General features: G+C 42.9%; 11 protein-coding genes, 2 non-coding genes and 1 pseudogene across 38 annotated transcripts; 5 read left to right on the top strand and 9 right to left on the bottom strand.

Annotated features, from left to right (window-relative positions):
• Positions 1 to 3,693: 3,693 nt before the first annotated feature.
• LOC144492372 (fibrous sheath-interacting protein 2-like) lies at positions 3,694 to 46,159 on the bottom strand. The gene is made up of 8 exons (XM_078210370.1): positions 45,832 to 46,159; positions 39,090 to 39,215; positions 36,378 to 36,539; positions 32,877 to 32,966; positions 32,659 to 32,789; positions 23,267 to 23,399; positions 22,325 to 22,435; positions 3,694 to 4,082 (listed from the first exon to the last, which is right to left on the bottom strand). Exons 1-8 carry the CDS (start codon positions 45,892 to 45,894, stop codon positions 3,909 to 3,911), a joined length of 990 nt encoding a protein of 329 aa, XP_078066496.1. The 5' UTR covers positions 45,895 to 46,159; the 3' UTR covers positions 3,694 to 3,908.
• A 401-nt stretch (positions 46,160 to 46,560) lies between these two features.
• Positions 46,561 to 46,756, bottom strand: LOC144493220 (U2 spliceosomal RNA). The gene has a single exon (XR_013497692.1). It is a non-coding gene; the product is annotated as a U2 spliceosomal RNA (small nuclear RNA).
• An 18,039-nt stretch (positions 46,757 to 64,795) lies between these two features.
• LOC144492931 (tumor necrosis factor ligand superfamily member 10-like) lies at positions 64,796 to 78,551 on the top strand. Of its 2 annotated transcripts, XR_013497655.1 has the most exons (6): positions 64,796 to 65,069; positions 68,024 to 68,173; positions 69,733 to 69,778; positions 71,190 to 71,273; positions 74,506 to 75,427; positions 76,165 to 78,551. XR_013497655.1 is itself a non-coding variant. In XM_078211578.1 (5 exons), exons 1-5 carry the CDS (start codon positions 64,899 to 64,901, stop codon positions 74,937 to 74,939), a joined length of 885 nt encoding a protein of 294 aa, XP_078067704.1. In that variant the 5' UTR covers positions 64,796 to 64,898; the 3' UTR covers positions 74,940 to 78,551. The 2 variants fall into 2 exon arrangements, 1 of the variants encoding a protein (XP_078067704.1); XM_078211578.1 differs by having other exon boundaries at positions 74,506 to 78,551.
• A 2,594-nt stretch (positions 78,552 to 81,145) lies between these two features.
• Positions 81,146 to 260,470, bottom strand: LOC144492932 (ATP-binding cassette sub-family C member 5-like). Of its 16 annotated transcripts, none has more exons than XM_078211579.1 (33): positions 260,143 to 260,431; positions 226,473 to 226,636; positions 225,364 to 225,559; positions 212,914 to 213,083; positions 207,938 to 208,093; positions 203,049 to 203,196; positions 198,029 to 198,262; positions 194,477 to 194,650; positions 187,527 to 187,674; positions 183,815 to 183,963; positions 179,908 to 180,015; positions 173,777 to 174,139; positions 163,702 to 163,773; positions 155,327 to 155,451; positions 147,701 to 147,773; positions 144,468 to 144,530; positions 143,803 to 144,006; positions 135,954 to 136,079; positions 134,346 to 134,457; positions 130,948 to 131,160; positions 120,356 to 120,540; positions 119,780 to 119,926; positions 114,439 to 114,568; positions 108,803 to 108,956; positions 107,943 to 108,071; positions 100,915 to 101,101; positions 99,014 to 99,103; positions 96,965 to 97,154; positions 95,444 to 95,603; positions 95,188 to 95,266; positions 91,001 to 91,114; positions 88,387 to 88,551; positions 81,146 to 84,819 (listed from the first exon to the last, which is right to left on the bottom strand). In XM_078211579.1, the coding sequence occupies exons 3-33, from the start codon at positions 225,403 to 225,405 to the stop codon at positions 84,709 to 84,711; spliced, it is 4,521 nt and encodes a 1,506-aa protein (XP_078067705.1). In that variant the 5' UTR covers positions 225,406 to 225,559; positions 226,473 to 226,636; positions 260,143 to 260,431; the 3' UTR covers positions 81,146 to 84,708. The 16 variants fall into 16 exon arrangements, with proteins under 16 accessions (XP_078067705.1, XP_078067706.1, XP_078067707.1 ...); XM_078211580.1 differs by having other exon boundaries at positions 226,473 to 226,631; positions 260,143 to 260,422; XM_078211581.1 differs by lacking the exon at positions 226,473 to 226,636 and having other exon boundaries at positions 260,143 to 260,442.
• A 15-nt stretch (positions 260,471 to 260,485) lies between these two features.
• On the top strand, positions 260,486 to 511,562 carry LOC144492933 (ecto-NOX disulfide-thiol exchanger 2-like). Of its 7 annotated transcripts, XM_078211602.1 has the most exons (18): positions 260,530 to 260,599; positions 279,814 to 279,900; positions 358,221 to 358,319; positions 371,130 to 371,980; positions 405,584 to 405,727; positions 424,796 to 424,927; positions 433,935 to 434,090; positions 446,631 to 446,837; positions 447,371 to 447,604; positions 448,941 to 449,153; positions 455,707 to 455,813; positions 459,271 to 459,385; positions 486,024 to 486,205; positions 487,519 to 487,626; positions 492,403 to 492,453; positions 494,349 to 494,454; positions 501,450 to 501,535; positions 507,748 to 511,562. In XM_078211602.1, the coding sequence occupies exons 4-18, from the start codon at positions 371,959 to 371,961 to the stop codon at positions 507,883 to 507,885; spliced, it is 2,001 nt and encodes a 666-aa protein (XP_078067728.1). In that variant the 5' UTR covers positions 260,530 to 260,599; positions 279,814 to 279,900; positions 358,221 to 358,319; positions 371,130 to 371,958; the 3' UTR covers positions 507,886 to 511,562. The 7 variants fall into 7 exon arrangements, with proteins under 7 accessions (XP_078067723.1, XP_078067728.1, XP_078067726.1 ...); XM_078211597.1 differs by lacking the exon at positions 371,130 to 371,980 and having other exon boundaries at positions 260,486 to 260,599; XM_078211603.1 differs by lacking the exon at positions 279,814 to 279,900 and having other exon boundaries at positions 260,562 to 260,599.
• Positions 511,563 to 520,646: 9,084 nt separating this feature from the next.
• Positions 520,647 to 542,055, bottom strand: LOC144492934 (centrin-1-like). The gene is made up of 5 exons (XM_078211605.1): positions 541,939 to 542,055; positions 534,807 to 534,965; positions 533,916 to 534,044; positions 532,699 to 532,836; positions 520,647 to 526,997 (listed from the first exon to the last, which is right to left on the bottom strand). Exons 1-5 carry the CDS (start codon positions 542,020 to 542,022, stop codon positions 526,908 to 526,910), a joined length of 600 nt encoding a protein of 199 aa, XP_078067731.1. The 5' UTR covers positions 542,023 to 542,055; the 3' UTR covers positions 520,647 to 526,907.
• Positions 542,056 to 550,562: 8,507 nt separating this feature from the next.
• Positions 550,563 to 564,109, top strand: nsdhl (NAD(P) dependent 3-beta-hydroxysteroid dehydrogenase NSDHL). 2 transcript variants are annotated; one of them, XM_078210371.1, is made up of 7 exons: positions 550,563 to 550,781; positions 554,482 to 554,643; positions 558,642 to 558,788; positions 558,881 to 559,009; positions 559,695 to 559,837; positions 560,411 to 560,513; positions 562,396 to 564,109. In XM_078210371.1, the coding sequence occupies exons 1-7, from the start codon at positions 550,764 to 550,766 to the stop codon at positions 562,726 to 562,728; spliced, it is 1,035 nt and encodes a 344-aa protein (XP_078066497.1). In that variant the 5' UTR covers positions 550,563 to 550,763; the 3' UTR covers positions 562,729 to 564,109. The 2 variants fall into 2 exon arrangements, with proteins under 2 accessions (XP_078066497.1, XP_078066498.1); XM_078210372.1 differs by lacking the exon at positions 554,482 to 554,643.
• A 4,896-nt stretch (positions 564,110 to 569,005) lies between these two features.
• LOC144492929 (SLAIN motif-containing protein-like) lies at positions 569,006 to 599,078 on the top strand. Of its 2 annotated transcripts, XM_078211573.1 has the most exons (8): positions 569,006 to 569,570; positions 576,279 to 576,424; positions 579,640 to 579,789; positions 586,597 to 586,737; positions 590,777 to 591,082; positions 591,394 to 591,531; positions 594,240 to 594,570; positions 596,817 to 599,078. In XM_078211573.1, the coding sequence occupies exons 1-8, from the start codon at positions 569,083 to 569,085 to the stop codon at positions 596,881 to 596,883; spliced, it is 1,767 nt and encodes a 588-aa protein (XP_078067699.1). In that variant the 5' UTR covers positions 569,006 to 569,082; the 3' UTR covers positions 596,884 to 599,078. The 2 variants fall into 2 exon arrangements, with proteins under 2 accessions (XP_078067699.1, XP_078067700.1); XM_078211574.1 differs by lacking the exon at positions 579,640 to 579,789 and having other exon boundaries at positions 569,008 to 569,570; positions 596,817 to 599,054.
• LOC144493291 (U2 spliceosomal RNA) lies at positions 570,734 to 570,937 on the bottom strand (annotated as a pseudogene).
• On the bottom strand, positions 577,375 to 577,564 carry LOC144493278 (U2 spliceosomal RNA). Its single transcript, XR_013497719.1, has one exon. It is a non-coding gene; the product is annotated as a U2 spliceosomal RNA (small nuclear RNA).
• Positions 599,079 to 618,164: 19,086 nt separating the features above from the next.
• sybl1 (synaptobrevin-like 1) lies at positions 618,165 to 634,563 on the bottom strand. 2 transcript variants are annotated; one of them, XM_078211575.1, is made up of 8 exons: positions 634,410 to 634,563; positions 632,096 to 632,256; positions 630,487 to 630,544; positions 629,715 to 629,852; positions 627,953 to 628,043; positions 624,198 to 624,265; positions 621,795 to 621,887; positions 618,165 to 620,522 (listed from the first exon to the last, which is right to left on the bottom strand). In XM_078211575.1, the coding sequence occupies exons 2-8, from the start codon at positions 632,239 to 632,241 to the stop codon at positions 620,454 to 620,456; spliced, it is 663 nt and encodes a 220-aa protein (XP_078067701.1). In that variant the 5' UTR covers positions 632,242 to 632,256; positions 634,410 to 634,563; the 3' UTR covers positions 618,165 to 620,453. The 2 variants fall into 2 exon arrangements, with proteins under 2 accessions (XP_078067701.1, XP_078067702.1); XM_078211576.1 differs by having other exon boundaries at positions 633,968 to 634,421.
• A 30-nt stretch (positions 634,564 to 634,593) lies between these two features.
• Positions 634,594 to 659,595, top strand: polr1d (RNA polymerase I and III subunit D). The gene is made up of 5 exons (XM_078210374.1): positions 634,594 to 634,892; positions 645,217 to 645,314; positions 648,088 to 648,164; positions 656,700 to 656,782; positions 659,452 to 659,595. Exons 1-5 carry the CDS (start codon positions 634,851 to 634,853, stop codon positions 659,509 to 659,511), a joined length of 360 nt encoding a protein of 119 aa, XP_078066500.1. The 5' UTR covers positions 634,594 to 634,850; the 3' UTR covers positions 659,512 to 659,595.
• Positions 659,192 to 693,102, bottom strand: LOC144492375 (endothelin receptor type B-like). Its single transcript, XM_078210373.1, has 8 exons — positions 692,884 to 693,102; positions 685,614 to 685,726; positions 682,482 to 682,686; positions 680,520 to 680,669; positions 679,520 to 679,653; positions 674,246 to 674,354; positions 665,028 to 665,187; positions 659,192 to 659,824 (listed from the first exon to the last, which is right to left on the bottom strand). Exons 1-7 carry the CDS (start codon positions 693,100 to 693,102, stop codon positions 665,041 to 665,043), a joined length of 1,077 nt encoding a protein of 358 aa, XP_078066499.1. The 3' UTR covers positions 659,192 to 659,824; positions 665,028 to 665,040.
• Positions 693,103 to 1,069,564: 376,462 nt separating this feature from the next.
• Positions 1,069,565 to 1,072,701, bottom strand: LOC144492377 (brain-specific homeobox/POU domain protein 3-like). The gene is made up of 2 exons (XM_078210376.1): positions 1,072,582 to 1,072,701; positions 1,069,565 to 1,071,803 (listed from the first exon to the last, which is right to left on the bottom strand). The coding sequence occupies exons 1-2, from the start codon at positions 1,072,699 to 1,072,701 to the stop codon at positions 1,070,883 to 1,070,885; spliced, it is 1,041 nt and encodes a 346-aa protein (XP_078066502.1). The 3' UTR covers positions 1,069,565 to 1,070,882.
• Positions 1,072,702 to 1,153,433: the final 80,732 nt, after the last annotated feature.

Genomic DNA, 1,153,433 nt, shown 5'->3' on the forward strand with positions numbered 1-1,153,433 from the left:
TTGTCTTTTAAAAAGCATTTAGACAGTTACATGGGTAAGATGGATATAGAGGGATATGGGCCAAATGTGGGCAATTGGGATTAGTTTAGGGGTTTAAGAAAAAAGGGCAGCATGGACAAGTTGGGCCGAAGGGCCTGTTTCCATGCTGTAAACCTCTATGACTCTATGACATAAAATTTGCAGGTACCTTGACCTTTGAAGAGAATAGTGACAGACTTCAGGAAGCCAATTACAGGCTGGTGGAATAGGTGAAGATGTGGCAGATAAAATCTAATGTAAAGAAGTATGAAGTGAAACAATTTGGTATGAAGAATGAGGAGAACCAATATAAAATAAATGACACAATCCTGAAAGGGGCGCTGGAACAGAGAAACTTGAGGGTATATGTGTACAAATCATTGAAGGTGTAAGGGAACATTTTTAAAAAGTGGTTAATATGGCAGATTGGGCTTTATAACTAAAGACATAGAGTACAAAAGCAAAGAAGTCATGGTGAATTTTATAAAACATTAATTTGGCCTCCGTTGGATTATTGTGTCCAATTCTGGGCACCATACTTTGAGATGGATGGGAAGGATGCAGACAGGACTCACAAAAATGGTTCTGGGTATGTTAGACTAATTAGTTATGAGGATAGCTTGTGAAAGCTGGGTCAGTTTTCTTTAGAGAAGGTTGAGAGGAGATTTGATACAGGCATTCAAAATCATGAAGAAAAAGCTGTTCCCATCATCGGAAGGGCTGAGAACCAAATGATACTGATTGAAGGTGATTGGCAAAAGAACTAGAGGCCAACATGAAGAAAAGTTCCTTTGCACAGCAAGTGGCTAAGATCTGGAATTTAATGCTTCAACGATGTGGTGGAAGCAGATTCAATTGTGGCTTTCCAATGGAAACAGGATAATTATCTAATGGGAAAAATATTGCAGGCTCCATGGAAAAGGCAGGGAAGGGAGTGCTAGCTGAGTAGCTCTCACAGAGTGTTGGTATGGATATAATGAGCGAAATTGCCCTCCGCTGTAATTATTCAATGATTCAATTGATTCTGGATGGCAGAGTGGCACAAAACCTCAATTGAGTCTGATCTATTTCAGTCCTTCCCCCCTCTTCCCCTTCCAGAATCAAGCATTGTCCTCAACTTGTACTCCTTCAATCTCCATATTCAACGGATCATTTTCTGTCATTTACACTGAATGCAACATGATCCCACCACCAAACACGTTCCCCCCTACCATTTCCAGTTTTTTGAAGGAATATCCCTTCTGATGCCATATTTCATTCTTCTGTCACCTGCTTCCCTTCCTTTGCTGTTTGTAACATCACTGCTACCAGCCACTTTGATTCTTCATTATATTCCCATTTGACCTGACACACTGTTTAAGTAAAGCTCAGGGATAGCATTTCATCTTTCCAATGGATATTGCACACATGCTGACTTCAGTAACTTCAGTTTCAATTTCCTTTATGACTGTACAAAGTAATACAGGTGCACCAACCCCTTTGTGAATGGATAAGGGAATGGGTGAGTGCTGGGGATGAAGATCCCACCATTATGTGCCAGTGAGGTGATCTGCACCACTGGTGCCATTGTTGTCTGACATATTGACCTCTACCTCCTCGTGGACCATGACCCAACTACTGAACATCAACGCATTATATCCAGGACTGTCACTGACTTCATTTCTCCTGGAGATCTTTTCCTCCACAGTCTCCAACATTAACCTAACCCCAAACAGCCCACCTCTGCTTCCTTCCCAAAATCCATAAACAGGACTGCCTTGGTTGAGTCTTTTCCTGCCCTAGTGAATTTATTTCTTCCTATCTCAACTCTATTTTTCTCCCTTGGTCTAACCTCTTCCTACCTACGTCTGTGATTTTTCTGATACCCTATGTCACTTCAACATTTATGTTTCCTGGTCTGAACGGTTTTCTCTTCTCTATGGATATCCTATCCCTTTACACCTCTATCCCCACAATGCTCTAAGAGCTCTCTGCTTCTTCCTTGAACAGAGGTCCAACCAATCTCCATCCATCACCACCCTCCTGTCTGGCTGAACGTGCCCATATTAAACAACTTCTTCAATTCCATTCACATGCTTCAAATAAAATGTGTTCCTGTGAGTACCAGCATGGTCTTAGCTGTGCCTATCATTTTTGTGTGATATGTGGGAGTCCTTAGTCCAGTCATACACAGGCTCCCTCCCTCATCTCTTTTTCCAGCATAGTGATATGAATATTGAGGTTAGTAAGCGAAAGGTGAGGGCAAGGAGATTCAGTTATGATTTTGGGAGGGTGGAATCATAGATGATTGTATTAGTGCTACTTCCTGCTCTTGTCATGAACAGGAAATTTTCATTTACTTTGTTTCCAATTTCCACCCTTCTCTCACCTTCACCTGGTCCAACTCTGACTCTTCCCTTATCCTCCTTGGACTTCTGTCTCCATTACTGGGGATAAGATATCAACTACTATTCACTACAAGCCCACTACAGACTCCCACAGTTACTTTGAGCACACTTTCTCATATCTGCTTTGTTGTAGGACTCTTCTATTCTCTCAGTCTTCCCTCTGTTGCATCTGTTCGGAAGATGCAACCTCCCATTCCAGCGCTTCTGATATGTCTTTCTTTTTCCTCAACCCAGCGTGGTTGACAGGGTCCTCCATCTTGTCCAATCTATTTCAAACACTTTGCTCTCACCCCTTTTCCTCCCTCTCAAGATAATGACTGATTCTCCTTGCCCTCACCTTTCACTCTCAAACCTCTATATTCAATGAAGCATCCTCTGCCATTTCTGCCACCCACAGTGTTACGCCACCAGCAAAAACATCTCCCTCCTGCACTCCCCTTTCAGCATTCAGAAGGGACCATTCTCTCTGTGACACCATGATTCAGTCACCTCCATCACATTCTCCCTTTCCTCGGGCACCTTTCCATGCAAACAAAGGAGATGCAACACCTGTCCTTTTACCTTTTCACCATTCAAAGGCCCGAAACAGCAATTTACTTGTACTTTGTTCTTTTTTATTATTCTTTCAAGGGATGGTGGCACCGTGGCCAGTTGGTGGTGAACCATATTCTCGAACTGCTGTAGTCAATCTGATGTAAGTACATCTACAATGCTGTTAGGAAATGAGTTCCAGGATTTTGATCCAGTGGCGGTGAAGGACTGGCAATATAGTTCCAACCCAAGATGGTTTGCAAGGGAACTTGCAGGTGGTGTGTTCTCATGCGTCTGTTGTCTTTGTCATTCTAGTTGGTAGACATCGCAAGTTTGGAAGGTGCTTTTGAAGCATGTTTTGCAAGTTGCTGCAGTGCATATATATATGGTACATACTGCTGCCACTGTGCATCAATGGTGGACAGAATGAATGTCTTAGGTGATGGTGGATGAGCTGCCACTCAAGCTAACTGCTTTGTCTTGGATGGTGTCCAGCTTCTTGAGCAATATTGGAGCTACACTCAGCTAGGCTCATTTACACTTGCTAGAAGCATCACACACTCATACACAGAGACCCATTCTCTGCAACCAAAATAAATATTTTCAAGCCTTGTGCCTTTTTTGAATTACCAGTGAGCTTGGGGAGCCTATAGTTCCCCATTCCTTGCCCAGTCAATTGACTTGTCAACCAATTGGCACCCTTTTTTCCGGTGTTATAAAATGTTGTGATCATTTGAAAAAAGCTCCAGCAATATATCTCTCTTGTCACTTTAATCTTGAACAGAAAGTGTTCTCAATCAATATTAAAAGTGCGAATGGTTACTTGCATTGCAGTTATAAACATTCAACAGTAAATCACAAACTACTTAAACATAAATCAATCAGAATTTCTTAAAATACAAAGGCATAGTTGGCTGACACCATTATAAACAATTCACCATGCACTTTATTCTGGTTGACGGGGATGGGACGCTATGTTAGGGAGTTGGAAGCGGAATTGTCACCTCTTCTAGCACGAGGATGACCAAATCTCTCTCTGTGTTCAGCGCCCTCTCCTCTGCATCGATCGTACTCTTCTTGTCGCTCAATAAACTCATGCAGTTTTTGAATTTGATGGTCCATTTTCCTTTCAAATGATTCTTGCCTCTATCAAAATAACATATTTATCACATGCATTCATTTTGATAGACTTGTGACATTTCTATTCACTGATGAAACATGGTAATATTATATCTTAATTGTGATTATTTAGAACCATAATTTTGTTCCATTTCCTCACATTTGTCCAGCCAATAGACACAGATAGTGAGTTAATGGGACAATATAACTGGTACTTGGTTTGCTGTTCCAGAAGTCAACTTCAAGTGGTTTGATAAGGATCATTTTCTACAATAAATTTTAATCCCTTGGGTCCACATCCAGAAGTCCGAGTCAGATTTAACATATTGACTTTCAAACAAAGATTATGTGCAAATGTCAAATCAAGACAGCCATTCGAACTTGGATATTTTACCTGTGCGACCAACATTCTATTGTAACTATGGTCGGAACAGCAACATAGGCACAAAACTCCACGTCAAAAAATGAGAATCTTGCCGTGTGATCCCATTTTCAGGTCCTCTGCCCCCCCACCAGTGACAGAACAAGGTTCCCATCCCTTCATTTAAATAAATTATATCATTAAAGAGCTTCCCAGCGTACGTGATGAGGGCTTTTAAAACTGTGAATTAGGAGAATGGAATCTGCCGGGGATGCACAGGTTAAGTATGAACTGCCCAGGCACTGCCCCATGCCTCCTGGCCATCCCCCCTGCCAGGGAGCTGCAAGACAGTTCCAGGGTGCCAGGGGAACTTCAAGAAGGCAGTCTAGTGCTCATGAGGGATGATGGGGGTGGGTAGTTCCTGTGTCCCAAGTGGTGGTGGGGGGGGGGGGGGGGGGGGTGCAAAAATGATAAAATTCCACTCTGAGTTGAAGTATACAAGGTGCCAGATTCCCTGTGACTCTGTTTAAAATGTCACTAGGGAGTCCACTGAGGGGAATGCCAGCTGCTAGCAGTCATTTCTGGTGAGAGAGAGCTGCCAGCTGATCAAATGCCAACAACTCTCCAGCACTTCAGGATTGAGGCAGACAACATTGTATCCATGATTTGGGTAAATGTTTAGGAGTCTCATCAACTGAGAAGTTGGCAAACCCCATCGAGGTGTGTGATCTGGGTCTGGAGAAGTCATGGTGGAGCAATCTGGGAAGGAGTCAACCTTTGGGAAGAGGAAGATGTCTGATGGACCACAGCATGCAGGGAAACCTTCTGGGCCCATTGTGTGGTATGGTTCTCCTGCTGTTGGTTAATTCCCGGTGGCAGCAGGATGAGGCTCTACAAAGATATTAAGGGTCTCAATTGGTCCACTAATGGTTAGGCCCAATATCACACCCACATCTGGTAAAATTTCATAAGGTCCACTTCAATACATTGCATTTCATTCACTATTCACTGTTCACCTGAATAACCTATTGATAGGTTTCTGTAGTCTACAGCTTTCTTTATAAAGGCTCATTACTCCTTGGTTTGAGACGCTATGTCTTGATTTGTAAGACTTAAGATCCTGGTTGTTGACAGTCTTCTATATGCCAGCACCAATCCATGTTTTTATCTCTGACAGGGGATGCGATGGCCTAGTGATATTATCGCTAGACTATTAATCCAGAAACTCAGCTAATATTCTGGGGACCTGGGTTCGAATCCCACCACAGCAGCTGGTGGAATTTAAATTAAAAAAAAAACAAATCTGGAATTAAGAATCTACTGATGACCATGAAACCATTGTCAATTGTTGGAAAAAACTCATTTAGTTCACTAATGTCCTTATCTGATCTGGCCACAGCAATGTGGTTGACTCGCAACCACAAGGCAATCTCATTGAATGTTTTTAAGGCAAAGATAGATAGATTTTTGAACAGTAAAAGAATTAAGCAGGCGGGTAAGTGGAGCTGAGTCCACAAAAAGATCAGCCATGAACTTATTGAATGGCAGAGCAAGCTCGAAGGGCCAGATGGCCTACTCCTGATCCTAGTTCTTATGTTCTTATCTAGCTGTCATGAATGTGCCTACTGGCAACACAACCATATCTGGCTCCTCCTTCTTTTCCTCCCTCTCCTCCTCTTTGGAGAATGCTGGTCATTCTGCCCCTTTCTCTTCCTACAGTTCCTTCTGCAATTTGAGATTGAAAATGGCACAGCAGACCGGGAAACCAAGCTGGGATGTTTGGGGATAATTCTCCAGCAATTGGGAAGGCGAGAGCTTCAAATCTGGTCTTGTGTTTGGAGTGGAGAGCCCTGACAACTGCGCACATTTACTGTCTGCAAAATCCATTTACCGGTAATTGTCAAAATTTTTGCCATTTTTATTGATTTTTTCCCCTCATTAATGTCCATGTCCACACTTATTAAAAAATTTGACACTAATTATAAGCTGACCTGTGATGCCATTGTAGCACCTCAGTTTTAAGTGCCAGGTTTTCTGACTGTACTGCACATACACTCTATGTTGCAAAAAATTCAACTTCTCTGCTTCTTAAGTAGTTCTATGTTTCTGTTTGCTGTTTATTTGTAACGACCATCAAAGAATGTATCATTTTAATATACGTCCATCTGTACATACAATCTAAACCATTATTTCCTACCCTTCAACTTCCCTCCCTCTCCTTTTATCTGAAGATTGTTTTGATATTGTTGCAGACTTTAGTATGGATTTACTGTTACCATGTCTTCTTGGCTTACCGTACCTTGATGAGGCTTTGCTTCTCCAAAGACAGACTTGAGATAGTCAGTTAAGTTTAACTTCAAATGATTTATTAAGAACTATTTACAAAAACCTCAGGGTAAATGATTTATTAAGAACTATTTACAAAAACCTCAGGGTAAGCACATGGTATTCAGGACACAGATTATTCTGCACCAAGCTCTCTTGGAAACTTTTGGTTATCTGATTGCTGATAAAGTTTAAAGTTTATTTATTTGTGTTGCAACTAGGCTTACATTAACAATGCAATGAAGTTACTGTGAAAATCCACCAGTCGCCACACTCCAGTGCATGCTCGGGTACACTAAGGGAGAATTTGGCATGGCCAATGCACCTAACCAGCATGTCTTTCGGACTGTGGGAAGAAACCGGAGCACCCGGAGGAAACCCACGCAGACACAGGGAGAACGTGCAACTCCACATAAGAGAGTCACCCAAGCTGGAATTGAACCCAGGTCCCTAGAGTTGTGAGGCAGCAGTGATAACCACTGTGCCACCCTGATGTTACCATTACATCATTAATATCATCATGGTCTCATTATCATATCCATTAACTCATTACATGCCTCCCAAGTATAGTTTCAAACAGTTACATTCTTTTTTTCAGCTACTTACATTATGGGAGTGATTTTCCCAAAAATAAGTGCCCAACAGTTGGGAAAACGGGAGCTTTTCCCACATTCTTTTCTTGGGCGCACTTAGGCAGCTGAATTTCCGGCACCCTGTGCTGTACAGAGTCCGCCGGGGGATTCATGCCAGAAAGGCACTGAGCGGGCCACTCCCTACCAGAAGACTGGTGCATGTGTGCTTGGCCTCCCAACTGCCGGCCACCCGGTCACCAGCTTCCTGATGACTTCCCCGATCCCCACCCCACTCATTGCCGGCCTCCTTGACACCCCCTCCACTGATTGCTGGCCCATGCCCCACAATCATCCCCCAGATGGTCATCTTAACCCCCCCAATCCATGGCCAGCCCCGATCGCCCTCCTCCCTCCCTCCCCCACTGATCACTGTGCAGAGTGGCAGCCGTCCCCCCACCACCAATCGGCCCACCCCCATCTAACCCCAAGCTCTCTCAGGCCCAGTTGCCTTGGCACTGCCCAGTGCCAGTGGGTAATGCAGGTGTGCTGGGCTGGCAGTAGTAGGCTCGCACACTGCTTCCTCTTTGCATACTGGGGAAAGGCCTGAGAAGATGAAACATTTTTATCTTCAATGAAGAATCATCCACTGATGCAGCACTGATGATGAAAGAAGTATTCAATACCTGAGAATTGAATAAGTCTGGTAGGTGAGAATAAGAATGATGAATATTCAGAAGACATTACGGCATAAGAAGAAAATATGACTTCCCTGCTACTTTTGTACTTCCTGTAGGGATGGTATTGTTTCCAATGTTTGCTTCAGTGTGGGGCTGCTCTGCTATAAAGAATGGGATGATGGTGTCAACAGAAGATAATAAGACTGCAACTTCTTGAATGATGGATCTAGATGAATTTCCTGAGTACAACTCTTGAGCTATAGAAGTTCTGTGGTTTAGGCATCTGCTTCTGCACTGAAAGACAATTTGTCTGTAAGCATGACATACTTATGAGATGCAACTGTGGGCGGCAACTTACGTGAATACAAATTAATAAACTCAGCATTTCTCCTAGTGATTTGATCCAAGTTGGATTCAAGCATTCTTTCTCCCAAGGTGGCTCACTGTAGTTAGCCAACAATTTATGATGCATCTTAATGGTGGCTCCAATAGGGCAAGTAGATGAATTCAGCTTTTCAATGAATAGTGTTGATTTCTCAAAAAAGATTGAGACTGGCATTGGTAGTGACAGTGGAATCAAAGAGTGCAACAAGATCCAAGACCTCATCTTCCAACAGATCACTTACTTCTGCAACAGCTTTCTCCTCATGAGCTTTGTCAGAAAATGGGCAACCAAGCTAATAGTCCATCTAGCAGATGGTCACAGTCTTTTTCAGTACCTTTTATTTGCACACCGTTTAGCTCTTCTGCAAAAAGAAGTGAGAAAGCTGCAATCTCCTCCTGTCATCTAGTGGATGATGCTTCTATAATAAACAGCGACTCACTGCCTAATGAGTGAACTTCAAGTGCAATTGCTGTTGCAAAGTTTTTAACCAACTTTGGAAATTCATCTTTGAGTGTTACTTTGCTGTCCTTTACTGATACTTGTTGAGCTTCTGTATGAAATCAAGTCTTAAACACAGCTGAGCTGCTGAGCAGAGAAATTGGCTGGCTGTAAGATATAAAGGGTTTTATTACTTTCATATTCTTCATGCCTAAGAGTGGTGGTGAATGCCCATTCACTTGGAGATCTATGACTCCAAGTCCTTGTAGCCTTAATGTCAGTAGATGGTTGGATTTTGACTTCTTTCGGTCCATTTTGAAACCAGTCCAATCTGTTGGATAAAATGGAGATTCCTGCCCCTGTATCTGATTTAAATTCCATTCTGCAGCCTTGGACTTCCAACTGCACAGACCAGAATTATTTATCAGCTTCTTTGCTTTCCCCAGGAAGTTATCAGGCTTGGCCTGCTGTAATGCTCCAGTGAAGCCCGGTGCAAATAGGAAGAGCAGCATATCATCTTCTCATTAGTCAACATAGAGACTCAATATAGAATTTGGCAACCTTAGATTGTTACCTTTCTCCTCCACCTTAAATCCTTTTTTAAAAAAATCCCATATGCAATGCAATGCACCCCCCCCCCAACCACAACCCCTCCACACCACGTTGTCTTTTGTTCTTAAAGCTGTTACTTTTTGTTGCAATGTCTTACAACTCTAACACATTTTCCTCCTTTCAGTTTCGATGAAGAGTCAAATGACTTTGCTTTCTCTCCTAATAGATGCTGCCAGACCTACTGATTTTTCCAGCATCCTGTTTTTCTTTCAGATTCCAATATCCATGGCATTTTGCTTATTTTAGGAAGTTATATCGCCTATTTCTTGGACCTTCTCAGATATCTTCCCCCGAATGAAGCTTTGGATTTGCATAACTGTTTAAAATGACCATTCTTGTCGTTCATTGACCAAGTTGCCCCTTGGGCATTGGCACTTTTCCCCTTGGGCAGTGCCGAGGGCCCAGGCTAGCATTGCCAAGGTGCCAATGCCCAAGGGGCACCCGCCAGTGCCCGATCCTCTGGGGGGCCTTGATTGCCCCCCCTCACTCCAGTGAAATACTCGTAGTTGGGGAGGAAGAGGCTAGTGGAGATTTCAGTCCTGGGCCCGCAATGCTATTCAAATTATATTTTAATATTAATTAATATAATTTTGCAGCTCCGCACCAACCTCCGACTGACGGCACCAGAAATCTGGCACTGGGAGATGCACGGAGGCCCGGGCACCTAGCAGGTAGCCCGCAAAACGGCCCCTGCTTGAGTCTCTTGGCCCACTGCGCTAAAAAAAGGAGCGCAGTGGGATGGGAGAATGGCCCCATTTGTCTTTCTTGGTTCTATAACAACAGGTATTTACCAATTGTACCAACCAATAAATCATTAATGAAGCAATCAATGGATTCCCCTAACCTTTGGCTCCTCTGATTGAATCTTGTTCTATAACCAATCTTCTTGGGACTGAAGTACTTATCAAAGATCTCCATAACCTTGTTGTACTATGCCTTGCCGCATGAGGACATCATCTGCTATGGTTCCCATAGCAAACAAAAGGATACAGAACTGATGTTTCTCAGTTTTCCCTTGTATCCCTGAAGCCATTCAGTACATTTCCAACTGCCTTTTCCAGAGATAAGACTGTTGTCCTTGATGCAGATCTTTGATGTATTGGAAAAGCTGTGGAAGAGGGACAGGCTGTTCAATAGCAGCGATCAACATTGTACCCTCACCATAGTACTTTTCAGTTTGATCTTTGTTGCTGATAAGTCCATTTTCTTTAAGCATTGGTCGTCACTCGTGGGTCACCAATCTGTTGTCGCAGTTTGCTGGACCAACGCCTCCAATATTGCTATTATGTTTCAATGTTGTTGGCGAACTTCAGTGAGATTTTACTGAAGTCGTGGGGCTCGGCAGGACTGGAGGTCTGGAGTGCATTTGCTTCAATGCAAGAAGTAAAACAGGTAATAGAGATGAACTGAGCGCCTGGATTATTTCATTGAATTGTGATGTTATTGCAATTATGGAGACATAGTTAAAGGAGGGACTGGACTGGCAGCTTAACATTCTGGAATATCATTGTTTTAAACGAGACAGAAGTGGGGAAAAAAAGGGGTGTGAAAAAGGAGTGGGGGAGTTGCACTGCCGATTGGGGAGTACATCATAACTGTGTTGAGGGAGGACACGTTGAAGGGATATTGTCGTGAGGCAGTATGGGTGAAGCTCAGGAATAGAAAGGGGAAATCACAATGTTGGGAGTGTACTATAGACCTCCCAACAGCCCGCAGGAGGAGCAGATATGTACTCAGATACTGACAAGGTGTGAAAAAAGCAGGGTAGTTGTGCTGGGTGACTTTAACTTTCCCCATATTGACTGGGAGTTCCTTACAGCCAGGGATTCGGATGGAGGGTAATTTGTTCGATGTGTCCAGGAGGGCTTTTTGACACAATATGTTGCCAATCCAACCAGGGAGGAGGCCATACTAGACTTGGTATTGGGGAATGAGCCAGGCCAGATGATCGATGTTTCAGTGGGGGAGCTTTCAGGGCCCAGTCACCATAAATTTTTAAGATTTCGGGTAGTCATGGATAAGGACAAGAGTGGCCCTTGGGTGAGGGTGCTTAATTGGGCAAGGACCAATTACATCCAAATTAGACAGGAACAGGGGAATGTGGATTGGGAGCGGCTATATGAGGGCAAATCCACATCTGACATGTGGGAGGCTTTTAAAGGCCAGTTGACTGAAGTGCAGGACAGGCACGTACCCACAAAAATGAAGGATAGAAATGGCAGGATTCTGGAAATTGTAAGCTTAGTCAAAAGGAAACATATGATAGATGTAGGCTTCTAAAATCTGACAAAGCCCTTGAGGAGTATAGTGAAAGTAGGAAGGAATTTAAACATGGAGTTAGGAGGGCTAAAAGGGGCCATGAAATGTCTTTAGCAAACAGGGTCAAGGAGAATCCCAAGGCTTTTTATGCATATATTAGAGCAAGTGGGTCGCAAGAGAAAGAGTAAGCCCACTCGAGCACAATAGAGGGAGGTTATGCGTGGAGCCACAAGAAGTGGGCGAGGTCCTTAATGAGTGCATTGTATCTGTATTCACCAAAGAGAAGGACATGATGAGTGTTGAGGTCAGGGATAGATGTTTGAATGTTCGAGAGAATGTCAATATATCAAAGGAGGAAGTGTTGGGTATCCTAAATTGCATTAAGGTGGACAAGTCCCCAAGGCCGGATGGGATCCATTCCAGGTTACTGCAGGAGGCAAGGGGAGAAATAGCTGGGGCCTTAGCAGATATCTTCACATCCTCTTTGACCTCAGGTGAGGTTCTAAAGAACTGGAGAATAGCCAATGTTGTTCCCTGTTTAAGAAAGGAAGCAGGGATAATCCAGGAAATTATAGGCCGGTGAGCCTGATATCAGTGGTGGGAAGCTTTTGGAGAAGATACTGAGGGACAGTGTATATGCACATTTGGAAGAAAATGGACTAGTTAATGTCAGGCAACATGGTTTTGTACGGGGAACGTCATGTCTCACCAACTTGATTGAGCTTTTTGAAGAGGTGACAAAGATTATTGATGAGGGAAGGACTGTGGATGTAGCTTATATAGACTTCAGTAAAGCGTTTGACAAAGCCCCACATGGCAGACTGGTACAAAAACTAAAATCACATGGGATTTGAGGTGGGCTTGCTAGGTGGATACAGAACTGATTAAACAAGACAGAGCAGCGGTGGGTGTCTTTCAGAATGGAGATCTGTAGCTAGTGGCGTTCCACAGGGATCAGTGCTGGGACCTTTGTTTTTTGTGGTATATATAAATGATCTGGAGGAAAATGTGGGTGGTCTGATTAGTAAGTTTGCGGATGACATGAAGATTGGCGAGTTGCTGACAGTGCCAAGGATTGTCAGAGGATACAACAGGATAGAGATAGATTGGAGACTTGAGCACAGAATTGGCAGATGGAGTTTAATCTGGATAATTGCGAGGTGATGCATTTTAGAGGATCAAATTTAGGTGCAAATTATACTGTAAATGGCAGAACCCTTAGGAACATTAACATACAGAGGGATTGGGGCATGCATTTCCACAGTTCCCTAAAAGTGGCAACACAGGGGGCCAATGTGATTAAGAGGCATGTGGCATCTGGAGTATTGAGTACAAGGGTTGGCAAATCATGTTGCAGCTATATAAAACCTTGGTTAGGTCACATTTGGAATATTGTGTGCAGTTCTGGTCACCACACGGCCAGAAGGACGTGGAAGCTATGGAGAGAATGCAAAGAAAGTTCACCAGGATGTTGCCTGGTCTTGAGGGTGTTGAAAATGAGGAGAGGTTGAATAAACTAGGACTGTTTTCACGGGAAAGACCGAGGCTAAGGGGAGGCCTGATAGCGGTCTCCAAAATTATGAGAAGCATAGACAGGGTGCATAATCACGGGCTTTTTCTCAGGGTGCAAGTGCCAATTACAAAGGGGCACAGGTTTAAGGTGAGAGGGGGAAAGTTTAAGGGAGATGTGCAGGGGAAATTTTTCACACACTGAGTGGTGGGTGCCTGGAATGTGCTGCCAGAGGAGGTGGTGGAAGCAGGCGTATTAACAACATTTAAGAGGCATCTGGATGGGTACATAAATATGGAGGGAATAGAGGGATAAGAACCGAGTAAGGGCAGAAGGTTTTTTTGTTTAGTTAGGGCATCATGATCAGCGCAGACTCACAGGGCCTGTTCTTGTGCTGTACTTTTCTTTGTTCTTTATTACTATGTCTTGTTGGCTTATTGTAGCTTGAGGAAGATTTACTTCTGCCATGGCTATGATTTGATTTATTATTGTCACATGTATTGGGATACAGTGAAACGTATTGTTTCTTGTGTGCTGTTCAGACAAAACATAATGTTCATAAAGTACAAAAGGAGAAGGAAAGAAGAGGGTGCAGAATACAGTGTTATAGCCATTGTTAGGGTGTAGAGAAAGATCAACTTAATATACGGTAGGTCCATTCAAAAGTCTGATGGCAGCAAGGAAGAAGCTGTTCTTCATTCGGTTGGTAATTGATCTCAGACTTTTGTATCTTTTCCTTGACGGAAGAAAGTGGAAGAGACAAAGTCCAGGTACGTGGGTGTCCTTGATTATGCTGGCTGCTTTTCCGAGGCAGTGGGAAGTGTAGACAGAGTCAACGGATGGGAGGCTGGTTTGCGTGATGGACTGGGCTACGTTCACAACTCGTCGTTTCTTGCAGTCTTGGTCATAGCAGGTGCCATACCAAGCTGTGATACATCTGGAATGGATGCTTTTCTATGGTGCACCTGTAGAAATTAGTGAGAGTCATAGCAGACATGCCAAATTTCCTTAGCCTCCTGAGAAAATAGAGGCTTTGCTGGGCTTTCTTAACTACAGTGTCAGCGTGGAGAGATCAGGACAGGTTGTTGGTGATCTGGACACCTAGTAACTTGAAGCTCTCGAACATTTCCACTTCATCCACGTTGATGTAGACAGGGGCATGTCCTCCACTATGCTTCCTGACGTCAATGACTATCTCCTTCGTTTTGCTGACATTGAGGGAGAGATTATTGTCATAGCACCAGTTCACCAGATTCTCCATCTCTTTCCTGTACTCCATCTCATCATTATTTGAGATCCGATCCACTACGGTGGTGCCATCAGCAAACTTGAAAATGGAGTTGGAGGGGAATTGGGCCACACGGTCATAGGTGTATAAGAGAAGGGGTTGAGGACATAGCCGTGTGGAGGGGTGTCATTGCCTATCTTTACTCATTGCGGTCTGTGGGTTAGGGAAGTCTAGGATCCAGTTGTAGAGGGAGGAGCCAAGCGTTTGGAGATGAGTTTTGTTGGGATAATGCTGTTGAAGGCTGAGCTGCAGTCAATAAATAGGTGTCTGACATAAGTGTCCTTGTATCCAGGTGTTCCAGGATTGAGTGGAGGGCCAGGGAGATGGCATCAGCTGTGGACTTGTTGCGGTGCTAGGCAAACTGTAGTGGATCCAGGCAATCTGGGATTCGGCAGTTGATACATTCCATGACTAGCCTTTCGAAGCACTTAATAATGATGGATGTCAGAGCCACTGGGCAAAAGTCATTAGCCACGCTGCGTGCCTTTTCTTTGGCATAGGGATGATAGTCATCTTCTTAAAGCAGGTGGGATCTCAGATCAGTGTAACAGGAGGTTAAAGATGTCTGTGAATACCCCCGCCAGCTGGTCCACGTAAGATCGGAGTACTTTTCTGGGTACCCCATCTGGGCCAGTCACTTTCTGTGGGTTAACTTTCAAGAAGGCCGATCTGGCGTCTGCGATGGTGACCTCGGATACTGGTTTGGCCGAGGCTTCTAGGCAGTCCACTCGCTGACCTCTTGCCCAAAATGGACTTGAGATAGTCGAGATAGTTTTATTTCAAATGATTTATTAAGAACGATTTACAAAGATCTCATACTAGGCACATGGTATTCAAGACAGTTTATTTGGTACCTTGTTTTCTTAGATCCCCTTGGTCATCTAACTGCTGTTGGCACTATTCGATCATTGATATCATAGTCTATTAACATATCCATTCACCCAGTAACTCTTTAACTCTGCGAAGATTACAACTGATTTTGACTCAAATGTACAAACTCACAGGTGAGTTCAATTGGTGAATATTTAAAACTAACGTGAAATACTTTCCATTCACAAATATTACTTTATTTTGTCAAAATATTTGGTCACACTTTTTTTGTGAACAGTTAGATAGTAAATAATTTTTCTCATTCAATGCTTTTGTTCAGTGGCAAAGTTCTCACCTCTGACTTAAAGTAATGGGGTCAAGCCCAACTTGAGCACATAATTCAGACTGATACTTACATGAAGTACTGATGGGAGTGCTGCACTGTCAGATACGCTGAGCAGAATCTTCCCAAAAAATTCCAAATGTCATAAAAATCTGAAAACAGGAGTGTTTCAAGTCGTTTTTTTGGGCAAGTTTGGGACTGCAATCTTTCCACACTCTTGTCAGTTGTTCTGACAGCTGGGAGATTTGTGCTGGCAGGGGTGGTGGGGTGGAGCTGAACTACACCAGGGAAGCCAGCTGCAGAGCCCTCGGGCGCCATCAGGGTGCCCCTGTCCCTAACTGAACTGGGAGAGTTCTTCCTACCCCCGCCACAGACATCAGACCCCCCCCGCCATTCATCATCGGCAGCTGATAGTTTGCTGACATCTGAGCATCAGGACCCGCCCGATGAGTCCTCTGGCGGACTCCCGAAATGCCCCCACCCTCATCACGCCACCCCCCCACCCTCATCACGCCACCCCCCCACCCTCATCACGCCACCCCCCCACCCTCCCCGCATCCTGCATAACCACCCCCCCTTGCATAGCTAACATCCCTCCATCGCCCCCTCGCTGACCACCCCGCCATGCCGATCTACGTCCTGCCAACCACCCCCTTGCATAGGTCCCCTTTGCAAGCCCCCACTTTACATAGCCAACCTCCCTTGCATAGCTACCCACTTCATAGCTACCCCTGGTTGTGACCACCCCATCACTGTGCATAAACCCTGTCATACCCCAGCCCCCACTCAAGCCCCACCCCCACTCAGGCACCACCCCATTGGCACTGCTCTGGCACACTTATGGTGCCCAACTGGGCACTGCCAGTCTGGCACTGCTCGATGAGCACATCTGGCCATGCCCTCAACCACATTGGGTCTTCAAAAGCCTCCGATTCCCCAGCATGGCATGGCACTTTATCTCCACTGGTGGAGACCTGTAGTGATTCTTGCCTGCATGACATCTCACCAGCAAGAAGAAAAATTCTGGGAGGTCAGAAGCAGCCGTGCGGGAGCAGGTAAGAGGTTTTAACTCTTGTCAGTGTTATGTAAATTGCTGCGAAGGCAATCTCGCTGGCAGAACAGTGCTGGGAGGATACGAAACCGATTCGCCTCATCTGCCATCGCACCCACTGTCTTTTGAATGAGATGTGAAACCATGATCACAACTGCCTTCTCAGCTGGATACAAAATATCCCATGACACTATTCAGCAAAGCACGGTGGAGCTTCCCTTGGTGTCCTGCCAATACTTATCCTTCAACCGATATCACTGGCCTGAATTGTGTGACATGCTGCACGGCAGGCAGAAACGAAAGCCGCCGTATACTCTGATACCACCTGAGATCAATTGAAGATCGTAATATCACATTGCTTGGCCACTTAAGTGGTAGCCAGCGTGAATCGCAACTGCATTGGGTCAGTGGGGGTGGACACACAGCAGGCGCTAATGCCAGTGGTGGCCTGGCGTGAAGTTTAAAGGTGCCTTCCAGAGACAATTGAAGACAACGGAAAAGCCAGAAGAAGGAATGAATGGACACAGTAGGAAGGCACACCAGGTGGGAGAGAAGTTCGGGTGGGCAGCATGTCCCCTGTTTCTCCAATGATAGTCTGCGAGTCCTTGTGGAGGCACATCCTCATGCCAAGGGAAGGAAGGACAAAGTCAGCCCAACTCACCAAGAAAGCCTAAGCATAGGTGGCAGCTGAGGTCAGTGGGCATGAACTTGTCTACCCACCGCACATGGATTCAGTAGTAGAATAGGTTCAATGACCTTCTGCGTAAGGCAAGGGTGAGTGTGGAAAACTGAGGAAATGTGCCTGTTCTTGGCTGCAATTGAGCGTGTGGGATTCAGGGAGTCTCAGAACACATGTATATCACAATGCTGGAGAAAAGGTCTGAAGCCCTAGGATCATCAAAGGGTCCGGAGTCCAAAGGGATAGGAATGTTCTCAAGCCTCTCAGGGGTGATCTGCAGAGCATGGTATCTCACTGAAGTTGGAAAGTTGAGTGCTCAATAAACTATGACAACAAGGAGGGAACTGCCACTGGTGGTGGGTACTTAACCTGGCGATCCTCACCAGTCATGAGCTGGGAGCCCTGGAACTTGAGTGCAAGCGGGAAGGGAGATCATTAGGTCAAGGAGAGACTGGCCTCTGAGGAAGGTAAGAGCCCAGTGGGCTGAAGCATGACAGGCTGAGTGAGAAATAAAATATTGGCCATCTCATCCCTCATAAGGGCTTCAGTGATGCACCAATCAGTGAGCCAATGTAATGTCATTGATACCAATCACATTGGGCATCATGTGGTTGAAATTGACTGTCTGATATGACTAATAGTACTGAACGATTGTTTTCATCTTTCATGTGAGCCATCCACCTAAGCCAGCCGGGAGGCCGACGACCTTCCATTGACACCAGAGCAGGTGACAATGGAAGATTGCACCTGTGGCACACCCCTTCTGAGCATCAAGCGCCAGCGCAGATACTGGCACATCAGTGGGCAATAGTGCATTGTTTGGTAGTGCACAGTGGGGAGGGTACATCGTGCTCACTGGAGCAGATGGCTGGGCGCACTACTGATCCGTGCCTGCACCCGCCGACCGAATTATCGTATGGATATGCAATAACATCGGGATGCATGTCTGATGTCATCACTAGCTATTTCACGTGCTTCGGGTTGGGTGCCCACCCAGGCTGTGTAAAATTCTGCCCACTATGAAAACAGTTTGGGCCAGACTTTGCTGAAAAAAATAATGACGTGTTAATGGTACTCTTATTACTATAATGAAATTAATCAGGTGCAAATGAGGCATCATCTTTGGGGATTAAGGGATATTCCAGGAGTTGTGAATCTCTAAAACTTTCAGATTGACTTATGCAGCTCTGACTTTTTCTTTCCATTAACCACATCTCCCATTTTACTTCCGTTATTTGTTTGAACTTACTTGATTTCCATGTTAATAACCCTTTAAAAGTGCCATCAAAATTGTAGTTTGGTAATAAATAGCATAAGCACCTTCTTAATGACATGATAATTGTCAATACATTGCCAATCAACCTCTCTGACTCGGAAGTTAAACAATTTGAACTTTGAAGTCCCAATCCTTCAGGTGATAAATTGTTGTTCTAGATATAAAAAAGTCAATGTCTTATTATTTAAAATATTTTTCTTACTTTTCTGTTCCTTTTATCATGTTTTTAAATTGAATCTTTCTTCCCCTCACTTTAATTATTTTACTGTGTTTGATTTGACTCCAATTAACCCGCTCTAATGCACCATCCTCCTCAGTCATTCCTCGGTTTCTTTCTCAATTCTTAAATCTCATTGGGTAAGTAGATATACTGTTAGTCTTGAGATCTCTGATGCCATGTTGCCTTACAAGCTGAAGGATGCAGAAAAAGTTTAACTGATTGGCTAACAAGATGAGAGGTCCTGTTTCAGCCCATTATTTGGTTACATATTCTCTTTGTTGTTTCTGGGACCTTGCTGTGGATAAATAAACTGTCACATTTCCTTACATTGCAAGAGTGACAGTAGCACTTAAAGTGTAAAGGTTACGTAATGCAGAGGTTTTCAACTGGAGGTTCATGACCACCAACCCCCACCCCCCCCTCCCCCCGGCCGCCAAGAGTCTGTGAGTTAGTTTCAACGGGTCTGCCAAATTGGCATCTTTCCAATATAAAACAGTTTTAAAATTCCATTATGTGATAGAAATAATTTTGCTGTGCACTGGCAGCACATTTCATGAAATTGTACATTCTAAACATGGAGATGACAAAAAGAAATAAAAGTAAGATCTGTCAGCACCATTGCTACTGTTGGTGGAGGAGAGGAAACCCTGCCCTCTTCTCACCCACCAGATTCATTAGTGCACATTTGCAGAAAATTCTTTACCTGCAGAGTGTACGGCACTAAACATTGGAAATGGCAATAGTTCCTTTGGAAATTACAGCAGAGCCAAGTCCATGATTAGTAAGTTAGTGAACAAGTTGGAAAGCAGAGAAAACAAAGGCAAAGAAATAGACAATAAAGGAGCTTGGTAGTGCTTAATGGTAAATGCAAGGACTCCAGTGAATAAGGTGGGTGAGCTGAGTGCACAGATGGACACTTGGAAATATGTTATCACAGCTATTACTGAAACATTGCTTTAAAAAGAATACAGTAAGAAGTCTCACAACACCAGGTTAAAGTCCAACAGGTTTATTTGGAATTGCAAGCTTTCGGAGCACTGCTCCTTCATCAGGTGTGTGGAGAGGTAGGCTCACAAACACGGCATATATAGGCAAAGACACAATTGCAAGATAATTACAGATTGGAATGTGAAGAATGGTTGGAATGCGAGTCCTTACAGGTAATTAGGTCTTGTACAAACAGTGTACATGGAAAGAGGGATAATCACCGGTTAAAAAGGTGTGAATTGTCTGAAGCCAGGACAGTTATTAGGATTTTGCAAACCCAGGCAGCATGGTGGGGGTTACATGTAGTGTGGCATGAACTCAAGATCCCATTTGAGGCCGTCCTCATGCATGCAAAACTTGGCTATCAGTTTCTGCTCAGCAATTCTGCAGGACAACTCACACCTCTTTAAACTGTGATTATCCCTCTCTCCATGCACACTGTTCATAAAGACTTGATTACCTGTAAAGACTCGCATTCCAACCATTTTTCACATTCCAATCTGTAATTATTTTGCAATTGTGCTTTTGCCTATATATGCCATGTTTGTGAACCTACCTCCATGCACCTGATAAAGGAGCAGTGCTCCGAAAGCTCGGGATTCCAAATAAACTTGTTGGACTTTAACACGGTGTTGTGAGACTTCTTACTGTGCCCACCCCAACGCCGGCATCTCCACATCATAAAAAATAGCAAGAGCAACTTGTCATTTACTTCACAAAAAAAGAGGATGATGCAGTTATGTAGTTAAGGAGGAATCTAAAACAATAGATGAGATAAACATAGTGAGCAAGGAAATATTAAGGGTTTTCACATCTTTGAAAGTGGCTAAATTACCAGGCCTGGATGAAATGTCTTCCAGGCTGTTAAGAGAAGCTAGAAAAAGCAGAGATTCTGACCAGTATTTTTCAATCCTCTCTAGCTGCAGGATGCAGTGCCAAAGGATTATGTGGCAGGTGCTAATATGGTACTTTTGTTTGGCAAGGGAGCAAGAGAGAGATAGAATAATTACAGGCCAGTCATCCTAATCTTAGTGGTGGGAAGATTACTGGAGGAAGTTCTTGTTTAGATCAACACAAATTAATGGAAGACAGCCAATGTGGATTTGTTAAAGAAAGGTTGTGTCTAACTATGTTATTTAAATGTCTTGAGGAGGTAACAAGGTTGATGAAGGGAACAAGCCTTTTAACAAGGTTCCATATATTAAGGACTGGTTAGAAAAGTACAAACTCATGGAATCAAAAGGGAAGTGATAAGTTGGATACAAAATTGGCTCGTGGCAGGAAACAAAAGGTAATGGTTGGCTGGTGCTTTTGTGACAGGAAAGCTGTTTCCAGTGGGGTTCCACAGGGTTCAATAGTAGGTCCATTGTTTTCGTGGTCTGAGTGACCAACTATCACGGATTTTCCCGGACTGTGCTGTAACTTGGCCTTTCTTCCCTTTCCTAGATCAGGTCTTTCCAGGATGCAATTTGACCTGAATTTTTTTGGTCTCCGTAGGGTTTGTATTTGCGCCTGCATTGCCCTCAGCAGGTTGATTATTTATGTTTGAGGCTTTTCAGTGGGTGCCTGAAATGTTGGATCTGAGACAGCATTATCAGACTTGGACAGGTCTCCCAGCTGCTGTGTTAGTATCATGGATGAAGCAAGAATCTATTCCCTGTTCTGTTCTTATGGTCTCTCAAGTATCAACCAGCCCCCCTTCCTAAGGTCTCACAGCCAGGTCTCTCAAAGTCTAGTCAATATCTCCATGGTGAAGCGCCCATTTTTTTTGCCCAGAGTTGGTCACACTAGTTAGTATATAAATGATAACAACTTAAATATAAGAGGCATTATTAAGAAGTTTGCAGATGATATAATAATTAGCTATGTAGTTGACAGTGAGAAAGAAGCCTGTAGACTGCACGAAGATATCAATGGACAGATCAGGTGGGTAGAAAAGTGTGAGGTAATGCATTTGAGGAGAGCAAACAAGGTATGTGAATACACAATAAATTATAGGATACTGAGAAATGTGGAGAAAAAGAGGAACCTTGGAGAACATACCCATAGCTCACAGTTTTTAGTAGGACAGGTAGAAGAGTTAAGAAGAAATATTGGATTTTTTTATTAGCCAAAGCATAGTTTACATGAGTAGGGAGGTTATACTAGGACTATGTAGAATACAAGTTAGGCCAGAGCTAGAGTACTGTAAATAGTTCTGGTCACTATATTACAGGGAGGATGTGACTGGGTACAAAGGAGATTTAAGAGGATATTGCCAGGACTGGCAAATTTTAGTTTGAAGGAAAGATTGGATGAGGGTTAACTATGTTTTTTTTTCCACAGATGTTGCCTGATCGGCTGAATATTTCCAACATTTTCAGTTTTTATTATGGAGAAGTGTTCATATCCATGTTGACTCCTTTAAGTCCTTAAACTCATATTGTCACCTTTAAGAGTGCAGCATCTCAAAAAAATGTATCCAGTGAAAACATACCTTTCTAGCCCTCTCTTCCTTTGCTTTCCTTCTTCTCTTTTCCAGATTAAATTCACTCTTCACATCTTCTTCAAGTCGCATTAAAACTGATCTCTCCTTCATATTCAATTCCTGATTAACACCATAAAACAGAAAATCTTAATTATTTAATGGTAATTTGTTTGTACCTGTTGCACTTGCTCATTTCTGATTCAGCAACACAAATGTGGCAAATAGGCAAAGGTGGAAGATTGCATCTTGATGAGGATGAGCTAATTTGTTTAAATAAAAACTATAGTATTAATAAGTTAAATTGTATATGAATCTGGGTCAGCCACAGATATTTGCCTGGGTTCAGTCACTCCCTCAAACAATCTGCTTTAACAGTAGTTGATTACCACTGTTCTGTAGTTGATGCCATGACAATGGGACCAAGATTGTAGCAATGAAACCCTCCTATAATCTGCACTAGATTGCTGTGCCTTAAATATGTGCACTTGTGTCCTCCTTTAATCTCTGCAAAGGCAGACAGAGTTAATAACAAGCTCGATGTTGATAGCTGTTTTATTCCATGGTGGACCAAAAGATTCAGGACATTGATGAAATTTACTTGATAAAATCAGTACAATTTTTGTTTACATTCTCTTAAAAAAATAAAGATTCTCTTTGTGGGGAATCTCATCATATAAAAGGATAACCTCTCCCTCTACTTCTTGCCCTACCAACTAGGGAGCCCATACTTCCCTCCCCATATATTTTCTAGCATGATGATTCCTGGTGTTTGGTATTGATTCTTAAAAGTCTCTGGACTTTTGTCACCGGACAAGGTCATTGGACTGCTAATTTTGCACTGCTTTCCACCATTGTGCTGCCAAAATACAGGCATAATTTGATCCAATATACATTATTCTTTTTACATCTTTTTAAAGCAAGTCTGGAAAGATGGATATTTTCTCTGCGCACCTCTTGCTGAATTTGGTGTACCAATTCCTTAGCCTTCTGACTATCTTTGCTCGAGTCTGCTAAAACAGCACAACATTTCTGCTCTTTTATCAAGTTTTTGATCTTTTCTTCAGTTTGAATCATGTTGAAATACCTTTTGGAAAAGACATACATTAAGTTTTTTTATCTTAAGATGTACTAATTATTAACTCAAGACATCCCCAAAGTATTTCACAGTTAGTAAAATACTTTCTTAAGTGTAGTTACTGTTGCAATATACAAAACATAAGGCCACCAAATTGTGCATAGCAAAGTTCTCCAAACAGTAATAAGATAAATGGCCAATTAATCTGTTTGATTATGTTTATCAGGGGATTTCTATTGTCTTATACCAGGAGCATTTCCCTGAACTTCTTCAGCCAGTATCATGGAATCTTTTCTGTTTGCCTAAACAATCAGACAGGGCATTAATTTATTTAACTTCCCATCCACAAGATAGCATCTCTGACAATGTAGCACTCCCTCAGTATTCTGCTGAAGTATTAACCTATATTATGTGCTGTTGGAGTGAGACATGAAGCCATGGGCGGGTATTTTACGTGTGACATGCATGCACAGTGGGCAGGACCGGAAGCGGCCACGTTTCCCGATTCTGTACTCGATCAATAAAGGAACATTATAACATTATGCTGGCTGGCCACTTAAGTGTCGGCCAGCATGAAACGCGCCCGGAGAGGATCTGTGAGGTCAGTGGGACCAGAAACATGATGGACACCAAATCCAATGGCAGCCTGGTGGGATGATTAAAGGTGGTTGCCAAGGCCGCCAAAAGCAGAGAAAGCAGAGGGAACCTACACCATGGAGGCAGCAGCACCAAGGTGAGAAGGTACTTCAGATGGGCAGCAAGCCCCCCTATTCTCAGGTGACTGTCCACACACTCTTGTGGAGGCAGTGATTGCCAGGAGGGACATCCTGATACAGGAGGAGGCCACCCCGCCTCACCAAGAAGGCCTGGGTAGTGGTGGCAGCTGAGGTTAGTGGGAACGACTTGGTCTTACATACGTGGATACAGTGCTAGAAAAGGGTCAATGATCCTCTGCATGCAGCAAGGTTCAGTGTGGAGAACTGAGGAAGGGTACCCATTCTTAGTTACACCCATGGGTGTAGGAATAAGGGAGTCTCAGAACACATTTTTTCCCATGGAGAAAAGATCAGAAGCCCTGGATCCATCAAAGGGTCAGGCGTGCTAAAAGCTGGGAACATCCCTATGGTTCACAGGAGTGAAGATGGATGGGGGAAGTGTGGCATAATGCTGGAGGTGGGGGGGTTGAGTACTGAATGAAGCTTTGTATTTACAGGAGAAACATAGCCATAACAACACCAAGAGATCTGTCACTGGTGGTGGGGTGGTGAACCTTCAATCCTTACCATGTACTAGGAATCCTAGAGCTCAAACACGAGCAAGGAAGAAAGTCCTCAGGTCACAGAGAGGCTGGAGTCTCTGAGGAAGGTTAAGAATGATGTGGAGATGCCGGCGTTGGACTGGGGTAAGCACAGTAAGAAGTCTCACAACACCAGGTTAAAGTCCAACAGGTTTATTTGGTAGCAAATACCATAAGCTTTCGGAGCAATGCTCCTTCGTCAGATGGAGTGGTCTCTGTTCTCAAACAGGGCACAGACACAGAAATCAAATTACAGAATACTGATTAGAATGCAAATCTCTACAGCCAGCCAGCTCTTAAATGTACAGACAATGTGGGTGGAGGGAGCATTCAACACAGGTTAAAGAGATGTGTATTGTCTCCAGACAGTACAGCTTGTGAAATTGTGCAAGTCTAGGCAAGCTGTGGGGGTTACTGATAATGTGACATAAATCCAACATCCCGGTTTAGACCGTCCTCATGTGTGCGGAACTTGGCTATCAGTTTCTGCTCAGTGACTCTGCGCTGTCGTGTGTCGTGAAGGCCGCCTTGGAGAACACTTACCTGAAGATCCAAGGCTGAATGCCCGTGACTGCTGAAGTGCTCCCCCACAGGAAGAGAACAGTCTTGCCTGGTGATTGTCGAGTGGTGTTCATTCATCCGTTGTCGTAGCGTCTGCATGGTTTCCCCAATGTACCATGCCTCGGGACATCCTTTCTTGCAGCATATCAGGTAGACAACGTTGGCCGAGTTGCAAGAGTAGGTACCGTGTACCTGGTAGATGGTGTTCTCACGTGAGATGATGGCATCCGTGTTGATGATCCGGTACGTCTTGCAGAGGTTGCTGTGGCAGGGTTGTGTGGTGTCGTGGTCACTGTTCTCCCGAAGGCTGGGTAGTTTGCTGCGGACAATGGTCTGTTTGAGGTTGCGTGGTTGTTTGAAGGCAAGAAGTGGGGGTGTGGGGATGGCCTTGGATGTCTCGGCACTCTACACCAGCATCCCCCACGATGATGGCATTGCTGCAACGGCCTCAGTACTCAATGCCGTCAACTGCCAGTTTCCAGATGCAATTTTACAACTCATCCGCTTCATCCTGGATCACAATATCTTCACCTTCAACAACCAGTTCTTCATCCAGACACACGGAACAGCCATGGGGACAAAATTCGCACCTCAATATGCCAACATCTTCATGCACAGGATCGAACAAGACTTCTTCACCGCACAGGACCTTCAACCGATGCTATACACTAGATACATCGATGACATTTTCTTCCTTTGGAGTCATGGTGAGCAATCACTGAAACAACTATATGATGACATCAACAAGTTCCATCCCACCATCAGACTCACCATGGACTACTCTCCGGAATCGGTTGCATTCTTGGACACACGCATCTCCATTAAGGACGGTCACCTCAGCACCTCACTGTACCGCAAGCCCACGGATAACCTCATGATGCTCCACTTCTCCAGCTTCCACCCTAAACATGTAAAAGAAGCCATCCCCTACGGACAAGCCTTCCGAATACACAGGATCTGCTCGGATGAGGAGGATCGCAACAGACACCTCCAGACGCTGAAAGATGCCCTCATAAGAACAGGATATGGCGCTCGACTCATCAATCAACAGTTCCGACGCGCCACAGCGAAAAACCACACCGACCTCCTCAGAAGACAAACACGGGACACGGTGGACAGAGTACCCTTCGTCATCCAGTACTTCCCCGGAGCGGAGAAGCTACGGCATCTCCTCCGGAGCCTTCAACATGTCATTGATGAAGACGAACATCTCGCCAAGGCCATCCCCACACCCCCACTTCTTGCCTTCAAACAACCACGCAACCTCAAACAGACCATTGTCCGCGGCAAACTACCCAGCCTTCGGGAGAACAGTGACCACGACACCACACAACCCTGCCACAGCAACCTCTGCAAGACGTGCCGGATCATCAACACGGATGCCATCATCTCACGTGAGAACACCATCTACCAGGTACACGGTACCTACTCTTGCAACTCGGCCAACGTTGTCTACCTGATACGCTGCAAGAAAGGATGTCCCGAGGCATGGTACATTGGGGAAACCATGCAGACGCTACGACAACGGATGAATGAACACCGCTCGACAATCACCAGGCAAGACTGTTCTCTTCCTGTGGGGGAGCACTTCAGCAGTCACGGGCATTCAGCCTTGGATCTTCAGGTAAGCGTTCTCCAAGGCGGCCTTCACGACACACGACAGCGCAGAGTCACTGAGCAGAAACTGATAGCCAAGTTCCACACACATGAGGACGGTCTAAACCGGGATGTTGGATTTATGTCACATTATCAGTAACCCCCACAGCTTGCCTGGACTTGCACAATTTCACAAGCTGTACTGTCTGGAGACAATACACATCTCTTTAACCTGTGTTGAATGCTCCCTCCACCCACATTGTCTGTACATTTAAGAGCTGGCTGGCTGTAGAGATTTGCATTCTAATCAGTATTCTGTAATTTGATTTCTGTGTCTGTGCCCTGTTTGAGAACAGAGACCACTCCATCTGACGAAGGAGCATTGCTCCGAAAGCTTATGGTATTTGCTACCAAATAAACCTGTTGGACTTTAACCTGGTGTTGTGAGACTTCTTACGAAGGTTAAGAAGGCAGAGACAGACTGAGAATAAAAATAATATAGGAGGATTGTCTCATCCCTCAGCCGGTAGCTTGTTAGAATAATTTAAAAGTCAATGAAACCTATTATCAGATGCCAGCTGGCATCAGAAACATGGCACCTGGAGGAAGTCTCACAGTGGAAGAGTGGTGGCCAGGATCTTCAGGATGCTCTCAGGCCTCACAGCCTACCTGGTCACAGCTTTGATTTTAGGTTGTCCTTTGGAAGGGCTCCGACTGCAGAATGGGAGCCTGCTCACTGTGGCCAAGTTTTACGGTAAACATTTTAAAAGTTGCTCAGAGGCACCACAAGTTGGAGGTGCACTCTGTCACCCTTATCTGCAACGGCCTCTTATTGGCCTCTCTCATCATCCTTAATTGGACAGCAAGTGTACCTCTGGCCACTAATTCACCTGCTCAGGGAAAACCAGTGCTTATGCCTGCTCATGATGTGGGCCCCCATTTGACCCTGACTTAGAGGTCCTCACCCAAATATCCTGACTTGTAGGTTATGATATCAATTAATTTAATGACTTTACAGTTAACAGATACAGTGCAGGACTGGAGACAGAAATGCTTTAATTACTGGGTGCTGTATTTATCCTAAGTGGATTGCCACATCAAATTGATATTCGACAGTTGCAAAAAATTGAAGTCATTTAGCAAAGGCCCCGTCCAGTCTGTTCCCAGATCTTTTGATGCCAAGTGGATATAGAAATTGAATCTTTCTTCGGTTTTCTTACGTGGCCTTTTATCCTGCTGCTATACATTGTAAGAAAAGATATTCCTATTTTAACAAGTTTCTGCCAACGATAAACATGCATATTATGGGTATATATGCTTGAATGGAATCCACATTTCAGATTTAGAAGCCGAGATTTTCTGATCAGCACGATTTTGAATAGATTATCGCCAATGCTACAATAACACCAAATTGAAAATTTAGACTAGAATTTCTAACACGCAGCTTCAGTTGTTATTCCTTGTCTTTTAAATTTTTGAACAGATTTTCTTTCACCTTCAAACACTGGGTATGAACCGAGCCCAGATGAATGCCTTGTGATAGTGGATATTATTTTGAGCCAATCTCACCCCAATTGTTGCCGGACCAACCCACAACACAAAATTGCCTTGAGTCAATGTAAAGTGACTTAATTCAGATGGCAAATAAGTTCTAATAATAGCCAAGCCTGGTTGCGCCCTCACTGTGTGGAGACACAGGTAAGTGCCGCAGAGAATCAGTAAGAGCAAATTAAGAATGAGAACCTTAAGAGTGAGAAACTTCCCTTCCTAACCCAGGATGGCGCTGGAGCGAGGCGACATTCTGCAAACTGTGCCCAGCATACCTTCTAATTCTATCTTTTACTCTCATTCTATGCTTCTCAAACTTCATTCTAACTTTTTTAAACTCTCTGCACCCTAGCTATGACTGTAACACTAGATACTGCACTCTCTCGTTTCCTTCTCTATGAACGGTATGCTCTGTCTGTATAGTGTGCAAGAAACAATACTTTTCACTGTATGCTAATACATGTGACAATAATAAATCAAATCAAATTAAAAGTTGCAGTGCTTCTTTGGCATTAACTTCTTAAACCTAGGAGTTCGACTCAGAGAATTACACCAACATTAACAGCAAAAAATTAACGATCATTTTTTTTGATAACTATAATAACAATTTGCAGCTTTGGCAATCTCCTTATTTGGTTCTGCACCATTTTTGGGATTTAGGGAAGGAATTAGAAAACATGAGACTTTGGAGAAATGGGCTTGGTTACCAGTGGTGGGGTATGGAGACCTGGGTTGGTTTCACAAAAGACAGTCAATGGAATAGAAAGTTTGGAGAGGCATCAATTGTACTGCTAAAGAGTGATAGGGGCTGGCAAAAAACAAAAAGGATGATACTGAACTAATATACGTCACTGAGGACGAACGAGTCAGAATTGATGTTGGAAAGGATATGGATGACAAAATTTTGGATGAGGTTACATAAGTTTACAGGTTGAATGAGGGGATCATTAAAACAAACAGTCAGTTCTAGAAGTGACAAGCATGCATGAGGACAACAGCAGCAGAAGGGTTGAAGTAGAAGCAGAGAGGGAAACACTTGGCCAATGCTAGGTCAGAAAGAGAGTCCCGACCCACACTAGCATGCAGTGAGACCAGTTTGGTGATTTCCCTGGAGTACAACCTCGTTGTTGGCCAATCAAAGTTGCTGAATTGGCTCCAGATGCTTTTGGTCCAACTAGAAAGCCAGCAACTCCAAAGCCTCAGCAATGTCACCAGAAGTTGCTGCAACAGGCAGAAGACCTCAAGCTTTGAAGAGCTGTTAAATTAAAAAAATGGGTCATACCGAGAGGCAGAAGACCCTGTCAATTGGAGGGGAAAGCCTTCCGGGGGAATCGCTGGGGCCGTGAGGCTTCCCAGTCCGTGGCCCTTCTGTATGGTACAGTAGGGATCTATGGCACCCCAGACCATCGTGGACAGGCTGCATCCAAGAGAGTGGCAGGAGGTACATCACCGTCAGCAAAGTTTTGGGGCTCCATTTAATGGCAGCTATCTTGCTTCCATCTGCAAGAGATGATGAGAATGCAGTCTCAGAACTTTGGTGAGATTAGATGCAATCATCTGCTTCACTTTATTTTTGATGGCTGAACGAGCTGATTCTGGAATCATAAAGTCTGCCACAAGTGCTACACACAAGTTGCCCCTTGCCTGTTGTTTTGGATGATCTTTGCTGACATCTTATTTGCAGAGCTGGCATTGCTTTCGAACTTCAGATCACAGGTTGTCATGGCAGCAACTTTGCCCACAGCTGATGTTTCCATTTGCATCAGTTTTCAGCTAGAGTTTCCCACTTATCCTGATTACTTCTGATGGTTTCATGTCAAGGAAGTCAAGAGTTATAGTGCGCAGACAGGAAAGTAGAGTTGAGGCCATGATCTATTGAATGGCGGAGCAGGCAAATTTGCCTGCTCCTGCTCTTAATTCTTGTGGTCTGTGTTTTCTTGGGGGTGTTTTGACATATCCTTGAATCAGAGCTATGGAGGCCAAGCTTGTCTCTTAGTAGGGCCTACCTCCCCATATAGCATATCTTGGAAGCAAAGAGTTGGGATAAATGGGTCTTCTTCCAATTGGCAGGTAGTGACTAGTGGGGTACCGCGGGGATCTGTGCTAGGATCCCAACTGTTCACATTATATATTAATGATTTGGAAGAGGGAACTAAATGTATTATCTCCAGATTTTGTAGATGATATAAAGTTGGGTGGAAGGGCGATCTGTGAGGGGGATGCAGAGTTGCTTCAGCGTTATTTGGACAGGCTGAGTGAGTGGGCATATGCATGGCAGATGCAGTACAATGTGGATAAATGTGAGGTTATCCACTTCGGCAGCAATAATAGGAAGGCAGATTATTATTTGAGTGGGTATAAATTGAGAGCGGTGGATACTCAGAGAGATCTTGGTGTCCTCATGCATCAGTTGTTGAAAGTAAGCACGCAGGTACAGCAGGCAGTAAAGGCGGCAAATGGTATGTTGGCCTTCATAGCGAGAGGATTTGAGTGGAGGGAGATATTTTACTGCAATTGTATCAGGTGTTAGTGAGGCCACACCTAGAGTATTGTGCGCAGTTTTGGTGTCCTTATCTGAGGAAGGATATCCTTGTTATAGAGGTTTACCAGGCTAATTCCTGGGATGGCAGGTCTGTCATATGAGGAGAGACTAGTCAGTTAGGATTATATTCACTGGAGTTTAGAAAAGTGAGAGAGGGTCTCATAGAAACTTATAAAATTCTAACAGGGTTAGACAGGATAGATTCAGACTGGTGGGAGAGTCCAGAATTGGGGTCATAGTTTGAGGATGAGGTAAACCTTTTAGAATAGATGTAGGAGAAATTTATCCACCCATAGAGTGGTGAATCTGTGGAATTCACTACCACAGAAAGTATTTGAGGCCAAGAAGAAATTGGATTTGGCTCCGAGGGGATCAAGGGATATGGGAGGAAAGGTGGGATCAGCCATGATCAAAATGAATGTCAAAGAGGCTTGAAGGCTGAATGGCCTACACCTGCTTCTAGTTTCTATGTTCTTAGATCCTTGAGATGGAGCCACCTTTATTCCTGTGCACATGTCCAATGTAGCAAAGCCTTATTCATGTGATTAACACTAGGTTGTTCAGTGCATTTGCCCTTGAAAGGACTGCTTCATTGGTGAATCTGACTTTCAATGTGATGCTGAGGATGTGTCATAGGTTGAGCCATTTTTCTTTGCATATGTAAGTTGTCAGGACACTGCTGCCATACAGCAATGGCCTTGTAAATAAATATCTCAGGTCCTGTGCCAACAGGGTGCTTAATTATGCAAATCAGCTTTTCACCTTCATGGAACAAGCAGCCAATCTGTAACTCAACCTGCCACTCAGATTTCCCCTGCAGTGGGCAGGATAATATTGGCAAGTGTTCAAACAGCATTTCATGCTATTTTACAAGCCCCTGCCTTGATTCAGCCATGATGTGGAGATGCCGGCGTTGGACTGGGGTGAACACAGTAAGAAGTCTCACAACACCAAAAACTTTAACCTGGTGTTGTGAGACTTCTTACTTGATTCATCCACCCAGGGGATGGTAAAATTCAGCCAAATGTTAGAGAGGGGAAAATAGGTAGTCCTCATGATGGAGAGCATATGGCATTTTAAATTCAGTTCAGGGTGAAAAAGACACCATAGACTACTCACCCACCACCTCCCTCCATCCTCCCACATTTTTAAAATGTAACCATTCACTGAATGTGGCTGTCGCTGGCTCGGCCAACATTTATTACCCATCAACCACCAGATCCAAACGCTGGGCACTGAGTGACATTCTTTCCTCAAATAAATCAAGACTAATTGAATCACACCCACACAGTGGTAATATTTTGAAATCTTTTCCAATTCGATGTTTCCTGGCCTCCACTTGAAAATTTCCATGCCTTTGCTCCCCACAATCTCAGTCCCCGTCATCAACCATTTCTGTCTGTGCTTCCACTCCTTCCTCAGCTCCTCCTTCTGTCTATGACATCCTCATCTGCAATTCAAGTCCCCTTCCTCAATCGTCTTTCACTCCCATTTGTTCATCACATGAATCAGTAATTTAAAGAATGTTAAATATTACCTCAAAAAAAAAGAGGATTTTTATCTACCTAAGTACTAGATACAGTACAATCCCATCAACCCCTCACCAACAGTTCTGCACTTCAAATGAATAGGGTAGTTGGAGTCCACATGTCGCAGAAATTAAGCTTATTCTGAATGCTTCTAAGAATATTCTGCGGTCAAAGAAACTATGCAAGTTATCTTACCTGTCCCTCAGAGCCTTTTTGCTTATATTTTTCTTGGATTCATTTGAGAGCCATTCTTGTAGGTCAGAAAGGTTTACCCCCTGCGCAACACCTTGATCTTGAAGACAAAGCAATTGCTTTGCAAGTAGTCGCTTGTGAATCAAAACAAATGTAGTTATTTTCTATTCTCCAGCAAGTTCACAAAACAACTTTGGTTCAAAAACATTTTTTAAACTCACCTGTTCTTGTGCATATTTCCTTTCAAAGTCTATTTTGATACTGGTTAGGTACTGTCTGTACTGATTAAATTCCTTCAGGGTACATATGATCTGAAAAAGAGCAGAAAGAATTCACTAAATGCAAATGAGTTTTTCAATCATAATGGAATATAGCTTATCATTAGTTAAGAAACTGCAAATAACATTGGCTATCATTCTGTCATTCCTGAGGACCATTTATGAGAAATAGGATTAGGATCAAAGAAAACAGTGTTAGCGTATAATGTTGTATAATCATGGCAGCTTCAATTGTTGACCATTCAAATATAAATTCTAATAACATTTTCCTTATTTTTTATATATTCAGGCTTTGATGGGGGTATGATATTTTTCCAAAATAAAGAGGGGATTTTCACAGTAACTTCATTGCAGTGTTAATATAAGCGTACTTGTGACACTAATAACTAAACTTCAAACTTCAAAGGGTCTTTCACACAGTCTGTGCTTTGAAATTTGAATGATATCTATTTGTGCCATGACATGCTTGGTTCTGCATTTGTTCACTTTTATTCCATCCCCCTGATTATACCAACAAACTAGGCTGTTGATTTCCACACTATTAAGAACTTAGAAGTTGTCATATCTTTAAAAGGAAATTTAGAAAATTTAAACAATATAGAACTGTTTCCAATTCAGTTGTTTGTACAAACATGGCATTTAAACAATAACAAAAGCATTTCTGGGAAATGCAAATCAATAAAATTAATGGCACCGTGACCTACAAATATAATTATCTCATACTGTGTATGCTTTGTCTTGGCTTCCTGTCATTTTCTAGAACATGTCAACTGTGAATCAGAAGAGGAAATCTTAAGGAGACTTTCTCAATGTGAGGTGAAGTACTGCTGGTATTAATTCAAAAGAAACACTAACAGCTATGCATTCAATAAGTTATAGTTTGAGGCTGTGCTTTTTTGCATAAAAGCTTTTAAGGGAATCAGATGAATTACATTTGTGGTAGAGTGGAGTATATGTTGGATGCATATTTCCATTATTTGCATGCTATTTATACAGTACCTGTTCTAATGTGGGTAAACCTCTTTTATGTTTCTTCCACCACTACAAACAAAACATCATAGCACCGGCAGGGAACTGATGGATCAGTTCTTGGTCATTTTACATTCACACTCATTCCACTTTGTAAAACTAGTGTGGGAAGGATGGAAGATCCTGGCATTGGGGAGCCCATATGTTAGCAGATTGCAGGGTAGATTCCATTCCCAGCCAAGTGCCCCCAAGTTCAGATCAAGTAAGGAATAGGTTATCCCACAAAGTGAAAGCATTCAAAAGGCTACTGCTTGTAGTTAAAGGGCATGTCCCACTGAACAGCAACAAATTAAAAAATATGGGGAAAACAGTGGTGTTTCATAATGTCACTGAAACAATCATCCAAAGGCTCAGGCTAATGCTCTGGGAACTAGAATTCAAATCCCACCAGTTTAGCAGGTGGAATTTAAATTCCATTTAGAAGTCTGAAATTAGAACCATAGAAAAGTTGCAGCACAGACAGAGGGTATTCAGCCCATCATGTCTGCACCAGCTGAAAGAAATTAACTACATGTTCTAAGCCCATCTTCCAGCACATTGCAGGTTACAGCACTTCAGGTGCAGATCCAAGTACCTTTTCAATGAGCTGAATGTTTCTGCCTCAACCAGTAATCCAGGTAGCAAATTTCAGACAGCTCCTATCCTCTGGGTGAAAGGGTTTTTCCAATATCCTCTCTAAGCCTTCTACCAATCATCTTATATCTGTGGCCCCTAGTAATTGACTGCTCCTCGAGGGAAAACAAGTCATTTTTGGCTACTCTATCTAAGCCCCTCATAATTTTGTGCACCTCAAGCAGCCTTCTCTGTTCAGGACAGTCTACCTAATCTTTCCTAATAGCTGCAATTTTCAAGCCCTGGCAACATTCTTGTAAATCTCCTCTGTACTCTCTCCAGCACAGTTATGTCCTTCCTCTAATATCATGACCAGAGCTTAAAGTTTTAAAGTTTATTTATTAGTGGCACTAGTAGGCTTACATTAACACTGCAAGTTACTGTGAAAATCCCCCAGTTGCCACACTCCGGCATCTGTACACTGAGGGAGAATTCAGCATGGCCATTGCATCTACTCAGCATTTTGTTTGTCCTCCCCAGATGTATTATCTCACACTTCTCCAGATTGAATTCTAAGTGTCACTCTTCCTCCCAAACCAGCCAAAACCATTGATATCATCCACAACTATCCTCTTCATTATCAACTACATGGGTGATTTTTGTGTTACCTGTAAATTTTCCAGTCACGCCTCCTGCAGTCAAATCCAAATCATCAATATATACAACGCTGCAGGATGAACCAAACGCTGGGTTAAGGCGCCCGATACCGACACTCATCAGACCCCACAAATGTTGTTGATTGATGTAGACAGCAGGACGGTGGCCATGGAAGTTGGAATCCGCTAAGGAGTATGTAACAACTCACCTGCCAAATCAAACTAGCCCGGAAACTGGAACGTCAGGCCCATGCCCGGCCATTGCCAGCAATGCAGAGCCCACAGGGTCTAGGCTGTGACGGGTAGGAGGGTTGATGCGGTGAACATGGAAGCCCAAGGTGCGGGCCCGGGTGGAGCTGTCACAGATGCAGATCTTGGTGGTAGTAGCAAATATTTAAACGAGAACTTTGAAGGCTGAAAACAGCAGTTAACCATGGGTCAATCAGTCCTAAGAGATAGGTGAATGCCATTCCGAGGGGACAGGCGATGGCCACCGTTGTCCTTAGCTGATCGAAAGTTCAGATCCCCGAATCCGGAGCGGCAAAGACGGGCGCCTCACCGCGTCCAGTGTGGTTTATTCTATCAGTTTAAAAAAGTAATGATTTGCTATAATAATTTCATAGAATCCCTACAGTACAGAAGGAGGCCATTCGGTCCATCGAGTCTGTACCGACCACATCCCACCCAGGCCCAATTCTCATAACTCCATACATTTACCCTGCTAATTCCGCTGGCACTAGGGGCAATTTAGTATGGCCAATCATGCTAACCCGCGCATCTTTGGACTGTAGGAGGAAACCGGAGCGCCCGGAGGAAACCCACTCAGACACGTGAGAAAGTGCAAACTCCGCACAGACAGTGACCCAAGGCCAGAATTGAACCTGGGTCCCTGGCGCTGTGAGACAGCAGTGCTTACCACTGTGCCACCGTGCCAGGTCATGCAAGCCTTTATTGTTCCAACCAATATTTATCTCCCAACACAGCTTCTGCACAACAGGGTCTCCCAAGCAGCAATGAATGTTTTATACTACTTGTTCCCATTATCCCATCTTCCTGTTCAAAGTCAAATATAAAAGCAAATAATTGACACACCGCCTGTAACATGTTACACAATGAAAATTTTCAAATCTGTCACTTTGCCATAAGGCACGTTTGGAAAAATAAATTAGGATTCAAAATTAGGATGACATTATCAGCATTTAATTACCTTGTTGTTTTCTGTGATAAGCCCCTGATTTTTTAACTTTTTCAGTATGTCTTTACGTCTGTAGTAGCCATTCAAATAAGGATCATGAAGGCTTTGGTAGTTGAGTTTTAACAGATGCAAATTGGGGTCTGTGAGGTTGAACTCACTAGATGGCTGGTGAAGCTGAAATGAAGACATTTTTAGGAGTTATGCATCATCATGAACGCAAAACCCTTTAACTTTAATTCAGGGAAACAAAACATTCTGAAAAAGCGGGTGGTGAAGTCAAGTCATGATAAACACCTCAGTTTGGAGATATACCCATGCCATCCGGCTGCCGTAGGGGGAGAAACTCAAACAGAAGCCCACTGAAGTGTGGGATGCCAATTTTAACATTTTTCACTGCATTTCACTGAAAAAGAACAGCTGCTGTTTGAGATGCAGAGGCAAAAAAACTACTGATGTGTGGAAGCAAGTGAATAATTTCCATTAACAACCAAGTGGGATGCTTACGGGAGTTCACTTTCTGTCCAGAAGGAAGGAAACAGAACAATAAGGGTTCTTGGTGATTTAAGGAATGGAGAGTCATTAAGATGTGCCTTGCTGGTGATAATCACATCCAGAAAACTCAGACTGAATGGATCGATTGTTGAAGGACACTGGACATTTTGACCTTGTGCAGCAGGGAGAAGTGAATCTGCTGGAGAGTTGGGAGTGTCTGTACGGTTATTCCTGTAATGCTACATATCTGCAAGTAAAAGTGTTTTGAAAGATGTATTTTGATTGCATTAGTTGATGCGAAAATACCTTTTTAAAATTTGATTTATTAGCTGCCTGTTGTTGGGAAAACCATATCTTCACAAACTGTATTTTTCTTTTAAAATATGGAAACTCATAGTATTATTTATTTTTAAAGATTATATGTTCACCTTGGACTGCCAACAAGCTTGCCTTTTCTAAGAAATCACATGATATTAGTTACCTTATCAGTGTGGTACATTTGAACTGCAATTAGTTTAACTGATAGGGAAAAAACTGGTTTAAAAAAAAGGCTAATGATTTACTGCAAATTGCCAAACAAAGGAGCTTTAAGTTTTGAACCTGTTGTTTGAACTTAGCTATGGGAAATAAGCCAAGAAGGTTGCCCTGACTTGCATGAAATTCCGTGTGTGGTTATCAATTTGTCAGAGAATCCTCATCTGGGTGAAACTTGTGGATATAACTTTGAAAGCCCAAAAAGCTGAGAATTGAACAAACTCTGTCTATATTCTCCTCCACGCCAAAGCTCCATTGGTGGGAACCTCAATACATCTACTGCAACCAGATGTCTTCATATGAGGGAGCTACAGATCAAGAGTGTCGAAAAGTTGTGAACTTTATTCTTCGTTTATAAAGCCCATCCTCCAAAGTCAATCTCTGCAGAGACCCAATCTGTTTGTCGTGTGCATGTGCGTGTGTGTCTGCGGTATTTTTAAAAAGGGGCTAGTTACACTTTTGAAGTACATTTGCATGTTAACCAGTTCTTACAACTTGTTTGAAAAGAAATTGTTTTATAATAAATCAATCATTCTGAGTTTATTGAAAGCAGCCTGGTTAAAGTCTCTTTTATTAAGGGTCTATCAGTGGTGAAGGTAATTAAGTGGCTATTTTAGTGAGTGAATTAAACTTTTAAACAGATAGTGTGAAATGGTGAAATTTTGTTCTTCAGTTCTTTTGGAAGTTATTGGTCTCTGTGAGACCAATAACAACATCTGAGACAATTCATTTTCTGAGGTACAAAACAAAGTGCAAAATGCCTTATTTTGAGATGTGTCTGTGTGATCAAATAGAATTCAGTGAAATTATGATCTTCTTGCGATTACAACTGCAGACAAAGCTGAGCTATTTAAGGCTAGATGAGACAGGTTGTGATGGGAGTTGCTGCCATGAGGATGTAAAGCAATGTAGACCATAGGATGTTTCTGAGTGTTTTACCAACATGGAGATGGAGAGGCAACATTATAAAACAGAAAATCATCAAATACCCCCAGCATCTTCCTTGGCGTTTTACCAAAACAATCATAGATCTTCCAGAAAGAACAAACCAGCAGGAGAAACAAGGGGAAGATATTTAGACATTAATGCAGCTTGTGCTGAAAGCTAATTAAATGATTGTTATGCAACCAATACTAAGCGTACCGTTCAGTGGCTGTATGATTGGGCAGGAGGTGCAGAATTGCAGAATCGTGAGACTAGCATTAATTAAAGTTAGCCTGCACTATTAAAACCAGTCTACACAGTTAAGGAGATGAATTTTATCTGGAGCATGTGCTGGATGTCATCCTCAAGATGATTTTGACTTGGGGAATGCTCAATAATAACAAAACAATGTAACAAGTGGCTTCCATGGTTTTCTCACATTGCACTGGAGGCCTTGGTGCAAGAAACTGAGAGCAAGGGAGATATCATCTACACAACAGGGACCTAGTGACCCTCCAAAAAAATTCTGAGAAGGCAATGGAATCAAATAGCTATGGTAGTCAATGCCAGTTGTCAGGATGCACTACCATAAAACATTCAATGGCATTACACAAGTGATCAAGGTTAATAAATGTCATAAATGGCATCACACAAAAGTGTTCAAGATTAATAAATTTATCTTCAAATGCCATATCCAAACAACTTAGCTTGTCTGCCACTGATTAGGTTTGCAAGTTCTGTGAATATGAATTAGATTTTTACTTCTTAGCTTACCTTTTCACCCAGGGTTGTTGTGTACAGCAAAACTCCACTACCTGGAAGTAAGGGTAGCTTGGCCCCTAGTGGCAAATTCAAAAGTTCTTTTGATCCTGCCCCTATGATTGCTTTACTGCTCATACACTGTAGATCAAAAAAGTACATTTGAGTTGATTTATTTCTGGATAAGGCGAAGTTGTGCTTTGGAACTTTACACATAAAATCCACAGAATCCACAGTATCCCAATTATTATAAACCAGAGGTGTCACTATGTTATAGCTTCCTTATGTCTGCTTCACAGTGGCACAGTGGTTAGCACTGCTACCTCACAGATCCAAGGACCTGAGTTTGATTCCCAACTTGGCTCACTCTCTTTGTGGAGTTTGCACATTCTCCCCATGTCTGCGTGGGTTTCCTCCCACAGTCCAAAGATGTGCCGATTAGATTGATTGGACAATGCTAAATTAACCCTTAATGTCCCGAGATGTGATACATTAGAGGGATTCTAACTAAGGTAAGGGTAGCTAAGCGGGGATAGGGCCTGGGTGGGATTGTTGTCGGTGCAGACTCGAGGGACTGAATGGTCTCCTTCTGCACTGTAGAGTTTCTATGAATTCATAAACAACACAATCATGAGCTGCTCATACGATCATCCTAAGAGATGCACTTCCACTAGTGTTGTACTGATATTAACAGTTACCTTTGGATTTCTTTAGTATTACATTGACATAGTGTTATCACACTGAGACATTTGAAAGTGCTTCTCACAATATTACTTTTAGAAATAATTATTTTCTGCTCATGGACTATGAAGTGTTTGGGATCTATTCTTTCAAAGGCAATGACTGATGTGCAAATACAGCTTGCCATTCTCAAACCAGCAACAACATAACTGATAAGTCAATCATCAGTGTTTTGGTTGAGTAAAGAGTGTTGGCCAAGACATTATTGTTACTCTTGGCTCTTCTTCAATAGCATCGTGGGATGGTAATTGCATTTCTGATTCACTGAAATTGGCAGGTGCAGCCTCAATTTCACATTTTACCCAAAGAATGACATTTCCAAAAATGCAGCCTTTCTTAGCACTGAACTTGTGGAATAATTAATGGATACAAAAGTCCAGACAGGGTAATTTCATTATAAAGCACTTACTAGATTCTAAAAAGTCATACTATCAGTTTAGTAATGTTCAGCCTGTGTCCATTGTTACAAATATAAAGTTTATAAGGTTTTCATGTTTTGGGATTGTCTATTTAAAATAAAATAGAGGAATGTTCTGAATTCAGCCCAACAACAAGCCCGCGTGGCATGGTTGTTAAAGGTTAAATTGGGGATCAGGTTTTTCTACTGGAAAGAAGGTACAAGATGTTCGCACAATTGCAAGGACACTGTGCTAACTGCGGGTAGACTATTAGTCTCCGAGTTTCATAGGGAGGTGTTGGGAATGTTAAGTTTTTATAAATAGTTATATTTTAAACTGTCTATTTAATTCCAAGATAGGGGCCAGAGGATAGCTAATTAGCAATTCTACCTGAATGCAAGGGCCATGTGATCCATGCTACAATGTAGCAGAGCTTTAGTGGAAAAGAGGTCAGAGCAAGCCATTATCGCATTGGCTTACAGGGGTTTTAAAAATATCACTGAACCTGAGTGAAACACTAAAAGCAAAACACTGTGGGTGCTAGAAATCTGAAATAAAAACAGAAAGTGCTTGACTGAGTTAACATTTTGAGTCCATATGACGCTTTTTCACCTACATCTTAAGCAGAGAAAATTCAATCTTTATCATTCACCATACAGGATTGCAGGTAGGAGCTCACACTTAGGTTGAAGTTATCAACTTCATGAGGATTTAAACAAGGCTAGAAGATTCACCTAGCAATGGTTAGAGAGAGGAATCTTCAGAATAACTGTCACCTTGAAAGTCAGTTCAGGATTGGAAGTTATCCGGCTGGGAAAGGGAAAAGGAAGCAGGTCAGCAGGACCGGAGAATAGCTTTGAACTGGTTCCAGGAGAATAAAGTATCTACTTAAGGGACAAAATAAAAAGTATAACTGTAGTGATGGTTTTCGGTTGTTTTAAAAGTTAAAGGAAGCTTTTTTGTAGTTTAAAGCCTAAGCTATCGACTGAATAGTGACTAGATATTGTTGCTTTTGATTTGTTTATTACAGTAAAAGTCTTCAAACTTCAAATCTTGTCTCAAGAGCTGTTGACCTCTGCTAAATTTGGTACAAATTTGCCTATTTAGTTGGCCATATTAAGGAATCTTTGAAGTTCGGTTATGTTCTTAGGGTTCCGATCAGATGTGATTTCAGGGGTTTGTACTATGTGATCTAGAAATTTGATCATAGGTTTGACAAACTCACATTTTTCATTTAATACTAGGCCTGCAACCCGTAAGACTCTCAGCACAACTCTGACTCTGCAATTGTGCTATTCTCTCATGGAGTCAGGTATAAGTATGTCATCCATATGGCATAATTAGACCATCCATGCCTTCTACAGTATGAAGCATAACTCCAGGAAACTTCTGGAGTGGCCACTGTCCCAGGCAGCACTCTATTGAAACAATAATGACTGAATGGCATTACATATATGGTCATCAATCTGCATTCTTTGTTCAAAGTCAACTACCAAAATCGATTGTTTACATCAAATTTGATAAATAAAGTACTCTTGGCTAGTCTGACAAAGCTGTCATCCACTGAGGTCATTGGGTGAATCTCAATTCCACTGATTTGTTTAGTTGAGTTAAACCCATGCAGATTCTTATGCAACTCTTTGGCTTTGGAACTATAACCATTCCTGAACACCATTTTGTGGGCACACCAGTGAGACAACCCGTTCTGCTGCATCATTTCAATTTCACCCCTGACTTTATCTAAGAATGGATGAGGTACGTCTTTTGGTGTAAAAAGGCAAATTGGTTTAGCATCATCTCATGGGTTGGTATGATACTCGCTCTTTAGCTTCCCTAGGCCTGTTAACAATTTTGGAAATTCATTTTGAAAGTACTGCTATAGTTCTCATCAGCAACATGGTCCATTTTATAGGTTAATTTCAGTTTTCAGCATGACTTTCTGTTTAATGGGGAGCATTCTTGAATTTAAGAATTTCTCTGCTTTGCCACGAGTGGCCTATGACTTTTAAAATTGTCCCACCAGGATCTTGTATTTTAATATTGATGTTTGTAATTATAATCTTGCTTCTGTGCTGTTGTTTGCTGCTACAGGCCTGTGCTGACTGCTGTGTCTCAGCCTGTACCTGTAGCTCGAGCGTCTTGGATGAGTCTTTTTTCTTTTGTCCTTCCTTCGAGGGTCTCTTTTCTTGTCAGGCCTGTACCTTATTTTTAATATTCACTGGGTCTTTTACTCACTGCCACCATGTTTCATTGTGTGGTCGGGGTCTAAATGGTGTTTTGGGGGATTGTCTATTCTGCCAAAATATGCTGCTTGTTGAGACTGTTATTTCCTCAAAGCCATTCTCTTCATCTACAGCTTGTGATTACACATTTAGAGCTCTCCATGAGGTTGGAGCTTCTCCTCCTTCCAATCATGTGATTTGACAATTATTACATCAACATCATGTGTGATTCTGATGTTAACCCTTTACTCGACAGACATCTTCAAGACTCAGATCTCAATCAATAAGTTTCCTAATGACAGTTGACCTGTCATGTACCAGTGTTCCAATCACTGAAATTAATGTACAATTAGTTGTAAGGTGAATTTGAAGAGGTAAATCAGATAGCCTCATGACGTTATCTCAAAATAGCAAATGCTACCTGAAACTCTCCAACTGATTACTTGGCAAATGCAATAGAGACCTCAATGGCACTGAGAAAAAAAACACCATGAAAACACCTCTGTTGAATGTTCCAAGTGATAATTCCATAGCATTGACATCCACAATTAATGACATCATCAGAACTAACTGATGCAGGGGTATTTAGGATCACTTGAGCATCTGGACAATAAATAACAAAAATTTCAACAAGCTGGTGAGATCAGTATAATCCACAGGCAGTCTTTTAAAGTGGGAGTTGTAGAATATGCATTAATGCATGAAGCAGTAAAAAAGGGGTAGGACCCTGGAACATCATGCTGACAATTTCATCAAGTTTCCATTTGAAATGTGAGGGTGAAAGGTTATTGGTGGTAAGTCAAAATGTGGACATGAAGTTACAATCAGATCAGCCATGATATTATTGATTTGTGCAGCAGGCTCGAAGGGCCGAGTGTCCTACTCCTGCTCCTAATTGGTATGTTCATCTATTTGTTTGTATGTACCTTTGTCAAGTAACCTGTTCGAATAATTGTAATTCAGCTAATCCAATTAAATTCTTCGATGCTGGATACATTATTTGTTTTGAAACCACGTAAGGCTGACTCCTTGTCTATTCCAGTGAATTACAAAAAATAATATAGAAATCATAAAAATATAAGAACATAAGAAATAGGTGCTCAGGGGTAGACCACACAGCCCATCGAACCTGCTCCACCATTCAATACGATCTGGCTGATCCTGGGTTTCAACTCCTTTTACCCAACCACTCCCCATATCCCTTAATTCCCTGGGACTAAAAGTCTATCACAGCCCTAAATGTGTTCAACGATTGAGCATCTACAATCCTTTGGGGTGTAGAATTTAAAAAATTCACAAACCTCTGAGTGAAGAAATTGATCCTCATCTCAGTCCTAAGTGATCAGCCCCTGTCCTGAGGCAGTGCCCCTATATTTTAGATTCCCCAATTAACAGAAACAATCTCTCAAGAGTCCATTCTGTAGATTGAAATAAAATCACCTCTCAGCCTTCTAAACTCCAGGCAATAAAAGCCCAGTTTACTCAGCCTCTCATGATAGGACAATCCCCTCATCCCAGGGATCAATTGAGTGAGCCTTTGTTGCACTGCCTCCAATGCAAACATATCCTTTCTTAAATGTGAAGACCAAAACTGCACACTGTATTCCAGATGTGGTCTCACCAAAACCCTGTACAACTGTTGCAAGAATTCTTTATTCTTGTACTCCAACCAACATGTCTTCCCATTTTGTTTGCCGTACCTGTATGCTAACTTTCTGCATTCCATGTATGAGTACACCCAAGTCTCTGAGCATAAAGACTTAAAAGATTCTCACCGTTTAAAAAATTCTGCTTTTTTTATTCTTATGACTAAAATGAATAACTTCATATTTCCCTATATTATACTCCATCTGCTATCTTGTTGCCTGACTTAACCTTTTTGTATCTCTCTGTAGCCTCTCTGTGTCTTCCTCACAGCTTACCATTCCACCTAGCATGGTATCATCATCAAACTTGGATACATTAATTTCCTCTGCCCCTTCATCTAAGTCATTAATATAGATTGTAAATATCCAAGGCCCAGCACTGATCTTTGCGGCACTCCATTATTCATTGCCTGCCAACTTGAAAAACCCTATTTATGTCCATTCTCTATGTGTTAACCAATCCTCTATTCATGCTAAAATATTACTCCAATTCCATGAGTCCTTATTTTGTCTATTAACCTTTTGGGTGGCAACTTTTAATTCATTTAGGAAATCCAGGTATGCTACAACTACTGGTTCCTCTTTATCTACCGTACTAGTTACATCTTCAAAAAAACTAATAAGTTTGTGAAGCAGGAATTTCCATTAGTAAAACCATTTTGGTTCCAATCAGACCATGCCTAAGTGCAATGTTAAGACTTCCTTAATAATAGATTCCAGCATAACTGGCCTGTGGTTCTTGTAAACCTGAATCCCCAGATGACTCTACTCTTCCACCTAATCCAGCTTTACCCCATTGACGTATAATGTTTTCTCTTTTAAGAAGACTGTACTGCTTCATGTTTACAGATATGAAATTCAATTTGCCATTTTATGCCCATTGTTCCACCTTATCAATAACCTCTTATGGGTTCCCTTGGTTTCTGAATTACTTACTAAGCCTGATCTGCAGTGTCATCCATTGCCCCCAGAGGGGCACATCTCAAGATGGTTTGACAGCAGCTTTAAGGAAGCATTGCCAACTTAAATCAGAATGATTCATCAGCACAAAGCATTGGTTAGTTTCTTGGTGCTTGGTTCATTCTACCTCTTGTGGCACTGCAGTGCACAAGAGGTGGTACAGCTTTCGTAAAAGAGTAATAATTACACAGTGAATGGGGTAAATCTGGAAATGGTGGGAGAGAGGGGTGATCTGGGGATTTAGGTTTACGAGACATTGAAAGCAGTGCCTCAGATGGATGGTTCTCCCTATGAAGGCTTACTGAGCCTGGTTAGCTTGCGGGGTAAAAATGTAGTTATGGGGAGAGGGCCTGGGTGGGATTGCAGACTCGATGGACCAAATGGCCTCCTTCTGCACTGTCGGGTTTCGATGATTTCAATCTCCCGCCATCGGCGATTGAAGCCGAACCAACCCCATCCCAAAGAGACAAAAACAGAAAATGCTGGAAAACCTCAGCCGGTCCAACAGCATCGGTGGAGAGAGAATAGAGCCTACACTTAGGAGTCTGGATGACCCACCCCTAAGAGATTCCTGTCTAGCTTCCCCCCTCCCTCCCAGTAAAGTCGTTCATCTGTATAATATAAAGGCAAAATACTGCGGATGCTGGGATCTGAAACAAAAATTGAAAATGCTGGAAAACCTCGGCAGGTCAGACAGCACCTGTGAAGGGAGAACTTCTCATCAGTGAGGACTGGCCACCTGATGGGGCCTCCAGGATGGGGTAAACTTTCTAAACAAACTCATACTCACATCTCTCTCCTCGGCGGTGCGGATGGCCGCATCCTTGGAGTAGGAGGACAGGTAGGCTTTCATGTTGGCGGCTGTGTGATGGGGTGTGGAGCCCTGAGAGTTCGAGGGAGGGAGGGAGTGGGGGGAGAGCTCTGGGTCTTTCTCACATTCACTGGGAACACCTTCTGGGCTGGAGTCGGGCGGCCTCGTGCATTGGTTGCTAAGGCGCCCGTTTAGCCGCTGTCGAGGCGAGGCGTTCTGTGGCGATACGGCGGTGTGTAAACTCGGGAGGACTCAGACCTGCCCACCGGCACCGGCCATGTCCAATCATTAATAATTCACAAACAGCAGCTTGACCAGGGCTATGTTTACCCCGTCACCATGGAAACGGCAGCAGGACACAAACACCGCGAGGCCTTGGCACCCTGGGTAAACCATTCCTTAGCAACCGAAGTTAAAACAAAGAAGGCAAGGCTTCCTGGTTTAGATCTATATCTAAATTTATATCCTGTTTTCTTTCACGTCCACCAGATGGGGCGACGGGCTCCTCAGCCAGTTTTGAAGTGCAGTCACCATCATGATATGGGGAACCCAGCAGCTAATTTTTAAAAAATACTTTTCCAATTCAATCAAACCAAATCCAATTCAGAGTCTCAACAAGTTGAGACATTTCAGATCCAGGCTGACAAGACAGGGCGAGCGACCAAACCACCCTGTCCTGGGCCTGATCTACATGAGCCAAGCCGATTGGAGAAGGGGGAGGTTCCTCCTCCAAGACTCGAGCCCACCCGCATCCCAGCCAAAAGGCCGAGACGCCGCTTTAAAAAATTGCTTCATGTGAAACATATGAAGCTTCAGTGTAACCCAATGACCTCAACCAAGTGCGGCCGACCATGGGCTGCTGACCATACTACACTTGATCTTAGCCAAAAGGCCGAGAAGCTAATTTGCACACAGCAAATTCCCACAAACATTTTAAGTGTATTTTTTTTTGTACTTTTCCAATTCAATCAAATCAAATCCAATTCAGAGTCTCAACAAGTTGAGACATTTCCGATCCAGGCTGACAAGACAGGGCAAGCGACCAAAATCACCCTGTCCTGGGCCTGATCTACATGAGCCAAGCTGATTGGAGGAGGGAAAGCAATACCTCCTCCAAGACTTGAGTTCATTTGCATCTTAGCCATAAGGCCGAGATACCGCTTTTAAAAATTGCTTCATATGAGACATATGAAGCTTTATTAGGGTTACAAGTAGGCTCACATTCACTAAGAAGTCCCACAACACCAGGTTAAGGTCCAACAGGTTTATTTGGAATCACGAGCTTTTGGAGCACTGCTCCTTCATCAGGTAAGGAGTGCTCCGAAAGCTCATGATTGCAAATAAACCTGTTGAACTTTAACCTGGTGTTGTGAGACTTCTTACTGTGCCCACCCCAGTCCAACGTTGGCATCTCCACATCATATATTCACTAAGATGAAGTGTTAGATCGAGCCTGGGAGGGTTGTAATGCCTCTTCCTGTCAACTTGGATCTTGTTTGATCAAGCCCATGATGGGATGTATATTCTTGTCCTGTCAGCTTGGATCTGGTTTGTCCCTCATGTGGGGACTCTGATTGGACTTAATTGGCTTTTCTTAAAATTAGGAATAAAGTACCAAAAGGTACAAAAACAATTCACACTGCAATGAAGTTACTGTGAAAATCCCCTAGTCTCCACACTCTGGCGCTTGTTCAGGTACACGGAGGGAGGATTTAGCATAGCTAATGCACCTAACCAGCACATCTTTCAGACTGTGGGAGGAAACCAGAGCAGCCGGAGAAAATTCAAGCAGACACAAGGAGAACGTGCGGTCTCTGCACAGACAATGGCCCAAATCGGGAATCAAACCCAGGTGCCATGAGGCAGCAACGCTAACCACTATGCCATCGTGTGATGATGATCAGATATAATTTGATTTTTGTGAAGTTGATTGTGGGATAAATATCTTCACTTCTTGGCCTTTTGTGATCAAGCCTAAAATGGGGTGCAATGCCTTATCATGTCAGCTTGGATCTTGTTTGCCTCACTTGTGAGGACCTTGAATTGGATTCAATTGGATTTTGAATTTGGTTTTTGGAGCAAGCAAAGAATGGATTTGGGTTTGCCTGGTCCATTCTGAGCATTGGCTTTGGAACTTTAAGGACGGAGTAAAAACATTAAAAAAAAATATTGTGGTATAAATATTGGCTAGTATACTGGAGGATAGCTTGAACCCTCCCCCTCCCCACCTTCACTCACTCTTCTTCAAAATAGTGCCAGTGGATCTTTCACATCCACCTAAGCGGGCAGTTTGGGGCTTGGGTTTAACTCCCAAAAGTGCAGTGCTCCCTCAGTACTGCATTCGAATGCCAACCTCAATTTTTGTGCTCAGTGCCTAGAGTACGACTTGAACCTGAAACACTGACTCAGAGGCAAAGCAGAGAATTTCCCCGGACGCAAATCCCCCAACATCTGCTTTCTCAAGAAAGGAAAAGTAGCCACTCATCTATTTGAAATGTTTAATATGTGATACATCACAGCTGGCGAGACTCATGCTGTTGCCTACATAATTAGGGGCCTCCCATGAATAGAAAGTGTTTCTTATTCCCCATTTATAAATGACAGAAGCAGAAATAACAAGGCAGAGACTACCGAACAAATGGAGCGGATGTATCAGTGTCCAAAATAAATCTTAACTGTTCAGATATTACCCTTTATGAGGACAACCAGGACTGTTAACTAATTTTGTTCTTTCAAATGCTATTCGTTGTTTAATGTTTGAGTGAAGACATACAGGAGAAGGGAGGAAATGAAAAGAGCTGTAAATTATACCCTGAGCTAGTTGCAGTTCCCATTAAATAAGCTGCATTCATGTGTATTTCTTACACAATCCCTCCTAGTTTTGCTCAGTCTGAATATTATTTTGTTTGTTTATTGCTGTTGAATTAAAGGATCCGCATGCATTATTGACTAGGCAGAGTTTTCAAAAAATAATCTCAACCATTGAAGAGATGGGACAGGGTCGAATTTGAACTCTATTTCACATCATTTTTACTCCTTTTGCCGATTATTTTGAATCAATGCTCTCAAGTGGGAGCCACTTCTCACTATTTACCCTGTCAATATGCCTCAGGATCCTGAATACCTCTATTAAGTATCCTCTCAGCCTCCTTTTCTCCAAGGAAAACAGTTCCAATCTTTTCAATTCAACCTCATAGCTATAGTTTTTTACCACTGGAATCATTATCATGAATCTCCTCTGTACTTTCTCCAATGCCTTCACATCCTTCTTTAAGTATGACAATCAGAACTGGATGCAGGACCTCAGATGAGGCCTAACCAGTGTCTGAAATAAGTTTAATATGACCTCCTTATTCTTGTACTCAATGTCCCTATTGATAAATGTCCAGATATTATATGTTTTATTAACTGCCCTCTCAACATGTGCTGCTATCTTCAATGACTTATGTACATATACATGGAGGTCCCTTTGTTCCTGCACCTCTGATGGAGTTTCTCCCTTTATTTTCTATTGTCTCCATATTCTTCCAACCAAAAGGAATCACCTCACACTTCTCTGCATTGAACTTCTTCTGTCAGTTGTCTGTCCAATCCACCAACATGTCTTTGTCTTTTTGAAGTTCAATACTACTCTCATCACTGTTGACAACATTTCCAATCTTTGTATCATCTGCAAATTTGGAAATCATGCTCTGAACACACAGCTTTGGTGAATAATATATATCAGAAAAAGCAAGGGGCCCAACATTGATCCCTGGGGAACTTCATTACTCCCTCCAATCTGAAAAATAACTATTTATCACAACTCTGGGCATAACTGTCTCGGATATTTGCAAAGTCCAATGTCAGGTGGGAGAAGTGGTTTTGGGCCTGCCTGCGGCAGTGGTGGCTTTTTCCATTGTATTGTGCAGCACTTAGTGGAGAAAATAGGCAGACACTAGTTCCACTCCATATCACTGGTGGGTGGCTGCTGATTCGCACACTTCGCTATCACCATAGCACTTCAAGGCCACCCCTGCACCTGCTAGTACACTTTGGAGTTTGTTGCAAAGTCATGGATGCCAGATCCAGGAAATACAAGTTCTCTGATCCCTCCCTGGAGTAACTGCTGGACACAGTGGAGGTCCATTGCGATGTGATCAAAAGGGTGAATGATCTCCTCCATTCTGCCAGGATAGGCATTCTTCTCATCACTCTCAACTTACAAACTCACAGACCCATCACACATCCATAGGGATCTCACACAATGCCAGTTCAAGGACATCATCACTCTCTCTCCCACACACACCTTCAACTCCACTGCAGGTCGTGCCCTCATGCTGTCCATGGCTCCACTCACCACCCATATGTGCCAGTCAGCCTTATGATCTAGCCTGGTAGGTATCCTGCTTACTCTCTCCCCAATAAGAGTTTTAACAACACCAGATTAAAGTCCAACAGGTTTATTTGGTAGCAAATGCCATTAGCTTTCGGAGCGCTGCTCCTTTGTCAGATGGAGTGGATATCTGCTTCAATATCCACTGTGCAGTGCAGATATCCACTCCATCTGACGAAGGAGCAGCGCTCTGAAAGCTAATGGCATTTGCTACCAAATAATCCTGTTGGACTTTAACCTGGTGTTGTTAAAACTCTTACTGTGTTTACCCCAGTCCAACGCCGGCATCTCCACATCATGGCTACTCTCTCCCCATTCAGGACAAGCTGTCACACAACAAGAGGGAGAGATCCCACAATGGTGGGGGGAGAGGTCCCAAACTGGTGAAGGGATGGCTGAACTGAAAGTCCTCATGAAATTTGAAGAAAGAGTGCTTCAGCTGCCCAGAGAGGACATGGACCATTCCTGTGCTGATGGTGAGGTCAGCAACGATAAACCGAGTGAGGATCCAGAACTACGGCATCCATCAGCTGTGAGTGATGGTTCCTGTTTCTCAGGCCCCTGCCTTGCACTCAATGTGACCTAGTTTTAAAGCAGCCTCGGTGTCACAAGCTGGTGAACAAACACATTGCATTGTTCCATCTACAGCAGGTGGAAGCAGGATCATCGCAGAGTTCCAGCACTAAGAGATTGCCAGAGGCCAGGAATCTGCTGAGTCTGAGTCATATGATGAGTCAAAACAGAAAATGCTGTTTGATTTGATTCTAATCAAAGATGCACTAAACAACATTTTAAACTCTCCCTGTCTTTCTTGGGACCTTTACCCATGTGGCATGCTCAGACTTTTTAAAAGGCAAACTTTTATTTACAAGTCCAGAAGCTTCATATACATTCTTAGAAACTGAAAAGAAAATCCAATTGTCTTTTCCTTAAAAATAAGCAATGATCTTATGTCATTCTCACAGCAGTTTTAACCTTTCATATGGGCTTCTTTTTTTTACTTAGGTGGGGGGATATCAGTTATTACCAGGTGGAACCTTTCTGACTCTATGGCTGGAAGTTTACCGTTCCACCTGCCACAGGAGTTGGAGCGAGCAAAAGGTGGACAAAGGAAAGGTCCATTGACCTCAGACAGGATTTTACGGTTCCGGGACAAGCGAGGCCGTAAAATTCTGCCCTACATCTTCTTTCAACACTGATCAATGATACCCAAGTTCCCTCCCTGGAACCATTCCAGACCTGCAGGTCAGCCTCTGCATCCACTGTTCAGCCCCATATGCATGATAATTGCCATCTGTGATGATCTGTACAAACCCATCTTTTCAGGGTAATGATACTCGGGTCCCTTCCCCAGTATCGGTCCTGGCATACAAGTGGACCCTTGGGTCACCATTGCCTCTTAAAGTTTGTCCACTTATTGAAGTTCATACATTAGAATTACAGGAAATAATTCAGTGCAATCAAACTTCTGGATTAAATATTCAGCTTTATTAGGTCAGCTCAACATATATCAAAATGTACAATACAAACCTATATTCTACTATGGAAATAAGATGCATACAATTATCTGGGAGCAGTCAACTTCAGAGAGTCATAGAGGTATACAGCACAGAAAAAGGCCCTTCCACCCATTGCATCAGAGCCGGTCAAAGACAAACCACTCAACTATTCTAATCCCATTTTCCAGCACTTGGCCCATTGCCTTATATGCTCTGGCATTGTCAGTGCACATTTAATACTTCTTTAAATGTTATGAGGGTCTCTGCCTCCACCTTTCATGCAGTCAGTTCCAAACTCCAACCGGCTTTTGTGTGAAAAGGTTTTTCCTGACATTCCCTCTAAACCCCCTGCCCCTTATCTTAAATTTGTGCCCCCTAGTCATTGATCCCTCCACCAATGGGAAAAGTTTCTTCCTGCCTACTCTACCTAGGCCCCTCATAATTTTATACATCTCAATCATGTCCCCTTCAGTACCCTCTGCTCCAACGAAAAGAATCCCAGTCTATCCAATCTCTCTTCATAACTAAAACTCTCCAGCCCAGGCAACATCCTGGTAAATCTCCTCTGCATCCTTTCCACAGTTATCACATCCTGCTATAACATGGATTCCAGAACTGCACATTATACTCTAGCTGTGGCCTAACCAACGTTTTGTATAGCATAACCTCGTTGCTCTTAAAGTCTATGCTTTGGCTAATAAAGATAAGTATACCATGTGCCTTCTTAACCACTTTATCCATCTGTCCTGTTACCTTAAGGGACTGGTGTACATGCACACCAAGGTCATTGATCTTCGGTGTTTTCCAGAGCCTGCCTTTCATCATGTATTCCCTTGTCTTGTCTGTTCCGCCCAAGTGCATCACCTCACGTTATCCAGATTGTATTCCGTTAGCCACTGGTCGGCCCGTCTGGCCAGCCTATCTGTATCCTTCTGTAATTTAAGGCTGAATTTACGCTCTTCACTATTTACTACCCTACCAATTTTTGTATCATCAGTGAACTTACTGATCAACCCTCCTACATTCAAGTCTAAATCATTTCTATAAACCACAATCAGCAAGGGCACCAAGACTGATCCCTGCAGGACCTAACTGGACACAGTCTTCCAGTCAAAAAAACACCCCTCGACAATTACCCTCTGCTTCCTGCCACTTCACCAATTCTGGATCAAAAGTGCCAAATTTCCTTAGATTCCATGGACTCTTACCTTTGCTCTCAGTCTCCCATGTGTGACTGTGTCAAAAGCCTTGCTGAAGTCCTAGAACTCTACATCAAATGCATTATCCTCATCTACACACCTGGGGCAGGATTTTCCTGTCGTGCTCACCCCAATGCCAGACGATCCCAACCATAGTCAATGAACCTTTGCATAATCCGTGTCCCACCTGCTATGATTCCCATGACGGACGGGATGGGAAAATTCTGCCCTTAGTCACTTTTGCAAAAAATTCAGCCAAGTTGGTCAGACATTACCTTTCTTAACAAAACCATGCTGACTGTTCTTAGTTCTGTTTCTCAGAATTGCTTTCAATAGTTTCCCCAACACTGAGGTTAGACTGACTGTCTGTAGTTTCCTGGTTTACTCCTTCTTCCCTTCTTGAATATTGGTACCACCTTGACTGTCCTCTACTCACCTGGCACCTCTTCTGTGGCTATGCTCCTACATTCCTACATCTCCACATCATGACCTCTTCTGTGACCAGGAAGGAATTGAAAATTGTTGACAGCGCCCTGCTATTTCCTCCCTTGTCTCACTCAGACAACCTGGGATACATTTCATCTGGCCCTGGATATTTATCTATTTTTAAGTGTGCCAGACCACTCAAAACCTTCTCCCTAAGCTAATTTATTTAATTGTATCACAGTCCTGCTCCCTGATTTCTATACCTACATTGTCTTTCTCACTAGTGAGCATTGACAGAAAGTATTCATACAATCCTACCTCCGTCATCCATGTCCACACAGAAATTACCACTGTGGTTCTTAATGGCTTCTTTCATTAGTTATCCTTTTACTCTTAATGCACTTGTAAAGCAATTTAGGATTTTCCTATACTCTATCTGTCAGTGTCCTTTCATGCCCCCCTTTTGAGCTTCTAATTTCCTTTTTAAGTTTCCTCTTGCATATTCTATATACTCCTTGAGGGCATCTGTTGTTTTGAGCCTTTGATATCTGTCAGAACCCTCCCTTTTCCTCTTTATCCAATTCACACTGATGGTACTCCTTCCCTGTGATTGCAGCAACAAAATTTCTTTAACAATATCTTTTATACTTTAATTCTAGGAAGGGTCAACAATAGCTTATAGTCCAATTAGTATTTGTTTTCAGTGAAAATGTCCAATTACCCGAAAAGCTCATTCTTTGAGAAAGTCCACCCCAGTGTCAATCCAATTTGTCTCTTGGGACTGATTACAGAGGCTCACTATCAGACTTGGTGTCAGCAGGGGCCTAGCCTCCAGCGGCCCTCTGATTGTCAAATACCTTGGCCTCCATCAGCTGTGGACCCATGTCTGTGAGGTGATCAACAGGTTGTGAACCTGAGCCTATTCTAGAACTAGGTGCCATTGAGTCTCCTGTATCAGATGGTAGTCTGTTTCCTCCTTTTAGATGGGTTGGGGCTGAGTCACATGGAGGAGAATATCCCTCCCTTTTCTTGCTGGTACCTGGAATAGGGAGAAGAAAGAATTAGTGATTGGCTAGGTAAGCTCATACATTAAAATCACTCACCGTAATTGTCCACATGTTGTTGATGGATTCTGGTGCCCTAATTAGGTTGTTGGAGGTGGCTCATACCTTCCACACAGGTATGACTCCTATCCTCCCCAGCTAGCTCGACAATCTGTTCTTTGAACAGTGACAGTGTCCTCAATGCCAGGGTCCCCACTCCTGTCTTGGCTCTCTCCATTTTATGAGGGGGTTATAGAGTCATACAGTGCAGAAAAGGCCATTCGGCCCATTGAGTCTGCACTGACAATAACTATCACTAGAGGCACGCTAATCCCATTTACCCATATAGGAGATCTTGTCCTGCATAGGGTCATATGGATTGACTGTGAGCATTATGGATGAAAGAGTAATTCAGAAGCGTGAATGCCATGGGTAAGATGCTCTTTCGGAGTGTCTGTGCAGACCCGATGGGCTGAATAACCTCCTTCTGCTCTGTAGGGATTCTTAAAGTGACTAACAGATGTTCAATGCTTCAATGCTGATGTTCATCTGCTGGTAATGCCCAATGCCCTTCAGAGAGTGTGAGTTTAGAGCGAGTAGACGTTTCACTTACCCTAGTGGAGCGGATAAATCATTCATTCTTTTGGGGCATTGCAGGGCTGGGTGTGATACTTAGTGCCATGGTCGCTAACCTCCCCAGCAATCTCTGCTCAGGCTGACATGATTAACTGGGAGGACCTTCTGCTCCAATCCTGAGGAAAGAGAACCTTTCACATTTCCTGCGTGGCCTGGAGGAGAATCTCCAGGGAAGCTTTGTTGAATAGTGACGCTGATGGTTTGGTTGTTCTCAGTGCCATGGATTCCATGCCACAGAACACCTGGCCTGCAGTGAGTCATTGTCTGTCCAGGCACCGTTTAAATGTGGCAACATGACCTTTGACCCATGAACTAACAGCAGGACAGATGAATCCCTGTCCATCCCACCACGAGATTTGCTGAGCTTCTTGCTGATGCGTAATTAATGAGCTAAAAAGTGGAAGATTGCACGTTCAACCATCCTGCTACGCAGTGGGAATCACACCATTTTTCCTGCCCACCATCACATTTGATCTCCCAGAATGGAACATTCTGCCCTTGTCTCCAGAAAATTCTGCCCATTGTCTTTGATGGATAATGCAGACAGGTTGACTCTGCTCCAATGAATTAGAATGTGGAACGTACAGGGCCATATCCTCATCAGAGTGGTCATCAACATTGGATTGTCACTGCATACCCACTTACCTATGCTAAATTTCTTCAGTGCCTGTCTCCACTGACTCAGGTTGGATGAGATCCAGATAGCTCAGTGGGTCCCGGGTCCAGCGTTTGAGTCCAAAAGAGGAGGAGGTGTGTTTAAAGGTCCCATTTAAAAATAACAGCAGAGGGAGAAGGTAAGTATCTAAGGTCAGTGGATAGGATTTGGGGGATGGGGTGTGGAAATTTGGAGGGGGGAGACTCAGCGGGAGTGAAGGGTGTCGGACATGGGAGGTGATAAGGTCCAGCCGGATAGAATCGGGGGAAGATGCACTGAAGTTAGAAGTGGTTTTATTTCTTCTAACTTTTTTCAGAGTAGCTATTAGCGTAACATTGGCAGAACCATCCGAAGTTAACAATTTAAATCACTTTGTTGGATGGTTCCCAGTGCATCTCAGTTGTCTTGGGGAAGTTAGTGCTTCTGGACAATTGCCACATAAAGCCTTACCTGGGGACTTCCAAGAAGCATTCCCCAGTGCATCATTGGGGTACCCCTTAATTTGATACTGGAGAGCTAGGAATTTACAAGTCATAGTAATGCAAATTGAGGTTAGACCTTTACGCCGTGAGTTTGAGTTGCTTTGTTTTGTCTCTGTGTTTTTAAAATGTCTGTTATTAAAAGTTCAATTCAGGTTTCCAACAGGTGGATTAAAGATTATTTGACACATCTTCATGTCACTATGAATTCTACTTATAAACACCTTCCTCCTCAAAAAATCTAGTGGGAAATATTTTTTTAACATATTCTTTGCATTCTACAGCATGGCAAAGATGTGTTACATAGATCTTTAGGAATGCCATATAATCTGAAGTGAGAGACATGTTGCTGAAGTTTTGCTTTCTGCTGCAGATTTTTTCCAGTCAGCCTTATCTATACCTTCAAACTCCGTGTCCTTTGAGATAATGCAGTCCTTAGTTTAAAATTGTATTTATGTTTTAGGCAATATGGCATTTCAATGTCAATTGTTGCAGGCAAATGGTTTTGACAAGAACTGTTTCCTTTGAATAAATTGCTGGACTAAAAGATTACCCTCACGTTCTCTGGAGCATCTCTTATGTCCCAGTGAGCGACAAAGCACTGCTTTGATTCAGTTCCTGTAAATTAATTTTCAACAGTCTGATCATTCACTTCTGGTTCTCCAGACGTTTAATTTTCCTGATTCAGTTTTAAGTTCTGTTGGAGACCTTAAATTATCATCAATAAATTAACAAATCATAGAATCCCTACAGTGCAGAAGGAGGCCATTTGGCCCGTCGAGTCTGCACTGACAACAATCCCACCCAGGCCTTATTCCTTTAACCCCACTTACTTACCCTGCTAATCTCCCTGACACTAACGGGCAATTTAGCATGACCAATCCACCTAACCCATACATCTTTAGACTGTGAGAGGAAAACGGAGTACCCAGAGGAAACCCACGCAAACACTGGGAGAACGTGCAAACTCCACACAGACAGTGACCCAGGTCCCTGGCGCTGTGAGGCAGCAATGCTAACCACTGTGCCTGTCTAAGGTGAAAAATATATGCCTTGTTGCCTTGGAGGTAAATGTGATTAATTACTATCCACTGATCTTGATTATCCATGGAGAGGGCAGTCTTACTGGAGATATTTATTGGTATGTAGGTGGTGGCAATAATCTTCAGAATAAGGCTGTTTTGTTCCAGGTAATACTTATTAGTCAGTATAGCAATTTATTTTAATGAGAAATGTAACTTACCATTGTTAAAATTAACCTAAAAGGACAAAGTGTGGTTATGAAAAATCGGTTTTCATTCGCTAAAGGCCTTTCATATTACAGCTAATTACTCACCAAGGAATTGTATAATGGCAACTTTATTGTAAATTTACATCCATTAAATGGGCTTTAAAAGTATCTGAACTATAGACAGCTCTCTACAAAATAAAATGCCAAGTATCGTATAATGGCAAGAACAAATGAAAATTAGTGCATGTGCTACAATTCTCTGATTACTTTTAGTGTTTATCTTCATGGTGTTTGGAGCTTCCAAATTGTCGCAATGAGCCCTAGAACTATCAACATGTAATGAAAATCAATCACTACTGTTGTGCTTGTAATTCAATGTAATGCAGTGCTCCAGAATACTCCTGAGACTGCACTTTGGATAAACACATCACACTGATTATTGAAGGAATTTTATGAAGTATTCTTAATATGGGTGAGCACTTTGGGGCCAGAGACCACAATATAAGGTCTACAGAGAAAGTCAGTGTAAAGACGACATCACCAGATTGGATTAGGGTAGGTTTTATAAAAATGAGGATTAACTTAGTTGAAGTGATTTGGACAAAGTACTTGGTAAATAGTCATGCATCGGTTATGATTCTAAAAAAAAGGCAGAGATTTTAATTAGTACTTTGTAGCAGCCTTTTCTAATAGGAAGGATATCAGAGAGGAACTGTATTCTGAAATAGTTGAGCATGAGATCAGCAATATTATGATGGATAAAAGGAACATTTAAGTACATTAGCCTAAAGGTAGACAAAGAATGAAGAGAAGGAAATTGCAAAAGGCTTAGAAATTATATTTTAGGGGTTAATTAAATGTAGATGTATGCCACTAGACTTAAAAAGAAACCAATTTTAAGATGAGACTAATCTAGGTAATTTAGGCCAGTTACATTAACATCTGTTGGGAAAACGTTAGTCTTTAATTAAATATGAAATTATCATGTATCTAGAGAGCAAGAAAATAGTTAAAGGCAGTGAACACAAATGTAAAGATGAATGATTGTGCATAACAAACCTCGTAGAAGTAATATACATGATAGAGAGTGCAAATGCAGTGGGATGCAGTGTACAGGCTTGTTAAGAAAAACCTTTGATTCCATTTCAGATATTATTGCAGCAAATTGGAATATGTGGAATTAGGAGAGGGTAGCAAACTCAAATAAACATTGATTAGAAGAGAGAAAACAGAGATTAAGAGCTAAGAGTGGTTGGAAACAGGTAATGGTGACCCACTGGGTTTCATTCTGAGGACATTTCTGTTCCTTGCATATATCAAAGATTTGGAAATGGGCCCAAGATTTTTAAGAAGATTTCACTGATATAATACCTTTCAGGACATCAGGATGTTCCAAAGTGCTTTCTAGCCAATAAAGTATTTCTGAAGTTTACTCATTGTTGTATTTTAGAGAAACACAGCAACCAATTGTTGTATGATTAGGTCCTATAAACTACACTGGGATGAATGTTCAGTGATATTGACCTGAACACCAAGTGAAATCCGAGCTCATCTTCAGATAACACTATTGGTTTTACATTTCATCCAAAAATAGATAACACCCCGGGCTGCACTGCATGAAACTGCTCAAATGTCTGGAGTGATGTTGAAACCATATCATTCTTCATCTCCCACTTTTATCAATAACTAAAGTTAAAGTTTATTTATTAGTCACGGGTAAGGCTTACATTCAGACTGCAATTAAGTTCCTGTGACATTCCCCTAGTCGCCACAGTCCTTGCCGCCTGTTTGGGTCAATGTACCTAACCAGCACATTTATTTTCCTGTTTCATCCTCTAGTACTGTCGTCTTTGCTCAGTTGTTACTTTCATTATGCACAAGAGTTGATTTATCAACACACAAAGATAAATGTGAGTTCTTATTTCCCCCTTCTAATTATATTTTGTCTTTGTAGCCAGGCTTACAGTTCTAAACTAGTTCAGAAATTTCTCTGCATGGTCTTCCATTTTCTCCCCAAGCCTTAAGCACCCTTTGGCCTCCATGTTTTTACCTGAATCATGCATTCTTTTCTGTTGGTATCCTATTCTCTCTGCCAAACCCACCACTCATAGTTGCTGGCCTCCACTAATACTCCACTTCATCCCCTGTTCTACTCACACACCAAACCCTTCATTGACTACAATTTCTCTCATTTCATTTTCCCAATACACAAGTATTGTTCCTGCTGATCATTGTAGCAACCTAAATTAATATTAAAATATTTCATTCTTTTAAATCCACTAATGACAAATGAGAATCCTTCATAGCCTTATGCCCTTCCTATCTCTGTAACCCCAACATATCTTACAACCCTCTCAGGAACTGCATTTCTATGACTCTGAGCTCTGAGACATCCTCCCCTCCCTTCCAGCTACCATTAGTTTATTTATTTGTGTCACAAGTAGGCCTACATTAACACTGTCATAAGGTTACTGTGAAAATCCTCTAGTCACCACATTTCGGCGCCTATTCAGGTACACTGAGGGAGAATTTAGCACAGCCAATGCACCTAACCAACACGTCTTTTGGACAGTGGGAGGAAACTGGAGCACCCGGAGGAAACCCACACAGACACGGGGAGAACGTGCAGACTCCACACAGACAATGACCCAAGCTGGGAATCAAACCCGGGTCTTTGGTGCTGTGAGGCAGCAGTGCTAACCACTGTGCCACCGCTTTCAACTACCTGGACCCACACTCAGGATTTTCCTCCATAAATATTTCTGCCTTGCCACCACTTTCATCTTTTTGGTACTCCTTAGATTTCTCTTTCTTTGCCTCAGCAGTTATTTTTGTCGAATCATACCACTGGAAAGTGTCTAAGGATGGTTTTTGTTGTTAAAGATGTTGAGTAAAGGATTAACATCAGAAGCATACATGATACAGATGTAATAATGATGTCAGATCACATGACTATAAAGAAAGTGAGATCTGGAAGGAGGAGAAACTCTAACCTCGAATAGAGGTCCAAAGGTGCAAATAGTTGCTGTAAATAAAGAATAATGGATTTGTGAAATGATGGATTCCAGCAGCATACCTTGGGAGAATAGACAATCCCCAAAACATGTGTCTGGATCCCAATCACACAAAGTGAATAAATGACCCAGTGAACCTTAAAAATATATAGGGCTGGCAAGAAAAAGAGACCCTCGAAGATGGACGATAGAATGACTCACATCAGAAATCCCGAGAGCAACAGATGCAAACTGAGACAAGACCAAGAGAGTGGCGAGCACAGGTCCAAAGCAGCAAGCAGCAGCATAGATCTTTTTAAAAATTCATTTGTGGGACATGGGCGTCACTGGTTGACCAGCGTTTATTGCCACAACTGCGGAAAAATACAGACAAGCTGCAGATAGAGGAAGAGTTTTTTTAAAACAATGCCACATACATGAAGTAGTTAAAGCAAAGATCCTTACCCTTCTAAGGAAGAAAACAGGACAGTAGAACTTGTTTTGGATTACTGTAGCACACAGCCAGCAAAAATAAAGTGAACCAAATAGTCTCCTTCTGTGCTGCAAAAATAGGTGGTTCTAAGTTCTTAGATGCAATGGATAAAAGCAAATTACTGCGGACACTGGAATCTGAAACCAAAAGAGAAAATGCTGGAAAATCTCAGCTGGTCTGGCAGCATCTGTAAGGAAAGAAAAGAGCTGACGTTTCGAGTCAAGATGACCCTTTGTTAAAGCAGAGTCAAAACGTCAGCTCTTTTCTCTCCTTACAGATGCTGCCAGACCTGCTGAGATTTTCCAGCATTTTCTCTTTTGATCTTAGATGCAACGTTTGCAGCCTCAACAATCTCGTTCAGTCGCAAACAGCCCTACACCTAGCCTTCCAGAATCATTGCGCCAATTCAGGATTTGTGTGTGCTGTGGCCCTCCGTCTATTGGGAAGTAAGGCTGCCTAAACTAATTTCTGATGGATTTTTGCAGCCATCAAAGAATACCATGATCTGCTTTTTCTGGATCGATTTATTTTAAAGAATCTATTTGTGGGAGTTGTAAATATATAGGGTGGAATTTTACCAGCTCGTCCCACCCACCAATGGGCGGGGCGAACCGGTAAAATTGTGCAAAATTTCTCAGTTCTTGCCATTTTACGAGAGCCGGATTTCCAGCAAGGTCGGTCTCTCAACAGAAATGGGCGAGAAGCTGAATAATTTATTCAAATATATTTAAATCACAATTCACATCTGATTAGTGAGCCCGGCAATGAGGGGGCAGGGCCTATGGGTACTGGACACAAATGGGCAAAGACTATGGGACAGGGCACGAAGGGGCATAGTGGGGCCTTTGGAGGCGGGGTGTGAAGGGACGGCCCAATTCGAGGGGGCCCTGCTGTCACTCTGGAATGGGATTGGATTGGGGGGCATGATTGGTCTGGGCAGTGGGGGCTGGATGTCTGTGCACTCTGGGGCTCGAGGTTGGCCACAGGCCCCTGTAATTACGGGGGTGAGGGAGTTGATTCAGGCTGGCTCCAGCAGCAGGGATCTGAAAGCTCTCTTCTCCATCAGACCCCTGCTGCTGAAATTGCTCATGTGCAGTGTCAGAAGTCTGCACATGCGCAGTAGCTCCCTCTACAGGCTGGCTGGCAAATTAAGCCCAGCCCACTTCCTGCAGCAGCGAGAAACCGTCTAGCCCATATTGTCAATGACTAAGTGCATAGGATTGGGTGTGAAAACTTGCCCAAAAAACAGATCAGGAACTCTTCCATTTTCTAGCTGGACACTTAGAATCAATCTTATAAAATTCCGCTCATAGTCACCCTTTCTTAGCTGTTCATTAACAAGAAATCCCCTGATCTGGGACACCTTCTTTTAAAATTCCTTGTAAACTACACTGTTGCAGATGCCAATCTGTTTATTTTTAACAAGTTAGTATGGCACCATAATGATTTTTATTCATTTGTGGAATGTAAGCATCATGGCCAAAGCCAGAATTTGGTGCCCATTCCTAATTGCCCTTGAGAAGGTGGTGGTGAGTCTTGAACCATTTAAGTACACTTGTGGAAGTGTTGTTCAAGAGAGAGTTCTAGTTTTCTTTGTCCCAGTGATAATGAAGAAACAATGAATTATTTCAGAATCAAGCTGGTCTGTGATCTGGAGTGAAATTTGCAGGCGGTGATGTTCTTGTGCATTTCCTGGTCTTGTCCTTTGAAGTTTGGAAGGTGCTGTCGAAGGAGCCTTGGTGAGTTGCTGCATTGCATCTTGTAGATGGTATACACTGCTGCCATTGTATACCAGTAGTGGAATGAATGAACGTTTAAGGTGATGGAAGATAATGAACGGCTTAGATAGGATGGACGTAGGGAAGTTGTTTCCATTAACAGGGGAGACTAGGACGCGGGGGCACAGCCTTAGAATAAAAGGGAGTCACTTTAGAACAGAGATGAGGAGAAATTTCTTCAGCCAGAGAGTGGTGGGTCTGTGGAATTCATTGCCACAGAGGGCTGTGGAGGCCGAGACGTTGAGCGTCTTCAAGACAGAAATTGATAAATTCTTGATTTCTCGAGGAATTAAGGGCTATGGGGAGAGAGCGGGTAAATGGAGTTGAAATCAACCATGATTGAATGGTGGAGTGGACTCGATGGGCCGAATGGCCTTACTTCCGCTCCTATGTCTTATGGTCTTATGGTCTTATGGGTGCCAGTCAAGTGAGCTGCTTTGTCCTGAATGGTGTCAAGCTTCTTGAATGTTGTTGAAGTTGCAATCATCCAGGTCAGTGAAAAGTATACTATCACACTCCTGATATGTGCCTTGTAGTTGGTGGACAGTTTTTGGGTAGTCAGGAAAAGAGTTACTTGTTGCAGAATCCTCAGCCTCTGACCTGTTCACATATTTACTTGGCTGATCATATTTCTGATCAATGGTAATCCACAGAACCAGGTCTTGCTGTATGTGGGCATGGAGTGCTTCAGTATCTGAGGATCCGCGAATGGTACTGAGCATTGTGCAACAATCAGGGAACATTCCCACTCCTGACCTTACAGTGGAGGAATGATCATTGATGAAGAAGCTGAAGATGGTTGGGCCTAAGACATTACGACCCCGAGGAACTCCTGCAGTAATGTTCTGAGTCTTAGATGATTGGCCTCCAACAACCACAGCTATCTTACTTAGAGCTCGGTATGACTCTAACCAGTGGATTGTCTTTCCTCTGATTCCCAGTAACTTACATTTCACACTGTCTTTGATGCCGTACAGTTGAACGCTGCATTGAAATCCAGGGCAGTCACTCTTACCTCATCTCTTGAATTCAGCTTTTTTTTTCTATATTTGCTCCAAGGTTGCAATGAGGTCTGTAACTGAGTGGCTCAAGCTAGCATTGATGAGGAGGTTAATGTTGAGAAAGTGTCATTTGCAACCATCACTTTGCTGATAAGAATGCAGTCAGATGGACTGGTAATTGGCCAAATTGGATTTATCTTGCATTTTTTTGGACAGGTCATACCTGGGCATTTTCTCACCTTGTTGCGTAGATGTAGCTGCAGTGGAACAGTCCTCGATATGACTGCCAGGATGCCCATTGCCTTTACTCTATCCAATGTCAACTGTTTCTTGCTATCAGGTGGAGTGAATTGAATTGTCTGAAGACTGGAATCTGAAATGTGGGGGATCTCAGTAGGAGGCTGGGATGGATAAGCTATGGTCTAATTGAAGCAAATATTTTCACCTTGCCTTGGACTGACATGCTGCCCCTACCTCCCCCCCCCCCCCCCCGCACCCACCTCACCCCCCCCCCCCCCCAATCATTGATGGAGAAGTGGGTAGAACCCCCCTCCTCCAGATAATTGTTCAATTGTCCACCACGATTCAGGTCTGAATGTGTCAGTGAGTATTTGCAGTGCTTTGATCGGGTTGGTTGTGGGATTTGCTATAACTCTCTGTAATGTATAAACCAATGTTAGAGCAATGTATTAAATAGTGAGTTACAGGCAGAAAAGATTTTCTAAGCAAATCTTGAATGTCAGGAACTGATTGATGTGTTGTGTATGTTGTCTTTCAATTTTTTAAGACACCCAGAAAAAAATGATTTCAATAAGATAATTATTAATCTTGGACGTTCAACCTCTTGAGAACCATGTGAAATTAAAATAAAGTGACAAGAAGTTCATTTAAAAAAACTACTGCAGGTCAGGAAATAGATAAGGTTGTATGATTCTTAAATTTCAAAAGCTATTTAAGATACAGACTTATTAAACTATCTGGTCTTATTTGCTCTCAAATTTGCTTATGTATCCTGAGTTTGACTTTCGGAAGAACTTTAAATACTCATTTGTAAATGGGTAAAATCAGGAAGGGTTTGAAATACCACGAATCAGATTGCTCCCAGGAGACATTGTGAGTGCGGGAAGTAAACCCAATCTGGAACGTCACTTTGGACCATTGACGTTGTCCCAGTTTTGCGACAATTTGGGTGATTCCCAGCCTGTGCCACTCAAAGTGAACAACATCAGGCAAACAACATGTCTTCGCTACTTGCCGATTACAATTACCAAAAACTGGACGAAAAGCTCACGGGCGTAGTAGAGAAGAGAAAATGGAGCATCGCTGTGCTGATTTTGGGATTTGTAGCTATTGCAGAAATCTGTGTAACTTGCTACTTTTTCTGCTATTTCACTGATCAGATCGAGCAGGTAAGAACAACACCCAACTCATTGCACTGACTGTAAAATATATCACATACACTAACTTTTGATTTATTATTGTCACATGTATTAGTGAAAAATATTGTTTCTTATTGTATTGTGAGTATCTCTGGCGTTCCCTGTGCTGTTATAAACTCCGTGGTTGGTAGCTTCAAACTCGCTCCGTGGAAGCAAGTGAAGCTTTTAAGCGAAAAGCATCGAAATAGAATCAGACATTTTCAGCACTCTCGCTATTTCCTGTTTGGAAAGTACTAGTTAAAAATAAGTTTCTGCAACTTTTTAATCCTGCCGAATGTCTATCCAAAGGCAGGAATCGAATATCCGCCAACAGAACAGAGTACCTGCAAACTAATTGTATTAAAGCTTAAAGTTACCATAACTTGGCCAAAACGAAAGCAAGATCTTCTCGATTGCGTCATGCGAATTTTAGACGCCCTTCGAGAGAGATGGAGTCGGGGAATTCCGATTCTTTGAACTCCTTTCCTGTTTGGCACAATCCACGATCACCGCAGAGAAACAACATTGTGACCAGGACAGTTAAAATTACAAGAGAAAACCGAGTTAAAGAGAAATCTGCTTGCATCAAACAATCCTGGCTCCAAACATGCAATTCCAGTTGGTACAGTGGAATTCACACCCGCACAGTTTCAGCTTCAACACCTACGGGTAACCGCAGAGTGTGCAGAAATTACAATCTCTTTACACCAATATTCAGACACAGCTTTAGCTTCAGCCTGGATACAACGAGATACACTCGCAGTTAGAATTACAGCGATGTGGGCATGGTTACACCGCGTACACTAAAGGAGCACGCCCAATTCCCTTAATTTTAGAGTAAAATCCATGTAACCAGACACCATCATGTCCTGAAATCATATTTTCAACACCCTCCGATCCCATTTAATGTTTGAGATAATTTATTTGACAGCTCTGTCCCGGCAGGACAACACCCGGATGCTGGAAATTTGAAATAAAAACAGAAAATACTGAAGATGTCATAAGGACTCGAAAAGTTCATCGTTTCCCAGTCCACAGAAGCTGCCAGACTTGCTGAGTCTTCTTGCCAGCGTTTTCTGTTTTTTTACTTACAAGTGGCGGCACAGTGGCTAGCACTGCTGCCTCACATCACCAGGGACACACATTCGATTCCTGGCTTGGGTCACTGTCTGTGTGGAGTTTGCACGTTCTCCTCATGTCTGCGTGGGTTTCCTCCGGGTGCTCCAGTTTCCTCCCACAGTCTGAAAGACGTGCTGGTTAGGTACATTGGCTGTGCTAGATTCTCCCTCAGTGTATCTGAACAGGAGTGTGATGACTAGGGGATTTTCACAGTAACTTCATTGCAGTGCCACCTAAGCCTACTTGTGACATTAATAAACTTTAAAACTTTTGCGTATGACAGCTGATAAACTTATATTTGCTTCTTATTTATCATATTTTTCTGCCCATACTCTAAAGTTATGGTTTTCATGTGCCATTTCCTGCTCTGTACCATCACATTGCTACTCAACAGGTTTATTTTTAGTGTCAAATAAGTTCCAGTTGTTAAGGAAGACACTTAAAATAACTTCTACTTTAGCATTGAATCACTTTCCCTGAGCTGATTGAGGGAAGAGTCAAAGTGGTCTTTTCTGTGGTTCTGGGTGAGCAGGTGAATTTGCGGTTCATTTGTGATCACGTGGTTTTGGTGGCTCATCTCAATAAGGACTTGTGTTTATTCATTGAATCCATGCTGCTATTTTTATTCCTATCATTTTATGTTTTATTTTGTCAGGTTATTTTTAATCTTTAAATTCCTTTTTCCTTTCCTCTGGTGGAGGAAACATCTTTCAAATTTGAATTTATAAAGTACCTTATCATGCTTTCAGGACATTTCAAAGTTCCTGACATATAACACATTGTTTAAATCATTCACTGTTGTTCTGTGGACAAATGCAGCAACAAATTTGCACAGAGTAAAGTCCCACACAAAGCAACAAGATGGAAGAGGAATCAGTCTATATTTTTGGTGGTTTTAATTCTGTGAAGTGCATCTCCCCCTCTATTATTGACTGGGATCTTTAACACCCCATACAACATGGACAGGTCCTTGATTTAACATTTAATATAGAGGATGTACTTAAGATAATGCAGTACTGCCTCAATATTGCACCAAAATATCAGTGTGAATTATGTGCCAAGGCACTAGGATTTGAACCTAACATTTTCTGTCACAGACTTTAGAAACCTACCAGATAAGCCAGGATAGCATAGTGTTGGGCAGCTTCCATCTGCTAGGAGGACTGATTGACCTGATATATATATATTTTTCTCTGTGTTAGGAGTTTGCCTTCTTTCTATTTAGAACCTTCCCAATAGTATGGTGAAATTGGATACTCACTGAATAGGAAATTGACTTATTTGTGCTATGACACAGCGCGTTATTAAACCAATAAGGACAAGCTTCACTTCTTCCTAACTTGGTTCACCATTGGAAGCATGAAAATGTCTTTAAGACGGTATTTCTCTTCTCCCTTTGCCAAAGATGCAGTGAGTGGGTTTTATGTATGTACTACCAGATGTGGTCCTGACCAAGGCCTTTGGTTAAATCCTCAGTCTATGCTGTATGTGACCTCGGCAGGATGATGATGGAACCAATGTTGCTGGGCAAAAGGGAGGAAAATCATTCGTGGTTTCGCTCCTGAACAATACCTAGTGACACTTTGGGAGTTCGGACTTGAGTTGTGAATGTGTTGTGTAAGCATTTTGGCAAGTTGACTATGATGCCTTTATAATTGAATGGTTAGTCAAGTTCATCATTTGATTTTAGATTTAAAAAGAATGGCTAACTAGGTGAGGTACTAGAGGGTCAACAGGTCTTCCCAGCACCAGCTACCATCATCTTGAGAGAAGGCACGAGGAAAAAAAAAACTATAATAAATTAATCATTTCTATTTTATAAACAGATGCAGCAGAAATTGAATTCTGATAGTTATCCAGGGCGATGTCTCCAGTACCTGAATTCGTACATTGATGATTTGGGAAAGAGTGAAGTGGCCGTTGAAGATTTTGTTTGTCATAGTTGGCTCAAGAAAATTAAGTTCCTAACAAACCAGGTAAATGCTTGATTTTCAACCTTGTTGTTCGAGCACCTTTTTTATTAAGAAAAATACACTTTCTCTTTGAAGCCAGTTAATATTAAATTAATACAGTTAATGTTAAATACATAGCTAAAAGGTATAAGATCCAAGGGGAGAAGTAACAAAAATATTTGTTTCTCTTGGGCCTTTGATGTAAAATATCCCCAGGCACCACTGCTGATGCTAGGGCAGGAAAGATTTAGGAGGTTGGCCAAAAACTTGCTTCAAAAGGTGAGTTTGGAAAAGAGAGAGACCAGTTTGCTTGAATGTTACAGATGATAGAGTTATTAGAAAATAGGAGATTGTGAGAAAAGGTTTGTAAATGGTGTCGGGAGTGGGGGAATCATAAAATCACTACAGTGCAGAAGGAGGCCATTCAGCCCATTGCCCTGTACCGACAACAACCCAGGCCCTATCCCCATAACCCCACGTATTTACCCTGCTAATCCCCATGACACTAATGGTCAATTTTGCATAGCAATCCACCTAACTTGCACATCTTTGGACTTGATGTCGAAACCAAATGGAGAATTTTGCAGTGGTGGAATCAATCATCATGATGGATAAACATTTGTTTCACATCTTTAATCGCCAAGAATCACAAGAAGTTCCTACTGGAACATTACAAAGTAAATGTGACGTATGTTAACACAGATATTGCAATGGTATACAATCATTTTTATGAATGTAAGTTTAATTTAACAACAACAAATTACATTCAGCATATTAGTAACACTGCTGTACTCATCAAAAGTACATTACCGAACCATTGTCTTAAGATGGCAAATACACATGAATTGGTTTAATATAATAGAATTCAAGATAAAAGTTAGGGCTGTTACCCGATTTTCAGTTTCATCAGTTGCTGTCCCTGGCGTGTTCTTCCCCTCTCCTCATTGAACCATTGTTGGTCAGTGTGCTTGATAGTGAGGCATGTGCCAGGCAATAAGGGAACAACTGGTGATGGAATTTAATGATGCTGCTGTTACATACATCTAATGGATCTATTCTGAATTTATCTCACTTAGCACAGTTCTTATGCCATCTGTGATTATGTTTGTCTGTTCAGAAACTATGGGGTCTGAACCTTCGCATGTTTGTGTATTTGACATGATTTTTGCCTGTCTCACCATCTAATATGTCAGTCTAAAATCACAAGGTAATTATAGATAAGGAAAGCCATTCAGCCATCCAGACAAATTCTAAAGTTTGTGCTTAGTAACACCCATAACAATGTATGTCCTTCCTGCAAAACATCTGTTTTTCTATGCAAAGTAAGCTTTATGTACTCATGAATTAAATATTGATTGCAGTCATGTTTTCAGAATAACCTGAGTTGGTCCAGTAAGGTAAAAACTACTTCATGTAATCACATGAATAAAAATAGCCAGGTATTCTCTTTCTTCTGAGTCCTTTAGTCAAGTCCCCTGTGCAGACAGTTACTTAAGAAAAGTTAAAATATACTGTTTTTTTATGTGTACGCTTTGAACATAAAAATCTCCTTAAAATGTTCATTGTATTTCATTGTTTTTCAGCGTCTGCAATCTGATGTGAGGAATTTAATATACAAGGAATTGGAAGGTGAGGTTTACTGAAATAGAGACGTGGTTGTTCATTTTAATATTGAAGGTGTCCAGTAGACTGTCAGGCAGTCTGTCTGAGATGTACAATAAGGAGTCTAACAACACCAGGTTAAAGTCCAACAGGTTTATTTGGTAGCAAACGCCACTAGCTTTCGGAGCACTGCTCCTTCGTCAGGTGAGTGGGAGATCTGCTAACAAGCAGCAAACAGGGCATATAAAGACACAAACTCAAGTTACAGAATAATGAATAATGATTGGAATGTGAGTCTTTACAGCTAATCAAGTCTTAAAGGTACAGACCATGTGAGTGGAGAGAGCATTTAGCACAGGTTAAAGAGATGTGTATTGTCTCCAGACAGGATAGCGAGTGAGATTTTGCAAGTCCAGGCAAGTTGTGGGGGTTACAGATAGTGTGACATGAACCCAAGATCCCGGTTGAGGCTGTCCTCATGTGTGCGGAACCTGGCTATCATTCACCGCTCGAACAATCACCAGGCAAGACTGTTCTCTTTCTGTTGGGGAGCACTTCAGCGGTCACGGGCATTCGGCCTCTGATATTCGGGTAAGTGTTCTCCAAGGCAGCCTTCACGACACACGACAGCGCATAGTCGCTGAGCAGAGACTGATAGCCAGGTTCCGCACACATGAGGACGGCCTCAACTGGGATCTTGGGTTCATGTCACATTATCTGTAACCCCCACAACTTGCCTGGACTTGCAAAATCTCACTAACTGTCCTGTCTGGAGACAATACACATCTCTTTAACCTGTGCTAAATGCTCTCTCCACTCACATTGTCTGTACTTTTAAGACTTGATCAGCTGTAAAGACTCGCATTCCAATCATTATTCATTATTCTGTAACTTGAGTTTGTGTCTTTATATGCCCTGTTTGCTGATTGTTAGCAGATGTCCCATTCACCTGACGAAGGAGCAGCGCTCCGAAAGCTAGTGGCGTTTGCTGCCAAATAAACCTGTTGGACTTTAACCTGGTGTTGTTAGACCTCTTACTGTGTTTACCCCAGTCCAACGCCGGCATCTCCACATCATAAGATGTACAATGCAGCAAAGGATTAATTAGACTGCCGAAGTCTGGGTTCACCTGTCTATTTTCCCTGCCCGTTTGAACAATCCTAATGTAGAACTGGGTCAACCTTCCCTTCTTTGTCTATATTTGGAAGTGCCTAAGCTCTGCCAGGGTTATCTCACTATTAAGCTGAGAGTTGGAGTTCCCCATGTATCGAGGGAGCAACAAATAACTATTCTGATGAGTAATATGTTAATTGTCAACACATTGCTGAGTTGCAAAACAGCTGTGCAGTAATTGTATTAAGTTGATGCCTCTAGATTCTGCGACTTTTCAGTGAATGAGTATGAAAATAATATTTTAACAAAATGTATTTTCTTTTAGCACACAATGCAACATCCCTGAGTCCTGACAAACCAGCTATCCATTTAATTGCACTGCACCACCGAAACAAGCCTCCAAAGGATGGTAAGCAATGCTTATATCAAACAATTCCATTGCTTTCATAGAGAAACATTTCTCAACCAAAATATACAACTCAATACTTTCACTTCCTATATTTACTGATCTGAACTAACTGAATATGATATTCACCACCTCATTTTCAGGCAGATTTCCCATTATTGGTTATATAAATTCTAATTAAACGTCCAAGAGGTTTTACAATTTTATAGTTTCTTTGGAATTTTAAAGTTTCTCAATTTTTCACAAGATCCATTTACTCGGGATAGGGTGACAGTGGAATTCCATTTTGTCTTTTCACTTCTAGACTCCTGCCGGAATTCCACCGCCCCGCCCACCACAGGATCAGAGTGGGCAAGGGGTGGACAACGGAAATGTCCGTTGACCTCGGATGGGAATTTCCAGTCTCACTCAAGTGAGGCCATAAAATCCCGCCCTCTGAGTTTGAAGCGAGAATGACGGAATTTAAGTTTTTCTGTGCTAGCTAAGAGTCATCTGTGAAATTTCCTAGTGAGTGTGAACCTACATTAAAAAGCTATTTGGCATAATATTGCCCCTTTATTGGCAATTTCACCCCAATACTAGAAGGATGGCTGCTGTGAAAAATGTTAAATACTAGTGCAAGAGGTGCTCTTTTTAAAATAGGGGTTAAGGCAATTAGAGAACAAATTACTATCCATAGGGTGAAATGAGAAGCTTCAAGAGTCAGGTGAGAGTTCTTAGGTCCTCCTTTAGCCTGAACACTAAGCCACACTTCATTTATGGCCAAGTCCTCTGTTTGAAACTGTTGTGGCATGATGATGGTTTTCTCAGTGATATCTGAGGGGCTGTGTTCACTCTTGGTGGAGTAAACCTATATTTGGTGGAAGTTTCATGCAAATGATCATAATTTTCCATTCTACTGACTGAGAATCATAAACACTGTGGGTGGGATTTTACAGCCCCGCTCATCCCAAAATCATAAAATCCTGCCCAAGGTCAACGGACCTTTCCATGGTCCACCCCTTACCTGCTCTGATTCCCATGGTGGTCGGGACGGTAAAATTCCGGCCCCTATCTTTAGGCATGAAAGTAAGACTCTGTCAGTGATTCTCTCATTTTCTCTTGCTTCAGTTGGAGGGTAAAAACTGGAGGTGGTTTTCTCTCAACATTCATAAACATTAATACAAGTGCCTCGGTAGGATCTACTGCTTTGACAGTATTGTGGGTTTCCATTATCATTCCAAATACTTTCCACTTCAGTTGAGGCTTTCTCCACTGATTGAAAACATTTGTAAATTCCAAACAAAAAAAAGCACAACAGAAAAAGTAAGAGTTGAAAAAGGAAAGATTATATTGAAGCTGCTAGGCTATCCACTATGCCTCACGTACCAGCTGAAGTTTGATAACTTATGTTATCGATGGCACAGAGAACTTGAGGGGTGCCATGGGTAGCATCCTTACCTCCAGGCTAGAAGCTCTGGGTTCAGTTCCACTTGAGGAGGCCTGGCCTATTCGTAATGTAGCCGGACAGATTATCAGTATATAAATTCTTCTAAATGCCTGATAGTAGGTATTAAGAGTTTCCTGGTCATGGACCAATCCAGTGGAGGTGGAGGGTTGCCAGTGCCCTCTTAGGACATGGTACGAGGAGGAGGATCTATGGCACAGGGTCAATTGGCAGCTTTAGTTAGATTCAGGGTTGAAAATCTAAACTTTGGGATTTCTTTTCAGTGTAGGTGGCTCTGTAAAGAGCTGTTCAGGCGTGCACAGGATGCACTAATCATTCTCCATACCTAGGCAGATCTGGCTTGAGCACCCGTAGAGAAAGATTGGCAAAATGTCTGAGAATGTATGTTCTAAAAGTTGTATTGCATTTCGAATTTGTCTCATTTCTGTAATATGCTTCTGTGTGACACCTAAGGAATATATAAAAAGACAAAGGGGCCTCCAGGAACATACAATACTGAAGAGAGACTTTGGGCAATTTCTTAATTAACGTGTATGAATTCACCCAATGTTTACATAACAACAGGAGCTGAAGGGATATGGGAATAGGGTGGGCAAGTGTGATTCGGGCTACTTGCATCGCGTGGCTGGTCAATGCTGGCATGGACTGTTGGGCTGACTGACTTGTTCCCGTATTATAACTTCTAAATGTTTCTTTTGCACTTTATTAATAGGGACATATAGTATAAAAGCAAAAAGGTTATGTTAAATCTGTTAGAACACTGGTTCAACCACAATTGGAGTATTGCAGCTAGTTTTGGGTGCCACACTCTAGGAAAAGGTATTAGAGTGCGGAAAAGATGAATGAGAATAATCACAGGGATGAGGCACTTCTGTTATGTAAATAGATTGGAGAATTTGGGACTATTTTCTTGGGGACTAAAGAAGGTTGAGAGGGGATTTGATAGAGGTTTCAAACTCGAGAGGGGGCTGAGTAGATAGGGATAAACTGTTCCCAGTGGAGGAAGGATCAAGAACAAGAGGGCACAGACTTAAGGTAATGGGCAAAAGAAGCAATGGTGACTTGAGGAGAAACCTTTTCTTGTAGTGAATAGTTAGAATCTGGAAAGTGCTGCCCGAGTGTGTGGTGGAGGCAGGTTCAGTTGAGGCATTTGAGGAAATGCTATCTGAAAAGGAACAATGCAAGATTACTGGGAGGTGGGGGAATGGCACTAGGTACTTTGCTCCCATGGAGAGCTGGTATAGACATGACAGTCCGAATGGCCACCTTCCATGCTGTAACAATTCTGTGTGGAGTCTCAATCCCTCAGAAGAAACTTAATGTTGTAGATATGAACTTGATTTTAGTTTTTCTGCCTTTCTCTTGTATCTCTTCCTTAATTCCATGTGAAAGTCCCAATCTTTATTTTGCTTCAGGTATAATGATTTACATGCAATTTATATTTCCTGGTTTTTCACTTTCAAGGTTGCATTCTGCATGTCTGAGTAGGGATTGGGTGATGAGTCTTTGTGCTGCAGTCACTATGGATCCCCTGTAGGTGGTACGCATTGGATCAGACGGCAGATGACTGGGCATCTCCACAGACAGGCTAGCCAAATGTCTAGGTACACAAGGTGAAAAGTGAATGCTGTCTTTAGCAAATTTTGGGCCATTGTTACACAATGCAATGCTCCTATCCTTTTAAGATTATGCACCTTCTGACTTGTGAGCAATATCACAGAAGAATTGTTGGTATCATTTTTTTAAAAAAGATATGTTTGATTCCATATTTTTAAATTTTCTTGGCAGAGCCATCTTACTTTACTCGGGTAAATGGACATGATGTACTCTACTGGAATGCCGGGAAAGGACTTGCAATACGTCAGGGTGCCATTAAGTACCATCGTGGAGAGATTACCATTCCCAAGGATGGCATCTACTATATATACTCCCAAGTTTATTTCTGGCATGTACAGAAACCAGATGGAGAGGATCAACAATATAATCTCTTTCTGCAGTATCTTTACAGGATGTCCATGAATTATTATGAGCCTATTCTTTTAACGAAAGCTATTTTCACCAAATGTTGGTCAAAAGATTCCAAATTTGATGCGTACACAAGTTTTCAAGGAGCCCTCTTTGAACTGCAGCAAGGGGACAGACTATTTATAAAAGTAACAAATGCAAGTGCTGTAAATGTTAACGAGGAGGCAACATATTTTGGTGCTTTCTTGATTTTTTAAATGTAATGGACCTGTGATTGCGTCAGTCCAACCTGAAATTCTGTAGCTCAGCATGCAACTGATAAAAAGAATCAGCTATGGGCTGGGATTTTCTGGCCCTTCCCACAGGTGGAATCTACCAGTCCTACTGAAGCAAACACCCCCTGCCCTCCCCACTGCAGGTTCCCTGGTGGTGCAGCCAGCAAGCAACGCAAATGGCCATTGACTTCGGTGGGCCAATGCTAGACTGCCTCCGCTGCCAGAAAACACGCTGTGGGGGGTGGCGGAAATATCAGGCCATGGTGTCAGATCTGCCATATCACATAAAAGCATGATTATAGTTTTGCATGCTGAAATAGGTACAGTATTTTAAAATGTTAATATCACTAAAATTTCCCCTGCTAGTAGCAAAATCGTGATGTGGAAATGCTGGCATTGGACTGGGGTAAACACAGTAAGAAGTCTCACAACACCAGGTTAAAGTCCAACAGGTTTATTTGGTAGCACAAGCCACAAGCTTTCGGAGCACGGCCCCTTCATCAGGTGAGTGGGAGTTCTGTTCACAAACAGGGCATATATAGATGCAAACTCAATTTACAAGATAATGGTTGGAATGCGAGTCTTTACAGGTCTGTCTTAAAGGTACAGACAATGTGAGTGGAGAGAGGGTTAAGCACAGGGTAAAGAGATGTGTATTGTCTCCAGCCAGGACAGTTAGTGAGATTTTGCAAGCCCAGACAAGTCGCGGGAGTTACAGATAGTGTGACATGAACCCAAGATCCCGGTTGAGACCGTCCTCATGTGTGCGAAACTTGGCTATCAGTTTTTGCTCAGCGATTCTGCGTTGTGTGTCGTGAAGGCCGCCTTGGAGAACGCTTACCCAAAGATCAGATGCTGAATGCCCGTGACTGCTGAAGTGTTCCCCAACAGAAAGAGAACACTCCTGCCTGGTGACTGTTGAGCGGTGTTCATTCATCCGTTGTCGTAGCGTCTGCATGGTCTCCCCAATGTACCAAGCCTCGGGACATCCTTTCCTGCAACGTATCAGGTAGACAATGTTGAGCAAAAACTGATAGCCAAGTTCCGCACACATGAGGACGGCCTCAATTGGCTTTCCACTCACATTATCTGTACCTTTAAGACTTGATTACCTATAAAGACTCGCATTCCAACCATTATCTTGTAAATTGAGTTTGTATCTATATATACCCTGTTTGTGAACAGAACTCTCACTCACCTGATGAAGGGGCCGTGCTCCGAAAGGTTGTGCTACCAAATAAACCTGTTGGACTTTAACCTGGTGTTGTGAGACTTCTTACTGTAGCAAAATCGTCAATGTAAATATAAAAAACACATTTACATTTGACTGTAAATAGCACACAAGAAAACTTCCTTCTGTGTTATGCACGGATTCTGAGTCATACACTGGACACATCTATACCTGGCAAAAAGTGCATGGGTTGAGTCAATTGACCTGTTGTCAAACAATGGAGACAATTGAGTTTATAGATTGAACGGTGAGTGTTGGAAGCAAACTGTAGGTGAGTTAGCACCCAAAGGAAAAAGGCGGGTTGACATTTTGTGCAAGACCTTTTCCCAATTTGTGCATTTTCTCTTTTAATGAAGTACGGTTCCCTGCATATTTATACAATCTAAACCAAAAAGACAGCTCTTTTAAAATTCTATAACTGCATTAACAATTAGAATTTGCGCTAATTCGCCGGAATTCTACCAGTTCGCCCGCTGCGTAATTGGAGCGGGCAAGGGGCAGATAACAGAAATGTCTTTTGACCGTGAATGGGAATTTCCAGTCTCGCTCGAGTGAGGTTGTAAAATCCTGCTCATTGTCTTAAAGCTTTTGCTGAAGATAGTGAAGAAGTGAGCTTTATAGTTTAGGAATCTCCTGTTTGTTCATTGTGTCCAAAAATGAGATACATTTAAATATAAATGGATTGATTAAAAAATAACTCAGCATGTTTTATCGATATCTGTCACAAGTGCTGTGGCACATTAAGTTTTTGTTTCATTGCACAGCACTATAGATCAGTGAATGGAGATCTCAATTGCTGCACTTTGCCACACACAAAACTTTTACATTTGACTCCCCCTAAAGGGAGAGAGTGAGGATATTGGAAGGAAGATGCCTACATGTTGAAGTGATATGTCTCTCAGTGGTTGGCTTGAGAGTAGCATTGTGGAAAGTGGGCACTCGTCTGCAGGGTGTGGTCTCTGCCCAAGAAGATAAATGATAGGGTTTTTTAAAATTAAAATCTGATAATGTAAAATTGAGCTGAATGCTAACCTAAATGCATAACATTTAGCAGAATAATTCTGGTCTTGTTAACTGAAAACAATTCAGAGTAAAGGGGATTATTTGGATACATTTGAAACTTGTTCCATTTTGAGAAACAAATTGTGTTCTGACATCAGAAGACTAATCATAAATGTTAAAATTAAAGGTCTGTAAAATCCTTGAAGCTAAATCTGACATGATACCATTAATCTATGGAATGTACCCTGAATAAGTGATACAATATCTTAATCCAGTCATCTCTGCATTTGGCATAACAGTTCTCAGAAATTTGGTGTTAGTGGTTAGCAGCAACGAAAATCAAAAATGCTCGAAATACTCAGCAGGTCTGGCAGTATCTGTGGAGAGAGAAACAAAGTTAATATTTTGAGTCAAATATGACTTCAGTCGCTAGCAGCAATGGCTATTGCAGTCAGGTATTGTCTCAATGAGGCATAATCCACATACTGGATCTATGGGAGCAGCAGCCATGGGAGGGGCTGAATGGCCATTTGTCATTCCTTTATGTTCTTACCCTTTTTTTTGTAATTTTCAAGTTCAATTTCTCCAAAGTTACCCACAGTGGTTTCCTAAGCTCCACCCTTCTCAAATATTTAACTCTTTGTCAACCACTGCTTATTTGCCATCCCCATTTTAACCTTCACTGGCCTCCTATTTTCCAACTTTAAAATCCTATCCATGTTTACAAATCTCTCCAGGCCTTGTTTTAGCTTCTTTGCAACCTTCTCTTGTCTTTCAACTCAAATCTTTAAGGCCCCTGGGACCAAATTTCCATCTGGAAGCAGAGACGTGTTTCAGTGCAAATGGCGACAATTTCTTTAGGAGGAAATCTAATTCGCCACATTTCCATGTTTCTCTCCTTTTTCTGGCTCACGAATGCTTTATGTGCAAAACATACACCTACCCCTGCTGAGGTTGGGTTCCCCATTTGAAATAGGGGATGGAAATTGGATTTCCCCTCTCAATCATTTGGTGAGGCAAGACTTTCGGAAATACATTAAAGTTCATGAAGGAAATGGAAAGCTAGCTGAACAATTGAGAATATTCTGAACGGCAAGTGTAAAAGGTTCTGACACCTTCAAATGTCACTATTAGGCCTTGTATTGTCATGTAGTTGTGTTTTTGATGCAGTAATTCATCATAGACATCTATCCTGTAAAGTTAACCCACGCATTGAATGGCATTGTGTAACTGTTCACATGTATTACAGTACGTTGCCAATGAAGAAGCTACCATAATGTATATTTTTTAAAAAGTCCTTTGCTGTTGTGTTTTTGTGCCGTGAATTAATTAAACTGCCAGGTCTGGCTATTTAAAACCTCTTCTTAAGGTAGAAAATATGCACTTGCTTCCTCTCCATTGATTGGCAAGCACTCTGCTCTGATATCTCTGCTGTCTGTGGAGCTGGAAGCTTTTGTTATGACAGCTATTCTATTATGAATGCTTAGCTGGGTTTCAAATAATATCAGCTCAGCTGGTCATAGAGGTTTACAGCATGGAAACAGGCCCTTCGGCCCAACTTGTCCATGCCACCCTTTTTTTTAAAACCCCTAAGCTAATCCCAATTGCCCGCATTTGGCCCATATCCCTCTATACCCATCGTACCCATGTAACTAAATGCTTTTTAAAAGACAAAATTGTACCCGCCTCTACTACTACCTCTGGCAGCTTGTTCCAGACACTCACCACCCTCTGTGTGAAAAAATTGCCCCTCTGGATACTTTTGTATCTCTCACCTTAAACCTATGCCCTCTAGTTTTAGACTCCCCTACCTTTGGGAAAAGATATTGACTATCTAGCTGATCTGTGCCGCTCATTATTTTACAGATCTCTATAAGGTCACCCCTCAGCCTCCTCCGCTCCAGAGAAAAAAGTCCCAGTCTATCCAGCCTCTCCTTATAACTCAATCCATCAAGTCCTGGTAGCATCCTAGTAAATCTTTTCTGCACTCTTTCTAGTTTAATAATATCCTTTCTATAATAGGGTGACCAGAATTGCACACAGTATTCCAAGTGTTGCCTTACCAATGTCTTCTACAACTTCAACAAGACATTCCAACTCCTGTATTCAAAGTTCTGACTGATGAAACCAAGCATGCCGAATGCCTTCTTCACCACTCTGTCCACCTGTGACTCCACTTTCAAGGAGCTATGAACATGTACCCCAAGATCTCTTTGTTCTGTAACTCTCCCCAACGCCCTACCATTAACTGAGTAAGTCCTGCCCTGGTTCAATCTACCAAAATGCATGGTCTTGTTGATCTAAGAACTCTTGAAACTTTTACAGTTGATAATAGATTATGGGCTGCAATTTATGTATACATGCTGGGTGTGAGGGGAGGGTGCCAAAATCAGCAGACCATCTGCCATATGCAAATAAACAATCAAGAGTCAATTAGCCTTGTTACTAAGCCAATTGACTCTGATACCATCCTGCCCTTGCCTAAAAAAATTGGCATGGGTATTTAGGTGGGAATGGGTAGCCTGACTTCTAAGAAGAAATAAATTCTTTGAAGGGCGATAGGAAGGGATGTGATCTTTGGGGGCTGCCATTTGCCAATGTGGGGCGTGGACTACCTAAGATCGAAGCCCCAGTTTCTTACCTACCTGCCTCCCTGACCTACCCAACATCTGGGACTTCCTGGCTCTGGGAACAATTCTCCTTCCTCCTCTTGCAGTTCTAGCAGTGCCTACTAATGCACCCTTGGCATTGCCAGGGTTGATGGAGCTGCCAGGCAATTGGATTGGCCTGCAGCTCCTGGGGGCGGACTTCTCAGCGAGGGGCAGAAGTCCCATCCAGCCCTTGTTGGTAGGGGCAGCGTGCTTGGGGAGGCCCATGCCCCAGTAATATTGAGTCCTATGTCTTTGATGTCCTGATGTGGTTTCTTGTTTTCCCTACTTGAGGATTAGACTGTAGAGTTTGTTGGATAAAGAGAGAAAAGGCTAATGAAACAATTGATGTGGATCTTTAAATGGCCTGACTCGGCACACTCAGGAGCCCCTTTGGCTGGCTCGGATCTTCATCCAGGAGAGGTGGACCTGATTGCAACCTCAATAAAGATCCCACCATTTGGGGGAGTTTTTCCGAAGGTGGGTTGGCAAGGTGGGAAATTTCCCAACTCATACTATCATAGAATCTGTACAGTGCAGAAGGAGGCCACTCAGCCCATCAAGTCTGTGCTGACCCTTACTCAGGACTACCTCCCACACTATCCCCGTAGCCCTACACACTTATCCCACTAATTCCCTAACCTACACATCTCGGGACATGAAAGGGCAATTTAGCATAGCCAGTCTACCTAACTTGCAAATTTTTGGACTGTGGGAGGAAACCGGAGCACCCGGAGAAAACCCATGCAGACATGGGGAAAATTCGCAAACTTCACACAGTCACTCTAGGCTGGAATCGAACTCGAATCTTTGGTGCTGTGAGGCAGCAGTGCTATCCACTGTGTCACTGTACTGCCCTACCCACCTGGGAAACCAAAAGCAGGTCTTATTATTGCTTCAGATATTCATTAGTAAGATGAAAGCCACCGTCTTTCTTTTCAGTAGAAACTTTAACTTTGATAAGCTTTCACCTTTTCTAATGTCTCTTCCTTTGACATAATATTAATTGTCTTGGGACGCTTTATTTAAATATAGACATGACACACTTTGCTACAAGAGCAAGTAACATTACTCCTTGGTGGAAGGGATGGGAATGACATTTTGACTGAATAACTATAACCACGTATGAATTTTATGCTGAGATTTTACTCCTTACTAACAATTTAGCAAGAGTTAATACAAACCTGTGCAGCAAAGAGCAAAGTCACTGAAATGTGTGACAAATAATCACCTGATCAGTTTGTAGTAAATTACATAATTTAAACATGTCATCATTTTATTGTAACACAGAAAAAATTAAAAGCCACTAAAATATAAAAATAATTTTATTGTTTTATAAGTTCCATTTTACATCCAAGGAAATCTTTTGATTGCATTATCATACAGAGACCAAATTACGAACAGAACTGTGGGCAGGTAAAAACTTCTTCCTCTATCTAGCCCTTGTTTGCAAAGTTGCAAAAAAGAGGGAGTTGTAAATGATAAGTCAATCTGAATTATTTTCAAGTCCCTAGCAAATAAAGGGACAAAACCTTTTGTGTGTTTTGGTATATTCATACCTCCTCCTTCTTACCTCTACAGCAAACTAGTATACTTATAGATCTCAGATAATTTTGAATGCAAGGCATTTGTAGCAATAATATCCATTAAAATATTATTATGCATTTCAGCAATATATACCAAGGTAGTAACACAACATGTAAACGCTCACAATACTGTGCATGAAGATAGTCATTGCAGTAACATTAGCTTCTTCAGCTATGGTTAAAATGTGCTTCTTGTACAGTGAATATCTCTTAGCAAGTAATGCCACAATTACACTGTCAAAAATTAAATCTACCTGATCAAATAGTATAGGAGTACTATTTCTGATATTTTAAAGAGACAACATCCCATTCAAGTGTTTTCTTATTGAAAACCTTGGATGAAAACTCAAGGTTCATATTACAAGACATCAGCAAGAGTGGAAAAAGTTGAGGAGATTAGTTAAATTGAGTAGAAGCTTTTAGAAAGCCCAAGCTTTGATTTAAAATGTCACAAATTGTTGGAAGAAGGGAGAATCTAAGCCAGTGTAAGGAAAGACACAGTTTGAGGTCCTGGAATAGAATATTGAAAGACTTTGTGATAACTTTTAATGTTAACACAGAATATAGGGATAGGGAAGGTGTGTATTGGGAGTGTCTTTGGAGTGCAAAAGGAAAAAAAGAGCAATGTTGACACGTGTGGAGGTAAAATATAGAGAGATGAGCAAAGTTGTAAGAACCAATATGCAGGAGCTGGAATTTCCCACCATATTTTGGCAGAATATCAGGGGACAATCTGGAAAAGGATGACTTAACTATTTTTAGGCATTTACATAATTTTCCCAGGATTTCTGCCAAAGTGGCCACTGCAGATTGAGAGAATGCTACAGAAATTCAAAGTTCATGCCTTCAATCATACAAGTGGTGAAAATAAAATTAGTAACATGCTGAGTTACGTACACAGACTCAATCACTCTATCTTTGTTCTGCAAGAAAACAATTGATTAAGTTGTGGCAGTGTTGAAGAAACACATTTAATCTGTACTGACTTTGTACCTGTTTTAAGTTACAATGACTGTTTGTGTGTAGTATTACAAGAGTTGCAAGCTATACAAGTACTGCCAACTAGTGGAATCTCTGAAAGAGACAAACTGATCATTTTATACGGGTTATTATACTTATCTCCAAATGTTCAAATAATAATCATATTAGACTTGGTTTGGATGGTAGAAGTGGTTTTAAGGTAGAGAAAAAAGGGCATACTTACAAATGAACAGATATTTTGCCAGGTTGCATTTTTCATACTACTGATTATTTGACTCTGTTGTATTCATTAATGCATTCTTCCGGTTGCATCAACATTGAACAACATAAGTAAATAAACTCCTTGCATATACTTACTATACACAAGAAAAGGTCCGATTATTTACACTGAAAAGACTGCTGCAGGTTAGAACAGTTTATATAATTCATTTGTCCTTGATCAGTTCATTGCAAATAATGACCTTTCCACCATTAAAGGCTGTCTTGCGAATTTCCCTAGAAATTCCAGTGAGAAAGAATCTTAAATATTTAATTTGTTGGTTCAGTTTCTTCTAATCTCAGCATAATAAAGATTAAACATTTTTAAATGTTTCCAAATGCATAACAACAAAGTAAATTCTAGTATTTAATGCTAATGAGATTAGTACTTTTGAAATTTCAGTGCTCGTGTTAACAGCTTTACAGGATATGATGTTTTGAGGTTATTGAATAATACTCTTGAATGTTAATTTATTTACAAATACAACATCTTGAGACATTTAACCCTTTTCACAGAAAAAGGTGATAAATAAGCATATTCATTAAAGAGTCAGTTACCCACCCTCGGCTCCTCAAAAACTATTGACAGACTTGTCCAGTTAGAATTTGCTACAGTCATGGGAGCCCTGTTTATGATTGTCATAGCATGGCAGAGACTTCAAGGAACTCTTGATATTGTTATCTGATCAATGGTAGAGCCCAGGATTATATTTTCTGAATATTGACAAAGAGTGTTCAGAAAATCTGGTCTTGTAGTAGTACGTATTGACGTAGTCTGTCTAATGAATCATACTGATACTAATGAATTGTCAAGACCTTATCCTCTATAGCTTGTAAATATTGAAGCTTCTCAAACCAACATTGATAAAACAAAAGAATCCAGAATCAAGTAACCCAGTTAGCTTTAATTTTCTTACCAGTTCTATTGTAAAGCTTTCTTATGGCAAAAATCTGCGGTTGCTTTGAATTACATACTGAAATCTTTAAAAAAAGAATATTTCCAGAAGTTTATTCCCCTTAAAGGTTTGTAACTATAGTTAGAATTGTGTGCAGTAGCATAGGACTGTGAAGCAGCTACCTGATTGGTAGTTATTGGTACACCAATCTGGATCTAATTTCATTCAGCCCCAAATTCTACAACAGCTTGAGAAGGACCACAAACCAGAAAATCTCATAATTTCCTGTTGAGCAGCACAGAGCTTTTGCTTTGATAGGATGGTGTGAAAATTGAAATATTTGTGTCTGCTCCAAATAAGAAAATTATAGAATCTAAAAGAGGAATTCTTCTATAGAGTGAATCCACATCTAATAATGAAGAATGGATTTTAAAAAAATTAACACTCCCTTTATGAAGACAGTTAATGGGTTCAAAGTGAGCGGTACTGCTATATTGTAGAAGACATTGTGGTGATGACACAAAATTGTCTCACCAAAAACGCCCCTAGTTCTGGTAAACCACTGTTATAAGTGGTAAAGTCTTGCAAAGGGAAAGAAAATTAATTTGTTGTGGATTTTTAAAACTGATTTCAGCAAAATGAATTGCTGGGTTGGAAGATGTCCTTGATCTCTGGTCTTTCATTGAATCTCTCACTTCTGACACTTTGTTTCATAAATGTTTAATTACGATTGATTCCTTCTCGTTAACATTCAAAGATTAGCTTTTGGCAAAGAGCAGTTAATTTAGAAACCTTTTAAAAGGAAGCCCTACTCTTTAAAATTGCAAATAACTTAATTTAAAAATAATCCAGTGTTCTGAGCAGTGTTACACTTAAAGCACTCTTAAGCTAATTACTCCCTGTATATTTCATTGGATATTCCCCCTTTAAAGACATAACCACTATCAAATTACTTGATGGTATATGGTGCCTTTAAGATATAATAAATAAAGTATTCATGAGTGATATTTCACTTGGAATCACTTTATCCATCTACAAAGCATCCTCATTTTTTTTCTCAGTTCCTTAACATAGAGGATGGAGACTGCATTACACGGTCAGGCCAGTGATAATGTGGAGAGTTTCAACTTGGGTTGCTGTACCAGGTGTTTAACCACTGGATGGTGATGCTGTTATCCTGTTTTCCACTGCGCTAAGCATTGCACGGAATCTTGAATTGTCATTGGAGATCAGGACACTGGGACTGTCAAATTCAGCAATCTAATAAAGAAAGTAATTTTAACATTAAAAAGCTTTGTTATTTGGTTTCATTTGCTATCAGAAATCACTGCTCCTTATATTTGCAACTGAAAAGGGCAGTTCTAATCCTTCTGCCACCCCACTGTAAGAACTAGAAAAATGCTTTTAATTACAGATGTTTCTTAATGCTTCATGTTAAGGTACATCTAGACAAATGGTGACAATCTTCCACCGTCTCACCCAAGTGTCTTTTCTTCATATGTGAGCCTTGGAACAAATATTGGATGGTCATTTGAATGTGAGGGGACTTATTAATTTTTAGGTCTTTTATTCTTTTTACTTTGGATATTTTTAGTTTTCGTATATCAAAATACTCATGCAGGTAAATCCGGGATTAGACTGGTTCCGCTCCAAAGAAAGCATCGAGTTCTCACAAAAATGGGTTGCCAAACACATTATTTGCCCAGTAAATAAAGACAGCCTGAAATACCAGAAACATAATGGCCCTGATTTTTCCATAACAACATCAATAAGGCTACCAGTACCCTCCCCATTATTAAATTTGATAGCAACTTCTGGCATTTGCATATATGCAGGTAAATGTGAAAATCTAGAAGCTGTTGTCAGAGATATCCTGCGCTTTCAGAGAATGGAGAGTCCAAAGTCACTACCTGCTGAATGATGATGCTCCTATATTCCTGCGACACTACGAACTGGAGCCATATTAAGAAGTTGGACAGGTTCTACATGAAATGCATTGAAAAATCATGGGGATCAAAAGTGAGGATAAAGTGTCTAATGCTGAGGTACTTCCAAGTCTGGAACTGAAGCATTCATCAGCAGAGCCCAGCTCAGATGGAGTGGACATGTACCATGTAAGACTGATGATAAAATCCCTAAGGTATTCACAACTTGGACAGGTGGGCCTAGATTAAGGATCAAGGATTCTTTGGAAGTGAATCTCAGGAAATGTGGCATATCTATCACAGACTGGGAGAAAATGCATAAGAAAGAACGTTATGGGAAGAAAGCTCAAGTAGTGGCATTGCTTCCATCGAAAACCAAACAGTACAGGCAGCAAAGAAGAAAAGGCAAACTAGAATGACTTTGGGCAGTACCAAAAAAAAAAATCAGACAATTCAGACAATTCATCCTTGTCAGCACTGTGGATAGCCGTGCAGGTCTGCAATCAGATTTCACAGTCACACATCAACTGACTTTATGCACGCAAGAAATGGCCATCTTCGATGAAGACACTACTGAGAATGCATGGAATTTTGAATTTGTCATTGGAGAGCAGAACACAAGGGCAGTCAAACTTGTACTCTGATAAATAATATAACATACTATAAATAACATGCTGTTGCAGTCCGCATCAGTAGACTGAGCATTGAAATGACAGCAATGACATGACCTTACTAAACTTAAGACTATAAAATGGAAGAGCAAATGTAGACAATTCGGCCCATCAAGTCTGCTCTGCCATTCAATGAGATCATGACTATCATAGCCTTGAATAAACCTAATGATCCATCCTCCCAAGCCCTCTCTGGTAAAGAATTCCACTGATTCACTACCCTCTGAAAGAAGAAGTATCTCCTCACCTCTGTTAAATCGGCAACTCCTTATTCTGAGATTATGCCCTCTGGACCTAGACTGTCTCACAAGGGGAAACAACTTCTCAGCTCCTACCTTGTCAAGCCATCTGAGAATTAGATATGTTTCAATAAAATTGTCTGTCATTCTTCCCAACTCCAATAGGCCCAACCTACTCAACTGCTCCTAATAAGAAAACCCCACCATTACTGGAATCAACCTAATGAACCTTCTCTGGACTGCCTCCAATGCCAGTATATCTTTCCTTAAATCAGGGGCTTAAACTGTTCACAATGTTCTAGGTGTTGTCCAACTAATGCATTGTGTAATTTTAGCAATACTTCTCTATTTTTATACTTCATTCCCTTTGAAATGAAGGCCAACATTCCATTTGCCTTCCCTATTACTTGCTGAACTTGCATGCAGCTTTTTGTGATTTATGCACGTGGACCCCCAAATCCCTCTGTGCTGCAGCTTTCTGCAGTGATTCTCCATTTAAATAATATTCAGCTCCTCTATTCTTCCTACATGAAGTGCATAACTTCACATTTTCCTGCATTATATTCCAATGCTAAGTTTTTGCCCAATCATTTAACTTGTCTGTATCCCTCTGTAGACTCTCTGGGTGGGATTTTCCAACCTCGCTCACTCTAAAACTGGAAAATCCCGACTGAGGTCAACGGGCCTTTGCCTGGTCCGCCCCTGCCCACTACAATTCCCGTGGCAGGCGGAACAGGAAAACTCCCCCCTTCGTGTCATCCTCACCTTCCCACCTATTTTTGTCCATTAGTTCTACACTAATATTGCCTGAAAAACTTTAGAGCTGTTCCTTTCAGAGGGTAAATTAGGAATGACAATTACTTCTGAACAACCAATCTGGCCCTGAAATTTTAAATTCATAAATACAAAATCTCATGTTCTCAAAATAAAATTATATTGGAGATTCTTTGGATTAACCTTTTTAAATGTATTTGTCTGCCTTTTATCTTTCCCAATTTTATTTAAATCCACTGTCTTTATTGTGATTTCCTGACACAATTCACATCTTTGTATATATCCTGCATACCTAAGTGAGAATTTTTAAATTGTCTTGGTTGAAAAGGATTGTTATCTTTGTCCCATTCACATGGATCCTCTATAAAGGACATCATGCTGAAACAGACACTGCTTTGGGGAAATCTCCACTGACAGAGCTTGCAAAAACTCTAGCCAAATGTCCGTGAGGTAAATGATGATTGTCAAACCTTAACCACTGAGAGCAAAATTAGGGCTCTTATATTTTCCCAGTAATTGTTAAACATTACGAACTGCCTGTATTTAATAGAAAATAACAGTTGGCAATTCTGCGCTAAATTAATCGCAAGCTATCTTCTTACGTATTGAAACCTTTTTTCTTTTATTTTGAACTACAGGGGTTATCGAGCTGAACTAATATATTTTTAAAGTCCGAGATTGATTGTTTTTGAACTTCCAAATTAAGCCTGTTTATCTGAACAATGGCAAGTGAATAAATAGTCCAGAAACAGTTAGATGGGCTTTGTTGAATTTAAATAGCTGTGGACAAATATCACAGCATAATTCAGTTGAATTTTACCTTGGTTTCTCGCCAGAACAAACTACCTGAAGATTACTGACTCATCTTTGAAACACTAGTATTGAGTTAAGTTGTGACATGGTGTCTGTCTGTGAAGCTTATTTTAAGTTTTTGTATTACAACTGAAGCAAAGGAGCGAACAGTAAACTAAATCAATGCCTTTCATTTGTCATGGGTCATCATAATCACTTCATTTCATCTACATAACCAATGTCCATCTGTGCACTTTCAAAAAGGATTAATTGTATTCACAGCAGGAACATTAGATGTGTTTTACCTGTCACAAGAAAACTGGGGTCAATAGTAGTAGGAAATAGAATTTCAAAATTAATAATCTTTCAGTCTCGAACAATTGATCCAGTGGCAAATGTTAACCCTGACCAGCAAAAATACCTTACCTCGCCTTGGTCCAGTACCATGATCCTGTCACAGTTCAGCACTGTGTGAAGCCGATGAGCTACAATCAACATTGTACAATCAGAAAAAGCCTCCTGAATGGTTTTGTGAATTAACATGTCGGTATCGGTATCAATGGCAGCTGTGGCTTCATCCAGCAATAAAATCTACATTGAAAGAAAATGGTTCAAAGTTACAGCACTGAACTGGAAGGTACCATTTGGTGGAATGCAAAACATGTGATCATATGAAAACAAAGGACTTGCAGCTTACATTCACTGTGCCCCCAATTTGAATCTCTCCACCCGCTATCAGTCAAACAATTTCCTGGGGCGCCCAATAAAGAATAATATTCTTGGGAACCTTTCAAGGCTCAAATTCTTCACTGACACCCTCCTGGAACCCTTCCCTCAAGCAGAAACAAATAACATGTAGTAGATCATGGTGACTGGAAGGCACATTCCCCATAACCACCTACCTCCTACATATGGTTGTGCGAGCTGCACTCAGAAATTCATCATCTTGCTCACTTTGTAACAAATATCTTTGCTAACTGCATGAGCCAGCAACGTGTTTCATAGGTTGAAGACTCTGAAAAGAAGTACTCCCTGACATCTAAAACAGTTCTGTGCATATGTAACCTATAAATGTCTCCTAATCCATCTGTTATAACTGGCCAGTTTAGATGAACCAAAACTAATCCGTTCATTATTTTAAGGACGTTAATTATATCTTCTCAAAATCATCACTTTTCTGGAGCAAGAAGCCCAAGGTCTTCAAGCCAATCATACAAATTAGAAGTCTTTAAACTAAGTTTCAAACTAGTGCCTCTCACTGAACCTTTTCAAGGCTTCTACATTATCTACCATCTGAGGGGACCAAATTAGTACAGGTACATGTTTTTCTAAATGAATCCTAGCCAGGGTCTTATAAAAAGAGAGTATAATATTTTGTTTTTGATTGATCTGATCTAACAATACTCTTCAACACTCCACTGGCTTTGCAGTAGCTTTATTGCATTGGTCTTGGACACTTAGAGATTTATGTACTATTAAGCACAGGAATTTGGCAGTGTTGAAAGGTACATATGTAAATACAAGTGGGGTGGTTCTCCCAGCCTGCTGCACTGCTCTAGCAGCGCAACAGTCCAGGAGACATCAACGGAGGCCATTTAGCGGGCTCCCCGCTGGGCACCCGGGCCTACGCGCGTCTCTGGCTCCAGAACATTGTCCGCTCTGTGCTGGAAATCGATGCCGAGCTTATTTAAGTATTTAAAGCAGCATTTACATTTCAGTGGGCACGGGACTGAAGTCTCGGGGCCTACTAAAGTCTTCCCCTCACACCAGGAGTGGTTCACTCCAGTGGGGTTTACTCCTGCTCCCCACTAACGGGGAATAGGAGGCCCGACCCCGCTGGAGGGAACAGAGGTCATGGAGGCTCCCCTAAGGGGTCGGGGTTTGGGGGGAGCCCCTGGACAGTGCCAGTGTGGCCCCCAGCACTGCCCAAGAGGCAAACTGGCAATGCCCAAGGGACACCTTAGCACTGTCCACTGGGCATCAGGGCTTACCGGGGGGGGGGGGGGGGGGGGATCAGTGGGAGTGGGGGATCCCACTGCCACTCTATCAATGGATCGCAGGTAGAGGGAGGGAGGATGGTGATCCGGGCTGCCAGAGAGGTCAGGGCTTCCAGGACTGCTGGGGATTGAGGGGGGACATCGGGGTCCCCGGACCCTGGAGGGGTCCGGGAAACCAGTGATCGAGGGGTAAGGAGGGTCCAAGAGACAGCGATGCGGGGTCACGGGGCTAGCCAGCAATCAACGAGCCGGCAGTGCAGGCCACTGCTCATGCGCTGATCCGTCAGCGGGCCACTGCGCATGCACCGATCTATATGCACAGTGGCCCGCTCAGCATTATGCTGCCATCCTTTCCAGTGGGAATAGGCCTTGCCCACTGGTTTTCAGAGTGAATCTCGCCAGAGCACTCTGCAGTGCCAAGAGTGTGGGAGGTTCATTCTGAAAAAAAATCAGTGGGAGTTACTCCAGTTTTCTCGCAAATTCGGCACTTCAAATGTTTTTGGGAGAATTGCCCCCAGGGAGTATATCAAATAAATATATATGAATTGGCCACTTAAAAGCTTCAATAGATCCAAGGGTGAGCAGGCTGTCCAATGTCTCCTCCAACCCCTGTAGAATTTAAGTGGGTGGACGGCAGAAAGGCTATCCGTTGGATTTCACATGGACCCCACATTCCAACCAACTCAAGGCAGAAAACATACTGTCTACTCTTCCAATGGAATTCCTATAATTTATTTCACAATTCTACTATCATTACTCCTAATCTTACATTTAACACATCCACATTATTTGAACCCTTCAATTCTGTTATTTTCAAGACTGCACTTCTCCAAAAACATAAGTAACAAGAATTAAGAAAAATACTGAATTAAATTCCTGATACAGAATCACTTTGTACTTAAGCACCTGAAATACCTCAACAAAACCTCTGGATTTTAAGCCTATACCTTGTGAACACTTCAAAATGACTAGCCAGTCTTCACTCCGGTCAATACTTTCTTTGAGCTGTGACAGCTGTTAAAGGTTACCTTTGAAATTATTACCTTGCTGTGTTGAAGCAGGGCCCGAGCTACACACAATAATTGCCTCTCTCCCACAGAAAAGTTCTCTCCATTTTCCATGACTTCAAAGTCAAGTTTCTCATTCAGTTGCGCTATCTGTAAATCCACGCATTCAAAACATGATTAGTAAAGTAAATTCAATAATTCCAGACTTTCTTTCAAAAAATGTAAACCAACTTTCCCTCTCACCACAAATATTCAAATAATGTCCTGTGTTCATCAATTTAGAGATGATAATTCTGAAGAATGGACCATGCTTCCATTTTTAAAAATTCACTTACAGGATGTGGGTGTCACTGACTAGGCCAGCATTTATTGCCCCTCCCTAGTTTCCCTTAGACACTGATTGATGTATTAAACATTTCCAGGTCAGAGGTACACAAGTTAAATGCACCCCACCCCCTCCCCTGCCCTCCCCCGACCTCCTGAAGGGGCCTCAATAGCCTCCGGTTCTACCGGCGAGGTCACCACGACAGATCCCTGTTGATGGCGACCATATGTGATCCTTGCCGGAGAGGACCTTCACCGCTAAGGCAAATGAGCCCAGACGATTCCATTCTGGGCTCACCAATAATATTTAAATCAACATTTAAATAGATTTACATATTGAGATCAACCTCACACCCTTTTCAGGTAAGATTGTGATAAGTGAGAAATCAGGCCCAAACCTGATTTTTCACCTCTCTCTCGTGATCTTGCCTGCTCGCCCTGCCCATCGACCGGCAGGTCAAGATGGTAAGATTGTGCCCCCCCGCCTTATATTTTTTGCACACTCGTTTCACTGTCACTTTTAAACTCTGGTCCAAAAGTTACATACACACTGGGAATGTTTTTGCAAGCATCCTGATTTTGAAGAAATTTCACAGGGGCAGGGGTGGGTGAGCAGGGCAAAGAAAATAAATCTCACTCCCCACTTTTCAGTGTTTCAAATTCAGGAAGTTCCGGGTCAACTTTAATTGGAAGCGTTTTGATTTTAATTTTAGAAAAATAACTTACAAGACTGTTCAATGTCAGAAAGAATAACAGTTGAATGGAACTGTTTCACTTTCCATCCTAACACCACCATCAAAGCAATGAGTGATTAACAGGGAAAGTTTGTTCAGTGAGGCTTTGCAACAAGAACAAGGATTTACCACTTTGTTTCATGGTTTCTGAGTCCAGTACTAAGGCGGGTAAACTGCACACATTGTGTATGAGGGAGGGGGAATCATTTTTCATTACTATGGCTCTCTTTGCATTTAAAGTAATATTTGTGTTCCATATACTGCATTTGTCTGATCACTAAGTGAGTGCTACCTGACTATATGACCAAGATCAAGCAGTTCTGGAGATCTGATACAAAACTTTAGACTGTGATCTTTCTCCTCCATATTAAACTCCTTTTAAAAAATACCACTTACGTTTATTGCCTCAATCCAATTTCCTTGGATCTCATGGGCTCTTACCTTCCCTATCACTCTCCCATGTGGGGTCTTGTCAAAAGCCTCGCTGAAGTCCAAGAAGACAACGTGAAATGCATTGTACTCATCTACACACCTGGTCACCTCTTTGAAAAATTCAATCAAGTTGGTCAGACATAACCTCCCCTTAACGAAACCATGCTGACTGTTTTTGATTAACTTCCAAATGCAGGTTAATTCTGTTGCTCAGAACTGCTTCAAATAGTTTCCCCACCACTGAGGTTAGAGCGACTGGCCTATACTTACCTGGTTCATCCTTTCCTCCGTTCTTGGATACTTGTTACATGTATTTTGCATTTGTGATTTTTTTTGGTGTTGGCTCTGGTGTTATTAAGGGGTTAAGTTAGTTTTCTAAGGGAAACAATACTTTGCACTGATCTGCTTGTACTTTGTTCATTCAGATGAAGCCTATTATCTGACAATTCATCAGGGGCTCTTGCTTTGTTCCTTGGCACTAGCTCCCGTCTACAGGAGATGTGCACCCTCCCAGAGACTGCTCCACCCCCACAACCCAGTTACCTGGGGAAGAGGTTTTTAATCTACCCCCTTCCTTTCTCATCCCCAACTATTTCTCTCTCCCACTTCCACCCTTCCTTCCCTTTCCATTCCTAACCCTTCCCCTAAAATCCTCACCACAAAACTAGGTGGGAGTATGGATGGTGAAGAGAATGTAAGAAGGCTTCAAGGTGACTTAGATAAGTTGGGTGAGTGGGTAAAAACATGGCAGATGCAGTATAATCTGGATAAGTGTGAAGTTATCCACCTCGGTAAGAAAAACAGAACGGCAGATTATTATTTAAATGGTGATAGATTGGGGAATGTTGATGTGAAAAGGGACCTGGGTGTTCTTATGCATCAGTCACTGAAAGCAGGCATGCAGGTGCTACAAACAGTTAGGAAGGCAAATGGTATGTAGCTTTCATTGCAAAATGATTTGAGTACAGGAACAAGGACAGTAGCTGTATAGGGCCTTGGTAAGACCACACCTGGAGTATCGTGTACAGTTCTGTCCACTTACCTGGGTGGCATGGTGGCACAGTGGTTAGCAGTGCTGCCTCACAGTGCCAGAGACCCGGGTTCGATTTCCGGAATGGGTCACTGTCCATGCGGAGTCTGCACGTTCTTCCTGTGTCTGCATGTGTTACCTCCGGGTGCTCCAGTTTCCTCCCACAGTCTGAAAGACGTGCTAGTTAGGTGCATTGGCCATGCTAAATTCTCCCTCAGTGTACCCAAACAGGTGCTGTAATGTGGCGACTAGGGGATTTTCACAGTAACTTCATTGCAGTATTAATGTAAGCCTAATTGTGACAATAATAAATAAACTTAACTTAAGAAACGATATACTTGCCATAGAGGGAGTGCAGCAAAGGTGCACTAGACTGATTATTTGGATGGCAGGATTATCGTATGAGGAGAAATTGGGTCGACAAGGCCTGCATTCATTGGAGTTTAGAAGAATGTGAGGGGATCTAATTGAAAGATAAAATTCGGACAAGGCTGGACAGACTGGATGCTGGGATGATGGTTCCCCTGGCTGGGAGGGCCTGCAGCTAGGGGTTACAGCCTCAGGATACTGGTAGAGCATTTAGAACTGAATTAAGGAGGGATTTCTTCGCTCGAATGGTGGTGAATTCCCTACCACAGAAGGCAATGGTTGCCAAATCACTGAATATATTTAAAAAGTAAATAAATTTTTCAACATTAAAAACACCAATGGGTATGGGGAGAGAGCGAGAGTCTGGTGCTGAGATAGAATATCGGGCATGATCATGTTGAATGGCCTAGCAGATTAAGGGGCCAAATAGCCTACTCCAGCTCCTCCTACCTTCTATATTTCTATGCTGCAGCAAGATGTGCTCTTCTGGAGTTGGGAATGTTACAGAAAAGTGCATACTGCTACAGTAAGGGAACCCAGCCAAACAGTGGAACTGAATGGGAAACCTAACTAATCAATGGAATGGAATACCTGCTATTCAAATGAATAAAGCAGGCAAAGTGCAGCTTATCGAATGTGTACATTAAATTTTAAAACTTATATTTCTACAGGAATTAAATCACAACAGTGACATCACAGAGCAGGGTCATTCAAATTTCTTGACTACAAAACCCAGACAAAATATTCCTTCAAATGTCCCAGTTGCCAATTTGCTTGAGATATAAATATAGCTTGCCACAAAGTGCTACATGCTGAGACTTACCATAAATAACTTCTCACCATCATTAAAGTTATCCTGACAGTTTCGCTACAGAGCACTGCTCTCTCTAACTTATGTTTGCTCTGCATAGCTGGCTCGTTACACTGCAAGGTTATTTAAGGTTGACATACAGTTGCACATGCGTGTATCTTATCTTAGTTCTATGCGGCCAGTTTGTTCCCATTCCAGATTGTTGCATTGTTAATACTATAGAGTATTTTAAAGAAACACCTCTTTGAAGTATTTTGGGAAATCTTTCTATACTAAAGCTGCTCTACAAATACAGTACAAACACTTGTTTAATGAATTGTATTTCTTGGTTCCAATGTTTTGTTGTCGTATGTCGTATGTGTTGCATTGTGTCTGTATGTGACAAGGCAGTTTTCCGATAACACATAGTTATGAGTTATGCCATTAGAAGATATTATGGCCTCTTAAATATCATAGACAAGTAAGACCTAACAGATACATACAATGCAAACAAAATGTTACTGGTTAAGTTATTGGTACTTACACTTTCTTTCATGTGAGCTCTTCCCAATGCATCCCAAATTTGAGCATCACTGTACTGATTGTAGGGATCAAGGTTTGACCTGAAAATAAACACAAACATAAAAATCTCCACAATGTGTATTCATGGCTAATCTAGATGTGATGCTACCTTAGGGTCTAGGCTTCAGCCAATTGAAGATTTTTCTGACATATGGAATGATTTACACTTGTGATTTGTGCCATGATTGGTAGTGTCTTTAGTTAAAACAGATGCATACCTGACTGTCCCAACAAAGAGCACAGGTTCCTGAGGAATAATGGATAGCTTCTTTCGCAGGTCATCTAATCCAATGTCACTAATCTTCACACCATCTATTGTAATAGAACCACTGCAAATTTCTACCAGTCTGAACAGTGTCACTCCCAGGGATGATTTTCCTGTGCATACAACATGGTACACAAATTAAATTGATACTTAGTTTGTAATTACCTTCTTCCCTCAAGTTGCTTTTCATTCATAAAATTATTCAACTATCACACAATCCACTCCAGTTAAAAGTGGGATGGAGCAATATCTGTAGTGGAAGGTCTGAGAACATCAATTTCCTTCTCTCTTCCCACATGGTAGAATGATTCTTCCATTGGATGGTGTTTTGTGTAGAAATAGCAACGGACAGCACTGGTTCTTAATAGTATGACCTGGTTAGGAATCATGTTGTGAAGCAGTAGAGCTGTTTCCCCAAATGCTTCAGTTATTAAAGGTGCTTCTTAAACCAAGTAGTAAGTTAAAAAAAACCTTTTAATTGGCATCACAACAATAAAGTTCTCTCGTGTCATACACATGACGGGATTATTTCTGTTCTGTACCAATTCCTATTGACCAGTGTCAGGAATGCAAGAGCAAAACTGCATATTTAATAACAATTATGATGTTGGAGGAATGTGGTATATCAACTTCACACTAAATATGCTTATGTACAACTGTGATAGCAGGAACTTAATATAACTGCAATTTAATTTTGTAGTTAACACTTGAAATCTGTGATCAGAATTATTAACTGCAAATTGTGCAAATCGAGAGAAGTAAATGGTCCTTTATTTGAACCCAGTAATTAAAGATTCCATATCCTGGTCCTGCATTAACTATCAGAATGATGTTGCTTGCAGCTCCTCTTAATTCAAAATTGCTTAATTCAAATGATTACAGCTGAGAAAGATAAGTCTAACCTTGGTGAGAAGGACAAACTTTAACTTCGTGCACTAAATGTATACATTCTTATTTTATTCACATTGCTTCATTCAAATAATTGAATAATTCAGGTTTTTAAACAGAAAGGTTTGAATTGACAAGTGTAAACTGTATATTGATGTCATGGGTTGTCATGAGACAATATAAGCAACATGACTAAGATCCATCACATTGCATTATCAGTGGAGCAGTAACATAAATTTTACATGCAAAGCTACACGAATGTGAAATATATATACGAGTACCTAAAACGAGTAGTTACGTGTGACTTCCTACTCAGAAAATTAATAATTTGGTTGGAATAATTTGGAATGGGCTCTCTTGGCTAACATCCATTATGTAAATATTTTTTCAGAACTCCACTTTCATGTTGCAAATGGAGTATTTAATTGGTAACATTAAAATATTTTACCTTCGATAGCTTAATCATGGATACAATCTTGACATCATCTCATATAAATAACAGCATTTGAAAATGCCTGGCAACTTCTTTAAGTAATTTCAATATTCTTCAAAATAAATCATAGCTACTAGAAAAGAATATATATACCTGATCCTGTTCTCCCTACAATTCCAATCTTTTCCCTAGGTTTGATGGTAAATGTAACTTTCTTAAGCACAAGTGGTAAGTTATCACGGTAACACATTTCCACTTCATCAAACTCAATCCTTCCTTCCTGAGGCCAATCGGGGGGAGGTGCCGTCTCTGGAATATGTGATGGTGCTTCTGATTCCAAATTCTGAATGTGATATAGAATATAAAAGATAATAATATTAAATTGTAAAAGTAACATGGCAGCAAAATGATAAAAACCTTTGCTCACAAAATATAGTGGGACGGCTGTGTTAAGTAGAACAATCTTTATTAAGGTGTAATTTCTTTCCCATGATATCATGAATTAGGAGGTGCTATATTACTGTTCAAAGATGCCTCTGATCAGCAGCTTATGGGTACAATACAGAAAACAAAGCAAGACAAGGTCATCAACCTGAAACATAATTCTGCTTTGCTCTCCAAAGTTGCTAGCTGACCTGCCAAATATTTCTAGAATTTTCTATTTTTACTTAAGACAAGGAAGCACCGCACAATCAGATAAATTCTCTATCAAGATTGTGTCACACTCGGTGGAAAATAATTCCACATCGAGTTAATCAATTAATGAATCACTTCTTACAGACTTATGAGTGGGTTGTGTAGATTATTCTGTGTGGAAGAAAACCCTAAGATTAATTCATGAGGTAAAATACATAGGAACTGTGGTTATGAATTGACAACTACAATATACTATTAACAGATAAACAGTTTAAGAGACAAACAATATTGAAATGAATAATGATTAAAAGTTACTATTAGCATTCGATCAAGGGCCAAAAATCAATGGCCCTTGCATATATCTATAATTCTGCCAGGAGAGGACCGAGAGGCATAGATATTAGAACAGGATCTGACGTTCTCAGTTTTAGCCTTGACTTGGGAAATTCAACATACCTCATAAGTGGTACAGCCTCCACGAGTCACCGACTAGTCCCATGGCCCTGAACTCATTAGGACTTGGCAAGCATGAGCAGCAGTATGTCTGCTGAGTCTAGGTTTGCCAGAATCTCAAATTTTTTTTGTGGTGTCCACCAGGCAGTCCAAGTATAGAACGTGGCTTCGACCCCTGAGGAGGAAATAAGCTTTCTCTTTGGTCCCATTACAAAGAGGTCTAACAGTGCTTTCCTGGGGCAACCTCCTCCACTCCACTCCTTAATAACCCAGACTGACAAGTCTCACCTCAATTTGTGGCCTGTGGGAGCAGATGAGCACCCTAGATGTACTACAGTGATTGATACAGGTACCATCATTGACACACAAATAAATGACATTCCTCAATCCCATAAATTTTGGCAGGGCTAGCATTTGGGTGTGGTAGGATATCCTGGCACTAATGCCAAAAGACTGCCTTCCCCATAGATTTTCATCCACTATTTGTTTTATTTAATCAATAAATTCTGAAATGAAATAGTAGTTTTGATCTGTTGCATCAAACAAAAGTACTTTTAGAAATCTCAGCCACATGTTCCATTGGGTTAGTTGGTTCTGTGTTTTCAAAAGATAATGAAGTGGGTCCCAGCTGAGCAAGAGTATGTAGAAAACCCAGATAGATAGTTCAAGATAGTGTGTATGAAGACCTAAATGAAGAAGTAACATGAGGCAAACAGCTGCAACAACTGCAAGCATGATGGCACTATCCTGTAGTGTCCATGACCAACCTGGTAACAAAGAATGAATGACTACCTCATTATGACAGGATTAATAGCATTTAATGAAACTCTCCCAGCCAGGTTTTCTGCACACTGTCCCACATCATAGATCCACATAGGTTTGATAGTACAGACATGGAACAGATCTAAGCAGCATGTACTTGGTGAGAATATAGCAACTTGACTTTGAAATTTAACATTGTGGAACAAGTTAGTATTTAAATACTTCATACACAAGTATTTATCCAAAACAAGTATTTACATTTTAAGTAAGCTTTACACGTAAAGTTTAATGTGTAAATTATGGGAAAAGTGTAAATGTGATCTGAGAGGTGATCAGAGTTATAAAACTTACCACTATGTAATGCCTGATCCTTTCTACAGATGTGAATCTGGCTTCTGATTCTGAGGCTAAGCGGACCGTAAATTGAAAGAGTCCTGTCAGCTGATGGATAAAAACAAGGGGGGAAGAAAGGATATTCTTATGGAAGAAAATACTCAGGACATAAATGTATATTTTGTTAGCTAAAAGGCACAAAAATAATTCAGAGATATAGGAAGCAGTTTGCTGAAATGAAAATTATGATCTAAAAAAATGCAAAAGCATTTGTCAGTACAGAAGTATCTTGCTACAACACATTATGCCATGACATTTTTAAGGCAGACATCTGTGTCCTCAGCCTCTCAACTGATGGGCTCTTAACTTCAGCTGTGCCTGAGGACAACATCTCTTTTTGGGTTGAGGAAGGTGAAAGGTCAAGGCCCATGCATTAGGACATTAAGTTGATAAGCATGAGGAAAACTGATGTTAAATCAAGTAGTAATAGGTGGCCTGAAGTTTAGATTTAAAAGTCTGTAGATTGCAGGATGAGAGGAACTCGAAGTAAGGTAAGCAATTTCATAGATATATGTTCCCGGCAAAGAATGATTTTGAGTGGAAGACCGTACAAAGAATTACTGGGGTGGAGTGGTACTTGGGGACAGAAATTGGAATTGTGGGAACTGCGACAGACAGCAATTGATGTGGTTGCCTCAAATCTGAGGCCTGGAGATTTTAACTCCAAAGTCTCACTTAAAACTGCTAAAATTGGTTCCTCCTGAGGTCAGCAGGAATGGTGTCAACAATAATGGACAGAATGGAAAGTTATGGGGAGTGGAGGTTAACCACCATGCAAACCCCCTCACAAGGTACGTGAGAAGAAGATGGGATGGGGCTGCGCTGGGGATGTCAAAGGCAGGAGGACTGGATGTATCTCGATGGAGCCAGAAAGACCACTTCTGCCCCTACTGGCTCACAAAGTGTCCACATTTGTTTTCAAACTTGACCTTTTCTGACCACTCCAGATTCTCACCAGGCAAATCTAGAGCCCTACTCTGCATCATGGGATATGATCATATTCACTAAAAATGTCACAAATGAATATTAATCTCTTTTTTCTGTCCTTTCCTAAAGGCAGTGAATTATAGAATCCCTACACTGTAGGAGGAGACCATTCAACCCATCGAGTCTGCACCAACTCTCTAACAGAATGTCTTAGACAGGCTCTCTCCCCCACCCTATCCTAGAGCTCTGCGCATTTACCATGGCTAAATCACCTAACCGATACACCTTTGGACACACTAAAGGGCAATTTAGCAGGGCCAATCCACCTAGCTTTTTTGGAGTGTGGGGGGAAACTCGAGCACCCGGAGGAAACTCACACAAACACGGGGAGAATGTGCAAACTCCACAGAGACAGTCACCCAAGGCTGGAATTGAACCCTGGTCCCTGATGCTTTGGGGCAGCAGTGCTAACCATTGTGCCACCCTGCCGCCTTAGTGACTTAAATCCTTTTCAGGGAAAGGTTCTTCAGTATCTCATTATTGCCATTATTTGTAAGTTTGCTTAGTGAGTGTTCAGTACCACCAGATGAAAGGAGAAAGATATTCACAGGTGAACCTGATCCTGGCCTCAACCAACATTTTGACACGCACTGCCATGATGCGCCAAAAGTTGCTAATTTTGCTCCTCCACAACTCAGAGCATGAAGGACAAGAGTCGTATCTCTGCAATCACTCTGGTTGAAATTTTATAGTTCATTATAAATTAAACATAATCAGTAACTAAAATTACAGCTATTAGGGAATGATTTAAATGCTGGGACATAATTATAGGGACTATCTTCTAACTTTGCTGACCAGCTTCCGTTCAGTTACTCATTCACAGGTAAATATTATTAATGGCCTTTTACTGGAGTTTCTTAATTTGAAGTTACCTGGATTGCGTGGGAGATGGCAAGGCCTGCATAGGCTGGTGAAATTCTTCCATGCATGAAAACCATCATTGCTGACACTACAGTGATGAGTATGATGCTTATGAGATCGAGGCGAACAGCCAACCATCGCATACCACAGCTGAATAGGAAATGTGGGCCTTGATTGCAATCCAGTAACTCCTGGTACCTAAGAAAGCATGGCACCAATAGAGTGAAGAGGCAATAATCTGATTTCTGAAAAGCTTTGTGTATAGCTTTAATGCACAATTTTCCACCACCAGATGTCAGCAGAGTTGTGTCTACTTTTAACATAAAAGCAGTTATTACAAATTAGCTGGCAAATGTGGCCAAAATTATGACATGTATTTTTACAAATATCATTTAGCTATAATTTTTATTTAAGATTTTTCCCATTCTACAAACAATGCAATAAACTCTCAAGGATTGGTACAGAGCAGCATAATTATTTTTCCACATAGACATACAGAAAGAGACAAGACAGCACCAACACAGTTGGTTCAGATTATTCATTACAAATGGCACCTCCGAAGATACAAACAATGAAAGGATGTTTCAGAGATTGAGGGAAAATAGGATAACAAGATACTAGAGACAGAGCCACGTAACCTACATTCCAGGATTTTCAAAGTAATTACTGCCATTGCATATTCAGCCAAAGAGAATAGACAATATTGACATAGGTATAGAAAAGGCTGATCAGCCAAAGATTCTTGCACCACATTTATGCCTGCACAAAAGCATACATTCCCCATCTCTAGCTATATCGGAGACACCAGTGATAAAAAAACATAGTATTTTCCTGGGATATGTGCCTTGTCTGCACCTTTACAGGAGTCTGTCTGAGATTCTTTGACCCCAAAATAACAAAAATAGAGAAACAAACTTTGCAATACCATTAGGGGGTTTTCCTCACCAGCTGTGAGGACTCACTGGGCCATACCTGCAGTCACTACACCAAATTATCCTCCCACCTCCCCGACAGTGGCACTACTCACATTAGATACCACTATTATGGATGCAAGGATTATAAGAAGAAAAAACGGATAAATATCACACAGCTTTAGTGCCATTTAACCTACCCAGCATGCTCCCCAACACTCTCAAGCCCTTTAAGGATGTTAAACCACTAGGATTCAGTTTTAACACAGGACCAGAAGCAATGCAGGTAGACCACCTTCCACTACTGGCACATTAGGATATAATAGGATCAAATCTATCTTAAACTCGGAGTAATTAAGGGAACCAATTAAAGGCTGAGGGATGCATACATTATAAACAAATGCCTAGTTTTCAAAGGATAACAGGCAAAATCTGCCTCAGTGCTCATATACTGGATCAGCACGTCAACGTGATAAATAAGCACAAAATCAAAAAAGGAATGTAACGACAAGGGGTATACTTCAGAATTAGCGATGAACTGCAGATTATTACTCCAAATTATTGCCATCCATGAAGTTTAGAGAGGCCAAAGCCTTAAGTAGGATTGTCGAACAGCCTTAAGAATCCATCAGATGTCACCCTTAGGGTAGCATGATAAAGGAGGGAAAAGTGCATAGATAACATTCAGACACTTTCCAGCTTCACTGAAATCTCTGTGACCGAAGCTATGAAAGTGCATGATTACCCGCTGGGATCAGGCCTTGAAAACAGGTTCGGACAAGATTAATACGCCAGCTTTCATGTCGAGATTAAGAAAACGTTGTAACTCGTTATCAAAAACTTTAGCCAGGAGTTTGCCCTCAGCTCCTTCTGGAAAGCCGGTCACACGGACACTTCACTTTTGGCCCAGGCTCTCCAAATCGATCGGATATATGACATACTATTTAGCTGATATTTCCAAGAATTGAAAGTGGGCTTCAACTGAGGGAGCTGCATTCTTGACAGTAAGGATTCTTTCCTCCGCTTCATCAAGCTTCTTATCAGTACTCTGCAGTTCGGCAATATGATTACTGAAATTCTGTACCATAAAGCTGAGTTTGTTGTCTAGAACCTTAAGCATTTTGACAGTCATCGTCAATAACACCTTCAACGTTGCCAGGTTGGGAGCCCGTTCTTTGACCAAATTGTCATATTGACGACTGGGCTCCACCCCAGCTACTTCTTTTCAGCGAGGATTTTCATGACTTCACTTGACACTTTGTCCCAAAAGGCAATGAGAAATCTTCCAGGCATATAAGGAGTTTTCAACTCCAAGATTGGGGAGGGGGAAGAGATTTTACCAAAAATATTCTAAATGCCGTAGGAGCATGAAAACAAGAGAGAATGTCGCCAATTTTTTGGGCGGGTTAAAAGTCCAATCTTACCACACTCTGAGGAAAAATGAAGCAAGATCTGTTTCCCGCCAGCAGGGAGAGGGTGCGGGGCCTAAGCTCCCCCAGAAGCCGGCAGCTTAAAGCAGAGCGAGCAATTGCGCATGTGCAGATCTCTCCGTTCTGTGCAAAAGCTGTCACTGGCCTCCGCGGCTGATCGCTTCCTCCCCCCCCTCCGCCCCCCCAGGTCCCTGCATGGGCCAACTGATCACCCCCCTGCGCACGAAGCGGCCGATTGCCCCTCACTTCACAACGAGTGCCTAGTTGCCCCCTCCCCTGCATGGGCCAGCCGATCGTCCACACCACCCGCATGGCAGGCTGATTGCCCCCCTGCATTGGGCCAGCTGATCTTCCCCCCCACCACTGCATGGGCCGTCTGATCACGCTCCTATCCAAGCCAGGTCGATTGCTCCCCCCATCCCCGTCCCAGTTGATTGCTGGTTGAAAAGTGTGCAGCGTGTCCCCCCCCACCCGAACCCCGGTTGCAGAGTGCGCAGTGTTCTCCCTTCCCCGATTCCAGTTGCATAGTGTGCAACGTACCCTCCACCTCCCCTTATGCCCTGCCCCATCCAGAACCTGCCCCTCTCCTTAGGCCCCACTCACTTGGCACTGCCTGGTGTCAGGCTGGCACTGCCAGTGTGCTAGGTTGGCAGTGCCAAGGTGCCAGGCTGGCACTGCCCCAGGGGGACTACACCCGCTCCAAACTCTTGGGGGGCAGCAATGGCCTCCAGTCCTACCAGCGAGGTCATCACATCTGGTCTCCATTGTTGGGCATCATACGTGATCCTCGCCGGTAAGGACCTTCACCATGAGGCCGCTAAGGCAAGTGAGCTTGGATGATTGCATCCTTGTAATATTTAAATTCTATTTACCATAGAATTTAAATACTGAGATCAGCCTCAGGTCCTTTGTGGGCACGAGGCTGATCTCGCCGGATATCTGGTGCTGGTAATATCACGAGAGTCGAGAAACTGGGCGCGAACCTGATTTTTCGCCTCTCTCACGATCTTACCGGCTCACCTTGCCCATTGACCCACAGGATGAGAAGGTAAGATTGCCTCCAAAGTGTCTAATGATAACACAAGATGTGTAATTAACACACCGGCTTTCTTTGGACAAATGACTTTGACTTTGCACACATCACATGATGGGCACGGTCATGAGTCTGTCCACTTCAATAAAAAACAGCAAAAGCTGTTTGCAGAGATAGAATTCTATTGCCATTGCCTATTTGACCAATCACCTTAAATCGGTGTTCTCCAATTCCCAATACATCTGCCAACAGAAGCTGATCTACTCTGTCCTATCTTGTCATGCCCCTGATGATTTTGAGCATCTTTATCAAATCTTCCAGGAGGAAAGTTTCAGCTTCTCCAATCTATACACGTAACTGAAGTTCCTCATCCCTGGAACCATTCCCATGAATCTTTTCTGCACCATCCTCAATGCCCATCCTTCCCAACATGCAGTGCCCGGAATTGGAAATAAAACCCAGTTGAGGCCTTACCAGCGTTTAATATAGATTTATCATAACTTCCTATCAGTATTGTGTCCCTATTTCTAAAGCCTAGGGTTGTGTATGCTGTATTTATTGCTTTCTCAGCCTGCCACACCACCTGCATTAATTTGCGCACAATAAATATTACTTAATCTTATCCCCACAAAGAATTCAGTGATCTCCCCCCCCCCCCCCCCCACCACCACCGCATGGGCCGTCTGATCACGCTCCCATCTAAGCCAGGTCGATTGCTCCCCCCATCCCTGTCCCAGTTGATTGCTGGTTGAAAAGCGTGCAGCCTGTCCCCCCCCTCACCCGAACCCCGGTTGCAGAGTGCGCAGTGTACTCCCTCCCCCGATTCCAGTTGCATAGTGTGCAACGTACCCTCCACCTCCCCTTATGCCCTGCCCCATCCAGAACCTGCCCCTCCCCTTAGGCCCCACCCACTTGGCATTGCCTGGTACCAGGCCGTCCCTGCATGGGCCAACTGATCACCCCCCTGCGCACAAAGCAACCGATTGCCCCTCACTTCACAACGAGTGCCTAGTTGCCCCCTCCCCATCGCACAACTCCAATGTTCACCTCAACCATGTAAAGCACCCAGGAGGATAGTTAAAGGATTTATTTCAAAATTTGGCCTGTATCGAGAGAAACAATTTTGAATTGTACAACACAGAGCAGCTTTCTCGAAGGTCAACCCACGGAAAGCCACTGGCCCAGATGGGATACCCAGACGAGCACTCAGATCCTGCACTGATCAACTGGCAGAGTATTCGCAGACATCTTCAACCTCTCTTTACAACAACCTGAGGTCTCTATCTGCTTCAAGAAGACGACCATCATCCCGGTACCCAAGAAAAACCAAGCAGTGCGTCTTAATGACTATCGGCTGGTGGCTCTGACTTCCATCATTACGAAAGGCTAGTCATGGCACAAATCAATTCCAGACTCCCGGACTACCTGGATCCACTACAGTTTGCCTACCACCGCAACAGGTCCACAGCAGACCACATCTCCCTGTCCCTGCACTCAACCCTGGAACACTTTGATAACAAGGACACCGATGTCAGACTGCTATTTATTGACTACAGTTCAAACTTCAACACCATTATTCCCACGAAACTCAACTCCAAACTCCATGGCCTGGGCCTTGGTTCCTCTCTCTGTGACTGGATCCTGAACTTCCTAACTCACAGAACACAATCGTAAGGATAAGCAACTACACCTCCTCCACGATCATCCTCAACACCGGTGCCCCACAAGACTATGTTCTCAGCCCCCTAATATACTCCTTATACACCTATGACTGTGTGACCAAATTCCCCTCCAATTTGATTTTCAAGTTTGCTGACAACACCACCGTAGTGGGTCGGATCTCAAACAATGACGAGACAGAGTACAGGAATGAGATAGAGAAATGGCCCGGCAACAATAATCTCTCCCTCAATGTCAACAAAATGAAGGAGATTGTCATCGACTTCAGGAAGTATAAAGGAGAACATGTCCCTGTCTACATCAATGGGGATGAAGGAGAAAGGGTCGAGAGCTTCAACGTTTTAGGTGTTCAGATCACCAACAACCTGTCTCGTCCCCCCATGCCGACACTATAGATAAGAAAGCACACCAACTTTCTCAGAAGACTAAGGAAATTTGGCATGTCAGCTACGACTCTCACCAACTTTTACAGATGCACCATAGAAAGCATTCTTTCTGGTTGTATCACAACTTGGTATGGCTCCTGCTCTGCCCAAGACAGCAAGAAACTGCAAAAGGTCGTGAATGTAGCCAAAACCATCACGCAAACCAGTCTCCCATCCAATGACTCTGTCTACACTTCCCGCTGCCTCGGCAAAGCACTCAGCATAATTAAGGATCCCACGCACCCCGGACATTCTCTTTTCCACCTTTTTCCATCGGGAAAAAGATGCAAAAGTCTGAGGTCACGTACCAACCAACTCAAGAACAGCTTCTTCCTTGCTGCTGTCAGACTTTTGAATGGACTTACCTTGCATTAAGTTGATATTTCTCTACACCCTAGCTATGACTGTAACACTACATTCTGCACTCTCTCCTTTCCTTCTCTACGAACAGTATGTTTTGTCTGTATAGTGCGCAAGAAACAATACTTTTCACTGTATGCTAATACATGTGACAATAATAAATCAAATCAAATCAAACATGAGAGAAATAAAGTAAAGTTTATTTATTAGTCACAAGTAAGGCTTACATTCACACTGCAATGAAGTTACTGTGAAATTCCCCTAGTTGCCACAATCTGGCGCTTGTTCAGCTCAATGCACCTAACCAGCATGTCTTTCAGACTGTGGGAGGAAACCGGAGCACCCAGAGGAAACCCACGCAGACATGGGGAGAATGGGCAAACTCCACACAGACTGTGACCCAAGCTGGGAATCAAACCTGGGTCCCTGGCACTGTGAGGCAGCAGTGCTAACCACTGTGCCGCCCATCAATATTGTTGTTTAAAAGTCTGTCACTGGTGGTAATGGTAGCTAGAAAAGTTTCAGATAATGGATTGAGTATCATAAAACATTGGCCTTAATATATTAAGGATGTCTACTGACAACTAAAGTTAAAGTTTATTTATTCGTCACAAGTAAAGCTTACATTAACAATGAAGTTACTGTGAAATTCCCAACACTGATATCCTTTCCTCTTTATCTATAACAATACATTAAAATTAAATACCTTCCTGCAAATTCTTGTCCACAAATCCTGACTTGTGGTTGTCTTGTTTTGTCACACATTTGTGTCAACTTCTTTCATTATATATTGCTTTGCTACATCCACATTTGTAATAGGAACTGCTTGTGCAAGCTTATCCCACTGTTCTTATTCTCTCTGACCAGCTGTACTTCTCTTGCTTCCCAAATTGCTTTAAATGTTATGATGTTACAATAAAGAATAATATCCAATCTAAGTATGATGGGGAAAAAAGTACACAATGTGAGACTTGAAAATGGGGATGAAACTTACCACTGTGCATTGGTCCAACTATCGTCCCACCCTCTAATTCACCTTACCTGAGGACCGTATTTAGTCTCAACTCAAGTGCAAACCACAGAAGATTGCCATGCTTAAAATATAATTTGAATTTTATCTTTTACATTCATTAATTTTGTTTTGCTGAAAGTTGATATATTCTATTAGTTTGTTTTGATCAAAACGTATTTGCTACTTACCTTTGCAGGAACTCACTTTCCTTGTCATAAGCATGGATGGTGGCCAAACCCTGGACGCTGGAGGTGATATGAGATGTAAATGGTGACTGGCTGATACTGTCCATACGCTTAAGCTCGCGAACTAACACCCTGCCGAGAGGTATAGAATTCAGGTTACCATCAATTATTCATGTCCTTTCTGTTCTCTCTTTTTGCTCATGTCCCACAACAGGTATGTACTGATGTACATATCCAAAGCTACTGGCGGCCTTTTGTCATTTCGTTGTAGTTACCGTCTAAACGTCTGGATCGTGAATATCCAACTAGGCTTCACAACTAAGTCTACTCACACAGGCCCTTCTCAGCAGCATGGAAATGATGTTTGATTCTTGTTTCTGCTAATTCAGCAACAATGAAGCTAGTTGTGGAGCAGCAGCCCTGCCTGGGTTGAAATTAGCTAAATTATCCCATAAGATGAATCAAATTGGGCACCATAATGGCCTGTGTTGCCAAAACCATTCATTTATTTAGTCAGTTGCAGAGACGGTCCCTTAAATTGAATTTTAGAAATCTATATTTTTTGTTATCAGTCTCTTGATGGCAGGATTAGAACATCATTGATTTAAAACGTTATCTTGTTAACAAAATTGGTGTGATGTTCCTAATGTTCATCTTTAATAAAAAAAACAATTGTTAAAACAAATAAGGCAAAGATTAATGGAAAATAAGCTTGTAGCCCATCCAACGTCCCACAGTAGTAAATACTGATTCTGCTCGGCAGGCTAGGAACTCAGGTTCACATCTGACTCCTTGAAGAGAACAGTCTCCTCTCTGCATTAATATTAAATTTATTGATGGACAATGAACCAAAGGGACATTACCTTGAGATTCTGTTGACAATCATGAAGATAATGCTGAGCGGTAACACAGAAATAAGGAACCACGGGAAGACTGAGCTGACGACACCAAGGCAGAACAATATAAGAATGATATTCTGGATCAACATCTCAGTCTGAGTGGTCAGCCGTACATCCACTGAAAAGAGAGAAGGTAGAATGTTTGGGATCGAAGTGCTTTTTTTCCCCCTTATAACTGATAATAATGTAATATGTGCTTTTTCTCAACAATCATAAAATGACAAGGTATACAGTGGAATTGAGGAACATAGATTTAAAACATTACACCTGCTATATGAAATGAAGCTCCTGTGCGGTCGACTAAAAATGGTTGTAACTGGGTGTTGTGCATGTTTCGGACTGTGAAAGCAAAAGGAGATACATAGGATGGAAATTTTGAATCTTAATACCTGCCAAAATGCAGCACACCTATTGTAGATCCTAAACCTGGCTAATTCAGCAAAGCATCAACAACCCGCCTCTGGTTCCCTGGCCAATCAGAGTGGATGCACAAGATCATGTGCCTGGCCAGTCAAAGACAGCTGTATTTGTGGCTGGAGGAAATCTTGCTGCGGAAAGATCCAGAAAGCTGTTGCATAACAGAAAAAAGATGTGGGAAGCTGCCCCTGGTTCTAGGACTTGTCCCTGGAGGTCACTACAAGAGACAGTGACAGCCAAGAAAGAAGTCTTCCTTGCTGATGACGGGAGGAGAAGGTCGTCCAGTCTTACAAAGCAGGCATGACTGGAGATAGCGGAGGCCATCAGCAGCAAGTGTGATGCCAAGGTCAACAGTGCCATAAAATGTGTAATGACCTCATTAGGTCTGGACAGATGTCATATCATTTGCAAATTGCAGTCATTTCACTCTGACCTCTGTCGCATTTCCCACCACAGCACTCCTCTGACTGACACTTCCCACCAAAGCACTCCTCTGATTGACATACCTTGCAGTTCCACACATTCTTCTCTCAAAAGACATCTCTTCAAATCTGTGTGATCACAGTCAGACTCAGTGTATTTCCCTCTGGCACCCTCACAATCATTCTCCTCAAATATTCTCATTTCATCCTCAATATGTTCCACCTCACACACTCAGAATTCTCCCTTCTCTCATTGCAGAAGAGAAGGCACAATTCCAAAGAGGGGCAGAGAACCAGGGTGGGAATGACAGTCATCCATAGCACCATGACCACACAGGGGAGAAAGCCCTGGAGTTCAGAAAGTGACATATATATTGGGGGTCAACATTAGAGAGATGGGGATGGTCCAGAACCTGCTGACAGCATTTGTTGATGCACTGTCAGTTAACACTTAACAATTACTCATATTGAATTGATGCCCACGATAACTGAACTATCATGATATGCACTACACTGGGTTTGTATCCTTTTTCACTATCACCACTTAGTCATGTCTTTCATCTCTCACAGACCCTTCATGGGTGACATAGAAGCTGATCAGGAACCAACCCAAGGAGTCCTTAGAGGAAGATGAACATTGTGAGGATATACTATTACATGACTCATGTGTACCCTCCACCAGTGTAAATACACATGCCTCAGTGGGTTCTGTATTACGAGTGAGGACAGTATCACATACATGTAGTAGCAAGTGCTGGTAACATGGACCGCAGTGGAGAGTTCCGGTTGGTGGAAGCAGGACATTCCAAGCTCTACTGGATCTGAATCTTGAAAGTCATCATGAAAGGGGAACTTGTGGAGCAGCAATAGAAAATGTGTGCTTTTGTCAGTATTTCCAGATGCACTGAGCATCCTTAGAGGGAAATTGGATGAGTCCATCCAATGTGTCATGTTGTCTCAGGTACTTGTGTTGGGAAGAGAGGCCACCTGCATGGATGATCAATTGTAAACGATCAATGGCCTGCACATTCTATCTGTCCCTATACACAGGATGGAATAAAGCCTCACTTTCGTGGCTCAATGCTTCACTGGCATGCAAAATGCTCTCAGCTCTTGTCTAGCAGTGAAGTGCAGATGGGCCCTGAGAGGGACAATGGGTTAAAAAAAGAAAGGCACATGGTGACTCTTCTCAAGGGGCTTCTACTTCTTAGCCCTTGCACCCCCTTAGACAGACTGTCACAAGCTGCCTTCTGCCCTGTTGACTGAGCCATCCCTTGTGCACATTCAAATAGGAAAGTCTATGGTGGCACATTTGCCATGAGCACCTCAGACCTCAGAGCAAAGAAACAAGCAACCGGCCTCTGACTTAGCCGAACCCACAGTGGTATCACCATGTGGAAGAGGAAGCAAATCTGAAAGAGTCTGTAATAATAATGAACTTATTTCAATTGTGGAAGACTTTACTTGAATTCTTCATTCTCATGTTACATTCCCATCATCCAGATAGTTGCCTTCAGATGAGCAATCAGCCTTTTTGAGTAGGAAAGGGTGTGACTGCATTGATTGACTGGCAAACTTTTGCAAATAAAGTGTATTGGAAAATCTTGGTGGGGATGGTGTGTGAAGCAGGACTCTTGATTATACTCCCAACTTGCTGCCTGGATGAGTCCATCACAGATTTCTCTGCAGCCAGATATGCTGTGAAAAGTACAGTGCACCACAACAATCCTGGAAAGCCCTGTAGGGGCATAGTGAAGGGTGCCTTCTAATGTGTTCAGGCATCTGAACGACATTTTGAGCAACCCAATGCAGAATGCCGGCAGTGGTTGGGCAGGGGATGAGATTGTTGGAGGCTGGGTGGGGAATGGAAATGCTGGTGATGATTGTTGGGTGGGAGGTGGGAATGCCGGCGATGATTATGGGTGGCCGGGGGGAGAGATGGGAATGCCGGCAATGTTTGTGAAGGGAGGGAGGTAAGAGCCAAAAAGCCACTGTGGTGGGTGGTGGGGGCAGGGAAGTGGGGTGGAGGGGGGGAAGAGTTAACTTTTGTCCTGATCGGGGTGCCCTTTTTATAGATCGCCCTGATCTCAGTGGAGTCGGTCTTACTGGCATTATGAGGCCAGTGTAGTAGTAAACCACGCCCACTCATTTTTATTTGATTAAGAGGCTCAAAATCTGGAGAGAAAACTGGCCTGTGGAGCTGCAGAGCTTCACACCTGCTTTCTGTCTGAGCCTGACACTTAGAGAAATGTTGGTAAGATTCCCCCCACCGGGTGGGAACTGAGCAGGGTGAGAGTTTTCTGAAAATATACAAGATTGTTTTCCTCTATAACTGTGTTGAAGGTCATAGCTATAGTGTAAACATGACAGCATATTCACTGTAGATGTGTATGATCATTGATTGGGTAACTGTTTTAAAGTAGCAAATTATGTTAATTTGTGATTGGTAAATGGAAGTGAACTATTATGTGCATAACAGTGTAAGAATGATGTATTATAGCTGATTGAGAAGCTTATACTTCATCTTGTCTGAGTATAGCTTCCTTGCATATGCCTGAATAAAACCGGTGAACAAGAAACTTGAGTCTTGTTGATCTCTGTGGGAGTGAAGGGTATTGATTCCCTCCCCATCATGCATCAAAGTTTTTTGAATGATCTGACAAAATATGTTTCTCTTCAAGCCTGTTCAAACAATGAGAAAAAGGCCAAATACTTTTTATTATTGCTGCAGACAGAATATAATTTTCAATAGGCTAGACTGGTCCAGCCAACTATTCATCCCCTCCAGAGGTGGAGTACTCCACTACCATCATGGATTCCACTGCAAATTGATGTTAATACTCATTTGTTGAAACCAATTAAGTTGGAATGACAGTTGATATTATTATTTATGCCTTTACTCTTTGATCTCCATTGCCAGAAATCACTGTGCTTTTTATTGGCACGACAAGCACATAATGATATACAGAGTCATCCTAGAAAATGTCAAAAATCTAAATTGTAATCATGAATCATGATCATTTTTGTTTGTGGAATGCATCATTGTTCCCATTGTGGCCTGATTTTCTCATTCTTTTAATGTGGTTGATGTCATTTAAGCTATGTTACAGATGTATAAAACTTTAGTTAGGTCACATTTGGAATATTGCGTGCAGTTTTGGTCGCTACAGTACCAGAAGGATGTGGATACTTTGGAGAGGGTGAAAAGAAGGTTGACCAGGATGTTGCCTGGTCTGGGGGTTTTTAGGTATGAGGAGAAGTTGGATAAACTCTGATTGTTTTCACTGGAAAGAAGGAGGCTAAGGGGGTGAGCTGATAGAGGTCGACAAAATTATGAGGGGCATAGATAGGGTGGATAGTCAGAGGCTTTTTCCAGGGTGGAAAGGTCAACTACATGAGAGCACAGGTTTAAGGTGAGAGGAGGTAAGTTTAGGGGAGATATGCGGGGAAAGTTTTTTGCACAGAGGGTGGTGGGTACCTGTAACGCACTCAGTGGAGGTGGTGGAAGCAGGTATTTTAGGAACGTTCAAGGCGCATCTTGATAAACACATGAGCGGGAGGCAAACAGAAAGATAAAAACCGCTTATCGCGAAGGATCCATTCCTGTGCTGTTTTGTTTTTGGTTTTTTATACTACGATGGTTCCAAATTTTCTTTTTAAAAATCCAATTGAAGAGAGTTATGATTTTATTAATTATTTATCACCTTTCTCTTTCAAGATACCCTTCAGACAGACCCTGATGCTAGATCTGGTAGCAACAGATTATAATGTCCAACAGCTGCATTGTGCAGTCAGAAAACTGTTCTTCTATTGCATTAGGACCTCAGTCCGAAGTGGCACCAAACTTTAATATCAATGAACATTGTTTCCAGAAGGTCGAACAAAAACTTATATCCTGTCAACAGACACAGAAATATTGCTTGGCCCAGATTAATCATGATTTGGAGATGCTGGCGTTGGACTGGGGTAAGCACAGTAAGATGTCTCACAACACCAGGTTAAAGTCCAACAGGTTTATTTGGTAGCACTAGCTTTCGGAGTGTCGCTCCTTCTGCAGGTAAAGAAGGAGCGACACTCCGAAAGCTTGTGCTACCAGATTAATCATGGCAGATTGGTACAAAAAACATCTTGGGTGGGATTTTACGGCCTTGCTTGACCCGAGACCGAGGTCAATGGACCTTTCCATTGTCGGCCCAATGGATCTTTCCATTGTCCATCCCTCGCCTGCTCCAATTCCCATGGCGGGCGGGGTGATAGAATTCCGGCGCTCAGCACAAAACAAGTCTGCAGCGATTAAATTGCATATGTCATTTTGCCACTGAAGCTGGACTTAGGAAGAATCACTTAAATTTAATGATCTCCTATTTCGATATACTGTGCGTACTAGGCATAGACTAATCAGCAACTGCAAACTCAAAGTTTTGCAAGATGTTCTTCTGCAGGGATGCTTTCATATATTTGGCTGAGAGTTTGAGGCTGAAACCCAACTTGTACTGTCATTTCTCATTTGACATGCACCCAAAAGCATTTCATGCTGATATGAAAGTGACAGTAAAACTGCACTCTCGGAGCTACCTGCTGTCACAATGAAGTGAATAGTTCTCAACATTCTCTTGTTGTTCCTTCTTAACAATTATCCGAGGCACGATATAAATGCACATCTTACAACTGTGATATGCAACACACTGAAATATCAACACAGTAAGTAATTCATTCAGTTTTAAAACATTTTACAACCAGATCTTAACAGCCAGGTCTTACCTTCATCCATATCCTTAGCAAACCTATTTAGAATGCGTCCCAACGGAGTTGTGTCAAAAAACTGCATTGGGCTCCTTAGAATTTTCTTAAATAATGCATCATGCAGCTTGGAGGAGGCCCGGAGTGTGCACTGTTCAGAGTAGATGATATGTAATTATTAAATATTTAAATAACCAATAGTTCAGTAGAACTCTATTGCTATCAATTCCTGTAGAGGGAATGTAATCAAACTCACTAAATGCTATTTACATGTGATGGGAAAACAATGATGCACTTCATTCATAAGTAAGTTTTGGTAACCCAATTTTAAGGCCGCAGCTAACCTGCATCATCCTATTCTGCTGGAATGTCACCAGAAATGTGGTAGGGTGGGATATCTGTCTACTTATATGGTCTGGCAATGGCACCAGTGAACTTCCTAGGATCATGTTATGAGAACAAAGACGATAAACACATCCCTGTGGCAGTTGAAAGGAAAAGTTATCTTTGGCAACTGTCCTTGTCCTGGAAGCACAATTGCAAGTTATGGAACGCTTGAAAGTTCACCCTCAGAATGCACAGTCCTCAGGTCTTCAGTGCCAAACATTGAATTGCTGCTGATTCAAAATAGGGCCAACAGCAGCAGAGAAACCAGGAGGAGGAAGTGGCACATAAGCCATTGCCAGCTGCAAGGGTCATTTAAGTCAATCTGATACGGAAAATCTTTTGTGTTAACATGTCTCCCCATTTCCTAAATAGCCCTATCTACATTCTTCCCCTTTTCTATTATGAACTGTTCAGAACCTACAGATACTTCCCAGTATATGTCAAATCATATCCCATTTGTACCAACTCATTGGATGTGATCTTATGACCTTGTCCACTTGTCGTTCTGCGAGGTGAGGTAAGATTGCGTGAAAAGTGAAAAATCGGGTTCATGCCCATTTTCTCACCTCTCACAATCTTACCAGTCCTGTTTTGCCGACAAAATCGGCTTCGCGCCCTTGCCAATTTAAGTATTAATGACATGTTTTCCATGTCATTAGTGAGCCCCGGACGCTATTGTCTCACCGGTCAAGCTTCACACCGGTGAGAATCACTGGTCTCCGCTGTGATGGCCTCACGGGGGAATGGAAGGCCATTGAAGTCCTGTGGGTGGTCGAGGGCATGGCCAGACAGGACCCATGGGGCAGTGCCAGCCTGGCAGTGCATACTGGGCACCCTGGCACTGCTCACCAGGCACAATAACTGTGCCAAGGGCGTGAGCCCTGAGTAGGGGTGTGGCTATAATGGAGGCAGGTAAGGGGGGAGACCTCTGCAGTGGGAGGAGGGAGTTCTGCAAGGGGGGGAACATAAGGGGGGAGCTCTGCAGGGGTGGTGACTGCCAGGTGTGGGAAACCTGATTGGCGGGGGAGGGGGAACTCTGCAGATTGGGGGGGTGATCATTGGGGTGGGGAGGAGAGAGACTGGCACAGGGAGCGATCAGAAGGGGGTGGTGGTGCGATGTCTGTGGAGTGGGTGGGGTGGAGTTGGCAGGAGGTGTCCCAGTTCACTGGGAGATCAGGCACCTGCGCAATGGCGTGCCAAGTGCTCTACAGCTGGCTTCACTAGTGAGCTTCGGCTTCGCACCCCACCCTACTGGTGAGAATCACTTCCGGGCTCTCTTTTTACACTGAGTGCTGTAAAATTGCGGCTTGCTGATAAAACTGGCGCCATCTTCTCCTGTTTTCTTACTCGTTCGGCACTTACACTTTCTTTGATAAGATCGCGCCCATTAAATGTGAAGTCCTGTTTGGAACATGGGCAAGGAAATTACCAAAGGAAATTGTTGACAATAAGTGGTCTTCGCAGCAGAGGCCATCTCCATAACACTATACCCCTCTCCCGTAACCTCATATTAAAGCTATAGGGTGTTTACTAACATTACAAAGTTAGGCAAGGTAAGATGATTCAGTCAAACCAACTAAGGATGCACACCTAAGCATGTCAATCACCCTGTTCACCGACATTGGCTCCCAATCAAACAAGGTCTAGGTTTTAAAATTTTAATCCTTGTTTTCAAATTCCTCCACGGCCTCGGCCTTCCCTATCTCTGTATTCTCTTCCAGTCCCACAATCCTCTGAGATATTCCTTCAATTCTAGCCGCTTGAGCACCAACAATGTTAATCATTCTACCATTGATGGCCACACCTTCTGTTGTCTCAACCTTAATCTCTGGAATTCCTTCCCAACACCTGTCTTCCTCACGAACTCACTTTCCTCCATTAAGACACTCTTTAAAACCGATTGCCATCACCATGTTTTTTTGTCATCTGACCACATATCTCCTTATGTGGCTTAGTGTCATACTTCATTTAATAATGCTCCTGCAAAGCACCTTGCAACACTTTATTAGATTAAAGGCTACTGTTTTAATTCACTGTCTTTTTCAAAAACTTACTGTTAAGTCCAAGTGGTTCCATGAATGGATGATAAATGGATGGAGTTTAATGCGGAGAAGTGTGAGGTAATTCACTTTGGTAGGAATAACAGATGTGTTGAGTATAGGGCTAACGGGAGGACTTTGAATAGTGTGGAGGAGCAGAGGGATCTAGGTGTATGTGTGCATAGATCCCTGAAAGTTGGGAATCAAGTAGATAAGGTTGTTAAGAAGGCATATGGTGTCTTGGCGTTTATTGGTAGGGGGATTGAATTTAGGAGTCGTAGCGTTATGTTGCAACTGTACACAACTCTGGTGCGGCCGCACTTGGAGTACTGTGTGCAGTTCTGGTCCCCACATTACAGGAAGGATGTGGAGGCTTTGGAGAGGGTGCAGAGGAGGTTTACCAGGATGTTGCCTGGTATGGAGGGGAGATCCTATGAGGAGAGGCTGAGGGATTTGGGATTGTTTTCGCTGGAAAGGCGGCGGCTAAGAGGGGATCTTATTGAAACATATAAGATGATTAGAGGTTTAGATAGGGTGGATAGTGATAGCCTTTTTCCTCTGATGGAGAAATCCAGCACGAGGGGGCATGGCTTTAAATTGAGGGGGGGTAGTTATAGAACCGATGTCAGGGGTAGGTTCTTTACCCAGAGGGTGGTGAGGGATTGGAATGCCCTGCCAGCATCAGTAGTAAATGCGCCTAGTTTGGGGGCGTTTAAGAGATCCGTAGATAGGTTCATGGACGAAAAGAAATTGGTTTAGGTTGGAGGGTCACAGTTTTTTTTTTTTTTTTTAACTGGTCGGTGCAACATCGTGGGCCGAAGGGCCTGTTCTGCGCTGTAATGTTCTATGTTCTATGTTCTATGAACCATTTTGGAAGTGGCTTAGGTGAGATGGTATGAACGGGAGATGTGTAGCTTGATTTGCATTGAGAAGGTTCTGTAGATGTGGACACATTTGTGATGGGCTAACTTAGGGTTGCAGAAGTCACATCAACAATAGTAACAGGGCAGCAAGTCTTGCTCCATCATTTTTGGGTGCTGCCTTAAACCACCAAACTTTTTTGTTAATTTCTAACTTGCATCAATAGACAACCTAAGAATGGCAGATCATAATCTATAGGAATGCATGGCACTTCTATTAAAACTAGCATTTTCCTTATTGGAATGGAGTGCACTGTGCAACTACAATGAATACATTAAGCCCCATTTAATGTTGTTTTGCTGTAATGTCGCTAAGTTCACGTGACCTGTAATTTCAATGAGCGTTGCGAGATTCATTTTATCATGGTTAATTGGGTGAGTTGATTGGCATTATCTTAGAGCAACCTCTTTTGCGCTCCAACTCTCTGACTTGCTGCATCTCCCAGTGCCTGACCAACCTTACCAAACCTCCCGTTCCCTGTTTTACTCTCTCACCACTTTGCTTTCCTGGCTCTGCATTCCTTTTCAAGATTCAGATCTGATCCGATGTCACAGTTCTAGTATTGTGAAAGTGTCAGTCCCAATGGTGCAGAGGTGCTGAGCTGTGGCTGCTAAAATCCATGTTGTTTTAAAACAACTCAAAGCTGCTTCTCCTGCCTCTAACTGCAAAGATCCTTGCTCACAGTGTTAGTTCAGGAAAGGGAAGCAGCATGCGGACGTATGTAACAAAAATTATGGATTATAACAGCTCCAGGTCGACACTTATGCATCATTGGGACTGGCACTTTCACAACCTGAGATCCAGCAATAGATCGGATCTGGATCTTGAACAGAAATGGAGGTTCAGGAAAGGGAAGTGGCAGGAGGGTAAGTCAAGGAGCAGGAGATTCCATGGGAGGATAGGTCGGCACAATGAGAGGCTGCAAGTCGGCGGTCTAGTATAGTGAGAGGCCATATGTCGGAGGTCAGGTATGGGCAGAGGCCAAAAGTTGGCGGTTGGGCATGGGGAATGCTGCAAGTCAGCGATTGGGGGAAGAGGCAATAAGTCGCATATGGAGAGGCCACAATTAGGAGGTCAGGCATGGAGAAAGGCCTTCAAGTTGGAAGTCAGGCATAGGAAAGATCACAAGTCGGAGGTCAGGCATGGGGAGAGGTCCCAAGTTGGAGGTTGGGTAAGGGGAGAGGCCACAGGTTGGTCGGGCAAGGGGAGAGGCCACAGGTCAGAGGTCAAGCAAGGGCACAGGCTGCCGGTCTGGGAGGGGGATTAAAGCCACAAATCAGAGGGTCGGGGAGGGATAGGAAAATAGGAATAGGAGGCCATTCGGTCCCTCAAGCTTATTCTGCCATTCTAGTAGATCATGGTTGATTGGGAAAAGGATCGGAATCAGCAGCAACCAGGAGGTTTAGGGAGTGGGAGATTTAGGAAGCAGAACTGGCAGAGAGTAGGAGGTGCTGTAAGTGGAAAGTTAAATTGTTCTTTGAATGTATTTTACATCAGAAATTATTCAATATACCAATGTAGGAATTTAGCAATGGAAAGTATTTCAATGTACAAGGTATTTATTTCTTTTCTAATAAGGAAGGTCTTACAGAATCTAATTCCAGTTTTAACATCGATTCTTATGGGAACATATATTTTACTTAAAGTCACAATTTTAAGGAAACAGCCACAATTTTAGGTGAGGATTTAAAAGTCAAGAACTGGGTTTCATTTCCAAGCAGGTTGTAATAGTGAATGTTCATCTATGACTCTTACTATTTTGTCCTGCACAAATAAATCTTGGTCTATCAATTATAAATGGGCACAGTAAGAAGTCTCACAAACACCTGATGAAGGAGCAGCACTCTGAAAGCTCGGGATTCCAAATAAACCTGTTGGACTTCAATCTGGTGTTGTGAGACTTCTTACTGTGCCCACCCCAGTCCAATTATAAATGGAAGGAAATGTGGAAACATCCACATCAATTATAAATGGAAGGAAGACATTTGTTTTTCACAAACAGCATATTTCAGCACCTTAACAAATGTGTAACCACGGAGTGCCTTGAAGAGGAGTACAGCCACCATGGAAAGGGCATAGACACGAATGTAAAAGTTCTGATTCGGATGGTCCCTCATGCTGTTGCTGATGTAAGTCACATTACCTTCAGTAACAGATGTATTCTGAAAAATAATGCAATGTGTGATGTTTAATCTTTTAATGAATCAGTTTGCAATCATCTGCTCAGTTCATCAAGATATTCATTGTTGTGTACGATATAAATGCAACACAGAATTTTGTTTTTTGTTTATGCATTGGAGTTTGAATATATTACATGACATAAGGGCCAAATCACTGGTTTGTGAGATAAAATCTGCACATTTTATCAGTCTATTTTAATCATAAAAAAGTTTAAAAATTAATGAGCTTGAATGCATGACAATATCTTGTGTGCAATTTACATTGTGATGCAATATAGGAATTTTCTACGCTAAAGCGAGGCGTGAACAGGGTGATTGGGTCTGCGTGTTTCAATCATGTTAGCTGTACCTAGCTGAGACTTCTGTATTTGTTACTACATGCGACACATTACAGCATTTTAAACAACTCACCCCACTGCCCTGCTTAATCCAGTAGCTGAGCCACCAGTTACTGAATGCTATGCTGCCTGCTGTCAGTATGAACAGAAGAATGTTCACAAGGAAGATGAGACTACCTCCTGCAGCCTTGATGTAAATTCCATAGGTTGACCAGGACACAGAGCCACCAGCTTTTTCCTCTGCTTGCATAAGCTGGTCTAGTAGCAAATAAAAATGGTTATCAGTTCAGTACATTTCACAATTGAAATTTTACTCTAATGTAATTTACTTTAATTGTGTTTCATTGCAATTCCTGAGTTGCACTGATTTTGATGGATTAGATTTTTAGTGCATTACATTTAGGTGTGTGGTTAAGTAGCATTATAAATTGCCTCAACTAAATTGTTTGTTTTAATGACTAAGGTGCTTGCATGAATATAGAGATATTAGAATTATAGGCATATTATGTTTTGGTATTTACAGATAAACATGCTAGATTTTTAGAAGCTGACATAAAACATACCAAAGCATTTTACAGCCATAGCAAACTCTCACAAAAAGCAACGTGATAATGGCCAGATAACTTGCTTTGGTGATATTGATTGGGAGATAAATATTGGAGAGGACACGAGGGATAACTCCTCTGCTCTTCTTTAAAACAGTGCTGTGAGATTTTTTAATTCCATTTGAGAGGGCAGATAAAGCCTCGGTTTAACCCTGGATCTGAAAAATGGTATCTATCTCCAACAGTGCAGCATTCTCTGAATAATGTGCTGGAGTGTCAACCGAGGCTACTGTGCTCAGGTCTTGGACTATGATTTGAACCTTCAACCGTCTGACACAGAGGTGAGAGAGCTACCAACTGAGCTGACTCATTAGTGCCACTTACATCACAGGAGGGAAAAGGGGATGCAGCTGGCTATGGTCATTGGGAATGAAGTGAGAGAAGCACCGGAAACCAGTGGCCCCATAGATAAATGCATTATCTGGGTAGTGGTTAGAAGCTTTTCAGAGAAAAAATGTAGTACCTTCAAAAGGACAGTGCTGATTGCACGGAATGAATATGCAAAAGAAATTGCTGAATTTCCATGCTGGAAGTAGTAGTGGTGTAAGTAAATAACTAAATTTGAATGATCTGTGATAATACATAGCTGTGTGACTAAATCTTTGGGTGTCATGGTGACAGTGGTTAGCACTGCTGCCTCACAGCATCAGGGGATGCGGGTTTGATTCTGGCCTTGGGTGAATGCGTGGAGTTTGCATGTTCTCCCCATGTCTCTCCATGTGCTCCGTTTTCCTCCCACAGTCCAAAGATGTGCAGGTTAGGTGGATTAGCCAAGCTAAATTGCCTCTCAGTGTCCAAAGAATATTAATTAGATGGATTAGTCATGGGATAGGGCAGTGGGGGGTGAGCCTGGATGAGATGCTCTTTCGGAGAATCGGTGCAGACTCAATGGGCAGAATGGCCTCCTTCTACACTGTGGGGATTCTATGGTTACATAAAGCATGTGCACCTCTGGGGGTAAGTATGGAAACTCTTCACAAAAATGTCTGCTGATAGAATGTCTTTATAAATGCAGAAACAGGCAAAGAAAAGCAGTGTAATGTTTCTTTTACTGAAAATTTAATGTTCATGACATTCCAGGCTGGATTTTCCGGAGTTGGGAAGACACTGTGGTCCTTTAAAAATGGCAGGCAGGTCCCATTCACATTTTGACAGCTCCACCTTTTGCCTGCAGGGGAAAGGGTTGGGGTGTGATTCATACAGGAGGAAGATCCAAACTCAGTGGGGCCATTTGAACTCAGTGCAGAGTTCACAGAAACCTGGTTTTGGCTGTTCCAAGAGCCTTAAGCCTCAGTGTAGGAATTACAAATTAATAGAGCAGACATCAGTGCTCTTCAAGGGTGAATAAGGTCTATAAGCATCATTATTGGAATAGTTTAAATGCAACATCTTTAAACTTAAAAAAACAGCTGCAGCTGTCATCTCTGTTGGACAGTTTTGATTGGCAGGCTTAGGTTAAAAAGAAAGAAAAATAGCATCGAGACATGCAATTTCAATCGAGTTCTTTATTGACATTTCCCAAAGGTCAATCATGATGAATGCTTGGAGTTTCAAAAGCCACAATTATCTCAGCAGGTGGTTCTGAGTTCAGTTTAACTGACAGTTTAAAGAGTCTATTAAAGGATTCATTGTCTTTGAAGTGGAGTACGAATGCAAGTTTTGTTTGTTTTAAATTAACCAGTCGAGAAGATGAAAAAGCTTTAAATGGGTTTTATGAATGGGAGTTTTTTTCACCATTAAGTGTGTACCTGTAGAGCTGTATTATAGAATCTCTACAATGCAGAAGGAGGCCATTTGGCCCATCGAGTCTGCACCAGCCACAATTCCACCCAGGCCCTATTCCCGTAACCCCACATATTTACCCTGCGAGTTCCTCTGACACTAAGGGGCAATTTAGCATGGCCAATCAACCGAACTTGCACATCTTTGGACTGTGGGAAGAAACCAAAGCACCTGGAGGAAACCTATGCAGACACGGGGAAATGTGCAAACTCCACACAGTGACCCAAGGCCAGAACTGAACCCGAGTCTCTGGTGCTGCGAGGCAGCAGTGCTAACCACTGTGCCGCCCATTAGATGGTTAGAATTTTTTCAAATTTCCACATGGCTCCTGAGGTCTGCCCATGGTGGATACTGATGGAGAATTGTATGGGGGGGGGGGTGTATTGTGGGATGCTTGGGGACATCAGCAGGCATTGAGTTGCCATTGAAGGTATGAGGGGCCATGGAGTGGTAAACTGTGGCTAAGGGGGAATGAGGGGTGATGGCTAGATGGCCTAACCATTGCTAGACGGCCTAACCATTGCTAAAACTAAAACAAAGTTCCTGCGAACCAAAGTGGACCGACTTGCTGCCACCACCCCACCCTGCTGGGTCAGCATTCTTCACTCTATCCTGCACCTGCTTACCACTCCCCCCCCCCCCCCCCCCCCCCCCCCCGCACTACCCCCATTCCCCCAAAGTGAAAATCATGTATTTCAGGGTGCTTTTTAACCAAGGCTAGTCTGGTGAGTCAGGAAACCTCCCCACTCAAGCTACTTGCTTCAGTAGTGAAAATCCAGTTCACCATATAACTTGCTTCAGAAAAAAAATAAAAGTTGCATAATTTGTATTAATATTAATTGGAGTAGAAAATGGAGAATGGACAATATTAGATTTCCACAGACCTTTAAGCAGTACATCATAGGAACACACATACGAACATACAAATTAAGAGCAGCAGTAGGTCTTTAGGCCCCTACAATTAAATGGCCATAAACTGATTCATAAATTTCCCTCCTTCATACACTGACCTCAGAAGAGAACCCTTCCACTCCACACATTTTCTATGTTCTATGTTCTATTGGAAAAAAAATCAATTTCCTACAACCGCAATTCATGAGGCCTGTCCTTTTTTTGCTATGGGTACATAATTACTACAGGAACTGAAGTGAAACTGCCTGTTTTCACTTTGTAGGGGATAAAACTGAAGGTTTATAAATCTGGTTAAGAGTAAAAGGTGTGTTTCAAAATAGGGAATTCTATCGATAAATTGAGACATTGATATTCTTGAGCTAGTTCCAGTTTTGATGTTAGCTGGTCAAAAGTGGAGAATCTTTTGTCAGAAGGAGACAATCAATTTTGAAAATAAGGTTCGTTTTGAAATTCCTGTGTCCAATATAAAAAAGTGAAAATGTTTTTTAAATTAGTGGAATTCTGAAGAGAGCTAAATTAGAAGATGGCGATACCAGATTGGGAAATTTTGGTATGAGAAAATTAAAGTACTGTGGAATGTCAGGAAAGTTTGGTATGCAAGAAATATACTGGGGCGGCACGGTGGCACAGTGGTTAGCGCTGCTGCTTCACAGCTCCAGGGACCTGGGTTCGATTCCCGGCTTGGGTCACTGTGTGGAGTTTGCACGTTCTCCTCGTGTCTGCGTGGGTTTCCTCCGGGTGCTCCTGTTTCCTCCCACAGTCCAAAGATGTGCGGGTTAGGTTGATTGGCCATGCTAAAATTGCCCCTTAGTGTCCTGCGATGAGTGGGTTATAGGGATTAGCGGGTAAAATATGTAGGGATATTAGGGTAGGGCCTGGGTGGGACTGTGGTCGGTGCAGACTCGATGGGCCGAATGGCCTCTTTCTGTACTGTAGGGTTTCTATGATTTCTATGATTACCAAAAATACTGCACTGTCGCTTTGAGGCATTTAATCTAAAATCTATTAAAATATACAAAGCTTGTGGCAGTTGACCAGATGGTGGTAATGCAGTTGGTGTGAATTTCACCTTTGGCTAAAGAACTAAACCAGCTCTAATGAAACACAGCCTATTTTCTTTCTCAGATAATATTCCTTTCCACTGACTTCAAAAACAAAATAAATTCACTGTGAACGCACTTTTGTCCATTTCTATGAGAGGCTAAAAGACAGTAAGAGTTTTAACAACACCAGGTTAAAGTCCAAGACAACAGCGGAGTCATCCATTCCCACTTGCAGGGGGAAACTTGGTAGGCCAGGAAATTGGGGTGAAGACAAAAAAATCAGATTCCCATCAACAGATGAACTTTTTCAGTTAAGTTCTGGAGCTTTAAAGATGGGCCAAGCTTTCCGATGAAGTGTCAGGAAGCCCTTTTGCATGCATTTGCATGACATTCGTGCGAGCACATTAAAAGGTCAGCTCGTCAGAATTATGTGTCTCCTCCAAATTAAGTTTAGCCATGATCGTATTGAATAGCAGGACTGGGCCTGGTGGCCTACGACTGCTTCTATTTCTTGTGTTCTTGTGTTCTCTGCCAACAAGAAATTAGAATGTTCACATTTACGACTGTATGTAAGTAGCATGCACATGGCAAAGTTGACTTCTTCCTGGACTTTGATGTGAGCAGCTGCCGCTTTGCCATCTTAGAGATTGCTCGTAAATACCAGCCCCCTGATTGAGATCGGGTGCCAGTAGGCCTAGCTGTGTGAAGGGTGACAGGGGAAGCAGGCTCAGGGGTTGGTGTCTTGGGAAGGACGCCAGACTGTACCAGAGCTTGTTTAGGAGGAGATCTGGGAAAGAAAACCAAACTATTAAGATTTCCTTAGGAGATGTAAACTTGCACTCCTCTCTTTCTTACAGTCGTTTAACCACCTGGTTCTGCTCTTAGATTCACTTTTTCTTTACTCCTTTATCCTCCGAGCTTTGTTCCATAACACCGATCTTGTTTAGTTATTTGAGTTTTAGCTATTTAAAGACAGTCTCTAATATCAGTTACTCACCAGCCATTCAGCTTACTGCTTTCCTGTGATATGACTCTTGGATTTTTCAAAATGAGCACACTGTTTGGCAGCTGTCCCTCGCAGGACCCCGAGCCTCGCACTCCCTTTAACTTCCTCTCAGACGAGTGTCCCTCGTGGGTCTGGTGCTCTCTGCTTCCTGATGATCCCGAGCCTTGCACGCCCTTTATCTTCCACTCCCAGACGACTGTCCCTTGCAGGTCCGGTGCTCTCCGTTCCCCGAAGGGAAGTCTTTCCTCTGCTGCTTGGCAGACCACAGCTCCATCCATTTTGTAACGCCTATTATACTTTGCTCTCATGCACCTTCATTTAGGATAGCTGAATTAAATTGCACTACTTAACATTTACCCTGCTGTTGTTGTGATCCTTTCAAGTACCAAACTGTGTTGATTTACAGATTGCTTCCACCCAATGTGCGCATCAGGACCTGCACAGCCCTCTGTCTCCTGCAACCTTGGGCACCTGGAAGTAGGAATGGGAATTTTTCCATGCCCTCACAAAGTTGTATGTATAGCACATTGAGAGCAACATGGAGTGTTATATGGGAAGAGATGCACTCATGTTACCCTCACACCTGCTCCCAAAGGGGAGCAGACCTTGTAGAGAGCTCATTCATGCAGAAGCAAAAATATGGGTACACAGGGAAGAATGGCATGAGTAAACTATCTGACCCCTTGAGATCATTCCTCCTTGCAGCTTGATGAGGGAAGTTCTTGTAATTGGTCCCTGATTGCGATTCACCCCATTAACCTCATATCCCTTTAAATCTTTATCATCCTGAAAAGTTTAGAGATTACTTTGGATTCCACTCAACGACAATGCCTCACCATGGGATTTGAGTGCCAACCGTTCATGACCCTCCAATTACAGAGACTCCTATAAATCTCAGTCCTAGATGCCCTTACTATTACCACAAGACTGTGCTCTGCCATTCTGGATACCCCAGGCAAGTTAAACATGTTTCCTATATGGATCCCGAGAACGAGCCCTTGATGCTTCACAAGGATAGATGTTCAGAATCGCCCAATTGCAACCCAAACTTCCATCTGACATCCATGTGCACCTGCACACTTATACTGTTTGATGTGTCACTTTGCAGTGAGTGGATGGTGTCACTACCCTGGTGGTGCAGCAGATCATAGAAACATAGAAGATAGGAGTAGGAAGAGGCCATTTGGCCCTTCAAACCTCCTCCGCCATTCATTACGATCATGGCTGATCATCCAACTCAATAGCCTAATCCTGCTTTTATCACTCATCCTTCTTCGACAACTGCTGGGTTGTACTCTTGTGTGTCCCATGGGTGCTATCCTCCGCTCCATCCAGGTTGCTGTTGTGAGATGGGAGAGCCTCCTGTTGCCATCCCTGGGAAACAGCACCTTCTGTCTTCGGCCTGGAGGAGAACTTGCAGGGTGGCTTAGCTAAACCATGGGGCCAGATATTGTCTGCCCTGTGACATTGCTATCTGCAGTAAGTCTTCCCCTCTGCAACAACAACCAGACTGATGTTCCTGACTTGAAGTGAGTGAATGACTATCTGGCTGCTAAATATGATGCCAGGACCTTCGACCCCATGAGGTAAAGGCAGGGATGGTGACTTCCTGCTGACCCTCGCTGCGAGATTCACTGCACTCCTCACATATGCATATGTTATGAGATGAACAGCGCAAGATCACATATGCTTAGTTTTCCTGGCCCCTCGGCAGAAATCACACTCATTTCTACTTTCAGCACCCAACTTACACTCCGAAATGGTATTGCCCATTGTGGGGTCTATTTAATGTTGAATAACCCTCTTTAGCTTCAAAACTTAAGATTTTACACAGATAGTATTAGTGCATATAGCCTGGCTCCCTCTAAAGTGACACTGACCTTGACTGTGCCTGAGCTGAAATAATTCAGTCTGGGATGACGGTGCATTCTAAATCTGTCATCCACTCTGATTACTAACTTCGCATTTTAAATTGATTTCTGAAGAGTATTTGTTGCTCCGTATGTCATGAGACCTTTTTATTATGTTCACCGAGGCGAGATGAAATTACACAGAAGATGAAATTGGTCTTCAGTGATAGCACGAAATGGGCAAAAGTGGATTTAAAGTGGACTTATTCTGGGTTCAAAGTCAATAGAGAAGAAAGAAAATGGGCTGTGTTTCATTCTTGCTGGTTTTGCTCTAGAGCCAAAGCTGATCATTTACACCCACTACATCATCACCAAACTGGTCTGTTGCCACAAGCTTTGTATTTTAATAGGTTTAAAATTAAATGCTACATTAAATGCCTCAAAGCTATAATGCAATGTTTTTGGTACAGCAGTACATTTCTTGCATATCAAACTTTCCTGACATTCTACAGAACTTTAGTTTTCTCATACTAGAATTTCCCAATCTAGTATCACCATCTTTTAATCTAACTCTTTTCAATTTTCTACATAATTTTAAAATGTTTTTTCTTTTTATATTAGTGATGGGAATTTCATATTGAATATTTTGTTGCCAAAAACTGCTCCAACTTTGACAACAGCATGGAAATGGGAGCTATCCCCACCCAAAATAAATGTCTCTATTTATCTATAGAACTCCTTCTCTTCTTTGATATAACCTTAGTTGGATTTTTAAACCTTCATTTTTATCTTATATGAGTGAAAACAGACAGTTTCACCTCAGTTTCCGTAGTAATTGTGAACCCACAGCAAAAACAGACTGACACCAAGCATCAATTTTACCAAGAAAGGATTCAAAGAATGGTGGTTTGGGGAAACTGGCTTGTCCCATTTCTGTAGGGCAGAGGACTTCTCTTCTGAAGTTAGGAAAGAAAGGAGGGGATTTCAGTTTTCACCTGGTATGTTTATCTGTAGCATGCTTGACACTGAAAGTAAGTTTTCCATTCATCAAAGTTAATATCCCTCAGCTTGGGAAGTATAAAGCTTCAAAAATTAAAGTTCTTTAATAATATATTGTATTGTTTATAAATGCATAATGTAATGATTAATTAAGACAATTTTGTTGATATGGCCTTAAGATAACAATCACCATTATAAAGCAGAGCTCTTTCATAAAGCTGTTTCAGCAAAGCCATTTCAAAAGTGACTTTGAAAGAGGGGAATCTATAGATGTACTAATGAAGACACCAGAAATAAATTTACATTTCAGGCTGCACAATGCCAGAATGTATCTTGCATGGTGTTTGTTACATTAAGGATTTATATGGTCTTTTATCAGTAAGGGTGTCATAAACAACCAGTGCTATGTCAAAGATCAGGATTTATTGTTCAGTCTTATTAAAGGAGACTGCAGTACTGAAAAACAAACTGCAACGTTTTAACAGAAATCACATTACTGTTTCACTTGCCCTTCTGTGTTTCCTCTTCCGGAAAAAAATCCCGACTAATTAAATCGTCTGATGTTTCACCATGCAACTCTTCATCAAACTCCTTCTCACTGTTGAATTCTTTTGTCATCTCTACCCTGGGCTCCAGATCTCTGGGTTCTGTCCTGAACAAATAACTTAAATCACCCTCACTCCACTCAATGCTGTCCTCATCATGCATTTGGACAACAACAGGCTTCCATCGAAATACTGCAGACTTTTTCCCGTTCAGCGTCACTTCTGGTTTCTCCTCAGGATCTACCTGCCTGTTGTCCTTAACTTGTTCCTTCATCCTCTTTTCTTGCTCTGGCACTACGCTGACCACCATTTCTGTTCCTATTTCATTAGTGTTCGCACTTTCTGCAGCTAGGACAAGATTCATGCTTGTTAATACAAAGAGTGACAATAGATACATAACACTAGTACCAGTAATGGAAAGGTAAGATTTGGAATTAAATGGGCCAATACTAAATCTTAGAGAGTGTTCAGCCATGAACCAGAACTTCCATGTTTCATTCTGTTTCCTAGTTTTCTGCAGGTTTTAACAGTTGCAACACCACACGTGTAAATATTTAATAGTAAAGGAGCTGTATTTCACTAAAGCAACGAAGTTTGGTAGATTTTGCCATGGAATCGATTTATGAATGATATAATTTTTATGCTGACTCATGCTGGTTTATGGTCCAACTTGGTTGCAGCTCTAACAGAGTCCATTCGTTGACTGTGAAAGATAAATTTCTAGTTTAATTATTTTAAGCATTGGCGGCTGTACCTTCAGTTGCCAAGGCGCTGGTCTCTGTAATTCCCTCCCTGAACCTCTCTACCTTGCTACCTCTCTTTTGTCCCTTAATAGCTCCTTAAAATCTATCCCTCATCTTCCCTATTATCTTCTCATGTGGTTTTGTCAGGTTTTGTTTGCTAATGCTCCTTTTAGGTGCTTTGGGAGCATTGACAGCAGGAGTGCCTGGCCTCCAATCAGCCTCCACTTGTAACAAACAACCTAAAAGGTAATAAGCTATTATGTCAGGGAGTGGGAGGACGAAAATTAAAATTGTGTTCCTCCGCACGATCAAGTCATGCGTTGGTGATATAGCTGATTACATTTAACTGCCATAACATATTTTATGGATTACAATTTTATTCATTTCCAGGAGCTTTCTCCAGTACCAGTTACATGATTTGGAGTTGTTTCATTTGGCTTTTTCATTGATTAGAACATCTATTATAGCAATGAAATATATAGTCTATGCTTAATTATAACACTCATGAATGCAGTTTTTATCATTTCCATTGGTTAATTTGAATTACTGGATAATTTATTGCCTGGCTCACAACCTTGAAGGCGATGTCCGAGTGCACCAAGGGGTGAAATATTCCAAGAACGGAATATGGAAAGAAACCTCGTCCACCACCAGTGTGCATCACAAAAATCATAGAGCACCCTCCATTGTCAAACACATCCTGGTGTTGGGCATTGCTCCCTGCTGGCTAGAACATGTACAGTTCTGATGACCCAATCATTGAAGGATATTACTGGTTTTGATCAAGCACAAGACTAAGTGATCTGGATATTAGGGACTGAAGGAATTGCTCAAATTAGCGTTGTTTCTCTTCAGGAAAGAGACTTAGATGTGAGTTAACTGAAATTATGGAAGGAATTTACAAAATATACAATAGAGATGGGATCAAATATGAGGGTACACAAATATAAAAAAGGGATGGGAACTAAGGCCAGACTTTTTGTGTAGACTGAGTTACCAGGAAAGATCATTGAAGTGAAAGTTTAAACTGACTCAAGAAACAATTAGATATCTAACCAGAGAAAAAGATTTGAATGAATATTACAGGCTGGAATTAATATTAATCAAAAAGTCAACAAATTGTCTTTACTGGTTGATAGAAATTCTTCAGTAAATTATTTTCAAATCTATATTCACTTGCCTCCATTTTTGTCTGGCTCCATTGTTGGAAAGGCTGTGCCGGAGTTTGCTGGACTCTGATTTGACATCACTGGTAAACTCTGCACAGACTCACTCACTCTTATATCTCTTCCTTGCAGCTTGATATATGACCTGCTTCCAAAAACCCTAACCTGGTACATGAAATCTCCCTCAGACACCACCTTGCGGATCACTACTGTTCCATATCCTCGACCTGATGAGAAAGAACTTACTAAAATATTTGCATGCAGTGAAAACCTAACTTTCTGCTTCATTTGATGCATAATGGAAGCAGGAAATCTCAAAAAAGTACTTATTTGAGAAACTCAATTCAAAGATACACAGTGGTGTATTGCCCCTTCAAATATCTCTCTGTGTTGGCTTGAAATTGATTGTCCTTCTCCTTGGCCTACATGATGGTGAATCATGCGAGTAACAAATTAATAGTTTTAAATGATTTACATAATAAAGAAATTACCTGCAAAATGCACTTTGCCACAGCGGCTTATTTAAAATAACAGGTCAAGATATTTAAAGCAGTAACAGCCCACTGATAATCAGTAAAGAGATATGTTGCATTGAAACCTATTAAATATTAACTTCACTTGCTGGCTGAAAAACAGGTGCTGCAAACCAGCCGTCCATTTGACATCCTGCTTGATCTTCCATATGGAGTAAAATGGAGTGTTAGATTTGCTACTGGCTATTTTTATCCATGATAAAAGTTAAAATGGCCCCCATTTGACTTTAACTCTGAAGATTCTACCATCACAGAAAAGTCTACTTGTTATTCATTGAATCCAGGCCAAACAAATGAGTTCTTGAAATAGCTATATTTTTGAAATGGGGTTTTATCTTGTGTCCATCCATCAACTTCAAGTACCATGAACTTTGGGAACTACATGATTACCAAGTCAATCATCATTGGCCTTCTTTTCATTGGTTGCTGTTCCCTGGTAACACATACTCCTCGCAAAACTATTCTATTGAAAAGCAATATTTGAACCAATATAGAGTGGCAACACTCCAATATCAACTCTTGGTTTTCCTACTAATATGGCACCTTAAGGGCTGATGTCTCATATCTCACACCAGGCCTCAACTTCAAGAGGGGGGGCGGGGGGTGGGGGGGGGCGATTCTCCCATTCTGACCTGCTAATTTTTTGGCTGGTTGAGAGATGCACGTGTGCGCCGATTTGTGGGATTCACACATGCGTTCCTGACGCATGCGCGTCTCCCACCACCGGATATTCGGCGCAGTCGGGACCAAGCAAGGAAATTGGCAGGAACACTAGGTAAGTCATTTAAATCTATTTTTAATGTTATTTGAATGTCATTATCAAGCCAGGGGCTGAATTCTCCAGGCCCGATAGCATCTCCCACCCCACTGTATAAATTCACTCCGGCGGGGTTTCGAGTAGCTCCCCACTTTCAGGAAACTAGCGGGAGACCCCGCTGGAGTGAAGAGGGAGCAATCTGGGCCCCCCAGGGGATTGGCCAGTGGTGGGGTGGTGCCCCCTGGGCATGGGCACTCTGACAGTGTCAGCCTGTGGTTGGTCAGACACTGCCCAAGGGACAAAGTGCCCATGCCCAGGGGGCACCATGGCACTACCCATCAAGCATCAGACTGGGCCAAGGGGCTAAGGCCAAGGGAGCGGGGCCAGCTTAGGCCATTCAGTGGGGGTGGGGGGGTCCCGCTGCCACTGCATTGAATCTGGTCGGGGCGGACTGGAGGGTAGGTCTGCTTGTTGGGGGGGGTCTGCCCTCGGGGGTGGGGGGGGAGGTGGGTTTGCCTCCCATGTGGGGGGTGGTCTGGTGGGTGGGGGGAATCATCACTGCTGGGGGGGGGGGCCTGGAGATCGGGGTGCTCCAGGATTTGGGGGTGAGTTTCGGGGCTGGCCCGGAAATGATCGTGGGGGCTGCGATTGAGCCATCTGGGGGGCTGGAGTGGCAATACTGCAGGGGTCCAGGGCTGGCCAGCGATCGAGCTGGCCGGCAAAGTGCAGGCTGACAGATAGGGGCCACTGCGCATGCGCAAAGTTCCAGAACTGTCAGACTCCGCGTGAATAAGTCCTGCTCTCTGAGCTTTTAATGAGATTCACAATTGTGACCTCTGCATTGCACTGAGTGTGGGAGATTTGAGTCTGAACTCCCACTGAAAAAACAATTGTGATTTACACCATTTTCCCCACAAATTCAGCACTTTGAATTTTTTTAGGAGAATCGCCCCTCAGATTTGGACTCAATTCTGCTTTGATTTATCACACTTACACTAAACAGAGAGGTCTTAATTTGAACCTCAGCTCCAGTTTGGACACACACTCCAAATCTATCAATGTCTGTATCTTTTTCTATTCATTTATGGGATGTGGCATTACTGGCTGAGCCAGCATTTATTGCCCATCCCTAATTCTCTTCAATTGAGTGGCCTGCTAGGCCATTTCAGAAGGAATATTGATGTGTAGGCCAGACCAGTTAAGGACAGCAGATTTCCTTCCCTGAAGGACATTAGTGGGCCAGATGGGTTTTTACAACAATCTGGCAATGATTTCGTGGTCAGCATTAGACTTTTAATTCTAGATTTTTATTAAATTCAAACTTGACCATCTACTGGGGTGGGATTTGAACCCGGATCACCAGAGCATTACCCTGAGCCCCCAGATTACTAGTCCAGTGAACAAAACCATTAAGGCACTGCCTCTATGATTTGGGACCTAGCCTGAGTACAAAAGCTGGACTGCACTGTCACCCAAACATGGCATACCCACATCTACACCAACCAATCCCAAAATCAGACGTTAACTCAGCTTAAACTGCAGCTACTCTCTGCAAAGCTACACTATCATGTTCAATCATCCCCAGTGCTATCAATGGTCCCCTGCTGGAATATCAACTAGTTTTCTAATTAAAATCTTTCTGTATTTACATGCAGTTCTATAGATACAGATGATGCATATATGTTTAAAAAATTGTGTTAGTTGATATCAATGTATGTATTATAAATGAGCTCATACACACACATAGAGAGCCAGCACAGGCACGATAGGCAGAGTGGTCTCTTGCCATGCTATAAATATTCCTTCATATTCTAAACTTTCTAAACATCTGAAAAGGAGGAATGTGCCAGCATGTGGGGAGAGAGAAGGGGAGTGAAAATATGTGAATTGCTTATTAGGAGTCAACCTAATGGGCTGAACGTTCTTCTATGCTGTAATGATTCTATAAACTCTTCATCCATCAGAAAACAACTTAAACCATGTTCCCCCATTGTAAATGTATTTAATCACATGCCCTCCCCTTTCCTTAGAAAAGGACTTCAACAAACGACTGACATCAAGTTAAAGAAGCTATTATATTTACAGATGGTTTTTCAGGTATAGTAATTGGCATCCCTCATACCTTCCTTCTTCTTTTCATGCACAATAGACACAGACTTGCTCACTGACAGAATATTTCCAGGTTTGTTTCCAGCTTTTTTGGCAGTGCTTCTTAAGTTCTTCTGAATAAGGTTCTGAAATTTAATGTGGTACATTGGTGTAAATTATTTGATACATTCTGGGCCCTAATTTGCTTGTATTTTTATGTACAAGATTGGCATAAGTACAGTGTAAAGCCAATCTTCAGCACAACAGAATAAAGAAATTTGAGTGTAAATCACAATGTTTGTTTTTTCACTGTGCCTGATCTTTTATGGCAAATTAGTGAAGCCTCCACAAAGATTGGTCTCTCCCATCATCCCATCCTTGTGCAAAAAATTGGAGAACATAAGTTTTCCCCAAAATATTAAGTGCATCTGGACCTAAAGATCAACAGTGCTTTCTGCATTTCAGTATAATTGTAGACATATAGACATAAATATTTGATTTTTCACTTTGACCACATTGAAAACAAGTAAAAATCAATGTCATACACTTCATGCATTGGTTTGCAAGACATTGAATATAAGCCATTTCATTATCAGACAACTTATCCTTTGCTCCTCTGGCCTTTGCAAACTAGCGCCCCTATACCATGTAACCCCAGCAGTGGTCACTGTTGGGACTAGACAACTGCCAGCCAAACAGATTGGCCGAAGATCTTGTAACAGTCTACTGAGCATTACATGGCTGCAGGGCAGCTTTCAGGATCGATGGTCCCTGCCAAATCTTTTGGTCATGGGGAAGGAAATCCCAGCATCTGAAAAATCCTGCCCCTACACTCCTACGGTATTGGGAGATCAATTCAGCCACTAATATTCTACTGCCAAATCTACAAAAATACTCAGTGCATGAAAATCTTAATGGGAGTACAGGCAGACAGCGGGAAATATTTAACATCATGTTTCAGTATAAAATAGTTGACCACATCATGTCAACATGTAGAATCATGAACTATTCAAAATAAATTATGGTGACCCAAATGGCTCAATGCAATTTGTCTAGCGAACATCTGCTGCACACAGAGTGGGAAAGTCTGTGTTTCTTTCTCTAATTTGTGCTGAATTGAGAAAAGTAATTTAGGACACCCATTCCTGATCACCATAAGAACATAAGAAATAGGAGCAGGAGTAGGCCGTCTAGCCCCTCGAGCCTGCCCCGCCATTCAATAAGATCATGGCTGATCTGAAGTGGATCAGTTCCACTTACCCGCCTGATCCCTATAACCCCTAATTCCCTTACCGATCACCAACCAATAGCTCTCTTAGATGTGCAGGAGTATACACATAAAGATAGGCCTGGTGCTAGCTATAATCAGATAGTCAATTAGTTGAGGTGCTACACATCACCTGGCATGTGAAACCAAAACCTAACATGAGTCAACGCAATCAGGAGAGGAGAGAATGGATAATTAAGAAGGAAAGAATTAAAAACTGAAATAGTTTATTAGCTTCTTCATGATAAATGTTTATGATTAGGAAGGTATAGAGTATGGGTGAAGAGACCCACTCCACTATCGTTTTCCAGGAAGCTATCATATGCACATTTACAATGTTAAATTGTGATCTCGGTTTCAGTGAATATCACTTACAGCTTGCTGCATACTATTAAGTAGGGCAGCATAGTCTTCATTAAGAGTCATTAGTTCCTCATGTGTGCCTTGTTCTGCAATACATCCATCCCTCATGAATAGCACTTCATCACAGTCTACAAGATACTACAAAAGAAAAAAAGAGTGCATAAGAATGAGGAAAATGCACATTTTATACTCATTAATTATCCTTCAAATTTCTTTATTAATAATCAAATTTCTGAATTTGGGTCAAACAATTCAGTGAAATCAACAGTGAACATATCTTTTCAGACAAAAAAAACAAAATTTGTGATATCAAAAAATGTGAGTTAAGCCAGAGTTAAATCAGAAAAGCTCTGAAAAAAACATTTTCATAAGCTAAATAATAATATTCACAAATTATAATGCTAAAGAGAGCTGATAGGCACCATTAATGTTCTTTCATTAATTCCTCACATGGAACTTCATTTAACTGTCCAGTGGCCACATTACTCAAGGTGTGCTCAAAAAGAATGGCGCCCTTCTCCATGAAAAGATGAAGCACTCTCTCTGCCAAACACGAATATGGCTATTGTAATATAGACCATGCAACACACTGATATTAATGTTTCCTGATTTTAAGAATTTAAACTTAACTTTGGATCTTATCTTTTTTCTTTCCCAGGATGGGGCAGCATTGCCTGGGCCAGCATTTGTTGCTCATCCCAAACTCCTCTTCAGAAGGTGGTGGTGAGCTAATTTTTGAACCTCTGCAGTCCATCTAGTTTGGAACACCCATAGTGCTGTTAGAAATAAATTCCAGGATTTTACAGAAACAGCGTTACAGTTCCAAGTCAGGATACTGTGACACTTCGAGGGAATTTGCAGTTGGTGGTATTCTCATGTGTTCGTTGCCCTTGTTCTTCTAGGTGGCAGAGGTCATCAGTTTGGAAGGTGCTGTTGAAGGAATCTTGGTGAGTTGCTGCAATATACCTTGTAAATAGTATGCATAGCTGCCACTGTGCATCAGTGGTGGAGGGAGTGAATGTTTAATGTGGTGGATGGGGTGCCAATCAAGTGGGCTGTTTTGTCTTGGATGAGTGTTGTTGGAGCTGCATTCATTCAGGCAAGTGGAGGGTATTCCATCATGCTCCTGACTTGTGAATGGTGAACAGACTTTGAACATTAAGGGGTGTGTTACTCACTGAAAAATTCTCACCTCTGACCTGTTCTTGTAGCCACAGTTTATATATGGCTGGTTCACTTCAGTTTCTGATCAATGAAGACACTGATAGAGGGGGAATTGACAATTGTAATGCAATTGAATGTCAAGAGAAGGTTAGACTAACTCTTGTTGGAGATGGTCATTGCCTGGCACTGGAGTGACACAAATGTTATTTACTTACCACTTATCAGCCCAAGCATGAATATTGTCCAGCTTTTGCTGGATATGGACACAGACTGCTTCAGCATCTGAGGAGTTGTGAATTTTGCAGAACATTGTGCAATCACTGACGAATATCTCCACTCTGATTTGATTTGATTTATTATTGTCACATGTATTAACATACAGTGAAAAGTATTGTTTCTTGCGCACTATAAAGATAAAACATACCGCTCATAGAGAAGGAAATGAGAGAGTGCAGAATGTAGTGTTACAATCATAGAGAAAGAGTAGTGTAGAGAAAGATCAACTTAATGCAAGGCAAGTCCATTCAAAAGACTGACAGCAGCAGGGAAGAAGCTGTTCTTGAGTTGGTTGGTACGTAACCTTAGACTTTTGTATCTTTTTTCCGAAGGAAGAAGGTGGAAGAGAGAATGTCCGGGGTGCATGGGGTCTTCATTATGCTGGCTGTTTTGCTGAGGCAGTGGGAAGTGTAGACAGAGTCAATGGATGGGAAGCTGGTTTGCGTGATGGATTGGGCTACATTCACGACCTTTTGTAATTCTTTGCGGTCTTGGGCAGAGCAAGAGCCATACCAAGCTGTGATACAACCAGAAAGAATGCTTTCTATGGTGCATCTGTAAAAGTTGATGAGAGTCGTAGCTGACATGCCAAATTTCTTTAGTCTCCTGAGAAAGTAGAGGCGTTGGTGAGCTTTCTTAACTATAGTGTCAGCATGGGGGAACCAGGACAGGTTGTTGGTGGTCTGGACATCCAAAACTTAAAGCTCTCGAACCTTTCTACTTCATCCCCGTTGATGTAGACAGGGGCATGTTCTCCTTTACGTTTCCTGAAGTCGATGACAGTCTCCTTCATTTTGTTGACATTGAGGGAGAGATTATTGTTGCCGCACCAGTTTACCAGATTCTCTATCTTATTCCTGTACTCTGACTCGCCATTGTTTGGATCCGATCCACAACGGTGGTGTCGTCAGCAAACTTGAAAATCTGACTCTGACTTTATAATATAGGGAAGGGCATTGATGAAGCAGCTGAAGATGGTTGGGTCTGGGACACTACCATGAGGACCACCTGGAACCATGTCTTAGGACTGAGATGATTGGCCTCCAACAACCACAACCATCTTCCTTTTTGCATTTGAATCCAACTAGTAGATATTTTCTCTGATTCCCATTAATTTCCATTTTGCTATGGCACCTTGATGGCATACTCGATCTACTTTTCGTTATTGCTTGTCAATTTCAATTGGGTTCCACACTAAAGACAGTTTTCCAGGTAAACAAAATGGGGTAGGATCTTGGTAATAATTCCCTGATCATCTGGTTTAACTTTGACAGAAGTGTCAGCATCTTTCTGGCGAGAAACTGTAGCATACAAACTATTTTTTCCTTAAAGGCTAACAGATTAAAAGGCAACTGCGCCAAAAATATAACAACATCAAGTTAAGCTAATAGCACTTGGTCACATTTAAAATACAGTAAAAAAGATCAAATTTCTACATGGCCTTTTCCCCTTTATATTCGAGACAAATTGCTAGAAACTGGACCAGACAGCAAGGATATCAACAGAAAAACTCCAGGAATGTGCTTATGTGAGGCTCCTCGGAGACAACGTAGTCATGCATTATCCTGAATATCAATACACCCATGTACCATGAACTTGTGCTCCCTCAATTGTTGGCTTTGTCATCCCAGAGTACAAGGGTTATACTAAATTCCAAAATAGCGTCTAACTAAAGACCACCAGTGATAACTGAGAAACAGTTCCATGCTCTGTACATTGGGAGGAATTCTCCCATTTTGAGACTAAGAGCACGATTCTCTGATCTTGTTCGTGCCCATCCCACTGCAAGTGAGAACAGAGAATTTGGCATTCCAGCCATAAGTCCATTCACTTCAGTGGCACTGGAGAATCCCAGCTGCAAATGAGGATGGAGGTTTTCAGCATAAATGCAGGAATGCGGAACGTCTCCCACTGTGGCGGCCAATGGAAAAACATGTCAGGTGCGATCTTACCTGCCATTCATGGCATTCTCCCGCTGCACCGAGGTCAGAGAATTTGGCGGAAAATCCTACTGGCGTGAACGGTGATTAGATTCCGGCTGCCAAATTTCTGGCCCCGACTGGTCAGTATTTAAAAACTCTGTGACCAGCCTGAATTAGTACGTCACTACAGTAACTGATTTAGTTAGTAAGTGAGTAGAAGACTGTGTGCCAAAGGAGCAAATCTGAGCGTTTTCCAACCAGAAACCATGGATGAACAGGGCCTGCTGACATCCAGGTCTGAGGCATTCAAGTCAGGTGACTTTGACCCATATAAGAAAGCCAGATATGATCTATGGAGATCTATCAAAGAAACAAAAAGACAGTAATTGACCAAGCTAGAATCCCAGGCTAGCCACACGGACTCCCACCGACTAGGGCAAGGTCTGCAACACATAACAGGCTACCAGATGAAGGCAGGTAAAATCGCCGGCTCGAATGTACCCCTCCCCGATGAGCACATTCTATGCCTGTTTTGAGCAAGAAGTCAGCAAGAGCATGCCCTCCATCCCAGAAGCCTTGGGCGAACCTGTATCCGATGTCACCATTGCCAATGTCAGAGCAGCCTTCTCAAAAGCCAACCCACAGAAAGCAATTGGCCCAGATGGGGTACCCGGACGAGCACTCAGGTCCTGCGCGGACCAGCTGGCGGGGATATTCACAGACATGTTCAATCGCTCTTTACACCAATCTGAGGTCCCTACCTGCTTCAAAAAGATGACCATCATCCCAGTACCAAAGGAAAGCCAGACAGCGTGCCTTAATGACTATCGTCCAGTAGCTCTATTCTCCATCATTATGAAGTTCTTCAAAAAGTTAGTCATGGCAAAAGTCAATTCCTGCCTATCAGACTGCCTGGATCCATTACAGTTTGTCTATCGCCGCAACAGGTCCACAGCAGATGCCATCTCCTTGGCCCTACATTCAACTCTTGAACATCTAGATAATAAAGACACTTATGTCAGACTCCTATTCATAGACTACAGCTTTTAGCACCATTATTCCAATGAGATTCATCTCCAAACTTCATGGCCTGGGGCTTGGCTCCTCTCCCTGCAACTGGATCCTAGACTTCCTAAACCACAGACCACAGTCAGTAAGGATAGGCAGCAACCACCTCCTCCAAGATCATCCTCAAAACCTGTGCTCCGCAAGGCTGTGTCCTCAGCCCCTTACTATGCTCCTTATACACCTTTGATTGCATGGCCAAATTCCCCTCCAACTCGATTTTCAAGTTTGGTGATGTCACCACCATTGTGGGTCGGATCTCAAACAATGGCGAGACACAGTACAGGAAAGAGATAGAGAATCTGATGAATTGGTGCAACGACAATAATCTCTCCCTCAATGTCAACAAAATGAAGGAGATAGTCATTGAATTCAGGAAGCATAGTGGAGGGCATGCCCCTGTCTACATCAATGGGGATGAAGTAGAAATGGTCAACCACTTCAACATTTTAGGTGTCCTGATCACCAACAACCTGTCCTCATCCTTCTTTGCAGACGCTATAGTTAAAAAAGCCCACCAATGCCTCTACTTTCTCAGGAGACTAAGAAAATTTGGCATGTCTGCTACAACTCTCACCAATTTCTACATATGCAGCATTTAAAATATCCTTTCTGGTTGTATTACAGCTTCGTATGGTTCCTGCTCTGTCCAAGATGGCAAGAAACTACAAAGGGTCGTGAACGAAGCCTAGTCCATCACGCAAACCAGTCTCCCATCCATTGACTCTGTTTACATTTCCCGCTGCCTCAGAAAAGCAGTCAGCATAACCAAGGACCCCCTGCATCTCAGACATACTCTCTTCCACCTTCTTCTGTTGGGAAAAAGATACAGAAGTCTGAGATCACATACCAACCGACTCAATAACAGCTTCTTTCCTGCTGCCATCAGACATTTGAATGGACCTACCTCGCATTAAGTTGATCTTTCTCTACACCTATGACTATAACACTATATTCTGCACTCTCTCCTTTTCTTCCCTATGTACAGTATGCTTTGTCTGTATAATGTGCAAGAAACAATACTTTTCACTGTATACTAATACATGTGACAATAATAAATCAAATCAAATCATTAATTATGCAGCCGGATGTTTCATGCCATATTCAGTGGTGGAGAAGGCCTGGATGACACGTAGTCCGCTGTCGTGTCTGGTGCTCTCTTGAAAAGGCCTCCAAACATCACTGACTCACTATTGAAACAAAATGGTGGACATCCTGAAAATGAAGGTGAATGATCCGGGAACATTCTGAAGCTGGATGATGGATCCCCTTCAGGACAATTAATCTGTAAGGCCCACGTGCAGATGGTTCCGACCCACTGTTGTGGTGTTTCAGAGTCCTGGATTGTGGGTAGCCTCCATCCTGAATTCTGGAGGCAGCCCCCAGCATGGTTTGATGAATCCTGACATCTGCACACCACGTTGTTCCAAAGGTCTTGCATGTCGGCATGTTTTCCTGCCGGCATCGCAGAGAATCTGGTGTGGGGAGGTTGGGCTTTCACCTGTATCTCATTAACGGGATACAAATGAACTTCACGCCGTCCTCTGGAGGATTTTCCGACCCGCCAAGGCGGGCACCAGTGGAAGATCCCACTGTTAATTCACGCTGGCATGAAACCAATTTCTGGGCCTCCCACCATATTCTCCCACCATCAAAAATACTGGTGCGAGCTTTGGAGAATTCTGCCCATTGTCTTATTTCTGTTATAGTTCTGTCAGTGGAATCAGGGCTATAGGTAGAAGAAGCATAAGGTAAAATAAGGAGGCATTAGTAATTAAAGAAAACTTAAAGAGCTATCCAAGATACTCTGACAAAATTGCCTGCCATTTTGAAATGTTAATTTTGGTTTGAGCTATTAGATGACTTTAATTACAATACATATTACAAGGAAACAATATAACTATTTCACATTAAATTGAAAATTCTATTGTATTGGTTGAAGGTAGAAGTACTTTTATTCTCCTAAATTCCACTTTTATTCTCCCAACTTCAGGGTTCAAATTTAAAAAAAATTTATGAAGTGTGTTTTCAGTGGGCCTCCTATCCCTTGCTTAGTTTTGATATGTGGATGATACATATGTAATATTTCAATCCAGAATCCATGTAATAATTTATTGGATGTCTTAATGGGCTCCTTCCTGCACTCAAATTCACATTTGAAATGGAGCCCAGAAGGAAAGAAACAGTTTGGACCAGTATTCTTATTTCCCCGTTTTACTGGTGTTCAATTTTAAAGTATACAAGACCCAGTTCAGACCAGTATTCTTATTTCCCCTCTGAGAGCAGTCAAATGGACACTTCTTCCTACACATAGTCATTGAGAAATCTGCCAGTGATTCTTTACCACGGTCTACCACAAACTTACCTTCACTGGTCAATAAACGTGCCGAGATTCTTACAGTTGCACACGCTATAAGATTGGTCTTATGCATCCTTGTAAACAAGGCCTGAGCCATTTGCTCACCGTACAAGCTTGATACTGAAATAGGACGCATCAAAGGCATTCTGCGGGATAATAACTACCCTGATCAGATCATTTAGTGCATTATATCACACAAACTTATGAACCGGCCTAAGGCCATCACTTTTGATCATGAAAAATGTCCTGGAACCGCAGATTATCCTGGACGGGCAAGATATCAAGATATCTTGAACAACAGGTGAAGCTAGCTGTTTCACACTGATACTATGCAGTAGCAACACAAGCGGTATTCGCCACTAACAGGAAACTGCCATCAAGCCAAAAAGACGCTCTGGCTATCACACAAATGAGTAATGTGGTATATGATTTTCCGTGCCAGCATGATGCTCATTGTGTAGGCTGCACTTCCCAAAGGCTGGGATCATATCAAACAGTATGTCCCAGCCGCTGTTCACAACGGGTAAGGTACAGACCATACCCAACCAGCCCATGCTTGCAAAACTCAAAACACAATGTCTCAACATAAGATGTGATTTCACACTTGGACAACATTTGCTAAATAATCTTCAGTGTGCTAAGAATTATACTGACAACCAGTTTAGGATTATCCGTTGGGGTTCCAGTGTAGCACTTTTGCGTGTACTGGAAGCTACACATATTAATGCACAAGGCAGACACAAGGAACGTTGCACATATTTGCCTGTTTCAGTTAAGCAAAATAAATGACAGCATTCATTTCCCAGGGCAATGCCTTGACCAATCAGGGTCACGCAATCTGGTTTAAATTTCGAACAATGCTTGACAGTTGTCTGTCAGTCATCACCAACTTGCGCATTCTCCATGGCAACGCTTTTACCAATCAGTGTCCACTTGTCAATCAATCAGCATTCTCATACAAACTGTTGTTTTCTATTTAGTCTAGTGTTCTTATCAGTGTCCTGATGAATGCAAGACAAAAAGCATTGACAAGTTATCTATCAGACAAAAAGAGAATTATTGAATGTATGCCCACCTGAAGCTGGTGGGTTACAAAGAGGACAGTCTTCCCCTTCATTCCTGACTTAATAGCATTGGTAAACATGTGAGCTCCAACATGTGCATCAACAGCACTCAGTGGGTCATCCAGCAAGAAGGTATTTCGATCGCTGTATAGAGCACGTGCAAGACTAATCCGTTGTCGCTGTCCTCCACTGAGATTGGCACCGCGTTCTCCAACCTGTGAAGATTTGTAAAGCTAATGATACCTGAGAATGTTGTTTTAAGCTGAAACTATTGTGAAAACTTTTAGCTTGTATTTTTTTTTTTAAACATGGTCGGTCAATTTTGCTTGGTTTAAAAATAATACTTAACACAATGATATGATTAATATGGACATCCAGCTACTTGGGTTACAAGAAATGTAAAAATAAATCACAATTACCAATAATAAATATAACTTGTATGTCTGATGGTTTAACATGCATCATGTCAAATTTTATATTTCTATAACAGCCATAGTGTAATTATGTCCTAGCTCACCTGATCCACAATGCAAAATAAGAATGAAATGCCCCAGATCAATGAACACATTTTCAGGAAAATGACTGCATTAGATTTCATTAATGATTTGGCAGTTTAATTGTCAGTAGTGATGGGTATAACAGTTAAAAACATACCAGCGGGGGTGCTACAACTGACCCAGAACAGTAAGTGAAGGAATTCAGCCAGGGTTCCTGGTCGTGATTGATGTCCAGTGATCTCCTGTTAGAAAATATACTGCTATAGTCACTGGAAAGGACAAAATCTGTTCAGTTGTGGTATCTGCCCGTAACTGAGCTACCAACATTCACTGGTTCGAGATCACACATGAGAATGGCTATTTGCATAAGGGATAAGAGGGACGCTAGGACCCATGAAACCATACCCCAGCAACAATCACAGTTTACAAAAGGAGAATGGAGAAAAGAAGGTAAAAGTTCATCTGTGCTCACATAAACCAGTCAGGCTAGGTGGCATTAAGTTTGCATTTCCTCCCCACCCCAGTTACTAAAAGTACCTTGCATTTAAGCAGGATGCATTCAACTGGGCTATCGTGTTATAATCTCTGCCTTGCCCATTTTCCATGTTCTCATCCTGAATTCACACTCACCCTTGGCTTCTTCCTACTTCCTTTCCCAGCTATGTCTATTTCACAACCTCCAAAGCTGCTGGTTGCCAATGTTATTCATTCCTAAGGAAAAACTTTCAGTTCTGCCCTTGGCTGATTTTCATAATAATTAATAACTTCCATATGGTAAAAGCATAACCTACTTTTCCTTATTCATAAAAATTAAAGTTTCCTTAAATTGTTAACAAGAATTTGTCCTGTGTACTATATCTGCACATCGGAGCAGACACACAATAATGTGAGTGAAAATCTCCTTCCTCTGTTCTTTCAAAAGCCTCTGTAAAATTCACCTCTTTGATCAAGCCTTTAATCATCACTCCAAGACTCTTTTTCAACCCATGCTCTGGGACTGGTCATTTTTACCTCTGTAAAGCACTTTGGAATATTTTATTACACTAACAAGATAATATAAATGGGCAAATAGTTTTTGTAAAAAAAAATCAGCAATAACAACTTTAATTTATATAGCACTTTTAATGTAATAATAAAGGTATTTCACAGAACCGCATAAAACAAAATTTGAATTGAACCACACATGGTGATATTCGGCCAGATCATCAAAAGCATGATCAAATAGGATAGGTTTAAAAGAGTGGCTTAAAGGAAGGGAGACAGAAAGAGCAACAGAAAGGTCTTACAAAGGGAATTTCAGCCTTGGCGGCTGAAAGCATAGGCACTAGTGGTGGAACAATTAAATTGGATGACTCACAAGAAATCAGAATTGACTCCATTATCCCATCTTTCGTTTGTGGGGACTAGGGGGTTACTGTCAAATTTTAGGGTCAGAATTTTCATCTGAGTGCAGAGGTACATTTCAGTAGGTGATTGGCCGCATGTTGATTTTTTTAAAGAAATCTGCCTTTTTCTGCATTCCTGATCCCACATCATTTTCCAATAATCGGGAATTCCTAGAGTGCAAAACACACACCCACCTCTGCTGAGGTTTGGTTTCCCATTTTAAATGGAGAACAAAAATCAGATACCATCCTGTACAGCAACTTTATCTGATGGTGTGGGGTTTTGGATGCCCATTAAGGTTTCCTCCGGGTACTCCAGTTTCCTCCAACAGTCCAAAGACGTGCAGGTTAGGTTGATTGGCCATGCTAAATTGACCCTAGTGTCAGGGGATTAGCAGGGTAAATATGTGGGGCTGCGGGAATAGAACCTGGGTGGGATTGTGGTCAGTGCAGACTCGATGGGCCGAATGTCCTCCTTCTGCACTGTAGGGATTCTATAAAAAGTATGCTAAGTTTGACAGTTCATGAAGGAAATGGAAAGTCTGCTGAGAGATTGGGAACCTTCTTAAAGGTAAGTGTAAAATGTTTTCACATCTCTAAAAGGTACCATTAGGTGCATTGTAGTGTGGATGTGTTTTAATGCAGTAATTCAGGATAGGGATCTGTCCTGTAAAGGTAAGTTGGCTCTTACATTGAGCAGTATTGTATAATTGCTCACATGCATTACAGTACTTTTACAATGAAGAACGAACCATAATGTAGTGAAGAATATTACACACTGCCCTGTCAGCCTGTGCCGTTATCTTTTGAACTGTTTTTGAAATGGATTGACAGCTTTGGCTGATATTAATAAATTGCTTTGGACACTTGAAAAAATCTAAACACCTATTCCCATCTACTGATTGACAAGCACTCAGCTTTGAAATTGAAATTCACATTTTTTGTCCCTTCCATCTCAGAGAGTACTTTATTGTTTGGACAGCTGTGTCCATTATTAATGTTTGGCTGAGTTTCAAGTGCTAATGGGCTTCAACACATTAGGTATTCCATTCATCTGTGTCTTTGATATGGTTTTTGGTTTGTTGCTACAAGCTAATAGGTCTACAAGTATTATAATTTTTTTCACACGGTAGAATGTATTTTTCCTCTTGGTATTAGTGATAATGTTTTTTCTGGAGGCTTCCATCAGAGGATGAGAGGTTTTTTCTCCCCCAAAGCATGTAAAATATTTTTCATTGATATTGCATGGAATCTGAGGGCTGTATATAGTGGTTGCTGGGTGAGTGCTATGGAGTGTACATTGGGATGCATGGATGGAGAAATATGGTGACAGTGGGTTGGACTAGGGGAGGGATGAAGTTTAGGAGGCTTTTAAAGAATATTAGGAGCAGTACTACAGTCGCCATGAATCAAGACAGGGGCATTCTCATCAGCCTGCATTTGCAGCTGCACTGGTTCATGGCTCACAAACCGCATTGAGAATCTGAACCTGGTGGGAAAAGACAAAGATCCTGGGAAAAGTCGCAAATCAATCAAGAGTGCAATTTGAGTATGCGGAATGGCCCACACTGGCATGGAAAATCCAACCCTCAGTTTCTTGTTACTGTCTTCAAAACATTCAAAACGTAATAATGACTTCCATTTATATATCACCTTTCATGACCTTCTGATGCTGAAAAACACTTTACAGCCATTAATTTACATTAATTTTGCACCTTCTGACCCATCACACGCATCATTAGTGTATACATTCCTACAAATCCTGGTGCAGTAATGTCCAAATAAACAGCAAAGCTGCACACTGTAATGGTTCAATGCACACTTAGATTAACAACATAGAATAAATTCTATCCCATGCTCCCCATGGGGAACTGAGCTTAAAGGAAGTTTAGATCAAAAAATCATTCCTACAGTGCTGTTAGCTCTACTTCTGACCTGAGCTCCCTCTAATGTGGTTCTGCACTGGGAACACAGGAACCATGAATTTACATGAGTGTCAAATCATTGGTGTACAAAATACTTTTTACCTCAGTCATGTCTCCGTATGGTAAACTCTCTATGTCAGGATACAAACAACAAGCCTCCAAAACATTGTTATACCTAGGAAACATAAACATAGAAATTGTTTTTTTGTAAATCCATGAGTCCAATTATTTTTATGCCTGCTTAGAATGCTAAAATCCAATGTGATCTTTCATTTTATAAAACACCTGAGCAGCAATTCCAATTTTCTGCTTTTAAAGGGAGAATACATGTTTTGAGATGCTGACTACATAAAGGTTTCAATTATTATGTTGCTTTCTGTACAATGCTATTGAACTCTTTATGTGTCTTACCAAAAATGGACTATGGAGGTAACAATTACTGACCTGTGATTTACTCAGAACTACACATTTAATTGGCATGGAGACAGGTTCCCTGCACAATTATCTGTAGTGGGCAGGCTCATAAAGCTGGAGGGCCAATCACAGGCCTTCCAGCTCGACTGGAGCAGCAGTCTGCAATGAATAGTAAGTTAAAAGTTTCAATTAAAAAATGGTCAAACAGCCAGATGTGAATCCCTATTCAGGGTGGTTTTTGTCTGCAGCAGCACCCTATCATGTTGGGAAATGAGCAACTGACTGAAAAATTTCACTCAGCCTCCTTTCAATACGCTTAACAAGATTCTTAATGAGCTTAATTGGCTAACAGGAGTGATTCGTGCAACTGGCCCAGAGTCGGCCTTTGCTAAAATTGTCACCGCCAGGAACAACATCAGGAAACCAGAACACTGGATAGTGCAGGAAATTTCGGGCTCTATCTGCCTCTGTTCTTAACCTCCGTGAAGCCTGAAAATTCAGTTCCAAATGTGACTTCCCCACTATGAGCACAACAAATTCACCTTAGCATGCTTTATTAAAACATAGGTTGAATTAGAAGTTTCGCGTGCGTAATAAATGTAATTAAGTCTTTCCAGTTGCTATTTTCCTAACAATTTCATAAAAGGAAGAAGGTAGCATACTTATTTACAAAACAGTCACCCCAACATATGACAGCTATATTCTATTGCAAGATTAATATGAAAAAAAATCATTGTATTTCCTGTCTCTTCAGCTTGTGGCATTAACATTGTTAAATATATAGTATGCAGCTGTGTAAAGAAGCAGAGTGTCAAACAAGTGTCAATGGCAGCAAGTGTTAAGAATCTGCCCATTCCCATTATGATGTTTTAAGTATCCTGCTTTAATCTCCTTAACAATGGATTTTAACAATTTCCCAATGACAGACTAACTGGCCTATAGTTTCCTAATTTCTGTCTCCGTCTTTTCTTGAATAAAGGAAGTTTCTATTTCTCAGTCCCCTGGAACCCTTCCAGAATTTAAAGAATTTTGGAAGGAGGTAACTAAGTGTGTTGATGAAGGTAGGGCAGTTGATGTCATATACATGGATTTTAGTAAGGCGTTTGATAAGGTCCCCCATGGTTGGCTTATGATGAAAGTAAGGAGGTGTGGGATAGAGGGAAAGTTGGCCGATTGGATAGGTAACTGGCTATCTGGTCGAAGACAGAGGGTGGTGGTGGATGGAAAATTTTCGGACTGGAGGCAGGTTGCTAGCGGAGTGCCACAGGGATCAGTGCTTGGTCCTCTGCTCTTTGTGATTTTTATTAATGACTTAGAGGAGGGGGCTGAAGGGTGGATCAGTAAATTTGCTGATGACACCAACATTGGTGGAGTAGTGGATGAGGTGGAGGGCTGTTGTAGGCTGCAAAGAGACATAGATAGGATGCAAAGCTGGGCTGAAAAATGGCAAATGGAGTTTAACCCTGATAAATGTGAGGTGATTCATTTTGGTAGGACTAATTTAAATGTGGATTACAGGGTCAAAGGTAGGGTTTTGAAGACTGTGGAGGAACAGAGAGATCTTGGGGTCCATATCCACAGATCTCTAAAGGTTGCCACTCAAGTGGATAGAGCTGTGAAGAAGGCCTATAGTGTGTTAGCTTTTATTAACAGGGGGTTGGAGTTTAAGAGCCGTGGGGTTATGCTGCAACTGTACAGGACCTTGGTGAGACCACATTTGGAATATTGTGTGCAGTTCTGGTCACCTCACTATAAGAAGGATGTGGAAGCGCTGGAAAGAGTGCAGAGGAGATTTACCAGGATGCTGCCTGGTTTGGAGGGTAGGTCTTATGAGGAAAGGTTGAGGGAGCTAGGGCTGTTCTCTCTGGAGCGGAGGAGGCTGAGGGGAGACTTAATGGAGGTTTATAAAATGATGAAGGGGATAGATAGAGTGAACGTTCAAAGACTATTTCCTCGGGTGGATGGAGCTATTACAAGGGGGCATAACTATAGGGCTCGTGGTGGGAGATATAGGAAGGATATCAGAGGTAGGTTCTTTACGCATAGAGTGGTTGGGGTGTGGAATGGACTGCCTGCAGTGATGGTGGAGTCGGACACTTTAGGAACATTTAAGTGGTTATTGGATAGGCACATGGAGCACACCAGGATGATAAGGAGTGGGATAGCTTGGTCTTGGTTTCAGATAAAGCTCGGCACAACATCGTGGGCCGAAGGGCCTGTTCTGTGCTGTACTGTTCTATGTTCTAAGATTATAACCAAGGAGGGAAATTATAACCAAATATCTCTGCAGCAACTTCTAAGATACAGGCCATCGGGTCCTGAGTTAGCATTTGAGTCTAATAGTTTCCTTTGGTGATGGTGATTGTTTTAAGTTCTTCCCTCTCTATTGCCTCTTGATTTTCACGCATCTTTGAGAGGATACTAAGGGGCAAATTTTCCCATTCCGCCCACCACGGAAATCGTCGCAGGCGAGGAATGGACCATGGAAAGGTCCGTTGACCTCGAGTGGGATTTTCAAGTTTTGGGGCGACCAATGGATGAAAAATCCCTCCCATAGTCTTCAACAGTGAAGACAGACACAAAATACCTATTCAACACTTCTGCCATTTCCTTGTTTTCCCTTATTATTTCCAGACTCACTCCCTAGAAGACCAACGTTCACTTTATTTATGTTTTTCCTATTTAAATACTTGTAGAAACTCTTACCATCTGTTTTATATTACCCAATGGCCACCCAATGCAGAGGATGCTGGGGGGGGTGGGACGAAAGGAGAGGCAAATTAGAGGACCTCCTCATGGGTCTGCTCCTGGGCTTGCCATTAACAGGTTCAGGCAGCATGTTGTGTTGCATGTCGTTAGACTTGACTGTCTACTGTCTGCCCCTGTTCTGTGGCTACATTTGCATCCAGATGTCCCTGTAGGTATGCTACAGGTCTTCCATGACTGGAGGGCACCACTGAGGCTGGAATGGATCATCAACCCTGGGAACGGTCTTTGAAGTTTTCTCTTACTTTTTGTTAGAGTGCCCATTCAGGGGTTTTCAATTAGTTCAGTAAGTTATTTGTTTATTTCATTGGTTTCAAAAGAGAATATAAATCAAAACAGCCAGGACACTGGGTGAATAATTAGGAAACAAAGATCTGTAATGCTGTGTCCTGTGAATGAACTTATTCTCAAAGAAAAGATGTGTCTCTTGTTTCATACTTCACCATTTGGCTTGGATCCATTCAACATGGATTCCACTACTTCATGGGAATTTTTTCCCCATGTGCTCAAAGATTTGTGGGTAGAGAATTGGCCTGTTCAGTTTCATGAAGACCAATGACAGAAACAAGCAAATCTGAATAGACGTCATCTTTGAATCAAGGGACAGCCAACACAAAAACTCTATGAAAAGTGAGAGTGGGATATGATAACAGATTGACATTGGTGGCTTGCAACAAAATGTTTGAAAGGAATGAAATCTCTAAAATTAAATGGGTGACTGCAAGTCATCCACTGTTAAATTGTTTTACCAAAAGAAATGGACATACACAGAATTTGTTAAGGGTCCTAGCAGAAGAGTATCTTGCAATGTAATGCTTGGTACAAAGCATGGAGGTCTTTAATTTAATTTGTTTTTAAATTTTTGTTGTAGATATAAATTCTAATTTTTATTTAAAGAGAAAGGAGAATCTAATAGTATATTAATTGTGTTTAATTGTGTTCAGATTGTGGGCTGAACTGCAAATTCATTGTGCTTCCATAAATAGGAACAGACTGAAATGGTGTAGTTGGGCTAGGAGGTGCTAGTTTCTATGTGTATCTCTGTAAACAAAAGCTTATTTGGAAGTCTTGCTAAAAAATGGCAGAGTGTTGTTTCTGGTGAGAAAACTGGTGTGGTACTCTCTCTCTCTCTCTCTCTCGAAATACAGTTCTTTTCTCTCCAGATTTTACGACACTGCCTAAGAAAATCAAGGGGATGTGTTTTTTTGCTGTCACGCAAGGGGGTGGGGTCTTGCAAAATCCGGCTGCATTGAGATTGGGGCGCATCTTTAAAGGGCGCCCCGATAAATAACAGGAATAAACTTCCCCTTGCAATCCACCATGAAGTTCACAGGGGCTTCCCTCCCAACTCCTGATTAGAGTTGGCACTTCTCTCCCCCTCCCTTCCCCCCGATCATCAGCTGCTTCCCCCCTAATCATAGGCCATCCTCCCAAAAGCCATCACTGGCATCCTCTGCTCCTCCATCTGCTCCTGGCCTACAACCAAATCAGAATTAATCCCTCCCCCATGAAGCTCCCACTGGGACCCATCCCTTGGCAAAGGTTGGCATGGACATGATTTAGCGACTGAAATTGATTGTTTTCATTTGCAAAATTTGAATGAAAGCTTTTTAAAAATGTAGTTTATTGTATATTCACACGACATTGCTGTAAAGCAATTTTAGCTGTACATCATTGTAAATGTGTGGAGCATAAATCAAATGTGAGTCTAACAAACAGTGAAGCAAAACAGAATGAGCTTCACTCCATCAGGAAACTTCACTGCATCTCATTGGTCTGTGAACAGCAATGTTGACTCGGATCCTGCCTGTAGTTTGAATAGAATATCCACCTGAAGAGGCAGGCAGGACATTGGGATTTCATCCATCACAATGTTATAGACTTAGGGCAACAACTTTCTGAGCCAGGGTCAGAGTACTGTTGCATAAAGTTAAATCTCACGGGATCCAGGGTGAGGTATCTCAATGGATACAAAATTGGCTTCTTGACAGAAGCCAGAGGGTGGTTGTAGAGAGTTGTTTTTCAAACTGGAGGCCTGTGACCAGCGGTGTGCCTCAGGGATCAGTGCTGGGCCCACTGTTATTTGTCATTTATATTAATGATTTGGATGAGAATATCGGGGGCATGGTTAGTAAGTTTGCAGATGACACCAAGATTGGTGGCATAGTGGACAGTGAAGAAAGTTATCTCCAATTGCAACGGGATCTTGATCAATTGGGCCAGTGGGTTGACAAATGGCAGATGGAGTTTAATTTAGACAAATGCGAGGTCATGCATTTTGGTAGATTGAACCAGGGCAGGACTTACTCAGTTAACGGTAGAGCATTGGGGAGAGTTTCAGAACAAAGAGATCTAGGGGTACATGTTCATAGCTCCTTGAAAGTGGAGTCACAGGTGGACAGAGTGGTGAAGAAGGCATTTGGCATGCTTGGTTTCATCGGTCAGAACAGTGAATACAGGAGTTGGGACGTCTTGTTGAAGTTGTACAAGACATTGGTAAGGCCACACTTGGATTACTGTGTGCAATTCTGGTCACCCTATTATAGAAAGGATATTATTAAACTAGAAAGAGTGCAGAAAAGATTTACTAGGATGCTACCGGGACTTGATGGATTGAGTTATAAGGAGAGGCTGAATAGACTGGGACTTTTTTCTCTGGAGCGGAGGAGGCTGAGGGGTGACCTTATAGAGACCTTATAAAATAATGAGGACCATAGACAAGGTAGATAGTCAATATCTTTTCCCAAAGGTAGGGGAGTCTAAAACTAGAGGGCATAGGTTTAAAGTGAGAAGGAGAGATGCAAAAGTGTCCAGAGGGGCAATTTTTTCACACAGAGGGTGGTGAGTGTCTGGGACAAGCTGCCAGAGGTAGTAATAGAGGCGGGTACAATTTTGTCTTTTAAAAAGCATTTAGATAGTTACATGGGTACGATGGGTATAGAGGGATATGGGCCAAATGCGGGCAATTGGGATTAGGGTAGGGGTTTTTTAAAAAAAGGACGGCATGGACAAGTTGGGCCGAAGGGCCTGTTTCCATGCTGTAAACATCTATGACTCTATACTACCAACAAATCCAAGCTAATTAATAGCAACTGACAAGAATATAAGATCCAAAAACTTTTTTGTGGGCTTCTCTTTCTGGAACAAAACGATTCCATGACAATAATATTCCATATTGTTGATCTGTTCTGTTTAAAGAAGATAAAATAAGCATGGCACTCTCAAACACTGCTTCTCAAAATGGTAGAAAATGGGCAAGGGGGCATTGCCAGACCACTGCATGGTCATGTCCCTTTCCCCAGGGGCTATACTCACCTTTACAGCCTCGGGGAGACCCCCATAACAGTTTCACATCTAGGTGAACCTGTTGTAAATCGCACTGGCGTGACATCACACCAACAACGCTGAATATCCACTGAGGCGGTGAAGTCCCAGACAGAGTGTTCACTAATGACATGCTAATGTATTAAAATGAGCTTCCTGGGGTCCTGTGGCATATTCCACGTTACTCTGCCGGCGAGAACTTTGGAAGACCTGAACTCGGGGATCCACCGGCGTGAGTTATGCTTTGAGTAGCTCTGGATTTTGAGTGCGCACTGCCATTCCCACGGACAGAAAGTGCAGGCTCAAAATTTCCCCCATTAAAACCGTGTAGAGGTTAGTTCCAGGTCCTGCCCCTCCTGGCTTTCTGGAGTAAAAATAAAATGACACTGTGACATCACAGAATAGATTTAGTGACTGAAATCGATTGTTTTCATTTGCAAAATTTTAATGAAAGCTTTTAAAAAGTGTAGTTTATTGTATATTCACACTACATTGCTGTAAAGCAATTTTAGCTGTGCATCATTGTAAATGTGTGGAGCATAAATCAAACGTGAGTCTAACAAAGTGAAGCAAAACAGAATGAGCTTCCTCCGTCAGGAAACCTCATTGCATCTCATTGGTCTGTGAACAGCAATGTTCACTCGGATCCTGCCTGTAGTTTGAATAGAATATCCACCTGAAGGGGCAGGCAGGACATCGGGATTTCATCCCATCACCATGTTATAAAATAAGATAAAATAAGCATCGCACTCTCCAACACTGCTTCTCAAAATGGTAGAAAATGGAATGAATCCACAGTTCCTCACAGAGCGAGGTCACATGCTTATCCAGATCATTAAGGGGGAAGCAAGTTGATAAGTAATTTGACACATTTACTAGCTGGCAGATTAATAGGGATCTAGAAGAGGGAGTTGTTTTTGATTTGAGTAATGATATAAGCAAAAACTTTACTTCTCTGACTCTGTTGCCTTCACAGAATGGAATGAGCTGAAAAGAAGCAAGGAAATCACAATTTGCAGATAATCCTTAGCTCTCTGTCTGAAAATGGGATTAAGAAGAAAAATCAATGCTTGTGCGTTTCATACATTATCAAAAGTCCAGCCAATATTCATAATCAATGCTCAAACATGAAGGATGGCTGCCTGGGCCTCTGGCATCTGCAGAATAGTACCACGAAAAACATTAGCAACTAAACAATTAACACCAAGGATGGTGACCTCTTACCTTTCTTCTTCATAACTTTTGCCAAACAAGATATTATCACGCAAAGATGTGTTAAGCAGCCATGCCTGTTGGGCGACATAAGCAAAATTGCCTCTCACTGCAACCGTCCCTTCAAGTAATATGAGCTAAAGGTTGGATAGAAGACATCCCAGTCAATCAAATGCAGTCATATAAGTAGGTGAATCCAAAATTTGCATTGGCAATTTTTAAATTAGTTTAGCAAATCAACAGAAATTAGCAATAAGAAATTTGAAGAAATCTTCTCCAAATATAGGCAATTGCAATCATCAGATCTTCCAATGAAAATAAGGGTCAAAGAATTAATAATTAGAAACAGAATACATATTAGTACTACTTCACATATTTTCTAAAAGGTAAAAGAAACAACAAACCATGTCACCTAAAGTAATAGTATTAATGCTCAGTGAGTCTGTGCATATTAATTTTCATTAAAACTTACTATTTACTTCATAAGTTTATTTATTAATATCACAAGTAGGCTTACATAAACACTGCAATGAAGTTACTGTGAAAATCCCCTAGTCGCCACACTCTGGTGCCTGTTTGGATATATTGAGGGAGAATTTAGCATGACCAATGAACCTAATTACCAGCACGTCTTTTGGACTGTGGGAGGAAACCAGAGCACCCAGAGGAAACCCACCCAGACACGGGGAGAATGTGCAAACTCCACACAGTGACCCAAGCCGGGAATTGAACCTGGGTCCCTGGCGCTGTGAGGCAGTAGTGCTAACCACTGCGCCGCCCCAAATATAACATATTTAACATAAAATATAACATGTAACATATATAACAAATATAACAGTCACACAGCGGCTGGATTAAAAAGCCACTGACAGACATGCTGCACTAATGTCTGTGTTTCCCACACTATAGAATCCCACCGAAAACCTTACTGCCCCTATCACCACCAATGTCCAGCAAATTAAGAATTTAGTATCGATTTCTTCAATGACTAAAATATTTTTATTTGGCAAGAGTATTCAGGTTATGGAATTAAGTCAAGAAGTGGAATTAAGATACTGATGAGTCAACATCTAACTGAACAGTTGAGGGGCTGACTGGTCTAATCCTGTTTCTATGAGCAAGTGGTCAATCTATTGGAGTAGTTTATATTAATTTACTAAAATATAAATTAATTAGATTTTCTTCTGAAAATAACATTTTGGGATACAGCACATAAGTAATTTGAGACACGATGTGGTAAGTGTAGCATGCATAGGAGGAAAAAGGTGAACTTGAATCTATGGTTTCTAATGTTCTCCACCACATTGTGATTCATCGTGTGTCCTTCCTGTTTCAACTAATTGATAAAGATTGATTGCTGTAATTAATCAATAGTTCCCATACCAATGTTTCAGGCAACTGCCATGTTGATAGATGGTGAACCAGATGAATGTTTTATCATCCAGCAGTTTCTATGCTCTTATTTGGAAATCAAAGCTCTTATGAACATGAGAAGTGGAGAGCATCATTTTCGGAGATAAGACCAGAGAAGATTTGGGAATATATATTCACTAGGTTACGGAGTAGAAAACAAAGGCATTGAAGGTTGAGGGATAAACAATCGAACCATTTATTTTACACCATCGCAACTTTTCTTCAAAGCAATTCATAATGAATTACTTTGAAATGCTTACGTTAATAGAAAGAAAAATCAGGAGAGATGTAAAATGGGAAGCAGATCCAAAGTCATTAAAAATTTAAATTATTTGCAATGACCCACTGCCACTACCATGTTTGAAAACAGGCACTTTTTTTACAGGGATATTCTAAATATCCCTGTAATATCAAATATTTATGAACGATAATGATGCTACTTTAATGACTTGTTGAATTTTTGTTAAAAAGAACATAGTTCAACTCTACTTAAACCTGATATATTTTCATGCAACATTGCTCTGTAAGCCATTTTTTAAATTAGAGCTTATTCAGAAGTAGGTTTAACTGTAATCTTGTTAGGTACAATCTCCTGAGCTCTGGTTCAAACATAACAGAAACCTTGATCCTTGCCAGGCAGGATTAACATCTTTTTGTTTAATGCAGTTGGCCAAAATTAACACTGAGAGAAGAGCAAAACATAATCTATCATTTCATGCATCAATCTACCATTTGATTGCATAATTTCCAAATATTATTTGAAAAATAAATGAGAGTTTAGTTGCTATAAAGTGAATTTTGACCATTAAAAAATTTGATGAAAGCTGAAGTAAACTATTTAACTGCTATTTCCACATTACCAAGTACATTCTGGATAGAAAGCAGGTTAATATTCCAGGTAGGCAATACTTTCGTGAAAAAAATGGATGGTTATTAAAAAATTCAAACAGAATCAACAGAGCAGCCATGTGGATTACTTATGCACATAAGAAGTACGTGAAAAATTGAAGTCAATGAGAGTCGGGGAGAAAACCTCTCCATGTGTTGGGGTCAAATTGGCACAAAGGAAGAATACTGTAGCAACTAAAAGCCAATCATTTCAGTCCCAGAACATTGTTGAAGGAGTTTCTCAAGTCAATGTCCTAGGCCCAACCATCTTCTGCTGCTTGATCCATGACCTTCCCTGCATCATAAGGTCAGAAGTGAAGATTTTCATTTGTGATTGCACAATGTTCTGCACCAAGCACAACTCCTCAGATGCTGAAGCAGTTTCCTCCCATATGCACAAGATGTGACAAGTAACATTCGTGCCACACAATGACCATCTCTAACTAGTTATGGTCTAACCATCTCCTCTTGACATCCAATTGCATTGTCGAATCACCCTCTATTAATGTCCTGGGGATTACCATTATTCAGGAACTAAACTGGACCAGCCATATAAATACTATGGATACAAGAATTGGTCAGACCTTGGAAATTTTGCCGTAACTCATCTCTTGTCTTTCCAAAACTCATCCAACAAGGCATAAGTCAGGAGTGTGGTAGAATACTTTCCTCTTGCCTAGATGTATGCAACTTCAACTTAATCGGTTCTCCATCCCACCACCTTAAGTATTCACTCTCTTCAGCACCATTGCACAGTAACAGTGTATACCACTTTGAAGATGCACCGCAGCAATTCACCAACGTACCTTCAACAGCACCTTCCAAACTCACAACCTTTACCGCCTAGAGGGACAAGAGTGCAGGTGCATCGGAACATCACCACTTGCAAGTTCCCTTCCAAGCCACACATCATCCTGACTTTGAGCTATATTGCTGTTGCTTCACAGTCACAGGATCAAAATTCTGGAACCCTCTCCCTAATAGCACTATCGATGTACGGACATCACTCCAGCTGCAGCAGTTCCAGAAGACAACTCACCACCAATTGCAAGGGCAATTAAGGATGGTTAATAAATGCTGGCTTTGCCAGCAATGCTCATGCACCAGGAACAAATAGAAAGAAAATCAGAACTTTGGAGCCTTCACTACCAACCAAAACATACATCCATTGTCTATTGTTTCAATTAATTTATAAACAATCTCACCACGGTAGCACAGTGGTTAGCACTGCTGCTTCACAGCTCCAGGGTCCCGGGTTCGATTCCCGGCTCGGGTCACTGTCTGTGTGGAGTTTGCACATTCTCCTCGTGTCTGCGTGGGTTTCCTCCGGGTGCTCCGGTTTCCTCCCACAGTCCAAAGATGTGCGGGTTAGGTTGATTGGCCAGGTTAAAAATTGCCCCTTAGATGCGTAGGTTAGTGGGATTAGCGGGTAAATATGTGGGGGTACGGCCTGGGTGGGATTGTGGTCGGTGCAGACTCGATGGGCCGAGTGGCCTCCTTCTGCACTGTAGGGTTTCTATGATTTCTACTCTTTCCTACTGCAATTTACAAACTATTCATAATCCATTAACTTCATTTCCCAAAACAAAAATTCTCCTTCTGTTGAGGAGAATGAAAAGGTAAGCAATAATGGAAACAGCCAAAGTTATTTTCAATGTCAAGGAACAATGCATCAGTGGACTTAAAACTTAATAAAGCAGAAATAATGTGAGAAATCAGGCTCTTCCTTACAAAATCCATTACAATTATATTATCTTCTATTCTATTCAACTCATTCAACTTAGGAGACAAGAACTCCCAATTTTCATTCTCAGTAATTGCTTTTCACAGCTTAAGCATCCAATTTGTCATTATGCTCCAAAGAATATTTAATCATCTTTGTATATATTTATTCTTAAAACCTTCAATTCTATTTCGAAATAGGCATTTATCTACATTATTTTAAACGTCTTAACATACTATTAACTGTATGTGCTGAGAGTCTATTTTTGTTCGGGGTGGTGATGGGAAGATGTTATCTTCTTATAGTCTCCCATGCTGCCTTAGGGTTCTAAATATTGTACATATTTTCACTTGTTCTTCAATGTTTTTATCCACATTGTTCATCCAACTTTTCATTTTAATTACCTGTATCCTTCTACCTTATTATTATTCTTTTATCCAATGAAAACAAATTCAGTTCTGTCAGTCTCCCTTTGCAATTTAAAATATTAAATCCTGAAATTACGCAAACTGTTTTCTCTAAACCTATCTCAAAATATTGGTGTGTTTTTGAAGGTAACAACAAAACAGCATGCAGTTATTCTCAAATGGTACCAAATTTCAACTAAAAAGGTACCAAAAAAACTGTAGACATTTCTCATGTTTGTATTTCAAACTAAATTAGATGAATTTTATAAATGAAAATAAATTATGCTAACTAAATCCATTTCTATGCAATTTTCATATAAATAAATTCTGGATGCAGTGAAAAGTTTTCACTCAATTTAATCATCATTTACTGAGACTTGGGATAGCCAGTCCTATTGTGCACTAGTGAATGTGGGAAAGGCTATTTAGCCTATTCGATTCACTTTTTCATTTAGGTCCAGTTAAAGGAATTATTGATCCTTATTTATATCCCTCCTGCTTAAATTAGATCTCCCTTGAATGAATGAAAAACTCATTTTAACCAAATTAAGTAAACCAGGCTGCAATATGATACTTTCAAAATACAATTCAACCATGATAAGTTAGTGGGCAGTCAGTCAGATAACTACAGGTGATTATCATTTTCAAAATATCAGTTGTGAGTCCTTTATTTGGCATATTGATTTGCTTTCTTTTTGCAATACTGCAAGAAAATCTTAGGGGGCGACTCCCCCATCCCGCTGCGCTAATTTTTTCGTGCGGTGGGCCGGGAGAATTGCGTGTCGGCTGATACGTGGGATTCGCGCATGCGTCCCACCGTGTGCACATCTCCAAGCGCCAGATATCTGGCACCGTCTGAGCCGTGCTGGAAACCAGCGGGAACACAAGGTAAGGACTTTGCATCTGTTTTTAATCTTATTTTAATGTGATTGATGTGCCCAGGACTGAATACTCCGGGCCCACTAGCATCTCCCCACTTTCAGGGAACAAGCTGGACGACCCTGCTGGAGTGAAGGGCCCCCCCAATGGGTCGGGCAGCAGATGGGTGGTGCCCCCTGGACATGGGCACCCTGGCAGTACCAGCCAGTGCCCCTGTCACTGCCCAAGGGGCAAAGTGCCCAAGCCCAGAGGGCACCTTGGCACTGGGCATCAGGCAGTGCCAAGGGGTCGGGGCCAGCTGGGTTGGGGCCTAGGGGGCGATCTGTTGGGGGAACATTCCTGCTGCCACTCTGCATTGGGATCGGTCAGTGCTGGAGGGAGGGGAGCGATTGGGGCAGCCTGGAGGGCGGTGGTCAGCCTGGGGGGGTCAGCCAGAGGATAGAACAAAGAACAATACAGCACAGGAACAGGCCCTTCGGCCCTCCAAGCCCGCGCCGCTCCCCGGTCCAGGATTGAATCCTGAATCCAGGATCCCCGCCCAATTTTCCAGCCTATCTACATCCTAATATCCTATCCACCGAGCTGTCCCTCACAGCTACGATGCTTTGTTCATCACAACCTATTAACTCACCCCCACCCCCCCATTCCAGACCATGTGATCTCCAGGGAGAGGCGAAAACCCAGAGTGAAAACCCCAGGGCCAATATGGGGAAAAAAAAATCTGGGAAATTCCTCTCCGACCCCCTGAGGCGATCGAAACGAGTCCAGGAGATCACACTGGCCCTGATCGGAAAATGCTTCCCAACCCTATTCATTTCCACTTCTGCTTTACGAACACCATCTGAATTCCCTGCCCCCGAGACAGGTTCCCAACTATCCGCAGTCTCGCTCTGTACTGGCACCAGCAAGATGATCATAGAATGAAGCCTTGAAACGAGAAACAAAGAACAATTAGCCCGCGCTGCTCCCTGGTCCAAACTAGACCACTCTTTTGTATCCCTCCATTCCCACTCCGTTCATATAGCTGTCTCGATAAGTCTTAAACGTTCCCAGTGTGTCCGCCTCCACCACCTTGCCCGGCAACACATTCCAGGCTCCCACGACCCTCTGTGTAAAATATGTCCTTCTGATATCTGTGTTAAACCTCCCCCCCCTTCACCTTGAACCTATGACCCCTCGTGAACGTCACCACCGACCCGGGGAAAAGCTTCCCACCGTTCACCCTATCTATGCCTTTCATAATTTTATACACCTCTATTAAGTCTCCCCTCATCCTCCGTCTTTCCAAGGAGAACAACCCCAGTTTCCCCAATCTCTCCTCATAACCAAGCCCCTCCATACCAGGCAACATCCTGGTAAACCTCCTCTGTACTCTCTCCAAAGCCACCACGTCCTTCTGGTAGTGTGGCGACCAGAACCGGACGCAGTATTCCAAATGCGGCCGAACCAACGTTCTATACATCTGCAACATCAGACCCCAACTTTTATACTCTATGCCCCGTCCTATAAAGGCAAGCATGCCATATGCCTTCTTCACCACCTTCTCCACCTGTGACGTCACCTTCAAAGATCTGTGGACTCGCACACCCAGGTCCCTCTGCGTCTCTACACCCTTTATGGTTCTGCCATTTATCGTGTAGCTCCTCCCTACATTATTCCCACCAAAATGCATCACTTCGCATTTATCAGGATTGAACTCCATCTGCCATTTCCTTGCCCAAATTTCCAGCCTATCTATATCCTGTAGCCTCTGACAATGTTCCTCACTATCTGCAAGTCCTGCCAGTTTTGTGTCGTCCGCAAACTTACTGATCACCCCAGTTACTCCTTCTTCCAGATCATTTATATAAATCACAAACAGCAGAGGTCCCAATACAGAGCCCTGCGGTACACCACTAGTCACAGGCCTCCAGCCGGAAAAAGACCCTTCCACTACCACCCTCTGTCTTCTATGACCAAGCCAGTTCTCCACCCATCTAGCCACCTCCCCCTTTATCCCATGCCGGATGTGCCGGAGGGGAGGTTATCTGCCAAGGGGAAGTGGGGGGAGGGGGGGGGGGGGGATCGTCACCTTTGGGGCATGGGGGTACTGGAGATCGGGGCGCTCCGGGTTGGGGTAGGTGTGGTCGGGGGTGGCCTGGGAATGCTCGTGGGGGCCACGATTGGGCAGTGGGGGTGTCGGGAGGGTCCGGGCTGGCTAGCGAATGAGCTCGCCAGCGATCGGGAGGATGACAGCTAGGGGCCACTGTGCACGCGCAAAAGCCTGTAACTGTCAGCCTCCGGCGTGAATAAGCCCTGCCCCCTCAGGCTTTTAATCATATTCACGATTGTGACCTCCGCATTGCACAGAGTGTGGGAGATTTGAATGTGAAGTTGCATTGAAAAAAACTGGCGTGATTTGCACAAGTTTTCCCCCGAATTTGACACTTAGAACTTTTTTTGGGGAGAGAATTGCGGCCTTAAATTATTAGAAAGACAGATTAAGTGCCTTCAAAGACTGATGTATCAGGATCAGCATGTTTTCAAGTAACTTTGAAACAATAACCTATTCTAGTTGTTGATAGAATCCAATTATTAAGCATTTATTTTAATTATAATATCAGTATTTGAAAGGTGCTCTCGAAGCAATCGTACTGTATGACTGAGCATGTGATGAGTGGAAGCTGTGAAATCATGTGACAAGCAGTATTCATCGAATGCATGGTTGATAATCATGTTAGGTTAATAAGATGTGAAAAAATGCCACAAATGGGGGAACAATGTTACAGAAATGAAAATAATGTAACTAGCAGCAATTTCTATCTTTAGCTTTGTTCAACTTGATTCACCCCCCTTGCTTTCCAATTCTTCTGTGGTGCTCCTCCAGTGACTGAAGGCTTTTTCCAGCTCTTAATATTATTCATAACTTAATCGGTTTTAAATTTATGTTAAACCTTTTTTTGACCTGAAATTTTTAATAGTAGAGCACACCAAACAGTGCCCACTGTTTTTTATTCATTATAAAAGCTGTACAGATTTCTAAGATATATACTGTTTTAAAACAAAACTTTTTTGTTTCAAATAGAACCAGATCTTACCTGACCCAAGATAGCTGATATCAGGGAACTTTTTCCACTTCCCACACTGCCGCAGATTCCCACCAATTTACCCTAGAAAACAAAAGGGAGAATAAGGGTCACAGTCTATTCAACAGAGACATCTATATTTTAAAGAATCTAGCTGGAAAGTTTAAGGCAGAATTTGACACTCGCCTGTCAGGGGATTATAAGGCAGGGTGCCCATTAAATTTCTCAGATGGCTTTCCCACTGCCTGCTCGAACAAATCTTCCACAACATTATGATGGGACAGGTTAGGCCTAGGCTGGCCCACCCACCCGCGCCCAAATTGAAGCCCTTAAGTGGACAATTTATGACTATTTCAGGACCATTTCTCACCCGGCCTCAATTTTGAGACAGGTGGAATGAGTTCAAGAGCAGGGGAGGCCAAGAAAGTTATTTTGCTGAGGCCTCGGGTGAAAAGGGAGGAGCACCCCACCAATAGCCATGTTCAACAACAAGCATCCGCCCAAAATGTTCTTCCCTCTGCAACCTCCCCACCCTAGGCCTCTCCAACAACAACCCAGTTCCCTCTTCTCAACACCAATCCCCTTTCATGGCTTCACCTCCTCACTGAGAACCTCACATTTACATGGTCCTGGACACCGAGGCTTAGGTTTTGGGGTCTGTTTGTCTGCCCAGTCCTGGCCACTGCTGATTTTGGGGTTGCTGCGACAAGAGGGCAATTGGCCAGTCAAATTGGTTGGGCATTAAATGCCAATTCTTCGGTGGTGGGGCAGGAAACCGCCCCCCCCCCCCCCACCCAAAAAATTATGGCCATAATGTTGATGTCAGAAGAATCACTAAATGGCTGCTTGATGACCAAGAATGGTAAAGACTGCACATATTTTGAAATCAATGACCAATCTAGCTATGTGACACTGCCACCAGCCAAGGTCCAAAGTTTATGTTGCCTCCTGTGTATTATAACATCTTTTCTCTGCGAAGGAACCTTGGCATGGAGCAAAGAGCAGAAGATAGTTGATGTCAGCCAGTGATAGAAATAACCTTGACAAAGTACTGAAAGATCTTGCTGCACACAAGCAGTCACTCAAAGCACACTTTCAGACACTTTCAATAATTGATAAATATACATATCTACAGATAGCATCTCCCATCCTGGACAATCCCTTTACAGGATTGCTAAGGTAGGGCTAGAATTTGGTTACAGCTGATTTTGGAGCACAAGGACCACAATTCATAACGTGCCAATGCAGATCATAATGGGAAAAATGCAATTTCTGTTCACATACCTCAGCTACATAATTTCAAGGCTGTTAAGATTGGCTGTGCTGTACCCACACATCTCCTTTAATCAGAATGTTGCCTGTGGACTAACTTATTTAGCCGCTCATCACAAGACAACCCGCTCACATCCCTCTCATCCCAGGAATGAATAGAATGAACCTTTGCTGTATGACTTCCAAGGTAAGTATATTCTTTTTTCAAATATGGAGACCAAAACTGTACACAGTATTCCTGATGTGGTCTCACCAAAGCCCTATAAAATTGCTGCATGACTTCCTTGTTCTTGTACTCCCCTTGCAATAAAAGTCCAACATCATTTGCCCTTCTAATTGTTTGCTGTACCTGCATGCTAACTGTTTGCATTCCTTGCATGAGTACATCCAAGCAATTCTAAATAATTAATACTTACTTCATGCCTTTTAGAAAATATTCTGCATTTTTCTTATTATTAACAAAAGTGAATAACTTCACACTTCCCCACATTATAATCCATCTGTCATGTATTTCCCACCCAACCTGTCCATGTCACTTTTGTGTACTGTTTTGGGCACCACACTTTAGGAAGGATATGAAAGCATTTGTGAGGTTGCACAAAAGATTCACAAGAATGGATGAGGTACTTAGTTACATAGAAAGATTTGGGAAGTTGATATTGTTCTCCATGGAGAAAAGAAGGTTGAGGGAAGATTTTTAAAAACATCTTCTTTCATGGGATTTGGGCAATGCTGGCAAGGCCAAACATTTGTTGTCTATCCCTTTTTATCCTTGAACTGAGTTGTTTGTGAGGCATTTCAGAGGGCAGTTAAGAGACATCATTGCTGTGGGTCTGGAGTCACATGTAGGCTAGACTAGGTGAAGATTGCAGATTTCCTTCACTAAAAGACATTATTGAGGTATTTAAAACCATGAGGGATCTGGTTGAATAGATAGCGAACAATGTTCCCATTGGAGAAAAAAATAAGAAACAAATTGCAAAGATTGAAGATAATTGTCAAAAGAAGCAATGGTGGCCTGAGAAAAACACTTTAACACAATGAATGTTTAGGATCTATCTCAGAGTGTGGTGGACTACTTACCAACTCTAAAGTGCCCCTTAGCTAAAGGGTAATTAAGAAGCTTTCCACAGAAGCTGTAGTACATATAGGACAATATAGAGGGGCGGAAATAAGTTCCAGAAGCTAAATAACACTCAGAAATCAAGGAATGTGAGTTCCAGGAAGTTAAAGGGACAAAGAACAGAAATTTGGAAAACGGTTCTGTTCAGTGAAGTCAGGAGCAGAGAGAGAGCCTCCCAGTTATAGGGCTGCAAGGTTCAGACCTGGAGACTTCAGCTAACGAGAAACCAGACATCTGAGGTGAAAAGGTTGATGACACTTTAATATAGCCTGTGAAGCAATGGTATTGTGTTGGCATGGCTGGGTACCTGAAAAAATGTGTGGAAGCTTGAATGTACATGGCAATGCAGGGCAGAAGAACACTGAAAGGTGAGGTTGAAATCCTGGATGCAGATCCTTGGTGAAGGCATCCAAGGCTTGGGAGAAGATTTCAAAGTGTGTTTTTCAAGGGTGGAGAGTGTGAAAGCCAAAGTTCCAATGAGGTCATTTGGCTCATAGTGTGACAAGTAGCTGGGGGGGTTAATGAGAAATCCACAGAAAGTGTTTTAAGTGGCACTTGGTTTCAGAGTGTGGTGTGTCTGACCACATTTTGCCTGTTGGTTTACATGGACTGTGTACTTACTGAGGACATTAGAGTATAAAATAGATTTTGTAACTTGTGTTAATCTTTAAAAGCTGTATATATCTGTAAAGGTACAGCTGGGGTGAGGGAGTAGTGAATTATAGTTAATCTTTTCTTGTTTAATAAATGCTTGATTCTCTTGTTAGAAGTTAATTGGCAGCTCTGTGACTCTGTTCATCTATGTCTCTAAACAAAAAATAAAAGTTAGGATCCATTCTGGGACCTGACTGTCTAGTAGTAACATCAGCTGGGATCACAACACTACAAATAATTGTTGAGTGATATTTCTAACTTTAAATACCTACTTAGTTAAATAAAACACAATTAAGGGTGCAGGGCAGATGATGTACTGAAGTTGCAGCATGTGGAGGTAGGTGAACACCTGTTTGATCCATAACATCCACATCTGCAGTGTCTGCAGCTCAGGGAACTTTGGCTCAGAGTTGAGGAGCTGCAGTCCATGCTTTGGCTACTGTGATGCATCAGGGAGGGGGAAAGCAACTGGATATTTTGTTCCAGGAGGCAGTACCTTAGTTTAGGTACTTCAGATTTGGTCAATTGTCAGAGACAGGAGGATGCAAGAGAGGCAGGTATGAGAATTCGGAAGGTAGCAATGAAGGAGTCTCAGCCCTTGCAATTGTTTGTAGGGAGGCTGACCATGGTGCGGGGGAGTCATTCAAGTGGAGGAAGTATATGGTCGTAGTAGGCAAAGTATAATTATAGAGTCCCAGAGGTTTACAGCATGGAAATAGGCCCTTCAGCCCAACTTGTCCATGTCACCCTTTTTTTAACCACCATGCTCGTCCCAATTACCCACATTTGGCCCATATCCCTCTATACCCATCTTACCCATGTAACTGTCAAAATGCTTTTTAAAAGACAAGATTGTACCCGCCTCTACTACTACCTCTGGCAGCTCGTTCCAGAAACTCACCACCCTCTGTGTGAAAAAATTGCCCCTCTGGATCCTTTTGTATCTCTCCCCTCTCACCTTAAACCTATGTCCTCTAGTTTTAGACTCCCCTACCTTTGAGAAAAGATGTTGACTATCTATCTCATCTATGCCCCTCATTATTTTATAGACCTCTATAAGATCACCCCTAAGTCTTCTACGCTCCAGGGAAAAAGGTCCCAGTTTATCCACCCTCTTCTTATAACTCAAACCATCAAGTCCTGGTAGCATCCTAGTAAATATTTTCTGCACTCTTTCTAGTTTAATAATATCCTTTCTATAATAGGGTGACCAGAACTGTACACAGTATTCCAATTATGGCCTTACCAATGTCTTTTACAACTTCAACATGACATCCCAACTCCTGTATTCAATGATCTGACCAATGAAACCAAGCATGCTGAATGCCTTCTTCACCACTCTGTCCACCTGTGCACTTTCAAGGAGCTATGAACCTGTACCCCTTGATCTCTTTGTTCTATAACTCTCCCCAACATTCTATCATTAACTGAATAAGTCCTGCCCTGGAACGATCTACCAAAATGCATCACCTCGCATTTATCAAAATTAAACTCCATCTGCCGTTCATCAGCCCACTGACCCAATTGATGAAGACCCCATTGCAATCCTAGATAACCTTCTTCACTGTCCACTATGCCACCAATCTTGGTGTCATCTGCAAACTTACTAACCATGCCACCTAAATTCTCATCCAAATCATTAATATAAATTACAAATAACAGTAGACACAGAACTGATCCCTGAGGCACACCCCTGGTCACAGGCCTCCAGTTTGAAAAACAACCCTCTACAACCACCCTCTGTCTTCTGTTCTCAAGCCAATTTTCTATCCAATTGGCTACCTCACCCTGGATCCTGTGAGATTTAACCTTATGCAACAACTTACCATGCAGTACCTTGTCAAAGGCCTTGCTAAAGTCCATGTTCTCCAAGGCGGCCTTCGCGACACACGACGGCGCAGAGTCGCTGAGCAGAAACTGATAGCCAAGTTCCGCACACATGAGGACGGCCTCAACCAGGATATTGGGTTCATGTCACACTATTTGTAACTCCCACAGTTGCCTGGACCTGCAGAGTTTCACTGGCTGTCTTGTCTGGAGACAATACACGTCTTTTTAGCCTGTCTTGATGCTCTCTCCACTCACGTTGTTTTGTTTCTTAAAGACTTGATTAGTTGTAAGTATTCACATTCCAACCATTATTCATGTAAATTGAGTTTGTGTCTTTATATGCTCTGTTTGTGAACAGAATTCCCACTCACCTGAAGAAGGGGCTTGGAGCTCCGAAAGCTTGTGTGGCTTTTGCTACCAAATAAACCTGTTGGGCTTTAACCTGGTGTTGTTAAACGTCCTACTGTGTTTACCCCAGTCCAACGCCGGCATCTCCACATCACAAAGTCCATGTAGACAATGGCAATTGCACTGCCTCATCTTCCTTCTTGGTTACCCCTTCAAAAAACTCAATCAAATTCATGACACATGATTTTCCACTCACAGTCATGCTGACCGTCCCTAATCAGTCCTTGCCTCTCTAAATGCCTGTAGACCCTGTCTTTCAGAATACCTTCTAACAACTTACCCACTACAGATGTGAGGCTCACTGGCCTGTAAACAAACAAAGAACAAACAAAGAACAATACAGCACAGGAACAGGCCCTTCGGCCCTCCAAGCCCGCACCACTCCCTGGTCCCAACTAGACCATTCTTTTGTATCCCTCCATTCCCACTCCGTTCATGTGGCTATCTAGATAAGTCTTAAACGTTCCCAGTGTGTCTGCCTCCACCACCTTGCCCGGCAGCGCATTCCAGGCCCCCACCACCCTCTGTGTAAAATACGTCCTTCTGATATCCGTGTTAAACCTCCCCCCCGCCTCACCTTGAACCTATGACCCCTCGTGAACGTCACCACCGACCTGGGAAAAAGCTTCCCACCGTTCACCCTATCTATGCCTTTCATAATTTTATACACCTCTATTAGGTCACCCCTCATCCTCCGTCTTTCCAGTGAGAACAACCCCAGTTTACCCAATCTCTCCTCATAACTAAGCCCTTCCATACCAGGCAACATCCTGGTAAACCTCCTCTGCACTCTCTCTAAAGCCTCCACGTCCTTCTGGTAGTGTGGCGACCAGAACTGGGTGCAGTATTCCAAATGCGGCCGAACCAACGTTCTATACAACTGCAACATCAGACCCCAACTTTTATACTCTATGCCCCGTCCTATAAAGGCAAGCATGCCATATGCCTTATTCACTACCTTCTCCACCTGTGACGTCACCTTCAAGGATCTGTGGACTTGCACACACACCCAGGTCCCTCTGCGTATCTACACCCTTTATGGTTCTGCCATTTATCGTATAGCTCCCCCCTACGTTAGTTCTACTAAAATGCATCACTTCGCATTTATCTGGATTGAACTCCATCTGCTATTTCTTTGCCCAAATTTCCAGCCTATCGATATCCTTCTGTAGCCTCTGACAATGTTCCTCACTATCTGCAAGTCCAGCCATTTTCGTGTCGTCCGCAAACTTACTGATCACCCCAGTTACACCTTCTTCCAGATTGTTTATATAAATCACAAACAGCAGAGGTCCCAATACAGAGCCCTGCGGAACACCACTAGTCACAGGCATCCAGCTGGGAAAAGACCCTTCCACTACCACCCTCTGTCTTCTGTGGCCAAGCCAGTTCTCCACCCATCTAGCCACCTCCCCCTTTTATCCCATGAGATTCAACCTTTTGCACCAACCTACCATGAGGGACTTCGTCAAACGCTTTACTAAAGTCCATATAGACGACATCCACAGCCCGTCCCTCGTCAACCCTTCTACACCCTCTATACTCTTAGGGGGATTGCTATTGTTCTCAGCAGCTGAGAGCACTGGGTAAACAAGATCAGAGATATGGCTGAAAGATTGATGTGGCAATAAATAGATTTTGATTCATGGGTCACTGGCAGCAGTTTGGGCAATGATTGAGAAAGGGGGAAAGATTAGACAGGGTTATTTTTGCCACGGAAAAATTTGAAGTTTCAGGTGAAACTAAGCCTCACAGTCTGCTCTCTCTTGCTATATATAGTTGCATGGAATCCATGTTGCCCCCTATCTCATTTCCACCTCCCAGTCGTCTTTCTCCTCTCTAGAGATGGCTTCTGATTGGCAGGAGGTAATGGCTGTGCCCTCATAATGGTCTGGCTGTTGAGGAAGCGGTACACTGTGACAAACTGGGAGTCTCCCTCTGGCCTTCTACCCCAAAGACCCGTCCAAGAGGTCTCGGTGGAAGCAATGTTTAGCAGGCCAATTGTCTGCTCCCCGATATTATGGGTAGCTCCCTGGCTTTTGTTGTAGGTCTACACTGCTTGCATGGTGGAATGAACCTCAAATTGTGAGATATTCACAATGCTCACACTACTGTTAAAGACATAAATGCTCAGGCCTTCATAGCCATTGGGAGAACTGTCCTCTCTTTAGTGCAAGGGTGAAGGAGGTTGCACAGGTCCAGGAAAGCTTGCTGGGAAAATCTGAGCCTCCTCATACATTGCTGCTGGCTCATTTGAATGTACGAGTATTGCTCTTTAAATGGTAGGTAGGGCCTTCATTGGAGAGACCTCCCCCTCCTTTCTCGCAAAACTTACACTTTTGTATCTGCCAATCATGTTGCAGACGAAAAGGTACTACAACGACTGCCACTGGTACTCCACTGCCTCCCTGACTGTAATCACCAACTGCCACAAAAGATCTCCAACAACACTCCACAGTGCTTCCAACAACTTCATCTGAGCACATACGAAAAAAGGCACCTGTTCTGCAACTTGAGTGGTCTTTTCATTCATAAATTGGTTATGTACTTAAAAAATCCCGCAAACATAAACAGTTGATTCTGCTTTACATCATGGATTTGATATATTAAGGAAGGAATCCATTATCAATCAGATAACAAAATATCAGTATTCTTGGTCTTGTTTCAGTTTGATTACTATCATTTCAAGTTCAATCGCCATATAAAATTAGTTACAATAATTTTGACGTCCACAGCCTAAATTGATGTAAATGGTTTGACCTTAAGAACCTATCTCCAAGATTATAGGCTTTAAAGAGGAATCATATTACAGAATTCAACCAAAGTCGTTTGATTGAATGATTATTTGAATGACAGCTCTTCTTTGAATTGCAGCTATTTAAATCCATGGAGCAACAGTTGTCGCAACTCTTTGAAGCATTAAAGTAAACTGAACATCAGAGAATTGGTTTAGAACCTTCAGCAGTTAAGATAAGTCAGTGTACCTTCCATAATGATAAAAGGTAGTAACAAGAGATACAACTAATCCATTTGCTCGGATTAAAGTGAAAAAAAAATAGATTCGGCATAGAAATTGTCAAGATTTGCTGGTTTCCTTTCAAACAGCCAGATAGTATAGCTTCTGAGATACATGTGTTATTACTATGAATTTTGGTTTTGGTGTACATTCTCATGTTCGGTCATGTCAAACAATCTTATAATTGGATCCAATATTCATTATATGCTGAAGCTGACTGATACTGCCCAATATTTTTTTATATAATAGCAGGGCTCAAGGGATGTAATAATGTGCACCATCCCCCGATGTGTGAACTAGCTATAATGTCTTTGCATATACCCCCAACTAATGACTGAACTCACTTATTTAAATCATTATAACTTGTTTTATTATAATCCAAAATAATCAACAGTGCTGGATTAAACACAGTGGGCGGGATTTTCTGGCCACGTTCACCCCAAAGCCAGAAAATCCTTCCCGAGGTCAATGGACCTTTATATGGTCCGAATCCCACCCACTATAATTCCCATGGCAGGCAGGATGGGAAAATTCCGTCCAGTAACTTTTAACTAACATTCTACATCCAAACATAGACACTCACAGCTTTCTGATGTCACTCAAATGCAAGCATCCTTTTTTTATTTCCCTGTGTTCGCAAGCTGAAGGAAGGATATGGGCCAGTGGGACTAGGGACCATTTTAGCAAAGTAAGTCTGATGAAAAGTACATCCAAAACATCCTGTCTTTTCTCTTTACCAATGCTGACTGACTGTGTAGTTCTAGTATTTTCCATTTTTATTTCAGAATTCCAGCATTTGCTTTTTTTTTTACCTTGTTATGATTACTAGCTATAACCTTGGTACATCTTTCTGTCAAGCCTTGGTCTTCAAGAGGTAAGATAAATGTTGATCACATAAAAGTTGATCACAGAAGTAAGCCAATATTTAACTAAGGCCATGTATGCATACTTTGCCATGGAAATATTCAGCATTCAGTCTCCAATAATTAATTCTATTTTTAATTACTGTATAACTATAAATCAGTAAGTCTCAAAATGTATTACATGCCATAATACCCCTTTTTAAAACAATGTATCCTCCAAGTCACTCTGAGCAATGCAGAAATACAGGTATAGATACACTATCCCCCAGACATTATATCCAATATGGTACAAGGTGCTATAAAAGTTTTTTAAAATATTCACAAAGAAGGAGAAACAAACACAGTCCTTTAAGGATGGGGTTCTCTTCACCTGCAGCCTGAAATTTAGAACACTTTCCAATTGCCAATGTTCTCTGATAAACAAAAATTAAACACTGATCAATTGTTGACCTAAAAAGGAAATAATTCCACTTATCAGGACAGTAAATTTTAGTTGTGTGATATCGTGCTTCTTTCCTGATTCAATAGCATTATGATTTTATTTCCCATGAACAACACTAAGGGAAATTTGCTCGTATTTGACATGTATTCTGCTTTTGCAATGATTCACTACATATTGTGTTACTAACATTTCCCATCACATTGGTATGATAGATAGGGGAACTATATAAATTTTGGGATTAAGGCACATTATTGAAAGATTAATGAGGGCATTTTAATTAGCAGTCAGCCATGCTGTACCTGACCAGATGTTAAATAACTGTCTCATTCCCGGCGATCACATCCTTGATAATCACAAGCATTCATCATTAAAAGTATATTGAACAAAGTTATATTTCTGCTGAGGAACAACAAAAGAAAATCAAAGACTTAGAACAGGAATTCTGATGCATAGCATCTTGAAAACGTTAGTAAGTATACCTGTTCCACCGTTAGGTTGATGTTGTGCAAGACACTCTGAAGTTTGAGCTTTGGAGATGATAAATTTACATGTACGTTGTCACGGTCAAATTGCATTTTAGTGTCAAGTAACAGATGGTCATTTTGTTCAGCAACTGAGCTCTCTGGGTCACCTTCAACATACACATTCTTCTTTTTCTTGTTCAGCACTTTTTCCTTTTCTTTTATCTTCTTTATTTCATTCTTGTTTAAGTTTGATTGCCACTCTAAGGAGGAGGTACTGCTCTTTTCCCATGCCAAGCTAGCGTTCACAAACTCTACGGCACTATGTGGACTATCGGGCTCTTTCCTTACAACTTCTAGTTCTTCCATTAAAAGCAAATGCTGAAGAGATGAGGAGACAAATTGTGATAAACATAATAAAATAATGTTCCTAAAATATTACAAAATACTGGGTTTAGTACTTCTGGAACACCAAAGAATTCAAAGTGGATAGGACAGAAAGACAGGGGTGGTAGTATAGTGGTATTACCACCGGACTAATAATCCAGAGGCCCAGGCTAATGCTCTAGGGATGTGAGTTCATATCCCAACATGGCAGCCAGTGGAATTTAAATTCAATTAAACAAACTGGAATTAAAAATCAGTCTCAGTAATGGTGACCATGACAACTATCACTGATTGATGTAAAACCCAACTAGTTCACTGACATGTCTTTACAAAGGAAATCTGGCCTACAAGTGACTCCAGACCCATAGCAATATCGTTGGCTCTTAGCTGCCCTCTGAAATGTCCTAGCAAGCCACTCAGCTCAAGGGCAATTAGGGATGTGTAACAAATGCTGGAATTGCCAGTGAGGTTGACATCCCATGAAAAAATAAAGAAAAAAAAATCTTGCCTCTGATTTAGACTTCCAAAAATGATGGGATATAATCCTATGTTAAAAGATCCTATATAAATGCAAGTTGATGAACAATTATTTAATAATTTATTGGCCTTGATTATGAAGTGGATAAAAGGTGGACAAATTCATTTCATTTGGGATTCGTTGAAATCAGCCCCACACATTTCTCCCAACAAAACTGATCTTGCAGTTATGTATGTACTTGATTGTATCTCAGTTTATAAAGTGTTTATTTATAGTTTCTTTTCCAAATTGAACAGTAGCCTATTGCTCATTTTATTCTTTATCTTTTCTTCCTGTTAGTTTTGTTCTTGGACATTCTATTGTAGCGTTAACATTTGAAGTTTTACACTAACCTTTTGTATACTGTTCTCAGTGAGAAACAATACTTGAAGTCAATGGAAATAAAATTGGGACAAATGAAAAATGAGTAGCAGACAGGTTATTTCCCATGTTGATACAGCACTGGGGTTTATTTCTAGGGCTACAGAATTTAAAAGTCTTGAGTTATGTTAGCCTAGTCAGGCTGCACTTAAATCTCAGTGCACAGTTTTGGTCTCCATACTATAAAAAGCATATAGCAGCACTGGGGAAAGTGCAAAAAATATTTATCAGGATGGCATCAGAACTAAGAAATTGCAGCTTTCAGGAAAGATTGAACAGGCTGAGGTATTTTTCATTAGAAAAGAGTAAACCTGATATAAGTCTTTAAAATTACTAACAGGTTAACTTGGAATGACCAGGAATGATGTGATAAAAATGTTTCCACTTATGGCAGAATTGAAAACAAGGGACCATAAATCCAATAGGGAAATACAGAGCAATTTATTTATTTAAGAGTGGTTTGAATGTGGAATTCACTTCCACAGTATGTAGTTGAAGCAAATAACTTAGGAAATCAGATGAGTACTTGACAGAAAAGGAAATAGGAAGTTATGCTGAAAGGCTGAAATTATGCAGATGGTATGGTAGGAGACTTATATGGTGCATTATTTTGGTTGAATTGCCTGCACTGTATATTTTATCGAATTTTACACTACCACGCAAAGTTGAAAGCTACGCCAATGAGTATTCCATACTATATAGTGTAATCTATTATACGGGATTCATTGTTGTGGTGGTACAACATCATATATTTAAAATATAATACTAATTTTCAGTTCATAGAAAGTGCAGGCTTGTCTATCAAAACTGACTTTCTTAACTGCTTTGGGAAAAATCACAATTGCAGCATTCTATTAAGGAATCACAATTACAATCTCTAATTAGCTGATTTATTCCATTACTTATGAGAATGAGCAACAATTAACAAACTGCAGTATCAGTGGTTCCCTCATAATAACATTTGGTCATTCTATTATTTAATAAAACTTCTGATCCTTCCTAACATACTGTTGAAGCTGCCTGTAATTTTTTTCGTTGGTAAGACAAGTCACATCCATTGGAATTTAAACTGTTGTGGGCCGTAATCAAATTTATTCACTCATACAAAATTCTTCTAGGTGCTTGCCAAACTGATGCTGGTAGTCCTTCCCATTCAGGTGCATTTTGACACATCAGAGAATTACCTTGTCACATGTATCATGTGACCACATCAATCTTCAGTGCGAGGAGTGTAACGGGTAAAACAGACGAACTTAGGGCCTTAATGCTTGTGCGGAATTTGGATGTGGTTGCGGTGACGGAAACTTGGTTAAAAGAAGGACAGGACTGGCAGCTGAATATTCCGGGGTATAAGTGTTTTAGGCGAGACAGAGGAGGGGCTAAAAAAGGTGGGGGAGTAGCGATATTAGTTAAGGAGCATATTACCGCGGTGCAGAGGGTAGACAACTTAGAGGGGTCATGTACTGAGTCGCTGTGGGTGGAACTCAGAAACAGGAAGGGTGCGGTCACTATGCTGGGGGTGTACTACAGACCACCCAACAGCCCACGGGAAGTGGAGGAAAGGATATGTCAAGAGATTCTGGATAGGTGCAGAAAACATAGGGTTGTTGTAGTGGGGGACTTTAATTTCCCTGGCACAGACTGGAAAGTGCTTAGAGCTGGGGGACCGGACAGGGAGGAATTTGTAAAATGCGTACTGGAAGGTTCTTTGGAACAGTATGTAGATAGCCCGACTAGAGAGGGGGCTATACTGGACCTAGTTCTGGGAAATGAGCCCGGTCAGGTCGTCAAAGTTTCGGTAGGGGAACATGTGGCAAATAGTGACCACAACTCTGTTAACTTTAGGATAGTAATGGACAAGGATGAGTGCTGTCCTACGGGCAGGGTGCTAAATTGGGGGAAGGCTGACTATAGCCGGATTAGGCAGGAATTGGTGGATGTTGATTGGGAGAGGATGTTTGAGGGTAAGTCCGCGTCTGGCATGTGGGAGTCTTTTAAGGAACTATTGATAAGGCTGCAGGATAGGCATGTGCCTGTAAAAAGGAAAGATAGGAAAGGTAGGATTCGAGAGCCGTGGATAACCAGGGAAATTGAGGATCTGATTAAAATGAAAAGGGAGGCGTACGTTAAGTCCAGGCAACTGAAAACAGATGGAGCTCTGGAGGAATACAGAGAGAGTAGGAAAGATCTCAAACGGGGAGTTAGAAGGGCAAAACGAGGTCACGAGATGTTCTTGGCAGGCAGGATTAAGGAGAATCCTAAGGCATTCTATTCATACGTTAGGAACAAAAGAGTTGTCAGGGAGAAAATCGGACCTCTCAGGGACAAAGGAGGGGAATTATGCTTAGAACCCAAGGGAATAGGGGAGATCCTAAATGAATACTTTGCATCGGTATTCACGAAGGAGAGGGGCGTGTTAACCGGGAATGTCTCGGAGGGAGGTGTTGACCCGTTAGAGAAAATCTCCATTACAAGAGAGGAAGTGTTAGGTTTTTTAGGGAACATTAAAACTGACAAAGCCCCAGGGCCTGATGGCATCTATCCTCGACTGCTCAGGGAGACGAGAGGTGAAATTGCTGGGCCTCTGACGGAAATCTTTGTCGCTTCTTTGGACACGGGTGAGGTCCCTGAGGATTGGAGGATAGCGAATGTGGTCCCGTTGTTTAAGAAGGGTAGCAGGGATAACCCAGGAAATTATAGGCCGGTGAGCTTGACGTCCGTGGTAGGGAAGTTGTTGGAGAGGATTCTTAGAGATAGGATGTATGTGCATTTAGAACGGAACAATCTCATTAGTGACAGACAGCATGGTTTTGTAAGAGGGAGGTCGTGCCTTACAAATTTGGTGGAGTTTTTTGAGGAAGTGACAAAAACGGTTGATGAAGGAAGGGCCGTGGATGTCGTCTATATGGATTTCAGTAAGGCATTTGACAAAGTCCCACATGGCAGGTTGGTTAAGAAGGTTAAGGCTCATGGGATACAAGGAGAAGTGGCTAGATGGGTGGAGAACTGGCTTGGCCATAGGAGACAGAGGGTAGTGGTCGAAGGGTCTTTTTCCAGCTGGAGGTCTGTGACCAGTGGTGTTCTGCAGGGCTCTGTACTAGGACCTCTGCTATTTGTGATATATATAAATGATTTGGAAGAAGGTGTAACTGGTGTAATCAGCAAGTTTGCGGATGACACGAAGATGGCTGGAATTGCGGATAGCGAAGAGCATTGTCGGGCAATACAGCAGGATATAGATAGGCTGGAAAATTGGGCGGAGAAGTGGCAGATGGAATTTAATCCGGATAAATGCGAAGTGATGCATTTTGGAAGAAATAATGTAGGGAGGAGTTATACAATAAATGGCAGAGTCATCAGGAGTATAGAAACACAGAGGGACCAAGGTGTGCAAGTCCACAAATCCTTGAAGGTGGCAACACAGGTGGAGAAGGTGGTGAAGAAGGCATATGGTATGCTTGCCTTTATAGGACGGGGTATAGAGTATAAAAGCTGGAGTCTGATGATGCAGCTGTATAGAACGCTGGTTAGGCCACATTTGGAGTACTGCGTCCAGTTCTGGTCGCCGCACTACCAGAAGGACGTGGAGGCATTGGAGAGAGTGCAGAGAAGGTTTACCAGGATGTTGCCTGGTATGGAGGGTCTTAGCTATGAGGAGAGATTGGGTCGACTGGGGTTGTTCTCCTTGGAAAGACGGAGAATGAGGGGAGATCTAATAGAGGTATACAAGATTATGACGGGTATAGATAGGGTGAACAGTGGGAAGCTTTTTCCCAGGTCGGAGGTGACGATCACGAGGGGTCACGGGCTCAAGCTGAGAGGGGCGAAGTATAACTCAGACATCAGAGGGACGTTTTTTACACAGAGGGTGGTGGGGGCCTGGAATGCGCTGCCAAGTAGGGTGGTGGAGGCAGGCACGCTGACATCGTTTAAGACTTACCTGGATAGTCACATGAGCAGCCTGGGAATGGAGGGATACAAACGATTGGTCTAGTTGGACCAAGGAGCGGCACAGGCTTGGAGGGCCGAAGGGCCTGTTTCCTGTGCTGTACTGTTCTTTGTTCTTTGTTCTTTGAGAATTCAAGTACAAAATGGTTTTTGAAACTGACTTTGAACCAATTAAAGCCTTATTTCTAAGACTACTGGTATTGTCCAACAGAAGTTGCTGACGTGCCATGGATTTGCCACAACACCATTATAGCCACTTACACTAATTTTTGTAAAAGAGAATTGTTTGCATGCTTTAACAGGCATTTACAGTAGAACTTCCACTGAATAAGAGGAGGCTGCCGGATAGATAATGGGAATTAGTAGACAATTGAGTTGCACCATATCACATTTGTCATTAGCTGAGAAATTAGTAATAACTATATCATAATATTAAATTAGGAATTTTATATTCTTTATCTTTTTCAGTTTACTTTCCTACAAAGTAATACAGGTTATGGTTGTTTAAATTACTGATGTGTTGTCACATCTATCATTCAGCTCCCTGTTTTTCACTGAGGGATACTTTACCTACTGAGTTATTTTAGTAAATCCAACAAATCTGACTGATCTAATTCTGGTACAAATTTGGTAATATCTATCGAAAAGGACCTTACATGTACCTACACAATAGAGGCAGATGTACTTCAAGCATGCTGACTAAACATCTCCCACCATACAATAACCGAGGAAGTCACAATGGTCAAGGGCAATCATAAAGTCTGTTTTTGTCTCATAGTTTGAAAAAAACAGCAGGATTTACTCCAGTTTTTACGCAAATTCGACACTTCAAATTTTTTTGGGAGAATCCCATCCCACGTATACACTTCAATGTTTGATGATAAGTTAATTTTTCATTGTAACTTTAAGGATGTACCTTAAATCTGCCCACTGCAACAGATGCCTCAGACAGGGCTTTCACAGATATGGGTGTGATTTTCAGGGCAAAGGTCATTGCATTAAATACTGCGACAATCGTAAATGCCTACAGGGATAAAAGAAAACAAAGTCAGAATTAGTAACAAAACAGAAAATGCTGGAAACATGTAGTAGGTCAGTCAGTCAGCATCTCAAACAGCAAAACAGTTTGACATTTCAGACAGAGGGTGGGATCTTGAGTCCAGACTTTCCATCACTGGCAGAGGCCCAAAACCAGAGAGAACCGGAAATCGAGAATCTCGCTGGTGAGATCGCGATTTCGGATTACCTTCACCCCCTCGCCGATGACATAATCATATTCACGCACATAATGGTGGAGAATCTGATTTTCCTTCAAATAAATTTAAATCTAATTATCTAGACCTTTGCCACATGGTCCCCACTCACTAAGTAGTCACACCTCGCCTTTACAACAGGTTTGACCAGGCGTAAACCTGTCGAGGGGATCCCTCCAGGCGCACAGAGGTAAGTATACCCCCCGGGAGAGAGGGGCATGGTCAACCAGTGCCAACCTGTTCCGGGGCAGTGCCTGGGATGGGTCACAGTGGGTACCTCATAGGGGAAGGGGTGCATTTATGTATGGGGGGGGGGAGAGAGCAGTCACTGAGGTGTTGAAATGTGGCAATGACTGTCGGGGGGGGGCTGAGGTGTTGGGGGAATTGCTGCCGATGATTGTCTGAGGAGGGGGGGGGGGGGCGGGATGAGTCCTCAATACCTCCGTTTCAGGCAGGGAGGTGGAGTTTATTTCTATTTCTGGTTGGGGCACCCTTTAACGATGGCGTCCAATCTCTGTGGAGCCTGTTGTCGGCTCTAAGAGTCCCTGCCCCACCAGAGTGATGGCGTAAACCGCGCCCACTCATTTCTTTTCTTTAAAGAGGCTCAAAATTTGGAGAGAAAACTGGTTTGTGCACTTGGAGAGTTACACCAGTTTTCTGACTGGGCCTTTTGGTTCCAAAATGAATCCATGGTGTATAAGTCAGATCTCTAGTCTAATAACTAGTCTTCAAAAAGTTGAAAATATTCAGAATTATTGATGAGCTCTGGCAGCACCTGGCATTGTAAGAAGTCAAGATGCTGCTTCACAAATGTAACGGAGGAGGAGTGACAAGCAAAGCAATCTTTCTTCTTCAACTTGTCCTCCCAACAGGTGCAATCCACAGTACTAACACCTGCACCAAGGGTAGGTCAAGGAGGCAGGTCCCAGCCAGATGCGGGATCATATCCTGTGCCGTTGGTAGCACTCTAATCCACATCAGCCATCCAGCCAACTCAACTAGCCAGCCTCACCAATCCCCAATGAGTACAAGGGCAGGATTTTCTCCCCGTTGCAGGAGCGGGCATGAAAAATGGCGTTTTAACTGCCGGCTGCAATGAACAGTTTTCATGCTGTATCATCCGCTTCCAGCCACATTAATTGTGCATGCAGGGGAAACATTCTGGATTGTTGGTGGGCATCCTCTGATACACCCATCCTCTTGTGAGCTCACTGCTTCCTCACTCAGGGCACCATATTCAAACGCCATCCCTGCACAGCTTTGTTAATCTCTGCAGCCGAGGACAGATGAGAGAAAGGACTCCAAAATCCAAGAAAACGGCTGCCAACAAATTCAATGACATTTCACTGGTGTGCCAGTTGGACACATTCAAGGCTCTTTGCGATGTCCTCCGCCCCTGCTTGGGTTGCAGGTCATCAATCTGACTCGCGAAGCAGTGGTCAGTGACTATGTTTTGCAGAAGAGGTCAACCACCCAGTGGAGGAAGAGGATGAATGATCTCATCCGTGCCACCAGGATAAATGTTAACACTCTTTATTCTCACACTCATAAGCCCATCACACATTCATTGGCATCTCATCCACTGCCAGCTCATGGGACATCACCACTCACTCTTACACACACCCTCACATGTCCATCTGGTCTTATGTTCTCTGGAGTTTGTGTTCAATCCTATCTGTGGCTCCACTTACTACACACACATGCCAGGCATTATTGTCTGCCCTGGCATGCATCTTGTTCACACTCTCTCCACCTGCCTTCATGCAAGACAAGCTCACGCACAATAAAAGGAAGAGGGCTGAAACCAGGGGTGGAGTGCTCAAACTCAAGGTCCTCATAGATTTCAAAAACTGAGCCAAAGAGCTGGCCAGAGAGGACATCGGCCGTGTTTGCACCAACAGTGGTGCACACCCAAGTGAGGATCATGCACCAGCTCATCCCTCAACCATAATGGGAGTACTTTGCCCTGTTGTAGAGCCACCAGTCACCTGCCAAGCACTAATAATCTCTCCTTTATTTCATATGCATCTCTGGAAAGCTATTGAGGACACTCATGGGTCAGTCCTCAGCTCCAGACTCAATACCTCCTTGGATGAGGAACCAGAAGGCATCATAGCTGAAGACTTGGCACAGCACTCATCCACACCTTCCACCAGCACAGACACACACACCTCAGTGGGACCTCGTTCTAGAGCAGCCTCAAAGTCATAATGTGGTAAACACAAAGAGAATGTTGCTTCCCTCTTCTCTAAACTGAGGGATTATACAATGGGGCGATCTTGAGGCTGCACACTCCATCTGCGGGATCAGAGATGGGTGCTCAAGGTCTGGTAAAATCCGGAAATTGCAAGATCGCGATCTTTGATTTTCATTACCACTCACTGGCAACATAATCAGGTTCATGCCCATAATTCGTATCAACCTGATTACAATGCATTTATATATATGTCAATATCATTAATATTGCCAAGTATTGACCCCTTGCCGTTTGGCAAGGTTTCCCCAGACATGAACCTGATGTGGGGATTCCCCCAGGGATGTAAAGGCGAGTATAGCCCCCGGCGAGAGGAACATGACTAGGCAGTGCCCTGGCATTGCTGTGGGATGGGATGCCGGCTTTAATCATGAGGCAAGTGGGTGGAAGGATGCCGGGTAGAGTGGGGGCCGGGTTTCGCCCACAAAGGCCTGCCTGTTATAGCAGCAAAAGCACAGAGTTCTGAGCATGCGCAATTGTGCACTCTGCTATTATCAGCTGGCTTTCAGGCGATTTAGGCCCTGCCCACTCCCCCAACAGACAAATTTCAAGCTTGTCAAGATTTTTTGCCAGAGTGAGGTAAGATTTGATTTTTAAATTGCCCAAAAAAAGGTGCAAATTTCATCCTTATTTGGCACTTAGTTTTCTTTGGTAAGATTGCCCCCAGATTCTGCCCATTAGATGATGGTGGTAAATTAAATGCAGTTTTAAATGCAGCTTCAGCTTTGTGCTAATGGCATCTGTTTTTTGTATGACTTCGAGCATTTCCACAAAAGCATGAATTTTCTTGAGCTCATGGCTAAGGATACAATGTCACACTCATAAAATGTGGGTTCAATTGTCAATTAACTAATTACAGCACACATTAAATAGAACACGGCCTTAATAGTGAGGTTTAAGTCTTACTCTAGCGATTTAAGTACAAAAATCTGCCCAGAATTCCATTACAGTACTGATGGAATGCTGCACTACTGAAAGTGCCTCCTTTCGGATGAAATGTTCTCCCTGGTGTAAAAGATCCCATGGCACTATTTTTCAGAAGAGCGGGGGAGTTTTCTCAGTGTGTTGGAACATATTCATCCCTCAATCAGCATTAAGAAACACATTATCTAGTCATTATTACATTGCTATTTGTGGGACCTTGGTGTGTGCAAAACTGGCTGTCATATTTCTCACATTACAACAATATTTTGTTTCAAAGGTACATTGCTTGTGAAGCATTTTGGGATAATTTGAAGTGTTGAAAGGCACTATGTAAATGTAAGCTTTTCAAGTTTTCTTACATTCCTACTAACAAGGAGTGTGATAGAGCTTACCTGAGCTGCAGTGAGATCATATCCCATCGCCATGTGAAGTGTGAATGTGCAGCTACTAGATACTACAACCACAATTGGAGCAACCCCAACTGTGATGCTCTGCACATAGCCTGCTTTCTCCAGAAAACGTCTCTCTCTGCTTCTGATCACTGCAAAAAAGGTTAACATAATCAAGCATGCTTTCCAAGTGATCCAGAAAAATTGTTCACTTGGTGAGAGGTCCAAATACTAGGGGACAGATGCTAAAGATTATGAAGTTAGGATTCAAAATGGAAGTCAAGTGGAAGTTTTCTTAAAATAAGGTATAATAGACATCAGGAACAAGCTAATTGGAGTATTAATTGGTTTGAGATGCAATTAGACACATTTCTGGAGAGATATAGTAGAAGGGAGGTAGTACCTTCAAAAGGGACAAACCTGTTGAAGCATGTTGCCTTCTCTTGTTCCATCAGATTTCTTAAGAATAGTTTTCTCTCCGATTCATTTTAAGATATTCATACTCAACCTGGATAAAATTTAGCTGTATGGACAACCATTAAAATATGTCTGCAGTCACATTTTCTTTAGTATCGATGACACTTTCAAATGTTTTGAGAAAATAAGGGCCAGATTTTCAGAGTCTTCGAGACACCATGCCTTGGCTTAAAGGGGCTCGTCAGACTCAGAAGTTCCACCCCCATTTCTGATACATCCTATTTTTGCCAGGGCTGGCGAAAGGGGCAGGATGTAAGTCACACATGGAGGAAACCTAAATCCAGCAGGGCCATCGGAACTTAGTGCTAAGTTCAAACTGACTGCATTTTTCACTGGAGTAAGGTCTGGTTCTTGCAGTGTTTACTTTTTAATCATAGAAATCATAGAAACCCTACAGTGCAGAAGGAGGCCATTCGGCCCATCGAGTCTTCACCGACCACAATCCCTCCCAGGCCCTACCCCCACATATTTACCCACTAATCCCTCTAACCTACGCATCTCAGGACTCTAAGGGGCAATTTTTAACCTGGCCAATCAACCTAACCCGCACATCTTTGGACTGTGGGAGGAAACCGGAGCACCCGGAGGAAACCCACGCAGACACGAGGAGAATGTGCAAACTCCACACAGACAGTGACCCGAGCCGGGAATCGAACCCGGGACCCTGGAGCTGTGAAGCAGCAGTGCTAACCACTGTGCTACCGTGCCGCCCACGGTAGATAAGAGTAGATATGCATGCGCATAAAATGGGGTTAAGGTCTGTGGAGTTGTCAAGTTATTTAAATCTCCTGCTCTTGAAATTTTGAAAAACAGAAACAGTCTGCTGTGTGCCTGAGTTGAAAAAAATCAGTGCTTTGAATATACTACATAGTAGGCCATTCAGCTCTTCAAGCTTGTTTCACCATTCAATAAGATTATGGCTGATTTGGTTTGGACTCAACTTCACTTTCCTACCTGCCCCCATAAGCCTTGGCTCCCTTGTTAACCAAAAATCGAACTCAGCCTTGAATAAATTCACTTGCCGAAATCTTGCTCCCATTCATAGATCTTGCCGCCGACACACCCGAGTTGGTGGTGGAGGCAGAGATGCTAAACTCTTTTAAAAAGTACATGGATCTGCACCTTAAGTGCAGTAAGCTACAGGGCTATGGGCCAGGAGCAGGAAGGTGGGATTAGAAAGGGCACCCAGTTGTCCATGCAGCTCAAGGTTACAGCTTAGGGCTCCAAAATACTGGCAATCCTTTCTCTTTCAAATTAGTCAAGATTAAACAAAGGTGCAGTGTTAAGGGCCTTCAATTTTCCAAATAATTAAGCAGGAAAGATTGGAAACTCCACTGCCAAGAAGCCAAATACAAGTATTATTTTGCCATCACAAAATTAGCTTTGTCTACCAAGTTTCAAATGCTGCAGTCATTCTGCATATACATGTGATGCCTTATATATATGACAGCCCTCACCTTGCCTATCTTTGACTTGTGTCAGGCTTTTTATCTATCTGAGGACAAAATTAATTATTTTCAAATGTCATCTAATTTTGTTATAGTATTTTTGCAAAAATAATTTGATTGGTTCAAAGATGTGCCTCCCAGATTTTTAACTGGAACTGTGAATCACTTAAAGGCAATGGTGCAGTGAATCATGGGCAGAATTCTCCACTTTCACTGCAGCGGGTTTTCTTGTGGTGGAAGCGGCTGGCCATCGGCCACCATGGGGTCTTCCAGTTCCTCGCCTGTGTCACTGCCAGGTAACCTGCTGCAGAAGGGAACTTTAGCGGGACCAGAAGATTCTGCCAGTGCGAAGAACTGAAATATTCTAACCATTAGTTTGTCCATTTAAGAAATTACTGATACCAATTATCGCTCCATAGAATCCCTAAAGTGCAGAAGGAGACGATTCAGCCCATCAAGGCTGCACTGATTCTCCAAAAGAGCATCTTGCCCAGGCCCACTACTCTGCCTATTCCCGTGACCCTGCACATTTATCATTACTAATCCACTTAACCTATTGCACCTTTGGACACTAAGGGGCAATTTAGCATGTTATTACACTTTACAACTAAAGTCGTCATATCATTCACCGCTAGGAAGATTTAATAATGGCATGTTAATTTTTCTGCGAAAACTGAAAACAAGTAATCAAACCCTCTTATTTCATTCTCATGCATGTTTTACCAATGGGATGGGGAGAGGTCTTGGAGTGGATCAGAAGTCTAGCCTTCTCTAGTATGTAGCATACTCATGTTTTGTACTACCTAGCGACTATTAATAATATTTGGCATTACAGGGATTTAAAATAGAAAAAAGTGAGAAAGGTAAATAAAAATTTTAAATGGAAATTACAAAACCGGTAATGACAGGTATGTCATCAGTCATATCAAAGAAAGCCCTTGCACTCGCAAATCCAACAACATGTTCTGCAAGCCAGACAGTACCACTTCTAAATAAAAGTCAAATTTGTCAAAGCTGACCTATATAATTAATGGTATACAGAATGCAGTATCTCACTAATGCACATGGTAATGTAGTGGTTATGTTACAGGGTTTAGTAACCCAGAGAATGGGGGTTCAAATTTCACCGTGAGTCTGAGAATTTAAATTAAATTTTGGAAGTTTGGTGTTAACAAGTTAACATCAGTAAAAGTAACAATAAAGCTCCTGGAGTATTGTAGAAATAAATACTCAATTGGTTCACTAATGTTCTTTTGGGAAGGAATTATTTTGTCCTTACCCAGTCTGACCTATATGTGATTCTAACCTCACAGCAAAATTCTTGCTGTGTAGCTTGCCCCTGAATGGCCTAACATGTCACTCAGTTGTGTCAGACCAGTAAAACCACCTTTTCAGGGCAACATGAGATGGGCAATAAATGCCAATCTTGTCAGTAATACCATAGAAAAGTTAGAGCACAGAAGGAAGCCATTTAGCTCATCTTGTCCATGCCAGCCCATGAAAACCCAGGTGCCCTTTCTAATCCCACCTTCTTGCACCTGCCCCATAGCCCTGTAGCTTACTGCACTTGAGGTGCAGATCCAGGTACTTTTTAAAAGAGCTTAGTGCCTCCATCACCAACTCGGACAGCAAATTCCAGACACCTACCACCCTTTGCGTAAGAAGGTTCTTCCTCATGTCCCTTCTCCACCACTTAGCTTGAATCTATATTCCCTGGTTCTAGAACTCTCCTCCAAGGGAAACACTGAGAATAAAGTTTTTAAAACCATTAGTTCTCACAGTGAACTTACAGTGAACCTTGTCGGCAAACAATTTTTCCCAGGTGTACATCTTGATGAACCTAATGGAGTTTAGAATCTCGTTCATCAGTCGCACACGTTTGTCAGTGATTGTAATGCATTGCTTCCTGAAATAAGTTGTCAGCCTAGACATAAACATCTGGGAAAAAGGAGAAAGGAACACTACCATCATTGTTAAATCAGGAAGTAATTGAAGGTGGTAAAGCCATATACAAGTAAATCATTATTGGTGTCTTTTTTACAGGCATGTTTTAAACACATGCATTAACACGATCAACTGAACTTGCTACCTCAGCACCCATGGTTGATAAAGATGGGAACCAGGTATGTAGCCAGCCAGTCACCTGTAGGACTAATAACAATATGTAGAAATAACAGTGATTAACAACACTACTACAGTGTTGAAAATGTTAATCCTCGAGCAACATTTGATAAACAAATCACTACTCACATGCAACAGAAACAGAAAGTGCTGGTAAACACACAACAGGTCAGTCAGTTTCTGGGGTGAGAAGAGACAAGTTCAAGCTTGGCCCTTCTTCAGAACTGAAAAATTAAAAACGAACAAGTATTTTAATAAAATCAGGACAAATAGTTGGGGAGGGAAAAGAGAATGGGCCAACACAAGATGGAAGTACCATTGAATGTCTGTAACCTGCCTGAAAGAAAAACAGGAGATGGTCAGATAACTTAATGATCTTTGCAGCAGACAATGGAAAATAAATATTAAAGACATCAAAGGAATGACTAGTGCAGTGAGAGACTTAGGGAGAAATCTTCTGCCCTCCCGTGGCGCGTTTGGTGGTGGTAGGGCATTCAATTGGCAGGAGGATTGTGTGTGGGTCACTGCTAACTTGCGGGCTTCACCCCAATTAAGTCCAAGGAGAGAAGGCCTGTGGATGGTCTTCTCGCCCACTGTCAATTGAGGCCCTTAAGTGAGCAAGTAATGCTCTTGCTGGGAAGGACTTCCATCCCTGGGGTCCTTGATCCCAGGGAGGAGCCGTCATTTGTCTGTTAAGTGATGGAGTGGCGCAAGATGGGGTGGGTCTTTTCCCAAAATGAGGTGACATGGGTCTCTCACTGGCTCTCCAACTGGTGGCTGTGACCCCTGTCACCTCACTTGGTTTCAGCATGCATTTTCTCTGTTTTCAAAGTAGCGGGCCACACCATGATTTACCTGCATTTTCAGTTTTAAGTTCACACACCTGGAGTGGAATCTTGTGCGTTTCCACATGACAGGTTTAGTAGCTGAGACATTTAACCAGTTGGAAGGATGGGGACGCTGCCACCTCCTCCACCCCGATTAAATCAGTGGTGGTAAGCCTGCAGACAGCTTCCTCTTTCTGTTGTCAATTGAGGCACTTAAGGGATGGTGGGACTGATGTATGAGGAGAGATTGACTAGATTAGGATTGTTTTCGCTGGAGTTCAGATGAATGAGGGGGGATCTCATAGAGAATTATAAAATTCTAACAGGTCTAGACAGGATAGATGCAGGGAGGATGTTCCATATGGTGGGGGAGTCCAGAACCAGAGGTCACAGTCTGAGGAATAAGGGGAAACCATTAAGGATGGAGGTGAGGAGACATTTCTTCACCCAAAGAGTGGTGAGCCTGTGGAATTTATTACCACAGGAAGTAGTTGATGCCAAAACATTGAATGTATTCAAGAGGCAGCTGGATATAGCACTTGGGGCAAATGGGATCAAAGGTAATGGGTAAAAAGCAGGATTAGGCTATTGAGTTGGACGATCAGCCATGATCGTGATGAATGATGGAGCAGGCTCGAAGGGCCAAATGGCCTCCTCCTGCTCCTATCTTCTATATTTCTATGTTAAGTGGGCAAATAATGTCAATTGTGATTGATTATAGCCCTGATCTACAAGCTGTACTTTTAGTACCTACATATATGTAGATAATACTTTGGGTGGAATTTTCTCATTTCTGCAGCGTGCTGGCCGAGGCAGGAAAACCAGCATCAGCTCACCCATTGCCCAGCCGGCTTTTCTAACCACATTGTGGTTAGAATAAAATGGAGGTGTGGCACATTCTGTCATGCTGGTTGAGTGGGGCTGGAGAAAGTCGGCGACGCCAGGAGCCCTGAGATCAGGGCGACATTTTTAAATAAAAATAAACTTCCCCATAACTTGCCCACAGGAAATCTCCATCCCATGAGTCCCTCCACAGAAACAGGGAACCACCTCCGCAATGGAGCTTCCCAGAGGAGCCCCCTTTGCCAGTGTCCCCTGGCACTCGGGGCAGTGTCAAGTTACTACTCGGACAGTTCCTCTTCCCCCTCCCCCGGGGCTATACATACTTGTGCATCCCCTGGCTTCCACCCAGTTGGTTCCTGTTTTTACAAACCTGTTGTAAACCTTGCTGACGTGACTTCAGATTGGCAAGGGGGGGCAGATCTCAATGTGGGGAGAACGATAAGCCTTTTAATGTCATTATAATTTATTTAGATATTTATTTACATCACTGGCGGGGACGGGTGGGGGCAGATAAAATCAGAGAATGCGATTTCGCTGGTGAGATTCTTGTTTTCTGACTCTCGTGGGATTTGTGCCCATGTCGCCTTTTGCGTTTGTAGCAAAAGCGGAAATAAAATCCCGGCTGTTATCCTCCCCTCCCTAATAATTACATGTTTTTTGCAAAGGGCAAAAGGGAAGGAGGACCTTCGTAGAATCCATAAAATCTGACAGTGCAGAAGGAGGCTATTCTGCCCATCGCGTTTGCACTGACCACAATCCCACCCAGGCCCTATCCCCATAACCCCATGCATTTACTCTAGCTAGTCCCCTGATGCTAAGGGACAAGTTAGAATGGTCAAATCACCTAACCGGTACATCTTTGAACTGTGGGAGGAAACCGGAGTATCTGGAGGAAACCCACGCAGACACAGGGAGAATGTGCAAACTCCACACAGACAGTGACCCATGCCGGAAATCGAACCCTGGTCCCTGGCAACCACTGTGCCACCATGCCGTGAACTTGAAACAATGACTGAAGATGAATGGGACTAGAAGCTAAGAAGTCCCCTGGACCTGAAGATCTGTATCCTAGGAACATAAAAGAACTGCTTGCAGAGATAGTGGTGCTTTTGGGTGTAATCTTGCCAACTTCCCTAAATCTGGAAATGCCCAGCACTTTGGAAAACTGTAAATATAACACCACTATTCAAGAAAGGAGGGAAATAGAAAGCTGGAGACTATAAACCGGTTTGCCTAACTAACATCTGCCATTGGAAAAGTGCTGGGATTCATTATTAAGAAAGTAGTAGCAGGACATTTATAAAATCATAATAAAATCAAGCACAGTCAACATGATTTTATCAAAGGGAAATTATATTTGTTCAACTTAATAGAGTTTCTTTGAGGATGTAACAAGCAGGGAGGAAAAACGGGAACTGGTAGATTTAGGCCGCAATTCTCCCAAAAAAGTTCTAAGTGTCGAATTCGCGGGAAAATATAGAAACATAGAAGATAGGAGGAGGCCATTTGGCCCTTCGAGCCTGCTCTGCCATTCATTACGATCATGGCTGATCATCCAATTCAATAGCCTAATCCTGCTTTTTCTCCATAACCTTTGATCCCATTCGCCCCAAGTGCTGGATCCAGCTGCCTCTTGAATACATTCAATGTTTTGGCAACAACTGCTTCCTGTGGTAATGAATTTCATAGGCTCACCACTCTTTGGGTGAAGAAATGTCTCCTCGGTTCCATCCTAAATGGTCTACCCTGAATCCTCAGACTGTGACCCCTGGTTCTGGACTCCCCCACCATTGGGAATATCCTCCCTGTATCCACCCTGTCCCGTCCTGTTAGAATTTTATAAGTCTCCATGAGATCCCCCCTCATTCGTCTGAACTCCAGTGAAAACAATCCTAACCTAATCAATCTCTCCTCAGTCCTGCCATTCCCGGCATCAGCCTGGTAAACCTTCGCTGCACTCCCTCGGAGCAAGAACATCCTTCCTCCGAAAAGGAGACCAAAACTGCACACAATACTCAAGGTGTGGCCTCACCAAGGCCCTGTATAATTGCAACAACACATCCCTGCTCTGTACTCGAAACCTCTCGCAATGAAGGCCAACATACCATTTGCCTTCTTTACCACCTGCTGCACCTACATGCTTACCTTCAGTGACAGGTGCACATGGCTACCCAGGTCCCACTGCACACTCCCCTCTCCCAGTTTACAGCCATTCAGGTAGTAATCTGCCTTCTTGCTTTTGCTTCCAAAGTGAATAACCTCACACTTATCCAAATTATACTGCATCTGCCATTGACTAACCCACTCACCCAACCTGCCCAGATCATTCTGAAGGATGTCTGCATCCTCGTCACAGTTCACCCTCCCACCCAACCTGGTATCATCTGCAAGCTCTGAGATGTTACATTTTTCTCTCTCATCCAAATCATTAATATATATTGTGAATAGCTGGGGTCCCAGCACCGATCCCTGTGGCACCCCACTAGTTACTGCCTGCTAATTTGAAAAGCACCCATTACTTCCTACTCTTTGTTTCCTCTCTGTTTTCTATCCATCTGAGTACACTTCCCCCAATCCTATGCACTTTAATCTTACACGATAATGTCTTGTGCGGGACTTTGTCAAACGCTTTCTGAAAGTCCAAATATACCATATCGACTGGTTCCCCCTTGTCAACTCTACTAGTTACATCTTCAAAGAATTCCAACAGATTTGTCAAGCATGATTTCCCCTTCATAAATCCATGCTAAGGTATTGGTGTAACTGGTGTAAATAACGTCAGTTTTTTCAGTGCAATTTCACACTCGAATCTCCCACATTCTGTGCAATGCAGAGGTCACAATTGTGAATATAATTAAAAGCTTGGGGGCGGGGCCTATTCACGCCAGAGGATGACAGTGGGGCCTATTCACGCCAGAGGATGGCTTCTGCTCATTAGTGTGGCGGGATGGGAGAATCACCCTCATAATGTGTTTGGATTTTCAAAGGACATTCAGTAAGTTGCCATATAAAAAGTAAAAGCTCATAGCGTAGTGAACAATATATTAGCATGAATAGAGGATTTACTAAATAGAGTGTATCATAGCCAAATTTGTTGATGAAGCAAAGATGGGTTGTGAGGAGGACATAAAGATTCTGCAAAGGAATACATACAGGTTAGGTGATTGGGAAAATAAAATGCAGATGAAATATAATGTATGAAAATGCAAAGTTTTCCACTTTGATTGGAAGAACAAAAAGCAGAATATTATTTATATGGCCAAAGATTACAGAATGCTGCAATAGAGAGGGATTTGGATGTCCTCCTACATGAATTACTAAAAATTAGCAATCAGACACAGCAAGTAATTAGGAAGACAAACGGAATGTCTGCCTTTATTGCAGGGAAGTCTTGCTACAGTTATACATGCATTTGTGAGGCTGCACCTGGAGTACATTCAGAAAAACTAGGTTGATTCCTGGGATGAAGGGTTTGACCTATGAAGAAAAGTTGAACTTACACTCATTGAGTTTAGAAAAATGAGAGGTGATCTATTGATTTAAGATTTAACAGAATAGACGCTGAGAGGATGTTTCCCATCATGGGGTTATCTAGAAAAAAGGGGCACAGTTTCAGAACCAAGGCATTAAAAACAAAGATGAGAATGAATTTCACCTTTCAGAGAATTGTTAATTTTTGGAATTCCCTATCCCACAGATCAGTGGTGGCTGGTCATTGAGTATATTCAACTTTGTATTGACAGATTTTTATCGAGAAGGAGGTCAAGGGTGCAGGCAAGTGGGGAGGGGATTAGGCAGGCAGGAAACTAGAGTTGAGGCTATGATAAGATCAGACCCGATCATTCTGGATTGATGGGTTAAATGGCCTATTCTTTCTTCTGTTCCTTGATGTCTTTAGTTTCTTTAGTGGTTTCTTCCATTGTGTAAAGAGCATCTCAGTCACCTAACAATCTACTGTTTTTCTTTTCAGTAGATAACAGTCCGTTTCATCAATACCTCTTTTTCTTTCCCCAACACTGTGCTCTGATTCTCGTAAAATGCTTCTTCACCTTTTCTTTCTCAGTTCTGAGGAGGGGCTAAGTCAAAACATTAATTTCTTCTCTCTACAGACGTTGATTGGTCTGTGTGTTTCCAATATTTCATTTTTATTTCAGATTTCTAGAATTTGCATCTTTTAAATTTTTGGTTTACAATTTTCATTTTCAGACCATTTTATCCTGGAGCTTCTCACTCACGTTCACCAGGCCTCTCAGCAGCAAACATGGGAGAGAAATAGCCCATGAATGGAGGAGCAGCTCCTTGCAGAATCTGTCAACTCCGCCTATTTTTACTTTGAACACTGCCCAAGGGCCAAATAGAAACTCTTGGCAGGCCAGACTCTGGCCCACCCGCCATATGGTGGACAACTCTGTTCTACATTAACCCATGCAACCTAAGCACTGCCTTTTAAAGTTTAGATTTCAAGAACAAAAAGGGAGATTTATGATTCCCCAGGCAGATTTCCTTTAACAGGTGATATTGTAACAAATGTAGATTTGATGAGACAAAGAACCAGAGAAAATCAGCAAGAAAACAACAAGATAGGAAGAACACAGATTGGCAGAGTAAAATTGAAAGGTTTGGAAAAGCTTGTGAGCAAAATAACCAAAAGAGAAAGCATTTTCAAGAAATGAACAATGGAATGTGCACAGGACTACTGTGTTTCCATGTCCTTTTTATAACAACAATCTAGTTAAGCACTCAGCTCATTACACCTGCCTCTGAACCCAAAATATAGCTACTGCAAGCCATTGCCTCAACTCAATTTCATAAGAATTTATCTTTAATAACTTAATATGAAATGCGAACAGAAAAATAGACATTCCTTCTCTATTATTTTTACCTATATTCCCCCACTAATCTAACCCACCAGAAATAAAAGAGTGGAAAAACTTATGTACAGTGCCTACCAGGAATGGATATATAAGAAAGAAAACAGCTGATCCCAGCAGGGCAGTAGGTCCGAGGAACAATGCAGTGTAGATGATTCCAAGTATGGCGACAAGGGGGCCTCCCGTCAACATGGAACCCACAGAGGCCACTTCAAAGAGACGCTGTCCATCGTTTGAACAGATATTCACCAACTGAAAGAGAATGACAAACTCAATGTTCAAATCTACAACACCATAATGGAAACTTGTCAGCTAGTTTATAATTCCCTATGCAATTGAATCGTCAGAGTTGAAAAGTTTAGTCATAGAAATAACTGTTCAAGATCAGAACTTGAAAACTGAGGATTTTTTAAAAATTCATTCGTGGGACATGGGCATTGCTGGCTGACCAGCATTTATTCCCATCCCTAGTTGCCCTTGAGAAGGTGGTGGTGAGCTGCCTTCTTGAATCGCTGCAATCCATGTGCTGTGGGTTGACCCACAATGCTGTCAGGGAGGATGTTCCAGGATTTTGAGCCAGCGACTGCGAAGGAATGGCGATATATTTCCAAGTCAGGATGGTGAGTCGCTTGGAGGGGAACTTGCAGGTGGTGGTGTTCCCATGTATCTGCTGCCTTGTCCTTTTCGATGGAAGTGGTCTTGGGTTTGGAAGGTGCTGTTTAAGGATCTTTGGTGAATTGCTGCAGTGCATCTTGTAGATAGGACACACTGTTGCTACAGAGCAGTGGTGGTTGAGGGATTGAATGTTTGTAGCAGGCTGCTTTGTCCTGGATGGTGACAAGCTTCTTGAGTGTTGTTGGAGCTGCACCCATACAGGCAAGTGGGGAGTATTCCATCACACTCCTGACTTGTGCCTTGTAGATGGTGGATAGGCTTTGGGGAGTCAGGAGATGAGTTACTTTCCGCAGTATTCCTTAATGGAAGTTGAGCTGGAGGAAAGGGAATGGAAATGGAGAGGTTTGGACAGATAATCAAAAACACAGAAGGAAGCAGGAAGGATGAAGAACGGGCTGACAGTAAAGAATTCCAGAGGGCAGGTGTATAAGCACTGAACAGGTGGCCATTGTAAGCCAATGTATTAGTTACTTTCTTTTAGTGTATTAAATACCTTAAAACTATCTAACAGTTTCTTTATTTCTTTAGTATTAATTAATGTAGACCAGTTGTGGTGTAACCCTGTGTGTGGAGTCTGTCTCATGGTGGTAAACCTGGTGCATCGAGATGAAAGAAGTGCCCAGATTGAAGATATCTCAAGAACTGTACTGAACTGAAGTGTTGGCTCAAAACACAAAGCATGATGGTCAATTTAGTCAAGTCAAAGTCTTGCCAGAATTAGCAAGATCTGCAAAATGAATTAAACTGTACAGGAAAACTGGCCTCAAACTGTGAGAAAGACCTCTTTTGTGCTCATTAGAGGTAATAAATATGCCTGTCTGTACCAGCCTGGAGATTGATAATAGTGTAAGAGATAACATACTGGAGTCAGGCTAATTCTATTCCTTCAAGCAAGGCCTTGAGATAAGAACAAGGGAAAAGACACTGATGTAATTGAAAACCAATTAAATGAGCTAAAAAAACAGGTATTACCTTCTATTGCGCAGGACCATAGCAAATAAATGTACAAAGCAAGAGTTCACAAATACTTCTTTGTTGCAGTGGGTTAGACTGACTCAGTCACTCAGAAGTCGTGCATGGATTCTATCAGCAGATTGACCATTGGGACCGGCTCCAACTATCAGGAAAGCTTAACAATGCATATTATCGTGAGTATGTACTGTTGCTCAATGGTTTAATAAGGGTCTATCACATTTGATGGAACTCTTCCAAGATGTTGTATGTCATTGAAATTCAGAGTAGAGATAGAAAAACCTTTAGATCAGGTAGAGGATCTGACACATCAATGAAGTAATTAAAGAAGTGAGGGATGGCAGGTCTGGTCTGGTGTTAGAGGAATGTTGAGTTTATGCAAGGACATGAAACAAGGAGAACTCATGGGGAGGGGATTCTCTGCACTCCGCGGTGTGTTTCTTGGCGACAGGAGGCGGCCCACCATTGGCCGGCAGTGGGATCAGAAGATCCTGCTCTGCTTTGGGATTTCCCTTTGAATCCATCCTCTACTGCGGGTTTCCTAGCAGCGAGGTATCGCTGTCAGCGGGACTGGCGAGGACAGCCAGAAAATTCTGGCCATAGTAATGATGCCTTGAAGAGATTCAAAAATGAAATCAATAATTTTGAAATTCTCACTCTGGCGCAAGGAAGCCAGAGGTATTTCGAAAACAAAAAGTGAATGAAATGTAAGGCTTGGTGCACAAGACGTGGGCTGAAGTGATTTGAGTGAGCTGGAACTTGTGGAGGATTGCTGCAGGGAAACCAACTGGAAGACTGTTGCAAAGGTCAAGCTTGAGGCAATGAAATAAGAAAGTTAAGAGAGAATGCCACGGTCGACTCAGTCACTGCTCTTCCCATTCCGTACATCACAACCTTAGCTGTCATTGTCTGTGACTGGTAATTGTTCTTAATTTTTCTCATGTCTCCTATTACCCCATGTAAATATGATATAAGTCATTTAACTATCTCCTGTTTTTCGCCTAAGCTCTTTATGGCTTTTTCTATTTCTTTTGAGTGTACGTACAACAGTTTGTATTTTCTTTGCCCCTCCTTCTGTTGTCAAGGTTATGGGTCTTAGAAGGGGTTGTTCATGATCTGGACTTACTGATAATGATGGAGGCAAGGCTATTGGTAAACTTTACTTTTTATTCAACATTATATTAACTGTATAATAAAGGCGTAACACAGGGCTCTACATAGAACTATCTCTCTCCGTGCTCAGCTGTCATGTGGTCTTATGTAGACTATATATATAAAATGCTCCTTACTTTCTTGCCTCTACCTTCCGACCTTTGTCCCATTCTCCCCTCCCTCATTTTTGTCTCTCTCCCACCTGCTAGTTTTATTTCCCTCCCTTTGGCCAGGATTTTCTGACCCCAGCACAGTGAGTCTCACATGGTGGATACAGAGAACGAGCCAAAAGTCCATTCACTTCAGTGGGCCCGGAAGATCCTGCCGGCAGGTGAGGCAGGAAGATCCTGCCTCTACAGTTTCTCTCTTACTTACTCTCAATTTCATTTTTTTCTCTTGCTTTTGTATTTCACTGTTTTTAAACTTCCCTTTTCTCCTTCCTATTATTCAGTCCTCAGTTTATCTCTGCGATAGCTATCTTCTCGTTTTATTTTACTGGAAAGGGAGCAGCAGAGATCAAGGCCTTAAGCAAACTCAGGTCTCAAATTTAAACAAAGTCAAGGAAAAAGTTGTTGAAATAAAATTTTACAGGACAGTTGAAGCTGAATGATGCCCAAGACTTTCTTGAAAGTGCTGGATGGATATAGTAATGTTAGTAATTCTGAGGGAAGAATTTCATTGTGTGATTTTCCTTACTAAAAATTCTGTTTCAGATGCTCCCCATCACATGAGCATTAAAATAGATACATCGATATGTTCATATAGATATATATTTGTATCTATATTTATATAGAGCATGTTTTTATAAGCAACATATAAAGAAATGCTTACTTCTCCAACTGTCACTTCTTTTGTGTTCCGTAGCTTAAGAATTTTTTCAAAGGCCAGAGTAAGTAATGCTCCACGGAGTCGAGTTCCAGTTCGATAGTTTAAAGCCCAGGTCAAAGCAAATGACCATGAACGTACCAGCTCTGCTATAAAAATGCCCAACACTAAGAGCAGCCCATATTGAAGGTTTGATTCCGAGGCCTGAGCATACTCCAAAAGTTTCCTAATGACAAGGGCCTGTTGGAAAAGCATAAAGCTGCAATATAATTCTATTCTAGATCATGGCAAATACTTTGCAAGATAATGAATTGTTAATCTGCATTTTATTTATTTGAATAGATTTAGCACAAGGAGTACACATAGCAGTGCAAAGTGACACTGAAAAAAAGACAAGACCAGAATATCTTTAGATAAGAATTGTAAATTCAATACAAGATGTCATGGTTTCAATTGGAAGACTATACAAGAACAATATTATTTTGTAATTTCATTTTTTGTTTAACAATATAACTGTTGCTGACTTTTCGGCAGCACATTGGTCAGGGGGGAAGAGTTATTTCTAAAGTTCTATATAAATCATAAAAGCTAGTTCCTGAAAACAGGCATCACATCTGTTTTCCTTCACTGAAGTTGTCAAGAGCAGAGAGATAGATGTAATTTCAAAATTGAATGCACACAAAATAGCTTTTTTTAAAAAAAAGATTATTCATTGGCAAGGCCAGCACTTATTGCCATGCACAACTGCCCTGGAACTGAATGACTTGCTAGCCCATTTCAGATGGCATTTAAGAGTCAACCACATTGCTATGGCTCTGGAATCACACGTAAACCAGATTCAGTAAAGACAGCAGATTTCCTTTCCCAAAGGGTCATTCATGAACTAGCTGGGTTTTTACAATAATCAACAATGATTTCATGGCCATCATTAGACTTTTAAAGATCCAAAGGTGTGGCTGAAGTGCAAGCAAAAAATGAGGAGTAGCCCCTTTAGATATTGGAAAAGGGCTGCAACCTCTCACACTGAACATAAATGAGGAACACAATTTCTTCAAGGCTGCAGAACACACAGCTAGCCTGGGAATCCGTGAACCAACATAACCTTCTATTGCATGGGACGGTGGCATTCAACACCCTCCATACCAACTCCCCAATGAAGGGAGGATTCTCGTATAGACCACCATTGAGGTCCCCTGCCTCCTCCAGATGACAGGATAGGATGTTACGGCATGTTCAACGAGAGCAAGGAAGTGAATGTTGTGCAGCAGCAGCCCATACTGGAAACTCCTCCGTGCAGAGTGGACATCATTTAGGTATGGTAGACCTGGCAAAAAAAAACTACGACCTGAAGCCCCCAGTAATTCTCCAGTGATATTGTTTCAAATGGGGAACTTGACACTAAGTTCTTGGCTAGGTTGTGGAAACTAACTGAACACTGTGAATTTGGACCGCTTCTTAATGAGATGTTGTGGGACTGATTGGTAAATGACCTAACCATCCAAAAGAAGCTGTTGGTAGAGTCTACTTTGGACTTTAAAAAAAGTCATTGAGATAGTCTTGTCACTTGAGAATGCAGAAAAAGGGGCTCATGAACTACTAGGGGCATCAGGCAGCATGGTCTTCCAACAAGGGTAGGGACCTCATGCAACCAGTTCTCAATGGAGCGCGCTTGTGTAAATCATGTAGTAAAGGGCCCCATTTCATATAGGAACCCACCAGGCAGTCAAAGAATGGCAGTGCCATCTCCAAGAGTATTAACATACTCCAGAGACATGTAGTTGCCAGTTGATGGATTACTGCAAGCACTGTCAATGGATGCAGCCATGGTGATGTTTCCAGAACAGGCGAAACATGTGCTGCCTAGGAAAAGAGCCAAGGCTGGCACCTGAGCATACCATGCAGGTTTCTCCTCTTCCAGGGACAGGGACACTACAACGGAATTGTACTGGAAAAACATATGTTGCCCCGATAATGGTGGAATCACCAGTAAATGACCATTATTTGAAGATAGAGGTGGACACAGGGGTCACTGTCTCTGTTATAGGAAAATAGACCTATAAGCACCTCCAATCGGGCATCCAACTCCCGAAGTTGGAAGATACAAAGGCTAGGCTAGCCACCTACAGAGGGAACCATTAAAAAATAAAAGGCACCACTGCGGCCCCAGTGGCTTACAGATAGCAATCAGCTGGTTTCCCACTCATTATTGTACAGGGGGCATCGACCAAGCATTATAGGGAGAGATTGACTCCAACAGATTCGACTCAACTGGCTGGAAATCATCAGGCTAGGCGTGGGGGTGGGAGGGGTGCTATATGCTGATATCAGTAGATACCCTGGAGGTTTTCAGGAGGGCCTGGGGAAAATATGGAGCCAACATCTACTTTGACCCCAACGCTACTCCTAGCAAGGCCAGTTTCTTACTCCATGCTGGAGAAGGTGGAAATGGAACTAGGGCACCTAGAAAGCTTGGGTATAACAAGGCCAGTGCAATTTCAGAATGGGCCATGCCCATAGTCCCTGTTCCTCAGCCTGACAAATCAGCTCATCTTTGCAGGGATGATAAACTAATGGTCAATCGGTCCCCAAACTCAATAGCTACACTATGCCCCAAGTCTGTACGCAATCTGTGGTTAGATCTTCTCCAAGTTGGACATGAGTGATGCCTATCTTTAACTTGAATTGGACAATTCCTCCTGGAAATTTGTGACAATCAACACACAAAAGGGACTTACGAGTATACTTGATGCTTTTCGGGACCTCGTCATCTTCCATAGAGTTATGGAGAACATCCATAAAGGGCTCCCCAAGGTAGCAGTGTACTTGGATGATGTCTTGGTCATGGGAGCTTCAGAACAGGAACATCAGGTCAACCTAGAAGTCTTGCAGCAATTCCACAGAGCGGGAGTTTGTTTTTAAGAGGGAAAAATGCAGTTTCCAGGCAGTCAAAATAATCTATTTGGGTACCAATGGTAAGGAGAGGATAAACTAAAGGCCATCAAGGAGGCACTGACCCCAAGGAACACCATAGAGTTAAAATCCTTCCTGGGATTAGTCAATTATTACGGAAAATTTATCCCAAATTTTGCTTCCGTGCTAGTCTCCTTGCACGCCCTACTACTAAAATACCACAGATAGTCTTGTGAAGTTGCACAGGCAAAGGCTATTTCTATGGTTAAATGTTAGTTACTGTTGTTCAACTTACTGGCTCATTTCGACCATTAGAAAGAACTTGTGATTCTTTCCTGTACGGGTTTGGTGCAGTGCTGTTGCATCACTGGAAAGATAGAACGGAGAAGACCATTGCTGGACCCCTTTCAGATGCAGAGCGAAGATATTCTCAAATTGGCAGTCGTATTTGGCATGGATAAGTTTCATCAATAGGTCTACGGTTGACAGTTTTTATATTTACAGACCATAAACCCTTACTGGGCCTCTTTAAAGGGGACAAAGCAATCCTCCCCCCACCCCCGATCATCTCTGCTTGGATACAGCGCTGTGCCTTATTATTGGCGGCCAATGAATATATTCTGGAACACCGACCTGGGACCTGGATAGCTGATGCGGATGCACTGAGCCACCTCCCATTGGCCATAAGACTGGCTCATTTACCGGCAGTAGAAGAGGTTGTGATGATCCTGAGGGAATCTCAATGAACTGAAGAAATACTGTCCAAATTATAATTTGTATTATATAAAATTAAAACATTGTGGACGCACATCAGTCACTCCTGAGTTTCTTTTACTTATGCCCCAATTAAAACTATCTGCCAATTAGCAGATCATAAATCCAAATCAAGCTCAGTAAAAAGTACAGGTTGTTTTATTCAAAATCAGAGTACAAAGAGCATCATAAAAATAAATATTGATTTTCTTCTTTGGTCTGAAAAATTAATAGAATTCTATCATTCAATAAGAATATGTTGAGTACTGTTATTACTTTATTTTTCATGGAATGTAGGTGTCACTGGCTAGACCAGTATTTATTGCTCATCCCTTATTTTTCTTGAGAAGGTGGTGGTAAGCCACCTTCTTGAACCAATACAGTCCATGTTTTGTAAGAACACTCACAGTGCTGTTCGGGAGTTCCTGGGTTTTGATCCAGTGGCAGTGAAGGAACAGCAATATAGTTCCAGGTCAGGATGGTGTATCGCTTGGAAAGGAACTTGAAGATGGTGATGTTCTCATGCATCTGCTGCCCTGTCCTTCTCGGTGATAGAGGTTTTGGGTTTGAAAGGTATTGTCAAAGGAGCCTTGGTGAGTTGCTGCAGTGCATCTTGCAAATGGCACACGACTGCCACGATGCCACTGCGTCAGTGGTAGAGGCAGTGAATGTTAAGGTGGTGGATGGGGTACTAATCATGTGGACTGCTTTGTTCTGGATGGTGTTGAGCTTCTTGAGTAATGTTCGAGCTGCATTCATTCAAGCAAGTGGAGAGTATTCCATCACACTCCTGATTTGTGCCTTGTAGATGATGGACAGGCTTTGGGGAGTCATGAGGTGAATTTCAAAGAGTGAGACAATCTCTAGCCTTCAAGTATATTAGAATTCTCATCAGAAATTCCACAAACATTCTTACTTCTTCACATTTGAAAGTGCTATTATTCATCCTTATTTTGCTCAAATGAATAATTTTCCCTTATTATTACAAACTCAGTTATTTACATCAGAAAGACTTTCAAGCAGGATTTTAAAGAATCTTCTGAAAGGACTTAACATTCACTGTAATTTATGCATTGGCACTGGTTTGATCTGTTATAGTAACACAAAATTCCTAAAAGCAAAAATGGAACAGAAATTCAACATCTGTCCTGCTAAATTTCTATTTTTTTGAAAAAATATTTTTTCACGCCAACTATCGCTGTCCATAATAAAGACATTTTGCATCTTGAAAGTACTTGAGTGCTTAAAACTATACCAAAATGAAATTCAAATGCTGATACTGTCTGCAGTATCTGGTTTGTTTGAGCAGACCTCATAGTACAACCCATATCTCAGAAAGTTCAACAGCGAAAATATCACTCACAGGACCAACAAAGCTAGCTAGCATTGTAATCATCAGACAACCAACAGCGATGAAGGCGCGTGTTTGACAGAACCGCCATGCTACTCGTCCCAGTGAAGCCTTCTCTCGTCCGTGCTTTGTCAGTTCATCTTGCCACAGCTTCTCAAATCTGCAATTATCAATAGATTTGACTAGGAGATTTTCGCAGTAACTTCATTGCAGTGTTAATATAAGCCTATTTGTGACATTAATAAATAAACTTTAAAAGATTTGAACAGACTAGGAAGTTGAAATAATGTAGGCAAGTTTTATTTAAGTGTTTTGAAGAAACACAAAAGGCTCTATCAATTAGTGCAGACGCTGTTCTAACACAATTTAAGAAGCAGGTTTGTATAAGAAACTTGTAAACTCAGTTGTATATAAATATCGTGGGGGCGATCTTACCATCTTGCCCCGCCGGTCGATGGGCAAGGAAAGCCAATAAGATTGAGAGAAAGCCAAGAAATCAGGTCCGCGCCCGATTTCTCGCCTCTTGCAACCTTACCGACACCAGATATCCAGTGAGATCAGCCTCACGCATGAAAAGGTCATATGAGGGGGTGGGCAATCGGTCCGTGTGGGGGGGAGGGCATCGGCTATGGAGGCCAATTACAGTTGAGGGCAGGCAGTGACAGATAACTGTGTTCTGTGCTATTCCACAGAACAAACAGAGATCCGCACACGCACAGTGGCACTCTCTGCTGCAACCTGTTGGCTTTTGGCCGGCTTAGTATCCGCCCCTCTCCCTACTGGCAGGAAACAGATCTTGCTTAATTTTTTCTTTAAAGTGGGGTAAGATTCGATTTTTAACTCACCCAAAAAAGCACAATTAGCTCCTGCTCGCCCATGGCCCAGTTGATACCCTTAAAAGGCCAATTAAGGATCACAAGGCCCTCCTTTTGGCCCCACTAGGATTCTTCCTATGGTGTGGAAGGCTGATGCCAAGTGTGCAGGTGAAACCAAGCAAGGCAGAGGTAACTCAATTTCAGGCTCCTTGTATCTTGTGGCCATCATGGAAACCCCCCATCCCCTTGCAAACCTCCTCAAGATATTCCAGCCCCAGCCCATTTCCCCTCCCTTGTCCTGTCCACTCTCCAAACCAGAGCCTTTCAACCTGGCCCTGGAAAAACCCCAGACTTTAAGGGTTGACAGTGGTGTAGTGCTAATGTCACTGGGCGAGCAATGCCCTGGTTAATGCCCTAGGGACATGCCCTGGGGAAAATCTGGAATTGAAATCTCATCTCAGAAAAATAACAATTAAATCATTCTTGTTATAAGAGCCTATGGTTCACTAATGTCCTTACTAATGTATCGCTGACCTTCAGAACTCGCTGTAGTCTCAGCAGTGGCCACTGCTCCTGGAGGTGCCCCTAGGACTAGAGATCTGCATTTGATTTGATTGGCCAGCAGCTCTCAAAGGAAGAGTGGTGGCACAGTGGTTAGCACTGCAGTCTCACAGCACCAGCGACCCGGGTTCGATTCTTGGCTTGGGTCTATGTGGAGTCTGCATGTTCTCCCCATGTCTGTGTGGGTTTCCTCCGAGTGCTCCGGTTTCCTCACACAGTCCAAAAGACGTGCTAGTTAGGTGCACTGGCCATGCTAAATTCTCCCTCAGTGTACCCGAACAGGCGCCGGAGTGTAGCGACTAGGGGATTTTCACAGTAACTTCACTGCAGTGTTAATGTAAGCTACTTGTAACATTAATAAATAAACTTTTTTTAAAAAAGCTAATTAATAGACTGATGGTCATAAATGGCTGCAAAGTGAGCCTGCCCCCTGGGTAAAATTCAGCCCCACATGTGGCCTTGATGCCTCAGTCAAATAGATTGGAAAATTTCCTATGTCAAAAAGATACAATAAAGTAACTAGCATTGTAGAACTATACCCTAGTAAGTAGATAGTGCATTTAGGAGAGGAGTCAGAAGCATATTGGAAGAGATTTTTTTTAAGTCAATGAGAATTAAACATTTATTAAAAGTTTTAAGAGGAAAATCTCTTAAAAGCCTTCATTGTTGCAAATCTACATTTTGAATGTTTATGCTCATGCAGGGATTGGAAAATGGTTTCTACTCGGGGAACCCTTCAAAACCATGAGGGCACCCTACATCACCATGATGAACTGTCAAGTTAAGTATAGCATTGTTGATATGTCTATATATATGCTACTTCAACAATGTACTTTAACCTCAGCTTCAGAAGATCATTCATTTAGGCTAATTCCAAAGGTGAAAAGACCGTGTCTGAATCCACTGTCACTCAGGATTTATTTTTCTTCATTAAAAAAAAGGTTTCAATAAGATGGTGAGCAGATATTCTATCAATTCCAGTTCTCATAAATACCTTATGGAGAAAAAAAATCAACAAAAATAAAGAAGTGTTGTTTGGTGTGACAAATTTATTACTACTGTGACAAATTTATTACTACTGTCTGGTTGATCTGATTCTTTATTATTATTGTCTGGTTGTAAGCGATAACCAAGCAGTTTTAGGATATAAATGTAGTCATTGGTAAGTGATATCAATGACCAAAATCAAGCCGAGTAGGTAAATGGAGAGTTACGACAATGTTTAGTAGCAAAGCAAACAGACTGAGCAAAATGTAGGTCAAAATGTTGTTGTTATTTCTCTTCCAAGCACAAGGCAGACATTCATAAGTTCCCACTTTTTTTTTTCCCCCAAGAACAAGTTGCTAGCCTGTCACCAGATGCTTTTAGCTTGAGGGGCGTCACTAAATGCTTAAGAAGCGTTGACTGTCCAAGTGAGCTATCTCACTATAATTAATAATTAACAGATGTTTCTGTAGCCATTAAATTTTACTCGACTGGACCTTATTTGTATCTTGCATCTGGTTAAAAAACAATTTCTTTTAGGATTTCTCTGATCAATTAGCAGTTGCACTAAGGAAAATTATTGACCAGACTAGCTCATCATAAACACAAGTTCGGTTGGCAAACAAAAGATAACCATAATAAAAATTGCAAGAATACTGTTACAAAGGAACAGTAAGATTTCAAGATAAGAGGGCAAAATAACGGCAAAATAACGATACAGTCACCAAAGGAAAGTGTTTGAAAACTGATTATCTATCAGTGTGAAAATGTTTCATGCAGAACAGCTAATGTGTCCTCAGTCAACTCTCCCCTGGAAAATGTGGGTTCCAGACAATAACTTAATTCTGAGTATGAATAAATTCAGCCTACACCCACCTAGCTCTAACATTTCCTGTGAAAATGACAGTTGGAAGTCTCCAAAATATGCTAACAAAACATTTATTACGAGGTTTAATCATCCTAATTTTATAGTGTGACTCATACTGCACCACAGCAGAACATAGGAACCTAACAATCTTGAAATCTGGGCTCCATGTATTCTTTAAAATCTTTTACTCCATCCTTAAAGTTACAAAGCCAATGCTTAAAACGGACTGGGCAAACCCAAATCCATTCCTTGTGCTTGCACCAAAAACCAAATTCAAAATCCAATTCAATCCAGTTCATGTGCCCCACAACAGAGATAAATAAGATCCAAGCTGAAAAGACAGGGCATTGCACCCCATTTTGGTCTTGATCACAACCAAAGGCTCCATATATGTGCCTTTCAAAGAAATCCTTTTTCAATTTTCAAGATTAAGCAATAGCTTGTGAAATGAGGCCTGATGGGAATTGTTTAGTCACTGTGGAAACAATGTTAATCCCGTACTTCCTTTCATCTCAAAGCCTTTTTTCAAAATTGTAAAACACATATCCAACATTAAAAGTAACTATTTGTAACTTCCTTTCTGTCAAAAGATGGCCGTAAAATGCCAACATGTGACAAACAAGTTCACAGTTTTATACATTTATACGAGTTTTTTGTGGATCTGAGGAGTAGGACGGATAAGCCAGCAAATGTAGTCTATTTGGATTTCTAAAAGGCATTTGCTAAGGCGCCACATAAAAGATTACTATACAAGAGCTCATAGTGTTGGGGGTATATTGGATGGATAGAGGATTGGCTAACAGAAAACAGACTGTTGCAATAACTGGGTCATTTAACCTTGGCATAATGTAACTAGTAGGGTGCTATAGAATCAGTGCCGGGAACCCAACTATTTCCAATTTATATTAATGTCTTGGATGAAGAGGCAGAGTATATTGTAACCAAATTTGTTGATGATACCTCGGTAGGAAAGCAAGTTATGAGAAGGGCACTAGGGGGAATTTCACCTAAATTGGAACGAAGTGTTCACACCAGCTGGAAAGCGAGAATGTTTCCAGCGGGCGCTGGCAGTGTCTGTCAGTGGCATTCATCTACTTGAAAGATGTAAATGAGCTCCTCTTGGGGGACCCGCCAGCCAGCCCCACTGTTCAGAGAGTTTTTAAAGGGTCCCCTCTTTGTTCTGTCATTCACACATTCCGATCTCTTAATAGATGCTCTTAGCACCTTTCTCAGCCTTTATCATCACCATTTACATTCCCATTGTCCAATTACAACATCCTCCCCAAACCCACCCTTCATAATACAAATCTTGGCCTTTTTTTGTCTTTAGCTCTGACAAAGAGTCATCTTGATGAAGGGGCATCCGCACCCTTTGGGGGAGAGTGGGGCGGGCAGTTGGGTGCTCTGTGGGGCAGTTGGGGTAGTGGCAAGGGGGACGGTGTGACAGTGATTTGAGTGGTCAGTTCTGGAGTTACTCAGGTGTTAGGCTAGCCTTTTTCAGTTTAACGTTTCCTGGGAAATAATTTTGTTGAGTATATCAGATCTGTCTGAAGTCTACGACTCTCGCTCGTAGTCAACACTGTTTCTCAATCTCCTTGATATGAAGTTACTAAATCAGGATGGAAAAATGCAGCAACAAAAGTAAGTTGCCTGGTAATTCTAGAAACTCTTACCGTCGAGAATTTAATTCAGAAGATTCATTTCTAGACAAGTCCCAAAGATCTGTCATTTCCAGCCGAGAATACTTGTAGGCCTTCCATGCTAGTGGAGAAAGCCAGTTTAAGGTCATAAAAGAAAATAGGCCTGAGTTGTCAATTGGATGTTTGTGCCTGAAAGAAAAGGTAGCTTTTAAATTGACATCAGCTGGAAGTTGCCAAACCATTTGACACTAGCTTCTCTGTAAGTTAGGCATTTTAACTAGGGTATATTTTATTACTCTGGATGATCAATATCTTAACCATAATGTATGTTTATTAACAGTAGTAGTAGTATATACAATACCATTGTTTGATACTATTCAGTAGAAGTACAATCAGCAGGATTGTATCCTCCAGAAGCTTTGTGTGTTATACTGAATTGAAGGCAGTAAGTGGAGTTCCACAATAGCATTCACAATGAACACCAACATTACAAGAAATAGAACTTACTGTTTGTAAGGAAGCGATGGCCGAGTGGTATTATTGCTAGACTATTAATCCAGAAACTCAGCTAAATTCTGGGGACCCGAGTTCAAATCCCACCACGGCAGATGGTGGAATTTGAATTCAATAAAAAAAAAATCTGGAATTAAGAATCTACTGATGAATATGAAACCATTGTTGATCGTTGGAAAAACCCTTCTGGTTCATGAACATCCTTTAGGGAAGGAAATCTGCCGTCCTTAGCTGGTCTGGCCTACATGTAACTCCAGAGCCACAGCAATGTGGTTGACTCTCAACTGCCCTCGGGCAACTAGTGATAGGCAATAAATAGAACACCTACAGTGCAGAAAGAGGCCATTCGGCCCATCGAGTCTGCACCGACCACAATCCCAACCAGGCCCTATCCCCGTATCCCTACATATTTACCTGCTAATCCCTCTAACCCTCATATTTACCCGCTAATCCACGCATCCCGGGACACTCAGGGGCAATTTCGCTTGGCCAATCAACCTAACCCGCACATCTTTGGACTGTGGGAGGAAACCGGAGCACCCGGAGGAAACCCACGCAGACACGAGGAGAATGTGCAAACTCCACACAGACAGTGACCCAAGCTGGGAATCGAACCCAGGTCCCTGGAGCTGTGAAGCAGCAGTGCTAACCACTGTGCTACTGTGCTGCCAGCCAGCCAGCCAGCAACACCCATGTCCCACAAATAAATATGTATACACAATAACTAATCCACACCCCCTGTGTCACAACAAACTGTCTCCTCTCACCCCTTTACTTCCAGCATCATGTGAGAATAGACTTTTCAAACATAAAGATGATCAGTTCAGGCTCCTTCTCCTTCAATGCACTGACTACTCTCATCTTTTCACACTCCTGATCTCATTACCCTACAGCATCACCCTTCTTATTAAGTTCACCTTCTCCATTAAACCACCGAGCATAACTTCAGCTGGCTCCTGACACAACTCCATTCACAACTCCACAGCAGCCATTAACATATCTATGAAGTAACATGTAATGTTCTCGCTAAGTAAAAATGGAGATTAATATTGCTGACCTGAGGATATGGGGATTAACTGAAGAAATATGTTGCCATGAAATAACAAGTGCTCCATGGGATAGAGAAAAATATTTCCTTAATTTTCTCAGGGCAGTCAAGGCAAGTATCTATTGAGCAAACCAAAGGCTTCTCTGAGTATTGAAAATAATTTACCTCACCATCAGCATGACAATGAAATGTTGAAAAACACAATACATTTTTTTTAGTTTGATGATCAACAATGTAAATTTTCCTGAGGCAGGACGTGGAAGAACCAAGATGCATTTTGGTTTAAAAGTGTAACCTATTTTGATGCTATTTACTGTGAATAGAGTTTTGATGCCTACAAAGTGATTTAGACACTGATTGACATTGTACCACTTCAAAATTGGTACTTTTGTCTGCTGAGATCCAATGACTGCACACTATGAGCAACAGAAGTACTAGCTGTATGAAACTCTCATTATAATGTCCCAAAATTAGGGCACCATCCCATAATGTGTCTGAAGAATACGACAGATTCTGAGTACCCGCAGTGTTGAAACCTGTTGTCACTTATAAAGAGTTGGCATACTGGGTGAAATTTACAGTGGTGGATGTATTCCTCGCTGCCCCATTACAAATGTCAGCTTAAAACTGGCCGACTTTAAAAATGCCACCTGACAGCAATAACATGCTGGGGCTGTCTAAATGAGCACACAGTGGGACGAGTGGCCCTCAGTGGAAGGAAGTCCCGCCCCCAAGAGCTGCCAGTCTATCTGATTGGCCAGCAGCTCAGTAGTTCTCGCAGTCCCAGCAGTGTGAACACACAGTAATGGGCGCTACTGGGGCTGCAAGCATCTCCTTGGGAGCTAAGCAATGGATCACAGACATACATCATGGTTGCTCTTGAGTTACAAATGCATTTTCCTGCCCATTCCTTATATCCCTTAATTCCCTGAGACTAAAAGCCTGCCTATCTCAGCCTGAAATGTATTCAATGATGGAGCATCCTGAACCGCCTAGGCTAGCAAATTCCAAAGATTTACAATCCTTTGAATGAAGAAATCTCTCCTCACCTCAGTTCTAAATGATCAGCAACTTATCCTGGGATTGTGACCTGTGACTTAGGTTCCTTGATGAATGTAAAAGATATCTCAGCGTCCACCTTATCAATCCCCATCAGAATTTTGTAGGTTGCAATGAGATTGCCTCTTATTCTTCTAAATTCCAGAGAATATAAACCCAATTTACTTGGCCTGACACATGGGCAATCCCCAGATACCACGGATCAATTTAGTGAACATCTGCCATCCCACCTCCAATAAAGGTTAGGATGAAATCTTAAAAGAATTTGACAATCCATTCTGGCGTGGAACTCTCCAGCTCCACTGGCTAGTTTTCTCTCCAGATATGGTCACTTTAACTGCCAAAAAAAAGAATGGGTGTGGTTTGCACCTTCAGTCTGGTGATGTGGGGACACTTATAGAGCCTGGAAACTAATGCTCCCACCAACTCCCCCCCCCCCCCCCCCCCAACCATGGAGATATCTGTGGCCTTCCACCTCATGTGCCACCCCTCCGCTCCCACACCCGCCACCGATCATCCCTGGCATCCCCCCACCTGATCATCGTTGGTATGGGCCCCCTTTCCCCCATCCAATCATCACAGGCATCCCCATCGTCAGTGCACACTGCCCCCCCACCCTCCCTCCACACCACAAATAGATGAGTCGTCTCATGTGAGGCTAGGGCCACCCCTGGCACTTCCAGGTTCGCTAGTGAACCTGTGGTAAATCTTGCTGATCTGACGTCATGTTGGCGAGTTACAAAAATCTTTTGAGGGAAGAAGATCTGGCGAGGGGGTTCTTTAATTATATTTAAATTTATTGAAATAAATGGAAATCGGATTATCACCCATTATGGGCATAAATTCGATTACGTCACTGATGAAGGGTGGCAAAAATCAAACATTGTGATTGCTGGCGAGTTTCATGACTTCCGGGTTTTGCTCGATATTGAGCCCTTGCCAGCAATCACGCAGACTGAGATTACAGGCTCAAGGTACCGGCCAATATCTTTTCTTAAGACCAAAACTGCACACAGTAATCCAGATGTGGTCTCTCCAAAACACTGTACAACTATAGCAAGATATCTTTATTCCTGTACTCCATTCTCCTTGCAATAAAGGCCAAAATGCCATTTGTCTTCCTAATTGTTTGCTGTACCTGCGTGCTACCTTTCTGTGTTCCTTGTACTAGCACACCCAAAGTCTCTCTGAACACCAACATTTAAAAGTTTCTCACCTTTAAAAAATATTGCTTTTATAATCTTACGACCAAAGTTAATAACTTGACATTGCCCTCTACTATACTCTATCTGCCACCTTGTTGCCCCTTCACCTAACCTGTCTGCATCCTTTTGCAGTCCCTCAGTGTCCTCCCCACAGCTTGCCTTTCCACCTAGATTGGAATCATCAACAAACGCCTCTCCCTGGAGATCACATGGTCTGGAATGGGGGGGGTGGGGGTGAGTTAATAGGTTGTAATGAACAAAGCATCGTAGCTGTGAGGGACAGCTCGGTGGATAGGATATTGGTATGTAGATAGGCTGGAAAATTGGGCGGGGATCCTGGATTCAGGATTCATTCCTGGACCGGGGAGCGGCGCGGGCTTGGAGGGCCGAAGGGCCTGTTCCTGTGCTGTATTGTTCTTTGTTCTTTGTTAGCTTCATTACTCTCTATCTCTTCATCTAAGTCATTAATATAGATTGTAAATAGCAGAGGCACTAGCATTGATCTTTGTGGCAGTCCACTATTGACTGCCTGCAAACCTGAAAAAGCTCCGTTTATGTCCACTCTGTTTTTTATCTGTTAACTAATTCTCCATCCATACTAATATACCCTCAATTCCATGAGCCCTAATTTTGTCTATTAATCTTTCGTGCAACAGCTTATCAAATGCTTTTTGGAAATCCAGGTATACTATATTGACTGGTTTCCCTTTATCTACTGCTCTACTAGTTACTACTCAAGAAACTTCATAAATTTGTTTAACAGGATTTTGTTTTAGTAAAACCACATTAACTTGCTCTCCTGATACTCTGCTTTTTTAAGTGCATTGAAAAGACCTTCTGAATAATAGGTTCCAACATTTCCCCAACAACCGGTGTAATTCACTGCTTTCTCACTCCCCCCTTTCATTCAATCCCCTCCATAACATTTGCCAACTTTCAATCTAGCAGGACCATTGAAAATGATAACTATCACATCCATTATCACTGCAGTTATCTCTTTTGGAATCCCAGTGTGTGGGTGATCAGATCCCAGGGATTTGTTGGATCTAACCTATCCTAGTCTGTAGCGTAGTTACATCACACAGATTAAAGAAGCCTTGGTTGCTCACGCTACTCAATTCCTCTTGGGGAAAAGAGTTGGCCTGAATTTCCCCAAACTGTTCTCGCTGAACTTGTTTACTTACTTATTTGTTGTTCGGAAGGGTTTGAATAGTTGGAGACTTTGGTGGTACTTCCCCTTGCGTATTCTTCTCTCCTCCTCCAGTATCTGAAGGTTTGAGCTGGCAGAATTTCTGGAGGGATACCCTTCTTCTTGACATTCTTCCTCAGGTGCTTTTGCACAAAACACCTGATTCTAACAAAGAGAAAAACACAGTTGTAAGACCATCACAAATATGTATTTAAATGGAAGAATAACATGTGTTTATACCAGATTGAATCCATCACTTTTTATTATGTGTTGGCAATTTTGAGGAAGTGGAATGAGTTAGATTTGATTTAGATTTGAATTCAACCCAGACTGATGGAATGAAAACCTTTTGTTAGTTGGCAATCCATCAAAATGGGCTTCGGCAATTCATTTCCTACTGGGAGATGACACACATCTGTTTGTAATTTCATATCAAATTAACTATCTCAATGACTAGACGTATGGTAAATGATAAAAATAAACTGGGCAACCAGGAACAATTGTAGGGATCAGGTTTGGATCAGAATTGTGAAAGCCTTCTGTGCATCATCAGGTTATAATTGATTTGGAGTGCCTGAAATAGGAAAATGTTTCATCGCTACTATCATTCAAGATGATAAGCACAAAAAAAAAATCACCAAATCAAAATGTGGTAGTTAAAGCACTGCTTTTTACTCTGCACCTACTGGCAAACAGTCATTTTGATGTCAGTACTGATATCGCACAGATCAATAGATTAAAATTGCTCTACATAGGCTACATGCAATCTTAGTAGGTAATGCTGACACATCCCCTCGGAGTACAATAATTATGTTGAGTTACAGCAATTTTGCAGAGGTAGTGGGGTCATGAAGTTATAAATATTTTCTACTGTGAATAAAAAAACATTTATAGCATTGTAAAGTTTGATGCTAAATCACAGTTTGTGTAAATTTGAAAACAAATATAACCAGTGCTGAAATAAATACACCAAGTTAGTTTACTGTATTGAGGAATTAATTTAATCAGACAGAACACAAGAAAACAAAAAATATGTGCAGCAGTGGACCATATGGCCCATCAAGTCTGTCCTGCCACTAAATACGAGTCATCTGTTCTGCCATTCAATACGATCATGGCTGATCCTGGGCTTCAACCACACTTCCCTGCCCGTTCCCCACACCCTTTGATTCCTTGAGACACCAAAATACTGTCAATTCCAGCCACACCAACAATCACTTGCAATTTAACTATATAATTTTTAAAACATGTAACTAAATAGCATTGCTCACACTACAAGTTAATATCTAATCAGCTTCTGAAATTGTCCATGGTCTTCAATCAAATATTTTGTTTTTGATCATGCCAGAATTATCTTATATTTTTCCTCTCATCTTCAAGAGGGTGGATTCCTTAGAGAGGTGTGATTCTATGAAATCCTTTTGGTGTTTCTCCCAAGTGCAAATTATTTCATTTTAACAGCTAACATTGACAGGACCGTGGAGGCATTGTAGTAGAGTCCAAGAACCCGCACATGTACATTTCCATCAGTGTTTGTTCCATACTGATCAGAAGGATGACCCAAACAGAGTACCCCTGTTTACATTAGGGGAACAAATCAAATCAAAAAACCTTGGATTGTTTTCAAGTTTGCAAAGAATGGAATTTGAGAGGAGAACATTGGAATAGTGAAGCCTAGAGAAGACAGAAACTTGTAAGTGTTTTAGTACCAGATATGCTGAGGCAGGGATAGAGTGGAGAAACGTTATAGAGTTGGAAATAGATTTTTATGATGCCAGTGTTGGTGGGATTCCCACCAGTTTTCTGACCCAAACCCTCAATTTGAAAAAAATATAGTAAGATTTTACTGATATCAGCTAATTCACCAAAGATTTAGGATCCAACTCGCACCTTCCTGGTCTGTTTGACTTTATTGAATATATTCACTGGGGAGTGACTGTGTTAAAATATCCCTTGTTAGCCTTACATTGTCTTCAGCCTTTGACATAGCTGACTACACCATCCTCCTCCAACACTTCTCTGTTGTCCAGTTTGGTGGAATATTCATCCCATTCCCATCAGTCATAACCAGAGTTCCTTTCCTATTCCGACACCATTCTTCTGGTGACCCACAAGGATTTGGCTTCCTTTTGTTTCTCAACTACATGCTGCCCCTTGACTTCATTATCTAAACGTACAGAATCAGCATTGATGACACCCAGCTCTACCTCACCATTACATTCCCCAACCCCTTCACGGTCTCTAATTTGTCAGGCTGCCTGTTCAACATGCAATATGAGTTTTTCTAACCAAATATTGGGAGGACTGAAGTCAGAGGACAGCATTTTTCAGCTCCCCATGGCAAGTTTTCCCACGGCAGATGCACTGAACTACTGGCCTCTAGCAGGATCTCCTGGTCCAGCCAAAGTCTATGGATATTTGAATAGCTTTCCCACTGCAGCGCCAGGGAATCATGGGCAAGATCTTCTGGCCCTTCCCACCAGAGGGTGTCGATTTTTATGCAACTGGAAGATCTGCCAGAAGGAAGGACCAGAAAAATCTCAACCATAGGACGGAATCTTCCTATATTTTTTTCAAATTGAGGGTTTGGGTCAGAAAACTGGTGGGAATCCCATCAACACTGGCATCATAAAAACCTATTTCCAACTCTATAACATTTCTCACTCTATCCCTGCCTCAGCATATCTGGTACTAAAACACTTACAAGTTTCTGTCTTCTCTAGGCTTCACTATTCCAATGTTCTCCTCTCAAATTCCATTCTTTGCAAACTTGAAAACAATCCAAGGTTTTTTGATTTGATTTATTATTGTCACATGTATTAACATACAGTGAAAAGTATTGTTTCTTGTGCGCTATACAGACAAAACATACCGTTCATAGAGAAGGAAACAAGAGAGTGCAGAATGTAGTGTTACAGTCGTAGCTAGGATGTACAGAAAGATCAACTTAATGCAAGGTAAGTCCATTCAAAAGTCTGACAGCAGCAGGGAAGAAGCGTTCTCGAGTTGGTTGGTACGTGACCTCAGACTTATGTATCTTTTTCCTAGGTCTATTGGTCAAAGATCTACTGTTTGTGGCCTAATCAAGTCTCGTTCACCCATCTACCATAAGCTCACTCATCTATATTGCCTCCCAGTTAAGCAACACATCAATTTTAAAATTCCCATTCTTGTTTCCAAATCCTTCCATTGTCCAGCCCCTCCCTATCTCTATATCCTTTTCCCTACTGCCCTCAAAGATATCTGCAATCCTCCAATTCTGTCATCAAGTAATGTCATTTTAAATACTTCATCATTGACAGCCATGTCTTGAGCTGCCAACATCCTCAGCTCTGGAACTCTCTCCCCAAAACTCTCCATCTCTTTGCTCCTCCAAGATACTGCTAAAAAAATTTGATTAGGTTTTTTAAAAAACTCCTTGAACAATCTGCCCTAATAACTCCTAATGTGACTGAAATCGAATTTCATTTGATTAACATTCATATGAAGCACGTGGGGACAATGTATTATGTTAAAGGCACTACATAAATACAAGTTGTTGTTCATCACAAAACCATATAAAATGACCTTCATATAAAATGACCTTCATCAAAATTAAAGAAAGACTGTATTTATATAGCATCTTTCAAGATCTAGGAACATATAAAAGCGCTTTTTTGAATTGTGGTCATTTGTGTAATGTAAAAAGCCTGATAACCAATTTGTACATAGCGAAATTCCACTACTAGCAAAGTGATAATGACCAGGTAAATTTATTTTTTGAAAGCTATGACCCCCAACATACCGCCCCATCATAACCCCTGACATGCCCCCCATCATGACCCCTTTCATGCTCCACCCCTGCCCCCCTGTCATAGCCCCCACTCAGGTCCCACCCCCTTGGCACTGCCCCAGCACACTGGCAGTGCCCAACTGGCGCTGCCAGGGTGTCTGGTGGGCACTGCCCAGCCATGCCCTAGCCCAATGGGGCTTTGGATATTTAAATGCTACTTTAAATACGCTAATTGGTCTCGTGCCCAGATCCGGTTTGTGCCAGGAGAAAGGGACCAGAATAATTGCAAATTGTTTGGTGCTGTGCGCAAAGCTGATATTTAACCTCGCATGCTATTTTCCGTGATCGGCGCGATCTGCGCCAGGCGAGGCGAGGTTGGAAAATCGCCCCCATTGATTGAGAGGTAAATATTGACCAGGACAGTGGGGATGATTTCCCCGCTTTTCTTCAAAATATATCATGTGATCTTTTCTGTTCATCTGAGAGGGCAAACAGGTTTAACATCTCACCTGATAGATGGGACCTCCACCCATGCAGCACCTTCTCTGTACTGCACTGTTGTGTTAGCCTAGATTTTGTGCTCATGTCTCTGGAGTGGGACCACACCTTTCTGGCTCAAAGGTGAGGGTGCTACTAGCTAGCCACAGTTAGCATCTATGAGGAGAGGTAGTATGACAGAAATGTTTAGGGTGGGAATTTCAGCTCATGGGTGCCTGAGACAGCCGAAGGGAAGGTCACTAATGGTAGGACTAAGGAAGTTGGAGATACATGACAGACAGCATCACAATGGAATTCTCTTCTGAAGTTTGGCTGCGGCATATCATCACGTCGAGTAGCGAGAGCTTTATATCGATCTGACTGATCTGAGTGTGCTTGGTGCTAACAGTGAAACCTTGGAATTTCCATTCCTCACCTTGAGGAACACAGAAACATTATTTGAAAACCATTAATCACAAATACTGCCCATGTATTTTATAACTTGGCACGTGGCCTACGAATAGATTATTGCAACAAAACACAGTAACTTTAACTTCATAACACAACAAACAATGGGAAAAGAACTAACAATCACTCAAAAGTAAGTCAGGACTCACACTGAAGTATCCAAATTTCAACTATTTGTTTTGACCTCCATGAAAAACACATGATCTTAATTTTATAAATATTATTTGGTGTGAGAAAGAAGCAATTAAAATTTCCTTTTTAGATGAATGCGACATGCAGAATTAAGGCTTCATGTTCCTGCACAGATGTTTTACTTCAAAACATTTTGCAAAACATATCCCTTCACATTTGAAAGATAACCAACTTGCTTTACAGATACGTAAGCAAAAACAAATGGATGCTGAGACAAAGAAGGAAGTAACAGGTGAGGAAGACAGTGAGGCGGAAGTAATTTAAAAAAATATCCTTGGATGAGGTCTAGATATCTGGAGGTAGGACCACTAAGGAGGGAGCAAAGCGAAGAAGGAATTCAGGAGAAGTCAGAATGTGGGAATTTTGGGGAGGGTGTCACACTGAGGATATGCTACAGAAATAAGATCAGGGTATTGATTTAAATACAAGAATAAAAGTGTTTCTTTGAGATGTTGAGAGATCAAAGGCCAATGCAAGTCAGCAAGTATAAGCAGAATGCGCACAATGGAGTTACTGTGAGATAAGGTATCAACAGCTTTGGATGAGCTGAGCTTTTCAGAGGGTTGATGGTGGGGGGTGCTGGCAATGAGATGATCAGAATACAAGAGTCTGGAACTAAAGACATGTGGATGAGGGTTTCACTGGTACTGGTCTGAGGCTGGTGCAGAGGAGAATATGCAAGAGGAAACTGGCAGCCTTTGTCAGACAACCGATAGAGTTGTAACCTTGATTTGAGGTTTAAGAGGATGCCAGGTTTGTAAGTAATCCGGTTCTGTCCAGATTAATAGTTGTGTAGAATGGGATGGAGTCAGTAATAAGGGTACCTGGAAAATGATGTGGCGGTGTTGATGATGATGGTCTAGCTTTCTGAATGTTTAGTAAGAGGAAGTTGCAGCCTATCCAATTCTAGATGCTAGGTAAGTGATAGGATAGTGGCATTGAAGGAGTTGAGAGAGTTTATAGAGAGTTGAACAAGGATATTATGAGCAGTCATATGGTCAACAACCACATTAATTTTATCTTGAATCCAAGATTTGGCCCACTTTGTTGTAGCAGCTAAATCAACCTTTGCATGTCGAAAGCATTCTGAAAACATATTTATTGGCCTTCAATTACCATCTACATACTTCTTTTTTCAGCGCCCCACATTGTGAAGTGGTTTGAAATATTCCACTACATTAGAAATGTTACATATATCCAAGCTGTTTATTTAAGTACCCGAGGAAATTAATAGTGCTTGACATTATGAAGAACTAGAGGCTAGGAAACAAATCCTTTCTGACAGGATTGTGTAAATAAATAAACATAACAGAAACAGAATTCAATAAATGAATCCAAGAGAAAATCTCCAGTTGTTCAAAGCCAAAATTCTAACATCCCCTGAATCCTCCTCACATTTAACACAAATACAAAGTTATGTTAAGTGCTACTTTTTGGTCCCTTTTATTTATATTGTTATTCTAGGAATGTTTGAGGAATTCTGCATCATTAGCCCCACCCACTGGTGAACCTTCCTATATTCTAGGATTTGTTGTCACTTATCCAGGTGTCTAAGCAAATTTTGTCTATGTACTTAAGAGCACAGCTTCCCAGTAGAAATACATCATCATGGAATACTCCTACGGAACCTTCCATATTTTATCATATTTCTGCATTTCCCTCAAAAGTCAATCGAATAACACAACTTGATTTAGTCTTTTATTGGCAAACAAACATTGCTAAACAGTAAAAGACTAAGCGAACAGTAGCAATAGTACGCTATATATTTTGCAACAATAATTAAACATAATTGTTTCCTCAGTTAATAGAAAAGGTCTTTTCCACAAAAGTTATTTCACCTATCACACTCCAATTTGAATGAGCCAGACTGAGAAAAGCTTTCCAGAAAATGACTAGAACCAAAATTAAATTCCAATCAGTGAACCAAAAAATTTACAAAACCCACATTTAAACAAATACTACAAGGTATTTGGAATCAATCTGAATGATTTCATATGGCATTGGTTTCTTCAATTTTCTCAAGGTATACAGGAGATCGCAAACAACATTGACTCACAGGAAAGCATGTCCTAGTTGATTTTGTAATGTTGGAAATTTTAGTTATTGTTAATCCAAGGACAACTGACTGATAACGACTAAAGTTTACAACATCTGCATCAAAATACACAAGGATTTTCTGAGTAGGGGCAGATTTCAAACCCTTGTACATGTTAGAATGTAACTGGTGACAACTTTGTACTGGATGTGATGTGATCAATGGCAACAAGATGTAAGAGTCAGCTGACCTAGTAAACCATGGAACCAATTGCAGAATGATGTAATAGTCAGCTGACTAACTATAAATAAGAATCTGTGTAGAATTGTGGGTTGCTTGGATTGGCCCAGGGCGAGGCCCCAAGTTTGGAGTAATGATGTTTCTTTATTAAACCCTTCCTTTGATTTTATAAGTTGGAGTAAGTTTTGTTCTATTTTTATTGTCTGCATTTGAAGAGTTACTTCTGATGAAACAGTGCATCTTGACAAATTAAAGAAGTTAATTGAATATTGTATAACCAAAAGAAGAACTGTAAGTCAGGGAATAGCTCTGTCCTAACTTACAAGGCAGCATCTGTGGGGACAGAAACAGTTAATATTTCAGGTCAATGACCTTTCACTCTTAAACATCAGATAGAATTGTTACTGCTCATAACAGAGGGGTCAGCAGCCGGAGAGGAACCTAATAGCCATAGCAATAGAAACACACTTCCAGGTTTCCTGACCAACCAGAGAGTGCAGAGGTGAAAAACAAGGATGTCTATTTAAAGGGACCTCCACAAGTCAGAATGCCTCTACTGCAGATCTGTCACTGATGATAAAGTGAGTAGGAGGGCAGATGCGCAACACTGGATGGCTATTTGCTAGTTTTCTGCTTTCTTGAGGGCCATTTTTCAGGTTGTGAGTACCCAAAAAGAAATATTGTTCTTTGTGAATGGAAGAGGCCAGCCTCTCAAACAAAAGAGGCACAGTTTGAAGTAGCTGAAGAATTGAGCAGTATGCGGTGCCTTGCAGTTTGATACAGGAGGTTCAATCACATCATGAGGGCATGAAAGGTGAGTGGCATCCCACATTTTAGTATCAACTACCACACTCTGAATTTCCAAGCATTCTCCTGCACAGCATCTCTCAGGCCAATACACCTTGCAGCTCAGTTCATCTGTTCTAATTCATGCCTTTCATCTCCCAAATGTCCTACATATATGATGCAGGAACTATTGCAGGAGGATGCATGACTCAAGTCCTGGGAGGAGGGTTGTACATTCTAAGCACCATTGCACAAATAATGCAGACTCTATACCAGCAGATACATAATTTGGTGAGACTTCCAAGACATTAGCTTAGGTTGTGATGTGTGGGTCACCATCTAACAAGTAAACAGGAGCAAGTGTTGAGGATAGATAAAGCTGCAGACTGTCTCTGTTGAAGAGAGTAAGAAGTTTAACAACACCAGGTTAAAGTCCTGTTGGACTTTAACCTGGTGTTGTTAAACTTCTTACTGTGTTTACCCCAGTCCAACGCCGGCATCTCCACATCTGTTGAAGAGCACAGGACACTCCAAGGCCTACTCATCTGGATGCAAAAGCTGAGCTTCAGGTGCTATCCACAAAGTGGACTATTCTGGAGCAGCAAGAGAAAATGTTCTGTCAGCATTTCCGAAGATACTGCATATCATCAGAGTTTGGAGAAATCTGGATGCGATGCTGTCTTAAGCTTTTGTGCTGAGGTCTATCTCCAAGAGAGACCATCTGCATGGAGCATCAGATGAGGTAGATAACCCAATGAATATGTGCTTTGCACAGAAGTTTGCACACTCAAACTTCCATTTTAAATAGGATGGTGGAAAGCCACACATGGCCCCAGCGCCTCACTGCATGTGCGGGAAAGTGATTTCCAGCTCTTGGCTAAAAAGGAAATGCGGGTATACCATGAGAAGGAAGATGGAGAAAGATATATAGAAATGGAATTTCTACTCCAGGCATTTTCACTTCTCATCCCTTTTACGCAAACCCTCCCCCCTACCCCACTTGCTGCATGGCGGTACAGTGGTTAGCACTGCTGCCTCACAGCACCAGGGACCCGGGTTCGATTCCTGGCTTGGGTCACTGTCTAAGTGGAGTTTGCACATTCTGCCTGTGTCAGATTTCCTCCGGGTGCTCCAGTTTCCCCCCACAGTCCAAAGATGTGCAGGTTAGGTGAATTGGTCATGATAAATTCTCCCTCAGTGTACCCAAACAAGCGCTGGAGTGGGGCGACTAGGGGATTTTCACAGTAACTTCATTGCAGTATGCATTGTAGTGTGAATGTAAGCCTACTTGTGATTAATAAATAAACTTTTAAACTTTATCTCAGTGAGTCTGCCCCTGCAGGTGGGGCAGTTTTTGATGCGGCCCCCATGGGCCCCAAAACCCAAACAATGATGCCCAGAGCATCTCAACTGTCACAGCAGTGGAATGAGCAGCCTAACTTTCGTTATGCACAGCCTAAGTAGTAGCACCGCACAGAAGTAAAGACTTTTAGTTTCTGAGGTGGATTCATTTGGGAGTTCATAGCAATGTCACTATATTAATGTTTTTGAGAATGTTTATAAAGAATCAATGTTTTTACAATTCTCCACTATCCAGTCACCTCCACTATTACCTCTTGCCTGCCAAATGGCCATCAGTCTTGAGTAGAATGGTAAATCAAGAATAGAAGGTGAACAAAGGGTGTGAATCAGATAACAGAATTGTTATAATGCAGAAGGAAGCCACTTGGTCCGTTGTATCTGCATCAACAATTTATTCAGTACCATTCTCCCACCTCTCCTGTCTTCTCCCCTTAACCTTGCACATTCTTCCTCTTCAGATAATAGTTTAATTCCCTTTTGAATGTTTCAACCGAACCTGCCTCCATCACACTCTCAGGTAGTGCATTCCAGACCTTAATCATTCGTTCGTGAAAAAGTATTTCCTCATATTGCTTTTGCTTTCTTTACCTAATATTTTAAATCTGTGTCCTTTGATTCTCATTCCTTTCACCAATGGAAATAGTTTATCCCCATCTACTCTGCCCAGACCCCTCATGATTTTGAATATCTCCACCAAATCTCCTCTCAGCCTTCTTTTCGCTAAGGAAAACAGTCCTAACTTCTCAAATCCATCTTCATAACTTAAGTTCCTCATCTCTGGAACTAATTCTGTGATTCTTTTCTGCACTCTCTACAATGCTTTCACACCCTTCCTAAAGTGTGACGCACAGAACCAATGCAACTCCAGGTCAGGCGAGTATAGTGCTTTATACAAGTTCAACATAACCACCTTGCTCTTGTATTCCATGTCCCTAATAATAAAGCTCAGGGTACTCTACGCTTTATTGACCATGCTCCCAATCAGTCCTGCCACCGTCAATGACTTATGCACAGTGGTTCTCTGCACCCCATTTAGACTTGCGCCCTTTGTATTGTCTCTTCATGTTCTTTCAACCAAGATGAATCACTTCATATTTCTCTGCATTGAACATAATCTGCCATCTGTTTGCTCATTCTACTAACTTGTCTATGTCCCTTTGAAGCTCCACATTATCCTCCTCACAGTTCACAATGCTCCCAAGCTTCATATCATATGTAAATTTTGAAATTGTGCCCTGTATATCAAGGTCTAGGTCATTACTATACATCAGAAAAGGTCCCAACACTGACCTGCCATGAAAGTCTCCAAGTTTCTTGAAATGCTGTTGTTCAGTCATGTTGAGGAAATTTATCCTCTGTCTATATATCCTGTTTTGGGGTATTGCCTCTTCGAAGTTGGAGTTCTGTGTCCATCCCTCTGTCCTCTTGAATAAGCAGGTGACTGAGAAGGCAGCTGCTGCTAGCGTTGCTTCTGCTGCTGTTGGTATTCCTGGCACTTGCTCCTCCTGTTCTATGTTAAGAGAACCAAGGAAGCGCTGCATAAGCTGCAGAAACTGCTCCCATGCTGATAGCATGGAAGTGCAGATCAAGGTGAGAAAAGGTCAAGAAAACAGAACCCATCTCCAAAATATTGGAAATCACCTCTAAAGCAGTGAAAGCACAATCTCAGAACAAGACCTTTGAAAAAAATTCAATCGCTTCAGCGAGGAAGCAGTCGTGCTGTTTCAATACAGTCATCAATTTTTCCTGTGCTCTCGCATTGTTGACCCTGGTAAGTTTCTGACAGCTTAGGAAACCCCATAACAGCTAAAGCCAAAATGGGTTAAATATGCTTTCAGTTGTCTTTCTAAATGTTTAAGTATATGCACAAGTGATTCCACCCTCTAAACCCACACTTGCTAAACCCTAAAATGAAAGGGGTTGTGTTGGCTTCCTACATGCCATAATTTTTCAAAGTTTTAACACTAACACCATCCCTATCGTTCTCCAAATGTTGGCATTCTGACCTCGCTTGCTGGTCAAAATTAATGCCCTTTAACTTTGTTTCTCACTCCACAGATGGTATCCACCTGACCTGTATTTATTTTTAGATTTCCAGAAACATGATATTTTACTTTCCCTAATTATTAGGACAATATAAATAAATAAGCACAACAAAAAAACGACTTCCACAGTAAATCCCTTTAATTTCCTTAATTGAGAGATCATCGCCACACCCCAATGTTTTTCAAATAATCCCAGACCCTAAATTCTAGTTCCGAGCACCCACTTGAAACAAATGACTCCAAAACTACATTAAAGTTTACTGTCTTATAAATTGCAAGTGGAACAGTAGAACCCAATAAAACCATATAGACTATGAAAGATCCAGATAATATTTATCGTAAAATTACAATAAATGCATTAATTGTGTGGAGAACCGTAAAAAACACTTGTTTTGTGACAAATATGACGAAATTTGATTTCTCATTTTAAGATGGAATAATAAATAGTATGTACATCCGCGACTGACAGGAGTAAATATATATATGAACATTGAAAACATTTAATCTACCCTATCGACATATAAAATACAATTTGGCGTGGTGGGGGGTGGGAGGGGGAGGGGCTGGTGGAACAGGTATTTGATTTCCTTGATGGCGCTTGCACAGTGAATAAAGGCCAATTTATTGAGGGACAGCCTGGGTCACATCACAAAACGAATTCTGGCATTTCCCGGGAATTGATTACAAAGGTACGAATTGTAAAAAATAAACTCCCACAAAGCGTCCTGAGCGTGAAATAAAATTACGTCAGCGAGAGGAAACATATAGATCAATTCAGGGCCATCTGTGTATGTATTTTAAAGGGTTCCAAAGTCTTCCGAGTTTATTTGGAACTCAGTTACTGAAGTGTTGCAGTTATATTACGATTAAAAGACACAGCACGTCAATAATAATGAATGGCTCAAATAAACATGTGCTCAACACCAAGGCTATTCTTGGTCTCACGCAGTGTATAACGGTGCAGAAACGGAGTGAAGCTGTTGAATATGCATTCTGAAATTCCGAAACTATTTGAAGTGGCAGGGTTATCATTACAGTGCTATTAATAAACTTCTTGTAGCAACTTACAGCTTTGAGATCATCACTGAAACAAGCCTCGACCTTTTCCATGTAAGTCTAAGTGTTTTTTGGAGAAGTAGATCAGTCTTCGCATCTGTTGCGTTGTGTTCCCACAATGTGATCAGAATCAACTGGAACTGCAGATACCAACGTCTGTCGTGTCGTCATTGGCACCAATGCCAATCACATAGCGACATTCACAGCCCTAGTAACAAGGTCACATGAACATAAACAAGTATAGATCGCGATGCAACAGGAGAAAGGAATCAGATTCAATCAGATCTGTGACAGAGGAATCATAACCGAATGATATGGGGGGGGGGGGGGCAGTAATAATTCAATAAGGAGCTCAGAATTTGAACGACAAGTGGACAGAATTACAATATATCATTCAGTCATTGGGGCAATATCACTATATAATAAAAATACAACTAAAGAGCATTCCGGGATAGTGCAAGATAGTCGCAGTGGCCGGTAACGGTCTCACGCAGGAGTTCACAATCATTTAGTTTCTGATGTCCCGTCTCTTGTTTAAGTTAGCGGATAAAACTGGCAACCAGGACCTCAGAGGTAGTAGTCTCTGCCTTACTCTCTGGAACACAACTATTCCGGTACAAAGGTTATGCAATGAAACACGTATATTGTTATTTTTGTTTTACTAAATGTGAAACTTGTTGCTGGGGCTAAGTGGCTCATGCCACATGTTTAGAGAACAGCAGCAAGTTCTCACAAAGCAAGATCCCACGCCATAAAATTAGATGGATTACCAAAGACAACATTCAGCTAAAGTCCAGGTTAATGGTCCAACGCAAAATGGCGTATTTTGTGTATATATAAAAAAGTCAATCGTCATGGTCGTCTGCACGTCAAGTCACAGAGTTGACAACCCATGGACCCGGGGGGCCACAAACTGGAAGGTAGTGGTAGCGGGCAGTTTGATCAGCAGCCGCCCAAGCTCAACTTGGCTCTGTAAAGAACTGCCACGGAAACCGCACAGCCGCATGAGGGGCTCAAGATGAAGTCAGCCGAACATCCGCCGACACTTTATCTTGGTAATTCTTAGCCCATTGCCCCACAAAACAAACCATCAAAGCCCCACAGCCAGATGCTTTACTTACCTGGTTTAAACATGGTGAGCATGCAGTGCACAGCCTGCGGTGAACAGAACCCACTCTGAACTGTCACTAACGGTTCTGGGAGGGAGGGGGGAACACGCTCTCCGCTTCTCCAACATCAATAAATGTTTTTTGCTTTCCTCTGTCACCTTATGCTTCTCCCTATGCTGAGAGTGTGCAATTTAATTAAATTACATACCAGGAATAGCGCAACAGAATTTTCTATTGTGACTTTTCACCAAAAGATACAGATTTGGTGGACCCCTCAAAACTTTCTCGCAGTACCCAGGTGAAGAACCCCTGGTCTAATATTTACATTCGCATCACCACGGTCAAAGGTGGCACATTATACTCAAATCTCAGTCACCAATGGAATAATTTAACTATATGAGGCATGAGAACATTATTACAATGAGGCAACCAATTTCATGAAATCTCATTAAAGTATGAAAAACCACCCACAGAGAAAAAACGTGAATACCAATCAGTACATAATGCAAGTCACTAAAACGATGACAGCACTGTATAAGGGATTGCCCATCTTAATGCTACTAACAGATTTCAAAGGATATATTTAGTACATGTAAAGGGGACGATTAAAACCCATTTTTTAATGAAAGGTAAGATGGATAAACGCACTAATCACGCCTTTGCTGTTATAGCAATTGTGCAAAATATAGACGAGGCACGCGGGGCATCATCAAACACAAGGGCACAGAATTATACATTTAGTGATGTTCCAGTTAGAGAGGTAGATGAAATGGGATCTTAAACTGCGAGATTGGGCAATAGGTGTCAAATGAAAATTGAATTAGAGAAATGAGAGGACCTACATTTTGGAAAGAAGAATAAGGACAGAATAAATATAAATACATTAAATGGTAAAACCTTCAATTGCGTAGAGGAAGAGAGACTTCAGAGTTCAAATTAAAAAATAGGAATTTAGGGGAATAAACTAGCAAGGAGAACCTCAAAGGTAGTGTTCACTGCATTACTCCCAGTGCCAAATACTAGTTAGTGAGTCCAGAAATAGGAGGATAGAATATGCATGATAGGCTTTAGATTTCTGGAACTTGGGACTGGTTCTGGAGAAGATGAAATCTGTAAAGGCCAGATAGGTTGCACATGAAAAGAGTCAGGATGTCAGATTGATGAATACAAGTGAGAACCAGGCTGAATACAGAACGATCAGAGGGGAATAAGTGTGAGGTTATCCATTTTGGTCAGATGAATAAAAAGGCAACTATTGTCATATGACAAGTGACTGGCAGTCAGCATAAAGGAAATCCAAAAGTCTTCAATACCAAAAGAGGATTTATGCATGGAGGCCAAAAGTATTGCTGAGGTACTAAATGATTACTGTTACGATCCCAGTTGATGATGGACAATCATATCCCAGAGTGAAACTTGGCTTGATAGATCCAAACATTTTTTTAAGACACCATGGAGGAAAATAACTGAACAAGTTCACGAGAGTCTGCTGGTTAACTTATTACACGAAGAATAAAATATCTATTAAAACAAGAAAATGAATTGTGTTACACCAGACAAAAAGGTCAGAAAGATCTCAATTCAAACACCAGATTCAATTTTCTAATATATATAATATAATATATTCCAAAAATGTGCGGGTTAGGTTGACTGGTCATACTAAATTGACCCTTAAGTGTCAGGGGGATTAGAAGGGTAAATATGTGGGGTTACGGGGATAGGGTGGGATTATTGCCGGTGCAAGCTCGATGGGTCGAATGGCCTCCTTCTGCACTAGAGATTCTATGATTCCTTTACCCAGCAATATCTTTGCACACATTAAGCAAGTGAAGAGTTACCACTCGCTTGACACAAAGGCTCCTTGCTTTGGACTGGCACACATGCGAACGATTTTCTTTTGATGAATTCTTGAGCATTCACTTGATATTTCTCACCCAGCTTGTATTTCACCACAAAATAATTGCACTTCAAACTCATTGCGAGCGAGCTTGAGCCACTGCCTTTCATTATTTATGTTAATGACTGAGACTTGTGTAGCTGGGCACAAGTTCGAAATTTGCAGATGGCACAAAATTTGGAAGTGGCATGAACCATGAGCAAGGTAGTGATAGACTTCAAGAGGACACAGACAGGCTGGTGGAATGGGCAGTGGTTCTAAAGCCAACACCTGGGCAACCTAATTATACACATTTCTGCAGTCCAAAAAACAACTGTTCATCACTATTTTGTTTCCTGTTACTTAGCATTTATCCATGCTGCCATTGCACACGTATCCCATTGGATTCAACTTTGCTGACAATCCTACTATGTGGCATTACTACTACTGGTGGAATGGGCAAACATGTGGCAGATGAAATTTAATACATTTTGGAAGGAAAATGAGGAAAGGCTATATAAAACAAAAAGTACAGTTCTAAAACGAGTATGTATGCACAAATTGTTGAAGGTGGTAGGCCAGGTTGAGAAAGCTGTTAATAAGGTATATGGGATCTTGGGCTTTATAAATAGAGGAAAAGAGTTCAAAATGGAGGTGATATGATGAACTTTCATAAAACATTGGGCCAGTCTTAACTGGAGAATTGTGCCCAATTCTGGGTGCCACACTTTCGGAAGGATTACAGAAGACTTATGAGAGTGGCTGCAGGTGAGAGCTTTCAATTATGTGGACAGACTGACAAAGCTGAGGCTGTTCTCCTGAAAGAAGGTTAAAAGGAGATTTGTTAGAGGTACTGTATTACAAAATCATGGGGAATTAGAACAGAGTGCAAGGAAGAAACTGTTCCCATTGGTGGAAGGGTCAAGAACCAGAAGACACTGATTTAAAGTGATTGGTAAAAGGACTAGTGATGACATGAAGAAAAGCATCAATGCAGGATCTCCTCGGGTAACTGCCCTAGGCCCAACCTTTATTAAGTATCATTTGGAACTCCTCACACTGAAGCAGTCGGTGTCCTTGTGCAGCAAGATCTCGACAGCATTCAGGTTTGGTGGCAAGTAACACTTGTGCCATACAAATGCTGGGCAGTAGCCATCCAAAAAGAGAGAATCTTAACCATCTCTTCATGACTTCAATAGCATTGCAATGCTGAATTGCCCAACATCCTGTGGTTACCATTGACTAGAAATTGAATCGGACCAGGCGTATAAATACACCAGCTACAAAATCAGGTCAGACACTGGGAATTATGTGGTGAATAACTCATCCCTTGACTCCCAAAACCTAGTATCATCTTTAAGGCACAAGTCTGATATGTGATGGAATATTCTGCACTTGCCTGGATGAGTTCAGGTCCAATAACACTTAAGAAGCTTTTGATTTGATTTGATTTATTATTGTCACATGCTTTAACATACAGTGAAAAGTATTGTTTCTTGCGTGCTCTACAGACAAAACATACCGTTCATAGAGAAGGAATGGAGAAAGTGCAGAATGTACTGTTACAGTCATAGCTAGGGTGTAGAGAAAGATCAACTTAATGCAAGGTAAGTCCATTCAAAAGTCTGACAGCAGCAGGGAAGAAGCTGTATTTGAGTCAGTTGGTACGTGACCTCAGACTTTTGTATCTTTTTCCCAAAGGAAGAAGGCGGAAGAGAGAATATCCAGGGTGTGTGGGGTCCTTAATTATGCTGGCTGCTTTGTCGAGGCAGCGGGAAGTATAGACAGAGTCAAGTGATGGGAGGCTGGTTTGCGTGATGGATTGGGCTACATTCACGACCTTTTGTAGTTCCTTGCAGTCTTGGGCAGAGCAGGAGCCGTACCAAGCTGTGATACAACCAGAAAGAATGCTTTCTATGGTGCATCTGTAAAAGCTGGTGAGAGTCGTAGCTGACATGCCAAATTTCCTTAGTCTTCTGAGAAAATAGAGGCGATGGTGGGCTTTCTTAACTATAGTAACGGCATGGGGGGACCAGGACAGGTTGTTGGTGATCTGGACACCTAAAAACTTGAAGCTCTCGACCCTTTCTACTTCGTCCCCATTGCTGTAGATAGGGGCATGTCCTCCTTTATGCTTCCTGAAGTCGATGACAATCTCCTTCGTTTTGTTGACATTGAGGGAGAGATTATTGTTGCCGCACTAGTTCACCAGATTCTCTATCTCATTCCTGTACTCGTGTCTTGTCATTGTTTGAGATCTGACCCACAACGGTGGTGTCGTCAGCAAACTTGAAAATCGAATTGGAATTTGGCCGCACAGTCATAGGTGTATAAGGAGTATAGTAGGGGGCTGAGACACCATCCAGGACAGGACTTGATTGGCATCACATCCACCACCGTTTTTTTCTATTTATTCTTTCACAGGTTGTGGGCATTGCTGGCTCGGCCAACATTTATTCTTAGAATCTTAGAAACCCTACAGCACAGAAAGAGGCCATTTGGCCCATTGAGTCTGCACCGACCACAATCTCACCCAGGCCCTACCCCCATATCCCTACATATTTATCCACTAATCTCTAACCTACGCATCCCAAAGATGTGCGGGTTAGGTTGATTGGCCAGGTTAAAAAATTGCCCCTTAGAGTCCTGGGATGCGTAGGTTAGAGGAATTAGTGGGTAAAATATGTGGGGGTAGGGCCTGGGTGGGATTGTGGTCGGTGCAGACTCGATGGGCCGAATGGCCTCCTTCTGCACTGTAGGGTTTCTATGATTCTATGATCCCAGGACACTAAGGGCAATTTTAGCTTGGCCAATCAACCTAACCCACACATCTTTGGACTGTGGGAGGTAACTGGAGCACTCGGAGGAAACCCACGCAGACACGAGGAGAGTGTGCAAACCCCACACAGACAGTGACCCAAGCCGGGAATCGAACCCAGCTCCCTGGAGCTGTGAAGCAGCAGTGCTAACCACTGTGCTACCATGCCGCCTATTGTTCATTGTTAATTGCCCTTGAGAAGGCAATGGTGAACAGCCTTCTGTAATCACTGCAGCCTATGTGAGACAAAACCTTTTCACACAACGAGTGGTGTGGGTCTGGAATACAATGCCTGGAAGTGTGGTGGAAGTAGAATCAATTGAGGCATTCAAGAGGGTATTAGATTATTATTTGAGTAGAAACAATGTGCAAGGGTACAGGGAAAAGACAGGAGAATGGTGCTAAGTCATAATGCTCATTTGGAGAGCAGGTGCAGACATCATGGGCCGAATGTCTTCCTTCTGCATCATAATCCTTCTATGATTTCCCCTTTTATGATTGAACCTACCTCCACCATACTTCCAGGTATGGCATTCTAGACCCAAAACACTCATGAGAGTTTTTTTTCACATCACATTGGGTGGCACGGTGGCACTGCGATTAGTACTGCTGATTCACAGTGCAAGGGACCCCGGTTCAATTCCAACCTGGGATCATTGTCTGTGTGGAGTTTGTACATTCTTCCAGTGTCTGCATAGGTTTCTTCCGGGTGTTCCAGTTTCCTCCCACAGTCCAAAGATGTGCAGGTTAGTTGGACTGGTCATGCAAAATTGCTCCTTAGTGACAAGGGGGCCAGCAGGATCACAAGGATAGGGCTTGGGTGGGATTGTTGTTTTTGCAGGCTCGATGAGCCAAATGGCCTCCTTCTGCACTGTAGGTATTCTATCTATGATTCTATTTGATTCTTTTGCAAATCATTTTAACTGTGTGCCTTTCTTTTCTTCTACCTTTTGTGAGCAGGAACAATTTCTCCCTATCTACTCTGTCCAGCCTCCTCATGAGTTTGAACATCACTATCAAATTTCCTCTTAGCCTGTTTCTCTCCAAGGAGAACAATCCCAACCTCTTCGATCTATCCGCATAACTGAAGTTTCTTATCTCTAAAACCATTCTTGTAAACCTCTTCTTGGACTTTCTCCAATGAAGTCACATCCTTCCTATCATGTGCAGTTTTGGGTGCCACACTATGTGCCAGCTGAGATTAACTAGTGTCTTGCTTAAGTTCAGTATAACCTCCTTGGTCTTGTACTCTATGCCCCTATTAATAAACCTCAGAATACAATATGCTTTATAAACTATACTCTCCACCTGTCCTACCACTTTCAATGATATACAGCCAGATCCCCTGGCACATATACCCCTTTAAGAATTTTACCCCTTATTTTATATTATCTCTCCATGTTCCTCCTACCAAAATTCATCAACTCAGACTTCTCTGCATTGAACGTATTCTGCCGCTAATCTGCCCACTTCACCAACTTGTCTATGTTCTTTTAGAGTTTTACACTGTCCTCTTCACAGCTTACAATACTTTCAAGTTTGTGTCATCTATGAACTTTAAAATTCCCTCCTGCACGCCAAGATCTAGGTCATTAATATATATCAGGAAAAGCAAGGGTAACAACTTTAGGAAGGGAGTCAAAGTCATGGAACTGATGTAGGAAAAATTAGTGTCAGCCATGATTTAGTGGTGGCACTAATGGGCCCTGGTTTCAAGTACCACTCTAAAATTTGAGAAAATAATCTAGACTGACACATTGATGCAGCGCTGAGGAGAAGCTGCTTTCTGAATTAGGTATTGAACTGACACTCTGTCCTCTTGGGTAGATATAGGCTGGGATGTTCCGCTCCTGTTTGCAGTGGGCATTAGATTCATGGAGTGTGATGGTGACATGCAGTGAGGACACCCTATAATCTTCACATGGCATTTGTGAGTATTGGACACGCGTCTGACTAATGGCAGTGCACATACCCCCTGTGATAAGGCTCCTGTCATGGAGATGAAGCGGATGCCCATATCCCTAATGACATGCAGTGGGAACAGTCCATAGATCCTCACAGACCATATGTAAATATCTGACTCCTGTTTGGCTGATGGCAATATCCTTGCTTTCAATGATCAGGATCATATCAAGACAATGCAATGATAAAAGTTTAAATTTTCCTGATCCAATGGCATCCCATGTGAACCCTTGAGGACTACAGTGTCACTGGAGACAAAGGTTGAGGAGATGAGGGCCAACCACACCTCAAAGATGCAGAGAGCATGGGGAGAATGACCAAATACTCTGACACCAGTCCAGGACATTCTGGCAGACATAATACCTATCAAGATACAGGCATGCCTGATAGGTTCAGTCTCTGTTAAGGCACACCATCAGTGCTGGAAAGGTTGTACATAACACAGAGAGGAAGGCCTGGACTGAGAACACTGCCTTTACCTTGTGTAGGAATCAAGTTTTCACCACAGATTGATAGGAACACTGCTAATGACAAAAAGGAGCTATAGAAAGGGTGAAATCAGAGGGAGTCAATGCCCATATTGTATAATTACAAATTTCTGACCTTTCTTAACCTGTTGCTATGTTTTGGTGCATCCCCAACATCCACAGCAAAGGTGAAGGCAGCCTGCAGACTGCTACACCCTGTTGCCTGAGATGATTCTGGTGGGTGTCCTTTGGAAGGCCGAGACCTGGGGGTCCCGGCCTGCTTTCAGGAGCCTGCTGTGTGGCAAGGCCTCCATCCTCAGCCTGTGGATCTGAAGCTGAAGTGGCCACAGGAAGAGGCAATTTACATGGACGGGACACCCCCAGAGTCACCTGGATGGATGGCTTCAGGGTGTGCACCAGCTGATTCTCCTCCCCATGTCTCTCGGCTGCCTCCTTGAAAATGAGCTTGAGATGCTTGCCCACATTCCATCCCCCTCCCCCCTAGGCATTGACACTGATGGATGCTAGCATTGAGCACACAACAGATGTCCTGGATCAAGGTCTCCATGGCCATTGCCACCCTACCAATATTGACCTTGGTGCATTGGCCTGTTGGTGCTATCACCTTGGTCTGAAAGCGGAGAGACTCCTCTATCAGCCTTGCAATCTGAGTACACCAGATATCCCTTCCTGATTTTCCTGACCTTGTCTTTGGAGCACCAGCAACTGAGGCATGGCCGAGTCCAGAGGCTCCTCATCTGACTCAGACTCAGCAGATTCCTCTCCTCCAGCAATCCTCTAAGTGCCTGTAACCTGGGATATCCCTGCCTCTGCCTGCTGTGCATCAGACAGTGCGATGTGCTCACCAGATTGTGACCCCAAGGCTGCTCTACAACTATGTCCCACTGAGTTATGTCGCTCTGTGTGGTGAAGGGTGTGGGTGAGCATTGTGACGGGTTTCCGGTGTCCTTGTCTGTAGATTGCTCATTGATGCTCTTTTCGAGGCCGGAGTCCAAAACCAGGCTCATGGACCTCCTTAGCTGCTTTCCAAACATGCCAACAAAAGAAGGAAGAGGTCATTAGTGCATGACAGGCTTGAGAAAGAAGAGATATCAGTCACAGCATTGTTGTCAGATGGATGTTGCTGTGCTGGATCCTCACTTGGTTGAGCACCGCCAACCTCGCCATCAGCACATGAACGACCAGGTAAATTGTTCTTTCCTCAAAGTCTGTAAGGACCTTGAGTTTGGGCATCACTCCACCACTCTGAGATCTCTCCCTTTTGTTGCGTGTCAGCTTGTGTTACATGAAGACAGATGGAGAGTATAAGCAGGACGCATGCCACGGAAGATGTTAATGATGCCTGGCATGTGTGGATGGTGAGTGGGGTTATGGACGTGATCAGAACACGAACCACAGGTGAGATGTAGCTGTTTGTGAGAGTTGGTGGTGGTGTCCCTTGAGCTGGCATTGAGTAATATTCCTGTAGATGTGTGATAGATCTGTGAGTGTGTAAGTTATGGGTGATGAGGAGAGTGACTTACCCCGTCCCGGCAGACGGAGAAGATCATTCATCCACTTGCGGCACCGGATGACTGAACTCTTCTTCAGGGCATTAGCACCAACCACCGCTGCCACCACCTATCGTGCTGGATTAATTTCCTTGGATGAGGCTCTTCACCCAGAGTGTGGATAGAGTACATCGTGGTGGGCCTCCACTGTATTCAACAGGCACTTGAGTGAGGAGTTGGTGAATTTTGAGGCAGTATCTTCTCACTTTTGGCAGGCATGACTTCCCAGTGGCTTCCTCTTTGTGCTAGCTGCATGCAAGGGCAGCCTTTAAATATGGTGCCTGGATTATTGAAGTGCTGTGGTGATGACGGAGGGGTGAATCACCTGCCAGCGATCTGACGTGAAATCCACGCCTCTGCATTTTTCAAACGTAGTGCCACATAATATGAAGTAAAAAGCTGCCATCACTGTCAGCAGGTCAAAGGCCACTTCACCCACCCGTCATCGGACTTTGCTGACTTCTGGGACAATTCCACCCATAAAGTATTTAATGGCATTATTTAAAGTAGAGTAGGGAAATTCTCTTGGCACACTGACCAACATTTATTCCTCAAGAAACACCACTAAAACAGTTTAAGCAGTCATTTAAATCATTGCTATTTATGGGATTTTGATGTGCACAAATTTTAATAGTGATTTTTTTTTCCTGTACTTTTGTGAGATGTGAGCATCACTGGCAGGTTGCTGATTCCTGATGATAAAACCCCTCCTTCTCAAGGACAATTAAGAGTTGGGCAACAAATGCTGGCCTTGCCAAAGATGCTCTCGTGAACAAATAACAAGATTCAATCAGTCCAAAAATTAATTAATTGGCTTTGAAATACTTTGTGACATACTGAGGTCACAAGTTACTTAATTTTTAGTGAGATGGTCCCAGGGAAATTAGGCTTTCATTATAAGAAGAAACTTGGAAAATTGGGGCTGCTTTAATTAAAACAAAAATGAAAAGGATATTTGATAGAAAAATCGAAAAAAGTGAAAATGTTTAACGTAAATAGGGGAAACAATCCCCACTACTGATGTTAAAAACAGAAAATGCTGGAATTATTCAAGAGATATGGCAACATCTGTCAATAGAGAAAAAGAGTTAATGTTTCAGGTCTCTGATATTTCATCAGAAATACTAGTGAATTGGTAACTGAAGATTTATGTTCATCACTAAAAAAGTTAGGGAGAACTTTGTACAAAAATGGTTGGTTGTGCATGAGATGTTCCGTTGGGACAGTGCCTGAGGCAAAATTTGTAACAGTTTTTCTGAAGGAAGTGTTTTGAAATAGAACAAAAATGAACTATTGGGTAAGGATATGGGAAAATGGCAGCGAGATGGTATTAAATGGATCGCTGTTTCATAGAGCCAGCATAGTATGTTGGACTGAACAATCAACTTCTAAGCTGTAAAATACTATTGTGATCTGTTTATATTTAAACATGGAATTGAATAGATAAAATTAATGCAGGCTCAAGTACATTTAGATTCACATCAAACTGCAAGATACATTGGCATTCTAGCTTTTGTTTTGCAGCAAAGTGAATGCAGTAGCATTCTTAAAGTGTATTAAACTTCAGAATCAAAATTGGAAATCTCCATATCTGATGGTTTTAAACCCAAACTGCAGATCACAGACCAAAATGTAAATGTAACCTACTTTGGCTTTGGTTCAGAAATGCAGAATAGAGAAACGTTGGGGCTGGTAATTTGCCAGAAAAGGTAAAAAAATGGAAACTGAAGTTTGTAGAATTAGTTGTTATTAGAATTATTTAAATTGCTTATAAATTTTCCCAAATTTCCTTTGTGAGTGACATCATGTCATTGTGTATAAAAATTCTGATAATAACAATTTCACATTTTGTGACTTTTTTAAACCTATTTAGCTTGGAGGGAACTTGGGGTTCATTTATATTATGTTGCTGGTATGAAATTAATTTTTTTTAAATGCATGTTAACATCAGGAAACAGGCTAATTGTTTAGGGCAATTAGCTGGAATACCAGCTGTATTAAAATTCTGCTTCTCATTTCAGATTAACTTGAGGCAATTGTTGGGAGTGATTTGCTGTGTGGTTTGCCTCAGCTTTGGGGAGCAGATTCATATTGTGCCCTGCAGATCCTGATCTTTGGTTGAATGACTAAGGAGCCAGTTGATGTTTGCTACAAATTTTTGGCCTGCACAAAATAGTTTCTGGATTCCCTGGTCTTTGTTTATGGCCCTTGACAGATCTCACATTCCATATCAACTGGAAAGAATCTTTACTACCCAATATCTAATTAACCGATAGCATCAGAGACAGTATCATTAGAACCTGCATTATATGCACTAGATACTGCAACCACACATTTGCTTAATGTGTGTTTCTCCCATTTTACAGAAGGTGGAAAATTTTAAACAAAGATCAAAAGGTTCCTTAGTCCCTCAACCCAAGATCAGGATTTGCCGGGGCCAATATGAATCTGCTCCCCAAAGTTGAAGCAAAACACAGTCCTATTTTATTGGCTGGACTGTGACATTTTCACAATTTGAGTTTGGGTTTGAGAAGTCACCATTTTACACAATGATAAGGTTGAGGACTATATTCATCCAAGACCATTAAAATCATCAAATTGTTTTGGAAAAGTAATTGATAGTACTTAAAATACTCTTTTTAATACATTTTTCCAAGAACATATTTGTGTATCTTTGAGATATTTTATTGAAACCACTATTCCTGCATTAAATTTCAGGTTAACGTCCAATAGGTTTATTTGGTATCACAAGCTTCTGGAATGCTGCTCCTTCATCAGGTGAGTGGAGAGTTGGGTTCACAAACAGGGCATATATAAAAACAGACTCAATTGCAAGAATGCGAGTCTTTACAGGTAATTAAGTCTTTACAGGTATAGATAATGCGAGTGGAGAGAGGGATAATGACAGGTTAAAGAGGTTGGGGGGTTACACGTAGTGTGGCATGAACCCAAGATCCTGGTTGAGGCTGTCCTCATGTGTGCAGAACTTGGCTATCAGTTTCTGCTCGGTGATTCTGCGTTGTTGTGTATCTCGAAGGCGACCTTAGAGAACGCTTACCTGAAAGTATTTGATTTTGATTTGATTTATTATTGTCACATGTATTAGCATACAGTGAAAAGTATTGTTTCTTGCGCACTATACAGACAGAGCATACCGTTCATAGAGAAGGAAATGAGAGAGTGCAGAATGTAGTGCTACAGTCATAGCTAGGGTGTAGAGAAAGATAAACTTGATGCAAGGTAGGTCCATTCAAAAGTCTGACAGCAGCAGGGAAGAAACTGTTCTTGAGTCGGTTGGTATGTGACCTCAGACTTTTGCATCTTTTTCCCGATGGAAGAAGGCGGGAGAGAGAATGTCCGGGGTGCGTGGAGTCCTTAATTATGCTGGCTGCTTTGCCGAGGCAGCGGGAAGTGTAGACAGAGTCAATGGATCGGAAGCTAAATGATCTTGACTGCTGAAGTGTTCCCCGACAGGAAGGGAACACTCCTGTCTGGTGATTGTCGAGCGGTGCCCATTCATCTGTTGTTGTCGCGTTTGCATGGTCTTGCCGATGTACCATGCTTCGGGACATCCTTTCCTGCAGCATAGCAGGTAGACAATGTTGGCCGAGTTGCACGAATATGTACCATGTACTTGATGGATGGTGTTCTCACGTGTGATGATGGCATCCATGTCGATGATCCGGCACGACTTGCAGAGGTTGCTGTGGCAGGGTTGTGCGGTATCGTGGTCGCTGTTCTCTTGAATTTGCTGTGAACAATGGTCTGTTTGCGGTTGCGCGATTGTTTGAAGGCAAGTAGTGGGAGTGTGGGGATGGCTTTGACGAGATGTTCGCCTTCATCGATGACATGTTGAAGGCTCCAAGGTAGATGTTGTAGCTTCTCTGCTCCGGGGAAGTACTGGACGATGAAGGGTACTCTGTCAGCCGTGTCCCGTGTTTGTCTTCTGAGAAGGTCGGTGCGGTTTTTCACTGTGGCACGTCGGAACTGTAAATCGATGAGTCAAGCGCCATATTCTCTTCTTATGAGAGCGACTTTCAGCATCTGTAGGTGTCTGTTGCGTTCATCAGGTTCATCAGCCACACTCGCAAGACAGCCCCGAACGTCACCCAAGATCTCTCAAGATCAACCGCAACATTGTCATCAAACCAGCAGACAAAGGAGGGGCCACAGTCACACTGAACAGAATGAATTACTGCAAAGAGGTGTACCGACAACTGACCAACTAGGAACACTATACACAGTTACCTGCAGATCCGACCAAAGAACATACCCGTCAACTCAACAGACTGATCAAGACCTTTGATCTGGACCTTCAGAGCACACAACATGCTCTCATTCCCCGTACTCCCGCATTGGAGATCTCTACTTCCGAAGATACACAAGGCCAACACACCTGGCTGTCCCATCGTATCAGGCAATGGGACCCTGTGTGGGAACCTCTCTGGCTACGTCGAGGACATCCTGAAATCCATTGTTCTATGTTCTATTGTACAAGGAACCCCCAGCTTCGGTTGCGACACTACGGAATACTTACAGAAACTCAGCACGCATGGAGCAGTTGAACCAGGAACATTTCTCATCACAATGGATGTCTCGGCACTCTACACCAGCATCCCCCACGACAACGGCATTGCTGCAACTGCCTCAGTACTCAACACCGATAATTGCCAATCTCCAGATGCAATTCTATAACTCATCTGCTTCATTCTGGACCACAACATCTTCACCTTCAACAATCAGTTCTTCATCTAGACAAACGGAACAGCCAATGGGGACCAAATTTGCACTGCAATATGCCAACTTCTTCGTGCACAAGTTCGAACAAGACCTCTTCACCGCACAGGATCTTCAACCGACGCTATACACTAGATAAATCGATGACATTTTCTTTCTTTGGACTCACGGAGAAGAATCACTGAAACAACTACATGATGACATCAACAAGTTCCATTCCACCATCAGACTCACCATGTACTACTCTCCAGAATCGGTTGCATTCTTGGATGCACGCATCTCCATCAAGACGGTCACCTCAGCACTTCACTGTACCGCAAGCCCATGGATAACCTCATGATGCTCCATTTCTCCAGTTTCCACCCTAAACCCGTTGAAGAAGCATCCCCTACGAACAATCCCACTGTATACACAAGATTTGCTCAGATGAGGAGGAATGCAGCAGACACCTACCCCAGTCGCTGAAAGATGCCCTCATAAGAACAGGATATGGTTCCATTAGATTGGAAGATAGCAAACGTAACACCATTATTCAAAAAGGCAGCGAGACAGAAAACAGGAAACTATAGCCTAACATTTGTAAAAGGGAAAATGTTGTAAGCCGTTATTAAAGACGTTATAGCAGGGCACTTGCAAAAAATCAAGGCAATCAGACAGAATCAACATGGTTTTGTGAAAGAGAAAACATGTTTAACCAATTTATTGGAGTTCTTTGAAGAAGTCACATATGCTGTGGATAAAAGAAACTGATGAACACAGTGTACTTAGATTTCCAGAGGTATTTGATAAAATGCCACATCAAAGGTTATTGCATAAAATAAAAGTTCATGTGTTGAGATTAACATATTGGCCTGGATAGGCTGGCAGACGAACAAGAAATAGAGAGTTGGCATAAATGGGTCTTTTTCTATTTGGCAAGATGTGACGAGTGGTGTGTGACAGGGATCAGTGCTGGGACCTCAACTTCTTACAATATATATATAAATGATTTGGATGAAGGGATTGAAGGTATGGTTGCTAAATTTGTTGATGACACAAAGATAGGTTTGAAAGTAAATTGAGAAGTGGACATGGATGTATTGAGTGAGCATGAATCTGGCAAATGGGGGTTAATGTGGGCAAAGGTGAAATTGTCCATCTTGGCAGGAAGGATATAGAAGCTTATTTTTTAAATGGTGAGAGATTGCAGAGCTCTAAGTTGCAGAGGGACATGGGTGTCCAACTGCATGAATCTTTAAAAGCTCATATATAGGTACAGCAAGCAATGAGGAAAGCTAACAAAATGTTGGTGTTTATTGTGAGGTGAATTGATTACAAAAGTAGGGAGGTTATATTTCAGTTGTACAGGACATGGTGAGACCACATCTGGGGTATTATATGCAGTTTCTGTTTCCTTATTTAAAGAAAAGGTGTATATGCATTTGAAGCGGTTCAGAGATTTACTAGACTAATCCCAGAAATGGGTAGGTTGTCTTACAAGGAAAGTTCAGAGAGGTTAGATTTGTATCCACTACAGTTTAGAAGAGTAAGAGGCAAGCTAATCATGAGGATATTGACAGGGTGGATGTGGAGAGGATGTTTCCTCTTGTCGGAGAGTCTAGAGCTTTTTTTTATTCATCTGTGGACATGGGTATCGCAGGCTGGCCATCCCTAGTTGCCCGAGGGCAGTTGAGAGTGAACCACATTGCTGTGGCTTTGGTAAGGCTAGACTAGGTAAGGATGGCAGATTTCCTTCCCTAAAAGACATTAGTGAACCAGATGAAATTTTCCAACAATCTGCAATGGTTTCATGGTCATCAGTAGATTCTTAATTCCAGATTGTTTGTTATTGAATTCAAACTCCACCATCTGCCATGGATGGACCCGGGTCCCCAGAATACTAGCTGAGTTTCTGGATTAATAATCTAGCAATAATACCACTAGGCCATAGCCTAGGCGTCACTGTTTAAAAATAAGGGGTCACTCATTTAAGACGGAGATGAAGAGAATTCTCTCAGAGGGTCGTAAGTCTCTGGAACTTTCTTCCTTAAAAGGCAGTGGAAGCAGAATCTTCGAATATTTTTAATGCAGACGTGGATTGATTCTTGATTAACAAGTGGGTGAAAGGTCATCGATGGGGTGAAATGTGGGGTTGAAGTTACAAGTAGATCAGCCACGATCTTTTTGAATGGCGGAGCAGGTTCGAGCGGCCTACTCCTGCTCTTAATTCATATGCTGTATGTTCTGAGTCATTTGGTCATTCTGAAAACAGCTGAAAGGCGATTATCACAGCCCACTGCCCCTGAAACCGTTGCTCAAATTAAATTTGTGACAATTTAATTTCCTCCATTCAAGCCACAGTTACTGAAAAATAATGGTGGTAGTGGTGTGGCAGATGCTTGAATTAACTTTAAAGGTCTAGAAATTACTAGAATGGTGCAGCTTACAGCAAGCGACATAAGTTGATTTCTTTATTCTCAGACTAAACTATATTCATGCTACAATTTGCCCGAACTGTGAATTGATAATGGCACAGCAACATTGCATCTGGCAAATTATGAATGTCCTGTCCAATGGTCTACCTCCTTAAACAATGAAGTTGATTAGAGAGAAAAACTGTGAATGATAAACAAGGAAATAGAGTGAATTAGAGTCAAGTTAGATCCAGAGAGAAAGGAAGAAAGGGAAATAGAGTTTTTAAATGTTTATTCTTTCAGGGAATTTGAACATTCTGGCTCGGCCAGCATTCATTGCCCATCCCTAATTGCCCTGGAGAAGGGGAGGGTGGGGGGGGGGGTGCCTTCTTGAACTGCAGTCCATGTGATTTAGATATGTTAGGGAGGGGGTTCCAAGATTTTGACTCAATAACAGTGGCAGAACAGTGATATAGTTCCAAATTAGTATGTTGTGTGTCTTGGAAGGCAATAATAGTTTGTGGTGTTCCCAGGCATCTGGTGTCCCTGTCCATACAAGGTGGTAGGCATTGGAGTTTGGAAGGTGCTGTGAAAGAGCCTTGATGAATTGTTGCAGTATGTCTTACAAATGACACACTAATCAGGATATTCACTAACCAAGGACACACCAGGGATCCCAGACAGTTCCAATGAATACGATATACACTGCACCAGATAAGAGGATCTGGAAAGTGTCAGGTGACTGTGAGAAAGACTTTCAAAGTCCACGAACTGATCACGTAGTCCCATGCTGTCAGATCTTAAATGTTATTGGCAAGGTAAATAATCTCTACTTATAATCATTGGCTCATACTCGGCTGGGTTGAGCAAGTGGTGGGCAAATTGACTTTCGAAAATTGTATAATTGTATTACCGAAAATGATGAATTTCAGAGTAGACCTGGAACTACCCCAAATCTCTCTCTCCATCGTACGTTGACCAAGCTTGAAAAATAAAAAAATAATCTTTTACCAGAATACTGTCTCCGTGAGTCTGTGTGTTAGCTGAGCCGTTATTAAGAAGGGGAATCCCTCATGTGAAAGCCAGCCTAATACATAGTCTCTGAAAATGCTCCTACAGTAAGTAACAAGGCGCGCAGTTGAAAGCCAATATGTTTGGGAGCAGGTAATGGTTGGGCCATTAACATCACCTTGGGATATCAAGAATTGCCTACCATCTCCAAGGCTGGAGTTCTGCCTTAGAAATGGAAAAAAGGCTGGTGTTTTTCTCTGGAATTCTATTATCAGCAGTCACGGAGGCATTTTCTTTTAAAAGTTTCTTTTAAAAATAATGAGCTCCCTGCTCATTTTCGAAAGGGTAGAAATTCCTCTGGTTTGTATCATGGCTAGTCATGGAAAGCTTTGCCCATTTTTAAAAAATGATTATTTTTACAGAGTATTTCAAGCGACAGTGTTATGTATTTATTTCTGTCCTGTCTCAACTGGGAAACTTGCAACTTATCAGCTTAAGCCTCAATGTTATTCAGGTTTTGCTGCATGTGGATATGAACTGCTTCAGTATATGAGGGTGCTAACATTGTACAGTCATCAGCAAATATCCCCACTAGTGACCTCATGGCGGTGGCAAGGTTATTGAGGAAGCAACTGAAGGTGGTTGGGCCTGTAGCTACGTCCTGCGACTGAGGTGACTGACTTCCAGCAACCAAAACCATCAACGATTGTGCTAGATATGACTCAAACTACTGGACAGTTTTCCCCGATTTGCATTGACATCAGCTTTGCTATGACTCTCTGAAGCTGCTGTCAGATATTAAGGGTAGTCGCTCTCACGTCACCTTTGAGTTCAACTCTTTTGTCCATGTTTCAAGGTTTTGATAATATGAAAAGCCTTGTGGCCATAGCAGAACCAAAATTAAGCATCAGTGAGCAAGTTATTGCTGAGTAGGTGCAGCTTGATAGCACTGTTAATGACACTGTCCATCACTTTCCTGATGGTCAAGTGTGGACTGATGTGGCGGTAATTGGTTGGATTGTATTTCTCCTGCTTTTTGTGGACAGGTTGCACCTGGGCAATTTACCACATTGCCGGATAGATGCCAGTGTTGGAGCTGTGCTGGAACAGCTTGGCGCAGCTAGTTCTGGAGCACAAGTAATATTGACAGGGCTCTCAGCCTTTGCCATATCCAGTGTCTTCAGCCATTTCTTGACATCACATGGAGTGAATTGAATTGGCTGAAGACTGGCATCTGTGATGCTGGAGACCTCAGGTGATGCCCATGATGGATTATCCACTCGATATTTCTAGCTGAAGATGTTTTCAAATACTTCAGCCCACATGATGTGCTGGGCAATCCCGTCATTGAAGTCAGAGATGTTTGTGGATTAATAGAAAGTGACATAAAGGAAAGGGAAAATTAACAAATTGGAAGAAGAGTGCTTTGTAACCCAGTTGTGTCTGGAATTGTAATGGTTTATGAGGGATGATTGAACAGCAGGGTCCATGTGTAAAATTTACATCCTTATTTGCACCACAAAACTATTTTTAAATAAATCTAAGTCATTTGTCATAGTGTCAAAACTGCTTTGCAAGCTGAAAATGATTGCTTCATGACACTAACAGGAATGGGGATAGAAAAGACTTACATTGATAGAGTGCTTCTTCACCACCACCCAATGTCTCAAAGCACTTCACTACCAATTAAATACTTTTTCAACTTTAGTTACTGTCTTCATGCAGGAAATGCCATTTTTCCCACCACCCATAAACAGCATTCTGAAAATGACCAGAAGAGTCGTATGGACTCAAAACATTAACTCTGTTTCTCTCACCACAGATGGTGTCATACCTGCTGAGTTTATCCAACATTTTCTGTTTTTATTTTAGTTTTCCAGCATCCAGAATATTTTTGCTTTTATTGCCAGACAATCTGTTTTTTTTAAATGGTGATTGAGGGATAATTATTGGCCAAGATAGCAGGGAGTTCTTCTTCAAGATAGTGCCATGGGATCTTTTACAGCCACCAGAGCAGAGGCGCCAAGGTTTAATATCTCATCTGAAAGTTGGTGACGGTTCCTTAGTACTGCACTGTGCTATCAGCCCTGGAGTGGGACTTGAACCCAGAATCTTGTGATTCAGAAGCCAGTGTGCTGCCAGCTGAGTCCCAGCTGACACAAGAAAATATTGCCAGACAGACTAAAACATAAAAAAACCTGGAAAAACAATTCACTGGAGTGAAACTTTACAGCTTCATTTGTTTCCTTTCTGACCCTACAATGTTGATTTCATGTCAATACTATAAAACGCATCATTAACGGGGTCGTTCTGACATGAATTACCAGCCGAAATGGCATAAGCAAGATTAATTGGTATTGAAGCATTTCATGACGTACAATTAATTTCAATGGAGAGCTTCCCATTTTTTCGGGTTTTGTCAAGCTGACGGGGGAGTGGCGCAAATCACCCAGCAATTTGTGGAAAATGGGAATTGATGGTGTATGCCTTCTTTGGCACATTTGTTTTGTGAACTAATAATGCCATGTACTGTTAATCTGCCATTATATATCCAGCAATTTCTGGGTCATTATTTACTTTCTAGTGCAGTCACTGATTGCTTTTCAAATCGCCTGTTAAATGTGTTTGCGGATCAGGACAAGGAAGATTTTACGACCGAGCCACTACCTTCATTCAGTCTGGATTCAATTATTAATGAGAAACTTGCTGTGGACAGCAGAACTAAACTGTTGAGGGGATGTGTTGACGTCTTTGGCTTAATGCCGTTTGATTTTAAAACAGAATTTCAACCATTCCGTGTTTAAGTTTAATAGAATAAGGAGACTGGGAGGAGCGCATCGCCAAAGCCAGACAAAAATTGAGATTGTGGGAGCAACGCTCCCTCTCCATTACTGGGAAGAACCTTGTGATCCGATGCGAGGTTCTGTCCGTGTTGTTGTACGTGGCGCAGGTGTGGCCTCTCCCCAAGTCCTGCGCAGCAGCAGTGACCCGGGCCATCTTCAAGTTCATCTGGAGATCAAAGATGGATCGCGTCCGCAGGGAGGCGATGCACAAATCTCCAGAGAACGGAGAGAAAAACGTTCCCAACGCCGCCCTCATCCTGATGGCCACCTTTGTGTGCGGCTGCATCAAGCTGTGTGTAGATCCTCGGTACAGTAACAGCAAGTGCCACTATTTTTTGAGGTTCTACCTGTCCCAAGTGCTGCGGAGGATAGGTCTGGCCACATTGCCGCGGAACGCTCCAAGTAGTTGGACCGTACCGCAGCACCTGTCCTTCGTGGAGAAATTCTTCCGGAAACACACCTTTGACCACATGGCTATCAAGCAGTGGTCAGCACGTAATGTCCTTGAGGCCCTGAGAGAAAAGGAGACGGCAGATCCTGTCGGATGGTTCCCTGAGCGGACTGTCAATGTCATTTGGCAGAATGCCTCATCACCAGAACTCACAAACAAGCACCAAGACCTGGCTTGGCTGGTGGTGAGAAGGGCACTCCCCGTCAGATCCTTTATGCACGCCCGGGGTCTCAACCTCACCGCACGCTGCCCTCGAAGCGGCTGCGGGGCTGATGAGACGGTCGCACACCTCCTTGTGGAATGTGCCTTTGCAAAGAAGGTCTGGAACGAGATGCAGTGGTATTTGTCGCGGTTCGTCCCGGGCAGCTCGGTGACGCAGGACTCTGTGCTCTACGGGCTGTTTCCGGGGACGCACACCGAGACAAATATCAACTGCTGCTGGAGGGTCATCAACTCGGTGAAGGACGCGCTTTGGTCCGCCCGAAACTTGCTGATCTTCCAGCTGAAAGAATTGTCCTCGACCGAGTGTTGCAGACTGGCACATTCCAAGGTCCAGGACTACGTGCTCAGGGACGCGCTCAAGCTTGGGGCAGCCGCCGCCAAGGCACAATGGGGAAAGGCCACCGTGTAAAGCGTCTCAACCGAGGCAGACCGAGGGCCGGGTAACTGCAGAATACCCTTGGCCTGCGTAACTGTGTGCCAACCTGAAAAATAACGGCACACAGTAAACTCTGACACATGTATATAGTTTTAAGAAATGAAATGTAACGGAATGTAATGTTTTTGTAAATGAGCACGGTATTGTACTGTAAAAATGATTCTTTTTTGCACTGTTTATGACTTTTGGATCTGTAATTTTGCAATGTTTTATCGGAGAGTTTTTTTTTGTGAATAAAGTATATTTTTGAAATTAAAAAAAGAATAAGGAGATTGATTAGACTAAAACCCCAGATTTCCCGTTGGGCCATTATCAACCTTCGCGGTTCAGCAATTTGTGGGGCTGTTTTTTTTCACAAGCAACTCCAACGTGTAATTTTGCATGTAGAAATGCAGTTCACATCAGAATCTCGGTGACAACCAGGCGGCAGTGTAGCACTGCGCTCCAATTAGAAATGCTAGAAGATGTGGGGCGAAGATATGGGGCATGTTAAGAGTGCGAAATATACAGGGCGCGTTGATGACCTCGCTGCCGAAGAAGGAAAATCTTGGACCAATGTTCCCCTACTTCGAAACAACACTGGAGTATGTTAAACCGAATATTTCCAGATACTGCACATTAATTTTAAAAGCGTAGATCTATTAATCTCTTCAATCTTACCCGCCTCTTTAATGAAAAAGATGACTTATTTTCCTTACAACTCGTGAGTGCAAGCTTCCTATGGCACGGTTAGAAGTAAATCAATTTCAAGATTCCTTGCTGTTTAGTACTGCTGGCTTCAAATCAATCCATCGGGCTCGCCAGCTGGTATGATCCTGGAGTTTTAGCTTCATAGTGGTAGAAAGATGGCTTGTAGTTTGCACTGAGACTCATGAGGGCGAAGGAGCAGCCCTGGGGGGGTTACACAATGGACATATTACTGTACACCTAACAGATTAGAGATTGTTGCGTCAAAAAAGCGCCTAGAATTACACACTCGCTGCTTAACACTGATAGAGAGATCGCCCTCAAAGTTAAGGAAAACAAATTTGAGTTCAAAATCAATTTGTCCAGATACAGTTTTTAAAGTGACTTTTTAAAGCGGCAATCATTCACACATTGAAACGTCCATTTGTAGAATGCGCAATAGGAAATAAGAACTAAAAACTTTTAGAAAACTTAGCTGCTGACATTTTCAGGACTCCAAAAATTAGAAATTAATTTCCCTTTCGGATTAAAATAATAATACATCGGGAAGGTCGGGATCGCTGTCGATCGGACCAGGAGGAGAACGTGGTATCACTGAGAATGGGAGAAGCGCACAACAGGTAAGGATAAGCAGGTCGACATCACTAAATTAGGCAGGGAGAGAAAAAAATCATCAAATGTGACAGGAAACCCTTGAGCTGGCTGGCTGGTGGCTGCTGTAGCTACCTTTGTTTCCTTAGTTAATCTAAAGCGCTGGAAGTGAAATATTTAATTTTCTTTTGTAACGATTAAGTAAAACATTTCAGTTAATCTCTCTATATTTAAGTGACACAAGAAGAAGAAAAGCTGGTGAGTTTTCTTTTAAGTAGCAGGTTTTGGTATCTAATAGATGGAAGAATAGTCGGTCAATTCCAAACCCTAAAGTGAGTAGAGGAGAAAGTACAGAAATAGAAAGACAGAGCAGATGAATTCATGCTGAAGAGATGGTGCAGAAGGGAGGGCTTTAGATTCTTCAGACACACGGATCAGTTCTCCAGAGATGGGATCTGTACAGGCCGGATGGGTTGCAAACGAGAGCTGGGACCAATTTCCTGGCAGGACTATTTGCTAGTTCTACGGGAGAGAGTTTAAACTAACTTGGCAGGGTTGTGGGCATGAGAATGTAATTTTCAACAATGATAGCAAGGTGCAAAGAATATTGAGTGAGTCAGAGTAGGAAATACTAAGGTATTAATTATCAGGTGGATTCAGCCTAAAAGGGAAAATAATCAACAGCAAGGCCAGGAGATAGGGATGTATTGGCACTACTTTATTAACAACATTAAAGTGAAACAATGTTCAGTGAGTCAATGCTAAATCATCATAGAAACCCCACAGTACAGAAAGAGGCCATTCGGCCCATCGAGTCTGCACCGACCACAATCCCACCCAGGCCCTACCCCCATATCCCTACAGATTTACCCACTAATCCCTCTAACCTACACATCTCAGGATACTAAGGGCAATTTTTAGCATGGCCAATCAATCTAACCCGCACATCTTTGGACTGTGGGAGGAAACTGGAGCACCCGGAGGAAACCCACGCAGACACGAGGAGAATGTGCAAACTCCACACAGACAGTAACCCAAGCCGGGAATCGAACCTAGGTCCCTGGAGCTGTGAAGCAGCAGTGAGAACCACTGTGCTACCGTGCCGCCCTAAGTTAGGACTTTATTCCCAAAAGAGGAAAGGTAGGACAAACAAATCCAGGGCCTGTATTTTCAGGGTGCTCAGCTTTTTAGAAGCATTTATCAGTGTCACAAGTAGGCTTACATTAACCCTGCAATGAAGTTACTGTGAAAATCTCTTAGTCACCACACTCCAGCACCTGTTTGTGTACACTGAGGGGGAATTTAGCATGGCCAATGCACCTAACCAGCACATCTTTGGGATTGTGGGAGGAAACTGGAGCATCTGGAGGAAATCCACACAGACACGGGGAGAATGTGCAGATTCCGCACAGACAGTGATCCAAGCTGGGAACTGAACCCAGGTCCCTGGTGTTATTGTCGGTGGGGAATATATCCCCATCAACTCTGACCGGTTACTTTATGCTCTTGGTCAGAAGTCCCACCTTGGAGAACTGTAGGCCAATCAGACAGCCGACAGCTCTCCGGGCTGCAATGGTCAGAAGAGGTAATGCAGTGCCATATCTGCGCCTAAGTCCTGGAACTGCGCTTCAGGAAAGTACCAGGGTTCTCTGAGGCAGGAGTGTAGGGAAGCCAAGGGGTCAGGAGCTGGGCAAAGTAATGGTGTTTGGGGTTAGGTCTTTGGATAGAGAGGGTCAGAACTCCCAGGTCCCTGAGAGGAAGGCACCCCAAATCGGAGTTTAGAACACCCATTTCCCAGCGAGAACCAAGGTGAAGATCTTTTCTATTTGGCACCCTGATTCACCAGCACCCATTAGCCTAAAAATTGAGGCTGGGTGGGAAAAGGCCCAAAAGGGGCAGAGGTGGGCTTCCAATCTGGGGCCCTGCCCGCCCCACCGTAAAATTGAATCTTGATCAAAGTGAATACCGTCCATGCATTTTGACCATGCCCCACCCCTGCCTCAGAACCTGCTAGGGGACTGAGTGTAAAATTCTTGTCCAGAGCTCCCTGGATGACAAAATAGATAAAGATTAAGATGAAGCAGAAAAAGTGTGCTTATGACAGGCGCAGGTGGATAAGACAATTGAGAAGGAGGACAAAGAGAAGATTCAGAGGGGAAATGAAAAAGCAAATAAGAAAAACAGAGTATGGGAAGAGACTGCAGCTTAACATAAATGGGAATCCAGAAGTTTATTTTTATAGGAATTAAATAGTAAAAGGGTGAGAAAAGAAGGAGTGGGAACAATTGGGGATCAAAAAGGGGATTTACGCATGAAGGTTATGGTATTGAATGAAAACTTGTGGAGGCATAATTTGGCCATTATTTTCCAATCTTCCAGCAACTCAGGGTTGATGCCAGAGGACTGGAGAATTGTAAATGTTACAACCTATCTTAAAAAGGGTGCAGAACTCCTTCTTCCCTGTTGCCATCAGACTTTTGAATGGACCTACCACATATTAAGCTGATCTTTCTCTACCCCCTAGCTGTAACTTTAACACTATATTCTGCACTCTCTCCTTTCCTTCTCCCCTATGTATTTGATGAACCATATGTTTTGTCTGTATAGTGTGCAAGAAACAATACTTTTCACTGTATCCCAATACACATGACAATAAATCAAATCAAAAAGATAAGCTCAGCAACTACAGGCCAGTCAGTGTGACCTTGGTGATAGTAATCTTTTAGAAATTATCATTTGGAACAAAGTTAATAGTCATTTGGGCAAATGTGGGTTGATTGAGGGAAATAAACGTTCATTTGTTGAATGACAAATTATGTTTAACTATCTTCTTGAGTTTGCTGGTGAGGTAACAGAGTGGGTTTTGGCGGTAATGTTGTTGATGTGGTGTACATGGGCTTCCAGAAGGCATTTGATAAAATGCCCCCAAAACAGATTTGTGAACAAAGTTAGAACCCATGAACAGTAAAAGGGACAGTAATGGCATGGATATGAAGTTGGCTGAGTGACAGGAAACCAAGAATAGTGGTGAATGTTGTTTTTTCAGACTGGAGGCAGGTTTTTAGTCGAGTTCCCCAAGGATAGCTGTGAGGACCCCTCCCTGCCTGATATAGAGTAATGATCCAGACTTCTGTGTACAGGGCACAATTTCAAACTTTGTGGATGATACGAAACTTGGAAGTATTGTGAAGTGAACCATGAGGAGCATAATGTTGAACTTCAAAAGGACAGAGGCAGGATGGTGGAATGGGTGGAAAGTGGCAGATTAAATTTAATGCAAAGAGGTATGAAGTTCTTCATTTTGGTAGAAAGAATGCAGGAAGACAATACAAACTATTCCAGGAGGGATGTGAAGGCATTTGAGAAGGTGCAGTAAAGATTCATGAGAATTGTTCTACGGATGAGGAACTTCAGTTGCTTAGAAAGATTGGAGAAGTTGGGACTGTTTTCCATGAAGAAGAGATGGTTGAGAGAAGATTTGATAGAGGTATTCAAAATCATGAGGGGCCTGCACGGGAAGAACTATAGGGCATAGATTTAAGAAAATTGGCACAAAAGAAGCAATGGTGATTTGGAGAAAAATATTTTCATGCAACAATTGATTTGGATCGGGAACGTACTACCTTGGAGTGTGGTAGAGGCAGGGTTAATTGAGGCTTTTAAAAGGGAACTGGATTATTACCTAAAAAGAAAATAAACGCAGGGCTACAGAGAACATGCAGTGGTGTGGCACTAGTTGCGTTGATCATAGGGGGCTAGCACAGACACAAGCTGAATGGTCTCTTTCTATGCTTTAACCATTTTCTGATTTATAATCTTCTCTATTAATGGTTAATTTATGGAAAATACTTCTCTATTATGGTCCCGTCACCAGTTGATTGGATGTCAGCTTAATAGAATATTTAAGTGACTTTCTTCTGTTTAACAGAATGAGGAGCTCAAACACACTGGTAGGCCGTGAGTTTTCACATCTGATTTTTCACTGAACCAGTTCCTAATCAATCCTCTAAACTTTTGTTCTAAATTTTAATCACTACTTAAGCCATAAACATAATTGTTCAGGAAAATGGCAGAATTGCATACAAGATCCCATGCCATTGCTGACGGTCATTTCATTCTTTCTGTGCAGCAAAGGTGAGGGACCTGTTCCCCGTGGTGCATTGTCATGGGGCATTTTTCCTTCAATAGAGAGGAAAAATATGGTCAATCCTTCCCAAGACATTCAACCAAAAACAAATTAGGGACACCTGTTCATGTGGGAAGAAATTAACTCAACATGGAAAAAGAATAATTAGTTTATCTGCTCAATTCAAGAAGCAAGGGTTGAAAACACCTAGCAATTAAATTTGAAAATTATCCAAGAGCTATTTTCACTACTCAACTATTATATATGTGCAAGCAGTTTCAAACCTTCCTTAATTTTAATACTGTCTCATCTGTTTCCTTAACTTTAACAATAATTATTTCAACAACAGCATTTTTGTATCATGTAAATTATAAGCGTTCAGTTCTGTCTGCTTCTAATCACAATGAGCATTGACAATGTTGCAATCTAATGCACTGTTTGAATACAACATTAATTCAGGATCACGACTGCATTAATATTTTACTGAAAATCCAAAATTCAGTAAAGTGTGCTTACAGAAGTATAACCAGAACCAAATATCAAAAAAGATACATAGATGTGCAGTGGAATCACATTTTATTCATCTAAAGCAATTACATTGCTATTAATATAGATCCTCTGACCTGAGAGGTCATAGTTCATGCTCACAGTTCCTCAGTTTCTATATCAGTCTTTGAATGTGTGAGCATGCTCCTCATTGATAGATCTTATACATTTTTTAAAATGTACATATATCCCCAGAACATGGTGCATCAATGATTGCCAGATTATAGATTTTTGGTACTTATTACAAATGCACATTGAAAAATTTCAAATTAGTTCAGTACAATTGTTGGAAGGACGAGGGCTGATTCTGATTTTAACCTGATCTTATTAGCTTGCAACAAAGGCACTTGCCTTATTCTGACAGGATCCTCCTTTAAATAATCAGATTTGGTTCTAATGTTATCACTGGGTGAAAAATGCAATTTTAACTTTGGGGCTGAGCAGGGAAGCCACTGTGGTGTTCCCTCCAGTCTGAAGCCAGTTAGGTAGTGTTGTGCAAAAGCAAGGTTGCTGCAGATGCTGGAAATCCGAAATAAAAACAGAAAATGCTGAAAATACTCAGTAGATCATGTCAGCATCTGTGGAGAGAGAAACAGAGTTAATGTTTCAGAACGATGACCCATCTCTACAGGCGCTGCCTGACCGGAGTATAGTGTAATGATTATGCCAGAAGAGGTCTGTTCAATCCCACCATGGCAGTTTGAAAATATAAATCCAGTTTTAAAAACTGTAAATTAAAAAAGCTGTTGTTTTGTCATAACTATTTCATTCATGTCTCTTTAGGAAGAAACCTTGCCATACTTTCCTGGTCTGGCCCACTATATATGATTCAAGTCCCACATAAATGTAGTTGATCACCCTTTAAAATGGCCTTGTGAACCACTCAGTTGTTTTAAACACTACAAAGAATAACTTAATTTTGGGAGCACCTTCCCCACAGAAGTCAAGATGGCAGCTTTTCAGCACTTGTTTTTTTAATCAATTCATGGGATATGGATGTCATTGGAAGGACCAGCATTTATTGACATCCCTAATAGCCCTTGAGAACATGGTGATGAGTTCTTAAACTGTTTTATTCTGTGTGGTGAAGGTATTCCCATTGTGCTGTTGGGGAGTTCAAGGATTTTAACCCAGTGACGATGAAGGAATGGTAATATATTTCTAAATCAGGGTAGTATGTAGCTTTACATTGGATATATAGCACAGCAACAGCCATTTGATCCAACAAGTCCATGCCGGTTTTTTTTGCTCCACTCAAGCCTTCTTCCATCTCTTTTTCAATCTAAATCTTCCATTGTAACTACCTATTCCCTTCTCTTTCACATGCTTGTTTAGCTACTCCTTAAATTCACCTATACTACTCACTTGGACCACTCTCCGTGGTAGTGAGTTTGACATTCTGGATAAATAAGTTTCTTCTGAAAACCCTACTGGATTTCTTGGTGACTATCTTATGCTGATGTCCTCTAGTTACATTCTTGCCCACAAGAGGCAACATTCTCTCTGTATCTACTCTATCACAACTACTCATAATTCTAAAGACTTCCATTATGCCACCCCTCAGCCTTTTTCCAAGAGAGAAGAGACACGGCACATCAATTCTTTCCTGCTATTTCTGGTATTATCCTCATAAATCTTCTCTGCATCCCTCTCCAGTGCCACCATACCCATTTTATAAAATGGAGACCATAACTGTGCACAGTGCTCTGCAGTGTGATCTAACTACGGTTTGATGGAGGTCAAGCAGATTTTTTTATGGCCTTGCTAATCTCAGTGCAATTTCTAGTGACTGGTGTATCCCTTTATTCCTCTATCCTACCTGGACTAACACCTTCCAAATAATAAATTAATTACCATTCTTCCTACCATGTACTGCCTCACTTTATTCGTGTTGAATTTTCTTTGCCAATTACTTGCCACTATCTTCAAGTTTATTAATGTCCTCCTGTAATTTGTTGTAGTCCTCCTCCTCTGTATTAGAAGGGAATTTGCAGATGGTGGTGTTCCCACACACCTGCTTCCCTGTCCTGCTTAGGTGGCAGAGATTCTAGATTCTGCTGTAGAGACCTTGGCACGTTCTGCAATGCATCTTATAAATGGTGCTCTGCAGCTATGGTGTGCCAAGATGGGTGAGGTCAAGAGTTAAGGTGATGAATGGAGTACCCATTAAGCAGGTTGCTTTGTTCTGGATGATATCGAGCTTTTACGGGTGCAATCATACAGGCACGTGGAGAGTATTTTGTCAGACTCATGGGGTGGGATTTTATGGCCTCACTTGGGCTAGACCGGAAATTCCTGCCCAAGATTTCCGTTGTTGGACCCTTGCCTGCTCCGATTCCATGGCGGGCGAAGTGGTAGAGTTCCAACCATGATTTGTGCTTTGTAATAGTGGAAAGTCTGAGGATTTAAGAGTTTACTCGCTCACCACAGAATACCCAGCCTTGACCTGCTCTTCTAGCATGGTATTAATGTGGTTGGTCCCATTAAGTTTCTGGTAAATAATGATATACCTGACCCCAGAATGGTGGTAATTAGAATTTTTCTTGTTATTGCCTAGCAGTGCGTGATACAAATATTACTTGCCATTTATCAGCCCAAGCCACAATGTAGTCCCGGTCTTGCTGCATATGAGCTCATTTCATTATCTGAGGCATTGTAAATGAAGGGAAATCAAGGATGCCAATAAATGTCAGCCATGCCACTGAAACCCACCTTTGAGGAATTATATTTTTTAAAGAAAGAGGATCATGACAAGAAGGTTAATTTTGGGGGGGGCGGGGGGGGGGGGGGGGGCGGCAGGAGGTGCAATTCTCCCCTGTGCCCCAGAAGTAAAGTCGAGACTTCCCAACTGCTATTCCTCCAGCTAGACCCACCCAGATCTACTTTTCTCATATTTTACTTGGATGCTGCCATAGTTCTCAGATTTTCTGCAAGCTGCTGGCTGCTTTCCACCTGTTAAAAGGGCATGGTAGAGAGACTTGGCAGTTAAAATCCCTGTGAACCCATGCTGGGCAGACATGAGTTTACTCACAAATGCAGTTCCCCATCACAGTCTTGCTGGAATTAAAATCCATTCTGCATCATTCAGATTGCATGGCAGATGTTTTGATTGTTTGTTTCCTCGCATGCTATTCTTAGATTGAAGGTCAAAATTGGCTCAGTAGATTCAACAACAAAAAAAAATCTCTGCTCCTCCTCTCTGAAGTGCTACCTGATGCTACAACATGGGTTTCATGGCATTATTTACCCCCAGAACATGACCCAAGTGACTATTCATAAATTGTAAATCTCAAAAATATGTACTGAAAGATTTTCAACAATTGTAACCATCTCTACTCACTGAAATCAGTAAACTGAATACAGACTAGGGATCAAATCTCAGACTGTATTGAACTGTGTGACACAGTATTACACCAGCCTAATCACTGAAGGATCTGGGCAGATTTGAAAGGCTGGTTGGAGAGAGGGACCAATGGGATGGTGAACTTGGAGGGGAAGAGAAAGTGGCCTCGGCATACAAAGTGCATGTCTATTTGATGTTCATAATATCCCTGAAAGTTGCTGATTTCTTTGCCTCAGGGTCCTGATGGATCTCATAGTAATCCTCTCCATTGGTATTAAATAAACTGATTGGATTTCAAATATGCAAGATTGAGAATTTAAACTTGAAAGAACAAAAATCGCATACCAGATTAACTGTTCATGCTTTATTGTGTTATGGATTGTTATTTCTTTTATATATCATGGATGTTCATTTGTCCTGTACAGATTAATCTCCCCTAGCATTGGTCATTAGTAAAAGTATTTTTTTCTTCTTTACCTGGCTCTCTCTCTCTTCTATTTGTCTTTGTTTTTGTATTGTATTCTTGCAGTCCCTTTGTATGTCACTGCATGCTAATCTGCTTTAAATTTTTCACATTGAGGGTAAACTATTGCAGCAAATTGAATGAATGTAGAGGTGACATATGTTTTTAAGAAAAAGAGATTTGGTGAAAAGGCTGGTGCAGTGTAATAGTTTAAGAGAAAAGCATTAATTCTGGGAAGATGGTGGCTTAGTAGTGTGGTCGCTGAACTAGTAACCTAGAGCCCAGGATAATGCTGTGGGGACCCAGGTTTGAACCCACCATATGCAATAAAAATCTGGAATTAAAAGTCTTATGATGACCATGAATCCTGAAAACCCATCTGGAAATCTGACATCCTCACATGCCCTGACTCCACATCCACACCAATATGGTTGACTCTCAAATGGCCTTTGAAATGGCCTGGCATGCTCCTCAGTCCAAGAGCATTTAGGAATCGTCAATAAATGCTGGCCTAGTCAGTAACAGCCACATCCCATGAATTAATAAACAAAATGTTATTTTGTGGTGATAATGAGGCTACTGGCATTGTACCTTGGAGCAGACATAGCCAAATATGCATTCTGTTCCATCTTTGATTTGAATGATAAAAGCTCAGAGGGCACATTGGCATCTGGATAGGCCCTGGTGTTGCCGGGCAGTTAACTACAAGAAATAGTGGCAGCAAGTTGGAAACAAGCTATGTGCACACCCCCTCATGTGCGTGTATCTAGCAGTTAAAGGAAAGGGAAGAAAATATATACTGAACAGTGATTGTCTATCTTATGTGGAATTTAGTTTATAATAATTGAATCATACTGACTGGCAAGATTCTAGATTTGATCCCAGTTGTTACAGTTAAAAGGAATCAGAAATCTAAACACAGAATAGGATCTTTTTGTACAGGGGTTTCTGACAATTGGATCACATGGCGATAACTGAGGGGCACTCTATTCTTTTATTCTCTCACAAATAGCTTAGGTTAAATATCATTTTGGAATTTGGTGCATTTAGTATGATGTAAGATTGAGTTTACATTGAAATGTTTTTATTCTTTTGCACAGAGGCTCATTTAAAATATGTTTTTAAGATATTGTATACTGGGATATTATATAGAATCATAGAAACACAGCAAGCCATTCAATCCAACATGTCTGTGCTTTGGAAGAGAAATTCTACTAAGTCCCTGCGTTTTATCCGTAACCTTAAGTTCCTCATTCTCAAGTAACTGTCTAACTCGCTTTAAAATTATTTACGGGATCAGCTTCCACCACCAATAAAGATAGAATATTCCAGATAAAGGCAAAGTACTGGAGATGCTGGAATCTGAAACAAAAATAGAAAATGCTGGAAAAACTCAGCAGGTCTGACAGCATCTGTGGAGAGAGAATAGAACCAGCATTTCAAGTCAGAATGACTCTTTGTCAGAGCTAAAGACAAAGAAAATAGGATAAGATTTATACTATGGATCTAGAATATTCCAGATCCTCACAATGCAATGAAACAATTTCTCCTCATTCCCTCCGGATCTTTTGAGAATGATTTGAAACTATGCCTTAATTTGTGTTACTATCTATAAAAACTTAAAAGCCAAAATGTGAAGGTATTCTGTAATTTTATAATTCCAGATTATACTTCAATATGATTGGTTGCTTATCCAGCTTGATTTAAAGTTTATTTATTAGTTACATGTAGGCTTACATTCACACTGCAATGAAGTTACTGTGAAAATCCCCTAACTCCACACAGACAGTGACCCAAGCCGGGAATCAAACCCAGGTCCCTAGCGCTGTGAGACAGCAGTGCTAACCACTGTGCCCATTGTGACATCATTGTTAGGAAACAAATTACTGTTGGGTAAAGGGAAGAGTCGATACCATGGATTATTAGGCCTACGTGGCCACTCTTTTTCAAGGTGAGTAATGAACAACCACACTTGCCGCACACAACATCTGGGCCATTAAGGTTTATAATAATTCTTGATTAGCAACAAAACAAAAACAGCATTCCAACCACAATCCCACCTCCTATCCTGTCAAGACTTTGGATTTGGCAAAATGTACCCATGTTATTCATATGGCTTAAAGGCTAATTTACTCCCATATTTTATGAAATTGCATGCTGGTCAATAAATAAATGTGTGAACTTCTGATGTTCTGAGAAATGAATTAGTGATAGACAAATCAATTTGCAACATTGGCGCTTTAATGAATAAGTACAGGGGCTAGGATGATTTCATTACTTGCAATGTTAAAGAATCGACATATGTACAATCACTGATGTCCATCAACAGTCCACCACCAATGACTGCTTAGAACCGTTTTATTCTTATGTAAAAAGCTAAGATCTTACTCTGAAATTGTGACTCAAATCATTTTCAGGAAACTGAAGGCTGTATTTCCGTTCGCAATGGATATTTAACCCTGCATAAGTTCTTCCCATTCTTAATCTCTGATGATATATTTGTTATCCACTGAAAAGTCATTCTAGGAAATGTGATCAATTATCTGCCATTAAAACATCGACATAAATGGCAAACTGTCACCTCTGCTTCAAACCTGCTGGTGCATTCATTTGCGTTTCTGACGCTTTGTTTTAATAACCGAAAGTTTGCTCTTTTTTTTCCACACAATTCCCCGTAAACGGATATTTGTCTATTTACTGAACCTCATTCCAGTTATCCTACCGCACAAATCATCCCAAAACGGAAGAAAAACCATAATCTCGTACTGATTCTGGTGATTGGGGAGAAAGTCTAATGTTTTTTTAAAAAATGTGTTTGAAGGAATAACCTCAAGTGAATAAAAGTAACATTTTCTTTCGAGGAAAACCCTGCAATACGTCCGGAGAAGAATCCAAATTCAAATTGTAATGAGTTCTTCACACACAAAGCAATGGGTCAATCCCTGCATCAGTAATCCTTATGACTGGTCGAAATGGTAGTTTAAATGGTAGGTGGTGCAATTTTTAATTTTACAAACTCAAGTAAATCTCAGGAAAAAAAATAATAAAATGGTAGAGTCCGGGCATTCAAGTTCGAATGTTTGTGGTGTCTCAAAAAAGGTTTACGAACAAAAATGCTTTCCAGGAGGTCAGTTCTCACCTGAGAAGAAATGCGACGAGGTGAAATCCGACCTGCTCCTTTTCTTACGTCCCCCTTCGGACAGTCAGCGGCGAGCGGCTGTAGATGTTTACCGGAATCATGTACAGGATGAAAAAGTTACTGAGCACGAACAAAATCAAGATGATGAAGATTAATAAAACGGGAACCATTCGCTCCAACTCCGCGTCCGCTGAAAACATGTCCGGCCTGACCTGCCGCTTTGGCCTTGTGGCCGCCCCGGATCGTCTCCAGGGTAACCGGCCGCTCGGCCCGGCGCCGCCTGCTGCTCAGCTGAGGGGCGGAGCTGCTGCGCTGGTCGCCGCCTCCCAGCGGGGGCGGTCACGTGACGCGGGTTGGCGTGCGGGCCATCTTGCACTCCCACTGTATCTTGTCGATTAGCTGCATGGAAACGCGGAACCGTCGGTAAGGTCGCGGCGGCTGCTGCTGCTTGGGACCGGTGAGTGGCTTAACCAGTTAAACCCAAACATTATTACATTGTTCGTGCATTACAATCGATTCACTTTTTAGATGCTTTATTTTTCTTACTGCAGCAAATGAACTTCCCTTTTATGACGTTTGTGTGTGTATATATATAAAATATATATAGCTGTTAATGATGGGCAATATTCTACAACCCGTCCTCCCGGCTGCTCCACATTTCTTTAAAATCTGAAACTCACTGACTGGATATTTAATTGTTTTTCAATTGATCCATCGCGCCCTGGATGCAGCACCAAGCGCCTCCTGTTGGAAAGTTGGTTGCGAGCTGGAGCCGGCTGGTCACCTGTACCCGAGTCAAGGCACTGTGTCACCTCGTTTCTCTGCATTGAACTTCATTTGCCACCAATTTGCCTATCCCACCAACTTGTCAACGTCCTTCTGAAGCTATACATTGTCCTCACAGCTGGCAATGCTTCAGAATTTTGTATCATGCGCAAACTTTCAAATTGTACTCTGTACACCTAGGTCTAGGCCATTAATATACATTATTAGTAGAAGATAGTTGAACATGACTTCAGGTCTGAATGAAGTTAGACACATGATATGGGTTTGTGCAATTGAAAGTGGGGAGAACAATAAAAGGGAAGGCTTGGAAGTGGATAGAGGGAGAGATTAAATGACAAAGATTTCAGGGACAAAAGGCTTGGTAATGGTTGTAAAGAAACAAAGTATTTGTTTATCAACAATAATCGGTGTGCTGCCTGCTCTTTAACTGTTTTTAAGTTAAGTTTTAAGTTAATTTGTGACACAAGTAGGCTTACATGAACACTGATCATAGAAATCATAGAAACCCGACAGTGCAGAAGGAGGCCATTCGGCCCATCGAGTCTGCACCGACCACAATCCCACCCAGGCCCTACCCCCACATATTTACCCACTAATCCCTCTAACCTACGCATCTCAGGACTCTAAGGGGCAATTTTTAACCTGGCCAATCAACCTAACCCGCACATCTTTGGACTGTGGGAGGAAACCGGAGGAAATCCACGCAGACACGAGGAGAATGTGCAAACTCTACACAGACAGTGACCCGAGCCGGGAATCGAACCCGGGACCCTGGAGCTGTGAAGCAGCAGTGCTAACCACTGTGCCGCCCATCTGCAATTAATTTACTGGAAAACTTCAACTTGTTTACAATTTCCATAGTTTTTCACATGGTCCATCGATGACACTTCCCTTCAAATTCTGTCTCTGGGGATAGGCTGTTGTTGAATATTAATTAGAAGTCTACCAACTCTCAGCTACCTTGATTGCACTTCCTAACACCCTGCCTTCTGTAATAGTTCCATTTCATTCTCCCGGTTTCTCCATCACATTTTAACGATCAAGTCGCCTTTCGTTTTCCTCAACCATGGATTTCCCTGCACACCACTATGGTGGTCTGGACACTTGACATGTCTGACCTATTTTCTGCACTTTTGGTCCCCTTCTTCCTCCCTCCCTGAAATGCAATAGGGTACCTCTTAACCTCATTTTCCACCCGACCAGCCTCACATTCCAAGGATCATTCTCACCATTGCCATTGCCAAAATGATCTTCCCTTCCCCGTCAGCATTTTGAAGGGATACCCTTGTTCATTCCTCAACCAACCCAAAACCTTGTCCCCTTCCTACAATGCCTCTGCATTGCAATAGGTGTAACACCTGTCCTTTGATCTCCTCTTCTCACCATCCTGTCCTTTGATCTCCTCTTCTCACCATCCAAGATCCGAATATTCCTTCCAGGTGAAGCTGTGACTTATGGTAGTCCCATCGTGGTACAAAACCTGAGAACACTGCTGAAAAGAGATGCATTGCCAAAGCTTTTCATCTTGCACTCATCAGGACAAAAACCAAGAGTGCCAAATTTCAAACAATCACAATTTATAGTATAGGACTAAAGGATGTGGATTGGTTGAGTTATTCCCATGGAAAAAAATATTTGGGAACGAGATGCTCGCAAGCTCCCTGGTAATTCAAAAAAGATGCAAGGCTTGAAAATATTCCTTTTGTTTGCAGAGACTGGGTCTTTGCACATGAATGTATGTTGTTTCAAGCAGGTATAAATTATTTCAGCTGATTATCTTAAACCGGTTGTTGGTAACTATTAGCGCACACAGGATTATTCAGCAAGTGCTGTCCAAGTACAGAATCACACCTAACTGGACATTTTGTTTTGAGTTTTGCAAGCAAGGACTGGATGGTCTGTACACTACCTATTACGAGCAAAGTTTATTGTTAGTTTGTTTAATATTGTCGCAAGTAGGCTTATATTAAGGAACATGTTTGATTTGATCAGCCAGTTGCTGTCAGGTGCATTGGGCACCTGATTTTCTTGTACTTTTAATAATTCAGTGTGCCGTGTTCATTACTCACAATGCAGTCTCCTCTACACTGGAGAGACCAAATGCAGATTGGATAACCATTTTGCAAAACATCTTTGCTTAGTTCACAAACATGATCCAAATGCTTGGCGTTATAATTCACTATCTTGCTCTCGTGCTCAAAATTGTGGTCTATGTTGCAGTGAAGCTCAATGCAAGATTGAAGAACAACGCTTCATCATTTTCCGATTAGGCACTTCAAATCCTTCTGGACTCAGCAATTCTTTGTCTCCCATTTTGATGCTGTTTATTCTTTGCCATGTGCTAGTCTTAATCTTGTTTTTCATGTTTTTACTTTTGGACAGAGCTGTTCATTATTCTGCAATTTACATTCATTTTGGACAAATGCTTTGTTTCTTTACTATGACCATTACCACTCCCTTTGTGCTTTGCTTCATTACATCTTTGTCATTTAATTTCTCCTGCCCTCCATTGTATCCCAGACCTTCCTTTTTATTCTTTTTCTCCCTTTCAATAAAATCCATCTCATTTCTACTTTCATTCTGAAGTAAAGTCATATTTGACTCAAAAGTTAACTGTCTTTCTTTCCCCATAGATGCTAAGTATTTCCAGCACTTGGTGTTTTTATGATGAAATTAACTTTTCAAGTTGCAGATCATTCATCAGAATAAGAGGGCATGTCTGTCATCTTTTTCAGTGTGTTTATACTTTTCACTGTGTCTTTAAGGTAGAGACAGAATAAATGTTCCACAAACTCCTAACAAAATATTTTAAAGTAAAATGAAAAGGGAATGGAGCCAGTAAATTTTCACTGTGATATTTGTGTAGCTGCAGTTAGAATTCTGTGCAGAATTATATTTATTCTCAACATCCTAGACCACTGCTACACAAATATCAAACATGCCTACCGCTCTATCGCCCGCCCACACTTTGGCAAATCAGACCACAAGGCTGTGCTGCTGCTTCTAGCTTAGAAGCAAAAACTGAAGTGGGAGAATCCATCAAAGAAAGTCGTGCAATGTTGGTCTGAGGAATCGGATGATCTTCTACAGGCCTGCTTGGAGTCAGTGGACTGGTCAGTATTTAAAAACTCTGTGACCAGCCTGAACGAGTACGTCACTACAGTAACTGACTTCATTAGTAAGTGTTGTAGAAGATTGTGTGCCAAAGAAGCAAATACGTGTGTTCCCCAACTGGAAACCATGGATGAACAGGGATATCCACTGCTTGCTGAAATCCAGGTCTGAGGCGTTCAAGTCAGGCGCTGACCTATACAAGAAAGCTAGATACGATCTAAGGAGATCCATCAAAGATGCCAAAAGACAGTACAGGACCAAGCTAGAGTCCCAGGCTAGCCGCACCGACCCCCGTCGACTATGGCAAGGTCTGCAAGACATAACAGGCTACAAGATGAAGGCATATAAAATCGCCGGCTCCAACGCACCCCTCCCTGATGAGCTCAATGCATTCTACGCCTGTTTTGAGCAAGAGGTCTGTGAGAACATGCCCTCCACCCTGGATGCCTGGATGAACCTGTATCTGGGGTTACCACTGCAGATGTCAGTGCGTCTTTCTCGAAGGTCAACCCATGGAAAGCGACTGGCCTGGATGGGGTACCTGGACGTGCACTCAGCTCCTGCGTGGAGCAGTTGGCGGGGGTATTCACAGACATCTTCAACCTCTCTTTACAACAATCTGAAGTCCCTATCTGCTTCAAGAAGACGACCATCATCCCAGTACCTAAGAAAAGCCAAGCAGCATGCCTTAATGACTATTGGCCGGTGGCTCTGACATCCATCATTATGAAGTGCTTTGAAAGGCTAGTTATGGCATGAATCAATTCCAGCCTCCTGGACTACCTGGATTCACTACAGTTTGCCTACTGCCGCAACAGGTCCACGGCAGACGCCATCTCCCTGGCCCTGCACTCAACCCTGAAAGACCTAGATAACAAGGACACCTACATCAGACTCCTATTTATTGACTACAGCTCAGCCTTCAATGCCATTATCCCCATGAAACCCATCTCCAAACTCTGTGGCCTGGGCCTCGGCACCTCCCTCTGCGACTGGATCCTGAACTTCCTAACTCGCAGACCACAATCAGTAAGGATAGGCAGCAACACCTCCTCTATGATCATCCTCAACAGTGGTGCCCCACAAGGCTGTGTTCTCAGGCCCCTACTATACTCCTTATACACCTATGACTGTGTGGCCAAATTCCCCTCCAATTCGATTTTCAAGTTTGCTGATGACACCATCAGTGGGTTGGATCGCAAACAATGACGAGACAGAGTACAGGAATGAGACAGAGAATCTGGTGAACTGGTGCGGCAACAATAATCTCTCCCTCAATGTCAATAAAACAAAGGAGATTGTTACCGACTTCAGGAAGCGTAAAGCAGGACATACCTCTGTCTACATCAATGGGGACGAAATAGAAAGGGTCGAAAGCTTCAAGTTTTTAGGTGTCCAGAAAACCAACAACCTGTCCGCCTCTACTTTCTCATAGGACTAAAGAAATTTGCCATGTCCGCTATGACTCTCACCAACTTTTGCAGATGCACCATAGAAAGCATTCTTTCTGGTTGTTTCACAGCTTGGTATGGCTCCTGTTCTACCCAAGACTGCAAGGAACTACAAAAGGTCGTGAATGTAGCCCAATCCATCACACAAACCAGCCTCCCATCCACTGAGTCTGTCTACACTTCCCGCTGCCTCAGCAAAGCAGCCAGCATAATTACGGACCCCACACACCCCGGACATTCTCTCTTCCACCTTCTTCCATCGGAAAAAAGATACAAAAGTCTGCGGTTACGTACCAACCGACTCAAGAACAGCTTCTTCCCTGCTGCTGTCAGACTTTTGAATGGACCTACCTTGCATTAAATTGATCTTTCTCTACACCCTAGCTATGACTGTAACACTACATTCTGCACTCTCTCCTTTCCTTCTCTACGAACAGTATGCTTTGTCTGTATAGTGCGCAAGAAACATACTTTTCACTCTGTTAATACATGTGACAATAATTAATCAAATCAAAATGGATAGTTCTGTTTGTACTTTTAATCTTCTTGTCAGGGTCACATACTTTGAAAACTAAGTTCTGAACGATCTTGGCAAGTTTTGCATTCTTTTTTATCTTTTAAGAGTGCTTTAGAAGAGTTGAGAGTAGATGATATAGTGTGTTCAAAACCTCATTCCAGATATAGAATAGTGGCTGATTATAATTTTATCAGGCGAGTGCTGTTAAAGAAATACTACCAAAGGTCTATTTCATCATCAAAATCAATTTAGAACATTGGCATGGATTCTTTAACATGCCAAAAGTGAGTTGTTTTTTAAAAAAAAGTGTTGCTCAGATGTTTTCTGGTGGTATTGTAATTCATAAAATTGTTTGGTTTATGTTATCCATGGGCATAAAAAACCTTTTTGAATTTGCTGTAATGTGTATTTTTTTTTGTATTTGCCATGCATCAAGTGGCAAACAATCTGTTCCAGGCTTCTTTCAACATCCCGGGAGCTTAACCTTAGCCTTTTTTTTTAAAAAAAGAGTCTTTCTGTGGCCAGGTGCCGAGATCCCATTCCTGGTTAATTTGCTTCAATTATTTTATGTATCTGCTGAGTGACACTGGAGCATCTTGGCATCATCTGCTTTGTTTAATTTTTTAAAAAGGTGTAAACTCCATTCAATTTCTTTGCCCAGATTATCCCAAAAAGATGGTTTATCTGATATTGTGACATAGCTTATTGGTGTGCCACATCTGGTTGCTACTCTTTTATTAGTTCAGGAGATATGGGCATTACTGGCTGAGCCAGCATTTGTTGCTCGTCCCTAATTGCCCTTGAATTGAGTGGCTTGTAGACAAGATTTAAGAGTCAACCATGTCACTGTGGATCTGGAGTTACCTGGCCAGACCAGGTAAGGATGGCAGATTTCCTTCCCTAAAGGACATCAGTGAACCAGATGGGTTTTTATGATAATGGGCAATGGTTTCATGGTCATTAGACATTTAATTACAAGATTTAGATTTTTGAATTCAAATCTCACCATCTGCCATGGTGGGATTCGAACCCGGTCTCCAGGGCATTACCCTGTGTCTCTGGATTACTAGTCCAGTGACAATACCATTGCGCCACTGCCTTATCTGTTAACTTAACTGTTGTGATTCCAAAAAAGTTTTGATTTCTTTTCCCAGTGTGAAGTTTAACAGCACTGCTATCTTTAACATGGGTTGTGAATCTAGATAAATTATGAAATAACTGCTGTAAATTCACTTCAATACATCTTTTTAATCTTTTAGCTTTTAATTTAATTTTGGTGAGTGCCATTGGTTAAGCGGGAAAAATGTTTCTATAATAGAAGATTCAAATAGACATGAGGCAAAAGTATTGTACTGCTTCTTGATTTAGCAGTTTAAACTTTCACCTTGTTTGGTATTTGAAACAGATGTCAAATTCTCATGGTAATTTGGCTGAGCATTTGTTCTTTTTGTAGCACTATGCATTCGCTGCAAAGCATGATTCTAAAATGATCTGAACTCTTCAAATATTCAGAAAAGAGTTGGAGCTTCTTGGAGTTGTTATTATATAGATGTTTGGTGCCACTTCCAAATCCAAATTGTCCAACAATTTGTAATGCTTAGCACCCTCTAACATAGTAAAATGTCACCAGGCTGCAATCTCAGCTACATTATTAAACAAGTCTCCCCTGAATTGCATCAGGGCAGATGGCCAAAAGTTTGGTTAAAGAGGATGATTTTAAGGAAGAACGATGTAGAGGGACCGAGAGGTTTATGGAGAAAATTCCAGTGCTTGGTAATGAAGACATGGCCGCCAGTGGTGGTGCTATTTAAAATTTGCAATTACCAAGAAGGTCAAAATTGGAGGAATACAGATACCTCGGAGGATTGTGGGCCTGGAGGAGTTTATAGAGATGAAGAGGCTTGAGGTCATGAATTTTAAAATTGGAACATGTTTAACCAGGATTCCATGTAGATGAACAAGGATGCTGGGTGGACAGTGTTGTTTTTATAAAAATTGTTTACGAATTATTAGTTGTACGAGATTGGTGCATATTAATATGCATGTGGCACCTTTAAGTAAAAAGGAACCTATAAAATTAAGTGAAGAATAGTGTTGTGGCGTAATTTAAGATGGCCAATTATGTTTTAACTTAAATAATGCAAAACTCACGAAGCAAGTATCTCTGAATAAGACATTTATTTTAAAAACCAAAAACACAACAAGCAGCTGCTTGGAGATCACCAAAAGGATTAAGCAGCTCTGGAATAGAGCGGCAGAACCTCTCCAATGATGCTAACATGTACGATCAAAAACCGATCAATTATAGATTTTCTTATCGATCATTCCTGCCTCATATTAGTTTAAAATCAATCGCATTCAGTATATGTACATCGGTAATAATCTGACATATTCCTCAGCCAATTGCATTTTACCATTCAGCATAATGATATTTCATTAGTCCTTTCAACCTGGACACTAACTCCCATTTTGGCTGAACTTACTTTCCTGTTGCTAAGTAACTATAGACGCTCATCATAAAGGTCAGAGTGTACATTCCCACAAGCTCACTGCCAAGTTGAACAGACATGTGATCCTGCATCCAGGTGCATATCTATTCTGTCTGGGCAATGAATGTTCCTATTCATAAAGTTTCAAAATATGTTCCTTCACCAGGGACTGTCTGATAAGAATTCTGCTAACTGCTAGAGTTCCCAGGCTTTTAGTTCTGAACTCTTCACATTTACCATCATCCTTTATGGTAACCTGCTCTTGGCTGAAGTGAATAATGATTCATACAATACTTAAAATACATTTTAAAATACATTTAATAGTTTAAAATTGTAATTACTTGCTTGATTCTCTTAGTTGCATTTATACATGTGTAAACCATTTGTCTCATTAACTTATTAACCTTTGTTTCAAGAATCATTTAACTTTTTACTGGTAATAGTGTCGGTGCCTTTTGTATTCTGTCTAAAACCTTAGTAGCTGATTAATAACTTCCGCCTTCAAATAGGTTTTAGTTTTACTTATTCTTGAGACATGGCCTTTATTGCAAAGGAATTTCAACTTGGGCATTGGTGAGACCACACCTAGAGTACTGTATACTCTTATTTAAGGATATATTTGCATTGGAAGCAGTTCAAAGAAGCTTCACTCGGCTGATACCTGTAATGATGGAGTTACCTTATGAAGAATGGTTGAGCTGGTTGGGCCCATGCTCATTAGAGTTTAGAGGTGATCTTATTGAAACATATGCGTTGAAAGCAATTCTACCTTGGACAATGTGAAGGTGTGATTTCTGCATTGTGAGGCATTGAGATCATTGTTTCTAGCTGAGTGGAAAAGAATGGCCTTTAATGGGTGATGTATAATCATTCATTTTTCGGTTTGAATGCTCATTCACAGGTTCTCAGCTGTAAAATCAGAAGTTTATAGTTTTCCTTCATAATTTTCCTTTCCTTGGCTGCTTTTCAGTTTGGCATGTTCTCATTTTAATTTCTAGTTTCTCGACCACGTTTTGAACTGATACACTGGTGTGTGGTATTAATTTCGTTAAGGAACTCTTGCTTGTGCTTCGAAATATTTATGTATTTTAGTATTTTTAAACTAATTTCTGAGCACAATTATTGGTTTATAATACTTGTTGCTCTGTTTAACTTCAAGGGAGACCACAATCACTTCTGCTTTTTAAGAGTTCATCATTTAGGGTTCTGATTGGGGTAGCCTAGTACTGTGAATTCTTGCTTACGTTTCAACTTGCCACATAACATTACATTCAAAGCACCACTTAATGTTTTTAAAAATAAATTATTTCATGGGATGTGGGCATCGCTGGCTAGGCCAGCATTTATTGCCCATCTTTAATTTCCCTTGAGAAATTTTGTCCTTCTAGGTGGCGGAGGCTGTGAGTTTGGAAGGTGCTGTCAAAGGAGCTTTGATTGTCGTGCATCTTGTAGATGATGCACAGTGTTGCCATTGTGTGTTAGTAATGGAGGGAATGAATATTGAAGGTGGTGGATGAGGTGCCAATCAAGATACTTTGTCTTGGATGATGTCAGGCCCTCTGCATGGTGGCACAGTGATTAGCAGTGCTCCAGAGCCCTGGGTTCAATTCCGGTTTTGGATGACTGTCTGTGTGAAGTTTGCATATTCTCCCCATGTCTGTGGGTTTTCTCCAAGTGCTCCAGTTTGTCCAAAGATGTGTGGGTTAAGTTGATTGGACATGCTAAATTGTCCCTTAGTGTCCAAGATGTGAAGATTAGATGGATTGGCCATGGGAAATGCATGGGGTTGGGGGATAGCGGGCCTGGGTAAGATGTTCTGTAGGAGTGTTATTACAGACTTGTTGGTCCAAATGGCCTCTTCTGCACTGCAGGGATTCTATGATTGTATCTTGAATGTTGGAGCTGCACGCATCCAGGCAAAAGTAAAGCATTCCAACACACTCGTGATTAATACCTTGTAAATGGTGGACAGGCTTTTGGGAGTCAGGTGGTGAGTTGCTTGATGCTGAACTCACCTGTTCTTGTAGCCATAGTATTTAAATGGCTAATCCAGTCAATTTCTGGCCAGTGGTAACCGCTAGGATGTTGATGGTGGGGGATTTAGTGATGGTAATGCCATTGTTTGGGAGTTGGAGTGTAGGAATTCTTGTACCATTCACTGTCCTTAATAGATATAGGTTTTGTTCTTTTAAAAGTGCATTTGGCATAAGACATTTTTCAGCAATTCACTGCTAATGTTACACTCTAGACAAATGATTATTAACTCCTGTCTCCTATGCTCTCCACCCTTGTCTCAAACACCAGTGCAACAAGCTCGTGGAGTTGTTCATATCCTGGCCATACTCTTCCACCTTCCTCCATTGGGAGAAAGATGCAAAAGTCTGAGGACACATACCAACTGACTCAAGAACAGCTTCTTCCATCAGACCTTTGAATGGACCTACCTCGTATTAAGTTGATCTTTCTCTACACTTTAGCTATGACTGTAAGACTACATTCTGCACTCTCCTTTCCTTCTCTATGTACGGTCTGCTTTGTCTGTGTAGCACGCAAGAAACAATACTTCTCACTGTATACTAATACATGTGACAATCAATCAGATCAAAGAATCGAAACCACCAAACAGTTGTCTACTTTGTATTGCCTCCTCTCCAGTTTCGAGCCCACCCTAGCAACCTCCATTTTTCTGAAGATATTTCTTTGCGTTTATGTGCATTTTGAGTGAAAGTTATTATTTGAAGCCTTCAGATAGGTTTCCATAGAGATCAATAATTCTTAAGGAAGGTTGGGTATTCTGACTGGATCCAAATTCTCTCTCGAGGCTATTAGTGATTTACCCCTTCTGTTGGGTATTCTATATATAGCATATCTCTGGGTTAATTTGTTGTAAGGTATGAACTGCTACTAATTTGAATTACAACAACAATCAAATCAGTGTTTCCTTTGAGAGGGAATCTTTTGAATATTTGTAGACGATGAGAGATACAAATTCAAAATTGAAGAACAAGTTTCCAACGTGTTTTGTGTGTAGTTTGTGTCTGTTTTATAGTTACTTTTGAAAAAAGACATAGTTAAAATCAAAATAATAATCAAACACAGTAGGGTTTGGGAGATTGAGTCTCATTTTATAATACCTTGCTCTCTCTGCCCATGTATCAGTGCTGCAACACCGTATGACTTCCTATTTATGCTAGAGTAGATAGTTTGCAGTGTAATCCCTCAGTGCAGATAATGCATTTAATATTGCAGCAAGGGTACACTCAAAACCTCAATTAATAAAGTTACAAGAAAAAATAACGATTGCAGATGCGTTCTCACCTGATTATTTGGCTCAATTTTACTGCTGTATTTGCAGAGTTATAACAACTTTCATTTAACTATAATAAGGCAGTGTTTTGCATGAACATAATCCAATTACAAAAATAAAAGATTAATTTTTGATTGTATTTGCACAGTTGATCTATTTTAATTTAGAGAATCTAGCTTAAGTTTTCACTACACTGTAAATGTATTAATCAAATGAGCAGATTCATTATTTGTTCGTAAATCTTCTTTCTCATTTACATTTTTATTGCTTTTTTTCTGCATGGTTAGTGTTATGTATTTGTATTAATCCATATTAGCTTACTGAAGCTGAAGTTGTATTAATGTATTCATATACTCATCAAAAGTCCCTAGGTGTGGAAAATGGGCAGAGAAGAAGCAGCCATGTAAGAAAACACCTGTAAATAAAGCCTTGTTGTTTTTAACCCTCTCCTTCCCTAGTGTCATTCTCCAATGTGCAACAGGTAGCCTTAGTGAATGGATGTATTTGGTAACTTTTATTAAAGCTACTTTGTGGAACCATGGCTTCCAATTTTGAAAATTAACAATCGAAGAAGTGAGGTTTTTAAAAATTTCCAATGACCAAGAAAACGATTAAACTTAGAAATGAATGAAAAAAAGTGAACAAAAAAGAGAAATAATGAAATGGAATTTGTATACAGACAGGAAGAAAAGAAAACTGAGTTAAGGACAAACAAGGGAAGCAGAAATTAGATCACGAGTATTCCTATTCCTACGTAATATTCTATATGGAGTGTGTAGAACTAACATTTATATCTTGAATTCCTCACAAAGCAAGCTTGCCATCTCGACCACATCACCAGGGATGGCACAGGGGCAGATAAGGCAGCTTTAAGGTAATCTTATTGGTTGAAGATGGAGGTGAATCCTTTTGTAGAGAGGATATTTTCGGGAATATTTTGCGGAACTGACTCTTCAGGGTATTTGCGTGGAATGTCTTTAGAGCTTGGTAATATTGCTTGGAAACTTTATTGTGTTCTTTGAGTTATCCACCTGTTTTCCAAAGTAATCCATGATAAGAGAAATTCCAATATTTTAACCTATAAGCTTGAGTGGAAACGTTCTGAGCCATACTTCTATACAGGATTGTTTAGGCATTCAGACCATTTCATCTATGCTGTATCTCTGAAAGAATTATTCAGTTAGTCCTATTCCCTGCCTATTCAAAACAAAATACACTTTTTCACATGTTTCCTTATTATGGTTTCCACGACTGTTTCTAGTTAAATATTCCATGTCTTAATGGCTCGCAACTACAAATTGTTCTCCTAACATGTCCCTTTATTCTTTTGGTGGTGACCTGAAACTTATGTTTTATTTGCTGTTTCATTAATTAGTGGAAATAGTGTTTTATGACTTTCTTCATCGAAGTCCCTCTGAATTAATTTCACCTTTTAATGCTTAATTTTTTCTCTCTCTCCATGGAGAACCTTGTTTCTCTAGTTTCTTCTATCTAAAGCATTGTCTCTGGTGTCACAGCAGGACTTCATAAATTAAAGGACCCAGAATTGGTAATATAGGCCTGGATTTTGCTAGGAGTAGAGGGAATTGGCAGCGAACTTTAGTGTTCACTGTTGCCCCTCCAACATCAGGATGTTGCATATGCTAATTTGTGAAAAAATTCCTGCTGTTGCAGTTTGCCACTTGGCCCTGACGCAAAAGGCTAAGGGAATTTGGCATGTCCACCATGTCTCTCTCCAACATTTACAGATGCACCACTGCTTGGAATGACTCCTCCTTATACCAAGACCACAAGAAACTACAAAGAGTTGTGAACGTAGCCCAGTCCATCACACAAACAAGCCTCCCATCCATTGATTCTGTCTACACTTCCCGCTACCACGGAAAAGCAGCCAGCATAATCAAGGACACCACGCACCCCAGATATACTCTCTTCCACCTTCTTCCTTCAGGAAAAAGATACAAAAGTCTGAGAATACGGACCAACTGACTCAAGAACAGTTTATTCCCAGCTGCCATCAGCCATTTGAATGGACCTATATATTAAGCTAATCTTTATTTACATTCTATCTGTAGCTGCAGTGCTATATTCTGCACACTCTCCTTCTCCCCTATATACTCTGAGCAGTATGTTTTGTCTAAAGCGCGCAAGAAACAATATATGTATCCGAATTCATGTGACCATGATAAATCAAATCAAAGGTGGTGTTCTGGATTTTCACACAGCCAGCAATCATGCAATCAGCAAGAGCTTCAATTTTCCTGCTCTCTCATTGCTGTTAGAAACCCCGATGGAAAGGTGCGCCTTGTTCAATCAAGTGTACTGTTTCTAACAATGTAACTAATCAAATTTAAACAATAGAATTGTCCTGAAAATATGATTTTATGTTCAGAGTACTGCTAAATGATTAGTATACTTTAAGCTAATATAATTTTTTTTAAAATCATAATATTTTACCATCTGCCTTCACCCCATTTGTGTATCCTAAACTTAACTTTTTTTACATTGAACAAATTAAATGGTTTTTTGTTACCTGTTTGTAGGTTTGTGAAAATTCTTTAATGAGATTGGCTGTTTGGACAGCTTAATGACATCACTGCTCCATGCTGTGAATGCCAGTAAAAAATGCTGCAATCAGTGACAGTATCACTGCGCTAGAGGTGAAATTCCACCCCCCCCCCCCCCCCCCCCACTGCTGCCTAAGCAATTTTTTGTATGTTTTGTGTTGTCTCTTTGATTTGTACTCTGTGCCAGCGTGTGAAATTCAGTGTTTATTTTAGAAGACGATCAAATCATATATTAAATAAATATTTCAAAAAATAAGTTTTCTTTATTCTTCCTCATAATGGTCCTATCACTTAGCCCTGGAGGATACCAGTGTCTATATAGCTAACGTTCTCTTTTCTTTCAGTGACTCAATTTCATAAAGAAAGCTTGTTCAAACACCTTGCTCTTTGCAAATTTCTGATGATTATCCCTTTTAACTCTTTTGTCTTGTTTATGGTCAGTCGTAACTTAACTCACTATTAATATTGGACTGGTTGTAGGATTTTTTTAAGGCTGCAATTCGTAGCCTTTGCTCTATCAAACCAACAAGGGACTCTTGTGATAACTTTGCATTCTTATCTTGAATTCTGTCCATCTTTAATTCCTTAGTCATGACAAGAGTTAGACACTGCACTTTAATCGGTCACTTGAAATGATCAGTGACAGAATTTTTGGAGGTCATGAAGCTGGATATCATAAGTTTGAACAACCAGAGTTTCAAATGTGCAGCAACAAACTCTGTAAACCGCAGCCACGTTCTCACGTCTCATTCTCTCTCACGCGCATGCACTCACACACTCTTCTTTCTGACACTCTCATCTGTCTTTCTCTGTCTCTCTCACACACTGTCACCCCTCTGAAGCTCCTTTTGCTTCCTTTTGTTTCTCTGTGGTCGCTATCTGTCTAACTGCTGTCCGTTCAACTTCACTCTTGCTCTTGACTGGGAATTTGCTGCTATTTCCAGCTTGTCTAATCAGAGCCAGCTTCTCGATGCATTGCTGCTGCTAGGCTGACTAGTCAGCCTATCAGTAGCCAATGCAGTGTGAAAGCCACCTTTGACTGGACACACTGAAAGGAGAGCTTCTTAAAAAATTTAGAGCAGCTGGCAGTTCCCTACGGAATCCTGTTTGGGGAAACACTGGGTTAGATCATTGCCATCATTCAGTTTTATGAGACTGTTCTTGGGTGAATTCACTTTATACTAACCAATGCATCTCCTACAATAGCTTCTTTTTGCACTCATACATTGTCACTCTGCGGTCCAAATGTGATGTTGCTGAGAGTAGGCTTCTCCATTTCTTTATCTACATGCAACTCCTTGATAGCATTATCCCTTGGCAAAGATCAGTTTTGATATGTGTGCTGATAACAGTTCTGGACTGCCAAAGTGCTCTTTTAGACTACTTGTACTGCATTTAATCAAGAGTTGCCATCTTTGTTCACTAATGCAGTCTTTAATGCCCTCCGTTACTCCATCCCCTTCCTGGCTGAACCAGACAGCACACAATGTTAACATTCTGTTAAATCTGAACTGAGATGTAAACCGCATATCCTATCCTTTTTCTGAGATTAGTTCGCACAAGGGAGGTATTGATGGTGTCACCAGGGACCCAGGTTTATGCTCTGGGAACACGGCTCAAATCCCACTGTGGCAGCTGGTGAAATTTAAATTCAATTAATAAATCTGGAATTAAAAGCTGGTGTAATATTTGTCACAAAATGATTGTTATAAAAACCCATCTGGTTCGCTAACGTCTTTTAGGGAGCTAAATCTGTCTTTACCTGGTCTGGCCCACAAATGACTCCAAACTTACAGCAAAGTAGTTGATTCTTAAATGGCCAAGTAAGACATTCAATTGTATCAAACTGCTACAAAATCTAAAAGGGAAAATGAAACCGGACGGAGCACCGAGTATTGAGCGAGGCATCAGAAACGACAATGGCAAACCCAGCCCTCCTTGCAAAGTCATCCTTGCTAGCATCTGGGGTCTTGTGTCAAAATTGGGAGAGCTGTCCCACACTGGTCAACCTGATATAGTCATACTCTTGGAATCATACTTTACACACACTGTTCCAGGCACCACCATCACTATCCCTGGGCATGTCTTGTTCCACTGTCAGGACAGACCAGAGGCGGTGGCATTATAGCATACATTCGGAAGGGAGTTGCCCTGCAAATCAGTAGTCCTCCACTTGGACGTCACTTGGAGGAATCATTGAAAGTGGGTGAGAATGGTCTGAGTGGAGGGAGTTCAATGTCGTCACGAAGAGTGGTTTGGAAGTAACACCATTGGCTGAACTGGCTAATTTCTAAAGGACACAGCTGCTAGACTGGGGCTTTCGATAGATGATGAGGGAAAAACCCACTCAAACTTGCCCTCACCAACCTTCTTGCTGCAGATGCATCTGTCTATGACATTATTAGTAGGAGTGACCACTGCACAGTTCTTGTGGCAACCAAGTCCTGTCTTCACATTGAGGATATCCTTCATTATGTAGTGTAGCACTACCACCATGCTAAATGGATAGATTTTGAACAGATTTAGCAATTCAACTGGGCAGCCATGAAGTGGCTGGGCAGCTGTGATCTTCAGCAGCAGCAAAATTACATGCAAACACATTCTGAAACCTCATGGCCCAACATATCCCCATTCTACCATTACCATAAAGCTGGGGATCAATCCTGGCTCAATGAAGAGTGCAGAGGGCACACAGGATCTTCACCAGCCATACCTAAATATGGGGTATCAACCTGGTGAAGATACAAAATGGGACTATTTGTATGTCAGATTACAGAAGCGGAGTACAGCGGATAGAGCTAACCAAAGGGTCAAATGCATGCTCTGAAATCCTGCCACATCCATCCTTCAATGGTGGTGGGCAGTTCAACAGCTCACTGGAGCAGGAGGCGGTGCCACAAATGTCCCCATCCTCAATGATGAGGTAGGCCAGTGCATCAGTGCAAAAGATGAGACTTGAGCATTTGTAGCCATCCTCAGCCGTAAGTGCCAAGTGGATAATCCATCTTGGCCTCCTCTGGAGGTCCCCAGCATCACAGATGCCAGCCTTCAGCCTATTTGGTTCACTTTGTGATATCAAGAAATAACTGAAGGTTCCAATACTGCAAAGTCTCTGGGCCCTGGCAATAGTACTGAAGATTTGTACCCCTTTAACTTGCTGCGCTCCTAGCCAAGCTGTTCCAGCACATTTATAAAACTAGCATCTTCCTGGCAATGTGAAAACATCAAAACTAAGGCCAAATCCAACTTGGCCAATTACCAACCTATAAGTCAGTCCTCTATCGTTAGCAAAGTGATAAAGTGTGATCAACAGTGGTATAAAGTGGCACTACTCAACAATAACCTGCTCACTGATGCTTAGTATGGGTACTGCCAGGGCAACTCGACTCCAGATTTCCTCTCAGCCTTGGTCCAAACAAAAGAGCTGAACCTGAAAGGTGAGGTGAGAGTGACTGCCCTTGGTGTCAAGTTAGCATTTGACCAAATGTGGCATCTAGGAGCCCTGGCAAAACTGAAGTAAGTAGGGATGAAGGCTAAAGTGCTCCACTGGTTGGAGTTATATCTAGCACAAAGGAAGGTGGTTGTGGTTATTGGAGGTCAGTCATCTCATTCCTGGGGCATTGCTGCAGGAATTCCTCAGGGTAGAATCCTGGACCCAACTATTCGTCAATGGCCTTTCCTCCATTGAGGTCAGAAGTGGGGAAGTTCACAGATGATTGCTCAAGCTTCAGCACCAGTTGTGACTCCTCGGATATTGAAGTAGTCCATGTCCATTTGCAGCAAGACCCGAACAATATCCAGACTTGGGCTGATAAGTTGTAAGTAACATTGCACCACAAAGTGTCTGTCAGTGACACCCTCCTATTGGAGGGAATCTAACCAACTCTGACTTTTAGTGACATTACTGTTGTTGAATCCCACACTGTCAGGATCCTGGGGTTCCTGTTGCCCAGGAATCAAACTGTACAAACCACATAAATACTGTGGCTACAAGAGCAGGTCAGAAGCTGGCCACTTTGTGGAGCATAACTCACCTATTGACACTCAAGCTTGTACTCCATTCACAAGGCACAGGTCAGGAGAATAATGAAGCACTCCATTTGCCTGGATGAGTGCATCTCCAGCAACTCCTGGTCTCTAACCAGGATAAAGCATTATTCACTACGTTCAACACTCACTCTTTCCTCACCAGGTTCAACACTCCATTCTTTCCTTCAAAGATCCCAGGTATCAGATTGAGTGGACTTTCTCTGAACTGCCTTTAACACATTTATGTCCTTTCTTAAATCCGGAGACCAAAGAGGGGAGGGGGTTATTGAGTGGGGGAAGGGATTAGGTGAGGGGAGCACATGCGCAAAGGGACTTCGGGGTGAGAGGGGGCACGTGGGGCTCACATGCGTGAAAGGGCTGTGGGAGGGTAGGGGGAAGTGAACTTGCATTTTGTTTAATTAAATTCGTATGTTTCAAAATACTAGGATGGTGCTTTGATGTCTGGGAGGTGGTGCTTTGCATTTAAAAGTTTTCTGTTAGATCTAGGTTAGGGCAAAAAGACTCCCAGCAGAAAGTGATTTGTCATATTTGCCACATAACTTGTGGCATAGCTTGTTGTTCAGAGATTGTATCTAACAAGATGCTCTTGTTGTAAATCATTTTGTGTTACAAGCCTTCATGTAATACGTATGTTGCACCCATCACTCATACTTCTTGGTCTTTCAATTTCAGCATTCTGGCTTGTAAAATAAAACATTTTGAGCATGTTGATGTAAGCAGTATGAATGGCTTGTATAGATGTTGCCAATTCTAGATATCAGACTGTTGGAAGAATGTCAAGGTTTTGGGTGCAGATTAAATTTACTAGAATAGTGCTGGGGATGAAGGGCTTTCAGTTTGTTTCTCCAGATCAGAGAAGGTTACCAGGAGATTTAGTCCAAGATATTCAAAGTCATGAAAGCTTTTGATAGTGAGTAAGGAGAAACTGTTGCGGCAGAAGGGTCAGTAACGGTAAGAAACAGTTTTAAGATGATTGCAAATAAACCTTATAGTACCAGATCATAATCTGGAATTGTCTGAAAGGAAAGTCGAAATAGATTAACTTTCAAGGAAACTTAGATAAACACGAGCTGAGGAGATTTTTGCAGATCTGTGAGAAAAGAACAAGGTGCAGTAGGGGGGCAGGATTCTCTGGTCTTGTCTGTGGTGAGGTCCATTGCGATCCGGAACCTGGAATTTTTTAAAGGATGTTTTTTCAAAATACATTTGTGACTTGTTTGATTTAGAATGTTGTTTTTGAAAATTATTGATTGTCTCAGCTGCTGTGGTACAATTTGTCACAATTGTCAGACTGTGAGCAGGATGTTCAGAGGAGGTTGTTGGATATAGATTTTCCTGAAGCCTTCTCAGTGAGATGGAGGCTCTTAGTAAAATTATTTCTTTTTTTCAGTTTTGTACAGAGCATCAATCACGCAGGGAAAAGCCTCGAGGAGGAGCTGCGTAATTGTAATAATGTTGCATTAACACTATGACGGAGGTATGTGCTTTATTGAATACCAGCTTTATTTATCCTGAGACTGTGCACCCTGTATTCTAGATGCGTTAGCTGGGGACACCACCCCTCAAAGATTCCATCCAAATATATGACGTACAAAAGATTTTTTTCATTCAGATCATGCATAGTTGACAAATTTTAAACATTTTCAGTCTTAACCTGTTGGACTTTAACCTGGTGTTGTTAAAACTCTTACTGTTTTTGGTCTTGCCAATGGGTGTAAAGTTCATGCATCAACAGGCATGTTAGGCTGGTTTTCTGTCCGTTGAAAATAAATAGGTGAAAGGTTAGCCTAATTTAATTTTCAAAAACATGGCAAACATATCAAGGAAGTGTTATTTTGACAAAAATTAATATCCATTCACCATTGAATCATCTTTGGACACTGCAGTTTGGCATCTTGTTGTCATACACACCTTAAAAAAAAAAGTCACCTTTATTGGAAGATTGCTCACCATTTCTGTCTTGTTTTCATTTGCAGTTCACATTTTTATAAGGTACATGTTATTGTGGCTGTATATTTCCAATATTACTTTGGCGGCAGGGGGGGATTTGGAAATGCTGTACATTGTTTATGACTGCTCAATTTGAGATATTCCAGGCTCTTGGCATGTTTACTGCCAATTATTCCTCAGGTTAATTTTTGCAAAACAGGCCAGTGTATTAAAATCTGCAGCAAATATTCTTTTTATAACAGACATATTTCACAATGTCAGAAGACATGGTCTGCTTTCCTGTCCAGTTAAAGCTCTGGTTGATGCAAGGTTCAACATTACTGATTTGATGAATGCATTAGTTCGTTTTTGTATGAACGTGCACACCACTCAGTGATGGATTAGTTTTTATCCATGGCTGTGTAGTTAGCAATATTGTTTAACTCCAGCTAATGGAAATAATTTATGAAAAATGTGAAGTGTAACAGCCTCTTAAACGTGTGTTCCAAGAATGGACTGGCTAGGCCCTGTGGCCTGTATGTACATAGAACATAGAACATTACAGCGCAGTACAGGCCCTTCGGCCCTCGATGTTGCGCCGACCAGTGGAACCAATCTAAAGCCCCTCTAATCTACACTATTTCAATATCATCCATATGTTTATCCAATAACCATTTGAATGCTCTTAATGTTGACGAGTCCACTACTGCTGCAGGCCGGGCATTCCACGCCCTTACTACGCTCTGAGTAAAGAACCTACCTCTAACATCTGTCCTATATCCCTCAACCCTCAATTTAAAGCTATGTCCCCTCGTGCTAGCCAACACCATCCGAGGAAAAAGGCTCTCACTGTCCACCCTATCTAATCCTCTGATCATCTTGTATGCCTCTATTAAGTCACCTCTTAACCTTCTTCTCTCTAACGAAAACAACCTCAAGCCCCTCAGCCTTTCCTCATACGATTTTCCCACCATACCAGGCAACATCCTGGTAAATCTCCTCTGCACCCTTTCCAACACTTCCACATCTTTCCTATAATGCGGCGACCAGAACTGTACGCAATACTCCAAATGCGGCCACACCAGAGTTTTGTACAGTTGCAGCATGACCTCCTGGCTCCGAAACTCAATCCCTCTACCAATAAAAGCTAACACACCGTACGCCGCCTTAACAACCCTATCAACCTGGGTGCCAACTTTCAGGGATCTATGCACATGGACACCCAGATCCCTCTGTTCATCCACACTACCAAGTATCTTACCATTAGCCCAATACTCTGTATTCCTGTTACTCCTTCCAAAGTGAATCACCTCTCACTTTTCCACATTAAACTCCATTTGCCACCTCTCAGCCCAGCTCTGCAGCTTATCTATGTCCCTCTGTAACCTGCCACTTCCCTCCACACTGTCTACAACTCCACCGACTTTAGTGTCATCCGCAAATTTACTAATCCATCCTTCTACGCCCTCATCCAGGTCATTAATAAAAATGACAAACAGCAGTGGCCCAAAACAGATCCCTGCGGCACACCACTGGTAACTGAACTCCAGGATGAATATTTCCCATCAACCACCACCCTTTGTTTTTTTACAGCTAGCCAATTCTTGATCCAGACCACTAAATCACCCTCAATCCCATGTGTCCGTATTTTCTGCACAAGCTTACCATGGGGAACCTTATCAAACGCTTTGCTGAAATCCATATACACCACATCAACCGCTTTACCCTCATCCACCTCTTTGGTCACCTTCTCAAAGAACTCAATAAGGTTTGTGAGGCACAACCTACCCTTCACAAAACCGTGCTGACTATCCCTAATCAAATTATTCCTTTCTGGGTGATTATAAATCCTATCTCTTATAATCCTTTCCAATACTTTGCCCACAACAGAAGTAAGGCTCACCGGTCTATAATTACCAGGGTTGTCCCTACTCCCCTTCTTGAACAAGGGGACAACATTTGCTATCCTCCAGTCTTCTGGCACTGTTCCTGTAGACAATTACTACATAAAGATCAAAGCCAAAGGCTCTACAATCTCCTCTCTAGCCTCCCAGAGAATCCCAGGATAAATCCCACCCGGCCCAGGGGACTTATCTATTTTTACCCTTTCCAGAATTGCTAACACCTCCTCCTTATGAACATCAATCCCATCCAGTCCAACAGCCTGCATCTCAGTTCTCCCCTCGACAACACTGTCCCTCTCCAGTGTGAATACCGATGAAAAATATTCATTTAGTGCCCCTCCTATCTCTTCAGACTCCACGCACAACTTCCCACTACTGTCCTTGACTGGCCCTAATCTTTTACTCCTGACATACCTATAGATTTCTTTTACTCCTAACATACCTATAGATTTTTCTGTTCTATATATTTTGCAGGATTGCCTTAAGTTACGCAAGAACATTGCCATATTAAATCCCCTTTAGAGGGTACCGCACCAGAATAGTTTTCTAATCATAACCAGGTCCACTGCAAAACCCATGGTGCGAAATTTTGTGGTCAGCTGTGAAAGAATGGTGTCCACCTTTCACTACGCTTAAGCTCTGCAGAGGGTGGGGTTTTGCACTGGAACCTGCTGCAATTAGGAAACCATTTTGGTGCAGTCCACTGAATGGAGGCTTTGGGACCTATGTGAACATGCCACTCAACTGTGAATCTTAACCAATCCAATTAAAGAATTGTTATTGAGTATCATGGAGTTGAAGCATGAAGCATCGTTTATTCAATGTAAATCATGTGCAGCAAGCAAAATAAAGATAAGAGTAAGGGGTATGAGATTAAATTATTTATATTTTGAAAAATCTGTATCAATACACTTCCTTCAACATTTGTAAAGTTAATTTCACTCCAGAGAGGTTGTTTGGAAGTAGTTAATTATCATGCTATTAAAACCTTCTTGTACTGCAATAGACAAGCCATTTGTTTTCTGTAAAGTCAGTGTCTATCGTGTAAGTTCGAAACTTCTTGCTTTTCATTTCTTTCAATGCTTAGTTTTTTGTCAAGGTACCAGTATAACAAAGCTTCAGGAAGAGCTGGGCAACTCTGCTAATAACTTCCTGATTTCGATGTTAATTGCAAATGTGCGATCACTGGAATTTGCTTTTTGATTTACATTTTAAAAATGATGAACAGTGAGCCTCACTGTTATTTTTACTGGCTGTAGTGTTTAGATATATTATTATGCTAAAATAGGATTTTTTATATTATGAGAAAGCAAACTGATATATTTCTCCAATTTTTAAAAAAATCAGACGGAGGTTGAACTGTTAATGTGTCTTCTGAGCTGGAAGTAGGAATGAAGAAAATAACTAAAAAGGGGGGAAATAAATAAAATAAATTATGGCGACCAAAAATATTGACATTTATCTATGTATTGATTATTGTTTTCACAGGGCCACAATAATCAAAACTAAAGGTTTTTGAAGCCCTTGTCCACTTATTAAAAAACCCAACAACTTAAAAAGATGAAATGAAATGACCCAATGTGTAGTTCTGAAGTGTCGCAATAAAATGTGATATATGCCCATTATATTTGGAATTCATGTCAATGTTGGCAAACAAAATATTGCAACCTACCATTTGCTGAACAATGTAAGTTCTTAGTCCTTCGTAGAAACCTCTTTCCCCACCCATTAAGAAACTATAAAGCTGCATGCTTTCTATCCTTTTGCTGTGTAAGAGAAATAATTTGTACAGAACTATTTGCTTGTCTATCAAGTTGTTGCAGTATATGAATAGCATCCGAATGACTTTAACATTGCGTAAGCTTCTATCAGCAAATACACACTGGTTTCTGATTCCATTCCCTGGCTTTGGATACTTATTCATATTGAAACTTATAATGCCAAGATTGTGTACTACATTGGAGTGAGCTTCAAATTCCATGTCCTATCCAATAGCTCAAAGCTTAATTCCACTTCTGTCATACTACGTAATGTTGATACAAGCTGCAGTATATGCAAAGCATTGGGACCATCTTCCCCCATTTTAGAAAACCAGATGTTTTTATGGCAACAATTATCCTCCTAAATGTTGCATGTGATGAGAGACATTTTATAGAATTTTGTCATTCACAAAAGCAGCCTTGCTGCAGGTACAACAAAGACTTAATTAGTTCAGGCAATTGGCATGCAGAACATTTTCCCAATGTAATACATTCGTAGTCAACAAACTGCAGATCCTGAAACTACTGGAATAATAACATTTTCAGTTTGAAGCCTGGTGGTAATTGAATAAATGCATCCATTTCCACAGTTCTACTTCAAATTACACAGTTGTGTAATATGTAGCTCATGATGTGGCTGATATTTGATTCAATGACTGGCAAATAAAGATGAGTAAGAAGTCTCACAACACCAGGTTAAAGTCCAACAGGTTTATTTGGTCGCAAATACCATAAGCTTTTGGAGCGCTGCCCCTTCGTCAGATGGAGTGAAAATCTGTTCTCCAACAGTTACAAACTTGATGTTGTGTCTCTGTGCACTGTTCAATAAGATCATGGCAGTTCTTTTCGTGGACTCAGCTCCACTTACCCGCCCACCATAACTCTTAATTCCTTTACTGTCCAAAAGTCTATCTTTGCCTTAAAAAAAACTTGTCTTCCTCCCATTTAGAAATCCAAATGTTTGACACTTTCCTGCTAATGTTGCATGTGATGAGTGACCTTCTGCAGATTTCTGCTAAAGAAAAGAGATGTTTTTAGGTTTCCTTTCTACTTTGATTTTTGTTTGGGCTGTTCCCCCCTCCTTTTGGGGAGCTGCCCCTTTTGCTTTGTCCTGACTTAATCTGAGTTTGTTTATTTGGTTTGACCTAAAAAGAGGCCAAAGCATTTCTTTTGCTTAAATTAACTTGCATTTATGTGACACCTTTCATGTTCTTAGCGTATCCCAAAATGCTTAAAACTAATGAATTCCTTTTACATAGAAACATAGAAAACTACAGCACAAAACAGGCCCTTCGGCCCCACAAGTTGTGCCGATCATATCCCTACCTTTTAGGCCTACCTATAACCCTCCATCCTATTAAGTCCCATGTACTCATCCAGGAGTCTCTTAAAAGACCCTATTGAGTTTGCCTCCACCACCACTGACGGCAGCCGATTCCACTCGCCCACCACCTTCTGTGTGAAAAACTTCCCCCTAACATTTCCCCTGTACCTACCCCCCAGCACCTTAAACCTGTGTCCTCTCGTAGCAGCCATTTCCACCCTGGGAAAAAGCCTCTGAGAGTCCACCCGATCTATGCCTCTCAACATTTTATACACCTCTATTAGGTCTCCTCTCATCCTATGTCTCTCCAAGGAGAAAAGACCGAGCTCCCTCAGCCTATCCTCATAAGGCATGCCACTCAATCCAGGCAACATCCTTGTAAATCTCCTCTGCACCCTTTCAATCTTTTCCACATCCTTCCTGTAATGAGATGACCAGAACTGAGCATAGTACTCCAAGTGGGGTCTGACGAGGGTCTTATATAGCTGCATCATTATCCCCGGACTCCTAAACTCAATCCCTCGATTGATAAAGGCCAGCACACCATACGCCTTCCTAACCACCTCCTCCACCTCCGGGGCTGATTTTAGAGTCCTATGGACCCGAACCCCAAGGTCCTTCTGATCCTCTACCGTACTGAGAGTCTTTCGCTTTATATTGTACTCCTTCATCCCATTCGACCTGCCAAAATGGACCACTACGCATTTATCTGGATTGAAGTCCATCTGCCACTTCTCCGCCCAGTCTTGCATCCTATCTATGTCCCTCTGTAACTTCTGACATCCCTCCAGACTATCCACAACCCCACCAACCTTCGTGTCGTCGGCAAACTTACCAACCCATCCCTCCACTTCCTCATCCAGGTCATTTATGAAAATGACAAACAGCAAGGGTCCCTTTTAATGCCCAAACACTGTTGTTTTCTAGGATAAATATTTCAAATCTATGAACTGGACTAGAAATATTTCCTTAGCTTTCAGTCACTTTCCGGACATGATCTGTAAGGTATAATTTCAAGAATTACAATCAGCTTTTTTCAAGTTTAATTGAGATTTTAATCCTTTTAATCTCAGTGAAATATTATGCTTATAAATACACTGCAAAGCTGAATAAATAGGATAATTATTGCCTTACCATGTATACCTTTAAGCCTCTTTCATTTACACCCTTTTGCATTTTTGCTGATTATTTACTGTCAGTCAATGTTGAAACTTTTTAAAAATGTAACAAAATTAATTGGGCTTTGCCGCTGGCGGTTTTTGCACTCAAAAATTTCACAACTCTGAAACTTATTAATTTAGATTGTAGTTTTAAATGAGAAGAAAATGCCAAAGGGAGGAAAAACTGCTGGCTGCCTTGATATGAAGCATAACTTGACCCTCTGCTGAATCAGGAGTGATGGGGGCGCTCTGCTTTGGTCGAATAGGTTTACCACAGTTGTCTACTGATGACGATTGAAAATCCGATCTTCCAGTTGGTGAATTTATATTTTGAGCGTTCCGTCAGGATCATGTAAGAAGGCATGTTGTATTAGTAAAAACAACTCTGAAAATTGTGCCTGATCTGAATAGCCTTTTTAGAATTGCAGACCTGTACAAACAATGAATTGGGGTTAGATAATTATGTGAAATAGATGCACAGGAGAAAAATAATGCGCAGTAACTATATTGGCTCCAGTAAAGAACATACAGAATACTTTGACTTGTTTCATCGTATCTTTTGAATAGAGATGTGAATATTTGAACACTTCCTTTTGTACCTCGGTAAGCGATAGAATTGCTGACATTAGCAGGCACTTCAACACCAAAAATAGTTATTCTGATAAGATAAAACTGGGAATATTTTCCATATGTAAGTTGTTTTGCTACACTGCAATTGTAATGGCTATTAATACACTCAATTTGTATAATGCAAAAATACTAAATGAAACTAAGCTGTTGAAAGAATAGACTATTATGTAAAGTTAAAGCACATGAGATTGCAGGTAATGTCTTGAGATGGATAGAAAGCTGGTTAGCAGATGGGAAGCAAAGAGTTGACATAAATGGGTCTTTTTCTGATTAGCAGTCAGTGACTAGTGGGGTTCCACAGAGATCTGTGCGAGGACCCCAACTGTTCACATTATATATTAATTATTTGGAAGAGGGAACTGAATGTCTTATCTCCAAATTTGCAGATGATACAAAGTTGGATGGGAGGTTGAGCTGTGAGGAGCATGCAGAGATGCTTCAGCGTGATTTGGACAGGCTGTGTGTGTGGGCATCACTCCATCTGACGAAGGAGCAGCGCTCTGAAAGCTAATGGTATTTGCTACCAAATAAACCTGTTGGACTTTAACCTGGTGTTGTTAAAACTCTTACTGTGTTCACCCCAGCCCAACGCCGGCATCTCCACATCATGTGTGGGCATGTGCATGACAGATACAGTATAATGTGGATAAATGCAAGGTAGCAATAATAAGGTTGCACTTTGGTAGCAATAATAGGAAGATAGATTATTACTTGAATGGGTGTAAATTGAGAGAGGTGGATACTCAAGGAGACCTTGGACTCCTCGTGCATCAGTTGCTGAAAGTTAAGCACACAGGTATAGCAGGCAATAAAGAAGACACATGGTATATTGGCCTTCATAGCAAGAGGATTTGAGTATAGGGATAGGAATGTTTTGCTGCAATTGTATAGGGCATTGGTGAGGCCACATCTGGAGTTTTGTGAGCAGTTTTGGTGTCCTTATCTGAGGAAGAATTCCCTTGCAATTGAGGGAGTACAGCGAAGGTTTACCAGGCTGATTCCTGAGATGGCACGTCTGTCATATGAGGAGAGATTAAGTGGTTACGATTGTATTCACTGGAGTTTAGAAGAGTGAGAGGGGATTTCATAGAAGCATATAAAATTCTAACACAGGGTAGATTCAGAAAAATGTTCCCAATGGTGGGGAAGTCGAGAACGAGGGATCATAGTTTGAGGATAAGGGGTAAATCTTTTAGAACTGAGGTGAGGAGAAAGTTCTTCACCCTGAGGGTGGTAAATGTGTGGAATTCACTTCCTCAGAATGTAGTTGAGGCCAAAATGTGTCATTTCAAGAAGGAATTAGATCTAGCTCTTGGGGCTAAAGGGATCAAAGGATATGGGGGGGAGAAGGGGGGGATCAGGACATTGAATTTGATGATCAGCCATTATCAAAATGAATGGTGGAGCAGGTTCGAAGGGCCAAATGACCTACTCCTGCTTCTAGTTTCTATAAGAGACAGCTCTGCACTGCTGATCCAAGCAGTTTTATTCTGTTTCTCCTGCTCTTAACGCATGATCTGGGATCGCTTGATTCTGATATGTAATGAGAATTTAGATATGGGTTTCATTCATGGCACTGGCATCTCATTATTGGTAGATGCAGTTTCATCCTACGTTTTTAAAAAAATAATTTCTAAATGGGTTTTAGTGATGGATATTGGATGGAGTGTTGCCTCCTGTTGAAAACAGTTGATGTTCTAATGTTGCTTATGCTCAAGGCAAGATGGTTTCCTACCTTCTCCCACAATGGTTGCATTGAAGCATTTATACCAATATACAGACTTTCTAAAATGCCTTTTTTATGTTCAGTTTGCTAACTGAATTTTTCAGCAGCAATTTCTCTAATATTGCAATGCACCATGTAGATCAGCAAATGCATTTAAAATCAATGTATGAATATCTGATTTTTGTTATGTTATCGTTTGTGTCAGGAATTTTTTTTCAAGTTATGGACCAGAATGTAGTGACTAAAAGACTATAAATTTAAGGGGTGGGATCTGTTGATTTTTTTTTAAAGAAAGCATCAAAGGGAACTTTTATCTGCTATTGGAAATAAAATATAACTATCAATGATGTGCAAGTTCCTAAATATCAATTTTTGTGGTTAAATGTTGATGCAGTATCTACATAATGAAAAAATCAAGACATCAACAGTTTATAGGCTCCAAAAATCAACATTTTTTAATAAAGTTTGTGAATAGGGGGAGGATGGATGGTTGTTGGAGCTATATACAACTTGTGGTCTGATGAAATTTTACTGATTTGTAATTCTTGGGCAGGGACGTGCATCATTTTATTCAATTATTTAAACTTATGATAAACTTTGCTGAATTTTGGAGGAAGAATAATGAAGTAGTGAAGCAAAGGATAGTCCTTATTCAAGATTTTAAAAATTGAAACAAGGACCAAGAAGAGACATTGAAGATATGAGGAAAATAGAAGTAACGGAATGCTTAATGTCAAAATGGTCACAGACATTAATTGAGTTGTTAAATTAATTATTGCTACCATTTTTTACAAACAATTCTTTGTGCTGTGGTGAAAAAAAATGTTTGTATTCCCCTGATCTGGTTCTTCTGGATTATGTATTCTTCCCAGATCTTGAAAATGCTTATTCTCCAACATACCAATACGGTTTGCTGGAACATTGCCTCCTGTTGAAAACAGTTGGCGTTCTCGGGGTGGCACAGTGGTTACCACTGCTGCCTCACAGCGCCAGGGATCTGGCTTTAATTCCTGGCTTGGGTCACTGTTTGTGTGGAGTTTGCACGCTTTCCCCGTGTCTGCGTGGGTTTCCTCTGGGTGCTCCGGTTTCCTCCCACAGATGTGTGGATTAGGTTAATTGGCCATGCTAAATTGTCTCATAATGTCAGGGGGATTAGCAGGGTAAACACATGGGGTAACAGGGATAGGGCCTGGTGGGACCGTTGTCAGTGCAGGCTCGATGGGTCAAATGGCCTCTTTCCGCACTGTAGGGATTCTATGATTCTAGTGTTGCGCAAGTTTGAGGCAAGGTGGTTTTCTACCCTCTCTGGCAACAATTGCACTGGAACATTTACACCAATGCAAATTACAGACATTTACAAAATGCCTCTTTTTATGTTCAATTTGCTACTTAATAAAGCATTGATTTCTCAATATTGCAAAATACCAGGTAGATCGGCAGCATGATGATTGCTGTTAGTACTGTTGACACATCTGTTCAGAGGTGATTGAAAGTGGCCTGTAGTACTCTTGATAAAATTTCTCACGACCCCACTGCTCCTGCCCCATGCATGCACACAAATGTCCCACACCCCCTTCCCCCACCATTCTAAGTGGGAAATTAACATTTGTACTTGGCATTGCTTTCTTGGAAGACTCGAACTATGTTGAGTGAGTGAGTAAAGCATGTTGAACAGGAGGTAAGCAAAGCTAACGTGGGATACCAGTAAGCAGCATGAATAGAAATTTGCATTAGAAGGTATGTGGTGAATTGTTATTGTGTTTCAGAAAGAAAATTTACAACGGGCAAAGATCATACTTGAATATGAATGAGGCAAAGTATTATGTTTATTTTTATACCAAAAGCCATAAACGAGAAATATTTTTATATTCTGGGAAGGGGGCTTCAAAAGAAATTTAAGTACAATAACTTTAGGCATGAAAAAGAAAAATATTTAAATTGAGATTAGAAGCTGTATGGGTAGGAGTGGTTATAAAAGCCTAACGAATGTGCTGTGTTTAGAGAAAGCTATGAAAGAAGCAGAGTGAACCCTAGCTACCCTTGCAGTGAAAAGTGTTTTGGTACAAGTCGTGAATTTCCATTATTCAATGTGAGAGAGAAACCCTGTGAAGTACTTGCCTTTATAGGAGCAGCAGATGTCCTATGGTAATCTTAGTAGGATTTTCAGAGATCAGAAATCCATAAGACTGTTGCGTGAAAAGGGGTGTTTAAGTAGAAATCTTTTGGGAATTTTTTGGCAGAACTACTTTTAATTGTGTGACTGTAACCTTGTGTGTTTTAAGTTTCCTTTTCTTTTTGTTAATGTTTTAATTTAATACTAAAAATCTCCAAAAGTGGTTTTGCTATTCTTGTTCCTGACTTCAGAACACATACCTCCTCATAACAAATTGCAAATTGTTGTGATAGCTTGTCCAAGTTTTCCTTTGGATAGCCTTCTAATCGCTATTTCATTACATAATTGATGGCTAACAATTGAGGATCTAAAATTTGCGCTGCTCTACATTTTGTCATGAGTTAACTTAGCTGTTGGTAAGGTTTATTTCAGTCCTGCCACCTATTGAAAATGATTGAATCGCTTGCATAATTTCCTGCATTCAAGACAAGATATTTTTCTCCCTTCTATTTCTTTTGTGTTTTCTGCAATACTGCATTGGTGCATTTATTTTTAAACGCTGTACATATGTTTCCAAAATGGCTTATGTTCAATTCCTGCATGAAGCGGCAGTTTTTCATAAATATTGGAATTTGTAGTTTAGATGAGCAAATATCTTCAAACACCTGAAAGTTTTAATTAATGAATGCATTGGCATGTGACTTGAAGTGAAAAAGATACCGTTGAATCTTAATGCTGAAGTTTATTACTATGCTTCAAAGCTTTCTTCTGCCAGCCATTAATCGAAGTTATTTATGAGTTGCTTGCAGCAACTGCCCTTTATTAAAGTACATGGATTATAAATGTTTAGTGAGCTGAGAATGCTTGGATTTTGGTTCTATGTTTTTCTAGGTTGCACATTAGGTTTTTCCAAATGTACCAACATTACAAGACAGTTTATATGAAAAGCAATGGATAAGCATTATGTTAGTATGAGTTTACAGGAGCCGGTCATCTGGCAATCCATAAGATTTTTCCTTTGCACTCTACTACTGACTTCACTACAATCTTCAACCAAACATGGACAAAGGAGCTCAACTCCAGAGTTGAGGTGAGAGTGATTGCCCTTGACATCAAGACAGCATTTAACGTATTGTGGTATCAAGGAGTCCGAGCAAAATTGGAATCAATGGAAATCAAGGAGAAAATGGGTGAGGCAATGGCCTAGTGGTATTATCGCGAGACTATTAATCCAGAAACTCAGCTAATGTTCTGGGGACCTGGGTTCGAATCCCACCATGGCAGATGGTGGAATTTGAATTCAATTAAAAAAAATCTGGAATTAAGAATCTACTGATGACTGTGAAACCATTGTCGATTGTCAGAAAAACCCATCTGGTTCATTAGTGTCCTTTAGGGAAGGAAATCTGCCATCCTTACCTGGTCTGGTCTACATGTAACTCCAGAGCCACAGTAATGTGGTTGACTCTTAAAATGTCCGCAGGGATGGGCAATAAATGCTGGCCAAACCAGTGACGCCCACATCCCATGAATTAATTTTTTTAAATCTCCACTGATTAAACATACCTAGCTCAAAGGAATATGGTTGTGGTTGTTGGAGATCATTTATCTCTGTCCCAGGACATCAGTGCAGCGGTTCCTCCGATACACAAAGTTGCCCGAGGCCCAACCTTTATTCAGTACTTCTCACACTGAAGCAGTCTGTGTCCATGTCCTGTAAGACCTAAACAAAATTCAGGTTTGGGCTGATTCATGGCAAGTAACATTTGTGCCATACAACTGCTGGGCAATGGGCAGTCAAAAAGAGAATTTTAACCATCTCCCCTTGACATTCAATAGCATTGCAATGCTGAATTACCCACTGTCAACATCCTGGGTTTGCCATTGACCAGAAATTGAATTGAACCAGCCATATTGGCTCCAAGAAAAGGTCAGAGACTGGGATTTATGTGGTGAATAACTCATCCCCAATTCTCCCAAAACCTAGTATCATCTTTAAGGCATGAGTCAGATGTGTGAAGTAATGTTCTCCACATGCCTGGATGAGGTCAGGTCCACCAACGCTCAAGATGCTCGACACCATCCAAGATGTGGCAACCAGCTTGATTGGCATTGCATCCACCACTTTTGTTTTCTATTTATTCATTCACAGGTTGTGAGAATTGCTGGCTAAACCAACATTTGTTGCTCATCACTAATTGCCCTTGAGAAGATGATGGTGAGCTGCCTTCTTGAAGCACTGCAGTCCATGTGAGAAATTGTTTTTCACAACGAGTGGTTTGGGTCTGGAATGCACTGCTTGGAGGTGCGGTGGAGGCATGTTCAATTGAAGCATTCAAGAGGGCATTAGATGATTATTTGGATAGAAACAATTTGAGGGTATAGGGAAAAGGCAGGAGAATGGTACCAAGTCATAATGCTCATTTGAAGAGCAGGTGCAGACAGGGTGGGGTGAATGACTTTCTTCTGCACCCATAACCCTTCTATTGATTCTATTTCTATGTGGTATAAGTATATCCATAGTGCTGTTAGGAAGGGAGTACCAGGATTTTGACCTAGCAACAGTGAAGGATCAATGATATAGTTTCAGAATTGTGCGGCTTTGTGTGGAACTGGTAGGTGGTGATGTTTCCATCCACCTGAGCCCTTGTCCCTCTGTCTGGTACAGGTTGTTGGTTTGGTGCTGTAAAGAAGCATTGAACGTTGGCCGGAATTTTCCGGCTGTTCACGCTGGCGGGGTTTTCTGGTTGCATTGCCGGGGCATTCTCGCCATGAGTTTCCCGGCAGTGTGGGGTGCAGTCAATGGGAAATTCTTTTGACTGCAGCAGGACCAGAAGATCCTGCTGCTGCTGTCAAATGGTGCACTGTCTCTTATGGTAGGAAGGCCAGAAAAATCCCCCCCCCCCACCCCTCCCCGTGGCTATATTGCATCGTGTAGATGGTAACGGTGGCGATGATGCGTCAGTGATGAAGATGGTGGATGCCATGGCCAATCAAGTGAACTGTTTCATCCTGGGTGGTGTTATAAGAGGGAGACTAATACATATGGCCTACTACAACAATTTATTAGGACAGACAACAACTATGGTTTGTTAAGAGATCCTAAGGGTCAAAGGAGTACAATCAAAAAGAACTCATAACTTAACCAAAAGACTCTTGAGGGATTTTGAAAACTATATAGTGCAGTATTAGGAAGGTTAAATAAAATGTCACCCAGCTAACATGCTGATGTGGCAAAAGACAAACGCTACTGGCTGAATGCATACAGGACTAAGCAGTACCAGTAAACATGTCTGGGACCTCTGTAATACTTAACTTTGTTTGCTAACAGCCAAGACTGAAGCCTGGTAGCAACTAGCACTAGTGAGGATGCTACAAGGAGTCAAAGAGAGATAAGAAAGACATATAATTCTTGGGATAGTAGGCACCCTGCCCTGTGAATATCTGCAAATTGCCTGGCTTTAGGTTTTACATTAAACAATGTTGGAATGTAAATAATGCCTTGCCTACATTACTTAACAATGTATAAATATTGCATGGTCCTTCAGCTAGGGTTCTTCAGCATGGTTCAATTGGCTGTTTTGAGGTTGAGCTTTCCCAGTGCCTTGGCTAATAATAATTAGACAATTGGTTAATGGTCTGTGTGGAGTTTGTATGTTCTCCCCATGTCTGCGTGGGTGCTCCAGGTGCTCCGGTTTTCCTCCCACAGTCCAAAAATATGCAGGCTAAGTGCATTGGTCATGCTAAATTGTCCCTTAGTATCAGGGGATTAGAAGGGTAAATATGTGGGGTTACGGGGATAGGACCTGGGTGGGATTGTGGTTGGTGCAGACTCGATGGGCCAAATGGCCTCCTCCCACACTGTAGGGATTCTATTATTTTTTAATAAAGGATTGTTGTGTAGTTGTTCTCTCATGAGATTATTTCATAGAATAATCTGCTGCACAACAGTATTGAGCTTCTTGAATTGTTATGGGCAGGAGAGAGGCACACTGAATTTCTTTGTACTCTCTCCATCTGTCCATAAGCAGAGGTGTTTGTGAATTATTTTTTAAATAGGCTGTGGCGAGTTTCCTTCTGGGCTGGGAGCAGTCAGTTTGTCAGTTAGTTATCTAGTTTTGTGATTATAATGTGGCCTCATTATTCCTATGAAACTCATCTCCAAACTCCATGGCTTGGGCCTCGGCTCCTCCCTCTGCGAATGGATCCTGAATTCCTAACTCACAGACCACAATCAGTAAGGATAGGCAACAACACCACCTCCACGATCATCCTCAACATCGGTGCCCCACATGGCTGTGTTCTCAGCCCCCTACTATACTCATAATACATTTATGACTGTGTGGCCAAATTCCCCTTCGATGCAATTTTCAAGTTTGCTGACAACACCGCCGTAGTGGGTCGGATCTCAAACAATGACGAGACACGAGTACAGGAATGAGATAGAGAATCTGGTGAACTGGTGCGGTGACAATCTCTCCCACAATGTCAACAAAACGAAGGAGATTGTCATCGACTTCAGGAGGTGTAAAGGAGAACATGCCCTTGTCTACATCTACGGGGACGAAGTGGAAAGGGTCGAGAACTTCAAGTTTCTGGCTGTCCAAGTCAACAACAACCTGTCCTAGTCCTCCCATGCCGACACCATATTAAGAAAGCCCACCAAAGCCTCTACTTTCTCAGAAGACTAAGGAAATTTGGCATGTCAGCTACGACTCTCTCCAACTTTTACAGATTGCACCATAGAAAGCATTCTTTCTGGCTGTATCACAGCTTGGTATGGCTCCTACTCTGCCCAAGACGCAAGAAACTACAAAGGTCGTGAATGTAGCTCCATCCATCACGCAAACCAGTCTCCCATCCATTGACTTTGTCTACACTTTCCGCTGCCTTGGCAAAGCAGCCAGCATAATTAAGGACCCCACGCACCCCAGACATTCTCTCTTCCAGCACCTTCCGTCTGGAAAAAGATACAAAAGTCTGAGGTCACGTACCAACCGACTGAAGAACAGCTTCTTCCCTGCTGCCGTCAGACTTTTGAATGGACCTACCTTGCATTAAGTTGATCTTTCTCTACACCCTAGCTATGACTGTAACACTAGATTCTGCACTCTCTCGTTGAATGGTATGCTCTGTCTGTATAGTGTGCAAGAAACAATACTTTGCACCGTATGCTAATACTTGTGACAATAATAAATCAAATCCAATCACAATGGGGTGTGTAATTCCACAAGGATGTTAGTGGAGATCTTTTGTTCCTGTAAGTTCTGTTAGAAGCTTATAAAACAGATGGCCAATTTTGAGAGTCATGTGACTTGTAGCACCCATCTTATGGTCCAGCAAAAATCGATTTGAAAAATGGTGAAAAGAATAAGTAAGTGATGTCACAACACCAGGTTAAAGTCCAACAGGTTTATTTGGTAGCACGAGTTTTCGGAGCACTGCTTCTTCATCACCTGATGAAGGGGCAATGCTCCGAAACCTCGTGCTACCAAATAAACCTGTTGGACTTTAACCTGGTGTTGAGACTACTTCCTGTGACTATCCCAGGCCAACGCCGGCAACTCCACGTTATGAAAAGAATAAAGTTTTGATGTATAGGTTTTTGATCTATTTTCATGTCTTACTGACATGACACATGTTTTTCATGGTTGCACTCATCCAGGCAAATGGAAAGTGTTCCATCATACGTGCATCTTTCAATCGTGAAAAAGTTGTGGTAAGGCTTTCCCTGAAGAATACCAAACTTTGATTTGCTTTTTTAGCTGAATTGTGTATGTGACTAGTCTATGTTCCTGGTCAATTGTGAGCCTCAGAAAATTGATGCTGGTTTCGGTGGTAATGCTATTGAATGTCAGGGGAAGGTGGTGAGATTCTTTCTTGTTGGAAATGGTCATTGCCTAGCACATTTGTGTGTGAATGCTACTTGCCACTTATCAGCCGAGCCCAATGTTGTACATGTTTTGCTGTACATTGGCATGGTCTGCTTCATTATCTGAAGAATTATGAATAGAACTGAGCATTGAAATCTACTCCTTTATTGAACATCCTCACCACTGTGTTTGAGGGAGGAAAGGTCTTCAAAAAACAACTGAAGATGGATTGTCTTGGGGTGAGGGCATAAACCTGAGTGCCACAGACTGGAGGAGAGTTGTTAATTCAAACAGCTAAAATTTCTCCTCTCGCCACCAGTCTATAAACATAGTGTTTTAACGAAGAGTCATCCAGAGTCTCTGTTCTCTCATCACAGATGCTGTAAGAGCTGTTGAGATTTTCCAGCGTTCCCGTTTTTTTGTTTCAGATTCCAACATCCACGATGATTTGCTTTTATCAAGCTGTTTTGATTTTTTTCCCCCTTTGAGTGGTGGCATGTTTTCCAACCCCTCAGTTTATGGTGTCTAATTTTCTATTATTAACCTTATAACAAAGTTGAGATGGGATGCACTCCAATGGTTAGTTTATTTTGCACATACTCAAAATCAATCTTGTAAATGATGGTGTGGAGGTTCCAATAAAAACAGGGAGCCAGGATGTTGCCTGGACAGAGTTTCTTCTCTCTGCTGCCACGAACTAGATGGAAAAATGGCAGATTGAGATTTCTTCATACCACTGAACAATATTACTGGTTTCACCATTTCATATGACTCCTACCTCTCCACTTTGACAAAAGGTGTGTATCCATTTGTTCGCGTCCCTGAGACTATTCATGTTCTAACCATTAAGTTTCAAAAGGAGGTTGTAAGATCCTTTGTCCTGGCACATGAACCAGCTCCAGTTGGCTGGGCCTGGCTTATGAAGTGTAAATGACCTTCGAATTTGGACTCTGCAGCACACGGGGGGACGTTAGGGTCTCTTTGGAGTGAAACTGCCATTTTAGCTCTTGTTGTCTGAGGGTTACAGACAGACATAGCGTCAACTATTTTAAAAAGGGTCTTCATTTTTAAAATTTCAGAAAATGGCTGAGAGGAATATCTTTACTTTATAAAAATATAGTATGTGACGTGCAAAACTCCTGCATGAAGCACTGGGACTGAGAAAACTGGCCTTCAAAAACCATAACCATCTTTTCTCCAGTTCCGATGCCAGCCAATGGAGCGTTTTCTATTGTCCAGATCTACTAGGGCTTCCTGGTCCCACACTTGGTGAAAGACTGCCTTGACGTCAAAGCATATTCACTTCGTTTCTGGAATTTAGATATTTTTTTCCTTGCTGGGGCAAAGCCTTAACAGGGTCCGAATCTGTGTGGAAGCCAAAGTGATGAACAGTGCACAGATTATTGTTGAGCAAGTGCTGCTTGATAACAATGTTGATGTGTGCCCAAACGTTGATTAAGTGCAAGGCTATTGGCCATTAATTGGTAAGATTGCATTAATTCTGCTTTTTGTGGACAACATATACACAGACAATGTTCTACTTGGCATATTGGAATAGCTTGGCGAGAGCCACAACTAGGGCGTCGATTTTCACTACAGCTAGATTGTTGTCAAGGCCATAACATTTGGTGTATGGATTTGAGGACATCGCTGCTGCCAGACTATTTACTCAGTAGATGAATTTCATGCTCAAATTATTGTGATTATATTGTGAAATTGTTATAAAATTAAATATTTTGTGTTACCTTGGAAAATTTAAGTTTATTTATTAGTATCACAAATAGGCTCACATTCACACTGCAATGAAGTTACTGTGAAAATCCCCTAGCCTCCACATTCCGGCTTCTGTTCGGGTACACTGAGGGAGAATTTAGCATGGCCGATGCACCTTACTAACACATCTTTTGGGAGGAAACCAGAGCACCTGGAGGAAACTCACGCAGACACTGCAAACTCATGCAAACTCTGTACAGACAGTGACCCAAGCCAGGAATCAAACCCGGGTTCCTGGCTCTGTGAAGCAGTGGTTCTAACCACTGCGCCATCATGCTGCCCTATTCAGAAGTTTTATATGATAGAATATGATATGTTATCTGTGAAGTAGTTTGACAGATTTTTCACTAATGCAGTTCTTCAAGGTACTTTGATTGTAGTTGAAATAGTTACAGATACTTTCATATACTGAAAAAGAAAAGATGCAGAGAATGATGGTATTGTAAATGATGGGACTGTAGGGGGTGAGGACCTTAAAACGATCATTATTACTAAAGAGGTAGTGCTGGGTAGGCTAATGGGACTAAAGGTAGACAAGTCCCCTGGTCCAGATGGAATGCATCCCAGGGTACTAAAAGAAACGGCAGAAGAAATAGCAAATGCATTCGTTGTAATTTATCAAAATTCACTGGACTCTGGGGAGGTGCCAGCTGATTGGAAAACAGCTAATGTAACGCCACTGTCTAAAAAAGGAGGTAGACAAAAGGCAGGTAACTACAGGCCGGTTAGCTTAACATCTGTAGTTGGGAAAATGCTGGAATCTATCATTAAGGAAAAAATAGCAGGACACCTGGAAAAGAATGGTTCAATCAAGCAGACGCAGCATGGATTCATGAAGGGAAAGTCATGTTTGACTAATTTACTGGAATTTTTAAAGGATATAACAAGTGTGGTTGACAGAGGGGAACCGGTGGATGTGGTGTATTTGGATTTCCAGAAGGCATTCGATAAGGTGCCTCACAAAAGGTTGCTGCATAAGATAAAGATACACGGAGTTGGGGGTAAAGTGTTGATGTGGATTGAGGATTGGCTATCTAACAGAAAGCAGAGAGTCGGAATAAATGGGTGCTTTTCCGGTTGGCAATCAGTGACTAGTGGCGTGCCGCAGGGATCGATGCTGGGGCCTCAACTATTTACCATATACATAGATGATCTAGAGGAGGGGACTGATGACGCAAAGATGAGTGGGAAAGCAAATTGCGTGGAGAACACAGTCTGCAGAGAGATTTGGATAGGCTAAGTGAGTGGGAAAGGATCTGGCAGATGGAGTATAACGTTGGTAAGTGTGAGGTTATCCACTTTGGAAGGAATAATAGTAAAATGGACTATTATTTAAACGGTGAAAAATTACAACATGCTACTGTGCAGAGGGACCTGGGGGTCCTTGTGCATGAATCACAAAAACTCAGTTTGCAGGTGCAGCAGGTAATCAAGAAGGCAAATGGAATGTTGGCCTTTATCGCGAGAGGGATGGAGTATAAAAGCAGGGAGTTCATGCTGCAACTGTGCGGGGTACTGGTGAGGCCGCACCTGGAGTACTGTGTACAATTTTGGTCCCCTTATTTAAGAAAGGATATATTAGCTTTGGAGGGGGTACAGAGAAGATTCACCAGGTTGATTCTGGAGATGAGGGGGTTAGCTTATGAGGAGAGATTGAGTAGACTGGGCCTGTACTTATTGGAGTTTAGAAGGTTGAGGGGAGATCTTATAGAGACATATAAGATAATGAAGGGGCTAGACAGGGTGGAAGCAGCGAGGTTATTTCCACTTACAATGGAAACAAGAACTAGGGGGCATAGCCTCAAAATACGGGGGAGTCAATTTAGAACGGAGTTGAGGAGGAACTTCTTCTCCCAGAGGGTAGTGAATCTTTGGAATTCTCTGCCCAGTGAAGCAGTAGAGGCTACCTTGTTAAATGTGTTTAAGCCACAGATAGATTTTTAACCATTAAGGGAATTAAGGGTTATGGGGAGCGGGCGGGTAAGTGGAACTGAACCCACTATCAGATCAGCCATGATCTTATTGAATCGTGGAGCAGGCCTGAGGGGCTAGATGGCCTACTCCTCCTATTTCTTATGTTCTTATGTAAATGTCCTAGGTTGCACATTGATGGGAGATACGTTTACTGAATTGACTACTTTGTAGAGGGCGGGAGGGTTTAGGATGCTGCTCTTGAAGTTTAGGATCATGGCCCCGAAGCACAGGAACAACAGTGGGTGGCTTGCTCGGAGAGCCAAAATAAGGTTCTCAGGACACAAGGGCACTGAGAGGTAATTTAAAATTATGTTTAGGAAAGGAGGTACCCCAATTTGACGGGAATGGAAGAGAGTAGTTGGCAGCAATGGGACAATCCTGGTGGTGGTAGCAATGTAAAATCAGACATTATATGGCAGCACATGGCATTAAAGAGGTAAGACATGGCAGCATGTGGTTAGGTTCTTGGATACCACTGATGCGGATCAAAAGTAGATGGAAAAATATAAAGGCTTGGTGTGAAAAAATGGGAGTGGTGGGAGGCAGTGGGAAAGAGAGAAGAGGTTGATGCCCAGGGCTGGTTTCATCCTGTCAGGAAGAGGAGTTTCTTGAGAGTTTACCAAGGGGAGTGATTTTCATTTGTGAGTGCCTTTCACATGTCTGTGTGATATGCTTTACAGTCAATTAAATAAATTAAATTCAATTAAATTGAAATGCAATCACTGTTGTAATAACATGAAACATGACAACCAATTTATGCACAGCAAGTTCCATTACACAGCAATAAACAGAATAGTGCAATCATTTTTTTGAGGCTTAAATATTGACATTCAAATAGTGTTGTGGATCTTTCACGTTAAGAATTCCTACATATATAGCAAGGATACAGGACTCTCTCCACTGTCAATTCCAACAACCAATCTTGTGGAAAGTATCATCACATCATAAAACAACTTCTACAGGAAGTTTCTTAATTGACAAAATCTCTGCTGAGCGCATTAAGTAATGCAGATTGTCCCAGATAATTCCAATGGATGGCCTGCCGAGTAATTCTTGCCACTCCACAACCTCCCTCCCCATTCTCTGCCCTGCACCAGATGCCACTGCTGTCCCTTCCTCACCTAATTAGCAGCAGGAGCAGGACTTTTTTTTTTAAGTGACTGGGGAAATCCATGTTAAATAACTGATGAATGTTTAATTTAATTGGGTTTTACCACCACCCTCTTGCACTTGTGAATTGTGTTCAAGGTCAGATTTCAGGACTTGAATTTTTAACAAAGGTTTCCCAAGGAAATCATGTTCACTATTCACATCTGTGTCTATTCAAGCACAGTGACGCAGGTTCTGCAATTAGCTGATAGATTCTATGCAAATCTAGATTCTAGACAGGATTCTAACTATTCTTTATATAGTTTTGCAAAATTAGTTGTTTACTCTGATTTGCCTTTTGGCCTGTAGCTAAACTCTATTTTATTGATTTCACATTCATTTCTTATGTTTCATGTATTTCTTCAGTACACTTTTTTTTTGTAACTACTGTGTATCTTTTGGTTCCTTGCTTACATGCTAATTATTTTATACATGCATTAAATTGCATCTCCCATCTATTAACCCGGTTATCTGAAAGATCTAAATCCTTCTCTATGAATCATTATTCATTATGTGCCTTGCTTCCAATTTTGATAACTACATTTTTTCATTGCACTCTTATCCCAGCCAGTAATCTATTAAAGTTTTGTCAATGCATCATGTGGATTACACCTTTCAAATATGTCTCACTTGAAATCATTACACAGATATCCAAACAGTAAAAACTTGGAATGGTTTTAAAGGCATTCCTTAATTTTGTGTTTAATGATCTATATGTTTGAAATCTCTGTCCTTGAACTTACTTGGGTCAGCTGTAATGAATTTTATAATACGAGTGGCTGTCAGGATTTCAGTTTGGAAGGGGTGAAAAAAGTATCCTATATTTTCAACTGCGTTTGCAAAAAAAATGCTATAATAAAACATAAGGAATATAATTAGATTTTCACCTTGATGCATTGAGCAGAATAATGCACGGTGAAAATGAGCCTGTACTGCGCCTACGCTGATGTATTATTAGGCGTAATGATGTCATCATGCTGAAACGCACCACCAGTACTCATTTTAGACATGGAGTGTTTGTTTAAGCAGAGCTAATACATTTGCGTTTACTTAGGTTCCCCCTGGGGTTTCAGAGTAGAGTTTGATTAGGTTGATTGACAGAAATAGAATCATGTGATTAATAAGAGGAACTAAGGAAAGGAGGAGTTTCTGTTTCAATTTAAAAATACTAGCAGTTGCTGCCTGGGCTGCCAGAAGAAAGTAGTGTCTCTCGCCAGAGGTGTTCTGAAAGCTCCAGGATTGTTAACCTAAGTCATAGGCAAGTATAACTATGTTTTGCAAACTATTTATAAAGCGGAGTTTGTCTGTAAGAGGAATATTGCTTGAATTAGAACTTATAGCGAAAGGTTAGCAGTTAAAAATTGTACCTCGTCATGTTTATGTATTGTTCAATTGTTAAAAGTTAAGCTAATTTGTTTGTTATAGTTAAACTTTGTTCAATAAAGTTTGTTTTGATAAAAAGCCTCTAATTTGTTCGTAGAATCGTGTCTGGAGTGAAACATCATATTCCCACACAGGCATCCACACCCCATTATTGCTGGCAGCTGACATTTCCCCACCCCGATCATCACCGGCATCACACCCCTCCTTCTCCGCCCCCCCAAATCATTGCCAACAAATCCATCTCCTTCTGTGTCTGCTTTCTCCTCCCCCCCCCCCCCCCCCAAACTACCAAAAATAGATGGATCCCTGCATGTGAGGCTTCCCCTAGGATCTGCCCCAGCACAGGTTGGCACTGCTAACTTGGCAATGCCAACCTGTGCCCCCTACCCGGCAGCTATAGTAACTTTTGCGCCCCTGGAGGGATTCTCAACAGGATCACTTCTGGGTGAACCTGCTGTAAATCTCATGAGGGAGATGATTAATTTGATTTAAATTCATTTAAATGTATTGAAATTAGATTCTTGCTTATTATGGGCATGAACCTGATTATGAAGCTGGCAAGGGGTGGTAAAAATCAGGGATTGCGATCTCACCGGCAGATTTGCAGTTTCTGGGTTTTGCTGGATCTTGAGTTCCCTCTGACGGTCTCACGGACGGAGAATGCAGGCTCAAGATCTCGCCTAATATTTATTTTATTAAAGCAAAATACATTGTGCAAAGCCAGGTGACAGAACCGAAGATTAGACAAAACATAAGGAGCAGCAAAGAATGACAAAGATTAATACGGCAAGAAAAATTAGAACATGAGAAAGATTTCTTATAAATATTAAAGAAGAAAAATGTTGACCAAGTTAGTGTTAGTCCTATGGAAAATAAGTCTGGAGAATTATAATGGAAAACAAGGAGATAGCAGATGAATTGAACAGGTATTTGGCATCAGCCTTCACTATACAGAATCCAAATAGGAAATGGGAAGCAGGAGCTCAGGAAAATTACAGTCACTAGGGATTTGGTACTGAGTAAATTGTTGGAGCTGAAGGCTAACAAGAGCCAGGGTCCTGATGGACTTCATCCTCGGGTCTTAAAAAGAGTGTCCAGTGAGATAGTTGATGCATTGGTTTGAATTTTCCCAAACCCAAGATTCGGGAACGTCCCATCAGATTGGAACATAGCAAATGGAACTCCATTATTTACAAAGGGACAGGAAGGAGACAAAGTGGGAAACTACAATCCAGTTGGCCTAATATCTCTCATAAGGAAAATGTTAGAAGCTAAGCATAGAATCCCTACAGTGCAGAAGAAGGTCATTTGGCCTATCAGGTCTGTACCAACCACAATCCCACCCAGGCCCTATCCCCATAACCCTACTTATTTACCCTATTAATCCCCTGACACTAAGGAGCAATTTAGTATGGCCAGTCAACCTAACCCGCACATCTTTGGACTGTGGGAGGAAACTGAGGCACCTGGAGGAAACCCACGAATACACGGGGAGAATGTGCAAACTCCACCCAGACAGTGACCCAAGCTAGGAAACGAACCTGGTTCTTGGCACTGTCTGTGAGGCAACAGTGCTAACCAGTGTGCCACCCAAATATTACATCAGTTATAGCAGGGCACTTGGATAAGCTCAAGGTAATCGGGCAGAGTCGACGTGGTTTTGTAAAAGAGAAGTCCTGTTTAGCCAACCTATTGGAGTTCTTTGGGGAAGCAATCTGTGCTGTAGATAAAGGAGAACCAGTGGATGTACTGAACTTAAATTTCTAGAAGGCATCCACATCAAAACCAAAATCTTATGTTATGAGGGTAAGGTATTGGCATGAATAGAAGATTGGCTGGCTGGCTGGCTAGCAGGAAGCAGAGAGTAGGTATAAATGAGTCTTTTTCAGATTGGCAAAATGTAATGAGTGGTGTGCCATAGGATCAGTTGGGACCTCAGCTGTTTACAGTTTATATAAATGACTAGGATGAAGGGATTGTTGCCGAATTTGTTGATGACACAATCATGTAAGAACATAAGAAATAGGAGCAGGAGTAGGCCATCTAGCCCCTCAGGCCTGCTCCGCTATTCAATAAGATCATGGCTGATCTGATAGTGGGTTCAGTTCCACTTACCCGCCCGCTCCCCATAACCCTTAATTCCCTTAATGGTTAAAAATCTATCTATCTGTGACTGAAACACATTTAACGAGGTAGCCTCTACTGCTTCACTGGGCAGAGAATTCCAAAGATTCACTACCCTCTGGGAGAAGAAGTTCCTCCTCAACTCTGTTCTAAATTGACTCCCCCGTATTTTGAGGCTGTGTCCCCCAGTTCTTGTTTCCATTGTAAGTGGAAATAACCTCGCTACTTCTACCCTGTCTAGTCCCTTCATTATCTTATATGTCTCTATAAGATCTTCTCTCAACCTTCTAAACTTCAATGAGTACAGGCCCAGTCTACTCAATCTCTCCTCATAAGCTAACCCCCTCATCTCCAGAATCAACCTGGTGAACCTTCTCTGTACCCCCTCCAAAGCTAATATATCCTTTCTTAAATAAGGGGACCAAAATTGTACACAGTACTCTAGGTGCGGCCTCCCCAGTACCCTGTACAGTTGCAGCATAACCTCCCTGCTTTAATACTCCATCCCTCTCGCGATAAAGGCCAACATTCCATTTGCCTTCTTGATTACCTGCTGCACCTGCAAACTGAGTTTTTGTGATTCATGCACAAGGACCCCCAGGTCCCTCTGCACAGTAGCATGTTGTAATTTTTCACCGTTTAAATAATAGTCCATTTTACTACTATTCCTTCCAAAGTGGATAACCTCACACTTACCAACGTTATACTCCATCTGCCAAGTTGTGAAGTTATATTATAATTATATCAAGTTGTGAAGAGGACATAAGGAGGCTAGAAAAAAGATACTGGCCCTGCTACTTGACTGTTAAAATAAAAGTGCATTGGCTCAGACATAATTGAAGCCAAATGAAATGGCTTTCAATTTTCATCAAAGACCAAGTGAAAGGTAGCTTTAAATTCAACATTAAATTAAAATAAATTGCACTCTTAAAACTATCTGTGGTTATTATACTGTGGTGGAAATCTGCAGTCTATCTTTTTATTCCAGTTAAATAAAAACACCTTCCAGCTCCTTTCAGCCAGAGGCACAAATGTTAACATGGAATTCATTGTAATGTAAAAGCTATCGTGTAAATAGAGTTGGAGGATTGAACACAATTAATAAATAAACAAGCTAATGTTTCCTCATGCAATTTTTGTTATAATTGCAATCATTTAATCAAGTTTCTACTGCAGCTCTTAACTTGAATTGGCCCTAGATTCCATTTTTGCAATAACTTTTTTAAAAAGTTAATTTATGCTTTCTTTCACAAATTTGAAAAACTATTTTCATCTCAATTTCACATTCAAAGCTGTTTTGGTGTCTTGTTACTTTAATTATTTTTGCTCCTCTTTATAATTTATTCAAATCCTCAGCACATTTAATACCAACTGCTATTGCTGAAAGCTATTCTCCACATCCTTTTTCAATCCTTAACGTTTGGTACCTTTTTAGTCTGTTTTGGATTGGCTGAGTGAACTTCGATTTGACCTGTCCCGGTATTTTCTGGCATTCTACAATTTTGTCATAGAATCCTTTTTAACCTCTCTTCTGTCCAAGATCCATAGCATCTGGAACTAATTATCTTTTCTCTGCTCCTTTTGATTTCAGTGTTTGCCAGCCAACATAGTAATATTTTGATGGGCAGTGTCTGGAGGCCTGATGTATTTTTTTGGGTGTTTGCTGACAAAAAAAAACTGTGGATACTCTTTCAGCACTGCTCCCACAACCATCCTGCAAATGAAAATGATTGTGTATTTCAGATGGGGAATTTTCAAGACAGTGGGAGCTCCCACCCAAAGTATCTCACAGCTGATATCCTTTCTGTTTGCAGAAACATGTTAGCTGAGAGCAGTGTTGAGGGAAGGTGTTTTGGGGGGAATGCACAGTGAGGCTTGGCTGAGAGCCTAGACCATCTATTCTTCTGTTGAAGCAGTTGCACCCAACGAAAATCATTAGTTTGTTGATAGTTGTATATGTAAAATCTATTTTTTCAATTGCATAATAATTGTCAAGTTACCAGAGCAGAAACCCCAAAGTGTTATGAAGCCTGACTAAATCCCAACAGTTTTTCTATGTGTTAGGATAAGGTGTTTCACTCCAGGTGAGATTCCATCGACACATTGACACACTAGGAGGCTTTTATCAAAACCAACTTTATTTAACAATACAGTTTAACTATAATGAATTAATTGGCTTAACTTTTTTACCAATTGAAATGCTTAAACATGACCAGATATAATTTCTTAACTAATCTATTCCTATTACAATTTAAACAATATTCCTCTTATAGGCTTAAACGCCTCTTCAAAATCAGAAAGTAACACACAGGCTTACGTACTGCTAGGTGGGCTGCCAGTCCTCAAGCCTCCAGAACACCTCTGGAGAGAGGGACAGAGAGAGATGTCTATTTCTCCTCGCAGATCCCAAACAGGAGCCTCCAGAGAGAGGGACAGAGAGAGAAAAACCTCTTGCTTCTTTCAAAACCAGGCAGGAATTGCTCTTGATTTTTTCCTGAGGGCTTGGCTCTGCCCATTAATACATGACTCCCAATCAATCAGCCTAATCAAAACCCTACTCTGAAAACCCAGGGGAAAATCCAAAATAAACAAAAATGCATTTATTTAGATTGAAACAAACACCCCACTTAGCTAAGATAAATTGATAGTCTGTATTCTCAGCATGTGGGCCGTCTGGTGCAGACAAATCAGCACCATGTAAATAGAGCTGAATTTTAAACATACTCCTTACAAGAAATATGATATAAATACATTCCTTAAAGACTCAGTATTATCTCATGATAGAAACATCAAGTTTCTGTTATGTGATTTACACTTTCTATAGGCCTGTAGTAACAGCAGTTAAAAAAAAAAAATTAAGTTCTGGATAATTGTTTTTTTAAATCTCTTCCACCTGTACCATTGTTACTGTAGGGTTCATTGGTTCTGTATGGAGGGTATTGTGGGTGAAAAGATATGTAAGTGCCATAGGTTGGCCTGGAGGGTATAAGCAGCCTTTGGGGTATGTGGAGGGGCATAGCATGATATGGATGGGGCATGGAGATTGTGTGGAGTGGGAAAGTGGGGGTTGAGTGCTGGAGCACCTAATACTAAATTAAAGGACTGCGATGTACAGAACGCTAAGGTGGGCTTTTAACTCGCCCACTTTGGCACTCAACGGCCCCTGTGGCTGTCTCTAAACAATTTCCAGGAATGACGTTCCCCATTCCAGTTAGCTTCCCTGCCCAGCTGATAAATGAAAATCCCTCCTTTATTGACACTTTGACCAAAGTGAGCTGGAAGTTTTGCCAATTCCGCTTCCCACTTGCAGGGTGAAAATCCAGCCCATAGTTTTTAACTTCAGTCTTAGCTGTACAGTATAAACATGTTAAATAATGCATCAATGTTTGAGGGAAAGTGTGACTTCTATGTGCAATAGGATAATTATTGATTGGAATGGAGAATGTGTGGAATGCTGTTGCTTGAAATGTTCAATGTTGGGCCACCCTATTGCGAAAAAGAGGTGTCTTTTTGCTGATAATGAAAGTAAAGTTGAATTGGAAAGATTTCTGCATAAATAGAAGCTTATGGCTTATATAACTAGTTTTGATACTGCATTCTTTCAATTTTAACACACCACTGTGTGGGCAGTCCCTCAGTAAGTCTAGATGTGCCAGACCTTTGTACTCTTAATTCATTTCTTGTGGGTGGGCAAACATTATGTTTGACTTCTTATTGCTTCATTTGCATTTTCTGTCATTGTGTGGGTTATCTTGTGGCTGAAGAACTGTTCCTGTGGCGAGAATGTTTAGTGGTATGCTCACCGTTGCTTTTCGTTGTCAGTCATGGATGGCTGCTCCCTGGTGCCAGTGTCTCTTGTGGCTTTGACATGTCGGCTGGAGAGAGGTTACGGTATTGACTTGCTGTCTTGATGTCAGGGCCAGAGAGAGAGGCTTCTTGGACAGCTGTTCACTCTCTTTCCTCTCTCACTGGAGGCATCATGGGTACCTCCTGGTTGGTTAGCTGGTCTGACCTTGAAGATTTTCTCGGACGTATCAAGAACGGTCAAACTTTCTCTGCAAAGTGAGAAGGCAGCTCGGAACTGAAGTCCTAATCGGGATATTTTTTGGTTTGCTTGTTTGCTTGGGAATGTGCAGTTCTGTTTGATGGACGACAGTGGTTGTCTTGACATCTGCCATCTTAGGAAATCCAAGCTTACACAGGCACTCCTGCACAGGAGAAAGAGGCTGGTTACGGGTGACATGCATCAGTTTGAAGATTGGTTTTCTGCCATACCTGAGTGGTTCCAGGATCATACCAATGACTGGAAGTTGGATTCTTCCAGGCTTGTAAAGTGATATGTCAGTTGTTTGAAGCCAGAGGTTCTTATCTTTGTCCGATAAGATTGTCAAGCTGTATATAATTTAAAATTTGTTGATGGCCATTGACAGAACTGTCCACATTCGAAATGTGAGAGCAAGATCTTTGATCTCACCCAGGAAGCATGGCTTTATGTCTTCTGGGCTTGCAATCTTGATCCCATGGATCATCTTTGGTCTTTCCTTGCATTTCAGAATTTTGCCTTGCATGGTTTCCCATAGTGTCCGATCCTGTTGCATCAGAAGCATTCGGCTGCACTTGCAGGACATTAATCTTGTCTGTGAGTGTGCTTCATTCCTTAGTGCTGACGTGGTCACTCTGCTGGCCGGTTCAGGAATTCCTTTCCCTGACTTGGATTGTCCCTGTGTTTTTGCCTGACGAGCTGAATGGAGAGCTGACCTCTGCGCTGTGTTTTATTCTCTACTGTTAAGATTGTCCTCTGCTCTACATGCAGTTCTGACTCAGTGCCTGAACTGTCTTTTCCAGGGTTAGATTTTCTTTGCTTATAGGAGTTCTGAGAGACTATTGTCTGTTACTCCTACCAATATTCTGTCTGAGTTCAGAGTTTAAATCTCTGCATTCACAGTCTTCTGTCATTCTGGACAAATCATTGATGAATGAATCAAATGATTCCCCTGTTGATTGGACATTTTTATTGAATTTGGCTCTTGAGTAGTTTATTGCTTCTTTGATTTAAAAAAATGTCGAATGATTTTATTACCACTATGAATTTTGCAGATAATTCATTAATTCTTTGTTGTCCAATTATGTAATTTGTAATTGGGCCTATCAAGCAAACCAATGTGTTCACCTGCTCTTCATCTAACTTTTATTTACACCTGAAGCGATGCTGTGTCGTATGAATCTTTTCCTCCAAAGTGCCCAATTTTGTGATTGTTCTGAGTCTTGGATCAGTCTGAGTTGACTTGGAAATGTAGAATTGTGATCCATGGTAAAAAATCTTTTGAAGTGCATGTGCAGCTTAAGAGCTGTCTGAATTTCAAGATAGCATCGCGTTCACTTTGAGGCAAAGGGATTTCTGCGTGTGCCAGTTTTGGCAGGCTCCTCAAAACCGCAATGGCATTCTTCTTGAAAATAAATTTTAACAATGGCTGCCTGGATTGGCTACCTGCAGACTTCTTTTGTTCAAGGGTTTACTTTGCAAATTGTTGAGTTAGTTGAATTGGAGCTGTATGTGTTTACTGAGCTAGGAGGTTGCAATGTGCTGAAATATTTAATTAATTTGTTCTTTATTTATCTTTTGGACAAGCTCAGACGCCATGTGTTCAGGCTCAGACTTGGGGATTAGGTTTTAGCGATAGGTTTCTATCAAACAGTACTTCTGACACTGAATTACTTTCAAGGAGTTGTTAGGATGTGCTACAGCCTGGAATTTTGAAAAATTTAGCTCACCCATGCAACTTGCATCAACTCTGCACTCTGAAGCTGGACTTAGAACATAGAACAGTACAGCACAGAACAGGCCCTTCGGTCCATGATATTGTGCCGAGCTTTATCTGAAACCAAGATCAAGCTATCCCACTCCCTATCATCCTGGTGTGCTCCATGTGCCTATCCAATAACCGCTTAAATGTTCCTAAAGTGTCTGACTCCACTATCACTGAAGGCAGTCCATTCCACACCCCAACCACTCTCTGCGTAAAGAACCTACCTCTGATATCCTTCCTATATCTCCCACCATGAACCCTATAGTTATGCCCCCTTGTAATAGCTCCATCCACCCAAGGAAATAGTCTTTGAATAGACTTTCAAATGAAATTCAATGGACTCTTCTGCTGCAATAAGGAAGTTTAAATCTCTGTCTTCAGCTTCCGGGCCTTTCTCTTGAACATTTTCTGGAAATTTTTCCTTTGCAGTTCTGCTACTTTAGGAGCTTCTATTTATGCCAGAATGCTTCGTTGAATTTTTCTCAGTCTTTTGGCATTTGGGTTTGGCTGCGCATTTTAGGGTGTTTATCCCATCACTGCCACCAGGGCAGTGGTTAACAGTGCTATTCTGTTTGATAGTCCTTAGAGGAGCTCTTTTTGTGCTGCTTTTCTGTGCTTTTGACATTTCTCCAATTTGAGCCAAGAATGCCAGGAAACCCAAGGCGTGGGATATTCGGATAGTTTTTTCAAAGAAGCTGTATGATTCCAGGATTCTAGGGAACTTGTGTATAAACAGAATCCAGACAGGACCATAAGTAACACATATCAAAGGTTCAAAAGAAATTTGTATACACTTTTGAAGTGAAGGATTACCCAGGCCCATCCCCGTAACCCCACACATTTATCCCACTAATCCCCCTAACCTACATATCTTTGGAACTAAGTGGCAATTTAACAGAGGGAGGGGGAGGATCCAGTTGTTGTGGTCCATGTTGGTACCAACAACATAGGCAAGTCTAGGAAAGAGGACCTGTTTAGAGATTATAAAGAGCTAGGATTCAAATTAAAAAACAGGTCCTCAAGGGTCATAATCTCCGGATTACTGCCCGAGCCACGTGCAAATTGGCATAGGGAGGCAAGAATAAGGGAAGTTAACACGTGGCTGAAAGAGTGGTGTGGGAAAGAAGGGTTCTTTTTCATGGGACACTGGCATCAGTTTTGGGGCAGGGGGGACCTATACCGTTGGGATGGTCTCCACCTGGACCGAGCTGGGATCAGTGTTCTGGCGAAGAGAGTAAATGGGGTGGTCAATAGGACTTTAAACTAGAGATTGGGGGGGAAGGGAAAGTCAGGGAACCAAGAGGTGAAGGAATCAGTGGGAAGCGTAGCTGCTTAGGATTACAAAAAATCACGAAAAGACAGCACTCAGGAGAGGTTACGATAGTCCCCATCTCACAAAATATGACACAGTGTCTGGAAAGGCTCAGTAGACCAAGGTCCACCACACTACGAAAACAAAAAGGGACGGTCAATAGGGAATTAAAGGTGCTATATTTAAATGCCCGCAGTGTCCGGAACAAGATAGATGAGCTTGTGGCCCAGATTGTGACTGGCAGGTATGATGTGGTAGGCATCACAGAGACGTGGTTGCAGGGGGTTCAGGACTGGCAGTTAAACATCCAGGGATTCACAACCTATCGAAAAGACAGAGGGGTGGGTAGAGGGGGCGGGGTTGCCTTGTTAATTAGAAATGAAATTAAATCAATAGCACTAAACGACATAGGGTCAGACGATGTGGAGTCTGTGTGGGTAGAGTTGAGGAACCACAAAGGCAAAAAAACCATAATGGGAGTTATGTACAGGCCTCCTGACAGTGGTCAGGACCAGGGGCACAAAATGCACCACGAAATAGAAAGGGCATGTCAGAAAGGCAAGGTCACAGTGATCATGGGGGATTTCAATATGCAGGTGGACTGGGTAAATAATGTTGCCAGTGGACCCAAAGAAAGGGAATTCATTGAATGTTTACAGGATGGCTTTTTGGAACAGCTTGTGATGGAGCCCACGAGGGAACAGGCTATTCTGGACTTAGTGTTATGTAATGAGCCAGACGTGATAAAAGATCTTAAAGTAAGGGAACACTTAGGAAGCAGTGATCATAATATGGTAGAATTCAGTCTGCAATTTGAAAGAAGGAAGGCAGAATCAGATGTGAAGGTTCTACAGTTAAATAAAGGTAATTACAGGCGCATGAGGGAGGAACTGACAAAAATCGACTGGAAGCAGAGCCTAATGGGAAAGACAGTAGAACAGCAATGGCAGGAGTTTCTGGGAGTAATTGAGGACACAGTGCAGAGGTTCATCCCAAACAAAAGAAAGGTTATCAGAGGGGGGATTAGGCAGCCATGGCTGACAAAGGAAGTCAGGGAATGCATCAAGGCAAAAGAGAGAGCCTATAATGTGGCAAAGAGTAGTGGGAAGTCAGAAGATTGGGAAGGCTATAAAAACAAACAGAGGATAACAAAGAGAGAAATAAGGAAGGAGAGGATCAAATATGAAGGTAGGCTAGCCAGTAACATTAGGAATGATAGTAAAAGTTTCTTTAAATACATTAAAAACAAACGGGAGGCAAAAGTAGACATTGGGCCGCTCCAAAATGACGCTGGTAATCTAGTGATGGGAGACAAGGAAATAGCTGAGGAACTTAATAAGTACTTTGCGTCAGTCTTCACAGTAGAAGACATGAGTAATATCCCAACAATTCAGGAAAGTCAGGGGGCAGAGTTGAATATGGTTGCCATCACAAAGGAGAAAGTGCTAGAGAAACTAAAAGGTCTGAAAATTGATAAATCTCCGGGCCCAGATGGGCTACATCCTAGAGTTCTAAAGGAGATAGCTGAAGAAATAGTGGAGGCGTTAGTTATGATCTTTCAAAAGTCACTGGAGTCAGGGAAAGTCCCAGAGGATTGGAAAATCGCTGTTGTAACCCCACTGTTCAAGAAGGGAACAAGAAAAAAGATGGAAAATTATAGGCCAATTAGCCTAACCTCAGTTGTTGGCAAAATTCTAGAATCCATCGTTAAGGATGAGATTTCTAAATTCTTGGAAGTGCAGGGTCGGATTAAGACAAGTCAGCATGGATTTAGTAAGGGGAGGTCGTGCCTGACAAACCTGTTAGAGTTCTTTGAAGAGATAACAAATAGGTTAGACCAAGGAGAGCCAATGGATGTTATCTATCTTGACTTCCAAAAGGCCTTTGACAAGGTGCCTCACGGGAGACTGCTGAGTAAAATAAGGGCCCATGGTATTCGAGGCAAGGTACTAACATGGATTGACGATTGGCTGTCAGACAGAAGGCAGAGAGTTGGGATAAAAGGTTCTTTCTCAGAATGGCAACCGGTGACAAGTGGTGTCCCGCAGGGTTCAGTGTTGGGGCCACAGCTGTTCTCTTTATATATTAACGATCTAGATGACGGGACTGGGAGCATCCTGGCCAAGTTTGCCGATGATACAAAGATAGGTGGAGGGGCAGGTAGTATTGAGGAGGTGGGGAGGCTGCAGAAAGATTTAGACAGTTTAGGAGAGTGGTCCAAGAAGTGGCTGATGAAATTCAACGTGGGCAAGTGCGAGGTCGTACACTTTGGAAAAAAGAATAGAGGCATGGACTATTTTCTAAACGGTGACAAAATTCATAATGCTAAAGTGCAAAGGGACTTGGGAGTCCTAGTCCAGGATTCTCTAAAGGTAAACTTGCAGGTTGAGTCCGTAATTAAGAAAGCAAATGTAATGTTGTCATTTATCTCAAGAGGCTTGGAATACAAAAGCAGGGATGTACTTCTGAGGCTTTATAGAGCACTGGTTAGGCCCCATTTGGAGTACTGTGAGCAATTTTGGGCCCCACACCTCAGGAAGGACATACTGGCACTGGAGCGGGTCCAGCGGAGATTCACACGGATGATCCCAGGAATGGTAGGCCTGACATACGATGAACGTCTGAGGATCGTGGGATTATATTCATTGGAGTTTAGGAGGTTGAGGGGAGATCTGATAGAAACTTACAAGATAATGAACGGCTTAGATAGGATGGACGTAGGGAAGTTGTTTCCATTAACAGGGGAGACTAGGACGCGGGGGCACAGCCTTAGAATAAAAGGGAGTCACTTTAGAACAGAGATGAGGAGAAATTTCTTCAGCCAGAGAGTGGTGGGTCTGTGGAATTCATTGCCACAGAGGGCTGTGGAGGCCGAGACGTTGAGCGTCTTCAAGACAGAAATTGATAAATTCTTGATTTCTCGAGGAATTAAGGGCTATGGGGAGAGCGCGGGTAAATGGAGTTGAAATCAACCATGATTGAATGGTGGAGTGGACTCGATGGGCCGAATGGCCTTACTTCCGCTCCTATGTCTTATGGTCTTATGGCCCATCCACCTAACCTGCACAGCTTTGGACTGTGGGAGGAAACCGGAGAACCCGGAAGAAATGCATGCAGACACGGGGAGAACGTGCAGACTCCACTCAAGGCTGGAATCGAATCCTGTGCCACCATAGAGAAAGACAAAACAGGATTGCAGCTAAATTGAGTTCAAAAGCTATATATGAGAGAACAAGTTCTTTGAGCATTCAATTCTTGTTTTAATTGCCATATCTGCTTGCAAAGCCGTAGTCTACAAAGTTGCTCCAGGTAAACTAAGCCTGATTTTGGGATGAGTAATGAAATAACTACACGAGCCTTTGGGCATTGATGAAAGAGATTCAAGTTTTAGCTGGGTCAGATGTTTCTTGTCAGCCGAGAAGCAGCTGAGAGATTGATTTTGTACTTGGAGAGAGAAATGAATCAGACCATTCATCTTATGGAATCTCAGATGACTTGCATATTATCTATGTAGTCAAGCTGGAAAGTTTGCACAAACATTAAGTGCAATTGATGAACAGTATCTCTACCCAGTGTTGGTAAAATATGTCCTTTGAGACACTAGCTTATTTTGCTAACTGAATTTTAGTAATATGTACGATTTTGTAACCTAGTTAAGAATTGCTGATGATATCTACTGTGCTTCAGTGGTGCAGGTTGCTCAAGTGGTCTCATTAACTGTGTTTTTTCTGTGGAAGCTTCTATCTCAATGGCTGCGATGACAGATGAGGAGAGAGGGTGTAAAATTGGGTGCCATGGAAGCAGAGGACGAGGTATCTGATGGCCTGCTTACCTGCAGGTCAGGTGAGATGAATCCTTGTGGGAGAGGGTGCGTAGATGTGTGTTGGGCACATCAGAGGCCCTCTCGAAGGTCATCTCTTCCATCCCCCCCATTTTCCCTTCCCTCCAGCTCTGGGTCCACCCATGTCACCAAAAATGTGCCAGCCTGACTCCAGTTAGACATTGGATTTACCTACAAGTGCATGTGTTCATCACTTGGGGGGGTGGCAGGGGGAGGGGGATTCTTCCATGACCCACAGTTCAGTCATGGTGACTGAGCTCTATTCTGTCAGAATGCTCCTCTGCCACCTCTGTTGGATGCGCTTCCTCCTGATTATCACTGGTGGGGGGGGTTTCTTCCACGGCCCACTGGTCAGTTGTGGTAACTGAGCCGACTTCTCCCAGAATGTTCCTCTGCCGCCTCAGTTGATTCTTCAGTATACAGGTCCAAAATGTATACTGGAGACTCCAGGATTTCATCTGCCACAGTATTATTGCAATTGTGATTTGTCCAGTCTATATGAATGTGAGTACAGGGCCACCCACAGTGATGTAAGAAGACACATGTCTCAGAACGAGAGTCAGTCTTAAGATGGACAGAAATGTGTAAAGACCTAGGCTGGATTCTGCTTCATACCTCTTTCCTCCACTGTACATATATATGTGTATATATAGTTAGGAGTTGTTAATAAAGATGTTATTGTACTTAAGACTCCAAAGTCTACTTCATGGTCAGTGAAGTAGGATTCTTTAACTTATTAAAAAAAACCTCATTTTCTGAAATGCCATATTTTGAGGGAAAATGGCAATACTTTGTTATACTGAACTTTGCAGGATCAGAATCACAGAATATTACAGCGCAGAAGAGGCCCTTTGGCCTATCGAGTCTGCACCAACGCATGAAAGGCTCTCACCTAAAGTAAAGTTAAAGCTTATTTATTAGTCACAAGTAGGTTTACATTCACATTGCAATGAAGTGACTGTGACAATCCCTACTCGCCACACTCCAGTGCCTGTTCGGGTACACTGAGGGAGAATTTAGCATGGCCAATTCACCTAACCTGCACATTTTTGGACTGTGGGAGAGAACCGGAGCATCCGGAAGAAACCCATGCAGACACAGGGAGAATGTGCAAACTCCACACAGTCAGTGACCCAAGCCGGGAATCGAACCCGGGTCCCTGGAGCTGAGAGGCAGCAGTGCTAAACACTGCGCCACCATGCTGTCCCTGACCACCTAATCCCACTTGCCAGCACTTGGCCCATAGCCTTGAATGTTACGGCATGTCAAGTACTCATCTAGATACTTTTTAAAGGATGTGAGGCATCCCATCTCCACCACCATCCCAGGCAGTGCATTCCAGACCATCACCACCCTCTGAGTAAAAAAAGCTTTTCTTCAAATCCGCCGAACCTCCCATCCCTCACTTTTAACTTGTGTCCCCTTGTAACTGACCCTTCAACTAAGGAGAACAGCTGCTCCCTATGCACCCTGTCCATGCCCCCCATAATCTTGAGCACCTCAGTCAGGTACCCCTCAGTCTTCTCTGCTCCAACGAAAACAACCCAAGTCTCTCCAACCTCTCTTCATAACTGTAATGTTCCATCCCAGGCAGTGTTGTAGGTAAAAAACCTCTGACACTATTAGTGGTTCAAAATGCAGTGTTTATTTTCACAATTGTGGGAGAAGTGAGGTTCCTAACAGTGGACCCAGGCCTTCTCATCGAACAAAAGTAAGAACAGAGTTTATATATGTCCCTGTTCCCGCCCTCATTACATTGCAATTTTCTGAGATGGCTGTCATTGTTCATGGTGAGATTCTTGTTGTTTTAGCAGTATCTTCCTCTGCGTAGTTTGTTCGATCTCCAAGGCCACGATTGTTCGTCATTTATATCCTTGAAACAACATCACAGGTTTTGCACAAACAAGTTAACTCATATACATACAGGTTTGTATAATACTTTATATCCGGATAAGATGAATAACGTATGATGAATATATATATGAATCTATGGTGATTCAAAGACAGAAGGCATACATGTCAACTCCATCGTGTTAAACAAAGGTACATAAAAATGGAGACTGTTTAGCTTATTTCGAGCTGGGTTAATCGCATTTCTTGATAACAAATGGAGACAGAGGAATAGCTGTTCCTTTTATCTGGCACAGACATGAAAAACACCGAACTCTGACGAAAACATGAACTCTGCAGTGTTCTCAACAAAATCACAGAGTTCGGGTCTTAATGCTTAAGTGTGACAAAGTTCATTAACCCATTCCTGACTTCAGGCAGCATCCTGGTAAATCTCCTCTGCACCCCTTCGAGTGCGTTCACGTCCTTCCTATAATGTGGCGACCAGAACTGCACACAGTACTCTAGCTGTGGCCTCACCAAAGTTCAATACATTTCCATCATGACCTCTCTGCTTTTGTAATCCATACCCTGATTGATAAAGGTGAGTGTGCCATATGCCTTTTTCACCACCCTATTAACCAGCCTTTCTGCCTTCAGAGATCTATGGACAAACATGCCAAGGTCCCTTTGTTCTTTGGAACTTCCCTGTGTCAGACCTTTCATAGTATTCTCCCTTTCAGATTACTCCTTCCATAGTGCACCACCTCACTCTTTTCAGCGTTAAATTCCACCTGCCACTTATCCACCCATTTGACCATCATCTATATCTTCCTGTAACCCAAGACACTCAACCTCACTATTAACCACCCAGCCAATCTCTGTGTCATCGGCAAACTTATTGATCCTGCCCCCCACATAATCATCTATGTCATTTATATAAAAGACGAATAATAGGAGGCCCAGCATGGACCTGTGTGGTACGCTACAGGTCACTGACCTCCAGTCACTAACGCAGCCGACTGTCACCACCACCCTCTGTCTTCTACCGCTAAGCCAATTGTGAATCCACCTTGTCAGATTACCCTGTATCCCATGTACATCAGCCTTCTTAATAAGTCTCCCATGTGGGACTTTGTCAAAGGCTTTGCTGAAATCCACATGAACTACATCAACCACACTACCCTTATCCACAGACTAAGTTACATGCTCAAAAAATTCAATCAAATTTGTTAGGCATGACCTCCTCCTGACAAAATCATGCTGACTATCCCTGATCAAACTTTGCCTGTCCGAATGGAGATAGATTCTCTCCTTCAGAATCTTCTCCAGTAGTTTCCCAAACACAGACATGAGACTCACTGGTCTGTCGTTCCCTGGCTTGTTTCTACAACCTTTCTTAAATTGTGGGACCACATTAGCTGTTCTCCAGTCCTCTGGCACCTCCCCGGTGGCCAGGGAGAAATTAAAAATTTGGTCAGAGCCCCTGCAATTTTCTCCCTTTGCCTCCCACAACAGCCTGGGATGCAATTCATCCGGACTTGGAGATTTGTCCACTTTTAAGCCTGCAAATACCTCCAATGCCTTGTCAGTCCCTATAATAATTTTCTCGAGAGCCTCACAGTTTCTCTTCCCAAGTTCCAAAACTACCTCCTCATTCTCATGGGTGAAAACAGATGTGAAATATTTGTTTAACACCCTACCAAAGTCCTCTGCCTCCACCCAGAGAATTCCTCTTTGGTCCCTAATGGGCCCTACTCTTTCCCTGGTTATCCTCTTCCCATTGATATACTTGGAGAATATCTTAGGATTTTCCCTACTTTTACCAGCCAGAGCTTTCTCACATCCCCTCTTTGCTCTCTGAATTGATTTCTTAAGCTCCATCCTGCACTTTCTGTACTCCACTAATGCCTCCACAGACTTACTCCCTTTATACTTGTTAAAAGCCTCTCTCTTTTCCTTCTCAGTGTATCCTGAATGTCTCTGATTATCCACAGTTCTCTGGGTTTGTTACACCCTCCGATTACTCTGGAGGGAATGTGTTGGGCCTGTATCCTCCCCATTTCATCTTTGAACACCCCCCACTGCTTCTCCATAGATTTCCCCAATCCCTGCCTAATTTTGTTAAAATCTACTCTCCCTTCTCTCTCTCCCCCCCCTCCCCCAAACCTTTTTCTAAAACTTGTCAATTTCTTTGTCCACAACAAATTTGAATTGAACTATGCTGTGGTCACTATCACCAAAGTGCTCCCCCACCAACGCATTAACCACTTGTCCAGTTTCATTCCCCAGAATTAGGTCCAGCACAGCTCCTTCCCTTGTTGGATCCTCCACATATTGACCGAAGAAGTATACATTTTAAGAACTCTATTCCATCTTAACATGATGGCTATCCCAATTAATGTTGGGAAAGTTGAAATCACCTAATATAATTGCTCTCTTATTATTTTTACACCTTTCTGCAAATTGCGCAGATACTTGCTCTTCAGTTTCCCGCTGACTATCTGGGGGTCTATAATAAACACCTAACAAAATAGCTGTCCCTTTTTTATTCCTAAGCTCTACCCCCCAAAGCTTCATTTAATGCTTCATCCAACATATCATCTCTCCTTACTGCAGTAACTGTCTCCTTAACTAGTAATGCAAAGCCTCCTCCTCTTTTACTCCCTCCTCTGTCTCGCTTGAAGATTCTATATTCTGAGACATTGATCTGCCAATCCTGCCCCTCACTCAACCATGTCTCTATGATGGCTATTATATCATAATTACATGTGTCAATCCTTGCCCTTAACTCATCCTTTTTACTGTTAATACTCCTGGCGTTAAAGTAGAGGCCCTCCAGCCTTGTCTTACTCCCTTGAAACTTACTACTGCTGTATTCCTTCTGACCTGATTGCTTTTCTATGTTATACTATGTCCCTATTCTACTAACAGTCTGGGTGCACTCCCCCTACCCAACTAGTTTAAACTCTTCCCTAACCAGCAAGGATGTTAGTCCCACTTTGGCTCAGATGTAGACTCTCCCACTTGTACAGGTCCCACCTTCCCCATAAACAGTCCCAGTTGTCCAGCAATCTAAAACCCTCCCTTCTGCACCAATTCTAATGGATGGAGAAATATTTCAATTTGCTTTATAAACTTTGGCTGTGTTACAGGCAGGGGAGGGAGACACAATTGAAATATGATCTGTCCACAAACAGAGGTATTAATTTTTGAAATAGGCTGTAGCAAGTTTCCCAAAACCTTCAATTTTTAAAGTGACCCACAGCAAACTCTTTAGGGTGAAATCAGAGATATAGTTCATTCATGCATTCAAACTCCGAACGGTCACACCTTGATACACACATGCAAGCAGATAATAAGGTAGGTAAGAGGAGATTTTACATCCATGAATAACTAAGCACCACTGATGTGGATATCACTTCATGTGATTGTCAGAGTCAGTGAAAGTTCTTTCACAGAGGAGCTACAGTTCAGTTAGCTGAAGCAGGATTTTGAAGAATTCCTTTAAAGTTGATGGTGATGCAGCGAGATGAAGTTGACATACAGAGGCTTGGCATGTAATGTCAGAAATCTTCCAAGAAACAGGTTCTGAGGTGCTTCAGACTTGATTCGGGCTGAATATCAGCCTGAAGTCCGGCTTTGATTTTTGCAGACTGGAATTTGAGTTTGGAAATATAATATTCGAGCTTTCCAAAGGCCAGAAAGTCAGGCCATGTGATGTTGCCCATGAATGAGTCAGTTGCAGGCTGATGAGCAGTTTCTAAACCTCTGGTTAAAATTCACTGCTTTTCTTGGAGATAAATGGTCGCTTTTGGTAAGTCTGCACGTACAGTGAGTTTCATGGCTTCCCCTTTGTTATAGGATCAGGCTGGAGAGATGGATTGTCCACTGGTTTTGTTGATTGTGATGTGTCCACACACGCAGGTGTGAGGTTCCATATCGATGATGGTTGAGCTTTTGTCCTGGAACTGCTGTTGGAAATTTCCAGGAGCTATAACCAAGTTTTGAATCATGTGAATTGTACCCATCTTTTGGTTCACCAAGGTCAACTTTCTGAATAAGCAAAAAAGTAAGTTATTTAAACCATTTGTAATCTCTTTCATGCCTTAGGAATATGTCAGCTGCTTTGAATAAAGAAAATGTAATGTTGAACATTTTTCTCTTTTCTGAATAATACTTTTTGAGGGCGCACAAAAATAAATCTGTTCTCATTGATATTAATAAAAACAATATACCCTTTGAATATATCATAAAGCCACCTCTAGCAATATTTTAAATTCTTTTATGAGCTATACTCACAGCCTTGCAGATTGCAGTAATTTATCTCTCGTTTAAAATCTCTGAAATGTTTGGTATCTCTGGGGTAGAAACTCATTTTGTATGAGCTACCTACCCTAAATATCAGTACTTTGGTCAAATTACAGAAAGTGATTTTTGTTAAATGTTTTTATTCGGAGTGTGTGCTTAATGGCCTGAAATTTTGGGATTTGAAACATTCAAACCTTATTTGAAGTTGATGGGTGGGGAAACTGAAATCATGGTTGGCTAAGTGTCAATTGCAGACATGTGCCCCATGAGAATGGGTGAAATCAGGCAAGTCATCAGAATGAAAAATTGTAATGCTGCTCGATCATCTTTCATATTAATATCAGACAATTCATATTTATTTTGGCACTGGGTGCAGTCGGGTTCAACCCAGAATAAAATGGATATCAGCTAAAATAAGAGAAACTTGGAAGACAAACTGCTGCGTTTGTTGCCTGAGGCCATGCTCTCCTTAGCTACTGCCAGGAAAATACTGTTAACCATAGGTCTACTCATGAGACCAGACGTACATCAAAAATTAAGGGTATTTAAAATTCAGGCAATAAATACTTCAAGGAATCTTGCAAGTGTATTTAAATTTTCATTTGGATCTCCTGGAGTCTGAGCAATTCACTTAGGATATATTTGGTATGAAATGACTCCTGCACATGGATTAAAATTGGGCTATTTGTGCAGTTTGAGTATTTTTATGAACATTGCTAAGCATTGTTTTTTTTCTCTCTTCTCCTCCTCCTCCTGTGGCTTAATTTTATTTTTTTCAGAAGAGATAGTGAATCAAACTAATTAACGTCAAGTGCTCCATTTATATGGCCATCCCATTTTTAATCACACTTAAAACAAAGTGCTTTGCATAGATCACAGCCCTGAAAAGTTCACCTCTATTGTTATGCCACATCCAGAAGACAAAAACATTAACTTAACTCCACTTTCAACACCAGAGTTTACCACCGAGATAATGGTGATGGTCTTTTAGGAGCTGGTCTCGGAATGATCATAATGCTGGTTTTAGTTCTCTTTTCTTACAAGAAACATCTTTGCAAAAAGCCCCTTGTCAAATGGAGAGAGAAGCCAGGAAGGGAATATAAAACCAAATGAGATGTACAAGTAAAAGTGAAGTATGAATGAAAATTGGAAGCTTAGTTCACTTTTAAATTCCCAGATCAGAGTGAAGGCAAGAAGTGCCAACAATTCAGTCATTTATGTAACAAAGGTATGAGGCTAGAGAGGACTTGTGTTCCCAGGAAGGTTTCTATATTGATATCTCTTAACAAGAGGAGTTAAGAAATTCTTCAGATGAGATTCAGCTCAACTATACCCAGGAAGTTAGTATTGAATGTAGAGTGGCCGGGCTAATGTTCAAGGAGAGAGCAGTGGGGACCTGTGTATGTAGTTTAGTTGTTGCAGACAATATTGACTTGCCTTAAAAATAGCTTATTGAATGAGAAGCACTTTGGGATTTCCCAAGGGTTGATAAACCACTGTATAAATGCAAGTTCTTCCTTTACTTTCTTTCACATATTTCCAATCCAAGGATTTTACTATCCATGTAATTGTTGTAACAGCTTTGGCTGTATTTAGAAGTTAATTGCAGCTTTGGATGAAGTATGACTCGGGTTGCTGTTCTGCAGAAAAAGGTGATTCATACCAGGACAAGTTAGCATGACCCAATGCATTTGTTGTGTTGCACAAATGCATTGAATGGTTAAGCCACAGACCACAGCCATGGAAGTTAAAACCACAATTATTAGGACCAGATTTTGAAACTTAATTTTTGGGGAACAGATGGAAAAGGTACATTGGAATTTTTTTGGAAAAGCAGTGGCACATAGTTGCAATGACCCAAGATGACGATGAAAAGCAGGGTTTTTTTTTCCAGACCCCCTTCCCACCATGCTTTTCCCCCACTCAAGCAGAGCTACTGCAAAACTTATAATGGGGCAAGTCAACATCCCATTATAGGTCATATTGGTTTAAAGTGTAATTTATGCTCTTGAGACTTGCACTGGGGTTTCTCCATTGATCCATGCCATTTCTGATCTTGCATCTTGGATAGTTTCCTTTTACTTATAATCCAAATTTGGAGGATATCTGCAAAACCTGTTTGAGTGAAATTAATTCCCAAATCAATTCCTAAAAGTAGATAAGTTCCAGGTGGCCACATTTCCAAATTGTCCCAGCATTCCACTTTGTTCTTGGCCTAAAGGATGTGTACTTCCATAAGGGAACTAGAAGTCCCTTAGATTCAACTCAAGCCAGTCTGTGACCTCGTGGCCTGGCATATGCCAGACTCTGTCATCTAGCCATATGAATAACCTTGGTTGAATGATTGATTTTGATTTGATTTATTACTGTCACATGTATTAGTATAAAGTGAAAAGTATTAGTTCTTACGTGCAATACAGACAAAGCATACCATTCGTAGAGAAGGAAAGGAGAGAGTGCAGAATGTAGTATAGGTGTAGAGAAAGATCAACTTAATGACAGGGAGGTCCATTCAAGAGTCTGATGGCAGCAGGGAAGAAGCTGTTCTTGAGTTGGTTGGTACACGACCTCAGACTTTTGTATCCTTTTTCCCGATGGAAGAAGGTGGAAGAGAATATGTCTGGAGTGCATGGGGTCCTTAATTATGCTGGCTGCTTTTCTGAGGCAGTGGGAAGTGTAGACAGAGTCAATGGATGGGAGGTTGGTTTGCATGATGGATTGGGCTACATTCACGACCTTTTGTAGTTACTTGCAGTCTTGGGCAGAGCAGGAGCCATACCAAGCTCTTGTATAATTAATGAATTGGAAACTTTAAATGTACATCAACTGTAATAAATCCCTTATTCTTCAAATAGTCAGGGGATCTTTTGCATGCACCTAAGGGTTGACGGTGGGGAAGAGAAAAAAATACCTTCCCCTTGGTGTTGCAGATATGTAATATTTGCTCATCTTGAACATACAATTTTTATCAGGCAAAAATCTCATGGATATCAGAGTATTAGCTGCCTTTTGCAAAATGGCAGTCAGTACAATCTGTTTATTGTATTATGCTGATCCAGAAAGTTTAATGTAAGCCACCTTACTCAATGACAAAAACAGAGCACAAAAGGCTGGAACTTTAAATGACATCACAATGAGTAAGCATGTTTCATTATTAATTCTCAGTATAGTACATACTCGTTAACAGATATCATGTTAACATTTGGAGGGGTAATTTCTCAGTACTAGATTCATTTTCTTATGCTTTGATTCTTGTTAAAAGGTTCCACAATTCAGTACTAGGTAGATATTCAATCTCCAGAAATTGTGTCTTGGGACAGTCAGTAATGCATGCATTCAGTCTGCATACATAGAAGAGAAAGGAAATACAAATATATATGAAGAAAATAATGCTAACATAAGTGCTTGAGGATAAAAGCCTTCATATTCATTTCTAATGGCATGTTTTCATTGTATGAAGAATGTGTACCTTTTTTATTATTTCACTGGATGAGTGTGTCATTAACAAGGCCAATCTTTGTTGCTTATCTCTAATTGCCCATGAGAAGTTTGCGGTGAGTCACTTTTTGAACCACTGCAAGGAATGAATGCTTAAGGGGGGGATGGAGTACCAAGCTGGCTACTTTAATCCTGAATAGAGTTGAGTGAGTGCTGTTGGAGGCGCACTCGTACAGACAAATGGAGAGTGTTCCATCCCACTCCTGATTAACACTGATCATCACACTGCCTTGTAGATGAGCAGGCTCTGAGAAGTCAGGAAATGAGTTAATCATTGCACAATCCCCAGCTTCGAACCAGCTCTTGTCGTCACAGTATTTATTGATGCTGGATTGACATTTTTCTGATAATTTCGAATTGAATTTTAATAAATGAAATGTCATGGGCATGATTGACTAAGGGGTTAAGGCGCATATCCTCGCAGTAAAATGAAAACAAGCTGTTAAAAATGAATATAAATGCCTTCATTATTAAGCCGTAACCATTATTTTCATATACACTTGTTTTCCCTTTTCTGCTGGGATCTTGTTACACTAGTTGAATCAATCAATTGCCCATTATTTGTGGAATCTCGAAGATTGAATATTAGCAATGTGTTGAATTGTAGATTTTTCACAGATATACTGGACTAAATTTCCGACCAGATGCTTTATCAAAGCTGATCCAGAAGAATTTATTTTCTGGGAAGGAGTCAATAGAGTCCAAGATTTTCAAAACTGCTTTTACAGTTCAAGCACTCAGTCCTTTATTACATATGCATGCATGCATGCATGCATGCATGCATGCATACCTGCACATATCTGCATCCAGTATTCATCCTCTTAATAGATACTGAACAGACCTTTGAGACAACTGAATGAAATTGATGTATTGTAGTCAATGGGTATCTCCTCCATTCGGGTGTTGATGATTGATGTTTACAAATGTGCATTATTGAATTATTTTGTGGAAATGTTGCCCATTTCCTATGGACATTATTGGTAGGGCTATTATTTTGTTGCAGCGTGACATCCCACATCAAATACTATTTTCATAGATGCTCAGTTCCTCAGTATGTTTCTTCTCACTAATAGTTCAATTTTAATCAAAAGCATTTTTTAAAGTGCAGGCAAATGACTTTCCAGCTGGTACAATAACCAGCTTGTCTTATGGTCGACAACTGTTCTACTTACTACTCATTTAATTGAAGTACCAGTGAAGAGTGTGGAGCTGAGCATCTGCTTAGTCTCAAAGACCAGCTGCCACGTTACTAGCTGGAAAACCATTCATCATCACACTTGATGGAGGGAGCGTGAACACCAGCAGCAGTGACAACAACTTGCGTTCATTTAACATTTTAAGGTAACCAAAACACCCTTTTGTTTAGACCAAAAGCTTTGTTCAGGAGGTAATCTTTACAGAGCGACCTACAGCAAAGAGAAGTTGAGGTTCAGGGACAAAATAAGAAATTTCAGAGGTTCTGTCCTCCATCTCCACCACCCCGAAATGCCAGTCTGTATCTCATTCTCATGTTTTTGCTTTCACACAGTGCTGACCTCCTTCACTGCTATTAAAAGATTCTGCTATTTTGCTTTGAGACAGTTCTGGCCTTTATTCTGCTATTAACACCTACTCTGGACCAAAGCTTTCATCTTTATCAATTCCACTCCCTTTTGTCTTGTGTTGCATTATAACTTCATCATTTAATCTCTCCTACCCTCCAATTTATCCCTGATTTTGCTTCACCTGCCCTCCCTCCTTTGTTCAACAGCTGAAAACCTATTACATTTCTACCTCCTCTCTAGTTTGGAAGAGGAGTCATATTGAAGTCAATGTGAATTCTCTTTCTCTCTCCACAGATGTTGGCAGACCTGAGGTTTTGAGCGTTTTCTGGGTTTTTATTCAGATTTCCAGCACCCATAGTATTTTGCTTTAACTGGTATAACATTTTCAAAATATGTAGCAGTGGAATAGTTAAGAGTGTGAAAATAAGTTTAGTCTCTGCCCATTTTGGGGATATGGACTGAAAAGGCTTATGTAATTAATAAGAAAATTGTTGCCATATTAAAACTACATTAATGGAAATTTATACATGTTAAGCAAAGCCCTAATTAAATGTTTGTAAGCGCTCTTTATTGAAATAAGTTTAGCCAGATGTGACTCGGTACGTTGATTTAAAAAAAAAATGTTATTGTAATCACCACCACAATCTGCCTCACAGAAAGAGTCAAATCTCAGTTACTATTCTCTCGAGCCATATACATAAAATTTAGTGCAATGAAATCCAAAATGTAGCTTGTTGTGTCAGACACCACTGATATAAATAGAATGGCTCTGTTTTAGGGAGAGTATTTCCACTTTTCTGAGACCAGTCTAAAGTTTGATTTCTTTCCAGGAAATAAAGCACCATTTTCTACAGCTAACACCTGAAAAACCTGCACGATGAACTAGTAGATCACTCATAACTTGTGTATGCCCATTTTGTTTAAGCTCAGTTGCTTGACGGTAGGTTTCTGTGTACATGTTTGAAAATATACTTGTGAAACTTGAAAAGCACATTAGATTCTGTGTTTTCCTCGAACAGGGAGAAATGCTGATAATGTCCATGAAGAATTTGTTTGACCAGCTTTGGAAGTGGTAAGATGCAGAACTTCATCCCAAGCAGTGAAATAAAGGGGATGATCTCATGATCGTAATCTACCCATATTGCACATAGTTTGCAAAATGTACAAGCCCTTTTTCTTTCCTAGATGATCTCCATTTAAGAAGCTATCTCCAGAGTTAGATGAATACTGTGATTTTGTTGGTTCAGAAAAGGATTTGTATGATCAGCTGTGAGACAACCAGAAAGAATACTTTCTATGGTGCATCTGTAAATGTTGGTGAGAGTCATAGCTGACATGCCAAATTTCCTTAGACGTCTGAGAAAGTAGAGGCGTTGGTGAACTTTCTTAACTATAGTGTCTGCATGGGGGGACCAGGACAGGTTGTTGGTGATCTGGACACCTAGGAACTGTTGATTAAATGAACTGTCACAGCTTAGTATGACTCCTGCTCTGCCCAAGACTGCAAGAAACTACAAAAGGTCGTGAATGTAGCCCAATCCATCACGCAAACCAGCCTTCCGTCCATTGACTCTGTCTACACTTCCTGCTGCCTCGGCAAGGCAGCCAGCATAATTAAGGACCCCACGCACCCCGGACATTCTCTCGTCTACCTTCTTCAGGAAAAAAATACAAAAGTCTGAGCTCACGTACCAACCAACTCAAGAACAGCTTCTTCCCTATTGCCATCAGACTTTTGAATGGACCTACCTTGCATTAAGCTGATCTTTCTCTACACCTAAGACGACACTACATTCTGCACTCTCTCCTTTCCTTCTCTATGAATGGTATGCTTTGTCTGTATAGCATGCAAAAAACAATACTTTTCACTGTATACATGTGACAATAATTAATCAAATCAAAATCAAATTTTATTAGTCCCCACCAGTTAAAACCTTTTTAACTCATGAGCAGTTTTTTCTTATCCCAGCAGCTTCCTCTGCAGACCGAGCCATCTACCTCTGTTAGATGCCTGATGCTGCTGTAAGCATCAGATCTGTTTTTCAGGCATCTTCAGATGCTCACACAGCTTTGAACATATTGGCTTTGTGGGTTTCCAAATGCTGTGTGTCCTTCCAGTGACTAAATTGGCTTCAAGTGTCTCTGATTACTTTCCTTTAGCATGACATGTCATTGACTCAACTGAGGGATCGGGTGATTGTTTGTTTCCATTGCTAATTGAGTTATTAATTGAAGTGCATGGCCTTCTATACTTCGCTGATTAGCTTTGGCTGCTCAGAACAGATTAGTCTGGAAGAGTTGTGAACTTTCTGCTAATGTGAATCAGTTTGAGTGATTTGTTTCAAAAACAGAAAATGCTGGAAAACCTCAGTGAGTCTGACAGCATCTGTGGAGAGAGAACACAGCCAAAGTTTCGAGTCAGCATGAAACTTTGCTCTGATGAAGGGTCGTGCTATCTCAAGGTTGGCTCTATTCTCTCGCCACAGATGTTGTCAGATCCACAGATTTTCCAGCATTTTCTATTTCTGCTCCAGATTCCATCATCTATAGTATTTTGCTTTTATCTGAGTGAATTTGTTGTTTGATCTGTTCAACAGGAATAACTCTTGATTGCCTGCTGTTTTATTGGACATAAAGTTTGCAGAATGAGCATGTAATTGTTAAATTAATTTCAATACAGCTAAATATGAAGTGGTGCATGTTGGTAGGAAAAATAAAGAGGCCACATACTGCTTGGTAGAGTCTGCATGGAGTATATTAACCTCGGGGTACATAAAACACAAAGTAGGCTAAGGCTGTTATTTTTTTTCAAATCAGCAGTAGACTTCATTTCTAGAGAGCTAGCACTGAAGAGCAAAGAAGTTCTTTTAAACTGGTTGAAGTACACTTGGAATTTTTGTACTTTTGGTCTTCCTGTTACAAAACAAATAAACTTATAACCTTTTGTCAGAGCCCTTTCCCTGGACCTTTATCTGGACCTTTCCCTCTTCAAAGTTACAGCTTGACCTGCTAAATGGTTTGCAGCATTTTCTGTCCCTTACCCTTATCTTTCTTCATTCCCAATCCAACATACCTATTCAAAAATAGGTTTCTTCGAAACTCAATTGTTTCCCGGCAAATTTCTGTGGTACAGTGCCTGACAGTTTAGGTATAAGAATAGTCTATTACAAGAGAAGTGAAAATCAGAGACTTTGGTTTATAGTATTTGATTTCTTCAGTTACTATTTCAAATGTATTCAAATGTATTTTCAAATGTCCTTGATTTTTGCTGATATGTTTAAGATTGTTTTGACATAGGTTAATAAACTGATCTGGAATTTTGCTGCCATCCGACGAACCTGTACTTCACACAGTTGATGGACCACGTGAAGCTTTCGGAGTTTTAAATTGGCCTTTATTCACATTATATCAAGGAAATCTGCCTTCCAAGATGGCTTCCAAGCTTCCTGAGTGATACATGGCATGCACGATTATATCTTTGCTTATCTTGCAAGTAATTCATATATACCAATCATAGAATCCTACAGTGCAGAAGGAGGCCATTCGGCCCATTGAGTCTGCCCCGACCACAATTCCACCTAAGTCCTATCCCTATAACCGCATGCATTTATCCTAACTAGCCCCCATTACACTAAGGGGCATTTTAGCATGGCCAATCCACCTAGCCTGCATGCCTTTGGACTGTGGGAGGAAACGAGCACCTGGAGGAAATCCACGCAGACATGGGGAGAATGTGCAAACTCCACACAGACAGTGACCCAAGCTGGGATTCGAACCCGGGACCCTGGCGCTGAGAGTCAGCAGTGCTAACCACTGTGTTACCGTGCCGCCCACAATGAAAAGTATACATTTGTTCTGAAGTCATTGATATCCGATTGCGACTAATAGCTCTGATTATTTCACTTGTGTCAGATGAATATAGTTAACTAGTTATAGCCTCTATGTGCTTGTCTAATTATAATGATGAATTATTAACGAGGTATATCTAAATGGTTACACCATCCAAACATCCACACCTGTTGTTATGGCTTGTGGTTATCAGAGTTCTCACCCTCTGTCCTTTGGTCAGCTTGTTTCTGGTGCTCGTCTGCAAGTGTGAGAATTGTAGTGAAACATCTTCACAACAGCTTCCCAAGGAACTGTGCTGTACTTAATTGCAGTAAGAAGTCTCACAACACCAGGTTAAAGTCCAACAGGTTTATTTGGTAGCAAAAGCCACCAGCTTTCAGAACGCTGCTCCTTCATCAGGTGAGTGGGATTTCAGTTCACAAACAGGGCATATAAAGACACAAACTCAATTTACAAAATAATGGTTGGAATGCGAGTCTTTGCAGGTAATCAAGTCTTAAAGGTACAGACAATGTGAGTGGAGAGAGGGTTAAGCACAGGTTAAAGAGATGTGTATTGTCTCCAGCCAGGACAGTTAGTGAGATTTTGCAAGCCCAGGCAAGTCGAGGGGGTTACAGATAGTGTGACATGAACCCAAGATCCCGGTTGAGGCCGTCCTCATGTGTGCGGAACTTGGCTATCAGTCTCTGCTCAGCGACTCTGCGCTGTCGTGTGTCATGAAGGCCGCCTTGGAGAACGCTTACCCGAAGATCAGAGGCCGAATGCCCGTGACCGCTGAAGTGTTCCCCAACAGGAAGAGAACACTCTTGCCTGGTGATTGTCGAGCGGTGTTAATTCATATGTTGTCATAGCATCTGCATGGTCTCCTCAATGTACCATGCCTTGGGACATCCTTTCCTGCAGCGTATCAGGTAGACAACGTTGGCCGAGTTACAAGAGTATGTACCGTGTACCTGGTGGATGGTGTTCTCACGTGAGATGATGGCATCCGTGTCGATGATCTGGCACATCTTGTAGAGGGTGCTGTGGCAGGGTTGTGTGGTGTCGTGGTCACTGTTCTCCTGAAGGTTGGGTAGTTTGCTGTGGACAATGGTCTGTTTGTGGTTGTTTGAAGGCAAGAAATGGGGGTGTGGGATTGCATCTGTATTGCATCTATTACATCTATTTACACCTATTGCATCTGTACTTAATTCATAGGGGAACTCTACTCCATTCAATAATTTTAACCCCTTCATATGTCCTGCAAGTTCCCCTTCAGACCACAAACCATCCTAACTTGGAACAACATCACTGTTCCTTCAATGTTCCTGTTAGAATCTTGGAACTCCTATCCTAACAGCACTCTGGGTGTACCTATTGCATGTGGACTGCAGCATTTTGAAAAGGCAGTTTTCGTTCAACATCTTATCGGAATGAGCCAAAATTGCTGGCCTATTCAGTGATGTCCACATCCTGCAAGAATAAAAAATTAACCATGGCACACAGACAACATTTTAGCACTTGCCACAAAACTGATACATTTTGATAAAGTGAATTTGACCTTGATAATTCAAATAAAATCTGATTTTTATAACAAGCAATTCTTTTTTGCCAAGAAACAATCTCTGGTACCTTGCAGTAATTTTTTTTTTTAGCTATGAGTCAGCATTGACAGAGAGTATCACTGTCAGGAAGATTTTCTCGCATCAGATATTCAAACAGGCATAATCCCAGAAGTTGTTGCTGGATAGTAATTGTAATGTCCTAACTATGTTAGGGGTTGTCGGTTTGATACAAAAAGAAAATACAGTGCGGCCCCGTTATAACGCGATGGTTGGATTCCATAAAAGCGGGGTCGCGCTAAATCGGTGTTGTTCTAAATTTGCCAATTATTAGCGGGGGAAAAAAAGGGTCCAATGATTCATCGTGTTATATCCGAATTCGTGCTAAATCGGGGCTCCACTGTATATGGTTTGCACACCTAGATTCAAACAAACAACAACATGGTTATTCCAGGAGCTCTTCTCTGTATAGAGTACAAACTAAAAGTAAAACAGCTGCAAACATCCCAGTGGTGACATCATCAAATCATGTGATTAGTTCTCAAAGTAATCATGCAACCATTTAAATATATCACATCCCTTCCCCTTTAGTTCTGTAGTCATGGCAACAAATTACTACAATGTCACACATAGGATCAATGATACTCTAGACTCAATGCTATGCACTGTTAATCATTATACACAGTCAATAAGAAAGTTGATCAGGAGGAGGTCTATTCCTCTTTAGTTGTGTACAACATTCTGGACCCTAGAAGTATGATTTGGAATTTCAGTTGACACTTCTCTTGAAACTAATTCTACACCATGCTCACATGGTATAGTAGCGAAGGCACAATCATCAGGCAACTCAGATTCAATTAAGTCTGCTGTAGCAGTTCGCAAAATTAGTGACTAAAGGAGCTGGTACTTTTGGAAATGATTTGGAGAAACGTGTCAGAAATTGGACCTGTTTTTGCTAAAACTATTGACTGATGTAATTTCTGAGTTGCAGCATAATTACATGTTAACACTCTATCTCCTTGTTGAAATGAGCATTTTGCTCTTGCGTCTCATCTAGCAACTTGAGATTGTTGTTAACAATCAACTATCCCAAGTTTCTGGAGGTAATAAATCTAACATAGCTCTCTCTTTTCTCTTTAAGAACAGTACTGCAGATGAATTTTGGGTAGTCGGATAAATAGTCTTTCTATTAGATGCCAAAAAGCTATTCACAAAACATGATAATGAACCTCCCACTTTTGAAGAATGTTTCAAGGATTATACGAATCTTTCAGCTAATCCATTGGATGATGGGTTTTTATATGCTGAATACCATTTACTTTGAGATAGTCCTCAAACTCTTGTGAATTACACTGTGGGCTATTATTGCTAACAGCATCTGCATGCAATTGTTGCCGTGGCATTTTAGACTGCTCCCAAGGGTGTAAAGGAGACAACAGTGCTGTATTTCTTATTTATGTACAGGATTGACACCCTCCCACTTTCTTTTCAATCTGAGCATCCAGACACAGCCACCAAAATAACTACGCACTAATTTCTTCTTCCGTACTATACCAGGATGTCTTTCATGTAGTTGTTCAAGAACTTTTCCACACATACTTGGAGAAATAATCACTTGGATTCCCCACAATAGACACCCACTCACTCGAGCTTTTTTTGATACATCTGATTTCAAATCAGGATGTGACAATGCATTCATTGAATCTCAGAATCCCTACAGTGCAGAAAGAGGCCACTCGGTCCATCGCGCCTGCACCAGCAACAATCCCATCCAGACCCTATCCCTATAACCCCATGTAATTACCCTGCTAGTCACCCTGACTCTAAGGGGCAAATTTGCATGGTCAGTAAACCTAAGCTGCACATCTTTGGACTGTGGGAGGAGACTGGAGCCCCCGGAGACATGGAGTATGTGCAAATTCCACACAGACAGTCACCTGATGTCGGAATTTTACCCAGGTCCCTGGCACTGTGAGCCAGCTATTGTTCCTGTCAAAACCATATCCATCATCTAACCCATCACAGGATCATTTCTGGTAAGTCTCTGAACTTGAGAAGCTGCCATAGGTAAATGATCTACTGGCAAAAAAGACTGGCAAAACTACTTGGTGGTATTTGCTCAAAGATGAGCATAATAATGCATCTGCATTAGCATAGCGCTCTGACTGAAGATACTTTATTTCGTAAGAATGTGCAGGTGAGATTGTATCTTTGCAATCGGCTAGCAGCTAACGACGGTGTGCCTTTACACAACCCCAAAATAGTAGTTAAGGTTCAATGATCAGTCAATAATGTGAAATGTCGACAATGTAAATAATATGCCAAAAGTTATATTCAATGCTTCTATTTCTAGCTGAGCATAGTTAGATTCAGCATTAATCAGAGTACACAAAAGCTATTGATCATTCTTCTCCCAAAAGCATTGTGTGTGAAACTACTGTTCCACTCAATAAGGTGAAGCATCGCAAGCGATCAGTAAAGGTAGCTTCGGATTAAAATTAACCAATACTCCAGACTTCTGCAAAGCATCTTTGATGTCCTTGCGTACTTTTTCTTATTCTGTTGTCCAGTCCTATGACTGTTTCACATGTTGTAAATTATACAATGCCTTCAATAATGTAACTATGTTAGGAACAAATTTACCATAATAATTTACTAGTCCTCGAAAGGACCTCCATTGCATCACATTCATTGGGTGTGGTACTTTTAAACTAGTGTCCATCTTTTTAGGTGCTTTATGTAGGCCTTTACCATCAATAACATGACCCAAAAACTGGACTGACGACTGGAAAAAGTATTTTCTTTCTTGAAATGCAAACCATGTGCTTGAAGATGTTCCAATGTTGCTTCTAAATTCTTTAAGTGCTCCTGTAATTAGAATATCATCCAAGTAATACCGTGCACCAGCGAGCCCACTTAAAATCAAATCCATCGAACTTTGGAATAGGGCTGGTCTGGATGTTATTCCCAAAGGTAATCTTTTGTGATGAAAAAGATCTTTGAGTAACAATGGTTATGATTCAGCTGATACGATTTGTTAGAGCCAGTTACCATGAGTGATTGGGCTACCTCAATCATACCCATGTTGAAACCAGATGATTCTGTTCATATTTGTGGTGATTTTAAAACAACCATAAATCCAGTGTTGTGTGCCGATCAATATCCGCTTCCTTTAATCAAAGATTTGTTCATTGTGTTATCAGGTAGGCAGAAATTCAGCAAGGTTGTATTTCACAGGCATATTTACAGATGAATTATTGTTTTATTTCTTCAGTTAGTTTAGTCATATTTAAAACTCTTCCATACACATATGTGAGATGTTTAAATTCATTAGCAGCATAGAATAATCCAAGGACCAAATTGGTCTTAATGACCACTCACAGCATTACACTTTTTTTTTTCTCTTATGTTACCTTAATTTTTTTAAATCTTTAAATGATAGGTAATTATAACTCAGTAATTATAACTCAGAAAATTAAGTCCATGAAATTCCTACGTCATCCAGTTTTGAGATGTTAGCCACCTAAGCCAAAGTAAATATTCTTTAATATTTCACAAAATGTGGTAGGATTTCTACTACAAGCCAACCCTGATTTCCTATATGCCGTCAAACTTTATAACCAGTGTGCCACAATCCTGCTCAAACATCCAATAAAAGGGAAAAATAAAAATGGAAAATTGTACCAATTATTCATCTTGGATGAATTGTATATGGCACCACTCTTAGTTTGAGACTTTTTGGCTGACTATTAGGCTTTATGTTGAGTTTCACTTGAATTCCCTTCATTGAGCCAAATGTTTCTTTAAATACGCTCTTGTATTTATCCAGGAGGTCTGTTTTGACATCAACAAACTCTCCAGTTGAGCTTTACCTTCTCCAACCATGATCTCCCAAATAGAGCTGGAAAATTACCATGGACTGTAGCGACAACACTACTTTTTGTCCGTTCAACTCGAGGTTAGCCATGATGTAATGTGCGGCATGGTGGCACAGTAGTTAGCACTGCTACGTCACAGCACCAGGGACATGGGTTTGATTCCACGCTTGGGTCACTATCTGTGTGGAGTTTGCACTCTCTTTGTGTCTTCATGGGTTTTCTCCCACAGTCCAAAGAGGTGCAGGCTGGGTTGATTGGCCAAGCTAAATTGACCCTAATGTCAGAAGGATTAGCAGGGTAATAAGGGTTGCTGGAGTGGGGCCTATACTGTGGGGATTCTATGTAACCTTTTAGCAGCACGATTTCTTCCATGTAAGTTCTTAAGATCACATTAACTGGTTTTACAGGAAGATGCTTCAGCTTTAGTTTGTTTGTAGCCTCAGGGATTAAAGATGCAGCAGCATCAACCTCCAACCTAATATATTGTCCACTTAATTTCCGAATTGCCCAGAACCTGCGAGTCACCCTGTAAGGATAAGACATTCAGTTGGAGCTCTTCATTATATCTCTGGACATGATGATCTTCACAGTCGTAATTCTTTTCTTCCATGTTGTAAATTGTTTTTGTAGAATTCAATTTGTATTTCTTGAAGACATCCAAATTCTTCCGAATTTACTTTTTAAGGGAAGCTGATCTGGCCTAACAAGCTTTAGCAACGAGACCCATTTTTTTGCCACACCTCTTGCATTGATTATCCTTGCTCCAGCATTCACTCATTGAAAGGCCCATTTTGGCACATCTGTGACATGTTTGCTGTTTTGGCGACTTATTGGCAGTTCCCAATTTATGAATCTTCACTCCTGCACTAAATTGTGAAGCCTCTTTAGCAGTCAGTTCCATTGACACTGTGATTTCAACTGCTGTCTTTAAAGTCAAAGCATTTTCAGTAATCAATCTTCTCTGGATAGCCTCATTTTGGAGACCACAAATGAGACGATCTCCAAGAGAATCTTCTAACAACTCACCAAACTCTTAATATTGTGCTAGCCCTTTTAAGGTTGCCACAAATTGAGCAATGCTTGATTAATTCTGAACTGTTCTGTGATGATCAATGGCTTTGGAGGGTAATGCTCTTCAAGGATCTTTTGTCAAGTAATCGTAAATTTTGGTTCCTGGCTTAACTGAATGAACCAAGTTTCAGAGCAAATTGAAGGTTTTACTTCCTATTGTATTGAGTCAATCTGGTACAAGCAACTATTTTAAATTTTATTTGTGCGTACAAATTGCTGAAAACATTCTGCACAGGAACTCCACTTCTTCATTGAATGGCCCCATGGATCTTAATTGACCTACCATTATTTCTCTTGCAGGCATCAGTGACTTGAGGCTACTCTGTGTATTTTTATTTTTTCCGGTCCTCCCAATATCCCCTTTTTACCTTGGAGACCATTGACTTGATGTAAAAAAATTTTCAAACAACCTTGCTGTTCAGCAAAACATGTCTCTCTTCAAATATGCCATGTACTACCCAGACACACTCCATTCTCTGATTGGTAAAACTCTCTCTTTTAAAATCAGTGGGTTTTTTCTTTCTTGGCCTTCCTTCCATGGCACTTCACTCTTTTATCCTGCTGTTGCTTCTCCTCAGCCTTCTAATATTTGAAATGTGAGGACCCATAATTTTTCTTTTCTCTACTTAGGATCTTTTTTCGATGTTCTCAATGAAACAAAATCCCGACTCGCTGCTAATTTTCTTTCTGAAATATCCTAACTGTATTGGTGATTGTGGGTTTTACACAAAAAGCCCTTCAAGCGTTCCCCGCCTTTCAATACGATCTATGCCAGCCTCTGGTCCTTTTTTGGTGCCATTTCCCAATAGTCCTTAATTCCTTGATCTGTCAAATATTTATCCACCTCTACTTTAAATACTTCTAATGATCGAACCTCCACTATCCTTTGGGGCAGAAAATTCTACAGATTCACCATCCTCTGCGAGAAGAAATTTGTGTACACCTTTTAAGGTGCATACACCCTTTATCTTGTAGCTATGTTCCTTTGTTCGAGCCTCTCACACTAGTGAAAACATCTCGCCATTTATCCTGTCAAGCCCCCTCAGGATCTTATGTTTGAATAAGGTCACCCCTTACTCTTCTAAACTGCAAGGAATACAGACACAGACTATTTTGCCTCTCTTGATAGGGCAACCCTCTAATCCCAGGAATTAGTCTGATGAATCTCATTTGGACTGCGTCCAATGTTACTATATCTTTAAGGTAAGGGAGCCACAACTGTATGTAATATTCCAGGTGAGGCCTCACCAACACCTTATACAATTGCAACAAATCCTCTCTTACAACACCTTTGCAATTAAGGGCAAAATGCTGTTTGCCCTCTTAACTACTTGTTGGACCTGCTTGCTAGTTTTTGTGATTCGTACACTAGAACACCCAGGTCCCTCTATACTTCACTCACCTGCAGTGTCTCTCCATTTAGATAATCTGCCTTTTGATTCCTCCTACAAAAGTGCATGACCTCTCATTTCCCCACATTAAATGCCATTTGCCAGGTTTTCACCCAGTTACCCAATCTATCTATAAAAACATAAGAACTAGGAGCAGGTGTAGGCCATCTGGCACCTCGGGCCTGCTCTGCCATTCAATAAGATCATGGCTGATCTTTTCGTGGACTCAGCTCCACTTACCCGCCTGCTCACCATAACCCTTAATTCCTTTACTGTTCAAAAATTAATCTATCCTTGCCTTAAAAACATTCAATGAGATAGCCTCAACTGCTTCACTGGGCAGGGAATTCCACAGATTCACAACCCTTTGTGTGAAGAAGTTCCTCCTGAACTCAGTCCTAAATCTGCTCCCCCTTATTTTAAGGCCATGCCCCCAAGTTCTAGTTTCACCTGCCAGTGGAAACAACTTCCCTGCCTCTATCTTATCTATTCCCTTCACAATCTTATGTTTCTATAAGATCTCCCCTCATTCTTTTGCATTCCAATGAATATAGCCTCAGTCTACTCAGTCTCTCCTCATAAGCCAATCCTCTCAACTCCAGAATCAACCTAGTGAATCTCCTCTGTATCCCCTCCAGTGCCAGTATATCCTTTCTCAAGTAAGGAGACCAAAACTGTACACAGTATTCCAGGTACGGCCTCACCAGCACCCTATACAGCTGCAACATAACGTCGCTGTTTTTAAACTCCATCCCTCGAGCAATGAAGGACAAAATTCCATTTGCCTCCTTAATTACCTGCAAACCAACTCCTTGTGATTCTTGCACAAGGACACCCAGGTCCCTCTGCACAGCAGCATGCTGCAATTTTTTACCATTTAAATAATAGTCCATTTTGCTGTTATTCCTACCAAAATATATGACCTCACATTTACCAACATTGTACTCCATCTGCCAGACCCTCGCCCACTCACTTAGACTATCTATATCCCTTGGCAGACTTTCAGTGTCCTCTGCACATTTTGCTCTGCCACTCATCTTAGTGTCACCTGCGAATTTTGACACACTACACTTGGTCCCCAACTTCAAATCATCTATGTAAATCGTAAACAATTGTGGTCCCAACACTGATCCCTGAGGCACACCACTCGTCACTGATTGCCAACCAGAAAAAACATCCATTTACCCCCACTCTTTGCTTTTTGTTAGTTAACCAATCCTCTATCCATGCTAATACATCATTCGTAACACCATGCATCTTTATCTTATGTAGCAGTCTTTGGTGCGGCACCTTATCAAATGCCTTCTGGAAATCCAGATAACCCACATCCATAGGTTCCCCATTGTCCACTGCACATGTAATGGTTCTCAAAGAATTCCACCAAATTAGTCAAACATGACCTGCCCTTCATGAACCAAGCTGCGTTTTACCAATGGGACAATTTAAGAACATAAGAACATAAGAAATAGGAGCAGGAGTAGGCCATCTAGCCCCTCGAGCCTGCCCCGCCATTCAATAAGATCATGGCTGATCTGACGTGGATCAGTACCACTTACCCGCCTGATCCCCATAACCCTTAATTCCCTTACCGATCAGGAATCCATCCATCCGCGCTTTAAACATATTCAGCGAGGTAGCCTCCACCACCTCAGTGGGCAGAGAATTCCAGAGATTCACCACCCTCTGGGAGAAGAAGTTCCTCCTCAACTCTGTCTTAAACCGACCCCCCTTTATTTTGAGGCTGTGTCCTCTAGTTTTAACTTCCTTACTAAGTGGAAAGAATCTCTCCGCCTCCACCCTATCCAGCCCCCGCATTATCTTATAAGTCTCCATAAGATCCCCCCTCATCCTTCTAAACTCCAACGAGTACAAACCCAATCTCCTCAGCCTCTCCTCATAATCCAAACCCCTCATCTCCGGTATCAACCTGGTGAACCTTCTCTGCACTCCCTCCAATGCCAATATATCCTTCCTCATATAAGGGGACCAATACTGCACACAGTATTCCAGCTGCGGCCTCACCAATGCCCTGTACAGGTGCATCAAGACATCCCTGCTTTTATATTCTATCCCCCTCGCAATATAGGCCAACATCCCATTTGCCTTCTTGATCACCTGTTGTACCTGCAGACTGGGCTTTTGCGTCTCATGCACAAGGACCCCCAGGTCCCTTTGCACGGTAGCATGTTTTAATTTGTTTCCATTGAGATAGTAATCCCATTTGTTATTATTTCCTCCAAAGTGTATAACCTCGCATTTCTCAACGTTATACTCCATTTGCCATATCCTCGCCCACTCACTCAGCCTGTCCAAATCTCTCTGCAGATCTTCTCCGTCCTCCACACGATTCACTTTTCCACTTATCTTTGTGTCGTCTGCAAACTTCGTAACCCTACACTCCGTCCCCTCCTCCAGATCATCTATATAAATGGTAAACAGTTGCGGCCCGAGTACCGATCCCTGCGGCACGCCACTAGTTACCTTCCTCCAACCGGAAAAACACCCATTTATTCCGACTCTTTGCTTCCTGTCGGATAGCCAGTCCCCAATCCACTTTAACACACTACCCCCAACTCCGTGTGCCCTAATCTTCTTCAGCAGCCTTTTATGGGGCACCTTATCAAACGCCTTTTGGAAATCCAAAAACACCGCATCCACCGGTTCTCCTCCATCAACCGCCCTCGTCACATCTTCATAAAAATCCAACATGTTCGTCAAGCACGACTTTCCCCTCATGAATCCATGCTGCGTCTGATTGATCGAACCATTTCTATCCAGATGCCCTGCTATCTCCTCTTTAATAATGGATTCCAGCATTTTCCCTACTACAGACGTTAAGCTGACCGGCCTATAGTTACCCGCCTTTTGTCTCCTTCCTTTTTTAAACAGCGGCGTAACATTAGCCGTTTTCCAATCAACCGGCACTACCCCAGAATGCAACGAGTTTTGATAAATAATCACTAACGCATCCACTATTACCTCTGACATTTCTTTCAATATCCTGGGATGCATTCCATCCGGACCCGGGGACTTGTCCACCTTCAGTCCCATTAGTCTACCCAGCACTGCCTCTCTGGTAACATTAATCGTATTAAGTATTTCTCCTGCTCCCAACCCTCTATCGTTAATATTTGGCAAACTATTTGTGTCCTCCACCGTGAAGACCGACACAAAAAACGTATTTAAAGACTCAGCCATATCCTCATTTCCCACTATTAACTCCCCCCTCTCGTCCTCCAAGGGTCCAACATTCACTCTAGCCACTCTATTCCTTTTTATATATTTATAAAAACTTTTACTATCATTTTTTATATTAATTGCTAGCCTAGCTTCATAGTCTATCCTTCCTTTCTTTATCGCTTTCTTAGTCTCTCTTTGTTGTTTCTTAAATTTTTCCCAATCACTTGTTTCTCCACTATTTTTGGCCACTCTGTACGCAGCTGTTTTTATTTTAATACTCTCCTTTATTTCCTTCGTTATCCACGGCTGGTTCTCCCTTTTCTTACAATCCTTGTTTTTTGCTGGAATATACTTTTGCTGAGAACTGAAAAGGATCTCCTTAAAAATCCTCCACTGTTCCTCAGCTATCCTACCTGCCAGCCTGCTCTCCCAGTCTACCTTAGCCAATTCATCCCTCATCCTATCATATTTCCCTCTGTTCAAACAGAGGACACTGGTTTGAGACCAAACTTTCTCCTCTTCCATCTGAATCAGAAATTCGACCATATTGTGGTCACTAGACCCAAGAGGGTCCTTCACAATAAGATCCTTAATTCTACCTACCTCGTTACACAATACCAGATCCAAAATAGCTCGTTCCCTCGTCGGTTCCGTAACATGCTGTTCAAGGAAACTATCCCGACAGCATTCTAAGAACTCTTCCTCCATTCCACCCTTACCGACTTGAGTCTGCCAGTCAATGTGCATGTTGAAGTCCCCCATGATTATTGCCGTTCCGTTTTTACACGCATCCCTTATCTGCTTGTTTACAGCCCTCCCTACCTCAACATTATTATTTGGGGGCCTATATACCACACCTACTAGTGTCTTTCTCCCTCTACTATTCCTCATCTCTACCCATAATGATTCCACGTTTTGTTCCTCAGAGCCTATGTCATCCCTCAGTACTACCCTGATATTATCTCTTATTAATAGCGCGACCCCACCACCTTTTCCTTCCTGTCTATTCTTCCTAAACGCCTGATACCCCTGGATATTCATCTCCCAGTCCTGGTCACCTTTCAGCCACGTTTCTGTAATGGCCACTAGATCGTACCCACTTGTGCTGATTTGCACCATCAACTCATTCACCTTGTTCCGAATGCTTCGTGCATTCAGGCAAAGTGTCCTTATTCCAGCTTTTATCTGAACCCGCTTTGATGAGTCGCGAACACCGTCTCCCTCTACTCCCTTATCTAAATTACCGCCTTCATTCACTTGCACCCTCTCCTCTACCATTAATTTTGTAATTCCCCTTACCCCTGCATCCTCCCCCCCATCAATTAGTTCCTTGATCCTAGTCAACTCTTCTAGCTCCCCTCCCCCCAACCTATCTAGTTTAAATTCTCCCCAGTAGCCTTAGCCAACCTACCGGCCAGGATATTGGTCCCCGTGTGATTCAAGTTCCACCCGTTTTTTGTATACAGATCACCCCTGCCCCTAAAGAGGTCCCAATGGTCCAGGAACCTGAATCCCTGCCCCCTGCACCAGTCCCTCAGCCACACATTCATCCTCCACCTCACTCCATTCCTGCCCTCACCTTCCCGTGGCACAGGCAGTAATCCTGAGATTACTACCTTTGCTTTCCTCTTTCTCAGCTGTCTCCCTAATTCCCTGTACTCCCTTTTCATGACCCCTTCTCCCTTCCGACCCACATCAGCGGTACCAATATGTACCGCTACCTCAGGCTCCTCTCCCTCCCACCTCAGGATTTCCGGGACGCGACTAGCGACATCCTGGATCCCGGCCCCAGGGAGGCAGACCACCATGCGAGAATCCCGCCTACCTCCGCAGAAACGCCTGTCTGTCTCCTTCACCATCGAGTCCCCGATTAATACCGCCTTCCTCCTCTTTTCCTTAGCCCTCTGAGTTACAGGGCTGGACTCCACTGCGGAGACACGGCCACTGCTGCTTCCCCCAGGCGGGCTGTCCCCCCCAGCAGTACTCAAGCAGGAGTACTTGTTGTGCAGGGGCAAATCCACCGGGGTGCTCTCAACCACCCTAGCCTTACCCTTCCTGGCCGTCACCCACTTGGCCTCTTCCCGTGGCCCTGGTGTGACCACCTGATGATAGCTCTTGTCTATCACCTCCTCATTCTCCCTCATCAGCCTAAGATCCTCGAGTTGTAGTTCCAGCTCCCTAACACGGTCTCTCAGGAACCGCAGCTCGACACACCCCTCACAGATGTGGATGTCCGGGAGGCCAGATGCCTCCAGGACCTCCCACATCCTACACTGGGAACAACACATTGGTTTCACACTCATACTGGACACTTTATGTCAAGTAAGACAGCGAAAAGTTAATAAGAGTGTAAGGAAACAAAAACTCACCCCTGCTCGTCCAAGCCCTGTGAGCCAAAGCCCTGACAGCTCACTCAACTTCCCACTCACTCTGCTGTCCGCTACGATGCTGCCCGCTGTATACTTTGGTGCACTTTTAAACCCTCCAAAAACTTCCCCTGGCCACTCCTGGCCTGACTTCCGGTTTTGAAAAAAACCTCCGATTTTAAACCCAAAATTAACTGAAAAAATAAATAATTAATTACAGTCAGAAAACCCACTCTCTTACCCTCAGCCTGCTCCTGGGAACAATGAAGCTGAACCTCCAAGGTAAGCCCTTTTTAAACCCTCCAAAAACTTCCCCTGGCCTGACTTCCGGTTTTGAAAAAAACCTCCGATTTTAAACCCAAAATTAACTGAAAAAATAAATAATTAATTACAGTCAGAAAACCCACTCTCTTACCCTCAGCCTGCTCCTGGGAACAATGAAGCTGAACCTCCAAGGTAAGCCCTTTTTAAACCCTCCAAAAACTTCCCCTGGCCACTCCTGGCCTGACTTCCGGTTTTGAAAAAAACCTCCGATTTTAAACCCAAAATTAACTGAAAAAATAAATAATTAATTACAGTCAGAAAACCCACTCTCTTACCCTCAGCCTGCTCCTGGGAACAATGAAGCTGAACCTCCAAGGTAAGCCCTTTTTAAACCCTCCAAAAACTTCCCCTGGCCACTCCTGGCCTGACTTCCGGTTTTGAAAAAAACCTCCGATTTTAAACCCAAAATTAACTGAAAAAATAAATAATTAATTACAGTCAGAAAACCCACTCTCTTACCCTCAGCCTGCTCCTGGGAACAATGAAGCTGAACCTCCAAGGTAAGCCCTTTTTAAACCCTCCAAAAACTTCCCCTGGCCACTCCTGGCCTGACTTCCGGTTTTGAAAAAAACCTCCGATTTTAAACCCAAAATTAACTGAAAAAATAAATAATTAATTACAGTCAGAAAACCCACTCTCTTACCCTCAGCCTGCTCCTGGGAACAATGAAGCTGAACCTCCAAGGTAAGCCCTTTTTAAACCCTCCAAAAACTTCCCCTGGCCACTCCTGGCCTGACTTCCGGTTTTGAAAAAAACCTCCGATTTTAAACCCAAAATTAACTGAAAAAATAAATAATTAATTACAGTCAGAAAACCCACTCTCTTACCCTCAGCCTGCTCCTGGGAACAATGAAGCTGAACCTCCAAGGTAAGCCCTTTTTAAACCCTCCAAAAACTTCCCCTGGCCACTCCTGGCCTGACTTCCGGTTTTGAAAAAAACCTCCGATTTTAAACCCAAAATTAACTGAAAAAATAAATAATTAATTACAGTCAGAAAACCCACTCTCTTACCCTCAGCCTGCTCCTGGGAACAATGAAGCTGAACCTCCAAGGTAAGCCCTTTTTAAACCCTCCAAAAACTTCCCCTGGCCACTCCTGGCCTGACTTCCGGTTTTGAAAAAAACCTCCGATTTTAAACCCAAAATTAACTGAAAAAATAAATAATTAATTACAGTCAGAAAACCCACTCTCTTACCCTCAGCCTGCTCCTGGGAACAATTTGTATCCAGAGGTCTCGCTATTTCTTCCTTGATGATATATTCAAGCATTTTCCCTACTACAGAAGTTAAGCTAACCGGCCTATAGTTACCTGCCTTTTGTCTACCTCCTTTTTTAAACAGTGGTGTCACATTTGCTGTTTTCCAATCTGCAGGAACCACCCCAGAATCCAGCGAATTTTGGTAAATTACCACTAGTGATAATCTTTTAGTACCCTGGGATGCATTCCATCAGGACCAGGAGACTTGTCTACCTTTAGCCCCATTAACTTGCCCAACCCTACCTCTTTCGTGATAGTTTCTAGGTCCTCACCTGCCATAGCCTTCCCTGTCATCAATTTTTGGCATGTTATTTGTGTCTTCCACTGTGAAGACCGACACAAAATACCTGTTCGATGCCTCAGCCATTTTCTCATTCCCAGTTATTATATCCCCCTTCTCATCCTCTAAAGGACCAATGTTTACTTTAGCCTCTCTTTTTCGTTTTATGTATGTGTCGAAACTTTTGCTATCTGTTTTTATACTCCGAGCTATATCCTGTGCAGAATCTCAATATCCTCACCACAACCTGGCCTTCCACCAATCCCTGACCTCTTGTGTTAACCATGGATTTTGTCTCTTTCTCGTGGAATCCCTCTTTTCGATTGTGATAAACTCCTGTTGTACATTTTGGACCAGCTGGTTACCCGATTCACCTTGGACAACTTCTCCCTCATAACATTATAATTGCCCTTATTTAAGTTGAAGACACTGGTTATGGACCTATGACGTTCACCAACTGTATCTGGAATTCTATTGAATTGTGGTCACTATCCCCTAGGGGGTCCTTAACCATAAGATCCCTTATTAATCCTTCTTCATTACATAAACCAAACCTAAAGTAGCCCATTCCCAGCTAGGTTCCACAATGTACTGCTCCAAAAAGCAATCCTTGATACACCCCACAATTTTTTCTTCTATGCTACCCTTGCCGGTTTTGTTTGTCCAGTCAATGTGCCCATTAAAATCTCCCATGATAATTGCAGTTCCCTCAAACATGCCCTTGATATTTCCCCATTTATGCTATGACTTCTTGAGAGGTCAAGTTTTTGGGGTCTATAGACTACTGCCACTCTCATCTTCCTTCCCTGGCTATTCATGATTTTATCCCAAACCAATTCCACATCACACTTCGCTGCCTTTATATCACGACTCAGCACTGCTCTGAAACCTTCCTTGATTCACAACGCTACCCCATCTCCTTTCCCCTTGGGTCTGTTCCTTTAGAACATTGTATACCCTGGAATGTTGAGTACCTAGTCCAGGTCACCCTGCAACCATGTTTCTGTGATAGCTAATACATTGTAGAATCCCTACAGTACAGAGGGAGGCCATTTGGCCCATTGAGTCTGTACTGACCACAATCCCACCCAGGTTCTATTCCCATAACCCCACACTTTTACCCTGCTAATCACCCTGACTCTAAGGGTCAATTTAGCATGGGCAATCAACCTAACCCGCATATCTTTGGACTGTGGGAGGAAACCGGAGCACCCGGAGGAAATCCATGCATACATGGGGAGAAAGTGCAAACTCCACACAGACAGAGACCTGAGGCTGGAATTGAACCTGGGTCCCTGGCGCTGTGAGGTAGTAGTGCTAACTACTGTGTTGCACATGTTCCAACCTTTGCAATCAACTCATCTAGTTGCAAATGCTTCGAGCATTCATCTAAAGTATTTAGTTTGTTTTTGTTGTAGTTTACAACTCTCGATTTGCTCTGTTACATATTTTTGTTCACATGTCCTGTCCTGGCCTGTTACACTATGACAGTCAAGGTCTCCCTCACTATCCTGCCTGTGCCACTGCTTCCTTATATATTTCTAATTTTTTTTTAAAACTTTGCATTCTTGGAATCCTGCCCGCACACCCCTAGTTAGGGCTCTTGTACGAGTCCTTGCTGGAATATAATGTTTGTATGATCTATCGCTACCTGTAGTTTTGTGTTGACACTCAAATGTGTAACTGTGGGCCGGTTAGCTTAACTTCTGTAGTGGGGAACATGCTTAAATCTATCGTCAAGGAAGAAATAGCAATACATCTGGATAAAAATTGTTCCATTGGAAAGACACAGCATGGGTTCATGAAAGGCAGGTCATGTTTAACTAATTTATTCGAATTCTTTGAGGACATTGAGAGTGGTGGACAACAGGAAACCGGTGGATGTGGTGTATTTGGATTTCCAGAAGGCATTTGACAAGGTGCCGCACAAAAGGCTGCTGCATAAGATAAAGGTGCATGCCGTTATGGGTAATTATTAGCACGGATAGAGGATTGGTTAAGTACCAGAAAGCAAAGAGTGGGGATAAATGGGTGTTTTTCTACTTGGCATTATTGGTGTGCCTCAGGGATCAGTTTTGAGATCGCAATTGTTTACAATTTACATAAATGATTTGAAGTTGGGGACCAAGTGTAGTGTGTCAAAGTTTGCAGATGACACCAAGATGAGTGGTAGAGCAAAGTGTGCTGAGGACACAGTCTGCAAAGGGATATAGATAGTCTAAGACAGTGGGCAAGGGTCTGGCAGATGGAGTACAATGTTGGTAAATGTGAGGTCATCCATTTTGGTAGGAATAACAGCAAAATGGACTATTATTTAAATTGTAAACAATTGCAGTATGCTGCTATCCAGAGGGACCTGGGTGTCCTTGCGCATGAATCTCACAATTTTGGTTTCCAGGTGCAGCAGGTGATTAAGAAGGAAAATGGAATTGTGTCCTTCATTGGAAGAGGAATGGAGTTTAAAAACAGGGAGGTTATGTTGCAGCTGTATAAGGTGCTGGTGAGGCCACACCTGGAGTACTGTATACAGATTTGGTCTTGTAACAAAACCCAGTTGCTAAATAGTGGCATGCACAAGGCAGGCCTCAGTTTGCAGTGAGTGCAACAAAGCCTTTGTGCCATAGTGCAGAAAGACTGTGCTGCTCCTAATGCGCTGTACACCACTCTGCCAGAGCAGACTAGTTCCTGCTCTTCAGAACCATGCTGATCTGGTCTTCATGGGCAACACTGTGCTGCTGGACCCATAGACTCTCCTGTGCCACCAAGTCAGTTCAGTGAACTTTTCATGTAGTCCTGTTGAGATCCAGCTTTCCTCCCATGGTCTTCCCACTGCCTTCCATTATTCATTTCCTTCACTGACCTCCCCTGTCAGTCATCATGAGCCCTCATTTCCACAGACAGACACTGTTTTGTGGCATCAGAGGGAAAGCAACTTCTGCACTCCTTAACTATGGTGGCTGCATGAGTCCATTATGGTGGACTCATTCAGCCACCATAACAAAGCTCCACAGTTTGACTGGGGTAGAGTGAGAGATGAGGTGGGAGGCTGGGGTGGCCTGACGACGACAAAGGGAGCAATGTGGAAATGAGGGCTCATGGTGACCAGCAGAGGAGGTCAATGAAGGAAATGAACAATGGAAGGCAGTGGGAAGACCATGGGAGGGAAGCTGGATCTCAACAGGACTGCGTGAAAAGTTCACAAGCAAGGAGATCCTGGTGATTCAGAGGGGAACTCGCCTGTGTATTAATGCTGAGGTTCCAAGTGCAGAATCCCAGTATTCTGGTCAACAGAAAAGGTGCCACCGGAGATGCCCACTTCATCTCAAAAATAGAGATTACTGCCCAATATGTTAATACTTGTCACAAGACTGATACATTTTGATCAAGTCATTGGTGGATTTGAAATCATACAACACTTTTTTGATCTTGTTGAATGATTTTACAGTAAAGTATTTAGACAACTGCATTGAGGCAGTTGTTTCATAATGTATACAGAAATAACACCGGTAAAAGAGCTATCCTCTTTTCTGCTATGTGAAATGCCATGTAAAATCAAGTGATATACAGAGCGTAAATGACCAAATGTTCATCTATTCATTAGAACCATGAGAATGCTGTCTGTAAATAGTAACTGGTGAAAATTTAAAAATGAAGAATATAACTTCTGAGAGGCAGACCTTTTTTATAGTATCAATTTTTAAATGCTTTTTTTTAATAAGTAGAGAGGCAAGGTGTGATATAAATGAGTTTCATAATTGTATGTTTTTGAGAGTTGATTTAAAAAATTCTCAAACTTAGACTGCTATTTGAACATTCCTCATTCATGAATTTCTTTAAGTGAATATCACTATAGTATTACATTTGTTTGACCCAACTTTGATATTACCTTTGCGAAGTATTTCTGTTTTGCTGAACAAAACCCAGATGTTGCTACAGTTTTCAAGGTACAATTGAGGCCTCAAAGCACATGAACAATGAATAATTCACATAATCTTAATGCAAAGATTTGCCAAAATTGGACAAGTTTGAGAAATTAGTGGTCATTGTAGTGCTTTTGTTCTGACAGTTTTACTTCCATGTTCAGAGATTTATCTTGGCCTGAGTTGCATTATAATTAGACATCAGAACTGTATTAACTGCCACAGCAACTTGTCATGCAGCCAGCTTTTCAATTTAACGGAACTGAATGTTTTAAAGTGTAATTGATTTGTGTGTTTGTACTGATGCAGTACTGTAAATTCACTAATGCATTAAAATCTAAATCATAGTGTTCTTCCTGGATTAAGACGGTAAAATACAACTTTCTTGGCGGAATTTTCCATTCTGTGCACAGAGTGCTAATTGAGGCGTGAAAACCAGTGCACAGCTTGCAGACTGCACAGCCGGGTTTTCTCACCAAATCAATCAGCACTCTGCAGAAAATAATCTGGAAATGTGGCCTATGCCATCATGCTGACAGGGTGGGGCTTGAAAAAGCTGGCAGCCGGGAATCGTGAGATCGGAAGGTCCTTTTTAAAAAGGATGCCCCGATCTCTGATACAAAACAAAGGTACCTTCCCTCACATATGGACATGGAGGTGGGGGACCCCCTCCCTCGTGCACGGGCGCAGGGTTGTGCAACCCCCAACCGATAAGGTGATCCCTGCACTCCAATAGAGCTAATCAGAAAGACCCCCAGCATTATTATAGGGCAGTTCCAGGGCTATGCTAGGGTACTGCTGATGCATGTCCCTCTCCTCGGTAAGACTACACGTTCCTGTGTGCCTCTGGTGTGTTCCCTTCATCAGATGCCCATTTTTGAAAAAGCAGTTGTGAACCTTGCCAATGTGACATCATTGAGGGATGAATTCCAAATGAGAAGGGACAATATGATGGGGAAGTCTGCTAATTAGATTAAAAAGGGCTGAAATTATGTCACTGAACTTTCTCGACGGGTATCTCGTTACGTCACCAGCAAGGTGCAGAGAGAATCGGAAAATGTGTACTTGCTGGTTTGATTCTCTTTTCCAAGTCTTGTAAGATTTTGCGCCCAAGTCCCCGTTTGTGCTCATGGCAAATGTTGGCAAAAAGTCACGACAAAGGTGTCTAGCTTAACCAATTGTACAAATTCAGGAGTTTAGTTTAAAAGCAAACATGCCATCTATCTCAATTTTCCCACATTACTTATGTAAAAGACAAAATATTTTTTTGGTTTGGTGGCAGCATCCTGTTAGTGACGAATACCACTCGTGTTGCAACTGCATGTGAAACAGCTAGCTTCACCTGTTGCTCAAATTTACCAAATCTACCAATCAGAGTCCACTTGCTAATCAATCGGCACTCTCTTCTCATACATTGTACTGTATTCTTGCAAAGGTGCAAGATGAAAAGCTTCAAAAAAAGAATCTCTTAAACAGTGATTATTGAACATTTGGAAAATAATGATTTGTTGGGCAGAATCAACATGGATTTATGAAAAGACAACCATGTTTGACAATTCTGTTATGATTTTTGAGGATGTAACTAGAAGGATCGATAAGGGTGAACCAGTGAAATGGTGTTTTTCAATTTTCTGAAGACTTTCAATAAAGTCCAGCATAAGAGGTTTGTAAGCAAAATTAGAGCATGTGGGATTGGGCATAACATATTTGTGTGGATTGAGAATTGGTTAATGAGCAGAAAACAGTGAACAGGTTATTCAAGCTGTGACTAGCGGCGTACCACAAGGGTGACTGCTTGGGCCATAGCAATTCACAAACTAGATAATGATTGGGTGTAGGACAAAATGTATTATTTTCAAGTTTGCAGATTACACAAAACTAGGTGGAAATATGAATTGTGAGATGCAAAGGGGCTTCAACAAGATTTAGACAGGCTAAGTTAGTGGGCAAGAACATTGCGGCTGGGATGAAGTGTGGAAAAATCTGATATCCATTTTGATAGGAAAAACAGGAATGCCAACTATTTCTTAAATGGTGAGAGATTGGGAGGTGTCAATATCCAAAAGGACCTGGGTGTCCTTGTTCATAAGTTATTGAAAGCTAGCATGCAGGCGGAGCAGGTATTTAGGAAGGCAAATGCTTTGTTGGTCTTGCTGCAACAGGATTTAAGTACAGGAATAAGGAAGTCTTGCTGCAATTGTACAGTACCTTGGTGAGACCACACCTAAAGTGCTGAATATAGTTTTGGTCCCCTTGCCTAAGGAAGGATATGCTTGCCAGAATGGAGGTTCACCAGTTGTGAGGGCAAGATTGCCTAATGAGAGACTGAAGGGACTGGGCCTGTTTTCACTTGAGTTTAGAAGAATGAGAGGTTATTTTATTGAGGCACACAAAATTCTTACAAATCTTGATAGGTGCAAGAAGGATGTTTCCAAGGAAGGTTGGGGGCTGTAGAACTAGCGAACACAGCCTCAGAATAAGAGGTGAGCCATTTAGGCCTGAGATCAGGAGGAATTTCTTCAGAAAAAGGGTAGTGAATCTTTGGAATTCTGTACCTGAGAGGGCCATGGTGGGTCAGTCAATTGATAGATTTCTGGATATTAAAGATATCAAGGGATATGGGGATAGTGTCGGAAAATTGTGTTGTGATAGATCATCATCCAGGATCGAGTTGAATGGCAGGATAGGCTCAAGGAGCCAAATGGCTTACACCTGTTTTCTGTGTTCCGAGGGAGAGGAATAAGAGTCACTGGTTACGGAACAGTCTTCACAATATTTAGTTGGAGGACATCCAACTCAAGATGTCAGACGAGCAGTTTTGATAATCGTTGCAACAGAGGGATCAAGAGAGGTGATGGGGAGGTCGAAGTGGGTGTTTTCAGTGTTTATGTAAAATAATCGATCCTTTAGAAGACTCCAGAGGTAATGGGGAAGCCACTGCTGGTAATTATCCAGAGAGGAAACAAAGGAACCAGGTGAGGACATCCAACAGGATGATGGAAGCTAGCTGTTGGAGCACAGCGATATGGCCATGTCAAAATTTGGAGACTGGTCATGAAAGATAAGATGGGGTCATTTATTAGCCCACGGTGTTAGCTTCTTGAAAGACCCGTAAGAGTGCTGGAGAAAACTAAAAGTTCGCAAAATGTAATGGCAGTGCATTGGTATGGTGATATCAACAGTATATCAAAACAAGCTAGTTTTATCAATCAAAATAGCCTTTAGAGAATTTTGGTTGGAATGGAGTTGATGGCATTTACTTGTTTAGAATTCTCTTTATCCTTCGTACTGTTCAACAACAAAATAATATTATTTTGCTATAGCTTTGTCACTTGTTTACTTAAAGTCTTATGCACTTTCACTGAATCTCTATTAGAAAATTAATGGGACTATAAAATTCCTCCATTATGCAGGTTTGTCGATAGTTTCTTCTTTAAAGCTTGAACGCAGGTGAATTTTCAATTTAAAATCTGATCTCATTAGAATAGTGAAGCTGAGGCTCACGATTAGCAATTTCCATGATACTTATGTTAGTTCTGGTTTTATTATTTGGTTTTCGTATTTAGTAATTACTTCTGCTCCTGCTGCTATTAACTCTTAGTAATGTTGCTGGGATATTGGAATTCTAACCAGGGATCAATGTTACAATCATAGAAACCGAACAGTGCAGAAGAGGCCATTCGGCCACCCAATCTGCATGGACTCTCTGACGGAGTATCTCATCCAGGTCTTCTCCCCCACCCTATCCCTATAAACGCCCCCCCACATTTACCATGGTTAATCCATCTAACCTACACATCTTGGGGCACAAAGGGGCAATTTAGCATGGCCATTCTGGGTCCCTGGCGCTGAGAGGCAGCAGTGTGCCACCATGTCGCCCTTTATAATGTACTTGTCTGGTTTTTTTTACTGTCAGTCAGATTTCATTCTGTTTTCCTGCATGGTATAGAATTTGGCTAAATTTGGGACAAGATTATATCCATTCCATTTCCCTTTTAAATGAATAGGAAATGAAGCTTCACCCTGTACCTTAAAATATGGAAAGCAGCAGGAATTCCAGCTCGAACCATTAGTATAAGCTTCTCATTGATTTTTATTCTGCCATCAAAGCAAAAACTCTCAAAAGCTGTTGCTTGTCATTAAGTAATGAATGATTAAAGAAGCTTAATCTATTTCTTGAATATTCCATGCTGTGTGCATTATGAAAATGAGCAAGTTCAAACATTACAATGTGTTTGTTTCATAAAGTTCTTCAATCTGTAAAACAGAAGTGAGCTCGTAAAAGCTTTTCATTTCAAGCTGTGCGTTGTTTTTGGCACTAGCAGTTATTGACCTGGTCCTGTTTCAGTTGAGTATGTTTAAGAACTGGGCTGAGGCTTAAATCTACTACATTCTGGCAAGAATACTACCACTGAACCTAGCTGATTTAGTTTATTCATGCCTAACCTACCATAAGAAGAAGGATTTAACTGTCCCAAGTGTTTTGGGAAGCTTGAATATCATTATCCTCTGCCTCTTTCTAGATTCTACCTTTGCAGTATGCTTGGAATAGACCTTTTTAAATTGTTCTTAGGATGCCAGCAGTGCCAAAAAGATTGCATATTACCCATTCCTGTTTGCTCTGAAAAAGATAGTACCACTATTTACAAACCACCTTGAACAACTTTTTACAAATATGGGGGATTTGCTAAACCATTTTAGAGCACATTACAAGCCAATTGCATAGTGAGAAGCTGAAGTATTCTTTGGGTCATAGGCTCAGGAAGTTTCCTTCCTTGAGGGAAGTTGGATTTTTAAATATAACTGCTGTTTTTACCACCTTTCCTAAATGACGTTATAGTCGTAGAAACCCTACCGTGCAGAAAGAGGCCCTTCGGCCCAACGAGTCTGCACCGGCCACAATCCCACCCAGGCCCTACCCCCATATCCCTACATATTTTACCCACTAATCCCTCTAACCTACACATCTCAGGACACTAAGGGCAATTTTTAGCATGGCCAATCAACCTAACCCGCACATCTTTGGACTGTGGGAGGAAACCGGAGCACCCGGAGGAAACCCACGCAGACACGAGGAGAATGTGCAAACTCCACACAGACAGTGGCCCAAGCCGAGAATCGAACCCAGGTCCCTGGAGCTGTGAAGCAGCAGTGCTAACCACTGTGCTACCGTGCCGCCCGTAGTCAATGAAGTGTAGCCACTGTTGGAATGTAGGAAATATGATGGCCAATTTGTGCACAAGGGTTCCTCAAACAACAATTAGGTCATCGGTTTAATTGATGTTGGTTGTTAAATATTAGGCAGGATACCTGGGAGAATGCCCTTAGCTCTTATATAAAATTGTGCCATCAGAAAGGCTTCAGCTTAATGTCTCACTGGAAAGCTGGCACCTTCAACACTCTGCAGTCTTCCCTAGGTACTGCTCTGGAGTATAAATCTGGATTATTTGGTAAAATCTTTAAACCCACAACCTTCTTTCCTAGGCAACAATGTTATCAACTTTGGCACTGTGAGCTGGCACCAAAAACTTTAAGTTTTTTATTGAATTCGGTTTCACAATGCATTGTGACAATATTTGATCTCTCATCTCTGGATTGTTAGTCAGGTACCAGGCCACTACCCTCCCATATCTTTGAGGACTAATATGTGTGGAAAGGACTTTACTGGGCAAAAAAAAAACTCAAGGATGCAAGTCAAGCCTTTTGACTTCAAAGGAAAATTGTCAAAATTAAATGCATCCTGAAAGGAATGTTTTTGGGCTTTGGGATGATGGAAGCATTGTGTCGTGCTCCTTTGTGAAAATGAAATCCTTGGGAAAATGGCACTCGAATTGCCATTGATCTCAATAGTTCTCAATCTACACAGCATCTTTACCTAGCAAATCCATCTGCAGACCTTCTACAACATTGGTGTCTTCCTCAATTATTCCCATTACCACTTTGCCCATTGTCAACTGATTCCAGTGCTGAGTTGCATGATCTTTCTTGGACTACTTAAGCAAAAACAAATAAATACTGAAGATGGAAAACACTTCCAAAGTACTTCATTGACTATAAAATATTTGAGGAAATAAACACATATAATTGTCTCAGACATGCATTCCTTCCACACAACTGAAGAATTAAACAGACATTTTAATAAAAAGCCTTTATTAAATCAGGTACCATAAATAAAAAAATCAAACACTGCATGTCTACATCACAGCAGCTCTTGTGCTTTAACAAACTTATTTGAAATTAATTTTGTTATAATGTGTTATGGTTCAGGTCACAAACCCCAAAGTGTTTTATGGAGCCCACCTGGATCATAAGTTTTGCACCTTGAATTTGGCTGGATAAGCATGATATGATTCAAATGACCCTCGAGTGAGCTTTTATCAAACACAGTTTAATTAAGAATATAGTTAACATGTATGGAAAGAAAATTAGCAATTAACTTTTATCAATCACAAACAAAAACAAAACGACCATGATAATGCATAACCCTCCACAAATATATCTAAAATGTTCCAATCAAACAAAAGCCTTGCCATAGACAAAACCCTTCAAACAGGTTCGTCACAGCAAAGTCTAGTGCTCACGTGATACTGGAATTGAGTCATTTGGTTGGAGAATTGAAAACTGTCTTGTAAGTTCTAGTAGTCCTCTTGATATACCCAGAACAGTTTGAAGTCAGAACAGTTTCCCAGAACCCCAGGTAAACTCTGGTAAAGCCACCAACAGCAGATTTGGAAGTTAACCTGCAGAATTTCCAAAACTAGGGAGAGAAAGAAACACTTCTTTTCAGCTTGATGCCCCTTCTGAAACTCAAACCAGCAGCTCAGAACCAAAAATGAAAGAGCTCCTGTCACCTGACTTGCCAACCAGTTTTTCTCCTAACAATGTAGGGCCATAAAACTAATTCCCAGAGTAAACATAAACAACCCCATTTAAACCACTTAAGTAGCAATAAAAGGACTCCTCGGCGACAACTCCGTGCCAGTGACATCAGCTAAGGCTGTAAGAACTGCAGAGATCATGACTTTTAATGAAAATCTTTCTTAGAGGTACACTAACGTCACAAATGTAACTTGCGAAACAAATGTTCAAATTCTAAGATTATTTTCTGAACCAGTTTTTTGTATGTATGCATAATTCTCATTGAAAATGAATATTTCTATTAGCATTTTGAAAAATTAAAATTATTCTCCAGGAAGAAAAAGATGTACTGAAGAGTGCAGCTCAGCCGTTTAAACTGCTGGTAAGCTGCCCTGACCAGCAATTTGGGCAACTGATCAATAAACTGTAAAAGCCCCACAGTATTGCTGAAACTGTCTCATATGCATCAAACTTTAACAATACTGAAGGTGACAGATTTTTTAGTCAGCACAGCTGATTTTGAGCTTCTGTATTTCTGAAACTGGAACTCTCACCATAGCTCTGTTCAGCATTTACCATCACTTAAAACAGTGCTCTCTGTAAGAGAGATTGAGGACTGTTTTACTAACTACAACTGAAGGGTGACCTAATAGGGGTGTTCAGGATTGCAAATGGTTTTGATAGCATAAAAAGTGTATGATTATTATCAGTAATCTGCAAGATAATGGCCTATAATGTACTGCAAAAATAATGGTGAGGGAGAGAAAATTTCAAAATTTATTAGTAAAATACTTAAGTTGATGATTTACAAAATGCAACTTTGAGAAGTGGAAAATATATATTTCTAACTGTGGTACTTCAACATGCAACTTCAAACTACGAACTTTATTAATTGGTTTGTTTTACTTTTGAACAGGAAACTCATTGATGACTGGCTGAAAGGAGAATTGTCCCAGACAGCTTGAATAATCTATGGAACAGCTTGTTTTTGACCATAGATGCCACCGAATACCTGGTAAATATCCTTCATCCACAGGAGTTGCTCAGTACATGTAGATTAGACTGCACAGCAAAATTTGCATATAATGCGCACTTCCGAACTATGGTCTTTATTTCATACTTTGTGATTAAGCAATGCTTTTTAAAATTAATGTTTAACATTAGAAATGGAAATTTACATGCAAGCACTGTTTAAACAATGCTGTACATCATAAGCACAATATGCAGATGCTGGAAATCTGAAATAAACACAGAATGCTGGAAGTACTCACATTGAATATAATCCCAATGGAAAAAGAAACAGTTGATGCTTTGGGCCAATGACCTTTCAATAGGACTGGAAGATGTTAGCAATGTGACAGGTTTTAAATAAGCACAGGCAGGGAAAGGTGGGTGATGGGACATAGGTTGAAGTGAAAAGGGAAGATCTGTGATCGGATGGAAGGCAAGAGTGGTTAAATGACAAAAAAGGTGATGAAGCAAGGAAAAAGGTAATAGGACAATGAAAGAAACAAAAGAAAGATCTCAGAGCAGAAAATGGCAAAAGCAGAATCATTACCAGCAACCAGAACAATGGCTATGATCTAAAATTCTTGGATTCAGGACTGTAAAATGCCTAATTGAAAGATGAAGTCCTGATTCCTGACCTTCTGTTGAGCTTCATTGTAACTCTTTAGGAAGCCATGGTCAGAGTGGGAGTAGGCCAGATAATTAGTGACAAAAACTGGAAGCTCAGAGACACGCCTGTGGACTGAAAGGTATTATTAAGAGATCAAATATTCTGCTTTTCACCTTTAAGGGGTCTCCCATGTAAGACTGAGAGGTGAAGAACTTTTTTCGCTGAGGGGTGTGAATCATTGGAACTCTTTGCACTAGTTTTGTGAGAGGGAGGTCATGCCTCACTAATCTGGTGGAGTTTTTTGAAGAAGTGACCAGAGTGGTTGACGAGGGAAGGGCCGTGGATGTCGTCTATATGGACTTTAGTAAAGCGTTTGACAAAGTCCCTCATGGTAGGCTGGTGAAAAAGGTTGGATCTCATGGGATAATGGGGGAGGTGGTTAGATGGGTGGAGAACTGGCTTGGTCACAGAAGACAGAGGGTGGTGGTGGAAGGGTCTTTTTCCGGCTGGAGGCCTGTGACTAGTGGTGTTCCGCAGGGCTCTGTATTGGGACCTCTGCTGTTTGTGATTTATATAAACGATCTGGAAGAAGGTGTAACTGGGGTGATCAATAAGTTTGCAGACGACACAAAATTGGCAGGACTTGCAGATAGGAGCATTGTCAGAGGCTACAGAAGGATATAGATAGGCTGGAAATTTGGGCAAAGAAATGGCAGATGGAGTTCAATCCACATAAATGCGAAGTGATGCATTTTGGTAGAAATAATGCAGGGAGGAGCTATACGATAAATGGCAGAACCATAAAAGGTGTAGATACGCAGAGGGACCTGGGTGTGCAAGTCCACAGATCCTTGAAGGTGACGTCACAGGTGGTGAAGAAGGCATATGGCATGCTTGCCTTTATAGGACGGGACATAGAGTATAAAAGTTGGTGTCTGATGTTGCAGATGTATAGAACGTTGGTTCGGCCGCGTTTGGAATACTGCGTCCAGTTCTGGTCGCCACACTACCAGAAGGACGTGGAGGCTTTGGAGAGAGTGCAGAGGAGGTTTACCAGGATGTTGCCTGGTATGGAAGGGCTTAGTTATGAGGAGAGATTGGGTAAACTGGGGTTGTTCTCCCTGGAAAGACGGAGGATGAGGGGAGACTTAATAGAGGTGTATAAAATTATGAAAGGCATAGATAGGGTGAACGGTGGGAAGCTTTTCCCCAGGTCGGTGGTGACGTTCACGAGGGGTCATAGGTTCAAGGTGAAGGGGGGAGGTTTAACACAGATATCAGAAGGACATATTTTACACAGAGGGTGGTGGGGGCCTGGAATGCACTGCCAAGCAAGGTGGTGGAGGCGGACACACTGGGAACGTTTAAGACTTATCTAGACAGCCATATGAACGGAGTGGGAATGGAGGGATACAAAAGAATGGTCTAGTTTGGATCAGGGAGCGGCTCGGGCTTGGAGGGCCGGAGGGCCTGTTCCTGTGCTGTATTGTTCTTTGTTCTTGTTCTAGTTGTCAAGGCAGAGTTGTTAAATATTTTTAAAGCAGAGGTAGGTAGATTTTTAATTAACAAGGGAATCAAAGGACATCAGGGTTAGGCAAAATGTGGAGTTGAGGCTACAATCAGATAGACAATTTTATTGAATGGCAGAGCAGGCCCGAGAGGCTGAATGGTCTACTCCTGCTCCTAGTTCATATGTTCATACGTCTCCCCAAAATACAGAATCGTGAGCAATGGGTTTGGTATGCTAAAATGTAATAAGCACAAGTAAATCGCTGTTTCACCTGTTTGCGACCCTGGATGGTGGAAAGGGAGGAAGTGAAAATACAGGCATTGCATCTCACGCGCTCACACAGGGAGGTGCCATGGGATGAGTTGGTGCTTGGGGTGATGGAGGGAACGCTCCCTTCAGACTCCCGAGAGGAGAAGGATGGTGTTTAGTGATGGCACCACACTAAAGTTGAAGGACATGGCAAAGAGATTGAATTGTAGAGGCTGATGGAATGGAAGGTGAGGACAGGGAGACCGTAATGTCGGTTCTGGGAAGGTGTGAGGCATTCCTGAAGAAGTTTAAAGTGGTAGTAAATTAAAGACTAATAGAAAAGCAAAATACCCTGGAAGTTTGAATTCTGAAATCCAGAAAATGCTGGAAATGCTCAGTCAGTTTGGCAATATCTGTGGAGGAAAATGGAGTTAACATTTGAGGTCATGGCCTTGCATCAAAACTGGAAAATGTTAATCAGTTTTAAGCAAATACCGAGGTGGGGAAAAGGAGGAGAAGGAAGAATAAAAGGAAGGTTTGTGAATTATTCCTGCCGCTAATGCAATGGTTGCCAGAAGGGGAAACAAAGAATGAGAGGAGATGGAAGGGCTAGTACTAAAAGCCATTATTCCCTATATGCCTTCTTAAAATTAACCTGTAGCTGTGGCAAATAGTTTTCCTAATAGACACATTTCACATTTTAAGACTTTTACTGTAACTAAAACCAACATAAATCAAACATTACTTAACAGGCCGACTAATAGATCAAACTTAAGACCATTAACTGGCGCAGTCAAAATAAGTCGTACAACTCCTTCTGATGTGCACTACCCTTCTGGTAGAAATGGCAGTTATATAGCATGACAAGATCCAGTCCCGATATTGCCAGCTTTCTAACAGGATCACCTGCCTTTGTTAAATCATTCAGTGTCCTTCAATAATCCCGTTCAGTCTGAGCATTTCAGAACCAAATTCCACTAGCCAGGTCCACTTCAGTGTCTCCTTGATCCTTAAATTTCAAAGTCATGTCTGATCTGTCGTGTTTTCGAGCAGAAAACCAGCTCTCACCAACATCCTGCATGGCTGCTAACACAAAAATGGTCCTTCCCTGCCTTTCACAGATTTGGCATTGTCTCTCTCTCTCTCTCTGCCCCTGCGTCTCCAAAAAACAGCTGTCGCTTTTCTGTTTCAAAGCATGAACGTTTTCAGTTCATTTTCAATAGGTTTAGTTTGGCTTTCATTTCCATGACAACCAAATCACATGGGCCTCTCTCCAGGCAGTAGTTTCATCTGGTTATCATTCCCACTGCCCTGTCCCATCCTAAAAATTGTTTCATTTTCAATTAAAGGGGACATTCTAAACCACCTTGTAAAGCCCTGCATTCATAAGAGTACAGCAGAATGGTAAAATAAACCATATTTTCTAATGTTGTGCTGTTATGATCCTAGTTGATGATGCTACTTGACAGTCATAGTGGAACTCAGCTCGATAGATCCTAACTTTTATTTTTTTGTTTATAGATATGAATGAATGGAGTCACATGACTCCCAAATTAACTTTTAACCGAAGAATAAAACATTTATTAAAAAAGAAAATGTTAGCTATAATGCACTACTCCTTCAACCCAGCTATACCTTTACAGATATACACAGATATGTAAGGTTAACACAAGTTACAAAATATATATACTCTCTTTTCTCAGTAAGTACACAGTCCATGTAACCTAATCAGCACCACACTCTGAAACCAAGTGACAGATGCCACTCAAAACAACTTCTGTGGATTTCTCATCAAATCCCCTACAGATGCTTGTCACACTGAGCCAGCTGGTCTCACTGGAACTCTGACTTTCACACGAGGGTTTTCCAAATTTCACTCTTGAAGGACACCCTTTTGGAATCTCCTCCCACACAAGTCTTTCTCTTGGATGCTTTCACCGAGGATCCACATCCAGGATTGCAACCTCTCCTTTTGGTTTTCCTTTGCCGTAGATTGCCACATGCATTCAAGCTTCCACACAATCTCTCGGATATCCAGCCATACCAGCAGCACGCAAATGTTTCACAGGCTGTATTCTGGTGTCACTAACCTTAGGATAACTTCTGATGTCTAGCTTATTAATTCAGACCCCTTTCTCTGCTCTGTACTTTAGTTTTCCTGAGCAAGAATTTGTTCAGATCCTTCTTAGAACAAGAACAAAGAACAATACAGCAGAGGAACAGACCCTTCGGCCCTCCAAGCTTGCGCCAATCACGTTTACCTAACTAAGCTTATTTTCCGTTTGTTCATATGCCTATCAAGGTAAGTCTTAAATGTGGCTAATGTAACTGCCTCAACCACCTCACTTGGCAGTGCATTCCATGCCCCCACCACCCTCTGTGTAAAAAAAAAAACTTCCCACGCACATCTCCACTGAACCTTGCCCTCCTTACCTTGAACTTGTGCCCCCTTGTAATTGTCATTTCTGCCCTGGGAAAAAGCTTCCAAATGTTGACCCTATCTATACCTCATAATTTTATAAACTTCTATCAGGCCGCCCCTCAGCCTCTGTCTTTCCGGGGAGAACAATCCTAGTTTATTCAATCTCTCCTCATAACTAATACCCTCCATACCAGGCAACATCCTGGTAAACCTTTTCTGCATTCTCTCCAAAGCCTCCAAGTCCTTCTGGTCGTGTAGTGACCAGAATTGGACACAGTATTCCAAATGTGGCCCAACCAACATTTTATACAACCGTAACATAATTTGCCAATTTTTATATTTGATGGCCTGTCCAATGAAGGCAAGCATGCCATATGCTTTCATCATCACCTTTTCCACCTGTACTGCCACTTTTAAGGATCTGTGGACCTGTACTCCCAGATCTCTGTGTCTGTGCTCCAGATTGTTCTGTCATTTACTCACCTGAATTGGATCTACCAACATGCATCACTTCGTCTTTGTTCCTTTTACTTAACTGCCTTCCCGGGACATTCTTTTGCCCGAACTCTTTTTTGGGACATGCTTTCTCACCCTCTACATTGTCTTGCCTGTACTGATAGTTTCTGTGGAATGCTCCTTGCCTCCAGGTTAGCTGGTTCCAAAACTGTTTCTTCTTTCTCAGTCCTTGGTTGCTATGCAATAGCTTAATTTTTAAAACCCTTAAATTGCAAGTCCTGGCATTCAAGACAATCCTGGCCTCAACTCCACTTTCTTGTCTATTCCCATAGCTCTAGACTCCCTTGGACACCAAAAATTTGTCTAACTCAGCCTTGAAAGTATTCAATGACACAGCTTCCACTGTGTCATTGAATACTCCATTACAATGCAGGCAAGGTTTAAAATGAAACTAAAGCTAAAGACTTGTAGGCAGCTTTGTTTAACATGAAGTTAAACTGAAGTTATTAACCCTTAGCACACAAACAGAAACGCAAATTAAGCTTAAACTTGTATGTTATTTCTAATACACAATACAAATATAAATTACTTAAACTATCTCTATTTCCTAACAGTGCAACACAACGGAAGATCAACTAGTAATCTATTAAGCACCTTAAATTTGTGTGTAAATCCTGTATACACTTCTTGTTATAAATTCAAATGTCCACAATTAACATGTATGCTCAAATAATAGTCTCCTGTTAAATCACTTATTTTTTATTTCATATACAAGTTGACCACCAACATTTAGCCAAAAAAATCCAAACTCATTGCTCTTACCACTCACTCGCCACTCAAGTCAAACTTTAATGGAAATCTACTCATTGATAGAATCATACATAGCACACTACTGAAGGTGGTTGTTCAGCTCCTTGTGTTTGTGCACGTTAAAAGTGCTCATTTTTCTTGTGCTACTTTTGGGGGTGGAGTTGCAGAAACAGTCTCTAACCTGGCAATTCTGCGATAGTGAGGTGGTGGGACAGTGAGAAATTCAGCCCCTCAAAAATCTATGAAAAAGCAAACCAAACACTAGGCTTGTTTTCTAGAGGGATAGAGTCTGAAAAGTGATACAGATCTGTTAAGTGAGTGAACAAAAATTTGGCAGATGGAGCATCGTGTGGAAAAATGTGAGGTAGTCCATTTTGGCAGGAAGATTAGCAAAGTAGTGTATTATTTCAGTGGAGAAAGACTATAAAATTCACCACCTTAAGACCCCATTGATCCAGTACAGGGGAATCTGGGTGTCCTCTGACACAAAACAGAAAACATTAGTATGCAGGTAGAGCGTGTAATTAGGAAGGCAAATGAATGTTGACCTTTATTGCAAGGAGGCAAGTCGTGCTGCAGATGTACAGGACATTGGTGAGACCGCACCTCGAGTATTGTGTACAGTTTTGCTTGCATTTAAAAGAGGAATATACTTGCATTGGAAGGAGTTCAGAGAAGGTTCTCATGGTGAATCCAGAACTAAGGGACACAGTTTCAAAATAAATGGTCTCCTATTTAAAACAGTTGAGGATAAAGTTCTTTGAGGGCCATTAATCTTTGGAATTCTCTGCCTTAAAGCACAGTGGAAGCTGTGTCATTGAATACTTTCAAGGCTGAGTTAGACAAATGTTTGGTGTCCAAGGGAGTCGAGAGCTATGGGAATAGAAAAGAAAGTGGAGTTGAGGCCAGGATTGGAGTGGAGTTGGGGCGGCACGGTAGCACAGTGGTTAGCACTGCTGCTTCACAGCTCCAGGGTCCCGGGTTCGATTCCCGGCTCGGGTCAGTCTGTGTGGAGTTTGCACATTCTCCTCGTGTTTGCGTGGGTTTCCTCCGGGTGCTCCGGTTTCCTCCCACAGTCCAAAGATGTGCGGGTTAGGTTGATTGGCCCGGTTAAAATTGCCCCTGAGATGCGTAGGTTAGAGGGATTAGCGGGTAAAATATGTGGGGGTAGGGCCTGGGTGGGATTGTGGTCGGTGCAGACTCGATGGGCCGAATGGTTCCTTCTGCACTGTAGAGTTTCTATGATTCTATGATTGTCTTGAATGCCAGGACTTGCCTACCGCTGGCCTATTCCTTATGTTTTTGATGGAAAATGCCCCACTGGTTTTGTAAAAGCTGGTTTTCTAACTTTAGAAAGATAGCATGAGACCCATTTATGTTGTGTCTTTTAGAATTTCAGGATGTTCCAAAGTTTTATGCTTAATGAAGTTCTTTTAAAGTACAGTTAGTATTGTAATTCAGAAAACACAGTAGCCAATGTATGCAGGTCAAGATCCCAGAAACAGCAATGTAGTGTTTCATGGTGAGTATTGAGGGATAAATATTAGCCAAAGATATCAGAGAGCACGCCCATGCTCAAAGTAGGGCTTTGGAGTCTTTTAGTTGCGTCTGGAGTCATGTTCTAACCTGTACAGGAAAAACACACTTTTTCCAAAGAAGTCAATGAAAGGAGAACATTGGGGCAAAGCAGCTGTATTTTCTCACTCAAATTGGTTGCAGGGTAACTTTGCACTATCGCACTTGCTTCTTCTGCCAGTTTACAGAGAAGCATTTGGTATGAACATGCATTTTGCCACAGTTGTCCAGTTTATAGTGTCACAGGCAGATTTTGTGTTCTCTTACTGCCTTTGATTAGTATGATGTGTATGGAAAGATGTGTGTGTTTTCTTGCCCTTGAAGTATGTATTCCAATTAAGAAGGTTAATTTATTTTCACACACTTATTCCAAATTAAATGCAATGCCACACACACCTCGGTCTCATTCAAATCACCCGCACATAGAAAAATTGGATACAGATAAAGGTCATCCACTTTTACAGATTAGAGTTATCTCAGTTCCTGATTTATTATCGCATTGATTTATGGCCTTCTGCACAGAGGTTTGTGGTCTTCTGAATGGATTAGATGATTTAAAGTTGAAATGAGGGTCTTGGAAAGCACAGCGTCCACAGTAGGTTGTGGGGTTCTTGTAGCTAAATACTATGCGGTTGGTTCTCCGTGAACTTTAAACTGGGACAAGTTACATATTCTAGCTGCCTGATGTGCCTCAGTTTGTTTCTGAGCCTGGTTCACAAACTGGCTAAGTAAATGCTTTTGATGGCTTTGGTGCAACTGCCTGCACTCAGCTTTTAGCAGATCTTTTATATAAAGAAAACGTGGCTCTCTCCACATGGTTTTTCACAACTTTAATGCTGTTTTCAAATAAGATGTAGTGTTTGTGTCGATTCCACATCCTGTATTATGATTAATACCCTGAGGGTTTGAGACAGTCAGTATCTACATTTTAAAATGACTCATTCAAATCGGATAAAACCCATCTGATTGGTTTCAGGGAAGGGTGTGCAAATCAAACTAGCCATAGTGCCATAGAGGAGGAATTCTTGGAGTGTATACGGGATAGTTTTCTTGACCAACATGTGGAGGAACCATCTAGAGAGCAGGCCATCTTAGACTGGGTACTGTGTAAAGAGAAGGGAATCATTGCCAACCTAGCTGTTCGAGACCCCTTGGGGATGAGCGACCATAACATGATAGAATTTTTTATCAAGCTGGAGAGTGAAGTAGTTGATTCGGAGACTAGGGTGCTGAATCTTGATAAAGGAAACTATGAGGCGTGAGTTGGCCTTGATAGATTGGGGAGAGTTTCTTAAAGGGATGACAGTGGATAGACGGTGGCAAACAATCAAGGAATGCATGGGGGAACTGCAGCAACTGTTTATTCTTGTCTGACACAAAAGCAAAATGGGTAAGAGGGCCAATCCATGCTTACGAGAGGATATCCGATCTAAGGAAGAAGCATACAGATTGGCCAAGAAAAATAATAGGTCTGAGGATTGGGAGCAGTTTAGAATTCAGCAAAGAAGGACCAAGGGATTGATTAAAAAGGGGAAACTCCAGTACGAAAGTAAGCTTACAGGGAGCATAAAGACTGACGCTGAGTTTCTATAGATACGTGAAGAAAAAGAGGTTGGTGAAGACAAATGTAGGTCCTACAGACAAAAACGGGGGAATGTATAATAGGGGACAAAGAAATGGCCAAGCAACTGAATACATACTTTGGTTCTGTCTTCACAAAAGAGGATGCAAATCACTTGCCAGAAATGTTGGAGAATGCAAGATTTAGTGAGAGGGAAGAACTGAGGGAGACCAATATTCGTAGAGAAATAGTATTGGGAAAGTTGGGATTATAGGTGGATAAATCCCCAGGGCCTGATAATCTACATCCCAGAATACTTAAGGAAGTGGCTCTAGAAATAGTGGATGCGTTGGTGGTCATCTTCCAGGATTCTATAGACTCTGGAACAGTCCCTGCAGATTGAGGGTAGCGAATGTCACTCCAATATTCAAAAGGGGAGGTAGAGAGAAAACAGGGAATTATAGAAACAAGAAGGCAGATTACTACCTGAATGGCTGTAAATTGGGAGAGGGGAATGTGCAGAGGGACCTGGATGTCCTTGTGCACCAGTCACTGAAGGTAAGCTTGCAGGTGCAGCAGGCGGTAAAGAAGGCAAATGGCATGTTGGCCTTCCTTGCGAGAGGTTTTGAGTACAGGAGCAGGGACGTGTTGTTGAAACTATACAGGGCTTTGGTGAGGCCACACCTGGAGTATTGTGTGCAGTTTTGGTCTCCTTTTCTGAGGAAGGATGTTCTTGCTCTCAAGGGAGTGCAGCAAAGGTTTACCAGGCTGATTCCGGGGATGGCGGGACTGAGGAGAGATTGACTAGGTTAGGATTGTTTTTGCTGGATTCAGACGAATGAGAGGGGATCTCATAGAGACTGATAACATTCTACCAGAACATGACATGGTTGAGGATATTCCCAGTGGTGGGGGAGTCCAGAACCAGGGGTCACAGTCTGAGGATTCAGGGAGACCGTTTAGGATGGAGGTGAGGAGACATTTCTTCACCCAAAGGTGGTGAGCCTGTGAAATTCATTGCCACAGGAAGTATTTGATGCCAAAACATTGCATGCATTCAAGAGGTGGCTGGATATAGCACTGGGGGCGAATGGGATCAAAGATTATGGGGAAAAAGCAGGATTAGGCTATTGAGTTAGATGATCAGCCATGATCGTAACGAATGGCAGAGCAAGCTCGAAGGGCCAAATGGCCGCCTCCTGCTCCTATCTTCGATGTTTCTATGACTCATAAGTCTGGAATGCTCTTTGGTTCCCTCTTGAGACAAGGGAGTAGATTTAATACACGAGATGTCAGGTGACTTTGGGTGGCCATCTTTTCCAGCCTTTATACAGTTTTTAAAAAAATATAAAATTAGTTTGAAGTTCAGAATATGAAATGCCGGTACTGTGCATGACATCAGTATTGGTAACACACCATTTGTGTTTTCTGTATTGATGTTTATTAATGTACAGTATGACACTATCTCCCACTTAGTCATGTAAAATTTATTAAGTTAAACTTGGGAGAATTGGCTTTGTACTGTTATTAATGTTCACAACTGCATTGTAACTGGTGTCAATGCATTTCTGGCAGCAATGAATTCAATACATAGTGAAAAGGGATGGAAGTGTGTTTTGTAATCGGAGTTAGATCTGAGCATTTTGACATGTATAGTGATTAGAGTACCCCTTGTTTGATAAATTGAAGATGGGAAAATGACATGTAAAGACACTCTCTTATCTCAAGTACATTTATATGGAGCTCCATAATATTCAACATTTCTGAATGGTGCAATGACAGATTTTACTCTACACTTACGTGTGACATTCGATCAAAACCAAGAATGTAATTGGAGAGTTAAAGCTCATAGTCGCGAACATGAGGGCAGTTGCTCTGCTCATTTCTCCATTCCTCAGTCTTTCACCATCCACTTCAGTTGCTTGTAAAAGCCTGCCAGTTTCAATTTCAATGAAAGATAAGACTGGAGAAAATAATACATTAGGTGGTTTCCCAATGCCTTTTCATGTGTGTTTAAAGGAAGTACAAGTCCACTTTTGGAAACTTCCACCATCACCAGTTCATTGATTTCACTGTTGACCGTGGCTTGTAACCCTCAGCATGTGCTGGGCTGGGATGATCACCCCAAGTCCCCATTGACCCCACAACCCTTAAAAAGGATGTCACCTGTTTATCTGCACCAGGTTGCATTAGAGGTGATTGGTGTCGGCTTCTGCAGTATGGAATAAGATGATGTCACAGTATGTTGGAGCACTATCTTGAGGAGTAAAGGTTGGATTTGTTTCCTTTTCCCTTTGTTTCTTTATTGATCTGGATGCCCTATTATTGAAAAGTGCCAAGTGGAAAGAAAAAGAGAAGGGGAATCTGATGGAGCGATATTAGCTGATATTTTATATCCCTGAAAACTGTATTGATTTGAAGACTGATCCATCCTGAGTTTAGATTGGGAAGTGAAATTGGCAAAAATGGTGGAGCAAGTTCAGTGAGCCAGGTGGCTTCTCTAATATTGTTCCTCTTTAGATGGAGTAATAATGGAGCTGTGCTAGGCAGGTGAAAAACTGGATGAAGGTATTTAAATATTCAGCTTGAAAACCGTGCCCGACAATGATACCTAACTGCCACTCAAATGTGGTACTTATGGCAGAAACTGCCTCTCGTGAATTAGTCTTCTCAGCGATCAACACCATGTCACTAACCCATCGCCAATAGATTCACTGCATCTCACGTAAATAAATTTCCAATAAATTTCTTACTGAGACTACAAAAAACATTTTTCAATGACATAAAATATTGCGAATAATCTCTAGATCATATTTCATTTCCCTGTCTTCAAGGAAGATGAGGAGAAAATACAACTGAGTAACCTCATAAATTGCAACATGAAGTGATGCATAGCAAGTGTTCTTAAAATCATTAAATCTGACTTTGGAGAAGCTTTGTGATGTATTTCTATTGGCCTTGTCCTGTTGTAACTCAACAAATATCCAGTGAGACTGTTGCAGCCAAATTGCACTACCAGTGGTAGTGCGCTGAAGTGTTTCTCCAGTATTAATAAAATTTATTAATTAGTAATGCTTTTTTTAGATTGCATTGGATTTCGTAGAACATAAGCGACAATTGTTGCTTTTAATGGTGCTTTTTTTATTTAGAGTAGTTTTCCTCCCCGCCCCTTATCTAATTCACTTAGCTAAGGGAGCAGAATTCTGTGTAACAGCTGGCAGTTCTGCTTCACGATTAGCCAGCAGATGCTACAGTTTAAGTATAATGAGCTTGATAGTTTGTATCTTTTCTCAGCATAAGACAGGCCATTCTATCTGAAATCCATGTTGATAACTGGTAGAACTTTATTGATATAGGCAACTAAGTTTGAGTAATAACTGCGTCATGATACTCAAGCTTTCAACCTTAAGATTAAAATTTAGGCCATCAACTGCTTCAGTGTGTGTTTTAACATAATTGAAATGCTATCGCTTTCAGAATATGATTAATAAAAACATTTATAGTGCTTTCTGGGATTGCTGTATTACAAATGGAATGTGTAATATGCTTCGTAGTTGCACACCTAGCTTTTACTTGTTTTTTTTTGTACCCCATCTCCATTTCAAAAATCTTTTGTTTCCTTAGATTATAATTTTATTGGAATCGCACGAAGCGTGAAGAATTATTCTGTGTTTGAAACTATTCTAGCAAAGTACAAACAAAGGCCAGTACTGTATCCTGAAGACAAATAAGCTGTTTATACAGTGGAAATCCATTAGTTGATGCAGTATTTAAATATCTTGGCTAGATTGAGATTTACCAATTACTGTATCGGTTTTAAATTCTGTAATATGTTTTCCTTGACTGAATGTGCCTTGATTCACTGCTAAGGTTGTTGTGGGTTTCAGGTTGTTGTGGGTTCCAAGGTCCGTTTCAGTTATCCCTAAAGCAATGAAATGTAGCCTGTGTTTATCCAAGTTGTTTTGCTTTACCACCCTCTCGTTGGATAGCAGCTCAGCAGGCTGTGTTCTGTTTGGAGGAGCTCTTTACAGGCATGCAAATCATGAGCTCCTGATTTGCTGCCTGTGTACTGCTTCTCAAGGCATTGATGTATGAAATCCCTTATGAATTCACAGATGAGCATAGTGCTAATTGCTTTCCCACCTGCCCTTCCCTTTCCCTGAACAAGTCAGCTCTTAGCTGTCACTCACTCTAGACAGATGATGACACATGCAGCACTGGATCAGAAGAGCCAATTCTAGCCTATGCCCTGAAGGTTCCTGTAATTTCCATTCCTTCCCTTTTGTGTGGTGGTATTAGTAGGATCTCTTCTTTGACTGTGTTTGCAGTTAGCTCTGTTGCTTGCGTGGTGTTGAGAAATTTAAGAGCATAAAAACAGAGCTTGGCTTTGGCAGCTCCTTTTTGCAGCCTATGGAACAGACAGCACATTCTAATCATTAAGAAGTGATTGGGAATGTTCCTTGTACAATATACAGGTAATGTAAGTCCTTTGGTTTATGCTTCAAACACTGTTTCAGTATGCATGTTTTCTATTTTGCAGACAATATTCCAGTGGAATGCTGTCTGAAAGTCAAAGGGATTTGCAGCTGAAAGATGCTGTCCAATGTTGAGACAAAAAGACTGATTTGTTGATTTGAAGTACCTTTGTGCTTTTATTTTAAGCCTTTGCTTCAAACTACCAATTTTTTTGAGACTTGGTAGAAACAATTGATAATTCTGCAGTCTAAGAATTTCAGTCTTCTTGCTTCTTGAACCATTATCATTTGTTTGGTTTTACTCAATCCAGTATTTTTACAGAATTTACAAGATGATGTAATATTGTTTGCCAGTTGTTATTTTTAGCCCCCAGCTTTGCTATGAAGGTTAATGGGGATTCATGACTAATAGCTTTTTGTTAGAGTAGCTACTGAATATTATGTGTAATTAAATGACAAGGAACGATTGAACTTTATCATTACATGTTGATTTTGAAAAAGGATTGTACTTCATTGTGCATCTGTATGAATTATGCTATTAGTGTACTTCTGGATTGGATTTTATTTGTCAAGATGCCATACAGAAACTGCCGTGCTGTACGGAATGGATTGTCATTACCATTGCCTTTTAAAGGATACGATGTACTACAGGGAGGTTGCAGCATAGTTTAAACTAATGCAGAACACATGTATTTTCAAGTATAAGGTTTGATTACGTGTCATTTTTGAATACTATATTTGAAAGAACCGCAGAGATGTCTTTGTACTCCTGGCTGGCATTTAGTCTCAATACTACTGTTATTTTATCAGCCTATGAATTGTACAGAGTTGCTTATTGACCTCAGCATTGTTATTAGTAGTTAGGAAATGAAGATATCAAGAAAAAGGTATTATGCAAAATTATACATCCTGTAATGTGCTCAAACTCTTAAAATAAACGTGGCTTTTAACACCCTTCTTCCCTTTGAGGTTGTAGATTTTTATGGCTGAAAATGTTTGTTTCTTTGAGTTAGTATAACTAGATTGATGAAAAACATGAATACTGACTTTTTGGCCAGATATATATAGTTCTTGGCCTCTCGTGATATTCCTCAACACCCTGATGGTTGAGGTTTCAAGTAAATAAAATATTTGAAATCATTCAGGCAGTTTGTGATTCTAGCTCCGCAATTCTCCATGTGGTAAAAATCGTGATTTTAAATACAAGAGCTTTTATAAGAATATACAAAGAAAGAGAATAGCTTTCTTTATTTTTTTTCATGGCATGTGAATGTCACCAGAAAGGCCAGCATTTGTTGCCCATCCCTCGTGGCCCTTGAACTGACTGGCCTGCTAGGCAATTTCAGAGGGTAGTTAAGAGCCAACCACATTTCTATGGATCTGGAGTGTTTCACGTCGTAATCAATTGTGGGGCAGGCCTGAATGATGCTTAGTCTGCCATTGTATCCAGACACAATATTGAAAAGACATCCGACATCACTGATCATTGAAGAAAGAAGGTGGACCTCCTGAAAATGAAGATAACCCCTGGGGGCACTCTGAGACTGGAAGATGGGACCTCCTGAGAACAAAGATAGATCTCCTGGAATCTGGATGGTCCATCTGCAGATGCACCTCCTGACTCGCTGCTGTGGTATTCTAAAAGAAGTACATGCAGGGGTTGTGGATGCGCGGGCTGAGATTTTCCAAAATTCTCTAGCTGCTATAATGGTCTCAGCAGATTGGTAATCAAAAATGTAACTCCACTATTCAAGAAAGAGAGAGAAAATGGGGAACTACAGACCAGTTAGCCTGACATCAGTTATTTGAAAATTGCTGGAGTCTATTATGAAGTTTTAACAATGCAGTTAGAAAATCATAGTATGATTAGACAAGGTCAAAATGGTTTTACAAAAGGAAAATTGTGTTTCACATGTTTATTGTAGTTCTTTGAGGATATAGCTTGGAGAGTAGGTAAAGGAGACCCAACAGATGTAGTATACATTGATTTCCAAAAGGCACTTGATAGGGTGCCAAGCTAAAGTCTAATTCACAAAATAAGAACTCATGGAGGTGGGGGTTAATTTGTCACCATGGGTGGTGTGGGTGACACAGTGGTTAGCACTGTTGCCTCACAGTGCCAAGGACCAGGTTCATTTCTGGCCTTGGGTGACTACCTGTGCAGTTTGCACGTTCTCCCCGTGTCTGCATGGGCTTCCTCCGGGTGCTCTGGTTTCATCCCAAGTTCAAAAATGTGCAGGTTAGGTGGATTGATCATGCTAAATTGCCCCTTAAGTGTCCAAACATGTGGAGGTCAGGTGGGTTAACCATGGTAAATTCACAGGGTTGCGGGGTGGGGTGGGCCTGGGCAAAATACTCTTTTGGAGAGACGGTGTAGATTCGATGAGCCAAGCGGCCTCCTGCACTGTAGGGATTCTGTGGCTTTTATGGTTCTGTGGGTAGAGGATTGGTTAACGGACAGGAAGCAAAGAGTAGCAATGAATGGAGCATTTTCAAGTTGGTAGGCTGAGACTAATGGAGTGCCGCAAGAATCGGTGCTGGTTATTTGCAATCTATATTAATGACTTAGATGAAGAGACAGAGAGCAATGCATCTAGGTTTGCTGACAATGCAAAGCAAGGTGGAAATCTAAGGTGTGAGAATACGGGCTACAAAATGATGTTGATGGAGTATAATGTGGGGAAGTGTAAGATTATTCACTTTGGTTGTAAGATTTAAAAAGGCAGAATTTTGTATACAAAGCATGAAACTTGCCTGTCAATTTTAGAGTGACTTGGGTGTGCTGGTATTGTATTTCCATTAGATTAATGTGTTTCTTGGCATTTCAGCAAAGTTACACTTTATCTAATTGATTTGTATGAAACTTGTAAAAGCTAATGTGTATGGAAAGTAGAACATAGAACATAGAACATTACAGCGCAGAACAGGCCCTTCGGCCCACGATGTTGCACCGACCAGTTAAAAAAAAACTGTGACCCTCCAACCTAAACCAATTTCTTTTCGTCCATGAACCTATCTACGGATCTCTTAAACGCCCCCAAACTAGGCGCATTTACTACTGATGCTGGCAGGGCATTCCAATCCCTCACCACCCTCTGGGTAAAGAACCTACCCCTGACATCGGTTCTATAACTACCCCCCCTCAATTTAAAGCCATGCCCCCTCGTGCTGGATTTCTCCATCAGAGGAAAAAGGCTATCACTATCCACCCTATCTAAACCTCTAATCATCTTATATGTTTCAATAAGATCCCCTCTTAGCCGCCGCCTTTCCAGCGAAAACAATCCCAAATCCCTCAGCCTCTCCTCATAGGATCTCCCCTCCATACCAGGCAACATCCTGGTAAACCTCCTCTGCACCCTCTCCAAAGCCTCCACATCCTTCCTGTAATGTGGGGACCAGAACTGCACACAGTACTCCAAGTGCGGCCGCACCAGAGTTGTGTACAGTTGCAACATAACGCTACGACTCCTAAATTCAATCCCCCTACCAATAAACGCCAAGACACCATATGCCTTCTTAACAACCTTATCTACTTGATTCCCAACTTTCAGGGATCTATGCACACATACACCTAGATCCCTCTGCTCCTCCACACTATTCAAAGTCCTCCCGTTAGCCCTATACTCAACACATCTGTTATTCCTACCAAAGTGAATTACCTCACACTTCTCCGCATTAAACTCCATCCGCCACCTCTCGGCCCAACTTTGCAACCTGTCTAAGTCTTCCTGCAAACTACGACACCCTTCCTCACTGTCTACCACACCACCGACTTTGGTGTCATCAGCAAATTTGCTAATCCACCCAACTATACCCTCATCCAGATCATTAATAAATATTACAAACAGCAGTGGCCCCAAAACAGATCCCTGAGGTACACCACTTGTAACCGCACTCCATGATGAATATTTACTATCAACCACCACCCTCTGTTTCCTATCCGCTAGCCAATTCCTGATCCAATTTCCTAGATCACCCCCAATCCCATACATCTGCATTTTCTGCAGAAGCCTACCATGGTGAACCTTATCAAACGCCTTACTAAAATCCATATATACCACGTCCACTGCCTTGCCCCCATCCACCTCCTTGGTCACTTTCTCAAAAAACTCAATAAGGTTAGTAAGGCACGACCTACCTGCCACAAAACCATGCTGACTATCACCTATCAATTCATTACTCTCCAAATAACTATAAATCCTATCCCTTATAATTTTTTCCAACATCTTGCCGACAACAGAAGTGAGACTCACCGGTCTATAATTCCCGGGGAAGTCTCTGTTCCCCTTCTTAAACAATGGGACAACATTCAGTAAGTTCTGTTATTTGCAAAGAATATTTGTCACTCAAGTGTTAGAATACTTTTGAAGGGGATTATCAACCAGGAAGAGCACCTTTTCAGCCAAAATGGTCTTTTTTCCCAATCTACGCACATTTTATGTTTTTTTAAATTGGCATGACTTTACTTACTGAAGATACTTCAAGCTGTGTCAATTACAAATCATCCTGAAAATCCAACTGAAGTTTGCTGAGCTTTGAAGAAGTCCAAAGATATGCAGGTTAAGTGAATTGTCCATTCTAAATTGCCCCTTAGTGTCAGGGGAACTAGTTAGGGTAAATGCATGGGGTTATGGGGATAGGGCCTGGGTGAGATTGTGGTCAATGCAGACTCGATGGGCCGAATGGTCGTCTCCTGAAACGTAGGATTCCTAAGAACTCTGGAAATGTTGGATTGTTTGAGAACTTGAAAAAATCTAAGTTCCTATAGTTGACCTCAACTTTATCTTCTGTCTTCTTGTCATGTTCTTCATTACCCTTTTTCAGCAAAAATGTATATTCAGTTATCCCTCAAATTCATTTCCATCAGCTGTTTCAAAGGGCTTGCTTAATTTGTTAAATGTTATCAGCTTTGTTGCATAAATGTAATATTTATACGTTGTGATTAAAATAGATTTTTGGTTGTTGGGAAAGGAAGAAACTCCACATTCAGCAGAAGTATAGTACTTGAATCAGAATTTTGCTTATGATGGGCAATCTCAGGAAAAACAAACCTGACTGCACTCTTTTATGCTGTTGACACTCAAAGCAATGTCCGCAGCCAAATACTGGTTTGAGAGTACCTCTTCACTAACCTTAATCCTTCCTGTGCTGTCTTTTCTTCGGGAAGACCAGAGCCAATTGCTTGTGGCCCTGTTGCAATGCCTGTACTTTTTCATTGCCTCCTCTCTGACCATGATCAGCTTTGAAATCTCTGTGCCCTGCTTAACCCTGAGCTGAGCTTCCAGCCTTGTAGTGTCTCCATCATGAAGACCACCTGCTTGTACTTGGATAAGAGCCCATGTATTCCTTTTAGATCCTGTTTATTATTATAAATTTTTCTTTTTATTTTTGTTGCCTCTGATATTTTCTCAAGGTAAGACTTTGCCATGTATTTTGTTTTCTGCTATTTTAAATTTAACAATGTACTCTCTCTTAATTCCTTGTCATTCAAACTCTTTTAAAGCTGTTTAATTTTTGAGATCATTTCATTTTGTTCTCTTCCTTTCAGAGACTGTGGTGTGGCGTGTTCTCTTTTCATGGCTTGCTTCTTCCAGGACTCATCTAATTTTATCTTCAAGAGTTTCCATTGTTCATGTATCGTCTGTTTTCCTTTCCCTTTTGACTTCAATCAGAGTTTCTCACTTCCATCAGTAAGGCACTCAACTTGCTGCCTTCAGAAATGATGTCAAGCTTCTTGCCTTTTGACTATCCAAATCTTGATTTCCGGTACCCTAGTATGCCAATCAATTTGATTCCTTCTCCAAACCTCCCACTTACAACTCCTTTTATCTGGAAACAATGTGATGCAATCAGAGTGTTGTCTTCTCATCATGCTACTACTGAATCATGGTTCCAGCCATTTTTTGATTTTGATTTGGTTTATTATTGTCACATGCATTAGTATACAGTGAAATGTATTGTTTCTTGCGCGCTATGCAGGTAAAGCATACCATTCATAGAGAAGGAAAGGAGAGAGAGCAGAATGTAGTGTTACAGTCATAGCTAGGATGTAGAGAAAGATCAACTTATTGCAAGGTAGGTCCATTCAAAAGTCTGATGGCAGCAGGGAAGAAGCTGTTCTTGAGTTGATTGGAACGTGACCTCAGACTTTTGTATCTTTCCCAACAGTTGAAGATGGAAGAGAGAATGTCCTGGGTGCGTGGGGTCCTTAATTATGCTGACTGCATTGCTGAGGCAGCGGGAAGTGTAGACGGAGTCAATGGATAGGAGGCTGGTTGAATCCCTGATCTGAAGCAGATATTTGGAATAATCCACTTCAAGTTAAATAAATTTAACATGAGAAATGTCAGTACTGTCAACCACCACTGCTGCAGGCTGTATTAAAGCCTGCCTAATTATTCACCTCTCTACTTTTTCTTGTGGTGCACATCTATTGTTGCTCTGAGAGATGGTGATAACAAGTGTTTTATAATCATGTGACTTGCTAATTCAATTTAAAAGATGTTAAGAATCAGCCATGTTGTGTGGAATTGGAGTCAAGCAGAGGTTCAGTCAGAGTGGTAGATTGTTTTCCCTGAAGGACATTAGTGAGCTAAAGTCAAACTACTCCAGATGCTTGAAATTTGAAATTATGACCAGAAATAGCTAGAAATACTCGCCTGAAGTGTTGAAAGACTGACCTTTATTTCTCCATAGATGCTGCCTAACCTGATGAGTGTTTCCAGCAATTTGTTGTATTGCTTTATTTAATAATAATTCATCAATTTGCGTAGTCATAATTTGAACGTTAGAAACACAGATAACCACATTTATTGAATCCAGGTGTGCAACTTGTGAATTCCCAACCTCTGAGTTGCCAGTCCAGTACTATAGTCGTTAAACTATTGTGTGCATATGATCTACAAAGTAAGTTGCCGTAACATAAGAGTATGTTAATGTACTGAAGCTATTTTGAGGCAGTCCTGTGCTTTGGCAAGCTTTTGCTGTGGATCTGAGAAGCATATTTCATTACCATGTTATTCCTGGTAACTATTTAATTAAACAGCTGTACCCTGACCTATGTGTTGCTAAATCCTAGGCATTCGGGACACAATTTCACACATTAATCCAGCTATTTAAGAAACATTTCACAACTTCAAACATTTTTAATTCCTTGCTTAAATAATTCTTAAAAGCAACAGATCATTGCGGGGGTTGGCATACCACTGTGGGAGTGCTGTGGTAGGGTTGCATTGCTTATGTTTAAGTGTAAGAATATTTTGGTAAACTGAAGAGTGGATAAGCATATTGACCATGGTGTTATCGCCAAGAATTTGACTAAGTCATATAACCCACTGCTCAAGATACTTTCAGACAGATTCTTAATAGCATCTCATGCATCTGAAATAATATTGCTGACCCTTTTAATAAATCCTATTATCTAGGATCAGGTGTTGCTGAAGTATGTCCTAAAATGAAATTGACAGAAATGTAGATACCATCCTCTGCCATGTTCAAAATTAGGATAATGGATTAACGTTTGGGGGTTTTACTGTTGATAGTCAGTGAAAGTCTCAGTAGTCTGCTGAAGAATTCCACAAGAGTGTCCATTGAATAGAGGCTGCTCCACTAGGAAGGTTGATCTTGACTGAGACACTGGCAATATAGCACAGATGGCCTCAACCTTCGAGGTTAGGAAGCAATAACATGGTTACGTTTTTTTAAAAATTCATTTTACAGGACCAGCATTTATTTCCTATCCCTAATTGCCTGCCACTTCAGAGGGCATTTGAGAGTCGACCACAATGCATAACTATAAACTGGCTGAGTGCCAATTCTTCAAAAAAGAACTGCTTCAAATGCTCAGCAGAAAAGGCAGCATCTGCGGAGAAAAATAAACATTTCAGGTATAACTATTAGTAACTGGAAGATATTACGGACTAACAGCTTAAAATGAGCAGGGGAAAGGAAGAGGGTGGTGAAGTGCAGTGAGAGAGACCACGCACAACAAAAAACAATTACCTTCAATGAGGTGAAGAACAGATGATGGTTAAATGACAGACTTGATCACTGCATAACACAAAAGGAGGCAGGATCAGAGAAATTAGAGAAATAAAAAATGTATATGTGATTCAATGTGTAAATTATTAAACCAGAATAGCAGGTGGCACAGTGGTTAGCACTGCTGCCTCACCAAGTCAGGGACCCGGGTTCAATTCTAGTCTTGAGTGATTGTCTGTATGGAGTTTGCATGCTCTCCCATATCTGCGTGGGTTTCCTCCAGGTGCTCTGGTTTCCTCCCTCAGTGCAAAATATGCAGGTTAGGTTGATTGGCCATGGTAAATTGCCCCTTAGTGTCAGGGGGATTAGCAGGGTAAATATGTGGGGTCACTGGGGTAGGACCTGGGTGGGATTGTTGTCGGTGCAGTCTCATTGGGCAGAATGGCTTCCTTCTGCACTGTAGGGACTCTATGATTCTAATCTATAATTCTAACTAAGTGCGGGGGAAGCATGAAAAATTGTCAAAGCACAGGTTCCAGTGGTCAGAAATCTGGTGGACGAAAAAGAGTGGCCAACACCAAGGATGTGAACACTTTTCTTCTAGCGTATTGATGGGGGCTCCCCAACAACCCACATCTTCCCCAATCCAGGGAAATGCTGGTACACCCATTCTACAGATCCGTAGTTAAGGTCTGAAGTTAGGATAGTCAATGTTAAGGCCAGAGAAGTCCAAACTAGCCAATGGAAAGATGAGGTGTTATTCCTAAAGCTGGAGTCTAGCTTCATTGGAACAGTGTAGAAAGCCAAGGAGACACAGATCAAAGCAAGACTAGCATAAAAAGTTAAAATAATAGTAATTGGCTTGAAGTTCAGGGCAGAACACAGTTGTTTAGAAAAGAAATCATTTAAACTAGATTTGATCTCCTTGGCGTAGAGCCCATATCATGATCAGTCAGAATAAAATGCATCAGATGCACGAAAGAAACAACTAAAAAACTTGTCTTTATGTATCATGCCTTTTAATGTAACAAATTGTCTCAAGACGGTTATAAGAGTGAATAGAGGCAAATTTGCTGCTGTGGTACATAAGGAGTATTAATGCAGATGATCAAACTACATAAATAAGGTAAGTTTTAAGGAACATCTTAAGGAAAGAGAGGCAGAAAGATTTGGAGAAGTGTCAGAGGGAATGGCGGGTAAATGCGTGGGGTTACGAGGATAGGGCCTGGGGCAGGATTGTAGTTGGTACAGGCTCGATGGGCCGAATGGCCTCCTTCTGCACTGTTGGGATTCTATGAATCCCTGAACTAAAAACCATGTGGCAGACGGATTAAAAACAGACATGCACAAGAAATCAATGCAGAAATGTTGCAGGTGGTAAGAGATTTCAAGAAGGGAGAAATGAGACCATGGCAATTCAAAGCGGATGAGAATATTAAAATTGAGGTGTTAATTAACCTGCAACCACCGCAGATTAACAAGTTCAGGGCTCGTGAGTGAGCAGATTTTACTTTCGGATAAAAATAAGTTTAATACTTTGCATTATTAATTTATGATTTTGGCCAATTGTACATTTCTCTTTTGAAATACAATAGTTAAACTTCAAGTTACCTTCCTTATCTTCCTAATGTAAATTTCCATTCATGCTGCTCACGAGGCACCTTGGCCTTGCTCATCTTGCTTCAAAATACTTGCTTTCACACCTAACCCCTTTCTGATGTTTTTAAATCTTGCAGTCTAACTGTCTTCAGTTCAATTAAATTAGTCACACCGATACACTCAAGCCTGTTTCACAGTATATCACAGAGATATTGGAAACATATTTAAAACATTTTCATTATGGGGTGTTTCGCTTTTCCAGGTAACGTTGGGGTGAGGGAAATAATGATGCCTCCTTATTTGTCGGATTTTAATAGCATATTCCCTTGGCTAAAAGGAGAAAGCAAGTGCAGAGAATTTTAGTAAAGTTCATAATTTAAAGCACCATCAAAAGCTTTCCGCCAACACAATAGCCTTGAAACTTTGTGATTGTTAATGTGAGCTGACTGTGACCATTCTATTCCCTTTGTGTCTTTAGTGCTTTCAAATGTGTTCCTTGTATCCAGTGAGGCATTTAGTTTTTTATTCAGTGCTACTCAATCCTTGAAGTACTCGTAAGAACAGCTGGAGGGTTTTGCTGCTGACCTTCACTTGCAGCTTTCAATAGTGTTTGTTCAGTAGTGCATAAACTAGTTGTGTCAAATTACAATGGGACACAATTCCTGCTGTATGTATGTACACTGAGCACAAATGATTTAAACTAACATGACATCTGGATTAATCATGGAAGCACTTAGTTGCAATTTTTGCAGTGCAATTTATATAAGCAATAGCATTAAATCAAGAGCGTATCGCAGTATCAGGAGAGAATTTGCATTGAAGGCACCTTTCATATACTTAGACCATCCCAAGTTGCTTTTCAATTTTAATCATCACTGTAGGCACATGTGGCAGCACATTTGAACTGAGGGGTATCTTCTAAAGAGCAGTGAATTAAATTACCAAATAATCTACTCTGGTGTTTAAGGGATAAGTCTTGCCCAGAACACCAGGAGAATAACTCTTATGTTTGGAATAAAGCTGTGGGGTATTTTATATTCAGCTGAATGAGCAGTCAAAACTTTGTTTAACATATTATCCAAAAGACAACACCACTGGCAATGAAATGTTCTTTCAGTACCATGTAGAAGTATCAGCCTCGATTGGGTATTCAGGTTTCTGAAGCGGGGTTAAACAACCTTCTGACTCTGGCAAGTGTTATTACTAAATCAAAGCTAATACTTGAAAATTGAAAATTACTCCTACATACACACTGTCTCCAATGCAGCTTTCCGAAAACCAGAGTTGTCTGAAAACTGGACAGTTTTATAAGCTGCCATGATGAATTTAAATTGTTATTCAGTGAATCAAATAATTTACTGGGATAATTCAACTATGTGCTGTATTGATGTGGTGACATGCCAGACTAGTTATCGGCTTCACGCACTGGTCTTTTCCTGTGCTCCAAGTGACCTGAGCAATCCTTGACCCCATTGGAATGGGCTTGGCCAATCTGCCTTTACAAATGTTATTTCTTCACTATCATCTATTATTGATAAAAAGAAACTTGATTTCTTGTGTCTCCTATTAATTGAACTAAGGTTCCAATTTTTCCTCCCATAAACCGGGAAGATCCAACACCGACTTGGTCCCAATGTTGCTGGATTTGTGACATTGTACCTATAATTACTTCGGTCTTGGTTTTACAGAAATAAATTTCTCATTTGATTTGAAGAAATATATATTTAACTGCTTGTAGGTATTTTGACAATGTAATAATGCATATTGTTAGCAAATTGTAGCATTCTGCCTGACTTTGTTGTACAATTAGTGGATAAATCATTCCCTAAAATAAACACTAGTTGTTAGAACATCAGTCTGATCATTTTGTGTTCTATAAGTGCATTTATATTTTATTTTTCTGTTTTAATTTGTTGCGGTTTAGAAATAATGGCCATCTGGAAATAGCCACATTTCATCAGTAGTTTTGCTGTTTCACTATAAAGATGCAAATAACACGCCACTGAAATTATTTTTTTTCAAAATTTTAGTGGTAGATATGACAGTGAAGACTTGAATCAAATGCAGCTTGTTTATTCAAGGGTCCATTTCCCATCTCAGTTGCTTAATCTCACCCAATGCCCTGGATCCACCCAGCTCCACTGTCACTGCCTCTCTGGTTCCCAATGTAGAATTCTTATCCTTGTTTACTATTACTTATGAGTACCTCCAGTATACGGTGTGCACTTTTCCCTAGACCGAGACCAGTACTCTAATTACCCTATTTAAAACAAAAATCCCGTCCAAACTTTTCTTATGTTTGGTCAGCCATCTAACTTCTGCTCCTGCTGAATCCCGTCTGTCTTGTGAATAGCGACTTGAAATATTATATTTTACATTAGAAATGCTGTTCCAAATCTAGTTGTTGACTTTGGTTTGCATTTTGCGGTTTAGTAATTAGGGATAAAAATGCAGTTTTCTGTAATAAAAGAAAACTGTTGTGTGAATGTGAGATAGACGGGGACATTTTTATGGTTAGTTTGCAAATCAGGCCCATAAACTTCTGCTGGAAGAAAGCTCACATGCAAATATTAAATTGAGTCAGCCTATTATGTGGATTTGAAGCTCTTTTTTAAGTAATTGTGATGGTGCAGTTTTGTTCGTTAGGACTATTCTTTACAGTTCCCCATTGTTAATGCCCTCACCCAAATTCTGCTTCTGTGAAATGCCATATCTTCTAGTCTGGCTATGAAATAACAACATTAATAGTTTGCTTATAGGACAATATGGACTTTATCCTGCAAGACTGCCTCCTGGAGATCAAGGAAGAAAGTTGACCGGAGGAAATAAAGATCGCAAGTTCAAAAGCAGCAATTACTGAGTAATATTGCATGTACTGATTTTAAATTCCATTTCAGGAAGCAGGCATATCTCCTATGAAAACACAGGCAAATAGGATATACTTTCAGCTGTTTTGATAGCTGAAGACTTCTTGAGCTTAATTTCATAATGCAGGCCAGATACTTCTGAGGAAATAAAATTAAATTTCAACAAAAGCACTGAAGTGGAAGTAAAGCTTGCCTCTTAGGCTCACTAAGGAATTATTTATTCAAATTTCTACTTAAAGATCTGGAAAGGGTCAGAGTCCATATGTATGTTATCTGGATTATGTTTTCATCAATTTCTGTTTCATCAACAATTAATTCATTTTTCGTTTTCAATTAAATAGCTCATTTACATATGAAAACCAAAACATATGAAACCAATTAGAAATGATTCACAAAGGAATAAATCTTATTAAATCTTTAGAATTATTTTTCAGTTGAGTTTGGAGTTTAATGATTTTAAATAGTGAAAAACGATTGTAGTACAGCACTGGAATTCAAGACAAAAGAAATGTAACAACCTAGAATTAAGTGGTGAGAGCATACATGACCAGGTTGTAAGTGAGACCTGACAGGTCAATTATATTTAGTTCTTCTGTTATTAACACCAATTTGCCACTTAACACTTGTTATCATCAAACAATAACATTTATTATCACATGATAGGTTGTTGGTAATGAGAGGCAGCTTAATTGAACTGTAGAACTACTATCGACATGTCATTTTTTTCTTAACTTGCAACCTAATCATGTATGTCCTTAATTTAATTATAATCCTTTTTTACATTATCTTGAATCTCAATGTATAATGCACAATAGTCTTTTTCTTTTATTATCATTGAACCTTAAATTCACAAATGAGACTAAAACTGCTTTGAGCAGTTAATGGATCTTTACTTGTTGTAACTGATATGAATCATTGCTAATTTATTCATAATCAGTTTAATGTATTTGGTTGAATTGATAAGACTTTTTCTTTGTTTCTGATTTGTCTGACTGCTAGTCTGATGTCCAATGTTGGATTAGCAGAAATTTCCTCCAATTAAATATCGAGAAGAAACCATTGTTTTCTGTTCTCGCTGCAAGCTCCAGTCCCGAGCTATCAATTCCATCATTTCTTAGCAGGAGTCTAAGTCCAGATCAGTTGGCTGACAATCTTAGCATCATATTTAACCCTGAGATGAGCTTCTGACTTCACTCATGCCACCCCTAAGACTGTGTATTTTAACCTCTCTGACATTACTCAACTTCATTGCTGTCTCATCTGCTTCTGACTGTCTGAGAAGTTTTTAATGGATTGGGTGCTTGACCAGCACAGTGACATCCCTGCAGCTTGGTGCTAGAAATGCTCGATAAACAACACTGACAAGAAGGGATGAAAGTCCTCACCAAGAGATCACACGAACTGAGCACAGAATTCTTTAAGGTCAATGGAGAATGTGCTTACTAAATCTAGACCATGAACTCTTTATTCTCTTACCATATGTTGTCTGACTTGCTGACTATTTTGATTTATGTGTTTACATTTTTTAGCAATATAAATATGTGGTATCACATACTTAAATAACCGTGCTGTTAAATTATAACCCGTGTTATGACCACCGCAGATGTTAATTGCTGAGTAAACCAAATCCCAGAGGGAAACTTGGCTTACAGACCATAACCCACTTTCTTGTATTCTGAAAATGAGAAGAAACCTACTGAACTCAGCAGCATAGAATTCCAGTACTACTTCTGGTATTTAAAAATATTTAAAATTTGTTAACTAGAAAAGAAACGATAAGCACACATGATTGCAGTCACATAGTTAAAATAGTCTTCGAAAATATTCTCTAAAAACCCTACTTGGGCAGATCCACAAATAAACACCTACCAGGCAACACTCGCTCGATGTTTTAATTATAAAAATCCAGTAAAATTACCCAAGGCAAAACTGTTGTCATCACTGTATTAAAGGTATACCACACAAACTCTCAAAATCTTTCCCAGTCTGCTGTGTAAATCCAAGTAACCTCAGAAACAAGGCTGCTTTCTGAAATCCAAGTCACTTCTGGTTTGACTGGATGACATTCAAACTTTGTACCTTTTCCCAGCACAAAGCTGGTTCCAGGAGGTCTTCCCCATGCAGTGAACACAAGTCAGCTCAACATCTTTCCTTAAGTATCCTTTTTCTCTTTCATCTTTGATTCTATTGTTCTCAGCATCCCTATGAACTCAGAGTCAGAGGTTTATAGCGTGGAAACAGGTCCTTCGGCCCAATTTGTCCATGCTGCCCTTTTTTTTAACCACTAAGCTGGTGCCAATTGCGCGTATTTTGTCCATATCCCTCTATACCCATCCTACCCATGTAACTGTCTAAATGCTTTTTAAAAGAAACTTGGCTTTTCCAAAATATAAGAATCGCTCATGTTTTTCCTGTTGTCGCCTTATGGGTCAAATGACATTTAATGGCCTTCCCTTGTTTACTTAGGCAACCTTTGCAAACTGTAAAATCCTTTTAACTTCCCTTGAAATTTAACAGCTGTGAAAAACCAAGTCCTCCTCTATCTTCTAATGCAAATTTCTAAACTTATAAATCCACTTGACCCTAGCTTCATTACAAATACATACATTTAGCACCTCTATTCCTTTCATTCTCCCTGACAAGTTGTTTCCATTAACCTTTCCCCACCTTAATTACATAATTTGCAGACACACAACCTGTTTTACAAAATAACCCCAGAAATATTAAAAAATAATATCCATCCTTACATCTGTTATAACTAGTTCATAAGCTTGTGTCAAAATCTGACAGAAGAGTTAACAGCTGACCATGTTGTCTTGGGGCATAGCATCGCAATAGATGATTTTGAAGGAGCATGAATTAGTTGTGCGTTGCAAGTTCCCCAAGTGGAAGAAATATTTGTTCTGTTCATCTCACTAATGTCAAGACAAAAGCAATAAATTAGAATCAATGTAATGTGCATTGAGACAGGATTAATCAATAACCTCATTCTAAAGGAGCACCTCTAGATAACAGATCATAACATGATAGAATTTCACATTCAGTTTGAAGGTGAGAAATGCGGATCTAAGACTAGTGTTCTAAACCTAAATGAAGATAATTATAAGGGTATGAAAACAGAGCTGGCTAAAATGGGCAGTGAACTTGATTAAAAAGTAGGGCAGTAGAATGCAGCAGCAGACTGAAGGTGCAGTGTCCTAGGAAAGGAAAGCCACTAAATTAGAACTTAAATGAATTTTAACACTGGTTACTTCCCCAACTTATGTACAGGTTTAAGATTGAACCTCAATGAGCTACAGAGATAGAATCATAAAATCCATACAATGCAGGTGGTGGTCATTTGGTCCATCCAGCCTTCACCGACAAACAATCTCACCCAAGCCCTATCCCCATAACCCTGCTAATCACATTGACACCAAGGGTCAATTTAGCATGGTCAATCAGCCTAACCTGCACATCTTTGGAGTGTGAGGGGAAAGCGGAGCACCCGGAGGAAAGTCATGCAGACACCATGAAGGAGAATGGCAAATGGAAGAGATAAGAAGTGAGGGGGAGAAGGGCATGGAAAGTGAGTGAGGAAAAAAGGATTGAGGAGAGGGGGATGGGGAAGTGAGAGAGAGAGAGGGAGGGACAGGTAGGTGGGATAGAGGAGTAGAGGGAGGTGGAGTGTCGGGGATAGTTGGAAATGGAGACAGCAGGGGAGGGATGGGTTGGAAGGAGGAGTACAAAATGGGAGGTGTGGAGGAAAGGGAAGAGAGAGGGTTAAGAGGGTGGAGAGGAAGTGAGTGGGAGAAAAGTGGAAGGGAAAGGAGTGGAGGAGAAGGCCATAATGAGGAAGGGAAGGGAAATTATGGGAAAGGGAGTGAGGAATGAGGGAGAAGTAGGATTAGTGGGAGGCAGGAGCTAAGTGAGGAGGAGAGCAAATGGGGAAGGGAAGAGGATTGAGATTGGAGTGGATTGGAGAGTAGGCAATTGGGGCAAAAGGGGAGAGAGACTAGAGTGGGGGGGGAAATGGGGACTTCTGCAATGGGGTTGGTGGAGAGTGAGGGCCACGAAAGGTGAGGGGGGGCAGAGTGCTGAGATGGGGAGGTAGGAAGAGTCTGAGGGGTTGGGTGAATGAGTAGGATTGGGGAGCAGAACTGAATGCAAAAATAGAGAGGTTACACAGAATATGAAAATATCATATCTCAAGTACTGCGTACAATATTGGTTTCCTTATTTAAGGAAATATACAAGTGTGTTGGGAGAAGTTCAGTGAAGACTTACTGGACTAATACCTTGAATGGGAGGTTTCAGCTGTTTTGTCCTGAATGGTGGCAAGCTTCTTGAGTTTTGTTGGAGCTAATACTTGTCCAGGCAAGTGGAGAGTATTCCATCACACTCGTGACCTGTGCTTGGTAGATGATGGACAGGCTTTGCAGAGTCAGGTAGTGAGTTATTCACTGCAAAATTCCCAGCCTCTGATTTGCTCTTATAGCCACTGTATTTATATGGCTAGTTCATTTGGTTTCTGACCAATGATAACCCCCAGGATATACAGAGTGGGGGATTCAGTGATGCTAGTGCTACTGAATGTCAAGAGGAGATGGTTAGATTCTCTCACTGTCCAGGTATTGCTGCACCTGGTATCTGAGGAGTCATGTACGGTGCTCAACACGATAATCATCAGCCAACATTCCCTCTTTTGACCTTATAATGGAGAGAAGGCTGAAGATGAGGAGCTGAAGCTGAAGATCCCACCTACCTGTCCCTCCCTCTCTCTCTCTCTCACTTCCCCATCCCCCTCTCCTCAATCCTTTTTTCCTCACTCACTTTCCATGCCCTTCTCCCCCTCACTTCTTATCTCTTCCATTTGCCATTCTCCTTCATGGTGTCTGCATGACTTTCCTCCGGGTGCTCCGCTTTCCCCTCACACTCCAAAGATGTGCAGGTTAGGCTGATTGACCATGCTAAATTGACCCTTGGTGTCAATGTGATTAGCAGGGTTATGGGGATAGGGCTTGGGTGAGATTGTTTGTCGGTGAAGGCTGGATGGACCAAATGACCACCACCTGCATTGTATGGATTTTATGATTCTATCTCTGTAGCTCATTGAGGTTCAATCTTAAACCTGTACATAAGTTGGGGAAGTAACCAGTGTTAAAATTCATTTAAGTTCTAATTTAGTGGCTTTCCTTCAGTCTTTGCGCTAAACAAAGAACAATACAGCACAGGAACAGGCCCTTCGGCCCTCCAAGCCCGCGCCGCTCCCTGGTCCAAACTAGACCATTCTTTTGTATCCCTCCATTCCCACTCCGTTCACGTCTGCTTCTTAAGTATTGCTTAATTACTATGCAATTTACATAATTATTAATGTCATGAGCTTTTCAATGACACAAATTCTCAAGCACTCGCCTGAGAAGTAAGGTGCATTCTAAATCATAGTTATTGCAACTATTTTAACAGATGGTGCTGTACCATTAGGCTGGCTGACATAATTAAAAAATGGGTTGTATTTTAAAATGAAATGAAACTTCATTACTGTGGAAGTTTGTTAATTTACCCATAGTCATATTTCATTAAGATATGACTATTGAACAAAATAAAGTTAAAATCTAAAGCAAAGTTCAATGATTATCAACATATAATGTAATCAAGTATTCAGATGATTTATATGTTGAACGCAGTAGATATGGACGTGTAATTAATTTGTATTTGAAAATTTATGTAAAGGCTGTAAGTTTCCTTTTTAGCTACTTGCCAATCTTTTACGCAGAATTACTTTATATTTCTTATGTTCTTATGGAATGACATTGCACAATTCTCCAAAGCAGCTTTTCTCAATTTTGCGGTAAGAGCGGTTAGCACTGCTGCCTCCCAGCGCCAGGGACCCGTGTTCAATTCCGGCCTCAGGTGACTGTCTGTGTGGAGTTTGCACATTCTCCCTGTGTCTGTGTGGGTTTCCTCCGCGTGCTTGGGTTTCCTCCCACAGTTCAAAGATGTGCAGGTTAAGTTAATTGGCCATGCTAAATTGCCCATTAGTGTTAGGGGAATTAGTAGGATAGATATGTGGGGTTACAGGGATAGGGCCTAGGTGGGATTGTTGTTGGTGCAGGCTCGATGGGTACATAGCCTCCTGCTGTACTGTAGGGATTCTATAATTCTATGATTATTTTAAAAGTAACAATCTTTAAAGTTCAGCCTGTATTTTGTGGTTTGGTTTTGTTAATAATAGGAGAAATTTATCATTTTCTTCAGTGGTATAGTAATGTTGGGCAGTATTTTCTGGTCCCACCAATGACATGTTTGTGGGTCTGGAAAATTCGAAGCGAGTCCAAAAGTCAGATTCCCGTCAGTGGATAAATAAGTCAGAATGCCCTCCTTGCCATTTTCATGGCAGGTCAGCTTTCCTGTTAATCTATGTCATGGAAGCTATTTTCATGCATTAGCTTATCATGAATACTCATTAAAAGCACAACTTGCCAGAATCACATTTCCGCTTCCCAACTACATGCCACACCAGCCAGAAGTCATATCCGCCTGAATCATGACCAGATATAAATGGTCTGCAGCTGTCCACCCTCACTTCATTCGTGACTTTGAGGTAAGTGCAACATTCATAGCCTGCCTGCAACAATACTGCTCCACTTCCTCAGCAATGCCAGTGTTAGCCCACACTGGTGCAGTTGTATGATGAGGCTGCTCACAGTGGCTGCCTCAGCAGTTGAGCTGGGCTGTTCATAGTGGTTGCCTCGGGTGTTGAGCTGTTCTGTTCACAGTGGCTGCCTCCAGTGTTGAGCTGGTCTGTTCACAGTGGCTTCCTTGGGTGTTACGCTGGGCTGTCTGTAGTTACTGTGGTTGTTAAGCTGGGATGCTCACTGTGGTTGCTGTGCTACTCTGGAAGGACAGCATTGTGTGCTGCAAGTCTCGGGCAGGCCTGCACTATAGAATACAGACAGCATGGCAACCAAGGTTTGGGGAAGAGAAGTGACACATATGGGGGTGAAGGAGATTTGGTAGGATTTGAAAGGAGGGAACGATAGCAGAATCACTAGGGTAAATTGAGTTTGGGAGGGTTAGGGGTGGGGAAGGGATTTATGACAGACATTGGGGTTCAATTTGCATGAAGAGGAGGGAGTGCATGCAGACCGTAGAGGACAAAGGCAAGAGTTAGTATGGCGTAAGGGATGGGTTGCACAGACATTGAACGGGGTGGGTGGGGGGATGGGGAGCGAAAATGGTCTTAGGGTCATTTATTGAGGAGCCAGATAGAAGAATGAAAGTCAGTCATCGTCTGTGGACTGAGGTCAGGGTGAGAAACTAAAGACAGTACTGGGGCTCTTTAGACTTCCCAATCAGGATGAAACATTAAAGGAAGTACTGGGGCTCTGAGGGCCATGCTTCAGGACTATGCATGGGATGCAAGTCATCTTTCTGCTCCATGAAATGGCAAGGCCTGTGTACTCTACGTGACTCAGGCACAGCAGGACATAATTGTAATGGGATAGCGGCTCAATAATGGGCTGCAAATGGTGATCATCAGGGGAGGAATCTTCAGTCTGTAAATGGGGAAAACGTAATAAAAGGGGATACTCTATTCTCATGCGGGGAGGTAAGTTACATCTGTATGTGACTGTGCACACGCCCTCGAGATGGGGACAGGTGAAGTCCACATAGGGCATGAGAACATCAACAGTCATGGGTTCAGTGGGGAGGGCAGGAATATCCAATACAACAGGTGGACTTGATGCAGTCATGACCTCCTAAATGAGATGCTGCTTGCTATCTCGGATGTGCACATGGCTGGGGAAACCATCATGGCTGCAGGTCTTATTCTTTGGCACAAACAATGAAGACTACTATATGATGTGGTAACCCTGCAATACAACTGAGCAACCGTAACTCCATGGTGTCTTTTTAATGAAAATCACTTCCTAATGCAATTTGCAACCAGTTTCAATGGCGAATTTGACATGCCCCCCTGACATTAGATAAGGGATGAGTAGCTAATCTGAGTCAGTTAGACATCACATGTATGTGAGGCTCACAAAGGGAGGCCACATAGCTGCATATGCATGACGGTTCCAATGACGAGACCATGTATTTATGTAGATGCATGATGTATGCAGTTAGTGAACACCCAAGGTTGAACACCCATGACCCACAAGTATCCAGGATACTTAATTTTTCTAACGTTACTGTTATGTCTTGGAAGATCCCCAACATCCACAGCAGAGATGGAGGCAGCTCACTGCTATGTCTGCTGTTTTTGATTTTATCAAGTGTTCTCTGGAGGGCCCTGGGCTGCTTTGTGTCTCTTGCTCTCCCCCACCTGTGCAGCTTGAGGTGATGGGAGTTACATGCAGAGGGAATTGGTATTTACTGAACATTTGCAGAGTCATCTGAGTGGAATGCCCCCAGATGTCCAACTGCAGGTCCTCCTCCCTTTTAGTGCTTGAAGACTACCCCCTGCCTGACTCTGAGAAGAAGGGGTACCTGGAGGGAGACAGGTGCCCTTCCCCCTACCGCTCGCCTAACCACTGATGGATCCTAAAATTGGATAGTGAAGATCCAAGTGCAAATCTGGCAAAACCGCCTTGATTAAGGACTCTAAGGCAGCCGCCACCCTTCCCATGGAGACCTCAAGATGCTCGCATGTCAGACAACAGCATTAGACAGAATGCATCCATCCTTCACTGTAGTCTGTTGACTAGCTTCCACAACTGTGCCTGATGTTCTGCTGCCTATTTTTGCACCTCCAGCATGTTTACAACAGCCACTTCCTGGCTCATCATCTGACCCAGACTTAATGAATGTTTGTTCTCCAGCAGTCCTGGGCTGTCACTGCCTCTGACTTGTGGAGATGTGCCTGTGAGCTGTTCTCCAGAAAGTGACTCCAAATCTAATCTCGATTTGTGACCCACTGGGGTGTTTGTCTTTACACTGTTGGAAGGTGCAGGTGAATGCTGTGATTGGTCTTTTTTCAAATGGATCCTCAGCACCCTTCTCTCAGATGTTCTGGGGCTGGGGCTAATGTTACCTATGCTGGTCTGTCTGTACCTGCTACTATCTGTAAAGAGAAGTTCATGAACAGGCTGAGTACAACATTGCAAGCCATTGACTAGATGTTAGGATATGATTAACTCATGGAGGGTTAATCTGTACTTGCTGGGAGAAGCTGGTTAGGTGCATTGGCCATGCTAATTTCTCCCTTTTGTGTACCCAAAAAGGCGCCAGAGTATGGCAACTAGGGGATTTTCACAACTTAATTGCAGTGTTAATGTAAGCGTACTTGTGACACTAAAGTTAATACATTTTTATCTCATATTCACTACAAAAAGATCTGTCCTCCCCTGCCAATTCAAAGGCATCTTCCTAGAATTTGGAGAACTTTGACCCCATGAGGTGTTGGCGAGCAGATGAATTAGTGCCCACCCTGCCATGTGATTCAGTGAACAGCTCACTTATGTATAATTGAAATTTTATGCAGAAGATTGAGCGTGTGAACATGACGTGCCATTCATAGGATAATCGCTGCTAATTCCATCTACCAATGCAATTAGACTCTGGAGCAGAAAAGTCAACCCCTTATGTGAAATTGGAGTTTAAATATTAGGAGGCATTAATAAGTAAATATTAACACTAAAAGGATTGCAGTTTAAACATAATTTGTTAGACATAATACTTTGCATGCGCTGAAGCATCTTAGCATTTTATTTTTTACAGGATCTGGATGTGGTATGTAAATTGGTACTGGTGTCCTTGAGCAATGCTGGAACCTTTTTTACTGATCAATAAAATAACAGCACTCTTCCAATGTTTATTTGAATTTAAACGCACCAATGAAAATGAGCTAACTTGGGTGTCAATTTTGATAACCCTAGTACTTGCGAATATTCAGGGCAATTATGATGAACAGTAAATAGATTTTAATTCAAATGACAAAATATCATTCCCCTTTGATTTCCTTGCTCTCTGCTGTTTCTGCCATCAATTGTAAGATGCTTTGAATTCTAAAACCATATTAAAAGTGGTGCAATAAAGGAAGGGAGTCATGTCTGGTTTATTTGATAAGTGAGCCTGCGACATGTAAATTTTGACACCATTGAAGTGTTCTATCATTTCTGTTCATAGATGCACGATTTTAATGCGGACTAATTCTGGGAAAATTTATTATGTCAAAGTGATTGGAAAATATTGCAGTAGCAAATGCAGCAATGGGAGCAAGTTTAGAGCCTGAAGGCATTTGAGGCTGGTTCGACTACATTCTGGATTGATTTCTGTGATTTTCACCATTTATCTGTGAGAACTGAAACTCAGTGGCCTCAATTATTGTTCTATGTTCATTTGTAAATGCACTTAATTACCCACTTTGTGACAGCTGATCTCTGTGACTGTTTGGGGTGCTGCGGGTTTTTTGTTTTTAATAGTGTACACAGGAATTGATTGGAAGTTACTGAACTTCGTGACAACTCATTCTGAGATACCTGCTACCATTCATTAAGCTTTCTTACACCGTTAACATCAATATTCCTTCCATTAACTCTCTGCCTGAATCAACGGTGCTTAATTAATAAAAGAAGATTAAACAATGAAATGGTATTGAAGGGAGTCCTCATTTAATTAACTGTTTATTTTGAAAAGGAGCTGAGATAGTGGATGATTTTCATTGAGTACTACCAATATTTAATTTCTCAATTATTCATTCACTCACCACACCCTCCCCACTATATGCAAAAATTGTATCTTAATCTTGATGTTTTCAGTAATTTCAGATGTCAACTTAGATCCACACTGGTAGAATGACAAGCTTTGCTTTTAGAAGCTTGCTTGGGTTTAAAGTGATTATTTTATTCTTTGTTCATGGGATATGGGTATCATTAACAAGGCCGATACTTATTGCCCATCCTGAATTGCCTTGGAATATATAATGATGAGTCATGTTCTTGAGTCCAAGTGGTGCAAGTGCATCCTCAGTGAAGAGTTCAAGGATTTTAACTCGGCAACGATGAAGAAAAGTTGATATATTTCCAAGTCAAGATGGTACTTGTAAGGGAATGTGAATGCAGTGGTGTTCCATGTGTCTGTTGCCTTTGCTCTTTTAGATGGTAGGCGTCATGAATTTGAGGGATTTAGGAGAAGCCATGTGAATTACTGCAGTGCATCTTGTAGATGGAGCACATTACAGGCACAGTATATTATTGATAGTGCAGGAGTGAATGTTTAAATTAGTGATTGATTGCCAATCAAGCAGGCTGCAATGTCCTGGATGGTGTTGAGTTTCTTGAGTGTTTTGGCACTGCAATCACCCAAGAAAATGGCTAGCACTGCTGCCTCACAGCGCCAGGGACCTGTGTTCAATTCCCGGCCTGGGTCACTGTCTGTGTGGAGTTTGCACGTTCTCCCCGTGTCTACGTGGGTTTCCTCCGGGTGCTCCGGTTTCCTCCCACATTCTGAAAGACATGCTGGTTAGGTGCATTGACCCAAACGGTGGGGTGGGGCGATGGTTCAATACCAGCAGCGGCACTAAGGTGGTGTCTCCACCCTGCACCCTCCCCATCTTACGTTCATTCACTTTTGCACAGAACTTTGCATATAGTGGAAAGATTAAAAAGCCACAACTTTGGCAAAATTGTGCTTTTACAAAAATATTTTGGTTAGTTTATTCCATGCACAAGAGTAAATATTTCTCTACCCCAATATCTTGTTTTTGCCCAACTCCAGAAAATAAGCTCGTGAAACAATGTGACAATTCTGGACCAAATATTGTGGATTTCAGAGTGAGGCTGACAGTTAATTTGAATTCAATGCATTGTTATGGACCCAAGTCCACAAGGAGCTGAGTTGCCTGGTCAATCTCATTTGAAATGGGCACCTTTATTGCCAGAAGTGAGGACTTTGATCCCTTCAAACTGAATTGGATTCAACAGAAGGATCCAAAAATGAGACAGAAATGTGCTAAGTGGTACCTATGATTACCATTGCACATTGTTAGAAGAGATGTAAATGCAAGGAGATTGGGAAATGGAAGGATTCGGCCATTTGAGTCTGCCTGCCATTTAACTAGATCAGGGCTGATCATCTACCTCAATGCCCTCTTCCTACATTGTCCCTATATCCCTTGAGATCATTGGTGTCTAAAAATCTGTCGACTTCTGCTTTGAACATGCTCAATGACTGAGTCTCCACATATCTCGGGATAGACAAATCCAAAGATTCACCAACTTTTGACTGAAGAAGTTCCTTCTCATCTCGGTCCTAACTGGACTGCCTCTTATTCTGAGATGGTGTCCCTTAGTTTTGGACCCGCTCAACCAGGGGAAACATCCTTCTTGCACCCCTGTGTATAACCTTTGTCAGCCTTCTAAGAATTTTGCACACTTAATGATATTTGAACGTAGATTTATACCATTGTGCTTCTTGAACCTAATGTTGTTGAATGCACACCCTTGTGTTAAAGTATAATCAAAGCTCCTCCAAGTATACAAGAGACAAAAATGGCTTGAACAGATATAAAGCAGAAGCGCATGTATAAATATTTAGTCTCAGATTTTGCAGAGTATCCACTGACCAGCATTGAGTTTCACACAGTTAACATTACACATTGATTGGTATGTGTTATTTATGTAACACTAGGGACTAAAGAAGTTAATACTTCTGGGGACGATTCAGAGAAATCATACTCCCTGATGGAGTGTACCAGAAATAATCCCTTTCAGGTTAAGTTAAAATTTTTCATGGGTCCTAATAGGTGCCGGTACGAAATAGTTAGGCATATTCAGCACCAGTTATCAGTGTACTTCTCAAAGAGCCCCCTTTTTGATTCTGCCTTTACAGGTATAAAATATTGTGGAATATGCAAACAAATCAGCAACATTTGCAAAGTCCTGGGAACGAGTCAGGAAATTGTGATATTCAGAAATCCAAATAAGTTGTTGCTGTCTGCTCAAATTTGAATTGAAGTGACAGCCACTGCAAATATAAAAGAATTACCCTCTTCTGATCTTCCCCTTTAATATTACCTGACCAAAACGTTATTTTCTGGCGGCATTTTAAAAAATCATGTAACAAGTTATTCCACCCGTGCTTGCTATTTGGAGTAGTGTGCTGAAATTTCAACAGGTAGAAGAGAGCCCTAACCAATCAAATTTACCTCATTTAAAATTGTGGTGATGGGATCACTAGCAGATTTGAGATGGCAGCTGGCACTGCTGAAGGTAAATTAGAGGACCTCTCTCGGATCCACCTGCCCATAGGTGGAATTTGTCTAGCTGCTCCACTTGATCCTCCCTGAGATTCTTCTCCGGATGAAGAGGAATTGAAAGATTTTTGATTTGAATGGGAATCCTAACTTAGGTAATTAATCCTCTTTTGAGATAAATTTATTTCTGGCAAGGTCTGGAGTCTTTCCTGGTGCCTCAGCAGGGTTCACAGCAATTTGACCGACATGGGTTATATAATGCCCTAACAATATTCGGGGTTGTAGGTTTTACACGAGAAGAAAAAGACATGGTTTGCATATGTAGATTCAAAGTAAAACACGACAGGTGTATTGAAAAAGCTGTTCTCTGCATAGAACAGAAACTGAAACTAACAGCAGTCATGAAACACCCGAATGACATCACCATCAAATCATATGATCAGTTCTTAAAGCAATCATTTAAGTATATAACATCCCTCCCCCTTTACTTCTGTAGTCATGACAACAAATTATTACAGTGTTATACATAGGATCAATAATACCCTAGACAGAGTGCTAATAATACCCTAGACACATCATTAATCATTATACGTAGTCAATAAGAAAGTTGATCAGGAGGACGTCTATTCCTCTTTGGTTGTATATGACGTTCTGAAATTTGGCTGTGTTTGACCCTAGAAGTATGATTTGGAACAAGTTCTGCATCATTCTCACATGGTATAGTAGCAAAGACAAAATCATCAGGCAATTAAGACTCCTCAACTAAGCTTTCCGTAGCAGTATTCGTGACACTAGGGACTAAAGAAGTTAATACTTCTGGGGACGATTCAGAGAAATCATTTCGAGATGACAACAATTGGTCAGCATGCTGTTGCCAAACTAGCTCATCTTGGCTTTGAACTGAGAGAAATTGGACCTTTTTGTTTAAACTATGGCTAGCACCCATTTCTCAGTTGTGGCATAATTATGCGCTAACACTCTGCCTCCATGTTGAAATGAATGTTGTTTTGCCCTAACGTCTCATCTAGCAACTTGAGATTGTTGTTGACGCTCTAGTATCGCTGAAGTTTCTGGAGGTAATAACAAATCAAATGTAGTTCTCAACTTTCTCTTTTAGAGTAGTAATGCAGGAGAACTTTGGATAATTATGTGTAGTGATTCTATAAGATGCCAAGGAGGTATTCACACAACATGACAACGAACCTTGCTCTTTTCAAGCTTTTAAAGAATTATTCAAGGATTGTACAAATTTTTCAGCTAACTCATCATTTGATGGATGATGAGGTATGGATTTTATATGCTGAATACCATTTACTTTAAGATAATCCGCAAACTCTTGTGAAGTAAACGGTGTATTGGTATCTCTAACAATCTGTTCTGGTTCACCAAATCTTGCTTAAAATTTCATCACATTTTTCAATGGTTTGTTCAGTTGTAGTAGATCTCATGATAACTCCTGGCCACTTTGCATCAATTATGACTAAGAACATGTAACCCACAAACGGACCAGCAAAACCTACATGCAATCATTGCCATTGCATTTTAGGCCATTCCCAAGGTTGTCAAAGAGACAACAGTGGTGTACTACTACTTCGTGCCCAAGATTGTCCCACTTATTCATCAATCTGAGCATCCAGACACAGCCATTAAAATTAACTACATGCTAATTCCTTCAACAGGACTATACAAGGATGTCCTCCAAAAAGTTGTTCAGGAACACTTCTACTCAGACTAGAATGATCACTTGGATTCCCTACAATTGACACCCACCTTGGACAATCAACCCGAGCTTTCTTGACACACATGGTTTCAAATCAGGATGCATACGATGTGTTCCAGCTATCATTCCTTTTAATCCCATACCCAACACCTTCCCCATCACGGGATCATTTTTGGTAAATCTCTAAATTTAAGCTACTATAAGCAACTGATCTCCTAGCAAAAAGTAAAGAATTTTAGCAAAACTAGTTGGTGGCATCTGCTCAATGGGTAACGGTAAGCGTGATAATATACCAGCATTAGCTTGGCATTCGGATTGACAATTTATATCGTAGGAGTGTGCAAATAAGATCAATAACCATCTTTGTAATCACTAGCAGCTAATGACTGTGTGCATTTATATGGCCCATAAATAGACGTTTGGGGCCGATCAATTAGCAATGCGAAATGACAACCATATAAATAATGATGAAATCCTTGTACACCAAAAAGTATACTCCGTACTTCTTTCTCTAGCAGAGCAGAGTTAGTTTCAGGTGCTTTATGTTGGCCTTTACTATCAATGCCATGACCCAAATATGAGACTGATGACTGGAAAAAGTCAGATTTTTCTTGATATGCAGACCGTGTGTTTGAAGACATTGCAATGTTGCTTCTAAATTATTTAAGTGCTCTTGTTCACTAGACTTTTTATTTAGAATATAATTCAGGTAGCATTGTACACCAAGGAGTCCATGTAAAATCTGATCACCCAATCTTTAGAATAGGGCTGGTGTGGATGTTATTCCAAAAGGCAATATTTTATAACTTAAAGTAACAAAGTTAAACAATGGTAGAGATTGAGCGGCTATATTGCTGAATTTATGCCCACCTGATAACTAGTAAACAAATCTTCAATTAAAGGAAGAGGATATTGATCAGCACATAACACTAGATTTATGGTTGTTTTAAAATCACCACAAGTACGAACTAAGCAATCTGGTTTTGTCACATGCATGATTGAGTAGCATAAGTCACTCATTGTAACTGGCTCTAACACACCACTGTTAACAAGTCGTACTAATTCTTCTTTGACCTTGGGGCGGATTGCATATGGCATTGTCCATGCTTTGAGACTTTATGGCTGCCAACTGGACTTTACCTTGAGTTTCACTTGAAGCCAAGTGTCTCCTCGAATACACTGCTTTATTTATCCAGAAGGTGTTGTAGATCTGATTTGACAATGATCAATCTATTGACAGAAATTCAGGTAAGCTTTACCTTGTCCAAACATGGGCCAGAATTCTCCCAAAAAAAATTTTAAGTGCCAAATTTGCATGAAAACTGGATGACATGGAGAGGCAACTCCACTGTTTGTCCAGTCAACTCTACATTGATCATGGTGTAACCTTTTAACGGTACAATCTCTTCCGTGTTTGTCCTTAAAATCCATATGACTTGGTTGTAAAAAAAGATTTTTCAGCTTTTGTTGGCTTGTAGTCACATGAATTAAAGATGCTGCAGCACCAGTATCACCCTGCATCCTAATGGTTGTCCACATTGTGAAGTTGTGTGATTTACCCTGAATGGAGATGACATTTAATTGGAGCTCCTTCATTATATTTTTGGACATTCTCTTCACAGTCATAATTCTTTTCTTCCATGTTATAAATTCCTTTTGTAGAATGCAACTTGCTATTTTTGAAGGTACCCAAATTCGTCTAACTATTCTTCTCGGGAAGCAGGTCTGGCCCAACAAGCTTTTGTAATGTGACCCATTTTGGCACAATTTTTGCATTGACTATCCTTGCTCCAGTATTTACTCATTGGCCCATTTTGGCACATCTGTCACATGCTTGTTGTTGTTTTGACTTCTTATGAACAGTTCCCAATTTATGCGTCTTCATTCCTGCACCAAATTGTGAAGCCTCTTTAGCAGCCAGTTCCATCGACACTGCGATTTCTACTGCTGTCTTTAAAGTCAATAACCAATCTTCTCTGGATAGCCTGATTTTGGAGACCAGAAACTAGAAAATTTTGAAGAGTAACTTCAAATCACTCACCAAACTCTCAATGTTGTGCCAGCCTTTTTAAGGCAGCCACAAAATGAGCAATGCTTTTGCCTGCCATTTGATTCCTTTTGTGACACCTGAACCATTCTGTAATGATTAATGGCTTTGGAGAATAATGTTCTTCAAGGATCTTTATCAAGTTATCATAAGTTTAGGTTCCTGGTTTGCTGGATGAACCAGGTTCCAGAGCAAATTAATGGTTTTACTTCCTATTGTATTGAGAAAAGCTGGCACAAGCAACTCGTTTGCAATTTTATTCACTTGCACAAAGTACGGAAAACGCTCCACGATTCATTTTCTTCTCCAGTGTAGGGATTTTATTATTCAATTTTTTATTATTCAATTTTTCCAATTCTATTTTTCATTTTTCTCCAGCCTTCTAATATTTGAAGTATGAGGATCTACAATATTTTTATCCTAACTCGGGCATTTTCTTGATGCTCGTGACAAAATGAAAATCCCCACTTGACACCATTTTCCTTTTTGTAATATCCTAACAATGTTAGTGGTTGTGGGTTTTGCACAAAAAGAAAAAGACATGGTTTGCATATATAGGTTCAAAGTAAAACACAGCAGGCTTATTCAAAGAGCTGTTTTCTGCACAGACCAGAAACTGAAACTAAACAGCAGCCTGTGAAACACCCCAAATGATGATATCATCAAATCATGTGATTGGCTCTTAAACCAATCATGCATCTATTTAAATATGTAACAGGTTATGCCGAGGCCTTTTAGAGCAGAATTTTCACAATGTCTGGGAATTCTCCAGTCATTGAGACCTGTCACTGAGATTGGGGAACGGGGTACTAGAATTGGCTGAAGGTCCATACATAGCCTCCCCATTAGAAAATTCCAAAATTGAGGCACAATCTAGCTCTTGACTCTGATTCTGATGTTAGTGATCTATGTTCAGTCTTGGAATTTTGGCTCCATTGCAATTATTCATATATTCCTGGAAGATAATTCTCCTGGATGAGAGGGACAGTGTTAAACAAATGTTTCAGAACAGATCTGTTTTTCCACAAGTTCTTATTTGATATAATGAACAGTAGTAAAAAATGAATGAGACATGTGAATTGCAAATTGATGGAGCTGAAAGCTGTTTATGTTCACACGATTGCAATAATAGCAGTGAGGGAATGATATCTCCAGAGATTAAAATTCAGTTGAATGTCACTGCAGTATAATGAAGCAGCTTGATTAATTGAAGTTTGATGATGATTGGAGATTATATGCATAAAAAAGTTTGTTTTCCTTAAATGCCTACAGGCACTTCAGCCATTACTAAAGAAAACAATTATTTCAACAACATTTTGTTTGAATTAAAAGGAAAAATAACAGGTGACATGCTGGTTTCTCATTCCTGTGAAACTTATGATATAATAAATATATTTCACTTTATTTCATTCTAGCTCTGTCATTTTGTAAAAGGAAGTCTTCAGACAAGTATTAATAGCTTTAATTCATTTTATGTTTACTAAATCACTTGGGCAGCATGATGGCACAGTGATTAGCACTGCTGCCTCACCGCCAGGGACCCGAGTTCGATCCGACCTCAGGTCACTCTCTTTGTAGAGTTGCACATTCTCCCCATGTCTGCGTGGGTTTCCTCTAGGTGCTCTGGTTACCTCCCACAGTCCAAAGATGTACAGGTTAGGTGGATTGGCCATGCTAAATTGCCCCTTAGTGTCACAGTGACTAGCAGGGTAAATACATGGGATTAAGGGGATAGAGCCTGGATGGGATTGTTGTCCGTGCAGGCTCGATGAGCTAAATGTCCTCTTCTGCAATTCTATGATTCTGTGATTTGAATGACCAGTTTCTGTACTGTAAATTTTAATGTAATTCTATGTAAAAGCGTGCTTTCAGAGGGAAAACATTTTGGGGACTAAATGTTTTCTATTCATTCACGGGATGTGGGTGTCACTGGCAAGGCCAACATGTATTATCCATGCCTAATTGCCCTTGATAAGGTGGTAATGAGCCATTTTCTTGAACTGCTGCAGCCAATGTGGTGAAAGCACATGCAGTGCTGCCAGGTATGGAGTTCCAGAATTTTGACCAGGGACGATGAAGGAACAGCAATATATTTCCAAGTCAGAATGCAGTGTGACTTGGAAAGAAACATGGAACTGGTGGTGTTCCCATATGTCTGCTGTCCTTATCCTCTAGGTTGTAGAGATCACAAGTTTGGCAAGTGCAATGAAAGAATTCTTATTGGAATCCACATCACAATAATAAGTGGCATGCATTTAAAAATCATATCGTCTTGATGAAGATATGAAATGTGTTATTGCTATCTACGTGCACAATACAGAAAGCTAGCCAATGTGGTACAGAAGGACTGACATCCAACTGGGTGCTAAGATGCTTTGCCCTAAGCTCCATAGTCTTGTAAACACAACTGTTGAGTTCCAAATGAACATTTCGCAAAATAACTGTTCTTGTAGATATACAAGTAAGGCATTTATAGCTGTTTAACTTGAATATTCTGTCAAGAACTTTGAGGGGGTTTTTGCATTATAGGCATTGATGTATATGTAATGAACAAGTTCAAAAGTGAACATATCAAACAAAATAAAAACAGCAGCCCCTACTACCGCATTATAGTAAAATGCAAGATCTGTTTAAAGGTAACTACCTTTTCAGTACCAGTTGATTATTGCTCATGGAGAATGCTGCATTAATAGTGTGTGATCGTGCGAAAACGTGAACATTTCAAATATGGAGTTTGTATTATATCTATTTCACACTGTTGAATTTTCTTTGGCTTGGAGAGCTGTTTGCAACTACTGCTGACAACAATGTCATTGTTTTCATTTGACTAAGAAAGTCTTTGTGCGCTTTCTTTTGGAGGTCAATGCTGAAAGATGAGCTGCATTGATGGATAGTTTATGGTCTTTGTATTAGACGTACACATCAATGGCCAGCTTTATTGGCTTATCTTAGTTTCTTGTTGATGGCAGTGATAAAAAAGCCTAATTTGGAAGTTAATTATTTATAACCATTTTGAGTGTAATATTGGAATTTGTAAGCCTTTCTCATTCATAAGGCAAACAGTTGGAGGGAAAAAAAAACTTCCTATATTGTACCTGATAGGTCTTCAATTTAAATTGTGTGGAAACAAAATAAATGGTGCCAGCTTTCTCTCTTGTAAGAGGTAACAAGACATGCCTGTTTCTGCTGAGGGAAGAGGTCAGAAAGCCTGCCTTACATTGCTGATCCATACACAGCAGGGATGGCGTAGCCTGAAACCTTGAGTTAAGAGAACGGTGTTCCAGGACACAAGATCAATATCAGCGAAGAAGCTCATTGTAGTCAACCATTGAAGAAAAGAATCTGGATCCAGGTATCCAGTTATCTTTTTGAACGACCTAAGATTTTTGACAGCCCTGCTGTCATTGGAAACAAAATGTGTTTGACTGCAACTCACCAAATACAGTTGTCAAGTATAGAAATTGAGTAAAATGATCACTTGAAGAATGTACTTGATGTTTTGCAACTAGTTTATTTTGGAATTTTAGCTGTGGTTGTCAGTAAGAACTATGCACACTCGTGTGGCACAAATATAAATATGATGTTCTTAGTTTCTATTCAAGACTTACTTGCTAAATTTTCCAATATTTTAAAGCTAATCAATCAATTTGTTTTGCTGATTACAAAATTTGATTCATTATCTTAGACATCTTCTATTTTTAAAGATGAGCTATTAATAATGAAAATGCAAAATAATAACTCCCCTCAGTTCCTTGTAAAGATTTGTCTCTTATTGTGCCACATGAAGAGATTGTTCATGAGTATGGTTACTAAAACTTTCTTGGATGACTTGAGAAAATTGTAAATTTATTAAATGTCCATTTCAACAGAATTGCAGGCATCTTATAAATAGCTGGGAATTAACCATTGAGAAAATAGGGCTGTCCTCTAAAGTTTCATGTTTGCAGTTTTCTTTGTTATGAAAAATAAATAAGATTTCAATCATCTAACGAAACAGGGTGACACAGAAAAGCTGAATCTGTCCTATTTGAACTGTCAAATAAAGGACACCTTTCAAAGAGCATGAATATGGTGGAGTTTGCTGTATGATTCCACAAACATGCTTCCTGATGGCCTGATGCATGGTCGTCTCAATTGTACCATTTGACTACTAGTTAATCAGTTCTCTGGAAGTAGACGCTAATGTTTTATCCCTATTCTTTGACAGGGCTTAGCCAGTTGCCCTTCGACCCTGCAAACAACGACGAACCACTGCAGTTCAATAATTCAAATGGTCCTTTGGTGACAGAATGTTCCATTGACTGTTCTAACGAACCAAGTAAGAAAAGGAGGCGGAACAATATAGTTGCAGGTAAGGACAACTATTCTTTCAATCCCTGCTTCACCCAAGTTATGCAGAAAATGGACAGATTATTAAATTACCTTGATGTACTGTTTCTTAATTGCTTTGAATTGCTTAATTGCTGTGGTAAAGATATGCAAGATCAGATCCTCAGAATTTGTGAATAGGCTTCACAACTTATTGATTATTTTTGAACTTAAGATGCTATTAGCTGAGTACAGCATCTAATTTGCGCACAGCAAGGTGCCATAAGCAAAGGGCAAAATCCACCTATTCCACCCACGATGGGCTTGGTATTGGGCAGGAATGGAGAATCTAGTAGGAACTAAAAAGTGGGAAACTTGCTGGCTTAAAATCACATTGCAGTTCTCCCAGTGGCGGATTAATGGCATGATGGTCTTCCTACTGGTTGGTAGCGAGAGCGACGTTCATTTGCATCTCATGAATGCTCATTAAAGCAACTGGTTGCTATTGTCCCATCAGGCCTTACAAAATTGCATCATGCCAGCCTGAAATTATGTCCGTCTAAAACACGATTGCTAAAGAGCGGCATGCATAAGGCAGTTCCCTAGAGAGAGGTGAATGCAACAAAGCCTTTCTGCCGTAGTGCTGCGCTGCTTCTGATGCTGTACATCACTCTGCTTGGGCAGTCTGGTTCCTGCCCTCTAGCACCATGCTGATATAGTCTTCATGTACAGCAAGCACCATGCTGCTGGACCCATGGACTACCTGTTTCGCCAAGTCAGATTGGTACAGTGCCTAGGGTTGGCAAATAGAGGGGTCATCTTCCCCTGATGCTACATAAGTGTCTTATCTGGACAGCACTGTGCAGCCACCGCAACAAACGTTCAAAGTTTGACACGGGTGAAGTACAAGGTAAGGCCGGTGGAATGTAGCCTAACAAAGACAAGTGGGTCAATGTAGAAGGAGGGGGCTCATGATGACCGGCAGAGGCAAGGAGGTGGATGAAGAAGAGGAACAATGTAAGGTAGAGGGAAGGCTAAGGGGAGAGAAGCTCGATCCCGAGAAGTTGGCATAAAAAGCTCTCAAACAAGGGGATCAAGTGACTCCCATGTTATTTATTGGAAGAAGATGCATGAAAATTCCACATGTGGGGTTAGATGTCCAAGTGAAGAATGGGCGTATTGTAGGTGATGGGCTCCGGTGGGTTGCATTGAGGAACAGACTTTTCTTAAGGATGCTAGCCTTGGGATGCTGATATCCTGCACAATCTGATGAAGGCTGGAGGGAGTGACCTGGACTGGTATTTAAATGTGGCACCAGGACCCAACAGCTGACAGTGGGCAATGAATCAGCCGTCAGCCTGCCAGATGATTCGAAGTTGAACTCGACTGTGCATAATCAATGAGGTTCGAGTGTGGAATCGGCCGGGGAAGGGTGCCACTGGAGCTGCCCATGACTGCACTTTGTCTCAAAAATTGAGAATTCCACCCAAAGAGTCAGTGAATGGCCAAATGCTCTGTTTACGGTGGTGTTGGTTGAGGTAGTAATGCTGGCCATACATTGAAAGCGCACCCACTTTTTAAATAGTACTATTCACCCTGAATTGACAGGTACAACTTTGGTTTAACATGCCATTCAAAAATAAGTTCCATGCACAGAATAAAGCATTTTAACATTTCCTTCATTTCTTCTCATTAAATTAGGGGATGACAGCCTTTTATAACAATATGAAAAGCAAAGGCCCAAAAAAATAGATTGTTTAAGCCTCTGCAATCTGGTCTAAAAAGTGACTGAACCCTCAGGTGGGCAGAAATTGATTTCAGCTATATCTAAACACCAATTTCCCTGGTCTCTGTTATTCATTACACCGAGCGGCAATGCACAGGGCAGGCAGTTAGGTCTAGTACTAAATGTAGTAGACTTTCATTCCCAAGTATGCAGTCACTTTTTGTCTATTTATCAATCAACTATCACTGACAGTCTATATGAGTGTTTTTTTTGTGTGTGATAATTCCATTAAGAAGGATACAGGATAATGGCAATGTTATTGGGGTAGTATTTGAACCAGGTGTGGTGAACCATCGTTGGTTCCCACTAGGTAGTACTGAGCCAGGGTCTGGCCAGTACTACGAGTCTGTATATATGTTGCTGTTGGGGTTAGGGTTGGGTTGTTCTACTTGTTACTGTTGGGGTTAGGGTTGGGCTGTTCTACCTGTATTATAGTTATTATGGCACATCCCAGTAGGGCTCCGCCTCCTGGGAGAGGTATAAAGGTCACTGCTCTGTCTGGGACCCCTCAGTCTGGGATCGTGTACTATATATGGTAGCTTCATTGTAACAGTAAATAAAAGCCTTTATTTCCTTGAGCATCTCAAGCCTCGTGAGTAATATCGCGCATCACCAGGCTAATATTAGCATTTGAATTCCGCTTTTTAAAAAACGGGATTTAAAAACTGCTTGCAGTAAAAGTAACCATTAAGCCTTTAGTGGATTGTTGTGAAAGCCCAACTGGTTTACCTCTATCATTTTAGGGAATGCAAGCTGCCTACTCTGACCTCTAGATGACTCCAATCCCATTCCAATGTGATTGATTCCGAGCTGCTCCTTAAAGTATCCTGGCAAGCCAACAAGTTGTATCAAAATCCCTATCAATGGTTCATAAAGAAGGCCCACCACCATTTGGTTTATAGCCAGAGAAAGTTTAACTGGGATTAGCAAAAGTAACTGTTAGTTGCTTGCAGGCAGTCAGAAGAAATTATAATGGAGGAGTAAGGAAATAGCAGAACCATTTCATAAATATTTTGTATCTGCCTTCATGATAAGAGACACAAAATAAAATTCCAAAAATGGTGGGGACCAAGGATCTGGTGAAAACAAGACCGCACCGACCTCCTCAGAAGACAAACACGGGACACAGTGGACAGAGTACCCTTCGTTGTCCAGTACTTCCCCGGAGCGGAGAAGCTACGGCATCTCCTCCGGAGCCTTCAACATGTCATTGATGAAGACGAACATCTCGCCAAGGCCATCCCCACACCCCCACTTCTTGCCTTCAAACAACCGCACAACCTCAAACAGACCATTGTCCGCAGCAAACTACCCAGCCTTCAGGAGAACAGTGACCAAGACACCACACAACCCTGCCACAGCAACCTCTGCAAGACGTGCCGGATCATCGACACAGATGCCATCATCTCACGTGAGAACACCATCCACCAGGTACACGGTACATACTCTTGCAACTCGGCCAACGTTGTCTACCTGATACGCTGCAAGAAAGGATGTCCCGAGGCATGGTACATTGGGGAAACTATGCAGACGCTGCGACAACGGATGAATGAACACCGCTCGACAATCACCAGGCAAGACTGTTCTCTTCCTGTTGGGGAGCACTTCAGCGGTCACGGGCATTCGGCCTCTGATATTCGGGTAAGCGTTCTCCAAGGCGGCCTTCGCGACACACGACAGCGCAGAGTCGCGGAGCAGAAACTGATAGCCAGGTTCCACACACACAAGGACGGCCTCAACCGGGATATTGGGTTTATGTCACACTATTTCACATAAATATTTCTGCTTTTTTCCTCCTGAGTCTTTATCATGCGATCCTAGAATCAGAATTTATGTCACACTATTTGTAACTCCCACAGTTGCGTGGACCTGCAGAGTTTCACTGGCTGTCTTGTCTGGAGACAATACACATCTTTTTAGCCTGTCTTGATGCTCTCTCCACTCCTATTGTTTTGTTTCTTAAAGACTGGATTAGTTGTAAGTATTCGCATTCCAACCATTATTCATGTAAATTGAGTCTGTGTCTTATAAGTTCTGTTTGTGAACAGAATTCCCACTCACCTGAAGAAGGGGCTCAGAGCCTCGAAAGCTTGTGTGGCTTTTGCTACCAAATAAACCTGTTGGACTTTAACCTGGTGTTGTTAAACTTCTTACTGTGAAAACAAGGAGCGCAGGATATTCTTAGTTTTAAAAAAAAAGAGTACTGGGGCGGCGCAGGGGTTAGCACGGCTAGCTCAGTGCCAGGGTTCTGGGTTCGATTCCCATCTTGAGTCAGTCTGTGTGGAGTTTGCACATTCTCCCCGTGTCTGCGTGGGTTTCCTACAGGTGCTCCGGTTTCCTCCCACAGTCCAAAGATGGGCTGGTTAGGTTGATTGGCCATGATAAATTGTCCTTTAGTGTCAGGTGGATTAGTGAGGTGAATGTGTGGGGCCACGGGGGTGGAGCCTGGGTGGGAGTGTGGTCGGTGCAGACTCGATGGGCTGAGTGGCCTCCTTCTGCACTGTAGGGATTCTATGAAAATAATGGGAATTTAAGTTGATAAAATCCCAGGATCTGATGGCCTACATTGTAGAATTTTAAAAGGGCATGTGATGTGAGCATCACTGGCAAAACCAGCGTTTATCGCCCATCCCACAATGCCCTTGAGATTTTGGTGCTCTGCTGTCATCTTAGACCCCTGCAGTCCATGTAGTAGATCCACCACCCACAGTAGTGTAATGTAGAGTTCCAGGATTTTGACCGAGTGACAGCGAAGGGATGGTGATATATTTTCAGTCAAATGATGTGCAACTTGGTGGGCAGCTTGCAGGTGGTGTTCCTATGTGGTTACTGCACTTGATCTCCTCGGTGGCTGAGGACTTGGAAGATGTTATTGAAGAAGCCGTGGTAAATTGTTGCAATGCATTTTTTAGATGGCACATATTGGAGGCAGGGAGTAAATATGATGGTGTTGGATGAAGCGCCAGTCTAACGGACTGCAACAACCAGGATTGTGTTGAGCTTTTTCTGTTTTTCTGAGCCATTGTCAGTGCTGCACTCATGCAAGCAAGTGGAGAATATTTAATCTGACTTGGTAGACAGGCCTTTGGTGTCAGGAAGCGAGTTTCTTGCTGTATTATTCCCAGTTTATCACTTGCTGTTAAAGCCACGGTATTTTCATGGTAGGTTCAGTTTTTAGTTAGGAATTCAATCTGGGAATGATGTTTAATGTCAAGGGAAGATGATTAGATTCTCTCTTGTTGAAGATGGTCATTGTCTGGCATGAATGTTACTTGCTTCTCATCAGCCTGAGCCTGAATGTTGACTAGGTCTTGCTTCACGTGGGCACAGACTGCATCAGTATTTCAGGAGCTGTAAATGATACTGAATATTGCAACTATAAACAAACATCTCGAGTTCTGACCTTATAATGGAGGGAAGGTCATTGATGAAACAACTGAAGATGGTTTGGCTTCCCCCACAGTGCCCTGAAGAGTACATACAAAGGTGCCTTGGAACAACTACAGACATCTTCCTGTGTTGGTATAACTCAAACCAGTAGAGAATATTTACCATGAATATGATTGACTTCAATTTTACTGGGGCTCCTTGATGCTGCACTCTCAAATGTTGCCATGATATCAAGGATAGGCACTCTCACCTCAACTCTGGAATTCAGCTCTCTTTTTCATGTCTGGAAGGTGAGCTCTGGCAGAACCTAAACTAAACGCTAGACATCAAGTTATTAGTGAGCAAGTGCAACTCGAAAGCACTGTTAATAATGCCTTCTGTCCCTTTGCCAATAATTGGGAGTACAGTGATGGGGTAGTAATTGGTGGATTGAATTTGAAACATTCCCCATTGCCAAGTAGATGCAATGTTTCAGTTGTACTCGAATAGCTTGATTATGGGTGTGGTTAGTTCTGGAGCAGAAGTCTTCAGCACTACACTGGAGTGCTGTCGGGGCTCATAGTATTTACTGAATGTTAGTGTAGTGCAATGAATTTGTTGAAGACTGGCAACTGAACTTTAGGAGGAGGCTAAATGGATCATTTGCAACGCCCTTCTGGCTAAAAATGGTTGTAAATGGTTCTTATCATTTGTACTGAAATCCTTGGCTATGCCATCGGTGAGGTTGGGCATGTTCATGGAGCTTGCCTCTCCGATTAATTGCCCCTAATATTCACCATGGATGTAGCAGGACAGCAGAGCTTTTACGGAATTGCTCCGCTCTCTCTCCAGTGGCCACTTCCACTATTTAGCATTAATTTAGTCCTATATTATAGCTTTACCAGGTTGGCACTTGGTAAAATTATCGATATGTTTAAAGAATAGGAAATTAGTGAATTTTAAAGCAGCACATTAACGATTGATCTTCCCAACCCACACCATCAATCACCTTCGGAGCTCCACAAAGTATCCAGCCCTTAAGTCCCTCCTCTTCCTGATCCTGTTCTAACTATTGTCCCTAATTAATACCATGTGCAAAGATGTGGTCAACATCTATATGTATGCTGATGAAATCGAACTCTACTTCTGCACAGTCCCCCAAAATTCTGTTTTTGGCCATTGTTATGAGTAATCCCAAAGTAGAGTACCTATTCCATATTCGGTCCATCATTGTGCCTTTCCCTTCTCATCTCTGTAACCTCCTCTACCACCCTCAATGTTTCACTCCTCTAATTCCAACTTCTTGACTAATTAGCTCTCCCTTTGCCTCTCAGTTGGTGGTTATGCCTTCAACTACCTAAGCCCTGAACTCGGAACATGCCTGTGTGGCCAATGTGTTGGACACCCTTTCTGTTTTCAGCTTTGTGATGCTTTTCTACATTGAAAATTCTATTTGGTGTAAAATTATTAATAGGTGTGCCTAGAACTTCTTCAGTCAAGTCCCGCCATTGTAGGGTTACCTTCCCACAAAAGCTTTGCAAATGACAAAATCATGAAAAACGACTATGCTTTAAAATGAAAGTCATTTTAAAGGTTAGGTTCCAGGAATGTGTGGTGCAATGCCCTAACTATGTTAGGGATTACAGGTTTTAAAAAGAAAAAGATGTGGTTTGCACAAGTAGATTCAAACTTACAACAAGGTTTAGGTGTGAAAGGATGTGTGTTGGTCACAAACAAGTACACTGTAATTAGGAGAGAGAAAGAAATGTCAAAACAGAAAATATAGATGAAGTTGCATTGAAAATACTAGAGTTAAACTTCCAGTACAAAATTAACTTTACTTGAAAATCTTCCCTCAAAGTCCCATGGAGAAGGAAGGGAATAAATATGGTGAGGAAGATATGTTGCCATGGGTGGGATGGGGAAAACGACAGTACTTCAAATCATATGTGTAGTTGAAATATCCAATTTTAAGAATGGATAAATCTCACCAAGTTACTCTGCTTGCACAGTGAAGTATATAATGGTGGCAAATTTAGGGCAGTGAAAAGGATTTTCTCATTGTTGATCTGTAGCCAACACACAAAACTGGGAACTATTTTAGCATCTTGTGCATGAATGGGAAAAATCATATGAAATCATGAAAGGCAGATGACGCATGGTGCGGTATTATTCCTCATGCTCTTCCCCCTCACCCATTTCTCCACAAGTCCCTACCCTTCCTCGTGCCCACTGCCCCTGCCCACCCTTCCTCTGGCTTGGCTAATCCGCCCACCCTTTCTCTGTCACTGCCCCCCTTCCCCCTCTCATTCCCGTTCCCTTTTGCTGAGGGCAAAATCTGAGAATTTTCTGCTTATTCACTTTTCTCGTGCTTATTGGCCCTCTGCAGTGCATATGATTTAATTATGGCGATATGTAGTAGCGGGTGCTTCATTTTGAGGATGAGCCTTTGTGAGCCCGTAGCAGTCATTTCATCTGAGAAAGGCTGACCAAGCATTGATGTCTCTCCTTCCTGTTGACGAAAATCAGCACAGATTCAGTTAAGTGAGATAAATTGGACACTTAATGGTAAGCGTCCACTTCTCAAAACAAAACTGGCTGGCAGATTAGAAAACAGAATAGAGTATTTCTGGCAGCAGGAATGTACCTTGCTGACATTCAGCACCTGCTCCTCATACCATTCTCATTCAATCAATTTGGGCAAATGGAACAACGCTGCTGGAAGGTTAAGCAAGTGTCAAATATAGTCACTCCTGTTGAGAAAGCAGCACTGTCTTTTTATTAAAAAATGCCCACTCTGCTACCTGCAGATTAATGTTTTCTGAGGACAGGATGCTTAATTAAATGTGGAGCTTTACAACAGAGATAAAATTTCAGTTCTGTGCTGGAGGTTGGACATCCTGCTCCATGTCAATTCTAGATAATGCTATGGAAAAGAACATCATTCTGTGTTTAGATTTTTTAAATTTTACATGAGGAATCTCCATTCCACATATGTTCTATCAGCAAATATTTGACATGCAACTTGTTTCCAGTCCTCTGGCAGTGTCTCTCTAGAGTCATAGAGATTTACAGCATGGAAACAGGCCCTTCGGCCCAACTTGTCCATGCTGCCCAGTTTTTACCATTAAGCTAGTCCCAATTGCCCGTGTTTGGCCCATATCCCTCGATACCAATTTTACCCATGTAACTGTCTAAATGCTTTTTAAAAGATAAAATTGTACCCGCCTCTACTACTACCTCTGACAGCTCCTTCCAGACACTCATCACCCTGAGTTGAAAAAATTGCCCCTCTGGACCCTTCTGTATCTTTCCCCTCTCTCTCCTTAAACCTATGCCCTCTAGTTTTCGACTCCCCTACTCTGGGAAAAGATGTTGACCAGCTGACCTATGTCCTCAGTATTTTATAGACCTCTAAAGGATCACCCCTAAGCCTCCTACGTTCCAGAGGGAAAAAGTCCCAGTCTATCCAGCCTCTCTTTATAACTCAAACCATCAAGTCCTGGTAGCATTCTAGTAAATCTTTTCTGTACTCTTTCTAGTTTAGTAATATCCCTTCTATAATAGGGTGACCAGAACTGTACACAGTTGATTGGATGAAAGTGTTCCCACTATTTCTCCTGTAGAGAAATTTCTCAGCCTCTTTATGTCTATACTGGTAACCTAGTTGAGTTTGGGAAATTATTGAGTGAGAAATGTTGGGTATGAACTCATTATGAAGTTTCTAGGGTTTTCTCATACTCAGCACTTGAGACTCATGAAGCAATCCCTTGCTTCCTCTGAACTAATATGACCTTTTATAGTCTCAATATTAGGCAGTAATGCATTGCCACCAATCATCCTTGTAGTGTCATATACTCTTGTAAATGATGTGGCTCTCTTATTCTTTTAGCATTCCGATGTTATGATCCAAGTTGATATAACTGGACAGAAAGATCCCAGAATGGAACCCTGGCTCAACAGATTGTAACTTTTATTTTTTTTAGTAAACATGGAGTCACAGGAATACCAGTTAGTAACAAAAAAAAATTATTCAGCATGAAAAGTTTGTGTATAATACATTACTCCTTCATTCTCCCTAATCTTCACAAATATATCTGGATTTTAAGGATAACAGGGGATGCACAATATATCTTGTACTATAATTTTCTCACTAAACACAGTCCTTGTAACCCAACAGGCTGTTTGTAGTCAGACAATACCTGACTCCGAAACCAAGTGGCAGATGCTATTCAATTAATCTTCCATGGATTTCCCCCCAGTTTCCCCCAGATGATTGTTGCACGAGTGTTTCCAAACTCCACTCTCAAAAAGACTCACTTTACAATCTTGGTTCCAAAAATGCTTTCCCTCAGCTTTTTTCATCAAGCATCCAGGTTTTCCAACTATCATTTCAAACAATACTTCCCCTCTGATCTGTCTCCAGGTTTTTCAACTCTCTGTTCAGGGTTCCTTTGTCTTGAATGTTCTTAAGCTTTTGCACAAACTCTCAAAGATCCGACCACTAATTGCTTCAACCATCACTTCCCCAGCAGTAGTAAAACATCACAAACCTTAGGATTAATTTAGATATTTTTGACTTCTCACTAGTCAACTTCTTCTCAGCTCTGTTTGTGACTTCAATGAACAGTACGTTGTTCCAATCTCAGTTTCTTCTGTTTCTTTAACTTCAGACTTTCCTGGAAACTTCTAATTTCTCTAGTCTCCTCAACTAGCTGTTCTGTAGGTTTCTGGCACTTGTTTCTTTGCCCCTTACTCCATTGTATTGCTTTTCTTCTAGAAGAGCTCAGAGATGTTCCCCCTCTCACTGCTAAGCTCTTCCTATTCGGGGTTCCAGTTGAAACAAACTCATAAACTCCCTGCAGTAGAGGGCTGTGGAGGCTCTGCCATTGAGTATGTTCAAGCCAGAGATTGATAGATTTCTATATATTAGAAGCATCAAGGGATATGGGAATAGTGCAGGAAAATGGCATTGAAGTTGATCAACCATGATCTCATTGAATGGCGGAGCGGACTCAAAGGGCTGAATAGCCTACTCCTCTTATTTTTTTATGTTATTTTGTAATCTGTGTCAGGAACCAGAGGTAGGTTTAAGTGATATGATCTATATTTGTATTATTAAATACTGGAAATAAGGTATAGATTTAAGTGGGTTTAGTGTTTTGCATATACTCTGGTTAGCATCATATTAAACAAAGGTGTTTGCATGCATGAGGGTTTCTGGTTTCAGTTCAAACTGTATTTCTATTATACTAGGAGAGTTTATGATGTGTAAAGTAAATAAAGATTGGAGAATGAATGAGCTCTTGCTTAGCGACTAGGGGCCAATTTGGTTAACTATTTTCAACACCCAGGCCAATCCCTACACAGGACTCCCTCCGCACCCCTCAGGGAACACCCCAACCAACAAACCCCTCCATTATTTCCACACCCTAACTCTCTATGGGATCTCACCCAACTGCGAGCCCAACCTCGTTGCTCCTGCTAACCCAGCCGGCCACCTCCTCTCAACCTGGCATCTGATCCCCCAATTCCTGTTCACTTAGCTTAGACACTTCCTGTCATTTTCAACCAGACCTTTAAACCTACCTGCTTTATGGCAGTGTAATAATTCTTGTCCACCAGTTAAGGGAAAAAGAGCAACTCATTTATTTACACGTAAAGGCTATACAGTGACTTGAGCCACGTGGCTGCAGCCAGCTCCCAAGATGGTTCTGGAAACCCCTGCTGGAAACTGCCAGGATAAACCCCCAACCTGGTCCCTGATTGCTTTCACAGGTCATCTGACCTATAAAGGGACAATCAGCACAGGCAGCTAGTGCAGTTAAAAAGGGGGAATTCCCTCCTTCATCCGACTCTCTTAGACTTCAATGCTGGGCCCTGGGGATATGCTATGCTGCTTCGATCCTGCCTGGCTTGGCCTGAGTCACAAGTCCGGGTGAGATGGGCACAGGAGAAGTTTGACACAGGTAACTGGGCTGAGAAGCAGTAATCTGCTACTGATGCCCACAGTGCTGATTGGGCGGGGGAGTTCCAAGATTTTGACCCAGAGACAGTGAAGGAATGGCAATACGTTTCTAACTCAGGATAGTGAGTGGCTTGGAGGGGATGTCCCCATGTGCCTGTTATCCTTATCCTTCTAGATGGTAGTGGTTTTGAGTTTGGAAGATGCTATCTAATCTAAATTTGAATCCTCCCAGCAACAGTTGAGGGAATTTGTGCTTCTAGTCCAAAGATGTGCGGGCCACGTTGATTACTAGGTTGATAGGTTAGAGGGGTTAATGGGTAAATATGTAGGGATATGTGGATAGGGCCTGGGTGGGATTGGTGCAGACTCGATGGGCCAAATGGCCTCTTTCTGCACTGTGGGATTCTATGATTCAGTGCATTAGTCCGAGCTCTGAATTACTGGTCTAGTAGCAATTCTACCACACCCTAACTGATACATGCAGTGTCTGAACCAGGAACTGCAAGTTGGAATAGATAATTAAATGTAAAAGCATGTACAGAAAGCAAAATAAAGAAAGAAGAATGGGATTAAGCGACTCCATACATTTAAAAATAAATTTTCAGTGCCAAATGAATTATTTGGTGGGAATTGAGCCTCCTAAAGCAGTTTAAAACTAGCTTACACTTGAATCGGTAAGCCCAAACTTTCTCTTGCACATTTAGTGGGTATCCAGTGAATAAGTACAGTAATTTTACAGCCCACATATACTTTAATGGTGAGTCTCTCGGCTAAGATCAAGTATCGGTCGGACCCAGCCCAAGACGGGGTGCAATGCCTTAACTTGTCAGCTTGGATCTTGTTTGCCTCTCTTGTGGAGACCCTGAATTGGATTCAATTGGAACTTGAATTTGTTTCTTGGAGCAAGTAAGGAATGGATTCAGGTCTGCCCAATCCACTCTGAGCATTGACTTTGTAACTTTATGAATATAGTAAAAAGAAAATTTTTAAAAGGTGAGAGTCTCAATGAAATACTGGGGTAGGAACTGGGCAAATCAGGTGGCAACTTCCTAGTTTCCATGCAGGTGCTGGAAGTTCATGTCTGAGTTCAAATAATAATAAGCACTGATAGCTTCAGCATTATTTTTACTGCGAAATTGGATCAAAATAAATATGGTGGGATTTATGCATTCTAGTTGCACACTGGCTATGTTTATTGAGAATTTCCCCTGGCATCATGATAAAGATGTAAAAATAACTTGGAAGCATATGTGGTTTCAGTATTGCTATGAATGCTCTAAAATACACCTTCGAATGTAAATGGGGCAATGCATGTACCATATAACAAACAAGTTGGGTAGATAAAGTGTTACCAGTCAGATTATTTCTTTTATCATGCGTACAGCAGCACTAGTCTTTTGCAACTTAGATTCCTTGCAGATAAGTACTTCTGTTCTTTGAATTTTGCCCCAGTTAAAACATTTTGATTCTTGGCTTAAGTTTTGTAAACTGTGAAATTTCCCAGCAAGCCTTTTTTGTATTTTTAAAATCTGTGTTTTTAATTCTGAATATAAGGAAGGATGTTGAGAGAGAATAATTTGCTTTAACTTGTGTCAGTGGTCAGTTATGTGGTCTGTTCTTCACTCCCCTACAGCTTCTGCTCTGCAGTGGAATTTGCTCAGAAAGATGATCACACATTGAGATTTGATATTGGTAATAAAACTGGAAACTCGAGAAGATTCCATAATGGAAATAGATCAGCTAAAGTGTTGACCTGACAACCTCGCCACAGTTATCAGAAACAAATATTGTCACAATAACGTGGCTGCCTGATAAATGCTTCAAAGGAATGTAGGAAATGACACAGCCAGAATGTAAACTCCAGTGCAGACAGATGGCAGATCTGTAAATTGGACTAACCTCCAACCTGAGCTGAATTTAAAAACGGGGTTGTGCAAAATAAATGAGACATGGTTCAACAAAATAACTGATGTGTAGTCCTTAGCTTCCCATTTCAGTTATAGAAATAAATAGATGCGAACCCTTCTGCTTACCCCTTCACACTGATGAGACCATCATTTTCATAGTCAGTATGCCTACAAAATGATTGAATTCACTTCTATGAGTTGTAATTTATACCACACACAGTACTTTCATGCACTTCGTTCTTTATCTGACTCAATATTCATAAATTGACTTAAACTTTGACATCATCAAATTAGTCGATCAAGATTACTAGTAGAAATTCAATTGTGCGATGCACAAATTATTTTAAACTGCTAAACTCTTGAGAATATTCACTATTTTATCTTTAAAAATTTTCGTATGAACCTAGTATTGAATTTTTTAAAAAAAGCTAATACTGGATAAAGCATCTGTCACTGACATTTGCTTTGATGCTAGTATGGTGGAGGTGGTTGCATACTGGTATTGTCACTGGACCAGTAATACGGAGACCCAGCTACATGCTCTGGCGATTCGTGCTTGAATCCCACCATGGCAGATGGTGAAATTTCAATTCAATAAACGAATTCTGGAAGTAAGAGCCTAATAATCATGAAACCATTGTCAATTGTCATGAAAATCCATCTGGTTCGCTAATGCCCTTTGCAGAAGGAAATCTGCCATCCTTACTTAGTTTGACCTACATGTGACTTATGACCCACAACACTGTGTTGACTCTTAAATGCCCTCTGAAATGGCCTAGCAAGCTACTCCGTTCAAGGGCAATTGGAAATGGGCAGTAATTGCTGGGCCAGCCAGTGATGCCCATATCTAATGAATGAATTTTTAAAAATGTTAACAGTCAGGCATTGAACCATCATCAAACAGACATTACCTATTCTGGTTGCCTTCTGATGTTTTGCTGGCCTTTACTTAAAATTTTATTTAATTCTGTTTGTTTTTGAGGTAATTGTTATGGAACGGACCAATAAAAAGTTCAGTCATAGACTAATGAGGAAGTCAGAACAAGTTTATTCAGTTTTTAGGTCAACTGTACCAATATACTGAGGCAGTAATTTACAGTCTAATGTAGTCTGGACGGAGTGTGCACATAGGTTCTCTTACAGTTTTGGTGGGGGTTTTTTTGCTCCTGGTTGTCTTGTTCTTGTTTTATTCTCTTGTTTAGATTTTGCTGCCATGTGAATCTGATTGGGAAGCACGCTTTAATCCTGGCTCTTTTCTAATTAACTCCTCTCTCTTCCCAATCATCATCAGCCCTATGGTTGAACATGTTTCTCTTGACCAACCAGGAATAGTTCATGCGCTGTTGCTAACCTTGTATAATTACGTATTTATCAGTGTTTCTCAAGGCTTTTACATTACATGGTCTCTTATTTCTTCCTGTATTTATCTCACACAAACAGTTTATGAATAGCGTCAAGATCTGAGCTTTCACTGCAAATAAGCCTTTTAACATTTGACAACTTCTACTTTGGTATCTTTTCTATACCGTGCCCAATATCTAATGTTTCCAACGAATATAATATCAAGATCAGTTCCTAATAAAGTTAGATATTAGTTTCTAATATTAGTTAGATTGTAACGTTTGATCCATTTGTATTTGAAAGTTGGAAAAATTAGAGACAATGTCAGCCTGGGTCACTCTGGGCCTATCTTTTGGCAGCCTGGCAAATAAAAGGATCACATGACTGAATGGTGTTTGGCATTAGGTTGGGTGTGGGCTTCCAAGAGAAAAGAAAACTTGACTTCTTGCATCTGTCCTGATGAATGCAAGACAAAATGTTTCAACAGCTTGCCTCTTTTTTCAGCAATAAAAGGTAAAACATAATGCACATAGAAAGGAACAAAAAAAGGGCACTGCTCATGTTCATATCTTCTTAAAGTCTATCATTATCCTTCTCACAGTTCACAATGCTCCCAAGTAAATTTTGAAATTCTGTTATGTACAATCAAGTCTGTCATCGGTCTGAATCTTCCATTGACTGGCAATTACTGGTGGATTGCCACTCCATTCCTTTTTGCTTTCCATATTCTGGATCTGCACATTACTTGCCTGGAATTTTCACTAGGAACTGCTGAGAAGGGTGTGAAGCCATGCCCCCTTTTATGGCAGTAGTTGCTGTAAGCCGGATTGAGGGACGGAGGTATACAGGGAAGGTAGTCAGATGATTGGAGGGGGGGGGGGGGGGGGGTGGTAATTCAGTGGTTAGAGGTGAGGGTTTAGTCGGGGGCTTAGTTTAGGGGTATGGGAAGGTGGTGGGGGGTAATGGGGTCCAGAGGTTAGTTGAGTGTTAGATGGGCAGTCAAGGATGCATTGCAAGGGGTGGGGGGCACCAGCGGTTGTGGGTGGGAGGTATTATGATCAGCTGAGATAGATTTCAATCGGAGATCTAGCTTGCTCAGCACTACCAGCAACTGTGCTTGTAACACTTGGGACCCAATTATACCATGGCGTGTGCCCATTTTTGTGTGCGAAAATTTGGTAAAGTCGGGCGTGAGGTGAGTAGTGTGATCTGCGCCCACTTCCGCGCCGGTTCCCCCTTCCCAAGGCCCGAAAATGGCCGCGATCAGGACCGTGCCCGAAAAGAGTGTGACGGCCATTTAAATACATTTTCTTGCATTTAAATTGACTTAATGGGCTGCACGCCCAACTTTACCGGCACTTTCCCCTTTACCACTGCGTCCACCCATCCAGAATCGGCACGCAACAGACATGCTCCATACAAATCCAATTTGGGTGCTCCAGTTAGTGAGGAGGTAAGTGCCAAGCATCCGATGGCTCTCTGCTTGAGATCGGTGGGAGGGGGGAAGGTTGGTCCGCTGTTACTCTACTTGAGATTGGTGGGGGGGTGGGAAGGGGGGGTCTGCTGCCACTCTGCCTGAGATCAATGGGGGTGAAAGGGGGTCTGCTGCAACCATGCCTGAGATCAGTGGAGGGGAAGGAGGAGAGGGGCCCACGATCAGTCTGGGGGATGGGAGGGATAAGGATGTCAGTGATGTTGTGGGGGTGGGGCAATGTCTGTGGGGGCCAGGGTAAGTCATTATCCGGTCCGGGAGGAATGGGGTAGGGGAGCAGCTTTCTATCTTGTTTTTGTTCTGCGCATGCGCAGTTGGAGGCGCCAATCGGAGCTGCAGGGTTTCAGGTGCGTTAAGCCCCGCCCACAGGCTTCTGCAGCGCGATTCAGAATCGCCGATATTTTTGCAGGCAGAGTGCGTATGGGGGCACCTCAGAACGGATCTAAAATTCGGATCTGAAATACTCCGTTTCAAACTCGTCCAGTACTTCGAATCAAAATGGTAAAATAGGGCCCTTGATCTCTATCGCCTTCATCTTTCAAGGACTATTTTTTCCTCTCATGGTAATGTACTTTGACTGTAGCTGAACCTCTTTTTAAAGGTAGCGCATGGAGTTTTAGAGGAAGAGTGTATGTGCATGTATTATAATAGTTACCTGTTCAAGAAATCAATTAACTAGTGTACTAATGCATTTGAGGCACCATTTACATTGCTGAAAGAGCTGGGCAAAACAAAGCTGATATGTGCAAGTGTAACATTTTGTCAACATTTTTATTGCTAACCATTGTCAATAATGGCAAAAGTTTGAGTAAATGTTTATTTAAAAATTGTAAGTACCTATTGCATGTAGACTTGAATTGTTTTATCTACCTTATCTATTTAGAGTAATATCATTTACTCTAAATGCTAACATAGATTTTTATGGACAGAGTAGTGCAGGTTACTTCTTGTTTCATAATGGCTGATGCGGGGTAGGAGGTGAACCATTGTTTTGTTTGCAGCCCCGCCATTAGTTGCAAATTGGCTTCTTATGCCTTGCTGTTTAGGCTACTTTAACATTGTATTTTTGAACGTGACATGAAGGCCAAATCTTCTGTTAAAGTTATGTGTAAATTCAGTGATTGCCACTACTAGTGGAAAGCTGTGTCCAAAGGAAATGCGAGTTGAAAAATTGGAGCTAAAGGCTGTCATCATGCTTCCCACTCGGATTGCAATCAAACTGAATGTCCTACAATCAATTTCTATTGGATGAGCTTTATCCTGATAGCTTACTATACCTCCGAGGACCAGCTTTTCTGAAATTTTCTCAGACTCTCAACCAACTTTCTCAGACTCTCATCCAACTTTATTTTAAATAGTGATGTTTCATCCTAGTTTAAAATAAAATATGATGTGGAGTTGCAGGCATTGGACTGGGCTAGGCACAGTGAGTAGTCTCACAACACCAGATTAAAGTCCAACAGGTTTATTTGGTAGCACGAGCTTTCGGAACACTGCCCCTTCATCAGGTGAGTGAAGAGTTCGGTTCACAAACAAAAATATATGCCCTGTTTGTGAACCGAACTCTTCACTCACCTGATAAAGGGGCAGTGCTCCAATAGCTCATGCTACCAAATAAACCTGTTGGACTTTAACCTGGTGTTGTGAGACTACTCACTGTAAAGTAAAATAGAAATGTAGATTGTTTCTAAATCAATGATTATTAAAGGCATTGCATTGGTGTTGCTTCATATGACTGATGATACAGACCAGCAGAACACAATTTTGACTACTTAATTGAGTTTTTGATATCAAATGTATTGCAGAAAGAAGCTGATACATGAAGGCCAGTGAATTCCTTGGATAGAGTGGTTATTTGTTACAAGTCTAGTCATTACAGCACCAAAGGAGACCATTGGGCCCTTTGAGTCCGCCCTGACCTGCTGCAGAGTGGTTCATTAGCTCCATTCCCTTATCTATTTCAGTAGCCCTGCAAGTTTCCTCAATTACCTATCCAATTTTGAAATGATTATTGAAAACCTCAGCTTTCACCACCCTCCAGAACCTTAAATCTGTGTCCCCTAATCCTTGTACCATCAACTAATGGGATAAATTTTTGCTTGTCGGCCTTATCTAAACCTCATTATCTGGCACACCTGTTTCTGACCCCTCCTCAACCTCTCTTGCTTCAAGGAGAGCAATCCCAACTTTACCAAGCTAATCTTGTAGCTAACGTCCCTTATTCCTGGGACCATTTTGGTAAATCTCACCAGCATCCTCTCAAGGACCTTCACATCTTTTCTAAAGTTTAGTGAATAGACTGGATTTAGTATTCCAGTTGTGCTCCAACAAGGGCTGTCTGAAAGTTCAGCATAACTTCAGCTATTTATGAAATGCAAGATCCCATTTGTTTTGCTGACTAGCCTATTAGTATACCCGACAACCTTCCAAGATTTTATCTTATCTAGGGGATTTTCACAGTCACTTCATTTCAGGGTGTTAATGTAAGCCTACTTGCGACACTAATAAATAAACTTTAAACTATGGACATGAACTCACAGGGTCACTCTGTCCTGCACACTCTTTAGAATTGTGCCAATAAGTATATGTTGCATTTCCCTATCTCATTTGTCAAAATGCATCACTTTCATGCTTCTCTATTAAATTCCTTCTGCTTCATGTCTGTCCATTTTGCTTGCCTAACTGTGCCCTGTTCAAGTTGTTGGCGTCATCCTCAATGTTTGACACACCTTCACGTTTGGTATAATTTGCAAGTTTTTTGTAGCAGATTCACATGAGTTTGGTAGTTGGAGTTCATCAGTCTCTACATAACTGAGATCTCCACATTTCATCCAGAATACTGTTTTGTTGAATTTTATGGACCAAATCTGCCTTTTTCATGGTTCTAAATGGTCTGTGATGGTCTTTGCTTTCTTCCAAGCTGCTGCAGATGGGAATTATCAATTGCTTCATGGTGACTGAACTCAAATGTGTATGAAGATGTGCACCTGAGTTTTTGCAGGTTTAGAAGGTCCCGTGCTTTATCTCTGGTCTGTGTTGTGTTCACTAATCTCAACTGGAGTGGCAGTGGGGGCTAATTGTAAAATGCAGTATTGCTTATTTAAATAAAACAATTATTATAACAAACAATTGAAAATTTAAGATAAAAGCCCTTGTTAGTTTTTGTTTGGACAGATATCTAAATTAGTTAATGAACATTTACACCTTTATGAAATCGCAACACTATTTTTATTCTTCATTTGTAACAGATGATTTCAAAAATCTAGCCTTAGACTCCAGCCCACTTGGAATGTCATTATCGGACCCGACAACTTGGGCCACAGCCATGAACAATCTTGGAATGGGATCAATGGGAATGACTGGACAGCCACTTATGCCAGGTACACTTGCTTGTTTAATTCTGTCTCCTGACAACCCTTCTGCTGCCTCTCCCAAATATATTGATCAATGGTGGATACTGATGCTGGATACTGCTGTTCTGAGAAAGTTGCTCAGCTTTCAAATTTAGATGCTATGGGTTTAATTCTGACCTTTGACCTTACATTATTTGGAAGTAACTTTTTGAGGAATAAATATTTTTCATTGTTGCTAATGGTAATAAATTTGTTTCATTTGACTGTGGATTCATTTCCAAAACACCTGGTGGTTGGGTTTAATCCAAAGTGAGTTTTGGGTAGACTGGGCAGGTTAAATGTAGAATGGGGCATTTTTTTCAGGTCCTGATATATTTTACTTGCAGGTTTCATTGAATACCACATTGGAAGTGTCAGGACTACCTAGTAGAAGGTGAGAGTGGGTGTGTCTAGGGCACATGTTCCCTTGTGAGAGCCAATGGAATGGTTCTCTTGGTCGCACAGATGAATTTTTTTTCACTTTCTTAAATGGTTTTCTCAACATCACTAACTTTTCCAAATCCGACTAAAAGTCATCAACCTGAAATGTTGACTATTTCTCTCTCCTACCTGACCTGTGTATTTCCGGCATTTTCTCCTTTTTACTCGAGTTCCAACATGTGCAGTATTTTGGTTTTCTATAAGCATTTATGCACAAAAATCCTCCTATCCCAGCTGTGTTAATCTAGAACCCTAAATATTCACTCTCCCCATTGCCATTATTTCCTGGCTACAGTGTGTGCCATCTGCAGGATTCACTGCAGCAACTTACCTAGACTATTTCATCCCCAAATCATTTGCAGCCAAATAAATACTTCTGGCATGAAGCACTTGAAATGTGGAAAAATGCTGCAGCCAGTTTTGCACACAGTAAGGTTCCACAGGCAGTAATGAACAGATGATCTGTTTTAGTGATGCTAATTGAGAAATAAATGTTAGCTAGAGAGCCACGTGAGCTTCCCTTCTCACTTTGGAAGATACCATGGGACCTTTACGTACATCTGAGCGGACATACAAAGATGACTTGGCATCTCATTAAAAAGGCAGCATCTCCAACAGTGCAGCACTCAGTTAATGTTACATTAAAATGTCATCTGGAACAGAGCTTGCACATATGCCTTCTGACTTGGAAATAAGTGTGCTGCCACTGAATCTAGGCTGATGTCTTTATCATTACTATCTTGCCAGCTTCGAAATGGCAGTGTTTACAATGTCAGTGTCATACTCCTACCTGTATACTTTAATACCGTAAAGTGTGGCAGGATCTGAATTGTTTCCATCCTTAACTTTAGTGTTCAAATTATGCTTTTGATCTTGCATCAGATTGTGATTCTTTTATCTTGGTGACTTTTATCAAAAATATCTGATTTATTTGAACATACCTTCTTTGTAGGAAACTTGTGCTTCTAATCATAATAAGTACAGATAAAAGCAAATTACTGCGGAAGCTGGAATCTGAAACCAAAAGAGAAAATGCTGGAAAATCTCGGCAAGTCTGGCAGCATCTGTAAGGAGAGAAAAGAGCTGACGTTTCGAGTCCAGATAACCCTTTGTCAAAGTTTTGACAAGGGGTCATCTGGACTTGAAACGTAATTTTTAAAAAAACTATATATATCCAATTCAATCCAATCAAAGTCCAATTCAGAGTCTCAGCAAGTGAGACATTCCCGATCCAAGCTGACAAGCCAGGGCTCTCACTTCCTGTCTTGGGCTTAATCTACATGATCCAAGCTGATTGGAGTAAACACTGCACCTCCTCCAAGGCTTGATCTCATTTGCACCTTAGCCAAAAGGCCAAGATGCCGCTTTAAAAAATTGCTTCAAATGAAGCCACAATGTAACCTTATGACTTCAACCAAGTACAGCATGTCAATACTACACTTGATCTTAGCCAAAAGGCACTTGAAACATCAGCTCTTTTCTCTCCTTACAGATGCTGCCAGACCTGCTGAGATTTTCCAGCATTTTCTCGTTTGATAATAAATACAGACCCTTGTAATATTTAAAAGAGGCATAATATACTGCTATCTCAATTATTCTGTACACATTTCCCACACTAGTGTGACTGACTAAATTTGAACGTTATAAAGTGTTCAAGAATCGGCAGTGCTGTTTATGACATCACTGAAATTGAATTCACATTTGCACAAAGGGAAAAATTCAACACTCAAATGTTCACCCTGAATCGGGCATTTTTTATGTCATGAAATGTTGATGTTGCAGACTTTTGTGTGCTGAATTGCTGAAAATGTAACTGCAATGAACGGAGACGTCATGTTGAGAAGAAAAATAAAATCTGGTGAAAATGTAGTCAGAAAAGCGGAGCTTTGTCTCTTCCTTTGTCGAAAACATTCCTATGGTATTAACATCCTATTTTACTCCAAAAAGGAAAACTCAGAGTCTCAAGAAAGAACAGAGCAAATTCAAATGGGATTCGGGATTATTAGAAAGGCAACAAGTGAATCATGTGGATAGATAGGCTAGATGGAGCAAAGAGTTTCTGCCGAGAACAATGTTTAGTCTAGTGCTCAGTAGGGAGAGGAGGAAAACCTATTTACGCAGATACTGTCAATATTGTTTCCTTACTGCTCAACTGTAAGTACAAACAACAAAAAGAGATCGATCTTCTGAGCAGTTTTCCATTTAAGATTATTGTTCAAGTGACAATTGTACACAAGCTCGAATTCAACAGACTCAGATTTGAACACAAGTTACCCATTTGGGAGCCCACAATGAAGTTCAAGTTGCTTCATTACAGCTCGCATTTTACCATTAAATTAAAATAAACTTCTGAATCTCATCCTTCCTTGCTTAATTTGCTAATGTACTTCTGTTTGTTTCTTATTTTGTGAACATGAAAGTCTTGAAGTGAAGAATTAACTGCTATAATTGATTCCTGATTCTAAAGGAAACATAAATACATCAAATAGTTTGAGATAGTCCTGAGATCAGATTAGTAAATGTTCACAGAATATGGAGACTTGGAAAATTTACAAGGCAATTAGATTGATCCATATTCTTGGAAAAGGGAAATTGAAGAAGTGGATTGCTAAAGGTATTACTAATAAATGTGCTTGCATATTTTACTTAAATATATATTTTCATGATTTAACGTTGGTACGATTGAAGAAACAACAGTTATTGGTTATAAGCTCGTGCTTGATTGGCATATGAGTGCCAGGAGCTACTTATGGTGGGAGAGATAATTGTTTCTCATTGGATAGCTGCTGCCTGTCCCAAGTTGGGCAGCCCCCAGTTAGTTGGGTGTTGTCCCATTGTGCCTTACTTGCTTCAATTGGTGCTTGGATGTTAGAGTCATCTCCCCAATAGGAGGGTCAATAATCCATGCACCAAGCAAGACAAAGTCAACAAAGAAGATACCAGCTTTTCATATCTGGAACATAAGGATCATGTCTCCTGGCCTTACTGACGACCTTCTGCAGGTGGTTGATACATGCAAGACAAATCAACAGAAAACTTAAAGGGTTCACTATGGACAATGCTTTTTTTCATTCATGGACATGGGTGTCGCTGGCTGGCCAACATTTATTGCCCATCCCTAGTTGCAAGGGCAGTTGAGAGTCAACCACATTGCTGTGGCTTTGTAGTCACATGTAGGTCAGACTTGTTAAGAACGGAAGATTTCCTTTCCTAAAGGACATTAATAAACGAGATAAGTTTTCCCAACAATCGACAATGGTTTCATAGTCGTCAGTAGATTTCTAATTCCAGATTTTTTTTTTATTGAATTCAAATTCCACCATCTGTCGTGGCAGGATTTGACTCTGTGTCCCCAGATCATAAACTGAGTTTCCAGATTAATAGTCTATCAATAATACCACCGCCTCGCCTCCCCTCCCCTTGTGCTGCAAGACATTAGGCACACTCAAAGTGGGTCCTTACTTGTTCTATATATAAGGATTCCTAAAGTGTCTCTGGACCTCCACTGTTCGCAACTTCTTGTCCTTTTTTTAGTTTTAGGCCCAAGGTGGATTACATTTATCTATGTGAACATCCATTACACACATTTTTGCCCATTCACTTAATTTGTTGATATTTCTTGGTAATATTATGTTCTGCTTAAAGTGCCATCTACCTTTGTGTCATTGGCAGGTTTGGATCTGTGACTTTCTACACCATCATCTAAGTCAGTAAATGTGAATAACTGAGGCTTATGCACAGATCCATGAGGAATGCCCTCAGTCACATCCTGCCAATTAGAGTACCTGCCCGTTAACTATCCTCTTGCTGCTTATCCAATTTCCTAAGCAGGTCACTAACTTATCTTCAGTTCCTTGAGCTGCAACTTTAGCTAAGAGTCCCTCATATGAGATATCAGAAACTTCCATGTTCATAATCATGATATCCATAGACATCTCTCTAAGGGCTTCAGTAACCTCTTCTTTATTTCTTTGTTTCAGGAAATTCAGTTAAGTTTACTAGGCATACCCTATGATTCACAAATCAATGATGGCTCTCTCTGACCAACTGAATTATTATCCTTAACTGTATGTGGACTCAAGTAATTTCCTGACAACGCATGTTAAGATAACTGTCTATAATCCTTGTTTTCCCTCTGTCACCTTAATTAGTAGAGTGGTATCCATAATTTGTTAAATCTAGAAGAGTAGTTCCAGAATTGAGACAACTTTGGAAGATTATAATTAAGGCAGCTGCAATGTTCTCACCAAGTTCCAGAACTTACTACTTTCATATGATGGGTAAAGCTCATAATAGGATGTCTAATTTGGCTATCCATTGAATGGCCTCCTGTGATACCAAATGGAGAAACGAGATGCCTTCTGCAACAGATCTTGGACAAATTGAGGTGAAGGGCTCTATGGTCGAGGAGTTATGGCCGCAATCACACTTTGGTCCCTCATCACCTACTTATATGGAGCAGGTAACTGCACTCCTGCATGTACAGATTCATTGAAGCACTCTTTTTAAGGATGGTAAACGCCAGGGCCTCTGCTGTTGAGTTTGGGGTGAGGTTTCGTTTTTTTATGCTGGATGTGTCCCACGGTTCCATCCTTCGGGATAATGGATTGATACCAAAGATACATCTGCCTTTGCTGCCATTTCCCAGAATGGTTAATAGGACTTGTGCTTTGCTGCTAGGTTTTCAAATCTTAGTAAAAGATTAATGCTACTCATGACTTGTTGCATCTTACTGAATGCAATGGGGTCACAGTAAATGGCAGTTAGGGCGACGTGGGACAAGATCAATAACCGCTCCGATTGAGCAGAGTTAATCATCTCTATCACCGTCCTCATGGCAATGTTTAGTTGCATATCTTTGATCTTTGTGCAATGGCTTCAGGACCATGAGGCAGACCAGGATTCTGCAGCAGAGTTTTGGCTGTATCCTCCATTGACTTTCCAACAAGCATCTAGACCAGGTGCACACTGGTTGTTAGTTTTGGCTGATGTGATGACATTTTGACATTAGATTAGAGTTTAGTCAGGACTGACAGCCAGGTATCCTGGATGGAGTCCTGGCTAAGTCACCCTTCACTTAAGGAAATGTCGAGTTCCTTCCCAGTGACATTATTGTTCAGATAATGCTGATAACTGTCGTCTTTGGATTGAGACGGAGACAACAGTTCTGAAAGGAACATTCAAGTCAGTCCAGGTTGCTGGTGAATGTCCTACCTACTTGCTCTGCATCTGCCTGAATCAGCAGTACTTTGTCATCAGCGTAGACAAACCTCTGGGATTTGGTGCAAGGCATGTCAGCTCTTTGGATGCCAATGACAAGTCTGTGAAGATAGTTCCAGTCTTCTGCTTCTGGAACATTGCCTAATTGTTGGTAATGAGTGCAAGGACCTTATTGGAGCAAAGACTTCCTTCTCTGAAGCTCCACCTGCATGTTAAGGATGAGCTATTCAATCACCAAAGGGGCCGTAGATCAAAGCGTGATGGAACAATAGCTTTTGGGATCATTGGTTTTCCTGACTTTAAAATTGCAATGACGTTTACGAGGTGTCAGACTTCTGGGAGAATCTCGTGTTAAGCCTGTTAGAGGTGAATTTGACAAGCCACATCCACTTATTTGAGCCTTGGTTCTTCTGGATAATTAAATGCCATTCATCCTGACCGACTTATCAGACTTGGTAGCTGTCAATGCTGCATCCATCTCCTCAGTGGCCACAAAGACCTTTGTCAAGGCAGTGAGATAGTACCAAGTGGAGGAAGCAAGTTCGAGGGTTTTCTGCTGAAACACTAGAAATCCAGGTTTTCAGTTGTGCTTTGCCAACACAAGAGAATGATGAAAATCTACACATCATCACATTTTATGTTCCAGTTCAGCAGATGGCTGAACCCTCAAAAGTGGCCTCCCAGGCTGAAAAACCTGAGAGCATCAAACCTACTTCCACTAAAAACGTCGAAGGGAAACCAATTTGTCCCAGTGATTTGTCACTCATCAGTGCCATTATTTTCTTCGTTATTGTTATTTTCCTTCAGTTAAGTTTGGTGAGCCCACAAGGACAATATTAGTTTCCTCGCAATGTCTGGCAAACTATCCTATTGCTCTTCTGTAAACACTGGAACAAAGTAATTACTCAACATTTCTGCCATTTAATTATTTTCATTGGTAATATCGTCATGTTAAGGGGCCCATTTTGCTCCTGATCACCTTTTTCTCCGAGTTAATTGTAAATAATTTTTGTGTTGATTTTAATACAAATTTATTTTCAGACTCCACTTTTGTAGCTCTTGCTGTCTGTTTTGTCACCTTTTATTGTTCTTTGCATCTCTCCAAATTGCCAGGATGGTGCTTTTTTTATGTCTGTCTTTTTATTTTCATGTTATGTTACCTTTTAAATATGACCATAGGAGCAGAATTGGGCCACTCGGCCCATTGAGTCTGCTCCGCCATTCAATCATGGCTGAAATTTTTCTCATCCCCATTCCCCTGCCTTTTCCCCATAACCCCTGATCCCCTTATTAATCAAGAGCCTATTTATCTCTATTAAAGACACTCAATTACCTGGTCTCCACAGCCTTTTGCAGCAAGGAGTTCCACAGATTCACCACTCTCTGGTTGAATAAATTCCTCCTCATCCCAGTTTCAAAGGATCATCCCTTTAGCCTGAGGTTGTGCCCTCTGGTTCTAGTTTTTCCTACTAGTGGAAACATCCTCTCCACGTCCACTCTATCCAGGTCTCGCAGTATCCTGTAAGTTTCAATAAGATCCCCCCTCATCCTTCTAAACTTCCAAGAGTACGGACCCAAAGTCCTCAACTGTTCTTCATACGACAAGCTCTTCATTCCAGGGATCGTTCTTGTGAACCTCCTCTGGATCCTTTCCACAGCCAACACATCATTCCTTAGATATGAAGCTCAAAACTGCTCACAATATTCCAAATGGGGTCTGCCCAGAGCCTTATTCAGCCTCAGAAGTACTTCCTGCTCTTGTATTCTAGTCCTCTCGACATGAATGCTAACATTGCAGTTGCCTTCCAAACTATTGACTGACCCTGCACATTAACCTTAAGAGAATCTTGAACAAGGACTCCCAATCTCTTTATGCTTCTGATTTCCTAACCATTTCCCCATTTAGAAAATAGCCTATGCCTCCTTCCAAAGTGCATATCCTCACACTTTTCCACAATGTATTCCATCTGCCACTTCTTTGTCCACTCTCCTAGCCTGTCCAAGTCCTTCTGCAGCTCCTGCTGCTTCAATACTACCTGCCCCTCTACATATCTTTGTATCATCTGCAAACTTAGCAATAGTGCCTTCAGTTCCTCCTTTCAAATCGTTAATATATACTGTGAAAAGTTGTGATCCGAGCACCGACCCCTGAGGCACACCACTAGTCACCGGCTGCCATCCTGAAAAAGACCCCTTTATCCCCACTCTCTGCCTTCTGCCAGTCAGTCAATCCTCTATCCATGCCAGGATGTTACCTTTAACACCATGGGCACTTAACTTATTTAACAGTCGCCTATGGGACACCTTGTCAAAGGCCTTCTGGAATTCTAAATAAATCGTGTCCTCTGGCTCTCCTTTATCTAACTTCCTTGTTATTCAAAAAAACTCTAACAGATTTGTCAGACATGGCTCCCCTTGACGAAGCCGTGCTGAATCAGTCTTATTTTATCATGCACTTCCAAGTACTCCGTGATCCCATTTTTAATGATGAACTCTAAAATCTTGCCAATGACGGAAGTCAGGCTAACCAGCCTATAACTTCCCGTCTGCTTCCTCCCTCCCTTCTAAAACAGCGGTTTTACATTAGCTACTTTCCAGTCCTCTGGGACCCTCCTCCAGTAATTCCTGAAAGATCACCACCAATTGGCCATGGCCTTTTGGCAAGTAGAGCTCTTGCCGCTTGGGGGATAAATCCCTTCTGTATAACAACTCATTTTTTCAATACCTCCCACTGAATGTCCATTGTTTTACCCATTAACAGATTTTCCCAGTTTACTGCAGCTAATCTCAATATTGAAGTCAACTTTGCATATATCTAGCATCTGCTTTGTGCTTTTTCTTTTCAAACATAGTCCAAAGATGCATGGGTTAGGTGGATTGGCCATGCCAACTTGCCCCTTCGTGTTCAAATATGTGTAGGTTAGGTGGATTAGCCTTGGTAAATGTGTGGGGTTACAGGGAGTGCCTGGGTGGGATGCTCTTTTGGAACATCAGTGGAGACTCGATATGCCAAATGGCCGCCTTCTAAACAGTCAGGATTCTATGACAATGGTGAGCTCAAGTCATATTACGCTCACTATTGAATACATTTCTTCACTTCATTAGAGATTATGATTGCAGATGGAGAAAAAAGAGAGTAGCAAAGGAGGTCAGCAGTAGAATTGTAGGACTGTAGGAAAATATAATGCTGAGGATTAGTATATACATGAGGACATTTTGATTTAAACATACAAATAAAGGCTTATGAATGACCAATAAAACTTTGACCTATCAAAGTGTAAGTGTTTGTGAACGTTATTAAACATGTTTTCATTTCTGTATCCCTCTTTACAAGAGTTTGACCGAGGCCTTCGCATGATGACCGGAATTGCACCTATTAACCCTATGATGCCTGGACTGGGCATTGTCCCACCTTCAATTCATCAAGACATGCTTGTAGTCAAGGAGATCATTCATTGTAAAAGCTGTACACTTTTTCCTCCAAATCCAAGTAAGTGTGTGGATAGCAAGAGAGTAACAAATTGTTATTGGAAAATTATAGTTATTTTTATGTGATTTGCTTATCTTGCATGCAGTTTAGCTTCTGATGGATTTTTTGTAAACAGTGAATTCACCCACAACATTTGGCCAATCATAGCTAAAGGATAGGGCAGCAAAAGGCTTCAGTGCACTGAATAAGTTTTCTTCCGTGTACTTTTAGTTGTATTCCCCTCAGGGATAGACTTCTCAAATGTAATATTTGGGGAAGTGATGGCCTCGTGGTATTATCGCTGGAATATTAATCCAGAAACTCGGACCCAGGTTCAAATCCCGCTACGGCAAATGGTGGAATTTGAATTCAATAAAAAATAAGAATTAAGAATCTATTGATGACCATGAAACCATTGTTGATTGTCGGGAAAATCCATCTGATTCACTAATGTCCTTTAGGGAAGGTAATCTTCCCTTCTTACCTGGTCTGACCTACATGTGACTCCAGAGCAACAGCAATGTAGTTGACTCTCAATTGTACTCTGAAATGGCCTAGCAAGCCACTCGGTTGTATCAGTGTTTCAAGAAAGCAGGTCACCATACCTTCTCAGAGCCAACTATGAATGGGCAATAAATGCTGGCCCAGCCAGCGATGCCCATATCCTACGAATGATTGAAAAAATATGAGGTGGAGATGCTGATGTTGGACTGGGGTGGGCTCACAGCACCAAGTTAAAGTCCAACAGGTTTATTTGGAATCACGAGCTTTCGGAGTGCTGCTCCTTCATCAGGACTTTAACCTGGTGTTGAGACTTTTTACCAAAACAAAACATGATATCAGGAGGCTATCATGCTATTTATTAATCAAGATTTCAGATTGTCTGCTGACTAAAGAAAGTGAGGCCCCATCAGTGGAAAGTTTGTTATAATAATATTTATTCATATTTTGATTAAAACAATACTGCAATTCAACTTTTAAAAAATCTGGAAAATAATAGCACACAAGATGCATGCTTTCTTTCATATTTTAGCATTTGCTTATGCTGGACACAATCTTGAGCCCATTGATTTGTTGAAGTATAAAGTGTTTAAACGAATGCCTGATTTTTTTCATCATCATTAGCTACCAGCACTAGCTGTGATTCGAAAATGAAAAAACAAGATGTACTTAGTGAGATGGCGAAGATAATTCAGCCTATTAGAATTTTCCTCCTCTTGTATGAATATATTTTATGAAAAATGTTAATGGAGTGGGCTGAGAATACCAAGTGCCATTTGTTTGGAACTTTGGATTGGGGAAGTTTCTGACATTTGGTAGTCCAGCGGCTGAAGGTCATCAAAACTACTTTGATTTGAATTATTATTGTCACATGTATTGGAATACAGTGAAAAATGTTGTTTCTTGCACGCAATACAGACAAAACATACCATACATAGAGTACGTAGGTGAAAGGAGAGGGTGCAAAATGTTGTGTTACAGTCATAGCTAGGATGTAGAGAAAGATCAACTTAATCTATCGTAGGTCCATTCAAAAGGCTGATGGCAGCAGGGAAGAAGCTGTCTTTGAGTCGGTTGGTACGTGATCTCAGACTTGTATCTTGTTCACGACGGAAGAATAGGTGGAAAGAGTATGTCTGGGGTGCGTGGGGCCCTTGATTATGCTGGCTGCTTTTCAGAGACAGAGGGAAGTGTCGACTGAATCAATGGATGGGAGGCTGGTTTGCGTGATGGACTGGACTACATTCACAACCCTTTGTAGTTTCTCGCTGCTTTGGTCAGAGCAGGAGCCGTACCAAGCTGTGATACATCGGGAAAGGATGCTTTCTATGGTGCATCTGTAAAGGTTGGTGAGAGTCATAGCAAATATGCTGAATTTCTTTAGCCTCCTGCGAAAGTAGAGATGTGGGTGAGCTTTCTTAACTATAGTTGTTGGTGATCTGGACACCTAGAAACCTGAAGCTCTCAACTGTTTCTACTTCATCCCTGTTGATGTAGACAGGGGCATGTCCTCCACTACACTTCCTGAAGTCGATGACTATCTCCTTTGTTTTACTGACATTGAGGGAGAAATTATTATCGTCACACCATTTCTCTAGATTCTCCATCTCTCTCCTGTACTCCGTTTCGTCATTGTTTAGGATCTGATCTACTATGGTGATGTCATCAGCTAACTTGAAAATGGAGTTGCAGCGGAATTTGACCATGCAGTCATATGTTTATAAAGAATATAGTAAGGGGCTGAGGACACAGCCTTGCAGGGCACTGGTGTTGAGGATAGTGGTGGAGGTGGTGTTACCTAATGAGACTGAGTACAGGAAAAGTTTTCACGGTACACAGACAAGAATGAAGATTTTGATCAAAGAGCTGCCTGAAACCCCCATGCCAAGAATGATCTTCAGGTTTCCAAGGGCTAGAAAGGGCATTCCAGCCATGGAGCCCCCATCCCGGCGGGGGGAGTCCCGAGGTCAACCCCTTGCCCTCAGCCCGAGCCCCCCTCCTTCAGCCTGACAGCTAGAGGGGCAGTTGCCCACTTGAACCCCCCCCTCCCGTGGGGTCCAACACACCAGGACCATGATTATCAGGACCTGCACTAAAGCCTGCCTGGTGTAGTTCCCATTGTGACGGGGAATGGAGGGGGGGGGGGGGGGGGGGTTCAAATGGAGTGTATTCAGCACAATCTTTTAGAGCAGTCTGTTCTGGTGCCACCCAGTGAGCAGGCTAATTTAGACATGGTAATAAGCAACGAGTCAGGATTAATTAATGATCTCACAAGAAAGGAACCTCTGAGGCAACAGTGATCATAACATGACAGAATTTCACATTCAATTTTAGGGAGAGAAGTATGGGTCTCAGACTACAGTCTTCAATTTAAATAAAGGCAGTTACTACGGTACAAGGAGAGAATTGGTGAAAGTGAGCAGAGAAAATAGTTTAAAAGGTAGAACATCAAAGAAGCAGTGGCAAATGTTTCAGATGATAAATAATTCTCAAGATATATTCCATTGAGAAAGAAAGACTTTGAGAAGGATGGCTAACTAAAAGTTAAGGAGAGCACTAAATTGAAATAAAAATTGTACGATTCTCAAAGTTTAGTGGTAGATAGGAAGATCGGACAGATTTTAGAAATCAGCATAGAATAACGAAAAAAAAAGTAAGGAGGGTGAAATTAGAGTATGAGAGAAAGCTAGCTAGAAATATCAAAATGGATAGTATAAATATCTATAAGTACTTAAAATGTAATTGAGTAACTAAAGTGAATTTTGGTCCTTTAGGATGGAACAATGGTTAGCACTGCTGCCTCATAGTGCCAGGGACCCGGGTTTGATTCTGGCCTTGGGTGGCTGTTCGTGTGGAGTTTGCTCTGGTTTCCTCCCAGTCCAAATATGTTTAAATTAAGTGGGTTGATCATGCTAAATTGCCCCTTAATGTCCAAAGTTGTGTAGGTTAGTCAATTTGCCATAGTAAATGCACCTTTAGAATTCGTGATGCGAAAAAAGTTGTAAAGTTGTCCAGTCAGCGTAACACATCTACAAAGGAATTTAAATAGGTTAAGTGAGCAGGCAAAAGTTTGGCTGATGTAAATGCAGTATATTATTTGATTGGAGAGACTGCAGAATTCTGTGGTACAGAGGGATCTAAGTGTCTGGTACATGCGTCACAAAATGTTGATATGCAGATGCAGCAAATGGTTAGGAAGGCAAATGGAATGTTGGCATTTATTGCAAGGGGCATCATGTATAATAGTAGGGAAGTGTTTCTGCAGCTGTAGAGGGCCTTTTTAAGGCCACAACTGGAGTAGTGCATACAGTTTTGGTCTCCTTACTTAAAAAGGGATATAATTGCATAAGAAGCAGTTCCGATGGATGCACAGAGGATGTTTCCCTTAGGAGAGTCTAAAACTAAGGAACACAGTTTGGAAATTAGGGGTCTCCCATTTAAGGCTGAAATGAGGAGAAATGTTTTCTCGGAGGGTTGTTCGTCTGTGGAAATCTCTTGCCCAGAGAGCAGTGGATGCTATGTCATTGAATTTATTCAAGGCTGAGTTAGATGGATTTAATTGACGATGGAGTCGAAGGTTATGGGGGCCGCACAAGAATGTGGAGTTGAGGCCGCAATTGGATCAGCCTTGATTTTATCGAATGGCAGATTAGGCTCGAGGGGCTGAATGGCCTATTTCTAATTCTTGTGCTTTCAACCTTGCTACATGCAAGATTGTAATAAATGAATTGGAGTACAAATGAAGCAATCTTTTTCATTTCTGACCGGTAAATTGGTTGAACTGTGAACCTGCATGCACCTGGTGAATGTAGTGTAAGGGTCTGGCACACAAAGGGTTAAGTAAGGGAACTCATGACCTGCACCTCTAGGTCGGTGTTATGTAGAAACAAGCATGGAGTCAGCTCCTACCTTGGATTTTTACCATATGCATGTACAATGCTTCTAGTAGTCAATAAATACTTATTGTTGAACGATCTAAGATTACGAATACCTTAGGAGATCTACCATGCTATGCTCAACACCTTACAACAGTGAGATGGAAATGAGTTTGTTGAATTTGCATACCGTACCTTTTCATTTTTCCAACATTGAATGTAATGTAATAGTTGTTGATTTAATTATGGCCCAAAAAATTCTCCAGCCCTGTAATCACTCACAGGTGACTCAAAAAAAAAGTGTCAGTTGAATCATGAAGATCTTTTCAAGATGCAACAAAAATGACATGGTTTGTTCTGTATTTGAGTAATTTCAATCGCCTTTCAGTGCACTGCCAAGGATGCACAACTGCCATTCCAACAATAGAATAATACTGAGCGTCTTCAAGATATGATTGTTGACGCTATCAGTGCAAGATTCAAAAATCTCTTCCTAAACTGCATAGTGAAAATTACTGTTCCTTGACACAAATACATGAAGGAAGTCTTGTGCATGATAATTTAATGAAAGTTGGTGTGAGAAACTGTGACCTGTGCTATCTTTCCCTGTTGAACATACCAGTTGCAGCTCCTGCAAGACAGCATGCATGTTTTGAACTAGGTGAAGCATATTCCAGCTACTCCTTTGCTGCCAGCACTTAATTGTCATCATGCTTTTTCGTCCAAACTAGAGCCAAGTATCTTGACAAAATTGGCTTAGTATTTGGCATCTTCTCAAGTATTTGAGAGCTGACTAAAACAAACTGTCAATCAACAATAGAATTTCTGGAGATTTACCAGTGAATATTGATTAGGAACTGTTCTCTTTAATTAATCAAATTAATTGATTTAAGAAAAAAACTTTCTTTATATTCTAGTTGTTGATGTACTTGACCTGTCTTCTGCATCAATCTGGCATGCTGCATTCACACAGTCCTGACGGCCAGTGTTACCAGAATGCTTGAGTAAAAATTAAAATGACTCAGATTAAGACTTGTGAAAAATGCTAATTGTAAAGATGTTGAATTGCAATGAAAATATATATTTGTGAAATAATTAGATTTGCTTTTAAGCTTTCTTGTTTCCAATTATGTATTTAGTTGGTGACTAAGCCTTCAGAGATTTTAAAGAGACTACTAGCTTATTTTGTCAGAATATTTTTCTTATAACTGGGTGATGAACAAGTGTGTTCGACTTGTATCCAGTCAGAATGGATGAACAACTGCAGCCTTTTAGGGGTCTGAATTATCACAGTTTAATTCTGTATCCTACTGTACATCAGTGCAGAGTACAGATGTATCAAACATGGCATTAATTTGGCAATTTCACTCCTGAAAAACTACACTAATCAAGACCATAGAAAATATAATTAGATATTTTCTGATGAGATTAGGGTGTGTTGCCAGGAATACATATTGTTCATTTCAATTAACCTATACCCTATCTGTCCTGGGGAATCTGAAACAAATATACCTTTTCATTGTATTTGGACATTTTTGACCAAATTGCATTGGTATTTGACACCTTCCCAACCATATGATTTTACTCTGCATTGGCTATTGTGTATCCACTTGGCTCAATTGATCATATTCCAGTTTGGGCCAGAAGTTTGTGTTCAAATTGTTTTTTCTTAAGAAAAATGTTGTTTTAATTTTACTTTATTTCTCAGAATGACTAAATTATTAAGTTGTAAGGATCACTTAAAAATGTTAAGCTAATTGGTTTGATTAGTAAGTTTGCGGACGACACAAAGGTTGGTGGAATTGCGGATAGCGATGAGGACCATCAGAGGATATAGCAGGATATAAATTGTTGGAGACTTGGGCGGAGAGATGGCAGAGTTTAATGTGGACAAATGTGAGGTAATGCATTTTGGAAGGTCTAATACTGATGGGAAATATGCAGTAAATGGCAGAACCCTTAAGAGTATTGATAGGCAAAGGGATCTGGGTGTACAGGTACAAAGGTCATTGAAAGTGGCAACGCAGGTGGAGAAGGTCGTCAAGAAGACATACGGCATGCTTGCCTTCATGGGTTGGGGCATTGAGTTTAAAAATTGGCAAGTCATGTTGCAGCTTTATAGAACCTTAGTTAGGCCGCTCTTGGAATATAGTGTTCAATTCTGGTCACCACGCTACCAGAAGGATGTGGAGGCTTTGGAGAGGGTACAGAAAAGATTTACCAGAATATTGCCTGGTATGGAGGGCATTAGCTATGAGAAGAGGTTGGAGAAACTTGGTTTGTTCTCACTGAAATGACGAAGGTTAAGGGGTGACTTGATAGAAGTCTACAAGATTATGAAGAGCATGGACAGAGTGGATAGTCAGAAGCTTTTTCCCAGGGTAGAAGACTCAATTACTCAGGGGCATAGGTTTAAGGTGCGAGAGGCAAGGTTTAAAGGAGATGTACGAGGCAAGTTTTTTACAGTGTGTGGTGGTTGCCTGGATCTCGCTGCCAGGGGAGGTAGTGGAAGCAGATACAATTAGTGACTTTTAAGGGGTGTCTTGACAAATACATGAATAAGAAGGGAATAGAGGGATATCGTCCCTAGAAGGGTAAGGGGTTTTAGTTCAGTCAGGCAGCATGGGCAGTGCAGGCTTGGAGGACTGAAGGGCCAATTCCTGTGCAATAATTTTCTTTGTTCTAATTCAGTAGACGGATAAATACTGCAGATGCTGGAATCTGAAAACAAAAACAGAAAATGCTGGAAAATCTCAGTAGATCCAACAGCATCTGTGGGGAGAGAATAGAGCTTACGTTTAGAGTCTAGATGACCTTTGTCAGAGCTCAGTAGAGGGAACCAGTTCCAAAATTTAAAATAAATTTTGTGAAAAGATTGAAAAATGTTCTATTAACGAAATGAAAATGATTGCTTATTTACAATCAGTTTGAGAATTGTTAGGCTTCAAGTCAAAAAAATGATGGAATACTTACTTGTGGAGCTGCCTGATTTAGTAAGCAAATAAAACATGATCATGCTAAGCCATAAGGTCCTGAGTTGAAGTTCCCATAATGCTTAGTTAATTTCAGACTGCCAGCAATTGTTTTTCTTTAATTCATTTGTGGGACATGGGCGTCGTTGGCCTCGAACTGAGTGGCTTACTAGGTCATTTCAGAAGGCAGTTGAGAGTCAACCACATTGCTGTGGCTCAGGAGTCACATGTAGAGCAGACCAGGTAAGAACAGCAGATTTCCTTCCCGAAAGGACATTAGTGAACCAGATGGGTTTTTCTGACAATTGACAATGGTTTCATGGTCATCAGTAGATTCTTAATTCCAGATACAGTTGGTCCAACCCCTCCCCAGATAGAGGGTAAAATTGGGACAAGGTTCCCACTACTAATAGCTGGCTATTCAATGATCCCTACCATGTATGGTGATCTAAAGAGTACAGCATAGACTTTAACCACGAAGGCCTCCTTGGAAAAATAACCTGTTAACACTCGCTATCCAGTCTCACATTTGTAAAGTAGCTATTAATGTACGGTACCGGAGTGCTGTTAGCATCTGTGAATAGTACGGTGGTGGAAGAGGAGGAAAAACTGAGAAATATTGCACAGTATTTTTCAAATGAAGCTTTTCTTTCGAAAGTCAATGTTAATTCTTTACTCATCAGAACTTTTAAGTTCATATTTTGGGTGAAATAAGTTGGCTAGCTATTGTGAGTAGCTGTAAAGTGATACATCTTCCAGACTTGCTCAGAAATGGATTTACCATAAATTGAAATGTTCAAAAGTTGAAATGGCAAGAAAGGAATAAATAATGCCTGGTAGTGAAACCGTGTATGGTTAAGATCTGTATGTGCCTGGAAACTGATCTCTCTCTCATTCCACAATTGTTCCAGCTTTTCCTAAATTCCATTCAGACGTAAATTAAGGCTGAGTAGAACTTTGCTATGCAGTAGAAAATATTAACTGTACACATACCTTTTAAATAGTCTTTACATTTCTTTGGAGTTTTGATCTTTTCATTTTAATTTTACTGGGGATATTAAATTCATTTGTTCCTAATTTCTAATGAGCCAAAAAAGTAAACTCATTATCTGTAAAGACATAGAAATTAGTTCCAGTATTGAATTTTCTAATGCATGGTACCATAAAGAAACTTTATGGTTCACTATTGCAGATTAGGTTAGAGCTCCTTTCCTCTGTAGGTGCAGTAATTGAGAAGCAGTTCGACAACATGAGGTTGGAATTGGTTGAAAACTTGTACCATACCAATGATTCATCAATAGCATGTACCATTACTTAAGTGTAAAGGTTCTCGGAAATACCAGATTGAGTCATGTCGAAGCGAGTTATGCCATTAGTTGTGCTGCATCTTAATTTGCTGTGACTTTTGAACTGCTCTGTCAATACCTTTCCATAATTTGAGAAAAGTCTACTTTCATAGCTTTTCCCATCATTGCAGTCAATGTCAATTATAAATTTGCTGAATTTGCATCCATTTTCACAATGCAGCTTCGTAGACTGAAAATCTAGATCTCGTATTGTTGTGATATATGGCCCTCTCAGGACTTTACAAGGAGCCTATAAAAACCCATATGATCCAGAAATTGTTCCTTTTTTTTCTAATTCCTTCAGCTTTGATTGTCTTTTGTGGCCTGCTTTACCAATCAGAGTCCTGATCATGTCTGAAGGCAACTTTCAGGACTCACCACATTATGCATAATAAAGTGAAAGCATTGCAAAAGCTTATCCAGCTGAGTGCTCGTGGAACAGGAAGATCTAGACCTGAACTAATGAATGTGGGTTTCCAGAGAAGGACACAATGCAGCTGTCAGAAAACAACTGGTAGTTCAGATGTTTGGAAAAGACCAATTAATCTCTCTCCAACCCTCCCCAGCATAACTGAGCTGCATCAGGAATTCTGAAACAATTCTGCCTTGGGCCAGCGATGAAGGCAGGAATCAACTATTTAGACCCTGAGGCTTTTTCCGTCATCTAAGCAGATCATGACTGATCTGTTACCCAACTCCACATTACCTACCTTTGCCCCAATCCCCTGGTATCTTTAGTTAACAAAAATATATCAATCTCTGACTTAAAGTTAACAATTAACCCAGCATCATTGTCATTTGCAGAAGAGTTCCAAACTTCTACCATCCTTTGCATATAGAAATGATTGTCAGCCTCATTCCTAAAAGGTCTGACTCTAATCTTTAGACCCTGTCCCCCAGTCATTGATGCTCTTAACCAACAGAAATAGTTTCTGTCTATCCTATCTGTTCCCCTAAATATGATGAAAACCTCCATCAAATCACCTTTTAACCTTCTAAATTTCAAGGAACCCTGATTTGTGTAATTGCTCTTGATTTAGCCTGGTAAATTGGATAAAACTCTGCTGTACACTCTTCAAAGCCAATATAGCCGCCTTGATGTATGGTGCTCAAAACTGCACATAGTAGGGGAGGCACGGTGCCAGTGTGGTTAGCACTGCTGCCTCACAGCACCGGGACCCGGGTTCAATTCCAGCATCGGGTCATTGTCTGTGCAGAGTTTGCATGTTCTCCCCGTGTCTGTGTGGGTTTCCTCTGGGTGCTCCAGTTTCCTTCCACAGTTCAAAGATGTGCAGATTAGGTGGATTGCCCATGCTAAATTGACACTAGTGTCAGGGGGATCAGCAGGGTAAATATGTGGGGTTACATGAATAGGGCTTGGGTGGGATTGTGATTGGTGTAGACTTGATGGGCCGAATGGCCTCCTTCTGCGCTCTAGGGATTCTATGAATTCTCCCAATGCCAGGGCTTAATTTTGCTGTAGCCTGCTTCTACCTCCTTTTGTTCATCCTCTAGATAAAAAAGCCAGCATTCCATTAGCCTTTTGATTGTTTTCTGTATCTATTCATTACATTTTAATGATCTGCAAACACTGACACAACCCCCCAAAAGGAAAGATCAATTGTTTCCAGTTTTTCACTATTTATCAAGATTCTATTCTATCATTTTTAGGTCTAAAGTGAATGCCTTCTCCTTTGCCTACATTGGAATCCATTCAGCACAGATAAACCCTTTCACTTCATGCAAATTTGGATATGCAGCTTTCCATTCCTTCATCTAAGTCACTATCAATTATAGTGATTAATTTAGGCCCAAACACCGATCAATGCAAGACACCATTAATCATATCATGTCAATTAAAGTGCATGTCTGTCATCTGTACTTTCTGTCTCGCCACTCAGTCAATTTCTTAGCAAAGTCAATCATTTGCTTTCAGTTTCATGAACTTCAACTTTAGCTAACAGTCTGTTGTTAAGGACTTCTAATTTGTTCTAACAATCTAATTTGTTCTTTATACTATGCCTTTGTATAAATGATGCTTATTTGAACCACACACCTTAACCTATATTTAGAATTCACTTAGAATCATAGAATAGAATCCCTACAGTGCAGAAGGAGGCCATTCGGCATATTAAGCCTGAATCAACAATCCCACCCAGGCCCTATCCCCGTAACCCCACATATTTACCCTGCTAGTCTCCCTGATAAGGGGCAATTTAGCATGACCAATCAACCTAACCCGCACATCTTTGGAGGGAGACAGGTGTTGCTGGCTAGGCCAGCATTAATTGCCCACCCCTAATTACCCATGAGAAGATGGTGAACTGCCACCTTGAACTGCTGCAGTTCCTATGGTGTAGATACACCCACAGTGCTGTTAGGGAGGGATTTTCAGGACTTTGACCCAGTGACCGTGAAAGAATGGGGATTTATTCCCAAGTCACATTGGTGAATGACTTGGAGGGGGACTTTCTGGTGGTGTTCCCATGTGTCTGCTGCCCTTGTCCTTCAGCTTGTTGAGCAACAAGAAAAGTAGCCAAGACTAAAAAACCACCAGTGGTGACACAATGTCGAGTTGACCAGTTATACCGTAATATTAGAAATTGTACAAACCATTCTCTTTGCAGCACTTTAAATTGAAATTTGGCCAAATTTTGAAAGAATAAATACAACTTGCGAAAAGAACAGAGTTTAAACTTCAAATTATTTACAAACAAATCTGCAGTATTATGGATTCACTCAAGGATAGGCAGGAGGAGGTGGTTTCTGAATGCAGGGGGCCACCCTACTCACTGACGCCTGGAAGAACAAAGAAGAAAGAATAGGTAAGTTGTTTTATAAAAGCTATAGGTATCCAAATGACAGAGACTTTGCAGACATTGCAGTATCTTCTTCAGATATTAAGCTGTCAAACATATCAGCAACCCACTTTGTAAAAGCTATCTACCCTGGGGAATTATTGTAATAACTTTAAATTGCCTTTGGGTTCTGTCGAGAGTAAGCAAATGCATCCGTCTAAAAGCATCTGATCATTGCCCTCATCTCCAAACACTGAATTATAGTTCAAACCTTTTCTTTTTTAAAAAAAAAAGCCTTCCCTTCATTGAAGTTGTATTTCAGGCACTGATCATACAAAGCTGGAATGATTGATGCTGCACTCCTGATCCTGGCTTCCTCCTACCACTTGACTCAGTGGGAAGCCCTTACCCTTGGTGTCACTGAAGTCATCGAATTATAGTTTGTAGCACGGAAAGAGGCCACTTGGCCCATCGTGTCTGTGGGAGCAGTCAGCCAATCTTGGCAAAGCTTCAACACATCTGGTCAGTTGAGCACCTCATGCCCAAATTTCAAGCCCATTTCTTTGCATCCTTTTGGAAGATTTCTGGAAAAAAGGGGATGTGCAATTACATTTTCAATATTTCATTATTTTTTGAAAACTGTAATCAATTTTCGGAAATTGATTTTAAACTGATTTAAAAAATAACATGCAGCTCAACTAACAGGACATGCTGAGACATGATCCGAATTATAGTGTCCGTCCTCCAGTTTTTATAATGCTATTGATTGGTCTGCATGGTAAGCCACTGTATGTACAAAAAACAAGATCCCTGATTTGTCATTGAGCTCATAGCATAGTAGCCAGATCGATTAACTGGCAAATTGTGGTGGTGCAAGATGAACAAGCACAAATGCCCAATTAATGGCTTTCTCTGCAAATCAACTGTTCCAATCTCTAACTCTTTTCCTGGTAAAGCATTGAAGACTGCAATCAATGAAGACAGCAAATTGATTATTGATGTTGTTTTGGCCTCACTTTTTTGTGTGTTTCAGTCCATAATTTTAACTCTTGAAGCTTTTTTTCTTTAGACCTTCCACCTCCTGCTATGCGCGAAAGACCTCCAGGATGCAAAACTGTTTTTGTTGGTGGTTTACCAGAGAATGCTTCAGAGGAGATGATCACTGAAGTTTTTGGACAGTGCGGTGAAATCATAGCCATTCGTAAAAGCAAGAAAAACTTTTGTCATATTCGGTTTTCAGATGAATACATGATAGACAAAGCTCTCTTTTTGTCAGGTAAGTTTTTATTCTGTTAACAATTTTATTGTTGTTTTGTGAAGCTTTAAAATACTGTTTTTATAACATTTTAACTTCTCCTTAAATAGTCATGATAATTACTGAAGACCATGAACATTTTATTTTATGATGGAGTTTAAAGGAGGAGCAAAGTTTTTAAAGACAAAATACAGGAAAGGATTATTAACTAAAATCTTTGGTATTTCTTTCCCTAATACTGATGAACAAGCAGTTGGACCTCGCATCGAATTGTCGCTTGTTCAATCTGAATTTTTATATCTGAAGAAGTAGTCAATCAGGTTCATAATCTTACTAATTACAACACTAATTGATTGTCAAATACTGGTAACTTTGGTCGAAGGAAAATTTGGGAATCGGGTTGTAAAAAAAGAAAACTTCCCAAGAATTTTTCTAAACAGTTACAATAATTTTCAGTTGCTGAGGAGTGGCATATTCTGGAGTCTTTCAATATCCTTATGCATTTCCATGTCATTGTATGTGAGAGTATTTTCTATGCTTTTGGGCCTCAACAGGTTATCGAATAAGAATAGGCTCCAGTACAGATAAGAAGGACACAGGTCGCCTTCATGTTGACTTTGCTCAAGCTAGAGACGATCTATATGAATGGGAATGTAAACAACGTATGATGGCAAGAGAGGAACGCCATCGTCGAAGAGTAGAAGAAGATAGATTTCGACTACCTTCACCTCCACCAATAGTGCATTATTCAGAACATGAAAGTGCTGTGCTATCAGAAAAGCTTAAAGGTAATTTAAAGGTCCTGCACAATGAGTCGTTCGTACTTAAAGGTTTTGAGAGCAACACTTTATTTCCAAAAATAGTATTGTTTTCACATTTAGCTATATGTAAAAGTTTAGCACCTAACAAATGTCAGTTACCATTTTTCTTTTACACGTCTACCAACAATAATAAATTAAAAGGAAAGTATTAGAAAAAGAGGAAAAAAAAGGTTTTTTTTTGGTAGTTCCTCTCCTGATGGCCTAACCTTTCTTTACAAACACAGGCCAGGTATCCATAAACAGCTGCTGAGCCACAGAAACTTCCTTCGATAATAGCCTTTTGGAGATGTTCCTATTACATACATTTCCCTGTGAGGTCTTAAATAGTGGTCTTAAAAGGTCAGGGACCACAAGTGAGGCAAGTATAGGGATCGAAAAGATAGGAGTCTCAGTTGGTCCTTGCAGTTGTCCGACAGGTACCAGTTTCCTGCAGGGAATGCAGGGAGGATGTGCAACTTGACCACATTAATTATGATCAAGTCCAGAACAAGAGCAGATAAAACACCACTGGAAGCAGCAGAAGCTTCGTTCTCAATTGGTAAAATAAATTAGATATGGATTGTGGAATAGGAGAGAAAACCATTATTTAACCTTAATTAAGGAAGGTAGCCTAGATAGTAAGTTAGAGTGCAGTAACCTCTGTGCATTTGACATTCTGGTCGACATTGGTACAAGGAAAGGCAAGTGTATGAAAGGTGACAATGTCTTCAAACTGACTGGCCAAAGCACTCTTAGATCAAAGAGATACAGCAGTGTTGTGGGTGTCACATTGGACTAGTTTGTATCTACCTGTGGTAAGTTGTGATATAGAATTCAATAAATCTCTTTATTCTCATATTAGCACTCAAGTAAAGGATTCCATGGAAACAGCACATTGTTTATAAGTCCAACTGGTTCACTATTATCATTCAGTGAAGGGTACATGCCACCCTACATGTGGCTTTAGTTTCACGCACTGTGGTTGACTATGGCGTATCATAGGGGAATTTCACAGTAACTTCATTGCAGTGTTAACGTAAGCCTTACTTGTGACTAATAAATAAACTTTATCAAGCCATTTGATTATAATAGCAACTACCAGCAAAGGAAAACCTATCAACACCTCAGAGCCTTTATGAATACTGTCTTGCCAGAGTTGCCCATGTCCTAAGAGCAAATATTTGAAAGATTTGTTTTAAAATAATCCAACACCAAGTGAGATGAAGGATGGAGAGCACTTCGCATGAAAGTATCTTGTTCAGGTTGCTTTTGAAATTTAATTATAGTTTCTTGCCTTGCATTTGAATACGTCAATCTCTTGTAGATGATGCAAAATTCTCTGAAGCCGTTCAGACCCTTTATACCTGGCTCGAACGAGGTGAAGTGAACCGTCGATCAGCAAATATCTTCTACTCCATGATCCAGTCAGCTAACAGCCATATTCGAAGGCTTATGAATGAAAAGATTCTACATCAAAAAGAAATGGAGGAAGCCAAAGAGAAGTTTAAGAGTGCTCTCTCGGGGATTCTGGTTCAGTGTGAGTAATAACTTCATTCTTTAACACTTGAAGTGGCCATCATAGATAGCATGAGCACTTTTCACCTTTTATCATTCATGTATTTTCTTTTTGTTCAATTTAATTAAATGTGCATTATTGTTCCTATAGCAAGACAAGTGTGACTAATGCATATGGTATACCTAATAGAAAAATGTAATATATATTGACATAAAACAGAAAGTAAGTGCTTGTCTAGAAGTTGTTAGCGTTGAACATCCTTGAATTGAGTTGCTATAATATGACTTCATACACACCAGTCAACCTCGCATGCATGGAATATCAAATAATATATCACAAGTTGAGTCAAGAACTCGTTTAATTAGGATGAAGAGATGGTGCCTAGGTTCTTAAAGGCTGCCACAACTTTCTGTAGTTCAAGTTAACTGCTTCAACTCCTTAATAAGAGCATTTGGAAATCCCTATTGGCTGCAAGCATAGGACAAAAGTAAGAAAGTTATCCAATTGTAACTTTAATACAGTAAAGAATTCAATTTTTGTGCTTTCCAGTTGTTGATGCATTATAACAGTGTTAATTAAAAATGGAGGAACTAAAAAGAATAAATATATGTATCATTGCATCCTGAGGGTAATTTGTGGGTAGATCAGGCAACTTAACATAGAACAGTACAGCCCTTTGGCCCACGATGTTGTGCGGAGCTTTGTCCGAAACCAAGATCAAGCTATCCCACTCCCTATCATTCTGGTGTGCTCCATGTGCCTATCCAATAACCGCTTGAAAGTTCCTAAAGTGTCTGACTCCACTATCACTGCAGGCAGTCCATTCCACACCCCAACCACTCTCTGAGTAAAGAACCTACCTCGGACATCCCTCCTATATCTCCCACCATGAACCTTATAGTTATGTCGCCTAGTAACAGCTACATCTACCCGAGGAAATAGTCTCTGAACGTTCACTCTATCTATCCCCCTCATTATCTTATAAACTTCTATTAAGTCGCCTCTCACCCTCCTCCGCTCTAAAGAGAAAAGCCCTAGCTCCCTCAACCTTTCCTCATAAGACCTACCCTCCAAACCAGGCAGCATCCTGGTAAATCTCCTCTGCACTCTCTCCAATGCTTCCACATCCTTTTTATAGTGAGGTGACCAGAACTGCACACAATATTCCAAATGTGGTCTCACAAAGGCCCTGTACAGTTGCAGCATAACCCCACGGCTCTTGAACTCAAACCCCCTGTTAATAAACGCTAACACACTATAGGCTTTCTTCACAGCTCTATCCACTTGAGTGGCAACCTTCAGTGATCTGTGGATATGAACCCCAAGATCTCTCTGTTCCTCCACATTCCTCAGAACCCTGCCATTGACCTTGTAATCCACATTCAAATGTGTCTTACCAAAATGAATCACCTCGCACTTATCAGGGTTAAACTCCATCTGCCATTTTTCAGCCCAGCTCTGCATCCTATCAATGTCTCTTTGCAGCCTACAACAGCTCTCCACCTCATCCACTACTCCACCAATCTTGGTGTCATCAGCAAATTTACTGACCCACCCTTCAGCCCCCTCCTCCAAATCATTGATAAAAATCACAAATAGCAGAGGACCCAGCACTGATCCTTGTGGTGCACCACTGATAACTGGTCTCCAGTCTGAAAATTTTCCATCCTCCACCACCACCACCACCGGCCAAATTTTCCATCCACCACCACCACCGGCCAAATTTCCCTCTGTCCCACACCTTCTTACTTTCTTCATGAGCTGACCATGGGGAACCTTATCAAACGCCTTACTAAAATCCATGTATACGACATCAACTACTCTACCTTCATCTACACACTTAGTTACCTCCTCAAAGAATTCAATCAAATTTGTTAGGCGAGACTTACCCTTCACAAATCCGTGTTGACTATCCCGGATTAAGCTGCATCTTTCCAAATGGTCATAAATCCTATCCCTCAGGACCTTTTCCATTAACTTACCGACCACCGAAATAAGACTAACCGGCCTATAATTACCAGGGTCCTATTTCCTTTCTTGAACAGAGGAACAACATTCGCCACTCTTCAGTCCTCTGGCACTATCCCCATAGTCATGATGTGGAGATGCCGGCGTTGGACTGGGGAAAACACACTAAGAAGTCCAGCAGGTTTATTTGGTAGCAAATGCCACTAGCTTTCGGAGCACTGCCCCTTTGTCAGGTGGAGTAAAGGGGCAGCACTCCGAAAGCTCGTGGCATTTGCTACCAAATAAACCTGTCGGACTTTAACCTGGTGTTGTTAGACTTCTCACTGTGGCTATCCCCGTGGACAGTGAGGACCAAAGATCAAAGCCAAAGGCTCTGCAATCACATCCCTTGCCTCCCAAAGAATCCTAGGATATATCCCATCTGGCCCAGGGGACTTATCGACCCTCAGGTTTTTCAAAATTGCTAATACATCTTCCCTCAGAACATCCACCTCCTCCAACCTATCAGCCTGTATCACACACTCATCCTCAAAAACATGGCCCCTCTCCTTGGTGAGCACTGAAGAAAAGTATTCATTCAACGCCTCTCCTATCTCTTCTGACTCCATGCACAAGTTCCCACTACTTTCCTTGGCCGGCCGCAACCTCACCCTGGTCATTCTTTTATTCCTCACAGAGTAAAAAGCCTTGGGGTTTTCCTTGATCTAACCCGCCAAGGACTTCTCATGCCCCTCCTCATCTCCTAAGCCCTTTTTTTAGCTCATTCCTTGCTACCTTGTAATCCTCAAGCGACCCAACTGAACCTTTGTTTTCTCATCCTTACATACGCTTCCTTTTTCCTCTTGACAAGACATTCAACCTCTTTTGTGAACCATGGTTCCCTCACTCGGCCATTTCCTCCCTGCCTGACAGGGACATACCTATCAAGGACACGCAGTATTTGTTCCTTGAACAAGCTTCACTTTCCATTAGTGCCTTTCCCTGACAGTTTCTGTTCCCATCTTATGTTCCCTAATTCTTGCCTAATCGCATCATAATTACCCCTCCCCCTGCCGTATAGCCCTATCCCTCTCCATTGCAATAATGAAAGACACTGAATTGTGGTCACTATCTCCAAAGTGCTCTCCCACAAACAAATCTAACACTTGGCCCGGTTCATTACCCAGTACCAAGTCCAATGTGGCCCCACCTCTTGTCGGCCTATCCACATATTGTGTCAGGAATCCCTCCTGCACACACTGTACAAAAACCGCCCCATCCGAACTATTCGACCTATAAAGGTTCCAATCAATATTTGGAAAGTTAAAGTCACCCATGACAACTACCCTGTGACCTCCACACCTATCCATAATCTGCTTTGCAATTTCTTCCTCCACATCTCTATTACTATTTGGGGGCCTATAGAAAACTCCTAACAACCTGACCGCTCCTTTCCTATTTCTAACTTCAGCCCATATTACCTCAGTAGGCAGATCCCCCTCGAACTGCCTTTCTGCAGCCGTTAAACTATCCTTGATTAACAATGCTACTCCTCCACCTCTTTTACCACCTTCCCTACTCTTATTGAAACATCTATACCCCGGAACTTCCAACAACCATTCCTGTCCCTGTTCTAACCATGTCTCGTAATGGCCACAACATCATAGTCCCAAGTACCAATCCATGCTTCAAGCTCACCTACCTTATTCCGGATGCTCTTTGCATTGAAGTAGACACACTTCAACCCACCTTCCTGTCTGCCGGTACACTCCTGCGACCTTGATACCCTCCTCAGTACCTCACGACACTCAACACTGGCTTCTGGACTACAGCTCGTTTTCCCATCCCCCTTAACGTTAACATGTTATGAGGAAAAGTTTAAATAGTTTATTGTGCAGGAATCTATAATAGCTACTCTATTAACAGTGGTTAAAAGAAACTTGGAATAAAATAGGCTTAATTGTTAGCCTCCTTTTTCAAAACTTAAGATGTAAATCAGCTGAATAATTCATTGTTACTAGTTGGTGAAATGGAATACTACAAATAACTGTTACAAGTAAGAGACAAATTAAGCTTGTTACACAAACATTCTGGAACAATTCAAGATCTTCTGAATGTAATGAGTGCAAATGTGTAACATCCAATGTTTGGATAATAGCACAGTACAGAAGGGAGCAACAATGTGTTGTAAACAGGAATAAATAGTTTTAAGTTCACTGCTTTGTGAGGCAAAAGTGTTCCAAATGTTATTTTGGCCGTAGAATGATGATCGGGTTTGCAAAGTGGCAATAAATATTGAACAAGCTGCAAAAGTGCTGTCAAAACTGTTAAGTGGTTTTCCATACCACTGATTTCTCTTACACAGCTCCATTTCATTTTAAACGCAAGATTAACTTAGTTCCAGATTTAAACTTAAGTGCACTCAAATTTTTATGTCCAAATTCTACACACATTTTGATGTTCCTGCAGGTAAGAATGATAATTCTCCTCACCTCATCCTGGCTATTCAGGTTCCTCTCTCAAATATTTAACGGCCTTAATTTTACCGGCCCGCCTGCCAGGGGAATTGAGCGGGTGAAGGGCAGAGCATGGGAAGGTCCATTGACGTCGGGCAGGATTTTACGGTTTCAAGACGAGCGAGGCCATAAAATCCCACCCATTTCTCAGCCAAGAAAATAGCTGTCCCACAATCTCCTATACTTCTGTGAATGTATAGCTAGAGACGATCTATATGAATGGGAACGTAAACAATGTGTGATGGCAATCTACTTGTAAAATAAAAACTGCTACAACTCAATGTGAATTCCGACCCTTCCAAGGTTGAAACTGAAAATGCAGACAGTCTAAAAACTTAGGAATTCTGCAGAGGTGGAACTTTCACCATTAGATGTGAGGTTTGTCATTGCTTGGAATTTTTATTAATTTTCGGGCATGTGTTTATATTGGCCCACAACCAATAACTCTAATTGTACTAATCACAGGCAATATGAAGTTCTCGTTTATCTGTACTGAAGTGATATTTAAGTTTAGTTAAAGTTATGGTATAATTAGGAGTTGAATCCTTATGAAAGCCATTTGCTCCAACAACATAAGAAGTGTGTGACCAAAAGAAATGAAGGAGTCCAGCTGGCTGCTCCCTAAATCAAACATCTGCCAATTGCTCATTCACTTAAAGATCCATCCAATTCTTCCCTGATGTTTTTTATATATCATCCATCTCCACTTCCTTCCTCTTTAGCAAATCTTATCCTACATTTATATTAAACATTTTATTATAATTTATATAATTTGTCAAGCAAAATAAATCTGCCTAGATTAAATTGGATGTTTCCAGCTGGATCTCAAACTTCCATTTACGGTCACCTCCATGTCCTTGCCACTCTTCACAACCACTGCAATGCTCTGCTCTTCTAGCCTGTGCTCTTCAGTTTTCCAACTTTGGCCTCCTGTGCACTTCACTGCTTCCCTTCTGGTTCATCATTGGTAAACATTCAGCCATCTTGGCTCTTCTCCCTGAAGCTCCCCACAAACATCTTTGACATGCTACTTCTCTGCTGCTTTTAGAAGTCTCCTCAAAAATCCATAATTCCTCCCATGCATTTGGTTATGTTTTCTCCTCTTTTTTAATCAATAAATGTGTGTTCTCCTCGGGGGGCGGGGGGGGGGGGGGGGACAGGACACAACTTGTACTTAAGGGTGTTTTCACAAAAAACATCCTTAAGCGCAAGTTGTTGGGTCTAAGTACAACTTTTACTTGCAGATTAAGCAGAATAACGACCAGTTATGTTTGTTCCACTAAGGGGTGCTACGGTGGCACAGTGGTTAGCACTGCTGCCTCACGGTGCCAGGGACTCAGGTTCAGTTCCAGCCTTGGGTTACTGTCTGTGTGGAGTTTGCATGTTCTCCCTGTGCCTGCATGAGTTTCCTCCGGGTGCTCCGATTCCCTCCCACAGTCCAAACGTGTGTGTTAGATTAATTGGCCATGCTAAATTGTCCCTTAGTGTAAGGGGGACTAGCAAGGTAAATATGTGGGGTTTCAGGGATAGGGTCTAGATGGGATAGTTGTTGGTGCAGGCTCAGTGGGCCAAATAGCGTCCCTCTGCACTGGAGGGATTTTCTGATTCTAAAGTTACAAAAATGTTGAGATCTGCAATGTGATTATGAGCGATGATTCCATTCTATTTAAATCGTCTAATAGAAGGAGAAATTGAGTATCAAGTCTGTGTTTTAAAAGTGTACGTGAGCCGCTATCTCAAAAAGATCCATGTTATGACTCCTGTTGATTAATTCAAACAACTCCAGAGATGGGACTCTTGAAAGAGGAAATATATCGGTTTGATTCTTTTTCATGATATCTAATTTATTTAGGAATGAAAATAAATATATACATATATATATATTTTATATATATAGTTATAAGAAATGGGCAATGAACCTGAGGAAGGTACACATCTACCAAATCGTGCAAAGTAAGTACAAGTTGGGGGTCACTTTACACTGATCACAGAACTGCACAGAACGGTAGCCTGCTTACCTGCCTGACTCCCTCCTCTTTTACTTCTCTACTCGTCACTAAATGCCTGGTGGGACCATATACTGGGTTGTTTGACTTCCTTGTTCACCAAAGTTGAGCAGATTGTCTCCGTTTTCCACTCTTCCTCCAAGCAAAAGGCGTGGGACCATTTCTCAAAAGCCCAGCGCAAGAATCTACATATGTGGCGAAAACAAGCAGAGGTTAGTCCTTTTTCTTGTAATTCACATAACTTGTTTTGTGTTAATATACAATTTCAATCAGAGTGTCAATAAAAATGCTTGCAGTTAAAAGTGAATCTGGCATTTATGTTAAGAGGGGTTTGGTAATTTTTTTTACTTGTCCAACTCCGAAATGTCTTACACTAGGGAATGGAAAACCTTTTCCACCTTTGCTAACATCACATATTCCAAGATCAGTCATAGCATCAACAATGCAGAGTAAAGTACCTTCTACTTCAAAAATTTCATTTATCTTGGATCAGCATTGTCCATTGTGTATTCCCTTTTCTAGTTCCTACTATCTTTTTAGACTTAGTTTAGTCAGTTTACGCTGTTGGTTCAAGGCCTCTAGAAACAGCATTTAAAGTGCCCAGTGATTTTGCACAAGAAACCTTGCAACCAGTAGAGAGACTTGCATCTCATTAGCATAGACAATCCCATATTCTTAAGGTCCTAACTCACTGTGCCACTATGTCTCCAAAATTCTTTTAAAATGAGTGTTTTCATTTGCAGTATTATGACTCTCAAAAAAAAAAGTAACTCCAAAACTAAATTGCATTGTTTTAAATACAGTCACATTGAATTAAAAACACATTTCTGTTCAGAAGGATTATAACAGTTAAGGTAAGTTTCTTCAGACTATTTACCAGATGCTGTAATGACAGATCCACAGTTAAGTGATTGGAGATGGTATGGTATATGTTCACAAACATTCTTTGTCATACTTCTTATTAAGGAATACAGTAAGTTCTCACTTAGTTGTAGTTGCATTCCTAAAAATTGCAACTTTAAATAAATTGTACGTAGTGAATTGCAGGTTCCCGTAAAAAACATTTTTTCCTGGTGAGAAACATCCAAAAGATCCTTTGTACAAGTTGAAACACTGTACAGCTGCATATTCACTACAACTGTACAATACCTTCAATGGCTGTAATAACTTGCAAAATAAAATAAATCATGAAATGGAAAGTAACTGCTGTAAAATTCAAATTAGATAACATGCATCAATCTCTCTCCTTCGGCGGCCCCTTGGGTTTGGGGATTACTTGTTTCTACTCGAGTTCAATGGGTTCTGGATGGCTGATTAGTCCAATGCATGATCTGCAGACTCTGCCACACATAGGGCATGTGTTGCTTGAAGGGTCAGTTATTTGATCTGTTTGGAGGTTTTTGAACTCTTTCCACCCCTTGACTTTGCCCGCTCTGCATGTTCCTGAACAAGTCTGTGCTTTTAATTCCTTTCAAAATGAACCTTCTCCCATTTCAGTCGGTCACCAGGAGTTGGTACAGATGCTTCATCCTCTTCAGGGATTATTTGAGGCCATTCTTCAAGTGTTTACTGGCTTCAAAATGGCCTCTCTGCCTCACCTGCTGCAGGGTTGAACAAGGGCCAGACTTTGGGGCTCCAAAATTAATCAGAAAATTGCAGAGCCAGGCTCCTGGAAGTTAAGTATTGCATCATGTATTTCTTGCCCAAACAAACACTGAGACAAGGAAAGCAATTTTACCTATATACTGTACAGTGACAAATTCTGTGCCTCTCACTCAGAGCCTTTAAATGGCCTATCTGCTTCATCTACGTAAAGCTCTGCAGCAGGCACACCTGGGACTCCAAATTAAAATCAGCATTGAGAGTCAAGAAGCAGAAACAGAAATGAGCAGCCCTGACTTCAACTTCTTCCTTTCAAAAAGGTCTTGTTCATTTGGATAGTCTTCTTGAAAACATTTTTGAGGTTTTGGGGAAAGAAACCACACAGGGATCACACAGGGTGGCACGGTAGCACAGTGGTTAGCACTGCTGCTTCACAGCTCCAGGGACCTGGGTTCGATTCCTGGCTTGGGTCACTGTCTGTGTGGAGTTTGCACATTCTCCTCGTGTCTGCGTGGGTTTCCTCCGGGTGCTCCGGTTTCCTCCCACAGTCCAAAGATGTGCGGGTTAGGTTGATTGGCCATGCTAAAATTGCCCCTTAGTGTCCTGGGATGCGTAGATTAGAGGGATTAGTGGGTACAATATGTAGGGATATGGGGGTAGGGCCCGGGTGGGATTGTGGTCGGTGCAGACTCGATGGGCCGAATGGCCTCTTTCTGTACTGTAGGGTTTCTATGATTTCTATGATCCCTTGAGTGCAATCGATTCAGAATTGTGTGAATCAGGTCATGGGATCCTATTGTAAACCAACACAAAACAGCAATGTGAAACTACACAAAACAGCACAGCAATACTGCACCACTACAATTCAAAACTATGTAAAATCTGAGTGAAGACAAAACATTTAAAACAGCAGAAACTTGAAGCGAGGACTTACTGTATCTGCCTTTACTTGTCAGTGTTATCTCAAACTGTCTCAGTAAAGTAGACACATCTTCATCTATGAAAACATTTAATTGTAAATTAATTAGTGTCATCATAGTCAACTCTTCTCATCCGCGTTAGAAAATTGGTGAGTATAAATTGAACTAATTTCTTGAGGAATTTCTCAAATGCATAACTTGCAATGCATAAAACTGGCCGTATTGTTTAAAAGTAAGGTTTGCTTTATTTCATTCAATTCTGGGGCTATCAACTTGTGTTCCTCTAAAATGACCTGTACATCAAAGGTAAGCCCGTTTTCAATAATACATATATCTGCAGAAGTTGAAAGGCATCCTTAGGAAGATATAGGGTGTACCAGATTTCTTGACCAAAGGAATGTGTGGTAAGCAGATTGTTCGCCTTTCCTTATGGAGTAAAGCACAACTGCCGAAGGACTGCACACAACTTAAATTTATATTAGAGAAATGAAGAACAGCACAAAGCTGAATTTGTATTCTTTAGGAGCAAAAAAAAAAGACAAGTGAGTTTAAGCAACTGCTCAACATGGTAAATTACACATCTCATTCGAAAGACGGAATGAAGAGCAGTTGCTTAATGGTTTGTTCTTTCATTCTGCTTTGCTGTTTAACAAAACTGTACTAATTGTATATTAGATTCTAAGAATCTGACACCTGTTTTTTAGGGAGTCTGAAGTATACCAATTTAAAAATATCTTCTGTAGAAGTATTATGAAATCAGTGCGCCATTAAACACAGAATTTAGAATGACTTAAACCATTTTTACATAATTATTTTACTGCTAACAATCATACACATCTATCTTTTTTAATTTTTTTGACATTACAACGTGATCATAGGAATATTTGGGTCAGTGTTTAAGCTGCCACTTCCTTTAATAATTTTTCTTTAATCTTCACAAATTTTACTCTCTACATTTTTCAGGTTTGAAATGGAATTTGGGTGTATTGTTTTCAAAAGTAGCAAACGTTTTGAAATTTGGTCCCTCAGTTCTCTAAATTTACAGCAAACATGCAAAGTGGCAGATATAGGTCAGTGGTGTACCAACCAGTTTTCTTGTCAAGTGCTCCTTGTGAAATCAATCAAAAGCTTCTGTCCACATCCTCAGGAAATTCGTAACATCCATAATGATGAGCTCATGAGTATTCGGCGTGAAGAAGAAATGGAGATGTCTGATGATGATATGGAAGAAATGCCAGAGAACAAAGTACCAGAAGAATCAGGTATGAGCTGCTGAGATAATGTAAAATCCTAATATATATTGTAGCTCAATTTCTTTTTAAATTCAAGCAGAGGCTGAAAGGCCGACTCCTAATCCTTGTGTTCTTGCGTTCATTGTGTGGCCTGTGCAGTCATACCTCGATATTAACGATTATGAAGTGTACTCATCACATTCAGCATCAAGTTGTATTTATATTTCACCTTCAAAATAGTAAAATATTGCAAAACGCTTCAGGGACTGTAATCAGAAAAAAATTAAACTGAGTCAAATAAGAAGATATTAGAATGGATAGCTAAACGCTTGGTGAACAGGATACGTTTAAGGAGGGTATTAAAGGAGGAGAGATGGGGACAGAGATTTAGAGAGAAAATTCTAGAGTCTAGTCCCCATATTGGGCTAAATGGGGCAGTTGCAGCATGAGTACAAAATTGGCTAAAGAAAGCAAAATAGTGGTCATGATTGGTTTTCAGAGGAGAGGGAGATTACAGAGGAGTTTACCATAATTCAATGCTTTTGATATCCATTAATGTCTTGGACTTGAGTACTGGGCACAATTTTGAAATTTGTAGGTGACACAAATCCTGATATTTTAGTAAACAGCAAGAAAGATAGTAATGGACACCAAGAGAACATAGGCTGTTGGAATGGACCGACAAGTGACAGATGCAATTCAGTGCAGAGAATTGTGAAGTGATGTATATTGGTAGGAAGAATGAGGAGGGACACTACAAACAAAATTATACAATTTTAAAGGGGTGTGAAAAAGAGACCTGGGCATGTTTGTGCCCAAAACACTGAAGGTGGCATAGATCCCTGAAAGTTGTGCATAGATCCCTGAAAGTTGGCACCCAGGTTGATAGGGTTGTTAAGAAGGCGTACGGTGTGTTAGCTTTTATTGGTAGAGGGATTGAGTTTCGGAGCCAGGAGGTCATGCTGCAACTGTACAAAACTCTGGTGCGGCTGCATTTGGAGTATTGCGTACAGTTCTGGTCGCCGTATTATAGGAAAGATGTGGAAGCGTTGGAAAGGGTGCAGAGGAGATTTACCAGGATGTTTCCTGGTATGGTGGGAAAATCGTATGAGGAAAGGCTGAGGGGCTTGAGGTTGTTTTCGTTAGAGAGAAGAAGGTTGAGAGGTGACTTAATAGAGGCATACAAGATGGTCAGAGGATTAGATAGGGTGGATAGTGAGAGCCTTCTTCCTTGGATGGTGTTGGCTAGCACGAGGGGAATTGAGGGGTGAGAGATATAGGACAGATGTTCGAGGTAGGTTCTTTACTCAGAGAGTAGTAAGGGCGTGGAATGCCCTGCCTGCAGCAGTAATGGACTCGTCAACGTTGAGAGCATTCAAATGGTTATTGGATAAACATATGGATGATATTGGAATAGTGTAGATTAGAGGGGCTTTAGATTGGTACTACTGGTCGGCGCAACATCGAGGGCTGAAGGGCCTGTACTGCGCTGTAATGTTCTATGTTCTAAGGTAACAAAGCAGTCAATAAAGAATATGGGATCTTGAGGTTTATAAGTAAGAGACATAAAGTACCATAGGCAGCAAATTATGCTGAACCCAAATAAAATACTAGTTTAACTCCAGCTACAGATGTGTGTCCAATTCCGGGCGCTTTTACTAAGGTCATGAAGGCTTTTGGAATGGGTACAGAAGAAGTTTACTACAATGGTTCCAGAACTAAGGAATTACAGTTACATGGATAGACTGGATAAGATTAAGTTGTTTCTCATTAGAACAAAGAATGTAAGGAGGAGATTTGATTTAAAATCATTGAAGTATTTAGATAGGGTATATAAAGAGAAACTGTTTCCAATGGCTGAAGAGTCAGTACAAAGAGGACACAGGTTAAAGTGACTGGCAAAAGACCTCCAAGAGGTGACATGAAGAAAAGGTTTTTTACACAGTGGGTAGTTATAATTTGAAATTGCACTGCCTGATAGGATGGTGCACATGAATAAGCATCTTCGGAAGGAAATTGGATAAATTCAAGGAGAACAATCTAGGGAAATGGGAAAAGAGTGAGGGAGTGGGGCTAACTGGATCACTCTTTGCAAAAGTGGCGCAGACTCCAAGCTCAATGGCTTCTTTCTGTAATATGCCATTCTATAATTCTATGGGTGAATGCATATCAAATCAAAATGTTCCTAAGCCTATGATAATTGCACTATTTTTCAACTTTAATTTCCCTGTAAAATAAGTTCATTACTGAAGTCTTGGACCGTTGCACTTGGAAGAGATAGCTTGTGTCTGCCACAGTGATAGTACATTCACATCTGGGTTACAAGATTGTGGGTTTAAGTCCCAAACCAATGATGGTGATTAAAGACTTGGTGTATTATTCTGTGTCCTCACAAGTATTATTTCCTCAATCAACATGACCAAAAGCAGATTAACTGATCAGTCGTCTCTTTGCTTGAACATAAAATGTTTTGAATTGTTTGTCTACATAGCAACTGCATTTCAAAACAATTTCTTGTATATAAGGTAGGAATTTCTATAAGGTGCGCTTAGTTACCATGTCACTTGTTTTGTTGTTTTTTTCCTATGCCTCTTCAGGGCTGCTTTTCACACTACAAGTTTTTTTAAAAAAGTTGTGCCTCCCAAAATTGGAAAGAAAACAATTCTTTGTTGCAAGCTTGTAAGCATGATTTTTTTTTAAAATAATGCATGCAGTGTTTTAATACTGTGCAAATCTGTTGCTGTGGCCATGAAGTATTAAATTGAAGGACAGCGTGTTTCCTGTCGGTAGGAGGCAGCACGCCACTCACTGGCAACAGGATCTTAAGATCCCACCATTGTCAAAGAGGTTTGAACACAGCCCTTGTCGGCAGAAACCCACTGCAGTGGTGCACTATCAGTGGGACTGTAAAATCCCACTGACATAAACAGCAGCAAGATTTTAGTGAAAGACCTTTAGGAAATTCAGCCACAGAGGACATTCCCTCTCCCTGAATACTGAGGCCTGAGGAACCAACAATATTACACCTTGGGCCTCATTTGAATTGAGTCAGTAATTTGAGGAGAGTAGCGAGCAGCACGCGAAAGCACAGTGAAAGATTAAGCAATTGCAGGGACACTGCACAGCACCTTTTTGGTGCCTTTACCAATGGTTTGATTTGATTTGATTTATTATTGTCACATGTATTAGTATACGGTGAAAAGTATTGTTTCTTGCGCACTATACAGACAAAGCATACCGTACATAGAAAAGGAAAGGGTGCAGAACGTAGTGTTACAGTCATAGCTGGTGTGTAGAGAAAGATCAACTTAATGAGATACAGTCATAGAGATTTACAGCATGGAAACAGGCCCTTCATCCCAACTTGTCCATGCCGCCTTTTTAAAAAAAAATCCCTAACCTAATCCCAATTGCCCGCTTTTGGCCCATATCCCTCTATACCAATCGTACCCAAGTAACTATCTAAATGTTTAAGTCCATTCGAAAGTCTGATGGCAACAGGGAAGGTGGTGTTCTTGAGTCGGTTGATGCATTACCTCTTTTTCCCGACGGAAGAAGGTGGAAGAGAGTATGTCCCGGGTTGCGGACATACACCAGAGTGCGTGGTGGGCTCCTTGATTATGCTGGCTGCTTTTCCGAGGCAGTGGGAAGTGTGGACAGAGTCAATGGATGGGAAGCTGGTTTGTGTGATGGATTGGGCTTCATTCACAACCCTTTGTATTTTCTTGTGGTCTTGGACAGAGCAGGAGCCATTTCAAGCTGTTATACAACCAGAAAGAATGCTTTCTATAGTGTATCCATAAAACGTGGTGAGAGTCATAGCGGACATGCCAAATTTCCTTAGCCTCCTGAGAAAGTAGAAGCATTGGTGGGCTTTCTTAATATTGCTGTGCAAGGACCAGGAAAAGTTGTTGGTGATCTGGACATCTAGAAACTTGAAGCTCTGGACCATTTCCACTTTGAAGTGGGGAAAAACATAAAGATGGGTACATAACACACAAAATGGCTGCCTGGCACATAAAAAGTTACCTGGGAGAGAGACATTAAACAGGCACTGACTTTTGGTGCAGACAGCTACTTGAAATTGAAACATACAGGACAGACAGTTATTTAAAGTTAAACATGCAGGGAACAAATACTACAGGAAACAGCCAGGGCTTGAGGCACTTTTAAGATAAGGACAGATCTAGGACAATAAGGACTGAGAAAGAGGTTAGCCCCAAACGGGAACGGGAATACATAAATGCAGGAAAACCAATTACTGTATGTATAGACCGAAACTAAGTCATTGATAGGGAAAATGTGCTCATTCTATGAAACCATGCGATGTTAAAAGCCAATGTCTGTATATGTCTGGCTGTAACGATGTGTTAAACTATCGATCCCTACTTGACTGTAACGATGTGTTAAATGGCTAATGTCCGGACTATCCATTGTCTGAAAAGTATAAAAATGAACCACTCCTATTGTATCATTGAGAGAAGGTAGCTGCCTAAAGTACTGCGGAGTGCCAATGCCTTTTCTCCACGAAGTTTCATCAGATAAAACTGTATTGTTGAAACCTCCAAGTCTGACTCCGAAGTGGCAATTTTCCCACAACAATTGGCGTAGTCGGCTAGGATCCTATTGCTGGTCAGCTCCGATCGATTGGCCACGATCGGAAAGCCGGGGTAGAGATCACTGAATCTGTGGGAGTCAGACAAGGTCAAGAATACAGTTTGAAAGGGGTTAAACTTGGGTATTTGTAGTAATAAGTATTGTATATGATATAGTGAAAGTACTAACTGATGATAGTGATAAGTAACTGTTGCTTGTGCTGACCGACAAGAGGACAAGGTAGTGCCCGTCTCAAAAACCCAGCCTTAGACCAGATGTTAAGAGGTGAAATCCCCCACACGATGGTCAGGAATTGAAGTGGGCATAGAGACACCAAGGGCACTTAGGATTGTGAAGCACAAGTAGCAGAGGTCGGTTAACATCAAACTCTGCAGTGGCGAACAAACGTACAGTTGTCACCTGATTGCCTGAAAGCTTGTAAAGTGGGTACTGGACTGTCAATGTTGTAAAAGCGGGGCAGAAAAGGAGCTGATCACCGCTGACCTAAACCAGACTCCGGTGGAGAAGCACATTGCCGAGGTGGTAATAGTGGAAGCTGTGAGTATAAATTGAAACCCTGAGACGGTAGTGAAACATGGTGCTCGAGTAGTAATAGTGACCGGGGGTAGTGAAGTCTGCGAAATGGCAGATAATGAAGTAAAGAGAGGATCTGCAGGTTCTCTCATTGAAGTGTACATGACAGACAGGAAAGCATTAATAAAGAGGATGCAAAAGGATGGCTGGGATACTTCTTGGACCTTAGTGCAGCAGAGAAAGTGGATAGATAAAGAAAAGAGAAACAAGACAAAGAAGATAGGAGCATTGTTAATATATCAGTTAGCTGGTCTAATTGAGCAAGTAGTCGCCTCTACTGAGAAGTGGAGTGAAGATAAAGAAAAGATTAGAGGATTAGAATCCCGAGTGAGGGAACTGGAGAAACAAAACCAGGTTTTAGAAGAAAAGCAATGGAGAGGTGAAACTGTTCCTCTACCTCTATGAGTCCACACAACAGGGACCAACCACTCCTCCAGAGGAGTGGGAAGCGCTAGAACACAACTTAGCACCAGTAACCCAAGGGGGAACAGAGGCGCAGCCAAAGGCAAATTATAAACCCTTCACCCCAGGTGAGAGACAGCAAATAATGGCCTCCCTGGGTAAATTACAACTTAGAAGGGCAAACACTAAATTCTGGGAAGAATTAGATACAATCTGGGTAGGACACCAATTACACCTGAGAGACGTACACCAGCTGGTCAGGGCAGCCTGTCCAGCGGATAAGTGGAGGCAGGTAGCAGGTGGACCCGCCGCTCCTCCAGCACAGGATTATAGTGGGGGACGGTGGACACATGCAGTCACCCTAACATCAGAGATAGATGCCCAACAGGCACTCTTCACCCAGTTTAAAGCAGAGATTCAGAGGGTATTAGGGAATGCTCCCACTAACTGGAGCAGAATTACCACAACAAAGCAGTTAAAAGGGGAAGGAGCTTCTGAATACGGGGAACGGTTGTTCTAGGTATATCAAGAGTGCTCAGGACAAGGGAACCCAGGTCGAGGAGATCGAGCGTTCATCCAGGCTTTTAAGGATGGACTCTCTAGCGCTCACCAGGTCATCCTAAAAATGGGAGTGATTATGTCCCAAGATTACGATGAGTTGGTAGAGTGTGCTAGCGGCGTACCGGGAGAAGAGAAATCCCAGGCAAGTACAAGGCTAGAAAGAGTAGCAGCCTACAGTAACGGGAATGGAACAAAGTCTAAACTGACTTGCCACAATTGTGGCCAGCAAGGACACTTTGCAAGGGATTGCGGGGCTCCACGGAAAGGGAACAGATTTGGGAACATAAATATGGACACACAGAAGCAGTGTGTTGGAATAAGCATGGGAGACCCCCGACCCGATCCATGACCACAGCAGAACCGGAGGAACCACAGGACCTCCAGGGACAGCAAGATTGACGGTCTGCAGCCCCCATTCACAAGGGTAAGAAGGAGGGAAGGATTTACGTGTCAGCACGAGTAGGGGGCAGGCAATGTGAGATGCTAGTGGACACAGGAGCATCCATATCTGTCACCGACCTACCCTTACCCACTACAAATAAAATGATTTACCTGACCGGGATAGGGGGGAACAAAACACCCGCCTACCTGAGCGAGACCACGTTAGTAGAGATAAATAATCTGTATATACCAATGAGGTTTTATGTGTGCAAAAATAACAAGGGTACAATAATGAGAAATGGTCTGATGGAAGAATATGAGATTCTGATAGACTGTGGAAAGGAAGAATTAATCTGGCCAAGACAGGATGGTCGGAAAACTAGAATAGAGAAACTTACAAGTCACCTCGAAACTATTAAGATGGCCACAGTCACCACCAGAAATTGGGAATTAGAGACAGGAGGGTCCGGAGCCATCTGTGCTTCCGTCCCCGAGTATGGGCTAAAACAAAGATACTGGTTTGACTAAAATGGACCCAATAAAGGTACCAGGACCGGAGCATAAGCCACACCGACAATACCCAATGAAACCAGAAGCAGAGAAAGCTGTAGTGGAGATAGTTGAAGGGTTAGTGGAAAGGGGGATTCTGAGAGAAACCACAAGCACCACTAACTCCCCAACATGGCCAGTGAGCAAGCCTGATGGAAGCTATAGGCTCACGATAGATTACACCGGACTCAATAAAGTCACGTCCAAGTTGCACCCCATTGTAGCAAGCCCCTCGACAATCCTGAATGGACTGTCACAGGAGCACAAAATATTCACAGTATTGGACATAGCCAACGGATTCTAGTCCTTACCATTGGATCCCGAATCCCAAGACAAATTCACCTTTACAGTGGGAGACAGACCGTACACTTGGACTCGTTTACCACAGGGATTCCACAACAGCCCCGCTATATTCCACCGAGTAATGGGTGACATCCTGAACAGGGTAGTACGATCCTACAGTATGTAGACGATATCCTAATAGCTTCGGAGTCCAAGTCAGGACATCAAGAAGCCTTCTATTTAGTACTGAATGAATTAAAAACCGCAGGGTTAAAGGTGAGCCCCAAAAAAGCACAAATCGGGAAAACACAGGTCCTATACCTAGGACACCTTATAACCCAAGGACTTAAAGAAATGCCAACGGACGGAAAGAAGGCGGTACAACAAATGCCGTGACCCGTCACCGTAAGAGGGGTCAGAAAGGTGCTAGGACTATTCAACTATAGCCGGAGTTTCATCGCAGGGTTCGCAAAATTAGCAGAACCCATACAAACACTAGTGAAAGGGGGAAAACCAGCTTTAGATCCCGTAGAATGGGGACCCGAGCAGGAAGAGGCTTACACTAAACTAAAAACAGAACTGATATCTGCCCCTGGACTAGGATTACCCGATTCTAATAAGGACTTCCATATCCATTGTAACAATAAGGGAGGGTTCTATTCCGCAGTGGTAACGCAGGACCATGGCGACAGAAAGAGACCCACAGGGTATTATTCCACCGGACTGCCAAGGTGCATAGCCCCCTTGGATTGCGCCGCCTGGGCCGTAAAGGTTAGCAAGCCAGTAATCATGACCGGGAATATAATCCTTCACACCAAACACACCGTGGTGGAAATGTTGAACACGGGAAAACTAAGGTCCGTCTCAAACATGAGAAGGGCTAAGTGGGAAGCTGTCCTCCTACCTCCAAGCAAGTCTGTGATAATAAGGGATACAGGGAATAACCCAGCAGAAGGGATTTTAGACAAAGGAGAGCCACACAATTGTGAGGATGTAGATATAGATGAAGGAGAGGGTAGGATAAAGGATATACCCTTAATAACAGCTGAGGAGACCCTTTTTGTAGATGGATCACGCAAATATGTGGAAGGATCATCCCGGAGAGGGTGGGCAGTAGTGAATGACAAATTAGAGACAGTAAGGTCAGGAAGGATTGACGGAGGTCTATCCGTGCAAGTGGCAGAACTAGTGGCACTCACACAGGCACTAGAGTTATCTGAAGGTAAAACGGTGAACATCTATACAGATAGTCGCTTTGCAGTCAGAATCATACATGACTACATGACAGCATGGGGAAGAAGAGGGTTCATAACCACGAGAGGGACCCCTATTAAGCACCAGCAAAGAATTAAGGCATTATTGAGAGCTAGCGAGAAACCGAGAGAAGCGGCAGTAATCAAAATTAAAGCGCACCAGAAAGAACCAGGAAGAGATAACTCGGACTGGTTAAATTTCAAAGGGAACCAAGCCGCAGACAGGGCGGCACAGTTAGCCTTAGGACAGGAGATAATTGGTGAGCTGCCAATAGCAGCAACAGAACAGACGAGACGAAATAGATATTCGGGACTTACATGAGGATACCTCAAAAGAGGAAAAGGAGAAATGGGAAGCACAGGGAGAAGCCAAAGGGACTGATAACATTTGGAGACGGGAAGATATGGTAATGGCACCAGAGTGCATACAAAACACCCTATTGGAACTACACCATGGACTCTCACGTATGGGTAGAGAGGCCATGATAACTAATATAGGAAAGGAATGGTGGTGGAAAGGAATGGGTAGAGACATAGCCCGACACTGTCACCGATGCATGACGTGCGCGCAACACAACCCTGGTAGACCCATAAAAATTAAAATGGGACACCAGCTGAGACCAAAGGGACCCTGGGAACATCTGCAAATAGATTTCACAGGGCCACTACCACAATCCCATGGCAAAACTTGTCTGGTTATCATAGACCAGTTCACCAAGTGGGTAGAAGCGTTCCCTACTACAAATTGTACTGCTACCACGGTGGCTAGGATATTGGCAGAAGAGGTAATCCCTAGATGGTGAGTACCCCTACAAATCGATTCGGACCAAAGGACGCACTTCACTGGCAAGGTGGTAAAAACAGTGTGCCAATTAATGGGGATAAAACAAAAATTTCACATCCCTTACCACCCACAGAGTTCTGGAATGGTGGAACGTATGAATAGAACACTTAAAAATGCACGAGTTAAAGCCATACAAACATCGGGTAAAATGTGGACAGAGGTATTACCCACTATACTAATGAGATTAAGAGCTACCACAAACCGGACAACCAGATTAACTCCTTATGAACTAATGACAGGACGGGCGATGCAATTACCAGAAAGCATTATAACAGGTGGGACCGATGTAGGTCCACTAAAAGATAAAATCAGGAGATATGTTTTGGAACTAAACACCCAACTAAAAGGGATGCGCAAATTGGTAAAAGACAATCAGGAAATAAAAGACGTAGAGAGAGAGCTTGAGATGCTCCCTGACATCCCAACAGCGGGAAGTCGTGTCCTAGTGAAAACACTACCTGACAAACCAGGGTTTGCACCAAAATGGAATGGGCCATATGAAGTTATAATTAGTGGAGACACCTGTGCCTGTATAGACACAAGAGGGAAAGGTACATGGAAACATTGGACACAGCTAAAATTACCCAAGGGAATAAATGAATGACAGAATTGATAAACTTACAGAACTGCTTTCCTCAACACAGGCAAAGACTGCAAGCAAGAACAACTGGCGCACGTGGGTTAATAGATATTATAACTTTTGAAGATTATATGAATTATAGTGTTAGGTTTGATATTTGATTGTTGCGAATATGTATGTAACTGCACTACTTTGCGTTGTCGCAACTATAAATTTAACTGGATTGAAAGATAACTTGGTTTACAAGGCTCACATACATTTACACGGGAATCGAACTGTATGTTACCCGTTAGCACAATCGGTAGAAGCCCTATTTGTAGGCACCCCTGGGTGGACCCCTCATGACTTGTATACTATAGATACATCAGATACACCCTGTAAGGGACAAATTGGCAAATATAAAAGAGGTATCCAGGAGAGATGTGTGGGACTTGTAAACCCCACAGATCCTGTGTGCAGGGGGTTCCAACTGGTTCCAACTGGTGGGAGGAAAAGCTTGTTCAGATACTGCAAGCTATCCGCTTTGTTTTACGGGGCAGGGATGGGGATGTGCCTATGCCTTGGTCCCCAAGAATGATTCCTGCGTACAGACGCAGTGTGTCCGTCAACATTGTCGGGTTAATAAGGGACAGTTTACTTGCACTTGTGATGAACAGAAATGTCTGAATATGACCGCGGGAAGACAGCTCATTTATGGATAATGCAATGGAACTCACGTGGCCTTCACGACACACGACAGCGCAGAGTCGCTGAGCAGAAACTGATAGCCAAGTTCCGCACACATGAGGACGGCCTAAACCGGGATGTTGGATTTATGTCACATTATCAGTAACCCCCCACAGCTTGCCTCCTGGACTTGCAGAATTTCACTAGCTGTTCTGTCTGGAGACAATACACATCTCTTTAACCTGCGTTGAATGCTCCCTCCACCCACATTGTCTGTACATTTAAGACCTGGCTGGCTGTAGAGATTTGCATTCTAATCAGTATTCTGTAATTTGATTTCTGTGTCTGTTTGCACTGTTTGAGAACAGATATCCACTCCATCTGACGAAGGAGCTGTGCTCCGAAAGCTTATGGTATTTGCTATCAAATAAACCTGTTGGACTTTAACCTGGTGTTATTAGACTTCTTACTGTACATAAAAAGTTACCTGGGAGAGAGACATTAAACAGGCACTGACTTTTGGTGCAGACAGCTATTTGAAATTGAAACATACAGGACAGACAGTTATTTAAAGTTAAACATGCAGGGAACAAATACTATAGGAAACAGCCAGGGCTTGAGGCACTTTTAAGATAAGGACAGATCTAGGACAATAAGGACTGAGAAAGAGGTTAGCCCCAAACGGAAATACATAAATGCAGGGAAACCAATTACTGTATGTATAGACCGAAACTAAGTCATTGCTAGGGAAAATGTGCCTATTCTATGAAACAATGCGATGTTAAAAGCCAATGTCTGTATATGTCTGGCTGTAACGATGTGTTAAATTATCGATCCTACTCGACTGTAACGATGTGTTAAATGGCTAATGTCCGGACTATCCATTGTCTGAAAAGTATAAAAATGAACCACTCCTATTGTATCATTGAGAGAAGGTAGCTGCCTAAAGTACTGCGGAGTGCCAATGCCTTTTCTCCACGAAGTTTCATCAGATAAAACTGTATTGTTGAAACCTCCAAGTCTGACTCCGAAGTGGCAATTTTCCCACAACACACTTCATCTCCATTGATGTAGACAGGGGCCTGTCCTCCACTACGCTTCCTGAAGTCGATGACTATCTCCTTCATTTTGCTGACACTGAGGGAGATTATTGTCGTCGCACCAGTTCACCAGATTCTCTGTCTCTTTCCTGTACTCCGTCTCATCATTGTTTGAGATCCCACCCACTACAGTGGTGTCAAACTTGAAAATCGAGTTGGAGGGGAATTTGGCCACATAGTCATAGGTATATTAGGAGTATGGTAAGGGACTGAGGACACAGTCTTGTGGGACACCGATGTTGAGGATGATCGTGGAGGAGGTGTTATTGCTTATCCTTACTGATTGCGGTCTGTGGGTTAGGAAGTCTAGGATCCAGTCCTAGAGAGAGGAGCTGAGCCCTAAGCCACGTAGTTTGGAGATGAATTTTGTGGGAGTGATGGTGTTGAAGACTGAGCTGTAGTCAATAAATAGGAGTCTGACATTGGTGCCTTTGCTATCCAGGTGTTCCAGGGTTGGGTTTGGGGCCAGGGGGATATGGCATCTGCTGTGGACCTGTTGCGGCGATCGGCGATAGGCATCTGTTGTGGCGATAGGTGGATCCAGGCAATCCGGGAGGCTGGAATTGATTTCATGCCATGGCTAACGTTTCGAAGCACTCCATAATGATGGATGTCAGAGCCATCGGGAACAGTCATTAAGGCACGCTACCTGGCTTTTCTTTGGTACAGGAATGATGCTCATCTTCTTGAAGCAGATAGGGATCTCAGATTGGTGTAAAGAGAGGCTAAAGATGTCTGTGATTATCCCTGCCAGCTGGTCCGCGCAGGATCTGAGTGCTTGTCTGAGTATCCCATTCAGGCTAGTTACGTTCTGTGGATTGACCTCTGAGAAGGCTGATCTGATGTCTGTGATGGTGACCCCGGATTTGTTTATTTATTAGTCACAAGTAGGCTTACATCAACACTGCAATGTTACTGCAAAGTCACTGTGAAAATCCCCTAGTCGCCACACTTCGGCACCTGTTCGGGTATACTGAGGGAGAATTTAGCATGGCCAATGCACCTAACCAGCACATCTTTGGACTGTGGGAGGAAACCGGAGCACCCGGAGGAAACCCATGCAGATACAGGGAGAATGTGCAAAGTCCACATAGACAGTGACCCAAGCCAGGAATCGAATGTGGGTCCCTGGCGCTGTGAGGCAGCAATACAAACCACTGTGCCACCGTGTTGCCCTTCTACCGGTTCAGCCAAGGCTTCCAGGGTCAAAGTGTGTTCTCGCTGACCTCTTGCTCAGAACAGGCACAGAATGCATTGAGGTCATCGGGGAGGGGTGCACTGGTGCCGGCAATTCTACACGCCTTCATCTTGTAACCTGTTACGTCTTGCAGACCTTGCTATATTTGGTGGGAGTCCGTGTGGCTAGCCTGGGACTCTAGCGTGGTTCAGTACTGTCTTTCGGCATCTTTGGTGGATCTCCATAGATCATATCTGGATTTCTTGTATAGATCGAGGTCATCTGACTTGAGCGCCTTAGATCTGGACTTCAGCAAGTAGTGGATATCCCTGTTCATCCATGGTTTCCGGTTGCAAAATCCACGGATTTGTTTCTTTTGCACAATGGTGCTAAATGGCCAAACTCCTAGGCCATTAGCTGTGCAACAAATGGAATACAAAGGGTTTTTATTTGTCCACTGAGCTGGTTTGTTTCATATACTATGCATCACGTGTGCCCGTCATGAATTCTGTCCACATCAACTCCTGAAAGACCTGACTAACTACAGTTAAATGTACGATATAAAATTACCAGTATGCATTATCCACAGTGAAATTCACTTGCTAATTTACTTGAATGCACAGTAGTTAAAAGCGGCACCCATGACTGCATTAAGCACAGAGACCAGGAGATCCCAATTTAACCTGTGATTTGAACTAAGTTATTTAGTCTTTAGTGGAGTGTTAGCTTTTTCCCTGGATCAAGGGAAAATATAACCAAGCATTCCATAGGTTCTGATATATATGTAGACATCATCTGTAGATGACTTGAAGACATACGAAGAAACAAAAAAAAATGCCAAAGAGCATCATGGCAGAATGCAACCCTGTTTGACTCCAATGCTGATCTCAAAAGGGTTCTGATGTTGACTCATCATAAGCTGATCTTATCCATCATCGTTTCCTGGAAAGAGACGATCACTCGACTTCAGAGGGTGACCAGTTTTCCCGAGTAGCTTCAACATACTGCCTCGGCTCTATTGAAAGCTTGGTGATATTGATGAACGTGCTATATAGTGGTCTGCTTTGTCCTTGGCATTTGTCTTGCAGCTGTTGGACTGAGATCATGTCATTTCTGGATCTTCTAGTAGTAAAACCACACTGGAAGTTGGGATAGCTGTATTCATCCAAGGTCTGCAGCCTGATGAGGGCAACATAACACACTTCTGTTGTTGCAGTCACTATGGTCACCCTTGTTCTTGTACAGTGTAATGTGTCTTTGAATCTGATATATCCTGTGGCACTGCTCCTTCCTCCAGCAGAAATGGAGAAGTTTGTCCAGATACTGCAGTAGTGCCAGTATCCCGTGCTCGATGAGTTCAGATGGTACAGCATCAGCACCTGGCAAGAGAATCAATTGTTCTACAGAACTCCTCCAGTGAGTTTGATATCCAGCAGGCTCTTTATGGGATCCAGAGCTTCCTCTAGCTGTTCATTGCAATCAGTGATGATCCCCTGCCTTTGTTTTCAGTGGAGCTGTTTCCTTTGCTGATGGATATGTTGTCTTTTTGATCCCTTCATACATGCCCCTGACATCCCATGTGGAAGCATATCTGGATATTCTGGCAATGCTGTAACTAGCCTAATGTCTAAGTGCACTGCTTTACTTAGAGTGGCATTTAGTGCATTCAGAGTCTTCTCACTTGAATATTTCTCGTGATTATTGAGCCCTCAACTTTGATGACAATATTAACCTTGTATCAGTCTGTGTTTTTTCACTGTTGCTTTCCATATGTTGAGAGTGCAGTATCGTAAATGGCTTCTCAAAATAGCTTCCATTTAATTTCTGTACTCTTTGGGAATGTTGGAGAACAACTGTTCAATCAAATCGAGCAACTGTTGGTTCTTTTCTTGGGAAGTAGTATACTGTCATTGACACATGCAACCTTTTCTGCTTTTGCACTCAGCAGGGAATGATCCACATCACAGTCAGTGCTGTAGTAGCTATGTTTGTTGAGAATACTGTCAGAGTCACATCTCCAAAGGTGTGCGGGTTAGGTGGATTGGTCATGCTAAATTGACTCTAGTGTTAGGGAATTAGCAAGGTAAATATATAGGGTTACAGGAATAGGGCCTGGGTGGGATTGTGGTTGGTGCAGACTCGATGGGCTGAATGGCTTCCTTCTGCATTGTAGGGATTCTATGATCCGGTGATGATAAAATCCTGCTGGATGACACAAGGTTTGTTTTGTTCAGAAGTGAAGTGTTAGTTACATGAAGTCCATGGTACCAGCAAAAGTAGTCTCTGCCCAGAGCCAAGATATCTGAGGCAGGAGGACCATGCCTTATGGTTCACATCCACTCTTAGTTTGTAATTTCCCAGTTGTTAGAGATGTACTGACTTAGGGATTCTGCTAATAGCAGTGTCCATCTCCTTGTAGAACTGAGCTTGTATTTCACCCTGCAGTGGAGCAGAGCACTGGAGGATAGATACTCTTGAAGGTAACCGGCCTTGTTTGAGTTGAGAGGTGGATCGAGAGAACATGTTCTGAACCATTTATTGGGGTTCTATCATTGAGAGCAGTGACTTCTTTACAGCATAGTCTGCACCCAGACATCAGCCTGCCTTTGTTAAGGGTAACTCTCATAGCCTTCAGCTTTCCCAAGGGTGAACAAATTATTTGCCCATAGCTGAGAGTTTGGTTCATTAGCACCAGACTGTACTCACATGCCAGTGGGTCTGCACACTGCTTGTTGGATTCCAAATTTCATTCAAGATCCTCTGAAGCTTTAACCTGAGGCAGCAAGAGACTAAGTTTCCACGTATCATTACAAGGAGGCACAACAGAGCACTTGCTATGTACTGGTAGGAAGAAACACATTTGGCTCTCCTGATCGCAATACTGCTAGCCACAGATGTGGACCGAAAATGAGAAGCAAACTAACACACAAAGAAGGGAAGTTTGCTAATTACACAACACACAAATCTGTTGAACGTGCTGCATAAAGGTGCATATAGTACTTTTATGTCAGAAGAATATCTATAAAAGCACAGAGCTGGTTAGGGTGAAATAATCTGCTAAATAGGATGCTGATGGGAATTTGGTGGGAAGTCCCTGGGAAGTGGGAGGTGAGGCATAGGGGTATTGTGTTATCAAATTTAAATGTAACTTGGTTTGCTTACTGTACAACTTTAAAAACTGCATGCGAGTGGTCTTCCAGACTTTGCTCTTTGTCCTCCTTCCCCCTCCCTCCTTTTCCTGCCTCTGTACCTGTTATGTCTCTAACTTTGACGAAAAATCATCAGCCTGAAATGTTAGCTGGATTTCTCTCTCCGCAAATGATATCTGACCTGCTGCTTATTTCCAGCATTTTCCAGGCTGAAAGATTTCAGTTACTTGGAAAGACTGGAGAAACTCTGGTTGTTCTCCCTGGCAGATTTCCACTCCATCTGACGAAGGAGCAGCGCTCCAAAAGCTAATGGTATTTGCTACTAAATAAACCTGTTGGACTTTAACCTGGTGTTGTTAGAACTCTTACTGTGTTCACCCCAGTCCAACGCCGGCATCTCCACATCTGCTCTCCCTAGAGCAGAGAAGGTAGCTATGATATGTGCTCAAAATCTTGGAGCAGTTTTGGTTGAATGAAGTTTAAAAGGTTGAATATTCTGCCAGTGGCAGTGGGTCCAGCCTGTGGACCCGCATTTAAGGTAATTGGTAGAAGAACCAAAGGCAACATGAGGAAACATTTTAACATAATTCATGATCTGAATTGCACTGCCTGCAAAAGTGATGGAAACAGATTGAATAATGACACTCAAAAGGAATTGGATAAGTACCTGGAAATGAAAAAATTAGTGGGCTAAGGGGAAGAGTATAGAGCAGGACTAATTTGATAGGTATTAAGATAGCACATGTGTATGATTGGCCAAATGGCTCCCTTCTTGGCTATATCGTGCTATGATTGCATTGTCCATGCAAATATATGCAACACCTTCAAAAGACTTCAATTTTTTTTCATCCAGTTAGCTTATTAAAGAGAAGGCTGATCTCCGATATCTAACTCCATTTTATTTAAAACAAAATATGAACCAAAATCACAAGAATTATAAAGCAACGATCTTTTCTGTCTTTCAAGAATGTTCTACCTGATTTCAGATTACTAGCATTTTCTATTTTCCTTTTGATCTCTTGAGTGCTTTCACCTTGTGGTTAATATGATTAGCTGTACTTCCTACTATGGTGGAAGACCTACAGCACAAATGTGTTTCTTGCCTTTATTGAGGAGCACGTACATTTTAAAGAAATATTATTTTAAAATAACCAGTCCCATTTGCAGAATACTGAAGAAATCAAATTGTCTGGACAACTTAAAAAATAAATTTCTGTGGATTAAAATAGCATTTGATTTTTTTTTAATGCAACTGCCATCAATAAATGACAAAAATCCTGCGGGATTAAGGTTTTTCATTTCCCCAGGCCTGAACTAACAACACAGAGCTGACTCCCTGGCAAAACTACAGATTTTGGCTTGTGCCAAAAATTTCTTTAGGCCCTTTTCATTCCTTCACCCTACCTCCATATCCATTTCCATCATTACACTGCCAAGTTTCCTTGATATATTCAAAAAGGGGCTGGACCACACAGACCAGATTCTCCTGTCTGCTGTAAAAAAAAAATTAGCACCAAATCCTGCAAGGTTTCTTTACAATATGTAAATCATATCTATCAAAATTCCAGTATTTATCTATATTAGTTGAAGGATATCAGATAAATTTTTCATACATAAAATACCAGTCAGTTTCCTGCAGCAGGGTAGCAAAATCAAGTGATGCATTTAGATAAAGTGATGCCTTCACTGACAGGAGGGTACTACAATAATTAGAGCATAGCATTTATAACTCCCACTCATAGTGGTGCTATAGTGCCATCACTGCGATTGAATATAATTGTAGCACGACAAGCTTACACAAGCAGTTTCCATTATAAATATAGACATAGAAATTTATAATGGAAAAAGTTTCCTCATAAATGCAGTTGAGAAACTTTTATAGCACATCTTCTGTGGCTTTTGCGAATGAAAAGTAAAGACAAATTGATTGCCCCTCAGTGTAAATTAAAGATGATCCACATGTGGAGATCTGTAGCTTCTGCCCACACGTGAAATTTTTTTTGGATCTATTTGCAATACTGGCCTGGATTTTACAGGGACCCAGGAGAAACACCAGGAATCATGGTGGATTTAAAATTCGATGAGATGGCATGCTAGTCACCTTCCCATTGCTGCTGGCATTTAACCAACACTGGAGATGGTAGCAAATAGCCTGTCCTCCAACTTTTAAGGGACGCAGGGCATCTTCCAACTGTTGCTGATGGGGAGCCTCATCCCTTACAAGACCATAAGCCCTGCCTACTGGCAATTCATTGCAAAAAGATCATAAAATTCAGTTAGAACCCATGACCAGCTGAGGTGGGGTTGCACCTGTCTTCCCGGTCACTGGACCAGGCCACCTTTTCCACATAAAATCCTGTCCTATTTTACCCTGACAAATTTACAGCTGCGCCTTTGTATTCCTCCAGTATACTACAAGTAATACTGGTAGTGTTCCAATTTCTAAAGCAAATATAAGAATGAACAAGTATGATTAACAGAACAATAGATAATTAGTTATGAGATTCTAATGGCTTAATTCATAGTTGCGTTGTTCAGTGTGTTGAGCCTAGATGAATCTCTGGTTTATGCTAAGTTAGCTGATCTCGGGTAGGTAATGATAGGTGGATACTGTTGATCTTCGCAACCCTGATTGCAATTACTGTTCACTGATTCTTGCCAGAAAGTCACGTGTGGATTTTAAGTGATGATGCTATTTGGCTCAGTCATGATGTCCTTCAGGATGAGGATACCTAATCCACATTGCGTCTGGGAATTTGTTTGATTGTGCCTTCTTTTCAGTGAATTTGCCCAAAATCAATGTAATTAGCACAAAATATTGTGGATTTTGAAGCATAACTTGCATTCAGCACAAATAGTATTTCACAAGCTATTGTGTTGTTAGTTTTAAAAATATCACAGTAAAAGCATAGCCTCAGGAAGAACTATTCACCATTGAGAGTTTCTGCGAATTGCGATCATTTGCAGGCTTTCAAGGTCATTCCAAAAATTAAACTGATTCTTTTAGGAACAAAGACCAGAATAAGAACATTTTATAAGCTTTTAAGTATATATTTTTATTTTACTAAGAAACTGAGTATTGTCCCCCATTATAGCTAGAAAGTGATTCTATATATATTTTCAGTCATTTAAAATCATTTACTCACGTGGTGGATTAAGACTGATTAAAATGCTGAATGTTTGTAATTAAACCTATTATTAATCAAACTGCACCATGTTACTACCCTTAAATGTGTCAAAAGAATATTTACAAAAGCAACATTTTTGAAAATAGTACTATCAAATGGCACTTACTCAGCAATAACCTGCTCATTTGACGCTCAATTTGGGCTCTGCCAGGAACTTCATTTACAGCCTTGGTCCAAACCTGGACTAAAGAGCTGAACTCATGAGATGAGAATGAATGCCTTTGACATTAAGGTGGTGTCATGGAGTCCTGGAGTCGATGGGAATCAGAGGTTTAATTCTTCTCCACTGGTTGGAGTCATACCTTATACAAAAGAGGATGGGTGTGGTTGTTCAAGATCGCTGATATCAATCTGGAACATTGCTGCAGGAGTCCTTCAGGGTAATGTCCTAGGCCCCAGCCATCTTCAGCTGCTTCAACAATGGCTTCCCTCAATCATAAGGTCACAAGTTGGGATATTCACTGATGACTGCACCATGTTCAGCATAATTCACAACTCCTCAGATACTAAAGCAGTCTGTGTCCAAATGCAGCAAGATTTGGACAACAATCAGGTTGGGCTGATAAGTAGCAAGTAATATGCACATCACAGAAGTGCCAGACATTGACTATCTCCAACAAAAGAGAATCTAACCATCTTCCCTTGATATTTAATGGCATTGACATTAAGGTGGTATCATGAATCCCCCACTCTCAACATTCTGGAAATTACTGTTGACCGGGAACTGAACTGGACCAGCCAAGTAAATGTGAGGCTACAAGAGGCTGAATATTCTACATCATGTAACCCACCTCCTGCCTCCCCAAAACCTGTCAGGAGTGTGACAACACATTCCACTTTCTTTGATAAGTGCAGCTCCAACAACACTGGAGAGGCTTGACACCATCCAGGACACAGCAGCTGGCTTGATTTGGCACCCGGATAATCTCAAATGCATTCATGCCTGGCGGAAATCCGATTCCGCGGGCTATCGGGGTTCCCTCAGTGGCGAAAAGGGCTTGATAACCCCCACCCTTTGTGTTCAATATGCAAATTAATTTGAGGAGAATAAACTCTTCAAAAGGGTCACAATTTCTGCACAATGCACCAAATGAACACGAGCAGAAATTCTGTCCTTTGCTATCGCATATGCAGAATGACCAGTTAGATGAGATGAGGTTTGATAGTATTCATGGAACAGTCCCCAGAATCAAACAGCGTTTTCACAAAAGAAAAGGAAAAATTGGAGTGAGAAAAATAGTTAGTTCTCTGAGCCTATTTTTTCTTTGGCAGAATTTTTAAATTTTGGAGTAGAGAAAATATTGTTTTACAACATGGAGAAATAATTTTCAGTCAATGGATTGATATAATTTGAGTGGGTAAAACAAATGTGAAGATCTATATTGTGTGGAAGCAATTAGATTAATTACAGATAGCTGCAACATGTAGTGTTGGGCATATATGTCACCACTCTGATTTCATTTGCTCCCTGAAATAGTTTAATTATTTCCCATCTGGCATTTCTCCTCAACTGAGTGATGCCTTGGCAAATACTCAACAGTTCATCTTTTCAGCATCTGGAAATGCCCTGACAGATATTCTCGCAATTACATTCTTATGTGTTTCACATACAAGGACATCTTGTTGATGAATAAACCTATCTACAATCGGCTTAATGGAGCCTGCAAAATAGCTTTTCTCCCAGAAGGTTTCAATTTATTCTACACTTGTCAGCTTTCTTCAATCAGCACTGAACTGACTTGTAACAAGTCATCATGTACGTACCGTGTAATTGCAGCTTGTGTCACTGTGGTAAATATCTACCGGCAAAATGAGCAGAAATAAGTGCTCTTGGAATGCTATTTGCAAAGCCCACTATATGAAGACAGTTATGCCTTCACCACCTGCACATACCGTGTTTGTCAACAGGATCTTAAACTGAGAACTTTGAAGAGTCAGTTATTTATTGTTGTAATGAGCTGCAAGTTTGTATGAATAAAAAAGAGTATATATTTCCATCATCGATGAACTTGATTCTCTGTCTAAAACTTGCAGCCACCATTTGTTGTTTAGTTAGTTAATCCAGGGCGGGGGATTAATCTCACAATTAATCTCACATTTTATCTCACAATTATCATGATATGATTAAATCCCATTTTAACTACTTATCTAATTAGCACAGTTACTAGATTCTACATTTGAGCAAGGCTATAATTTGATTTGGATAAGACAGAGACTGGCAGCCAACTGGCCAAAACCATTATCCAGTAAGGCTACAAATGACCAATAGGAGGTGTTTAAAAAAGAACTTTGCTCAATAAAGGATCGATATACCCAGAAAGTGATACAGCTCATTCTTATACAAAAAAATAGCCCTGGTTGGCAAACAGGGTGAGAGATAATAAACCTAAAGGACAAACCATATAAAAATGTGAAATATGGTGTAAATCCAGGCACTAGGAAAGATGTAATAATGTAGGCAAAAGAAGCAAGTGATAAAAAGGGAATCTGGAAAGAATCTCAGAAAGGAAATCCAGATTCTCGCATTGTTCTTAGATAAAGGATAGTGGAGGGTAATGTGGATTCTTTAAAAACAGCTGGCTAATATTGCAAATGAAAATAAGAAAATTAAGTGATGTTGAATACGTTTTGTCAGCTTTCTCTTTCCGATGTATTTCTCCTTTGCCTTTAGGGAATAGAATTGAATAAATGCAGGAATTGGCGAAAATACACAGCAAGTCTGTTAACATCTGTAAAGAGAAAGGACGGGCTAATATTTTCAGAATTGGATAGATCTTCATGTTTTGAGATGTGTTTGTCAATTCATTGTGTTTGTCCATTTTCTAAATATTTTTCCATGACAGGGAAGCAAAGCTGTATTAGTGAGGTTTAAATGCAATGTTTTGATTGTTTTATTATTTGTTCACTTATTTCACAAACTTCACAAAATCTATTTATTCTGATTTCATCCTCCAACAATCTGTTTCTTCATTATCGTTTTTCTCATCAAATCAAAGACATCTACAGAAATGTTCAGTATTTCAGTATATTGAAAGAAGGTGGTTTCTTGGGGCCCAGTTCTAATATTCAGATTAAACTTTGGACGGCTGCAGGTTATTTTTGTAATATATAATATCGTTTGTTCCACAAATTCATGGGGAAATTTCCTGTTATTCCGAATACAATTCTCGCTCTCCAACTTTTGCTCACATGTTTTTGGGTAGCCATTGTTGTCTTACCAGCCTGGTGAATGCAGCAGATTATTTGACCACAAGAGATTTCAAAGGTGAGTCGAGTCAGCCCTCAACGTCCATGCATTTGATCTCGCACAATGTAACAGAATAAAACATCTATTTGATTTTTCCACCCAAGCCCAGGAACACTGAAGCTAATTATAGCAGATGCTACTGTTACCCTAACTGAAGTTAGCCACTTCCGTAGACCTGAGATTGAACTGGAGAGCTTTCTAGTCTTTAACACATGCTATTTGCTCGATAAACCTTATGGGCTGAATTTTCCCAATATTTGGCAGTGTGTGCTGGTGGGCAGGAAAAGTGGCATTTATCCTGCCAATGGTGATGGTGGGTTTGTGCACTATATTTTTCACGCTGCCTCCATGGTAGCCAGCTCTGATTTAGCTGACCCAACATCAGCTGAGCTCAATAATCATCGGCACGCTCCATTTAAATGCTACCCCAGCGCCACCCAGGTCCACAGATACTCATGGCTGCTAAGAAGTCTGCTCCCAGGTCCTCCGAAGTCTCCACCACCAGACTACTGAATGCAGGGGAAGTACGCCGTGACATCATCTATCCTCGCACAGGGAGGAGACTATCTCCTAGGAACATCAACCCAGCATGAGTACAGTGGCCAGCGCCAACTCCCTGCACAGGAGAAAAGACATAGTGTCATAAAAGGATGAATAATGCCCTCCATTCTGTCAGGGTAAGTCACTTCTCCTATCACTCTTAATTCTCACTTGCACCCATTACACATCCACAGAGAGTTCACTCACTAACACCTCAAGGGACACCACACACATCTTTATCTCCCCTGTAGGTTGTCGTCTCATCACCATCCACACAAGCCTGGTATCCTTACCGTGCCCTGCATTTGTACTACTTACAATCTCCACCTGTTTCCATGCAGGACAAATTGACTCTCAATATGAGGGAGAGATCCCAGACAGGCAAAGGAATGCTGGAGTTGAAAGTCCTCTCCGAAGTCAAGGATGAGGAGGCCTTACATCTGGCCGGAGAGGAAGTCCACCGGTCCTGTGATGACAGTGAGGTGGGCGGTGATAAACCAGGCGAGGATCCAGCACAATATCTATCACACAAAGCTAACATGAGTCATTTCTCCTATATGTGAAGGCCTGTGCCAGACACTAATGAAACCTCCCTTCTTTTGTAGACACATCAGGGGAGCAGCCCAGAGAGTTCACCAGCCAAGAAAACTCTGACACCAGGTGATTTCTCTGACATGGATACTGAAGAAACATCTCAGTTTTCACCCACACCCTCCACCAGTGCAGAGAGTGGAACCTAATTTAGGAGAAGCCTCAGGGTCACAAATGAGCGAGCACCTCACCCTCTCTGATCAACAACAGGTGGCATGGAAGTCCAAGGGTACTGGCGGTCAGAGGATTGTTGGGAGGCCAGGAATTTGCGTAGGTCCAGTCAGCTGACAAGCCTCTGGGTTCAGCCATTCCTCAGTTGCTGGAGCTCCAAAGGAAAAGCTGGGAACATTAGGAAGGGATGTCAGTCACGTTCTTTAGATTGAAAGGCAGAATGGAGGATTCCTACCTCCTTGTGTCCAAGGATAGTGATAGTGAGATAGTGCCAACACTCCAAGGCAGTGGAGACCTTGGTGCAAGAAGACTTTTTTCCTGCATTGCTGGAGGACATGCACTCCATGGTGCAGTCACTTGTGGACGTCCATGAGTGCCAACACAAGAGGACAGAGGGCATCTCGAGCTCACTCCAGCTACTCCATATCCCAAGGAGGAAGCTGGGGCCCTTGGCCCTTGGAAGAGAAGCTGATGCATGGCCCAGAGCCATCCATTCAGGTGACTCTGGGAGCGACCAGCATATTTGAATCATCTCTTCTTGTGAACGCTCCAGCTTCATAGGTCGAGGAGGGTGGCACTGCCACACAGCAGCGCACCAAAAGCAGGCCAGGGCCCACCAGGTCTCAATACTCCAGAGGACACCCACCAAGGTCGTTTCAGACAACAATGCGTGGCAGACAGCAGGCTGTCTCCACCTCTACTGTGGATCCTGGGGATACACCAAGGATTAGAAAGGTTAAGAAGGTCTAGTTGCGTAGCGTGGGAACAGCTGTTAGGCGCTTGTAGACACCTTACATTTCTGTAAGTAAACTTTCACTTCTTGTATCTTCGTATATAGCTCCTTACTCAGATGAGATGCATTCCTGTAGCGCCTGTCAGCCAACCGGATTCCTGTTTCATAGGCTGGGTGTTCAGTCCAGAATTCCTCCATGTGCTTTGTGCAAGGTTGCCAGTACATTGGTGGTATCCCCTTACAGTGACTGAACACATCAGTCATGCCTGTTTCTCGTAGGGAATGAGGACATCTCCTACAATGTGCAGGATTGCCATCACTCATTACAGTCACTGTCGATGTGTGCTCCCTGTTGTCCTGCTGCTCAGTGACACTTAATCTCCACAGCACATATCACAAAAGGAGGACTGTAGATCAGGAGAGGTGAAACTCTGCATACCATCGCCATGATATGACCCAGGTCACCGAGAGAAGTGAGTTGTCTTCGGCCAGGCAGGAATCAGGCATATGTAGTAGCTCTTTGAGGATCTATATACACTATCCCCACAAATTCTTCATCATCCTCCTGCAATTAGGATTATGGCCAACAGTGCCACTACCATGACGCAAGCCTTACCCTGAGGGTGTGCACTGTCAGCAGTTAGAAAGGAGAACAATGCTCATAGAAGGGACGTGAGGATGATGGGATGTGCTCAGTGGTTCGCACCCCTCACCGGCTCTTTCTTCCCTGCTCCCCCAAGGCCCTCACCAATGCCTCTTCTCTGCAAAAACGGTGCCACGTGGTGAGCTGTGCAGCTGTGCACTCTCCTTTGAACTGCCTTCATGGGTGAGTTCGCTGATTCGCCATTTATTCTGTTATGATGTTACATGGCTGTGGGCACACTTTTGAACAAGGTGGTATGATTGTTTGGGGAGGCCTGATAATGAAATGATAAGGTATTTAAATAAGGTTTCTGACATTGCATGGCAGGAAACCCACTGGCGGGGATAGGAGACAATAGTGGCACAACTTCGCACCAACATAAAACACAACTTAGGCCTCTCACTCTCGAGGTTTTCCGCTCATCGCCAAACCCACTTGAAAAGAACAGAAGCAGAGCTCTATTTTGTTCATTTTTCAAATCAGTTATTCTTCTGTTTACTTTCATCTGTGTCTAAATAAAGGAACTTAGAGTTTGCTTCATTGTTTCCAATGTCTTTCCCCTTGCCTCGATTGCTTAATCTTCTGCCTGCGATCAAGAAAGCTGAATGCTCACCGCAAGACTGGTTCCTGAATCATCTGATTTTCTCTCCAACTCAAATACCTGGTCTTGGCTTGGTGCCGGAAATAACCTATAGTTAAGGACTAGAAAAGTTGTTACTTGAATCTTTTGTCTTGATTAGTTTGGTGTACAATCCACTCCCAATAATCAAAGACCATTTTTGCCTCGTTCAAATTATTGAACAAATACATTTAATTTTCATGGAAATGCATGTAATAAGTCAAAGTGGCTGCTTGATGCATAAAAACCTAATTAATGATATACTTTTAAGTTATTATAAATTGTGTAGGTACCTTCAGTACAGCAAACAGACATATGTGAGACACTGCAGCTGCAAATCATTCTTGACCAATGGATTAAGATGACCATGGGTGTCGGTGCACCTGAAATTCTTGATGCAATGTGATGAGTCCACCAGTACAGGGCAGAAAGTTGAACTGAAGACCTGGCCAGCTTTTAGACGGGTACTGCTTTAAGAAAATTGACTTTTGGAGCACTGTGAAAAGATCAGAGTACAAGTGTTATGGACATATGGGTGGGATTTTCCGGCCGTGCTCACTCCAAGGCCAGAAATTCCCACCTGAGGTCAACAGACCTTTGCACGGTCCGTGTCCCGCCCACTACGATTCCCACGGCGAGCGGGATGGGATAATTCCACCAATTATGTTTTAAATTCCACAATATTTTACGCTCTTTCAGTCATTTTGTCCACATTTTACTGATATCTTGCTGGAAAACATGTGGATGCTCCAGACCACTTAAGAATTTGATTTTAAATATTTTTCTTTTATCACCATTGTAGCACTAGCTCAGGCTGAAGCACTTAAACAAGAGAACGACAGTCTCCGTTGGCAATTGGATGCCTACAGAAATGAGGTAGATTTACTAAAACAAGAACAGGGTAAGCTCTACCGTACTGAAGAAGAGACCACAAAAGACCAACAGCTAAAACTACTGCAACAGACATTGCAAGGGATGCAGCAGGTACTGATGGCTCTTTCATTATTATTGTAAAACCAATCCCAAAAGTGCAGTATATGGACCTTAATATAGCCTGCAGAAATATTCTAAGTAAACAAAGCTCTCACCAAGATGTCCACTGAGAGTGGTTGTAGGAATTAATGCTGCTAATATTGTCATCTCACTTTCTGAACAGCCTGTAAAAATTGAAGGATCCTGTTAAATTTTTGAAGACTTTAAAATTTTATGTTGAAGTGATTTCCATTTACTCAGTATAAATTAAAGAAAGAAACTCTTAAAGATGTGCAGGAACAAAGGGACCTCGGTATATTGTACTTAAGTCATTGAAGGTGGCAGGGCATGTTGAGAGAGCCAGTAATAAAGCCCTACATGCCCTAGATTTTATTAGTAGGGGCGTTGAGTACAAGAGTAAAGAGATCATGGTGAACAATACATTGTGTGGATGCAATTTTGCAAACCAGCATCTACTTGTTTAACTGGCTTTGTCATGACGCATGGTTTTTTTTTCTTTGTCCAAGAACTGGCACTAGTTCCACAGTGGAAATGGAAATCCCTGAAGAAGCACTTAAGACTGTCATCTGAATTTACTGTGATGTTGTATCACATACTTTGTAACCTTATCAAACCACTTTATACTTGCTGCATTGATCTGTCCCGGTACATGCATTCCTTGAAAACATTTTTTCAACTGTCTGTGGAGTTTGCATTTTCTCCCTGTGTCTGTGTGGGTTTCTTCCAGATGGATTGGCCATGTTAAACTGCCCTTTAGCATCTCAAGGTGTGCAAGTAGATCAGATAGGTTAACCATGGTAAATGTGTGGAGTTAGAGGGATAGTGCGGGAAGAGGGCCTGGGTAAGATACTGTCAGAGATTTGGTGTAGACTCGATGGGCTGAATGGCCTTTTACTGCACTGTAGGGATTCTATGATTTAGTAAAAAAGACTGCAGGCTGGCCATAATATCTTTACTGTGAATCACCAATCAAAGCCAGCTCTAGCACCTGATGTATCATAATTAAAATATATATTATTAGCAATTGGTTTAAGTGAAAGAGCAAGGCTCAAAGCACAGAACACCAACATTAGCTGGGCAACCTAAGGATTCTGTAGTGCTGTAATGCAAAACAAAGCTTGCTGGCATTACAAGTAATAATTTACTTGCCCATCAATAATGCTATCTTTTTGTGCATTATAATCAATAATTTTATAAGTATTATCCTCTATCTATATAAAAGGAAGAGATGAAAAATAAAAGATATGAAATCGAGTGTGGTTTGTTTTGGTGAATTTACTGCATTGTTGCCTCATTATTAACAGCAACTTCTGAACTTGCGTGAAGATTGCAAGAAGAAAGAAACTGAATTCCAGAAGGCAAAAGAAGAAAAACGGAAAGCGGAGCTATTATTGGAGACTCTTAAAGGAAAGGTGAGAGCATAAGAACAGCAAACTTCCAGTGGTTCCTGCTAGTTTCAGGTGGGAATTCCAAAGGCCCTTTGAATCAGGTGAGAGGGCCAAATCGAGATCCCAGCCAGGCATCGATCCTGTTCCCAATCTCCCAGTCCATTGCACCAGAAAACATCAGGTTCCCGACCTGAGTGGGCAAGAACCTGATGTCAGTTGTAAATCATAAATTTGAATGTAGTTTGCAGGCTGGAATCCAATTCAACCCCCTCCTGCTATGCCTTGCTGAGAAACCTAAATACTTTGAAATGTTTTGATTACATTCAATTTCATGTTCCAGTGCTTTTAACTAGCCTCCTGATTGACAGGTCCAGGCTACTTCACAACAGGCAGTAGCTTTGTTTGTTTCCCTTCACAGTTGATTAAATCGGAAGTGCTTCCTCTTTTCCAACATCAGTTTTTTTTAAACCTGCTTTCTCTTTGATCTGAAGTGCCTACTTGTGTCAGCAGCTGCTGGTTCCGACCACAGTTTTTTTTAAAAAGCAGATTTGTTCTTTGTTCTGAAGACCTTGGCTGATTTTGTTTTTCATTGTGGATCTTCTTCAACCTCTCATGTTTCAATACTTTTCCAAGATGGCACCGGAGCGAGGCGACCTCTTGCAAGCTGTGCCCAGCATACATTTTAATTCTATCTTTTACTCTTGATCTATAACTGTAAAACTACATTCTTCGCTCTCTCGTTTCCTTCTCACATGTCCTTGTCATACATGTGACAATAATAAATTAAATTAAATTCAATGGCATGCCTGCACTGGAGGAAGCTTTCAGCCATAGAAAAGGCTGGCACCACTTCCTCCTGCCACCCTGGCAAGGCATCCTGCCATTCTGGCACTGACAGCCTGGCAGTTACCCAGGCACTGACATTACATTGTCTACAAGGTTTTTGGTGACTCCATTTTGTAGTATCTCTTTTCTGGGGTGGGGTGAGGCCTATGATGGGGTGGAGGGGATGGGACTCTGACATAGGGTGGAGGGGGGGAGTGAAGCTCCTGACTGGGGCGGGGAGGGGGGGGGGGGTAAATGAGGTTAAAATTCTGGAATTTGTGACCACAAAATTACCAGATGGTTGTAAAAACCCACTGACTTTACTAATGCTCTTTAGGGAGGAATGTTTTGCATAATAGTGTACAAGAATGTGCTTGGTGTTTTTTTTAATTAACCTTTGACGGGCAGTATAAGGCCTATATTGTGCAACATGTTTGAATGTCCTTGCGGGGAGAGTGGGAAGACCATGCTGGTAGATCATGTTAAGATGACTGTTGAAAAAATAGATCTCAAGTTACTAAAATCTGGGCACCATGTGATACCAGGACAACTTGATCCCTCTGTACTACGGAGTTCTACAATCTCTCTCCATTTAAATAATATCCTGCTTTTCGATTTAGCTTGACAAAGTGGACAGGTTCATATTTTCCCACATTACAGTCTATCTGCTAAATTTTTGCCCAGTCACTAAATCTATCTATATCTTGCGGACTCTTATGTTTTATTTTTGTTAGTCACAAATAAGACTTACATTAACACTGCAATGAAGTTACTGTGAAATTCCCTTAGTCGCCACATCCGGCGCCTGTTCGGGTCAATGCACCTAACCAGCACGTCTTTCAGACAGTGACCCAAGCTGGGAATCGAACCCGGGTCCCTGGCGCTGAGGCAGCAGTGCTAACCACTGTGCCACTGTGCCGACCTGTCATTGTGTCATTAGCAAATCAAAGCAACCATACGTTTGGTCCTGTCATTCAAGTATTTGAATTACAGTAAAGTAGATTGTAAATAATTGAAGCCCGAGCACTGACCCTCATGGCACTCATTACATCTTGTCAACCCAAAAATGATTCCTTCATTCCCTACTGTCTGCTGTTAGCTAACAAACCCTGTATTTATGCTAATATGTTAACCCCTACACAATGTGCTACTTGTGAAGTAACTTTTGATATGCTACCTTGTCAAAAGCCTTTTGGAAATCCCAAGGACACCATATCTTCATTCCCCTTTATCCACATTGCTTGTTACTTCCTCAAAGAACTCTAATAAATTAGGCAAACACAGTTTCCCTTTCATAAAACCATGTTGACTTTGCCTGATCTCATTAAGATTTTCTAAATTCTCTATCATAACCTCCTTAATAATAAGTTCCAGCATTCTCCTTATGACAGATATTGGGCTAATTGGCCAATAGATTTTTGCTTTCTGTTGCCTTTCTTTCTTGAATTGGGGAGAAGTTGCATTTATTATTCTTGAATCTAATGAACCTTTCCAAAATCTCGGGAATTTTAGAAAATTAAAACTAATGCATCTACCATCTCAGCAGCCACTTTTAATACCCTAGGATGAAGTGGACTTGGGAATTTTCTCTATCCTTTCTCTGGTAATTGTAATTGGGGCAGCACTGTGGCACAGCAGTTAGCACTGCAGCCTCACAGCGCCAGGGACCCACGTTCGATTCCCGGCTTGGATCACTGTCTGTGTGGAGTTTGCAGTGTCTCCCCATGTCTGCGTGGGTGCCCTCCAGGGGCTCTGGTTTCCTCCTACAGTCCAAAAGATGTACTAGTTAGATGCATTGGCCATGTTAAATTCTCCCCCAGTGTACCCGAACAGGCAACGAAGTGTGGCGGCCTGGGGATTTTCACAGTAACTTCATTGCAGTGATGATGTAAGCCTGCTATGACTTTAATAAATAAACTAAACTAAAACTAAAAAACTAAACTTAAAAAAGACTGTAATTGTTTTAAGTTCCTCCCTCCTTTTCACGTCTTGATTTATAAATATTTCTGGGTTATTTATATCTTCTGCAGTAAGGACAAACACAACATATCTGTTAGATGCTTCCACCATTTCATTATTTTCCACTATTAATTCCCCAAACACTCTCTCTAAGACCACCAAAGCTCACTTTAGTTACTCTTCTCCTTTTTATGTACCTAGAAACCTTCACTATATGTTTTTATATTTCTAGCTATTTCTCATAACCTAACTTTTCCCTCCTTTTTAAGATTCTTTGCTGATCTTTATATTCTGTCCAGTTTCTGACCAGCCACTAATCTTCATGGAATTGTACACTTTTTCTTTCAATTTGATACGATTTTTAATTTTCGTAGTTAACTACAGATGGTGATCCTTCTCATAGTTCTTCTTTCTCAATGGAATATATTTTTGCTGAGAGTTATGAAATATCTCCTTAAATCTGCCATTGCTTTTCTGCAAAATCCAAAATTCATATCATGGTATGATCATTCCTACCTGGGGTCATCTTGAATGGTCTGCTCTCTGGTTGGCTTTAGAACGTGTTGCTCTAACGAACTGTCCCAAAAACACTGAATACATCTTCCAGGCTACTTTGCCAATGATTCGTCCAATCCAGATTAAAATCATCTGTGGTTATCGCCATATCTTTCTCACAAGAATCTTTTATCAATTCCAGTATACCCAATCTTGCATATAAACTACTCTCACACAAGGTGCTACTTACCATTGCTATTTCCTATCTCTACCCAAACTGATTCTACATCTTGATCTTTAGAACTAAGATCATCGCTCTATTGCACTGTCATCCTTAATTAATAGAACTACCCATCACCTATTTCTAGCTTTCTGTCCTTCTTGTAGTCAGGTCCCAGTCTTGGTCTGCAGCCACGTCTCTGATGTTATAACGACTGCAGAGGCCACGGGCATCATCAATAGATCTACCTGTGTGCTTTGTGGAACACGAGCTGCCTTATTGAGCAAGCAGAGGTTCGCCTAATAAGAAGCAGTCAGTGGAGATTTTTAAGCCTGTAACTTTACCCGGCTATTCTTGTAAGTCTCAAGGTGAAGACTATCTAACTGTAAACTGCAGAAGTGGCCCTTTCCTTTGCTGCACAATAGGTGACAGGAAACTGGCGTTTGGCTGAATTACTATATCTATCATCATACATATTTATGTCTATTTGAGCTGATAAATCATCCATTTTGTTGCAAATGTTATGCACATTCAGATGCAGCACCTTTGGTTCCATCTTTTCACTATTTTTGCAACTTCTAGCCTTATCTGCAGGGGCACTCTTCCATTTATATGCTCTGTCCCTTCCTGCCATTACCTTTATTGCTACCTTGCTCTCTTATCTTGTCCTCTCCCTTTCATTTATCACATCTTCCCTCACTTAACCGCTTAATTCCCCTACTGTTTAGTTCAACACCTCCTTACCGCCCTAGTTATGCAACTCATCAGAACACTGGTCCCTGCATAGATCAGATAAAGACTATTCTAGTGGTAAAAGCCCCACTTTCAACAGTATTGGTGCTTGTGCTATTTATGCTTTCTATGTCCACACCCAAATTATCAATATCTTATTTCTTTGGATTTTTGTCTTAGGATAAAATTATAATATTTGTCATGAAGATGCACCTTTATATAACAGCAGACTACCTTAGCAGTTAATATTGACTCTTAAAATGTTCCTGCTCTTGTACAATTTAATTTGTTGTAAAGTGTAATTTATTATTTTGTAAATTCATTGCAACCTACCGAGGCAGCATGAAAATGAACTTGTTTTTAAAGATTTCCCCTGTGGACACAAATAACTAAAAGTCTTCTGGTGTTTAATTGATTTTGTAATTCTGTCAGACTATACATAAAAGCTGCATATCAGACACATGTTAGCTAACCACGTGGAAATGATCAGAAATTTGTAACGTACAGGTGTAGATTGCAAAACATTACCTTTTTTTTCATGGCAAATTAATTGTACTATTTCAATTTAGGAGGAAAATGCAGGTGGACAAGATATGGAGGAGAGCAATAACCAGGGAAATGTGAGTGCTTTTTTATGTAAAAAGACTCCTCGTTTTACTAAGTGTTACAATTCACATTTATTCATTTTGGAAGCAATTCACTGGATGTTAAGTTTCTCTTGACACAAATTAATTTGCAGTTGTTGGCTGAGAGTCTAAGTTCTACCAAACAGTTTGCTAAAGCTTACAACCTGTAAGTTGCACTTTGAATAAATACTAGGTTCAATCCTCGTTACCTTGATCAAAAGGGCTGAGGGTAATCAGAGGTCAGTTATGAGGAAGGGTTTGAAAAGCACAGTTTCAATCTTTTAAATGGGACAAAATAATGACCGTAATATATCAAATGGAATTGAAAAAATTAAAATTAAACAGGCATGTATGCATAAGCATAAATCAGACACAGGTATGAAGAACTTTTCACAACAGTTACCACTACATGCATTGGTTTTCTAACCAAGGTTGTGAAATCCAATTAGTCTCGTAGACTAGTTTTCATCCTCAAAAGAGGCCATAGAGAGATTTTTCTCCCATAATTGGCTTGAATTTTTTTTCCCCTAATGGGCCTGGCTTTACCAATAAGGGAAAGAAAATTGATGAGCCACTTATTGTTGACAAGGTGTGAAAAAACATATATAAAACAAAAAGCAGTAAAGTACCATGTTGTAATGAAATGCCTGCAACCATGTGCAAGCACAGTTGTGATTCTATTACACAAACTAATTAGTTATTACCAGTATTAAGTGAAAAAGAATAAATTACCTCACCATGGTAAATGCCAAACTTCCTGAGCAGGGAAGATGCACAATCAAATTATGAATAATGTTTCAATTAACTGTGCAGATGTTTTGAGGCAAATTGCCAAAGAAGCAACGTGATCTTCATGGAAGGCCAGGAAGAGCCTGTAGAACAACAATAACTTGTATCTATAATTTATTGGTATCACCAAGGTTTTCATTGTTACTAGTAGGCAAAGACAATGTAGCTCCTGGGCATGTCCAGTTAATGGAATAAGATAATTAACATAAGCAGACATCTCCACAAAGCCCTGATGGGGCAACAATTTCATCCAACAAGTTGTTCACTGCAATTCAAAGGCAGGTCTGCCTTTAGGGTTATTTTAAAAACTATTGCGATGAGTAACGATAGGTTCCAGCACAGTTATTGGTGTACATTTTTGAACTACAGGAGAATGGAATTTAAAACTACACTAAGACAAGATGTTCGTGAGATTTTATTATTTTATTCTCTTTAATATGAACGCTGTATTCTCACTTATTTTGAAGCCACAATGTATTGATCAATTTTGCTAGGTAGCATTTATGTCAGGAAATAACCATTACCTTAAAAAAAAAAGTCCAAAGTTGTAAATCATACCTAACCAGTCAAGCATGCTATGAGCACATAGTCAAGATAGAGGACACAAATACTCAGGATGACAATATAAATGTGTGCAATATATATAGTGACGGTGCACAATTGGACCAGGAAATCAACAGCCTAGTCAATGCATTCTGTGTGCTATGTAGCTGCTTTTGTTTTGAAACAAGTGTTCCTAAACTGAGAAAAAAACTGCAAACATCCAGTATATTTGTGCTCACGATAGTTTTGGAAACTTGAAAAGTTTGCCATAATATGAAGAAGCAACTGGAATAACAACATAAATATGTACAGAATCTTAATTAATTAACAAACACAGAATGCTGCACCACATCAGATTCATGGTCTGGACATGTCAGCAAGTCAGACAACGGCTTCTCAAAGCCAGATTCTTCAGCCAGCTGATTACAGGATAAAGGACAGGATAATGGTAAACTGATTAATAGGCAATTGGACTTTCAAATTTTATAGATTGATTATAGAATTAGAAACTGTGTTTTAATCTCATCTTTAATGACTTCTGTTTCACTCTATCACAGAGCAGCACAGGATGTATAATATTGGGTTCCAGTCAAGAGAAGGATGGTGAGTTGGACAGGGCCACCACAGGACCTGTCCGATCAGAGAGGGAAGCATTGCTTGTGGGTAAGAGACAACACTACACAGGAATTTTATCCATTTAAAAGTGTTCATGTTTTTCTAGATGTCCTGCTACTTGCCTCCTTAAAAATGGATTCTAGCAGTTTTCCCATGACAGATATTAGACTAACTGGTCCATAATTTTCTGCTTTCTGTCTCCCTCCTTTCTTGAATCGTGCTATTACATTTGTGGTCTTCCAATATACCTGGATGTTTCCAGAATCTAGGGAATTTTGGAAGATTGCAACCAAATCCACCACCTTTGCAGCAACTTTCTTTAAGATCCCAGGATGCAGGTCATCAGGCCCAAAAGACTCGTCAGCCTTTAGTCCCATTAGTTCTTCTGGTACTTTTTCTCAAATGATCATGATTGTTTTAAGTTTCTTTCTCCTTGAAGATAGATACAAAATACTAGTTGAAGGTTTGCCATCTCCTTGGTTCCCATTATTCCCATTATACCGACACGGTAGCATAGTGGTTAGCACTGCTGCTTTACAGCTCCAGGGACCTGTGTTCGAATCCCGGCTCGGGTCACTGTCTGTGTGGAGTTTGCACATTCTCCTCGTGTCTGCATGGGTTTCCTCCGGGTGCTCCAGTTTCCTCCCACAGTCCAAAGATGTGCGGGCTAGGTTGATTGGCCATTCTAAATTGCCCCTTCGTGTCCCGGGGATGCATAGGTTAGAGAGATTAGCGGGTAAATATGTAGGGATATGGGGATAGGGCCTGGGTGGGATTGTGGTTGGTGCAGACTTGATGGGCCGAATGGCCTCTTTCTGCACTGTAGGATTCTATGATTCTATGAAATCTATGATTCTAATTACCCAATCTCATCCACTGAGCAACCAACAACAGTGTTGGTACTTTTCTTTGTGGAGAACCTTTGTACTCTCAGTTTTTCTAGTTTTCTTTCACACTCCAATTTCTCCCTCTTTATTTTTTTAGTCATCCTTTACTCGTCCCTAAATCTTTCCAATCATCTAACCTACCACTAATCTTTGCAACATTGTGCATCTTTTCTTTCAATTTGATACCATCCTTAACTTCTTGAGTTAACCATGGTTTGTGCATTTCTACCATCTTTTAACCTTTGTTCCCAGTCCACTTAGCCAATGCTGTCCTCATATCCTAGTAATTGTTTTTAATTAAGTTTAAGACACTAGTTTCAGACCCATACCAGTTGTACTCTTAAAGCCAGAAAATGTACAATGTTGACATCCAAACTAATTCTTTAACTAAAATAGACTGCAGAAAGTGCAGTTTAGCACTGCTTGCGTCAATGGCTGCAGTCTTCATTGTTACTTAAATGTGGAATGTTGGAAATACTGATTAGCTATCAGTTAAAAGTGTATGTCAGTTTTGTTAGACATAATAAATGAAGGTTTATTGCTGAATCAATGATTATGTATTACAGCGTTGTCCAACAATTCGGCTCTCAAAGCCCAAACAACGTAGGCCTATTTGTACTTGTATTTCTTATTTTCTGGTTGGACCTGTTTGAATTCTGTGAACTTTGAACATTGGCATGAGCTTTCTTTAGCGATTTTACCTCATTGTTGGATAAACTCCAAACACAGAACAAACTGTTAATAATACCAACTTGAGAACAAGAATTTGAACCTTGTGTTCCTTTTTTCTCCAAGTACAAGACCGCAATGAAAAGCCACAAAACCAGATAAATACGTTTCAGCAACAGTACCAAAAGTATGCTAATTTTAGAAAAGCATTTGGTGATAACTAGTATTTGTATCATCCTTTGCGTAAAGAAAGCATCTTTGATCAAATAGATGCTAGTCAAGCAAGGAAACAATATTGGCGATCTGTATTACTATACAAGAACAAAGGCTATTCACTCCTTCAAATCCACTGTCTCCACAAATGGTCAGCTCTTTTGTAGTTTCCACTGAACCCAATTAACCTCCCTAATCCTGAAAAATTTCAGGCTTGCTGCCCCATTACAGATAAATGAAACAGTCTAGAATACTTGTCTAATCTGAAATATAAATTAATCATTCTCATGCTGTCCATAAATCAGCCTACTTTCACCTGCCATGGGAAAAACAAAAACAATTACATTAGGAGCAGCACAGTGGTTAGCACTGCTGCCTTACAACACCAGGGACCTGGATTTGATTCCATCCTTGGGTGACTGTGTGGAGTTTGCACATTCTCCCTGTCTCTGCATGGGTTTCCTCCAAGTGCTCTGGTTTACTCCCACAGTCCAAAGATGTGCAGTTAGGTAGATTGCCTCTGCTAAATTGCCCCTTACTGTCCACAGATGTGTAGGTTAGGTGGATTGGCCATGCTAAATTGCCCCTTGGTGTGCAGATGTGCAGGTTAGGTGGATTGTTTATCCATGATCAATGTGCGGGGTTTACGGGCATAGGGGAGGCCCTGGTTAAGATGCTGTTTTGGAAATTCAGTGCGGACTCAATGGACCGAATGGCCTCCTTCTGCACTATAGGGGTTCTATGGTTCAAGCCCACCGCAACCTTTGATCATTTAGGACTGAAACTCGTAATTTTACTGGGGATTCAGAAATGGGGGAGCTTTGCGATATCTCTAGTTTAATACAGGAGAAAGCTTTGAAACACATCATTCAGAGATAACCTCAGAAGTATGGAATTGTCTGAAGAGTCACAACCCTTTGAGTGAAGAAATTTCTCTTAAGTTCAGTCCTAAATGGTCAACTCCTTGTTCTGAGACTGTGACCCTCTTGTTCTAGACTCCCAGCTAGAGGGAGCATCTGACCCCTTTCTCCCACATATCGGCTATTGCAAAGTCTTGAGTACATTATCTCAGCTTATAATATAGGGCCATGCTGAGGCAGCACTGTATTGTTAACTGTACCATCTTTGGACTGAAATATTTAGTCTAGTAATAGATGTTGAGGATACCGTGATTTTATTCAAAGGAGAGCAGTGAATTTTCTGGTCAGCAAGAAGATGAAAAACAGCTTTATGCGTAAAAACCGGTTTTTGTATGTGCCTATGTAGCAACAGCACTTCAAAGCAACTCATTTTTACATGATCTTCATCAGGATGTGAGAGTGTGATAAGTTGCAATATAAATGCAGGTTGTTCTTCCTAATGGAGAGGAAAATTCATAATTTCTTAATTTTATGTGCAGGTTTCTGGTTATATGCCCACAATCTAAATAATCCACTTGTATTCATATTCTAAACTTCTGTGTCGCTATTTTAAAACCTCAGATCATTGCTTTCTCCCAATTTCTTTTACTCTGATCAAAACAAAGTTTTCTGAATTTCTTTTCATAGTGTAAAGCCTTAAATCCTAGGTTAGAATTTTACATTGAATGCGCAAGCGCATGCCCAACCCCAAATTGTAGGAAATAACGCAAGAAAATGTTGGGTGCACATTTGGTAGGTGGGTGCATGAGTAAGAAGCACCAATCCATTTTTTCTCATTTCTCATCCAAGTTGGGATAAAATGGGATCAGAACATTGACTGTGTGAGTTGTTAGGAGTTCAGGTGAGGGTTTGCTGCTTCTTTAGTGCGGAGATTTCATACCTTTACCAGTGGTTCCTGCTGAAGTATTTATTTTAATAGCTTTGTTTTGAAGACTCTACAGTGCAGAAGGAGTCTGCGCCGACCACAATCCCAGCCAGGCCCTATTCCCGTAACCCACATATTTACCCTGCTAATTCTCTGACACTAAGGGGCAATTTAGCACAGCCAATCAATCTAACCCACACATCTTTGGACTGTGGGAGGAAATCAGAGCATTCGGAGGAAACCCACGCAGTCACAGGGAAAATGTGCAAACTCCACACAGGCAGTTACCCCAGGTCAGAATTGAACCCGGGTCCCTGATGCTGTGAGGCAGCAGTGCTAACCACTGTGCCACCATGCCATCCCTCTTGTTTTGTCAACTCTCTTGGAGGATTTCTGCCGAGTGCAATCTTCAGTTCACTAGACAGTGCTGTCTGCATTTCAACAGATGGGGATTGTTTACTCTGCTGGTGGGTTCTCCTCTAAAGCAGAAGAGAGGGGCAGAAGTGTCCACAGGCAGCATCCCAGCAAGAGACCTGTGGGAAGAGAGGCGCAGACACCACTATCCTGCTGTCAAAGTGTACAAGCAGTAATCCAGCTACCTCAATATGTTTGAGATCCAATGCCATAGGAGGCTCTGCTTCTTTAGGGACACCATATTGTCTGATGATTGGGCCAGAGATCGCCTCCAACTGATTGGGTGAGCACCCAGTACCAGCGACTCAAAAGATCGTGGTGGCCCTTAATTTTTTCATGTCCAGATCTTTCCATGGGTCAGTGGGGGATTTGTGTGGAGCATCTCAATCAGTTCTCCACAGTTGTTTTAAACTGGTCACTGACACCGTCTTCAGACAGGTCATGACATTCATTCATTACTGAACAGAAAAAGCCAGCCAGAAGCTTTGCAGCTATTGCTGCGTTTCCCTGCATCCAGCATTCAATAGACTGCACTCGTGTTGCCAAGCAGGCCAGCCGGGTACCTTCGTGAACAGAAAGAGCTTCCAGTCTATGAAAATGCAACTACAAAGCACAGATTCTGAAAGTCTGTGCATGGTACCCTGGCAACTCCCAATGAGCCTCATGCTTGGTTTTATTTTCTATGGGCTTACTAATCACCAAGATAAAAGAAAATTACTGCGGCTCTTGGAACCTGAAACAAAAGCAGAAAATGCTGGAAACTCTCAGCAGGTCTGGTAGCATCTGTGGAGAGAAAACAGAGCTAGTCTTTCAAGTCTGAATGACCCTTCATCAGAGCTCTAACAAAGGGTCATCCGGGCTCAGAACGTTACCTCTGTTCTCTCTCCACAGATGCTGCCAGACCTCCAGGAAAACACAATCCTAGCTTGACGAGATTGACCTCATCGTCCAGGACCTAATTGACAAGAAAAGATCTCTGCACCTGTCAAAACTACACCACCAGCAAGAGGAACAGAGAGGGAAATTCATCAAATAGCAAAGGTGGAAGTACAAAGAAGAACTAGGGAAATCCAGAACCAATGATGGACTGAGAAAGCTAAGGAGCTGCAACACCTCAAGAAGCATGGCACCTGGAGTTTCTTCAATGGCACCAAGGCAATATATGGGTCCAACACCCTAGGTCTGAAACTGGTGCGGAGTAAGGAACCCTTTTGCAGACAGAGAAAACATCAGCCTTTGATGGAGAGAACACTTCAAAGAGCTCCTAAACTGTGATACAATCGTGGATGAGATAGTGTCTCCCAACTTCCTATTGAAGATGATCTTGGGCTCCCACCAAGCATGGATGAAGTTGAAGCTGCTACTAAACACATGAAGAATGGAAAAGCAGCAGGAGTGGATGGGATTCCAGCTGAAATTTGCAAATGTGGAGGAGGAGAGTTCACCTGTCATCTTCATCAGCTGTTCCTGAAAATCTGGGACAGAAAAGAAATCCCTGCTAACCGCAGAGAAGCCATCTTCAAGAAAGGTGACAAAGTGGACTGTTGGAACTACTGAGGAATTTCCTTCGTCTCCATGACTGAGAAGATCATTGCCCAAATCCTTCTCACAGTTGCTGAGGAAATCTTTCCAGAAAGGTAATGTGGCTTCCAACCAAATTCTGGAACAGGGGACATGATTTTCACTGCTGAACAACTTCTAGAGAAATGCCAGGTGCAACGCCAACCACTCTACATGGCCTTCATCGATTTGACCAATGCTTTCGACTCAGTCAATCAGAAAGCATTGTGGAAGACCCTGTCAAAGACAAGCCGTCCAGAAAAATTAATCAACTCTTCTTGACTCCTCCATGACAATGTGTCAGCAGCAATCCTCACCAATAGAAATTTGAAGTGAACATAGGTAGGGAGTTCTGATGTGCATTTTGACTGTGTCAGCATTATTATTAAATCCAATTGAGCTGTTAGCAAGTCCACTTGATACACTTTTCAGAAAAGAATAGCAATCCAGAGCTGAAATCCATATCTTCATCCTGTGATTTAACTTATTCATGGTGAGTGGACATCACGGGCAAGGCCAGCATTTATTCCTCACCCCTAATCGCCTTTGGGAAAGTAATGATGTGCCAGCTTGTTGAACTGCTGCAATTGACAGATTTGTAAATACTAAATGAAATAAAGGGATATGAGGATAGTGTAGGATAACAGCATTGAATTGGATGATCAGTCATGATAGTGTTGATTGGCCAACCAGGTTTAATAGGTTGAATGGCCCACTCCTATTCCTACATTCCTAATCCACATGAGGAAAATTCCCACAGTACTGTTGGGGAGAGAATTCTAGGATTCTTGTCCAATGACAAAAAAAGGAACAGCATTATATTTCCAAGCCAGAATGGTATGCAGCTTAGCGCTGAGCTTGCAAGTGGTGGCAATGTTCCCATGAACTTACTGCCCTTATCCTTCTAAGTGTTAGAAGTAAGGGTTTGGGATGCATTAATCCATTGAATCATTCGAGGTCTGGGATAAATCTACTTTGTAAAAGTGAGTAAATAGAAGAGCCAGTCGATTCTGTAATCCATTTATTATCCCATTGATACTGGCAAATGAAAATAGGATGGATCTGATTTTAACTACAAACTGTCCTCTGACACACAACTGTAAATTATGCCTAACCTCTGCCAGTTTTATGACAACTGGGATAGTTTCATGTTGAGCCAGACAGGGTAGGTTGGCAGTTTCCCTTCATTGAAACTGAACCAGTTGCATTTTTTACAACAAACTAGTTGCTTTTTTACCATTTTCTGCTGGTGTGCCACGAGTTATTAGATTTATTGAATTCAACATAACAAGTCATGACGATTTCAATTTGAACTCGGCTACCCAAACCCTTATTAAAATAAAATAACCAACAGTATTCTGATTTCGAGCAGCGCTAACTTACATACGCTGTCTTTCCAAGAAACAGTGGATTTTTGTGCATCCTCCATTATCTGTACCCGGATATTATGGAAATAGAGGATTGTTTATATCTCTTAACCTTCCATTCTGAACAAAATGTGTTTTTTAATCACAGGTATAATTTCTACATTTCTCCATGTCCACCCATTTGGAGCCAGCATAGACTATATATGTTCTTATCTACAGCGACTGGATGCCAAGGTAAATTTGAAATGCTGATTAGTGTCCTAACATTATTTTCATGACATTCTTATTCTATTAAAACACAAGCCAGTTCCTCCGTTATTCCTGCTGATTTTTGCAGATGTTGCATCCGTTCTCAATGCACTAAACATTGTTGGTCAGATTATATACCAAAGCTACACTAGTTGGCTTCACGTAAAGCAAGTGTCTGCTTTGTCATTATTCTGCAAAACTGTGAAATTCTTGATACCATAAGTAGATTAATTTATACTGATAACTAACAATTTTATTGCCCACTCAATGCTGTTCAGAAAACTCCTTTTAGAAATGAATATTTATGACAAAAAAGGTGTGACATAAGGTCACAAAATAAGACTTTTATCAAAAATGCCTGTATTGGATGAATTTAGGATTTACTTTGGGGACTTAACAGCTGTCATGTATTTTAGTACTCAATATTCTGTATAGTTTGAGGGAAAGTGGAATTGTAGCAAATTGCTCCAGTGAAGAAGTTACCATTGACGTTGGCTTGATGAGTCAGATTACCTCTTGTATGTAAAATTTCTTTGTATGGAGCACCTTTTTAATTGACAGCCATTAATGCCACAATGAATGTCGATGATGGAACATGATGCATCGCTGCTATTCAATAGATTGCATGTATGGAGATGCATAACAGTGACATAATGTCAATTGCCTCAACAAAAATGCAATTACAATTAAAATGAGGTTTTGTATAGTGTGTACTTAAAAAATTTAGCCTCTAGAGGTTTTTAAGACCATAAGACATAGGAGCGGAAGTAAGGCCATTCGGCCCATCGAGTCCACTCCACCATTCAATCATGGTTGATTTCAACTCCATTTACCCGCTCTCTCCCCATAGCCCTTAATTCCTCGAGAAATCAAGAATTTATCAATTTCTGTCTTGAAGACGCTCAACGTCTCGGCCTCCACAGCCCTCTGTGGCAATGAATTCCACAGACCCACCACTCTCTGGCTGAAGAAATTTCTCCTCATCTCTGTTCTAAAGTGACTCCCTTTTATTCCAAGGCTGTGCCCCCGTGTCCTAGTCTCCCCTGTTAATGGAAACAACTTCCCTACGTCCATCCTATCTAAGCCGTTCATTATCTTGTAAGTTTCTATCAGATCTCCCCTCAACCTCCTAAACTCCAATGAATATAATCCCACGATCCTCAGACGTTCATCGTATGTCAGGCCTACCATTCCTGGGATCATCCGTGTGAATCTCCGCTGGACCCGCTCCAGTGCCAGTATGTCCTTCCTGAGGTGTGGGGCCCAAAATTGCTCACAGTACTCCAAATGGGGCCTAACCAGTGCTTTATAAAGCCTCAGAAGTACATCCCTGCTTTTGTATTCCAAGCCTCTTGAGATAAATGACAACATTACATTTGCTTTCTTAATTACGGACTCAACCTGCAAGTTTACCTTTAGAGAATCCTGGACTAGGACTCCCAAGTCCCTTTGCACTTTAGCATTATGAATTTTGTCACCATTTAGAAAATAGTCCATGCCTCTATTCTTTTTTCCAAAGTGTACGACCTCGCACTTGCCCACGTTGAATTTCATCAGCCACTTCTTGGACCACTCTCCTAAACTGTCTAAATCTTTCTGCAGCCTCCCCACCTCCTCAATACTACCTGCCCCTCCACCTATCTTTGTATCATCGGCAAACTTGGCCAGAATGCCCCCAGTCCCGTCATCTAGATCGTTAATATATAAAGAGAACAGCTGTGGCCCCAACACTGAACCCTGCAGGACACCACTTGTCACCGGTTGCCATTCTGAGAAAGAACCTTTTATCCCAACTCTCTGCCTTCTGTCTGACAGCCAATCGTCAATCCATGTTAGTACCTTGCCTCGAATACCATGGGCCCTTATTTTACTCAGCAGTCTCCCGTGAGGCACCTTGTCAAAGGCCTTTTGGAAGTCAAGATAGATAACATCCATTGGCTCTCCTTGGTCTAACCTATTTGTTATCTCTTCAAAGAACTCTAACAGGTTTGTCAGGCACGACCTCCCCTTACTAAATCCATGCTGACTTGTCCTAATCCGACCCTGCACTTCCAAGAATTTAGAAATCTTATCCTTAACGATGGATTCTAGAATTTTGCCAACAACTGAGGTTAGGCTAATTGGCCTATAATTTTCCATCTTTTTTCTTGTTCCCTTCTTGAACAGTGGGGTTACAACAGCGATTTTCCAATCCTCTGGGACTTTCCCTGACTCCAGTGACTTTTGAAAGATCATAACTAACGCCTCCACTATTTCTTCAGCTATCTCCTTTAGAACTCTAGGATGTAGCCCATCTGGGCCCGGAGATTTATCAATTTTCAGACCTTTTAGTTTCTCTAGCACTTTCTCCTTTGTGATGGCAACCATATTCAACTCTGCCCCCTGACTTTCCTGAATTGTTGGGATATTACTCATGTCTTCTACTGTGAAGACTGACGCAAAGTACTTATTAAGTTCCTCAGCTATTTCCTTGTCTCCCATCACTAGATTACCAGCGTCATTTTGGAGCGGCTCAATGTCTACTTTTGCCTCCCGTTTGTTTTTAATGTATTTAAAGAAACTTTTACTATCATTCCTAATGTTACTGGCTAGCCTACCTTCATATTTGATCCTCTCCTTCCTTATTTCTCTCTTTGTTATCCTCTGTTTGTTTTTATAGCCTTCCCAATCTTCTGACTTCCCACTACTCTTTGCCACATTATAGGCTCTCTCTTTTGCCTTGATGCATTCCCTGACTTCCTTTGTCAGCCATGGCTGCCTAATCCCCCCTCTGATAACCTTTCTTTTGTTTGGGATGAACCTCTGCACTGTGTCCTCAATTACTCCCAGAAACTCCTGCCATTGCTGTTCTATTGTCTTTCCCATTAGGCTCTGCTTCCAGTCGATTTTTGTCAGTTCCTCCCTCATGCGCCTGTAATTACCTTTATTTAACTGTAGAACCTTCACATCTGATTCTGCCTTCCTTCTTTCAAATTGCAGACTGAATTCTACCATATTATGATCACTGCTTCCTAAGTGTTCCCTTACTTTAAGATCTTTTATCACGTCTGGCTCATTACATAACACTAAGTCCAGAATAGCCTGTTCCCTCGTGGGCTCCATCACAAGCTGTTCCAAAAAGCCATCCTGTAAACATTCAATGAATTCCCTTTCTTTGGGTCCACTGGCAACATTATTTACCCAGTCCACCTGCATATTGAAATCCCCCATGATCACTGTGACCTTGCCTTTCTGATATGCCCTTTCTATTTCGTGGTGCATTTTGTGCCCCTGGTCCTGACCACTGTCAGGAGGCCTGTACATAACTCCCATTATGGTTTTTTTGCCTTTGTGGTTCCTCAACTCTACCCACACAGACTCCACATCGTCTGACCCTATGTCGTTTAGTGCTATTGATTTAATTTCATTTCTAATTAACAAGGCAACCCCGCCCCCTCTACCCACCTCTCTGTCTTTTCGATAGGTTGTGAATCCCTGGATGTTTAACTGCCAGTCCTGAACCCCCTGCAACCACGTCTCTGTGATGCCTACCACATCATACCTGCCAGTCACAATCTGGGCCACAAGCTCATCTACCTTGTTCCGGACACTGCGGGCATTTAAATATAGCACCTTTAATTCCCTATTGACCGTCCCTTTTTGTTTTCGTAGTGTGCTTGTATTTTCTTTATAAATATACTTCAGAAACTAAGTGCCAAGTCCAAACAGTCAAAACTCTGTAGCACTGTAGTTTTTAAAGAGTAATACGGCAAAGGAGGTTGGAGTGGGAGTAAGATTCAGTCCCCATTTATCTTGAAAGAAAATAAAAGCATTGTAAGGTCCAGGACACTTTCACATGATAAAATGTCAGTTATGTTCATATGATCCAATGCAATTGTTTCCATTAATGAAATAGTGTCTCAAATTTCCATAGCTTCCTGCACCATCTTCTCCTGAGCAACTGGAATGAGCAACAAATGCTTGCCTTGTCAGCAATGTTCACATCCCATGGAAGAATTTTTAAAATCCTGAAGAAAAAGGGTTTTTGTACCATTTTCCATAGCATTTTCCATACATTGTCTTGAAGTGAGACGATGTTTTCCTGACAATTTAGTGCTAACTTAAGGAAGCTACACAATGTGCATTGGAGAAATTTTTGAGTTAGTGATTCCTGCTACAATTTTGCATTCTTGAATAAAATAAGCTATAAGTTTGCAAATTTAGTTATTGTTGCACTTCTCTCTCCACTTTCTAGACAAGTATGGGAGTTGGGATTTGGAAATAAGTTGAGAGTGCTGACTCAAAAGATGGTTTTATTTGCTGATCAACTAGGAACTGGATTGAGGGTTATTTCTTGCAATTTGGTGAAAAAGAAAAGTTATCTTCAGTCTGGGCTATTTTTAAAACTGTATTCTGAATCCAGAAGAATAGTCTGAAAGCTGTGCCAGTTGATTGTTCCTTCCATTTATCCCATATATTCTTGGATTCAGCATCTCAGACCATTCACAAAATGTGTCTCCGCTACTTGTGACCTGGAGACTACTTTTACCTGCCTAATGTTTAGGTAATTGGTAGTCAGCCTTGGGGTTGAACAGAAATCCCTTGTCAACTTACTGTTTTTCAACTAACTGACTATTCTGTGGCCTCAAGTGATTGTTCTTTGCAAAGTAGTAAAATGAGCATTCCATGAGACTGTGGCTGGAACTTTCCGGTTGTTCACACCAGCAGGATTTTCTGGTTCTATTGGTTTCCCGATGGTGTGGGGTGGAGTCAGTGGGAAATCCCGTTTACAGCAGCAGGACCAGAAAGTCCCAATGCCATGCCACCTCCCATCGCAAAAAAGGTGCCACAGTGAGGCCAGAGAATGCCGCCCCTGTGGCTTAGCTATAAAGTTCCAGCCAGTCTCATGGAATGCTTGAGTAAACAGGCTCTGAAGAGAAGCAATGAGACTGTAAATTTATCAAAGTGACAGGCTTAAATGTCCCTCCTCAGAAGATAGATCCTGCATCAGTGACCTTGGTAGTAGCCATGTTATCAGTGCGTTGCAGGACAGAAGCCAAGCCAGTCAGGGAAGTCTAGAATTAGCATGGTGAGTCGGCCATTGTTGTCTTCATTTGTATTCACAAGCCTCAAGTGATTAAGCAACATTGACAGGATGGGAAATGAATCTATTGCTTGCTTCATCATAGACCAGGGAAGGAATTAGAGGAAAAAACATTGTTTTGGATGCAATGGGTTGGAGGACTGCTTAGACCCGAGATACAAAGATTCTATATAAAATTAGTTTGTGACAATCTTCAATTTAGCTCCTTTTAACTGTAAGTTCCCTCCTTTCTCTGGCATCCATAATTGACCCATGCTATCACTAAAGGTGTCCTTAAAGATGGTTAATTTTGGAAATGCCACACTGATAATGGGGCAGATTGATTAAAGATTTATTCTGTTTGTGGCTAATACGGCACTTGATATGGGAGTACATCATGCAGAAACTGGGTACTCAAAGCAGAAGCGGGTACTCCAGCAGTGATATCCTTTATATTTAGCACAAAACATCTGTAACATTTTAAATATTTCTAAGCATTCAAGAGTTCATGTTTCTGCTAATACCCTATTGGTTTTGCATTTTATCGGACTTGTTAACCAATGCTGTCTTTCAACATGTATTGATGCCCTGTCTATAAGATCTCTCACATTCAATTATTTCTTAACACTAATGGATCTCAGTGATGTTGCTCATGAATTCAGGTGAATTTCTGACTACTTTTCATGTAGGTCCACAGGAACGCTTTTTTAAAGTTGGGTGCAACACTCCAGGCTGAAAAATAAAGTATGAGTGGAACTTAGCTAGAAAATTTGGGATTACCCTGCAATGGAGAAAATAGCATTGTAGCATCTTGGAGCAGATAAGTGAGGGAAGGTGCCAACACACGGTGGTATGTGAGTTGTGCAATGCAAGCACTGTTAGTGATGGAATGAAGTCTCCTCAAACCTGTAGATGTAATCTTTCTATATAAAATTAGGTGGTGATGATCTCAACCTGTTAATTTAACTCATTAATTATTAAAGTCTTGGATTTATGGAGACCCTCTAATTCACGCTGTAAATTGAGTTGTTGATTGATGCCCATAACATTTATCATTTTACTATTGAGAAGATATGATTACCCACTCATCACCCTAGAAACAAGCAATTATTGTTACTGTCTGTTCTCTGTGCAGATCTCTCCCAGTGAAATAGAAGGCCTCCTGACAAGACTACAACATGTGTTCCAACAGGAGATAACTGGAGTTGGCGCAAGTTTGGAAAAACGATGGAAATTTAGTGGCTTTGATGGAATCAAGGCCCTCCAGAACTAGTAACTTAGTGACAATTCACACAAGATTGCAGGACTGCTCCATACCCTTCTATACTATTTTGGACTGAAATAGATACCAGATTGTTTTTGAAAGATTGATTTCAATTACCTGTTTAAAAAATGGGAAATCCTCAGGCTTGATGAATATGGGCTGCACCTGGAAATAGGCTTAAAAAACAGAATTGTGTTTTTTAAACCTATTCTTGGGTAATAAACTGTGCCATGCAATTATAGTTGATGTACTTCCATGGCTGAAGCAGTAGTATGGGGCAAGTTATTACTGAGGAGCAAATAGAAAAGCAACATCTTAAACCGTGAAAAATATACGAAGCATCCTTTTTCCCATACACATGGTCTCTCATTAATCAGACAACTGTGTTTCTCCTCCAATCCTGCTCGATATTATAAATACTGTGCATCTACCAAAACATTTGTTTTTATTTTTTGGTCGTTAACAATGTATTTTTCAAATTCCTAACACAGCTGTCACACGTGTAGAAGCTTTAAATGGTCCAATGTCTCTCATCTTAGTGAAATGCGAGTGGGAATCAAAAATCAGTAACAAACATGGTACCCATACTCACCACCCCCCACCTCCACAAAATGTTTGCTGAGAAACTACTGATTTTATTTATTTTGTGCAATAGCTCAGTTCCAGCGTCTACAGGATCTGCATGCAGATTGTTTCTTCATTCCCATTTTCTCATCTCAGTTCTCCTGAAGGTGGTCACACAAAGTAGGTTATTGTTCCATGGATGCTAGCAGTCCTACAGTGCCCTCACTTAAGTAGCAATTCTTTGTGTAAGTTTATATAATGAGTTACAGGACGCTATTTAAATGTGGTGTAGGTATCAGCACTGTGTTTGTTTGATTTTATCCTTATGTAACATCCACACAAGTGCACTTTCAAATAGGGCTCACTGAATGCTGATTAGGAGTGGGAACCTTGACAGATTTTTCCATTTCTTGGTCCAGAGACTGAGGCCAATGCAGCTATCACTGGCTCAGCTGAGATCAGCTAATTCAATGGAGCTTGGCATATCCTTGGTCTGTGCAGCTTAGTTCCATATCACGTGATAATGAATGCCCACAAAACTATCTGGATAATCTTCAGAAAATCCATCTATGACTACAGCTGAGTAAATTTGTTCTAGCAGCATGTAGCAGCGATAACTTACATCCAGGAATAGCAGGGCTTCAGATAAGTTGAAGTTTTGTTATATAAAAGCTGCAAAAAAATTGGATTTTTCTATAACCTGATCATCTGTGGCAAATAGGGAACACCAGTTTGCATGTCATTCTGTCTCGAGGGGTTAATGTTGGCTACATGCACCTTTACTGAAGATGCAAATTGTAGCATGGGAAAGGATGATCCATTCTCAGTGTTTATGTCAAAATTGGGGCATAATGTGCTAGTACTTGTGTTTGAAAAGAAGAAATATAAAGATTGTTAACATATATTCAGGTCAGAAGTGCTTTATATTTAAGTAAACTGATCCAGTTTAGTGAAAAAAAAATGTTTACATCTCAAAATCTGTGGTTAAAAAAGGAAACATCCCTGTTGTACTTTGATTCCTTTATATCTCTGGAATCAATCTGGCAGTACATTTTAGACAATCTATCTAGTTTGTACAGGTTGAGCTACACTGTATTGATAAAAGTTGTATTTTTTAGAGATAAATTATTTTTTACAAAGCTTTAATACTTGATAGTTTACTTGGGTTTTGTGTCCCCATGGGTGAAGAACATGAACAGTAACACCTACTGTTGGTCATAATGAAAGAAGCTGAGAATTCTTTCTGCTGTTTTATGGTTTATACCATCTGTGTGTTCTAATGGACAGCATTCTCCTGCTGCTATTCTGTGGTTTCAAACAAGCCTGATATGCTCACTGATGCTTGTTAAATTTTAAAGTGTCTTTTTTCATTTGTCCAAGCTGTATTATTTAGGTAAGAATTAGTAAGTGCTAGTTTACATGGCATGTTACCATATAGTGATGGAGAGTTGCTAATATTGTTCCATGTGCTGTAAACTCATAATTAATGAGTGCAGAGGTTTAGCACAAAATAATATCTGGAGCTTAAAATTTCCAGTAAGAGGTTATATTTATTCTGTGGGCACAAATGATCCCTAGTTTTGTTACATACCTTTACTCCTGTGAACTACCTGAGGGACTAGTAACCTATGCAGTGATTATCTGCATAGCATTACTTAGCTGTGCAAAGTGAAAATCAAGAAGAGAATTGAAAATACCTGTTAAGTGAATAGCTTGAAGTTTCTTTGATAATTCTGATATGGATGGTACTGAGCTGTACAGACCAATGGGGTTCCAGGTTCAATCCTGATGTCTGATAAATTGGTTGATCTCAGCTTGTATCATAAAATCCATTTGGCTTTGATACCCCTGGGCTAAGGGAGTGGGGGTGGGGCGAAAATCAGCCTGAACCTGATTGCTGCCTAGTTGCTTTCACTGGAACGTGTTGGAATTACATAGAATTACATAAAAATCATACCACAAACACATTGACTGTCCCAAGTGCTTTTTGTCAGCATTTACATTCCACATGAGCTTCCTCCCGCTCTAATCACGTATTCCCATCCTGCCCCTTAATTTGCTTCTCCCTCATGTTGTGATTCCCCTTATGTGTGTCGGCCATCTTTTTAAACATGAGAAATGGAAATTAGCTTTGTTTTTGTGTGCCAGGCATCAAATGGTTTGCTCTCCAGCTTGATTTTTCTGGATCATATTTATTCCTCAAAAATGTCACTAGCAAAAACAGATTATCTGGCCACTTATTTCATTGCAGTTCTTCTCAGTGTGCAATTTAGTTGCCGAAATTCCCTGCATTCTCATAACATCTCTTAGATAAATAAAAAATAAATTACAGTTCAAAAGTTAATTGGCCATAAAGTGTTTCAGACATTTTGAAACCATGAAAGGCACCATTTAAATGCTAATGATTCTATTTCTGAAAAGTGGCTGCTTTGATGACACCACAGAATTGGAAACACATTAGCAGGGTTCTTCATCTTCAAGAAATGGGATAAATTAGAAGGAAACTTCTATTTAATCAGCAAGTGAGCTGAGTAAAACAATTTTCTTATTATATTCACTTCTCTGAACCAAACCATTTCACTATTTGTACCTATTAAGTGAACATCTTTTTGATGAGATTCCATATCTGAGATTTATCTCAAGTTTACAGCTCTGCGAGTTAATCAATTGCTACTTCAGCAGTGTTTTAAATAAGGTCAATTTACAGATCTTTTACAACCGCAAAAATGTACAACAGAAAATTATTACTAATATTTCAGAGAATTCCTGATCTTTTTAGGAATACCTTGTGTATGAGATGAGAATAAAATTATCATTATTGCCCATGGAATAAAACCTAACTTGACTGACTGGATATGTTTTGTTTCTAGGCAGTTCTACAATATTTTAAGCAGGGAGAGGAATTGTATATTTGAGTGCTCTATCATTTTGGAATATGTTCTAATGATTAGCAAGTTGTACTTCAGTCTTGTTTTGTGATTTATTAGAATGGATTTTTAAAAAGTTTTATAAAGAAATTATTTAAATGGCTGATATTGTTTTGCATTTTTTTTGAAAAGTTACTTCCTAAAACTGATTTTTGTTTTCAGAAATCCTGATGGAATAAAATCCAATAAATGCTCAAATCTAACTAGTAATCTCCTTCTTCTTGAGTTCTCTGCCCGAAGGCAGGTGCAACGCACAGTGCCATGTGTGCCACAATGGTAGGGTAAGGAGCATTGAACTCCGTGCCATTGGCATCAATCTGATCCACACTCTTCATCCAACCAGCTGGTCCCCAAAGGAGTCAGAGTTGCTGTGCGTGTCCAGATCTTGCTGTGCAGCAAGACCTGGACAACAGTTCAGGCTTTGGCTGATAAGTGGCCACACAAGTGCCAGGCAATGTCCATCTCTAACAGAAGAGAATATAACCATCTCTTGCTATTTAATGGCCTTACCATCACTGAATTTCCCCCACTATCAACATCCTAAGATTACCATTGACCAGAAACTGAACTGGATCAGCCATATAAATACTGTGGCTACAAGAGCAGGTCAGAGGCTAGGAATTCAGCAACGAGTAACTCACCCTGGCTTGCCAAAGCTTGTTCACCATCTACTAGGCACAAGTCAGGAATGTGATGGAATACTCTCCACTTGCTTGGATGAATGTAGTTCTAATGCTGAAGAAGCTCAACACCACCCAGGACAAAGCAGCCTGCTTAATTAGCACCTCTTGCACCACCAACACACAGTTGCAGCAGTGTATACCATCTACAAGATGCATTACAGCAACTTGCTAAGGCTCCTTTGAGGCACCTTCCAAACTTGTGGCTTCTACTACCAAGAAGAACAAGGGCAACAGTACATGAAAACATCACCACTAGCAAGCCAAGCCTCTCACTATCCTGACTTGGAATTATAATCATTATTCCTTCACTGTTGCTGGATCAAAGTTCTGCAATCCCTTTCCTAACAGCACTTGTAAGTACACCATGTGGACTGCAGCGGTTCAAGAAGGTGTTGCACCACCACATTCTCAAGGTCAATTAGGAATGGGCAATAAATGCTGGCATATGCCACCAGCACCACATCCTGTGAATGAGTAACAAAAAAATAAATACACTTACTTGGAACTCCCAATTTCTTTCCATCATGAGGCTGACTAGGAATCTCCCCCACTCTTGCACCTGCCATTGGCGTATGTTGGAAGGATTTACAAGTTGACACTCAGCCTACTTGACCACATTATGAATGTACCTTACTTGACCATCAAGGCGGACTTTAACCTGTGGCTTCTGCCTCGGAGGTTGGGATGTTATCCACTGTGCCACAAAACCTCCATTTAACCACTAATACAAAATAGTCCAGATGTTGGAAATCTGAAATAAAAACAAAATACTGGAAATACTCAGCAGGTCAGGCAGCATCTGTGGAAAGCAATACAGTTAGTGTTTCAGTTCAATGACCTTTGTTCAGAACTGGGAAAAGTTAGAAATGTGAACGGTTTTAAAAAGGAAAAGGGGGTGGGGAAGGACAAAAGGGAAGGATTGAGTATTTCCAACCTTTTCTGTTTTATTTTGATTCATGATTAACTCTGGTAACTGGCTTACCACAAACGTTGCTGGATCAAAGTTCTGCAATCCCTTTCCTAACAGCACTGTAAGTACACCATGTGGACTGCAGCGGTTCAAGAAGGTGTTGCACCACAAATGACACAGAGGTGGGGAAGTTCCAAACTACTTATAATAGTTGTGCACAGAGAAAACCTCCTTCTCTAGAGATGCTCTGACATGATCAGTTCAGATGGAAAGGGCTTCGGGTACATTTGACCTTATCCTTTGAAAATCAACCCTTCTGGTTTGCGAGACATCTTTTTAATAGGCTCCTGTATAGGCTGATGGGTTATTGGTTTAATGTTACTTCTGTACATTGGTGCCTCCGAGAACTCATCAATCTCAGTACTAGATTGGAGGGTTGACCCTTTTGTCCTTCCCCATCTGAAGCACTAACTAGGGCAAAAAGTAAAAGTTAAAGTAAAGTTTATTTATTAGTCACAAGGCTTACATTGACGCTGCAATGAAGTAACTGTGAAATTCGCCTAGTCGCCACACTTCGGCGCCTGTTCGGGTCAATGCAATTACCAGGAACAGCACAGTGGTTAGCACTGCTGCCTCACAGTGCCAGGGACCCGGGTTCGATTCCCAGCTTGGGTCACTGTCTGTCTGTGTGGAGTTTGCACGTTCTATGTGTCTGTGTGGGATTCCTCCGGATGCTCCAGTTTCCTCCCACAGTCCAAAAGACATGCAGGTTAGGTGAATTGGCCATGCTAAATTCTCCCTCAGTGTACCCGAACAGGTGCCGGAATGTGGCGACTAGAGAATTTCCACAGTAACTTCATTGCAGTGTTAATGCAATCCTACTTGTGATTAATAAATAAGCTACTTTTTACACCAACTGTATTGCTTTCCACAGATGCTGCCTGACCTGCTGAGTATTTCCAATATTTTCTATTTTTATTTTGGATTTCTGAAATTTCGAATCTGAAACACGTGCTGATTAGGTGCATTGACCTGAACAGGCGCCGGAGGTGGTGACGAGGGGAATTTCACAGTAACTTCATTGCAGTGTTAATGTAAGCCTCACTTGTGACTAATAAATAAACTTTAACTTTTCCAAACACTGAGCTACAAATGAGTGTTATCAAGCTGGCACAGAAATCAACTATATTCATTTCCAAGATGCACTGATTTTCAACAAATGTGACGGAAGCCACGTAATCATTAAACCTGCAGCAGGTCATTCAACACTGAAAGGGTTAATTCAAATAATTGATCTGAAAGGGGTTTTTGTGTTAATTTAAGTCACCATAAGGTCATTTTCAACAAAATGAGCTGACATGGTATATGTTAATCAGATGGTCGAATGATTATCTTAATCCTGCAAATTGTCTCATTAATGTGATAAAAGCTACCTTAATGGGTTACTTCAGTTAAAACAGATTGCAGTATCAAAATTTGGCTCGTCAGTTAAATTGGTTAAAATATAAAGCTGTAGAGCTAATTAAATGCAAAACAACTAAGTCATCAACTACTTGTGATACACTGCTGTTAAACATAATACAAAATCCAAAGTAAAACTTGTAAAAAAAATAGCTTGAAGATCCAGTGCATATGCCTGGCTAGTTTCCTAATCATGTTGACTAATTTCTAGCACATATCTGTAATTTCTAGCATCTGTAATTTGGGAACCTGCATGGGGAATTTTGCTCAATCTTTGAAGTCAGCAACAATATCATTGCATCGACACTGGCAATAAAATCTGAGCCAATTGCTCCTGTGGCATTGCCTGCAGCAAGTTGAATGATCCAGTAGTGCTGTAGATTGGAGGATATAGCAGCACCGCAGAGGGTAAGATGTTATGATTTGATAGAAGCAGGGAGGAGAAAAGAGATCTTTGGATTCAAAATTGTAACAGAGCTGCATCTAGTAATTCATTATTCTCTATCCACAAATTCTGTCAGACCTGCTGAGATTTTCCAGCATTTTCTGTTTTTGTTTCAGATTCCAGCATCCGCAGTATTTCACCTTTATCTTAGGCTGATTGATTTAATTATCCAAGGAAGGGTAAGCAGTCTGCACAGGAGTCCACCTGAGTAGAATCATGTTTACTGCGTACCTGACAAATCGGAGTGACAACTGCCTGCTGTTCTCCATCACTGAATGTTTTCCTGTCTTGCTTATTCTCATTACTCAACCTTCATCTCTCCGTGAAGCCCTCAGCTGTGCCCTTGATAATGTACAGTATGAAAAGATTGTGATTTTTGTATTAAAACACATGGTCTGATAGGAGATGGTATGTAACTATTAAGATTTAAAATTTAACACAGCAAGTGAATAGTTTTACTACGTTGAATACAGGAGTTGGAATGTCTTGTTGAAGTTGTACAAGACATTGGTAAGGCCACACTTGGAATAATACTGTGTGCAATTCTGGTCACCCTATTATAGAAAGGATATTAAACTAGAAAAAGTGCAGAAAAGATTTACTAGGATGCTACCGGGACTTGATGGATTGAGTTATAAGGAGAGGCTGGATAGACTGGGACTTTTTTCTCTGGAGTGTAGGAGGCTGAGGGGTGATCTTATAGAGGTCTACAAAATAATGAGGGGCACAGATCAGCTAGATAGTCAATATCTTTTCCCAAAGGCAGGGGAGTCTAAAACTAGAGGGCATAGGTTTAAGGTGAGAGGGGAGAGATACAAAAGTGTCCAGAGGGGCAATTTTTTCACAGAGGGTGGTGAGTGCCTGGAACAAGCTGTCAGAGGTAGTAGTAGAGGCGGGTACAATTTTGTCTTTTAAAAAGCATTTAGATAGTTAGTGGGTACGATGGGTATAGAGGGACATGGGCCAAATGCGGGCAATTGGGATTAGCTTAGGGGTTTTAAAAAAGGGCAGTATGGACAAGTTGGGCCAAAGGGCCTGTTTCCATGCTGTAAACCTCTATGACTCTGTTCTTTGTCCACAAGTTCTTCAATAAATTATAGTTAGGATGTGAAGATTTGTGTTTATTTTCTTGCTCTCAATAATTTTTTCCCCTCAAAACCAGAAAGACCATCACCAACATCAATTGCTTGAATGAACCAACCGTGACAACAATTACAATTGTCATATGAGACTCGATTGTACAAGCCACACATCATTAATCCAGGGAACTGAAATAATACGATTAAACAGTGAGGCCTGATTGAAATGTGTTCTCAAATTACTTTTGCTCTATTTTCTGTGCTACCACCTAGAATGGGGGAAGAGATCCTTCTGGTACATGGCACAGTTTGTGCTGTATACTGCAATTTATTGCATGGCTAATTTTCTTTATTATACTCCCACACAGAGAGCTTCCAGCTTTCGCAACCACAGAAAGGGTTGGGTGTGGGGTCAGGGCTTTAATTTTGAGATTTGCTTTACTGGTGACTAACATTACTCTCCCCGTGTTTGCATGGGTTTCCTCCCACAGTCCAAAGATGTACAGGTTAGGTGGATTAGCTATGCTAAGTTGCTCCTCAGTGTCCCAAGATGTTTAGGTTAGGTTAGTTAGTGGGATAAATACATAGGGTTACGCGGATAGGACCTGGGTGGGATGCTCTATTGAAGAGTTGGTGCAGACTCGATAGGCCAAATGGCCTCCTTCTGCATTGTATGTATTCTATGATTAATTGAAATTTTTTGATTCTTTAATAGTTTGAGATACATGGGTGAACGGGAAAAAAACTTCTATTTTTTTAAACTCAGACTTTCAATTCTTGCTTTTCATGTTTGAAGTTTCCAATAATATTTCTCAGAAACTGGGTTACATAAGGCACAACCATACCCCCAAGTCTGCATTCACCTTAACTTCACTCCCTCGATTGCCATTTCCAAAATTCCGACTGTTTTGGTAACCACACTAAGTTTAAGCACAAATTTATTTTTAATAATGGATGCAATTTATCATGTCTACAAAGTGTAAATATACTGATGAAACCTTAGCCCTATAAAAGTAAATAAGATTCGCCATGTAACACAATACTATATACACCATGAAGCATGCAGTGCAATAGCAAGTGTGCCCTCTGGTGTTCTGCATGACATCCGACAGATTTTCAGTCACATTAGACTTCAGGTTTTAATTGAATCGTCGTCCAAGTGCCTGTGGTGCAGAAAAATGATCTGCCACCATTTCCTACTTATCTAATTACTTGGAATGAATTGCAAGCTCCCACTGCTTGCAATTTAATCGAAGACAAGATGCGGCACTGCCCCGCACCCCCCAGCAGAAAGTATGACAAATAAATACAAATCTGCAATAAAATAGAATTTCTGACTGTTTCTCATTTGTTCTCCCTCCATGAATAGAACTGGATAACATTTTGTGTGGGAAGACTACTTAAGGATTTATTGTTGAAAAGCACACAGTCACTGGGAAATTTAAAAGCTAGCTTAGCATATAGAATGGCATGCTCATTGCGAGATTGAACTGTAATGTAGTGAATAAGAAACATTAAGGTAATTATCGAGTTTCCTTTTAAAAATCACAATTGAATCCGTCTCTACCACACACTCGGGTGCATTTCAGATCTGAACCACTTATTGCACAATGAGGTTGTTTATGGGGTTTTTTTTTTAATCGCCTCAGGGTTCTCAACCTTCTGCCAATGGAAGCAATTCCTCCCCATTTATTTTACCCTGACGCTTCCCGATTTTGAATTCAAATTCTAACCAATCTCCTCTCAACCTTCTCTTTCCAAGGAGAACAGCCCCAGATTCGCCAATTTATTCACCCTCAGAACCACTCTTGTAAATCTTTTCCACATCCTTTCTGAAATCTTCACGTTCTTCCCATCGACACAAAGCCGGTGGTTTATGAAGGTCTATAACTTACTTTTGTACTCTCTGCTCTTATTTATTAATTGTTTTAACAACCTGCCCTGCAGCTTCAAAGATTATACACATATATATACTCAGGTCTCCCTGCTCCTGGCACTCCCATTAACACTGTACATTTTGTATCATTTCTTCTCATTCTTCTGACTAAAATGCATAATTTCACATTTCCCTACATTAAATTTAATCTGCAACGTGCCTTCCCATTCCACCAGCCTTTCCGTATGTTCCCTCTTGAAGTCTATCACCATCCTCCTCAGTTCACAATACTTCCAAGTCTTGCATTATCTACAAAGTTTGAAATTGTGCCCTGTACACCCAGGTCTAGGTTATTAATATAAATCAAGAAAAGCAGTGGCCCCAGAATATACCATTCCTCAGTTAGAAGTAGTAAAGTTTTCTGTAATTCTTGTTTTTAACAGGCTTGAATTGTATAGTTAAACTGTTGCATAATGAAATTGCAGCTACACTATAAAGACTAGTGATTCAAAATACCAAACGATCCAAAATAAAATTCTGACCATCTACCAGCACAAATATTTTTCACTTAAAAAGCAGAGTTCACTGATATTTGGGAGACCCAAATGTTTAATATATAGAACAATGTAATAGTAGATTTAGAAATTAGTTGGCCAACACATTTTCTTAGAACTCCTGCACCTCAAAATTTGCCACGACACCACATAGAGAACTCAGAATACCAAAGGGTAAATTACCATCCATTGTGGATATCCCCCAGCAATGGGATCATCTGAACTGCACTCCTCATTTGCATCATCTAGTTTTGTGATTTAGCCATTCTTTTTGGTTGCCTTTTTTCATGTTTTTAGCAGAGTGTTGCAATACCTTTATTCATTACTCTCGGCACCATCTTTGTATGTTTTTTTTTGGAGTTTATTCTGTGCTATCACAATATATCTACAAAAAGAAATATAGCAATTAAACCAATGACTTATACAAATTTAATACTCCTGGTTACAGAAATGACTTTTACAACTGCAGTATTTGCCTTTTTATTAGGAGCTTAAACATGCAAGGTAAAAAGATGTAAAATACTTGATGTTAAATAAAAGCGAAAATATAATTATCAGCCATTATTATATAATCTTTTTGAAAGAATTTTAACATGTAATTTTAACAATCTTGCATTAAAATTTATAAGAAAAGGAAAACAAAAAGCACCATTGGAAAGCTATAAATATTTTCTATCCTTTAAAAAAATTACAATTAATTGGATGTTACAAATTAAATAATTACATCTAATGCGAAGTATGCACCCAATTTATGCTGAATAAATGCACAGTAAGTAGTGCTATACGGCTTTTCTCTAACATCATGGTGTTGTATGAAATTTCCTATCAATGGTATAGTCTTCATTCTTTGAATGTAGTTCAGCCTCCAATAGAATCACCCAATAACAGAAATATACTTCATGTAATGACCCTTTAAGATATTTGTGCCACTTTAGTAGTGTCATTCACTCCATTGTGTACAAGATCTCTGTTTTAACTACAGCACAAGAACAGGCCCTTCGGCCTTCCAAGTCTGCACGACCATGCTGCCCGACTGAACTAAAACCCCCACCCTTCCAGGGACCATATCCCTCCATTCCCATCCTTTTCATGTATTTGTCCAGACGTCCCTTCCACTACCTCCGCCGGCAGCGAGTTCCAGGCACCCACCACCTTCTGTATAAAAAAAACTTGCCTCGTACATCTCCTTTAAACCTTGCCCCTAGTAATTGACTCTTCCACCCTGGAAAAAAACTTCTGACTATCCACTCTGTCCATGTCCCTCATAATCTTGTAGACTTCTATCAGGTCGCCCCTCAACCTCCATCGTTCCAGTGAGAACAAACCAAGTTTCTCCAACCTCTCCTCATAGCTAATGCTCTCCATACCAGGCAACATTGTGGTAAATCTTTTCTGTACCCTTTCCAAAGCCTCCACGTCCTTCTGGTGGTGTGGCAACCAGAATTGAACGCTATATTCCAAGTGCGACCTAACTAAGGTTCTATAAAGCTGTCACGTGACTTGTCAACTTTTAAACTCAATGCCCCAGCCGATGAAGGCAATCATGGCGTATATCTTCTTGACTACCTTCTCCAGCTGTGTTGCCACTTTCAGTGACCTGTGTACCTGTACACTTGATGTGGAGATGCTGGCGTTGGACTGGGGTAAACACAGTAAGAAGTTTAACAACACCAGGTTAAAGTCCAACAGGTTTATTTGGTCGCAAAAGCCACACAAGCTTTCGGAGCTGCAAGCCCCTTCTTCAGGTGAGTGGGAATTCTGTTCACAAACAGAGCATAAAAAGACACAAACTCAATTTACATGAGTAATGGTTGGAATGCGAATACTTACAACTAATCAAGTCTTTAAGAAACAAAACAATGTGAGTGGAGAGAGCATCAAGACAGGCTAAAAAGATGTGTATTGTCTCCAGACAAGACAGCCAGCGAAACTCTGTGGGGGTTACAAATAGTGTGCCATGAACCCAATAACCCTCAACCGGGATATTGGGTTCATGGCACACTATTTGTAACCCCCACAGAGTTTCACTGGCTGTCTTGTCTGGAGACAATACACATCTTTTTAGCCTGTCTTGGTGCTCTCTCCACTCACATTGTTTTGTTTCTTAAAGACTTGATTAGTTGTAAGTATTCGCATTCCAACCATTATTCATGTAAATTGAGTTTGTGTCTTTATATGTTCTGTTTGTGAACAGAATTCCCACTCACCTGAAGAAGGGGCTTGCAGCTCCGAAAGCTTGTGTGGCTTTTGCTACCAAATAAACCTGTTGGACTTTAACCTGGTGTTGTTAAACTTCCTACTGTGTTTACCTGTACACTCACATCCCTCTGCCTATCAATACTCTTAAGGGTTTTGCCATTTGCTGTATATTTCCTCTCTGTATTAGACCTTCCAAAATGCATTACCTCACATTTGTAGCAGATATGGCAATCAAAAACCCAAGTAGGTAAATGGAATGTAAATGTGCACACAAAGCAAGTGAAACCACATGAGATAACCAAGGTACTAATAGGAGCTTTGTTGAATAATGAATATTTGGAGTTGCAGGAAGACTATACCAACTGTAAATAATTTGGCATCCTCTATCATGAACTCTATCTCTAAACACAAATGGTCACATTAAAATGTAGTGTGAGGGCAGGAGTCAAATATCAAAGCTTGCGAGTTTAAAACAAAGCAATCCAAAATACTTTTCATCTCGATGGTCACCAAGACAATAGTGCTGTGTAAACTGTCCTCAGTATTATTATTCTTTATAAAAAGCTGAAGTTCTGTGATCATCAACAAGTAAGAGTTTTAACAACACCAGGTTAAAGTCCAACAGGTTTATTTGGTAGCAAATACCATTAGCTTTCGGAGCACTGCTCCTTGGTATAGTCTTCCTGCAACTCCAAATATTCATTATTCAACAAAGCTCCTATTAGTACCTTTCTCATGTGGTTTCACTTGCTTTGTGTGCACATTTACATTCCATATACCTACTTGGGTTTTTGACGAGGGAGCAACGCTCCGAAACCAATGGTATTTGCTACCAAATAAACCTGTTGGACTTTAACCTGGTGTTGTTAAAACTCTTACTGTGTTCACCCCAGTCCAACGTCGGCATCTCCACATCATGATCATCAACAAGTTCATACATAATTTCAGTGGATGATTGACAGAATGGCAAATAACATTTTGGCACTGATTTCTCAAGATCAATCAAATTCGCATAATTTTTGGTAAGAACAATGGGTGTGATCTAATGATTGCCCTCTCTGAATTCTAAATAAGAGGTCAGCATGCTAACAAGGGAAGAGATTCACAAATCTTACAAACTCAAATCAGGGGTTAGTTGAAGAAAGAAAATTAAGCTTGTAAGAAAACATATGTTCAAATAATTCAACTTCAATTTGCTCAGAGGAAGATTTAACCTGTGGGTAGAAGTTAATTGATAAATGAGTTTACAGATGCTCGGCATGAACCTCAACATGAATTGGATATTTCCAACTAGAATTTCTCAAAGGCATTTGATAGACCTGGACAGCTGGCAGCTTGGGTAAGACATCTTCATTAACAACATATACTAGTTGGAATAATGCACCTTATTAGCCTAGTCAGGATGGATCTACCTTAAAGTAGGATTAGATTCCTACATTACCACAGTGACCACGCTTCAAAAGTACTTCATCGACTTTGACATAAAGGACTTTGGGACTTGAGAGTTGTGAAAGACACTAATTAAATACAAGTTATTTCTTTGTGTTCTTAGTACACTGGACAAATTGTTTTCACACCATTATAAACCCTCAAATGTCAAGCCCTCTTTAATGCTGAAAGGCATTCAGTTGAATTTAAAAATACTTTTGCTAAACTTGACCTGTAAATTGGAGATTGTTATTTTGGAATCTTATTTAACTTGCCCTGTGTTAATGCATCCTGATTAAATGAAGTTTGGCTAGATTCATGCCTCAAGTAATAGGGTTGTAGAAACTAATTTTCATGAGTAAGAGGCTATTAAGATTACTGTAGTTCCCACAATTTTAATATCGTCATTGATGCTGCCCACTGGCCCTGCAATTAACCTGGAGATAAGATCATAGGATGTAGGGGGTATGTGGTGGTTAATGAGCAATGGGGAAGCAAGGGTTTCATGCCTCGAGAGTGGTGACAATAAGTCACATGAAGCATTCTGGTACTTACTTAAAGGTGCCTTGATTAGAGGCAGAGGTCTGGAGGAATCTTGATTGAGGAAAAGCAGGAATGTCACCCCATTTCTCCACCACCCCAAGTCAGTAGCAGGGGTGTAATGATGAAGCCATGTATTCAATACTGTACGTGGTTCACTGAACCCCATTAGGTCCGCTGGCAGCCAATATTTACCCAAATCTTGCAATTCTGCTCTATTCACAGCATTCATCACCACCACATCACTTCCATCAGCCCTTTCCATTAACCCCAAACCTCAAGTCACTTGATCTTATTCAGTCCACCCACTCTGATTACACCATGTCATTCCCACTCCTTATGCCTGATTTTCATCCTCACCATATACACTATCCATTGGTTGTGCATATTCCTGAAAGCCACTCATCTTTGTCATAAACCCCTTGCAGAGAAAGAAACTGCAAAATGCCTGGAAGAGGGCCAAAACAGATCAAGAAAACCAGTGCAGATCCCAGCATATCGGCTAGGCCCCTTACATAGATGTGCAGACCTGATGACTCTCATGACGTAAGTGAGCAGCAACAGCCATCGCTGTCAGTATCAGTTGAAAAGAGTATATTTCCTCGCACTAATAATGAAAACAGGTTTGAGGCACAGCAACAATCATATGAGGTATCAGCCTCATATGAGGTATCAGACATTGCCCATAAGGAGTCGAATTCAACCATATGTTTCTCCAGTCTGCAATGTTTCATGGGAAATATGTCCACTTTCATCTAAACTGTAAACCGGAACTCACGTGTAGCTGCTACCAGTTGTTGTGGCTTGCCTGTGGGCACATAGGGCAGTTGTAGACCACGGACACATGTCTGTTGCAGACTGAACAAAGAACAATACAGCACAGGGACAGGCCCTTCGACCCAACAAGCCTGTGCTGACACATGACAGCTTTCTAAACTAAAGACCTTTTGTCTCTACGTGGTCTGTGTCCCTCTATTCCCTGCCTATTCATGTATCTAAGATACCTCTTAAACATTGCTATTGTACCTGCTTCTACCACCTCATCGGCCAGCGTATTCCAGGAACTTACCACCCTCTATGTAAACGATTGCCTCTTGCATTTCCTTTAAACTTTTCCCCGTTTACCTTAAACTTCTTATTTCTACCCTGGGAAAAACACTCCGACTATCCATGCCTCTCAATTTTGTAAATTTCTATCAGGTCACCCCTCAACTTCCGACGTTCAATCTCTCCTCCCTACTAATATCCTCCAAACCAGGCGACATCCTGGTAAACCTTTTCTGTATCCTCTCCAAAGCCTGATAGTGTGGTGACTAGAACTGTATGCAATATTCCAAATGTGGCCTAACTAAAGTTCTCTACAGCTGCAACATGACTTGGCAATTTTTATGCTTTATTCCCTGACTAAAGGCAAGCATGCCATATGCCGCCTTGATCACTTTATCCACTTGTGTTGCCACTTTCAAAGAACTGTGGACATGCATGCCTAGATGCCTCTATGTTAAAGCTTCGAAGGGTTCTGCCATTTACTGTATAGTTTCCTCCTGTATTAGACCTTCCAAAATGCATCATCTCACATTTGTCCGGATTAAATTCCATCTGCCATTTCTCCGCCCAATTCTCCAGGCTATCTATATTATACTGTATCCTATAGCAATTCTCCTCACTATTTAGCAGCTTCCCCAATCTTTGTGTCATCTGCAAACTTACTAATCAGACCACCTACACTCTCCTCCAAATCATTTATTGATTGGTAGCACAGTGGTTAGCACTGCTGCTTCACAGCTCCAGGGACCTGGGTTCGAATCCCGGCTCGGGTCACTGTCTGTGTGGAGTTTGCACATTCTCCTCGTGTCTGCGTGGGTTTCCTCCGGGTGCTCCGGTTTCCTCCCAGTCCAAAGATGTGCGGGTTAGGTTGATTGACCATGCTAAAATTGCCCCTTAGTGTCCTAGGATGCATAGATTAGAGGGATTAGCGGGTAAAATATGTAGGGATATGGGGGTAGGGCCTGGGTGGGATTGTGGTCGGTGCAGACTCGATGGGCCGAATGGCCTCTTTCTGTATTGTAGGGATTCTATGATTTATATATATATTACAAACAACAGGAGTTACCAGCACTGATCCCTGCGGAACACCACTGATCACAGGTCTCCAGTCAGAACAGCACTCTTCCACCGCTACTCTCGGTCTTCTATGACCAAGGTGTGGAGATGCCGGCGTTGGACTGGGGTAAACACGGTAAGAGTAACCTGATGTTGTTAAAACTCTTTCTATGACCAAGCCAGTTACGTGTCCATCTTAACAGCTCAGTGTGGATCCCATGTGACTTCACCTTCTGTATCAGCCTGCATTGAGGGACCTTGGTGTGGAGATGCCAGCATTGGACTGGGGTAGGCACAGTAAGAAGTCTCACAACACCAGGTTAAAGTCCTATTTGGTAGTATGAGCTTTCGGAGCACTGTCCCTTCATCAGGTGAGTCAACAGGCGAGCCAGGACTCACCTGATGAAGGGGCAGCGCTCCGAAAGCTCATGCTACCAAATAAACCTGTTGGACCTTAACATGGTGTTATGAGTCTTCTTATTGAGGGACCTTGCCAAAGGCCTTGCTAAAGTCCATGTAGACAACATCCACCACCCTGCCCTCAATCATCTTTGTCACTTCCTCAAAAAACTCAATCAAGTTTGTGAGACACGATCTCCCCTGCACAAAGCCATGCTGCCCATCGTTAATAAGTCCATATTTTTCAAAATACGAATAAATCCTGTCCCTAAGAATCATCTCCAATAATTTCCCTACACTGATGTAAGTCTCTCTGACCTATAATTTCCCAGATTATCCCTGTTGCCCTTCTTAAACAAAGGAACAACGTTGGCTATTCTCCAGTCCTCTGGGACCTCTCCTGTGTCTAAAGAGGATGCAAAGATTTCATGCAAGATCAGAGCAATTTCCTCCCTCGCCTCCTTCAGTATTCTAGGACAGATCCCATCATGTCCTGGGGACAAGTTGAAGACTCAATGGTTAGAAGATGCCACTGATCTCCTCCATTTTGCTCACCACAGCCAAAAAAAGACTTATGTCCCCCTGTTCCTAGAAAGAGGATGGCAGAACATCTGAGAGGAGCACAAACCTTTCTCAGGATGTCTCACCCATTTTCACTCCTTCAAGAAATGCCTATCTGGTGCCTCATGATTAACAGATTGGCTGGCTGCTGGGTTGGAAAGCCTGCAGCACAGCCCCCACATCTAAGAGTAAGGAGTGGAGGAAAACCTGTGATCAGGTTGGGGTGGGGAGGAGAAGAGGTGAGCCAGAGGACGTTATGTGTAAAGATTGGGGCGAATTAATAATGTGGAACTGGAAACATTGAGTGGGGTAAAAACATTTTGACTCCTCCAGTCAGAAAAAACTGTAAATATATTTACCTAATTGATCTGTCCTGCTGACCTTTTACCTACTGCATTTCCTGAGGCCCCAAACTAGGTTAAAAATAAAAGCTTGTTAAAACAGAAGCACACAGCCTCCTGAAAAACTTCTACTGACTGACTCACCTCCTGGCAGCAGGCTGGTCATCCATACCCACATCCTGCCTCCGTTAAAACCAGAAACGGATAGACTCTCGGAGTTGGGCTTGTGTTTGAAAATTTTCAAATTTTCTAACTTCTCGCCTGGTCCAAATCCTCTTGTATGGGGTTAAAATTATCCTCTTAGTCTTATCACTTGTTTAGCCATTTTAAATTGTATTACAGGCAAGTCATCTGCAGAAGGTTCTTTGACAGAGTAACTTAATCCAACTGGAATTGTAAAATGCATATTCCAAATGATGTCCCTAATAAGTCCCTGTGCAGCTTCCAATGAGTAAGTGTTCTTATGTCTTTATTCCAATTTTCTGCTCTCAATTCCTTTAAATAGGCAGAGTATAAATGAACTCCAGAGCTAGAAATCTAAACCAACTCAATGAAAATTTAAAGTATACTAAATACGCTTAGAGGTTTGATCAATACCAATAGGTCTCTTCATGAATACTGAAGTCTTGGTGTGATTAAAGCTGTTTCACAAAAAGGCAATGAATGGTATTAAGGCGCCATGCTTACAACAGGTATACATAAAAATGAAATACATCTTAATATCACTTTTGCACCCCAGTCCTCTCAATATAATTGTCAATGATAGCATTTACCTCCCAGGAGGTAAAATACAATTTACTTAGGTAACCTGTCTCCTTTTCTTGTATGCAGTGGAAAGCCATTGAATATTCTCTTCCATATCCATCATCTTCTCAAGACTGCCTTTATCCCCTGCCTGTTGTTCAGTAAGCGTGCACAGAGCAAAAGAATGAAACACAAGTGACTGCCTAAAACTGTTAAATTAATATAAACTTGTCTTTTTCATGATTCGAAGGAACTCTTGTTCATTCACTTCCCCATCTCCATCTCGATCTGCTTCATCAATCATTTCCTGAATAAGGGACAGAGAGAAAGGTAAGACAGACAATGAAAAACAATATCAAAAAAATATGCTGTGTGGCAATTTAAGTATAAAATTGTACGTGATGATTGTTGGTGTCAGAATAGAAAAGGAAGGAGTTGAAAAGCTAAATTATATCTTTAAAAATATTCAATTTGATATATCCTTCTCTGATCCATAAGAATCTTTACTATGGAGATAAAGCAACATAATAAGAGTACTCAGATCACCATGAAGTCCCTAACTGTAATAAAAGTCATTCTTCCCATAAAATATTATGTCGGGTTTGCTGCTAAAATTTCCTAAACAGTTTTCATGAGACTGATTTTATGTCCCAATTTTTCTTATGTACAGATGATGTTCGTGTACTTTTAAGAAGGTTTTTTTAAATTCTGTTGTAAGCAGACCTTTTTCAGTTTGTTTTCATTGCTGCCGAGTTATCTACAAGGGGTCGTTTTACTGCTACTTCAGTAGCTTAAATGGGATCTGTTTATTTTAATTCTGAGTTGTTTTACGATCCTGCATTGTTAGGAGGACAGTCACGTGTTTTTGGACAGATTTTCTTTGTAGTGAGTTTAAGGTTTCATTTTCTGTTTGGCTGCAATTAGAGTGGAGTTTTAGAAGGGACAGCAAGCTGAAAGAAGTCTCTTTCTCCCTGGTTTTGGAAATTCTGCAGGTTAGCTGAAGGCCTTTCTGGAGTAGAAAATCTGCTGTTGGTGGCTTGACCAGAGTCTACTTGGTTCTGGGAAACTGTTCTGACTTCAATTTGTTCTAGGGTTTTAGTATAATAAAGTTTTGTGTTTAACTGAAGGCTTATTTCTTACAAGCTGCATACAGTCAAGTTCAGACCAAATTGGCAATATGCAGCACTGGTTAAAAATTGAAAATCTCTGCTATGACCGAACTGGGAATGGGAAAAATGAAAAAGAGTTGATCCCTCCCTCAGCCATAACACTGCATGTTGGGAGACATTGATACATGCCATTGTTCTCAGTGCCAAGAGAGATATGGGGGGAGCGATTCTCCCAGCACATTGCGCTGCTCTAGCCGTGCAGCGGGTGGGGAGACTCAAGCGGAGGCCATGTAGCGGGCTTCTCACTGGGCACCATGCTGTGAGGCAGTAGTGCTTCTCACTGACCGCCCCACCCCCCCCACCACTAGTGGGGGGCTGGCAGCCTGACCCTGTTGGAGTGGAGGTTGGGGGTAAGGGGGAGGTGCCCCTGGACATTGCCAGTTAGGCATTGTCAGCCTGGCCCCCGGCACTATCCAAGGGGCAAAGTGGCAATGCGTAGGGGGCACTGTCGGGGTGGGGGGAAATCAGTGGAGATGGGAGGTCCCACTGCCACTCTGCACTCGGGCTTGATGACAGAGGGAAAGCGGCCAGCGATCAGGTGGTGGATGGGGGTGTCGCACGGTCAGCGTTGCGGGGTCAGGGCTACTGCGCTATGCTGCCAGTCTTTCGAGCGGGAATAGGCCCTGCCCACAGCTTTTTAAATGAGATTCGCGCTAGGGCACTCTGTGATGCACCGTGTGGGAGATTTATTTTGAAAATCCCACTGAAAAAATTCCAGGTTTTACACAAATTCGGCACTTAGAACGTTTTTGGGAGAATCCCACCCATGGAGGGAAGCTGTCATATAATTTACTGGGGAGTCAATCATGGAACGACAGAAGAGTATGAAAGACAATGAGTACTGAAGAATAAGGATTTTTGATGGTAGAATATGCAAGGTGGAGGAACGGAAGCATGATGTCAGGAAGGATGAAAGTAAAGGAAGAAAAAGTGAAAATGAATTAACGAGCCTGTATTCTGAGTGACCGCAAAACATGTACATGAGTGGACACTAGGACATTAGGCATGGTTATATAATAGTTCTTATCTTTAATCCTCTCTATTCCATATGCTAGAAAATACAAATTTAGTTTATATAATCTATGATCTAACACAGGGTGGCACGGTGGCACAGTGGTTAGCACTGCTGTCTCACAGCGCCAGGGACCCGGGTTCAATTCCCGGCTTGGATCACTGTCTGTGTGGAGTCTGCACGTTCTCCCCACGTCTATGTGGGTTTCCTCCAGGTACTCTGGTTTCCTCCCACAGCCCAAAGATGTGCAAGTTGGGTGAATAAAGTGTACCCGAACAGGTGCCAGAGTGTGGGAACAAGGGGATTTTCACAGTAACTTCATTTCAGTGTCAATGTAAGCCTACTTGTGACTAATAAATAAACTTTAACAGTTATGGGGAGGCAATGGCCAAGTGGTATTATCGTGAGATAATTAATCCAGATACTCAGCTAATGTTCTGGGGATCGGGGTTTGAATCCCACCATGACAGATGGTGGAATTTGAATTCAATAAAAAATACCTGGAGTTAAGAATCTACTGGTGACCCTGAAACTATTGTTGATTGTCAGAAAAACCCATCTGGTTCACTAATGTCCTCTAGTGGAGGAAAGCTGTCATCCTTACATGGTCCAGTCCACATGCGACTCCAGAGCCACAACAATGTGTTTGACTCTCAACTGCCCTCGGGCAATTAGAATTGGCAATAAATGCTGGCCAGCCAGTGTTGCCCATGTCCCACAAATGAATAAAAAAAACTTGAAGCTCTGGTAACCCTCTGGTGAATTTGCACTGCAGACCAGTATATCTTTCCTGATGCTCAGAACTATACACATTATTCTAGACATGATCAAATCAGGCTTTGAATAACTGTGGCAAAACTTCTTTGACTTCATTACATTTTAGCCCTCTAGTTGTGAATCTTTTTTGATTGTCAAGTAGCTACCATCTACTAACAAGCATATTAGGAAGTCCTGTGTTTTTATAATTGTGGTAAACCACTGTAAGCTTATTACCTGTATATGTGACTTGCCTGGACACATCCCTGCCGGCCCTACCCGAAACTCCTCCCCCCCCCCCCCCCCCCCTCGTCCAGGTATAAAGGCGACTGCTCCCCACCCCCCTGCCTCAGTCTGGACCAGTTCATCGGCATGGGTGTGCTCCAAGTTTTTTGCTAATAAAAGCCTATTTGTTCTTGCATATAAACTAGTCTTTGCTCGATTGATGGTGCATCAATAATGAAATACAAGTAAAAGGTGACTGATAATGTAAAGTGACCACTTTCTGGAAAATTCCTATGCGGATTATACTTGGCAGACCAGACCTGAGAAAACACGGAATGTCGAACCTGGAAGGGCATCATAGCCATTTCAAACCGAGTCACTTGATGGCTGATCTTTAATTTCCTGTAGTTGCAAAGACTGATTTCCACATCTCAGCAGTTATTCAAAATTATTTCCTGTTAATTTATATCTCTGAATATCTCAAATGATTTGACATGAAAGAAAACCGATTTGGTGCAGAACATGCTTTTTTCCCTCCCTTTCTGGGAATAGACAGGGAAAAATGACTTAAAGCTAGCTGTAGACCTGTGCTGTGTATGTGACAACAAGGAGAACCCGTCACCCCCACATAGGCATGCAGTTTTTTTACCTCTGACTCACTATTGCTGGAGGCAAGGGTTAGCAGAAATCACAACCAAAAAGGAAATTGGACAACCTCTTCAGCTCCCCTGCAGAGCCATGATCTCTCCTTCTGGTCGGCAAGTGTCTCCAACTAACTACGAATCTATCAAAAAGTCAGCTCTACTGAAACAACTCAACAGATGCATCGCACCATCATCTACGCCTCAAGGACAAGCCAAGGACTGATCGTGACGATACTGTGCCTTTAATCATGTTTCTCTGCAGGATGTTTCTAGTAGGCCCTGGAATTTGTTGGCTGCGTTTAGTCTGCAGCCGATATTTTTAATTGTTACTGAAGCAATATAATGGACATCATGTGTATCTTTAATCTGGACTAATGCAGGGTCCTGGGATTTTATGGTCCTTTGGGGATTATTGACAAGTCAGTGGCACCTAGGGACAGTTTTTTTTTCCCCACAGAAAAGTCCAAGTTTTTAGTTTTGGTTTAGTTGCTGTTAGAAGCTGGTGAAAGCAGGTAGTGTCTCTGTCTGTCTGTCTCTCTCTCCCTCTCCAGTGGTTTTTGGAAAGTTCCAAGACTGAGAAGCCTCAGAGACTTAATCCAACAGTCAAAGGACCAATCCACAGAAGATGTGAAAAAGTTGAAAACCCAGCATCACGTGAGCCTACTTGCTTTTTGTGCCAAGTCTAGAAAAGGGTGTATGTCTCTGGGATGGTGTTGACTTGGAACAACACAGATAGCTAGCTATTAAAGTTTATATTGTATCATGTTTAATTCTTGTAATTGGTAAAAGTTATGCTAATTCCTTTTGTTATATTTTAACTGTGTTCTTAAATAAACTTTGTTTGATTAAAACTTCCAAGTGGGTCACTTGAATCATCCCTGGAATGAAACACCTTGAGCTCACCCATGCCAAATTCAAAGGTAAAAAACTTAAGGTCTGGGCTATCTTCATAAAAACCTTGGGGTTTCTGGCCTGGGTCATAACATTGATTTATATATTTTTTGAAACTTCTATTTGAACTCTTTTCATTTCTGATCAGTGTATGTGTTGCATTTTTATTATTTGTCTTGGGTTTTAGTAACTAATAAACTTCATCTTTCTTTGACTCAATAAGCCTGTTAAATTGGGTCTTTCTAAAAAGTAAATGCATTTGGACTGGAAAAAGGTATCCACGGGGGAAGGATTTTTAAACTAACCTTGATGCAACCAACCAAGAGGGTTGACAAACAGGGCAGCCAGCTCATTCCTCCTCACCGGGTTCATAACTAAATTGGGGATCTCGTTCGGTTTTTAGCAAACTGGGAACCTCGCTCAAGGATCGGTCATAACATTATTTTATATATAAAGCTATGGAGAGAATTACAAATTCAATGTAACTAATATGAACAGCAAACAAACAAAATGGTGGCACGAGCAAATTACTACAAATGCTAGAAATCGGAAATAAAAGCAGAACATGCTGGAAAATCTCAGCAGGACAGGCAGCACACGAGGAGAAAGAAACAGAGTAAATGTTTCTGGTAGATGACCATTAGAATTATAGAATCCCTACAGTGCAGAAGGGGGCCATTCGACCCATCGAGTTTGCACCGACCACAATCTCATCCAGACCCTATTCCCGTAACCCCCCATATTTACCCTGCTAATCCCCCTGACACTAGGGTTAATTTAGCATGGCCAATCAACTTAACCCCCACATCTTTGGACTGTGGGAGGAAACTGGAGCACCCGGAAGAAACGCATGCAAAACCGGGAGAATGTGCAAACTCAACACAGACATTGACCCGAGGCCGGAATTGAACCGGGTCCCTGGCGCTGTGAGGTAGCAGTGCTAACCACTATGTCATCATGCTGCAGAAACTGAAATGTTTTAATCCTCTAGAGATACATTTAAATGTTTAAATCCATCTTTTGGAAACCACTGCACCTGTTCAGGTGCACGTAGCAGACCTCTCTCAAGGTCTCCATATATCCCGGCCATCATTCGTCCCAACATCACCAAAACAGACCAACAGGTTATTAACCTTATGATTTTTGCTGGAACCTGGAAGTGTGCAAATTGGCTGCTGCTATTGTCCACACAGAAGTGACTATATCCTTAAAAGTAATGAATTGATTGTAAAGTGCTTTGGAACAAGGAGGCTGTGAAAAGTGCTATCTAAATGAAGATTCTTTCTTCTATCAAATATGCAATCAGCTTACCTGCAACTCTTCATCTGTGAGATTTTCTCCAAGTTCTTTTGCCACACGCTTCAGATTTTTGAACGAGATTCGTCCAGTCTCATCATCATCAAACAGCCTAAAGGCTTTCAGAATTTCCTCCTTTGTATCTTTCTCAGCCTGAATAAAGCAGCCAAATGCAAAGATTCCGTTTACAAGTTTGCTAAATATTAAAATAATTTCCATACATCAGATAAGCTTTCCAGGCATTGTCACACAACTGAGATGCTGCTCAAAATGGGATTAGTAGCGGACGAACCCAAGCTCAATTGCACTTCTAACTGTTGCAGGTTGTTTCCTTATATATGAAAATTGGCAGCAGGGTGCATTGCAAACCCTGCACAATTCCAGCAACTTGACATTCTTTTTATATTTATAAAATGGTCCCTAATTTGGTGAAGGCTGCAGTGATGGGATTAAACAGCCACTGCGCATGCAGACTTCTTTCCACGATTCCTTCCGATTCTATTCTTTCCTGGATGGGTCTCACTGGCTAGACCAGCATTTATTGTCCATCCTTAACTGTCTTTGAGAAGGTGGTGGTGAGCCACCTTCTTGAAACGCTGAAGGCCATGTGGTCGAGGTACAATGCTTTAAGGAAGGGGGTTCCACGAGTTTGCCCACCAACAGTGAAAGAACAGCAAATCGTTAGTTCCAAGTCAGGATGTTGTGTGGTTTGGAGGGGAAGTTTCAGGTGGTGGTGCTCCCATGCATCTGCTGCCCTTGACCTTCTAGTGTGGTAAAGGTTGCAGGTTTGGAAGGCACTGTCAAAGAAGCCTTGATCAGTTGCTGCAGTGAATCTTATATATGGTACCACTGCTGCCACTATGTCAGTGGGAGGGAGTGAATGTTTAAGGTGGTGGAAGGGATGCCAATCAAGCAGGCTGCTTTGTCTTGGGTAGTGTCAAATTTCCTGAGTGTTGGAGCTGCACTCATTTGGGCAAGTGGAGAGTATTCCATCACACTCCTGATTTGTGCCTTGTAAATGGTGGACATACTTTGGGAGTCCGGAGTTAATTAATCACTAGTTGTGAAGGATAAAAGATAGCAAGTAAGGAAGAAATGGCACTCCTTCCAGATTGGAAGTTTCCAACATATTGAAGCAAAATCCAGTTCTACAGACCAGATGCTTAGCTCCTTTAGTTGATTTTTTTTTGAAGGAACAAATACAACAAAGTCATTTTTGCTTTAAGAATTACCATCTTTTGCGTAATCACAGCCAGGAATTCATTAAAGTCGATCTTCCCAGTGCCTTCCTTATCAATTTCTGCAATCATCTTCTTTATTTCTTCTTTCTTGGGCTCAAATCCCAAAGCTCTCATTGCAACCTGAAAAATAACTTATATTGTAATTCTATATACTCGTGGCCAATTGATTTTTGAGAACAAAGGTTGATAGTTTTTTTTTTAGCCAAGTGGATTCATTCAACAAACCTAAGGCATCTTTTTACTTGCAAGGAACAATGTGCACTGTAACCAAGAAAACTCAGGTTCTTACAATCCAACATAATTCAGAACAAACCTGGAAAGTCGCATGATTGATTTGTGTCAATCAAGAATAATAGAGCTGGTAATGTTCTGCTGCAAATGTTCTGTGAGGCATTCAGTGCAGCAGCATCCTATACAAGTATTTGAGAAAACGGAACTCATATGAAATGTTCATCTGTGGATTGACACTTCTACAGAAGTAAACAGATTCTAAACCTGGTACAAATAACCAAGTATTTAGCACTGTTCAGTCCAACAGGTTTCATGCTGGTATTGATTCTCCACATGAGTCTCTTCGTTTAACCTAATCCAAATATCTTTCTTTACATTTTCTCTTGTTCTTATCCAGCTGTCGCTTGATTTACAAGTTCCCCAGGTGCAACACAATACATGAGACACAATTTAAATGAACGTTTGGCATTACTTGAGACAAAAGAACATTTGTTACAGACAGCAATCAAGAAGAGGGTTATTACATAAAAATGACCTGCATATTGGCATAAGAACTGGGTTTTTTAGTTGCATCAAGGTTATTTTTCAAGGAACATCAACATCCTAAAAAAAGGATTAAATGCACAGTATATCTGCTGGAACAGTCGATACCTTTAATTCTTTGACATCAATAGATCCAGCCCCATCTGTGTCAAACAGGTCAAATGCTTCTCGTATTTCCTGCTTTTGTTCTTCAGTAATTTCTGGTTTTGGTCCAGGTTTCTTCCTCTGGACTGTTGCACTCAAAGATGATTTTTTATAGGCAGAGGTCTGCGAGATTGCAAACAATCATTTTTTTAAATTAAAAGGATGCCAAATATCCCATCAATACTTTGAATGAAAGCATTTTTCTTTATATAAATGCAAATTTTTGAAATAATGTCTTTGACAAGAGAGAAACATCCCAAGGTACCAGTAAGAAAGAATGAAAAAAATGGTGCCAAGGTACAGAAAGATACAGAGGCGACTAAAAGCACAGTGAACGCTGGGAGTTTAAAGAGGATCTTAAAAGGAGACAATGCAGAGGAGGGGTTTAGAGAAGAAATTCCAAAATCTGGGGCCTCAGTGGCTGAAAGTACCAATGGTGGAGAAGTCTTCAATCAGAGGAATTGAGAGTTTGGAATGGATGCAGTTACAAAAAAGGATGGAACAAGGCCATGGAGATAGTTAAACACACGATGAAGCTTGAAGCATTGAGTGATCAGAAGCCAATGTAAATTATAAATCAGTTAAGCAGTATTTAGTATGAGCTACGATTCCAGAAACAAAGTTTTGGATGAGCTCAAATGTGAGGGTGGAGATTCAGAGGCTGGCTAGGAATAGATTAGGATAGTTAAATCTGGAGGTGGCAAGAGCAGGAATGGGAACCTTAGTAGCTGATGGGCTGAGATAAGGACAGACAGGCAATGTTACAAAAGCAGAAGTAGATGGTCCATGTGATGTAAAGAATATGGAGTCAGAATGTGGACTCAGGGTTGAACAGGATGTTAAGGGTGTATATGGTGGTTCAATCTGAACAGTGGCCAAGGGATGGAGTCAGTGGCATGGGTAAGGGTTTATGTTCATCTTGGCATCTTCAAAACAAAATCTCAATGTGACTGTTTGTTCTATACCTGGATAACTGGACTGGATGACAATGCTTCTCAAAAGGACATGCAGAAACATACCTGGAAAGATGTGATGAAACACTTACTCTGTATACTTGTCAGCCCACAGAGGAAGCAGACAGAATTAACAGTTGTCCTGCAGAAGATTCACTCAAAAAAGCATAGCGCCACTTGAAGATGCAATCATAGAAAGAATCATAGAAACCCTACAGTGCAGAAACAGGCCATTTGGCCCATCGAGTCTGCACCGACCACAATCCCACCCAGGCCCTACCCCCATATCCCTACACATTTACCTGCTAATCCCTCTAACCTACGCATCTCAGGACACGAAGGGGCAATTTTTTAGCATGGTCAATCAACCTAACCCGCACATCTTTGGACTGTGGGAGGAAACCGGAGCACCCGGAAAAAAACCAACGCAGACACGAGGAGAATGTACAAACTCCACACAGACAGTGACCCAAGCCGGGAATCGAACCCAGGTCCCTGGAGCTGTGAAGCAGCAGTGCTAACCACTGTGCTACCGTGCCGCCCTTTGCAATGTTGGGTGTAAGATCATACTGTAATGTTGCATGCAAGTTTTATTCTGTATGTATTCTAGAATTCCTCTAAGTACAATAATTTGGGAGTGGAAAGGCAGGAACCGTAAAGCCTTTCACTGGAAATTGAGAGGGTAGAGAAATAGTGTACTGTGTTTCTCCTCTGGGCGGAACCAGCTTGATGGACCTGGAAGCCTTCCCCAATCTCCCTACATCTTGTTAACTTTCTCTGCCAATTCCGCACCCCACCCCAATTCTCATTAAGTTGTGTCTCTTTGCTAGGGTGTGGTTTCATGAGTGCCAGGTAGCCCGGTTGGTCGAGGTCAGTTGGCTGGATGGTTGGTTCGTGATGCAGAGCAATGCCAACAGCGTGGGTTCAATTCCCATACTGGCTGAGGTTATTCATGAAGGACCTGCATTCTCAACCTTGACCCCCGCCTGAGGTGTGGTGATCCTCAGGTTAAATCACCACCAGTCAGCTCTCCCCTCAAAGGGAAGCGAAGCCTATGGTCATCTGGAACTATGGCAACTTTACTTTACTTTGCCTGTATGCAGATGTATGGGATTGGGGGTGATCTAGGAAATTGGATCAGGAATTGGCTAGCGGATAGGAAACAGAGGGTGGTGGTTGATAGTAAATATTCATCATGGAGTGCGGTTACAAGTGGTGTACCTCAGGGATCTGTTTTGGGGCCACTGCTGTTTGTAATATTTATTAATGATCTGGATGAGGGTATAGTTGGGTGGATTAGCAAATTTGCTGATGACACCAAAGTCGGTGGTGTGGTAGACAGTGAGGAAGGGTGTCGTAGTTTGCAGGAAGACTTAGACAGGTTGCAAAGTTGGGCCGAGAGGTGGCGGATGGAGTTTAATGCGGAGAAGTGTGAGGTAATTCACTTTGGTAGGAATAACAGATGTGTTGAGTATAGGGCTAACGGGAGGACTTTGAATAGTGTGGAGGAGCAGAGGGATCTAGGTGTATGTGTGCATAGATCCCTGAAAGTTGGGAATCAAGTAGATAAGGTTGTTAAGAAGGCATATGGTGTCTTGGCGTTTATTGGTAGGGGGATTGAATTTAGGAGTCGTAGCGTTATGTTGCAACTGTACACAACTCTGGTGCGGCCGCACTTGGAGTACTGTGTGCAGTTCTGGTCCCCACATTACAGGAAGGATGTGGAGGCTTTGGAGAGGGTGCAGAGGAGGTTTACCAGGATGTTGCCTGGTATGGAGGGGAGATCCTATGAGGAGAGGCTGAGGGATTTGGGATTGTTTTCGCTGGAAAGGCGGCGGCTAAGAGGGGATCTTATTGAAACATATAAGATGATTAGAGGTTTAGATAGGGTGGATAGTGATAGCCTTTTTCCTCTGATGGAGAAATCCAGCACGAGGGGGCATGGCTTTAAATTGAGGGGGGGTAGTTATAGAACCGATGTCAGGGGTAGGTTCTTTACCCAGAGGGTGGTGAGGGATTGGAATGCCCTGCCAGCATCAGTAGTAAATGCGCCTAGTTTGGGGGCGTTTAAGAGATCCGTAGATAGGTTCATGGACGAAAAGAAATTGGTTTAGGTTGGAGGGTCACAGTTTTTTTTTTAACTGGTCGGTGCAACATCGTGGGCCGAAGGGCCTGTTCTGCGCTGTAATGTTCTATGTTCTATGTTCTATGTACTTTGCTGACATGGCTATTCTTTATAGAATGATACAGTTCAGACCATTCAACTCATTATTCCTGTGCCAGTTTTTTGCTAAAACTACCCAATTAGTTCCACTTCCCTGCTCTTTTCCCATGACACTATAATTAATTTCCCTTTAGGCATCTACCAGTTCGCTTATTAAAGTTATTATGAATATGCTTTCACCACTCTTTCAGACAGTACATTCCAGTCCATAACATCTTGCTATGTAACTTTTTCCTTTCATGTCACCTCGGGTTGTTTTGACTGTCACCTTAAATCCATGTCCTTGTTACTGATCCTTCTGTGACTGGAAGAGTTTCCCATTTACATCAAAATCATTTATGATTTGAACACCTCTACCAAATCTCTTAACCTGCTCTGTCAAGGAGAACAACAGTAAGAAGTCTCACAACACCAGGTTAAAGTCCAACAGGTTTATTTGGTAGCAAATACCATAAGCTTTCGGAGCAATGCTCCTTCGTCAGATGGAGTGGTCTCTCCATCGAGAGACCACTCCATCTGACGAAGGAGCATTGCTCCGAAAGCTTATGGTATTTGCTACCAAATAAACCTGTTGGACTTTAACCTGGTGTTGTGAGACTTCTTACTGTGCTTACCCCAGTCCAACACCGGCATCTCCACATAAGGAGAACAACCTCAGACTTTTCTCACATAACTGAATTCTCTCATTCCTGGGACTGACCCAAGTGTTCGATAAAGGTCCAGTTTCCTTGTTCTTGTACTGTATGTTTCTAATGATAATAATTTCAGTCTTGTATGTTTTTTCAAAACAACCTTCTCAATTTGTCCTGTACATAGAATCATAGAAAGAGGCCATCCAGCCCACCATGTTTGTACCAACTCTCTGAAAGAAACCCACCCAGTCCCTCCCCTCCATTCTATTCCCGTAACCCTGTGCCAATCCACCTAAGTTGCACATCTTTGGACGTGGAAGGACACCAGAGCACCCGGAGGAAACCCACACAGATACAGGGAGAATGTGCAAACTCCACACAGACAGTTAGCCAAGGCCAGAATCAAACTTGGGTCCCTGGCACTGTGAGGCAGCAGTACTAACCACTGTGCAACTCTGTCCCTTTCAAAGATTTGTTAGATAACTGTCCAGATGTTTCTGTTCTTGCACTCCCTTTCAAGTTGCGCCATTAATTCATATTGCCTCTCCTAATTTTTCTTGCCAAAATGATTCACTTCACACTTGTCGTGTGTGTTTTCAGTTGTTTGCCCATGGGAACATCGCAGTTAATACGAATTGCTTCGCCCACAGGCAGTGACTCATGAAGGAGCATTGCTCCACTTATAGCAGTTATCTGGTACCCTGCTGTAGACTGAGTGCTATAGGATATTAACACTCAGCCAAATGGTCAAACCTATTCCTTTAACATCAGGATATTTCTCACTAGTAATCAGGGAAAGGGAGTTGCGAGATGTGGATGAGGGGGAATGGAGGGAATGAGGTAGATATTATTTCCAAAACCAGAGGATATGGAGCTTAGTGTTTATGTTAGTAATCCTGAAGCAATCCAGAGACCCAAGTTTAAATCTCACCACAGCAGTTAAGGAATTTAAGTTTAATTAAATAAAATTTGGACTAAAAGACTGGTGTAAGTAATGGGCACCATGAAACTATTGGATTGCCATTCAAACTAATTAGTTTCACGAATGTCCTTTAGGAAAGAAAATCTGGCATCCTCACCTAGTCTGACCTGTGTATGACTCCAGATCGACAGCAAATGTGGTTGACTCAAATGGCTTCTGAAATGGCCTAACAAGCCACTCATTAAAGCCACTGTGTGAAACTACTACTACAAAAAAAAAGGAATGACCACCCAACACTGACCTAGGCAGGACATGACAAAGGCAGCCCAGTCAACGTTGCAAAATCCTCCTCACTAACATCCGAGAATCTGTGTCAAATTTGGGAGAGCTTTCCCACAGGCTACTCAAAAATTCATAGTCATAATCTCAGAATCCCCCCTTTTAGTCAACATCCCAGAACCCACTTTTATCCTTGAGTATGTCCTCTCCCATTGATCAGATGATGGAACAGTGGTATATTTTCCATGAGGGAATGACCCTGAGAATATTCAATATTGATTCTTGATCCCAGGAAATCTCATTGTATCCTGGGCAAGGAAACCTCCATATTACCACCTACTGCCCTGTGTCAGCTACTAAATCAGTACTCCTCCATGTTGAACACTACTTGGAAGAATCCTTGACAGCAGCATGGATGCAAAATATACTCTGGTGGGGAACTTCAATATCTATTACCAAGCTGACTCGACAGCACCACTACTGCCCCAGCTGGCAAATTCCTGAAGGTCACAGCTGCCAGATTGGGAGGTGAGAACCAACAAGAGGGAAAAAAAACCTACTGGAATTCATCTATCTGTCGCAGGTGCATCTGTCCATTGGTAGCTGTTGTAACGATACTGTGTCTTTAAGGTATGTATTTTTGTCATATTTCTTGTATAGGAGTTGTTTTGGCAGTCAGTTCTATTAACCAGTGCCGCTTTGTCTGTAATCGGCAGCCCCTGTTGATGCTGCGCAACTATAATTGATCTTAATTGCTGGAATGCTTGTTTTAATCTGAATTAATGCAGTTCTATTATTTTAATGTTTTCCCCTGGGGCTTTTCAGAGTAGGACAAACACTAGCTTTAGCTACAGTTTTCCCATTTAAATACTTATAGAAACTTGTACGATATGTTTTTATACTATTTTTTGTATTACTTTTTACATACTCTACTCAGACAAAAAATGACATCGAGTCACTGCAAATGGTGATGGAATTGTTAGCAGCCATTTGGAACTTGTACTGAGTTGATGAATGATTGTGTACTTATATCGCCTAAATAACAGAGTTAAATATGAACGTCCATCAGAGTTAGATTGCAATATAAAAAACAAATCCTGGTGCATCATAGAATCATAGAAACCCTACAGTGCAGAAGGAGGCCATTCGGCCCATCGAGTCTGCACCGACCACAATCCCACCCAGGCCCTACCCCCACATATTTACCCGCTAATCCCTCTAACCTACACATCCCAGGACTCTAAGGGGCAATTTTTAACCTGGCCAATCAACCTAACCTGCACATCTTTGGATAATTTAAACCTGGGCATTTAATGGCATAATGTGGTGTATCACTAATGCATAGTACAACAAATATACTATTGTGCTTATGATGATAACTTCTATTGACTAATATCAACTATTCATTTTTGGAACATAATCTAGCCCAATTCCCCAGTTAACCGTGGCAAAAAGGTCAACACGACTAAATGGGCTTTTTCGAGACGTCGCAAGCTTTTGGATGAGAGGTGTAACTGTATAGGGGGGGATGCAAACGGTCATTATTTGGGGAAGAATAGCAGAACACACTCAGTAACCTTGTCGTACCTCTTCCTTCAAACAATGTAAGCAAAAGTGGATGGATGAGTCTAGTTAGTTAGTCATTTCATTTCAGAGACAACAGAGATGGTGGTTCCTCTGGGAAACAGTGCTTCTGCTGGCAACAGAATAGTGTTTTTAATCTATCAGTTTATGTGGGGTGATTAAAAGGTAACTAAATTATCTGAAATATATAAAACAGATGGAAAATCCTGCCCATTCCAGCTTGCCATTTGAGGGGGATAGAACCACACCCAAAGCCCTGTAAGTGTACGATTTGATAGAATCTAACTGTCCATGTTAATCGCCTTATTTTATCTTTTCTTGATGAGGCGCAGGCCCAGAAAATCCCTCTCCTCTCCCCACCTGATTCCCCTCATTCCCAATTCTCACTCCCACACTCACTGACCCTCAGAATTCTCACCCCCGCCCCCCTCTCTCACTATTCACCAGCGGCTCTCCGGCCTTCCCCAGCAGGAGTGTCGGATCAGAAAGGCCTTTGACTCACCTTTGCAGCCATTTCGCGAGCTCCAGGCACTGTGTGTGTGTGCGGATGGAGAACAGCTTCGCGCGATGTCCGGACCTGTCGCATCGCCAACACACTCCGGCTCCGTGCACCATAACAACGGCTCCGCCAATCACAGCCCAGCAACTCGCGAAGCTGGCTGTCGATCATCCTGACCCCGGGGGGCGGGCTCTAACCGCTCCGCCAATCAGGTGGCAGGTCCCGCCTGCAATGTAAATCACCTGCTATGGATTGGCTGGTAGCCGCCCCGCCTCCTGATCCTGATTGGTCAGATATCTGACGTATTTGAATAATTATCGTCCAGCTCGTGGTGGAAAGGTGAATGGGCGAGAAAGTTCTGGAAAAGCTGAGGCCCAGAGTGTGGAGAGACTGTGTTCAACTGGCCTGATAATGTGGAGAGACTGTGTTCAACTGGCCTGATAATGTGGAGAGACTGGGTTCAACTGGCCTGATAATGTGGAGAGACTGGGTTCAACTGGCCTGATAATGTGGAGAGACTGTGTTCAACTGGCCTGATAATGTGGAGAGACTGGGTTCAACTGGCCTGATAATGTGGAGAGACTGGGTTCAACTGGCCTGATAATGTGGAGAGACTGTGTTCAACTGGCCTGATAATGTGGAGAGACTGTGTTCAACTGGCCTGATAATGTGGAGAGACTGTGTTCAAGTCGCTTGGAAACACACCTTTGACCACATGGCGATCAAGCAGTGGTCAGCACCTAATGTCCTTGAGGCCCTGAGAGAAAAGGAGATGGCGGATCCTGACGGATGGTTCCCTGAGCGGACTGTCAGTGTCATCTGGCAGAATGCCTCATTGCCAGAACTCACAAACAAACACCAAGACCTGGCTTGCCTGGTGGTGAGAAGGGCACTCCCCGCCAGATCCTTTATGCACGTGCGAGGTCTCAACCTCACCGCACGCTGCCCTCGAAGCGGCTGCGGAGGCGATGAGACGGTTGCACACCTCCTTGTGGAATGTGCCTTTGCAAAGAAGGTCTGGAGTGAGATGCATGGTATTTGTCGAGGTTCGTCCCGAGCAGCTCGGTGACGCAGGACTCTGTGCTCTACAAATATCAACTGCTGCTGGAGGGTCATCAACTCGGTGAAGGACGCACTTTGGTCCGCCCGAAACCTGCTGATCTTCCAGCTGAAAGAATTGTCCTCGACCGAGTGTTGCAGACTGGCACATTCCAAGGTCCAGGACTACGTGCTCAGGGACGTGCTCAAGCTTGGGGCAGTCGCCGCAAAGGCACAATGGGCAAAGGCCACCGTGTAAAGCCTTTCAACCGAGGCAGACCAAGGGCCGGGTAACTGCAGAATACTCTCGGCCTGCGTAACTGTGTGCTAATCTGAAAAATAACAGCACACAGTAAACGCTGATGTATGGGCGGCACGATAGCACAGTGGTTAGCACTGCTGCTTCACAGCTCCAGGGTCCCGGGTTCGATTCCCGGCTCGGGTCACTGTCTGTGTGGAGTTTGCACATTCTCCTCGTGTCTGCGTGGGTTTCCTCCGGGTGCTCCGGTTTCCTCCCACAGTCCAAAGATGTGCGGGTTAGGTTGATTGGCCAGGTTAAAAATTGCCCCTTAGAGTCCTGGGATGTGTAGGTTAGAGGGATTAGTGAGTAAAATATGTGGGGGTAGGGCCTGGGTGGGATTGTGGTCGGTGCAGACTCGATGGGCCGAATGGCCTCCTTCTGCACTGTAGGGTTTCTATGATTTCTATGTACATAGTTTTAAGTAATGAATGTAATGTTTTGTAAGTCAGCACTGTATTGGACTGTAAAAATGATTCTTTTTTTGCACTGTTTGTAACTTTTGGATCTGTCGTTTTGCAATGTTTTATTTGAGAGTTTTTTTTAATGAATAAAGTATATTTTTGAAATTAAAAAAAACTCGCCTGATAATGTGGAGAGACTGGGTTCAACTCCTCTGATATGGAGAGGCTAGGTTCAACTCCTCTGATAATGTGGAGAGAGTGAGTTCAACTGGCCTGATAATGTGGAGAGACTGGGTTCAACTCTGATAATGTGGAGACAGGGTTAATATTATTCTAATGTTGTGGAGGCTTTATTAGCTGAAGCATAGAATATGAGAGCAGGGAGGTTATGATGGAACCGCATAAAAGCTTGTTAGGCCACAGCTAGAATACTGTGTGCAGTTCTGGTCACCACACAATAGGAACGGCACGGTAGCACAGTGGTTAGCACTGCTGCTTCACAGCTCCACGGACCTAGGTTCGATTCCCGGCTTGGGTCACTGCCTGTGTGGAGTTTGCACATTCTCCTTGTGTCTGCGTGGGTTTCCTCCGGGTGCTCCAGTTTCCTCCCACAGTCCAAAAATGTGCCGGTTAGGTTGATTGGCCATGATAAAAATTGCCCTTAGTGTCCTGAGATGTGTAGGTTTGAGGGATTAGTGGGTAAATATGTAGGGATGTGGGGGTAGGGCCTGGGTGGGATTGTGGTCGGTGCAGACTCGATGGCCCGAATGGCCTCTTTCTGTACTGTAGGGTTTCTTTCTTTCTATGCACTAGAAAGGGTGCAGAGAAGATTCACCAGGATGTTGCCTGGGCAGGAGGATCTATGAAGAGGGGCTGGATAGGCTGGGGTTATTCTGCTTCGAGCAGAGAAGTCTGATTTCGGGGGGGGGGGCGGTTGGGGGGGGCATAGAGAGAGACCTCATCAAGGAAAAACTTTTCATCCAGATTGCTGTGGGAACCTGGAACTCAATGCCTGAAAGAGTGGTAGAGGTGGAAACCCCACAACACGTAAGAGGCATTTAGATGAGCAATTGAAACACCAAAGCATATGAGGCTGTGGGCCAAGTGAGGGGAAAATGGGATTAGCATTGATAGTTGTTCGATGGCTAGCCCAGACACAATGGGTTGAAGGGCCTCTTTCTGTGTTGTAAGACTCTGTGATCCCAATGGAAGCAACAGAAGACTTTGGATCATCTTGGATCATCCAGGTGTGGGTCCCTGGGAAACAACACTACTGGTTACTCTGCAAGCATCTTGGTAAGTATATTTCACTTTATGAAATAATTTAAATTCATTACTCCAATCTTGTTGAATTAACTTGATGAGAGAAATATTGATATTCTGCTGCCAATAATCTGTCAAATAAAACTCTCACTATATCCATGTGCATCTCCTATTTTGCACAGAGTTAGAATGTGTAAATCAAAATGAAAATCTTGCACTTTATCACACAGCTAAAACTAGAGATACACATTCACAGATGAATTGTGTAGTCACAAATGAATCGCCTTTAGAATCACTGGTGACACTCACCTGATGAAGAAGCAGCGCTCTGAAAGCTCGTGATACCAAATAAACCTTTTGGACTTTAACTTGTTGTTGTGAGACTTTTTACTGTACTTTTAGAAGAATAATGCCTCCTTCTGACTTCCAGTTGTTGGATTTTTGTTACACTTTTGTAATTTTTTAAAGCTGCATTTATACTGTAAATTTACTTAATCTGCTACCAGGATGATGCAAATCTTTTTAAATGTCTGTGTATTTTTAACTGCCACTTTCTCTTCAAGAAATCTAGGGTGCAGTGAGCTGGTAAGATTGCGTGTGAGGCCAAAAGTCCAGTTCTCACCAGGTGTGAACTGGATTTTTGGCCTCGCTTATAATCTTCCCGCCCCTGTTTTGCAGCGAGATGGGCGTAAAGCCGATTTGCTTGGGATTGACTTCATTTCAATCCAATTAGCACGTCCAGACAGCATCTTGCAGCCTCCTCATCGGCAGCAGGTGTCACCGGTGATTGCCATGCTGGGGGGATCAGAAACCATTGAAGCCACTGAGTGGTTGGGGATATGGCTGGCCAGTGCCCACTGTAAAGTGCCAGCCTGGCACTGCCCACCTGGCACCCTGGAACTGCCCTGGCATGCTGGCAGTGCCAAGCTGGGCACCGTGAGTGTGCCAGGGGCAGTGCAATGCCAGTAGTGTAGTGTGTGGACTAAGTGGGGTTGGAGCCTGAGTGAGGGTGGAGCTTTGACCAGGGTGGGTGGGGGGCTTTTGCAGAGGGGTGCTAAGCAAATGGAGGGGGGGCATAGGGGCTCAGACAGGGGACTCATTGTGAGGGTCCTGATGCCCTGATGCTGGTGACCCATGTTGATGTGGCGGGAGAAAATGCTGCCAGTGATCTGGGGGGAGGGTTCTGATGTCTGTGAGGCAGTGTGGAAGGAGGTCTCCCAGTTCGCTTTGAGAGATTGGGGCACCCTGCGCAATGGTGCCCAAGCACACTATAGCCAGCTTCCCTGGCATACATAGGCTCCCTCTCCCTGCTGTCAAAAAAACTGACAGTGTGTGGGAAGATTGTGGAACCGAACTTGCCCAAAAAACAGGTGTGGAACACTCTCATTTTCGGACTTTAATGACACTTCGAATTTTTGTAGGAATATCGTCCCTCTAATGTCAAAAAGAAGGCTTTAAACAAACTGTAATAGAAAAATTATTTATATACACACATGTTTACAATTATCCATTAAATTATCTTTTAGTAGTTTCTTTGAAGTTTTTACTTGAATGTTTCAGTTTTTCCAAAAGCCTTAACTATTTCTGCTTAGGACTGTGACACTGGACTGAGTTTGGAGGCTGAATCTGTAGTTTGCTTATTTTCCACGAATGTATCAATACCATTGAGATCGCTATACACAGGTTTTATTTTTGCTTCCAGCAGTTTCTGCTCAAACTTATAATTAAGAAAACCTGGGCTAATTATGTATTCCGCATCAAATTACAAAGAAGTTGTGCATTTGAAGAAAAAATTGTTCTGTTTGCGTACTTGTTGTAATCTTCATTCTTTTGATTAAATGGAATGTGAAAGGAAGGTGAGCTAGTGTCTTTATTTAATGTTAGATCTTTTTTAGAAAAACATTATTTGCATTTGTTACAATATGATAGTTTTGTAGGGCAAAGATTCTAATTTCCAAAACTGATTAGATAAATAGATGGACAGAGAGGCGGACAGGCAGTATCTTTCCTCATCCTTATTTTCTTTTTAGGTCAATTTTGAAAGTAAGCAAACCCCTTAAAGAAAATTGATTGGAGAAGGGAGATTTCTGCAGATGATATGACCACATAGTTGATTGGTATAGTGGCCTCTTTCATCTCACTTACCGGCCTTTGAAACAATGGGTGGAGAATTTAGGGTGAGGCTGTTGAAGGAAAGGAAAGAAGCTGACATCAGTGATGCTGAAGAGAAAAAATGATGATCTTTGATTGTGAAATATGGGATTAGAAGCAATCTTGGGATTGACTAGGTTGCTGAGATTATGATCAATTTATTTCTGCCAGAGAGAGTGACAAGAGAATGAGATGAAATAAGTAATGAATGTGATAGTTTTGTAGTTAGGGCTTTAGTCTTGTTGTTCAAATGGAGGAAATTTAACGTCATCTCGGACTGAATATTGGATAAGCAGTGAAGATGTCATCTGTGTGCATGTAGACATTGACCTGATTCCTGTAGTCGTAGGGCAATACTACCCCTGCCTGAGCAGCTTGGTGAAAAGTATAGCTGTGAAATGAAAGCTTCAGCAAGTATTACATTTGACAGCACGAAAAGGCCTTTCGGCCCAACGAGTCTGTGCTGATATGGAGATGCTGGCGTTGGACTGGGGTAAACACAGTAAGAAGTCTCACAACACCGGGTTAAAGTCCAACAGGTTTATTTGGTAGCAAAAGCCACAAGATTTCGGAGCGCTGCCCCTTCGTCAGGTGAGTGGGAGTTCTATTCACAAACAGGGCATATAAAGACACAAACTCAATTTACAAAATAATGGTTGGAATGCGAGTCTTTACAGGTAATCAAGTCTTAAAAGGTACAGACAATGTGAGTGGATAGAGCGTTAAGCACAGGTTAAAGAGATGTGTATTGTCTCCAGACAGGACAGTTAGTGAGATTTTGCAAGCCCAGGCAAGTCATGGGGATAGTGTGACCGGTTTAGGCCGTCCTCATGTGTGCGGAACTTGGCTATCAGTCTCTGCTCACCGACTCTGCGCTGTCGTGTGTTGTGAAGGCCGTGTTGGAGAACGCTTACCCGAAGATCAGAGGCTGAATGCCCGTTATCGCTGAAGTGCTCCCCCACAGGAAGAGAACAGTCTTGCCTGGTGATTGTCGAGCGGTGTTCATTTATCCGTTGTCGTAGCGTCTGCATGGTTTCCCCAATGTACCATGCCTCGGGACATCCTTTCCTGCAGCGTATCAGGTAGACAACGTTGGCAGAGTTGCAAGAGTAGGTACCGTGTACCTGGTAGATGGTGTTCTCACGTGAGATGATGGCATCCGTGTCAATGATCTGGCACGTCTTGCAGAGGTTGCTGTGGCAGGGCTGTGTGGTGTTGTGATCACTGTTCTCCTGAAGGCTGGGTAGTTTGCTGCGGACAATGGTCTGTTTGAGGTTGTGCGGTTGTTTGAAGGCAAGTAGTAGGGGTGTGGGGATGGCCTTGGCGAGACATTCGTCTTCATCAATGACATGTTGAAGGCTCCGGAGAAGATGTCGTAGCTTCTCCGCTCCAGGGAAGTACTGGACGACGAAGGGTACTCTGTCCACCGTGTCCCGTGTTTGTCTTCTGAGGAGGTCAGTGCGGTTTTTTTGCTGTGGCATGTCGGAACTGTCGATTGATGAGTCGAGCGCCATATCCTGTTCTTATGAGGGCATCTTTCAGCGTCTGGAGGTATCTGTTGCGATCCTCCTCATCTGAGCAGATCCTGTGTATACGGAGGGCTTGTCCGTAGGGGATGGCTTCTTTAACGTGTTTAGGGTGGAAGCTGGAGAGGTTTCGTCGTCCAGTACTTCCCCGGAGCGGAGAAGCTACGACATCTTTTCCGGAGTCTTCAACATGTTATTGATGAAGACGAACATCTCGCGAAGGCCATCCCCACACCCCCACTTCTTGCCTTCAAACAACCGCACAATCTCAAACAGACCATTGTCCGCAGCAAACTACCCAGCCTTCAGGAGAACAGTGACCACGACACCACACAACCCTGCCATTGCAACCTCTGCAAGACGTGCCAGATCATCGACACGGATGCCATCATCTCACGTGAGAACACCATCCACCAGGTACACGGTACCTACTCTTGTAACTCGGCCAACGTTGTCTACCTGATACGCTGCAGGAAAGGATGTCCCGAGGTATGGTACATTGGGGAGACTATGCAGATTCTACGACAACGGATGAATGAACACTGCTCGACAATCACCAGGCAAGAGTGTTCTCTTCCTGTTGGGGAACACTTCAGCGGTCACGGGCATTCGGCCTCTGATCTTCGGGTAAGCGTTCTCCAAGGCAGCCTTCACGACACACGACAGCACAGAGTCGCTGAGCAGAGACTGATAGCCAAGTTCCGCACACATGAGGACAGCCTCAACCGGGATCTTGGGTTCATGTCACACTATCTGTAACCCCCACGACTTGCCTGGACTTGCAAAATCTCACTAACTGTCCTGTCTGGAGACAATACACATCTCTTTAACCTGTGCTTAATGCTCTCTCCACTCACATTGTCTGTACCTTTAAGACTTGATTACCTGTAAAGACTCGCATTCCAACCATTATTTTGTAAATTGAGTTTGTGTCTTTATATGCCCCGTTTGTGAATAGAACTCCCACTCACCTGATGAAGGGGCAGCGCTCCAAAAGCCAGTGGCTTTTGCTACCAAATAAACCTGTTGGACTTTAACCTGGTGTTGTGAGACTTCTTACTGATATTTGCTGCCACTCGGTCCAATTGTCGAGGGGAATTTAGCCGTTCTGGACAATTTCTGGGTAAACCATTTACCGGGAACTACTTAGAGGGATTCCCCAGTGCATCATTGGGATTACCGCCCCCCACCCCCCACCCCCAAAATGCGACACTGGGGAAGCAGGAAGTTATGGACCAGTTATATCTGTGTCGCATCTGTCTCAAAAATATCCAACTCCCTTTTTAACATACTTGGCACTACCCATTCTTAATGCTGTGACTCAATAGATGTGATGTGGAGATGTCGGCATTGGACTGGGGTAAACACAGTAAGAAGGTTAACAACACCAGGTTAAAGTCCAACAGGTTTATTTGGTAGCAAAAGCCACACAAGCTTTCGGAGCTCCAAGCCCCTTCTTCAGGTGAGTGGGAATTCTGTTCACAAACAGAACTTATAAAGACACAAACTCAATTTACATGAATAATGGTTGGAATGCGAATACTTACAACTAATCAAGTCTTTAAGAAACAAAACAACGTGAGTGGAGAGAGCATCAAGACAGTCTGGAGACAATACACATCTTTTTAGCCTGTCTTGATGCTCTCTCCACTCACGTTGTTTTGTTTCTTAAAGACTTGATTAGTTGTAAGTATTCGCATTCCAACCATTATTCGTGTAAATTGAGTTGGTGTCTTTATATGCTCTGTTTGTGAACAGAATTCCCACTCACCTGAAGAAGGGGCTTGGAGCTCCGTAAGCTTGTGTGGCTTTTGCTACCAAATAAACCTGTTGGACTTTAACCTGGTGTTGTTAAACTTCTTACTCAATAGATGGCCTTAGATGATGAATGGGATCGCCCCGACGAATTGGAGCCCAAGTCAATTTGGATTGGTTATTGTTTCACGTGCCATCACCAGCCCATGATCATCCGATAATCTGATTGGATGAAGAATCTGTCACCTGGGCAACGTTACGCCGGAAGAGAGCATTGGAACCAATCAGAAGAGACAGGTGTTCAAGAGGCGGAGCTGACGGCGTTTTGGTCGCGGTCTTGTCCACATCTTCGCAGCGAGAAATTCCCGAATACACCCTGCTTTGCTGTGCAAAATGAACACACGTTCGCGGGTGAGTATTCAATTGGCAGTGTTTGAGATAATGTCATGTAAGGAGTGAGGGAGACGGATGCTTGTTTGCAGACATGATTGAGTGGAGGGGGGTGGGGGAAGCAAAGGACGCGGAGATATTGGTGCATTGTGCAGACTGCAACCTATAGCGATCTCAAACCTGCTTGGATAAGATCTTGTGGGAAATCTATCTGAGCTTTTCATATAAAAGCAGACAATACTGCAAACGTTCAGTCCTAGCAACTCTGTGCGAGGGCAAAACGGAGATCACTGACCTTTTAATCAGAAGAGTTCCCTTATTTTTGAATCATGCGGAGAGAGGAAATAGAGATAGCATTTCAACTGTGTGAGTTTTTCATATCTTTCAGCGAATCATGAAGGCTGCCTTCTGAAAGTAAAAATAAAATGAGAGAAAAACTAAAACCAGCAAAGATAAAGAAAACAAAATAAAAGTAAAATGTATTTATTAGTCACAAGTAGGCTTGCATTAACACTGCACTGACATTACTGTGAAAATCCCCTATTCTGGCGCCTGTTTGGGTACACTGAGGGTGAATTTAGCATAGCCAATCCACCTGACCAGCACAATCAATGACGATAGGCGACAATGTCTCCTCCACAATCATCCTTATCACAGGTGCCCCACAACGCTGTGTTCTCAGCCCCCTACTGTACTCCTTATACACCTAATGAGTGTGTGGCCAAATTCCCCTCCAACTCGATTTTCAAGTTTGCTGACGACCACCATAGTGGGTCGGATCTCAAACAATGACGAGACGGAGTACAGGAATGAGATAGAGAATCTGGTGAACTGGTGCAGCAACAATAATCTCTCCCTCAATGTCAACAAAATGAAGGAGATTGTCATCGACTTCAGGAAGCGTAAAGGAGAACATGCCCAAGTCTACATCAATGGGGATGGAGTGGAAAGGGTCGAGAGCTTCAATTTTTTTTTTTAGGTGTCCAAATCACCAACAACCTATCCTGGTCTCTTTCCCCCCCCCATGCCGACATTATAGTTAAGAAAGCCCACCAGCGCCTCTACTGTCTCAGAAGACTAAGGAAATTTGGTATGTCAGCTACAACTCTCACCAACTTTTACAGATGCACCATAGAAAGCATTCTTTCCGGTTGTACCGCAGCTTGGTATGGCTCCTGCTCTGCCCAAGACTGCAAGAAACAACAAAAGTTCGTGAATGTAGCTCAAACCATCACGCAATCCAACTTCCCATCCATTGACTCTGTCTATACTTCCCGCTGCCTCGGCAAAGCAGCCAGCATAATTAAGGACCCCACACGCTCGGACATTCTCTCTTCCACCTTCTTCCGTCGGGAAAAAGATAGAAAAGTCTGAGTACACGTACCAACCGACTCAAGAACAGCTTCAGCCCTGCTGCCGTCAGACTTTTGAATGGAATTACCTTGCATTAAGTTGATCTTTCTCTACACCCTAGCTATGACTGTAACACTACATCCTGCACTCTCTCATTTCCTCTTCTAAGAACGGTATGCTCTGTTTGTATAGCACGCAAGAAACAATACTTTTCACTGTATGCTAATACATGTGACAATAATAAATCAAATCTTTGGAGTGTGGGAGGAAACCGGAGCACCCGGTGGAAACTTACGTAGACATGGAGAACATGCAAACTCCACACAGACTGTAACCCAAGCTGGGAATCGAACCCAGGTCCCTGGTGCTGTGAGGCAGCAGTGCTAACCACTGATGTTGGGATCAAAAATTGTTGAAAATTATGTTGAGTCTGGAAAGTGCTCAGTGAAAAAATGAAGTGCTGTTCCTCCAGTTTATGTTAAGCTTCATTGGAATACTGCAGGAGGCCAGGACAAAGTTCAGATTGGGGATGTGGTACAGAATTAAAAATGACAGAAAATTGGAAGCTTCGGGTCACGCTTGTGGACAGAATAGAAGTTTTGCAAAACGATAACCCAATTTGAGTTTGCCAAGTATAGAGTAGACCACATTGTGAATGGCACATTGAAAGGAGTACAAGTCTTTTTTTTAGTTTTAATTAGGGCATCATGATTGGCACAGGCTTGAAGGGCCAAAGGGCCTGTTCCTGTGCTGCACTTTTCTTCTTTAAATTACTATTAAGTGTTTTGGACCTTGGATGGTGCAAAGAGAGGAAGCATGGTGATTGTACCTTTTAAGGGCAGCAGCGCAGAAGAGGAGTCACCTTGCTTGGGGGACCAATAGGGACTGAGAGTGGGTAATCACGATGTGGAGATGCCGGCGTTGGACTGGGGTGAACACAGTAAGAGTTTTAACAACACCAGGTTAAAGTCCAACAGGTTTATTTGGTAGCAAATACCATAAGCTTTCGGAGCTTTAAAAGCTTATGGTATTGCTACCAAATAAACCTGTTGGACTTTAACCTGGTGTGGGTAATCACGCCAGGGAGTGGAGTTCTCTGTTGGGCAGAAGACATTCTGAAGACATGTAGGGACTGGGGCAGCAGACAGGCTGCTCTAGGTCAACCGGGAGGCTGCCGGCCTCTGGACATTCAGTTTTCCTAATAATTTTTTTTTTGTGTTCTTGATGAAGTCTGAGTGTGCATTATTATAGGGAGTAGAAGGGCAGGTGTTTCATCTCCTGCACTTGTACGAAAAGGCCTTTGATGGAAGTGCGGCTCTGGGGTTACTGAGAAGTGGACCAAACTAATGCTGAGTGAATGGTCCTTTTAGAACACTGAAAGGGTAGGGCAGGAGATGATGTGTTTTGTGGCATCACACTAGAGGTGGCAGAAATGGTGAATGTGGAGGCTGGTACAGTACACAATGAGAACAAGGGAAATTCTAATGATTCTGGGAGGGAGGGGAAGGGGAGACAGCAGATGTGTGTGAAAAAGAACAGAAAAGGTTGCAAGCCCTGTTAATTATTGGTGTGGGGAGAGTTTTTGGTCGCAGAAAAGGAAAACATATCAGAAATGTTAGTATGGAAGGTTGAATCGGCACAACATTCAATTCAACCATTACTCTAATTTGGTTTTTTTTTGTTTTTGTTTCTTGTTTCTCCCTTGTTTGTTTTGCTCTTGTCTGGCATGTGTTCATGATTTGGCCATTCACATGTCCTCTAGACACACCTTTTATTCCTTTTACCTTGCTGCATTATCACATCTTTTGGCCTTGTACCATGAACCCCTCTGTCATTTAATCGCTCCTTCCTGCCTTCTACACCATGGTAAGAAATCTCACAACACCAGGTTAAAGTCCAACAGGTTTATTTGGTCGCAAAAGCCACTAGCTTTCGGAGTGCTGCCCCTTCGTCAGGTGAGTCGAAGGGGCAGCGCTCCGAAAGCTAGTGGTTTTTGCTATCAAATAAACCTGTTGGACTTTAACCTGGTGTTGTGAGACTTCTTACTGTGTTTACCCCAGTCCAATGCCAGCATCTCCACATCATTCTACACCATGACAGACTACAGCATACAAGCGCAGGAGACGCACCAACTGCCCTTTTTTTTTGCCTCCTCTCTTTACACCATCCAAGGTCCCAAACATTAATCACAATTTATTTGTACTCCATTCAATGTACAGTAACACATCTGACTTTTCCCTGAAAGGTCATAACTTCGTTAACTCTGTTTCTCTCTTCTCAGATGCTGCCAGGTCTACTGAGCATTTCCAGCATCTGCAGTACTTTGCATTTTGTTTTGTAACACAATACTTTTTGTTTTGTTTTGTAGCACAATAAGAAATGTACTGTTATTGGGGGCTCTGGTTTCTTGGGCCAACATTTAGTGAAGAAGCTTCTGGAAAAAGGCTATATTGTTAATATTTTGGATGTCCGAAAACCACTTGAGGATGAAGGAGTTCAGTTCTTCAGTGCAGATCTGTGCTCTAAAGAGGTTGGTAAAAATGACATTCTCTATTTCTTGTGACACGATGCCACCTGCATGCGAAAAGAGAAAAAGCTTAGCTTTGTGACATTTTGAATTGCAAATAATATGCCAGAGGGACACACTGCTTCTTTTCTTTGAATGTTCTTTTCAATGAACAATCAGCCATTTATTATGATCCTCCTATAGTAATCATAACATTTTTCAAGCAGTTATTTTGATGTACTTATGGTCATAAACTTTGGTTTGATTTATTCCTGGAGAACATGTAAACTGATAGCACCCAACTACCCCCCTCAACTCCAACGTACATAAGTTATCAGGATGACTGTCCAACATCCAGTACTGGATGAGCAGAAATTTTCTCCAGCAATGTAAGATTTGACCAAGGGTCACAAATTATTCAAAAGAGCTGAGAACAGGCGGTTTATTAAGAAGCAAATGCCTGTGTTGGAACCCTGAGTGACAAACACCAAACTCAGGATTTTCGTGCTAATCTGTGCATATGTGATATCCTTAATCTGTGGTCCATTTCGGAAAGGTAATGACCATATTGCTGTCAATCCTTGCATCTCAAACTTGTTATGGACAAGGAGAAAGGTAGCCTGCAAAAGACAGCTTTGGATTGGGGGAAGGAAGATTTTATTAAAATAACGCAGGATCTGGCCAAAGTTGACTGGGAACAGCGCCTTGTAGAAAAATTTAAAGAGTAGTGAGAGCCATTCAAAAAGGAACTGGCAAGAGTATAGGTCCAACATGTTCGCTAGAGGGGGAAATGTAGGAGCAATAAGTTCAGGGAATCCTGGATGTCTCGGACAATTCAGGACTGGATAAGCAATTGCTAAGGGAATAACTCATGTAGCCCGAGAGGAATATAGGAAGTGCAAGAGGGAATTTAAGAAAAGAAAAAGAGGGCTTAAAAAGGACCTGTGAACAAGATTAGGGAGAATCCTAAAATATTTTATAAATACATTAAGGGGAAGAGGTTAACCAGGGAAAGGATAGGACCTGTTAGACACCGACGAGGAAATGTGTATGTGAAGCCACAGGACGTTGGAAGGGTGTTAAATGAATATTTCTCTCGGTCTTCACTCGGGAAAAGGAGACCGTAGGTAAAGAATTCAGGAAAAGGTACTGTGAGGAATGTGCAGTTTGACATAGGAAATGAGGAGATATTGGAGGCTCTGACGGGCTTAAAAGTGGATAGATCCCAGGCCAGATGAACTGCATCCCAGGCTGCTCTGGGAGGTGAGGCACGAAATTGCAGGGGCTCTGACAATTCCTCTCTGACCACGGGGAAAGTGCATAGGACTGGAGGATGGCTAATGTTGTTCCACTTTTCAAGAAGGGTAGTAGAGATGAACTGGGAAATTACAGACCAGTGAGTCTCCTGTCAGTGGTAGGGAAACTATTGGAGAAAATTCTGAAGGTAAATATTAATCTCCACTTGGAAAGGCATGGCTTAATTAAGGATAGTCAGCGTGGCTTTGTCAGAGGAAGGTCATGCCTAACAAATTTGATGGAACTTTTTGAAACTGTGATCAAATGTGTGGATGAGCAAAGTGCAGTTTATGCAGTTTTTATATAGATTTTAGTAAAGCCTTCGATAAGGTCCCACATGGGAGACTGAGAAGGTTGAAGCACATGGAATTCAGGGAAACATGGCAAGATGGATCTGAAACTGGTTTAGTAATAGGACACAAAGGGTGGTGGTCGAAGGCTGTTTTAGTGACTGGAGTCCAGTGGCTTATCATAAGGTTCAGTGCTGGGACCCCTATTGATTGTTATATACATAAATGATATAGATGGTGTCGTGGTTCCCCAGGACGACAATTTATTCACATCAATTAAAACAGAGAGTCTGAGCAGCGATCTTCCAAGCAATAGACTTTATTTCTCAGCACAAGAGATAAAGTCGGGAACGTCCGGAACACTCCAAAGAGCCCTTGGGCTTACAGTCTTTTATGTACATTTCAGCCTCATATTTCAAGATCCTCCTCTCCCTTTTACAGCCTGTCCTTGGTTGTTATCTTACCCTACAGCCCTATCTTTCTTTGGCCACCATTATTTTTAGTTGACCCTTTATCTGTTTTCTTTGCAATCGGTCGCTCCCTGTTATATCTCGTTGTCTCTTAAACCATGGTGGTTATAACTCTTGCTCTTATCTGAACTTTTCTGTTTGTATAATAATCGTGGTTTTGTAGGCTAAGGCGAATGTGTTTAGAAGAAAAGACATTCTCTCTGCTGATTTATGGTCCACTATTAAGTTGAACCACCGAGCAGTCTTCCTTGTTTTCTTAAGTGACTATTGTCTGCTTTCCTTAATTAGTGATTGCTATATTACTTCTCTAGTTCCTCCACTTTGACTATATCGACTACACTTGATTATATTAGGTCACACGAAGTTATTTTAGGTTATATACCCATCTCACTACTCACCTAAATCTGCTATATCATTTTACTAAAACCTGTGAATCTGAATTTCATACCTAGCTCATACAATATCTAATACAATTTCCCTTACAATGGTAATGTGGAGCAGCGGGGGGAGTGATGAGCAAGATTGCAGATGACACCAAGATTGCTAGGGTGGTTAATAGTGAAGAAGAAGGTCATAGGTTACAGGAAAATATAGATGGGTTGGGCAGAGCAGTGGCAGATGGTATTTAACCCTGATAAGTGCAAGGTGATGCATTTTGGAAGAAATAACAAGACAAGGGAGTATTTAATAAATTGCAGCACACCAGGAAGCTCAGAGGAACAGATGGATCTTGAGGTACTTATTCGCACATCCCTAAAAGTGGCAGAGCAGGCAGATAAGATAGTTAAGGCATATGGGACATTTGCTTTTATCAGTCGTGGCATAGAGTACAAGAGCAAGGAGGTAGTGTTGGAGCTATACAGAATGTTGGTTAGGCCACAGCTAGAATACTGTGTACAGTTCTACTATGAGGAAGGATGTGATTTCATTAGAGTGGGTACAGAAGAGATTCAACAGGATGGAGCATTTGAGCTATAAGGAGAGACTGGATATGCTTGGATTGTTTTCTCTAGAGCAGAGAAGGCTGAGAGGGACATGATTTGAGGGGTATGGACAAGGTGAATAGGAAGCAGCTGTTCTCCTTGGTTGAGGAGGCATAGTTTTACGATGGGGCAGGAGATATAGAGGGGATTTGAGAAAACATTTTTCACTGAGGGTAGTGGGAATTTGGAATGCACTGCCTGGGAAGGTAGTGGAGGCTGGAAGTCATATAACCTTTAAAATGTATTTGGATGAATACTTGTCCCATATCATTGAAATTATGATGTTTCAAGTGCTGGAAAATGTGATTGGTACAACTTTAGTGGTAGTTATTGTCAGTGCAGACTTGATGGGCCGAAGTGCTTTTTCTGCGCTGTGTGACGCTGATCACACACAATATGTGTAGGAATGTATTAAATTGATCTAATAGCTTGTTTCTTCCCACACTGCTTTTTTTAAGAGAGTGCTGTATGCCCAATCGCATCACAAGGTTCATAGGAGATTGAGAAGGTGAATCTATATTTAGTATAATGGAGCACTCCCCCAGCAGTGTGCCAGTGTAATATAGTACAACAGGGACCACCTACCAGAGGTCAGATATTTGTATCTTATTTAGTAGTGATATGATTACTTGGTCAGTCTGCTATATTTCATGTGCACTGTTGGATGGTATCTGAGCACCCTGGAATAGACAGGTTGGAGAAAATTATGTTAGAGTTAATACTTCTTTAATAAATAAGGCAAACATTTGGAATTTTTAAAAAAATCAATCTTGAAAGATTAGATTTTATTTTATTATAACCTCATCCCTCACCTAAAAGCTCAAATTTTCAGCTGATATGCAGCTTAGAGGAAGTTGTTGTCCAGCAACTCTCCACAGGTTGTCAGTTTAATTAGTTTTGGTATTAACTGTCTGCAGTGTGTATTTAAAGGAAAACTTCAAACAATGGAATTGCATATTAATAAACTGTGATTGCTTGTTTAGGATATACTGCCAGCTGTTAAGGGTGTGAGCATTGTATTTCACTGTGCCTCTCCAGCACCTTCTAGTGACAACCGAGAACTCTTCTATAAAGTGAATTACACAGGGACCAAAACTATAATTGAAGCATGTAAAGAAGCTGGTGTTCAGGTAAAAAATGGTGCATTGCAGCTTTAACACTGTTTGAACCTTCTTCCCTACCCTGCCAACCTTTCGTGACTAACTTTTATTTTTGCACACAGAAACTGGTGCTGACTAGTAGTGCTAGTGTTGTATTTGAAGGCTCAGACCTTAAGAATGGCTCTGAAGATCTACCATATGCTAAGAGTCCCATAGACTACTATTCACAAACAAAGATCTTACAGGAGAGGGTAGGTTTAATAGCTTTGACATCACTTTAAGTGAAATTGAAGTAATGCATTTGTGATGGCCTATATGGTACAGCTAAGTGATGTTAACTTTACTGACATATTTAATTGTACGTTTTTAAGTTTCAAGCTTTTACATTTTTCTACATTGAGAAAGTGTGCAAGTACCTTGCTCCGTGAAAAATATAATTGCAACTCCAATGGTTCTTTTCACTTCCCACCCCTTTGCCATAACAATGAGCTTACAACCCCTTTGTGGAAGACATGTACAGTACTTCTATTTGCCAAACTAATCAAGTTTATGATCGGAGATTGTAATCTGTGCTGCTTTGTGTTAAGCACTGTGTTAAGGCTCACTTGACCTGCAACCGAGAGACTCATCAGTGTGGCCGCCCAGTGGAAGTAATTTTTTGTTGCTGATCTCCTGACGTATTTGTATAATTCTTTTCTGTTGGGGGAGAGAGAGCTAACACGCCTCCTCTCTCACATACATTCATGCATTCTTGCTCTTTTGAGCATTTATGCACTCTGACTATTATGTTGTATACTTGACTGTCTAGTAACTGCAAAATATTGTTCTAAAGTATTTTGGCAATTGCATTGGCTGTATACCAAAATATTACAATGGGAGTGGCTGTTGTAGTTTCTTCCCTATTTGATGTTCACAACTAACTTTTTTTTATGGCAGGAAATTCTTGGTGCTAATAATCCAGATCAGAACTTCATGACAATTGCAATTCGTCCTCATGGCATTTTTGGACCTCATGACCCGCATTTAGTACCTGTTCTTGTACAGGCTGCCAAGAGTGGCAAGATGAAGTTTATGATTGGGTTAGTACTGTATAGATAGAACAATAGATTTAGTACTGAATGTTTCATGCTATAATTGAACTTGAGAAAGAACAGTAATCGGTCAGAAGCTAACAGTAACTTTCTCATCGACAATGTATTGTGATTTGTGTCTTTTTGGGTGTGGGATCATCTGAGTGGCAAATTACATGAAAACACAATGCACTTTGCACATGATTCCTTCCTATTACTACTACCCTCTGTGCTTTATTATTGATAAATAGTACCACTTTGATCTGTATTCAAAACAACTTAAGTGTTTTCTGGAAATATTAGTGCCTAAAGTAAGGTGGGGCACCATCAGCTGTGGAAATGGGGAGCATATTTCCCTTTACGCGAGGGTGAATGGATGGATCATGCATCTGATATTAGGGGCTGGCAGAATCCACTCTTGACTTTTTTAATGGTTTTTATTTTTAAAACTCTATAGATTGAGTTGAAGGTACAGTTTAATTGTTAATTATCATTCCTTGGAATTTTCTGGACATGATTACAGTATTCTGCTGGTTGGTTAATTTCATCGCCTGATTAAAACTGTGCTTGTACCTTTTACAGCAATGGCAAGAATCTGGTAGACTTCACCTATGTTGATAATGTTGTGCATGGGCTGATCCTGGCAGCAGAAAATCTTCACCCACAGTCACACATCTGTGGAAAGGTAAAGGTTGACAGTAATCTGTCTCTGCCTATTCAACCTTTCTTTGATCAATCTTGTCTGTTGGATCTGGTGTTAGTGTTTCCCTTTCATGCTGACTGCTCCCATTGATGGTGCAGGGACCATTTAGTAATAACAAGACACTGAACTTTGTCTTTTGACAATATGACTGCAGTTGAAAAATAGAAATGGTCTATTAAGGCAAGAAACCCATTGTTAGCTTTTATAACTGGCTAGAGGGATCTGTCTGTCACTGGGCCTTTGAAAGGGAATTTTATGATGACTACTCGTGAGAGCCAATTACCTATGCAACCTGCTACAAAATTCTTTGAGATAGCACTCTTATTAGTAGTAGTGACCTTGTTATATAGGTGGTAAGATCATAGAAGGGTGATGGCACAAGAAGGTGAGTATTTGGCCTGTTGTGTCCATGCTGGCACTCTGCAAGAGAGTCACTGAGTCTCATTTGACCAGCTTTTCTCCATAGCTCTGTAATTGTTCTCTCCTCATAATTATCCAAATCTCGTTTGAAAGCCTCAATTGAATCTGCCTCCACCACAATCTCAGTGCATTCCAGATCCTAACCAGTCACTGTGTGAAAAATGTTTTTCCACATGTCACCATTGGTTCTTTTGCCACTCATTTTAAATCACTGCCCTCTCTGATTCTGTCTTTCTGGCAGTGGGAACAGTTTCTCCCTATCTACAGACCCCTCATGATTTTGAACACTTCTATCAAATCTCTTCCAAATCTTCTCTTCTCCAGGGAGAACGGCCCTCACTGTGAATCTATTTACATAACTGAAGTTCATCTTCATCATCCTTAGAACCATTCTTGTGAATCTTTTCTGCATCCTCATGCCTTTAAATCATCCTAATATGTGGTGTCCAGAATTGGATACAATATTCCAGTAGAGGCAAAACCAGTGTTCACACACAGGTTTATCTTAACTCCCTTTTAAATAACTCAGTTGGAATGAAATCTCTAGATAGATAGCACAGTAGTTGCATACAGACTCCGCATAATATATCCCTGGAGATCACAAAAGGATTAGTTACTAATACATTAATCCAAGTACCTCAAATAATTGAATAGTTCGTGCTGTTACATCAGACAAGAGTACTTTATTTATGTACCTACTCTTCTTCAAAATAGTATCATGAAGTTTTTACATCCACCTGAGAAGATGGAGTGCTGTTTAACATTTGACCATGTTGTGCTCCTTTGGTACTGCACAGCTACCAATATAGATTATATACTCCAGTATCTGGAATGGCTCTAGAAGACTTAATTGAGAGTTGTTGTTTCTCTTCCCACAGCTAGTGGTGCACATGGCAAGTTCTCATCTGTTCCCATAGTGAGTTTTTTTTTGCTGGAACGGGTCACTAGCCTGTCACCAGCTTTATAGCGAGGGGTGGGGGGGAGCTGATAAGGAGTCTCTTCTGTTCTTAGCATGTGCCATTGGTTTGCTAGAAGGATTTTTCAGGTGATATTTGGCTGTGTTATGAATGCACCTTCCTTGGCCATCAAATCCTGGGGTGGGATATGAACCTGGAGCTTCTGGCTTAGAGGCAAAGACATTACCCACTACCCCACAAGACCTCCTTAGTCAAGAGTGATATCACTGAATCAAATAAATTAAATATCTCTCATTCATATTTTCCTAAAATTAGTTTGGTAGATTCTGATGTTGCCCTCTCTTTCCACCCCACTCTCTTAACCACCCTTATCTACAGTGGGTAAAAAAGATAGTTAGAAAATATTATCATAATCCATGTTGTCGTTGAACAAAATTATAATAGTGTTTGTGACTTAATTTGGAAGAACATGTGTTTTGAAATATGGGCTTTGTTTTCTTGACTTCCTCCTTTTTAAATTCCAATAGGCTTATCATATCACAAATGATGAACCGATTCCTTTCTGGACCTTCTTGTCTGAGATTTTAGTTGGATTGAATTATGATCCTCCGAAGTATCACATACCCTACCTGCTGGCTTATTATTTGGCCTTTTTGCTTTCAATTTTGGTGTTGCTATTAAAGCCATTTGTGACCATTAAACCTACATTCACTCCCATGCGAGTAGCATTGGCTGGAACATTCCACTACTACAGTTGTGAAAGAGCCAAGAAAGATCTAGGATATAAGCCTGTTGTCTGCCTGAGTGAAGGAATCAAGTATACAATTCAAAGTTTCACACATCTCAGTAGATCAAGGTAGCTACAGTTTCAGCCAACCCATTATTCGTTATATTTTGGATTTTCAATCAGATGGCAGCCAGTGGATTTGGATATCCAAATTAATCATTATTCTTATTTGTGCCATGATTGAAATATGTCTTGACATTCTTGACTGGGTTGCAAGGTATACAACCCAACCAAAAATTGGTAAAATGCTGATATGGTGACTTCTGCCATTCCTGGGAAGGAAAAATAGTATCTATCTTTATTTGTTGGTAGTGTTTCATGGCAACAAATGCAAATTCTGTACTCCCTGTGGATACTCTAGATAGAAAATATTTGGTGAACAGAGGCCTTGGGATGGAGGGAGGGGGAAGAAACTTGCATGATACAGTATCTATTTCGATAAATTCTGGGGATCATTCAAATATAACTTAAAGGAAATTATTTACTATTCAACTTGTAAATTGAAAGATGCATCTTTGCTCATTTGATGTCAGCTTTGAGACTTTATTAGTAAGGTCTTCCAAGTGAACTGTCTGAGATTCTCTTGACTCTTTAGCCTTTAATATTAAAAGAAGTATCTCCAAAAGTTGGTATTATGGACTGACAGTAGCTCCAGGGCATCTTATGGCTTCTATTTTAAATGACACAAAACATTCAGCCCCTTGTAAACTGTGCAGTTTTGTCTCGTGCTGTATTCTCAAAATGTTTTATTTGGTAAAATTTAATTTGGAAGATAAGTTTAAAGTTTATTAGTTTTCACAAGTCGGCTCACATTAACACTGCAATGAGGTTAATGGGAAAATCCCCCTCGTCTCCACACTCCGGCATCTGTTCGGGTACACTGTGGGAGTATTTAGCATGGCCAATGCACCTCAGCAGCACGTCTTTCCTGTGGGAGAAAACCAGAGCACCTGGAGGAAACCCATGCAGATACGGGGAGAATGTATAGAATCCGCACAGGCAGTGATCCAAGCTGGGAATCGAACCCGGGTCCCTGGCACTGAGGCAGCAGTGCTAACCAGTATGCCGCTGTGTTGCCCCGATGTCTGCTGAAATTACTGAGCTGAATTTTGCTTTTAGCATCAGCACTTTTGCTGCTGTTTCTAGCAATGTCTACATTATTTCTGATTTTTAAGATGTAAGCAGAAAATGATTCACTTTTTTCCCCCCTTTTGCAATGTTGTGCTTAATATCTAAGTAGTTTGGTCTAACATGGTTAGACACGGGCGGCACGGTAGCAGTGGTTAGCACTGCTGCTTCACAGCTCCAGGGACCTGGGTTCGATTCCCGGCTGAGGTCACTGTCTGTGTGGAGTTTGCACATTCTCCTCGTGTCTGCGTGGGTTTCCTCCGGGTGCTCCGGTTTCCTCCCACATTCCAAAGATGTATGAGTTAGGTTGATTGGCCATGCTTAAATTGCCCCTTAGTGTCCTGAGATGTGTAGGTTAGAGGGATTATTGGGTAAAATATGTAGGGATATGGGGGTAGGGCCTGGGTGGGATTGTGGTTGGTGCAGACTCGATGGGTCGAATGGCCTCTCTGTACTGTAGGGTTTCTATGATTCTATGGTTTGGATATTGCCATGAAACGTTTGGTTACTTCTGGTCTGAAGTTTAATAATGTTCCTCATTTATAATTATTCCTTTAGAGATGACACATCTTTTCCATATTTCTGACAAAATTTCAACCTATTGATCATGTTTGTTCTTTAATGTGTGCAGCTGTTTGAATTTATTTTAAAAATACTTCTATGGTGGAAATAATGCATTCATTTAAATATTGACATGGTTAAAATTAGATGGAAGGACTATATTAAATCTTTGAAAATACTTAAGGGTCCATAACAGCTAAAATATTAGGATATTAAATGTCACGTTCCATTAGAACACTTCCTGGGTGTTATTCGAAAGATTGGTATCTTTCAAACTATTGCGTCATCATTTTGTCATTCTCGTTAGAATTAACTGCTGCTCAAAGGGAATCCTTTACATGAATCTCTGGTGAGCTCCCTACTCTTAGTTTGGTGTATTCTCAGCCAGAAAAAAATCCAATGTAAATAATGAAAGTGCTTATTCTGTTCTCTTGAGGATGTTAATTGTCATAACAGTCTGTTTATTCCAAATCTAATAGGAAATGTTTATCTATTTGGTCCTTTGTGAAGTGATTTCTGATGCTGTATTTCAACTGATTTACAGAAGCACAAGTATTGGTGATGTGTTTTAATAACTGTACCATAAATAAGACTTTCTTTATTATTTGAGATTGTTATAGAAAATGTCTCTGTCAAATGTAATGGTAGTCATATATGTGATCCAGTAACAATAAAAAGTTCACTATGATATCATTTATTCTATGAATATGGTCACATTTTGCATCTTGGCGAACAAGGGCATGCCTATAGAAGAGGACTTCTACATTGGGCATGAGAAGTATATTCGGAGCTCCTGGATTATCAATTCCAGAGGTAAATCCCAGCAGGCATCTAATGATTAGTACTCAAACAAGACAAAAGAGCACCTTTTTGGACTTAAAAATGGCACAGACTAATTGTTAATTATGATTGTGTTGTAAATGTTTATTTCTGCTGTTCTATTATCATAGAATCCCAACAGTGCAGAAAGAGGCTATTCGGCCCATCAAGTCTGCACTGAGCACAATCCCACCCAGACCCTATTCCCGTAACCCTACATATTTACCCTGCTAATCCCCCTGCCACTAGGGTCAATTTAGCATGGCCAATCAACCTAACCCACACATCTTTGGACTGTGGGAGGAAACTGGAGCACCCGGAGGAAACCCACGCAGACATGGGGAGAATGTGCAAACTCCACATAGACAGTGACCCGAGGCTGGAATTGAACCCAGGTCTCTGGCACTGTGAGGTAGCAGTGCTAATCACTGTGCCACCATGCTGCCTTCTAACAAGTAAAACTGTATTAATATCTCGTGTTTGCATCTTTTAACAATCCACATTAGAAAACTCTGAGGGACCAACAGAGGGAGAAACTATTTTTTCACGACTGTAACGTACCTGCACTTTTTTGGAGGTTGGGAGTAGATGAGTAGAAACTCTTTATTCTGACGGGAGACTCGGATGTCTTAAGTGTGCCACAGAAAATTGACTTGATTCTGAAAATTTGTACTGTGTTTGTCATCTTGGAGCCACTGAATCCATAAAAAGGCCCTGCTTACTGTATATCTACTGTCCCCTTCCATCCCATCCCCGACACACACACAAAGGGCAGCATGAGCTTTTTGCAAATCAGAACTTGGAATTAGCGCTGCTTACTACAATGTTCAGTGCCATTGCAGAGATGTATACTTGACCCATTTAAAAATGGTCGCCTGCTGGAGCCCGGTCATCATAAATACTGAACTCCAGCAACTTAACATGTCCGGTTATTACAGTATCAATTATACGACGGAATTTTGCTTTAGCAGATAAAAGAATTTGCACAATTTACTAGTCCTCTCAATGTTCTGGCCGTCCAGTTATTGTCCTGTGCTGCAGTCTTATCCTATACTTACGAAAAGATCTTGTAGAGAATCTGGCATATGCTTCTAGCCCACAAAGGGACTTCAGCAATTAGATCTTCTACCTCATCTGGATGCTCCAGCTATTCCCTATTGTATTCCAAAATTGTGCAAACTGCAATGTCCCTAGATACACAGTTCAGGCTATAGTGTACAATGCCATTCAACCTAGCAAGGCACTTGAAATGCTTCAAGATGTTTATCATGCACTGGGAAAGTAGTTTTGGGCTTGCCATGAATCTGTATTCAGCAGCTGTCCATGGTTATTGAATGTTCTGCATGTTGTGGGAGGTGACCTTGCACTCTGTGGCTCAAATAATGAGAGTCTGGTGGAGAGCATTCAATTAAAAAAGAAAATGCTTGTTTACTATATTTGAGATTTGTGTCATCTGCAATGGTGGTAGTGCTCTGTATACCCAAATCCAGATTTTTTATGTATATCAAAAAGAACAGTGGTCCCTGACCCTGAGGCACACCTCTGCATACCTCTCTCTAATCGAGAAGACAAGCATTCACCATGATCTTAGATGATAGCAGAATAGAACTTTGGAAAATAAAATAGGCAATGATGTAGAACAACTGTATCAAACATTTAAAATGGTGTTCAACAGAGTGCAGGAAAAATATATTCTGCCAAAAAGAAAGAACTAAATACTAATGGGATTTAAAAAAAACTTAAGGGAGCAATTGAGGGATCAGGATAGCAGGGCATTACTACACACAGTTAATAATTCTTTAGAAAATGGTGTAGAGCCAGAGGACTAGTGAATGGCTAAGAATTCTTATATTTAAGAAGGGGGACATACATGCACAGGGAATTCTAGATTATTATTTTAATCTGTCTATTTCTGGAGATGATGAACTGTGTCTAGGGTGTATGTCACTTCTGTATCGAATGTCGTCCATTATGGCTGTACAGACTGATTTATGAGTGGTTTGTCCCTTCTGCAGCTGGCACAGATGAAAGGTGTTGGCCTGAGGTCGACTGATACCTTTTTTTCTTCAAGCAGATTCTCCTTTTGACCTTTGCTTATTCCAAACTGTCCCTGATAGCTTGTCTACTGCCACTCTGGTCAGCAGCTAGGACTTCCTCTGCATCAACTCTGATCCTAATCAACTCGAGGAGTCACTTGCAGACATCCTTGTATTACTGATCATGGGTGATCTGTTAGTCTTATGTCAATAACAAGCTCACTATAGAGCATATCTTTGGGGATGCAGCATTCATTCATTCTGCTCACACGACCCAGTTAATGGAGTTGCCACTGACTAAAGGAAGGAAACATGCTGGGGATCCCTGCATGCTGACACGCTTAAATATTCAGCACTCTGTCTTGCCAGAATATTCTTATCTGATATTTATCAGAGGTAGAAGCTGCTCAGCTGCTTTTCTTAGCTTGCATAAGTTATCCATGCCTCATTACAGTAAAGGAGGGTGCTGAGAACACAAGCCTGGCACAAATGGAGCTTTGTATTTTCATTTTATAGACCAGGCAGCTTAATATCAATAGTAGGAAAAACAATGGGAACCCAATGAAAGGTGAGAATAGAAAAACAGAAAAGAAAAATATAATAGTATGGATTTTAAAAAGGGGAATTCTTGCTTGACTACCTTATTGAATTTTTGAGGAGAAACAAAGTAGACAGTTGCAGTATTAAAGCAAATTACTGCAGATGCTGGAATCTGAAACCAAAAGAGAAAATGCTGGAAAATCTCAGCAGGTCTGGCAGCATCTGTAAGGAGAGAAGAGAGCTGATGTTTCGCATCCAGATGACCCTTTGTCAAAGTGATGCCATATATGTAATTTATCTGGATTATCAAAATGCCTTTGGTAAGGTGCCCAGTATAAAGTCAGAATGTGGATTTAAATGACACGTGGAAAAACACATTGTTATTCAAGACCAAAAACACAGTTGGAGTAAAGAGTAGCTATTTATAGTGGCAGAAGATGAGTAGTGACATTCCTACATGAATCAGTGCTGTGACCTCTGCTGTTCACAATTTACATTAATGAATTGAACTGTGGAATCAAAAACACAGATTAGGGGAGGATAGTAGGTACTCGGAAGGAATACAACAAATAACAGGACATCATTAAACCTGCAGAATGGACAAATAATTGGTAAATGATATTCAACACAAAATGGGGCTGGCAATAGAATGGTGACTTTATGGAAGGCATGAGCTTAACGGGTGGAGGAATAAAAGGAACTTAGTACAAAGAAAAGTGGGCAGTTATGCTAAACCGTTTCGAACTTTGGTTGGACCACATTCAGAAAATTGCACGCGGTTCTATTCACCATATTCTAAAAAGGGATAAAGAGGGCACAGATTTACAAGAATTATACCACAAATGTACAGGAAGATTGACTGGCACTGTCTCTTTTTAAAAAAGATGGTTGAGTGGTTACCTAAAAGAGGTCTTTAAAATTATGGAAGTTTTTTGGTCATGTGGAAACAGAGTGAATTTTCTCTTTCGTGGGGATAAACATAACTAGAGGTCATCAAGAAATCCAATAGGTAAAGCAAAAGAAGCGTCTTTAACCCAGAGAGTGGTGAGAATGTGGAACTCCAGCTGGGAGTGGTTGAAGCAAATGGTACAGAGGCATTGTTTGCAGCAAGTGCAGTGAGTGGCGGAGGCGCAGTATCCACAGTGCGCGGCTCCTGATTGGTTGTTGCCCGCACGTTCATTCATTCTTTTGAAACCATGGACCGATTTGGCGCCAACCCCCGCCGGCAGCGGGTGCGCGTGCGCGCCGGGCGCGTGGCGCATGTCCGGGGCGGGGTCAGAGGTCGCCTTTATCTAAAATGGCGACGCGGGCGGTTGGACCGTGAGGTGCGCCGACTCTCACAAATGGTGGGGCCGAGCGCAGCGGAGTCCGAGGGGGGAACCGATCCCGGGGTACCAGCCGGCTCGGGATGCGCGGCCGCCATCGTGTCGTCGTCGTCGCCGCTGCCCGATGCGGACAAAGAGGTGAAGAAGCTGCAGGATTTGGTTAGGAAGCTGGAGCTGCAGAATGAGCAGCTCCGGTGTCGAAGCGGCCGCGGGGGGAAGGGGCTCGGCGGCGGCGGCGGGGACGGGCTGCCGCCTCCGCCGGCTAACGGGGCCCTCAGCGAATGTGCAGCCGACATCCTCGATGTGGAGCTGAGCCCCGACCACCCGCTGCTGAAGGACTGTGAAGCATTGCTGAGCAGCTGGAAGGTGGAGGTATCGAACAGCGTCCTCCCGGGTGTCCGCAGGTGCTGCCCGGAGGCGGGGGAGGAGCAGCCGCCTCTTGTTTATTTGGAGGAGGATGTCCTGGATCTGGAGCCGGACCTGGGCGCCGTGGAGGAGGACAGCTGGTAAGCGCTGTCCATACGTGGTTGCACTAACCAGTCTGTACTCGCACTACTCCTTTCCCGACAATTTAAACTTTAATTTATAATCCCTGCTGTCAAATCCTGGTGCAGTATCTTCCCCGGTTAGTTTTAGGACATTTCTGCCGAAGGAATACGTCCTCGGCAGGAATTGCATCGATCAAATGTTTAGAGTCGCCTCGGATCATTTGTAAACTTCCCACGTTATTTCCCCATTAAGTAACTAGAGGATAACTTGTTCCCTTCTTCACAATGTCTTAATCCGGTTGTAGATTTTGAAGTATCGTTTTATAAGCGTAAATTGACCTATTATGAGACAAAGGTAACACTGAAGTATTGGCGGGAAAGTTACTGCTCATATTGGCTGTGGTGTTAAATTTATTTATGATAGTAGTTTTCAATCGATTATGTTCAAGTATAACATTGTGGAAGAAGTTTGAGTAAATTTTTTAGTTAATTGATTTTTAGGCAATCGATCAGTTGAAAAGTCTAACTGACTGACTGGGATGCAGCAACATGCATTCCCATAATGTTGTTCACATGGTAACATGGGTGGGATCAGACAAAATGTGACATGGAGACACTAAAACGAGTGACCGTAACCACACTATTAGGGAGCATCTTAAAGAGAGAGAGATGCAGCATGTATTAAGGAGGAATTTCCGTCGGTACACAACTACGTTCTTAAGTGTAGAGATCACTGAAGGGAACCATGGCAGTTAATTTATCCAAAAGTTCCATAGGGTCCTACAGTGCAGAAGGAGGCCATTCAGCCCATCAAGTGTGCGCCGACCACAATCCCACTGGACCCTATCCCGGTAACCCCATGCATTTTACCCTACTAGTGCCCCGACACTAATCAGCAATTTAGCATGGCCAATCCACCTAACCCGCATATCTTTGGACTGCTGCAGGTTCTACAAAAGTTGTACAAATTGATTCATTTTCTGATGGTAGTCAATATTGAACAGGACACTAGGATGAACCCCTGCTCTTTAAAATAACCCGAGAAGGTTGTTAGGTCTTGTACTTTTCCAATTCAATCAAATCAAATCCAATTCAGAGTCTCAGCAAGTTGAGACATTTCCGATCCAGACTGACAAGACAGGGCAAGCGACCAAATCACCCTGTCCTGGGCCCGATCTACATGAGCGAAGCTGATTGGAGGAGGGAAAGCAATACCTCCTCCAAGACCTGAGCTCATTTGCATCTTAGCCAAAAGGCCGAGATGCCGCTTTAAAAAATTGCTTCATATGAAACGTATGAAGCTTCAGTGTAACCTAATGACCTCAACCAAGTGCAGCATCCAATCCATACTACACTTGATCTTGGCCAAAAGGCAGAGAAGCGATCACATGAGCAGATATTCAGAAGGAATATGGAGCGAGATGATTGTTGGCTTGCATGGAGTTAAATGTGGCAGTAGTGGGTTAGCTGAGCTGGCAATCCAGAGTGGCAGTGTGGGCAAGGATGAGATTGGTGAAATGGTCCCACAGGCACATTGGATAGTGAGAACAATGCAACAATTGAAGTTGATTTTTTTTTAAAGGGGCAGTGAGGTCTTGGTAGAATACGACAAGGTAGCTGTGGTTGTCTGCTTTTGTTGCTCAGTAAACGTTTTTAATAGTTAGTCCTTCAGTAGGCTGCTCGATTATTCGGAATGTTGTTGTCCAAAATATGGTAACTGCAGACTTGTACTGTTTTTTGAGGGTGGAATTGTGTTGTTTGATTTCAAGAAGAAGTTGGATCTTGGGGCTAAAGGGATATGGGAGAGGGGGAATCAGGATATTGAATTCGATCAGCCATGATCAAAATGATTGACAGAGCAGGCTCAAAGGGCTGAATGGCCTACTTTTGCTTCTTGTTTCTGTGAAAGTAATGGGGGGAGGAGATAAAGGACTGAAACACTAAATTTAGTGCTTTTCATACTGTAAGAATCTACCAAATGTAGATGTCAAAGGTGAGCTGCAATAAGGTGTGTGCGAAGCTGAAATGTGATTACCTCTTGATAGTTTAGCTCAGTGATAGCATTTCTTTCCAATTGCAGTCTGTGAGCGTGAAATCTAGGTAATGTTTCATGAAATACTGAAGAATAGTTGTATCTTCCAATAGAAACATAGTGAACATTTCAGGTGCTCGTCTCTGTTGTCCATCAGGACCCTGAAGCAGCCCCAACCCATGCACATGCAATATTTAGCTGGGGATTCTAAGACTCCAATAGGCAGAACTGCATTGTTCAGACATTTCAGAGAATGTCTCCGACGCTGACCTTGGCATCAGATGCTTGATCTTGATGTTTGGAACTTGCTCAGAAATTTAATCCAGGATACTCTAGGACCCACATTAACAAGTTGCTGTTCCTGCTGTTAGGATGGCCTCAAAGGTTTTTATTGTTGTCCAGTGAGAGGGTTGGACATTGTTTGGTTGGGGGGTGGGGTGCAGTTGAACATAATCGGGAGGGGGGGGGAGGGGTGTTGAGCATGGGTGCAGAGAAGGTGAGCTTTGTTTTCTAGAGCACTGATGGGAGCACAGGATTTGGGAAGGGGTGCTGTACAAAAACGGGTCCAACAAAGAACAATACAGCACAGGAACAAGCCCTTCAGCCCTCCAAGCCTGCACCGATCATGTGCTCCTAACTAGACCATCCGTTTGTATCCCTCTATTCCCAGTCTGCTCATGTGGCTATCAAGATAAGTCTTGAATGATCCTAGCGTGTTTGCCTCAACCACCTTGCTTGGTAGTGCATTCCAGGCCCCCACCATCCTCTGTAAAATACGTCCCCTGCATATCTGTATTGAACCTTGCCCCCCTTACCTTGAACTTGTGACCCCTTGTGTTTGTCATTTCCAACCTGGGAAAAAGCTTCCAACTGTTCACCCTATCTATGCCCTTCATAATTTTATAAACTTCTATTAGGTTTCCCCTCAACCTCCGTCTTTCCAGGGAGAACAACCCTAGTTTACTCAATCTCACCTCATAGCTAATACCCTCCATACCAGGCAACATCCTGGTAAACCTTTTCTGCACTCTCTCCAAAGCCTCCACGTCCTTCTGGTAGTGTAGCGACCAGAACTGGACACAGTATTCCAAATGTGGCCTAACCAACGTTCTATGTAACTGCAACATCATATGCCAACTTTTATACTCTATGCCCTGTCCAATAACGGCAAGCATGCCAGATGCTGCCTTCACCACCTTTTCTATCTGTGTTGCCATCTTTAAGGATCTGTGTACTTGCACACCCAAATCCCTGTGTGTGCCTATACTCCTGATGGTTCTGCCATTTATTGTATAGCTCCCCCCTGCATTAGATCTACCAAAATGCATCACTTCGCATTTATCTGGATTAAATTCCATCTGCCATTTCTCCGCCCAATTTTCTAGCCTATCTATATCCTGCTGTATTCTCTGACAATGTTCAGATTGGGTCCATTTCAAAGCAGTGAAATTCACCAGACACAAGACAGATCTCAAGGGGCATGTTTTCAGTTTGTGACAATAAAAGGGGCCTGGCTTCGCTGCGGTTGTGCTTTGTTGCTAGGCCTCTTGACTTAGTGCTGGAGTCAGGACAATCCAGTTGCCCCAGTATAAAAAGATACTCCTGCCCTGCCACTGACTAAAAGACCAGGGCCAATATAATGTGTTTTAACTGGGATGCTAAATTGAAGCCATGCACACTAGTTCAAATGGAATGTAAAATATTTTGCCATTTATTTTGAAGAGCAGTGAATTCCCCCAATATCTTTTTCAACATTTGTCCAGTTCTAAAGGGGTCATGTATTAACTATGCTGCCAGACCCTCTTCAGTTTTTCCAGTACTTTGTTTTTATTTTAATTTCTCCTGTGCTTTAATCGTGTAGGCATCACTGACTAATACTGTCTTCTGCCAACATTTATATAGATACCACTAATCAGACCAGGCATGAGCTGCTGAAAATGATAATCCTGGGAATGGAAGTTTATAAATAGAAATAATCAAAAACTGGGTCTTGAAGGTTTCAAGTGATGGAGCTGTGACCACTTCCTTTGACAGCTTGTTACATTGTGGTATTGTCCTTGGGAATAAAGATTGTTGATGTGATGTCTTGGAAACAAATAGGCTGGGACTTTCCAATCCTTCCCATGGTGGGAATTGTCATGGATGGGACTGAAAATCCGCTGGACCAACCGTCAATCCGTTTGGTCAGGGATTTCCAGTTCCATGGTCTTTATAGTTTATGTGGGTGCCTGTTTCCTACTTTATTGTTGCCAGAGGGCACTCCTCACCTGTTTCTGCTAATTCCCAACAGTCCATTCCATATTAGTGGTCAGTCTATTTCTTCCCTCCTTTTCTATAGTGATTCCCATTCCACATCTTTGAGTATAACACTGGTGTATCTCCCACACTGATTCATGCAGCATATTTTTGGGTCTTATCTAGCAGATTGTCATTTTATCGCTTAGTTGTTCATTGGCCTTATTGTGTGCAAATTGATCAGAAGGAAATCTTTTTCTGTGAAGTGCAATTTTCTGGGGATATAAAAACTAGCCAATTAAGTTTATTTTCTTTTCCTAGTTCCTGATATTATCCCTGGATTTTGTGATCCGCAGTGAAGGAGCGCTTGTACATCGCTACTCTGACAGCTGCCCACAGTTTATCCATGGACTTTTGAGAATAGATTTGCCTTCATTGGGCAGCATCCTCCACAGGATCTGTGGTAAATGTGAGAAGGGCAAGAAACAACAATGTTCTTCACCCAACCAAATTGAAGAATCCTCTGTGGATTGGGCAGAATCCAAACCAGGAAATATAAAGCAACATGCACAAATTGGATCTAAATCATATTCCAAACGAAATAAAGATGGGTTGAGAGAGATATTGTTATAAAGTAGAGGTGGATTTCCCCCTGAGAACTAACACCTAATCACTCCAAGGAGTACCTCGTCTCATGATCAGTCAAAGTGTGTGTGAAGTAGTACGATCTGCTCTTTGGCGACATTTAGTGGTTAAATCAAAATAACTCCCTGACACTCTAAAGTCAACAAGTAACAATTTATTTATCTAACAAACAGTGAACAAGTTAACTAGACTATTAAACTGACTAAAACATGATTCTAATGGAATATTATTCAGATAAATGTAATTCCTAGTTGTTAACAAAAAAATAGAAATTCAGTCGTTCTCTAAATCACACCCAGGTTTTGTGTCTTCCAGAATATTCTGGGCCTTTGCTGTTGATTCTTCTGTATGCAACTTCTTTCTGCTTTGGTACCATTTCTATCGAGATGGTGCTTTCCCATGAGAGCTAGCACTTCTGTCTCTGCCAGTAACTACCGATGGCAATTGCTCTCCCCTCTGTTGCCTCTATGATTATATCATATCCATATCCCCCACAATTGGTTCTTGATATCCAAGTGCCTAATTCAAATTTGATTGGCTGAATTTAAAAATATTCAAAAGCCTGTTTGTTGTCTTGGTAACACTGCTGCCTGGCCTTTCGATACAAATATTTCATTTTGGGTACTGTCTATGTACTTGCATTTCTTTTTATTTTCTAAGCACAGAAAAGGCACCACCTTTTAAAGGGACCATGCAATCCTTTCCCTCGTGTTTTACAAAACCAATCTACAATTACTCTACTCATCATCGCAACACCTGACAAAGCGAAAAAAAAACTTTTAAAATCTTCAACGCTAATTGGATTTTCAAAGAATGAGACTTGTCAAAGGAAAATTTCAGGGCCAGAAAGTTTATTTGACCATAATTATGACTGATCATGCTAGTAAAAGTTCACTTCCACGTGAATGTGACAGTCCCAACATTTTCTGCTGTAACTAGTTGTTAAGTACCACAATGACGTGCCCTGTACACTAATTTAACTACAGAATTTATTATTATTTCTCCTGTGGAGGAGAAAAATGGCTTGGACCACAGCTTCTGGGTTTTTGGGTTTAATTGCGCTCTTATACTCTGGGAATTCCTGTCCAATTTATGCCATAATTACAGTTAAGCATTCATAGCCTCACGAACACAAATTCAGGGCCATTAATTGGGTCTACTTCTGTTGCCCCCTCTCCAAGCCCCTCATTAGATTCAGAACAAAATAATTATTAAGGAACCATTGGGTTTAGGTAGTGATGAATTCGAATATAAATACAATCTGATTCCAAAGATGTTTAACTTTGTAATAATGTTCTGAAAGGGTCTTTTGATATAGTAAAATTGTGGTTTTTGCCAAAATGTAACTCAGTATAACTTTTGTGTAATATCTAACAGCACCACTTAACATATAGCCTCAATGTGCTTCAAAGTTTAATATAATGTAGGCCTTTAGACTCCCTATGCTCTCATCTCCTTGAAACACTTTTTTCGTTCTGGTTTTGGCAAGGATAGGTTCTTCAATACAAGTTTACATTGTCAATTTACATTGACAATCTCTTGTAGATTTTGAGCATGAACATTGAATCTCTTAACATGTTTCAATCTTTCCACAATCCACTTGAATTGTTAGAAATTTTAATTGTTCATCCATAAATTGGCAATTGTGTAGCCAAAAAAAGTTTAAGCAATCAAAATCAACAAGGGAAACTTGGTAAAGATATTGGGCTTGAGACAAATCCCAAGATTATCCTTGTACTTTCCTGCTGTCCACACTTAATGCAAATTGTCAGTCTGGGGAAGGAGTTTTTAATATCTTTCTTTAAATGAAAAAGGTTATATGTTTCACCAAAGAAGACTGCAGCAACAGACGCAGATCAGAAGGCACAACACCCTCTGAATTGGTGTAGACAGGTGCTTGATCACCCAAGCCCAGAGACTGAAGCTGCCTGCCGCAGTCTCATTTGCAGACTCGATCAAGGTAAGTTGTGCATGCACACTGGATGTAATACTTTGTTTACATATGATAGTTATGTATTTTTTTTGGTGGATCTTAAAGGAGAAATTGTCATGCTTTATTGAGACATTGCCTGAGCAGCAACATCTCTAGCTTTATGGTTACTTGTAATTGGAAGGTTGACCAAATATAAAAACATGTCTGAATTACAAGTCCCTTTATAAGATGTTTTTGACTTCTTGATTTGTAGATGTTAAGCTGGTGGTGTAGTAGTGGTAATGTCACTGGACTAGTGATCATGAAACCCAGGCCCACATCCAATGGATACATTTTAAAATAATCTTGTCTGATTTTTCTTAATCCTGTAAATATCTATTCTTCTTGATCTTGATCCCAGTATGGTCTTGATATTGCAGCAGATATGTGCAATTCTAGACTGTCTAATAGTTTTTTTTACAAGTCAGTTTATTTTATCTAGTCATTCTGTCTCTCGCATTTGAGTCTTCTACAAGTTACAGTGAAACCTTTTCAACTGTTAGTACATTGTAGTGACTGCAGAGTATAGTGGAACAGTTCCTTTAGTGCACAGAGCCAATTCTGAAACTTTAATGTGGCAGCATTGCACACTCTGTGGTCTCAGGAATGAATCTGCTTGCTTTGATATTCCTGATACCAGTTTTTAGCAGATTGTCTTTTTTAAGGAGTTTTCTCCTTGGGTTCCATTTAATTTTATTGCTAACTAGGATGAAACTTCTTAAATTTTTGTACACCGATCTAATTCCCCATGCTCCTCAATGGCTCCTCATTTCTTCCTATTAAGAAAATCGTTAGTTAAACTATCCCACAATCAACAAATTTTTTTTAAAAATCCAATTCAATCAAATTAAGTCCAATTCAGAGTCTCCACAAATGAGGCATTCCTGAGCCAAGCTGACAAGACGGGGCTCTCACCTCCTGTCTTGGGCTAGATCTACATGATCCAAGCTGATTGGAGTAGGCATTGCACCTCCTCCAAAGCTTGATCTCATTTGCATCTTAGCCAAAAGGCCGAGATGCTGTTTTTAAAAATTGCTTCAAATGAAGCTGAAATGTAACCTAATGACTTCAACCAAGTACAGCATGCTGATACTACACTTGATCTTAGCCAAAAAGCCGAGAAGCGACTATCCCACAATCAACAAATAAGAATTTGGTAGTATTCGGGAGTACCATCGAGTTTCTTGCCTCCACATGAGCAGCGAGGAGACCTTCAATACAGCACTCTTTCATCATCCTTACCAATGATTTTTTAGTTATATTTATTAGTGTCACAAGTAGGCTTATATTAACACTGCAATGAAGTTACTGTGAAAATCCTGTGATTTAACAGTAAGGCTGCTAAGCAAAGTTGACAAAAACATTCAGTTGCGTTGTTATGAATGATAGAACCCCTACAGTGCAGGAGGAGGCCATTGAGCCTGCACTGACAATCCCATCCAGGCCCATGTTTTTACTCTGCTAATCTCCCTGACACTAAGGGACAACTTACAATGGCCAATCAACCTAACCCCCACATCTTTGGAGTGTCGGAGGAAACCATGCAGGTATGGGAGGACACAGGAAGCCACCTGAGGCTGGAATTGAACCCAGATGCCTGGTGCTGTGAGGCAGCAGCGTTAACCACTGTGCTGCCCAATGCGCAAAGTGATTCCACTCTTCAGAAATAAGTGCACTGGCCATGATACAACTGTCAAATAATTAAGTTCATGGATATAATGAAGTGACTATGTACATCATTGGCTGTAAAACACTTTGATATCTGGTGGTCGTAAAATGTGCAAAATAAATGCAAGTCTGACTTTGCATTTAGTTTCCCATTTTATCACTTCCTTTCGTGAAGAGTGGACATTGCTTCATCCAACTCAAATGACAATGTGAGCTTTTGAAATCTTTCTGGGTTGCCTACATTGTGTGTGTTCTGGTCACTAAGAACCATGAGTGGTGACAGTGCAATGCAAACTGGAAATGTATGAGAATGCTGTCTACAATATTTCATTCCATTTGTTTTCTGTGTTGTTCAATGTGAGTTTAAGGTGCAGATGCCTACGTTTTTGTGAATGGAGTATCTGGCTAAGCTTGAACGACATGTTTAGGAGTATAATCCTAGCATATGTGACTTTGTTGCTAATATGTAAATACATGTAAAGCATATTCAAAACAACCGGACGAGAGCAGTTTTGGTCCAGTCAGGAAATGTCCAACGTAGAAGCTTTGAACATACACAGTCTGAGTAAAAGTAATGACAGTGAATTTCAAAACTGTAGAAAATGAAATCTGATTTGGCATTCGATGAACAAAATTGTTATGAGCACTATTTCATGTCCTGAAGGGAGTTTTAAATGCCGTGTATTACTATGTTACAATATGCATTTTTTAATCTAGTGGGGAAAGTGTAATAGTTTGCATTTCTTCAAGTGGAGGGTAGATTGGCCCAGGTCTTTGCTGGATGACCAGGTCATTAGATGTAGATAGCAAATGTGTAATATTTTTGTTAGTCTTATTTTATGCAAACAGTTTACAAAGAGATAGAAAATGCTGAAAATTCTCAGCAGGTCTGACATTTTCTGTTGCTGGTGCAGGCTTGGTTGGCTGAATGGACACCTCCTGCACTGTACGGGTTCTATGATTCTATGGAGCATACCACCATTTCAGCCAATCTGAATTTGCACCAAGAAATAGGAATGATATATTTGCAGTGGTGTATGGGAGATAGCTTTAAGTATCTTACCTGGTGCGGTGTGATAGATTTTGTTTCATTGCTTCAACATTTCCATTGAGTGACGAGCTGAGTGGAGTTAATCCACCCCCTTCTAATAATCCATTTTTGGTCATTGTCTCCCAAGTTGGAAGTTTTAAGAGCAATACCAAGTTTTTCAAACATAGCCTAGCTCGACAATCCATGAACTGACTCATTTCAGCATTGAGGCAGTGAGAGTTCCTCCATACTAATCTAGAAGTAAATCTGAACCAGAGCTGGATTACTTTTTAAATATATTTTTATTAGAGTTTTTCCATTCTACAAATAAAGCAACTTGCCCTCAAAACTTGTACAGTACAGGATGATCATTTCTCTATATATGAATACAGAAAAAGACAAGAGGATACCAATGTGTTTGGTTCAGATTACTTTTTGAAGTACAGTGTCAATGCAACCGTCATGCCTGTCTAATTATGCATGCATTTCTGATTTTCCATTCTAGCCAACAGATGGAGAAACATCTATTGCACTCCGTTTTCTTCAGCCTGTGCTTATAGCTCCAATACAGATGTCACTTCGTGTAGCAATCTTTTAAACTCTTCTGGTTTCCTCAAAACGTCTACTAAACCAGTACTAACCCATGGCAGTTCAGGTATGGTACACCTGTCCATTAATCAAGCGCAAATTTTAAAAATATTTTGAACTGTTAACAATGCTTTAAAAAAAAAACTTTGTACAGACATGTGCATGTTCTGTTGGAACTTCTTCCAGGTTTCAAGATTTTAAAATAAATGCATGGCGGATGTTGCTTAGCTGCATGGCTTTCATGAATACTCATTAGCCTGTTAGTCCCAGGACATTTGCATATTTTTTACTTTCAAAATAAATTATTACTTTGAGTTTGCATACTATATACTGTGCACGTTATCTTGCTTTCAAAATATCTGAAATTAGAAGCTAAATACAGACTATAATAGCACTGGTTGGCAGTAGGAACTTTTCCTTTAGTTGAACTGGGATTGTTTATTTTGATAACGTTGCCAGAGGTACATTAGATGGAATGCATTTCTCCCAAAATAGGTATATACAAAATTATTAGTAGTTTCATAAATTTAGTGGCCAGTTCCTCCATAAGGAGAATTTCTTTCTGAATTGAAAGTTTAGAACTTTACATGGCACCTCTATATCTGATGCATTTGTTAATATTTCCTAAGTCCTTCCAAAATGTTCGTAAATTGAAGGGTGGTGAATGTGAGAAATGCTGTTTGTTCTTGGGAGGCATTATTTCTTAATATATTCCTGTCTTCACCAGATGTTGGCATGTAATTTCTAGTCGGGAATGTAGCCTAATGAACAAAACAGAATCCCTGATCACGTGAATGCTAATACAAATTATGCCGTTTCCATTGCTATTCTGCTTTGCGACCAACTAAGTTTGTCATTTTTCAGATTAAGAATTGAGTGTAGGGCCTTTGTGGTTGCAGTAATTCAGGGTTCAAACACATAATGTATTGAACTATTCAGAACACGATGGATAGCCATTGTACCAAAATTTGACACTAGATTTAAAAGTGACTGGTGAAGGATACAAGTCTTGTACGGCTGCTGTTTAAGGTGGAATTGAGAGGTGTGCATGGATGTCGTGTACGATCTCTCCAATTTTGTGTAATTAATGAATTGTGTAATAAATAGGATGAAAAAAATAAATGACAATGGGCGGAAATGTCATAACGGCAAGAAAACAGGTGTTCCGCACAAGTCTCTTGGGTGTGCCCTGCATCGCAATCTTTCGACACTTAGTGCAATGAAAGAGACTCCATGTGAATCACGCCATCATGGAGGCTCTAGGTGTGTGACTCGCCCAAAGTGACTGCAGCTACATTTAAACACTAACTATGCGCTCAAAGTCAGTCACGCCAGAAAGATGGCACCTTGTAGAGCTGCTCCACGATTCACGGAGGGCGAGTTGGGATGGTTGTTGCACACGGTGGAGGAGAGGAGGGCCATCTTCTTCCCCAGAGATGGTCGGGGACCCAGAGGTCGGGCTGGCAATGTGGCCTGGTCAGCAGTGGCAGCGGCAGTGGAAGACCAAGGGCCAGTGCAGAAAGAAAATGAATGACCTCGATTGGGCAGCAAGGGTGAGTGTCCATCCCATCCTGTCCATCATGCCTGGAATGTCCATGTTGGTGCACTCCCAGACACGCACATGCACACCTGCCCAGATGTGTCCTCTTTTGCAGGAGACAGTCCCACTGAGGTTGGTCCATCAGGAATTGGCGTCCCCGCTGTGACCCTGAAGTTGGTCTGTCAGGAGTTGGCATCCCTGCTGTGAACCTCGTCGATATCCTGGAGGGAAGCTCCAAGGAATGCACCTATCAGCACAGATACAGTCATCTCGGTGGAACATTTTAGTGCTGACGCTTCTGAGAGATTGCCACAGATGTACATTAGATGGAGGCGGGAACATTCAAGGGCTGGGGTAGAAATGTCAATTACTAGGGGGCATAGGTTTAAGGTAAAAGGGGGAAATTTTAAAGGAGATGAGAAGCGAGTTTTTTTTTACATGGAGGGTGGTAAGTGCCTGGAATGCACTGACGGAGGAGGTTGTAGAGCAGATACAATAGCAACATTTAAGAGGCATCCTAACAGGTACATTAATAGGCAGGAAATAGAGGGATGTGGACCACATGGAGGCAAAAGATCTTTAGTTTAGAAAAGCATCATGTGCTGGCACAGGGCTGTTCCTGTCCTGTTCTTTGTTCTAAGTCAGCCAGGGCCCTCCAGGTCTAGGCCCTCCAGGGGGTGCCAAGGGCATCACAGACCAAAGAGGATGGAAAACAGCTGACTGCCTCCACCTCTGTGTGGGGGAAGCACCTAGACATAGAGGTAGGCCATGAAAGGGTTAAGAAGTTGTAGGGTCACCAAGAGGGCATGGGCGAAGGCATGCACTAGTTGGGGTTTTGGTAATTGTCCACTTACAAATTCGCTATGTAGGCCCATAGTGACAGACAGCCTTGGATGGCCTATCCCCCACCCCCTCCGGGGCATTGGGTCACAGTGATGCCCCAATCCTCATTCAGATGTGGGCAAGGATGACACTGTGCAGCCAGAGAAATGTTAGGAGTCAGACTTGTGTTGCACCAAGGCAGCATCACAGTGTGCCGCTTAGAGTCTGCAGTACACCTCACCACCTAATCAGAGGCTCTCCCTTGCCATCATGTCCTGCCGAACCCTTGTAGTCACCTCCATCCTTGGGCTCCTCCTCAGGTTCCATATCCTTCACCAGGGCGTCCACCTTTTCCTCCTCCAGGATGTCTACCTGCTGCTGCAGCAGCTTGTGAAGCATACAGCAGATCACCACGATGCGGGACATCCTTGGGCTGTAGTGCAGGGCACCACCAGAGTGGTTTCGGCAGCCAAACCGCATCTTCAGGAGCTGCCTGCACCACTCAATAGTGGACCAGGTGGCAGCGTGGGCCTCATTGTAACAGGTCTCCACATCGATGTGGAGCCTCCGCACTGGCGTCATCAGCCATGACAGTATGTAGTTGGCCCCCCGCCCTAAATGAGCCGTCCTGGCAGCCTGGAGTGGCCCCTGAAGACCCCGGGGTTGTCCAAGATCCTCGGGGTGAAGCTAATGTGCATGCTCCCTGGGTGGCATGCACACATGCATGGTATTCCAACAGTCATCTCACATAAGGTCTCGCATACAATCTGAACATTGGGTGAATGGAACCTCTTTCGATTAATGAAGGACACTCCTTGACCATACTGTGCTTGCAGAGCGATGTGCATGCTGTTGATAGTCCCCTGCACATGGGCATCCTGGTGATGTTGGCGAAGCCTGCACCCCGGGCATCCTGCTGGACCTGGTGCACCTCAAAGTGAATGTAATTGCAGATAGGTGGCCTGGTCCTTGCCCCAGCTGGCGGCCCCCTGTACCTTTGCTGTGGACTCGAGCCCAAGTTGTCCTTGGCTGCCGTGGCCCCTCAGTCTCTCCCAACAACCTGTGAGTTGAGTCTGAATCTGGCAGCCTGACACGATACTTGGTGCCATGTCAATAGGCTGCTGACCCTTGCCATATCCTCACCATGGCGTGCACGAAGAGCATAAGGGAATCCTTGAGCCAGAGATCTGCATGCATCCACCTGGACATCTGGTCCACTGCCTCCCAGAAATTGCTTGTAGTTCAGGCTGATGATTGAGAAGCACCCTCTTCCATCCGACTGGTTGCTCCTTACAGTGGCAATGCAGAGTCCACGTGGTGTGAGGAGAGGAGCCGTGTTGACACCTGCAGAGCTCCTGTGGTTGGGGCAACGGCTGCGAGACCTGGTGCTTGTAACTGTTAGTGGGACCTGGGATGGAAGGCAGCAATAAACCACTGAGCCTGTCCAGTGGACAGGGCAACCAGGGTGACATCAGGGGGGATTCAACCTAATGTGCAACCCCTCAGGGGTCACCCACGACGTGAGAACCTCCAGACTGCCACGCTCCCCCATCACCCCATCCTGCACCATGGCAGCAGCTGAGACCCTCTTCCCCCTCCCCCCACAGTGGTACTCGCTCCTAGCTCTCCTTTGTTATTGCTGTGCCTGAACCACTTTTATGGAGGCGTAATGACATTATCCTGGAGAGGCGGGAAACAGCAGTGCCAAGCTCACTAATATTGAAATCCAGTCTCAATTTTGTGAAGTGGTTGGTGCCATTCGGAAGGATCTGGGAAGGTAGCAGACTGTTATGTGCGGTGTAAAATGTGTCACCTCTCGTATAAAAGTATCCTTAATTTAATAGCTTGTCTCCCTGCACTATCCTTCAAGATTGTTGAACTGTCTTGATTTTATGTATCTCCGCATCTTGATTTTAATGTACAGGAAAGTTTAAGTAATGAAGACTTCTCAAATATTTGACTCTTCCATGTAGTATGGTCCTACAGACATGCCATTAATAACAGTCAATGTATTCATTCTTATGTGAGCCTCAGTGGAGAAACCTACGCCACCGAGTCCAGTACAGTCTTTGTCCAACATTGACATGTTATTTTTGGGGGGGGAAAAACAGCGGACAGTAATTGGGACAGAAGGTTCTAGGGTTTCGTTCCAGCTACTTGAGGTTAGGACCAAGAGTTCCAGAGCCACGAGTGGTTCTTTTAGCATCTTTATTTGTGGCTCCCAAATGTTTTCCTGTTGGATTGAATTAAAATGAAAAAAGTAAGAGCTGTGTTTTTACCCTGGGAATAAAAGGTTAATCATTATGCTGCACTTTTAGACCTATTGAGTGGTGTAGCTGCACCATGGTTATAGGTAATGCCTTTGATTTAAGATATAGGTTTTATGGCTGGGACCATTAATGATTATACTATAATTCTTTGAGTGTCCTCTTAGTAACTTTTTTAAAACTGGGAATAAATTGCCAAAGCAATTGTCATAATTTAACACCTTTGGTTAAAATTAATTTTAAAAGTCACTTCTCATCGTTTTAAATGCATGATGGTTCAGAGATGGAAATACTTTTTAAAAAAAAAAATTCTACAGATACATAATTCAGTCCTTTTGCAAACTGCGAAATATTTAATTTAAAAATGCTGAAGTTTTGACTTGCGACTCTTGGTAGTTTTTGATTTTGTGCAATTTTAAAAAAAGATGACTTTGGTAAAATCTTTGACCCCATTTTCTTCTGAAGGACTTTTATAGAGGTCGCTTCCTGATGTCAGGAACACTCCAATAACTTCCCCACATTTCCAGTTTTAATGGCAAAGTTGTGATTTTTTTTATCATTCTAAATATTTACAAGCAATCCCCTGTAGTTAAATTTTCTTAAACTTTGTGCTTCACTTGCATTTACTGGTAGTTTGGACTATTCTACTTTTGGCTACTTTCATGTTCTTTTTGTTTGAAGTTCACCTAGAGGCAGCATCCAATAGCTGGTGCCCAAACATTCATGTTCCAACCTGATACAAAAGCAAAATACTGGAATCAGAAACAGAAAATGCTGGAAAATCTCTGCCTGCCTGACAGCATTTGTGAAGAAAGAATAGGGCCAACATTTTGAGTCTTGATGACCCTTCGTCAGAGCTGAAGACAGGAAATAGAATGTTGCAGCTCAGATGAAGATCCTAACTCAATATTGGCTCTGTATTCTCTCCACAGATGCTGTCAGACCTGATTTTCCAGCAAGTTCTGTTTTAGTTAATTAAATTAAATGTGCTTTTAAAAGCAAGAGACGGCAAGATGTGTTTTGTTTGCAAGATTATATGCAAAAGAAGTTTCTTCACGGGAATTGCATCCTAAGTCTTATTTGCAAACTGTTCAAGTCTATCTTGACGTTCAAATTCGTATCTGCAATTGAACTCTATTTAACACTGGAGATTATTGTTCTAATGCCTCTTTCTTCATTCATGCCTCACTAGGCAGAGGGAAATCCAAGGGTTCCAATACATCAAGATGCATAAATTTTGAATGAATTTATCAAATGAAAATAAATCCCAAACTTGTCAGTTACATATTTCAAACTGAAAACTAGCAAAGGGAAAAGTACCTTTTTTAAACTATTCTATCAGTGTTCATTTTGCCAGTATGATCCAACTTGATTTTAACTTCTCTGGACATTTGGAAGTGGAATTTGTCCTTTCATAAAAAGAATGATTGGTTCATTTTCTCAGCAATTGCAAACCCAAAAATATCTCCTTTCAGTGCGTGCTTTGGGATTTATTGGTAGGTCAGTATTGGGTAACATTTTAAATTGCCCAAGCAGACTTGCTGAGTTGCAAAATAATGTGTGTAATCCTCTAAATATGGAGGCTTGGAGCACGTTAGTGAATTCACCAATCCCATCCACATTTATCTGATTAATTGTGTGGAAGTGTTTCTTTAGAAATGCAATTCCAGATGTCTCCCACACTTCAACAAATCATATAGAGAAAAGTAAAAGCAATAAACATCAACTCCAGTTCAATACCACCAAATATAGTTGACTGAGTCAAATCTGCGTTTTGATTAGCGTTCCTGCTTGCTCTACAGTGAGTCTTTTGGCTACATTGTTTGTTATCAATGTTGGTTTTGTGACTTTAATCAAAAAGCCCATGGAGTGACATGTCGAAGTGAAATATTCACATCAACTCAATTGGTATTTTGCCAGGACTCATTGAACTTGGATATTTGGCATGTACAATAGATTTTGAATGCTCATCCATGATGATGTACCTTGTATGTGACAAATGTGCATTGGAGAAAAATAAGTAGTGGACCGAATTGTTACTAATGATTTTGAAGGCTAATTTAAAAGACTGTTGGAGCCAGAAGGCAAATTAAGCACCAGATTGCATTTGCATTTTTAAAAAATTGTATCTACCTCCTGTCCATTGGATTTGACTACTTCTGTAAATTAGTTCCTGTAACTCTGCTTTTGTTAGCTAATTATTACTTTTCATGTTTTTGTTCTGCCCATTTCTTTGATCCTGAAGGCTGTCCAACCATTCACTCGGCACTGAGTTCCCAGTCATCCATTGACAGTGAGTTAAGTACTTCTGATGACTCTATCTCCATGGGGTATAAATTGCAAGATCTGACAGATGTCCAGATTATGGCTCGATTACAGGAAGAAAGTAAGTGGAAATATACAAAGCACAGTATTAACTTTTCAATGTGTAATGTGTCTACAGTGGCACAGCCAGGCTGTGGCAGGTGGAACACTGCATCAGAACATAATAGGAACAGGAGGAAACCATATGGCCCTTCAACCATGGCTGAGTTCTTCCCTGAATCCCTTGATTCCCTGCAAGAGCAAATATCTGTTGATCTCTACCTTAAATATATTCAACAACGGAATATTCTCCATTCTGTGGAGAATTCCAAAAATTCACAAACTCTTTGATTGAAGAAATTTCTCCTCCTCCCAATCCTAAATGATTGGCCCCTTTATACTGAGACTCCTCCCGTGTTCTGTATACCCCAGCCAAGTGAGACGATCTCTGTCAACCCCCTTCAGCTTCTTGTATGTTTCAATGAGATCATCTCTCAATCTCCTAAGGGGTCATAGTCTGAGGATTCAGGGTAGACCATTTAGGATGAAGTGAGGAGACATTTCTTCACCCAGAGAGTGCTGAGCCTGTAAATTCATTACCGCAGGAAGTAGTTGATGCCAAAACATTGAATGTATTCAAGAGGCGACTAGATATAGACTTGGGGCGAATGGGATCAAAAGTTATGGGGGGGAAAAAAGCAGGATTTAGGCTATTGAGTTGGACGATTAGCCATGATCGTAATGAATGGCGGATTAGACTCGAAGGGCCAAATGGCTTCCTCCTGCTCCCATCGATGTTTCCTAAACTCCAGAGTTAAGGGTCCAATTTTATCAGCCTCTCCTCATAGGTCCCTGGGATTTGAAGGCTATCTTATATTGTGCATCTTCACTGTACTGCCTCCAAGGCAAGAGTGTATCCTTACTTGGGTATGGAGACCAAAACTGTACCACATGTCTTACAAATAAATGCGAAGTGATGCATTTTGGAAGAACTAATGTAGGGGGGAGTTATACAATAAATGGCAGAGCCATCAAGAGTATAGAAACACAGAGGGACCTAGATGTGCAAGTCCACAAATCCTTGAAGGTGGCAGCGCAGGTGGTGAAGAAGGCATATAGACATAGAACAGTACAGCACAGAACAGGCCCTTCGGCCCACGATGTTGTGCCGAGCTTTGTCTGAAACCCAGATCAAGCTATTTCCTCCCTATCATCCTGAAGTACTCCATGTGCCTATCCAATAGCTTCTTAAATGTTCCTAAAGTTTCTGACTCCACTATCCCTGCAGGCAGTCCATTCCACACCCCAACCACTCTCTGCGTAAAGAACCTACCTCGGACATCCTTCTTATACCTCCCACCATGAACCCTTTAGTTATGCCCCCTAGTTACCGCTCCATTCACCCGAGGAAATAGTCTTTGAACGTTCACTCTATCTATCCCCCTTATCATCTTATAAACCTCTATCAAGTCTCCTCTCAACCTCCTCCGCTCCAAAGAGAAAAGCCCAAGTTCCCTCAACCTTTCCTCATAAGACCTACCCTCCAAACCAGGCAGCATCCTGGTAAATCTCCTTTGCACTCTTTCCAGCGCTTCCACATCCTTCTTATAGTGAGGTGACCAGAACTGCACACAATATTCCAAATGTGGTCTCACCAAGGTCCTGTACAGTTGCAGCATAACCCCACGGCTCTTAAACTCAAACCCCCTGTTAATGAACGCCAACACACTATAGGCCTTCTTCACGGCTCTATCCACTTGAGTGGCAACCTTCAGAGATCTATGGATATGAACCCCAAGATCTCTCTGTTCCTCCACATTCTTCAGAACCCTACCTTTGACCCTGTAATCCACATTTAAATTTGTCCTACCAAAATGAATCACCTCGCATTTGTCAGGGTTAAACTCCATTTGCCATTTTTCAGCCCAGCTTTGCATCCTATCTATGTCTCTTTGCAGCCTACAACCGCCCTCCACCTCATCCACTACTCCACCAATCTTGGTGTCATCAGCAAATTTACTGATCCACCCTTCAGCCCCCTCCTCCAAGTCATTTATAAAAATTACAAAGAGCAGAGGACCAAGCACTGATCCCTGTGGCACTCCGCTGGTAACCAGTTTCCAGTCTGAAAATTTTCCATCCACCACCACCCTCTGTCTTCTGTTAGAAAGCCAGTTACCTATCCAATCGGCCAAACTTCCCTCTATCCCACACATCTTTACTTTCTTCATAAGCCGACCGTGGGGGACTTTATCAAACGCCTTACTAAAATCCATGTATATGACATCAACTGCACTACCTTCATCAACACACCTAGTTACCTCCTCAAAAAATTCTATCAAATTTGTGAGGCAAGACTTGCCCTTCACAAATCCGTGCTGACTATCCCGGATTAAGCTGCATCTTTCTAAATGGTCGTAAATCCTATCCCTAAGGACCTTTTCCATCAACTTACCGACCACCGAAGTAAGACTAACCGGCCTATAATTACCAGGGTCATTTCTATTCCCTTTCTTAAACAGAGGAACCACATTTGCCACTCTCCAGTCCTCTGGCACCACCCCCGTGGACAGTGAGGACGCAAAGATCAATGCCAAAGGCTCTGCTATCTCATCCCTTGCCTCCCAAAGAATCCTAGGATATATTTCATCAGGCCCAGGGGACTTATCAACTTTCAGTTTATTCAAAATTGCTAGTACATCTTCCCTCCGAACTTCTACTTCCTCCAGCCTATCAGCCTGTGACACCTTATCTTCCTCAAAAACATGGCCCCTCTCCTTGGTGAACACCGAAGAAAAGTATTCATTCATCACCTCTCCTATCTCTTCTGACTTCATGCACAAATTCCCACTGCCGTCCTTGACCGGCCCCAGCCTCACCCTGGTCATTCTTTTATTCCTCACATAAGAGTAAAAAGCCTTGGGGTTTTCCTTGATCCGACCCGCCAAGGACTTCTCATGCACACACTGCACAAAAACTGCCCCATCCGAACTATTCGACCTATAAAGGTTCCAATCAATATTTGGAAGGTTCAAGTCCCCCATGACAACTACCCTGTGACCTCCACACCTATCCATAATCTGCTTAGCAATTTCTTGCTCCACATCTCTATTACTATTTGGGGGCCTATAGTAAACTCCTAACAACGTGACCGCTCCTTTCCCATTCCTAACCTCAGCCCATATTACCTCTGTAGGCAGATCCCCTTCGAAATGCCTTTCTGCAGCCGTTACACTCTCCTTGATTAACAGTGCCACTCCTCCACCTCTTTTACCAGCTACCCTACACTTACTGAAACATCTATGCCCCGGAACTTCCAACAACCATTCCTGTCCTTGTTCTACCCATGTCTCCGTAATGGCATATGGTATGCTTGCCTTTCTAGGACGGGGTATAGAGTATAAAAGCTGGAGTCTGGTGTTGCAGCTGTATAGAACACTGGTTAGGCCACATTTGGCGTACTGCGTCCAGTTCTGGTCGCCGCACTACCAGAAGGACGTGGAGGCTTTAGAGAGAGTGCAGAGAAAGTTTACCAGGATGTTGCCTGGTATGGAGGGTCTTGGCTATGAGGAGAGATTGGGTAAACTGGGCTTGTTCTCCCTGGAAAGATGGAGAATGAGGGGGGACCTAATAGAGGTGTACAAAATTATGAAGGGTATAGATAGGGTGAACAGTGGGAAGCTTTTTCCCAGGTCGGAGGTGACGATCACAAGGGGTCACGGGCTCAAGGTGAGAGGGGCGAGGTATAACTCTGATATCAGAGGGACGTTTTTTACACAGTGGTGGGGGCCTGGAATGCGCTGCCAAGTAGGGTGGTAGAGACAGACACGCTGACATAGTTTAAGACTTACCTGGATAGTCACATGAGCAGTCTTGGGAATGGAGGGATACAAACGAATGGTCTAGTTGGACCAATGAGCGGCACAGGCTTGGAGGGTCGAAGGGTCTGTTTCCTGTGCTGTACTGTTCTTTGTTCTCTGAAACCTCTGTACAAATGTAGGAAGATTTCCTGACTCTTGTATCTGATATCAATGAGTGTACTTTGAGCTTGAAGTTTGTTGAAGGAGAAGAGAAACAAAACTGTAGTTACTTATGAAACTCTTGTGCTATATTTTTTAAAGGTCTTCGTCAGGATTATGCCTCCAGTTCAGCATCAGCTTCCCGCCGTAGCTCTAGTGCCTCTCTCAATTCCCTCAGGAGAGGTACTTACAGTGATCAGGAGTTTGACACTTATAGTCTGGATGATGAAGATGAATATGAGTACTCTTTACCCCAGCACAGTATGCATAGATATTCACCTTCTCCACGAAATTCACCTCGATCGCAGTCTCCAGTTAGAGGAGCAGCAACTGCAGGCAGAGTTCGGCCTTCACGACGCTGTTTACAGGGTCGCATGTCTGAGCTGATGAATTACACAAAAAATCAAGGTACTAAATCTATAGTTAAATTGGGAAGTTGCTGGAGGGAGTGAAAATTTCTACATCTTTTTCATTCTACTTTGGACTTGAGTATGGAACACTTTTGAGTTATTTTACAGACAAAATGCTCATCTTCTATCCTAGGTTTTTTATATTGCATGTATAAAAACATTTTTTTTGTGGAATGTGGCACCTCTGTCAAGTTAGCATTTATTGTCCATCCCTGGTCACTCAGAGCGTTAAGAGTAAATGACAGTCTTGGACGGGAGTCACATGCAGACTGGATTAGCTAAGTCCTGATTCATTTCACTCCGTTACAGAGGAAATGCGTCGCAGTATGCCCAACCTAGCCAAGTCTGGTATTCGTTGCTCTGACTCGGGCAGAAACAGTCGAAGTTTTGAATCTAACTTGCAAACGCCTGGCAGTCGGATTTCAAGGTTGCAGCAATCTCCTTCTGGTACGTTACATTGAATCTATTCAGAGAAATGGGGGGGAAAAAACCGTAATTGATCACCAATGCTAAGCATAAATCTTCAGTTTTCTCAAATTTGAAATTAGTCGGGTAGATTAAACTCGTGGTTTGTTTGACTCCTTGGCCTTCCGTTTTAATTACTGAAAATTTCAAAGTAAGGTTCAACATCAAAAGGAGTTCCTTTTCATTTCTTCTCTATAACCATGACCAATCCAACTAAGACGTCATAGTAGTGTCAGTTTGTGGAACTTGGTGTCTCTATGGGGGATTGGATATTTGAAGGATGTTTGGGTTGGGCAGCTTCAGGTTTGATATGGTCTACTGTTTCTGCAACAACGCTTATTTTTTTTTTTAGTTTTTCTTTCCTCAAAGCTAATGTTGCACTGACTAAATTCATTTCCAGCAACTGGAAAAGATTCTGCGAATATCTCCCTCATTGATGCAGTTGGTCTTTGTTTTAGGAAAAACTAGCTCAGCATTATTGTGTGCCAAATGAGCCTGGAGGTGTGTGCAAAGTAAGACTCTCTGCCAGCTGATGTGGCAACTTGGGTTTGGATGATGTGTTCCCAGCATGATATCTAGTTACCACAGGAACTAACTTGTAATCTAGAGAGGAACTAGCAGCTTTGGGTGTCAGCAAGTAGCTCATGTTGCTGTGCAAATTTATTTGAAAGATATTGGATATCAAATTGAAGGTTGCAGGATGTAGTCAAAATCAATGTGAATAAATAAAAATATGGCAAAAAAGGGACTTTTTAAAACGGAAACAGAATTGAAAATACTCAGCAGGTCAGGCATCATCTGTGGAATCAGAGTTAACATTGCAAACCTCTGCTGAAGGGTCATTAATCTGAAACTTTAACGCTCCACCGATGATGCTGCCTTCTGACACTTTAATTTCAGATTTGCAGCACCTGCAGTCATTTACTTTGTATTGTTAAAGTTGCATTTTCTTTCCTCGATTGTCACTTGTAAAAGTGCAAGCTGAACTGTCATTCTGCATGTTTCCGCAACTAAGCACTCTTCTTACCACAAAACACATGTAACTAGGTCAATTGAAATTCTCAACTGAGATTGATAGATTTGTTCAAGAATATCAAGACGTATGGAACCAAGGTGGATAAATAAGGTTGAGATACAGATTAGCCATTCATTTGAAACGTGGAACAGGCTTGAAGGCTGAATATGCCTCTTCCGTTCCTAAATGATAAAAGCAAAATAATGCAGCTGTTGGAGATCTGAACTAAGTACAGAGAAAGAGATATAATTTAGAGTCCAATATGATTCTTCTTCGGAACTCTGTTCCTGTGTTTCGAATGACCAGATTCTCAGCCTTCTGATTAGATAAACATGGTGAGATAGACTCCCTGTCAATCCTTTAACATCAGAACAGGTAGTGGGGCAAATAATGTCAACAAATTGGGAAAGAGCAAGGTTGGAGCCAAAGGCTGGAGGTGGCAATTCTGGATGGATTTGAGAGATTGAAAATAAATGCCTTTTGAAAAGTTTGCCAAAAAAGCACATCAATCAGTATCATGAAAAAGGGAAAGATCAAGGTATTAATCAGTTGACCATTCTACAAAAAAAGTGCAGTCTTGAGACAAGATATGAGGGAAGCTGTTGATAAAGTAGAACCAACAGCAAATGTGTGAATAGGATTCAAACATAAGCAGAAGTGTAGTCGATAAGAAGGAAGAACAGAATCCTTGGCATTGACAGTCATTAGCTACAGTGTAAATAAATCTCTGCACTCTTTATAATAACTGAAAATGCTGGAAATACTCCAAGGGGATCAGGCGGCATCAGTGGAGAGAGAAACTGGAAAGACTTGGTTTCAGACCAATGACCTGTCATCACTATCCTGTGCTATGGACGATATTGTCCAATGAACCAACAATGAATCGCTAGCTGATTTGTACGGATTTAAGTTCAGCTCCTTCATAACCTATTTGAGTAACGTTTGTGAGTGTCAGATGTTATCAGCATTTACTTGTATGATATATCCAACATAAAACACTGTGGTTTTGCATGTGAGAACATAGTGGCAGAGTGGAAGAACGCTCGATCAGTCATGCTAGGGAATGGGAAACAGCACCCTCTGTTTTCAGGTTCCCTCTGGTGGCCAGGTAAAGAATAACGCACTAACAGAGCAGCCAACACTTCTGGAAAATGAGGAAGTTTTCTGCAGCCAGCCTATCCTGCTCAATATTAACTCAGTAGCAAAAAAGTGAAAGAAGTGGTCTGTTGCCCAGCACTGACTGACTTCATTCACCATTGAGCACAATTACAATCATAAATTTGTTTTTGCCCATCTTGCAGCATTTTAAATTGATAATTGTAGGCCCGTGCAATGTAAATTTTAATTTTTAAAGGAGTCCAGTTTGACCAAATTACAGTTTTCTCTTAGTTTTAGGAATAATGTGTAAAGCAAACAACATTTTAGGCTTGTATGCTTTGCAAAAACTTGCAATATGAAAACCTACCCTTGTATATATTTAATACAAATTTCAATTTGTGCTGAAGTAGCAGATGCTATCTAATGTATCACGACTATGTTTGCCTTATTTATGGTGGAAATGTGATAATTCTATTCACCTCCTGTGAAATTTTAGTTCAATCTATTTAGCTTTATGTGGAAGATGCTCCAAAGGAAAACAATAATAAGTCTGCCTTGTTAATTGCTTTATGTCTAGGCCCATCAGCTGGTAAACTCAGGTACACTACCAGTAACAGCAACCAGATTTCCCCCTCAAACAGGCAGCCAGTGAAGGCTATAGTAAACAATAACTCTCCCTTGACAACAAGGCATCCAATGAAAACTACAGGATACCCAAATTCCGGAAGCACTGTTCGTAGAATCCAGTCTCCCACTTGTTCAAGCACTTCTTCACCAACTGGCATTGCCTCAACTGGGAGATCCTTTAGCTCCGCTCCTGTCCTTCGGAACACTCCCACAAAGTCTCGCGTTGCTAACACTTGCACTGCCACAGTTTCCAAGAGCAAGCTTTTGCAGCCAGCAAGGAGGCAAGTCTAATATATTGGTTATTTCAGATTGAAGATAAGAGTATAAATCAATGCTGGAAGTTCTTAGTTTTGTCATTTATTGCGATCTCATGATTGAACCTATTCTGGCTTGTTTTCTTTGGTGTTACAGTTTTTAAAATAACTAATCGGGAAACATTTTGAGCTTTATTAGGGATTGTGAATTACATGCTAAGTATCTTGGACCTTGGAAATAAGAATGGGAAATGGTCAACTTAGTCAAGATAAAAATTTTGTGAAAAGCTAATTTCCAAATCTCCCCAGATTGGTGACTAGCTCAAGTTTAAGTAGTTGAAAGTTAATTATTTTCATTTTTCTGCCTTGGTCAAAAACAATTGGATTACCCAAGAGGTACTTGACATACAGTACATAATGTGAATTGTAGTTTTTCCATATTAACTTTGCTGGGTATTCTAAAAATAGAGCCTCCTATATCCAACTGCTTTAGATAAAAGGAGCAGCCTGCTAATCGGTTTGATGTATTGCCACTTTTTATAGGCATGCTTTATCCAAGCAGGCAGGGGGCTGTTTAGAGAATCATCACATGGAAACTGTGCTCAGTTGACTATTTCAAAAGATCATGTTTTTTGAAGGGGTAACCAAGAAGGTAGATGAGGGCAGTGCAGTCGATGTTATCTACATGGATTTTAGCAAGACCTTTTGACAAGGTACCGTATGGTAAGTTGTTGCATACGGTTTAAATCTCTTGGGATCCAGGGTGAGGGAGCCAATTGGATACAAAATTGGCTTGACAACAGTAGACATGGTGGTTATAGGGGGGTTATTTTGCAAACTGGAGGCCTGTGACCAGTGGTATGCTTCAGTGCTGGAACCACTGTTATTTGTCATTTATATTAATGATTTGATGAGAATTTAGGCCGCTTGGTTAGTAAGTTTGCAGATGACACCAAGATTGGCATAGTGGAAAGTGAAGACTACCTAGGATTGCAATGGAATCTTGATCATTTGGGCTGATGGATGGCAGATGGAGTTTAATTTGGATAAATGCAAGGTGATGCATTTTGGTAGATTGAACTTGGGCAGGACTTACTTAGTTAATGGTAGGGTGTTGGGGAGAATTATAGAACAGAAATCTAGGAGTTTAGTTTCATAGCACCTTGAAAGGAGTCACAGGTGGACAGGGTGGTGAAGAAGGAATTCGGCATGCTTGGTTTCATTGGTCAGAACATTGAATACAGGAGTTGGAATGTCTTGTTGAAGTTGTACAAGACATTGGTAAGGCAGCACTTGGAATACTGTGTACAGTTCTGGTCGCCCTATTATAGAAAGGATATTATTAAATTAGAAAGAGTGCAGAAAATATTTACTAGAATGCTACCGGCACTTGATGGTTTACAAGGAGAGGCTGGATGGACTGGGACTTTTTTCTCGAGTGTAGGAGGCTTAGGGGTGATCTTATTGAGGTCTATAAAATAATGTGTAGTGAGGTAGATGGTCAATATCTTTTCCCAAAGATAGGGGCATCCAAAACTAGAGGGCATAGGTTTAAGGGGAGAGATACAAAAGGTCCAGAGGGGCAATTTTATCACATACAGGGTGGTGAGTGTCTGGAACAAGCTGCCAGAGGTAGTAGTAGAGGTGGGTACGGTTGTCTTAAAAAGCATTTAAAGTTACATGGGTAAGATGGGTATAGAGGGATATGGCCCAGAAGTGGGCAATTGGGATTAGTTTAGGGGTTAAAAACTGAGCGGCATGGACAAGTTGGGCCGAAGGGCCTGTTTCCATGTTGTAAACCTCTGACTCTAATACAAGCAATAACTTGCAAACAATTTCCACCCTTCAGCGTGCATAACACTTTGTCCATCTTGTTTCATTTTAAAAAAGGAACTAATTTTGAGTTATGAAAAGTTTCAAATATTGGGAGGTAGAGATATAATATCAGGAAGGTGGAATTCAGAAATGACAGTGTAAGTAAGAGGGTCTAATTGGGGAATATCCAGGTAATCATGTCATTGATGTACAGCAAGTTGCTTTGAGATGCAGGGAAAAGAAAGATAATCCAGCAGGTAATTGTGGGAGGGATGTGTGAGCTAGATCCTGTGCCAGTAAGGGGGTGCATGTTGCTTGGGGACAGACCATCACTGTGGCTTCCAACAATATAGTGGACAGACTTGTTTATTGAAGCCAAACATGCTCAAGTTTTGCAAGCTTGTTTTTGTGTCCTTTTTCATATAATTGAAACTAATTGAATGACTTTTTATTATCAGAACTCTGCAACTACCGAAGACGCACAGCACTGTGACCGAAGACAAGTGGAAAGAAGGCTGCTATTGAAGAAAGCCCAAAGATTCACAAACTGCTGGCACCTGATGAAGTGAAAGCCCAGCTGGCTGGGCAGAAGTCCAATTTAAATCAAACATAGTAATAATTCCGTTTTCTGGCAGTGGGACAATATTTTGTAAAGATTCGTTTTAAATGCTAGTGGTCATCTTGCCAGGATTTTGATAACTGGGCTCCTGTTGATTTAATCAGCCCAGTTGTATGAAGCCAGGTTGTGCCATGTAGGTACTTTAAATCTACTAGTTTACATATTTATGCATTGCAAACCCAAACTCTCCAACTGACTGTGAACTTGAGGTAAAATTATGTAACAATCAAAACCTTTAAATAGCAAAAGCAATCACTGTTTGCCTTGATGCTTTATCTAAACCTGTTTTCATTCCTTTTTTTAAAATGAAAGTGTAACAGAAGGCAAAATAACTGGGGTCAGTGCTCGGAGGTGTCTAGTTGCCAACTTTTTGAACATTCCTTTTCTATTGAGGCTTGCGATTTATGTAAAGATTGTTTCACAAAAGCCACAGCATTTTTTTTGTGTTAGTGTTGCAATTAGCCAGGACATGTTGCATGAACAGGACTTGATGTTCCTCGAGTGTTTGTTACATTGCAGAGGAGCAACTGGGAACATTCCTTTGCAGTGTCTAACCATACAATGTTTAATTAAACTGTTAACCACTTCAAGTGTGAAATTCAAAAAAACAGTATTCACCGAGAGACATCACAGTAAATATTTCCAAAAACATTAAGCTACTGACCCTTAATGATTCCAAGGGCACTTGCACCTACTGAATTGAGATAGGGGCTTAAATGATGCATTGTATCCTGAATTCTGTGGTGATTTCTTACTGCCAAGCTACTGTTATTTGGCACCTCAGGCTTTGCCTTGTGCCAAGATCCTCACACACACACAAAAGATGTTTCATGTTTGTACACTGAATTTCTAAAGAGGGTGCTTTCAACCAAAGGGGAAGTTGACTGCATCACACTCACTATCTGAAGTTAAGTTGGAATACGTCTGAGGAAGATCAGTTGGGATAACAATTCTTAGGTTTAAGAATGAAGCGTTGGGAAAGACTGAGAATCTCCACCATCGATCTTTGTTTCAGTTTGAAAGTAAATTTTCAATGTATTTAACTTCAAGTAATTGACCAATACCACTTCAGTATATGACAATCCAAGTTTATTACCATTGGCAAATATTTAATTGGCTGACTGTGTACCTGAATGGATTGTTTTAGAACTTTGATCTTTTGTGATGATTTGGATTATCAATTTAGCATCAGCCGTTCATGGGCTTTTTGGTCTTTGGTTAAAGATGGTATTTTAGAAGATCTCCCAACCACATCTATCTTGTACTGCCCTGCACTCATTTAGTTACTGGATTTGTAAAGGAATTTTTTTACCTGATGATGGAAGAACTATTTTCGAGCTCATTTATTGCCTCCTGCACACTCGGGATAATCTATTGAATTAAGAAGCTGGTTAAGTGTGGGGATGAGTAATGAAATGCTGAAAATATCATCTCAATAAAAGCAATGACACTAGACTCGTCATCTTTGAACTTGCTGCAGTTAGAAATAGGTGCAGTTACCTTGCTTAGCAGTTTAAGCTTTTCATTTAGCTTGGCAGAGAGGAAAACATTTTTGATGTAGGCGGTTATAGCACATTGTAATCCTAAACTGCTCAAACCAGGCATTAATTTGGTCTATGCTATTCACATTCACCTTGTCCAGTCAGGTTTCGAGGGTAGAATGCCTCACAGTATTTCCTTGGAGTTGGGGCGAAGTATGAGTGTTGGTCAGTAGCAAATTGGCTAGAATATGGGAAACACTCTTCAAACCATTTCTTATGCAACTAATCCCCCTTGTGAGTTAGTAGTAAGGTCTGTGCTGTGATGTGAATTCTAGCTTGCCATTCTCAAGCAGCTGATTTACCCAACTAGCTTTGTTTTCTATTTTAGTTCTTATAGGACGTTATTGAAGAATCTTTGTGTATTGCGGAGTCTTTATAAGATAGAAGCGTTAACAGTCTGCTTATATTCACTTGTATACTAGCATGAAGTCATGAATGTTTTCTTTTCTTCACGATGCTGGCATTCATTGGGTAAATGTCTACGTGTAAACAGCATTCCACTTCCAATTTCTTAATTAAATGAAACTTTTTAGATTAAATTTTCCATGAATCTGTCGCTTAATCTGATGTACAGCAATTATTTTTTAAACCCCTCAGTTGGACCCTTTTTAATATTGACACACAGACCCAATTTCCACATGGGAGCAAACAGAAAAGTGATTGTTAATATGGCAAGCTAAATTTTCCCCACTCATTCAGTGGTCACTGTTAATGCTGGAAAGGCTGCATTTGCAAGGCCTGTGGGTCTTGAACTACAGTTTTTGCAGTGGTTATATATTCCAGGATATTAACCTATTAATGATGGAAGTTGCAGTTTTGAGCCAAACCTGCAGCAGCTATATGCAGAAAACAGCACCACTTGGACATTCCTTTCTAATCCTGACTTGGAACTCCAGCAAGGAGTAGGTTATTCAGCTCCTCAAGTCTGCTCCCCTTTTCATAAAATCATGGCTGATGTGATAGTAATCACAAATCTTCTCCCACCTGCATGTTGCCTTCTTGGTTACCAAGAATCCATCCACGCCTGCTGTAGAAATAAAATTACTGGATGCTGGAATCTGAAACCACAAATCATAGAATCCTAAAGTGCAGGAGGCCATTCGGCACATTGAGTCTGCACCAACCACAATCCCATCCAGTGCCGTATCCCCATGCATTTACCCTAGCTAGCCCCTCTGATATTAAGGGGCAATTTAGCAGAGCTAATCCACCTAACCCACACATCTTGGAAGTGTGGGAGGAAACTCACACACACTGGGAGAATGTACAAACTCCACACAGATAGTGACCCAAGCTGGGATTTGAACCCAGGACCCTGGTGCTGTGAGTCAGTTGTGCTAACCACTATCTCTGTGCTGCCCTGGAAATTCTCAGCAGGTCTGGCAGCATCTATAAGGAGAGAAAATAATCATAGAATCCCTTCAGTGCAGAAGGAGGCCATTCAGCTCATTGAGTCTGCACCGACCACAATCCCACCCAGGCCCTATTCCCATAACCCCACATATTCTGCTAATCTCCTGTCACTAGGGTCAATTTAGTATAGCCAATCTTTGGACTGTGGGAGGAAACCGGAGCACCTGGAGGAAACCTATGCAGACACAGGGAGAATGTGCAAACACCACACAGACAGTGACCCAAGGCTGGAATTGAATCCTGGTGCTGTGAGGCAGCAGTGCTAATCACTATGCCACCCCTGACACTGAGTCCAGATGACCGTTTGTCAAAGCTAAAAGGCATAGCAAATGGGAGACATTTATACTGCAGGGTAAGGGAATGAAAGATGTGTCATTGCCACAAAAACAAGGGGAAAGGCTAATACTGGCAGTCCATAGACTAAAAGCACAGCAGAGAGGCTGCTGTAGAAATATTCAAGGACTCAGTTCAAAGATTGCTTCTACCGCCTTTTCAGGAGCACCTCCAAAGACTCCAGGTGTTCAGTGAAAAAATTCATTTCATCTTTTTAATTGGGTGACCCCCCCTTTCAGTTCTGGTTTCTCCCATAAGATCCACTCCTGCAAGACCCTTCCGGCTTCTATATATTTCAATCAAATATCGTATCTTCACTGTCACTGGGTCAAAATCCTGGTACCTGTTCCCCAACTTGCAGCACCATATATGTACTTAAAGCTAGCTAGTACGATAAAAAGCAAATAGAGTTTCTACAAGTAGAAAAAGAGTAACTTCAGTTAGTGTTGGGTCTTCTGGTGGAGTGTTACAACCCTAGTTAATGCTACTGGGTGTGAAGGTCCCAAAATGGAACCCTGGCTCAAAAACCATTAGCTTTTGCTTTTATTTTGGAAAATGTGGATGACGTAGAAGACAACTCAGGACTGCTAATTATCCAAACTTCATGTTTAATAAAGATAATACTCCTTCACTCCCACTTATCATCAAATGATTTAAAGGATCATAGGTTACAAAATATCTTATGCTATGATGTTCTCAGTAAACAGTCCCTGTAACCCAACAGGCTAACTGGTGAGATATGTCCTACCCTGAAACCAATATCAGATACCACCTAATTGGGCTTCTGTGGATTTCTCATCCACCCCACCCTGGGGTGATTAGATGATTATTACACTTTTAGCCAACTGAACTCTAGTTTTCATTCAAACAGACAATTTTCTTTCAAACACTTTCCCTCATCTGTTTGTGAGGATCCATCTCCATGATTTCCAACTCTCCTTTGTTTTCTTTTGTCTCAAATTGCCATATGCATCCAAAATGCTACACAAACAAGGGTGCTCAGTCCCCAGAATATTTCAAAGACTAGAAATAAGGACACAAACTTACAATTGCTTTAGAAATCTGGCTATTCTTGAGCCAACCTCTGCTCCTCCCAGTTCTGTCTTTAACTTCAATGAATGGCATACCCTGATCACATTCCAGTTCCTGTTTTCCTTTTTACTTAAATCTTCATGGAAATCTCTCTTTTCATTACCGAGTTTTTGGGACTAGCTTTCTTGCCTATTACTCCATTATATGGCTTTCCCAATTCTAGTGGAACAGAGAGCTGTTCACCCTGACTTCCTAACTCCAACTGCTATGAATTCAGTTAACACAATCACAAGGTCTGCCTTTCCCCAAGTGGCCCCAGTTAAGCAACATCTAATTCTTTCTCCAAGCTCATATTTACTTTTCATGTTGTGAAATCTCAGCACAAAGTAGATGTGGTTTGAACTGAAACCAAAAAAAACCCCCCATGTATGCAAATACCTTTGTTTAACATGAATCCAACTAGAAATTTACCTCTTCTCACCCAGAAACATGTTTAAACTCACCGACATTTATACCTTATTTCTAACATCCAATGATACAAACAGAGTACTTAAAACTATAACCATTACCAGGGAAAAGCATTAGACTTGGAAGGCTGGCAAGTCTCCAGGACATATTGATCTGCATCCTTGACTCTTCACAGAATGTTATGCCATAGGAGGCCGCCATTTGACCCATTGGGTGGGATTTTGCATCCTCACATGTCCTGAAACCATAAAATCTCACGAGGTCAACAGCCCTTTCTATTGACCGCCCCTCGCTCTCTCCAATTCCTGTGGCGGGCGGAGCGGTACAATTCAGGCCATTATCTCGGCACCAACTCTCCAAACGAGGATCACGACTAGTCCTATTCTGCTGCCTTTTCCCTGTAACCCTGCACATTTCAGCTAATGTCTCAATTGAACCTGCATCCACCACACTTCCAGGCAATGCAAACCAGACCCAAACCACAGGTTGTGAGAAAAAGATTTTTCTCACAACACATTTGCTTCTTTTTGCAAATTACTTTAAGCCTGTGCCTTCTTGTTCATTGAACTTCATCTGCCACCTATCTGCCCACTCCACCAACTTGTTTATGTCTTTTTGAAGTCCTTTTATGCTTCTCCCTACCTACTCTGTCCAGCCACTTCATGATTTTGAACATCTTTCCAAAGAGACCTCATCAATCCTAACCTCATCACTGAAGTTTCTCATCCCTGGAACCATTCTTGTAAATCTCTTCTGCTCTCTCTCCAATGCATTCACGTATTTCCTATAGTGTGGTGCCCAAAACCATACACAATATCCCAACTGAGATCTAACTAGTGTCTTGTAGAAGTTCAGCATAACTCCTTGCTCTTGTACTCTTATGTCCCTATTAATAAAGCCCAGAATACTATATGCTTTAACAACTGCTCTCTCCACCTGTCCTGCCACCTTCAGTGATCTATGCACATACATGCCCAGGTCCCTCTGCTCATGCACCCCCTTCAAGAATTTAACCCTTATTTTATATTGTGTCTCCATATTTTTCCTACAAAAATGTGTCACCTCACACTTCGCTTCATTGAACTTCATCTGCCACCTATCGGCCCACTCCACCAACTTGTTTATGTCTTTTTGAAGTCCTACACTTCTTCACAGTCTACAATACTTTCAAGTTTTGTATCAACCACAAACTTTGAAATTGTCCCCTGTCCACCAAGATCTAGGTCATTAGTGTACATCAGGAAAAGCACTGTTCCCAACACTGACCGCTGGGGAACACGACTACAAACCTTTAACCAGCATGAAAATATCAATTGACCATTAATCTTCCTATTATTCAGGCAATTTGGTATCCACAATGCTACTGTCCTTTTATCCCGTGAGCTATAACTTTTCTCAAGTCTGTTGTGTGGCACTGTATCAAATGCCTTCTGAAAGTCCATGTACACCCCATCATCAACATGACTCTCATCGCCACACCTCCTCAAAGAACTCCAAGTTAAACATGTTTTCCCCTTTAGAAATCCATGCTGGCTCAATCAACCCACACTTTTCCATGTGACGACTAATTCTATCCCAAATAAAGTTTCTAGAAGCTTGCTTGCCACTGATGTTAAACAAACTGGCTTGTAATTGCTGGGACTATCCTTAACCATTTTTTGAATAAGGATGCAACATTCACAATTCTCTATTCCTCCGGCATCTCCTGAGTCGAGGAAGATTGGAAAACTTTGGCCAGCACACCTGCAATTTCCATTCTCACTTCCTTCAATATCCTTGGATGCATCTCATCCGGTCCAAGTGTTTCATCAGCCTGCAGTACCGACAGCCCATTCAACACTTCCTCCTTATCGATTTCAAACCCTTCTAGAGGCAGAGTTTCCTCATCCATCACCAAGTCTTTGGGTCACCTCTATTGCCCAAGACAGACGCAAAGTATTCATTTAATACCTCAGCCATGCCCCCAGCCTCCATATGAAAATTCCTTTTTTAAGTCCTTTTACAAGACCATAAGACATAGGAGCAGAATTAGGCCACTCGGCCCATCGAGTCTGCTCCATCATGCAATCATGGCTGATATTTTTCTCATCCCCATTCTCCTGCCTTTTCCACATAATTCCTGATGCCCTTATTAATCAAGAACCTATATCTCTGAATTAAAGACTCAATGACCACAGCCTTCTGCAGCAGAGTTCCACAGATTCACCACTCTCTGGCTGAAGAAATTCCTCCTCATCTCTGTTTTAAAGGATCATCCCTTTAGCCTGAGGTTGTGCCATCTGGTTCTAGTTTTTCCTACTAGTGGAAACATCTTTTCCACATCCATTCTATCCAGACATCGCAGTATCCTGTAAGTTTCAATAAGATCCCTCCTCATTTTTCTGAATTCCAATGAGTACTGACCCAGAGTCCTCAACCATTTCTCATCCGACAAGCTCGTCATTCCAGAGATCATTCTTGTGAACCTCCTCTGGACCCTTTCCAAGGCCAGCACATCCTTCCTTAGATATGGGGCCCAAAACTGCTCACAACACTCCAAATGGGGTCTGACCAGAGCCCTATACAGCCTCAGAAGTACATCCCTGCTCTTGTATTCTAGCCCTCTTGACATGAATGCTAACATTGCATTTGCCTTCCTAACCGCCGACTGAACCTGCACATTAACCTTAAGAGAATTTTGAACAATGACTCCCAAGTCCCTTTTTGTTTCTGATTTCCTAAGCATTTTCTCATTTAGAAAATGGTCTATGCCTCCATTCCTCCTTCCAAAGTGCATAACCTCACACTTCCACATTGTATTCCAACTGCCACTTCTTTGCCCACTCTCCTAAACTGTCCAAGTCCTTCTGCAGCCCCCTGCCTCCTCAATACTACCTGTCCCTCTACATATCCTTGTATCATCTGCAAACTTAGCAACAGTGCCTTCAGTTCCTTCCTTCAAATCATTAATGTATTTTGTGAAAAGTTGTGGTCCCAGCACCGACCCCTGAGGCACATGATTAGTCACCGTCTGCCATCCTGAGAAAGACCCACTCTCTGCCTTCTGCCAGTCAGCCAATCCTGTGTGTCAGGACCTTACCTGTAACACCATGGGCACTTAACTTATTTAACAGTCTCCTATCTGGCACCTTGTCAAAGGCTTTCTGGAAATCTAAATAAATCACGTCCACTGGTTCTCCTTTATCTACCTTCCTTGTTACCTCCTCAAAGAACTCTTAACAGATTTGTCAGTCATGACGCCCCTTGACAAAACCGTGCTGACTCAGTCCTACTTTATCATGCACTTCCAAGTACTCTGCAATCTCATCTTTAATAATAGATTCTAAAATCTTGCCAATGACCGAAGTCAGGCTAACCGGCCTATAACTTCCCGTCTGCTGCCTCCCTCCCTTCTTTAACAGCGGTGTTACATTAGCTACTTTCCAGTCCTCTGGTACCCTCCCAGCCTCCAGTGATTCCTAAAAGATCACCACCAATGCCTCCACAATTTCCTCAGCTATCTCTTTTAGAACATTGGTGTGCAGTCTATCCGGTCCAGGTGATTTATCCACCTTCAGACCTTTCAGTTTCCCCAGAACCTTCGCCTCAGGTGATGGCCACTATACTCACCTGTGCCCCCCCGACTCTCCTGAAGCTCTGGATCCCACTGGTGTATTCCACCGTGATGCAAAGTAACTATTTAGTTCCTCTGCCGTTGCTTTTTTTCCTATTATTACTTCTTCAGCCTCATTTTCCAGTGGTCCAATGGCTATTTTTGTCTCAAACTCTTCCTATCTTCTTTTATATTACTAGCTAGCTTACACTCATATTTCATCTTCTCCCCCTCCTTATTGCTTTTTTAAATTTGTCCTCTGCTCGCTTTTAAAGTCTTCCCAATCCTCTGGCTTCCCACTAATTCTTGCCACTTTGTATGCTTTTTCTTTTGCTTTTATGCTGTCCTTGACTTCCCTAGTCAGCCATGGATGTCTCGTCCTCCCCTTAGCATGTTTCCTTCTCCTTGGGATGAATTTCTGTTGCACCTCTCGAATAACCCCCAAAATCACCCGCCATTGCTGTTCCACTGTCTTCCCTGCTAGGCTCCCTTTCCAATCAACTCAGGCCAGCTCCTCCCTCATGTCTTTGTAGTTACCTTTATTTAATTGTAATACCGTTACATCCGATTCCAGCTTTTCCCCCTCAAACTGCAGGGTAAATTCTATCTTATTGTGGTCATTGCTCCCCAAAGCCTCCTCAAGTTCCCTAATCAAGTCTGCCTCATTACACATCACCAAATGCCGAATTACCTGTTCCCTCGTAGGCACTGTCACAAGCTGTTCCAAAAAACCATCTCTTAGACAGTCCACAAATTCCTTTTCTTGGGATCCACTACCTACCTGATTTTCCCAGTCCACCATTTATATGCCTTTAGAAGACTTTGGAATTTAAAAAAAATATTGTGCAGTGTTTTTTAACCTGCTATCATAAGCACATGTTTTCTTCTTAATTTAGAACAGGTCAGTTCGCTCAGTTGGCTGGATGGCCGGTTTGTAATGCAGAGTGACTTCAACAGCCCGCGTTCAGTTTCTGTACCAGCTGAGGTAATTCACGAAGGCCCTGTCTTCTCAACCTTGCCTCTTGTCTGAAGTGTGGTGACCCTCAGGTTAAATCACCACCAATCAGCACGTTCTCTCAAAAAAAAAAAGGGGGAAAGTAGCCTATGGTCCTCTGGGACTTCGGCGACTTTCATCTCATTTTCATCCAGAGCTCTCTGGATTGGTTTGCCCAACCTTTCCTTCAAAGGAAATATTCCTTGACCATTTCTGTTTTGAAGTTAGCCCATTGTTCAGCTATAGTTTTTCTCACCAACCTTTTGTTTCAGTCTAATTAGCCCAGCTCTGTTCTTGCCCCATTGAAGTTCACTCGCTCCAGTTAATGACTCGGGATTGCCTAGTTTCTTTTTCTATCATCCTAAACTTTACAATGCAATGATCATAGTCTCCTATGTGCTTCCCCACTGACATTTTATGAACTTGGCTCACCTCCTTTCCAAGAACCAGCTTCAACAGTGGATCCTTTCTTGTTGGACTGGACACACGCTGTTTGTAGAAAATTTTCTTGACTCAATCAAGGAACTTTTGCCCCTTTCCACCTTTTACACTACTACTGTCCCAGTTTATTATTGAGTAATTAAAGTCCCCCATTAAACTACTCTATAATGTTTGAATTTCATTTCCTCGCAGATGTGTTCTTCTATATCCTTCTCACTAGTTGGTGGTCTATAGGCTACACTGAACAGCCTTTTTATTCCTTAGTTCTAGCTAAATTGATTTTGTCCATCAATCCTCTGGGACGTCCTCTTTCTCCAGCATTGCAATATTCTCCTTAACCAATACCACCACCCCACTTACTTTCCTATCTTTTCTAACACCTTGTACCCAGGAATATTTAACATCCAGTCTTGTCCTTCCTTGAACCAGGTCTCTTATCAACACATCATCATATTTCCACAAAGCAATGTGCCTGCAACTCCCCAATTTACTATAATCCCAAATTCACATACACGTGCAGTAATCCTGATTTAGACATTACTTTTTCCCCCCTTACTCCAACTTCACTTCCTAACTATTCCCTATACTAGTGCTTTCTGTCCCAGTACTTAGTACATCCTGGTATTCCTGTAATATTCCCTCTTAGTTTCCAAACCCCTGTCAAGTTACCAAATAAACCTGTTGGACTTCAACTTGGTGTTGTGAGACATCTTACTGTGCCCACCCCAGTCCAACACCGGCACCTCCACATCATGCCTGTCAAGATTATTTAAAGCCCGACAGCACAAGCAAGGAACTCAGTCCCAGCTTTGTTCAGGTTCAACCTGTCCAGCTTATACAGATGCCATCTTCCCCAGAGCCAATCTCAATGTCCCAGGAATCTAAAGCCCTCCCTCCTGCACCATCTTGTCAGTTGCACATTCATCTGGCTGATCTTTTTCTGCACTCACTTTCACATGACACTGGGAGTATTCCAGACTTTACTACATTTTAGATCTTGCTTCGTAATTTTTTGCTTAGCCTTCTAAATTCTGATTGCAGGATCCCATTGTCCTTCCTACCCAAGTCATTTTAGCCAATGTGGACCACGACCTCTGGTTGTTCACAGAATGTCCTGCAGCTGCTCTGTAATATCCTTGACCTCGGCAGCAGGGAGACATTGTACCATCATAGAGTTACACCCACAGCCACAAAGACTTCTCTGTCCTCCTAACTAATGATTCCTCCTCCATTATTGCTCTTCCCTTCTTCACCTCTGCACCCTGTCAAATATTTTCCTACCTTCTTCCTATATTATGAACGACAGGCTTAGAGTCTCACCCCCTCAAAAGGTGGAGAGATTTTGGCAGGTGTTGAGATGTGGAGGGGACTGCTGTCTCAGTGCCAGGGACCCTGGTTCGATTCTCCCTGTGTCTGTGTGAGCTCCCTTCGGGTGCTCCTGTTTCCTCCCACAGTCCAAAGATGTGTGGGTTAGGTGAATTGGTCATGTTAAATTGCCCCTTAATGTCAGGGGAATTAGCTAGGGTAAATGCATGGAGTTATGGAGATAGGGCCTGGGTGGGATGGTGGTCGGTGCAGACTCGATGGGCCAAATGGCCTCCTTCTGCATTGTAGGATTCTAAAGTCTCCCAAGTTCACTGCAACCACTGGAGACAGGACAAGGTTCTTGAGACTTACTGTGAAGGCTTCATCTTGCTCTGGGGTCAATGCTTTCAGACTTTGGATTGTTCCAGTAAGGAGGGTAGCACAGAGATGGGGACTTAGATACATGGAGCAGCTGTGCAGTGGACAGGGGATATCCAGCAAGTTGAGGATGAGAAGGGCACATGATGGGGCAGGGATGTTAAGAGGGCAGCCTCAGTCAGAGAAGGTACTACCGAGGTGAAAGGTCAGAGGCTCGGTTTCTTGGAGATGTCTGAATACCAATGTCCACGAAGACAGTCTCTCTCCAGGCAATGTGGTGATTTTTCCATGCAATGTGCTGCAACAGGAGTTGATGCCACTAATAAATGACCCAATGCCAATAGTAAAGATGATGCTGGCATTCAATTCCTTCATCTGTGGTTCATTCCAGAGATTGTCTGGGGAATTAGATAGCCCAATCCTGTATTAAAAAAGAGGATATGGATGCCATGCGCTATCTGCTTATCCAGTATATCACATTCACAACTGATCAGCCCAAGTGGCTTCAGGGGCATGTCCAGATTTCCCCAGCTGCAGTGGATCATTGATCATACTCATGTGGTCATCAAGACTCCCTCAAAGCAGCCCAGTGCTTTGGTGAACAGGAATTAGTTCCACTCTGAATGTTAAAGTTGTTTGAATCCATCATAACTGGGTCATCCAGGTGTTTGAGGTTTCTGGGAAGCTATCAGGATTCCTACATCAAGGTTGTCAGTGCTTCAGGCCAGCTAAATGCCATCTTGGCTGGATCCTGGAGGACAAAGGGTATCCATTTAAGACATGGCTGCGAACCCTCACAAGCAAAGGGCACTCTCGGCCACAGCCATATGGCTATAAAGGCCATCATCAAGCAGACCCTTCGCAGGCCCCTCAGCTTTAGGATGAGGCAGTGCTGCAGTGGGTAATGTCACTAGACTAGCACTCCAGAGACCCGGGATAATACTCTGGGGACCCAGGTTTGAATCCCATCATAGCAGATGGCAGAATTTGAATTCAATCAAAATCTGTGTAGCTTATCCTCTAAAATGGCCTGGCAAGCCAGTTATATCAAACTGCTACAAAGTCAATAAGGAATGAAACTGGACAGACCACCCGCATCAACCTCTGCACCAAAAGCGATAATGGCAATCTCAGCCCTGTTAACCTTGCAAAGTCCTCCCTACTAACATCGGGGGGAGGGTGGGGAGCTCATGGCAAAATTGGGAGAGCTGTTCCACAGACTAGTCAAGGAATAGTCTGACAGTCATGGGATCATATCCTACTAATAATGTACCAGACTCCAGCATTGCCATCCCTGGGTACAGCCCGTCCTACCGGCATGACAGATCCAGCAGAGGTGGCAGTAGAGTGGTATACAGATGGGAGGAGTTGGGGTTCCTCAACGTTGACTCTGGACCTCATGAAGTTTCATGACATCAGGTCAAACTTGAGCAAGGAAATCTCCTGCTGATTACCAGTTATTGCCCCCGTCAGCTGATGGTCAGTACTCTATGTTGAACAAGGAGAAGGAACCAAGGGTAGCAAAGGTGCAAAATGTACTCTGAATGGGGGACTTCAATGTCCAAAGAGTGGCACAATAGCACCATTACAGGTGTAAAAGACACTCAGTTTCATCAAGTGGCTTGGGGACCAACGAGAGAAAAACATACCTGACTTCATCCTCAACCAACCTGCCATTTGCATCTGTCCATTATTGTATCGGTAGGAGTGGCGTGGCAGGCAAGGCAAGGCAGACACTTGTCAAATCAATTGATCAGGGCTTGATCACTGATCGATAAGAGTCCAATCAGGTGCTGCCACACCGATCTCGGTGTGTACCCAACGGCCATGCCTATAGGTGCTGGAGGCACACAGGTCACATACTTCTCTCCCAAATAAGGGGTTAAGGTAAACAAGTATGTTTGACCAGAAAGTGTCCATTGTCTTTGGCATCGCCTATTTCCTGTTTTTTCAGTCGTCTGATTTGCAGCCTGTTTATCTGTGTCTTTTAGGCTGCAGCCTGTCGTTTTAGTTCTTGCCCAATTGTCCCAGAGTGCTTTACAAATCGCCATTTTAGGTGGCCCGTTTGGCCACACCATCATGCTAAATGGGTTAGATTCGAAGCAGATCTAGCAATTCAAGACTGGGCCTCCATGAGGCACTGTGGGCCATCAGTAGCAGAATTGCGCACAACCACAATCTGTAACCTCATGACCCATGCATACCCCCCACTACCTTTACCAACAACGAACAAAGACCAGTATAGCATAGGAACAGGCCCTTTGGCCCTCCAAGCTGGCGCTGATCACTTTGTCCTATCTAAACCAACCGCTTATATCCCTCCATTCCTCATTTGTTCCTATGTCTGTCAAGATAAGTCTTAAATGTGGCTAACGTAACTGCCTCAACCACCTCACTTGGCAGTGCATTCCAGGCCCCCACTATGCTGTGTGTGAAAATCTTCCCCCACACCTCCACTGAACCTTTCCCCACCTTATCTTGAACTTGTGCCCCCTTGTGCCATTTCTGCCCTGGGAACAAGCCAGGCATCAACACTAGTTTAATAAGGAGCACAGGAGGGCATACCAGGAGCAGCAGCAGACATCAAGTAGCTAGTTATGGAGTCATAACCTGCACATAAATAGGCCTCTTCTTCACTGTATGATTCTGTGACAAACGAAGATGGCTGTTGTTGTTGGAGGTAAATTTCAGTTCCAGAATTTTCACAGAAACTTCATTGCAGTGTTGATGTAAGCCTACTTGTGACACTAATAAATAAACTTTAAAACAGAGGAGTGTTCCATGCCCCAACCATAGTCAACCTTCCTTCCATCATAAGGTCGGAAGTGGGGATGATTGCACAATGTTCAGCGCCATTTGCAACTCCTCAGACACTGAAGCAGTCAATGTCCAAATGTAGCAAGACCTGGACAATATTCAGGCTAGGACTGACATGTGGCAGGTAATATTCATGTCACACAAGTGCCAAACAATGACCTTCTCCAATGAGAGAGAAACTAACCATCATCCTTCGACATTCAATGACATTACCATTGCAGAATCCCCCATCAACATCTTGGGCCGGGGGGGGGCTACCATTGACCAGTAACTGAGCTGAACTAGCTATTTAATTACTGTGGCTACAAGAACAGGTCAAAGGCTAGGAATCATGCAGCAATCACCTTCTGATTCCCTGAAGCCTGTCCACCATCTATAAGGCACAAGTCAGGAGTGTAATGGGATACTCTCCACTTGCCTGAAGGAATGCAGCTCTAAACAAGACTCAAGATGCTCAACACCATCCAGAACAAAGCAGTCCACTTGATTGGAATCCCATCCACAACCATTCACTCCCTCCACCGTCAACACAGTTTGACAGCAGTGTGCACCACCTACAACATGCACTGCAGGAACATGCCAAGGCTCCTTATTTCCTTCATTGTTGTCGGGTCAAATTCCTGGAGTCCCCTCCCTAACAGCACAGTGGGTGTACCTGCACCACATGAACTGTTGCAGTCAAAGTTCACCAACACCTTCTCAAGGGTAAGTAAGGATGGGCAATAAGTGCTGGCATAGACAGTGATGCCCAAATTCCATGGGGCGGCACGGTAGCACAGTGGTTAGCACTGTTGCTTCACAGCTCCAGGGACCTGGGTTCGATTCCCGGCTTGGGTCACTATCTGTGTGGAGTTTGCACATTCTCCTCGTGTCTGCGTGGGTTTCCTCCGGGTGCTCCGGTTTCCTCCCACAGTCCAAAGATGTGCAGGTTAGGTTGATTGGCCATGCTAAAATTGCCCCTTAGTGTCCTGAGATGCGTAGGTTAGAGGGATTAGCGGGTAAATATGTAGGAATATGGGGGTAGGGCCTGGGTGGGATTGTGGTCGTTGCAGACTCGATGGGCCAAATGGCCTCTTTCTGCACTGTAGGGTTTCTATGATTCTGAGTACATGTAAAAAGACCATTGGCCTTTTGAAATTGGGGTTTAGCTGCCTCAGTAGATTTGGAGGAGCCCTGGACTATGAATTAGCATCACTGTTGTCTGCTACACATTGCACAAGCTGGCACTACAGAGGGAAGTAATGCTGGAGCCAGAAGAATCTGAGCAAGCCATATCCTCAACAGGTACCAGTTTATAAAGATGGCATCATAGGACACACTGAACACAGACATGTGCATTAGGATCACAGATCTGAACCCCAAGGTATACTATGAAGCCAGACTAGACCCAACAATTTTTTATTTTGGCATAAATGTGAGGAAAGGATGCTTCGTTCCAGGAGCAATTCCACTGACCAATTAGGGATCTTTTATCAAAAGAAGCTTTATATTCATATACCCAGTTTAAGTATAACAAAAATGAAGCAGCCTCAACTCTGAACAGTTGAATGATCTTTAAACATGTAAAGAAATTCTGAAATTATTTCCGTTCTAAATAACATTCTCCTAAGAGACTTAAAAATCCACTTAAAATATAGTTAGCAATCACAAATATACTTGCCACAATGAGTATAGGCAGCTTTGGAGTTGGAGAGACAGAGCTTTCAGAAACCTGCAAAATTTTCCTAATTTCAACCAGGACAACCAAACGCCAACTCATTTCTTTGCAAAAGCCTGTTTCTCTTCTGCACGTAACCCTGTCAGTCAACCTGTTCTGAAACCACAGGGGAAGCTAAGTAAACAAAAGTCCATAACCACTGGCAAGGTTGAAATGAGTAATTATTCTGCTCTCCCAGCATCTGAGCTGTATTTTTGCAGAAAAAAACCTGAACTTTTAAAAACAAACATTCACCTGAAACATAAAAACCATTTGTACACTTTCATCATGTGTAACAGGGAAGCTCAATTTCCTGATGCAGTTATACAAGTAGTTCTCCCCCACTGGTGGCATTTCAGAGGTGACTCCTAACATTGTGTCCATCAACACGTGATCAGGAGGTGTTCAGATTTACAGACCATCAATATGTTTGATTTGAATCAAACAAAAAATAAGTGCATTTGTCATTACATATTGCATGATAACTCCCCTAAAACATTGAATTTATACAATTATCACCCAATGAAACCCAAAGCGCTAGTTTATGCATTAACACGCTGCTCCATCTGCGCCTGGAAATCTACTCTCTCTCACTCTGGTGCATGAGATGGCAGTGAGTTGGATCCTGAGTCTGGCATACTTGGGGGCCACTTGCATCGGTGCAAGGACTGCCTCAGATACAAGAAAGTATGCAGTGTTGGTGTTAAAGTGGCAGAGGATTGGTCTTCTGTTTGAAGTGCCCCCATTGCTTTCATCCTGTTCTCGCTCAACTCTCAAGGCCTCACAAGCACTCCTGTGGTTTCATGTAGTAATTCAGCTCCTGGTAACAAGGTGGTGTGATTGGTCCATTTTGCCCACCCATCATTCCATATTTCAGGAGTGAGGCTGTACAATGGAGGTCTGTGTGTAACCCTTGCTTCCACTCATTGCTGTGCTCCATGTGTCTCTCCATGGAGGTCACCATGTGGAGGATGCCATGTGTTCAGATACAAGATACAGAGCCACTCAAGGTATGAATGGATTCTCAATCATTTGCACATAGAAATTGCATTGCTTCCTGAAATTCTGATGTTTACATATTTGACACTGTTGAAACATCTGTTTTGCTGATGCTACCGGAGGCTCACCATTTGCAAGAAACAGAGCATTGCTGGGCCTGTACTCGCCCTCAGAGGAAAAGTGGCCATAGTTGTCACTACCTCCTGTACATCAGTGCATTATTCACCAGATTATGCCACTTGTTCTACATGTGCAATAAAACCCATGGATGTGAGTATATGTAGGGATGTGTTGGAATTAAGTAATGCAGTGCTTCAGGATGTATGTGGAGAACATGCCCATCTACATCAACAGGGACAAAGTAGAAATGGTCGAGAGCTTCATGTTTTTAGTTGTCCAGTTCACCAACAACCTGTCTTGGTCCCCTTCCCACCCCCAATACCGACACTATAGTTAAGAGAGCCCACCAACGCCTCTATTTTCTCAGAAGACTAAGGAAATTTGGCATGTCAATTACAATTCTCACCAATTTTTTTTACAGATGCATCATAGAAAGCATTCTTTCTGGTTGTATCACAGCTAGATACGGCTCCTGCACTGCCCAAGACCGCAAGAAACTACAAAAGGTCGTGAATGTAGCCCAATCCATCACGCAAACCAGCCTCCCATCCATTGAATGGCTACACTTCCCGCTGCCTCAGCAAAGCAGCCAGCATAATTAAGGACCCCACGCATCCCAGACATTCTCTCTTCCACTTTCTTCCGTCTGGAAAAAGATGCAAAAGTCTGAGGTCACGTACCGACTGACTCCAGAACAGCTTCTTCCCTGCTGCTGTCAGATTTTTGAATGGACCTACCTTGCATTAAGTTGATCCTAGCTATGTCTGTAACACTACATGCTGCACTTGTTTCCTTCTCTATGAATGGTATGCTTTGTCTGTATAGTATGCAAGAAACAATACTTTTCACTGTATATTAATACGTGACAATAATAAATCAAAATCAGTAACTAGAGATGGTGCTGCATCCTCTAACCTTTAGAGTGTAGCTGAAGCTCTCATCCATTACCATGCCTCGAGGAGATTTCAGTGAAACAGCTGCTGCTCCAACCAACCCCAGGTGCATTCCCTTAACCTCAATCTTCCAGTGGTGTTGGAAGGCCCAATCACAAAAGGTGCCAACAGCTTAGACGTGGTCCAGGGAATGATGGACACAACATAATTTTACTCCGTAGCTTCAACACGTGCCTCAGCAACAGGCTCTTCAGCTGTCACCTATCTGGTCTTCATGGCCTCCACCATCGGTGTCAAATGGCACCACACTTTGTTCATTGACACTCCCTAGCATAATGAATGTATTTCTGCTGCAAACATCACCTCTGTCTCATGGCCCATCCGTATTGCTCACTGATGCTTTGTGCGTGGTACCCTGCCACTGGGATGGCATGGTGGTGCAGCCACTTATTACAGACCATGTGGTTTGGGGGTGTGAACTAGATTGTCTAAAGGTGGATATTGGTGCCTGGTGTTCCTCAATACCTGCGTCCAACCTCAATTCATGCAGGGCTTCCAGTTTGAGATTCTAGACACTTCCAGACTGCATCTGGTTATTAAATCTCTACCCGCACTCAATCCAAGTTCTTGAAAGCAACCCATAATCTCTAACTATGCTTTAATTAGGTTTGCTAGTCTCCTCCTCCTGAAAACAAGACATCTCTCTTTTGTCATTACTACTTGCAAACTGAATCACGGAGCAATCCTTCCTCTTGAACCTGTTCCTCTGCTGCCTCCATTGTAGCCTGTCTGCATGCCTGCACATCTTAATGGCACTTCAGCAAGCTGCCAGTACTATGACACCTGCCACCCTTAATTTGCCAGCTTCTGCACCCGCTAACTTTTACTTTACTTTGTGAAATCTCCATTTATGTGCTGATGGCATAAAATTATCACCCCCAATTCAGGAACTGGATTGCTTTGGATTTAATAAAATTTATAAAATGTTACTGATGCGTCAAAAACAAAGACGATCTGGTTCAGTATCTTTGTCTTAGGGAGGAAAATAATGTCCAAATAGTGCAAGGTGCAGTAGTTTGTGTTACAAAATACCTATGCTTTCCAATCATTGCTGCAGCTCCATCAAGATGTGGAGATACTGGCATTGGACTAGGGTAGGCACAATAAGAAGTCTCACAACACCAGGTTTTCCATCAGTGCAGATCCCAATAATTTTGATGGCAATCTTGCATCTTGAGAGATAATGGTTTGTGGCATCTTGGTGTCCTGTGTTAAGCATCGCCTGATGTGACTCAGGAGCTCCATTCTTGCAAGGCAGTTTCTGCTGCATTGGAAGAGAAGGTGCATGATTTACTGACCCGTTTCTCCTCTGGGCTTTCTTCACCAGCTGAACTTTTTGTTCCTGCTCAACTCTTCCAACGTCCTTCCAAACAATCTCCAGCGGTCACAGCCACTAATGACTCACTCTCAATTTTCAGTGTTAATATCTGCCATTTTCATATCTCGGTTGCAGTTGCCCTTGCAGCAGAGGTATGGATTCCTAGGAGATTGTGGCCCAAATTCACCATATGGGAGGGCTTTGCTGTTATATGCAGTTAGGTAACTTATAAAAGGGTGGCTACTTATATCCTAGAACTTCTGGAAAGCCTTTCAGCTGTGCTTGCCTGAGATCCAAGGGAGCTGCTCTATGCTGATGATGCACTAACCCAATGCAATTAATCCAATAATGTGAAGGCATGAAATAATCCAACAATCTGAAAATATTGTCCGACTTGAGCTGTTCCAAAGCAAAATGATTTCACACATACCAAACATATGCGCGACATTTTCAAACTGTGGATTGATCAGGTTGTTTGACTTATTATACAGCCAGTCAATACTCTGCAAACCTACGTCTTCTGCTATTAAATCTATGTTGCTCGACAGTCATTTGACACTGATATTTGTTTCAGGTCCATGGCTGTTTTCTCTCCAAACACTTCTCTTGATTTAAAAGGCACATATCATCCATTCCTCAGCAATCACATGCAGTGTTTTTGCTTTAACAATTTTCTATATACAATGAGAATACCAGATTTTTCAGTTGCTGTGCTGTGGATTTCATTACTGTTTTAATACGGAGCAGTTCCTTAGCCTTTGACTAAAACAATTGCTGTTTGCCTTTATAGATTTCATGCTTGATAATTAATGCGGATGTCTGTTAAAAAATATCAAATTATAATGTTCAGCTCCAAGGGGCTGGAACTGGAACCCAGATCCTCCAGCTTCACAGAGGCACTGGGATTGAAACTACTAAATTCATGAAGAGTTGAAACAAAGTTGGAAGATTGACCTAGGTTTGCACTAAAGTGAGAATCTCCAGTAACATTTGCACAGGGAAGGACAGTTTTGGGGTTAGAAGCCATCAGACTGAGAAAGGAAAACAGAATTAAAGCCTTAGGAGCAAAGACCTAATTTGGACTAATGTTGGCAGAATTCAATGTCTACTTAAAAGGACAGTGTAACGTATACCTGCGAAATGTGTTCTCTCGGTTATGCTAAAAATAAGGGGCATTTCACTCAGTGGTTTAAAGAATAAGCAACCTGAAAACCTATTACTGTAATAGTTTGAAAACATGAAAAGATGCCCATGAACCCTTAATCACAATTTTAAAAGGAGTCTTCCAATGGCATATTGCCTAGATGCGTGTAATCTAATTTAATCCAAGTTAAGAGGTGCAAGTGGGGCACAATCACACATCCCCCCCCCCCCCCCCAATTAACAATTGACCCGAATGAAGCAATACAATATGCTTCAGGTTGTCATTAAGCATGAGGAATCAGTGGTTTATTTGCTTTGTTAATGCACTATATAAATGCAATGTTAAAGGCAATAATAAATCCTACTGTTATGCTTGACATCTAATACAGAAAATATTGTTGGTTAATGTTAAAGTACCTCAATTGACATTTTAATTACAAATAACCAAATTATAAATATAGATGGTAATAACCAATATCACGAACTATAAATGTGAGATTATGTGTAATAAAAGATTTGGATATACTCACCTATGTTCTGGAGAATTGAGCCCAGACGGGGCTATGCTCTGTAACTTCACAAACACTTACATTTAAATGCTGTACAGCACTAAAAACAAAAAACCGTTTCAAATTCAATGCAGATGTGATTCGATGGTTAACCAATTTATTTTTACCATTTAATATAACGCAAAGTACAAGAGCGAAAGCTTCTTATACACAGCCACAATTTATATATAATTACAATTGTGATTAATACACTTTAGCAAGATTTTATTTAATACATTTCCATTTTCTGCACTTTAAAACCTGGACAATGATCTGAATATGCATCCTCTCTGGGAACCTGGTGTGGGATAGGTGCAGTTTGTTTACAGAGGCCAGTATTTCACATGAATCTTCTATTAGCGAGAAGACCATACTCCATAAACTATAGAGTCTATTGGAAAGCGTTACAGTGAAGAGTGTGGGCACGAGGCATGGGATGTACCAGTGAACTACTGGGGTTATTACCCTGTTAATTAAAGGACAGTTTTTATGACATCCAGGGCTATTTCAATCTACACAACTGCTTGTGATGCCAAGTATGAAGAGAGAACACAAAGGAACCCAAGTATAAATCTTGATAAAATAAATAGTCACTAAGTAACACTTGTTCCAGAAATCACATACTAACTTAAACAAAGCCCTCCTTCTGTACATTTGTGCTTGTTAAAGACAAGGATGTGATAGCAAATGCAAGTTGCAGCACTAATGACAGCCCATTGAGCAGATTCTTTAGAAGTGGGTGTTCATTAACAGATTTGCCATAAAAACATCAAGCTAAAATACAAGCACAACATATTTGTGAAAAACAGTGTTGTTTTAGCTCTAACTGAGAACACCCAGTTGCAAGAGGCTATATTTATACTTGATAATAGCTCTTAAAGAAATAATGTTTATAATCATAGGTTGATACTTTGATGCATCCCTCCCACCTTGTTAATCCTCCAGTGTTGATAGAAAACAGTATTTAAGCCACATTTCTTACTGGACATGGACTAGTTGATTAATAGGGACCATTCTGCACAGCATTTTTATCCAACAATTGGCACAACAGTGACCCAAGTGTTTGGCAATACAAATCAAATGAACAAAAAAGGACTTTCTTGCATTCTTAGGCCTGATGAGATTTCAGCATTAGTGTCAATATAAACACTGGGAATTCAAACTGCCCAAGCACGTACTAGCTAGGAGCCTTACTAGTTCCATCTCAGCTGAGCTTGACATAAATCCACATCCCACACATCTGAGCAGTGTTCTTATCCACAGTCACCCAGAAATAAATATATATATAGTCTAATATATATAAAAAGCGGTGAAATCATGAACCCCTGCATAATCCCCATCTACTAAAGATGGAAGTCCATATAATGGCAGGAACTTATGGTTTTACGACTTTAAAAGCTTGCTGCCTATGGGTCCAGAAACTGCATCCTAGAGGCTGCTCAAACAGCGGTACAGTTTTATTAAAAACATTTAAATTGACACTTATTCCATCTGCAAAGGGATCAAAGCTGCATTAGTACACAATGTGAACCATAAAAAATATACCAAGAAGTTTGGCTGACTCTACATAGAGCAGCGTAACTAGTAACCATTTGGGTACACAATCAGCATGGTATTTGCACCACTTTTGCTATGATTTGTTTCCTGGGATGTACTGTACATAAATACTGGCCACACAACTGGCATAATAAACTTATTTACATTTTTACATTGGTCCAGTAAGGATTTCCATTAATTACAGCTCCATTTTACACATCCCTTCTTTTGCTTAATACTGTGCCTCAGTTCTGAAGATATGCAACACTCATTCACTTTGCAAACTGTTGAGAAATGGAACAATTTAGCATTGCGAGGTGGATAGATGGTCAACACCCCTGGATGTCCAGAGGAAATGGTGGTATTATCAGTTTCCATTCGGACAACTCAGGATGTTGCATTCTCAGATTTTACTGGGGTTAGGGAGGGGGCACCGAAGAGAAAGAAAGGCAATCACAGTTGACTTAGTGCTACTCTAAAGGAGTGATAACAGGGAAGTATCCCTGCACACAATTTTAGAAAGTGCTCAACAGGTTGATTCAAGTCACTCAAAATAATGCACTATATTAATTTTTAAAAGTTTTTAGAACAATTATTTCACAATCACTGAATACTCTCAAGAATAAAATATGGTTTGTATTTCAGTTGTAATGCAGTAACTCCTTCAATTAATATGAAAGTATAAAAATGTCTGAAATATAAGGCAAGCAGAAACTATAGCCTTTCAATGCATGGTACTTGGAAGCAGAAAAGATGAAATATTACACGCAGATCTCCAATGAAATCCTCGTGTCAGTGGTTAAAACTAGATTTCTTCATTTTTCCTTCCAATGAATAGACGTATGGCTCTTATTTGTGGACGCAAGACGACCATGAAAGACCTCCACATGCTGTTGACACAATGATGTAAATGACAACCTGCAACACAGGATATTTAGTTGGCATTGCAAAGCAGATTTCTCCCCCAAACAATGTGCATAACAGCACTTAGAACAGATGAACACCACACCTGGAGAGAAAAGGCCGAGCAGGAAAGCATGTGCCAACATTACATGTCAAATAGAAACAAGTGTTTACTTGGAAGCTACAGGATTGTGCAACTTCAATACACAATTTCCATGACACTAATAATTTGCGAAGTTCAAGCAATATTAACTCATATCCTATCTTCTTGAAATGCACCTTTCCCTAATAAAAAGTGCCTGAAAAAAATTTTTTAATGAAGCACTGGTTGCCTCTACCGCTAGGCGTTGAGTGAACTGGCCGTTCTTTGAAGAGCTGAATGTTAGACCAAGAGCTGACAATCTTAATGAACCAAAGGGCCTTTTCTCATCTTCTTCTAATGCCCTTTGGTTTCAGTTGCAGTTTAAAAAACACAATCAATATTGATTACACCAGGGGAAAGCTCAACATGTTGAATAGGTCATCAACTAGCATACACATGACTTAACACTGAATCAGTCTATATTTGAAAAAGAGAAAAACAACACAAGCAATCTCATAACGAGAAGGACTCAAATATAAAATGTACAAGAAAAAGTCATAAAATAACTAGCATTTTGTAGAGGTGGTTCGCACTTGGAGCAAGCAGTCTTTCGACAAAGCAAGTTAATTCTTGTTTAAATATTCACCTACCCTCCACCATCCAAACGTTTTGAAGGAGACTCTTGTGGAAATCCTACTTGCCCACATCCAAAAAATATTGGATTTTGAGCCACAGACACAAGGAAATTAAAATATGAAAAAACATCAGGAAACTTGCAATGATTTGTGAATTATAATCTCTGGAAAACCTGAATTGCTAAACATCCAATGCAACACTTTTGACTAATGGAAATTGACTGAAATGCAGGTTTATTCCTTGACTATAAGTAATTCCTTGATAATTGTACAAATTAGGAGACTGGGAATCCATCGCTGTTTGTCAAAATTAAATTCATTCCCTTTTCTCCACCAGCAACTCAATCTCTTTTACAAATTACAAAGGGGAAAGATGCATTAGCAGTTTTGTAATGCAGCTGAGCAGTCATTTTAAATCTTATTTGCCAAACATCATGTACAGGGCCCCAGGCAGGACATTCTACACAAATGAATTTCAGGTCAGAGAAGCATGGTCCAATATGCAAGTTCATCAACATTTTTTTTTAAACCCTGAAGGCATCCACGTTGTAAAGACAGAAATATACTTACGATCGCTACAATGGCAATGATGATTGTAAGCTTGAGGTTTTTCATACACATAGCTCTGGCCAGGTTTCTGCTGGTGGTTTTAAATGTGACCGACTATTAAAACAAATAAAAGGCTTAGCATTTGAATTTTGATTCCAAACTGAGCAGAAAAATATAACATGAATGCTTTGGAGTAAGGAATTGGTTGGACAGATGATCTATTCACTACTTTTTCTTTCAGTGCTTGAAAAACCAAAGGCAAACAAAAAAAAACACATTTTACAATCATTGACTTGTTTAAAGTGCATGGAGACATCCAAAGTATTTTTTGATATGCAGTCAGAAAATTGGGTCGTCAATATTGGAATAAGCTCCCACAAAACAGCAGTGAAAATGATCAGAGGATCTGTTTTGCGATGTTGATGAGGGATTAAATGTTGGGCAGGTGAGCAGGCCTTGGTTTAAAGTCTCATCCAAGAGACAGCATCTCTGACAGTGCAGCGCTCTCTCAGTACTGCACTGGAGAGTCAGCTCTGATTTTTGTACTCAAGTCCTGGAGTGGGATTTGAATCTGGAATTTTGTGACTCAGAAGAGAGTGCTAGCCACAGCTGACAAAAAAAATTAAAATAATGCACAAATAATACAGCAGACAGCTGCAGTCTCAAACACACTCTTCTCACCCCACAACTCCCATTTCAAGAACAGGAATGCACTTCAAAATAGACAAAATGTAAAAACTGACAAATTTAGTATTTATACAGATAGATTATGCAGTTGGTAGTCTCAGTAGATAATTTGATTTCTGACAAAAAAACTTCCATGAGCTGAGGGAAAATTTGGAAAACTAGTATGATGTTTATACTTTCAGTTGTTGGTTGGCCTCCATGGATTTGGTGGAGGACACAGACAATTCTTGACACCTCAAGAGGCACAGGTTCCATCTGATTACATTGGCAGCTGACAAATGGAGAAGGGTCACAAAAAGGATGCCATTATAATTTGTCCTCTTCTATTCAATGTAGGTTTTTGGAGGTGAAGAGTAACTTTTACTGAGGAACTGAACACCGGAACTGAACGGAAAGTGGCCCCCATCCAATAATGGACAGCACTGAATATTAAACACTCAAGAACATTGGATACAATTCACTCAGTTTTAGTGTGCACCTATCCATATAGAACATAGAACAGTACAGCACAGAACAGGCCCTTCAGCCCACGATGTTGTGCCGAGCTTTATCTGAAACCAAGATCAAGCTATCCCACTCCTTATCATCCTGGTGTGCTCCATGTGCCTATCCAATAACCGCTTAAATGTTTATAGTGTCTGACTCCACTATCACTGCAGGCAGTCCATTCCACACCCCAACCACTCTCTGCGTAAAGAACCTACCTCTGATATCCTTCCTATATCTCCCACCATGAATCCTATAGTTATGCCCCCTTGTAATAGCTCCATCCACCCAAGGAAATAGTCTTTGAACGTTCACTCGATCTATCCCCTTCATCATTTTATAAACCTCTATTAAGTCTCCCCTCAGCCTCCTCCGCTCCAGAGAGAACAGCCCTAGCTCCCTCAACCTTTCCTCAAAAGACCTACCCTCCAAACCAGGCAGCATCCTGGTAAATCTCTGCACTCTTTCCAGCGCTTCCACATCCTTCTTATAGTGAGGTGACCAGAACTGCACACAATATTCCAAATGTGGTCTCACCAAGGTCCTGTACCCGAGTGAAATCATTTCAGAAAACTAAAAATGTTTGCTTTGTGTTTTCAGTGCACAAAGAACAGTACAGCACAGGAAACAGGCCCTTCAGCCCTCCAAGCCTGTGCCGCTCCTTGGTCCAACTAGACCATCCGTTTGTATCCCTCCATTCCCAGACTGCTCATGTGACTATCCAGGTAAGTCTTATCAACGATGCCAGCGTGTCTGCCTCCACCACCCTACTTGGCAGCGCATTCCTGGCCCCCACCACTGTGTAAAAAACATCCCTCCGATATCTGAGTTATACCTCGCCCCTCTCACCTTGAGCCCGTGACCCCTTGTGATCGTCACCTCCGACCTGGGAAAAAGCTTCCCACTGTTCACCCTATCTATACCCTTCATAATTTTGTACACCTCTATTAGGTCTCCCCTCATTCTCCGTCTTTCCAAGGAGAACAAGACCAGTTTACCCAATCTCCTCATAGCTAAGACCCTCCATACCAGGCAACATCCTGGTAAACCTTCTCTGCACTCTCTAAAGCCTCCACTTCCTTCTGGTAGTGCGGCAACCAGAACTGGACGCAGTACTCCAAATGTGGCCTAACCAGCGTTCTATACAGCTGCATCATCAGACTCCAGCTTTTATACTCTATACCCCGTCCTATAAAGGCAAGCATACCATATGCAAAGGCGCAAGGTGGAAGAAAAACACTTGATACTCACAGAATCCACTAGGTTCTCAGTTTTGTCGATCAACAACTCTAGTTTTTCTCCTCTTTGTGCCACCAAATCTACAGGTTGCAAAATTTGCCAAGTCACAAAGAAATCAAATTAGGCAATTCATGAAATCAGTTTTCAGGCTGAAATGTAATTTTATTCTTGCCCAGTGCATAAACTTGTAGCAACTTGTTTGCACTAACAGCTTTCAGAACTATTTTTTTAAAATTGTTTTTAAATATAGGAAACATCCAATGTTACCCAACTTGGTTAGTGGTGGGGGAAAAGAGAAAGAGAGGGCAGTGGCAAGGGAACATTTTAGGGTACAGGACAGGATAGAAAGTGGGGTGGTGCGAAGCAGTGGAGGGATCTGGAAAAGGGTTTAAAACTTAATACGTTGCTAGAAAGTAGAATCAGTCAGGGTAGGAGAGGACCTCAAGTGTGGAGTGATGACAGGGCAGATTTTGAAAAATTGTAACAGGAGTGTTTAGAAAGTTCAATGGGAATCCAGCACTTGATATTGAAGGGGAAGGTGTCGAGGTAGGCAACATAAGTTTGCGTTAGTGTTTCATCATGCAAAGGAGGAGCTATAACATTGTCCTTCCTGTTCCAGATCATCCTGGAGTAGGAGGATGAGTAGCACGTAACAGCTGAGACACGCCTGACCATGGAGAATTGAGAGAGAAGATAAGACTTTAGCAGAGGAAACAGCAAGGGCAGAACATCTCTGTTGGAATGAAAGGAAAAGCATTTTGAGGGAACAGACCAGTGTGAAGGTGAATTTTGTTTTAATCCTTTGGGAATATGGTAGCATTGAGTAAAGGCTGCTGCTGTGTGCACATGATTTAACTAAGCTGGTGAAGGTGGTAGATGTGATGTGGAGATGCCGGCGTTGGACTGGGGTAAACACAGTAAGAAGTCTCACAGCACCAGGTTAACGTCCAACAGGTTTATTTGGTAGCAAAAGCCACTACTTTTTGGAGCGCAGCTCCATCAGGTAAGTGGGAGTTCTGTTCACAAACAGGGCATATAAAGACACAAACTCAATTTACAAGGTGGTAGAGACAGCCCATCTGCCAGAAGTGTGGGATACAAGGTGTAAAGGTGAAAGATGCATGTATTTGTAATAAGAGGCGATGGTGAAGTGGATTTGAAAGTAAATAGGTTGTGTTTTAAAATGTATATTAGGAGATAGAGACTTGGATTTTCAGCTGTTAAATTTAAAAGAGGTGGTCAAGGGACTTTTGTAAATCCCAGGGGAAAACATTAAAATAACAGAACAGCAGAAATCCAGATTAAAAACATTTTAGCAATTAGGACCAATTATGCATAAGCAAACAAGGGTAGGTTATTAAATTTATTTGACCCAAAAGTGGAGGCAATATAAAAACAAGATAGATATTTACATTTTGGAAATACTGAGATCAGAGAGGTGCTTAGGACAATGGATTTAGAGATGAAAGGATATTTAAGTTAAGATGTTGAGCAGAGTGGTGATGGGGGGGGGGGGGGGGGGAAGAAAAGGTGTCCTTAGACCAGGACTGTGCCGAGTGGTGCAAAATCTGAAGCAGCTACCCAGTGAAACCAGAAAAGTCTTGTTTTCAGAAAACAATTTGGATTTCTGAACTTTCGAATTTCCACAGCAAGGGGTGGAAGAGTTTGAGAAGTGACAGCAATTCTTGCCTTGGGCAATATTACTGGATTTCTATAGTTAAAAATTAAAGGGATTTGTTCCCAAGTAGTTTAGTTGTGTGTGCTGACTAAGTGGGGTTTATTTTGGGGATGTTTTGTAAGACTGTTTTAACTGTAACTTCAATCTTGCGTTTTTGTTTTGTTAAAAAATCTTTTAAATTCTAAAAAGTGTTAGAATTCAATGCTTCTGGGATCAGTAGTTTTTTCCCTCATTTAACAGTTAATTCTATTTATTGGTGCCGCATTGTCTGTAACCGGCAACCCTGTTGATACTGCAAACACGCATTATCGGTCCCAATTGCTGGAATGTTTGTTTTAATCTGGACCAAAGTAGTTCTGTTATTTTACTGTTCTCCCTTGGGGTTTTTCAGAGTAGGGCTTCATTATGTTGATTGACAGAAAAATCATGCGACTAAGCTTACACAGAAAGCAAGTCAATTGCTACTTGGAATTGTCAGAGAGAAGTGCCTCTCTTTCTCTCCCTGGATTTGGAGACTGAAATCTGCCGGGAAACAAGTCTCTTTCTCTGGAGGCTGTCATAAAGATGTGTTTTTTCCATTCCTACCCAGAGGGGTGAAAAGGCTGGAAAAGGTAACACCCACGTGAGCATATCTGTTCTTGAGCTGATTTTGAAGGACATATATCTATGGGAATATTGCTTACATCAAAATTATAGAGGTAATTATCTGTTAAGAATTATACCTCATCATGTTTAAGTATTTCAATTGGTGAAAGTTATCCCAATTCCTTTTGTTATAATCATAAACTTTGTAAACTTTCCTAGTGGGTCAATCGAATCATAACTTAAGCACAACACCTTCTGCTTGCCTTAATGCCAAAAATCAAAAAGGTTGGGTCTAGGCTAACTTTACATTATACCTTGGAGTTTCTAATCTGGTCTATCACAACAGTAGCGAAATTTTAGTGGACAATCTGAAAAGGAGTGGCAAATTCACGAGTGAATGAATGAGGGCATTCGTTGATGGGGTTTTCACTGGTACAGATGTTGGGGTTTAGGGAAGGTAAGGGACGGAAATTAGACTAAAGTCAGGAGACAGCTAAAGAGGTCACAAGAGATGGCAAAGTTGTGTTGGTCATGGGTGGGACATTTTTTATATGAAAGGGGAGATTAAATAAGGACAGGATGGTAGAGAAGTTGGATCAAATCTTGCATAACAAGAGAAAACTAGGCAAGTGTCTATGGTTTATTTTCCAAGCTTTAGAGTACTTCCTCTTTAATTTTTCTTGAAGTAGTCATATCAATGACAGAAGTCATATGCCAGATCTGTGACACAGAAATGGACAAATGACTAAAGGTCAGGCCTCTTTCATGGATATTTAAGAATCACTATAAAGATGAAATAAAGAAAATTGCTTCAATTTTGCAACCGTAGTCATAGACCTCAGCCTCACATTAATACAAATACTGCTTCACCTTACATGAACGACTAATGCCTGTGATTAGGAACATTAAAAATAAAGGGCTAAGAGTACTTAAAAATTAAACTTAAGAGCAAAATACTGCATTTGCTGTCAATATGAAATGAAAAATTCTGGAAACACTCAGATCAGACTGCATCTGTAGAGGGTTAAAGTTTCAGACTGAACAGAAAATATCAATTGAAATGTTATTCTTACCTTCCTTGTTGCCTGACCTTAAGCTCTTCCAGCGTTTTGTATTTTTGTTTAATTAAGCCAAAATCATACTGATGTAAACATGGAAGAGTTTTTTTTTAAAAAATGAATTATAATCATACAAGATCGTTCTGACAGGTTCACAATAAACACTGGCAACATGCAATGGTTAAAAAAAATAGTATCGACTGATAGTCAAATGTAGCATTAATATCAGCATTGTGCCATGGGGTTGGCATTATCAGGGAATCAAAGCACCAAATGATAAGTTGTACAGCTCCCTTGGGACAGGTGTATTTCAGTGAGCTGTTGTTACAAATCTTAGTGGTTATTTATAAACAGTCAACCTGAGAGAACTTGGTGTGCAATAATTAGAAAGAGAAAACTGGATTTTCAAAAACTGAGAACTATATACATCTCTATTTTATACATACCAATATTTCGGACCATGATTCCTTTCAACTCATCTACTTGTGCTTGAGTCTCCGAAACTCGATCCGAATTCCTGTTTTCTGACAAGTATTTCTGAAATCATATGTGACAAGCTCAATATTTGCTATTTAAAGAAGTCAGATGCACACCCACATGACATCCATGTAGGTCTACGTTCAAGCTGCTTATTCAGACACCCAACTGCAAAAGAGATCAAGTGACTGCGAGACTAGAGTTTGAGCTCAGCATTGCCTATCTCCCTTGTTCTCTATGTTCAAGAGTGTTTCTTACAAAAAAATCTAGAACAATGTATGAATTTGTTCAGTGTGCTGGATGCACACTTAGGTCAGTAAAGTAACAACTCCAAATACAGGCTCTTTCACACCTATACTGTTACAGTACAGATTTTGTTAAGGTAAACAATTATTATATTATAGGATCATTGAGCAAGTTCAAAACTTCAGAGTCAGTGTCTTTATTTGAGACCATTTGCTGAAACAAAGCAAACTTGAAATATAGAGACTGCAGGTGGTCAATAATTGGGTATTTCTTTTGATACCAATCAAGTAAACAAACTCAAATTAACTTAGGGACAAAGTAAAAGGGGCAGCTCCCCTATTCCAACAAAATTGTACACCATGCGTTTGGAATTTTTCCATCTATTAATGCCATCTATTCCTCACACCACTCTCCCTTGTTTACATCATCCTACTCAGAATCCTCATCTGCCATAGTTTATGGTATCCTGTTTATAGAACACACACAGACTGACTAAACTATTTTATTGACGGACATTGTATGAAGCAGTTGAGCTACTACACGAGGAAAATAGAGCTAACATATTCAGAGCAATGATAATTCTCTTCACACTTTCTCCTGAAGGCACATACCCTTCTGGTCCAGTAATACTATGGCAGGTGGTCTCTGGTCCTGTGCTCCATGTGTAATGAGTCTCAGTATGATATTCAACAACATGGATCATCAGTGAATAATGACCTTATCCTCATCTGTACACATTCTATGAGGGAAATCAGTGGATAACATTCAAGAACCTGGGAACTCAGGTCATTGCTTTCCTTCCCAGATGTGTTGACGCCATTCATAGAATTTCAGCCAACTCAATACAGACAATCGAACATAGCAATGTGTTCAGTGTTGATTTTAGTGGTAACTAAATAGAATATGAACTCTATGAATAGCCTCAGCACATCTGGGAAGGAAAACCTGAGTTCCCAGGTTCTTGAACGTTATCCACTGATTTCTCTCAGAATATGTGCATAGAAGGAGATAAGGTCATTATTCACTGATGTTCCATGTTGTCGAATATCATACCGAGACTCATTACACATGGAGATCATGGGCTTCAGATCACCAAAGCAGTGAGGAACTAACAGTTAAATCTATATATTCGAGTGGGTTGGTGACATAAAGGGAGAGTTTACAGTGTAAAAAAGTGCATAAATGTTACTTATTAGAGCTTTAGGAATTGAGGCAAAAGATACTGTCTGAATTAAGGCAAACTTGAAGTATAAAGACTACAAAATGCTTTTGTCAGAGCAGTGATACACAAAGTTGTGCAGGACAGGATGAAAAAGTTAAACAAATAGGGTATGAACAGTCTCTGTATTTTTCTAACTAGTACATGAAGGATATGTTTGTCCAGTCTTTTAAATCAGGAGGAAAGGGGCTCTCTGAACACAACTGGCTTTTCCAAGTTCCTATGTATCATTTGCATTTAGAGATCGAAAGGTACAACATACTCACCATTTGTGCCGCCAACACATTGGAGAATTCACTGTTCATTGCATAAGGCAATGCTGTCTGTGCCCTTGAACCATACGTTGTTTGAAATCTTTTCTTTATTTCATTCAGAAAGGTAAATGCTCGTGATCGCTCAAAGTCCTTAATGTGAAACAGAAAAAAACAGAACAATTTCTTAAGCTCTAGCATTTGAGATAAAGATTTAAATTTCATAGGACTGTATAAAACAAAACATAAAAGGCACAAGAACAAATATCAACATGAGCCTCGGATAAAAGCAAATTACTGCAGATGCTGGAATCTGAAACCAAGGGAGAAAATGCTGGAAAATCTCAGCAGGTCTAGCAGCATCTGTAAGGCGAGAAAAGAGCTGACGTTTCGAGTCTAGATGACCCTATCTGGACTCGAAATGTCAGCCCTTTTCTCACCTCACAGATGCTGTCAGACCTGCTGAGATTTTCCAGCATTTTCTCTTTTGGTTTCAACATGACCCTTCCTCATCAGCAACTGAGACTGGCCATACCCTTCCTCCCCAAATGTTATCACGACAAATCAATCAGAAGATTTGAAATGCCTAGAATTTGAAATCTAGATGATCTGGATTGAAGTACATTCTTCTCACATGCAAAGAAAACAGTCAACATAAAGTCAATTCATTAAAAGCACAAACTTGTTGTGCAAAGTGCACTCATTTTTGGTTCTGCAAATTTTCACACCATGTTTAACCACATGCTCCTAATCCCCCAAAGGTTACTTGTTTGGATTTCATACTTACATCATCAGTGATACACAGGTATATTATCCTCTCTTGACAAATATAATGAAATAAGTAACTGTGGAAAAGAAGAAATTGGTTAAGGTGCAAAAGCTGGTTAGGCAGAACAGTTCACAGCAATGATTCAAGCATGATCCAAGATTAACCGTTTGCAGTGGATAATGGGAAGAAAATATTTTTTGAAACTGTTATTAGTTCATACATTTCTATTACAGCAACATCTGCAGGAGCTTCTATAGCTACTCACAAAATGCCTCAAGAGCAATTTATAGAGTGCACGAATTAAGAAATTTAAGTGGGGTGACTGAAGATGCAAATGGAGAAATAGGTTTTAGAATTTTGATGGCAGGAAGATGTAGAAAGAGGGTATGATTTTTTAGAGAAATGCTAATAGGTAGAGATTAACAGCTGAAATATCAATCTTTGAGGGAGAGTGGGAACGAACATTAACCTAGACTCGGGAGAGAAAAGCTGGTTGAAGAATATCCAAATAGTTTGTGGTGTGAGAGGGGTTTATAAATTGATTCACTGGGGCACAAGGGACCAGTAGAGCCATTGGGGAAAGGGAGAGTCAATGAGTTTGTAGAACTCACTACAGAAGGAAACTACAGACACAATTTGCATAAAAGAAGTTTATGTCAGGTGGAGGTGGCCATTGAGGGCATACATGAGAAAAATTCAGGTAATGTAGGGTTTAAAAAGGTGGTTAACAATAAAGCAGATAACTTTCCAAATGTGGAAGTCAGTGGCCTTGATGACAGAGCAGATGCAAACTTAGATGGAGTGCAATACAAATGTTGTGACACTGCAAGGGGTTAGATAACACTGTCGATAAAGGCAAAGCCGTCTTAAAAGCCACAAATGCACGCAATACAGGCTGGCTCACAATTCAATCCTGATTTCCACCACTCTGTTCCACATTAACAAACTACTGAGTTTAAGTTACAAAACATATGTTTTAAAACAAATTTATAAAGCATAAATGAGTCTAAATGATGCAGTCTGGTGCATTAATCCCTTCTCCTCTAGGTCCATGTTCAACTTCACCTGTGTGTGGATGAGAGTCTCACCTACCAGATTTTTATGTAAAATTAATTTGGGCACATTACACAATTTAGGAGTAACATGCATTGTTACTTGAAGGCACAGACAAGCTGAAATGGAAACTGTTACCTTGGTACAACAGGAGTACAACTTTTCCAATGCGGAGAAATACTATGAAGCAGAGCCAAGACAACTCTACTCTGCATCCAACAGTTATCATGACCGCTAAGTGGTTAACAGGTGCCCAGGTATTCACAATCCTTCATTTGTAAGCAATGCACCTTATTTGTGTGTTAACAAATCATTCCACTACTGCACAATATTCTCCAAAGAAGAATGCGAAGATACAAAAACAAGCTCAATTTTAGACAAAAATTAAAAAAAACCTAGTTTCAGGTCACAACGAGGTTAGCTTACAGCAAAAGAGGTTTCTATCGCATGAACTGTTCACAAGGAAAAGTGTTAGCATACTGGAAAGAATAATTGATCACTTGAACAGTCTTTTCATATGTATCGTTGACCCTAGTACTTACACAATTCCCAGATCCAAGATTTTGATACTTACTTTCCATGGGAATAGGTCAGTTTATTATTTTCTGATGGAATCTTTGATAGTATCTGTTCAGTCACTTCCAAAAAGTTCCCTCCACACCAAGCATTCTTTGCAAGGATGGTAGTGCCTCTTGCAACTACTGCAAACAAGATAGCCATGGCTCCTCAAAGGTGCTGCAAGACAAAATTACTTTGCAGTTAATATGCAATTACCATACTCCAGAATAAATACTCCCACCAACATCTTACTGCACGATCAGAGTTCTACATTCACATCTCAATGATCGAATTTAAAAAAAAACTTGCCTCTTGATACCTATCCAGGTGAGCAAAGTGATGAACAGTCAGAGTCAAAACATTTGCGCATGCAAAACAAACTAGAATATAAAATGCACACGATTGAACAGTGAGGCTTTTCCATACCAAAGAATATCCCAAACATGATGCACATCAACGTGCACAAGAAGCATAGAAAAATATCCCAAACCAATTCAGATAAAAATTTAAAACAAAAAAATGGATGCCAGTTAAGGGAGATATTAGGGGATGCCAAAATTTTAATCAGTGGTATATTTTAAACTATGGCCTTTTACCCAACAGGCACACGAGGAGCAACTAGGGGATTTTCACAGGACCTTCATTGCAGTGTGAATGTAAGCCTACTTATGACTAATAAATAATGGGCGGCACGGTAGCACAGTGGTTAGCACTGCTGCTTCACAGCTCCAGGGTCCCGGGTTCGATTCCCGGCTTGGGTCACTGTCTGTGTGGAGTTTGCACATTCTCCTCGTGTCTGCGTGGGTTTCCTCCGGGTGCTCCAGTTTCCTCCCACAGTCCAAAGATGTGCGGGTTAGGTTGATTGGCCAGGTTAAAAACTGCCCCTTAGAGTCCTGAGATGCGTAGGTTAGTGGGATTAGCGGGTAAATATGTGGGGGTAGGGCCTGGGTGGGATTGTGGTCAGTGCAGACTCGATGGGCCGAATGGCCTTCTTCTGCACTGTAGGGTTTCTATGATTTCTATGATGATGAAATAAACTTTACTTTAACAGGTTCTTAGAGGAAAAGAGAAGAGTCTGGAGGGGTCAGGCAGAATTCTAGAACATGAGGGTTAGGTAGCTATAGGTACAGCTGAAATGTTGAGTAAAGGAAGGAGTGTACAAGAGATCAAAACAAGTAGTAGAAAGTTTGAGGAATTTTGTAGAACCAGGAGGTTGTTAGAAATAGAGATAGAACAACATTGAAGGGCTTTAAACATTTTACTTTGACCAAGACTCTTTCACTGATAACCCAAAGAGAAAGATTACTCTCCATTACAATTAGATAGCTCAGTTGGCTAGACATCTGGCTTGTGATGCAGAGCAACAGCACAGATTCAATTCCCATACCAGCTGAGGTTATTCATTAAGGCCCTCCTTCTCAACCTTATCCCTCACCTGAGGTGTTGTGATCCTCAGGTTAAATCAACAGCAGTCAGCACAGGTTAAATCAACAGCAGTCAGCACTGCTCCTCAAAGGGGATGCCAAATCACCAAATAAACCTGTTGGACTTTAACCTGTTGTTGTTAAAACTCTTACTGTGTTTACCCCAGTCCAACGCCGGCATCTCCACCTCAAAAAAGGAGAGCGCAGCCTGGAAATATGGGGACCTTAGTTTTACACGTCCTTACTTTATGCTGCCCTAATATCAAGCTGCAATAGTACCCATGCTAATTATAAACTCAAGATCAAGCAAAAACAAAAAGTTACATTCTAGAAAATAGGTACAATTGTATAAATCTAATTACGTTGCTGGGGGGGAAAAGTGAAAGAGGATTGGACATACGTAGCATATTCCCACTAAAACTAAAGTCATTGTAATTAGATAAAAGGCATAATGGAATACTCACAAATACTTCCACCTACAGTGCCAGACCTATAACCATTAGTAGCTCACTTTTATCTTACACAGGCTGTCCGCTACGCCGCAAGTTTCAAAAGTCTAACAGGTCTTTTAACCGATTTCCCTCTCGAGTGCCAGTTTCTTTGAACAATCAATCCGCATTTCGCAAGGTGCAGTTATCTCGTTAGTTATAGTTCAGTGCTGGGTCTTACAAACAATCGGAATAAACGACGGGACTTGGGATTAATCGGCAGCTGAGAGGAATCTCCCTCCCCTGCCCCAAGCGACACCTGACTGAGTCAGAAAGCCGAAGAAACATTCCCTAAACTGGAAGCTCAATTACAGTATTGGACATTGTCACTGTGCAAGTGGACAGAATAAGGAAAACTCACGCCCTAAACAACAACAGTTAGCCGGGACTATCTCCCATCCTTTGCCGGGCTGCTTACCTCCTCCCCCCCGAGTCGCCTCCTCCTCCCGTCCGAGGCCTTGTTATCCTCGAGCAGCTCCCCCTCCCACCCCCTTCCCACACTTCCGGTCAGCTGGGCCCGGTTCACCGCGCAGGCTCCGATGGGCGTGGGCCTGCTCACACACTGCGCCTGCGCAGATCGAGGCCTGCGTCCCCTGTACACTGCGCCTGCGCGGATCGATCCTCCCCGCACACTGCGCCTGCGCAACCACAGGTGGGCTGTGGAGAACGGCCGAAAGGAGAACGGCCACCAGCCTCGATCTGTGCGCAGGCGTAGTGAGCGGACTGGCCACCTCCCCCCTTCCCCCCCCCCCCCCCCCCGAGACTACAACCCCCGGCATCCTGTGCAGCGTGACGCACAATCTACGCGCCGACCCCCACACAGCGGCCCGCTTCGAGCGTGAGAGCGACAGGGGTGAGCATGGCAACGGCGGAGGGAGCAAAGAAACCTGTGCTGGAAGTGGTGAGTACCTGCTCCGGATTCACTGCTCTAATAAGCTTTTTGGTGTTCCACGAGGGGTTATGATTGAATTTTGACTCGACGGGAAGCTTTTCAACCTCAACCGGTTGAGAGCTAGGACTCAGGTGACCCTCTCCAGCGTATCCATGCCGTACAATATTCTGACGACCGTGCACTTGTGACCCACACTGCAAGTTACATTCGGACTGCCCTCGACCTCTTCAACTTGCACCACAAAAGGGTTGATTCTCTTGCTCAACATCAGCAAAATCAAAATCCTCTTTTGGTTTCACTGCTCTAATCTCCTGTCCTCACTTGATCAACCTTACTGACATTTCTGAGGTGAAAACATAGAACAATCGATGTAATTTATCTGGATTTTCATGAGGTCTCCGAGAAGATGGCCTATCTAATGAATACGGACAGAGTATGGAATCAGGAGGCGAGGGGCAGGATGGACTCCCAGCTGGCTTAAAATCAATCATCCCTACATCACAGCAGAAACGAGAATATTTATTACTCAAAACCAAAGCTCAGAGAATGATAGTAGTCATCAAGAATAAGTGATGGAAGAAAAGGCCAGTACATCTAATGCTACGCAGACCAGCATGACGTGCAGCTTCTTACAGGCCACAAAGATCAGGAAACATGGACCAGCCATTCATGGGAATCACAGATATGATCTTTGTCATTTAACAAATCCAAATAAGTGTCTGGAACAAAGCAAAGAGCTTTACATAGAATCCCACAGTGCAGAAGGAGGCCATTCGGCCAATCGAGTCTGCACCGACTACAATCCCACTCAGACCCTATCCCCCCATAACTCCATGCATTTACTCTAGCTAGTATCCCTGACACTAGGGTCAATTTAGCATGGCCAATCCACCTAACCCGCACATCTTTGGACTGTGGGAGGAAACCAGAGCACCCGAAGGAAACCCACGCAGACACAAGGAGAACGTGCAAACTCCACACAGGCAGTGACCCAAGGCTGGAATTGAACATGGGTCCCTAGCAATACTAACCACTGCCATTGTGTCACTCACCTGATGAAGGAGCAGCGCTCCGAAAGCTCGTGATACCAAATAATCTGTTGGACTTTAACCTGGTGTTGTGAAACTTCTGACTGTGCCCACCCCAGTCCAACACTGGCACTTCCATATCATTTAATGATCTGTCAGAGGCTTTTGACTCCCTCAGCTGTGAAGCACTTTGTAAAACACTCCAAAACTTGATGTCCAATAAAATTTGTTACTATTCTACGACTCCTGGCATGATAGTATGACAGTAACTATGCTTTGTAACAGGTTAGAGACCAAGTACTTTTGTCTCTGGGTGGTTGTCAAAAAGGCTCGTTAATGTGTCAACTCTCTTCAGTAACTGCTCATCGTGGTCATGGAACTCGGTAATGACCAACTTCCATGAGGGATTATGATCGAATTTTGACTTAACAGGAAACTTTTCAACCTCAACCGGTTGAGAGCTAAGACTCAGGTGACCCTCCAGCATATCCATGCCGTACAATATTCTGATGACCGTGCAGTTGTGACCCACACTGCAAGTTACATTCGGACTGCCCTCGACCCCTTCAACTTCCACACAAAAAGGTTGATTCTCTTGCTCAACATCAGCAAAATCAAAATCCTCAACTAGTCCTCCCCAGCCAAATGCCTACATCTTCAGGTATTGTTATTGATGGGAAGACTTTAGAAGTCATTGAATGCTTCCCATATCTTGGTAGCGACTTACTCAAAAGGTCCCCATCAAAGAGTAGATCCAGTACAGAATCAGCTTTACCAGTGTAGGCTTCCAAAAATAATGCAACCAGGTCTCCAACGATAGAGATCTCCATAAGAGGAGAGAGGCTTTATTTGATTTGATTATATTTTTGTCACATGTATCAGATGATACAGTGAAAAGTATTGTTTCTTGTGCACTGTACTGATAAAACATGGAGTTCATCGAGTACATGGAGAGAAGGAGAGGATAGGGTGCAGAACATTGTGTTGCAGCTACAGATAGGGTGAAGAGAAAGATATATGATAGGACCATTCAAAAGTCTGATGGCAGCAGGAAAAAGTTGTTCTTGAGTTGGTACTATTTTCAGACTTTTGTATCTTTTTATGTGTGGAGTTTGCACATTCTCCTCGTGTCTGCGTGGGTTTCCTCCGGGTGCTCCGGTTTCCTCCCACAGTCCAAAGATGTGCGGGTTAGGTTGATTGGCCAGTTTAAAAATTGCCCCTTAGAGTCCTGGGATGCGTAGGTTAGAGGGATTAGCGGGTAAATATGTGGGGGTAGGGCCTGGGTGGGATTGTGGTCGGTGCAGACTCGATGGGCCGAATGGCCTCCTTCTGCACTGTAGGGTTTCTATGATTTCTTTCTATGATTTCCCAATGGAAGAAGGTGGAAGAGAATACATCTGGGGTGCATGTGGTCTTCGATTTTGCTGGCTGCTTTTCCAAGGCAGTGGGAAGTGTAGACAGAGTCTGTGGATGTGAGGCTGATTTGTGTGATGGACTGGATGATGTTCGCAACCCTTTGTAATTTCTTGTGGTCTTGGTCAGAGCAGGAGCCATACCAAGCTGTGATACATCCGGAAAGGATGCTTCCTATGGTGCATCTGTAAAAATTGGTAATGGACATATTGAATTTCCTTAGCCTTCTGAGAAAGTAGAGGCGTTGTTGGGCTTTCTTAACTATAGCATCAGCATGGAGGGACCAAGATAGATTGTTGGTGATCTGAACACCTAGAACCTTGAAGATCTCGACCATCTCCACTTCATTCCCATTGATGTATATAGGGACATGTCCTCCACTACATTTACTGAAGTCGATGAATATCTCCTTCATTTTGCTGATATTGAGGGAGAGATTATTGTCATCACACCATTTCACCAGATTCTGTATCTCTCTCCTGTACTCCATCTACAACACTATTGTTGTCACCACTGTTCTATATAGCAATGGGACTTGGGTCATCTACCAAAGACACCTCCGGACACTGGAGTATTTGCACCAGCAGTATCTCTGCAGGATACTCGCATTCAATTGTGAAGATAGATGAACAAACTCCAACATCTTTACTGAAACAAATTCCTTAAGCAACCATGATTATGTAAAATCGGCTCTGCTGGCCTGGACACTGCTTCTGCAAGCCAAATAATTGATTTCCATAGAAGATCCTCTTTTCACCTAATCACAAGAAAGACAGAAAACATTTTAAGAACATTCTGAAGGTCTCATTGAAATGAAGATAAATTGGAATTGGTACTTGTGAGAAGCTTGCTACTAACTTTGCCCATGTGATGATACCTCCTGCAACAAACAACAGCAGCACAGTCAGGGACTGACCACATAAACTTTGCTGTGGCAAAGAATGAGAGAGAGCAGAACACTGCATTGAGAACCCTGGTCCTTCAGAGTAACCCCTGTCCCCTCTGATCAAAGATCTGTGGCTCCAGGGCTGCTCTGCTGAGTCACCTGAGGGACTGGGATAATGAATTCATCAGGATTTTCAAAAAGCCTTTTGAAAACATGCCCCATAGTTGATTAATGAATAACGTCAGAGAGTGTGGAGTTGGGGATAAGTGGCAGATGGATTTAGAAACATAGAAAATAGGAGCAGGAGTAGACCATTCGGCCCATTGCGCCTGATCCTGCCATTCATTATGATCATGGCTGACCATCCAACTCTATGGCCTGATTCTGCCTGACCCTCTATCCTCTGATCCCCTTCGACCCAAGAGCTATATTTATCTCCTAGTTGCATGCTTACTTTCAGCAACTGATGTACGAGGACACCCAGGTCTTGTGACACATTCTCCTCTCTTAATCTATAGCCATTCAGATAATAATCTGCCTTCCTGTTTTTGCTACGAAAGTGGATAACATCACATTTATAGCTGACTTCAAGACAGAAATTAGAGAATGGGAATAAAGGGTAATTATTCCAATTGGAAGAAGGTGAAAAGTGAAATTATGTTTCCTCTTGAGGGTGAGTCCAGAACTCGGGATCACTGTTTTAAAAGTAGGGGTCAACCTTTTTAGGACTGAGATTGTGCAATCAGAGGGTTGTGCAATTTTGGAACTCTTACTCAGGAGATGGTGGAGGAGGGAGTCATTGAATATTTTTAAGGCAAAGGCAGATGGATTATTTTTAAGTAAGGGAACCAAAAGTTATCAGGGGTTAATGGCAATGAGGAGTTAGAAACACTAACAGATCAGCCACGATCTTAATGAATAGAAGAGGAGGCTTGAATGGCCTACTTCTGCTCCTATTTTGTATGTTTGTATAAGACACTTGGGAGGGTGCAGAAAAGATATACAAAGCTTGTACCAGAAATAATTTACATTATCTGGAAAGAATGATCAGATTGGGCTATGGGGTGACTTTAGAGGTATTTAGAATTGCCAGAGATTTTGACAAAATGAATATTGTGAGGGAGTCAATATGTAGATGTGGGGGAGGGGTAAAGGAGAGATCACTGAACAGCAGCTGGTGAACAGTGAATTGGGAGCAGGTGGAGAGGAGAGCTAGCTCTGTGCAGCTGAGGATCTGGGGTTCAGAGAAGTCCTGAGAGCCGCCGTTAGCCTCGTGCTGCTAAGAACTAGCAGAAGAGGTTGTTGACAGTAGTGTGGCTGATAAGCTGGGCTCTGTCTGTGTTTAGATACTGGAGTGTAGTCTGACCATCACAGGGAGAGATAGACTTGGTAGTAGGTCAGCTTCACTGGATAAAAGACCAAGAGGGCGGCACGGTAGCACAGTGGTTAGCACTGCTGCTTCACAGCTCCAGGGACCTGGGTTCGATTCCCGGCTTGGGTCACTGTCTGTGTGGAGTTTGCATATTCTCCTCGTGTCTGCATGGGTTTCCTCCGGGTGCTCCGTTTCCTCCCACAGTCCAAAGATGTGTGGGCTAGGTTGATTGGCCATGCTAAAAATTGCCCTTAGTGTCCTGAGATGTGTAGGTTAGAGGGAGTAGTGGGTAAAAATATGTAGGGATATGGGGGTAGGGCCTGGGTGGGATTGTGGTCGGTGCAGACTCGATGGGCCGAATGGCCTCTTTCTGTACTGTAGGGTTTCTATGAAGGCTAAACCTGGAAGCAGATTTGATCTGGAATAGTGTGCCTTTTGGCTGAGGATTGTACCCATTAATGTCCTTTAGGGAAGGAAATCTGCTGCCATTACCCGGTCTGGCCTACACATGACTTCGGAGGTACAGTAATGTGTTTGATTATCAGCTGTCCTCTGAAATGGCCTAGCAAACCACTCAGTTATCAAGGAGGTAGCTCACCACCACCTTCTCAAGGGCAACTATGCGTGGGCAATAAATGCTGGTCAACCAGCGACCCTCATGTCCCACAAATTAAAAAAAAAACTCGTCTGAAGTGGAGCTGCTCTTGGAAGAAGAGGAGCTGAATCCCTCATGCAGCTCACCACCGCCTTCTCAAGGGCAACTAGGGATGGGCAATAAATGCTGACCAGCCAGCAAAGCCCATGTACAACGAATGAATAAAAAACAAGAACTCAGGTGGAATGGAGCTGCTGTTGGTTGGGGATCAGACCAGCTTTTGGAAGGAGAAGAGCTGAATCCCTTATGAGGAAGTCAGAGTCTTTAAAGAATATTTGTGACTCAGGTTGATGATTGTCGTCTGGGTGGGTTGCTGAGAAATCTATGGTGCGTTCAACAACAGTTGGCCTGTTAATTCATGTTTACTTCTTGACAATTCTGTCTGTTAGAGTATAGGATAGAGTATTGACTGTTTGCTTTGTGGATTTTGTATAGTAGAATTTCTTCTGTTTATTTATGTAGTATAAAGGTCTTCGGGCAGAGTAAGGATTAATGTGTTATTGGCAAACAGTACTGCCCACGTGGTGATATAGAGAGTCACATGATGGTAGACTGTGTACAGAGTCTGGAAGGAGCCAGCTTGGAGACAGCACCCATGCATGACAGTATCTTGGATATGTACATAGTTATGGGTTACAAATAAATGGTTTATGTTTAACCATACAAAACTCCAGACACCCTTACAATAGTTTAAAACCATGGTATCTAGTGGCTTTGTTAAGTAAGTAACTGGGATTTGTAATTTTATCTACGTTAATAAAAAAAATGGTGCTGGTCTTTAACCGTGTCAAGGATTGCACTAAACTTTGGGGGTAAGTACCATTTATTTCAATATGTCATGCAGCAGTGAGTTTCACATTCTCACCACACTACGTTTAAAAATAAATCTTCGTAAAATCTTTATTTTATCTGATATTGGCTATTTTGTATTTGTGCCCTGCTTGTTCTGGACTATGATGTGGAGATGCTGGCTTTGGACTGAGGTAAACACAGTAAGAAGTTTAACAACACCAGGTTAAAGTCCAACAGGTTTATTTGGTAGCAAAAGCCACAAGCTTTTGGAGCCTTAAACCCCTTCCTCAGGGGAGTGGCTCACTCACCTGAGGAAGGGGCTTAAGGCTCCGAAAGCTTGTGGCTTTTGCTACCAAATAAACCTGTTGGATTTTAACCTGGTGTTGTTAAACTTCTTACTGTGTTCTGGACTAACCAGCAAGTTTCTCCATATTTATCCTTTTGAACTGTTTATTCGCTTTTCCAGAGAAAAACTTGGTCAGTCTTTCCTGATTTTTTTTGCGCATTTGTTGGTAAAATAGTAGGACAAAACTAGTGTTTGAGCATCTTTTGATGAGTGATTTGCTTCCTTGGTTACTGAATAGTGATAGGTATTTGATATATAAAGATGTGAAGTATTTTTATCTTTCTTTATATTGTGAGTGCACCAAGCCATTTTTCACTAATATTAGTGCATATGGCTATACATTTAGCTAATGTGGCTATTCAACAATTTATTTTGGGTAACACTGCTCAAGCATTGTGCCCCAGCACTTTGAAGTCTTTATGGCTTTATCAACATGTGTTGTTGATTTGAGCTATTTGTGTACCTGTATTCCCAAAATGGCTTTGATCATCCACTCTAATTAATTTATTCCAAAGAATAAGGAGCCTCATCATTTTTCCTGCTAAAATTAAAAATCATTCTACTGAATTTCATTTGCCATTTATTTGGTCATGCTTAAAGCCATGGATGCAAAAGTGGGTGTGCCTTCTGATGTGTGCACTCCATCACCTTGTCTGTGACATCCAGGAGCTAGGCTCGGAGCCTGGAGCCACATCCAGTTACTGGTCCCTCTCAGGAAATCGGGGAGCTTTCAAAAGTGCATCACATGGCTCATCGGTGGGCCCCTCTCAGGGCTTTTCTGATGGCCTCTCTTCTGGCTCTCCAGTGGTGAGACATGCACGGGGTGGCACAGTGGTTAGCACTGCTGCCTCGTAGTGCCAAGGACCCGGACTCAATTCCAGCCTTGGGTGACTGTAGAGCTTGCACATTCTTCCCATGTCTGCGTGGGTTTCCTCCGGCTGCTTGAGTATACTCCCACAGTCCAAAGATATGGAGGTTAGGTGACTTAGCCATGTTAAATTGCCCCTTAACGTCCAACGATGTGTAGGTCTAAGTGGATTAGCCATAGTAAATGTGCGGGGTTACGGGGATAGGCTGGACGGGAGGGCCTGGGTAGGATGTTCTTTCAGAAAGCCGGTGCAGACGTGATGAGCCAAATGACCTCTTTCTGCACTGTAGGGATTCTATCTATGAATTGTGAATTTGAATAGATTACATACAGGTGTACTTGTAATCAAAATCTGTTGTAAAGTAATAGGGGAGTTTTAAGGTAAGCTGTGAGGATCTAGCTATGATCAATTCTGGTATATTGAAGTCCACAGGGATCTGGAAATATATGGTGTAACAAGACTTTAATCAAAATTTCAGGTCCTGGCCCTGTTATGCTGTCGTGGTAGATACGATATGGCGAGCCTATGCTCTCTGACCTACATTGACTCCCATCCAGCAACATCCCAAATTCAAAACCTTCATCTTTGTTTGCAAGAGATTACCACGCCTTATCTCTCTGTAACCTCTTCCAGTCTTACAGCACTTTGAGATATCTGCATTTCTCCAGTTATTCTGTTGTACTTTAACTATGACGCCTGGTTAGTTCAGTTTTTATCTATGTAATTTATCTCTCAATTTGAGTCGTCTGTGGAGTGGAGCCCAAAGGCACTTTAATGTCTGAATATGTAATCTTTCTGGCAACTCCTGCAGCCAAAGCAGCGCCAAATGTATTACTGTTCATTCCTTTGAATTCAACCAGAGACGCAGTGGTAATGTCACTGGACGAGCAATCCAATGGCCCAGGCTAATGTCTGGAAGGATGGTAGGATTGTTATTGGAAGGATGGTATTAAATGACCAAAGGTCCTTCTTTATCTTATCTTACGATAGATTGCACCATGGCATTGAAAACTTGCAGACTGTGACACTAGTAATATAATTAACTTTATTTTGCTGCCTGACACCTCAGAATCAGAATCATTCCTGTTTTGCAGCAAAACGTGGTCTTGTTAGTGTCTTGGTAAGATTTGCCAACAACAGCAATGTTTAGTTGTATATCACAACTTTTAACGTTGGAAACGTCCAAAATTGTGCAGGAGAGCTAGGGAGATGACTGAAATTGTATTTCAATAGGTAGATTTTAAAATTATTTTTATTTATTTTTTATTTGTTCATGGGATCATAGAATCCTACAGTGCAGAAAGAGGCCATTCGGCCCATCGAGTCTGCACCAACCACAATCCCACCCAGGCCCTATCCACATATCCCTACATATTTACTCACTAACCCCTCTAATCTATGCATCCCGGGACACTAAGGGGCAATTTAGAATGGCCAGTCAACCTAGCCCGCACATCTTTGGACTGTGGGAGGAAACCGGAGCACCCGGAGGAAACCCACACAGACACGAGGAGAATGTGCAAACTCCACACAGACAGCGACCCGAGCTGGGATTCGAACCCAGGTCCCTGGAGCTGTGAAGCAGCAGTGCTAACCACTGTGCTACCGTGCCACCCCACGGATGTGGGCATTGGTGGCTGGGCCAGCATTTATTGCTCATCCCTGAGGGCATTTAAGAGTCAACCACATTGCTGTGAGTCTGAGTCATGTACATAGACCAGACCAGGTATGGGCATTAGTGGTAAAGGGCTTAATGTCATTTGGGACTGGGCTTGATGGCATTTGGGGTGGTGGCTTGATGTCACTTGGGGCTGTGCTTAATTTCACTGGGAAGGGGCTTGACGGACTGTTGAACATGGCTTTTTCACCGAGGGTGAAGTGCCATGTCACAGTGGGGGGTGCGGTTGTGCCATAATGGGTGGGGCCCCAGCACACAGGCAGAGTGCAGGGCCCCCAAAAGTGTAAGTTCGCCTCTGGTGGGTACTATGGGTAAATTTGCAGATGACATTAAAATAGGTGCGGTAGGAAGTTGCGATAATGAAATAAGAAATTTACAAATGGATATGGATAAGTTAAGTGAATGGCTAAAATTTGGCAGATAGAGTTTAAGTGCAAGGTTATCCATTTTGGTAAGAAAAATACAAAGGCAAATATTTGAATGGAGAGAAACTTTGGAGTGCTTAGGTCTAGAGGGATCTGGGTGTCTTTATGCATGAATTGCAAAAAACTGGTATGCAGTTACAGCAGGTAATAGGGAAGGCAATTGGAATCTTGGCATTTATTGCTAAAGGAATAGAATATAAAAGTGGTGAAGTATTGCTGCTACTGTACAAAGCGCTTGCTCCGAAAGCTAGTGGCTTTTGCTACCAAATAAACCTGTTGGACTTTAACTACCAAATAAACCTGTTGAGACTTCTTACTGTGTTTACCCCAGTCCAACGCCGGCACCTCCACATCATAAATACATCACAGGACCCAGATTCGAATATGATCACGAGCCTCGGTTTAACCAGTCTCCTGTTTGTGGTGTCACATTCCCTTTAATATCATGATTCTTAATTGTATTAATCAGCCATTTCAGCGGCATTGCATCAAACATTTTTTGAAAATCCTGTACACAACATTCACTCTTTTTTATTGTTAATGCAGTTCCATAATTTCCTCATTGCTTATTGTTGAAGAACTGTTTCAGAATCGGTGCACTTGGGGATATATGCTGTTTTGTGGGCAGGTGTTTGTGTTATGTTGCTGTTTTGTTAAGGCTGAAGCTGTTTTGCCAGAAGAGGGTTATGAAGAATTTGTCCAAGTTGAGATCTGACATTTTATTGTAATAAACTGTAATTGTGAGAAATAATTATTATGGGGACAGGGAATCTTTCTGCTACTTTTGCAGCAGGTGGGAAGAAGGAAAAAACACTGTCTTGTGTTCATGGTTTATTTGCTCTATCACTGATGGTCTTCATTTCTTCCAGGTCCAGGCAGAAGGTTGCGATGACTCCAGCGTTACATTTGTGCTGCATGACGAGGACCACACTCTAGGAAATGCCCTACGCTACATGATTATGAAGAAGTAGGTAGTTCTCTTTGTATAATAAAGTAGTTGAAAATACGTTGTTGGAAAGATTGGGCCACAGAGCCTTCCTTCTACCATTTTGTGCTCCACAACCCAGATCTATGTTTGGAAATCTAAACACTGCCAAATTCAAAGAACAGTACAGCACAGGGAACAAGCCCTTTGGCCCACCAAGCCTGCGCCGACACATGACACTTTTCTAAACTAAAGACCTTTTGCCCCAGTGTGGTCCGTATCCCTCTATTCCTTGCCTATTCATGTCTCTTTCAAGATGCTTCTTAATGATATTACAGTGCTTCATCCTTAAATCCAATTGGAGTACGTGAGTGTTACTTAATTTTTCTTTCTTTGCTATGAATGTGATGTATTCTGATGAGAAAAATTGAGGAATAATCTGATTAGGCTTTTGGTCATTGTGGGATCATGGTGTCTGTCTGTGGCTCAGGGCTTTCCCTTCCCAACCCTCTAAATCCTGAAGTCCTCCAGGGCCACAGGAAACATAATTGAAGCAGCAAGGATTCATAGATGAAAGTCAAGAGGAGGAGAATGCCTTTACTGTTGGTGGGTGAGTGGGTGCATAGTGTGACCAGCCAGAGAGTTAAATTAAATTGTAGGTATTCATCTAAAAGCTCCACTCCTGCATGCACAGGCAGACCATCACTCCAGGGTCCAAGCAGAAGACACAGCACACCCGACCATCGATGACTCTCTAACTTCAAGTCCAATCACGAGATGAGAGACAAAAAGCATTCGACTTGGCCAGTTGTCAGAACAACAGCAATTGTTGGCCAAATAGCCTGTCAGTTGTGATGGTCTAGGTACCTGATTGGCTCCTTTTGGACATTGATCATCCTGAATGGCAGGTTACTCCCTGGACCCTAGTCATTTTGTGGGCGCCAGACCGACAGCTGTCATTTTCCTGTAACTTTGGCGCACAAACACTTCTACTTTCGCCATTAGTGGAATTTTTCTGGGAACCTCTTGAAACATTTTGGGGTTCCTGAATCACTTTTCTAGATTGACCAAGTTTCATCTAGTGCAGCACTGGACAACCTATGCTAGTGAGTGGGCTACATGAGTGGCCCTCCTTCATCTCAGTGGATGGCAAGATTGAAATCAGGCTTGTTCACTAATCATAACCCCATGGATAAGATTAAATATATTTAATACATGCCTGACATTTCATAATAAGTTATAGGAAATGCTTAATCATTTATATATTAATACAACTATCATTAACTTCAAATGGTAAAAACAAAATAAATGTTTATACTTTGGAAGCAGAGAAAACACACAACTCTCTTAGGCAATGTTGTTTTCAATCAGGATGCACTTCGCTTAATTTGCCCTTGCTCCAGTTGCATATGGCTTCAGTCATACCAGTAGGAAAAAACTATGCGGATGGAAATCATGGAATGTGGCAACTCTGTGTGTAGGCAACAGTCAACAAAATGTCTGGTGGGCAGCACTCTGAACCCAGATGGGCCACACGTGGACCTTGCTTCGCGGTTTGCCCACCACTGATCTTGTGGAATACAATGGTTGGTGTGGTTAGCAGCTACCCTGCATTGACCGACATCTGTCACTAGATGGAGTCTAGGACATAGTGCCAAGAGCCAGAAACAAGAGTTGAGAGTCAAGACCCCGAAGACTTGGGTAAGAAAACAGGCATGGAGGCAAAGGAAGAAGGCAGCGGGGGTGGGGGAAGAGGCAGTTGAGGCTGGAGAAGCAAGGCCAGGGGTTGGCAAGGTGGGGTGAGGGGTGAGAGGCAAGGATGGGAAGTAGACAAGAGAGAAGAGGCAAGGTTTGTTAAGTGAGTTGATATTAATCAGGGACTTGCCTTATTCTTAATATAGTTCCTCCCAATGCCCATTCTATATCCGACAGAGAGGAAAATATTTGAACAATGTTTTTAGGAATAGCTCAAACCAAAAAACAGTTTATAAAGTTAGTTATATGTAAACTTTAAAGCCAATATTCCTTCACTGATTTATAACCACAGCCTTCTTTAATCTTGTCTTCCAAAATCAGCCATTATGTGACAACTACCTCTGCACCATGGTGAACATCCCAGGCTGATCTGATTCACAGTTTTTCCAGCAGCTAGCTAAAATAATTAAAATGTGTTCCAATTTAGAAACTTGAGTCTTTTAGCTACAACCTGTAATGCATTGCCTACCTGGTGAATGTAATTGTGACAATGAGTCATCAAGTAACCATGTCGATAGTAGTTGTTGACGCAGCACGCATTCCATTTTTACTTGTGATTGCAATCTCCACACCAAACTATTAACAGTTTGGGAATGTTGCTGCAATTTAGTAACAAAGCTACTGAACCGCAGCAACATCTCTAGTCTCTGTGTGGTTTAGGGGAGAACCTCAGATCTGGCTCTGCCACTCTTAGTGAGCTGAACTACACCATTTCAGTTGGGCGTTGCAAGAGTCAGGTGACAATATCCAGTACCCTGTATCTATATGACGAAAACCCAAATTGAAAGAGAAATGGCCATTACTCACTGTTATAGCTCATGTTTTTCTCGAGTTCCTTTTTGGTCACCGTGAGTTTTCTGTCAAAGGATTGCATTGTATTTCCTTTGCAGAAATGTAATGTATAATGTTACAAGACAAAGATTACTTAAACCAATGTTCATCAATTATTTTTTTGGAAATAAAAGTTCTTTTCAAAATAGAATAGTTTTATTCTCTGGACACAAATAGTATCTTTATCTTTAATATCCATTTTTTAATACAAATTTCTTTTTTTCCTCAGCCCAGATGTAGAATTTTGTGGCTACAGCATCACTCATCCGTCAGAAAGCAAAATTAACTTCAGAATTCAAACAAGAGGTAATTCCTGCATTTATTTGTTTCTATGAATCTCTGAGTCATTAAAGAATTTGCTTACTCCTTTGTTTTATGTTATATATTTACTTTACTTCCTTGTCATTAATTTTAGTGAGGTTGTGCATGTATGTGATGTTGGTGGCCTACGTAGCAAGCGTATGCTTCTGCTTCTATGGTGGATACATGGAGAGGAAAAATTGGCATTCGGTAAACAATATTAAAGAATTTGAGAAATTCAGACAACTGGCTAGTAAGCTATCAAATGTTTTGGTGGAGGGCCTAAGATGCCCACAGCATGCTGACCGTCATGATTGGATTTCTAGCAACTATATTAATTTCTACTGATCTATTAATTTCTACTGATCTCAAACATTTCAGTTCTCTATAACCTCTAATTTTCTACCTTATTTCATCTCTCCCTGAGGGTAATGCTTGGAATGTGATTGAACATGAACTGGCAGCAGCATTGTGTCCTACCCATTAACCCTTACTTTTTGTGAACTTGGGTATCAGGCTCATCCTGAAGGACAAGGACAATCTAAGGTTCCTCTTCTTTAAAACTAACTAATCAAATTTCCTCACTCTTACTTCCAACTGTGGGGGGCTCACTGATATCTACATCTGAGATTGGGGTCATTGGGGTAGCTGCCTGTGCTCCTGTTCTCCACTGAGTCTTCCAGCCACGCCAGCCCTCATTTCTTGTCACTTCAGTTTCTCTTCTATCTCCCTGATCTCCTCTCCCGATTCCCTTCATGAAATTCATCTTCTGACTATTTGACTCTGACTCTTGTTAACTGATATTATTGGCTTCCTTTACTTAGGCATTAACTCTTTTTCAGAGTAAAATTGTTTTGTCATTCCCCTTAAACTATTCATCCTCTCCATGCATCTTTCTTTTTCTAGCCTTGCTTTTCTCTCTCAAAGTTTTTGAAAGTGTTAGCCCCATCTGCATTCTCTTGTCACTAAAAGCTTTGTTTTTGAACCCCCCCTGTCCACTAGGATTTAACACTAGGATCCTAAATCCTAACTAAATAGGATTAAATCCTAACTGGGATTTAACTAGGATCTAACCAGGAAATCCTACTAACTAGGAAAATCCTACTAATTGTCCTGGCTTGAGACAATTCACACCTCTTTAACCTGTGTCTATCCCTCTCTCCACTTGCATTGTCTGTATCTGTAAAGATATGATTACCTGTAAAGACTCGCATTCCAACCATTATCTTGCAATTGAGTCTCTGTCTATATATGTCCTGTTTGTGAACCCACTCACCTGATGAAGAAGCAGCACTCCGAAAGCTCGTGATACCAAATAAACGTGTTGGACTTTAATCTGGTGTTGTGAGACTTCTTACTGTGCCCTCCTGTCCACTGAAATAGGGCCGGCCTTCATTACAGCTTCTGTGACTGTGGCACGTAATGCCTTCCACTATCTCTTTATAGAATTTGAATAAGTTGACAAAACCAATCTCTTTCATTGTGACTTTACCATTGTCAAGTTCTAATGGACTGGCATTTATCTTGACTGTAGTACTAAAATTAATTGAGTGCAACTCCACGAATGGCTTCTAAACTTCCCATTGTAGAGTCATCTCAAAAGTCTTCCAAAGTAGCATGCTTTCTGTCTCCTCTTCCTACTGATGTGCTTCACACACACATCATCCACAAACATGTAGTTTTTATTTGTATGCTTATGACACCAAGTTTCCTCCACCAATATCAGGCTTCATTCCATGACCATTTGGTGCTGAATCACATGACAAACCTTTGCACCTGTTTGACCCTGATCTAAGATTCACATCTGACATCCATTCCTTCACTGATTTCTTATTCCAACATTGTCTACCTCAGCCCCTGTGCCACTAAAACCCATATCCTTTATTTTATAACTTCAGGCATGATTGTTCTAATGACCTACTTTCTGGTTTCTCATGTTTCAACTTGTCCAAAATGTTACCTTTACATCATATCCTACACTAAGTCCATCTGTCCAATACTTGCTGACAAACACCAGGGGGGCAGTTCTCCCATCCCGCTACGCTGCTTTTGTAGTGCAGTAGGCCGGGAGACATCAGCGGCGGCTGATTCGCGGGATTCGTACTGGGCATCCAAGTCTTCGCGCGTGTCCCAGCCTAAGTATTTTTTGCGTCAACGAATCCACACTGAAAATCAACGCAATGACGATTTACATTCGTTAACTTACCTTAGCAGCTCCGTGTCTAGAAACTCCATCCAACTAGCATCTCCCCCCTCTCCGGTGTGACGTCACGCTGGCGGGGTTTACAACAGTTCTATAAAAGTCGGGACCTGGTGTGACAGCGTTGAACAGGAGTAAGGAGGTAAGTTTTATGGGTCTGCAGCCCCTCAACTGCAGGGGAGGTTGGAGACAGGCCAAGAAAAATTCTGCTTGGCGTGGGGAAGTTCCTGGAGAGCTGGAAATGTTGTCCCCAGACCCAGTGATGTTCCATGGAGTCTCTGTGTGGTGGGGTGGATTCCTTTACTGAGTGCTGGTCAGGCTGCTGTCTGCAGCCACTGGGATGTGCCATTGTTCCAGCTGTAGGGTGTGATGAGGAACTGCATTGAGTGCTGGGGTTTTAGGGAGGGTGGGAGGGGGGTGCTTGAGGACTCACAAACAGGCAGCTGCTCCAAGCACGGGTGCTCATGTTAACACATATTCTGCATGTACTCTGCAGTAAATGGTAACCCCGGGGGTGGGGGGGGAAATCTCGGTCTTATTGATCTAGAGCTGGCCATCATGGTGGCGGCTGAGGAGGTGGAGGAAGTAGGTAGGCCACTCCAGGAGCAGCCAGTGGCAGACCCGGAGGGAGGAGGTCAGGGGGCTGCTGGTGATGCCCATGAGGTGGGAGAGCAGTCTTCCAAAAGAGTGGCCAGGAGAAGGAAGATGCGGAGGCCAAGGCAATATCAGACCAGGAGGTCACTGGAGGCTTATCGGAGGCCATGTGCCATCCCGTTGTTGGCTTTGCCTGTCTAAGGAAATGGTCCGGCACTTCTGTGAAGTGAACGCACACCTGGCACTTCAGGGGAAGCGAGGCCACCCACTCCCAGTAGAAGTTAAGGTGATGGCAGTGTTATTCCATGCAGTGGGGACATTTGTGGGGACATTAGTGGAATCTCACAGGCCTCGGTCCACAGATATGTTCGCCAGGTTACAGATACTGGGCAGGCCAATACACCCATTTTGATGTTGGCCAGGTTCAACCGGAGACCCGGGCTGCAGGCTTCGCTGCCATTGCTGGAATGCCCCATGTTTAGGGGGCAGTGGATGGGACACACATTGCCCTGCAGTCCCTACAAGGTGAGGGGCAACCATTCATTAGCAGGAAAGGGTTCCACTCACTGAAAGTTCAAAGTGTATGTGACCAATTGATGAACATCATGCAGGTCTGTGCACGCCACCCAGGGAGCGTCCGTGACAGCTTTGTGCTGAGGCAGTCGGACATCCCTGGGCTATTTGAAGACCAGCCCAGGCTGCCGGGATGGCTCGTGGGGACAAGGGCTACCATCTGAGGTCATGGCTGATGACGCCAGTGCGGTGGCCCGAGTCCGAGGCCCACTACAATGAGGCTCATGCTGCTACCCAGTCCCTAGTGGAGCGTTGCATAGGCCTGCTGAAAATGCGGTTCCGCTGCCTGGACCGCTCTAGGGATGCCCTCCAGTTGGACCCTGTGTGGGCTTCACACATCATAATCGTGTGCTGCATTCTGCACAACATCGCATAGCAGCGGGGAGACCACCTGGAGGAGGGGGAGAATTGACACCAGGCAGAAGTGGATGACTTGCTATACGAGGAGCTGGAGGATGGAGGACAGGTGGAAATGGCAGGGGTCCAGCAGGGCAGGGCCAAAAGGAAGGCTCTAATAGCAGTCTGCTTCACCTAGTTGGTGCCGTGCAGTGGTGGGGCTGCTTCCAACATCCACCACACCTCAGGAGCCACAGCAGCTGCCACCAACCCAAAGCTGACCCCTCAACCCTCATGGCCCTTCTCCTTCCCCCACCCTCTCTCAAAGCTCTGGGGCCCCTCAGCATTAGTCCTTTGAGACTGGGGCTGAGTTGTCGAGGCCCACAGCCACGGCCTGCTCTGTCTGCAGAATCCCAGAGAGAGCCCCAACCATGGCTAGCAGTGCCTCCAACATGCCCCTGACATTCGTGGCCATTGGCTGATGTGCCTCCAGGGTGCCGGCAACACCCTCGACCGTGGCCCTCTTGTCTCTGCCATGGCCCGCTGTGCCTCCAAGATGGCCTGGACTCTGTCACCCATGAGGCCAAATCCCTGTGCCAGACTTTCCACTGCGGACGCCACCCTTGCAGTGTTGACCTGGTTAACATGCTGTGCCGGCACCACCTCCTGCGATAGTACTCTGATTCCTCTAAACAGCCTTGTGGTCGCAGCATGGTTGCTGACAGCCCATCCACAACTCCCTGGGTTTCCTGATGCATCTCCACCAACTTCGGGATGAACGAACCCTGAGGCCCGGCATTTGGGGCCAGCTGAATCCTCACCACCGGCAGACTTGCGTGTGCCCAAGCTCTCGGATGTGCCTGCCTCCACCTGATGTGTATCAGTGGCTGTGATGTGCTCGCCAGTAAGTGACCCAGAAGCCTCATCACTAACATGGCCCACCATCGTGATCGTCTCTGTGTTGGTGGGTTGTGTGGTTCACGCCTGTGCTGATTCATTGGTGCTGTCCTCTGATGATTCTTCAGGGCCTCCCTCCAAGGTGTCGTCTGAGGTGTCCGTGGGAGTTGGTTCAGGAGCAGCAGGAGGGGGCCTGCAACACCAGAAGGGCCTGGTGCATCAGGATCCAGCACTGTAAAGAACACACAATAGGGGGAGGGAGGGGAGAAAGCAGCCTGCGCACCATGGCACTTGCTTCACAGAAGACTTATGAATAGGGTTCAGCTGATGCTCATTTGCATGCTGGACGCTGACCTGGCTGTCAGTTACTATTCTCGGCACGTCCTCCCACCAGCTCCAGGGCACGCTACACACAGATGGTCAACAGCCGCAGCTCAAGAACATCCCCACCAGTCTTTTCCCCCTCCTGGCAGTTGTGCACGTTTTTCTCCTGTGGGGACATCAAGGGGATTGAAAGCTTGATGTATGGAAGGGCATGAGGTGCAAATACCTGTTGGAGTTGGGGAACTCGTGTTGGCCTTTTTGGGGAAATGGGTCCACACTGGGGGGTGCTGATTGGGGGCGTTGCCACAGGGGTTGGAGGCAGTACTGGGTGGGGGGAGGGGAAGGCATTGGTTACTGCGATTGAGGTATCTGGAGATGGTTTGACATTGCAAGCACAGCACATGTACTGGTTTCACCCTTGCTTCCCAAAGAAGGTGGTTCATCTTCTTCTGGTACTGGTCTCCAGACCAAGGGGTCAGAGTCCTGGTATTCACAACTGCAGCCACTGCCTCCCATAAAGTGCTGGCTGCGTGACCCCTTGGGCGACAGCCCTGACTGGGGTATAATAGCTGGAGCTTCTCCTCCGCTGCATACAGCAGGCGGGTCTGCGCACTTCCAGAAAATTTGGGACCACATTTCTTTGGCGCCATCTTCCTGGCGTGACTGCCTGTGTGTTCATTCTTGCAGCATATATACAGCTCTGACTTGTTAAGGGAATCCAGGGGCAGTCAGTTTGGGGCAGTCATGGGCCCATTAGTTAAATTTCATTGTGAATAATGGACAGGCAGCCTGGTTTCAATAGAAGGTGAGCCATCTCCAAATGTGCTGATTGGGTTAACTTAACAAGATATTGTGTCCAGGGGGAGAGGCACTCGAGGCTCTCACTCAACGAGGGGGAATGCTCACAGGCAGGGCGTGTGCATGGCAGCACAGTGCTCTGTGTGAAGTGGGGAGGAATGGGGAGCCAGGGGGCCACTGATGTCAGTGGGGGTGGGGAGGCCGGGAGACCAGCAATGTCCAGGTCAGTGGGGGAATGGAGAGGCCAGCGATTTTCATGTGGTGGAAAGGGGGGGCGAGAGGCCAGTAATGTGCGTGGGGAGAGTGAGAGGCCAGTGGTTTGGGGTGGGGGGGGGTGGGGGGGGGTGGGGGGGGGGGGGGGGGGGGGGGGGAGGAGGGAAGAGGCCAGTGATCAGGCCAGCAATGTCTGTAGGGGAGTGACGGGCCAGCGATCAGGCCAGCGCAATGTCCGTGGGGGAGTGAGAGGCCAGCGATCTCAATGCTGGGAGGACTTGTTTAGCGATCTCCCAGAGATCGGCACATATGCGAGGGCCTGCTGGTTTCAGCCTCTTCAATGGCAATAGCCTCTGGATTTTTCACTTGATTGATGCTTGTGCCTTCTGCAGTGCACAGAGTGTGGGAGATCAATTTTGAAAACCCCGTTGAAAAAACCAGCATGATTTACTCCAATTTTTAGGTGAGTTTGACATTTAGAATTTGTACCATCATTGCTGTGGTAGAACTCTCAGCTGCCTTGGCTCCACAATATTGAACTCCCTTCCTCAGCCCTTTCACAATCTGCTTAAACCTATTTTTTTTCCAACCAGTCTTTCAAGCATCCCTAATCTTTAACTTCTGTTAGAATGGATTTCTTTTTGTAAAGCACCCTCGCTCGTCTTATTATGAAGGGGTCACATAAATTTATGTTTCTTTTATTTGACCATGGAGGGTGTCACAGCTGATTATCTTATCCTAATCCTCACTCAGTATCTGCACATTCGCTTACATAGGGTATGCTGGGCTTCTCTCTCTTAATCCAAGGATGCTGAGATCAATTGGTCACAGAATCAATCCTCAACCTTGGCTGAGTTTGGTTAACTTCACTGTTGGTATGACTCGGCACTACATCTCTGATAATTTACTTTTTGTATTAAAATGTACTGTGTCTGACTCACAAAGTTGAAGCAACAAGCACAGATTTTAGAGCTGCAAAACAGTTTCTGTCCTAATCTGAGAGATTTGCATAGAACAGGCCTGAGTTAATTACCCCTTAGTGTTTGTTTATGAGTGGAGATATTGGGGAAATTAAATTAGTTGGAAGATTGCATTTGAGGATAATGTGTGCTACACCACACCAGAATGCTGAATCGCTTTTGCAAAACAATTGAATTCTATATCAAACAGGATTGCATAGAACTTGGTTTTTAAATTTCTACTCAGCCATTACTGCAGGTGCCTTGTGCTGGAAAGCATTCTGGTTTATATTGTTTACTAAGCAAACTACTACATTTGCCAATACATACTCTTAGAATAGGCCATGCTTGCAGTCACTGAACTCAATACTTCTGAGAGTTTTGTCTGTGATTATTTATTTTCCCTTTTTGTGAAGAGGTTCTGTAGCTATCATGGGAGGGAGATTGATGTTTTGGCATGGATGTAAGGTTATCATTTAAATTGTTTTCTTTCCCTGAACTAGTAGAAGTCTTTGGAATTTTGTCCAGTCAAGATCATCTTGTGGGATTATGGAATGAAATACCCTATTCTGGACTCTGTCTGGATCTATTCTGAGGGAATGTGGCCTGTTTTGCATAAAGCCCTGACTAGATAATTGAGAAAATAATTCAACATCCCTTTCTGGTTTTTGAGTTATTTCAGGAATATGTGACTGCAACGTGCACAATGAATCATAGAAAAGTTACAGTGCAGAATGAGGCCATTCAGCCCATCGGGTCTGCACTGACTCTCTGACAGAGTATCTTGCCCAGGCCCTCTTCGTAACCCCACACATTTCCCAATGGCTAATCCACCTAACCTGCACATCTTTGGACTGTGGGAGGAAACCGGAGAACCCAGAGGAAATCTACGCAGACACTGGGAGAATGTGCAAACTCCACACGGACCCTGACCCAAAGCTGGAATTGAACCTGGGTCCCTGGAGCTGTAAGGCAGCAGTGCTAACCACTGTGCCACCGTGCCATCTGCACCAGCTGAGGAAAAATCGAGCCTCCCATTCCAATCCCATCTTCGCGCACGTGTTCTGACCTTGCAAGTTGTAGCACTTCGGGTACAGATCCAGATACCTTTTAAATGAGTTGAAGTGTTATGTCCTGTTGGCTGAAGACTGTAATCCTAATGGCACAATGATCAATCAAAAAATCTAATAGTTATATCAGGACTTCACACTCCTATTGCTTTGTACTATCCATTGTATTGGTACCTCAGCAAGTGCCCTGGCTCTTTGAGTTTATTGTTTCCAAATGAAAGCACTGTGTTCTGGACCAGTACAGTTCGAGAAAAGACTATAATTTTGTTTGCTACGGCATGCATCTAATTAAGTAATTCTGTACTGGAAAAGTACAACAATATGTTCTGATTCCCACAGCACAAATGTTCCTGGAATTCTGCATGTGCCCATAAAACAGTAACTAAATATTCATATTGTAACGGTGGAAAAATTGGCAGGAATGTTGATAGCTTGTGAGGAGAGTGGAAAAGTTGTAAAACATAGAAACAGCTGAATTGCTAAGGGCCTGTAGGAAATGGTGAATTTGAGTACACGTTGCAAATGCTGCAGTGGACTTGATGGAGTTAATTATTATGTATTGTGATTTATATTCCAGGGCGAATTCCATCTGTCGAACCTTTCCGTAGAGGTCTCAATGAACTAATGACTGTCTGTCAACATGTGCTGAATACTTTCGAGGCGAGTCTCAAATTTACTTAACTATTTCTGAGACTTCCTGCCAGAAGGCTGCAACAGCGAATATGAAATTCTGCAAATTGTCCAAAATCATTTGATTGTGCCCGAGGCTGTTCAATTACTGATTGTTATCATTGCCTTGCAGCAGCTATATGTTCAAGACTAGAGCTTTCCTATATAAATAGACTGAGTTAGTATTAGTAATGGTGACCACAAAACTACTGGAAAAATCCATCCAGTTCACTCATGTCCTTCAGGGAAGGAAATCTGCCATTTTTATACAATCTGCCTATAAGTGACTCCAGAAACACAGAAATGAGGTTGACTCTAAAGTGCAGTTAGGGGAAGCTCCTGCCTGAGTGCGACAGAGACCGAATGAGTATATTTGGGGATTTCATTCAAAGTGAGAATCTGGTGTACAGGGGGAAAGAAGTGCTTTAGGTAAGGTTTACTGCAAGTAGTGCAACTTAGAATAGGGTGCTGGGAGTTGGGTAATTAAGGGAGTTGGGGAAGAAAGGAAAAGAGGTATTTTTTTGCTTTTTATTTTCTAACTTTCTAAGCCTTCAGGAAGTGGTCTTACAATGCTGTAGGCAAAGAAGGTAGTTATTTGGTGAGTACCTGTTAAGTGATGAAGTTTTAGTCCATTCCGAAGGTTCAAAACAGTCTAGCATCTAGAGCGGAGGTTAATGAAATATATAAAAGCAAAAGTAAAATAATTAATTAGTTAATTAGAACACACTAAGGATGGCAGGACAGGTCATATATATCAGCTGTAGCATGTGGGAGCACCTGAATGCCAATTTGATTCAGGGCAAACAAGTCTGCAGTGAGTGTTTAAAATTTGAACAGCTTAGAGTTTATAAACTGGAGGCTGAACTACAACACATCAGTAAGGGGATAGGTTACCTAGTTCAAGGATGACAGACTTGCCTTTTGAAGAGATATTGAGCGGTTTAGGCCTATACTCGCTGGAGTTAAGAAGAATGAGATCTAATTGAGGTATGTAAGATGCAGGATAGATTTTGAGCAGATGTTTCCAATTGTTGGACATTCTAGAACATAGTTTTAGGCTAAGGGGTGGCAGATTTAGAACAGAATGAGGAGGAATTGCTTCACTCAAAGGATCATGAATCTGTGGAATTCTCTACCCCAGAGTGCAGTGGACACCAGAACACTAAACAAATTTGAGGAGATAGATTGGTTTTTAATTAGTAGCAAGAAGGGTTACGGGGAGTGGGCAGGAAGATGGAGATGAGGCCAAGATGAGATCAGCCACGATGATATTGCATAGCAGAGCAGGCTTGAGGAGCTAAATTCCCTACTCCTGCTCCTAGATCTTATGTTCTACCTGGATGCTTTGTACCAGGAAGCAGTCACACTCCCCTAACTAGGACAGGGTCTTCTGATTTGGTCAGTAGAGTGTGACTGTGAGTGAGGCAGGTAAGGGGATTCGGGGACTGGAACACAGGAGCCTCAGCTGAGGTACGCAGGTACATACAGTAAGTAATTGGGAAAGTTAATAGAATGCTATCAGTTACCACAAAGTGAATTGAATACAAAAGTAGGGAGCCTCCGCCCCCAAACCACATGCTTTTCCCTTCCGCACACAAGTTCCCATTTTGGTCTCTAATTCACCCTAATCTCACCCTTTATAAATTTGTGAACCATTTTTGGGATTTCTTGATTTTATTTGATTAAGTTGAGACTCCATTTGCATCCTTGGTTGGACGTAAAAGATACCATGGCAGAGTGGGGAGTTATCCCTGCGGTCCTGGCCAATATTTGTCCCTCAGTTAACATCACAAAAAAACTGATTATCTGGCATTTATCACTTTGCCGTTATGGGAGTTTGCTGTGCACAACAGTGACTACACTTTGAAAGTACTTAATTGACTGTGAAGAGCTTTAGGGCATCTGGTAGTCATGAAAGGTGCTATATAAATGTATGTCATTCTTTATTTTTCATCAATCAAGACTTGTACCTGACATCCATATGCATCATTTCACCCTCGCACATTTAGTGGTGCTGAAAGCCTTGTACTCGCACCTCACAATTTATCCATATTGCCAGCCATTCAATCATGACAGCCACGTCATCCAAATCGATTGCACAATACCCATACACATCTCTGAGTTGCAGGACATGATGCCACACAATTGAAGACAGCAGAAGTTATCTGAGTGGGATAGATGCATGTTCTGATCCCCATGAAATATTGGCCATTTTGAAGGTGGGGCTGAAATCACTGAAGTTGATGGTATCCCCATACCTAACCCTCCACCTCATATTCCACCTCCCCAGAGCAATAAGAGCCCTCATAGCGCCCAGAAAATGGTACAACTTATCCCAATTCCCATCCAGTGTTTTTGGGTAAGATGTAATCAAAAAGTGCCATAATAAATCTTTCAAATCGAAGGAAAAGCTTGTTTTATTAAATTTACATTGAAAATACAGTATAATGAAAGAAGGCTAACCACATGTAGTTGAACTATGAGTGTATTCGCAATACCTTCACATTGTGAGAGTGTACCTTTTAACGGCAACAGTCAGGAAGTGATTATTCTTCCCAGTTTGAATGCATCAGTACAGAGATATACTTTCACAGGACGGTCATCTTGTTACATTCTGTCTGATTGTCACAGTACTGATTCTGATTAATTTCTTCTTTCAGGTCAGTATAAAGGAATATAAAGAGCAGCATAAACAGGAAGAAGCAATGGATCAATTATGATAAGGCACATGCATGTTTAACACTGTACATTTTATATATTTTGAAAAATAAACAGATTTTAAAAATCAATCAAAATGAGTTAGTTTGATGGTTTAAAATAACCCTCATGGAATTCCAGCCACACAAGTTGGATGCAGCTGATTCTCTGGATGCAAAGTAAGTAAATGTTTAGTTTCTCAGGTTGATCTTCTTTTGGTTTAAGTCAAGTTGTGAATTTGCAATTCCAAATACATCGTGAGTCCCACTCAAGATTATATTTACTTGCATTTGCATTTTCCCATTTTCTCTGCAGTGTATTTCCTGCCAGCCCCAGCTGCTTATAAACACACAACATGTAGAGTCAGTTGGCAGATATAAGGGGATTTTTGTATTTTAAAGTTTATTTATTAGTCACAAGTAAGGCTTACATTAACACTGCAATGAAGTTACTGTGAAAGTCCCCTAGTCTCCACACTCCGGCACCTGTACAGTTACACTGAGGGAGAATTTACCACGGCCAATCGACCTAACCAGCATGTCTTTCAGACTGTGGAAGGAAATTGAAGCACCTGGAGGAAACCCATGCAGACACGGGGAGAATATACAAACTCTGCACAGACAGTGACCCAAGCCTGAAATCAAACTCCATTATTGCAATGGAGAGGGATAGGGCCGTACGGCAGGGCAAGGTTTACAATTGGGGGAGAGGTAATTATGATGCGATTAGGCAAGAATTAGGGGGCATAAGTTGGGAACAGAAACTGTCAGAGAAAGGAACTAATGAAAAGTGGAATTTTTTCAAGGAACAAATACTGGATGTCCTTGATAGGTATGTCCCTGTCAGGCAGGGAGGAAATGGCCGAGTGAGAGAACCATGGTTCACGAAAGAGGTGGAATGTCTTGTGAAAAGGAAGAGGGAAGCTTATGTAGGGATGAGGAAACAAGGTTCAGATGGCTCGATTGAGGGTTACAAGTTAGCAAGGAATGAGCTGAAAAAGGGGCTTAGGAGAGCTAGGAGGGGACACGAGAAGTCCTTGGCGGGTCGGATCAAGGAAAACCCCAAGGCTTTTTACTCTTATGTGAGGAATAAAAGAATGACCAGGGTGAGGTTAGGGCCGGTCAAGGACAGCAGTGGGAACTTGTGTATGGAGTCAGTAGAGATAGGCGAGGTGATGAATGAATACTTTTCTTCAGTGTTCACCAAGGAGAGGGGCCATGTTTTTGAAGAAGAGAAGGTGTTACAGGCTAAATAGGCTGGAGGAAATAGATGTTCGGAGGGAGGATGTCCTGGCAGTTTTGAATAAACTGAAGGTCGATAAGTCCCCTGGGCCTGATGAAATGTATCCTGGGATTCTTTGGGAGGCAAGGGATGAGATTGCAGAGCCTTTGGCTTTGATCTTTGGGTCCTCGCTGTCCACGGGGATGGTGCCAGAAGACTGGAGAATGGCGAATGTTGTTCCTCTGTTTAAGAAAGGGAATAGAAATGACCCTGGTAATTATAGCCCGGTTAGTCTTACTTCAGTGGTTGGTAAATTGATGGAAAAGGTCCTTAGAGATGGGATTTACGACCATTTCAAAAGATGCGGATTAATCCGGGATAGTCAGCACGGATTCGTGAAGGGCAAGTCGTGCCTCACAAATTTGATTGAATTTTTTGAGGAGGTAACTAAGTGTGTTGATGAAGGTAGGGCAGTTGATGTCATATACATGGATTTTAGTAAGGCGTTTGATAAGGTCCCCCATGGTCGGCTTATGATGAAAGTGAGGAGGTGTGGGATAGAGGGAAAGTTGGCCGATTGGATAGGTAACTGGCTGTCTGATCGAAGACAGAGGGTGGTGGTCGATGGAAAATTTTCGGATTGGAGGCAGGTTGCTAGCGGAGTGCCGCAGGGATCAGTGCTTGGTCCTCTGCTCTTTGTGATTTTTATTAATGACTTGGAGGAGGGGGCTGAAGGGTGGATCAGTAAATTTGCTGATGACACCAAGATTGGTGGAGTAGTGGATGAGGTGGAGGGCTGTTGTAGGCTGCAAAGAGACATAGATAGGATGCAAAGCTGGGCTGAAAAATGGCAAATGGAGTTTAACCCTGATAAATGTGAGGTGATTCATTTTGGTAGGACTAATTTAAATGTGGATTACAGGGTCAAAGGTAGGGTTCTGAAGACTGTGGAGGAACAGAGAGATCTTGGGGTTCATATCCACAGATCTCTAAAGGTTGCCACTCAAGTGGATAGAGCTGTGAAGAAGGCCTATAGTGTGTTAGCTTTTATGAAAAGGGGGTTGGAGTTTAAGAGCCGTGGGGTTATGCTGCAACTGTACAGGACCTTGGTGAGACCACATTTGGAATATTGTGTGCAGTTCTGGTCACCTCACTATAAGAAGGATGTGGAAGCGCTGGAAAGAGTGCAGAGGAGATTTACCAGGATGCTGCCTGGTTTGGAGGGTAGGTCTTATGAGGAAAGGCTGAGGGAGCTAGGGCTGTTCTCTCTGGAGCGGAGGAGGCTGAGGGGAGACTTAATAGAGGTTTATAAAATGATGAAGGGGATAGATAGAGTGAACGTTCAAAGACTATTTCCTTGGGTGGATGGAGCTATTACAAGGGGGCATAACTATAGGGTTCGTGGTGGGAGATACAGGAAGGATATCAGAGGTAGGTTCTTTACGCAGAGAGTGGTTGGGGTGTGGAATGGACTGCCTGCAGTGATAGTGGAGTCACACTTTAGGAACATTTAAGCGGTTATTGGATAGGCACATGGAGCACACCAGGATGATAGGGAGTGGGATAGCTTGATCTTGGTTTCAGATAAAGCTCGGCACAACATCGTGGGCCGAAGGGCCTGTTCTGTGCTGTACTGTTCTATGTTCTATGTTCAAACCTGGGTCCCTGGCACTGTGAGGCAGCAGTGCTAACCAGTGTGCCACCCACCTTCTATCAATAGACAAGGCCACTGTAAACACAGAACACTTACAAAAAAAGGTAGACCATAAGGCACAGTAGCACAGTGGTTAGCACTGCTGCTTCACAGCTCCAGGGACCTGGTTTGAATCCCGGCTTGGGTCATTGTCTGTGTGGAGTTTGCACATTCTCTTTGTGTCTGCGTGGGTTTCCTCTGGGTGCTCCGATTTTCTCCCACTGTCCAAAGATGTGCGGACTAGGTTGATTGGCCATTCTAAATTGTCCTTAGTGTTCCGGGATGCATAGGTTAGAGGGATTAGTGGGTAAATATGTGGGGATATGGGGATAGGGCCTGGGTGTGATTGTGGTTGGTGCAGACTCGATGGGCCGAATGGCCCCTTTCTGCACTGTAGGATTCTATGATTTCTATGATAAACACTTCAGAATTATAAGACGCTGAGTGGAAAATAGCCACCTTCCTGAGGAATGTTGGATGTTAAGATATGCTTTCTGTCACTGTTTGGAATGGTACAAAATATGAGTCCCTTATCATTGCACCAATAATGCAGTTTGTGCGTAGAATGACAGTGTGTATCATTAGTTCTGTATTATTCAAAATAAAAACATTTTATTGATCATAAGAGCTGGCTTGACAAAAGATAATCTAACAAATTTAGGTTAATGTGGATAAAATTGAATTTAATTGTGACCAAATTGCCTTTTACTATTACCTGTTCCAGTGACCACTTTACACGCTTTTCCACTTCCGATCAACATGCCTCCTTCCTGGAATAGCACAGCTGTGTATATAGTTTACCTGGTGTCTGCTAACTATTAACAGTTAGCTTCAGCATTTAAGAATGTGCCACACTGAACTTTTATAGGCTTTTATTTCTAGGAATTTCTGCAGCAATATCCTGGGACTTAGATGATTGGCCTCCATAACCACAACCATCCTTTGTGCAAGATATGACTCCAGCTGCCGGAATTTTACTGACTCGCAGAACAGCATTCTCCGTTGGCCTCGGGCAGGATCTTACGATCCTCGGGCAGGCGAGACGGTAAAATTCCAGTACAACAAGGAGAGTTTTCCCCTGATCTGCACTGATTTCAATTTTGTCAGGGTTATTTTATGTCGCATTGGGTCAAATGCTGCATTGATGTCAAGGGTAATTGCTCTCGCCTTGCCTCGAGTTCAGCTCTCTTGTCCATGTTTGGACCAAGGCTGGAATGAAGTCAGTGGTTGAGATACCCTGGCTCCAAACTGAACATCAGTATGCAGATTATTGCTGAGTGAGTGCTACTTGATAGCACTGTTGATGACATCTTCCATCACTTCGCTAACGATCGAGAGGAAGCTGATGGGGCATTAATTGGCTGGCTTCGATTTGCTCTGCTTTTTGTGGACATGATGTACCTGAACAGTTTTCCACATGATCGGGTAGATGCCAGCGCTGTAGCTGTATTGAAATAGTTTGGCTATGGACGTGGCTAGTTCTGGAGCACAAGTCTTCAGTAATATTGTTACAGGTTCAGAGGGTATTTAATGAGAATTTCATGAACTAAGTAATAATAATCTTGTACAGAATGTGATCTAAGCATAACAAGTAGCCACTAGGAAACACAAAAGCAGGCATGCCTTCCAGGAGCAGGGGGATTGGTACATTAATGCAGTTACATATCTGATATCTTGGAAATTTAACAGTGCTTAAATTTCTACTGGTTCGAAATCTTTATGAAAAGTAAGCTGATTTCCAGTGTCTTGTCATTCCAAGTAAGCTTTTATTAACGGGGTTGGAGTTTAAGAGCCGTGGGGTTCTGCTGCAACTGTACAGGACCTTGGTGAGACCACATTTGGAATATTGTGTGCAGTTCTGGTCACCTCACTATAAGAAGGATGTGGAAGCGCTGGAAAGAGTGCAGAGGAGATATACCAGGATGCTGCCTGGTTTGGAGGGTAGGTCTTATGAGGAAAGGTTGAGGGAGCTAGGGCTGTTCTCTCTGGAGCGGAGGAGGCTGAGGGGAGACTTAATAGAGGTTTATAAAATGATGAAGGGGATAGATAGAGTGAACGTTCAAAGACTATTTCCTCGAGTGGATGGAGCTATTACAAGGGGGCATAACTATAGGGTTCATGGTGGGAGATATAGGAAGGATATCAGAGGTAGGTTCTTTACGCAGAGAGTGGTTGGGGTGTGGAATGGACTGCCTGTAGTGATAGTGGAGTCAGACACTTTATAAACATTTAAGCGGTTATTGGATAGGCACATGGAGCACACCAGGATGATAGGGAGTGGGATAGCTTGATCTTGGTTTCAGATAAAGCTCGGCACAACATCGTGGGCTGAAGGGCCTGTTCTGTGCTGTACTGTTCTATGTTCTAAGTTTCTGTCCAATAGGATTACTATTCATATTTTAGTTTGATGATCTCTTTGGTAAATAAACATTTAAGTGGGTGATGAATGAAATAAGTACCTTGATACTGAAATGTGTGGATCCTAAGAGAAAGCATTTGCTCTTCTTGTTACTGAAAACATTCAAAGACTCACATTATGTAGATAGACATCTGCTTTGGATTTTCCAAAACGTAATGCAATAACGTTCAGATATGAGACCGAGTTACATGGAAGTGCTTTCCTACTTTTGAAAGACGTTCACGATGAACTGTACTTGTTGCTGAAACGTGAGCTGCTCCGATCCAGGCCATTTGCATGGCCATTGGCTTTCCACTTGACAACAGCCATTCTCTCATCCAGTGGTGTGCTCAGAGCTGGCCGCTGACACCAGCAGCACAAGCAGGACTGAATGGTAAATAGGAAAACACATTGGTAGGAAATTAACAGATACAATCTTCACATTCTAACCTAAGCAAAGTCCAGTTTTAAAAAAATGCTCTATTTTTGGTTCTATTTTCTCTGTCTTTTCCTGCTCTCATTGCTCAAGAGGTAGATGCCTTGTTCACAGCTTTCTATTATTTTCTTCAGAGAGACATCTTACAATGATCTCTTAAGGGCTCAAATGATATTGGAAATTATTGACTAGGGAATCAATCCAATCTGCATCTGGTAACAACTTATATTTACATAGCACCATTAATGTAGAAAAGCCTTTGAATTTTGCAGGGAGTAAGGGTGTAAACTCAGCCATGGAGGGAGAGACTAAGTGAGTTGACATCGCTGAAAATTTACATTCTGAGAGGGTTTTCACAGCAGGGGAGCAGTGGAGACATGGATAAGTTTGGGGAAAGAATTTTGGAAGAATAGGGCCAATTTGACATGGCCCTATCAGCAATAATTAAAGTTTATTTATTAGTCACAAGTAAGGCTTACATTAATACTGCAATGAAGTTACTGTGAAAATTCCCTCATCACCAGTGCCTGTTTGGATCAATGCACCGAACCAGCACGTCTTTCAGACTGTGGGAGGAAACCGGAGCACCCGGAGGAAACCCATGCAAACATGAGGAGAACATGCAAACTCCACACAGATAGTGACCCAAGCCAGGAATCAAGCCCGGGTCCCTGGTGCTGTGAGGCAGCAATGCTAACCACTCTGCCACCATGCCACCCACATCACATGAAGGATGGGGAGAGCATATTAAAGCTAAAGCTGGGGTACTGCAGAGTATAGGGGGATTTATACAATGACATGAGGTTGCTGAGATAGGGATTTGACAATAAGAATGAACATTTTAATTTATACTTTGGGCAGAGGGGGACCAATGTATTGGTCCAGCTCATTGCGTCTTGGAAGTGCAGCAGAGAGGGAGAGATTCGCGAGAGGAGTGCTGCGGGTAAGCGCTGTTATTTTTTAACTTACTTTTTCGCGGGTTTTTTCTTTAAAAATATCTAAACCCGGAAGTGGTCGCGCAGGGAGGTCTGGGAGAGAGAGATTTTTTTTTTCCCCAATAAATTGGAACAGAGAGGAATCCCGATACTCTACACTTGTAGAGTATCCCACCCTCCCTCCTCCTCTAACCTAAAAAAAAAGACCCAGTGAGAGCAGGGCTTTGGAGAAAACAGGAGGAGGAAAGGTAAGTTTAAAATTTTCATTCACTTTTTTTTCCCTGTGTGTTTAAAGGGGCAATTATGAGTGTGAGGCCAGTATGTTGTTCCCAATGTAGGATGTGGGAGGTCCTGGAGGCTCCTAGCCTCCCGGACGACCATATCTGTGCTGGGTGTGTTGAGCTGCGGTTCCTAAGGGACCATGTTAGGGAACTGGAATTGCAGCTCGAGGACCTTCGCCGGGTTAGGGATAGTGAGGAGGTCATTGACAGGAGCTATCGGCAGGTGGTCACACCGGGACCACGGGAGGAGGGTAACTGGGTAACAGTGAGGAAGGAGAAAGCTCGGTTGATGGTGAGCACCCCGGTGGATGTGCCCCTTAATAATAAGTACTCCTGTCTGAGTACTACTGGGGTGGACAGCCCACCTGGGGGAAGCAGCGGTGGCAGTGTCTCTGGAGCTGAGCCTGGCCCAGTAGTGCAAAAGGGTAAGGAAAGGAGGGTAGTGCTAATTGGGGACTCTACGGTGAGGGGGTCAGATAGGCGCTTTTGCGGACACAGACGGGACTCTCGGATGGTGGTTTGCTTCCCTGGTGCAGGGGTCCGGGATGTCTCTGGTCGAGTCCCAGAAATCCTGAAGGGGGAGGGAGAGGAGCCGAAGGTCGTGATGCATATAGGTACTGCTGACATAGGTAGGAAGAGGGAAGGGGTCATGAAAAGAGAATATAGGGAGTTAGGTAGACAGCTGAGAAAGAGGAATGCAAAGGTAGTAATCTCGGGATTGCTGCCTGTGCCGCGGGAGAGTGAGAACAGGAATCGGTGGAGAATGAATGCGTGGCTGAGGGACTGGAGCAAGGGACAAGGATTTGGGTACTTGGATCATTGGGACCTCTTTAGGGGCAGGTGTGACCTGTTTAAAAAAGACGGGTGGCACTTGAATCCCAGGGGGACCAATATCCTGGCGGGAAGGTTGGCTAAGGCTACTGGAGAGACTTTAAACTAGAAAGGTTGGGGGGAGGGAATCGAAATGAGGGGACTGAGAGCGAGGAGGTTAGCTCGCAAATAGATAAGGAATGTAAACAGGGTAAGAGGGAGGTTAGACGAGTGATGGAGAAGGGAAGTGCTCAGGCTGAAGGTCTGAGATGTGTCTATTTTAATGCCAGGAGTGTAGTGAATAAAGTGGATGAGCTTAGAGCGTGGATTGCTGCTTTGAATTGTGATGTGGTGGCCATTACGGAGACTTGGATGTCTCAGGGACAGGACTGGGTGCTTCAGGTGCCGAGTTTTAGATGTTTCAGGAAGGACAGGGAGGGAGGCAAGAGAGGGGGGGGAGTGGCACTGTTGATCAGGGATAGTGTCACGGCTGTAGAGAAGGTGGACGCCGTGGAGGGATTGACTACGGAATCTCTGTGGGTGGAGGTTAGGAACAGGAAGGGGTCAGTAACGTTGCTGGGTGTTTTCTATAGGCCGCCCAATAGTAACAGAGATGTTGAGGAGCAGATGGGGAAACAGATCCTGGAGAGATGTAGGAATAACAGAGTTGTCGTGATGGGAGATTTTAATTTCCCAAACATAGATTGGAATATCCCTAGGGCTAGGGGTTTGGATGGAGAGGAGTTTGTTAGGTGTGTCCAGGAGAGTTTCCTGACACAGTATGTGGATAAGCCTACTAGAGGAGAGGCTGTACTTGATCTGGTGCTGGCTAATGAACCTGGACAGGTGGAGGATCTCTTGGTGGGTGAGCATCTTGGGGATAGCGATCATAATTCTATCTCCTTCACGATAGCATTGGAAAGAGATAGGATCAGGCAGGCTAGGAAAGTGTTTCTCTGGAGTAAAGGGAAATACAGTGTCATCAGGGAGGAAATTAGACGGGTAAATTGGAAGGAGGCATTCTTGGGGAAAAGTACCGAAGGAAAGTGGAGGATTTTCAAGGAATGTTTGTCTGGAGCTCTGCATGACAACGTTCCGATGAGACAGGGGGGTGTTGGTAGGGCACGGGAACCATGGTGCACGAAGGTTGTGATGAACCTGGTGAATAAGAAAAGAGAGGCGTACAGAAGGTTCAGAGAGCTAGGAGGTGTTAAGGATTTAGAGGAGTATACGGGATGTAGGAAGGAGCTTAAGAAGGAAATTAGGAGAGCGAGAAGGGGTCATGAGAAGGCCTTGGCGGGTAAGATTAAGGAGAATCCCAAGGCTTTCTACAAATATGTCAAGAGTAAAAGGATGAGATGTGAAGGCATAGGACCCTTAAAAGGTGAAGGGGGAAAAGTTTGTGTGGAACCGTTAGAAATGGCGGAGCTGCTTAATGAATACTTTACCTCGGTATTCACGGTGGAAAGGGATCTGGGTGGTTGTACTGCTGGTTTGTGGTGGACAGAAAGGATCGAGCATGTGGACATAAAGAAAGAGGATGTGTTGGAACTATTGAATGGCATCAAGGTTGGTAAGTCGCCGGGACCGGATGGGATGTACCCCAGGTTACTGTGGGAGGCGAGGGAGGAGATTGCGGAGCCTTTGGCGATGATCTTTGCATCGTCGATGGAGACGGGAGAGGTTCCGGAGGATTGGAGGATTGCAGATGTGGTCCCTATATTCAAGAAAGGGAACAGGGACAGCCCGGGAAATTACCGACCGGTGAGTCTAACCTCAGTGGTTGGTAAGTTGATGGAGAGGATCCTGAGAGACAGGATTTATGATCATCTAGAGAAGTTTAGTATGATCAAAAGTAGTCAGCACGGCTTTGTCAAGGGCAGGTCGTGCCTTACGAGCCTGGTTGAGTTCTTTGAAAATGTGACCAAACACATTGACGAAGGAAGAGCGGTGGATGTGGTCTATATGGACTTCAGCAAGGCGTTCGATAAGGTCCCCCATGCAAGACTTCTTGAGAAAGTGAGAGGGCATGGGATCCAAGGGGCTGTTGCCTTGTGGATCCAGAACTGGCTTGCCTGCAGAAGGCAGAGAGTGGCTGTGGAGGGGTCTTTCTCTGCATGGAGGTCAGTGACCAGTGGAGTGCCCCAGGGATCTGTTCTGGGACCCTTGCTGTTTGTCATTTTCATAAATGACCTGGATGAGGAAGTGGAGGGATGGGTTGGTAAGTTTGCTGACGACACCAAGGTTGGTGGTGTTGTGGATAGTTTGGAGGGATGTCAGAAGTTGCAGCGAGACATAGATAGAATGCAAGACTGGGCGGAGAAGTGGCAGATGGACTTCAACCCGGATAAGTGTGTGGTGATCCATTTTGGCAGATCCAATGGGATGAAGCAGCAGTATAATATGAAGGGTACCATTCTTAGCAGTGTAGAGGATCAGAAGGACCTTGGGGTCCGGGTCCATAGGACTCTTAAATCGGCCTCGCAGGTGGAGGATGCGGTCAAGAAGGCGTACGGTGTACTGGCCTTCATTAATCGAGGGATTGAGTTTAGGAGTCGGGAGATAATGCTGCAGCTTTATAGGACCCTGGTTAGACCCCACTTGGAGTACTGCGCGCAGTTCTGGTCACCTCATTACAGGAAAGATGTTGAAGCCATTGAAAGGGTGCAGAGGAGATTTACAAGGATGTTGCCTGGATTGGGGGGCATGCCTTATGAGGATAGGTTGAGGGAGCTTGGTCTCTTCTCCCTGGAGAGACGAAGGATGAGAGGTGACCTGATAGAGGTTTACAAGATGTTGAGAGGTCTGGATAGGGTAGACTCTCAGAGGCTATTTCCAAGGGCTGAAATGGTTGCTACGAGAGGACACAGGTTTAAGGTGCTGGGGGGTAGGTACAGAGGAGATGTCAGGGGTAAGTTTTTCACTCAGAGGGTGGTGGGTGAGTGGAATCGGCTGACGTCGGTGGTGGTGGAGGCAAACTCGTTGGGGTCTTTTAAGAGACTTCTGGATGAGTACATGGGATTTAATGGGATTGAGGGCTATAGATAGGCCTAGAGGTGGGGATGTGATCGGCGCAACTTGTGGGCCGAAGGGCCTGTTTGTGCTGTGGCTTTCTATGTTCTATGTTCTATGTATGTCACTGCCCGAAGAGAGGGAGGTAAGTGGAACAGAATTATAGGTGGTTGAGTTTTGAACAAGTTGGAATTTACGGAGCATTGAAGATGAGAGTAGTCTAATAATTAAATGGCAGCAACGATGTTATGGGGTGAGAGGGTTGCAAGTGAATTATTGATTGAGCAAGGGATGAATTGTTTTACAGGGTCGTGGTAAGGGAGGAAGCTGTGGATATACAGGGAGCCGAGGAGGTAGACAAAAAATGGCCTTGTGATCTGGAAACAGGCGAGAAGATAGTGCGATTAGGGTGTGGCTGTGTTGAGGATGCAGAAGTTATATGTAGAGTGAGAATAAGCAATGTTAAGAAGTAGAGAAATTGGAGAAGAGCATATTAGAAGGATATTATTAAACTAGAAAGAGAGCAGAAAAGATTTACTAGGATGCTATCGGGACTTGATGATTTGAGTTACAAGGAGAGGCTGAATAGACTGGGACTTTTTTCCCTGGAGTGTAGGAGGCTTAGGGGTGATCTTATTGAAGTCTATAAAATAATGAGGGGCATAGATTAGCTAGATAGTCAACATCTCTTCCCTAGGGTAGGGGAGAATAAAACTAGAGGGCATAGGTTTAAGGTGAAAGGCGAAAGATACAAAAGGGTCCAGAGAGGCAATTTTTCACACACAAGGTAGTGAGTGTCTGGAACAAACTGCCAGAGGTAGTAGTAGAGGCAGGTACAGTTTTATCTTTTAAAAAGCATTTAGACAGTTACATGGGTAAGATGGATATCAAGGGATATGGGCCAAATGCGGGCAATTGGGACTAGCTTAGTGGTTAAAAACTGGTTGGCCTGGACAGGGTTGAGCTGAAAGGCCTGTCTCCATGCTGTAAACCTGTATGATATGACTAACAGACAAAGGCCATTAAGGTAGAAGTTGAAATCACCAAGACTGAGGAGTTGTTTTGATGCAGAGGCAAAGAGAGGGCATTTCATTGAGGGTTAGCCTCCGCATTAGGAGGGCTGTACATGATAAATATTTTGAATGGAAGATGTTGAGGTGCTTATTGGAGAAATTGGTGTCAGATAATTAGGAGAGACTTGGCAGTAGGAGTGTGCCATTGACCAGTGGTTTGGTGAGGGAAGGGGTGCTAGAGTGGGTGAAGGAGATGGAATGTATTACCAGTCAGAGAATCCTTGATGTGCAAAATGGAATTGCAATTTGGAAAAACGTGTTTTCAACTTGGGTCAAGGTGTTCAGTTCATCCACCAGGGTCATCTGCATTCTCGAGGTCAAATATGAAGCGGGGCTGTAATTGGTTTATCTGTCAGTGTAAAACTACTTTTATAGTGAATAATGCCAGATATCGGGCAGCATGGTGGCACAGTGGTTAGCACTGCTGCCTCACGGTACCAGGGACCCAGGTTCGTTTCCCAGCTTGGATCACTGTGTGTGGAGTTTGCACATTCTCCCCATGTCTGTGTGGGTTTCCTCCGGGTGCTCTGGTTTCCTCCCACAGTCCAAAGATGGGCTGGTTAGGTGAATTGGCCATACTAAATTCTCCCTCAGTGCACCCGAACAGGTGCCGGAGTGTGGCGACTAGGGGATTTTCGTAGTAACTTCATTTCAGTGTGAATGTAAGCCTACTTGTGACTAATAAATAAACTTTAACTTTTAAAAAGATGTGCTGTACCACAACAAATATTAACTGTCCTATTTTTAGAAAGTTTCTGATCTTATTTAAGCTGCTGAATGGATTCTGAACACTTCCAATGAAGGAGGTCCTGTCATATGCATCCAAACGTGAGCACTCGGGTAGTGCACTAGAAAGCTTTAGATTGGCTAAGAGGGAGTTGAAGAGCGAGCTTAGAAGGGCTAAAAGGGGACATGAGAAGACTTTGGCGGATAGGGTTAAAGAGAATCCTAAGGCGTTCTATAGGTATGTCAAGAACAGAAGGTTGGTTAGGGCAAGTTTAGGGCCAGTTATAGATGGCAGAGGGAAGTTATGTGTGGAACCGGAGGAGATTGGTGAAGCATTGAACCAATATTTCTCTTCGGTGTTCACGCAAGGGGACATGAATATAGCTGAGGAGGACACTGGGTTGCAAGGGAGTAGAATAGACAGTATTACAGTTGATAAGGAGGACGTGCAGGATATTCTGGAGGGTCTGAAAATAGATAAATCCCCTGGTCCGGATGGGATTTATCCAAGGATTCTCTGGGAGGCAAGAGAAGTGATTGCAGAGCCTCTGGCTCTGATCTTCAGGTCGTCGTTGGCCTCTGGTATAGTACCAGAAGATTGGAGGTTAGCGAATGTTGTCCCATTGTTTAAGAAGGGGAACAGAGACTTCCCCGGGAATTATAGACCGGTGAGTCTCACTTCTGTTGTCGGCAAGATGTTGGAAAAAATTATAAGGGATAGGATTTATAGTTATTTGGAGAGTAATGAATTGATAGGTGATAGTCAGCATGGTTTTGTGGCAGGTAGGTCGTGCCTTACTAACCTTATTGAGTTTTTTGAGAAAGTGACCAAGGAGGTGGATGGGGGCAAGGCAGTGGACGTGGTATATATGGATTTTAGTAAGGCGTTTGATAAGGTTCACCATGGTAGGCTTCTGCAGAAAATGCAGATGTATGGGATTGGGGGTGATCTAGGAAATTGGATCAGGAATTGGCTAGCGGATAGGAAACAGAGGGTGGTGGTTGATAGTAAATATTCATCATGGAGTGCGGTTACAAGTGGTGTACCTCAGGGATCTGTTTTGGGGCCACTGCTGTTTGTAATATTTATTAATGATCTGGATGAGGGTATAGTTGGGTGGATTAGCAAATTTGCTGATGACACCAAAGTCGGTGGTGTGGTAGACAGTGAGGAAGGGTGTCGTAGTTTGCAGGAAGACTTAGACAGGTTGCAAAGTTGGGCCGAGAGGTGGCGGATGGAGTTTAATGCGGAGAAGTGTGAGGTAATTCACTTTGGTAGGAATAACAGATGTGTTGAGTATAGGCCTAACGGGAGGACTTTGAATAGTGTGGAGGAGCAGAGGGATCTAGGTGTATGTGTGCATAGATCCCTGAAAGTTGGGAATCAAGTAGATAAGGTTGTTAAGAAGGCATATGGTGTCTTGGCGTTTATTGGTAGGGGGATTGAATTTAGGAGTCGTAGCGTTATGTTGCAACTGTACACAACTCTGGTGCGGCCGCACTTGGAGTACTGTGTGCAGTTCTGGTCCCCACATTACAGGAAGGATGTGGAGGCTTTGGAGAGGGTGCAGAGGAGGTTTACCAGGATGTTGCCTGGTATGGAGGGGAGATCCTATGAGGAGAGGCTGAGGGATTTAGGATTGTTTTCGCTGGAAAGGCGGCGGCTAAGAGGGGATCTTATTGAAACATATAAGATGATTAGAGGTTTAGATAGGGTGGATAGTGATAGCCTTTTTCCTCTGATGGAGAAATCCAGCACGAGGGGGCATGGCTTTAAATTGAGGGGGGGTAGTTATAGAACCGATGTCAGGGGTAGGTTCTTTACCCAGAGGGTGGTGAGGGATTGGAATGCCCTGCCAGCATCAGTAGTAAATGCGCCTAGTTTGGGGGCGTTTAAGAGATCCGTAGATAGGTTCATGGACGAAAAGAAATTGGTTTAGGTTGGAGGGTCACAGTTTTTTTTTTAACTGGTCGGTGCAACATCGTGGGCCGAAGGGCCTGTTCTGCGCTGTAATGTTCTATGTTCTATGTTCTATGTTCTAAACATCTAGTTGAAAAGCTTTGAAGCTGGTCGCTATCTGCCATCCTCTTGAAGCACGTCAACAACTGCATAGAAAAAAAAATCAAATGAAATTTAAAACTATTTGTACATTTTTCAAAGTTCAAACTTACCTTGAAGCAGTTCTTGAATTTTTGACTGACGAAATACAACGCCACTGGGTTAATGCAGGAGTTGAGAGAAGCCATATTAATCCCAATATAATCCAGTACCAGAAGAAAACTGAATGGAAACAGCATAAAAATCAATTATGTTCGAAGTTAAAATGTGCTTGTTGACAATTGAACATTAAAAAAAAAATTCCCAGCACATTGTAGTGGGTAACTGTGGGCTTTCTCTGCATCATTTATTCACTACCTGCTTTCTAATTAATACAATTATAGTCAGATACTGTTAACCCACTGTTCTTCAATCCAGGAAGTGGGTTCCAATTAACTTGAAAGGCTTTGAATGATGACCTCTTCTCTGGCAGAGGAAGTGTTAGGTTTTTTAGGGAACATTAAAACTGACAAAGCCCCAGGGCCTGATGGCATCTATCCTCGACTGCTCAGGGAGACGAGAGGTGAAATTGCTGGGCCTCTGACGGAAATCTTTGTCGCTTCTTTGGACACGGGTGAGGTCCCTGAGGATTGGAGGATAGCGAATGTGGTCCCGTTGTTTAAGAAGGGTAGCAGGGATAACCCAGGAAATTATAGGCCGGTGAGCTTGACGTCCGTGGTAGGGAAGTTGTTGGAGAGGATTCTTAGAGACAGGATGTATGTGCATTTAGAACGGAACAATCTCATTAGTGACACAGCATGGTTTTGTAAGAGGGAGGTCGTGCCTTACAAATTTGGTGGAGTTTTTTGAGGAAGTGACAAAACGGTTGATGAAGGAAGGGCCGTGGATGTCATCTATATGGATTTCAGTAAGGCATTTGACAAAGTCCCACATGGCAGGTTGGTTAAGAAGGTTAAGGCTCATGGGATACAAGGAGAAGTGGCTCGATGGGTGGAGAACTGGCTTGGCCATAGGAGACAGAGGGTAGTGGTCGAAGGGTCTTTTTCCAGCTGGAGGTCTGTGACCAGTGGTGTTCCGCAGGGCTCTGTACTGGGACCTCTGCTATTTGTGATATATATAAATGATTTGGAAGAAGGTGTAACTGGTGTAATCAGCAAGTTTGCGGATGACACAAAGATGGCTGGAATTGCGGATAGCGAAGAGCATTGTCGGGCAATACAGCAGGATATAGATAGGCTGGAAAATTGGGCGGAGAGGTGGCAGATGGAATTTAATCCGGATAAATGCGAAGTGATGCATTTTGGAAGAAATAATGTAGAGAGGAGTTATACAATAAATGGCAGAGTCATCAGGAGTATAGAAACACAGAGGGACCTAGGTGTGCAAGTCCACAAATCCTTGAAGGTGGCAACACAGGTGGAGAAGGTGGTGAAGAAGGCATATGGTATGCTTGCCTTTATAGGACGGGGTATAGAGTATAAAAGCTGGAGTCTGATGATGCAGCTGTATAGAACGCTGGTTAGGCCACATTTGGAGTACTGCGTCCAGTTCTGGTCGCCGCACTACCAGAAGGACGTGGAGGCATTGGAGAGAGTGCAGAGAAGGTTTACCAGGATGTTGCCTGGTATGGAGGGTCTTAGCTATGAGGAGAGATTGGGTAGACTGGGGTTGTTCTCCTTGGAAAGACGGAGAATGAGGGGAGATCTAATAGAGGTATACAAGATTATGAAGGGTATAGATAGGGTGAACAGTGGGAAGCTTTTTCCCAGGTCGGAGGTGACGATCACGAGGGGTCACGGGCTCAAGCTGAGAGGGGCGAAGTATAACTCAGACATCAGAGGGACGTTTTTTACACAGAGGGTGGTGGGGGCCTGGAATGCGCTGCCAAGTAGGGTGGTGGAGGCAGGCACGCTGACATCGTTTAAGACTTACCTGGATAGTCACATGAGCAGCCTGGGAATGGAGGGATACAAACGATTGGTCTAGTTGGACCAAGGAGCGGCACAGGCTTGGAGGGCCGAAGGGCCTGTTTCCTGTGCTGTACTGTTCTTTGTTCTTTGTTAGTTGTAAAAGGTTGAAATTAAATGATTATGGGATAATCCTTTTGCAATTCTTAATGGCTGCAAGTACACAACGTAAGATTCATCATCCCACCCCAACCCTAATTTTCCTATCTATTTAATCTCTTTCATGGGTAAAATTGAGTTGCTTTTGCTGCTCTTAGCTTATTGATTTAAGAATTTGAATGTTTCTATTTTTCTGTAAAACGAGCAAAAAAGTGGCCACAATAATTTCAATTGTTTCAACACAGCTTTATTGTACATTGCTTCCCTGGACATGTGATACCGAAATTCAGTTAAATAATTGAATGTTCAATTTTATTTGGAAACAGCTGCTATGTGTAATAAGTCTTTGGAGACAGAAGTCCCTTCACCAAAATCTCTTTATTTACAAACTCTAATAGCAGTACACAGAGTGCGAGCAGTTAGCAGTCTACCTCCAGGGGTGTCAGAGGAACTGGCACTCCAGGTTAAGCACAAGGCAAAGATGCCCTGATTGGCCCCATCAGTTGGATCCTTAATCATATCCCAACAGGTTAACCTCAATGGCCTGATTGAAGTCATTACACCATCAAGTGTAATTGCCTTAAATAAGTGCATTGCCATGTTTCTATTGAACCTAGGCTATTCAAGTCTATACAAGCAACCTCTTCTCTCAAACATCTAGATGGAGTAGGCAAGCTAGTTGAAGAAGTATGGCTAATAATATTACTACCACCATTGTGTGGTGTGTGTATTAAGCATTATCTTCCCATTTTATTGGATGCGGAGAAGCTTGCTCTATGCCTATGTCTAATATGCTAATACGTTAGTGTGATAACACAATTGCTATAGATGTATCTTAGGCTCCAAGAGGAATACTGAAAAATTCAGCTTTATGTTACAGGCAGTTGGTCGGTTTGGGAGGAATGCAGCTCAGATTCTGTGATAACCTCAGGATAATTATTCATTTTAGCCTTGCTAAAGTAGAGTTAATGAGCTTTTGTTTACTTATGCTCCCCTGGGATTTCTGATTAGAGTGATTGATAGGGTTATGTGATGATGTGGTTTATGTGCAGTCCTGGGTCTGTAGCAGAGAAAAAACGTTTTTTGCAGAAAACAGTTCAGTTTGCAGATGAAGCCTGGTTGAAGTTAGAAGGAATTGGTAGGCTTCTGGGGCTCTATCTCTCTCTCAAAGCTCAAGACTGCCTACACTCATTATAGCAAGTATATTTTGGTTGCTAACTGTATTTAAAGTGGCATTTAAGTCTAAGAGGATTGTTGCTTATTTAGAATTGAAACAATGATAAGTTAGAAATTAAAGTTGTTTCCTTTTAATTTTCAATAATTGTTCAATTGTTAATAGTTAACTTGCTTCATTTGTTAGAGTTATACTTTAAAAAGATCAAATAAAGTTACTATAAAAGATTGCTAATTTGTCAGCAAAATTACTCCTGGACCATCCTATCCTCACATTTATGCTAAAATAGAAAAATTGTTGAGGTCTAGTCTGGCGTCCTAACTAACTTGGAGTTCTAGTCCAGAACCCTAACATTAGGCATTGAATTTGTTCTTCCAGTGTTTGTAAGCAGTAAACACATTGTTAACCCATGTCAGTAATTTGCAGATGCACTGGGTTGGTAAATCCCTATCCTTAGGTTCTGGTTGGAAGAAGATTAAGAACCAGAGACTGGAACACTGACAGACAGGCAGATAGGTCCAGCCAACGCTGTGTGAAGTTCCCAATGCAGGAGAAATAGTTGGGAGTTATTTTGTTTAAGACTACCATGTTAATCCATTAATGTGGCATTTTCATTATTTTGTAATATGTATAAAGACATGTTACTGTTACATTGCAAATTTATTTATTAGTCACAAGTAGGCTTACATTAACACTGCAATGAAGTTACTGTGAAATTCCCCGAGTCACCACATTCCCGTGCCCGTTTGGGTCAATGCACCTAACCAGGAAGGTGCTCAGATGATCTCTAACACAGGCACAAATGAAGTTTTGAGGCAAGTGGAATAATGTAAATGGGAAGTTGTCACAAACGGTACTGGGGTCAGTGCTGGAGGGCATTGGCAAGCGTAGTTCCCTCTTAGTTGCCAAGACTGTTCCATGGTCTCAAAGTATTTGGGGCAATTCTCCCAGCCCGCTGCGCTGTTTGAGTGGTGCAGCAGGCTGGGAGACATCAGTGGCAGCTGTTCCGCAGGATTCTTGCTGGGCATCATGGTGTCTGCGTGTCTCCCAGGCTAAGATTTTTGACGTTATTGGCGCGGAGCTGATTATCATTCAAATTGACATTTCCATACGATTAGCAGGCCTGGGATGGAATTCTCCAGGCTCGTTAGCCTTATTCCCCCCCCCCTGCCACCACCACCGCCACCAGGAGTGGTTTCCTCCAGCGGCGTCTCCGACTGCTCCCTCCGAACAGGGAACAGGTGTTCAACCCTGCTGGAGGGGACAGAGGCCATTGAGGCCCCCTCAGGAAATCGGGGGTAAGGGGGGGTGCTGCTTGGACAATGCCAGCCTGGCACCCTGGCACTGTCAATGGGACAAACTGACACTGCCCAAGGGGCACCTTGGCACTGCACACCAGGCAGGGGAGGTCAGGGCTGGCAGGGGTGCGGAGAGACATCGGGACTGGTCATTGGGGGAGGTCAGAGATAGGAGCTGGCCGGATTGGTTGGGGAGTGGCAAGGCAGAGAGAAGGGGAGATATAGGGGCTGGCCCAAGGAGGTCCGGGAGGCCAGCAAAAGGGGTGGAGGGGTCAGAAGGCCAGCAATGGGGGGGTTGCGGGGCTGGCCAGCGATCTGGAAGCTGGCAGTGGGGAGGGGGGGAGGAAGGGGGTCACTGCGCATGCGCCGATCCCCACATTGACAGATTGGCACATGTGCAGTGGCATGCACAACACTATACTGCCAGTCTCTTGGGCAGGAATAGGCCCTGCCCACCACTTTTCAGAGGGAATCGTGCCAGGGCACTGTGTGGTGCACAGAATGTCCAAGAATCGGTCTGGTAAGTATGCTAAAAATAATCCGGCGGGATTTACTCCTATTTTCCTGCATGTTGGAAACTTAGAATATTTTGAGAGAATTCGGCCATTATTTTTGAAGCTCACAAGAACCCCTTCAACGTAACTTTAAATACTTCCAATGTTTCAATGACTCAGCATTACACCAACAGCTGAGCTAATTTAGGGCTTACCCCGAGGTAAAATCATGGCATAAGCTAAGGTAACCCTGCTACATCTGAACTGACGAATTTAAGTGAAAAACTAAGATCTACAGTGCAAGAAATCACAAAGTAGAAGCAAATGCATCTTCCAAAATATACCAGAAAATTACCTGAGCAGTTCACATCTGTTGGGGTCTTGCTCATCGTAAATTGTTTTCTTCAGGATTCTGCTTAAGTGCAGTGGGAGCCAACACATAGCAAAGATAACCACCAGACAGAAGACTGTTTTAGCCACTTCACGTCGCTGAGAAAAGTTATGAAACTGTGTGAATGTTTATCCATGTATGTTACGTCTTTTGCTCTAACAGAATAGCCAAGACCATCTTAGTAAGATTGTGCTGGTGTTTGAACAAAGTGTCATTAGATAAATATAAGTTATAAAATGTTTCTTTCTATCTAGGGAAGGGAAAACGCAGTTAATGTTACAGTCTCAATTACCCTATGAGCAAATATGTTTTTTTGTACTGAGGAGATGTTTTGGGCTTGTGTGAGATAGAGTTGTAAGATTGGAGGAGTTTTGTTACATTTACTTAATCTTTTTACTTAATTGCACAGTTGGACCTGTTTCAACACTGTTCTTGGTTTAATAACTGTGGAGGATGATTGTGGGATAATGCAGATATTTACCCCCTCCCTTCAATAGATTCAAGATATCTGTCGTCTGTGTTGTGCCTGGTGAAGCTTGGTTTAATATGTTGAAGTGTGGCCAAAGGAAGCTGAAATATAGAGCAATAGATTATGGTGTCAAAGAACTATAGAATCCCTACAGATTTCCAGAATCCACAATATTTTACTTTTATTTGCAGACTCTAAATTTGGAAGGACTTTGGAACTTTATTTAGGTTAGAGGGATTAGTGGGTAAAATATGTAGGGATTTGGGGGTAGGGCCTGGGTGGGATTGTGGTCGGTGCAGACTCGATGGGCCGAATGGCCTCTTTCTGTACTGTAGGGTTTCTATGATTTCTATTTTCAGAGTGCCAGCCTACTTTTCTATAATCTGGGTAGTTTGTACATGTATTTTGATGTGTCTTAAAGTTTATTTATTATTGTCACAAGTAGGCTTGCATTAACACCGCAGTGAAGTTACTGTGACGTTGCAGTTGTCTTACCTGTTTTATGTGATCATTGAGAGCGATTTGCATTCCATTCCTCCTGCTCAGCATCTCACAAGTCATAAGAGTGTAGAATATACCAGTGCAGACCAGAGGCAGGCAGAAGTAAAAGCCAAACAGCCACCAATCCTTCACATTTTTGTAGAACTGAAATACAGTCCCCAAGGTATGAGCTTTTAATCGGCAAACAACAGCTACCCAAACTCCACTGTCAACAAGAGAGCACCGACTACTTTTACATTAAAGAGAAAAGAAATTTGAATGAAATCCTAATACAACCTAGTGTATGGCAGGTTATATTGGACATGAGTTAGGAACTGCCAGGTCCTTTTCAAGCAGACCAATGTATGTATAATAGTAAACACCATGGGGAGCTTCATCCTCACTGAGAAACGTCAGAATCTCATCAGAGCATTTTGGACTCATTTACACAACTTCTATATTGGTTTAATAAAAGGTAAAATACTATATCTGGTAAGAGGTTAAGTGATCTTAACCAGGGAAGAAAGAAATCAAATACAATTAAGAAGAAATTAAGAATTATGGAATTTTGTCCTTCATTGCTAGAGGGATGGAGCTTAAAAACAGCGAGGTTATGTTGCAGCTGTATAAGGTGCTGGTGAGGCCACACCTGGAGTACTGTGTACAGTTTAGGTCTCCTTACTTGAGAAAGGATATACTGGCACTGGAGGGGGTGCAGAGGAGATTCACTAGGTTGATTCTGGAATTGAGAGGGTTGATTTATGAGGAGAGACTGAGTAGACTGGGACTATACTCATTGGAATTCAGAAGAAAGGGGGGATCTTATAGAAACATATAAGATTATGAAGGGATGAGGTAAGATAGAAGCAGGGAGGTTGTTTCCACTAGCAGGTGAAACTAGAACTAGGGGGCATGGCCTCAAAATAAGGGGGAGCAGATTTAGGACTGAGTTGAGGAGGAACTTCTTCACCCAATGGGTTGTGAATTTGTGGAATTCCCTGTCCAGTGAAGCAGTTGAGGCTACCTCATTGAATGTTTTTAAGGCAGGGATAGATACATTTTTGAACAGTAAAGGAATTAGAGGTTATGGTGAGTGGGCGGGTAAGTGGAGCTGAGTCCATGAATAGATCAGCCATGATCTTATTGAATGGTGGAGCACGCTCAAGGAGCCAGATGGCCTACTCCTGCTCCTAGTTCTTCTGTACAACACCAAGCTATCTGGATTGGAACTGCATCTGTGCACTTCTTCCCACACTCTTTAAATCAGGCTTACGTTTTAATCATTTCCAGTTTGAAGGGAGATTCAGTAGCTCCTTGAGCCTGGGTTGGAGTTAGGTTTGGACATGCTACAAGAATTCAGATTAGAACTATGTTTAGAGTGTCTTAATTTGCAATGAAGCTACATACCAAACAGGAATTGAGTTTAAAAGAAAGGCTTGCAAATGAACAATGCATTTTATGACCACAGGACGTCAATGAATCACTTTTTGAAATGTAATCATTGTTGTGGGAGAGCTGGCAGTCATTTTGCAAAAAAAGGCAAGGTTCCGCAATCTCTAACCTTGTCCATGATTTGGCAAGTGAGAGGTGGTCTTACGATTTGCCAATAAGGCTCTGACATTAAGATATGTAGGGCCTCCATGTCTCTAGCCTTGTCAGCTTCTTCAGTCAATTTCAACCTTCCAAGCTGTTGGTTAATAGCTGATATTGGGGCACTTTTCCTTGGGTTAGAGCTGTGTTACAATTATTCCTTTTTGAGGACCTGGTTTCAGAACTTTTCCATTCCCTCCCCATTGGACATGCAGATCAAGCTGTATAAAGCAGGTATAAAGCTGTATAAAGCTGGATGTGACTAATTAGTCACATCCAGTACAAATTAAATTATCATTTCCAAATTTTTAATTGTCTTGCCATTCTTGTCCCATGTTTTTTAAAAGTTAACAGAAAAGTTTGGAAGAGTTTCACATTGACACATACCTCCATGAATACTGATGGCTTGGTTAGGTGGAGCAGACACACTTTCAGTTCTTCTCCCCGATATTTAATTGAGAACATATCGAACCCTATGGCTTCTGGAATTGCTAAAACAATGGAGATTACCCAAATGGCCGTTACTTCCACTGCCTTTCTCAAGGGAATCCCAATACCCTGGATTCGGCTCCAAGAGGCTACTGCTCGGTACCTGCAAAAAAAAATGAGAGGTTTAAAAAAAAAACTCCGTTAGCCTTTTTACAAGGTAAAAATCTTCTTGGTAAAAACATTTTTAGGAAATATATTCACAAAAACATTTTGTGATGGACCTGCTCCTTCATGATCATCTCAACACAGCAGAATGCTTCTGATAATTAGTGCCAACATAGCGGATGCCACAAATAAGATTTAAAAAAAAACTTACTCATTGCTTTCCCATGGTGCTGCTCATGGACAAAATAAATTGTGACTTCATGTAACTGTAAGGCTGATTTTCTAACGTGGCATTTGGGGTATGGCCCCATCTGGCAGTACACAAAAGCTGGGTAGCCCACTTTATTGGTGTCTCATCCACTGTCCTGTAGCAACTTATTAAGGCTTCTTTGACACCACCTCCCAAGCCGCCAACCTCTACCACCAAGCCAAATGAGAGCAGCAGGAACATGGGCCTGAATTTTTGCTACTGAGTTGGAGGTGCAGAACTTGGAAATTTCCCTGTTCTGCAGACACAGCTCGGGAGAAAGTGCTGAGAAAGGTCATACTTTGGTTCCTGGGGTTGATAGCTAGAATCAGACCTGCTGCCCCAGGAAAGGGTTTGGAGGCAAGCTGTGTAAAAGGTCTGCTTCTATGGTCTGGGACTTTGTCCTTGCTTCAAAAAAAGGAACAAAAAACATCCCTCCAACCCTCATCCCTCCCACACAACTCCCATGCCCTATCCATGCCAATCCGTGCCACTCATGCCAGCCACACACTCTAATGGGCTCTCACATCCTCTTTCATAAGATCCTGAAGCTGTCAATCAAACTGTGAATTAACAAGAATTCCACTGTGAGTATGTAAGTTGTGAAATTAGTCATGCAGCCCAATTCTTATAATGATAACCCTCAAGCTTATGTCAACAGACAGAGTGAAATAGCAAGCACTGATTTTTTTTCGAACTGCAGATAGTTTTTTTTCCCCAAAAAGTTAAATGCTTCAACAGCTCAATAGTTCTCATCAGCTTGACAGTTCCAATAGGTTTATCCATATTTTATGCACATTCATGTCAACTTTTATAAATCCCAAAGGGCACTTGACCTCCCCTAAAGGTGTCTCTGGACCTTTCTGAAAGGTACCCTAACTGTCCAAAGAGAACCAACAGTTTTACGTTTTCCCCCAAAAATGTAAAGACTAAACATCATATTTTGGGCACCCAAAGTTGAATCTGACTGAAGGCAGCTGCACTTTGACATGTGCAGCTGCCTGTATGAACCATGTTGTGCAGATGGCAATCCACCTCCATTCCACCTCTGCCCCTTAAAATGGGGTGGGACTGCAAGAATGCTGTGACTTGGTGTTGGATGGGCGGTGAGGCAACTAGCTAGATTAAGCACAGAAGTTAAATTGGGCAGAACAGATGGGGCTAGACTGAGCAAAAGAGCTTTCATAAAATGTAATTTAACTGGGAAAAAAAATAGGTTAGAAATTAGAAAGCTGCCTGCTTTGTGTATCCTTTTAGAATTTTGATTGCTATGTGTGGTGTCAAATTGGGATGATTTGTTCATGCTTAGCATATGACATATACTGAGCAGTGTTGAAAATTCATCCGCAATAACCATGTAGCCTCATATGAACATTCAGAGTTGATAAGCAGGATAAGACTAACTGGTCCATCACTTGTCTGTGCTTTTTGTACTATGTGCATGTTATAAGCAAGTGGTTTACTTTTATATGTACAGTTAACCATATTTGGAAGTTAGCCCAACATATCCACACAAACACATATAATGGCAAGTGAATATAATCACACAAATACACAGACACATTTGTATAGCATAAGCTTGGGAGAAATCTGTGCTGTGATAGATTGCAATGGAAACACTTTAATTGTGATTTTGATGGTTCTTATGGCTGTTCTGGCTTGGATTTGGCATAGACTTGATGTCACTTTAAGATCAATGTTGGAGGCACAAATCACCATGTTTTTATGGCGTATGAAATGCTGTCATGCATAATACACCACCAACTATTAACTTCTGACATCTGAGTATGATCAAGCCAGTTGGCAGTCAGGAGATCGGAGCAAATCTTTAGTCCATCCAAAGATGATATCATCTATTCATCTTCCAGTACATGATGGTTTGTTATGGATTGCAATTTAGTTTTCATGACCTTTTTTAAAGTAAATGTGCACACTGGAACATACTGTTATTTTTCAAATGTCTGGTAACTGGAATATTGATATAATGTGCACAAATATATTCACAGCATCAATGAAAATCATGCAATGTCCTTATTTTAGAGAACTTTCATAAGGAATGGATGGTATTTTATTTAATTATTATTTACAAATAATGTTTCCTCCCACAGTCCAAAGATGTGCAGGTTAGGTGGATTAGCTATGTTAAATTGCCCCTTAAGTGTCAGGCAGACTAGCAGGGTAAATAAGTGGGGTTACAGGGATAGGGCCTGGGTAGGATTGTTGTCGGTGCAGACTCGATGGGCCGAATGGCCTCTTTTGGCACTGTAGGGATTCTATGACATTTGGTTTTAGGAAATTATAAGTAAACCTTTGAGTTCAAGCCTAAGTGTTTTATTTTATTGATGCTGAGGCGGACCAGTAGCTTGGCACATTTGATAATAAGCCCAGTGTCTTGACTTAGGCCAGTAATTATAATATATTCAGGGAAAATTCTGAAATATTTTGCCTTAATCTCCCTCGGATTGTGCTAATATCTGGAATTAAGAGTGGCTATTTAATCCAAGTAAAGGTTTTGTTCAATATCTTTTTGGCAAATGCTGTTAGCAATATTGGCAGTCTGTACTTTATTGAATTTGGTAATAAAATGTCTGTTGAAACCCGTGAGCAACACAGTAATAACTGTTTCATCCACTAGTTAATTGTTTGAACAAGATGAAAAGAAGAGAAAGTTATTTTACCTGTCAATGCTCAGTGCGCACAGACTGAGGACTGTGATACCAACAGATGCCTTCTGGACAAATGGTACAAGCTTACATATTTCAACGCCAAAAGGCCAGTCTACAGCCAATAGCTATTTAAGACACAAAAAAACAAATTGAATTCTTTTGAAATATTAAAACAATGATAACTTATATTCATGTGGCACCTTTAATGTAAAGAAATGTCCCAAGGTGCTTCACAGGAACATTATAACATGAAGAATAACTCTGGGTCAGTTGACCAAAAGCTTGGTCAAAGAGGTAGGCTTTAAGAAGTTTTTTAAAGGAGGAAAGCGAGGCAGAGAGGTGTAGGGAGCTGAGGCCACGAAAGGACCACCAATGATGGAGCAATTAGAATTGAGAATGCACAAGATGTCAGAATTAGAGGAGCTCAAATACCTCCAGAGGATGGTAGTGTTGGGGGAGATTACAGAAATAGAGAGGGTAGGGCCACTGAAGAGTTTGAAAGCAAGGATGAGAATTTTAAAATTGATATGTTGCATGACTGGACACCAATGTAGGTGAGCGAGCACAGGGGTTATAGGGGAAGGGGATTTGCTGCGAGTTAAGGCATAGGGCAACAGAGTTTTGGATGACCCCAGGTTTACGGTGTAGAATGTAGAAGACCAGCAAGGTGTGCATTGGAATAGTCTATTTGAGAGTAATGAACAATGGAAGAGAGCAGAATCATATAATAATGGAAATTTTAAAAACGATTTTTATGATTATTAAATAGCCATAAATGCATGAAAAGCTTTGTCCCATAATATTCAGGACACTTCCAGTGGTACCATGCTGTTTTATAAATTATATAGCTTTAGTCCCACCAATTCTAAAATTCTCAGTCTTGGCTGAATTGTCCTGGGAGCTGAAGGTACAGTTTACATGGAAGGACAATCACATGAGTTGCACTCTCCAGTGGGGATGCCTTATGTGGAATTCTCAAAAGAAAGGTATCAATAGCCATATCTATGAGCAGAATTTCTATATATGAAATATAAGGGGGAAAAAATCTCCAAGCAGTGAAGAACTCTGTAGAAGGAGGCCTCAGGAGGATAACCTGCTCACATACCATGAGGTTGGTAACAGTCTGCCAGTACTGCTGATGAGATTGTTCTCCAGTTTATATGATTTGGGAGTGAATTAATGAAACTATATTCAATTATAAAACAAATCTTGAAATATTACATTGTTTAAAATTGCTTAATTTTGTTTCAATACATTTTATATCTAATTTTCAACTTATAACACATTAAACAAGACATGAGTCTTTGGAACTGTTTAGTCAAATCTTTACATTTCAGTTTCCAAAATTTGCTTTGACTTTTTAAGATGAATTATTCGGAAAGGATTGAGAGTCCAGTGAGCAGTGGCAGTAGGAAAGGGGTGAGAGTTCAGAGGGCATGGAGTTGGGAAAGGGATGAGAGTTCAGAGGGCAGTGGGGTTAGGAAAGGGGTGAGAGTTCAGGCAGCAGTGCGGTTAGGAAAGGGTGAGAGTTCGGAGGGTTGTTTCATGAGGAAAGGGGTGAGAGTTCAGAGGGCATGGCATTGGGAAAGGGGTTAGAGTTCAGAGGGCAGTTGGGTTTGCCAATGTGGAGTCTGTGGACAATTGGAGGAGCCACATTCAGAAACACAGATAGAGGTGTGACATTGGAAGTTAATTGGCTGGTGAGTATTGCTGCTCAGGGATTGGTTCCATACAACTAGCAAATGAAAGATAGTAGGACTATTAAATATTAATGGGGATGATTCACCGACCTCAACATATGTCCAGCAGGAATCCTGATGCCTCGCTGAATGGGGCTTCGGCCAAAATTTGGGATTTCAAATAGGCATCACGGCAATTGGGATTCACCCAACCTGCCCCACTGGCTCCAATTGGGTTCCTGCCCATAGCAGGTAGCAGCCTGATTATTATGCAAACCCGTTAATTGTAATACTTGAAGGCCCATTCACCAGCCCCCCGCCATGCGCCTCGCCCCACTGCGGGAAGTGCACCGGGTGGGCTTTGGTGCAGGTAATCACCATTGTGGACCTGGCATGTTGGACATCGAGGGTCCAGGGGAGCACTACCAACTCCTCAGCAAACAAAGGCATCCTTATCCCACCCTACCACTCAAATAACTGTCACCTCCCCTCCCTCCACAAAAGACATGAGGATGACCTGAGCCCCCTCTCAGCCCCCCTCCGCCATTCAGGCCCACCTTCAAGCCAACTGTGCATTGCCCCCTGGCGTTCCCAACCTAGTTCCCAAGAGGGGGGGGGGAGGATCACAGAGGTATGTCCAATAGCCATTTGCCCCTCTTCAAAGCTGTAGAAGAAGGATGCTGGGGTTTGGGTGGGCTTGGGCTCGAGGCAAGAGGTTGAACTCACTGTTCTCCCCTGGAATGGGGGTCTTGTGGCTGGACTGCCCCTTCTAGCCCTGGCAGACCTGAAGTTCACCCCTGGCATGGTGGGTTCAGGCAGTCCTGTGATCAACACCTTCATTCCTGCTTGTCAGCTGTGAAAAGTTTGAAGTGGCCAGGTCACTTTATTCTCCATGCTCCCTGGTCACCTGGCAGGCTTTTAAATAACTACAACACTCCATTCTGCAGCCGAGATTTCCTTTCTCCCTGGCACAAGCTGCAGGTGTGAGAAGACCCCTTTGAAGTCCTTTGAAAGAGAGGAGATGTCAATTTCACTTGGAGCGGCGGGGGGGGGGGGGGGGGGGGGGATGGATGCAGGGGGGGAATATTCCATTCTCTACAGCTCTGCACACAGGCCCAATGTGTTCACTTAACTTTGATTTGAAGTCTCTGAGCTTTCCTAGCAAGCTAAAACCTTTGAAGCCCTCTCTATTCCACTGGAAACCTTGAACTTCCATCAATTTCAAAATGCAGTGCATTTAAAGAGACTTCTTTACAGCTTAATGGATTTTTTCTCAGCCTCCAGTCAGCTGTGTATTCACATTTCCCTTCATGCTTGAATGCATCTCAAGTACCTCCGTTGTTCCGAACTGCAATGTTTACAAAGATTCTAAGCCAGATTGACAGCTGTAGCTTTTTTAATGGAATAAGTGATTTTCAAAAGAGGAAATGAAACCACTTATTCCCTTCAAAGAAACAATCAGGCTGAGTCTCTGTCAACATTGCATGAGTGCATTAAACTTTCCAACCAGTATACTATTCTGAATACTGATGAGAGTGATGGTTCATCTGCAGAGTGCAGTCAGAGCCAGGTACATGGCACCACATAGCTCATCTGCACAGGAGGGTACAAGGAAGAGCAAGAGTGATGGTGAATCAATAGTTAGGGTGTTCCTGCAGCTGCAGACATAAATTCAGGATGGTATGTTACCTTTCTGGTGCCAGGGTCAATTACTTCACTAAACAGCTGCAGAGCACCCTGATGGTGCTCTACATTGGTAAAAATGATATAGGCAGAAAGAGGGATGTGATCCTGCAGTCAGAATTTAGGGGACTAGGTAGGAAATTAGCAAGCGTGACCTCAAAAGTAGTAATCTCTGGATTACACCGAGTACCGCACACTTGGATATAGAAATAGGAGGCTAAAGTAGATGAATGTATGGTTGGAAGGAAGTCTTTAGATTCTTTGGATGTTGGAACCAATTCTGCAGGAGATGGGCCCAGTTCGGGCTGAACTGGACTGAGTTCCTTGCTTGCTCTTTTGCTAGTGTTATTAGGGAGGGTTTAAACTAACTTGGCAGGAGTGTGTGAACAAAGGCTTAATATAAGAGGAATACTGAAGTGCACAGAATACTGGGAAAGATAGATAGCAGTAGTATAAGGAATAGCAAATTAATATGTAATGGAGAAAGTAACAATGTCTAAATCAGGATTACTGTGCATGCATGTGATTGAAAAGAGTATGGTAAGTTAGATTGATGAGTTACTAGTGCATGTGGAAACACATTATTGTGGCTGGAAGGATGGAGTCTATTTGGCTAGAACTAAGGAATAAAAAAGGTGCAATAACATTGCTTGGTGTTGTCTACAGGTCACCAACTGGTGGGAAGGATATAGAGGAACAAAATTGCAAGGAGATAATAGGGAATGGGAGAATTTAGTTATCTGAGTATGGACTGGGATAGAAGTAGTGTAAAGGGCGAGGGTTCTTCGAATGTGTTCAGGAAAACAATCTGCAGCAGTATGTTTCCAGTTCAACTAGTAAGGAGACATTGCTAGGCTTGGTTCTTGGTAAATCCAAAGATGTGCAGGTTAGGTTGATAAGCCATGCTAAATTGACCCTAGTGTCAGGAGGATTAGCAGAGTAAACATGTGAGGTTACGGGAATAGGGCGTGGGCGAGATTGTGGTCGGTACAAACTCAATGGGCCAAATGGCCTCTTTCTGCACTGTAGGGATTCTAATGAAATGGGCCAAGTGTCAGTAGGACAACATTTAAGGGGCAGTGATCACTGTATCACAAGGTACCGACTGGCTCTGGAAAAGGATAAAGAACAATGCAGAGTTAAAATAATTAACTGGGGGAAAGCCAACTACACTGGGGTAAGAACAAATCTGGGCTGAATAAACTGGAGTCAAATGTTGTCAGAAAAAACAGTAGCTGAACATTGGGCTACCTTCAAAGAAGAGATAGTTCAGGCATAGTTGAGGTGTATTCCCTCGAAAGAGAAAGATAGGGCAAACAAAGTCAATTCCTCGGGTAACAAAAGAGATAAAAATTAAGATAAAAAAGAAAAAGTGTGCTTATGACAGATGCCAGGTAGAAAATACAATTGAGAACCAGGCTGAATATAGAAATTTCAGAAGGGAGGTGACAAAGCAAATAAGAAAGGCAGAGAGAGAATATGAAGAGAGGCTGGCAGCTAACATAAAAGAAAAACCTGAAGTTTTCTATAGGCAGCTAAATGGTAAAAGCAGCAGTCAGGTCGATTAGAGACCAAAAAAGGGATTTACTTCTGGAGGCAGGGGGCATAGCTGAGATGGTAAATAGATAGTAAATGGATAATTTGCATCTGTTCCAGGATGCCACCCAGGAGGAAGAGGAGGTAATTCAGATACTAGAGGTATTTGAAATCGATGATGAGGAGGTATTAGATAGGTTGTCTGCACTTAAAGTGGACAAACTACAGGACTACAGGAGATGCATCCAAAGACATTAAGGAAAATGAAAGTGTAAATTGCAGAGGCACTGGCCATAATTTTTCAGTTTTCCTTAGACTTAGTCATGGTGCCAGAGGACTGGAGAATTGGTGACAAAATTAATAGATGGACAAATGCGGGATAATTAAAGAACGTCAGCATGGATTTTATAAGGAAAAATTGTGTTTAATTAACTTGCTGGAGTTTTTTGAAGAGGTTATAGAGAGGATTGATAAGGGCAATGTCGTTAATGTGGGCTATATGGACTTCCAAAGGTGATTGAAACAGTGCCACATGACAGACTTGTGAGCAAAGTTATAGCTCATGGGATAAAAGAGACAGTAGCAATGTGGATAAGATATTGGCTGAGTGACAGGGAGCAGAGAGTAGTGGTTAATGGATGTTTTTATGGCTGGGTATGGACAGCCAGTTAAGGATGAGAACGTACATTTATTTGTCTGTGTAGGACCATGAATTCCGGCATTCTGATGAGTAATGTTTCATGGATGGTGGAAGTAGGGAGACTGGCAAGGAAAGTACTGGAGAGATCAAACCTTTTAGTGATAAAGGTGTGGAGGAGATTTTCAACAGCAGTCAGGGATAGGCAGTCTGTGCTTTGGAACTTAAAAGCAATTTGGGAAAGAGGCAGGATTTGGGGGAGGAAGCTGGATTTTATAATTAAGAACACTTTGGCCAGGATTTTACAGCCTCTCCCTCCTGGCAATTTAAGTGGTCCACCACATCCCCTGACAGGACACACCATGGCAGGGACCTAAGACCTTGGCCTATGATTCTGCATCTGTGGACCAAGGCTGAGTTGGCAGCTTGTGAAGATTGATAGGGTGAAGGGGACAGGTGTGTAGGTGGAAGTAGAAAGCGACGAGGGTGTTCCATTTTGATGGCATTTAGTTGGAGAAATTTTAGTTCATCTAAATTTGAATGTTGCTCAGAAAATTGGAAAGATTTGCAATAGCCTCGGAAGTCAAACAGAAAGTGGAACTGAGTGAGGCCAACACACTTGTAGCAATTGATCCCGTGCCACTGGATAATGTCACATGAAGTAACACGTAAATAATAAGAAGGGGAATCAGGATGGAACACAATAGAGTTAAAGTCAACAGAGAGGGAGAAGCCATTGGAAAAAATGTATAAAGAGTCACACGGGAGTGAAATCACAAGTTAATTATGTGATGATATGCATACAAAAAACTCTTAACACAGCCTTACAACAATATGATTCTGTTTCATCAATAATGTCCACACTTACGTTCACTGTCAGTGTCAGTGCCAGTGTGAAACAACTGAGTGTTAGCTACAGCTGTCTCCACAGATATATAACCCTTAATGAACCAGTGGATTCCACTTGATCTGAAATTAGCCTGATTAATTGAATGGCCTTTGCACACTCCATTGGCTTTAATTCAGCTACTTTGAATCTCAACACAATTCTGTAACTTGATGTATGTTGCAGTTCTCACCATTTTGCGGAGATGAGCTAATTTTGTTTTCAACTATATATGACTAGGCTGTATTGGAAAATGGTTTGGCTGTGGCTCTTGTTTTCACAATGTACTACATTGAATTTTATGTAGTTAACTTTTCTGCTTTTATTTACTCTAAGTCAGTTTAATAGACCATGATCCCACTCCTTGATTGAGCCTAATCTCTTTCCCAAATAGATGCTTATTTCTTCTTTCTAATAAAGTAGGACTTTTTCACAAAAGATTCTCGTTCTTTTTTCCTAATGATAATCTTTCTCTTCCTCCTGATATAACCTGATTTAAAAAAATAAAGTTTAACTTTTATCAGATCTATTCCTTCCCCTCCTCCAAATAGTTTAGTTCTTTCTCCATAAAGAGCTAATTCTTCTTACCCGTCTAATTATTTTATATCCATGGCATTTGATCTTTCCCCCTCCACATAAAAATCTGTAAACACGTTCCAATGTTTCAATTTTCATTGCTCGCAAAGAACAGCCTGGCACTTTTCTAACAGGATCTCAGGATTCCCAGTCTACCCAGCTTGGTCTACTCGATAAAGTTCAGCCTTCTCATGCTAAAACTTGTTTATGTTCCTCACCCATCAAAGAGCCACCATGCATTTTCTCTATCCGGCCAATTTTCCCCTTCTCTGTTAACCATCATACCTTATATATAGTAATTGGGATGTCTATCAGGATGTAGAGCAGATCTCCCAGGGCTAGACTGGCGATCAAGACATTCGGTCCGTTCCTCATGCATTTGTTCTTGTAGATGATTCGGAGCAGTGTGGAATTTCCAATGATTCCCACCACGAAGATCACACAGGAGACCACAGAGTTGATGTATTTGAAAGCATGTCGTATTTCTGTCTGTTTAATACACATAGGAGGATATGAAGACCCAGTTGCTTTATTTGAAGGGATAGCTGTATTCTGATATCCAGCCGTAAAGGGCAACACAGATTTAGGTCTCTGTGGGCTTGGGATAGGAAATCTGTTTGGTTTTAATTTTTCTGTAATAAAGTTCAAACTGGAACTATTTTTGGAAAATGCTTCTTGCCCATAAGTAATGACAATCTGACAGGTTAGTAGAAGAGTGAGAAGCATTGCAGTGTTCGCTACAGCCATTTAGTGATTGGAATCAGGCACAGATTCACAAGTAACGGATAGATTTGCACTTAAATGACAGTGATGAAAAGTTCTTTCCTCCAGCAGGAAGCTAAATAAATTAAGAACAAAGAACAAAATAAGATCACGCAAAAATACAATTGACTTATTTCATCTTCAACTTACAGTTTTTATAAAAATTCTGAAACCGGAATGCTTCTGCTAGAGCACTTTTACTGTCTTTTTTGTTCATTTTGCCAACTTTTGTTTAGAGCAGTATGCCCTTAAATATTCACAGATGTGCTTGTGTCTAGATAAAAGCACGTGCCTATAACCATAAATGATATTAAATCTGTTCACTTAATATATGAGATTTTGTACCTCTTTTGGGTTTTATTTCACTTTTCTGATAATTATGATCCTATTTTGTACTATGTTGGTGTTGAATATTTGCTGATAAAGTTTGAGATGATTTTCTAACTCGTGGTGATATTAGAACAAGTATATTGAGGAGATTACACCACCACACACTGTACTGGTGAAACGAAGAGGCCACAGACATTGAAGAAGATCAGCTCACCATTATCCTCACCAAAAGTTTGTAAACCTCATCCCTGGAGCATGGACTTTGAAGTTCAATTGCAAGACACTCCTGACCACACTCATTGTTAAGGAACTTTCACAGCCCATTATTGGTAGGAAATTAAAAATAGACCTTATTTGCCTTTTGGCTCAGTTCTGAAATACCAACTTGTTCTGGTCATAGAGTTTTTTGGTGCAATTTGCTTTTCCACTTAATATTTTGTACTTTTGAAATGTAGTCATTAAAACCAATGAGTAAATTAAGAAAATGATAAAATGCTGCGGATGCTGGAATCTGAAACAAAAACAGAAAATGCTGGAAAATCTCAGCATGTTTGACAGTATCTGTGGGGACAGAATAGACCCAATGTTTCGAGTCTGGATGACCCTTCATCAGAGTTGACGAAGGATCATCCAGACTTGAAACGTTAGCTCTATTTTTGGAATCCAGGGAGAAGGCATTTGGGAAGATGAGATTGACACTCTGTGAGGTGGGCCGTTGTTGAAGCCATCTGAGTGGGAGAGACTTTTGGAGAGAATTCCAAAGGGGGATCTTCAAAAGGCCTGTTTAGAAGTATTGTAAGAAGTTTAACAACACCAGGTTAAAGTCCAACAGGTTTATTTGGTAGCAAAAGCCACACAAGCTTTTGGAGCTCCAAGCCCCTTCTTCGGGTGAGTGGGAATTCTGTCTTCAAACAGAATTCAAATCAGAATTCAAACAGAATTCCCACTCACCTGAAGAAGGGGCTTGGAGCTCCGAAAGCTTGTGTGGCTTTTGCTACCAAATAAACCTGTTGGACTTTAACCTGGTGTTGTTAAACTTCTTACTGTGTTTACCCCAGTCCAACGCCGGCATCTCCACATTAGAAGTATTGTAGCCATGATCTTTCCAACAGCAGAGATTTTGATTTGATTTGATGCGGTCTGACTTTTCTCCCTTGTGTTTGTATAGGTGATAATAATGACATTACAAAGATCCTGTGGAATTATGCCTGTTCGCGGAAGACCATGAATAACTCATGGAGCTTGGTATATAGGGCAGGGCCACCTTGCATCAAGGCTTCAGGATCCCATCAACTCTGGGGCTTTGTTGCTGTTCATCTGGTTGATGGCAGTCAAGTTTCCTCTAGAGTAGGTTTCTCATCCAGTTTTTTTTTGATTAGTTGTTGTTGGATGTGCTTGATGGCATTCTCATGCACTGAGCACTTGATGCTGAAGGATGTTTCAAAGTGCTTCACCCAGCAATCCAGGACTGATGCCTTGTCACTGTGTAGTGTTTTGTTATCAACAATCCTCAGGGGTTTAGGGTTCGATATGATGGTCTACAGACAGATTTTATGCTTCATAGAAGCTTCTTAGAAGAATCATAGAATCCCTACAGTGCAGAAGGAGACCACTTGGCCCATCGGGTCCACACTGACAACAACTTCTTATGTTGCCAATATCAGCATACAGTTCAATTTGGTTCTGCAAGTTTTAAGTTTAAGTTTATTTATTACTGTCACAAGTAGGCTTACATTAACACTGCAATGAAGTTACTGTGAAAATCCCCTAGTTGCCACTAGATTCAGCTATCATTTTAGATGTTGATTATTTAGGTGCAAATGATGCAGCAACTTCAGCTGAGGAGATGCTGCACAGTTTGCACAGTTAAATGTGAATATCCGGAAGTTGTTATCTGAATTGTGCCACTTTACCATTTGTTCAGGAAAAGGCATTTTGCCATCTGTCTCATCATGACATGCATTGAATGGGATGGAGTTTGCAGTAAGAACAATGTTGAGGTTAAGAGCACTCACATTTATTAAAGATAAATATCAGGCAACAACTTCTTAACCTCTGCACAAGTGCAGTTAAAGATGGAAATTACTCTCTAATTTCTCCTACTCCTTTCAAGTCTTGCTACACCACTAACTCAACATTCGAATCTATGATGGATGTGAAGTTGTGGTATTTACCCACTAGATGGCCATTAGATGCAACAGAAAATGTTAGAGATTGTCTATTTAAGCAACATTTGAATGGTGTGTTAAGCCCTAATTATTGGTAGATGATGTCTCTACCTCTTTAATCTACATCTGCAAGTGTGGAGTCTCATTCTTCCAGGTTTTGATTTATGGTCTGAAGAAATAATATTTTTAAAATGTGTTCTTTGTTTATTTTATCTCACTCTATCTTAATCTGTCTTTAATTTTACATTGAATTAACTGTTTTAACTTACACTTTCTGATTGGACACTGCGCACCTCAGTAAGGATTGGTTGAGGAAACATGCTGTTACTTCTGTTCACATGGGTAAATGTCTGCAGAGAGCACTCTGATGTTATGACTGATAACCATAAATCAAAGTATAAAAGACCACAGAAAGTCTGTGGGCAAGTGCAGGTATAATGAATGGCGAGTCATTCATTTGCCGCTGACCTCAAAATCCAGTAGATATGAACTAACTGAACTGCAGATCTTTAAAGCTAGTAATTAGTCGTGTGGGTATACTTTCATAAAAAGGTTAATTATTACCAATTAGCCTCTTGTTCAGGTTTTGTTTCAGGGAGATTTAAAAACTATTAAATTCTAATAGTTTCTCTTTGGTTTGATTTCGGTATTTGATTTATTATTGTCACCTGCGTAGGTATACAGTGAAAAGTATTGTTTCATGTACACTATACAGACAAAGCATAGGGAAGGAAAGGACAGAGTGCAGAATGTAGTGTTACAGTCATAGCTAGGGTGTAGAGAAAGATCACCTGAATGCAAGGTAGGTCCATTCAGAAGTCTGATGGCAGCAGGGAAGACGCTGTTCGTGAGTCGGTTGCTCATGACTTCAGACTTTTGTATCTTTTTCCCGATGGAAGAAGGTGAAAGAGAGAATGTCCTGAGTGCACTTTTCCTTTCAATCTTTTTTAATACCCTGTCTTCATCCAATCTTTCTTTTCCTTTATATATTTCTGTTCCTGTACCTAATTTGACACTGAATTCATGCCCTCTTATTCAGCCTCCTACTCCGTGTTTCTGCTGTTTATTTTCCAATCCTTAAATCTCATTTTTAAACAAGATATCCTCTTGATTGCCCCCCATTCAGACGCTCACTTTTCCCCCTCTGTAATGTTATTATCTTTGGCTTTCTTCAACTTTGTGGAAGAAAATAATGTTTTGAGCAATGCAAGTCTAACTAATGACAGATACCATTCGATGTGCTGCTATAGCAAATTTTCACCCATTAGTCAGGAATTTCCCCAGAGTTACTCCTGTTCTGTTGCTGTCGCTTTACCAGAAGTACGGCAGTAACTCTGACTCCATTGTCATAATGTTGAATGTATTTTTGCCAAGGTTATGATATCAGAGTGGGAGCAGTTCTGAAAACATTCCTAGCCAATGTTGTTTTAATGATTGATACCATAGTCGTAAACAATTTATAAATCAAATATTTCTAATTTGTAAACTATATTTTTACAGTGAGATTTCTGTAGCCTGTTTATTTAATCCCTATATCAGCATATTGAAACTGTTCTTAAAAAAAAATAGTTTTGTAAGATATCTTCGAGTTGCCATAATGTAATAATTTGTGGAGTCCCTAGTTCTAGTCATATTGTACTTAATCTGTGTTTTGTCACAACAGGGTGAGTGAGCAGAGAAGAATTTTGTTAAAAATACATAATCCATTCTTCAAATCCTCAGCATAGTTTATCAACTCATTTCAATATTTTTACCCTGACAGTTTGCCTTTGAGCAAATTTCGCATTATAAGACAAAGTAAACAATGTTCTGCCCCTTGTCCTTTTTGATTTAAGTTGTTTGAGTTTCCACCCATAAATATTTACAACTTTATATATCCAAATTATAACTTGAAGTAACTTCCTCTTCCCTACCCCTTCATTTATTTTATTTTCTCACGCTCTTCTGTTCTGCTTTCTTCTTACTGGGAAGAAAATTTTGACCTGGAAAAAATTTGTAATCTAATAAAACAAAAAGTTGTCTTTTTACCTTTTTGCTTGTCCTTTCCGAGATGAGAAATCCAGCGATGCCCCAAACTTGCTATTATTCCACAGATTCCGCTCCAATATATTCACATCATTAAATTGCCTCATGAGCAGGAGGTCTGATTAAAACTCTGGGTGCTTACAGCGCTGTGTAAATGAGTTTGCAGGCACTTCTTTGTAGTGGCGTTTCTCTGAGGATCAGCTGGGCATAATGTGCAATAACTGAGGCGGTTTTATAGACTTCGGTTCCTCAGAGTCTTGGGGCTGAGACTATTGGAACCAATAGCTAAACAAGCCTGAAATTTGTTTCAGAGAGGACAGCTCTTCACCAGCAGGTGGCTATAGCTAATGTGTTGGGTTCGGAACTGCCCGCAGCTGCACTTTAATCAGTCCGAATTAGATTCCTATCCACTGTGAATGTCTCTTTTTTTTTATTAAATTGAATGTTCCCACATGCAATTAAAACTTTTTTATAAGAACATAAGTTCTAAACTGTATTAAACGGCATTTGTCTTTTGAGGTGTGGGAGAGAGACAGAAAGAACTGCTGAGATCTGATCAGATTTTTCAAAATAAAAGTATTCAATAATGAACAGGGCACTATTCAGATAACTAAAGCAAATGATGTACCATTCATTTGTGCTTGGAAACTGGCGGCTCACTTTCTTCAGGACTTGTCTAAAATAATTGTGCTGGGGTAGCAAATTGAACTACAGGTGTAAGTGAAAAAATATATAAGATTTGCTGCTGAATATCACACCAAGCCACTTGCACTACTAAAATCTAATTAGATTGGTTACATAAACATGGTAACACACTGTAGTGATTGTGGTGCCGGTCTCTAAGACGGCACAGCAGAAAAGAGTCAACTGGCTTGAGGAACGAATAGGAACTGAGAGTGAGTCATCACCCCAGAGGGTGAAGTCCTCTCTCGTGCAGAATCGTTGAGCAGCCATGGAGTAAGTATAGAAGAACTAGGGCTCTGCCATGGGCTGCAACCCACTGCATCTGATTTCTCTTTATCTATAAAAAGCTTTTGTTCTGAAGTGTCTTGATGTCACCCGAGAGGCACCAAGCTGTTACACACACACTGTCAGCATTGTGAAATTTCTCCATGAATTTAAAAAAAAATTCTTTCGTGGGACATGGACATCGCTGGCTGGCCAGCGTTTATTGCCCATCCCTAGTTGCCCTTGAGAAGATGGTGGCGAGCTGCCTTCTTGAAATGCTGCAGTCCATTGCTGTGGGTTGATCATTTTGTGGCTTAAATGTAAGTAAGATTGCACCTTCAACCTTTTTAAGCCACAAAATGACAAGTGGACACTGCAGAGTCAGGACACTGCAGAGTCAGGACCAAACTAGAACCACAGAGCCAGAAAAATCAATGCTAGGCACTTGGCACCCAGTCAGAGCAACCAAGAGGCATCAATGTGAATTCTGGCTATTGCAGTACTATGTTTAGAACATAGAACATTACAGCGCAGTACAGACCCTTCGGCCCTCGATGTTGCGCCGACCAGTAGTACCAATCTAAAGCCCCTCTAATCTACACTATTCCAATATCATCCATATGTTTATCAACGTTGACGAGTCCACCACTGCTGCAGGCAGGGCATTCCACGCCCTTACTACTCTCTGAGTAAAGAACCTACTTCTAACATCTGTCCTATATCTCTCGCCCCTCAATTTAAAGCTATGTCCCCTCGTGCTAGCCAACACCATCCGAGGAAAAAGACTCTCACTATCCACCCTATCTAATCCTCTGATCATCTTGTATGCCTCTATTAAGTCACCTCTTAACCTTCTTCTCTCTAACGAAAACAACCTCAAGCCCCTCAGCCTTTCCTCATACGATTTTCCCACCATACCAGGCAACATCCTGGTAAATCTCCTCTGCACCCTTTCCAACACTTCCACATCTTTCCTATAATACGGCGACCAGAACTGTACGCAATACTCCAAGTGCGGCCGCACCAGAGTCTTGTACAGTTGCAGCATGACCTCCTGGCTCCGAAACTCAATCCCTCTACCAATAAAAGCTAACACACCGTACGCCGCCTTAACAACCCTATCAACCTGGGTGCCAACTTTCAGGGATCTATGCACATGGACACCCAGATCCCTCTGTTCATTCACACTACCAAGTATCTTACCATTAGCCCAGTACTCTGTATTCCTGTTACTCCTTCCAAAGTGAATCACCTCACACTTTTCCACATTAAACTCCATTTGCCACCTCTCAGCCCAGCTCTGCAGCTTATCTATGTCCCTCTGTAACCTGCCACTTCCCTCCGCACTGTCTGCAACTCCACCGACTTTAGTGTCATCCGCAAATTTACTAATCCATCCTTCCACGCCCTCATCCAAGTCATTAATAAAAATGACAAACAGCAGTGGCCCCAAAACAGATCCTTGCGGTACACCACTAGTAACTGAACTCCAGGATGAATATTTCCCATCAACCACAACCCTTTGTTTTCTTACAACTAGCCAATTCCTGATCCAAACCACTAAATCACCCTCAATCCCATGTGTCCGTATTTTCTGCAAAGGCTTACCATGGGGAACCTTATCAAACGCTTTGCTGAAATCCATATACACCACATCAACCGCTTTACCCTCATCCACCTCTTTGGTCACCTTCTCAAAGAACTCAATAAGGTTTGTGAGGCACGACCTACCCTTCACAAAACCGTGCTGACTATCCCTAATCAAATTATTCCTTTCTAGGTGATTATAAATCCTATCTCTTATAATCCTTTCCAATACTTTGCCCACAACAGAAGTAAGGCTCACCAGTCTATAATTACCAGGGCTGTCCCTACTCCCCTTCTTGAACAAGGGGACAACATTTGCTATCCTCCAGTCTTCTGGCACTGTTCCTGTAGACAATGACGACACAAAGATCAAAGCCAAAGGCTCTGCAATCTCCTCTCTAGCCTCCCAGAGAATCCTAGGATAAATCCCATCCGGCCCAGGGGACTTATCTATTTTTACCCTTTCCAGAATTGCTAACACCTCCTCCTTATGAACATCAATCCCATCCAGTCCAACAGCCTGCATCTCAGTACTCCCCTCGACAACACTGTCCCTCTCCAGTGTGAATACCAGTGTGAATAGGCTGCAGTATCCAGTTATTGCAATGCACAATCAGGGCAATGTCTAATCAAAGCAATGATAGGTCAGGCTAGCCATATCATTCAAAGGAGAATTCATTATGAGCGCCATGGATGTGTAATACAACAACTTCTATTTAAATGATAAAATGCCCAAAGGTGTTTCACAGGAACTATATAAGGTGATATAATGGCAGATAGGCAAAAGCTTTGTCAAAGAGATAGGTTTTAAGGAGCTTCTTAAAAGACAGAAGGGAGGTGCAGAGACTAAGAGGTTTAGGGAAGTAATTCCAGAGTGTAGGGTCTTGGCAGCTGAAGATAGAGCCTTGTGATCCTTGTGAATGCTGGCTTGTACTCGCTATCAACCAACACCTCCATTTTTAAATTCCTGTCCTTGTTTTCAAATCTCTCCACAGTCTCACGCCTCTACTCACGTAGAGTAATTAAGATGTGGAGATGCCGGCGTTGGACTGGGGTGAACACAGTAAGAGTTTTAACAACACCAGGTAAATAACCTGTTGGACTTTAACCTGGTGTTGTTAAAACTCTAACAGAGTAATTAAGCTCAGGGATGCTCAAGAAGGCAGAATTAGAGGAGCTCAGATTTCTCAGAGTGTTGTGTGGATGGAAGCGATTACACAGATAGGGAGGCGTGAGACTGTGGAGAGATTTGAAAACAAGGACAGGAATTTAAAAATTGAGGTGTTGGTTGATAGCGAGTACAAGCCAGCATTCACAAGGATCATAAGTGAAAATTGAGAGGTCAAGAAGGGTGAGGACAGATCTTTGTCACGTTCAGATAGGATGTCATTTGTTACTTTGATAAGAGTTATTTTGGCACTGTGGCAGGGGTGGAAATCTGATTAGAGTGATTCAAACATGGAATTCTGGGAAAGATAGCCGATGGATTTGGGAGGTGACAACACATTGAAGGAATTTGGAGAGGAAATGGAGGAAAGGGAAAACTCAAGTTACATAGGCCTAGGGTAACAATTATTATACTGAATTAATGGAAGATAATGGTAGTGTTCTTCCAACTTGTTTGACTTAATTGAATCAATAAACATCTTTTAGCTCAGGTGCATGGGGCTCATGATATTCACTCTGGATACCATTTTATACCAGCCTTGTTGGGTAACGTGATTGGGAGTTCTGTACCACTTATCCTGTTTGTCCTTACTGCATGTAACTTCTGTTATTGTCATGACCGGGTTCTAGGTGCCTCTCAGAAAGATGGAAACCCTGCTGTTGCAAATGAGTGAACATTTATAAACTATTTACAGAGATGGACTTTAGCAGGACTCCATTAAAACCTCTTTGCTCAGGTTCCAATTCCATGAGATATGACATCTTCTGGCATCATTAATGATGCACGCTAGATATTAGCCTTTATTCGGTACAACCCAGTTTCTACAGCTCAGTGTGAGAAAAAAGAACACTTTCTACATTGCAAGACTTCTTCAGGACACTTTGAACCCCCTCAAAAAAACTCGCAGTTTCATGGTCAAAAAGCACAAAGGCTATCCCTTTAAACTGGCAACAGACTTTTAAATCCTGTAGCAGTGCCTGAGTCCTGAGCTAGTAATGTCCAAGTAGTACTACTGGGCTGGAGGCAGGTGTGAGTAAACATTTGAAAAATCTTTCAGGTTTGTAGATCACTTAAAGGAACTGTTTTGTGGTTTAGGCGTAACTATATTCCAGTGTCCCCTCAAAGACCTACACATGTACACTTACAAAGATTGCTGCCTTGAATTCTTAATGCTTTCAATATGCTGTTTGGAGAATGGTGTTCATTATAATCCTGCACAAAACTGTCCCTAAAAACCCTTTGGTACAGTGGCAAACATACTCTGCAGATAAATGTTTCAGCTAAAAGGCACTGATAAAAATGTTGGTCAAAGGTTAGAAGCACTGTTATGAATAATAGCTCATGAGGGGTAGATTCAAGCCTGAGAACACAGTCATGATATTGAATGTCATGAAATATTCAGAACAATTAAGATATACATTACGCAGGTTAATTTTTCCTTCAGTCACTAACAGTGCATAACTTTACTCAGTGTCACTCTTTGTGAGGTTGGATACAGACTGACTGAGAAGCCAAACAAAACACAACCATTTGTTGCGCTGCGAACTGTGCACTACTTAAAACTCAAATCTGCAAAAGTTGCCTAATTCTCTTGTGCATTGTACAGCCTCATGAGGTTTTGATCTAACTGGTTCAGTTAACAATACCTGAAACCCAATATACCCAGAAGAACCTCCATTAGTTAATTACTGCGATCTCCATCATACTCTTTTTTTCACATGCTTCCTTCAATCATTCTGCTTTTCACATAAGGAGTGGGATTCTCCAGCTTCCCAGCTGCTTGTTTCTCGGCAGTGGGAGGTGGCATGCCGTTCGCTGGTGGTGGGACTCTGTGGTCCTACTGTTGTCGATGGGATTTCCCATTGAAGCCACCCCACATTGCTGGGAAACTCATGGGTGGGCACGCACTGCCGATATGGGACCAGAAAATTCTAGCGCCAGTGAACGGCCGGAGAATTCTGGCCAAGGTAACTTTGGTACATACCTACTGCATTGCTTAATGTCAGTTAAAAGTTGTCGGTGCCTCTGTGAAATTGAGCTCATCCAAAGGTCAGCTGCTTGTATCCTAACTCAAGTTCTGATCATCTATTACCCCTGTGCCTGCTGACCCACATTGATGCCCAGTTCAGTCACATTTCAAATTGAAAACTCTTTTCCCTGTGTTCAAACCCCTCCTTGCCTGCCTCCCTCCCTGCAACCTTCTCCAGCCCTGCAACCTTCTCCAGCCCTACAACCCTCAGAGAACCTTTCTTCAATTCTGGCATTTTCTGCATCCCTAAATGCCCAAATCCATCAAGACGTAGACAATATCCAAGCCAGGGCTGAGAAATGGCAAGTATCATTCGAGCCACACACATGCCAGGCAATGGTCATCTCTAACAAGAGAGAATCTAATCACTCCTCAACACTCAGTGGCATTACTATTGCTGAATCTCCTCATGATCAAATTGACCAGAAGCTGAACTAGCTAAGCCATATAAATCCTGTGGCAACAAGAGCAGTGGTTAGGAATCCTGTGGCGAGTAACTCACCTCCTGACTCCCCAAAGCCTGTTCACAAGGCACAAGTCAGGAGTGTAATGGAATGCTCTCCACTTGCCTGAGTGAGTGCAGCTCCAACAACACTCAAGAAGCTTGATGCCATCCAGCACAAAGCAGCCTGTTTGATTGGTACCCCTTTCACAAACAATTCACACCACTGATAAACAGTGGCAGCTGTGTGTACCATCTACAAGATGCACTGCAGGAAGTCATCAATATTCCTTAGGCAGCACCTTCCAAACCCATGACCACTACCATCTAGAAGGACAAGAGCAGCAGATACCAGGGAACACCACCACCTGATGGTGCTCCTCCAAGTCACTCACCATCCTGATTTGGAAATATATTGCTATTCCTTCACTGTCGCTGGGTAAAAATCCTGGAACTCCCTCCAGAAAAGAACGGTGGGCATACTTACACTTTAGAGACTGCAACGATTCAAGAAGTCATCTCACCACCACTTTTTCAAGGGCAACCAGGGTTGGCAATAAATGCTGACGTAGCCAGCGATGCTCACATCCTGGGGCAGTAGAATTCCGGCGTATGTTTCCCTCTGCATGGGGGCTGCCCAGCCTGCTGAGCATTTTTTGTTTCTATCATAGGACGGCCCTCTCATCCCAGGAATCAATCTGGGGTTTGGGTTCTCTCCATACTCAATGATCAGACACTTGGATTGCTGTGTCTGACTTTATTGATTAAAATGTTTGTGGTATAAAATCTAATAGTCGGGAAGGATGAGGTATTCTTGTTCCTGCTCTTGGGTGTATTGATTTGCCTGGGTCCTGCAAACAGAGGCAAATTAGAGCAGCATACATTCACAAAGGAGCTGGCCCAATTTTCTGTTAATTATAACTAGCCAAAAAGTCAGACAAATTCATTTCTGACTGTGTGCTTTCATCCACATGCAATTTTTCTTTATGTGCTATGCCCAAGTGTAGAAATAGGGACGTTTGCCCACAAAAATCACAAACTGTTGAAAGTTAACAAATTCTAGAATCTGATTCTCAGTAAATATTTAAGTCACCTGTCAACACAAATTTGGAAATGATTTTCAAATAAGACTCAACAACACCACCTCCATGATCATCCTCAACACCAGTACCCCTTACTATACTCCTTATACACCTATGATTGTGTGGCCAAATTCCTCTCCAACTTGATTTTCAGATTTGCTGATGACACCACTGTAATGGGTCGGATCTCAAACAATGATGAGATGGAGTACAGGAAAGAGAGAGAGAATCTGGTGAACAACACCTTTCGACTTTGGAGTTGAAACTAGATAATGATATCTGAATGAGTGAAACTTGGGGCTGGATTTTGTGGGGTGGGCAGACTGCTTGTTCCCCCCCTTTCCCCACCCCCCCCTCCCCCACCCCACTGCAAGAGTCAGCGGGAGGATGTATTTTGGAGGGCAAGCAGAGAGGGACAAAGGAAAAGGTTAACATCCAATGCCCTGATGCACAAAGAGTATCCTTGGAATTATGTGCCCTCTTCATCCCAGCTTTTACAATTAAAAAATAGCTTGCCCACTCCCACCCACCTGCCCATGCCAACCATATTATGGTGTGGACAATGTATTATTATATGGGTTAATGGGCTAGTTAACAATCTGAATATGGTGAGGAGGCTGCCGATTTTGGCCTTACCCATTTATTGTATTATGCGAGACATTGGGAGGTGGGCAGGAAGGTGGGGCGCTTGCCACACCCTGTATTTTAGGCGCCCCCAACCAAAAGCACACCCAGGGATAGGGGGGATGGGGGAGTGGGAGTAAAATTCAGCCCTGGAGGTTTAATAAGGCACCTATTTGGGGCAGGAAAAGGGAGAAAGATCCAGACCAGGGAAGGAAAAAGACCCTGTCCTTGAACCAACAGTAGGCAGATTATTAGGGTTGTCCTTCACCCTTCTATTTGAGGAACAGAACCATGTTACACTACAGAGCTTCAATTGCATCGTAACTGGAGTGGAATGAGAGAGAGCTGCTACTGCCAACAGTAATCCACAATGAATTCATCTTCGTAAACCTCTGGACTCGGTGGACCAGAAAGGAAGTAAAAGCTTGCAATGTTTCAAGACTTTGCCTCAGGAAAAGCAAGTGTAACAATGAACTTTCAAACTTTTAAAACCTAATTGCATGTTACCTTTTGTAATCAAAATCTTTTGTGTGTGTGCGTGCGTGTGCATGTGTGTGTGTGGTTGCAAATACATTCAACTGTTGAATAATACATATTTATTTTTCTTTTTAAAAACTTCTCCAAAAGCCTGTTATTTATTTGTCCCTGACTGTTACAGCACTCGAGGATAAAATATTTTTCCTTTTAAAGCACATCTCCCTTCAGTCAGTCATGAGGTGGAAAAAGGGGGAATCATCCTTATCATCTATCTCCTGTCTGTAACACTATGCACTGACATGAATTACTCCTACTTCCTTTTAAGCAGGCTCCTCATTAAGTGTGCAGCATGATAATCAAGTTATGAGAGGCCCATTCATCTTCCAATGCTTGGGTGGAAGGATTACGAAACTTTTAACATTTTTTTCAACACAATTATAAGTCTCGATTGGGAAGTAGAAAACATCAGGGCCGGAATTCTCCGGGCGTTCCCACCAGTGGGATTCTCTGGTCCCGCCGGCAGTGCACCGCCACCCATGGGTTTCACGGAGGTGTGGGGGTGACATCAATGGGAAATGCCATTGACAGTGGCGGGATCAGAGAATCCTGCCGCTTGCAAACAGCGCGCAGTGTTCCACCATTGGAAAACACTCGGAGGCCAGAGAATCTCGCCCACGGAGTGGAATTTTACGCTGACAGGATTTTCTGGTCTCGTTGAAGACAAGGCGTTGAAGATTTTTTTACATGGCTTGCCATATCTTACAGCCTGTGATGGGGGCCATAAAATTCCACCCCTAGGGTTTTTAGGATTTCTAAAATTAAATTCAGTTAATGCCTGTAGCATTAAAAAATTATTATTTTTCAACCAATATTTAATTCATTTTAATTTCATTTTTTGCATCAGATTATGGAACATATTAATGCAATGAGCAAAGATGAATGTTCGTCATCAATAACACAGAATGTTGTCTGGAAACTTGTTCCAAGAGTTCTTCAGAACAGGAAGATTTTTAAAGAACATTGCATCTGTGAAGTGTCTCCTACCATATCAACTGTCTGTGCAGAGTTTGCGTGTTCTCCCCGAGTCTGTGTGTGTTTTCTCCCACACTCCAAAGATGTGCGGGTTAGGTTGACTAGCCATGATAATTTGCCCCTTAGTGTCAGGGGAAATAAGGGGTTATGGGGTAGGATTGTTGTCGGTACTGAAACAATGGGCCAAATGGCCTCTTTCTGCACTGTAGAGATTCTATGATTCTAATATTCATATCATGTAAGGGAGTATCCCTATGTCTAATAGAACTTACATCAAGACCTTTGGCAGTCAACATTACATTACCGAAATATAAACATAAATTTTTGGGAACTCTTTGCAGGTCACACAGTATTGGTGGAAAGAATAGAACTAGCTTTAATCAAATGGATACGTTGTTTTTTTATTTCTTTAATGTTTATGTTCCTTGTTCTATTTTAGGTAATTAATTACAGTTTTGTTAACATTTGGCAGATCATGAAATTGAAGCCAGGAAAAAATCTACAGTGTTGTAAATCTGTTTGCATTGTCAGTTTAGCTCTAGGTACCACTTGTATCTGTAATTTAGAGGGTTATGTGTTCAGGTCCCACTGCAGGGTTTAAGCACATAATCTGTGCTAATATCTTTGTGTAGTACTGTGGGAGTGCTGCCATTCAGGTAAGATGCCAAACTGAAACTATGGGGTCAATTTTCCAGCCTCACCGTACCTGGCACAGATTGTGCCAATTCTGGAAAATAGCGTGCTGGCCTAAAAACCATTGTTGTGCCTGATGCCAAACAGTTTGCAGTCGCCCTGGTCCCTTTCTACTTTTGGCTAAGTGATAACAACGTCACCTCTTAGTTAGATGATTGTGGTTTCATCCCCCACGCTCAATATTTGAGCAAATAATTTAGGTTGGCTTTCCAATGCAGTACTGAGGAAAAATTACAGTGTTGCCGATGCCGCTTTTAGTCAGAAATTAAACTGAATCTTAAACTGAAGTTAAACTGAAACTTAAACTGAATCATATGTCCTCTGAAGGAGATAGAAAGATTGTATGGCATTATTTGAAGAAGAACAAAAGTATTCTAGGCAATGTTTACGAGGTGACAAATATCATTACAATAAATTTTCTGGTATTTTTCTCATTGGGTTTTGGGATCTTGCTGTGCACAAATTGGCTGCTGCATTTCTCCATTTTTCAACAATGACTCCAATTGAAAAGTACTTCATTGGCTGTGTGTGCTTTGGCAGTCCAGAGGTGGTGGAAAGCACAGGATTGATGTACATGCTTTCTCTCACTGGAAAGAAAATCAGATGGTTTAGAGCAGTGGTCACCAACCTTTTATATCTCATGGCAAACTTTTATACTATAAAAAGAAATTTGAGGCACACCTCCTATTTTCTCTGTCTTCTTCCCTTACTGGAAACTTAATTATTAACTTCTCCCTGTCTTTTTGTCTGTTCTTTTTTTAAAACTTCTTCCTGTCTCTCTCACTTAAACTTCTTACTGTCTCTCACTTCTGCCAGGGTTTTTGTGCCCTCTTTAAGGTCTTGCTTTTTGTGCGGGTGCATGGGACATTTGTCTTCAGCTCCGAGTCCCGTTGACCAATCTAAAAAATCTGAACCACGCATATGTGGCTCTTTCCCAGTCAGCGCATGAGTGGGAGGCCCCAGATCCGTCTGGTTGTGTAGATGCCAAACAGAGAGCTGAAGACCAAGATTCGTTTTCAGCTTAATTACATGAATTTTGAATCAATTTTTGCGGCACACTTCTTGATGGCACATGTGTGGTGATATAAACAGGGCCTAGTTTTAAGGCTGATAAAATTGGATATCCTAAATTAAAGAATTAGGCACATTGAAATCAAACACAGTCAAACCGCAGGCAGGCCAATTGTACAATACACAAATGTGTCTGGGCCTGACCCATCAACCACCCATCAAAGGTTGTTACACTCTACTTGAGACTTAGCAGGAGATCATGGCACCTCATTGAAATGCATCAGTCTATTGTTAGAAGCCCAGATCGGGCCAGACTTTCTGTCACCAAGAGATCCTGTAGAAACCTTACCTGATAACAAGTTTAACAACATGGAGGTGGACAGCTGGGGGGCGGACCCTGGTGTCCTGTCAGGCAGACATCAAGAAACCCACTGGGTATTGGAACCCCCTCCTGGGACCTCATTGGCCAGAAGCCAGAGAAGTTTCTGGAAAGGCAAGCAGGCTGGGGATAAAGGGACACACTCAGAAGCACACAGCAGCGAAGACTCGACAGGGGAGGCGGCTGTGACCATTCGGAAGACTGACCAGAGAAGGAAGGAAGGAAGAAGCGGCCATCGAGACTCACCTTCGTGACGACAGACCAGAGGGACTCAGAGAATCGGGCCTGCAGTTTAACCAAGCCATCTTTACGGGTAGTATACTTGAATCTGCTGGGGTATCCTCTTGTTTTATGTGGGTAATTTAAGGGTTAATAGTGTTATTTAATAAACTTGTTGAACTTTTACTTGTGTTTGTCCTTTGTCCACCTTGCAAATAAGGGCACCGGGGTAAAACCTTGGAGTAAGTAAACTAGTTGAAAGTATCTGAGAATTAACAGGTACAACACATGACACATTGCTTAGCAACCATTGGTTTAGAGAATGAGTGGGTTTATAATGAGTTTTTAACAAACTGTTACGTCAGTTTGCTGACTATGTGGTGAAATTTACCCCAATAATTTGCCATTCACCTCATTGCTGTTGTGGGACTTGGCACGACTGCCCACTGAAGAACAGTAAATACATTTACAAAGCAACTCGTCAGATATGAAGTGTTTTGGGGTCTTCTGAATGCTTTTACTTGCCCATTTCCAACTGAAAATACAATCCTGCTTCCTTTTCACTCTGTAGGGAAAGGTTGGAACTTCCTCTGTCATAAGAACACAAGTGTTTTATCTGTGTCGATAATAAAATGTGTCTTATTGTCTTCCTCGTGAATTGCAATTACAACCAATGGCAGGAAGAAGTTTACAGAATTCTGATATTGTTACATTAAGGCGTATCCTGTCATAAGTTCTTGGTGGAGGGAGCTTAGGCAGAAAAGAACAGAAAACATAGTATGGGACAAGCTGAGAAAGTGAAGTTCTGACTGGTTCAGAGCATCCAGCTAGGCTGGCACATATCCAAGGGACATTTCCACCTTGTCAGGAGCAGCTCCCTTGAGGCAGACCTTTCTAATGGCTCCATGGGGACTCCAAATAGTTTCCAATGGCTTGATGGGGAATTTGGCTTGGGGCAGCTCTGGAGGCAATCCCAGCTGTAGGAGGCCCATGAAGAATCCCAACTGATTTATGATGGTTTCAATGGTTCAGTCTTTGAAAGCACCAATGTGGAACAGTGTGTTTTGTGTAGCCAAAAACACTAGTGTATCAAACTGGTGATGGTACAGTTCGGAAACTTCCTGGACATGTGACCTTTCAGTGATTAAAATGAGCCAACCCCTCTACTCACTAAAGGCATCGATTTTGTTCGGTTTATGTCAGAGTTGTTCCGTTAAACTGCAAACCTGTCTCTTCGGTGACTGGGGCAAATATCTTCTGCAACATATGATTCCTTAGACCCAAGGGATCAATTTATTGTATGCCACTGAGCTGGTACAAAGAAAAGAACAGCAATCGAAACCAGTGCAGATCTTAATGCAATCCTCTTCCTCAACAAGATCTAACTCACAAACACTGATGCTCCAGTAATGCATATTTGATGGCTATATTGATAGTAATCCTTCTTGAATAGTTTATTATAAAGAAACAGTGTTGCATAAAATCAATTTGTGAAACTCTTGTAGTTGTTGCAGTCATGGGATTGAGCTTACTAGTATTTTCACAGAGGCAGTTTTGTTTAGGGACTCCGATTTCATTTAACAAAATCAGACATCCTTTATCAAACCAGTCATAGGACTATGTTTAGTAATCTTATCACGAATGGGGCTTGTGATGACTATTGTTCTGCTAAAATCAAATCCCTATTTACTGTCAGATGAATTATTTGACAAGCTATATGGTCTATTTTGTGAAAGATTATTTGTTGGAACGCGCTTACTTGTTAAATATTTAATCAGATAACTTGATCTTGAGGCTTAATAGATTTACTCCTTGAGAGAGTTTCTGTTGTTTCGACAGGTATTCCTAGTTATGTGAAACCCTGCATTAATAAGGAGAATGCATTTTGAAGTTGATTTCTGCACATTACATCTTTCAAGTCATTTACAATATAAGTGGGGAATTATTTTGGATTTGAGCAGAGTGTCTGAAGGATTTAGGTTGACTGCAATATGACATTGCTGGAAAACGGAACCAGGTTTATCCCCAGACTGACCAGTGATTCCTCAGCCTACATATGTGGACAACTGGCCGCATAAGACGACTCATTCATGGAAACTCTAGCGGTAGATCTGTTACTGGGGGCTGAGATACATTCCTGATATCCAAGAGCTAGTGTCCTAACAGATAAAGCTATCCTAGCTGGACAAACAATGGAAAGCTCATCAGACTTTCATGTTGGTAGGATAGATGATTTTAGAAAGTTAAAAATCCACCAGTACATCAGGAATACTGATTCCAAACCTTGGCTTTGCCAATTTTATACCTGTTATCTGGATTTGAGTAAAGTGTGACCCTGTGGGATGAAATGCAACACTCCTGTGGTAAGGTGGCCCCTTTAAGGGGATGATTGGGCCAGTCCTGATGGAGAAGTCACACAGGAAGCCAAACCAATCAGAAGCAAGGGCACGTGTCCTGGGACAGGGAGGAACCTCAGTTGGAGCCAGGGATGAGAAGAGAGTGGACGTGTATTGCAGTTCTGTCAGATCCTTTTCTTGTGTATATGTTTTACATATATTATCGGTTAATACTTGAAGGCACAACAAGTTGTCTTTTGAGTTTACTACAGTGGCGACAAGGAAAAAAATTGTTTGTCGTCAGGAGATTGCAGTGCGCAGTTAAAGGGGAGGAGAGTGAACATCAAAGTAATGTTGAGGGGGGTGGGACAATGTCTGTGGGAGCCAGAGGGAGGCGTTATCCAGCCCGGGAGGGATGTGGCAGGGAAGCAGCATTCTATCTTTTTTATTCTGCGCATGCGCAGTTGAAGGCGCCAATCGGAGCTGCAGGGTTTTCAGGCGCGTTAAGCCCCGCCCACAGGCTTGTGCAGCGTGATTCGGAATTGCTGATATTTTTTCAGGCAGAGTGTGTATGGGGGCGCCTCAGAACGGGTCTAAAACTCGGATCTGAAACACTCCCAGTTTCAAGTCCACCCAGCACTTCGAATCAAAGTGGTAAAATAGAGCCCAAAATGTTCATTTGGAGCTCTTCATCATACTTCTAGAAATTCTCCTTCACAGTTGTAATTCTTTTCTTCCATGTTGTAAATTATTTTTGTAGAATGTGTTAGGGATCAATTTAGAAACCCCAAGGTATATTATGAAGTTAGACTAGATCCCAACTTTTTTTTGATTTTGGCATTAGTGTGAGAATAAGCTGTTTCACTCCAGGTATGATTCTATTGACACTCTAGGAATCTTTGATCAAACCAAATTTTATTTAACAATACAGTTTAACCATAATGAATAAATTAGCTTAAATTTTACCGATTAGTTCCGATTTAAGCAGTATTCCTCATAGACTTGAACTCCTCTTCAAAACCAGTTATCAAACAACACATGCTTATTTACTTTTACTTGTTAGAAGTCCTAGGGCCTTTAAACACTTCCGAACATGGAGAGACAGAGAGACATCTGTCTTCTGACTTTCAAACAGCAGCTTCCAGAGAGAAAGAGAGAGAAAAATACAACTCTTGCTTCTTTCAAGATCAAGCAGAAACTAAACTGTTTTTCCCTGTAAGCTTAGCTCTGTCCATTCACATCATTCTGTATTTTGTCAATCAACCTAATTAAACCCCACTCTGAAACCCCAGGTGAAACTAAAAAGAAACAAAAAATGCATTAGCTCAGATTAAAACAAACACCCAATTTTCTAAGATCAATTTTTTTCCTGCATTCTCAGCATGAGGCTTCCTGGTTTGCAGACAGATCAGCAGGAGGTAAACCAGAACTGAATTTTAATCATACCCACACAAGAAACATGACATAAAGTACTTCTGAACGGTGCAGTATCAGCACAAATGCAACTTTTTCTTTTTGAAGGGGCCCAGATTCTTTTTCTGAATTTTCTTCTGAGGGCAAGTTGGTCTAGTCCAACAAGCTTTTGCAATGTGATGCATTTTGCCACAACTCTTGCATTGACTATTGTTGCTCCAGAATTCACTTGCTGCACAGCCCATTTTGGCACATCTGTGACATGCTTATTGCTATTTTGACTTCTTATGGGCAATTTCCAATTTGGGGGATCTTCATCCCTGCACCAAATCATGAAGCCTCTTTTTGGAAGCCAGTTCCATTAACATTGCTAATTCTACTGCTGCCTTTAAAGTCAAAATATATTCAATAACCAATCTCCTCTGGATAGCCTCATTTTGTACACCGCAAACTAGACAATCTGGAAGAGTATCTTCAAATCACTCACCAAACTCGCAAGGTCTCAAACCTTTAAGGTTGCCACAAACTGAGCAATGCTTTCGCTTTCCATTTGATTCCTTGGTGGAACTAGAACTGTTCCATGATGATCAATGGCTTTGGAGAGTAATGCTCTTCAATGATCTTTGTCAAGTCATTTTGTGGGTTTTGTTTCCTGGCTTTGCTGGATGAACCAGGTTCTGAAGCAAATTGCAGGTTTTACTTCCAATTTTACTGAGAGAATCTGGTACGCGCAACGTGTTTTAAATTTTATTTGCCTGTACAAAACGCTCCACATAAGAACTCTATGATCATTTGCTTCATTGTTCTTCCCCATGGATTCTAATTGACCCGCCATTTCTCTTGCAGGCACTTACGACTTGAAATTGCTCAGTACATATATATTTTTTTTATGGTCTTCCCAGCACTCCCCTTCTTGCCCTGGAGACCATTAACTTGATGTATTTTTTTTTCAAATGACGCCAGCCATAAAGCAAAGAAATGATCTTTTCATATATGCCAAATACTGCCCGGAATCTCACCCTTCTCTGATCGGAAAAAAACCTCTCCTCTTTTAAAACCACACATACAGGTTTTTCTTATGTGTCTTCCTGCAACTGGCACTTCAATCTTCAATCCTGTTGCTGCCTTTTCCCCAGCCTTCTAATATTTGTGGTGTGAGGACCCACAATTTTTTAACCTACCTTAGGATCTTTTCTAGGAAACATCATTTTCTTAAGACTGGATGCAACTTTTCTGTCAAACCACTTTGACAGGTAAAATTCTGCCCTGTCTGCATTTAGAAATTTACAATTATTATAGAACAATCCATGTTGCATCATTCTTGTTCACGAAATGGAGTGGCATGGTGGCACAATGGTTAGCACTGCTGCCTCATAGTGCCAGGGACCAGGTATCAATTCCAGCCTTGGGTCACTGTCTGAGTGGAGTTTGCACGTTCTCCCCGTGTCTGCGTGGGTTTCCTCTAGGTGCTCCTATTTCCTCTTACAGTCCAAAGATGTTTCAGGTTAGGTGGATTGACCATGCTAAATTGCCCCTTGGGTGTACAAGATGTGCAGGTTAGGTGGATTGGCCAGGATAAATGTGCGGGGTTAGAGGGTTAGGGTGGGGGATTGGGCAGACGTAGGATGCCCTTTCAGAGATTCAGTGCACATTTCTTCTGGCCTCTTCTGCACCGCAGGGAAAATAATGTGATATCTAATTCAAACTAGTCATTTCCTCAGTTCCCAAAGCTGAGACCTGGCTGGCTGTAGAGATTTGCATTCTAATCAGTATTCTGTAATTTGATTTCTGTGTCTGTGCCCTGTTTGAGAACAAATATCCACTCCATCTGACGAAGGAGCTCTGCTCCGAAAGCTTATGGTATTTGCTACCAAATAAACCTGTTGGACTTTAACCTGGTGTTGTGAGACTTCTTACTGTGCTTACCCCAGTCCAACGCCGGCATCTCCACATCATATCTTCCTCAAGAGGCAGAGTCTGTGAATATGTTTGAGGCAGAGATGGATAGATTCTTGATTCACAAAGGAGGTGAAAGGTTATCAGGGGGCAGGAGTGTGGGATTGAAGTTACAAGCAAATCAGCCATGAGCTTATTGAATGGCAGAGCGGGGCCGAGTGCTTTATTCCTGCTCCTAAATTGTGTGTTCGTATGTGCAACAATGCTGTCAAAATTTCTACGCTGTTATACAGTGGCTGTTGGCCATGCTGGGGGAGGGGGTTTGATGAGGCTGGGTGTGAAGTGGGGTGGAGAGTGTGGATCAGCCTACTCATTTCAATTACAAGCATCTTGTAGGATTTGTTTGTGTGTGTGTTTGAGAGCCAGCTCTTTTTTGAGTTCAGAGCCACGTCATTAAGATTCCATTGCTCCAGTTCTTTTTTAAAAAGTGTTGGTTACTCTGTAGATTGAGCAGTCCAATTGAAGATATTTTTATGTACATGTCGTTACAAGTGCGAGGTTTTATCAGGTGAGTACGTTTTGGATTATATTTTCAATTGAATGTAAAATGGAATAGTGAAGAGGTTCCTTGTGCTCTCCTATAATTTCAGTCCAATAACATGCTGTGTGGTTTGGTTATCATGGGGACAAGGAGGGCCCCAATAAGAGGTATTGAATTTGTATGTGTCATTTTTCACACCTGAGATTAAAGGCAGGAGCAGCTGGGCTAACTGCGGACAAACTTCAGTCTTGAATTTTTTACAAAAGGAAAGAGAGAGGGATCTCACAGAGACAGCTGGTGTGGTCAGCAGAGTGGAGAAGGCCATGAGACCCTGGCAACCACCAGGCTGGATACAGGGAGGAATGATATCTTTGGTCGAATAGTTTTAAAGTTAAACTTTTTATTTACTGGTGTCACAAGTAGGCTTACATTAACATGTCAATTAAGTTAGTGTGAAAATCTCCTAGTCGCCACACCTGTTCGGGTACACTGAGGGAGAATTTAGTATGGCCAATGCACTTAACCAGCACATCTTTTGGACTGTGGGAGGAAACCAGAACACCCGGAAGAAACACATCAGACCATGGGGAGAACGTGCAGACTCAGCACAGGCAGTGACCCAAGCCGGGAATTGAACCCGGGTCCCTGGCTCTGTGAAGCAGAGACACACCTCGTGGTGCTTTAAAACCTTTAGGAAGTTTTGCCCAGGTGAAGCCAGAAGGAGAAATGACTGGAGTGGGACTTACTGGTAGTCACTTTGGAAATTCTCTGAAAACTGAGGGAAGTGCCTTTCGATCATTATGAGATGTTTAAACGTGACAAAACATGGAGCTGTGAACCAACTGGAAGTTGGGAGTGACTGAATTGTTCCTTTCAAGACTATAATTCCATGAAGAGTGTGTTGCTATGTACATGTACACACTGTGGGGGTATCGTTCGCATTAATAAGAGTTAACTTTTCTGTAATTTAGAATATTTGTTGCCTACACGTAATACTTAGTCAATGTTCTTTCAAGCTTGCTTATTACAGTAAACATCTTAAAATATGAAATCTTATTATCTGATTCCTTTAAGCTAGTGAATGGGAATTCAAATATCTTTTTGACATTAATTCAACTCCACAAGGATCATTACAAATTATATGTACATATACATATACATATAAGAGAGTCAGTCTTTATATATATACTACATATATATATATAAAAAATACTACATATATATATATATAGAAAGTCAGTCTGTGGGCAATTAGCAATTTATGAGCATGCAAATTCTAATATTCAGGAAATGTTTAACTACTGTAAATTTACAATTTGCTCCTGTTCACTTAATCGGTTTGGATTACAGCCGAAACTTCCAGCCTAATGAAGTGTTTATTTTACTGCCTTCTGAAGTCAAGGAAAATCATGTGAGGGCACATGATAAGATGTGTAAATATTTTCAGTCCCCGGATATAAGAAAATATCAAGTGTAAAAATCCAGAATGTGTAATATTTTTGAAAAAGCAAGACAATATGTGCTACTAAAACTAGAAATGGACAAAATGAAAGGTATGTTCTACCAGATTCCCTGTACCTGAGCTACAGTATGCTTCTCAAGAGGGGAGGTGCACTAAATTTCTGACACCAGGTTATCTGAATGACCCACGTGCATTTTTGCTGCTGATTTTTTCCTTTATAAAGGTGTTGCTAAAAGCAGGGCGGAAGTGTCTGGACCCACAGAGTCTCCGGCCCAGGAACAAAGCCCAAATGCCAGGTTTCTACATGCTCCCCTCTGCTGGGACTCCAACACAATGGCACACAGCATTCACCTTTAAGATTCAAGACTGGGCGGCACGGTAGCACAGTGGTTAGCACTGCTGCCTCACAGCTCCAGGGACCTGTGTTCAATTCCCAGCTTGGGTCACTCTCTGTGTGGAGTTTGCACATTCTCCCTGTGTCCGCGTGGGTTTCCTCCGGGTGCTCCGGTTTCCTCCCACAGTCGAAAAATGTGCGGCCAAGCTAAATTCTCCCTTAGTGTCCTGGGATGTGTAGGTTAAAGGGATTAGTGGAGTAAATGTGTAGGGTTGTGGGGATAGGGACTGGGGTGGGATTGTTGTCGGTGCAAACTCGATGGGCCGAATGGCCTCCTTCTGCACTGTTGGGTTTCTATGATTCTATTTCTATGACTCACCCTTAGACGGCACATTGGCACAGTGGTTAGCACTGCTGCCGCACAGCACCAGGGATCTGGGTTTGATTCCCGCTTGGGTCACTGTCTATGTGGAGTTTGCACATTCTCCCCGTGTCTGCATAGGTTTCCTCCGGATGCTCCGGTTTCCTCCCACAGTCTGAAAGATGTGCTGGTTGGGTGCAGTGACTCTAAGAGGTGCCGGAGTGTGGCGACTAGGGGAATTTCACAGTAACTTTGTTGCAGTGTTAATGTAAGCCTCAATTGTGACTAATACATAAATTTAATTAGTTTACTTTTGAGCACACGGTCAGCATAAATAGCGACATGGACCCAAAATCCCAGGAGAATTGGGAAATGGGATTCTCGCTGGTGAGATGTCGTTTCTTGATTTTCCCCTCCCCTCGCCAGTGACGTAACGTCATTTTAATACATTTGAGTAAATTGTAACTTCAATAAAGGGCTTCCCAGCCACATGATCCCCCCCTCACTAAACATTCATACCTCACCAACATGATGTCACATCGGCGAGCTTTACAACAATAAGACAAAAATAGGATTTATTAAGGCGAACCCATTGAGGGTTCCAAGGTATGTATTGCCCCTGTGGGAAGATGGACATGTGCTGGTACTGCCCGGGCACTGCTCCCTGGCACAGGTTGGCACTGCCCCGGGCACGCCAACCTGGCAGAGCAGGGTGGGTCCACTTGGGAGCCCCATGGAAGGGTTCCATGGAGGGGTTATCTTGGATCTGGTCCTGTGTAATGAGACAGGTAAAATTAATGATCTTCTTGTGAGGGATCCTCTTGGAATGAGTGATCACAATATGGTTGAATTTCTAATACAAATGGAGGGTGAGAAAGTAGGGTCCCAAACCAGTGTCCTCTGCTTGAACAGAGGGGAGTACAATAGGATGAGGGCAGAATTGGCTAATGTAGACTGGGAGCGCAGACTAGTTGGTAGGACAGCTGAGCAACAGTGGCGGATTTTTAAGGAGATTTTTCTCAGTACTCAGCAAAAATATATTCTTGTGATAAAGAAGGAATGTAAGAAAAGGGATAACCAGCCGTGGATAACTAAGGAAATAAAGGAGAGTATTAAATTAAAAACCGATGCGTACAGTGGCCAAAACTAGTGGGGAATTAGAAGATTGGGAAAGCTTTAAAAACAACAAAACTACTAAGAAAGCGATAAAGAAAGGAAAGATAGATTATGAAACTAAGCTAGCACAAAATATAAAAACTGATAGTAAAAGTTTTTACAAATATATAAAAAGGAAAAGAGTAGCTAAAGTAAATGTTGGACCCTTAGAAGATGAGAAGGGGGATTTAATAATGGGAAACGAGGAAATGGCCAAGGCCTTAAACATGTTTTTTGTGTCGGTCTTCACGGTAGAGGACACAAATAGCTTACCGAAAATTGATGGTCGTGGGACTGTAGGGGGTGAGGTCCTTAAAACGATTACTATTACTAAAGAGGTAGTGCTTGGTAGGCTAATGGGACTAAAGATAGACAAGTCCCTGGGCCTGGATGGAATGCATCCCAGGGTACTGAAAGAAATGGCAGAAATAATAGCGGATGTGTTGGTTGTAATTTATCAAAATTCGTTGGACTCTGGGGAAGTGCCGGCTGATTGGAAAACAGCTAATGTGACGCCACTGTTTAAAAAAGGAGGTAGACAAAAGGCGGGTAACTACAGGCCAGTTAGCTTAACGTCCGTAGTTGGGAAATTGCTGGAATCCATCATTAAAGAAGAAATAGCAGGACACCTGGAAAAAAATGGTTCGATCAAGCAGACGCAGCATGGATTCATGAAGGGAAAGTCGTGTCTGACGAATTTACTGGATTTTTATGAAGATGTAACGAGTGCAGTTGACAGAGGGGAATCGGTGGTTGTGGTGTTTTTAGATTTCCAGAAGGCGTTCGATAAGGTGCCTCACAAAAGGTTGCTGCTGAAGATTAAGGTACACGGAGTTGGGGGTAAAGTGTTAACGTGGGTTGAGGATTGGCTATCTAACAGGAAGCAGAGGGTTGGAATAAATGGGTGCTTTTCTGGTTGGCAGTTGGTGACCAGTGGTGTGCCGCAGGGATCGGTGCTGGGGCCTCAACTGTTTACCATATACATAGACGATCTGGAGGAGGGGACCGAGTGTAGGGTAACAAAGTTTGCGGATGACACAAAGATGAGTGGGAAAGCGAATTGCGTGGAGGATGCGGAAAGTCTGCAGAGAGATTTGGATAGGCTTAGTGAGTGGGCGAGGATCTGGCAGATGGAGTATAACGTTGACGAGTGTGAGGTTATCCACTTTGGAAGGAATAATAGTAAAATGGACTATTATTTAAATGGTGAAAAATTACAACATGCTACTGTGCAGAGGGACCTGGGGGTCCTTGTGCATGAATCGCAAAAACTCAGTTTGCAGGTGCAGCAGGTGATCAAGAAGGCAAATAGAATGTTGGCCTTTATTGCGAAGGGGATGGAGTATAAAAGCAGGGAGGTCTTGCTGCAATTGTACAAGGTACTGGTGAGGCCGCAACTAGAGTACTGTGTGCAATTTTGGTCCCCTTATTTGCGGAAGGATATATTGGTCTTGGAGGGAGTACAGAGAAGGTTCACCAGGTTGATACCGGAGATGAGGGGGTTAGCTTATGAGGAGAGATTGAGTAGATTGGGCCTGTACTCGTTGGAGTTTAAAAGGCTGAGGGGAGATCTTATAGAGACATATAAGATAATGAAGGGGCTAGACAGGGTAGAGGCAGAGAGATTCTTTCCACTTAGAAAGGAAACAAGAACTAGAGGACACAGCCTCAAAATACGGGGGAGTCAGTTTAGAACAGAGTTGAGGAGGAACTTCTTCTCTCAGAGGGTAGTGAATCTCTGGAATTCTCTGCCCATTGAAGCAGTGGAAGCTACCTCGTTAAATATGTTTAAGTCACAGGTAGATAGATTTCTGATCAATAAGGGAATTAAGGGTTATGGGGAGCGGGCGGGTAAGTGGAACTAAACCACTATCAGATCAGCCATGATCTTATTGAATGGCGGTCCAGGCTCGAGGGGCTAGATGGCCTACTCCTGCTCCTATTTCTTATGTTCTTATGTTCCCTTTATGTGTGTTGGGAGAGGAAGGCTGATGCTTATGAGGGAGTGGGGGAGTTTGCCAATACTTACGGGATGGTGGTGGGGGAAGTGCCCTCATACTTATGTGGTGGGGTGGGTTAAGAGTGTCCCCCAATTTTTGCGTGTTGGGTGTGGTTGGTGCCTCAATGTTTGTGGGGATGTCTTCTGTGTCCCTTTAAAGATGGCGCACTGATCACTGTGGAGCCAGTCTTGTTGGCTCTATTAGGCCCTGCCTCAATAGAGTGACATCGTAAACCCCGCTCCTGGATTTCCTATGGACTGAGTGCCAGAAAATCTGGTCTGAAAACTCGGCTGTGCACCTGAAGAGATACCCGCTGGGTTTCAGTCTGAACCGACACTGACAAACTTTGGTAAAATTCTACCCTTAGACTCCAAGCCACTGTATCGTAAAGATCTTATTGGTACAGTTAAATGTAAAGAGGCTGCAATCTTAAATGTGAAGAACTGTATAATCCTACAGGGAGTCCTACAAACTTCATCAAGGAACAGGACAGCTCTTATTGGGCGTGAACTTCGGTGATCGTTGTGAACAGGCCCGGACACCATGGTGCATTATTAACCCATGTCCATTCTGATTCATGATGTGGAGATGCCGGCGTTGGACTGGGGTGAACACAGTAAGAAGTCTCACAACACCAGGTTAAAGTCCAACAGGTTTATTTGGTAGCAAATACCATAAGCTTTCGGAGCACAGCTGCTTCGTCAGATGGAGTGGATATCTGTTCTCAAACAGTGCACAGACACAGAAATCAAATTACAGAATACTGATTAGAATGCAAATCTCTACAGCCAGCCAGGTCTTAAATGTACAGACAATGTGGGTGGAGGGAGCATTCAACACAGGTTAAAGAGATGTGTATTGTCTCCAGACAGAACAGCTAGTGAAATTCTGCAAGTCCAGGAGGCAAGCTGTGGGGGTTACTGATAATGTGACATAAATCCAACATCCCGGTTTAGGCCGTCCTCATGTGTGTGGAACTTGGCTATCAGTTTCTGCTCAGCGACTCTGCGCTGTCGTGTGTCGTGAAGGCCGCCTGGGAGAACGCTTACCTGAAGATCCAAGGCTGAATGCCCGTGACTGCTAAAGTGCTCCCCCACAGGAAGAGAACAGTCTTGCCTGGTGATTGTCGAGCGGTGTTCATTCATCCGTTGTCGTAGCGTCTGCATGGTTTCCCCAATGTACCATGCCTCGGGACATCCTTTCCTGCAGCGTATCAGGTAGACAACGTTGGCCGAGTTGCAAGAGTAGGTACCGTGTACCTGGTAGATGGTGTTCTCACGTGAGATGATGGCATCCGTGTCGATGGGGAAACCATGCAGACGCTACGACAACGGATGAATGAACACTGCTCGACAATCACCAGGCAAGACTGTTCTCTTCCTGTGGGGGAGCAGTTCAGCGGTCACGGGCATTCAGCCTTGGATCTTCAGGTAAGCGTTCTCCAAGGCGGCCTTCACGACATATGACAGCGCAGAGTCGCTGAGCAGAAACTGATAGCCAAGTTCCACACACATGAGGACGGCCTAAACCGGGATGTTGGATTTATGTCACATTATCAGTAACCCCCACAGCTTGCCTCCTGGACTTGCAGAATCTCACTAGCTGTTCTGTCTGGAGACAATACACATCTCTTTAACCTGTGTTGAATGCTCCCTCCGCCCACATTGTCTGTACATTTAAGACCTGGCTGGCTGTAGAGATTTGCATTCTAATCAGTATTCTGTAATTTGATTTCTGTGTCTGTGCCCTGTTTGAGAACAGATATCCACTCCATCTGACGAAGGAGCTGTGCTCCGAAAGCTTATGGTATTTGCTACCAAATAAACCTGTTAGACTTTAACCTGGTGTTGTGAGACTTCTTACCCTTCTGATTCAGGCAGCAGCAAATCTCTTAGTGCCTGCTAATTGATGTCATATATGTATTCAGCCAGCTGTGAGTGTACTGTTCAATAGCTGCAAGCTTAAGCAGGGGTGTAACATTATGAGAGGCTAGCATGAACTCACACTAGCCTACGCAACTTCAAGACAGTTTGAACCTCTCAAAGGGAAGAAGTATATTTTGGCTGAAATAGGTGCTGGAAGTCATTCTAAAAGTGATTTTAACACATAAGTGGAACAACATGATGGTGGGTGCCAAGATTTTTGGTACCAAACATATTGCATCACACTCCCTGACACACTTTCATCTCCTTTTGTAGGACAAAGTGGCAAATATCTGGAGGCAGCAGGACCTAACAGGCACGCTCACATCTTTTAATTCTGAGGGAGAAGATGGAGATCTCCATCTCCATCAGCCAGGACTGAGGCTGTGGATACTGCAGCTGATGATATCCTTGTACCTAATTCTTGTTCTCACATTCCACCTCCGCTTCAACCCACAATCCCTGTTTCAAGGATGACAAAGAGGTAGGATTTGCATGTGATGAGACATGGGGCATGTAGCCTCCACCCAGGGTAGGGGAAAAATATAACACAGGAGCCAGCTCACTAGGGGAGGGGGGCACACATGAACTCTGTTGCAGACGATTCAAATGAGCACTCTGATGGAGCAGCCTACAGAAAAAGACTAATGTGTATGCACAATGAAATGCTTGGTGCATTGACGGATTAATACTGTGTACAGTTCTGTTCACCCTATTATAGAAAGAATATTATTAAACTAGAAAGAGTGCAGAAGAGATTTACTAGGATGCTACCGGGACTTGATTGTTTGAGTTATAAGGAGAGGCTGGATAGACTGGGACTTTTTTCTCAGGAGCATAGGAGGCTGAGGAGTGATCTTATAGAGGTCTATAAAATAATCAGGGAGCATGGTGGTGTCTGACATCAACTTGATACAGGGTTTAGTGCACAGCTTGGAGCTGAACCTTGCCAAGGTGAAGGGCTGGTTAAATCCATAATCCTGCTTGCAGGTAATGTGGTAATGGGGCAGCACTGCTGCCTCACAGCTCCAGGGGCCCAGGTTCAAATCCAGCCTCAGTGACTGTCTGTGTGGAGTTCGTACATTCTCCCAGTGTCTGCATGGGTTTCCTCCGGGTGCTCCGGTTTCCTCCCACAGTCCAAAGATGTGCCGGTTAGGTTTATTGGCCTGATAAATTGCCCCATAATGTCAGGTGGACTAGCAACGTAAATGCATTAAGGGGATAGGGCCTGGATGGGATTGTGGTCGGTGCAGACTTGATGGGTCGAATGGCCTCCTTCTGCAGTGTAGGATTCTATGATTCTTGGTAGATTGATAGATTCTTGGTAACATTTTGGTAGATTAAACCAGGGCAGGACTTACTCAGTTAATGGTAGGGCGTTGGGGAGAATTACAGAACAAAGAGATCTAGGTTCATAGCTCCTTGAAAGTGGAGTCACAGGTGGACAGGATGGTGAAGAAGGCACTCGACATGCTTGGTTTCATTGGTCAGAACATTGAATACAGGAGCTGGGACATCTTGTTAAAGTTGTACAAGACAGGTAGGCCACACTTGGAATATTGTGTACAGTTCTGATCACCCTATTATAGAAAGGATATTATTAAACTAGAAAGAGTGCTGAAGAGATTTACTAAGATGCTACTGGGACTTGATTGTTTGAGTTATAAGGAGAGGCTGGGTAGACTGGGACTTTTTTCTCTAGAGCATAGGAGGCTGAGGGGTGATCTTATAGAGGTCTATATAATAATGAGGGGCATAGATCAGATAGATAGTCAATATCTTTTCCCAAAGATAGGGGAGTCCAGAGGACAATTTTTTCACACAGAGGGTGGTGAGTGTCTGGAACAAGCTGCCAGAGGTAGTAGTAGAGGCGGGTACAATTTTGCCTTTTAAAAAGCGTTTAGACCGTTATATGGTTCTAGTGCGATATGGGCCAAATGCAGGCAATTGGGACTAGCTTTGGGGTTTATAAAAAAAGGGCGGCATGGACAAGTTGGGCTGAAGGGCCTGTTTCCATGCTGTAAACCTCTGATTCTGTGATTCAACCACAATAAAGGTGGGATTTCCTGGCAGCTCGTGCCTCAACACCAGAAATTCCCACCCGAGGTCAACAGACCTTCAAATGGTCCGCCAAATTTTCTGTCCTGCCCATTACAATTTCTGCAGTAGGCAGGACCAGAAAATCTTGCTCATAATGTCTGATGACCAATGTCTCAGCTTCCATTATAGCCCAAACAGAAGCACTATATCTGGCTGCTGTGGTGAAACCTCAGGCTGAAGTAAAACAAGTCCAGACTGCTGTCATCACTGCTGCAGATACCGGTGTTCAAAGTGGCTTGTGGGATCTCACAGCAATCCATCAATCTGCCCTCCAACAGATTACCAGGATTGCTGAGGCACTGCACTGGGGAGTGACAATAATCCCGTGGAACACAAACTGGCTGTCCCCTCAGAATGACAGCATCTATCCTCCTGCTGCTGTCACTCCACCAGTGCCCTTGCTGTTGCCCGTCAGCCAGCTGGTCCAGACTGCTGCCTCCCAGGCTGATGTAGTGCAGTTCGAAGACAGCCCTCCTAGGGTCAGAGGCAAAATCGTGCAGATGCTGGAAATCTGAAATGCGGAAATGTTTCAGCAGGACGGGCAGCATCTGTGAAGAGAAAGCTAATGTTTCCGGCCTATCACCTCTCATTTGACCTGGGAAATTAGGAACCAATGAGAGGTCACCGCCCTGAAACGTTAACTCTGTTTCTATTTCCATTGATGCTGCCAGAATTGCTGAGTATTTCCAGCTTTTTCTGTTTTACTTTCAAGGCCCTAGATGCTGGAGGTTTTCCTACCTGTGGTCTCCCCCACAGGAGGTCTTCACCAGCCATGTTGCAGAGGTAGCAGTGCGCAAGATACCAGGTCTGGTAAAGACATGCAGAAGACTAGCAAAAAGGGAATGTACAAATGTGATTCATTGATTTTTGTTTGCAATATGATAAATTAATTTGGGAATGCTTATTTTATGATGGCTTTTGTTTTAGCATTGTAGTTGTGTAGATATTGTGGTGGTTGGGAATAGAGGGAAGTTAAGATGTGGGTCTTTTGGCAAATGGGGAACTGGCATTATATGGATGACTCGGGATATTGAGGCCCTGGTTAAGAAAAAGAAAGAGGCACATGACATGCATAGGCAGCTGGGATCAAGTGAATCTCTTGAAGAGTATAGGGGGTGTAGGAGTAGAGTTAAGAGAGAAATCAGGAGGGCAAAAAGGGGACACGAAATTGTTTTGGCAGATAAGGCAAAGGAGAATCCAAAGAGCTTCTACAAATACATAAAGGGCAAAAGAGTAACAAGGGAGAGAGTAGGGCCTCTTAAGGATCAACAACATAATCTATGTGTGGATCCACAAGAGATGGGTGAGATCCTAAATGAATATTTCTCATCAGTATTTACTGTTGAGAAAAGCATGGTGTTAGGGAACTTGGGAAATTAAATATTGATGTCTTGAGGAGTGTGCATATTACAGAGAAGGAGGTGCTGGAAGTCTTAAAGCGCATCAAGGTAGATAAATCTGCGGGACCTCATGAGGTATATCCCAGGACGTTGTGGGAGGCTAGGGAGGAAATTGCGGGTCCCCTAGCCGAGATATTTGAAGCATCGATAGTCACGGGTGAGGTGCCTGAAGATTGGAGAGTGGCAAATGTGGTGCCTTTGTTTAAAAAGGGCTGCAGGGAAAAGCTTGGGAACTACAGGCTAGTTAGCCTCGCATCTGTGGTGGGTAAATTGTTGGAAGGTATTTTGAGAGACAGGATCTACAGGCATTTAGAGATGCAAGGACTGATTAGGGACAGTCAGCATGGCTTTGTGAGTGGAAAATCATGTCTCACAAATTTGATTGAGTTTTTTGAAGGGGTAACCAAGAAGGTAGATGATGTTGAAGGTGCAGTTGATGCTGTCGACATGGACTTTAGCAAGGCCTTTGACAAGGTACCGCATGGTAGGTTGTTGCATAAAGTTAAATCTCAAGGGATCCAGAGTGAGGTATCTAAATGGATATAAAATTGGCTTCTTGACAGAATAAGAGTTTTAACACCAGGTTAAAGTCCAACAGGTTTATTTGGTAGCAAATGCCATTAGCTTTCGGAGCGCTGCTCCTTCGTCAGATGGAGTGGATATCTGCTCTCAAACAGGGCATACAGAGACAAAAAACCAAGTTACAGAATACTGATTAGAATGCGAATCTTGCTGAGATTCTTGACAGAAGCCAGAGGGTGGTTGTAGAGAGTTGTTTTTCAAACTGGAGGCCTGTGACCAGCAGTGTGCCTCAGGGATCAGTGCTGGGTCCACTGTTATTTGTCATTTATATTAATGATTTGGATGAGAATATAGGGGGCATGGTTAGTAAGTTTGCAGATGACACCAAGATTGGTGGCATGGTGGACAGTGAGGAAGGTTATCTCCAATTGCAGCGGGATCTTGATCAATTGGGCCAGTGGGCTGATGAATGGCAGATGGAGTTTAATTTAGACAAATGCGAGGTAATGCATTTTGGTAGATTGAACCAGGGCAGGACTTACTCAGTTAATGGTAGGGCATTGGGGAGAATTACAGAGCAAAGAGATCTAGGGTTACATGTTCATAGCTCCTTGAAAGTGGAGTCACAGGTGGACAGAGTGGTGAAGAAGTCATTCAGCATGCTTGGTTTCATCGGTCAGAACATTGAATACAGGAGTTGGGACGTCTTGTTGAAGTTGTATAAGACATTGGTAAGGCCACACTTGGAATACTGTGTGCATAGACAAGGTAGATAGTCAATATCTTTTCCCAAAGATAGGGGAGTCTAAAACTAGAGGGCATAGGTTTAAGGTGAGAGGAGAGAGATACAAAAGTGTCCAGAGGTGCAATTTTTTCACAGAGGGTGGTGAGTGTCTGGAAGAAGCTGCCAGAGGTAGTAGTAGAGGCGGGTACAATTTTATCTTTTAAAAAGCATTTCGATAGTTACATGTGTACGATGGGTATAGAGGGATATAGGCCAATTGCGGGCAATTGGGATTAGCTTTGGGGTTTTTAAAAAAAGGGCGGCATGGACAAGTTGGTCCGAAGGGCCTGTTTCCATGCTGTAAATCTCTATGACTCTATATTTAATCGTATATAGTGGGGTGAGTCAATGATGGAAAACCTGGCCAGAAAGGGATGGTGTTGGTTGCCTCCTCCGTTTCTCCTTCCCTTCTTCCTGTTCCTCCTCATATAGCTCATGGCAAGGGCTCCCTCATGATGGCGAGGTTGTGCAGTAAACAGCAAACCACCACAAATCTATTAACATGCCCTCAGCTGAGTATTGTGGGGCTCCTGTAGCATATTCCAGGTAGCAGAAATGTTGGTTCAGAATGCTAATAGCCTGCTGCATCACATTGTGTGTGGCAGAGTGGCTTTCATTATATGTGTACTGCATCCGTGCATGAATTGTGCTGCAGAGTCATGAGTCACGTTGTTGAAAGATAGCCCTTGTAGTCCATTAGCCACACACTGGTTTGTCCAGCTGGTTAAAATGCAAATGGTAGAATGAATGGGTGTAGAGTAAAGGCATCTTGACTGCTGTAGGGTACTGGGCATTGACCTACAGACCATGCTGAGTACAGTTACCCACCAACCAGACGTCAAGGCAGTGGAATGCCTTCCAGATGGAGAACATCTCAGAGCTGACTTACGGTGCGCACAAAATAACATGTTATTGGCATCATGGATAAAGTTGCAATTCTTGTGAAGTTATGTGATCTCTCCACATGCTCTTCTCTGGCAAGAGAGAATGAAATGTAGTCAGCTGCCCTGGAATATAGAGTCTCAGTAACCTTCAGTAGGCAACAGTGGATGGCAACATTGGAGATGTTGCTTATTCCAACCTGGAAGAAACCAGAGATACAAATGTCCATGATCATGCTCACCATCACAGCCACTGTAAGGCTATCTTTGCCCTGCTCTAATAAGATGGTGAATAGGGTGCCATCAAAGGTTGCTTTGTTTTAGATGGAGTTAGCTTTCTTGAGTTTTGTTGTTGTGGGAGCAGTTGGCAGATTTCAATGAGGGCACCCTGTGGTGAAGCATAGATGGTTACCACTATGGGTACTGAACCATAGATGGTTAGCACTATGGGTACTTGTACATATGTTATTGTTGTCACTGTTGGGGTTAGGGTTGGGGTGTTCTACCTGTTGGTATTGTTCTGTGGTACACTCCAGTTGGCTCCGCCTACCTGTAGGAGTATAAAGGTCACTGCACTGCCTGGTGACCCTTTAGTCTGGGATTGTATTGTTATATAGTATGCTCCATTCTTGTTACTAATAAAAGCCTTTATTTCCTGGGTACGATCCGGCCTCCCGAGTGATTTAATCGCGCATCACACCCTTAGAGAAGATGAGAAATATAACACATCATTCCTCACTAAGGTTCAGGTGGAATTGATTCCTGAACACTTTTTGGCAATATGGTGTCCAGCTGAAAGCCCTCGTCCCCCTCTTCCTTCTCCTCTGTGTCATCTCGGCTCATTCTTCCTGGCATGTTGTATTCCAAGGAGCATCCATATGGAGACCTTGAAGTCAGGATAAAGTCCTAACACAGCACCCTGTGTAGACTTTAACAAGTTCAAGCAACTCGAGAAGCACTAACTATTGCAGCAACAGGCAGTAGAAAATGCTCAGCAACAAACATGAATCTGGCAGATGATCCTTTTAATAAGCAGTAATGGGGGTTCTTCCTACTGTTAAACACATCTTTAGCTATATGAGTTTAAGAGGGTGCTGGCTGGAGCATTGAGCTCCAAAATTGAAATGTTGGGGTAAACTCAGCATGAAACACACACGCGCACCCACACATGCACACACACGTGTCCACACTCATGCACACACACATACCACACACACGCATGCACATACACACACCAAAATGGTGCCAAGTGTGGCTAGCAGCAGAAGTTTGTATGGGCACTGGAATGTTATTTTGGAAGCAAAATAACCCTCATGACACCAAGAAACTGATTCCAATCAGCCAAATATTGTGGCCAAGGAGTTTCCTGCCACAGGGTCTGTTTTAAACAGAACTTATTGTGCTGTTTGTGTGAAAGCCTCCTCAGAGCATGAGTGTCAGAAAACTGTAATCTGTTTCTGATCTTTGAACATTAGCACCAGTTCTACACAAGTTAACTCCAGGCCCTCCTGTGTCTCATTTGCTTCAGCTGGGAGGAGCCCTATCTTAGCTGCCTCCTTTTCTTTCTGTTGACTTTATGAACAGATCCCCATTGTCTCTTCTCTTGTCCTCCTTGAAAATTGTGGGAAATGTTGTTCCTGAATGCTTGTTCCTTTCATAAGGATAAAAGAACAAGGAGCAGGAGTAGGCAAATCAGTCCCTCGGGCCTTCTTCGCCATTCAATACGATCGTGGCTGGGTCTCATCTCAGCTTCATCTCCATCTTCCTTGCCCATTACTTCATCCCACTACTAATTAAAAACCTATCTATCTCCTCCTCAATGTTGTTCAGTGTTCCGGCATCCACTGCACTCTGGGGTAGGGAATTCCATAGATTCATGACCCTTTGAGTGAAGTAATTCCTCCTCATTCCTTTAGCATAAAACTATGACTTCTCGTTCTAAGTGACCAGATTGGTTCATGTGAATACTCCAATCGTTTCAAATTAGATTTTCTTGTGGAATTCTCATACCGATTCTTCAAAGGGCATGTGTGAAATGCAGAATTTTCCGGTGGTATTAATGCCATTGCTCCCTGTGAAAGAGTCTGTACAGTTCACTTTAAGTAATTCGCAGATTTATATTCGCATTTTTTTTTCAAACTGAAATTATGTGAATAATATTTAGTCTCTAAAGTTTGAAAAGTCAGCTCTTCTGAGCTTGCAGTGTCACTAAAATTCTTATGAACAGAGGAACTAGACTGTAGTTTATGGACACCCTGAGATTTTGAATATCCGTTAACCAGATGAAAAGATATCTGGCTGTCATACATGTGACTGAACAAATCACAGTCTGCCTCTGCATGAAATTAATTGCGTTCTTCCTCCAAGATTTGTAGATAACCCAACAAAACTTTTTTTAAAAAATTGTTTTGAGTTAAACTTTGCACAACACAATAGCTACCGTTATGTCGGGCAGAATTTACAGTTTTGGACCCACTCCAAGTGGAGTGGGCTGACAACAGGCTGGAAGCTTGAAGGTCCGTGGAACGGGTTTTGCCATGACATTTTAACCAATTGATCTATGTCGAGAATTTGTACATTGGCATTAACTTATATCTCATGAATGTTGTTTAAAAGGCCAACTTTGCCAGAACTCCCCCTCCAAATTAAGTCCCCCACCAGCGAGAATTCAGAACGGTCGGTTTCCCGACTTATGGGTGGAATTTTCCCACAATTTGCAGAATGTCAGGCTCTGATGGAAATCCGATGTGGATCTCTCCAGATGCTCTGCTGAGTTTTCACACCAGATTTTCTGACACTCTAATCTGGGGGTATGGTTTATGATGTCAGTCTGGCGCGGTGGAGCCTGATAGAGCTGGCAAAGCCGTCTCCATAGAGATCAGGGTCCATCTTTACAGGGCATGCCGATCAGCAATGAGTTCAAACTTCCCCCAGTAGCCCCCCCGCCATCTCTCCGCCCCACCCCAACACAAAGGTATCAGGGACTCTTCCCCCAGTGGCACAATCATTGGGTGCTCCCCCTATCAATGGCACAATCATTGGGGGCTCTCTGTACCCCTCTAATGGCATAATGAGTATTCTCTGCACCGTGTCCCCCATGCTGGATGGGGGTGGGTGGGGGACGGGGGAGGGGAGGTGGGGGTGTGTGAAGCCCATGCCTGACAAAAAGCTCAGTAGCTTTAGCTGTGTGTTTGTAAGTGTGATAGGACCTCGTTTCTCAGTCCCCTGGGAGGACAACATGCCACCCTCTCTTTCATCCTTCCCTTCCCCTGGCCTCATGAAGCCAGCCCTCCAATCCCCTCAGACCCCCAATCATGACACAACTGGGCTCCTCAGCATGGTGGGACCACCCACAGTTTCCACTTCCAACTGGTTGGAGAGGGGAAGAGGGTGATTAGTGGATAGGGGTTGCAAAGGCTAAGTTTCATGTACCCTCTGCCTTCAAGCCTGTCAGCAGTGAATGCGTAAAAACCATTAACATGTTATGTTAAGGGTCCATAGGAAGTTGTATAAAATTGTCCAAGCGCATTTAATCTTGTGTCCTTACAACTATGGAAATATCTGGCTGATGTTTGTGGACATTTTTTGAATCCAATGGAAGTGAAGTTAAAGAATAATAATGGCTGGAAAGTGGAATAGGTATCTGACAAAAGATGTCAAACTTTCCACACACATCAATTCGCCACTGGGTCAGTGAATATAGAGCAAAGATTCTTCCCAGTGTTCAAGTTTGTTTAAAGTGATTTAAATTCAAATGAAAATTTTAAGAACTAACAAAGTATTTTGAGCGGTTTTCAGACAACGTGGTACATCCCAATGGTGGGTTGGAAGGCTCAACGGTGGCAAAATGTAAACAGTTTCTCTGATAGACCACTTGACATTGATTTTAGACTTTGGATTTGTTCTTGGAAAAGGCACATCCAGCCAAGTAGACCAAGGGAAGAACTCCTTTTACTGCTGGGAACTTGTGCCAAAATGGGGAGAGCACTCTGAAAGACTGGTTATGCCTGATATAGCCTTGATATGGAGATGCCACGTTGGACTGGGGTGGGCATGGTTAGAAGTCTCACAACACCAGGTTAAAGTTCAATAGGTTTATTTGGAATCACAAGCTTTCGGAGCACTGCTCCTTCACCAGGCTCCACTCACCTGATCAAGGAGCAGTGCTCCAAAAGCCCGTGATTCCAAAGAAGTCTGTTGGACTTTAACCTGGTGTTGTGAGATTTCTAACTGATATAGCCTTATTCAGAACTCTATCAGACAACTCCTGGTCCTCTCCATCACCATTGCTGTATGTGTCCTGATCCGCTGGCAGAACAGATCCACTGAAGGTGGCAGCAGCACAGTGCTACACAATTGGAAGGCATGGAGATTGATACCAAAATCTGATGGTGTCAGGTCAAACAAGGGCAAGGAAATGTTCTGCTGATTACCACCAACTGCCCCCCAGCCTTACCACCCCCATCCCCATTTCTGCTCCATACCTGTAAAATCAACAAAATCACATTGAAATCATGTCAGACAACAGCAACTGTCATTCCAGTGAGAACAAACCAAGTTTCTCCAACCTCTCCTCATAGCAAATACCCTTCATACCAGGCAACGTCCTGGTAAATCTTTCCTGTACCCTCTCCAATGCCTCCACATCCTTCTGGTAGTGTGGTGACCAGAATTGAACACTATATTCCAAGTATGGCCTAACTAAGGTTCTATAAAGCTGCAACATGACTTGCCAATTTTTAAATTCAATGCCTCAGCCAATGAAGGTAAGCATGCCACATGCCTTCTTGACTACCTTTTCCACCTGCGTGGCCACTTTCAGTGACCTGTGTACCTGTACACCCAGATCCCTCTGCTTATCAATACTCTTAAGGGTTCTGTCATTTACTTATATTTCCTATCTGTATTAGACCTTACAAAATGCATTATCTCACATTTGTCTGGATTAAACTCCAACTGCCATCTCTCTGCCCAAATCTCCAACTGATATATATCCTGCTGTATCCTCTGATGGTCCTCATCGCTATCCACAAATCCACCAATCTTTGTGTCGTCCGCAAACTTACTAATCAAACCAATTACATTTTCCTCCAAATCATTTATATATATTACAAACAGCAAAGGTCCCAGCACTGATCCCTGAGGAATGCCACTTGTCACAGCCCTCCATTCAGAAATGCACCCTTCCACTGCTACCCTCTGTCTTCTATGACCGAGCCAGTTCTGTATCCACCTTGCCAGCTCACCTCTGATCCCATGCGACTTCACCTTCTGCACCAGTCTGCTATGAGGGACCTTGTCAAAGGTCTTACTGAAGTCCATGTAGACAACATCCACTGCCCTACCCTCAACAATCATCTTCGTCATTTCCTCGAAAAGCTCAATCAAGTTAGTGAGACATGACCTTCCCATCGCAAAACCATGTTGCCTCCAAGTGGAAGTAAATCCTGTCTCGAAGAATCCTCTCCAATAATTTCCCTACCATTGATGTAAAGCTCACCGGCCTGTAATTACCTGGATTATTCTTGCTACCCTTCTTAAACAAAGGAACAACATTGGCTAATCTCCAATCTTCTGGGTCATCCCCTGTAAGAAGTCTCACAACATCAGGTTAAAGTCCAACAGGTTTATTTGGTAGCAAAAGCCACTAGCTTTTGGAGCACTCGCTGCTCCTTCATCAGGTGAGTGGGACTTCCATTCGTCAGGTGAATGGGACTCCCATTCACCTGACGAAGAAGCAACGAGCTAGTGGCTTTTGCTACCAAATAAACCTGTTGGACTTTAACCTGATGTTGTGAGACTTCTTACTGTGTTGACCCCAGTCCAACGCCGGCATCTCCACATCATGACCTCCCCTGTAGTCAGTGAGGATATAAAGATTTCTCTCAAGGTGCCAGCAATTTCCTCCCTTGCCTCTCTCAGTATTTAAGGGTATATTCCATCAGGCCCTGGGGACTTCTCTACCTTCATGTTTCTCAAAATCCCCAATACCTCCTACTTTTTGATCTCAACATGACTCAAACTATCTACACATCCTTTCCTGACTCATCATCCACCAAGTCCTTCTCTTTGGTGAATACTGATGCAAAGTACTCATTTAATAGCTCGCCCATTTTCTCTGGCTCCATGCATAGATTCCCTCCCCTGTCCTTGAGTGGGCCAACCCTCTCCCTGGCTACCCTCTTGCTCTTTATATATATATATAAAAAGTCTTGGGATTTTCCTTAATCCTGCTGGCCAATGACATTTCGTCACCCCCTTACTCCTTGGTTAACTTTCTTTCTACTTTCCTTGTATTCCACATTTGCTTCATGTGTTCCCAGCCTCCTAGCCTTGACAAATGCTTCCTTTGTCTGAGGCAGATCATGCCTTACAAGTCTGATTGAGTTTTTTGAAGATGTGACTAGACGCTTAGACGGGGGAAGAGCGGTACATGTGGTTTATATGGATTTCAGTAAGACGTTTGATAAAGTGCCCCATGCAAGACTTATGGAGAAAGTGAAGGGGCATGGGGTACAAGGGGACGTTGCTTTGTGGATTCAGAACTGGCTTGCCCACAGAAGGCAAGGAGTGGTTGTAGATGGGTCTTTTTTAAGAGTGGAGGTCGGTCACCAGTGGGGTGCCCCAGGGATCTGTTCTGGGACCCTTGCTCTTTGTGATTTTTATAAATGACCTGGATGAGGAAGTGGAAGGATGGGTTGGCAAGTTTGCTGATGACACAAAGGTTGGAGGTGTTGTGGATAGTGTAGAGGGATGCCAGCAGTTGCAACGAGACATTGATAAGATGCAAGACTGGGCGGAGAAGTGGCAGATGGACTTCAACCCAGATAAGTGTGTGGTGGTTCATTTTGGCAGGCCGAATAGGATGGAAGAATATAATATTAAGGGTAAGACGCCTGGCAGTGTGGAAGAACAGAGGGATCTTGGGGTCCGGGTTCATAGGACACTCAAAGCGGCGTCGCAGGTAGAGGCTGTGGTTAAGAAGGCATACGGATTACTGGCCTTCATCAATAGAGGAATTGAGTTTAGAAATCGGGAGATAATGCTGCAGCTGTATAGGACCCTGGTCAGACCCCACCTGGAGTACTGTGTTCAGTTCTGGTCGCCTCATTACAGAAAGGATGTGGAAGCTATAGAACGGGTGCAGTGGAGATTTATGAGGATGTTGTCGGGATTAAATGGTATGCCTTATGAGGATAGGTTGAGAGAGCTAGGTCTATTCTCCTTGGAGAGGCGAAGGATGAGAGGTGACCTGATAGAGGTGTATAAGATGTTGAGAGATATTGATAGAGTGGATTCTCAGAGGCTTTTACCCAGGGCTGAAATGGTTGTCACGAGAGGCCACAGGATTAGGGTGCTGGGGAGTAGGTGTAGAGGAGATGTTAGGGGTAAGTCTTTCACTCAGAGGGTGGTGGGTGTGTGGAATCGGCTGCCGGTAGTGGTGGTGGAAGCGGATTCGATTGAGTCTTTTAAGAGACTTTTGGATAGGTTCATGGAGGTTAGTAAGATAGAGGGTTATAGATGAGCCTAGAAGGTAAGGAAATTGTTCGGCGCAACTTGTGGGCCAAAGGGCCTGTTTGTGCTGTAGTTTTTCTATGTTCTATGTGGTATGTTCTTTTTCTTTTTGACTAGGCTCACAATATCTCTCATAATCCAAGGTTCCCAAAACTTGCCATACTTATCCTTCATCCTTACAGGAATGTGCCGGTCTTTAATCCCTATCAACTTACACTTTAAAGCCTCCCACATGCCAGATGTTGATTTGCCCTCAAACATCTGCCCCCAATATACATTCTTCAGTTTCTGCCTACCATTGTTGTAATTAGCCTTCCCCCATTTTAGCACCTTAACTTGAGAACTACACTTTTCTTTATCCATTAGTACCTTAAAGCTTACTGAATTGTGGTCGCTGCTCCCCTACTGGAACGTCGACCACCTGGCTGGGCTCATTCCCCAATACCAGGTCCAGTACAGCCCCTTCCCTCATTGGACTATCTACATACTGTTTCAAGAAGACCTCCTGGATGCTCCTTACAAACTCTGCCCCATCCACACCCCTAGCACTAAGTGAGTCCCAGTCAATGTAGGGGGAAGTTAAAATCTCCCACCACAACAATCCTGTTACTTTTACATCTTGCCAAAATCTGCCTACATATCTGTTCCTCTATCTCCTACTGGCTGTTGGGAGGCCTATAGTAAACCCCAACATTGTGACTACACCCTTCCTATTCCTGAGCTCTACCCATATTGCCTCACTGTATGAGCCCTCCGAGGTGTCCTCCCGCAGTACAGCTGTGATATTCCCCTTAACCAGTAGTGCAACTCCCCCACCCCTTTTACATCCCCCTCTATCCCGCCTGAAACATCTGTATGCTGGAACGTTAAGCTGCCAATCCTGTCTTTCCCTTAACCAAGTCTCTGTAATAGCAACAACATCATAGAACTAATCCAAGCTCTAAGTTCATCTGCCTTATCTGTTACACTTCTCGCATTGAAACAAATGCACTTCAGTCCACCAGACCCTCTTTGGTTAGCAACCACACTCTGCCTGCTCTTTCTCTGAGTCCGACTGGCCCTACTCCTTTAAGTTAGTTCGCCTTTGCTTTGGTTCCCACCCCCTTGTCAAACTAGTTTAAATCCTCACGTGTGACACTAACAAAACTCCCAGCCAGAATATTTATGCCCTTCCAGTTTAGATGCAACCCATCCTTCTTGCACAGGTCCCACCTGCCCCGGCAGAGATCCCAATGGTCCAGATAGATAATCTTAAAGATGGTGCAGATACATGGTCCGTGGCTCATCACAGGGACAAATAGAGCAGCATGGTTTCAAATAGCTAGTTCCGCTTCAGACACCTAGCAGAGAAAGTAGCTAGGGAGCAAAGGTTTTGGTGAGGACCGAAGATAGGAGTTTCATTCTTCCCAAAATTTGGAAGAAATTTCTGCTCATTCAATATTGAATGTTGGACAAACAAACAAACAATTTAGAATCAGGTAAGGGTTCAAAGAGAGGTGGTTATAGCACAGGAATTATTGTCATCTACAAACATGTGGAAACTCACACTGTGTTTTCAGCTGTCGTTGATATAAGGTAACATACAGATGAGAAATAGAAAGGGGCCAAGGACAAGGCTTTGGTGTACCTCAGAAGTAACAATGTGGGAGAAGGAAGAGAAGTCATTGCAGGTGACCCTCTGGCTATTGCTGCATTGATAAGAATAGAATCAGGATAAACAGTCAAAACTAACCGGATGATGGAAGAGAGTTGTTTGGAGAGGATGGTGTGGTTAACCCTTTAAATGCTGCAGGACATAACTTGGAAGAAGCACTGAAAGTAGCAAGGATGGAGAATGTATCCTTGGGAGATTTAATGTTCAACACCAAGAGTGGCTCAGTAATCCTGAAAGATAATACTGCTAGAAAGGGCTTGTGATTGGTGTTGGGAGAACCAAGGCATGAGAGAAACCTACTAGATCACGTTGTCACCAATCTAGCTGTAGTAGACTCATCTTTTCTCAACATTATTTGCAGGACATGGTTACCATGGAGATGAAGACCATGTTGAGGACATTCTCCTTGTGTTGTGTGACTTTACTGCTGTGGTAGAGGGGATAGATTCAGAAAAAAGCTCAGATCCTGCATTCATCAGACACTGTGGACAACTATGGCTTCTTCAGGTCCTCAGCATCACACATGCCAGTCTTTAGCCAATTTGGTTCGCTCTACAGAAGAAGGAACAGCTGAGTGCAAAGGCTATTGGTCTCAGCAGCTTCCGGTTGTAATGTTGAAAACTTGAGTTAACCACATCTCTTACCATGCTGTTCCGGTAGAGTTACAACTTTGGCATTCACCAAACAAAGTGGTGCTGTGGGCCCCCAGCAGCAGGAGAACAGTATCCCACCATGATCTGCAAACTTGTTCTCTGGCATTTTCCTCACTCTACCATCACCAATATGCCAGAGAACCATTCCTGCTTTAATGAGCAACATAGAAGATCATGCCAGGAACATCACCAGGGGTACCTGAAAATGAGGAGCAGATCTGGTGAAGTTTCAGCACAGGACTATATTCATGGTAAATGGTGGAAGCATATAGACGGAGCTAAATGATCCCACAAAGAATGGATCAGATCAATGCTCTGCAGTCCAATCATGGGGTGGCATAGTGGCACAGTGGTTAGCACTGTTGCCTCACAGCGCCAGGGGCCCGGGTTCAATTCCTGGCTTGGGTTGCTGTCCGTGTGGAGTCTGCACGTTCTCCTTGTGTCTGCATGGGCTTCCTCTGGACGCTCTGATTTCCTCCCACTGTTTGAAAGATGTGCTGGTTAGGAGCATTGGCCATGCTAAATGCTACCTCAGTGTATCCAAACAGGCGCCAGAGTGTGACGACTAGGAGATTTTCACAGTAACTTCATAGCAGTGTTAATGTAAGCGTGCCTATAACTAATAAATAAACTTTTACTTTGAATGGTGATGCATAATTGAAGAACTAACAGGAGGAGGTTCCATGAACAACTCCATTCTCAATGATGCAGAAGCCCAGCGTGTCAGTGTAAAGGCAAGAGGGGTAGTTTGCAACTACCTCCAACCAGATGTGCTGAGTGGATGATCCATTGCAGCCTCCTCCTGACATCCTAACCAGCATAGATGGTGGTCTTCAGGCAGTTCAATTCACTCTGTTCCATATCAAAAGATCACTTAGCGGTCAGGATACAGCAAAGGCTAAAATGTCACAACAAGATCCTGGATCTTGTGTTGAGAATGTGATCTTGAACTAGCCAAACCTGTAGTCAAGCTGTTCCAGCTATAACACTGCCATCTGTCTGATAAATTGAAAAATAGCCCAGCTATACCCCATCTATAAAAAGCAGGATAAATCCTGTCCAGCAAATTACTGGTTCCATCACCAGCAAAGTGCATGGAAGATATTGCTGACAATGATTCAAGCAGCATTTACTCAGCAACAACCAGCTCGCTGATGCTTCTGCCCAGACTACTTGCTACAGACCTCATCACAGTCTTGGTTCATGCAGTTGAATCCAGAGTTGAGATTAGAATAGCTGACATCGAGGCAGCATTTAACTGAGAGTGGCATCAAGGGACCTGGTAACATTGAAATCACCCAAAGGAAACATCCTGTCTTAAAGGATGATATCAGCAGAAAACATCATTGCTTTCATTCATATACGCTTGAAGTGCTGCAACTTATATGACTATGGACTCTATGAGTTAGAAAGTGGAATTAGGTTTGATAGCTCTTTTTCGGCTGGCACAACCACAATGGGCTGAATGGCCTCCTTCAGTGGCTATGTTTTTAGCCATGATGTGGAGATGCCGGCGTTGGACTGGGGTGAACACAGTAGGAAGTCTCACAACACCAGGTTGAAGTCCAACAGGTTTATTTGGTAGCAAATACCATAAGCTTTCGGAGCGCTGCTCCTTCGTCAGATGGAGTGGAAATGTGCTCTCAAACAGTGCAAACAGACACAGAAATCAAGTTACAGAATACTGATTAGAATGCGAATCCCTACAGCCAGCCAGGTCTTAAATGTACAGACAATGTGGGTGGAGGGAGCATTAAACACAGGCTAAAGAGATGTGTATTGTCTCCAGACAGAGCAGCTAGTGAGATTCTGCAAGTCCAGGGGGCAAGCTGTGGGGGTTACTGATAATGTGACATAAATCCAACATCCCGGTTTAGGCCGTCCTCATGTGTGCAGAACTTGGCTATCAGTTTCTGCTCAGCGACTCTGCGCTGTCGTGTGTCGTGAAGGCCGCCTGGGAGAACGCTTACCTGAAGATCCAAGGCTGAATGCCCGTGACTGCTGAAGTGATCCCCCACAGGAAGAGAACAGTCTTGCCTGGTGATTGTCGAGCAGTGTTCATTCATCCGTTGTCGTAGCGTCTGCATGGTTTCCCCAATGTACCATGCCTCGGGACATCCTTTCCTGCAGCGTATCAGGTAGACAATGTTGGCCGAGTTGCAAGAGTAGGTACCGTGTACCTGGTAGATGGTGTTCTCACATGAGATGATGGCATCCGTGTCGATGATCTGGCATGTCTTGCAGAGGTTGCTGTGGCAGGGTTGTGTGGTGTCGTGGTCACTGTTCTCCTGAAGGCTGGGTAGTTTGCTGCGGACAATGGTCTGTTTGAGGTTGTGCGGTTGTTTGAAGGCAAGAAGTAGGGGTGTGGGGATGGCCTTGGCAAGATGCATAACAGTGGGGTGAGAGTAAACTGGGAGTTGAGAAGGAACAAAAGGCAGAAATAAACAACCATCCTTGATCCCTTCATCAATGTCACTGGTCACGGCGTCTCCAATTATCTCCGTATCATCCCTCCCTGGGATTCAGCACCTGCAGCCGTGTCTACCCGCTGCTGTTTTGTATCTGCCCTCATAAATGATGGGCCACTTTGTCCTGGAAGAAAAGGAATGTGATCATTAAGGAAGCCAATGTGTTTGGCAGATGGGGCCGTCATACTTGAATAGGTGGCAGTATGTGGAAGCTGTGTGATGTGAGTGGACAGATTCCTGCAATGCTGAGCATGGTAAGAAGTTTAACAACACCAGGTTAAAGTCCAACAGGTTTATTTGGTAGCAAATGCCACTAGCTTTCGGAGCGCTGCTCCTTCGTCAGGTGGAGTGGACTCTCCACCTGATGAAGGGGCAGCGCTCCGAAAGCTAGTGGTATTTGCTACCAAATAAACCTGTTGGACTTTAACCTGGTGTTGTTAAACTTCTTACTGTGTTTACCCCAGTCCAACGCCGGCATCTCCACATCATGCTGAGCATGTGCAGGGGAGGTAAAGCATATGTCACTTTTGAGCCTTAGTTTATATAGATGTGGTAGGCAAGTGAAGGGAGAGTGGTGATTGGAGCAGTGTGTGAGTCTAGTGATCCAGTTGTTAGGATCTGACATTCGCTGGGCTTGAACTCTTGTGAGTTGTGATTAAACCTCTTGTGGTAACACTCCCACTGCTTTCTGAGCACACTTATCTGGAGGATCTCCTGGCTTCCTGTGGAAAAAGGACCTCTGTCCTCATTTCCCCCATCTCCACCCAGCAACTCCAGCATGACTTCCAAAAACCTGGGGGCACACTGTTGTGACATTTGGATTCTTCCGGAAGCTCTTTCAAAATTACCCAAACAATTTCATCCTCTGCAGCAGCCAGAAAGCACATCATCTTTAATCAGAATAAGCTAGCTTTGGTTGGCATCAGCATTTCAGGCTGTTATAGAAACCCTACGGTGCAGAAGGAGGCCATTCGGCCCATCGAGTCTGCACCGACCACAATCCCACCCAGGCCCTATCCCCATATCCACCCGCTAATCCCTCTAACTTACACATCTCAGGACACTAAGGGACAATTTTTAACCTCGCCAATCAACCTAACCCGCACATCTTTTGGACTGTGGGAGGAAACCGGAGCACCCGGAGGAAACCCACGCAGACACGGGGAGAATGTGCAAACTCCACATAGACAGTGACCCAAGCCGGGAATCAAACCCAGGTCCCTGAAGCTGTGAAGCAGCAGTGCTAACCACTGTGCTACCGTGCTGCCCTATAAAAGGCTGATGACCTTTTGTCAGAACAGTGTTGTGATAAAGGCCATTGGCCTGAAGCATTAGTTCAGTTTCTTTCTCCACAGATGCTGTCAGGCCTGTTGAGCATTTCCAGCGTTTTCTGTTTTTATTGCAGATTTCCAGAATCCGCAGTATTTTGCTCTTCCTTGCGTGAATTTGCGTCCTTTGTTGAGATATACTGCAACTCAACAGTGCAGGTAGCATTGGATTGGATATCACAAGCATGAACATTCACAGGGAGTGTGAATTTGATGCTGCCTGCATCAAAGAACAAAGACAAACAGTATAGCACTGGAACAGGCCCTTCGGTCCTCCAAGCCTGTGCCGATCACAATGCCTGCCTAAACTAAAACCGTATGCACTTACGAAGTCTGTATCCTTCCATTCCCATCCTATTCATGTATTTATCTACATGCCCCTTAAATGCCACTATCGTACTTACTCCCACCATTTCCCTGGGCAGTGCGTTCCAGACATTCACCACGGTCTGTGTAAAAAGCTTGCCTCGCACATTTTCTCTGAACTTTTCCCCACACACCTTAAACCGATGTGCCCCAGTACTTGACCTTTATACCCTAGGAAAGAGTATCTGACTATCCATTCTGTCCATGCCACTCAATCTTGAAAACCTTTATCGGGTTGCCCCCTCAATCTCCGTCGTTCCAGTGAGAACAATTCGAGTTCATCCAACTTCTCCTTATAGCTAATCAGTTAGATTGGGTACGGCAATCCCAGTCCTGAATTCAGGAGCTATCCAATTTATTCCCTATTGAGTGGCAATGAGGATGGTGGCTTTATTGATTAAACACACCATTGCAATCATTGAGAGGAAGGTCTTTATCGACCATGTGCTGTAACAGAGGTCTCTGTGTTTAATTAAGAAACATTGGAACAGTTATGGTATTGGGATTAGGTTACGAATTCCTAAATAAAAGGAAAGGAATTTTGGAAAAGATTTGTAGTTTACAGCGATTTGGGGTACAGTGTTGTTAAATGGCCCACTTTAATTATCTCAAAGCAACTTAAAGTGGTCAAAATGGAGGAGAATTTCTGAAGTTCATCCATTACTGATTCCTTAATCAATATATTGCACATTGAACAAGAAAGAGTCCTGTAATAAATCTGTTTTTGGTAATGAGAAAGTAGAAATGAACAAAAATTACATATAATGCTGGAAAGTCGCAGCAGATAGGGCAGGGGAGAGGGCCTGGTTAGGATACTCTGTCAGAGAGTCGGGCAGACTTGATGGGCTGAATAGCCTCCTTCTGCACAGTAGGGATTCTATGATCAGACGTCTGTAAAAAAAGGGAAAAATTAACATTCCAGTTATAGCCCTTTATCAGGAGAAATGTCCAAGCTGGAGATTGGACATATTGGAACTATTGACCAGAACCTAACTAGGTTTATATTGAATATATATAAAGAAGAAACAAAGGTAAAGTTGAACTGGAATTGAGCTAATTTTTATGGGACAAACAGTGTTCCAACTTAATGGTTGAAAATGTGGTTTCTCATGCAGCACAAGAGTGCAGAATGAGGCACTTTGGTTCACGGTGTTGATTTTGGCTGTTTGAAGAGCTATCCAATTAGTTCTACTCCCTTTTGAAGGTTAATATTGAATTTGCTTCCACCACCCTTTCATGTAGTGGATGGCAGATCATAACGGCTCATTGCAGAGTAAAATATCTCCTTATCCCCACCCCAGGATATTTTGCCAATTATTTTTAAATCTGTCTCCTTTGGTTACTGACCTATTTGCTCTCTCAAAACCACTCATAATTATGAGCATTTCTGATCAAAACACCCCTTAACCTGCTCTGCTCTGAGGCCAGGCTGGGCAAACCTGCCTGAGGGACAAATCTGAGATGGAAACTGTATGGCAGACCATTGATGCTCAAGAAATGAACAATTCAGATTCAAACAGGGGGTAGCATAATTTTTTTAAAAAATTATCACTGTGTTAAAATAATACAATTGAACAATATAATGTTAAAATCTGCATAATTGCACTGCCCTTTGATTTTTAACACACAAGTTTATTGCTCTTGTTGGAGCACAAATTATATCAAAAACCTCTCAGTGCTCTACAATATGTAAAAGTTTGGTAGTTCTCCTGTTTATCAATGATAATTCTCCCAAAAATATTCCAAGTGCAGAATTTGCGTAAAAACTGGAGCAAATCTAGTTGCTTTTATCAGCGGGATTTTCAAAATGAATCTCCCACACACCATGCATCGCAGAGAGCCCTAGCGTGAGGAATCATGCTGAAAAGCTGAGGGAGGGGCCTAATCTCGCTGGATAGGCTGGTATCAATCTGAGGCAAAAGCCCACCCTTGGGAGGGTGAGCACCCACTCTGGTCCCTGATTGAGCTACCTGGGCCTGAGACCGTATCGGCCGATCACCCATTCAAGGAGCCAGATACCACAATATCGCATTACTATAATAAACCAAACTTACTCCTTGTTTAATTGAGTTGCCACTAGCTGGGACGATATAATAGATTGCAGCATATGTCAAATGTTAGCAAGCTGGTGAATTTACCAAAGGATAAACTAGATTCTCATTGTTGCAAGTGCTAACAGTACTATAGAGGTGGAATTTCTGGAGTGTACATGGGATGGTTTTCTGGACAAATACGTTGAACAATCAACAAGGGAACAGGCCACCTTGGACTGGGAATTGTGCAATGAGAAAGGATTAGTTGACAATCTACTTGTTAGCAAACCCTTGGGGATAAGTGTCCATAACATAATAGAATTCTGTATCAAGATGGATATTGAGGTAATTGATTCTGAGACTCAGGTCTGGTTTCCTCCCACAGTCCAAAGATGTGCGGGTTAGATTGATGGGCCATGCTAAATTGCCCCTTTGTCTCAGGGAGACTAGCAGGGTAAATGCAAGGGGTTGCGGGGATAGGGCCTGGGTGGGATTGAGGTCAGTGCAGACTCGATGGGCCAAATGGCCTCTTCTGCATCTGCAGGGATTCTATGATTCGATTCTATGATTGAATCTTAAGGGTAACTATGATGGTCTGAGGCATGAATTTGGCTATGATGGATTGGGCAACATTACTGAAAGGGAGGACAGGCAATGGCAGGCATTCAAGAAATGAATAGGTGAACTCCAAAAGTTGTTTATTCCTATTTGGTGCAAGAATAGGAAGTGAACTGCAGCCAAACAATGGCTTACAAGAGAAATTAGAGATGGTATTAGATTTATAGAAGCAGCATACAAATTGGCATTAAAAGCCAATAGACCTAAGGATTGGGAGCAGTTTAAAATTCAGTAAAGGATAACCAAGGGGGATTAAGAAGGGAAAAATAGTTTGAAAGTAAGCGAGCAGGGAGCATAAAAACTGACTGTAAAAGTTTCTATAGGTATGTAAAGAGAAAAAGATTGACAAAAAAGGAATGTAGGCCCCTAATGGTCAGAAATGAGAGAACTTATAATGAAAAAACGAAGAAATGGCTGAGGAACTAAATATATACCTTGCTTTTGTCTTCACAAAGGAAGACATTAATAATGTACCAGAAGTTCTGAGAGAAACAAGCTTTTATGCGGGGCTGAAGGAAGTCAGTATGAGTGGAAAAATGATTTTAGGGAAATTAATAGGATTGAAGACGAATAAATCTCCAGGGCCTGATAATCTTCATCCCAGGAAATGGCCCTAGAAATAGTGGTGGTCATTGGTGGTCATTTTCCAAAATTCTTTGGACTGTGGAATTATTGCTGCGGGTTGGAAGGCAGCTAATGCAAGCCTCTGTTTCAAAAAGGGGGGCAGAGAGAAAACAGGCAACCATAGACTAGTGAGCCTAACATTAGTAGTAGGGAAGTTGCAAGGGTCCATTATCAAGGATTTCATAGCACTGCATTTGAAAAGCAGTGGTATAATCAGACAAAGCCAGCATGCATTTACGAAAGGCAAACCATACTTGACAAATCTACTGGAATTCTTTGAGGATGTAACTGTTAGAGTTGACCAGGGAGAACTGATAGATGTGGTTTATTTAGACTTTCTGAAGATTTTTGACAAAGTCTCAACTAGAAGATTACTATGTAAAGTTAAAGCATATTGGATTGCGGGTAATGTCTTGAGATGGATAGAAAGCTGGTTAGCAGACAGGTAGCGAAGAGTTGGAATAAAAGGGTATTTTTATTCCAATATTTATTCCAATATTTTATTGGGCGGCACAGTAGCACAGTGGTTAGCACTGCTGCTTCACAGCTCCAGGGACCTGGGTTCGATTCCCGGCTTGGGTCACTGTCTGTGTGGAGGTCGCACATTCTCCTCGTGTCTGTGTGGGTTTCCTCCGGGTGCTCCGGTTTCCTCCCACAGTCCAAAGATGTGCGGGTTAGGTTGATTGGCCATGCTAAAATTGAACCTTAGTGTCCTGAGATGCATAGGTTAGAGGGATTAGTGGGTAAAATATGTAGGGATATGGGGGTAGGGCCTGGGTGGGATTGTGATCGGTGCAGACTCGATGGGCCGAATGGCCTCTTTCCGTACTGTAGGGTTTCTATGATTTCTATGATTTTCTGATTGGCCGGCAGTGACTAATGAGGTACCACAGGGATCTATGCTAGGACACCAACTGTTCACATTAAATATTAATGATTTGAAGAAGGGAACAAGATATATTATCATCAGGCAGGATATCGTGGAAACTTATAAAATTCTAACAGGATTAGACTGGGTAGATTCAGAAAGGAAGTTCCCGATGGTGGGAGAATCCAGAACTAGGGGTCATAGTTTGAGGATAAGGGGTGAACCTTTTAGGACTGAGGTGTGGAGAAATTTCTTCACCCAGATTGTGATGAATCTATGGAATTCAGTAGCACAGAAAGTAGTTCAGGCCAAAACATTGTGTGGTTTCAAGATGGAATTAGATGTAGCTCTTGGGGCTAATTGAATCAAGGGATATGGGGGGAAGGTGGGATCAGGGTATTGAACTTGATGATCAGACATGATCTTAACAAATGGCAGAGCAGACCTGAAGGGCCTAATGGCCTACTCCTGTTTCTATTTGTGATATATAGGGAAGTGGAAGAACGGATATGTCAGGAGATAATGGATAGGTGCAGGAAAAATAGGGTTGTTGTAGTGGGAGACTTCAATTTCCCTGGTATAGACTGGAAATCGTGTAGGATTGGGAGTCTGAATGGGGAGGCATTTGTAAAATGCGTACAGGAAGATTCTTTGGAACAATATGTAGATAGCCCGACTAGAGAGGGGGCTATACTGGACCTAGTACTGGGGAATGAGCCCGGTCAGGTCTTCAAAGTTTCGGTTGGGGAACATGTGGCAAATAGTGACCACAATTCTGTTAGCTTTAGGATAGAGATGGAAAAGGATGAATGGTGTCCCAAGGGTAAGGTGTTGGATTGGGGGAAGGCTAACTTTAGTGGGATGAGGCAGAAATTGGCAGCTGTTGATTGGGAGAGGCTGTTTGAGGGTAAATCCACATCTGGCATGTGGGAGTCTTTTAAGGAACAGTTGTTGAGGCTGCAGGATAGGCATGTGCCTGTAAAAAAGAAGGATAGGAAGGGTAGGATTCGAGAACCGTGGATAACCAGGGAAATTGAGGGATTGGTCAAAAAGAAAAGAGTGGCGTACGTTAGGTCCAGGCAGCTAAAAACGGAAGGAGCTCTGGAGGAATACAAAGAAAGTAGGAAAGAACTCAAACAAGGAATTAGAAGGGCAAAAAGGGGTCACGAAATGTACTTGGCAGACAGGATTAAGGAGAATCCCAAGGCATTTTATTCATATGTTAGGAACAAAAGGGTTGTCAGGGAAAAATATTGGAGCTCTCAGGGACAAAAGTGGGGAATTATGCTTAGAGCCCAAAGAAGTAGGGGAGATCCTAAATGAATACTTTGCGTCGGTATTCACAAAGGAGAGGGATGTGTTGACTGGGAGTGTCTCGGAGGGGAGTGTTGACCCGTTAGAGAAAATCTCCATTACAAGGGAGGAAGTGTTAGGTTTTTTAGGGAATATAAAGACTGACAAATCCCCAGGGCCTGATGGAATCTATCCCAGGCTGCTCAGGAGGACGAGAGATGAAATCGCTGGGCCTCTGACGCAAATCTTTGTCTCGTCACTGGACACAGGTGAGGTCCCAGAGGATTGGAGGATAGCTAATGTGGTCCCGTTATTTAAGAAGGGTAGGAAGGATAACCCGGGAAATTATAGGCTGGTGAGATTGACGTCCGTGGTTGGGAAGTTGTTGGAGAGGATTCTTAGAGATAGGATGTATGCGCATTTAGAAAGGAATAAACTCATTAACGATAGTCAGCATGGTTTTGTGAGAGGAAGGTCCTGCCTCACTAACCTGGTGGAGGTTTTTGAAGAAGTGACTAGAATTGTTGACGAGGGAAGGGCTGTGGATGTCGTCTATATGGACTTTAGTAAAGCGTTTGACAAAGTCCCTCATGGTAGGTTGGTGCAAAAGGTTGGATCTCATGGGATAAAGGGGGAGGTGGCTAGATGGGTGGAGAACTGGCTTGGTCACAAAAGACAGAGGGTGGTAGTGGAAGGGTCTTTTTCCGGCTGGATGCCTGTGACTAGTAGTGTTCCGCAGGGCTCTGTATTGGGACCTCTGCTGTTTGTGATTTATATAAACGATCTGGAAGAAGGTGTAACTGGGGTGATCAGTAAGTTTGCGGACGACACAAAAATGGCTGGACTTGCAGATAGTGAGGAACATTGTCAGAGGCTACAGAAGGATATAGATAGGCTGGAAATTTGGGCAAAGAAATGGCAGATGGAGTTCAATCCGGATAAATGCGAAGTGATGCATTTTGGTAGAACTAACGTAGGGGGGAGCTATACGATAAATGGCAGAACCATAAAGGGTGTAGATACGCAGAGGGACCTGGGTGTGCAAGTCCACAGATCCTTGAAGGTGACGTCACAGGTGGAGAAGGTAGTGAATAAGGCATATGGCATGCTTGCCTTTATAGGACGGGGCATAGAGTATAAAAGTTGGGTCTGATGTTGCAGTTGTATAGAACGTTGGTTCGGCCGCATTTGGAATACTGCACCCAGTTCTGGTCGCCACACTACCAGAAGGACGTGGAGGCTTTAGAGAGAGTGCAGAGGAGGTTTACCAGGATGTTGCCTGGTATGGAAGGGCTTAGTTGTGAGGAGAGATTGGGTAAACTGGGGTTGTTCTCACTGGAAAGACGAAGGATGAGGGGTGACCTAATAGAGGTGTATAAAATTATGAAAGGCATAGATAGGGTGAACGGTGGGAAGCTTTTTCCCAGGTCGGTGGTGACGTTCACGAGGGGTCATAGGTTCAAGGTGAGGGGGGGGGAGGTTTAACACGGATATCAGAAGGACGTATTTTACACAGAGGGTGGTGGGGGCCTGGAATGCGCTGCCGGGCAAGGTGGTGGAGGCAGACACACTGGGAACGTTTAAGACTTATCTAGATAGCCACATGAACGGAGTGGGAATGGAGGGATACAAAAGAATGGTCTAGTTTGGACCAGGGAGTGGTGCGGGCTTGGAGGGCCGAAGGGCCTGTTCTTGTGCTGTATTGTTCTTTGTTCTTTGTATATGTTTCTATGTATGACACGGTTACTACAGAGATGAAGACCACATTGAAGGACATCCTCCATTGTGTTGTGTGACATTGTGGTAAAGGGGGTGGATTCATTAAAAATCGATTAGCTCAGACCTGGCATTCATCAGGCACTGTGAACAATCATGGCTTCCTCTTGAGGTCCTCTGTATCACATATGCCAGTCTTAGCCAATTTGGTTCACTCTACATAAGAAGGAACAGCTGAGCGCACTGGCTACAGCAAAGACCATTGGCCCCAACAGCATTATGGCTGTAATTTTGAAGACTCATGTTCTAGAATTATCCATACCTCTCATCAAACTGTTACAGTAGGGCTACAACTCTAGCATTCACCAAACGAAGTGGTGCTGTGGACGACCAGCAGCAGGAGAATTGTGTTGCACCATGATCTGTAAACTCATTTCGTGACATTTTCCTCATTCTACCATTACCATCATTTATTTTAAATTTATTCATGGGAAGTGGACATCATTGATGTTAATTATGAATAACAGTGGTTCCAACACTGTTGTGGAGCATCGCTGTCTAGCATCCTCCAATTTGAATAATCACTTTTTACCCTGCCTCTTAACTCTACGGTTATTACTACTTCTTAACTGATAATTTTGGCAGTTAATGTAGCAAAACATTGGATTTCTACAAAGTAAAGAATTTTATGGGCAGAAAGATGTTGGCAACTGAAAAGAATGCCTTTGCTCCCCTGATTCATTTATTGACTCTGTTATAAAACATGCTTTCTCTAATCACACAGGCAAAGGATAATTGAACTGTGAAATATAAATAATTACTATAATTACAAGCTATAAAGAGTCAGCAGGCAAAGTTTGAACACAGTCACAAGGCCTAAAGGAGACCTCGGGGGTAGTCGCAGAACACAATGATCCCTATGTTTTACTATAAAGGCAAAAAACAATCAATAAGGATGATGCAAGACTTTTAACTTGTATGTGGGTCTCAAGATTTTCTAAATGATGAACTTGTACAGCAGCTGAATGCCCCGAGGATCTAGAGAGTTATATCAGTGTCACAGCAAAAGATAATTCTGCTCCACGCGATCGAACTATATACAAGCTCCAAACTGACAACCGAGTTAACTCTAAATACTATCGCCGCCAGTTTTACACATTGCCTCATTTTCTATTCCATGCAAGGAAAAGCTGATTTGCCCCGTATTCCAGTATTCAAACACCTTGTGCCTCTTTGTTCTTACGCTTGGTATGTATAAAACCCAGAATCCCATTAGTCTTGTTATTGCCTCTCCGGCTGCACTCTCACCTTTAAAGATCTGTCCAGCTGTGCCCCTGGATCCCTCTATAACTCCACTCGGTTAAGAATCTTATCACTGAGGTATAGCTCCCTTCAGTGTTTCTCTTCGCAAGTACTTCATATTTCTCTGAACATTTCTCTGCATCTGCCACCATACTGCCAATCACTAAATATCACTAAAATATATCCTCTTGCAACCTCCTGAATTCTTCTTCTCAGATTCCCATGTACGATAATTGGACTCCATTAGCAAACCTCCTGTTGCGCCGTTGTCCAAATCATTTATATATATAGAAAACAAAAGAGATCCCAGCAATAATCCTTGAGATACACACTTACCTTTGTCTCGCCAATCTGAAAAATGTCCATTTAGCCCCACTCTTGTTTTCTCTCCCATAATCATTTGTCAATCCTTCATTACCATCTACAGGCATCTTTGCAATAAGTCTCTTTTATAACTTTTATTAAGCTCCTTCTGAAAATCCACATATACAATATTCATCATTATAAATGCAATCTATGATTTCCTTAAAAATACATTATATAATTTATTTTGTATTTCAATATCAAAGAACAAAGAACAATACAGCACAGGAACAGGCCCTTCGGCCCTCCAAGCCTGCGCCGCTCATGTGCCCACTAGACCATTCTTTTGTATCCCTCTATTCCCAGTCTGTTCATGTGACTTCACTTCACTGTGAACAGACTTCACTTCATGTGAAGATATAGTTCATGTGAACTATATCTTCCATCACTTGTCTGCTTTATCTCTGATTAGGCCTCAGTAAGTGTCTTGTGTCCAATTCTGGGCTCCACATATTAGAAAGGATGTGAAGGCATTAGAAAGGATAGAGGAGATTTACCAGTTTGTACCAGTGTTAAGGGACTTCAGTGATCTGGAGAGACTTGAAGCTGTGATTATTCTCCTTAGGGCAGGAGTGGGGAAACATCTGGTCAATGGGAGCTTTTCATCCTGGACCTGCATTGCTTAGGCTAAAGAGTCATGTTGTCAGAATATAGATCCAATCAATTGGTCCTCAAAAGTAATATGAAATGTTTTTGCCATGCATCAAGCCATGCAAGCTGAGTACTGGAGACAGTGGTTCATAACTTCTATGAATCAACGGGAAGCCATGGTCCGCCAATACTGAGTTAAAGTAGGTATCCACCTACTTTATAATTTATAATTGTGTCATATTTAAATTTGTGTTTTTATGTTTCAGTAAGACATTTTTAGAAGTTTTGTGAAGTTTAATGGAAAACATTTAATAAAAATAATGTTATAGACTCAAAACTGATACCATGTCAACATTTAACTTCACGTTTACCTTTAGCAGCTGTAGTATGACATCTTGTTTAATAACTACTTCAACTTTTCCAAATTTCTTACAATAAAATATATTTTTCTCTTTATCCCAACGATCAATAAATATATATATATTTACTTTAACACAGCTGTTCAGTTGTCTTTTTGTAAATAGGGATGGGAGGTGAGGGAGAGGGGAGTGGGAGGACGGAGGAAGGGGAGGAGGAGGAGGGAAGGAGGGAGGGTTTGGGCACGTTGAAAGGACCCAGACGCAAAACAATTCAGTGCTGTGGTGAGTTTCACCTCCATTGTGAAGGCAGTGCGGAAGGTCTTTCTACAACATTCCACAATGGCGTCCCGTTGCTTCCTTGTTGAAGTGCAGTCTCCTGGTACACATCTCCTCTGACATCGTTTGCCTGTACACTCTCACGGGTGGGTGAATGATTTGCTTCCTCGCCAAGCAAACATACAGCCCAATTCTTCTCTCATGCTCCCTGCGCCTACCTCAAAGCCTCAAAGGAATTTCAGTGATTTTAAGAAGCCAAGCTAAAAATGTGATGTCCCAGCGGTTGGTGGGACATGGCTACAGATTTTGAATCTGCACTGGATTCTGCAATCTGTCAGATAGTTCACTTCAGCTTACAGGAGACTTGCATATGTCGACTAAGGCACTAAACTTTCTGAAAGCATTTAAAGTAGCGAAGTTGCATTTTTCTCACAGTAATATAGCAGAATCACTGTGGCTTGTAAGTATCAACATTACATCAGGGAGATTCTTAAACAACACAGTTTAAAACACATTGCAAAATCTTAATGTACTTTAGCTCAGGCTTATGTACACTCCAAACCACCTTTATACATTAAAGGTCCTTTCATGGAATTGACAGTTTTAAAGTTTTTAAAAATTCTTTCTTTCACTTTCTGTGACTCCAAATCCACTTTACACGTTTAAGTACTTTTTAATGGAATCAACAGCCTCATAACAAACCAAAGTTTAAAAGAAATAAAATTCTTTCTTTCACTTTCTGAACATTTTAAACACTTTATAAACACTATTACTAAAGATTAGTCCGCCTAAAAAATTCTCTGAGATGTGTCACCTGGCTCTGCTTGCTGATGCTGGAAGAGAAAATAAAGGTGCAAATTAGCAGGTGTAAATACTGACCTGACATCAGGTCAAGAAGGCCAAGTTAGCGCTGTCCCATGATTCAACATTCAGCTGCTTCAGCGCAGCTTCCCATTTGGAATGGGTGATTGAAGAGATGATGTGGAGATGCCGGCGTTGGACTGGGGTAAACACAGTAAGAAGTTTAACAACACCAGGTTAAAGTCCAACAGGTTTATTTGGTAGCAAAAGCCACACAAGCTTTCGAGGCTCTAAGCCCCTTCTTCAGGTGAGTGGGAATTCTGTTCACAAACAGAACTTATAAAGACACAGACTCAATTTAAATGAATAATGGTTGGAATGCGAATACTTACAACTAATCCAGTCTTTAAGAAACAAAACAATGGGAGTGGAGAGAGCATCAAGACAGGCTAAAAAGATGTGTATTGTCTCCAGACAAGACAGCCAGTGAAACTCATTGATCAACAGTTCCAACGCGCCACAGCGAAAAACCGCACCGACCTCCTCAGAAGACAAACACGGGACACAGTGGACAGAGTACCCTTCGTTGTCCAGTACTTCCCCGGAGCGGAGAAGCTACGGCATCTCCTCCGGAGCCTTCAACATGTCATTGATGAAGACGAACATCTCGCCAAGGCCATCCCCACACCCCCACTTCTTGCCTTAAAACAACCGCACAACCTCAAACAGACCATTGTCCGCAGCAAACTACCCAGCCTTCAGGAGAACAGTGACCAAGACACCACACAACCCTGCCACAGCAACCTCTGCAAGACGTGCCGGATCATCGACACAGATGCCATCATCTCACGTGAGAACACCATCCACCAGGTACACGGTACATACTCTTGCAACTCGGCCAACGTTGTCTACCTGATACGCTGCAAGAAAGGATGTCCCGAGGCATGGTACATTGGGGAAACTATGCAGACGCTGCGACAACGGATGAATGAACACCGCTCGACAATCACCAGGCAAGACTGTTCTCTTCCTGTTGGGGAGCACTTCAGCGGTCACGGGCATTCGGCCTCTGATATTCGGGTAAGCGTTCTCCAAGGCGGCCTTCGCGACACACGACAGCGCAGAGTCGCTGAGCAGAAACTGATAGCCAAGTTCCGCACACACAAGGACGGCCTCAACCGGGATATTGGGTTCATGTCACACTATTTGTAACTCCCACAGTTGCGTGGACCTGCAGAGTTTCACTGGCTGTCTTGTCTGGAGACAATACACATCTTTTTAGCCTGTCTTGATGCTCTCTCCACTCCCATTGTTTTGTTTCTTAAAGACTGGATTAGTTGTAAGTATTCGCATTCCAACCATTATTCATGTAAATTGAGTCTGTGTCTTTATAAGTTCTGTTTGTGAACAGAATTCCCACTCACCTGAAGAAGGGGCTTAGAGCCTCGAAAGCTTGTGTGGCTTTTGCTACCAAATAAACCTGTTGGACTTTAACCTGGTGTTGTTAAACTTCTTACTGTGATTGAAGAGAGCCAGGCATTGTTACTCTCATGGTTTCACTCACTACCAGAGCTGCAGAATAAAAAACAAACTGAAGCGATTGCTTTCAATTATGAACTGCCACTTTGAAATATTGCTATCAAGAGAGGAGAATTCCATTAATTGCAACATTCCTTACTATCACCCAAACTGTCAGTATGCCTGTGGGTTTGATTTTGTAAGAAGTCTCACAACACCAGGTTAAAGTCCAACAGGTTTATTTGGTAGCACAAGCCACAAGCTTTCGGAGCACTGCCCCTTCATCAGGTGAGTGAGAGTTGTGTTTACAAAGAGGGCATATATAGATACAAACTCAATTTACAAGATAATGGTTGGAATGTGAGTCTTTACAGGTAATCAAGTCTTAAAGGTACAGACAATGTGAGTGGAGGGAACATTAAACACCGGTTAAAGAGATGTGTATTGACTCCGACCAGGACAGTTAGTGAGATTTTGCAAGCCCAGGCAAGTCGTGGGGGTTACAGATAGTGTGACATGAACCCAAGGTCCCGGTTGAGGCCGTCCTCATGTGTGCAGAACTTGGCTAAGAGTTTCTGCTCAGCGATTCTGCGTTGTGTGTCATGAAGGGCGCCTTAGAGAATGCTTACCCGAAGATCAGAGGCTGAACGCCCGTGACTGCTGAAGTGTTCCCCCACAGGAAGAGAACACTCATGCCTGGTGATTGTCGAGCGGTGTTCATTCATCTGAACTGATCTTCTCAACTTCTCAACTCCACTTTCCCACCTGCTCCCCATATCCCTGGATTCCCTGAGAGTACAAACCACCAGCTATCTCAGTCTTAAATATACTTAATAATGAAGCATCCACTACCCTCCGGGGTAGACAATCGTAAAGGTTCACAATCTTCTAAGTGAAGAATTTTTTTCTTTATCTCAATCCTAAATGGTCACCCCTTTCCCTGAGAATGTGCCCTCATGCTCTAGATTCCCCATCCAGGGGAAAGAACCTCTTCTGGGTATTGCATGTGATGAATTTCTATCCATTCTGGCTTTAGAAGTTGGGTTAAAATGTTCACATAGAAACATGAATAGAAAGTAGAAGCGGGAGTAGGCCATTTGGCCCTTTGAGCCTGCCCCGCCATTCATTATCATGGTTGACCATCAATTCCAATACCCTGATCCCACTTCCCCCCCATATCCCTTGATCTCTTTAGCCCCAAGAGCCATATCTAATTCCTTCTTGAATTCACATAACGTTTTGGCCTCAACTACTTTCTGTAGTAGTGAATTTCACAGATTCATCACTGTCTGGGTGAAGAAATTTCCCCTCACCTCAGTTCAAAAAGGTTTACCTCCCTCATCCTCAAACTATGACTCTTAGTTCTGGACTCCCCCACCATCTGGAACATTCTTTCTGAATCTATCCAGTTTAATCCTGTTAGAAATTTTAACGTTTCTATGAGATCCCCTCTCACTCTTCTAAACTCCAATGAATATAATCCCAACCAATTTAGTCTCTCCTCATATGACAGGCCTGCCATCCCAGGAATCAACCTGGTAAACCTTTACTGCACTCCCTCTATAACAAGAACACCCTTCATCAGATAGGGAAACCAAAACTGCACACAATATTCCAGGTGTGGCCTCATCAACGCCTTACAGAATTGTAGTAAAACATCCCTATTCCTATACTCAAATCCCCTCGCTATGAAGGCCAATGTACCATTTGCCTTCTTTACTGCCTGCTGTACCTGCGAGCTTACTTTCAGCGACTGATGCAAAGGACACCAAGGTCTCGCTGGGTATCCACGTCACTCAATTTACACCATTCAAATCATAATCTCCTTCCTATTTTTGCAAACCAAGTGGATAATCTCACATGTATCCACATTATACTGCATCTGCCATACATATGCCCACTCACTCAGCCTGTCCAAATCACACTGAAGGATCCCTGCATCTTCCTCACAGCTCACCCTCCCACCCAACTTAGTATCATCTGAAAATTTGGAGATAATGCATTTAGTTCCCTTGTCCAAATCATTAATATATAATGTGAACTTGCACAGATCCCTGTGGTACCCCACTATTCACTGCCTGCCAATCAGAAAAAGTCACATTTATTCCAACTCTTCACTTCCTGTTTGTTAACCAGACTTCTATCCATCTCAAAACACTACCCACAATCCCATGCGCTTTAGTGTTACATAGTAATCTGCTATGTGAAACCTTGTTGAAAGTCTAAATAGACCACATCCACCGGTTCTCCCCGGTCAAATCCTCAAAGAATTCCAGTAGATTTGTCAGGGATGATTTACCTTTTGTAACTCCATGCTGACTTTGTCTGACTATACTACTGCTTTCCAAATGCTGTGTTATGAAATACTTGATAATGGACTCTGGCAACTTCCCTACTGCTGACGTTAGGCTCACTGGTATCTATGGTTCCCTGTTTTCTCTTTATCTCCGTTTTTGAATAGCGGCTGAAAATAGCTACCCTCCAATCTATAGGAGCCGGTACAGAGTTCAAAGAATTTTAGAAAATGACCACCAACTTCTAGGGCTACTTCATTAAGTACTTTGGGATGAAAATTATCAGGACCCGGAGATTTATCCATCTTCAATCCCATTAATTTCCCCTAAACCATTTCTGTACGAATTCTGATTTCCTCCAGCTCTTCACTAAAACTTGTGTTTCTCAGAGCTTCTGATACATTATTCATGTCTTCCTTTATGAAGATAGAAGCAAAGTATGAATTTAGTTCCTCAGCCATTTCTTCATTCCCTGTTATCAATTCCCCTGCTTCTGACTGTAAGGGGCCGATGACATTCATTATTGTCAATCTTTTTCTCTTCACATACTTGTAGAAACTTTTACAGATGGATTTATGTTCCCCGCTAACTTATTTTCATACTCTAATTTCCCCTTCTTAATCAAACACTTGTTTCCTGCAAATACTGTCAAGAAAATATGGGTGGGATTTTATGGCCTCTCTCGAGTGAGACCAGAAATTCCTGCCCGAGGTCAATGGACATTTCCATTGTCTGCCCCTCATCCACTCCAATTCTGTGTGGGGAGGGCGGTAGAATGCGGGCGTATGTGTCTAAAACAGGTGGATTGGTGATCATGGAAACTAATAGATTTCTCTCGTGTGTTGGTTCTCTCACCACCAACCACAAGCCCTTTCTCGCAGTTTTATCTTTCAGGATTACTGAGCCACTCTTGGTGTGGAACATTAAGTCTCCCAAGGATACATTCTCTGCCCTTGCTACTTCAGTGCTTCTTCCAATTTATGTCCTGCAGCATTTAAAGGGTTAACCACATCATCCTCCTCAAACATCTCTCTTCCATCATCCAGTTAGATTTGACTATTTTTCCTTGATTCCATTCTTATCTATCCAGCAATAGCCAGAGGATCACCTGCAATGGCTTTGCTTCCTGCTCCCACATTGTTACCTCTGGTGTACACCAAAGCCTTGTCCTTTGCTCCTTTCTATTTCTCATCTATATGCTGCCTTTTATCAATGCCATCTGAAAATACAGTGTGAGTTTCCACATGTGCATGGATGACAATACATTCTGTGCCATAACCACCTCTCTTTGAACCCTTACCTGATTCTTAATTGTTTGTTTGTTTGTCCAACATTTAAAACTGAATGAACGGAATTTCTTCTAAATTCTGGGAAGAATGAAACTCCCATCTTCGGTCCTCACCAAAACCTTTGCTCCCTAGCTCCCTAGTTACTTTCTCTGGTTGGTGTCTGAAGCTGAACCAGGCTATTTGAAACCATGCTGCTCTATTTGATCCTGAGAGGAGCTGTGGACTATATATCTGCACCATTGAGTCATAGAGGTTTACAGCAAGGAAGCAGGCCTGTTGTCCACACCACCTTTTTTTAAACCACTAAACTAATCCCAATTGTCGGCGTTTGGCCCATATCCCTCTATACCCATCTTACCCATGTAACAGTCTAAACGCTTTTTAAAACTCAAAATTGTACCTGCTTCTACTTCTACCTCTGGCAGCTTGTTCCAGACACTCACCATCCTCAGTGTGAAAAAATTGCCCTTCTGGACACTTTTGTATCTCTCCCCTCTCACCTTAAACCTATGCCCTCTAGTTTTAGACTCCCCTACCTTTGGGAAAAGACATTGACTATCTAGCTGATCTATGTCCCTCATTATTTTATAGACCTCTATAAGGTCACCCCTCAGCCTCCTACGCTCCACAGAAGAAAGTCCCAGTCTATCCAGCCTCTCCTTCTAACTCAAATTATCAAGTCCTGGTAGCATCCTAGTAAATCTTTTCCGCACTCTTTCTAGTTTAATAATATCCTTTCTATAATAGGATGACCAGAACTGTACATAGTATTCTAAGAGTGGCCTTACCAATGTCTTTTACAACTTCAACAAGACATCCCAACTCCTGCATTCAACGTTCTGACCAATGAAACCAAGCATGCTGAATGCCTTCTTCACCACCTTGTCCACCTGTGACTCCACTTTCAATGAGCTATGAACATGTACCCCGAGATCTCCTTGTTCTCCCCAGCGCCGTACCATGAACTGAGTAAGTCCTGCCCTGGTTCGATCTACCAAAATGCATCACCCCGCATTTATCTAAATTAAACTCCATCTCCCATTCATCAGCCCACAGGCTCAATTGATCAAGATCTTGCAAACCGAAATAACCTTCTTCACTGTCCACTATGCCATCAATCTTGGTGTCATCTGCAAACTTACTAACCATGTCTCCTAAGTTCTCATCCAAATCATTAATATAAATGACAAATAACAATGGACCCAACATCGATCCCTGAGGCACACTGCTGGTCACAGGTCTTCAGTTTGAAAAACAACCTCTATAACCACCCTCTGTCTTCTGTCATTAAGCCAATTTTGTATCCATCTGGCTACCTCAACCTGGACCCCGTGAGATTTAACCTTATGCAGCAACTTACCATACGGTACCTTGTCAAAGGCCTTGCTAAAGTCCATGTAGACAACATCGACTGCACTGCCCTCATCTACCTTCTTGGTTACCACTCCAAAAAAACTCAATCAAATTTGTCAGACATGATTTTCTACTCACAAAGCCATGCTGACTGTCCCTAATCAGTCCCTGCCTCTCTAAATGCCTGTAGATCCTGTCTCTCAGAGTACCTTCTAACAACTTACCCACCAAAGATGTGAGGCTCACTGGCCTGTAGTTCCCAGGTTTTTCCCTGCAGCCCTTCTTAAACAAAGGCAAAACATTTACCATCCTCCAATCTTCAGGCACTTCACCTGTGGCTGCCGATGATTCAAATATCTCTGCTGGGGGACCCGTAATTTCCTCCCTTGTCTCCCACAGTGTCCTGGGATACACTTCATCAGGTCCCGTGGATTTATCTACCTTGATGCACTTTAAGACTTCCAGCACCTTCTTCTCTGTTATATGTACACTCCTCAAGACATCACTATTTATTTCCCCAAGTTCCCGAACATCCATGCCTTTCTCAACAGTAAATATTGATGAGAAATATTCATTTAGGATCTCACCCATCTCTTGCGAATACGCAAGATGACCTTGTTGATCCTTAAGAGGCCTTATTCTCTCCCTAGTTACTCTTTTGCCCTTTATGTATTTGTAGAATCTTTTTGGATTCTTCTTTGCCTTATCTGCCAAAGCAATCTTGTGTCCCCTTTTTGCCCTTCTGATTTCTGTCTTAACACTACTTCTACACCCTCTATACTCTGCAAGGGATCCACTTGATTGCAGCTGCCTATGCATGTCATGTGCCTCCTTCTTCTTCTTGACCAGGGCCTCAATATCCCGAGTCATCCAAGGTTCCCTTCTTCTACCAGCCTTGCCCTTCACTCTAAGAGGAATGTGCTTACCCTGAACCCTGGTTAACACAGTTTTGAAAGTCTCCCACTTACCAGTCGTCCCTTTGCCTTCCCACAGACTCCCCCAATTAACTTTTGAATGTTCCTATCTGATACCATCAAAATTGGCCTTGCCCCAATTTAGAATTTTAACTTTTGGGCCAGACCTATCATTCTCCATAGCTATCTTAAAATTAATGGAATTATGTTCTCTGGTCCCAAAGTGATCCCTCACGAACACTTCTGTCATCTGCCCTTCCTTATTTCCCAAGAGGAGATCAAGTTTTGCCCCCTTTCTAGTCTGGCCATCCACATACTGAATGAGAAATTCCTCCTGAGTACATTCAACAAATTTCTCTCCATCCAACCCTCTAATACTATGGCTGTCCCAGTCAATGTTGGGAAAGTTAAAATCCCCTACTATTACATCCTTTTTTTCTTGGAGCTATTTGTAATCTCCTTACATATTTGCTCACAATTTCCCGCTGACTTTTTGGGGGCCTATAGTACAACCCTATCAAAGTGATTTCCCCCTTCTTATTTCTCAGTTCTATCCATATAGACTCAGTGGCCGAACCCTCGGATATTTCCCCTCTCAGTACTGCTGTGATGTTTTCCCGAAACAAAAGTGCAATCCCCCCGCTCTCTTACCTCCTGTTCTATTTTTCCTATAGCATCTGTACCCTGGAACATTGAGCCACCAGTCCTGTCCCTCCCTGAGCCATGTTTCAGTAATAGCTATAATATCCCAGTCCCATGTAGCCATCCATGCCCTGAGTTCATCTGCCTTGCCCGTTAGGCCTCTTGCATTGAAATAAATGCAGTTTAATCTCGACTTCCCTTGTTCTCTGCTCTGCTTTTGCCTGACCTGTTTAGTACTAGGATTACTGATGCTGCCTTTACTATTTAATGTGCTCCCTTTAACTTCTGTGCTATCCTCAACCTTCTCTTCCGTCTCCCTACTGCTTTGGGTCCCACCCTCCTGCCAAACCAGTTTAAACCCTCCCGAGTGGCTCTAGCAAATCTCCCTATCAGGATATTAGTCCCCCTCCAGTTCAGATGTAATCCGTCCCTCTTGAACAGGTCACCCCCTTCCCCAGAAGAGATCCCAATGATCCACAAATCTAAATCCCTGCCCCCGACACCAGCTCTCAAGCCATGCATTGATCTGCCTAATCTTCCTATTTCTACTCTCTCACTAGCACGTGGCACCGGTAGTAGTCCAGAAATTACTACCTTCGAGGTCCTGCACTTTAGCCTTCTGCCTAACTCCCTATATTCACTGTTCAAGACCTCATCCCTTTTCCTATCTATGTCGTTGGTACCAATATGTACAACGACCTCTAGCTGCTCACTTTCCCCCTTAAGAATGTCCTGCAACTGTTCAGAGATGTCCTTGACCCTGGCACCAAAGGACAAAGAACAGTACAGCACAGAAAACAGGCCCTTCGGCCCTCCAAGCCTGTGCCGCTCCTTGGTCCAACTAGACCAATCGTTTGTATCCCTCCATTCCCAGGCTGCTCATGTGACTATCCAGGTAAGTCTTAAACAATGTCAGCGTGCCTGCCTCCACCACCCTACTTGGCAGGGAGGCAACACACCATCCTGGAGTCTTGAATGCGGCCACAGAAACACCTGTCTGTGCCTCTAACTAGCGAGTCCCCTATTACTACTGCTCGCTTGCTCTTTGCCCGACCCTGCTCTACAGCAGAATCAGGTGTGGTGCCACAGGCGTGGCTGCTGCTGGTATCTTCCCCTGACAGGCTATCCCTCTCAACAATATCCAAAACGATTTACCCATTTGAAAGGGGAATAGACACAGGAGACTCCTGCATTACCTGCCGTCCTCTCCTGGCAGTCACCCATCTACCTGACTGAACCTGTGGTGTTACATCCTCCCTGTAACTAGTGCCTATCACACTCTCTGCCCCCTGTATGCTCCACAGTGTGTCCATCTGCTCTCCAATTGAACAATGCAGTCTGTGAGGAGCTGCAGCTGGGCACACTTCCTGCAGACAAAGTTGTCAGGGAGACTAGATTGCTCCCTGATTTCCCACATCCAACAGGAGGAGCATACCACAGCCCTAACTGCCCTTATACAGGTAAAAGGATAAAAGAATCTCAACTCACCTTTCCCTTGATTGTGGTCCTCACTGTTACTTTTATTTTGGTTAGAGGAGGAGATAGGGAGGGAAGCATTGAAGTAGTGTTTGGGGTTTAACTGGTCTTTACAACAGCTCCTCCAAAGTCCACCTTCTGGTAGTATCTTTAACATTGTCTATTTCCATCTCGGTAACATCAGCCGACAGCTTCTTGTCTAACCTGATCTGAAGCTCTCATCCCTGCCTTTTTTCACCTCTGGATTTGAATGTTCCAACCTATTCCAGTCTAGCATCAGGTCTTCTGTCCCCATAAACATGATATCATCCAGAACACTGCAGCCCTTTCACTAACTCAAACCAAATCCCATACACCCTGTACCCCTCTGCTTGCTGACCTTCATTGCCTCCAGGTTTGCTGATTGTAAAGTTCTCACTCATAGGTTTAAGTTCTTTTATGGTCATTGCCCTCCTGATCTCTGTAGCAATGTTCTTGCTATGCTGTGCTAATACGTGGCCTTGCGGCTTTCTGGAAGTAACAGCAGTGACCTTATACTCTGATAAATATCAGGTATTTGCAGCTGCATTAAAAAATTGAAGGGATCATGCACTTAAGAAAACTGGCCGCATACAACTACTGTCTTTTAAAAGGAACATTGCTCTGTAAACACCTCCAGCTCTGTAACCCTCCAAGATATCTGCAGTCCTTTAGTTCTGGCCTCTTGTGCATCACTGCATCAACACTGCTGACTGTGCCTTCAGCTGCCGTGCCCTAGCGATCTGGAATTTCTTTCTTAAACCTTTATACCTTTCCGTTCTATTTTAAAATGCTCCTTCAAACTCTTGCACAGGTTGGCACCACCCCTTGGCACAGGATGACACTGCCATGGGACAGGTTGGCATTGCCCCACAACATGTTGGCACTGCCTTTGGCACATTTTTGCACTGCCTCTGGCACAGTTCAGCACTGCCCCAGCATATGTTGGCATGGCCCTTGGCATAAGTTGGCGTTACCCCATCACACATTGGCACTGACCTCTGACACAGGTTGGCACTGCTTCGACAGTTTAGCACTACATTTGGCACACATTGGCACTACTGCAGCACATGTCAGCATTGACTTTGGCCGAGGTTGGCATGGCCCTTGTCACAGGTTGACACTGCTCAAGTACATGTTGGCACTGCCCTGGCCCCATAGAGGGGGTGGGGTTGGTGGGGGTGGGAAAGAGCCTCCAATGATTGTGACGTGGCGGGGAGAGCTGAAGAATGTTGGGGATGGGCGGGGGGCAGATTGCCCGATGTTTGTGCCATGTGGTGGGGGTTGGGGGGGGTGGGGGGGGAGTGGGGAGGTGTGGAGAGCTCCTTATGATTGTGCCATGACCAGGGATGCTGAGAGCCCCTGATGATTTTGCCATGCAGGGGGAGGGGAAGGGGCGGGGTGGTGTGTTGGGTGGGGAAGGGGCATGCGGAGAACTGTTCTGTGGGTGGGGGAGCTTCCAATGATTGTGCAATTGCGGCAGTGCTTCTGATATCTTTGTAGTGGAGTCAGGGGGGGTTAGGGGGAAGTTTTAACTCTCTGATTATCGGGGCACCCTTTAAAGATGGCGCCCCGATCTCTGTGGAGACGGCCTTGCCACCTCTATCAGCTTCCGCCAGACTGCCTGTTCTAAATTCTCACTGGTGGGGCGCTGGAGGGGGAATTCTGGCAAGTTGGCCATTTCATGAGAATCATGAGATATAAATGAATGCCAAAGCACAAACTCTCGATATAGTTCAGCAGGAAGCTTGACTTCCTTTACTCGCCATCAAAGTTGGGGGAACAAAATTCCGAAATAATTTCCGACTGGTGGGAAACTGACTCCATTGCATCAAATTTAGTGCCTTCACCCACCACGATTTCTGTTGCTAATGGGAATGGTAATTTCCACCGAATGGCTGGAATTTTCCTTTTATTCTAAGTTCTGGCTCAGGCGAGGAAAATGTCCTTAATCTTGAATAAAAAATAGGACGAAGCCCCCGCCTCCCCACTACAAACATGAAGACCCCCCCCACACATACACGGGGACATGCCCCTCTCCCCCCCTTTCCCTCCCCCAAGGACTGTACTTACCTGTGTGCCCCCGGCAGGTTCTCTTTGCCAGGTTCCTGCTTTTAAAAATCTGTTGTAAACCTTGTCGACATCACGTTGGCGAGGGGGGGGATCGCAATGTAAGCGACAATTCGACGCGGATGCCCTATAATTAGATGTTAATTAGATGTTAATCTATTTAAATGAGTGTCCCAACTTCCCTAGGCAGGAACCTCATTATATCAATGGCGGGGGGTAGGGACAATCTCGTCACGAGGTCTTGCCGGCAAGATTCTCATTTTTTGACTCTCACTGGAACATTGTGCCCATATCGTTATTTGCGTTCGCGTTCGACACAATGGGTGGAATTTTACTGGCAAGTCCACCCGAGTTTTGTACGATCCTACCCGAGGCCAATGGAGAATGCCGCTCTCCGAACCTCGGCCGGCCCCCGGAATCGCGGCGGGCCTGCCGGTAAAATTCCAGCCAATATGTTTTTGATTTCATCTCCTCAGATCCTGTGCTCTGTGCTCTTTGAATGCATCCCGACTGAAAACACTAGGTCAATTCTATCATAGTCTGGCAGGATTAATAATAACACTCATTGAAAGGGGAAAGAGTGCTTGACTTCCTCTTGGCAGTCAAGTGAGTCTCTCGGCTATAACTCCACACATTCACTTTTTGGCTGCCAATTTCGAAATCACATTCCAAGTTAAACAACACAGATCAATTGCTAAAAGAGAAAGGGGTCAAAGTAACCCTCTGTTGTTTAGTTAAGTGCTTTGGGCAGTAAGTAACAAATACATACCACATGTAACAAGTTTGTAGCTATTTCCCTCTGAAGATGATTTATGGAAGTGTTTGACTAAAAAAAAATCATCAATTATCAATTGTCTTGTTTGGTGGAAAACAATTATTGTCATGTTTAGTATGGCAGCGCTCACTGGTATGGTTGGATTTGTTGAGGGACATGGACCCTGCTGCTTTCTCATGGTAGTTTTGATGACTGGTTGTTTCATTTGAGACTTGGCAATATGGGTTTCTGGAAATGCTGTCGTGGATTGGGCTGGTGTTCAAAAATAGGAGATAAAACTGCTGTCAAGAGCAAATACAGCAGCCTTCCCGGTTTCCCAGTTTGAACCCAGTTTTAATGGTATCATCAGGAACTTTGAGGTTGCCATTTTGGTAAAGTGTCACTTCAAGGTAAAGTGTCATAGCAGGTGCTGTCAGCAAACAACGCAGTAACTCCAAATGCAATCTGAATTTGAAGTGTTCATATTTATAATTTGAACTCACTCAAATTCTTATATTCAACCCAGGAAAATAATTTTCCTCAACCTGAATTACAGCGTCCAACTAAACTCAAGTCATAGCATCCTACTGGCTGATCAGCGATCCCAAAGTTACTGTTCAGTTGGGTGAGGCTTTGTGGGCTTAATGTTTGTTTTATGGAGAATGTTGTAATGGATGGAATGCAAAAATGCCTCATGAGACCAGTGAACCCAAGTAATTCATTCCAAATACATAGATAACCTAGTATACCACTCAAATACAACAGAAGTCCATTTCTGATCTCAAACAAAAACAGAAAATGCTAGAAAATCTCAGCACGTTTGACAGTATCTGTGGAGAGAGAGTAGAGCCAATGTTTCGAGTCTGGATGACCCTTCGACATTATAGTTAAGAAAGTCCACCAAAGCCTCTACTTTCTCAGGAGACTAAGGAAATTTGGCATGTCCGCTACAACTCTCACCAACTTCTGCAGATGCAATGAAAAGCGTTCTTTCCGATTGTATCACAGCTTGGTATGGCACCTACTCTGTCCAAGACCGCAATAAACCATAAAGGGTCGTGAACGAAGCCCAGTCCATCACATCACAGTGTCTACACTTCCCACTGTATCGGAAAAGCAGCCAACATAATCAAAGACCCCATACACCCTGGACATTCTCTCTTCCACTTTCTTCCGTCGGGACAAAGACACAAAAGTCTGAGGACACATACAAACCAACTCAAAAACAGCTTCTTCCCCGCTGCCATCAGACATTTGAATGGACATAGCTCACACTAAGTTGAGCTTTCTCTACACCCTAGCTATGACTCTAACACTACATTCTGCACTCTCTCCTTTCCTTCCCTATGTACGGTATACTTTGTCTGTTTAGCGCACAAGAAACAATACTTTTCACTGTATACTAATACATGTGACAATAATAAATCAAATCAAATCAATCACTGATTCCCCTTAGTTCTGTATCTAGTCTATTTTTCTCTTTGTCACAATTTAAAATTCAATTGCAGGATAAATCAAAGTTTCTGTGGGACACTATCAAGCTTCTGAGATTGCTCGGTGTACAGTATGTCAGATTCTCACCCTTCAGGACCACATTTCAAAATGTATCCATGGAAAAGTAATTTAGCAAATAGTCAATTAATTAACAAAAAAAATCAAATAATTGTGCATTGTACTGTGCAAAATTACTGTTGGTGCTCCTTTCGAATACACATAGAAAATAATCAAAATATCTTCATTGAAAAATAAAAATTATTTAATAAAAGTGCACCAGATATTGCAAAAGCTGAAAAATTAAAGAAGCCCTCAAATGGAATGTCCAATGGCAAATAAATCTTAGCACCAAACAGATGTGTGCGCCATGATTTTGAAAGCATGTATTGCAATTAATGGAAACTGGTTAACAACATTAAGTAAGCCCCACCAGCCAATAATTGATATATTTGACAATTAGTTTAGTTAACTGCATTATTCAAATTGTAAGTTTATATAAAAATTGCTGTTGTGGCAACCACAAATGCACTTTGAGAGAATAACATTTTTCATAACAATGAAACGTTATGAAATGATAATGCCCCACCCCATGGGGTGATGTAACAAGTAGAACAAAAATGATGTTTCTTCAGTTTCTCAGTGCAGCAAAGGCATCGGAACCCACCACAAATAATATCAATTTCACACAAAGATGACAATACAGACTTATGGCACAAAATGATAAGTTGAAGGGGAGAGACAGGGCCACCAACTGACTATTTTCTTTTGTATATTGTTCCCAAGGGTGGCTTGGAAAACATTGCATAGAGAAGAAAAACAAACAGCATGTGTGATCTTTGGAGTGGGGAAACAGGACTGGTTAAGTTTAATAATGTAGAACCATCTTTGTTTGATTGTCTCTGTAGCAGGTGGTTTCAGATGGAGCACAGAGGAACACTAACTAATGCCACATTACTAGCACACAAAGACTTATTCTGACTTAACGCATTTATTTTTATGCTATAACAAATGACCATATCGTTGGCTACTGATCAATGTGCAAGATGACTGAAGTATAAACATGAGCACCGGGATTCTCTGACCTTGTCTGTCTTGTCTTTCAGCTATTTAAATTGCATTCCACGGACGTGTTCATAATTATTTAAAATGAATAAATATTTGGCTGGAAGTACCTCATGAAAGTCAGCCACAGGGCAGAGTTTATTTTATTTGAGCAAGAATACTCAAACTTGAAATAATTGACTTACTGGTGAAGCTGATGAATACAACTAATTAGAAATCAAAATTAACAGCCAGTATGTATCTAATTACACCGTTGTATTGAAAATAAACATGTGTATAGAGCGGGGGAAAATGACAATGACTTTAAATCGAGGCCCTGAGCATTTGTCTCCTCAAAAGAAATTAACTAGTGCTGGAAGTTTTCACTACCAGTCAATCAGATCATTTAACAAATGGTGGCACAGTGATTAGCAATGCTGCCTCACAGCATCAGGGACCCAGGTTCAATTCCGGCCTTGGGTGACTGTGTGGAGTTGGCACGTTCTCCCCATGTCTGTGTGGGATTCCTCCCGATGCTCTGGTTTCCTCCCACAGTCCAAAGATGTGTGGGTTAGGTTGATTGGCCATGTTCAATTGCCCCTTAGTGTCAGGGGAATTGGTAGGTGGGGTTGTGGGGCTAGGGCATGGGTGGGATTGTTGTCAGTGCAGGTTTGATGGGCCGAATGGCCTCCATCTGCACTGTAGGGATTCTATAATTCTATGATTTTATCAACAGCTGGGCAGGAATATAGTCATGGGACTGGGAGACAGAGAGCATAGTAGAGGAGAGGCAACTGCTGTGGCAACGCCCTCCCCCCCGCGAGAATTGACTGTTCGGTTAATCCCAATCTTCATTTTGAAGATGACAAGAGTTTAATGTTTTTTTCTTCTTCTTTTGCGAGTGGCTTCTGACTGGGAATGGGAGATGTTTTATTTTTCCCGGTGTTGAAAGTTTAGTTTGTTTCAGTGCAGCAGCCCTTATTATTGCCTGAATCCCAAAGGATTCAGCAAGGTTAGCCAGCCAGGGAGACAGTCTTTCTTTCAAATGTATTAGTTTGTGGGATGTGGACATTGCTGGCCATGTTGTCCATCACTATTTACAATAGATTTGAGTGACTTGCTAGTCCATTTGAGGGCATTTAAGAGTCAACCACATTGCTGTGGGTCGGGAGTCACATGTAGGTCAGACCAGATAAGAAAAACAGAATTCCTTCCCAAAAGGACATTAGTAAACATCAGTTGCGTGGTCACCTATTACTGAGACTAATTTTCAACTCCAGATTTTATTAAGTGAATTTAATTTCATCAGCTGTCATGATGGGATTTGAACTCATAGCCACAGAACATTAATAATAAAAACAAAGTGATGGAAAACTTAGGCCTGACAGCATCTGTCGAGAGACATAGCTGATGTTTGAAGTCCAATATGACTCTGGAACTTTTCCAGAGAAAGACTTTGGGTGACAGTAGTTAAAACCTATAGTGATTTTTGTTGCTGATGCAGTGCAGAGAGTGGATTGTACAAACAAGTTTCATTTTAGTATACAGAAATGGATTACTGACAGTCTCTTCCCTGATCTAGAATGTCCTTAGGCCCAGCTATCTAATTCTCGACTCACCTGATGAAGGAGCAGCATTCCGAAAGTTTGTGATATATGTCAGTGGCCGAAAAACCATGGGGTGGGATGTTTGATGGTTTTATGGCATGGCGGGATGGTGGCAGTCTCATAAGAAATAGGAAGTTGAGTAGGCCATTCGGCCCATCAAGCTGGATCCACTATTCATTAAGATCATGGCATCATCCTTTAATGGTCTTAATTCCACTTTCCTGCCATGCCCCCATTAGGATCAAAAATTTGCCCAAATTGGCCTTGAATACATTCAGTAACCAATAGAATTTTAAACTTGATATCTTCTTAGATCCAGGGACTGAAAATGCTTACACATCTTATCATGTGCCCTCACATGATTTTCCTTGACTTCAGAAGCCAGTAAAATAAACACTTCACTAGGCTGCAGGTTTTGGCTATAATCCAAGCAGATTCATTAAGTGAACAGAAGCAATGGCAACTTACAGATTTGCAGTGGTTAAACATTTTCATGAATACTTTTTATGATCTTATGTCTACTTTCTCATGCTTACTGTTTAGTTGCAGGTTATCTAACCGTACCCACGGGCTTGTTTAACAGCACATAGCACAGTGAGCAGGCAACACACGTCGGTAATTAGACCTAACAATTGAACACCATGGCCAAAGTTTCTCGGACATTTCCGCTAGTGGGATCTTCTAGTCCTGCCAACAGTGACTCCCCTGCCCCCCCACTGTAGGTTACCTGGTGATGAAGGCGTGAACAACGATTTTGCATGATAGGAAATTGCTGATCATCCAGTCACTCTCTTTCTCCTTTTATTTATATGTATTTATAGTACATATATAATTTGTTATGATCTCTGTAGAGTTGGATAACTGTTAAAAAGATATTTGAATTCCCATTGACCAGCTTAAAGGCTTTGCACAACAAGAGTTCAAGTTTTAAGACTTTTACCATGACAAACAAGCTTAAAGGAACTTTGACTACATATTACCTTGAGGGCTCGAGCCCTTCCTCCTCCCTTGGGGTTCCTGGGGGCCCCTGGGTCACTCCATGGGATGGCGGTGCTTCTGCAGTGTGTTCCAGAAGCTCTGCCGTCACCTGGCCCTGCCAGTCCTGGAGGACCACTTGCATGCTAGTCATGGTGGTCGAGCCCTCTGCAATGGCCACCTGAATCGGGGGCCATCTGTCAATGGTCGTAGCAAGTGCCCTCTGAGACAGGGCAGCTATTATTTTAAACTACAGAAAAGTTAACTCTTATTAATGTTTTGATGTGAATGATAAATCCATGCTGCATATACCTACATGCTCTTCTCAGGATTATGGGCCTGAACTCTCTGGCCTTGATGCTGCCAGGATCGTCTGGCCCCGTTTGTGGCACATCCCCACTGCGGGTTTCATGGTGGTGAAGGGTGCATTCAATGTGAAATCTATTGACAATGGCGGGACCAGAAGATCCCACTACTGGCCAGTGGCAGGCCACCTCTGCCATTGCAAAACACATGGGGGATTGCGCCAAAAATCCTGCCCTAGTCTTTATAAGGCACAATTCACAGTCACTCCAAGCTTCTAATAGGTTCACAACACTGCATGTCATCAAGTCATAATGTCCCATAATCATCAAAAGTTATTTCCCTCAGTACTTGGAGAATTTCCAAACTGGCTACCAGTTGGATGGCCTATTCTAATGATTTCTTCCCTTGGCTTTGCCTGGGAAAATGTTTCAGAGTTTTTGAGCACCACGGTATCAGGTTCTTTGACCAGAGATAGCCCTCCCTCCTGTATCCTGCCTGGTAGCTCACCAGGGAATTGTAGCATTCTTTACACCGCTTATCACACCTTTTTGTCTTTGAGAGATCTCTCTAGCTTTCTGTCCAAAATAACTGATAGAATATGGGCGGGATTTTATGGTCTCGCTCGAGTGAGACCGGAAACTCCCGCCCGAGTTCAACAGACATTTCTGTTGTCCGCCTCTCGCCTGCTACGATTCTGTGGTGGGCCGGGCAGTAGAATTCCGGCGCATAGGTCTGTCCAAGGTTGGCACTCCAGCCTTTATTGTCAGGTATGAAATATGGCACGTATGATTCTGCAGCCTCTGACTTGAGCATCCCTTTATCCCTATGGTAACCAAGACACTTAGCTTGTTAACAGACTGAAGTCATAGGAGATCACATTACCTTCTTCATTTTACTTTAAATTAAAGAAACAGTCCAAAACATAATCATCTTATAAAACCCTGCATTTATAAATATACATATAGATATATTTGTATGTGAGTGTGTAAGTATCTTCTGATGAGTTTAGCTAGACTACCAAATCTTCATGAAACAGACTGTCCAATACTGTTCAAAAAAGAACTAGAACAAAGTAGACGCAACAATATGGCCAGAATTTTACCGGCACGCCGCCCTGATTCCGGGGCGGGTGTGGCTTGGAGAACGGCATTCTCCGTTGGCCTCGGGCGGGATCATGCGAACCTCGGGCAGACGTGCCGATAAAGTTCCGCCCTATGTCTCTTAATTCAAAAATAACCAATAGGAACAGGTACGCAAAGACTTGAGAGCAGGAGTAGGCCATTTGGCCCATCAAGCCTGCTCCACCATTCTTTGAGATGATAATTTGATCTGATTGTGGTCTCAACTCCACTTTCTTGTCTGCCAATCATGACATTTGACTCCCTTGTCCATCAAAAATCTATCAAACTCAGCCTTGAATCACTTTAATGAGCCAGCCTCCAATTCTTTCTGTGGAAGAGACTAACCATCCTCCTCCGAGAGGAAACATTCCTCCTCATCTCTGTCTTAAATGGCAGACCCCTTATTTTTAAACTGTGCCCCTTTTTCTGGATTGTCCCACAGGAAGAAACTTCCTTCCTCTCAAGTCTTCTCAGAATCTTAAATGTTTATATAATGCCATAATAATAAAGGAAAAACTCTGAATTACATGCAGCAATTTTGAATTTTAAATAAAACCTGAGCTCTTTTTTAATAAATACACAAGCCACTGTCTGAATTGCTGCAGGCCGATTCTCTAAGGGACAATTGAACACCATCTTGTTACCAGACAAGGTATCCAGAAACTAAGTGCCTTCTTCAGTATCGACAATAGAACATAATGGCCATCTCATCAAGACATTTCTTGGATAATGCCCAGATGTATTTTCCCACTTACGGTTAAAGTTTATTTATTAGTCACAAGTAGGTTTACATTAACACTGCAATGAAGTTACTGTGAAAATCCCCTAGTCCCCACAATTCAGCGCTTGTTCGGGTACACTGAGGGAGAATTTAGCATGGCCAATGCACCTAATCAGCATGTCTTTTGGACTGTGGGAGGAAACTGGAGCATGTGGAAGAAACCCACACAGACACGGGGAGAACGTGCAAACTCCACACAGGCAGTGACCCAAGCCGGGAATCAAACCCGGGTCCCTGGTGCTGTGAGGCAGCAGTGCTAACCACTGTGCCGCCCCATTTGGAGTATGCAAAGAATAGGTTATAAGCCGGCTCCGAGCCGCCCCAGGTTGTCTGCCTGTGTGTGCTTTGTGAGAACAAGCACTGGAAGTTGTGATGCAGAAGTAAAAGCCGGCAAGCATACTCACAGTATCCCTGCAAATAGCTATTCTGCAGGAAGAGCTCTCTCTCTGACTGTGGAAGTCAGCCCAGTCAGCAAAGGACTGCCGTTGAAAAGAGGATGAGGAAGCTTCTCCACCAAATACAGAACAGAGGGATCACAAAACTGACTATTTGCCTTCTGAAGTCAACTCTATTGGATTCTCAAATCACAATGACCACAACACTCAATCATTGACTCCTCACAAGTCAAGGACTGTTCCATACATACCTCTGCTTTATATTTACTTACTTAGAAATCCAAGCTCCCTTCGAATTTGTATGACTGTTTTTATAATATTGGATAAATAGAGGTGCCTCTAACTCTATTGTCCATTACAGTTAAATCTGGTCTGTACTAGCTGAAGACTAAACATTCGCAAATCACTTGTTCTAGTTGTTAGTTAAGATCACTTGAATTATCATTGTGTATGAGTTCCCCCAGTTGCTCAGTTGGTATGAGTGTGTGTGGCTATGCCAGGCAGGACAGAAACTCCCTGGCCCAGTTCTCAGACTGTGATGAATTAGCTGATTTGGTTAAAGGCACGGATAAAGAGTGAGTAATCGGCTTCTCTACCCCTGGTCGAGGGAAGGAAAAACATTAGCTGATATTCCTGTTCCTCGTGCTACCAGTGATCCACTCTAGATAAAGTGTGTGAGGGTATTGGTTGAAGACAGTGTCAAGTTCGGCTGTACAGCCTCCCAAGAAATTACTAAACCGTGGCCAGGGTGACTAATAAAAAAATGGCTAATTACTGAATGTAATTTTCAGGATGCTGACTTGATAGGATTAATAAGGGCATCAATTTATTTATTAATACTATTATTGAAATCTGAAAGAATAAATTACTCTTTCATAATTCATCATAAACAAATTAGTTCATTTTTTGGTTAAAAAACGTAAAACAAGGCAGTTGAAGCAAGATAGAAAGCAAACTATTGAGTTCAATTACTGCTTGCGTGTTAGCCACGCATATAATTGATGTTGGAGTACATGTGAGAGTGGTGCTGCTTATTGGCCTGATTCTCATACACTAGCTTGTCTGTTTCTGGAAAATAGCTTGAAATGAAAGAGGTCACAAGTATAAAGCATATGACCCTCTGCTGTCTGCCCAAACCCTTTTGCCAGTCACCACCCACTGTGCCAGAGCTGCTTGGCCTTCTTCCCTGGGGAAGCAGCTGGCTTTCTGTTCTTCTCTCAGTGAGTCAAGAGGGCTCACTACCAAACTATATTATTCACCAGTGTGTGTCTGCGCCTAATGGAGAATGAGACTATCTTACTAATACGGGTACATGTTGAGGAGATTTGATGTGCCTAGCACACAGCATGTCGATCTGTAGCCTCTGGTGACAGTGAAAAAAAATACGCTAGGATGTTGACATGGAAATCAAATGATAAACAGACAAACAGCAGCGTCGTGAGCGCCTTCTTGTACTGTATTCTGTTCTAGATCCATCCAGCCTCATGTAAACTTTATTCCAAAGCTGTGGACATTAAATTAAAAATATAAATAACATGGAATAGATCGTTTCAACTCCGTGCCTGTTGAATGAATTCGGTGATAGCTGTCAATAATTTACTTCATAACAGGAACTACCATTTTTAACAATGTTACACGCTCAAATGAAAATGATTACCTTTGTAGAGACTTTTCTTTACAAAATTAAGTAAAAATAGACTAAAGAATGAAGTATTAGAATGAGAAAAGGCCATTTTATCCTGTCATTCAGAGCTGAATTTGTTGCCTTCCTGCATTGCATTACTCTTATCTGAAATGTACTGAGGGATAATTACTGATAAAAGTATTTTAAAATGTCTTTATTTGTGCTGATGAATGGTATTGCTTTGTGTGATGTATTGAATGGTTGTACATGGAGAAAGAGCTGGGAATAGACCAGCTGGATCACTCTTTTAAAGAGCAGCATAGGTGTTATCGGATGAATGACCGTCTTCTATATTGTAAGACTTGAAACAAAGCCTGGAATGTTACAACTTCCATTAACCCCCTTCCCTCAACCCCGGGAGTGGGATGACAGGCAGGGAGGGCATTAAATCGGGTGGGATAGAGGAGCGTGCCGTTCCCATTTCCTTCTCGCTTCCTCTGGTATTTCATCAGTGGTGGGGTAGGTGGTGGGTGGCCCACCACCTACCCCCCCCCCCCCCCCCCCCCCACCCCCCTAATTTCCTCGCTCACTTGTCAGTGACTCATCCACTAGCTCCCCCTCACCTCTCTGGGGTCTGCCTGACTGACCATACCAAGCCTGCCCTACTCACCTCTCTTCCAGGCCTCCAGTCATGCTTCTTGTTCAGGACCTACTGCAGCCAGACCAATGGGCTCCATTCCCTGTGGGCTGTGCTGGGACTGAGGAGCTGCCAACACTCTGACACTTGGAGGCAGGATATGCTCTCTTAAGGAATAGAAGCCATGACTTCAGGTAACTAATCGTCCGAACCACACAAGATTGAGTTGTGGCTGAGCACTGACATCCTGGCAGTCCAGCAGTCACCCTCTGGGCTCAAGTACTGATGCTACACTGGACTGCCACAGCTAGTGAAGATATCTGAATGAGCATAAGAAATAAGAGCAGGAGTAGGCCATTTGACCCCTTGAGTCTGTTTGACCACTCAGTAAGACTATGGTTTATTTGATCCAGGCCTCAAATCCACTTTCCTATCCGTCCACCTTAACACTTGACTCCCTTGTGGATCAAATCGGTCTACACTACAATTGAATATATTCAATAACCTCACTGTGTTGTCTCTGCTCAGTCTTGCTGATATGCTGCAGGTGATGGCGAATGGTCAGAATAGCAACCACAATTGGAACCGTGCTCCTTCAAGAAGCCAGAATTAAAGCCTTCAGCACCACAATCTGTTGGTTTCATTAAGTTCAAACCACAGCAGAAACCTCATAGTTCTACACAATTGGATACAGCCAGTAGAAACATATCAGCAACTAGCTGAAAGGAATTGATGATCCCTTTCTATAGCAGTGATGGGGAGAGGGCTTCCTACCGACTGCTGAATATATGTTCAGCTGTGTGTGTTTAAAGAGGGAGCTTTAGTCAGAGTGTTGGGGTCAAAATTTAGCAGCCCTGGCATTAAATCCATCTTCCACACTGATTAACATAACAATTTGCCTACACTATACTTCTAATGAATGCCCCTAATGTTTGTGCTAACACTCTCAGGCTGGAAGGTGCGCGGGCAAGTGGATGTCTCTTTGGAACCAAAACAGCGTCAAAAAAGTAGGTGCTGTGCAACTGACTTTGTGGCCAATGGAGGCCAGAATTAATTGAATTGACGGGGTCTCACCCACAGATTGGAGAATCAGCAGGGAACTCCCGCCTGTTCCACTGGGAGGCCCCAGGATTTTAAATGCCCCATGACATTTAACATGACCTACCCTTCATGAACCCATGCTGCATCTTCCCAATGGGACAATTTATATCCAGATGTCTCGCTATTTCTTCCTTGATGAATAGATTCAAGCATTTTCCCTACTGCAGAGGTTAAGCTAACTGACCTATAGTTACCCACCTTTTGTCTGACACCAGCTGACATCAGCTGACACCAGCTGATCTCTTTCTTATTCATGCCATCTTTCAACTTGTTCCATTTAAAGCACAAAAATCTTTTAAGAAAATTAATAGTGTTTGGCAAAGATGAGTGCATTGGATATGACTCGGGTTAGATGCTGTGGTAACCTTGAGGTGGTATGAAATTAAATATCATGAGATGTCTTACAGATGCTGTCTTGTTCAGGGATTGACCTATTTTGCCCAACTCTTGGAAAAGTTCCTGTCCACTTATATCAGCTATTACCTGCCCCTCATGAAGTTCGGCTCCATCGGACCACCCAATTCCTGATCAGTGAGCTGCTTGTCAGAACTTCCTTATTGCTGGCAACTTGCTAGTTTTATAATGGTGAGGACGAACCAAAATTGATTGTGTCTCTAGCTGGCAAGATCAGGTTAACATGGAAGTGCCCTTTCGCCAACTTTAACAAAATTAAATAGAAAATACACAAGGCAGAAAAATTAAATAGAAAATACACAAGACCACCACTGAGGGCGGAGGTTGAGAGGTGCTGGAGTGGTGGAGGTCACCTTCTAAAGGCCAGTCTTTGCCTAGACCTGCACCCAGGCAGACACAGGGAGGTCCTGTTGGCCTATCTGAACCCTTGTTCCCCCTCCCACTGCCCTGGCAGTGGTTACCCACCTGCAGACCATTGAATCGCTTACCCTTACGTCAGGAAACTGGAAAGTTGACTGGAAAATTCAAGTTGGCCTCCTGTAACTGGCTTTTAATGAGCCAAGTTGTTTGCCCGCCTTGTGTAGGTGAACAGACTTGCTAGTCCTCAAACCCACCTTGCCCCAAAAAGGCTGTTGGAAAACTAACACATTGGCTGCCGTTGCTATTTTCAGGCCCTATGTACCTTTGCTCCTGACCTCAGCTGGGAAAGACTTCACATCCATGAGTGTACAACTTGAGTTCAAATCACGGAAGCGTACTTTTCCAGTTCAGGCCTCTTGGGAGCATTAATTGGCCAGTTTACTAATTCCCTGTTCACCCGAATTCTACTTGTGACAGATTTTACATATCTGACACATCTAAGATTATATTCCTAGTGAAAAAAACAATGTCTTATGAAGTACCATTGACTTTCCTGTAACTACTTTCATTTTCATCTATTAAATATTTACAGCTCCTCTAAGAAAATATATTTTGGGTTTGAAACATAGCTTTAAAAGTGTCTAATCCTATTAATTCAAATTTGAATCGTCTGTTAATTTTAACTGCAACACTTTGCATTAGAAATTTATTGTATAATTTGTACCTCTTGTTTAAAGTTATTTATTGATTCAGATTAAGTATACGATCAACATCAGATGCAAAGATGGAAGAGCCTGTCTTCATCTGTTGTGTACCATTGAGTGAACAGAGCAACATGTCAGTGGTATTTTGAAGCTGCCCAGGATAGTGGTGAAGAGTTGCATGCTAGACAGTAATTAAGAGAGGCTTCAAATCAGGACACTAATGTTGAAATATCCTGTGGTTAATAATAACTTCCTCTGTTTGATTTTTGCAAATGCTGATCCAACACTGCAGCTCACAAGTAGCTCATGACTCTTGACTTCAGCTAGAAAAGAATTCCTACCATGCAGAAGGAGGCCAATCGAACCTGTACCGACAACAATCCCACCCAGGCCCTATCTTCGTAACCCCACGTATTTACCCTGCTAATCCCCCTGACACTGAGGGTCAATTTAGCATGGCCAATCAATCTAAGCTGAACATCTTTGGACTGTGGGAGGAAACCGGAGCACCCACAGGAAACCTACGCAGACACGGGGAGAATGTGCAAACTCCACACAGTAAGTCACCCGAGGCTGGAATCAAACCTGGTTCCCTGGCACTGTGAGGCAGCAGTGCTAAGCATTATGCCACCTTCCCTAGCAGTCATGGTGGTAGAACTGACCTTTGCCCATTGGCTGCTTGTAAGAGGCCAGTAGTCATTCTGTTGACCCTCAGTGAAGCTTTCTATTAATTTCTCCAATGAGTTAATACCAGGTTTAATAGGTTCCTGAACATTGGTATCTAACATATCCACACTGGAATTAAAGCCTTCAGGGTTTGAGGATGTGATCCATTTCAATCTTTACCTCAGGAAGCTGTGGAGGCCAAGTCCTTGAATATTTTCAAGGCCCAGATTGATAGGTGTTTAATCAGTAATGGAATTTAGTGTTAAGGAGATAAGGCAGGAAAGTGGACTTAGTCAGTGTTAGAGCAGCCATGATCTTATTAAATGGTAGAGTAGGCCCGAAGGGCTGAATGGCCTAATCCTGTTCCTATTTCTTATGGTCTTATATCAGGTACCTGGAAAAATCCCCACTTCAACATTCTAACCTGTTTTCATATATTGGACATCTGGGTCACCCGCTTCTTCACTGCGACACACTATGGAGCTTAGATCTGAATGACTTTTCTTAGCTGGTGTACTCCAGTAGTGTTTATTTCTGGAGATATGCACATATGTTTTCCATTCCTCAGTAACAGACTTGCAGGAAAGATGGGTTTCAGCCAAGAACCTGTTATCTACCTTGCTTTTCTCGCATCTCTTGACCTTGTGCTATATTAGCAGATGCAGTGAATGTTGCTGGGAGGGTTCATTTCACCTTGGGCAATGGGAAGTGTCATTGGGAATGACTGGTCGTGTCTGTCTGCATCTTTACTGCCAGCCTGCTATGGGAAGATGTTCATTTGTCTGCTCTTTCTCACTCTGCCCTGTGTCCATGCAGTCACTCAGTGCATTCAGGGTCTATGTGAGCTGATGCTTGGGCAGAAAGAGTAAGTGATAACAGGTGAAGTGCTGACAGTATTGTGACTTGACTTGACCGAGGAGGAAGAAAATTAAGTTGTGAGTATTTTTCAGTTATAGATTTTAGCAGGTGTAATGCAGTAAAATGGTTCAGCAAATGTTTTACTGTCTGCGGGTTAATGAAAAATAAGATGAATTAGGGTAGGAGAACGCTTTCATGAACCTTGAATGCTGACAGTTTTCCTCCCTTATTTCATCGCTCTTTCTTACCAGTGCCGGATTTAGGCATAAGCTAAACAAGCTACAGCTTAGGGCCTCACAATCCGCAGGGGCCTCAAAAATTTCAGAATTTTTTTGAGATTTTTAAAAATTACACGTGGCTTTTTATGTGTTCTGTAGTTTTTCTTAGAATCTTAGAATCTTAGAAACCCTACAGCACAGAGAGAGGCCATTCAGCCCATTGAGTCTGCACCGACCACAATCCCACCCAGGCCCTATCCCCATATCCCTACATATTTACCCATTAATCCCTCTAACCTACGCATCCCAGGACACTAAGGGCAATTTTAGCATGGCCAATCAACCTAACCCGCACATCTTTGGACTGTGGGAGGAAACCGGAGCACCCGGAGGAAACCCACTTTTGAAATGGCTTTTGTAGCAAATTTTTATGTGTAGTTTTAAAATGGCAAAATGATAAATATGTAATCAGTAAATGCATTCATTTGAAAATAACTTGTATTTTTCACTTTAAATACCTTGCTATTAAATAATTAAAAGGCATAATTATGTTTTCAATGTTTTTGTGGCGACCCAAGGTCCTGTTTTGGTACGCACCTTTGTGAGACCTTTTGGTGTAACTTTTTAACAAGGGGCCTCCAAGCTTTATATAGCTTAGGGCCTCACCAAGTCTAAAGCCGGCACTGCCAGTATTTGTAAGGTTTCATTTTCATAAGGGGTTACATGGTGAAGGGGATTCTGCTTCATTAAGTGTTTGGTTTGTGTTTTATCTCCCGAAGCCAGTTGCCAAGGTGATGTACTGATAGCAATGTATGCTGCCCATAGTGGCTGAGATGACATGTCAGTCTTGAACATTAAGACTGACCCAGCATTCACACTCTTTTGGGATTCTGGCAATAAGCCATGCTGGGATGTGGTTGACTCTTAACTCCCCTTCCAGAATGACTGAGGTAGACACTCAGCTCAAGGAGTAATTAGGGATGGGCAGCAGATGGACGCCCACATCCTGTGAAAGAATAAAAAAAGTACATCCTCACAGGAAGTGATGCAACAATTTTGCTCTCTCTTGTTGACCTCAAGGCAAGACAGAATCACAGCAAGATAAAAGGAAAATACTCCAGACGAAGGGTCATCCAGACTCAAAACGTTGGCTCAATTCTCCCTCCACGGGATGCTGTCACACTTGCTGAGATTTCCCAGCATTTTTTGTTTTTGTTTCAGAACCACAGTAAGATGTTTCTCAATAAAGTGTGTATTTATCTTACTTGAGCAAACTTGTAAATATTCTGCATTAGCACCGTGAGACCAAGACTCATAGAATCATCAGAGACTCCCTACAGTGCAGAAAGCAGCCCACTGAGTCTGCACTGACTCTTACTCAAGCTTAGCCCATGTATTTCCCCTGCCAATCCCTAATCTTGGGACACTCGGAGGAAACCAGAGCACCCGGAGGAAACCTACGCAGACACAGGGAGAATGTGCAAACTCCACACGGTCATCCAAGGGATGTTAGGATGTGAGTGAAAGGACATGTTGAAAAAAAGGCTGGGGTGCAATGTGCACCTTGTTGAATAATAAGTGTTCATAACAGGCATTGGAAGTAATTTTTACAATGTGAAGGAATGGTAAGTTAAGAATTGTACCTGGCTCTGCAATGCATTGATATAGTTAATAATGAGTTCACCTACCTAAACCTGGTTAAAACTTCTTCATATGCTGCTTCTAGGTGCGAGGTATGATGATGGTGGCATCCACATGATCCAGCTCTGTCCATGCCCCTGTGCTACCTTTCTTAGAGCTCCATGACCCACGCTGCTGAAACGGGTCCCTCTGTATTTTTTATTGGTAACGAGTTTGGTTAAGACTGATAGGGGTTGCAATGTGAGGGAAAGATCTGCATGTGAATGTGAAAAAAGCCAGCAAGTCTGCCAAATCTAGCATAGATTCTGAATGCCGCCGGCAAAATTGATTCCAGTGCGATTGAGGAGAAACTGCAGAAGCACAATGAAAACAATCAATTTGTTTGAAGCACTGGCTTGTGGTGCTTGTTATCCACAGTGGGGTGCAGGGTAGGGCTTCAAAGGCTGTATTTCAAAGCAGTTATGGAGGTCATGCTCTTAAATGCCGCTGTTTGGCACTGAATACAATAATTTTTGAAGAAAGGGAATCACACATTTAATACCTAAGCACTGATACTCTGCACAGTAGCCCGAAGCTATTTCACCTAAACAGAATGCCTGATTCCAGAGTCAAGCAGGCTTATCCGATTTAAGGGTCAGTCCCTTCAACAAGAGTGCTTCATGTGGAACCCTACAGCACTGTTTCATAAAGACTTCTTATCTAAGTATCTCATTGGAGACAGTTCCAGTCACAAGGGATTAGGCCACTACATTGTACCACCACTGTTTGGATAGAATCCAGGCTCCAAAAATGAACAGTAGTGGATGGATTATTTTAGCAATCAACATTGATATAAAGAAAAAACAAAGCACTGATGGTGCAATCCAGATTTAAAGGGTTACATTATGAGGAAAAGTTGCTTTAACATAGGTTATATTCCCTTCAGCTTGGAAAGTTAAAGGGTCCCTTAACTGAGGTGTAAATAAAAGACAGAAGGATTTGAAAGATACAGAGAAGTTATTGCCTCTAGCGGATATTGTGAGAACAAGAGGGCACAATCTTAAGAGTACAGCATTTGGAAATTGAAATCAGGCTGTAATTATTAAAGAAAGTACAGTAGAAGGGTAGAGTGCCAGTAGGCTGAGAATGTAGGGTCAATTATAATTTTTGAGACTGACATTGGCAGATTTTTATTAGGTAAAGATATTTTATTTATTAGTGTCATAAGCAGGCTTACTTTAACACTGCAATGAAGTTACTGTGAAAATCCCCTAGTCGTCACACTCCGACACCTGTCCGGGTACACTGAGGGAGAATTTAGCATGACCAATGCACCTAACCCGCATATATTTGGACTATGGGAGGAAACCGGAGCACCCGGAGGAAACCCATGCAGACACGGGGAAAACCTACAAACTCCACACAGACAGTGACCCAAGCTGGGAATCAAACCCAGGTCCCTGATGCTGTGACATAGCAGTGTTAACCACTGTGCCACCGTGCCACCATAATATGGGTCAAACTGGAGATGAAGTACACATCAAGTATGATCAAACACAGCAACAAATATGTTTAAACTCAATTTCAAAGGGTTTTTGACACTAATACTCTACTATTCCAGAACTCCATGCCTGACAAATAAATAAGAGCCAGAAGTTCTATAATCTTCTCAGAACAGAATAAAATCAGGCCCATTATGTTTTGTGTGTACGCATGAGGTGGGGGATGGGGAGGGGGGCTCATGCTTTATATCAAAAAAATGATTTTTGAATTTACTGGCTGGAAACTCCTAACTTTAAAAAAAGACTGACTAAAACTACATCCCAGTGATTTGAGCTTGCAGTCTAAGATGGCTGCACATTTGCATCACTCTACCTTCTACACTCCAAAACTATTGAAATGGAGACAATCTGTCTGCAAAGCCACAGCAAGATGCAATTGCCTTGATAGAGTTGAATAGGGGCCCTTCCATCTCCTAAGCAAAGCATCTAGATTATCACCTGAGTACTGAACTGGATGGTGTCAAAACATTAGACATACTCACTTGAACAATGAATCCTGACTGGGAGAGGAATTTCCAGCCATGACCTAATCAAGATAACTGAGAAACACTAACCATGACCATGTTTGGGTCACTGAACAGTTTGAGAGAGAAAGCCATGAGCAAAGATCTCCCTTTGTGTGCTTTAAGCACCTGCATTCTGTGAAGAGCAGCATATCAACTGAGATGCTCAAGGAAAAATCCCTGAGTGGCTTCCTTGCCTTTGGCTCTCTCTCCCTCTAAATCCATCCAGCAAGTTTTGAACCCTGTCTGAACCCTGACTACTTAGGTGCTGCAGACAGAGATCTGAAAAAAAAAATCAGTTCAGCACAGTTGCCTCCAGGAAAACAATAAACATCTTTCACATCTTTAAACCGTGTCCTTCTAGGTGTTCAAAGTGATAAAAGGTCATAAACCTGGAAGCAGCCGGATGACCAAGTTAAGTCTGAGACCAGCTGAGTCACCAACCTTCAAGAGCTGTGTAACCTTTTGATTTTACTGGACTCCAAATTACTTTTTAGAATGTTTTTGTTCATGGGATGTGGGTGTCACTGGTTAGGCCAGAATTGATTGCCCTTGAGAAATTGGTGATGTGCTGCTTTCTTGAAGCATTGCAATCCACATGTTGTATGAACACCCAGACTGCATTTAGTTTTAAAGTTTATTTATTAGTGTCACAAGTAGGCTTGCATTAACACTGCAATGAAGTTACTGTGAAAATCCCCCTGTCTCCACATTCCAACGCCTGTTTGGTTATACCGAGGGAGAATTTTAGCATGGCACCTAACCAGCATGTCTTTCAGACTGTGGGAGGAAACTGGAGCACCTGGAGGAAACCCACGCAGACACGGGGAAAATGTGCAGACTTCACACACATGGTGACCCAAGTGCGAATCGAACCCAGTTCCCTGGCGTTGTGAGGCAGCAGTGCTAACCACTGTGGCACCGTGAAGGGAATTCCAGGATTTTGACCCAGCAACAACGAAGGAACAATGATATAGTTCCAAGCCAGAATGAATTGGAGGGAAAGTTGCCAGTGATGGTATTTCCTTGCATCTGCTGCTCTTGTTCTTCTAGGTGTTCTAGGTGATAAAGGTTGGAGCTTTGGAAGGAGTCTTGGTGAGTTGCTGTGCTGTATGTTGTAGATGGGACACACTGCTGCCACTATACGTCAGTGATGGAGGAAATGAATGTTTAGGGTGGTGGATGGGGTGCCAATCAAGTGGGCTGCTTTGGTGCTGGATGGTGTTAAGCTGATTGAGTGTTGTTGGAGCTGTGCTAATTCAGGCAAATGAAGATTATTCCATCAAACTCCTGACCTGTGCCTTGTGAATGGTGGACAGGCTTTGGGGAATCAGGAGGTGAGTTACTCACTGCAAAATTCCCAGCCTCTGCCTTGCTCTTGTAGCTACAGTGTTAATATAGCCAATCCAGTTCAGTTTCCGGTCAATGCTCACCTCAAGATGTTGATAGTGGGGGATGGAAATGCCTTTGAATGCCAAGGGAAGATGGTTAGATTTTCTTTTGTTGGAGATGGCCTTTGCCTGGTACTTGTGTGACGCAAGTGTTACTTGCAACTTATCAGCCCAAACCTGAATGTTGTCCAGGTCTTGCTGAATATGGACTCTGACTGCTTCAGTATCTGATGGAATCAGGAATGGTGCTGAACATTGTCAATCATCAGTGAATAGCCCCACTTCCGATGAAGGAAATGTCATTAATGAAGCAGCTGAAGATAATTGGACCCAGTACATCACCCTGAGGAATTCCTGCAGCAAATTCCCGGGAATGAGCCATCCACCACACCAATCTTCCTTTTTGCTAGGTCTGACTCCAACAACTGCTTACTTAATCTATCTTCCCCACTCTGCAATCTGTTTGTGCGTGTTTTGGGGGGGGCGGGGTTGTGCGTGCATGCATGTGTATATGTGTGTGTGTGAGGGGGTATGTGTGTGTGGGGGGATGTGTATGTGTGTGTGTTTGTGTGCGTGCGTGTGGGTGTGTGTGTGTGTGTTGGGGTTGTGTATGTGGGGATGTGTATGTGGGGCGGGTGTGTGTGGAGGGGTGTGTGTGTGTGTGGGTGTGTGTGTGTGGGTGTGTGTGTGTGGGCGTGTATGGGCGTGTGCGGGGGGTGTGTGTGGGTGTGTGTGGGGGTTGTGTGTGGGGGTGTGTGTGTGTGGGGGTGTGGGTGTGTGTATGTGGGGGGTGTGTGGGGGTGTGTGTATGTGGGGATGTGTGTGTGCATGTGTGTGAGTGTGTGTGTATGTTGGGGGTGCGTATGTGGGGATGCGTATGTGGGGGGTGTGTGTGGGGGTGTGTGTGTGAGGTGTGTATGCGGGTGTGTGTGGGGGATGTGTGTGGGTGTGTGTGTGTGGGGGTGTGTGTGGGGGGTGTGTCTGTATGTATGAAAGTCAGAGTATATTTATTATTTTCTTTTCGACTGAGTTAAGTACAGTGAAAAACGATTCTATTTTCTTTTCAAAAGTTCAAGAAAACCTGTCTGATTGTGTCTTTTCTGGTCAAAGCATGTAAATAGTTAAACACTCATGGAATTGGTAAGTATATCCATTTAAAATAAAACCTGTTGCAATCAGATGAGGAAAGGGCAACGAGGGGAGCCATATTTGACCTATTCTCACCTGCTCATGATGGCGTCTACAACTTTTATGAAATACAGAGAATAGTAAAAAGTAACGAGAAAAGGATGTTGCTGGGCAGAACCTAGTGAAGCTGCAGGGAGTGGGAAATGAGGTGGACTGGAATATAACATACTCCCGTTTACCCTTACTGTTGGTTATTGACTTTCAGATTTTATGAAGGACAGATTAATACAGACACATTCCAGCCAGGCTCGCCCCAAGACCGGAAAATCCTGCCTGAGGTCAATGGACTTTGCATGGTCCTGTCCCGCCCGCTATGATTCCCATGGCGGGCGGGATGGGAAAATTCCGCCCAGGGCTTTAGGCTCAACCACAAACATGTTTATTAACAAAGAAACTACTCCAAATGCCTTAAAACAAGAGCTCTAAACTAATGTATTGACAACACTCAAAACCATGAATTATTAATAAAAGCCTTAAAAACCCCATGTTTCTGCCAAACCTTAACAGGTTCAACTCAAACCTCCTCGGGATTTGTTGCCTTTAAGTTATCTTTAAACCGCAGCCCCAGAATCCCTCAGGTCTGACCTTTGACCCCATGAGGGAACATCAAGGCCAGCGACCTTCTGACCATTCCTGCCACATGATTGGTTGTGCCTCTTGACTGTGCACAGCGAATTGGCTGGCCACTGTGTGATTGCGCATGGCCAGCTGTCCTGCCTCTGAGTGGAAGTCCTGCTGATTTCCAGTCATACCGTTGGGTCACTTGGTGCTGCAACAAGATTCTGCTCATCATCTTTAAGCCTTTTGGAAAGTTTTATTATATTAAAAGCACTATAGAGATGCTAATTTTTGTGAGAAATCTTTACCCTTTTCCCCAAAATATAAATTGAGCAAAATTTCAGAATAGCTTCCACATTCTGCATTAGTTGTCATAGAATCATACAGTGCAGAAGGAGCCCATTCAGCCCACCGCAGTCACACCCAGGCTCTATCCCCATAACCCCATGCATTTACCCTAGCTAGTCCCCCTGACACTAAGGGACAATTTAGCCTGGCCAATCCACTGAACCCGCACATCTTTGAACTGTGGGAGGAAACCGGAGCACCCAAAGACAACCCACGCAGGCATGGGACAAAATCCGTGATTTTGGCAATTTAAGGGGCAATCTGTGTAAACTTGCAAGGAACTACACTATCACTATTATCTTTGCATAGAGTCATAGAGGTTTACAGCATGGAAACAGGCTCTTCGGCCCAACTTGTCCATGCCGCCCTTTTTTATTAAACCCCTAAGCTAATCCCAATTGCCCACATTTGGCCCATATCCCTCTATACCCATCTTACTCATGTAACTGTCTAAACGCTTTTTAAAAGACAAAATTGTACCCGCCTCTGCTACTATCTCTGGCAGCTTGTTCCAGACACTCACCACCTTCTGTGTGTAAAAATTGCCCCTCTGGACACTTTTGTATCTCTCCCCGCTCACCTTAAACCTATGCCCTCTAGTTTTAGACTCCTTTACTTTTGGGAAAAGATATTGACTATCTAGCTGATCTGTGCCCTTCATTGTTTTATAGACCTCTATAAGATCATCCCTCAGTCTCCTACACTCCGGAGAAAAACGTCCCAGTCTATCCAGCCTCTCCTCATAACCCAAACCATCAAGTCCCGGTAGCATCCTAGTAAATCTTTTCTGCACTCTTTCCAACTTAATAATATCCTTTCTATAGGGTGACCAGAACTGCACACGGCATTCCGAGTGTGGCCTTACCAATGTCTTGTACAATTTCAACAAGACGTCCCAACTCCTGTATTCAATGTTCTGACCGATGAAACCAAGCATGCCGAATGCCTTCTTCACCACTCTGTCCGCCTGTGACTCCACTTTCAAGGAGATATGAACATGTACCCCTAGATCTCTTTGTCTGTAATTTTCCCCAATGCCCTACCATTAACTGAGTAAGTCCTGCCCTGGTTCAATCTACCAAAATGCATCACCTCGCATTTGTCTAAATTAAACTCCATCTGCCATCCATCAGCCCACTGGCCCAATTGATCAAGCTCCCCTTGCAATCAGAGATAACTTTCCTCACTGTCCACTATGACACCAATCTTGGTGTCATCTGCAAACTTACTAACCATGCCTCCTATATTCTCAGCCAAATCATTAATATAAATGACAAATAACAGTGGACCCAGCAGTGATCCCTGGCAGACCGCTGGTCACAGGCCTCCAGTTTGAAAAACAACCCTCTACAACTATCCTCTGGCTTCTGCCAAGAAGCCGCTTTTGTCTCCATTTAGATACCTCACCTTAGATCCCGTGAGATTTAATCTTATGCAACAACCTACCATGCAGTACCTTGTCAAAGGCCTTGCTAAAGTCCATGTAGACAACATCAACTGCACTGCCCTCATCTACCTTCTTGGTTACCCCTTCAAAAAGCTCAATCAAATTTGTGAGACATGATTTTCCACTCACAAAGCCATGCTGACTGTCCCTAATCAGTCCTTGCGTCGCTAAATGCCTGTAGATCTTGTCTCTCAAAATAACTTCCAACAACTTACCCCACCACAGATGTGGGGTTCACTGGCCTGTAGTTCCCAGACTTTTCTCTGCAGCCCTTTTTAAACAAAGGCACAACATTTGCCACTCTCCAATCTTCAGGCACCTCACCCGTGACTATCGATGATTCAAATATCTCGGCTCGGGGACCCGTAATTTCCTCCCTAGCCTCCCACAACGTCCTGGGATACACTTCATCAGGTCCCGGGGATTTATCTACCTTGATGTGTTTTAAGACTTCCAGCACCTCCTTCTCTGTAATATGTACACTCCTCAAGACATCACTATTTATTTCCCAAAGTTCCCTAACATCCATTTGCAGTGCAGAAAGAGACCATTCAGCCCATCAAGTCTGCTCTGACTCACTAAAAGAGCCTAGTTCCAATTCCCTGCCTTATCTCTCTGATCTTACAGATCCTCTCTTTTCAGATGGCATGTGCTAAGTCCAAGCTTTCTGGCAAGCTTCTCCAGTGCATGTAACCTATCCGAACTAAGGGGAAACCTTGACCTTGGGCTATATGGGACCAACTCCTCATTTTCTGGGTCACTTTCATGTGGCTAATCATTTTCTGTCACAGCTGCACCCAGAAATATGTGAGCAAGCATACCTATAATTCCACTGACAACCGCAAAATGCATAGCAGTCAAATGATCACACACAAAGAATCGTAGAAATGGCTTTCAAACAGTGGCCACAATTCTCCGATTCTGCAGCTTTTCTGGCGGGTCAAGGTGCGAGATGCACGTCGATGGCCTTGAACCGGGATTTGCGCGTGTGCTGGGAACGCATGCGCATCTCCCAGAGTCGGCGAACAGTCGCCAGTCAGACCACACTGGAACCCGGCAGGAAGGCAGGTAAGTAATTTAAATCTTTTTAAAATGTATTTTAAATATGTTTAATCAGTTCATTATTGGGAACTTTCAGTTTCAGTTCTGAGCAGCAGTTGAGTTTTAGAAAGGACAGCAAGTTAAAATGAAATGTTTTCCTTCTCTCCTTGTTGTATTGAAAATTCTGTTGGTTAGCTGAAAACAAGGTCTTGTTTTCCTGAAGGGTGAAAATCTGCTGTTGTTGGGGGCTGGACCAGATTCTGTTTGGTGTTTTGGGAAGCTGCCTTGTCCTCAAACTGTTTCGGGGTGAATCCAGAGAACTGCAGACTTTAAGCAAGGGACTCAAATTTCCATGATCACGTGAGCGTTAGTCTGTGCCGTGTTAAACCTGTGAAAAGGGTCTTTTGTCTGTGGGATTGGTTTGATTGGAATATTGTAGAGATCTTTGTTAAGGGTTATACATTATCAAGATTGTATGTCTCTTGTTGGTAATTGATAAAAAGTCTTGTTAATTTTCGTACTATACATGTTAACTATATTCTTAAATAAACTTTGTTTGATAAAAGCTCCCTAATGGGTCACTTAAATCATACCTAAAGTGAAACATCTTATGCTTATCCTCGCCAAATTCAAGATACAAAATTTTTCATTCAGGTGGGTTTCATAAAACACTTTGGAGTTTCTAACCTGAACCATAGCAATACTGAAGGTGAGCGCGACACACTCCAGGGTAAATATTAATTCGTACAAGGCAGGACTTATGTCCATCTGCATTAGGAAGACCTACCTCATAGCACTGCCAGCCAATCAGAGGCCAATAGTTCTGTGCCACAGTAGGACTGGTGGCCACTGCTGGTATTGCAGGGGGCTCGGGAGGAAGGGGAACTATGGGTCCCCAAACCTATGTAATTCTGCGATCTCACTTGGCAGGCCTAGTTAAGTCCAGGATCTTACCAGATAGGCCTAGCTGCTCCACCCTCTCTTATACAGTTTACAATCGATCACACTTCACCCTCTCTATATCTCTGAAGACAAGTCATACAGATTTGAAATGTTAATTCTGTTTTTCTCTCCACAGGTGCTGCCAGACCTGCTGGGGGAAATCTTGGGATTACTTTCACTATCCGTGCGAATGCTGGCGGAGCTCAAGATGCAGAAGCCACAGTTCTCACTGGCGAGAATGCAACTTCAGATCTGCCTGCCCCTCACTGGTGGGGTCATCAGGTTGACACCCATAATGGGCGTGAATATGATTTGCATGCATTTTAATATAATTAAACATCCCCCCACACTGTCTCTTGACCCCTCGCCATATTTTTAAACCACGCCGACGTGACGTCTTGTCAGCGAGGTTTATAACAGGTTCACCCAGGCATGACCCTGTTGTGGGGGTATCCCCAGAGGTGTAAAGGTAAGTATAGCCTCTGAGGAACAAGGGACAAGGCCAGGCAGTGCCCTGGCAATGCCCCCTGGTATTGCCCCTTGGCACAGGTTGGTACTGCCAGGTTGGCACCATGCCAGAGTGGTCGTAAGATCTGGAGAGACAACTGACCGGTTTTCTCACCGGAAACAGCACTGCCATTTTTTTGGTAAGATTTAACCCAGTAAGTTTTCCCAGCATTTTCTGTTTATATTTCAGTCAATGGGGCTATGGGCTGGCTGAGGCCTCCCCTGTCGCCTATAAAATTATGGTGGGGTCAGGAGCACACCGCCATTGGCACAGTGTCCTAATTACCATGTCCACCCATCTGCTTTTCTCCCATGGGTGTCCCATTAAATTGAGCCCATTGACTTTCCTGTTCAGGTATTAGCGATGACAAAAATGAAGCCAAATTTGAAAAATTTACAAGAAAAGATGAATTTACATGCTGATTTGTAATTCTTTTTCTCAAGTAAAGCAGTTAACCATATGGCCAACGGAGTCAGAATGCCACACAATAAAGAGTTTTCAAAAGTATTCCAGACTGACCTTTAATATTTTGTTAACGGAAGGTTCATTTTCTCAGGCAGAATCAAGCAAGCATCTTGAGAGGGATCCATGTTCAACAAAAGTCTGAGTGGATTCCTGTCCTGAATGTTTATGAACATGGATCAGATACTGGCAAGGAACTCTCTTCACTCTTTCAGGGAAACAGTGATGAAATTACAAAATTTTCTTAGGCAAAAGGTAATGGTTTCAAAAGCCTCTGGGTTTTCAAACTGCTGGGGCTCCTCACCCAAAATGCCCCTCTGTCGCCAGGAACATTTCACTTTAAGTTTCAGCACAGTGGGTGTTACATGAAGACCACTTACGTATTTTCTGCAATATCCTGTGCAGTAACAAACTTCGATACACCTTTGGTACTTACAAGAATAAAAGTTAACCCATGCAACTCATACCTCAGGATCTGGATTTCATTGAATCAAAGAATTCCTATAGTGCAGGAGGAGGCCATTCGGCCCATCAAGACTGCACCGACAACAATCTCACCCAGACCCTATCCCCATAACACCATGCATTTACCCTAATAATCCACCTATTTACTATGATAATCCCCCTGACACTAAAGGTCAATTTATTGTTGCCAATCCACCTAACTCGCACATCTTTGGACTGTGGGAGGAAACCGGAGCACCCGGAGGAAATCCAGGCAGACACGGGGAGAAAGTGAAAACTCCACACAGGCAGTCACCCATGGCTGGAATCGAACCCAGGTTCCTGGTGCTGTGAAGCAAAAGTGCTTACCACCATGCCGCCCCATCTGCATGTTTTTCTTTTCTCTGCTCCAATCCTGTATACATCTGCTCCCCACTGAACTGGGAGTGAACTTGATTTCCTTTTGAGTGCCCCAGCTAGATCAGTGTTCACAACATTAGATCACAGTCTGTTTAACAACAGAAGTGCGTCCTATCTCAGTGGTGCCTTTTCTGTCATGCTTATCTTAAAAAAAGAGATTTGGCAAACAGCACTGAATGACATCACGTCAGTGATAAAGATTAATGTGATATGCATGATAAATTATGAGTCTTGGTGGCATTAGGAATTGGGAAATGTCTAATTTTATGGCACGATTTCCAACTGGTTGTCCAAAGGGGCCGATTTTACCAAATCGGCTCTAAGTGCCGGGTGCGGCCGTAAATCAGACCCGCGCCCGGCAGCCGTGCTCCAGCGCCCCCATACGCCTTTTTTCGGCGTGAGTCTAGTGGGCGGGGCCTAGCGCATTTGCATCTGTCGGAGCACCGAACTGCGCATGTGCAGTTCGGGAAGAATCTGACAGAACGCGCCCGGGCGCAAAACAAAAAGCAGAGAGCGGAGAGAGCCTCCCTGCCGCTCATCCTCTGGTGGGGGGGTGGGGGGGGGGGTGAGGGAGGGGGGTGTGTGGGAGGGGGTGTGACTTATCATTCCCTGGGGGCGGGGAGAGGGGGTGTGACGGATCATTCCCGGGGGGGGGATCCTCTGGTCGGGGGGGGGGGGGGTTCCGCTGCCTGTCTGTGGCCGATCCTTCCTGGCACCATCACTGGTTCACTACCAGCCACAGATTACTCTTCCCTGCAGGTGTGAGAGAGCGGGAGAGATGGCTGTGGCTGGTAGTGTACCAGTGAATGATCCGTCACACCCCCCCTCCCCCCAGTGAATGATCTGTCACAACCCCCTCTCCCCCCAGTGAATGATCCGTCACAACCCCCTCTCCCCCCAGTGAATGATCTGTCACAACCCCCTCTCCCCCCAGTGAATGATCCGTCACAATCCCCTCTCCCCCCAGTGAATGAGCCATCACACCTCCTCTCCTCACCCCCCCCCCAACCCCCCCTGGGGATGAGATGTCACACCCCCTCTCCACCCCTCCCCCCAGGGGATGATCCGTCACACCCCCTCCCCCCCAGGGGATGATAAGTCACACCCCCTTCCCTCCCACCCCCCCAGGGGATGATATGTCACACCCCCTCTCCACCCCCCCCCAGGGGATGATCCGTCACACCCCCTCCCCCCCAGGGGATGATAAGTCACATCCCCTTCCCTCCCACCCCCCCAGGGGATGATATGTCACACCCCCTCCCCCCCACAAGGGGATAAGTCACACCCCCTCCCCTCCCGAGAGGGTGATGTGGGCCCGCCCCCTCTCCTCATCCCCCCCCCCACCAGAGTTCCAACTGGGCCCACCTCCCCTCCTCCGGCAGACGCCAGCGGACCTGTGTGAAGCCCGGTCCCTTCAGCCGTGGCTCGAAGTCAGTGTCCAGGAACGTGCTGCAGGCTGTTGAAGGACTGAAGGCGAGCGGGAAGGATGGTGGAGGGAGACCACGATCGAGGTAGGTTAGGGGTGTGCTCTGCCTGTGGGGCCTGCCTCCCAGAGGGGTCCGATCCCGGTTGGGGGGGGGGGGGGGGGGGCTGCCTCCCAGAGGAGTCTGATCCCCGGGGGGGAGGGGTCTGCCGGGGTGGTTAGAGGGGGTGTCCATGAAGGGTGGGCCTCGGCGATTCCCCTGCCGAATAAAAGTACAAGTTGGACTTTTATTTATCAGATCGGTAAAGGCACGGATGCGAATTGGGCCGAACGCTGGTAAAGGGGGAATTGATGGTAAAGTTGGGCGTGCGCTTCATTATACCGATTTAAATACATGCAAATGCATTTAAATCGGCCCGCTGGCCGATTCGGGCGCGTACCGGAACGGTGCCCGGATCAGCTGTTGGTAAAGGCGCGATTGGCCTTGGGTCGGGTCTGGACCGTGTTTTAGGCCCGACGCCCAACTTTACCACGATTTTGGTAAAATCGGGCCCAAAATCTATTTAAAGTGGAAATGTAACTCTTTAAGCAAGTCGAGTTCCCTAATGTTTGTTCAGTTGATGGGGGAAGGATCATTAGCAGAATGAGTCAGATGGTTCCAGGTTTTCCGATGCTTCCCTGGAGATCCTGATGAAGGGGAGAAAGACTTTTCCCCAGCACTTGCAAGATGAAAACCAAGGCCAATATCCAGCAGGCCTGTATAGAGGTAACTGAGAAGTTCTTTGTCAGAAACATCATCTGGCATTTTCACTCATTCCTCTGCCCCACCCACCATGACCAGGTAGAGACATAATCATCTCTCAAGAAGACCAAGGGTGAGTACACCTACATTTTTAAACACTCGCAACAACACCTGAAAAATGTTCTTTTATTATACTCAATGAACTTACTGTATCACAAGTTTGTAAACTATCGAGATTATATGGAGTTTTAATTTCATTAATCATCAAGTTATAACATTAGTTATTGTTATTGGTTGTTGCATTAGAAGATATCCATTTTATTTTATTTTAATTTTCGCCACTGTTGCAGATCAAAGAAAAGGGACTAAAATTGAGATCCTTATTTTCTGGCGCAGTTAATGGATATTTAGCATTACATATCATTTACAGAACAGAAACAAGCCATTTCGCCCAGCAGATCTGTGCCACATTTATGCTCCACAGAAAACTCTTCACATCTTACTTCATCTAACCTCATTAACATATCTTTCTATTCCTTTCTCTCTGATGTGTTTTCCTAGCTTCCTCTCAGATAGGTCCATGTTAGTTGCCTCAAATTTCCTTGTGGTGGCAAGTTCCATATTCTAACCACCCTTTGGGTAACAAAGTAGCTTCTGAATTTCCTATTGGATTTATCAGTGATATATAAGTTATGTTGTCCCCTGTGAATGGAAACATTACTCTATGTCTGCTCTGTCAATCCCTTTCATAATCTTAAGATCAATCTCAAGTCACCTCTCAATCTTCTCTTTTCTATAGAAAAGAGTCCCAGTCTGTTCAATCTTTCTTGTTAGGTATAACCACTCAATTCTCATTGATTTTCAGTCAATTTTTCTTGCACTTTCTCCAGTCCTTCCATGGCCCTTTTTTATAATACGGGGACCAGAATTGTTCACTCCACACCAAGTGTATTGTCTCACCAGGATTCTACACAGGTTTAACATCACAGGCCCGATTTTACTATCGCATTGCGCCTGTTTTTGGGCGCGCAAACTTGGTAAAGTCGGGCGTGAGGTGAATAGCATGATCCGTGCCTGCCTCTGTGCCGGTTCCCCCTTTACCAAGGCCCGAAAATGGCCACGATCAAGACTGCACCCAAAACAGGCGCGACAGCCATTTAAATGCATTTGCATGCATTTAAATTGACTTAATGAGTTGCACGCCCAACCTTACCGCACTTCCCCCTTTACCACCGTGTTCGCCCATCCAGAATTGGCACAAAACAGTCATGCTCTACAAAAGTCCAATTCAGGCGCTCCACTTAGTGAGGAGGTAGGAACCTATCGTCCGATAGCTCTCTGCTTGAAATTGGTGGGGGGGAAGGGGGATCCGCTGCCCCTCTTTCTGAGATCAGTCAGGGGGAAAGGGGTGGTCCGCTGCCACTCTTCCTGAGATCAGTGGGGGGGGGGGGAAGGGGGAGGGGTCGGTCTGGGTGGCAGTGGGGTGGGGCAATGTCTGTGGAGGCAAGGGGGAGGCATTATCCGGCCCGGGAAGGATGTGGCAGGGGAGCAGCTTTCTATCATTTTTTTCTACGCATGCGCAGTTGGAGGCGTCGATCGGAGCTGCAGGGTTTCAGGCGTGTTAAGCCCCGTCCATAGGCTTGTGCAGCGTGATTCGGAATGGCTGATATTTTTCCAGGCAGAGTGCGTATGGGGGCGCCACAGAACGGGTCTAAAAGTTGAATCTGAAACACTCCCATTTTCAAGTCCCCCCGGCATTTAGAATCAAAATGGTAAAATAGGGCCCCACATCTCTACTTTTCAGTTCTATCCCTTTAGAACTGAATCCCTGTTCACGCTTGTGCTTTTTAATGACCTTATTGACCTGCGCTGCTACATTTAGGGATTTGTGTATCTGTACTTGGGCGGCACGGTAGCACAGTGGTTAGCACTGCTGCTTCACAGCTCCAGGGACCTGGGTTCGATTTCCGGCTTGGGTCACTGTCTGTGTGGAGTTTGCACATTCTCCTCGTGTCTGCGTGGGTTTCCTCCGGGTGCTCCGGTTTCCTCCCACAGTCCAAAGTTGTGCGGGTTAGGTTGATTGGCCATGCTAAAATTGCCCTTAGTGTTCTGGGATGCATAGGTTAGAGGCATTAGTGGGTAAATATGTGGGGATATGGGGGTAGGGAGTGGGTGGGATTGTGGTCGGTGCAGACTCGATGGGCCGAATGGCCTCTTTCTGTGCTGTAGGGATTCTAAGATACTCAGAGATTCCTTTGCTCCTCAGTGTTATTTAGGCTTATTGTCCAAGAAATATGTGGGCTACTGATTCTTCATATTGTTAGGAAACAAAGGGTAGTTTTAAGGGATTTATATTTGTATGGGTAAACATTAGAAATAAAATGCAGTTTTAGGTGGATTTAATTTAATGTTTCTGTACCTAGAAAGGACCTGTGGTTAGATTTATAATGGACAAAGGTTTGAATGGGATTGATTAAGTTGCAACTGTGATGCTATTATGCTTAGAGGGAGCTATGGCATGAAGAATAAACATAGTTTCTTCGCAGTTAGAGCCCTTGTCAGAAAAAATATCTTTTCTTTGGACTTTAGTATTTTAGCTGGAAGCCAGAGCAGTTGGTGACAGGCAGATAGGGAGGGAACATTTCTCCAGTAGAGCTGGAAGAAAAGCCCTACAATGGAGTAAACGTTAAGAAAGCCAGCACAGAAATCTATAGGATAGCTACTTAAGGAAACTATAGAAAGAAAGAGGCGTTTTCCAGAAACCTGAAGTTAAAGGAACAAAGAGGAACTGGGAATAAAACAGGGTGCTGTTTATTTCAAGTCATAGAACTGAAAAAGAGCTGATTATTGAGAAGTCAGAACAATATCTGAAGTTGCTCTTAGGTTTGTGACATCTCACTACAGTTTATGAGGTGCTAATTGAAATGTGCAGCAATCAGTGGCTGGATATTCGAATGTGTGTGTAAAAACAGTCAAGATAATGAAATCCTACAGGGGTTGGTGTAAAACCTGGAGTGGAAGAAGTGGAGAAGAAGCTCTGTTCAAAATGTGGAATGGATTTTCAGAATGCAAAGTGCTGAGTGAATGTATTACAATGAGAGAAGGTTTTAAAGCACCTTTTTGGGAATGGAATTTGGAAATTCTCATGTGACAACCAACTGGGGATTCTGAGGAGAAATCCACAGACACTAACTTGGGTTCAGAGAGGAGTGTGTATTTGACCACAGCCATATTGCGTACTTAAAAGGAACTTTGTGTGCTAATGAGACCATATTAGCTTCAAATGTACTTTGCCATCCGTGTTGATCTTAAAACCTATGTGCATTTGTTAAGTTAAGGGGGGAGGGAGTAAAGGAGTATTGTATTATAATCCAGTTTTTACATACTTAATAAATGTTATTGTTAAAAATAATTAGTGGTCCTGTGACTCTGTACCTCCACATTTGATTAAAAAAAAGCAAAGGTTATGGTCTTTTGAGCTAGGGTTCCATTCTGGGATCTTCCTGTCCGGTTATAACATCAATTGCGATTGTATGGCTATCAAATGTACCCTCTCGCATTTATCTAAATTGGAGTTAATTTGACAATTACACCCCATTCTGAAAGTTTATTAATGCTTTATCTTGTCACAGCCCTCATCAGTATAGAATAGAATAGAACTTTATTGTCCACACAAAAGTAAAAACATTGTCTTTGACTCCACCTCCAGAATAACATATAATAATACATTCATCAGTTTAAAACCACTGAATATTCCATATATACCTACATTCATACATTTGTGAATATATAACATACAATCATTACCGTACAAACATAACACATTGCTTTCTTCCATTAAAGCATTTACTGCAGTTGAATAAATAAAAACAGCAGGTTGAATTTACATTATATTATTTAGTAAGCTTATAGCACTGGGAACAAAAAGCCTCTTGAACAGATTTTTCCTGGCAATAGGCATTCTTAAGCGCTGGTCCGAAGGTAGCTTTTCAAAGTGTAGATATATGGAGTGAGAAGGATCACTGATGATTAACTATCCCCGGCTGGGTGGTATCCACAAGTTTTGAAAATACATTTTTGATTCCTGAGTCCAAATTGTTTACATAAATGACGAACATGACTTATTCTTGTGGAATACCATTTTCCATCTTTTTGCAGCCTGAGCAATTACTCTTAAACCCTACAATATGCATAAGAAATAGACATGGATTAAAAGCAGGAATAGGCCATTTGATCCCTCGAGCCTGCTTCATTATTTGATAAGATTATGCCTCGTCTGCTTCTGGCCTCAACCCCACTTCTTTGTCTATACAATATAATCTTTGACTCTCTTGCCAATCAAGAATCTATCTAACTCAGCCTTAAAAATATCCAGTGACCCTGTCTCCCTCTCCAGGTAAGAAATTTCTACATCCTAATGCCCCTCTAAGCGAAGAAGAATTATCCTCATCTCCATTTTAAATGGGGACCTCTTAATCTGAAACCAAGGCTCCTCGGTCTAGTATCTCTCACAAAGAGAAGCATTCTGTCAGCATCCATCCTAGTCCCCTCAGGATCTTACGTGTTTCAATAAGATCACATTTCATTCTTCTAAGCTCCAAATGGATGCAGCCCCAACTTGTCTAAACTTTATTTATAAGATAACCCCTTCATCCCAGGAATCAATCAAGTGAAATTTCTCTGGACTGGTTCTAATGCGATTATTGCTGGAATTTTACCGACCCACCCCCCACATGAACGTGCAAACTCCACACAGTCACCCAAGGCCGGAATCCAACCCAGGATCCTGGAGCTGTGGGTTAACAGTGCTAACCACTAAGCCACTGTGCCACCATTGGGGCCAGTAAATTATCAAACTTTGGGATTAAATCTACTTTTCCATAAAGTGATATCTCTGCTCACTCCCAGCAAACAAATTAATCCAAACAACTTATTTGTTAATACAAGTTACAGACAATTATCAAGAGGTATGCTGAATACTTTCAGGATTCTCATTCTTCAGCCTGGATCAGTTTTTTGTTATCAGTCAGCCTGGATTAGACAATCAGTTTATCCTCCATGATTAAAAAAACATATTAAATACCCCAGATAACAGCATGCATGGCCTGTTGAAGCACTCACAAGGGAGAGAGGGGACTGGTTAATTCTGTATTATCAGTTTGATAAAGAAAGCTTGTGGATTGAGGTAAAGACATCGGGATGGCTTTTCCTCCTGAAGCATTGAGGGATGGGATTTCCACGTGATCCTTCTGTGATCCCGCTACTTTTCTGGCAAGGGTACCATCAAGCACGCAGGGTGGACTTCCAGTGACACCCTGAAATTATTAGAAAATGGTGGGTACAGATGTGGATCAGTGAAACGTTTTATAAATGGACATGTAATCATGTGATAGAATCAGTATTAACTCCAAAAAAAAATATGATCAGTGGAGGCCAACTCACTAATTTTCAGACACTGTGAGGATATTAGTACAAATCGTATGCAACCTCTCATGCCTGACATGTTATACAATTGTTCAATAATCCACTGCCTCTCAGATACCACGGGTGGCGTGATTGAGTCCTGGTGATAGGTCATCGATATGGCACATTGAACTCTGTTTCTCTCTCCATAGATGCTGCCAGGTCTGCTGAGTATTTGCAGCATGTTTTTGCTTTTATTTCAGATTTCCAGAACATACAACATTTTGATTTTGTATAACTAACTCTCTGATTCTCAGACCCCGCATGTGACGTCAAATGGTTTTCCTTCCAAATAGAATGAACTAGAGTGTCGAATGTTTGTTCTGGGAAACCCGTTCTTCCATCATATTGGGATTAATAGAACTCACTTAGAATGCAAATTCGCTTTTGTACTTTTTTGTTTTCACTTTGATTGGATATTGCATTTTTTTCAGCTTGTTAAATTTGTGAATTTATGCCAGGAAGGTTGCTTATCCTTTTGAAAACCTCCTCCACAGACAGGAATGATTAGATTCACAGCGCTTTTACACCATAAATTATTTGCATGTGCAATTCGTACCTCAAAGACTGGATTTTACTAACCCTCTAGAGATAGGCCGGCGTATAAAATGGCGAAGGAAGGCAGAGCCCAAGTGCCCATCACGTTCCTGCCACTGTGGCATTTGATCAGTGCTCGGGAAGGTGGAAAGCAGCTACCCTGTCGAGAAGTCAATTGAGCTGCTTAAGTGGCCAGTTAAGGGTCTCTTCCCATTGCCCTGACTGGGCCCTCTGCCAATTGAGGGGACTGACTGGTGAGCATCCCCTACACCCTCAACAATTCCTTCGAATTCCTTACTGGGGTCACTCCCCCCCTCCTCCACCACCCTCCTCCTCCCCCCCCTCCTCCCCAACCTCTTCCTCAACCCCACTCACCTCTTTGTGAGAACAGTGCCCTCTTGGCTGGGTACACTCCCAGCAGTGCCCATTGCACCTGGTGGCACTGACCTGTCTTTTAACGGAACAGGAGCCCTGTTGCCAGATAATTAGTTGCTGGATAGACCCAAAACGCAAACCAGGGAGGAACCCCCAAACAGCCAGATGGTTTCCTCCCGGCATTTGGACCCATCGATGGGATGTCCCCTTTCCCAACAAAATTCAGCCCCAGATGTGAGTATTTTGTTCGATGACTTTACTTTAAGGCAGGTATATATGTAAAGGGCATTTTGGCTGCTGTTTAGAAAAGGAAATTACTCTTACTATTCGAACCACTTGCTGGAAGCACTTTATGTTTTATCTGTTATGATGGAAGATTGCAGATCAATTTTAATACCACTGCCCTTGATACTGTCAATTAACATCTTAGTTTCTGCTCAGACAACGGAGAAATCTATTCCACTGGCATCAAAATATCCAGGATCAAGCATGACAGAGGGAATTCCTGACCTCCGATAAATTGGGGATTTGTATGTATATCATTCCTGTAGAATATCAATAGGTATTTAGCCCAAAGGAGTAGGCCGTTGTAGTTTTGTTGCAATGGTATGGCACAAGTTTTAATCTACACTGGATTGCAGTTATTAATCTGACAGGATTTATCAACTGTGCCATTTTTCTTTATATGTGGCGCCATCTCCTGTTACTTCATGAAACATCGCTTGTCAAGTGAAATGAGAGCTCAGTCCATCAGGCATATCAAACAGCCAACCCACGACACCATGACCCCACTCAACACCACCCTGCTCCCCCTACCCCACAGCACACTTATGTCTGACCAATCAACCTAATCTGCACATCTTTGGAGTGTGGGAGGAAACTGGAGCATCAGGAGGAAACCCACGCAGACATGGGGAGAATGTGCAAACTCCACACAGACTTGTACAGATGAGAGTGGAGGCTGCAGGGTGGATGAGTAAAGTGACCACAGCACCATGGCACAGGAAGCCATTCAAGCCAGGAGGAGCTTACAGGAATAGAGTTGTAGGAGGGGACAGTATTGTGAGAGGGATAAATACAGTCCTCTGCAGCTGAGAGCAAAAGTCCAGAAGGCTTTGTTGTCTGCCCAGTGCCAAAGTTTGGGACATCTGCTCTGGGTTGGAGAGGAACCATGATGTGGAGATGCCGGTGTTGGACTGGGGTAAACACAGTAAGAAGTCTAACAACACCAGGTTAAAGTCCAACAGGTTTATTTGGTAGCAAAAGCCACTAGCTTTCGGAACAGGCTGTTCCTTCGTCAGGACACAAAGACACAAACTCAATTTACATGAATAATGATTGGAATGTGAGTCTTTACAGCTAATCAAGTCTTAAAGGTACAGACAACGTGAGTGGAGGGAGCATTTGTGCCCTGTTTGTGATCAGAACTCCCACCCACCTGACGAAGGAACAGCCTGTTCCGAAAGCTAGTGGCTTTTGCTACCATATAAACCTGTTGGACTTTAACCTGGTGTTATTAGACCTCTTACTTGGAGAGGAAACTGCAGTGGGCGGGGCAGGGTCCAGTGGTTGTGGTCCACATTGGTATCAGCAACATAGGTAGGACTAGGAAGAAGTTTCTGCTTAGAGAGTATAAGCAGCTAGACATTAAATTAAAAAAACCAGAACCTCAAAGGTTATAATCCCTGGATTATTACTCGAGCCACAAACCACTTAGGGGGGAGGGAGATAAACCACAAGTTATTGTACATGTGGGGACACACGACATAGGGAGGATAGGGGAAGGGGATATTAGGCAGGGATTTATGGAGTTGGGGTGGAAACTAAAGGCCAAGACTGACAGAGTGGTTATCTCTGGACTCTTGCCTGTACCACGGGATAGTTTAGAGAGGAATAGGGAGAGGGAAGGTTTGAATTCATGGCTGAGGGGATGGTGCAGGAGGGAGGGGTTCAGGTACTTAAGCAATTGGGGCTTGTACTGGGGAAGGTGTGACCTCTATGAGAAGGATGGTCTACACCTTAATCAGAAGGGGACCAATATCCTGGGGGGTAAATTTGCTAAGGCCATGCAGGGAGGTTTAAACTGATTCGGGGGGGGGGAGGGATCCTGAGTAGTGGGGCTGAAAGTGAGGGATGCATGGATGGGGACTGCAATGCACGGCATTGCAGAGGTGGGGTGGAGCAGGGTTTGAAATGTGTATACTTCAATGCCAGGAGTATTCGCAATAAAGTGGGTGAACTTGCAGCGTGGATCAGTACCTGGGACTTCGATGTTGTGGCTATTTCAGAGACATGGATAGAGCAGGGGCAGGAATGGATGCTGCAGGTCCCGGGGTTCAAATGTTTTAGTCGAAGTAGGGAAGGAGGTAGAAGAGGGGGAGGGGTAGCATTATTGGTCAGAGATTGTATCACAGTGTCAGAGAGGAGGTTTGATGAGGACTTATCTGTTGAGGTAGTATGGGCGGAGATTAGAAATAGGAGAGGAGAGGTCACCCTGTTGGGAGTCTTTTATAGACCTCCTAAAAGTTCTAGAGAGGTTGAGGAAAGGATTGCGGAGTCAATCCTGCTTAGGAGTGAAAGTAATAGGGCAATTGTTATGGGGGATTTTAACTTGACTAATATTGACTGGAATTGTTATAGCTCTAGCTCGTTAGAGGGGTCAGTTTTTGTTCAAAGCGTGCAGGAAGGTTTTTTGACTCAGTATGTAGACAGGCCAACTAGAGGTGAGGCTATATTGGATCTGGTGCTGGGAAATGAGCCAGACCAGGTGCTAGACTTGGAAGTTGGTGTGCATTTTGGTGATAGTGACCACAATTCGGTTACGTTCACCTTAGTGATGGAAAGGGATAGGCATGAACCTCGGGCCAGTGGTTTTAGCTGGGGGAAGGGTAATTATGAGGCTATTAGGAGAGAATTAGGAAACATAGGTTGGACTAGGAGATTACAGGGACTGGGAACGTCCGACATGTGGAGTTTTTTCAAGGAGCAGCTACTGCGAGTCTGTGATAGGTATGTCCCTGTCAGGCAAGGAGGAATTGGTAGGGCTAGGGAACCGTGGTGCACCAAAAAAGTTTCTTTGTTGGTTAAAAAGAAAAAGGAGGCTTATGTTCGGATGAGACGTGAGCACTCGGGTAGTGCACTAGAAAGCTTTAGATTGGCTAAGAGGGAGTTGAAGAGCGAGCTTAGAAGGGCTAAAAGGGGACATGAGAAGACTTTGGCGGATAGGGTTAAAGAGAATCCTAAGGCGTTCTATAGGTATGTCAAGAACAGAAGGTTGGTTAGGGCAAGTTTAGGGCCAGTTATAGATGGCAGAGGGAAGTTATGTGTGGAACCGGAGGAGATTGGTGAAGCATTGAACCAATATTTCTCTTCGGTGTTCACGCAAGGGGACATGAATATAGCTGAGGAGGACACTGGGTTGCAAGGGAGTAGAATAGACAGTATTACAGTTGATAAGGAGGATGTGCAGGATATTCTGGAGGGTCTGAAAATAGATAAATCCCCTGGTCCAGATGGGATTTATCCAAGGATTCTCTGGGAGGCAAGAGAAGTGATTGCAGAGCCTCTGGCTCTGATCTTCAGGTCGTCGTTGGCCTCTGGTATAGTACCAGAAGATTGGAGGTTAGCGAATGTTGTCCCATTGTTTAAGAAGGGGAACAGAGACTTCCCCGGGAATTATAGACCGGTGAGTCTCACTTCTGTTGTCGGCAAGATGTTGGAAAAAATATAGTTATTTGGAGAGTAATGAATTGATAGGTGATAGTCAGCATGGTTTTGTGGCAGGTAGGTCGTGCCTTACTAACCTTATTGAGTTTTTTGAGAAAGTGACCAAGGAGGTGGATGGGGGCAAGGCAGTGGACGTGGTATATATGGATTTTAGTAAGGCGTTTGATAAGGTTCACCATGGTAGGCTTCTGCAGAAAATGCAGATGTATGGGATTGGGGGTGATCTAGGAAATTGGATCAGGAATTGGCTAGCGGATAGGAAACAGAGGGTGGTGGTTGATAGTAAATATTCATCATGGAGTGCGGTTACAAGTGGTGTACCTCAGGGATCTGTTTTGGGGCCACTGCTGTTTGTAATATTTATTAATGATCTGGATGAGGGTATAGTTGGGTGGATTAGCAAATTTGCTGATGACACCAAAGTCGGTGGTGTGGTAGACAGTGAGGAAGGGTGTCGTAGTTTGCAGGAAGACTTAGACAGGTTGCAAAGTTGGGCCGAGAGGTGGCGGATGGAGTTTAATGCGGAGAAGTGTGAGGTAATTCACTTTGGTAGGAATAACAGATGTGTTGAGTATAGGGCTAACGGGAGGACTTTGAATAGTGTGGAGGAGCAGAGGGATCTAGGTGTATGTGTGCATAGATCCCTGAAAGTTGGGAATCAAGTAGATAAGGTTGTTAAGAAGGCATATGGTGTCTTGGCGTTTATTGGTAGGGGGATTGAATTTAGGAGTCGTAGCGTTATGTTGCAACTGTACACAACTCTGGTGCGGCCGCACTTGGAGTACTGTGTGCAGTTCTGGTCCCCACATTACAGGAAGGATGTGGAGGCTTTGGAGAGGGTGCAGAGGAGGTTTACCAGGATGTTGCCTGGTATGGAGGGGAGATCCTATGAGGAGAGGCTGAGGGATTTGGGATTGTTTTCGCTGGAAAGGCGGCGGCTAAGAGGGGATCTTATTGAAACATATAAGATGATTAGAGGTTTAGATAGGGTGGATAGTGATAGCCTTTTTCCTCTGATGGAGAAATCCAGCACGAGGGGGCATGGCTTTAAATTGAGGGGGGGTAGTTATAGAACCGATGTCAGGGGTAGGTTCTTTACCCAGAGGGTGGTGAGGGATTGGAATGCCCTGCCAGCATCAGTAGTAAATGCGCCTAGTTTGGGGGCGTTTAAGAGATCCGTAGATAGGTTCATGGACGAAAAGAAATTGGTTTAGGTTGGAGGGTCACAGTTTTTTTTTTAACTGGTCGGTGCAACATCGTGGGCCGAAGGGCCTGTTCTGCGCTGTAATGTTCTATGTTCTATGTTCTAAATAGGCACAGGGTAAATTAGATGAGAGAGTTAAATACATGGCTTAAAGATTTATGTGGGAGAAATAGGTTTTGGTCCAGGGGCAGGGCATCAGTACTGGGGAAAGTGGGAGCTGTACCATTGGTAGGGTCTTTACCTGAACTGTGCTGGGACCAGTGTTCCAGCCAATCATATAACAAGGGTAATATAGAGGGCATTAAAATACAACATGACGTGAGGGAAGATGTGATAAACTAGAGAGGAGAAGGTAAGAGAGCAGGATGGTAATGAGGGAAATGGTTATCAGAGTGTGACAGGAAGGGCAGAGCATACAAACATAAGAGTGCGGCAGCAGCTGAGGTTAGAGATTGCATAAATAATAAGATGTAATTAAAAGCACTCCACCTGAATGCACGCAGCATTCCCAATCAGGTAGATGGATTGACGGCACAAATAGTAAACAGCTATAACCTAATTGTCATTCGCCACTCACTCTCTCAGTCCCAGACACACACTCACTCTCTCACTCCATACACACACACTCACTCTCTCAGTCCCAGACACACACTCACTCTCTCACTCCATACACACACACACTCACTCTCTCACTCCACACACACACACACTCACTCTCTCACTCCATACACACACACACTCACTCTCTCACTCCATACACACACACACTCACTCTCTCACACCCATTCACACTCACTCTCTCACTCCACACACACACACTCACTCTCTCACTCCCATTCACACTCACACTCACTCTCTCACTCCACACACACACACACTCACTCTCTCACTCCACACACACGCACGTACTCACTCTCTCACTCCACACACACACACACACACACTCACTCTCTCACTCCACACACACACACTCACTCTCTCACTCCACACACACACACACACACACACTCACTCTCTCACTCCACACACACACACACACACACACACTCACTCTCTCACTCCCACGCACAGACACATGTACTCACTGCCCGGAATTTTACCGGCACGCCCACCCTGATTCCGGGGGCGGGCAAGGCTCGGAGAACAGCACTCTCCGTTGGCCTCGGGCAGGATTGTACGTATCTCGGGTAGACGTGCAGGTAAAATTCCACCCACTCTCTCACACACATACTCACTCTCTCACTCCCACACACACACACGTACTCACTCTCTCACTCCCCCAAGCACACATACTCACTCTCATTCCCACACACACACACACTCACTCTCTCATTCCCACACACATATGTACTCATTCTCTCACTCGCACACACACAGGAAATCAAGTGGGCTCTGTGAGAAAAAGGGTGACTGGTGCAGAGGCAAACTCAGCTATTGACACACAGGTGTCAGGTCAGCACAGGCTGCGAGGGGAGTGGTCAATGAGTGTTGGTGGGTTTGGGGGGGGGTGGGGTTAGTGAGAGTGGTGGGGGTGGGGGTGTCACTCTCTTGGAATTGTGGGCACAGATGAGGAGGGGGCAAGGATGACAAACTCAGTTGGGCGGTTAATTGAGCACATGGAAGCATGAAAGTCAGAGTTTAGTTCCAGTGGCGATGAGAAGCAACATCCGCTGCAAGAGTGTGGAGGCCTGGACATTAAGAGGGCAGAGGAGAGGGATGGATGATGGGTAGGAAGGTTACTGAGCTAGTATCTTCAGCATTGGATATATCGCCAAAGATAGAGCTACTCAATGATGACTGAGAGCCAGTGCCACAAGAGAGTTTGTCTCTCCAGGCAGAAGGTCACAGAGACTCGTGCCCTTGTCATGGAAAGCCTCATACCTCACAGCACTGCTCGCTATGCTCTGCCAGCAAAACCATTGTTGACTTGAATGTCTTTGCCTCTGACTCCAACCAGGGATCAGCTACAGGCCTTGGTGGTGATTTGCAAATGGCTGCATATCACTGCATCTTGCAGATCACAATGCTTTTTACCAAAGCTAGACAGTATATTCAATTACAGAGCAACACAACAGTGCAGACACAGACGGCAGTGGCATTCTCCCCCACTACTGGAACTTCCCTCTGTGCAGAGCATCATTGATTGCACCCATGTGACCATCAAGGAAGCGACCGAGTAGCCAATGAAGTTCATCAATAGGAAGAACTTCCACTTGCTCAACGTTCAAATGGTCTGGAGCCACAACAAGAACTTCCTGCATTGGCTTTCTTGTAGCTGCAGTCCAGCTCTTCATTCATTGCCCGCCCATCAAACTCTGTGGATGGATTCTAGGCTACTAGAGATATCCTTTGAAGTGATGATAAGATGACTTACCCCTCTCTGAGAATCCGAGGCAGAGACACGGAGATGCTATAACTGAAGCCATCAGCTCAGTCGGACCAGAATTGAACAGGCCCTCAGACTTCTGAAGATATGCCTGGACTGGTTGGGTGTTGTCCTACATTACAAGTCTGCAATGGTCTTGATCATACTGGTGGCCTGCTGTACTATCCATAATAGTGCTCCCCAGAGAGACATGGACCTAAAGTGCTGTATGGACGCAGCTCATCAGAGGGAAAGGAGGAACAGAACATAGAAGAGGAAGAGTAGGAGGAGGATGATGCAGAGCACACTGGTGTCCCGGCTACACCAGGAGGCGGCTGAGACTGCCGGGACCCCAGTGTTGCATAGAGAGGTGCCCATGGATGCTGAGAGAACATTTCCATTGAAGGTGCGACTTGGAACAGCTCAACCCTTACCAGCAATGAAAGATGCACATCTGCCCAGAGGTTTCAGTGTCACTGTTCATGGACCTTTCTCCCCTTCAATACTTCATTTTCCTCTCCTGTCCTGCCATTAAAAGAGGAGTTCACATGTTTGGCTTTATATATCAGTGTTTGCACAGAGTTTGAAAAGACAATGAGTGCACAGTTAGAGTGCCAGACTTTAAATGGTCCATGCAGTGCTCTGCCCAATGCAGTGGCCTCCACTCAGCCACTTCTACCAGGCACTGGCAGAGATGTGAGCAGCCTGTTCACTTTTCTCGGCTTGCGGCTGAGATGCACACGGTGGTTATCCTTGTCATGGAGCGGCCTGGAGGGTAACGCCAGGGGCTTTTTAAAAATTCTTTCATAGGATGTGAACAAACTGGCAAGCCCGGTATTTGTTGTTCATCCATAATTGCCTTTGCGATGGTGGTGGTGATCCACCTTATTGAACATCTGGGAACCATCTGGTCGAGGTACATCCACAGTCCTTTTAGGAAGGGAGTTCCAGGATCTTCAAGCAGGGACAGTGAATGAACAGCAACATAGGCCCAAGTCAGGCTGGCGCGCGGTTTGCAGGGGAATTTGAAGGCAGTGGAGTTACCATGAAACCGCTGCCTTTGTCCTAGGTGATGGAGGTCGTAGATTTGGAAGATGCTGCTGAAGGAACCTCAGTAGATTGTACACACTGCTGCCATTCTCTGTCACTGGCGGAAGGAATAAATGTTTAAGATGGTGTATGAGATGCCAATCAAGAGGGCTGCTCTGTCCTGGGTGGTGTAGAACTCCTTGAGTGTTGTTGGAACTTCACCCATCCAGGCAAGCGGAGAGTATTCCATCACACTCCTCACTTGTGCCTTGTGGATGGTAGACAGGTTTTGGGGAGTCAGAAGATGAGTTACTCTCCACAAATTCCCTGCCTCTGACCTGCTCTTGAGACCAGAGTATTGGTGAGTCCTGTTCAGTATCGGTCTCAAACATCTCTGCGTCATCATGGCCACAGACTGGTCAAGGATACATAGTGTGGTGTGCATCCTGTGTCTGTCGAAGCATTGTCCCTTGCATGCCGTCCAAGTGCTGTCGCATTTGGCTCTCCATGAGGTTGGCCACTTTCTCAATGGAGGAGCTCATGCCTCATCCATCAGGGGAGGAATCTTCCTTCTTTCTGGTGCTGAACTTGGAGGTGGGAGGGGTATTTATTTAGGCCGGATGGTGATATGTCTGATCCCTGCCACCTTCCCATGATCCATCTTCCTGCCCCACCTTCAATGGAGTTTCTTAGTCGCCAATTAATGATGATTTTAAGAGCCTCATTCCACCACCACTAGTTTTAACCCAGCTGCTGGGAGGCCTGTTGCCATGTGGCATGCATGGCAGCTAAAACCGTGCAACTGGCTTGTGACCTCTGGGGATAGGAAGTGGTTGCGGGGGCCCTCTATCAAAGGCACTTAGTGTCTGCCTAGGGACTGGACATTGGGAAGGGGGTGGTCCACTGTGACCAAGGGAGGGTGGAGACCCTTACTCCCTGAAATCCCAATCCCCCGACATTACTTACCTGTGACCTGGGTAGTAATCCAATTCTGAGACTCCAGTGCTTGTCCTTCTGATTGGTCAGTGGGTTATTTGGTAGGCCAGACCTTGCCCCTGTGTGTGATTTGATGGGGTTCCTGAAAAGAGGCAGTTCAGGTCTCTCGCTGACTCACGTACCGGTAGGTGAGACCCCTGACACCTCAACAAGATACCATCCATGTTGGTACACCTGAGTTCCTCCATCCTGAGTCCATGATTGCACACTGCTTCACAGAGCTCACACAGGGAGCACATTTGTTGATCTAAGTACAGCCTCCTTTCCTGTGACTCCCACGGTTCCTGTGTGCCCAGCTGAGCAGAGCTGTCCTTCCTCCTCTAAGGGGTTGCCCATATTTGTCTCTGGCTCCTCCTCCTGTGCCCAAGGACCTGCCAGGGTGTCTGTACCTGCACTGGTGGAGGCTGCATTTCTGAGGTGTGACAGTGCTTTGTCTGAGTTCTGCACTGGCAGTGATTGGACCAATGAGGGTGAAATGTCTGTCGGAACATCTTGACGTCAGCACCAATTTGAGACACATGAAAAGACCATGAGAACCAGCCTTGGAGAATAGAAGCTTCTGCAGAGTGGAAGTTTTTTGCTGCTGAGTCTTTGGCTGGCTATCAGATAGGCATGGTGTGGAGCAGCACTCCGAAAGCTAATGGCATTTGCTACCAAATAAACCTGTTGGACTTTAACCTGGTGTTGTTAAAACTCTTACTATCAGATAGGCTGCAGTGCTATGCACCCCGCTTAATGAACACATGTCTGTATTCATCATCTCCACTAGGCATGCCCATCGCACCTCTCCCAACTTCCTGTTAATGAGCAGCTCTGTCAATGTCTACAGCTGCAGTGATAATGGTGATTGTGCGCAGGTAAGGAACCCATTTTCATGTTTGGGTGCTTTCGTGGACATTATGTGCCTTTTACAAAGAACAGTAAGTAGTCTCACAATACCAGGTTAAAGTCCAACAGGTTTATTTGGTAGCACAAGCTTTCGGAGTGTTGCCTCTTCATCAGGTGCTCCGAAAGCTCATGGACTTTAACCTGGTGTTGTGAGACTTCTTACTGTGCCCACCCCAGTCCAACGCCACAACTCCACATCATGTTTTACAAAGAAGAGAGAGATTAGGCACCACTGGCCTTTATGGCCAATGCCAATGGCTCATTGCAGTAAAAAGCTGCATCCATCAGTGTGAGCAGCTCTTCCACAGCACCACAGCTCTGAGTCTTGTTGAGAGGCCAGTCAGTAACCTAGGCACTTGCTTCTCCTATGTTCAGGAGCAGTATGTGGTCTCAGGCTCCTCAGCTGGTGTGTCTGCTGAAGGTTGAATACTCAGAGGCTTGTCCTGAGGATTTAGTATTGCTAGTGTGAATAAGGTCATTGAACCTACTTCAGTACCTCAGCCAGTTTCTGTGCATCACACTCTGTCAGCTCAATGTGTCAGTTCCTCCAATCTAGGCAAGTTGGCCTGGGAGTGTGACTCCTTCCACCACCCTCCAGGTGAGGACCTCCCTTCTTTCCCTCATCACCTTGAGGAAAACCTCCTCAGGACTGCCATCCCAAAATGAGGGACAATCCTGGCTTGGGATTCAGGCCTGTACCTCTCCTGCACCATCCTTACTCAAGCAAAGAGTGCATTGACATGGCAACCACAGTTATAGCTTCAATGGTGGCTTTAAATCGGGCCGCAGTCTCTTTCAGACCCAACTTCATTCTCACCCTTGCAGCCATAAACCATGTCCTCTGGCCAATTAGCGGCCAATCCCTGTTATGACGGGAGCCTATGCTTACTCCTGGGGGTGGATCAAGAACTGCAAATAATCCTGACATCTGTTTCCTGTCCCTGAAATTAAACTCAGGTCCCAGGTCTACAATGATGTTGTAAAGGAGCAATATGTGGATAAAGGGGCAATATGTGGATAAAGGGGCAATATGTGGATAAAGGGGCAGTATGTGGATAAAGGGGCAATATGTGGAAGAAGAGAGGGCCTAGGATATATCCTTGATCGATACTACAGCTAATGATGCAGGGTGACAAGGGAAGCCATTGTTTAAAATATCCTAGCTATTGATTGGAAGAGTGGCACCAAGCAAGGGTAGCCCAACTGAACAATTGAGCAGCATTAGAGGAGGGTAACAAGAGGGAATAAGGATAGTCTGGCACTAAAAGATGAATAAAATCAGGGTAGAATAATTTAGAAATAAATACAGTATGTCGCACCTGGAATTACAAAGGTACAGATACATAGAAACACATATAACCACTGTTAGATATTTTAAATATGTGTTTTGAAAGAATTCTGTACATCTTGGCCAAATATAGTCTGCCCCAAGGCATAATGGGATGAAAGCTAAGTGAGATGAACCACGTTCTTTAAGAACAATACGGCCACAGAGCATAGTTTTCATCAGTGTAGTTCCCAGACACCAAATGAATGGGACAATTCATTTTTGACTGATAAGAGATGCTTAGCAGATGGTGAGAATGGCAAGTCTTGAACTGCTCGGAGATTCAGTGAGAAAGTTACCTTTGAACTCTATCACTTACGTAATAGAGGCTGCTAAGAGGCAAGTGGGTGGGAGCGTCCAGATACTGCGGACCAATGAATTCTCATGTTGTCAGAGAGAGTAGGGATGTAATTGGCCAAGGTAAATAATCCATATTAACATGATTGGTCCATCCAGAGTAGGCGGGCAGATGATTTCTGAAGAAGTATAATTACAGAATGTCTTGATAATTTAATTCGAGTCATTCGAGTTGTCTTAAATTATTCTCCCTCAGTGGTGGAAACCAGGCCTGTGTCAATGAAATACATCTTCAACCAGAAACTGTTGTCTCCGACGAGTCCTTTGTATTTGCTGAGATGTATTAATAAAGAGGAATCTCCTACATCAAGCCAGCATAATACACAGCTCTCAGAAATACTCCCACAAGGTCAGAGAGGATGAGGTGGAATAATGCACCCTGGTCATAGTTACAGAGAATGATACTTGTGAATTGGTTATAACTACATAGTGGTCAGGAAGGGGCAGAAACTTGTTTGGAGAGGTTCAAACAGAAAGCTGCCAAAACATCCATTTTGCGACAATATTATGTCCGAGGATCATGGAGTGGATACTGAGAGAATATAAACAATTGATTCTTGATAAAATCCGTCAGCCAGAACAATTAACAACTCTTTTTCCATTAAGATTTGTTGTCTCATCTACGCAGGCCTTTTAGCAGGGGCCACCGATCAAGAGCAAAGGTTAATTTTGCCTCACCAGCCCTGGGACTGGTAGCCTGCGACGGTACTGCCTGAGATCAGCTAATCCCTGCTCTGTGGAACTCAATCCTACATTAGGCAGTGCACTCATCACCAAAACCATCAGAGAGTTAGCTATGTCAACAAGTCACTAAAATGTGTTCCTTAGGTTGACAAGGAACTATTGCTTTGACCTATATTTATTTGGATACTATACGGGTTATATTAATGTGGACCACTGTAGTGCAGTGTAGATTGGGATGTATTTGTTAAGTGGTGTCATGTGGGACTGTCGGAAATATTTGAACATGTACTTTGATAGGGATATGTATTGATTGGCATGGTTTTGTTTAGTGAACTGGTGTTGGTCACACAGCTCTGCAATGCTGAATGCACCAATAGGTGGCAGCATCAGGTAAGCTATGAGCTCCGCATGTCTATAGTGCACACCAGTTGAACAAGACTGTTGTCTACACATTTCCTCTATCCAAAGGGCATGCACGTTTGCAGGTAAAGGGAGGTGAAATATATATAACATGCTAACTCTGCATTCAATGGATCATCCTCCGTCATTCCCGCTAGCTCCAGCGTGAAGCTCCCATCAAACACATCTCCCCTCCCCGCCAGCATTTTGAAGTGAATGTTCTCTCCGCAACACCCTGGTCCTTTCCTCAATCGCCTCTAACACCTCATCTCCTTTGCCCAGTACCTGCCCTTGCTAATGCAGAAGCTGTAACAGCTGCCCCTTTACTTAGAAGAATCTTAGAATCTTAGAAACCCTACAGTACAGAAAGAGGCCATTCGGCCCATCGAGTCTGCACCGACCACAATCCCAGCCAGGCCCTACCCCCATATCCCTACATATTTACCCACTAATCCCTCTAACCTACGCATCCCAGGACACTAAGGGCAATTTTAGCATGGCCAATCAACCTAACCCGCACATCTTTGGACTGTGGGAGGAAACCAGAGCACCCGGAGGAAACCCACGCAGACACGAGGAGAATGTGCAAACTCCACACAGACAGTGACCCAAGCCGGGAATCGAACCCAGGTTCCTGGAGCTGTGAAGCAACAGTGCTAACCACTGTGCTACCGTGCCGCCCCTCCTCTCTCCTCACTGTCCAAACCCCAAATACCCTTTTCCAGGTGAACCAGTGATTTACATCTACTCCTTTTAACTTAGTCTACTGTATTCACTGCTCACAATGTGCTCTTCCCTACATGGGAGAGACACAATACTGTTTGGGTGCAGAACTCCTCTGCACAGTCTGCAAGGATGACCCCGACCGTCCAGGTGCCCGCCATTTTAATTCTCCATCTTGCTGTCGAACTGACATCTCCATCCTCGGCCTGCTGCATTGTTCCCGTGAACCTCAGTGCAATCGCGAGGGACAACACATCACCTTTCAATTAGGCACTTTACAGTCTTCTGGACTCAACACTGAATTCAAGAATTACAGACTGTAAACACTGTTTCCACAACCTCCCCATTTTGTTTCCTTTTCACATGTGTTGCTCGAAAAAGTGTTTGTCTTTGGAGCCACCTGTTCATTATTCTGTCATTCACAGCGACTCAGGATAAGTCCTTTGTTTCCTTATTGCAACTATCACTATTCTGTCTGCCTTTTGTATCATGGCGCCTTTTGTCATTTAATCTCCTTCCATCTATCCAATCACAGATATTTCTTTTTTTTCCCTCCCTCATCCCCCCTTTCTACCTTTCTTTAATTTTGAAGAAAGGTCCTCGACCTGAAACATTGGCCACATTTTTTCTTCTGACTTGGGAGTGCAGACTTCATCCCATTTGCAATAAAATCAAAAACAGCCCTCAAACCCTTGCCCTCGCACTGCCTCACTCCTCACAAAATCTCCATTTACCATCCATGCCAACTTATGCCTCCTCATGACTCCCACCCACCTATGGGTCCTATTACCCTCCATGCCAACTTAGTGCCAGGTCATACAAATCCATGATGCCCCATTCATCCTCATGGCCCTTTATATTCCCTAGGGCAACATACTGTCAATGCATGCCAACCCCTGACCTCCCACTTATCCCAATACTCCTTATATGCCCTATGCCAATTTAATGCCAACTCATGCTAATCCATTCTTCACTCATCTGTCTTTGCCCTTACACTTTCCATACCAACTCACCCAGAATCCTCCATGGGCAGACCTCAGGAGACATGGTGAGATGAAACAAACCAAAGCTCTAAGTATCTATTATAGATAATAATAGATTATTATTATAGATTTCAATATACTAAAAAATGCTCTCATTGATAAAAATATATTCAAATCACTTCAAGTATTTAATCCCTGATAAAATAAACATTTGTATTCATAGCCCACATCAAATATATCCAATCTCTTTATAACCATTACAGCTGTCAATCAAACTGTGAACCTACAGGTCCCCAACTGTGATAATTTTAGGTTGTGGAAGCAGTCAAGTAGAATTAATACTATGAGGCTGGCAGTCAGGCTTTTACATTTAGAAATTGCAAGCACTGATTTTGCTCATTCTTTTCAAGATTTGAAGGGCAGGAGATTTAAATGACTTGACAGTTTAACAGTTCCATGGAGCCTATTCACTCTTTACACACAAAATTCCATAGAGGCACCTGCCCTTTGCCAAATGGTATCTGACTTCTCTAGTAAACAATTTTTAGTAATCATAGAATAGAAACCCTACAGTGCAGAAAGAGGCCATTTGGCCCATCGAGTCTGCACCGACCACAATCCCACCCAGGCCCCAGCCCCATATCCCTACATATTTTACCCTCTAATCCCTCTAACCTACGCATCTCAGGAATCTAAGGGGCAATTTTTAGCATGGCCAATCAACCTAACCTGTACATCTTTGGACTGTGGGAGGAAACCGGAGCACCCGGAGGAAACCCACGCAGACACGAGGAGAATGCACAATTGGATGTTGGCAGAGAAAGCACTCATATGCAATTACTCTATCACCACATATTGCCACATAGACAATCTTCAGTCTTAATAAAAACAAAATATTATGGATGCTGGAGATCTGAAATATAAAATATGAAAATGCTGGAAAAGCTCAGGTTCAGCAGCATCTTTAAGTTTTGAGTCCATTATGACTCTTGTTTTGAACACAGTTTTGAAGTTCCAAGTTTTGAAGAAGTCAGATCAGACTCGAAACTCCACAGAGACTACAGGAGGGGATTTTCTGCTGGTGTTTGTTGTGGGCAAAAATGGCGTATCGGTGGAAAATTCAGGAGAGCGCAAGAATGAGAATCCCAGAGGTGAGATCTCATTCTCACATTTTTCCCTGCCTCTCACTGGTGACACAACAAGGTTCCTGCCCAGAAAGGGTGACACTAGGGGTTTTCACCGTTCTTGTGATGGCTGCCCTGGCACCTATGTGTGTGGGGGGGGGGATAGTGTTGTCCCAATGTTTGTGGGGGGATGTTGCCCCAGTTCTCAGAATCATGGAATCATTGAATCCCTACAGTGCAGAAGGATGCCATTCAACCCATTGGGCCTGCACCGACAACAATCTCACCCAGGCTGTGTCCCTGTAACCCCACGTATTTACCCTGCCAGTCCCCCTGACACTAAGAGGCAATTTAGCATGGCCAATCCACCTAGCCTGCACACCTTTGAAGTGTGGGAGGAAACTGGAGCACCCGGAGGAAACCCATGCAGACATGGGGAGCATGTGCAAACTCCACACAGACGGTGACCCGAGGCTGGATTGACCCCGGGTCCCTGGCACTGTGAGGCAGCAGTGCTAACCACTGTGCCACCGTGTTATCTTGTGGGGATTATCCCGGTGCTTGTGGTAGGCGGTGCCCCAACGCTTTTGGGGGGGGGGGGGGCGCGGTTTCGCCAATGCTTGTGGGGGGTGGGGTCAGGAGGTTGCCCCAGTCTTTGTGACCAGGGGGGTGGGTGGGAGGGGGGGGAGGAGGGGGGGGGAGGTTGTCCTGGTGCTTGTGGGGGGTGGGTCTCTTGATGGGTGGAGGGGAAGTATTGTTTTGTATTGGAGATTGGAGTATGCATTTCTGTGGAGCAGGCATTGCTCTGCCCTACCACCATGGCAGTGAAAAGCACGCCCACAGATTTCTGCGCAGAGAGTGCTATAGAATCTGGCATGAAAACCCGGCTGGGCTGCTGGAAGGCCTCACACCATTTTTCACGCCTCAGCCAAAAAATTCCACCTGATGAGATTTTTCAGGTTTTTCTGTTTTTATTTTCATCTTAATAATTCTTATTGCGTGGGTAAGTGTGTGTGTGTATATGCATATTTGTATATCGTATGTGTATATAGAAGGAAGAACAACAAACAAAGAACAAAGAACAATACAGCACAGGAACAGGCCCTTCGGCCCCCCAAGCCCGCGCCGCTCCCCGGTCCAGGATTGAATCCTGAATCCAGGATCCCCGCCCAATTTTCCAGCCTATCTACATCCTAATATCCTATCCACCGAGCTGTCCCTCACAGCTACGATGCTTTGTTCATCACAACCTATTAACTCACCCCCACCCCCCCATTCCAGACCATGTGATCTCCAGGGAGAGGCGAAAACCCAGAGTGAAAACCCCAGGGCCAATATGGGGAAAAAAAAATCTGGGAAATTCCTCTCCTACCCCCTGTGGCGATCGAAACGAGTCCAGGAGATCACACTGGCCCTGATCAGAAAATGCTTCCCAACCCTATTCATTTCCACTTCTACTTTACGAACACCATCTGAATTCCCTGCCCCCGAGACAGGTTCCCAACTATCCGCAGTCTCGCTCTGTACTGGCACCAGCAAGATGATCATAGAATGAAGCCTTGAAACGAGAAACAAAGAACAATTAGCCCGCGCCGCTCCCTGGTCCAAACTAGCCCACTCTTTTGTATCCCTCCATTCCCACTCCGTTCATATAGCTGTCTAGATAAGTCTTAAACGTTCCCAGTGTGTCCGCCTCCACCACCTTGCCCGGCAACACATTCCAGGCCCCCACGACCCTCTGTGTAAAATATGTCCTTCTGATATCTGTGTTAAACCTCCCCCCCTTCACCTTGAACCTATGACCCCTCGTGAACGTCACCACCGACCCGGGGAAAAGCTTCCCACCGTTCACCCTATCTATGCCTTTCATAATTTTATACACCTCTATTAAGTCTCCCCTCATCCTCCGTCTTTCCAAGGAGAACAACCTTGATGATGTCATTAACATACGTTGTCTCCCACTTGGAGAACAGATTCATTCCAAGTACAGTTTATCCTAAATTGCTGAGATTTCTAAAACAAAACAATAAGTTGTAATTATCCGGTACCTTTAATGCAGTAAAATATCCCAAGGTACTTCACAGCAGCATTTTCAAACAAAATTTGACACTGAGCCATACCAGAAAATACTAGAACAGGAGATCAAGAAGTTGGTCGAAGAGGTGGATTTTAAGGAGTATCTTAAGAGAGGAGAGAAACCCGGAGAGGTGGGGAGGGCCCAGTTATTTGGAGGCATGGTCACCTGTGATAGAACAACTGGGGATCTACAAGAGATCAAAAATATTGAACATTACTGACCTGTAAACAATAAATCTCAACGTATGGATAGGATGTAATTTAAGGGGTAGATGAGACTCGGGGCAAAAATCTACGAAGTAAATTCAGGGGAAGTCCCATTGTACAGGAAAAATGCCAATATGATGCCTGTTTTCATGGAAAGGCAACAAGATATCTCATGTAACCACAGACTCATTCACATTAAATAATTAATTGGCAAAAGAATAAAATTGGGTCAACCTTAAAGATTGCCAGTAATTTTTTAAAGTTTATTTATTAGTGTCACAAATAGGCTTACATTAACACTGCAATGAAATTACTGTGAAAATCGCCTAGTTGCCATACTCCGGCACCTGTCCGGGTACACTCAGGGAGAATTCAGCATGGCCAATGCATCTAACCAACACGTCTTTTGGACTATGGGAGGAAACCAGAGCACCCGGAGGAAACTCACGCAGACACGGGGAGAACCTGCAGACTCCGCACAGACAGTGACCCGAGCTGGGAATCGAACCCAGTTCCCTGGCACTGTGAGGCAGTAATGTAGTAAACACCTGTCAAGAGGGATATTCTGATTGACTAATGTCCTCGACTTTGTTGAGGCAATAGCATCCCAAATACATTTTGGAAAGCTCTGTGTTGTGGTGCACCACCATTTCACAGAAAATCTCCAGTATTAAAGTTCAGCATGGCATGGTGGCACAGTGGTTAGCACTGCTGTCTCACAGCTCAGGGACCCAGGTTCAATTCCGGCCTGGTTGGAAATTGCACATTCTCCCCTTGTCTGCGTGGGTTTGTTCTGGTTGCTCTGGTTTCCTCCCACAGTCCAAATATGTGTAGATTGGCCATGCTAAATTGCCCCTTAGTGTTAGTAGAGTAATTACATGGGGTTACGGCGATAGGGCCTGAGTGGGATTGTTGTTAGTGCAGGCTTGATGGGCCAAATGCCTTCCTTCTGCACTGTATGGATTCTACGATCAAAGGCCCCTGAAGAGGTTTAAAGAAGTGGATATCAAGGGTAAAATTTGCAGGTGAATAATCCATCTCTGACGAAGGGTCACCTAGACTCGAAATGTTGGCTCTATTCTCTCTCCATCGATGCGGTCAGACCTGCTGAGATTTTCCAATATCTTTCTGTTTTTGTTTCAGCAAAGAATGGATATGGTTGTCTGGAGCAGAAGAACAGCAGTCATGGCAGCCAAATTGTGTAATAGAGTTCAGTGGAGCCACACAATCCTGATGGCTGAAAAGATCAGCCATACAGCAAATCAGACCTGAATGAAATGCGGCCCCTTTCAAATAACATTATACTTTATAAAGTATATAAAGTATAAGGGGCTAAGTAAGAGGCTCTTTTCTCTAGAACATGACGTTGCATTGATATCTGTGCCTGCTGCCTGTAGATTTTGTCTAATGACTGAGGTATATATCCTGCTGCCTGTGCCATTTTGCACTGAATTGCAACTCTCATAATACAGTGCAAAAAATAATTTAAAGAACAGTTATTGAGTAATGTACAATGTACAATAATAAATTGACATGGCAGCGTGGAGGGCAAGTGCAACAATCGTGTGACTGTATGAGCACTGTGTGTTGAAATACACTTTGACTACAAGGCTACCGGCACTCCTAGCAGAATCATGACAGATGCAATGAGCTGAATGGCCTTCGATTCAACGTGAGCTTCCATGTTTTTGTGTTCCAGCTCTATGGGATAACCATGTGACTGTGCGCAGCTCTACAGAGTGACTGCAAAACTGGCTCATAGAATCAATGGAATGGCGTTGATTCTGAACTGCACTACACAGATGTGTGCGATTTACTTGATGTTGAAACTGATTCAGAGGGAATGGTTAGTTCAATGCACTTATGCACTAAAGTTACAGTTAGTTACAGATCCAGATTCAATCAAAGATTTTGGACTGAGTTGGTTGATTTCAGAGAGGTGAAGTCTGAGTATTGCAGTTGGCCTCAGGGGCTGGGGCTGGGGTGTATTTCAGCCTCTAGTGATACTTAAGAGTGCTTATGAGAATATTGGGTGATAATGGCTTTGATCCCAACTCAGAATCAAAGAATGGGAATGTGAAATGAGGTACTGACTGACCAAAGGCTTCCATGAAATTGTATCCCAGTAAAAGTCACTGGGAGGAATTTTACCGGTACGTCCACCCTGGGTTCGTACAATCCCGCCTGAGGCCAACGGAGAATGTTGTTCTCCGAGCCGCGCCCGCCCCCGGAATTGGGGCGGGCGTGCCGGTAAAATTCCAGCCATTGTTTTCAAGGGAGAAAACGCAAAAGCAGTAACAGAGCTCTACATTAGGGGCAGCATGGTGGCACAGTGGTTAGCAGCCTCACAGCACCAGGGACCTGGCTTCGACTCCCATCTGAGGTCACTGTCCATGTGGAGTTTGCACTTTCTCCCCGTGTCTGCGTGGGTTTTCTCCGCATGCTCCGATTTCCTCCCACAGTCCAAAGATGTGCGGATTAGGTGGCTTGGCCATGCAAAATGCCCCTTAGTGTCAGGGAGACTAACTCGGGTAAATGCATGGGGTTATGGGGATAGGGCCTGGGTGGGATTGTGGTTGGAGCAGACTTGATGGGCCAAATGGTCTCCTTCTGCACTGTACGATTTTCTGATTTACTGAGCTCCAGCAGGAGGATGTGATATTTTTTTCTTCGGGTTTTCACACCCTGCCCTTACTGTTGCAACAGTGTCGCTGGAACTCTACTGCTCCTCCCGCCATGGAATGGGAGTGGGTAATGGGCGGACAACAAAAATGTCCGTTGATCTCAGGCGGGAATGTCCGGTCTCGCTCGAGCGAGACAGTAAAATCCCACTCCGGGCCCTATTTTACCATTTTGATTCTAAGTTCTGGACGGACTTGAAACTGGGAGTGTTTCAGATCCGACCCCCACCCCCCACCGATCTCAAGCAGAGAGCCGTCGGACGCTAGTCACCTGCCTCCTCACTAACTGGAGCGCCTGAATCGGACTTTTGTAGAGCATGTCTGTTTTGCGCCGCACCTGGATGGGTGAATGCGGTGGTAAAGGGGGAGGTTGGGCGTGCAGCCCATTATATCAATTTAAATACATGCCAATGCATTTAAATGGCCGTCACGCCCATTTCGGGTGCTGTCCCGATCATGGCCATTTTCGGGCCTTGGTAAAGGGGAAACCGGCGTGGAGGCAGGCATGGATCGCGCTACTCACATCATGCCCGACTTTATCAAGTTTTTGCACCTGAAAATGGGCGCAATGCGATGGTAAAATCGGGCCCTGTGTCTCAGCCAGTCGTCAGTTAGTTTCTTAACAAGCTGAAAGTTGAAGATGTGGTGGAATCACATATTTTACACAGACTGAGCAGGATCTTAAAAGAAACTAACATATCTCTAAGGATTATTAGAGATTTTATGTAATGATGATAAAATATTAAAGGCATGTGTTTTGGTTTTTGAACTGCTTTGAAGTGTAGTGTTGGGATCATACTGCAGATCATTCAGAGACAGTGTTACTGTAAAACTTCAACGAGGAGTTCATTCGCTTGAAGATTAAATAATTAAACTTGTTTGCTATATTAATCTAGTAAAACTCAGCTGCTAAACTAATTAACTGTGTTTTAGGGATGAATTTTGTTCATTGGGGAACCCGCCCATGGGAAGAATGGCTACACTGCTGTCATTTAACAGCCAATTGGCCGTTAATAGGTTGGAGGTGGGATTCCCGCTCCTCAGGGACAGCGGGGGGTCCTACCTCAGAAAGCTATCGGCCAATTGCTTGCTATCGATTCGGCCCACAGCCTGATTACTCGCCTTTTCCCAACTGAGCTAACCTGTGCTGCTCCTCTCAACACGTGGTCCCACTTATCAAACTGACAGACTATGCACTTCAATCTCATCACGAAGGATCTGACTGTTTGCCAGCTCTTTATTTGGGCATTATCTTGGTACCGTGTCTTCAATCTAAGCTAAAAGCAAAATACTGTGGATACCGGAATCTGAAACAAATTAGTTCAGTGGGGCAGGAACAGGTTGACATGATAGGCCTACCTCTGACGAAGGGTCATCCAGATTCGAAACGTTGGCTCTGTTCTCTCTCCACAGATGCTGTCAGACCTGCTGAGATTTTCCAGCATTTTCTGTTTTTGTAGCACAATCTAATGTTCACCATGATGTACCGCTCCCTAATCTTGCTGCCGGACTTTTTGACCACTGGTAAGCACCATGTTCTGTTAGTATAATGACATGATATAGAAGCACCAATCGCTCATTAGGGATTGGGTAAACATGTCATGGGTTTATTTATTTAGACTAGGCACATGAAAATATTTATAACTGGGGAGAATGATTGAAGACAAACAACAGCAGAGCTGTGTGTGTGTACTCTGCTCAGAGTCAAAAGTGAAACTAAGACTGGAGCACGTGACACACTTCCCTTCCAGCGATGTGATATTAGAAAAACTCAGCCGGTCTGGCAGCAGTTGTGGAGAGAGAAGCAAAGTTAACATATTGAGTCCAAAATGATTTGCTTTTATTTCATTTTTCCTGTGTCCGCAGTAATTTTATTCTTTCATTTTATCTGAAGATAGCAGCTAATATCGTTAAAACAGGTGTGGCCCCTACACTGATCTTCATCACAGATCTGGAAGTGGATTCCTGCAGGGAGAGAGTTTTACTGCCTCGTGGATTGGAGTTTTGGCTGGAAAAATCGTACCCAGGTAAGTGGGCAATTTTCAGATCTGAGTCAGAGTCAGCGGTCCAGACTTGGGCCATTAGTTCTGGCTGAACAGATCTGCCCGATTCATCAAATAGAACTGAGAGAGTGCATTTGACATCAGTGGATTACTGCCTAATATTGCTTTGCAATTGGAATAACACATGGTCCTTCTCTCAGAGAACAAAGGAGAAACATCGAGGATGGTGAGGAAGCAAGGAGGGCACCAAGACCAGCAACTTGAACTGAACAAGCTGCTTCTCTGGTGCATGAACAGTCATGTCCAATATCACTCCCAGCCTCTTCCACCTTCTAATAATCTACTTTCACTCAAAGACTGACACTGATACACGTTTCACCTGATGTTACAGGGTCATGTTAGAGGAACTCGCACACAAAGATTTCGGAACTGTTCATGATCTTACTGACTTATACAAATATCTGCCAACAAACATCACCCAAATGGGAGCCCACAGTCCCTCTCTCAGGTGAACCCTTATTTACCCTGCAATTCATGCAGCAAGTGTACTCCTATGGGAGGTGGAAAGCTTCTGCGGCTGAGATGAGAGTTTGAGAGGCTTGACCAAAGGGACGCAGCTGCAGCATCTCAGCAACTCCCAGTGCAGTCCTGCCCCGCTGGCATTCTGGCATTAGAGTGCACAATGGTCGAGGGGATGTCAAGGATCCAGACGTGCCTTTGTCCTGAGAGAGGGCAACATGTTAAAATCTGTGCAGCTGCTTCTGCTACAGGGCTGCGGTTCAGGCCCCTGAATCATAGTGGAGTGCACAAGATCGTTCGTAGTGTTCAAGAAAAAGGCAAATTGGCCAGATACCCAGAGAGCAAATGGGTAGTTACTTTTGCTGCACTTGATAATACGTTTCCTTTGTTTTTCAGCCCATTTCACTTCAAGTGATGATGCTAAACTCCAAAAAGTGAGATCTTCAAACACCCTGGCAGATCACTGACAAAGTAAACGTTATTTTGTGCTTGCAACCTTTACAACATAAATCTTTTACAACGTAGGGAACCAATATCACATGAGCAACAGTCAGAGTGTGAGGCTGTCACATGATCTCTATGACTCCAAGTCATAAACAGCGTAATCTTTTCCCTTGAGAAGAAATGGGATCAAGAGCATTTTATTTTCTGACTATAAGTTGCAGCTTAAATGAGGATGTTGCTGTTAAAATCCATGGTGAAATGAAGCCTGGTCTGCATGCAATTATTCAGTTGTTAAATATTAATGTCATAATAGGAAATAAAATATCTCTGCAACCAAGTACTTCAAGTGCTAAACAAATATCTGGTTAATTTTACTTTCCAGCGAAAATCCAGAGTGTTAACAGTGCCAAAACAGCTGTTAAAAATAACTACTGTTCACAATGTAGTTAGCTGCTGACATGAAATACAGATGTGCAGTTTTTAGTGCAGTTGGAGACACCTTCGATTTCAAGCAGTCGTATAAACTGTCAAACCTGAACATTCGAGTCACTGTTGTTTGAAAATTGTTGTAAAACTGCTCAGATCCAATTACAGGCTGGGCCCTCCCTTCATTTGCTGCTGATAGGCAAATCAGAGTGAAAGCAGCCTGTGATAGGATGAGAAACAAAGAGAGGGAAGGTAAGCATTGAAAGGATGTTTCAGTGCTCGGGTGAGGCAGCTGGAGGGGCAGGGCAGGGCCCGGGTGAGGCAGCTGGAGGGGCAGGGCAGGGCCCGGGTGAGGCAGCTGGAGGGGCAGGGCAGGGCACGGGTGAGGCAGCTGGGGGGGCAGGGCAGGGCCCGGGTGAGGCAGCTGGAGGGGCAGGGCAGGGCCCGGGTGAGGCAGCTGGAGGGGCAGGGCAGGGCCCGGGTGAGGCAGCTGGAGGGGCAGGGCAGGGCCCGGGTGAGGCAGCTGGAGGGGCAGGGCAGCGCCCGGGTGAGGCAGCTGGAGGGGCAGGGCAGCGCCTGGGTGAGGCAGCTGGAGGGGCAGGGTAGGGCCCGGGTGAGGCAGCTGGAGGGACAGGGCAGGGCCCGGGTGAGGCAGCTGGAGGGGCAGGGCAGCGCCTGGGTGAGGCAGCTGGAGGGGCAGGACAGCGCCTGGGTGAGGCAGCTGGAGGGGCAGGGCAGTGCCCGGCAGAGGCAGCTGGAGGGGCAGGGCAGGGCCCGGCAGAGGCAGCTGGAGGGGCAGGGCAGTGCCCGGCAGAGGCAGCTGGAGGGGCAGGGCAGTGTCCGGGTGAGGCAGCTGGAGTGGCAGGTCAGGGCCCTGTAAGGCAGTTGGAATGGCAGGGCAGTGCCTGGATGAGGCAACTGTAGGGGCAATGCATGGCTCAGGGAGGCAACTGGGACTGTGGAGCTCATTGCCGCCTGAGTAAGTGAGTGACTGCAGACTGTGTGAGAGAATGGGGAGAGAAGGTGTGTGGCAGGGAGAGACAGTGTGACAGCGGGGGGAGAGAGAGAGAAAGTGTGGAGAGGGGAGGGAGAGGGTAGGCGGAGAGAGAGAGTGATTCACATTAATACCTTGGCTGTGCTATGGTATGAGGATGTGAGATGTGGTACACTGTTCATATTCCCTGCGGCAACTTTACATGGAATTTGCAGCACAGAAACTGGCCATTCGGCCCACCTCATCGACGTTGGTCTTTATGTTCCACACAAGCCTCATCCCAACCTTCTTGATCATGTTATCAGGATAACCTTCAGCTGCTTTCTTCCTCATGTGTTTTCAAGTCCCTTCAATGTATCCATACAAGAATCATAGAATGTCTATAGCCAGAAAGAGACCATTCAGGCACTTTGGGCGGGTTTTCATGGCTTCGCTCAGGCGAGGTTGGAAATTCCCGCCCTAGATCAGCAGATACTTTTGTTGTCGGACCCTTGCCCACGCCGATTCCGTGCGTGCGAGGTGGTCGAGTTCCAGCCATTGTCTCTGTGTTTTTTTTTGCAACAGCAACTCAGAGGGCGGTATTTCACTGGCCCGTCCGCCCGAGTTTTGTACAATCCCACCCGAGGCCAACGGACAATGCCGTTCTCCGAGCCTCACCCACCCCCGGAATTGGGCTGGGAGTGCTGGTAAAATTCCGGCCAGAGAGTCCCACTTGGGATTGTAAAATCCTCTTTCAGATAATTATCCAGTTTCCTTTTGAAAATCACAGTTGAATCTGTCTCCACCACACGCTCAGGCAGTGTATTCTAGATCTGAACCAATTGTTAGGTCGAGAGGTTTTTCCTCATGAAGCCTCTGGCTCTTTTGTTAATCATTTTGTGGTTCTTGACATTCTGCAGACGGGAACTATTTTTCCCCATTTATGCTCTCCATACCCTTCATGATTTTGAACGGGTCAAACAAATCTCCTCTCAAGCTTCTCTTCCCCAAGGAGAACAGCCCTAGCTTCACCAACCTATCCTCATAACTGAGATCTCTCACTCCTGGAACCATTCTTGTAAATGTTTTCTGCACCCTTTCTAAAATCTTCACATCCTTCCAGTTGAGGCTGAGCTAGTATTTTATGACTTCATAACTTACTTACTCTTGTACTCTGTACCCCTATGTATAAAATTCAGTATAATTTATTAACTGCTTTCCCAACCTGTCCTGCCACCAACAATGATCTATTCACATATACACACAGGTCCCTCTGCTCCTGCACTTCCTTTTGGATTGTACCCTTTATTTTGTGTCACCTCCCCTTGTTCTTCTGACCAAAATGTATCACTCCACAATTCCCTAAATTTCATCTGCCACATGTCTGTCCATCCCAGCAGCCTGCTTGTATCCTCTTGAAGTATATCACTCTCCTCCTCACAGTTCACAATACTTCCAAGTCTTGCATCACCTTCACATTTCGAAATTGTGTCTCATAAACCCAGGTCTAGGCCATTAATATAAATTAAGAAAAGCAGTGATCCCTCCATATATCATCCCCCAGTCAGAAGAAAGTAAAGTCTTCAGAAATCCTTCTGTTAATAGACTTGAATTAAATTGTTGCATAATGAAATTTAGCTGTACTAAAGACTAATGTTTCAAAATATCACATGGTTCAAAGTAAAATGCCTACTGGCACCAATAATTTTCACTGGAAAAGCATAGTTTTACTGACATTTGGGGATTAATACATCAGACAATAACATGATAGTAGATGGGGGCAGCACGGTGGCGCAGTGGTTAGCACTGCTGCCTTACAGAGCCATGGACCCGGGTTCGATTCCCGGTTTGTCTGTGTGGAATCTGCACGTTCTCCTTGTGTCTGTGTGGGTTTCCTCCGGGTGTTCCGGTTTCCTCCCACAATCCGAAAGATGTACTGATTAGGTGAATTGGCCATACTAAATTCTCCCTCATTGTACCCAAACAGGCGCTGGAGTGTGGCGACCAGAGGATTTTCACAGTAACTTCATTGCAGTGTTAATGTAAGACTACTTGTGACAAATAAATAAACTTTTTTAAAAAACTTTATTTAGAAATGATATGGCCGATACGTTTACTTAGAGATCCTGTGCCACACCACTGCAGACCTGATGTAGTGACTTCCTAACAAGAAATACAACCTTGACGTTGTCACAAACACCACAAATGATGCTGAACATAGTTCTGAGGCCATCACATCACAACAATCTAAGGCAGTGACACCCTGACAAACTTTGCACTCCTGACGTTTTTCATATGCCAGCAATGCCATCCTGTTACTTAAATTGCAATGCAATACAATCTGGATGCAGTCACATTGGCCCAGATTTTATGACTAAAATGATGACGAGGCGAATGGAAGTCACTCTTATTCAGGCATACATAGCACAGCAACTCGATGTGAGGAGCAGATGCACAGCTAAGTGCCAAATCTCAAAGTTGCTATGTAAGCTTCATAAAAACCGCACATAGCTGCCTGCCTCACCATTAATGGACATTGAACGACTTAAATTTCCTGACATCACTGTCCCTTCACTGTCACTGGATCAAAGTCCTGGAACTTCCTCCTGAACAGCATCACAGGGACTGCAGCGGTTCAAGAAGGCAGATCACCACCACCTTCTCAGGGGCAAATAGGGGAGGACTACAAATGCTGGCCTAGCCAGCCATGCCCACACCCCATTAAAGATTTTTTTAAAAATTGCTCAGTGGATAAGAACTAAATTTGGTGCAGAATGTTAAAATAAATTAGTTGCAGTTATGGAGCACTCTTTGTAACTACCAGACATCCTAAATCACTTTGAATAGACAATGAAGTATTGTTGAAGTGTAGTCACTGTTGCATTGTAGGAAACCCAGAAGTCAATTTGTGTTCAGCAAGCTCCCACAGGCACCAATGTCATCATCTCTTTTCTCTCTCTCTCCATTGAATTTTTCGTTTCCTCCCTCTATCCTTTATGCACCTGATTTCTCATTGAACTCAGTCACTCTGATTGACACATTCTTCTCACTCCTTCTGCCACAATTTCTCCCTCCTTCAATCCTAGTTAAGGAGAATACACACTTGCTCACCCTGTGCACTCAGGGCCCCAGAAAGCTCTTTCCCTCTCACTGTGGCGTTATCAGTTCACACTTTAAGCAACTTAAACTTTTTAAAGTTTATTTATTATTAGTCACAAGTAAGGCTTACATCAACACTGCAATGAAGGTACTGTGAAATTCTCCTAGTCGCCACACTGCGGTGCCTGTTCGGGTCAATGCGCCTAACCAGCACGTCTTTCAGAATATGGGAAGAAACCGGTGCACCCGGAGGAAACCCACACAGACACGGGGAGAACGTGCAAACTCCACAGGAAAACAGTGACCCAAGCCGGGAATCGAACCTAGGTCCTTGGCGCTGTGAGGCAGTAGTGCTAACCCCTGTGCTACCGTGCCACCCGCACCTAGTGGACAGAAGTGCTCAGAGCTGAAGGGTGTAAGGGCAAATCTAATTGATGGCAGATAGGGTTGATGCCCCACTAAAATAAAACCTGGCCCAAAGTGCAGTACAATGTAATCCATGTGCAATCACACCCAGGCATGCAAAACAGTCCTGATGCAATTAAACAGAGAACTGATGATATAATACCCTGACAATGGTGTGGTGCTGATGGAACTGTACGGTAATACTGTACCGTGCATTTGATTTGATGCCTTCTAACTGCACACGCCATGCACCCTGTCTTTAATAAAATAAGATGATGAGAATGCAATATTGATTTGCAGAAAAGAAAATCAGGATACAATGATTGCTTTTTTCCAGGAAAATCACCCAATGATTATTTTTTGGATTCACTTTTTTTTTTCATGGTATATCTTGAGTGTCAGAAATCCCTACAGAGCTCATTATACCCAAACCCTGCACTCTTAAGAGGGCTTAAGGTCTAAAACAGCCTGTTCTGAAATGATCAGTATTAAAGTCAATGATCCTCGGCTGCACCAAATTAGATTGCCTGATTAAATCCCACAAAAAAAGGGAAATATTTTAAAAAGCATAATTGTATGTGACATTGTGAACTGCCTCACTGGTAATTGAGAACACTTCGCAGCCCCGTCCAACCTGCTCTCCATAACAATACGGAATGGAAACTGCACCAAAAAAGTGCAATTCCTCAGAGTTGTTCATCAGAGTAAAATGAAACTGTACCTGTTCATTTGAGAAGGACGTAGAAATTGTCGTGTCCACCTGGAAGAGAAATAGAAACTCTGTCCCCATGTCAAATGGAGGATCACAGAAACCATTCCCATCCCTTAGGAGACCTATTAAAGGTACAGAATTCTTACTCTCAGAGACACAAACAGTGGCCTTCTCACCCTTCCAAAAAGCCCCATAAACCAGGGCCTCTCCCCCTAAAGAAACAGTCACATCCTCCACCTCGAAACAAACAGAAACAGAACCTTCCCCTCAGTATGGAACCTTACAGACAGAAGGAGGTCGTTCGGCCCATCTTACCTATACCAGTTCTTTGAACAAACTATCCAATTTAATCTCCAACCTTTTCCCCAGTAACCGGTGTAACTGGTGTAATCAGCAAGTTTGCGGATGACACGAAGATGGCTGGACTTGTGGATAGCGAAGAGCATTGTTGGGCAATACAGCAGGATATAGATAGGCTGGAAAATTGGGCGGAGAGGTGGCAGATGGAGTTTAATGGCAGCTGTATAGAACGCTGGTTAGGCCACATTTGGAGTACTGCGTCCAGTTCTGGTCGCCACACTACCAGAAGGACGTGGAGGCATTGGAGAGAGTGCAGAGAAGGTTTACCAGGATGTTGCCTGGTATGGAGGGTCTTAGCTATGAGGAGAGATTGGGTAGACTGGGGTTGTTCTCCTTGGAAAGACGGAGAATGAGGGGAGATCTAATAGAGGTATACAAGATTATGAAGGGTATAGATAGGGTGAACAGTGGGAAGCTTTTTCCCAGGTCGGAGGTGACGATCACGAGGGGTCACGGGCTCAAGCTGAGAGGGGCGAAGTATAACTCAGACATCAGAGGGACGTTTTTTACACAGAGGGTGGTGGGGGCCTGGAATGCGCTGCCAAGTAGGGTGGTGGAGGCAGGCACGCTGACATCGTTTAAGACTTACCTGGATAGTCACATGAGCAGCCTGGGAATGGAGGGATACAAATGATTGGTCTAGTTGGACCAAGGAGCGGCACAGGCTTGGAGGGCCGAAGGGCCTGTTTCCTGTGCTGTACTGTTCTTTGTTCTTCTTTGTGCTTTGTTCTAACCCTTTAAATTAATCCTCTTTATGTACATGTCTGATCATCATCGAAAGTTCCTATGGGATCTGATTTCACCACCAGTTAAGATAGTGGCCGGAACTTTCCGGCTGTTAGGAAGGTGGGATCTTCTGGTCTTGCCAACAATGCACCCCACCATGGGTTTCCTAGTTGTGAGGGGTTCATTCAATGGGAAACCCCGGTGACAATGGCGGGAACTGAATATCCCACCGTCAGCCAATGGTGGGCCACCTCCCGCTGCCACAGAACACATGATAGGCTGCTCCGTAAATCCCACCCCGTGTGTTTCAGATCTTAACAACCCCCTGAGTGAAGAAATTGCTCCCCATGACCTCTCGTGTTCATTTACCATCGCCGGAATGGGGGTGGGAATTTGTGCAAGTCTTTGGAATTTTCACTCATTCAGGAGTCCAAAGAAATGGTTCAACCTGACACTCTGGCGAAGAAGAAACATTTTGTTTTCATGTATTTTGGGTGCAAGCCTATCCTCCTGGTAACTGGGCACTTTAAAAAAATTATTCTTTTGTGATGATTCCTGAGGAGTAAGAGGTTATCTTGTCGTAATGTGTATAGACTGCAGGTTCAATATTCTGGATACATGGGAATTTCCTTTGAGGAAATTCCCATGTATCCAGGATTCCCAAAAATTACAGCTGGAATTTGCCCCAAAAATTTCTAAGTGTCAAATTTGCATGAAACCTGGAATAATTCTTGCTAGTCTTTTCAGTGGGAGTTCAGAGAAGAATCTCCCACACTCTGTGCACTGCCGAGGCCACCAGCTTGAATATCATTAAAGATTTCAGCCTATCCCTGCTGGAGAGGCTGAAATCAGTGCGGTGAGCAGACCATGGCGCATGTGCCGATCTGTCAGTGCCGAGATCAGCGCATGCGCAGTGGCCCCGCATGGATGATCTCTTTATCACTGGCCAACTCAATCGGTGGCCAGCTCTGTGACTCCTGCAAAGCCTGGTCTTCATGCCCCCTCCACAACCCAATCGCTGGCCCCCCGGCCATTCATTCCCAGGTCCAGCCACGCACCCCCCCGCCATCCCTGGTCTCCAGCAGCCCCCCCGCCCCCCCCCCCCCCCCCCCACCGACAGTTACTTGTCCCTTCCCCCCTCCCCCCAGTTCCAACCCCTTCTGCAGTTCCAACCTCTCCAGTAGTCTGACCCCCATTCGTCCTTGGTTCTCTCCCCCTCCCCCTGCCTGCCCGATTGCTGGCCTCTCTCCCTCTCCCGCCAATCCCAACTGTTGAATGGCAGTGGGACCTCGCATCCTCATCGATCGCCCCCTAGGCCCTGCCCCATCAGGCCCCACTCCGAAGCCCCATCCCCATATGCCCCGCCCCTTGGCACTGCCCCATGTCCGATGGGGAGTCCCAAGGTGCCCCCTGGGCATTGGCACTTTGCCCCTTGTGCAGTGCCAGGGGGCACAGTCTGACACTGCCAGGGTATCAATGCTCAGGGGGCAACCCCCTGTGTCTGACCCTCTGTGGGGCCCCGATTGCCCCCCTTCACTCCAGTGGGGCTGGGCCGCTAGTTCCCCGAAAGTGGGGAGCTACTTTAAACTCCACTGGACTGAAACACTCCTGGAGGGCAGGGGGAGAGGCGAGCTGGCTCGGAGACTTCAGTCCCGGGCCCACTAATTGCATTTAAATCACATGGAAAATGAGATCAACATTACTTACGTGCCTCCCCGCCAATTTCTGGCGCGGAGCAGATGCCGCCAGCAATCTGGCACTGCGAGACGCTATCATGGTGGGAACGCATGCATAAATCCCGCGCATTGCCCGCCATGAGGTTTTCCTGGCCCGCTACACTAATTTTTTAGCACAGCGGGATGGAAGAATCGCGGCCGACATGTTTATTCTTACATAGGTTTCTACTTTAACAGTGGGGGGACATTTCTGACTGAAATGAGTTATTAATGCTTCTAAAGCCCTGCCTTTTAAAGGTTAAAACTTCCTAGATTGTTATCATATGCAATCCTGGTGCTGAACAAGAAATGCAATGAACAATAGACTTTTAACAGCTGCTGAACCAATTGTCCCTTTCGTGTGCTTTCCCAAAACAAATGGTTAGTTTCTGAATGTTGGCACTTGGTAAGTATTGGTGTGCTAGAATCTTTCATATTTCTTGCCATCTGTTGGGAAATATCAACGTTTAACACTGACACTCGGTGCTTGCTGCCAAAGGCCAGCATAGGATTTAAACTTACCAGGCTGTCCCCAGGCTGCCTCAGAGTGGCCAATGTAGCTTATGCACACAAGCCAATGTATGATGTACAGCTTTCAGACCTTTGAACAGCAAGGAAGCATCCACCCCTTGTTGGAAAGAACTGTTCCGAAACCTTAACTCAACTTTGAACTGATCTTCCAGTAAATTTGTGAACCCCTTAATCTCACCTCCGAGTTCCCCTTAATGCAGCTCTCTCTAGTTCTGAGTTTCTTTTTTGATATTATCAAACTGTTTATTATTATTATTGTTTAATGCAATAATGTTTATGTCGGTGTGGGTCCAGAGACTTTGGCAGGTGCACGCACTCTGGCTACTCCAAAATTATTGCAAACAAAGTAATCTAGATGTATTTCATTGACACTGGAGATCTTGGTTGCTCACAGCTTCCATTGAAATACGTAATTTCAAAAATCTTGCAGGCGTGACAATAGAGTGTGTGAAAGAGAACCAGATGATAAGAGAAAGGAAGAAGCGAGGCTGCTTTCCATAGATGTTGCTGTATATTGATCAGAGCTGTGAACCATCCTTAGCTCTGGAGGTCAAATGTGATTCTTCTTCTAGTCATCCTACCTATGATCATATCTAATTCAAATGGAACCAGGGATTTTCTGATCTTTCCTTTTTAATTGCACAGCGAGAGAAAGCAACTGATTTCTACAGAGACCTTATCCTAGCATCCCAGTAAAAATAAAAGAAATCTACAAAATCTACCCATCCTATTGTTTCAGAGGGTTTTGACATCAAAATGAATTTTGAGATAGTCTACATGACAAGCATGAGTGTTTTCCAGGTCCCACATGTCAACTTTTACTAACTAGAATCAGCCTGTGTCTCACTGCACCATTGACCTATGCTTGTGCTGTTTTTGAGTTGCTACATTTTTCTCCTGCACTAGCTTACTTAAAGGAGGTCTTGTGGCACAGTGGTAGCACCCTTACGTCTCTCTAGACCGGCAGCTCTGGGTTCAGGTCCAACACCAGGATTTGTTGGATAAGGAAGGACTGCACATAGGTTGTTCAATGGGCTGATAATCAGCTTGGGAATCCTTCCACCACTTCCCCACTGCTCCCCAAGGGGAAAAATGTGTGTGTGTGAAGAAACACTAAAAAACAATTATTTAAAGTTTATGTGTGTGGTGGACCTCAGTTGTGCCTTTGTCCTATATGGACCACCGTTGTGTGTGTTTGTCATACCTGGACACATCCCCTTCCAGTTTGGTTCCTCCCCTCAGCACCTAGTATAAAGGTGGCTGTCTCCTCCCCCTTGTTCAGTCCAGGTCGGTTATTTGTTGGGATCTGCTCCTGATTCTGTTGTGAATAAAAGCCTACACTTATATTGGCATATCGGTAGTCTTTCGCCTTATTGATAGCGCATCAATGTGTAGTTTTGGCTAGGTTTGAAGGTTGACCTGTACGGACCAGGTATTTTCCTACCCCTCTCTTGCTTTCTTGCTGTTGCTTTCATTTCTCTCACTGGGTGGCAGAAGGCGAATGAACTATGCTGAACCTCAGCTCTGACAATGAACAGAGATATAGGGAGCAACACATCTGCTGAGGGCCACCGGTGGAGGGGAAGAAAGCCACAAATGTTTTCTGAACAATATTATAGTTAACACTGCCATAAAATACTCCCTGAACCTTACCAGCACTAAAGGAAAGAGGCACCTGTTAAATATAACAGATTGGGGCAGCACAGTGGTTAGCACTGCTGCTCATAGCGCCAGGGACCCGGGTTCAATTCCAGCCTTGGCTCACTGTGTGGAGTTTGCACTTTCTCCCCATTTCTGTGTGGGTTTCCTTCGGTGCTCCGTTTTCCTCCCACACTCCAAAGACATGCGGGTTAGGTTGATTGGACATGCTAAATTGACCTTAGTATCAGGGGGATTAGCAGGGTAAATATATGGGGTTACAGGAATAGGGCCTGGGTGAGATCGTGGTCGGTGCAGACTCGATGGGCTGAATGGCCTCTTTCTGCACTGTAGGGATTCTATGATTCCAGAGATTAAAAAAGTTATACAAAGAGTTAATATAATTACTATTGGCTGGGTATAGCAACTGAAAGCTCTCAGTACTACGTGACAATACTCTACTTTCGGTGATGTAGATACGTGTGAATGAAAACATGAAAACATTGAAAGTGAGGTAGAGTTCAGTGTGAGGTTAACACAGGCACCTCAGAGCCCACAAGTTCATTTCTCACAGAATTTGTGAAATGTGCAACTGTGTGTCACTCTTGTGTGATTTCCATTTTATTATTTATGTCTTGCGTCCAGCCAGTGTCTGCAGGATGTCCATTTCCCCTGTTATCAATCTTACTGGAGCCAGAGAACATCCACAAACAACTAAACATGAAAACTGTCAGGAACACAAGTGATTGAGGTGGTGGCAATGTTAAAGACACAGCTGCCAATAAATCTTGCAAGTGCATTCAATTCACTGAATACAATCAACATTCTGAGGGGTTACCATTGACCAGAAACTGAACTGGACCAGCCATATAAACACTGTCGCTACTGGAACAGGTCAGAATCTGGGAATTCTGTGGGGAGCAACACACCTGCTGAATTGCCAAAGCCTGCCCATCATCTACAAGACCCAAGTCAAGAGTAGGATGGAATGCTCTCCGCTTGCCTGGATGAGTGCAACTCCAACAACACCCAAGAAGCTTGACACCATCCCGGACAAAGCAGCCCACTTGATCGACAACCTAGCCACATTCACTCTCTCCACCACCAATACATCAGCGTATATTGTTTACAAGATGCAGTGCAGCAATTCACCAAGCCACCTTTGACTGCACCTTCCCATCATCTGAGCTATTTGTATAGCTTTGGTGGGCTCACAGCAAAACTCCTGCCTTCATCATGGAGCCCACCTCAAGTGTGGTATGTGTATGTGGATGGAGAGTTAGCTAAGTGGAAGAAGAGGGGAGGTAAATTGTTCTGGCAGGCCTTGAATGTGTACTGTTCTATAATTGGACTGGCTAGCTTTCCAGGAATTTGAGTTTGACAAGACACAAAAAGAATTGGCCCAGGCTCAAAACTGATTACATTTCCTTGGTGCTTGTAAATATTAAGTCACTGGCTTCTAATGGCGGCACAGTAGCACAGTGGTTAGCACTGCTGCTTCACAGCTCCAGGGACCTGGGTTCGATTCCCGGCTTGGGTCACTGTCTGTGTGGAGTTTGCACATTCTCCTCATGTCTGCGTGGGTTTCCTCCGGGTGGTCCGCTTTCCTCCCACAGTCCAAAGATGTGCAGGTTAAGTTGATTGGCCATGCTAAAATTGCCCCTTAGTGTCCTAAGTTGTGTAGGTTAGAGGGATTAGTGGGTAAAATATGTAGGGATATGGGGACAGGGCCTGGGTGGGATTGTGGTCGGTGCAGACTCGATAGGCTGAAGGGCCTCTTTCTGCACTGTAGGGTATCTATCTATCTAATGCTACTGTGCCCCGGACCAAATTATTTCTTCTCGCACAAATTACGTGAATTATATCAGTCACATAATGTATTGTCATCATTTGCAATTAATTGCAAAACATGCTCACCTATCTTTGGGTAAATAGAGAACACTCACCCTAACTCCCACTGAAAATTCTTAGGGTACAATTTTACCACATGGTGGAAGCGGATGCAGAAAATGGGGTGAGCTGTTCAAATATCCATTGAATTTAGCAGGAGTGAAAAATCGGGAGAGACCCCCAGGACCCTTGAGGGACCCATTCCTCTGCAACCTGACATCAGCAAAAGGGCAAATGGCCATTAGACTGAGTGGGGGGTCTGACAGGGAAAGAGTACCAGAATGGAGAGGGGGGGGGGGCTGGTGCTGAGGGGAGGGGGGCTGAATGGGGGTCTGAGAATGGGGAGGTCAGGTCACACTTATGCCTGCATGGTGCGCAGTGTGTGTCTGTTTGCATGTGTGTGTTTGTGTGTGTGTATGTGTGTGTGGAAGGGGGGTGAGTGAGTGGAGGGGAAGATGCCCCTCTTTGATGAGGGGTTGGTGGTACTCCCCTGGTCAATGGTGGGGAGTGTGCACCATTTAACCTTTTTGTGGGAGGGGTCCTGTCTCCGAGTGTGGAGATTTGGACGTCATTTAAAAATGGCGGTTCAGTCTTGGAATAGCGGGGCTCGCCGGCCAATTGCCCAGTATGAATAAAATAGCATCCATCGGGTGGGAGAATCCCACCTGATTGATGTTACTAACACCAGTGGGAAACCTCCAAGTTTCCCACTGGAATGGGCACTTAGTCCCAGTTCGGGTGAATCGCAGCCATAGAGTTCTGTTCCTCTTTGCAGTTTAGCCCAGGGATTCCTTGTGCAGCCTTTGATGGAGATAACATTATCTAAAAACAGAGTTCTGAGTAGAAGAAACATGATCATACGCCCTAAATCAGCGAGTGCCAAACTATTTTCCAATACAACTCCATTTCAACACATGGAAAATTATCTTGACCCCAGACACCAATAGAAGGTGCCCATTCATTTTATGTATTACAAACCTTTAATACATAAACTTTAATGATCATATACTGAATGTTGCTACTCGGTGGCACTATGGTTAACACTGCTGCCGCACAGCGTCAGGGACCTGGGTTCAATTCCCAGCTTGGGTCACTGTCTGTGTGGAGTTTCCTCATCCTCCCTGTGTCTGTGTGGGTCTGTGCCCATTCCAGAAGGTGCAATAGAATCATTGAATCAGTACAGAAGGAGGCCATTCAGCCCACACTGACAACAATCCCCATAACCCTACATATTTACCCTGCTAATCCCCCCAACACTAGGGTCAGTTTAGCATGGTCAATCAACCTGACCCTGCACATCTTTGGACTGTGGGAGCAAACCGGAGCACCCGGAGGAAACCCACACAGACACAGGGAGGATGAGGAAACTCCACACAGACAGTGACCCAAGCTGGGAATTGAACCCAGGTCCCTGACGCTGTGCGGCAGCAGTGTTAACCATAGTGCCACCGAGTAGCAACATTCAGTATATGATCATTAAAGTTTATGTATTAAAGGTTTGTAATACATAAAATGAATGTGAAAATCTCTTAAAATATATTGTAAAAATATTATTTTATGTACTCACCATTCCATGACTTGATCTGAGCCACTTCAGCTTATGGACCTTGATCAAGAGACAGCGTACTTGCAGTTTGAGTGTCTTTGGGCGGCACGGTGACACAGTGGTGAGCTAAATTCTCCCTAAGTGTACCCAAACAGGCGCCGGAGTGTGGCGACTGGGGGATTTTCACAGTAACTTCATTGCAGTGTTAATGTAAGCCTACTTGTGAGTAATAAATAAACTTACAAACTTAAGGTAGCTGGTCTTGGAAACCAGGCCATTCGGCAGCACCAGGGTGATGGGGTTGAGCTCAGATAGGCCGCAGATCAGCAATGGAGATATTGTTGCTGTGTTTATAGTTGGGCCTGGGCTATATAAGGAAACTGGAGTGTTTCTGAACAGGCGTGCTGTTATGAAAGAGTATTTCATTAGTAGGGTGCTAAATCTGGGAATTTGGTCTCAATGGGAATTTGGTGTAGAGGGGCAACGGGGTGCTGTTTCTTCAGTAGTGAGAACAAAGAAAATTACAACACAAGCCTGCACCGACCATGCTGCCCGACTTAACTAAAACCCCCTACCCTTCCGGGGACCATATCTCTCTATTCCCATCCTATTCATGTATTTGTCAAGACGCCCCTTAAAAGTCACTTCCGTATCCGCTTCCACTACCTCCCCCGGCAACGAGTTTCAGGCACCCACTACTCTCTGCCTCGTACATCTCCTTTAAACTTTGTCCCTCGCATCTTAAACCTGTGCCCCCTAGTAATTGACTCTTCCAAGAGTGTAAGTGTTATTCTTTTGGATCCAATTTAGGAAAGTAAATTGCTATTACTTTGCTAAATTATAATAGATAAATTGATTAGATAAACTAATCAATTAATAAGAATTGGGCAACTTCTGAGGAGCCTCAGAGGGTCCATTCTCAGTACCCCCAATGGTGCAAATGCCCTCATGTTGGTGGGTATCCATTTATCCTAAATTTGGGGTTACAATTAAAGGAAATTTCATAAACAAATTAACTAATCAAATGAATATAGTCAGATAAATATGGAGAGTAGGTTGTGTGCTGTAACTACTGCCTCTGGGAGCTTATGGAGAGCATTGCAATCCTGGACAACCTCTGTGCTAAGTGTCTGAAGCTCAAGGAACTTCAACTCAAGAGTTGCTGAGTTGGTGTCCTAGCTATAGACATCGTAGGGCATCAGGGAAGGGTTTTGTTCCAGGAGGCAGTCATACTCCATAGGTTAAATAGAACTTTGAAATTGCCCAGAGTTCAGGGACAGGAGGGTATGAATGTTAATCAGGCATATATTGGGAATCAAGATATAGTGATGGGGTGTGATCTTACAACCACACTCGTCCCAAAATGTAACAGCCTGCCTGAGGTCAATGGACCTTTCCATGGTCCGCCCTTCACCAGCTCCAATTTCTGTGGCGGGCAGGGCGGTAAAATTCCAGCCATGGTGTCATCTCAGCCCTTGCATTTGACAAACAGTGACCTATGTGGATGAGAACAAGGACTGCAGGGTGCATGGACAAACTGACCATCGCAACATTGGGTAGGAGGTCATTCAAATGGAAAGAATGAAAAGAAAGTTGGTAGAGAAGCACAGTACAGGGGAATAAATACTGTTGTCTGCAGCTGTAATTAGGATTTCTGAATGTTGTGTTGCCTGCCCAGTGCCAGAGTTAAAGATATCTCCTTGTGGCTGAATAAAAACTTGGAGTAGAAGGAGAGGATCCAGCTGTCGTAGATTGCATGGGAATCAACAGCATGGGAAGAATTAAAGATGGCCTTCTGGCATGAAGGTTTGAGGTATTAGGGCCCAAATTAAAAACATCAAATATTATGAATGTCCAAAGTAATCATCTCTGGAGTGTTACCTGAGCCATGTGTCAATTGGCATAGGAATAAACAGATTGGAAGGTTAAGTGGGGCTCCCCTCGACCCCCCTACACCAGCATTCACCCAAAGCGATCAAAGCCGTCATTCACCCCTGGCGATCAGACTGGCATTCATCGCCGGTGATCGGAGCTGGCATCAACACCCCGGTGATCGGAGCTGGCATTCACACCCAGCGATCAGAGTTGTCTTTCACCCCTGGTGATCAGAGCCGGCATTCACGCCCAGGGCTGATATCTGGCCCCCGCCCCGTCCCGCGGCAGTAGACGCATTAGAAGTTGAGCAAATAGAAGTCTCCCCTAATTTGGAAGCACAAAGACATACATCGAAGCTGTAACCCGCTCTTGAATAATTTTTTTAAATAGTAAAATGATTAAAAATCAAAAATAGGTGTTCTTCAGAACTCAAATTATTGGATGTAGCCTTTTAAATTTTCTACCGCCATTTTTGTGATTCTTAGTAACGATGGACTGCAATTTATACGGCCGAGTTATGTTGAGTGTTACTGAGATGGTAATGGCATAAAATGGGATGCATGTCCTCACATCATTTAAAAAATACTCTCTCCTATTTGTGTGGGTACTTCTAATGTTCAGCAAAAGTGATGCTGGATTATGTTATGGATAATAAGATGGCAAAACAGTCTCTTGCCCCATTTTCCGTTCCTGCGTTCTTGAAAAATTAGATGGTACAAAGAGAAAAACCTACTCTTCACAGTTGACAGATTATGTCCCGTGGTCTCCATAGAGTTTCCAGAATTGCAGTGCTGAGTTCAGGCCTGTTGCCATTTTGAGAAATGCTTGCTCTGCTTTGAAAGACACACATTGAGTAGATCAAAATTATGTCAAGATAATGAAAATCATTAATATTCATCATTTTAGTGGCAAAATCCATTTGAGGGTAAATTTCCCTTAGTTTTTAGATCTTATCATTAATGCATGGTGCCAATAAAATTATGCAGAGCACAAAGGCCCGCTAAGGTTGATGAGGCCCAGCCCTGGTATGACATTTAAACACATTTCCATTTCAAGACTTTTCTAACACAGAAATTAATGAACTGCTTTCCAGGGAAGCTGAGGTGAATCTTGCCCTCTCCTTGAAAGCTATTCAGATTGTTTCTAATATAAAAAGAAAGCCTTATTGACCCTGCCCTCTAATTACTTGTCACTGGTATAGCAACCATATTCACACGACTTTCTCGGCAGAGCCTGCTTTGCATTTTATAAAAGTTGTCATCTTCCTGATGTTATCAAAGCTGACTTTCTGAAAAGGGAACTGACTCTCATCCTCATTTAAACTACAGACGATGAAAATTTAGCATTTATGTAACTCTTAACTGCCAAATAAAAGTTTCTTATCAAAGCTGACTTCCTCCCAGTCCCCTGTGTTACTGTCGGGAAGTCGAAATTGTTGAAGTTCTGCCACTTTTACTGTTAACTCATGGCTTCGCAATGTTGATCACAGTGATATCAGTAAGTTATATATTTTGTAGAGCTTTCTTTACAAATTATAAAACCACAGATGTATTCATTAATGCTGAACATTGCAGCATAGATTTTCCACTTGGCAGTAAATGGTATTATAACAAACAGAAGCTAATAGATAATGGAAATAGTTACCAATTGTCAGTGTGTGATTCCTTTATGGAGGTCCAACAAAAAAGAATGCAGTGCCCTCCAGTCTAAAGTCATGTTAGTTTATCTTATTTTCTTCTTCACTGAGGTGACTAGTTAGAAGCTAATCTTATCCCTGGGGCAGGAAGCTAGACTTTGGTCATTTGGTTAACAGTGGAGCTTAGGCACATGTAGCATCTTTTTTGTGCAATGGAGTCCAAAATATGCAGGAAGTGCATTTGAGTTGCCTGCAAGTGATAGTGCACTGTTAATATTCAACAATTTAAATATGACTGAAAATGTTATAAGTGACCAATTGGCATTGGGGGTTTCTTCTTCAAGAGCAGTGTGTGGCTTTGGGTCGGAGTGGTGATATAAAAATGGCAAAAATGCTATCACTTTGGTGCTATGCATTTATCTTCATAATGTTGTACAAAGCATAGCACACATGGTCTATTTCACAGCCCAGGCTGCGGCACTATAAAGGTTACCTCCCGATCCATCATAGAATCTCTACAGTACAGAAAGAAGACATTCGGCTCATCGAGCCTGCACCAGCATCCATCCCATTCAGGCCCTATCCCTATAAACCCACGTATTTACCCTGCCATTCTCCTTGATACAAAGGGGCATTGAGCATGGCCAGCCCACCTAACCTGCACATCTTTGGACTGTAGGAGGAAACTAGAGCACCTGGAGGAAATCCATGCAGACATGGGGAGAATGTGTAAACTTCACACAGACAGTTACCCGAAGCTGGAATTGAACCTGGGTTCCTGGCATTGTGAGGCGCCACTGTGCCACTGTGACGCCCTATCTAGACTGCTAAAGCCTAACTTCAGTATGCCAATATTTTCTTGGAGCACACCTGGTGGCCGTATGGAATTCATTATCGCCCTGCTGGGCTTCATTGGTCAGGTTTCCAGTAGGTTTTATCAGTAGCTTTATAATGGGTAATGTGTGTGTTAGTAGACTTCCCTTTTTTTCTACTTGCAGGTCCAAAGAAATTAGAGAGCTTGTCTTATTAGCTCCTTATATGCTTGGTGTCAAATTTTATTTGTTAATCATGCCTTTGAAGCATCTCTGGATGTTTAATTACCTTAAAGGTGCTTTACAAATGCAAGTTGTTATTTTTGTTGATTGGGGAGTCCCATCAGTTGGTCACAAATTGGAAGCTGGAGGTTAAAGTTTCAAAAATTGGATGCCCGACCCCAACTTCAATGCACCCCCTTGTGGTTTGAATGAAGTGGGCGATTAATCAGCTCTCCAAAGACTGCTTCTCAATATAACTATTTTTAAGAGGCTGCATGCCTGCAGTTGTGCCACATTTTAAAAATTAGAATCCCTACAGTGCAGAAGGAGGGCTTTCGGTCCATCGAGTCTACACCAACTACAATTCCACCCAGGCCCTATCCTTGTAACCCCTGCTAAACACTAGGGTCAATTTAGCCTGGCCAATCAACCTAACCCGCACATATTTGGACTGTGGGAGGAAACCAGAGCACCCGGAGGAAACCCACGTAGACACAGGAGAACGTGCAAATTCCACACAGACAGTGACCTGAGGCCGGAATTGAACGCAGGTCCCTGGTGCTGTGAGGCAGCAGTGCTAACCACTATGCCACCATGGCATTGTCACCAAATTGAACAATGCAGGCTGGTTTTCCTCAAGCTCAGAAAAAACATGCAGCTGAAAGGAGGTGGGTATGACTGGGTATGACCACATTCAGCACTCAAGTACAAGTCCTATGCGTCCTGTACAAGACCAAGAGGAGCAGGAGTACATCCCACCTCCCATCCTTCCCACATGTGAACTTACTTTCCTCCCCATGATTGCACTGTCGCCCACCCCCACACCCCACTCCCATGATTAGAAACTCACCCGCGATCCTCACGCGTGCCCTCCGGTCTATAATCTCCACAGGCTTTTCAATTCCGACTTCCTCCCCCATCCTTTCCTCTTTATTTCATAGGCCTTCTAATTCTCTCCTGGGACTTTCAGTTCCCCGCTAACCTACCCAATCTGGTCTTCTGGATTCTTATTTAATATGAGGTACAACTGTAAAATTTGGCAGGACATTCAAGGTACCCAGGTTTCTGGGATTCTTGCCCCCTTCAGTTTGCCCCTTGTTCCCTCTCTGCCTCTCCATGTATTATACTGGGGCCTATGTTTTCTGTGGGTTAGGTGTTACATAAAATTCCTCTAATTTGTCTCTGAAAGAAAACACATGTTGGGTAAAGCACAATTCAGATGAAGGTTCAAGTTCCATTTCCATTGTCTGAATGCACCCTAATCACAATCTTTACAGAATTGTTTTGACATTTCCATTCCCCACATCAATCAAACCCATTCTCACCAAGTGTGATTGCTGATTTATGCAAACAGAAGTCTGCTAAGCATGAGAATGGAGACATCAGAAGTTGAGATGCGTTGGCTTGGCTCGGTTCAGATCTAGGACCCACTCCACGTCACCATTTACTCTTTTTTGGAGCAATAATAAGCAATATTATGAGCCCATTGACCAAACAAGACGAATCACATTCATTTCCAAAAACTGCAATTGATTGTGGTGATGACTAATTAATAATTGACAAAATAATTAATGTACTCTTTCTGTTGGTGCTTCACTGTAGTTACATAATAATGAACTAAAGAGCACATCTGCTCCTTGTCTCCAAGCACCAGGGAAATGAATTTAACAAATCAATAATATGAATGAATCCAGCCTACTGAATGCTAACAACAGGTTCATGGGGGAAGCCAAGGTACAAATCTCCTCAGCTGTACTGAGGTCTGCTGACACAAGGAAGCAGCCTGTTGGGTAATTCCTGCCTAATTAAGGGATTAGCCGCAGTGCATAAGATTTTTATTTTAAAATTGCTAAAATGCACCACAGTATGATAACCACGCTCAGCAATATACATAAAACAGCTTGGCGATTAATTAAATGTATTATTAAATATACATTTTATTAATTGTTGTAACACATTTTGACCTTAGCCAGTTTGTTGAAGAGGTCATTTCAATTTCATTACATTTCTAAATTATTTAAAAAGTAATTTTTCAAATGGTAAAGGCAGTCAATAGTCATGGCTGTTCCTTGCGAAGAGCCTTCAGCTTTCAAATAGTGAGGTTTTCAGCAAAATTGCACATGTTGTGCCAGGTAACGTCAGCCCATGTAATTCTGATTCCATTTTTCTTTTATTTATATTCTTTATAAATAATTCCATCCGTTTTCTCAATCTCAGCGACATTGCTAGTTTGTTTATGTCAGAGAGTGAGAGGGGATTTTTAACAATCCATTCATGGGGTGTGGGCGTCGCTTGCTAGGCCCATTTGTTGCCCATCCCTAATATCCCTTGAGAAGGTGTTAGTGAGCTGCCTTCTTGAACCGCTACGGTCCAGGAGGTGTAGGTACACCCACTGTGCTGTTAGGATGGGAGTTCCAGACTTCCAAAAGTCAAGGAGCGGCAATATATTTCCAAATAAGGATAGTGTGAGACTTGGAGGAGAACTTATAGATGGTGGTATTCTCACCAATCTGCTGCTCTTGTCCTTCGAGGTGGTAGAGATCGTTGGTTGCAAGGAGCTGTCTAAGGAAGACACCAGATGTCCTGTTCTCAAAGTGCATTTCCTGTGCTGTAAAATAAACATAAACACATCTATGTGGTTAGTGTTGTCATTAATGTATTTTTTTTCACATTTGTCCTGAGCATTCTGTCTCTGTCAGTGCACTCGATGTGTATGTCCTCCTGTCTTAGTGTGTGTTGATACCTGTGCAGAGTTTGTGTTAATGCGTACAGAATTCTGACTGGAGAAATCCAAATATTGGCTCTCATCACATCTGGACAGGACGAAGACTACATAGTTTCAAAAGCCAGTGTCATGTGCCAAGGGCTACCAGCACAACATGATGGATTTCCCCTTCAAAACAAGAAGCTGGGTGGGAGTGGTGGGGAAGGGGAATGGGGAGGGGAGAGTCAAGCCATTTTCCAACATCACATTCCTGACTTCTCATTCACATGGAATTTTCAACTTCCAGAGTCGGGCGAGCTGGAGTCATGGTCACCTCCCTCCAAAGCAGGCTCACAATGGGAATGGAGGAGGCCGGATGCTGATTAGAAGCCCACCCATGTTCACTGGAAATTGGCCCAGTTCTCTACATGATTATTAGACAGTGTAAATCAATGTAAGAATCAAAGCACAGTGTCCAGATGACCCATTCAAATCAGATTCCCTATACTGTGGAATGCATAGGGCCCTTTATCCACCACATAAACTACTCTAATGCATGTGAACACTTATATAATGTTGGCCAATTTAATGGTCACTTATATTTTAAGGACATAATCCTATGGTCAATGACTGCATTGAAAATATACTTAAACCATCACAAAGCATTGCATTATGACATTTGAAGTTGGCAGGAATGTTTACACTTGCCTGTCAAACTGTTCCATACTCTGCAGCAGCCTTCAAAAATGGTTCAAAAATGACTTACCTGGCCATCCATCCATCTCTAGTTCCTTAATGAATGACTTTCTCTCCATCATAAGGTCAGCAGTGGGGATATTTGCAGATGAATGCACAATATTCAGTACCATTCGCAAAACCCCAGATACTGAAGCACTCGTATGCAGCAGATCTGGTCAACATTCAGTTTTGACCTCATACGTGGCAAGTAACATTTTCTCCGTATAAGTATCAGACAATGACATTCTCCAACAAGGCAGAATCATTTCACCTTGATAGTCAATGACATGATCCTATAAATATTTTAGTGTCACAAATAGGCTTGCAATGATCAACGATAAATACTGCACTATCAACTTTCTGGGAGGCTTACCATTGACCAGTAACCAAATTGGACCAGCTATGTAAATATTGTAGCTAAAAGAGCAGGTCAAAGGCTAAGAAGTCTGTGGCAAATAACTCACCTCTTGACTCCCCATAGCCTGTCCACCATCTACAAGGCACAAGTCAGGAGTGAGATGGAATACTCTCCACTTACCTGGATATTTGCGTCTTCAACAACACTCAAGAAGGTGGATTGGCCATGCTAAATTGCCACCTAGTGTCTCACGACACGTAGATTAGAGGGATTAGCAGATAAATGTGCGAGGTTAGGGAATGGGGAGGGGGGTGGGCCTAGGTGGGATGTTCTGTCGGAGATTTGGTGCAGACTCAATGGGCCTAGTGGCTTCTTTTGCACTGTAGGGATTCTATGATTCTATGAAAGGCCACTGAGTTGAAATGATTCTGTCACTACAGATGCTGCCAGGCTAGCTGAGTATTCAATATTTCCCCTTTTTGCATCAGAAGCCCATTTCCCCAATTTCCTGATTTTCTCTGCACCCACCTGTATTCACAAATGCTGGAAAGAAAAATCTACAGTTGTCCAAGTTAGATCTTGAATTGCTTTACAGGATACAGCTGTTCCAACTATGCAATGGCAACAGGTTTCCTGCAGGAAGTACTCTGAGATTATTAATCTTTTATTTGGCCTTTAACTTGGTGACTTTCGCTACTAAATTCCATGGGTAAATAAAGCTCAATAGCACTGGGTGTGTACACTGCTGAATTGGGTAAATCTTAGTCATTGATGCTGTTCTGACAACCCCAGAAGGCTACTTGTCAGAAGACCTGAAAGACTTTTAACTGATGGTACTTGCTGCACTGAGGACGGTGGTTGCATTTGAATCACTGCGGTTGCCAGACTGACTGGTTATTTATCTAAGTATTCAGGCCAGTTGCACAGCATGATTCCAAAATACAATATTTGTATGCTTGACATGAGACAAATTGTATAGCATCTGTATTGTATGCTGAACCCTGTGGAACTGTCTGAGATGGATCTGTGCACCATCTGAAAAGGATATTTTCAAAACTTTTGCATTATCTTTGAATGCTTCCTGTTGTCACAATATTATTGAGCATGCAAGTGCAAGAGAAGATTTTCCATTTGTTATATTGCACCTGATTTTACCATCAAGTTGCACCTGTTTTTTGGGCGCAGAAACTTGGTAAAGTCGGGCGTGAGGCGATCCATGCCCACCTCCGCACCGGTTCCCACTATACCAAGGCCCAAAAATGGCTATAATCGGGACCGAGCCCAAAACAGGCGCAACGGCCATTTAAATGCATTTGAATGCATTTAAATTGAATTAATGGGCTGCACGTCCAACTTTACCAGCCCTTCCCCCTTTACCACCGCATTCGCCAATTCGGAATCAGCGCAAAACAAACATGCTCTATAAAAGTCCGATTCGGGCGCTCCATCAGTGAGGCTTAGTGAGGATAGCGTCCGATGGTTCTCTGTTGCTTATGGGTGTCCTTTCGTTGTGGCTTTTTACTTTCTCGGGTTGGTGGCGGCTCTGCGAGTGTGTGTGGGGGGGGCGGGTGGGGGGCTGTTGCTCTGCAGGGTCTCTGATGTGGCTTGCGTCGTCGTCGTAGGAAATGGCGGCGCCCGTGGATCGCATGTGGCCGAAAGGGCTGAAGACATCGACGAGGCCGGAGACGAGGAGATGGATCCTGGGGAGTCACATGCAGCACTGCTGGGCTTGGAAGGGGTCTTTGCTCGGCACACTTTTGCAAAGTACCCTTTCTTTCCACAGGCGGAGCAAAACACAGTCCTGGCCGGACATCTCTGGCGAGGATGCTTCGCCAATCCGCAGAAATAGCACCGTGGGCCTCCAGGAGCTGCTGCAGCCGTCAGGTCTGAAGTTGAGAGCATTATCGCGCAGTTCCGAGGAGCCGCCGAGTACAGTTGAGGCGGTGGCTGTGCTTGCCACGCTGTTCCCATGTGGTCGGTGGGGTAGGTTTCGAGACTTCTGGAGGCCGTTTCCATTGCATCGGCCAATTCTACCGTCTTAGCCAGGTCCAAGTTACCCTGCTCTAGCAGCCGCAGGCGAATATAGGATGAGCCGATTCCCGCCATGAACGTGTCCCGAATAAGATCGTTGGTGTATTGAGTAGCCGACACCTCCTTGCAGTTGCAGGCTCTGGCTAGCTGTTGAAGTTCGCGCAGGTACTGTCCCGTAGTTTCGCCGGGCTGCCGCCGTCGAGTGGCTAATAGGTGACGAGCATGAATTTTGTTCGGCTGTTTATGGTACAGCTTCTTGAGTAATTCGATGGCATCTTTGTAATTTTGGGAATCGCGAATTGTTGCATACACAGTGTCGCTCACCCTGGTGCGGAGGACCCGCAATCTGTCGGCGTTGGACTGGACTGCTGTCGAGGCCTCAATGTAATCCTCGAAGCACTTCAACCAATGGTCGAAAGTATTCGACGCCCCAGCGGCACGCGGATCCAAGGTTAGCCGATCGGGTTTCAGCATCTGCTCCATTTTTTTTCCTCGAACAAAGTTTTCGGTATTTTGTTGTGAATAAAATTGATGCGCGATTGATTCACACGGGAGGCTAGGATGTACCCGGGAATAAAGGCTTTTATTCACAACAAGATTGGAGCACACTACTTAACAATACTATCCCAGACTAAGGGCTACTAGGAAGTAGCAGTGACCTTTATACTCCAGTAAGAAGGCGGAGCCGAACGGAGTGTACCACAGAACAATGATAACAGGTGGAACACCCCAACCCTAACCCCAACAGTAACAAGAGTAACATATGTACAAGTACCCATAGTGGTAACCATCTATGGTTCACCACACTGTGTTTACCCCAGTCCAACGCCGGCATCTCCACATCTTTTCTCAGTGACACAGCATTGAGGGGCCTCCCCAACTGACATTAACATGAAGCATCCCTCCAGCGATCATCAATGGAAGAGGATTTCTATTCAAGATAAATCTGAGACAAATTAGTCACAGGTGGGTGGTGAAAAAACATTTAGTTGCAATAAAGGTATTTAAATAAGACGTTCTAACATAAAGAATTGTGAACATAAAACGTTAAGGTGCTTAAATATGTTTCTAACTAATGCAGTCCTTCACCCGTGCCATCTCAGTGCAACTACAACTTCCTAACCTTACGTGGTCTACCACTACATCTCAGCGACTCCCCAGAACATTGGAGGTGGAAGGGTCCAGCTGCCTACCTTGCCCTGTGGCCTGCGATGTGCTTGGCAGGTGTCCTCTGGAGGCCCTCGACCTTGAGGGCCCTGGCCTGCTTCCAGGCGTCTGGGATGTTTCCATGACAGCCTCTTCATCCCGCTGCCCCTGAGATGCCCCGATGTCAGGAAGGGGGGAGTCAGAAGGTGTAGCCACAGCCACAGTCTCCTGGCTGGAAGGCCCTGGCATGGGCTCAGGCCCTTCCTCCTCCCTTGGGGTTCCTGTGGGCCCCTGGTTCACTCCATGGGACAGCGGTGCTTCTGCAGTGAGTCACCTGGCACTGCCAGTTGGTAGTTGAGTCCTACCCATGGTAGTTGAGCCTTCTGCGATGGCCACTTGAGTCAGGGGCCACTTGTCAATGGCCACAGCAAGTGCCCTCTGAGATTGGGCCGCGCTCTGCAAGCCCTCAGCCATGACCCCCTGCGACTGGGTCATGTTCTCAAGGGTTTCTGCCATAGCCGGCTGTGTCTCAGCGCTGTCCCACTGGGTCTCCTGCAAGCTCTCGAGTCTCTCAGCTATGCGCCGCAGAATCTCAAGAAGTCTGTTCAGTCTCTCAGCTGTGGCTCACTGTGACTCGGCCATTGCTTGGAGCCTGCCGTTCATGGTGAGGATCCCCTGCCCCAGGTTTTCCATTGCTAGCACCACCCTTGCCTGGGATGTACGCAAGATAGGCAATAGCTGGTCCACCTGAAAGTTTTGGGACTCCGCCCAACAGCCTCGCAGTTGGTCCGTGGCCATCAGCCCCTCTTGCAGTCCCTGGCTCTGTTGCTGCATCTCCAGCAGCTGAGGGAGAAGTGATCTCAGAGGCCCAGCATGTAGCCTGGGGCCAGCTGAGTCCTCGCCTCCGGCAGGCCCCTGCATGCCAGAGACCTCGGACTTTTCCTCCTCCACCCCTTGTACATTATCCGATGTGTCGTGTTCACCAGAGAGTGAACCAGAAGCCTCACCGCAAACTGGACCCACCAACGTGTCAGTATCTGGGATGGTGAGTTGTGAGGTGGAAGCTGATGCCAAAACTGTGCCACCTTCGGAGGTTCCATCACCCATATCCTCCAAGGACTCGTCCGAGTTGTCTTGACCGGGATGGGCAGAGCTGCAGTACGGGCCTGGAGTCCAGAAGACCCCGGGGCATCTGGATCATTCCCTGCAACACAGGACACAAGGTTTAGTGCAAGGGAGGGGGAGGAATCCAGGATGTCAAACACATGAGTCACATTTCTCCACTGAACATAGAACAAAGCACCAAAAAAATTATATCACAGGAACAGGTCCTTCGGCCCTCCAAGCCTGTAGCGACCGGGCTGCCCATCTGATTTGTTACCCCCTACCCTTCTGGGGACCAGGTGCCTCTATTCCCATCCCATTCATATACCTGTAGAGACGTCTCTTAATGGTTGTATTTGCTATTGTATCTGTGTCCGCGACCTTCCCCTGACAGCGAGTTCCAGGCATCCACTACCCTCTCTGTGCAAATAAACATGCCTCGTATATCTCCTTTAAACTTTGCCCCTCGCAACCGAAACTCGTGCCCCCGAGAAGTTGCCTCAAAGTGAGTGGAGGAATGACAGGTGCTCATGTCTTGACGGCAGCCCGATCATGCTGTCGCTGACAGCCCGCATCTCCCCTTCCCTTGAGAGCTCCAGTGCCCGCTCCTCAAAGAGGATGAGGACCCTAAGGTCTGGCTTACCACCCCCTGTCTTTGCCTCTCATGGGTATTATGGTCGGTCTTCTCCTGTGGAGGCAGAAGGAGCCATGAAAGAAATGGTGGTGTGATTCCTGCAGAGAATCAGGTGGTGGCTCTTAGAGGGCAAGCACAGTGGGGCTCTTGGGAGGGATAGGAAGGAGGTGCTTGGGGGTCAGGAGCTGGAAGCATGCAGGGTGCTCAGGATAGGAGGATCGGGGGGAAATTTGGGGGAAGATACAAGATGGGGTTCAGCACTCACTCTTGCTGCACGGATGAGGTCATTGACTTTTTCCGGCATTGCTTCCCGGTTCCGAGTGCCAGTGCCCTGGCACTGACCGAGGCAGCGATTTCCTCCCAGGCTGCATTTCCATCAGCCCCCCTTGGTCTGCGTCCTCCTGGGGGGAAGAGGGTGTCCCACCTCGCCCCTGCTGCATCCAGCAGCCTCCCCAGGCTGCTCTCAGAAAATCAGGGGGGCTGGTTGTGCGCACATTTTGTGCAGGAATGCCTGCCTGCCTGTCAATCCTTGAGTTTTTAATGGAGCTGCCCCTCGTTAGGGCAGATCAGCTGCAGGCAGTTTGGCAGAACATTCCAGCAAGTTCCATGCAGTTTGTTTGTTAGCATTGAGGGGAAGGCAAGTGAACGGTTGCAGCTATGCTAATGGGGAGTGGAGGCGGTGGATCGGTGCCTCAATGATTGAGGACAGGGCAGAGAGAGGGAGGTGCCACACAGCCATTGGAGTCCGAAGGAGATGGGGGCCTTGTGTGGGAGGGTCCGGGGTGAGGGTGAGGGAGATCACCCTGCCTGGTATCTGTAGAGTGGGGGGGGGAGGGTGGATCTCTCTGCCCGAGATCAGTGAGGGGGAAGGGGGGACGGCTTCGCTGCCACTCTGCCTGAGATCAGTTGGGGGAAGGGGGGTCCGCTGCCACTCTGCCTGAGATCAGTGGGGGGAAGGGGGTCCATTGCCACTCTGCTTGAGATCAGTTGGGGGAAGGGGGGTCCGCTGCCACTCTGCCTGAGATCAGTGGGGGGAAAGGGGGGGTCTGCTGCCACTCTGCCTGAGATCAGTGGGGGGAAAGGGGGGGTCTGCTGCCACTCTGCCTGAGATCAGTGGGGGGAAGGGGGGTCCGCTGCCACTCTGCCTCAGATTGGTGCGGGGAGGGTCCCGGGAGTGTTCTGTGTGGTGGGTGAATCAGGGTATAAGGGGGTCAGTAATGTTATGGGGGTAGGGCAATGTCTGTGGGGGCTGGGGAAGGCATTATCCGGAATGAAGTTGTCGGGGAGGCGCATTCTATAATTTTTTTTCTGCGCATGTGCAGTTGGAGGCGCCAATCGGAGCTGCACAGTTTTGGGTGCGTTAAGCCCCGCCCACAGGCTTATACAGCCCGATTCGGAATCGCTAATATTTTTGCAGGCAGAGTGCGTATGGGGGTGCCTGAGAACGGGTCAAAAAGTCAGATCTGAAACACTCCCAGTTTTAAGTCCGCCCAGCACTTAGAATCAAAATGGTAAAATAGGATCTATTATGTGGAAACTAAATCAATATAAATATAAAATTAATTAAAATTGGAATCCATTTGCAAATTAGTGCTGATCTGCACTTAATATCATTAAACCATTTTAACCTCCTGATCACCTTGATCTTATGCCTCCCATGTATCTACACCTGCACAAGAGCCATCACCAACATAAGCTCTCAGAGGATTTTCCTGTTTAGAAAATAAGGGCGAGTTTCGAAATTACTGTTAGTAATAATCGTGGTCGCATGCTTTACACATTCGCCTAACGTTCCTCCATCTGTTATTTCATCAAAATAATGCACAAAGGAATACAGATTAAGTTAGTCATATCTGTGAATAATCACCGACAATAATTTCTAAGCTAAAGTGTCAGAACAAAAGATAAGTAAAATGAGGAAGGAGAATTCAGTAGAATGCAAAATATTCTCTGGAGGTTAGAGGATTGTGGAGGTCAGGGTAAGCGATATAAGGCCTTGAAAGAGCCCAACACAGGTAGGAATCAGTCCGTTATGTGTCTGTTGGGGCTAATTAAAAAGCCACATTAACCTATATCCCTAACAAACTCCCCAAGAACATTAAAAACAATGATTTCTATTGAAATTCCTGGATAGTTATCATCTCATAGACAACACAGATCTTCTACCTGGATAACAGTACTCAGGCTGATGGAAGTACCAACAACTCGGACAGAATTGTGATTGGGGCACATTTTCAGTAAAGGAGCTGATGTTTGCTCTACTGTGAATCAACAATATTCACATAATCACATTCAAATAATGTATTTTACCAGTTGGACCTCCAGTCATCTTCAGTTCACACATCTGTGATTGTTTACATTGATATGCTAGGTTGGACAAAAAGATTGAACCGTGGCAGAGAAAATATCTAAATAATAACAGGTTAAGACTTCATCTCAAGTCATGATTTTAACTTTGCTCAGGCCAGCTACAGTAAATACATTAATATCCAACTAATCAGCCCCAATATTTTTGGAAGCAAATTAAACAGGATAGTTATTTTGTTCAAGGACATTAATCAACTCAGCATTGACAATTGTGACACCATGACACAAACTCTCAAAGATTAACATTTCTGAAGCATCAGCTTTTCCCCCCACTAAGTCTAGATTTGGAAGGGTTGTCCAAGAAAGCAGAAATGATAATTAAGATATAAATTCAGAATTGGCCTCCCCTCTTAGATATCTGATAGAGTGTATGCTCGGGTTATAAATAATAAGCTAACTCCTACTGGGACTACTACATAATGAACCATAGCCTTAAATCCCAACTTGGATGCCCTCAACCTCTGCAGGGAGAAGAAACCTAATCACTACATAATTATCTGAGCTGCAGCTGAGGCTTGAAGGTGAGTATGCTGAAGGACTGGACTGTTAAGATAGTGGCCTGGCAATCCAATCTCATCTAAGAATTGAAGCTAAGGCAACAGGTTAAAAGACTATCTTATGACTCCACATTGCAATAGGAGATAAAGCCGGGTAAAAGACAAACTTATACAACAATTTCATCCTGTCCTCATTGTGTGTTTTTGTTAGGTATTCACTATTCTGCAAAACCGAGGTAAAGAGAATTAAAAGCAGGAAATGTTCCTTTTGCCTCTCCCAGAGTTCTGTCAGTGGTACATGTGGCTGTTCAATGTCAGTAATGTACTGGACGGACCAAATATTCTTTCCCTATAGCTCATTTCATATTTGTACATGCCATGAGATTATGGCCCAAATCTGGTCAATTGAATTGACAGATTATGGATTTAGCCCAGATAATGAGAGGTGAACTTTGAAACATGACTGTGGGGATTGATTTAAAAGTTAGTTAGGATTCCGATTTGTATGAGGCTATTAGAGCTCGCAGAGTTTCCAACGACAGTTGTTCAGGACAGTTCAAGGATATTGTCAGAAAATATATTTTACTTTCAGGAAAGTTAAGCAATTTGTCTGAGAAATTAGTTTTCCATTGGATTCATTGTTTACTGAACAGTAAACATGTATAATTTAAAAATTGAAATAGCAATTCTAAATGTGGGAAACGTTTGGTTAAAACACAACTCTAGCAGTGAGACAACTGGGAAATTATAGTTCTGTATGATGGAAAGCAGTTTGTTGCTACAGTGCTCTGTACAGTAAGAATGAATGGAAAGTGATTAGTTCAACTGAATGATATTCAATAAGAAATTGAAAGGGAATGTAACAGGTTGTACAGGGGGAATGAATGGGGGCTTATTGGGTACGGTGGAATGTTGTAGAGCATGATAAAGCAGAAAACAGTTTAGAGCACTAGAATTCTACAAATCAGTAGTCATTGTATACAGTTAAATACCAAAGTGTCGGAGTGAGTGAATAGGAAGTGGCAAGATTTTTTTTATTCATTCATGGGACATGGCCATCACTGGTGGGCCAGCATTTACTGCCCATCCGTAGTTGCCCAAGGGCAGTTGAGAGTCACCCACATTGCTATGGCTCTGAAGTCACTTGTAGGCCAGACTAGGTAAAGACGGCAGATTTCCTTTTCTAAAGGACATTAGTGAAACAGGTGGGTTTTTCCTGCAAATGACAACAATGGTTTCATGGTCATCATTAGACTCTTACTTCCAGATGTTTTTATTAAATTCAAATTCCACCATTTGCCGTGGCATGATTCGAACCCTGGTCCCCAAAACATCAGCTACGTTTCTGGAATAATACTCGAGCGATAATACCACGAGGCAATCGCCCACCGCCCCCACCCCATCAAGGGCCATGGCCGTGATTCTCCCAAAAGATTCTAAGTTCCCAACGTGCGGGAAAATGGGAGTAAATTCCGCTGGTTTTTTAGCATGATTTCCAGAATGAATCTCCAACACTCTGTGCATCACAGAGTGCCTTAGTGTGGTTCACTCAGAAAATCCGGGGGTGTGGCCTATTCCCACCCAAAAGGCCGACAGCATGGTGCTGAGCGGGCCACTGTGCATGTGCCGATCTGTCAGTGCATGCGCAATGGCCCCCCATTGATGGCCTCCTGATCACTGGCCAGCCTCGCAATACCCATCGCTGGCTTCCCGGACCTCCCCAGGGCATCTCCTATATCCCGCCTCCCCCCCCCCACCTGGCCAGCCCTGATTTCCCTGATCTCCTCCCGCAGACCCTCCCCCTCCCCCTGATGGCCAGCCCCAATCACCCTCACTTCCTCCCTTCCTCCCTCTCCGATCCTCTGGCAGAGTGGCAGTGAGTCGCCCCCTCCCCACCATGATCATGATCAGCATGGGCTTGGAGGGCCGAAGGGCCTGTTCCTGTGCTGTAATTTTCTTTGTTCTTTATTCTTTGTTCTCTCAGCATTGATTCAGTTCCCCTCGATCACTGCTTGCTGAGGCTTGACTAAACTCCAAAACTAAAACACCAACATCAATTTTTTTAAAGCATACCTTCACTTGCACACTTTTTTTCCCTTTGGGAAATAGTGGGGGAAAGATTCCTGAGCTGAATATGTTGAACGGTTGAACTGTATTATGAACTCCCCTTCCGTGGTCAACAAGTCCTGGTTTTGGATTTGAACCTGGGGCTTCCCAGTCTAGAAGTAGGGACACCACCACTGTGCCACTAGACCTCCAACAACAACAATCACAACTTATATTTATATAGCATCTTTAATGTAATAAGATGTCCCAAGACACTTCACGTGAGCGTTATGAAACTAAGTATGACAGTGAGTCTTATGAGATGATGCTAGGTCAGATGATTGGAAAGCTCGACCGAAGAGGTAGGCTTTAATGAATGTCTGTCAGAAAAAATGAAGTAGAGAAGTGTAGGGAGGATATTCCAGTCTTGGTTTTTGCTGACCCAGAACTGACCTTCACAATGCATCTCCTAACTTGTTACCATTGCTGCAACATGACTTGCCTCACAGATTGATTGCTGCTGAACTCCTTGTCCCCGCTTTTATCACCTGCAGATTCAGGCCTGTAAGAAATCCTGTTCACTGACCCTTACTGACTTACATTGGTTCCCTATCCCAAAATACATAGGACTGAAAATCCTCTTCCAATCCTCTTATCTACAAATCTCTCTCATGGCCTCATTGCACCCCACTACCTCCAACTTCAAGGTTTCTCCCGTGACCTCTGGCCTCCGAACCGTTTCTATGTGTTCCGTTCTTTATCCACCATTGGTGGTAGAGCCTTTGTCTGTCGTGGACTTACTTTCTCAGGCTCCTTTTCTAAATATATATGGCTCTGTACTTTGGTCTCCTTCATTAAAACATTTTATCAACCAATCCTTTGGCCACCTTTTCCACAACAGTTCAGGGCGAATCTTTACCTTATCCTGTGGAATGAGTTGGAACAATTGTCAATGTTAAAGATTCTGTAAAAATCCAAATTGATGTTGTTTCCATGATGGGGAGAAAGAATATCTGTTCAGGCAGCATTTAGGGAAACAGTGGTGTGGTTGGTCTGTTTAATATTGATAAATACAAGTGGAATCACATTTTCCTGTACATTTTTAGATGAAAAATTGTGTTCTAAAATTAATCAGATATACTATTTTCATTATTGAATTCAAGTAGATTACATTTACATATTATTAAACAATTATATACCTAAATATACATTTACTCATTTTCTGAACATGACTATTTACATTTCTAAAATATACTGAAAGTCTATTGGCCTGATTTTACCATTTGGAGTCTAAGTGCCGAATCCGGGCGTCAAATACTCCGTGCCCGGAATCCTCTTTCCAGCGCGCCCATACACGTTTTGCCGGCTCCGTCCGATTGCAGTGGGCGGGGCTTAGTGCTGGCGGACCGATCGGAGCTCTGAACTGCGCATGCGCAGTTCGAAAAAAATCTGATAGCGCGCGCCCGGGCGCGAAAGAAAGAAAAAGCAGAAAGCGGAGAGAGTGGCTCTCTGACGGTCATCCTCTGGTCGGGGGGGTGGGGGGGGGGTGGGGGTGGTGGGTGGGAGGACGAGGGGGGGTGGGAGGAGGAGGGGGCGGGACCCAGATCATCCTTTGGTCGGAGGTGGGTGGGGGGGGGGCGGTGGGACCCAGATCATCCTCTGGTCGGAGGTGGGTGCGGGGGGGGAGGTGGGACCCAGATCATCCTCTGGTCGGGGGAGGGGGGTCCGCTGCCAGTCTGCGGCCGATCGGTGGGGAGGGAGGGGGTAGGAGGGTCCACCGCCACTCTGCGGGCGATCCCTCCTCCCCACCGGAGGAACGAATCCCTCCTGCGGCCATGCCATCCCACAAAACCTTTAGGATGAAGCGATTCCTCACTAAGAAGATGAAGCAGAATCGGCCGATTCCACAGTGGATCCGCATGAAAACCGGCAATAAGATCAGTACAAGTCCAAGAGGAGACACCGGAGAAGGACCAAGCTGGGCCTGTAAAGGGATACACCATCACTGGTACACTACCAGCCACAGATTACTCTTCCCTGCAGGGGCAAGAGAGCGGGAGAGATGGCTGTGGCTGGCTATGACTGGTAGTGTACCGAATCGGGTGTCATCTGCTCGGAATTGGGTGCAGATCGCGGTATAGGCCTGATGCCCAACTTTACCGTAATTTTGGTAAAATCGGGCCCTATGTGTAGGTGTGCACGTTCTGTGGGCCTGATTTTACCATTTTGAGTCTCAGTGCCAAATCTAGGCGTCAAATACATCCGTGCCCGGAATCCTCTTTCCAGCGTGCCCATACCCGTTTTGCCGGCTCCGGTCCGACTCGCGCTGTGGGCGGGGCTTAGTGCTGTCGGAATGATCGGAGCTCTGAACTGCGCATGCGCAGTTCGAAAAAATCTGAAGCAGCGAGGCCGGGCGCGAAAGAAAAAAACAGAGAGAGCGGCTCTCTGACACAGACCATCTGGCGGGGGGCAGGAGAGGGGGTGTGACGTATCATCCTCTGCGGGGGGGGGGAGGTGGGTGGGAGGGGAGGGGGTGTGACCGGTCATCCCTTGGTGGGGGGGGGCGGGTGGGAGGAGAGGGGGTGTGATGTATCATCCTCTGCGGGGGGGGGCACTGTCACTCTGTGGTCGATCGTTGGGGAGGGAGGGGGCAGGGGGTTCCGCTGCCACTCTGCGGCCGATCCCCCCTCCCCACCAGAGGAACGAATCCCTCCTCTCCAGAGTGACCGCATACTTCAAACACCACGACTGTCATTATTCACCTCAGCGGAACCCCCTGCCCCCTCCCTCCCCACCGATCGGCCGCAGAGTGGCAGCGCCCCCCCCCCGCAGAGGATGATACGTCACACCCCCTCTCCTCCCACCCCCCAGGGGATGATCAGTCACACCCCCCTCCCCTCCCACACCCACCCCCCCCAAGGGAGGATCAGTCACCCCCCCCTCCCCTCCCAACCCCCCCCCCCCAAGGGATGATCAGCCACACCCCCTCTCCTCCCACCCCCCCCGGGGATGATCGGTCACACCCCCTCCCCTCCCACCCCCCCCCACCCCAGGGGATGATCAATCACACCCCCTCCCCTCCCACACCCCCCCCCCCTCCAAGGGATGATCGGTCACACCCCCTCCCCTCCCATCCCCCACCTCAGGGGATGATCGGTTACACCCCCTCCCTTCCCACACCCCCCCCAGAGGATGATACATCACACTCCCTCTCCTCCTCCCACCCCCCTCCCTCTCACCACCCCCGCCCCCCCCCTCCCCGCCAGAGGAGGAGCTGGGTCAGAGAGCCATTGCGTCTCTGACCCCGCTCTTCGGAGGCTGCAGCGACGATTTCGGATTTTTATTCGGCAGGTCGATTACAGCGCGGATCCGCATCGGACCAGAAGACGGGAAAGTGGGATTTGGCGGTAGAGTTGGGCGCGCGGTTCATTAAGTCGATTTAAATGCATGCAAAATGGGCTGCCCGACGAATCGGGTGTCGGTAAAGCCGTGATCTGCTCGGGATCGGGTGCAGATCGCGGTATAGGCCCGACGCCCAACTTTACCGCGATTTCGCACCCGCAAACGGGCGCGAAGTTTTGGTAAAATCGGGCCCTGTGTCTTTCACATTTACTTGCATGTGTGAGACATGTAGCTGTATCAAGATTGAATGTACACAGTGCTAGGTTTCCTGTTTATACCCCTTCAGTGAAAGTGGATGGAAAATGATTGGGTATAGTCTTTCAGAATCACGGAATCACGGAGGCATATATACTTAGTAGAACACAGTCGTCTTGTGTTGTTTGCAACATCAGAATAAAACCAGTTAAAAGTTAAAAATACTATCCAAGTCTTTAAATCTCATTGTCATCAGCTTGTTTAAGTCTGTATTTTTGCTGTGAGTGTCAGAAATCCTCTTAGATCTCAAACTTGTTTTTACCTCCTACTGTTAGCTGCAGGTTGTTTTGTGGCTGATACTTTTATCTTAGCAGAAACTGTTAGACAGTGCAGTGCACTTTTCATTTCTCTGAGAGTGAGACAGTTCTGTAGCAATTGAAGAACAATGAGTGATGATTACAGTTTTTGTCAGACAGCTTTTATTTCCTACACATCCACCAAATATATCCCATCTTTGATCTTTCTTTCTCTAGGAAACAGAATACAGGCTAGCATTGAAATGCCGCTGGAAGCAAAACGTTTGTTGTTAGCCTGAGGCTGAAGTATTGGACAGACTTGTCTGTTCGTTGTTTGATATTACAATACAGCATGTGAGTGAGTGGCAGTTGCTCGGTAAGATGTGCCTCTGGTATCCTCAGTCCAGTTAAATATTGATGTTGTGGCAGAGTGAAAATATTGGTTCATTGTGATGCCCCGTCTCATCTTGAATGGCTCTGTGACTGCTCTCTAAAAACTGTGTGTAAGTGTGTAAACCAATAAAGACTTTAAAAGTAATTCAATATATTCAAAATAACAAACCGCACATTTATGGTGAGAAAATTTGACATTTCTGGCAATAATGAATGAAAGAGAAAAAAGCTTAACCTTCTTCCCTTGTATGGCAAAACAAAATCTCGCTCTCTCTCCATATAAAGGACTCGCATTCCACTTGACAATTCACTTGTATAAGTGGGAAGAGGGTAGAGACCCGAGAAGTTCCTGGGCGGAATTTCCATGGTCTGAATTCTTCAAAGTTTTCTACTTGTAAAGTAACACTCAAAGTCTCCCTTCATACAGTCTTTGCATTTTTAGAATGTGTGCATCTGTCATGATTGTGATGTTGGGCTGAGGTATTGGAGGTGTATGCTATACTTTCCTTTGAAAGGGAGCTTACACTCTACTGGTCATTGAAATGGATGAGCATCCCAACTTTGGGCTGTTAAAACTCGAGTGTCAACTTTGGCCTTCAATGGTTGTACTAACGGTTAATTGTTCTGTGAGATTCCACCAGCAGACCACAGATTCTGCCTAATAAATTTTGGGCTAAATTTTACAGGCCGCCTTTGAATTGGAAAGCAGACATGGGGACCTGTAAATTAAGTCATGTGCCATCAGTGGCAGGCCTGCCTGACCTTACTCCTACCCTGGTTTTGTGAGTGACAGGAGAGGTGTTAGATGGGTCACCCACCCAATTGAGGCCCTTAATTCCCACACTTTAGGGCCTCATTCTGGAGCCACTCTGGTGTAATGGGTGGCAGGAGAGGCCTGCGCTCAACATGCAGCCCAGCAGGTTTAACTTTCTGGGTTGTTGGCCAGTTAAAGGGAGTGCCACTTTCCAGGCTCCCAGTACCAAATGGACAGAAAATCCTAGGCCGCAATCTAGCAACCTCGTTAGTTGTGGATGCAAATCCTGTAATAAGTCTCACAAGCAGCCCAAAATGGAATTTACGCCAGTGATATCCTGGTTTAAGATCTTTCCCACTGGTGACATCATGCCCAGTATGATGTCCGTGGGGTAGTGGTGATGTTTGTTGGGAGGGGAGGGGGGGTGTCCTGTAATTAAAATTTGAGATTGGAGCACCCCAATCTCAGATTCCCAGAGTTGCTGGCATGTTTAGGCGCCATCCCTCCAGCTGGTTGTGTGATCCCCACCAACACTTTGAACTTGTACAGAGTGCTGTTACATCAGGCACATGAGGCCAACGAGTTTCATACAGCTTTCATCGCCTCATCTGAAACTTTGTGCAATTTTGGGATGATCCCTCCCCCCATTCCCCAAGCAGTTCTGTTTCTGTTTTTTTCGAAATAGCTGTGCATTTTACTATTTAGTTGTAAATTATCACATAATGCCATATCATTGCACAAAGTAAGTACAGATCATTTAAAACAGGGACTGACTATATCTGATTCACTGGTCCAGTTATCTTCCACCCTCTCATCTGAAGGCCAGGTTAATGCTTGACTCTTGCATGCAATATCAAGGGAGAATAATGTTTCCAGTGTTGCACCTCTCTGAATCCTGTCTGTACACTTCAAGTACAATTGAGTGTGTTTTGCCTTTCTTTCTCAAAGTGAGATTGCATTTAACTTTGTTTGTAGCCAAAAAGCCCACCTCTTCCCTAATAACCCTGGTTACTCTTCATTTTCCACCAGAAACACCCAGTGCAGTTTGATCAATCCCCTACAGTCCTCTCTCATTATTTAGTGCATTTTAATATCTGTAATTTAACAATGAATGAATGTGGTTGGGGAGAGCAGGAAGGAACATCTCACTATGAGAGTATAAAAATGTAGAGTCTGGGATTAGGAGGTATTGGGCAAGGCATCTGACATTGAAACAATAGCCTGTATTTTGCGATCTTTGATGAAGTAACTTCGAAGAAAGTTGCCTACAAAGCTCTAGCAATTTCTGTGATGTGGATTTCCCCTTTCCCCACGCTGGTTTGAATTAGGTGTTAAGTCAAGAGAATCCCCAGGTGTCCAGCAGCTGTGAGGTCATCACTCAAGTAAGGAGCTTATTACATTGAAATATTCCCACAGTCAGCAAACCAGAAAGTAAACTGAACTGATTATCCTTCAGTTTCAATTAATTTTACAGTGAATGATTGGGACATAGATATTAGAAGCTGAAATATGCAAAGAAGAACAGCAAAGAACAAAGAACTGTACAGCACAGGAAACAGGCCCTTCGGCCCTCCAAGCCTGTGCTGCTCATTGGTCCAACTAGACCATTCGTTTGTATCCCTCCATTCCCATGGTGTTGGGTTAAGGGGATAGGGCAGGGGTGAGTGAGGGAGTCGGTGCAGACTCGATGGGCTGAATGGCCTCCTTCTGCACTGTAGGGATTCTATGAGTCTATTGTTCTAACACTTGCGAGTCCCACTCTAACCCAACACATTTCCCATAACTAATCCCCCTAACCTACACATCTTGTGACACTAAAGGGCAATTTAGCATGGCCAAACCATCTAACTCCACCTGTTCTTGCAGTTATTAAGAATTACACAGAGATGGAATGTAAGGTCTGAGATTTTTTCTGTGTTTTCAGTGCAGCCAATCAGTTAATCATAATATAATTGCTTCCTATCTTGAGACAGAGCAAACCTCAATCCTGGGAGACTCCTGGAAACCCAGCTGTGAACTGACTCTTGGATAGGTATAGACATCTGAATGGACTAATTCCTCAGCCTGATACAAACGGCACTCTGGTCTGCTTCCACAGTATTATGTTGGCTCAACAATAGACAGAAAATCAAGCCAGAAAGTGCTGTAAATACTCAGCAGGTCAGGCAGCATCTGTGGAGGGTAAAACAGAGGCAATGACTTAAATGTTACTGGCCCCTGGGCGAGAGAACTAGAGACGGGAGCGGTGCCAGTAATATAGCAGGTCAGTTGAGTTGAGATAGCTCTCTGATGCAAGTCTGCCACTGGGAAAGATTCTCAGCGGCAGGCAGAAGGTGAGCTGGGATGCAGATTGATTACTCACTGCATGGAGGTGGGCAGCCAATATCCATAATCAAGAATCCTATTATGGACCATTAAGAGAGGTCACTGCCACTTTGCTGGTGGTGCAGCAGCTCACGTTGTGGGAAGGACAACAGCTTAATGGAGACAACCTCTCTGAGGCAGCTCAATAGTGGGGTAGTGGAGTCAGAGTCTATGGTTTCATGCCCAAAAAGGGAGGCTACAGGGAGGGAAGGTGGTTCCTGTAGAGCCAACACTCCCCTAAGAGTGTTTTCTCCTCCAGTCAGTGGGGTTCTCCATCCTCAGTCAATCTGAATAAAAACTTGTACTTACTTGTCTCAGGGCACCTCAATGTTGAGATGCCCTGTTGAACAACCGGCCTGCCTCAGCAGCACTTGACTCCTCCATTGGGGCTTCTGCCCCTCCGGGAAGGCAGCATCAGGAGCCTGCCTGCTAGTTTTAATTGGATAGTGAGCCCCGTCTCCAGGAAAATTGCTGAGCCGATTCCACTGGAATGGACAGGCTCAGGACCCCCAGTTGGTCTTGATGCTGGTATCCTGAAGCCTGCGGTAACATTCAGCCTAATGTTACAAGTCGCTGACCTTTTATCAAAACTTTTGTATAGAGTGAAAGTGGTGTCAATAGTAATCATTGATCAGAATATATCTCATCTTGTACCATAATCCTGCAGTAAAGGCTGCATTGATGAACAATGTGAAATCTAGGCAACATAACTATGCAAACATAAAATTATCATGTGGATATGTAAACAAGTCAATTAAATTAAGCCTGTTAAGAATTTTAAAGGCCTGATTTGAGTGATAAAAGCAGCCGATGAAATGTGAAGCCTGAAACGAATATTGCAGAAGTCACTGGAAAAAATCCCTGAAAATCAGTTTGAAGTTCCACAAAACACAGAGGAAAAATATCCTTTTATCCAACACTGAAGGGAATTTCAGAGATGCAAACTGAATACAGATCACGTCATCTCCATTCACTGGGCATCAGACTGCATTCAAACCTCATTAGAGCACGGCCCTGAGGATTCAAGTATTATGTGTTATAGGGGTACATGCAGCAGTAAATCCAATAATATTAACAGCGGCATAATGCAATAGGAAACATCAAGGGCTGACGTCTATGAGGTTTATAAGCACAAAAGCTTTATTATGTGGGGTGTATGGAATAGATGGTGTTATCGCCAAGAACGTTATAACAAGGATAGGTACGCAGCATAATATTGGAACTGAGGTCTTACAATGAAAGTGGATTGTACAATCAACATTGTTGTGAAATTATTGCCAACATTCTAAATTGTTAAAGCGAGTGGAATGCCATAGATTAAGTATTGTAGCTATGAGGCTTGTAATGAGGGTAAGGTGCACGAAAGCTGAAAGCCGTATGAGGAAAATGGAGTGTATCACATCAAGTCAAAAGCCTTATAATGAAAGTTGGATACATTACAAAGAGAATTACAGCTGAAAAATTTATATTGAAGGTAAAACATAACACAAAGAGACACCATTGTTTCAGAGGCTCTCACAACCACAGCAGAAATATTTAAGGAATGCTCTCATAAAGAATATTACAATGAGGGCGAGGTGTATAAGCAACAGAAAACGCCTGTTACAATGAGCGAGGTGACAGAATAACAGAGAATTTCGCTCCCTTAAACCTGGCTTGAGTTCAAGCCCAGGTCCCAGGACAATGTTGAAATCCTCTCAGCTTTTCAAAGTGACAACTTTGTGAGAAATGTCTATGTTATGAAAGTATTAAGAGAAATTTCTGTCATACACGTCATTGCTTTAAAGTGTGACTGTAGGAAGGGCAATAACAGAGTATTGCAAAGATTCAAAGTCCAAAGAATTTAAATCTTCCAGTTCTGCTCATTTCTCTAACAAACACGCACAATAAAAATGCTGGGTTATAATCCAAATGTATGGGTTTTGTAAATAGAAACCTTAGCAAGAATGAGATATACAATAGAATTGAGATGTAGATCTTGTGTTATACTGATGATTCCCCCCATGCAGCCTCTAAATGATGGTTTTGAATAGTTAGTGACAACAGCCTGTAATTGAGAAAATGCTCATCTGAAATATTTCCTATCCTAATATGTCTGGAAGAGTGTTCAGAATGCAGGAGCAAAACTTTGGGAGCTTTAGAGTTGTCACCCTCAGGTCATCCCTGTTCCTCAAAACCTTTAAATCCTGATGCTTCACAAAGGAGAATTTGGCACTGAGTTGTAGTAAGAGTATTAAGGGGAAAATGTGGTTAAACAGTAACTGTTGAGGAGATTATAGCTGGGATTCTCTGACCTCACCCGCAGCTGGGATTCTCTGGTCCCGCTGCTATGAATGAAGATTTGGCTGACGGCCAAATTCTCCATTCTCACTGGCAGTGGTGGCGAGACATATGACATTGGAGAATTCCAGCCTAAGTAGAATGGTTTATGGATCAAGATCCAGAGAGGCCCATTTGGTTGAAGTTTCAGTCACTTATATTGGAGCAGAGAGAGGAGGAGAAATGCACAGGAGGTCAGAGTCTGAGAGCCAACAGTCACAACTTGAGATCGAGCGCTGGAAGAGGCTGTGGGGATAGGTGGGATGAGGCTGTCTAGGGATTTATGAATGAGGATGAAGATTTGCAACTGAATACAAGGTGGAATAGGTAATTGATAGCGGTCGATGAGGACAGAAGTGATGCACAAGCAAGACTTAAATGTGCAGTGGAATGTAAGTCTAGTGGTTTGAATGCATTACAATTTTCATAAGCTAAAGTTTAGGAGGCTGGGGAGGAAAGTTTCAACATCACGTGCAGAGATTCAGCCCTGTTTGGGGTGAGTTATGTGTGGAATTAGGTGATGTTGGGGAGGTAAAAATAAATAATCTTTGAAACAGATAGGATATGGGGTCCGAAGCGCAGATCAGGATCAAACAGAACACTGAGGTGGGCTGAGCAACTGTGGAGGGGCTGGAGCCACCATAGTTAGAGTTGTTGTGAGAAATTTACCACTTCGGAGTCAGACTTGGAGGTTCAACAAAACAGTTTTATTTCGGACAAAGCTTTGGGAGAAGTGCTGGCACTCCGCAGTTCAGGCAGTCACCTTCTCAACTACACAATGGTAGTTGAGCATCTTCTATACTTTTTAGATAATAGACAGTACGGACATTAGTCGTTAACACATCGTTACAAGTTGAGTAGACAGATACGGACATCGACAGTTAACACATTGTTACAAGCAGACAGGTACGGACATGGACAGTTAACACATCATTGTACATAGAATGCTTACATTCATGCAGTTATGTCCTCTATCAATGACTGGTTTCGATATACATTTATGCATTTATGTCCCCATCAGTGGCTGAGCTTGTTATCAAACTCATTGTTCTGGGTCTGCTCTTTATCTCAAGTCTTAAAGTGCCCCAAGGTCTGACCAGTTTCCTGCAGCAATTCGGATACTGCAGATTTTAACTCTTTGTGTAATGTCTGTGCCCAAAGTCAGTGCCTTTTAATGTCCCTTCCCAGAGTCCATTTTGTGTGCCAGGTAACCATTTTGTGTCCATCATTTTAATTTCACCATAACAGAGTCAACTTGGAAACTTTGATGGGAACTGAAAAGTGATGTCCTTTGTGTTGCCAAAGTTCAAGTAAAGAAATCCCAGTGCTTTCATGATTTAATGTTGCACAAGCAATCCAGCAGCATACCTGTGGTCAGAGTTGAAAATAGCAGCAGGATAGTAGAACTGAGGGCACCTACCTCATGCTAAATCTGACAGTAGCACTTGAGTGTGAGCTGGAAGCAGAAAGTAGAGCAAGAATATAATTCCTTAAGGATTCAAAAGATTGGAGTTCTTTGAGGAAGTAGCATGTGCTGTGGATATAGGGGGGCAGATGGATGTATTTATTTAGATTTCCAGGAGACATGTGAAAAGGTGCCACATCAAAGGTTATTGCAGAAAAAGCTCATCTTAAAGGGGGTAGCATATTGGCATTGATAGAAGATTGGCTGGCAAATGGGAAGCAGAGTAGGCATAAATGCATCTTTTTCAGGTTGGCAAGATGTTATGAGTGGTGTGCCATAGGGATACAGTGCTGGGACCTCAGCAATTTATATAAATGGCTTGGATGAAGGGGTTGAAGGGATGGTTGCTAAATTTGCTAATGACACAGAGATAGAAAGGAAAGTGAGTTGTGAAGAGGACATGAGGCTACAAAAAGAGAGTGGGTGAAGATCTGGCAAATGGAGTATAATGTAGGAAAATGTGAAATTGTCCATTTTGGCAGGAAGAATAAAAGCGAAGCATATTATCTAAATGGTGAGAATTGCAGAGCTTTGAGGTAGAGAGGGATCTGGGAGTCCCAGTGCATGAATCGCAAAAGGCTGGTGTGTAGGTACAGGAAGTAATTAGGAAAGCTCATTAGAATGTTTTAATTTATTGCAGGGGGAATTGATTACAAAAGTAGGGAGGTTATGCTTCAGTTGTACAGGCACTAGTGAGATCACATTTGGAGTACTCTGTACAGGACTGGTCATCTTATCTAAGGAAAGATGTGAATGTGTTGAAAGCAGTTCAGAGAAGGTTTATCAGACTAATACCTGGATTGGGGTGGGTTGTCTTATGAGGGTAGGTTGGACATGCTAGGCTTGTATCCACTGGAGTTTAGAAGACTAAGAGGTGACTTGATTGAAAGATATAAAATTTTGAGGAGTCTTGACAGGGTAGATGTAGGGAGGATGTTTCCTCTGCGGGAGCATCTAGAACTAGGGGTCATTGTTTAAGTATAAAGAGTCACCCATTTAAAATGGAGATGTGGCAATTTTGTTTTCATTCAGAGTGTTGTGAGTCTTTGGAATTCTCTTCCCCAAAATACAATAGTAGCAGAGTCTTTGAATATTTTCAAGGAAGTGGTGGATGGATTCTTGGTGAGCAAGGGGGTGATATATTATCGGGGATAGGTGGAATGCAGATTTGAAGTTACGATCAGATCAGCCATGATCTTATTAAATGGCAGCGCAGGCTTGAGGGGCTGAATGGCCTTGCTTGTATGTTGGCATGTTCATAATAGGATTTGAAGGTCTGACCTTAATTATTATCCATTATTTTTATTACATTTATAAAAACTTGCTTTAAGGTTTTGGAAAAGAAATGCGTAATGTTGGATTACAATTGCTGGGTGACTGTGTTACTGAGAAACTTCATAGGCTTATTTTATTTAATGGAATGAGAACATTACCCAACAATGTGATTGAGAATTATTCACTATTCAAACTAGCCAACTTCTCATAGTAAAGCTAGTTTAATTGACTGCTTTAATATTATTAAATGTAGCCCAGTCAAATAATTGAAAGCAATCATGTCAATCAAAGTCATCGTGAATATGAAACAATCTGTCGAAGCTAATTAAACTACTTAACCTCTCAATAGGCAAAATGGCACCATATAACATTTTCTGCATTATTCTGTGTATTACTTTGTATTTTTGTTCTGCATCTCAGTTCTTTCATTATTTTATACATTATTCTGTGAATATTATCCTTCACAATATTCTCTGCTAAATTTGGTTAACATGATGTGGACATAGTGAATCGTGTGGAGGGCGTAGAAGGTCTGCAGAGAGATTTGGACAGGCTGAGTGAGTGGGCGAGGATCTGGCAGATGAAGTATAACCTTAACAAATGCGAGGTTATTCACTTTGGAAGAAATAATAGCAAATTGGATTATTATCTAAATGGAAAGAAATTACAACATGCTGCTGTGCAGAAGGACCTGGGGGTCCTTGTGCATGAGACGCAAAAACCCAGTCTGCAGGTGCAACAGGTGATCAAGAAGGCAAATGGGATGTTGGCCTATATCGCAAGGGGGATAGAATATAAAAGCAGAGATGCCTTGCTGCATCTGTACAGGGCATTGGTGAGGCCGCAGCTGGAATACTGTGTGCAGTATTGGTCCCCTTATTTGCGGAAGGATATATTGGCCTTGGAGGGAGTGCAGAGAAGGTGCACCAGGTTGATACCAGAGATGAGGGGTGTTGACTATGAGGAGAGACTGAGCAGATTGGGTTTGTATTCGTTGGAATTTAGAAGGCTGAGGGGGGATCTTATAGAGACCTATAAGATAATGAAGGGGCTGGATAGGGTAGAGATGGAGAGATTCTTTCCACTTAGAAAGGAAACTAGAACTAGAGGGCACAGCCTCAAAATAAAGGGGGGTTAGTTTAGGACAGAGTTGAGGAGGAACTTCTTCTCTCAGAGGGTGGTGAATCTCTGGAATTCTCTGCCCACTGAAGTGGTGGAAGGTACCTCGTTGAATATGTTTAAATCACGGATAGATGGATTCCTGATCGGTAAGGGAATTAGGGGTTATAGGGATCAGGCGGGTAAGTGGAACTGATCCACTTTAGATCAGCCATGATCTTATTGAATGGCGGGGCAGGCTCGAGGGGCTAGATGGCCTACGCCTGCTCCTATTTCTTATGTTCTTATAGACACCGGAAATTGCCGGCTCCAAGTGGAGAGGATCTCCAAGAAGATCGTGCATATCGCCACAGACATCAAGTTTCTACAAAGATGCAAGAAAGCAGACAAGATACCGAAAGGACTACAGATCACGAACCCACTCAGGTCAACCTACAATAAAGACTACGCTGAGAGACTTTGCCGTCGCACCTTTCTCACACTCCTCAACCACCTCATACACCAGCTCTACAGCAAATGCTGCAACCTGGAAATCAAGATAGAATCCATATTCTCAACTTGCGCTCAGGATGCAGACCAGCTGCAAAACACTGCCAAGCAGACAAGACAACGGAACTATGCCATCTACATGCACACCAAGAACAGGAAACTTGAGAAACTTGGCATCATCATCAGCAGCAACCAAGCCTCCCCCAGTACTACAGTAGAAAACGGTACTACCACAGAGAAGTCCATTGTCAACTTGTCGGACTACACACTTCAACCAGACGAAATCGAAGTTCTCAGCTGAGGGCTCAATTTCTGCCCCACCACCAAAATGGACCCCATCAGTCTCACAGTGGACACAGAGGAATTCATCAGGCAAATGAGGCTGCCGGAGTTCTTCCACAAACCCCAAGAGGCCAACAGCGAACACAATGAGGCAGCCAATGAACCAGAACAGCCAACAGAGAGATCCGCGGTGCAGCAACCGAAGAGGAAAGAGTCGAATTGGGCTCCTCTGGAAGGCCGTTGCCCTCGACTCGACATATATGCCCAAGCCGTCAGGAGGTGCGTCAATGCCAGATTCATCAGCCGCACTCACAAGACAGCCCCGAACATCACCCAAGCACAATGCAACGCCATCCGCGCTCTCAAGACCAACCGCAACATTGTCATCAAACCAGCAGACAAAGGAGGGGCCACCATCATACTGAACAGAACGGATTACTTCAAAGAAGTGCACCGACAACTGAACAACAAGGAACACTACAGACAGTTACCCGCACCGACCAAGGAACACATCCGTCAACTCAACAGACTGATCAAGATCTTTGATCCGGACCTTCAGAGCAACCTCCGGACCTTCAGAGCACCCTCCAGAGCACCCTCATCCCACGCACTCCCCGCGTTGGAGATCTCTACTGCCTTCCGAAGATACACAAGGCCAACACACCCGGCCATCCCATCGTATCAGGCAATGGGACCCTGTGTGAGAACCTCTCTGGCTACGTCGAGGGCATCCTGAAACCCATTGTACACAGAACCCCCAGCTTCTGTCGTGACACTACGGACTTCCTACAGAAAGTCAGCACACATGGAGCAGTTGAACCAGGAGCACTCCTAGTCACAATGGATGTCTCGGCACTCTACACCAGCATCCCCCACGATATGGCATTGCTGCCATTGCCTCAGTACTCAACGCCGACAACTGCCAATCTCCAGATGCAATTCTACAACTCATCCACTTCATCCTGGACCACAACGTTTTCACCTTCAACAACCAATTCTTCATCCAGACACACGGAACAGCCATTGGGACCAAATTCGCACCTCAATATGCCAACATCTTTATGCACAGGTTCGAACAAGACTCTTCATCACACAGGACCTTCAACCGATGCTATACACTAGATACATCGATGACATTTTCTTCCTTTGGACTCATGGTGAACAATCATTGAAACAACTATATGGTGACATCAACAAGTTCCATCCCACCATCAGACTCACCATGGACTACTCTCCGGAATCGGTTGCAGGCTTGGACACACGCATCTCCATCAAGGACGGTCACCTCAGCACTTCACTGTACCGCAAGCCCACGGATAACCTCATGATGCTCCACTTCTCCAGCTTCCACCCTAAATACGTTAAAGAAGCCATCCCCTACGGACAAGCCTTCCGTATACACAGTATCTGCTCAGATGAGGAAGATCGCAACAGACTCCTCCAGACGCTGAAAGATGCCCTCATAAGAACAGGATATGGCTCATCAATCGACAGTTCCGACGTGCCACAGTGAAAAACCGCACCAACCTCCTCAGAAGACAAACATGGGACACGGCGGACAGAGTACCCTTCGTCGTCCAGTACTTCCCCGGAGCGGAGAAGCCACGACATCTTCTCCAGAGCCTTCAACATGCCATTGATGAAGATGAACATCTCGCCAAGGCCATCCCCACACCGCCACTTCTTGCCTGCAAACAACCGCACAACCTCAAACAGACGATTGTCCGCAGCAAACTACCCAGTGACCACGACACCACATAACCCTGCCACAGCAACCTCTGCAATATGTGCCAGATCATCGACACGGATGCCATCATCTCACGTGAGAACACATCCACCAGGTACATTTTACATACTCTTGCGACTCGGCCAACGTTGTCTACCTGATACACTGCAGGAAAGGATGTCCCGAGGCATGGTACATTGGGGAGACCATGCAGACGCTACGACAACGGATGAATGAACACCGCTTGACAATCACCAGGCAGGAGTGTTCCCTTCCAGTCGGGGAACACTTCAGCAGTCACAGGCATTCAGCCTCTGATCTTCTGGTAAGCGTTCTCCAAGGCGGCCTTCATGACACATGACAATGCAGAATCGCTGAGCAGAGGCTGATAGCCAAGTTCCGCACATATGAGGACGGCCTCAACCGGGACCTTGGGTTCATGTCACACTATCTGTAACCTCCACGACTTGCCTGGGCTTGCAAAATCTCACTAACTGTCCTGGCTGGAGACAATACACATCTCTTTAACCTGAGCTTAACGCTCTCTCCACTCACATTGTCTGTACCTTTAAGACTTGATTACCTGTATAGACTCGCATTCCAACCATTATCTTGTAAATTGAGTTTGTGTCTGTATATGCCCTGTTTGTGAACACAAGTCCTCACTCACCTGATGAAGGAGCAGCGCTCCGAAAGATTGTGCTGCCAAATAAACCTATTGGACTTTAACCTGGTGTTGTGAGACTTCTTACAGTAATTTGGTTAATACATTGCTCCATGAAATGTTCTGCATTATTTTAATCAGTAATGGAATGTGGGCGTTGCTGACAAGGCCAACATTTATTGCCCATTCCTAATTTCCCTTGAGAAAGTGAGGGTGAGCCATCACCTTGAACTACTATAGTGTCGTGAAGGTCCTCCCACAATGATATTAGGCAGAAAGTTCCAGGATTTGACACACTCAGAACAAAGGAGCAGCAACATTTTTCCCAATCAAGGTGGTGGTTTAGGTCGCGGTTTGGGAAGTGCTGGTGAAGAAGACTAACAAGCTTCTGTAGGATGCCTTTCAGATGGTGCACATTGCAGATGCAGGATGCTGGTGGTGGGGGGAATGAATGCATAAAGCAGTGATGATGTGCCAATCAAATATATGGTTTGCTCCCTGGATGGTGTGAAACTTCAGGAATGTTGTTGGACCTACACTCGTCTAGCCAAGTGGAGATTATTTCATTGCATCTTTCATCCCAGGGATCAATTGAGTGAATCTTCTCTGAGTAGCTTCTAACACAATTATATCATTGTTTTAAATAAGAAGGACCAAAATTGTACACAGAACTCCAGATGCGGTCACTCTGATGCCCTGTATAGCTTTGGAATGTAAAGATAACAATGGACTTTTATCTCTACTGCTAACCGCCTTCTTAAACCCCTCTGCCATCTCCCCTCCACCTTCACCTCCATCAAGTGTCTGGAGCTCATGGACATCTTTATCGTCAAGACAATCCCATTGGCTCTCATCGACTGCCGCTGCCAAGTCCTTCTCTGCCACCAGCACGCCTGGACAAACTTGCTTTAATGCTGCCCTCTACCCTGGCTCTGAACTGGAAGGAGTAGTGGGTGATTTAAAATGAGCTGGCTCAATTCAGGATGGGGCAAAATACTCGGGACTGAGCTGCACTCTGTAGCTGCTGAACCGCAGTTCGAACAACTGTAAATAAAGGGTGATGGTGACGGAAGACTGGCCTCAGTAAGATTATTACATTGGCAACAAGGAGTGATGCGACTTTTTACTTCCCTCTGAACCATCTTTATTGTCTCGACAAGTAATCCTCCAGAAAGAAAAAATGATTATTTTGGTAAACTTGAAGCCTATGTTGCAACCATAAAAGACTGGGCCCAATATGCAGAGCGCATGCGTTACTTTTTTTGGGCCAACAATGTTGAAGGGGACGAGAAGTGATTCTGTCAACAGCATGCATGGTCCTGACCTATGTAAAAAAAAGCTTGACCTACCCCAGTGCCCCTGACTCCAAATCCTTTTATGACTTGTTGGACTAGGTTAAAGGCTATTATGACCCAAAACCTTTCATATTACTTCAGAGATACTGCTTTAACACAGTAAGGTGAATGCCTGGGGAATCTATCACTGAATTTTGACTAGGTTACGAAAATTGGTAGAGCACTGTGAATTCGGGCTACCTCTGAATGACATGTTGCAAGATAGACTGGTCTGTGGAATTAACAATGCGACTGTCCAAAAATAATTATTGGCAGAGCCCAATTTGGATCCAAAGAAGGCAATTGAGACAGCTTTATCGTTGGAGAATGCAGAGAAAGGAGCTCAAGAACTACAGGGGACTTCAGATAGCAGTGTTCTCCAATTGGGGGAGGGGCCTCATGCAACATCCAGCTCTCAACTGAGAGTGATGGTATTAGTAAAATATCACAGAATTCCTTACAGCGGTGGAGCCCAAGTCACATCACCAGACAGTCAAGGAAGGGCAGGGACAACCTTCAGATTCTTAGGGAGAAAATTCCAGAAGGTTGTAGATGCCAGGTGGTGGACTATTGCAAGTGCTGCACAAGACTACAACAAAGGCTAAGATATAGAGGCAGTAAAAGCATGTGCTATTTCAAAAAAGGGCCAAAGCCAGTACTGGACCTTACCTTGCAGTTAAGTCCACAACGAGGAACAGGGACAATGCATTTAAATTACATCTCCACAACAAAGGTTACCTCCATAATGGTGCAGCTGTTAGTAAAAAGCTACCCATTAAAAACAGAAGTGGATACGGGAGCTGCGGTCTCCATTATTGGGGAGCAGACTTATAATCACCTTATGGCTGGTGTTCAGCACCTGAACTTAGAAAACACAAAGGCCAGACTGGCCATCTGCACGAGAGAACTATTGCAGATAAGGGGCACCATGGCAACCCTAGTGACTTACAGGCAGCACTCAGCTCGACTGCTACTCATCATTATAGGGGGAAAGGACCTAGCCTTATGGGGAAAGATTGGCTCCAACATATCAGTTGAACTTGCTGCAGATCTTCAGGCTTGGTGTGGGGAGACTGTACAAAGTCCTCAATAAGTACCCTGAAATTTTCCAGGAAAGGCTTGGAAAAACAAGGAGAGCCAAAATATTTTCGAGTGAGGCCAGTTCCATACTCCCTATTGGGAAAAGTAGAGTTGGAACTGGAGCACCTGGAAAAGCTGGGCATAATAGGACCCGTGCAGTTTGCGGGGTGGGCCGCACCTGTTGTTTCTGTCCTTGAGCTGGATAAGTCGGTCCGGCTTTATGGCGACTACAAGCTGACTGTCAACAGGATTTCTAAAATTGACAGATGCCCCATGCCCCAGATTGAAGACCTGTACACCAGGTTAACTGGAGACCAAATATTTTCGAAGTTGGACATGAGTCATGCGTATCTCCTTCTTGAATTAGACAAACTTTCCTGCAAGTACGTGACAATTAATATGCACAAAGACCCATACGAGTACACTCACCTTCCCGTTAGGGGCTTGTCCACATGCGCCATTTTTCAACGGGTCATAGAGAACATACTCTAAGGGTTATCTCAGATAGCGGTGTACCTGGATTATATCTTGGTCACTGGAACTTCAGAACATGGACATCTAGTGAACCAGAAAGATGTCTTACGGTGATTTTCGGAGGATGGGGTTCACCTAAAAAGGACAAAATGTCCCTTCCAAGCAGGTGCTGTAACCTATTTGGGCTATTGGGTGGATGGTAACGGCCTTCACCTGGAGGAGGACAAAGTGAGGGCCATTAAGGAGGTGCCAACTCCAAGGATTCATACAGAATTGAAATCCTTGCTGGGGTTAATGAATTATTATGGAAGTTTATTCCTAGTTTAACTTCTTTACTGATCCCCTAGCATTCCCTACTCCGGAAACATCAACGGTGGTCTTGGGGTGTGCTGCAGCTGGAGGCTGGAGTGTTAAACAGCAACTTTTGTCCTCTAATTTATTGGTCCATCTTGACCACAAGAAGGACCTTATCTTAACATGTGATGCCTCCCCTTACGGGGTTGGGGCAGTACTGGCACATCATTGGAGAGATGGAAGGGAGAAGCCTATTGCATATGTATCTAAGACCCTCGCAGACACTCAGCAGTGGTTTTCCCAGATTGAGAAAGATGAGTTGGCAGTTGTCTTTGACATTTTAAAAAATCCATCAACTTACCTATGGTAGATGCTTCATCATAGTAACTGATCATAAACCATTGCTGGGACTTTTTAAAGAAAATAAGGCAATACCCCCATAGCCTCTGCCCAGATACTGAATTGCATCTTGTTACTGGTGGCTTATGAATACCTCCTATAGCACTGCCCCAGGACCCGGATAGCTTATGCTAATGCACTGAGTCTTCTGCTGTTGTCCATATTCCCAGCTTTGTTTTCAGTTATGGAAGAGGTTGTGATGACCCTCAATTTTTTATAAGGTCCGAGCGCAATGCAAAATTGTCAGGAAGCATCTGGACCATCTCAGTCGTAGGGGCCTGTGCTAGTGCAGGCCTCATTACTAGCCATGGGGATGACCACTACCAGCGTCGAACCACAAATGGAAGTTGACCCCATGCCTGCCCCTCCGGGTGATGAGGATGCAGATTCCGAGATGGAAGGGGAAGAGACCGGTGCACCCACTGAAGCCAGAACTTAGGAAGAACCAGCATCAATGCGGTGTCCAATCTGCTTCATACCTCCTGATTGATCCTGTGTCCAACTGACCCCAGGCTAGTCGCTAAGTGGATGAAAAGACCCTGCCCGGGGAAGAGGTGCAGGGGAAGAAGCAGATTTGAGGGGGAGTGATGTTATGATAGTCACGGCGGATCATCAATAAATCTCCACGTGGGTCTCATAGAATATGGGATCCCCTATTTGGTGAATGGAGTCTCACCCAACAGGGAAGGAGCAGTGGGGGGGTGTAAAACCAGCTGATTCCACTCAGGCCACTCGTCAAAGGACTCAAGGCTGACCTGCACTCTGTAATCATTGAACAGCATTTCGAAAACACTGTAAATAAAGGGTGATTGGTGACGGAGGACGGACCTCGGTAAGATTATTACAAATGCCTAGTGTGTAAAATGGACTGCTGCCCCTGCTGAAGCTGGGGGTCCCCAGTTTAAGCGAGGGACAAAAGTCAGATATCCCCCCACACACCATTTGTTGGTGGTGCTGGATTTTGTAAGTCCATCAAAAGCATACCACATTTGTGAGTTTGTGAAGAATATGGAAAGCCTGCTGAGGCATTGGGAACATTCTGAAAGTTAAGTGTAAAATGTTTTCACACCTTCAAGTGACACTATTAGGTGCTGTGGATATAATTTTATGGATATAATTTTAACGCAGTGATTCTTCATAGGAATCTTTCCTTTAAAGGCACATCAACCCTTACACTGACCAACATTGTATAATGGTTCACATGTATTACACTGAGCAGCATTATGTAATGGTTCACATGTATTACAGTACCTTTCCAATATAGAAAGCACAATAATACAGTGAAAAATCTCAAAAGTTATTCTCTTCTGTTTTTGTTCTTCGTGTTAATTGGACCACCAGAACTGGTTGGTTTTAAAACCTTGCTTCTGATGGTTAAAAAAAGTTCTGCACTTTTTATTCCTTTATTGATTGGCAGGCACTCTGCTTTGAAATGGAACTGGAAATCTGTTCTGTCAATAGAGCTGAAAGCTTTTGCTATGACAACTGTTCTATTATGAATGCTTGGCTAGGTTTCAAAAGCTTCAACTCAGTTGATAGTCTTAGAACTATTGCAAGTTTTATGAGTTTATAACAACAGATGTGCCTTTGATGTGGTTTCTTGGTTGTTTAGAAATTTAATAGGCACTTAAAGGATTACAAGCTTTTTTTTCCTCTTGGGTTTCTTTTTGTCCATGATAATGTATTTGCATTCAGGACATTTTTTTTTAGGTTGTTAGAAGTTTCGTGTTTTTCTGATGATTTTGAAATAATTTCCCTTGCCATTGCATGACTCCTGAGGAATGTAAGACCCTTTGTATGTCCTTGTGACCAACATTGCTGTCTCCAAGGATAGAGCACTGCATTGCCATAATGTAACTGAAATCTTCTCTCATGCACCTCTGAAGACTGTCTCCCAGCATGTTGTATTGGCTCTTATTTTGCCATGGAGGAAGGCTTTATCACTATCAATGGACTTATTCCCAAAAGATGCTGCATCTAAGCTTACCAATTGAATGCTTGAAGTTTCCTCTGCTAATGACACTGAAGTTTAATGCTACTCAATAGTAACCCATAGAATAGTCAAATCTTGCTTCACAACACTGCTCAGCTGTACCAGACCCAGTTTGCATTGTGCTTTGTAAAGCACTAAATCACTGGTATATATTTGTGGTTCTGAAGGGGGGGGGGGTGTTGGAGGGGCAGCAATGGGGGGTTGCAGGGCTGACCAGCGATCGGGAGGCCAGCAGTGCGGGGCCATAGCGCATGCGCCGATCTGCCAGGGCGGAGCTCAGTGGCCCACTCAGTGCTTGGCTGCCGGCTTCTCCAGCAGGAATCGGCCTCGCCCACAGATTTTCAGAGGGAATCTCACTGGGGCACTCTGCAGTGCTCAGAGTGTGGGAGATTCATCCTGAAAATCCTGCTAAAAAAACCAGCGGGAGTTACTCCCATTTTCATGCGAATTGGGGACTTTGAATTTTTTTGGGAGAATCCCGGCCTATATCTTCCGGATTGGACACATTCAGAAGTTGGTGAGCAAAACAACAGGAGGAAAAATCTATTTGACTTTGTTCTCACCAATCTACATGTCACAGATGTATCTCTCAATAACAGTACTCGTAGGAATGAGCACTGTACAGTTCTTGTGGAGAAGAAGATCCGTCCTCACAATGAGGACATCCTCCACCATGTTCTGTGGGACTACCACGGTGCTACATGGGATAGATTTGGAATGAATTAAGTAGCTCAAAACTAGGCATCCATGACGTGCCAAGGGCTTCAAGGGGCCGAAGGGCCTTTTCTGCGCTGTATGCCTCCATGACTCTCTCAGCAGGAGCAGAATCATATTCAACCATAATCTTTAACCTCATGGCTTGCCATATCCCCCACTCTACCATTACTATTAAACTAAAGGACCAACCCTGGTTCAATGGTTCAATAGGAGCCAAAAGCAGCACCAGGCATACCTATAAAATGACAACCTGGTGAAACTACAACACAAGATGATAAACAGTGGAGACAACATGTTTTTGACTGAACTAAGCAAACCAACAAATGGTCTAATCAAAATGCTGTATTCCTGCTGCGTCCAAGCATGAATGGTGGACAATAAAATTGCTACAAGTTTCCACAAATACCTCCATCACCAGTGATGGTGGAGCCTAACATGCCAGTGCAAACACAAGGTTGAGATATTTGCAACCATCATTAGCCAGAAGTGCATAGTGGATGATCCATCTCGGCTTACTCCTGGGGTCCCCAGCATGATCGATGCCAGTTTTCAGCCAATTCATTCCGCATGATATCAGAAAAGGGTGGAATATACTGGATACTGCAAAAGCTATGGAGCCTGTCAATATCCTGGCTGTAAAACTGAAGACTTATGCTCAAGCACTAACTGTGCCCTTAGCCACACTGTTGTACTCCAGCTGCAACAGTGGCATCTACCCGACAATGTGGAAAATTGTCCGTGCGTGTCCTGTCTACAGAAAACAGCACAAATCCAAACCAGTTAATTGTTGTCCCAAATCAATCAGCTAAGTGACGGAAGGTAGCGTTGACAGGGCTGTGAAATTGGTTGCTCAGCAATAACCTGCTCACTGATACTCAGTTTGGGTTCTGCCAGGGCCATTCGATTATAGAGCTGTGATAATGTGACCCATTTAAGGGGGCGATCCTTTGTGGGCCATGTGATTGGGCCAGACCCGATGGAGAGGCTGTGTGGGAAGCCGAGTCAATTGGGAGCAAGGGCGCCCATCCAGGTGGGAAGGATCCTCAGTTGGAACCAGTGAGGGTGTCTCAGTTCTGTCAGATCTTTATTTTGTATGTATATTACATTAGTTAAAAAAAACGTTCTTGTTGAAGCCATGAGTCACCTCCCAATTTAATACACTGGCGATGAGGAAAAACTGTGTTAGTTGTTGGGAGATTGCAATGTGCAGTTAGAGGGGGAGGAGAGTGATTGTTGAAACTAAGAAGAAACATGTACAGATACCCTAAAATGCCTTTAATTGGCAAGACTGAGCTGTTTGAGCTAGAAGCTGAGAGCTGGGGGCAATATGTTGAAAGGTTGCATTATTTCTTGATAGCTAATGAGATCACATAGGAAAGGTCTGCGTCTGCATGGGTTTCCTCCGGGTGCTCTGGTTTTCTTCCATAGTCTGAAAGATGTGCTGGTTAGGCGAATTTGCCATGCTATATTCTCCCTCTGTGTACCCGAACAGGCAGCGGAGTGTGGCAACCAGGGGATTTTCACAGTAACTTCATTACACTGTTGATGTACGTCTACTTGTGACTGATAAATAAACTTTACTTTTTTTACTTTGATACTACTCACAACCTGTGGCCCACAACCGTACAGCTCAGAGAGGAGTCCAACATCACCCGATGTTCCAGATCAGATAGTGGAATTGATCAAAGATCATTTTAACCCTGAGCTTCAAGCATTATATTGAGTATACGCTTCATTCTGCAGCCCAGGAGCCACGCAGACTGTCTCTGGGTTCATGGCCAGGTTGAGAGGGTTAGCTGAGCCATGCGAATTCGACCCAGCTTTGGGAGGTGCTAAGAGACCTTTTGGGTTCAACAGCCTCATGATACAAAAAAAGCTGCCGGCTGAAACTAAAGTCTCTTTGTAAGGAGTTGTAGAGATGGCCCAGGTGACTGAATGTGCTGAGCAGGGGGTAAGTGAACTGCAAGGCGTGTCAAACCGGGTGAACTGTTTGTGACATGAAACGGCTGCTGTGAGGAACAGTCCGAGTGAGGGTGCAGCAGAGCCTGAGAGGGGCAGTGCAGCACTGGGGATGGAAGCTTGTTTTTGGTGTGGGGAGAAGAGCATCCTCAGGAAACCTACCAGTGTAATTATGTACGTTTGACAAGTTACGGCAGGTTTTTGCCATCCGTGGCATCCCAGAGGTCTTCATGTCAGACAATGGCACAGCATTTACAGTGGAGATGTTTCGAAAATTTGTCAAGTCAAATAGCATATGCCACATTGGATCATCCCCTTACCACTCAGCTTGCAATGGCTTAGCAGAACGAGCTGTACAAACGTTTAAATCATCGATGAAAAAGCAAGTTCAGAGGCCACTGCCTTTACGTTTGGCAAGTTTCTTGATGTTGTATAATACTACACCGAATGCGAGCACAGGGGTTACACCAGTTGAATTACTAATGGGACGCCGCCTATGAACCCACTTGGTTTTGGTCAGGGGCGTAGCCAGGTTCTAAAGTTAGGGGGAGCGAGCACATAAAAAGGCGCCACGACATAAAAAATGACCGCCCCCCCCTCATTACTATTCTGCCAATCCCCGCCCTCCCTGTCCAGGCCCCGCCCCGCGCTGACATCACCACAGTCTGACGTCATCACGTCGCACGCAAACCAACCGTTCTTTTCTCAGTAATTTATTTTCTTTCCTTCAAAAAAACATTTATTTTTAACCAAAAAACCTTCTCTTTTCTCAAAACAGAAAAATAAAATAAACACCAAAAAAATTAAATACATTTACATTTTCTCGGGATTTTTCAAACACCTCATTGAAAAGGCACCATTTTTGAAGGATGTGCTCAGGGGGAGCGGTCGCTCCCCCTGCACCCCCTCTAGCTACGCCACTGGTTTTGGTATTTCCAGACTTGGCGGTGAGGGTAGAGGGTAGTCAAGCCTTCCAGAGAGAAAACCACGACTTGAAAATGGGGACACAGAGCTCCAGGCTGATGACTTAATTATGGCTAGAGACTTTGGTGGTGAACTGACATGGGTGGCAGGCAAAATGGTGGAAAGAACTGGACCAGTCTCATATGTTATAGAAGTACAAGGTCAACATGTAAAAAAGCATGTGGATCATTTCAGGAATGGAGTTGGGCCTGATACAGGGCACCAACATGTATGTCTCGTGGCAGACTCATATATGCCAGCTACTGATCCAGGGATACCTGCGGCCTTTGTGGATCCTAAGCAACCAGTCTTTTCTAAAGCTGAGGTGGAAGAAGCTACTGGGGAAGATGTCAACCCTAATGCGTTTGCCTTTTGCATCTGCCAGCCCGGATTCAATGCTCACTGACGGACTCAGTACCGAGTTGAGACATTCATCCAGAGTCTGGAAGTCTCCACACCGATTGACTTTGTGAATGGGCCATTCCCTTGGATGTCCCTAATGTGTTATTGTGCCAGCATGCCGATGTTTAATGGTTTTTTTTGTTTTCATTCACAGTTGGACTCAAGAGTAGGGAGGATGGAGTGTGGTCACATGGCCCCTTTAAGGGGGTGATCTTTGTGGGCCATGTGATCGGGCTGAACCCTATGGAGAGGCTGCGCAGGAAATCATGCCAATCGGGAGTAAGAATGTGCATCCTGGGATGGGGTGGATCCTCAGTTGGAGCCAGGGAGGAGTAGAGAGCAGGCATATGTTTCAGACCCTTATCTTGTATATATTAGTTAATAAACGGTTCTTACTGAAACCACGAGTCACTTCCCAACTTACTACAAGACCTCAATACAGCCTTGGTCCAAACATAGACAAAAGGGCTGACTTCCAGACGTGAGGTGAGAGTGACTGCCCTTGACATCAAGATAGCATTTGACTGAGTGAGGCATCACCGAGCAAAGCTGGAGTCAATGGAAATCAAAGGGAATACTCTTCACTGGTTGGAGTCATGCCTAGTACAAAACAAGATGGTGTGGTTTTTGAAGGCCTATCACCTCTGCCGCCCCAAGAATTCTGCAGGCGTTTCTCAGGGAGGTGTCCTGGGTCCAAACATCTTTAACTGCTTCATCAATGACCTCCCTCCATTGTAAGGTCAGAGGTGGGGATCTTCACTGATGATCATACAGTATTTGGTACCATTCACAACTCCTCAGATATGAAGTAGTCTGTGCCTGGATGGAACAAGACATTTGATCTCCCAAAGTGTAGCACCTCACACTTGCCAGGTTAAAATCCATTTGCCATTTCTCCACCCATATCTGCAACTGACCTATATCCTGCTGTATCCTTTGACAACCTTCTACATTATCTACAACTCCACCTATGTTTGTGTCAACTGAAAACCTACTCATCGCCCATCCAAGCTTTCATCCAAGTCATTTATATATAGCACAAACAGCAGAGGTCCCAGTACGGATCCCTGCGGAACACCACTAGGCTTGGACCTCCAGCCAGAAAAATACCCTCCCACCACTACTTTCTGACTTCTATGGGCAAGTCCAAAGATGTGTAATTTAGGAGGATTGGCCATATTAAATTGCCCCTTAGTGTTAGGAGGATTAGCAGGGTAAATACGTGTGGTTATGGGGGATAGGGTCTGGGTAGGATTGTTGTCATTGCAGGCTCAATGGACCAAATGGCCTCCTTCTGCACTGTAGGGATCCTATGAGTCTATGAAGCCAATTCTGAATCCAAGTGGCCAGGCCACCGTAGATCCCATGCATTTTAATCTTCTGGATGAGCCTACCACGAGGGACCTTGTTGAAAGTCTTACTAAAATTCATGTAGACAACATCCACTGAGCTACCCTCATCAATCACCTTCGTCACCTCCCTGAAAAAATCAATCAAGTTAGTAAGACATGACCTGCCCCGCACAAAGCCATGCTGATTGTCCCTAATTAGGCCATGCATTTCCAAATGCATGTAAATCCTATACCTAAAAATCCTCTCCAATAGGTTCCCAACCACCTATGGGAGACTCACAGTCTATAATTTCCTGGATTATCCATTTTTCCTTTCTTGAACAGAGGAACAACAGTAATTATTTGCTAGTCCTCTGGGACCACGCCAGTGGCGAGTGAGGATACAAAGATCTTTGTCAGGGCCCCAGGAATCTCCCCTCTTGCCTCTCTCAATAAGCTGGGATAGCTCCCATTGGGCTCTGGGGGCCTTAATGCTCTTCAGGAGACCCAACACCACTTCTTTCTTGATCTGAAAATGCCCTAGCATATTAGCAGTAGACCAGCTACATAAATACTGTGGCTACAAGGGCAGGCAGAAAGTGGGAATTCTGCAGTGAGTAGCTTACCTCCATAGTGTCAAAAATCTTTCCACCACCTACAAGGCACAAATCAGGAATATGGGAGTATAGCAGCACAGGAGCAGGAGTAGGCCATTCAGCTCTTCAGCCTGCTCCACCATTCAAGAAGGTTATGGTTGATTTGGTTATAGTGTAAACTTCACTTTCCTGTCTGCCTCCCGTGTTTATCAAAAATCTGTCTATCTTTGCCTTGAATAAATCGAACAATCCAGCCTCCACTATTTTCTGGGGAAGAGAATTCCATGTGATGGATTGTGATGGGATACTCTCCACTTACTCCGATTATACTCAAGAAATTCAACACCATCTAGGACAAAACAGCCGACTTGAGTGGCATCTCTTCCACCAACTTAAACATTCATTACCTCCACCACCGACACATAGTGGCATTGGTGCATACTATCTCTACCATGCTAACTCACCAAATCTTCTTCAGCAGCACTTCCCAAACCTGTCTCCTATATTACTGAAAAGCACAAGGGCAACAGACACATGGGAACACCACCATCGGCAAGTTCCTCTCCAAGCCAGATAACATCCTGACTTGGAACTACATCATCATTACTCACTACCACAAGATCAAGATGCTGGAACCCCATCCCTAATCGCTCAGTGGGTGTACCTACACCAGATAGACTGCAGCAGTTCAAGAAGGTTACTCACCACCACCTTCTCAAGGGCAATTAGGGATGGGCAACAACTGCAGGCCCTGTTAGCAATGTTCACATCCCATGAACAAACTATTTGGAAGACCCGAATCCCAATAACATCCTCAGTGTCAATATTTCAGAAGAATTCAACATAATGCAGCATTACCTGCAATGAGTGTCACCGGAATAACTGCATCTTATAGAATCATAGAATCCCTACAGTGCAGAAGGAGGCCATTCGGCTCATCAAGCCTGCACTGACAACAATTCTACCCAGGCCTGATCCCTGCAACCCCATGTATTTACCCTGCTAGTCCCCTTGACGCTAAGGAGTAATTTAGGATTGCCAATCCACCTAACCTACACATCTTTGGACTGTGGGAGGAAACTGGAGCGCCCGGAGGAAACCCAGGCAGATGTAGGGAGAATGTGCAAACTCCAGACAGACAGTGACCCAAGGCTGGAATTGAACCCGGGTTCCTGGCGCTGTGAGGCAGCAGTGCTAACCATTGTGCCACCATGCCACCTGTCCCCATGTCAGAGAAGCCTCCAGACCAATGGATGTCTAGATTCCCAATCAGGCTGCCCATGTGATGAACTAGCCTGTTGTAAAGTCCTCCTAGGATTGATGAATGCCTTAAGGTGAGGATCATTCCTGAACCAAGAACTTTATGAAATGACAGCACGGTTAAGCTAAACTGGCTCTGTACTGGCACCTTGGACATGCAGCAGGATAGATGTAAAACCAGAAGAGAGAAGAATGAGGAGTAGGCATGTTGCTAAAAATGACTTGCTCTTAATATATAAATATGTATTTACAAATATATTAACAGAATTAGTAAAGTATATCCACTGTAATTGAAGTCTAATGTTCTGAGTGTACTTGTTGCTTCTTTGTGTTTGGGAGGATATTTGTAAAGCTCAAACTGCAATGAGACACACATTTCCTTCAAGTGACCTTACTGAAACATTACATGATTAATCTGTTCCTATCAGATACATTGGTGAGCAAACATTGCAATCTGTACATTCCTAATTGGTGGTCTTCTCATTTGGTGTGACTTTATTGTCTGCAATTCTCTCATTTTATCCTTCGCCAGCTCCTGTTCTGCCCTCATCATACGAAGATTGAGTAGGCAGAATTCTTGTCTGACTTAAGTCCTCCATGTTGACCTATACCATTCCTGACTCAAAAGAAACAAGGAATTTTGAATCATTCTTGAGGAGGATTAGAACCTAACCATGTTATACCATACCTAGGATTGTTAGATGTTGACACTGGGGGTGTCTGATATGCAAAGCATCCCATTCCTCAACACTAACGTCCCATACCCCGGCAGAAAAATCACAATAAATTTATTTAAAACAACTTTGCGAAAGCAATAATGTGCTTCACACAAGAAATTGCTTTTTGAAGTGCAGCGATTGTTGTTTTGTCAACAATACAAAATCAATTTCATAAATTCAAAGTCAACCAAGCTGAACAGTCAATGCATGCTGAATGCTAAAGATATAAGCAGACCAGTGAGCTGAAGTTCAAACACAGTCCTCAGAAATTCTCAGGTGAAATAAGTACAAGGGCAAAAATGAATCTGATCCCAGGCATGAGAAAAATAATGTTGCAATTTCACCAAGGGATCCACCCAAGTTTAGTATCAGTGGTAACACTGTTATAGGGTGCGGAATGTTTCTATTAGGCTAATGTAGACAGTCAAAGTAGGAAGGCATCCAAACAGATGTTGTTGGGTAAAGATGCAAGCGTGCATGTTAATGAGCATGGTACCGAGGAACTGGTCTCACTGCTCTCTGTTTACAGCAGGTTTTTTTGTGGTAAGGTTTTGTTGCTAGTTCTATTTGGGAGGCTTCTTTTCTTTTTAAATATATTTTATGATTAGCAAATTTTAATTGGGCAAGCAAACAGTGTACTCTCTGGGCCGTCAAATCAACATGAACATCTTGTAAGTAATTTGTTGAACATTGTCAGTAATAAGCTACACGAAGCAGCCAGGACATAAATGGGTTCTGCTCTTTGTTTTTCTCTTCACTGAGAAACTATGAATCATTCATGTGGTCCAGAAAGAAAGCAAGCTTCAAAGTGGATGGTGCTGATTGGATGTCCTGCGTGATTTGCTGGGGTAGGCCTCCTATCCACCAGGGACCCTCCTCTGCAGTAAATAGGGCCTCCAAAGCAGCCAGGGGCACAGTTCACCATCATATAATGATGCAAAGGGTCCTCTGAATCAGCGTGAGTGGCATGCGTTGGAGTGCCTTGCCATCCCAAGTGATTTCAAGAAGTCTGGCATGTTGATGTGATACAGTTGTTAATGGATAAACAAAACTGAAGGAACTCTTTGATTCTGAATATTAAAGCAGTTTATTAGCAGGATGAAGAAGACAAATTTAAGTAAACTGCCTTAATTTGAATTCAGAAAATGCCTCAGACATGATTTATTTTGGAGTAGTTCAGTGCTTTTATTTAAGAGTTCAATGATATTCAAATAATGCTGACAATTAACTATTATTTAATTAAATTATCCTAATTGTATTTAAAGGAATGCGATAATTTTGATTAGTACAGTTTAAAGTGTGCATAAGGGTGAACGCTTGCTTGTTAATGAAAGAAATATTTCAGTAACATATCAGGAAATAGAAGCACCATCTCTCAGTTTATAATCTAGATGTGGCATTGTCTGGTACTTTCCCTATTCAGAGGAGGGGCTGGCGTTTAGTGTTCTTGACCCACTTTGGAACTGGTACAAGTCAGAAATATCTTGTTGAATTCAATACTGTTAACAAGATGCGTTGTGAAAGAAAATATTTGCTTGTGTCCTTCTCTGTAGAACTTCTGTTAGATTCAGGAATGACACAGCAGTACTGGGAGTCCAATGGAGAGGGGCAGTGGAGGGGATGTGGGGGAACTAGCTAAGTCATTCTCGGGGTCGTGGGTGGGGGTGGGGGGAGGAGGCAGGGACAGGGGGTTTGAGCCAAGGCATTGGCTTTGATGCTCGCAAGGCCTTGGTGGACTTTCACTATTGTGGCACTCTAGGTCTCCAAGGGATCTGCTGCTTTGTGTGGACTTTGAGTTTCTTGGGTCCATCTTGTTGGTGTTTGAGCAATGTTTTCTCGGAGGGATCGCCTTTTTGGATTGGCGGTTGGAAGTGGATGGGTTCGGGGAGATTCACAGGGTCAGCAGAGGGGTAAACTGTGAGGTCCAAAGGTGGGGTCCAGTGAAACGCCAGGCTGCATGGGCACTGTGGAGACCTCTTAACTGAATTGGTGATTAGTTCCACGAGGGTAAGAGGACTCTGACACAGAGGAGACAAAGAAACCAGTCACACTTATCCCCCTGCCCACCCATCTTCAGGCTGCAAGGGTCAGCTGTAGGGCATGAGCAGTGTGGAAGGCCACTGCTAATCGTCCTGCAGTCCAGGTTACCAGGGATTTTATCATGGGTGGCTGACTGTTCAGGATGGAAAGCTTGAATGATCAGCAACCCACAATAGCTTGGGAAATAAAGGCTAAAGTTAAGGATCAAGTGGAGTGGAAATTGGAGTTTAGAGATTAGTCAAGTGAGCCTCGCCTGCCACTTCCTTACTAACATCCCTGACCCTTCCTTGATGAGTCAATTATGCCCATTAAGTCAGCATTTTAATGCATGTTGGGCCACTGATTGGCTCTCTAGTTAACTCTTTGGGAGTTGAGGCCTTTGTAACAGTTTTGTTTGCACTTCAGCCCCATGCTTCTGATTTATGGCCACCCAGTACGGAGCGGGTGGGGAAGGAGAAGGACCTCCTCATCAACCTGCTCCTGGGCCTGGCTAAACTTGTCATTATTAGGTGCATGCAGAGAGTGATCAAGGGAGTGGTTGGACTGGATGTCTGCCCCTCTACTGTGGCTACCATCACAGTTGGATGTGCATGGACAGAGAACATGCGGTGTCCATTGGCACCGTCGAGGCCTTCCTTGCACATTGGGCAGCGCAGGGGTTGGAGTATCTTATCAACCCTTTTAATCACTTTTAGGGTTAATGTTTTAAGTTTCATTTGTGATTTGTTTTTGTTTTCAGCAGTTCCTCTTTAAGCGGCTGCCACTTTTATTTTGTCCCTCAGTTTATTTAATTTGGTTTATCTGAGTGGGAGCTGAGGCCTCCAAGCATTGAACTCCTTGGCTTGTACTCACCCCTTGATAAGAAAGCGGTGACAAAGGTTTAGCCCCCAATACAGGGGCAAAGGTTTCACACTGATGCGCGATTAATCCACTCGGGAGGCTAGATCGTACCCGGGAATAAAGGCTTTTATTCGCAACAAGAATAGAGCATACTGCTTAACAATACAATCCCAAACTAAATGGTCACTAGGAAGTGCAGTGACCTTTATACTCCTATAGGAAGGCGGAGCCAAACGGAGTGTACCACAGAACAATGCTAACAGGTGGAACACCCCAACCCTAACCCCAACAGTAACAAGAGTAACATATGTACAAGTACCCATAGTGGTAACCATCTATGGTTCACCACACACAGCTCAGCAGGGAGCCCTGAATCAAGAAGTGTTGTGGCAGCATTTCAGTTCCCCCGGGAAGTCAGCACTCAGGTCAAGTCATTGAACGCAAGTGCCCTCAGACCTCACTCTTATGGGGGTCCACGGGCCATGCAGGCTGACCAAGGTAGATGCCCATCTGAGTTGGAAGAGGCTCATTTGGGGACATGGCCACTGTGTTACAGAGTAAGGGAGTGAAAAGGCGCACACCTAGGGCAAAGTGCATGTGTGGATGTCCCTTGTCTTAATAGGGCAATGGGACAGGGCTTTGAGAGGACACCTCATTGCTCAGAGGAGGGATGGCAGGGCCAGCACCCTACAGAGGAAGGGTGACAGGGCCAGTGCCCTACAGAGGAGGGGTGGCAGGAACAGTGCCCTGCAGATGAGGGGTGGCAGGAACAGCTCCCGACAGAGGAGGAGTGGTAAGACTAGCGTTCTGCAGAGGAGGGGTGGCAGGACCCATGCCCTGCAGAGGAGGGGTGGCAGCACCCGCGGCCTGTAGAGGAGGGGTGGCAGGACCCGCTGACTTACCAGGGTTGGACCACAGATTGAGATGGCTCAGAGGAGGCACTACTGGGTACATATGTACCGGAGGAGAACAAGATACCATAGAACCATAGAAAATTACAGCTCAGAAACAGGCCTTCTGGCCCTTCTTGTCTGTGCCGAACCATTTTTTGCCTAGTCCCACTGACCTACACTTGGACCATATCCCTCCACACCCCTCTCATCCATGAACCCGTCGAAGTTTTTCTTAAATGTTAAAAGTGACCCCGCATTTACCACTTTATCTGGCAGCTCATTCCACACTCCCACCACTCTCTGCGTGAAGAAGCCCCCCCTAATATTCCCTTTAAACTTTTCTCCTTTCACCCTTAACCCATGCCCTCTGGTTTTTTTCTCCCCTAGCCTCAGTGGAAAAAGCCTGCTTGCATTCACTCTATTTATACCCATCAAAATCTTATACACCTCTATCAAATCTCGCCTCATTCTTCTACGCTCCAGGGAATAAAACCCCAACCTATTCAATCTCTCTCTGTAACTCAGCTTCTCAAGTCCCGGCAACATCCTTGTGAACCTTCTCTGCACTCTTTCAACCTTATTTACATCCTTCCTGTAACTAGGTGACCAAAACTGTACACAATACTTTAAATTCGGCCTCACCAATGCCTCATATAACCTTACCATAACACTCCAACTTTTATACTCGATACTCCGATTTATAAAGGCCAATGTACCAAAGGCACTCTTTACGACCCTATCCACCTGTGACGTCACTTTTAGGGAATTCTGTACCTGTATTCCCAGATCCCTCTGTTCAACTGCACTCTTCAGAGTCCTACCGTTTACCCTGTACGTTCTACTTTGGTTTGTCCTTCCAAAGTGCAATATCTCACACTTGTCTGTGTTAGATTCCATTTGCCATTTTTCAGCCCATTTTTCTAGTTGGTCCAAATCCCTCTGCAAGCTTTGAAAACCTTCCTCACTGTCCACTACACCGCCAATCTTTGTATCATCAGCAGATTTGCTGATCCAATTTACCACATTATCATCCAGATCATTGATATAGATGACAAACAACAATGGACCCAACACCGATCCCTGCGGCACACCACTAGTCACAGGCCTCCACTCAGAGAAGCAATCCTCCACAATCACTCTCTGGCTTCTTCCATTGAGCCAGTGTCTAATCCAATTTACTACCTCCCCATGTATACCCAGCGACTGAACCTTCCTATCTAACCTCCCATGAAGGACCTTGTCAAAGGCCTTGCTGAAATCCAGGTAGACAACATCCACCGCCTTCCCTTCATCCACTTTCCTGGTAACCTCCTCGAAAAACTCTAATAGATTGGTCAAACATGACCTACCACGCACAAAGCCATGTTGACTCTCCCTAATAAGTCCCTGTCTATCCAAATATTCGTAGATCCTATCCCTTATCACACCTTCCAATAACTTGGCCACCACTGACGTCAAACTTACTGGCCTATAATTTCCCGGACTTCTTTTGGAACCTTTTTTAAACAACGGAACAACATGAGCCACCCTCCAATCATCCGGCACCTCCCCCGTGAATACTGACATTTTAAATATGTCTGCCAGGGCCCCTGCAAGTTCAACACTAGCTTCCCTCAAGATCCGTGGGAATACCCTGTCCAGTCCTGGGGATTTATCCACTCTGATTTGCCTCAAGACAGCAAGCACCTCCTCCCCTTTAATCTGTAAAGGTTCCATGACCTCCCTACCTGTTTGCCCTATTTCCGTAGACTCCATGCCCGTTTCCTCAGTAAATATGGATACAAAAAAACCATTTAGTATCTCCCCCATCTCTTTTGGTTCCATACACAGTCTCCCACTCTGGTCTTCAAGAGGGCCAATTTTATCCCTCACTATCCTTTTGCTCCTAACATACCTATAGAAGCTCTTTGGATTTTCCTTCACTCTGTCTGCCAAAGCAATCTCATGTCTTCTTTTAGCCCTCCTGATTTCCCTCTTAAGTAGCTTCTTGCACTTTTTATACTCCTCGAGCATCTGATCTGTTCCTTGCTGCCTGTACATTTCATACAACTCTCTCTTCCTCTTAATCAGTGTTGCAATCTTCCTCGAGAACCAAGGTTCCTTATTCCTATTTACTTTGCCTTTAATCCTGACAGGAACATACAAACTCTGCACTCTCAAAATTTCTCCTTTGAAGGCCTCCCACTTTTCCATTTACATCCTTACCAGAGAACAGCCTGTGCCAATCCACACTTCCCAGATCCCTTCTCATTTCATCAAATTTGGCCTTTTTCCAGTTCAGAACTTCAACCCGAGGACCAGACTGTATTGCGTACAGTTCTGGTCGCCGTATTATAGGAAAGATGTGGAAGTGTTGGAAAGGGTGCAGAGGAGATTTACCAGGATGTTGCCTGGTATGGTGGGAAAATCGTATGAGGAAAGGCTGAGGGGCTTGAGGTTGTTTTTGTTAGAGAGAAGAAGGTTAAGAGGTGACTTAATAGAGGCATACAAGATGATCAGAGGATTAGATAGGGTGGATAGTGAGAGCCTTTTTCCTTGGATGGTGTTGGCTAGCACGAGGGGACATAGCTTCAAATTGAGGGGTGAGAGATATAGGACAGATGTTAGAGGTAGGTTCTTTACTCAGAGAGTAGTAAGGGCGTGGAATGCCCTGCCTGCAGCAGTGGTGGACTCGTCAACGTTGAGAGCGTTCAAGTGGTTATTGGATAAACATATGGATGATATTGGAATAGTGCAGATTAGAGGGGCTTTAGATTGGTACCACTGGTCGGTGCAACATCGAGGGCCGAAGGGCCTGTACTGCGCTGTAATGTTCTATGTTCTATGTTCTTATCCATGATCAAGTTGAAACTAATGGCATTATGATCACTGGATCCAAAGTGTTCCCTCACACTCACATCCATCACCTGCCCTAACTCATTTCCCAATAGGAGATCCAATATCACATCCTCTCTAGTTGGCACCTCTATATACTGATGCAGAAAATTTTCCTGAATACATTTTACAAACTCTACCCCGTCTAAACCTTTAACAGTATGCGAGTCCCAATCTATATGTGGTAATTAAAATCCCCTACTATCACAACTTTGTGTTTCTTGCAGTTGTCAGCTATCTCTCTGCTGATTTGCTCCTCCAATTCTCGCTGACTATTGGATGGTCTATAATACAACCCCATTAATGTGGTCATACCTTTCCTGTTTCTCAGCTCCACCCAGTGGGGCTCTGTAGACAAGCTCCCTAATCTATCCTGCCTGAGTACCGCTGTAACATTTTCCCTGACCAACAATGCCACTTCCCCACCTTTTATCCCTCTGCCTCTATCCCGCCTAAAACATTGGAACCCTGGAACATTGAGCTGCCAGTCCTGCCCCTCCTGTAGCCAAGTTTCACTAATGGCTATAATGTCATATTTCCATGCGTCTATCCACGCCTTCAGCTCATCTGCCTTCCCCACAATACTCCTGGCATTGAAATAGACACACCTCAAAAGGTTATTTCCACCACACTCAACCCTTCCATTTGTGGTTTTGTTTGAACTAACCTGTCTTTTTACCCCTGCTCCACTATCTGCTCTGGCACTCTGGTTCCCACCCCCCTGCAAATCTAGTTTAAACGCTCCCCAATAACACTAGCAAACCTCCCTGCAAGTATATTTGTCCCCTTGTAGTTTAGGTGTAACCCATCTCTCTTGTACAGGTCCCACCTGCTCCAGAAGAGGTCCCAATGATCCAAGAATCGGAAACCCTGCCCCCTACACCAGTTCCTCAGCCATGTGTTCATCCGCCCAAGCATCCTACTCCTACCCTCACTGGCACGTAGTACAGGTAGCAACCCTGAGATTACTACCCTCGGGGTCCTGCTTTTTAACTTCCTTCCAAGCTCTTTGTCCTCACTCTTTACGACCTCCTCACTCTTCCTACCTACGTCATTTGTACCGATGTGTACCCCGACATCTGGCTGATCATCTTCCCACTTTAGAACGCTGTGCACGCGATCAGAGACATCCCTGACCTTGGCACCCGGGAGGCAACAAACCATCCGGGAGTCTCTGTCCTGACCACAGAACCTCCTGTCTGTACCTCTGACCATTGAGTCCCCTATCACTACTGCTCTCCTCTTATTCCTCCCACCCTTTTGCGCTGTAGAACCAGACTCAGTATCAGTGTTCCGGCTGTCGCAGCTTGTCCCAGGTAAAGCATCTCCCACAACAGTATCCAATTTAGTATACCTGTTGTGGAGGGGTATGGCCACAGGGGAACCCTGCTCTGCCTGTCCTTTCACATTTCCAATTCCTCTCCTTACAGTAACCCGATTTCCTGTGCTCTGCTGCTCGAGATGTTGGAGATCCAGGGACAGAGATGACTGCATCTGCCTTGAGAATCAGTGAACCACCTGTGCCAGGTCATTCAAGAGTTGAGGCCACCTGGCCTGGGAGGTTACCCATGTCCTATGTTCCCATGCTTACATGGGACACCCTTCAAGAATTGCAAGAGATTCCACTCCCTCAATGAGCAGATTGTATGCGACAACGCGATGTGCATTATACAGGCTTGTGGCTGTTTGCCGGGAAGAGTCCACAACAGCTACATTCTTGGATGTTCTCAGATCCCAGTGATCTTTGAGGGAGACCAGCGAATGGAGGGATGACTCCTCGGGGACAAAGGGTGCCCCCTCAGGAGGTGGCTAATTTTGTGGCCAGTGCAGAGGCCACTGAGACTCGTTACACCATATGTACTAGTGGAGCGGACAATCAGCCTGCTAAAGATGTAGTTCCAATGTCTGGACCGGTCATGGGAGAGCCCTACAGTACAGCCCCAGGGGGTGTCCCACATCACCATAGGGTCTGAGACCTCCATCTTTGTGGAATGCCAACTGGATGTCTTCTTGGTGATAGCTCTTTTGCAAGGATTGCAGGCAGATGAGTTCCTGCTGTTGTGAAACAGCTGTGGTGGAGGGAATGCATTGGGAAGTCATCCCAGCATAGTTCTCCAGCAACAAAAACAGAAAATGCTGGAAAATCTCAGCAGGTCTGGTCAAACTCTGGTCTGTTTTGATCTAATTGATTTCAGGAAGAATAATGTTCAGGTTCTACAAATGTCTTTAGTATTCTTGGCTGAGAGGGAGAAATAAGCTAAGCTCCTGCACTTGACTGCTATTCAATAACCTCATTCCACCCAATTAGTGTATAATTGACAGATGACAACACCATGAGTCTTGGCTAGGGTGGAGCCTTTGCTTGTGGTCAGAAGGGTCATTCTGACTCATAACATTGGCTCTATTCTCTCTCCACAGATGCTGTCAGACCTGCTGAGATTTCCCAGCATTTTCTGTTTTTGTTTCCAATTCCAGCATCCGCAGTATTTTGTCTTTATCTTATGGATCTCCAGCAGTTTAGTGAACCCTGTCTCCTTTCCTGGCCTTTGAGGCCCATTAAAATTCCACCAGGTGCGTTATCCATCTTCCCCCATTCATAATGCATGGCAACTGAGAGTTCTACCGGTGCTATGAAGATGAAAGTCAACCCCGCAAAACGTAGTTGAATTGCACAGTGGGGTGTCAGGACACTAGAGGGATGAGCATCAATGGATCAAAGATCTCTTCCTATCTGCTGTTTCTTGCAACTGATGGCAGCGGATGGTCAATCAGTGGTTCTCCTCATTTGTGTCAATTTTTTTTATCATTTTCAATGTGGCCAAATTTCTTTGTGACAGTCTTTTTCAATATTCTCAGGATAGGTATGTAGGCAGCAAACAAAGGATCCGTTGAAAGTATTTTCCACAAATTTTCTTTCTTTTCCTTTCCAGAAAGAAATACTTGCACAAGTCACTCTTGTCACCAATAGTCAATAGTGACAAAGACAAGTGGACACTTGTGACACATGAGCAGTGAGCATAGCTAGGTTATCTGACCACGAGCAAAGGCTCCACCCTAGCCAAGACTCATGGTGTTGTCATCTGTTTACACACTAACTGGATGGAATGAGGTCATTGAAAAGCAGTCAAGTGCAGGAACTTAGCTTATTTCTCTTTCTCAGCCAAGAATACTGAAGACATTTGTAACAACCTGACCATTATTCTTCCTGAAATCAATTAGGTCAAAACAGACTAGAGTTTGACCTGGAACTTTAATGGGTAACCGCTATTGACTATGATACTTCTATGATATGCAAATTAATGCACAGATTTTCAGACAAGATGTTAAACTGAGGTCCCATCTGCCTTTGCACATGGACATAGGAGATCCCAAAGCACAATTTGGAGACGGATAAGGAAATTGTCCTGGTCGCCGGCACAAAAAGCAACGTCATTTAAAAAAATGATCTGATCACTTACTTCACTGTTGTTAAGGGGAACTCGCTATGTGCTAATTGGCTGCTGTATTTTCTACATTGGAACAATGAATACACTTTTTTTTCAAAATGTGTTTAACTGGCTAGCTAGCACTTTCAAGCATCATGAGGCATTTTGAGGCTTTGGAACAGGTTATATATGTCAAAATTTGTTATTTTCTTACAAAAAATAAATGGCCTCACTATTTCTATTTATATTGTCTGCTAGTCTATTGTGTATTTTCCTAGTCCTTCCAATATTCATTTTCACTTCTTTACTACAATTTCTATATTCCACTTCATTGTCTTCAATATTGTTAGGTCCAGTTTGATGATACATTTTCCTTTTAGCTTTCAGTTTAGTTTTAATGTTTCGATTGATTCATCGAACTCCATCCTTTGACGCACTCTTTTTGCCTTATAGGAATATATCTATTTGTACACTTCAGCACTCTCTTCATCCCCTATTTGAAGATTTTCCTTTGCTGATTCATTCATTGAATACAAATATTTCCTCCGCTTTGATTTACTTTTTAGGAGAGTAATGTTCTTTTACTTTACAACATTCAAATAAGGGGGGGGGGGGGTGGTGGGGTGGGCGTGGGGGGAAACAACTAGGAGCCATTTGGGATGGAAGTGTCCTAGGATCCACAGTGCAAGCAAAAGTATTAAATCTGCTGTTTCTATAATTTTTATGGAGCCCTTTCATGCGTATCATGGGAGGTGAGGGTGGTGGTGGTGGAATATGGTTGGCTCAATAACATGCCCTTGCTTGCTTTCACTCAAAAATAAGAGGAAGAAAGCACTAAGTAGCAGCTCCGGTATGTAAGTGGTAAGAGACAGACAGAGAAATAAGGAATATTAATGCCTTTTGATAGCAGACTGTGTATCAGCCTTATTTTCACAGTGATGCAAGTAGGAATTCATATTCTCACTGCCTGCACGGTTTGTTGTGAATCTGGGGAAAGCAAATCTCTGTGCATGCATATTTAACACCCTCTTTACAAAGTCATTCTCATTGACGCACCATCATCAATGTATTTTTTTATGATTTCAAAGATTTTATAAGATAGCTGCACATCTTACTATGTTTGTCAATATTGCTGTTAAGACTAGGTATTTTTTATATTTTCTCACTGATGTTCTTCATTTCTACCTTGAAGGTTATCAAATATCATCATTTATATGTGTTGGCAGCTAATCAAAGCTCCATTTCTCTATTCAATTCTGCCCTAATTTAATATCCATGCACATTTTAAGAGAATTAAGAGCAGGAGTAGGCCATTCAGCCCCTCGAGCCTGCTCTACCATTTGATACAATCATGGCTGACCTGATTGTGGCTTCAACCCCCCTCACCATCTTGCCTCATCCTCACCACAATGCTGGGTAGAGATCAGACTTGTGAATCCTGGCTGATTTTACCTTTCCTAACTTGGCCCAACTGTTGCATTAGCTGGAATCAGCTACCTAGTAAGAAGTCTCACAACACCAGGTTAAAGTCCAACAGGTTTATTTGGTAGCACAAGCCACTAGCTTTCGGAGCGCTGCTCCTTCATCAGATGAGTGGGATTTCAGTTCACAAACAGGGCATATAAAAACACAAACTCAATTTACAAAATAATGGTTGGAATGCGAGTCTTCACAGACCATCGACACCTCAAACTGCCGGCTCTCCACATCATGGCGACCATCAACACCGCAAACTGTCGGCTCTCCACATCATCAGCTACTTAGGCATAGACCAAAGGGCAAATCTGGGACATTAACTCAACAACAAACTGGATAAACTCTTTGATGTGGAGATGCCGGCGTTGGACTGGGGTGAACACAGTAAGAAGTCTCACAACACCAGGTTAAAGTCCAACAGGTTTATTTGGTAGCAAATACCATAAGCTTTCGGAGCACTGCTCCTTCGTCAGATGGAGTGGAAATGTGCTCTCAAACAGTGCAAACAGACACAAAATCAAGTTGCAGAATACTGATTAGAATGCGAATCCTACAGCCAGCCAGGTCTTAAAGGTACAGACAATGTGGGTGGAGGGAACATTAACACAGGTTACAGAGATGTGTATTGTCTCCAGACAGAACAGCTAGTGAGATTATGCAAGCCCAGGAGGCAAGCTGTGGGGGTTACTGATAATGTGACATAAATCCAACATCCCAGTTTAGGCCGTTCTCATGTGTGCAGAACTTGGCTATCAGTTTCTGCTCAGCGACTCTGCGCTGCCGTGTGTCGCGAAGGCCGCCTTGGAAAATGCTTACCTGAAGATCCAAGGCTGAATGCCCGTGACTGCTGAAGTGCTCCCCCACAGGAAGAGAACAGTCTTGCCTGGTGATTGTCGAGCGGTGTTCATTCATCCATTGTCGTAGCGTCTGCATGGTTTCCCCAATGTACCATGCCTCGGGACATCCTTTCCTGCAGCGTATCTGATGCGCGTCAATAAGCACATGGAACCAAGGCTTCGGTATTGAAGGCTTTAATAAAGTAACAATGGAACTACTAACATGAATACACCAGTTCAGACTGAAGGGGTCCTGCCGGAGCAGGGGGTCTTATACCTCGCCACCGGAGGCGGGACCCCACTGGAATGTGCCATGATAACTCTTATAACAGGTAAACACCCTAACCCAACAACATAGTACAACCCCCACAGTAACAACACCCTAGCCCAACAGTAACATAGTAACAAACCCCAGTGGTGAACCAACGATGGTTCACCACATTCACCCCTCCTTTAAGAACAAAAGGTGGCGGGGTGGACGAAAAACAGGTCATATAAACAGACAATAACAGAAAAACCACAGGATTCACAAGTCCAGACAGTCTGGAGGACCGCACCGACGCTGCGATCTCCTCAACACCGGTTGCGAAACCGGAGCAGGTGCCGATCTCCTCAACACCGGTTGCGAAACCGGAGCAGGTGCTTGTGGTGGCGCTCTTTCCAAAGCAACGTCTGGCTGTCCCCTCAAGGACTCCCGGGCCGGCCGGCCCTGGTGAGGCGATGGTGCAGGGGATCCTGGAACGTTTGGTGGTAGTGGTGGTGGTGATGATGATGGTGGCGCCGATCTCCGAGTCTCAGGCAAGCTGTACATGGGAGTAAAAGTGTTATGCACTGGTCCCGGTGCTGACCGCGCCACGTCTGGGGAAGTAATGAGGAGTAGTGGATTCGTGACTGGGGGAATAGGAGCGACAGGAGTTGCTACGTCCCCTGCGGGCGCCAGGTCTCTAATGGAGACAGTGTCCTCTCGCCCGTCAGGATATGCCACATAGGCATACTGAGGGTTGGCGTGGAGGAGTTGGACCGGTTCGACCAAGGGGTCGGACTTGCGAGCCCTCACATGGCGCCGCAGAAGGACGGGTCCTGGGTACGTCAACCAGGCTGGCAATGAGGTCCCCGAGGACGACTTCCGAGGGAATGAGAACATCCTCTCGTGGGGAGTAGCATTGGTTGCCGTACACAGGAGGGAGCGGATAGAATGGAGCGCATTTGGAAGGACCTCCTGCCAACGGGAGACTGGAAGGCCCCTGGATTTCAGTGCCAGTAGGACAGCCTTCCAGACTGTAGCATTCTCCCTTTCCACCTGTCCGTTACCCCTAGGGTTGTAGCTCGTGGTTCTACTAGAGGCAATCCCGAATGAGAGCAGGAATTGCCTCAAGTCGTTGCTCATGAACGACGAGCCCCTGTCGCTATGAATGTAGCAGGGGTACCCGAACAGGGTAAAAAGTTCACTGAAAACCTTAATGACGGTGGCAGTTGACGTGTCCGCACAGGGGAAAACAAACGGAAACCGGGAATACTCGTCTATTATGTTGAGAAAATAGACATTCCGGTCCGTTGAGGGAAGGGGGCCCTTAAAATCCACACTCAGCCTCTCAAAAGGGCGAGTGGCCTTGACCAATTGTGCCCGGTCTGGTCGATAAAAGTGTGGTTTGCATTCTGCGCAAATCCGACAGCTTCTAGTCACTGACCTGACATCCTCCACTGAGTAGGGCAGGTTGCGGGCTTTGATGAAGTGGTAGAGTCTGGTGACTCCAGGATGACACAGATCATTGTGGAGAGCCTTCAAGTGGTCCTCCTGCATGATGGCGCATGTTCCGCGCGAGAGGGCATCCGAGGGCTCATTGAGCTTCCCTGGACGATACATAATATCGTAATTATAGGTGGAGAGCTCAATTCTCCACCGCAAGATCTTATCGTTCTTGATCTTGCCCCTCTGCGTGTTACTGAACATAAACGCCACGGATCGTTGATCCGTGATCAGGGTGAACCGCTTACCTGCCAGGTAATGGCGCCAGTGTCTGACTGCCTCCACAATGGCCTGAGCCTCCTTTTCCACCGCTGAATGCCGAATTTCTGGGCCTTGAAGGGTGCGGGAAAAGAACGCGACGGGCCTGCCTGCCTGGTTTAGTGTGGCGGCTAGGGCGAAGTCAGATGCATCACTCTCCACCTGGAAAGGGATGGATTCATCCACCGCGTGCATCGTGGCTTTCGAGATGTCGCTCTTCAAAACCTTGAAGGCCAATTGGGCCTCCGGCGTAAGTGGAAAGGTCGTGGACTTAATGAGCGGACGAACCTTGTCCGCGTAGTTGGGGACCCACTGTGCATAATATGAAAAAAACCCGAGGCATCTCCTCAGTGCTTTCGTGCTAGCGGGCAAGGGAAGTTCAGTGAGTGGGCGCATACAGTCTGGATCAGGGCCAATTACCCCGTTTTCCACCACGTATCCGAGGATGGCTAACCTACGCGTACGGAATACGCACTTCTCCCTGTTATAGGTCAGATTCAGGCGAGATGCAGTGCGCAGAAAGTGTTGGAGATTCGTGTCGTGGTCCTGCTGGTCATGGCCGCAGATGGTGACGTTATCCAGGTACGGGAAGGTAGCCCGCAACCCGTTCTGGTCCACCATTCGGTCCATAGCACGCTGGAAGACCGAGACCCCATTGGTGACACCAAATGGAACCCTGAGGAATTGGTATAGACGACCATCCGCCTCAAAAGCCGTATATTGTTGGTCCTCTGGGCGGATGGGGAGTTGATGGTAGGCGGACTTAAGGTCTATGGTAGAAAACACTCGGTACTGCGCAATCTGATTGACCATATCAGAAATGCGCGGGAGAGGATACGCATCCAGCTGCGTGTATCTATTAATGGTCTGACTGTAGTCGATGACCATCCGAGGTTTGTTCCCGCTTTTGACTACCACGACCTGCGCTCTCCACGGACTAGCACTGGCCTGTATGATCCCTTCCTTGAGGAGCCGCTGAACCTCAGATCTAATAAAGATCCGGTCCTCAGCGCTGTAACGCCTACTTTTAGTAGCGATGGGCTTGCAGCCAGGTACCAGATTTTTAAAAAGGGATGGTGTCGTGATCTTCAGGGTGGATAAATTGCACGCGGGGCGCTTTGGGCAATTTGGAGGCTGCGGCTGATTCCCTACTGCCAGTGAAGGGAGTGGCCCACCGTACTGTAGGATCACACTCTTCATGTGGACCATAAAGTTTAGTCCGAGGAGAATTGGCGCGCAAAGGTGAGGTAGCACAAGGAGCCTGTATTGCTCGTAAATTGTGCCCTGTACCTCAAGAGTTACCATACATCGTCCTTGGATCGGTACAGACCGGGACCGTGATGCCATGGAAATTGTCTGTTTGGCAGGGAGAATCCGGAGTCCACACCTTTTAGCAGTTTCAGGGTGTATGAAACTTTCGGTGCTTCCACTGTCAAACAGACAATTCACAGTTCTGCCACTAACCTTTACCTCCATCATAGAATGTTCCAGTCTGTAATGCCTGGTCTGATCCAGGGAGATCGACGCCACCGTTGGCCCCTGGGCGTCACTGCATGCTGCCGATGTGGATGCTGAGGACCCCTGCTGGTCGCTCCTAGTCGTCGTGGACCATGATGGCCGCCCCCATGAATCGCACGTGGGCGAGGGCGCCAAGCGCAGCGACTCCTGGTGGTCTTCCTCCTCCTCTGTCTGCCACGATGGCGCCGTCCTGAGATCGCACGTGGTCGGACCTCGTGGGTACTGCGACGCCGAAAGAGATGGTCTCCGTTCTGGAGGGTTACAAGCTGCACTGCCGTTTTTAGGTTTGGACCTGCAGACTTTGCCGTAGTGGCCTTTTTTACCGCACTGGCTGCAGATTGCCCTTCTTGCCGGACACTGTTGCCGTGGATGCTTGGCCCCTCCACAAAAATAGCATCGCTGGCCACCTGGAGCTGCCGACGTCGTCGAATCGATCTGGGAGCGCGGGTTCGCGGGGCGAGGAGGGAGCTGAGCTTGCTCCAACCACGTTGACTGCATGTGGTCCTCGGGGTACAGCGCCAAGCTCTTCGACGCCGCCTCCAACCTCACGGCCATCTCCATTGCCTGGGTCAAGTTGAGTTTCCCCTTTTCTAGCAATTTAAGCCTGATGTACGAGGACCCTACCCCTGCTACGAACGCGTCTCGGGCGAGGTCGTACACATACTGATCGGCGGAGACGTCCTTACAGTCGCAACCCCTGGCAAGCTGCAGGAGCTCATTGGCATAATCCTCCATGGTTTCGCCCGACTGCCGACGTCGTGTAGCGAGGAGGTAACGAGTGTGTATCTCGTTGGGTGGCATAGTGTATCTTTTCTTTAGGAGCTCGACGGCACCCTGGTAAGTGGGAGCTGCGCGAATGGCTAGGTAAATCGTGTCGCTTACCCTTGCGTGGAGGACCTGGAGTCTATCACTGTCCGTAGTGATAGCTACCGAGGCTGCCAGGTAGTCCTCAAAGCACTTCCACCAATGGTCGAATGTGTTAGCTGCACCGACCGCACGTGGGTCCAGTGTCAGACGATCCGGTTTTAGAATCTGTTCCATACTCTCTGTTTTTTTCTTCTTGTTGCACAGTTGTGAGTTTTCTGTTTACTTTATTAAATTGATGCGCGTCAATAAGCACAGGGAACCAAGGCTTCGGTATTGAAGGCTTTAATAAAGTAACAATGGAACTACTAACACGAATACACCAGTTCAGACTGAAGGGGTCCTGCCGGAGCAGGGGGTCTTATACCTCGCCACCGGAGGCGGGACCCCACTGGAATGTGCCATGATAACTCTTATAACAGGTAAACACCCTAACCCAACAACATAGTACAACCCCCACAGTAACAACACCCTAGCCCAACAGTGACATAGTAACAAACCCCAGTGGTGAACCAACGATGGTTCACCACAGTATCAGGTAGACAATGTTGGCCGAGTTGCAAGAGTATGTACTGTGTACCTGGTAGATGGTGTTCTCACGTGAGGTGATGGCATCCGTGTCGATGATCCGGCACGTCTTGCAGAGGTTGCTGTGGCAGGGTTGTCTGGTGTCGTGGTCACTGTTCTCCTGAAGGCTGGGTAGTTTGCTGCGGACAATGGTCTGTTTGAGGTTGCGTGGTTGTTTGAAGGCAAGAAGTGGGGGTGTGGGGATGGCCTTGGCGAGATGTTCGTCTTCATCAATGACGTGTTGAAGGCTCCGGAGGAGATGCCGTAGCTTCTTCGCTCCGGGGAAGTACTGGACGACGAAGGGTACTCTGTCCACTGTGTCCCGTGTTTGTCCTCTGAGGAGATCGGTGTGGTTTTTCGCTGTGGCGCGTCGGAACTGTTGATCGATGAGTCGAGCGCCATATCCTGTTCTGATGAGGGCATCTTTCAGCGTCTGGAGGTGTCTGTTGCGATCCTCCTCATCCGAGCAGATCCTGTGTATTCGGAGGGCTTGTCCATAGGGGATGGCTTCTTTAACGTGTTTAGGGTGGAAGCTGGAGAAGTGGAGGATCATGAGGTTATCCGTGGGCTTGCGGTACAGTGAGGTGCTGAGGTGACCGTCCTTGATGGAGATGCGTGCGTCCAAGAATGCAACCGATTCCGGAGAGTAGTCCATGGTGAGTCTGATGGTGGGATGGAACTTGTTGATGTCATCATATAGTTGTTTCAGTGATTGCTCACCATGACTCCAAAGAAAGAAAATATCATCGATGTATCTAGTGTATAGCATCGGTTGAAGGTCCTGTGTGGTGAAGAAGTCTTGTTCAAACCTGTGCATGAAGATGTTGGCATATTGAGGTGCGAATTTGGTCCCCATGGCTGTTCCGTGTATCTGGATGAAGAACTGGTTGTTGAAGGTGAAGACATTGTGGTCCAGGATGAAGCGGATGAGTGGTAAAATTGCATCTGGAAACTGGCAGTTGACGGCATTGAGTACTGAGGCCGTTGCAGCAATGCCATCATCGTGGGGGATGCTGGTGTAGAGTGCCGAGACATCCATTGTGACGAGGAGTGCTCCTGGTTCAACTGTTCCATGTGTGCTGAGTTTCTGTAGGAAGTCTGTACTGTCGCGACAAAAGCTGGGGGTTCTTTGTACAATGGGTTTCAAGATGCCCTCGACATAGCCGGAGAGGTTCTCGCACAGGGTCCCATTGCCTGATACAATGGGACGGCCGGGTGTGTTTGCCTTGTGTATCTTTGGGAGGCTGTAGAGATCTCCAATGCGTGGAGTACATTGGATGAGAGCACGGAGGGTGTTTTGAAGGTCCGGATCAAAGGTTTTGATCAGAGTGTTGAGTTGACGGGTGTGTTCTTTGGTCGTATCTGTCTGTAGTGTTCCTCGATGTTCAGTTGTCGGTACACTTCTTTGCAGTAATCCGTTCTGTTCATTATGATGATGGCCCCTCCTTTGTCTGCTGGTTTGATGACAATGTTGCGGTTGGTCTTGAGAGCGTGGATGGCGTTGCGTTGTGCTTGGGTGATGTTCGGGGCTGTCTTGTGAGTGCGGCTGATGAATTTGGTGTTGACGCACCTCCTGATGGCTTGGGCATACATGTCAAGTTGAGGGCAGCGGCCTTCCGGAGGAGTCCAATTCGACTCTTTCCTCTTCGTTTGCACTGCGGATCTCTCTGTCTGCTGTTCCGGTTCATTGGCTGTCTCACTGTGTTCGCTGTTGGCCTCTTGGAGTTTGTGGAAGAACTCCCGCAGCCTCATTCGCCTGATGAATTCCTCTGTGTCCGCTGCGAGACTGATGGGGTCTATTTTGGTAGTGGGACAAAAGTCGAGCCCTTGGCTGAGAACCTCGATTTCATCTGGCTGAAGTGTGTAGTCTGATAAGTTGACAATGGACTTTCCTGCAGTGGTACTGTTTTCTACTGTGGTACTGGGGGAGGCTTGGTTGCTGCTGGTGGTGATGCCGAGTTTCTCGAGTTTCCTGTTCTTGGTGTGCGTGTAGATGGTGTAGTTCCTTTGTCTCGTCTGCTCGGCAGAGTTTCGCAGCTGGTCTGTGTCCCGAGCGCAAGTTGAGAATATGGATTCGATCTTGGTTTCCAGGCTGCGGCGTTTGCTGTACAGCTGGTGTATGAGGTGTTTGAGGAGTGTGAGAGAGGTGAGACGGCAAAGTCTCTCAGCGTAGTCTGTGTTATAAGTTGACCTGAGTGAGTTTGTGATCCGTAGTCCTTTCGGTATCTTGTCTGCTTTCCTGCATGTTTGTAGAAACTTGATGTCTGTGTCCATATGCGCGATCTTCTTGGAGATCCTCTCCACTTGGAGCCGGCAGTTTGCGGTTTTGATGGTAGTCATGATGTGGAGATGCCGGCGTTGGACTGGGGTGAGCACAGTAAGAAGTCTCACAACACCAGGTTAAAGTCCAACAGGTTTATTTGGTAGCAAATACCATAAGCTTTCGGAGCACTGCAGTGCTCCGAAAGCTTATGGTATTTGCTACCAAATAAACCTGTTGGACTTTAACCTGGTGTTGTGAGACTTCTTACTGTGTAAACTCTTTGAACCATTGGATTGCTGCTAATACCATCAATGTACTTCCTGCTGCTCATTTCAATGCATTATATTAATTCTAATGCATTTTTTGTTGCTACTGCAGCTATTGGTTAATAGCATTACTTGGACTGTGCTGTTGTAGGTTGTAAAAATATGCGCAAAATGATTTTGCCTAGTGCTGACTGCGTCTACACTTGTACATCTAAAAGGTGTCAGTAATATTGAAAAATGACAACAATAGTTACCTTGATGACCAAGATGGTCACCTTTACTGACATCAGCAGAGTATGATCAGTGTGAATCTGGCACAGGTCGTGCTGGGTTCACTTATCAAATTGAAACCTCTGTAAATAGTGCATGGCAGATCATGGAAAAAACATAGTGCATCTCTTTCAGTCAAACTTATCTCACCAGTGACCTTCTGTGCTCATGTTCTTCATCACTCACGTAATTGACAGAGCGCTGATAATAGATAACTCTCACCACTATAATAACATGAGAATATAAAGTTCGATACCAAGCTACTTCTTTTCTCTGAAGAAACCGAGCTTAGGTCCCTCATCACACAACCTGCTGCAGAACAAAAATTGATGCAGACATCAACGAGAAACTCCAAAAACTATTCCTTATGGACAGAATGAAGATCTATTCTGACATGAAATTGGACAGGGTCCAAAAGTGGGCACAGGTATCGCAATGCATTATTAAGCCACCCCTGTTGATTCTGCACAAAAAGAATCATGTTGCCAGTTCATTTGCATGGTAGCTGTGCGCAGCCACTGCTGAAGGTGTTGCTGAATGATTACATACCTTAGCAATGACCTAGGTTTGTGCAAGGCTGGCACAACCACAAGCAGCCTGTATTAACCATGGAAAGCAACTAATTAAGGACCCTGCGCACCCTGGACATTCTCTCTTCCATCTTCTTCCGTCGCGAAAAAGATACAAAATTCTGAGGCCACATACCAACTGACTCAAGAACAGCTTCTTCACTGCTGCTACCAAACTTTTGAATGGGCCTACCTCACATTAAGTTGATCTTTCTCTATACCCGAGCTATGACTGTAGCACTACATTCTGCACTCTCGTTTCCCTCTCTATAAACGGTATGCTTTGTCTGTATAGCACGCAATAAACAATACTTCTCACTGTATACTAATACATGTGACAATAACATATCAAATCAAATCAAATTATTTAAAACCAGCCTGTGCCTTCTGAAGGAGAACTAAATTTCAGCTGGTGAAGGTGCTGGAATTGGTTGCAGAAGAGAGAAGAACATAGAATAATCTCATAACAGGGAAAAGAGTATACTCCAAGATTCTCAGATGCTGTGGTGGACATCTAGACGGAGGACATTGACAGAAGGAAAGAACTCTCCAGCCAGAGAAGGTGGCAAGGCATTCTGAAGTCTGCAAAGACAGGGGAAGCAAATAGCTGTGATGGTCAGTGCCAGGAACCTAACCATGAGGGCATTGCTGCAGTGCCACAACATGTTTAATGACCTTACCCGAATAGTAAAGCTCAGTGAATTCAACATGAAATTGGGCGGCATGGTGGCGCAGTGGTTAGCACTGCTGCCTCACAGCACCAGGGATCTGGGTTCGATGGCCGGCTTGGGTCACTGTCTGTGTGGAGTTTGCATGTTCACCCCGTGTCTGTGTGGGTTTCCTCCGGGTCTGAAAGACGTGCTGGTTAGGTGCGTTGACCCGAACAGGCGCCAGAGTGTGGCAACTAGGGGAATTTCACAGTAACTTCATTGCAGTGTTAATGTAAGCCTTACTTGTGACTAATAAATAAACTTTAGAACTTTTACTTTTTAGAAATGTTATATCCTACCAGCTGCACTTCACAAACTGCCCTATATACCACACCCCATTACTTATCAGCCAATAATTTTTATTATTCATGATTCGTACATAACAATTTCACTTAACTTTCGCATACCTAGCACTACTGCAAGCCCCAAGTTTACAACTTACAATGTGCACACTTTGCCAGCTATTCAAACATAACAGTCAAATCATCCAAGCACTTTGCACTATATATGTGTTGATATGCCTCTCTTTCTCCTGTAGGTATGGCTTAATCTATACATTTTTTGGAATGCTGAGCTTTGAGAGTGTGGAATTTCTTCTGGTTGTGGTATATCTCAGAGTTTTCATATGCCTGAAAAGTGACGTGGATGTAGCCAGTGGCATAATGGGGAAGCCTGTGGTCTTCAGGTAGTGTATGCTTGCTCCACCATACTTGTCTCTGCCAAGAGAAAATGAAATGTATTCAACTCCCTTTGAATAGAATCTCTTGATTTTCTGATGCAAAATTGTTCAACATTGTAAGTATTGCATGCTCCAGCCTGGAAAGAGTCCAATTTTATGGCCATGGTCACCTTCACAACCAATTCTATCTTTACTTTGCTCAGAGGTTGCAGTTGTGACAGCAGCTAGCATATTTCGGTGACAATCTCCTTCATAACATGGAAAAACACATTTTTCCTCATCGAAGTTCAAGTGAGGGAATTGCTCCCTGAACACTCTGGGCAGCCACAATCTCCTACTGAGAGCTCTTCTCCCCTTTCCCTCCTCCCTCTTCCAGCAACTTGTTCTGCTCTGTGTCATCTCTGCTCATTGTCAATATTGTATTTCAATGGGGGCTTCAAGCTCACATACCCATATCCCTAACAAAAAGTTAAAATTCTAAATTGGAGCAAGGCCAATTTTGATGGTATCAGCAGGAACTTTCAAAAGTTAATTGGGGGAGTCTTTGGGAAGGCAAAGGGACGTCTGGTAAGTGGGAGGATTTCAAAAGTGTGTTAATCTGGGTTCAAGGTAAGCACATTCCTCTTAGAGTGAAGGGCAAGGATGGTAGAAGGAGGGAACCCTGGAATACTCGAGATATTGAGGCCCTGGTCAAGAAGAAGAAGGAGGCACATGAGATCAGGTGGATTCCTTGAAGAGTATAGAGTGTGTAGGAGTAGAGTTAAGAGATAAATCAGGAGGGCAAAAGGGGGACACAAGATTGTTTTGGCAGATAAGGCAAAGGAGAATCCAAAGAGCTTCTACAAATACTTAAAGGGCAAAAGAGTAACTAGGAGAGAGTAGGGCCTCTTAAAGATCAACAAGGTCATCTATGTGCGGATCCACAAGAGATAGGTGAGATCCTAAATGAATATTTCTCATCTGTGTTTACTGTTGAGAAAAGCATGGATGTTAGGGAACTTGGAGAAATAAATAGTGATGTCTTGAGGAGTGTATATATAACAGAGAAGTCTTAAAATGCATCAAGGTAGATAAATCCCCGGGACCTGATGAAATGTATCCCAGGACATTGTGGGAGGCTAGGGAGCATATTGCAGGTCCCCTAGTTATTTGAATCATCGATAGCCACAGGTGAGGTGCCTGAAGATTGGAAGGTGGCAAATGTTGTGCCTTTGTTTAAAAAGGGCTGCAGGGAAAAGCCCAGGCACTACAGGCTGGTGATCCTCACATCTGTAGTGGGTAAGTTGTTGGAAAGTACTTTGAGAGACAGGATCTACAGGCATTTGGAGAGGCAAGGACTGATTAGGGAAGTCAGCATGGCTTTGTGAGTGGAAAATCATGTCTCACAAATTTGATAGAGTTTTTTGAAGAGGTAACCAAGAAGGTAGATGAGGCCAGTGCAGTTGGTGTTGATTATTTAAATGGTGAAAAATTACAACATGCTACTGTGCAGAGGGACCTGGGGGTCCTTGTGCATGAATCACAAAAACTCAGTTTGCAGTTGCAGCAGGTAATCAAGAAGGCAAATGGAATGTTGGCCTTTATCGCGAGAGGGATGGAGTATAAAAGCAGGGAGGTCATGCTGCAACTGTACAGGGTACTGGTGAGGCCGCACTTGGAGTACTGTGTACAATTTTGGTCCCCTTATTTAAGAAAGGATAAATTGGCTTTGGAGGGGGTACAGAGAAGGTTCACCAGGTTGATTCCGGAGATGAGGGGGTTAGCTTACGAGGGGAGATTGAGTAGACTGGGCCTGTATTCATTGGAGTTTAGAAGGTTGAGGGGAGATCTTATAGAGACATATAAGATAATGAAGGGGCTCGACAGGGTAGAAGCAGCGAGGTTACAATGGAAACAAGAACTAGGGGGCATAGCCTCAAAATACGGGGGAGTCAATTTAGAACAGAGTTGAGGAGGAACTTCTTCTCCCAGAGGGTAGTGAATCTTTGGAATTCTCTGCCCAATGAAGCAGTAGAGGCTACCTCGTTAAATGTGTTTAAGTCACAGATAGATAGATTTTTAACCATTAAGGGAATTAAGGATTATGGGGAGGGGGCGGGTAAGTGGAACTGAACCCACTATCAGATCAGCCATGATCTTATTGAATGGCGGAGCAGGCTTGAGGGGCTAGATGGCCTACTCCTGCTCCTATTTCTTATGTTCTTATATTTTTATGTCTATATGGACTTTAGCAAGGCCTTTTGACAAGGTACCACATGGCAGGTTGTTGCATAAGGTTAAATCTCACGGGATCCAGGGTGAGGTAGTCAAATGGATACAAAATTAGCTTGATGACAGAAGACAGAGGGTGGTTGTAGAGGGTTGTTTTTCAAACTGGAGGCCTGTGACCAGGGATCAGTGCTGGGTCCACTGTTATTTGTCATTTATATTAATGATTTGGATGAGAATTTAGGAGGCATGGTTCGTAAGTTTGCAGATGATACCAAGATTGGTGGCATAGTGGACTATGAAGAAGGTTATCGAGGATTGCAACGGGATCTTGATCAATTGGGCCAGTGGGCTGACGAATGGCAGATGGAGTTTAATTTAGATAAATGCAAGGTGATGCATTTTGGTAGATTGAACCAGGGCAGGACTTATTCAGTTAATGGTAGGGCGTTGGGGTGAGTTATAGAACAAAGAGGTCTCGGGGTACAGATTCATAGCTCCTTGAAAGTGGAGTCATGGGTGGACAGAGTGGTGAAGAAGGTATTTGGCATGCTTGGTTTCATTGGTCAGAAAATTGAATACAGGATTTGGGACGTCTCGTTGAAGTTGTACAAAATATTGGTAAGGCCATACTTGGAATACTGTGTACAGTTCTGGTCACCCTATTATAGAAAGGGTATTATTAAACTAGAAAGAGTGCAGAAAAGATTTACTAGGATGCTACTGGGACTTGATGGTTTGAGTTATAAGGAGAGGCTGGATAGACTGGGATTTTCTTTTCTGGAGCGTAGGAGGCTTGGAGTGTTCTTATCGAAGTCTATAAAATAATGAGGGGCATAGATCAGTTAGATTGTCAATATCTTTTCCCAAATGTAGGGGAGTCTAAAACTAGAGGGCATAGGTTTAACTGAGAGGGGAGAGATACAAAAGGGTCCAAAAAGTCAATTTTCTGCACACAGAAGCTGCCAGAGGTAGTAGTAGAGGCGGATACAATTTTGTCTTTTAAAATGTATTTAGACAGTTACTGGGATAAGATGAGTATAAAGGGATATGGGCCAAAAGCAGGCAATTGAGACTAGCTTAGGGGTTAACAAAAGGGGTGGCATGGACAATTTGGGCCAAAGGGCCTGTTTCCATGCAGTAAACCTCTATGACTCTAAATGGTCTCTGCAGAATCAGCCCCATCAGCATTCCACTCCGTGGAGACTTTAAATACTTTAACAACTTTGGAAACCATCAAATACTTCTACAATCAGTAGAATTAGTAGAACTCAGCCAGCAAGTAACCTGAAAGTCATGCTGAATACATATGAAGCTAGTCACGGTTGTGAGGGTATTAGCTGTAATGTCGAGATCCAAAATGACAACTCTTGTGTCAATTCAGTGTTACATGCTGTTCATGTCATGATCAATCTACCTTGCATACTTCTGACAGAAGCCCTTTGCATGCTCACTAATGTCTCAATGAAATAGCATCTGTTGTGGCTTCCAGTGGAGTGTGCACAAACATCATGGATGTCATTATGGAGGCTAAACAGCAACCACGGCATTGAAAACATTGGCAATATGGAGCCAAATTTCACAATGTGTTTCTCACACTCACAGATAAGCATATGCCACACGTTGGAAAATGCTTGATTAAAGCCATATTGCCATTTTTCAACTAAATATGGATTGTTGTCATTCCTAAGGAAGCTTCATATCATTTACTGGGCTATGTGTTCTCAATTAGACAATGGAAGTAAACACTTATTCACTTAGACAAGGGGTTCCAAAACTCTCGGTCAGGACCCTCGATGGAGTTGCAGAAGTCACGTTTCGGGGTCATGAGTGAGCGGTTGGGAGGAGGTCAGGGTTTGAGAAGAGGAACTGCTAAATCATTGGGAAGAGAGGAATGTGTGGAATGGAGAGGGTTTGGGAAGAGGGGCTGCTGGGTGAGTGATTATGTGGGGGGGGGGAGGTTGGGAAGAGGGGTGTGTGTGTGTGAATGTCTGCGTGTGGTGGGCCAGGGGGCTGCATACAATGTGTGTGTGAGGATAGGGGGGGGAGGGTATTTACTGAGCGCACAAAATAAAAAAATACTTTAAAAACTCTCAGTTTCATATTTATGTGATGCTAGTATACGTTAATCGATAATACGCAAACTGAAATAATTATACTGAATGTTTCTTTTTATTCATTCGTGGGACAAGGGCGTCGCTGGCTGGCCAGCATTTATTGCCCATTCCTAGTTGCCCTTGGAGGGCAGTTGAGAGTCAGTCACATTTCTGTGACTCTGGAGTCACATGTAGGCCAGACTAGCTGAGGACAGCAGATTTCCTTCCCTGAAGGACATTAGTTATGTTACTATGCTGTTTTATTGCTTTTTGTTTTTATTGATGTTACATTAATTTTCAGATGTTAAAATGGGGTCATATTGGGAATTTAGACTGTGCTGTTAATTGTTAATTTTTAACAGTGTTTAATATCATAGGTCTGCATTTGAGAATCAACTGCCTGCCTTGGGATGATACATGGCAGCAGCTAGGGCTAAAGAGGGAGAGGAGAGATCAGCAATGTCCGTGGGGGTGGCGGGGGAGAGGCCAGGCGAAAGTGTTGCAGTTTTTAAACATTTCTGGTGTGTGTGCAAACTGAAGGCCAGCAGCTGTGTTTCCTGGAACGAAACACCACGGCCGGAATTCTCCCAGAAACTGGAGTAAATCAGGCTGTTTTTTCAGTGTGTTTCCCGAAATTAATCTCCCAGGCTCTGCATTGCAGAGACCATGAGTGTGATTATCATTAAAAACTGGGGACGGCCCCTATTGCCACTGAGCCTGAAATCAGCACGCTCACGCGCACATCTCTGGGGGATCGCTAAAAGGATCTCCCAGCATTGAGGTCGCTGGCCTCAACTCCCCATCACAGACTTCGCTGTCCTCTCAATCCCCCACCACGGATATCGCTGGCCTCTCAACCCCCGCCCCCCCCGCCCCCCCCCCCCCCACCCCCCCCCCCCCCCCCCACTGACATCACTGGCCTCTCACCAACCCCCCCCCCCCAACCCCTCACCCCCCACTGACATCACTGGCCTCTCACCAACCCCCCCCCCCCAACCCCTCACCCCCCACTGACATCGCTGGCCTCACCCCCCACCACACCCACGGACATCACTAATCTCTCCTCTCCCAGCCCACGGACATTGTTGGCCTCTCATCCCCCCCCTTCCATCCCCCAGTGAGCTGGACATTGGTGCCCCCCCCCCCCCCCCCACCGCACCCCCTCCCCCCCCCCCCTTTACACATACTGGCCTCACTGCTGGCTTGCACACAAACAGCACTGTGCTGCCATGCACACCTCCTGCCTGCGAGCATTCCCCCTCATTGTTTCAGAGCCTGGAGCAATGCACCCACTGGGCACAGTATTTTGTTGAGTGAGAGCGATAAGCCCTCTATTGAAACCTGGTTCCCTTTACATTTCTCACAAGGAATTTTTACTAACGGGCTCATGATTGGCCCAAACTGACTGCACCTGGACTCCCCTAACAGGCCGGATGTATATAAGCTGCAATGATGGACACAAAGCCAGTCACGCCAGGAAGATGGCTAGAAAAAAACCCGCCCCGAGGTTCTGCCAGGCTGACCAGCTGCCTGCTGGACGCAGCAGAGGAGAGGCGCCAACTGCTGTTCCCCACTCAGGACTGTTGCCCAAGGGGTCACGTCGCAAAGGCATTGTGCGGGGTGGTGGCAGCTGCAGTTAATGCCAGGCACTTGACACCTCAGTCCGGGGAACAGTATCAGAAGAAACTGAATGATCTTCTTCGGGCAGCAAGGGTGAGTGAGCATCCCATTCTGAAACCTGCACATGTGCTGGACTAACAATGTCAAACCATGGTCAGACCCTGAAGGGCATCCAACAACAACCTCCCCCCACTCCCTCCTCCCAAGAACTGCATCCAACCCCTGCCCCCCAAATCAGAACCCCCAGTGGTGAGCCTTTTCCCTGAAACGGCCAACACAAGCTCCAAACTCAGGCACACAGCACCTCATGCACTTCAATATATCCATGCTTTCAATCCCCCTTATGTCCCCACAGGAGAAAAATGCACACAACCGGTTAGAGAGGGCACAGACTGGCGGTGGTGTGCTTGAGCTGTGGCACCTGACGGTCTGCGGGCAGCGTGCCCTAGAGCTGGCAGCAGAAGAATCAATGCCTAGAGTGGTGACCAACAGCCAGGTATTTGGAAAGGGGGTGGAGGAGGTGGAGCAGAATTGAGGACCAAGGATAGGTCAGGGCAAAGGAGATATGAATAGATTTATCCTGGGCATAAGACAAAGAGGATTGTTAATGGTGTCATTAAGGGATGAAGAGTGCTAATAGCGGCAAAAGGTGAGATAGCAGAATGTGTCAATGGGAGCAACTGAACGGCCAGGGAAGGGGAGGGATGTCTTGTGTTGGGGCAGGCCAGGGAGCTAAAGTACAAGAGACAACAAGCTACAAAAAGTGGGGTAAGATGGCGGGGAAGGTTCACAGTTTAAAGTTGTTGAACTCAGTGTTGAGTCCTGTGGTGAACCATCGTTGGTTCCCACCAGGTAGTACTGAGCCAGGGTCTGGCCAGTACTATGAGTCTGTATATATGTTGCTGTTGGGGTTAGGGATGGGTTGTTCTACATGTTACTGTTGGGGTTAGGGTTGGGCTGTTCTACCTGTAATATAGTTATTATGGTACATCCCAGTGGGGCTCCGCCTCCTGGGAGAGGTATAAAGGTCACTGCTCTGTCTGGGACCCCTCAGTCTGGGATCGTGTATTATATATGGTAGCTCTATTGTAGTAGTCAATAAAAGATTTATTTCCTCGAGCATCTCTAGCCTCGTGAGTTATATCGTGCATCAATTTTATTGACTACTAATTGAACTCTCGTCGTTAAAAAAAAACGATACAGAGAGCATGGAGCAAATGCTTAAACCCGAACGTCTTACGCTGGACCCACGTGCGGTGGGCGCCTCCAACACCTTCGACCACTGGTTGAAATGTTTTCAGGACTACCTCGAAGCCTCCGCAGCGGTCACCACGGACGACGACAGACTCCGGGTCCTCCACGCGAGGGTAAGCGACGCTGTATATTTAGCGATCCGTGCGGCCACCGACTACAAAGGGGCCCTCGAGCTTCTTAAGAAGCGCTACATTAAACCGCCAAACGAGATGCATGCTCGATATATCTTAGCCACTCGATGACGGCAGCCCGGCGAAACGACGGAACAGTACGCGTGCGAGCTCCTACAGCTAGCCAGGGGCTGTAACTGCAAAGCAGTGTCGGCAGACCAGAACATGAACGACCTCGCTCGAGATGCGTTTGTGGCGGGAATTGGATCGTCTTATATCCGACTTCGACTGTTGGAGCAAGGTAATCTCGATCTCACTAAGTCTATAGAGCTAGCGGATACGCTAGAAACGGCCTCCAAAAGCCTGGCGATGTATCCCGAAGACCACGTGGAGACAGCGTGGCAGGAGCAGTCACAGATCCCACTTCGTCCAGCGGGTCCGAAAAGCTGCGCGATGGCGTGCCCACCCTCGGGCCTGACGACGGCAGCAGCTCCAGGCGGCCCGCGGTGTTACTTCTGTGGGGGAGTGAAGCACCCTCGGCAGCGATGTCCCACTAAAGTGGTGTTGTGCTCCGCCTGCGGCAGGAAGGGGCATTATTCGAAGGTATGTCGATCCAAACTTACTTCCAGGAACAGCAGTGCGGTGTGCGACTCCCCGGAGCTGGGTTCCTCGTCGTCGGCATCATCAAGGGTTTCTTCCACGTGCGAGGCCAGGACGTCGCCATTCCAGACGACGGAGCCGCAAGAGACGTGTGACCACCAGGGGTCGCTGATTTTGGCGCCATCGCCCACGTGCGACCTATGGGAGCACCCCATTTTGGTCGGCACCGACCGCGAAGGACCAGCAGGGGTCGTCATCATCCATCTCAGCTGCCTGCAGTGGCGCTCACGAACCAACGGTGGCGTCGATCATCCTGGACCAGGCAAAGCCTCACAGACTCGACAAGTCCATGATGGACATACAGGTAAACAAGTGCACAATTTATTGTCTGTTTGCCAGCGGGAGCACGGAGAGCTTTATTCACCCAGACGCCGTGAAGCGGTGTGGCCTCCAGATCCAACCTGTCAAGCAGACAATTTCGATGGCATCAAGGTCCCGGTCTGTCACCGTGCTAGGGCACCGTTTACGAGAGCTTCAAGCTCCTGGTGTTACCGCACCTTTGCGCGCCAATACTCCTCGGACTAAATTTCATGGTCCACTTGAAGAGTGTAACCCTACAGTACGGTGGGCCACTCCCTCCGCTTTCAGTGGGAGAACAGCAGCCTCCAAATTGCCCAACGCGCTCCACCTGTAGCCTCTTGACGCTTAAGATTACCACACCCTCCCTATTCCAGAATCTTGTGCCAGGCTGCAAGCCCATCGCGACTAAGAGTAGGCGTTACAGCGCTGAGGATCAGATCTTCATTCGATCTGAGGTTCAGCGGCTCCTCAAGGAAGGGATCATACAACCTAGCGCTAGTCCTTGGAGAGCGCAGGTCGTGGTGGTCAAGAGTGGGAACAAACCCCGGATGGTCATTGACTATAGTCAAACCATTAATAGATACACGCAGCTGGACGCGTACCCTCTCCCGCGCATATCTGACATGGTCAACCACATTGCGCAGTACCGGGTGTTCTCCACCATTGACCTAAAGTCTGCCAACCACCAACTCCCCATTCGCCCAGAGGACCGACAATACACGGCTTTTGAGGCGGATGGTCGTTTGTACCATTTTCTAAGGGTTCCTTTTGGTGCCACCAATGGGGTCTCGGTCTTCCAGCGTGCTATGGACCGAATGGTGGACCATAACGGACTGCGGGCTACCTTCCCGTACTTGGATAACGTCACCATCTGCGGCCATGACCAGCAGGACCAACCTCCTTAGATTCCTACGCACTACCCCTCGCCTGAATCTGACCTACAACAGGGAGAAGTGTGTATTTCGCACGCACCGCCTAGCTATCCTCGGATACGTGGTGGAAAACGGGGTCATTGGCACTGATCCAGACTGTATGCGTCCCCTCCTCGAACTTCCCCTGCCCACTAGCGCAAAAGCACTGAGAAGATGCTTAGGCTTCTTCTCTTACTACGCACAGTGGGTTCCCAATTACGCGGACAAAGCCCGTCCGCTCATCAAGTCTACCTCTTTTCCCCTAGCACCAGAGGCTCGTTTGGCCTTTGAAAAACTAAAAGCCGACATCGCGAAAGCCACGATGCACGCTGTTGATGAGTCCATCCCCTTCCAGGTGGAGAGCGATGCATCGGATTTCGCCCTGGCCGCCACACTTAATCAGGCGGGCAGGCCCGTCGCCTTTTTTCCTCGCACCCTCCAAGGCCCCGAAATTCGACATTCAGCGGTGGAAAAGGAGGCCCAGGCCATTGTGGAGGCCGTCCGGCATTGGCGCCATTACTTGGCGGGAAAACGGTTCACCCTGATCACGGACCAGCAGTCCGTGGCATTCATGTTCAATAACACGTTACGGGGCAAGATCAAGAACGATAAGATCTTGAGGTGGAGAATCGAACTCTCCACCTATAATTACGACATCATGTATCGTCCAGGGAAACTCAACGAGCCCTCGGATGCCCTGTCGCGTGGAACATGCGCCAGTATGCAGGAGGACCGTTTGCAGGCTCTCCACAATGACCTCTGCCATCCGGGGGTCACTCGGCTCTTCCACTTCGTAAAAGCCCGGAATCTACCCTACTCGGTGGAGGATGTCAGGTCCATAACTAGAAGCTGCTGGGTATGCGCGGAATGCAAACCGCACTTTTACCGACCTGACAGGGCACAACTCGTTAAGGCTACTCGTCCCTTCGAAAGACTGAGTGTGGACCTTAAGGGCCCCCTTCCCTCGACAGATCGGAATGTACTTCCTCAACATCATTGATGAGTACTCGAGATTCCCTTTTGTCATTCCCTGCTCTGATACGACCGCTGCCACGGTTATCAAGGCATTTCGTGATCTTTTCACCCTGTTCGGGTACCCCTGCTACATCCACAGCGATAGGGGCTCATCGTTCATGAGCGATGACTTGAGGCAATACCTGCTCTCATACGGGATTGCCTCTAGTAGAACCACGAGCTACAACCCTAGGGGTAACGGACAGGTGGAACGTGAGAATGCTACAGTCTGGAAGGCTGTCTTACTGGCGTTGAAGTCAAAAAGCCTTCCAGTCTCCCGTTGGCAAGAGGTGCTCCCTGATGCGCTCCACTCCATACGCTCACTCCTGTGTACGGCAACCAACGCTACTCCCCATGAGAGGCTGTTTTCATTCCCTCGGAAGTCTTCCTCTGGGACCTCATTACCATCTTGGTTGACGTACTCAGGACCTGTCCTCCTGCGGCGACATGTTAGGGCCCGCAAGTCCGACCCTTTGGTTGAACAGGTCCATCTCCGCTACGCCAACCCTCAGTATGCCTATGTGGCATACCCTGACGGGCGAGAGGACACGGTCTCGATTCGAGACCTGGCGCCAGCAGGAGGCTTGGAAACCCTTGTCGCTCCCATACCTCCTGTTAGAGACCCCCCAACTATTGTTTCCCCTCCTGACACGGCGCGGGCAGCATCGGGACCATCACTTAACCCTTTTACTCCCGTGTACAGCTTGCCTGAGTCCAGGAGATGGTCGCCACTTCAAGGCGTGTCCGAGCTCAGTGGATTGTCACCACCTCGGGGTCAACCGGCCCGTGAGACATTGGAGGAGCCGTTGGACACCGCCTTGGGGAGAACGCCACCGCGAGTGCCTACTCCGGTGTCATCGCCGGTGTTGAGGAGGTCACAACGACGGTGCGGTCCCCCTGACCGTCTGAACTTATAGACTGATGACCAATTGTTCTGTGTTTTTTTTGTACCCCACCGGCCTTTGTCTTCAAAGGAGGGGTGAATGTGGTGAACCATCGTTGGTTCCCACCAGGTAGTACTGAGCCAGGGTCTGGCCAGTACTATGAGTCTGTATATATGTTGCTGTTGGGGTTAGGGTTGGGTTGTTCTACATGTTACTGTTGGGGTTAGGGTTGGGCTGTTCTACCTGTATTATAGTTATTATGGTACATCCCAGTCGGGCTCCGCCTCCTGGGAGAGGTATAAAGGTCACTGCTCTGTCTGAGACCCCTCAGTCTGGGATCGTGTATTATATATGGTAGCTCTATTGTAGTAGTCAATAAAAGCCTTTATTTCCTCGAGCATCACTAGCCTCGTGAGTTATATCGCGCATCAAGTCCAGAAGGTTGTAACGTGCCTTATTGGAAGATGAGGTGCTGTGTTCCTCCAGTTTGCATCATCGGAGCATTGTAGCAGGCCTAGGACAGATATGTGGGCATTCTGTGGCAACTCTGTACATTTCTATCTTATTTCAGTTCTGTAGAAGGATTATTTAGACCTGAAATTTGAACTCTGTTTCTCCCCACGGATGCTGCCAGACCTCTTGTGTTTATCCAGCATTTTCTGTTTTTATTTCAGATTTCCAGCATCTGCAGTGTTTTTCCTTGATAAGTATAATTTAAGATGTCAAAGCAAAGACATGGACCAGTCCCATTGTTCGGTGATGCTTCCCTGCAGAGTGTCTTCTAGGCTGTGGGCAAATAGCAGGATGTGTGATGTGTTCTTTCTGGGTGATGGCAACAGGAGATCCTCCTGCCAGACCAAGGCAGCCTGGAATCGAGATCGCAGAGGAGGTTAGCATCACCACATCTACCGAAGATCATGGGTGCAATGTTGGGAAAAGGCCAATGACCTCCTTCGATTTGCCTGGATAAGTGCGATGCTGGCATTTGGTTGTTTCTCATGTGGGCATCTGCCAATGTATTTGTGCGGGTGTGCAACTAGACAAGGCATGTGAATGCATGATCAACCTTAGGACCACATGATGCCAAAGCATGTGATAGTTTGGCTTGAGTGAGCAATTAGATACAACGTAACACATCAATGGGCCAGTGTGCATGATGGGATGCTTTTGGACAAAGGGGTCAGTTGGCATTTATAAAGTCAATAGATCTTAACTTACCCTGGAGAACAAACAGACTGAAAATCAACAGGAAAGGACAAAGACCGGTATCCTCCTCCCTACCACTCCTGCCCATGCCCACCTAAGACACCAGGCCCTTCCCTCTACACACTCCCACAACAAATTTCCACCCTCTGTCCTCCCTTGGAGTCCTCTTCTACTCCTCTGCCTTGCCCAAAACTCTGAAACCACCCTGACTTGCTCGTGTCGGCCCTGACCCTACGTGCAAGGTATTCTCTGGCTCCTCTCTCTTATGATGCTTGCCTCAGATGCAGCTGCATAAAGCTGACTTGCGCATGCCCCCGTTAAACACATGGGAAATGGGTACCATGAGATTCCTGAATTCCACTATTGAATCTTGATGTAATTTTAAAAGAGTTTGATGAGTATTCCTGGCACGCGTACGCAGTACAAGCAGGAAGCCGCTGCAGTACACGTGAGGCCCCACCCAACATTGCCAGATTGCTGCTTTATTTTTCCTTCTGAACCCGCCCTCATGATTTTGACATTTTGGCTCCCACCTGAGAAAGTCACCCACCCACCATGCTTCCCACTTCTGGAGACTTCATTAAATGCCACTTGATGAGCTTGGTCTAATATTACTCAGCTAATTGGGTTATTGCTTACCGGGTGAATAATAATCAATTCAATTCTGTCTCTCATTAAATGTATGACTATTAATCTTTCCCTTCAACCCTTGTCATTTAATCAGCTTGACCCATTCATCTCACTCTCACTCATAAATCAGAAGACTGCATATTTAAAGCCCCACTCCTGACTTGAGTAATTAACTGAAATTGACATCATAACGCAGTATTGAAGAATGCTGCATTTTCAGAGATGCTATCCTATGGATGAGATGATAAGATGAGTTCCTGACCATATGTTTCAGGCTCTGCTAAGGTAGCGGCAAAATAGTACCACTGACCTGCATGCCATATCTCCAGCTCTATTGCAATCCCAGGCTATTCAGTTGGAGGCAGGATGGAGAGATAGCAGGGTTTCCCAGATAGCTGTGGCCAGTCTAATGGCCTGGAGGTGGCCTCCCAGCAGCAGACTGGAGGGCCAACACTCCAGGTAGGCCTAGAGGCTGCCCCCACCATTCTCATCACAGTTGTCACACTGCAAAAGCCATTTTAAAAAAGTTTTGAAGCACTTACAGAGTGGTCACTGACATCTGGATAAGTTGTTGAAAAATTCTTGGGATCTGTCTTTGTCACATCTGCCATTTAATATGCATTGCTGTGTTTGACCACAGTTTTCCTGTTAATAAAATAGATATTGCAGATTGTTTGATTTTTCTGGCGTATTATTTTTGGAAATTTGATTTATTATTTTTGTTTCAAATTATGGAATCTTGCAGCTTCATTGAATAGAATCATAGAATCCCTACAGTACAGAAGGAGGCCATTCAGCCCATCGAGTCTGTACTGACAACAATCCCACCTCGGCCCTATCCCCGTTCCCCCACATATTAACCCTGCTAATTCCTCTAACCTACGCAACCTGGGACACTAAGGGCAATTTAGCATGGCCAATGCCCCTAACCCACACATCTTTGGACTTCATTCTATTCGTAAGTACCTGGGATTTCAAACTTCGTCTACCATAAATAAACTTACTGGTCCCAAACTAGATCATAACAGAAGTATGAAATGGAGCAGCTAACTGGCCTCGTGTTTTGTGGTGCCGGAGGCGGCCCGCCATTGGCCAGCGGTGGGATCTTCTGGCCCTGCCGTTGTCAATGGGGTTTCTGGTTGCATGCACCCTTCGCCGCCGGGAAACTGGCAGGACCGCAAGATCCCACCATCGCAATAAGCTACTAAGGGTCGTGAATGTAGCCCAGTCCATCACGCAAACCAGCCTCCCACCCATTGGCTCCATCTATACTTGCCACTGCTTTGGAAAAGCAGCCAGCATAATCAAGGACCCCACGCACCCCTGGCTTACTCTCTTCCATCTTCTTTTGTCAAGAAAAAGATACAAAAGTCTGAGGTTACGTACCAATCAACTGAAAAACAGCTTCTTCCCTGCTACCATTAGACTTTTGAATTTACCTACCTTATATTAAGTTGATTTTCTTCTACATCCTAATTATGACTGTAGCATTACATTCTGCACCTTCTCCTTTTTTCTCCCCTGTGTACTCTATGAATGTTATGCTCTGTCCATATAGAACGCAAGAAACAATACTTTTCACTGTATACCAATACATGCAACAATAATAAATCAAATTAAATTATTGTGAACAGCCGTAAAGTTCTGGTCAATGTCTTTGGAAGCAGCTTAGTACATAACAAGGAAATAGGGGTCATAGTTTGAGGATAAGGGGTAAACCTTTTAGAACTGAGGTGAGGAGAAATTTCTTCACCCAGAGGCTGATGAATGTGTGGAATTCACAACCACAGAATGTAGCTGTCGGATTACAAGAAGAAATTAGATATATTTCTAGGAGCTAAAAGGGGATCAAGGGATTTGGGGGGAAGGGGGAATTAGGATATTAAATTCGATGATCAGCCATGATCAAAGTGAATGGTGGAGCAGGCTCTAAGGGCCGAAAGGCCTACTCCTGCTTCTAGTGTCTACGTTTCGATGTAAATGTACAACAACCTCATAAAATTTGCTTGTTAGTACCCCGTTTATATTGCATTGTAAATTTCAAAGTGCCTGTTTTCATAACTGAACTGAGATTATGACAGAATATGTCTATTTTTGGGGTCAGAAATGAAACAGTGCATCAAAAAATCTGAGTTGCCACAGGAGTGATTTGAAAGTTAATAATCAATTTTCCTGTACTGAATTAGGGTGGATGTGTTTCATACTAAAATAAATAGTAAATGTTCAATACATTCTTGAATTCTAGTTGCAAAATGCAATAATCATGACAATTAACTTCATAAATAAGACTTGGTTATTTTTAACAAATCACAATTAAATGTTTTCTAACTTTCTTGAAATAAGCAACAGCAGTTCAAAACTCAGAGATGGTTGTGTTCAGTGTTGGATGTCATTATTTCACCTGCTTTAGTACCTCAACCATGGAATACAGGCTGGATCTGCTTCTGTTCTGTTGGCCACGGTTCCGCCTCACTGCGTTAGCTGCCTTTCAAAGTCACAAGCATCATGTTAATGGAAAGACGGCTTCACACATGAGACCATTTTGAGTTGAATTAAAAAAGCCAACAGAGCCTGTAGTCACAGGAGATTCTGACAACTGTTTCCTCTCTTGCACGTCAGCATCATTTTGTCTGCGGACTTTACATTAAACACATAAAGATCCTGCATTTGTCAGTCATTATTTAAATGGATCTTGGAAAGAAAACCGGAAAAGTGCTGCTGTTGCTCGATTTCGATACAATATGATTTTTATTGCTCTTTCTCTCTCCCTCGTATGCCAAATAGCGGTAGCCTATTTGACTAAATAGGACAGCTACGGTCATTAAAAATATATAACAATTTTCTTTTACAACAACTCCCTCTCAAGAGGGTATAAAACCAAAATCGTTGTGTGTAATTAATTCAGTCATAAATGAAATTTGGTAAAACGCTTGTCCATATCCAGAGCTTGGTCAAGCAGCAGATTACGTCTGAAATATTAATCAGTGCGGTTCCACATTTCACCATTAAGTCGGTCCAAGAAAAGATGCTTCATTTTAATTTTTTATAAACAGCACAGGCCCGGCCACATTTGTACACGCTCTTCTGGGCATGTTACAGACTTGACTGCACTGGTAGGATGGGGGGAGGGAGTGGGTGGTTGGTGGGGTCAGGAGTGATTTAGGATCTAATAGTAAATGAAAATGGGTGTACGAGTCAGTCTGCCCTGCTTGGGATGTTGCAGGTGCAGACCAGTGAAAGTGCTGACTCCTGACTGGAAAGTTTTGCAACTCTTCTGCTTACTGGAGTTGCTCAGGTTTTATGAACATTTACGCAGACATTCTTAGAGAGAGAGAGAAATTAAAATTGAGGCAAGCGTTGAGTCCTTCCCAGGACAGGGACAGCCATGGAATGTAGTCCAATCCATCACACAAACCAGCCTCCCATCCACTGACTCTGTCTACACTTCCCGCTGCCTTGGCAAAGCAGCCAGCATAATAAAGGACCCCACGCACCCTGGACATTCTCTCTTCCACCTTCTTCCGTCAGGAAAAAGGTACAAAAGTCTGAGGCCACGTACCAACTGACACAAGAACAGCTTCTTCCCTGCTGCTGTCAGACTTTTGAATGGACTTACCTTGCATTAAGTTGATCTTTCTCCACACCTTAGCTATGACTATAACACTACATTCCCCGTGCTCTCCTTTCCTTCTCTATGAACGGTATGCTTTTCTGTATAGTGCACAAGAAGCAATACTTTTCACTGTGTACTAATACATGAACAATAATAAATCAAATCAAATCAAATCCAATCATGGGCCAATGGCACTGGCTCTTCCTGGTATAAGGACTTGATGGGATATACCTCAGAATACTGAGAGAGGCAAGGGCAAAAACTGCTGGGGCCTTGAGAGAAATCTTTGTATCCTCACTGGCTACAGGGGAGGTCCCAGAGGATTGGAGAATAGCCAATGTTGTTTCTTTGTTTAAGAATGGTAGCAAGGATAATCCAGATAATTACAGGCCGGTGAGTCTTACATCAGTGATAGGAAAATTATTGGCGATGATTCTTCGAGACAGGATTTACTTCCACTTGGAAATAAGTGGACGTATTAGTGAGAGGCAACATGGTTTTGTGAAGGGAAGCTCGTCTCTCACTAACTTGATTGAGTTTTTCGAGGAAGTGACAAAGATGATTGATGAGGGTAGGGCAGTGGATGTTGTCTACATGGACTTCAGTAAGGCCTTTGACAAGGTCCCTCATGGCAAACTGGTGCAGAAGGTGAAGTCGCATGGGATCAGTGGTGAGCTGCCAAGATGGATACAGAACTGGCTCGGTCATAGAAGACAGAGGGTAGCAGCGGAAGGGTGCGTTTCTGAATGGAGGGCTGTGACAAGTAGCGTTCCTCAGGGATTAGTGCTGGGACCTTTGCTGTTTGTAATATATATAAATGATTTGGAGGAAAATGTAACTGGCTTGATTAGTAAGTTTGCAGATTGGTGGATTTGTGGATAATGATGAGGACCGTCAGAGGGTACAGCAGGAAATAGATTGGTTGGAGACTTGGACGGTGAGATGGCAGATGGAGTTTAATCCAGACAAATGTGAGGTAATACATTTTGGAAGGTCTAATAAAGAAAGGAAATATACAGTAAATGGCAGAACCCTTAAGAGTGTTGATGGGCAGAGGGATCTGGGTGTACAGGTCACTGAAAGTGGCAATGCAGGTGGAGAAGGTAGTCAAGTGGCATATGGCATGCTGGCCTTCATCGGCCAGGGCATTGAGTTTAAAAATTGGCAAGTCATGTTGCCACTTTATAGAACCTTAGTGAGGCCGCACTTGGAATATAGTGTTCAATTCTGGTCGCCACACTACCAGAAAGATGTGGAGGCTTTGGAGAGGGTACAGAAAAGATTTACCAGGATGTTGCCTGGTATGGAGGGCATTAGGTATGAGGAGAGGTTGGAGAAACTTGGTTTGTTCTCACTGGAACGACGGAGGTTGAGGTGTGACCTGAAGTCTATAAGATTATGAGGGGCATGGACAAAATGGATAGTCAGAAGCTTTTTCCCGGGATGGAAGAGTCAACTACTAGGGGGCAGAAGTTTAAAGTGCAAGGGGCAAGGTTTAAAGGAGATGTACGAGGCACGTTTTTTACACAGAGGGTGGTGGGTGCCTGGAACTTGCAGCCGGGGGAGGTAATGGAAGCAGGTACGATAGTGACTTTTAAGGAGCATCTGGACAAATACATGAATAGGATAGGAAAAGAAGGATATGGTCCCCGGAAGGGTAGAGGGTTTTAGTTCAGTCAGGCAGCATGGTCGGTGCAAGCTTGGAGAGCCGAAGGGCTTGTTCCTGTGCTGTAATTTTCTTTGTTCTTGTTCTTTGTTATAACCATACTACATTGTAATTTGAGACAAAACTTGTGACATTGGTTTTATGGAGGTACTGAGAGATACCTTGAATTGCAAATCAATAAAGGCTTAGAATGCAATACAAACTTTCCTTCCTTATGAAGTTAATGCAGATAAATATAAATTGTTAAAGCCTCGAAGGATTGGGTGTGGAGGCTGGTCCATGTTATTTAATGGCAGTGGCCAAAAAACTTCAACGTCTGAAGGTCTGACTGAGATGCAGCCACAATGATAGCACCTCAGCATTTATGTTAATTAGCTACAAAACAGCGGAAGCTTCTGAAAGATCCCTAATTATGGATATCTGCCTTTAAACTTCTCAGTTGATGAGAGGAAAGTCTCATATGATGAATTACCGTCATCAATTATGTCAAATCATTTAATGAGATACAATTTGATGAGAGGATTCTGGATCACTGAAGTGTATTGTGTAACTGTACCTCCTCAGGATAACTGCAACTTGCATTTATATAGCAACTTTAACCTCGTAAGCTCCCCCAAGGCATTATCTGATAAAATTTGACATTGTGTCACATAGAGAGATATTAGGATTTACGACCAAAAACGTGCTCGAAGCGCAAGATTTTAAGCAGTGTCGTGAAGGAACGAGGGAGAGCTGAAGAGGGTGAGGTTATTAGAATTTAAACAGTAGAAGGCATGGCCACAAAAGAAGGGACAAAGAAATCAGGGATGTTGAAGAGGCCAGGAGTCGAGGAGATCTTGAAGGTTGTGAGTCTAGAGGATGTTACAGACAGAGAGAGAGAGAGAAAGAAAAGCAAGGCTATGGAAGATTCAAGCACAAGGATTAGAACTCAGGTTCAGGCACATTTTCCATGAATATGGTTGGGATGAGGAAGTGAGGTGAATCCACCATATGCAGCAACTTTCTCACAACATGTAGAACTTCTCAGCATAATTAAGGACCCCACGCGTCCCGGACATTCTCTCTTCCATCTTCTTCCATGGGGATAAAGATACAAAAATCTGAGGTCATGTTCCAACCGACTCAAGAACAGCTTCTTCTCTGCTGCAATCAGGCTTTCGAATGGACCTACCTCGCATTAAATTGATCTTTCTCTACACCCTAGCTATGACTGTAACACTACATTCTGCACTCTCTCCTTTCCTTCTCTATGAATAAAATGCTTTGTCTGTATCGTGCACAAGAAACAATACTTTTCACTGTATACTAATACATGTGACAATAATAAATCAAATCAAATCAAATCAAATCAGAGCATCAATGCACTGCAATGATGGTTATAGCTACTTCTCCAGAGAATGACAGCAGATTGGCTTCATTAAGGCAATTCCTGCATTTGAGGCCTTTCAGGTAAGGTGGACCTGGCACTCGTCGAAACAGATAGAAGTGTGTCCTTCTGGAACATCATATGAAAAAGCCAGTTCAAAGTGTTTCATTTCATTATGAGATAGGTGAGGTATTTTTCCTATTGCTGTATCTATTTGCAAAGGGCAAGGTGTTGTTTCCAGTTTATCATTTGATGTGTGGCTGATTATCGTATCACTGGATTACAGAGGAGGCAGATAGTGGTTGCTTGAAACTATGGGTTGAACTAAGGGCTTAACCTATTATGACAAATCAATGCTCTAATTGTTGCCGAATACAGCACCACCTTTGAACTCTACACCTACCGACAGTGTCCTCTGCTATCAATAATGCATAGATTATTGACTAGGCCCAGCGGAAGTTTCTTCATTGTATTACAATAAAAAATAACTCAACTGAATAGGAATCAATAATTTTGAAAGTGATTCTCATGTTCTCCAACCAATACTCACAAGGTGGGGCTAAAACTCTTCCTCTTTAAAGTAAAAATTCTATATAGCTTGCCCTATTTTTTCGTATGATTATTAATATCTAACAATGTCCCTAGAATTTCTATTTTAGAGTTACTTTGCTTTATATCTGTGCTTTCTACTTTTCCAAAGCGATAGTATTTTTGCAGGTCTTTAAAGAGGAGTGTTACTTGTTAGATATAGGTTAGATAAATGCACTACATGCCTCGATATTTAGATTTACAGTGAAGAAAACACATACAAAGCTATGTACACGTCAAGATAAAACTACATTAAATATTTAATTGTAAATACAAATGTGTAGCTTGATAATATTTCTGGATAGATAAGCTGATGTGATTCACAACATTACTGAAATTTTACCGGCAGGCCCGCCCCGGAATTGAGGCGGGTGAGGCTCACAGAACGGAATTCTCAGTTGGCCTTGGGTCGAGTGAGGTCGTAGAATCCCAGTTGTCCATAACAGTAGAGAACATTTAAATTCTGAAACTTGTCTAGCTTTCCAGTGCTTTGTTCAAAGTCCCTGAGTTTGTTTGAAACTGTGTAACAATCCAGCCCATCATTTGTATTTTAGTCTTGCTGTAAATTGGAATGTTCACAGATGAGTTAACATGGTGCATCCGGCAGCTCACACATGTTTCTTGGTCAAAGGGAAAGGCATAGTTCTGCCAGACTTCCAATAGATAAACTGCTTATTGAGTTGGACCCTCCTTCAGAAGCTCACTGATGTACAAACAAGAATAGATTGTAGTTTAATCATATTTATTGATTATGCCTCAGCTTTTCTTGTGACATCCAATGTTTTGCAGTAACAGGAAGAAGGCTACGGGGAAAGGCAGGGGAGTGGGACTGCCTGAGTAGCTCTTTCAGAAAACTGGCATGGACACAGCAGGCTAAAGTGGTCTTCTCTGCTGTAACCATCCTATCAGGTAATTGAATTGGTATAGAGCACTCCAGTCCAGCAATTATCCTAATAGTTGGATGGAGCCATCTCCTTTTATGTCAGAAACATTACTAAGAAAGTTCTTCACTAGATGTAAACTTAGAAAATGACATGTAATTTTTTATGAATTTGTAAAAGGATAGTGCATGAGACTTAACGAGTAGCTATTGCCTTTTGGGTTCTTTTAGGCCATTTTTCAACCGTGGGTGGCACAGTGGCACAGTGGTTAGCACTGCTGCCTCACAGAGCCAGGGACCCAGGTCCAATTCCAGCCTCAGGTAACCGCCTGTGTGAAGTTCGCACTTTCTCCCCGTGTCTGTGTGGGTTTCCTCCGTGTGCTCTGGTTTCCTCCCACAGTCCAAAGATGTGTGGATTATCTTGATTGGCATGTTCAATTGCTCCTTAATGCCATGGAGATTAGCAGAGTAAAATTGTGGGGTTACGCGGATAGGGCCTGGGTGGGATTGTTGTCGGTGCAGACTCAATGGGCCGAATGGCTTTCTGCACTGTAGGGATTCTATGATTCTATGAGAAAACATTGCATTTAAGAATTTAAAGTAGAACGCATTCACATAACTCATTGTTAAAAGATAGTTAAAAGTGCTACGTCTCTCATGACTGAAAGTAAAGTATATGTTAGCTTTAGTAATAAACAAGCAACTGGTTGGGTGGGATTTAATGGGGAGTCTGGAGTCAGATGAGGTGAGAGCCCCACTTTGCCTCTTTTCAGGAAGGACCCACCAAATTAAATGCCAATCAGGGCAGCAACAGGCCATCCCAGGGTTCAAGGCAGAAGTCCTGCCCACCAAGAGCTGCCAGCCAATCAGAGGCCAGAGGCTTTTCTGTGCTTGGCAATGGCAGCGGTCACGGGCATTCGGCCTCTGATATTCGGGTAAACGTTCTCCAAGGCGGCCTTCACGACACACGACGGCGCAGAGTCGCTGAGCAGAAACTGATAGCCAAGTTCCGCACGCATGAGGACAGCCTCAACCGGGATATTGGGTTCATGTCACACTATCTGTAATCCCCACAGCTTGCCTGGACTTGCAGCATTTCACTGGCTGTCCTGTCTGGAGACAATACACATCTCTTTAACCTGTCTTAATGCTCTCTCCACTCACATAGTTTGTACCTTAAAGACTTGATTAGCTGTAAATATTCGCATTCCAACCATTATTCTGTAAATTGAGTTTGTGTCTTTATATGCTCTGTTTGTGAACAGAATTCTCACTCACCTGAAGAAGGAGCTTAAGGCTCCGAAAGCTTGTGGCTTTTGCTACCAAATAAACCTGTTGGACTTTAACCTGGTGTTGTTAAACTTCTTACTTGGCAATGGAACCAGGGGAATGGTGGCTGCTTCTGGCACCACATCCAAAAAAGGCTGGGGATCTCAGTGACCCAGGCACAGATGAGTGACTGGGGAAATGAGGGAGTTGGAGAGGGGAGGGGGTTCAGTAGCACAGGCAGAGATTGGCTCTTAGCAAGCAGCAGTCCCCTGCCTGATGCCGTGTCCCTTGATCAGGCAGTGAGTGCCTTTGAGTGAGTGACTACGAGAACCCACAATCAAACACACAAGGATTTGCTTTTCGGTCTCCCTGCACAGTGAGACCCCATGGGACGAGGAATGAGGAAAGAGTGAGGAATACTCCTAGCTGGTTAGTATTAAAATTGTGGATAACCAATCTTGTGTCTAGAGGGAATCATTAGGAAGCAATATCAAATGTTCCATTGTCAACTTGAGAAAAGTTTTCTTTTAAAATCACACCTTAGTTGGTTATAAATTAAAAATAATATGAAATCATAGAATCTACAGTGCAGAAGGAGGCCATTTGGCCCATTGAGCCTGCACCAACAACAATCCCACCCAGGTCCTGTCCTATCCCCGTAACCCCACATATTTACCCTCCCAATCCTCCTGACATTAAAGGGTAATTTATCATGGTCAATCAACCTGCTCTGCGCATCTTTGGAGAGTGGGAGGAAACCGGAGAACACGGAGATAACCCATGCAGACACGGGGAGAATGTGCAAACTCCACACAGACAGTGACCCAAGGCTGGAATTGAACCTGGGTCCCTGGCGCTGTGAGGCAGCAGTGCTAACCACTGTCCCACTGTGCCGCCCCAAAATAAATGTTTCATTAATCCAGTCATGTATACAATCCCAAGAATCTGAGCAAGCAGAAAAAAAGAATAGGCTAATAAGAGAGCAAGTGCATCACCTTTATGATCCAAAATAGCTGAGAACAGATAAGGAGAGAGGAGCTGATCACATCTACTCCTTATTTTGAGGTCATGGTTTCTATTTCATTTTTCTGTTTACATGTTGATGAATTAAAAGTTCCTAACAAGATATGAAATGAACCTGGAGCTATTTTTCAATCAAAATGCATGAGAATCAGTTATCCTGTCAGGCAGCATGTAATTTTGAAAGGTTAGTGTATAAGGGTTGATTATTTGCCCATGCAAAGATGTTACAATTTTCTATTAGATCTCAGTTGGTAATAAATGAAACAGATTTATAAAAAATATGTCATTAAAATCGAGCCAAATACACCTTCACAATCTACTGTTGCTTATTTGAAAGTGTAAAATAAAAAGTTGCTTCTAATGATGACTAAAGCAGACAGTCACCTTGGGTTTGCAACTGTGTATAGTAGTTGCATCCATTTATATGTTTCTTTCTTTATGAATTATATAGAGATGAAAATTGCTGGGAAAAGACTTGAGTAGCAGGCTAATTCTGACTCAAACTTTTACAGATGCACCATAGGAAGCATTGTATCACAGCTTGGTATGGGTCCTGCTCTGTCCAAGACTGCAAGAAGCTACAAAGTGTCGTGTACGAAGCCCAGTCCATCACTCAAACCAGCCTCCCACCCATTGACACCGTCTACACTTCCCGCTGCCTCAGAAAAGCAGCCAGCATAATTAAGGACTCCACGCACCCTGGACATACTCTCTATCACCTTCTTCCGTTGGGAAAAAGATACAAAAGTCTGAGGACACATACCAACTGATTCAAGAATAGCTTCTTCCCTGTTGCCATCAGACTTTTGAATGGACCTACCTCGCATTAAGTTGATCTTTCTCTACACCCTAGCTATGACTGTAACACTACATTCTGCACTCTCTCCTTTCCTTCTCTATGAAAAGTATGCTTTGTCTGTATAGTGCATAAGAAACAATACTTTTCACTGTATGTTAATACATGTGGCAATAATAAATCAAATCAAATCAAATGGGTTAGAATTGTCTTATAAGCTCATCCTGGCAGGGACCCTCTTCACTGCTAAATTAATTTATCTACAAGTGATCTTTGTTTAATTTTTGCAAATGACTGCATTCTAAACAGAGAAGGAAAATACTGCAGATACTGGAAATCTGAAATGCAAGCAGACAATGCCGAAAACACTCAGTAAGCCTAGTAGCATCTGTGGAGAGAGAAGCAGAATTAACACGTTTCAGGTCTGTGGCCTTTCATCGGAATCTTGTATTTCTCTTTCCACAGATTCTGCTAGATATGCTGAATATTTCCAGCATTTTTTTAGATGGTAACAGTTGTGAATTTAGAAGGAGATAAGAAGTTTTGGTGAGTTCCTGCAGTGCATCTTGTAGATCGGCACAATCTGCTGCTACTGTGCATCAGTGGTGGAGGGATAGAGTATTTGTGGATGGAGTGCCAATCAAGCGGGCCGACTTGCCCTGGATGGTGTCAAGCTTCTTAAATGTTGTTTGAGCTGCACTCATCCTGGCAAGTGGAGAGTATTTAATCACACTCCTGACCTGAGCTTTATAGATAGTGATGATGTGGAGATGCCGGCGGGGAATCAGAAGGTGAGATACTCACCACAGAATTCCTAGCCTGATCCTATTTAAGTATGATTGTATGGATATGGGCAATGTTCGCAATTGATTTTCCTCAGTTACTGCACCAACCCAACTCAAATTAATACCATCGCTGCATCAGTGGCAGAATTAACAACACAAGAGAATGATGGATAAAGAAGACCAAATTCTTTGCCAGAACTGAAAGTGAAGTGCCGAGTTTGTCTCCAGGTCAGTTAGGACTTTTACATCTAAAACCCATGGGGCAGGATTTTCCAGTCCAGCAAAAGTCAATGGACGTTTGGCAGTCTCGCCAAATTTTCCATACCCAACAGCAGCAGAAACCAATGTGGGCGGAACCAGAAATTCCAGGCTGCGGTGTCTGGTGTCTGGTTTCTCCCTCTCTGAATGAAGATGGAGTTATGATTCTTAAAGATGAGGCTGAGTCTTAGGGCTTGACTTTTCTTCAATCCACTGCAGAGTAAGCATGATCCACAGCATAATAATGATTAATGTCTCAATTTTGGTGGCAATTAATGGCACCAGAATCTCTTCCAGTAATAGCATCCTTTAAACCTCACTGCACTTTTCCATTTACATTTACTGTGAGCAATTTTGGGCCCCACACCTCAGGAAGGACATACTGGCACTGGAGCGGGTCCAGCGAAGATTCACACGGATGATCCCAGGAATGGTAGGCCTGACATACGATGAACGTCTGAGGATCGTGGGATTATATTCATTGGAGTTTAGGAGGTTGAGGGGAGATCTAATAGAAACTTACAAGATAATGAACGGCTTAGATAGGATGGACGTAGGGAAGTTGTTTCCATTAGCAGGGGAGACTAGGACGCGGGGGCACAGCCTTAGAATAAAAGGGAGTCACTTTAGAACAGAGATGGGGAGAAATTTCTTCAGCCAGAGAGTGGTAGGTCTGTGGAATTCATTGCCACAGAGGGCTGTGGAGGCCGAGACGTTGAGCGTCTTCAAGACAGAAATTGATAAATTCTTGATTTCTCGAGGAATTAAGGGCTATGGGGAGAGAGCGGGTAAATGGAGTTGAAATCAACCATGATTGAATGGTGGAGTGGACTCGATGGGCCGAATGGCCTTACTTCCGCTCCTATGTCTTATGGTCTTATGGTCTTATGGGGCCAAGAGGACAGGTCTAAGATTGCTACTCCAGTTTCCCCAACCTCTGTCCTAAACTAGAATCATGATTAATAATGTCACTTTACATGTGATTATCAAAGCAAAGATTTTTAATGCTTTAGAGATGTCTGAAAAGCATTCCCAAAGAGTTCTAATATCCCAATGACTCATGGCTTGTGATTGACCATAATGGAGAAGGTTCATTTGGAAAGGCAGTGAACGCATTGAGAGACTCCGTTGGAGATGAGCAGAGAGGAAACTGAGGCACTAGATGGAGCATAGAAATCACCAAACATCTCATTTACCCAACCCTTCAGGTACCACCTGCTCTGCATGTGGCAGAGTCTGCAAATCAGCCATCTTTTAGAACTCTTCGAACCTGTGTGAAAGTAAGTTTTTAAAATTCCATCACTGGTTGTGGGAATTGCTGGCTCGGCCAGTATTTTTAATTGCTAATTGCCCTTGAGTAGGTCGTGCTGAGCTGCCTTCTTGAACTGCTGCAGTCCCTGTGATGTAGGTACTCCCATAGTGATGTTACGGAGGGAGTTCTAGGATGTTAACCAAGCGACAGTGAAGGAACGATGATATATTTCCAAGTTAGGATGGTGAGTGGCTCAGAGGGGAACTTGCGCAAAGTGGTCTAATTCTGTCCTGTTCAGTTAGTTCAGTTGAAAATAGAGCTGTGGAATAAAAGTGTAGCTTTCCAAATATGCATCCCTCTATTCCTAAATTCTGACGATGTGGATAAGGAGATGGAAGAGGCCAGATTGGAGGAATTAGAGTGACATATCACAGAATTTTTTTTTAACCTACATGTGGATACTTATTCACTGAGTTTTACAGGCCATGAAATAATTATTTAGATATCTTTGAATGCGGTGGTGTTCCCATGAGGTAGTGATGATCCTTGATTCCAAAGGACTGCCTGAGAAGTGATCAAAACATTGATACTGAGATGAACACCACATTAAGTAGGCTTTTCTTTGTTTAAGCTAATATTTGATGTTGGTTTGCCTTAATCATCAATTGTAGCTGCTGTTTTGGAGGTTCTGTCAAGACATTTTGGGAACAAAATGGTATCTGGTATGACTTGCCCAAGAAGTGCGTGCGTACACTGTGGATGCCATTTTGGATCTGTAAGGACACAGAGAGTGTAAAGTATCCTAATTCTGTCCTGTTCAGTTAGCTCAGTTGAAAATAGAGCTGTGAAATAGAAGTGTGGATTTCCAAATGTGCATCCCTGTATTCCTAAATTCTGATGATGTGGATAAGAAGATGGAAGAGGCCAGATTGGAGGAACTTAGAGTGAGATATCACAGAATATTTTTTTTTACCTACATTTGGATACTCAATCACTGAGTTTTCCAGACCATGAAATAATTACTTAGATACCTTTGAATGTGACTGCTGTGGAGGGCTGTGGTTTTCTCCAGATGTTAATGGATAGAAAATCAAATGGCTAGCTGAAGACCTATAGTCCACTTGCACTGGGAAAATAGTCAATTTCAGTGTCACTATTGGCTTGAATGATTTCATAACTGGGTCATACCCTACAGAATCTGGTGCCAATTGGCCACCATAAAGAGGAAGAAACAAATTCCCAAAATGCTTGACAGCCAATGAAGTACTTTAGCATTTTTATTGCATTGCACGGAAATGTGGTAGCCCAATCTGTGAATAGTAAGGATACTGTGAGCTTCATGACTAGACAATCGATTTTCACAATGGTAAATATTCTTGAAGCTACCAGAAAAACTCCCCTGCTATTCTTTGGATAGCAGCATGCAATCTATCATATGGTAGATAGATCATCATTTAAACATCTCACCCAAAGGATTGCACATTTGACAGTGCACTCGTACCTCTGTTGGTTATATTTTAGTCTCTAGAGTCAGGCTTGAACTCATGACCTTCTAGCACAGAAATGAGAATGCTGTCTCTGAGTCAAGGCTGGCACAACAGTCAGACTGCAAGTCACTCATACATAAGGATCACTGACGTTCTTCAGCCAAACCATTGTCAGCAGGTCTAGAGAAGCACAAGGTGAGCTATCTAATCTGACAGATTCACTCAGCTTCCTCTACGTGTCCACTGAGTGGACGAGACTGTGCCTTACTGTTAAGCCTTCACCATCTCAATCTCATGTGAGTCTGGCTGTGTTTGGGCTGGTGTGAAATCCCGCTGGGAGTATGTTTAATCAGGAGGGGAGAATTCCGATTGGATGCTCATTCAAATTCTATTAATTACATGCTACACGGATTCCCGACAGCCTTTGGCGGGAATGGTGACCAACCATTATCTTGCCATGACCATCAGGATGCAAGTACCCACCATCTTTTCCAGCCATCAGGAATGTGAATTTCTAATTCCCTAATATTCTCCATCCTCACCAGCCATGAATTCCGACCATTGAAAAGGCTGTTTTCAAAACTTAAAAAAAAGTTTAAAGTTCCCAAAAATGGTATTGGGGGTGATTCTCCCGGCTCACTGCGGTGCTCAAGTAGCATCCATCTCATTGCGAGTCTCCCAGCCTATGTTTTTGAATGTAGTCAGCACCCCCCCACTGGAAATTGGTGCGAGGCTGATTCCCATATTGAAATGTCAATTTCAATACAATCAGTGAGCCTGGGACGATACTCTCCGGGCTCCCTCATGTCTCCCCGCACCTGGAAAGATTCCCAGCAGCGGAAATTAAAGTTGCTCCCCATCAAGGGGGACCAGACATGATCACCCCACTGTTGGGGACAGAGGGCATTGAGGCCCCTCTGGGAGGTCAAGGGCAGTGGGGGAGGGGTGCGCTTTGGACAGTGCCAGCCTGGCACTGCCCACTGGGCATCCTAGCACTGTCTTTTGGGCACCGGGCAGTGCCACGGGAGCAAGGCCAGAGGGGGACCTACTGGGGGTGGGGCCAATCGGTAGTGGAGGTGGGGAAACCTGCTGCGCACTCTGCAATAGGATCAGTGGGAGAGGAAGGGAGGAGGAGATCGGGGTTGCACATGGGGAGTTGGCGATCGGGGCTGGCCCGGGGGGATGGTTGAGAAGGCCAGCGATGGGGGGGGGAGGCGGAGAATCAGGTAGGCCAGCGATCATGGGAGGGGAGATTAGGTAGGCCGGTGATTGAGGGGGGAGTCAGGTAGGCTGGCGATCGGGGGAGGGGGGATCAGGTATGCTGGTGATCATGAGGTGGGGATCAGGTAGGTTGGCGATCGGGGGAGGGGGAATCAAGTAGACCGGCGATCATGGGGGTGGGGTTGGGAAGCCGGCAATGAGCGGGGCGGGGGGACGATGGCGGGGTGGGGGGCGGGGGGGTCAGTGTGCATGTGCCGATTTCTCCATTGACAAATTGGCTCACACGCAGTGGCTCGCTCAGCACTATGCTGCCGGCCTCTCCAGCAGGATGAAGCCCCGTCCCCGACTTACCGGCATGAATCCCCCTGAGGCACTCTGTGTAGCACAGACTGCCAGAGATTCGCGGAACAAAGCATGCCCTAAAAGGATGGGAAAATCTCCTGTGTTCCCATCCGTTGGGCACTTAAGATTTTTTTGGGAGAATCTCCGCCATTGGCTTGATCTGATATAATGTAACTAAATTAGTGAGTTCCTGATGAATCCCCTCCTAGCTTTCCATTGGGATACACCCATGCTAACCTCATCAGTGCCCATTCCCTTTAACTAATCATCCTGAGAGTGTACACCTTGTTAATTCTTATTTCTGTGAACTGAAACATTAATGGTAACAGCAGCCAATGGAAGAAGAGTAAAATCAGACACATGAATCGCAGTTGCTTGACGTTCAGTTTTAGCTTTTACTGTGGAATTTAGGCGGTAGGCAACTCTTTGATCTGTCAGTGCGACCAGAGGGAACTAGAGAGAGAGTCTTGCTTCACAGTTAATTAGATAGGGATGGCTCCCACTGTGACAGGGGAAACATTTTGTTGCAACGCACGTGTTCAAGGAACAAGAACGAGGAGAAAAATGAACTGGAGCTTCTTTTGATGTGACAAAAGTCTCCTTGCTTTTTGCAATGAACTTTTATTTATCTAAATGACACTTGAAATATGGATAAAATCCTTGTGCTTGCCTTCAGACTTACATCAAATTTGGAGAGCATGTTGTACTGATTGGTGATGAATGTACATTGTTAATAATATACAAGTTGTTTTTGAAAACAAAACAAAATATTCCAGTTTTCACCTATTACTTAGCAACATTTTGATCTTTCGCTATCACAATCTATCCTTATAAAAGAACAAGGAATTCTGCAGTGTGGTTCCTGTATCTGATACAATCATTGCTTTGTTACTGTGCATTGATGGCCATTATTTGGATGGGATGAGTTGGATTATGCCTGTTGTTTTTCTTTGACTTAAGTTGGAATGTCTGTTCTAATGTTTAGAGTAAGATGAGTGAGTGAGTGAGTGAGTGAGTGAGTGAGTGAATGAGTGAGTGAGCGGTTTATACACAATGAACCATGCCGTAGGCGGATTTTCAACTTAGATTGTCTGTTATAGCACAATCCGATTTGTCTTAGCAAAAGTGGACTGTAGAACATCCATCCGTATGGATTACAGACATCACTTTTACTGTAAATATCCAATCCGGATACCTGACACAAGTATTTACTGTTAGTACCCATCTAAATTCAGGACTGACTATTCCTATAATGTTAATTATAAGTGTGTGTTTGAGAAGGGTGTGTGTGTGTGTGTATCTATGTTTGTGTGAGAGGGATGCATGCATGAGAGAGGTGAATGTGTGTGAGAAAGAGGGGAGTATTTGTGAGAGAGAGAGAAGAGAATATGGGGACAATCTTACCAAAAAAGTTCTAAGTGTGAACAAATGTGAAGACAGGAGAGTTTCAGACTCAATTTTTGGGACGAGAGAAAAAATAAAATCTGAGAGAAGAAAATGAGGCAAAATGTGATTCTTGCCAGGAGGGGGAGTGGTCAGAGGCTATTCACCTTGCAAAGCCAGCTGCTGACTGCTAGAGGGTGCTATTGCACATGCACACTGATCTCCCACTGCACTAAGTACAAGAGGACATAGTGCATTGGGAAATTGTCACTTCCCCATTCCCCCGATTGCGGCCCCACCCCAATCACCATGCCCCCCCCCCGATTGCTGCCTTTTGTGGCAATGAGTGTTTGGGTAAGTCACATAACTATGGCAGTAGAGAGGGCTTTAAACTAAATAGTGGGGGAAGGGATCATGTGAGAGGAGATGTAAAGCAAAGGGAAACAATGAGGTAATACACAAGGATAGTGATTTGGGTATAGATAACCAGAATGTGATAGGGAGAGATAGAGAACATTAACTTATCTGCATCAGCAGATAAGAGCACAGATTGACAAAATAGCAAAAAGACAAAATTAAATGTCTTGTATCTGAATACATGCAGCATTCATAACAAAATCGATGAATTGTTAGCACGGATAGAGTTAAGTATGTATCACCTGCTGGCCATCACGAGACATGGTTGCAGGGTGACCAAGGCTGGGATCTGAATATTGAAAGGCAGTTGACATTTTAAAAAGATAGGCAGCTATGAAAAGGTGGTGAGGTAGCTCTGTTAATTAAGGATGTCATTAGTTCACTGGTGAGAGATGAACTTAGTTTGAAAAAGCAAGATGTTGGCCAAGAGACACCAGCCCACCCTGGCATCCTGACACTGTCCACTGGGTACCAGGCTATTTTAGGCATGGTAATGAATAATGAGACAGGCTTAATTAATAATCTCATGGCAAAGAACCTTCCAGGTGACAGTGATCATAGTATAATAGAATTTCACATTCAGCATTAAAGGGAGAAATATGGGTCTAAGACTAGTGTTTTAAACTTGAATAAAGGTATTTATAAGGTTATGAAGACAGAGCTAGCTAAGGTGAACTGGAAAACTAGGTTAAAAGGAGGACAGTAGAGCTGTAGTTATAGACCTTTAAGGAGATATTTAATAACCCTCAGCAAAGATTTACCCCAATGAGAAAAAAAGACTGAGAAAGATCCGCATCAGTGGCTAAATAAAGAAGTTAAGAATTGTATCAAATTGACCGATGTAATGCTTAAAAAGACAAAAGACAAAATTGTACCCGCCTCTACTACTGCCTCTGGCAGTTCATTCCAGACACTCACCACCCCCGAGTGAAATAAATTGCCCCCGGACCCTTTTGTATTTCTTAAAAACACGGATCTCCAAACCCAGCCGTCACAGTTTCAGTCTGCCCCTGTATATAGGAGCAAATGTGAATCCCAGTTAATGCTCACAACTTGAATATACTGAAACATTTGCCATGGTCACACTAGTGATGGTGCGCACTGCACCTTAATCTGAGTGGGGACATGTAGCTACGTCTGTCCCCAGCTGGTTAGGTGCTGCTGTTTGCAGTTGCCCTGCAAAAGAGAGGGTGGTGCAGTTTGTTTGTGATCATTATGGCTTAATAGCTCCCAGTGTGTGCAAGCTGCAAGAGGTAGGTGTGAGGTGTAGCAGTGTTAAGTGTGTGAGGCTGAGGCTGAGGTGAGGCTATGAATGTTAGGTATAAATCATGTGTGATAGTGATTGTTGGTGGGTGAATGAAGAGGGGTGGTGAGTGGAGCAGTGTATAAGGCAAGTTGTTTATTCTTAAAGACATGACATTTGCTGATGCACTCACTGAGCTATTTGGCTAGAAAGAAGGAACAAAGAAGTACAATTACATCACCACCAACTAATGGGAAAGATGTGCAGGAACATTTTAAAAAGAAAATTAAAAGAGATGCATGAATCATTTAGGGGTTATAATGGGTTCTTAATTATCCAGATATAAACTGGGATAGTGGTAGTGTATAGGGCAGGGCAGGGGCAAGAGTTCCTAGATTGCATTCAAGAGAATTTCCTATGTTTCCAGTCCAATGACAAAAGAGCCATTGTTAGACCTGGATCTTGGGAATAAAGTGAGCAAAATGGATCAAGTGTCAATTGGGGACTGTGACCATTGTATCATAAGGTTTAGGTTGGCTATGGTAAAGGGCAAGGAATAATCCATGGGATAAGAATAGATCTGACCCAGATAAACTGAAATCAAAGGGTGGCAGGCAAAACTATAATTGAACAATGTGCTATCTTTAAAGTAGTGATAGTCTGTGTACAGTTACAGTATATTGCCACAAAGGGGAGATAGGGCAAATAAATCCAGATTGCCTTAGATGACAAAAAAGAGAAAGATTAAGATGAATAAGAAAAAGTGTGCTTATGATAGATGTCAAGTGGTTAATACAATCGAGAACCATGCTGAATATAGAAGGTTCAGAGGGGATTTTAAAAAGCAAATAAGAGAAGCAAAGAGAGAATATGAAAAGAGGCTGACAGCCAACATGAATGAGAATCCAAACGTCTTCTACAGATATATAAATAGTGAAAGGGTGGTCCAGGGAATGGGGCTGATTAGGGGCCAAAAGGGGGATTTATGCAGCAGGGGTCATGGCTGAGGTATTAAATTAATAATTAGTATCCATCTTTACCAAGGATAAAAGATGTTGATGAGGTCAGGGTGACGGGATAGTTTAGACACTCAAAGGGTTTAAAATTGACAAGGAAGTGGTTTTGTGTAGGGTATCTGTGTTTAAAGTTGAGAGGACATCAGGACCGGACTGGTGCATTCAAGGGTACTGAGGGAAGTGAGAGTGGAGATTGCAGAGGCACTGGCCATAATCTTCCAGTCTTCTTTAGACTCATGGGAGGTGCCAGAGGGCTGGAGAATCACACCTTGCAAATTGAAAAATGTTCAACAAAGGAAGTAATGATAAGCCAAGCAACTGCAGACCAGCTTAACTTTGGTGGTGGGGAAACTTAGAATCATAGAATACCTACAGTGCAGAAGGAGGCCATTTGGTCCATCGAGCTTGCACTGACAACGATCCCACCCAAGCCCCACTCCTGCAGACCCATACATTTACCCTGCTCATCCCCCTGACACCATGGCCAATCCACCTAACCCACACATCTTTGGACTGTGGAAGGAAACCGGAGCACCCGGAGGAGACCCACGCAGACACGGGGAGAACACGCAAACTCCGCACAGACAGTGACCCAAGCCAGGAATCGAACCCGGATCCCTGGCGCTGTGAGGCAGCAGTGCTAACCACTGTACCACATGCTGCCATCACGTCTAGAAATTATAATAATGCAGGACAAACTTTATAGTCATTTGGATAATTTTGGGTTAATTAAGGAAAGCCTGTATGGATTTATTAAGGGAAAACTGTGTTTAACTAACTTGAGCTTTTTGATGAGGTAACAGAGAGGATTGATAAGGGTAAAGCTGTTGATGTGATGTACATGGACTTCCAGAAGCCACTTATTGTCACTGGACTAGTAATCCAGAGACCAGGAATAATGCTTTGGGGAGCCAGGTTCGAAACCCACCAAGGCAGATGGTGAAATTTTAATTCACTAAAAATATGGATTTAAAAATCTAAAGATGACCATGAAACCACTGCTGATTGTTCTAAAAATCCATGCTTTATTAATGTCCTTCAGGGAAAGAAATATGGCATCCTTACCTGGTCTGGCCTACATGTGACTCCAGACCCACAGTACTGTGATTGGCTCTTAATTGCCCTCTGAAATGGTCTTGCAAGCCATTCAGTTCAAGGGCAGTTAGGGATGGGCACAAATGCTGGCCCTGCCAGTGACACCCATGTCCCATGAATGAATTTAGAAAACAACTGCTGTAGTGTCACACAACAGACCAAAGTTAGAGCTCATGGAATAAAAGGGACAACATGGATAAAAGGAACGGCTGAGTGACAGGAAACAGAGAGCAGTGGTTAATGGATGTATTTTGGACTGGAGGAAGGTGAGTAGTGGATCTCCCCAGGAGGTTCTTAGCCTAGACTTAGGTGTACAGGGCGCAATTTCAAAATTGAAAATTATATGAAACTTGGAAGTATTATGAACTGTGAGGAGGATAGAATAGAACTTCAGAAGGACATAGGCAAGTCAGTGGAATGGGCAGACAAATGGCAAATGAAATTTAGCACAAAGAAGTGTGAAGTGATTCATTTGGTAGGAAGAACATGGAGAAACAATGTAAAACAAAGGGTGCAGTTCTAAAGGGGATAATAGAACAGAGGGAGCTGATGTATACATGTATAATTCAGGACAGGTTGAGAAAGCATTTAAAGAAACATATAGTATCCTAGGCTTTATTAATAGGGGCATAGATATAAAAGCCAGGAAGTTACAGATGCACCATAGAAAGCATCCTTTCTGGATGTATCACAGCTTGGTACGGCTCCTGCTCTGTCCAAGACTGCAAGAAACTACAAAGGGTCGTGAACGTAGCCCAGTCCATCACGCAAACCAGTCTCCCATCCATTCACTCCGTCTACACTTCCCGCTGCCTCGGAAAAGCAGCCAGCGACAGAAGAAGGTGGAAGAGAGTATGTCCGGGGTGCAAGGGCACCCCAGACATACTCTCTTCCACCTTCTTCTGTTGGGTAAAAGATACAAAAGTCTGAGATCACGTACCAACCGACTCAAGAACAGCTCCTTCCCTGCTACCATCAGACTTCCGAATTGATCATTCTTTACACCCTAGCTATGACTGTAACAGTACATTCTGCACTCTCTCCTTTCCTTCTCCCCTATATACTCTATAAACTGTATGCTTTGTCTGTATGGCGCTCAAGAAACAATACTTTTCGCTGTATCCCAATACATGTAACAATAATAAATCAAATCAAATCAAGTTAGTGAAACTTGTATAAAACATGAGTTTGGCCTAAAATGGAGTATTGCATCCAATTCTTGTCACCACATCTTAGGAAGGATGTGAAGGCATTAGCGAGCGTGCAGAAAACATCCACTAGAATAGTTCCATAGATTGAAGAAGTTAGGACTGTTTTCCTTGGAAAATAGAAGGTTGAGAGGAGATTTGATAGATGCATTCAAAATCATGAGAAGTCTGGACAGAGCAAACAGGGAGAAACTGTTCCTATTGATGGAAAGATCAAAAACCAGAGGGCACAGATTTAAAGTAATTAATAAATGAAGCAATGGTGAAATCAGGGGAAACATTTTCACACAGCAAATGTTAGCATCCGAAAGGCACTGCCTGAGTGAATTAATTTAATTCAAGTTATTTGAGCGAGAACTGCACTATTATCTAAAGTGGGATAACGTGCAGGGTTACAGGGAGCAGACAAGGTGATGGCGCTAGGTAAATTGCTCCTTCAGAGAACCACTTTAGACACAATTGTTACGATCCCAGTTGATGTTTTAAATGGATGGGAAGATCCCAAAATGGAAACCTGACTCCAAAGACCATAACTTTTACTTTCTTTTAATCAAACTCTGTTTGTTTTAACAACAAAACAAAACATTTAAGAAACATGAAAAAACAGATTATAATACAATACTCCTTTATTCCTTCCTTGGCTTTACCAACATAGTAAGAAGTCTCACAACACCAGGTTAAAGTCCAACAGGTTTATTTGGTTGGACTTTAACCTGGTGTTGTGAGACTTCTTACTGTGCTTACCCCAGTCCAACACCGGCATCTCCACATCATGATAACCAACATACATAGGTTTTAAGATTAACACAGATGACAAAGTACATTTGAAGCTACAATAGTCTCATTAGGATTTCCTTTAGGATTTTTTTGTCTGGACTGCTTTTGCACACAACTCAGATATTCAGCCACCAATTGCTCCACAACCTTTTCAATCTACATCTCACAAACTGCAGTAAGATATTATAAGCCTCACAGCACCAGGGACCTGGGTTCGATTCCTGGCTGAGTCACTGTCTGTGTGGAGTTTGCACATTTTCCCTGTGTCTGTATGGGTTTCCTTCGGGTGCTCCGGTTTCCTCCCACAATCTGAAAGACATGTTGGTTAGGTGCATTGACCCGAACAGGCATCGCGGTATGGCAACTAGGGGAATTTCACAGTAACTTCATTGCAGTATTAATGTAAGCCTTACTTGTGACTTATAAATAAATAATTTTTAAAAAAGCATTAAATTAACCTAAAACTATACCTTATTCCTAATGTTTACCCATACAAATATAAATCCCTTAAAATGATCTTTGGTTTCCTAACACAATGGAATAAATGGCCTCCATCTGTGATTTTGTGACCTTGATCACTCATATGATATCATTAAACTTCCTCCTGCATTGCACCCCGGCCCTTGGGATTAGACTGTTGGCGTTGACAGCGATCGCTGTCCTCCTCAACTGCCTTTTCAATGTCTGTCTGGAGGCTTTCCTTGATTCCTGTAAGTAGAGGACCTCTCTCCCGCTGTCCCCGTATTGCACTAAGGTGTTCAGTCCTGCATCAGGGGACCATTGAACACACTTTTCTGTCCCTTAAACTATTTTGATTCTTCTTTCTGCTTAGACTCTTCTGTAACCTCTTCCAGCACCTGCTGCAGCCAGGATGCACCTGCATCCCCTGGTCAGCCTTAAGTGGTACTAGCCTCACACACACTTGAGCCCCATGCTACAGTGTGAAGCCACTCGATAGAGCACTTTAGTGTTAGGTTAAATGCTGCTATCATCTAAATTAGCAGACAGCACCGATTTTCACTGCAATGAATAGCTGCAGGTTAATCACACAACACAATGCTTGTGCCTATTTTCAAATCTTATTGAACCTTTTCCACGTTAGTATCTTGGATAGCTTGACAATTATTTGCATAGTTCTTAAAAGGGAGATAAGGTTCTTGCACGTTTTATCTAGAGCACATGCTTCTGATGAGTTATTGGGGGTGAGGACCTGGTAAATTTATCCACATTCCAAATTCAAGGCACCAATAGGTTGCTCTCTGCTGTCTGGAATTTTTAACCATACCATGGTATAATAGATTTACTGACTGCAATATTTGTTACTTTTCATCCATGTAATACAGAGCTGAATATTCAATATAATAGTTGATTTAAACATTACAGTGTAATTTAAGAATTATAGCTATTAATATGTTATGAAATTGCAGGATTCCAATGTGATATTGGATTTATAGCTTGCAGCAGTATATTAGATTTAAAGAAAAGATTTCAGTGCATATTGAACTTAATTATACTGTGGTAGTAGATTGCAGGGTTACAATGTAATATTGTACTTAGATGTAATAATTACGACATAATGTAATATTGTAATATAAAGAACTGATTACAGTATGATGCTATGCTTAAATATTCCAATAAATCGCAGTATTACATTTTCATTTTTTGATATAAGAAATATATTTTACTGTAAAATGTTACAAAATCACAGTAACTTCATTGCAGTGTTAATGTAAGCCTATTTGTGACACTCATAAATAAATGTAAACTTAAACTTAAATTATGTGCTGCTTTGATATAACAATTACAGTTTAATAGCAGATTTATAGATGTTAATGTGATATTAAAACTGAAGACTGGAATAAGTTTAAACATTGAGTGATGATGTTAAATTTAAAGTTCAGATTTAAAGAATTCTAATTTCAAATTGATTTGCTTATTTCACCATGATGTTTAGGGGAATTGAAATATTCCACATTTAATTATTTAAAGGTATACAAAATATAGAATAATGTAACTACATTTCAATGTCAGATTTATGGATTAAATGACACAAAATTTAATTATTGCAGTATCATTTGTGAAATAGCTTTAAATATGACATGATTGCAAAATCACAATGTGATAAATTATAATTTTGCAGGAGAAGGCAATAACTTTATGATTAAATCATCACAGCTAATATTAGATATAAAAATAGTTATGGTGATGATTAAAATATATATATTATATATGTAAGAGAATTATATTTTATATAAGCATTGAAGATTTCAATTTGATCCTAAATCATTTGAATTTAATTTAAATTTAAATATTGTCATTTTGTTCTCAGAATTATGATCTGAATGTAACATTAAGTTGAAGTATTACAACTCTTTAAAACTTACCTCTTTTAATGTGATTTGAAATTGATAGATTGTGATGCTATATTAAATTGTGATGCTATATGTCCGGGTTAAAGTTTAAATAAAATATCAAATTACAGTGGCATTGCATTTAATTATTGCTAAATGATGTTGGGTTGCAATTTTGCAATGTGCTGTAAAAGATTTAATGATTATGATACAATATTAAATATAAATATTATAGTATTAGATAATTGCAGAAGTATGGTTTCATTTTAGATTCCCGGAATGCAATTTCTTGCTAGGTTGCATGACAATATGATAACTAGATTAAATGTCGTCATTTGATATTAGATTATAGTGAAATATTAAATTTATGATTACAAAATTAGATTCAGTTATTATAAGGTGGTGTCATATTTAAAGATTAGAATAGTATATTAAACATAAGATTTCAGTTTGATATCAGACTGTAAGCTACAATGTTATATGGTAATTTCAATAAGAGGGTAGATTTTTAGATTTTAAACTGATTTCATTACAAGTACTAAATTTAAAGATTACAATGCCACATCAAAATGATTAGGACTGCTCAATTTTGAAAAGGAAGATTATAATGCAATATTTGATTTCAGACTTATGACATGATACAAGACTCTACAATTGTCATGTGATTAAATTTAAGATTTTAACGATAGTAGATCGCAGGATTACCTTATGCTGGGTTTACAATAGAACTGTAATAACATAAATGCTTCACATAATAATATCAATTCTATTATTCCTACGAAACTCATCTCCAAACTCCGTGCCCTGGGGCCTCGGTTCCTCCCTCTGCGACTGGATCCTGAACTTCCTATCCCACAGACCACAATCAGTAAGGATAGGCAATACCTATCCCTCCTCCACGATCATCCTCAACAGCGGTGCCCCACAACGCTGTGTTCTCAGCCCCCTACTATACTCTTTATACACCTATGACTGTCTGACCAAATTCCCCTCCAACTCAATTTTCAAGTTTGCTGACGACACCACCGTAGTGGGTCGGATCTCCAACAATGAAGAGACAGAGAATAGGAATGAGATAGAGAATCTGGTGAACTGGTGCAACGACGATAATCTCTCCCTCAATGTCAATAAAATGAAGGAGATTGACATCGACTTCAGGGAGCGTAGTGGAGAACATGCCCCTGTCTACATCAACGGGGGCGAAGTAGAAATGGTCGAAAGCCTCAAGTTTTTATGTGTCCATATCACCTGTCCTAGACCCCCATGCCGACACCATAGTTAAGAAAGCCCACCAATGCCTCTACTTTCTCAAAAGGCTCAGGAAATTTGGCATGTCAGTTATGACTCTCACCAACCTTTACAGATGAACCATAGAAAGCATTCTTTCTAGTTGTATCACTGCTTGGTGTGGATCCTGCTCTGCCCTAGACCACAAGAAACTACAAAAGGTTCTGAATGTAGCCCATTCCATCATGCAAACCAGTCTCCCATCCATTGACTCTGTCTATACCTTCCCACTGCCTCGGCAAAGCAGCCAGCATAAATAAGGACCCCCACGCACCCCAGACATTCTCTCTTCCACCATCTTCCTTCGGGAAGGTTCTCGGGCGATGAGACAGACAAGCCATGCAAAACACCGTGGACATCGGCGGAACTGGAAGATCCCATGGGTGGCCAATAATGAGCTGCCCCTGCACCAGAAAACACACTGCAGGGGTTGGAGGGGTGGGGAGGAAGGGGAAGGCAACAGAAAATGCCACTCATAGGGTGGGATTTTCCAGCCACGTTGATCCAGAACCGGAGAATCCCACCCGAGGTCACAGGACCTTTGCATGGTCCCCCCCCCGCCCCCTCCCCCCCAACTCACTACGATTCCCGTGAGGGTGAGCTGGGAAAAATCCCCCCATAGTTTTTAGCTTTGGGTTCCAGGTTTGGTAGGAATTTCAGGAATCAGACTTTGGTTTTAAATCTAAATTCTAAACTGTGCAAATATCCGAATGTTCATTTGCCACTCACAAGGAACCGGTGACTGTAGAACTCCAGATCTGCTCCCTAGGCTATGTGAGTTTCCTGAATTAACTGAAACCAAGCATGAGTGAAAAACACCAATCTTTCTCCTCCAACCACAAACAACTTTCTTTCTGGGTATTAGTTCCTCTGAGGATATTTCGACATTAGATATGAACATTCACCTCAAACAAATCAAAACATGGAAAAGTTTGATATCCCCTTCTTTTTTATTAGTTTAAAAAATGTTTTATTTTCACTCTGCAATTTTCTTCCCTATCCATCTTTGCTGAAATTCTCATTCCCACACTGGGATTTGATACAGCAGTCACCAGAATTCCTTAGCAGTGAGCATCAACAAGCCATCTGAGTCAGGGCAACACAGCCAAACTCAGGCTTGCCGTCACTGGATACCCCTACGCATGCACAGTCATCGTGGACTTCAGATACTCATCAGAAATAAGAACCCTGTCTGTTTTTTCTTTCCCTTCCACAAACATGCTGAGATCAATTGTAGCACACCGACCGCCACCCGAGCAGAGATCAGCTATCTCAGCATGAATTGGGGATCAAACCGAGGAGACTTGCTCTGCATAGTTTAGTTATTCTCTGCTTACATTTGCTGAACAACAGGCTGGTTGCAAGGTATTATGTGCTCACAACTGAGGAAGGTTAGAGTTTGGAAGGAGAGCAACTGAAATGTCTCTTACAACCATTTGGTATAAATGTAGTCTGACTTGTGTAGAGATAGAAAGCTGACACTTTTGTTAGTCTTTCCCTTCCCACACCTAACGGTGCACAAGGCAACTTTCACCTGCTCCCAAAGTGAGGTTTTTCCTGGAACAGGTCACCAGCCAGTCGCCAGATGCTTAGAGCTTGAGGGATGCCACTGCACGTGGCTGAGCAAGAGTCTCTCCTGCTCTTACACTAGCCATTGGTGTGCAGGAAAGATTATGCAAATTGATACTGAACCTGTTTGTTGCGTAATGAATGCACTTTCCTTGGCCATCAAGTCTTGGAGTGGGACCTGATCCTGGAACAATGTTTTTTGAACGGATCTCCATCATTGACCCATAATTTATTAAATAGAATAATGGTGTTTGAACAATGAACATAATTATTAATGTGCAGATTGGCCAGGAAGTTGTGGCAAGGAGCAGATGATCTTTGAATTCCAAATTACCACAGGTTGGTGGCCAATTGGTGCCACTCTGTCATTAGCTTCATAAAAGTGGCATCTTGCCCTTAATCTCCACTTGGTTTTAGATAGTTGCTGCTTTAGTACACTTGTCATAGAAAGTTCAAGTTTATTTATTAGCGTCACAAGTAGGCTTACATTAACACTGCAATGAAGTTACTGTGAAAATCCCCTAATCACCACACTCCAGCACCTGTTCGGGTACACTGAGAGAGAATTTAGCATGGCCAATGCATCTAATGAGCACGTTTTTCAGACTGTGGGATGAAACTGGAGCACCCGTAGGAAACCCATGCAGACACGAGGAGAATGTGCAGACTCTTAGATAAGGATCCTTTCAACAATGTGATAGTTATTAATGAAATTTATCTTACCCTGAATGAACAATTAAATATTTGAAGTCTCATTCATTCAGATAGTGAATTGCTGTTGAAGGTTTTTAAAATGTCAATTCTTTTCTTGTTTTTAACCAAATTTTTCATTCAGTGATTTGACATTTATTTATTTGATTTTGAGTTGATTTGATTTATTATTGTCACATGTATTAACATACAGTGAAAAGTATTGTTTCTTGTGCGCTATACAGACAAAGCATACCGTTCATAGAGAAGGAAACGAGGGAGTGCAGTCATAGCTAGAGTGTAGAGAAAGATCAACTTTATGCAAGGTAAGTCCATTCAAAAGTCTGACAGCAGCAGGGAAGAAGCTGTTCTTGAGTTGGTTGGTACGTGATCTCAGACTTTTATCTCTTTTTCCCGAAGGAAGAAGGTGGAAGAGAGAATGTCCGGTGTACATGGAGGTCCTTAATTATGCTGGCTGCTTTTCCAAGGCGGCGCGAAGTGTAGACAGAGTCAATGGATGGGAGGCTGGTTTGCATGATGGATTGAACTACATTCGCGCCCTTTTGTAGTTTCTTGCGGTCAGAGCAGGAGCCATACCAAGCTGTGATAAACCAGAAAGAATGCTTTTTATGGTGCATCTGTAAAAGTTGGTGAGAGTCGTAGCTGACATGCCAAATTTCCTTAGTCTTCTTTATCTACAATTATCTATTTATCTACTTTAATTCACTTTTTTTAGTCCTTCTTTGTGTTTAATTCTCAATCCTGATACCTCATTGTTTAATAACCTCCACTCACCTGATGAAGGAGCAGCGTTCCAAAAGCTCATGATTCCAAATATTCCCGTTAGATTTTAACCTGGTTTTGTCAGACTTCTTACTGTGTCCAGCCCAGTTCAACACTGGCATCTCCACCTCATTGTTTAAGGACATACACTATACATTATGCATTAAGGTTCCAGATGCACTGTTGCCTTTGCTACTCCAATATTAGATTGCACTTTTGACAACTTTGTGGCCAAAACCTCTTTGCGTTGAAGGGTGCAGGAAGAGGTGTAATTAACAAGGAACGCTGTGAGATGACCTACTCTGGCAAATTTTTGTGCTGTGCATTTTATTTTTAAAGATTCTAAAAATGGATTCACCAAATACCTTTCCATGAAAATGCTGCATTTACTCAGAATGAGGGTGAATGCAGAGGCAGAGAGCTTATAGTGTAACTAAAACTCTTAAAAGCAACGAGGATTTGCTAATTACAGAATGTTATTAAAGTTTGGGATTATTTCTTTCAACTTTCTTTTATTATAGTTCTTCAAACATTAGTCATTCCTATCCTGGAGAAAAAAATGTGAAAAATGATGAGACTGTTCCAGCAAAACCATGCAGCAGTCTGGCAGGTTGTTTTTCTTATTCCTATTATCCATCTCTTGTCAAAAACCATTAGTAATAAAAAGGCAGTGATTCATTTCAGTGCCTGCTGTCTGGGGTGGTGGAGGACTTGAAGAGGAAATGCAGATGCTTTCACGGTTCAGAGAGTGTGAAATTAAAAGGACACACGTCAATTCCTCCTGCAATGTGGCTGAGAATCACACAAGGCCACAACTCTGGCTATTCATTTCTAAGCCTGGCTTTATATTGCAACACATCTGTTTGCTGTATTGCAACATTTCATTTCCACTTGGGAATTTGTGCGAGATCAGATTGTTTCTGTAGGTGATATTGAAACATACCTAACAGCGAGGACATGATATATTGAATTTATCAATGGGGAATTTAATGTTTGTTGGCTTTTGAACAGGTTTATGGAAGGCATTGCTGCTCCTATGTCAACAACCTGTTCCTTTACTACTGTATTGGATCCTGTTGTGGGTGGCATGATGCCTGACTCCATCTCTGCCACTGGCCTGATATTCAGTACTGGATTGTCCTATGTGCAATGTGATATGCTACTTGTTCATTCACTCTGATTCATCCTTCAGTATTGAAAATGCTCAACCTGATATGACACTCAGTGGACTTCACTCTCTCTGGCATATGTCAAAGTTTGATCTGCCTTCAGTACTGTGCAATGCTTTGTGATGCTCGGTTTATTAAATCTCAGTCTTGCTTCAATACTGTATCATATTTTGCATGACATAACAATTAACTGGTTAGCTCCAACCCACACTTCACTATATTTTAAAGTTTATTTATTAGTGTCACAAGTAGGCTTACATTAACACTGCAATGAAGTTACTGTGAAATCTCCGAGCCGCCACACTCCCGCACCTGTTTGGGTACACTGAGAGAATTTACCACGGCTAATCCACCTAACCAGCACACGTTTCGGACTGTGGGAGGAAACCGGAGCACCTGGAGGAAACCCGCGCAGACACGAGGAGAGGGTGCAGACTCTGCATAGGCAGTGACCCAAGCTGGTCCCTGGTGCTGTGAGGCAGCAGTGCTAACCACTGTCTATCGTGCCACCCCGCCCACGACAACTTTATGCCATGCATCACATGACATGCAGCTTTTTATTTCCCCCTTCACTACTCTTCAACAAAAGACTGTGCTGAAGATTAGGTTAACTTTTCCTTTTTTCCTCAATGTGTGTTTCAATATTAGTTCATAGTACTCAGAATTTGACCTGTCACTCGCTCTGACTTTGCCCCACTGCAGGATTGTGCTTTTTATGAAATGGCAGCTCAGGGAGTGTGTCCACCTCTGTGACACCCTGACAATTGCACTTTTTCTACCAGGTTCTGGAGTGCACGCAGATGGTAACAGATGGTACAGTTTTGGCTTACACATAAACAATGGCGAATTGGAAGGCATGATGTCTTGAAACCATACCCCAGTATGAGTCAACATATCCAGAAAAGGTAGAGAGAAAATTCACAGGAAAATAAGACTGAATTCAGATTGGTATTTGCTACGCATTGATATATGGCTAAGGTACTGTATCACGCTTGGGATTATTTTCTGAATTAGGTTTGGCATCCAGATTGTGATTTGGATAAGTATCAGTGTTAAATTTGGGATTTATCAGTTGTTGATATGATAATGGTAAAGATTTACCACAGAGCTGCGATAATCAATACTTCAAGAAGCTTACCCCAAAATTCATTTGCACACTTCAGCTGAGCCACAATGTTAATCTCGAGTTACCAATTTTGTAAATACTAATAGAAACAAAGAAACATAGAAAATAGGTGCAGCAATTGGCCATTCGGCCCTTTGAGCCTGCCCCACCATTCAATATGATCATGGCTGATCATGCGCTTTCAGTATCCCACATCCACTTTCTATCCATACCCCATGATCCCTTTAGCCACAAGGGCCACGTCCAGTTCCCTCTTGAATGCATTTAATGAACTTGCCCCAACAGCTTTCTGTGGTAGAGAATTCCAAAGGTTCACAACTCTCTGAGTTGAAGAAGTTCTTCCTCATCTCAGACCTGAATGGCTTAGAATGTCACCCCTTGCTCTGAACCTCCCCAACACTGGGAACATTCTTCCTGCATCTAGCCTGTCCAATACCATCAGGATTGTATATGTTTCTATGAGATCCCCTCTCATTCTTCTGCATTCCAGTGAGTAAAAGCCCAATCGATCCAGTCTCTCTTCATATGTCAGTCCTGCCATTCCAGGAATCAGCTTGGTAAACCTTTGCAGGACTCCCTCAATAGCAAGAATGTCCTTCCTTAGACTAGGAGAAAAAAACTACACACAATACTCAAGGTGTGGCCTCACCAAGGCCCTGCAGCAAGACATCTTTACTCCTATACTCAAAATGTTGGAAGATTGGGATAGATAATGTTGAAAGAGTGTAACTGTGGCCTAGTTTCCCTATGATTCTAGCATTGATTATATGTGTGAAGTCTGAGTCTCCTGGTGTGTACGGAATACTATCTTTCTTAATTAACTTTAGTTTACTGGATTTGGATTTAATTTAATGATGTGGGTGACATGGTATAATTTTAAAATAAGTGTAGAAATCAAATGGGCCAATCAGAGCTCTGCTCATTTGTTGCTGGGCAGAAAAAGCCAGCGGGCAACAGTGAAGGATGGAGGCTGAGGCAGGAAAGGGGGTGATGAGAAGTGATGATGAGACACCAGAGGAGAGGTGGTGGTGAGGAGAGGCAGCAGTGTGGCTTCCAGGTGGGGATGGGGCCTTGAGAAAGGAGTGGAAGGGTTTAGGCCTCGGAAAGAGGTGAATGTGTATGTGTGTGTTTGAGAGAGGGAGATGAGAGTGTGTGTGAGAGGAATGAGTGTGTTTGAGAGAGAGGGATGAATGTGTGTGGGAGTTGAGTGCGTTAAGGAAAGGGTGTGAGAGGGAGGTGAGTGTGTCAGAGAAGGATGAGCATGTGTGAAAGAGGGGTTAGTGTGTGTGAGAGAGAGATGAGTGTGTGTGAGGAAGAGATGAGTGTGTGTGAGAGAGGGATGTGTGTGTGAGAGAGGGATGAGTGTGTGAGAGAGAGAGATGAGCGTGTGTGAGAGAGGGATGATGTGTGGGAGAGAGAGATGAGTGTGTGTGAGAGAGGGATGATGTGTGGGAGAGAGAGATGAGTGTGTGTGAGAGAGAGATGATGTGTGGGAGAGAGAGATGAGTGTGTGTGAGAGAGAGATGAATGTGTGGGAGAGAGGGATGTGTGTGTGAGAGAGGGATGAGTGTGTGAGAGAGAGAGATGAGCGTGCGTGAGAGAGGGATGATGTGTGGGAGAGAGAGATGAGTGTGTGTGAGAGAGATGAATGTGTGGGAGAGGGATAACTGTTATATGAGAATTATATGGGTTGGTATGGGGGTGGAGGAGATGGGGCAGAATAAAAACAGAGGGATAGATTTGGCCAAAGGAGAGATTGAAAATTTGTTCTTGGCATCTGACAAAAGGGAGTGCTAATGGTGCCATTAAGGGGTGGAGCATGTTAATAGCGGCAAAAAGTAGAATGTGTTAATGGGAGCAACTGACCAGCTAGGGACAGAAGGCTATGTGGGGGATGGGTGGGGTTGTGCTGGGCAGGCCAGGTAGCTAAAAACAACTACATAATTCTTTATAATTCTATCCAAAGATGGCAGGTTAGGTGGATTCATCATGCTAAATTACCCCTTAGTGTCCTAAAATGAATAGGCTAGTTGGATTAGGCATGGTAAATGTATGGGGTTACAGCAATAGGGTGAGGGAAAGGGCATGGGTGTGGTGGACCTCAGTTGTGCCTTTGTCCTATATGGACCACCGTTGTGTGTGTTTGTCATACCTGGACACATCCCCTTCCAGTTTGGTTCCTCCCCTCAGCACCTAGTATAAAGGTGGCTGTCTCCTCCCCCTTGTTCAGTCCAGGTCGGTTAATTGTTGGGATCTGCTCCTGATTCTGTTGTGAATAAAAGCCTACACTTATATTGGCATATCGGTAGTCTTTCGCCTTATTGATAGCGCATCAATTTTATTCACAACAGTTACTAGTATGGAGCAGTTTCTAAAACCCGACAAGTTAGCATTAGACCCTCAAGAGGTTGGAGCCTCTGATAAATTTGATCATTGGTTGGACTGCTTCGAAGCATTCGTCGACACCGCTACGGCCATCGACACCGACGCTGCTAAACTCCACGTGCTCCGCGCCCGGGTAAGCGAAACTGTCTATGGAATCTTCCAGGACGCTGCTACTTACGCGGACGCTATCGAACTCCTAAAAGGGCAGTTCCGAAAGAGCCCTAACGTGGTTTACGCCAGACACCTCCTAACTACCCGCAAACAGCAGCCAGGAGAATCGTGCGCCCAATTTCTGCGCGCCCTGCGAGTCCTCGCCCGAGCATGCAACTGTAAGGCTGTTTCAGCAGCTCAGAACACGGAGGATCTGATCCGCGACGCCTACGTTGCGGGCATTGAGTCTACATACATCCAGCAGCGTCTGCTGGAACAAGATGACCTAGACCTCCGGAAAACGGCCACGATGGCTGAAACGTTAGAAGCAGCCTCCCATAATCTCGGGTCTTACCTTGGATCCCGTTCCACCGACGGCTCCACTGCGACGGCTGCTCCAGCAGGGCCCAAATGTTACTTTTGTGGCCTCCCTAAGCACCCTCGGCGTCACTGCCCGGCAAAGGACGCGATTTGCTCCGGATGCGGTAAGCTAGGCCACTTTGTTAAAGTCTGCCGAGCAAAGCCGCTTCTGAAGACTCGTGGAGCCATGTGTGCTCCGAGGGCGCGGCCATCTTTGATGCAGGCGGCGGCTGCGCGCGAATCGCCATCTTTGATGCGGTCACCGGAAGTGCGGGAGTCGCCATCTTTGAGACTGGCATCAAGGCAAGCTGAGCAGGAAGCTTCATCCGTGACGTCACCAGACGGCGACGAAGATGGATTCTTCTTTAATTCAACAGTGGCATCGATTTGCCTGGACCAGTCGCAGCCACATCAACTCTCCAAGTCCATAATGGAGATCAAGGTAAATGGTTATGCAGAAAACTGCCTGTTTGACTGTGGGAGCACGGAAAGTTTTATACACCCTCGCACAGTGCGTCAATACGCCCTTCCCGTGCGACCCTGGAGCCAGACCATCTCCATGGCCTCGAATTCTCACTCAGTGGAGGTCCTCGGGTGCTGCTTGGTGACGCTGACGGTACAGGGCACAGTCTATGAGCGTTTTCGGCTCCTCGTGCTGCCGCGACTCTGCGCAGCTGTACTGCTGGGGTTAGATTTCCTCAGCCATCATAGAAGCGTCATCCTGCAGTATGATGGCCCTTATCCCCCGCTCTCCGTCTGCAAGGCGCCGTCACGGCAGCGCCCCTCGCGCACCACCTGCAGTCTCTCGACCCTCAAGATCACCCCCCCCCCGTTATTTGATAACCTCACCCCGGATTGTAGGCCTATAGCCACCAAGAGTAGGCGCTATAGTGCGGATGACCGGGCCTTCATTCGGTCCGAGGTACAACGTTTGCTCCAGGAAGGGATTATCCAGGCCAGCACCAGCCCCTGGAGGGCGCAAGTGGTCGTAGTTAAATCGGGGGAGAAACACCGCATGGTGATTGACTACAGCCAGACCATAAACAGGTATACCCAACTAGATGCATATCCTCTTCCCCGTATCGCGGACATAGTCAACCGCATCGCGCACTATAGGGTTTTTTCAACGATTGATTTGAAATCGGCTTACCACCAGCTCCCTATCCGCTCGGAGGATCGCCCATACACTGCCTTTGAGGCGGATGGCCGCCTCTACCAGTTCCTCCGAGTCCCCTTTGGTGTCACCAATGGGGTCTCAGTCTTCCAACGGGCCATGGATCAAATGGTGGACCAGCACGGACTACGGGCCACTTTCCCGTATCTGGATAACGTCACCATCTGCGGCCATGACCTGCAGGACCATGATGCCAACCTACAAAAATTCCTTCGTACGGCCACTCTCCTGAACCTCACATACAATGAGGTGAAGTGTGTTTTCCGGACACGCCGCCTCGCCATCCTTGGGTACGTGATAGAAAATGGTGTCCTTGGCCCCGACCCAGCCCGTATGCGTCCCCTTATGCAGCTTCCCCTCCCTATTACCCTCAAAGCACTGTGGAGATGCCTGGGCTTCTTCTCCTATTATGCCCAGTGGGTTCCCCGTTACGCAGATAAAGCCCGTCCGCTCCTAAAATCGACCTCTTTTCCCCTGGCGGAGGAGGCCTGTCGGGCCTTCGATGACATCAAAGCGGACATCGCGAAGGCCGCGATGCACGCTGTGGACGAATCCATCCCATTCCAAGTGGAAAGTGATGCGTCTGACTTTGCCCTAGCTGCCACCCTTAACCAGAGGGGCCGTCCGGTGGCCTTCTTTTCCCGGACCTTACAAGGCCTTACACTCCTCGGTCGAGAAGGAGGCCCAGGCCATCGTGGAAGCCGTCCGGCACTGGCGCCATTATCTTGCGGGCCAACGATTCACCTTAATTACGGACCAGCGGTCAGTTGCCTTCCTGTTTAACACCAGGCAAAAGGGCAAGATTAAGAATGACAAGATCTTGCGGTGGAGGATTGAGCTCTCCACCTACAGATATGACATCATGTACCGGCCCGGGAAGCTCAATGAGCCCCCAGACGCCCTGTCCCGTGGATCATGTGCCAGTGCCCAACTAGACCAGCTACAGTCCCTCCATAACGACCTCTGTCACCCGGGTGTCACCAGATTTTTCCATTTTGTCAAGTCCCGTAACCTGCCCTTCTCCCTTGAGGAAGTCCGGACGATTACCAGGCAATGCAGGGTCTGCGCTGAGTGCAAGCCGCAGTTCTACCGGCCAGGTAGGGCGCACCTTGTAAAGGCCACTCGCGCGTTCGAGCGCCTTAGCGTTGATTTTAAAGGCCCCCTCCCCTCCTCTAACCACAATGTTTATTTCCTGAATATCATTGACGAATACTCACGTTTCCCTTTTGCCTTCCCCTGCTCGGACATGACCACGGCTACAGTGATTCGGACCCTGAACAAGCTCTTCACCCTGTTCGGCTTCCCAGCCTATATTCATAGCGACCGTGGGTCCTCTTTCATGAGTGACGAGCTGAGGCAGTACCTGCTCGCCAAAGGCGTTGCCTCCAGCCGCACCACTAGCTATAACCCCAGGGGCAATGGTCAAGTAGAGCGGGAGAACGCAACCGTCTGGAAGGCCATTCTATTAGCGTTACGGTCTAGGGGCCTTCCAGTCAGCCGTTGGCAAGACGTCCTTCCGGACGCATTACATTCCATTAGGTCACTCTTGTGCACAGCGACCAATACAACCCCTCACGAGCGGATGTTTGCGTTTCCCAGGAAGTCCTCCTCGGGTACTTCGCTCCCGGATTGGCTGATGTCCCCGGGACCCGTCCTGCTTCGGAAGCATGTCCGGACCCATAAGGCAGATCCCTTGGTCGAGGAGGTCCAACTGCTCCATGCTAATCCCCAATATGCTTATGTAGCGTACCCTGATGGGCGGGAGGACACGGTTTCTGTCCGTGACTTGGCACCCGCGGGTGCCCCAGAGGTCACCACGCCCTTCCGCCCCACGGTCCCTGGTGTCGTTCATTCGGAGACTGCTACGCCTCTTCCTCCCTCAGTCCCTGTCCCCAATGTAGTGTGCCCAGAGCCTGTTGCAGCCCCCCACCCCCCAGCTCCGGTTCCCACTGTTCCCCATACGCCACCAGGGCCACTGCTCATTCCTCTCGCCCCTATGTACAGCTCGCTTGAGTCGCCGGAGCCGTCGCCACGCAGTACCCGACGACTGGACGGGACGACGGATCGGTCCGCTTCACACCACCCAGCGCCTTCTCTCGACGCTCACTGTACGGAGCCTGGGCCGACATCGCTCCCTGCTCGGACGACTCTGCGACCTGCACTACGACGATCGCGACGACGGATCAAGCCACCGGTTCGTCTGGACTTGTGATATTGTTTCCGCTTCACCCCCGTGTTGTTTTTTTAAAAGGAAGGGGTGAATGTGGTGGACCTCAGTTGTGCCTTTGTCCTATATGGACCACCGTTGTGTGTGTTTGTCATACCTGGACACATCCCCTTCCAGTTTGGTTCCTCCCCTCAGCACCTAGTATAAAGGTGGCTGTCTCCTCCCCCTTGTTCAGTCCAGGTCGGTTAATTGTTGGGATCTGCTCCTGATTCTGTTGTGAATAAAAGCCTACACTTATATTGGCATATCGGTAGTCTTTCGCCTTATTGATAGCGCATCAATGGGTAAGATGCTCTGTCGGAGAGTCAGTGCAATGGGCCAAAGGGCTTCCTTCTGCACTGGAGGGATTCTATGATTCTATTTTTCTTCAGTTCTGTAGAAGTGTCATTGAGACCTAGAAACGTTAACTCTATTTTTCGCCACAGATGCTGCCAGTTCTGTTGAGTTTATCCAGCATTTTCTGATTTTATTTCAGTATTCCAGTATCCTCAGTATTTTGCTTTTACTGAAGGGTGAGAAATATTTGTGTGTCTGCTATGAGGTTCAGCCTCCCATTAAAAATGACAAAAGGTAAGACTAAAGTATGTTTTTAATAAGATGATTTTAAAATTATTACCACATTACTCACTCCTAAAGTTGGTACTACTTCCAGGGATTAATGTTAAGGGGCCTTGGGATGGTGGCTTATCTTGAGGTTAATGTTAAAGAACCTTGGGAGGGTGGCTTGGCTAATGTTTATTGCCCAAAGCTATTTAACCTGAAAAGGGGGTAGTGAGCTGCCACCTAGAATTGTTGCAGGCCGTGTGGCATTGGTACATCTACAGTTCTGTTAGAAAGGGAGTTCCAGGCTTTTGACCCAGTGACAGTGATATATTCCCAAGTCAGGATGGTCTGTGGCTTGGAGGGGAAATTACAGGTGATGCAGTTTCCATGTATCTGTTGCCCTTATCCTTTGAAGTTGTAGAGGCTACGGGGTGGGAAGGTGTTGTCAATGGAGTCCTGGTAAGATGCTGCAGTGCATCGTGCAGGTGGACCACATTTCTACCACTGTGCATTGGTGGTGAAGGGAATGAATGATTAAGGTGGTGGGTGGAGTGCAAATCATGTGGGCTGCTTTGTCTTGGATGGTATTGAGCTTCTTGAGTGTTATTGGAGTTACACTCATCCAGGCAAGTGGAGAATATTCCATCACACTCCTGACTTGTGCCTTGTAGGTGGTGGACAGGCTTTGGGAGTCAGGAGGTCAGTTACTCACTGCAGAATTACTAGCTTCTGAGCTGCTCTTGTAGCTAAAATGTTTAAGTAGCTGGTCCAGTTCAGTTTCTGTCAATGGAAACCCCTTCCACCCCCCCCCCCCCCCCCCCCCCCCCCCCCCGAAGATGTTGAAAGTGGGGGATTCAGTGATGATAATATCATTGAATGTCAAGGGAGATGGTTAGATTTGCTATTGTTGGAGATTGTCATTGTCATTTGTGCAGTGCAAATGTTACTTGCAACTAATCAGCCCAATCCTGAATGTTGTTCGGTTGGTTCAGTTGGCTGGATAGCCAATGTTGATTAGATTGGTGCCAATAGCACACAGCTCAATCCCCTTCCAGCTGGGGTGGACTCTGGATCTGTCTCCTTGCCCGGCCCATCGTGGAGATGACGGCTGTTGCAGGGAACTTAAGAAGAGGAAATAGCCTGCTTACATTATCGATGCTGCTTAATATTTGAAAGATCTGGATTAAACATCCCCTCAGCCTTCTATTCTCCAATCTATATCAATTCAGTTTGATAAGTCATTTCATAACTTGGAGTTCTAGATTCTAGATTCATCTCCGATGTAGTTTCGAAGCTGAAGGAAACGGTGTAAGTATCGACTCATCAATAATCTGTCAAAGGTCAGGATATGTTATTAATTTACGATCAATTTCTTTTCTGATGTATCAATGTTTTGATTAGCCTTGTTGAGAACTTTCAAATCAATTGAATACTTTCACAGAATGATCAATAATCTCCCCAAACCCTTTACTTCTCCATCTTCTTTATTGGATACCTTTTCAACATGAACACATCTCATGTGTTTTCTGCTACAATCTTAATTATGTCATGTTCATCCACATCCAACTGCAATTCCCCAGCTCCGAAGTTCTCAACCTTTGTTTTTGCTGCAGCTCCCCCAGTTGAAGATTGATGACCCATGCAAGCTCCCCTTCTCCTCACATTCTAAGAAACAGTAGTTTTGCATAATTAATGTGAATGTAGATTTAGCCGTTAATTCACAATCCTCCCTTTGTTCCTTTATCTGTTTCAGTTCTATTTCCTCAGAGTTTTAATATCAATCTTGCTTATACTTGCCACCTGGCTGACCACATGTTTTAATATCATGGGTAATATTACAGGAACCCTCTTCTCCACATAATTTATAATTAAAATGAACAGGTAAAAACCCAAAAACTCAATAGGCTGTGCATTTTGAACAGAGCTTTATCTTCTTTATCTCGTTTTTATTACCAAATTAATGTTCACTTTAACTGGCTAAATTGCCATTAACTCGATGAACCTTAAGCTTCTTTAAAAGTCTCAAATAGGCACATTGTCAAATGCCTTCTTGAAACTCAATTAAATAATATCCTCTGGACAGCCTTGTTCATTATTTTAGTTAACTATTAAAAGGTGGCACGGTAGCACAGTGGTTAGCACTGCTGCTTCACAGCGCCAGGGACCCGGGTTTGATTCCCGGCTTGAGTCACTGTCTGTGCAGAGTCTGCATGTTCTCCCCGTGTTTGCGTGGGTTTCCTCCGGGTGCTCCGGTTTCCTCCCACGTTCTGAAAGACGTGCTGGTTAGGTGCATTGACCCAAACAGGTGCCGGACTGTGGCGACTGGGGGAATTTCATAGTAACTTCATTGCAGTTTTAATGTAAGCCTTACTTGTGACTAATAAATAAACTTTTTTTTACTTTAGGAGTCTAGTCTGTTTGAGGTAATGCTTTAAATCTCTGCTTCCTAATAATTTTGGCCTCTTGCTCTTTAATAAGCATTGATAACATCCCATATAAACCTATCGATCATTTTTCTAACCATGGTTCTTTAAATGCTCTATCATTTCTAGATACAAGTTTTGTGTATTTTACTAATAATTGCAAATGTTTTCGATGTCTAAGCCAAAATAAGTGGAAACAAAATGTGTTGACATGTTTCATTTCTGAAGGCTGAATTATTCACTGTTTCCTAAGCTGCTGCAATATATTTATTCAGGAGACCTTTTTCAAATATCTTGGCAGAGAGAGTTCCCTCAAAAGGAATTGCAGCATTTTGCCCTTTTATAAAAATATCTCTGCAGGTAGTCTGCAGAGTTACATGGATGCTTTCCGGATTTGTTTATTTTCATCTAGATTGACACATCAGTGGCTTGAAACTTGTTAAAACCGATATCAAAAGCTTAATTAACCCCAAACCTCTGGGCATCCGTTTAAAAAAAAAGTCCAACTTGCAATCAGTACAGAACTATGACCACATGGGCATCATCTGGATTCAGAGGGCAGCATAGCCTGGTACCAAGCCAAAGAAGAATACGGAATTTCACTAATTCAAATATTAAAATTGTCATTGAGAAAATCAAAGGCGGGAAGCAGAAACTCATTGGTACGCATCACAAGCCATCTGGAAATGTAGCTCCAACTCCCTCACCACCTGGATTGCAGAACTGTGTTAAGCAACCTTACCAGGACTGTCAAGGTAACACACTGGGCATTTACTTCTTTTCATCCTGAGCTCCTGTACATGCTACATCCTCTTAAAGCAGCAGTACCACAATTAACAAAAACATAAAATGCTGGAAAACCTCAGCAGGTCTGACAGCATGTGTGGAGAGAGAATAGAGCCAACGTTTTGAGTCTGGATGACCCTTCATCAGAGCTCTGCTGAGATTACCCAGCATTTTCTGTTTTTGTTTCAGATTCCAGCATCCATAGTTTTTTTGCGTTTATCTTAGTACCACGACTAACCCTTCCCACTGCACACTGGGTAAGGACAGATCAAACACAGCATCTTGCACAATGACTATGCTGCTCCCCTAATTTACATAACAAGAACAAAGAACAAAGAACAATACAGCACAGGAACAGGTCCTTTGGCCCTCCAAGCCCATGCCGCTCCCTGGTCCAAACTAGACCATTCTTTTGTATCCCTCCATTCCCACTCCGTTCATATGGCTATCTAGATAAGTCTTAAACATTCTCAGTGTGTCCACCTCCACCACCTTGCCTGGCAGCGCATTCCAGGCCCCCACCACCCTCTGTGTAAAATATGTCCTTCTGATATCTGTGTTAAACCTCCCCCACTTCACCTTGAACCTATGACCCCTCGTGAACGTCACCACCGACCTGGGGAAAAGCTTCCCACCGTTCACCCTATCTATGCCTTTCATAATTTTATACACCTCTATTAAGTCTCCCCTCATCCTCCGTCTTTCCAGGGAGAACAACCCCAGTTTACCCAATCTCTCCTCATAACTAAGCCCCTCCATAACAGGCAACATCCTGGTAAACCTCCTCTGTACTCTCTCCAAAGCCTCCACGTCCTTCTGGTAGAGTGGCGACCAGAACTGGACGCAGTATTCCAAATGTGGCCGAACCAACGTTCTATACATCTGCAACATCAGACCCCACCTTTTACACTCTACGTCCCGTCCTATAAAGGCAAGCATGCCATATGCCTTCTTCACCACCTTCTCCACCTATGACGTCACCTTCAAGGATCTGTGGACTTGCACAGCCAGGTCCCTCTGCGTATCTACACCCTTTATGGTTCTGCCATTTAACGTATAGCTCCTCCCTACATTATTTCTACCAAAATGCATTACTTCGCATTTATCAGGATTGAACTCCATCTGCCATTTCTTTGCCCAAATTTCCAGCCTATCTATATCCTTCTGTAGCCTCTGACAATGCTCCTCACTATCTGCAAGTCCTGCCAATTTTGTGTCGTCCGCAAACTTACTGATCACCCCAGTTATACCTTCTTCCAGATCGTTTATATAAATCACAAACAGCAGAGGTCCCAATACAGAGCCCTGCGGAACACCACTAGTCACAGGCCTCCAGCCGGAAAAAGACCCTTCCACTATCACCCTCTGTCTTCTGTGACCAAGCCAGTTCTCCACCCATCTAGCCACCTCCCCCTTTATCCCATGAGATCCAACCTTTTTCACCAGCCTACCATGAGGGACTTTGTCAAACGCTTTACTAAAGTCCATATAGACAACATCCACGGCCCTTCCCTCGTCAACCATTCTGGTCACTTCTTCAAAAAACTCCACCAGGTTAGTAAGGCATGACCTCCCTCTCACAAAACCATGCTGACTATCGTTAATGAGTTTATTCCTTTCTAAATGCGCATACATCCTATCTCTAAGAATCTTCTCCAACAACTTCCCCACCACGGACGTCAAGCTCACCGGCCGATAATTACCCGGGTTATCCTTCCTACCCTTCTTAAATAACGGGACCACATTAGCTATCCTCCAATCCTCTGGGACCTCACCTGCGTCCAGTGACGAGACAAAGATTTGCGTCAGAGGCCCAGCGATTTAATCTCTCGTCTCCCTGAGCAGCCTTGGATAGATTCCATCAGGCCCTGGGGATTTGTCAGTCTTTATATTCTCATACAAACCTAACACTTCCTCCCTTGTAATGGAGATTTTCTCCAACGGTTCAACACTCCCCTCCGAGACACTCCCAGTCAACACATCCCTCTCCTTTGTGAATACCGACACAAAGTATTCATTTAGGATCTCCCCTACTTCTTTGGGCTCCAAGCATAATTCCCCACTTTTGTCCCTGAGAGGTCCGTTTTTTCCCTGACAACCCTTTTGTTCCTAACGTATGAATAAAATGCCTTGGGATTCTCCTTAATCCTGTCTGCCAAGGACATTTCGTGACCCCTTTTTGCTCTTCTAATTCCCCGTTTGAGTTCTTTGTACTCCTCCAGAGCTCCCTCCGCTTTTAGCTGCCTGGACCTAACATACGCCTCTCTTTTCTTTTTGACCAGTCCCTCAATTTCCCTGGTTATCCACGGTTCTCGAATCCTACCCTTCCTATCCTTCTTTTTTACAGGCACATGCCTGTCCTGCAGCCCTAACAACTGTTCCTTAAAAGACTCCCACATGCCAGATGTGGATTTACCCTCAAACAGCCTCTCCCAATCAAGAGCTGCCAATTTTTGCCTAATCCCACTAAAGTTAGCCTTCCCCCAATCCAACACCTTACCCTTGGGACACCACTCATCCTTTTCCATCACTATCCTAAAACTAACAGAATTGTGGTCACTATTTGCTACATGTTCCCCTACCGAAACTTTGAAGACCTGACCGGGCTCATTCCCCAGTACTAGGTCCAGTATAGCCCCCTCTCTAGTCGGGCTATCTACATATTGCTCCAAAGAACCCTCCTGTACGCATTTTACAAATTCCTCCCCATTCAGAGTCCCAGCTCTCAGCGATTTCCAGTCTATACCAGGGAAATTGAAGTTTCCCACGACAACAACCTTATTTTTTCTGCACCTATCCAGTATCTCCTGACATATCCGTTCTTCCACTTCCCTTGGGCTGTTGGGGGGCCTGTAGTATACCCCCAACATAGTGACTGCGCCCTTCCTGTTTCTAAGCTCCACCCAGAGTGACTCGTTACACGACCCCTCTGAATTGTCCTCTCTCTGCACCGCTGTAATATGCTCTCCAACTAATACTGCTACTCCCCCACCTCTTTTGGCCCCTCCTCTGTCTCGCCTAAAACACTTGTACCCCGGAATATTCAGCTGCCAGTCCTGTCCCTCTTTCAACCAAGTCTCTGTCACCGCAACCACATCCAAATTCCTCGTGAGCATTAAGGCCCTAAGTTCGTCTGTCTTACCTGCTACGCTCCTTGCATTGAAGTATAAGCACTCCAGACCTGCTGGCCCAGTGAGGTCACCCTCCCCCAGAGTGCTCTTCTTCTTTGCCAGCCTTGTCCCAGCCCCAAGCTCGTCCCCAGCCTCTACACTTGTAGATCTAATATTTTGATCCCCACCCCCCTGCCATACTAGTTTAAACCCCCCCGAACTGCACTAGCAAAACTCCCAGCCAGGATATTCGTGCCCTTCCAACTTAGTTGTGACCCGTCCTTCTTGTACAGGTGCCATCCTCTCCTGAAAACTTCCCATTGATCTAGGAAAATGAAGCCCTCCCTCCTGGACCAGTCCTTTAGCCAAGCATTCAATTGTACTAACTCCCTACTCTTAGCCTCACTGGCACGAGGCATTGGGAGCAGCCCAGAGATGGCCACCCTGGAGGCCCTACTTTTTAGTCTATTTCCCAACTCCCTGAATTGCTCTCGTAGGATCCCCCTGCTCTTCCTATCTACGTCATTTGCACCAATGTGTACAATGACATCCGTTTCTTTATCTTCCCCTTTTAGGATGCCTCCTATCCGCTCGGTGACATCCATTACCCCAGCACCAGGTAGGCAGACTACCTTCCTGGAGTCAAATGCACAAATCTTGAAATGCCTTTTTCTGGATTTAACACAATGGGTTTTTTTTAATGCATTTACAGAATGCAGGCGAACATTTATTGCTCATCCCCAGTTGCCCCTGAGAAGATGGCAGTGAGCTGCCTCCTTGAATTGCTATCGCCCTAAGATTTTCAAGAAGGTAGCTCACCGCCACCTTCTCAAGGACAGCTGGGAATGGGCATTAAATGCTGGGCCAGCCAGTGACACGCATATCCCATAAATGAATTTTAAAAAATGCAATATTAGTTCATTCATTAATTGTAACTGTTTCATTCTGCTCTCTTTTTTTTCTGCACTCATCATCTCTAATTTACAGCTTTGGGCACCAACTTCTTTTCTCCCAGGCTCTGAGGTCAATCTTTAAAAATGTGTAGCAACTGCCAGGTGTGACTCTCGAGTCTACTTCTGTCTTTTGCAGCACCTTCACAGAAGGTGTTCCTCCTGGTAGACTCCCAACCACCTCCGACGTTTTACCTCGCCCTTGTATAATTCAGACCGGTACTTTGATTGTGCGCACTTTGGAATTCACTTTAATAAGATTGAGTGTGCACTGACATAGAGCTAGTGATTGATCGAGGCTGGAGATATGCAGGAAAGAATACACTGATGTGGTGCTTACATTTTCATTCAGCTGATGATCTTTGGATCGATCATATGAGGAAAGGAAGACTAATGTGCTGCTCCGTGGCAGTATGATAATGGTTTGAGAGAGCGTTCTTTTATGTGAATGTGGTTGAAGTGGTAACATTGTGGTGTCAAAAGAGAAGACTTGCGATGCTTCTTGCAGTAGGTACTGTCTAAGTCTCCTTTATTCCATCCTGTGATAATGACATACACGGGTGAGCCCATAAGAAATGCAATGTTGCTGAGAAATGCTGACCATAAGTGGGGTGGGGGGGTGGGGGGGTGGGGGGGGGGGGTAACAAAAATCTGCGGTTGATCTAACCATTTGAGAAGCAAGTGCAGATGTCTGAATGACAAAAAAGATAATGCTTTAAAAAGTGTTTTGCTGATCAGAAATCTGTGTTCCAAATCTCCAAATCCTTATGTTTCAGGAACTCTTCATTTTTTTTGCCTGTATCAGTTGATCCTGGCAGCTGTTACACCTCATAAATCTCGGTATAAGATGCCCAAAATGCATTAGCATTGGAATCCCAGGAAACTTGCAGCTGCTACATGCTGGTTCTCACTCTGACATATGCCAATGAGGCCGGTGTGGACATAATGTGTGGACTGTGTGATGATTCACAAAGAAATTGCAAGCAAGGTTGGGGTCTGTGTTTTAAAGGTACAGCAGAAATAATCTTCAACCAAATTTCCTCATGACAACACATTTCTTGCACTGTTTATGCACTGCTCATGTAGTGAACCAGTCAGGAAACTTACTCTTCTAATCTTTAGAAATCTGTCTGCTGCTTACATAACCGAAAATTTTCTTTCGAACCCTCAAGCTGCTCTTCTCCTTCCATTGAGTTCAGCTAAATTAGTGTGGTCCAATATATTAGCCACATGAGGCTAATTGGGAATCCAGATGTGGATAATTGCATTTCTGATAAGTAAATAGAAAATGAGTAATTGACACCATAATTAGGCATAGGATCTTGATTCTCATATTCGCAAAGTGTATGCATATGTACTTTTAGCTTTTTTTATTTTAAATTATGTCAGTAAAATTGGCACGCTATAAAAAAAGTCAGGAGTGGTTTATGATCATTGTAAATGCTTTTCCTCAATAATTACTGAATTGTGGTGGGTGTTTGTTAAGCAAATATACATGGGACATACATTTATCTGCAAGGTGTGAGTGTATGAAAAGTGTTTTCTGCTTAAATTAGCGTGTGACTAAAACAATATTGCCTGTGGCTAATCAGCAATTTCCATTGGATAGCATTGATTTAAACTCCTGTTTATTACTCCCAACCCTCATACTTTTTTTTAGAATCCTTCACTAATGACAGCTGGTGTAGGAAAAGTGGTCCTTCTGCTTTCAGCCTCCACAGGGTTAAATGCAGCATTATTCAATTTTGTTCTCCACAGAATGATTACACAACTCTTTGATCTTTGTGATTATCATCCGATTACTATTTCATGAAGTCAGTCAGCCATGCATTTCAGCTCCTCCCATCCATGACCATGTTGCTTTACCCATTACCAGTTACACCAGTCTATACCCTCCTCCTCTGCACTGGTCAGATGCTAATCTTTAGGGAGCTGACAGGAGAAAATAGTGTCTTCATTACAAACGCTAATTTCACACACATTTCCCCATTTGTTCCACAAGAGTTTGGTCGAGAAAGAAGATCATCTATTCTACTAAAGTAACTCTAAAAGCAAATGAACGACATGACAGCTTTAACCAAGAGGGTGAGGAGAGTTAATGCTGAGTGAATCTAATGCAGGCACAGAATATCATAACTTATTTATTCATGTTATTAAACAATAGCGAAGCTCCTGCGGTTATTTAAAGCCAAACGATTGATGTTCTAACAACGATCATGGGATTAAGACAACAACTCTCTCAGTAAGTCTATGTAAACTGATAGCCAAATTATTAGATCAGAGAATATGTTGCAAAAAGTTTCTCTTTTCCTCGATTTGTGCTGAATGGTCAATATGCGAGAGATAAGCTGAAGACGCTTTTTCACCTTTTTGAGATTGTCTGTCACACGAGCTTTTGCATTGTAGAAATGTTGCACAAATCATGTAAAATGGTATTCATTCAGATTCGAAGAAGGGCAGCATGGAGGCACAGTGGTTAGCACTGCTGTCTCACAGCGCCAGGGACTTGGGTTCAATTCCGGCCTTGGGCGACTGTCTCTGCGGAGTTTGCACATTCTCCCCATGTCTGCATGGGTTTCCTCTTGGTGCTCCAGTTTTCTCCCACACTCCAAAGGTGTGCGGGTTAGGTTGATTTGCCATACTAAATTGCCCCTTAGTGTCAGAGGGATTATTAGAGTAAATGTGTGGGGTTGTGAGGATAGGACCTGGGTGGGATTGTTGTTGGTGCAGACTCGATGGGCCAAATGGCCTCGTTCTGTACTGTAGGGATTCTATGATCAGTAGATATTTATAATGATTTGCTGTAATTCATCCACACCTAAGATTGTAAACTACTGGGCCCGATTTTATCATTTTCATTCTAAGTGCTGAATCTGGGCGCAATTCAGATCCGACTTGGAAATCTACTTTCAGGCGCCCCCATACGCACTTAGCCAGGAAAAAAAATCGCGGGTCTGAATTGCACTGTGGGCGGAGCTTAGCGCACCCGGAACGATCGGAGCTCTGAACTGCGCATGCGCAGTTAGAAAAAAATTTGCAAAAGCGTGCCTGTGTCAGATCACTCCCGAGCCACAGAAAGTGGAGAAAGCAGCCCGGGAGCGAAAAGCGGGAGCGATGGCCCCCACAGACATCACTGTCCCCCTTATCCACTCAGCCCCCCCACTACCCAGACCGATCGCGACCCCCTGCCCCCTTCTCCCCCACCGATTGTCCACAGAGTGGCAGCAGACACCCCCACCCTCCCGCATCCCCCACCAGAGATCCAACTGGCCTGCCTCCCTCCTCCCCTCCCACCCCCCAGAGAATGATCTGGCCTCCCTTCCCCCCCCGCCCCCCTCCCCCCAGAGAGTGATCTGGCCTCCCTTCCCTCCCCACCCCACCCCACCCCCCAGAGGTACATCTCATAGAAATCATAGAATCATAGAAACCCTACAGTGCAGAAGGAGGCCATTCGGCCCATCGAGTCTGCACCGACCACAATCCCACCCAGGCCCCACCCCCACATATTTACCCGCCAATCCCTCTAACCTACGCATCTCAGGACTCTAAGGGGCAATTTTAGCATGGCCAATCAACCTAACCCGCACATCTTTGAACTGTGGGAGGAAACCGGAGCACCCGGAGGAAACCCACGCAGACACGAGGAGAATGTGCAAACTCCACACAGACAGTGACCCAAGCCGGGAAGCGAACCCAGGTCCCTGGAGCTGTGAAGCAGCAGTGCTAACCACTGTGCTACCGTGCCGCCCCTCCTCCTCCTCCTCCTCCCTCCCCATCCCCTCACCAGAGAATGATCGGACCCCCCTGCCCCCCTCCCCGCCCCACCACCACCAATCTGGATCAGAGAGCCGTTGGAAGCTCTGAACTCACCTCTTCAGCAGCTGGAGCGCCCGAAACAGACTTTTATTTAGCATGTCCATTTAGGCCCGATTCCGGATTGGCGAACACAGTGGTAAAGGAGGAAATGCTGATGAAGTTGGGCGGGCAGTTCATTCATTCAATTTAAATGCATGCAAATGCATTTTGGGCACGAATCGGATCGTGGCCATTCCCGGGCCTCAGTAAAGTGGGCATCTGCGCGGATGCGGGTGTGGATCGCGTTAATGGCCTCACGCCCGACTGGCGCGACACAATGGTAAAATCGGGCCCACTGTGTTCATTAATATTATATAAAGCCACTTATCAAATCATAAAAATCAACAATTCACTTGCCCCTTTAAGTAAAGTTGGGTTAGAATCATACTGCTGATAATGTTGTTTTGTACCAATGTTTGAGATATTTTTTTCCTTAGCTTTATAGTTTAATCTTCATTTAAACCCTCCAGAGAGCACATGACGCCTCTATCTTGATCCACTCTAACAAAATTTCTATCTTACACTAAGCATACCTGCTAAAATTTCAGCAAAGAGCATTAAGGTCAGACTATAAAGAATCCACAATACTAAAGACTAAGTGACTGATGCTACATCCTGAAATTAAAAAATACGAAACAATGACAAAAAACCTTTGGTTCATAAGGTTAATGAAAGAGACAGTGTTGCTGAAGAACACAAAGGATGACTGAGGTGAAATTGAGGATTTACCTCATCCTGAAAGCAGAAAAATATTGCAAAGGTAATTGCTATATCTGGAAAATGTATCTTTAACACCAAATGGCCTTGAGGAAATCACCTTCTTTATCTCTTGGATAACATGTTTAAAGAATAGACACCATTGTTGCAGAGACCTCTGACCTACACCAGGAGTACTGATGTGGAAAATCATGGGCATAGTTTCATAGAATCCCTGCACTGTGAAGGAAGTCATTTGGCCAATTGAGCCTGCACTGACAACAATCCCACCCAGGTCCTATCCCCGCAACACCATGCCTTTAACCTAGCTAGTCCCCCTTACATTAAGGGACAATTCAACATGGCCACTCAACATAACCCACACATCTTTGGACTGTGGGAGGAAACTAGAGCACCCGGAGGAAACCCACGCAGGCATGGAGAGAATGTGAAAACTCCACACAAACAGAGGCCGGAATTGAACCCAGGTCCTTGGCGCTGTGAGGCAGCAGTGCCAACCACTGTGCCACTATGCTGCCGTATGTCACCGTTTGAGTTGAGAAGTTGTCATTAACCCTGTTGTGAAAGATCGGCCGAGGTATTTGACAGAATTGGGGTGGAAAATTGTTTTGGGATGCGCTCTGCCATATCCATGCCTCATTGTGACTTTCCTCATCCCCTTGGAAGGGTTTGTGAAAATGAGATAGGAATCAGGAAAAGACATCCTCTGATCTATAACCCTATACTTTTCAAGTTTTGCATGCTGGATGCAATGACTGCCTGTCAGCCAGACCAAAATGTCCACCATCCTCCTGATGGGGATGGGATCTCTGAAATTTCTTTCACCACCAGACCTTATGCAAATACCCACAGAGCAACACCGACAAGATCCCCCCTTCTCCTCACTGATCTCAGACAGAGTGACAGCAGACCCCCCCTTCTCCTCACTGATCTCAGACAGAGTGGCAGGGACCACCCCCTTCCCCTTCACTGATCTCAGAAAGAGTGGCAGTGGACCCCTGCTGACCTCAGGCACAGTGGCAGCGGACCCACCTTCCCCCTCACTGATCTCAGACTGAATGGCAGCGGATCCCCCCTTCCTCCCCCCACCAATTTCAAGCCGAGAGCCATCGGACGCTCGGCACTTACCTCCTCACTAGCTGGAGCGCCCGAATCAGACTTTTGTGGAGCATGTTTGTTTTGCGTCGATTCTGGATGAGCGAATACGGTGGTAAAGGGGGAAGTGCCGGTAAGGTTGGGCGTGCAGCCTATTAAGTCAATATAAATGTATGCAGATGCATTTAAATGGCCGTCGTGCCCGTTTTGGGCGCAGTCCTGATCATGGCCATTTGCGGGGTTTGGTAAAGGGGGAAACAGTGCGGAGGCGGGCGCAGATCGCGCTACTCGCTTCACACCCAACTTTACCAAGTTTTTGCGCCTGAAAACAGGTGCAATGCAATGGTAAAATCGGGCCCTTCGTACACTAAATCTGGGTTCCAGTCCATTATCAGATGTCAACTATGGGCAGTAAACAAATAATCCTATTGCTTTTCTGGATATTTAGAATAATGGTTGGAGGCAGTTTCCAGTGGGGTTTCACTGGATTTAACATCAGTTTCTTGCTTTTCATGGCAAACATAGATTCAAATATATTGTTAAGAAGTTTGCAGATGACACAAAAATTGGCAATGTGGTTGATAGAGAGGAAGAAAGCTGTAGACTGTGGGAAGATATCAATGGACCAGTTAGGTGGGTAGAAAATTGGGAAAATGAATTCAGTTTGAAGTGTGAGGTAATTTATTTGGACAAGCCTTACAGGCAAAGAACTACAAAATCGATGGAAAATGTGAGATCTTAAGGTGTATAAAATTATGTGGGATGTGGATAGAATGGATAGGAAGGACCTATTTCCCTTAGCAGAGAGGTGTACAAAACAGATTTAATATAAACTAGCAGAAGTGTTAGCGTTGAGAGGAAACTATTTCATCCAGAGGGTGGGGCGGGGGAGTTTAGAACTTAGTGCCTGAAAGGGTGAAAGAGGCAGAAATCTTTACCACCTGAAAAAAAGTATTGCATACTTAGTAGTTGAAGTTCAGGGACCATGAGCTGAATTAGCCTGGATAGTTCATATTTGGTTGGCACAGACACAAAGGAATGAAAAGCCTCCTTCAGTACCTTAAATTTTCTGTATTTCCAATTTAGCCACCAGGTGTCTGAACAACAGTGGATTCATCTCTGAGTAAAATATAATCCTGATAGACTTTTTTTTGTGATGGAAATCTTCCTGATTAGAATTTGGTCAAATAGCAATTTTAATTTGTGCTCTTCGCCTCAATTTGAAAAATACCGAGGGCTCTCTACGTTTCAAAGAAGGCTTTTCATTCAGAACACAGGAAGAAGACGCACTATAGATCTATCTACGGCAAAATCACTCATCTTTCCAGTTGTGTCGCAAACAGATGTTGTCAGACGATGATTCTGGATTTTTAATTTCTTTTCATTTGATAGAAATTTTCACTCCTTTGTATTCACCAAAAAAGAGTTGAAAGCAGGAGCCACGCGGATGTCAAATCACTTTCTATCTAGAATTTGTCATATTAAATGTCAGGAATTTTGAATACTTTGTGCTTATATGTGGGTGCATAAAATGATATTAACACTGATATTGTAAATGGCTCCTTTACTGCATTCTCTCTATTAGTAAGCTAAACAATGGAAGGAGAACACAATAGGCTTCCTGATTTTCCCACAAGGCCTTTGAATGCTGCCCATTAATGACATTGAGAATATGCTAAGAGCAAGTTAGTGGATTTGACCGTGGATGCTGGGAGCAGCTCACAGAAGCTCTAATTGCCAGCAGTTCAGAATGGCAGGTGTGTGTGTCACTTCCAATCAGGGCAGTAGACAGCCACAGAGTCACAAATAGCGGAGCAGTGGTAGAAATGGAGTCAGACTCCCTTTCATTCGCTCCATACCTGTCAATTCAATTTATGTGAGTTTGTCCCATGCAGCATAAGAACTGATTTACACAAATCATTATTTATTATATATATATCTCTGTCTGACTGAAAATACTTTTTTAATGACAGAAATATTTCTAAATCTATCGCTTGTCATGGAAATTTTTTTAAAAAGCACTTATGTTCGGACTTCGATTCCAGATTATGATACCTGAACAGTTGCATTGATTGTAGGATTGCCCAGTGATAAAACTACATTTTGCACTGGGTTTAAAACCATGAGAAACATAGAAAGGCTTTCTCTGGGAATGAACATTTTACATTGGGAGTAAGAATGAATAACTTGTGACATTTTGTGTTGGAAATGAGGATTCTGTTTGCAGTCTTCCACATTTGGTGACCTGTGCACTTTGCATTGTGTTTGTGATGTGTTCCACATATATGATGCACTGTTTTATGTTGATTGCTTTGTGTTCTATGCTGTGTATATTTTTGCACTATTTTGCTCTATGTGTTTTTTGGTTATGTACTGCCTATGATGCAGAATTTCTGTTTGTGCTTTCGGCTTATTGTTTTATATGTTGGATCTACAGTACTTCTGCTGCTCTCAACATGCTTAGTGTTTCTTTAGTGCTGTGTGTCCTATATGCTCAGTGTAAGATGGGGCATAGAGGGTGCATGCTGTTTGATGTACTATATGCAAGCTGCATATAGCTGTGGTGCATGGCAATGTGCAGTCTGATCAGTGTTGTTTATAATGGTTCAATCTATGTTGGAGCAGGATATTTCTTGCTGTGCCCTGTTTAGATATTTTCCCTCATCCTTCAGAAAAGTTGCTGGAAAGGCGAATTGCTCTTTCCACAGTGCTAACATATTAAATGAACACGCTGTAATTAATGTTCAAATTGTCCAGCAACTTGTGAGTTGCAATTCACGAGCTATCTCTTCCTTGGGTCAAGATGCTGGGCAATTTGTACATCAGTAACAGTGTGTGCATTTAACATGTTGTCACTTTGGAAGAAAATCCTGGCATATTATATTCTGCTTTGCATGTATTCTGGGCACTCTGTAATTTATTGGAATTTAAAAAGCCAAATACAGAGATCATTTATTCTTGCAATCAATATTTTTTTGCAACTAATCAGAAATCCTGAACAATTCACTCCAGTAATAATAGATCCTTAAAGGAATCAGAGAAAAACACTAACTCTATCAGCTATACAATGGATGTTTTCAAGGAAGTTATAGCGGTAAAGGTCAAAATTACACCTGGAATGCAGGTTTGGAACCATGTCTTTCCCAGGGAATCAAACATCTTGATAATCCTTGTTGTACTTCATCATATTTTGAACAGTCAGGTGATACTTATGAAGGATGAAATTTTAGCATTTACCGTTAGTGGGTGTGGCTGCTGAGTGGAGTTCAAAATATGAACTCACACTGCCCGAGTGAGCTATTGCAATTCTTTGCATCATCCTATGCGTTGGTCTAATTGTTGAGTGACCTCCCGGATCTCATGTAGTGCACAGAATGTTACAGGTGACAATACAGAGTGAAGTTGTAGAATTCTGTGGTTTGGTTACCAAATGAGAGGGGGACATAGTGGTGCAGGACCATCATATAGATAGCCGGACTCTGTTCAGTAACAAGGGAGGGAAAAGTATAAGGAAGCAAAGCATGTTTGATGTGCTGAATGTGGAATTGTGGCGAGGATTAGCTTTAAACTGCAATTTATAGTGTAAACAGAGTGGTGGCATGATACGTGGTACATTTACATTGCCATAGGCTGCTGTGATGATATATGACTTATGCTGGCGGTGCAGTGATTAATCATTAGCATATTTAATTCACTTTAATTGCTGTAGTTAATGACCATGTTTTTTATACCAGTGAACAAGCTTTTAAGCCTCCAGGCTCCAAGGCAGTGGGCATAAATTTTATATGCACAAAGTTAATCATTAGGTATATAATTAATATTCATGAATAATGTTTGGAGTATGAAGAAAGACAAATAGTTTGAGTACAACACTGATTCTGTTGAAGGAAGTCTTCAGAATGTTAATTATATACCGTAATCCAGTGTTTCATTATTAGAAATGCTCCATCCAAACACTGAAGAAAAATATTTGAACATTTGGATAAATTATAGCATTTTTAATGTATTTTGTATTTATGTCAAAGAATAATCTCATGAGGAACAATATATTTCTTACAAACTATACAAATAACCAATAGTGAATACTGGATTCACCAGTAGTGAATACCAAGAGTCATGTTGCCAGAAACTGTGAGGACTTTACTGCTGTACAGAGGAGGAACTGCGGCAAGCATGTTCAGGGTCAGTAAATCGCCATTGTCATCAGGCACCTGTACTTATTATCAGAATTGCCATTGCAGGTAAAGATAGTCCATTGATCAATGTTTACATCTTCCCAGTGGAAGAGTTATTTCAGAGAGGAGAGTTGTGATGGTACAAAATAAAATGAATCAATTTGTAAAACGTAACTAAAATCTGTGAGTGAGATGTTGGGCATAACCTGGCCAATTAGAGGGTCATGGCAATCAGAACCCCACGCTGCAACATTCCCTAGAAGGAACGGAATGATCTGTATCAGGAAACATCCAGAGACTTTTCCAATTACATATTCTACATTTCTATTTTAATGTTTGGCTTCACTGGTAGATTCCCTGCAGCCTTTTCAAGGCTGAGACTTACTCGATAGACATATTTTGGAAGTTTTATTTGCTCTACTCATGAAGTATGCCCCAGAAAAAGCAGGTTTTTTATCCATTATTATCTTATCTTATGTGCCTGCCCTCTCTGTAATCTGGAACAGTTTTAAATAGGCTAAAAAGCAAATTAATAATTCCTAACTATCCCGTCTGTGAGAAATTCACTGCTGGAAAACAAACATATTGGATGGTTTAGAGCGAACTTGCTATCTTGAAGAGATTCTCTATTGTAAACAGTTAGTTTCAGAGCGTCCACTATAACGTGCTGCCTTTTCTGTCCTCCATTGTTTCTTTGTGGAGATGTTACTCTTTGAACAATGCAACGTCCTTCCTCCACCACTGAGGCAAACTAAAGCTGACAATGCAAATGTTGCTTCATGGAAAGTAACATGTGCCAATCTTCTCTTGAACTGATGTTGTTGCGTATAAAAGTGCTAACTACTAACATAAACTCTATGGGCTGAAGTGTATTTGGACATTGTAGGTCACGGCAGCAGCACTAGAAGCAGGTGTCACGTGCCCGACATGTGGCTAATCAACTGCCTGGAGATTTGGAACTTGTCCAAATGATGACTGGGGGCAGGCAACAAGGTACGAATAGTAGCATCACCTGATTCATAAGTCATGCCACATTGAAAAAGTTGCCAGCCTGCATGCCGCGCTGCCCTGTTGCTAAAGATTGCCTTAACAACACTGTTGAAGGACCTTGTGTCAGACCTGAAGACTCCAGAACCCCAAAGGCAGATCTAAAAGCCCAAGGAGCAGGCCAGGGGGCTACTGCTACTATGACGGAGAGAGATACTAGGCCCCATGTTTTAGCATGACCTCCTTATAAGGGAAAGGCAGGAAGTTCTCTTCCGAAGGGAAAGTAAGAAAGGTCAAGTAACTCTGGATGGAGATTGAAAAGTAGATCAGAAGCCATGGGATCACCACACCATGGCCCCCCTCCCTCCCCCACCTCACCACCTCCACCAGCACATCCCCCGGAGCCAGTCCTTGTAGTGGTGCCCTAAACACATCGATGACCTTCTTTGCTCAACTGGGGTGAAACCTCCAAACAGTTTTCCTTTTTGGGGCTTATATGTGTCAAAGTGAGACAATGAGCTAGATAGGGAGGGATTGGGCAGCCAAGCAGTGACAAGCAGGTGCGGCAGCAATATATTCTTTCAGTTATATGGCTGTATCTCAGTGAGACCCAGCTCTATCTTTGCTGAACCTGCCACGTCCTTGGAGAGCAGGGACATATGAAGGCGGCATTTGGGAGCCCCCATCTTGGGCCAATGGGATGTCACCTGCACATGTATTATACTAATCTTCATGATTATAGGAGAAATTAGCACACAACCATAAAGAACAAGTCGAATGGACAAGAGTTGGCCACCACCAATTCCATGCTGCAAGTTCTACACAAAGTGCCAAGTTGAAGTTAGACTCCTCCATCTTCCTTGTCAATGGCATTAGTCTTTCTGACCGGTCTGCCAATGCAACATTTCTGTGTTCATATTCATCTTCCTTTCTCAGTGTCCCCCCACATCAAAATTCCTTACCTGAATCCTCTGCAGCAGAATGCGTCAGTGTGGCCTTGCCCTTTGGGGAGCTAGAATCTGCATTAACTTTTCTCTCTACCCTAGCTGTACATCAGTTATTCCATAATTCACCATGTGCGGAGCTTGCTTCTATACTACAGGCTAAAGTATGTACAATTCAATTTTCTCCACTGGTGGCAGCGTGAAACCAAGTGATGGTGTTTCTTCATCATCAGTGTCCTGCTTCTCTTACAAATCATGCACCTGCATAACCAACATGCACTCGCTTCATTATGTAACAGTTCTTCGTAAATGTAACGAGAAAGATATGAGGTTGGGACTGCGGTGAGGAAAGTGGGAAGAAGTAAGTAGGAAGTATGCTTACACCAGCTACACCTTGTAACTCTGAAGAGATTGTGGAATGAGATACAGAGGGATGTGAGAATGTGGAAGAGATAGAAACATATCATCAACAATTTCAGCCTACCGCTAACCATGGCCTTAGTCAAGACTGTTGCAATTGTGATGATTACCTGTAAAGACTTGCATTCCAACCATTATCTTGTAAATTGAGTTTGTGTCTATATATGCCCTGTTTGTGAACACAACTCCTCACTCACCTGATGAAGGGGCCGTGCTCCGAAAGCTTGTGCTGCCAAATAAACCTGTTGGACTTTAACCTGGTGTTGTGAGATTTCTTACTGCAATTGTGATGACCCGTGGATGGAGAAAAACATGTATTTTCTTTTGTGTGATGTCCCTTTAAGAATAAAGTGGGCTGGGGCGTATTTTGAAAGATAATTAATTCATTTCCTGGTTAAACATCATTGGTTCCAAGAAATTTCTATGTGAACTAAAATTGCCATGGGGTGAACAGCAAAGAAACAAAGGGTAAATAGAAAGCTAATTGCAGTGAGGTTGGGTTTCAGCCTGTTTTTTTTTCTGTTTGGGCGTTTGGAAAACTGAGAATTCATGCAAAGAGAAAACAAGCAAGGCTCTCTCTCAATGTATCAGATTCCTGTTTGGCCCTCTGAGAGATGTCACGAAGCTATGTCCCTCATTTTCTGATGGAAAATTTCAACTGACTGGAAATTTTGTAATTTGAAATGAGACAGAATTAACTAATTAAAAATGCAAGGCCACTTTTCAAGGTGGAGGTGAAAAATCAAGCACGACACCTTGAGGGGAGGGAGAGAGACATTTCCTATCATTCAAAGATCCATCGAAACTCTACTTTCTGAGGAAGAGACTTTAAAATGCAAAATGCTGAATATTGAAGCAATGTTTGCAACAGGCAGACCCATCTGAAACCCCTTGGAAATACAAAAGGGGTGAAGTAGAACAGGCCAAGCTATAGGCACTGCAGAGAGATTGCAAGAGTCACAAGTGCTGTCAAGAAAGTTTTCAACAGAGGAAACAGGCTGAAAAGCTGTGCTTTCTCCACTTCTGGTGGCACGGTACCACAGTGGTTAGCGTCGCTGCCTCATAGTGCCAGGGACATGGGTTCGATTCCTGGCTTGGATCACTGTCTGTGTGGAGTTTGCACGTTCTCCCCGTGTCTGCGTGGGTTTCTTCCGCGTGCTCTGGTTTCCTCCCACAGTCTGAAAGATGTGCTGGTTAGGTGCATTGACCCAAACAGGCGCCAAAGTGTGGCAACTAGGGGAATTTCACAGTAACTTCATTGCAGTGTTAATGTAAGCCTTGCTTGTGACTAATAAATAAACTTTACCTTACTTTACTTTACTCTCTCTGTTGGAACAATGTTTCAACCAGTTCAGAAGTCGACTTTACTAGAAATTTACCATTGAATGAGATCTCATGATAAATGAAACATCTTCTACATATGACCGCATCCATGAAACCAGCTAATCAAATTGGTCACAATATTTAAAAATCTGCGGGCTGGATTTTCCACGCAAGCTGTCATGTGATTTGTGATGGCCAAGGAGGCGGCCTATCATTGGCTGGTGGGAGGACCTCCTGGTCTCACCATTTTCATGATGTGGAGATGCCGGCATTGGACTGGGGTAAACACAGTAAGAAGTTTAACAACACCAGGTTAAAGTCCAACAGGTTTATTTGGTAGCAAAAGCCACACAAGCTTTCGAAGCTCTAAGCCCCTTCTTCAGGTGAGTGGGAATTCTGTTCACAAACAGAGTTTATAAAGACACAGACTCAATTTACATGAATAATGGTTGGAATGCGAATACTTACAACTAATCAAGTCTTTAAGAAACAAAACAATGGGAGTGGAGAGAGCATCAAGACAGGCTAAAAAGATGTGTATTGTCTCCAGACAAGACAGCCAGTGAAACTCTGCAGGTCCACGCAACTGTGGGCGTTACAAATAGTGTGACATGAACCCAATATCCCGGTTGAGGCCGTCCGCGTGTGTGCGGAACTTGGCTATCAGTTTCTGCTCAGCGACTCTGCGCTGTCGTGTGTCGCGAAGGCCGCCTTGGAGAACGCTTACCCGAATATCAGAGGCCGAATGCCCGTGACCGCTGAAGTGCTCCCCAACAGGAAGAGAACAGTCTTGCCTGGTGATTGTCGAGCGGTGTTCATTCATCCGTTGTCGCAGCGTCTGCATAGTTTCCCCAATGGATGAATGAACACCGCTCGACAATCACCAGGCAAGACTGTTCTCTTCCTGTTGGGGAGCACTTCAGCGGTCACGGGCATTCGGCCTCTGATATTCGGGTAAGCGTTCTCCAAGGCGGCCTTCGCGACACACGACAGCGCAGAGTCGCTGAGCAGAAACTGATAGCCAAGTTCCGCACACACGCGGATGGCCTCAACCGGGATATTGGGTTCATGTCACACTATTTGTAATGCCCACAGTTGCGTGGACCTGCAGAGTTTCACTGGCTGTCTTGTCTGGAGACAATACACATCTTTTTAGCCTGTCTTGATGCTCTCTCCACTCCCATTGTTTTGTTTCTTAAAGACTTGATTAGTTGTAAGTATTCGCATTCCAACCATTATTCATGTAAATTGAGTCTGTGTCTTTATAAACTCTGTTTGTGAACAGAATTCCCACTCACCTGAAGAAGGGGCTCAGAGCCTCGAAAGCTTGTGTGGCTTTTGCTACCAAATAAACCTGTTGGACTTTAACCTGGTGTTGTTAAACTTCTTACTGTGCTCACCATTTTCAACAGGCTTTCCCATTGAATGTACCCCTCCCTGCCGGGAAATCTGTGGCGGGGTGAGCCGTCAACGGGATTGGAAGATCCCACCAGCGTAAATGATTGGACAATTCCAGACTATGCCTCAAGAACAACCAAAGGACACTTAACTGTATATTCTGCTCTATCTCCCCTTATTTATATAACCTGATAACGTGTGATGTCACATTTTTATTATATTTATTCTCTTGATCAGTGGTTAATAAATTTGCTCTTTCTTTAACTCAAGAAAACGTTGTTTTATTGGATCTTTATTACTCACTACATAAATAGTTAAATACATTTGGATTAAGAAAAGGCATATCCTCAAGAAAACTAAATTTAATCCTTTATTGTGATCAAGAAAGAAGGTTGAATAGAAGGAAGCTGGTTCACTCCTTCCCATCTGGTCATAGCAATGTAGCTGTGAAGCTTATAACAGAGCTAAATAAGTAAGGGTGAGGTGAGGCTATTGTTATGAATACACATCTCCAAGAATTATATGCTCATTAGAAATTGGAAGGGCATTGAGTTATTTGAGAACTGACCTGAGTTTTTTTTTAAAAGGCTCAAGTTCACTTTGGAGTGTAAGCAAAAACTCTCTTCCACCTTCTTCCGTCAAGCAAAAGATACAAAAGTCTGAGATCACGTACCAACTGACTCAAAAACAGCTTCTTCATTACTGCCATCAGACGTTTGAATGGACCTACATCCCATTAAGTTGATATCTCTCTACACCCTAGCTATGGCTGTAACACTACATTCTGCACATTCTCCTTTCCTTCTCTATGAACAGTATGCTTTGTCTGTATAGTGCGCAAAAAACAATACTTTTCACTGTATGTTAATACATGTGACAATAATAAATCAAATCAAAAAACTGCCTTTTCCAAGAAGACACTTGACTAAATGACCAGCAAGTTATCTGAGGAGACAAGAACTATTTGGTGAGTTGAACTTTGATTTCCGGAGAACCTGCCCACCCCCGCCCCCTCCCCCCCGCCGCCCCCCCACCCCACCCCAACCCCACCAAACCCAGCCCCACCTCCAACACTGTTTTCAGGCAGTTGGGCCCTGGTGATTTTCTAGAAACCACCTGACTGAGATGAGTTTTCTGCTTTAAACTTCTTTATTGGATTGAGTTTTGGGAATAAACCAAAAAGAAGAAGGTTTCCCAACTCACTCTCTTCCTATCCCAATTGGAATTCAGTGTAGCTATCAGTATCCAGTGAGAAATCCTTACCTTCGTATAACTAGTCTATATTTAGAAACTTGGGGAACTGAGACAAGAGAAAAATCCCAAGGACATTGACTCTTTTCTCTTTAATACTGAAGCTCCTTTGGAAAGAACCTCCAGACAACTGCAGTCAGATGTGAGCAGTGATGTATTTTCATACATGGGAGCACCAGATTGACAGTGTAAAAACCCTTCAAACTTTATCTTTTTTCATAAGGTTTTTGATTAAGTTGGCTTGAAGATGTTTTTCTCTTTTACCCCAAACTCTGCAAAGACCCCATTTGTTTTGTCCTTTGTTTATATGTGTGGGAAGGTTGGGATTTAAAGGGTTACATAGTTACACTTCTGGATTATAAATTGTATGTCAACCAGTTTTTGCATCTTGTTTTTTATGAGACAAATTTTTGTTTCATAATCAATCTGGATGAGTTTATTGAGAAGAAGTCTGATTAAAGTCTTTTACTCTGGGTCTAACAATAGTGAAAATAAACAATTCGCCATTTTGGAAGTGAATTCAACATTTACACTTCTGGTGTGATCTGTGGAGTTTTGGGGCTGAATAAATTGCATATTCCTCCCATTTGGGTTGTAACACTATGAATATTATCTTTGAGTCTTGCTTGATGAAAGAGACATGTAGGTTTTTTAAATAGCTTATTTATGTCACAAGTAGGCTTACATTAATACCATAATGGTTACTGTGAAAATTCCTTAGTTGCCACATTCCGGCGCCTGTTCGGGTACACTGAGGGAGGATTTAGCATGGCCAATTCACCTAACCAGCATGTCTGTCGGACTGGTGGGATTTTCCAGCCCTTCCTGCCAGTAGGATCTTCTGGACTCACCAAAATACTCCCCGCAGTGGGTTCCCCATCAGCAGGATGGATGAGTTATACAAAATGTTGTGGACATTAGTGGGACTGGAAAACCTCAGCAGTGGCCAATAGCAAACCATCTCCACTGTCAGAAAACACATTACGGGGGGGTTGGAAAATCCCACCCATAGTAGATGATGAAGGGATTGTGGTGAATTGAGCAGTTTGTGAAGATAGTAATTCACTTATAGGAAATGGCAAGGGAATGTGTTCACTGACCATGATGACTTTTGTGAGGTCAATGTGAGACTGCTGGCATCAATTGCAATGGTACCTTGTTCCCACTGCCTTTGTAATATCTCCTGGAGGGCCTCCAGGCTCCTGAGGGAGAATCTGCCCTCCTGTGCACCTCTTCCACCAAGACCTTTATAACACTGTTTTCATCTCTCTTGCTGATGATAAACTCTAAGCAGTTCCAGGCTCACTTTAGGTGGTGCTAGCCTTGCTTAGGTGTGGGTCTGCTGCTGAAACGCACAGCCACTCAGCAGCTTAACGCTAGGGTGCTTGTCACTATCATTTAAGTTAGTGTGGACTTTGCTTGGCACCTGTCTCACGATGTAGGGGTGTAAGTTAATCATGCATTGTGACCACCATGCCCATTCCCCAGCTTTCCCCAAATTTCTGCAAAGAAGTTTGTGGCAACAGAGTGATCCTTTTCACAGGGGCAGCCATTCCTGTTTTGTATCCTGACAATCCATTTTCAAGTTGTCCATGTGGGATGAGTTGCTGGCTTAACTCACATTTGCTTTCTCTTTGTCATTCCTCATAATGGTGTGTGAAATTAGATTCATTTTTCTCACTTGCACATTATTCTTACTTTTCAGAATTCTATGTGCCGGTTTTCACATCTGAATGCACTTCCTAGGTGTTTAGTTTATTTATTTATCAGTGCCACAAGTAGGCTTACATTAACACTGCAATGAAGGAAAAATTGTATAGAATGAAACATAAACAGACATAGATTTCCATAGCCTAATGAATAAATGCTCCAACTGTGCTGTTCTCCAACTTAAGTGATAGTGAATATTTTGTTTAAATTACAGTGCACAAGGGATGGATTCTCAGTTGACAGAGTTTCATAGGCAGGAGGATTGACTAGTGAAGCTTCATTTATTATATATGAACTTTTAGCATTGACAGCATATGTTGAGGTACAACTTCACCTACATGTGTTCTTGACACCAACACATTGTTCTGGTTTATATACTAGGAAATTTTGTGCTGTTGCTTTGGTTGTAATGTTGTAGAGGATTGGAAGCCCTGCTGTATTACACTGCTGTATGAGTAGGAGGAATCTAATATGAACAACATCCATTCCTTTCAAACCTACTTTCATATCTGCATAGTTTTGGACTTTCTTCAGCTTACAACAACAAATCGGTCTTCCCAATAGTCTGCCAAACAGATACACACAGATGATTTCAAAAGATAAGCTGACTCAAGGACATATACTTTTCTGCTGGTTTACCAGACATCTTAGTTACTAAGTTGCTTCAGTGTAGTAAATTGAATACCAAGGACAATAATATTGTTAACTGGAGACTATTTTTATGTCTTTTGGCATGTAGATGGAGAGTCAGCATTATTATAATGTTTCCTTGACAGAATTCTTGGTTTGGTCTTCTTAATACTGAGATAGTATTCTTATTATCCATCCACTATCCAGTTATGCTTTCATTTCTCTAGAATGAATCAATAACTGACTGTATTACAAAAAAGGATATTTATCAGTCGGTGAATATGTCAGGAAATAGGGGGTGGCACAGTGGTTAGCATTACTACCCCACAGCACTGGGACCAGGGTTCGATTCCAGCCTTGGGTGACTGCCTGTGTGAAGTTTGCATATTCTCCCCATGTCTGCGTGTGTTTCATCCAGTTTCTCTGGTCAAATATGACACAAGGCTTGCAAACAGTGTGGTTCATGCTCAGCTAGTTGCCAGTGGGTGGGATGGAGTTGGTGGCTGGGGAAAGGAGTTTGTTGCTGGGACAGAATATCAAAGCAATATTCTTGTAAATCTCTTCTTCCCATTGGTGTGGTGACCAGAACTGTATGCAGTACTCCAACTCTATTCTAACTCATTAGGGAGGCACTCCTACTCCCACCACGGGTTTTCCGGCAGTGTGGGAAGGAGTCGATGGGAAATCCCATTGACAGTAGCAGACCAGAAGATCCCACCATGAGCCAATGGCGCCCCACCTCCCATCGTGAGAAAGACACCACAGGGATGCTAGGGAATCCTGTCCAGAAAGTAATCAAGAGTCAGGTTCATTTCAAGGTCCCGAGTGTGCTGGTGTCTGGTGCTTGAATGACATTGCGATCTAATGTGAGGCGGCCACATAACAGCTAACTCCACGTTCCCTCCAATTCAGAATGGCAGGCAGAAAAGGGACTCAGGATGCTCAGTGAGACTGGACTGGCCCACCGGCAGCCTCTTTGAGAGAGGTGGGCAATGCTAAGGCAGGAGATCAGTGCGAAGGTGCCTCAATATGGAGGTGCTCCTAAAAGGCTGCCAAAAGTTCCATAACAAAGAAGTCCCTGAGCAGTTGGAGCCTTCAGTGCGGAGGGGACACCCCTCCAGAAGAATATTTTTGACTGCAGCTGTGACTGTTTCAGCCCTATGGCTCTGTCGTAGGGGCATGGATAACAAGCTCTGATGGGCCTCCCATCTCCCACTGGGGGCCCAACCCCAAAACTTTGTCAGGATCTGGAGTATCGAAGAAGTTCCAATGGTGTGGAAAATGGAGGAGGCCTTAATTGCCCTGATTGGCTTCTCGCCTCCGTGGTGTACGTTGCCAACTGCTATGGCAGTCCACTCCTAGTAAACTCACCCAGAGCGGGGACAGCGTCGGGGAGCTGTCCCAATGGGATATTCCGATATTTCCCCTGTCACCCTGCCTCCAAAACCACCTCCTAGGGGCTGGGAAGAATCTGGACACAGTATCAGAATCTGAGTGATGGCTGACACTGGAGATTGAGTGATGATACCTTCTCATCTTCACTTACATTTTGCCCTTCTTCCACTGAACAACTTTCAATTCTTTGGCATCTGAATTGAAGAAAAGGACAAGGGTTGGGTGTGATGGGTGGAGAGGAGAAAATAAGAAGTCCATGCCTTCACCCTCTGCACCTTGTCTGTCAGAAGAGCTTGAGGGATGAGTGTGAAGTAGAATGCGAGGAGAATTTGGTATGCAGATACCTCCATCATTAGAATGAAGAGTCACACGGACTCGAAATGTTAACACTCTTTCTCTCTCCACAGATGCTGCCAGACCTGTCGAATTTCTCCAGCTTTTTCTAATTTTATTTCAGATTTCCAGCAGCCGCACAGCGTTTTGCTTTTATTACCCCCATCATCAATTGCCTCAGCTGCAGCCTCAGAGATGCCCCTTCCCATGATAACCTGCACCCTGATGAGAGTTAGACCATAGAGGTGCTTTTCTTCCAGTCCATTTAGGCTGCCTGTTAAAGGCACTTTCTCCTGTAAGAATGAGGGAAGTATGTCAGCCAGTGTCATGAAATATGTTTGGGTGATTTGGCTGTCGTAACTGAATAGCTGCCAGTGTGTGTGACCTGTGAGTTGTGGGTGTGAGACTTGCAAAGGTCCCTGATAGGGAAACTTATCAACTTTGCTTCAAACTTCCACTCTTCTCTCATCTTCTCCGACTCGTCCCCTCTCTTCCTTGACTTCTCAGCCTATCCGCAGAATTGAAGACAACCAACAAATATTCACTATAAACCTATTGACTCTCACGGCTGCCTCAACCACACTTCTTCACAGTTTCTTCGCACACACTGCATCCTTTAAAGACTCCATTCCATTCTCCCAGTTTCCCTGTCTCCATCTCATAAGTGGCACACTGGCATGGTGGTTAGCACTGCTGCCTCACACCACCAGGGACCTGCATTCGATTCCTGGCTTGGGTCACTGTCTGCAGAATCTGCATCTTCTTCCCGTGTCTGCATGGGTTTCCTCCAGTGCTCTGGTTTCCCCCCACATTCCGAAAGGCGTGCTGGTTAGGTGCATTGACCATGCTAAATTCTCCCTCAGTGTTCCCAAATAGGTGCCGGAGTGTGGCGACTAGGTGATTTTCACAATAACTTCATTGCAGTGTGAATGTAATGTAATGATTTATGTAAATAAATCAACTTTAAAAACTTTTCCTCAGCCGAAGATTCCTGCCCAACCTCCACTGTGGTTTACAGGTCCTATTTCAAGCACTTCTGCCCTTACGCCTTCTCCTCCCCACTCAACAGTCACCCTGCTCCCATCCCACCCCAGAACCATGATCGGGTTCCCCTTCTCCTCACCTTTCACCCCATCAGCCTCCATATTCAACAAATCACCCTCCATTCTTTTCACCACCTGCAGCTTGATGCCACCACCAAACATCTTCCCCTCCCCTCCCCTTCCCAAGGCACCATGCACAGTAGGTGCAACACCTGCCCTTTTACCCCCTCACCACACCATCCAGATCCAAAACACTTCTTGCAGCTATTTACTTGGACTTCTTTCAGCTTATTGTACTGTATTCGCTGCTCATGCTGTGGTTTGCTCTTCAATGGAAAGAGCAGATTAGCTGACTACATTGCAAAAGACCCCCCACTATCTGTCGGCAAGAGTGAACCTGCGCTTCTGGTGGCCTGTCTTATTAATCTCCACCATACTTTCACACTGGATTCTCTGCTCTCAGCCATGTTCCAATAAAACTCCGTATAAGCTTGAGAAACGGCACTTCATTTTTCAAATAGGCATGTTAGAATCGTCTAGACTCAACACTGAGTTCCACAATCTCCAACCATCACTTCTGCTCCCTTTCTGTTCCCTTTTTGTTTGAAGATTTTAGTTTTAACTCATATCCTCTCTTCTTCATTCCTTCAGATGACAAACGTTCTGCGATTCACACCTTCGTAGAAGCAGCCTCACTGTGGCAGTCCGGTGTGGGGGGTGGAGAACATTGAAGCCGGAAGCTCCATTTCCCACAGAGGAGACCATATAAAGGCCACTTCCTGAGCCCCAATGGCCCTCTTCCCTGGAGTGGTTTGTTCTACCATGACGTGACTTACTGCCTTGGCCATCTTGAATTTTAAGCTTTCCTGCTCTTCCTGAGGCACCCCCTATTTTGAGGCACCCCCAAGTTCTCCTGCCTGTCTCAGCAGTGTCCAACTCTGCCACAGGCGCTGCTGAGGCTTCAGAGCTGCCAGCCTCTGACTGGGCTGGTGTGATCCAGGGCTTACCTGTCGATCTTAATCAGGTGTCGGGTCAATTTGGAGGCTGCCACTATTGGGTAAAATTGCCAAGCCTGTCTCACTGCTGGCAAGTGCGGGATTGGGACCTGTTTTTCACCCCAGTGTTAAAATTCAGCCTATTAATGCTCCACAGGTTACTGCCCGTCTTGCTGAATATTCTCAGCATTTTCTATTTTATTTCAAATCTCCTGCAATGTTTTGTTTTCATATTGTAACGTGAGCTCTGTTTGAAAACGTATCTTTCAATCAGTATTTTAACACTTATTCTGTTTTGTTACTGTGGGGCTGGAATGTACAGCAAACCACCAGTACTGAAAGTGATCCAGACCATAATAGTACATTTCTTCAGCAGTGTGAAAGTAACAGGGCGGCCACCCACATTCCAGTGAAAGGTGTGAGTGACTTTCAGGAATCAGCACTGGGAGAACCACAAGGAATCAACGAGACTGGGCAAATTGTTATAGAAAAGAAGCAGGAAGCTATTGGCCGCATGGCTTCCTGTATTTTCTAAAACGCAGCAACATTGTGAAGTTGTCTCCCTGTTGCTCTCTGAGTCAGAAAGATGAAAGTGCTGGCCGGGCTGACAGATGCATCAGTCATCTGTTTGATGCATACATAATCAGCACATTAGCTGATAGGAGTAGCATTAGCCTGGAATCAGCTGGAAGCTGAACAGTTGAGGATAGTGATGAGCTTGTCTCCCAATAGCAGTGCCCTGCCTGTGTTGCAGGTGCCCTTGAAGTGACTGGAAAAATCTGCAACTGCCTTTCTGCCGGTCGAGAGCTTGCAGAGGCAGTCTCTTTCGGGCAGGGGTAGGTAGGGGTGCTAAGACCAGTCGACCTGGTTGGTGGCTGATGCCAATTGCAGCTAAAGCGCTGACTGATATCCTTACCATGCCTCCTTTCTTTTCTTCCATTTCAAATATTCTGTATAAGTTGAAATTAACTTGACCTTCACTTGCTCTTTGCCATGGAACTCTGCAACGTCACCAAGTTAGTTTGCGGCTCCTTGAAGTCTTGTGAAAATTGTTTCCTTTTCATGTGTCCTATTTATTCAATTTGTTTTCCTGATTCCAGATATGAACCCATCACTTCTGTTTCCAATATTTTCTCCCTCGCTTTTACTTTTGTTATCTTTATGCCTTTCACCTGTCATCATGCCTGTTTTCAATTCTCCTCTCTCAGGTACATAGTTTGCGGATAAGGGGTAAATCTTTTAGGACTGAGGTGAGGAGAAATTTCTTTAGCCAGAGAGTTGTGGATCTGTGGAATTCACTACCATAGAAGGTAGTCACGGCCATAATGTTATATACTTTCAAGAAGAAATTAAATATAGCTCTTGGGGCTAAAGGGATCAAGGGATATGGAGGGGTGGGGGGAAGGTGAGGTCAGGATATTAAAATTTGATGATCAGCCATGATCAAAATGAATGGTGGAGCAGGCTCGAAGAGCCGAATGGCCTACTCTTGTTTCTAGTGGGCGGCACGGTGGCACAGTTGTTAGCACTGTTGCCTCACAGCACCAGGGACCCGGGTTCAATTCTGGCCTCAGGTCACTGCCTATGTGGAGTTTGCACATTCTCCCCATGTCTGCGTGGGTTTTCTCCGGGTGCTCCGGTTTCCTGCCACATTCCAAAGATGTGCGGGTTAGGATGATTGGCCATGATAAATTACCCCTTAATATCAGGGGCAATTTAATATATTGCCCCTTAATATCCACTGTAAATAAGTGGAGTTATGGGGATAGGGTCTGGGTGGGATTGTGGTCGGTGCAGACTCGATGGGCCAAATGGCCTCCTTCTGCGCTGTAGGGATTCTATGATTAATTTCTATATTTCTATGCCCCTCTAAATCCCCAACCTTTAACTCTCCTCGACCTTCTTCCTCTCCTGTCACCATCCCCTGTTTGATTCCCTCTTAGATAAGCCCCCAGTTTTTCTCCGCGCCTCTTTTGTCATCCCTCGAATGGCCCATCGAGGCACACATTGCTTCCTCCTTATGAGAAGGAATCACACTGCCCCATTCTGCTCTCACACCAATATTACCCCAAACCACCCCCCCATAAACACTGGGGAATAATCTTGTCAATCTCCTTCACGTACAACTTACCCCTCCCAGTGCTCATCCTGTAGGCTCTCCCAGTGGATCAGCTTTCACCGCCCATCCGTGGATATCCCTCCAGAACATTCTTTTTGATTTGATTTGATTTGATTCATCATTGTCACGTGTGTTAGCATACAATGAAAAGTATTGTTGATTGTGCACTATACAGATAAAGCATACCGTTCGTAGAGAAGGAAAGGACAGAGTGCAGAGTGTAGTGTTACAGTCATAGTTAGGGTGTAGAGAAAGATCAACTTAATATGAGGTAGGTCCATTCAAAAGTCTGATGGTAGCAGGGAAGAAGCTGTTCTTGTGTCGGTTGGTACAGGACCTCATTTTTGTATCTTTTTCCTGACGGAAGAAGGTGGAAGAGAGAATGTCCTTCACTTGTAAACAAGACCCTTGCCATCCATGAGCTTAGTGCGGATGGTTGTATTGGTGCCTGGCTGAGAGATGATGCCATCTTGCCTCTGAATGAAACTATCCACTTTGTTGTATCTTCCAGCACTTCCTTCCATCCAGATCATTGATGTAATAATGTTGCTATTAGCACCAAATCACAAGGCTGTTTTGCTAGCCCTCCCTGCCCCCACCTACCCCACTGGCACCTGCTACTACTTTGAGCATCTCAACTTGTTCCTCTTGCCTCCCAGTTAAAATCCTAATTTTCTTTCACCCACCCAAGTACCATGAAGATTTCTTCACTGATTTCCTCCCTCAGCCTCTGCAGTGAATGACTTTTCATCCTTGGTGATTTCAACCTCTATCTCAATCACAGTCCAAAGATGTGCAGGTTAGGTTGACTGGCCATGCTAAATTGACCCTAGTATCGGGGGATTAGCTGGGTAAATGGAGTTATGGGAATAGGGCCTGGTTGGGATTGTGGTCGGTACAAACTTGTTGGGCCGAATGGCCTCCTTCTGTATCATAGGAATTCTGTAACCTATCAGCAACAAATTCAGGAGAGAACTGCTCTCTGATTGGACGAGAAGTGTGTGGTGTGAAGATAAGAGGCTGCTCCTTTGCTTTCTCTCTTGGCCTCTGGTGCAGGCACCGGCTGAAGGAGCATAAGGAGCAAAATGACAGAGTGAGCAGGGAGGCCACAAATAAAAGTAGAATGCAAGGGGAGCAACAAGGGCTTGGGAGTGGAAGAGTAAGCAGGAAGCAACAAGTGTCTGGCAATCGAGAGGAGGTTGGATAGGTTGGGAAGGCCTGGGAGCAGCCAGAGGTCAGATAGTCCCAGGGGCAGCTGGCGGTGGGGTAGCTCTGGGAGTGGCTGCAGGTTGGATAGCTCTTGGAGCAGCTGGAGGTTGGTGGGCCTGGAAGTGGCTGGAGGTTAGGCAGACCTGCCAAATATGAAGAGGGCATGGACACCACCACCTGATCGAGTGTGTGTGCGTACACGCGTGTAGAGGCAAACAGCGAGCAGCCGCAAGAGGATGACTGCACCACCATTCAATCATTTAGGCCTTGATTCAAAGTCTGGGCACAGAGGCATGTCCTTTACCCAATGAAAGACTGGCTATGGGAAACACACCAACCTCACCACTCCAACCTGGGAGGCCATTGCTCAGGCAGTCACTGTGACTGGCAACCAGGCCAGAAGCACACCACACAGTGCAAGGAGCAGTGAATGTTCTCATCCACTCCACCAGGGTCGTTGCCCTCTCAGTCCCCTCCACTATCAAATTCTCAGCAAGGCATCATACACTGAAACGACAACTCTCACTCATCCATTAGTGGGGGACACATATCAACATGTATTCTCTCACGGACACTCCCTCATCACCACCATCCCACCTGTCATTTTGCTCACACTCTATTCTCTGGTCCTTATGGGGAGGACTCACCTCTCTTTATTAGCAGATTGTGAAGGGCACAGCCAGCTGTGATCATGGAGGAAACCCTCTCCAGTCTGTACTGCAGAGAGTCGCCTGAGTTGTCCAGGCAATCAAATCACATCTTCAGCAGTCCTGTGGTCTGCTCTATGGGGGATCATGTGGAGCTGTGAGCAGCGTTGTACCTCTCCTTGGCATAAGTTTGAGGGCGATGCACCAGAGCCTTCAGCCATTTTTAAGTGGGTGACCCTTCACGCTAGCGACCATCCCTGCCGACATCCTGAATCCAGTCATTTTTGTGGTGAGCATTCCTAACCCATCCCCCGTCTCCTTCCCACCGAGCCCATCACCTGTGAGGCATCCAAGTCCCTTATGGACCTCCACCCGTTCCACCTGGTGCCCGTGTGCATTCCCCCCTGTGGTTGTGAGTGTTTTGTGCAGCCTATAGGAGTGCAGTTTCCCTCCCCCCTCTGCTTACATTATTCATCATCCTCAGCCACCTCCTTGCCCCTCTGCCTGCGATCGTGAGCCCTCACCCTTCCCACCTGCCTTTGCACAGCTCTCCTTCCACAATGCCCCCCTGTCTTCATCAGGCCCCACCTCACCTCCCGATCGAGCTTTGGTCTGTTGGATTGGAGGATCCGTGAGCCCCACAGTGCAGTGCTGTCCATGAAGACCAGCTGGGCATGGAGCTGAAGGGCATGAACCAGTGGAGTGGCATTCTGCGCTACAGGAGAGGTAGGCTATGTATACTGTTTTCATCTTGATGCCTCGAGTAAATAGAAGTCTGCCTTGTGCACACCACTCTTTTTTTAAATGGGTATGAGGCTGACGTATTTTCCCACTGGTGTGACGCCAAATTTGAAGGCCTGATGGGATTTTGGATACCAGCTGTTTAAATGAATATTCATGAGATGCACATGAATGCAAATAACGTCCATGTCACCAGGTAGCGGGGAACCGACCTGGCCTGTGTGTGAGAGAGAGTCGTTCTGTGTGTATCTGTGTGTGTATGAGAGAGAATCTGTGTTTGGAAGAGTCTGTGAGAAAGTGAACCTGTGGGTGCGTGTGTGAGAGAGTCTGCGTATGCATGTGTCGGAGAGTCTGTGCATGCGTGTGTCAGAGAGCCTGTGTGCGTGTCTTGAGTGAGAGTCTGTGCGTGTTACGTGTGTGTCTATGTGAGTGGTTAACACTGGGTGATTTTGTGTGAGTGCAAGAACACCAAGACTTGGAGTAGGCTGGAAACACACACACTGCCTTCCTCATCCCCTCTCCCAAAGACCTATCCACAAAGCAGGTCGGGAGAGAAAGAAAATCCAGGCTGAAAGGCAACCCATTTCCGACCCCCTGCATTCATATGAATTGTGCCAAGACCAGCACAGAATGTACACCACCAGAAGTGAATGCAAAGTCAGCGTTTGTTAAATCCAACTCCTTAGTTTGGGCCTGCCCCTCAGCCCTTCCCTGGTGACCTAGGGCCTAGTCTGTTCTGTCTCTCTTCAGCACTGCGTCTTCAGCAAAAAGGCAACAAAAAAAATTATTTGTCAACTCTGTTGCTTGGCATTTAATGGCTATTTTTATCAATTACTCTTGTTTGAAATGTATTACTTTCATATTGATATTCTTGAAATTAAAGTTTAATGTTGTATGAAATGTGATCATTGGCCGCTTGAGTGAGAATAACATTGAAATGTGCCCCCTTCCCTTTTCCTGTTTCCTATTAAATTCTCCCTCAGTGTACCTGAACAGGCGCCGGAGAGTGGCGACTAGGGGATTTTCACAGTAACTTCACTGCAGTGTGAATGTAAGCCTACTTGTGACTAATAAATAAACTTTACTTCCTAAACAAAAAGTTTCAATAAGCCTATTCTGGAGCTGACTCACACTTATGCCTCAACCCAAACAGTGCCAGGTTTCTCTTGATTTGGATTCCAATACAGAGAAAAGCTTCATTGACTTGTTGGTTGTCTGGTTTTACTTATTCTCCACATGGTTTATTCTTTATGGTTGATTCAGTCTAAATGTGTTATTGTTTTTAGAATCTACTCCATGGCTACTTGGATTACCTTTGAAATCTCTCACATGTTTCTGTATTACTGTTGCTTTTCACAATATTCATTCTATGCTTCTGCATTTCTTTTTAATTTCCATGTTCATTTCATTCCTGATTTTTTTTCAGACATTCCTTGTTTCATATAATATACTTTTCCTATTTCACCCATATGTTACCTTTACTTTTCAGACGTGTGTATTTCGCCTTGCTGCTTTCACGTGTATGTGTGTGTGTGTGTGACCAGTACTGTTTTCCACCCTTGTGTGTACAATCAATGTACTGTGATGTGGAACTGCATTTATACAACAGACAGAAAGTGCACAAATAGCCAATGAATTTGCAAAATGACTGCAATTAAGGGGATGTAATCCCTAATCCTGACCTGTCTCCCAACGTTCTAAACATCCCCAGTCCTGAGGGCTACAGAAAGGTAGTAGAAACAAAGCAGTTGATCATTATTTATAGCAAGTCTCTGCTCACCTTTTTAAAACTCTGCTTGCCTGTCATATTTTTGAGGGTTAAATGTACAAACATGATGAGTCTGTGAGAGCTGATATGGGAGGACTTTGTACTTTGAAGAGTTCACATATTGAAAAGCAGAACAAAGGCAATATGTGTCATAAATCCTGTGCCCAATTAGTCTGTATCAATATTTAATTGGCATTTTCTGTGCAGCCTTCCTCCCTGCTCAGTTCAGAATATTAAGTTCAACCTCTCAGATATATTGTTATGACATGTAATGACTACATAATGATATTGGTAATTAATTATTCAAACGTGGCTGAGCTAAAAGAAGGCTTGTTTTTCAGAGAGATGGGACTGTTTTAAACCCAACTTCCCTCTCCTGTCAGAGTGATGAGATTAATTTGGTTTCGGCACCTTGTTTTGTCTGACATGGCTAACATTCCCAGGAGAGTTTCAGGAAAACGGAATTCACACTGATAATAATGACATCAATGCAGTGCCTCCAACAGCTAGGAGAATGCATCAGTTGTAAAGAGAAAATTCCTATAGGATCAGATCAACAATCTTCAAAGAAGGAAGGAAAAGTTTGCACGGATAGAATAATTGTATACCTCTGACAGTACCTTATAATTATGTATTATAACTCATGAATATATTACAGCTCGTTGAAACATATTAGTAAGAAACGCAAATTGGGTCGCACTGTATTCAAGGTGTGATGATACAAATGAAACCTCAAACTCTGCCATGCAGTTCATTCTGTTTATCAGCACAATCTTCCCATTAAAATAAAAACTAGCAATTCCCTCCTCCAGTCAGGGATCCCCTTCCTGATATCACTGACTGGTACAGAAATGATGCATTACATTCAGTCCTCTATTTATAAGTACAACAGTTTGCAGTAGAGTTTTGATTTGAGCGCAGTTACTTGGGGCCAGTGACTATTAAACACATTAGGGAAATCCAGTAGCACAGCCTTCACTGCTACTCAAACACTCAAACTGTGACTGTGCACAGCTACCCAAACCAGCCTGGCAATTTGATATCTGCACATCAAACAAGAGTGTCAAAATAATGAACAGGAAAAGACAAGCTGCTCCTTCAAGCCTTTCCATGCAGTCAGACTACAATTAAACATCTTGTCTCGCCCACCAGCAATCAAGTAAGCCCTCTGGGAGAAGTTGATTCAGGGGGTAACACAAAGCACGATCAAAATAAATTCCATGTGACCACAATGACCATACCCCACTTGGTCATGTGACAGTAAAGAGCTATAGGTGTCGTGGATCTTAATCTACACTAATAGCAAGGGAGGAGTTTTAACTGATATCCCCATTCTGCTTCTCTAACCCCTGGAGGAACTAATTTATCTGTTAGATCCTTGTCTATACCCCAGCTGGTTGGCAGAGATGGTTAACAACTATTGAAGAAATTCAATGTGTGTCTTGACTGTATGCAATCCACTGCACTGATACTTGTCTATAACTGACTCACTCTTCCTTTTACCCACTCAAAGATCCCATCGGCATGTGCCCAAGATGAATGACTCCTGACATTGCTTAAGCAACAAATGTCATCAGGATACTGGGAGACTTTCTTCTTTAAATAGTGTCGTCAGATACTTAACATGGGCCTTAGTTCAATATCTCATCTGAAGGACCACACTTCTGAATACACACTACTCCTTCAATTCTGCCTTGAACAATCAGCCTAGATTTTGGTACTCAAATCCTGGGGTATGACTTAAACTCACAAGCTTCTGACCTAGAGGTAAGAATGCTGTCAGCTGAGTAAGGATGACATGTCAGTGATGCCATTGTAAGCAGGTAATTGTGCTAATGAGGAATTGTGTAAACGAATGGTCTGCCTATGAATATTCTGTCACCGAATGGTCACGGATGAATAATGTAGAGTGTAAGGCTAGATTAATATCTTTTTTTGCTTGATTGCCTTTGGGGTTTAGGAAGAAATCATTAACTTTGGTACTTTTTTCATAGATTAAGAAAATCTACAAATTTTATGTTGGAAGGAGAGTACTTGATGGATCAAATAGTTCTGTGCATTTAAATCAGGTATGATTTTGACAGCATTTGGATATTGCGATGTAGAATTTGGATGTAATTCTGATACAGTTTGGATGTAATTTGGATAGAAATTGCAGTACAATTTTTGCAGGATGCAGTTTGGATTAAGTCATTATTTAAGGCACATTTTTGATGCAATGAAAATGTAAAATTAAACCACAAATCAACTTGGTTATAATTTACAAAAAAGATTCAGATACACATTGCATATTTAAATATAGTTTGAGAATAACACATGCTATTTGGATAAAATTATTGTTGATTAGACCACACCTGGAGTTCTGCAAGCAGGCCTGGCCTCTATTTTATATGAAGCATGTACAGGTGCTGGAGAAGGTGCAAAAATCATTTATTAAAATGATAACAGAACTGAGAACTTCCATCTATCAGAAAAGATTAATAGGCTGGGATTCTATTCTCTAGAAAAGAGAAGACCAAGGAGTCAACTGATTGAGATCTTTAAGATTAGGAAAGAGTTAGATAGGATAGACATAGAAAAGACAGAAGCATGGAAATTAGGAGCAGGAGTAGGCCATTCGGCCCTTCGAGCCTGCTCCGTCATTCATTTTGATCATGGCTGATCATCCAACCTGTTCCTGCTTTCCCCCCTTATCCTTTGCTCCCTTTAGCCCAAGAACTACATCTAACTCCTTGAAAACAATTTTTTGGCCTCAACTGCTTTCTGTGGTAGAGACTTCCACAGACTACCACTCACTGGATGAAAAGATTTCTCCACATCTCTGTCCTAACTGACTTACCCCATACCCTCAGACTGTACCCCTGGTTCTGGACTTCTCTGCCATAAGGAGCACCTTTCCTGCATCAACCCTTTCTAGCCCAGTTAGAATTTTATAGGTTACTATGAGATCCCCCCTCATTCTTCTAAACTCCACCAAACATAATCATAACTGACTTAATCTCTCCTCATACGTCAGTCTGATATCCCAGGAATCAGCCTGCTAAACCTTTGCCGTACTCCCTCGATAGCAAGAACATCCTTCCTCAGATAAGGACACCTAAACTGCACAACATATCTCAGGTATGGCCTCACCAAGTCCCTATATGATTGCATTAAGACATCCCTGCTCCCATACTCGAATCCCCTCTCTATGAAGGCTAACATACTATTTGCCTTCTTCACTGCCTGCTGCACCTGCATGCTTACCTTCAATGACTGGTGCACAAAGACACCTAAGTCTCATTGCACATTCCCTTCTCTCTCAATCTATAGCCATTCAGATAATAATCTGCTTCCTGTTTTTGCTACTGAAGTGTGTAACTTCACATTTATCGGCATTATACTTGAGTGAGTGCCCACTCACTCAACTTGTCCAAATAACACTGAAGCAACTCTGCATCCTCCTCACAGCTCACCCTCCCACCCAGCTTTATGTCATCTTTATAATAATGCAAATTTAGAGATATACATTTAGTTCCCTCATCCAACTCATTAATATATATTGTGAATAACTGGGGTTCTAGCACTGATCCCTGTGCTACCACGTTAGTCACTGCCTGCCACTTGGAAAAGGACCAGTTTAATCCTATTCTTTGTTTCCTGTCTGCCAACCAATTTTTTATCCATCTCAATACACTACTGCCAATACCCAGCACTTTAATTTCATACACTCACCTCTTAAGTGGGTCTCTGTCGAAAGATTTCTGAAAGACCAAATAAATCACATCCATTGGTTCACCTCATCAACTCCACTAGTTATATCCTCAAAGAATTTTAGTAGATTTGTCAAGAATGATTTCCCTTTTGTAAATCCATGCTGACCCTTCCAATCCTGCCACTATTTTCCAAGTGTTCTGCTATTAAATCTTTTATAATGGACTCTGGCATGTTCCCCACTACCAACATCAGGCTGACAGTTCTATAATTCCTTGTTTTCTCTCTATCTCCCTTTTTAAGTAGTAGGGTTAAATTAGCCACCCTCCAATCAGTGGAAATTGGGTCTATCGAACCTTGGAAGATGACCACCAATACATCCACTATTTCCAGGGCCATTTCCTTAAGTCCTCTGGGATGGAGAATGTCAGACCCAGGGGATTTATCGGCTTTCAATCCCATCAATTTCCCCAACACCATTTCCCTACTACTATTGATCTCCTTCAGTTCCTCCCTCTCACTAAATTCTGTATTCCCCAACATTTCTGATACATTATTTGTGTCCTCCTTTTGAAGACAGAACCAAAGTATTTATTTAGTTGGTCATTATAAATTCCGCTGTTTCTCTCCATAAGGGACCTACATTTGTCTTCACCAATCTTTTTCTCTTCACATACTTGTGAAGAGAAGTCAATTTTTATGTTTCCCACTATCTTACTCTCGTACACTATTTTTCCCTTCTTAATCAATTCCTTTGTCCTCCTTTGCTGAAATCTAAACTGCTCCCAATCCTCAGGTCTGCTACTTTTTTCTGGCCAATTCGTCTGCCTCTTCCTTGGATCTAATACTATCCCTAGTTTCTCTTGTAAGCCACAGTTTGGCCACCTTTCCCATTCCTTAGCAGATAGGAATGAGCAATTGTTGCAGTTCACCCATGCGCTGCTTGAATGTTTACCATTGCCAATCCACCGTCATCCCTGTAAGTAACGTTCCCCAATCCACCATAGCCAATTTGTGTCTCATACCATCTCAGTTTCCTTTATTTAGATTCAGGACCTTAGTCTCAGGATCAATTATGTCACTTTTCATCTTGATGAAGAATTCTAACATATTATGGTTGTTCATCCCCAAGGGGTCTCGCACAACTTGATTGCCAATTATTCCTTTCTCGTTACACAATACTCAGTCTAGGATGGCCCAAAGTATTGGTCCAGAAAACCATCCTATATGTACTCCAGGAATTCCTCCCCTATGGTATTGTTATTAATTTGATTAGCCTGATCTATATGTAGATGCTTCCATTTACAGGCTAGAGCAGAATTAGGAGCCAATGTGTAAGATGGTCACTAATAAATCCAACAGGCAATTAAAGAGAAACTCTTTACACAGAGATTGGTTAGAATGTGGAATTTGCTACATCAAGGAGCAGTTGAGACAACTAGCATAGATAAATTTCAGGAAACGTCAGATAAACACATGAGGATGAAAGGAATAGAAAGACGTTTTGAAGGAATTAGATGAAGTAAGGTGGGAGGAGGCCTGTGTGGAACATTATCACTGTTGGGTCAAGTGGCCTGTCTGAATGTTGTAATTGCCATGCAATATGTATATTAGAGACCCCACATTCCAGCAGTAAGGTTCATATTTCTTTTTTTCAGATCTTCCAATTTTTGATTCAGAACATTAGAAATCTTAAAAATTCTAAGAACGTCCGATGTGCATCAAAGAACCATAGAATTGTTTCAGCGCAGAAGTAGGCCATTTGGCCCATCATGCATGAACCGGCTCTTTAAATGAGTTTTCTGGCTTAGTGCATTCTCCTGCACATTGTTTCTATTCACGTAATTATCTAATTCCCTCTTTAATGTCTTGATTAATCTTGCCTCCACCATACTTCCAGGCAATGCATCCAGACCAAAACAATTCACTATGCTAAAAATTTTTGTCTCACATTTGCTTCCTTTGCAAATCATTTTAAATCGGTGCCCTTTCATTCTTGACCCTTTTTCAAGGGGGGACAGTTTCTCCCTATCTATTTTGTCCAGTTCCCTCATGATTTTGAACGTCTCTATCAAATTTCCGCTTAGCCTTCTTCTCTCCAAAGAGAACCGTCCCAACCCCTCCAATCTATCCTCATAACTGAAAGATCTCACCCCTGGTTCCATTCTTGTAAACCTCTTCTGCACTCCCTTCAATGTGTTCACATCCTTCCTATAGTATGGTGCCCAGAACTGTACATGTTGCAACAAATCTAAAGATGGGTGGATTAGATTGATTGGCTATGCTAAATTAACTCTAGTGTCAGGGGGATTAGCAGGGTAAATATGAGGGGTTATGGGAATAGGGCCTGCATGGGATTGTGGTCAGTGCAGATTTGATGGGCCAAATGGTCTCCTTCTACATTGTAGGGATTCTATGATTCTATGAAATTGTACTGTAATAATCCATTTGCTTCAAATTGTATCTGAAGCTGAATGCAAATGAGTTCAGCCCATGCATTAACATTCTGTGGGAGATCTTTAACTTTGCCACAATCTATCCATCTCTATTTATGTTACTTTGGTTTCTCAAATTCCAGTTGGAATTTCCGCAAAACTGCTTGCTCTCTGCTGTCACACCTCTGTGAAGTTACAATCGCGGCGCTGGGGCAGCTTTGAGGACATTTTCAACATTTCCCTTTAAGAGCAGCCTCTTTGAAAGAGGTGTTGCCCTGAAAAGTGCTTGGTGTGGGGAAGTATGTAACAGAATGGCTAACAAATAAAAGGATATTGATGTCTTGGACTGCCTGGAGGCGCTGTTAATGCATTCATAGCAGATCAATGGACATTAACACAAGCCTTAAGAACATTCTTTATTATTTAATTATTTGGACATAAAATAAAGCCCCTGGATGTTTATTGCAATTCCTAATGGGCCTCCTGCATCCTGACATTGAGCAGTAATGAGCTTCTTTTTAGGAAATGCTTCCACAATGTTATCTTATTAATTGCATTAACATTGTTATTTGTGACGAAGAACTCTTGGACCTTCTGAGTAAACTTGGGGCGTGAAGATATTTCTATCTTAATATCTGTTTAAAGCATAAGTGCTGATGTATTTACCCTTATTAAAATCCAAAATCAATGCAATATTGCCCTCTCCACACCTGGTACTCATGTGACAGGATAACTGGCGCCCTTTCTGCAGCCAGAGTGATGCTGCTTTCTTCACGCTTGGATCAATGGTGCTTCTTACTTATTACATTTTTCAGCAGGGACACTCATCCCCTGGTAATTAGCTGCCCTGGGGCACTTGATCACTGGCCGCAACCCAATGTCCCGATGCTAATGAGGCTTGACCCTCAAAATGGAATGCACCTCCCGCTGGGACTATTGGGCTGCCAGTCAACACATTTTGCCAGCCCAGTCCTTTAGGGGAGTGAAGGTAAAAATCCATCCCCCTTTTGAGTCAGATGTTTGATTGAACCTTGATCTCCTCCCCCCCACCCCATGCTACTCCCACCGCACCTCAGTTTGAAAATTTAAGTGCCTTTTTGGGTCCCTTACTGGTGTCATGCCCTCTTGTCGCGTGAAGTTTATCACGCCAAGAGGTTCGTTTGGATTCAGGTTGTGTTAGCCAGATAAAGGAAAGAATTCCTGACACAACTTAGTAAAAGTAAAGCAAGTTTATTAGCATACTCAATCAAAACATATAGGGGGCAATTCTCTCATTCCACTGCGCCAGTTTTATAGCGCGGCGGGCCAGGGGAATCGCGTGTCAGCCGATTAACGGTATTCACACATGCGTTCGCGATGCACGCGCATCTCCCAGCGCTGGATATCCGCCGCCGTCTGATTCACGCTGGACACTGGCGGGAACACCAGGCAAGTCATTTTAATGTATTTTGCATCTCTTTTTAATGTGCTTTGCCAGCCCGGGACTGGATTCTCTGGGCCCGCTATCATCTCCCACCCCATCAGGAGTATTTCACTCCAGCGGGGTTCAGACTAGCTCCCCACTTTCGTGGAACTCGCGGGATGATCTTGCTGGAGTGAAGGGGGGAAAATGGGGGCCCCCTAGGTAGTCAAGTGGTGAGGGGGGTGTTGCCTCCAGGGCATGGGCACCCTGGCAGTGCCAGCCTGTGCCGCCTAGCACTGCCCAAGGGGCAAAGTGCGCATACCCATGGGACAGTGCCAAGGGGGAGGGTCTACGGGCAGTGCCTGGTGGGGGCAGGGCTTAGGGGCGATCGCTGGGGGTGGGAGGGGTCCCGCTGCCACTCTGACAGTATGATCGATGGGGGCAGGAGGGAGACCAGCGAACGGGGCAGGCCGGGGGTGTGGTCAGCAGGAGGGGCGGTCTACGGGGCTGGGGTGTGGTCAGCGGGAGTGGGTCTGCCGGGGGGATCAGCGGGGGAGGGTCTGCCGGGAGGTGGGTGGGGGGGATCGTCATTGCTGGGGGGGTGGCTGGGGATCGGGGTGCTCCGGGACAAGGAGGAGGTCGGGGCTGGCCCGTGAATGGATAGGGGGCCGCGATCGGGGAGGTTTGGGAGGGCACAATCCAGGGGTTCCGGGCTGGCCAGCAATTGAGCTGGCCAGCAAACGGGGAGGCTGACAGTTCGGCCACTGCATATGTGCAGAACTGTCAGCCTCTGGCATGAATAGGCTCTGCACCCTGAAATTTAATGAGATTCACAATTATGACCTCTGCAGTGCACAGAGTGTGGGAGATTTGCGTGTGAATTCCCACTGAAAAAAACAACCGTGATTTACACCAGTTTTCCCACAAATTTAGAACGTAGAACTTTTTTGGGAGAATTGCGACCATAACTTATCCCATTATGCATAGCTGCGTCTCACCTGTTCTGCTTGTCGGGGACTCCATATTCGACGGCTGGCAAACAGCTTCCTGCTTTGGGTTCCTGACACCGGTCGTGACTTGGTCCTCAGTGAAGTCCAATTGTGGAAAATCCACAAGCTTCTTATACACTATTTCAATCAATGCAAAGCCTTTCTTCTTGATACTGTGTCTCTGCCTTATTGTCCTGCAGTTAAGTTAACTATGTCTTGCAGTTTAAGCTAACTATATCAGAGTCCAGGTGGTAGCCTCTGATTAAGTCCATCTTGCGAGTTAAGTTAACTATATCAGTACATTCCATTCAGTACAACTCATACCCATGCAGTTTTACAATAATTACTTTACCTTTAGTCATGAATAGTCAAGGAGACACATTAACCCTTTTCTTACACCTCAGTAATTGAAAAGAATTGATGGCTAGGTGGACATGGAAACAATTGGTGACGGTGGACAAATGTTTTGAATTGTTGACGAGACCAAAACCAAACGTAAGAAACATAAGATAGTCACTAATAAATCCAAAGGGAATTTGATAGAAACTTGCTTTCCCAGAGAAACGTTGGAATATGGCACCCACTCAGTGCCAGGTTTACACATGAGCTCTGTAAGCTGCAGTTTAGGGTCTCACATTATGAGAGACCTCTAGGCACGATGGTTAGCACTGCTCCCTCACAGCGCCAGGGACCCAGGTTCGATTCCCGGCTTGGGTCATTGTCTGTGTGGAGTTTGCACGTTCTCCCCGTGTCTGCGTGGGTTTCCTCCGGGTGCTCCGGTTTCCTCCCACAGTCTGAAAGACGTGCTGGTTAGGTGCATTGACCCGAACAGGCGCCGGAGTGTGGTGACTAGGGGAATTTCACAGTAACTTCATTCCAGTGTTAATGTAAGCCTACTTGTGACTAATAAATAAACTTTATTAAAAAAGGCAAAATTTCAAGTTATACATCATATATTGAAGAATAAAGGAGATGGTGAAAAATTACTCTAAAGTGATCATTTTGGTTCTGATGTGACAAAAATATACTATAGCTATACAATTATTTGTCATATTGAGTTTATGAATCTGTGGAGAAGTAGCTCTAATTTTTATCTGTGGTGCCGCCCTTTCACCTGATCATTAACAGTCACATGATCCATTTAAAAGTGTCTTCCATGGCTTCTTCGAGACAATAATAAATGTAAGCGTTTTTTTATTTGGGCATTGGGCAGCGCCAAGGGGGAGGGACATTTGGGGAGGTGGAGCATATGGGGGAGTGATGGTGGGGGTGGGGGGGGGGGCCTCTGCTACTCTGCACTTGGGATCAGTCAGGGCAGGAGGGAGGCCAGCGATCGGGGAGGGTTGGTGGGGAGGTCAGCCAGTGGGGGTCTGCTGGAGGGGTGGGGGGGAAGGTCAGCCGAAGAGAGGGGGGGTCTGCCTCCCAGGGGGTCTGCACTGCGGAGTGTATCATCACTGGGGTGGGGGGGGACTGGAGATCGGTGTGGGCTGGGCGATGTTTGCCTACTGCGGGGTCAGCATTGCCTGGGGGCGGGGGGGGGTGCTAGGTGGGGGGTGGGTCAGGACTGTTCGGGGGGGAACTGTGGGATTGTTGTCAGTGCAGACTTGATGGGCTGAATGGTCTCCTTCTATACTGTAGTGATTCTATATGTATCACCTGACAATGGTTTTCCCATTTAATGGTTTCTAATATTCCTTGCATTAGAAAACCATACTGGAGAAAGTTTGCCCAATAGGGTGCTGGATTGTCTAGGCAATGACTGCAAAATTGACTTCAGTGAGTGCAGAAGAGAATCATATGATAACGCAGCTGACCAGGTAAGAAGGTATAATGACATGGAGCAAAAACTTCTGGGGAAAAGTAATAATGTTATATATATATTCCATGTGCTGGGCATTCACTGAACCATGTTGCCTGTGTTGCAGTTGATTGCTGCTTAGACGCAATAGGTTTTTTGCGGTTGTGCAACAAATATTCACATGTTTCTCTGCCTCTGTAAGACACTGGGCAGGACTCAAATCATTTTTGAGTGCTGATTCCACTGTACCCAAACATCTCTCTGACACTAGGCGGGAGGAACATGCAAAGGCTACTTGAGCTATAGCTGAGATCTGTGGCTCAATTATTATTGATCTTGTTACTCATTTTCATACAGCTGGCAATGGAAAAGGCTATACAAGGAGAGAAAGGAGCCGGCATTCTACAAGGGAAAGAGTTTGCGTCCATTTCCACAAAGCCAGCCCGGCTCTATGGGATCCACAGATAACCCTTAATACTTGTGCAAATCTTTACACATCACCCTCTCACTCCTTGAAAGAAATCCAAGAAAGTTTTGATAAAATTGAATTGAACTCGAAGCAGAAGAAAACCTGCCTGGAGTAGACGACTGCGTGTGAATAAAAGGAGAAGAATGAGAAAAAAAATAAATGACGCACCAAGAGCTGATGAAATGCATTCTCCAAATGACAGGTTTTGAGTGAAACTTTTTATTTCCATGAAGGATGTACGTGGGGCGGCACGGTAGCACAGTGGTTAGGGGCGGCACGGTAGCACAGTGGTTAGGGGCGGCACGGTAGCACAGTGGTTAGGGGCGGCACGGTAGCACAGTGGTTAGGGGCGGCACGGTAGCACAGTGGTTAGGGGCGGCACGGTAGCACAGTGGTTAGGGGCGGCATGGTAGCACAGTGGTTAGGGGCGGCACGGTAGCACAGTGGTTAGGGGCGGCACGGTAGCACAGTGGTTAGGGGCGGCACGGTAGCACAGTGGTTAGGGGCGGCACGGTAGCACAGTGGTTAGGGGCGGCACGGTAGCACAGTGGTTAGGGGCGGCACGGTAGCACAGTGGTTAGCACTGTTGCTTCACAGCTCCAGGGACCTGGGTTCAATTCCCGGCTTGGGTCGCTGTCTGTGTGGAGCTTGCACATTCTCCCCATGTCTGCGTGGGTTTCCTCTGGGTGCTCCGGTTTCCTCCCACAGTCCAAAGATGTGCGGGTTAGGTTAATTGGCCATGCTAAATTGCCCCTTAGTGTCCTGGGATGCGTAGGTTAGAGGGATTAGCGGGTAAATATGTGGGGTTATGGGGATAGGGCCTTGGTGGGATTGTGGTCAGTGCAGATTCTATGGGCCGAATGGCCTCTTTCTGCACTGTAGGGTTTCTATGATTCTGTGATACTTGAAATCAACTTGAAAAAAAGCACTCATATACAGAAATGCTGCAAACAGCTTCCCAATCCTGATTGATTTAGATACCTCAGAAAAAAAAATACGTATGGAGGTATAAAGTTTCTGATGAAGAGGTATTCTGGCAATGTTAATGTTAGCCTCATTGGAAAAATAAAGCAGTTCCAAACTTATATAAAGGAAGATTGCTCAGATGAAGGAACTTTTTTGCCACCAGGATCTACATCAAGCCATTATCCAAGGAAAAAGTCAATTGGCTTTCCCTAATGTAGAAGCAATATTGCGACTCTTTCTGAGTCAAATGGCAATAAATTGTTCAGGAGAAAGGATAATTTTCATGGCTAAAAAACATTAATATGAACTGTAGACAACAATGCTGCATACTAAGCGATATGTGCATAGAAAATGATAAACTTCATAGTTTCTCATTGAGGACATCATCAGTGACTTTACTGCCCAAAAATAATGAGTGGTTAGCTGCTTCACAGCACCAGCGACCCAGGTTCGATTCCCGGCTTGGCTCTCTGTCTGTGTGGAGTCTGCGCTTTCCCTCCGTGTCTGTGTGGGTTTCCTTCGGGTGCTCCGGTGTCCTCCCACAGTTCGAAAGACATGCTAGTTAGGTGCATTGGCCGTGCTAAATTCTCCCTCAGTGTACCCGAACAGGCACCGGAATGTGGTAACTCGGGGATTTTCACAATAACTTCATTGCAGTGTTAATGTAAGCTTACTTGTGACACTAATAAATAAACTTTAAACTTTAAAAATAGTATTGAGGTCTTTGTACACATTCTATAGCTGCTTCCATTTAGTAAGTGCTGATCTGTGTAACTGAACTTGTGTTGCTGTGGATTAAAAGTTTTCATGCATATTAATTAAGAAAACTGACAGTATTTCATAATGCAGATAGGCTGATTGAAAGATAAACTTTGTTTCGATTATGAGTACTTATTTGCCCCTCGCCTATGTGTATATGTAAATATAAAGCTTCAAGATTTCTATTTTCATTGTCCTTTCAGTTAGAATAATGCACTTTCTTCGGTAATACTATGGGGTTTCTTATGCTTGACATAGCTTCGGGCAGTGGTGGGCCACCTGAAACTTGGGGGCCATATGCGCCCCATCAGTGTTCTGAGTGAGGCCCATGAGATATTTTGTTGACCGTTGCTCAGGCGAGCGTTGCCACATTACGCTGATTTCCAGTTGCGTAGCTTCTTTCTTACCGGTATGACTGAAGAGAAATGCATGTAAAAGGACAAGTGAAGTGAGGTGTGAACTGAGTGCACACAGCGTTGACTGTGAGGATCATGCACTCCCTCTGCATTCAATCACTAACCACTGTGCCCCCGTGTGGGCAGCACGGTAACACTGTGGTTAGCACTGCTGCCTCACAGCGCTAGGGACCCGGGTTCGATTCCCAGCTTGGGTGACTGTCTGTGTGGAGTTTGCACACTCTCCCTGTGTCTGTGTTGGTTTCCTCCGGGGGCTCTGGTTTCCTCCCATAGCCTGAAAGACATGCTGGTTGGGTACCTTTACACAAACAGGCACCAGATTGTGGCGACTAGGGGAATTTCACAGTAACTTCATTGCAGTACGATGTAAGCCTTACTTGTGATCAATAAATAAACTTTACTTTTACTTTACTTTCAAGTGTAAACATTGCTTTTGTTTTTACCATTTGAAGTTAATAACTTTATTAAAAATGATTGGTTAAGCATTTTCTATAACTCGCTATCAAATATTTGGTGTGTATTAAATGTATTTGATCTTATTCAGTAGGTCCTGGTGAGTGAACAAATCTGACAATTATTCTGAAAGAAGGAAAAAAACACTTCTCACTCCACAATAATGATCTAAGCACCCAGACCCAACCTCACATAGGGCACCCCGCGCACACATGACCCCCGACGGACCCACCTCACTACCCCCACACCCATCCCCCCTCTGCTCCAGCTGACCCATCTCCTGGTCTGACCCACTTCTCGTCACCTCCCCCCACTCTCACTCCAGCCACCCCTCCACCCTCTGCTTCCACCTCCCCCAATTCCGTTCCGACCAACCCCAACCTCCCACTTTGTTCAGACCAACCCCCCCCCACTGCACTCCAACCAACCGCCCAACTCCGCTCCAACCGATGCTCTGGTCTGGGACACCACCCCTCCCCCCTCTGGCCTGGGAAATCCACCACTACCCGGCCCAGGACACCTTCTTCCTTCCCTCCGGCCCACATCCCCTGCCCTTCCCAGTCTCCCCCATCCCCGTCTCACCCATCACTCAACCCCCTCTACCAGCATGGTTGCCTCCAATCCACTCTTTCAGTCTCCACCCCCCTCCCGCCTTGCATCCCCTCCCCCAATAGCACCACCATCCTCCCCCCACCTCCCCCCCACCCCCCTCTGACACACGCACACACACAACTTCATTCTGTTCATCTGCCCTTAGACCCTGAAGACCATTTCTAATTATGACCTTAACCAATATCTTTGGGGTCTCTGGCTGGTGAACACGGATCAGAACCTTGACTTATCTTTCTCTTCCAACTGTGGAAACGTGGTTCAGGATTCTCAGTCGGGGCTGGGGGCTGATGTGGGTGGTCATTGATAATTGGGATTCTGGAAGTCATCTCCGGATGCTGACACCTCCGGGGTAGTCTCAGATTTTCAAAGTGATAGTATGACAAGGGGAGCAGGAAAAGAACCCAACACCAATTACCACCCTTTTGTTGGGCTGTTGAATTTTCCAAAGTCTTCTTCAATGAGCTGAGTCGTCTTGTGCACGCTAGTGGTTGAGTTTGTTTCAAGGCCCAAATAACTTCATTTACAATGGTGTTTTTAACAAATATCTGGTGTTAATCCACACCTGCACATGTGCTGGTCCTGTCTTGCTACGTAAAACTGTGGCTTGCTTTCTCCCGCTGTCTGGGGAGTTGCCTGCTCAAATCGACAAGTCAGTCCCTAACATGGCTGCCACCTCCCTTTGCCGCTGGCATCAGGCAGGCAGCCCGTGCCTCTCAGAAAGTGTCTGTAAATTTGGCACAAAACTCACCCCTTGGCCAATTAGATCACTTATATTGAAAAATTGCAATACAATCGCCAAGCAGCTCTCGCTCAGGGTCAGCATCGAAATTCATCCAGGTCTTGACACTGCATTGAAAATCTGCTCCATGGAAACCAATTGCTTTTTTCTAACCTCTGACCTGATGGAGATAATACAACATAGAGCACTGATCAAATACCCTCCTAGAATGTCAAATAACCATGAAGAACCCGTGCGGCTCTCTTTAATCTGAGGATTTTATAGATTATGCCCTTATAAAAGTCTTCGTCAAGATTCTGGATTGCATGTTCAGCTATTATAACAGCTGGCTCTGTTGTTAAGCAGGGAGGGACAAAAAGCACTAGAGCAATAGTTATAGGGGACTCTATAGTTAGGAATGCAGATAGGCACTTCTGTGGACATGAAAGAGACACCAGGATGGTATGGTGCCTCCCTGGTGCCAGGGTCCAAGATATCTCTGAACGAGCAGAAAGCATTCTGAAGGGAGAGGGTGAACAGCCAGTGGTTGTGGTACATATTGGTACTAACGACATAGGCAGGAAGAGCGATGAGGTCCTGCAGCAGCAGTTTAGGGAGTTAGGTAGAAAGTTAAAAAGCAGGACCTCTAGGGTTGTAATCTCAGGATTACCATCTGTGCCACGTGCCAGTGAGGCTAGAAATAGGAAGATAGTACAGCTCAACATGTGGCTAAACAGCTGGTGTAGGAGGGAGGGTTTCAGATATCTGGACCAGTGGGGTTTCTTCCGGGGCAGGTGGGACCTGCACAAGAAGGACAGGTTGCATTTAAACTGGAAGGGCATAAATGTTCTGGCCGGAAGGTTTGCTAGTGTCACATGGAAGGATTTAAACTAGTTTGGCAGGTGGGTGGGAACCAAAGCAAAGGGAATTAACTGAAGGGAAACCAGAGAGTAGGGCCGGAAATACTCAAAGAAAGAGTAGGCAGGGTGGGGTTGCTAATCAAAGAGGGTCTGGTGGACTGAAGCGCATTTGTTTCAATACGAGAAGTGTAACAGGTCAGGCAGATGAACTTAGAGCTTGGATTCATACTTGGAACTATGATGTTGTTGCTATTACAGAGACTTCGTTAAGGGAAGGACAGGATTGGCAGCTTAACGTTCCAGGATTCAGATGTTTTAGGCGGGATAGAGGGGGATGTAAAAGGGGTGGGGGAGTTGCACTACTTGTTAAGGAGAATATCACAGCTGTACTGCGGGAGGACACCTCGGAGGCCTCATACAGCGAGGCAATATGGGCAGAGCTCAGGAATAGGAAGGGTGTAGTCACAATGTTGGGGGTTTACTATAGGCCGCCCAACTGCCAACGGGAGATAGAGGAACAGATATGTAGGCAGATTTTGGCAAGGTAACAAGGGGGATAGGTACAGGGGAAATGTTAGGGGGAAGTTTTTCACACAGAGCGTGGTGGGCGAGTGGAATCGGCTGCCGTCAGTGGTGGTGGAGGCAAACTCAATAGGGTGTTTTAAGAGACTCCTGGATGAGTACATGGGACTTAATAGGATGGAAGGTTATAGGTAGGCCTAAAAGGCAGGGATATGTTCGGCACAACTTGTGGGGCCGAATGGCCTGTTTTGTGCTGTAGTTTTCTATGTTTCTATGTTGTTGTGGTGGGAGATTTTAAATTTCCCTATATTGAATGGAAGGGATGAAGGAAGGGCCGTGGATGTCGTCTATATGGATTTCAGTAAGGCATTTGACAAAGTCCCACATGGCAGGTTGGTTAAGAAGGTTAAGGCTCATGGGATACAAGGAGAAGTGGCTCGATGGGTGGAGAACTGGCTTGGCCATAGGAGACAGAGGGTAGTGGTCGAAGGGTCTTTTTCCGGCTGGAGGTCTGTGACCAGTGGTGTTCTGCAGGGCTCTGTACTGGGACCTCTGCTATTTGTGATATATATATAAATGATTTGGAAGAAGGTGTAACTGGTGTAATCAGCAAGTTTGCGGATGACACGAAGATGGCTGGACTTGCGGATAGCGAAGAGCATTGTCGGGCAATACAGCAGGATATAGATAGGCTGGAAAATTAGGCGGAGAGGTGGCAGATGGAGTTTAATCCGGATAAATGCGAAGTGATGCATTTTGGAAGAAATAATGTAGGGAGGAGTTATACAATAAATGGCAGAGTCATCAGGAGTATAGAAACACAGAGGGACCTAGGTGTGCAAGTCCACAAATCCTTGAAGGTGGCAACACAGGTGGAGAAGGTGGTGAAGAAGGCATATGGTATGTGTGGTGAACCATCGTTGGTTCCCACTGTGGGATTGTTCTAATGTTGTTGTTGGATTGTTCTAATGTTGTTGTTGGGCTAGGGTGGAATTGATACACCTGTGGTTGTTACTGTTGTGGCACATCCCAGTCGGGCTCCGCCTCCTGGGAGAGGTATAAGACCCCCTGCTCGGGCGGGACCTCTTCAGTCTGGGATAGTGTGTTAAAGTTCTGTTAGTTCCATTGTTAGTTAATAAAAGCCTTCTTTTACCGAAGCTTTGTGCCTCGTGTCCAATTGATGCGCATCAGTATGCTTGCCTTTATAGGATGGGGTATAGAGTATAAAAGCTGGAGTCTGATGATGCAGCTGTATAGAACGCTGGTTAGGCCACATTTGGAGTACTGCGTCCAGTTCTGGTCGCCGCACTACCAGAAGGACGTGGAGGCGTTAGAAAGAGTGCAGAGAAGGTTTACCAGGATGTTGCCTGGTATGGAGGGTCTTAGCTATGAGGAGGGATTGGGTAGACTGGGGTTGTTCTCCTTGGAACGACGGAGAATGAGGGGAGATCTAATAGAGGTGTACAAGATTATGAAGGGTATAGATAGGGTGAACAGTGGGAAGCTTTTTCCCAGGTCGGAGGTGACGATCACGAGGGGTCACGGGCTCAAGCTGAGAGGGGCGAAGTATAACTCGGATATCAGAGGGATGTTTTTTACACAGAGGGTGGTGGGGGCCTGGAATGCGCTGCCAAGTAGGGTGGTGGAGGCAGGCACGCTGACATCGTTTAAGACTTACCTGGATAGTCACATGAGCAGCCTGGGAATGGAGGGATACAAACGATTGGTCTAGTTGGACCAAGGAGTGGCACAGGCTTGGAGGGCCGAAGGGCCTGTTTCCTGTGCTGTACTGTTCTTTGTTCTTTGTTCTTTTAATGGGACTCACTTAGTGCTAGGGGCGTGGATGGGGCAGAGATTGTACGAAGCATCCAGTAGGGCTTCTTGAAAGAGTATGTAGATATTCCAACTAGAGAATGGGTCATATTGGACCTGGCATTGAGGAATGAGCCCAGCCAGGTGGTCGACGTTTCAGTAGCGGAGCAATTCAGGAGCAGTGACCACAATTCAGTAAGCTTTAAGGTACTGATGGATAAAGAAAAGTGTAGTCCTCAAGTTAAGGTGCAAAAGTGGGGGAAGGCTAATTACAACAACATTAGGCAGGAACTGAAGAATGTAGGTTGGGAGCAGATGTTTGAGGGCAAATCAACATCTGGCATGTGGGAGGCTTTCAAGTGTAAGTTGATAGGGATTCAGGATCGGCACATTCCTGTAAGGATGAAGGATAAGTATGGCAAGTTTTGGGAACTTTGGATTATGTGAGATATTGTGAGCCGAGTCAAAGAGAAAAAAGAAGCATTTGTCAAGCTTAGCAGACTGGGAACACATGAAGCAAGTGTGGAATACAAGGAAAGTAGAAAGAAACTTAAGCAAGGAGTAAGGAGGGCTAAAAGAGGTCACAAAAAAGCATTGGCCAGCAGGATTAAGGAAAATCCCAAGGCTTTTTATACATATATAAAGAGCAAGAGGGTAGCCAGGGAGAGGGTTGACCCACTCAAGGACAAGGAAAGGAATCTATGCATGGAGCCAGAGGAAATGGGTGAGGTATTAAATGAGTAGCTTGCTCAATATTCATCAAAGAGAAGGACTTGGTGGATGCTGAGTCTGGGAAAGGGTGTGTAAATAGTTTGAGTCATGTTGAGATTTAAAAGGAGGAGGTTTTGGGGTGTTTGAGAAACATTAAGGTAGACAGGTCCCCAGGGCCTGATGGGATATACCCCAGAATACTGAGAGAGGCAAGGGAGGAAATTGTTGGGGCCTTGAGAGAAATCTTTGTATCCTCACTGGCTACAGGGGAGGACCCAGAGGATTAGAGAATAAACAACGTTGTTCCTTTGTTTAAGAAGGGGAGCAAGAATAATCCAGGTAATTACAGGCTGGTGAGCCTTATGTCAGTGGTAGGGAAACTATTGTAGAGGATTCTTTGAGACAGGATTTACCCCCACTTGGAAATAAGTGGATGTATTAGCGAGAGGCAACATGGTTTTGTGAAGGGAAGGTCGTGTCTCACTAACTTAATCGAGTTTTTCGAGGAAGTGACAAAGATGATTGATGAGGGTAGGGCAATGGATGTTGTCTACATGGACTTCAGTAAGGCCTTTGACAAGGTCCTTCATGGCTGACTGGTGCAGAAGGCGAAGTTGCATGGGATCAGAGGTGAGCTGGCAAGCTGGATACAGAACTGGCTTGATCATAGAAGACAGAGGGTAGCAGTGGAAGGGTGCATTTCTGAATGGAGGGCTGTGACAAGTGGCATTCCTCAGGGAGCAGTTCTGGGACCTTTGCTGTTTGTAATATATATAAATGACTTGGAGGAAAATGTAATTGGTTTGATTAGTAAGTTTGCGGATGACACGAAGGTTGGTGGATTTGCGGATAGCGATGAGGACCACCAGAGGATACAACAGGATATAGAACGATTGGAGACTTAGGCAGAGAGATGGCAGATGGAGTTTAATCCAGACAAATGTGAGGTAATGCATTTTGGAAGGTCTAATAAAGATAGGAAATATATAGTAAATGGTAGAACCCTTTAGAGTATTGATAGGCAGAGGGATCTGGCTGTACATGCATACAGGTCACTGAAAGTGGCAACGCAAGTGGAGAAGGTAGTCAAGAAGGCTTACAGCATGCTTGTCTTCATCGGCTGGGGCATTGAGTTTAAAAATTGGCAAGTCATGTTATAACTTTATAGCATCTTAGTTAGGCCGTACTTGGAATATAGTGTTCAACTCTGATCGCCACACTACCAGAAGGATGTGAAGGCTTTGGAGAGGGTACAGAAAAGATTTACCAGGATGTTGCCTGGTATGGAGGGCATTAGCTATGAGGAGAGGTTGGAGAAACTTGGTTTGTTCTCACTGGAGCGACGGAGATTGAAGGGCAACCTGATAGAAGTCTAAAAGATTATGAGGGGCATGGACAGAATGGATAGTCAGAAGCTTTTTCCCAGGGTGGAAGACTCAATTACTAGGGGGCATAGGTTTAAGGTGCGAGGGGCAAGGTTTAAAGGAGATGTACGAGTCAAAGTTTTCACACAGAGGGTGGGGGGTGCCTGGAACTCGCTGCCAGGGGAGTTTTAAGGACGTCCTGAGAAATACATCAATAGGATGGGAATAGAGGGATATGGTCCCCGGAAGGGTCGGGGGTTTTAGTTCAGTCAGGCAGCATGGTCAGTGCAGACGTGGAGGGCTGAAGGGCCTGTCCCTGTGCAGTAATTTTTTTGTTGCAGAAGCCCCTTTAAAGTTAAAGTATTAGTCACAAGTAAGGCTTGCATTGACACTGCAATGAAGTTACTGTGGAATTCCCCTCGTCACCACAGTCAGGTGCCTGTTTGAGTCAATGCATCTAACCAGCACATCTTTCAAAATGTGGGAGGAAATCAGAGCACCCAGAGAACATGCAACCTCCACACTGACAGTGACCCAAGCCAGGAATTGAACCCTGGTCTCTAGTACTGTGAGGCAGCAGTGCTAACCACTATGCTACCATGCCATCCAGATTGGAAGACACACTTTAGATATCAAGGGACATTTTGGTGATATCATTATAACTTTGTATTCTCAAACATGAGTTTAGCGCAGTTGTAAATCCTTGCAGCTGTAAATTAAAAATGCAAATTTAGGGAATTAGTAGGATCGACCACATTAAGTTTAACTAATTTACTATTTCTTGATGCATTAAATCTTTTACCCGATGAGTATTCGAAGTCACAATCCACCCAGACTTTATTACTGTTCAGAGATTTAAACTAATAGGTTTTATTTTAAAAAAAATTATAGCAGAATTTGCAATATAAAATAAATGTTTAATCCCTTCTGAAACATTATTATTCATCATCAACCAATACAAATGATCTCTCCTTGTGTTGTTATGTAGTCAAATGTGCGTAGCAAACCTGTTTGCATATATTATATGATTGTAATGTTCTGAATACAGAATTAGGCAAAGTTATCAGTTGCTGTTTTTAAAATAAAAATAATTTGAATTGTCACATGCCAAGGTATCGAAACGCTCTATGGATTAGTTAACTATAGCAGGATCCAGAGGACGAAAGCAAGGGACATGCACAGCAAAGTACTCTCGAAGCTATGAAATTTTTATACACAAAGGTGAAGGCTTTTAATCATGTGAGAAAAATGTTAATGGGCAACCTGTATGGAGGAGACAAAGGCACCTGACAGAGATGTGAAAAATATGTTGTTTGGTGCAAAGTCTTGCCCTACTGTGCTAGTGTGTGCTGTGCAGTGTCACAGCTGAAGAGCATTCACTTGGCACCCCTGTTGCTTGCAGGTAAAGTCTCCCTCACTCTCTCTGACTGTTGGAAGCAAAACAGGTCAGCAAGGACACAGTCAAAAAGGGAACAAGACAAATTCTTCCGCTAACCTGCAGAACCAAGAATGTCCAAACCAGCTATTCAACTACCGAAGTCAGCACGACCGGAATCACCCAACTTAATGGCTGCAATGTTTCACCATCTACTCCTCAGAGTCAAGCCAAAGGCTGATTCATATATCTTTTAAATTGTTTTGGTCAGTTTTTCATTACTAGGAGTGACATTTTGGCTCCAAAATAATATAAGAACATAAACAATAGGAGCAATAGGACCACGCATCCATTGAGCCTGATCCACTATTCATAGGATCATGGTTTTTCATGGGCTTAAGCTCCATTTTTCTGCCCACTCTGCATATCCCTTAATTCCGCGTGAGGCCAAAAATCTGTTTATTGCAGCCTTAAATGCATCCTATGATATAAGAGCATAATGTTATGACCGGACCTCAGGCGAAGTCCCCCAATTTATTATCATTCCAGATGTGATACCCTCTAATTCTTATGCTCATGGGTGAGGAGGGGTAAACTGGCTCTGGGTCTTTATTCAACCCATTGGTTGATCGCAACAAAGTCAATTTAAAATGATCCCTTCTCTTGTGGATAATGTTTCCTCTCCCAAATACTGGGATGGCACACAGCATCAGGGACCAGGTTGGATTCCCGGCTTGTGTCACTGTCTGTACGGAGTTGGCACGTTCTCCCTGTGTCTGCATGGATTTCCTCTGGGTGCTCCGGTTTCCTCACACGGTCCAAAGACATGCTGGTTAGATGCATTGGCCACGCTAAATTCTCCCTCAGTGTATCCGAACAGGTGCCGGAGTGGGATTTTCACAGTAACTTCATTGCAGTGTGAATGTAAGCCTACTTGTGACTAATAAATAAATAAAAAAAGTCAATGTAACCAAGCTTTTTTGAGTTAAAGATAAAGTGAGTTTATTAGTTGCTATAATGCAAAAAAAATACAGTGCAACACGCATACACACAGATTAGAAGTGAGAAATGACTCCAAACATAAAAATTAAAAAGATATATGAATCAGCCTTTGGTGAAACATTGCAGCCATTAAGTTGGGTGATTCTGGTAGCTCTGACTTCGAAAGCTGAATAGTTGGTTTGGACATTCCTGGTTCTGCAGGCTAGATAAGTATTTGTCTTGTTTTCTTTTTGACTGTGTCCTTGCTGACCTGCTTTGCTTCCAGCAGTCAGAGTGAGGGAGACTTTACCTGCAAACAGCAGGGGTGCCAAGTGAATGTTCTTCAACTGTGAGTCTGCACAGCACATACCAGCACAGTAGAACAGGAGCACCAGAGTAGCACACTGAGACTAGCGTTGCTGTTCATTTTTAACTTCCTTTCTAATGTGTTCCTGGAACAGGAAAACAAAAACATGTCTGGGATATAACTATCAGGAGATCATTCCTGTTGAGATGGAAATCAGCTTCTGTTATCTCCACATAAGATTACAATTCAATTTTTGCATTGTACCTTCCTTTGAAATGTTTCTGTCTGAAAAGGATTCAACATTATGTTGTCTCTCTCAGGACTGAATATAACCAATGTAAGAATTCTAACAAGTGGTTACTTTGCAATCTCAGCTAGTCTTTGCCAATATGGGTTTTTTTTTAAAAAGCACGTCTTATTTAAAAGTTCAATATATCTGTACATAGCTTGGAATTATCATTGTGACGTTAAGGATATGTGCATTTTCTGGTGGAAACCACGCTCAACACCATCTTGATGAGGCTGTCATTGTTAATTTGATGCCATCACTGAATGCTCCAGCTAGTGGCATCTTGTAAACACCCGTCAGAGGCAGGAAGGACCACCCAGCAGCATAAATTAAAGCGATCATTAACTTTACAGGTTGGTTGATGATTGGTTTCTAATGGCTGTCATTGCAATTGTACAACTGTTTGGTGATTTCCAGAGCTCCTTAAAGTTGCTAAACTTCACAGGGAGTGGTTTGGCACATGTTGCAGGGGTTTTTGTTGGCTTTGAAAATTCTGCCCACGTAACTTGCTTCCAAACATGGGTTCAGTGGTAGGTAGTCCTCCTGAACTGCACTGTGCGTGGGAGAATGAGCACCAGTGGCATAGAGCAGGACAAGATGCTGGAAGGGGAGTTTGACCTCATATCAAAGATGAAGAATCAATAAAGAAAGGAGACCCGAGCACCCAGCAGGAGGCCACATCCATCCGGTTCATCTACCCGACCTCAGTGAGGGACATTGTGGGAGATAAAGTTTAAAAAAGTTAAAGTTTATTTATTAGTGTCACAAGTAGGGTTACATTAACACTGCAATGAAGTTACTGTGAAAATTCCCTAGTCGCCACACTCCAGCACCTGATCGGGTACACTGAAGGAGAATTTAGCATAGCCAATCCACCTAAACAGCATGTCTTTGGACTGTGGGAGGAAACCGGAGCAGCCGGAGGAAACCCATGCAGACACGGGAGGGATTCATGTGAGCCCCCCACCCCCGACTCCAAGCTGGGGTAGAATTTAGCTTCTTACTAGCACTTAGTAATACATTATGATGCCATGTCCACGATAATAACTATCACTGAAAGAGGTTAACCAACCTTCACAAAATTAAAGTGATTTTGACAATTTCTCTAACTCTTGATTCTATTAAGTGATATCTGTTGTTTTTCTATGAATGTACACATAAATAATAATTATACAATTTCCATAAAGCCTTATATAATAAATTGCCAATGATATCTAAAAAGGTCCCTCAAATTTCACATCTCGATAAATCACTTTTAGTTTGTGAAGTACAATCGTTTATTGTCATCTTGAAAAAAGTCCCAAAAACAGTTTCAAAGAAATGGCAGGCAATTCATCCTTTCATATTTCCACAGATAATGCCTCCATTTCAACACATGTTGTGATGACTTCAGTCAGGCAAATGAGGTTGGTCTGCTGGAATATGTACTCCCTGATTGAGTCCTCCTCGAAAGAACTCACTGATTGAGCCCTAATTGATGGCCCAATCAGGGAGCCTCATGTTCCCTATTTAAAGCAGGTGTGTCAGTCTCTCTGCCTGCTGAAGCAGGGAGTACACAGGGAGCACTCTGTTGTATATATGTCTTGTAAATAAAGGAACTTTTGGTGACAGGACCTTTGCCTGTGTGGAGTTATGTCACATGTGGAGCTTACATTCAAAAACACAATGTAAGTTCTGATGACGTGACATTGTAATGATCACATTGAAAAGTTACATTGCAACGGGAAGCCCAAACAGAAAATAGCCTTGAAAATGATGGGCCCGATTCTACCATTGCGTTGTGCCCGTTGTTGGGCGCGAAAGCTTGGTAAAGTCGGGCAGGAGGCGAGTAGCGCAATTTGCATCCGCCTCCGCGCCGGTTCCCCCTTTACCAAGTCCAGAAAATGGCCACGATCGGGACAGCACCCGAAATGGGCACGACAGCCATTTAAATGCATTCGCATGCATTTTAATTTACTTAATGGGCTGCATGCCGAACCTTACCGGCACTTCCCCCTTTACCACCGTTTTCGCCCATCCAGATTCGGCACGAAACAGACATGCTCTACAAAAGTCCAATTCAGGCGCTCCAGTTAGTGAGGAGGTAAATGCTGAGCCTCCAACAGCTCTTTGCCTGAGATCCGGGGTGGGGGGGAGGTGGGTCTAATGGCTCTCTGCTTGAGATCGGTGGGGGTGAAAGGGGGTCCGCTGCCACTCTGCCTGAGATCAGTGGAGGGGAAGGGGTCCGTGTGGGGTGCATAAGGAGGTCTGTAATGTTGTGCAGGTGGGGCAATGTCTGTGGGGGCCAGAGGGAGGCGTTATCCGGCCCAGGAGGGATGTGGCAGGGGAGCAGCATTCTATCATTTTTTTCTGCGCATGCGCAGTTGGAGACACCGATCGGAGCTGTCGGGTTTTGGCTGCGTTAAGCCCCGCCCACAGGCTTGTGCAGCGCGATTCGGAATCGCTGATATTGTTTCAGGCAGAATGTGTATGGGAGCGCCTAATGTCGGATCTGAAACACTCCCAGTTTTAAATCCGCCCAGCACTTAGAATCAAAATGGTAAAATAGGGCCCGATGTGTCTCTTAGAAAGCTTTTGTTGTCTTTTTTTCTGCTGCTATCTGGTGATACAGGTATTGCATCACATCTCCAAACACACTATTCACTGCATACCAGCTGCTCAGTCTGACAAGGGAGGTGATCCAGAGCTGTCTGATCTAAGACTACATAGCTGCTGAATGGTGCTGTGCATTCGGCCATGCTAAGATTGGGTGCAACCTGATCAGCTCATAGATCCAGCCAATGTAGCAGTCCACAGTACAATGATGATGCTGTTCTGGAATACTCAGAATCTGGTCGAGTGGAGTGCAAGTCATGGAGCATGCCAGGAAGATGAATATAATTCAGAAAATTCCAGGCATGGGAAGTTCATTCACATTGTCGAATTACATTGCTTCTCAGGGGACTACGTAGCTGACCTGTGCTCATTCTTCAATCATATCTTCCTCTTTTAATAATGAAAAACAAATAGATTTCTTGTCATTTTAACAGAATGTTATGGGGGAGAGTACTTTGTGCAGGAAGCCCACCCTGTAAATTTATAGCTGCGAGCAAGTTTAAAAATTCTAAATCACAAATATCAACATAGTTATTCCCCATTTATTGTAAAACTGGCTTCACACCTGGAAAGCTCAAAATGAAACCCCACGGATATTAGAAAAGCCAAAAAGAACACATTCATAAATATGTAAAATATTATTTATGCTTTAATGAAATGCATTTAAATTGAACTCCCTTGGAAACAGACTGTCGCATCAAGTGCTTCAGATTGTGACCTTTCCAAGCAATTGAAATTTTGTGTACTATCATTAAATATGCTTTGGAGGCAAAAAAGGTCAAAGAATGTATGCCCTACAAAGGATGTCAAACTGTTGATCTATATGATGGGATTCTGCTGCATTCCATATGATTGGATTATGATAGATGCTGGGTGCTGTGTGATGGGGTTTCACTGGGTGCTGTGTGATGGGGTTTCACTGGGTGCTGTGTGATGGGGTTTCACTGGATGCATGTGTGATGGGGTTTCACTGGGTGCTGTGTGATGGGGTTTCACTGGGTGCTGTGTGATGGGGTTTCACTGGATGCATGTGTGATGGGGTTTCACTGGATGCTGTGTGATGGGGTTTCACTGGGTGCTGTGTGATGGGGTTTCACTGGGTATGGGGTTTCACTGGGTGCTGTGTGATGGGGTTTCACTGGGTATGGGGTTTCACTGGGTGCTGTGTGATGGGGTTTCACTGGGTGCTGTGTGATGGGGTTTCACTGGATGCATGTGTGATGGGGTTTCACTGGATGCTGTGTGATGGGGTTTCACTGGGTGCTGTGTGATGGGGTTTCACTGGGTATGGGGTTTCACTGGGTGCTGTGTGATGGGGTTTCACTGGGTATGGGGTTTCACTGGGTGCTGTGTGATGGGGTTTCACTGGGTGCTGTGTGATGGGGTTTCACTGGGTGCTGTGTGATGGGGTTTCACTGGATGCTGTGTGATGGGGTTTCACTGGGTGCTGTGTGATGGGGTTTCACTGGATGCTGTGTGATGGGGTTTCACTGGGTGCTGTGTGATGGGGTTTCACTGGGTGCTGTGTGATGGGGTTTCACTGGATGCTGTGTGATGGGGTTTCACTGGATGCTGTGTGATGGGGCATCACTGGGTGCATGTGTATGGCAGATGCAGTATAACGTGGATAAATGTGAGGTTATCCACTTTGGTAGCAATAATAGGAAGATTATTACTTGAACGGGTGTAATTTGAGAGATGTTGATACTCAACGAGACCTTGGTGTCCTCATGCATCAGTTGCTGAAAGTAAGCATGCAGGTACAGCAAGCAGTAAAGAAGGCAAATGGTATGTTGGCCCTCATAGCGAGAGGGTTTGAGTGTCGGGATAGGGATGTTTTGCTGCAATTATGTAGGGCGTTGGTGAGGCCACGCCTGAAATATTGTGTGCAATTTTGGTGTCCTTATCTGAGGAAGGATGTCCTTGCTATAGAGGGAGTACAGCGAAGGTTACCAGGCTGATTCCTCGGATGGCAGGTCTGTCATATGAGGAGAGACTAAATTGGTTAGGATTATACTAATTGGAGTTGAGAAGAGTGAGAGGGGATCTCATAGAAACTTATAAAATTCTAACAGGGTGATGCACCATTGAATGCGCGAAGATCGTTGTTGCAAAATAACAGGCTTTTATTAACGAAAGAACTGGAGCACACCCGAACCGATAGCTAATCCGAACTGAGGCAAAAGGGGCGAAGAGCAGTCGCCTTTATAACCAGAGAAGGGCGGAGCCCCGGATTGAGACAGCAGGGGCGTGTCCAGGCATATCACATAAACAGACAATACTACAGTGGTTCACCCAATTGATAGAAACCCTACAGTCCAGAAAGAGGCCCTTCGGCCCATCGCGTCGGAATCGACCACAATCCCACCCATCCCTGCATATATACCCATGAATCCCTCTAACCTACACATCTCAGGACACTAAGAGGAATTTTAGCATGGCCAATCAACCTAACCCACACATCTGGTCCAGCCCACCTTGTTCCAGCAGGCGCTGCCGGATATAGGTCGACCTGATGCCCGCGACAAGGCATCTCTGATCAGGTCGTCGGCGTTTTGGGCGGCTGAAATGGCCTTGCAGCTGCAGGCTCTGCCGAGTGCACGCAGTTCGCGCAGGAATTGTTCAGTCGATTCCCCCGGCTGCTGTCTACGAGTGGCCAGCAGATGTCTGGCATAGACCTCGTTCGGTTGCCGGTTGTACTGGTTCTTTCGGAGATTGATTGCCTCCTGGTAAGTTTCCACGTCTCGGATCATCGCGAAGACGTGAGTGCTGACACGGGCGTGGAGCACGTCTAGTTTGTCGATGTCGGTTATGACGACGGCGGAGGAGGAGGCGATGAAGGTCTCGAAGCAGCGCAGCCAGTGATCAAAAGAGTTTGGGGCGCCAACAGCCTGGGGGTCCAAGTCCAATTTATCAGGTTTTAAGAATTGCTCCATCCCAAAAACTTCCATTAATAAAATTGATGCACCATTGAATGCGCAAAGACTCGTTCTTGCGAAATAACAAGCTTTTATTAATGAAAGAACTGGAGTACACCTGAACCGATAGCTAATCCGAACTGAGGCAAAAGGGGCGGAGAGCAGTTGCCTTTATACCCAGAGAAGGGCGGAGCCCCGGATTGAGGCAGCAGGGGCGTGTCCAGGCATATCACATAAACAGACAATACTACAGTGGTTCACCAAACAGGGTTAGACAGGATAGATTCAGAATGAATGTTCCCACTGTTGGGGGAGTCCAGAACTAGGGGTCATAGTTCCAGGATAAGGGATAAACCTTTTAGAACTGAGGTGAGGAGAAATTTCTTCACCCAGAGGGTGGTGAATGTGTGGACAAAACGTTGTCTGATTTCAAGAAGAAATTAGCTCTTGGGGCCAAAGGGATCAAGGGATATGGTGGGAAGTGGGGAATCAGGATATTGAATTTGATGATCAGTCATGATCAAAATGAATGGCGGAGCAGGCTCAAAGGGCCGAATGGCCTACTCCTGCTTCTAGTTTCTATGTTTCTATGTGAACTGCTCAGTGACGAAGATGGAACTTTAGTAATGGAGGATGAAAATGTGTTGCAGTTATTCAGTAAATATTGTACATCAGGTTTTGCAAATAATACTGGCCATGAAATTGTAGTTGTACGAGAGAATTAAGTGAAGTGTTTGTCAGAAAAAACTGTAGGAAAGGAATTGATAATGGAAATAGCAAAAATCAATGAAAGTGAGTTACCCTAGGCTATTGAATGAACTCAGGGGGTAGATAGTAAAGACTCAGAGAAAATGTTTTTTACAGTTGCCAATGTAACATCTTTGTTCAGGAACACCAAGTCAATTCTATGGATTCACCCACCTGAAGAATATTCATGCATCTCGGGAATCACACCGGCCAGCCCCACTGTTCAGAGATCAGGGCGCCCTTTAAAAAGTGTTCGCAGACAGGTCTCTCCTCCCCCCAAAAACCAAAATGATGGCCACCCCATTGAAAAGGGGAGTACCACCAACCCCTCAGCCAAGAGAGTATCCTCCCTCCCACCACTGAAATAACAAGTCACCCCCTCCCCCCCACCAAAACACACCATGCAGGCATGAGGGTGACCTGACCCAACCTCTCACTCAGGCGCTTTTCTCCCGAAGCCACCCCACCCCACAGACCTTTCCTTAAGCCCCTTTCAGGCCCTGCTTCTTGGCAGTGCCAATGATGCACTGCCTCCTGGATCCTTGGCACTGACTGGCCTGGAACCTTGGATCCCAAGGCGGCGGGGTGGGGGGGGGGGGGCGGGGAGGGGGCTGGCGGGTGTCAAGGAAGTAGGTCCAGTGCCCAAGTACCCTCTGCCGCTGCCAGTTTCTGGGGGTTGTGTGGGCTTAGGCAGGGGGCAAGGGGGATTTTCTTCACCACTCTCCCCCAGCATGGGGGTCTTGTGGCTTGACTGCCCCTTCTAGCCCTGGGAAAGGTGTTGTTCAGTCTCAGGATGTTGTATTCAGATACCATCCTGGGGTAAAATACTCAATATCGTCTCTGTCCTCTAAAACCTTTGAAGTTCCCTGGTCACATAAATCTCCATGCCCCTGGACAGCTGGAAGGCCTCAAACTCACTGCAGCACTCCATTCAGCAGAAGGGACTCCCCTTTGTCTAAGAAGCTGCAGGTGTGAGAAGATCTCTTTCAATTCCTCTGACTGATAAAAGACGTTCACTTTCACCCAAGGGGGTAAATTTCCATCTCCACATCTTCACAGCCTCATTGGTTTAATACAGCTTTTATTTCAAGCCTCTGAACCTACATATAAATCTCAGAGTCTTTGAAATCCCCTCAAACCCTTTGAAAGCTTTTACTTCCCTTCAATTTCAGTCCAGACCTTTCATTTCCCCTTTGATTGACAGCTTAATGGTTTTTACTCAGCATGCCGTCAGCTGTTTTTTTTTATCTTATCCTTCATGCTTGAATGTATCTCAAGCGCTCCCATTGTTCCTAACTGCAATTGTTTACATGAAAGATGAACTAAAAAGTATTTAGCTTCACTAGCATGCAACTTCAAAGAAGCTAAGTGCTTTACAGTTCCTCTTTTGAATGGGTCATCCAGCCCACTAATGATATGTCAGTGAGGGGCTTAACATAATTATTGGGGTTCTCACCCACTCCAGGCAGGAACCATATCAGGGCTAGAATTGAACCCAGGCCCTTGGTATTGTAAGGCAGCGTTGCTAACCACTGTGCCACCGTGCTACCCAGTGTTCTCCTTATCATTCTCTTGCCACCGTTATGCTCCAGTCATGTCACAAACTATGATTTATCTACAGTTTTATCTGACTATTGATAACTCCTTAAAAAAAATCTTAAGTTTTCCAAACAAATCCATACTGATCGTCCTTGACTTGCTCATGGTATCTTACGCATCCCAAATGGATCTCCAACTGAGGGAAAGAGCATCTGAGGACCAGGACTTGAAACCCCCAAGACTAAGGTCATGGCGTAATGGGCAGCAGTGATCCCTGCATTCCTATATACTTCAGAGACTTGGACAACATACAGCAGGCAGCTCAAAGCATTGGAGAAGGTCCACCATTGGTGCCTTCACAAGATCCTCCAAGTTCAGTGGCCATCAGCAGTGTTCTTTCCCAAGTCAATTTGTTCAGTATTGAGATACTAATCACTCAAAACCAGCCCCTTTTGCTTACAGAACTCCAGTTCTCAAAGCAACTGCTCTATTCAGAACTTGGTTGTGACAGGAGATCCCCAGGAGGACAGTGGAAACACGTCGCTGAAGAGGTCAAACATATTGACTCATGGGAAACCCTGGCTTGGGACCTACCTAAATGGAGAAGGCTTATTCGGAATGGGACTGAACACATCGAAAGACTTCAGTGTGAATGTGCAGTGGTAAAGTTGAGATTTTTGAGGGACTGTATGAAGCTCCAGGCAATCCTTCTGCCCAACCCTTCAAATACCACCTGGCCTGCACGTGGCAAAGCCTCCAGATTGCGGACTGGACTAATCAGCTATTTCATAACCGATTAAGTCAGAGTGCAGGCAAATAATCCTTGATCGTAAGAAGGAGCAGAAGCAAGGTTCCTGGATTATAGATTTTGAAGAGTTTTCCCAGAATGGCATTGGATTAATTACTCTGTGTAGTCACCCAGTTTCTCTTTCACTCCCTTCTTGGAAAGCAATGTTATATTGACAACATTCATTCTTTGAAGTAATCTGTACTCCTCATTAATGTCTCGATCAATATGAAATAAAATTCAGCTCTGTTCTGATGTATTTCATTCAGGAAAATCACTGGCTGGAATTCTCCCGTCCCATCCGCCACAAGAATTGTAGCAGGCCGGGGGGGGGGGGGGGGTGGGTGGACCACGTAAAGTGCATTGACCTCAGGCAGGATTCTCTGGTTTTGAGGCGAGCGCGGCCGGAGAATCCCACCCAATGCGGTTCCAATCAATCTCAATGATTACATCCATAGATTTCCTGGTTGAGGTGTTCTCTTTGGTTGCCAGTAGTACACAACATGACATTGCCCAATGTTAGCTCATGAAGAGTGTCAGGTAACATGAGATGCTCCCTTAGGTTAAATGTTTGATTCAGAATCACGCAGTTTAGCCTCATATTAACCCTTAAATCAATATACTATCTTTTCAACATTAACTACTCACCTTTCTGCTCAGGTTAGTTCACTGTCAGTGTTGTGCTAAGTGAGATGACCATTCTGCTAAATATTTTAGGTTAGATGCTTTAGGCCCCGAGCCCAGACTGTTTTGAGTGGTAAACAGAGCAAGAAGATTCTTTAAGGTTGCCACCACAAAGCCGCTACAAAAACTGCAACTGCGACTGCATTTTCCTCCCAAAAACGCAGTTCACTTTAAAGAGTAATCCACTCTCTTGTGGGTTATTTGTGTGTAAAGAGTCCCTGTTGATCTTCAGTTGTTCCAGCAGCATCTCCATGGATGTACCAGTGGATATGGAGATGAAGGGGGGGAGTTCTTCCAGCAGCTGATGACCTGAAGTCTTCGAATAAGAAGCCCCGATCCAGGGCTTGAGCACAAAATTCAGAGCAAACAATCCAATGCAATACTGAATGGGTGCTGCACTGCCTTCTTTCAAATGAGACATTAAAATGAGGCCCCATCTGCCCTGTAAGGTGGGGGTAAACGATCCTGTGGCATGAGTTAGAAGAAGAGCCAGGGTTTTATCCCCGGTATCGTGACCAATATTTATCCTCAACCAACATCATAAAAACTGATTCGATCGTTTTCCCATTGCTTTGTGTGGAAAGTTGCTGCATGCAGATTGCCTGCCATGTTTTCTACATTACAACACTGACTACACTTCAAAGGAACTACATTGGCTGTGGAGAGCTTTGAAATGTCCTGAGTTTGGGAAAGGAGCTACATAAATCCATGTCTTCTTTTAAGCATCCTGCTCCTATAAATCCTGCTGAAAACTGATGTTGCCCTTAACTGATTGCAGCCCTTTAAACACTGCACCAGAATTGTACTTTCCTCCCTTCCAGTTGCAGTAACCTCGTGACAACTGGTTTTCTGGCCTTCAAACCGCCCTGCATGAGGGTTTTGATAGAAATCTGTGGTAGGTTAGTTGCTGTTCACAATGGCAGGCATGAGGACCACCCTGGCACAAAACTATCGACGGGACGGGAATACAAATCATCATAACTAAATAATTCTGTTTTACCATGTTAGATCTTTTCCTTTTAGTTTGTCTTCTAGTTCTTTCTAACAAGGATGTCTACCATAAAAAATTCCATGTAACATGTAACATACCTCAACAGTGTTTAAATGCTTTGTCAGAACACTCAAAGTAGAGGCAATACACAAAAATGAATAATTACAAATAAAATATTCATAAGCACCCACATTTACAAAATTTTGCATGATAAATATTTAATTTAAAAATTCACTGGAACCAATGCATCCAGAATGAATCCTGATGCACTAATTAATAAGGATTCAGACGCTGGGCTATTTATCAGGATTGTCTGTTTCAGCTGATTTTGGTCAGGGTGCACTGCGATTGATGACTGCTCTGTCCTACCACATAGTGAGCTGGGGCTGAAGAGATATATATCAGAATGATGTCAGTCCATAGCACGAATTTTTTTATTAAACACTAATTCATTTGTAACACGCTTGGAAAATGCAAACAAGGAGTGATTCTGAAAGCAATAAACCGATTGTACCACTGCAGGCTTAAGCTCAAGGGAGCCTGCCTTCGCTTCACTTTGAAAGGATTTTATCATGGAGGACTTTTTTTTTGCCTTGCCAAGCAGATTTTATGTCAAGTGCGAGGATTTGTGCTATCTTCAGTGTTGACAGGTTGTTAGGAGACAGCTTGTGGCATGTGGGAATGAATTAGGGAGGCTGGAGGTTGGGATGAATTACAGCGAGGACTTGAGTCCCCACTCAGGAAATTGGAACAAACATAGTTGGGATCTCAGCGATCTATATAGTCAAGGTAAAGTCCAGTAACATGTTCAGCATGATGGACTGCAAAGAATCTTTGGCTGTAAGATTTCTGCATTTAGTTTTCCAGTACTGCGTAGCAATCTGACAATGCACTACATGTCCTTCTGCCATACCATTTGACTATTTAATGTTATATATGACACAAACTATTTTATTTTCTTTTAAGGCAAACCATGCCAGAACAGTAGTAGTTGATCTGAATAGAGTCATAGAATCATAGAGATATACAGCACGGAAACAGGACATTTGGCCCAACTCGTCCATGCTGACCAGGTTTATTAAACTGAACTAGCCCCATTTGCCTTCTGATGCCATTCTGCTATGCTGAGAGTGACTGTCTTCTTGCCAAACTGACTAGTCTGTAAAATTCGATTGAATAACAAATTCATACAAGGCCACGATTGGCCTTGGTTATTATTCAGTGTTGTTCCCTCACAGTTTGACACTTTAATCCAAATTGACTATGACTATGAGACTTTGATATAAGCGCACATTATCATGTGCGCTTATATCAAATTCATCTCCGAATTATTTCAACAGAGGCATTTGTTCATTTATTTTAATACATTAAAATAGAGGGAAAAGTTGATTTGAGTTCAGTAAATATTCACGATAAAAATAGCTCACAATAATTCCCAGCTCTTTGTCTCTTTTATGGAAAATTGTTAGCTTACTGTTTGCAGAAATGTCCTGGCACAGATGTTCCCATGAAGCAGAGAAATCCAAGACCAACCTACTTACCGTGTGAATTGTAGAAACATGAAAGAGTGGATTCTGGGTTAGTCTGCTCTGAATGGTAGCTACAGGAAATGATAGATTTTAAACCAGTCATTTTGGTGAATCATTGATATCCAGAAGAAAAGATTCTGTCCCCAACCTCTCTATGAAATATAGATACATGGAGAAGCAGATCCTCAAACTGGTTGTACAATGAAATTACTGCACTCCCTGATCTTTCAAAAGGCAACAGACACAAGTAGAGTCGAGCATCTGTTAACAATTGTGATATTCTACAATTCTTTTGTAGTTGAGAATGAGCATTTCATTATTTGATTTAATTATTTAACCCTTAAGGTTGCTTTGTTTAAATACCTATTATTTTTGATAATCCTGATATATCAATTTGTTTATTTCAGAATTCTTTATTCATTATTTCAATAAATATTGTATTTCCTTGAAGGTAATTTTAGAAGATGTCAGTGAAAGAATCAAGCACTAACAGTGTTAGTACAGAAGTGTTACAAGTTTATTGAATTAAACCTCCTGATTGGCACAGATTAAAAGAACTGTTTGCAAGAGTCTTTGGAAGTAGCTTCACTTGTTTCATGGTCGTTTTATTGTGAGAAAGGCTGTGGAGGTGAATCCTGCCCATGGTTAGTTATCACAAAAGTAACAATTGTGGCTCCTTGCCTGTCTTTCTTTGGGTCTAGAATAAATATTGGGTATACTATTACTAAGCAGTGTGTGTATTTTGTGAGGAAAAAAGCAATACACTAAATGGAAAGAAATTGTCAGGTGTGGGTGAACAGAGAAATCTTGTGTTTAATATAACATTCCTTGCAAATACAAGTGCAAGTGAATAGCTCATTTGTATTTTTGGTTTTGCAACCGACATAGAAAAAAGTTTATTTTTTTATTAGTCACAAGTAGGCTTACAATAACACTGCAATGAAGTTACTGTGAAAATGCCCTAGTCGCCACACTCCGGCACCTATTCGGGTACACTGAGGGAGAATTTAGCATGGCCAACGCACCTAACCTAATCTTTGGACTATGGGAGGAAACCGGAGTACCCGGAGTAAACCGATGCAGACATGAGGAGAAAGTGCAAACTCCACACAGACAGTGACCCAAGAATATGAGAGCAAAGAAATTATGGCAAATCTGTACAAAGTTTGATCACAGATGAAGTTCTGAATATAGTTCTGGTACCCCATTTAATCAACAACTTTAATGTCATAGAAAAATATACAGTATCGAAACTATGAAATGATAGTAGGGATAAGAAACAATAGTTAGGGCACATTTGTGATAATGGCCTATTAATGATGGAGCAGAAAAGACAAAAATGAAATTAAATAAACGTTTTAAATCTATAAACACATTTTAGAATTAATAGTTCAAGTCTATTTCCCTCGTCATTAAGAGGAGAGAGATTTGGGGAAATTTCTTCATGTAGAGGGTTATAAGCGCACGGAATGATTTGCTACTGGGAATGGCAGATACATTCCATTTTGTAGGAGAAAATTGGATAACCATTTGAAGCAGAAGATCATATGGACTGAGGGCAGGATATTGAGATATGTTTTGGATTTTTCTAGCAAAGGGGTGGCATCATCAAAATGAGCTGAAGAGATTTCTTCCCCAGTGTAAACTTCCAAAGTTCTGTATGAGGGAAACAGACAGAATGTAACAGTGGTGTTGTATTGAGGATTAGTACTGTCCTGGACTAGAGTTAGTTTTGAAATGTGAATTTGACACAGTAAATTTAAAGTAAAGGCAGCATAATCCCAGATGACCACAGGTAACTTAATCTGAGGATCACCACACCTCAGGTCAGGGGCAACACTGTGAAGGCAGACCTTCGTAAATACCCTCAGCCGGTACAGGAATTGAACCCTTGCTGTTGGCATCACTCTGCATCACAAGCCAGCTGTCCAGCCAACTGAGCTAAACCGATCACACAATTGTAACATTCTCACCTCTGTCAGAAGCTTATAAGGAGAGTATAAAGATAGTCAATGACAAGAGATTAAGAGACGGAAGAGTTTGAGCAGATAGAGAGTCAATAAAGGATAGTGATGGTAAAATATTTTGGAGACAACAATCAGTAAATCCTTATTAGGAATTGGTTGCCATTAAGAGAATGGGTCATCAATAAGGGATATGACCAAAATGTTAGTGATCAATGATAAAGGAATCTGCAAGGTGGGTCATTTATATTAATGATTTGGATGAGAATATAGGAGGCATGGTTAGTAGGTTTGCAGATGACACTAAGATTGGTGGCATAGTGGACAGTGAAGAAAGTTAACTCCAATTGCAACGGGATCTTGATCAATTGGGCCAGTGGGCTGATGAATGGCAGATGGAGTTTAATTTAGACAAATGCGAGGTGATGCATTTTGGTAGATTGAACCAGGGCAGGACTTACTCAGTTAATGGTAGGGCGTTGGGGAGAGTTACAGAACAAAGAGATCTAGAGGTACATGTTCATAGCTCCTTGAAAGTGGAGTCACAGGTGGACAGAGTGGTGAAGAAGGCATTTGGCATGCTTGGTTTCATCGGTCAGAACATTGAATACAGGAGTTGGGACGTCTTGTTGAAGTTGTACAAGACATTGGAATACTGTGTGCAATTCTGGTCACCCTATTATAGAAAGGATATTATTAAACTAGAAAGAGTGCAGAAAAGATTTACTAGGATGCTACCAGGACTTGATGGTTTGAGTTATAAGGAGAGGCTGGACAGACAGGGACTTTTTTCTCTGGAGCGTAGGAGGCTGAGGGGTGATCTTATAGAGGTCTATAAAATAGTGAAGGGTACAGATCAGCTAGATAGTCAATATCCTTTCCCAATGGTAGGGGAGTCTAAAACTAGAGGGCATAGGTTTAAGGTGAGAGGGGAGAGATACAAAAGTGTCCAGAGGGGCAATTTTTTCACACAGAGGGTGGTGAGTGTCTGGAACAAGCTGCCAGAGGTAGTAGTAGAGGCGGGTACAATTTTGTCTTTTAAAAAACATTTAGATAAATACATGGGTACGATGGGTATAGAGAGATATGGGCCAAATGCTGGCAATTGGAATTAGCTTAGGGGTTTTTTTTAAAAAAAGGGCGGCATGGACAAGTTGGGCTGAAGGGCCTGTTTCCATGCTGTAAACGTCTATGACTCTATAAATTGATAGGTTAGCACAGAGGAGGTTCAACCACAATTTGAAATCAGGAATGAGGGAAAGTCAATTCAGGGCGAAAGCAAGACCAGAATAAGGTACAAGCATAAATTAACCAAAACTGGTGACACTAGCAATGCAGAGTCCCCTTTACAATCACTTACACAGTCCCTCAGCTAACCTGTATGATAGGCAGTTCTATAAACAGAGATTTTGCTGGCTGGTGCCTCTGGGCACCTTAAATATTTGGCTAAGTGGTTAAATTCATTTTATATAACAAGCCCACTCTTGTCTGTGGGACCTTATTTTATTAGGGAAAATAACAGAGTTTGGAAATTAGTATTGAAGGAAATCCGAAGTCTGTGCTACAGCATTTTTCAAAACCAAGTAGTCTAGGGAGGAGGCAGAGACCCAGTTTACAAATACGCCACCCAAGCTGCCTGCCCTCTTCCTACAGCCTTTCCTTTCAGCTTCCAGATATTTTCTCTTCTTTCAAGACCGTATTAGTCTTGGTCTAATCAAAACAACATAAGGGATAGCAGAGATTACAGTCAATGTAAACTCCAGAATCATCTCACAAACTTTCTGTGATACAATAAAAATAGCTCCCAGCAATAACAAATAGCTTTAGAAGGGTCCGAGTGCCTCTAGCAATCTACGTTACTTTAGCATCCTTTAAACTCACACAACATTTATTTGTATCACCATTCATATGAAAAACTGTACATTGCAGCATAATATTTCCAATCACAATCATAAGGGTACAGCTGTAAGACACTAGTATAAACACACAGGCGTTCAGTAACATAGAAAGTCAACACAGAAGACAAATTTAAAAGCAGCCATGAGTCATTCTGGGTTAAATCTTGAATAAAGTGTTCAGTATAAGTTTTATTGAGTGATTCAAATCCTTTCAGTCTTCCCAGTCCTCAGCAGTACCTATGTTCCATAGCCCTTGTACAGGCTACATAGCTTCCTCTACTTTTATCAGTACTCGATGTCTCGCTCACCTGGATTGATTTCTTCTGTGTCTGTTTGCCTTCTGATTTATTCAAGGCCATGTTTTTCTCCCCCTCTTGGTAGAGGAAGTGAACCTGGATAATCAATTAAGTCCTGCCTGTGATAGTTTTGTCAAAATCTCCCGTAAGTTCCAGGAATACAAGCAAAAAAGTAGGTAACGCAACAGTCAATCACTGTGATGTATCCACACAGGCCTCCAAATGGGATCCTTAGATCTCTTTTTTGAATCAATAGCATTCTCTCGCTCTGCAGACTTCAAAACTTTCTCTTCAATGTGCTCAGGATTTGTGCCCAATCAATAACTAAGAAAAATGCAAGAGATAATTTGTTTTGTTTTATTTTAGGGAGATGCCTATCAGGACGAAGATTGATAGATGTGGTAGTGAGGTGGGGGAGGGGGAATGACAGTATTGTTACATCCATTCATTTTTGACATCTTTTCCTACCACTTATTATTCAAATTGTATCTTCTCCTTCTTAAATCAATGACTGTCTGTTTTGGGGCTTAGCTACCCCAAAGTAGTGTTTTGGTTTTTGGTGGTCTTTGGCCTGGGGTTTAGGCAGTGGTCAGGGTTTATTCTCAGGGTTTATTCTCATGTCTGATTGTCTTGGGATGGGGGTGGTGGGGTGGGGGGAGGAAGCTTGCCTTCTGCCTGGAAATGGGGCTGCTCTGGGTCTATTGCAGCAGTGGTGGTGAGAGTTGAACTTTTACCCTAGAGCGAAGGGCAGTACTGGATGCAAGAAAACTGATTGCATACCATAATTTTAAATGAAAAAGATCTCATTGCACCTCAATGTATCAACAGGCTATACACAGAGCTCATTACTGACTGGCGTTCATCATCATCTGAATCCGTGGAGCCCCGAGTCAAGAATTGGTGTTTTGTTTAGTATAACAGCCTCCCTGGAGTGCTAACTCTTTTTTAAAAAATCTCTAACAGGATGTGGGTATTGCTGGCCAGACCAGCATTTTATTTTCCCATTCTTAATTGCCCTTGAGAAGGTGGTGATGAACCTCCTTCTCGAACCATTGCAGTCCATGTGGTGTTGGTACGCCCACAGTGCTGAATCATTGCCTTACCCTTGATAACGTTACTGCAATGTTAATCCCATATACCCTACCCAATTACATGTTTTTAATTTAAAAATAGATGTGAAAGAGCCATGGTCCATAGTACATGACACTAACAAAGCTGTAAAGAATAGGAAATCAGAAAAGTGTTGGTTGGTTGGTTTAGTTGAAAGATGCAAAGAAAGTGAAGATGTTAGAAATTCGCTTGTTTTGAACTTCTGGGAGTTCAACTTCAACAAGTGCAAATGTAAGGAGGGGAAGTGTAGCAGAAAAATGTATCAGCCTACTCCTGCTCCTAATTCATAAGTTCGCGCACATGCTTGCATTAGGAATTGAGGAGGAACAAGAGGAATGTTCAGATGAGAATAATATTACCGAAACAGAGATAAAATAAATATATATTCAACAAGATAAAGCCCATGTGTTGGTATTGCCTCTAATAAAACCTATAAATTTTTCCTAAACATCTGGTTCTGCTGAGTGAGACTGCGCTCCATAGCTACAGTGTATGAATGTTACAAAGCACAAAGGCTTGTTGGAGGTGTTGTGCTGTCATTTATATTTTATAACTCACAGAGGTTTGAAAAGGGGATGTTGTGTGTTAGATTGTTGAAAACGGAATATTTGAGGAAGAGCAGGACCTACAAGGCAAAGCCAGACAAATGATGACTTTTTATTAGGGCTGCTTTGCGGGGTTATTCCTTTTATTCACTGGTTAGTAAACATCACAGTAATAAGCTGCATGGAATCTAGCCTGAGGCAGAGTCAGATTACATGAGAGGCCACAGCAATGTTTATCACCAAAACCTGACAGGACCATGAAATACAGATTTACTTTGAAGGCTCCAATATGTTTATGGGTGATCAAATAAAAAAGATGGGTTCCCTTTTGCCTTGCTGTTGATTCCAATTACCAACTCTTTTTAACCATGTGTACTGCCAGTGTGAAGAGAATCTATGAGCACTCTTAAACTGAATAGAAATAGATAATTCACCAATCAGATTAGTATCATTACAGGTAGAAGATAAAACAAGTACTTTATCAATAATATGCCATTTCCTGCATGAAATCCTGCTAACGTTAGCGGCTAAAATAAGAGGGAAATGGCTGGCCTGGTAACATCTCTGGAGAGAATAGAAGAGTTGCCATTTTGTCTGTGGACCCTTTGTCAATATGTTCTCTCTATGACACGCTGGTTCACTCTTCCATCACCCCCACCAACTGCATTAATTCCCTGGCACATTTCTTTGTAAATTCCTGGAGGTGCAACATCTTCTCCACACCACCACCCAGGATCCCAAATTTACGTCTAGTACAGACAGTACTTAAGACAGTACTTCCATGTATTCTGCAATGTAATGCATTTTTAAAAAAAAATCTGTCATGTGATGCAAGTGTCGTTAGAATCATAGAATCCCTACAGTGCAGAAGGAGGCCATTCAGCCCATCGAGTCTGCACCGACCACAATCCCATCCAGGCCCTACCCCCACATATTTTACCCGCTAATCCATACACCTCAGGACTCTAAGGAGCAATTTTTAACCTGGTCAATCAACCTAACCCGCACATCTTTGGACTGTGGGAGGAAACCAGAGCACCCGGAGTGAACCCACGCACACATGAGGAGAATGTGCAAACTCCACACAGACAGTGACCCAAGCCAGGAATCAAACCCAGGACCCTGGCGCTGTGAAGCAGCAGTGCTAACCACTGTGCTACCGTGCCGCCTTAGCAAGGTCAACATTTGCAGCTTATCCTTAATTGCCCCTGAGAAGGTGGTGGTGAGCCACCTTCTCAAACCGCTGCGGTGTATCTGGTGTAGATTGTACCCCCAGTGCTGCTGGGATGGGAATGCATTGTATACCCTGCTGGTGCCAGAGCTGAATTAAGAATATGCGAGTCCCTGAATACGTGAACATTCCGGGTACTTTTCACAGTCACCAACCATCACCACACATCGTACCTCCCACGCACTGTAGCCAATCCATTAAAACATAAACTTATATTAAATGCATGATGAAATATGCCAGTTGATTCTTTTACACACCACAGTAATAATAAAGGAAATCACATCACAATATATGACACTTAAACTGAACTGCTTCTTTTTATCAGGGCCCCCGCCGTGTAGCCCTACTCTGCACTGGGAAAACCAAATACAGATTATGTGATCATTTTGTTGATGCTAGCCACTTTTATTGGGCAACTCACTTCCTCTCTCGCTTCGCTGTCTTTGTTCCAGTGAAGCTAAATGCAGGATTAAGGAGCAGCATCATCTCTTTCCATAAAGCACTGTGCAGCCCTCTGTTGTTAATATTCACTTTAATAACTTTGGACCTTAACTATAGCTCCACTTTCTCTTTGACAACATGTGCTGTTGGTGAGATGGCAAGAACTGGGATGGATTGTGTTGATGGTAGCGTTAGGGACTCTTTGATGGAACACTGTGCTGCACATGCAGTTTGCACCTTTGCTGACAATATGTTTTTCTTCTGCCAGGTTCCTGGGTCTCTCAAGCCTGCATCACTGACAGCTTTTCATCCTTGGCTATCTACCTGTCGCATGCATCGTGCCTCCCCCCCCACCCCGCCTCCCCACCCTTTCACCTATTCACAATCTATAAATCTGATATATGCTTCTTATGTATTTTACTTCTCGCATTATTCCTCCTTTGTCTCATGCTAATATATTTTCAGCCATTTTATGCTTTCCACAAATACCTTACCTGTTACTCCATTTCTTTTTTTGCGTTTTCTATTTTGGTTTCAGATTTCCAGTATCTACGGTATTTTCTTATTCTTGTTTATATTATTAAGTGTAAATGCTGAGAGAATGTTTCCCCTCATGGGAGAGTCTAGGACCAGAGGGCATTGTCTCAGGGTAAAGGGCACCAATTTAAGACTGAGATGAGGAGGAATTTCTTCTCTCAGAGGGTTGTGAGTCTTTGGAACTCCTTGCCATAGAGAGCTATGGGGGCAAAGTCCTTGTGTATATTTAAGGCTGAGATAGATAAATTTTTAATGTGTAAAGGAATCAAGGATTACAGGGAAAGGGCAGGAAAGTGGATGTGAGGAATGTTGGTTGGATCAGCCATGATCCTATTGAAAGGTGGATTTGTTTTTATTCATTTGTTGGTTATTGGCATCACTAGCTTACCAGCATTTATTGCCCATCCCTAGTTGCCCGAGAGCAGCTGAGAGTCAACCTCATTGCTGTTATATAGAGTCACACGTAGGCCAGACCCGGTAAGGATAGCAGATTTCCTTCCCTAAAGGACATTAGTGAAACAGATGGTTTTTCTCACAATCAACAATGGTTTCATGGTCATCAGTAGATTCCTAATTCCAGATTTTATTTTTATTGAATTCAAATTCCACCACCTGCTGTCATGGGATTCAATTCTGGGTCGCCAGAACATGAGCTGAGTTTCTGGATTAATAGTCTAACGATAATACCACCAGACAATCATCTTCAATTCGGATCAGGCTCGAGGGGCTGAAAGGCCTACTCCTGTTCCTATTCCTTATGATATTAAGTGTCTGTCTGGAGAGATTGCCTCTGTTCAGAAATACTGTTTACCTACATCAACTATTCCATCTATAAAAATAAAAAGTTATATATATCAATATATAAATATCTCCAAGTAGTCTTCCTGCATAAATGTAAAGTGTAATAATCTTCAGATAATTTCTAACACCAGTGAGACCAAGAAAGACAACAATGTGAAAATAGCAGAATCAGGCAAGAGAGTGGTTATATTCTCAGCTGTGTCACCTATAATACCATGGGAGATCAACTAGTGTTTAAAATATATTATTTGTTTTCCATTTTCCCTATGCATCTAGTGAATGTCTTAACTGAGATTTTGTTTCATGGGTAGTGACAGGAGACTCTAGCCTGAACAAGGAACCCATTTTTTATGCATCATCCAGATATTAGTGTGTACAGATTACTTAACCTTGGAGATGGTGACAGCATAACCAATCCTGTCCTCACTTGCTGTGTACGTAAGGCCATTTTCTAACAGGTTTAGGAGCTGCAATATTGAAGGTTTGTTGCTTCCCAGCCCAGTGTAGTTGAAACCAATTATACACCCCGAAGGCAGATTTAACTGAGATAGCTAACTCAGCATCAAGGACTGGGAATTAAACTTAGGGCCCTATTTTACCATTTGGAGTCTAAGTGCCGAATCTGGGCGTCAAATAGATCCACGCCTGGAATCCTCTTTCCAGCGCGCCCATACGCGTTTTGCCGGCTCCGGTCCGATTTGCGCTGTGGGCGGGGCTTAGCACTGGCGGACCGATCAGAGCTCTGAACTGCACATGCTCAATTTGAAAAAAATCTGACAGAGCGCGCTCGGGCGCGAAAGGAAAAAAAAACAGAAAGCGGAGAGAGCGGCTCTCTGACGGTCATCCTCTGGTCGGGGGGGGTGGGGGTGGGGGGTGGGGGGGGGGGGGAGTTGGGAGAAGGAGGGGGGCGGGACCCAGATCATCCTCTGGTCGGGGGGGGGGGCGGTGTCCGCTGCCAGTCTGCGGCCGATCGGTGGGGAGGGAGGGAGCAGGGGTGTCCGCCACCATTCTGCGGGCGATCCCTCCTCCCCACCGGAGGAATGAATCCCTCCTGCCGGAGTGGATGTGCGGCCATGCCATCCCACAAAACCTTCAGGATGAAACGATTCCTCGCTAAGATGATGAAGCAGAAACGGCCGATTCCACAGTGGATCCGCATGAAAACCAGCAACAAGATCAGTACAAGTCCAAGAGGAGACACTGGAGAAGGACCAAGCTGGGCCTGTAAAGGGATACACCATCACTGGTACACTACCAGCCACAGATTACTCTTCCCTGCAGGGGCAAGAGAGCGGGAGAGATGGCTGTGGCTGGTAGTGTACGAGTGATGGTGTATCCCTTTACAGGCCCAGCTTGGTCCTTCTCCGGTGTCTCCTCTTGGACTTGTACTGATCTTGTAGCCGGTTTTCATGCGGATCCACTGTGGAATCGGCCGGTTCTGCTTCATCTTCTTAGCGAGGAATCGCTTCATGCTGAAGGTTTTGTGGGATGGCATGGCCGCACGTCCACTCCGGCAGGAGGGATTCGTTCCTCCGGTGTGGAGGAGGGATCATCCGCAGAGTGATGGCGGACCCCCCTGCCCCCTCCCTCCCCACCGATCGGCCGCAGACTGGCAGCGGACCACTCCTCCCCCGACCAGAGGATGATCTGGGTCCCACCCCCCCCTCCCACCACCTCCCCCCCACCTCCCCTCCCCCCCCCCCCCCCCCCCCCACCGACCAGAGGATGATCTGGGTTCCACCCCCCACTCCCTGGGTTCCACCCCCCGCTCCTCCCACACACCCCCCCCCCCACCCCCAACCAGAGGATGACCTGGGTCAGAGAGCCATTGCAGGCTCTGAGCCCGCTCTTCGAAGGCTGCAGTGACGACTTCAGACTTTTATTTTGCAGGTCGCTTACAGCGCGGATGCGGAACGGACCAGAAGACGGGAAAGTGGGATTTGGCGGTAGAGTTGGGCATGCGGTTCATTAAGTCGATTTAAATGCATGCAAATGGATTTAAATCGTCAGGCCGCCCGATTCAGGTGCGGGCCGGACCCGTGCCCAAATCGGGTGTGGGTAAAGCCGATCTGCTCGGAATGGGGTGCAGATCGTGGTATAGGCCCGACACCCAACTTTACCGTGATTTCACGCCCGAAAACGGGCGCGAAGTTTTGGTAAAATCGGGCCCTTAGGGTCTATTGAGTTGGTGTGGCTCAGTACCCCACCAGGCTGTACATTCACCCACTGAGCCAATGAGTCAACATTTGGGTTTGTAATGTGAAAAGACTACCGAATAATGTCACGTTTTCACTGTGTTGCCATGCCGGCAGAAACTTCCTGTCTCAAGTGCTCTAAGTAAAATAAATCGCAGTAATTAGACTTTGTTTGCATATGTAAATTTGGTTAATTACATAATAAGCTTCCAAAACTTAAAAAGACAATCAGGCTCACTATTATTTAACTGGGAGGGTATATTTGTTAGGCTAAAAGGGACAACATATTAACAAAATCGACTAATTAGACCCAATTTACATATCAGTAGGTTGATTAGAGTGTAACTTTCCTCTATAACCCAAATCTCTTAAATGCTTGTTATACCTTGGGATTTCTGTGTTTTTCACGGTAGTTTGCTGCTGTTTTTTTTTCAGGGCAGTGAGGTGGTTGTAAGATGCAGCAATGGAGCACTATTTCACTTTTCACATAATCACCTCCCTACATTGTATTAAAACTGAAGACTTGAAGGGTTTCAAACTGTCCATTGTCAAGCCTATTTCACAGGTTTGGTTATCTTCCTAACATTACTGGTTAATTGCATTATCATGTGTGACACAATGCATTAGATACTGTCCTTTGAGATGACTCAGGCACCTTGGGGGCTTGAATCATCCCAAACTGAATGGGTGAATATCTCCTTCAGTGATAGGACTGTTTCATTTTATCTCTGGAGATCCAGTTTCAAACTCTGACCTAAAGTAATTATAAGATTCTTCCAGTAACATGTCCAAGTTAAATGCGATTGGACTTTCAGTTTTCACCAAAATTCAGTGCGATGCAATGATCCAGAATTGGAAGCTTACATTAGGGGATTTTTTCTGGGAACTTGGTATAGCTGCATGAAAAAAAGGCACCTCAATACTGCATCTAACCTAAACCATATATATGATTTGGACAAGCTGTCATTAATGTTATCATTGTAATCCTTCAACTCAATATACCGAACTACACCAAAAAATATTACTGACATCAATTACACCCCATTATTTTCACATCCAACCATCACAGTAACTTTTGTAATCACAATTTTCTGGTGAGATGAACATCTCTTGCAAGCTGAATGATTGACTATTGAATACTACAGGATGTTAAAAATCTTTATCCACAGAGTAAACCTAATACTGTATTTGGAACTCAGAAAACCCCCCAGAAAATACAGTAAAATGTTCAATAAGTCAAGCACAGCATCTGTGGAGTGAAATTAAAAGTTAACATTCCAGGCATAATGTTTCATCAGAATTGGATGAACTATCAGCAGTGATCCATCTATTGAGATGTGCACACTCTCCGCAGAACTTTTGGCCGATTGAGTGCTTTGCAGCAGTAACAGAAATTAACTCATAGAATGGTGTGCAATATTTGCAACTCATTCCTTTTGGCTAGGATCAAGTGTGGCATTGATTGGATGCTGCACTTGGTTGAGGTCATTAGGTTACATTTGGGCTTCATTTTCATATGAAGCAATTTTTTGGAGCGGCATCTCGGCCTTTTGGCTGGGATGCGGATGAGATCGGGCCTTGGAGGAGGAAGACCTGCGCCTCCTCCAATCAGCTTGGCTCATGTAGATCAGGCCCAAGACAGGGTAGAGGATTGCAAACCCTGTCTTGTCAGCTTGGATCGGAAATGTCTCAACTTGTTGAGACTCTGAATTGGACTTGATTTGATTGAATTGGAAAAGTACATATAAAAAAAAATTTGTAACTCACTGAAAAATACTCACTATTAAAAGGAAGTGTTTTAACAACTTATTATCATACACACTGTCGACAGGGAGATTAACCTATTGACTATTACACATTAAACAAAGAGATTAACACAGTTAGTGTTGCACATTATAGAGTGATTAATTCATTTAGTATGACACATTTTCTGTTGAGTGAGTAACATTGAACACTACACATTATCAGTAATGATCTTAACCATTGCATACAACACACTATAAACAGATGTTCACCAAATGCATACTGTGTGAGATCAGTGGAGGTTTATTCCATTCAACATTGCACATTATCATAAGATCAACAAGTTGAGTATGATGTGTGATTGGCACAAATTAACCCATTCATTTCTGCACACTATCATTTAACCCACTGTGCATTAAATAGCATCAATTAAGAGATGAAAACTATTGAGCACTACAGATCATAAACAGAGATATTAACTCATTAAATACAGCATGCTGGAAACAGTGACTAAACAGTGGTGGGCAACCTGCAGCCTGGGGTCCACAAGTGGCCCATGACACACTGGCCAGAATTTTACCGGCACGCCCGGCCCGATTCCGGGGGGCGGGTGGGGCTCGGAGAACGGCATTCTCTGTTGACCCTGGGCAGGATCGTACAAACCTCGGGCGGATGTGCCGGTAAAATTCCACCCATTTTATTGAGCATTGCTCATGCACAGGGTTGCCACATTCTGCTGATCCACGTAGTTTTTAAAAAATACCTCCATGACTGAAGTGATATGCACAAAAAGCAAAGGCAAGTGCATGTGAAGTGAGGTAAAGCATGCTGATTGCAAACAGCACTGACTGTAAGAGCCATGCGCTCCCTCAGCGTACAAAGTGTAAATATTTATTTTGCTTTTACCATTTGAAGTTGATATGTGAATGATTAAGAATTTTCTATAACTGATGAAATATTTGGCGCCTATTAAATGTATTTAATTTTATTCATGGGGTTAGGGTCAGTGAACAAGGCTGATTTTAATCTTGCGGCCCACTGTGATGAAGGAGGACTCCCCATGCGGCCCATTCACTGGCCCAGCCTGCCTATCACTGATATAGTCTGAAATAGCACCAACCTGTTAGTACTACATTCTACTAGCAAAGATATTAGTCCATTGTGTACAGCACATTATCAACATAACTTGAATTATTTATTTGAATAACTTACTGCAGTGCTGTTGATGTATACAGCCACACCTTTACATTTTCAGGATTGTTTTACTCTTTATTGATTCATTGGCCATAATTACAATGTTAAACAATACAGTTTCACTGATCACTTCAATGCTGGTTTAGAGGTTTAGAGGAGGAAGATTTTAAAAATATTACCTTGGTTTTCAAATTTCTTATCTCCGTTATCTCCTGCAGCCAAACAACTCTCCAAGATATCTACGCCTCTCTAATGCTAGCCTCTTGTGCACCCCAGATTTTAATTCACAATTGGTGGCCATGCCTTCAGCTCTCAAGGTCCTGGAACTCCCTTCCTAATCTCTCTCATTCCTTCTTTAAGATGCTCCTTAAAAACCTACCTCTTTGACAAAGCACTGCCTTAATACTTCCTATGTGGCTCGGTCTCAAATTGTTTTCTAACGCTCCAGTGAAGTGTCTTGGGATGTTTTGCCACACTGAAGGTGCTGAATAAATGCAAATTGTTGTTGAGAAGTTCATGCAGGGGAAATAAAACTAGGTGTGGTTGCAACTGTCCACTTAGTTTTATCCCAAGAGCTAAATCTTTAGAGACTTAGACATACTTATTGAGAGATATCTGAAAGTCCATTTTTGTCACTAGTATTTCATGAGGTTCATTGTCACAGACACGTCATATTCTGGAAGCCAAAGATTGTATTGGGACAGAGATAGCCTTGCCAAAAGCTATGCAGGAAATGTCAACATCTTACCTGCATCTATCTTGTCTATTCCTTTAAGTGTGTTTTGTTGGTTTCAATGAGATCACCTCTTATTCTTTGAAACTCTAGAGAATATAGCCCAGTTTACCCAACCTCTCTTCATAAGACATTCCCACCATCTTTGGAACAAGTCTGTTGAACATTCATTGCACTCCATCTATGGCAATAATATATTCCCTGAGGTAAGGGGACCAAAGCTGCAAACAGTACTCCAGGTGCGGTCTAACCAAGCTCCTATACAATTGAAACAAGATCTCACCACACCTGTACTCAAATCCCCTTCCAAAAAAGGCAAACATTCCATTAGCTTTCCCAATAGCTTGCTGCACCTGCATGCTAGCCTTCAATGACTTAGGGACAAGGACATCCAGATCCCTTTACACATCAACACTTTCTAATTTCTTACCATTTAGGAAACACTCTGCATATCTGTTGCTTCTATCAAAATGGATCATCTCATATTTTTCTAAATTATATTCCATCCGCCATGTTCTTGCCCACTCACTAAGTCTGCCCAAATCCTCCTGTAACCACTTTACATCTTTCTTACAACACACGTTCTTGCCCAGCTTTATATTATCTGCAAAGCTGGAAATATTGCATTTGGTCCCAACATCCAAATTATTAATATATAATGTAAACAGCTGGGGCCCAAATAGTGATCCTTGCAGTATCCCACTAACCGCAGCCTGCCAAATTAAGAAAGACCCATTTACTCTCACTCTTACACATAGAGTGGCAGTTCAGAGCCTAGTGGGCAACCCATCTTCTATGAAAGATTACTTTAAGGCACTGATAACTTAGGGAACATTTGAATTTGGTGGCACAATACACAATAGTCACATTACAAAACTTCATCATTGCTGATGCACAATTGAAGAAAAGTATTACTGACATGAAAGTTTAGAGATCCAAAAGATGAGTGGATGTGATAGTATTTTATTCTTTGATGAGGCTGCACCATTATTTTCCAACAGCGCTTGTGGAAAGTGTACTTTAGCCATTGGCTTAATTAGATTTGCCACATGGGGTGCAAATCTAATTTAGCATTGGTTGTTTGGTTCTTTCTTTCTTCTATCTCTTTCTCTCTGCCGTACATTTTCCTTGTTTCTTGTGGGTTAGCATTTAATATACATTTAACATTGAAAGGGCCTTCTTTAAACCTGTCTTGCTACAAGACCGTAATTGTATAATTGACATTCCATGGAGCTGGCACGCTGTCCTAGTTAATGCAATGTGGAGTTTGGCATTGTGGTTGAGCCAACTTATCTAAAATAGTGTGCAGTTGGGCACAGTGGAATAAAGTAGCACTGTGATATTCAATACTTTTTGTGCAGTAGCTTGGGGCACCATGTGCTGTTTATCAAAATGTGTAATTGTCATATTGGTATGAAACAGAATGATGCTATCACTATAATATGGGTCTGACATGTTGGTGCGGGGCTAACACTGTGCTAGTTAACATAGTGGGCCCAATTTTACCATCGCATTGTGCTAGTTGATGGGCACGGAAACTTGGTAAAGTCAGGCATGAGGCGAGTAGCGCGATTGGCACCCACCTCCCTGCCGGTTCCCCCTTTGCCAAGGCCCGAGAATGGCTGTGATCGGGACCGCGCCCATTTGCATGCATTTAAATTGACTTAATGGGCTGCACATCCAACCTTACCAGCACTTCCCCCTTTACCACAACGTTTGCCCATCCAGAATCGACGCAAAGCAGACATGCTCCATAGAAGTCCGATTCAAATGCGTCAGTTAGTGAGGAGGTAAGTACCGAGCGTCGGCACTTACGAATCATTGATACTTTTGCAGGCAGAGTGCGTATTGGGGTGTCTCAGGATGGGTCTAAAAGTCAGATCTGAAACACTCCAGTTTCAAGTCGGCCTAGCACTTAGAATCGAAATGGTAAAATAGGGCCCAGTATGTCGTTAACACAGTTAGTATGGGTCAGCACGGTTCCATGGAACTCACAAGATATTTTGGACAGCACTATGCTGGTCACCATACTGTGGGAATGAAAAACAGTGTGGGGTTGAAACTACGCTATTTAATATAGCATGATACGTCAGATTATTGTGTTTCATGTCCCAAGCCAGGACTTGCAGACAAAATTCATAGCTGACATTCCAGTCCAGATTATAGGGAAAGCTGCAATGCCTGTGGTATCATCTTTCGGATGAGGAATTGAACCGAGACCCTGAGCACAATTCAATGAGCGCAGTGTTGGGCCACCATCCATCATTAGAACTGTTGGCACCCCCACCGACCTGCTCACTGGGAGCCCCCATGGAAGTAAGTTCGAATCTCGCCATGGCAGATTGTGGAATTTGAATTCAATACAAGACATCTGGAACTGAGAATCTACCGATGACCATGAAACCATTGTCCAAAAAACCCATCTGGTTCACTAATGTCCTTTTGGGAAGGAAATCTGCTGTTCTTCCCTGGTCTGGCCTACATGTGACTCCAGACCCACAGCAATGTGGTTGATTTCCAATTGCCCTCTGAACAAGGGAAACTAGGGATGGGCAATAAATGCTGGCCAGCCAGCGATGCCCATGTCCCACAACTGAAATATAAATATAGGCATTTCTTTATTTTGGACTGGTATGATGTTGTGGGGCACTGTTGTGTTATTTAGTGTCATGGCTTGCTGGGACTGTTGTACAATTTAACATAGTTTGGATTAGTTCAGTTTTTGGGGAATGGATTTAGCCTGTAGATCATTTGTTATTTCCTATGAAAGAAACTCATTATTCACTGATGACATTTTATTAAGCTGTGTCACCATGTCACAGGACGAGCGATAAGAGGGAAGGTTCAACCCACACATTTTCTTGGGAGTATATTCATTTCCTTGAAGATTAGTGAAATTAATCTGCCTAGTTCTGTTTGTGCCCTATGCAAAATTTTGTAATGCATTGGGGATCCAAGCAAATTTTAACTCATTGATAAAATAAAAACGGTAAAAGATTATTGAATCTTCTCCTGAACTGAGGAGTTGGCAACATTCAACTCCAGAGCATTGTGTGGCTCTTCAACATCTCATTTGCGACTTTCCAAGCTTTCCTGTCAGATTGCATTAAGGAAGAGAGACTTGTACTTATGTGGTGCTTTTCATTAATTTTCTGGATTTTCTGACCTCACCGTAACGGGTCCCACCGTGGGGGGTGGGTGCAGTGGGCCAGCCAGAACTCCATTGGCTTCCAGTGGGACTAGAAGATTTTCGCGGGGAGGTGGGGAGGATGTCCTGGAAAATCTCAGCCTAAATCCAGAAATGCAAGAGTCCTGTTTTAATTGCGGTGATACAAGGCTAATCATTATCCTGCACCTTATAATGTCATGGTAATATTTTAACAAAAAAGCTAATGGTGCTTTAACTGCATCTGTTCAATTGATATTGTTACAACAAGGCATGTCTTTGGTGAGAGGACAGCTTTATGGTTGTATTGCTGTTATATTATACCAGATGTAAGAGGGAATTTAGAATAACTTGGGATTAAAAGACTAATAGATCAGGGTAGATTAGATCAGAGTGAATAGAATAAAGAAAATTTACAAAGTGCCTGAAAAATACTGTTTGCATAGAGGCACCTATAACCACTGTTAGAGAATCTAGACATGTATTTTTGAAAATATATTCAGTATTAAAAGCATACACCTTAGCCAATGACACAACACTCATAAGGCATGATGGGATGTAGTTAAATAAAAAGAACCACATTCCTCAGAACAATACAACTATTGAGCAAAGGGAAGAACAACTTTTATCAAGGGCCAACAGTTCTAATAATAGCAAACACATTGGACCAAGGATACACCAGGGGCCCCAGACAGCCCTGATGAATAGGATATACATTGCACCAGATAAGAGGGTCTGTAAAGTATCAGGAGACTGTGCGAAAGACTCTTAAGGTCCACAAACTGATCATGTAGTCCCATGCTGTCAGAGGGTAAATGTTATTGGCCAAGGTAAATAATCTATACCAATAATGATTGGCTAATATCCAGCTGGGGTGAGCTTGGGGTGGGCAAATGGCTTTCAAAATTGTATAATTGTAGTACTGAGAGTGTTGTAATCTCAGAGTTGATTTGGAACTGCCCCAAATCTCTCTCCCTCGCACATTGACCAAACTTGGAAAATAAAGAAATGTCTTTTACCAGAATACTCTCTCCATGAGTCTTTGTGTTAACTGAGCCATTATTAAGAAGGGGAATCCTTCCCATGAAAGCCAGTTTAATACATAGTCTCTGAAAATGCTCCAACACTTCAAATGATAAATTCATCTGAAGAAAAAGTTAGGAGCATTTTTTTACTATGAAAATCAATAGCCGAAAAAAATGCCTTAATTCTATAAAGAAAAAAAAAGTGGTGATTCAGTTAGGTCTATTTTAGATTTGATTTTTTCTATGGTATATAAATTTAATACATATGTTTTATTTGTTATATATGCAAGTTGTGTATTATGCCAATGACACTGGCAAATTGCAATGTGTTTAGCTTAGAAATCCTGAATTTTCATCTCGTGGCTCCCGATAGTTTTTATTTTTAGCATTTTTTTTAAAAAAGCTCTTCAGGTTAAAAAAAAGTTTTTGACCACAGCCATTACCATTTGAGTTGAGACTGCGAAGCTGTAGTAGCCACCTGATTTGGGATCACGATCATCAGCACATGAACAAAACAGGTCAGAAAAAGCACAGTGTGAAAAATATTTTTTTTTGGAGTAGTGTTACTATATTCGTGTGAATTTAATTAAAACTTGCTTTATATAATGCATTATCTCTATCACCAGATCAAAGATTGCTTCTCAACTCAGCAGATTACCACCATTCTTTCCTGTTAGAAACTTTAGAAAATCAGTCCTAAATGCGGTCTAACGTCTCTTAACTCAGATTCATGGAGCGCTGAACCAATGATCGCAATACCAGAGGATGGTGAGCTGTAGTACATTTGGCATTAAATAGTGCAGAAGCCAAAGGTGTTCTTTGAACCATACCCCTATTCAGAATGATGCTGCAAGCTATAAATACAAATACACACTTTGATCTGTTTATATCCACTTGAAATGTTAGTGGTCTTGCTCTGTAATCTCATGAAATGTACGCACAATATTACAATTTATTGAAGTTATATGAATGCATTAAAGACAAAGCAGTTTTTTCAGACCATGGGCTAATTTCTGCACCTCTGGCATTTGTTGGAGTTGATACTATCAAAAGTTAATGGCTCCTCGCACAATCATAATGCAGTCCATATTTTCTGCTGGCTGATAATATTAAGCCTACTCATGCTAACAGCAAAATAAATCTTTCCAACGTTGCATGACTGTTTTATATCTTTTAAACACTTTTATCTACCTCAATAACTGATAGAAAAGCTTCTGTGCATTTGTGCAAAAGAAGTGAAAAAAGAACTTGCATTTATACATCACTATTTTGTTATTATGGAAGATGGACATCCGACTGGCATTGAGTGCCAATACCATTCCAAGTAGATGTGGAATTCATTTTGGACCAGAGTTTGACTTTATCGTATGAGTGTCTATCAAAATGTAACAAGACATGAGAGTAAACAGAGAATACTTGCCACCAAATTCTAACTTTGCGGATTATACTGCCACATGGCCTCATGGTTCTTTGTTGATGGATTTATCACAATGCCAGACCTAAGTTCGACCTCAAATAGTGCAGAAGCACAAAGCAACAAACTAATTTAACATTAACTAGATAAGTGAATAACATTCAATTCAATCAATATAATTACTTTAATTACAATCTTTACTGCTTCTGAAAAATAACCGCACAAAATTACATTTCTCTTGTGCTACTCTTCAATATAACGCTAAAAAAATGATCACATATGTCTTGTTTGACAAAACATTATGATGGGACCATATCTAGCCCAGTTTCATTACTGGCTTAAACTTCCAGACTGACCGTTAACTGAGATATAGCTAACTGCATTCATACCATTCACACTTCTTTGAAAGTAGATCAAAATAAAATACATTAACAGCTGAATTGATCATAATTAAATTACATTGACTATATTTTGCAGTTTTCAAATAGAAATCAAACCTGAACCTTCAGTGGGTCAATAGTCTTGAATTGAGTGGTTTAGCAATTTAAATGTATTAACATAATTGAACTATTAGAAGGTTCCATATTCAAACACAAACATATCACTAGGCCTGACTATACCTGATAAGGTGTCAAGCTGACCAAATTGAATGGATTGGCACCTACAAACAGAAAGGTATCAAGAAAGCTTCTGAAGAATGTGCCTCAAGCAATCCATTTTGCATCCCAGGGTGTAATTTATACTTACGTAGTTTGTGGAAACAGATAGAAGAAATCCATAATACAAAAACGAAATACTGCAGATGCTGGAATCTGAAACAAAAACAGAAAATGCTGTGAAATCTCAGCAGAGCGCTGATGAAGGGTCATCCAGACTTGAAACGTTGGGCCCTATTTTACCATTTTGATTCTAAGTGCTGGGCAGGCTTGAAACTGGGAGTGTTTCAGATCTGACTTTTAGACCTGTTCTCAGGTGCCCCCATATGCACTCTGCCTGAAAAAAATCAGCAGGCCTTGGTAAAGGGGGAACCAGTGTGGAAGCGGGCGCGGATCTCGCTACTCGCCTCACGCCCGACTTCACCAAGTTTTCGTGCCCAAAAACGGGTGCAACGTGATGATAAAATTGGGCCTGTTGACTCTATTCTCTCTCCACAGATGCTGTCAGACCTGCTGAGATTTTCCAGCATTTTCTGTTTTTGTGTGTAGAAGAAATCCATATTACTCCTACATGTATGCTCTGGTCAGCAATTAAGGAAGTACTAGGTGATCCACTGTAGGCAAAATGGTTCATTTACACCCTCCATTTTTGTCATTAGTTTTGTTTCAAATGCCTGATTAAGTTCTAAGGATGTGTCAAAACACTTTATAAATGACAAATTGCTTTTTGAAGTTCAGTCTCTAATATAGCAAAATGCCAGGATGTGGAGTTGCTGGCGTTGGACTGGGGTAGGCACAGTAAGTAGTCTCACAACACCAGGTTAAAGTCCAACAGGTTTATTTGGTAGCACGAGCTTTTGGAGCGCTGCTCCTTCATCAGGCACTCACCTGATGAAGGAGCGGCACTCCGAAAGCTCGTGCTACCAACTAAACCTGTTGGACTTCAACCTGGTGTTGTGAGACTACTTAAATGGCCAAATGCAGTAGACAGTTTTGAACACTACAGGATCCCACATAATAAACTATATTAGATGACTGATCAGCTCATCCATTGTTGGTGGTTTCCTTTGTTGTTGTTGTAGTTGAGTGAAAAAGGTTGATCGAGAAGTCTGCATTTCTTCAGTTCCTTTCTTTTTGTTTGGTCCACCTGTAACATGGGGAAAGACTGTGGTTTAACACCTAAACTGAAGGAAAGCATCCGACAATACAGCAATTAAGAAATCCATTTACCGGTTAGGTAAAGTGAATAAAGGTTTGTGGTTGTCACTTATGCAGCTGCCAAATGTTACATGCAAAATTAAGTAAATAGGCTCATTTGATATAGAATCCTGCATCAGCAAACTGCTGATTGCTTTGTGTATAGGAAATACTGATAAAATTAGGAAGGCCAGCTAATTATTACATTCCGGTATGGCCCACATATAATTAAAAGCGACAAAATGTGGGCATGTGAAAAACTGTAGAAAAAAACTGACAAACGTATTGCTAAATATAACAAAGTAGAAACTGCAAGCTATGATTTTCAGATATTCCTATTATTCTGCTTGTGTGGGCCATGGTCAAACACATACTGAGTTTCAGATCCGACTTTTAGACCCATTCTAAGACGTCCCCATACGCACTCATACGAAGTGTGGACAGAATATAATGGCAATCATCATAAGAAGCCCCAACGTCTCAGGAGGAGCAATATTTAAATTTGTTAGCCCTGCTTGTGCTTGCACAACAATCATTATTAAGAGGTCTACTTAGCCATTAAAATATACAAACCCTCATCTGGATCAATGGCATTGTGATTGCAAGTACAATGCAATATATATGGTGTTTTCTCAGCAGAAGACAGTGCTCCAGTGCCAGAGGAGGCTGGGATGAAGGTGCATAGGATAGGGTAGCATGGTTAGCACTGCTGCTTCACAGCATTAGGGACCCAGGTTCAATTCCTGGCTTGGGTCACTGTATGTGCGGACGTGCACATTCTCCCTATATATTGTGTGGGTTTCCTCCAGGTGCTCCGGTTTCCTGCCACTGTCTGAGAGATGTGCTTATTAGGTGTATTTACCATGTCAAAATGCTCCCTCAGTGTACCTGAACAGACCCCGGAGTGTGGAGACAAGGGAATTTTCACTGTCACTTCATTGCAGTGTTAATGTAAGCCTATTTGTGACCCTAATAAATAAACTTTAAACTTTATGTATGTTAAATGGCTACAAACATGCCCATTGTAACTTTCACATAATACTTTTACTAGTACCGAGCATTGTCTTACCTCACACTCTCTGATCTATGGAGCAGTGTTCAAGTTAGTGCCTTTAAGAGAATGATGTGTTTTAACCCATAGTATCTTCAACCGGTAGTAGTAGAATGGCAATGGTGAAGGGTTGATGCACAGCGATGTTCAAGGATGAGGGAGGGAATTTGCAGAGGTTCTTGTCACATGCAGCTTCTACTATGTTCCCTCAGAATGGAGACTTCTGCCAGACATGTTGAAATGGCAGATCAAATATTGAAAAGGCACTTGACTCCATGAGTGCAGTTCTGAGAATGCTTTCTCGATGTTAAGGGGGAACAGTAGGATCGAGGGGGGGTGATTCTCTCATTCCGCTGCACTGCTTTTTCAGCGCAGCAAGCTGGGAGATTCTAATAGCCGATTCGCATGATTTGCGCTCGGCATCCTGGCCTCTGCGCATCTTCCAGCGCCGGATTTCCAGCACCATCAGCTCTGTGCTGGAAATCGGCACAGAACTACATAACAGGCCCGATTTTACCAAAACTTTGTGCCCGTTTTCGGGTGCGAAATCGCGGTAAAGTTGGGCGTCGGGCTATACCGTGATCTGCACCTGATCCCGAGCAGATCGCGGCTTTACCGACACCCGATTCAGGCGCAGGTCCGGCCCATGCCCGAATCGGGCGGCCTGATAATTTAAATGTATTTGCATGTACTTAAATCGACTTAATGAACCGCGCGCCCAACTCCACCGCCAAATCCCACTTTACCGTCTTCTGGTCCGTTCCGCATCCGCGCTGTAAGCGACCTGCAAAATAAAAGTCTGAAGTCGTCGCTGCAGCTTCCGAAGAGCGGGGTCAGAGCCTCCAACGGCTCTCTGACCCAGGTCATCCTCTGGTTGGGGGTGTGGGGAGGAGGGGGTGGGGGGGGACCCAGATCATCCTCTGGTCGGGGGTGGGTCGGAGGAGGGGGGGTGGGGCTCAGATCATCCTCTAGTCGGGGGGGGGGGGGTCCGCTGCCAGTCTGCAGCCGATTGGTGGGGAGGGAGGGGGCAGGGGGGTCCACTGCCACTCTGCGGGCGATCCCTCCTCCCCACCGGAGGAACGAATCCCTCCTGCCGGAGTGGACGTGCAGCCATGCCATCCCACAAAACCTTCAGGATGAAGCAATTCCTCGCTAAGAAGATGAAGCAGAACCGGCCGATTCCACAGTGGATCAGCATGAAAACCGGCTACAAGATCAGTACAAGTCCAAGAGGAGACACTGGAGAAGGACCAAGCTGGGCCTGTAAAGGGATACACCATCACTGGTTCACTACCAGCCACAGCCATCTCTCCCGCTCTCTTAACCCTGCAGGGAAGAGTAATCTGTAGCTGGTAGTGTACCAGTGATGGTGTATCCCTTTACAGGCCCAGCTTGGTCCTTCTCCAGTGTCTCCTCTTGGACTTGTACTGATCTTGTTGCCGGTTTTCATGCGGATCCACTGTGGAATCGGCCGGTTCTGCTTCATCTTCTTAGCGAGGAATTGCTTCATTCTGAAGGTTTTGTGGGATGGCATGGCCGCACGTCTATTCCGTGAGGAGGGATCGGCCGCAGACTGGCAGCGGACCCCCCACCCCCGACCAGAGGATGATCTGGGTCCCACCCCCCTCCCCCCGCCCCCCCCCCTCCGACCAGGATGATCGTCAGAGCGCCGCTCTCTCTGCTTTCTGCTTTTTTCTTCTTTCGCGCCCGGGTGCGCTCTGTCAGATTTTTTTCGAACTGCGCATGCACAGTTCAGAGCTCCGATCGGTCCACCAGCACTAAGCCCCGCCCACAGCGTGAATCGGACCGGAGCCGGCAACCACATATGGGCACCCTGGAAAAAGGATTCCAGGCGTGGATCTATTTGACGCCCAGATTCGGCACTTAGACTCCAAATGGTAAAATCAGGCCCAATATATGCAGCAGCTCATTTACATGCTATTTAAATACTATCAGCAGGCTTGGGACTGAAATTTCTGGGCACGCTATCCTCCACCACCGCCCTCCCACCCCACCCCCCCCAGCCCCCCACCCCCATGCCAGGAGTGGTTCACTCCAGCAGGGTTTACTATAGCTCCCCACTTGTGGGGAGCTGGCAGCCCAACCCTGGAGTGAGTGGGGGAGGGGGGGAACGGTGGTGGTGGGGGGAAGTCGAGGTCCCCAAGAGGGTCAGTTGCTGGGGATGCCACAGCAGTACCAGTCTGGGCCCCCTGGTACTGCCATGGGGCAAAGTGCCAATGCCCAAGGGGCACCTTGGCACTACCCACTGGGCATAGAGCCACTGATTTTTAGCGTGATTCACGATGAGGTACTCTGCGGTGCACAGAGTGTGGGAGATTCATTGAAAAAACCAGCGTGGTTTACTCCAGTTTTAGAATTCGACACCTAAGAATTTTTTTGGGAGAATGTTTACTGAAAGCAGTATTTCTGCCATATGTGCTGGTCAGTTGCACTTTGTTTCCTCAATCTCTGAAAGTATGACTGCAATGTATCAAACTTTAGTCCTTACAACATAGCTGCCCCAGATATTAGTCATCAGAGTGCAACAAGCAATGAAGCTCAGAACAGAGGGAACATTTTGACAAGGGAATGTAGGAACTTGATAGAATCCTTACAGTACAGAAGGAGGTCGTTCAGCCCATCGAGTCTGCACTGACCACAGTCCCACCCACGCTCTATCCCCACAACTCCATGCATTTACCTTAGTTAGTCCCCCTGATACTAAGGGGCAATTTAGCATGGACAATCAACCTAACCTGCACATCTTTGGACTGTGGGAGGAAACCCACACAGACACGGGGAGAATGTGCCAACTCCACACAGACGGTGGCTCAAGCCAGGAATCGAACACAGGTTCTTGGTGCTGTGAGGCAGCAGTGCTAACCACTGTGCCACCGTGCGAACTTGTTGAATTGCAAAGTCCTCAGGTAATATTCAATCTTACAAAGAGTTCCCTCCCAGCTCTGGGATTGCCATCAATGATTTTTGGACATACAGACCACAGGACTTTATCCAGACTACCCTGAAGCTGTTTAAAGCATGTCTTCAGCTATGTAGCATATTTCTGTAGCTATCTCTAAATACAGCAACTTCCCCTTTAAGCTCCTGTAGATGTGTTAGGGCTGTAGCAATGCTTGATTCATTCCTCATGCCCACATTCAAGACATTAGGCAAACCCAAGGCATGCTCAAATCATGCAAAATAGGTGAACCCAGAAATATGGACAAGTTCAGGGGCATTCGATTTAGTTTCAATAGTGCATTATCCGATTTGTACTTTTCAATAGCGCTTTATCTCTAAAAAGATGAAATGAACTTTCCTTGTGTTTCAGCCTATAGAATGGGTAGAGTACATTTCACATGGGATATTTAAAAGAATCTTGATGATAAAATATGAGAAAACAAGGGTAGAGATGAGAGGAATGTGGCTCTGATAACAGAACTGATGGTTTTAACATTTGTTTCATTTTGTTCTATTTCTAAAATCCATCAGTTATTTCAACATGCAGTTTAGACAATTCAGTCACATCTAACTATTTTTCTCTGTACAAATATTCTTCCCATTCCCAGAAATTGGGAAGAAAGGACACTAAAATGGATTGGAATAAAATCATTGTCAGAGATTCGGACATTCTAAGCGTAAATTAAGAGGAAATAAGTTAGCTGCTGAGAGATCAGGATCTAGACATTTTGAATGCCCAGGTGATGAGAGCGGCAGCGCCCCTGATTATTGGATCTCAGCATTTAGCAGTATGGAGCCAATAATACCAAGACTCAGTTAAGGAAGATTGAGTCGCTGTTGGCAAAAACAGCGGTCTTTAGGAAAGAAAAGGTAAGGGGATTGGAGAGAAAGCCGGACGGCGAGCAGCAATGAACTCTCTTTAAAGCGCTCCTCCCGGACTCGACATGAAGTATATTTGATAAATTCACTTTGTAGATAGCAGTTACTTCCAAAGTTTGCTTTTGTTGAATGCTGACTACCTCAGGGCAAACCAATCTTAAAGTGGGGCCTCAAAGGGATGTTAAAACCTTAATGCAGGTTCGGACGAGACTGATGCATGTTTCAAGTCCTGGACACCTCAACTTCCTTCATCAACGGCGCGTTTCGGGTTGGGGAAATGTGTATAGCTTCCTGTCCGCCTTGCTGAGGGTCTATGAAACTCATTGGCGCCTTATAGGGCATAGGGGACAGCTTAGCTTGACATTTGAATTGACCTACCTCACTTTTGAATGGACCTCCCTTATATTAACTTGATATTTCTCTACATTCTAGCTATGATTGTAAAATTACATTCTGCACCTTTCCCTTTCCTTATTCATGAACGGCACGCTTTGCCTGTATAGCCGGCAAGAAACAATACTTTTCACTGAATACCAATACATGTGACAGCAATAAGTCAAATTTCAGGTAAATTCCCAAACTGAATCCCCAACTGCTTGTTCAGATGGAAGCAAAATAGCTCCTGCCAAGAGTTCAATGGTTTCATCCATCAGCCAACAGCATCTAAAACTGCTCATTCGCTTCATTTAGCGTGTGTGTGATCTCGCTGTGCGATCACTGCCTGTTATGAATGACCGTAAAATATTCGTGAGTACACTTCCAAAGTGAATTGATCGCAGGATGTGAAACTTTCTCCCCAGTAAACATGGACCCCGCCCCCGCTCCACAGTTTGTGCTTTCTCACTCATGTGTCAGGTGTCACTCTTGACATTTAGTTTTGGTAACCTACTGTTGACGGAGACAAGTCATGAATATTCAGCTCCCTAATCATTGAAATCGATAAGAACACATTTACGGTTATTGGAGTTGAGATCAACTCAACTAGCACCTAAGACTACCCAACCGTACTTTTTTACATCTTGGCTGTTTTACCGATTTAGTTACCATAGCCATGGGGGGAAAGGGTGGGGGGAGGTTGGGGGGTGGGGGGTGGGGACAACATGCCAATTGCTTCAGATGCAACATGGCATAGGAAATCCTAAATCTGTGTTTAGGTAAATTTAGAAGAGGCTTCTTCAAATGCTGAAGGGACAGCAAGGGCTTTGCTTTAAGTCCTTAATTGTCTTACTGGGCCGTGCACTTGCGGTGCAAAAAAATACAATGCAGCAAAAATATAATAATGCACCCTTATGAATATTGATCCACAGCCCAAATCTGCCACTACATTAGGCGCTTCGTCTTGCAGACGTTCAAAATAAAGACGTGAAAGATCACGGTGTCATCTGGGGTTCTGCTGAATTTCAAGATCCACTGTCTAATCACACACTCCCCAAACACTGCTGCCAAACTGGAGTTTTCATCAGGTAAATGAAGAGTAGCTCTCCTCGGTGCTATCATCCACGCCAATGAATATTACATTAAAATATAGAAATTGTAAATGAGAATTGCTCACTCGGCTTCGCTGCATGCGCAGCACAGGTTAAAAAAGGTTAATAATGGAATCAATATTTTCGCGGCTTTTTAATTATTTCCCATCACGGGAGTTAGCTAGCACTGCAGCTGTGAGAGGGGTGGCACATCCTCCCGTGCTCACATCAGATTAATCGCTAGTTTAAACAATTGCCTTCATGCAGATTTCTGCTTTAAATGTTTGAGATGTGACTGAGAGGAAAGGTGCGATATTTATCATGTTTAAATCCAGAGTCCTGAGGCCAAAATGCAAGGGATGCTTTGTGAGTGAGCCCTGTGTACATTTCTGTACTTTTCCAAAGGGAGAACTGGGGCCGAAGCCTCATTCAGTCGCACTCCACTTTGGCATAGGTGTAGTATCGATTTATTGGTAGCACCAGGAACCTGTACTTGGGAGGTGGGAGTGCTGTCAAATGAGTGCTTCTGAGCACTCTTCTCTCCCGGCCGAGCGGGACAGGGATAACTGGAATCCCCTAGCCTGCGGCTGAGAGGAGGTCATCTTCAAGCAGCCGAATATTTATCTTTCTAAATGGTGGATTTATTTAAGAAATGAGTATGCCAGAGGACCTGAAACTCGGCCATTAATTTTTTATGCTAAATCAACAAAATCTCAGACCGCATGAAAGTCAACAACTTTGGCTCCTCCGCCGGAGATTGATGAGTAAATAAGATATTGAAATGACTGTGGATTTGGGGGATCTGCTGTGACATTTAATGGCTGACATTTCTTCACATGATATTCATGGCCACTGAAGCAGAACGGCTTCTCTCAGTTAGAATTGCCTATCGCAGACAGTTGGCGAAAGCAAATTAAAAGTCAGTATTAAATACGTGCATATTGTATTAAAACGAGGTCAAAGTGATCACATTCCCATATTAAAACAAGAGTGATCGCACCATACCAGATAGCTAGCTCAAATCCAATTTAGTTGAGTGCATATGTTTTATTGGTTTAAATCACTGCAAAGTTTATGATAGAAATTTTATATTTGAGGCTGTTGGCTATTTCTATATAAAAGATTTGCAATTTTACTGAAATCAAGATAAAGGTCTTGTACAGTTTTCATATTTGCAAATGGCATTCCTTAATTGATGTGATTTTTTTTGTCAAGCCCTTTGAAGGAACTGTCAATGAAACATATTTGAATGTTCTGATTATTGCGTTGAATTGCACATCAGCGATTGGCACCTGGGGTCAGACTCTTCCTCTGCAGTGAGCTGTCCGACGTACTGAATGGAATGGTTTTACAACCAGGGCCACGATTGGGGGACTAATGTTCCTCTTTCCGCAATGAGCTGCCAATGAAGTGTGAATAGACAAGAAGCCTTCTTTAGCGAGCTGTCCAAAACACCTGGATTTGGGATAATGTGACCCTTCCTCAACAATACGCTGGCCAGGGGTCTGCGCCCGAAGCCTCTCTGCCTTTAGCAATGAGCTATCCAAAGCACCGAACTGTTCGACCATAACCTACTCTTAGCAATGACTGATTACCTAGGGCATTGCAATACTGCCACGTTCTATGCTAATGAACCCAACTCAACGAACAATATAAGTTGACAATTTATGGGGGTGGATAAACTAATTGCCACTTGCTAACTGTTGTGACATCCTTAATCTGCAAGATAAATGTGCTGGTGACCACATTAGTAATTTCAATTCAAAGTTATGTAATTTAACACTAAAAATGTGGATATCGTAAGGTGTAAAACGGGTTCCATTTAAAACAATTATATTTTCTGTTTCATTCAAATGAAAAAGACATTATATGTGCCTCGAATTTACTGAAGACTAGAAATTACCTTGGCAGTGTTACGTGGACCAGCTACCAGATTCCAGACTTAGTAAATTCTTTGTGCATTACCATCCCCAGTAACTATATTTTGGCATAACTTGAAAAACGCTGTTGTTGGTCATTACTCACATCCTTTATCTGGAGAATTAAACAAATGACCCTACCCTTGGTCTCAGTACAAACTCTGGTGAACGTGTAAGTTGTACCTGTGGATGTGTGAACTATATTATGTTTGTATTCTATTTTGTATATGTCCTATTGCTTTTGATTGCCGGCAACAACAACTAGGCGTCCTGTCACGTGTAAATTCATGAATTATTTCATCTGTGGTGGTGTAAGAGCTGTGCTTATATTGGAACAAATGAGCGATTAAAATCAAACCTGATCACAGGTTCAAAATGAAAACACGTCGAATGTATAATAATAGAGGTTTTCCGGCAATTACAATGTTATAGGAATCATCGGTCGAAGGCTCCCAGATTAAATATAAATACAGGAATAAATAATACATTAGGCGAAGAAATGGGATCTGTATTTCGTTGTATAAATAGTGTTGAATTGTATTACTGTGTCGGCAGTGGTTCGCGTTGGAAAGTTGCATGTAGCGGGAATGGTTAGCAGAATGCACGCCACACCAGGAATAAACTGGGAACAACGGTTTGGCCAACAAGTTGCTAATTTTGGAATCGCCCAGTTTTCTGTAATTTAACTGAAACTCAATTAATCGGGATAGAGAGTTTACAGTAATTTGATAGATTGTTCAATTTCCCATTATCCATAGCACGATATCGTCTGACAATGAAAACTTCGATTGGAGTAAATGTAAATATATCCTAAGAGCGGGGCAGAGAAAAAGTTTCTGCAACAAGAGTGCAGCTTTCTATCGGACAGTTCTCCCAAAGGGCTCATCAAAGATGCTGTCAGACCTGCTGAGATTTTCCAGCATTTTCTGTTTTTGTATCAAAAGGCTCGTTATCACGAGAAGTGTCACTAAAATACAACAATAAATAAATGGCCCAACTCTTCCCTCCAAAGGAACGGCGACACAGAGCACTGAGACCATTCCCCGGCCTAAGTGAACTCCCAATAAAGTGATGAAAGATGGACGAGCCGTTTGGCTTTCTCTCTGTTCCCATTTGAACGCATCCCCTGCCCACAGGAGAACTTTGCCAAACAAATTACCGCAAGGGACCGCGAATTGGTGGTTCCACCCGGTTAACATTCCACTTTCCACATAGAGCAACAAGTTAAATAAGACTAGAAATAATGCATGTATTATGACTTGCACTTCATCGCAGGATAGGGGCGACTATCCTTTAAACCATCGCGTGCAGAGCGCGGGAAGACAATATTTTGGGGGGTTTTTTTGGACTTTTTTTTCAACTGGTACAGATTACGTTCCACCGCCTCCGCCTTGAATAGTCTCCAGCGCACAGTTAATTGATTGTGTTTAATTTTGATGCCAATTAAACTATTATCTCTGAATAATGTGCTAATTACATTGTTCTAGTCACACGAGATGCTAAGATGCATAATTATATTATCCCCTCTGCTAATTATTACACGATTTATAAAAAAAACGCGCTCAGGTTGAAGCAGCGAATAGCATTTAGTTATTAAGCTAAGAAGAGAGCGGCAGTTTGGTGTTTGCTCCGTGCGAAATAAGGAATGAAAGGTTTAGCTCTTCCTACCTTGTGTCCTGGCTATTGGAGCCGCTAAACTGGGAAAGCGGCTGTTTAAAGTAACTGGGAGTGCGGGCATTGCAAGTCTGCGCTCCAACTGTCTGCACAGGAAAATACAACCTTAACTTATATTAACGCGGTTGATTAATATTGCATTGGGTGCATTTAAAACTTTTAAAAGTAATGCACTGAGATGCTTTGTGTGTGTGTGTGGGTGGGTGGATGGGTGAACAGATGGGGCGATATTTTAAGAGTAACTTTTCGACATTTTCCCCTTTTCCTTTCCCACAGATGTTTCTTTTTTTAAAAACATCATTGCATCTTTTCAAGTAATACATTGCGACTCGATCGTTTTAGCTGCTGTGTCTAATTCAGAGACACACAGCGTCCAGTCCAGCGCTATGGAGGAAGCGATGATAATGTAGTGGTTAAATTATTCTCCGATGGCCCCGAGGCTCCACTCAGGACTCAGACTTCATTAATTTTTTAGAGTCATCACTTCACCAAGGTCTATTTATGAAAATGCGCTTTCCGCTTCATGGAAAAAAAGAGTCAGCAGAAACGAAAGGCAGTGAAGGGTTTTAGCTTGTTTCTTTAACTGAAAAAATGTTCTGCTTTTTAAAAAAAAACGCCTTCAATGAAAACTAATCCAAGTGACCATGCGAATCCACATAGTGTGATCAGACAGGCAAACTTAGTTTTGTTCTGATTATCTGTATTTGTATTGTTAATACCAAATAACGGGCTCTCGCAATCTCAAATAGGAAATAGCAACGAGATTGTAAATGTCACACATACCATAGGTGCGCATCTAAACGGGCAAAATTGAGCATGGGGTGTGTTGTGAAATGAATAGAGACTTAAGTGGGTCAGCAGATTCTCCCACACGTTTGAATTTCGGTGTGAATTAACTATATCTGAATGCTCACTCAGATTGAGGTAGGGGAATGATATATTAAAAAAATATGTGTTCCTTCAGAAAGACAGCTTATGCGGTAACCCATGTGAACAAGGTGGAATTTTATGCCATTTTATACAACTGAGTCCCCATGTATAATTTAAAGACAGACAAAAGCATTAGTTGTGTCTTCCTTGCCGTCAGATTTGCAAACATGTCCCTGGCTAGGCGGTCACGGCGGTCCTCCCAGCACTGGGGAACTGCACACACATTAGCGTAAATGCAATGAATGAGAAGGGAACAATACTGAATTTGTATTCCCACAGAGATTCCCCTCTCTCAATCTCCTTCATGAATAGCCAAAATAATCCTAATTATATAAGTCTAATTAGCCGCTTGTCATCTTCCGCTATGCAATCTATTAATTTCCAACATTTTACTCCCATTAATGATTTACATAAATGGGCAGGGGTAAAATAATTTAGAATATTGTCGTATTACAGATCGGCGGCGTGCCACAGCTCCTCCGGTACCTTGTTAGTAATTCAAGACTGTAAAGCGGCAGACAGCGAATAAGATGATAATAGGAATTATTCTCGCAGTCTGGCTCGGCAGCCCCGCGGACGGTAGCAACTTCGGAGTTGCATACTTTCCTTCCCCTGGCGCAGTGTGGACTCTGTGACATGTTCAAGGAAAACCGAGGAGCGACATAAGGGGGAAACAGAAATACAAGACCGATTTATAGATTTGTCTGGAATAGCCCAATAGATGATCACCACTGAATATATTTGAGAAAGAGTTCACAGATTGGAACTGTTATTTTTTTTCCATCCCACACACTGCCCATAGATAAGAATTTCTGTTTAAAACGCGGGTTCCTTCCGCATTATTTTATTCGGGAAAACTATGAAGTGAAAAGCATTTCGTGTAGCCCCAATCCCCCGTGTGTTTCTATCTTTTTGTTGAATGAATGATTGAATTAAAGTATGATAAAACAGGGGGAAATCACAGAGCGGGTAAAGCAGTACCTACTGGGCAAGTGAAACATTAAGAGGAACCGAAATATATATTTCAGATATAAACTCACCCCGCGAGGGCTATATTGGTCAGCCTCGTTCAATATGTGTCTGGGTGTTGTAGTGTTGGTTTACAAGCACATTGGTTGTTGAGGGCACCTTTGCCACCTGGCCATCACCTCATTAAATAGTGATGAAGGAATTGCTCCAGAACTATACAATAGATTGTTTCAATCCCGATGCTAAAAATGATCACCCGAGGGGAGAATGTGTTCTGAAATAATAGCAGGAGCTGAGACATTTCTTCCCCGGTACCTCCGCAGTTGCAGAATGGGGAGGTTTGGGGGACACATATCTGGAAGTCTGCCTCTTCAATGAACACAGGAGCCGGGAAAGGTTGCAAGAGTTCTGATAACAAAAAAAATTTGCTCGCGCGTGTTAAAATTGTATCAGTGATCGTTGTATCAGTTGGGTAGAAATATCGAGGCTAAAGTGTCCAAAAGTCACACACACACGGACCATGCTTCAATCAAAGGAGTTAATTATTAATAATAAAAACCGGATGTGACCCAAAACATGCAGCGAATGCTAAGTGTGTCTCAGGCCGCTGTCAAAACAAATCCAGGCAGACCCAACAAACAGAAAATAAAACCGACTGAAACATTGATGAAGAAGTGGCGCTTTAACTAAAGCTTTGGGTTCATCCACAGTTATTTGATATGATGATCCACGAGGGGTTATTCTCTCTCTCAGCTTACCAAGAATCAATAGTATCATAACAGCCAGAATTCATTATTCATTCATGATAGGCTTTACAAGATGAAACCAACTAGCCAACAAATGTTTGTTGATAAATTGAGTTTAGCCCGATTAACAGCTTGGGAAAATGACACACTGCAGACAGTAACAAAAAAAATCCATTGCTTCACAAGCACCTTTAGCCCCACCATACACAACGTGATAAAAGTTGTATAAAGTGCCAATGGTGACTCATCTTTGGATTCGCAACTGGCATTAAGCTTTGTCCCTGTCCTAAAGTGTTGACACAGAACGGCGGCCATCGACCTGGAAGGTAAACACGTGCGCATCAAAAGCTTCCAGATCCGTTTGGAGATAAAATCTATCCTTTCATATCCTAAAAGTTGGACCAAGTGGATGATTTGGGTGAAATTCGTTGTCATTGAATTATTTTTTTTGTACAAAAAAACCCATCACTTCCATCGAAGGATGTCGATGTATTTCTAAACACAAGCGGTGCCAGTTCCATTAGAAGATTAGTTTTATCCACCGCCTCTGTGCTCACTGCACCTGACCGCCTGGACTTACTGCCCACTCGATTCTCGAAATCTCCTGCTCCTTAGCTCCCTACTCCTTTTCGTTTCTCACTGTCGTTAGTGGTTAGTTTTACAATTTAAAAGTTTGCTTGCATTTGTTTAGAATGAGTAATTCCAGACTTCTCACTTTCGTAGTAACTAAGCCTCACCTTTTTTTGTATGAAAGAATTAGCTTAAACTGGCAAGAGATGGACTGACCTATTACTTGGTTGCCTGCTCCCTCCTCAGCTTAGTGGAAGGTTTGCGGCCGGTAACAGTGAAGTTAAAATGAGCGGGAGAGCTGGGTGACACCACAGGAAAGGTGCTGAAAAGATCGATTGACCCAGATCACACCTGAATGTTAAAGGCAGTTACACTGTTACGGAGCGGCTGCCACACTCCAGGCTCATAATTCCAATATGTTTGCTGATTCATTACCTTAATGGATCAGTAGTTATTTAGCTATTGCTCCCAGTGTCTTAATAATAGCATGTTCTATTCTATTCCAAAAATTTCCCATACTAGCACAGGCAACAAATAGCATTCTCCATGTTCTGCTTTTTTTTTTAAAAACGCCTTCAATTAAAACTAATCCAAGTGACCGTGCGAATCCACATAGTGTGATCGATGTTCAGGAAGAGTTGCGCTGTTCCCTAAAGTGTAGAATCATAGAATTCCCACAGAGCAGAAGGCGGCCATTTGGCCCATCGGTATTCACCTACCACAATCCCACCCAGGCCCTATCCCCGTAACCCCACGTATTTACCTTGCTAATCCCCCTCACAATAAGGGGCAATTTAACATGACCAATCCACCTAACTACACATCTTTGGACATGGACATCTTTGGGCTGTGGGACGAAACCGGAGCACCTGGAGGAAACCCACGACACGGGGAGAACGTGCAAACTTCACACAGTGACCCGAGGGAGGAATTGAACCCTGGGGCAGCGGTGCTAACTACTGTGCTACCGTGCCGCCCGTAGCTGGGTGATCGTTGTGTTCATGGAGATATTGAGTGCTGGTTATTTCTAGCGAAATGATGTATCTGTTCAGAGGAGTACTTTGTGATCTCGCTCGATATAGTGAGCACGCCACCTCCCCCCCCCCCCCCCATCCCGCCCCCAGCCACCCACCTCACACGCCCCAGCTAGTTTAAAGACTGAAACATTATGGGATAGACTTTAGTTTCATTTTCAGTTGCAATAAATCCAACCAATAACCCGCGTGTCCGTGTTTTAAATCCCCGCACGTTGACTCAGAATGTCTATTTATCAGGAGACAGTGATCTACCTGGGAAATTGAACTCGCTGTCAGTGCCCACCTGCCTTTTGTTAAAGATACGGTGACCCCCATCCAGCTAGAGTATAAAACAGAGAGATTCCCTGAGGTGCTGATTGGCTGAATGCGAGCTTTCCTCTCTATCTTGTTTCTAAGAGTTGGAGGAAGAGAGTGAGCGAACTGGAATCGAATACATGGGCAGCTTGCGTTCAAACGTTTCAATTGGATCTTAAATGGAGTGTCACTTTTCTAAAATGATTTAACTGTGGAAAGAGTAGGACATTGCTGTGTGCACTGGGTACCTGTGCTTTCATAGAGCTTCAAATTGTTGCTCTTTATGTAACTGCAATTTGTATTCTAAAAGCAAACGTGTTTGTATTCGATTCATTCAATAAATATATTTGACGCAACGTTCAGTTCAAGACCCCAATCTTTCGTTTTGCAGCGTGCTTAGTTTTATTGAAAACTCTGCAGAGTCACATCTGATTAAAAATCACATATACAATCAGTAAAGTAAAATAAATAATCACACTTGAGATCGGAGCCAACCGTTGGGAAGATCAGCATCAGAGAGAATAGAGCGTTGTACGAACAGGTGTGCCAGTTAACCTGCTCACAAAGTGCACACTCAGTCACCCGGCCAGGAGCAGCCAGTGGAGGGGACAAAGACCTGGGTGTAAGGATGTAGGCACCGGCCTCAACACACACACAAACACACACACACACACACAGGGAAATTGGTCTCAGCGACAACCCTCCAGCAAATAAGACTAGCAAAATGAATTTTGCAGAACAAATAAATAAAAGCAGGAAGACAAGGCTCTGCCAGTTAGTGAGTTGCGTTTTAAAACTCACATTGTCCCTGGCCTCTCACTTATAACTTTCCACCTGTAATATGTCCCCATTGTTTACACACTAGTCTATTGTACCACGACATATTTTAAAGTAATTTTGATTGTCAATGCATTGTGAATCCCTTCCAGAATTTTTTTAAAAATTAAATTTATGATTGAGATAAATGGAGGGAGAGAGAAAGCGCTGTGAAAATCCCCCCCAGGGCGGATGAGGTAGGAAACCATTCGTAAATAGTTATTGCAAAACATTTAAAACTTATTTATTATTAATTTTTATTTATTTTTTTGCTATTCATATCGTGATGGCGACATTCACTAAACTGAAATGATGTATAAACCATGCAGAGACAGACCTGTGGACTATACAAGAGGTACAATAGAATTAATATGACCCGTCCTTACATAGCTAATTGTTTATGTGTCATTTTTCTAAATGAACTTGACAAGGGTATAAATGCCACCACCTGCCCCGGCTCCGTGTCCACATCAAGCTGTAGTTATTCAACCCCGGATCAATGAATTCGATCAGCTGGCTCAAATAAAGAAGGATAAACGCACAGAGTTCATTCACAGACTATGTACAGCCTATTACAATAGAAAAGCAAACATGATTTTTTTTCACAAGAATGTGATTAAACATTATTCAAGTCTCGTTGAGATTATTTGTTACAATATGATTGCCAGATAAGTCATCGAAGTCTCATCTAAACCAAGACACAAGGCTTGCTTCTCTCTCAAACCCGTACAAAATATACACAATTCAAACTCAATTCTTCAGACATATCCTGCCGGCGTGATTCCCCTTCCGTTGCTTCGTTCGGGCAAAACTTCACCAAGAAAACAAAAAGTTATTTATATCCTGGTCCGCATCGTCTCAATAGGACAAAGCAGTGCACAGAACCATCTTAATGTGTGGCGGAAAATTTCATCCTTTTCTGTTTCTGTCTCTGATTGCAAAACCACACTCTGACCACATTCTTTTTCAGGTCCAATTTCTCTGCGATTGCTGCGATCTTCTCGGAGGAAGGGCGGGGCTGAACGGCGAAATAAGCTTCTAAGGACCGTTTCTCGGGCGCTGCAATGGAGGTGCGTTTGCGCTTCCTGTCCCCTCCATTGAAAAGCTCGGGTTTGGTCATTTTCTCTCGCTGAGCCCTCTCGGCTTCATCCAGCCAGGCCTCCAGGATGGGCTTGAGCGCAATCATGTTATTGTGCGACAGAGTCAAGGACTCAAACCTGCAGATAGTGCTTTGACTTAAACAGCCCACACCTGGGATCTTCAGGTTGGCCAAGGCCGACCCAACATCGGCCTGTGTCACTCCAAGTTTGATTCTTCTCTGCTTGAATCTCTCTGCGAAGGACTCCAGCTCCCTGGGATCTGCTTCCCCCTCATTCCCACCCAAGCCCATATGGGCCGACAGGGCGTGCGAATGGGCAATGTTCATAGGTTGATGGTGGTGAGGGTGATGTGACAAGTGGTTCATGCCAGGCATGTGGGCATGCGGATGCGATGGCGTGGCGCCCACTTCAGGTCCTGCCATCCCACTCAAGGATAGGCCAGGGTTCAGGTGCTCCAGCAGGTCTCCTTCCAGGCCTTGGGCTGACTGGTGATGGTGATGGTGGTGGTGATGAGGGTGGGAGGTCAGCACTGACGGGTGGGGGAGATGCACAGAGGAAGAGGTAGGAGTGCAGGACACGCTGGTCATGGTGTGGTAGGTGACATCTGGCTTGAAGGGGTGGCTTTTCTGCGATACAATATCCACAGCTGCCAGGGCTTCGGCTCGGGACAGTAAAGTTTCATCGAATCCGGTAAAAATATTGCCTTGCAACTGCAAAGGAAAAGCACAGCGTGTTACTGTCAGAATCCCCATCAAAAAGAGAGAACAGCGCGGTACCAATCTGCTGTAACTGGCCAGACACAGGGTCATTTCACTGGCAGCCCCGTTGTTTTAATAAGCATTATTCTTTGTGTCCCTTCATAATCATCGTTGCGCTCTTGGCAGTCTGAGCTAACGGATTTCTTTAACCCAACGGGACCAGCAACATTTAATCAGTTATGAAAGCACACAAAATAATAAAAAAAACAATTGTTTTGATGGGACCTGGACGCGTGCACTCAATGCACACATGAGCACATTGCCAATTCGTACAACTTGCTAAGCGGTGCAAGTAATGAACGATTATATGGACATTACAAAGGCTAGTTCCGTACAGCGCGTTTACAGTGAACCTAACCCAGAGTGGAACAGAATATACATGGCACCGATTCAAAACAAGCTTCCTGACAAATAACTACACGAGGCACCTACTTAGGAGTTTCCTTTTGGTACAATTTCATTATTGACATCCTGTCATACACCAATGTCACAAACCCCCCTCCGCTGGAGACCTCAAACCGCCTCCTTACACATTATTACAATAATAAAGTTAAAACAAAAACTTCAAATGCCCACGCAATTTGACAGAGCTCCAGATATGAATTGTAATCAATCGATACATCTCATCCAAAAACTAGGCAATTGAAACACATTGAGTGGCTTTTCTGGTAGGCGGTGGGTGAGGGAGCGCTGTGTGTTGTTGCAGGTTGGACTCGTTCGCTTTACTTACCGGAGGAGTGGGCAGACACGCTCTCCGGATGGCCTCGCTGCTGGAGTGCAGGGTGGTGTATTTGGGTTCGTGCAGAATGGGGTGCATGCCGAACGGCTGCTTGCTGTTCATGGACATCATGTTTACATGTGGGTCATGTGCAGGTGAGCGCTGAACTGGCGCTGTCCCTATCCCACTCCATCCGCTTCTCGCTGAGTTATACCCGCGCAGCCTGGAGGACACGCCGCCCCTCGGCCCCGATCATTGGTACAGAACGGCCCGACCTGCAGGCGGTCTGCTGGATCCGCCCATCCACTCTCACCATTGGCTCAGGCGGCTGCAAACCGCTCCTTCCAGCCATTTCCAGCACTCGGGTGAAATTTGATGAATGTCGGTTCTGACACAAGAAATACGGCATAAACCTGCTCACCGACTTTGGGGGGAATTTGTGGCAAACATTTATCACTTATTTCAAACCCTCCACGTACACGTGCATGTGTGGTGAACATTGATTCAGCATTTTCCAAACTACCATTTAGCCGCGAGACATTAAAACCAACACATAATGGGATCTTGGCTTTCTGATAATAAAATGTCTCAATTCCGATAAAGATCCTAAAACGGGGAGAGAGAGAGAGCACTTGTCAGAGTCTTGACATTCGAGCATTGAGGTAAGATCATCAATTCGAATCTTCCCATTGAAGAGACAGCTTCATGAGAGCACAGTTCAGGACCCTGTCAATTCGATAGAGCTATTTAGAGTATTAATCGGATTTTTTTTCAAGTGGACAGAGCTTGGGTTACAGTACTGATCGGGACTCTGTCAAATAGAGAGAGATGGGGTTAGAATACTAATCGGAACTTTGTCAATTCAACAGCATGCACTTATCTCGGTCCCCTAAGGTTAAAGGAAAGTCCCAGGGTTCTTCGCAATGGAGGGAGACAGGGAAAAAGGGTCGCCAAACAGTGAATGGAGAGATTAAGAGGATAACCAAAAGTTTGGATGGGTTGGAGAAGGAGAAAAGTAGAGAGACCAGGATGGTTAGAAATGAAATGCCAGAGTGGGGCCACCGTGATTGAAGGCTCTGTTGCCAATGGTAGAGTAAAGTGGGGAAATGTGCACAACAGTCAAACTCAAAGAACTGGAGGGTACAGGTCCACCTAAAGCTGCAACAGGTACTGAGTTGGAGTGGAGGAAAACTGTGGAGAGATTGGAAGAGGCAGATGAAGTGGTTCAAATTATTATATGTTACTCAGAAAGGCCAGTGGGACACAATACAGGACAATTTAGGAGTGGCTGCATTGTGAACAAGTTAGATTTTCTGAAGGGTGGAGAATGGAATTCCACAAAGAAGGAATTGGAATAATCACATCTGAATGTGACAAAAACAAGAGGAGCAGAGATGAGGAGGGCGGTAGGCAATGTTGTGCAGGTAGGAACAGGCAATCTCAGTGATGGATAACTATAGCTAGCGCTCCAAAGTTCCAGCCTGAATCCTGGCAGGGTAGGTGAATGAAATCAGCAACAAGTGAAAGGATTTCAGTAGGCGATGGGTGACATTAACAAATAGTGCCTTTCGAAACTTACTGTTTTGGTGGATTTTATGCTTATCAGAATGAAGGACGTTGGCTGTAGGCAACAGAATGCTTTTTGCCCCATTTGGGTCACCCACTGTTTGATGAATGAAGCACACCTAGTTCAATTGTGGTAGGGCCTGTGTGCAAATGTTTCTAATTGGATAGATATTTTGCTAAGGGGACATGGGCGGCACGGTAGCACAGTGGTTAGCACTGCTGCTTCACAGCTCCAGGGTCCTGGGTTCGATGCTCGGGTCACTGTCTATGTGGAGTTTGCACATTCTCCTCGTGTCTGCGTGGGTTTCCTCCGGGTGCTCCGGTTTCCTCCCACAGTCCAAAGATGTGCGGGTTAGGTTGATTGGCCAGGTTAAAAATTGCCCCTTAGAGTCCTGAGATGCGTAGGTTAGAGGGATTAGTGGGCAAAATGGGTAGGGGTAGGGCCTGGGTGGGATTGTGGTCGGTGCAGACTCGATGGGCCGAATGGCCTCCTTCTGCACTGTAGGGTTTCTATTATTTCTATGACTAATAATACATTGGGACTGGAACAAAGGAAAGTCATTTGTCTTGGAGATTATTACAGTTCTGAAAAATTACAAATAAGTAATGTGCCATAATTTCTGTTTGAAAAATACTTACAAATGGCATTTATTCAATTATGTAAATAACTATTTAAACCTCCTGTTGGCATTGGGACATGTTTGTACTCTTGTATCTTTGATTCATTGTTCAATATTGTTGTGATTTAATATTTTCCAATCAGTCAGAACTTTATGATACTTTCACCATGCCTCAGAAGATTGTAAGTTCAAGCCCAGGACTTGAGCACAAATTCAACACAAATATTTCAGAGCAGTAATGAAGGATTGCTGGTTTGCCAAACATTCCATTGGATCAGATATAAAACCCAGTCCGCTTGTTTTGGTGATTCAGTTGGGTGTTAACAATCTCATGGTTCTACAGAAAAAGGAATTCATCTGATATCTTGGCTAACATTCCCACAAGCAATGCAACCAAACCAGATCAACTGATCTTTTAGCATATTGCTTTTTGTAGGACACTGTTATGTTCAAGATATAGCTGTTGTGTTTACTTACATAATAATAATCATTGTACTTTGAAACAATTCATTCTGATGAAGTGCTTTAGGATGTTGCTGAGAAATCATAGAATCATCATAGAATCCCTGCAGTGCAAAAGGAGGCCATTCGGCCCATCTGCACCGATAACACCCAGGCCCATCCCATAACCTCACGTATTTACTCTGTTAGTCCACCTGACTTTAGGAGGCAATTCATCATGGCCAATCAACCTAACCCGTACATCTTTGGACAGTGGGAGCACCTGGAGGAAACCCGCACAGACACATGGAGACCTTGCAAATTCCGCACAATCAAACCCGGGTCCCTGGTGCTGTGTGGCAGCAGTGCCATGGAGCTGTCCTACGTGATGAAGGTACTATACAAATGGAAGCTGTTTCTTTTTTTAATTGTGGCAGTATGTTTTTCAGAGTGCTTTTTCCATGGACTCCCTAAAGCGTTGCAATGTAGCTCCCTTGCCCAGTCTATTTTTAAACGCATGATCAATAGTTATTTCATCTCTCTGTTAAAGCACTTAGAGCTAAAACACAGCAGAACTAGTTAACTGGTTCCCACCAAGACGTAAATGATAATGTCAAAACAGCAAATAATCATTTCAACATTTAATGTGTATAAAATAAGTACAGATTGTGATCTACTTGATTCTACAGTGATGTATAATGGAACGACACTTCTGTAGCACAGCCATTTTTGTTTATACCATCAAAAGTTTAAGAGAACTTTTTAACCTGTAAGTCTGCTCAAAGGCACAATGTGGGAGGTGATTCTTTTGTTATTTTCATCTGTTAGTGAAAGTAATAAGTGCAAATGTTAATTTTGAATTAAAACCGAAACTTAATATAGAAGTGCAGTGCAGAACAACTGTAATAAGGACATCTTCCAGATCAGAGATCCAGGTCACATTGTGCCAAGCAGAAGACCTTTGTTGATTGTCTTATAAGTTGATAAAGTGACTGTTGCTATAACTCACCCAGAAAATCTAAGATTATTTCATCAGCACATTTTTCTAAGTTTGTCGCTACAGCCAGTATTTAAGAAACAAATAGATGTGAATAGCATTGAGGTCTCAATACTCAATTGCCCAGAATGATATGATGAAGGTTGCATGTGTTCTCAATTAGTTTTTGATCCACCTGTGGAGCAAGTGAAAGGCTAAGCTTGAACAATTTGTGTGTCCTTGATGTAGTAATATAGAGACCATTACTTTGCATTTCGTCTCTGCTGTACTTTATCTGCAAGTGCTTGATGCGTTCATGTAGAGGGATCTTAATTTGGTATTTAAATCATGCTATATCCTACCTGGAAACACTTAGGAGACCAGTGTGCAGGAAACTATTAAATTGTGTTCATATTGCTCCTAGTGTACAAAATGAGGAAGATCATTTTACTTTGATGCTAAGCAGTGCTGAATGACATAGCAGTAGTTAATGATGATAAAATGTTTAAATTTGAATCCCAGCACGCTTATCTTAGAAAATTAGAAAAAAAGTGCCAAAAATTAAAACAAAATTCATAACAGAAAAGGTAACATTTGGGAGAATGCGTGGTTGATTTTGGGTTACTCACTTTTTAGTTCATTTTTGGTCAGAGTAATCAATTCCTTTAGAGTTCTTTGGGAAAAATATTTCAAAATGATTGCTAATTGTAGATAAGGGCAAGGTATGGAAAACAGTACCATTTTCACAATCATCTTGCATTCACACCACAAAACCGTAAAAATATTGGAATTTCCAAAATATGTGGAAGGATAGGGGCAGCACGGTGGCACAGTGGTTAGCACTCCTGCCTCACAGTGCGAGGGATCCGGGTTCGATTCCAGCTTTGCACATTCCCCCCCATGTCTGCGTGGGCTTATTTTGGGTCCTCCAGTTTGCTCCCACAATCCAAAGATGTGCAGGTTAGATGGATTGACAATGCTAAATTGCCCCTTAGTGTCCAAAGATGTGTAGGTTAGGGAGATTGGTGGGATGGATGTGTGGGGTTGCGGGGATTGGAGCATGGGGTGTGCCTGGTTGGGATGCTCTGGCGGGAGGGCCAGTGTGGACTTGATGGGCCGGGTGGACTTCTTCTGCACTGTAGGGATTCTATGATATAAGCATCCGTTGTTACCGTTGAGAAGGTGGTAGTGAGCATTCTTCTTAAGCTGCTTTATGCCACGTGTTGAAGCTGCTCCTACAGTGCTGTTAGGTAGGAAGTTACAGAACTTTAACCCAGATGAAGGAATGATGAAGCTACTGTAAATGAATAGTCTCTAGTTTTACAGAAAGTCGATCTCAGAAATGTGACCTCCAGTCAGTGAACACAATTTGTTTCCTATCATATAATGGAATTCCTGCTAATTCCTGCATTAGGAGAAATGGATCAACAAGATGAATTTGGATGCTATATTTAAGTAACAGCCAAAGAGATGACAGTGGCCCGAATTTCAAATATTACTTAGAAAACTTGAAGTGTAGTCAGAAAGTGTACAGTTGTATAATCCCAACACTACATGCTTCAGAGTTATATGTGGAAGTTTTGCTATTTCCATAATGAATTGCCACAACTATCTGCACTTAACCAGAGGAACCATACCTAAATCCATATTTCACTTACGTGCAAACTTACAAGACCAATACTTTTGTTAATTGCATATCAACTGGGGGTAATCGATTCAGGTGATGTGCATTAATTGGGGGCCCTTCTGCGCATATATATATAGGAGTGCACTAAAAGTTTGGTTGTTAGTTGAAGATGCACAGTATGTAATATATGTTTTGAGAGTGCAAAAAGTATTTCATTCTTGGCTACCAAAATTCTAATTTCTCATAAACCACACATTGACTTGATGTATGTAGTTATAATGTACCAAACCGTCAATATCCCCATATCTGTACCACACTCTTATCTTAAGCATATCCACAGCCGAATTATGAATGGTTTACAAGGGAAATTATGGGCGCGATCTTACCCACTGTTCATGTCAGGCTCCCGTTGTATGAGGTTGGAGAATTTGGCGCACAGTCAAATCTCCATTCAATGCAGCGGGATGGGAAGATCTCGCCGGCGTGATCAACCATAAGATTCCGGCCTATACGTTTATTCCCTGTGTGTGCCACATTTGCTGTTGCTTTTTAATTACTTTCAAACATCTTGTACCATTTCTCCTGCAGCTCTACTATATTGTCTGGACTGGAGGGTCAACATCTTCCTTCACCTATTCTAACCTGCCATTTGACATATCTACCAAATTTACATCCATTTCTAGATCTCCACACATAAATACACAACAGATATACCTACCCTTGTTACATTTGAATATTTATACTTGTACCTGCACAGAAATGTTTTCAATCAGTTATATACCATACTTTATTTATATCCATGATGGCACTTGTAATTTTATGTGGGCACCTATGACTGTGGCAATTTTAATTGCTATTGTTGTGAGTACCTTCTGTATATCGCAATAAAATGATGAGGAGAAGAGTCAGTTCTGCGAAAGATGGATTCTGGTTTTAACTTTACACCGGATGCCTAGCATTGATGCTATTGTTTAAATCCTGTCTTCCCTGAATGAGCAGTCCATAGATATATTCTTAGAGTGTCTGTAGATTCAGATCAGTAGTTTGAATCAACTCTGATAATGATTTTTATTTCAAAATGTTATGGCTGTGTCTTTATCAGACAAAGAGGTAAATATTGCTCATCAATCACCATAAACTAACAGCATGAAACATGGTACGCAAGTATATCGGAAAAACTGTGAAACCGTATCTAATTTTGGAACATATATATTTCTAAACTTACATGCCTTTACTTAGCCAAAGAATCACAGTTAAAAGCAATGGGAGGGTGGGAGAAATCGAGTGTAACTGTGAAAAGCAAGATAGCACTGAAACTAAACTGACACTGACTGGGAATAGCAAGAAATCCAACACAGCAATAATGATACAAAGCAGGATTAACAAGAAAAACAAGAAGCCAATGATGGCATTGATAACAATATTTGTGGGCATTTTTCTAAACTTTAAAGGACATGCTTAGGGTTTGTTCCTGACCTGAATGACAGTCAGCATTTACCATGTTAGGGGACATGTCATATGCGTATCAATATTCGAAAATGGTCCAGCAGACTCTGCTGTGAAAATGTAATGTCAACGCCCATGACAAATGGAGTTGTACAAAGTGCATTAGAACAAGAAAGATGGCTCCAGGCTACACAGGAAGTGTAAAAGGGCCAGGCAGAGCATGGGCCTGCCACTTGAAATATTGAAGTGGGTCTGGAATAACAAGAGTTAAAAGATATCCATTAAAATGATGAGTAATAGATTTATGAAAATACAAGTGTCTTTTTATTCCTGGCAATTTGAAAGCTTCTCTGACTGCCAGTTCCATTTATAGAAAAGTAAATGGTTCTTTATCAGTCAATTCTTCCCATATTCTGTAAGGATTAGTTTAAGACATCTGTGCTTCATCCACTACCAAGCTGGTTCCAGTAAGACTTCACACCTGATTTCACATTAAACTGCTTCTGTATATTTCTAAATAGTAAGCACGTTCAGGCAAGTAGACCCCTAGATTTTCAATGTACTTTTGTCAGTAACAGCTTTCATAGAGCAATGAGGTGATGGTGCTTTCAGTCTGTATTGTCAGAACAGACAGCCTTGTGTCCAATTTCATGAGTCTTTAGGTACATTGACAGATGACTGATTGTCTAAAAATACAGTACATTGAGTGTGCCACGATGAATCTTCATGGGAGTATTATATTTCCCGTAGACAAAGTGCTCACACTGTCATGTGGTGAGCTTTTGTTTTAGACTCTGATGTCATTGGACAAATCTAATTCTCTAAAGGACCTTGAATTAGGCACCAATCAGATTGTACCTCTTTGCATATCACTGAAATAATAATGGGTTTCATAAAGCTTTAATGAGTTCCTGTACATGTGTTATTTTACTAACTGATATAAAGATATGGTGGCTCACTTAAAAAACATATTTTTATTAAGTACAATTTAACATTTTAATTCAGATTCTTAGTTTAAAATGGAATAAATAAATTTGTAAAAAATGGATAAGCAAATTATTTTATTGTATACCATGACATCGGTTTCTTCATTTTACATCCACACTTACTTTTCAGTCACTCCACCTCTTCTACACACAAGTTACCAGACTGAAGGCACAAATATTATATTAATATTGTAGATTTAGAGAGCATGGGTAGGTAATTCTTCTAGACTGTATCTTAGCCTTTGTCTCCAGTAAGTGATGATATAGTGCTGAGGTAAGGGTTGAATGCCTATCTTCTGCTCTTTAAAATTCTTTAAAATGTAGAATCTGAGCTCAATTCTGTGTTTTGAACCTGCTAAGGTACTCATTGTCTGAACATTATTTTTAGCGTCTCGAGTTGGTCTAATCTTCATACATGAATCCGCACGCCTTTCAGAATGCAAAGCTCGCATTGGTAGTCTGGTTGCATGGTATAAGCATAGTTCTGAATGTTTCACCTGTGGACACAGAGCAGTTTGTGTCCACAGGTGAAATACAATCTGCATGCCCAGGTGATTTATACAGTCTGTGAGAGTTCACAGTCTTTAGTTAAATATTCAGCTTGCTTTATTCTTGATGTGAATATGCAGTTGGCGTACACATGCAACACATATGCAATTTTAGATTAGGGATGTTGCTTGTATGTGTCAGCTTCATACTGTTCCTCAGAAAGCACTTTACTTGTATAATCTGTATGCACAAAAGCACATACATTTGGGTATATATAAATTGGTTGCATTGTCTGCATGTCCAGTTTGTGTAATGTCAATGTATACAGGTGTTGTATGCAATCTGAGGAATAGTGAACAAATTTTTATGTTTATATGTTGTCTTTTGGTCTGCATAGCTTCATGTTGGATGAACAATATACATACATCACAGACACCATGGTCCCAATATTTATAGGCATGCACATCCAGAATAGGGGGGGAAATTATGTACGGTTAATGCAGGACACCTTTTACATTTTTTTCCAGGATCTCCCCTAGCAGTCAGCCTGGTTGCCCTAGTTGGAAAAGGGAGAGACAGGAAAGCCAGTAACAGACACAAATTCAGCTTTATTTCCAGCCGAGGTCAAGGGAGAGGGGAAAGGTGGTGACCGCAGGGGTTAAGAGCATGGTCGAATTGGGAAGAAGATGATGGTGGTGGGGAGGAAAGATCGCAGTGGGAATTTAGATGGTAGACTGTTGGGAAACACTAGGGTTCTTCTTGGTCCACAATCCGTACTTCAAAAGACATTGTGGATCCACCCCTTCTCCCCTTTGCTGTTCCTGAGGCCAGGGAAAACTTATTTATTGGTTTTGGTGTTTTTCTGTGCAAGTTGGCTCAACAACGCCCAACATAACAGTCAGACAGCATAGTTCATTGTGTCTGAGTCAGCCCTTTGAAAGAACAGGCCAATTAGTCCACTACCTCGTCTTTTCCAATAGCCCTGACAATTTCTCTTTCTAATTCCTTTTCAAAACTTGTTATTGAAATTGCTTCCTCCATGCTCCCAGAAGTACATTCCAGCTCATAACAACTTGCTGCTGAAATACTTTTTTCTCATTTTCCACCATGATCATCTTAAATCAGAGTTTTCTGGTTACCAGTTCCTTCCTATCTATTCTATCAAACTGTTTCACAATTTTTAACCTCACCTCTATTAAACCCTTAACCTTCCCTGCTCTGGACAGCAATCCCAACTTCTCCAGTATCTCCACACAAAGCACTAACTTGTCAAATCACTATTGTGAAGCATCTTTGAATGTTCCAATAAAATGTTTTATCAATAATTTTTCCCTTCCATCTTGCTCCCACACCACAAGATATTACAGGATCTTCTGGTCTGGCCTTCAATGAGATGATTTGTTGGATGTCAGTACTATTTCTGGGGTTATTCTAATGTTGCCATATTCTGAAAGTAAAATGATTAATTTCCGCAGTCATAGCAATACTTAAATCATTGGCACCAACAGACTTACATGCCACATGTTTGATGCACATGGGGATTGGCACTTTATGCACTGGACTGAAAACAATAATCAGAAACACATAACTAATCAAATTGTGTATTCTATAATTGCATCAAGGCCAGCACAGATCATAAAATGCAGCTCAAATATTTCACGTGAAAATTCTTCAGTGTCCAGTTTTTTCACAGTGTGATATCCTCATTAACTGCATATTTCCATATGGTGATTATTTCTCTGTGAGATTCTTCAACCTCTATCAAGCATGCATTGCATCTCAGTAATGAAATCATTAGTTTCGTTGTTAGAGGCTGTTCACTTAAGCAGTTATTTGGGAAGGCAGGCAAACGAGTGGATAACCAAGAGGTGTTTTCAAAGGTTTGAAGTGTTCCTGTTAGCTTTGGAGTTCATGTCAGCCACTCATAAACATGTGAACTTTTCACCAACTCATGGCCACATAACTTATGACTATTGCATGCCCTGTAGAGAAGAATACTGCCACATCCTTAATATATAACCATAGGAAATTATAGCATCAAAGAATGCTTTTCAGCCCATCATGTCTATGCCAGTTCAATCCAAAATGATCCACCTCCTCCCCATAGCATAGTATCTTTTAAAGGTACAATGGTTCTGTCTCAACCAGCTGTTATGCTAAAGTATTTTACATTTCAACAATGTGCAACTTAAAGACATTTTCCTAACCCTTCCCTTCATTCATTTAATGATAAATTTGGTGAACCTTCATCACTGACCAGCCCCAAGCCCCCAACAGGGAATATTGTTCTGTCTTATATGACATAAACTTAAAAATCTCCACTAATTTTTTTCATATCTTTAAACATAGAGACATAGAAATTAGAAGCAGGAATATGCCATTCAGCCCTTTGAGCCTGCTCCATCACTCATTTCGATCATGGCTGATCATCGAATTCAATATCTTTATCCCCCCTTCCCCCCATATTCCTTGATCCCTTTAACCCCAAGAGCTATATCTAATTTAATCTAATTTCTTCTTTGCTCTTGTGAAAGCATTTCAAATCACTCTGCATTATTATAGTTTCCCAACCCTGACAGCAGCCTGGTGAATCTACATCATGAACTCTGAAGCTTTAATGTTCGTTCTAAAATGGGATATCCAGAGCCAGAAAGCCAGAACTTCCTGGAATGATACCGGGGATGTGGGATTTCAGTTATGTGGAGAGATTAGAGAAACTTTGATTCTTCTTTAAGCAGAGCAGGATAAAAGGAGCTTTAATAGAGTTGTTCAAAATTATGAGGGGCTCTGAAAATAAAGAAAAGATGTTCCCATTGGCAGGATGGTCAGTAACAAGAGGACACCGATTTAGGATAATTGATAAAAGAACTAAAGGAAGAATTTTGTTCACATAGCGATCTGAAATGGACTGCCTGAAAGAATGGTGGAAGCAGATTCAATAGTAATGTTCTTAAAGGAATTTAATGTTTACTTGAAAAGGAGAAATTTACAGATCTATGTGGAAAGAGCAGGTAGGGTAACAGGGACAGCGGCAGAATGGGCTGAATGTGCTGTCATATGCTATAACTTCATTATGGTCTACCTAATGTTTTATACGAATTATGTGTTACCTCTGTGCCCTTGTTCTCTACACTCCATTTATAAAATCCAGGGCACTATTGACTTTCTTAATGGACTTATCCATTCACATTTGCACTGTGGGCATTTATGTATTTGAATTCCAAGGTCTATTCTGTTCATCTTTTAGCCTTTCAATTGAGTGTATGCTTTCATCATTCACTTTTCCTCCTAAAATGTATTGCCTCACACATATTCTTGTTAAATTGGACTTTCCATCTACTTGCCCATTCCACCAACCTGTTTACATCTTCCCTAAGTCCTCCTCTTTGTTTTTGAAACCTTCCACGTATGCATCAGAAAAAAATGTGGTTGCTCTCTCTTTTGTTCAAGACTAAATTTGTGTTTTAACATATTATAATGAGCACCTCGAACAAGGGACACTTGTTCCACCTCCCCTTGACATGTTATTATCACCGTTGAATCTGCCATCTTCAGTAATTTAGGGGTGGTCACCATTGACCAGAAATTTAACAGGATGTGCCACATAAATTACACGATTACAGGAGCAGGTCAGAGGCTGATGAATTCTGCAGTGAGTAACTCACCTCCTGATTCCTCAAATCTCTTCCACCACCTAGAAAACACAAGTCAGGAGTGTATTGAAATACTCTTCACTTGCCTGATGAGTATAGCTCCAACAATACTAATGGAGTTTGACACTATCCAGGACAAAGCAGCACACTAGATTCACACCCTATCTACCACCTTAAACATTCATTCATTCAACAACTGGTGCACTTTGGCCGCAATATATACCATCTCAAAATGCTGTGTAGCAACTTGCCAAGGTTTCATTGACAGCATCATCCCAACCTGCTAACTGTCCATAGAAAGGACATGTGCAGCAGGAAGACCATAAGACCATAAGATATAGGAGCAGAATTAGGCCATTTGGCCCATTGAGTCTGTCTGCCATTCAATCATGGCTGATAAGTTTCTCAGCTCCATTCTCCTGCTTTTACCCCATACCCTCTGATATCTTTACCAATCAAGAACCTATCCAGTTCTGTCTTAAATGACCTGGCCTTCACAGCCTACTGTGGAATGAATTCCATAGATTTACCACCCACTCGGTAAAGAAATTCCTCCTCATCTCAGTTCTAAATGGTTGCCCTTTTACTCTGAGGCTGTGCCCTCGGATCCTCGTCTCTCCAACTAATGAATGGCCACACAATCACTTGCAAGTTTCCCCCCAAGCCACATACCATTGTGATTTGGAAATATATCGCTGTTCCTTCAATGTTGCTGGGTCGAAAACCTAGAACTGCCTCCCATGGACTGTAGTGGTTCAAGAAAGTGGCTTGGACCCCCCCTTCTCAGGGCCAGTTGCGGACTGGCAATAAATGTTGGCCTTGCCAGCAATATCCAATTCCCATGAAAGAAAATTTTAAAAATATTGGGAGCAGAAGTGGACTTAACTCTGGCCTGAGGGGAAAGTCACTTCCTCCTATCAGAGCAATATCCATTTTATTAGCTCTTTGCTCTTGCTGTTTATGAACTAACATTCTGTACCTACTGCTACACTTCTTAAAACTTATGCCTAAATTCTTCTAAAACATTGGAATTAGTAAATAAATGATTATATTGAATTCAGTGTCATATTTGTAATATGAGAACATCAATCTTATGGGCTAGTTATATAACACTTTTGCATTAATCGTTTTAACTTCACATTAACACAATTTGTGCAGTGTAATCCAAGCACAAATTCATCTGAGTCTAATTTAAGACACACTTGTATTATAGAATTGCAAAAGATCACAGATACTTGATTCTCCTGCTGTTTGCCACACTTACAGCAATGCACTATTCCATAGATCTGCCACTGAATTTGGCCATGATGTGGAGATGCCGGCGTTGGACAGGGGTAAACACAGTAAGAAGTCTCACAACACCAGGTTAAAGTCCAACAGGTTTATTTGGTAGCAAAAAGCACTAGCTTTCGAATCGCTGCTCCTTCATCAGGTAAGTGGGATTCCAGTTCACAAACAGGACATATAAAGATACAAACTCAATTTACAAAATAATGGTTGGAATGCGAGTCTTTACAGGTAATCAAGTCTTAAAGATACAGACAATGTGAGTGGAGAGAGGGTTAAGCATTGGCATTCAGCCCTCTTGTTGATATCTAATAAAGAAGAAAGGCAAGGAAGGGGTGTGATACCAATAGACTGACATAGTGCCACTGTTCAGAAATTGGTTTTACAATGTTAGAACACTGTGATCTGACAGTGTTAGACTACGCATGGAGCTGTATACACGTTGATCTGTCTTTGAATTAGCTGCAATAAAACTGCAATTGATTGTCCTGTTTGTTTTTGTTCACTTTAAAAGTTAACTAACATTTGATATCAGTACTTCCCATTTTGGTTGATCTGTGTGTAATGTAGAAACCCTGAAAACACTTGAGAGGAGAGTCCTCAATTGACTAAGATTTGGAGCATTTTACTTATTACAGAGTAAGTAGTCTCACAACACCAAGCTAAAGTCCAACAGGTTTATTTGGTAGCACGAGCTTTCGGAGCGTTGCCCCTTCATCAGGTGAGTCACCTGATGAAGGGGCAACACTCTGAAAGCTTGTGCTACCAAATAAACCTGTTGGACTTTAACTTGGTGTTGTGAGACTACTTACTGTGCCTACCCCAGTCCAACGCCGGCAACTCCACATCATGACTTATTACGGAGAGTCATGATATGTGAATATTTGTGCCAAGCAGGCTAGAAAAATGTAAAGAATCTCAGTGTAATTTTTGTAAGCAAAGGACTAGGTTGGATTCCAGAATGTGCCTTTGGTAGAGAGTAACCGACCTCTGGAACAAGTTGGCATGTCCTATGAGTGTGGAATTATAGCAAAGGTGCTGTACAAAGTTCCAACATATCTCAGTGTAGGAGCGTAAGTGAATAAAGGGAGGTTGTGTCACTCATTCACTATTGTCTCCTTGAGCTTGTTTGATTGCTTTCAAGGATTAGTATTGCTTTCTGAGTTTTCCCCAAATTGGATTTATGTTTTTTTCCTCCGGTATTAAGCCTCTCCCTGGAGATAGAATGTTTTGGGCAGGGGGAGGGTGGTGGTGTGCAGAGTTATTGCATGCCAGAATAGGACAGGCTTCAGGGACCAGCTGGTCTGAATCTGTCCTTTTTTTCATCTAGTTGTGTTCCAACACTCTCAGTGCAATATAAAGTGGATGATTCACAGAATGAACACTGAGTAAGTAGATCAGTGAAAGGAGGCTCGGGAGGGTGCAATAGGAATGTTCACAAGTAGCTGAATACCTGCAGCCTGAGGCAGTAAATTGGCTGTCTTCCCCATGCTGCCATTGTTTGAGTGGAAGGGGCACTACAGATGCATTATAAATGCTGTTTATAAACAGCATGTTGTCACTTTGTGCAACAGATGGGTGAAGTCTGTGTGTAATAAGATTGCTGTTTCCTGCCTAGGGCGAGCTGGCCCACACACAGATGACATCACATGGCCATTCAAACATGCTGCGTGTTGTATTGTGAGGTCACTGTGTACAGCATGAAGCTAAAGTTGATCATTTCAATTACTTTCAGCAGAACCAAATAAAACTCAAAGATACCAACTTTTGGAACTGCTCAACATCACTGTAAACAGGTGCTGGTACAGAGGCACAACATGATGTTTTGTAGTAGAATATCATACATAGTGAAGTGTGCTAGTCTGATAATTGAAACTTCTTTGAACTGATTTGCAATGTTTTGAGTGCGTTGATGTGAGAAACATGTTGGGGGGAATATTACCAAAAAACGGCAGTGTTGGTTCCGATGGGAAAATCGGCGTATTTCTCTGCAGAGAAACCGATTGGTTTACTCTCCAGATACTACCAAACTCTGCCAAAAAAGTCAAGCGAGAGTATTTCACACCTTCATAAAGGGAGGCAGGGCCTAAACACATCAGCAGAACCAGGCTGCACAGATATCGGCTCGCCATCTTTAAAGACCGTCCCGATCGGACCTGCAATAAACCTCTCTCCACTCCAACACTGAGGCCTCAGGGGTCCCCTCCCCACACCTGCTTGAAGCCAGCATTGGCTTCTTCTCCCCCCCTCTCGCACATGATCATTGGCCCCATCCCCTCTCCCCTCCGGCAATTATCAGCCCCTTCTGATAAATGATAAACTTCTGATAAACCCCTTCGTGTCTGCGTGGGTTTCCTCCGGGTGCTCCGGTTTCCTCCCACAGCCCAAAGATGTGCGGGTTAGGTTGATTGGCCATGCTAAAATTGCCCTTAGTGTCCTGGGATGCGTAGGTTAGAGGGATTAGTGGGTAAATATGTAGGGATACGGGGGTAGGGCCTGGGTGGGATTGTGGTCGGTGCAGACTTGATGGGCCGAATGGCCTCTCTCTGTGCTGTAGGGTTTCTAAGATTTCTAAGATTCTCCCACCCCTCGCAATTATCGGACCCCCCACCCCGCAGTCATCAACCATTTCTCCTTCCCTCTTCCAGCGATCATTGACTCTTGCCCCCACCTTCCCCCACTTCCTGCAACAGTCACCGACATTCCCTTCTGGTCGGACTGCTCCTGGTCCACAGCCACAGCTGCATGATTCCCCATCCCCCCCATGCTGCTCCCACTGGGCCCTCTCCTTGGCACAGGTTGGCACTGCCAGGTTGGCATGGTGCCAAACTGGCAATGCCAACCTGTGCCGAGGGGCAGTGCCAGCGCACTTTCAGGATGTTATACTTACCTTTATGCCCTCGGGGATACTCTCATGACAGTTTCACATCTGTGTAAACCTGTTGTAAACCACGCCGATATGACATCATGTTGGCATGGTTTGAAAATACAGCACGGGATCAAGAAATGGTGGGGTGGGGGGGAGGGGGGTGTAATGAAACTTCATGCAAAGCAGGTTTGCACCTATTATGGGCGTGAGGGATGGGGAAGATACAAAGTCGAATTCCCACTGGTGAGAACTGTGACTTCCAGATCTTGAGCCCTTGTCGGCAACCTCACAGATATCAAACATGGGCTCACAATTTCACCTGTTCTATAATGCTTTGTTAAAACCATTATGTGCTATTGCATGGAGCAAGATGCTATAAAGCACTGCAACAAACCTGACTGCGACATCCTAAAATATGGAACTGATGTACACTTAATGCACATTGACATTATAATGGGCTCGTAGTACAGAATTTGAGTATTGAAAAAAGTGACACGTCAAAGCTTTTTATCTTGCATCATCAGAAAACCAGTGTAAGGTTATTATTTCTCCCCTTATAAACTCTTGCAAAGTGTTCTGATGAATGCCAGACAAAAAGCTTTGATATGTCTATTTTTTCATTATATTGAAGCACAGCATCTTCAATTGGTGTCCTGTGCAACACACTTTAAAACAAGTTTTCCACAGCACTGCTTACAGTATGCTTTGATGGCCTGGACATGACTTTGCCTTGAATGTCAATTGCCTGATCCTTGGCTATTCTACTGCTGCCCAGCAGGAAGGTACCACTTTGACATGACTTACCAATATACCTCAACATAGGGCAGTGTGTGCCAATATCTCTTTAAATAGTAGGGTGACTGAGTTGTTGGAAAGAGTATTATGTGCTTTATTAAACACACAAGTGAACTTACATGATTTGCAGAAGCTTTATGTATCTGCTACTTCTCTGGAGAGAGAGAAAGAAAACAAATGGATCGACTGATGCACATTTCACAATATCTTTCTCTTGTGCTATTCGTGTTTCTACCTGCAGCTCCAGTGCTCTCGAGTTTTGGGGGATGCTTTAGCATTAATTGCCCCAAAGCTTGTATCTATCACACCTTGAGATCTGCTTGGCTTTTTTTAGCAAACACACATTCTGTCCTTTCAACACCCCAATGACTTTGAGATGTACCACCATGATTTTAGATGCACAAGCTTTCAAAAGCTAGGTTAACCACTCAAAGCTATTGCTCTGGCACCTTCGTATCTGCAATCGCAAACACATGTCACTCTCAGAGCATCCCTTCTGGTGTTATAAATTGGAACTTGCATTCTTTACACATGATGTGGAGATGCTGGTGTTGGACTGGGGTAAGAACAGTAACAAGTCCCACAACACCAGGTTAAAGTCCAACAGGTTCATTTGGCAGCACAGGCTTTCAGAGCCTCAAGCTCCTTCATCAGGTGAGTGAGGACTTGTGTTCATAAACAGGGCATATACAGACACAAACTCAATTTACAAGATAATGGTTGGAATGCGAGTCTTTATAGGTAATCAAGTCTTAAAGGTACAGACAATGTGAATGGAGAGAGGGCCAAGCACAAGTTAAAAAGGTGGGTATTGTCTCCAGCCAGGACAGTTAGTGAGATTTTGCACAAGTTCTCACTCACCTGATGAAGGAGCAGCGCTCCGAAAGCTTGTGCTGCCAAACCTGGTGTTGTGAGACTTCTTACTGTTCTTTACACATACCATGATACTGATCATGTTTTATCAGTCCCTTGCATTCTCCTGTTGAACATCTAACACACAATAAATGTTCTTTTATGGTTTGCAGTTCCAAGAGAACTTCAGTTGCCTGAGCTGCATCTTGTTCCTGTCTCCAACAATAACTTAGCCTGGCCACATGCAGCAAACTCAATTTGCTGCTACAGTGATTAGTGTCTGATGTGTCACTTGTTCTCACTCCTGGTCGAGCTACTTCAGAAGACCATAGTTTTCGTAGGCTTTGTGGAACTTCTTCCACTTTTCTCAGTTCTTGCATTGTGACTTTCATGAACCAGAGATTGTTTAGTACTACCATGCATGTGCTTTAGTCTTTGTGTAACTTTTAAAACCACATAGACTACAAATATGTCCAACAAAACACAAGAGAAAACTGTTTTAAACAGCCCCTGTTGTTATACTCCGGAATGTCAGGTGATGGGAGCCAATCTTTACACATTTATAAATGTTTAATTATAAAGATGCACTTTACAAACATTTACCCCCTCATCCAGCAACCAGCTTCAGTTTGTTCCTTTTGTAAGGGTGCAAGTTAATGCTCTCCATCTGCATACAATCAATACACTTAATGTACAAGAAACAGATTCTCTTCTCTTCCTCTTTAAATAAAAATAAGCACAGCCAAAATTTCAAAACATCTTCAACCAGGTCTCCATATTGTGTCCTAAGTATTACTTTGTAACACACCCCTCCTCTTGCACCACTAACAATTTCTTCAAACGTGTTTTTTTTTAAAGAAAATAAGACAGTTGATGACTTGCATCTACCCCTTTAATGTATAGAGGTTTTTTTTCTCACCAATATTTGTTTTAAGCTAGCAAGGCCAGTCTGTAAACTTTTCTCACTCACACTTTTCATTAAGTGTATATTATCCTTGAATGAACACTTATCTATGTAACATTACCATCACCAATAAGAGACACTCTAACCACCGCCCCATGACATTCAATGGTGTTACCATCACTGAATCTCCCACTGTCAACATGCTTGGGGTTACCATTGACCAGAAACTCAACTGAACTCACCACATAAACACAGTGGTTGCAAGATCAGATCAGAGGCTAGGAATACTGTGGTGAGTAATTCACCTCCTGACTCCCCAGAGCCTATCCACCACTTACAAGGCACAAGTCAGGAGTGCGATGGAATACTCCTCACTTGCCTGGATGGGTGCACCTCCAACAATACTCAAAAAGTTTGATACCATCCAGGACAAAGCAGTCTACTTGATTGGCACCACATCTACAAATATTCAATCCCTCCACCACCAACGCTCAGTAGCAGCAGTGTGTACTGTCTCCAAGGTGCACTGCAGCAATTCACCAAAAGATTCTTAGACAGCACCTTCCAAACCCATGACCACTTCCATCTAGAAGGACAAGGGCAGCAGATAAATGGGAACAGCACTACCTGCAAGTTCCCCTCCAAGCCACTCACCATTCCTTCGCAGTCGCTGAGTCAAAATTCTGGAATTGCCCCCTAATGGCATTGTGGGTCAACCCACAGCAAGTGGACTGCAGCGATTCAAGAAGGCAGCTCACCACCACCTTCTCAAGGGCAACTAGGGATGGGCAATAAATGCTGGCCAGCCAGCGACACCCATGTCCCACGAATGAACAAAAAATTCAAAGGGGGTACCATCTTCAATGTGACCTGTCTGATGTCTGATTTTGCTATTTAAAGAAGGTGAGAGGAAAAACAGGGAAGAAAAGGCAAGTTAGTCTAATATCTGTTTTTGGGAAAATTATTGGTCTAATTAAAGATAGGGTGACTGAACACCTTGAAATTTTTCAGCTAATTAGGGAGATGTAACATGAATTTATATTGCTGATTGAATTTTTTGAGGAAGTGACCAAAGTAGTGGACAGGGGACTGTCTATGCTTGCTATTTATATGGACTTCCATAAGGCATTTGATCAAGTTCTTTGGAAGAGTCTGCTAGTGGAAGCTATAGTTATCCAGTTAGGTAATTGAATGAGCGGAAGTCAACAGCGTGTGGAGACAATGCACAAGCATTCTAATTGGCAGGATGGACGAATGGTGTCCCGTGAGTATTTGCATTGGATCTTCAACTATTCACTGTATTCATTTATGCCTTAGAAATGGGATAGAAAACAACATATCCAAATTAACTGATGGTTTAGGATAGGTGACATTGTAATCAGTGTAGATAGAAGCATAAAGTTACAAAGAGATATTAGTAGCTTATGTTTATTTATTAGTGTCACAAGTAGGCTTACACTGCAATTAAGTCATTGTGAAAATCCCCTCGTCGCCACACTCCGGTGCCTGTTCGGGTACACTGAGGGTACACCTAACTAGCATGTCTTTTTTGGACTGTGGGAGGAAACTGGAGCACCGAGAGGAAACCCACGCAGACATGGGGAAAATGTGCAAACTCCACACAGACAGTGATCCAAGCCTGGAATCGAACCCAGTCCCGGGGACTGTGAGGCAGCAGTGCTAACCACTGTGCCACCGTGCATTTTGCCAGGTTCATGTCGCTAATTTAAATTGTTAAACACGTTGTTCTAATTGCACGCCGATGTATCGAATGTGGTGAACAAATTTCAGTGTCGGCATATGTGGATTAACCTAAAAATGTTAAAACAGGATACTTACTAAATAGTGTAAAGCTAGAAACAGGGTGAAGGTCCAAAGAGAGTTTGGAGTGTTTCGAAGTACATAGATTATGAAAATGTCATGGATAAGTAAAGAAAATAATGAGAAGCCCATTTTTTATTCATTTAAGGGAAGTGACCTTTGCTGCCTGGATGAATAAAACGACATTGCACAAGCATTCTTAATGGCAGGATGGACTAGTGGTGTCCCACAAGTATTTGCATTGGGCCTTAACTATTCACTGTATTCATTTATGTCTTAGAAGATGGAATATTTATTGCCCAGGCCTAATGGCCCTCAACAAGGTGGTGGTGAGCTGCTTTCTTGAACCACTGCAGTCCATGTGGTGTAGGAACTCCCAGTGTTGTTCAGGATGGACTTTCAGGCTTTCAATCCAGCAACAGTGAAGGAACGGTGGCAGATTCCCAAGTCAAGATGGTGAGCGGCTTGGAGGGGAACTTCCAGATGATCTGTTCCCAGAGCCGGAGTTATAGTTAGTGGGCCCTGTGCTCCCTTTCATTTCAAAACAAAAAGTTAACTTTCTCCCACAAAATCAAAAAGGTTATTGCTTTGAATTCATGTGAGTGGATTCCAGTGGGTCCAAATCTAATATCAGGTGTCTTTGGGGGGAATTTTACCATTTTGAGTCAAAGTGCCGAATCCGGACGTCAAATAGATCTGCGCCTGGAATCCTCTTTCCAGCGCGCCCATACGTGTTTTGCCAGCTCTGGTCCGATCTGTGCTGTGGGCGGAGCTTAGCGCTGGTGGACCGTTCGGAGCTCTGAACTGCGCATGCGCAGTTCGAAAAAAATCTGACAGAACGCGCCCGGGCGCGAAAGAAAGAAAAAGCAGAAAGTAGAGAGAGCGGCTCTCTGATGGTCATCCTCCAGTCGGGGGAGGGTGGGGGGGGGCGGGGGGCGGAGGCGGGGGGGGAGGGTGGTGGGAGGGGAGGGGGGGCGGGACCCAGATCATCCTCTGGTTGGGGGGGGCGGTGGGAGGGGAGGGAGTGTGACCGATCATCCCCGGGGAGGGGGGGGGGTGTTGGAGGAGAGGGGGTGTGGCGTATCACCCTCTGGTCGGGGGGGGGTTCCGCTGCCTGTCTGCAGCCGATCCCTCCTGCCGGAGTGGACGTGCGCCATGCCATCCCACAAAACCTTCAGGATGAAGCGATTCCTCGCTAAGAAGATGAAGCAGAACCGGCCGATTCCACAGTGGATCCACATGAAAACCAACTACAAGATCAGTACAAGTCCAAGAGGAGACACTGGAGAAGGACCAAGCTGGGCCTGTAAAGGGATACACCATCACTGGTTCACTACCAGCCACAGCCATCTCTCCCGCTCTCTTGCCCCTGCAGGGAAGAATAATCTGTGGCTGGTTGCAGTCTCTAACCCCGTTCTTTGGAGGCTGCAGCAGTGACTTCGGACTTTTATTCGGCAGGTCGATTACAGAGCGGACGCGGATCGGGCCAGAAGCCGGTAAAGCGGGATTTGGCGGTAGAGTTGGGCGCACGGTTCATTAAGTTGATTTAAATGCATGCAAATGCATTTAAATCATCGGGCCACCCGATTCGGGCGCAGGCCGGACCCGCACCTGAATCGGGTGTCGGTAAAGCCGCGATCTGCTCGGAATCGGGTGCAGATCGCGTTAAAGGCCCGACGCCCAACTTTACTGCAATTTCGCGCCTGAAAACAGGCACGAGGTTTTGGTAAAATCAGGCCCTTTATCTGGCTGGATTCTATTGAGAGCAATGGTGATTAGAACTACCAACATGTGACCAGCTGCAGCTATTCTATCAGCCACAGCAGTGTTCCAATTTGAAATATAGAATTGAAATAGGAGATTATGGAGGAGGGACAGACTTTTCAGATTTTCTTGCTACATCGCTTGTTGGCATGGCAATTTAGATAGCTTTTTTCTACACTGATTCTTTACAAAATCATCAATTACATCATTGTAGGTAACATCTTGTAAAGACACACTTTCAATTGTCAATATTGCTGAACATGTCAAATCTTCTTGATTCATCATACTTCACAAATAATTTTAAACTATTTTCAATACAGACGAAGAATGTTCACTGGAAGCATTTGAGACAGGTATTGTTAAAATATTTACAGAATGGTTTCCACATTTGGAAAGGTTGCCTGCAAACCATCACATACAAGTCTGTACAAATTAACCAATGATTTTGAAGCACAGAGCTCATCATTATCGATAAATTGAATGAATTGTTTCACTTCATCTTCAAAAAGATCTGCATCTATGTCCTCCTGGTAGAATTCACTCAACATTTTTTTGCTGCAGTTGCTTTTAGCATTTTTGTCCATATCTCTGTCAAAAAGCACACAAAATATATCAACGGTTTTCTTCAGAGAATCACTTCTACTCTGCAATCATACCATTATTATGTCACAAATAACATTCACAACCTCAATGATGATCTTCTCTTTCCCTTTTAAATTAATTTCATTGTCTGTAGTTTCATCAAAAATAACTGCCTGCGTCTTGTACACTTCCCATCAGATATACCAGAGGAATCTAATTTTTTGTAATGTTAGTGCCTCTGCTTCCACTGAGCTATAGTCATTTCAAACTTCCATCACCAAACTTTTAACTGCGGCTAACAATTGTGCATTAAATTTGTATCAATATTTTGCAGCAATTTGCTGACGAAGGAGATGGTTCCACACGAGTAAAAACTGCAATATTGTACTTTTTAAAATTCTCATCTAAGGATTTTGCTTCAGTTTTCACAGTTTTTAAAAATTTGATGCTGCTAATGTCAAATAAGGTTTCTTTTATATCAGCAAAGTTCATATTCAAAGCCAAAACAGCATTTGCATCAGCAAACCACCTGGTGTCACAAATCCTTTTGACCGTCAAATGTTTTCCATTTGCCTGCTCCAAGCGTGATTGCAACATATTTCACCAATGCGTGGAAACCGACAAAGAGGCAAGCACATTTTGCACAAAGTCAAAACATGTACAGCTCACTCACAGGATTCAGCTGCAGAGCTGCAGATTAAATTCAAGGAGTGACTGGAAAATGGGATGCATAATGCACAGGGGCTTGCATTGTTCAGTCTTGTGTATAGATCTGAATTTTTCCTGCCAATTTTGCAGCATTGTCGAAGCTCTTTCCTGACAGTTTTTGATGTCCAAACCCAAATTTGTAATGATTTCCAAACCTATTGTCTCCTGTCATTCAGAAGTGTGGGACTTTAGCTGGGCAAAGCAAAGATCTCACTCGACAACTTCACCATTGCTGGTCACATATCTTAGAATGAATGTAAATTTATCCACATGACTCACACTTGGTGTTGAATCAACTATTATGGAATTGTATTTAAGACCATAAGACATAGGAGCGGAAGTAAGGCCATTCGGCCCATCGAGTCCACTCCACCATTCAATCATGGTTGATTTCAACTCCATTTACCCGCTCTCTCCCCATAGCCCTTAATTCCTCGAGAAATCAAGAATTTATCAATTTGGCATCTTTAACTTCATTAATGAATTGATTTCTGAGCCATTCTGCCAGTGTAGTGATGAAGTCATTGTTGGTCTTGCGCTCAGTTTGAAAAGGAGTTTTCTTATTTGAGGGAAGTGCTAATATGTGTTGTTGCCGTGGTCAAACTGCTGTTTTCTTTGGGACTACCTCTAAGAGGACATGAAGAGTCATCATTGTGAAATCGAAAAGGTAATTTTTTTTAGCTTGCTTTGAATATCTCAGTGAATTTGATGAGCTTCTCAAAGATCATTTGAAAAGTTATCAATATTCAGGCTAATCAAAGTCAGGGCCCTGTGCAATACTGATCATCGCACCATTGAAGGATGCATTGGTCTTTGAGGGAATGCAATATAGGTTTACCAGAATGTTACCTGGATTCTAAGGGTTCAATTGCGAAAAGATATTAAACAATCTCGGGTTGTATTGCTTAGACTATGGAAGATTAGAAGGGATGATTTGATCAAACTTTTAGTTATATTACGGGGAACTGATAGGATAGATAGAAATGATTTCTCTTGGTTCGGGTGTCAAGTACTGGGACACAGTCTAATGATTAGAGCCAAACCTTTCTATAATAAAATTTAAAAAACAACTCTATGTGCAAAGAATTCTGTACCAGAAATGACAATTTACATGAAGTCATTTGTTAATTTTAAATCTGAGACTGATAGGTTTATGTTAACAAAATCTATTATGGTATATGAGGCACACAAACATACGAAATAGCAGCAGAAGTAACTCATTTGGCCCCTTGAGCCTGCTTCACCATTTAATGTCAGACTAACCTGTTGTATTTCAAATTTTACATTCCCATCTATCCCTGATAATCTTTAATTCCCTTGCCTAACATGAATCTATCTACCTCCACCTTAAAAGTATTCAATGACCCTGTCTCCACTGCTTTCTGAGGCAGAGTTCCAACATTGCACAGCTCTCTGAAAAAAAATTTCTCCTAATCTCTGTCCTAAAAAAGCTTAATTTTAATACAGTGTTCCCTAGTTCTGGATGCATCCACAAGAGGAAACATCCTTTCCACTTTCACCTTGTTGAGACTGTACAGGATCGTATACAATTCAATCTCGTCACCCTCGCTTTTATGTTCAATTCCTCTTATAATGAAGGAGAGCATTGCATTAACCTTCTTAAATTACTAGTTGTATTTGCAGACTAACTTTTGTGATTCATGCAGTAGAACATCTAGATCCCTCTGCCCCTCGGAATTTTGCAATTGTTCTCTGTTTAGATATTATTGTTATTCCTGCCAAATGACTTTACATTTTCTCACATTGTACTCCATCTGCCAGATTGTTGCTCACTCTCTCAACCTAGCTGTATCCGTCTGCAACCTCCTAATGTCCACTTCACAACATACTTCCCTACCTATCTTCATGTCATCTGCAAATTTAGCTCCCATGCCTTCCCTCCCCTCATTTGAGTCATTGATATCAAAGGAAAAGCTGACAAAATGGAGTTAGGGCACATATCAGCCTTGACCTCATTGAATGGCAGCGAACAGGCTCAAGGGATAAATGATCAATTCCTCTTCTGATGCTTAGGTTCCTATCAACTCATTTAATCATTTTAAACACCTCAATTAGAGCAACCCTAATCTTCTACATTCAAGAATACAAACATTCTGCCCACAGCACAATTTCAAATCAAGGCTGCTTTGTGGTTTAAACAAGTGGTGGGTCAGATTAGTACAGTTGTTTTGCATTATCTCCCTTGTTGGGTAATTATAATAATGCCTGTGATCTTATATTAATCAAATAGAGTAAACTATGCATTCACAGATGTTCTGTACAATGCAGAAACTATACAACACTGTTAATACAAGAAAAGATTGTTGTATATTTTTAGATGATAGTTGTAAATTACTTTAATTTGGTAACAGCCGAAAATGATATATTGTAATGCAAAGCAACATATGCTGACATAATGGGCCCGATTTTACCATCGCGTTGCACCCGTTTTCAGGCGTGAAAACGTGGTAAAGTTGGGTGTGAGGCGAGTAACGCGATCCGTGCCTGCCACACACCGGTTCTCCCTTTACCAAGGCCCAAAAATGGCCACGATTGGGAGCGCGCCCGAAATGGGCGCGACAGCCATTTAAATGCATTTGCACGCCTTTAAATTGACTTAATGGGCTACACGCCCAACTTTACCAGCACTTCCACCTTTACCACCACGTTCGCCCATCCAGAATCGATGCGAAACAGGCATGCTCCATAAAAGTTCGATTCGGGCATTCCAGTTAGTGAGGAGGTAGGTGCCTAGCATTCAACGACTCTCTGATTGAGATCGGTGGTGGGGAGGGGGGACGGGGTGGGGGTGGAACGAAGGGGGTCTATTGCCACTCTGTTTGAGATCGGGTGGGGGGGGAAGGGGGGTCCACTGCCACTCTGCCTGAGATCAGCGGGAAGGAAAGGGGGTCCACTGCCATTCTGGCTGAGATCAGTGGGGGTTAAAGGGGGTCCGCTGCCACTCTGCCTCAGATCAGTGACGGGGAAGGGGGGGAGGGGCCTGCCACTGATCTGGGTGGTGGGGGGGTGGGAGATAAGGGGGTCAGTAATGTTGTGGGGATGGGGCAATACCTGTGGGGGTCAGGGGGAGGCATTATTCACCCGGGAGGGATGTGGCAGGGAAGCAGCATTCTATCATTTTTCTTCTGCGCATGCGCATTTGGAGGCCCCGATTGGAGCTGCAGGTTTCAGGAGAGTTAAGCCCCGCCCACAAGTTTGTACAGTGCGATTCAGACTGGCTGAAATTTTTGCAGGCACAGTGTGTATGGGGGCACCTCGGAATGGGTATGAAAGTCGGATCTGAAACACTCCCAGTTTCAAGTCCGCCCAGCACTTAGAATCAGAATGGTAAAATAGGGTCCAATATGTGCACAGTAATGTATTGTTATTCAAAATTACATGATACAAACTATTATTGCAACCTCCCCTCTTCCAGTGCCTATCTGTGATTATCTTTCTGAGTTCTTGTATATATGGTTTACTTCCTTTTTTTTGAATGTTGCATTTATGTTGCATCTTTTCACTGTTCCAATGTCTATCAGTTCTCCCTTGCTTTGATCCTGTATAGGTTTGTGATTTTTTTTCAGTTCTAATATGCATCTATAATTCTCTATCTCTCCCCTAGTGTATATTTAATTCAAGCTTTAGTTAAGAAAGCCCACCAACGCCTTTATTTTGTCAGAAGGCTAAGGAAATTCAATATATCCACTATGACTCTTACCAATTTTTACAGATGCACCACAGAAAGCATCCTATTCAGATATTTCACAGCTTGGTACGGCTCCTGCTCTGATCAAGACCACAAGAAACTACAAAGGCCTGTGAATGTAGCCCAGTCCATCACGCAAACCAGCTTTCCATCTATTGACTTCGTCTACACTTCCCGCTGCCTTGGGAAAGCAGCCAGAATAATCAAGAACCCCACGCACCCCGGATATACTCTCTTCCACCTTCTTCCATCGAGAAAAAGATACAAAAGTCTGAAAACACGTACCAACAGATTCAAGAACAACATTTTCCCTGCTGTCATTAGACTTTTGAATGGCCCCATCATATATTAAGCTGATCTATCTCTTCTCCCTAGCTGTAACTGCAACATTATATTCTGCACCCTATCATTTTCCTTTTCCCCTATGTACTTTATGAACGGTATGTTTTCCCTGTATAGCGTGCAAGAAACAATACTTTTCACTGTATCCCAGTACATGTGACAATAAAAAATTAAATCAAATCAAACTTGTGCTATCATAGCCACTCTATTGCTTCAAAGCCTCCCAGCTGTAAATTCAATCACTCTTGGAGTTCAGCAGGCTTATCCAATAGCAGCACAAGTTGGATCACCTCAAGATGCACCATTGCTTCCTCTTTCAGGTTGTCTATTCCAAGATCTTCCTAAAGTGCACCAATAACCCTTAATTATTTTTAACTGTTCAGAGAAAGCTAGCATGGATTTGTAAAGGCTAGGTCAGAGTGTGAAAGGAAGAGACAGAACTTATAAACATAATGGTGCACCAGAAAATATGATCAGAATAGGGAAAAATGGTTTTAAAGCAACAGAGGGGGAGGAGGAATCAGGTGAAGGGAAATTTAGAAATTCAAGGATAAAATGTGAGGCAATAGAAAAGTGTATCTATGTGGGTAAAGACAAGTTGAGTGGGACAAGAAGGGACAAAGAGTTTAACAGTAATAGTGCATCAGCGAGTAAGTTCCATGCATGGAATAGTAATAAAAAATAAAATTGAAGTCACTTTACCTGAAAACATGGAGTGTCCACAATATGATGGATGAACTAATTAAAATTGAGATAAATGTGTAAGATCTGATTACCATTACAGAGACATGGTTACAAGGTGACCAAAGTTGTGACATGAATATTCCAGGGCTCACAATATTTCAAAAAGATGGCAAAATGTAAAAATGTAAAATGGCAAAGTTATGATAATAAAAGATGACATAAAAACATCAGCGCGAAAGGATCTTAGCTCAGATAATCAGGAAGTAGAATTAATATGGGTGGAGATGAGGAATAGAAAGGGTCAGAAAACACTCACGGGAGTAGTTTACAAGCCCCCTAACAGTATTTATACCATTAGACAGAGCATTAAACAAATAATTATTGGAGCTTGTAATGCAGACAATGTTATTGTTGTGGGGGACTTTAATCTTCATATAGACTGGCTCAATCAAATTGACAAAAGTGGTCTGGAAAAGAAGTTTGTCAAATGCCTTAATGACAGTTTCCTGGAACAATATGTTGTGGAAACAATTAAGAATAAAGCTATTTTAGATCTAGTATTATTCAATGAGGGACTGTTAAGTAGAATCTCACAGTAAAAGATCCACTAGAAAATAGTGATCATAATACAATTGAATTCCACCTTATTGCTGAAAATGACATAGTCCAATCACAAATATGAATCTTTGACTTAACCAAAGCCAATTACATAGTTATAAGGGGAGAGCTGGATAAAGTTGATTGAGTAAAAAGGCTAAAATGGCAGAAATTAAACAGTGGGAAACATTTAAAGCAGCAATTCAAATGTTTACCAAAATGCATTTTATTAATAAATAAAAACTCAGTAAGAATGTTGAATCTTGGCTTACTACAGAGGATAAATATAGTATGAGATTAAAAGAAGAGGCATGCAATGTTACAAAAAATAATAGTAAGTCTGAGGATTGGGACTATTTTAGAAACCAGCAAAGAGCAAGAAAATCATTGATAAAAATTGTAAAAAAAAAGAATAAACTAGTGAGGAATTTAGAAACAAAGGGTGGAATTTTCTGGCCACGTTCGCCCCAAATCCAGAAAATCGCACCCAAGGTCAACGGACCTTTACATGGTCCGCCCCTGGTCCGTGTCTTTAAGTAAAAGAAACAAGTTACATACCAAAAATCGACAGTAACCCAGGGGGCATCAAGAATGAGAACATTAAGTTTATTAATATCCACAGAGAAAAAGTACTGGAGAAACTCAAAATCCAACAAATCCCCAGGACCTGATGGTCTACCTTCTAGAGTTTTAAAATAGATAGCTGCAGAGATAATGGGCGCATGGTTATGGTTTTCCACAATTCTCTAGATTCTAGAATGGCCCCAGTAGGTTGGAAGTTAGCAATTGTAATGCCGCCATTCAAGAAAGGAAAGAGAGAATACAGAGAACTTCAGGCCAGTTCGCCTGACATCAGTCATTGGGGAATTGCTAGAACCTATTATAGAGGAAGGTTTAGAAAGGTGCTTAGAAAAGCATAGTATGGCTAGAAGAAGTCAACATAGTTTTAGGAAAAGAAAATCCTGTCTGACAAATTTATTGGAGTTTTTTGTGGATGTAACTAGTAGAGTAGGTGAAGGGAGTCAAATGTTTCATGTTTGGATTTCCAAAAGGCATTCAGTAAGTTGCCTTAGCTTAATAAGGTTAATACACAAGATGGCCTCATGGAGCTGGGGTAATATATTGGCATGGATAGAGGCTGAGTTAATGGACCGCAAGCAGAGAATAGAGATAAATGAGGCATTTTCAAGTTGTTAAGCTCTAAAAAGTGGAGTACTGCAAGGATCAGTGCTGGCACCTCAGCTATTTACAATGTATATTAATGATTTAGATGAAAAGGCAGAGAGTAATGTATCTACGTTTGCTGATGATGTAAACTTAGGTGGGAATATAAGCTGTGAGGAGGACACAAAGGCTGAAAACAAATAAAGACAGGTTAAATCAATGGCAAACAAGGTGGTTGATGGGGTATAATGTGGGGGAGTGTGAGGTTATTCACTTTAGTTGTAAGAATAGAAAAGCAGAATATTTTTTAAAAGTGTGAAACTCATAAATACTGATGTTCAGTGAAATTAAGATGTACTCCTAAAAGAAGCACAAAAGGTTAGCACGCAGGTGCAGCAAGCAATTAGGAAAGCAAATGGCATGCTGGTCTTTATTGCAAGGGGATTGGAGAACAAGACTAAATTACTCTTGCTACAATTGTTCGGGGCACGCTGAAATCTCAACTGAAATACTGTGTGCAATTTTGGTTTCTATATTTAAGGAAGGTTATACATGTACTTGAAGCAATACAGTGAAGATTCGTTAGATTGGTCCCTGGGATGAAAGGCTTTTCCAATGATGAGAGGCTTAGTAAATTGGGGCAATATTCTCTGCAGTTCAGAAGAATGAAAGGTGATTTTGTTGAAACAATCAAGATTATGCAGATGTTTGGCAGGGTAAAAATTGTAATGTTGTTTCCCCTGGCTGGGGAATATAGAACAAGGTGACACAATTTTGGAATAAGGGGCCAATCATGTAGAACTGAGGATTTCTACCTCTATCTCCATTTCAGTCAGTGTGTTCCAGATTCCCTTCAAACTCCAATCTAAACCAGCTTTCCTCCTCTGTTTGAATGGTCACCTCTAGTGTATTCTAGAGATCCACCTTTGCTCATCACTATCCACATAAACCATTTGGCGATATTATGCTGAATTATCGACTATGCATCCTGAGAACATTCAAACCTTCCATTAATCCAACATGTGTCACCACAATCTCAATTTTCTATCTACTCTCTCAGTCCCGAGGAGCTAAAACTTTCTTCGGCTTTGGATTTCATCACTGCATCTGAGCCCCAGGCCTTAAGTCCATTAACCAGGAAACCTAAGCATTGCGTGTGCATTATCATTTAGTCAGGATTCATTTAGGGACTAATCGTACCAACAGCAGAAAATTGCTTTCTTTATGTCTGGATAAATAGATAAAGTCTAAGTTAAACAGACCATTTTAGAGCTAAAAATAAACAAAATTGTCTCAATTTTGTCACCTCATGTCACCTCTTGACAACTTGAGGGCTTGTCACTTTTGTGATTCTTCTTAAAGAGAAATCCACGTCTGTTGAGACAGAAAGATTGGCTTCAAGTGGTGGTATCCAAACCTTTGATTTCTCACCCCCGAAAATGAGAACTCCTGGAGCTTCTGAGGAGGCAGTTAGGTAAGAGGGTTAGAGATGGGGAAGTTGGTGGACAGATGCCAGCTGTAGAGTTGTTGGTTTGGTGTAACTTTTTGCTTGTTCCTTTTCATCTTTGCTGAGACCTTGGCTGTTCGCCATTTTAATCAATGACTTTGAGGAAGAAGCTCTCACATTTCCAGATTGGACTAAGTTACGAGACATAAGTAAATTGGGTAGAAGTGAGCAAGAGGTCTTAAAGGGGAGTTCAATGTGGGGAAATAAGAGGTCATCTACTTTGGATGTAAGAAAGACAAACTGGAATATTTTCTTATATTTGGCAATTGAGGGATAAATATTGGCTAGGACATTGAGGAGAACTTCCCCGATTTTCTTCGAAGAATGTCTTTGTGGGATCTTTTATGTTCAGCGGAGGGGGCAAACAGTTCAATGTCTCATCTGGAAGACTGCACTTCACAATGCAGTACTCCCTCAGTCCTGTGTAAAAGTGTCAGCCTTGATTGCGTGCTCAATTCTCTGGTATGAGATTTGAAACTCCTCCTGTCAAAGACAGCAAATGTTGGATAGGGTTCTGGAAGAACTCCCCTGTTCCTTTTCCAAAAGTGCTGTGAGAATTTTTATACCTGAGAAGGCAGAGTTTTTTATATTCTTAAAATAAGTACATCTTTTATGGGATTATTCAATGCCTCATCATATTTCTAGATTGTATATGTGCTGTAATGTTTAATTTAGTTGGTAGTGTGTCATGAAATGTTAGTATCGAATACATTCTGCTGATGGATGAAATACCTAGTAATTTAAGGTAATGGTTAACTGGTGTTAGGTATTAATTAGTTAGTTATACTAAGATGTATATATTAAGAGGAGTCAGCCAGTACTGAAAGAGATTGGGTTAGAGTGGAGAAGTAAGCTCTGCAATAAACAGTCTCTATCAAAAACATTCCAATCTCAGTGCCTTTGTCGCAACTAGACTTGGGAATTTATCTAAAATACAGTAAGAATGATTCTGATTAACTGCAATAAGACATGGATAGGCTAGCAGAATGGGCAGAGAATTGGCAGATGAAGTTTAATATGGAGAAGTGTGAAGTGATGCATTTTGACAGAAGGGATGGGGATAGATAATAAAGGCTTAATGGCATGGTTCTAAAGGGTTTCAGGAACACAATGTTCATGTACATGTACATAAATAAGGTGGCAGACATATGGTGAGAGTGCTTGGCAAAGTAAATGGACTAATTGGGCTTCATACATGGAAGTACTGAGAACAAAATCAGGGAAATCATGCTGAACTGTGATAAAGGTTTGGTTAGGGCAACAAGAGTATTATTCACCTACAGTATATTTTGATACTTGAATAGGCAGGGAATAGAGGGATATTGACCGTGTAGAGTTTAGAAAGGTGTCATGTGTCTACACAGGCTTGGTGGGCCAAAGAGCCTTTTCCCATGCTGTATTTTTCTCTTGTTCATCACACTTTAGGAAGAATGTGAGGATGCTTGAAAGGGTGAAAAGGAGATTTCCCAAAATGGTTCCATGTATAAGGGATTATAGCTACAGAGTTATGTTGGAGAAGCTGGAGTTGTTCTCTTTGGAACAGAAGAGTTTGAGGGGAGATTTGTGAGAGATATACAAGATATGCAAGAATTAGATATGATAGACATACCATCAGCGAATGAGGAATTAGGGGGTGTAGATTTTTGGTTTTGGGCAGAAGATGCAAAGGGATTCAAGATGCAAGATGCAGTGGGTGGCACAGTGGCACAGTGGTTAGCACTGCTGCCTCACAGCGCCAGAAACCTGGGTTCAATTCTGGCCTTGGTGACTGTGTGGAGTTTGCACATTCTCCTCGTGTCTGCGTGGGTTTCTTCCGGGTGCTCTGGTTTCCTCCTACAGTGCAAAAATGTGCAGGTTAGGTGGATTGGCCATCCTAAATTCTCCCTTAGTGTCCAAAGATTTGTAGGTTATGTGGATTAGCCATAGGAAATGTGTGGTGTTGTGGGGATAGGGTGGAGAGTCGGTGCAAACTCGATGGGTCAAATGGCCTCCTTCTGCAATACAGGGATTCTATGGGAAGGTGAGGAAGAACATGTTTACAGTGAGTGATAATGGCCTGGAATATGTTACCCACAATGGTGGGGGAAACAGAGATGATAAATAATTTTCAAAAATAAATTCAAGGTTGACAGAGATAGAGCAGGGCAGTGGGTCTGATTGGATTACTTGACAGAGAGCTAGTATGGACTTGATGGGCTGGCTGGCCTCCTTTTGTGCTATAATGACTCGATGACCTCTTTCTATCCTTCACATATGTATGTTCTGTGGTACCAGGGAAGTAATAGCACATTTCAAGGCATTAGAAATGATACAGTAATGGGGAAGTATTTTGTACAGACTGTATAAGCTTCAGCTCAATTTGCATGTTATCCACTGCAGGGATGCTCCAGGGTAGAGTGCACAAATACCTGCTTTAATGTAATTGCTTTGGAGACTTCATGTAATATTTAATATCCTGTCACCACAAATTAGGAGAACTTATTGTGTGAAAATACAAAGTTATCAACATGTTTTTCACAATAGATCCTCTCCATTAAAGTGCAAAATTCTCATCAGTTATTCACCCCTTTTTGTGTAACTCTCAGCAAACATAAAACTGACTGATGGCTCAAAACAGAACAGGAATTATCACCAGTAAATATTGGGGTATCAGTTATCAGTGAAATGACCATGTTAGAGTGGATTTTCTGTGCTGGTTGTGAACTGAGCTTTATTTCTTTGGAACAGGCTGATCCTGCAGTGGTTTCACAGGTCAGGCCCATTTTTACAGTTATGGTGACCTTTCTAAAGTGGGGGTGGCTGCCAAAGCAAATTGGCTGCAGGAGTCAGCAGCCCCAATATTGTTCCTGATAGCTTCTGAGACACATCGGGGGGGAGGGATTTTCCGGCCGCGCTCGCCCAAAACTGGAAAATCCTACCCCAGGTCAATGGACCTTTACATGGTTCACACCCCCGTCCGCTATAATTCCCATGGTGGGCAGGATGGGAAAATACCCCCCAGCATGTGGCAGAAAACTGTACCTATGAAAATGAGAACTTGTGCTGGCCATCTTGCTTTAAATTACCTCTCCATGAAACCAAAGGGTACCCAGAGGTGGGATGTCCAAAACATTGATGTAGGACCTTGCATCTGGGACCCACTCAGATTGAAGGGAATGAACAGATCGATTTGCATTTCCACAAACGGAACAAAGCATCAGGGAATGTAAGCCCACTGTCTAGTCTGGAGTTTTGCATATGTCCATGATTCAATGCCCATATGAAAGTAATACAATTGTTGCTGAAGGTTCATACCTCCAACTCATAGAGCTGCCACTCCATGAGATGGTGTGTCCCCAAGCTATTGCTAGCTGAATGGGTGGAAATGCACTCACACATTTTATGGTTATTTGTGTTGCTCTTACTGTCACTCATGATGAACTCTTAGCATTTAAACCCGTACTTGTTACTTCTTAACAAATGAATAATGGCGATCCTTCTTGACAGTGGCTAGCAAGATCTTCTTGGGTTCAAGGTGGCTCAATGACAACAAGTTTGTGATGGTAAATTAAAGCAAGGCAGTCTTCTATGGAAGATTTGCTTATCTCCCGGGTCGGTGGTGACGTTCACGAGGGGTCATAGGTTCAAGGTGAAGGGGGGGAGGTTTAACACAGATATCAGAAGGACATATTTTACACAGAGGGTCGTGGGGGCCTGGAATGTGTTGCCGGGCAAGGTGGTGGAGGCGGACACACTGGGAACGTTTAAGACTTATCTAGACAGCTATATGAACGGAGTGGGAATGGAGGGATACAAAAGAGTGGTCTAGTTTGGACCAGGGAGCGGCGCGGGCTAATTGTTCTTTGTTTCTCGTTTCAAGGCTTCATTCTATGATCATCTTGCTGGTGCCAGTACAGAGCGAGACTGCGGATAGTTGGGAACCTGTCTAGAGGGCAGGGAATTCAGATGGTGTTCGTAAAGCAGAAGTGGAAATGAATAGGGTTGGGAAGCATTTTCTGATCAGGGCCAGTGTGATCTCCTGGACTCGTTTCGATCGCCACAGGGGGTCGGAGAGGAATTTCCCAGATTTTTTTTTCCCCATATTGGCCCTGGGGTTTTCACTCTGGGTTTTCGCCTCTCCCTGGAGATCACATGGTCTGGAATGGGGGGGTGGGGGTGAGTTAATAGGTTGTGATGAACAAAGCATCGTAGCTGTGAGGGACAGCTCGGTGGATAGGATATTAGGATGTAGATAGGCTGGAAAATTGGGCGGGGATCCTGGATTCAGGATTCAATCCTGGACCGGGGAGCGGCGCGGGCTTGGAGGGCCGAAGGGCCTGTTCCTGTGCTGTATTGTTCTTTGTTCTTTGTTCTATCTGCTATCTGAACCAGGACGTTCATCAATAGTCCAGGGTGCTGTTGATGGCTGGCTCATCAATAGGAACTGGAGGGAGCCACATGGCACCAAGTCACCATCAAGTCATTACCTAATGCATACGTTAGTCCTGGTTTGGCAAGTTGCAGGAAGCATAAGTGTTTTCATTTATTTTTATGCTGCACAGCTTTAGTTGATTAAACACCAGCATCAGCACTGCGCACATTTTGGGGGGAAACGTAGTTTTAGATTCTTGCTATCTTGTGCATAGGTTTTCTATACTTGGATAAAGGGAGAATGTCTCTCCAGAAAGCGTTTGGATGCCACCATTTGGTGAACAGAAACTTTTGTGTCGATTTCTCAGTAGCCTAATTCAAAGACATTCAATCCTGGGATGGGTTTCCTTGAATGTCAAGCTGACTAAATCAAAAATAACTACTTTACAGGATTACCACAAGGATTTGTTCCATTTTCAGTTGGAAGGTATTTTATAGACAACAACAAATGACACACTGACTATTGCCACAACCACCTATTTTGATTTTGACTTACATTGTGATAACCCCCACGAGATCCATGGGGAATAACTGATTGATGTCCCTGTGGGGCTCAGTGAGTATGCATTCCCCTGATAACAGGCAGTGGCCTGCCCAGCTGGAACTCATTATCTGAGCCTTTTATAAGGCAGGCCCAGGACTGGGCCTGCTGAACTGTAGTCCCATGCAGGGACTAGTGCGCGCAACCATGGTAGTGGTTTTACTTTGCATTCTGTAATAAACCATGTTCCTTTCCAATTGGGCTTCCTGAGTCATTACATCTTAACTAATTTGTTGTGAACTAGTGATCACTGATGACAAGCCCTTTGAGCAAATGGTAGCCTCTTGGTGTGCAGCTGTTACTATGGGTGGTTCATTGAGTTCTTACCTAGGAACAAAGAAAGACACAACATTGACCTGATTTTGTGGTTTTTATTTAAATAAATGTGGGAGGAATGAAACACTGGTTCATGGATGTTAAAATCAAAATGTTACACCGTGCCCTTGCCTGATGCAGGTACTTCAGGGAGCATGAATACAACAGAATACACTTTGAGATCAGTTCAACATTTCCATGAATAACCAACCAGCCAGCCAGAAACTATCACTCTCCCTCAAACAACATACGACCAGAAGTCTATTTACAGTCACTTTTAAAATGTTTATCCCATTCATTAACATGAATTGGGGTGGCATGGTAGCACAGTGGTTAGCACTGCTGCTTCACAGCTCCAGGGACCTGGGTTCGATTCCCGGCTTGGGTCACTGTCTGTGTGGAGTTTGCACATTCTCCTCATGTCTGCGTGGGTTTCCTCCGGGTGCTCTGGTTTCCTCCCACAGTCCAAAGATGTGCGGGTTAGGTTGATTGGCCATGCTAAAAAAAATTGCCCTTAGTGCCCTGGGATGCGTAAGTTAGAGGGATTAGTGGGTAAATATGTAAGGATATGGGGATAGGGCCTGGGTGGGATTGTGGTCGGTGCAGACTCGATGGGCCGAATGGCCTCTTTCTGTGCTGTAGGGATTCTAAGATTCTGAGATGAAACACAAAACCATTTTTAACTGTGAAAAGTACAATACATTGTTTCATAGCAGCAAGTCACCATAAGAGGAATGCAAAGCCAATATCTTGGTTACCTTAAATACCTCAAGATGATGTATCATACTGTAGATATTAGTTAGTCGATGGAAGTTTAGGTTATATGTAGATGTTCATTGTTATATAATGTTACATTTTAAAACACAGGCTGGATTTTATGCCCCCTCCTGGCAGTGGGTTTGCATGAGGGGAATCCGTAAAATGCTGTTGGTGCATTTCCCACCACACACTCACTCTCCCCTGATGACCACAATTCTTTCAGCAGTGAGGTGTCGGGGGGTGGGGGGGGTGGGGGGGGGGGGGGGGGGGGGGGGCGAGGAGCAGTGTGTGGCCACTGTGTGGCGTTGGTGGTATGCAAGATGGGAGTAACTCCTTGGACCCGTCGGAGAGACTCCATGGTGATTCACCCCATCTGGTTTCCCTTCCCTCGCCAGTCTAGCCTTTGCAGCCTCTTCCCTTGCCAGGATCTTCCAGCCTCGCTCTGTAACACCGCCCCCACAACTTACTTTTCATTCCAGCTCTTGGTCTTGGGAACTGTTGTAGTCCCTGCAGTGGCCACTGCACTTGGTGGTATAGCTGGGACCTAGGAGCTGCTAGCTATTTGATTGGGGACAGAAATACTTTGTTAAACTTATTAATGCCCCTCCCAGTGTTAAATACCTGCCGGACAATTTACAGGAGTGGGTTGGGCTAAGCCATGACTTCTTCATCATGGGTGTGCAAGGACTGCATTACCTTTATATCCTGTCCATAGTGAATCACAACGCTGACATATTCAGGATTAATATTTTTACATCCCATGTACCGGCAATAATATATAACTAAGAATATTTCCAGGCAGGTCATTTTCTCAGCTTGACATATCCCAAGCAAGGCACACCCCTCAGCTGGGACCTGCATGTAGAATTGGGTTAAAATTCAGCTACTGCTGCAGGCCTTAGAAACAATAATGGTCACCATCTGCTGTGTCTGCTGGTTTCCATCCAAAAACAGCAACACAGAGGGGACGACCTTATGAAAAAAATTCTAAGTCTAGGACGAGAGTGAAAATGGGAGAGTTTCTGACGCGTTTTTTTGGGTGTCAAAATCTGCTATCTTATGCACTTAGACTAAAAAAAGATCAAAAACCGTTTCTCGCCTGAAGGGTGAGGGGGAACCCTACCCGAATACCAGCTGAGAGCAGCAAAGGACACCATTGCACGTGTGCAGGTCCCTCTGCTGTGAGAGCAGAGTGGCTTGTCACTCAGTCTCTGCTGCTCTGAGCCAGCTTCCATGACATCAATCAGGCAACCTCCCAGCTACTGCGAGGGGCTGCAGTCCATCGCGACACCCACCCACCCGACCAATCTACGCCCGCGAACACCCCCTCCTGCTTGGACCAATTGACCCCACGACCCCATCCCTCCGCCCAGACCGATTCCCCCTCTCTCCTTCCACCGATCGGAATGCAGAGAGTCAGCAAGCCCCCCACCCCCCCCCCCCCGATCACTGGTTTGACCTCCCCCAATGGCCAATCCCAGCATCAACTCCATGGCCAGCCCCAATCGTCCCCCTCCTTCCCCTACCGATCCCCAATGCGGAGTGGCAACAGGTTCCTCCCCACCATTGATTGGCTGTCCTTGGTTTGGCTCTTTCCCCCTAGTAGGCCCCGCTCCCTCAGCCCCCAACCTCCTTGCCCCCCAGTGGCCACTACCAGTGTGCTATGTGATGCGCGACAATCAAGCACGTGGAACAAGGCTTCAGTATTGAAGGCTTTTAGAACATAGAACATAGAACATAGAAAGCCACAGCACAAACAGGCCCTTCGGCCCACAAGTTGCGCCGATCACATCCCCACCTCCAGGCCTATCTATAGCCCTCAATCCCATTAAATCCCATGTACTCATCCAGAAGTCTCTTAAAAGACCCCAACGAGTTTGCCTCCACCACCACCGACGTCAGCCGATTCCACTCCCCCACCACCCTCTGAGTGAAAAACTTACCCCTGACATCTCCTCTGTACCTACCCCCCAGCACCTTAAACCTGTGTCCTCTCGTAGCAACCATTTCAGCCCTTGGAAATAGCCTCTGAGAGTCTACCCTATCCAGACCTCTCAACATCTTGTAAACCTCTATCAGGTCACCTCTCATCCTTCGTCTCTCCAGGGAGAAGAGACCAAGCTCCCTCAACCTATCCTCATAAGGCATGCCCCCCAATCCAGGCAACATCCTTGTAAATCTCCTCTGCACCCTTTCAATGGCTTCAACATCTTTCCTGTAATGAGGTGACCAGAACTGCGCGCAGTACTCCAAGTGGGGTCTAACCAGGGTCCTATAAAGCTGCAGCATTATCTCCCGACTCCTAAACTCAATCCCTCGATTAATGAAGGCCAGTACGCCGTACGCCTTCTTGACCGCATCCTCCACCTGCGAGGCCGATTTAAGAGTCCTATGGACCCGGACCCCAAGGTCCTTCTGATCCTCTACACTGCTAAGAATGGTACCCTTCATATTATACTGCTGCTTCATCCCATTGGATCTGCCAAAATGGATCACCACACACTTATCCGGGTTGAAGTCCATCTGCCACTTCTCCGCCCAGTCTTGCATTCTATCTATGTCTCGCTGCAACTTCTGACATCCCTCCAAACTATCCACAACACCACCTACCTTGGTGTCGTCAGCAAACTTACCAACCCATCCCTCCACTTCCTCATCCAGGTCATTTATGAAAATGACAAACAGCAAGGGTCCCAGAACAGATCCCTGGGGCACTCCACTGGTCACTGACCTCCATGCAGAGAAAGACCCCTCCACAGCCACTCTCTGCCTTCTGCAGGCAAGCCAGTTCTGGATCCACAAGGCAACAGCCCCTTGGATCCCATGCCCTCTCACTTTCTCAAGAAGTCTTGCATGGGGGACCTTATCGAACGCCTTGCTGAAGTCCATATAGACCACATCCACCGCTCTTCCTTCGTCAATGTGTTTGGTCACATTTTCAAAGAACTCAACCAGGCTCGTAAGGCACGACCTGCCCTTGACAAAGCCGTGCTGACTACTTTTGATCATACTAAACTTCTCTAGATGATCATAAATCCTGTCTCTCAGGATCCTCTCCATCAACTTACCAACCACTGAGGTTAGACTCACCGGTCGGTAATTTCCCGGGCTGTCCCTGTTCCCTTTCTTGAATATAGGGACCACATCTGCAATCCTCCAATCCTCCGGAACCTCTCCCGTCTCCATCGACGATGCAAAGATCATCGCCAAAGGCTCCGCAATCTCCTCCCTCGCCTCCCACAGTAACCTTGGGTACATCCCATCCGGTCCCGGCGACTTACCAACCTTGATGCCATTCAATAGTTCCAACACATCCTCTTTCTTTATGTCCACATGCTCGATCCTTTCTATCCACCGCAAACCAGCAGTACAACCACCCAGCTCCCTTTCCACCGTGAATACCGAGGTAAAGTATTCATTAAGCAGCTCCGCCATTTCTAACGGTTCCGCACAAACTTTTCCCCCTTCACCTTTTAAGGGTCCTATGCCTTCACATCTCATCCTTTTACTCTTGACATATTTGTAGAAAGCCTTGGGATTCTCCTTAATCTTACCCGCCAAGGCCTTCTCATGACCCCTTCTCGCTCTCCTAATTTCCTTCTTAAGCTCCTTCCTACATCCCGTATACTCCTCTAAATCCTTAACACCTCCTAGCTCTCTGAACCTTCTGTACGCCTCTCTTTTCTTATTCACCAGGTTCATCACAACCTTCGTGCACCACGGTTCCCGTGCCCTACCAACACCCCCCTGTCTCATCGGAACGTTGTCATGCAGAGCTCCAGACAAACATTCCTTGAAAATCCTCCACTTTCCTTCGGTACTTTTCCCCAAGAATGCCTCCTTCCAATTTACCCGTCTAATTTCCTCCCTGATGACACTGTATTTCCCTTTACTCCAGAGAAACACTTTCCTAGCCTGCCTGATCCTATCTCTTTCCAATGCTATCGTGAAGGAGATAGAATTATGATCGCTATCCCCAAGATGCTCACCCACCAAGAGATCCTCCACCTGTCCAGGTTCATTAGCCAGCACCAGATCAAGTACAGCCTCTCCTCTAGTAGGCTTATCCACATACTGTGTCAGGAAACTCTCCTGGACACACCTAACAAACTCCTCTCCATCCAAACCCCTCGCCCTAGGGATATTCCAATCTATGTTTGGGAAATTAAAATCTCCCATCACGACAACTCTGTTATTCCTACATCTCTCCAGGATCTGTTTCCCCATCTGCTCCTCAACATCTCTGTTACTATTGGGCGGCCTATAGAAAACACCCAGCAACGTTACCGACCCCTTCCTGTTCCTAACCTCCACCCACAGAGACTCCGTAGTCAATCCCTCCACGGCGTCCACCTTCTCTACAGCCGTGACACTATCCCTGATCAACAGTGCCACTCCCCCCCCTCTCTTGCCTCCCTCCCTGTCCTTCCTGAAACATCTAAAACCCGGCACCTGAAGCACCCAGTCCTGTCCCTGAGACATCCAAGTCTCCGTAATGGCCACCACATCACAATTCAAAGCAGCAATCCACGCTCTAAGCTCATCCACTTTATTCACTACACTCCTGGCATTAAAATAGACACATCTCAGACCTTCAGCCTGAGCACTTCCCTTCTCCATAACTCGTCTAACCTCCCTCTTACCCTGTTTACATTCCTTATCTATTTGCGAGCTAACCTCCTCGCTCTCAGTCCCCTCATTTCGATTCCCTCCCCCCAACCTTTCTAGTTTAAAGTCTCTCCAGTAGCCTTAGCCAACCTTCCCGCCAGGATATTGGTCCCCCTGGGATTCAAGTGCCACCCGTCTTTTTTAAACAGGTCACACCTGCCCCTAAAGAGGTCCCAATGATCCAAGTACCCAAATCCTTGTCCCTTGCTCCAGTCCCTCAGCCACGCATTCATTCTCCACCGATTCCTGTTCTCACTCTCCCGCGGCACAGGCAGCAATCCCGAGATTACTACCTTTGCATTCCTCTTTCTCAGCTGTCTACCTAACTCCCTATATTCTCTTTTCATGACCCCTTCCCTCTTCCTACCTATGTCAGCAGTACCTATATGCATCACGACCTTCGGCTCCTCTCCCTCCCCCTTCAGGATTTCTGGGACTCGACCAGAGACATCCCGGACCCCTGCACCAGGGAGGCAAACCACCATCCGAGAGTCCCGTCTGTGTCCGCAAAAACGCCTATCTGACCCCCTCACCGTAGAGTCCCCAATTAGCATTACCCTCCTTTCCTTACCCTTTTGCACTACTGGGCCAGGCTCAGCTCCAGAGACACTGCCACCGCTGCTTCCCCCAGGTGGGCTGTCCACCCCAGTAGTACTCAGACAGGAGTACTTATTATTAAGGGGCACATCCACCGGGGTGCTCACCATCAACCGAGCTTTCTCCTTCCTCACTGTTACCCAGTTACCCTCCTCCCGTGGTCCCGGTGTGACCACCTGCCGATAGCTCCTGTCAATGACCTCCTCACTATCCCTAACCCGGCGAAGGTCCTCGAGCTGCAATTCCAGTTCCCTAACATGGTCCCTTAGGAACCGCAGCTCAACACACCCAGCACAGATATGGTCGTCCGGGAGGCTAGGAGCCTCCAGGACCTCCCACATCCTACATTGGGAACAACATACTGGCCTCACACTCATAATTGCCCCTTTAAGCACACAGGGAAAAAAAAAGTGAATGAAAATTTTAAACTTACCTTTCCTCCTCCTGTTTTCTCCAAAGCCCTGCTCTCACTGGGTCTTTTTTTTTAGGTTAGAGGAGGAGGGAGGGTGGGATACTCTACAAGTGTAGAGTATCGGGATTCCTCTCTGTTCCAATTTATTGGGGAAAAAAAAAAATCTCTCTCTCCCAGACCTCCCTGCGCGACCACTTCCGGGTTTAGATATTTTTAAAGAAAAAACCCGCGAAAAAGTCAGTTAAAAAATAACAGCGCTTACCCGCAGCACTCCTCTCGCGAATCTCTCCCTTTCTGCTGCACTTCCAAGACGCAAATTTTATTGTCAAACAATGGAACTAACTAACACGAGTACACCAGTTCAGACTGAAGGGGTCCTGCCGGAGCAGAGGGTCTTATACCTCTCCTCCGGAGGCGGGGCCCCACCGGGATGTGCCATAATAACATTTACAACAGGTAAACACCCTAACCCAACAACATTATATAACCCCCACAGTGACAACACCCTAACCCAACAGTAACATAAGAACAACCCCCAGTGGTAACCAACGATGGTTCACCACACTATGTTGGCAGTGCCAGGCTGGCACTACCCAACGTGCACCCCCTCCTTGCCTCCGATCTCCCGGATGGGGCCTCAAAGGTTCCGGTCCTACCAGCGAGGTCATCACATCCAGTCCCCGTTGCTGGGATTCTCAACAGAGAGAACATCTCCCGGCAAGGCCACAGAGGCAAGTGAGCCTGGACAATTGAGTCCTGGGCTCACTAAACACATGCAAAATATGTTTAAGTATAATTTAAATATATTATTCAGCCTGGCGACAGAAATAGGTGCTAGGCTGACCTTATCGGACTTCCGGTGCCGGTAAGATTGCGAGAGGTGAGAAATCGGGAGAAAACCTGATTTCTTGGCTCTTGTGCAATCTTACCGACTCTCCTCACCCATCGGCCGCAGGAGGGGGAGACAGCGGTAAGATTGTCCCCGGAATGGTCTTCATCACCTTTGTCTAGAAAAGATTACAAGCCCACAAACAAAAGCCAATCCATTTAAACTGGATGGTGAAAAGCTTTTAGACTCAATAATCCAGGAAAAATTAATTGTGACTGGGACTAGTGTGGAATGATTATGGAAAGCCAGTATGGATTTGTTCAAGACAAACTGTGTTTAACTAACATGATTCAGTGTTCTGACGTGGAATACAGTTGATGAGGTGTACATGGAGTTTCAAAAAACATTTGATAAAATCCACCTAATAGGCCTGCCAGCTTAGAACTTTATGGAAAGAAAGAGGTGGTGGCAGCATGGATTGCAAAACAATCACTTTATGGGATAACCATAAGGTTTTTCCATTTCAATTAGGGCGGCACGGTGGCACAGTGATTAGCACTGCTGCCTCACAGTGCCAGGGACCTGGGTTTGATTCCCAGCTTGGGTCACTGTCTGTGCGGAGTCTGCACGTTCTCCCTGTGTCTGCGTGGGATTCCTCCGGGTGCTCTGGTTTCCTCCCACAGTCCGAAAGACATGCTGTTTAGGTGCATTGGCCATGCTAAATTCTCCCTCAGTACATCTGAACAGGTGCCGGTGTATGGTGACTATGGGTTTTTCACAGTAACTTCACTGAATGTTAACGTAAGCCTACTTATGACACTAAAAAACAACTTTTATATAGTGGGGTTCTTCAAGGGTCGGTAAAAGGACAACTACTTTTCTTGGACCTAGACTTGGTCAAAGTTTGCAGATGTGAACTGTGAGAAACTAGTGATAGATTTCTGGAGGACATAGACAGACTTGAAGAATGAGTTGTCATGGGATAGATGAAATTTTGGTGGAAAGCATGAGAAGAGACAATATAAAATAAAGGATACAATTCTGAAGTGGGTGCAGAAACAGAGTGACTCCGGGGCTATATGTGCACAAATCACTGAAGGTGGCAGGGCAGGTTGAGAAAGCAGTTAAAAGGCATTCGGGTTTCAGGGTATTTGAGAAGGTTGCAAAGAGATTTGATAGAGGTGTTCAAAATCATGAGGGGTCTAGATAGAGTAGATCGGGAGAAATTGTTTTCTTTATTGGTAGGGCCAAGCATCAGACAACACCAATATAATCGAAAGGCAAAGGAATCAATAGCAACACCTGGAAAAGCATTTTAATGAAGCAAATGTTCAGGATTTGGAACGCACTGCCTGAGGTTATTGGTAAGCAGCTGAAGAGAGTAAAAATACATGGGGAAAGAGGTTATTTGCCGTTTCAGTGACACAGCACAGCAATGACAGGCTGAATGGCCTCTGTGCTGTAACCATTCTATGATTCTATCATCCATGAGGATCCACTGAGCACCTGTGGGGGAATAAATGGCCTCTGTTGCCTTGCTGCATGCCCCTCTCAGATCCTTGGCCCTGCCTAACCAAAGCAAAATGATGCAGAAGTAAGTTTGGGCTCCCCCTCTGCAGTTACATAGAACATAGAACATAGAAAGCCACAGCACAAACAGGCCCTTCGGCCCACAAGTTGCGCTGATCATATCCCTACCTCTAGGCCTATCTATAGCCCTCAATCCCATTAAATCCCATGTACTCATCCAGAAGTCTCTTAAAAGACCCCAACGAGTTTGCCTCCACCACCACCGACGTCAGCCGATTCCACTCACCCACCACCCTCTGAGTGAAAAACTTACCCCTGACATCTCCTCTGTACCTACCCCCCAGCATCTTAAACCTGTGTCCTCTCGTAGCAACCATTTCAGCCCTTGGAAATAGCCTCTGAGAGTCTACCCTATCCAGACCTCTCAACATCTTGTAAACCTCTATCAGGTCACCTCTCATCCTTCGTCTCTCCAGGGAGAAGAGACCAAGCTCCCTCAACCTATCCTCATAAGGCATGCCCCCCAATCCAGGCAACATCCTTGTAAATCTCCTCTGCACCCTTTCAATGGCTTCAACATCTTTCCTGTAATGTGGTGACCAGAACTGCGCGCAGTACTCCAAGTGGGGTCTAACCAGGGTCCTATAAAGCTGCAGCATTATCTCCCGACTCCTAAACTCAATCCCTCGATTAATGAAGGCCAGTACGCCGTACGCCTTCTTGACCGCATCCTCCACCTGCGAGGCCGATTTAAGAGTCCTATGGACCCGGACCCCAAGGTCCTTCTGATCCTCTACACTGCTAAGAATGGTACCCTTCATATTATACTGCTGCTTCATCCCATTGGATCTGCCAAAATGGATCACTACACACTTATCCGGGTTGAAGTCCATCTGCCACTTCTCCGCCCAGTCTTGCATTCTATCTATGTCTCGCTGCAACTTCTGACATCCCTCCAAACTATCCACAACACCACCTACCTTGGTGTCGTCAGCAAACTTACCAACCCATCCCTCCACTTCCTCATCCAGGTCATTTATGAAAATGACAAATAGCAAGGGTCCCAGAACAGATCCCTGGGGCACTCCACTGGTCACTGACCTCCATGCAGAGAAAGACCCCTCCACAGCCACTCTCTGCCTTCTGCAGGCAAGCCAGTTCTGGATCCACAAGGCAACAGCCCCTTGGATCCCATGCCCTCTCACTTTCTCAAGAAGTCTTGCATGGGGGACCTTATCGAACGCCTTGCTGAAGTCCATATAGACCACATCCACCGCTCTTCCTTCGTCAATGTGTTTGGTCACATTTTCAAAGAACTCAACCAGGCTCGTAAGGCACGACCTGCCCTTGACAAAGCCGTGCTGACTACTTTTGATCATACTAAACTTCTCTAGATGATCATAAATCCTGTCCCTCAGGATCCTCTCCATCAACTTACCAACCACTGAGGTTAGACTCACCGGCCGGTAATTTCCCGGGCTGTCCCTGTTCCCTTTCTTGAATATAGGGACCACATCTGCAATCCTCCAATCCTCCGGAACCTCTCCCGTCTCCATCGACGATGCAAAGATCATCGCCAAAGGCTCCGCAATCTCCTCCCTCACCTCCCACAGTAACCTGGGGTACATCCCATCCGGTCCCGGCGACTTACCAACCTTGATGCCATTCAATAGTTCCAACACATCCTCTTTCTTTATGTCCATGGCTCACTTTGCATCCGCTGCAAGTACTATCATCACCCACCTTCACAAACCCCACTTCCACCGCCCCTCCTGCAAGAAAAATCCTGCAAGTCTGGCACTCAGGAGGGTAGACCCTTGCATTATGGGCATCCATTCCATTTTCCTCTCCTGAACACCTGGGGACTGATCGGGCATGATGGAAGAGGAAAATAGGCCTTCTAATGTGTTTAGATGTGTTTGTGGTGTCAATTTGTCCTTGTCAGAATGGCATCAGTAAAATCTCTATCCAACAGGTATTTGTAATGGATTAGCCATAAATGATATAAATAAGTTCAGCTCACCAGTAAGAATGAATTACAACAGTCCTGTCTCAAGTTTGAAAGGCCAATAACTTGTGAGCACGGTGGAAGAAGAGGATTTATTCAGGGACAAAAGCATTTCGTGAATACTGAATAACAGGCGTGGAATGAGAACCTTGAAGTTATCCTGTGGGATATTTGTGTTCAAATGCTTAATTTGCTTAAAATCGTTTTGACTGCTATTTTGATGGCAACACCGAACTTTAATTTCAAACCACTAAACATCTCTGCTAAAATAAAAGACAAAGGAATTTCAAATCAATGCATTGGGTGATTTTCCTTTATTATTCTGCAGTGCAAATGCAAGGATTTTTTAAAATGCAGATAGCCAACGCTGAGGAAAATCTTTAGAGAATTCTGGAGGAAACTTCTGTCAACCATTACTTGGTGCTTGATAGATTCAAGTTCTGGGCTTGGATTTTCACACAAGTGGTAATGCAATGCAATTACTGATGGAATAGAAATGTATCAAGGGTTTATCTGGGGGAGGGGGCAGTCTTACGTAGATCGCTCTGTATGTATTCCTACCTGTCATCTTTGCAAGCCTGTGTTTGATGCCCTGTAGTTTACAGATGCTCTAGTGCTAATGGACCTTCTGTGTGTATAATTAAGCTTGGTGAAGTCCCTTGCAATGGGGCCTTCCTTCACACTGGTGAATTTTATCTGCTCTCAGATGACAGTGCCGGGATTTGTTGATGAGGGACTCCTTCACAAGCATCACCTTCTGGCTATTCCGCAAACCCCTTAGAGGTTTGTTCGCCCAATCAGTACACTGTGACCAGATGTCTGACTCCCAATGGCCCTCCGGAGCCTGCCGCACCTCCTCACCGAGCCTCCCATAGGCCCAAAGATCAAAGGGATCAGCAGTGATAATATAAATTTATCATCTTTCTCTTTCTTCTCATATTTGTGCTCCCTGAAGCAATGCTAAACTCTGCTTTCTGCTTTACAGAGGGAATTACTGCCAGTGTCTGCTGTTTCATTCCAATTCCCTGCTGCTGCTCAGAGCTCAGACAACATCCCCAGCCTCCAGACCTGTACACACAGCTCACCATGTTCATTGATCACTAAAGCTCAGAATCCTGTGAGAATCCAAAGCATAAAGAAAAAGAATTGCTTTATACCACAGCCCTCCCAAAAAAAAAACACAAGTACAAGAGGGTGTAAACAACAAATTCAAATCTGGCAGAGAATTTAACTCGTTGAGAACCGAAGACATATTACCTCCGAAAGATTTAACTTAATTCAGTACGATTTCTAGATTTTATTGTGTACTAAAAACGTTTTTCTTCATTCAGGAATTCCAGTTAAGTCTGTCAAACACAAACTGAAAATATATAGTGAACGTTATAAAAATGGACTGCCTCTGGGGGCTATCTTTACACTTGGGTCAATTCAGGGCTGTGTGTGCATTGGAATAACGTGGGCTGTTTTTATATTATGGCCATTCTGCAACTGTTTTCTTGTGGATCACCCGAAGGCTGTGAATATTGTGTGTCACTCTGCAATTGTGCTTATACCGAGGTTGCTCTGAGGTTGCATTTATTCCTCAGATGAGTTTATATTAGGGGTTGGAGAGGTTGTAATGATACTGAAGGGGCTGGAATGATACTGGAGAGATTGCAATGATACTGGAAGGTCTGTTAGATAAGAGACTGTTTACATTGGGAATGTAATTATACTGAGGAGCTCTAATTATTCTGGAATAGCTCTGTGCTGTAATAAAATGGGGGTTGTAATTTTACTGGAATAACACTGTGGCTGTAATAATATTGTGCCTGTAATTATATTGGTATGATTGCAGTTAAACTAGAGTAACTTGATTGTATTTACATTGTGGAATCAAAGCTTGCAAAGCCGCATAGCAGGTGATGTTCCTTTACAGTACCGAACAAAACAGAGAAGAGGACATATATCACGATGCAACTTATTTTCCAACGTCTTGACTGACTATGACAGGGTTTTTGTAATTCACAGGGATGAAGGTATCAGTTCACAGCCTGTACTCAGCTGTTTCAGAAAAATTAGTTCAACAGGCATTCCTGTATTTAAAAATAAAGGGGTTTGTTTTTATTGTGCTAAAATTCTATATAGATATTTAAGAAGGTAAACATAGGTCCTAAACTTTGCAGCACACACATCAGCATGCAAAAATGCAAGTTATATAGCTGCAGGATGTTACTTTCTGACCAAATTAAGATTCAATGATAACAGGTTAAAAATTGAGAGTTCACTGTCTGTGAGTCCTTCACTATTGTTCATGGCTGAGATGGGATTTTCCTGGTGGTTTTGAAATTCCAGAGGGGTTAAGGCTGATGTAATCTGCAATTTCTGGAGACAGTCTGTTTGAAACTCCAATCCATCGTTTCCAAAAGTCGATGATACTGTACCGGGGTTACTTGCGATTGAAATTCTTTATCTTTGTGGTGGATTCCAAAATGTAACAGAGGTAGGGTTCTGAGTCTAAGAACAGGGGGGAGGGGGATGATGTTACTGCTCAGTTTGACTTCTTCTAGACTGCCCAAAAGCAACCGGGCTATTGAAATAAAAGACATTTCAAAATGGTTATTCTGGTTTTATGACCTCTCTTCCATAATGGATTCGGCATTCCATGGAAGGTAATTGATTAGCACATGTCTGGACACACCGGGCCTGATTTTACCATCAAGTTGTGCTTGTTTTCAGGGCGTGAAAGCTTGGTAAAGTCGGGTGTGAGGCAAGTAGTGCGATCCGCGCCCGCCTTTGCGCTGGTTCTCCCTTTGCCGAGGCCCAAAAATGATTGCGATTGGGACCATGTCCAAAATGGGCGTGACGGCCATTTAAATGCATTTGCACGCAGTTAAATTGACTTAATGGGCTGCACGCCCAACCTTATCAGCACTTCCCCCTTTACCACCGTGTTTGCCCATCCAGAATCGGTGCAAAACAGACATGCTTTGCAAAGGTCCGATTCAGGTGCTCCAGTTAGTCAGGAGATAAGTTCCGAGTGTCCGACGGCTCTCTGCTTGAGATCAGCAGGGGGGGAGGTGGGGTCTGCCGCCTGTCTGCCTGAGATCAGCGAGGGGAAAGGGGGGTCTGCTGCTACTCTGCCTGAGATCGGTGGGGGGGGGGGGGGGGGGAGGGGAGAGGGGCCTGTGAGTAGTCTGGGTGGTGGGCGGGTGGGGAATAAGGGGGTCAGTAATGTTGGGGGATAGGGCAATGTCTGTGGGAGCCAGAGGCATTATCCGGCCCAGGAGGGATGTGGCAGGGGAGCAGCATTCTATCATTTTTGTTCAGTGCATGCGCAGTTGGAGGCGCCAATCGGAGCTACAGGATTTTGGGTGCGTTAAGCCCCGCCCACAGGCTTCTGCAGTGCGATTTGAAATCGCTGATCTTTTTTCAGGCTGAGTGCGTATGGGGGTACCTGAGAACGGGTCTAAAAGTCAGATCTTAAACACTCCCAGTTTCAAGTCCGCCCAGCACTTAGAATCAAAATGGTAAAATAGGGCCCAGCAAGTCTATTGTGTTAAGATGATTAGTTTCTTTAATATCCCAGCCATTACCTCTGATTGGATCATTCCTCCCTGTGATGCATTCGGAAACACACCTACATGGGTGTATTACAATGTTTTATCTCATTAGCCTTTCCGTTTATGACTGAAAGGTAGCTTTTTAGAAACGCAAATAGTGAGAGCCAGTTACAACGTTCAGTTCATCGTCTTGACATCAATCGGTGTGAAAGCAATAATTCCAACTCACATCAGAAACTTCCTGAAATTGACCAACTTGTAATACCAGACATGTCAGGTGACCTGTGACAGCCATACTTAAGTCAGGCTTTGATTGTTTTAAAAATTCCTTTTCAAGGAGTTCAATGTATATTTGACTAGCCAACTAGTCAATGTATATTGTCACATCATCATGACACCTCCACCACACAGGAAATGAAATGTGAATTATTATGAGTGTTTCATTACAAGATGTTCAAATGTTAAGAAAATTATACATAACACATAACACTTCTAATCTAATTGCATCAGTTATGCTCTATTGTGGTTTTACTGCCCTGATAATTCCATGATGTGGAGATGCCGGCGTTGGACTGGGGTAAACACAGTAAGAAGCTTAACAACACCAGGTTAAAGTCCAACAGGTTTATTTGGTAGCAAAAACCACACAAGCTTTCGGAGCCCCAAGCCCCTTCTTCAGGTGAGTGGGAATTCTGTTCACAAACAGGGCATATAAAGACGCAAACTCAATTTAGATGAATAATAGTTGGAATGTGAATACTTACAGCTAATCAAGTCTTTAAGATATAAACAATATGAGTGGAGAGAGCATCAAGACAAGCTAAAGAGATGTGTATTGTCTCCAGACAGTGAGACTCTGCAGGTCCAGGCAAGCTGTGGGGATTACAAATAGTGTGACATGAACCCAATATCCCGGTTGAGGCCGTCCTCATGTGTGCGGAACTTGGCTATCAGTTTCTGCTCAGCGACTCTGCGCTGTCGTGTGTTGTGAAGGCCGCCTTGGAGAACGCTTACCCGAATATCAGAGGCCGAATGCCCGTGACCGCTGGAGTGATAATTCCAAACAGATAATTCCAAAGAGATAATTCCAAATAGAGTTATACTCTGGATAGCTTACTGTAACATTGCTTTTTCCTTTCAGGTGGAGGTTGCAAACAAAATCTATCTTCATTGAAAAAGATCGGTCAGGGTTCTGAATTTTGGAGTTATGGAATAAGGTTGTCCCTTCTGTAACTTTGAATTCAGTATCATCAAAGGGGTTTGATCATCTTACAATACTGCTCTCTCCCAGTTGCTGTAACAATCAGGTTGCTCTTGGCTGCCTGTGAGAGTAAGGCCATTCTGTACCTCCCATTGGCTTTGCCTGCACTCCCCACCTCTCCCGACCCCAGGCTGCTTAGCATAGTGGTTCTGACTGTGCAAATTTTCTTGATTGCCCTGATCAATTGTAATCGTCCAGTGTTCACCTCTAAAATCTGTGAATTTAATAAATCAAATGCAGGCACTTTTAAAGACTTCATTTCTCGGAGGTTATTGGCTTGTAATTCGATTTTTGCCTCTTGTAGGTTCTCTGGGCTGGTGTCCGGTACTTAACATTTGATGAATTTTACATCAACACAGCCTGGCTTGTTAAGTTTAAAACTTGGTCTGGTTTATATGACTTATCAGTGGATATCACTACTTGGTTTTCACTGAAATGCCCCTTGTAGAATCCACAAGTGGTTGCTTTGAGGCTTCCCTTCCTCTTTTGTTTTGGGAATGGGTTTTTCCCGAACTGGTTCCATGTCCTCTGGAATGCTACTGCCTCCAAATAGATGTTCAGCTCCTGCTTTACTTCCTGGTGGCTCTTTGACTGAGTGGGACATGACTCTCATTCTCTCTTGCTTTATTTGGGAACTTCCCTGGTCCCTATTTAAATCTGACATGAAGGTGTCTGCGAACACAATTGCTGGCTGTGTTCCTTCATCCTTTTCAATCTTTACAGGCCCTTCAATGACCTGTTTTACTTCTACTGGCTCGATTTCAGCCTTTTTAAATACAAATGGCACTTTCTTAGCCACCTCAACCCCCTGAACACACTGGCCCAAAATTTCCATATATTGAGAAGAAAAATTGTGTGATTGGTTGGCAAACATCTTCACTTCCTCCAGTAGCATGATGCTGACCTCAGTGTGCCTTGTCACTTCAAATTTTTGATTTGATTTGATTTGATTTATTATTGTCACATGTATTAGTATACAGTGAAAAGTATTGTTTCTTGTGCGCTTTACAGACAAAGCATACCATTCATAGAGAAGGAAACAAGGGAGTGCAGAATGTAGTGTTACAGTCATAGCTAGGTTGTAGAGAAATATCAACTTAATGCAAGATAGGTCCATTCAAAAGTCTAACGGCAACAGGGAAGAAGTTGTTCTTGAGTCAGTTGGTACGTGACCTCAGACTTTTGTATCTTTTTCCTGACGGAAGAAGGTGGAAGAGAGAATGTCTGGGGTGCATGGAGCCATTAATTATGGTGGCTGCTTTGCCAAGGCAGCGGGAAGTGTAGTTAGAATCAATGGATGGGAAGTTGCTTTGCGTGATGGATTGGGCTGCATTCACGACCTTCTGTAGTTTCTTGTGGTCTTGTGCAGAGTAGGAGCCATACCAAGCTGTGATACAACCAGAAAGAATGCTTTCTATGGTACATCTGTAAAAGTTGGCGAGAGTTGTAGCTGACATGCCAAATTTCCTTTGTCTTCTGTGGAAGTAGAGGTTTTGGTGGGCTTTCTTAACAATAGTATTGGCATGGGGGGGATCAGGACAGGTTGTTGGTGATCTGGACACCTAAAAACCTGAGGCTTTCGACCCTTTCTACTTTGTCCCCGTTGATGTAGACAGGGGCATGTTCTCCTTTACACTTCCTGAAGTCGATGACAATCTCCTTCATTTTGTTGACATTGGGGGAGAGATCGCCTTGTTCTCATTCTTACTTTTCCATCTTTAGACTTTTACTCCACTCAAACCATGTTTGTAGCAACGTTCAAAAGCAGCAGAGTAATTTTTCTTCTTTAGATCTCCTGATGCAGAGGTTTGTGTGTCAGAAGCATGGGATGCATGTCCTATTGACAGCCCAATACTTTTCCATTCCAGTAATGTAAACAGAGAGTCATGCAGTCAGCAAATTTGATACGTGCTGGAATCCCCACTCCAAGCGCATGAAGTTCTGAGTGGGACAAAAATATGAATGAGAACTTACTCTTGTATTTCATCTCCTTCCTGTATTCTCTGGGTGTATAGGAGACTTTGGATCAGCATTGGGAATAGCACTGGAGGATTCCTATTCGAGACAAATCTGAGACAAATTAGTCATAGGTGGGTGGTGAAGAAACATTTGATTTCAATAAAGGTGTTCAAATAATATGTTGTAATATAAAAACTTGTGAACAGAAAACATTAAGATGCTTAAATAACTAGTGCAGCCCTTCACCTGTGCCATCTCCGTGCAACTATAACTTCCTAACCTTCCGTGGCCTACCACTATGTCTCAGTGACTCCCCAGAATGTACATCGGAGGTGGAAGGGGCCAGCTATCTACCTTGCCCCATTGCCTATGATGCGCATTGCGGGCGTCCTCTGGAGGTCCTGGACCTTGAGAGCCCTGGCTGGTTTCTAGGTGTCTGGGACGTTTTTGTGACACCCTCTTCATCCCGCTGCCCGAGATGCCCTGGTGTCAGGAGGGGGGGAGTCAGAAGGTGTAGCCACAGCCACAGTCTCCTGGCTGGAAGGCCCCGGCATGGGCTTGAGCCCATCCTATTCCCTTGGCATTCCTGTGGGCCCCTGGGTCACTCCATGGGATGGTGGGGCTTCTGCAGTGAGCTCCAGAAGCTCCGGCATCACGTGGCACTGCCAGTCCTGGAGGACCATTTGCGTCCTATCCATAGTGGTTGAGCCCTCTGCAATGGCCACCTGAGTCGGGGGCCACCTGTCAATAGCCACAGCAAGTGCCCTCTGAGACTGAGCCATGCTCTGCAACCCTTCAACCATGACCCTCTGAGACTGGGCCACACTCTCAAGGGCTGCAGCCATAGCCCGTTGTGTCTTAGCGCTGTCCCGCTGGGTCTCCTGCAAGCTCTCGAGCCTCCCAGCCATTGGCCGCAGAATCTCGAGAAGCCTGTCAGTCCCTTAGCTGTGGCCTGCTGTGACTCGGCCGCGGCCCTCTGGGACTCTGCTGTGGCCCGCTGTGACTTGGTCATCAATTGGAGCCTGCCACTTATGGTGATAATCCCCTGCCCCAGGCTTTCCACTGCAGACTCCACCCTTGCAGTGTTGGCCTGGGAAGCATACAAGACAGGCAATAGCTGGTCTGACTGAAAGCTTTGGGACTCCTCCCAACTGCCTCGCAGTTGGTCCAGTGTGGCCGTCAACCCCTCCTTCATTCCCTGGCTCTGTTGCTGCATCTCCAGCAGCTGAGGGAGAAGTGATCTCAGAGGCCCAGCATGTAGCCTGGAGCCAGCTGAGTCCTCGCCTCCAGCAGGCCCCCGTGTGCCAGAGGTCTCGGACGTTCCCTGCTCCACCCCTTGTACATTATGTGATGTGTCGTGCTCACCAGAGAGTGACCCAGAAGCCTCACCACTAACTGGACCTACCGATGTGTCAGTATCTGGGATGGTGAGTTGTGAGGTGGAAGCTGACGCCAAAATGGTGCCACCCTCGGAGGTTCCATCACCCATATCCTCCAAGGACTCATCCGAGCTGTCTGGACCAGGATGGGCGAGAGCTGCAGCCAGGGCCTCGAGTCCAGAAGGCCCCAGGGCGTCCAGTTCTGTCCCTGCAACATAGGACACAAGGTTAAGCGCAAGGGAGGGAGAGGAATCCAGGATGCCAAACACGTGATTCACATTTCTCCACTGAAAATAGAACAAAGCACTAAGAAAATTACATCACAGGAACAGGCCCTCCGGCCCCCTAAGCCTGTGGTGACCAGGCTGCCCATCTGATTTGTAACCCCCTACCCTTCGGGGGATCATATGCCTCGATTCCCATCCCATTCACATAGCTGTAAAGACGCCCTTTAAAGGCCACTATCGTATCTGCCTCCGTGACCGCCCCCGGCAGCGAGTTCCAGGCACTCACTACCCTCTCTGTGCAAATAAACATGCCTCATACATCTCCTTTAAACCTTGCCCCTCGCATCCAAAACTCATGCCCGTGAGAAGTTGCCTCAAAGTGATTAAAGGAATGACAGGTGCTCACGTCTTGACGGCAGCCCGACCATGCTGTCACTGACAGCCCGCATCTCCCCTTCGAACTCCAGCACCCGCTCCTCAAAGGGGGTGAGGACCTGAAGATCTGGCTCACCACGCCCTGTCTTCATCTTTTCATGGGTGTTAGGGTCAGTCTTCTCCTGTGGAGACAGAAGGAGCCGTGATGGAAAATCCAAAGAGCTTCTATAGGTATGTTAGGAGCGAAAGGATAGTGAGGGATAAAATTGGTCCTCTTGAAGGCCAGAGTGGTAGACTGTGTATGGAACCAAAAGAGATGGGGGAGATACTAAATGGTTTTTTTGCATCCGTATTTACTGAGGAAACGGGCATGGAGTCTACGGAAATAGGGCAAACAGGTAGGGAGGTCATGGAATCTTTACAGATTAAAGGGGAGGAGGTGCTCGCTGTCTTGAAGCAAATCAGAGTGGATAAATCCTCAGGACCAGACAGGGTATTCCCACGGACCTTGAGGCCCTGGCAGACATATTTAAAATGTCAGTATTCACGGGGGAGGTGCCGGATGATTGGAGGGTGGCTCATGTTGTTCCTTTGTTTAAAAAAGGTTCCAAAAGAAATCCGGGAAATTATAGGCCAGTAAGTTTGACGTCGGTGGTGGGCAAGTTATTGGAAGGTGTGATAAGGGATAGGATCTACAAATATTTGGATAGACAGGGACTCATTAGGGAGAGTCAACATGGCTTTGTGCGTGGTAGGTCATGTTTGACCAATCTATTAGAGTTTTTCGAGGAGGTTACCAGGAAAGTGGATGAAAGGAAGGCGGTGGATGTTGTCTACCTGGATTTCAGCAAGGCCTTTGACAAGGTCCCTCATGGGAGGTTAGTTAGGAAGGTTCAGTCGCTAGGTATACATGGGGAGGTAGTAAATTGGATTAGACACTGGCTCAATGGAAGAAGCCAGAGAGTGGTTGTGGAGGATTGCTTCTCTGAGTGGAGGCCTGTGACTAGTGGTGTGCTGCAGGGATCGGTGTTGGGTCCATTGTTGTTTGTCATCTATATCAATGATCGGGATGATAATGTGGTAAATTGGATCAGCAAGTTTGCTGATGATACAAAGATTGGAGGTGTAGTGGACAGTGAGGAAGGTTTTCAAAATTTGCAGAGGGATTTGGACCAACTAGAAAAATGGGCTGAAAAATGGCAAATGGAATTTAACGCAGACAAGTGTGAGATATTGCACTTTGGAAGGACAAACCAAAGTAGAACGTACAGGGTAAATGGTAGGACTCTGAAGAGTGCAGTTGAACAGAGGGATCTGGGAATACAGGTACAGAATTCCCTAAAAGTGACGTCACAGGTGGATAGGGTCGTAAAGAGTGCCTTTGGTACATTGGCCTTTATAAATCGGAGTAGCGAGTATAAAAGTTGGAATGTTATGGTAAGGTTATATAAGGCATTGGTGAGGCCGCATTTGGAGTATTGTGTACAGTTTTGGTCACCTAGTTACAGGAAGGATGTAAATAAGGTTGAAAGAGTGCAGAGAAGGTTCACAAGGATGTTGCCGGGACTTGAGAAGCTGAGTTACAGAGAGAGATTGAATAGGTTGGGACTTCATAGAAAGAAATCATAGAAACCCTACAGTGCAGAAGGAGGCCATTCGGCCCATCGAGTCTGCACCGACCACAATCCCACCCAGGCACTACCCCCACATATTTACCCGCTAATCCCTCTAACCTACGCATCTCAGGGGCAATTTTAACCTGGCCAATCAACCTAACCCGCACATCTTTGGACTGTGGGAGGAAACCGGAGCACCCGGAGGAAACCCACGCAAACACGAGGAGAATGTGCAAACTCCACACAGAGACAGTGACCCGAGCCGGGAATCGAACCCGGGACCCTGGAGCTGTGAAGCAGCAGTGCTAACCACTGTGCTACCGTGCCGCCCGACTTTATTCCCTGGAGCTTAGAAGGTTGAGGAGAGATTTGATAGAGGTGTATAAGATTTTGATGGGTATAGATAGAGTGAATGCAAGCAGGCTTTTTCCGCTGAGGCTAGGGGGGCAAAAAACCAAAGGGCATGGGTTAAGGGTGAAAGGAGAAAAGATTAAAGGGAATATTAGGGGGAGCTTCTTCACGCAGAGAGTGGTGGGAGTGTGGAATGAGCTGCCGGATAAAGTGGTAAATGCTTTTAACATTTAAGAAAAACTTGGACGGGTTCATGGATGAGAGGGGTGTGGAGGGATATGGTCCAAGTGCAGGTCAGTGGGACTAGGCAAAAAATGGTTCGGCACAGACAAGAAGGGCCAAAAGGCCTGTTTCTGAGCTGTAATTTTCTATGGTTCTATGGTTCTATGAAATAAATTATGGCATGACTCCTGCAGAGTATCAGGTGATGGCCCTTAGAGGGCAAGTGCAGTGGGGCTCTTGAGGGGGATAGGAAGGAGGTGCTTGGGGGTCAGGAGCTGGAAGCATGCAGGGCACTGGGGATGGGAGGATTTGGGGGAAGATGCAAGATGGGGTTCAGCACTCACCCTTGCTGCACAGATGAGGTCATTGAAATTTTTGAGCACTGCTTCTCAGTTCTGGGGGCCAGTGCCCTGGCACTGACCGAGGCGGCAACTGCCTCCCAGGCCGCATTTCCATCAGAACCCCCGGGCCTGAGTCCTCCTTGGGGGAAGAGGGTGTTCTGCGTTGCCTCTGCTGCATCCAGATCGCCCTCAGAAAAATGGGGGGCTGGCTGTGCGCACATTGCCCTGTACTACCTGCCTATCCATGTTTGAGTTTTTAATGGAACTGCCCCTCATTAGGGCTGATCAGCTACAGGCAGGTTGGCAGAACATTCCAGCAAGTTCCAAGCAGTTTGTGTCTTAGCATTGAGGGGAAGGCAAGTGAGCATTTGCAGGTGTGCTGATGGGGAGGGGGAGTGGAGGGTGGTGTGGATCAGTGCCTCAATGATTGGGGGCAGACGAGAGAGAGGAAGGTGTCACACAGCCATCTGAGTCCAGAGGAGATGGGGGCCTTGTGTGGGAGGGTCCGGGGTGGGGGTGAGGGGGATCACTCTGCCTGATATCTGTAGGGTGGAGGGGGGAGGGTGGATCTCTCTACCTGAGATCAGTGCGGGGGGAAGGGGGGTCCTCTGCCACTCTGTCTGAGATCGGTGGGGGGAAGAGGGGTCCGCTGCCACTCTGCCTGAGATCGGTGGGGAGGAAGAGGGGTCCGCTGCCACTCTGCCTGAGATCGGTGGGGAGGAAGGGGTTCCGCTGCCACTCTGCCTGAGATCAGTGGATGGGAAGGGAGGGTCAGCTGTCACTGCCTGAGATCAGTGGGGGAAAGGGGAGGGGCCTGAACACAGTCTGGGTGGCGGGGGGTGGGGGAATAAAGGGGTCAGTAATGTTGTGGGGGGATGGGGAAATGTCTCTGGGGGCCAGGGGGAGGCATTATCCAGCCTGGGAGGGATGTGGCAGGGGAGCCACATTCTATCATTTGTTCTGCGCATGCGCAGTTGGAGGCTCCGATCGGAGCTGCAGGGTTTTGGGTGCGTTAAGCCCCGCCCACAGGCTTGTGCAGCACGATTTGGATTTGCTGATATTATTTCAGGCAGAGTGCGTATGGGGGCACCTGAGAACGGGTCTAAAAGTCAGATCTGAAACACTCCCAGTTTCAAGTCCACCCAGCACTCGGAATCAAAATGGTAAAATAGGGCCGTGAGTGACAGCTGGAATCACTGTGAAGCATTGCGAGGCTGGGAGCTGCATGAATAGCACACTCAGAGATGGTCACACCGCAGGTTGGAGCATGGAGGCAAGAAGGGAATGGGTGACTGCCAGGCAGCCCAAGACAACTGGGCCGGTAATCCAATATTCTCCTGAGGTCCCACTCACTACTCAGTTTTCCATTTTGGATACTAGTAAAAGCACTGGCTCCTCAGAGAAGTGCAGTTAGAGCAAAGTTTGTGGCACTATGGACAGCTCAGCTTTACAAGAGGGGAGGAAGAAGGGGGAAGAGCAGTTGTGATAGGGAATGATTAGCTAGAGGGACAGACAGGTTTCTGTGATCATAGACGTGACTCCAGGATGGTATATCACATCCCTAGTGCTCAGATCAAGGATGTCATGGAGCTGCTGGAGGATATTCTTCTGGAGAGGATAGACAGTCATAGGCTGAGGTCCACATTCTGGTATTAATGATTTAGGTAGGAAGGAGGGTGAAGTCCTGAAAGCAGATTTCCGGAAGCTAGGAAAAAGATTGAAAAGCAGGATCTCTGAAGCAGGATTATGTCCTGTTCCAGATGCTAGAGCATTTCACTTTGGGAGTTCCTACACTAGATGGATTGTAACAATTCAAGAAGGCGGCTCACCACCACCCTCTCAAGGGCAATTAAGGATTGGCAGTAAATGCTGGCCTAGCCATGTCCCAAATGCTCATGTCCCAAGAAAGAATAAAATAAACACTTTTATCTTTCTGTTCCACCCCCTGCCCTCCACCCATCAGGATGTGGAGAGAAATAGACTATTACTCAGCAAACAGATTCTATATAATATTCATCTTTATGAGCTACAGAAAACAGAACTGATGACCAAAACCCCAGCCAAATCCCCTGATGAAAAAAACAGGACAATTTCACTGGCAAAAATGCAGGAGTTGAGGATAGTCATATTCAAATTGTGTGTAAGATCTTTTCTGGTCACTTAAGCAGTGCAGTCCCAAGATGTGATCAGCGGGAAAACTATCCAACCATCTCCATTCTGACTTGGAATATTAGTTTGATTATATCTGGCTCCTTCCCAATACATTGAATTAAAATCTTTGTAAATTCATCAATGGGCCTTGCTCCAGCCTTATGTCCCAACTAATACCCTCTATTCTTTTGTTCCTCTGTGTGTGCTGTTTCTGAAGGCCTTCTTCCCACATTCTAGCAGCGGTGGCAGAACCTTCAGCAAGCTGGGTTTAGACTGGGTGTGCTATTAACTTAATACAACTACTGGGAAATTAATGGACTTGGGTCAGCTGCCTAGTTTACACCATGCCTGAAGTCAATAGTGAGAAAAACCGGATGGGGTGTGAGATGGGCATCCTACCCCATCCTGTTAGTTTCCTGCCAAACCAGTCAGGTTAAAATTAGCCCTCTCAATCCCGCCACAGCAGAAGGTGGAATTCAATAAAACATCTGGAATTAAGAATCTACTGACGACCATGAAACCATTGTTGATTGTTGGAAAAACCCAGCTGGTTCACTGATGTCCTTTGGAGAAGGAAATCTGCCATCCTTAACTGGTCTGGCCTACATGTGCCCCCAGAGCCACAGCAATATGGTTGAATGGCCTCACGAGCCACTCAGCTCAAGAGCAACTAGGGATGGGCAATAAATTCTGACCATGTCCCATGAATGAATTAAAAAAAAATCTTGCTAATTGTTCTCTAAGTTCAGTAGCCTCCTCAAATTTATTTCTTGGACCATGCTTCTGCTCACCTCCTATAATTCTTCCTATAACAGCGTGGCATCTGTTGCATCTCCGTGAAGCAACTAGGGGCAGTTATTACATTAAAGGCACAATTTAAATGTAAGATGTTTTACTGCTCAGAGTATTGGACAATGCTCAAGGCGGGCACTTTTACTCTTCCAATGGTTAGCAGAAGCCTCAGAGCACTGGGTTTCTAGCATCACTCACTGTAACTTAAATCTGTTGGATGTGAGAGATCATCCAAGCAAGCGAAAAGAAATAAGCATCCTGAAAATATGAGAGTTCCTCGGTGCATTGGACAGAACCTCCACGGATGAAATAAATATTTAAATCAGAATGAAGTTGATGTTGCTGAGACCCTAATTCAATGCCATTAATAAAAGTTGGACACATTCTGTGACAGCAGAAATAAATGACAAGACTTCCATAAATGCAAAGTGTTTTGCATTTTCTTCTCAGGAATGCCACAACAATTGGTTAAAGCCCTCAAGTCAAAAGATACTCAAATTCTTTGAACTCCCCAGATGGAGGGATTGGGTGAAGCATACAGGACTAATTAGTACTCAGATAAAATGATTATGATTCATCATTCTCTTTAAATTAAGAAACAAGGTCAGGACAAAATAACCCACTTGATTGCTACCCCTTCCACAAACATTCACTCTCTCCACCACTGACGAACAGTAGTAGCAGTGTGTACCATCTACAAGATGCACTGCAGAAAATCACCAAGTCTCCTTAGCCAGCACCTTCCAAACCCACGACCACTACCATCTAGAATGACAAGAGCAGTAACTATCAGGGAACACCACCACGTGGCTCCCCTCCAGGTCACATCTCCATCCTGACTTGGAAATATATCGCCATTTCTTCATTGTTGCTGGGTCAAAATCCTGGAATTCCATCCCTACCGGCATTGTGGATGAATCTTTACCTCAGGCTCAGCAATGGTTCAAGAAGGCAGCTCAGCACCACCTTCTGAAGGGCAACTAGGGATGGGCAATAAGTACTGACTTGGCCAGCAACATCCACATCCTGAATAAAGAAAGGAACAGTTTCAGGTATAGGCCACCACTGGGCTAAGGGGAGGCGATGGTCTAGTGGTATTATCACTAGACTATTAATCCAGAAACTCAGCTAATGTTCTGGGGACCTGGGTTCGAATCCCACCACGACAGGTGGTGGAATTTGAATTCAATAAAAAATATCTGGAATTAAGAATCTACTGCTAACCATGAAACCATTGTTGATTGTTAGAAAAACCCATTTGGTTCAATAATGTGCTTTAGGGAAGGAAATCTGCTGTCCTGTCTGGCTTACATGTGACTCCAGAGCCACAGCAATGCAGTTGACTCGCAACTGCCCTTGGGCAACTAGGGATGGGCAATAAATGCTGGCCAACCAACGATGCCATGTCCCACGAATGAATAAAAAATGTTAAAGGAGAAGACAGGTTGAGTAAAAATGGTGATTACGTGTTGCTAATAAAGGGTCTTAAAAACCTGCAGATTGCTGGGAGAAGGACTGAGAGAAGATTCACAGTCTTGGGCAAAACATATTAGTGTAGCAGGCAATACGCATCGAGTCAACTGCATTGCTGTGGCTCTGGAGTCACATGTAGGCCAGACAGGTAAGGACAGCAGATTTCCTTCCCTAAAGCACATTATTGAACCAAATGGGTTTTTCTAACAATCAACAGTGGTTTCATGGTCAGCAGTAGATTCTTAATTCCAGATATTTTTTATTGAATTCAAATTCCACCACCTGCCGTGGTGGGATTCGAACCCAGGTCCCCAGAATCTTTATTTCAACATAATGCAGGTACAGGAAGATGAAAGGACAACTTAGGAACAGGCAAGGAAATTTCAGAAGTGTCAATCGAGTAGAGTGGAACAAAAAAAGATGTGATAGACATGAAAGCAGATGAAGGTAAAAGATGATGGGTGAACTTCCAATCTGCTGACAAATCTTTTCTTGCATCCTGTCCAGGGTTGCGGGTGAGATTTTAGAAGAGCCTCCCAGTTACAGGAGAAGTAAATATGTCTTGGACGGTCCTGAGTTTTATAGAAAAGTAAGCTGTAAAGGGGAACTGTTTGGCACAAAAAAAAAGCCAAGACTCTTGGATACATATTTATCAATAAGCTGCAGGGTTCCATTCATGGCTAGAGCAGTTAGTGAAAGCAGAAATGTCGCAGGTTGAAGCCAGACTAAAAATGGAACCATCAAAGTTAAGAGGTGAAATCTGTCATCTGGGTCTTTGAGAGGCAGGAAGAACCTATGCTGCAAGAATTAAATTGCACCATCAAAGGTTATAGAAAAGATCAAGGTGTAGTGATTTAGCCATTGTACTGCAAGAGAAATAGTTGATGTGAATGCTGAGAATGTGTGGCGCGAAGGAAGTTGATAAATGGAGAGTTGAATCAACAACAAAAAAGTGAACAGGGTTGGACGGTCACTAGAGGAGGTTATTGATATGAAGAACTGTTAGAAGGAACAGAGCTCTAGGGAATCATTGACTTAATGGGAAAAAAAATCTAGAGGATGAGTCATGACCTACAGTGCACAGCATGATTTGAGAGAAAACAGGATAACCTATGGTCGGAAAATCATATGGTAACTGATTGTTCAGAAGCCAGACCCCTTCAAATGCTCTGGACTGTCTAAGGATAAAGTACACATGATTCATTGAAGCACTGAAGAGGAGAATTCCAGAGGTAAATAATAAAAACTATAGAGTCATCAGTTGAATGGTTATCCTGAAAACAATACCAACTTTCGCATAGTGGTGAAAGCATTCAAGCTGATGCTTATTTTCAGAATTAGTCGACACTTTAATAACTTTAGAAAATACTGATATAAGGGTAACAAAGGGAAGGTAAAAGGCATCATATTTCTCAGGAATAGGATGAAAATAAGGAAATTTCCTTGTGTTGTTATGTGAACAATATTTTTACATAAAAATAGCATCTTCAAATGCCAAAGTATTAAACTTAAATGAAAATCAAATCTCTGTTTACTTCTCTGTACAAAATACTAACTTGGACTCTACATGCTCTGAGTGACTGATTAAACTGTGTAAAGAAAATGTTATTCCATTTATAATTTGTGCTGCACCTGACTTAACAGCGCTTGATGGGATAGTATATTCCTTATCGGTACCTTTTACTTCTTTGCTATTACTAGGTTAACTTGCTGGCTAGAGGCACCCTAGAAGCAGTTACTTAGTGCAAAACTCCCTCTGGTGTAATTCCATGAAATTATCTTCATGCAGTGAATAGCAAGAGCAGATCATGGGTATTATTTCCGATGATCAGATTCCAACCCCGATAACTCTCTCCATTATTCTGTCCATTATTTTATAAACAAATCATCTGGGCATTCAGTTAGATTAAAGTCCATAACACACACTCACACTTTCTTCCATTTAATTGCATGTGTAAACGCAAATATTGTTGTCTTATACACCTTCTGGCCAGTAACCTTCTGATACTTCTGTGCCTTTTTCATGACTAAGATTAAAGTGTCTCTTCTACACACTGACTGATCTTATTTTTATTCTCTGCTTCACATCAGCCATAAATCTTACTGTTTGTGTGCATAGATCATACAGCAGGCTATCATATGAACAATTACAACACAAAGTGAATTATATTATGTACACAATTCCACCATACAGCAGAAAATATGTGAGCCACACCATACATTGAAATATATAATAGCGCTAGTTATTCTATATCGAAAATGGGAGCAAGTGGGAGATTAGTTCTGCCCGCAAACGGCAGCCATCATGAGCATTGGTGAGCCTTTGCATGGAAGAACAGTGTTATTTACAGTGAGGAGATGGGGAAAAGATGCCAGATCTGTGAGGGGTGTACCACCAGGGGCCATAATGATGCAGGCACATGTGGGGGGTGGAAGAATTTGCTAGATGGAGGCCTTGGACACTGAGTGTGTCTGCAGGGCATGGGCCTCATTTAGGCTCCTCCAAAGACAGGCTGTGGCTCAGTTACTTTCGGATGTCTGAGTAGCAGTCACCTAACATGCGCGTCTCCAGGGAGGCTGCCTAAGAGCTGTGAGCCTCTCTGGAAGTCAAGCTGAGGCCCATTGGAAGAAGTAGCCACCTGATGCCATTGGCACTGAATGAAGATCAATGTGGCACTGAACTTCAGCACCTCAGGATCATTCCAGGGATCTGTTACAGATATAAGTGGGAAGTCCCAGTCTGTCACTCATTGCTGCATCAAGATGGTCACAAATGCAAGCCAGTATGTGTACTTTCACACCGATCCAGACAGTCAAACTAAGAGCACTAGGGGATTCTGTGTCATCATAGATTCCCCTAGGTGTAGGGTGCCAACAACTGCACACATGTGGCCATCAAGTCTCCCACTGACCAACCTGCAACCTTTGTCAACAGGAAGGGCTTCTACTCACTCAATGTGTGACTGGTCTGTGACTACTGCAATTGCTTCCTCCAGGTATATGCGCATTTCCTGGGAAACAGCCACACTGCCAACATTTTAAGGCAGTTCCAGGTGCTACAGCCTTTCAGATCCCTTGCATGTCTTCAAGGATGGATACTAGGTGACAAGTCCTATCCATTAAGCATATAGCTACTAATGTCTGTGAGGAACTCAAGCAAGATGCAGAGAAACAACACTTAAAGCAGTATAACTCGACTGACCATCAAGCAGGCCATTGTGCTTCTGAAGATGCGGTTTAGCTGCCTCGATGGATCAGTGGAATCCTGGAGTATGTGTCAGCAAGGTTTTTGCATATCGTTGTGGTGTCCTGTGCCCTACATAACCTGGAGCTCCAGAGTGGAGAGCTCTTGAACACTGAGGCTATGGTTGAGCAAGATGCCTTCTCTGAGGAGATGAAGAAAGATAATGATCAGGCACAAGATGCTATGGAGCCTGAGGGACCACAGGTAAGGCACCACGCTGTTCATGCTTGGGATACTATGAACTCACTCATACAGGAACAGTTCATATGATCCTTACTAATAAATCCAATAAAGTGTTAGCACTTTATAACCCTGGTGCTGATAATTAAATCCATCAAGGTAGGAGCACCACAATGTGCGTATCTTAGGGGCTTATATGTGGCAAAACATGAGCATGAATATTTATCTTTATTAACTTTACCATTTACTTGGTCCCAGATAGACTGTGTGCTGTGTCATGGGGAATGTCTCATGCAGTGTGCTCCCACCCATCAAACTATTTGATGGAGCTAGGTAACTTATGGCGTCCAAATAATATTTCAAGGTTTTTGGAATCCAAAACAAGTAACCCTGGGATCACGATGGTCTTCTTAACTGAAGATCCTTCCTCCTCAGAGGTGGACAGTTCCCCCCAGTCTCTTCAGCTGACTTTTCTTGTCTTTGATCTGTGCGAGAGAGAAGCATGATTAGGGGATAATGAACATCCTATCATGCCCTTCAATCCACTCCTAGAGTGAAGCTCCATTTGACCAGTGATGGATACAGATGCACCACGCCCCATGTTCACCAGAGGCTCTCCTGTGGCCATCCATTCAGCCATTCATTCTCACACCGCTGTACTCACATCTCACTATCCTGTACTCCAAACTTCTGTGCCTCTTCCTCACTGGGGTAAGAATTAATAGGTATGAGACACTTCTGCTGGTCTTCATCCTTTCCCGGACTCTGTAGGCCGTCTATTCCTGCAATTACACAGATGAACATTGTTAGGTGCTCAGCAGAGACATATGCATCATCTATAATACTGGTTGCCTGGCTATCATGATGGTCCCTTGAGTACGCTTTCCACATGCGGCCATTCGGAAGTGGCAATTCAGGAGTTACCTGAAAGGGACGGGGGCCATTAAGCCAATGCTATTGCCAGATCTGATTGCCAAGAACCAGTTTACCAGTCCTTCTCTAAACATTCGTGCTCATGCCTTGCCACAGATAAGCCCCTGAGAGATCTTCTATCCTCTTGCTACACTGCAGTCACGTCCTAGGGGCAACCCATGTCTGGTGAGCTTCTCTACAATCTTTATTCAGACTTCCTTGGTCACAGGGAAGTCTCGTTCTCCTGTCCGGGGTGGGGGAAGAGGACCTTTTGCCTTGCCCAAACAGCCTGGAGAAGAACCAGCAGGCAGGCATCACTAAACTGTGTGGCCAGCCTCGATTTTGCCACTGCCATTGCTGGATGGGTCTGCTGCTGGAACACAGTGCCATCTGGCAGCCCTTTAAAGATGGTGCTATCATGCCCAACAGGTGTGACCCTCAAACCACTAAGCAAACTGCAGCACTGATTAGTTCAGCCCAGTTATTTGAACTGTGGGACAATCCGTATCAGACCTGCTCTGCTGCGGAATAGGCTGAATTAATAAGAACTTGACCAAAATCAATATTTTCAACAGATATGAGCAGTGCTCAGAAGGAGCTATAAAGAACAAGACACTTAGAACATTTAAGAGGTCAATATTGGCCAAGAGGTAAATGTGTGGCTATTATATATTCTTTAACATTTAATAATCCCTACACCATTACATTGTGGGCATTAGTAAAGGAGAAATGACATTGTGAGAACTCTAAAAATTCACAATAAAAGGAAATTATGATGCAATTCCAGACCAACCTGTCAGCCTTGTAGAAAATAGATGCACAACACAAATTCATGGGCACAGGTAAGAGGGGTTGGTCCAAGGGATACCCTGGCAGGGTCTGGCACATGGCACAACCTTAGAGGCTGATAAATAACACAATATTTTGTGGGATCTGACCGACACACAACACAATATTGTAGGATTTGGTATGCAGCTCACACTGACTGAGAAAGGTGTACTAATACAGCAGATGTTCACAAATATTGACACATATGTAAAACCTCACCAGAACTAGCACAATTTCATGCAATAGATCATAGAATCCTTATGATGCAGAAGGAGGCTATTCGGCCCATTGAGTCTGCACCAACTCTTTGAAAGAGTCCTTACATAGGCCCTCCCCTCCGCACTATTCCTGTGTCATCTGCGTATTTACTATGCCTAATCTACCTAACCTACACATCTATGGACATTAAGAGGTAATTAAGCATAGCCAATCCACCTAACCTGCACATCTTTGGAGTGTGGGAGGAAACCGGAGCACCCGGGGAAAGCTATGCAGACATGGGGGGAACGTACAAACTCCACACAGTCACTCAAAGCTGGAATTGAACCTGGGTGCCTGGCACTGTGAGACAGCAGTGCTAACCACTGTGCCACACTAGTGTGATACACAGTTGAATCTCAGTCTGGCACAAGGTGCAACCTCACAGGCTTCAGCACATTCACATAATCAGAAAGAGAGGGGCACATGAGACAATATTACATGGACTATTAAATGACACAACTTTACTGAGGCAGACATAGTGAAAATTCATACTGCTTTTATACACATAAACTATTTTGCCAGGGCTAACATAAGACGCAACCTAACCAGGATTGACATATAATGCAATTACATGGGAACAGACAAACAGCACATACTCATATGTACAGAGAGCAAACTCACATGACCAGGCATTAATACATGCTATACAACAAGTACGAAGACACAAGCAACAATTTATAGTTGTCTCTTGGGTAAATATACACATAAAACTGATGCAAAGCTGAGGTATTGACTACTTGCAACTTTTTTAAAAAGTTGAGTACAAAGTGGTGACTACATTTACTTCTGATGTCTCATTGTTATACATTATCTGTGATCAAACCCCGTTATCTGTAAGAGGAACACCATTTTATTAGCACCAAAACATTAAAGCAAACTTTTCAGGATGCAGTCCCAGCCAGGTGATTGTTATTAATGAGTACAGCGAGGAATTACAATGAATAAAAATGATCACAGATGTGTTTCAGTATTTTGCCTCAGGCTAATATTATTCATCAAGATCATACTATAAAGAACATAATCAAGACTACTGCAGTGGAGATGAAACACATTGTGACTTTATGAAGTTGTTTGTTTGGCATTACTCATGCTGAATGTGGGACAGGTAGAATCCCAGTGGGATATGTGTCCTGTTTGTAGTACCTGTCCCAGGGATGAGTGTGGTTTGTTTTTTTATATATAACAAACTATGAGATGCAGGATTAATGCACACCTTGTTTGTCATTGCTGTGGTGTGTCTGGCACTGAGCGACAAGCTTCTAAGCTACATTGCCTCTTCTTTAACATGCAAACATGCCTTTTGAACCGCTTGTTGAGTGAGTTTTGTCGAAGCGACTGCCTTTCTTAGCTAATGTGTGGAGTAAGTCGAGCAATTATTTTGACAGATTTACGATTCGGGTCTGGTGGCCAATAGTCAACCTGCTTCTTCCCCGTTGATTGAGAAGCGTTCACTAGAAGAGGATCCCTCCTCCCCCCCACCCCCACCCCCTCCTGTTGATGGGAACCTGGATCCCATTTAGAAAGCACAGTTTAGCCTGAGGGCAAGTAGCCGCTGCTAAAAGGAAAGTGAGTGCCCCTTTAAGGCTGCTGTCATCTGAATAACTGCTTCATCTGGGAGAGTAGGGCTTTTAATGTCAGCCTGATCTCCGGCACCCAGTCCACAGCTGGTGTAGCAGCAGGCTTCCCTACCAGACCATATGCTGTATGTACTGCTACAATTAACCTCCCAGTAAAAACCTGCACTTGCAAGTCTGTTGGCTCTAGTTTCACTGAGGTGAAAGGAATGAGCTGCCACTATTTGTTGGCATTGTTACCATAACAAAAAGTATGAAGACTGAGGAGTTTAACCTCTGTGTAATGTGGCAGCCTGCAACTCTTTCTCTATTGACAGCTGCCTGGGCAGCTATCATTTAATAGATTAGTGCTGGCCGTATTAACCCTTGAGATTCCAGTTCTGACAATTGTGACACTCAGCATCAGGTCTAACTCCCTCACACTCCAGATCAATGGTAATTGTATTATGACAGACAAACTGAGAGGTGAAACCCTTGGCACTATTTCAAAATAAAGAGTTGGAGAGTTATTCCTGGTGTCCTGGCCAATATTCATCCCTCAATGAACATGACAAAGACAGATTATCTTTTCATTATCGCTGCTGCTGCTTGTGGAAGCTTTTGTGCAACTTGGCTGTTGCGTTTCCTACATTTTGACGGTATCTATACTTCAAACGTACTTGATTGGCTATAAGGTGCTTTGAGGCATCTGGTGGTGGTGGAAAGTGCCATTTAAATGTCAGTCCTTCTTTCACAGAAAAATGGATAACATTTTGCATGTAATTTTACTGAGTCCAGGTTAACTTGCACAGAGCTTCCCGAGTGGGAAGCAGCAGTGAGCTTTCAGCCAGGTCACCCGAGAGCAAAGCTGATTAGGGCCTGAAGAAGCCAAAAAGGTATTTTTCAGGTTTTCTTTTACTTTCCTTGCAGGGCCCGGAACAGTGAGACCACTTAAACCTCCCCTGACCCCTGCTATCATGGGACCCACCCCTGCAGGACCTCTCAGTGGTGCAGCTCCTGCCACTTAGCTGTAGCTGCCTGAGTTGCAGCTTTCTGTTTGCCTCCTGTCCAGAATGGGTGGCCAGTCAGCTGAATGGGTTTAAAATAAGCGTGGAATAAACTAGGCTTAATTTCTGGCTTGTTGCTGAGTTTCTCCCTGGCCTGCACTCTGTTCCTTTTCAGTGCATTCCCCGAGTCTGACTCCGTAGTGTTGGTCATTTATGAATGCATCAGAAGGCATTTGCTCACCTTTGTGCTATTTTATTCTACTTTTCGAAAAAGAAGTTCCTCGCTCAGGCTTAGTTTTGCTCCTGGAAGCTCCGATCACTATTTCGAGAATCGATTACTGCAATTCTGTCGTCTGAGGTAATGACAGAAAAACAATTGAATTTTTAAGAATAGAAAACAACGGGGACAAAATTCATTAGCTAGAATGTGACCAGAAGCCATGTAGTATGCAACCAAGACATGCCAGAATGGAAAGTCCCTAAACCATCTTAAATTGTTCATCAGGTCTCAAGGTCATAAGCTCATAGAGTGAGATAGTATGGAAGAAGGCCATGGTCCATCTTGTGTGGATCTGTTCCATGCAGCTGAATAATGCCTGATATTAGATGAGGTGGTTTCCTAAATTCCCCTCCTCATACCCAAGCCATGTTCCTTTTGGTTTTTGGAAGAAAGGGACAGATCAAGAAGCTTAATTGTAAAAATAAACTTCAAGCCTTTGAGCTTCAACTTGCCTGCCCTGTAATTGCTAGTTGCCTCCCCTTTGGTGGAGTCCACATGCCCTTCTAAGGACTGGGATGTTGAATATCAATAGGGAAACTGGCCTCTAGTAGTAGACTGGATCCCAGCTTGCCTAAGAAGTGGAAAATTCCCTGCAGCTGATTATCCAACTCCTCTGCGGATAGTAAGTTCAGACTAACACATGTGTCAGCCTGATTTGTCTTATGAATGGTGAGTGTAGACATGTGTGATTAGGTTTGAATCATAGAATTCTACAGTGCAGAAGGAGGCTATTCAGCCCATCAAGTCTGCACCGACCACAATCCCACCCAGGCCCTATCTCCATAACCCCATGCATTTACCCTAGCTAGTCCCCCTGACACTAAGGGACAATTTAGTATGGCCAATCCACCTAACCCGCACATCTTTGGATTGTGGGAGGAAACCGGAACACCTGGAGGAAACCCACGCAGACATGGGGAGAATGTGCAAACTCCACACAGGCAGTGACCCAAGCTGGGAATCGAACCGGGTCCCTGGCACTGTGAGGCAGCAGTGCTCACCACTGTGCTACTGTGTCCTCCTACCCCTTTGGTGTGGATAGTGAGAAATTACTCATGGAACATCAGACTAGTGAGTGAATGGTAGCTCATACTAATGTAAAATAATGGAGAGTGAGTGCATGATTATATGGTAGAATACTGAACTCACTCAGTGAGTGGTGAGTAGAGGTTTACATGAACGTGAAACTGAGTTCATTGTGTGGATTGTGCTGACTTGTACGAAAGTGGCTCTGTGCACATTTGCATGGATACTGGCTCTGTGCACATTTGCATGGATACTGGCTCTGTGCACATTTGCATGGATACTGAGTCCAGGCTTGTATGAGTGTGATTGATTGTATAGAATTCAGACAGGTAGAGCATGAATGTGAGTCACCATGTGGATATTAAATGTAAACTCTTTGTAATAACTTTGAAGGTGACTCAATTTACCTTTAAATTATGAAGGGTTTATTATCAACAAATATTGACATATGTGCAAGCAATAGGCTACAGAACTGGTACATGTCCAATCTCTTCTCTCTGGCTCCAACTGAGATTCCTCCCCGATCTGGGACATGAACCCTTACACCCGATTGACTGAGCTTTTCCCATAGGGTCCGGCCCGATCACATGGCCCTCAGGGTTCACCCCCTTAAAGGGGCCATGTTACCAAACTCTTGTAAGGTTGAGCAGGAGTTCCAAGGCAAATCCTTCATCATTTTCTGAAAATAAATGAAACCGACATGATTCTTTGTGTGGATGTGCCCCTTGGCCTGTACCAGTCTGAATGCTCAAACACTTTCTGTTTGCTTCTGCTCTGCTAAGATTTCTGGTTTCTGAAGTATGTCAGAGGATTAAAGTTATCCCAGCACCAGAGACAGTTGATATTTATTCAGAGAAAACCTTTGGAGATCTGGAAAACTGCCAACACTGAAAATAGATGCACAAAAACACAAATATTCTCTCCACGTGGCACAAATATGCATGGCAAACTTTAGTTGGATCCATGCATCAAGGATAGAAGCGGTAGCTTTTGGTATTTATTTTTTGCAAGATTACACTGCTTGTTTTTGTTCTTTTGTTTAGTTTGTTTGTCTTTCTATCAAAAAAATAGCAAATATTTTGCGATTATTAACCTCAGTAAACTGGGGGCATCCAGTAGAAAGGCACACATACAATGGTGTCATTTAATTCTGGCTCCGATATCAGCCCATCCTCCTCCCTCTCCGATCTCTCTGTCCTTAACTTCTACATTGTTCCAATAAAGCTCAAAGCAAACTTGATGAGCAGCACCTCATCTTTCGATAATATGTTACACAGCCTTCCAGCTTAAACATTGAGTTCAATAACTTTAGATCATTACCACTGTTCCCAATAGCTTAAGGGAGAAGGTTGGTTTTACTGTAACTATTTGAAATATCATAACATTCAATGATAGGGACAAGTGCAGGAAAATGGGATTAGCGAGCCTTTAGTGGTAGTTACTTTTGGTGCAGACTCAATGGGCCGAAGGACCTTTTCTGTGCTGTATGACTCTATGGACCAATCTTCTGTTTCTTTACCTGTCCCTTTTGCCTTGTACCATCCCCTTTGCTTTCAGTCATGCCTGCCATCCATCCTATCACAGACCATCCGCCTTATTCTTTCCTCCCATCATCCCATCCATAACCTTTCTTTTGGCTCTCCACTTGCTTGAGAACTGTTACATTTCTAACTTCTTCCAATTTTGAGGAAAGGTTGTCATTCTGAAATGTTAGATATGTTTCCACAGATTCTACCTGACTAGAATATCTCCAGAGACTTTCTCCTTCTATTGCTTTACATTACCAAAAGTACAATCAAAGAAGTTATCACAAAATTATCACATTTTTTGCTGAAATGCTGACTAATTAATTTTAATAGGAAAACATTTCAGATTGGTGGGTCATTAAGACCCACCTTACCAAGACTGTAACTTTTCTGGTATACCTGACTCAATACCACATTACATAGTTTTATTACCTATTGAGCTATTGAAGCAGACTTGAATAGAACATTTTCAATCAATAGCGGGGGTTATCTGGTGCAATGGAACTAGCAGATAGATAAATAGAACATAAAACATAGCACGGCACAGGAACAGGCCCTTTGCCCATGATATTGTGTCGAACATGACACCAAATTAAACTAATTCCTTCTGCCTGCCATTGGCCCATATCCCTCTATTCCTTGCATATCATGTGCTTATCTAAAAGCCCTTAAACACCCCTATTGTATCTGCCTCCACGGCTACTCCTGGCAGCACACTCCAGACACTTACCACTCTCTGGGTGAAAGACTTGCCCCTCACATCTCCTTTGAACTTTCCCCCTCTTACAGCCTCTTAGTATTAGACATTTCAACTCTGGGAAAAAGATTCTGACTGTCAACCCTATCTATGCTTCTCATGATTTTATAGACTTCTATCAGGTGTCCCCTGTAAGAGTTGTTTCCGTGTAAAAGATGTGTCCCATGTAAGTGGTGTGTCCCCTGTAAAAGTCGTGTAGCACCTATATGAGGGTTGTATGCCTCTGTTACAAGGGATACATGACTCTTGTACATACAGTTTCTGTCGTACATACGACATACAGATCAATCATCCATTTTGAGTTCTAAGCTCCAAATGTCACATAGAATGTGGAAAAAAGATATTTGAACAGCATTTTTTCAAAAAACTCCCACGTGTCTTGATAAGCGTAACAACACTTTGACTGTCCATTCAGCTGCCAACTCATAACAACCTCCGATTAACCAGCCGTCACCCTATGTGTGCAGTGCTGTTCTCCAATCAGCCCTTGACCTTTTCTAAGTGTATGCTAATAGATGTTAACTTCCTGTTAATTTCTGATTTGAAGCTTTAATTGACGTTCACTATAGGCTCTTCATGAATTTTTAACAAGTGTTTATTCTTTGTCTGACAATAATTAATGCATAATTAATATTTAAACATTGCCTATTTTATGAAAATGAACATCTGATTTATTTTAATTTTAAAATTCCATGTGTTTGAGTCTTGAGTTATTAAAAGGATATCCAAACAGTTTGAAATTCTAAGCAATGATTTGAAATGGAGCGGGTATAAAAGTGATCTCTGAATATTGGGAAGCATGCCTTACCCCTCGCGCCCCCCCCCCCCACCCCTTTGTCCAGCCCCCTTATCTTTGGCAGGGGGTGGTGGTGGGAGTGTGGTGGGGTGGTGGGGGGGAGGAGGCATCTGATTACACAAAGCAATGAATGTGGACTTAAGTAGCACTTTCTGTCAATACTTTACTATTAACCTCCTTGGATCTATATACAATGGTATGACTGGCATGGATGCTTTTCTCTGTCACACGCAGACTTGGTGTGATTTAGTACAAGTCCTGGGTTAATGAGCTGTGGAGGACAGCCAAGACCCCAGGGAAGCACTCATCCAAAAACAAGTTTAAGCAGGAGCAAGTGATAATCCATAGCACGACGTAAAAAACAGGCATAGCCTCAGCCGTCGCTTGTCGAGATTGCCTGGAACAACTTTCCCTATTCCACCTGACATGGAGGAGGACATTTTACATTAAAACCACCTCTCAGAGCAAACAGTGGCAGGAACTTTAAAACCACATCAGCATGCTAGGAGTGATGAACAATCAAAGAAGTTTAAATGCCCCCAGTCTGATCCCCTCACATTGGTAGCACGGGACTACATAATATCAACATTTGTAGAAAAAGATTTAAAAGGATGATAGCTGTGAGATTATCACTGTCATGAAAGGATGGAAAGGCCACGTCTTTTCTCTCTTGAAAAGATAAAACTGTCTGGTGACCTAATACATCTTTCAAATTATAAAAGGTTTGATAGAATCCCCCAGGGGTGGTCAAACTCTCTGAACCTTAGAGCTACATAAGATAATCTTCAGACATTTGAGAGCCACAAGACATAGACAACCTTTACAGTCACATTTTTATTAATATTGTTTTAAATAAGATGATACTGATGGTTATCAGAGCTAATCACCGGCAGAGGCAGGGGCCTTGTGTGGCTCCATCCTGGACATGTCTTTGAGAATCTGCCCGATATATTATCAAGATGATACAAAGGAGCTCGGTCAGGTGTTGATTTTTAAGGGCTGTACGATGTTTCGATTTTATGAATTTCATCAGAGAGTACACCAATTCGCAGCAGTATGCTATGCCAAAAATTAAAATAAAATTGCCTACTAGTCATCTTGAGTTGAGAATGCTACGTCCTGGCACTTGCTTTCAGAACTCTATTGGGATTTATGCACCATCTTTAAACCCTGGTCCTCCTTAATTCCAAAAGTTTCATTCCTACAGCAGATGTTTCTGTAACCAAGGGTTTGAGAATCATTCAACCGTCTTGATCACATGACCCATGAATGGATTTACAAGAAAAGCAAAGTAGGACCTCAGCTTCTGCAAGCCATCAAACCGGGACCAAAGGTCACCCAGCAGTCCTTAGAATTTATCTTTGTATTCTTCCAGTTAGTAACTTTTACTACAATTTCACAAAATGTGTTTATCCAACTCTTAGGATGGGGAAAGTGGCTGAAGGCTTTTGTCAGTGAGTCTCTTTGCAGAAGCTTTACCTCATTCTGAAAGCTGAAAAGTGTCTGAGCAAAGTCAAAAATAACTTTATCCTTCGGCTGGAGTGCCAAGTTGAGAGTTTGCAGGTGTTACATTATATCAGTACAAGACAACAGATCTGCATCCATTTGTCATCTTCTACTTGTGGCTAAGCAATGTTAGGCTCCAATAGGCCAATAAACAAATTTAAGCCATTGTTGCTCAATAACGAGCTCAAAATACAATAAATAGAAACATCGTTAGGTATGTCGTCAAGATCCAGCTCTTCAATGAAAGTTCTGAGCTGTCAGTGTATTTGAACAGATAGAATTGACAAATTCTAGGACAGTTTTCATTACACTTTTGTTCTTGAAGTACTTGCTTTCTAAATGATTACGATGAATGATGCAGTGAAGATGGCTAAACTCTGGAAATTTGGAGTCACTTTTCCAGAGTCTAACGCTTCAAGGCCTCCATTTTTCTCACGATGGCATGTGCTCCACCCATTGCAACACAGACAAATATTTTCACTGGAACTTCAGCATCTGTCAATGCTTTGTCAACTGTGTTCTTTATGTCAATACCACAAGTGGTTTCTTTTGACGATACTAAGTCCAACATTTCTCTTTAACAGTTATATCTGTGGAAACATAACAAGCAAATATTGGGAGCTGTGGATTATCTTGCATACGTGTGGATTCCTCAAAAGCTAAGCTGAATGCTAGAGAATTCTTCAGATCTTTTTGCGTCTTGCTTGCAACATCAGCATTGATCTTGGAAATATGTCTCCCGATTGTATGGCACGAAATTGGAATATCTGTTGTGAGTTGCTGAAGTTTTGTGTTTTTTGGATCTAACATTGCAACCACCTCAGCAATATTCTGCTTTATGGATTCTCCAACATGAATGCTTAGCACGGGTGATATTCCACGACCTGGCAAAGTTAACTTTGTTGTTCAGGCAGTCTCCTTACTCAAAGCTGAAGGTAGGGTCTGCTGACTATTGAGACAAGATTTTAACATGGCTTACTTGTTTTACTCCAATTCTGACTTGGGAGGATCACTTTTGTTTCATGGTGACATTTCAGGTTACTAGCTTTATGGTGAATGAATGAAACATTGCAGATAAGGCACATGGTTTTCCTCCCTTTAACTGTGAAGGCAAAACCTCCCTCCCATTCATGCTTAAGACTTTCCTCCCCATACAACCTCTTATAGCTTTCTTATAACTTGACGTTGCCATTTTCATCCACGAAGCTTATGCAGGGTTTATGGGTGTAGACCTCTGACAAAGGTTCAGCTGTTCATGTGTGTTTGGCTCTCTCTGTAACTTTCAGCTTTTTCCCTACTTACTTTCCAGGCTTCCTTCACACACAATCCAGGCAGTGCTGAAAACAAATTGACTTCACAAAGCACATCAGGGCTACCCCATGCTCACTGCTTATCTGACTATTGCAGTCTTGCTCTTCCAATGTAGACAATCAGTCCAGTGTTCAAAAGAAAGTTGGAACCACCCACTGAACAACAAATCTGAATGAGAATACCTGTGCCCCAATGTAACGGACATTCATCTTTTCCTCTGTTCTGTGTCAAACTGTTTCCTCCCTTTTTCGGATATAGGCCGCAAGTTGGAGGGTTAACAGTGAGAGGTTGGATTAGGGAGCTGGACAGATTGTCCCCAAATAGAGTTGATCACGCAGGTCACATGACCCTACATTAACCCAGTGGGAACTCCTCAGTGCTGCTGCCTGCTCTCCCATTCTTGTCCGTGAAGCTGCTTATGGCTATCTTTGAGTGCCCCACTCCCTTTTCTGGACGTCCTCAAAAAAGCTCCCAGCAGGACTTTCAAAAATGGCAGGGTCATAAATCAGGTGGGAGCCGCACTTCATGTGTAGAAAATCTGCAGGCAGCGTTTGAGAGCGGTTTAGCCACCTGATGAAGGAGCAGTGCTCTGAAAGCTCGTGATTCCAAATAAACCTGGTGGACTCTAACCTGGTGTTATGAGACTTTTTAATACTCCCACACCATGCCATTGTATGAAGAAAGATCCATTGCTTTTGCATCTCAACCCTTGAGCAAAGCTGTAAGTAGCTAAGCAGAGATTGAAAGAGAAGCATTAGGGATCATGATTGGAGTAAAGAAATTCCATCAATTCCTGTACAGGAAGAGAATTTACATTGCAGACAGATCATCATCCATTAATGACCATTTTTGGGCTACATATGGGAATTCTGTCACTTGCAGCAAGTAGAATGCAAAGATGGGGATTGCTTTTGTCTGCACATACTTACACCATTAGCTACTGTCAGTCAAGTCTACATTGTAATGTGGATGGACTTTGAAGGTTATTGCCAGGTCAGTCGTCAAACTGCTCAAGCGGGGATATCTTCTACTTTGAACAAGTAGACAATACACCAGTCACTTCTAGACAAGTGAGGACACATACTGGGATCAATCTGAAACTGTGAGGACAGTTTGAAGGACATATGTTCTTGGTAATTAATGGTTGATGCTCACACTAAGTGGGCAGAGGTTGCTGTGATGAAATCTACTTCATCGGAGAAGACTATTGAGAAGCTAGGAGAAGTATTTAGTCAGTTTGGATTCCTTAAACAAGTGGTAAGCGTAACAGACCCCAATTTATCTCACAAGAATTTGAAAATTTCTTACAAGAAAATGGTATTCGACATATTATCTTCACACTGTATCACCCCACTAGCAATGCACTAGCAGAACATTTTGTCCAAACCATGAAAGATACCTGGAGAGCAACCCGGGGCCAAGGTTCATTGATCAAACACCTTAACAAATTCCTACTAGTGCATAGGAATATTGCACATTCAACGACAAAGTCTTCCCCTGCATTACTAATGGTGAAGAAACAACTACAGTTGGCATTCGACCCGTTGAAACCTCCAAAAATAGTAGGAATTGTACAACAGCAACAACAAGGACAAATGGAATGACGGGAAAGCAAGTCAAAGCAGAGAGATTTCCACCAAAGACAAAGAGTTTTGGTTAGGAATTACTCCTCAGGAGAGCAATGGATTCTTGCCACAATCCTTGCACAGACTGGACCTGTCTCTTATACTGTTCAGACCAGAGATGACATTATCTGGAGGAGCCATGATGACCAGTTGTTGGCTGGGAGAACAGATCCACCGGAATTGGAACCTGCTGAGAATCCACAATCGACTACACAAAGTCCTGACCTGAACCGTCCCACAACACCCAACACCAACAGAGGAAAGCAACACCTCATTTACACTTCAGTCACCAAGACAACCTCTAATGCCGGTCAAACTAACCACATTAGTGGAAAGATGAAGGACGAAAATGCTAGAGGCTACCACCGTTGCAAAGAGAAGATGCCAGATGTTCATCGTCAACCATTCCAAGAACCATGACCTCTAGACCAGCTAGCTTATTAACAGTGACTTACTTATTGATTATTGTTCATGTTGATCTTGTTTTGAATTTGTTGGGAATGTTCATTTTAAGGGGGAGGAAATGTTATGTATTTGTATTCATTCTTGTTGGCTTACTGAGCTCTGCTGTGTTAATGTATTCATGTATTTACTAGAAGTGACGGCACAAGTCCCTAGTGTGGGGAAAACGGCAGAGAAGAATCATCCATGTTAGAGAACACACACCTGTAAATAAAACTGTTGTTTTAATTCTCTGTGTCCCGAGTACAGCATTAATTCCAATATCCAAAAGCCATTATTAAGTGATTATCAACAACTCCATCAATGCCATTTCAACGCAATGTTTATCATTGATCGAAGTTTAGTGTAATCTCTTTGCTGATAGTTTAGGAGTTACAAGTGACCTTATGTATCAAATAATGTTTATTGTTAATAATTTAATTTGCCATGAGCCTGGCATGAGT

Source organism: Mustelus asterias, chromosome 4 (assembly GCF_964213995.1).
Source record: "Mustelus asterias chromosome 4, sMusAst1.hap1.1, whole genome shotgun sequence".
NCBI classification, from domain to species: Eukaryota; Metazoa; Chordata; class Chondrichthyes; order Carcharhiniformes; family Triakidae; genus Mustelus; species Mustelus asterias.

Coding starts and splice junctions, on each gene's coding strand:
- sybl1 (XM_078211575.1), bottom strand. CDS start 632,241: ATGGCTATCTTGTTTGCAGTAGTTGCAAGAGGCACTACCATCCTTGCA. Junction 624,266..627,952: donor AATCATGGTCCGAAATATTG/GTATGTATAAAA, acceptor TGCAACCTGTAG/ATTTGGTGGCACAAAGAGGA. Junction 620,523..621,794: donor TCATTGCCATTGTAGCGATC/GTAAGTATATTT, acceptor CCTGTGTTGCAG/GTTGTCATTTACATCATTGT.
- LOC144492929 (XM_078211573.1), top strand. CDS start 569,083: ATGGTGGGGCCGAGCGCAGCGGAGTCCGAGGGGGGAACCGATCCCGGG. Junction 579,790..586,596: donor ACTAACCCATGGCAGTTCAG/GTATGGTACACC, acceptor TTGATCCTGAAG/GCTGTCCAACCATTCACTCG. Junction 594,571..596,816: donor CTTTTGCAGCCAGCAAGGAG/GCAAGTCTAATA, acceptor TTTTATTATCAG/AACTCTGCAACTACCGAAGA.
- nsdhl (XM_078210371.1), top strand. Junction 554,644..558,641: donor CAGATCTGTGCTCTAAAGAG/GTTGGTAAAAAT, acceptor TTGCTTGTTTAG/GATATACTGCCAGCTGTTAA. Junction 560,514..562,395: donor AGTCACACATCTGTGGAAAG/GTAAAGGTTGAC, acceptor AAATTCCAATAG/GCTTATCATATCACAAATGA.
- polr1d (XM_078210374.1), top strand. CDS start 634,851: ATGGCAACGGCGGAGGGAGCAAAGAAACCTGTGCTGGAAGTG. Junction 645,315..648,087: donor CGCTACATGATTATGAAGAA/GTAGGTAGTTCT, acceptor TTTTTTCCTCAG/CCCAGATGTAGAATTTTGTG. Junction 656,783..659,451: donor ATGTGCTGAATACTTTCGAG/GCGAGTCTCAAA, acceptor TTCTTCTTTCAG/GTCAGTATAAAGGAATATAA.
- LOC144492931 (XM_078211578.1), top strand. CDS start 64,899: ATGTCTTCGCTACTTGCCGATTACAATTACCAAAAACTGGACGAAAAG. Junction 65,070..68,023: donor TCACTGATCAGATCGAGCAG/GTAAGAACAACA, acceptor TTTTATAAACAG/ATGCAGCAGAAATTGAATTC. Junction 71,274..74,505: donor AAACAAGCCTCCAAAGGATG/GTAAGCAATGCT, acceptor TTTTCTTGGCAG/AGCCATCTTACTTTACTCGG.
- LOC144492934 (XM_078211605.1), bottom strand. CDS start 542,022: ATGCGACAGGTCCGGACATCGCGCGAAGCTGTTCTCCATCCGCACACA. Junction 534,045..534,806: donor TTGATGTCAAAGAATTAAAG/GTATCGACTGTT, acceptor GTTATTTTTCAG/GTTGCAATGAGAGCTTTGGG. Junction 532,837..533,915: donor CTGTGATTACGCAAAAGATG/GTAATTCTTAAA, acceptor TGCTTTATTCAG/GCTGAGAAAGATACAAAGGA.
- LOC144492375 (XM_078210373.1), bottom strand. CDS start 693,102: ATGTGTATTAAACAGACAGAAATACGACATGCTTTCAAATACATCAAC. Junction 685,727..692,883: donor TCCCAATTACTATATATAAG/GTATGATGGTTA, acceptor TGTCTTAAATAG/CTATTGGCTGTAGACTGGCC. Junction 679,654..680,519: donor TCAATGATCACATAAAACAG/GTAAGACAACTG, acceptor AACTTTTCTCAG/CGACGTGAAGTGGCTAAAAC.
- LOC144492932 (XM_078211581.1), bottom strand. CDS start 225,405: ATGGAAAAGGTCGAGGCTTGTTTCAGTGATGATCTCAAAGCT. Junction 108,072..108,802: donor ATTGTCAACAGAATCTCAAG/GTAATGTCCCTT, acceptor ACCTCTCGGCAG/GGTGTTAGTTCGCGAGCTTA. Junction 95,267..95,443: donor CTCTTTGTTGGGACAGTCAG/GTATGCATCTGT, acceptor GTTTATTTTCAG/GTCAAACCTTGATCCCTACA.
- LOC144492372 (XM_078210370.1), bottom strand. CDS start 45,894: ATGAAAGCCTACCTGTCCTCCTACTCCAAGGATGCGGCCATCCGCACC. Junction 36,540..39,089: donor CAACAACCCTGGGTGAAAAG/GTAAGCTAAGAA, acceptor TCTTCATTTCAG/CTTCACCAGCCATCTAGTGA. Junction 23,400..32,658: donor AAAAAGGCTCTGAGGGACAG/GTAAGATAACTT, acceptor CTTTTCCAAAAG/GTATTTCAACATGATTCAAA.
- LOC144492377 (XM_078210376.1), bottom strand. CDS start 1,072,701: ATGATGTCCATGAACAGCAAGCAGCCGTTCGGCATGCACCCCATTCTG. Junction 1,071,804..1,072,581: donor CGTGTCTGCCCACTCCTCCG/GTAAGTAAAGCG, acceptor TTTCCTTTGCAG/TTGCAAGGCAATATTTTTAC.
- LOC144492933 (XM_078211597.1), top strand. CDS start 358,277: ATGGAACAGCTTGTTTTTGACCATAGATGCCACCGAATACCTG. Junction 486,206..487,518: donor CATTGCAAGGGATGCAGCAG/GTACTGATGGCT, acceptor CATTATTAACAG/CAACTTCTGAACTTGCGTGA. Junction 492,454..494,348: donor AGAGCAATAACCAGGGAAAT/GTGAGTGCTTTT, acceptor ACTCTATCACAG/AGCAGCACAGGATGTATAAT.